The 1,127,334-nt window shown below is 30.7% G+C and overlaps 5 protein-coding genes across 10 annotated transcripts; 3 read left to right on the forward strand and 2 right to left on the reverse strand.

Moving 5' to 3' along the window:
• Window positions 1–235,612: 235,612 nt before the first annotated feature.
• LOC142319351 (uncharacterized) lies at window positions 235,613–960,828 on the forward strand. Of its 3 annotated transcripts, none has more exons than XM_075356557.1 (18): window positions 235,613–235,759; window positions 270,525–270,570; window positions 593,002–593,066; window positions 896,371–896,472; window positions 901,822–901,950; window positions 909,622–909,772; window positions 918,366–918,541; window positions 919,407–919,606; window positions 922,045–922,138; window positions 926,138–926,252; window positions 926,804–927,008; window positions 929,904–930,034; window positions 936,514–936,637; window positions 938,899–940,324; window positions 944,763–944,904; window positions 946,308–946,398; window positions 955,773–955,861; window positions 960,251–960,828. In XM_075356557.1, exons 2-17 carry the CDS (start codon window positions 270,536–270,538, stop codon window positions 955,839–955,841), a joined length of 3,255 nt encoding a protein of 1,084 aa, XP_075212672.1. In that variant the 5' UTR covers window positions 235,613–235,759; window positions 270,525–270,535; the 3' UTR covers window positions 955,842–955,861; window positions 960,251–960,828. The 3 variants fall into 3 exon arrangements, with proteins under 3 accessions (XP_075212672.1, XP_075212670.1, XP_075212680.1); XM_075356555.1 differs by having other exon boundaries at window positions 960,264–960,827; XM_075356565.1 differs by lacking the exon at window positions 901,822–901,950 and having other exon boundaries at window positions 960,264–960,828.
• Window positions 960,829–985,656: 24,828 nt separating this feature from the next.
• Window positions 985,657–1,019,025, forward strand: Syx17 (syntaxin 17). Of its 3 annotated transcripts, none has more exons than XM_075356578.1 (6): window positions 985,657–985,840; window positions 1,001,353–1,001,557; window positions 1,004,935–1,005,130; window positions 1,009,618–1,009,856; window positions 1,011,394–1,011,610; window positions 1,017,131–1,019,025. In XM_075356578.1, exons 2-6 carry the CDS (start codon window positions 1,001,417–1,001,419, stop codon window positions 1,017,193–1,017,195), a joined length of 858 nt encoding a protein of 285 aa, XP_075212693.1. In that variant the 5' UTR covers window positions 985,657–985,840; window positions 1,001,353–1,001,416; the 3' UTR covers window positions 1,017,196–1,019,025. The 3 variants fall into 3 exon arrangements, with proteins under 3 accessions (XP_075212693.1, XP_075212711.1, XP_075212701.1); XM_075356596.1 differs by lacking the exon at window positions 985,657–985,840 and adding an exon at window positions 998,560–998,577; XM_075356586.1 differs by lacking the exon at window positions 985,657–985,840 and adding an exon at window positions 998,565–998,582.
• A 28,428-nt stretch (window positions 1,019,026–1,047,453) lies between these two features.
• On the reverse strand, window positions 1,047,454–1,054,887 carry LOC142319378 (uncharacterized). The gene is made up of 2 exons (XM_075356606.1): window positions 1,054,460–1,054,887; window positions 1,047,454–1,051,698 (listed from the first exon to the last, which is right to left on the reverse strand). Exon 2 carries the CDS (start codon window positions 1,051,600–1,051,602, stop codon window positions 1,048,684–1,048,686), a length of 2,919 nt encoding a protein of 972 aa, XP_075212721.1. The 5' UTR covers window positions 1,051,603–1,051,698; window positions 1,054,460–1,054,887; the 3' UTR covers window positions 1,047,454–1,048,683.
• Window positions 1,054,888–1,057,921: 3,034 nt separating this feature from the next.
• On the forward strand, window positions 1,057,922–1,061,655 carry LOC142319385 (uncharacterized). Of its 2 annotated transcripts, none has more exons than XM_075356618.1 (2): window positions 1,057,922–1,058,274; window positions 1,060,010–1,061,655. In XM_075356618.1, the coding sequence occupies exon 2, from the start codon at window positions 1,060,068–1,060,070 to the stop codon at window positions 1,061,562–1,061,564; it is 1,497 nt and encodes a 498-aa protein (XP_075212733.1). In that variant the 5' UTR covers window positions 1,057,922–1,058,274; window positions 1,060,010–1,060,067; the 3' UTR covers window positions 1,061,565–1,061,655. The 2 variants fall into 2 exon arrangements, with proteins under 2 accessions (XP_075212733.1, XP_075212742.1); XM_075356627.1 differs by lacking the exon at window positions 1,057,922–1,058,274 and adding an exon at window positions 1,058,441–1,058,698.
• A 43,229-nt stretch (window positions 1,061,656–1,104,884) lies between these two features.
• Window positions 1,104,885–1,117,630, reverse strand: RpL37A (ribosomal protein L37A). The gene is made up of 3 exons (XM_075356640.1): window positions 1,117,473–1,117,630; window positions 1,116,035–1,116,163; window positions 1,104,885–1,105,062 (listed from the first exon to the last, which is right to left on the reverse strand). The coding sequence occupies exons 1-3, from the start codon at window positions 1,117,473–1,117,475 to the stop codon at window positions 1,104,916–1,104,918; spliced, it is 279 nt and encodes a 92-aa protein (XP_075212755.1). The 5' UTR covers window positions 1,117,476–1,117,630; the 3' UTR covers window positions 1,104,885–1,104,915.
• Between the last annotated feature and the right edge of the window lie 9,704 nt (window positions 1,117,631–1,127,334).

A 1,127,334-nucleotide genomic window follows, 5' to 3' on the forward strand; every position in this document is an offset into this window, starting at 1 on the left:
AACGTATCCAAAGAATATTTATGTTATAGCATGTTATATTTATGTTATAAAATCTAATTTATTCACCGATTTCTGCGTTTTACACCAGTAGTTTCTTATGTTTCTCTTTTAACGGCAGTCTATTTTTATTTTATTTTTTTACTGTCTTATTGAACAACACCCTGTGCTTTCTAATAATACTATTAAAACCTCCAGTTTTAATCTCTTGGGATATTCCACTTTTTTCACAGAATACCGGGTTTTACGTTGGTATTTATCATACCTTTCAATCTAAACAGCCGTTTCTTATCGTTTTTGCTTTTTTTAATCTTTCAAGATAAATAAGTTTTTAATTTTAATGCGATAATTGTAGAATTAGAGATACATTCCCTAATACACAATTTTTCTCGGTTAGCTAGATTTTACTTCTGGAGCACATTATATCGTTTTTACCATCTTTTTTTTTATAATAAATCGGCACAATTATTGCTTATTTTTATCGAGAACTATTGATCTTCGAGGTACGGCAGCAGAACTGTTGATTTTTGTTATTGATAAAATATCAACTAACGAGATCCTTCTAATATTTCTTAACGTATAATTAACGCGGCTAGTAATGAATGATGCATAACCGCAAATACTGGCATAACATTTTTTAGTCCTAAAAAATATAACTTTAATTAAAAAATTAATTTAAAAAACCCTAACACTGAAAATAAATATAAAATCTTTGCTCTTTTCATCTGCCAAGTTATTGATCTCAATAACTGCAAAGTTATCGATAATAATTAATCAGTTCAAAAAAAAAAAGAAATAAAGAAAATTTATTTCACAGTTTATTTGAGTTAAATCTGCTTTGTCAATCATTATTTGAGTAATAGAGTCTCAGCCTTTCATCCGGAGGTCCCGGGTTCGAAACCCCGTTAGATATGGCATTTTTCATACGCTAAAAATTTCCATTTTGGCTAATGACCATAACAATTGAGTCCGTAATTTCATTAAAAAAAAAAAATAATAATAATAAATCTGCTTACTTAGAAACTGTAAAATTATAATAATATTTATTATTTAATTACCGGATTTTATAAGTGAATAATACCATTAGTAAAAAAATCATAAAAAAAATTATGGTGTTATTTATTATTTTTTTAAGTTTATTCTTGTTTACTATAAAATTTGGTAATATTAATATTAAAAACCATTGCTTTTTTAGATTTTGGGACTATTATTTAAATAATTTTAGATGTATCGATCGGGCTTAAATTGATAATTACAGAACGCGACGAAGCCAGGCAGGCACATCAGGTATTAAAATCGTTTCATGAGTATAAAAGTAAATAGATTACTCGGATTGCTTTTTAAGATTTAACATGTAAAAAGATTATAAAAATAAAACGTGACAAATTTACAAAACTGCATTTTAATATGGAGAAAAATCTCGAAAATAGATTGAATAAAACTCTTAAACAAAAATCGGCCTTCTATTAGAAATGTATAAAATAATTAAATTCGTTTCATAGTTAAAGCCATAATCATTCACTAGTTGACAGCTCACGTTTTAAATTATGCACCACTACCAATTTTTTTTTCCTGCCCACCGGAGCCAGATCCGCAACTAAAAATAAACTCGGCTCCGAGTGGTGCCATAGCCTCTAACTATCTCGTCGGGAACAAAGTCCCCGCCAGATAGCCGGGACTCGGTCTTTTAATGTTTAGTACTTCAAATCCTAACGAGCGAGGAAGAAACAAAATGTAAATTTTTACTTAATAGAATTTTTATTTTTATTTAAGTTTTATACTAGTTAGTGTCAGAAAAATTAATTTTAATTTTTTTCTCTGAATAGTTTTTATTTTTATTTACTTATTTATTGCCAAGTAATTTTTTGTTAACGTTGAAAATATTTGAGTGGTATGATACCACCTTACCCTACCGAAAATCTTTTTATGTCTTCGTATTTTACGAGATTCAAGTTATTATATTACTATTAATTTTTTATTCTCTCTTCCGAATCACGGAAAGTATTATCTTCTAAAAAAAAAAAATAAAAATTAATATACATTTATAAATAATTATTTTTCTATTTTATATTGAATACCGTTCTCCTTGTAAAGTGTTGATATAAAATTTAATAATTTTACTTTCAAAATGTTTGTTTGATATATTAAAAAGTTTTACGTTTAGTAGTATAGATAACTACAAATATAATGAGATGAGGTTTCAATATCAACGATAAGCAATTCAATTAAAATACACACAGCGGCTAATTAAATACGATCGAAGTACGTTCTGTGTAATAATTAGTGGTTCACTTCAAACGCATTTATCTCTAAACCATAAGTATCATCTAATTTGTAATTCAAATATTTGATAATTTACAGAACATAACTATAAGATTTAAGAAAATAATAGGTACAAATTCTTTCTCCTACAGATTAATAAAAATATTGTAGTATAAATAAACTAAAATTTACAGTAAAACAGTGGTAGTGGGAAAATTATCTTCATATTTCAGTTATTTTTTTTACTGTATATAAGTTAATCTAAAAATAATAACAATGAAATTTTAATTTATTGGCCTTAGAATGATTTGAAACAAAGCAAAGCGCTAAAAAAATTACATTTTTTTTTTAATTTGAAAAATTCAAATCGTACTAATACTCCTTTTTAGAGACGATGTGGTTTAAATTTTAAAGCAAATAGGTCAATCCAAAAAGTTTTGAAGATACAATTTCTAGTTGTGTAATTTTAAATTGTGTAATTTACATTAAATTTAGACGACGAGAAATTAAGCGGGTTAATAAAATACGAAATCATAAAGACGAATACGAGAAGACGAAGCTTTCTAGCAGACATTTGTAAAGATATGAGCTAAATTGATAGATTACAAATTAAGAAATCGAAATGTAGTTAATTTAACCATAAAAGTTGTATAAAAGAGAAATTGTTGTCGGGTATGAGAAAGATTAGAATATATAAAGTCAATAACTGAGGGTGTAATAATTATTTTAAAACACATTTTAAATTAGTTAAACCTTATAATAAAGAAATTTTAATCGATAAATAACAAGTTGTTCAGAACAACTTCTGCAATCCTGATCATTTGACGCTCTGTTATACCGAACATCCAAATACAGTAATCATGTTACGGTTAAAAATTTAGCTCAGTACAGAATGTAACGAAGAAAAACATGACACTAGTCAAAAGACAAAACATAAAACATTGATTTTAATTCGTGTATTAAATTTTAGTACCCAGACAAACTGACCTTTTATTTCCATTGATTAATGGTTCGAAATAGATTGCACTCTAACCTAATAATTTTAAAAATTATTTTTTCTTGATTATTTAGGTGAAGGCTCACCGTATCACAGCATTTTGAAACAGTATACTTATTGATCCACAATGATAAAATAATATCATTCACTCTAATACATCGTATGTTTAATACACCTGTGTTTGGATTTGAATCATAATTCTACATCAGGATATAGCTAATTTTCTTTCATGTTTCTTATTAAATATTGGATTGAAATATCGTAATGTTGTACGTAGCGTCATGTCATTTTGATTTTTAATATAATGTCTAAAATTTCAAAATTTTAGCCTGATTTTTATTCTTAATCATAGCTAACATAATAAAAGAACTCCACGGTCTTAAATACAAATTACTTTATTACAGTTAGAATTACAAATGTATATATTTTATTACATAAAAACTACAAGGTCTAAATTTGTTTTTTTAACTTCTTTATATAATTCAATATAAACATCGTTTACAACCTTGCAGACGTCAAACGATAATTTACCTCATTCTACAGTCTGGCTAGCAAGTATGCAGGAATCGTTTCCACGGCTGCAGCTGTTCTTTGACGCAAGAAGTCGTTAGACCACCTGCACCAAACCTGGATAATTTCATGATATATAATGTTTTTTACTAGTCTTGGTGAAAGAAATCAAATAGGGACTTCGTAGTGGCCAAGTGGTTGGAGCTTCTCTGTTTGCTCAGTCTCGTCTTCTGAAAACCTGTCGTTGAGCGCAGTCCGCACTTCTCCATGATGTTCTTGGCTTCTTCCATTTGGAAGATTAGGCTCTCCATATTTTCAGTTTATTGAAACGCAAAATTCTCTAACGTATCCGAGTACGCTATGCTCGTAAAAGTGTGTTCGTGGAAGAAATGTCCCGAACATTTTATTATGCAAGAACCACAACAGACATTCGCTTTAAACAGTTGAGGATGAATTCCACCGATTCGTATTGATTTTCTAAACCTCATACTCGGCAATCATAGAAATTCATTAATTCGTGAACATAAAATGTTGCTTCATCAAAAAGAAAAAAACGCTGTAGGTAATTTTCGTTAGCAGAAATGAAGTCTGAAATGGTCGTTACAAATTGAACTCTTTGTAACTTACCGTTAGGTTTAATTTTATAGATGATGCGTATAAGCACGAAGTTTCAATCATTTGGAAAAAATATCATGAATAGTACTTTTTCGAATTTTTAGTTGATGACTAGCATTTCGAACTGAATATTTTGGACTTCCTTGGAAAGATAGTCGATTTTTACTATACTTTCGACACCTTTTTTTAGGCATATCTGATGAATGTCCTTTCAAAACAATTCCAGTTTCCTTAAACTGTTCACATTATTTGCATATGCTTTTTTCACATGGATAATTTCTACGATAGCCTCGCATATAATTTTTTTGCACGACAGTCACTGATTTTTTTTTTCAAACCATAACACGAACTGTGCTTTTTTTGGCAGCGCCAAGGTACTAAAAACGGAGCTCATAATAGCTTGACCTGTGCAACAATCCAACGCAGCTGATATCTAAGAGAATGTGTAAACTAAAAACTTAATTGCTGTAGCTTCAAAATTACACATAAAGTAATATTGAGTACTGCAAAATAAAATCTATATTCGTTCTTGAAATCCCGAAGTTCTTTTTTGAACACCCAGTATATCAACCTACGTGGTTGTAGGAACATCTCAGGCCATATCATGGGCGTAGTAGCCGGACTCGCGCCCCCCGGATTTCCTCGTTGGGATGTGGGAGAAGATGTACTGGAGAATGGATAAGTGGCGGTTCCGAAGGCATCGCTTGTCCGCAGGTAGAGTCCAGATAAGATCAGCCGACGAAAGGCAGGTGGACCTACAGACTGATCCTAGACATCTAGGGATGGAAATGCCAGAGACTCTTCGGGGATTACGATTACTGCGGGGAGGAGGACATCGCAGAACATACGGTGTTCATGTGCGATCAATTCCTGCAGCGTAGGGGGTGCATGCAGAAGAGAATTGGGCGTGTTCACTTCGAAGAACATAATTGGGACAACGCTGCAGACCGAACGATTGTGGCACGCGGTGTCCACGATGTTGGTTAAGATCATCCGAACCAAGTTGGTGGAAGATGTCCAGGTATGAATACCTTTTAGTCCCCCTTTGGGCAGCTCCCCGGCCCGAAGAACTCAGTTTAAAAAAAAACCGCAGATCACGAAGAGTTTGTGGCGTGGGGCCTGCCATGGAGGCACGGATGGGGATAGGTTAAAGATCTTTCGTCTTTCTTTAACCTGTTTCCATCCGCGCTTCCATTACAGGCCCCACACCAAGAACTCTTCGGGATCCTGGGGTTTCTTTTCTTGGAGGAATGGATGGAAACAAGACGCATGGGGTGCTGTGATAATATCGTAAGGTGAACCTGGCATCCCATGTTGTAGTAGGGGAGGGGTTGTAGTGGGTAGGCCCGCAAGAGAGAGACCCATACTGCTGTGGGTTATGAGACCATATGGTGCCTATAAAAAGATTCCGCTCCTCCGAAAAAAAAAGTGTATCAAAGTGTAGAATTTTTCAATGGTAGACTTTTTTTTTAGTATAACAGTCATAAAACCTCAAGATCCGTAAAAACACCGAACTGTAAAATTAGATATTTTAGTATAGTTTCCGTGCGCAGGTTATATCGTAAGGAAAATAGAAACTTATACTTAGACCTGATTTATATTCTTCTCTCAAAAAATTTCAAAAGGAGTAACCAAATAGCGAAATTCAAGTTGTTGAACTAAGCTTAGGTCGAGTCGTTAAAGCTGCGCCAGAGGAAATGGCAACAAATTCAAAAGCGCAATCAAAACATTGTTGAAAAATATCCAGAGTACGAGCTCCGTCCACTCGAATATCTTCGAGCTCTTGCACACAGTATTGTTATTTAATTTACTGATTTTTATATATTTTTAACATTTTTTAGGTTTTTCCACATAAATATACCGAAAATTCATTTACAATTGTGTTTATTTTTTTAAATTTTTTTTTTTTTTCGGGAACGATACCTTCGGGAAAAGGGCACTCGGAATTTTTATTATTCGGGATTTTGGTCGTTCCGGAAATGCCATTTGGGAAACGTATGGGAATCTGATCTAATTCTTTTCATTCGTGTTTCAAGTTTACAAATTTATTGTAATTTCAAATTGTAATTGTATTTAAAGGAAAGAAACATAAAATATTTGACTGCTGTAATTCAGAGTTTCGTCTGGGAGAACTAATTATTTTTTCGGTAATTATTTTTGTTTTAAATATTATTTTTATAATCCGGAATGTCCGTATAAATCAGAATTCCCGTCTGTATTTCAGTATGTACGATATTCATTTAATAATTGAGAATTTTTTAGCCTATATTAATGATTATTTTCATTAAAATTTTAGGATGTGTTGAAGCGAAAATTTATTCAGATTACCAGATTAGCAGTATGATTAACAAGAACCATGTTATATTTTTTTCGTTAAATAATAATACGTTCTGCTAACAGTATTATGTTCTTCAGATTATATTTATGATTTCACCAATAAAATATATTTTAAAAAGAGACTGAAATTTATTTTTATTTCATTTAAAAAAATTGTGTGTTACTAATTTCAAGAATCAACAATTCTAATTTTTTTATTCTTTATTCGCAATTAAAAGAGTTTTTAATTTTATAAAATTCTGTACTACAGAACATTATTTGATATAACAACACTGTTACATATAAACATGAAATGTTATAAAAGAAAAACAACATTTATAATATTGTTTTGTGGATATGATTTGAGAAAGGGATGAAAGAAATATGACATAATTGTTATGAATATAGAAAACTTAAATGAATTTAATAATTACAGAGTAATTTAACTTATGATTATTATAAGAATTATTATTGTGAAAAAAATATATTTAGTAAAAGGTTATCTAAAAATGAAAGAATTTTCAGACTGAAAATGGAGAAAATCGAGAAAATCCCTGCTCCATCTTCTCTTCAACCTTTCAATAAAATTGTGTTAAAATTTCTTGACATCTGATCAATCAGTTTAATGTAACTTCAATGCACAACGATTTTCATAGCAGACAAAGTAATCTGATTTTTTTTTATAGCGAGCGCTACATTCAATATGTATAATAAATTTTACTTTATATAGTAACTAAATAGTTCATACAAAACTGATTTGTTTACTTTAATTTGCTCTCATTACCTCAATTTGTATTTATTACTCTGTACTGTGTTATGCATAAAAATATAATATTTTTTAATCAAACTTTCAAAATAAAGCTATTTTAATCACATGTAATAAATTCATACAGTTAAATAGGTGTTTACTATTTTAATATTAGAAATACAGTTTAATATTAGGAATGCTCGCTCGCATATACTTCTTAAAATAGATATATATAAAAAAAAATATATATATATATATATATAATTAAGATAGTAGTAAAAGTATAAACGTATAAAAAAAAGTAATGTGAGTAATAACTAGTTAGAAATGATCCACTAACGTTTTTAACGGTATTTAAAAACCCATCCTCTTTTGATTTAATATACACTCTCAGAATCCACATTGACAAAAAGAATTTCAGAAGAAAAAAATAAAATTTCAGACGAATTTCCTGATTTTTTTACTTTCCCGTCTAGCTCTATAGCAGAGTTATAGCTTTAGAAGGGAAAGTATTGTAGTCGATCCAATTTGGGCGTATGCAGATTTCACCGGATCTTGACGTTTTGGCATCAAATGAACCCAAAAATTGGATGGAAACTTTCCGAACGTTCGTGTGTACGTGTGTATGTTCGATGTCGCCGGAACTACTCGACCGATTTTGACCGAACTTGGTCAGATTACTTCTATATCTGGGGCATTGATGCCATTAAATTTTCAACCTAATAATAAGGTCAAGGGAGTGAGGTCGTAGAGCAAGGTCACCCTCCATATCTCGAGATTTTGTCAAATTAAGGTTTTATTTTTCTTAGTCACATTAGTTAGCAATTAAAAAATAATATTTTTAAAAAAATTTTCGAAATCGCACCCCCATCCCAAAAAAATTATCTAAATAAATTAGTGACTAAGTGGATATACTGCGTCAATAGTATTCTCTCTTACCACAAGGAGCGCTAGTTTAGCACTGACGTACAGCTGCTCTAGTCGACTGCTATGTTGTGACGTCACAGGTTAGCGGGGGAATTGAATTAATGAATAATTTTTAATGTGTTAAAAAAATATTTAAAGTGGCCGTTAGTACCGCCACACCCGCGCGAATGAAATACGGTATGTGCGCGCGCGCTTTTGTTAGAATCATTGAATTAAGTAAACGAAATTATATTATATTTAAATAAAATGATAATGTTTAAGTTTTGTTTGTAAGCCGTGCTCAGAAAAAAGCCGCCTAGCAGGAAAGTCCCTCAACTGAGTTGTCAGCTTTTTTATTTGCAATTGTGGAATTTCATATCATTATTGTTTTTTAATAAATATATATATATATATACATATATTGCCAGATAAGGATCCAATCCATCTCAACAAAAAATAAAGTGTTAAAAATTAAAGTAAATAGAACTACAACAAATTTCACGAGATTTTTTTTGAAATTTTATACGGAGCTGCTATATGAAATACACAGTTAAATAAGTGACCCCATCCCCTGTAACTTTCTCTCACTTACAGGGAAACAGTTGTTTTTTTATAGTCTACTCGCTTTGGATGAATTATTTCATGTACATTAAATATTTTATGAAATAAAAATTAAAGTAAATTAAATCCAAATATATTATAACAAGCAGTTTTTGAAAGTTTGAGTGATGATTCTTTTTTACTTAATAAATAAAATTTGTAACCGAAAAAAACCGGATAACCCATCTTCTTTAATTATTAAAATCAAAATATTTAAAATGTTAATACTATTAAATAATAAATAATTTTTTAAACGAACCATTAAATATTATTTAGATGTGAAAAATATTAAATGGACCTCTTTTTCTTTAGAGTTACCTTAGCCAAAAATTCTTTTTACAACACGTTTTGGTTTTAAATGCCATTTAGAATTATGTACCAATCCCTAACTTTTCTATTTTAAATATTTTAGTTGCTCACTATGTGATGCACTTAGGGCTTCGGATAGGTAGTCACATATAAAAAAAAAATAGTTCATTTCATGATAGAAGTGTTTCCAAAATTTCATTTTTTAAAGTTAACGGTTATAAATTCATATATTGTTAACATTGTACATATAAAATAAATGATGTTAAATTTTTATTGAATGGATGGATATTAATTTGCATATATGTCAGATTCAAAACATGTGTTTTGTTTTTATTATTTTCTTTAATTCAAAAAGTTAAAATTATATAATAATAAAAAGAAGATAATAGAATCGGCTTAAAAAACGAGAAAATATCTGATAAGCTTACAAGACGTTTCGGTTAAAGACAATATTCCATATTTAAACTGCCAAACTGGACTAGGTTCTAATCACAGACCAAATTTTGGTTTTTGTATTTATATGGCTGTAACCTAAATAATTATAATTAAAAGGAATACTAAAATATTCCTTTAAATGTATTCCTTTAGTGTATACATACACTAAAGTATATATATATTGAATTAGAATTAATAAATATTAATTTATTATAAATTAACTAAAATTAAACAATATTTATGTATGTGTTAATTAATTTATATCTGTTCTTAAAATACGCAAAATTTTATTAAGTTATTTAGTCATTTTTGGCTACTCATTATTCATTTGATATATACAAAGTTAATAAAGAAATCCATTATGGTTATTAAAAAGGGAATAATTTATTTATTAAAATTAGACAGGAAATGTTTTGTTTAAAATGAATTTTAATTACTGAAAATTCTTTATGAAACTTAAACTTTTTGAGCTTCTATAATTCCTGTTAATTTATAACTTTAGAGATTTTCTTTTCAAGTTCTAAACGTATTAGGAAAGCTTATTTATACAATCATAACTTTCTGTTGCATATTTTAATTTTTGTTCTTTGCTTTAAAAGATTTTACATAATTAAGAGTTTTAAAATTACGTTATTATATAAGTATACTATTCTACTTTCTATGTAGGACAATTTTTTTTTTGTGGATTGCAAATAATGTTAAAAGTCGCCTGATAATTTTTCATTCTCGACTGTAATAGTTTGTAACGAAGGGAAATTATTTTGTATTAGTAAAATAAATATTCCTTTCGGATTTTTTTATTTCTTGACGGTTTTAGATCCCGAAGTTCAAAAATATTAAAATATATTTACAAAAAATGAAATATTATACGTATACATGTTGTCATTTAATTTGTTTTTAAATGTTAGAAAATGTTTGATCTAAAAACATGAAATCTGGCGTATAGTGTACATATTAGATTTAGTAATTAACTAAATAGCGTGATTTAGAGAATATATTACAAATATGAATTGGAATTGGTTAAAATTTTATTCTATAGACATATATATATTATAATTATCATTAATGAATTTTTCGATGTACTGATTATTATTTATTATTTTTTTGTTTGTTTATTTTTGTTTCCTTTATTATTTTACTTTACTTCACTAAATGAGAAGTTTTCGTTTACTCCAATCCAATATTTGCATTCTTTACAGAAAATAGTTGTAATTTTTTACACGATTGCCCAAAAAGGAGCATATATTTAGGGTATATATATATATATATATATATATGTATATGTACATTTTTTATGCATGTACGCGTATATACGTGTAAGCGTTTATGCATGTATGCTTGTTTGCATGTTTCCTTGTCCCACCGTAGCAGCTCAACGGATGAACCAGTTTTGATGTATGACCTTCGTTGGAATACTTACCTTACCGGGTGTGTCACAGGTTGTATAAATATATACGATATTATATATATATGTATATAAAAATATATATTTTTATTAAATAAATTATTATATATATATATATATATATATATATATATATATATATACTCGAATGTATGTAAATTTCAAAAATTTGTTAGATGAATGAGTCGTTTATAAATACTCGCATATCAGTGCTTCATTTTGAACGATTCGGAAAATTCGAATCTCATACGTATGAAGTTTTTCGTCTAACCAGTGTTTTTCATCTCATCCTCTGAAGTAATACGGTGGTCCCAGAGATTAAAAAAAAACTTATGTTTTTACATAACTGCCCAAAAAGGAGTGTAATGTATTTAGGGTGTACATATGCTTGCTCTCTGGCTCGCTCAATCGCTCGCTTGTTTGCTCGTTTGCCAGTTTGTTTGTTTGTTGTTCCTCGGTAGCAGCTTAAAAGCTGAACCGATCGTCACTCACACGCTCTTTAATTATCTTATAGTCTCACAGCTCATTAATTCAATTCATTAAAGTTTGTGCTTCAGCCGGAAAATCTCCACTACTACATATATATATATTCGAGATGAAATATATCTAAAAAAAAAACTTCTCAGTTCTGCCAAGAAACATGGGTAAAACTTTGGTTGCGATTAATTGTAGTTTTTTTGTTTATCCCGAACAAACAAAAGCCCTCTTCCTGTTTATGTAAATATATATTACGTGAAATAACAATAATAATACGTCTAATATGACGTAATAGTAATAATAATATAATATAATTACGTCTGTAATTTTCATCACGTCTGTATAAACTAGATTTATGTAACGAAATTATATTTAGGGTTATTTTTTTTTATTTTTTAGAAAGTATAAAATGTTTTTACTTAATAAATATAAGTTTAAATTATGTTTTATTATAAAACTATAATAATAGTTAAAGAAACGACATCATAATAATTATACAAATTACGTATAAAAGTTCTATTTCTAGAAAGGTTCCTCATTAACATCACATCATCATCATTAACAATAGCAAAAACTGCTGTTGCATTAAACAGTAAAGTAAGATAAATTGGATTAATAATGTAGATTCATTACAGTAACTCATAACATTTAGAATGAATTTTTATTTATAATTTAAAATACTAGTACAAATTAAATATTTTTATTTATTCCAAATTTAATATTATGTTAATATTAGTATTATTTATTAACTATATAATTATATAAGATATATACTGATATCGAAGTTAGAGCACATATGTAGTCACACATAGCTTATAAGCAGATAAGCCGATCAGTATATTAATTAGTCCTTTTACTCAAGGGAAATTGGTAAACCAATTATCGTTGTACAAATAAACAAATACTAATACTATTACATTAGGACAGTAAACTTTATACTGAAATATTTTCATGTTAAAAGTAATTATAAGATTTAAACAAATGTAATTAATAATTTACTTTCGAATTTAATTGAAAATCGTTTATTTATTTTATCTTTAATGTAATTATTACATTACATGTATTTATTATTGTGTGATTCTAAAGTTATATTACAACTTTGAAATAAAACTTTCTTAAAACGTTAAATTTTCTTTTATAAAACCGGCATTGATTGGTTCTAAACAGCATTAGAGATAGATAGTATGTCCTACATCCCACCTAACATCGATCTCTTACGAAACGAGATTAGAGTTTTTATCATCACTTTCAAGAGCACGGGTGGTCCGTTTTTGAATTTAGCAAAATTAGAATGTAAAAGCTAATAAACACTTGATCATTACTTAAACTTCATTCATAGTGTTCTGCCATTAGGGCAGGTCCTGTCATGGCTGCTGCTCTCCATCTTGTTCTATCCTTTACTAACCTCTTTGTTTCAACATATTTGCCCTTTTTCATAATCCCGTTCATCATTTGAAATTTATTCCTTCCTCTTCTTTTCCTTCCATGCACCAAGCCTTCTATCGCATCCACTAATAAACACCTTTTCATACAATGTCCTAGCTAGATCCTTTCCTATATCCATCCCTATTTAGCATTTTCCTGATCTTGCTGATTCTCCTTAATATTTCTTCATTTGTTACATGGTCTTGCAATCTGACATTTATCATTCTGTACCACCCCCACATCTCAAAAGCCTCAATTCGCTTTCTGTCTGCCTTTCTTATCGTCCACGTTTCAGCTCCACAGAGCATCACACTCCAAATAAAACTCCTTAATCTCTTCCTTAACACTAAGTTTAACTTTCCACACAGCAATCATTCCTTCTTATTAAATAAATTCCTGTTTAATTCTTGTAATTCTTGTTTTAATTATTACTGTGTAAGTCAAGTTGTAAACCACCCTAATACTAAAATTTCTTCACCTGCTGTAAATGTTCATTTTTCTATCTTAGTCTTAATCCTTTCCTTTTTTCCACCTAGTATCATACATTTTGTCTTCTTTTATTGGAATCACATTAAAAAAAAAATGTATTTACAAAAAAAAATAGAATTTAATCAATTTCAGAAAATGAAGTGGCAATGAGATTGGAAAAGCTCGATCAGTCCAACTATTTAGGAAATAGTAATAGAGTAATAGTAGTAATAGTAATAGAGAAATAGTAATAGCTTCGAATTTCTGTGCCCAGAATATGGACACAGTACCTTCTGTCTAAAAGCGTTCTTCTTGGTCGCCTGCATCTGACTGTGAATGAGAAAATTTTCTAGTATAATCAGGAACGCAATACTGTACGGTATTTCAATGAAAAGGAAAAGGTTCGTACACGTTAATTTTACCAAGTGCCCAAAAGTCATTCACCTATGAACTAAATTAATATGCTCTAGGAATCCCCCCTATTGATTTTTTAACCCTAAATCCTGCTGTTGTGGCCGATCACTTCAACGTTGATATAAAATTTCAACTCATGATTATGTATTTCATGAACGTCTCGTTCCGCTGCATCCTATTTAATATATCTATACACAATTTATAACGAACCATGTTATCTCCTTCACTAATTTCTTACAGAATATTATATCAGTTTAGTTTCATGTTCAAACGTTTACGTAACACACTCTAAACGTTCATTTATAGAATACCTATTTCATGGAAAGTACATCTTATTAATTCAGAATACCAATGTAAAAAGCTCTCCTTAATCTCACAGAAGCATCACAAAAACCCAGATAATCTACTAATATTTCATTTCGGACATAACCAGTCAAATTTTTAGGGCTCTGAGAAGATTTTTTTATATTGGATGCGGAATTACATTGAATTTTAGTCGAAGAATTTGTTTCACAAAACTAGAATATACACTAGCACGCTGCCTACCAGTGAAAGTATGTTCCGTTTGTTAGTTTAACTAAGCCGCCAGCGTTTTGGTGAAAGAAGTCAAACTAAAGTAATACGTGTATTAGAAAATACCAAGTTCTAATACTCATATTCTTTCTTTTTCTTCAGTATTTTAGTCTCCAGAACCACAGTAAGGTATTACTAATGAGGATATGTGTATATCTGTAAATGAAATGTAGTCTTGTACAGTCTCAGGTCGACCATTCCCGAGATGTGTAGTTTATTGAAACTTAACCACCATGGAATAACGGTATCCACGATCTAATATTCAAATTCGTATAAAATTAACTGTCTTTACTAGGATTTTAACCTTAGAGATCTCGACTTCGAAATCAGCTGATTTACGATGACGAGTTCACCACCAGACCAGCCCGGTGAGGTTGATACTCGTATTACTACGAGTACAAATGACACTTCAATTGATTGTTTTAATATTTTGAATTTTCTTAATTATTAAACCTCTGTATGCCTTCAAAATGAAAAAAATTATTTTTTGTTCACTCATATTTATATAAAACTAATGGAAGGAATTTTGCATCTTGTGAGCTTGAATCTAGAATTTTTATTCTTTATATGAAATTCGTGTAAATTTATTTATTTCTCTTATTTAAGTAGTAAAATTATAAAGGAATGTAATAAACCCAGTAGATATACATAATCTCCATCTAGTAAGTAGTAAAATATACCAGTGAGTAAAAAGGAAACATCAAGTTTTAATTATGTAGTACATAAAATATATTTTATCTTATGATGTGACAAATAAACTTAGTACGCTTCATTTTATTCTTGTTGCAATTTCTAAGATGATAAAAACATAAAAATAGAACTGGATTTAAATTTTTTATAAGATTATATAATAATATAGTAAGTTTCTTTACTGTACAGAAATGTAATTTTAACTTGGAAATAAATATAAAAGCATATAAAACAAAATTATATAGAACATAATTTAGAGATTAATTTATCTCGTTTAGTAATATAATTCAGTTTAAGTCACTATAGGAAATTAGGTCATCAAAGAAGATAATTTCAGTCTAAGACAAGATAAGAAAAGACAAAATACCGTTCAGCACACTAGTATGGGAAAGTTTATGCAGAATAATTTAGTATCAAACGGATATTGTATAAAGATTGTTTAAAATTATTTATATAAAATGTATCAATTTATTAACAATGAAATATGGATTGTATGAAACGAAAACAAAAAATAAACATAGAAACTTTTAAAATATGATATTAAAGGAAAACATAGGAAATTAAATAAATTCCCAAATGAATAAGTTTTCAGACAGATTGAAAAGGAGAGGATTTTCCATCTGTTTCAGGAAAATCGATGTTAATTAAAGAAGTAACATATAGCTTCCAGCCTTAGTTATTTTCATTATTGTAATAAAGTATAAAGTGGTTAAAACTTGAATAGAAGACCAAAGTTTTATTAAATTAAACCGAAATTTTTGGATAAGAATATATTGCTAATAAAATATGACAGATTAATTTTGATTAAATTTAAATAAATTATTACAAAAAAAAAGAAGTTTTCTCATTTTACATTATGTTAAATGATATAACTTTTTTATTTGTCTGTTTAGCCTCCGGAACCGCCGTTAAGATATTACTTCAGAGGATGAATTAAGATAATCTAAATGAATTTAGTTGAAGTGTAGTTTTGTACAGTCTCAGGTCGACCATTCCTGAGATGTGTGGTTAAATGAAACCCAACCAAAATTTGAAAGTATGGTGGTCGTGTCAAAATGGGATACCGGATTTTTTGCAAATTTTTACGTTTTAGGGTGCAACTAATTAAAATATATATATATATATATATATATATATATATATGCGTCACACTGCTTTTGGTTTTATATCTCAGGACTGACCAAACCGATTTTTTTCAAATTAGATTCAAATATGTGGTTATATATGGGGCATCGATCAAATTCATTTTTTTTTTCAAAATTTTCTAAGGACAAGGCGGGGGACATCGTGAAAACACAACTTCGATTTTCTTCACAGGCATTTTAGAGAAAACTCTTGAAAAACAAATTTGTTACCTACAGTGCATAAGTAAATAATCCAATTTTTCAAAAACTCAATGCCCACCTCTTAAAATATATTTTGTTCTTTTGCTCTACCTCCCTTCGGTTTAAATATTTAAAAAAAGTTTTTTGAAAGTTTATACTTCATTTATAGAGCTATCAAGAAAAGAAATGCCTATAATATTTAAAGATTAAAGATCCCAGGCCTCAAACAGAGAAAAGTTCTTTTTAAAATTTTCTTTCTCTTATTTTAGCCTTCATTGAAAGGAGTGTTATTTTGAAAAACTTTACTTAAGAAAATTTATTAAGCTTAACCTATGTACGAATATTTTTATACATAGGTTGATATTTTATGCTATAATTGTTTTTTTTTTTTTAGATGAGCATCCATTGCTGCTATGGCCATTAGCCCTAGTCACAGTCAAAAAAAAAAAAAAAATTAATTTTCTCTTCGGTGTAAAATCTACCAACAAAATATTGGTAGACAAAATATTGGTTTTTTCAAGCAAATCAAATTGTTACAATACAAGATGACAAGGATGTATATAGGGCCTTGCCACTTAGAAACACACAATCCATTTCTAATGAAATGCTGTCAAATTATCAAAATATTTATCTGCAAAGTTTTACAATTATTAAAAAAATTATTCTTTCATTAAATTTGTACATTCCTCATAATACATTCTTACGGGTACTTTCTATTACCTACGGTTACCGTTACACCATCCTTTTTTGCTTCTTTTTTCAATGTTCCTGATGGCCTCCACATCGAATTCCAGGGTATCTGAGACCTCAGAGATGGAATCTTCAGATCCTCCCCAGAAAAAACGGAGGTGGTTTTCCATATAGATCCATATGATGCGGTGTGCATTGCATTAGAATCCAGACTCGATGCAATCCCCACTAAAGTGTGTAGAGCGGATAAAATGCTCGCTGTCTCATTTTAAGACCTCCATGCTTTCAGGGGCTCCATTGTTGGTAGTAAAATATCCTCTTTATCTAAACTTTTTCTCTTACTTCTCAGTTCTCTGAACGGGGATTTTTTCAGTTTATACTTTGACTTTAGAAAATCTCTATGTTCTTTCCTTTTTCTTGGAACCGGTAATGGACTTATTCCTCGATGGAGAAAAAATGATATCTGCTGTTTTCTGTACGGGTTTTGGGCTGCCTTTTCTGGTTGGACAGTTTCCATTTCTTATTAATATAACGTTCAACCAAACTCACTAACGCCGGACTAGCTCTGTAATTGAATCTATCGATTTTAAAAAAGTTTTTAAAACCTGTGCGTTTTTTAAAAACCAACTTATGCGTGCGCATTATCTTCGACGATCTACTTTGGACAATTTTCCTCGCTTTGAAGTAGCCCACCTTTTGAATGGTTTTTATCTCTTGAATACTGCTACTTCTTCCTTGTACATTGAACAGTTTCTCGATCTTCCAGAATGATTTCCATGACGACAAAGGCATGTGGATCCCTGTAGGGGTCATCAAGAAACATGGCTCACCACAAACACAGATATGTTTCATCTGTTTCCTTGTTCAATGTGCCGCTGTGTTTGACATTCAAAGCATCGTAATGGTTTCGGGATGAACAGGTGAACATCTATTCTGTGAAATCCGGCCTTAACTTTACCGGACACTTCGGCTTGTTAAATGTCAAGACATGCGAGGGAGAGGATACAACTCCACCTGCGTCATGTTTTCAATCGTCGACACGTTACAACTCCCTACTCATTCTGTTTCCTCGACGATTTCCTCCTCTGTGCAGTTCAACAAGTACCTCACACGACTATCCCTTCGAGGTATTTAGAGAACCGTACGATGTCTAAGAATCCAATTTTCTTCGCCTTCAACGACCGTAACGACTATAAATCGTTGACGGTTTCAACGAATAGTCCTGCAAGAGTCTTTCTAACCTGCTTTGCCGGTCCTCCTGCAGATTCCTTGATACCTCGTGCTATCACGAAAGAACTAATCTTTGAGAAGTCTTCTTTTCATTTGATCACTAAATACTTCAAAATTGATCCAGTTCTCCTGGTCAAAACTTGATTCGATCCTTCTTTTCCTGAATTCTGCATTCTTTCTTATCGCTGAAGTTGAATTTTGCTCAGAGTATTGTTATTATATAATAAAAATAATTACATGTAATAATATAATGTAATAAAAGCTTGCAAGGTATTGTATGACCTTTCCAGCTTTTTTGTACTAATTTTGAGACGAAAAATTAATGTATGTTGTAGGATTGGGACTAATATTTTATTATTTGAAACCCAATTTATTCAGGATATTGTATTATTAATATACAACGTCCTATACAAATTAATGACAACGAAATTCAAAAGCGGAGGCTTCATGTTACGTTACCGGACATTACGGCTGCATTATGCTCTTTCTTAAATTCAAGAATAACAGGTTTAGAAATTCTATTTTGTTTAATTTTGTTTCGTGTCGTGATACATAATAAAGTGTTAAATTACGTTCAATGGATTATTATTTTTACAACTTTTTTAATTTTTATCTTAACGAAACAAATGGAAATTTAATTCTTTCTTATTAAAATTTGTAATTTCATTATTAAATCGGTTTTTGATTTGCATTATCGTTATCGACAGTGTGTATGTGTATAGTAGAGTTAACAAATAAACATAAAGAAAATTTTACATTTTATTGAAAATTGATAAAGTATGGTTACAAGTATACTGCCTGACGCTATAATAACTTTGTTATAGCAATTATCATTAGGTTTTTTACGTTCACGCGTTATAGCCAATTAAAATTTCAATTTTTTTTTTGTTTTTTTTTGTCTTCAGTCATTTGACTGGTTTGATGCAGCTCTCCAAGATTCCCTATCTAGTACTAGTCGTTTCATTTCGGTATACCACCTACATCCTACATCCCTAACAATTTGTTTTACATATTCCAAACGTGGCCTGCCTACACAATTTTTTCCTTCTACCTGTCCTTCCAATATTAAAGCGACTATTCCAGGATGCCTTTGTTTTAGGATGGCTTTTTTGTTTTAGGATTTTGGTATGTACAGTTTTCTCAAAATCGGTTGTACATATATTTAATGAAATTTTACTTGTTTTAAATCTTACCAAGGGATGTTATATTTCATTTTTAGAGATCAATCGCCTCTTGGTAAATAAATTAGTTTTCTATATTTACTTACTAAGTTTGCATTGTAACGAATTACAAAAAAAAAATTATATTTCATAAAAGTAGATGGAAATAAAGGATTAAAAGAGCTCATTACAAAAGAGCTATATTTAATTTTTTTCACTTTTTATTTATTTATTAATTTTTTAATATTATTATGCTGTTTTAGAACTTTAAATTTCGTAATATAATTTATACATAATGAAGATATACTATAAAACTAGTTTAAATGATTTAGGGAAAAAATCGCCGTAGTTTCAGACACCGAGAGTAATTAAGCGAGCTTCAGTTTTTACAACTCCCCTGAGAAACTAGTTAAATGCTCTTACGTAACTATGGTAATTTTATTGCCTAAATATATTTTTCCTTTTCAGTGCTACGAAATATTGCGTGTATTAAAAATTACACATCTCTTGTATAACTGTGTATTCTATGTATATCTATAGTCGAATTTCATGATAAAGTGGTACTACATACTTTTCGTACGTAAGATTCTGGGAGCGAATTCCGGTTTTTTTGCATTATTCTCTTGAATCTGAACGATGATAACGCCCAGGCGTTTTTCACCCATAAACAAACACAAAAAACAAAAAAAAAAAAAACAAGAGTAGAATCTAAATTAAGCTTATCGGTTAGATTTGTCTGTCTTTACTTTGTTATATAATTTGATTCGCTGAAACATTTGTATTGTATGTACATGACGTTATGTTTGAGTCATTCAAACAAGGCATTAATTATTTTCGGAAGTAACACAAAGAATAACGATCGCATACGAATAGAATGACACCGAGTGACATGACACTAGTTAGGTCCCTACGGAGGACAATTCGGTTAATGTTTAAGAGCAGAGCCCCAACAGAGCAAACGACATTACTCTGATGTGTGTATTGTCGGTAGCAATTGGATTGTGGCGCGAACATAGCGGTGTACGCCGGCTTTGTGTTAGGGAGTTTCAAATCTGCGTGATGGAAACGCATTCTACCACACTACAATCCTTAGACTACCCACCACGACAAACATCATCGGAATACTCAACTAATTTTGTATTTTAAAAAAATAAAGGTAATTTTCTTATTCTATTTTCTTCAGTTTAATTGTTTGCATGGAACATAAAATTTGGATTTTTAGCTGTTTCTTGATATAAACTTTACAAAGCCAAAGAGGTAGATATCTTTATTAAAAAATAATTCATACTTTATGCACATAAAATTTTATTAACTTTTTATTAAATATTACTTTAATAAACCCACAAACCGTTTTACATAAGACCAAAACTTTTATTTTTATAATCAACACAAACAAGCATTAAAGAGTTGCATAACTTTCCTGGATTCGTCCTTGACAGACCTTTATTTCAAATATTCTACTGGATTTTTAAATATTAAAAACTTCATTATTTTTGTTTAAATTTTCTACCTGGAATCCAGGTAGAAAATTTAGTCAACAACTCTAGAAACTGATTTCTACACAGTGTTCCTAGAAATTCTAATTTCGTTATTCGGTACCTAATTTAGTAATGTTATCTTATGTAAAAATTAATAACTCGTTGTTTATTTAAGTTATAAAAAAAATTTAATTAAATTTCCAGAGTTAATATAAAATCTGTTTAATGATATCTGAAGAAAAGTAATAAATGTGAAATCGGTTACCACCATTACCCACGTATCTGCAGAGTGCAAATTGGAAATTATCCAACTGACAGTTTAATGCCTGTTTTCGTAATAATGCCTGTTTTCGTATAAATTTAAATAAATTTCATAATTTTGTGCTCCACTTTAACATTTTAGTCAATTCTCAGCTGTTTATCGATCAATTAGAGTAAATGATATATCACTTTGCTATAATAGATGGCCTAATAATTTATCTAATAAAATAATATTCGATATAAGTAAAATTTACAGAGCTACTTAAGGATTAGAAAAATTTACATGACTGCCATTTTGTCCCAATTGTCAAACTTATTTATTTTGTAGAATATGTTGTTGGGTACACGTATAACAGATTTCATTAAAATATTTCAATTCGTTTTTAAGATATACATTTTTATTGAAAAAATACAAATTGACACAATGATGGAAAATAAAGCGATATGGAGCATTGATCCACATGAAGTTTTTTTATTTTGATGCCCTTAATCCGTCCCTTAAATCTGGCCAACAATTCCCAGAACACTTCGTATTGCTGGGGGAATTTTTCTTAAATGGCGGACAGAGGGAAATGAAGTGAAATAGTAGATTTGTCCATATGAACGTTTTCGTTTACTTTCATGCCCTGAATCTGAAAAATAATAATATAGGTACCGTGATGCTCCCTTGTCCGATGAGATCGAAAATCAGGCCAAAACTGAAATGTATATATATAAATAGATAAATAGCCAAATATTTGTCCCAAATTTCAACTTTGTTACGTTTTCAAGATATGAGGTGAACATTACTCAGAAATAATATTGAATATTCTCCCACCTCTATTTTTAATTGGCTTAAGAGTTTGGAATATTAAATAAAATATCGTACTAAATTTCAGTTTTTTACTACCACTACACAAAAATTCAAAATTACGGATACTGCACTTCCCCTTTTTTAATTTTTCTCATAGTTTAATTCAATCATTGTTCGTATATAAAAACTGTTTTGAATCTATTTTGAAAGAATATGTTGAGCCAGTCCGAAAATATTAATCAAAATGAGCAGCACACATACTTACGTACAAATATCTTGAAATTTATATATATATTTTTTTTATTTCAGTTCAAACTAAACTTTTATTACTAGGGGGTTGTTAAACATCGAAATTTCCACACAAAATTGAAATTTTTAACTTGTCTATGTACTTTCGCTTCTATAGCTGATGTATAGCAGCAAAATTTTCCAATTTAAAAGTATGCATTTTAAATTTTAATGTCAAGTTAACAATTGTGAAAACATATTGAAATGTTTGTTTGTTCGTTTGTTGTACCAGAAAACGCCTCAACAGCTTCTACCAGAACAATAAAATAAACTCATATACTCTTTATAATTTATCAATAATAAATTCAAATTTTTAATTAAATAGTTGTTTAAAGGGATTTTCCCGTTTTAGCGTTTTAGTGTTAAATAAGTGGCAGATTTAATCTAAGTTAGGAACCATCATTTTAAAAACTACTAGAGTTATGTATTTGTAATTTACAACTCCCATAATCATAATCTTATTAATACTATAATTTAACTACTGTACTAGTTTGGTTAAGTAAACTTTATAAAATGAAAAAAAAACTTTTTTATGTATTAATTTTTAAAACAGCGACTATAAATAAAAACAGCGACTATTTAAATTTTTTTCTATCAATTTTCATTTTATGTTTTGTAATAACACCCCAGATAAATACAACGGTGGTGCACACGCACAAACATTTTCAAGTTAATTGCTCCACCCGTTCTTGGGAAAAGTGTAACTAAAGTTACAAATACATATTTTCAGTAAAAGAGCTTTTAAGATAACATTTATTGAAAATTATACTTACTAGGCTCTAAAATCCTCAAGGGCAGTAGTCACCTTTTTCTGACTCTTGCACATTTCTTATAAGTAATCTTTTTACTAAACTCTCCTTTTTTTGTATACTTCTATTTCACCTGTTACAGATTTTCCAATTCTTTTTCGGTTTATATGTCTTAAATCGGCTGTCATAAATGTTCATGGTTTAAATTGGAGTCTTTGTAAAACATAGCTTTAGAAATGGAATCATCATTAAAACAAATAGCAACATTTGTTATACTAAGTTAAAGGGTTTTGAGTCCTACAAACACACTTTTTGTACCCTTTGCCATATGCAGCCGTTAAAGGATTTTCATTTCGGTTTTGAGTTTTGCCATGTAAGCATTTCGAATTAGATTAAATACTTTCAAAAAGTATCTTGGTACCTTAAAGAACATAAATTTTGTGAAAAAATTATTATTATGAGTAAAAATCTCAGATAAGGTACCTTTCTTTTTCTGTTTAGCCTCCGAAACCACCGTAAGGTATTACTTCAGAGGATGAATAAGGATGATATGTATGAATGTAAATGAAGTGTAGTCTTGTCCAGTCTCAGTTCGACCATTCTTTAGCTCTGTGGTTAATTAACACCAAACCACCAAAGAATACCGGTATCCATACCGTACTTATGAATATCGTACCGTTTTCGTATGAATACGGTACAATAAAAAAAAACATAGGTATGGTACCTATGGAATTATTGTCCCGTATGCAGAAATCACTTTGCCAAATTTCACTCAAATCGGTTCATCTGTCTTGAGATATGAAATTAAAAAAATACACATGGAAGCACCCAAAAATAACGGGAATCTTTTTTTTAATTGTTTGTTTATTTTTAAATTTTGAGATTCATCTTTAGAGTACTCTCTCCATTACATTCAATACCTTTCTCCGAACGTTTTTTACAATGCTAAAAATAATATTTAAACTCATCACTTGTTATAATATATCACACGGCAAAAACATTATCGACTGTTTTTTGTTTCGCCTCTTACACTGTGCCAAATTTCTTTCCCTTGAAATCCCTTTTCAACCTTGCAAATAAAAAGAATTGCAAGGTGCGATATCGGGAGGATACGTAGGATGGATCAAGGAGTTCACTTCGTTTTTTCTCACTGCTGCGCATGATTACGGTGAGAGTGGAGGCGTTTCCATGATTAAAAAAAAAAATCACCTGTTCGCCACAAATCCGGTTTTTTTCCTAGTCTTAATTGTAAAACACGCAGTTTTTTGAGAAATTCTAGGTAAAATTGTTGGTTCACCGTTTGATCAGTATTAATGAAATCGAAATGGACAACCCCCTGCGAATGTTTCTAGGGCGCCCTAATGGCTGATAATCTCCAGTCAACAATTCTCTTCGTTTGAAGCATGAAAACCATTCGCAAACTAGTGTTTTTCTCATATCAGATTCATTATAAACTTCCTGAATCATTTCAAGTATTTCCGCCGCGTTTTTTCATAAAAGGAAACAAAATTTGAAGGCTGTTCATTGTTCATTATTTTCAGATCATTACGATTTCGCCGAAATCGGAAATCCTCTGCGTTAAAAAATCACTGTGCTTCCGTAGTACTCCTCGGATTCGAAGTCCGTATTCGAGTTCTAAGGTTCAAATCCTAGTAAGGGCAGTTACTTTTATACAGATCGAAATAGGAGACAGTGGATACCGGTGTTCTTCGGTGTTTGGGTTTCAATTAACCACGCATCTCAGGAATGGCCGACCAGAGACTGCAAGACTAAACTCAATTTTCATTCGTAAATATCATCCTCATTCATCCTTTGAATGCCTCCAGAACCTTTCTCTTATTTTTCCTCCGAAACCACCTTACAGAGTTTCAGGAAAAATGAAAGTACCTCTCTGGACAGCGTCGCCTCGCGTATTGATTCGCCTAGACTCTTCCAGTGGTAGAACCGCGAAGTATGATCTTGCCCACCTACCACAATACAGTTCCAGTTATTTTTGGGTCCCCTTGTACGTTCATGATTCCGTACATTCATTTTTACGTTCATTTTCAATGCTATAATTATGTTTTTTTTTTTGTTAGAGAGGGTTTATAATATGTCAAGATCCGGACAAACCCCGATATAAAGAGTTTTACCCGATAAAATACTATCTTTTACATAGTATACTGTGCAGCTATATAGAGTATAACTAAAACGCCGCAAAAGTAAGCAATTTATCTATTTCAATTTTATTAATTGGAATGTAAATTTATGCAGAAACCTTATTTCATTATCACAATATACAAAACTATTTCATTGCTTTATGACATACCAGTCGTCTTTAAATTGCTTTTACTTAAGATTATTCCCAATTATAATTAGGATGTTTAGTTAATTAATTTTATTTTTATATTAATTCTAATAATTCTGATTTTAAATTTGAGAAAAATTTTTTAACCTTAAAAAATTTTTAATATTTTTTTTTTTTGTTTTTTTTTAATTATGTGGAATTACTTTATTAAAATTAAGTCATCACTTGGTTATTTCAGTTAACTAAAATATTTGTAGATCAAAATTAATTTTATTTACTCAGAGTTTAAACTTTTTCTTTTTCTAAAAAGAGTTTCAGTCAGTAATAAAAGTAGTTTTAAAGTCTTAAGTATGTTAGCAGGTGCAAGTTAAATGCCAATAAATTTTCGAGCAAAAAGTATCTCTCTGTTATTCTCCACGGTAAAATGTTATTGTTCTACAAACTACTACCCCGATTCTAACTTCTTGAGCATCTTAAGTTAGTAAGCTTCTTGGTACTATTTTATTTTTTTATTTCTGCATTGTGTTAGATCATTACGTTATGACTTTTATTAAGTTGTCTCTAAATTTATTCTTATCTTTATTTTCATGTTCATTTTATTTTCAAGTATTATAATAATTTTTACTTATTTACATCTTTTCCTTTTTTTTTATTTTCAGGTATGTATAAACAGTTGTGTTAATGAGGCTAATGAAATACAACTAATGAAGGAAATCGAATAATGATCTTTTAAATGATCAGCCAGAATTATTATGAGTACATATATCAAGGTAGAATACTGTTTTATTAGTTTACTATAATTAGTAATTATTATATTATTAGGGGAATTTTATTTTTATCTAACTATATATATATATATATATATATATATATATATATATATATATATATACACATACATGAAACATTATGTAATCTCTTTAGAAACGATTTTTAGAAAAAACTCTTCCCCTGGTTTTTCTTTTCTTTGAAGTAATAATAAATTAATTTAAAAAATTAATTTTTTTTTACTTATAGCGTATTAATTTATTCGTAAGACCAATAAAATATTATAACAAAGTAAAATTACACGTATAATTAAATATATGTAACATTACATTAAATTTTTCTGTTATACCAGACTACTAGCAACATTTTTGAACTAGTAGCATGGTTTGTGTATCGAACAGTTATTAATCAATCAGTAATTTTCATTTATTCAGATATCAGGATAAGTCAAATTGATATCAATTAGGGGATTACAGTAATCAGTTATTACAAATTTAATATATAATAACAATAACGCTTTATTAGAGAGAATCAACATATTCTATATGTGTACATCAGTTTAACCAAAAAAATTAACTGAAATTCAAAATGATACTAAAAAAAATGTCTTGCCTTGGATTAATTCGTCGTCACAATTGCACCAAAATAGGTACCCTAGAAATAAGTATTAAATAAATTCTCTAAATAAAGTTCTTCAGTAAAATTAATTTCGTAACTAATGTTTTCATAACTTCGTTCAAAAAATATTTATTAAAGTATTTTAGTTTGTATGTTCAATGAATTGGACAGATTTCTATGCAATGAAATATATTTTCTTCCTTCTTAACATTACACAAAGACCATAACTGACATAGTTCTGGCTTGATAAGCTTATAATATAATTAAGACACTTACATCTTGTCTTTGCATCCTTGAATAGCAGAGAATCTACCTAATTACGTATTATTTCACGATTAAAAGGACTTTATAACACATACTAGAAAAAATGCGAGCCTATGATTTGCCACGAAAATGTTACATGGTTTATGTTTCATTACACATGACATTTGTTAAATGTTTTTGCCAACTGTAACTAAATAACATTTTTGCGTACTAACAACAACGAAAAGCTTCAAAACATTCTTAGCTGTTTCTTGAGTTTTTTTTTCAACATCCGAGTCCACAGTTAACCATTACTTCAGAGGATGAGATGAATGATTTGTAGCGTGTGTGAAAGTGCCATGCCTGACCGGGATTCGAACTAGGGACCTCTGGGTGAAAGGCCGAGACGCTACCACTCTTGAGCTGTTTCTTGAGTTGTGATTTTTTAACACAACGCTAATTTCAGTGTATAAAGAAGTATAAATCGTTCGAACGAATGAATCGTTCGCGCGCTGCGCGCGACACCCGGCCTACCACCATTAGTCCGCTTTGCGCCAATAGCAGCTAAAATAAAAATGTGAGCACATAAAACAGACAAACTCGCGCATCATCCTCTTTTATGGAGAGTGATATTAGCATATTAATTCTGTAGTTTATGAGTCCTTAAATAAATTCTTTGAAGTACATAGGTTTCAGTCAGCTAACAATGATGTTAATATGCTAATGTAAAAACAGAGTTGTTAATATACAAATTTGTTACTATACAGCCAACCCGTGCGATGAAAAGAGAGAAAGGGGTCATTTGAAGAATTGAACATCACTTACATTTTCGGTGGGTTTTCAGCGCTGATTTTCTCAAGTATATTTAGATGAATTATAAAGGCAGTGGGAAATCACTTCATTCGTCATTTCCCTAACGCCTCATTGGTTATTAGTGGTTATCATTTCCGGATGATTCATGTCATATCGCTTACAACCACTACGATTACAAAAAGTAGTAATATAGATTTCTTCCTTTTGGTTGATTTAATGTACTTTTCCATTCTTTTTAACTCTATAGTAATTTTTTGTCTCACAATACCTCTTATATCCTATATCCTTGTTTATTTTATTCGTATATTCTAATGTTTTTATTCATTTACTGTTATACCTTCTAAAAAAGAATTCGTTGAACCTGAATGTCTTAATAAACGATCCTCTCCAGCCTTGTCCATTTTCTTCCAACATTCTCCGAAAATTACGCTTTCTAAATCTATCTTGAAATTTCAACTCATCCACTAGTGTACTTTTCTTATCAATTTACTTAAATTTCGATATTGTCTGTATACCATATGACAAAAGTCTTGTTTTTTTTTTGGATTATATGTTTGCATGTTGGGTCCTCATTTCGCTGCCATAAATCGTCGAAAAAGTTTTTTAAGAATTTCTTTCTTGTTCCTATATATATGTTTGATACCAACATATCTATTTTCCAAGTTTCTCAAAACGTTTTCTTTGATATTTGCTTGTAGTTTTAATTGTACTACCTAAATACTAAATTTCTGTGACTTCAAGTATATTATTCTCCAATCCTAATATTTTACTCCTTATAGTCTTACTTTTTGTACGATTTCATTCTTTGTTTTTATTTACTTACTTTTTAAAATTGAATTTGCTTAAAGGAATGAATATATCAGTTACTACGTGTAAATTATTAATGATTTCAACTAAAATGTCATTATCATCGATGATGTGAATTTAATTTTGATTTTGAATTCGGATTAAGCATTGTTAGAAGATTATAAAAATACACAATAGCCGTCAGATTCACCTCAAACTACCCGCCAAAATTAAAATTCTGTAATAATCATTATGCAACAACGGTGTAAGCTATCAAGTTGGTTCCGACACACTAATGTTTTAATAAATGCATAAAATATATAAATATCAATTTTTTAAATCGAGTGTATGATTCCAAAATGGCGGAAAACCACTTTTTAATAATTGAAGAATAAATATGCCATAAAACCGGCAAAACACAAGGTAGATAAATTATAATAACTTGGCGGCGTAAACCCGCCGGGTTGGTCTAGTGGTTAACTCGTCATCGTAAATCAGCTGATTTGAAGTAGAGATTTCTAAGGTTTAAATCCTAGTAAAGGGAGTTACTTCTGTACGGATTTGAATACTAGATCGTGAATACCGGCGTTCTTTGCTGGTTGGGTTTCAATTAACCATAGCTCTCAGGAATTTTCCTGAGACTGTACCAGACTACACGTCAATTACATTGATACATATCCTCATTCATCCCCTGAAGCAATACCTTATCGTGGTTCCGGAGGCTAAATAGAAAAAAAAGAGAGCGTATATAGCGTTAGTGTAAATAGAGATAACAGCTTTGTTGAAAATGGACTAGTAATTGAGAGAACATTAATAATAATAATAAGGATGTTCATTCGGGAAAGTCTTACTAGACTTTTCATTGATAACGGTTTAATTTCTGAAATTTACATCCATTCTCAAATATCTTCTTTTTTTATCAGATACAAATTCAAACTAAAGAGAAACAGGATACATCCTTTCTTTCCTCTTTCTATATTCCATCTTGGTTTTTTCATTTTGTATTGTTATTACCAATAAAGAAGGTTATTTTCTTTACAAATTACAAATACCTATTCTTTCTTTCTTTCTACTATAGTCTAAGATAAAAAAAATAGTAAAAACGTAACAAATGTTGGAAAAGAATTTTGATAGAAGTAGTAGTTGATAGAAGTAGTTTTGAAGAAGTATAAATAAATTTTTATTACAACACCAATATATTGCCCATATTTGACAATGTTTTAAAAATCATAAATTTCCTAGACAATTAATTAAACAAAGTCGATTGAAGACTTTTTTAAAAAAATTTATGGAATCTTAATTCAGATTACATTGTACAGTATCCTTAAAATTTATCTTTATTAACCGTCCTTTTTTCGGGAAAAAATATTTTTCGTCGTTTTGTCCCTTTCGGTTCATTCTGTTTTAATTTTTTTTTATTTATAAAAAGATAAAATCAATTAAACTTTAATAACTTTTTATTTGTTTTATTTATCGGGAACCCTGCTCATCTGCACGTTATATTAAAATTATTTATTATTTTGTGTAATATAAACTAAGATTTAAATAAAAAGAAAAAATTATTTACAATCTGCACAAGAATCAGGTAGCCATTGTAAGAGTTGAAAGACAAGCTGTGATTCAAAACGGGTTCAGAAAGAAATGAGTGAAAGGACATAGTCTCTGTCAGTCGCTTTTCAACTTTACATAGAAGATGCAATTCAGGGACTGAAAGAAAAACTTTAGAATAACTAACCAAGGAGAAAAAAAAGGATGTTATTATACGCTGATGACATTGTTTTTTTGTTGTTTTTTTTTTAGCGACACAAAAAATAAGTTGAAAAAAATACTGAACTGTGGAAATTTATTACTAGGAGAAAAATTTTAGTTTGAAAATAATTAAAATGAAAATATTTAAGTTAATTAAATGCGACGTAAAACAGTAAAATGAAATACTAAGATACGAATACACATTATACAAGTGAAAAAATTTTGTTACTTGTACAGTAAAATTACAAACAATGAACGAAGTAGCACATATATAAGAGAAAAAAACATCCCGGCAAAAACAAGGAGAGCTTTCATACAAACGTCTGCCAGTAAGAAATACAAAGCCAAGAATTAGAATTAAATTCCTGAGAATTTTTAAGAGTATAGTGTTTTATGACGTTAAACTTAGAATATGAAAACAGAAATAAAACAAAATAGCGATTTGAAATTTGATATTAGAAGAGGATATTGAAAGTAAGAGAATCAATAAAATTCCAAAGAACGGTAAAGTTTTAAGACGAGTAGGAAAAAGAGAGAAATTTCTTGCAGAATCTTATAATTACAGTAATTAGGTTTCACGTATAAAGATACTTACACTTCGTTTATATGATAAAAGAGGGATTTTTGGAAGGTAAAAAGCAGTAAAGTACAAATTTTGACCTCGCCAAAGAATATTGTAATCTGTTGTAATCCGTTCACTGCAATATACAGTGATTCACAATGAATATACAATGTGCTGAGTTGTGCTTTCTTCCCCGACAAAACTTTCTTACCATTTATCAGTATATGAAGAAGACGGAAGGAAATAATGCAAGAGTACATAAGGCGGAGTAGCAGCGTCTCGGCAATTCATACGGAGGTCCCGGATTCGAATCTCGGTCAGGCGTGGCATTTTTCATACGCTACAAAAACCCATATTCATACACCACGCATAAGCTTCAAACTTATGACTATATCATAAAGCAAAAAAAAAAAACACCGAAGGTTCTGTGGCCTGAATCCTTCTACTCGTATTTGAAAATCTTTGATGATATTCTCGCTATGCACCTCAGAAGTTTCCAATGGAGAACTCATCCCAAAAATTGTGTCTTCTGCATATTCTTCATTGTAAAATGAATAGGGCATTGTCTGATAATGATATTCACGCACTGTTCTATTCCCTTATTTAAATGATTATTTCTGTTCAAATGCAATACAAAAATTTAATTGTTGGAGTCACTTTTTGTTATTGCTAATTTATGAAATTATTATTTCAAATAAATTTAATAAAACTAATTTTTAATTAACTTTAAAGATGTCTAATAAATTATTTATTTGATTTTTCAGTTTTTTTAGGTATTATTATTTATTTTTCTGAAAATATTTCATTTTTTTGTTTTGTAATATTGAAAATTTCTTTAATATCTAGGTAAAATCTGCCACATTTTGATATGTTTTGTTTTAATAAACTTCAAAATTCTTTTGTTTGTATTTAGTTTTTGTGGGCTTTATTCAACCAATTTACTCAAAATAAATTTTCTAAAAGTTTGTTTAAACTTTTATGTGTTCATTATCCATTTAACAAAGGTTATTTTACGCCAAACATAAAAAATAGAGTATTTTTCTACCTTAATCTTTTGTCTTTTTCCCCCAGATTTCTCGAAAACTACTAAAAATACAGATCTGGAACCGATTACTTAAAATGTTCAGGTCAGATTTCATATGCAACTATTAAATTTACTCTTAATTTGGGTTTCAAGAATTACAGTCGGGTTTAATTTTATAGAAGGCGCAGAGAAATAAGGCCGAAATTTTTCGCCAATCGACACTCGCTAACGAAGCGTTTCCAAACCTTTGTTTATATGAATTTTCTTCTTTATTTTCACCCGTAGAACTGAGAGTTTGTTAAATTTTTTATGAATTGCTGTATATAAAACAGAGAATTGATGTAATACGTATATGTTTGTTGACAGTTTAGTAAACAATGGAGAATAGCAACAAACCTGACACAAAAAAAAACTATGCGTAAAATATAAAATAATACTAACATATATAATATAAAAATTAGTTTAAAATTTAAAAACTGGAAATCTTGTTTGATACTTCTAAATAAATCTGCGCTGTGAATTTATGCCTAGTAAAATATAAAATAAATTTGAATATTTCAAAAAAAGTTTTCGTAACTTTTATATAAAAAAAGTAAACCATATGTAAAAATATCTGTAAAGTTTAGATCTAATGCTTAAAAAATCTCCTTTAAACCTTTTTTTATTAAATTCTTGTTTTTTTATTGAAAGAATTTCATATTATATTTGTATTGGTCTATCCAAACCTATATCGAATCACAATATTAGATAGGCAGTAAGATAACACAAGAGCTTTACTGTAATTGTATAGTATAATCCTAAGCATCATGAAATTCAACCTCAGATTTTAGGATTGGAAAATATAATCTGCAATGGGATTGTTGTTTTCATTTTTCTTTTTTTTTTAATAAAATCTTTAAAATTTTTGTTATGATTTATATTTTTGATATCTTTAAATGTTTTAGATTTAATATTAAAACTAGATATTTATACTTCACCCTTTTATTAACATTTAAATTTTTAATTTGAAAATAAAGATATCTTTTTTTAATAATTTTAAAATTAATAATAAAATTAATCGTTTGATCTATGCCGAGACGCTACTGCTCCGCCATTCCGCTGATCTACGTGACTAAGTGATAGTGTCTCATCCGGAGGTTCCGGGTTTGAATTCCGGTCAGTAATAGCATTTTTCATACGATAAAAAAACACTTCACATTGCCATGCACAAGCGTTGAAGCTTATATAGTGAATTATCATCCAATAAAAAATATATATCTGTTTAACACAAATATATATCTAGACAGGCTAAATAAGTTGTAAGGTTCAAATCTTAGTAAAGGTAGTTACTTTTATATGGATTTGAATACTAGATCGTAGATTCCGGTGTTTTTTAGTGGTTAGGGTTAAGTTAACCACACATCTCAGGAATGGTCGACTGGAGACTACAATACTACACTTCATTTACATTCATACATCATCCTCATTGATCTTATGAAGTAAAACTGTACGGCGGTTCGCAGGCTAAACAGAAAAAGAAAGAAAGAATGCTAATTAAACTAATATTTGACAAGCTATAAAACATGAAGTGGAACTATCTTAAACAGATGTAAGAAGACCTCCTAAGAATTGGCTTGAAAGGAGAGGACTGTTTCGATAGAAATAACTTCCGAAGAATAATTTACAATGCAAAAATTCTTGTGGCAGGAAAAAGGCGAACAGGAAGGAAGTGGACAGATGAGGAAAAGGGAAGCCATGCAGAAAAAATGAGAAACGCATGGAAAAAAGAAAATAGGCTACAAAGAAGTAATATAGGCGTGGTCCTAAGTTGGCCTGTTTGAAAAAAATAAATAAATAATAAATGTATACATTGAAACAAGTAAAGCAAAATGGCAGTTCCATAATAGCAAATAAATAGACAGTTGCTGAAATATACGAAATATACTAGTATATTAAAAGTAGAATTTCATAACTAAGTGCCCATTTCGTTTGTTAAACTTTATTTATCGGTAAATTGAAAAACAAGAAACGTTCACAAAAATAAATTTACTTAAATTCTGAAATAGATGGTTATTTTTATTAAGACGATCAATAGAAACTGGAGGTATAATACATATAGAAAATGTATATAGAAAAAAATAATTAATGAAAAAAAGAATAATTTTTAAAAAAATATTGGTAAATAAATAATACTCGTATTATTGAAACATTATTCAACAAATATTTTTAACACGTTATTTTTACTTTGAGCGAAAATTATAAACAATTGTTTGTTAGACAATTCCAGTTGAAAGCGAAAGTTTAGCTTAAAACATCTAAATCGCTCTAACTTCCAACTCAGTTTGTTCCTTGCGATCGAATTTACAGGCCATTTATATTGATTGGATAAGATAAAACTTATTCTCAAAAAAATACAGAGAACCTGAATCTTAAATAAATCAAACAGATATCCCCTCTCATAAACAAAAAAAGAGAGGGGATAGTAGTTTAAAGTTCTTATGAATAAAACTTTTACAAAAACGTAATTTTAGACAATTTTTAATTTTAAAAGGCTAGTTGATATTGGTATAATATAGTTGTATCGATGAATTTTCTTCATTATTATTGATTAAGTAAGTTTGCCAACTTCGTAATTCTAATTTATTGTTTTTATTTTTTAATACCCTCTCTTCTAATTAACTAGTATTCTGTGAAATTTCTTAGAAGTTTTTTGCTACAGCCAGTTTCTGTAATTTCGTATTTTTAAAATGAGCCGATCGTTGTCCTTTATTCTAATTTTTCCTTTCTTTATATATCCATATTAAAAACAAATCAAACCTAGTCCGTTTCGGAGTTTTTGCGATAAACCTCTTTACATTCTGTAAGTTGTGTTTCATAAATGAAGTAAAATTAACAGCCTTCAGATCTGGAAATTAAAAACGGACATTAAATATAACAAATATTGAAAATGAGTTTAATCAAGACCAAAAACTGGTTCGCAATCTATCCAATGTATAGTTCGTTAATGACGAAATGAATTTATCATCTTTAGATTTGGAAATTTGAAATAATAAATCAGACTTAAGAAAGAACTTATGATAGATGTTAAAACCTATATTAAATATTCCTATAAAAAACAAAAATCTGAAATTGCTTAAAATGGGAAATTTTCAAACTTGAAATTAATAAGCCTCCTAAACCAAACTGTAAAAATAAAAATTCATCTTTATTATCTAGTAGTTTATTTTTACGTATATTTCATCTGCTGATGATTATTTTTTTTCCTAATGCGTACGTTGCAACTAGTGAACAGATGAGATGAAGATGATACGTATGACGTGTGAATGAGTGTTGTATAGATCAAGCCGACCATTCCTGAGACGTGTCGTTAATTGAATCCCAACCTCTAAAGTATAGACAGCGCAAGGGAACACAAAACAAGAAGCACGCAGATGAAACAACAGCCCGTGAGTTATGATGAAAAGCGGGTATCCGGTCTGCTGTTTAAGGGGGAGATTTTTTAGATACTACCTTCTAGCGCGGGCAGACAGTGGCTGGCAGAGGTTTTTCCTCCTACTATGAAAACAAAGAAAAAAACCCTCCGAAATACACCGGTATCCACTGTCTAGTATTTAAATCCGATAAAAGTAACTAACTTATTACAATTTGAACTTTCGGCTTTGAAAACCAATTGTTAAACAACTGAATTTGGAAGAGCCATTGAGGGCAAGGGGTCATATTTTCCTAGTCCCCTCTAAGGTGACTCTGGGTTAGGATATTAATATAATATCCATACAAATATATAATATTAATATATATATATATATATATATATATATATATATATATATATATATATATATATATATATATACACTTTAATTGGATACATACCATACTCTGAACTATTTTTAAACACGAAATATTGTTTAAGAAATCATTAGTATTGCTGTAAAAAAGACAAAAATGGATGGTTTCGGAAAAATCAAAAGAGTGTTTAAGTTTCTTCAAATTTATTTTGATTTATAAAAACTAACCTGTAAGTTATTCAACCCTCATGGGGACTCCAGAAACTAAATTAACTTTAAGATCGGAGTGTATAGTTCTAACAACCTTAATCAAAACTGCCATGCAAACAATCAAAATTATATCTATGCTATTATATAAAGAGGAGAGGGTTTTTGTTCGGGATAACGTTTTTGTATTGGGATAAAAAACTACTCGATCAATCTCAACCAAATTTTTACCCATCTTTCTTTGCATAACTGAGAAGGTTTTATATACATTTCATCTTGAAAAATCTCAAAAATATATAAGTGGAGATTTGCCGGTTGAAGCACGAACATTAAGGAATCGAAGTAATGAACTGTGAGCCTCTATCACTGTGTCAGCTGAGTTTGAACTGAATGATTCGAATCAATCGAATGAATAGTATTACAAAAATAATAGAATTAAATTTACGTTAAAATAATATTAAATAAATTTAAAAAATTCTGTTTAACAATAATGGGCTTTTAGTGGAGACTGCGTGTGAGGATAGAGGGATGAGGTATGCGAGCATCTCGTGAGAGGCTAGACCGATCACCATCAACTAATAACAAAAGGCGTACCCCTGGGAAGCTGTTTTGGTAGGTGAAATGGGCGCTCTTGTAATATCTCTGCAAACAATCGTCCCATTTTCAAAATCCAAAAGGGGTATTTGTTAGTAGGTCGAAGGCTATCTTTGGCATGTATCAGGTACTCTCTCGATCTTACAGATCACGGTTATTCGGAAAAGTTATTTAAAAATAAAAATTATTTTTGAGAACGTATAACTAATCCGTTACAGTGCTGCACTTCTCATTCGGGTCGCTAGATGGCGAACCGCTGAATTCTCATGCTTCATTCTACACCGAACCGCTTCCAAGATATTTTTCAGTAGAAATATTTTCAATAGAGGTCTAACTGAAATTCAAGACAACTTATCGTGTATGATTCTTAATCAACGCCAAGCAAAAACTACTGAAAATAAATTGATGAAAATTTGTATATATTTTTTCTAATAGTGTAACTGCACACTAAGAACGGTTTTTTTGAAATTCCGAGTTTAAAGTGGTAAAAGGGAATAAAAATAAAATTCTCTATTTATTTAATTTCTCGATAACAAATGAAATCAACCTGAATCTGATAAATATAACCTTCATATGAATAAAACAATTTCTATATGTTGAAATTCGACCTTAAAAGGGAGTGAAGGAAGGTAAAAAAATTTTGAACAACGATTGTAAATTTTCCCAATCCCAACTACACTAAACGAGATATTTAGTAGATCTGGGCTTGCAGATACTCTTCAGATAAATATTTAAAAACCATTTTCGGTGTTTTTTTAATTCCGATTTTTTTTAAGAGGTGTCAAGGTACACGGCGCACCTCTCAATTACCGTATTTCAAAGTATCTGTCCTTGAAAGTAACCGTTGACAGATCTCATATAAGATGTTCAGAGATTCATCTGACAAATTAAAACATTTTAAGATGAGAAAATTTACCTTTATACAGCAGTAAATTTTTATAGTAGTGTCTCCACCAAACAGCCACTGCCACCGTTATTGTATACGGTGATTGGTTGCACCTGCCTCCGGTTACATGAGTAAAAAATTATAAAATAAATTATTGACCGCTACGGGAAACGCAAGTAACCATTTAGCGCAGGCGAAGCTGCGACGGGGAGGGGTAATTGTATAAGATGGGATAAAAAATAATAAGATGAAGATTTAAATTAAGTTCATTTTAATTTGCTAACTCATTCCAGTATTTATAATTAATCCATTACAATCCACAATTTTACACATTTTATTTCATACAATAATTAATTTACAAAATAAACCCATCTCGATGATTACGCATCTTAGCATACCGATCTAAATTAGTATGCATGTCGTTATTAATATGCATTACAGCAAGTGAGGTCAGCCTCTCTTAATTACCTATTAATACCTAACGGTGGTTCCTAAGGTTAAAAAAGATACCTATTAAACGAAATGTTTTTAAAAGTTTGAATTAATCTTTTTAATTCTTGAGAAGCCCTTTTAAATCTTCCTTTATCAGCAGGATAACGAGTTGTCTGCCATACACGTAGTAGTCTTAACCGTTCACTACCTAAATATTCACGTTAATTACAGAGTTGCAACTTGAAACTGGTTATTTTGACAAAATAATACTGGTAAAATGTTTCAGTTCTTTTCAACTGGATTTTCAAAGTGCAAGACTTTCAAGCCTTCGGGGGGCCATGGCTCCCATAGTTTCCCTCTGGACCCAACCCTGCCCGGTGGGCGAGTATTATTATTTTTTTTTGTCTTCAGTCATTTGACTGGTTTGATGCAACTATCCAAGATTCCCTATCTAGTGGTAGTCGTTTCATTTTGGTACACCTCCTACATCCTACATTCCTAACAATTTGTTTTACATATACTAAACGTTGTCTGCCTGCACAATTTTTCCCTTCTGCCTGTACCTCCAATATTAAAGCGATTATTCCAGCATGCCTTAATATTTTTTCAAATGCTTCTTTCTTCATCGATTTCCCGCAACACCTCTTCATTTGTCACTTTACCCACCCATATGATTTTTAACATCTATAGCTCCACATTTCAAAAGCTTCTAATCTTTCCTTCTCAGGTACTCCGATCGTCCAAATTTCACTTCCATATAAAGCTACGCTCCAAACATATACCTTCAAAAATCTTTTCCTGACGTTAAAATTAATTTTTGATGTAAACAAATTATATTTCTGACTGAAGGCTCGTTTGGCCTGTGCTATTCGGCATTTTACATCGCTCCTGCTTCTTCCATCTTTAGTAATTGTACTTCCCAAATAACAAAATTCTTCTGCCTCCATAATCACTTCTCTTCCTATTTCTACATTCAGTGATCCATCTTCGTTATTTGTACTACATTTCATTACTTTCGTTTTGTTCTTGTTTATTTTCATGGGGTAATTCTTGCATAGGACTTAATCTATGCCGTTCGTTGTTCCTTCTAAATCGTTTTTACTGTCAGCTAGAATTACTATATCATCAGAAAATCGTAGCATCTTTATCTTTTCACCTCGTACTCTTCCTCCGGATCTAAATTATTCTTTAACATCATTAAGTGCTAGTTCTATGTAAAGATTAAAAAGTAACGGTGATAGGGAACATCGTTGTGGGACTCCCTTTCTTATTACGGCTTCTTTCTTATGTTCTTCAATTATTACTGTTGCTGTTTGGTTCCTGTAAATGTTAGCAATCGTTCTTCTATCTCTGTATTTGTACCCTAATTTTTTAAAATGCTGAACATTTTATTCCAGTTTACGTTATTGAATGCCTTTTCTAGGTCTACACATACCAAGTATGTTAGTTTGTTTTTCTTTAATCTTCCATCTACTATTAATCTGATCCTTAAAATTGCTTCACTTGTCCCTTTACTTTTCCTTTATTTATTTAACAAATTATTATTATTATTTATTATTTTTTTATTATTATTTAACAAATGAAATCCCCTTCTACTTTTAGATCTCAAGTAAAACTTATTTATAAATTGTTTTTGAGCGTTTTCTTCTTTCCAGTAAATTTTTTTAATTTATTTCAACAACCACTCAGAATGTTCTTTGTTTTTGTTTAATATTCATCTGTGTATTACATACTTTAATAGTAAAAGGAATGATTAGTAAAAATAAAATAAAAATACAAAAACAAAACTTTTTCAATAAAAGAATTTTATAGCTTTATAGGTGTGCAGAAGTTATTCAAAACAATTACAGATTTTATAACAATGCACTATTTTTCATAAATCAGTCACTTTGTTTCAATACGAGAGTCATTGACGATAGACAGACATCGAATCTTACATCAATTTCTTCCCAAATTCAACTCAACATATTTCTGCAACTACAATGGTGATTTGTTTTTTTTATTTCGGCAAGATTAGAAGTAAAGGGTGGGAAAACATTTCTTCTTTAATTAAACCCCATAAAAATATAGAACGGTATCAGATTCCGAAAAAGAGACGAAATATCCATGAATTTGGGTCAGCTTGACAAACTTCACCGACCCGGAATAGAAGTCACGAAATTCTGTACGATAGATTGATAGAAATGAGAACGGTCTTCCTAGTATCTAACTGTGTATCTAACTGTGAAATGAGAAGATTTTCCATTAGCATATCCAACACACGAATAATACCGTTTATGGTATACTAAATGACAAATACTTAGCTGTACCATTTAACTTTGCTAAATTTTGCTGAGCACAAAAAATATTATTCACCTTCAGGTTTTTCAAGAATCTCGAATTTGCTCATGACATTCTAGTAGATGTCCGCTGTCCGTAGATGTCCGTAGATGTCCGTAGATGTAGATGTCCGCTGTGTTTATCTTTCCTCTGACAAGAGAGATGTTGTTTTCCCACAGGAAAGCCTTCTTTCCGTCTATCCAATTTAATATTTCTGTACTGAATCCATAACAAACTATCTTATCTCAGTTTCTTTTATTATAATATTATATGTATCGTTTCTATTTCGTTTACTCAGTGCAGTTCAAAAGATCGTTTGTGGAATATGTGTCTTTTTTATTCTGATTAGCGTCTGGAACCACCGTAAAGTATTATTTCAGAGGATGAATGACGATGATATATATGAATGAATTTTAGTTTTGCGTAGTCTCAGGTCAACTATTCCTGAAACGTGTGATTAATTGAAACCCAACCACCAAAAAACACCGGTATCCACGATCTAGAATTCAAAGCCATATAAAGATAAACTTAAAATCCGTATAAACTGCCTTTACTAGGATTTGAACCTTAGAACTTTCGACTTGTGGAATATCTATTTCACCAAAACAGCAAGTCGAATTTTTTTCTAAAAACCAGACTCAAATTTCTTCCTGATCCTCTTTTACAACAATACAATGTGTGGGCAACTTTCTAATTCAATTTGATCAGGACAAACCGGTCTTTTTCAACCTTGTAAAGGTAGCCATTTTTTAGTTCAACTGAAAGCTAGAGTTCGTGGTAAAAAAATGTTTACCATTGTATGATGCGAGTTAAAACTTTGTATGATTTAGTATAAAATGATTATGTCAGTAATATGCATCAATTTCTTCCATACGCTTTGGAAGTTGTAAAGTCGTATTTAAATTTTTTCGTTGAGAAAACTTACTATTACAAGTAATTCATCTTAAAAAAACCTTTATTGTTCATCTATTAAACAAAAACTGCAACTGGGCATAAAAAGCAATTGTAGTTATTAAGAAAAAATAAATTGATTGATTAATTACAACAGAAATAGCAGTTTAAGATTTGACTAAATTAGATTTCAACAGAATCTTATAATAAAAAAAATCTGATGTGGCCATCACATGACTTCCTTGTACTCCTATTAAATTACATGTACACTTTTTTTGTTAATGAAAAGTACATTTTTTTTTTTATTACTAACTTCAGGTATTTTTTCATTTTTTTTTATTTATTTTTTATTGTTATTATTGAATTATTATTTATCGTAAAACTTTTTACAATCAGAGGTTGATAATTATTAATAAATCAATATATTTAAATTTAAAAAAAAGTTAAAAAAAAGAGATGAAGTCTGATTCAAACCGATGTACCTTCCCATGTAAGGGGAAGGTACAGTAAGGGGAAGGGGGTTCAGTTTTTTTAACTGAACCCTAGCGTTCAGTTGAACTAGAAAATGGCTACCTTTACAAGGTCGGAAAATACCGGTTTGTCCTGATCAAATTGAATTAGAAAGTTGCCCACACATTGTATTGTTGTAAAAGAGGATCAGGAAGAAATTTGAGTCTGGTTTTTAGAAAAAAATTCGACGTGCTGTTTTGGTGAAATAGATATTCCACAAGTCGAGAGTTCTAAGGTCCAAATCCTAGTAAAGGCAGTTTATACGGATTTAAAAATTTTATTTGGCTATAACTCTGGGACAAATGCAAATAATTACCACTTATGGCACATCGTTGAAAACCTCTCAGTGAGGACTTATTACTGCAGTTAAGAGAAATCCAAAATCCATCTATTTATTTATTTTTTTTTTGGATTTTGGGCATTTTTGGACTTATGGTTCAGTCGACTGCAATCAAAAGGGGAAGTGCACAACTAGATATTACAGCAGTCCTAAATCCAACATTTCAACATTCTACGGCTAATCGTTTTTGAGTTATACCAGTAATAAACGTACGTACAAACGTCACGCCGAAACTAGTCAAAACGGATTCAGTTCAAAATTAATATTTCCGCTGAAATCTGAAAACCGTTATTTTTCGTGTTCACAATACTTGTTTACTTCGTACAAGGAAGTGAACTACTCATTTAGAAATTGGGAATTTTTTTTTTTAAATTATATTTATTTAAAAATTTTAAAAGTAACATTAGCTTTTTTTAAAACAACAGTTTTACGGGTTAATTGTACTGAACAGTATTACCGGTTAATTGTATTGCAGTCCACATTTTGCAGCAGGTTATTTTACTAGTTTGATATAATCTCATTATTATTATTATTATTTTTTTTTTTTACACTATAATAGATATCAGCTAACTCTATAACTTTTTTTTAGTTGTAGGGTAATGATAATGTGCTAGTTATAACCGACAAGAAGTAAACGTAGTGATAAAACTTTAACAGTTTAATATTTCATGTATGATTGATGATTGCCTGTACAAGCAAAAAGCGATCTTGACTTTTTTTATAAATCAATATTAACAAAAAATGAAAAAAAGTATTTTTTTCGATTTACCTCTATAAGAACTATCATATATAAAGATTTAATGCACTATGCTAGTTTTGCAATAAAAACTTTAAATTTTTTGAGCGTTTTAACAAAGGGTTAATCTGCTCTCATATTGTTTTACGTTTGGTCCATGAACTATATATTTAAATTTGTTTTTCTGTTAACGGGTTATGAGTATTAAAAGTCGTAAAATCTTTTAGTTTCTGTCTTTCGCGCATGTTTCCTAACTTTTTTTATTTTCTAAAATCATCAGTTCTAAATGATGGATGTTCTTTGTTTGCTGTTTTCAATCCAGGAGGGTTCCATTCCAATCCTTTTGTGTTAGCATTTTATATTTCTGCATATCATTCTTTTCAAAACTGTTTTAAGTTTATTTGCCTTTTTATCCTATTTTAGTATCTCAATCTAAACAAAACAAAAATTAAATGAAATAAAAAAGTAATTAGAAAACTAGTTTATGAGCAGTAGAGATATCAGATAACCCTTTATTATTCTAGATCAAGCTTCTCGTATCACAAATTTTTTTATCCCCAGAATCTACATAAATGTAACGTTATAAATTAAATTTATTATTTTAGATTACGCCTAAAAGTAGTGTATTGCGTTTAATATCATTACATACGTGAAATTATTTCCATTCTTTGTTGATGCGTTTATACTGCTGCTTTTCAGTACAAATATCGGCTGCTATACAAAGCCTCTGCACTGTGAAGATATGATTGGTCAAGTTTAAGTGGTAATGTCTATTTCTTTTGACCACAATAAGCGTATTTACCTTCCATTCATTTGTATACGAGGCATCATCGCTCTGTTTACTACATCTGGAATGTGCAAAGCTAAAGCAGTTCATTTTACTTCCTTGTACGAACTAAAGGAAGTATTGTGATCGCGAAAAATTTGGGTCTTCAGATTTCAACGAAAATATCCATTTGATCATTCCTGAATCCATTTTGACTAGTTTAAGCATATACATACGTATATGCTTATATATGTCGCATAATTCAAAAACGATTAGCCATAGGATGTTGAAATTTTGGATTTAGAACTGCTGTAATATCTAGTTGTACACCTTTTTTGATTGCAATCGACTGAACCAAAAGTGTCAAAAAAAGTCCAAAATCCAAATTTTTGGATTTTGGACTTATTCTTTTCTGCAGTGAGTTTATAAGCCCTGATTGAGACCTTTTCAACGATATATCATAAGTGTTACTTATTTTCATTGGTTCCAGAGTTATTGCCAAATAAACTTTAATTAATGAAATATTTGGATCTTACAAAGGGAAGACACATCGGTTCAAATCCGTCTTTATCTCCTTTTCTTTTTGTTTAATTTAATTTATTAATAATTATTAACCTCTGATTCTAAAAAGGTATTTACGGTAAATAATTATTCAATAATAACAATATAAAAAAATATATATGGAAAAAGTTATTAATGAAATAAAATTTTATTGTCTTTTTATTTAAACATGTATATATGTAACATAATAGGCGATATTTGTAATATAACACATCAGATTGGTGAAACATCTGATTATTCGTTTTTCTTTTCATTTTGTTTACAGTTACATCATAATAATTTAAAAATCATATTATTAGATAGAATTTAGACTTAAATTTATTTAAAGTGTAATAAAGGTACTTTTACTCTATCCTAATATTTCAGGAATGATTGTTGAATTAATAATTGTATAAATATCTGATGTTAATTATTAAAGAGTTAGAGAATCGTATATCACTTTCAAATGAAATATTTAATGAAGTGCAGTAAAAAATGTGTCTATGTAATGTAATAAACGTACAAGGAATTCATGTGGTATCCACATCAGAATTTTACTTTCTTGTACGAAGTAAAGGAAGTATTGTGATCGCGAAAATTTTCGGTTTTCAGATTTCAACGAAAATATCCATTTGACCACCCCTGAATCCATTTTGATTAGATTCGGCATGACGTCTGTACTTACGTATGTAACTCCATAACTCAAAAACGATTAGCCGTAAAATGTTGAAGTTTTGGATTTAGGATTATTGTAACATCTAATTGTGCACCTCCCCTTTTTATTGCAAGCGTCTAGACTAAAAGTGTCAAAAAAAGCCGAAAATCCAAAAAGAAAATGGATTTTGGACTTATTCTTTTCTGCAGTGAGTTTATAAGCCCTGATTGAGACCTTTTCAACGATATATCATAAGTGTTACTTATTTTCATTGGTTCCAGAGTTAAAGCCTAATAAAATTTTTATTCATGAAATATTTGGTTCTTACAGGGGAAGGCACATAGGTTCAAATTCGACTTTATTTCCTTTTTTTAGCTTTTTTTTTAATTTTAATATATTGATTTATTGAACTTCGATTGTAATAAATGTTTTACAATAATAATAATAATTCAATAATAACAACAACAAAAATATGAAAAACAAAATGTAATAAAACATAAATACCAGTATATAAAAAAATATATGTAATTTAATAGCTGTAGAAGGAAGTCATGTTTGTGGTGTCCACATCAGATTTTTTTAGATGATCAATTCACCATGTAAGCTCAAGGTTCTTGAGTGGGAAATATTTGTAGTGTTGAATCATGCCGAGCCTGCCCCAAGATACAAAGACGAAGAATTTACCAGTACGCCATAAAGAAAGAAAGAAAGATATCGTTCATCAAAAATTATTGAGCAATGGCCTATTTCATTCGATCTTAGATATATCATTAACGTTTAATACATGTTTCTGCACCATATTGTAATAAAAAATATTTTTATCAGTTGTTGATGAAAAATACGATGATTATTTGATAAAATAATGATTGATTGATTTCTACTTTACTAATTCTGACATGTCCAGTCCGTCACGATTCCGTGTACAATAAGTGGTTAACTCTGATAACTGTTTTGAGAACTATTAATAGAGAAAAGTTCATGTAATTTAACTGACAGTTAAATTAAAAATATTAATCATAAAAACTCTTACGTTATTTTATGAGATACTTTTCACAGCCAAATTTTTTCCCCTTTTTTTACGAATCATTCATTATATTTTATCATATTATTTGGTTGTATATAATTTGTATATTTAACATTAATTAGACGAAGTTAGCGAACGAAGCGAGCATAGGTTATGTTGATATAAGTGCGATGTATAAGTGCCATATACTGACGAATCGTACGTATATGAACATAGCCAAACATAACCTACGCTTGCTAACCTCGTCTAATTAATGTTAAATATACAAATTACAGTTATAATTATTTTCTTTGGCTGTAAAATTTCGAAAACGTACCTTATACGATTAACTGAAATACAAAGAACTAATACTATTCTGAACCCATGTGCATGATTATAATTTTAAATATTATGAAGTTTTTCAGAAAAGGTTTTACCTTCTGATAACATTACCATATTTGAGGTTTCTATAACAACCAAATAAAGAAAAACTGTAAACGTAGATTTACTCGTACCATAACATAAGCCTATAACATAGGCTTAGCTCGTGAAGGATTAGTTTTAGGTGTATTTATTTTTCATTAACAACTGATATAAATATGTTTTATTACAATATGGTGCAGACAAATATATTAAACTTAATGATATATCTAAGATCGAATGAAATAGGGTATTGCTCAATAATTTTTTATGAACGATATCTTTCTTTCTTTATGGCATACTGGTAACGTCTTCGTCTTTGTATCTTGGGGCACGCTTGGCATGATTCAACACTACAAATATTTCCCACTCAAGAACCCTGAGCTTACATGGTGAATTAATCATCTAAAAAAAATCTGATGTGGACACGACAAACATGACTTCCTTCTACAGCTATTAAATGACATATATTTTTTTTATTATTCGTATTTATATTTTTATTACATTTTTTAAAATTTTTCATTACATTTATTTTTTTAATTATTTATTCAGCGTAACTGTGCTTATATACTTTTATTTCATTTTAATAAATGTGCGAAATGTCCTTCGTCTGTTTGACAGTTTGCCAATCGGTTGTAAAAGGATGATACTGCATTATTCAGTGATTCTCTATTGATTATTTGTGCTGATGCTCTAATTTTATTGTGTAAATTATCGACGTCTTGCGGCTTATAATGATAAACAATACTTTTTAAGCGGCCCCATAGAAAGTAATCTGATTGTGACAAGTAGGGTCATCTCACTGGCCATTCTGTTGGACCCCCACGGCCAATGCATTTAAAATTTCACGTACCTGAAGATCTAATGGATGTGGGGCACCATCTTGTTGAAACCAAATGTTTTGGAAGCTAAGGCCATCCCAACTTAGGGGAAGACACCCGCCTTGGGAAGTAGGGGAAGACACCCGCCTTGTGACGATTCCGGTCGCTACATCCCTCCCCGTTCCATCACTGTTGGGCTTTAACGGGCGTCGTCTTTTGCTGTCTTACTTTTTACATCTCACAGAAATAAGCCAGGCCTCGTTGGGATGCCACTGATGTAAATGCCTCGGTAGACATTTGCATCAGTAGATTAATGACTCAGCCTTCGCCTTCGTTGTAGACTTCTTTCGAACATCTTGACTGTCCTACTTCGTTGCCCTCTGAACTAGCTAGCCGATTTCGCGGAAGAACGAACCCCGCGCCTAGTTCTACAGTTTAATAGAGCCAGTTAGTGACTAAATGTCCCATAATTATTCGAGGCAATTTAATAAATAACATATCACTCGAAATGTTGTTCGCAACAACGAAATTTATAATTTAGTGAACTCAATTTTATAATTTATACCGATGACGTGGTTACAATTATGGACTCCAGTTTGGTCTACCAGGGAGAGGAGGACAGACCTCCTACTCTCACTCAGCTCCATCGCAGAGTCCCACGTGACATTTACTTTTCACATAAACTACCATCGTCGAGATAGCTCTACACCTCACGGCTGCATGGATAACCATACCCTTGGCAGTCCAGTCGTCGTTCCGCCGACAGTAAACATAATAATAATAATCATCACCACACTTCTAACTAACCGTGGCACGATCCAACACGCTTACCTCCAGCCAACCAACTGTCCAGGTGGTCCCTAGCCAACCGGAGTGCTACTCTATTAATATCTCCTCAGTCGTTCTGCTCAGTGCGAGGAGTCGGAGGAAGCGAGCCTCGGTAGTAAAAACGTTTCGAAAGCAGAGCATCATATTTCACTGCGTTTAGATCTTCATCTATAAATGGAAGCCCTATCAATCGTCCACCAACAATAATGTGCGTACATTTACTTATACTGGACACTATGTTTGTGACTAAAGAAACCAGTTGGATTAATATCAGTTCAATATCGACAATTATGGCAATTTACATCGTCATTTAAAAAAAGAAAAGTGGCCTCATCACTAAAAACTGTCTTGTTTAATAAATTAGGATCTGCACAAATATTGTTCATCATAATTTTGCGGAACTCAAGTCTTCGATCGTAGTCATCTCTAAGTTCTTGCACCAAATCGGTTTTAAAGGGTTTGAAATTTTCACTTTTTAAAGTTCGACTCGCTGAACTTCGCCTAATGTTATGCTCTCGTGCTGCTCTTCAAGTCGGCGAATGAGGATTCTCAATAAATTCTTCCATAATCTCTAATGATTCATTATTGTTTGTTGCAGATTTAGGCCACCCTGGTATTCCCCTATTATTAGTGCTTCCAGTTTCTTCAAATCGTTTGATGGTTATTGACAATGTACCTTTTGAAATAGGATTACCATTATTAAACGATCCACGAACATCGTTATATGTACGACTTGTATCACCAAAGCCCCTCATCGTTAAAAGTATTTAATTAAATTAGATTAAATTTTAATTTTAATTCATTATAATTTCTTTTTAATTTTATTATTAGAACTTGGTAAAGTTAATAATTTTCAAAATCCAAATTTTATCCCGCTCTGTTGGTACAGACTTCGTACAAATGTTTTATCTATACCATTTTTCTTGTCTTAAAGAGACCTTTGAAATGATAAAATCACACAAAGGGTTTTACCATTTAAAATATTTGAGTTACAATCCCTGGGCCACCCATCAAGAAGAGGTTGAAATTCTATTTCTTGTGAATAGGTAAATTACTTGATCCATACCTTATCCTGAAAGTTACAGTATTCTACTTGAAACTGTTTTAAAGTTGTTAAGGAGTTTCCATACTTCTGACTCGCTCTGTATATTAGTATGATAAACTTACTACTGTACGGCCATTTTTTTTTCTTATTTCCTTAAGGGTTCGTAAATAACATAGTTTTATGTTACTTTAGATTTTCCTTAACCTTATAGCATAATGTACTATTTTCACCTCATTTTTCAGTATTTTGTGTTGTTAGATTACTCTTTCATTAAGAATCACGGTAAAATTAAAAATGATATATTTTATTAATGCATTTGTTTAACTAATTCATTTAACATTTGTAAAATTGATGTACATAACCTCTTTTCAGCGAAATAAATTATTTAAATTATTAAATCATTAAATTATTTTTAAAAACCTAACACAATGAATTGAAATTAGAAAAATTATACAATTTATTTAACGTTTAATTAATTTTTAACGCAGGGATTTCTTTACATTTTATTTTATGGCGTGAAAAACATATAATTACAGGAGTAATATTTTTATTAGGTGTTTTATAAAAATAAAAAAGAAATGCCTGAAATGGGAAAGGAAATGTATAAAAACGGAAGGAAGCAGTAGAGTAGATCTATAGAAATGAACAGTAAACTGCGAATCGTTAGACAACTGTGCTTGCGCTCAGCAGTAGGGTTGGTAGGAAGTTCCGCTTGTAATGCATGAGAAAGCAAGCGATTTAATATCCATGCAGACAAGAGAATTTACTATTTTCAGGGTAATTCATCATTTTTCTGGTCGGAATAGAAACAAACAATTTCATTTAGGTCATTTATCAGTGGACATCAGATTTGATTTATTCAACGACTCGCGTGTGCTTTGATATATCAGATGAAAACGAATTCAAGGCTCGGGTCTCCAAGTGAGTAAACATTGTATTGTTTCAGTCGGCTTTGTGCGCTTTGCTTCCTCCCTCTCGCTAGAAAAGAGAGAGATCTCCAGTCGCTTCCTAACTCAATCTAGCATTCGAACTCTTTACTGTGATTTACCAGCACAACTTTTTCGATTTATAAAGTTTCACTTTCGTGTGGAAAAAAACACTTTACAGCACTTTTGTTTTTCAAGTTCATCTTAACATGTACATAAATTATAAAATCTACTTTATCTTTGAAAAATGAAAAAAACAAAAATATATTTTATAAATTAAATCACGTTTTTAAATTACATGTTGTCTAATTTTATTACTTAGAGGTGAAGAAAAAAATCTTTTATCAACTGATTGAGTTAACTTATGTTAAATATAAACTAGTTAGATTTGTATAATTTATTTAATTAAATGAAGGCTATGGGTGCATTCTTTAAATTGCTAAATTAAAAAAAAAATCATTTAACGCAAATAATTTTAATTTATGCATATGATCGTTGTATGATGGAATTTTTTGGCAGAAAAAGAAACTAATCAGTACACCAATGAACTATTATTCACTTAATACTTTTTACCAACTTTTTGAAGGAAAGTACGGTATTACTTTGGTCCACGGTGGGATTGGGGGATGAAATCAAATTTTCTTTAAGTTTTAAGGAATTAGGAGTACAAAAATATCATTCATTTAAAATGTTATGTATGTAATTTCCTAATATATATATATATATATATATATATATAATTATGTCTATGTATAAAATCTGTGGCTCGAAAATCTCCAAAACTACTGGATCAATTTCATTGAACTTTAGATATGCTGTAATAGTGTATCTGAACTTGTGCATGCAAAAATTTTATGAAGATTAGTTGAGTCGTTCTTCAAAAAAGCTCAATTTAAGGTCGATAACAGACAATATAACCTCAATTTGAGGTTATGGTGACTTTGTCTGGTACATTTTTCATACTCGCTTATGCAGTGAGTCGCAGTGGTCAGTGAGTTGAAACATAATGCTTATGTGTAGGATCTTCTAGTTATATTTAATTATCTTATCAAATTACTGTTATAATAATGTAATTTACTAATACGAGTAAACAGAAAATATATTTTAATGTTAAATAAAGAAAGATTATACCTCTTTTAGTTTTCTCATTCAATTTATGTTTTGTATATTTTCTCACAAAAAGTCAAACAAAATAATTATATAAAAAATATTATACAAAATAAAATAACGAAAAGTCGGTCTTTTACGCAGAACTGTGCAGGAATTTCTTTTTTTAATGAATTTAGTATATATGTGCACGCGTGCATATAGTATTTATTTTATACTAAAGCGTTTGCAATTCATTTTGTCACCATCAGTTTCCCTAAACCTAATATCGTCTACTTTAGGCTGTGTAATCAGCCGAGTGAGAGTTCATAAGTACCTAGGCTTAGGTACTTATAAACTGATGAAAAGTTGCTGTTTAGCAGCTACATTAGGCAAGTAGCGGCGGACGCCGTCTCAGTGATGCACAAACTTAGGAAGATTGCTTGGAAAGACTATGGGTTGTCGGACCGTTAAATGTACATGGTGTACCGAGGTGTCTTCGAAAGTATGACCTCTTACGCGGCGCCCGATTGGACCCATAGGTTGGATATGAATAGAGCAGTTATTCAAAATTTAAGGAGTGCCCAGCGCAGAGCCTTAATTGTATGCACTGGTGTTTTTAAAAATCTCCTACATGGCTCCCGCCGTACTGGGAAAGACTCTCCCGATCGATTTAGTGGTGAAAGTTCGTGAAGCCACGTGGAAATTGCGAAGAGGCCAGGAGGCTGATGTATTTGGGATGCCGATTTTGAGCCGGCCCAGTACCGGAGCGGTTGGAAGTTCCTAAATGCGGTTGTTTTGTTCAACCGGCATTCGTAGTTTATTTAAGGGAAAGGCTCTTACCGCATTTGCCTGGGAAACTAACCCTGGAGTATGGCTGACCACCAGCCAATTATTATAGCTCCAAGCGCTCTAAAATTGTGGACAGGTACTTGCTGGCATTCAGCGACCTAGGCTTGGCAGCGAATTGCTGCCTAGACGAAATAAATTTTATTATGGATGTCATATATATATATATTTTTAGTAGTTGACGGGGTTCACCTACTACGTTTTAGTAAATATATGACAAGAGGCAGCGATTGGGACACATATGCCGGTGGTGTATGGCACCGCACTTAGTCCGTTCACGCTGTTAGGTAAGCTCTAGGAGCTACTTAGGACACTGGTCGCTAAACTGTTTCGAGGATCAGTAGCCGTTTGTGGCACAAACATTCTAACTTATGCTTTAGGGCGAAAAAGGAATGGGGTGGTGGCGGGAGAAATGCCAAGCAAACAACCGTCTACTTTATGGTTAGGTTTTTCAGATACACCTAGAACTCGATTTGTGTACATCATGCATCTTTTTTAATAATGTACTAGTAGTACATGATATTTCCCCCATTAATAAAGAATGAAAGATCAGGCAGACTAACCCTTATTAAGTAATAAAAAAATAAAATTGTTTAAAACTTAACTTAACATGCATTTCTAAGGTAAATGCAACAGGTTTCTCTTGTACAAACTATTTCGATTTTTCTTTATTAAAAATTTTATTTTTTGATTAAAAATATCTTTGTCAATCAATAACAGATTACAATTTTATATAAAAAAAATTGTCAATATCTTTCCAACCGAAACATTTATTAAAACGAAATGTATAACAACAAAAACATGAAATTTTATGATAAACTAGGTTTTTGACATTTTTACCTAAAAATAAATAAATTTCTCTTCTTTGAATGGAGATGGAGTGTACTACATTCACAGAAAGAGGTACTTTTGTTATTTAAAACAATCTGTCATGTTATTATTTATGAACGTGATGCATCTACCTCCCTTTTACGAAGTTTAAGAGCCAGCTAATCATAGTACTTTCTCTAAGAGTTATGATGTTCATGACGTTATACAGCCACTTTCTGCGGTAAACAGACCAAGTATTTGTAGGGTTGAATATCACCTACTTTACATTTTTATGTGTGTTTGGAATGATGATACGCAACAACACAACAGAGTGAGTCCATTATATTCATTGGCCTTCTTAGTAAGCCTGACATGGTATTTTGTTGTTCTTTGAAAAGCTGTCCCATATTTAGAAATTACTAATATCGATTCAGTTTGCGTATAACCAGTTTTGGTATATCTAAATGCAATTATATTGATATCGGTAATTTGATATATTCAAATGTAGATTAGTGGATTTGGAAATATCTGCATAGAAAATAAATTTAAAACAAAAAAATCAGTATATACTATTTTTAATTTGATAGTTTAATCTGGGTTAAATTATTGATTCTTGATAGTGAAATCTTAGTTTTTTTTTAGTAACAAATAAGTTACTGTTTACTATGCAGTCGTTGGTTTTCTGTCTGTTATTATGACTTTTTGGGCAAGAAGATCAACAATAAATAATATATTTACTTTAAAGTTGTTGCTAGAAAAAAGGATGCATCTCAACTCCGTAAGGGAAGACACCCGCCTGTGACGTTCCGGTCGCCACCACCCCCTCCCGTTCCTTGCCCTGTTGAGCTTTAACGGGAGTCATCTATCGCCCTCTGACTTTTTACATCTTATAGTATAATAAGCCTGGCCTCGTTGGGATACCACGAATGTAAATACCTCGGTAGACATTTGCATCAGTGATTTAAAAACTCAACTTATTGCCTTCGTTGTAGGCCTCGTCCGGACATCTTGAATGTCCTACATCGTATCCCTCTGAACTAGCTAACCAAGCTCACGGAAGCGCAAACCCCGCGCCTATTTCTACTTATTATGAGCCAATTTCGTGAATGCCTCGTATTTCGAAGCAAAATAAACACAACATACCACCAAACATATTGATCACAACAACGAAATTTAGTCCTAGTTCCCTTAGTGAACTCAACTTAAACTTTAATAAACCCCAGACTTAGGTTAAATTATGGACTCCGGTCTGGTCCTCTAGGAAGAGGCGGACAGACCGCCTAGTCCCACTCGGCTCCATCGCAGAGTCCCGCGTGACATTCACCACATTAAACCATCGTCGATATGCCGCTATACCTCACGGCTGTATGGTGTCCCATGCCCTTCGGCAGCGCAACCGCATCCCGTCGATAGTGTCGTCTGCTCATTCGAATATGCCCTCGTCAAAACGCCGCTACACCTCACGGTTGCATGGCATCATATGGCCATCGGCAGTACAGTCGGCATTCCGCCGACAGCTTCAACAATCAAAGTCACTTCTTCTAACTAACCGTGGCTCGCTGCCAAAGCGCCTACCTTCGGCCAATCAGACTGTCCAGGCGGAACCAAGCCTTTAGTAGAGTAGTTCATACTCTACTACATCCTGTCGGCCGCTCTACGTTGGGCGAGAAATCGAAAGAAGCCAGCCACAATTGCCCAGTCCCTACGAGTCCTCCAGTTGACTCGCAGATCAAAGAAGAAGTTTACTCTCTCAAGTTCGCTAATAACTCTGGTACGCTCAGCTTCGTACCAAGGACAGACATGCAGCACGTGGTTCACCGTGTCATCGACCCTACAGTCCGGACACAAGCCGGAGTCAACTAACCTAAACCTAGCCAAACTATCCTTAAAAGCACCATGTCCCGAAAGAAATTGGGTAAGATGGCGATTGGGGGAACCCAGCTAACAGCTCGCAAGTCCCTAACATCTGGAAAAATACCATGCTTGTATTGACCAGTAGAAGAATTGTTCCACCTAACTTGCCAAGAGTCAAAACCTTGGTCTTCAATTTCTCCCATACACCCTGACGTTAGAGAAGGCCTCCCTTCTTAGAAATGTACCGCTGGCTACGCTCCGTAGCCAAAATATCTAAGGGTTTTATGCCGGCAATCACAATGACTGCGCCAGGCAGGCGCAGCGTACAACATTATGGCGTCACAGACACCTTTGTAAATCCAACCCCCATTGGGATGTATGTCTCTACGTACACCGAAGAAAGCATCGACGGCCTTCTTCGCTACAAACTGAGGTGCTCCTTGAAGAGAAGCCTCTCATCAAGGATGACATCCAGATACTTCCCAACGGTAACATAACTAATTGGAAGACCGTCCATCACTACCCGCGGGTGACGGGTTGCTGCTAGACGGCCCTTCAAGAACTTCATAGTGGTTTTTTTCGCACTGAAAACCATCTTATGTTGAAGACTCCACAACGTTAATACATGACATGCTTGTGTCGCTCTAAGTTCTGTCTCAGCACGCAAATTGCCCTCGACCAGCAGCAGTCCATTGTCGGAATAAGCCACGACGATGCAACAACCACCGGGCATCCACAATCGCATGAGAGACTCGAACTCAACGACTCAAACGAGTGGACTTAGTTCACTACCCTGTAGACAACCTTTAGACAGGGTCTTCCCTACCTTCGAACTGCCGTCATGAAGTACTACAGTCCTGTCGCTGAAGTAGCTTGAGAGAGTTCTAATCACATTTAGCGTGCAACCACGCTGCTGCAGTTGAAACAAGGCAGAGGGCCACCAAGAGTTGTTGAACGCCCCGGATATGTCCAAAAAGACACCGACTACATACTTGCACTCGCTGGCTGAAGCCAAATCCATGACCCTAAGAAGTGCGTCCTCTGTCCCCTTACCGGGGCGGAAACCATACTGGTTAGAAGTACTAACCATACATATGGTTAGACGTTAACCTACTGTTAATGCGGAGGTACAAGACCTTCTCGAAAACCTTACTACTACAGGCAAGAGCGTCAGAGGACAGTAAGAGGAACTTACAGTGGGATCCTTGTCGCCACCTTTGAAGAGCAGTTTCAACACTCCATGTTTCCAGCACGCTGGAAAGTTCCCAGCAAAAATTAACCTATTGAAAACCCTAGTCAAAAGACCAACAATGACAGGCAACTTGCGAATAAGGAGCTCCACCGTGATGCCATCATATGACGGACTTCCGCCTCAGTAATTTCTGAAGACATAATCTCAGAGCGAAAACCTACAACTTCCCTTCAGACACGTCGATGATACGAGGTCTCACCAACATCGATATTATCTGGAAGTAGATTGTCCATTAGATGAGTGAAGACACGATCTTTATCTATAACAACACCATCCCGGGTCGAGAAAGCCGACAGAAGAATGTCTTTTTTCCGTTTTTGACCAAGAACTCGATAGAAAACACCCCACGGTTCCTTACTTCCCTGCTCTTGTAGAAATGAAGGCTCTTGTAGAAAAGTATGAGTATCAATTTTAGAAAATGTGAATTCTAGTTGTTGAGATTGGAGAGATAGTTGATCTGAATCTGGGATAGGAAATTATATGTGTGAACAAAGCTAAGTCTTTAGGAGGTGTAAATGATTGTTAAGAGACTTATATTCTATTTGGTGGGATAATAGGATCACCAAAAACAATTTATCTTACCGTAGTTCAGAGTGTTATATAGTATAGAGTGGAAACTAGGGACTTGAACAAAGGAATCAAATCGAAATTACTCTCAAGACAGGTGGTTGTACACAAGAGAAATAGTTGAAGAAGTAGATTGGACAAAGTTAGGAATTAGGTTATAAGAAGAGATATACAGACGAAGAGACATTATGTATGATGACCAGCAGAGGTTGTTGAGATAGGCTGAGTGAGTAGGTTGGATGAATCAAGGCTTCCTAAAAGGATTGTGAAAAGGGTACTCATGATAAAAAGAAAAAAGGTCACATTAATGCGGATAGAAAGGCAAAGTAAAATAGGCAATGAAAGGAAGAAATATGGCAGTGAAGAATTGAAAAGGTTGAAAGAAGTGCAAACTGAATGCGGGGAAATTACGCATGGGATACTCCTTAAATGCTATTTTCCACCGGCGTTTTGCCTACGGAAACTAAAAACCATTGTAATAATACATAATGTATCTAATACTCAAGTATCTAATACCTACCTATTATCATTATTATTTTTTTTTTTTTTTGCTGAATTTTTTTGGGCATCGACTGCTAAGGTCATTAGCCCTCATCACATTCTTTAAAATAAATTATTATCTCCATCAGGCTCGTCATATGTAAGGGTGTAAAGGGCCCTTACATTTTATTTAAAAACACAAACTTCACAATATACATTAAGACATAAAAGACAAGGACAATCACAAACACTTACGGGGTGTAAAGGGCCCCGATATTAAAATTTGAGATAAGGTTCTCAAAACACCATGAAATTAAAATTTCAACTTATCAATACCATTTCTTTCTTTATATATATATATATATATATATAAAACTACCGCTTAAAGTTTCTTTTATCACAGCTTTAAACTTTCATTTTATAGACTTTTAAGAAGTCCACTGGCGTGTAAAAATGCAACTATATTTTCTTCATTTCCATTATCTAGATCAGCACTAATATTATTTTTAAGATGGAACCTCTTTCTGAGGTCCTCATATATGGTACACTCTTCTATTACATGCTTGATTGTCAGTGTTTTATTACAAACACCGCACATTGGTCTCACTTCGCCGGTTAACAAATATAAATTGGTTAATCGGGTGTGACCGATTCTAAGTCTGGTCACCGCTACTTGTTCACGGCGAGTCAACTTAAAGTCGCTTTTCCATTTATAAGGAGAAGGTTTTACTGAGTTTAATTTTGTATTTAAACTCCTCCATTCAGCATTCCACTTGTTTTTTACTATGTTTGTTAGATGGTTTTTAACATCTGCCACTCTTACAGGAAATGCATCCAAATCATCGCAGACTGTTGCTTTTCTGGCAGCTTCGTCTGCGATTTCATTACCTGTAATACCAGTATGCCCCGGAGTCCATACAAATAAGCATCGCTGTCCTCGTTGATTTAGAACGTATAAAAAGGACAGGATGTTTGCAATTAGGACATCCTTAATGTTCTTGTTCCGAATTGCGACAAGTGCACTTATAGAATCGGAACATATTAACACTCTCTCTTCGTAATAGTGTTCAGTGTAGCGAAGAGCTTGCTGAATTGCAGTGAGTTCTGCCGTGTAGACACTGGCCACATCTGGCAGTCTCCAAAAGTGGGCTTCTCCATTTACATATATTGAGCATCCAACACCATGTTCGGTTTTTGAACCGTCAGTATAAATTCTAATATGTTCTTCGTATCTACTGACGGTTGCCAAAAATCCCTGCTGGATGATCACTGCTGGTTTCTTTTTTATTTCTCCTTGAGAGAGATCCAACCTTGTATTTACCGCTGGCAAGAGCCATGGCGGTATTTCTCTAGTAGAAATTGCCTATGTATCTGGAATGGCAATTTCGTATTTACTTCTTAATTCGTGGTACCTAATTCCGGCTGGTCTGGAATAGGTAGCACAACGTTCGTATAATGCAGCCATAGGATGGTTGTTGAAAAGTTTATTATTTATATGGGCAGGATAAGCCCATATATTTGCTGCGTATCTTAGTAAAAGAATCTCTCTTCTATAATGCAGTGGTATTATTCCGGCTTCAGACATCAGACTAGCCGCCGGACTTGTGCGGAAAGCGCCTGTTGCATATCTTATTCCGCTATTATGAACTACGTCTAACTTTTTTAAATGCGACTTTCTAGCGGATAAATATACGATACATCCGTAGTCTAGTTTAGATTGAACCAATGAAAACTAACCTAACCAAGAGAAAAGTTGTAATCTATAATTCATTTTGAAAAAACTATCCCCACCCACCTTTTCACTTTCCAAATGTAGTCTCTAACCAACCTCAAATTTTGAGATTAAGTTTACAAAAATATAATGAGAAAATAAAATCGTTATTATGAAAACGAATTTTAGAGCCCAAAAACGACACCGTTAAATATGTTAATGATCTCATACAGTTAATGCTTCCCGGAAATTTTACTATCTATTCATCCATTGATACAGTAATGGATACTAAATAAGTTATCTATTACCCTACGGAAGTTTTAAAGTTCTCTGGAACCCCAGGAATGCCGCCACACAAGTGGACTTTAAAAAAAGGATCCCCTATCATTTTATTACGTTACATCGACTCTCCAAAATTGTACAACGGAACCAGACTCATCATAAAGAATCTATTTCCCGACATAATAGAAGCCATGTTCATCACAGTGAATGCCGTAGGAGGAGACGTATTTTTATCCCTTGTGTTCCGGTAATACCTTGTGACACAAATATCCTTTTTGATTTAAAACGACTGCTCTTTCCCATCCAGCTTACATTTACTATGAGTGTGAACAAGGCACACGGGCAATCACTTTGTGTGCAGTTATTACTTTCGAAAAACCATGATTTTTGCATGACTAATTAGCTTGATCAAATGTCAACACGCCAAATAATTTGTCTGTCAGCACTACGGGTGGGCAAACGAAAAACGTAGTGCACCGCCAAGCTTTACAACAAAAGCTTTGACATAAATAAAACTGTTGTCGGTATGCCATTTACTACTCTTCTACTTCATGCCATACTTCTCTTACGTACACACAATAAATAAAACTATTTAAACGAAGCCTCCTAGTAGGTATACAATTTACTCTTGGCACCAAACCTTCGTTGAGACAGGATGTTCTTCTTCCAGGAGGCAACCTTAAATAGTATCGTTTATGTGAACACGCTTCAAAATTTTCGAAATCATCAGAGGATGATAATCAAGACGGACTTCATTATTATCAGCAAGACCGGACATCACCTCACTACCGCCTAGACGTCCGAGATTTTCTTGATACTCGATTCTAGGTCGGTGGATTGGTCGTGAAGGTCCAATTGTATGGCCGGCCACCTCGCCCCCCCAGATTTGACCCAGCTAGATTTTTTCATGTAGGGTTTTATTAAAGAGCGAGTTTATCAGCAGATCTTGTTGAGCTAAAACTTCGAATTAACGTCGTAGCTGCAGAAGTAACGCCCGTCTTGTTGCCTACAGTCTGGAATGACATCGACTATCGGCTACAGATGAGACGTATGTTTCATTGCAAATGAGAGCTATATCGAATCAAAGTGGGTGTTGGGTGACAAATTTTATGTATTTTGCTATGAAATGAGATCTTAATTCAATCTGTAATTTATCTTAATAAATTTTTATATGCTTTTAAAATTTGTGAAGTATTTTTTGAATCACCCGGTAACCAAATTAATGCTTGTCTATGTATCTCTCGTGAGATTAGCACAGGTTAATGATTTTTAGTTTTTATCCGTTTGACAGCTAATATTGCATAAACTGAGTAAGTTATCTTTCTTTATATGTAATCTGATAAAAAAATTAATTAAAAGTCATATAATAAAATAAAGATAGCCAAGGAATAGCGAAATCTATAATTTTTATTTAAATGTACGGTCATTCAAGAAAAAATTTATTCGTTATTTAAAAAATATATTCGTATGATTTTGTATATAATTTTGCACTTCTAAGTTAACATTTTATTCGTTTTCCCCCTTTTTGAGTTGAATTTCTGAACTAGTACTGTACAACACATAAAGGAATTATTATTACTTCTTACAGATTTTACACAATTAGTAATTTCCTACAACAGTAAAAATACTTTTTACTGTAGTAGTAAATTTTACATGCTTAAAGAGAAAAGTATAAATTTTTCAGTTAGTTGATGAAATTTCTTTTTTTAACGAACTATTTCTTTTCAAATTGAAAATCTGTTAAATCGTTTTTATTTCTCAGATCGGTGAAAATAGGAAAGTTAAAATCTTTTCAAAAGATATAATCGCCTTCCGTAAATTGTCGTTAATCCTGGACAATACTAATACGTAAGGATTCCAGTTGTATAGAGTGAATATTGTATAGGCTATATATATATTTGTATGACTTCTGTGGGTGGATCGGGGTGTTTGAGGTATTTGTAGAAGAACGATGGAGGAGTTGCCTCGTTATATCCCATTGAAGACAAACTAGATTGTCGTCGCCTGTCTATATATATATATATCCCTCTCTACCACTCTTTTGCGCGAGCTTAAATCAGTCCCCTTTATCGAAAGAAACTAATTGTGAGACCCATCCAATATAATCAAGAAATGTGCGGTGTAGCGATACAAGGGGGTAGTACCCTAACATATATTTCTACAAACTCATCTACTTTTTTAGAAAAAGGATTTCAGATGCAGGTCCACTTATTGCACTCGGTATAAGGATTAAGTTATGCTGCTTAAAAAAATGATAATAATAACAATAATTAAACAACAATCGAAGGAAATATATGATTATTTAACCTTTATATTATGAATGGAATAGAAAAATATAATTACTTATTTATTTCAGCTCTAGTATTTTTAATTTATTTTGTCTTATCTTCTTACTTATTTTGACTAAATAATAAATAGTATTTATTATTATATAATTATTCTGCACCCATAATTGTGTTTTTTTCGAAACCCCTATTTTTATGATAGATCAGATTTTTTTGGATGTATATATATATATATATATATGTGTGTGTGTGTGTGTGTGTGTGTGTGTGTGTGTGTGTGTGTGTGCGTCTTATTTAAAAATTCAGATTATTTTATATTAGATTGAGAGCTAATCTGTTGCATACATCAGGCATACTCCCGATGTACCAGATCATGGTTAATCGTAAATTTACCTATTTATCCGGAAAGGCACGACCGATTTTGAAAATTTTGAATTTTGAAAATTGGAACTAGTGGTTGCGGAAATACTGTAAGAGCACCCCATTGCATCCCCCGCCACGAAATAAGCCTTGTAGGGCTATTCCAGTGGTACCAGCCGATAGCTGGTAATGAGATCAGATACCTTCCCTTAGGAATTCGAAATTTTTTTCCAAGCGCTAGGACCGACCGTTTTCGAAATATTTGGGATTTTATCCGGAAATTCGGATTTGGAATATTTTGAGTTTCTGTTGCATACGTTTATAGACACAATAAATACATTTACCTTATTTACTATTAAACAAGTACGCACGTAAATGCATAAGCATACCAAAAAAAAAAAAAAACACGCGCGCATGTTTATTTGAACTAATACTTCCCTAAATCTCAACAACCGTTGTATCCAATTGGATGTTTTTTTTTTACCAAAATGTTTATTGAAATTTGTCAACCGGTAGCTGTAAGCAGTGATTACTAAATTACAGTAATTAGCAAAAAATAAATGTGATTTTTTGTAGCAGATAAAATGCACTTCTATGCCATAATTGTTTCATTTGAGTATTTTTTCCACTGGCGAGGTGTAAGCGATTGTGCATTATATTTCAGCCGACTCTCTTTTCAAAATACAATTTTTGAAATTTGAATTAGAGTTCATAACTCCATCTTGCAGAGGACAACTTTTGTGACATTCTGTGCGGATGAATTTGAGTAAAATATTGTTTGGATAACATTTAAAATAAATAAAATTTTAAACAACTTTTGTGCTCTATTTTTTTTTAAATTGTTTGTCCTGATAACAAATAAGATCTGATGGTACGTGGAGGAACACCGGGTTGTTCAGATTGTAATATAACAAAAATTTTCAAGTCTCCTTTTTTATGAACTTTTATTATTTAACATCTCTTTTTGTTGAATTTGTTTTTCAATTAGAAAAAAAAAATTATGCCTAGCATCCACTATTTTATTTTTTTTAATCTCATCATGCTCCTCTTATTCATGGAATTGAGATACTGATCGTTTGATATTTGTTTCATGAAAATCAGGTGAGCTTTTCTGGAAGTAATATATCAAACACACACTTATCTACACTCATACTGAAGGTATATTAGACTTTGTAAAACAGAACATTATCCTAATCCAACATTTCAAACTGAAGTGTGTCTTTATAGAAGATTTTTTGTGGATGTAGTGACGACCGGATCAGCTCTTACCGATTAGTCTTTATGTAGACTTAATGTAAGGTAGAATATTTGTTAGCCTACCTTATCATTTGCCAGATCAGACTTTCTGGTCTTCCTCGAATACACTAAACATTTGAAGTTACATCTGATTTTAACGGGACTTGGTATGGTAGATGTCTAGTTGTATACTTCTAAGTTTCTATAAAAAAATCTGATGAAGATGCAAAAATCTGTTGATTATTTCAAGCCGGGTTTGTAGATAATACACAAATAATAATTTTGTTATAAATTTCACTTTTGTACTACTAACGCTTGATATTTTTCCATAGATTTTGATCAAATCCATCCTGTAGATTTTTCTTTTAATTTTACTTGGATATACCAAAAAGAAAAGGAATAAATCTATATCACATAAATACACGTATATAAAAAATTAAATAATTTTACTTATTTTTTATTATTATATATACAGAAATATGTGTTTAATTATTAATCCACTTAATTACATTTATTCTATTTAAAAGAATTTTAACTTAAGATATGAACATAAACAAAGCACAAACTGGATTGGTTAGATTTATGATATGAAATTACACGAGGATTTGATTACTTCCAACTTTCCTGAATATGTACGAATTTCTTTTTCGTTTATCGTTTGTTTTTTATCTATTTTCTAATACAGATTTTTACTTCAATATACATTGATAATGAACGTTTTAAAAATGAAATAGCTTCAGATAAGTAACATTTTTTAGGTGGTTTTTGAGTGTCATTCAGATTTCCAATTTATTTCAGAAACGGATTGGTACAGGTATTTGTATTTAGTTTTTCAGTCGAGCCTTGTTAATTAAAAAAAACATTTAAACAAGCTTTTTATAAGTTATCTCCGGGTGGGGACTACTAAGGAAGGGGTCACCAGAAAATTAAAAAATAACATTCTACGAGTCGGAGCGTGGAATGTCAGAAGTTTAAAAAAGGTTGGTAGGCTAGAAAATTTAAAAAGGGAAATGGATAGTAAAAATGTAGATGTAGTAGGAATTAGTGAGGTTCGGTGGGAAGAGGAAGGCGACTTTGGTCAGGTGATTTTAGAATAATTAACTCAGCTTCAAATAATGGGCAGGCAGGAGTAGGTTTCATAATGAACAAGAAGATAGGGAAGAGAGTAGAGTATTTCAAAACGCATAGCGATAGAATCATTGTAATAAGGATAAAATCAAAACCTAAACCGACAACGATTGTTAACGCCTATATGCCTACAAGCGCCCATGATGATGATGAGGTAGAGTGTGTATACGAAGAGATTGATGAAGCTATTAAACACGGAAAAGGAGATGAAAATTTAGTAATAGTTGGAGATTGGAATGCAAGCATTGGAAAAGGCAAGGAAGGAAATATAGTGGGTGAATACGGGCTGGGCAGATGGAACCAAAGAGAGGACCGACGTATAGAGTTTTGCACGAAGTATAATTTAGTTATTGCCAACACCCAATTTAAAAATCATAATAGAAGAATATACACTTGGAAAAAGCCAGGCGATACTGCAAGGTATCAGATAGATTATATCATGGTTAAGCAAAAATTTAGAAATAAACTCGTTGACTGCAAAACTTACCCTGGAGCAGACATTGATAGCGACCATATTTTGGTGATAATGATGTGTAGATTGGGGTTTAAAAATCTGAAGAAAAGGTGTCACATGAATCGGTGGAATTTAGAGCTTTTTGAGGAAGAGGAGGTAAAGAGATTTTTGAGGAGGACATCGCAAGAGGTCTGAGTAAAAAAGATAAAGTAGAAAATGTGGAACATGGAACTAGCAGTTAATGATGTTAAAGAACAACTTAGATTCGGAGTAACAGTACAAGGTGAAAAGATAAAGATGCTACGATTTGCTGATGATATAGTAATTCTAGCCGAGAGTAAAAAGGATTTAGAAGAAACAATGAATGGCATAGATGAAGTCCTACTCAAGAACTATCGCATGAAAATAAACAAGTACAAAACAAAAGTCATGAAATGTAGTAGAAATAACAAAGATGGACCACTAAATGTGAAAATAGGAGGAGAAAAGATTATGGAGGTAGAAGAATTTTGTTATTTGGGAAGTAGAATTACTAAAGATGGACGAAGCAGGAGCGATATAAAATGCCGAATAGCATAAGCGAAACGAGCCTTCAGTCAGAAATATAATTTGTTTACATCAAAAATTAATTTAAATGTCACTTTCAAAAGTTTTTTGAAAGTATATGTTTGGAGTGTCGCTTTATATGGAAGTTAAGCTTGTACAATCGGAGTATCTGAGAAGAAAAGATTAGAAGCTTTTGAAATGTGGTGCTATAGGAGAATGTTAAAAATCAGATGGGTGGATAAAGTGACAAATGAAGAGGTATTGCGGCAAATAGATGAAGAAAGAAGCATTTGGAAGAATATAGTTAAAAGAAGAGACAGACTTATAGGCTTCATATTAAGGCATCCTGGAATAGTCGCTTTAATATTCGAAGGACAGGTAGAAGGAAAAAATTGTGTAGGCAGGCCACGTTTGGAATATGTAAAACAAATTGTTAGGGATGTAGGATGTAGAGGGTATACTGAAATGAAACGATTGGCACTGGATAGGGAATCTTGGAGAGCTGCATCAAACCAGTCAAATGACTGAAGACAAAAAAGAAATAAGTTATAAAAGAAGTTTTTTTCATTTCGGAAAATATTGTGTTCTAATAAATTTGAGATGAAAAACGTTTTCCAATTTTAATTTTAATTTCATAGGAAAAAATGATTATGTAATGAGATGGAGATAAACTTGAAGGTTTTTTTGAATGTATGAAATTAGATATAAAAACCAAAGAAAGAAGTAAATCAGACAGACAGAGTGAAAAATTAAGACTTAAAGAAGAGACTGAATTGTAGCAGAAGTTTAAATCAGAATTAGCACATTAAGTTGTTGAAATATATCATGAGAGAAGGGTTGATTAAGTAAACATTACAGTGTGTTCAACTTCAAAGACGCCTCATCACTAATTTTATTCTGTAAATAGTAGTTTATTTGCAAACACATACATAATAATTTACAGAAGGTGTTGAAGATTATGTCCATCCCCTTCTATGCATTTATCAACACGTTTGACCATGAACCTGGCTGCTCTTGTTAATTGTACCCGGTTATTTGCTAGATGGCACTAGTAATGTTTATCTTCAATTCCTGCAGGCTATGTGGATTGCTTCTACAAACAATTTCTTTTAAGTAACTCCACAGAAACAAGTACGGACTAGTCGGATCAGGGCATCTTGATGGCTGCAATCCTTTTAAAAATGATTCTTCCACCGAAAGAATCCTGTAGCATCTCCTTAGAAGAACGAGCTATATGACAAGTGGCGTTGTCCTGTTGTAACCAGCCGTCACGCTCATCCTCTTGCAGTAAGGCAAGAGGATTATTGCTTATTTGGTTTTTTTTAATTTTTTGCAATTTTTTGCAATTTTTGATTTTTGAGTTTAATTTTTCAACAAAAATTTTTTCGTTATAATAAGATATTTATATTATATCATTCAAAAAATGAAGTATTAAAGTTTCGATCTGTTAATAGTATTGTGATTGCTCCAGCTAATACTGGTAATGATACTAGTAGTAAAACTGCTGTAATTAGGACTGATCAACAGAAAAAGGGTATTTTTTCTATAGTTATTCCTTTTGGTCGTATATTTATTGTTGTTGAAATAAAATTAATTGCTCCTATGATTGATCTTAATCCTGCAATGTGAAGAGAAAAAATATTTAGGTCTACTGAAGGTCCTGAATGTGCAATTTGGGCTGAGAGAGGAGGGTAAACAGTTCATCCTGTTCCTGATCCTGACCCTACGATTGATCTTGCAATTAAAAGTGAGATTGATGGTGGTAGTAATCAAAATCTTATGTTATTTATTCGTGGGAATGCCATGTCTGGTGCACCAATTATTATAGGGACTAGTCAGTTTCCAAATCCTCCAATTATAATTGGTATAACCATAAAGAAAATTATAATGAATGCGTGTGATGTTACGATGGTATTATAAATCTGGTCATTTTTAATTATTGATCCTGGTTGTATTAGTTCTAATCGGATAATTATTCTTCTTATTGTTCCAAGTAGTCTAGCTCAGAGCCCAAAAATAAAATAAAGAGTTCCGATATCTTTATGATTTGTTGAAAATATTCATTTATTCATTAAGAATGGGATGGCTGATTTAGGTGATAGATTGTAAATTTATTTAAGGTTTTAAACCTCTCATTATTTTTCTTGTATTCAATTATGATTCTATATTGCAAATATAGAGGTGCATTACTTGCTAAGGCTTATTTATAATAATAATTTTAACTTTGAAGGTTAATAGTTTTTTTAACTTAAATCCTTCTTTTTAGTTTAATTTAAAAATTATTATTATTGGAATTCCTATTAAATTTAGGATAATCGGGATAGTTGATTCTTTTTTTATTAATTTTTTTATTTTTGATTTGGTTATTGTAGGGATTATTATGTTCAAGTATATGTATGTTGATATAATTGATGAAATTAGTATAATTAATGGAATTGTTGGTGCTATACAAATTGTTGATTTTATAATTATTCATTTTATTAAAAATCCTGTAGTTGGAGGTATACCTGTTATTGATAATGATGAAATTATTAGGGATGTTTTTGTTAAATTTGTTTGAGTATTGATTTGGTTTAAAAAATTGATATTATTTTTTTTGAACGTGTTTATTATAGTTAAGTTGATTATGGTGTATATAATTAATAGAAGAGTAAATTGTTGTTTTGAAATTATTAATGAAAAAATTATTACTGGTGAATTTGAGATTGATGAGTATGCTATTAATTGTTTTAGTGATGTTTGTTTTATTCCTGAGATTGGTGCCATAATTATTGATATAATTATTGATGTTATTATTAGTTTAATTCTGGTTATTTGGGTTGCAATAATTGTGGGAATGATGTTTTGTATAGTTATCATTATTATACATATTTCTCATCTTATTATTTGCATGATTCTTGGTACTCATAGGTGGAATGGGATTATACCTATTTTTATTAAAATTCTCATTATTATTAAAATTCTTTCATTAATGGGGCAGTTAATGATAGCATTAATAATTATTGAGGTTATTATAATTGATGAGGATATTCTTTGAATAATTAAATATTTTATAGATTGTTCATTTATTTTATTTATTTTTTTTAAAAGAGGTAGAAAAGAAATTAAATTAATTTCTATAGATATTCATGAGAATATTATTCTGTTGGAGGATATTGTTATGATAATTCTTACGGTTATTGTTGTGATAAATATTGTTTTTGATAAATTTATTTTAATTAAAAAGAGAATTTATTCATCGATGGGGTATGAACCCATAAGCTTAATTTAGCTTATCTTTTTGTAAAAGGATGTGTGATGCATTAAGAATTTTGATTTCTTTAGTTTCAGTTTAATTCTGGATTTTACAATTTAGCATGAGTGAGGTTTCACTTAATTTACTTCATCAAAGTAATCCTTTAATCAGGCATCTTGCTTGAGTATAAAAATCCATTGTTTTTTTTCTTTTTTTTTTATATATATCTTTTTTTTTATACGGTACATTATTTGCTTATTTGGTTTTTTTTTAATTTTTTGCAATTTTTTGGATAACTGTTGGATAATTTCTTGGTAGATGGCAGCATCCACATTTTTTTTAAAAAACAAGGACCCTATTATTCGTCGTCTTGAAACCGCACACCATACTATAAATAATTAAATTTATCTCGTCGAAGACAGCAATTTGTGCCACGCCTAGCCCGCTGAATGCCAGATAGTACCTGTCCACCATTAAAGCGCTGGGAGCCTTAATTTGTCTGGTCGCTAGCCATATCTTCCGGTTAGCTTCCTACAGCAGCGTGATAGGAGTTTTTCCGTTAGGTAAACTACTGATGTCAGCTGAATAAAGCAACCGCATCAAGGAACTCCCTCACGTTCCGACAATGCGGCTCTCGCCACATTGACTTGCCGCTTGTGAGTGGCCAATTTTCCCCTTAACCTCTAAGTTCCAGCGTGGCCCGGTCTCTGCCCCCCCCCCCCCCCACGAGCAGGGCAGTCAAATATCAGGTGTTCATTTGACTGGACCACTCCGCAGACACACAGCTCATCAGCTGCCAGGCGGATCCGAACAAATATTGGTTTAAATTTACATGGTTATTCAGCACTCGGGCTCCCGTTGCCCTTAAAAACGATGGAGAGGCATACCAACCCCCCAGATTTTTCATAGATCTGTATAACGACCTTCCCTTTGTTGTGGCGTGCCATTCTTGCTATGCTTCCATCGCTTCCATAATTTCTCTGCACCCTTGAGAAGAATCAACTTCGTCTAGGGAACAGAAATCTTTAAATTTTGAATGTCCATCCAGCCCTCTGCAGTTGACAAAGCCGCCTGCGCTCGGTCTTCTAGCTGCGATCGTGAGTTACCACGTACTAACAGGAGATAGTCATCGGCGAAAGCCTGGGCCGTGACCCCTTCCGGGTATGTCACTTCCAGAAATCCGACGAGTACCAGGTTTCACCGCAGGGGACCAAGAAAGGAACCCTGCGGGCTTCCCGTGGCAATGGATCTTTCCACAACTGGGTGCGCATCCTTGACAGAGCCGTGTGATCAGACAAGTAGTCACGTACTACGGCCTGCAGGGCTGCGGGTACATTGCGGCGTTCCAAATCATAGAGGACAGAACTCCAGCACAAGGAAGAAAATGCTGCCTCTATTTCAATAAAAATTGCCAAAATATATTTACATTTGGCGCTTTCCACCTCGACAAGAGTAATTAAGATGCAATCCTCTGTGCCAATCCCTCTCACGAAGCTACACTGGCCTCAGTTTAGACGAGGGTTCATAACTATGTTTTCCCAGAGGCGTTCCACAACGAGCTTTTCAAGCATCTTGCCGATTACCCGCAAGAGGCTGATATGGGTCGGTAACTGCTGACCTCACTCTGATCCTTTCCTGATTTTAAGAGCACCCTCACCACAGCCACCTTCCAAAAAGTCAGAAAGGAAACCCAGCTTAGGCACCCGGAGAACAGCCTGCCACGCGGCTTTCTTATGACAGACAGCAGATGATAGAAAATATCCGGGTCAAGTTGGTCAGTCCCCAGTGGCTTTCTCAGTGTCATTAGAGAAACCACTCGGTGTATATCTACCGGCTCCACAGGCCGTACGCCAGGAAATGGTGTCTCACCCTATCTCAACCAGTCTTGATGGCCCGGCCGAGTTGTTCAGCCATCAATTCCACCTCCTCCCTGTGCTCCATGCGCTATTCCAAACCCTGTAAGACAGCCTCACATTCGCGTCGCATCCTGTCCTGATCCAGGCCATTTAGGTTATAGCAATCCCAATCGGGAGCTACTGGGCCGTCAACGTAAGCGAAAAGAAAAGAAGTCACTTAAAGAAGTCCTGTTGTTTAACATCAAGTGCTCCAAAACGACCACTGTGGCAACCCAATCGTGTTTTTGGAGACTTTCTCAATAACTGAACAAAAAACAAAACTTGCATATATATATATATATTTTTTTTTTTTGAAATTCAATTAATAAGCCTATGATCACTCACACTGGCCTCGGGCCAGACAATCCAACTACTGTGAGTCGACACATGTGAAATTATGTCTCATGTAAGTTTCCATCAGGAATACACATTCTTGTACAGCTAACCGCATTTTAACGAACAACAAATAGCTATGCAATCTTGTTCAAAAAACAATGCTCGACACAGACTGTCAGTAGTCAAATGTGAAGACAATAAGCAGTCTTCCCCACTCCAACTGTCGTTCCAACATCTTCCTCACTGTTTTGTCCATCTCACACCCAAATATGCATTTTAACAAAACTATGCATTTAGTATATACTACGCAATGATGGGGCCTCAGATAACACTCTGTAAAACTATTAATAGAAGATGTAAAGAAGAAAAGACACGAAAGAGTAAAAATTAAACGATGTAAAAGGAATTTAAACTTACAACAACCTCAAAAATTTAGCTATAATTTAGCTACATTTAACAGTAAAATATGGGTGCCAACGTTGTATTCATCAATTTCAGGGCCGATAACAACATGATGATAAAGATATCACATGAGTTAACAATTGTGTTCATGTGTTTAGGTTCTTATATGTTCTTTTCGATTTTGATCATTTAAGGACCACGTTCTGAACTTCTTCAGTTCTCGTTTCTTTGTTGTTTTCCCTCTTCCCAGTACCACTTTATTCTCTTTACATGTTTTTGCGTTCTTTTGTCCATTAATTTCGGATTTTCCTTTTTCGTATCAATTTTCTTTCGTTTTTGGATACCCTCTAACAGCGTAATTTTAGTTTTAAAGGTTTCTACTTAGATATCTTTTTAAATTGTATTTATAAATTTCTAATCGTTTTTAACTTTTTCAATAAATTTATTTATATTTTCTATTCTTATCCGATGATATTTAAATTGGGGAAAAATAGTTTTCGTACGATTATTTTCCTAAAAAAAATCAATAATAAAAATAAATAAGTAAATATTTGATCAGCTTTACTGTAAATTGTTTTAAAGTTTAGGTAGGGGTAAGGCCCTGGGCTTCAATAGAATAACGGCGGAGCTCCTTGTTCGCTCGGTAGGGGTGATCTTGAGAATTATCACGCACATTTTCAATAAATTGTTGTTTGGCCAATGCTTTCCGATTTTTTGGAAGAAAGAGGTTAATAATTTGTTGTTTAAAGGTGGCATCAAGGATCCCACTACTAGTTCATAGGCCCTTGACGTTGCTACCAGTTATTGGTAAGGTCTTTGTAAAGGTTCTGTCCCTTCGCAAAAATCAGAGGTTCACCTCGCGTGGCTGAGGATGTTGAACCAGTTGGGGTTTCGTACCGGTAAAGATACTGAGGACGCCATACTCCGTATGATGAGGGGTGACGATCAGTGAGATGGAATATAACCTGGAATTTTCCTAGACATTTCAGTGGCGTTTAACAATTTGTGGTGACCCTCGGCCATTTATCAACTGCAAAAAAGATAATGCACAGTGAATGAATTCCAGGTAATGCAAAGTTACTCCAGTTATCCAGTTACTCCAGGTACTCCAGTTATCGGGGTATGCCGCTTCGCAAGGGCAGCTATGAGGTAGGCAAGACGCTTTCCAAGGGGTGTCCCCATGGCAGGGTGTTGGGTCCTTTTATGCGGTTGGTGGAGTTCGATTCTCTTTTGCGGTTGAGGTTGTCCAGCGGGTGTCCCATTTGGCTTATACTGATGATGGGCTCCTGCTGGTCGAAGGATGCTCGCGGAGGGAGGTTGAGTTCCCAGCCACTCAGACTTGCATAATACTTGAGCTGTGGGGTCATCAACATAAGATGGCCTTCAGTACAGAGAAGACCACTATGATGCTCCTCGAAGGCCGTTTGGCAGTGAGGCAGCAGGTTCGTATTTCGATGGCACGCCGGTGCATAAAATACGTTCTGGCTGAAAAGTACTTCAGGATGTTTCTCGATAAGAGAATCTAATTGAAGAAGCACCTTCAATACGTTGCGAAGAAGGCCTCTAGTGCCTGCTTCGGTATTCGGCATGTGGTCAGTTCTGATTGGGGTCTTAATTTTAGAACCATGAGTATCGTGTATAAGGGTGTCTGTGAGGCAGTTATGCTGTTTGCGTCGCCTATTTGGACGGATAGACTAAAGTTTAATAGCTATCGGGACATATTTTTGAGGGCTTAACGCCTTGTACTTTTAGCGGTAGCGGGTGGCTACCGTACGATTTCACGGGAGGCGATCTTAGTGATTGCGGGCGTGAAACCGATAGACTAGATTGCATCTGAGCGACAACAGCGTTATGTCGCCAAGAAGTTAGGTGAGTTAACTTCTGACAAAATTCAGGAAATTGGTAATGCAGGTCAGATGGGATGAGGAAGAGGACGGAATTAATACGCACTGTCTCTTTCCTGATGTTGTTAGTTTGCAAAGCGCCCCTTGGGTTCACCCGAGTAAATATGTGTCGCAATATTTTTCTGGTCATGGCGCTTTCTGAGACAGGCTGCAGAAGTTTGGCCTGGTGGATTCAGAAATGTGTCTGCAATGCAGACAATTGGACAATGTACATCATACTCTGTATGTTTGTTCAAAGTATGAGTTGATACGCACGGAGACTATCTGTCGGCTCGATATTATCGCATCGGTGCTGGATCTCCGTGTCAATTGGTGAAACCAGACGGTATGGATATTAGTTGAGATTTTCATTCACTGTTTGGCAAAAGAGAGGATTATCGAGGGTATTTAGGGTTCCGCCTGGGCTTTTGCGCGTTCTTTTTTTGTTTGTTTTATAATTGGTAAGTTTTTGCTGTTGGTTTGTTTTTTTGTAATTAGTTGTAGAAATCGTTTCTTTTACCTTCGGGTAGGTAGTGGATTTCAGTTTCTTTCCGAATTTTGTTCATTCAGTCTTGTTAAGACTAACGTAATATGTGTTTTGTTTTTAGTTTTGTTGTTTTTTAGTAATAGTAGTACACCGATGGAAGTGCCACATGTGAAATTCCCATCTGACTGAGGCAAGAACAAAACTGAGAGATACCTTTCGCCGAGGTTTTGAAGATGAGCTCCAGTAAAGCCCATAAGAGCTAGGTACGGAGGGGGTGGGGTGGCGACCGCAACTGTTGCATGGTGGGTGTCTTCCCCTACGGGGTTAGGATGATCTCATTAAAATATTATTACTACAACCTTATCAAATAAAACTCCGTGCAATTAACATGCACTGCTGTTTTATAAGTTGCGCGGTATTCGGTTTCTAAGAAATAATTTTTTTACAAGGATTGGTATTCTTGCTTTCAAGATCACACAAGACCCACTCGCCCTGAAACTGTCGTTTACATAAACAAATAATTACTTAATAGATACTTCTATACTTAAACAGATAAAAGCTAAGTTTAATTGAAAAAATGAAAAAGATATTTCATACGATATCGAGTGTGAGAAATGAATTTTTATCGAATATTTACTTGATCATTTCGTTCTACCCTAATACCACTTCGTGTGCTAAATATTTAAACTGTATCTTGTTTACGAACAGAGGGGTTTTCTATCCCCTTGAGGGGAAGGAGTAAAAGCACACCACTTCAGCAGTTTCTCACCCAGACATAGTCGTAATTAAGTGTTCCTAAAAATTTTATCCCCGTATCATATTGAATTAAGGGGACTCTTGGAAGCAAGCTTTACGTTGTATATACTATTTGCGTCAATATTTATTTAATATTCCCTTGAATTAACTAATGATATAAGCATTATTAAATCAGTTGATTAATTCTTTTAGAAACCTTATATACAATTGCTGGTGTACTAAATATTCAAAAATCCATAATAATGATTAGATCCTAGAAATAAAAAAAAATATTGTTTGACAACTGTAGGTAAAATTAATTACTTAAGTTCTGTTTTTTCTTTACTGAATCGTTACTTTTAAATAAACGAAGAAAAAATTGTGCCTATTTTTTTATTAAAAAGATATGTATTTTTTAAAGTTTAAAAAACACATTTTTAGTATAATTTAGAAAGTACGGATTTATTATTTTTAATTATTTTATAAATACTTATTTTATTTAAAATAAATACACATACATACACACACACACACACACACACACACACACACACACACACACACACACACACACATATATATATATATATATATATATATATATATATATATATATATATATATATATACACACACACATATTATTTGCACGCCTTGAAGTTCTTGAATTATTAAGATTTAAGGATTTCAATAAATCCTTTTGATAACGTAAATTTCTTGTAAATTTACTCAATATATAATAATCATTAAACTGAAATACTAAAGTTCAGTTTAAGTCGTTAACCATTACCATTACTACCGTGGAACTTAATTGAATAACTTTTAGTAGAAAAGTTTAATTCATTACGGCAAGCAATTTATTCAAAGTAGAAGACAAAATAATTTTATTCCCACTTTTCATTGATGACGTTAGAAGAAATGATGAATCGTTTTAAAATTAACAAAATTCTTGACATAGAAATAATTAGAATTGATTTTTGTTTCTTATCGGGTGTGAGGTATGAAGACTTATGTTCTTAATTAAATGACAGTAATAATGAAATCGTTCTCGTTCAGCAGATGAAAATAATCGCTATTTACACCTTAACGATGATTTTATGAATGAAACTAACTCATTAATATACTCTCATGATAATAACCCATACAGGCTTGTATTAATAATAATAATCTTCCCTACTCTAATTTATTTACAATCGGTTCCCATAATGGAACCTTAGCAGATCGTATAATAATAATCATATGATACAGAGTTCATAATTACCTCCCACAATTATTCAATCGATACTTAAAGATAAACAAAAAAATAATTCAATTTATCAATAAGTAAAGTTCTTAATTACAAGAGTATATCCGTTCACAAATTAAACAATAAAAAACAAATAATAAATAAAAATAAACAATCAAATAAATAAGAATAAACACGTATGGTCACATTTACATAAATAAGCTCAGCATATGCCGTTAATGAGACGATAGATACATCACAATTTAGATAGCAACAAGAACAATGTAACAAGTAACAATTAAAAAAAGAATAAAGAAGTAAATAAACATAATAATAATTATCGGTGATAATAATTGCAATGTGTCATTCAGTATTCCGTAAGTCTCTTTTTTCTTTTTTCTGTTTAGCCTCCAAAACCACCGTAAGGTATTACTTCAGAGGATGAATGAGGATGATATGTATGGAATTTAAATGAAATCTAGTCTTGTGTAGTCTCAGGTCAACCGTTCTTGAGATGTGTGGTTTTGAAACCCAACCACCAAAGAACACCGGTATCCACGATTCCACAAATCTACACGTGAAGACGTTTCAAACTTGGGACGTTCTCGCTGTTTCAAGCAGATTGACTGCTAGGTGGTTCACGTGATTTTCTAAACGCCGTTGGTATCAGTACTGTTCTGTTTCATAATTTTATGGACAGTCGGAAGCTACTGGTGTTCATGAATCTCATTGTTCCGTGCGAACCATGGCGCCTCCGCAATTGTCATCGATACCTTGTATTGGAAAGTTGCACGACGTCTACGTTACATTTACCTCTTGTTTCCATAACTCGAGATTGGTTGCAGGAAAACTTTTTACATCTGAATTTTATTAGGTAACGTGAGGTGTGATTTCTCCTCAACAGCCAATGCAGTTCAGCCCACCGGGCTGGTCTAGTGGTTAACTCGTCATCGCAAATCAGCCGATTTCTACGATTCAAATCCTAGTAAAGTCCTAGTAGTACTTTTATACGGATTTGAATACTAGATCGTCGATACCGGTGTTCTTTGGTGGTTGTGTTTCAATTAACCTTACATGTCAGGAACGGTCGACCTGAGACTGTACGCGACTACACTTCATTTACATTCATACATATCATCCTCTGAAGTAATACCATACGTTGTGGTTCCGGAGACAAAACAGAAAAAGAGAGAGCCGATGCAGTTCACTATATTTCTCTTTAATAATAAATAAATAGATATTTATTTCAAGCATATTTGAAGTTAATCGAGGTTTTTCGAATTGATCAATTTATTTTAATTTATCCATGAACTAAACAAATAATGAAGATTATTTGTTTAGTTTAAACCGGGTTTCAAATCCCGAAAGCCCGATTTAATCCATAGCATACCTTACAAAAGGGTGTAATGTAGCCATCACCATATCCAGTTAAAATTACCTTTAACTTTCCGTACATACCAAAAATAAGATATTCATTACAGCACTGATTTACCTATATCATCAGGTTTACAAATTTTAATCGATCTGATCAGTATTTGAACCAAAAAAGTTTTTATTTAGAAAAAAAATGTACAATTCTAAATTGTTCTGACTTCAAATAAAGTTTTAATTATTCGGTTTATATATTATAAATACTAATGATCATATTTAAGTTAAATAAAGGTAGTAATTGTAGTGTACACAATTTTTTTTTGAATTTTTCTCGCTATATGTAGAACAGATCGTAGTTTTATCTGCACTGCACTTGGCATTTTCTGATCGATAAGTTTAGAAATAATTGCATATCGTGTAAATATTAAGCAGTTATTTTAAATCCAGGTTCTTCTATTGCGCTAGAAATAAATAAATATTTCAAAAAATAATTAGATGACATGTTTATCTGTATATTTATATTAGTAATTCTTTGTAAATAAAATAATGATCAAAATGACTGGTATTAAAGCTGAAGAAAAAGGCAGCGGTTTTAACCACATACATACAATCATTCCTAGTGGTACGTCATTAGAATTCAGACAAACTTATTATTACTTGTCAAAGTTTATAAAATTGACCCATAAGATAGGGATGGTTTGATAGACAGTGATTGGCATTTGCTACTTACGTTATGTAGCAGTAATATGTCCCTTCTACTATTCTATTAACAATACCAATACTTCTTCAAACGCCTCAGATAGAACTAACTAACTGTGCGCCTTTGTGTTAAGTTTTTTTTTTAAGTTTTGATCAGTAATAGAAAGGTTTAAATAGTTAGAATACAAGACCTAATCAAATTTTATGATGACATTTCTGGCTATTATAGGAAAACAAGAATTATTGTCGTTTGTGGGGGCAGTATTATGTATTCTCCCACCCAAATTTGTGTAAATAATTTATGTATATACTCAGAACATTTACTATGATGTAGGGCGGAGAAACTTGCGTCGAAGAATCTGTCGAATGTTGTGCACATAATGTGCAAAACATTCGACAGATTTTATTTATCGTGCACATCATGTGCACAATAATTACACTAAATTTCTACTATGGACTATAATACAGAGTTGCTCATATTTTATTCGATTCATAGGATGTAGTTATGCACAGTTGGTAATGTCTTACAGCACGTGCTGGAAATGTTTTCCTGAAGGCAGGTTCCCTTCGCACCATTTTTTTCACCCTTCGTAGGACACCAGGGCTATGGAATTTATCTCTGCAGTAGATAAATAGTAGGCTTGTTCCAGGTCTTGTAGAGTACCTGGGTTTGCTCGATATACATGTCCTTTCAAAAAACTCCCGAGAAAGAGGTGTGGTGACGATAATTTAGGGGTACTAGAGGGCGTTTTGAGATCATGCGATCACCAAACATTTCTTCCAAAAATTCCGTGGTGTTTTTGAATGTATGGACACGTTGTCCCGTTTTGTTGCAGGTAAAAATAGCTTTCATCAGGCTGGATAAGAGCTTTATTTGGTTAATTATGCCGGACTGTCAAGGGTTTTGTAAAAAAAAATAACCGGGTCCACTATTTGTCGTCTGCAAATCATTTACCAAACCTCTACCTTCTGTGAGTGCAGCGGTGATTTATGTAGGATGTGTGTGGATTTTGTGTTGACCAATATCTGTTCTGACTAGGACGTAATCGCTAAGGTGAAAATACACCTTTTCACTAAAAAAAAATGCATTAACCAGTATGCTCATACCATTATTTTCCACCTGGTTGATAAATCAGTGGCAGTACCTTATTCTTTTAACAGTGTCTGTGGGTTTCAGTTGCTATTCGAAATATATTCTGTTTGCATGTAAATCTAATTTCTTTGTGGTCTTTTGTGCATTCCCGTACAGTATTCCCTGTCTGCTGTGATAATTTACGCAAAGCTTTCCTTTGAGACTGTTCAAGTAATGCACGTAGTGTGCTATAAAATGATCATATTATATAATTTTACAGTATTTCAAGAATTCCTGTTTCCGTAGACAAATAAACTTTGCAGTCTTAATAAACATGTTGAACATTTATGTGCAGTTTTACATACGAATTATTTATGCAGTGGCTCTGTGTGTGAACCATCGTGTTGAATGCATAGAGTTATTTATCTTCATGTCCTCCTCGATATGTTGCTAAGTATATCGGGAGTTTGATTTGAAGTGCTTCCTCCATACTGTTACATAATTCTTATAGATAATGAGATACATAGGTCGTAACTATTCCTTACACTGAATTGTCAATTTACAATAAAATCTGGAGTTTGTGGCAAGCATTGCAATGAAGTTGTGATGTTTGCAAACTACGGTCAATTCAGCGGCCTGGAGATTGTTATTTAGGTACATGTTAACAAAAACTTATACACGAATTTACTAAAATTTCGAATCCATTCAAAAGAAATTGAATCAATTTAGATTGATCCAAATCAGTTTCAAATTGATTCACCTTGAAAAATTATTAACAAAAAATATTTATTTATAGTTGGCGTTGTACTTTTATACCATTTCGCATAATACCAGTCGTAGTACTAAAAAAAAATTGCATGATTCTATTTCATACATCGATAATCCTTTTAATTTTTACGCCATTTAAAAAAAATATATAATTTCTGATCCTCAAGTAGTGTCCTACTAAGGTGGGATATGGGGAGCGTGAATCATCTGATGATAGTAATTATTACGTAAACTTATGCTAATAACTGATATTTTGTTTGAAACGCACATTTTCCTAGTAACGGCTATCCCCACTAACTAAGTTTTACTTCTCAAAATCGTACTTTTCCAGGATGTTGTACCGAAAATTAAGACTATAAATTATCATGAAAGAACTGCTATCGACCGTATCGGTCGATGTTCTAACATATTTACTCATTGAAGAATGAAGAAAACAATAATGAGTCAGAAATATAAAAACTGATCAAATAATGAATGATTCTCAAAGTAACAATAACGGACAAATGAAGAAGAAGCTAACCGAAAAGGGGGAAGATCGAAGGGTTGATACGGGTCAATCAACAGATTAGTTACCCCAAGAAAATGAATACACATACGTGCGTAGATTTTAATGATTGAGAATTTTATGAACTAATTCGCAAATATTCTAGCCTTGTTGCAAAATAGAATCGTTATTAAGGTTTTTTGTTATTATTGGTTACCAATATCTACTCACGCTTAATGTAAATTTTACGACTGAAAAACTACTTTTCTGGCTTTATTTTATGGATTTCTTAACATATATACATATATATAAAATATAATGATAGCGTAATAAGAGAAAAACTGAACGAGCCGGATAAATATTAAGGTAAATGGCGGCCTGATTGTTAATGTAAATTAATTGATAACGTTTTTATTTCTAAATAACCTATGAAATAATAATATTTAGTTAAAATCTGAGATATAGAATTTACTGACTTTCGAAAAACAAGAACTCACGCTAAAATAAATACTATTCCGTTATTCTTACAGATGATACAAATGATACGTAATTTAAATGAAAAAGTATTTCAGTATTTAGAAGTTACGAAGTATAATTATTAGATAAAAACTAGCACATATAATTATTTTTTTCTTAAAAATGGAACCGACATCAAAATTTGCTAAAAAGTATGAAATAATTTCGTCAAAGTACTTAATTCATCGGATACGTTTTTGAATCGGCGCACGCTTCTACAAAATTAATTTCCAGATATAATGTAAATTTGTTCTGTAATACTATATATATGTATACTTCATAAAAACCAATACTGATATTACATCATGGAATTCATATTTATGTGTTTTGATTGTTTGCGATTATTACGTCTTTTTATATAAGCTATATATAGACACATTCAAGTACTACATAAGTATGATCATATATTTTGATGCCGATTCAAAAACGTTTCTAAGGAGAAATTATTAAGTATTTGGACGAAATTATTTCTTACCTTTTTGCGTATTTTGATGTCGGTTCCATTTTTTTTTTTTTTTTAAATAATCATTTCATAATTTTCTCTATGATTATTAACGATAAGTTATTCGGTGGAGTTAATGTGCTCCTTTTTGGTGATATAATGCAGCTGCCTTCAGTCAAACTCCATTGGTACTTTGTTCAATCTCCTTGGTGTGAAGCAGAAATAAATATTTTCAACGTCATGGTACCACCGAAAAAAGCAGCTGCGTCAATTACAACAAGATCTATTTGAATCGGATTAATAGGAAAAATATTATGCGCACACAAACAAAAAAAAAATGTACGGGTTGAATACATAACCTCCTTTTCGAAGTCGGTTAAAAATTCAAAATGTAAAAATATTACAATTTTATAACGATTTAAAAAAAAGATTAAACTGTTTTCTCATAAGCTCGTTTGAAACTTAAACAATCATTTTCACTCTTAGAAATGGAAAGACGTTTTCCCAGCTCTTTGATTTTATTAAAATTTTCATTTTCATCTCGTTCTTTCATAAGTAAATTTTTCAAGTGTGGTCATGAATAGATGCTAATTTTTGGATTCTGCAATATTTTTGAAACTGTTTTATAACATTTCTTCTAAATATTTACATGTTTTGTACATACATTATGAGGTAATACGTACATTATGAAGTATTTTGATTGAATTCCAAATGGCCACCAGAATTGGTAATGTTTTACAGAGTAACTGTGCAGCTGAAATAGACATACTAGCAAAATTTATAAAATATATTTATTTGGAAATTTTTACGTGTTTCGTCATTGTGAGTGAATTCAGCAAAATGTGCTTTAAATAAAATGAATTAAATTGATTTAATATTAAATTGATTTTAATATTAAAATTAAAATCAATTATCAATTAATTTTATTGTAAAAAGTTAACCAACTGCCATAAAAGATCGCTCTGTATTACCAGAATTATTTTCTTCAGGTACACCGGATATCTCTGATTAACAATTGTCGGGTAGGTAACTCTACTCGCCATGTTATTGTTTTATTTTTATTTTTTTGTTTTTCTGTAATTTTCAATATTTTTATAATTAAGGTTTCTGTGAGAAAAACTACAACAAATAAGTTTACCAATCTAATAGCAAGTATTTAATAGTAAATTGAGAAAGCATGATGCGCACATTAGCAAAATAACTGTTTTTGAGATAAACGTTAGGTTTAAAATTAGAATAAAACGCGAAACAGTAAAAGATTTAAAGTGTGATCATCGAATAAATAAATTGAAAACTATACGTAGTCAGTAGTTAGTTGTATCAAGAGCGGAAAGGAGACTTCTTGTTCAGTCAGTGATAGTGGTGGCTTGAGACGGAAACTTTCCCTACAATTTCCTTCTACATCACTCCTATCAAAGAATGAATAGCACCCACTATTTTAAATCAAAAATTTTATGAAAAATAAAAGCATATCTTTTCATCTAATAGTAAGGAACATTACTATAAAATTTCATAAAAGTGGAAAAATATTAGACCGTAATTGCTTCACAAATAGATGAAATTTCAAAAGACCGTGTTATAACAAGTTCTCGCTTCGATCGTTATCGTTTGAAAAAATATAACCTTTTTACCGAAATTTGGTTGTTGTATCGTCTATGTGTTTATATATATTATCTTTCGCACAACGTATGCACCTTGTAGCAATGATCTTCATGTTAAACATTCTTGATTTACACTATATATCTGAAAGTTTGATAAAATTTAAAAAAAATTGCATACGATATCCTACTTTTTCCGAATCAAAAAGATATATTAGCATGAAATAGTAGATTAAGAAATAAATTGACCCACCGGGTTGGTCTAGCGGTAAATTCGTCGTCGTAAAGCAGCTGACTCCGAAGTCGCAGTTCTCAGGTTCAAATCCTAATAAAGATAGCTGATTTTATTCAGATTTGAATATTTACCGGTACGATTACATTACACTGATAAAAAGCAAATGATTTTAATTGTTGATGCGACTATAAATAAAAGTATTAAAATAAAATAATATGTTGAAATGAAATTTCAAAATATTTTTACTTTTAGAGAATTATTGGACTTCGATTCATCAAAATATTGTGCATGATGAATATTTATAAGAATTTAATTAAAAAATTAATGTATCCTTTAATAGAAATAATTACAAAAAATATACTCACAAATAAAAATACATTAATTAAAATTGAAGATTTTTTTTATCAACTAATGGATAATGGATAATTAGCACGATAATTAGCATCCCTTACAACCCTGTCGTTGTGCAACAACTGGAAATTGAAGGGTATAAAGTAAAGATAAAATTTGGAATATGTAGCAGTTCTTTTCAGGCTGCTTTAATAATGAGGAACAAGAAATTACTCATTTGTTTTACTAGGGGAAAAAAGATAGTTCTTGGCTAATTTTTTGCTCAGTCAGTGATCTGAAGTAAAAAAAAAAAAAAATTCAAGAAATATCCTAGTAAAAAATATATTTTATAAATAAAATTAAATTACTCAAATGCAAATAACAAATAAAATTTTTACAGATAGAATTACTTTTTTACGTTGTATACGAATTGGTTACAGCTCTTTTAGGATTCGCTCGTATAATAAAGGATCCCTGATCCTGAACTATATTCAATTCTAAATCCCTCCTATCTATATTCTGCAGCACTTGAGCGTTCAGTTTACTCTGATATACCTTATCACAACCGATCAATCCAATTTCTTGACCAACTACACTAATTCTTTATCAGCGTATGTCCACATGAAATAGCCTGTGCTATATCACCTTCTCGGCCACAGATATCTCTACTAAAGAGATATTTACGAAAAAGAGAAGTAAAAATTTAATTAGAAAATAAGAAGGGATTGCTGTATGAAATTACCTACCGCTGCTGCATTTTATAAACGAAATGAACGTGAAAAAAAAATCAATTTAGTTTCCCAGTACAATAATAAAAATAAATACGGCTTGGCTACACTAGTTATTCACATAATTGTAAATGAATTCACAAAATTATAAATTACTAGCTGTACCCGCCACGCTTCGCCGTGGCACATTGTGGTTGCATGGATGAGAAATGAGAAACAAAACAAAGCATACGTTTCATAGAAGTTTAATTTTGCAATACTTGTGGATATACAATATTTTTGGTTTTTCCACTGTCTGCGTAGATATAAAGGCTATCTGGTTTGCCGACTCGGGAACACGCAACATACAGTTGTTCATGTGAGAAGCAATCCGCATCTAAATCTAAACCACACAATTCTAAAGATTGACCTTGAGCTTTATTGATTGTGATTGCAAATGCCAATTGAATTGGAAATTGTAATCTTTTAAATTGAAATGGTGTATCGGTCGGTATCATGGGTATTCGAGGAATGAGGACATCTTCACCTTTGAAAGGCCCCGTTAAAATCGTTGCTTCCACTACGTTATTCATCAATTTCTTAACTGCAAGTCGCGTGCCGTTGCAGAGTTTTGGCTGATTAATATTCCGCAACAGGATAATTGGCACACCTATTTTCAATTTTAATATGTGTGGTGGTATCCCTGGCAGATCAAGTGAGTTTAAAAATTCCGTTGGATAATTAACTACTTCATCTGCTTCCACAACGGTGTCTATCGACTTATATGTAATTTCCTCACTTTGAATGCTGGATTGAAAAAAATTATTAAGTTGATAGACATCTTTATTCTTTGCGGCAAGGATAGCTCGTTCACTGAGCCAATCGTGATTTCTATCATTAATTTGAATATCAGGAAATACTTGTTCGATCAGTTCTTCTTTCGATGTTACTAAACTACAAAAATTATCAGTAAATGATATTCGTCTAGACGTCTCATCGACTGGCAGCTGTCAGTTTCCAATGTCCAGTAACTGTCGTGAGAATACCTCAGCTGATGGATCATTCTGCAACTGGACACGCATATTCGTAATCAACTGCAATGTACGTACGTGTCGCCACAGTTTTGAATATTTCAGGCAAGCATTTATTTCGTCTGCTGATGTCGATCGAGAAATTACAGGCAATGTTTGCCTAAAATCTCCTGCGAGCAATGTCAAAGCATTCCCGAATGGTTGAACGTTTCCACGCAAATCTCGTAACGATCGATCAAGAGCTTCAAGCGATTTTTTACGTGCCATCGTGCATTCATCCCAAACAATGAGTTTACATTTTTGTAATACTTTTCCCATACCGGATTCTTTGGAAATATTGCTCGTGGGAATCTCGATGATTTGTATGTTTAATGGCAACTTCAGAGCTGAATGCGCATTCCTTCCACCTGGTAACAATGTCGCAGCTATTCCAGACGAAGCAAGAGCTAAGGCTATGTCATTTTTTGCTCGAACCGTTCCTATAATCAATCTAATGAGGAATGTTTTCCCAGTTCCTCCTGGCGCATCCAAGAAGAAGGTCCCCCCAACTCCGTCATTTATCATTTGCATTATGCGATGATAAATGCCTTTCTGTTCACGCGTTAATTTTGGAATGTTTGATTGGACATATGACTGAAGATCACCAATGTTGTAACTCTGTTCACGGCGTAAATCCACTTCAAATGAAGCAATCGCAGCTCTGGTGGGTGCTGGCATTCCCAATTGACTAAGAACTTTATTTACAATAGCTAAGCACTTGTCTTCAATATTTATCAATGCTTCGTTGTAAATGCCTTCTGTAGATTCCATGGTCATATTGGCATTTTCTAGGCGTACTCTATGCAAAATATCCTCAGCCATGAGGATGCGATCGATATCTTTCCCATAACTCTGTGGGAGATGAAAGGAAGCAAGTGGTTAATATAATTGCAAATAATAACGGGTCGAGTCCTGGTAGAAAGGGGGGTGGTTTTAGTAGTGGTAGTCAGCTGATAGTGATTGGATAATACCATCAGCGGGAGCCCGACACTCCGTGCGTAAATGCATTTTCACCTCCCTCCGCAGAAAAAAAAAATTATTAGTTTTATTATTATTATTATTCCTTAGAAAACAGTACAATATTTCTGAATGGGAAGTAGGAATTAACACAAATTTATTATTTATTGAATGGCTCGTATTTCGTTTAAAATTATTTTTTAAACAAGCAGTCAGACATTTTACAATCGTTAACAATCTTTCGTTACAATCGAAACCAAAAGTAAACAAAATTTCAGGAAAGTTTTACTTCGTATTGAAAATACTTATAAGTATTTCAATATTTACATGAACCATTCATTAATCATAATGTTGTGTTGTAGCAAATTTTTGTTCACTATTATTTTGTGCCTACCAGTATTTAATGTTTATTACTGTAATTCGAAATAATAAGACTGAGTAACCTTTTTTCTTTACTTCTTAGTTAATAAACCTCGTTTTTCTTTATTTTCTCCTTTTACTTCCTATTTATAGGTTACGCTATTATTTTGTTTCGGCACGAAATCTAAAATTTAATGATATATAATTAGAACGTTCCTTTACTTATCTTGATAAATACGCTTATGTTTTAAACATTACAAAACTATTTCTTCTTAGAAAAAAATAGATTTAAAGGTAATAATTTATACGAAGTGAATTCTAATATAAAGAAGGTAATTTATATAAATATTACTTTTAATTTTTTTGTAAAATTTAGGTTAATTGGTTTTTCTTTATTTTCGTGAGGTGTAATTTTATTTTTTTATTTACCTTTTCTTTAATCGGTTATTTAACAAAATAATAATTTAATGTTTAATTTTTCATTACATTAAATTTAACTTTTAAATCTCAGATAAATTTTAGATACCCTTATTTACCTACTTTTAAGAGTTTTCTGTTAAAATTTTAATTAAAACCAGTATTTTTTAGTTTATCTTCTTAGTATCACAATTATTAGACAATCCGAGAATAATATCTATATATTTTTGTAACAAAAATTATATAAATACATATACTGGAATAAAAAAAAAAACATGTCGTAAGTGAATCATAATCAACGCCCAGCAAAAACTACTGAAGATAAATTGATGAAATTTTGTTCTTCTTATTGTGTAAGTGCTTATTATTAAAAATAATTTTTTTGCAGTTCCGAGTTTAAAAGGTTAAAATGAAGTAACAATGAAATTCAATTTTTTTTTTTTAATTTTTCGGTAATAAATGAAGATATCAACTTGACTTTTGGTGTGTGTGATCTTCAAGTGAATATCGAAAAATCAGTTTTTAAAGGTTACTAACCTAAAGATTTTTTTTAATTCCGTGTTTAAAGGATTAAAGTAGTTTTTTAATTTTTTTTTGAAACCCGGCTATTTTTTATTTCTCGGTAAAAACGAAGATATCAATTAGAGTTTTGGTGTGTGGGTATCTTCATATGAATTTGTAAAACCCAGTTTGTAGATTTTTCAAAATTCGACCTTGAAAGTGGTAAAAAAAAAAGGTAAAAAATGTTGAACAATGATTGCAAATTTTCCCCTTTTCCGATTATACTAACGCGATATTCTTTACATAATTTTTTTTTTAAATATGATTTCTTTTTGAGTAAAATTTTGAGACTGGAGACCCACGGTCACCGTATCTTTTTACCTCCTTGATCAATTGTAATTAAAATTGGATCGTATTAATGACTAATATTTAGGAATTATCGAACAAAATTTCATAAAAATCAGTTAATCCAGTCTGAAGACGTGAAACCAAACGATAATTAGGAAATAAAAGCATACATATTAGGCTTACTATACCTCATCCCTGAAATGACCAACGTGATTCACTAAGGTAACGAGATCACCTTGTTATTAAAAGCGTGTGACTTAGAGCTTAGCAAAGATAAACAGAAGAAAAAAGAACTTACCTCCACCCCTTTATGGACGTTTGAATGTCTTAGCTAACTAAGGGGTATTAAATTATATGAGACGACTATACTATTATATTAAGAGAAAGAGGGTTTTTGTTTATTCGAAATAACCAAAAACTACTCAATCAGTCGCATCCAATTTTTTATCCATGTTTCTTTGTATAACTGTGAAGATTTTTAGATATATTTAATCTCGAAAAAAAAATATATATTTAATATTAATATTAATTAATATATTTATATTAAAGGAGATTTGCTGGTTGAAGCACAAACGTTAATGAATGGAATTAATGAACTGTGAATTGATAACTGTGAGTCGGGGTTCTCTGTGTGAGCTGGGTTTGAACTACATGATTCGAATCAATCGAATGAATAATATAAAAACTGTAGAATTAAATTTAAATATTACAAAAATAATAGAATTAAATTTATGTTAAATAAAATAAAATAATTTTTAAAAAATTCTGTTTAATAATAATGAGCTTCCCGTGATGACTACATTTGAAGCTATAGTGATGAAATGATGCCAGAACCTCGTAGAAGGCTAGACCAATCATCACCATCAACTGGTAACAAACGGGGTACCTGTGGAGAGCTGTTTTAGGAGGTACAATGAGGTCCTCTTATAATATCTCTGCAAACAATCGTTCGATTTTAAAAATTCGAACGGGATATTTGCAAGTCTTTGAATAGAATTTTGTGATCCGGGACCATTGAGGTCCCCTTGACCAATTGTTATCAAATGATCTGTAAATGTCCCCGTCATCCATACGTTTACTTATACAGTAAACAGTACACTGTTTACTGCATAGATTACAAGCTATGCAGTATAACTATGTTGAAAAAATAAAAATTTTAAATAAACTTCAGAAAAATAAAAGCTATTTTTAAAAAAATAACTGAAAAAGAATTAATAAAAATTTTAATTTTAATTTCATAATAGTTGGACTTATGTTTAATTTAAGCTATTTAATTTAGTTAAGGATTTTAGCATTTTTCTTTAAATAAATAAAGCTTTTATCTTATTTCATCTTTTTATTTAAATTATTTCTTCGTTAATTCATTTATTTGCTTTTTGTTGTCAGTTAGAATAAATATACAGAATTCTTTATGTTTTGCGTTTCCTTCTATTTACTTTTTTGCATTAATCTTTTACGATAGAACTAGGTAAAAAATAAATATTAGTGATCAGAGTTAGCGATGGTTAAAAAATATACTGCTGGTTAATAAAGACATTAAGTATCATTGGGGATTCGTTTCACTGAAACGAGCTGAAGTATTACTAGCATCTATTTTAAAGGTTAGAGGGGTGAGTTTATAATACAGTCGAGTTAATGCGACAGAAGGTTGGTTAGTCGAATGATGTGTTAATACTCGACCAGTTTACACTGTGAGAGTCGGCTATTGTCCCACCAATTTGTGACCAAAAGCTTAATGATGTTAATGGACTTTTCTCGTAGAATTTCAAATAACCTCCATCTGGTGCTTTCTTGTCGTCTACCCTAGTTAGTAATTAAATTCCGGAGGGCAAACTAATTATTGATTTATTTACTGTTAATTCGATTGATATTTATGTTTCTAAATAATTTTTTTATGCTTTTTTGTTAATATGTGTTTTAAGTAAAATCAAAAACTCTGGCTTATTTTTTTCATGTTTTTTTAAATAATTATATTTAGTGTAAAGCTGTTTTTTTTTGTTTTGTTTTTTTTTGTATTTCACTGTTTTGTAATTTGTTTAATAATATGTACTGATACTAGGTAAGCGATTTAAAATAAAATTGATATCATTCAGTATAAACAAAATAATAAATTCTGTGTATATATTACCAAATGCAAAAGACTGCAGGTGATATTAATAAGATTTTTTTCGAGAATAAAAACATCCAATCTCAAGAATAATAAGATCCCATGCCACGCTTACTAAGGAAAACAAGGAATGAAATGTTTTCCTTTATTTTTTTAATGGAATGAAGTATATATTTCTTGCTTTTTCTGTTTATCCTCTGGAAGCACCGTAAGATATTACTTCGGAAGATGAATGAGGATGATATGTATGAATATAATAATGAAGTGCAGTCTTGTACAGTCTCAGGTCAACCATTTCTGAAATATGTGAATAATTGAAACCCAACCACCAAATAACACTGGTATCCAAGATCTAGTACTCAAATCCGTATAAAAGTAACTGCCTTTACTAGGATTTGTACCTAAGAACTCTCGATTTCGAAATCAGCTGATTTGCGTGACGAGTTCACCACTAGACCAACCCGTTGGGTTAACCGAGTATACCGCTGCATATTATCATTAAAAATTTACCAAAATACGAGTATATGTGATATTCAACTATCCAGCCCTGTTTTTTATAATTTGGGATTGTTTTATAATGAACATTATTACTCTCAGAAAAAGTACCGCTTTTCCCTTTGGATGTTTCATAATTTAAAAGATCTGGTACAGATAAATTAAAAGTATCCTTGCACAATAAAACAACAGTGCATTATATACAGGTTTTCACCAGGAAAGGAAGCTATTTCAGGACGATATTCTAGATCTAAAAATAAGTAAATAAAGACATAAAGAATGAGCAAAAGGTTATGTAACCCTGAATTCAATAATCTAATGAAGTAGGAAATTTGCTTTTAGGTTGGCATTAATGGGAAGGTAGATAATAGTCAGCGTTATAGAATTAGCATATGGCTAATGAAGTAACGCTTCCTATTTTATCTGCCAATGACAAGGGAGCTATAAAAAGACTATCATGCATTTTACACAGTCTTAACGTTCATTTATTCTTGAGAGTTATTTTAAAAGCAACCGTTGTACCAGAAGACTTTGCTGTAGCTTTTCTTCGATCAAACGTACCCAATAAGTCAACAATTTCATGTATAGTAGCCCGTCCAAGAGAAATCGGTATTATATTCGTAGATAAACTAAAACTATCCGATCGCCAACAGTTTTAAAAGATGAATCTTTAGAACTTGTTTATACATCATTTTCACGGTCACCTCGAAAGTCAATAAGAAGATTATCTCATTAGAATGAGTTCATATGCTTCATGATTTTTAATAATTTTGATTCCAAAAAGTCAGAATTTCGGTTATATTTCTCACCAATATTTTTAAGACATAAAAAGATAAAAAAAAAAAACAAAAAACAAAGAAATCAACCAAACCAAACCAAACAAGATAAACATCCATTATTCAATTCTGACTAATTTAAAACAAAAAAATCATTATTTGAGTAATTTCTAAGAAATATCAAAAAAAACGTTAAGAGATCATTATCGAGTTAAAAAAAAAAAAAACAATATTTTGGAATACGTAATAAATTTTTTATTTGTTTCTGTAATAATTTTTTTCTTGAATATATGATTTTAATATCAGAATATAGTAGGATATAGGCGATCTGACAAGAAATTGAATTTACTGGGGAAAAATGAAACATAACCAATCTCAAGAATAAAAAAAAAACCATTCCATGTTACATTAATAAATGTTATTAGAATTAATTTGTTTCCTGCTGTACACTTTACTGAAATAAATATTGTGATATACATCACAGCATGTCAAACCTATGAAAATTCAGGTTGATTGTCATGTAAATGCGACATTTTTCTTTGTTTATCACGAGGGCTGGTTGTCTAATAAAAATCATTTACTCTCACAAAAAATAACCCTAGTCGATGATTATTGTACCTAACATGCTTTTCATATATCAAAAGCATTTACAGTTTAGTTACAGATAATAAATTAAAACAAATAAGTTGATGTACGCGAATCACTCAGTACTAAAAAGTTAATTATATAAAATACCAGTAACAGCAACAAAAATCCCTTTTTTATTACAAGTAACTTAGATGTAGACAGTTTTGTAGTAAAAAATTTTTTTTAATTTGTTACCCTGTTTTGGCTACTAATTACTTTTGGCAGTGTAATGAATTATTCGTCTCCATAAAGAATAGATAATTTTTCAAAACTTGTCTAAGTAAATTCATTCGGTAAGTCTCCTGTTATATCTAAAGGTCACTAAAAAGTTCATTAATTTGCTAAGTGTCCATCTGTTAACTATTGAGCGAATTAACAAACAAAACAACATTGCAGGGTTCTTTACAACTTTCTTTATGGCAACTTATAAACCTCCACCGTAAGTGGAATATTATTAAGCAAAAAGATTTGAAACATCCAAAGAATGATAATGGTAAAAATTGTTCAAAAACTAATGCTGATTCATCTGTATATATATATATATATATATATATATGTCATAGGCGAATTGAAAAATCAGGATTATTGTAAAAAGCGCCGTAATTTTGCTATGCTCCCTGCAAACTGGAAAATTATCCAAAAATTTCTAATCAGCTTCATATTTTTCAGTCTTATTGTAATAAGCCCATACAACTTTAGGCTAATTAGAAAATGTGCAATTGTTTGCTCATTAAAGAGAAAAAGAGGTCCAATATAAGCATTATCGCTTACAATTGTATGTATAATCTAACCTTGACTCGCTAACCATGACTAGCGAGCGAAGGTTAGGCAGCGAAGCGAGCGTAGGTTAAGTTTGATTAGATATTTATAATTTTTTTGCAATTGCCTCCAAATACCCACAAATCTGGGATAAATTATGTGCAAACGATTGCAAATTTTCTAGTTAGCCTAAAGTTATATGGGCTTATTACAATAAGCCTAAAAAAGATCAGGCTGATTAGAAATTGCTAGATAATTTTCCAATTTGCCGGTCGCATTGCAAATTGTTGTAGGCTCTTTACAATAAGTTTAATTTTTGAATTCGCCTACGACGTATATATATATATATATATATATATACACACGCGTAAGTTTATTTATTTATTTTCACTAAGTCATTCAAGTAAGAAAACAGCAAACATCTGTCGTTTACTAAATATGCTAAAACAAAGTAATATATTTTTTAAATTATGCTCACCCAAAGTTAGAATAAAGACCGATACTGAATAAACTTGTGAGATTTATTACAAATAAAAATGTCGCACTTGAATGACCTCTTGAAGGTACAGACAAACTTCCTTTTGTAATAGCTCAAATATATATATACAATCTCGTGCATAGATATTTATCTACTAAAAATGACAATTAAGTTTGAAATTAAATTTCTTTTAATTCAAAAATTTGGATTTTTGCATGTCTACGCAGTTAGTATAATATTTTTCATATACCGCTAGATTTCTAGAACATACGTATTAACTTTTAGTAAATATTTATCAACGATTTACCTGAGTCCACTGGTGACATAGGTATGTGATAATTATAATAAAATAAATCAGTAGATACAATCCACCATCAGACGTAGTTCAAATGCTGAAAAAACAAGCTTTTTTGTATTCATCAAGTGGAGTAAGAAAGACTGCTTGAAAAATATATTTCGTTTATCAAATAGTTCCAATACTATTTTATACATGAAAAATAGTTAGAAACGGTAAAAATATGTAACACGTGTTCAAAATAATCGTGAGTTTGTTATAAAAAAAAAAAATAATTAAAACATTAAATAAGTAACATTTAGGTAACATTAAGTAAGTAATTTCAAGTATAATTGAAGATCATTAAGTAAATATAAATTAAAAGTTGTAATAATTAAGTTATAAACTTAAAGTGTATTTAAAAGTATGACAAGAAGTTTTTTATTAAAATAGTTCAAAGTTAGTTCTGACAAAAGGAAACTTCAATTTTTAAATTAAATGAATAAACGTGGTTTGAAAATTCATTTCTTGTCGTTTAAAAAATTTAATTTTCTAAAATAAGTTGCCAATTATTTATTTTTTAATTTGGCTCCTAATTCAAAAGTCGAAATTTAAAGAAGAATTGAAAAAAAATGTTTGAGCAGTTTTTGAAATCGGTATTATTATTATTTATTTTGTCTGTTTTATTTTATTTAAAAGTAATGGATGAACCTTCAATAATAGCTGTTTGTATGAAAACCCCGTTCGCGAGAAACGTGAAGACAAGAAATTTTCTTTTTTGTAAAAATAATTAAATAGAATGGAGAGAATTACGTAAAGTGTTTGTTACCCAGAATGAACGATTCTACGGCGATCTATGAAATGCGGTAACGTATTATACTTCAATCTAGGTTCAGCTGTTTCTTTTTTCTAGAAAATATTTTAAACAGCAGATCACATCTTTTAAACTACAAAAATTCATCACTAAGCAATTAATGACAAAAATTATTTTAAATATCTTCAAATAGTCTATGTAAATATGTACATTTTCTTATAGAAAACCCGCTAAGGTTATCTAAAATGACTTTTAAAGGACTACTGGAGAAACTAAAAAAATAATCACCGAAATCAATCCGAGATGAAAATAATTGAAATGTAGTCCTCTTTATACGAAATCAATTGACATAATAATAATGTTACCTTTATTCACAATAACCAGAGTGTATAAAAAATAACAACCCGATTTCAAACAGATATATTTCTTAATTAAAATTTCTTATAATTACAATAAATGCGATTTCTTAATTACAATAAATGCAATTATAGTGTAATATCTGGGGATCTTGAAGACTAAGAGTGTAGCGTAGTCTTGGACTCCTATTCGATCATCCATTGTTAAGGAAGCGTTTCGTTTAGAAAACGACAAACTCAGCTGTGCCATTGTGGTGAAGCCCCATCTTGCTGAAAGATGAACTCTTCAGAGCTTTCATTAAATTATGGAAAAAGTCCTGCAGCATTTCAAGATAATAATGGGCTGTTGTGTTTTCTTAAATTTTTTTTTAAATGAACCAATACAAAAAGCATTAACTTTTGGTAATCTCGCTCCTGCTTTTGGTAGTTTCGAGCCGATTCTCATCTTCCCACATTCGAACATCGTGATATGACACTTTACAGCTTAAATGAAATGTTGCTTCATCACTATAAATTAACCGCGAGAAGAAACTATTGTCTTCCATATCAACTAATAACACATCACAGTTGTTTCTGTTTTACAATTTCGTAGAGCCGTCCGTTTATATTCAAATATATAAATTAATGTAGTGTGTTCCAAATATTCATGCCATTTGCTGTAATGCAGATGGCGATTTTTTTTGAGATACATAATGTGATAAATCTTTGTGCTGTTATTTCGCTTTTGACGTGCGTTACAGGCATTTTAATTTAAAGATTTATGTTTGCTTGTCGGGGTTTTTAGTTTTACATCAATTTTTACTATCTAGTTTTTGTAGAAAAAATATCGTACCCGGGGAATGTTTTTTGCCCTGAAAATAGGAAAAAAAGGCATATCACAGATCACAGAAATCTTTACATTTTCCTTTCTCACACGAAGAGTCTGTACTAGTTACCGGTATAACCTGAAATGCAAGCATCGTTTAAACACACGCCAAACAGTCATATGTGGAATTAAAAGTTCTCGACTCGCACGACGAATGGACTTTATCGGTCTTCGCTGATAACCTCTTAATTTTGTTCTACATTTTCCTCTAAAGTGCTTGATAACTCTCTACTCTTTTTCATATATAAGTACCCCGATTCTTCAAACTGTTTATACCAGCGAAGAATGTTTTTAGTCAACGATGGATCGGTTCTGAAACATTATCGAAACGTACGCTGAACCGTAAATAAGAACTCTTTATCTTGCCAAATTGTGGAACACAAAACGCCTTTGTTGATGCCATGATGTTTACGACTGTGGTTTGTGTGTTTTAAGTGCTAGTTTTGTAGTCTGGTGACCGGTATCTGAAACTCTTGGACGCGCTTTTACAAATTTTGAAGATTTCATTCGCTGACTATGCTTGGTTGCACACGTTATGTTTTTTGAAAACGAGTAATTTTTTTTATATACGCCGAATATTAAATTACACATTTATTTTTTTTTTTTAATAAGTACACAATAGAATTTATCTGAAGTACCTTCAAAGTAAATCCATATTCAGACATGATTAATTTCGAAATAAAATTTATTTACAATTTTTTTTTTGTAAATAAACTGCAGGTTTTATTGTATGGTTGATGTCAATTAAAAATCAATTGTAACTTAGGTTTTAATTTAACTGAATCCATAAAAAGAAAAAGATACGCAATTTTACCTGTGTTTCAAATTTTACTCTTGATTATATCACCGATTTCTAAGAATAATTTTTTATTATTTTATAGAGGAAATTCATCTGGTAATCTAATTTTTATTTCTTTCAAATGATTTTAACAGAGTATTTTTTAACGAAAAATTGCATATCACGTAGAAAATTTGGATTTCTTTTATTGCTAGTTAGTATTGTATTATTAAAGCGCTGTTTTATATATATAGCTGTAATACTCAAAAGTATTTTTTACTGCGAAACTTAAAGAAGATTAAATGAAAGACTTGAAGTAAAAAATAAAAAATGCATATCCTGCTCTCCAGATCTTGCACAGCTAATGTTGTTTCTCTACTTCCCTTAAATATGTTTATCACAATGCTAGGGAACGATTATTTTGTTTCTTGTTATTACATAAATAATGTCTACTTCTCTTTAAAATTTAAACTTTTGTTTTTGTTTTTTACCTAAAATAATATTTATTAATCCTTGGTTTAAAAATCCGTTTACATTTTGTTAAATGTATTTTGTTAAAGTATTTATACTCTTAATAAATAATAAAATTATTTATATACTTTAATGCTTGAATCGTTATCTAATTTTAAACGTTGTTTGTATATGACCCATCTAACATACTGTTATAAATTACCAGTTATTTACATGCATTTTTAAAAAAATCGCATGAAATTGTTTTGGCACCAAATAATAAGTACAAGTTTCTATTAGATAGTAAATATGTCTGTCATTTTGAAAAGTGCATTGGATAGAATCTGATTATCTTCTCTTTTACGAGAATTAATACTTTATATATATAATGAAACTTTCATGATTTTTGATGTCATATATGGAAGGTTTGAAAAATAAAAGTCCTTGTTTTACAGATGAATGAGTAAATATTTTATCAGACATGTAATCATAATTGAGGGTTTATAATTTAGACTGTAACATGAATCCCTCTTCCCTAAGGAGACACGTGTCTGTCAATTAAATATGCAATATGCATATATCTTAATATGAAAACAACGTGTTACTGACAAAAAAAAAATGACTAGACTTTCCTTGTCTTTTTTTTGTCTTTGTTGTAGTAGTCCTATAAAAAATTCAATACAAGGGGAGTAAGACGAAGGAAATGTCTGGAATGGGATCATTCGTATGTCAGCAACAACATGGCATATAAAATACTATGCATTGTATTGCGTGTTGCGTTATCAGAAAGGCGAAATTACTCTGCCTTAACCACTTAAGTCGGTGAAATATTAACATCACCCCCTTGACATAAGCAGGACCGCTCGCAGTGTTTGACTACTGTCTTGTTAACACTAGTGTTGTCAACCTTCTTATTAAGTACTCTCTCTCTTCTCTCTACCCATCCTATCTATCCCTACTGTTACACTATCGTATCCGTTAATTTGACTGAACAAACACTGCCGATTCAGTTATCTTCTACTTTGACGAAAGACTAATATTGAATTTCCTTCTTTATCGTAAACAACTTCTCATTCATGTCATGTTAAAGAATTTTATTAGTGTTTTAAAATGTGTTTGTTTTTTTTAAGTTTTATTTTCCTTTAGTTTTCAAATCTTTTATTTGAAAAAAAATAGCAACCTTTCAGTCCCTACTTTCATTATTTAGTTTTTGTATCACGATTGTTTCATTAATTTATATTCGTATATATATATATATATATATATATATTGTTTTCATGTACTGGATCTAGAAGAAATATATTTTGAATCTTTATAAAATTAAATTCATATAAAAACTTCTGAAAATAATATTTTTAAATTGTTTATGTTAGTAAAAAACAAAAAATTAAAACAAAATGATCCGTTCTGTGAAAATTTCATTCTGAAAAAGAAAATATATATTACAATAAGAAAAATACATGGTAAAGAATATAACATCTAAACCCAAGCGTATTCAAGTAACACATCGTAACATCAACCTACCTCTTTTCCACCAAGTATTTTTCGTCTCAATAACTGAATCCAGCAGTGTGGTCCGTACAAACGTTCCTACTCCCAAAGTGTTGCCTACAGCCACTATTTCCGGGCTGACAAGGGTGAGTAAAAAGTCCTGTGTCGCAGTAACTGAATCCAACAGTGTGATTCATAAAAATGTTGCTTCTCCTAACGTGCTGCCGGTACGGGCAGAGGCTACCACAGATGGCGGTAAGCAGACTAACAAGGTCCCCACGAAAGTGACCCGCATGGCCACCCCCTGTGGGATGTCAGTAGCGACATCCCGTTCTCATAAATCTCCTCCGCCGTCACCCCCTATACTGGAGGATATGACTGAGGAACCTCCCGACCCAAAGGCGTCGGAGTTATCTAAGGTGAAGAACACAAAAAAGGAAAATATAATCACTTACAACTGAATTCTATATGGTTTCCTGAATATATTTATTATTATTATTATATTTATATTCTTTACTTTATTTTAATTTTATGAACATTATTCAGTGGAATGTTCGGGGTGTACGGTCCCGCATTGCAGATATTGGAGTACTGGCGCAGCTGCATGATCCGATTGTCATGTGTTTCCAGGAGACTCATCTTCTGCGACATAACCCAATCGCACTCAGGGGATACTTTTGTGAGAGACTCGACTGTGTAGTGGACGGTAGAGAGAGTGGTGGAGTTGCTATTTTCATGAGGGATGAGGTTATCAGCTACAGGGATTCGACTGACCACTCTCGTTCCTGCTGTTGCAGTGAAGATCTCTGTCCCCTTCAAGTTGCATATCTGCAATCTATATCTCTCGCCGAACACTGAGTTCAGTGCTCTGGATATCTCAGACCTCCTCGCACAAATACCATCTCCATCATTAATAGTGGGAGACTTCAATGCCCACCATGTTTCTTGGGGCTCGACTTTCTGCTCCACTCGGGGAAATATAGTACACGATGTGAGACAGGACTTGGACCTTTGTTTGCTGAATGATGGGTCTCATACATTCATGCCTTTATCATCTGGTACTGTTTCTAATATCGATCTTTCCATGTGCTCGCCGGCTTTACTCCCTCGTTTTGATTGGTCTGTTTGTGATGATTTTCATGACAGCGACCAAAAACCAATTGTTCTTCGTTTCGATGTGAACCACGAGGTTAGGAGAAGGCCACAGAGGTGGATTGTCGAAAAGGCGAATTGGGATGGATATCGTATGGCCTTCCAATTGCAGTTTGACGTCGGTGCGAACATCCTTCAGCAACTTTCCTCTTTTACGTCCAAAGTACTTGAACAGCCAGCAGATATGTTCCACAAACATCGGGTAATCCTAAACGTCCTTCCGTTCCGTGGTGGAATGATGATTGCAAGTGTGCTATTCGGAATCGACGGCGAGCACTACGCAAATTCAATAATAGACCTACAACTGAACATCTAGATATCTAACGCAGGGCTAGGGCAGTGTGTCGTCGGGTCTTCTTGACCGCTAAGAGGAATTCATGGCCGAAGTATGTGAACTCCATCTCACGTACTACTCCCACGTCTACTGTGTGGAGAAAAATCCATGCAATTTTCAGGTCGCCAGGGCAATCTATTCTCGGTCTCATCGATGAGGGGGAACTCCTTACGTCATCTTCGGCTGTAGCAAATACTTTGGCGAAATCTTTCCGTTCGGTGTCTCTCACCTCGTCATATAGTAACGACTTTCAGAGGTACAAAGCACGGATGGAAGTATTGGGGTTGAATATTGGTGTTTCGGATGGTGAATTGAACACTCCATTCTTACTTAAAGAATTGTTGCACGCACTTAGGAACTCTCGTGACACTTCCTCTGGACCGGACAACGTTCGCTTTTGTATGCTTTCGCACCTTCCTGACTCAGCACTACAACATCTTTTGAGTATTTACTGTTAACTCTTAACTCTACTATTAACTCTTTTTGAGTTTGTGTGTGTGTGTGTGTGTGTGTGTGTGTGTGTGCGTGCGTGTGCGTGCGCGCGCGCGCGCGCGCGCGTGTGTGTATTACCACTTTCCAGAAAGTCTCAGCTCAAACTCAATAGAAAAGTAGCTTCCTCTTTGCGCCATTTCTCTGCGATCCTTTTTCCTTATTTTATCAAGAAGCAAATTTCTCTCCTTTGCGTTTCTTGCAAAGCGCTTATTTTTGTTCAGGTAGAAAATTTTTTTAGGGCTTTCTTTGTTGATTATTTGAATTAAAAATAAAAGTAAATAATTAAAGTTAAAATAAAACCGAATTCGAAAAACCCACTCTAAAAAATTAAAAAGAAAAATAATGATTTTTTTTTCATTTTTCTTTAAATTTAAAGCTTTTAGATTGAGAGAACGTTAAGCATAAGGTAAATCGTTGATAGTTATTTTAATTTAGATGCTGACATAAATACCAAAATTTAAGAATCATTATTGTTAGTTTTTTTGTAATCTTTTAGTTTTTTATTGATTTAATAAATTTAGACAACCTAAAATTAAAATCAAAACAGTTTTTCGAATTTCCAGTAGAGCGAATAAAAATTTATTGAAATTAGTTTTAAGACATTCTTTACTTTATTTGAAAAACTAAATAAAAATTCGATATTTTTTTCCTCTAATATTTGCATGGAATGTAAAAATATAAAATGTACGCAAAGTAACAACATCAAACAATGGTTAGTTTGGTTTTGTATATGTTTCATAAACGGTAAGAGATTTTAGTAGGTTTATAGATTTACCCTAACGTAGCTATTTGTACTGGTATTGTGGTAACACTATTGGGCTGTCAAAGAGCGATTCAGGTAAGCTACAACAAAATGGTATGGATTTTAAAGTGGGTGGAGGAAGGAAGAAAATTATGTTTGGTAGTGTTATATAAAATAATAAACAACAGAACGGTCGTCCGAAGGGATAGTTACTATTATGGTACGCGTAACACTACTAACAGGCGGAGTGTGTCAAAAAGGGACCTCATATAACGAACGCCTCACGAGTAATGCTGTCCGGCTTAATTCCCCGAGGACATTGTTTACTGGGTGAGTCAGTCCGCTGCATATAACCCTAGGGAATATCTCAAGGAAGTTATACCGCGTCGACGGCATAGGAATGAAGAGAATTGATCCAGACATTAGGGTGGTTCCACCCCTAGCACGATGGGGAGTGAGTTAGTTAATTAATTGGCTGAATTGAATGTTGCCCTCTTGTCAGTGCATATGTCACTTCAGTCTGGCTTCTGATCGTCATTCCCGGTTTCCAAATGTGCTAGTTTTTTGCCTTAATAATAGCGTTAAACAAATGACAAACAATGTATTTTCATTTGTTTTATTTTTTCAAAATTACATTCAAAAATGTAAACATTAATTAACTTTTTATATTTTTGTTGACATACGTAAATATAAAAAAGAATTGAATCTAATAGTATTTATAACCGTTTAATAAAATAAACATGTTACAATATGGAATTTCACTCTAGTTTTAAAATAAATTTTGGATCACCTTTTTCCAACCCCATTTTATTCTGATATTCGTTTAACATTTTAAAAAGTATCAGAATGTATATCTTTTTTCGTTAGTTGTCTGATACTTTTTTCCTTCTATTAGCCTTCCTTCTATTAATCCTTCTTCTATTAAACTATAATCGTTTAATTTCAAACTTTTTGCTATTCGTACAGGGCAAATATAATATTTCAAAATTACATAAAATAATAATAATATTAATAAAATCGGGTCACAGATATAACGATAAAAACAACCTTGTTACAGAAACTTTTATTTTCTTTTTTACAAAGATGAGATTAATAAAATTACTAAGAGCTCTAAGGAAGGAATACTCTAGGAGGTTGGCAGATTTTAATTACTGAGAGTAACTTAGGTATAAAAAGTATTGTAGTTATAATTGATGGGAAAAATGTTTAAATAAATTTTTTTTTCAATTTTTTGATAATTTTTATAGTTCTTTTAGGTATAAATTTGAAATATGTATTGTTTAGTCTGTCAAAAACAAAAACTTCTCCTGATATAAATAAAAATAAAAAAAATTAGGGTTTAATAAATTAAAAAGGAAGAGGCAAAATTAATAAAAATTCTTTCAAATGACGATTAACACAGTACCTTTGATCTACTTTTATATTTAAAGTTGTTAGGAGAGGTTAAAAAAACAGTAGAGACTGTTCCACCAGTATTACCTGTAAGAATTTTTATCTATTTAAAAATCCATAAAAATAGTAAATAATTTGCACGTAGACGGTACGATTTGTATAAACTTATTTATAATCTATATAATTTTATTTTGTATATTCTACTTTGATGTAGTGTTTTGAGATAGTGAAAAATACAAAAGCAAAAACCGAAAATTAAAGATAGAGGCCTTTGAAATGTGGTGAATGATATCGAAAATTTTGGATCAGTAAAATTTGAAATGAAGAGGTCTTAAAACGTACAAAATAGGGTAGAAGAATCTTGTAAAAAGACAAATAAGGTTGGTGATCCATTTATTAAAATAATTCATGTTTAGTTAATTTAGAGATAGAGAGACGTGTGGAAAATAAAAGGATAAAGGAGCTCAAACATTGGAATGGATTAAGGAATTAAAAATTTTGCGATAGCAGATCAAAAAATTATTCTCTATTTGGTTTGTAATCACCAAAATTTAAATATGGATAAACCGTTGCATTGTGCTTCTCATGTAGATTCTGTAATATTGCTGAGATCGTAGAAAGAATTCCCATTTACGATTATACTTTATCTATTGCTATAAAGCAAAATTTTTCGATGTTTTATTAGATGATAAGTCTTCTTGGGATGATAAAACTGATTTCTTTTGCAAAAAAATTGAACCACAGTGATTTACGTTGAAGCGAATTAAAACAAAGCGAATAAAACTCTAATTTTTACGAGTTAAATAAATAAATAAAACTTTAAGTTAAAAATAAAATAAAACTCGTATTAATTATTTATTACACTTACCTTAATACCTGCTTGAATTTTAATATTATTTCTTTGGATTACCTCAAAAACTTAAAAAGAGATTTCAAGATACAAAATTCGGCTGTCAGGATTTGGCTTGGTAACCATAAGTGTGAATCGTGTAGGCTGATGTTTCAAATAATTTATTGTATTTCTGTCATTAATAAAAAAAAATTATCTAAAAAATTTTTATTTATTTATTTTTATTTTGAATTGCTATGTAATTTCCAGATTTATTTAAATTTTATAATAGCAATTTTTAACAGTAAATTTTATTTTTAGAAATTGTTCACATCACCAAAAAAGGATTTGGTTTTTGTTTACATTAAATAAGTACTTTTCTGAAAAATGTAGTAATGTACTGTTACTAAATAATATTAGAATTTTCCTAATTTCTCGTTGTTTTATTCAAATTATCTTGCACCATTTTATTTAGAATTAAATTCTCTGCCAGTTTTATTTAATTTTATCTGTTTATTACCCATTTAACAAAGTTATTGTACGTCAAACATAAAAAAAATAGTGTTTTTTTTACCCCAATTTATTGGTTCTCATCGCAGATTTCTCAAAAACTAGTGCAAATACGGTTCTGGAACAAATTTTATTCAATTTGTCAGGTCAAAAATCATAAGAAATCATTAATTCTACTACCCCTTAATTATCATCCTAAAAATGTAAGTACGACCTCATTTCACCGGTGTAGCTAAATCCGAGCGAAATATTTCACTAGTCATAATTCGCGAACGAAGCATTTTAGAACTTATGTTTTTATGAACTGTTTCTATTATTTTCACGAGTAGAATAGGTTATGAAAGTCCCGGGAGAACTTCGTGATACACTGTATATAAACTTATTCATACAATTATCTATTAAAAAAAAAAAATATAGAAATTAATAACGGAATATTGTACTGTTACCAGATTTACATCGCTGAATAAAATGTTACTATTGTATGACGTCGGTAAATGAGTCTAATTAAGATTGAAAGATTTTAGAACACGGTTGAACCAAAGTTAAAGAAAAGTATGTAAAAAATTGAGCTTTTACTCATTTCAGTGTAGTAAATTCAGCTTGAAGTTTTTTTAGATTTTTCATTGCAGTTCGTATAACAAAAAATTTAAGTCAGTAATGTAATCGGTCCGTTGCTAAAGTAACTTGTAGGGTGTAGTCATAGCTGTCACTACTAGGAACACTCAGTACTGTCACTTGTGGATTTTATTTGTAATTATGCTTCCCTAACCGTATTAAATTATCATTTGTACGTTCGTTTTCATATCTCAGTTTATTAAAACTGTACTTTTAACTTTTTCTGGAAATGTTGGTTAAATTGAAAATAGAATATATACTTAACAATCACCTAATTTTTCTTTTTAGAATAATTGTAATAAAATTCTAAAATCAGAAAAATATATATTTAAAGAACATCTATAGAGTAATATAAACTTTTAAATCATAAGCAAAGTCTACCAGCGTTTTATATTTAAATATAAAATTAGATAATTATCATTTTAAAATTTTTGGAAATGAAACTTGAAATCTAACATTAGGTAAAACGTATTGACAAAATTAAGAAATTCAAAAACGATTTAAAATAGCAATTTAAAGATTAAAATCTTTTTTAATTCTTCTTGAAATATTGACTTTTTAAATTCGGATAAATTTAAAACTACGTAACCTTTAATTTTTACTAATTTAATCAATTTTATTAAAAAATAAGTTTTTAATTTGACCCCTTTTGTATTTTTTTAATATATTTTTAATTCTTACTCTTATCAAATAAACCAATTTCGATTATTCTTTTTTTTTATTTTGTAGAGAAACTTCATCTACTGGTAGCATTTTAAGTTTTTCCTGATAACTGTAATACAAGATTTTTTAAGGAAAAAATTGTAACATTGACTACTTAAACGTTTTGAACTTTTTTTTTACTTCATTGCCTTCTTCAATGTAAAACACTGGATTGTTAAATCAAATTTATGACACAACAATACAATGTATCGTTCAAATAAATCATTATTTTAATTTAATTTTCAAAGATATTCTGGAACAAAATTTGGCAAATAGCCAGAGATCTTTTTTTAAAGTCAGTCAGAAAACGTTTCCACATGCATTTCCTGGAGTAATCATAAAACAACACGATAAGAAAATCAAATTGAAAATATCGAGGATTTTCGTAATTGTAGATTCATTGAAACTGGGATCACTTTTCCGCTATAATTTTTCTTTGCTTGGTGAGCGGCTGAAAAGGTTAACATAGTGAAATAATATTAATTATAAATACATTTGTTTGGAAATTTCATTATTTAGTCCTCCCACTAGATAAAGTTAAGTTTTCTTTTCGTTACTTTATACGAAGGTCGTTTAGTAATTAGAAACAAATGACTAGAGTTAATATTACGATTATTTTATTCATTGGCAATTTAGGGGATTTATTACCTCCCTAATCTACCATTAACGATTAAAAATTTTTTCTGTCATAAGGTATTTAGGAGAAAAAAAATTAAAGTTGATTTGTTGAAACAGTCAAATGTTAAAAAATGTATAAATTAAAATTTTATTGGTGCTCTATGAAAAAAAATGTTTAATTTAAAAAAAAAAATATGAAATATGAAATTATAAAATATTTCTTGTGCTATTTTTTATTACACAAGGAAAATATTAGGAATAAATTTTTTTCATTAAGTTAACGCGTCTAAGATTTATTGAACCTTTTAATACCTCCCCATATTCAATTTGTTCAAAAACCTTTAATATCTTCAATCCCTGTTATATACTCACTACCATACCAAAACTATGTGTAAAGTCATTACCGTACATGTGTGTAAAGTCAATTACTGGTACAGTCATTCATACAGGTTATTCAATAATTAAAAAGACAAATGACTTTAGAAAAAAATTATTGTTAATTAAATGACAATGAAACTAAAACTAATTTTCAGCGCAAACCCCACCTACATTTATGCATTTGTCCCATCTTTTTAAGTTTTCTTATTCCAGTTGAAAGGAACTCGGTGTCCAAGATATTCATCTCGGTGTCTTAAGATATTCTTGTTCTGCAGCCTTGGCCAGCTCATTGTTACCAAACTCGATGCTACTTAAAAACTCGTTGAAAGGACCAAACAAATAAAAAATCATATATTAGGGCACGGGTCGGCAACGCAGCGCCGCGGGTGCCATGGCGCCCTCGAAGAGATTTTTATACACCCTCACTATATTACTCACCTACTAAGCCCAATAACCGTATCGGCGCCGCGCGAATATAAGACAATATAACTGCGTCAGTAAATAGCAATCAAGGTCATACACTGACACACTTGCTCTTAGCACGTAGGAATATTCTCGCTTCTGATAAATTTGGTAGTGTGTTACCGTATTTTGAGTGTTATTATTGACTATATTTTATTATTTACGTATTATAAGTAACTATATCACGCAAGATAGTCGCGCTTTTCACTGTCAAATACAAATCGTACTGGTTAAACGGATTTTATGAATAATTGTAAAAGAAAAAGTATTAATGTTGACTGGGAAGAACGATTTTGTTTTATTGACTTTGAAGGCAAATGTATCTACTTATTGTTTAATAATAGTATGGCGCCCCCAATAACTTTTCAATTTATTTTTCGCCCTTACTGACAAAAAGATTGCCGACCTCTGTCTTAGGGGATCGGAACTGCAACGTGGATGTGGCAGTTCCTCCCGGTTCTACTTTTGAATTACTTCCCGCGTCTTTAAAGCGTTGTTATGCAGAAGGTTTACGGTTTTTGAAACAGAACCAGGTTTTTTTTATTATTACTGGCTCTACTTTATTTTCTAGCGTATCACAATAGTTATTACTGTTGTTCGTGCGTTGTTCTTCTAAATAATTGCAATAAATTGGGCCTTCAGAGATTCAAAATACCATTAGCATCATTTTACCAGCTGACACGTAGGTTTTGAATTTCTTCTTGGCGGACGAACTCTGATATTTCCTTTCAGTATTCTGATGATTGGATTCCGGCTCAAAGTGATGAATTCAAATTTCACCATAAGTTATTATGCCATCTAAAAAAAAAACATTAACTTCCACTAAAAACCGTCGTATAAGTTCCCAACAAAATGTAAATTCGAATATCTTTGTGTTTTGAGTCAGTTGTCTCGAAAACCACTTCGAGAGTGTTTTGAGATAATTCGACTTATCTTGGATGATGGAATGGATAGTGCCGATACTTGCACTACAAATTTCAGTAAATATTTATTATTCTGTCCCTGCGAATATCATCGTTAATGCGATTTTGCAAATCGTCGTCAATCAAAATTTCCACTGATCTTCTCCTACGATGAAAATTGGTGACGTTTAAAAATGTCATGTTTTAAAATACGTCTTTTACCGTATTCTTTCTACATCCGGGAGTAAATTTCGGGCGGTTTTACTTCAGAAAATAAAAATCTTATCCCACTTAACTGTTTTTCCACGGTACATGTTTCAAGCGGAGGGGACATTTCGAAATAATCAAAAAGGGTTATAAAATGGAAAATTCTTTCCGAACAGTTAATATTTCTTATTTCATGGGTGCCAACTTGAGGTATCAGACAGTTTAAGTTTATTTTATCTAACATTTTTTCCGTTATTGCCATTTATTTAATTATTATTAACGGATGTCATTGGCAACCAAACTGAATACGAAAACATTATAAGAAAATAAGGAAGTGATATTTTTTACAAGAGCAGAGGATGATGAAATGACATCAGAATGACATAAAATAGATAGTTTTATTTCAAAGTAATATTATATTGCAGTGGCGTATTATCTCAGAATCCGGTAGTTTGTTTATCTTTACGTGCTTCAAACCGATTATTTCTAAAATAAAGTCGATTATCAACAAAATTTCAATCTTTATTATTTACATAAACTTTATTTAATTGTTTTTAACTTAGAAATATTTAAATTAATTTAAAAATTACGGAAATTCAATGAAATTTTAAAATATCATTGTTATTTTCATGATCGCTAAACAGAATAATTCTGTCCAGAAACCAAAATATAAAACTGATCAGAGATGTACGGTAGAACACAGAAGAGTTTTTTTTTTAAATCATAAGGGACTGTCACTAGTCGTGAAATAAAAAAGAAAATGATTTCTGTATTGAACTACTAAAAACAAGTCAAGAAAAAGTTCGTTGTTAATCAAAAGTTGGTGAAAACTTTAGGCTGCTGGTTTGAAAATAGCAAAAGCTAAAAAAAAAGAAAGAAATACTTTACTGACATCCATTTAAGCTGGTTCTTTCAAGTAAATAAAATCTAAACTTTTTTATTTCAAAGTAAAATCATATAACTTCAAAAAATTATTTATTTATGTTTATACAATCAGAGTTAAATTATTCGCTTAACTTTCCAAAGATAATCTAGTATCGTTAAATCATAAAATGAATTTTTCATTATCTAATGATTAGCTATATTTTTTTTAATATATGGAATTAATATAATTATTCCAATGAGTTATCAGTTCACAGACTTTTCGTTTATTAACCTGTAATTAAAGACACAGTAACAAATATACTACAAAAGATCAACTTTTATTAGTAAACGCTTTGAATTTTATTCATAGCCGGCATTGGTCTTAGAAACCAGAAGTCCTATAACAGACTCTTACATATAATCGGCTAAAACTTTAATTTTAAACACATATTACAGTCTATCTTAAAATTAACGACAAAATTTATATCGGTTATATCGAACAAATTTTGTCGTAGTTACCATTTAAATGAATAATCTGAAATTCTAACAAATATCCTTAAATCCCCCAGTCTCTCTAAAAGATTTTAATATTTACGACTATGTTAGCTTTCATAAGTGTGTTGTAAAAATTGTAAGCTATCTGACTGAAGTCAAAAACCCCATGTCCATTCCAAAGAATCCTGTGTCAGACTTACTGACGAAACTGAAAAGTGGATTTGGTTTTCCATTCCCTTTTTCACTGAGCAGATATACTCTTATATAAAAACATACCATATCCACTGAAAAGTCGGTGGCATATATAACTACAAAAGAAAAACCTCACTATGTTCACCACATGAATTGCCGATATAATGAGAATCTTACTTTCAAAAAAATCAACTGTAATACTGGTATTATATCAGATATTCTACTTCCTTACAGTTGCAAAAAAGTAGGACAGATACTTTAAAGCATTGAAATTGTTTAATGTACCTCCTTTTTAATAAAATTTAAATCTCCCAGTTTCTCTAAAAATTTTAATATTTACGAGTTTGTTAGTTTCCATAAGCGTATTGTAAAAATTTTAGGCTGACGTCACAAACCCTATATAAATTTCACAGAATAACAAACATTCTGTGTTAGTCATACTGACGTAAATGAGGAGTGAATTGGGTTTTATGGCAAAAAATTGGTTATGTACACTGAATCCGATTCGAAGGGGAATATTTTAGATTTATTTATTTTTTTTTTAATTTGAGCAAAAACTGAATATGTTATTAAGATTTCCCAACATTTTCAGAAAACATAAAATTTTACTTTGCCTCAGTATTCAAATTTATTGTTCCCTTACCACTTAACTTATCAAAATAAGGAAATAAAGGATAAGAGCTGACACGAAGGTCGATACTCCACCGACCTCTGTGGTGGAGTGATAGTGTGCCCCTGCCTTTTATTCGGAAGTTTGTTAATTCGATTCCCGGTGAGGCTTGATTTTTTTCATATCGTAAAAAAATTAATTCTCGCCATTAGTAACTGTAATTGGGAATCGTACCTTTTGTTATTTAGAGAATATAGAATAATTTTTTTTAAATCTTTAAACAGATTTTTTTTTGTATACGCTAGAAAAGTTTGAATATTTTTAAAACTTTATTTTACGTAGATAATTAAAAAATTTCAAGCTGATCGGTTAAAACAGTAAGTAGTTAAAAAAATGTATAGGACTCCTTTTTTAAATGATGAGCTAATTAAATATTTCTTACCCTTAGAATGATTAAAACTGTTTCCATTTCAAACATCATGTAGAGAAAATTAATGATTTTAAATGGTGATTAATAGATAGGATGCAATATAACAAATTATACAAGTATATAAAAACTAAATTTATCATTGTAGGGAAGGTTTTATAAAATATTTTACTGAAAACGTTGTGTGTAGTGTTTCAATCGTTTGGTTTTACATATATATTTTGTATTATTAAAAAAATACACGCGTGTGAAATTCTTTTAAATTCTAATTCCCTTCAAAATATAGTATCACCTTTACTTTTTCAAAAAATTTAATCTCCGTAATACATAACTTTCCATAAATTGTTTCTTATTTATTAATACAGATAGAGATCAACACACAAATTCGTAAAACTTACTTATAATTTCATACATGCATACAAATTTTTGTAACGTCCATTATTAGTGTTTTTTTGACTCTGAAACCTCAAAAGTTGGAAAAATATAAAAACCTAGAGAAGGGTAATTTTTTACCCAAAGCTATTCTTTCTCTCAGTAATATAACTACTTAATTTGTTTTATATAATACGGACGAGGAAGTAAAACTTATAGTAAAACAAATAAAAACTAATCTTAATTGAATTAAAATGATTATAACCTGTTTTCAATTGTAAAGTATTTAATTTTAATTAATTTATATATATGGACAGAATATTAAAAAATTATGACAACCCTTAAGTAACTTTTCAACAGTTAAATATAGGGAAATAGAATTTAGCAAATACTCTTCCCTCAAAACAATGTAATTTTTGGTATGTCACCACTACTTGGGGTGTTCCGGAGGTCTCTGTTTATTACAGTATTTAATAAATAATTTCATAACCTTCATTATAGCTAATATTTTTTTTTCATCCATAAAAGGATGGTAATTAATTTTACAGTGAATATACGTAAGTAAAAATCAGCAGAATCACTGATATCTGAATCAGAATATGCTCATTGTTTTCTGAGCGTAAATCTTGTTCTGAACGCCGGGAACGTTTCTCCCGACCCAAGACATAGTATATATTCCGTATAATATTAAAATTATGCTAAAAACACTTAATAATACATTACTCCGTACACATTACGATACAGTAAAATATTTTTATTGTGTGGCCATTGTAATTGTAATACTATTTGTTTGAATTCTAGGCAGAAGTAATAACACTATTTTTTAATATAAAAATGTTTATTTTAAATTTGGATACTACCATATATACGCAAGCACCGTTTTGTCCGGAATGACGGTTACAAAAATTTCCAGCACTTCGTACATGGATTTTAAGGTTTCACATTGATGATGATGTATTCATTAAACCATATAAATCAATCAATTCCTACAAAATTTTCTGAAAATTTTAATTAAAACTCATTAGGAAAATATAATTTAACTTCAACATTTTTTTAAATTTTATCCCCATGAAATAAGTTTTCTGCTCCTCCTGGTAAATATAATAAAATGGATATAACTTGTTTTGAATCTAAGCTTTTCATGTAATCATTAAACTTGTGTATTTATATATCTTCAGATATATCTTGTATATATATGTCGGAGAGGCGAGGAGATTTGTCAGGGATTCAACGTTTTGTGTTTCACTCATTTTTATTATTACAAGTGGAGAATATATAAGATTATAATAAAGTTCAATTAATAAAAATGAGTAGATAACTCGTACAATGAAATAATTACAAATGATAATTATCACTTATCAATAACTCAGTAGTACACGAATTATAATATAAGATTAATTTAATTTAGAATTTAAATAATATTAAAACAACTTGCGATAGACCGAGGCTCAGGGAAATAACGAATTCGCGATCACCAGGACGTCTGTTCGATCTGGGTTCCCAAGCAAGACTGCCTTTTCTCAATATTCTCAAATAATATGCCTACTGCATATTTCCTTTTCCTTATTAATTTTATGATACCCCTATCGTCCTGGGATCCCGACTACGTTGACAACCATGTGCCTACCTAGGCCTAAGCCTACCGCAATAAAACAATTTAAACCTTATTTTACAAAATATTACAAGTAATAGTACATTTCTTAAAACTACTAAAAATACAGATATTCTAAAGAATATTCTCATCGTTTTGTCGGAAGATACTCCACTGTACTTTATTCTCCGACATATATATATATATATATATATATATACAAGATGAGTTATATACCGATGAGTGATATATATATATATATACCTACGATTTATATATCGGTAGGGATGAATTTAAAGCTAGTCCTTACTGAATATACCGATTAATTTGCCGATATCGTTTTTGTGTTCGAAGAAGGACGAAAATAGCACAGCGGCTACCAAAAGCATACGAAGATAGACTGAAAAAGTTTCAATGATATTTCAGAAATTTACCAAAAAGGAACAATTATTTCCTATATCAAATTGTAAATGCGGACCAAAACTTTCGAAATGCCATCAACAACGATTGAAAGTGTAGATGCAAAGACTGTTCAGATAAACAACATTGCTCAGTGATAGTAACAATACTTTCGGACGAGAAAAAACATTATCCCATTTACAAATTTAAAAAAAAATCTACCGAAAGTGAAAAATCTCCCTCCATATTGTTGTACGGGCACAAGAAAAGGGATAGACAAATAATGACTTAGTAGTGGACTGGAATGAATGCGTCTTAGGCATTAACTAGGCACTTTTTTACAAAAACCTTTTATACGTGTAATGGAACAATTTTAGGGATCATAGATAGATGATGTAAAGTCATGACTGATTGCTGAATAGTGTGATCGGGTTATTATTTCTGATAGAATGACATCTACAGCAGATAAAATCCCTATCAGTGTAAACTCTTTGATAAAATATGGAAAAATATAACTTAGTTTTTATTTAAGGATTCTCAAATTGCATCGCTACAAGATACAAAGACTACTTGTCTAGTAGACCAAGTTTTACATTCTCTCCATTCTGTATAAATATATATATATATATATATATATATATATATATAATGTTTGTACCCCTGCAATTTCAGAACGATGAATTTAATATTATGATATTAGATTAAATTCTATGGAAATTCTGGGAAAGTTTAGCAACGTTGATGACAGCTTTTATTTAATGTACGAATTAAAAATTGTTTTTTTTTTATTCAACCGTATTTAGAAAAAAAAAATGTTGAGAAACAGTCAAAAATTACACGTATTTTAAGTACATAATACATCTACAGGATTAGTTAACGACTAAACTGAAGCCGCAAGGCAAGAGACAAGAGACATACAGTAAGTGTAAACGTGTCTTTAGTTGTGTTAATAGAACAACTTAGTAAACATTCTGCAGGCGGTGCTTAACGGCATCAAAGCAATCCAACATTTCATGTATTGTATTCCCTTAGTGCGAATTTCTCTTCACAGGTACAATTGCTTTCAAACTCAAAAGACTATCATTGATATTGCTTCTTGAATTGTAACCTGAATTTAGGATAATAAAATTATTACTGTTATTGTTAATTTGATTAATTATGATCTGTTTCGGCCAATTTTTTTTTATTCCTAACTTTTCATTTTTCTGAGATAAACGGGATTTGATAAGATTTTTATGTTAACCTACTGATTAACACTAACATTTCTATGTTAACCCCACTGACTTCAGGTTAACCTACTGATTAATGTAACTCTCTGAGTTATTATTTGAATTGGATGGAGGATCGCTAATCAACTCTATTGAAAATTTTATAATTCTGCATAAGCTACGTACAATTTAATGTTTAAAAACAGTTAGTATGAATATTTTATTTGAATAATTATGGGAACCAGAGCAGAGAGATATAGGTTATGTTTTCTTTAGAAGTATATTAAATTTGTGAATTTATTTCTTGATTTTTAAGTAAATCAAGAGGATTTTGAGTAATTTGAATTGTAGGACAAAATTGTCGTTGTTACAATCAACACTTGTTTTGTTGGTGTGAGAATAGTATTTTTGGTGTATAAAGATTCACTCAAGTATGATCTGAGTGTTTTATCTAATGTAAGTTAGGTGTAGGAAGTTTTTTGTATGAAACCTTCGGTGTTAGAGGTAGGCACAGAGATCGCGCGTCCGCGAATCGATTAATTTGATAGTTGAGGGTTGTAAGTTATGGTAGGTGGTAGTGGTTGGAAAAGGCCATGCGATAGTAGGTTGTGTAAATACACTGATGGGAATGTCTGCCAAGACATTTGTATCAGTGGCATCCTGACAGAAGCCAAGCTGATGAATGTGATATTTAATCAGAATTAGAGGGTCTAAAAGACGACTTCCGGTAAAGCACATCAGGGCTAGGAACGGAAGGGGAGGTGTGGCGACCGGGATCTTCCCAATGTCTTCCCCTACCGGGATCAGGATGAATATCTATGGATATACAAGGTCTGTAAATAAAGTAATGAGATTAGGTTTTTTTTGGCAGCCAAAGTGGCAACGCTGTAAAGTTATTAGTAAACATATGGTTATATGAACAGCTAATTTATATTAGGTATTTTTAGTCTGTTGTTGCCACGTGAGATGTAAGCAAACTTTTCGTGAAATAAATTTTTGTTGTGGGTTACAAACAGGAGTGATACTAATCATGAACAATGTTGGGCAATCAAGTTTGGTGTTAAACTCGGTGAGAATGCTACTGAAACTTCTTCAAAATTGAAAAGGACGTATGAAGATGGCGCTCTGTCACGACCCCAAGTTTTAAGGTGGTTTAAAGCATTTTCAGATGGCCGGATGAGCATTTTCAGTTGGGACGATTCTCGCTCTGGAAGACCGTTAACGTCAAAAAGTGACGACAATATTGAGCGAATAAGACTTGATACTGTACGACCGGCAATTAACTCCCAGAATGACTGAAAAACAATTGAATTTGAACCATACCACAGTCCATCAAATTTTGGCAAATGAATTGGACATGAAAAACGTTTGTGCAAAATTGGTCCCAAAAACCTCACTGTTGAACAAACAAACAACAGGGTGGAAGTGTGCCGCCATCTTCTAGGGAAAATCGAAACTGATCCTGATTTTCTAAAAAATATTACTACTGGTGATGAATCTTGGATATTTGTATACTATCCAGAAACAAAACGCCAGAGAAAGGAGTGGCACACTTAAAATTCACCGCGTCCCAAAAAAAGCAAATCAAATTCCAAAACCATGCTAATTTGTTTCTTCCATAGTAATAGCATTTTCCATAAGGAGTTTTTGCCTACAGGACAGACTGTAGATCAGTATGTTTCCCGAGAAATTCTTGAAACATTGCGGAAAAGAGTTACCCGCGTGAGACCAGCCATCAAAGACAACTGGATACTGCATCATGACAATGCACCTGGTCACACTGCATTCTCAATTCATGAGTTTTTGGCAAAGAAAAACATTCCTGTAATTCCCTCAACCATCTTATTCACCTGACTTGAGTCCCTGCTACTTTTTCCTGTTCCCGACTTTAAAAAACCACCTCAGAGGACACCATTTTGGAACACTAGAAAACATAAACCATCTGAAGGATATTCCTTCCGGTTACTGAGTTTCGTCCCTGCTATGAAGAGTGGGAAAACCGTTTGAAGAGTTTCGTGGATTCCCAAGGGAACTATTTCGAAGGTGATAGAGTTCATGCATAACTGGATTATAAATAAGATGTTTTTCTGAACCAGTGTTATTACTTTATTACAGACCTCGAATACGTTTATCTACTGCATTATCACATTTCGTTGGGGTTATTACATAATTATTTTTTTTTTTTTTAATTCATTTTCGTAGTAATTGAAATTTTTAATGAGCTTTTCATTTATTTTTAATATTTTCATGTATATCTTTTGTTTTTGTTTTTTTTACTTTTATAATTAGTTTTACTTTCCCGGCTTTAGCTTTATTGCTGCAAACACAAAAAAAAATTAATTAATCAGATTGTTGCGTCTGTTTTTCATTCAAAAGTTTCTCCATACGTTGATCTGTGTTCGAAAGACACAAATGCAGATTGTCTTTAAGTAATAAAAGACCGATTACTATATTTAGTTTTCAGCGAAACCGTAGATAAAAAACGGTATTCACAGAAGTAAGACGTGACGAAAGGGATTAGTATTTTCAATGCTTCTGTAATTAAATTTCCATATTCACTTCGACGAGTAAGCCAAAACGTATATAAATCTTCAGATGTGAATTGTAGTTGTAACGTTTTATCGGCAGACATTTCATTTCGACGAGCTGGTCGTATATCTCAACTGGTAACTTTGCAGCTGCGACAACGTTTTCGCTTAATGAATTCAGTACCCGTTTCTTCGAGAAATTATTTTATCTCACGGGAAATACTCCACCACTTGATTTTTTAGCTCACGTAAATGCATCTTAATGCTATCCAAACTATGGCGAATAATAGTGTCTTCTTCATCTAAATTTTTCTCAATATAATCGGAAGTGAGTGGAAACATATCAAAATTTTTGCTTTGAACGCGTATAATCTAGATATGATCAAGCTTCTTAATGAACGTATGAATTTTTTTTGTCATTAATAAAATATTTTTATCATCTCCGTGTAAATTCACATTCAAGTTTTGTAATGTGAAAATACATTAGCTAAATAACCAACATTCAAATTTATACATTATTCTGTAAAAACATTGAAAATAGCGTTTGTTTATGCTGGAAAAATATTATTAATTCACCTCGCACTTTTAATAACCGGGTTAATACTTTCCCTCGCGATCACCTGACTTCTACATAGAAGAGATTTTTTCTTTTCGCCCATTTCATTGCATAGTTTAGCAAACAGCCACAGCTAAATAATTTTAACTAGGTTTCATTGTGTTGTGGTTGGGGGTAGTGAAATATTCATTATATATTTTTTTTTACTTTTTGGTGATCGAGAAGCTACAAAGGTTGAGAATCGCCGATCCAGAGAATTCAAAATATATATACTTTTTTTTTTAAATGTGTAGAAATTGGTTGGTTGGTTGGCTTCAAAGAACATCCTACCATAAATCGAAAATTATACTACAACTTTTTAATAACACTTGTTTTTTGTTAAAGGTTTTTATAAAATGAGAATGATGCTGGTAAATTTTTTAATCGAAGTGTTATGATTTTCGGATATTGCTCTGGTGTAAAATTCTGTTTTTTATATGTTTAAGAAAATAAATTGCAAAGCGTCATTAAAATAAAAGTAATAAAAAGAAATCTTAAAGAGACATTTAAGACTGAAAAATAAACAAAAACTTTTTTTTCAGTTTTTTTTCAAAAAGCACCTATAGAATCCGTACGTGATGGATCAGAACCTGTGGAGATGAATAAAAATTTGTATAAACCGAATATTATCCAAATTTTTATTCATCTCAATAGGCTCTGATTCCATCCAAGTTTGGGTTCTAAAGGTTCTTTTTAATTATTTTTAACGTTCGGGTTCCACAGGTATCTATTTACACAGTTTTTTGTCTGAAAATTAAATAACTTTATTGGTTGACTTTTATTTAATGGTGTTTTTTTTAATAGTTAAATAGCCTACAATTTAAGTTAAATCTAATTACTTGCAATATTTTTTAAATTCCGAAATTTAATGAACATATTTATAAAATTTGAATAATTAGTAATCTTAATTCTGTTACTCTTGTTTTATAACATCAACAATTTAATCATCCTTTAAAAAATTAAGTAAATAAAAAAATGAAAATCTAAAAGTTAAGATAAGGTATTTTTACAGTAGTAGAAAATAAACTTTTCATCAAAATTTAAAAATATTTTTATAATTTCCGTTTTCCTTAAATTTAATTTGTAAAAACGTTGTTTTAAATTGGAATAAAGAAATTAAATATTGGTCTTTCTTATTAAAAAAAAGTCAGCACGTAATTTGCTTTACATTTCAAAATTGTCCATCATTAATTTAAATATCACGTGAGATTGGTTGGAGTAAAAGAAATGAACGACGACCCTGGCAAAAGAGTTAACTTCATTATTATATATACATGACATTAATAAAAAAAAAACATGTCACAATTACTAAAGTTTTGTTATGATATATAGATGAAAAATAAATTTAACTTTTTTCTGGAAATTAAAACTGTTTTTACGATTTATTTAAATTATGTCTGACGGAACCGATTCAGTTGTGATATAAAACAATAATTTCATACAAATAAATATATATTTTATAGATAAAATAGTTTTGATTATAACTACATTAATTTTATAAAGAATTCGATCCGTTTCTTTAGATAAAAAAATAAATTCAGTCCAAACCAGTAGTTACTCCTGTCGTTGTAGCTAACACCATCTTGCGGTGAAAGACGAGACTCAGTTCACAATCTTACTATTAAAAGTACATCTGTAATTGTGGTTGTAATAATTGAACTAATAAGTCGAAAGATAGCAGCACACTATCCATGGCAGAAAGATGTATTAACCTACGCGTTGAATTTGGTTCATATTATTTTGTTTTCATCAGGAATCAAATATGCTGGACCTTGTTACGTGTTTTTAATAATCGTACGTAGATGTGAATTAAATTTTTACACAACATTAAATTTTCTTGTATTTTTTTTTTTAATTCAGTTTATGTTTGTCTTTTAGTTATATTTATAAATCAATAGGTACAGGTGAAAAAAGAACAATTAATTTTTATTATCGTTAATTAAATTTATTGAACTTTATACAAGTTCAGTTACTAATTTTCATTTATTTAATTAATTAATAAGTATTTTAGATATTTTTTTGTTTTTATTTATTTTCTCATTAACAGTATACTGTACATTACAACTTCATCAGACACGAGTTCATTAAAAGTTTAATTATTTTAAAATAACAGAGAGTAAACATACTCTGTCAGTCAATAATTTGTTCACAAGTTGAAAACCGATGAACAAACTGAAATTAGGAGTTTACAGAAAACCAATAGTTCTAATTCCAACAATAAATAACAAATCAATCAAAATCTGCTTATAAAAATTAGTGATTTATAGCCCTATCATCAAAAGTTTATACTACAACACTAATTAATGTAGCAGTTAACCAATTAGTTTAATAATAGTCGGTCTCACACTTAATTCTTGGAAAGAGTCTGGCACCTTTTGACATACTTTATCCATCTCATTTTACTACATATTAAAAATGCTTTAAAAATCATATCCAAAGATCTTAATAAAAGATTTTTAAATTTCTTACCCAATAAATATGAATTAACAAAAGAAGTTAACAGTAGTAATTAATAAATTAATATGATTGGTACATAGTAATACATTGTATTCCAGTAGATTTCCAGTAGCATTTCCTTGTAAGGATCAAGAAAAAACTTGATCAGTGCAAATCACAGAACACATAATTATCAGATAAAAGAATGAAGTGATTAGAAATTAGTTATTTAATATGTAAAATAATGTTTAAGGTAAGAACGTTAAAATACTAAATATAAGAAATAACTACAAAATATTCCATTGGACAGAATGCTTAAAATTAAAAGGTTTTTTAATTAATATTATTTTAAAATTCATCAACAGTACTATTGTTTACTGTAAAAGAGAATATTTTAAATGCATCTTAAATAAAATGTTGGGAAGATTCTGTAAATGGCTCTGTTATTAACAGAAGCATAATATCCTTCATCATAAGCCTAAGTGTTGCGTTGAGTTTTGTGAAAATAATTCTATTGTCTGGCTTGATAGAGATGGATATTGTTTTTATATTTATTTTTTTATGAAGAATCGACTGGTTTTTTTTAGTGAAGAATTCAAATTTATAAATATTATTATATAAACATTCATAAATGTTAACTTAGGATAAATTAACATTTTTAATTTTCTAAATTTTGATCCATATGAACCATACTTATGGATGGCATACAATAATAAATATTTGTTATAAAATAAGGGATTTAATTAAAATTAAATTCAAACATGAAAACATGATAAAATCTTTGTAATAAAATTATATATTCTCAGTACTGCTAAAACAATAAAACTATCTTAATATAAAATAAGATTTTAATTAATAATACAAATTTAAACTATTATAATAAAACATAATCCGATGACATAAAACAAATGTATAATCTGATAAAACAAATGTATAGAAAATAGAATTTGATAAAAAGATTCAAAAATATAGTTTTGTAAGGCAGAAGTTTTACAAAAACATAGATTTACAAGCAATATAGATTTTGGAAGATATAATATTACTTTCCTCCCATAATCTACATTTCATTCAAGAGATTTCTTTTTTACATGAAATGTTTCTTCATTTGTTTCAATATGTTTTTGAAATCTTTCTTAGTCTTGTAAAATAAATTAAACAAAAAATATTTTATTTTATAAATTCATGGATGTATGGTTCTAGAAGTTTTTTTTCAGAGCTACAATATTGTTCCTTTATAAACAGTGCTGCAGATAACCATAAAAAAGATCTATTATTGTGAAAAGATCTTCTGGAAGTATATTTCCATGCACAATACTTGAAAAATGAGTAATTCTTTAAATTTGTTTAGTGAAAACTCATTTTCTATTTGGTCCTTCACACATTAACTTTAAATTCCTGTTGTATTGCACCTTCCATATAGTTTAAAAAATAAATATAGAATCAGTCAACATCTAGTCTTCAGTGAAGTTTTTTCTTTTTTTAACTTGTACTTTCATCAAAGCTTAAAAGAGCTTTCTGCTTTTTGTACAGATTGTATGTAGCTCTTCTTTCTATATATTATATTTCAATCATTAAAATTTTAAACTTGAATTATTTATTATAACTATACTTAATTAATCAATTGTTCTTAATTACAGTATTCCATAATATTTATTGATGAAATAGTAATAATAAATATTAATTTGAAATAAAACTCAATCAATCTACCATAAGTGTTACTAAAACTTAGCTGGTTGAATAGCTAATGTTCAGCACTGCTTGCCCTTTTCTTTAATTTGTGGCATACAGTTTACTTTTTTCAAGTTACTTTTTTTGTCATAGTCTTAAAATATGACTAACTAAATTTTGAAGAGAAATAATGATAATAGATATACTTTATTGCACAATATGGATTTTAATTATTAAATCATTTTATACTTTACATAAATGCAAAACTACTATACATAATATTTTTCAATTTTTTTTATTTTGGTTTTTAAAAGAAAATTTTTTTTTTTTTATTAAAATGAAAAATAGTTTGAATTTAAAATGATCTGCTAAATTTAAAAATCCTTACTATATGCTGATTTGGACAATAATTTTATAAAAATTGTGTGGAATTTAGTAGAGATTATTTTTAACTAATCAGATAGAAAACAAAGTTACCTGGTATTAGTATTATAAAAATCCATGACTGTAAAAACCTGTATACTGCATAAGGATATAAACAAAAGTCAGAGACTTTAGAAAATCATAGACAACAATATTTAATATACGCTCTTGTGTCATAATTTTTTTTACTGACTTGTTATCAGGAAGCAAGCTTAAAATATTTTAGCGTTATTCTATTAGTACAAATATATGCCAAATGTTTCTTCTGTTTAAAAATTAATCAATATTTATTTAGATTTCAAAATTACTTTTTAATTATTATAAACCTAGGGCATTAAAAAATCTTTATTCAGAATAAACTAAATTCAAGGAAGTAATTCAACACACATTTACTATATATTTATTCAAATTACTAATACAAATTATTTTTGTCATTTTATCATAATTCATTGAAAATTATCATAATTCCCTGATATCTCCTTAATTGCAGTTTTAGGATGAGACTTATTGCGAACTGTGACCATTAGTTTACTGTATTAAAGAAAAAAATAAGAATCAAAATTTCCCAATAAGCAACTCATCACTAGGTTGGAGTGTTTTCAATAACCAGTTATGAGACCGTTAATTGGATTGATTAGTAGACATACTTACCCACCAAATATTTCAAATTACAAGACTACATTAAAAGATCTGTATATCCTTAGCAAAGATACAGGTTTATACAACTTACCCACAAAAGAGACAAAACACAACAAGTAATCTTGTGTGTTTACCAATGATAAAAGCATCTCATCACTGATCAATAACTTTGAATTGACCAGGACAAATATATTCCACAACAAATTATTTCCCCCCTTCAAATACTTAAGGGCTATGAAAGAAAAAGAACTGCTTACCTAAGATAATTTTCATCAATCCCCAGAGATAATTGTGTGGCAATTGAAACTGAACTATAACCATTCACTAACAGACTTATCTGAAGCCTAACTATCCTCAATTTTGTATTGCAGTAACTTAAAAATACATTAGTTTTGTTTTATTTTTACATATGAAGATATTTTTTTTTTTTAATTTATTAAAAATATAATAAATCAAAACAAGATTTATTGGACAAAATTTAAATTGGCTTGGGTTATGAGATGATTTAAGTCTAAGAAACAGTCTTGGTTCAATCCAAATTTATTAATTACATTTTTAATGAATATTGTACTTGTATTCTTCTTTTGTTTAGTTTTGTGAAATTTTAAAAATAAAGTGATAAGTTTGTTATTATTTTTACCTTTATAATATTATAGAATTTGAGTTGCTGTTTAAAAATCTGAGTTAAAAGTTTAATCCATACTTACAATACCTGAAATTTGAGTTCTACTTTTATTTTTTCTACTCGGAATCAGTGGCTGATGCTTACTTTTATAAAAAAATATATTGAAAAGATTATTAATAACTTGATTGCTATTTTGACTTTCTATTTCCAGCTCAAGCTTGAATGATGTAAAATCAGATAATTTTTTTTTCTTTTTTTTAGTATACTTTGTTAAAAAAAGTAGATGTACCAACATTTAGTTTTAATATATAACAAAAAACAAAACATATATAATGATAATATTTGCAGTAAAAGATCTTGAAATTCATTAAACAAAACTGTCATTACGTAATTAAGATAGCTGTGGAATTTAACCACCAAATACTTTTGTGACAGTAAAGTTATACAACTCCATTGAAGACATAAGGAAGAGTGTGATCTATGAAACTTAATATCTGTCTGTCTAGATCAAAATTATTATAGTAGAATTAAGTTAATGATCTGATGGAGTATAATTGAACAAAAAATTATCTTTGGTTTCTACCTACTGTTAATAATAAAAAAATCTTGTTAAATGAAAATTTTATAAACATTTTCTGTGAAAGAAATTTAACAACACTATAATTTTGAAAAGTATTAATGAGTTTTTAGTATATTTAACATTACACGAAGTCAGAAAATCTTTTCCATCTCAGTTTTTATCAGTTATGGGTATATTTTTCAGTAATTTCCTTTACCATAATACTAAAACATTCATTTATTATACAATTGTACTATATTTTTAGTCTGTTAAAATGTATGGTAACAGTAGCACCTCTCTTCTCTTCATTCCATTACATATTTTACTAGTCTTGGTAATAAGAGTCCAAACAATAAAATTTGCTGGAGTGTCCCAAGTATGTAGTAACAACTATTTCCAAATCCTTAAAACTTCCCTTTGTTACTTCTCAACTCATGAATATAAAGTAAAAGTGCTGAGTGAAACATAAAGAACAAATGTTTAGTAAAAGTGTTATCCCTCCTCAAGTACAGTCATGTAGTTGCTAAAACATTGGTGGTTTGTTGGTTTTTCCACTTAGTTTAAGGTAGTTTATAGAAGTTTTATTCTATGTTTGTCAAGTATTTCTTAAAAAACAGAACAAAAAATCCTAAAATATTTTTAAGCTACATTTGTGAGAACCATTTTTGAAAAAGAAGTTATGATTCAATTAAAAAAATTAACTGGCTAATTCAGTAAAACAATTTTTCTTAAATTATACAAGTTGTTTTTATAAAATTATTTTAATGCACAAAAGATAAAAATTGTATTAAATAGAAAATAAAGCTATACATGTTTATTTATGATGATTATACCGTACATGAAAAAATAATTATTAGAAAAACCATTCTTCAATGTAATTTCATGAAATGGTGTGTATGTTTAGTGCCTTTGAAGTGTGTAGTTTCCCTTTGAATCTTCACTGAGCTAAATGTACTACCATTAAATATATATTATCATTATGCTAAGGCAACTGAAATGTAGGTGAAGTCCAGTGACAATTTCACTTTATTTACTTCAAACTTTTTTCTTTTTAGCTTCTGGAACCTCCATAAGGTATTACTTCAGAGTATAAATGAGGATGATGTGTGTGAATGTAAATGAAGTGTAGTCTTGTACAGTCTCAGGTCGACCATTCCTGAGATGTGTGGTTAATTGATGCCCAGTTCCCAAAGACATTGATCCCAACAATCTAAAATTCAAATCCATATAAAATTAACTGCCTTTACTAGGATTTGAACCTTAGAACTCTCAACTTTGTAATCAGCTGATTTGCAATGATGAGTTGCCACCACTAGACCAACCCTGTAAGATTACTTCAGGGACTGTATAATAAATATCATTATTCTCTGAGAAAGGAACTCTGACTGAGCCTCTTCACTTGCACTTCAAGCAGTTTAGATACACCACAGTATAAGAAATACTGGGACGGAGAATATAAAGCAACAAATTAATGTATCCCATTCAACTGTGAAACAATGCTTCAACCCAACAGGGAACTGATAGAACATTATTCTAAAAAATAATTAACAGTAACAAACTTATGTGTAAGTAGAAAAAGAGATTAAACTATTATGTCTTTTGTGTGAAATTTGTATTATGCAGCTCAGAAAATAATTTCAATTTTATTATTAATTTTAATTTAGTTACCTTTTTTTATTATCCTGAGGAAGTTTTTCGATAAATTTATTTCTAATACACTTAATTACATTAATTTTAATTAGTGAAAATTGTTAATTTCTAAGATTTTATACCAATTTAAATTTAATTATTCTTGCCTAATAAACTGTCCAATGTTATTTGAAGGAGGTTATTTTGAAACAGTGACAGATATCGTATTCTATTACTACTCTCCTCTTCAATTGTACATAAGAATTCTACACAAATTTCAAGTATACAAAGAATGCGATATGTACTCATTTGAAGTTGGATCATTATCATTATCATCATCTTTTTTTTTATTATTATGAATTTTCTTACATAAAACTTCAGAAAAAATCTTTATCACTCAGCTGAGAATCTTCAGTTAGTTCAATTACATGAGATATTTTATTATTTCTTCGACCTTCCAGAATTTCTTTTTGTTAGTGTACTGCTTTTAATGGAAGATGATGTCAACTTATTCTAATATTTTTTCAGTATGTCATGCACCAAGAAAATTAATTTCCTTTGTCATTTATTTGCTGATTTTTCTTCAACTCCCTCATCTATTACTTGGATTGCCATTTTTCTGATTTTTTTTTCATGCATAGGTCTTATTTTAATGTTTGATTACAGTTTAATTCATAGAATGTGCTTTTATTTTGTTAAAATTCAACTGAGTATTGCAACATAACGTGTACTTTGCTCTATATTTATCATATTCTTAGGAAACGTTTCTAACACTTGTCATATTCTCATTTTATATGTTCGTGTCACCAAAAAAATGATCAAGAAAACAAAAATATATTCATCAGGAAAATCCTTTGTGCTGTATTATACTAATGAATTTGTATATTCTAACATGATTATTGAATCATGTAAGAATCATCGCCTGATTTAATTATCTCAGTGGTTCAGATAAACAAAACTTACTATGTTAGTCTAAATTTTCTTTATTAAATTCATAAAAAAATGAATTATGATATACTGTAACAAGAATTATTGTTTTAAAAATATTAGAAATTTAACTCAGAATTTTCCATTCTGTTTTTATTTCTAAATAGGTTTACTTTCTGGTAATATAACTAGGAAAGATGTTTTCAAGAGTAAAGAAACATTACCTTTTTAGAGCCCACTTCTGCTATATCTGCATTTCAATAGAAACAAAATCAAAGTGTCTTACAGTGTACATTTTAGTAACACATATGGTACACTCCATTAAAAAAGAGATTTTAGTAGAGCTTGCTATCTAAAACATTTTAAAAGATTTATTTTTTAGCAAATTTTTTGCTAACCATTTCTTTAATCTTAATTCGTAATATCAAATAAATATAATATAAAATAAAGAGGATTCTAAGATTGCAAAACACTTTTTTTTTATTTCTATGTATATATATATTTGTATGCATAAGTTTAATAATAGAAAGAGATTAAACAGATTTTATTAGAAAAAATGTATATATTATTTTTTTCCTGTAAAGATATAAAAAGTATTACCTATAAAAAATAATTCCATAAAATCTGTAATTAAAATTATCAAATATTCTGAAGCAATCCAGAAATTTTAAGAAATATATATTTTAATACTAATTTGCCATATTTATTGTTTTCACTAATTAATGACAATCATTATAAATTTCAGATGAAATAAAACACAAATTAACAAAAGATATTAAATACTCTTCTGACTATATTAATTATTGTGAAAAATTAGATAAAACATTTACATTTACATTTTCAGGCTGAAGCAAACATAATCACAAGAAATCTAAGCAATAGAAATAAAATGTCTCTCTTATAGGTGTAAATGCAGGCTGAATTACAATAGAAAAATAGTTACATAGTAGGCATTGGGATAAATAAGATATATACGTATATAATTTGCTTGGTGTAGCGATACTAACGGTGACAGCTGGCACAAATTAAACTAATGTAATTTCACATATAACATAGAACAAATTTCACTTGTACGCTCGGCAGACTGGTGTAGCGATGAGGCTTACAGCACCAGATACCAAGTCAACTGAGCAATCAAGTTTGAGACTGGTCAGGCCGAGTTACTTTTTTACACTTTAAATATTATTCATTTATTTAATTTCACCATTCACCTGTAATGTCACAACATAGCAGACGACTACAACAGCATCTTTTGGGGTAGGTGTGCAATTTTACAAAAAAATTTTTTTACAAATATTGTTATTTTTTAATTCTTAAAAAATGTGCCTAAGAAAAATATGGCCTTAATTATGCAAAATCTCAAGATACTGAGGGTGACCTTGCTCTACAGCCTCACCCCCTTGACCTTTTAAATTGAAAATGTAATGGCATCAGTGCCCCATATATAGAAGTAATCTGACAAAGTTTGGTCAAAATCAGTCCAGTAATTCTGGAGATATAAGATGATGTAGAGGCCAACATCAAACACTCATACATATGAACATTAACATCTGGTTTTTTGGATTCATAAGGTGTCAAAATATCAAGATCCAGTGAAAACTGCATATGTCCAAATTGGACTGATTACAATACTTTTGCTTCTAGAGCTATAGCAGTATCGAGACGGGAAAGTAAAATTAACTCATGATTTTATCTAAGGAAGTATCTACAGAGAGAATTAAAGTATAAAACTAATAGAAAATAAATAAACTTTCTTTGCCATATAAATCAGAAATAAGATATCATTAATCTTATTAATCAAACTACCTGTATGATGTACAAATGAAAATTAATTTACTAATTTTGTGGTAATATAATTTTGCCTTTACAGACTCATTTTTAAAATATAAGAAAAATATTTTTTTCAATTCATTTCACATAAATTTAGAAATAACACTGTTTACATAGAATATTTGTTTGACAATTTCATTTTTAATATAATGAATACTTATTACATCAGCATAGAATCTAATAACACTTTTCTCAACATTGAATTTAAAAAAAGAAAAATTAGTTCAAAATACATTTTTTTTTAATGATTACACATAGGATCACTCTTGATGTAATCATCTGAATTCTTAAATTTACTTAATTACTGGTATCTTTAATTTTTACTTTCCTGGCATAGCTCTAGAAGTATGCTGCAAGAAGGAAAGTATAGTAATAAGTCAAAAAACAGGATGTGGATATTTTAATTTCCTGAAATTTAAGACCAGACACCCAAAAAAAGTAGGGTTAATGTTTGTATGTATACACATACATATGTACATGTGTTGACATGTTTGAAGCTTAAAAATCTTGGATTGGATAAACCAGTTTTGATGAAACTTTGCACAGAGACTCGTGTATATGGGGCATTTTTTTGGTAAACATTAGGGGTGAATATCTCCAGGGGATGGGATAGATAGTTTTGGTGACAATTTTTCCAGAATTTTGCAAACATAACACCACTTTATATTAAGCTTGCTTAACATGTATACATGCTTATCTTAACATTTAAAAAAATGTTTGCCCCCAAATTCTCCCCTTCCCAAAAATCGAAAAAAAGAAGTTATCCATTTATTTATTGTATATTTTTTAACTGAATTATTTTTATGTCTTCCTAAGCATAGTAATAGTACAAGTAGCCCAAAAAAATACTTTGGAGCAATATTGGGAGTAGGGAGCTGATCAGACTTTTAAAATACCAATTTTTGAATTTTTTAAAACTTTTTTCCTGCTTCATTAATTTTCTACTGTATAAGAATAAATAATCAATCCCAGTAAAGTTTAACAACTTTGTTGTTAGGTTTTTTCTTATTACGACAAAATTTTTTTTACTCATTATTTAAAGAAAAACAAAATATTCGTTACATATGGGGTGGAACCTGTAACAATAATTAGGCACACAGCAGTATTTATTTTTACTCATAAAAATTTCAATTGAGGCAAATTTTATACAAATTCCAGGATAAAACTTTCTATTATAAAATCTACTGGAATGTATATTCAATATTAAACAAAACTTATTTTTTTAGTATAACAGGACACTTGCCCAGTTATCATTTCATATACCTTTACAATTGTTTTGTTATGGATGTGATGAGTTTTTTAATGTAGAGTGCTAAGCCTGATCAGGATTTGAACCTAGAACTTTCTGGATATGAACTATTATTAAAATTCAAACTTATTTTAATAATATTTAATTAATGTTTCTACAAAGATGAAAAATATGAGTATACATGGTGTTGTTTTATTACTGCATACAGGTATCTCAATAACACTAGTAATTAATCAAAAAATTAACATAAATTAATTAATAACTTAATTTAAGACTACTAGAAAGTAAAATTATAATTTTTCACTGATTTATTGATTAATGAATCAATTAATTCAAATGAATAATGAAAGATACAACTAATTAACTTACCATTAAGAGCGTACTTTTCCATTTAATTTAATTTTTCCATGGCATTCCTTCAAATTATAGAGTAGGGTTATAAGTTTAATGGTTATGTAGGTAATCATCTGATTAAAAAGCAAGCAAAGTAACATTAAGATACTGTACTTCAATCATTGGTCAAAATTGTTGTTTCTGACCCAGTTTATCACTTATTGTAGTTTATCATGTACCATAGTTATTACTTACCGTTAGTTTCAAACTACTGGTTAAAATTTGTTGCTGAAATCTGGTTAATAGGCCTAGAAATTGTTCTCTTGAGTTGTTAACAATGAAAATAAAGATACAAACACACTTTCACACATTTAAGTGCAGACACCTAGTCTTTGTAGGAAATTAGAACAGCCAGAATAACTTTTCCTTTTGTAAACAGAAGGAATTAAAGGAAAAAGGGAACCAGTGACTACTGATAAATGACCTCTGAGAACAATAAATAAATTTATACTACCTACAGTTAAACTCCTGTTTTTACAGTGAAATTGTAAAAAAACCTAATAGAACTACTTTTAATTTGGAGATTTGATAAACAAAATTTAACAAAAATCAAGATGACTGGAACTTTATTTTTAATTTAAAATCATTAAAAACTTATTTCTGAACAAATATTTTTTCAAATATTCTTTTTTCCTCTTCTTGTGTACTTTATTGTTGCTTTCATTGTACTTATGGTTTTGGTTAAATTAGTAATAAAAAAGAAAATTAGTTTAAAAAATTGAATGGAAAATAAAGCAGATAACTAAATGTATATGAAGTGACAATAATAGAACAACCTTTATTTATTTTAAAAGGATTAATCCATGATAATATACTAACATTAAAAATGTCTTTATTTAAACAAAAATTTTCAATGCACTTTATTTCAGGATTAACTGAGAACACTAGGTCAGTGACCATCAGATAGATATTAATTTCTTTAATTTATTTATGTAATCTCTCAGAGTATCCCAGTGTCAGACTGAAAGAAACCCAAATGAAAATTCAAATTACTTTTTATCCCAAATTTATTAAATAAAAGATAAATACTTTACATTTGTTTTCCACATATTTTTCATGGCATGAAATACAAGTATTCCAACACTTCAGAAGTACATGAATACATCTAGTATTCATAATAAAAAAGTTCTTTTGGGTAAGTTTAGCTGCTCATACACTACCTGGTTCACCTCTTCGTTAAATTTGAAAAACTTGTTGCTCATTACTAATTTAAATGGTCCGAAGATGTAAAAATCACTGGGTGCTAAGTAGGGGGAAGTCAAAAACACATGAAAACCAGATCAAGACAGTTGCAACAAGTAAATGAGCAATATGGGATCAAGCATTGTCAAGTTGCAACAAAACACCTGTGCTCAAAAGTCTACATTTTTTGACCTTGATTGCAAAACATAGGTGATTCTTCAGGAGATGTGTAAAATTGAGTAGATGGCAGTGACCTTTCAGTATATAAAGCTCTAATATGACCAACCATCCGTAAAAAAAAAAAGAGTTAACGTAACCTTCCTACTGCTGGCTGCATACAAAATTACGAGTATTTTACTCTTAATGAGGAACTATGCCATCATTCATTGCTTACTTTTTTGGTATCAATTGGAGGTAATGAATCCAGAATTCACTTCCTCTGATAATTCTTCCTAGAAAATACTCCATTTGCTTCAAATTGCCATAAAAGCTCTTCATAGGCATCAATATGCCATTCTTTCAGTACTACAGTCTTCTGGCAAGGAACCCATGTTGCAGTCACATTATTGAATTGGAGAAGATCATGGACAATGTGGCTTACTGCTTAGTCATGAGTCATATCCAGTCAGGCAACTACTTCATTCACATTAATGTACTGATTATCCTTTACTTTAGCTTCAACTCCTGAATTTGCCTCTGGTATCAGTACTCAGAGTGCAATGTCGAGTAGAGTTTGTTATAGAATTAATACCAACTAAGAATCACTAGTCCACTTGCCGAACTGTATTAATTATATTTCAAGTTCATTATATTGAACTTTTATTTATCTATGAATTTTGAGAGGTTTCATTCCTTATCTACTGAAAGACAAAATGACTAAACACTATTTCTCTGACATGTCGCAAAAGCCATCTTTTAATTATTGTAGTGCTGTCATGTTGCATTCTGGTATTGAGCTCACACCAGTGAATCACTATTTATATTTTGAGTATCGCTGTAACAGTGATGCAGATTTTCAAATGTTTAGTGTACTATAAAGGTTCTCGTTTTAATATCTATTATATATTTTTCTCATTGTTTGTAAGAATATACAACTTGTCTACATTTCAATACCACTTTTTTCAATCATAGGTTTGTGTGTGTTTATGGGTGTGTGAATGCACACGCATGAGTGCGCATTTGTGTGGGAGGTTAAGGATGATGAATAAAATTCTTTACTTCATCATCGTAACCATAAAATGCATATTCAATTTTTGTTAGACATCACTATATAGTTACTTAAACCATTTACAGTATTCTGCGTTAATAGAATCAATTAGTTAATAATTCAGTCCATTTATCAGCATTTAAATAACTTTATGACTACGTACTAGAAGATCAATTTTAGTATCATTTACATCTCTAACTTCAATATTAAAAAGGTTTGTAACAATAAAAGTAGTTAATGAATGACTCTTTGGCAGAGACACCACTCATCATTCAATCACACTTTGAATCTATAGCTGTGGATCTTTTAATTCAAGCTGTTGCAATTCTGTACAATCAACTTTGTGTTTCTAGCTGTGGATCTCTATTTTTGAATTGCTTGACTCAGCCACCAAAGTACAGGAGGAGCTATAGTGTTATTTTTTCAGCTAAAGGAATTTGGAGAGAAAGGAAGAAGAGGTTTTGAGGAATGAGGTAGCCTCATGCCTTCAGACCAGCAACACTCACTATAAGATATAAGTGATCTGTTGACATTGAACATATCCTCAATAAAACCAAAAAAAAAACAAGTTGTCCATAAGTACAAATATATGGTATTAAAAAAATTTGTTACATAATTCTTATTGTGAAACAACATTAATTGTGAGAAGTTTTGATTGTAAAATAATTAGTTTTAATAATATATAGTTAATAAATTATAAAAAATATATTAAAATATTTGACAAATTTTGACTACATATCTTCACCAAAAATAATTTCATTTATCAATGAATAATTTTATAAATAAAAAGTAATAATGAATAAATAGATTGCATATATACTGTATTCAATAGATAGTTAAACAACTAACGACAGACCATTATTAATTAATGTTTATCTACACATTTTCCTATTTCACTATCTCTATCTTTGTGTGCTTATGACAAAACTCGTTATCATTTTAGTATTTTAATACTTACACCACATTTCTGATCTTTTTTATAACCTATTAAAAACAAATAATTACATCTTCATACTACATCATCCGTATTTTCTTTTCTAATAACATAAGGGGTAACAATATGCTTGATAACTTTCACAACATTCCCCTCATTCAAGATTCATTTAATGTTTTTAATTAACTTACAGATATATTAATCATCTCTTCCATTTTATCTTGATTTTATATATATAGGAAAGTTTCCCAATCAAGTTTATTAACCACTTTTCTCCAAATAGGTGTATATGTTTATGCTATATTTTTAAATCGATAATAGAGCATTTGAATCCTAAATTTCTAAGAAAATAGTAAATTATTAACTCGCAATCAATAAAATTCTTTAGATCATTAAATGTACGATAGAAATTTAAATAAAATGTATTGATAATATCATTGTATTTATTGAAATTATCATTGTAAACATTGCACAGGTTAACACCTAATCAACAGCATACTTCTGATAACAACTTTTTAAAGTATATCAAATAGTTAGGGAGTTTATTAAACTGTGCTCATGTTTAGGTTTTACAAAATATTGTTTTTGCACAAAGCATTTAGAACACACAGGAATTTGATCAGCATCTCTGATGAATTTGTGATCACACCCACCACCATCCTCATCATGAGTCTTCTTCTCTTGTAATACCAACTTTTCTAACTTTATTATTAAATCATTCATTATTTATTTTAAAGGACTTTATCCTTTAAAATACACATTTTTGTAAGATTTATTAATGTTTATTTTTTCAACCATGTAATTTAACTATTACTTTATAAATTAACTATAGCCGTGGATATGAATTGTTAAGAATTTCCAAATCTTCTGAAGAAAGCTTGTTTGACCAACTAAAAGGAAGATAACATTTAAATTCAGCCGTAAACAAGTATAGTTTTTCCATAACTTGTTTTAATGAGATCTATAACATATTCTTAATTAATTTCCAATTCACAAATATTTTGAATGCAGTATTTTTGTTTATGCAATTTAATGCATCATCAGCATTCATCGCCATCTCATTTATTATATATACAACAATTTAAATAAAGAAGTTTCCATTATTGCAACATTCTAGCTAACCTCAGATTAGTTCCTCTTAGATTTAACTTCCTCTTAAAAAATAGAAGCACTGCTTTTACTCTTCGTAACAGAATTTTTACCAATTATCTTTTTTCTAAGTCATCCATTTGACTTTTAATGACGCAATCATTTTAGTCTACACCAAGTTTTACAGTGACAGTATGCTTATTTGTTTAATGCTCAAGTAGGATTTAATGAGAGAAACAGTATCTTTAATAGTATTTATATTTTTAATTACGGTTTTTAAATCTTTAGCTAGTTCATTCTTAATTCCATTAAGTGCTATTCTAGATTTATTCTGAAATTCATATTCTAAGGCCTTTACTTTATTAGTGAAATCATTCTCTAGTTTTTTCACTGCTTCATAATTAAATGTACAACAGAAACGGAAGATTTATTTTCAATTTCTTCCCTAGATTTATTGAATACAAAACCATGATTCAAATTCATATTTATTATTCTTTATTATTAGTGAAATTTTTGAGGGTTCAATGCCCTTTGAAAACAATCTAAGAGCTAGCAAACATAAATGCCTTGATTTAGACTTGATTTATGACTCTTTTAAATTAAGACTTGATGTAGATTAGTGGATCATCATAATTTTGAATATTATTTATTTTATATTAGATTTTGATGTTTTTAGATTACGCTGAAGTTATAATATAGGAAATGCATCACCACAACCATCAAAATAAACCACATTATTTTTCTTCATATAACATGCACATTGAGTTCCTGTAGAAAGTTATCTCGCATGAAAACTCCTTTAAAATATTTTGTTCTCAATTTTTGAATGAATTTTTGTAAATCATCGGGTGATAATGGAACTGGGCTTTTTTTATTACTGGGTTCAGAAATTAAAGAATCTATCTTTTTATTAATTAAGCTTTTCAAAGCAGAACCTTCCTTATCATTCCTAATTATGTCATCCAATTCCTTATCAAAAAAATATTTTAACCAGAGTATAAGCTTCTCTTTCAGTAGAGGTGCAATTTTATTTCTTTACCAAAGGAGGACTAATTTTATCCACAAAAGGAAATTCTTTTCAGCCATAGTCAAAACATTGTTCAACCATCAACTAACAGTCTGGTTGTACAGTAATGTAAACCTTATTTGTTTCTCAATTGTCATTCGTGTACATATTTTCTTTCTCAATATAATCGTTCTTAGTCCATAACCACCAAAGTTTTTCAGTACCTTTATATCTTTTTGAATTTTGAAGAGAAAACATAATGATAATGTCATTGTCATCAAGTGTGATTGGAAAAGCCCCAATTTTAGCTTTATCATTTTTTTGTATACCTCAATACCAAAGTGTTCATCATTAGCTCGTAATATGTATTTTGTTGATATCAGTCTATATCTATTACACCTCTTTCTTTAAGTTTTTTCATTATCTTGTTTATACAGAATGATTCCTTTTCAGAAGTTGAAGGTTCAGGCAATGAAGAAATTTCATCTTTATCTTCGTCTGATACATAAGAAGGTTCATCATAGCTAAATCAGACCTGTTTTGGTGTACTTGCAACAAGTGTTTCAAATAATCTACAATCTGACTCCTTCACAGGAACTATTTCTTTTGAAGTACTTTCAATATTTTTGATCTCTTTTAATGCTTTGACAATCAGTTCATACTTCTTTCACTACTTCTTTTCCCATTTTCTCAACTCTTCACATTCACGAATAGGGGAAAACTTGAATTAGTTTTTGAGTTTTTTCACCATTCCTTAAATTTGCTTAGCTGCTTCAAGAGAAAGTTCAAGTTTTTTTTTACCTTTCCTGAACTTCTTTAATAATTTCTTTTCTATAATATTAAGACTCATAGTGATATCTTTATTATACAGATAAAAATATTTTAATGCTAATGCTAAACGCTTTACTTAACCCGCGTTAATATTTACCGTTATGTGCTTGCTTTCTTCATCATATCGAACGTAAAGAAGTCGTAAGCATCTTTTCAACAACTATCACATAATTTCTCAAACAGATCTAATGTTAGTTCAGAGCCAACTTAATTTTCATATATATTTTTTTTATACTATTTATTTTGTTGAAAGATGCAGAGAAAATTTAAATTATTTTTAATCACGCGTAAATTTAGATGGCTGTAGGTCTGACTGAGATAAACACAAGAGTTGTCTATTTTTTTATGTCTACTTCTGATGAAATAAATAATTTTCTTATGTTTTTTCATTAAACAATCATAGAATATAACTAAATAATTTCTCTCAAATACTAGAAAAGCAATTTTTTGCTATGCACGTGCTACCTACATTTTCCATGTAATTGTTCTGCGTAAAATAAATTTCGACTATCCTTCATTCATAAACTTTTAAACAAATATTTCCAGGAAAACTCAAGTATACAGAAACAGAAATAAACTTAACAAAAAATTTAAAAAATTAAAAGAATAGTATTACAATTAAAAGATGTTGGAACAAAAAGAAGCCGATACTAAAAGTAGCCATCTTAAAAAATCATTGTGAAAATAAAAATGAAACATACTACAAAAGATGTAATATTTTACTAAACTGCGAAAAAGGGTGTTTGTTCTTGAAAACGATGTTAAGTCTCCAGAATGCCTGCCACTCAAACTTAACCTGTTGTTCAGCTTCTTTTATTTTACCACACTCACCCCTTCTCTCCACAGCAAACATGTTAAATATGACCTGTTTCTTTTTTTTCATCCTCAGACCATAGGGTTTGCCAGCCACCTCCAGTTCCTGTATGTGTCTTTGTAGTTCTGGTTTTTGCGAGAAGAAAAATATATCATCTGTGAATCTCAGGTGGTTTAAACATGCGCCATATGTTCATATGCCCTTATTTTCCCATTCCAGCTTTCTAAATACCTCATTCAAGCAGGCTGAGAAGAGCATAAGTGATATAGTGTTGCCTTCTCATACACTTTTTTGTACACTTATCTCCATTTCATATGCGTTGACACAGATGGTAGCATTTGCTTCTTCGTATATCGATTGTAGCAAGTTTATGTGCAGCTATTATGGATTGCATTGTTACCAAATCAAATGCCTTTTCGTAGTTAATAAAACTTTATTAACATGCATGGTATACTCATTGTGCCTCTTTATGGCTTGCTGAACAATCTGGATTTGATCCATTGCTAAAACCGCATCTGAAGCCTGCCTGCTCCTTTGGTTATGATTCATCCATGTTGTTGGCATCTTTTATTGCTATTATTTTGTTTAAACCTTGTGAATAACTGAGATGAGGCCTATTGGGTGATAATTCTTCAGGTCTTTCTGAGTTCCTGTCTTCTATAGAAGAATCACTACAGCAGTTTTCCATTCATACAGAATTTTCTGATTTTTGAGGACCTTGAGTTCAGTTTTTCATGTGCTGAGTGGCAACGGTTTGCCACCACCTTTCAGCATCTCAACAGTAATATTATCTGTTCCTGAAACTTTCCTATTTTTCATTGATTTTGTAGCCTGTGTTACTTCTATCAAAACTTCTTCTGCTACGAGTTCTTCTTCTGCAGTTCTTCTTCTACAGCAAACTCTAACTTTCAGTGATTTTGGTTGTTCTATAAATTACAATAAAATCTTTCAGTTATTTCTAACATTTCCTGATGTGTTGTGCTTATGGAACCATCTTCTCATTTTAAGCCAAAATTTCTTTCTTTTATTCACCAGTTTACGTGTTATTCTATTAATTACCTTTCCTGCTTCCAGCCTCTTCTACATTAGTTTTAAACTGACGCATTTCTTCCTGGATGCATTTTCTTATGGTCTTACAGAGTTCAACATATTCTAATTTACTGTTAAAATTTCCTGAATTCTTCATTGTCTGCCGTTTGAGAATTGTTGCAGGAGTGGATCATAATCTACGACACTGGTCTATTGAGGGTTGGTAAATGTTGGATCACATTAGTTTGAGGCCTCCAGTGACCAGTCCACCATGGGTGACCCTTCCAGGAGTATAAGCTCGTGATGGTATACCTCAAACTATCCTTGACCTACACAAGCTCTTTCACTGTGCTAGGGTTTGATCCATGGAAGGGATGAAACCCCATTTACCATTGGTATATGGAAGACTAAAAACAACTAAATTAGCCGACACATTAGGATTTTAACTGACATCATTTATTTTCTATTAAAATTACAGCAATATATTTGGATAAATATCGTTTACTTTAAGTTAATGTTTGCATGGTTGTTTTCTAGATCGTTTATTTTATGGTAGCATTTTCTAGTCGTTTTTTGGTAGCATTTTCTAGTCGTTTTTGAATATAAAACATTTGAAAGAGAAATCCGTTTTTAAAAAAGAATAAATCTGACAATAAACTCCATACAATGGATTTAAGTAAAGAAGAAAACTTTTAAAAATATTTGTTTATTATATCTGTAGATGAAGATGCAAAACACTTTTGTAAATGTACACCAAAAAACTGTTCTGTTGTAAATACACATTTTACAGTTTTTACTTCAATTCTTATTACATGCAAAAAGGACTTGCATGTCCTTTTGAACATGCAAGTCATGTTCAAAACCCAGGTTATTTTTGTAAAACTTATGACAACAAAACATTTGAGAGAACGTGGTTTTGAATGGCTGCAATTGTCTTGAAAAAGAAGTAGCTAGAACATAAATTTCAGTAAAAAAATTCAGTACAAGTAAATATTTTGATATTATTGGGGATGCCAGATTAAAAGAAAAAATTATGGATTATTACTGTTTTCCTCCACCAAACAGAGAAAAATTTGCAGGTAAAGAAGTGCGTAAATGTTTTGATAAAAACAGTTTAAAAAACAATTACCAGTTTTCACAAGATTGGGTTGAAGAGAATTTTACACTCTATTTGTAATATATATGTACATCGACATAAATTAATGCGACTATTTTACAGATCGAATCATAATGAAAAACAAAATTTAAAGAAATAGAAAATAATTGCAATATTTAAAAGTTTATAACTTTTAATTTGATCTCAAATACAGCATTTAAATTTTTGTTTTTTGTTGGCATAGTTTTTAAATATAAAGTTCTCATGGAAAATTTAGAATCAAAAAACATCTTGATTTGTTTATTCTATCTTTTCCTTAAAACATTTCCTGAAAAATAACTGTTTCTATAGATTTTTCATGTTTTACATGAAAAAGGTAAATTCCTCTATATTTTATTTCTCTTAGATCTGTCATTCCGACTTGACTAGATTAAATTCCGACTTCCTCCCAAAACTTCCATCTTACTTGCATCTTTTTTCCTGGCCGCACAATGAAGTGTTATCAGCATCTGTACATTTCTAGCATTTTCAACAATTTCTAGCAGTGAATTTGTAATTTTGTGGTACTAATTTTTCCATAGTCAAAATGTTTTTGGTTTTTTCAGCTTTGACTATTTTAAGGTGGTTGTCCAATAATTTAACATCATATGTCTTATAGCTACATATTTTAGAGAAAACATGATTATTAAGTGATTTTTTTACACCATCTGTAAATTCCCCTGTATAATCCAATCTTCTTTAAAAATGTGGTATAGCAATCCAAAAATTTTCATAAAAGTTTTGGAAACTTGATTTTCTGGAAGAGTATGCTGTAGATATCAAACAGAAATTAGGAATAGAACTAAACATTCATAAAATAGAACCTAATCCCAATAAACATGCTGTGTCAAAGATTTGTTTGAACAGTTTATTGGGTAAGTTTGGACAAAGATTAAATATAAATCAAACCAAAAATGTTTGTAACACAATGGAATTTTATTATATACTTTTAGGCAATAGAATAGACAAAACAAACTTGACAATATAGTACAGATAACATACAATTTGAAAGATCACTTTAAAACTACTAATGTGATTTAAAAACTATTAATGTGTTTGTAGCTGCTTTTGTTACAACTAATACAAGATTTATATTGAACAAAATGTTGGATAGACTGAATATAGATTACTATCATACAGATTCAGTTATATATACTGATGAGTAAAAATACAATAGAGACTGGATTTATGTTTCGCGAATGGACAGATGAATTATATCTGAGGTGATGATATATTATCACCTCAAGCGATGACTATAGTAGTATTCTACTAGGATGTAAAGGTGATGATTATACTAGTATAACTGAATTTGTTTCAACCATCCTAAGAGTTATACTTACACAACTTTAAAAGGCAAATGTGTGACTAAGATAAAATAGTTTACTTTGAATTATACAAATTCAAAAGTGCTGGATATGAAAGTTATGCGCAAAATAGTTGAAAGAGAAACTGAGTCTGTAGCTGTAACTTATAATCAAATAACAAGGGAAGTAAAGACTAAACATCTTGTAAATAAAAAGATCACAAAGAAGTTTCAGTTTATTATGATAAAGGGATGATATTACAAAAGAAAGATGGCATAATTGATACATTACCTTGGGCTTACTAAAACTGAATATGCATGTTATGTTTACAGTCATGAAGTAAAGGATTTTAATGAATTGTGGTCATTGAAATTGAAAATAAGATGGTTAAGAAAGTTAAGTCAAAATTATTTTAAGAGAAAATTAAGTGGAAATTATTTTAAGAGAAGATCATGCGGAAAATTATTTTGAGAAAAAGTTAAGTTGAAAATCTCTCGTTGGTCCAAATCATCATCCTTACTACTTATGTATTAAGATGATAAAAGACTGAGATTTACCCAAAAGCATCTCAGCCCTCAGATTGGGTATTTTATGCAACCTCTAGATAGGAAACAGAAACCCCAGAAGGTCCATGGGCCACATCATAACTGACAGAACACCAGCAGGAAGTTAGAGAACAAAGATAAAGGAAAGAGTGAATAGCAAAAAAAAGAAAATTAGCCACACAGAGATTACAAAAAACAAGTAGCTCTGCCCAAAGCACATCTTCTTCATGCTGTAAAAGCCTACCACAATTACATTTTTCAAGAGATTGAATTGTACTTATCTAGAGTTGGAATAAGACAGTAGTAATTAACAATTTGATGACCAGCTTAAATGTATAGTGGAACAAATTGCTTTTACTCCATATATTAACTGTGTGTCTTGTAAAAGTAAACATCTGTGAATGCAGAGAAACAATAAACTGTATAAATAAACTGCTACCTGAGTTATGGTTATCATAAAGTGCAGGAATATGTATTATTTCTTCAAGTTAAGTTATCTGGAAGAATTAGAGGAACTCCCTCTACAAAATACAAAAGAATCATTGAAATTAGTCTGTTTGGTGAATACTATTTTATACCCTTGATACCTCTATACCCATTTTTGGACCACAGTAACTTATTATCAGAAATAATTATATATAGTCTTCTACTTTCATAATAAAAATAACTTTTTTCTGTTTCAGAGTATGAACTGACATAATTTAATAATAATAAATTTCTATTTAATGAAAATAAATTTCTTCCATAGTTGAATTTTTCAGTTTCTATCGTCCTTCTGAATGACTTCGCAGTTGTATATTTTTCACAATAATTTACCTGTATTTAACATAAGTAATTGAAAAGCATCCTTCTAAACTCCATACTTATTTTTAAAAAATTATTTTTCTTTTTTGTATAAAACTGTCCATCTTAGAACTGCAGAATCACAGGTCTAAAACAATCATACAGAAAAACTAGTTCTAATTTTTTCTACTTTGGTTTCATTTAAGATTTGTATTTAACAACATAATATCAGAATTTTCTGTCTTTTATGATGCTATGATTTCAATTGTAATATTTATTACTTTGTTGACTTCAGTTTTTGCAATATTTCATTACTTTTGTTGCGCTGCATTAATTTGCAGTCGCATTCATTTTGTTGGATATAATGAATACCATTCATAGACATGTTAATTTTTTTTCTAAAAGATGTTCATTAAGAGATCTCAATATATGTATTATGTACTATTTACACTGTTACTAAAACTTATTTATTTTCTTTCCTTTCTGCATCCTATATGTATAAATTAAAATAATAGAAAATAACTATTCTTACCTCAATACTTTCTAAGTAATATTATCTTCTACAGCCTTCTACTACTATATATTATTACTACTGCGTGATTGTTAAACAAAAGGTAATTATCTCTCCCACTGAACTATTCATATTGTCTTTCTTTACTTTATTGAATAATACGTTGCTGTCAATATTGTAAAAAAGCATTTATCTAGTTCAACAAAAGCTGTTGATTTGATTTTATTTCTTCAAGTTAAGTTATCTGGAAGAATATTTATTGCAATCTTTAGTATAAGCAAACAATCCTGAGATTAACCACACATCTCAGGAATGGTTGACCTGAGATTGTACAAGACTACACTTCATTTACATTCATACATATACATCATACTCATTCATCCTCTGAAGTAATACCTTGCACTGGTTCCAGAGACTAAACAGAAAAAGAAAGAAAAGAAAGCATAAATATTACACTTTGTATAACAATTATTAATCCTACATACAGATAATATAATGGTACAAATAACAAAGAATGGTAGCTTTCTTTTTTGATTAAATATTATTTCCAAGAAATGAAAAGGCCTTAACTAACTAGCTTTAATTTCAGATCAATAAACTGGTTAGATTATCCAATTATTGAATATATGTATAATTATTCTTAATTATATTTTTAAATCATTTCAGTCTGCTAATCTTTTGACTAGATGGGCCTTTCTACCAGTTACCAATTGGATAGTTAACTGACCAATTACAAATTGTTTTTCAAATTAATGTATTTAATCCATTTCTGATTTTACCCATGTATAAAGGGAACTTAGTATTGTTTAAAAATACATATATTTGGTAATAGATAGATAAGATTTTATGTATCAGGGACATATTAAGGAACTAGAAAAATGAAAATTTTTCAATAGTAGTTAGACACAAATTGTGTTTACATAAAAAAATTGTTTAAACCGCTTTATTTAATATTTTATTCTATATATTTATGTAACCAGCAATGTTCTTTTTTTAAGTAAATTTAATTTATTGTGTTATAATCTTTGTCAAATATTACTTTTTTATTAATTTTTTATTTTTTAATTTTCTAATATGTATGTTGCAATCTCTTCAACTAGTGAACAATAAGCAACCCCCTCCCCCAGACCAATGAGACAAGGATGATGTGTATGACACATAAATGAAGTGTAGTCTTGTACAGTCTCAGACTGACATTTCTGATATTTTTAGTTAATTAAATCCCAACCACTAAAGTACACCAGTGCCCACAGTCTAGTATTCAAATCCGTAAAAAAACAATCAACTTTTACTACAATTTGAGAACCTTTGACTTCAAAAATCAGCTGTTAAAAAAGTGATTTGTGATGATAAGTCAACCACAGACCAGCCCAGTGGGCTAAACAATATTGAGCAGTATCAGTTGGTATTGACTAATGTCATCACATACTGGAGGTGAAAACTGACAAAATTATTTGAGCATAGCTCACATTAACATTTTCTATTATAAATTGGTTATTGAAAAGTCTGATTTTAAAAGCCAGAACATAATTTCATTTAATAAAATGTTTAAAATTTTAACTAAACAGCTACTTTTTAACACCAGTAATTCTTTAACTGTTGCAGAGTGAACAGTCTATCATTAAGATAGACATAATTTTGAAATTAATAAACAAACTTCCAAATTTATTTATCTTGGAGAGAATGTTACTTTTAAAAGATGGTAAATTTCATTAAAATAACTCAGTCCATTCTGGAAGTATAAATTTCTATTTAAAAATACAAAATGGTTGACAAACATATAAAAAAGACATTTCCAAATCTATGTTTAAACAAACCTTTTTCTTGTACTGGTATTAGGAACATATTACCAAAATTCAGAACAAACGTTTTTTTAAACACTTTGCAAAAACTGGTTTTTTGAATAGATAACTATAAAAGGAACAGAATGTGCTCTCTTTTTTTTATAACATTTCTATTTACAGTTTATTTTATCACATTTTTTTAAGTTAAAGTCTATGTTAATTATTTGTAATAAAATTCTACTTTGAGAACTAACAGAACCAATAATACAGGAAGAGAAAGGATAATCTTTTACAAACTGCAAAGTACTCTCTCTTTATTTTTCATGGCGCTAAATGTGATTAATACATTCAATTATGCAGAAAAAAATTATTTTTTCTCACTGTATAAATTGTGAGAGGAAACTTTATGCGTATACACATATAAAGTTGCAGTGGTAAATTATATTAATGGATACTTGGGGAGAAATATTGCATCAGACAACGTGAGCCAATTGATTGTTTTTGAAGTACTTTTCCACTGATTTCAATTTTTTATTTTTCCAGGTTACATCATTTATGTATCACTTCAATTACATTGAACTATTTTGAATGAGTATTTAGTTTACTGGTTTCTGGATAAGATGGTCTCTAGTTAAATTTCTAGCAATATACTAAACCTGACCTCATTTATTTATTAATTTTTTTTCTGTTATTTTTATAATTATATTTAGTCGTGATTTTTTTATTCAAAATCATTTAGGTATAATAATTATTGTTGTTATAATTATTCAATTTCCTTTATTAGTTTTGTCGTTGGGTCAAAAGTTGAAAATAGTCATATTATCATTTTCAGTTTATTTTGTTTTTTTTTAATTTTTATTTATATTTGTTATATAGAATAATTTTGTTCAATTTTATGTACTACTTCAATCATCACAACTTCACTGAATATGCAAGTATTGTATTCATTTAAATGTGTCTTTCGTACCAACATAAGAAAATTTCAGAAAAGTATTTATTATTAGATAAGTTCTTTAATCAACGTAATGTAATTACACGGAAATTTTCTTTTGGAAGCTATGTTGTGATTTATTTTGTAGCTTTCTTTATCAGTCTGTAATATTTGTCATTACTTGGAGCATTTAGAAAGAGAATTGGTTTTTAGATTAGAAAAGTTATTAAAAAAATATAACCTTATTGGATTTTATAATAAAAAGTTTTGCCATAATTATCGTGTGGACATACTGTTTATAGTATATTTTACTACTATATATGTTATTCTAGAGGTCCAATTGTATTTTTTCACATGTTTTAAATGAAAGATTTTTCTGTATAAACAATTTAACACTTGAATCCCAGGCAATGCCAGGAGCTAATCCCACTGGGGTAAAATATCCCAAGCCAAACAATTCATTTTTTAAAATTATATATTACAACTTAATTACTAACATGGAAATTTTTGTTTATTTTGCCGCTATTCCCAGTTTGTCCATACCTGATTCACATGCACAATTTTGAAAATATATCTAGAGGTTTTCCTTAATGAGCCACATGCACCAAATACAAACACAAAAACTTATTTATACAATAATTTCATTTCTAACACAAAAACTATATAATTTTTATAAAAACAGAATAGATAATCTAATCTCAGCATTTACAGATAATGTACAAGTATAACAACATGATATTACTTCTGTTGTTAGTTAACTACAAAGTGTAGCCAACATTCTGAAAGCAGATGTTATATGAATCACATGACATCATCCAAGGCCATTTCCAGATTCATTATTATTTGAATAAAGCATTACATTTCTTTCTTGTTATTATTTTTTATCATAAATGTGATTTGAAGGCATAGCTCTTAACAAACAAATTTACTAAATATGTTCTACTGAAAAAGGATTACATTATAGCAGGCTAAATACATATCTATGGGGAAGTATTTAGTTCATGCCAAATCTGAATTGTGCATCATGTAGAAGTCATTGTAAATGATATTTTTCATTTTTTTGTCATCATCATAGCTTACTATTTGCTTGCTACTGCATAATGATATGTATCCAGATTTCAAACTGTTTACTTATAAAAGTTGAAGAAAATTAGTTGCAAAACTTAGGATTAAAAAATATTACTTTATTCTTGCATTCCAGATAGCCTCATGGTCATTAGTAGTTGTTTACATAATTTCATTATTCCTTTTCTCAATATATTATATATATAACACATAATGTGTGATACATATTCCAGATCCTTAGTTTTCCTCTTTGCACTGTTTTTTTGCATCCTCTTCTAAAATTATCAGGTAAAGGTTTCTCTTTTCACCTTTGTGTTCCTTGTAAGCAGCTTTTTTATATGTATGGAGTGTTTGTTGATCTATCCCAAATTTAAAATAAAAATAATAATATAAATTTACAAAAAAGAAAAAACAGACCAATAAATTTTACTAAAACCAATGAAAAGAAACAATAAGAAAATTTAATTTCAGCCAGTATAAAATTACAATTTTTTTTCAGGGGTATTTTCATTCCATTATTAGCTAAATACCAAAACAATATTCATTTTTAATTTTCTTGATGGTTAGTTTTGATCAGTTGATTGCACAGGGTGCTTATATTGTTCAAATCAAGTTAGGTGAAGTTAGGTGAAGGTTACAACAACCTTATGTTGAAAGCTAGACGTTTTGTTGCAGCATCCATACATTACAGCTGGTGACCTGCTAGATTTTGTGGCATGGAAGCAATTTTATTGTGGTTCTGACAGCATACTCGCAGTTTTGTACAGAAGAGAAATAAGTTGTGTCTTCTTATGGCAGCTCTCTAACAATCATCATGTTGTTAGGGTAGACATTTAGAACTTGATGATGAGCTGCTGCAGGATGTTCACGAAAAGAGGTTGATCTCCTTGACTCTTGGACATGTAGGATACTTGAGCTGTAGGGCCGTCAACATAAGATGGCATTAAGCCCGGAAAAAACCAAGATGATGCTGCTGAAGAACCGTTTGGCTGTGACACAGCAGATTCGTGTTTCAATGTCAGGCCATCGAATTTGAAATGTTCAAGTTCAGAAGTACCTTGGGGTGCTCCTTGACAAAAATTTTCCTTTTAAGGAGCATTTACAATATGTCGCAAAGAAGAAGAAGTGTCTTCTTTGGTTTTCGACATGTGGTTAATCCGGAATGGGGTCTGAATTTTAAGATTATGAGTATCCTCTATAAAGGTAGTGTAAGATAATTATGTTGTTTGCCACACCTGTTTGGGCAGATAGACTAAAATTTAAAACTTATAGAGACATTTTGTTGAGGGCCCAGCACCTTTTGTTGTTAACAGTGACAGGTGGTTACTGTATAATTTTTCATGAGGCTGTCTTGGTGATTGCTGAAATGAAGCCTATTGATGTTCTTGCGCCTGAGCATCAACAACGCTATTTCAAAAAGAAGTTGGGTCAACCAACCTTTGCTAGAATTATAGAGATTGAGAATGATAGATTTCAATTGTGGCAGACTAACTGGAATGATGGCTAATGTGTGGTACATGCATGGTCTTATCCCTGATGTGAGGAGGGTGTCTCCTAACAAGTATATAACTTGTATTCCCTTATGTAACTTATGGCCCTTCTACAACTCAATTTCTTTCAGGCCATGGTGCTTTTAGGGATAAATTGGCTTGTTTCAGCCTGGTTGATTCGGGTTTGTGTCCATGGTGTGGCATATTAGATGACGCCTTTCATATTTTATAAGACTATCATCAATATGATGAAAGATGGTTAGAGGTAGTGAGGCAGCTCGAGAATATTGGATCTACTTAAGATTTAAATGTTAACTGGAAAAGCCGGCTTGAATGGTCAATTGTGGAGAACTTCATGAAATATTTGGTTCTTTAACAAGTTGCAGAAGGCATTTAGGATGGGGAGTTCGAGTTATCCGGTGGTTAAGAACTGCTTGGGCATTCTCTTGTCGCCAAGATAGGCGCTTTGTAATTTTGTTTGGTTATTTCGTGATGTTCTTAGTTTATTTTGTTAGTAGGACTATAGCTTAAGATTTACATATTTTATTTCTACTCTGTTTTGTTTGTTTGAGTACTATGGTTTATGTTTTGTTTTGTGTTTATTGATAGTACCTTCTTACACCAATGTAAATGTCATTCGTGGCATTTGCATCGATGGCATTCTGGCAAAAGCCAAGCTGTTAACTGAGAGGTGTTATTCTGTCTGTTGGTTCATAAGATGACCTGTGTTAAAGCCCATCAGACCTAGGTATGGAGGGAGTGGTGTGGTGACCGGAATCATCACATGGCAGGATCAGGATGTTAGTTTTTAGTGATTATAACATTGGTCAACAAAATTTATTTTAATTTATTAAATGAGATTGAATAGCTGATTCTTATAGTATGTTTTATGCTGATTTCATATATGTAAATAGATTTTTTCTATCAGACTGTTTTTTGTAATTAAAATTTTTTTTGAAAAAAAAAATGTATAGTTGAACGTAATGTGACAATACATTACATGCAGTTTGTACTCACCTAAAATCTATTTCTTTTGGATTTTCTGCTGTAATTTTCTGCAGGTAGATCCCTCTTTAAAATCCAACAGTAATCAGGTAACATTTTTGGGTTTAATTTTTCCAGCTATCGTGTTTCCATTGTAGATATCTACTGGTGAAAGCATTCTCCATGTTCATCACTGATAGCACCGAAATTGTTAGGGAAAATATCCATATGTGAATATAAGAAATGGGTTTTGAGTAACATGTTACACCCAAGTTCTTTGTGGTTTTGAAGGAGTTCATTCACAAGTTCTCTGTAGTTGCTGGTCTTATGGTTTCCAAGGAAGTTGTTTACCACATTTTGAAATGATTTCCATGCAACAACCTCCAAGCCATTTAAACATTCTCCAAACGCCGAATCACTCATTAGTTTTCTTACTTGTGGTCTAACAAATATACCTTTATTTTAGCATTGCTTATATTAGGGAATTTTTTTTTAGAAACTGAAACCCTGCATCATTAAGATCCATTGCTTTAACAAAATTTTTGAATAAACCTAGCTTAATGTGTAGTGAGGAAGATAAACTTTTTCTGAATTTACTAATGCCTGACTAACAACATTCTTCTCTCCTAGTCAGTGCCTCTCTCTTTGGGTACTGCTCTTTTATGTAATGGTTTTTCCTATCCCTGCAATCCCACTCAGACAAAAAACAACAGAACTTAGTGCATCCATGTTGCATTCCAAGTAAAAGCGCTGTTACTTCAAGATCTCCACAAATATACCATTAATATTTCCTGTACTGAATCCTGCTAAATACAAGTTTCATATTTTCATAAGACTCCATGTGAACAATGTATGCTAATGTTATTGATACGTATTTATTTCCAGTGTGAAGTAGATCAGCTTTCAAATTAAGCTTTGACAAGTCAATAAAATGTTACCATTTGTCAGGATGGTGCATATGTCCCACAGCTCCATTTAAGAGTCCACATCATTACAGTATATTAAGTTTTCGTATTGAGAGAGAAATGTTAAAATTCTGATGTCTTTTATGGAAAGCACTTCCTGAACAAGCAGTGTTTGGTTGTAAAAAATGCCATTCTTTCAGTCTTGATGCCAGTATTTCTGCTTCATTTTTTTATAAATTTAGATCACGAACCAGGTAATTTAATTCTGAATGATTAATTAAATGGTGTTTAGTATCTATTTTCTAAACATTTTGGATCTGTTCATTCATCACCTGATATGTCAGCACAAGATTCGACATTTTTGTCTTCATCTAAGTTCCTTGTTTCATATACCACTGGCCACATGGCAGAGGGAATATTCGTGAATGTACTAACGTTCACAAAATGCTATGCTTATGGAGTTCATGCATGATACTACCTGAAAATAAGAATTGTATTTATAAAAAAATAAACCTGATAGAAAAATTCTGATCTCATATTTGAAATCAGCATGAAAAATACTATATGAATCAGTTATTCACTCTCATTTAACAAAATCATTGTTGATCAGTGTAATTTGTTATCTATGATATTGCCAAGATGATTGTTTACCTTTTTGATAGTTCTTGGTTGTTGAATTTACAGTTGAATTAAGAATTCTTTTGTTTTTGAGAATAACTGAATGCAGGTTTTGTTGCATTCACATTACTGTTTAGAATTGTAGTATCAGTTTTTTATAATTTTCTATAATTGGATTCATATTGTTTGGTTTTTTTTATTAACTTTGTGCAGATAGGCTGACTGAATAATACAACTAGCTGGTTACTAAGTTGTTGAACAGCCAGCAGTTAACTTGCTGTAGACTGATTCAGGCCCAAAAATTTACATATTTACGATCACTTCTGCTAAGAAGCAAGATTGTTCCTTTAGAAAGATAAAAATTGTTCTTTCAAAGATAGATTAGGTGTTTGCTTAAGGAAAAAATCTATTTTTGAGTGGGTCTTTAAATTATGGAGCAAAGCTATTTTCTTACATCATATATTTAATTATAAAACTGATCTGTGCAAGATGTTCATCAATATGATGGTGCTACACATACTGAGTAAAAATACCACAATATCCCTAAAGAATGTGGGCAGGGCTGCCAATCACTCCATGGAAAAGCAGTCCTCTGAGTAGAATGTTTTGTCTATTGTTACAATACCTGTATATTAGATTATGCTTTTGCACCATTTACTCCTTTTACTTATCCTAAATTTCTTTTCCCTTTTTGGGTTTCTAGAGGTTATGGTTACTACCTACTAAAAAAATATCAACAACAAGCATCGGAACTAGATGCGTTGTTTAACTTAGGTGTCATCTTCAGGAAGTAATTTATTAATTGTATCTTCAACTGCTGGAATTTAACACTTACTTCACATCAGATGGTTGTTTATCAGATAATCCAGTAGTTGCAGAATCATTATTATGTAAAGACACTGTTTTTGTTTTACAAAATTGAAAATGTTTTGTTTGATTTAATCTCTTTTACATTTCATCATTTCTCTAACCTTTTCTTTTACTATCACTTTTCTGCTTAAATTTTTTTCTCCTGATGGAATATTTATTTGTTTTTTCTTAAAGGAAATAGCTGGTTATTTTTACGGAATAATTTTCCACATTACGAAATACTCCATTAGTTTTTTAGTAGTAGAATACTACTAGAGAATAAACTTTTTAACTTATACTTTTGTTGCTATTGAATTAATAAATATATATCGTAATTTTTTTACAATAATTTTACAATCAGAGATTAATAATTATTAATAAATCAATATATTTAAATTAAAAAAAAAGTTAAAAAACAGGAGATGAATTCTGATTCGAACCGATATGTCTTTCTCTTATAACATCCAAATATTTCATTGATTAAAATTTCATTTGGCTAAAACTCTTGGAACCAATGAAAATAAGTACCGCTTATGATCATCGTTGAAAAGCTCTCATTGAAGGATTTTTGGACACTTTTGATTCTGTCGATTGCAATCAAACGGGGAGGTGCACAACTAGATGTTTAACGGACCTAAATAAAAAATTTTCAACATACTACGGCTAATCATTTTTGAGTTATGCGATGTACATACATACATACATACGCACATACGTACATACATCAGACGTCATGCCGAAACTAGTCATAATGGATTAGAGGATGGTCAAAATGGATATTTCTGTTGAAGTCAGAAAACTGAAATTTTTCGCAATCGCAATATTTCCTTTACTTTGTACAAGAAAGTAAAAATATATTATTAATATATATTTCGCATATATATCGATATATAATAATATAACAAGTATACACCTGACCACCACAAGACATGTACTAACAAATCAGGATTTTCTGCTAGTGATCGGTACATTCTGGTGCTAAACTAAGGGGGATGGACATACACACACACAGACAGACACACATACAAATGTCCTTTAGTAGGGTAGGAAAAGAATTTTTGATTAATAAACAGTATTATACTGTTGAAAAAAATTAATATTATTAAATTCCTAATGCTCTGTAATATAAATTCTATTTTTTTTAACATCTTTTGTCATTGTATGACATCAACCATCAACCAGCACTTGCAATATCTAGCAAATTTCACAGCATTAATTATTTGTAATTTAGTTATATCAATCAGTATTTTAAGAAAGTTTAAGTATTCTCAGTTGAAATTTAGAATAATATATTATTTTCTATGACGTGGGCCATTTCCATAATTGTATTTTTACTTTATTTTTGTTAATCATTGTTTCTTAATTGATTTCACAATTATAAATAGAGAATATTGTGTTGTTTTTTTATTTTATTATTTTTTTGTGAGAATAATAATTTTTTTATCTGAAGTATTTATCCAATAATATTACAAAAATGTTTAATGATTTTTAAAAACTTACTTTATATACTTTTTAGTCATACTTTAATCAAACTATTATCATACATTGCATGAGTTTAATTAGTAGGTTAATTTGGATTTCAAACGATTTTTTATACCCACACCCTTAATTTCTACCTTTAATTTATCCTCGTATGGGTAGATGTTTGGAATATTGTATTGTCACCTGACCTTAGTAACTGTGCAAAATTTCATCAATAAGCAACATCAGGAAGTATGTTAAATTAAGGATGCAAGATTTGAGGACAAAGATGAAAATAAAACTGAAAAAACATTGTGAGTTAAAGAAAAGCCAGTAATTATACCATTATTACTCATTGATGATAAAAGTGCTCTGATGCATTTATAAGCAACTAAATTAAGATTTAGTGAGTTTCATTTTAATTTAATTTTTTTTATAGCTTTTTCCTAAAAAAAGAAAAAAAAGTTTTTGAATGATAGGAGTTAAAGTTTTCAGTGTCAGCTCAATCAGTCTAGAGACAATGTTAGTACTCATTCAATTTAAATTAATTTCATCTTTACCCTGATAGAATTACGTATTTTACATTATCAAATATAGTTGTAATAACTGCTGCTTGATGATAATTTGCCCAACTGAATGATGAAGATGACATTTTGATTACTTTAATAACTCACAGTTACAACTACTTGTTCATATTATCCATAAACAAAGCTTTAGAAACATAAATCGTACCATTATATAATAATAATATCCTTTCACATAACATGCAACTTGCACATGTTGAATAATGACAGCACTGTAATTAGAGTAAATTCTAAAGTAATAACCTTATCTATTGTTATACATAAAAAACACATCAGTGAAAAAACCTAAAAAGTTGGTGAATTTCGTAGATAAATCATTCATTCAATTATTCTATTGCTTCAAAATTTTTCAGCCATGAAAAATTAGTCACAGTAAAAAAATTATTTTCTTAATTAAATTTCTTTTTCTTTTAATAATCAATTTAGTTTAATTTCATTTAAATATTTTATTGAATATAGTAAAACTTCACACGCATACAAATTTTAAATTATCTGGATTACCTTTTTGGAGTTTTTTAAACTAAACATGTAAATTTCTGTTATTTTATTTTTTATGTTTCATTTTTCTAAAGTTTGTGTCTAGGGATATAATATATAATATATTTGTAACTTTTTCAAAATCCTAAGTCAGTCAACAGCAAAAATGCCTATTCAATCAGTAATTATTACAACTGTATTTGATAATGTAAAATAAATAATTTTATCTGGATAAGATTCATTTAAATTGAATGAGTTGTAACATTGTCTCCAGATTGACCTGAAGTGGAAAATCCTGATGCCTATACCACCCAAAATAGGAAATTCCTATACCACCCAGTATATATATATTTATATATATATACAGTATATATATATACACAATATAATTTTTATTGTATTTTTTTCATATTCTTCCTTATCACTTACAGGGATAGTAAAATTGAACTTTAATATTCATTAAATTTTAAAATGTATATTTTATTTTAGCACCTATATTATATTCTGTATCCAAAATGAGAAGCAATTTTTTTCATTACTTTCATAAGTTAACTTTATTTTTTCAGTATTTTTGGACATTTATCTTTTAAATTAATTTTACTTTTCCATCTAGATAGCACTATACCTCTAGAGGGGAAAGTATTGTAATCAGTCCAATTTGAGCATATGTGGTTTTCACTGCTAAAGACCCTAAAAAACCCCAAAAATGATGTTTTGACTCCTAAAGAACCCAATAAACCAGATGGAAATTTTCCAGATGTTAATGTTATATGTACACGTGAGTGTGTGTGTGTATGTGTGTATATGTATTGGGGTTGGTCTCTAAATCACCTTATACCTCCAAAACTACAGGACCAACTTTGTCCAAACTTGGTCAGATTACTTCTGTATATAAGTAATCTGTACAGATTACTTCCGTAATATAATGGCATTGATGCCATTAAATTCTCAACTTAAAAGGTCACGGTGGTGAGGCTGTAGAGGAAGGTTATCTTCAGTATTTCAAGATTTTGCCTAATAAGGTCACATTTAGGCACATTTTTTTAACAATTAAAAAGTAACAATATTTACAAAAAAAGTTTTGCAAAATGCACCCCTACCCCAAAAAATGCTGTTGAAGTCATTTGCTATGTTGTGATGTCAAAGGTGAGCGGTAGATTTAAATAAATGAATAATATTTAAAGTGTAAAAAAGTAACACGGCCTGGCTTGGTCTCAAACTCGATCGCTCAGTTGACTCGGTACCTAGAGCGTTAAGCCTCGCGGCTACACTAGTCTGCCGACCGTACAAGCGAAATTTGTTCTATGTAAGTTGTGAAATCACATTAGTTTAGTTAACGTCGACCATCGCTGCTAGTACCGTCACATCCACGCGAATTAAATACGGTATGTGCGCGCGCTTTAGTCAGAATCATTGAATTAAACTAACGAATAATAAACATTATATTTAAATAAAATCAATATTTTCAATTAAGTTGTGTGTGTAAGCCATGCATCAGAAACAATCCACAATTGTTTCTGTGCATAAAAAGCATTCAACTGTTGCCAACTTTTTTTTTGTTAGGGATTATATCTTCATCAATAAATTTTTTATGAATTTTTTCCACATAGTAAAGAAGCCCGAAAACAACTTTTTTTTATTTTATTTAGAAATTTTGATAATTAAATTTTATTTTGGTAATCTTGACTTGACCAGTATAGCTAGGAAAGTCATATAGTACTTTTCCTGCTTTTTTTATTATTAGTTTTAAAGGTAATTTTATAATCAGTTAAATATTACACGCATTAATATTAATAATAATAATTGTAATGTAATCAAATAATAATTATTTCTGATCTGTATAATGTATTGAATTTATTAATTTTATTATTGTTTAAGTTGGAATTTATTAATTTCCTTTTGGTATTTTATCCCCTATTTTCAGTTGCTATGTATATTATTAAATTAAATTCTTCATTTAACTCATTGATAATTTTTGGTGGTACAAGTGTATTTTTAATTGTTATTAATGGTAATATTGTTCATAAATATTAATTAATTTGAAATCGGTGATTGAAATTGTAAGTATATATCTGTATAGGTTCACTATTTTAGATTATGTTTTAAATTAAATTTTCCTCGTATTAATGATAATCTGATGTGATAGTTATTACTGCATAATTACTATATTATATAAGTAAAAAACAGATGATTAAAATAGATGATTTTGCCACAGTCATGTTGAACCCTTGATGATTCCAATTTCTTGGAATTTCCGTGGCAGGTTTTACAGGTGGTTTGCCATTGCCTTCCCAATGAGGTTAATTGAAATCTAACCACCAAAGAAGACCGGTATCCACAGTCTAGTATGCAAATCCATATAAAAGCAACTGCCTTTACAAGGACTCGAACCTTAGAACTCTCAATTTTGAAAACAAGCTGATTTTGCGATGACGAGTTTAACCACTAGATTATTTGCCGGGTTATTTATTTATACTTGTGTACATATACAGTTTAATAATTCTAGATACTTTTCTCCTATATAATAAAATAGTTTACTAAAATTATATTACAGACATCTAGGAAAAGAAGATATCTATTTTAACTGGATTTACACATATCTGGATGACCAAAGGTTCAATTGATCCGTATCACTATCGTATTTTAACCTTGCATAATGTAGATTGATAGCCGAGATCATTATTTGATCACACAATTTTTTTTATTTGTAAGAATTCAGCCCTATGGTAATTTATATTTACAATTGGTGCATTAGTTATAATTACTCTTAGAAATACAAATCACGGAATAAGATAAACAAATAATTTTATTGTCAGTTCTTGATTCAAGGCAAACCATTCTTGAGACATTACTGTTATTATTAACAGTAATTAAACATTAACAGTAAAAATTCACTGATAATGAATACTTCTTAATTAGTAAGCCCCATGGAGCTTCACTGAAGGATGATTAGCAATGTTGCTTACCAATCATTCAGATACTCTTGTATATGATGAATGCTCTGTTTTATTCATTAAGTGCAATATTGTACCATCTGAAAGGAAATTTGGGTATATGTTTAAAAATAATAGTCTATTACTTGTGTGTAGCATTATCCCTGAATAGATTATCTATTTTTATGTAATTTACTAGTAGATTTTATTTTGACCTTAATTCAAATGAAGGATGTATAGCTTTTAAAAATAATGTTTGGGGTTACCAAATTCTCTTTTTTAGAATTTTTTGTATTATTTGAATTTTATTTTACAAAATAAAATCAGTAAGAGCGATTTTTATTGATATGGTTGATTTTTGGTATTGTCAATTAGCCACATCTGTCTTTTCTTGTCTGCCACCCAAAGTACATATACTATTATCAAGCATAGATCCTTCTTCACAAGACCACTCCCATCTCAATTTTGATCATCTGAACAGTCCTTCTAGCTTGCCCCTATACTTCTCTTAATTCTGTTTACCTCACAATGTTTTGTCACTGTGCCAGCGATGTCAAAATTTCTATTAGCACTAATATCCCTGTTTTTTTTTCTTTTTCACCAATCACCTTTATGATAACTAAACAAAAAGTAATTGTAATAAAAATATGGCATAACAATTGTATAAAAGTATATTAATGTAATATTGGTAACATAACAGTTACCATGTTGTGTGTAGATCTAACTCAGGAGTAGATATTTTCATTAACACTCACTCATATCACACAATTCTTTGAAACGGTTGGGTTGCTTTTTTACAAATACTTTGTTATAATTTACTCTATTTATAAGTTCTGGAGAAAAAGCAGTTTACTTTTTACATATTTTTATGAAGGTTAACTCAAAATAGTCGATCAGTAAATAATATTTTGTTTCCATCCTTAAAGTAAATAACTGTTGGTAAGATGGTTTGATACATCCAACCTGGAAGTAACGTTAAGTGTTCTCAGAGTACAGAAGATTTCCTTGTCTTGCCCATCAGCCATTGATGAATGATCCACCCTAACTTCCATTCCTTCATAGCCCTGATCATTTCTTCTCCATTTTTCTTCTGTAGATGTAGGTCTGCTACAAATACTAGTATCGCAAGGTACTTATACAACCTGGATGGAGAGAACCTAAAATCTTATGAATCCTTGATAAGATCACAGTGTGGCTGTTTGTGAACTAATTTGAGAACTTGATTTCCTATAAATTGGTTGCAATTTCAAATGTTGATATACCACCTATCCGATAATATTTATTTAAAAGGCATTTACAGACCCTAAAAATAACAGGTGTTGTCTTTCATTCAACATAATTTATTTTAACCCGCATGTTTTGGATACTGGCCAATTCACTGACGTTTATCATTTTTATTTTATTTTCTATCATTTCTATTTTAATAACACATGTGAACAATATGGGCTGTTTATTTACTATAATTGTTCATAACAAATAGAAAGTACTGATACATTGTACAAATAATTCAGTCTATATGCCTTAATTTGTATCTTTGAACTACTTTAGGTGTAAAATAATCTATGTTAAATTATTACTGCCCTGAAAAGACGAAAGATAATTTTAGTTGATTTGCTTCTTAAATTGCTGTTATGTAGAATATAAATTATGTAGATATATTCAACAGTTGACTGTCTAATATAAATAGTTATCTCTTTTATATGCATACACATGTATTCATTTTTTTTATGTATGCGCATGGTTTTTACAGCAATTATCTATACTTTTAAAAGATTATATTAAAAAAGAAATAATTACGATAAATTATTATATCAGTACTAAATGACAACATAATTTTCTTTTATGTTGTCAATGTTATATTTTTATCTTGTCAAAAGTAGGATAATAACATAATTCAATTCAAAAATTACTGTTAACTTTTGTAATTAAAATAAACGCTGTATAAATTTAACCAGCTTTGTTGTCTGATCGCTTTTTTCTTACAGGATCTCTTTAAGAAAGTAATTTAAATTGGTTCATCATGTATAATCGTATTGCTAATACCTGTGTCTTTTCTACCCACACAAAAAAGAACTTCCCAACATCATATAAATATGCAATTTAAGGGAGAGATTATCATTTATAAAAAAAAAAAATAATAATAATAAAAACACTACTGAAACTATTAAATAAAAAATAAACAGGGTATTTTAAAAATACAAAATATCAGAATGTTTAAATTTTTCATACAAATCATTGCAATTTGCAATTTTTCATTGAATTTTATTTAATTCTTATTTAGTTTTACCTTGATGAATTTGATAGATTTTTTAATTGCAAAAAATTCAAACAGTTAAGAGCTGAATTTTTTTTTAATTTTATAGTCTTTTAGTTCTTTACCCTTTTTGTCAAGAATTAAAAAAAAAAATATTAAAATGTCTTACTTAATATTAAAATATCTTCACCTAATTAAAAACAACTAACTTCCAAGAAATTATATACCCTTTACTTGGCTTTGACTTCAAAAATAAAAACTTAGAGACTGACCTAAAAAAAACACTTCAATAAAAATGAAAAATAATACTTTTTTCAATTATTGCCTGAATTTCGACTTTTAAAAGTTAGCTTCGTATTTATAACAATACCAAAAAATACAATTGAATTGTTTTTACAATACAGTTATATGGAAACATTTCGAAAGGATGTACGTGCATACGCATATGTACTGGGGGTCATCTAAAAAGATTGCAGCAATTTAAAAAATTCGTATCTCAGAAATTGCTAGAGATAATCAAACAAATAGTTTTTTAAAAATTCACCAATTCAAGACGTTTTTTTACATACCATAGATGTTTCAATATGCGCTCCGTTGGTCGCTCTGCAAACATCCAGCCGAAAATCAACTTCTGACCAGATCCGCTGATCATCGCAGACATAACTATGGCAATAGGTAATCCGTTGTCTCAAATGTTGTACATCCCTTATTTCTTCACTGTAAACAATATTTTTAACGTATCCCCATAAAAAAAATAGGGGTGTCAAATCTGTGCTTCTCGGAGACCAAAGCACAAGACTGGCTCTACCAGTCCAACGATTAGGCAATCTTTCATTGAGTGCGCGTCGAACATTAAAGCTAAAGTGTGGGGGCGTACCATCATCTTGAAATGTTACAGAAACGATACTTTCTTGTTCAATTTGGTCAACTTGCGGGAAAACGTGCAACAAATTCGGCGTATACGCTCAACTGCTTCGTCACTCGTTTTGGGCCGTTCGAGGGACTTTTTCCTTTCCATGTGGCCAGATTCCTTAAACTGCTTGTACCACCCTTTAATACTGTTTACATGTGGAGGATCATTGCCATAAACATGCCAGAAAGTCCACTGAACAGTTATAACTGATTTACATTCAGCTAACCTCGGAACGTACTGTGCTTTCTGCTGAACTGTCGCCATTACAGTGATTGACATTGACGCAGAGGCGTTGTGCGTTTGCCGTTATGTGTATCGGCTCAAGGTCACGGCCGGTCACGTATAAACAAACTTGATGATATCCCGATTATTTGGCAGTTGCAATTAATAGTTTATCTCAATTACATAGGGAGATATGATTTTTTTTTTTATTGTTGCATCTTTTTTCGATATATATATATATATATATATATATATATATATACCATATTTATATGTCCATTTTGATCTGTTTTTTGCTTGATATCTCTGGACTGGATTGATCAATTTGGATGAATTTTGGAATGATGATTTTTGTATGTGGGACATTGATGTTACTTAATTTTGGTCACAATTGGGTAAGTGGGTAAGGAGACCAATTGGATAAAGAGGGGAGGAAGATACAGATCCATATCTTAAAATTTTACTCAAAGGGTAGGTAAATTTTTTTTAACTTATCTCCATTGGCTAATTGTGATACTTCCTAACAGTATCTGTTCTTGCTTGAAACCCAGTAAAGAATTGGGGTGAAGACTTTTTCTTTTTTATCGTTTTTGGATCCAATTCCATTTTATTAGTATGCCACTTATGTTACGTGTCTGGGCAATTTCCTTTAGCGGTGAGAAATAATAAGCCTAAATGTGTTTGCTTTTTAGTTTCCCGTTTTCATCAGTTACGTTTTGCTTGATATGATCAGGCTGGATAAACCAATTTTTGTAAATAATTGTATAATGAATTCTGAATATAGTTCATTGACGCCTTTTAATTTTGGTTCCAATTGGTCAACGGGGTAAAGAGATATGGTCACCCTAAGTCCCGTCCTTAAAATTATACTCAAAAAGTGGAATAATATTTTTACGTAATTTATCTTTTAAGAGATTAATACACTTTTAGTTCGTGTTATCTGACCCTAAATTAAAAGAACTTTTCACTTTTTTCATGTATCGTAAAGAATCTTTATTTATTGGATAAAATGGGTCACATATTTAAAGCGTAAGGCAAATTAGACGAAAATAATGCTGAAGCCGAATCTACAGAATTATTTAAGTTAAGGGCTTATTAATTTTTCGTTCAAGTAGTTGTTTTCCTAAAGCAAAATAATCGGTAGCCGGAGTTGCGTAAACTTTTTATTTTAAATATAATAGTTGCTTATTATTTTTAATACTTATTTAAATATTTTTATAAATTTTCTAAAATTTACGAGCGAAAATAGTTTGAATGTAAGAACGACGTTGATTTACATACTGCATCATTACGGTATAGCAGTTCAATATTCTAAGGAAATTAACCTCTAAATTATGTCTGTGTGTGGACAATATAATTTTTAGATAAAATATTTTCTACATATATATATATATATATATATATATATATATATATATATATATAAACTTCTGGATTACAATGAGATAACTAAAGGAACATCTTCCACAAAATGAAGAACCATCGGAATCGACCCATTTGATAAATAGTAAAGAGTATCTTTGATTACCCATTTGATAAAGAGTATATTTTATTACGTGTGAATTATTACGTTATAATAACTTCGCATTCGATAAATAACATAGTAAACAGGTTGAATTAAGAATCTCCTATTTTTTATTGAAAAAAAGTTTTTATTTGAAATAAACAACTACCAAAAAATTTATTAACCTTTAATTGAGAACAGATTTCAGTGAATCGAAATTTAAACATTTTTTTTAGTTATGTTTTACCTCTATATTTTTTAGTGTATTTATTAGTCTTTTTTAGGCATATTTTATCTGTAACTAATATTTCACGAACATTTCATTATATTATCGAAATTTCAATACAGCTTTTTTAGTTCTGCAACAAATAATATAGACCAATAACTTATTACTCAATTTCTTAATTTACTCTTATATTATAGCACACTAATAAGAAAGAACTATAGAAAGGAAAATTCAGTAAAAAAATTAAATTGTGTTATTAAAAGATATATTTTTAAATCCTTATTGATTTCTCAATCAGTTAATATCTTGCCCTTAAGGATATATTTTAACATCTGATTTGACTACTCCTTCAGTATTTTTAGTGTAATATGTTACACCGTAAATATACAGAACGTTAAATTATAAATTTAAACTAGTTGTAATATATCGCCTTCATTAAACGATATAAAAATGAATTGAATTGTAATTACAAAGTCAGTCTTGTAATTATATATTTAAATTAAACAGGAAATGGTATGGCGGACGGTGTCATTCATTTCCGGTGTAGACTAAGACAGGGTTGGTACCGTATGTGCATGTACCTTGTAGTGTGTGTGCGTGTGTGTGTGTATGTGTGTGTGTGTGTGTGTGTGTGTGTGTGTGTGTTCTATGTTTGAGTTTATCGATGAAAACACATGGTGGAACCCTTACAATACATAATAATGACCTCACTTTATATAATTTAAACTTAACATAACAAGGACAAAAAAAATATTATATGATAGTTATATTAATATCTGGGCTGTCAGAGTAACGTAAAAATATTATTAAATTAATGTTTCGAAAAAAAAAGAAAAAAATTTACGAAAAAAATTTACATTTATTAAAGTAATTATGACAAATAATTTTATACTTTTTATAGCATAAAAAGTAAACCAAATACCGTGTGCTTTGAACACACCTCTGGTTTAAGTCGAGAAAGTTGGGAAAATATTAAAATTATTCAGTGTTAATAGGTCAAAACATTAAAAGTTCTTTCTTTCTAAAATAAAAATTATTATTTTTTCTCTGCAATAAAATATAACCTATTAAATGATATCAAACGAAACATAACTTAAATTGTTTTATCGGTACTATTGGGTTAACGAGGGGGGCACTCGATTTGCGCTGTTTTTAAGCACCGTTAATTATTATATTTAGTCTACTTTTGTTATTAATAAAATGTATATAATTTGTATGCAGGCGGGGTTAGCGAACAAAGCGAGCGTAGGTTATCTTTGGTTAAATTATGATGAATCGTACGTATTAATCATACGGATATCAGCATAACCTAACCAAACATAACCTACGCTCGTTTCGCTCTCTAACATCGCCTAATTAACCTTAAATATACAAATTATATATGACTTATTAATAACAAAAAGATTATTTAAACTAAATTCAATAATTAACATACAAAATAGTGACAGAAAACAGCGGTACTTAAAAACAGAGCACATCGAGTGCCCCCCTTTAACATAATTACCGTTTTATCAAACAGGGGATTGATTGATCAATTAGAATATTCTGGAAGTCCAGATTATTATCCAGATTAGTTTCCTTAATTCGATACCCTAAGCAGCTGCGTTTCTTGTCTCCTTATGACTGTAGTCGTAACTTATCTATTGATGATCAGCAAGCAAGGACGTGACACTAATTAGGACTCAATAAGAGAATCTGTTTGAGGACAATACTGTCAGGTCTCAAACTACTGACCTCCCGTATGAGAAGGCTAGGCATTAAACATCTACGCCACCCCGATACAAAATTTGTATGAATCGAAGATAGAATACCAAATCCTAGTTAAGAAAACTGATGTAAAAATAATTTTTAAAAAATGTATAAATAAAGTAAAAACACAGATAAAATAAAGAAAGAGAAACTGAAGAAGATGATTTAATTTTCAACTAATTTTTCAATTATATAAACTGCCATTTTTGAACTTTAGATGACAAATTTTCAATCAGTTTTGCATATAGAATGCTGAATTTTTTTCCTATATAATTAAGAATATTTATATATATTTGCACCTGTAAAGCAATATGTCCTGATTGACTGATTCATCAACACCCAGCAAAAACTACTGAAGATAAATTGATGAAAATTTGTTTACATGTTCCTCTTACGGTGAAAGTGCACACTAAGAAAGGCTTTTTGAAATTTCGAGTTAAAGGGTAAAATGGAGTAAAAATGAAATTTACTATTTCTTAATTTCTCAATAACAAATAAAGATATCAACTTGATTTTTGCTGTTTGTAATCTTCATATGAATATCTAAAAACCAATTTCTAGATTTTTTTGTAATTCGGAGTTTAAAGGGTTAAAACAGATTTTGAATTTTTATTGGAATCCGGCAATTTTTTTTTTTTTTTTTTTTTTTAATTTCTCAGTAACAAATAAAGATATTAAGTTGATTCTATAAGTCTTGAAGAATAGATTGAACTTGAAATGGACACAAAAAAGTTCTTAAAAGCCAAAATAATTGCAGTTGCCTGAAGTTTCTTTTTATAAACAAAGTACAATATCTCGGCAACGAATAAACTAATTTTCTTGTGTAACCAACCACTGAATTTGAAATTCCAAGAGGTAGCTTTGAAAACAACAAAAATAATAAAAACTTTATTCTTGCAATAAATATTGGCTTTACAAAAAACGGCCATTTTTAACGGGGTTTCGGCTATTTTTGCAGTAACTTATTAACAAAATTCAACGTTTTACTTAAATTATAGGTACTGCAAATTGCCCACAACTTTTATTCAGAATTTTTTCGCCTAGAAAGTTTACCTTAATCAACAAAACTGAAAAACCGATTTTCACCACCTTTTAACGGCTGCCATTTTGTCCAGTCGCATATAAACTAGTTACATTTACCCTAATCTCCCCCCAAATAACTAGGGCCCCGGTAGGCGTGTTCCTGCTGGCTCACAAGGTGCTAGTACCAAAAGGACTTCAGCGGACGGACTGAAGAGGAATAACGCCGGGAGCACGAGGCTCAAAAGCTTAGTTTCCTACGGTCAGATCCAGTAAGTTTTCACGCTGGTCCATACTGATAGAAACGCAAATCGCCAAGTCCGTTTATAAATAATACTTCAAATTTATAACCGCCACCAAATAACCCATGAAACCCGCCCGATAATAGAAAGATACAGCAGCAAGGGACATTGTCCAGGATCTGTAATCTGTAGGGAGAAATATTGAAAATCCCGCCATTATTGCGTTCAGTTTCGTACCCTAATCTACAACCCCATTTACTTCCCTAAATTCTTATAATTTTTTAGCAAAAAAATTCCTGTTGACTGGACTATTATAATGCTTTTAATTAAACAATTACAGTATAGATTGATTTATTATCATTACTCAAATAAAAGATTCTATTATATGATCAATCTGCTGATTTTGTAAATAGAATAAAAAAATTAACATTTTTTTTTTTTTTACTTTATAGAATTTTCTAAATCTGGTGCGTTTGGTACATGGTGTATACCGTAAAAGCCGAAGGTAACTGTGAAACGAACAATTTGATCAAATTAATTTGATAAAAGTCGTTAGAAAACAGTATCGATCAGAACAAAACCCCTTTTTAAACCAGCATGACCGCTTCATACAACCAAACCTTTAACAAACTGTGAGATCTTTAAATGATTAGTGAAATTTCAACCAATAACGTTTATACAATTTTATAATTTATCTCCTCTACTTTATAAAAGGAAATATGTGGTTACAAAAAATTTCTAAATTGATAAATAAGCTCATTTCCAACTTTTGAAAAGTGTTAATTTTTTTTAACTGTAGATAGATCATTAAACAAGATAATAAATAATTGAATCCTATTGTTAAATTTGATCTATCTGTTAATAATAAAACTGGACAGTTACACAAAGAAGATATAACTAGAAATTATGATATATGTATCACATAATATCGAATAAGCAACTATTATTAAAGCATCATTGACACCAAGAAGGGGTATATGAGCCACGCAAGTGCGGAAAGGGTTGAAAAGAAGTCAGAGGGTTGAAATTGACTTGATTGTCCTATTGTTGTCGGAACAAAAGAGGTCGCTTTGCTCCATTAACTTTACTTTTTCTATTAAGTCTTTTATTTTCCATTAATCATTATCATTAAAATAATAATTAATGCAACGTCTATTTCATCATGTTTTTCTGTTATACCTTATTGAATCAATTTTATGCAGATGAATTAATTTTTTTAACCTTGAATTAATATAATTAATAATTACTACTCATAATAAATAATTATTAAATCGTTTAATTACAATTAAGTAAAAGCATTATGTTATCAACTATGGCTTTAATAATTTTATTACCTTTTCTTTTACTTAAAGGCTAATTTATTTTTTTAACCAGGAAAAAGTTTTATCAAAATTTATTACTGTAATTAAATTAATATTCATATCAGTCAAGGTTGCTATTTACAACTACGATTAAATTAATTCGGCTTAATTTTTTGTAAATTGTTTTATGTAACTGAATTTCGAAGTAATGTTCATGATAATTTATATTTATATATCTTTTCACTAAAAAAATCTATATCATCGAATTACATAATAATCTTGTTAAAAAGATAAGTATGTAATTTTATTTTTATAACAGTAAATTATTCGATGTCGCAACATAAACGTTTACTAACATTTGCTGTCATAAAACTACCGTATGTTTGTTTTAAAACTCACCCCAAACAAAATACTTTTTTGAAAAGTAAATTCAATAATTTCGGATGAAGAGGTTGGCAGCACTACCTATTGTTTTATAATCAGCTGATCCAATTTTCTATTTCTTTTTTGTGAACAGTTACTTCTTTTTTTCCTGTTTAGCCTCCGGTAACTACCGTTAGATAATACTTCAGAGGATGAATGAGGATGATATGTATGAGTGTGAATGAAGTGTAGTCTTGTACATTCTCAGTTCGACCATACCTGAGATGTGTGGTTAATTGAAACCCAACCACCAAAGAACACCGGTATCCACGATCTAGTATTCAAGTCCATGTAAAAATATATGGCTTTACTAGGACTTGAACGCAGGAACTCTCGACTTGTACTAGGATGGACTTGTACTAGTACTTGGATGGGTGAACAGTTACTTAGTTTTGGTTATCTGTGTGTTTTATTGAGAAGAAGAAATAGTTTTGAACACGGAATAAAGGATTTTTATTGTGGAAAATTGTTAAGAATTAAATCTTTTGTTCTGTGCCAAGAAGCTTTTCAGTGGCAGTTCCCGGGTAAGAATGTACCAAATAAATCTTCAATTCATCGTTTGATAAAGAAATATAGAGAGCGGCTGGTTCTGTTTGTAATTAGAGATAAAACCGGAAACGTTCAGTAGTTAATGATCAAACACTGGAAGATGTTAGGGTAAGCTTTTAAAACTCACCCGACAAATCATTACGAAAACTTGCGCAACAGAAAGAAATATAGTGCCTTTAAAGCTACCCGGTTACTTAAATTAAAGCCATTCATGTATCACATGATTACACCTGGTTGGTTATGCTGCTAGGTTTCTCTACTGTCAATGATTTAATCAGTTTGTTCAGGAGAGCATTAAAGTGTTGGATAATATATTTTTTTACAGATGAGGCTTGGTTTTATTCGAACGGTTACGTTAATAGTTGGAATGATCGCTGCTGGAGCATCAGCAGTCCTCAAATCATCCATTCACGAACTCTGCACCCACGGAAAATTGGCATGTGGTGTACAATTTCCAGGCGAGAATAATTTAAAATGTAGACCGTGGATACCGATGTTCTTTGGTGGTTGGGTTTCAATTAACCACACATTTCAGACATGATTGACCTGAGACTGTACAAGACTACACTTCATTTGCATCCATATGTATCATCCTTATTCATCCTCTGAAATAATATCTTACGGTGGTTCCGGAGGCTAACCAGAAAAGAAAAAGAGGCGAAGAATAATTGGCCCCAAATTGTTTGAAAAAATTTTAAAGCAGACCTCTATCAAGAAATTGTAATGCAGTTTTGGAATTAAACGAGAGAGATTTGTCGTTTCAGCAAGATGGGAACACATGTCACACGGCAAGAGCAACGATGGACTTTATGAGAAATTTATTTTGTGAAAGAGTAATATCAACTGCCTTATGGTCACCCAGGTCACCTGATCTTTCTCCGACAGATTTTTTTCTGGGGTTATTTAAAAGGTTGTGTATTCAAAAATAATCCACACACCAATGAAGAAGTGAAAGTCAGCATAACAAGAATCACGAGAAATTGGAAGAGGTACACTTCAAAAGATTGCACGGATAATGAAAAAGAAGGTAAAGGCTTGCAGTGATGAAAGTCCACCATTTTCACTTTGAACATTTATTATTAAAAAATTTGATCTCAATATTTTTTTGCACCAATAATTCTAATATTTATAACTAACCGCATAAAATATAGCATATTATTTTTCTTTAAATTGGTTTACTTTTTTGGGTTGCGTTTTAAAATAAACACTCTGTATAAAATTATTTTTAATTTTCAGACGTTTGCTATCTGAAGTTAGAAAAATAATGTTTATTTGCATAAAATTAAGTACAACGATTGTAGCCCCAGCAACAAATTGAAGCGAGTACATTAACCCTTAAATATGGCAAAGGTTCATTTAAAAGTATTATTACTCCTTATTGTTTAAATGTATACCCTTAGGTACTTACTTACTTTTTTACTTTCCGGTATATAGTTATACTACATAGATATAAAGTATTCTTCTACATACTAAAATTTGCTAACCCGGTGAAATTTTGCATGTCAGTGTTTTTTAAAATCTTGTCTTTTCTTGACTCCCTTTTATTAACTGAAGAATTTTGGAAGGATATGTGTACGTACATACGTAGGTATGTGACCTGACTAGTTGAACCGATTTGGATGAAATTTGGCACGATTTCTCTACATGAAACACTGGTGATATATAATTTTGGTCACAATCAAGGGGGCAGAGAGAGGTCCTTATGGGTCCTATATCTCAAAATTTCATCTAATGAATGGGTAAATTTTTTCACATAATTTAACGCTCCTTAGGTAGCTAACATACGTTTTGATGGTTGTGGTATTTTTCAAAGCCCTCTAAAATGGAGGTAGCAAAGACCCTTTTTTTCTGTCTTTGTCGTTTCCGGACTTAAAGTTACATTCTTGTATTAATTAGATAATTTCATTACATTAGTATATCAATTTGGTTATGTATTTGGGCGATTCCATTCACGGGAGGGATAAACATTTTTTTGTTCGCTTATTTCCCTGTTACATTTTACTTAATATCTTCTGACTGGATAAACTTATTTTTATGAAATTTTTAAAGATGACTTTTGAATATGACTCTCAATGATGCCTTTTAATTTTGGTTATAATTGGACGAATGGGTGGGGGTCTTCAACATGGGTCCCGTATCTCAAACTTTTACTGCGAGTGTAATATTTTTCATGATTCTTTACTAGCATACTTTCATATTTTAATATTTTACTTAATTTTCTTCCAAGATTGGCCGGGATAGTATGAAATTTTTTCCATTTTTTTTTTTTTTTTTTTTTTTTTTAAATCATATTATTTATTTACCAACAACGCATATCATAAATAAAAATAATAGTTCTATATTGACTAAATAAAATAAAAATTATATATTTTTTCAACATAATATATATAAATTAATTAAAATAAATTAATAAACAAGTTGAAAATAAGAGTTAATTCGTGAAAAATGTTTAACCTGAGTTGAAGTTGTAGACCGATTTTTTCATCTAGTTAAGAGACATCTGATCAGTTATCTCTAAACGAAAACCATCATTCCAGGATCTCCATTTTCCTTGATAATTGCGCTCCACGGTCAAAATATTTTAATAAAGCTTCGATCTTATTGACAAAATTCAGATTTTCCGGAAAAGAGTCTAAATGGAATGTAAGAAATATATTTTTAATCGTATATTACATCCTAAATTTTATTATTTTTGAATAGTTAATTTTTCAATAAAATTTAGTTGTGTTGCCTACAAAACTACCTCTTTGAGGGACTTCCATGGAGTTTACGTTTGCTAATTATATCTTTATAAGTTGAGCTCTAGAGCAGTTTGTTGATTTGTGGACTAATAAAATGTCCGCATTTAGTTTTACCCAAGTTAGGAAAAGTTGTTTTTTAATTATAAAATGCAGTTCCATCTTATTCTAATACCTTAATAAATCTATTTTTCGTAAGCCCGATATTTACAAGAAACTGTACCAGTATGATTTAACACGTTTAATTAGTAGTAAATGCTTTAAATTGTCTGTTGATAATAGCGAAGTTATACGATTTTCTTTTAGAGTAATGAAGTTTGTATGTAGACAATATTTCTTCATAATTATTTTTATTATACTGACAACTATATGCTCTACTGTTTGACTTATAAATTTTTCCTGTACTTTTTATTATATTGACATTAAAATTTTAGTTCCAAGATCGATAATTGAAATATGAGTTATTTATTTTTTTTACAATCCTAAATATCATTTACTATTTATTGATCTGATTTTTTCATTAATTTAATTAATTTGTTAAAATTAAACAGCGTAAAAAGATATTATTTATAATGATTTATAAAAAGACCAAATAAATAATATTAGAAATACGGCATCGTTGCTTAGGTTTAAAGTATATCGAAGTAATAAATTTAAACCTTCGATAACAAGGAATGATTTATTGTCAAGGAAAAACGGGAGTTTCATATGTCATTCTTAACATATGTACACGGTAAGGATCAGTATAAAGTTACAAATGACAGTCTACAAAAGGATAGGCTTATATCTATTGTTCTTTAAAAAATGTAGGTTACTACATTCTTATTTCTGTTTTATACATACACCTTTTAAATTGTAAGATTTCCTTAAAAACTTTAATTAAATTGAAATAACTGGAAAAAGTTTTGTTGAAATACAGGACTGAATTTTTTAAATTAAATATTGGTTATTCAATTTTAGTACACAACTTATTTTTCTCTGCTTTTTGATAACAATTTTTAATTACTTAAAAAAAGTTTTACATTTTACGTTAAAAAGTTTTTTTTGGAATCATTTATGACAAATGACCAAAAACACAAAAATTGACGGAAAAGCTTATAAGTTATAATTTTTTGATCATATTATAAATAACAAAATAGTCGAAGATATGTTGTAAACCAGTTTTTTTTAATTCATTAAATTTAAACGTAATTAAATATAGTATCACTTATGTTCTTTTTTCTGAATTCCTTTATTTACAGTCAGTTTCTATATTGAAGCTATAAGTAAGTTGTTTGACAGATTATCACTTGAAATAGGATCATCTAATGATAATTCTCAACTAGTACAGAAACAATTAATATGAATAAATACAAGGTAAATTCTATGAATAAATACTAGTAACTATGAAATAACATAATATTTTATAGTGTCTGAGAATATAATTAAATATCCTCACACCATTAATCAAGTCGGGTACGTAAATAGAACAGAGAAAACAAAACATTAACTTTAAATAGAACAGCAATAAATGAAACTTTTAGATAACCGTAGATAAATAATAAACGTAAGCATTCATAAATTTGAGTAACAGAAAATAAAACAAAAATAATTACGAGAAATGTTAACTTCAACAAACCGGATCATCATAACGGTCCATCAACTAGATCAAACACATGGAGTTTTTTTTTATCCTCCTAATGTTCTCACTTTGTCAAATAAATTCAAACCTAGATGATTATCACTCTTCAACATGGACACATATTTTTAAATTAGGCTTCAGCTTCTCGAACGTATGGAATGCCTGGGTAATCGTGGATATCAGTACTCCTCGCGAACCACGGCGCTTGAGTTATGCTCCGTAGTATTTTATTCTGAAACCGTTGAATGGACACATTGCTGTTACTGGTTGTGCCCCAGAGTTCAATTCCATAAGTCCATACCGGCTTCAAGAAAGCATTGTAAAGCAGAACTTTGTTGGATAAAGAAAGTTGAGAGTTGAGTGTAATCTACAATTGCATTATCTTTCTCCATCATAAAACTCTTAACACTGATAAGAACTAAACTTGGGTTAATCTCTCTAAATAGTCCTGAGGAATTATGTTGGTTTTTCAGGAGGTTCCTGCTAAACTTTACAATAAAATAATATCTCTTAATAAAATAATGAAAAAACTTCACTTAAACATGGATTGGAAAGGTTTTGATTTTGAGCTAGAAAAAAATTTTGCCTTGATTCCTGTTCAACGATGAAATGAAACTACACTGAAATTTTTAAACCCGAATTATTCAGCAAAATGAGTGTTTTAGTTTTTTTTTTGTTCTGATTGAACTTTTTTTAAACTTGCATATTAGAAATTTATCAGTATTTTCCAAAAAAAATTGTTGTAAAGCTAAAAATATTGGATGTGAAAACTTATTTTTTTTAGGTATGGTGTAAATTTACTTTGTTAAATTGCCAATAAAAAAAAAATTGTAAACAGTTTAATTTTGAGAAAAAGTAAAACAATAAAAAAACAGATGAATGTTTAAGAAATTCAACTTTTCATTTAAAATAAAACAGATCAAAACTTGGCAGGATATTTTATAATTTTTAATCATATCAAAATTAATTTTTATATTAAAAGAATTGTAGAAATAACACAATGTTTTTAAATAAAAGAATAGAAGAAATATTAAATAAAGTACATGTTTAATAGCAGTCTAAAGTCAATTAAGTTATGTAAAAAAAAAAAAAACTATGAATGTTTTTTTTTAATTAGCATTTTTGTTTGCATCATAAGTTTGCAGTATTAACAGTCGATCAAGAATTAAGTTTTGTATGTTATATAATTTTAATTTCTATATTTAGTATTTTTTACCTTTCTTAGCTTCATTCTTTTATTTCTTGTTGGCGAGTTTCAGAACCACTGCGATGTCAAAACTTATCACACTTCTTTTCTGAGTACAATAAGTTTTGATAATGGAGTACTTCCGAGCCCGTAAACAAAAGATAAAAGCGTGAAGCTAAGAAAGATAAGCAGTACTAAACATAGAAACATAACGAGTGATATTAGCAGAAAAGATAATAGTAATTTTTATCTTAACAACAACAATATAATTTAAGCTTACAGAAATGAGTAAACTGCAGTACTTGCATCTAAAAATATATTTTTAATTTTCTAGTAAAAAAATACGTGGACATACCTTTTCTTTAAAAATTTAGTTATGTAAATTCGCTAGGTACACATACCGTGAATATCAAAAAATTTCCCAGTAGGAGAAAGTAATGAGAATTTTTCAACCCCGCTCAATTTACATAAACAGCAGCCCTGTAACAATAAGTGAACAAATCTATAACTTTAAGAAACGTCCCTGATACAGTACATTGAACGATCCAAGGAATTTTAGACCTAGCATTATGTGTTAACAGTCATGGAGGACATTTTTACAATTGTAAGTTTGAAAAAGTGTTTTTTCATTTATTTTGTATACATAATTTTATTTCTACAATTTTTTTTTAATACCTGTAAGATTGTTGGTTTAGTTAAATTTATATTATTTTTCTGCTACATTTTCGTCTGTTTTGTTTCAAAGTCAAATTTTATTAAATTTTTATTTATTATTTCGTTTCTTTATTTATCATGCGTTTCTTTAAATTAAAATAGTTCAACCGTGTCCTCAAATCTTGCAACCTTGATTAAACGCATTTCCCGACATCATAAAATTGTGAACTTTTACACGGCGCAGTGTCGTAAGTCGGGTGACTTACGTCGCAGTAAAGGCAGTTACTTTTATACGGATTTGAATACTAGACCGTGGATACCGGTATTCTTTTGTGATTCGGTTTCAATTAACCACACCTCAGGAATGGTCGACCTGAGACTGTACAAGACTGCACTTCATTTACATTCCCCCATAATCATTCTCATTTATCCACTGAAGTAAATACCTTACGGTGGTACCGGAGGCTAAACTAGAAAAAAACTTCAGCTGGCAATTGAAGCGGATTTTAATATGACTAGTGTAAATTTGTCTTTTATAATTTATGTAGACTAATCATCTGATTTAGTTATGAATAATAATAATAAAGATTTATCATTTATAATAATGAAATTAATTATCCAGATTATAATATAGATATCTTTTTATTTGAATAGAATTTAAAAAAAATTAAAAGTAAAAACTTACATTTAATTTAAATACTCATAAAATCAAATTAAATAACAAAAGAAAAAATAGTGGTAAAATTAACACTTCACGTAAAGATTTTATAACATAAGAGAATTTAATTTGTTCAAATATGAATAAAAAAAACTCAGTTCTGTCGAGGAAATAAAAATTAGAATAATATAATTCCTCAGAAATTATTTTAAAAGTAGTGTCGAAAGACACCGAACCTCGGTAAGTATATAGGAAAGGAAATAAACAAAATTCTACAACGATGAACAAGGAGACAGCGAGTCAGCGAAAGAGACGGTTAGATAAATCGCTTCAAAAATACCAAAAAAATAAAGGAAATGAAACGAGTAAGACTGTTGGATATTTATAACCAATACAAAGTACAATTGAGAGTTAAAGAAACGCCAGAACATACTGACGTTCGATTGACACCGACCCCACGGCGAATCGCAATATCGTGCGAGAAATTACCACGTATGCTACCTTTCTTCTTCTTCGTTTTTTGTTTAGCCTCCGGAACTACAGTAACGTATTACAGTATGATTCTTAGGTTAACAGAAGATGCAGGGATTTTTGTCGTTAACAATTTCATTAACTTACAGGTTACCATACATTTTGTGAATGTGACAGATGGATCGGATGTAAAGAGAGACCAGGCCTTGGACAGATAACGTCCGAAAACACTGTGTGCTATATGATAGAATAGCTATTTATATGGTAAGCTATATATATATATATATATATATATTTGTAAGCTACATATATGGTAGAATGGAATGCTATAGAAGGTTTGGGCACGGAAATTCTTTAGAGGAAAGCAATAGAGTTTCGTGAGTGGCGCAGAGAATAGCAAGTATAAAAAAACGGAAGAGAAAGACCGAGACCCGGCTACTAGGGAAGATCTGGGAATGGTATAACCGGACTTAGCTTCCCCGTGAGGCAGGCTAGAGGCAAGACCGAGTCCCGGTTACTATGGTGGGCCCGGGAACGGTATAGCCGGGCCCGGTTATCCCTCCTTAGTGATATAACTTTTCGTTAATAATCACTCACAGAAAATTATGAAATAATAATTTTTTTAAAAATGGAAGCGATATCAAAATGCGCTAAAAAGTAAGAAATAATTTCGTCCAAATAATTAATTCCTTAGACACGTTTTTGAATCGGCGCCAAAATACATGATCATACCTAAGCGGTACTTGAATGAAAATATAGATGGCGTATGTAAAAAAATAATAATCGCAAACGGAAAAGAAATCAAAGCACATAAATTTTAATTCCACTAATGTAGTATCGGTACTGGTTTTTATGTATTCGTAAATAGTATTAGAGAACAAATTTGTATCTAGAAATTAATTTTGTAGAAGCAGGCAACGTTTCAAAAATGTGTCTAAGGAATTGAGTATTTGGATGAAATTATTTCTTACTTTTTAGCGCATTTTGATGTTTCCATTTTTTTTTTTTTAAATAATTATTTTTATTTTTTTTTTGTGCGAATTGGTTTTTTTTTTAACAAAAGCATATTTTTAATTTTCCTTTTTTATTTCTTAGCTTATTTTACTTGCATAGATATTTTTTATAATGAAATTATCTACAGATTTTGTTATAAAATTTTATTTGTTTATTGTAAATTTAACAATCCTAACCACATATTTCATTATTTTAATGAAAAGAATGTATAATCTGTGTAGTTAAGCTGGTACCTCCTGGAACAAATATATATTTAAATGGAGTGAAAATATTATAATTGAAGATATTATATAGTGAAATTTACGTTATATAACGTTTCTATAAAAAAAAAAATATCTTGCACAATTTTACCCAAAAAGATCGACTTTGAGTTATTTTATTCAGTTTCCACGTTCCAACTTGCAGCATCATAACAAACCTTGCTTCTAACGCTTCCCCAAGTTATTTTGACGTTAAATTGTGCGTAACTCAAAAACGACTCAACCAATCTTCATAAAATGTTCATGTGTACAACTTCAGACGCTCTACTATATCATATCTAAATTTTAATGAAATTGATCGAATAGTTTTGGAGATTTTTAAGCCACAAAAGTTTGTGCATAAGCCTTATAAGGAAACTTCAATTTAAGTGAAATGGTATTTTCGTACCCCCTCATACCTCAAAACGTAAAGCAAATTCATTTTCACCCCCCAATCACACCATGCGTTCGAAAGTAATACCGTAGTTTCTTCGAAAAGTCGGTAAAAAAGAAGATTATTCAGATATTTAATAAAAAAAACAGGAATATAGTATTTTATAATAGATTATAGAATCGATGCCTATCACGATGTGCAGCCTACCTATGAAAAGCAATATTTTTTCTTGTTCTTATTACTTGTAAATCACTCTAGATTAATTTAATTTTTAAATACATTTTCTACTCGCTGAGTATTTATACAAAAATTACCCGTGGTATTTTAAGAATTTTAACGATGGAAACTTTTTCATATTTATAACTAAAATACTAAATACTATATATATAGTTTTTTCACTTATACGTAATAAAAAGTAATATATGGACGGGATGATGTTTTATTTGGAAAGGAGGAGACAAGAATATCGGTGGTATTTCGTTCGGTTTAGTTAATAGGCTGGCATTTATGTCGTAAAATGTGACTATAATGTTATCCAGTCTATCCATTTCACAGGCCTCATCGAGCGGATAGCGGAATATTGAATAAAGCCGGGGTGAGCGGACAATGTAGCGACCATGGGTGTCATAAAACATGCTGATTTGGGGCCGTAAATCTTTAGACCAATACTAACTGTGGTCGAGTGTAAAGCCGATATTAATCGCAATAAAATATATGTGGTCGTAACGCATCTGTTATATTGATAACTATGTTACTGGGGTGGTTCAACACGGAAGGGACAAAAGGGCTAATCAAGAGAACTGATCTTTATCTTAATTTAAATCATCCCTATGTCTGACAAGACAATTAAATACTAAATATTTTAACTGCGGTTGTAATGTTTGTTAAAATCTTATCTATCATAATACACGTTACAATAAGTTGACTTGAAATTTTATTTTTCTTTACTTGGCTGAAGATATATATATAAAATTTACTATTATATCAAAAATGTTTTTATATACTTCTTTTCAAATAATTCTCCATTTTAGACCGGCTTAAAAAGAACCTACATATTAATTTTCTCTAAACGGTTCTATTGTTATCGTTGGATAAATACAGTTCAGTTAGAAAATTATGTTTCGGATAAAACTGAGAACATTTCGATATCCTCATTAATACATGCCTAAGGCATGTATTAATGAGTTCCTGCATAATCTTAGAACAATAAAATTGTTATTAAAGGAAACTATCAGGGTAAATTTAATGTTAAACCTGATTTTAAATCGGCGAAATCGGTGTTAACCAGGCATGAAACATAACATCCAAATAAAAATTAAAAAATACCTGTAGAATCAATAAATCGTAAAATTTAAACAATTTTTGACAAAAAAATATTATAAATATCGTTTTAGACGATTCCAATTTAATTCGCAAAGTTTATTAATACAGTCTAACCATTAAAAATCTCCATCTGTGTGATTGCTCAGGATTAAATTATTTTTTATACTGTAAAATATTATTACGTCACGCTTTCTGATGTGATTTCCTAAAATTTAACTGGAAATTATACGTATTACTCTTTTAATACCTAGTTGATTTTGTTTTTATATTTAAGGCTTTTGTAAGGGTTGTTTAGGTGTTAATGGATCATTAATATTTAATTTATTTTATATATATTTGTATATATATGTTTATACAGTACCTGTACCTTTATGTGCTGTGTCTGTACCTATAAAACAACATTGGCTTGACTGACTGATTGACTATGACGGATTCATCAACGCCCTGCAAAAACTACTGAAGATAAATTTATGAACATTTGTATACATGTTCTACTTACGGTGTAAGTGCACACCGGTTTGTTTAAATTCCGAATTTAAAGGACTAAAATGGATTAATAATAAAATTTACTATTTTTTTTAATTTCTCTGTAAAAAAATGAAGGTATGAGCTTGAACTTTGGTATGTATAATCTTCATGTGAATATCAAAAAGTAATTTCTCTATTTTCTGAAATTCCTAGTTTAAAGGGTTGAAATGGATTTTGAATTTTTTTAAACCCGGCTAGTTTGTGTTTTTTTATTTGTTCTTGGTAACAAATAAAGATATCAACTTGAATTTTGATGTATAATTTTCATGAAAATATCTAAAAACCAATTTCTAGATTTTTCGAAATTCGACCTTGAAACGGATGAAAAAGGTAAAGAAAATTTGAAGAGTAATTGCAAATTTCCCCATTTCCTACTATATTAAACGAGATATTCACTAGATTAAAGCTTGCAAATACTCCTCAGAAAAATATCCAAAAACTATTTTCGGGTTTTTCTGAATTTGGATTTTTAAGGAGTACGACGATGTACGGCGCGGCGGCTCAACCAACACATCCACTATTACTGTGTGTGAGACACGACTGGCTGCACCTGTCTCCAGTTACTTGACTAAATAACATAAAATAAAAGTAATTAAAAATATTTTTCAAAATGAGAAACGAAGTACGGTCACTTCCTAGTGATGTTTGTCGGCTAATTCTAAGAACTGATTAAAATGTTTCCGTATGAAGTACGGGTAATCAGGTATAACTGATATTTTTCAGATGGAAGCCTACACATTCTTAGTTCACTCAAAATTTCGAGTCTTGTACTGACCAAACTGTTCCTCTGAAGATATTAAAATACACTGATATTTCTTTAAAAATTAAACAGGCTTTGACTTTATTTATCATTATTATTCTCATAAACATGAGTTTAATGATCATAGCGGGGTCCAAGGGGCAGAGACTTCTGGCTAAACGGGAAGGGCAAGCGAAGTGAGCAATGACCAGCTAAATCCCCTGACCGCTACGGAAAACTCAAGTAACAATATTTATGTGTGTGCCAAATCCGCTAAGGAGATGCTAAAAATGACGATTAATAATTCTCAAGGACAGTAGTTGAAGTTTGCAGGCATTGACTTAAGAGATTACTATAGCTCTCACGGACAATTTTATGTGGCTTGCTCTAAACTCTAGAGTAAGTTCATTCAGCAGCTTATTCATTCTAGCACCACAAAAAAATGCGAAAATTTTCATTAAATGCCGCGATGAGAATTTAATGAAACACAAGAAACAGTATTCTTGATTAAATAATTGTTATTTATAAATAAAGAGGTTTCCTATTGAAAAAGATATTTTATGTGAAGCTGCATTGATAAAGCGGGCGAAGGCGGGAGGGAGAACGCTAGTATATATTGTCGCGTGTTCGCGGCTCAATCAGGATATTGAGAGACTGACAATTGAAAATGTTTATATAATTAGAATTTATTAGATTAAAAACATAAATAAAATTAGACAATCAATAATAGCAATAAAAATAATAAACAATAATAATAAACTCACAATAATAATCAGAATAATAATATTACAACACCAAATCATAATAATAGATGTAATAAATAAACAAATAATAATCAAAACCACAACAACAATAATAATAATAACAGTGATTACATACAAAACAGAATTTAAAGTAATCGCCAGGATTTATATACAGATAATTAAGTATTGAAAACAAGAATTCAGTCCCATTGACAAAAGGCAATGGGACTGAATTAGCATGACCGCTAATCTTAGCACTTTTAACCACTAGTATTATCATAAATAGTACAATAGGTAAGACAAGTATAAAGTTCTTTTGCTGCAAATACCTTTTGCTGTTCCCAAATAAAACTGTCCAAACAATTTATGAATAAAATTTAGTACATTATCTTTCACCTATAGTCTAACAGTAACTCACCTAACCGTTTCTTGTTTTCATGTACTGTCTATGCTGTAATTACTTGTGACGTCACCTTAATTGCATCGAACGTGTACGCACTAGAAATTCGCTCCTTCACTGACTGGCATAATAACTCCTCGGAGGATGCTCTCTTATAGAACTCTATCGTAGCACTCTCTCGAAGACTGATTGTCAACTGGTTTTCCCCGGAGTATTTATACTCCTTTCCTCTTGACCTACAGGACCGGACCCAACTGGAAGCATGAAAATGATCGTCCTTCCTCACAGTTTCTCATGAGTTTCCTACCCTAGTTCAGTAACCCCTTTTCATTGAACAACGCCTGTTTAGGTGTGTCAACGTACAGTATTACAAAAGACGATTGTTAAACGGAACTGTTAGCTTTACTGAATGGATTCTTTTTAGTCCCTTTCTGGATTTCTCCCATTATTATATTTTCTACTACTTTCTTCTTAATTGGCAGGAAGGTCTATTATACCGGTCTTGTTACAATATATATGTATATATACTGTATTTATTCACGTAAGCTCCTTCACCGAATAAGGCTAGTTTTAATATTAATGAGAAAAAAAAGGTTTTTTTCATTCATTTCGTTTTAGCCACATATTTTGTAACAGAGTCATAACAGTACTAACCCTTAATGTATAAGGTGGTGTATCCTACACGAGCTTCATCATTTTTGCTCTACCAAAATGCCATCTATTGTCAATCAAAATAAGCTTCACTACTATTCCTTGTATTGCTCTTCTATTGTCAGAGGCGATATTATTATAAAATTTATTCTTGTTTACATGCTGTAACATGGTTTTCCTTGTTTTTGCATTGGTGGAGGAGAAAACTCTACTAGCCACCGTAAACCTGTACATACGGTAGTGTTGGGCTCTCACCGACTAAACCCTCACTATCATGATTCCGGACCCACCGTAAACCCGTACATAGGGTAGTGTTGAACTCTCACCGACTAAACCCTCACTCACCATCACGATTCCGGACCCACAATATCTGGTATTACACAACATCGTGAGTGTATAGCGGGACCGTTGCTGTGACAAGGCACCTGTCGCAGGATTCCTACGCCCATCAATATCGGCAGCTATCCCCGAAAGTAAGGGTACCTACCTACTAACACAACAGGCTGTTCTACGCCCGTACGTCCTCTTCTGACTTCATCCACATGATCGAGGTTACCATTTTCGTTATGGACGACCAATTCCCTGGACTTTAGAGCATATTGGTGACAATGTTGTCTGCAATTATCTGTCTCAATGTTTCTGTATACCTCTCTCTCTCTCTTTGCGAGGCTCATCGGCTACAGCTGAAAATTATGTGTTCCGGTGTATCACACTCCCCACAATAAAGCCACGCGTCGGATATATAGGTAGGAGTTGAATGATCCGTCACCCGTTAAAAACTGGGCCATTTCAAAATTCAACTCCCCCTTTCTCTACTCACCCAGGAACCCACATGTTGTATCAGCCTGTGGGACCAGCTGTCCCACCGTGGATGCGCCGTCGCCCTGGATTCTTCCGCTTTTTTTTATTGTTTTTTGCCATATTTCAGGCCTGCACATGCTCTGCACAACTCTTCCAGGATGAAGAGAGGAATATTCTTGACCACAATATGTCTGTCTTATAATGTCAGCCATTTCCTCGAAGGAAATATCTGCATAGGCCTCTCAATCTACGTCCGCAAACTGCTACGACTTTGTCGAGTGCTCTGACAGGCTGAAGAAACAGGGGAACAGAAGCTACTGCACCTGCGGTTCTGGTGTTCAACTCGTCAAAATCAGCGTGTACTGGCGGAACATAAATACATTGTTTCACATATCCCCATAAGAAAAAGCCACAAGGTGCAATGAGTGGGAATCTTGAAGAACATGAGTGTAGTACAAAGTCTTAGATCCCCATACCAGTAACCAGCATCGAGACAACGTTTTATTTAAAAACTGGTTGAACTATATTGTGCCGATGTGGCGGACTACCATCTTGCTGAAAAACTAAATTCTTCAGTTTTCATTTAGTTGTGGAAAAAGCCAGTACTGCTGCATCTCAAAATCAGAAATGATCTGTTACTGTGTTTCCTTCAAAAAGAAAAGGACCATACATTTTTATAAACAAAACTGCACAAAAAACCATTAATTTAAGTGAATTTCCATTCTGCTATAAAATCTCGTGCGGATTCTCAAGTCACCCATATGCAAGCACGTATGACGTGAAACTTTACCGCGTAAATGAAATGTTGCTTCATCAATAATAATTAACCGCGGTAAGAACCTATCATCATCCATATTAACTAAGAACAAAAATATTTACGTTATTTTTTGTTACTTACACTAGAGCTTGTAACCTTATGGGCTGAAATTCAATGTCATCTTAACACTTATGAGGGATCGCATGTTCTCGGCAAGAGAGACGAGTAGACTTTTTCGGGCTTCGCTAAACAGTCTCTTGAATTTGTTGTATGTTTACCGTCAGTGCGCCGTCGCCCTGGATTCTTCCGCTTGCATAAACACCCTGATTCTTCAAATTGTTTATACCAGCGACGAATGTTCTTAGCCGATGGTGTATCGATCTAGTAACGCTGTCAAAACGCACGCTGAACCATTACTATGGACTCTTTCTTGTTACATTTTAGTATACAAACCTCCTTCTGTTGCATAGACGCCATATTGTTTACGACTTAAGTTAACGTACGTTTGACCGAACGGTATTTGAAAATTTAGGACGCGCACTTAGTGTATGGTTTTGAAATCGGGTCATCCTTTTAATTATATATTGATTACTTAATTGAAAGCAATTAAATTTACTTTTTGTAATACAATATCTATTTATCGAGAGTAACAAAAAAACCGTAGAGAAAAAAGTTTACTTTTTAATCGTTTTTTGCATTGGCAGATTTTTCGTATTCCATAGTCTTGTAAGGATTGTTTATTTTCTTATTACATTTATTATTATTTCTTCTTTTATTTATTTTGTTCTTGTACAAACTAATTTCTCAGTATTTATTAAATAGTTTATTAAAAGTTTAATTGGGTATCTGGATTTAGAATTAAGTAATTCTATTTAGTTAACTTGTAACACATACAAGGTATTGTACCTTGTAGCAAGTGTACTTTGTTTTTGATTACTTTTTTTAAAATTTATTTCGAAAACCGTTTAGCTCTTTATTGGTGTTTATATTTTATTTTTCTTAATAGAAAGACAGGATGAACATTTTATTTTCTACTTTTCTTTAAAACGTGAGCTCCACCCGTCATTAATTTTAATATTTCAACCACCGAAGTAAACAAATAAAAATGTTACCATACGTACGGGTATGAACATCGTAGATTTCCAATACTTCCGTTCCAACCGAAAGATAGACTGTGATATTTATCTGTAAATAAATTACTCAACAACATCACTATCGTTTGGCGGGTTAATTTTTATATTAAAACTATCATATTCCCTCTAAACTTGTAAGTTTTCTTTCAAACGTCTTAAGCAAATGAAGCAGTTTACTTGATTGTGTTGGAAGTAATGTGGATGAAGAGATTGAATTTATAAAGAAGGGAATCCGTATTTAAAAATATACACAGACATTAAGATATTATTTAATAAAAAAAAATTATAATTAGTAAATAAAGATACGCAAATAAGTTTTTTTAAATTTTGGCCCCTTTGACTCTAACGATTTATAAAACTGATTTCATTGGTTATTTCTATGTTACTGGGTTAAACAGATGTCATGTTATATAATAGCAAAAGAGGCAATCGGTTGGATCGACTTAAACGAGTCTTCTAAGAGCTTTTTAGTCTGGATCAGATGAGGAATATTTATTTCTACGAAGAAAAAGAAACACCATTTGAAGAGAATGAAATAAAGTATTAAAAATATACGACGTAATGGACTAGAAATCTGGGATAACCTATGAAAAGTTGTTGCTCAAGTAATAAAGGAACAAAGTGTAAAGTATAACTCGTAATAAAAAATAAATACAAGAAAAAATAAAAAATAGTTAATTATGAAATAGATATTTTGTTGTAATTTAGTTTAGAAAGACAAACGTGGACCCAATCGTCAATTTTCTTTTTCTTTATTTGTTTTTTTTTCTCAATTCTGACAACATCCTACTCCTTACAATTTATAGAATATACATTTTTAGAAAATTTAAATTTATTTTTTAGATAGTCTGAAACTGCGGTTTTATAACCGCAGTTATCTACATAACTTTCATTGTAATAAATTTTTTTTTTTTTATACATAGAATAAAAAGAAAGGTAGAATTTATTAACTGTGACACATGCAATATATAAATATATACATATATTATAAATAACAAATGAATAAATTTAAAATGGAAATGTAAATAAAAATATGAAAAATTAGACCACCAAGGAAATAAGTTCTGAAATGAATTTTTAAGTGAGGACTATATGTAAAAAAAGTATTGTTAAAAAAAGTTTTATTTTTTTAATTTAACCGTGATGGTAGAAACAATAAAAATAATTATTGTTCATATTCTATGGATAATTAAATTTCAATTTGACTTAATTTCATTTAGTTTTGTTGTTAATTCAATTTAAACTTATGTTTATTGTAATTAAAACTAAGTCGTACAGTTCGGTGCCAGTGTGATGAATCTACTATTGGTAGCGGCAGGAGGTAGTGGTAGCGTTGTGTGAGGGTGGTAGGCGGTGTAGGTCGACCCTGCAGGGTTTCCACCCTGACGGTGAGGGGCAGGAAAGAGAGGAGGGTATACGGACCTCTATGTTTATTCATCTGGTGACATTTGTGACAGCTCCACCAAATGATTTACTTTAACTTCCTTTTTATTTATTCATGCCTCCATTGTATCCATAGACTGTGTACGGCGTGCTCTTGGTTTGCTCACCTTTTCTTTGTTGTCCAATAATAATAATAATACACCAGCAGTCTTGCGCTATATTACTGGAAATATTTTATCATTTAGAACTTTTCTACAGATTTATTACGACTTAAATTGTAACAGTACAAATATTTAAATAAAACTTGTTGGAAATAACGGACAAAAAATATGTAATGATAACCTCAGTCATATTGACACGGATTAGAAATTTACTTATCTTACGATATGCCATAAGATTTATAAGTTGTGACAGATATTTAAAATAAAAAAGTTTAAAATAGAAAATATTATTAAAATAAAGTAGATTAAATGTTAAGTTTTATGAAAAATTTGTATTAAAACCCTTAGATTTACAAGACGGATTAAAACTTCCTTTTACTGATATTTTAGTTAATATTTATTGAATTACTTTTTTTAGAATTTTAACATCTTAATTAATTGCAAATTACAAGCATGTTTTATGGGCAGCTTTAAGACTAATACAAAAATCCATCCATTTAACAGGCGCTGCAGTAAAAGTTAGGCAGGAGCTCTTAGAATTTCCTTTCAGTTACGTATTTTTTGAGCACGTTATTTTTTGCGATATAAAAAAAATTTCAGAAGTATTACCAGTAGGTTAGCTGTAAAATACTTTCTTTACTGTTATATTTTTTTAAATAATTCATTCTTACTTAAAATTAAAAATAATACTAGGCTTGTTTGCAAAGTTTTGAATTTGCCGCCTATATACCCGCTTGCGTGGATCAGTTATTTCAATCAATAATCAGCTATTAGCAACAGTTTAAACATTTTTTTTTTTTGTTTATATTCATCCATTCATAACGAGAGCTACAATTGGTGATCCAGCCGATTGCTGAAGTGCGAAAAATAATCCAACTTTTTATGACAAAAAAAAATCTGCGGCTGAAACTCAAAAGCAAATTTGTTGTGACGTTTACGAGCCAATTATGAGTGACTTTTAATTCAAATATTAGTACCGTTCATTTCAAGAAAGGTTAATAAACGTTCACGGCGAAGAACTTAGCGGCCGGCCATCGGTGATAACAACGGTTGATTTGATTGGAAAAATTGACGAAAACGTTTGAGAAAACCAGCGCTTTACTCCGTCACATTAGTTATCTTTAAATTTTTTATTTATAAAGTTCTGACTGAAAAATTGGGCTATAAAAATTGTATGCCCGATGGATGCCGAAGATATTAACAGATATATACAAGGAAATACGTCTTGCTGCAGCTCATGAATTTATGCGGCGTTACAAAGAAGTGACGAACTGTTTGAACGTATTATTACGAGAGATGATACCTGGATTTCTTATTCTAACGTCGAAACAAAGCGGCAAGTCAATACGATGGCGGGATTCATCATCATCTAGACCGAAGAAGTTAAAACAAGAATGTCGGTAAAGAGGTTCATTATGGATAATGTTTTTTTGTTTTTTTTTGGGGGGGGACAAAAGGTTTGTCTTGCTTGCCGAATTTAGTGACCGCGTAACTACTGTGAGTGCCAGTACGTATTGCGAAGCTTTAAAAAATCTTAGAAAACCTTTAAAAAATAAACGCGGGATTTCGTTTCTCCATGACAATCCCCTGCTACACACAACAAAAATCAGACAGTAACGCAATTGGATTAATTTCATTCGAAAATCTTCAGTCAATCACACTATAGTGCTGACTACAACCAGATATTATTTTTCTTTCACTTCACCTTAAACAGTGCCTTGCATCACAAAAGTTTGACGATGATGGTAAATGAAAAATGGCGTTATTGCTTGGTTTAAGTCACTGGCGGCGGAATTTCTTGAAGAATGATTGAAGAAGCTAGTATATTAAAAAAAATAAATAAATGTAGATTTATTTATTTTATTTAATGTAGTTTTTTAGTACTAAACTTTGTTCGTATTTTTCAAAACGGACCTTACTTTAAAAATCCGCCTGATATTTATTCGATGGATAATAATTTGGTCGTATCTTATATAGTGTCCCAGGAAACTTGAAAGGAAGTAAGTTTTAGGACATATTCTACTGATGAAAATAATGGAAAAAGTTCAAATAAACATAGGTCTGAAAACGCTTTGTTTTCGAGTTACGGCTAGCGACATATTTCGCCCGGATTTCAACCCTTCTAATAAGCCCTATTGTATTTTTTTGGACCCAAATTAAGGAGTAAAGTTTCTTAAGGTGTCTTATTTAATTTGAGCTAGGAAATAGGATAAAATCTGTCCCAGAACTGTAACTCCAGTAATTTTTAAGATATCAGACATTAAAATTCGGTGTCGAAAAAAAAATGTTTTTTTGAGGTTTGTAGTGCAATAGCTTTGTTAAATGACTAATAAATGCGGAAGATTTTAAAAAAACTTGAAGAATTTAATTCTGAGAAAATTAATACAAATACTGCCAATATAAAGTAAATTAAATCTTTTAAAAATATGTTTTTTTATTCAATTAAACGAGACGAAAAAATGACAGAAAATCGAATTATTATTTTTGTATCTATTAAACATTCTTTAAAAAAAAACGCAAATTACTGAAAATAATTTTAAAAGAAATACAAAATTTATAAAACAATATTTTAGCTGTGTGTATTCATTCAATAATATCCACAAGTAAACGAAATAATTACGTAAAAGTAAAAGCTCTTGAAAGTTTATCCGTTTCTTCGTGAGATATATATATATATATATAGATATGTATTATTATTCTATGGCAACAATTTATAACAGTAAATACTCTTAAAACACTGGTTGATGTATTTACTAGGCGACTGGTCATTTACGAGTTATTTATGACTCGTAACAAAAAGTACAAAAATAACACGGTTATTACTGGATCCATCCAGTAATAACCGTGACTTACTGAGGATTTACAAAATCATATCAATTTTTGCTAGATTTTTAGTAACGTAACAATTACAAGTAATTTTAATAACGTAACAATTAGAAGCTAATATAGCTATTAAGAAGGTCTTAAAGATCGCTTGGCAGATTGATCGGTTGACAATTGTCAGAAATAAGCTGCATCATATCAATATTAGTGTGTTGCGGTGGAAGTTGTCAGTGTAGGACAGCCGCTATGAAGAATTTACAGATTTTTGTTCAATCTGGGGTACATCAGGATATCCGTGAATATCTTACGTCATCAGGAATTGCTTTAATGTATCCTTTGTTTAACTGCCGCGTAACGGTACATCATATTTTCCTTGATTGTATATGTTATGTAACATTACATAAGTGATTCAATCTAGCACAGAGAATTAGGCCAATTTTACATAATGTTTTAGCTGAAATTAATAAATTACACTTTTGTCTTAGCTTTTATATATCCGATTGCTTTCTGTATTTGGTTGGATTTTCCCTTTGCACTTGGTATATATATTTATATAGAAATTGCTTATTTGTTATTTTTATTTGCCTGGAAACAAACAACTTCCTGGCTCAGATTTCATGGCACAGAGACCCTAAAAAAAATGGGGATAATGTTCTTATGTATGTATTTATGTGACTGGACAAACCGATTTTGATGAAATTTGTCACAGAGACGCATGTAAATGGAGCAATTTGTTGGTAAATTTTGGGGTCAATTTTCTCAAACTTTTTATGAAGATAACTCCACTTTATATTAAGCTCAGTACATGTGTACATGCTTATCTATTTAAAAAAAATTGCTTCCAAATTCTTCCCCTTCCCGAAAAATCGAAATACGTTTTTTTTTGTATTTATAGCATATTTTTTAACCTAATTATTTTTTATGTCTTCCTAAGCATAGTAGTAGTGCAAGTGGTCCAAAAAAAGGTACGTTAGGACTTATAAGGGTGGGGGAGCCAATCAAACTTTAAAAATATGATTTTTTGAATTTTTAAAAATTGTTTTTATGTATCATATTTTCATTATATAAGAATCAATAACCATTTCCAGAAATGTATAACAGCTTGTTGTCAGCCTTTTTTTTTTAAAATGTTTTTTCAATATGTACAACTCTTCTAATAAGAGTAAATAGAAATTATATAATTTTAATAAAAATTAAATAAAATGCAGCGTGATTTTTCGTGTAGTATTAGATCGTTCAATAATTAAAGAGACAAATGAATAATGAAAAATGATTATTTGTTCAATGACAATAAAACCAACGTCACTTTTCATCTTAATCCCCGGCTTTTAAGCACTTATCCCATCTTTCTCTAAGCTTTCTTATTTTTACATTTGCTTTAATACATTTATTAATTAGGTTATTTTTTGTGATAAATTTTCCAAGCCATTTTTACTTCCTTGTACGAAGTAAAGGAAGTATTGTGATCGGTTTCCAGATTTCAACGGAAATAACCATTTTGACCATCCCAGAATCCATTTTGATTAGTTTCGGCGTGACGTCCGTACATACGTATGTATATGTATGTACGTGCGTAAGTACGTATGTATCTCGCATAACTCAAAAACTATTAGCCGTAGGATGTTGAAATTTTGGATTTAAGGCTCTTGTAACATCTACTTGTGCACTTCATTTGATTGCAATCGACTGGACCAAAAGTGTCAAAAAAGCCCAAAATTCAAAACATTTGGATTTCGGACTTTTTCTTAACCGCAGTAATAAGCCCTCGTTATTTTCAACGATATATCATAAGTGGTACCTATTTTCATTGGTTCCAGAGCTATAGCCAAATAAAATTTTAATTAATGAAATATTTGGATCTTAGGGAATGGCACATCGGTTTGAATCAGAGTTCATCTCCTTTTTTGTTAACTTTTTCTTAATTTAAATATATTGATTTATTAGTATTATTAACCTCTCATTGTTAAAAAGTTTTACAATGATAATAATTTAAAAAAAAAAGAAAAAATATCAGAAATTTTTATTGAAATTTAACTATGTACTTTTCATTTAAAAAAATGTGTAAATGTATTTTAATAGGCGTACAAGGAAGTCATGTGTTGTCCATATCAGATTTTTCTTTTATTCATTTCTAGTTTTAGAGTTATCTCCTTTTCCTATTTTACTGTACACAGTATTTCCAAATTTATTTTATAGGATTTTTATTTTCGTTTATTGTACTTCATTTATTTATTTATTAACCATTTAATGTACTTTATTTCAAAATTGATAACTGTCTTCTTATATGACATTATGTTTGCAAATCATAAATTCCTTTAAATAACAATCACTGTGTTTTTCTCAAAGAAGTTTAATTTTGAAAAAAATATCAAGAGCTGAACCACCCGCTGGTATTTGTATGAACGAGACTCAAATAATGTTGCAATGAACATTGTGTATTTCATATAACTGAATAAACTTGATTCATTTGATTATTATGAAATGAAATTGAAAGTATAAAATTAATTTCGTTTTAATATCATCGATTTCATTTTACGGGTAATTATCGTTAAATTTTACTCCCAATGATTTTTAGTTTCCCGTTTAGATAGTGCTAGAAGGGAAAGTATTGTAATCGGTCCAATTTTGGCACAAGCGGTTTTCACCGGATCTTGACGTTTTGATATCTAAGAACCCAAAAAACCAAAAATCCGGATGGAAATTTTCCAGATGTTCGTATGTACTTGTGTTCGTTGTTAGCCTTTAAGTCACTTTATTTCTCCAGAACTACTGGTCCGATTTTGACCAAACTTGGTCAGATTACTTGTGTGTATTGATATCATTAAATTTTCAACGTAAAAGGTCAGGGAGTGAGGCTGCAAACCAAATTCACCCTCAGTATCTCGAGATTTCTCCTAATTAAGGTTATAGTTTTCTTTGGCACATTTGTTAATAATTAAAAGTAACAGTATTTGCAAAAGGCGTTTCGCAAAATCGCACTCCTACTCCAAAAAAATTTCTAAACTACTGCTATGTTGTGACCTCACATGTGAGTGGTAGAATAAATGAATAATATTTAAAGTGTAAAAAAATAACTTGATCTGGCTAGGACACGAACTCGATCTCTTGGTTGACTCGGTATCTGATGCGTTAAAATTTGTTCTATCTCAGTTGTGAAAATAAAAATTGGTTTAGTTAGTGCCGACCGTCGCCCCCATATGATATGGGTACCCCCATACCCACGCGAATTAAATACGGTATGCGCGCGCGCTTTAGTTAGAATCATTGAATTAATTACGAAAAATTATTATATTGAAATAAAATGAAAATACCTTAAATTAAGTAATGAGTCTAACCCGTGCATCAGCAACAACTGTGTTGTCAACGATTTTACTTTATAGTAATTTGGTACAGGAAAGTAAATATTTTTGGAGTTTGTATAAATTTTTGTAATGTTTCAAATCAACCACCGAAAACTTATTTCATTGTGCTTGTTTTTAATGAACACTGTGATAATAGTTTTTAACCCTTATCACAACAGAAGGTGGGGATAACGGCAGTAATATATTTTAATTTTTAAAATTAATTTCTTTTTTTGAAAAGGCCAAAATATAGACATTTATGAAATGTTATTTAACTATATTTACGTGTACTGCGGTTCTTTATCTAATTCACTGTTATTCTGTCTTTCTCACGAACCAAGTAGGATAGAGAATTTTTCATTTTTGTTTCAAATGAAATCCTTCATTTGTAGTAATTTTAATCATTATTAAGGCAATAATATATATATTTTTTTTAAATATTCCTTTAGCCAAAAATAAAGAAAAGTACACGTTAAATCTAAGTGTCTGTTAGTGAGGTAGCCCACACCTGTTGCCACAATAGAAGCTTGAAAAAAGTATGTAAACATAATCGTCTCAAAATGATTTTAAATTTATATCAAAATAGAAAGTCGTATAGCGTAGAGCTGAAGTTGATAAAATTTAAACAAATGAAGTTCAGCGATATGAATTTTTCTTCCTTTAAATACAAAGTTATAAGAGTAAAATATCTTTCACCTTTGAGTAAAACTGTTAATTTAAACTCAATGCTAATAATAGGAAAGTTCAGAAATAAATGTCGTTAATTTTTTTCTTTAAATGTACTGAATTAATTGTTTTTTATACTTGAGTTAAATATTTTCTAGTTTTATTTAACGTAATGAGGGAGTTAAGTTCAGTCACTTCTAGAATAAAGATGTATTATGTGTTGGATATCTCATCGCATTTAAATGTGCAAGTTGGTAGTCCGTTCATGTATAATTTCGAAATTGAAAGAAATTTTTTATTTAGTTTTTATTTCTTTTTTGCTTTGTCTTGTGTTTCGTAGATATACGGAAAAGTATATAACGTCGGAAAAATAGGCAAGGCCGTACACAAAGCTCGTCAGAAAGTGTATCGAAATTAACTAAACGTAGTTCGGAGTCTGAAAATGAGTTGAAGCTGTAGAACGTATGTTGTAATAACCTTTACATGATAAATTGGATACTTTTATAATATAGAATGACGTAAGGTATATCAGCTGACATCATTAGTTTGGTGGAGGAAAGCAAGATATTAAAAAATGAGGTGTAACGCCTAAAGAGGAGAATAAAGGGGTAACGTACAAAAATGGCAATGAATGTAGTGAGATAGTAAAAGATTTCTTTTCTTATGTATTGCAGTGTAGCAAGCAGATTTTTTAGTAACCGAACATATCCTTTGTGTAAAGAAAAAGGGACAACACTGCGATTTCCTGTAGACAGACATGTCGGCTGCTTACTGGAATATACATGTAGGCTGAAAGGAACGGGTTTACTAGTCATAAAGTGTTTTGAGCTAAAACTAGAATAACGATGGGAAAGTTGCTTGCACTACAAAAAAAATAAAAATAAAAAAGATTATCGTAGTTAGAAAGAAAGACGACGTTTATTGTAAATTAGCTTCTGGTTGAAGAGCAGAGGTTCTCCTGGTTGGCTGATATGAATCATCGATGCGGTAACGAAGATAGAATTTCAGTGTAAAGTACGTGTCGTCATGTTAATTCTGTACAAATAGGATAATTATCTTATTTGTACAGAATTAACATGATGAACGTTTTGCTTAAGAATTATTCAAATAAAACTGAAAATGCCATAAAACAAAATAAATCATCGTGTAACTTGGTGTTTATTATTTCATAAAATATATAAAAAACGGTCATAAGTGTGTAGTTTTCCGGACAGATCAATATATGGCCGTTAATTAAAAATTTGTTATAAACAAAAATGTTTAATGGTTAAAAAATATTTATGTACAATTGAAAATAAAGAATTATCTATGAAAAGTCTAGTAAGACTTTCCCGAACCAATATTCTTATTTTTTCTTTTCGTCTCGACCGTTACGGATCACGTTTGCATAGTTTTGACTTCGTTTTCTTTTCCCAAAAGGCTTTCATTCTTTTGCTCTGTTGTTGTCGCCTTTCCTCCGTCCTTCTATTCAGGTTTGTACCCTTCTTTTTTTTCCTCTTTGGAATCTTAGATTCTCGAATAACTTTTCTAAATTTATCTCTGTCTTTACACAGCTCCTTAGAAATATTTAATATTTTTATATCTGTTTCTAGACAGAAATAAACCGGCTGGCCTTTGTGGCTCTGTTAATGTAGAAATTAAATATTTGTTTTGTCGATCTTTGGTTGTTCATTCTGCATACATGTTCATAAAACTGTAGTCTTTTCCGGATTAAATCCAGTTTTTTCATATATTTGTAATTTTTTTTCACTTTTCAGTTTGTAAATTTCATCATCAAGGTTTATAAATTTTTCTTAAAATTTTTTTCTATTTTTGCTATTTCTTGTTCTGAAAAAACTGCAGACATTCTGTTCCATACAGTGCTTCTGCTAGCACTACAGTTTTAAAGTGCCTCAATTTGGAGTTATATGACAGAGATATTTTATTGTAAATTTTTTCGTGAGATGATAGGCAGTTTGCATTTCTTGTAATCAATTCTTCATCTCATTTTTATTATTATTATTATTATTATTATTATTATTATTATTATTATTATTGTTCTCTCAATTATAAATTAATTTTTAATAAAGTTATTATCTCTAACTTCTAATACGCGAAGTTAATATAATTTATTTGTTTTGTGCTTTGGCGGTTTTATAGCTTTTTTTTAACTATTAAAAAGTTAGTTTTTCCGCTATTTTGGGGTCTTACACTTGACTTGTAAAATTTATATTTTTATATTTTATGCATTTTAGTGCGTTTGAACCAAATTGATAGCTTACACCATTACTGCGTAATGATTATTACGAAATTGTAATTTTGGCGCCCATTTTGAGATGAACCCGACGGCCGATCGCGGCCATTCGTGTATTTTTGTAATCCTTTAACAGTGCTTAATTGGAATCTGAGATCAAATTCAAAATCTGCGACAAAAAGTGGTCACACATATACAAACATATTGAATTCTATAACGAACTGTCCTGTCCGTTCGCTGAAAAAAATAAAAATAGTTTATATTTAACTTAAGTCGATTGAAGTTTCCTTAACTATAATTAATAGTCATAAGTGATCTATTATGAGGCATCAATAATAATCCTTAAAATACTGAATAACAGTTCCCGCGCCAGGCTTACTACGGACGTTGAGGATTAACATTGAACATAATAGAAAACAAATATCACTTAGTAACTACCTGTACCACGTGTATTTTTCACTCTTCATAACGACAAACGAAAAATAAAACAGTTAGTCTAAAGCAATTAATTAATACATATATATCCCTTTAGAAGATAGACTAATTTTAATCAAAGATATACGCAATTAAAATCTTTTTGGTGTTCATGCAACAAATTTTCCAGACCGACTGATATTGTTAATTTTTGCTGATCGTACTGCTAGAGTATTGTTCTTCAACCCACGACTCCCCTCAAACGTCTTTGTGACCCGCGGATTCAAAAAAATGTAATTATAAAAAAATTATTGTATTATTTTTTTAAATACTCGTGTAATTATAAAATAGTTTCGGATGAATTAAAATACGAAAGCACTGTATATCAAAAATCTTATTTAATTTCATTCATTATTTGATGAATTTAAAAAAAAACATTAAATAGGATTGGCCCTGTACAAGCAACGTAGATTAGTAATATTTGATTAAAACTCGCGGTAGCCTCCGTGGCGCGAGTGATAGTGTCTCGGCCTTTCATACGGAGGTTCTGGGTTCGAATCTCTGTCAGGCATGGCATTTTTTCATATGCTACATTTCCACATCCCGCGCACAAGCCTCAAGCTTATTTGGCGATATTATAAGCAAAAAATAAAAAATAAATATTTGCATTAAATTATAACCCTTATGCCAGCCAGTACAGGTTAAATACCCATTCGAAATTTTATGAAAAATATTTTTGGCTAGCTGTATTTTAGTTTTCGTACCTTCTGTTTTAGAAAAAAAAAGTATCTCTGAGAGAATGGAACGTAATATTCACGTATTTTGTCGACGTATTCTAACATAATTTGTGATGCATTTCATTATAACAAAGATGTTAATTAGAAATATGTAACCTATTCAATGATTGCTTCTTTTCAAGCAACAGTTAATTGGTAAATAGTTAGTTTTATTCACTGTACTATGTAATGAATTGTTTTTAAAATATTATCTGTTCATATATAATAAGATTATAATAGGATCGTCCCTGTGCGCAATCATGCAAAAACTACTGGACAAATTTTAATGAGGTATTTCAGATATATATCAGAGGTTTGATCTTTATCCCCATTACAGTTACTGTGATATTTCTAATGGAGGTTAAGATCTTTAGATATTTTATATCTTTAAATTTTAGTTATCTTTAAGAAATATTTTATATATTTATAACTGATTATTTATTATTAATTATAATTATTATTGTAATGGGCTTAAATTATCACGTTTAGTAAACTTTTATGGGTTTTCATTGTTTAATATGACTGTCAATATTGGATTGTCAAAAGATTAAAAAAAATGCCTTCAAGAAACAGAAGTAACCCTTTTCATCATTCAAAGTCTGCTAAAAGAATGAGAGTATCTCGGTCCTCTGAAACAGTTGAGGTGCGTGATTCGCAGTTATTTGTTGGCATAGATCGCTACGCCCAAACTCGAGTTGTAGCTTCGTCTACAGCTTATCAAATCTTCTACGTTAAGAACGAGGAAACGTTGGAGGAAGAGTGCTTTTCAGGCTTTAATTGTTTTTTATCATTATTATTCTCACAACCATGAGAATGACGAACTCATCGGAGATCCAGGGGGCGAAGCCCTTCGGCTACATGGGAAGGTCAAGTGAAGCGAGCCCTGATCGGCCAGTCTAAAATAAAAAATATTACGATCATGGAATAAATAATACACCATTAAAAAACGATCAGACTGTGTTAGTAAATATTATAAAAAATAATGCTTCCTTTTATAATATGGTACAATAGTTCAGACGTAGGCTGTTTTTGTCAACTGGAAGAACGAATCAATTCGATGTAATATTTTACTTTTAGAACCTACGAAATGACACGTAAACGTATTATAAAATGGTCATATAACAACAGGCCAGTTTTTCAAATTGTTTACCTGAATTCATAGTAAAAGAATGTCTGGCACCAATACTAAGTATACAGGACGTACAGGTCTTTCACTTAGCCGCTTAACAAACGGAACCGACAAGTTTCTTAGAAGTGCTATCAGAAAGGTTTTGCAATATCTGTGGGAATGTTCTTGAAACTAATAAAATAACCAGCGCTCTGTAAAATTGCAGAGAATTAACATGAAATATATCGAAATCAAGTTTATTTTTTTTCAGTTGATTAATGGAAGGAAGTACATTATCCCACCATTGTACACATTAAACTGTTTTAATAGTGTTATATCTTTTCTGATAACTTTGAATCTTAATAACTTAATTCATAATAATTAAAGAGCAGTCATATTTTGAATTAATGAATCAATTATATATTTCCAACTTAACACTTAAAAATAAATGTTATACATAGACCTATATGAAATATAATACTGTACCTGCAAAACATTATTCTGTGCGCAGGTATGTGTTACCGTACATTTAATTACATGTTTATAATAACTACATAAATAAAATATATAAATATCTAAGTATCTGTATAAATAGAAGACATTCGTTTTGTGTGTGCCGTAATAACTCATTTCACTGAAAATTTCACAATTTATTATTTTTCCCGGAAGTGTTTACATGTTATTAGCTCGGTAATATTTAATCACATAATAACTGTCTGAGGAAGTCCATATTGACTTAGACAAAGATCGATATTGGATGACAATCGATAAAAACGATATCTCTAGACATATGTATACAACGACATAATAATTAAGTAAAAAACGTTTTAGGTTATTTATATTTATACGATTTTTTTATGATTTATATGGTAGTGAGAATGGTGAGGTTTGAACTGTGGTAAACATTACGGGGGTCATAAGAAGAAAGAAATAAAGAAAATTAATATTGTACATTTTATTATTTTCGTATTATTGCCCGTTTCATTGTTTTCATAAGTTACAGAAATGTAAAAAAACGTAAATTTATGTCTAAGATAAAACTTATATAATTTAAAAACAATGCGACCGAAATGACAAAAACTTGGTCGACGCACAATGAGTTTAATGAAAACAGAGTGGTCGAAGGAGTAGACTCCCCTCCTGGCTAAACGGGAAGGGCGCGTGAAGCGTGCCCTGACTTGATAAACATCCTCTGACCGCGACGGGGAACGCAAGTATAGCGCGAGCGAAGCCGCGACGGGTCTGTTATTTGTACATAAATGTTAGCATAATTAAATAGCGTAGTATATAACACTACGCAAATAATTTCAATGAATCTGCTAAAATTTTGTATACATTACATGCAGTTTTATAATTATTTCTCCTAAATTATAAGCAAATTCATTCATATTGTACTGCGTTTAGATCAGGTACTGTCACGGCAGCTGCTCTTCACCTTTTTCTACCCTTTGCTAACCTTTTTGTTTCCGCACATTTTCCCTTTCCCATAATCCCATCATTTGAAATCTCTTCCTTTCGTTCCATTCACCAAGCACATCGCATCCACAAATAAATTCTTCATTATACAATGTCCTCATACATTCTTCTCATACAATATCCTAGCCAGTTCCTTTTCCTATATTCGATCGCATTTGGAATTTTCCTGTTCTCTTCGATTCTTCTTAATACTTCATTTGTTACTTGGTCTTGCCATCTGAAATTTATATTTCTGCGCTACAGCCACATCTTAAAAGCCTCAATTCGTTATTCTGTCTGCTTTTCTCGTCGTCCACGTTTCAGTTCCATAGAGCATCACACTCCAAATAAAACAATCCACTAATCTCTTCCTTAACACTAAGTTAAACTTTCTATACAGCAGTTTCCCTTCTTATTAAATGCCTGCTTACTACTTGATATTTTTGTTTTAACTTTTACTGAACAAGTTAGGTCATCTGATATAAAGCTCCCTAAGTACTGAAATTTCTCCATCTACTCCAAAACTTCATTTCCTACTTAATCTTCAGTTCTCTTCTCTTTTCCACCTAATACCATTCATTTTGTTTTCCTTTTGTTGATCTTCATACCCTGACTTTCGCAAGCTTCATTTAAGTCATCAGCCATTTTATTTAGTTTATCTGGACTCTCTGCCAGTACCGCCATGTTATCAGCAAAACTTGTATACATTTTATTCTTCTTCCGTCGATCTTTATTCCTGTTTTCCCATTCATAAGCGAATTAACAGATAATTTTAGAAAAGTATGTTAGTTATGTCGGTATTAGATACAATCGATACCTTATCCATACTTCGATACCTTCGATACCTTTGATCAACATTTTTTTAGCATGATTATAGATAAAGCGTTGTGGAATGAAATTAATCAACCTACATATGTGTATAAAATTTGTCTTCTGTAGCCATTTATATTTGTATTGGGTAATTCAAGATTACCATTCAGTGGTCGCAGATTATATGGTTTTTCACGAAGGTTAAATAAAGTCTTATTTTTATCGATATAACAATAAACTTTTAATGTAGAGTAGCCTAATCGTTAAAACTTTAAATTCTTTGAATAGATCCTTACTTGTGTAAAGGATACGCCTAGTACTGCCTTTATGAGCCTTTTTTGAATTACATAAATTTTTATTCAAATGCACATTTACGGTATTTCCCCAGACACGAATTTTATTCCCCATTGTTTTCTGCCATAGAATATTATTTCATTACTGATATTTTTCTTAGAAAAAAAACCAAGAAAAACTATATTTTTTACTATTCTTTTAATCTAATATTTCTTTACATCTATGTGAAACATTTTAAATATTTGACATATATTAATAAATATTCTTTAATATTTCTAAATTTAATTGAATAAAGAGCTGTACTAAACGATTACTAAAATAAATTTTAAAACAACATTACATTTCAAAAACTGTGAACGAAAAATGGTATTTAAAATCCACAGTAGATTTCTATGTTGAGTGCTATTTACCTTTCTTCGCTTCGTTCTTTTATCACATGTTGACGCGTTTCGGACGGAACCTCTTCATTGTCAAAACTTATTGTACTAGTACTTTAAAATTTTTGTTAATCTTTGTATAGCGGTTAATCAACGCCCCTCCCTATATTTGACGTCATATCTTCTCTGGCCTTCTTGTTTACTTTTTATTAATGGTTAGATTTATCTTTTCATTTTATTTATCTATTTCTTGATTTCAATAAATTGAGGTTCTTGATTGATTTTCTAAATCTATCAAGAACCGCAGATGTTCACGACAGCTTGCTGTCGTATAACATCTGCGATTAGTTTCATTTTAGCTCAGCAACTTTAATAGATGAGACTATCTATCATGGATTACATAATTTGATTAGATACATTTTTCTATTACTTTTCATTATGCGCTATCTTTTAATCTCAAGGAATCTGTTGCAAATTATATTTTTACTTATTTGCTTTATGTATTGTAATCGTTGTTTTCATTGTTGTAAACAACGTATATACATGTTTGTAACAACACGTATATACATTGTAACAACAATGTTACTATCATATATACATTGTTTACAGAAAATTTAACTCCTGATGTCTCGCCAGAGCAAATATATCCGTTTCACCAGGTTTATTTACAATTCAGTTGAATATTTCAACATGCCTTCACAGTTCTGGGAACAGGCGAAGGTTTTCCTTTAAACATTCTAGGTGATGAGTCTATCTCAATTCTTCGTATTAAAAAGAAAAGAAATTTGTTTCAGTATATATTTAAGTTGGTCAACGTAAAATTGTCTATCAGGACGTACTGCCACCATCGTACGGTATATTTTCTACGTGATTTGTTTTATGTGTTTATTACTTATTTAACAATTTTATTGTACATAAAACTTAAGAAACAGGGGTTTTCACCCCAGATTTTTCAAACTACTGTAGATATTGTTCTGGGACCTATTTTATTCGATTTTTCAGGTTAAAAACCATAAGAAATCACTAATTCTGTCCCTTAATTAAAAATTTCATTACGACCTGATTTCACCGGGATAGCTGAAATCCGAGCGAAATCTTTTCATTATCTTTAACTCGCAAACGAAGCATTTTAGAGGTTGTGTTTATTTTAACCTTTTTCACTATTTTCACGAGTAGAAAAGGTTATGAAAGTCCGGGGAGAACGTCTTGATACCTTATGTATATCCCAATTTTTCTCGAGTGCTATGCTTAGAAATTATGCTCCTTGAGTCATTCCTTTGGCATTTCCTGTGTGGATAAATTGTCCGTTTATTAAAATCCACCCTTTTTCCATTTATGTATTTCTTCCCCATTATTTTCTATAGGTTTTTCTAGACGCTCAAATACGCGAGAGAAATTTATTTTATTTTCTCTGTATTTATCTGGTTTGTAAGAGGGGGTGAAAACTTTATACATTCTCCCGAATGCTCTATTTCCTTTACGGTATCACTACAAAAAGCCCAGACTCGGACCCACGTGCTTATCTGATGAAAGCCGTCCTTCTATTTGTAATAATTTTTAATACAATAGATTAATATTTTATTTTTTTACCTATTCCCTCATTAATCATTAGTCATTAATTAAATTTTTTAAATATTTTTTTTACCAACTTATTTATACTTTCTTGGAAAAGGGTTATGGATACGACACGTTTTCTTTCGTACAGACGCACAGTATCGTTGAGAGAGAGAGAGAGTGACAAACGCTCAATAGAATTACGTAAATTTAAGTATATATCCAACAAAATTATATATACTTAATTTTTTAATGTTTATTTATTATCACAGATTTTTGACATTTGAATATAACCTTCATTCCATTACTAACATTAAATACCACAGTATATCATCTTCTTTCTCATGTTTTAGGTTTCCTCCCGTTAAGATTACACAAGCTGATCTTTCCATCTTTTCCTTGGACGTCCTAAATTTCTGCGTCCTATTGGCTTATACTTGTATAGTAGCTTGAGAATTTTCTCTTTAGCCATTCTTTCAACATGGTTTGCCCAATTTAGTCTGTAAATTTTGATTCGCTCATTAAGATTATAGATATTTAATTTATTTCTGATGTCAGTGTTCTTCTTCCTATCCGAGAGATGATAACCTACGATATTTCTTAAAAATCGCATTTGTGGGGCCTGAATTATTTTTTCCATTTGTTTTGTAAGACACCAGGTTTCTATTCCATAGAGAGATGCTGAAGCTGACGCGTTATATAGAATTTTAGTAGCGTTTCTTTCTGAACCTTATTTCTCAAAACTCTTTTTATCGTATCATTATAGTAATTAAATTTCTCAATTTTACTTGGAACATCTAATTCACCGTGAATCAGATGACAGTATAAATGTTTTTCCGTGAATCAGATCACGGATATATAACCTTTCAATCTAGTTTTTCTTATCGCAGTGAAAAATTTGATGAAGGGTTGATGTCTTCCTTCTAATTTGTTCTAAAAAAAAAAGAAAAAAAGGTTTATAAATTGAAAAAGAAGACACATATCTCAGCAAATATTCTGCTTCAATGAACTTACTTCCTTATAAAACTCAAATAAAAAAGAAAGTATTTTTTAAGTATTATTAAAATGTTTTGCTTTCAAAATTACACCTGCGTAAAAAGTCATCTAATACATAAATAGTTAATCAGTGGTATGCTTTTTATTTTTTATAAGAACTCTCTTTGGATGGTTAATAGCTTAGAAGATTATTACAACTAAAAAATGTTTTTAAATAATAGTAATAGAATAAAAATGAAAAAGTTTTTATTTATGACTGTTTTAATTTAATTTTAATATTATTATCTTGCACTCAGGTTAAGGTGTAATGTAACATAAAAGTACTTGCTTATGCGTTTAACATTCAATCTGCCTGAATGTGAACCTGCGGTTTATATTATGCTTTTTTAGAGGAGAGAATGAAGATTTAATTTGAATTTCATCTATGTAAATAACTCTCAGCTTCAATGGCTTTGTTTTCACTTAATACACTCAAGAGTATAATACATTCCTTAAAATGACTGATGTTTACTTTAAAAATGTAAAGAGAAAAAAACAACAAAATAAAAAAAAACATTTTGCGGTCATTGAATCTTGATATGTATAATATAAATTAGTTGTATCAAATAACATAGTACTTTTATATAATAATTATTATTATTTTAATTTTTCAGTAAATATTGATTAGTTATCCAGTAACATTTAAAATTAAGGAGTTAATTGGAGGGTATAGGGGTATAAATAAATTCAAATTATATAATTTTAAATAAAAAATTCATTCAGCCATTATTCATTTTATCATATGAATTTTAGTTTTCATCATTTTATATCTATAAACTCAAAAAAATTGCTAAGTTATTTTGGTTTAGAAAATAATATTGAATATTATCCTCAATCGTAAATATATAATAAAAAAAAACTTAAAAATAACAATATATTAAAAGAAAATTCAAAAATTAACTTCAACTTCTACAAAAAAAGTCTTACACGAATAATTACGGGTTGTTCGAATGTACTATAATCTTACAATTAACCCTAATATGAGTTAAAATAATTTCAACTAATTGGAAAAGGGGGAAGTTAATATATTTACAATCCAGATTTTTTAAAAAGCTAACAACAAAGTTGTAATACTGTATTGGTATTGGTGATTTATTCTTATACGATTGAAAATTGATTATACATGAAAAGAAGTTACAAAGTTAGTAATTTAAGATGGAGTTTTATGGTTAAATAAAACATTTGCTTAAAAAAATCAAAAAATTGCTTAACAAAATCGGTATTTTTTTCTGCTCACCTATCTCCATTTTCACTATCTTCACCTATCTCCACTTCCTACATTTTTTTTCTCTTCGTTAACTATGTTAAATTGAAGAAAAAACACCCACCGAAAAATGTACAACCAATAAAAAGTTACGTAAAATTTATTTTTTGTTGAGGAGGGGTGAATTATGATGAAATTTTATTGTTAAAAGTTTTATTATTATTTATCTTATTATTATTAAAAGTTTAAATAAACCAAAAGAGTTTTAAAAATTCCGAAAATCGATATTTTTAAACTTTCATCGGTTCTCCTGTCCCTAATATTGACCCAAAACTTTTTTTTTTTTTGAGGGGGATTTCTTACACTACTACTACTACGCCTAGAAAGATAAAAAAAAAATTGGTTAAAAATATAGCTTTTTTATTTTGGAAGAAGGGGGATTTTGGTGTAATTTTTTTTAAATGGTAAGATAAACATGCACGCATGTTACTGAGCTTAATATAAAGTGGAATCATGTTTGCAAAATTTTGAGAAAATTGACCCCAAAATTTTACCTACAAATTGCCCCATGTACAGGTGAGTCTGTACAAAAATTTCATCAAAATCGGTTAATTCAGTCAAAAACAAAGCTTCAAACGCCCTCTTGGCGTTTGAACCTTTGTTTTAATATTCGTACGTGTGTACAAGAGGTACACACGTACGAATATTACCCCCATTTTTGTTTTTTTTGTTTTTTTGGTCCTTGGGTTATGAAACGTCGAGAAATGAAAAAAAAAATCATATCCCAATTTTTTAAATGATTACCATATTTTCCTTCTTGCAGCATAGCTCTAGACTCTAGAATTGAGTCCAGGAAATTAAAAATATTATGGAGTATCGTGATTTATAACTCGACAGACTAATGTATTTATTCAGAGGAGCAAAGCAGTTAATCATTTGTTCTGTTTACTTTGTTCTAGTTTTATAAAGACTAAAATTTATAAGAGCTAGAATCTTATAAAAAACAGTATAGTCGCTTTTACTGAATGTACACGTAATATCATATCAGACTAGGAAAATTATTGCTATAAATATAATTTTCAATTTTTTTTTTTCGTTGAATTGATAATTTGAATTTTATTATTATTATTATTATTTCATAATAATAACAACAGATTACACATTATTTTAGGCTGTTCCTTGTACGTATCTGTAATTTGTAGTCATTATTTGCTTATTTTCTAGGCCCTTGCCGAGCATGCTGGGCCCTGTACAGCCTAATGATCGGATCTTGTCTATCAGCGATTTTCATGTTCTCTGTTTACCTGTCCGATGCCTGTACAACAAACATAATAATGGTAAAGTACCAAATGTTTAAAACCCAACCTTCTAATTACTTATAAAGTACAATAATAAAAGTAATCAAAAGCAAAGATAATTCAGTTTCCAATATTTGTTTCTTTTATCTTCATACAAGCAACTTATTTGGATTGTTTCGTATTTCTTTGGAAGGTGATCGTAAAACTTTTCTGCTTATAACTAGTATTTATAGCTGACATACCCAACATTAAATCAAATAAATTACATTACTTGCAGATTTTCGGTGTTTCTCTGAGTATTAAATCTTATTTATTACTTTTAAAAAATACCAATAAAAGTTCACCCCTCTAAAAAAAAAATATAATTATAAAGATTTGTTTCAACTTTATTTACTCTATTTGTTTCTCCGCTGAAATATATTCAATGAATAAAATATATTTTTCTTTAATGCATTTTCAATTCTTATAAAGTTGCACAATACGTATTGTTTTCGTTCACAATGGATGGTACCTTTATTAAAAATTTCAAAAATAATTGTTTACGCATGTGTGATTTGTTAACGTTATTGTTTCTGTATGAATATAATATTTTTGTAACGAACAATTCGCCAATGCGAATATGCGCCCTTTGTTATTTAAATTGTAAAAATAAATTGATTATCATTAAAAGAAATAAAATGGAGCTACGTCTGAAATTAAAAAAAAAGCCGAGGAACTTTATTTAAAATGTTATTTTATTTTTTCCGTTAAACTTTTTTGTTAAAATTAAAAAAAATATGCAACTAGAGACAGATCTCTCTTATTAACAATCAAAAAAATATTTTCCACATAAAGTTGTTTTATTTATCATATCCTTTACGTTTTTTTTTTTTTTTTTTGTGGAATCACATTTTAAATCTTAGGGCTGTATAACAAAATGTTTCAACCTGCTGTTAGTTTTAGTCCTTATTCGAATTTTCAAAAATTACTACTTATAAAAGTTGTTGCAGTATAATAGCCTTTTTTAATATTTAATTAATAAATTTTAAAAAATGTTTATTTTATTAAGAGAACTTCCATAAATATTTCATAATATCTGTTGGGGAAAGTTACAAAAATAAAATTACAAATAGCTCGTTTTTGCCAAAAGAATATTGGACTTTATTTTTAACAGAATGAAAAACAGAATTATATAACCAAGTTCATAAAAACAAAACAAAAAGATGCTTAAAACACTATTACATATTATTGTTTTGTTAAGACAAATGCTTTGCACAAAATCTCCTTGTGCGATATTTATATACAACAATCCTTAAGTAAAGTATAGGTAAAACTTATTACATTAAATATCTCTTTTACATAAACACAATGTGTAATAACAATACAGAGTATAATAATAGTATCTTATTGTTTAACAGAGGATTACCTTAATATTTGGTAGACGATTACTGTTTTTTTGTTAATGAAAAACAAATATCTTGATACTCACTGGTACAGAACGTAATCTGGACGATCATAATAACATAGAGTTTAACGAACGAAAAACACTAATATGTTGATATTCAGTTGCACAAAATATAATCTCACAATCGTGGATTTTATATGTCTACATAAGTTCCTTTAAGTTAATATTTTATAATGCAGTTATAGAGAAGAAAAAGCACAAACATAATGTTTAAAGGATCTTCAACATACAATAAAAAGATTCATTATTGAAGAATATGTGTAATTTACTGGTTAACTGCATGAAGTGTAAATTTTGATGAGAGAGAGAGAGACGATGTTCAGAGAGAGACTGTGAGAGACGATGGTCGGAGAGAGACGACGCACAACGAGAGACTGCTGAAGCAGAAGTGAGAGTGACGAAGAAGAAGTGAAAAGAAGAGAAGTGAGACTGGCTGAGAGAGATAGACGCTGAAAGAGAGACACACATACACACACACACACACACTGAGAGATCGCGAGAGAATGACCTGACTGGAACGGAACGCAAGGATGTCGGAGGGTGCAATACCCTCCTACTTTTCGCAGTATACGGACTTACGTCCTTTGCTGCTGGGTGATTCTAATGGACTGGCGGTTATTAATAATGGTTGGCGTTTATTCGTTTGTAAAGTTTGGATTGAGTTCCGATCCAATGGAAGGTTTGTCGGTAGGGACCCGATGGAACGATGTGCTAATAAGCTTATCTTCCATGACGGACTCCATTTCAGCCTAGAGTGGGCTGAAATCCTTTATTTAGGTGGGCGTCCTCTCTTTAGGAGAGTACGTCGGAGGCGATTTTTGGGCTTACACTTTGTCATTTACTTAATTCACTTCAATTTTACTTGGTTTGAATTAAGGAAATGTGGTTGGATGGATTGCTCTGGGGCGTTGCGTCCCAGAGCTATCTCAGTCAGTAGAAAATAGATTGGGATTTACTAGTCTGAGCGCGATATACCTCTATTAAGGGTTAGATGTCTGCCTGCCGTAAGGGCAGGAAGGAAGAGATATACATAACGCAGGTTGTTTTTCGAGCACCCGTGCGCCGGGGTGGTGACAATTTTGAGTAAGACGCCCCCCTATTATTTATAAATTTGAACTTGATGCAGCTGCTGGTCTAGCCCTACAAAATATAATGGTCCGCAGAGGGTTTGGGGGGTCTGGTGGTGTGTGGCCAAACATGCTTTCTTCTAGCTGTCCTTGGAGTACTTGTAGTTTCACCTGAAAAAGAAAAAGCCCAAGCGCACAGCGGATTGAACTGTTGAAGGGGTGAAGATTGCTCTTTCATCACCGTGGTATGTGGGGGTGACGGGTTAAGGCAGTCGTGCTGCCGGAAGGGTATGGATGACCTGACTCTAGTGGTGAGCCGGCTTATATAGGGTAGGTGGAGCCTAATGAACTGTAAAGAGCCGAGAGATGTCGATAGAAGCCGAGTCCGTCCGAAAGGAGCTGTGTGAACGGTGAGGAGCCGCTAAATCGTCATGCGCCGAGTGCATCCGAAAGGAGCCGAGTGAACTGTGACGAGCCGCTAAATCGTCAGGCGCCGAGTGCATCCTAAAGGAGCCGAGTGAATGTAACATGTTTACGGTTAGTTCTTCTTCTTTATTTTATTTTTTTAAGCATTATACACATGAAATAATACAGAATTAAATCGTAATAAATAATCAATACAAAAGTCATAAATAAAAATCAACTGAGCATATATTTATATGTATGTTGAATGGAATGCATTAATTTCAGTGCATGAAAAAATTTCTTATTTATAATTAAAATATTCATTAGATCGAAATACTGTTAAATTTTAGATGAAAACAAGTCAAATACCAAACCTGTTGAATTAACTTATAAAGTGCTTTACGCAATGGCGTAAACATTATCTGTCAGTAAAATTTTCTTTAAAACTGGATCCATTTTTTTTGCATGATAGGCAACTCCAGACAAATAAAAAAAAATAGATTAAATAATCCAGATAATAGATTAATTTACATTATCTTTATTTTTACTGCTCATAAACAATAAGCATTCTAACCAATTTACAGATAAAGTTTAGTTTTCGTATTTTTTATACGACAATATAGAACAGATATACGGTTTAAAATGAAAGATTGTCTAAAAGTCACGTTTTTATGATAAATATGAAATTAAGACCTATTAAAACTGTAGAAATTATTTTCTAAAGATTACATACAAAAACTCTTCCGGCCCTTTACATTTAAAACTAGTAAGAAAATTTTTCTTACTCAGTTAACTCTTCATCGTTCCCAAGATTTCATTTTCTTTCAGGATTACTCATGACTGAAAAAGGAATCTATTATAACGTAAATAAAACATATTGATAAATTGTGATAAACAATTATATTAAGTCTGTTTTCAATATAATACGTACAAGCCAACTGAAATTTTAATTGAAGTTTACATTAGTTTATGTCATAAATATATCGAAGGAAATCGCTTATATTAATTACAGCAATAACAGTTATATAATAAGGTAACGAGCTGCTGTTCCATTTGGTAAGTTCCTTCAGCATTGTCCATCTGCCTTTAGCATCGCTTTGATCTTCATATTTCTCAGTAAATTGGTGTTTCACGCTATTATACACATCCTTTGACCGCGGTTTACATTTTCAAAAGGAAATGATTACAAGCCCCGTTTATACAAAATACAAACGAACGCTTTTCGATTATTAGCTTTGTTATTACGAAATGCAATAGATAGCTTAAGTAAACTGGTGTGAGTGCTAAAAGTAAATATTATTACAATTATAGATAAAAATGAAAATCTTCTCCAGAGTTGGCTATTTAAAATAATTTATATGAATTTAAATTCAAGCAGAAATAGTTTAAAATAAAATTTAAAAACAGATTCATTAAAATTAAAAAAGATATTTATTTATTTATTTTGAAAAAATAACTTTATATGAAATATACATCGGTGTAAGTTTCTTAATAAATTCAACAATCTTGTTTATTATCAAAGAACAGCAAAATGAAATATGTTTTAAGATCAGAAATTTTGCTTTAAATATAAATAGTATAAAACTATAAATTTCATTTATTTTTATTTGAATTATTTTTTTATTCACACTACTCTAGAAAGTAATTAAAAGTTTTTTAAAGTTTTAAACTTACGGTCATTAACTTTATTTTTTGTAATTTTTAATGTACTGCAAACAGGAAATAATCCTGATATTACGTGCAGATAATCAAATGGACAAAACAATTACAACATAAGTCCCCGTTTAAAATCAATCGTTAGATATGGTTAGGTATGTGAAGAGATAATTAAAAGATTAAAGAATAGTTCTTATTTGTGCAGAAACGTCATTATAGTATAACATCAGCAACCCACCGGGTTGGTCTAGTGGTGAATACGTCTTCGCAAATCAACTGATTTCGAAGTCGAAAGTTCCAATGCTCAAGTCCTAGTAAAAGCAGTTACTTTTAAACGGATTTGAATACTAGATCGCGGATACCGGTGTTCTTTGGTGGTTGGGTTTCAATTAACCACACTTCTCAGAAATGGGACTTGAGACTGTACAACACTACACTTCACTTACAGTCATACATATCATCCTCATTCATCCTCTGAAGTAATAGCTGATGGTTATTCCCGGAGATTAAACAGGAAAAATGTATAACATCAGTAATTTATTAAAGAAATTCTATTTATTTATTTCGAAATTATATTGCTCAAAATTGCCTTCGGCCAATTTATATGTCTTTATATATATTTATACTGTCTTTAAACAAGACTTACAGCGTTATAGAACAGCTGGAATAACAGTTGATCGACAAAAGTATATTTAGGATATTATACTTGGAAGTTGTACTAATATATATAATACAGATACATATAATACCGCTGGGTTAGTCTAGTGGTTGAACTGGACATTGCAGTTGATTTTCGAAGTCGAGAATTCTACGGTTCGATTCCTTGTAAACGCAGTTGCTTTTATGCGTTTATGTGGTTGTGTAGACTGTAGATACCGTATTCTTTAGTAGTTTTTTTTTTTTTCCGTTGAAGGAGGAAAAAGCTCTGCCAGGTCCGCACTGACGGCAAGTGCGGGGGCTCTCATCCGTTAAAAACCTCCCCCTTTAGTCACGCAGGGGCCAGATCTAATCGACATGGTATGTACGCAGCCCTGCGCAATCACCTCTTGTCACCGAATTAGAATAGCCAGACCGACAGTTCTTTAGTGGTTGAGCTTCAATTAACCACACGTTTCAGGAGTGGACGACCTGAGTCTATCAAGCCGGTAGCGATACTTGCTTGCATTTGCCTATAGACACACACCCAGACCCGGCAGTAGCTAGAAAACTGGTTGGAAAAAACAACAAACTAACATGTATTAAGTATTAAAAGTGCTTTGCCCTTAAAATACTTTCATTTCCTACGAGTGTAGTGACAAAATTCCGAACTACAATGGATTCTGAATACCACAGTACCGTAATATTGTATTCAGCCTTCGCAAGAATCAAAGCTGATTCCCAAACATTTTTTTAAGAATGGCCCCGGCGACGCTGTCTAGTTTTGCTTCCCCTCTTGTGCCTCGCATATTAGGATAAACCACTATTGATTTTAAATATTAATATATAGATAAAGATGAATGATAGCCGAGCATTTTTTCGTGTGTTCCTACGTGACTAAATAATACTAAACAAACTCACTCGGAGCACTAAATCTTGAAAAATGTTTTTTGAATGCTTTGCATGCATTTAGCGATCCCAAATTTCGGGCTTAGAGAACAACCTACAATATTATTGTTTGCAGCAATTCATTTTAAACGCTCCTTCTTAATAGAGTTGTTTTTCATAATGTTGATACTTTAGTTATTTTTTACTTAAATTAGTCTCAATCATTGTCAAGTTTGGTAATAAATAAATAATTTTGGAAGATACAAGGCATGTTTTTAAAATAAGGACCGTTTTGAAATAAAAAACAAACTTGAAAAATATGAATAAAATTTACTGCTTGCGCATCATAAAAAAATACATTTATTTATTAATTCGCTACATAGCTGCCTTCAACTTCGATACTTTTTCACATTTCATTTCCTTCTTCATTTCCTCCTCCAAGAAATTCCGCCGCTACTACTAGCCACCGATTATAGTGAAGAGAAATGATCGCTGGAAGTTATGTCCGGATTATAGCGCAGGGTGGATGATTGAAGATTTCTAATGATTTTTTCTTAACGCCTCACTGTCTGATTTGCCATGTATGACCGGTATTTTAATCAAAAAAGAAAGTCTCGCGGTACAGCATCCCACGTCGTTCCAATGAGAAATTCAGGTTTCACGTCCGGTAATGATATAATCGAATAATTCATCACATTTTTATAACGCCGAAAAAATTTAAGCGCTGCAGCAAGACGTTTTAGTTGTATGTGTGTGTTAACATCTTCGGTACCAATTTTGCACACAATATTTTATAGCACAATTTTGCAAACAAACCTTTATAAATCAAAGATCATGAAACATCAAAGACAGCTGTAACGCGGTGAATTTTTTTCTCAAACGTTTTCAATCAAATCATCCGTTGTTGTTACCAAGGAACGGCCGCTACATTATGCAGCATGAACGGCACCCCTGTCTTACTTCAGTATAGTATTCACGTAGTATTACGCAGAAGAGTTATGGATAGTATTCGGACCGTAATCTTCACAAATTTGCTTGTGAATTTCAACCACAGAATTTTTTTCCATGAAATAATGGATTATTCCTCATACTTCACACATGGCAGGATCATAAATGGTGGCATTCAACACAAATGGAAGAATATAAACAACTATAAAAATGACGAAACTTGTTGCTAAGAGCTGACCATTGATTAACACACCGGGTTGGTCTACTAGTGAACTCGTCATTGCAGATCAGCTGATTTCGAAGTCGAAATCCTAGTAAAGGCAGTTACTTTTGTACGGATTTGAGTACTGGATCGTGGATATCGGTGTTCATTGGTAGTTGGGTTTCAATTAACCACACATCTCAAGTACGGTCTATCTGAGACTGTACAAGACTACACTTTATTTACATTAAAACATATCATCCTTATTCATTATCTGAAGTAATACCTTTCGGTGGTTGCGTTGGCAAAAAGAGAAAAAAGAGACCACTGATTGAAATAACTGAGTTTTACCAGCGCCATCTGTTTACACCGCGTATCTAGGCAGCAAATTCAAAACACCTTACTTTAAAATACTCCTCGTCGTTAATAAAATTTTACAGAGCTAATCTAGTGAGTTTATCCTTTTTCTTTCTTCCTTGTACGAAGTAAAGGAAATATTGTGATCGCGAAAAATTTCGGTTTTCAGATTCCAATGGCAATATCCATTTTGACCATTCCTGAATCCATTTGACTAGCTTCGGCGTGACGTCTGTACGTACGTATGTATCTCGCATAACTCAAAAACGATTAGCCGTCGGATGTTGAAATTTTGGATTTAGGACTGTTGTAACATGTACTTCTGCACCTCCATTTTTGATTGCAATCGACTCGATCAAAAACGTCCAGAAAAGCCCAAAATCCAAATAAAATTGAATTTTAACTGCAATAACAAGCCCGTATTGAGAGCTTTTCAACGATATATCATAAATGGTACTTATTTTCATTGATTCCAGAGTTACAGCCAAATAGATGTTTAATTAATAAATTTGGATCTTAGAAAAAGGCACACCCTTTCGAATCAAACTACATCTACTTTTTTTAACTTTTTATTTTTTTAATTTAAATATATTGGTTTATTAATAGTTATTAACCAGTTATTGTAAAAAAGTACAATAAATAATAATTCAATTATAACATTAAAAAAAAAATATGAAAAAAATCGTAAGTTTAGTGAAATAAAATTTTATGTACTTTTAAAAATGCGTATATGTAATTTAATAGGCGTACAAGGAAGTCATGAAATTTCCGCATCACATTTTTAAATAAAGTTTTTATTTCATAAAATCGGTTTTAAATTGATTGAGATGTTTGGGACCGCGCGAGACATGTTTTCTTCTTCCAAATGAGTACGTATATATACCCTCTATACTATACCCTCTATAGTAGAATATATATATATATATATATAAAATAGTCTTTCAACTTATTGAAACTGCTTACCATCAATCTCTTCTGTCAATGTTATTTGTATACGTTTTTTGGGTGGTTTTTATTTTTGTATTTTCTTTCATATATACGAGTAATGTGAGATATTGAAGTTTAATGCGTTGAATATCAATTAATATTAAAAAGAAAATTCCAAATTAACAGAATGAGTAATGTTTTTAGATTGTTGATCTACACAACACGGGATAAATAGCATACTGTAACAGGGTGGAGTCCTACAATGGTCGGGTAACAAACAAGGGGTAAATGAGAAATGAGGGTTTCATTTATGAGGGTTGGTAGCGCACTCTGTAGGATATCCTGTCTGTCATTATTATTGAAGTCAACAGGAGGTGATGGTGGAAGAGGAGTAGGCGGCTGAGGTATCGGTTAAAGGATAGCGGGTGATTGAAGGGGATGCTAAGAGAAAGCGTTAATGAGGGAATAGATGACGTCATCAATCACACCTGGCGTCGCGACGTCAAGCCAGGTCAGTACAAGGTCATTTGTCTTTATTCCCATAATATCCTTACATAGCATACACGCTCACATAGTCGTTCGTAACTCAACCGCTTTCAATTCTCTAAAGGTTTGTTTCTGTCAGCGCTGTAAACGTGGATAGATAAATCAAGTAGTCTACTTACTTCACGATTGATCGTGTTCTTACCATCGTCAATAAAAATCTAACCAATTAAACACCGAGCTTTAAATTTATTTGATACATTATTAAATAAAAATAACTATTTATTCCTTCGTTTGTATTTGCAATATTTAGCGTACAACAAAGGAAATAAATTTAATAGATGCTTCGTACAATTAATAAAACGATATAAATAGCACTTACCATACAGGAACACTTGAAAGTTATTAATAATTACGAATGATTTAAAAAGTGTCATCACTTTTCTTTTATTGACCAAAAAAATTCATTGAAAAAATTTGGTAACGTTCAATATAGTAACTATAAGGAAATATTTGTAATTAATAAAAAAAAGAATGATAGATTTTTTAAAACTGTAGCTTTATAAAGGTCTGATCTGTAGAATCAGTTAGGATTTATAAATTAACTAATTTTAAGATTTAAATAGCAAATTTTCAGTTTTTTAAATACCTGTTTTGAGGAAGAAAGTCAAATACTTCGTTTATATAAATATTTAAATTTTTTATGTCGTACAATAAATATAAAAAATTTGATCATTTTTATGTCCTTGAATAATTGGAGTATTTTATATAACTTCAAAGAATATTTTTTTTATGAAATTTATTCACATCTGTTAATCTTATAAATTAATAGTGTGATCAGGAAAAGTTACATGGACAGTTTTATGCGGTGAGTAGGCACTGAAGCTAGTGTGTACTGCCACACATTAGCATCTATTTAATTGCTTTGAATAGTTTTATAATTTAGCTAATTTCTATACTTTTAATTTTCTACGATTCTAAATTTTCAAGCATTCAATCTATTACAGTAGCTTAAAGTCATAGGTAGATTGAAATCTTGTTAGGTCCGTACCAGTATTAAAAATTGGTCACAGAACACACAGCTCACTTTAGAAGGTTGAAGGGTATAGTATAACCTTTTGCAGAGTTATAAGGTATTATTAATCTAGCGGATTCAGAGAGTATGTATATTCAGTGCAATGAATTGAAATTTTTTCAACCATAATTTAAATCCTGAAGAGTATATGAATATTTTAGATCGGTTATACGAGTATATAATCGGTTTTACAATCTTTGGATTGCAGATGATTCAATTAACTCTTAAATAATATTGTATATGTATATATAATTTTGTGACTAAGTAGATAGTTCTCGAATTTTGTGCAGATGTCCCCGGTTCGAATACCGGTCAGGCATGGCGTCTTTTCATTCGCTACCAATATCCACCTGGCTAATGATCATAGGTTTGATGCCTGCTCTTTCATAAAAGAAAAAAAAGGAGACTAAGATCCTTACTTTTATATAATTAGAACATTAGCCCTAAATCGAGCCTAGATCAGCCACCAGACCGATCTACATCAGAGAGGCTTCAAATTCAAATTACACAAACGCTTGGATGCGGTTACATCATATTAAAATATATATTTTAATTTTTCCAAGATCGTATAATAACAGAAAGTTAGGTAATATGATTGAAGGCGTGGATGGAGGGTGTTTAGTTAGTTTTGTTAATCATATGCTTTATATATATGAGCTATTTGGGAAATATTTGAATATTTTTTTAATGGAAAACATGCCCATGGCGATTGATTCGTAACTTCAACTATTGTACAGAATTGGATTGCTTATCAAAGTTTAGAAAGCGTAACACAATTATAATAATTGAGGTATCTGAAGTAGTGTTGGCACTGCCAATAATAGAGTGGAGGGAACAGTATAAAGCAACAGAAAGTCGTAGGTAGCAAGAAGCCAGTCTCCGGACCAGCAATCCATCCCCACCCTGCGCGTTGAATGAGCGTTCTAAACTTAAATAACTAATATCTAGTCACCAAAAGCAACATATTCGTGTTTACTTTACTAAGCCTAGAGTTACAGAGTCTGGCCGTTAACTCATTTTTCCTCCTATAATTTTAATTATAATATAAATTATATTAATTTAAATGTCAGGAAAAGATTTTTGAAAGTATATGTTTTGAGCCTCGCTTTATATGGAAGTGAAACTTGGGCGATCGGAGTACCTGAGAAGAAAAGATTAGAATCTTTTGAAATTTGGTGCTATAGGAGAATGTTAAAAATCAGATGGGTGGATAAAGGGACAAATGAAGAGGTATTGCGGCAAATCGATGAAGAAAGAATCATTTGGAAAAATATAGTTAAAAGAAGAGGCAGACTTATAGGCCACATATTAAGGCATCCTGGAATAGTCGCTTTAATATTAGAGGGACCGGTGAAAGGAAAAAATTGTCCAGGCAGGCAACGTTTGGAATATGTAAAACAAATTGTTAGGGATGTAGGATGTAGGGGATATACCAAAATGAAACGATTAGCACTAGCTAGGGAATCTTGGAGAGCTGCATCAAACCAGTCAAGTGACTGAAGACAAAAAAAAATTACTATTACTATTACTAAGACAAAAAATAATTATATAAATAATAATTTAGGTCAACTTATACAGAAAATATTTCAAATAAAATAATTTTTATTATAATCAAATTTTTGTAATTATAACATAAACTACAAATGAAAAAAGTCATTTTCAAAATAATCTAATTCTAAAATGAAGACCCAGGTTGTCAGTAACTATAACTGATCTACCTATTAGCCTGTTTATTACTAAAGAACAATTAAAATTATTTTCATAATGTAATGTACATTTTTATTTGGTTAAGTACGACTAAGATAGGGATAAAAGAAAAGTATAATTCCTTATTTCTGATTATTCTTAATAATAAGTATACTCTTTTTACTTCCTTGTACAAAGTAAAGAAAGTATTGTGATCGCGAAAAATCACGGTTTCCAAATCAACGGAAATATCCATTTTGACATCCCTGAATCCATTTTGACTAGTTTCGGCGTGACGTACGTACGTGTATATCTTGCATAACTCAAAAACGATTAGCCGTAAAATATTGACATTTTGGATTTAGGACTGTTATAACATCTAGTTATGCACCAACCCTTTTGATTGCAATCGACTTGACCAAAAATGTCCAAAAAAACCCAAAATCCAAACAAAAAAATGGATATAGACTTTTTCTGAACTGCAGTAATAAGCTCTCATTGAGAAATTTTCAACGATATATCATAAGTGGTACTTATTTTCATTGGTTCCGGAGTTATATCCAGATAAAATTTTAATTAATGAAATATTTTGATCTTACAAGGGGGAAAGCACATCACTTCGAATCCGACTTCATATACATATATTCTTTTTTAACTTCATTTTTTTAAATTTAAATACCGTATATTGATTTATTAATAATTATTAATCTCTGACTGTATAAACGTTTTTACAGTAAATAATACAGTTACAATAAAATAAAAAAATGAAGAAATCAGAAATTATTAGTGAAACAAACTTTTATGTACTTTGTATTTTAATTCAAAAATTTTTACACTTTTTAAAATTTTTTTAGTTATTAATAAATCAATATTAAATTTAAAAAAAAAAATTAAAATGTATGCATATGAAATCGGATTCGAACCGATGTGTGCATGGTTACGTACCCGACACGTTCCACGTACACTAAATAACTACTTGAGCGACGTAAAACAAAATTAATGTATAAAATAATACAAAATGCTGAAACGCACACCACAAAAAATGTGATGCAGTGTGGTGTCCACCACAATGCAATTGTGTAACTGTCCACTTTATTAAAAAATTGGAGGATCGTATCTCACGTTCAAATGAAATAAGTTTAAATGAAGTGAAGCAAAAATGTATATATGTAATTTAACAGGCGTACAAGGAAGTCATGTAGTATCCACATCAGATTTTTTTTTGTCAAGTACTTCCTGAATGAGGAAAATATTAAAATTCTACTTTTTTTTAAATTGTGGTTCGACCCACGTGAATAGTTTAAGAAACAAGTGACATTTCTAAAATTTAATATTGTAATGTGGTGTATTTATTTGAAAAAAGTTCATATTAGAATATTTTTCTAAAACAGGTCACTCCAATTCTGTTGAAATGAGTACAAACAGAAATATTTAAATCGAGATAACGAGAAAAAATTGAATTGAACTAAGATATTTCTACTTAGTTTTTTTTTTTGTTTATGAAACACAAAGGTAATATGGAAATAAGCAGTATCTTTTGCATTTTACAGACTTGAACTTAATTATATAAGTTCATCGGGATTATTTGAAAAAAGGTTAGTAAGGAAATGAACGATAACCTATTAAACAGTACTCGCTAAAAAATATTACATCACCCGCTTCCGTATTTAATGGTAGTGTAAAATTTTATATTGAGTCATTGATGTCTCAAATACTCTAATTTTTTTAATTAAATGCTAAAATAAAATTAAGCAATTCTCTAAATTTTATTAACGGCAACACGTAGCTATCTCTGACAGTGTTTTATTTAGTCTGAAACTGAAACTATTTTACCATAAAAAATGACGTTTAAGTAAGACATATTCTCTCTTTAACGGGTATTTTTCAAATGAGAATCCCCAAGTTCTTCTTCAAAGATTAGTAAAATCGTGATAAATGAATCATTCAGATTGGCGCAGTAGTTCTTGAACTTTCGTTAAAGATCGGTACAAACACGTAAAGGAATCGCATAAACAGAAATTTGGCCTATTTGAAGCGATACCATAGAAAATAATAAATTTTGTTTCACTGTAAGTGTTTATGTGGGTCATTTATTGTTAGTAAAAATATTGGACCTGTTGTAAACGGTAAACCTGTAAACAGTTTATCCTCAACCGCTGAAGTAATCAACTATTTAAGTTCATTAAAGGCAGCTTAAGCGTTATTTTTTACTCAATGATACATTTTCTATATGTATATACTTTTCTGTGTACGTTGCAATTTGTTCAACTGGTACAATAAGCAGCCTCCTCCACACGGCCAAATGAGATGAGGGTGACAAGTAAATGAGCTGTAGTCTTGTACTGACTCAAACCGACCGTTCCTGAGACGTGTGATTAATTAAACTCTGACAACCAAAGTACACCGGCATTCATTGTCTATTATTCAAATTTTATACGGATTTGAATGTAATCGTAGGAATTGAACCTTAGAACTTCGACTTTGAAAATCAGCTTTTAAACAATTGATCTGCGACGACGAGTTAATTGTTAGACCAGGCCAGTTGATTTTCTACATTTAATTTTTTTTTGTTTTTGATATACTGAGATTAAATTTCACATCACTGTAAATGTGTTATATCTATCGTTTTTAACTTAGTGTAGTTATGTTTTGTTTCAAATTGTGTGTGTGTGTGTGTGTGTGTGTGTGTGTGTGTGTGTGTGTGTGTGTGTGTGTGTGTGTGTGTGTGTGTGTGTGTGTGTGCGTGTGCGTGCGTGCGTGCGTGTGTGTATGTATGTATGTATGTATGTATGTATGTATGTATGAGTGAGTGAGTGTGTGTGTGTGTGTGTGTGTGTGTTTGAATCCGTTATAAAATATAAAAGTTATTACGGTATTAAATTATTTTTGTGCAGTAATGATTTGCTATTTTGCTGCATTATCAATACCATATTCTGAGGAAATTTCAAGCTTTTATGAGCTAAAGCATTCAGTAAAAGCAAGAGAAGCGTGGACACAAAGTTGTTCCGATACATAAATCTTATGAAATCTCTCTCCCCTTCTGCCGCACAGTTTGTACCTCGCCGCAGGGGTCACTCCCACCAGGGCCAAACATTGTCCTGCCGACAATCCACTGCAAGGGGGCGTGATTTATCCCGTTCCATCCCATCCCACAATTAGTTTCCTTCATGCTTTGCTCAGAAATAACAATCCAATTTCTAATTCTACCCCTTTTTGTTAGAAAATCTGCTTTTGACAAGGATAAAAGGTCGTTTTCTATAAATTCTTCTACTTACCTCGTTATGAAGTTCATAATTATTTTCGTCCAAGTAATATTTATAAATTTTTTAAGTGTTTAACATCGTTGTTGCTTTACTATAACAAATAAAATTAAAGCATAATCCCTTGGAATACTATCGATATTTATATAAAAGTGGGGAATTTTATAATAGAAAAATCTGTATTCTCTGTTTGTAAATTCACTTTGCAAGTTTATGATAATTTAATATCATTGGAGGATATGGTATAATTGTAATTTTTTTCTAATTCAAACGGGCATAAATTTGAATTAGGTTTCTTCTCGCGTATACCAAATTTAATTTCAATCTGTCACAGAATTAAGCTTTATTATTTTGATATGAAGCGACTTAAATCGCTTATCTTCGTCATTATGAAATGTTATTTATGTATGTATCATTTTTATATGATTGTCTATCCAGAGGCAGAGGCATATGGTTGTCTACCCATTTCCATTTCATCTATTCCCAGCTATAATTTTAAAATCCAGATAGTTTTCATTTCATTTTAAATCACCATTTTATAATTTTTCCTTTTTGTGAACAGTATAGTATGTTTTAACGGGTCCTTCTTTCATGATGTGTCACAGATAGAATTGGTTTTCCTACTCAGAATTATTGGGTTTAAACATATTATTCGATTATTCTTCTCATTTCGTCTTTATTTTTCACTTTATTTATCCATTTAATTTATTTTCCAATTTTCTCTGTTTCTATTGTCCTCATTTCAAACCCTTCCTTTTTTTTTTCTTTTTATACCCATTTTTCATACTAACACAGAAGTGCACTTCAAACGTAACATTTCACAAGACACTTCCTCAGCTTTAACTTCTTACTACGTAATAACAGTTTCTTTTTTCCCCGTGGTCCGCGAACCCTCAGGGGTCCGCCAGAGATTAAAAGGAATCCATGGGACATCTTATTTTCATTAAACTTTATCTTATCATGTAGCTCTCACCTGGGATATTTATAATGTACATCTCAACCTGTCAAGGCCCATGGTTTAGTAATATTTAACAACCCAAGAAGTTAAATTTGTGGTGTATCCGTTTGGAGAAAGGGAAATACTTTTACTTTCACACACTGAGTGTTTTCATCGATTTCAGTGAACCAATCCTTTTTAATGGTGTTGCTGAAAATGAAATTGAACCTATTAGGTCACTGACGACTCAACTACCTCTGTATTTTCTGATCTGTCCTGACAAAAATGATTGGATGGAAACTCCCTTTCTAAACGCGGAATATGAACTTCTTTTTGTGGAAGAAGAGCGCTTATCGAGCTGTCTTGTGATTCGACTTTCTAAATTCTGTTTTTTTCGTTACAGTTGTTTTGGTTTCAATTTAAGGTTGTTTGTCCTGAAATTTCCAAAAGAACTGTAAGACATACAGTTCATTTGTTGTCATTTGCCACTACACGTCTGTGCTGCGAAAAGTTTTCTCATTTCGTACATATGAAAAAGAAATACAGAAATAAACTTAACTAGGAATCATATCTACCTCTGAAATTATCCAGTTTTGATCCGACATACGGAAGTTGATGTGTGAAATGCAGCATCAGCTATTACATTAAGTGACTGTTGTTTTTATAATATTAGGCCTAACTACCCCGTGACCCATGGAGGTCCCGGCACTCGCCTGGGAAGATCTGGGCCTTGGAGTTCAGCAGTCCCTGTCCTCTATTCAAGTATATATATATATTTAAAAAAAATTTTTTTAAAATTATTTTATTTAGAAATTTGATTGTTTATGAAATTTTTAAAGTATTGCCCTTGTAATCTTCTCAGCGCTAAAGTTAATGAATTAATTTGAAATCTTATTTACACATCAAAAGAAAAAAAAGTTGCTTTTTTCAATCTAATGGTAACATTGGTAATGATTTACGGATGGTACATTAACTCGTAACTAGTATGGTTAAGTGAATTAGATATAGTTTACACCCTCACAGAATTATAGAGCTTTCCTTACGGAATCCTGAGAATATTTAGAATGGGATGTTTTAGTATCTGCAGGAACAGCAATCTTTTGCCGCATTTATTACATATTAAACCAAAAAGTTGTTGATTAGTAAATCAAACATCTGGATGGACGATCGACTCTTTTATACTGAGTAAAAATATCCTAACTTTCGAAGGATTTTAGACGAAATGCATACCCTCTATCTAAACATTGTTTTTGAGGACTTCATTTAGACGGGCTAGTTTTTCAAAAATATTATGCTTATTGGAATTAATTGTTGGGATTTTGACTAAATTTACTTTTAAAATAACCTTAATTTACTTCTTACTGATTATTTTAATTCTAACATTGCGGTCTATATTTTAATCAACCATGATTCCATTTTTTTATTTAAAAAAATGAATAGTTTGGCCGGATACATTAAATATAACATGTATTGACAGTTAGGTTTTGTATATATATGTTGTAAACACTTCCTATCGAATATATTACAGAATGTCAGCTTAAACGGAAATGTTACGTTATAGTAACACGCCTTCTAATCGGACAATGTAAATCAATCTTTAAACCTGCCCCGTAAAATTGAACTGCTATTCTCTACGTATTTAATAAAATAAAAAAGCAGAGATATGCGTAGGGGTTAGTTTGAGTAGAAGTTTGTAAATTCTTTTTACGTTTTAATTTATATGAAGTATTTAATTAAATTTTTCTTTAATTAAATAAGTAACTACTTTGGGTAATGGAAGTTATTTTAATTAAATTATCTTTCATCTAATATACCGTATAAAATATATAAATTTATATTTCAAATAAAACACGGGTTGTTCTTACTTAATCAACCTAATGAATAATTTGTAAACGTAATATGTTAATATGAATATATTATTTCTTAATTTTATAACTGTAATTTACTAATTAAATATGGAAAATTATAAATAATGTAAAAGGAATACATAAATAGTTTAGTTATAAAAATTTCCGAAAATTTATTACTTTATTGAATGAATATCCTAAAATAGTGCGGAAGTCTCCGGATTGATTAGGCCAACTTTATGGGCTTAGGTCTTTAGGACGTGCAGGTAGGTGTCTGAATTGCAACCATTTCTCATGAAATGAGTATGCATGTCTATAAATTGCATCCTGGTTCACTAAACCATCATGTGTTGTTAATTTTAATTAACAAAAAAAAAAAATAGCCGAAAAATTGAAACTTTGATCTGTCGATCTTTCACTTGCAAATATAAAGTTACCAAAAAATCAGATTACTAATCGAATGGATAGGACCACTTGCACACAATTCAGGGTACGCCATCCTAGAAGCTCCGTTGAAAGATTCTACCGATAGCGGAAAATGGGAAGCCGCGGGAACTTCGATATTTAAAACTTGTGCCGCAGTCAGACTGTTGAGAGATTTCTTCTACAAGAGAGCAGAGGATAGTTGCTTGCATCAAGCTATTATGCGAGCGATGAAGCTTTGACACCCTTAAACCTGAAAAATACGCAGTACGACCCATGTATAAAAATAGTCTCCGTGATACCAGAATCGAAGCCTGGGAAAGTAAAGAGCTCCATAGACGGTTCCCAGCTAACTTGAAGATCGGAGACATAGACCAAAGGGCAAGTTATATGTGGCGAAATAGAGACGGTATTTTTTGGAGACGGAGGGATTAATGCTGGCGATTCAGGACCAGGTAGTTCCCACATGGAGCTACAGGAAACGCATCTTGAAACAAGCTAAACTGGCTACAGACAAATGCCGGATGTTTGGGCGGTTCGTGGAAAATGTAGACCACACAGTGAGTGCATGTCCCGTACTAGCCCCAAAGGAATATACAAGAAGACACGACTATATCGCAGAACTGATTCATCACCAAATTTTGTACAATAACGGGATAATGTACTGAAGCTATACTATTTATATAAGGCAGAACCGATAATTGAAACCGAAAGAACCAAACTTTACTGGAATAGAATGCTATGAACGGATAGGACAATAACTCATAATAAGTCGGATATTGTAATCATGGATAAGAAGAGAAAAATCACGCTCCTTCTGGATGTAACTGTGCGATTGGTAAACAATCTTATAAAACGAGAAAGCGAGAAGATAAAAAGATATTTGCGGCTCGTAAACGATAAAAGATATATGGCATAAGAATGAGGTTAAGGTTATGGGTCATTCGGGGTCTACCTCTGTAGGATCGGAAAGAGGCGCACAGAACTGTGCCAGTATTGTGATGACGTGAATACAGTGGAGCACACCTTCTTTGTGTGCCCCAGATGGAGGCAGGATATACTACGTGGAGATTTGAACTCGCCGGGGGGAGTCATGCGGTTGATGCTCTCTTCCCGTGAGGGATGGACTGCGTGTACCCGGTGGTTTGTAAGGATGTTACAGCAGAAACTAATGGAGGAAGACCGCAAGGCGGACAACGTAGATGTCGGTTGAGGACAGCGATGGGAACCAGCCTTCGAGATGAATGGCGGGGGTGCCTCGGCATTGTCATCACCAATGACTCCGCAGGACGCGTTCCTGTTGTCTGAGGCCGGCGTAGCTATAGTGTAAATTCTAAGCCATATGTATTGTTTATTGTAAATATTGAGTGTAAGCAGTGTCTGAATGTGTTATGTAAATATTGGTGGGAATGCGAAATGTGCCTATAACACGGGTGGTATTGGTGTTATGCCTGATCGTATGTTATTTTTCAGTTCATCCAGGGCATGATGATTATTTCTGAAAATAGATCCTTTCATTACTCCACGCAAATAAAATTCTGTAGGTGGAAGATGTGGGACCAGATCTTATCTCGGTAGCTGGATGTACTTTGAAGTGAGATTGTCTTCGAATACTCTAGAAAAATATAATAGAAAGTAAATTATATATATATATCGGGTGATATTTAAGTATGGAAACAACTTTTTACTGCATATCTGAGAGGTATTTGGAAGCAGAAAGAAATGGGATTCTACATAATTTAAAAAAAAAAATTCGATTATGGTGTGTTTTTAATTTTTGTCCGCCATATTGATTCAAATTTAATTCTTTTAAAGAGGAAGGTGGACAATATCAAAACTGATGTCGATTAAAAATTTTTCAAGAAAAACAATGGTGAAACCCATTTCTCTGTTAATGCCTTCGTTATCGAGTTTTAAGCATTCAAAGTTGTAATAACGGAAGAATCGTGTTAATAATAAAACGAGGTAAAACGCGCTGCATGAACAATTTTATTGCATTTTACATTCATAATATATACAATAACGAACTTTAAGCAGTGCTGTAATATTGATGATAATAATAAACAATAAGTAATAATGAAGGACTAGTAGCCCTTGACGGTTCATTAAGTTAAGTCGTTTAACTTGTGACAACACAACAAATTAAACGGCTGTATCAGTTGATATTATCTTGTAAATAAGAATTAACTTCCAGTGTTAATATAAGCTGTTTTTTTTTATACGCTACTTTGTAGCGTATGAAAATGTCGTGCCTGACCGAAATTCGAACCCGGGACCCAAGACGCTACCGCTGGCGCCACAGAGGCCGGCTGATATTTGTTACTGATATTTATTTGTAACTTATTTGTAATTTATTGTAATTATTACTTATTGTAATTTATTTGTTGCTGATATTTATTTGTAAATAAAACAAATCAGCTGGAAATTCTTACTTAAAAAATGTATTATAAATTTAGTTGAGTAAATCAGCTGTTAATTTACAATAATACAGTTTGTATTACGTTGAAACAATGCAACTTATTAACTAATAATTTCACCTTTTCACTTCAATAAACTTGGCTGCAAACGCCAACACACGTACATAAGTATGAACATTAACCCTTTTTTTGTTTTTGAGTCCTTGGATCATGAAATATCAAGAAATGCAGAAAACCAACCCCCTTTTTGTGATTGATTACTAGACGTTCCTTCTTGCAGCATAACTATAGAGCTATGTTGACAGGAAAGTAAAAATAAACAGGCAAAGGATTACATATTTTCTCGGCATCGTCCTTGACAGTTTTCGATATTTCAAATACGCAATAGTTTTGAAACATTAATAACTATTATTATTGCTTAAAATCGATCAAAATAGAAAAACGATTTTAGAAATCAATTCTAGATTATAAGTTCAGATAACGAATTTGGTAAACGATTTTAGAAATCGATTTCTACTGGTGTTTCTAAAGTTCTGGCGATATTTCATTAGGTAACAGAGAGAGCTGAGTGCAGCAATGTTTAACTCATGAAAAAATTAATATCCCGATGTATGATTCCTTTATAAGGAAAGATTTTAATTACATTGCTCTTTAATATAACATCTGTTAAATGATATTATAAAAAAAAATTAATAAAATATGAAATGAGTATCGCCTTATCCATATGAGTGTAGGGAATTAAAAGTTTTTTTTTAATGCTTTATTTACAATCAGTTTCCTGAACAATGAAACTATAAGTAAATTGTACTAAGTAATAATGACGTGAAACGGAGGCATCCAGTGATACCTTCCACGACAATATAAAGTTTTAAACAGAGTATATTACAATAAAAAATACAACGAATAAAAATATAACTAAGCGTGACAAAGTACAAACATTTCGGAAAAAACTGTTAAGAACAAAAAAAAAGTTAAATGGTAATATAACACAGGTATAGAGAACAATAAAATTAAACGGTTAACAAAGCAAAGCAAGCATTTGAGTAAAAAATAAATTGTTACAAGTCATACATGAGAAAAAAAAGTTATATAACAAATTAACATTGGCCACATACAAGAAACGAAGTCAAAACCACGAAACTTAAACAATTCATAAACAACAAAACAAAAGAATTCAGAAAAATTTCAGTAACAAAAGGATGATATTCTATGCAAACAGCCTATAGAAATAATACAACAGCCTCCTTAGTGTTCTCACGTTTCACTATTATCGAAAAGCTTAACAGCCAGATCGTTTTCGTGCACGTTAAAATTAAGTACATATTTTGATTTTATACGGTGAATTTCTTCTCGAATAGATGGTATCTCTAGGTAATCGTGGATCTCCTTGTGCTTCGCAAACTATGACACCTCCGAAACGTTCCTCAGTACTTTATTATTGAATAATTTGCGTGATGCCGACATTTTTATCGCATGCTGTACCACGAAGTTTTAACCCGTCGGCCCATATTGGCTTCAAAAACGTCTGTACAAGAACAGTTTGTCATTTAACGAAAACACGGACCTTCTTTCTAATTGCCAGTTCAACCGTGTTAGCCTGATATTTAATTGATTTAGGGGCCTAAAAGTTAATATAATTAATATATTTTGCACATAAATTCTTGTTTGGACAGTGACGAATGGTTAAACCGGTTTAAAAAATAAAACAACATTTAAAAAAAATGTTGTTTTGGGTCTATATAGGAGATAAAATTTAATAAAAGTCAGAACGTATGTAGATGAGTATTTCTACACACACGCGCACGCGCGCGCGCGCGCGTATATATGTACGTACCTGTTTGATTCATTTACTGTAGGCTCTATCATGTCATCCACCGGGTTGGTCTAGTGGTGAACGCGTCTTCCCAAATCAGCTGATTTGGAAGTCGAGAGTTCCAGAGTTCAAGTCCTAGTAAAGCCAGTTATTTTTACAGTTTTTTTGTACTAGATCGTGGATACCGGTGTTCTTTGGTGGTTGGGTTTCAATTAACCACACATCTCAGGAATGGTCGAACTGAGAATGTACAAGACTACACTTCATTTACACTCATACATATCATCCTCATTCATCCTCTGAAGAATTATCTAAACGGTAGTTACCGGAGGCTAAACAGGAAAAAGAAAAAGAGGCTCTAATATGTCACAAAACAGTCACACAATCATACAATTAGCACACCTGTATTATTTAAATGTTCTCTGTGTATGCAAGTACTGTGGTTTCTTTCTGTTTTGTGATTTACAGTTACTGAGTTAATATTGTATTAGTGAAGAAATATGCCAAGGAAATGGGAATTGACATTTAAAGAACAACGACGTAATTTTACTGTTTAAAAAATGTTACGAATTATATTTTGGTTATAAAGTTCAGCATCAAAATAAAATTAGACCCCTTATACCTGCTGTTTCACCTGATAACGTCTGACAAACTGGGCTATAAGTAATCGGTAGATACGTTTTGCCACACAGATGGAGCTGTATGGTACCTTGTAAACTATAAGGCCATTTATCGGATTTTTATTTCTGTGTTACAAAGATAAAAGGCATATGCATTTAGTAAATTTAAGTGCATAGTGCAGTACCCGAATTTACAGTCAGCTTTAAGGCCGGTGAGTCTTGGTGATTACTTATCTGTACCGCACCTTCCAATACATCTAAATTTATTATCGGAATATGATTTCATCATGAAGATAACCCTACAGATTGAAGATTGTTCATTAATTCTTTGAAAACTACAGCGGCAACCTACAGATACGAAAATTTCATTAAGGACATGGATTGATACCACCTATAGAGATGGCGATGTGGCGGCAAAGGTCGAAGTGATTGCAGGTGTAACGGAGCCATTTCGCTGTCCACATGCCCCCCGTGATGGCAAGCATGTGCCCATGTTAAGGTGCCTATGTTTTTCGGCGCATGGGAGTCCTGAAAACCTCGGTGTGCAGGGGCCTGGAGTCAGTGCAGAGACTGTTCATCCGCTCTCTACCAAGTCATATGCCGGTTCCACCGGAGTACCGGAACGGACCTCCAGGGTTGGTAGCCCTGGAGTGGGGGTGTACCCCGGCGGTTAGCCTTACTACAGAAGGGATTAAAAGACATGCAAATTGAACAACAACAAACGCGGCAGAGGGTTCACGTAAACACCGTCGTTTAGAACCGGCCGTTTCGCCTGAGGTGAAACGGAGAAAGAATGCAGAATCTCGAAGAATAGAAGTTGAAGCTAGAAAAAGCTTGCAAAAAGCTTTTTTCATGAGCAACGTTCCGAAGCCAAAATATTTAGTAATTACAAAGGATGATGGTAATTTCTCTAGGGTGAGTCCCTTTCTCATTGTTCGAGAAATAAATAAATGTGCTGGAGGCCCTGTTAAGGAAATAAGGAAAACCTTTACTGAACTTCATGTGGAGACGGTAAATGATGCTCAGTCTCAGAAGATCCTCGGGCTTAAAAAGATTGGAGATTTGGTTGTACACGTCGATCCCCACGGCACGCTCAACACTTCAAGGGGTATTGTGGTATGTCGGGATCTTCTAAATTGTTCGGAGCAAGAAATTGTTGAGGAATTGGCACCTCAGGGAGTAATAGAGTGTCGCCGATTGAATATGAGAAGCAACAATGAGGTCCTACCTTCAGCCTCTCATGTCCTCACATTCAACCGGCCTACTTTGCCGGAGAAGGTAAGAGCAGGGATTCATTGATTGGATGTGCGGGCAGTTATCCCACAGCCAATGAGATGCTTCAAATGCCAACGCTTTGGCCACACCGCTCTTAGATGTGAAATACCGCAAATATGCGTGTGCGGTGATGAGGTGCATGAAGGAGAGCCGTGTAAGGAACCTCCTACATCTATCATTGCAATTGCAAAGGACAGCATTCATGTAGATCCAGGAACTGTCCTATCTACAAAGACGAAGTAGCTGTGTAGGAAATAAAAACCCTGCAGAAAGTCAGCTACCTTGAAGCTAAAAAGATAGTAAACGCCCGCAAACTTAGAGCAACAACTTATGCTCAGGCTGCGGCTGCTGTTCCTGCTTCTGCTCCAGTTGCTGTTGATGAAAATCAGATTATCAACAAACTTGTGCCCACTTTGGCTAGCTTGATTGGAAGGATTATTGAAAACAAAATGAATCCTTTCAGTTGTAAAGAACCTGTCAAGCCAAAGATATTAGTACAGCCTCCTGAAGATACATCTCCGAAACCGAAATTTGCTCTTGTACTGAAAAACCACATGGGGGGAGTGTCCCCCCTGAACATTAATGGATGTTTTTCAAACAGCCATGAGCTCCAATGCTTGGTTCATGATGTAGACCCAATTTGTACATGTCTGCAAGAAACACATTTCTGCTGAAATGAAAATTTTAAATTAAGAGGATATGATGTATTTCGGCGAGATCAACCGCCAATAAGAGTTAGAGGTGGTGTAGCCATATTAACATCGACTAGAGCTACCGTCGAAGCTGTTGATCTAAATACAAATCTACAAGTGGTCGCCATTAGAATGAAGCGTCCGCTTCAGGTCACTGTCTGCAGTATATATATATATATATTGTATATATATATTGCCGAATTTTGATTGGAATGAGGATAACATAGCACGATTAATTTCTGAGCTTCCCCCACTGTTTTACTGATGGGTGATTTTAATGCTCATAATTCTCTTTGGGGATCAGATCGAGTAGATCCCCGCGGAAGAGAATTGGAAAGGTTCCTGATGAATTCTGATCTTTTTCTTTTAAACGATGGGTCAGGAACTTTTTTCAATGCCAGAGATGGATCGATGTCCTGTATAGATCTTGCACTCATAAGCGGATCGATAGCACCGAGGTACACCTTCCATGTTTTAGACGATTTGCATGGAAGCGATCATTTCCCGGTGCAAATTGTAACTGATGTTACAAGAAAAAGATATCCCATCTCTAAAAGGTAGTTGTTTGATAAAGCAGATTGGTCAAGCTTCACAGCTAGGACGATTCTCCCCGAAACAACTGGGAAACTTACAAAACGATCCGTTCCATGGTGGAACGATGAAATAAGTGAAGCTATAAAAAGAAAGAAAAGGGCGTATAACGCCTTTAAGAAACGTCCTACGACAGATTATCTTGTTGCCTTTAAAAAATTCAGGGCGTATGCAAAATGACTCATGATAGATTCAAAGAAACGATCATGGCCAAAATACGTGTCATCTATTGACAGAACTACTACTGCATCAGACGTTTGGAGGAAAGTGAAGGCGATTTGTGGGCGTAAAAACTTTGCTCCCATAACTAGTCTTCAAGGTGAAGATGAAATTAAGGACACTCCAAACGAAATTGCTGAGTTATTATCCAATCACATCGAGAAGGCCAGCAAACCGATGAGGATTTTCGGACGAAAAAAGCAGAATTTGAAGGTCTACTAAATTTCAGAACTGAGTATAATTACTCATACAATATACCCTTTAAAATGGAAGAATTTGTGAAAGCAGGCAACAAAGCTGCTGGTCCGGATAAAATCCATTACAACATGATCAGGCAACTGAATACCACTGCAAAACGCAGATTACTAGAACTATATAATCAAATAAGGCGGGATGGAATGTACCCGCAGCAGTGGAAAAAGCACATGTTGTTCCAGTACCAAAGAAAAATAAAAATTTAACAGGTCCCAATAGCTACCGTCCTATTTCTTTGACGTGCGCTATGGGAAAAATACTTGAAAAAATGATTAATAATCGACTCGTTTGGCTTTTAGAAAAAGAAAACCTGATATCACTGTATCAAGCAGGTTTTCGACAATACCATTCTACCACTGAACAAATGATCAACTTAGGGAACATTATATATAACAGCTTTATTACAAGGAAACATTGGATCGGAGTCTTCTTTGATCTTCATGTCATCATGAAGACATGGAGTCATCCAGATACATGGATGGGGCATTCGTGGCAATCTGCTAGTTTTACTCAGCAACTATATGAATGACCGTACTTTCCAAGTACGCAACAATGAATATTCATCTGAAAGAAGCTTGGAAAATGGCATACCACTTTTTCGCCGTTGAGCGGTACCTTGTTTACGATCGCCATTAATAAATTGATGTTAGCCATTCCAGTAGAAATCAGCAAATGCGTCTATGTTGATGATTTGGCAATTGTGTATGCCAGCAACAAGACTGCTATGGTGAAATACAAATTACAACGAGCGATTGACGCTCTAAACGAAGTTGCGAGGAATAATGGGTTTCAATCTTCACCAGAAAAAACGTGCTGTGTACACTTCTGTAGGTAGAGAATTCCTCACCAAAGTCCTATATTGACAATCGGCAACAATCCAATTCAATATAAGGATAATGTGAGATTTTTAGGACTGACATTGGATAAATCCCTTATGTGGGGATTACATATACAGGACTTGAGGGATAGATGCAAAAAGCCCTAAACATTATAAGATGTTTATCGAACATCAAATGTGAGTCAGATAAAGAAACATTATTGAGACTGTATAAGGCATTAGTTCAATCAAAACTAGACTACGGATGTATTGTTGGTTAACTGGCATTTCTCCCGCCACCACCCCATTCGGTCGCCCTAGAGCATAGACCAAATGTCAGTGCTCGAGGCATACCATCCCACCAAATCCTGTATAAACCTATACAAGGATTTTCCCTTATTCGTGGTGTGCCATTCAAGCTGCCATGCCTCCATCTCGAGGCTCCATAGCCTCTTCCGCAGACGGGAGATGGGCAACTCTACGAAAATTAGCTCCGGTGCATTGTGATCGCCGTTCCGCTCCGGTCCTGACTCGGCTCGAAACCGCATCCCAAATGCCTCCGCCTGCCGTTCTCTTCGCAACTTCCACATGGCTGCCTGAACTTTCACCACTAAATCGATTGGGAGAACCTTTCCCAATACGGTAGTAGCCTGGTAGGAGGATGTTTTAAAAACGCCAGTGGATACTATTAAGGCTCTGAGCTGGGCACTTCTTAAATTTTGAAGCAGTGCGCCAAAAAAAATTCTTAAATTTCTATCCTACCTGTGCGCCCAAATTGGCGCCGCGTATGCGATCATACTCTCGAAGACGCCTCGGTACAGCAAGTACATTTGGCAGCCCGACTACCCGTAGTCCTTTCGAGCAATCCTTCTAAGTTTGTGCATCACAGAGACAGCGTCCGCCGCAACTTGCTTAATATGGTTACTAAAAAGCAACTTCTCAACAAAGAAAACACCTAGGTACTTATGAACCCTTACTCGGCTGATTACACAGCCTTTATACTTAATGTTGGGGTTACGACTGCATGATTATTTGTCTGCGCCCTTGAGAAGCATAAACTTCGTTTTGGGCACATTTCTGTGCCCAAAACGAAGTTTATGCTTCTCACTGCATTGTAGAAGATAGATCCTTTTGCTAAGATATGCAGCAAACATATGGGCTTTTCCTGCTCATATAAATAACAAACCTTTTAGCAACCATCCCTTGTTTGCATTATATGAACATCTTGCTACCTATTCCAGACCAGCCGGAATTAGGTACCTCGAATTAAGAAGAAAACACGAAATTGCTATTCCAGAGACTTTAGTAATTTCTACGAGAGAAATACTGCCATGGCTGTTGCCAGCGGTAAATACAAGGTTGGATCTCTCTCAGGAAGAAATAAAAAAGAAGCCAGCAGTGATCCTCCAACAGGAATTTTTATCAACCGTCAATAGCTACGAAGAACATATTAGAATTTATACTGACGGTTCTAAAACCGAACATGATGTTGGATGCTCCATATATGTAAATGGAGAAGTCCACTTTTGGAAACTGCCAGATATGGCCAGTGTCTACACGGCAGAAATTACCGCCATACAGCAAGCTCTTCGGTACACATAACACTATTGCGAAGAGAGAGCCCTAATATGTTCCGATTCTGTAAGTGCACTTGTTGCAATTGGGAATAACTTGTTGCAATTCGGAACAAGAACATTAAGGATGTCCTAATTGCAAACATCCTGTCTATTTTGTACGTTCTAAATCAACGAGGACAGCGATGCGTATTTGTATGGACTCCAGGGCATGCTGGTATTGCAGGTAATGAAACCGCAGTCGAAGCTGCCACAATGGCAACAGTCGGCAATGTTTTAGGTGCAATTCCTGTAAGGGTGGCAGATATTAAAAACTGTCTAAGTAACATAATAAGAAACAAGTGGAATACTAATTGGTGGAGTTTAAATACAAAATTAAACTCAATCAAAACTTCTCCGTATAAATGGAAAAACGAAATGAAGTTGACTCGCCGAGAACAAGTGGCTGTGACCAGACTTAGAATCGGCCACACGCGAATAACAAATTCATATTTGTTAATCGGCGAAGAGAGACAATGTGCGGTATTTGTAATAAAACACTTACAATTAAGCATCTAATGGAGGAGTGTACCATATATGAGAACCTCAGAAAGAGGTCCCGAGTAAGAAATGATATTGCTGCTGATTTGGATAACGGAAATGAAGGAAAAATAGTTGCTTATTTACACGCTAGTGGACTTCTTAAAAGTCTGTAAAAGTGAAAAATTTAAAGCTGTGTACTCTAATGGGTAGTTATATATATATATATATATATATAAGGTAGTCTCGAAGCGTGCCACGTATAATGACAGCAGGTAGCCCTCTTGCCTAGGCCGCCCTGGCTCGCCTGCATGCAAGAGCAAGGAGTCGGGGTATCCAGTTATGCCATAGGGGACCCTCAAGGGTGGACTGTGGGCGCGAGGCTATGAACTTATGGGCTACACCCTATAAGTGTTATTTGTTTATTGTTGTGGTTTAATGTTTTAGTGTACTTTGTGCTTTTAAATAAAAACGTAAGGGCCCTTTACATCCTTACATATGACGACCCTGATAGTGACACTAACCTCTTTTCTAAGAATGTGACGAGGGCTAATGACCTTAGCAGTCGATGCCCGTAAAACACAAAAAAAAAATAATAATAATAATTGAATTTGACATAAAATTAACGTATGTTTAAAATTATAATCATTACTTTTATGTCAAAATTTAAATCATTAGTTATATTTTTACGTTAAAATTTGGGTTAAAAAATTCGTACCTACTAAAAACAAAGCGTTTACATTTTAAAGAATCTTTTTCTCTCTATTCGTGTTATTAGAACATCCTCCAAAAGTATTCATTATATCGAGTGTTTCAAAATGAATATCGGGGTTTTAAAATTACGTAATATTTTTCAATTTTCAAATACATAGTGAAATACATTGTTTAATTATATACATGAAATAATAAAGCGACTCAAATAGTTTTATTTTTTTGTTAGCTCATAGACTGTTTCTTGTTCCTTCCGCTTGAAAGCGCTAGTAACAAAGATGGTGATTCCAACAGAAAGCGTTCTGTGTTATGCAGTTTGCAAGTGTGGATCTGTAATTACCGTTCAAAGTACGTTCCATTTGAAGTTCCATTGTTATCTCCAGAGTGATAGTAACATTCGTAGAGGGCAAAAACAATTTGAAATCACTGGCTGTATTTGTAAAGGTAAGAGTACAGGACGACCGAACGTGTCCGACGACAATGTTGAACGTGTAAGGGAGTCTTTTATGCGTAGTCCTATGAAATCCTAGACTGTGCTATAACTATGACTCTTTCCTCAACTGCAATACGAACCACAGAGCTTTATTTGACAACTAGATGGTGCGCCTCCTCGTTGGCATAACGCTGTACGTGATTAGTCGAATGAAATTCTCCTCGACCCCTGGATTAATCGCTGGGGACAAGATAACAAGGCTTGTTTTCCGTGGCCTCCACGTTTGCCTGATCTGACCCCGTGCTATTTCTTTTTAGGGGATTTATAAAGATCAAATATATGTGCCACTGTTACCGACTGACCTATCCGACTTGAGACACAGGATTGAAGAAGCGATCGCTTCAATTACTCCAGACTTGCTGATTAAAGTGTGTGATGAACTTTTCTATCGGTTGGATGTGTGCCGTATGATGAATGGTGCTGACATTCAACACTTATAGAAAAAACTGTTTGAGTTGCTCTTTCATTTGACGTATAAGTTATCAAAGTCAGTAAAACTTTTTAAATGTTACATAACTTTAAAACCCCGATATTCATTTTGAAACAAAGGTTGTTTCGTAATATTCAGTATACTCAAGTGGGGTTTTTTTTTTTTATTATAAACTCTTCAGTAACAATAAATAAATAAATAAATAAATACTGACAACTGTTATATTTGGTATAAATTTGTATACTACTTATTCTTAAAAGAAACAAAAACTAAATAGCTGTAATTAAAAAGTTAAATATTAGCTTTTTAAGCCCCTCTCAGTTGAAATGCCAATTAACAGCGGCCATATGATATCGCTATTGAAAGCGATATCCATTCTTCCATTAAATAAATATAAAAAAAAAGTTTCAAAAAGATGATTTATTCATACAAATATTTAAAAAAAACATGAGACTTTATTTTAATAAATTAAATATATCAAGAGATTTTAAATAAATATTATATTTAATGAGATTGTTATAAGTACAGTAAAACACTTTCAAATTGACGAATACCTTTTGTTTTTTGCTAATTTAATTGTCGTTAATTTGTTTTTGTAAAAATAAAATGCTTTTTCATCAGTTATTCATTGTTGTTCTGTTGGATTAAATTCTTTTGTTCTGAATAACAGTAGTAAAATTGTTTTGGTGCTAAGTAAATAATTTTATAAGCAAACAAACTGTGTGTGGCTAACGTCATTAAAAATTTTAACATATGTTCTACTTTAATTTTTTATTTACATTGTTTGTCTTAGTCTCTTTGAATTACATGTCTGCTTGTAATACAAAAAGTTATTTCTGCGTTTTATATATATATATATGTGCATGTATGTAATTGTCTCCATTTCAGCCGTAATCGATCCACTGCAAGATGAAGGCCTCTCCAACTACTACAGTCTTGTGCGATCTTCTGCCAATTTGGTTCAATGTACTTGATAGTATCATCAATCCACCCAACCTTTGGTTTATTTCGTAAACGTGTATCTATCGATTGAAGTGTTAATTTAGACCATTTGCCATCCTTCTTCTTGCTACATGGCCTGCCCACCGCAATTCTAATTCTTTAATTTTCATGATACATCATGTACTTTTGCCTGTTCTCTGATCGATTTATATGTATTTCTATTCCGTCCGGTAACTCCAAGCATACATCGTTCCGTATTTCTTTGTGCTACCCGCTGCTTCTGTAATGATTGAACGGTTTATGTCCAAGTTTCGCTTCCATAGGTAAGGACTCGCAGGATGCATCGATCGAAAACTTTCTTTTTAAGACAAAAGAGGAGTTTGTTCTTAAAAATTATGTCAAGTCTTCCGAATACGTGTCATTCAACTTCTTTGATTGAATCATCCTCAGTTGAAATCCATCGGCCAAGATATACATAACGGATCTACCAATTCGAATTCTTTTCCAGGGATAAAGAATCTTTCCTATAATAATAATAATAATATTTCTATAATAGTTTTTTGTACATAGAAACTCTGCTGTTTATTTTATTTTTAAACATACATTTTTAATTTTTTTTTTAGCTTTAGTCATAAAAAGTTTCCTTTAATAGAAATAATTATTATTAAAATCGGTCCAATATTTAACTTAATAAAAAAATAAGCATAGTTAATATGAATAGAATTTAAGTACAGAATTTAGGTGTAAGAATGTTTGTAAGGCGCCAACGCGTATGCGCGCATATACGTGCGTGCGAGCGAGAGAAAAAAGAGGTGTATGTGTGCGCGCGCGCGATGTGAAGAAAAATCAGTATTGCAACATAAATTTCGGTAATTCAAAGCGAAAATAAATATATTTCTGTTGTAAACTAAAATTTCCAATAATATTAACCTGGCACAAGTACTGAACGTGATGAAAATAAAAATTTAATATAAACTAAAAACTAAACTTCAGTAAGAATACATATATAGAATAAATATATAGATACTATTATCTATATATATGTCACCTTAAAGTTTTGCAGTAAAAGTTTAATTTAAATTTATTTTGAAAAATATTAATTAATTTTTTCTTATCATAATCCAAATCATGAAAGTACAAATAAAATTTACAATGTTTTAGGAGAAAAAAATAAATGAGAGATAAATTGATTGAGAAAGAGAGAGAGTGGAATGAAAGAGAGTTACAGAAATTGGAAAAGACGAACTAAAAGGGAATGGGTTTATTCTTTGTAGTCATTAGTCAGGTGGCTGGTTTGATGTTATTTTCTGTTCCTTTCTGTTCGGTTCAATCTTTAAAACTCGATAACCTACCTGATATATAAACCCAAGAACACAAGCGTATGTTATTCTTTTACGGCCAATCAACCTATTTCGTGTAGTTGTAAATTTTGCCACTACTTTCTCTTTTCTCCTATATTCATTTTAAAACCTTTTCATTTTGAATCAGTCATTCTTTTGTCTCATACCACATGTAAATGAAATGGACAGTGCACTATATAATTGAAAAAAAAAAACTAAAAATACGAAGATCCGTAAATAATAATTAGACAGAAAGGGAAGTCTATCAAAAAAAAGCTTATCAAGAAAACATTATTACCGATAATTAAATTATGTTTAAAAATAGAAAAATTTGATAATCTAAAATTATTAAAAAAAAATTAGAAACGGTAGAAAACCATGGGGTAGACCGAAAGTAAAATGAGAGCACGGCAATAGAGAATTGCAAAGTTGCAACGTGGCAGGAATCTGTGATTGGGTGGATATAATTGGCCGAAATCAAGGAGATGTACAAAAAGAAGCAAAAGTAAAAGTTAGTTAATAAAATAATAAGTAATTAAGAAAATTGAAATAAATAATGACATGTATATACTTTAGGCGTTTCAAACAAGAATTAATTTGATATAAATAAACATTTCTGAAGATTATTTATTTACTTTTTTAAATATCTTATAACTGGTATCTGAAACAAAATTAATTTTTAATTTAATTGCAGACACTGATTCTTATACGTTAATTGAGTTGCGCTTTTTGTAGGATAACAACTTTTGTAATATGTTGTATATGTTATTTTTTTGTATATATTTTTATGTCAACATTTTGTTAAAAAAAGTATAACATTCATGTTACGCAGTTGAAACTGTATGTGTTAGTTTTCTAGCTATGATGTTTGTGGAGCTGTTCTACCATAATTACAATTTGTTGTGTTGGTATTACTGAAGTAGCAGGTGAGTGCGCACCCGTATGTTGCCAGTCGGTCTTCGGCCGCGTCTAAGCGTTCGCTTTTGTGAATTGTTGGTGTTATGTGATTTGTGTCTCTTGTTCGTCATGGATACAAGCACGATAATTGAAGGAACTGTGAAATTCAGAGATGGAAAGAAGGTAAGAATTTTTTTTTACATGATTTAAAATTAATTTTATTTTTAATAAAATAATAATTGTTAAGTAAAGTTGTTTTTTTACTTCTTTTTTTTAAACAATAGAATGTATTATTGTGGAAATTATGTTTTTATAAATTATTTCATTGTAAAAATTAGTTGTAAATGCTAAGGAAAATTTAACATCAGTTGTAATGAGTTTGAATAGGTTTCAGTGAACTTGACGATTATTAAAAACAAGACAAATGGAATTTATGAATGCAAGCTACTTTCAGCGTGTCTAGTATTCGCTGTACTCATTTCTGTTTCTGATTAAGAGGCATCTCATTACCGTTGTTTTCCGATTGCTTCTATAGCATGCAAAAAACTCTCCTATCAGCCGTGAAAAAAATGGTTTTGCGTTTTTAAAACACGTCTGTTATGTCTATTCTATCAACCATTTATTTTGTCTAGAAATTTTAAAAACTATTGTTTATATAACCACCAACCATTTACCTTAATTAGGAATTTGTAAAAGTTTAATAAAACAAAATTATTGCACTGTAATCAAATTCTCTTTTAACAACAAAATAACATAAACAATATTTTTATTATAATTTGTATACAGCAGTTTCGGTAATTAGAGAATAAGTTATTGAATAAAACTTACCTTAATTTTATTAAAAAGTAGTTCGATAACTTTTGCATTTTTTAAACAAGTTGGAAATCTGACTTCCTTTTTTTAGTGCATAGTCTAACGCGTGTATATTACTAATTTAATAACACGTAATATTAATTATATACTTATAATATACACATATATACATATAATTGAAATTTATTTGAATACGTATTGTTGGTGTAATACGTAGTCACCATTCGTGTTAACATAGTTCTTTCAGACATCTGATTGTTAACAAAGTTAAGATACTCGTATATGAATGGCAAAACATAACAAAGCTAAACATCTATTGTAATATCGAACAAATCACACACAGCATATTCCTTGTTTTTTGTTTTTTTTAAGAAAACAAAGTAAATTAATGCTCTGTTACACATGTACATTGTTGTCATAATAATTTTATTATGAACAGAATTTTGCCGGTTTCTGTAGCGGAGCGGTATCATCTCGGTATTTCATCCCGGAATCGAATCCCAGTCAGGCATGACATTTTAAAACTGATAAAATTTCATTTTCATATTTCCACCTATAAACTTCTTATCTTATGTTGTGAATTATTATTCATCAAGCATAAAAAATGTCCTTAGTTTACCTATATTCATTAAACTTAATATAAAAATTTTAATTTAAATATTTATTTCAAAAAATGATATGATAAAAGTTGTGTTATATTTATAAAATATCTATTAGTGTTTAGATATCCCAACAACACTTTTTGTTTTTTAATTTTATTCTATAATTAATAATATTAATTGAATAAGACTTATAAAATTAGTGTAAGTTTTTTTTTATTATTTCGCTTCTTTTTTTTTTGTCATAGCATAGTTCCCAATAACATCGTACTTCATTTTCTGATGATGTGCGAAAAAATAAATAACCATGAACTGATATTTTTTACATACTAATTAAGGATTTCTACTGTAGACAAGTCGTACATCAGTTTTCACGTAAGGGAAAATGTACAATTAGTTAGACTTTTCTTTGTTTGTATTTATGAATTAATATTTTTATTTTATTTCATGTCTATCGTAAGTTTTTTCTATTTTCTTTAATGTTTAAAATGTTTTTTCTCCCAAAACTGCTTAGTTACGAGTACACTTAGGCTACTACAAAAATTAATATAGAAAAGTAGAAATTATATTACATTCTAATTACAACACATTACTAATTAAATATAAATTAAAATTATATGTTAAAAAAGTAATAAATAAAACATCAGAAGATGGTAATTATATAATCAAGAGGCATCCATTTTATGATTTTTCTTCAAAAATAAATAATTTAATTTACACTAATTCTATTAAATAATTTTCCATTTAAATGAATAATTTAAAAATATTATTTTTACGATTACCATATTGCATTTCTTTATATTTATTTCTTTTTGGAATTGTTGTGTTGCTAGTTAGGTATAGTTTTGTTATAATAGTAAATATTAAAAAAAACTTGTTTTTATATTGTTTTATTAGATTACAATTTATAACATTTTCCGTTGTTGTTAACCTTTTTTTTAATTAAATTTAATAACTTTCACTATCCAAGCATAAAAAGAACCATATTATAAAAGTACTTTTATGAGATTACACACAGACAACTTACTGACTGTTTATTTTAGACAACAGTTATGCGCTTTTATCACTTAATATATTTTTAGTATAAACGTAAAAATAAAACAAACTGTGTGCCCACATTAATTTTGCTGAATCGTAAAATTTATATTGTTTTTATACACATTCAGTTTAGTGATAGATTAATTAGCAATCCCCTATCGACGGAATATAAGATAGCAGCTTAGTGTGATTACTACTACCGGAAATGACAAAATTTGCTTATTTCCTGATCCATTTCAATAAACCTTTATTACTCGTGGGAAAAAATACCTACGCTATATTTTAACGTTATTCATAAAAAAAAAAGGCTAAATTATTTATTCATTAAAATATAATAAAATATGAATTATTAAAAAAATAGTGGGTCTAACTTATATAGCGGTATAGCATACATGTAGAAGGGAAAGTACTGTAATCGGCCCATTTTGCGCATATGTGGTTTTCACCGGATCTTGACGTTTTGACACCTAAGGATCCCAAAAAACCGGATGGAAATTTTCTGGTTGTTAATGTGTGTGTGTTCGGTGTCGGTCTCTAAATCACCTTATATCTCCAGAACTACTGGACTGATTTTCACCAAACTTGGTCAGATTACTTTTATATATGGAGGATTGATGCCATTAAATTTTTAACTTAAGAGGTCAAGGGGGTGAGGTGTAGAGCAAGTCATCCTCAGTATATCAAGATTTTGCCTAATTAAGGTCATATTTTTCTTAGGCGCATTTGTTAACAATTAAAAAATAGCAATATTTGCAAAAACAATTTTTTTTCAAAGTCGCACCGAATTCCAAAAAATGCTTAAAACTACTGCTGTGTTGTGACGTCACAGGTGAGCGGTAGAATTAAATAAATGAATAATATTTAAAGTGTAAAAAAGTAACTCTGTCAGCCTGGGTCTGGGAACTCGATCGCCCGGTCCACTCGGTACCTGGTGTGTTAAGCCTCGCGGCTACACCAGTCTGACGATTGTACAAGCGAAATTTGTTGTATATAATTTGTGAAATTACATTAGTTTAGTTAGTACCGCCATACCCGCGCGTATTAAACTAGATATGCGCACGCGCTTTAGTTACAATCATTGAATTAAATAAACGAAAACAATATTATATTTAAGTAAAATTATAAATATTTTAAATTAAGTTGTGTGTGTAAGCCGTGCATCAGAAACAACCCATAGTTGTAGAATTTTCCCGGAACGCGGCTTTAGCTGTGTAACGGGGAAGTCCTACAACTGTTGCCTTTTATTTTAATGTGTTTGTGTTCGCATTAGAAGATATTTTTACTACAATTACACTTTAACGATAGGATTTTATTTAATTCATGTTACTCATTAATTGATATTTCTTAACATCAATTTTCTATACATCTTGTCCTAAAAAAAGGTTGATCGATTAACAAACCAGTGTTTTGTAATAATTAGATATTTCTCTTTATTTTCGCGTAAATTATTGTATTGTTTAAGAATGGTGCAGAGTTCCGTCTTTATCAAAGTAAGTAAGCCTTACAATCTTTGATGGCCGTACAAAAATCTATATTACTTTCTGGGCAATTATAGCTAAAGTACCTAGGTTAAAAGGAAATGTATGATGCCTGTGTCAAAAATGGGGTATCGGTTTTTGTTGCAAATATTTACGTTTTATTGTCCAGTTAGTTCATCTAGATCAGAGAACATATATACGTATGTGTGTGTGGCACTGTTTTTGGCCTTAATATCTTTATACCTTATACCGTAATATTTCATCATACAAACCTTTTTTTCAAAATTGTTCCGGAGTGAAGGATATTGCAAAAACTCCAATTTTGATTTTCTTCAGAGAAACTTAAGAAAAAACTACTTTTGCAGTTTTGTTAACCGCATTGTACATATATTTAATAAAAAATAAATAAATTTTTTCAAAAAATCAAACTTCATTCTTAAAATTTAAATATGTTTTTTGTTTTATTATTCTACCTCCGTTCGGTTTTAATATTAAAAAAAAAAAAACGTTTTTTTGGTATTTTATATACATCATATCATAGCTATCAAAAAATGTATAATTTTCTAAAATTATAAATCACGGACCATAAACACAGAAAAGCTTTTTGAAAACTGTTACGTTCTTGTTTTAGCCTTTATTGGAGAGCGTGGTATATTTACAGAAAGCCTTATTTAAGAAAATTTGTTAACTTAACCTTTATAGAATATTTTATAGAAAAGTTTTATTTAAATTTATTAACCTCCTCTAAAACATATAATATTCTGTTTTTTATTTATTTTTATTTTTTTTACCTCATAACTGTTTTAATTTTTATTACCAAACAAGAATTTTATTAATTTTTGTTTGTCACTAAGGGCAATTAAAATTTAAGTAGTTTTGGCCCCTATGATGTACCCTGCACCCAAAATAAGAAGAAATTTTTTTCATTACTTTCATAAAAGTTATACTGTATTTTTTCAATTTTTTTAAACAATTCTTTATTTAAATCTTTTTCTAAGGATTAGTTCTTTTTAAAAAAAATTTTTAGTATTTGTCCTACAAAGTCCCAGACGTTTGATTCTTGGAACCCCCTAAATCAAATATTTTTTTAATGAAATTTTGATGTTTTAATTTAATTTAAAATTTTATTTTGGTAATCATTATAATAAATAAAAAATGCTCAATTTTTACGCGGGACCCCAAAATTAAAAAAAATATATAGGAAATTTTTTTTTTGTTACTGTTACGTTAAACAATTATTATGAAAATAAAAATAAAACCGTTAATGACTGAATTGCAAAGATTTTTTGGCGAAGCTTGGAAAGTCATGCAATACTTTACCAGCTTTTATTAAATACCAAGAACATAGCTTATAGTTTAGTTAGCTTGTAATTCTCTACGTCATTAACATGTATCCACTAAGCTACTTTTGGGTAAAATATTCAAATAATCGACAAGAAGGTCAAAAAAATAATCAAGGGTCAAAAAAAGAATGGATTATAAGAAAGGGATGATCTACTTTGTAAAAGTCCGCAAATAAGACAAAAATCTCACGCTAAAGAGTTCCTGAAGGCTTCCTTCAACCTCTGGGGCACCATTAGACCAAAAATCTTTTAGGGTATCTTTTTTAGGATTAAAGTAGCATATTACTGATAAACGATTTTGTGTGTCTACCAGCTTAAAAAATTTCTACAAAAAATTCATTTTTCTGTAGATGCTAAATAACTACCAGAGAATTAGGCTTTCTGTAGGAAAGCGATCGCTTGTCTTTAAAGTTGTCTAGTTTATTAAATTATTCACTAATCTCTAACTGGCCTCTAAATATATATGTATAACTGCATTAAAACTTTTTAAAGCCGTAATCCTTTCAATTATTTGATAACTCGTCCTGATCAGTAGCGCAGATGTTTAGTGCTAGCCTTTCTGTACAAGAGATTAATAGGTCGAGCCCGGCCGAATCATTTATATTTTATTACTAAGGGTTTCTCGACATTTTCTTCGCTACCATTCTGTTGCTCGGTTGTAATTTAACAAAATATCCTACCGGTAGAGGTACTCATTACACATACAAGGTACACATAATTGTCTGGGGGCCCGAAATCAAGAAAACTGCATCATTACATATCTAAAAACTTCTGAAATGTCACGACTCATCAATCTGTCATGTTTTTAACTCTTTAGTTACACTTTGTATTATTCCCTACCTGGAATATGACCAGCCACTAGTTAAGTTTATATATTGAACATTTTTTTTTTGTAATTTTTTAACCATACTTTCTCATGTTTTCAGTCTTTATCATTAATTGATAAATATAATTTTCGGGAAATAACCTGTTATTATCTGATGCAACTTATTTTTAATTATGAATGTTCTGCATTTATCTAAGAATATTTCAACATTTTACCTTGGTGTATTCCTTTCTTCCGTCCATTTTTTTTTTAGAAAATATATATATATTGTACTGTATAATGCAAATTTTAATCAATTTAAATTCACTCAATTCTTTTTTTAAAGTACAGTAGTCGTGTAATAATGGTTTTGGTAGTTTATTATCGCACCGCCGCTTTTTTTTATGCAAATTTTTCAGATTTCACGAGAAAAAGAATAATAATATTTATTTAAGATGGAAAAGTACATTTTTAATGAAAAATAAAAATTTCAAAACACGAATAAACACTTCATAAATACGGTATAAATTCATAAGCACAATAATTACATCACACTTTCGGAGGATAAAACTCGCGAATGCTATTGAGAATAGATTTAAGATTTTTCAGAGTTTCCAGTATTTTTACGCAACATAAATTCAGATAAATAACTCCAAATGATGACGAGCAGTGTCACGATGTTTTTCATTCCTCCATTCGCACGACCTCACAATCTTTCAATATTTTGAATTTGGAATCCTGTCTTTGGATCTACTCGTACAAAATTATATTTATGATTCACTTTTGTATAATTAAAGCCTTATTTTTATAGAGCGAAAATTTGATACGCTCTACAGCTGTCAGATTATATACCATCTTTAATTCTTCTTTTTATAACATTCAACAGTGACACTACTTTGTCTGGCGACAAATGCCACCAAAAAGGTACTGCTGTGGTAAAGCTCTGCCACCATTGTTTTTTTTCTTTTTGTAAATAAACTTTCATCGGTTTCTATTATTATTCCTCGTCCTCCGATTTTTGACACATCTGTTTCGATAGCATGAACACAAACTTCTCTTATTTAATCATTCTAGTCGGTTGTAACGTTTTGTCTCATTTCTAACTCACGTTCACACCATATTACACTTGTAAATTCATATTACCAACAGTGTATAAATCTAATGTTTTTTACAAATGGTAACCGATTTCCTTCGAATCAATTATCTTTGCGTAAATATATATCCTTAATGCAATCACTTTTCATGCAGTGAAAACTTTGATGTTTGAAATTGAAAGTCACAGTGTGCTTTTTTTAGATTTACGGAATATTGAGAAAAGACCTCTTTCTTGTAAAAATGAAATTGCATTTCCTTCGATATTTGGTGAATCCCATATTTTCGTGATATTTACACTTTGTATAATGTCTATTTTATTCGATAACGATTCAGACAACATACTAAAATCTTCTCCAAATCAAGGGTTTTTACATTTCTATCGTGTAATTATAATAATATTTCTTGGTTGGGGAACAAACGAAAATCATGTAATTTCTAAGTAATATTGTTTGAAAAAATGTTTTCACTGATTTTACAAAATTTATCACCAAGTGAAAAAAGTGGCAGTGCGATAACAATAAGGTTATGTTATTAATAAGTTGTGCATAATATGCATATTTAACGTTAATTAGACGATGTTAGCAAGCGAAGCAAACATAGTTTATGTTTTGTATCTGAGACTGCACTTCATTTACATTCATACATATCCTCATTCATCCTCTGAAGTAATACTTTACGGTTGTTCCGGAGGCTAAACAGAAAAAGAAAGAGGTTATGGAAACGCAGCTTAGGTTATGTTGATACTAGTGGTGAACTCGTCATCGCAAATCGCTGATTTCGAAGTCGAGAGTTCTAAGGTTCAAGTCCTTTCACCAAGTTTATACGGATTTGAATACTAGATTGCATATACCTGTGTTCTTAGGTTGTTTGGGTTTCAATTAACCACACGTCTCAGAAATGGTCGATCTGAGACTGCATAAGACTACATACTTCATTTATTTTCATACATATCATCCTCATTCATTCTCTGAAGTAATACCTTACGGTGGTTCCGGAGGCTAAACAGGAAAAGAAAGAAAGGTTATGTTTGATATACTCGTACGTACGATTCATCAGTGGAGTCAACATAATTAAGCAAACATAACCTACGCTCGCTTTGCTCGCTAACAAACACATTTTTTGTTCAATACGTTATTTTTTGACAAAGAAGTTGCATAAAAAAGTGATAAAAGTCGCGGTGAGATAACAAACAAGTTACTTTTTTTTAAAGTGTAAAAGTCGTGTAATAATGGTTTGTTAAAAAAAATATACAAATATTCATGTTGTGTTTTATGTAGTAGTTATTATTTGTTTACTTATTCGGCTCCTTCAAGTACTGCAATATGATAGTGGCATGTGTATGGTTTTAGACCCTGTTGTACATTGATTAATGATATTTACGTATTGTAATATTATATTACTGTTTATTAGATATACAACATTTAGGTTTACTAATATTCCCTCTGTTCATAGACGAATTCCCTAACCGCTATTTTGCGCAGATGTCCTGAACAAACCGATCCGGCATTTGCTAAATTTATTGTTACATTTATAGTAGTAGGAACCCGCAGGTAGCTACATCCCTTGTTCCTATAGTACTAGTGCAAAATGTATAGCCGTGTTATATCCTCGAGTTGCCAGGCTATGGGTGTGTAGTTGATGTTTTACAGCTTATATTAAGATACGGGTCCCGTTAAAATATTTAACTTTAAACATTCTCTTTTATTTTCCCCGCTTTTATGGTATATAATAGAGGAAAAGTATTATTATACGTCACAAAAGATAACCTATCTGTATTTTTAAGAGAAAAAAAAACATTTTAAGCTTCCCAGAATAAATATAAAAACTGAAAAAACCTGGTTTCATAAAGTTTTATCGATTTTTGTTGTATATTTCTTTATACTTCAGTTTCACCTATAATCTTTTTTTAGGTACCGCCGTATAGGTCATGGATTATTAGTATTATTTATTTAATTGAGGTTGGAAAATATTGTTATAGGTGGAGCTTTCTATGTTATAGAGGGTTGGAATTAATAACTTGTAATTCCGGAGTTTTAACCGTATCATGAAATTATATATTTGTAAAATCGCTAGTTTTTTTTTTGTATATTAGACGTCATTAATTTGCGATTGTATTTAAAAAGATTGAGGAGCTCTTTAACGAAATTTATTTTTTATTTTTTGACATTTAGATATATATGATCTGCTAATAGATACAATACATAAAAATCTGTTGAAGGAGTGAAAACTGCAGAAATTATTCGCTCTGTTTCGTTTATTTTGAGTGACTCCCTGTAACAGCTGACGATTGATAGAATAAATGATATTTTTTTTCTGTTTTGTAAAAATTCCATGCCTTACCGGGATGGACCCAGAACCTCCAGATGAAAGGCAGAAACGCTATCACTCTACTTTGGAGATGGACATTAATTTTATAAACTAAGATTAAAGTTGCCTATCGTAATTGATTATGGAAGGTTTAGCCAGTGCTAAAAATTCTTACTGTGTTAGCAAAATCATAAACACTATTTCCAACGATTTGAATATCAGTGACTGATAATTGTCATGGAGATCTGTGCAGTTTATATGATTTCATTTTTGTTTTAGTTAAAAAGTTTCACCGCACCTCTCCCTGTTGACCTCCATTTAAGGAAGAGGTAATTGCCATTTTGCACGGAACATTTTACAAAAAATGTTTATAATAAGTCATTCTGCGTACTAACAAGGAACATTGCTACAAAATTATATTTTGGCCGAACTGAGTCGCAAACTCACAAATAAACAAAGCCCCAGTAATTTGAATTAAAACAGAATGAAACCCACCTCGGCGTATTTATTAAAATTTATTTGAAAAGGGTAACCCCTGTTTTAAAAATGAGAAATTTGTGAATCTTTTTCAATTATGTTAGAGTTTCAGGTTACTGATTTGAAAATTTCGTTTTATTTTTCTATTAATAACGAGATATTGTATCTGTTTTTATTTCTTAGAATCTTACACTCGTGTAATTATTGACATAAAAGTATATTACTGTAATAAAAATTTTTCAAAATGGTTTTTTTTATTTTAAATGTTTTACTAAATTTTTTGTTTGTTTTCCTTTTCATATTTTTGTTCTTTTCTCAAAGTTGAATTGATTACAATTCAACTTTTACAACTGCTCTATCTTGTTTTATTTTTCAAAATTTTTACTTATAATTAGTTTACAAATAAGGTTTTTAAAGTTTTTCTGAAATTAGCTGTATTTTTAAAGCTTTTCCTTTTACAAAATTAAGTTAGGATGCCTACAGCGAATAATTAAATAAAAATATGTACTTATTACTTACATATTTATTTTTATGTCTGTTATGATAAGTAAATATATAGGAAAAGTTAAGTAACGTCGGATTACTTAACGTTTCTACTCATATCTACGTTTACATGTCATGAATTTGTAATGTTCATTAATATATATTTTATCTGCCGAATGATAAAACACAAATGTTTTAAAACAACTGAAGTATTATCATTAAAATACATTTTCTATATAATCACTCAAGTGTGGACTTCGATTGTATTTATTTCTACGTATTATTTATTGATAAATAAATACATTTAAAACTAAAGCTGTTTGTTAATAATTTTTAGATACTTTTTTAAATAAGCCTACTAATTTAAAAATAAAAAAAATTGTCATATTGTTTAATTGGCTATAGTATTTGTTTTAGGTTAGATAATTTTCGGTTTTCTAATAATGATAATAAAATTTTATTGTTTAATTCCATTGAAGAAATGATTTATTTTGTTCATTGTATAATTCAATAATAATTATTATTATTTTCAATATAAATTAGTTGTCAATTACAACTAATTTATAAAAAAAAAGAAAACATGAGCTGTATACTAGTTAACTAGGCTGCTTTGCTGATGTATTTCAAGCTTAATTATCGCTGAATATTATCAGCGAAAAATGAGATGATGATGTAATATTATTTCTTTTTTCTATTAACTTAGTTTTAATTCATTACTGAACTATTTTTCAGTTAATTAAAGAGAAACTAAAAAGTAACATTTTTTTATTTTTTAACTTTTAGTAGATTGTACAACCGTACGAATAATTTTTCAATATTCTCGTCAGATATGGGTGTATTTGGTCCAACGGTTTTCCAGTTATCAGTTTTTTAAATATCTTTATTTTTTTTGTAAGTGTTGATTTTGTTAAGTTTATTATAACTTAAAATAATCATTATTTTGATGAGAATTGAGTGGTATTAAAAAAAAAAATTCATAGCTATTATTTAGATAAAAAAAGAATACTTAATAAATTTATTTTTTTCTAAAAAGAGGGGGAAAATAACTTTCTGCTCGTTCATTTATCAAGTCGAACAAAGAGCACGGAACAGTTTTTCATCATTTCGTTTTCATACCACTTTTATTACTCACTTAACCTTTGATTAGGATTAAATCATTTATCCTTAAAAATTTTGTTAGTATTAGATAATAGCGTTCAAAGATACTCGATTGAGAAATTAAAAGAGCCTAATGTATATTTCTTTAGGAAAAACTTATAGCTTCTGAATCAAAACGTAAATGCTATATTTAAAGTCTAATATTTTGTAACGAACGTTTAAAAAGTTTTTTCTTGTATTTTTATATATAGTCGCATCAACAATTAAAGTCATTAACGACTCATCAAGATCGTACGATTCTAACGTATTATGATATGATTCTAACGTTAGGACTCTCGACTTTGAAATCAGCTGATTTGCATTGATAAGTTTACTACTGACCGACCCGTTGGGTTTAAATAGTATTCGACGATGTGAAAAAGGATAAAAAATAATATTAAGTGATTGTTGTAAAACTTTTTCAGTCGTTGGTAACATTATATGAACATAAAACAATCCTTGACGAATTTAAGTCCAAAAAATTAAATTCCTGTTCGAAAAACTATGAGCTGGATGTGATTAAAAAACAAGAAATTTTTACCTCTGTTAAGAATCTTTTTAAAAAAACATACAACTATAATAAATTTTTTAGTCTTTAAAATACTATAAACAATTATGTTTTAATTTATAAAATTTTGTTCAACATTACTTCCTATGCTGACTTAAAGCGCGATAGTAAAGTACATAATGGTTTATATTGAAGGAGCATTCTTCTTTTCAGAACCCAACCTCAAATATCGTGATAAGCTTATGTCATTATTTACGCGGAGTTAAAATTTGTATTTTGGTTAATAACTATTTTGTATTAAATATCGATAATAAAATATTGTCGTACACTTAAGGGACAGTTTTTCGATTAGAATCTTTTATCAAATTTCATGTTGAATTAATTTATACGATGTTAATTAAGAATGAATTTACTAGTATTTGACTTCCACTTAGATTAGAGGACTACGGACTTCTATACATAGAATGTGTTGTGGAATCGCTCTCTTAGTTCGCCGGTAAATCATTTTTTTTTTTTTACATACAGAGTTATCATAAAAGAATGGTGCGGTTTTGAACATGGTTTAAATTAAAACAGAATTACTTACAGTTTATGTTTTTTATTTTTCAAATTTGTCGTCTCAAACATTTTTTTACATAATTAATAAATTTCAATATGTGCGCCCTTAGTCGCTCGACAAATGTCCAAACGATACCTAACTTCTCTCCAAACATTAGTTAACATTTCTTCGTTAATGGTTGTCATTGCTTCATTAGTGGTTTAGGTCGCGATTTTTTTGTGTATAAACAACGCTTTTGATGTACCCCACAAGAAAAAATCGCAAGGTGTCAGGTCTGGACTCCTTGGAGGCCAAAGTCTGGGTCCTTGCCGGCCTATCCTTCGATCTCCAAATCTTTCGTTCAAAGCGTCTGTGACCAATGCACTGAAGTGCGGGGGAGCACCATCTTGTTGGAAGTGAAGTTGTTGAATGTTTTCGAGTTCATCCGGCTGAGGAAAGCAATAATCGGTTAACATATCAAGATACACAACTCCATTAATTGTTTTTTCAGCAAAGAAGAAAGGCCCTATTACACGATTTTTCCACCACGCCAAACATTAACTTTAGGCGAATCGCGTTGTTTCTCAATAATTGCGTGTGGGTTTTCAGAGCCCCATATTCGTGAATTGTGTCTTAACACATCCATTCACATGGAATGTAGCTTCGTCCGTAAAAATTATATCATCTAAAAATGATTCGTTTTCACTTATTCTGTCCAACATTTCAACAGCGAAATTGTAACGTTTTACACCATCATCGGGTTTCAATTCCTGCAGTATCTGGATTTTATAAGCGTGTAATTTTAGTTTTTTATGTAAAACTTTGTGAACTGTTGATTTTGGAATACCTAATTCGACGCTTCGACGGAGAATGGACTTCCCAGGACTTCTAATTGCCGATTGTCTAATTAGTTCAACCGTTTCGTCTGATACACTTGGTCTGGCGGTTGATTTCTGTTTCTTAACCGATCCAGTTTCTTCGAATCGTTTGAACCAACGTGTTATGTTATTTTTGTGTGGTGGATCTCTTCCGAATTGACGTCGAAACGCACGTTGAACTAAAATTACGGATTTTAATTCAGCCATCAATAAAGCACACTTTGCTTTGTCTTTATCCGAGAACATAGTAACTCACTAAACTCACCGCAACAACAATACAAGAACTGACGTTGTGGTTACAACTGCTGATAAACAAACTTTTGGGTTGGAGGCTTTCAGGGATACCAATATAACATCTAGAAATTTCCCTACAATCTTCCTATGAATTACTGAAACCGCACCATTCTTTTATGATAACCCTGTATAAAATTTCCTTTATATTGTTCCCATTGGTTCGAAATATTAAATCAGAATTTTAATGTATAGATATAATTTCTTATGTGACGTAATAACAGTTGTTTTTCTGCGTTATTATATACATTTCTTTTTTAGTATATTTAAACAAATAGCGTTATTTTAGTTAATTTTTAAAAACTACCAGAGGGAGTTAGATTAGTAAAGACTAGTTAAAATAGTACTAAAAAGTGAAGTTTACTTTAGCCTACCTCCGTGGCGGAGTGGTAGCGTATCGGCCTTTCATCTCCAAGACCCCAAGTTCAAATCCCGATTATGCAGTTCATTTTTTAAAAGGAACTTTTTTTTAAAGTACTTTAAAAGGTAAATGTAGCCTATAATGTAATGTACCTTATTTTAAATTGCACGATATTTATTAGAATTCTAGTACCTTAATATTTAATTAAAAAGGTACTTTTCATTTAGGATTTTTGAAGAATAATTTTAGTTGTGTACTGAAATTTCCTAGGTTAACATAATATTTATGAATAAGATCACTTAATAAAGTAATAATAAATCAGAAAAAGTTATAAGAAAAGAGAATTTTTACTTTAAAAGGTAAAAAGCATTGCAATCATGTTCACCCCTTTCAAGTTCGAATTTCGAAAAATTTAGACATTGTTTTTTAAATACTCACATAAAAATTATGCACACAAAAAATCAAGTTTATATCGTCATTTGTTACCGAGAAATTAAAAACAAATAGTCTGGTTTGAAAAAATAAAATCTAAAATCCATTTTAACCCTTTAAACTCGGAATTAAAAAAATCTCAACATTTGTTTTTTAGATATTTACATGAAAATTACCTACACAAAAAATGAAGTTCATATTTTCGTTTATTACAGAAAAATTTAAAAAGGATTGTAAATTTTATAGTTACTCCATTTTAACCCTTCAAACCTGGAATCTCAGAAAATCCTTTCTTGGTGCACATTAATACTGTAAGAAGAACACGTATGCAAGTTTCCATCGATTTATCTTCAATATTTTTTACAGGGCGTTTATGAATCAGTCAGTCAGTCAAGTCTCTCAGGACAAATTGCTTTGTAGGTACAGATATATTTGTATAAAAATTTCACATTACTGAGTTACTTCGAAAAAAAATATTTTTAAGAAATGATTTTTAAAATATTTGCCCGTAATTCTATCAACTTTGAAGGTACAGTAAAGAAAAAGGAAGTCAGCTGTAGGGAAATCTCCTCTTTAACACTTATGTTTAAAGTTTTTTATGTTAAAGGTTTAATTATAAAATAAATCGCCAATGATTAGCTCAAGATACAATCTTCACAAGCTGGAAGGGGATAAATATTTGAATATTTAAAATCGTTTTTAAATATTCATATTAGTTTTACTGTAAAGAGAGAAAAAAAATCAAATTGTTGGGGATTCTGTAGGCGTTAACATTTTACTATAATATTTTTACAAATTTTTTTTACATAAAATTTCATTTTATTTTCTACTTTCCCCTTTTACCAACTGTCTATTTAACAGTTTATTTTCTAGACCTTCAGAATTTTAATAGATGAATAAAGTTAAAGGTATCAAATAAAAAAGTCTACGTTCAAAATTATTTATTTTTTATCTATTTTTACTGTATTCAATTTTTTCTTTCTTTTAAAAAAAATAAAAAAAAACTAGTTAAAACTTGAAACTGATGCATAATTAGACATGCAAACAAAAATTGCAAGAAATAAATTAACAAGCAAATGCATCATACTTATTTTAAGAAAATACTGTAATATTGTTTATAAATAAATGCTGATATAACCAAACTTATTATTCCGGGTCACAGTAGTGCAAACGAGTAGTTAGGATATTATTTACTTGGCAACCTTGTATTCTCATTGCTGTATTTATTAGCACTTCACGTTGTTTGCTTGTTTTTATTATTTTTTTTAAATTTAATATTTAAACAAATATACAAGAGTGTAAATAGTTATATTGTGTAGAATCATATTTACATATACGGTATAAAATGCACGAACATGATTTTTCAGTGAAATAAAGTTAAAAGATTAGAATCTGTTAATATAATACGATAAAAGGAATTCAGAAGCTTGTAAAATGCCGGGTGTTCGAGAATTGTCTGAAAAACTTTGATATTGAGTAAATAATTTATTTATTAAGATACAAAAAGGGGTTTTATGAATTTAGAAAAATTAAAACTGAAAGTTTTTTATTTACCTTACAAGACAAATCTGTGCATCATTAGTAATTCGTAAAATTACAGCTGGTAATAAATTTCATGTCGTGTTCGTTGTAACATATCCACATCTATGAGTACGAATGCGTTAACAATCCTGTTCTTAAGGTTATAAGTATTATTCATTACACGAGTTTAGTATACATTATCCCTGATGAACAACCCACAGGTAAAAACTACCTGGAGTCATATTCGGTGATGGTGGTGGCCAAGCGATCGGTTCTTCACGTCTAATTCAGTGATTTGAAAATGCGTTATTGAGGGATTCTTGCATTAATAAACCCCAATGTGGCGACCCTCTCTCTTGTGGGAATATGATATTCGATTTTAACTCTTCAAGATGAAGATAAACAAACCCTTCTAACAAGTCCAGATAGGTATTCGAGTTAATTACACTTTCCGCAAAGAAAAAAGGCCCGATCACACGATCGTGAAGCAGTGCGCACCAAACACTAATTTTTGGGCTATCTCTAACACGGTAAAGTGTAACATGCGGGTTCTCTGATTCCCATATTGAAACGTTCTGAGGGTGTTCATTTTTGCAGACGTGAAATATAGCCTCGTGTGAGAACATAATTTTTTAAGGTAACAATCATCATTTCCAATTCGTTCAATCATTTCCGCAGCAGATTCCTTTCTAGTAGTGTGTTCTTGTGGTTTAATGTGCTGCAATATTTGTAACTTTTATGGAAGCAATTTTTATCGTTTCTTCAAAACATCGTGAACGGTAGATCGCGGGAGATTTAACCTACGCGGTGCACTCCGAATCGATTTCCCAGGGCTACAAACAAAAGACTGACGATCTTCGATTTTTCATCTGATGTTCTAGGGCTGTCTGCACTCTTCTGATGTTCAACACTGCCATTTCCTTTAAATTTATCATTCGGTGAACGAATACGTGTTCTAGAGGGTGGCTCTAGTTCAAAAATTGGGGTGAACTTGTGTGTAAGATTTTGTTTCGATAAACCACACTCTACGCTTTCATCTGTGGATTCATGGCGATGACGTATGCGGATATTTATGCAGTCACAGCGCTATTTAGAATTTGCCAAGGGAAACTGTATGAGTTTATAAAGAGAACCCAACCATTCATTAATAGGACTGTTTCGATTTTTCTAATAAGACATCAAAGTTATTCAGATAATTCTCGGGCACCCGGTATTTCCTATTGAAAGATATATAAAAAGTATGTTTATTATTTATTATCATTATAATTAAATTTATATACAAATTATTCAAATCTTACGCAGTATGTTTGTATTTTAGTCTTTGATCAAGAAGAAATTACGTAATAAATTTTTCTTTTATTGCTGTATTAATTTTTGTAAAATTTGAACTCGAACATGTTTTCATAAATATGGATTATGTAATTTGATACTGTTTTTAAAAAAAGTTAATCACTTTATTTTGCTGTATCACTTATTTCTTCGTAAAATCTGTAAATGTAATATTCTTTTTTACATTTGAAAATATTTCTAAACTTGTTTTTAACGTATTGATTTTTTTTGCGATATTTTATTTATTTATTTTTTAAAATTTATATTACCTTAACTAAAGCTATAATAGCTGCGTCTTATCTTTGTCGTATAGTTTGAAGTTTAATAACTATTTTATATATTCACCCGTTATATTTATGGTTAAGTTTAAATTGTATAAAATTTATTTCATTAATAAACCCTAATAACTCAAACTTAAAAAATTAAAAATTTAAATTTAAATTAAAAATTCATTATTTTTACCACTTTTTAATCTATTGATTATAGGAGATGTACCTTTATTAAAAATGTTCTTTTAGTTAATAAAATAAGAATTATTTCTGTCTGAAATAGCTATTCCTTGAAAAAATATTGATTCTTGAAAAACCTTTGTTCCTTTGTTCCAAAAAAACCAGTTTGAATGGGAAGGATAAGAAAAAATATTAGGGTTATTAATATTAGGATTGTTAAATTAAAAATTAAAGTTATTGTGATAAAATTAAAAACTTTTAAAAACCCACGAAGCCGTTTTGAAGAAACTTATCTACTGTAGTGCTATCTGACGTCTTATAACCGTAAAACTAATCTGAAAACCCCGCTCTGAGCTCATTACCTATATAATGCAAATAACCGCATTAGAATCGGCCCAGCCATTTTAGAGAAACATATTTACTGCAACGCTCCGTGGTGGCATATAACCGTAAGATCATAATCTTTTTTGTTTATTCTTTAATTTTTTCTGTTTTCTGATGACGATTTTCGTCAACTTATGAAAAAGTTTAGGTTAAAATAAAAATAATCAAAGAATAAATTAAGATCATCATGGAAGTTTTATTTTTTGTTATGTAGCTTCAAACTCATTGGCAAAAATGTAGCATGTACGTGGCTAGTACAGATTTCTAAATTTAATATTGTATAATTATTACCAAACTATAAACTACTACGTTCCTTAAATTGGTTTATTATTCCTAATAATAGATCAATTTTCAAACGGATATGTCCAAATGGATATCTAAAACAAGTTTAGAAAATTAGCATAACGTTCTTAGATACCAACAAGTACAGATGATTTATCCTAGAGTAAGGCCTTTTGAACGATTATATACATTCTTATAATCTTGAATGAATTTTCAGCAAACGATTAAAATCAATTAAGGTTTTGCTGGATAGTTTTATTTCTCCAATCTTATAAAAATTTACAGTTCTAACCTTTAGTTCTATTCTAGGGTTTTAATTAAAGATAGCAATAAAAAAACTATATATTTTTTCTAGAAGAAAAAACAGGTTGGTAAGCCAAGAATTATTTACCTTATAAAACTAAGTATAAGATGAAATCTTCAATTGGAAAATAGAAAAATAATTTATTATATTTTATATTATTAGTTGTAAAGAAAAATAACTGATTAGAATTGAATTAGATTTATGTAGTTAAATAATCTTGGTAATTGAATTAGGAAAAAAATTTAAAGTATGGAGAAATTTTATATAACAGTTTAAGTAAATTCTGACAGTTTAATGAACGACAAGTGATAAAATTAAAATTTTAAAATCCCACAAAGCCGTTTTGAAGAAAAGTATCTACTGCAGCGCCTCCTGGCGTCTTATAACCGTAAAACTAATCTAAAAATCTGCTCTGAGGGGATAGCTATGTAATGCAAAAAACCGCATCAAAAACGGCCCGGCCGTTTTAGAGAAACACATCTATTGCAATGCCTTCTGGTGGCCTATAACCGTAAAATATGTCTAAGAACCTCCTGTGAATTGATACCTATGTAATGCAAAAAACCGCATCGAAATCGGTCCAGTAGTTTTTGAGGAAAATGTAACAGCACACACACACACACACACACAACCTCTTATACCAAACGCATATACCGTTTCCGTTTCGTCGTAGGTAAAAAATGTGAAATTTTAGTTTTTGCAATCCAATATAATTCAGTTAAAAATTATGTTGGATAATGCAGATTTTTAATTAACAATAACAAGACAATTAATTATAATTTTATTAAAATTATAATCCAATTAAACATAATTCATTCAGTCTTCTGAGTTAAGATCAGTAAAATAATTACGTCTTGTGAGATTTGATATAGCAATTAAAGGGTTATTGCTGTTGTAGGTGATATAATTAAACATTTCATATGATTGGAATGTGTTAGTATTAGGGACGCTCCTTACTGGAACGGTTGAGTGGTCTAAACGGCTTCTTGTCTGCTTATGCATATATGTAATGTGATTATCGTCTAGCAATCAACCAATGGTGGTTTCAAGGAATGATTAGAATTTTACAATTAATCAGCGTTGTTCTTATATTTTTGCTTTTTCTTTGAATAAACATATATGTTATGTTCAGAAAAAAGCTAAGGATGTGGCTAATATACTACTAGTAGTACTTGAAAATATAAAAGAAAATTTCACTTTTTTTTTGTTGAAAATTCACAGGAAAAAAATGACTGTGATTAAATCGTGTGTATAAAAATGTTTGGAAACTACTGCTTAGGGCTCCTAGATGTAAACAAAGTATACAAGTTTTATTCAGATAAATTTAACAGGAAAGAAAAAGAAAAATATTAATTGGTAAAACTAACTAATGAATAGCATTTCAATAATCTATTTTATGTTCTTAAAGCCTATTGGTGTACGAGGATTTGAGTGTAAGTCCCAAAAATTTGAGTTTAATTTATTAGTTTACTCAATGGCAATTGTGAAGACAGTTTTTCAGATTTTAATGATATAAGTTAATCATTTTAAGTTAATCATTTAAAGTTTGCAACTAGGCATTTAACTTTTACAGATCATTTCCCAAAAACTGTATTATTGCTGACTAGTTTATTAAATTCTGAACTCTCTTTCCATTCTTTACCCTCTCATTTACTTTATTTCACTCTTTCATTAATAATAAAATTTTTCTGATTTTTCCTTTTCTGTCTCTTCATTAATTTATTCTAAAATCATGAGGATTCTAGAATCATTAGGAATGCATTGCTATATCTGGTTAAGAAATAATGTGTCCTCTGGCACTGAAAGTAGTGTACGTATCGAAAGATCTGTAATTTGAATATTAGATAAATAAGTGCTTCCAAAACTGTTACGTAACATATGTTATTAACTGTTGGGTAATCATAAAATAAAACGAAAGATAAAATACAAACAAGAAATTATAATTATTTACTAAAAAATGGAAATAGATAAATAATATATTAGGTTAAAGATATTATTATTATTAAATTTAATTGAACGTAAATTAAGCCTAAATAAATAAAATGTATAGATTTTTTTTCTCTTATTACTTTCTCGAAAATATCTTGCTCTCACACACGTCTAGATACAACCAAACAGCAAACAGATTAAAATTTCAAAATCTTCGTATCTACATCCACGTACAAGTTGAATGTCTAGATACACCTAGGTGTTGAATCGCCGGTGACTTCACAACTTTAAAAGCATAAAAATTTATTGAAATACCTTGCAGATTCGTTTAAGATCTCGTTTATACAAGAAAAACGTTTCTTGTAATAGAAAAACACATCACGTTTGTCACCCGACACTCACTGTGGTTCGATATGGCTTCCATTTGTAATGCGACGTACATCCCATTTGAAGTCGATTTAATTATAGACTAACCAGCAAGTTCGGCGTTACCTCTGCAGCTGCGGCGTTAATTCAATGTTTTACGTCAACAAGATCAGCAATTAAATGTGGCACGTAAACCTAATCTTTAATGAAACCCCAAAAGAAGTAATCTAGCTGGGTCAAATCTGGGGTATGAGTTGGCCATACAATTGGACCTTCAAGACCGATCCACCGATCTGGGAATCAAGTATCAAAAAAAATCTCGGACTTTTAGGGGTGCCCCGTCTTACTGATAGTAATGGCGTCCTTCTTGATCATCATCGTCTGACTGAGGAATTAGAAAATTTTGAAGCATGTCGAGGTAAACGATACCATTTACGGTTGCCTCCTGGAAGAAGAACCGACCGTTCAGTCTTTGTTTGCCTAGGGCACAAAAAAAAAACATTGACCTTAGGGCTATCACAAATGTACTGCAAAGTTTCATGAGAGTTTCGCTATCCCATATTTGGCAGTTACGGGATAGCTCTTCATTAAAAATTATATTGTCTAAAAATGTATCGTCTGCTATTCTGTCAATCATTTCACACAAAACTCCACTCGAGCAACTTTGTTAAACCACGGTTAGTTTGTACGGCTTCAAGTGCAATCGTTTACGTAATACGCGCCAAACAGTCGTTTGTGGAACACCAGTTTCATGTGGCGCACATCGAGTTGATTTGTTAGGACTACATGCAAAGCTTTCTCTGAACTGTTCCACAGCAACGAGTGGAGTCCTAGTGATTTTGTATACTTAACAGAACAACCTGTTTCAACGAAGGTTTGTTACCAAGAGTAAATTATACGCCTACTAGGAGGCTCCCTATCGTAACCTCTAAGAAAATACGTTATACCGCAGTTGGTGACTGCAAATCGTGAAACCAAAACGCACATCAAGCACGTTCGACACTATTAAACGTACCCAATAACACTTGTGACAACGCTGGTGGCCGAATTCGGTACTAATAAACTACGCGATTATTAACTTTGATGTGATTTGCTATGAAATGAAACCTCAATCGAATCTGTAAATTATCTAAATAAATTTTTATGTGCTTTTAAAGTTTGGAAGTCCTTTTTGAATCTGTATATTGATCTATTACGTAGAGTTTATTTGCGAAATTAAATTCTAGAATGCATTAAAAATTATATATTTAATTTTTGTTTTCATTAATTTATTTAAATTATATGAATTATTACGATTTCCGCCGGGTATCAGATCTTATCTATTACGAACTATCGTTCAAAATTTTTAAAATATTACCGACAAAGTCGATTCAATTTTTAATTCTCAAATTTTAATTCTTATCTTTTGATAAAATTTAGGCTTAGTTAATAGATCATTTTTTTTCTACCGAGGAGGGGTGAAGCTGCTGTTTTTTCTTCTTCCCTCGACTGTAGATCACCTGTATCTTTTGATCAACCTTCTAGTCCTTTAAAGGCAGTTTTTCTCTCCTATACTATCATTGAACGAATGAAATCTCCATTTGATAATATTAAAAACTAATATTCTTAAGAAGATATTTTATAAATTAGGTAATTTATTAAGAATCCATTTTCTGTGAATAAAATATTAAAAATAAATTTTCAAGAGGGGTAAGTCTCGTTTGAAATAAAACAAAATAATAAGAAAGGTATTTATAATTATGTTTTATTTAAATAGGGGACAGAGATAATCTCTGTCCCCTTTTGAAATTTCAAAAAAGAAGTTCTTCAGAATTGTATTATATTTGCTTTTTATTCCTTCAAATCTTTTTTAATGCTGTATTCGAATAAATACTCGTATAAAAACAAAAATATATCGGAATTTGATTATAATCTTCAAATTATTATTTATTTTTTTAAAAGAATTCTTACTGAGTAAAAGCGAAGAAAGGTCTTCGGCTAGAAGACGCAGTAAAAAATAAAGATAAATCTTATAAATATGTTTTAGATAAGTTCATTCTGCAAGTTTCTTTAAAGTTGGTGTGGCCATTTTTGCATGATTCTGTCGAAGTTTCAATTTGATTCATTCAGTTTTGTATGAAATCACTGTGAGTGTATGTTCTCAGTAAATATATCTTCGATATTAGTCGTAAGCAGTCTGCAACTAATTAACAAACGGAAGGAAAATTTGCTAATTAATGTTTCACATCACCACATTTTCATCAAAATTAATTGATTTTAGTTTCATTTCTCGGTAATGTTTTTCTTTCATTTCCTTTTATCATTCGGTTCTTTATTTACTACGATATTTTTTTCTATGGTTCATTACTGTTATATTTTTACTGCTACAAACACTTGATAATAATTCCTGCATATACGTTACAAATAAGTAATTTAGCGTTTTATCTGCGTTTAATTTCATACGTAGAAAAAACATGTTAAGTTAGATAAGCATTATTTTTATAAGTAACAAATAAACATGTTACTTTACCAGTAAAACTCTTTAACTATATTAAAAATATGCAATAAATATGCTGCTGTGTACATCTGATGTCATAAAATAAAACATAAAATAGTGTATTTGTTTACTTTTACATTTAAATAATACTAACTTAATGTAAAACCATGTTTTTATTACTTGATATCATCTGTATGAATCCTATTCCTCTTTAGTAGCTTATTTCATGTTTATTTTTAGGTTTATTTGAAAAATATTTTTCTTATACAGACCACACAGTGTGATAAAACTTTCTCATTGCATCCGTATATATCTTTTTTACATTCCCATGAATTTTATTGTATTTTTATTATTTCCTATGATGATAGTGTTTTAAGTTACAGTATATTAAATAAATATAGTAAGTTAAAATAATTTACCGATTATGCAAGTAAACCTAGAATAATGTATTTTTTTGTTCAATACCCGAGTAGATAATTAACTACCCAAAAAAATCTAAGGGCAGAATTGCGCTTCCACAAACCTAAGTCCAATTAAGAAGGCATCTTAGACATGCAGATTCTGATTTTTTTTAATTTCCGGGTAAATTACATTGTAAGTGGAATTCCACTGAATTGTACACAGTTTACAGCAGTATGTCAACCAGTACATTGCCGGACTAATAGCAACAACGTAATATACTTGACCGATAAGTTATTTTATCGTTCATTGGTTCATTGCTATTTTGATTACAAAAGCCATCTTTTTATGTTGCTTCATAAAACAAAGAATAATTAATTGTTTAATTAATTAGAATAAATGTATAATACTGTTTATAAGATCTTAATAATATATATATTTATAAAATAAAATAATTTCTCGATTAGTAAACGGGAAAAATTTCTTCTGTGATATTCTTTACCTGTGTTACGCAGTGATCCAAGCTGTAAAACTTACTAGTGTTTCCTATATTTTAAAGATACATTAATCTTAAAATCCTTGTCCTAACTTCATCTAGTTTTTTAAACATGTTTTATTTTTTAGGTCAAATTTCTGCTCTATATATTGTTAAATAAAAAAAGCACTTATGAAAACCTTTCTTGTCAAGATTTTAATTAAAAATATACGAGGAATTTTATGTCAATCACTTTTTTATTTATTCAAGTAGGTTCATAATATCTTCGAATTTTCGAACATTATAAACCACTGTGAGTATTTTTTTACGACTAAATTAAAAGTATTTTAATTGTTAAAGGTATAGATTTATCGTACTAAAACATCTGTTTTTAATTTTTATAAATTCGTAACATTTTTCTGTTAAGTTTTGTTTTTAAAAAGTTTTTTTTTATATAAAACTTTTTACATCAGTTTTCTCAAAATTAAATTCTCTACAAGTTTTTTTAATAAAATTTACGCATTTATCAATCAATTAATAAAGTGATTACTACAAATTGTACTTCAAACAAAAAAAAAATGTTTTTCTCCACTGAATCTTTTTATTTTACGTTGGATATCATAAAAACTATGAGAAGTACAGTTCTGGGATCTATTTTATTCGTTTTTTTTTCAGTTTAAAAAATATAAGATACCATCAAGTTTACCCTTTATATAACACATTAAAAATTTGTGTATAAGCTCAATTCATCGAGGAACTGAAATCCAGGCGTAATTTTTCATTAGTCGTAGATCGATAACGAAGAGTTTATATGAACATATGTTTTTATGAACATTTCCTAATTTGAAGCTCTAGAGTCAGTTCCCAAATTATTTCCCTTAACTCCTGATCCATTCTGTATATAAACTAGCATGTATTTTAAAGACGGGGTTTTTATTTTGCAAATAATTTTGTTCAAATAAAAAATTACTTTAGCAGAGGCTTCATTTCTAAGGTTTCCTTTTACAATATTGAAGAAAATAACCCTTTACTAAAATGTAAATTTTTAAAAAGCAATTTTGTAACGGACGCGTAAAACCAAACAGGAAACATAACTTCAATCACTTTTTATTTTAGTGATTTGTTTGGTAGATTTTTCCATAGTTAAGTTTAATTATATTTGATAAATATGTAGAGATTTGCGGTCTAAATTATTTTTAAACTCTGAGATTGCTTACCAAAGATTATTTAGATTTTAGGTTTGATTGTTTCCTCTCTCATCAACCACGTAGCTTAATATTAAGATTCGACTGATTAAAGAAGATAGAAATGTATTGTAAGAAATTTAATGCATCATAAAAAAAATAACATCAATAAAATGCTACTGATCTAACAAAAATAAATTAAATTTAAAATTTCTGTTTCGGCACTGATTAGAAAACGGAAAATTGGATACAATTACAAACTTCCTAATATCAGTTTTTAGGGATTGATTTTTTTTAAATTATTTTTTGTAGGATATTCAGATCATAATGTATTTTAGGAAAATAAAGTTAATACTATTCCCAATGAGAGTTTCAGCTGTAGACCTCTTTTCCAGCTACTGGGCAGTTAACAAAGTGCCTGGATAAGTAACATCTACCTCACTTTCCCACCCAGTCAGATAAATTTACCGTTAGTTTTACAGGTCCTTAAATCTTATCGTGGACTTATCAAAGCCTACATTCTCCAAAAGGATAAGAAAACTGGTAGATAGTAAGAAAATGATCAACTTATGAAAGACCACCTCAGTATGAGATATGTGACAAAGAAAAGCATAAGGCGGATTCCGTCCTTTCACAAAATCAGGAATTTTATCTAAGATAAAAACAGAATATCAATGATTATCCCTTGACCACCACAAATATATACTACTACGAAAATTTATTTTCTTCCAAAAATAAAGTTACCCGAGAACAGATACAGGATTCTTTAAGGAACAGCCTTGTCTATCCGCTTGAAATTGTTTTGCCTGTAGAATTATTCCATCCATTTAAGTAGACCCCACCCAGCTAAAGAGTGCCTTGGAAATATATGAAATTCATTCTCAATTTCCTAGGATTAGGGGGTACTAAAGCTTAAATGAATAAGGGAGAATGAATGCTGCTTCGTATCTAAATAGATAAATAAATTCATAAAAAAAAATGTGTAATACTTTTTTAACAGGGTATATTTAAAAACTTTTAACCTGTATCGTAAGTTTTTACTTTCTCGCTAGATTTTTCTTTCTTATAATGATAAAATATTCCAAATATCTCAGAATCGCGTTCAGCTATATATACAGGAATCTTGGCAGAGTTTGATGCTGGTGGATTAACTTTTTTGAATTCGTTATTGATGAATGTGTAGTTCTATAATTCATTCTGAATAAATATTTTTCCTTTCGAATGTTGTATCACACGTAGTGCTATCATTTCCTAATAATTCTGTGGTACTCGTATTTGTAATATTTTGAGTTTCAACGTGGAAATTTCTTTTCTGTTCCTTTATCCTGTGTGATAATGGAGTTGAAATATTTTAAAATTCTTTTGATCATGTGAATCCTCTCTCTCTCTCTCTAAGGATCTGCTTTTTCCAATTCGCATTCTGTTTGTTAAGTCACATATGTTTGAAAGTACTCAATATTTTTTTTTTTTTTATTGCTGTTATGTTTATGCAGTACGTACATGTATGTTTTACCTTATGTATTACTCTTACGCACGCGTACACGTTAACGCATTTAAAATGTTGATTTTTCCGATCAAAATATGTAAATAATATTTTTAATTATTCTAGTTAAAAAAAAAAATATGAGTTTGATCAATGATAATTTTAAAAAAAATCTTAAAAAACTAGTTGTAAATTATATCAACTTAAAATCGATATTTTTTTGTATTTCTCGTATTCTATAAATAATTTTTTTAAATATCGAGAAACTTTTTGTAGTTATAGCTATAATGGGAAAGTAAAATATGTATGTTGGCCTGTCTTTTGTCTTATAATTCTGGACCACTCTGACCAAATTTTCTTCACACTTGGTATGCAGGTACGTTGGGGAGAAGGAATGTATTAAATTTTTACAAAAAGTGGAAAAAGAAGTGAAGGTGTGTTTTGGTCGATCAAAAATTTTTCTTACAAAATTTGAAGTTTATTTTTTAACAAAAGATCACAAATTACCAAAAAAAATTATTTAATATTCACCACTTCCCCAAAAAATAACTACTATTTTTTTTCTTTAGGTATATCTTGCTTCAGAAAAGGATTTAATTGGAATTTTTTGCTTCTATATTTTCTAAATAAATAGGCCTTCTAACCACTGTAACATTTTTCGCATCCCTCTCCAATGGCCTAAGGTAGTAAAAGTATTTTTTTTTTTTTTTAAATTTATTTTAAATTTAAATTTATCTCGCTAGTTATGCATTACATTTAAAATGTACACATCTTAATTTTTTGATAGCCCTTTACTCTTAGTATCTTTTGAAAAAAATTAGCCAAAAATTTTCGCCTTCCTAGAAAATTACAACTTTTTTATTTAGAATTGTGACTGTATATTTGTATTTTTTAAACAATTTTAAAAGGTTTTTTAATTTATTTTTATTACGTTGGAATTATTTTCTTATAAATTCTACCTGAGAGCCTCCCCTTGAACACTGAAGCCCCCAAAAATAAACAAAGATTTTTTTTACAATTTAAAATTTTTAATAATCAAAATTATTTTGTTAAACAATAAATCTTAGAATTAAAAATAAATATTTTTACATAAAAATTTGAAAAAAAGGATTAATTTTTTGAATTATAGTTACTGTTTTTTTAAATAAAAATGAATTATTTTGTCATAAAGATACAAATACAGCTTAATATTATTGAACTGAAAACTTAAAAATTAATTTCATAACTTTCCTGGTTACGCCGATCAAGTTACGCAATTTATTACTGGCTTTTTTATATTTTATGTTTTAAAATTCGTTTGACTACGTTAACTTGTTATTTTAACTTCGTTCTACAAATCACACTAATTTTCCCAAGTAGTTACTTTTAATTATTAAAATATTTTTTATACCACGTTTATAAAAAGTAGAAATTATTTTTCTTGGTCAGTATATAACATAATACTTTTTTTTGTTGAAAATATCTGTAACTAATTTTAGTTACATCATAACATCTACTGAACGATTGTTTTATGATGCGAGGTATTTTATTTAACTCTATTTAATTTCTATCGTTTTATGATAACGGGTACCAGGTAATGGGTTTGTTACGACGCAATTGGCCAACTTGTTTTGTTCAATTGGCCAACTTTATTTCTGCTATACCCATTTTTAAAATCGTAATGTCTAAAAGAATAGTATTTTCTGTTAAAATTCGTAATGTTATATTTTCAAATAAAAAAACCACAACTTATGTTTATTATTTTGCATATTATGTTTATTATGTTTTATTTTTTTGCATCGACCCGCTAATACAGAATTATAAGGATGGATGAAGATGAAAATTTAAAAAATGAACTGATAATTAATGATTTAAAACTAAAATGAGGGGATGACTGTTAGATCATTATTTTTAAGTGTTGGTGAAATCTGCCATTTTGTTGTACTTTACGTACTTATGCTTCTTCCTAAATTTCATATAATTCTACTTGACAGCGTAATTAGATATTTTGATAAATTTATTATCAATACCGAAAATAATAAAACAAGAAATAATTATTAAAAAAATGTACTTACGATCTTGCCTTATAATCTAGTTTAAGATTTTAAGCTAGCGATAAAATTATCGTTGTTAATCAGAAATTTAACAGTTGATTTTTGAAGTCGAAGGTTCGAGGTTAAAATCCTAGTAAAGATACGTATAAGTTACTTTTTTATACGGATTTAAATACTAAACAGTGGACCCAGTGTACTTTGGTGGGGGTTTTTCTCCTGAGCCGGATCCTGCAGTTAAGTATAACACAGTCCATGAGAGTGTCCTATACTCTAACGGGCCTCTCCGTCTCGGCCCGCCGGTCGGATCTTACTTTGTGCCCGCCTCAAACCCCGCAGAGTAGGATCCACCAGGCCTGGCTATGCCTCGTATCTGGGTCCTCACTCCGGGAGCCGGGACTCGGTCTTCAAGCCAACGCCTGTAACGAGAATACCCCGAGTGGGGGAGGCATCCTCGCCGGGACTCGGTTCTGTTTTGCTGGGGGGTTCGAGTTGGGATTTAAATACCACACATCTCACAAGTGCTTGGATTGAGTCTGCTAAAGATTATACCTCATTTACATGTCGTATGTATCATCCTGATTTCATTCGGCATGGGTTTAGTTATTGTTAATAAGTTTAACATTGCAAAGTAGAAATTACGAATAGAAAATAAAATAAAGATACCTTAAAATATCGATTACATCGAATTATATAGATCGATTCTATTGTTTCAGTTAAGCTTAAGCCGGTTTCCGTATTAATTAATTTTAAATCTTTTAAATGATTTACATTAATTTTATGTAATTAAGACATCTTTAATTATTTCAGCCAGATCGAATTTAAACAATATATCTATTTTTTTAACCTCCGGGACCACCGTTAGGTATTGTATTAGAGAGGATGTGATGAAATGACAATTTTGTAACGTGTGAATAGTCATGCCTGACCGGGATTCGAATCCTAGACTTCCAGATGAAAGGCCACCATTTGCGTCACGAAGGCCGGCAAACGGTATATGCTACGCATAATTCAATTAAAATTACGAAAATAGTTTTTTCCAATATTGTTTTTATTTTATGTAATCGGTTAAAATAATTTTTTTTTTTAACTGATAATTATTTTACATATGAATCATAATATTGATTCATTAATTTCTCATTTGTAAAATTTTTCTTATATAATTCAATAATTAAACAATTTTATAGTAGTAATTACAAAAGAGTGCGTTGTGAGAAAAAAGAATAGTTACTTAATAATTATTTAATATAGTTATTTTCGTTATTATATATACCTTTTAAAAAATGTTATTTTTCATTAATTTTTAAGTTATAACACCATTGCATTCAAAAATATTAAATATCTACTTAATGACATAGAAATTTTATCAAGTTTAGCTTTTACATTAATTTTCTGTCAAGTTAGTCCTATACGAAATAGGCAGTTTTATATAAATTTTAAACTAGCTAACCCAACCATTAAAAGAACCACAAACAGTCGTCGAATGTTACCGCATTTGCCAGTCCTGACGTTGAAATTCCTTCAACTGGAAAGTAATTTAAATAATTCCTTTTATCTGTAGATATTCTCGCGTCATTTAAGTAACAGTACACATATATTATTAATTTTATATTTCAAAATTGTGTAGCATTCCATTTAACTTGTACAGTTTGAGTACACTATGTTTATTATTAGATAATGTAACAATCTAAGGTCCTTGTCTACGCGCATGCATGCATTTATACTAAAGATAGGATTAGACGAGAAGGAAATACGGGAAAGTTAACTATAAATACTGTATACGAATTGAATTGGATTCGAGAGTTACAAGCGACTTTCATTTGTTAATGTAATGTGCGTTTGGCTTGTTCAACAGAATTTATTCTCTTCCTTATATTTTATATGCTGTTTGCTCTGGTTGTGGGTTTTTCATTACTTAATAAAAAGAAAAAAATGAATTATTATATTTTAACTGATTCACCGTTCATTTATGTAAAAAAATATAGTAAGAAAATTTATATCGTGTTAAATCCGTGATATAATTTTTAATCAAATTAAGATGATGTTACATTTTAATTAGCATTATAAAGTAATTAACTTTCAGGCTGAATTGTGAATAATTGTAAAATTTTCAGTAATCCTGTTCTTGGGATATAATAAGTCTTAAGATTTATTATAATTTGTTCTGATTACATAATATGGAATTCTAGAAAACTGTTGATTCTATAGTTTGTGTAAGTCGTAGGGGACAGCACTAGACTGTATCCCAATTTTACAGAACAGCGTTTTTCAACCTAAAGTAATAAATGGTTGTTTTGATTATATATGAATAAACAATTTAAAGTATTAATTGTAATTATTAATAAATAATTAGCATTAAAAGTAAATCATCATTGAACAAAACGTTTTTATATTGCCGACCGCGGCTGATTAGATAGCGTCTCGGCATGTAGTATAGAGGTCCGGGGTTCGAATTCCAGTCAAGCACGGCATCTTTTCATATGCTACCAGTTTCCGCCGAGATAATGACCATAACTGTTGATGCCCGCTCTTTCATAACAATCTTTTTACCTTTATTAAATAAACAGCTCATATTATGTAATTATATTACTTTAAATGAGTAGGTAGTTAATCGGCCCTTTCAGACCTCCTCGATATCTGGTTCAATTTAATTGTTATTTGTTTTGTTAGATAATTTTCAATTAATCTCAATTTGTCTCCCTGTGTTATTAGTGTTTCTACATCTGTTTATGATTTTTACCTAATACTTGTGTGCTTTAAACTGATTTATCCCTTGATATTCTTACAAAATTTTAATTCTCTATTCTTTTATACTGTTTTAAGTCATTTTTAAATGCACGATTCTATTTCTTATATTTTTTCCTTTCAAAAGTCATATAGTTAAAATATTAATTTAAATATTCAAAAGTTTTCCATTTTATTAACTTTGTCTTTTTTCTGAAAATGTTGACGCTTTTCTTCAATTATCTTCTTGTCATCTTTCAGAACTATTCCAGTAATTAGTATCAATGTAAAGGAGAACACTTCACTTCTAATTAGATTTACCTACTGGCACAGCCCATTTAATCATTATTCGGGACTGTTACGTTAGCCCTAACGATCAACGTAATATCAGAGGGTTTATATCGGCTAAAGATAATCGCTGTGTAAGTTAACTTATATTTGAACCTAAATTTTGAAGATTATAGATTATCTAATTACAGATAATATTCTAACCATTAACTCTTCCAGCGGGTATTGTCATTAAATATACTGTTAAATAATCATGATATTTATTATAAAAATATTATTTAAAAAACTTAACAGCTTATTGCTAAAAAATGTAATAAATAAATAAAGCGCCTTGAGCGATTCTTCCTTTTTCATCATTCTTAGAAGTTGCATTTCTATAAATTGTCCAGAAAAAGTTTTTATGAAGATAGACCAACTACTACTAGGTTATGAACTTTTTGTTTAGTTGACTCCACTTTGATTAAAATAAGAACTGTATACCCTCATATTTTCATAAAACTTTTTAATATTAAAGTACCATTTTTATTTGTGGATGTTTCAGATTTGGAATTAGATTTTTATCCATCCAGAAGTATTAAAGGGAGTAATTGTGTGTGTGTGTGTGTGTGTGTGTGTGTGTGTGTGTGTGTGTGTGTGTGTGTGTGTGTGTATGTATGTGTGAAGGCGAGCGAACTGTACAAACATAATTTTGCTTTCGTACCGTTTTCCTTTTTCGATTAAAGGCTCTCAAAACGTAGAGAAATAAAATGGAGAAAAACCAAGTTCCCAAAATTTGCCCAATTATAACATATTTTTGTAGTTTACTAACAGAGAATAAAGTAAAACTGTATTTAAATCAGATCCCTGAAGATGACATAACTGTAAATTTTTAATTATTGTAGTACTGTAAATATTTTTTCATCAAACTATAAAATACGAGTATGTTGTATATTTTATAAAAAAAAAGATGTTAAGCCTTTATTATGAATAAATGACAGCTTATCTGTCTAAATTTGATGGTAAACAGATGAGGTATGATTGTAATTGTTAAAGAGGATCGCAAAATTTATGCGTGTAAACAGACAAAGTTGTTAAACTAGACAGGAAAAATGAAACTAATTCGGGCACTTGTCAACATTAATTTTTTTTAATGTCCTGAGTTAGTTCGTTAATGTTGATAAACACCTCCTTGGACACTGTGTATATGTGTATATTTTTTAAGAGATTTATTGAATTATTTTTTTATTGATTTTACCAAGCGCTTATGGTTATGTTTGATAAAAATGAAATTTAATATTTTGAAAAAAGTTTTTTTTTTTTAGAGGAAAAGACTAAACTTTTCTTTTTAAATCTTTTATTAAAGTCGGAATAAATAAATGCACGAATAATATTATAATTAATACATTTGTTTTATTTTAATAAAATCTATTGATATTGAAAAAGGTTTTTTTAAAAAAAATTACGTAGTTAAATTGTATATGTTAGTTTTTCCAACTACTGTCGGGTCTGGGTGTGTGTGTGTTGTAAATGCAGTTACCGCTATCGGCTTGTAAGGCCGAGTAGCTGCAGTTTAAGTGTAAATGTACCGGTAAACATGTAGTTGGAACAGACTTAGGTTGACTACTTGTGAGACGTGTAGTTAATTGAAACTCAACCACCAGAGAACACCGGTATCCACAGTTTAGCATTCAAAACTATATAAAAGCAACTGCCTTTACAAGAACTGGAACCTTAGAATATCTATATATTTTTTTTTGTTACTACTTTTTTTGTTTTATATGGGCATCGACTTTCAAGGTCATTAGCCCTCGTTATTTGTTAAAAAAAAAGAAAATTACCAACAGTATTGTCAGATGTATCGATTTATAGGGCCCTTGTGTTTAATAAAACAGAAAAATAAACGTAATATGAAACATTTAAACAAAACGCACACATTTAACACTTACAGGATGTAAAGGTCCCTGACATTTACATTAAAAACAAAAATAAAATTTAATTTAAATTTTTTTTACGCAGTAAAATAAAATACACAAAAAATGATGGACAATGCCAAGCAAATTTGAGAATTCGTATGGTCCGGGTGTAAAGTGCCTTCACATTAGAGAATTCTCAATATAATATAACACATACTGACTTCGTCAAAGGCTTATTATAAACGCGTTACTAATTTGTTGGCATGTCGGTAAGCAACTATATTTTTCTTCTGTTTGTTAGGTTTTCATATATTGTACATTTTTTCAGTAGATGATTATCAGTAGTTTATCGCGTACATTGCACATTAGTCTTTCTTCTCGGGTAAACAAATATGAATTTGTTATTCTAGTGTGACCGATTCTGAGTTTAGTCAGTGCTACTTGTTCTCGACAAGTCGGTTTCCCATCGCTTTTCCATTTAAATGGAGTAATTTTAATGCAGTTTTTTCTTGTTCAGTCTTCTCCATTCATTACTCCAAATTATTCTTATAGTCATCGTTAGACGGGTTTTTAAATCTGACATTCGAATTGGATCATGTCCGTATTCTTACAAATTCTTCGCAGCTTCGTCTGCGCTTTCATTACCTGAACGTATGCTCTGGAGTCCATACAAGTACGCTCGATTTATTGCAGTACGATGTTATTTTCCTCATCATTCTATATTTTTTGTAAATATAGTGTTTAGTTTTAAAATTACTGTCGTGAATTTAATTTAGCACGTTAATTAATAACTAATGTTATTGTTTTCTTTGTTGTTATTGTTTAACTAATAAAAGGTAATTTGTTTCAGTGGAAGTCTCGATGGTGTGTCATGCGAAAGCTCTCTCCTGTAGCAGGTAATAATAATTGTTATTACAAGGAACAAATAATAAAACCTTCTCTCTTTCTCTCTCTCATGTTCTGTTATGTTTTACCTTTCCGTTTTTCCTCTTCTTATTCTTAATAAATAACTAACATACAAGAAAACTAGAACAGCAATATAGTACTGATTACATTGTGATCTCCCGTAGAGCAAGAATAGAAGATTGAAGAAATGTATACGGTACAATTGGGCAGGCAGGTGGAGAAATTCATTGATTTTGAAAGGTTTTTGTTATCCGGTAAGGAAAGAAAGGTTATATTGCTCTATTGGAACTGCTTCTATACAAACGTAAGCTATTTGTACTTTCTCCTATGATTCTGCAACAGAAAATAATAAAATGTAACAATAACATTTTTTTATTCTTGTATTCTTATTAAAAAATAATTAAACTCTCTTCTATTATTTTATTTCTTTCAATAAAAAAATTATTATAAATAACATTATAATTATCAATTTTAAGTTTATAAATATAATGTGCGTTTCAAAATGAATTTCGGCTATTTCAAAGTTATGTAATAGTTATTAATTTACATTGATAAATATACACGAAAAGAAAGACCAACAAACAAATTTTCCTGTAAGTCTTTAATGTCAGCATCATTCGTCATACGGCATACGAGTACATCCATCCGATAGAACAGTTCATCCCATACTTTAATCAACAAATCTGGAGTAATTGATGTGACAGCTGCTTCAATCCTTTATCTCAAATCGGGTAGGTCAGCTGATAACGGTGGTACATACATTTGATCCTTTATAAACCCCAAAAAAAAATCTCACGGTGTCAGACGGGCGGACGTGGAAGCCACGGCAAACAAGCTTTTGGTCTTTGCGATCGATCCAGCGATCAGGGAGAATTTCATTCAACCGATCACGTACAACGTTATACTAGTGAGGAGGCGCACCATCTTGTTGTCAAATAAAGTTCTATGGTTCATATTGCACTTGAGGAAAGAGCCATAGTTGTAGCATATCAAGATAGTTCATTCCAGGCACACTTTTTTTTCTGTTTACCTTCCGGGAATCAGTGTCAGGTAGAGGATGAATTAGGATGGTATGTTGTTGCATGATATAAGTGTGAGTGAAGTGTAGTCTAGTATAATCTCAGGTCGACCATTTCTTAGATGTGTCGTTAATTGAAACCCAACACCACCAAAGAATACCGGTATTCACGATCTATAATTCAAATCCATATAAAAGTTACTGCCTTTACTTGAGCGCTGGAACTCTCGACTTCGAATTAAGCTTATTTGCGAAGACACGTTCGCCACTAGACCAACCCGGTGACACACTTTTTTCCAGACACACTTTTTTTTTTCTTTTTCTCCCAAGACCACTGAGGATGGTCCAGCAGTTACGCATTCGCATCCTCAGTGGTTGCCTGGCCTGTAATCTCCCGGGACCCTGCAGGATCTGGCGATGCCGTGCCCTGCGGAGGTTGCTCACCCAGTAGGCCGGGCTCTGTATTTTTTTCGTTCCATGCCTCAAACCAGTTTCCATCCGAGGAGGGGATCTAGCCGGGTCTCCGGTCTATTCATTTTTCCCCCGACTCGAGGGGTCCCCGGGTCACTCATCGAGAGCGGCCCACCTCAGCGAACCGCTCTCTCATGAACAGGCCTCTCCTTGTATTTCCCTACCTCCAATATCTGCCCCCATCCAACTCCCTAGCGTCTCTCTACTTGATTTATGTTATTGTGGTTACCATAGAGACTACATTATCCCATTCATGTTTTCCTTTTAGCATGTACTACAGTATGCTTTCCGGATGCAATTGACCTATCCCAAATGAGTCTCCCTTCAAGCCACCGTTATAAATTATCGACCGCGGCTGCTGCACAATCCTCTACTTCTTGCCGACAACCAGGTAATCCAGGTTGTCGGCATAAGCTATCAGTTCGGCGTCCCCTTCAAACTGCAGTCTCAATACTCCGTCAAAGGCCAAGTTCCACAGAAGTGGCACAAGGACCGACCGACCCCTGCGGAACCCTCTCGAATATCTCTAACTAAATTTCGCCCTCTTCGGTAAATACATGTATTTTCCTCTGGTGCAGATAAGAGTTTATTATGCCACTCAGATAATAACTAATATTCCTTTCTCAAAATGCTTCGTTGATTACAGGCCGGGGGAGAGAGCCGAAAACGTTTCTGACGACTAGGAGGACCATTAACTGAATCCTCCTTCGACGCCTGGTGCCACCCGCTTGATCTGCAGACCAGTTAGTTACGTATTGTAACGCATCTACCGTGGACCTCCCCTTTAAAAAACCGTATTGTCCAGGAGAGAATTCACCCGTCGTTTCTATCTCCGCCAATATGCGATCAACAATCAGTCTTTCAAATAGTTTACCGATCGTGTTTAACAGACAGATTGGTCGATACGTGACTCCTTCCATCTCTATGTCGCTCTTCTTAGGTACCAGAACTAGTCGTGCCTCTTTCCAGCACGCCGGGAAACGAGAGCCCTCTAGTGACACACGCTTCCGCGAAAAAGAATGCCCAGTAAACTTGGATACGGCACAAAAAAAATGTTGTTTGCAAATACAGCAAATGGTTTCAGATTGTTAATACCATCTACGAATTTTATTGTCACTCGGGGATCAAAACGGAACGCACGTTGAACGGTATTTACAGATTCACATTTTGAAAACTGCAAAACACAAAACGTTTTCTGTTGAGAGGTCGCCATATTTACTATTATCGCTTTCAAGCGGAAGGTACAAGAATGTTTATGAGTTTTAACACAGCTTAAACTGTTTGAGTTGTTCTTTCATTTCATGTATAATTAATCATGTATGTAAAATTTGCAAAATATTATGTAGCTTTAAAACTCCGATATTAATTTTGAAACACACGGTGAATATATATATATATATATATATATATATATATATATATATATATATATATATAGATTATGTATCTTATTTTGCTAGTAGAGCTTTTGACGAGAGTAGTTTTCATAATATAAGATTTTTCAATTTTATGTACCTACAATGCTTGTAACGCAATACTAACAACTAAAAATTATACTTTCAAATGTGCAAATATATTATAAAACCTATAATATATTTGCACATTCATTACAAACGTTAAATACTTATCAGTCGATTACTCTTAATGTAATGTTCTCTAACTGAGAAAAAAACACATCATTTTCAAATTTTTTATTTTTCAAGGTAGTCATCTTGCAATTCAATACAATTAGGTCAGTAATTTTAATTTTTTAATTACTCTCCAAATGTATTTTAACCAACTCTGGAAAATAAAAGGTTGTTGTGACAACCGCTTTGACCTCATCGTTTGAAATAAAGTTTCGTCCAATAAGCAATTTCTTTAGGTTTGGGACGAGGAAGTAATCACATGCAGCCTATTCCGGCTCGTGTGGAATTACTTTGAAGCTTCTTGCAGTTTTACAGCAACAACCTATGACATTTGTGCAGGCGCAGTATTGTGGTAAAAAACACTTTTTGGCAAGATGGATGTTTAGCCTGAATAGCACACTTCAGTCGGTCCAGTAGGGACGTATAATACTCCCGGCCTACAGTGTTGCCGTTTTCTAGGTACTCTATAAGTGTTACATCGCAAGAGTCCCTTAAAACCCTACCTTTGATTTTTCTGTAAATTGAACCATTTTCGCTTCCTTTGGGGAACTTTCATCTCCTCCTGGCTACTGTTTGACCTCCTATTTGGTCTCTGTTGTGTAATGGTGAATTCATGTCTCATCTGCTGTTGCTGTTATACTTCCGCTGGGCCTCTTCCCAGCGGAATCGCGTTTAAATAATTCTAAACACCGTTCAGAGGTGTTTAATGGAATGCATTTTCGGTCGACAACTGCGAATCACCTGGCGGGAAATGTTTTTACCCAAAAAATCATGTAAAATCTGGTGGTCACCGATCTGTCGTGGTCAGCAAGTTCTCGTACGTTCAGTCGGCGACAGTTTTGGATTTTTGTGAAGATTGTTTGGTAGTAGCAACGGTTTTTGGCATCCCGAACGTCTTTAGATATAAAAAGTGCTGTATTTTATAAACCCAGCGATTTTACACATAAAAGGAAAAAGATGTGGAAAAATTGGACGAGTGCAATGAAAAAATGATTAGATTTTTCATTACGCCCGATTAACTACGATGTAAGTTAATCGGGCGTATTTTTACACGATTGCCCAAAAAGGAGTGTAAATTTATTTATGGTGTTTTGTTCCACCGTAGCGGCTCACCGGCCGAACCCGCGTTGGAATCCTTACGTTTCCGGAGTGCCATAAGCTATATAAATATGTATGTATATATATATATATATATATATATATATATATATATATATATGTTAAATAAATTTGAAAAGAAAATTAGACGTATACAAATTTTCACTCGCACGCTCTTTAATAATCCTACATTAGTAATTATCCTATATTAAAGAGCAATGTTTTTTTTTTTTTTGGTAGTCGTGCTTTTTTATTTTTAATATTTATATCTTGTTAGTAATTGTTTCACTGTCAAATGACAAGAGTTATAAATGGTCAAAAAGAGTTAAATTTAAGGGTTAATATTTTTTTGAATAAAATTCTATATGAAATAAAAAGTAGTATAACAATTTGAAAAAAGAATGGTAAATAAAATAACACAGTTTTTAAAATCTTAAAAAAGAAAATTATTACGAAATAATAAAAGATTTATGATTATTTGGTCCATAAACTTATGTAGTAATAATTATGAATCAACAAGTTGCGTGACTTTAACTCTTTTAATAAGAGAGCATTCATAAATGACTAACGAATTAAGGCAAAGAACAAACACTGTTTTATGAATGTACTGTTTTTTAAGTATCCTAAGTACTCTTAAGTATTTTTGTAATATACTTTTTTAGTACTCTTTTTTATCTTTAAGTTGCCATTTACCATTCATATTAAAAATCCCGTGGATCATACATGTTAAAATATTTTTAGAAATAATATCATGAAATCGGTGTTTTATTCATATTTCTTTAATTTGGTTCAACCAGTTGCATTTTAGTCTGAGAGATTTTTATGGTTTCCTTTGGCTTTAGGGAATATTTGAAAAGGTACAGTATTGAAACGTATTTTTAAACTTTTTCTTCATACTGATGTTATTCTTTCCAACATCTTATTCTTATGATCCGTTTATTGAAGACATTCGTATAACTTAATTTCAACTTTTTTTTTTCAGTTCATGAAAAGAAAGAACTTTTTTTTTAGTTTATTAAGCTATGAATAAACGTAATAATTATGTTAAATTGTGATTGACATATCAATGTTAAGATTATTAAAAGAAAAAGTTTCAGTATAATTTACAAGTTAATGTTGTTCCTGTCAAGAACATTCAGTTTCAAAGTTATGTGGAAATAGGAAAATGGAATTCATGGATGTGAAATATAATCTGTATAGATTTAGAACTTTGTAGTTAACTTGTTACGTACATTGTTTTAATTTTTTTTTATAATGCTTAATGATTCTTGTTAATTTGTTTCTTTTAAAATTATTATGTGTTAGAAAAAGTAGAGGTTCTTTATTCAGTCCAGTTTTTTCGGTTCTTCAAAACTTATTTTCGAACAAAAAATATTGATTTTTTTTTATTCTTTTTTAAATTTAGGAGATTTATCTAATGGTTGTCATATTTCCAGACTATATCACTGGAAGATTTTTAACGAAAAATTACGACTACACGAAAGATATATACTTAAAAAATTTGTCATCACTTTTGTTACTTATCGTTAAATTTTAATAGCGAAATGATACATAACCTGAAATACCTGAAATCATTCTAATACTCAAAATATTTCCACACAAAATTCAAGAAAATTTATTATATACTAATTCATTCTCGGGTATTAGAATATTGAATGTTGTTTCTGTTACATTTATTTATTTTTTATGGAGACGCAGATTTTTTTACATTTTTCACTTCCTGCTTTTTTTTGTTTATTGATAGCATTATTTTTATACGTATTCTCATTTTTAAAAAATGGTATAATAAAAAAACAATCAAACATTTTTTAATTGTGCTTTTTAATTTTGATTTTGCGTATTTGAAACTTACGTACAGAAATGAAATATCAGAGATTAATGGTAGGCAAAACTAGACGGGACCAAATAAAGAATATAAATATGTGAGAAGTGTTGAGAGTAATGCCAGGAGAGAGATTATAGAAAGGTGTGCTTTCGAAAGAATTGGGAGTGTAATAAGAGAGAAAATATGAATAAGTTGTGTATATTCTAGGCGAAACCAGTAGGAGGAAGGACGTAAACGACGTAGGATGGAATGGGAAAAGGCTTGTGGTGAGCAACGGTAGGTAAAAGAGAAAAATTTGGTGACATTGAAGCTGCCAACTTCGGATCAAACTGAATTTAGGATCTTTGTTGATGGCTTGACGCTGCAAAGCAGACATTATAGAAAGAGAAAAGAAAAAGAATTTGCAATCGTCAAAATAACACAAATTATGAAATAACTTACCCTTGATTTGCACAGTATATGAATAGGAAAAAATGTTTTCCTTCACTGTAATTCACACTAGATCACACTATATTCACTAGTATTATCACTAATGATCGCCCAAAACTGGTGATAGGGAGTTATTGCAAACATCGACGTTTCATTGACCCCTATAACTGACCTATAAAAAACAAAAAAACAAAAACCCTATGGAAAATTCCGAAAGGATATATTTGCATTAGTACGTATGCATTTTGGTCTGTTTTTCTTTTAATATATTTTTTTATATAGATCTCCGGAATGCATGAACATTAAAAGCTGAAATTTTGTTCAAATATTTTTTGTGTACACATTGATGTCATTAAATTTTTAAATTAATCGGAGGGTAGGGTTCTTACCACCGATATAAAATTCTAACTTTTATGGAGGCATTTTAGGAACTTGAAATTCGATGGAGTAGTAATATTATATGGGTTGTTTACATCGCATTGAAATTTTGAGTCGGTTGAATTTAGGTGGGAATATTTAGCTTAATTGTTTTAGAGTTTTTGTAATAATTTCCAGAAAAATACTAAGCAAAAAATAACCCATTAGTTTTTAATAAAAACTCATGGAACTTGGAAAAAATATTCCTCTATGTACATTTTAACTTCTGTTAAATGTTGTCTCCGACACAAGAGAATACGGTTGAATGGAAAATATTTATTTTTTAGATTTTGTTTTATATTATAATGCAGCCTAACTATTAAATGCAAGATTAGGTCAAAGTATTTCTATGTCTTAGTTACATTAAGTTTAGTACCTTTACAGACAAGTGGGTAAAGCGGTAACCAATTTCGCATCGTATTAAGATTTTTTTCTAATATCTTTAATCAAATTTTAGATATTAAGCGCGAAATTTTATTAAAATGTTTTCTTTTGTATAAGAGTATCATACACCGGAATATTAATTTTACATAAAATAACCATTGCTATATTCGGGCGCTCTGTATAATCTATTGAAATATTATCAGAACTTTCAGAAACACTCGTAGAAATTAATGTATAAATCTATTTTCAAAATAGTTGTACATTTTGTATTTTATCGATTTTAAATGAAAATAATAACACAGCATGAAGATAATAATAACATGATATGAAGGGAAAGAATTTTTTTTTTTTTAATATTTTGTACGTTTTTTTTAAAATGATCATTGTTTAACCACAAACAATTTTTTAAATGAAATGTGTTTTTTTAAAAATGAAACGCATAATTTTGTAGCTTCAGCAGATCTGTTTGTAATTATAAAAATAAGTTCACCTGTTGTTAAATATTTTGAAACTTTTTTACAGTTGTTATTCTTTAATTATAAAATCATTAGATAAAGTTTTAGATTTTTTATGAAATATAAATCTGGAAAAAAATAGAGATCTCTTCTTAAAATTACAAGATTATTCTTGATATATCTTAAAAAATAATCCATCAAAACTAATATTATTACTGTCACTTTTTTCCACTTGAAATAAATAAAAGGAAAAATACCGATTAGTTTGTCTTTGTTATTCATCCCCCCTCTTTGATAAATCATGGAAAATCATAAGTATTGTGATTTTGATGATATAACGCCAATTATTGAAAAAAAAAATTTTTTTTAATTATTAGACGTTCTGAACGATTAAATTAATCGTGTTAAATTGCCAGTTTATCAATGATACCGTAGTGATATACTAAGATAACGAAAATACAAAATATTTGGATTGCTCATTTTTATAAATTGAAAGGGAAATACAAATATATCATCAGTTAGTAAAATATTATTTAATGATAATATATATACAAAAAATAAAAATAACAATAATAAGTTAATTATATATAATAAGTGAACATTGATTTTTGTAATATATGTTATAATGCAGTTTGCAAATTGTTTAATAGAGAAAAATAATGATTCATAACATTACTAGCAGAATAATAAAAATAATTGCAATTAATACTGACGACTGTTGTACAGAGAATAAAGAAAGACTACTTAAGATTTTTTTTTATTGTTTGTGGAAGAGGGCAACAAATTTTGTCTGATTTTTTGAAGCGAAACTTTTTAACGCAGACTTCGGGGATGGGGAGTCATCTGAGAAAAAACGAGCGTCACGAAAAAACGTCACACGCTAGATGATTCCCCCACTATGCTTACCGTGAGTGATCCAATACAGCTGACCATATAGTATAGAAAATAGGTGATTCAACTTATAATAATGATTAAACTTCAATGTTATGTTTAAATTTTTCTATGTTTTATGTAAATAAATATTTTTTGTAATAGGTATATTTCATTGTTAGTTCATATCTCTTATTAATAAAAAGTGTTGTCATTTGTGTATATTGCGTATACATTATTTTATACCATTAATAATTCATATAATATTGCGTAAGAAGCTTCGCTTCTGTCGTATGTCCACGCACCGTCGCACTCATATTAATCTTTTTTTTTCTTTCTAAAATGCATTATGTTGTAATTATTAGGTGAAAACTGTCATTTAAAAAATATAATTTTTTGTAAACCTTTTTTACAGTAGCTTCAGTAGTGCTTTTGTAGTGCAAAATACAAACATTTTACTTGATTTTCTCGATTTATTTCAGATTGTATTTTCGTTTGTCGTGTTTTAACTATTCATGTTTAATGGTAAGGGAAGAAACTTGACAGGATATTTGTTTCTCATCCATTTTATTTATAATGAAATGCGTGCATATATTCTTTTATGAATATTTAACTATCCCCCAGTGATATGACTTGAATTGTTACTTGGATCCTTTGTTGAATATTAACTCAATCGTCTATCAACAATTGGATTGTTACATTGTAGTAGTAATACTACTGTACGTAGAATTAACAACAATGAAATAAAATTGAACTTTAATTGTATTGTTTGATGCAGTACTGTTGTTGATAATTTTCTTTGAGCCTCAAGAGTATTTTCTATTAGGGGAGTTCGAAATTAGCTTATAAACTTCTTTTTTACTCATCTGATTCGTCATCGAACCATGGCCAAAGGATCACCCGTAGAGCCGACTCTTTGCATTTCAAATATTATATAATTATAACTTTTTGAAGTACCGTTTTACGGTTTACATCGAAATGTAATTAGTTTTTGTATGATGTAACGTCCGAGTTGTATTATTTTCAATTTACGATTTTTTTTTTTTAATCTGTTTTTGTAGGAACCTTGTGTCTAATTATTTATATTATGTCTACATATATTGCCAAAAGTGTTTAGCCAAACCGCTCAACCTAAATTTTTCAAGTAGGTTATGTAAATTTAGGAAAACTGTTGGAAATGGATCCTTTTTACTTTCAAAAAAAAAAAAAAGAATTAATATTTAGATAAATTTTCTAAACAAAAATTTACTTGAAAAAAATTTTATTTGGTAATATCGAATGAAAGAATTCGTAATTGCTTTACGATTACACCCAGGGACGCCTGAGCTTATTTGCCGCTCCTAGAAAACTTTTTGTGGCTGCCCCATATCTTGGTACTCGCATCAGATTACTTGAAAATTTTTATCTAATTTTATCCGAAACAAACGATCTCTATTAGAGATGAAAAGATAATATAGATTCCAAGATTTTTTATTTAGAAAAAAACTGCAGTATACATAAAGTATAAATATATTAGACAAATAAAAAATACAAATTTAAAAACATGTAGCATTCTTTGATACAATATCTTTCAATAGTTGTGCAATATTAAGAGAGTTTTAACTATTTGATTCTCTTGAAATGGTAGCTATTCGTGACAACCGACTTTGAGAAATTATGCTTCTCAAGTAACTTGTTTATTTTCAGTTTGGAAAACTTTTCTCTCCTGTTGATCTGGCACAGGTATCTTTAAAAGATTTCTAGAGCTACAACAAAATTCGACCGCTAAATTATTTAGTAGAATAGATACCAGTATTTCTGTTGATGGCTTGTTCTGTGTGAGAAGGTCCGTTAAAGCTAACCATTCATTGTAGAGTTCAGTACCATCAATGTCGGCGTCTGTATTTTCACTCAAAGCTATGTAAAAGCTTTGGCAGTGTTGGAAATGATGTTGTTTCTTAAAACTTTTGTTTAATTCACAATGACGTATAAAAACATGAATCAGTGTGTTCATTTAATTGACAAAATCTTTCTTCTAGTGATTCGTAAACAACGTCCAATGTGTGAAAGAACCATTCTATTGAATTTATCTTCGGCTTAATAATATTAGTCTTATATTCATAATTGTTTTCTGCTTGATGTTATCGCTACATAAGCTTGAAACTTGTATGGAAATGGAATTTTGTACCGTATGAAAAATGCCATGTTTGAGCGGGATTCGAACCCGGAAACTCCAGAAGAAAGGCCGAAACGCTACCGCTTCGCCTCGGAGATCGGCAAAGAAATTAAATTGCGTTTTAATTTCTCTTGACCCGATTTTTTTGATGGGCTCGAAATTTGGGCTCTACATTTAATTTTCTCCAAGCGTACCTGTTTTGTTTTCAATATTTTCAAACCGATTATTTGTACGAATATCTTTCAAAATATATGTAAATGTACACAGAACATGCGAGGAAAGATTATTCAGTCACACCAATAAATTGATTACGAAACACTAGTGATAAGAGTGAAGGTATGATTTAAGACAAAATTTTCTCGTAGATCGATTTAAGAGATTTAAAAGTGTTTTTCTCTTATGAATCGTTGTTTGAAGGTAGTTAATAATCTCGTGTTACGCAGTATAATAAACTTACTCTTAAACTATATACAGTAAATAAGACGCAGAAAAATATTATTAATATTAATAGTATTTCTTACTATGATATATATGATATGATATACTCATGTATAATGAAGTATATAAAACGTTTTCATCTTCTACTGTTAGTCGGCTACTATTGCAAAACAAGTTAATAAACTCGTTTGACGACCCAGTTGTTCATCTTTTTTATTTTTTTATTTCGATAGCAAGATCAAATTGCTATCTAATCAAAGTTTTTTAAATATTTCTTTACTAAAAGGTTGTTTTTTTTCTGTTCATGATTGTTAATATTAGTTTATTGATGGCTTGTTATGTAGTAACAAACCTTTTATTTATCGTAAAGAGAGTTTATTTCTATGATGTCAACTCTTTAGACGAGCTGACAACTACAAAAAATGCTAAAAATTTATAATTATACGTTAGGTACATTTTACTGATGGTTTAGATGGTATAAAATTTGTTCATCGATTTCACATGTTGGTTTCTCTTGAACTGGTGTATGATAATTTTGAAATCTCAAGATTTTCTTATTCAGCATTATTAATCCGAGATTCGTGGAATGGCGTGTTGCATTGTGTTGAATGACAGAACGTAACGAGTGATCGTAAAGTCCCACAATGCAAATGACAAAAAATTGATTTTTAGAAAACCTTTTTATTAGTTTTTTATTCATTTACAAAATAATATTAACATTTACAAAAGTATTTCTTACAAGTTTATAATAAGTGTTGGAAATGTCCACCATGATTTTCAACCCATGCATCACCTTTTTTTTTCATTGTGTGCGTCCTTTTTCAGTGTATAACAGTGATATTTGATATGCAGTCCTCAATATTTGTTTAAGTTCATCACGTGTATGTGGGTTGTTTGAATATAAATTATCTTCCAAAAAGCCCCACAAATGAAAATCGGGAGGATTCAAACAATCCAAATGTGTAAAAAAAAATCCACTACGAGCGTCTGCGCAAAAAATAACCAAACTTTTTTAATTACGCGCCTACGGAGATATTTAGTGACGTGCAGTTGGCAGCATTGTGTTACCTTCTCTGTAACCACATGTTCTAGGATTGTCTCTTTTAGTTTTTGTGTTATTGTTGTTTAAGTACAACATGTTTAAGCGTTAATAGCGATTTTTGTAATGTGCGATTTTTTTACGATTGAACTTTTGTCTCAATGTCGTATTCGTTACGATTCTTTCCATGAATGTTTCATCGTCATCGGCTCGTTCAAGAAGTTGCTGGCAATTGTCCACGCAGTATTCTTTCTGCTGTTCAGTCATTAAAGAAGGAACAAACTTTGCCGCTACTCGATGCATGTTGAATTTTTCAGTCAAAATGTCATGGCAAGATCCAATCGTAATATTAACACTTTCTGCAAGTTCTCTGACAGTCAGTTAGAAATTTGCATACACCAGATAGTTGATTTTCTGAACGTGGGTGTCATCAGTTGAAGTCGAAGGCCTTTTTGGTCGAGGATCATCAATAATTGATTGACGACCACTTTTAAATCGTTCAAACCATTGGCAGCATTGCGTACGACCACGCATCATCTCCGTAAGCTTGTTTCAAAACTTGAAAAGCTTCTGTGAAAGTTTTCTCCAGTTTCACGCAGATCTTTAGGTTGTATCGTTGCTCCCAAAAACGTACATTACAAAAATCGCTACTAATACTTGCACGTTGCGCTCAAATAACACGAAAACTAAATCAGATAAACAAATCCAAGAACATGTGGTTACAGAGGAGGTTATGCGGAACACAGTACTGCCAACCGCACGTCACTAAATATTTCCGTTGGCGCGTAATTAAAAGTTCGGTTATTTTTTGAGACCTCGTAGTGGATTTGTTTGGTACATTAGCATATGGAAAAACTTTTAAAAAATCTTCGTGACACTTCACGTACGATTTCGATGTGCAGTAACTCAACATCAAAGACGCGTTGCTCGTGCGTAAAAGACATTGCTGCTCAGATTAAACAAACTACTTGATGCCACGCCCACTGTTGTCCGAAGGCGTGATCTAGTATGTTATGATACACTATTCTGTAGCACGAAAAAGTACCCGATTAAAATATCTTTTACAAATTTAACTACAAAGCAAATTTACTATTCCGACAAAGCAAAACAATTTGGGTTGAACTACTACGGTCATTCTATATATAAGAAGAATTGATTTTTAAGCAGACTTCAAAAAGATGTGGATGTTCTTAATTTGACCCGGTTTTTTTTGTTGTAGCTTTTTCTAAACTTATCTATGAACAAGATTATCAGTTTCATTATTATTTTAGAGGAAGTTCCTCTGGTGAATCTGTTTGGTAGTAATCCGTTTGGCTTTGTCTATTTATCTCAGCCGCTTGGTAAGTGGGTATCCCGGCCACTCCGTCGCTATACTTGGTATAACCGAACAGTAAGTATTCAGCAGTTACCGTCTTTATCTTCATCGCTAAGGAAACAAATAAAATGAAAACAACCTCATTTGAACGGGAATTAAATCATTTATTGTCAGATTAGAAGGACATACTGCTTTAGAAATACCTAGTTGTACGAACAGCATTAAAAATCTCCTGTCACAAAAGTCAGAGCAGCCTGAATTAAAGCAAATAATTTAATATTCAGAAGAAATTCTTTATTGAGATTAACCATATGATAAATTAACGGCTTAATTAAAGATTCAGTATTTCAAGAAATGAATCCATGTTTTTCTATGAAAATCACTGTTCAAAAATCTTGTTGGGTCAAAAAGAGATTTTATATTTTTTTAAGTAAAATGTCACAAACAACTTTATTTCTAAAATTATTGTGTTTAGTTAAATAATTTTCAATTCATGAAAGGCAATAAATATCCTTAAAAAGTTTGATTTACTGGATTTTTTAATATAGAAAAAACTGCAATTAATATTTGGTAAGGCTTGGGAACCCCGAACTGATTTTCTACCTTTTCTTTTAATCTAAATTCTTAGAAATATTATCCATTTTCTAAAATTCACTAAGTTACAAAATTAAGTTACAAAGACGTTAACTTTTCCTTTAAAAAATTTGGGTTAAAATTCTTATAGAATCTTTATTCTTTTCACCAAATTATCCTTCATTGAACCTATTTCTTGTACATCCTGACCTCCGTAGGGGAAGATACCTATCTGCCTTGTGACTATCCCAGTCGTCACACCATCCCCTGCGTTCCTAGCCCTGATGGGTTTTATCGGAGTTCATCTGTTAGTCCCTCTAAACATGATAACACAACACAATCATCAGTTTGGCCTTTTTCAGGATGCCACCGATTCTAATGCCTCGGCAGATATTTACATCTGTGTATTTACACAGCTTACTATAGTCTTTGTATAAAAAACATTTACATCAGTGTATTCATAGAATCTACTTTCATCTTCATATAAAAATCTTGTACACGATTTTTAATTATTTAAAGATGAGATCTAGAAGAAGACTTGTAGACAATGAAGAAAGACTTAGTTGTTTAAGATCCAAGAGAAGCCGATTTTGCACAAGCCAGCACTTTGTTGTGGTATCCAACTCGAAAATATATGTCAAATCTAAGTTACGTTCCAATGTTTATCATTTCAGGTTAGAACTATGTGAAAATTCTTTATGTTTTGTTTACCAACTGATTTTGTGCCTTTGGATGGATGGTACAACTATGAATTACAATCATTTTTAAATCGGATTAAAAATCATTATCTGTAATTTAATTTCCTTCAGGTATATAGTTTTTTTAGACGTCTTTGTGATGTTATTAATTTTTTTCTGATTACCCGTGTCGACATAACTAGAGTAAAATGTAAATTGGTTATAAATAAAAGCAATCATACGCTGCTCAGTGCCTGAATTTGTAATCATTTCATTAAATCTATCTTGAAATTATTGCATCCGGCTATTGTTTGTAAGGAATAGTTCTAAATAAAACAAATAAAATAATTAGGAAATTATTATTATTATTGTTACGAACATTATTTAATTATTATAATAGTTTCTATTATTTAAACTGAAAATTCTCTTTCTATATATGTATGTATAGGAAGTTATATTATTCTCCTCAAAGTAATTTTAAAAGGTCATTTATTATGAATCATTAAAACGTGATAGAAAGTAGAACATGCATCAAATTTAGAGTTAACGGTATATTTTTTCCCTGTTACTATTTTTATTTCTTCTATACAATAATTTATTATATCTTGGTTCCATGATGCTTACATATTTTTGTTCACTATATTTGGTATTACGTGCTAATTAATTTACTTATCCTAATATAAATATTATATTATTATAATATCAATAGAAAGATAAATTAAAATCAATATTTTAATATTAAAACTTGTTCAGTCTATTATCTGTATTTGTTTAACTTTATATTTGGATAAATTTTCTGTTTCCAATGTTTCTTCTTTTCTTATAACTATAATAATACCTAATAAATCAAATCACGTAATTTAATATCTCGATTTATTCCTACTTGTTTCTCTGTTTTTTTTCTTCTGGACGATAGGAATCAACCTATCGTGTCAAAGGTGCGCGCGCGCGGGTGTTTAATTCTTCAGAGGATGAGTTGTAATGGCAATTTTGTAACGTGTGAAATGCCATGGCTCTCCGAGATTTGAACTCGGGAACGGGTTCCGGATGAAAGACCTAGACGCTACTACTCGCGCCACGGAGGCCGGATAATAATTTACTTTAATGAAATTATATTAGATTAATTTCTCATAATTAAGGTTGATATTTTAGATTTATAATCTTAAATTTTAGTTAATTAGGACGAAATAAAGCTACTAAAATTGGATGTAATAATATTAATAAACCATTTATTTATTTTTAATTTTCGACGTGAACTGCAATTCTTGTGGCGAAATCCTTTTTCCGATTTATTCTTAAATAATGAGCTTTAGAAAGCATTCTTATTATTTCTAAGATAAATAACGTTTAAAATAACTTTGTAGAAAATATTTTTTGAAATTTCATTCACATACTAGGTAGGTAGGTACTTTCTCTTGGCAAAACTACTTTTATTTTTACGTGCAGACTAGATTTGAAGAAAAGATGTCGCTAAAAAAAATTTATAATAAAGTTTAAACTATTTCCATAGAAAATATTATTAATTTTGAAAGGGATCGCTACATTTTTTGCATAATTATCTCGTATTATAAGATAAAAAATTTAAATTACTCTTTTATGAAAGAAAGTTTTCTTAGTTTCAAACGGTATCCACCATTCTATGATAATAGAAGATTGTGATTTACCGAACGGAGGGGGGTGGGGGTTTACATATTAGCAAAAAAAGATATTTCCAAATATTTATTTATACAGCTTTTAAAAGAGAGTAATATACAGGCATTATTATTGGGAGTAGTTTATCGGCTCTTCCCATCAGATCAAGCTAAGGGTGGCTTGCTGTAGAAATACTGTCATCCTCAGCGTGGACCTTTCCTCAGTTGGAACTCAAAACTCAAATTGGGAAAGAATATTATGAAGGATAACGAAACAGGATTTAGCCATGATGGAATCGCAGCACAACTCCATCCAAGAAAATACCGAAAATACCCGTCTTGTTATTAGGTGTTCATTCCACCTGAGTATTTTTACTCAGGATAGGAGAAAAATATTTCTGATCAAACATTTTTTGTTAAGTATAAATAAATATATGCTGGGAAAAATATTTTCCCAACGGATGTGCTCCCCTTATAGGTAAAGGAACACCTTCATCCATTACATAAATTACTTGGTATGAGTAAGTGTCCAGTTGAACTATTTACTGTTTAGCTAGTAATCTAATGATAGTACTTCTGGATACTGACAAGAATTAACGAAATCAAAATTTGAACAGCTGTTGTAGAATTAATTTTTCAGAATATTGATCCATAATTTCCTTCCGGGATATGTACTGATATAGTACTGAAACGGATATTTTATGAAAATAATTTTTCTTTCTTGTGATCGAACCTCCTTAAAAAGGTTTATCCCTTAATTTTTATTTCTTCGGTTTACCCACTATTGTTACTCTTCTGTTTCTTTGGAAATTTAATTCATCCACTAGTTTGAAAGGTTGTTCTCGAAAATTATTTCTTTAGGAATATTTGATAATTTTTTTAGATCTTCTTTTAATTTCTTTTAACAAGCTTATTTTGGTTTTCTTATATTTTCAAAAAATGAATTATTTTGTTAATCTAGTTTCTTCCATTCTATATATGACAATCAAATTTGAGGCTTCTTTTTCTTATTGTACGGTTTATTTTTCAAAATTTGGTAAATTTCTTTTGATTTTCTTAATGTATACCATAAATATTACGTTCGAGTTTTATCCAATGGATTTTCTTAAATTCGTTTTTCAAAGTTTATTAGATTTTTCCTGAAAACATCTATAAGTCTTCCGAATTGTGTACCGGTTCAGGTAAACTGTGGTTGTTTTAATTTTTATTATTTTTACTTAAAAACTCGTTATCGAAACAAAATTGTTATTTTGAAATAACATTTTTTTCCCTGTTGGCTATAATGACTTGTGTATTAAAATATGAAATATGATTTATAAATCATGTTGTTTTGTCTTTTTTATTTGATATATTTTAAGAAAGTGAGTGACCTGATAAAAAGCTTTGACAGTCATAATAATAAATATTTATGTAAACCTATTTATACTATATTTATATTATCGTTCCATTCATTTAAATTTATTTATTCATACACCGACGTTTGTGGTGTCATATCCGTCGTTAAACTTAATGGTGTTGAAAAAAAAATAGGCATTATTTTTATTTTTTTATTTTGAGTAACATCTGTAGTTATTATGAATAAAAATTTATATCGGATATTTTTTAATAATATTTTTTTCCATTGATTTGTCTGTTTTTCTAGTTTTGTTATTAAAATCATGTCATTAATGAAGTAAAACAAAAAATATCGTAATTTCAATATGTAAATTAGTTTAGTTGTCATAATAATATCTATCGGGAATGTTTGTAAATTACTGGTGTTAAAATATTCTTCCCTGCAAGACAAACTTTCCTAGTAAGGGCTATATTTTTTATCCTTTTCCATTTAAATCTATATGGTTCTTCAAATATTTAGGACCTACATTCTTATAGGTTTACTACGTTTATTTTCTTTTCATTTATACATCTATCGACTATTCTTACTTCATATTTTATTTTTCTGTATGCCCCAGTCATTTTTTTTTCCAAATCATCCAATATATTTTTCAATGGCACAGTTTTTCACAACCTTTGTCGAGTATTATAAATTTCCTAAAATTTTAACCTTTTTAAAACGTTTGGTTTTTATTTGTATTAGAATCTTGGTTACTTATAAATAATATTAGAAGAGATGTTTTTTCTTAAATTTTAAAACGAAAGGTTTTTAACGGAACTCTGGGGCATAAATCATTTCCAAAATAACGAGCATCATATACCAGACAAAGACATACGGGAAAATGAACTGGTTTCCCGTCTTCATTAAACTCTGTTTTTTTTCTGTTTAGCCTCTGGAACCACCGTAAGGTATTTCTTCAGAGGATGATGTGTATGTAAATGAATTGTAGTCTTGTACAGTCTCAGGTCGTCCATTCCTACCCACCGGGTTGGTCTAGTGGTGTACGCGTCTTCCCAAATCAGCTGATTTGGAAGTCGAGAGTTCCAGCGTTAAAGTCCTAGTAAAATCAGTTACTTTTATACAGATTTGAATACTAGATCGTGGATGCCGGTGTTCTTTGATGGTTGGGTTTCAATTAACCACACATCTCAGGAATGGCCGACCTGAAACTGCACAAGACTACACTTCACATACACTTTTACATATCATTCTCATTCATCCTCTGAAGCAATACCTGAACGGTAATTCCCGGAGGCTAAAGAGGGAAAAGAAAGGTCGACCATTTCTAAGATGTGTGGTTAATTGAAACCCAACCACCCAAGTACACCGGTATCCTCGATCTAGTATTCAAATTCGTATAGAAGTAACTTCCTTTTATTAGGATTTGAACCTTAGAAATCTCGACTTCGAAATCAGCCGATTAGACCAACCCGGTGGATTGTCTTCATTAAACTGAATATAGTTTTATGCATAATATTGGAGTGATACAAAGTTAAGTTTTAGTTTACACATTCACCATCGGATAGCAGCTGTGTTAAACTGTTACACAGACGAAGCTGTTATGAGCTCGGTCTTTAGTACCATAGTTTTGCCATAAGAGAATGCTTAGTTTGTGTACCGGTTCGCAGAAACAAAATCAGTGATTTTCGTACCAAGAAATTACACGCGAGTCTATCGTAGAAATTCTCCGTGTGATAAAAACATTCGTAACAGTTTTTGGAAACTGGAAGCGTTTGAACGATCACTTACCAGGCAGGCCTAAAACAAATGCCGAAAACAGAGAAACAATTCTATCGTCTTTCCAGCTAAGTCCAAAACTTCAGTTTGTAGTGTTAGTCGTCATTTAAACATTCCTACAAGATATGTTATTATTCGCAAACGATCAAAGCTTTGTGCTTTTAAACTGCAGCTATTCCGTGAAATGAAACTTGATGATAAGCCACATAGATTTCAGTCTTTAATGCCCGTGTTATACTTCATTTCTATTGATAAAAACTACCTGCAGCATATTTTACTTTCTGATGAAGCAACATTTTATATTCGTGGAGTCGTGAATCGCTTTAATTGTCGACAATAGGACTCAGACATACCAATAAATGGGATTTGTAGCAACTGTCCAAAAGTGATATCTGGTATCGTAATTTTTGGGCCATTTATTTTTCCACTAGCAGACTACTACGGGCATAGTGTACCCGAGTGCACTATGCCCATAGTAGTTGCGGGCAATGCAGATTACTTCTGCGACTACTAGTCCTGTAACGTGTCTGAACACGTTACAGAACTTTGTGTTTTCGCAGATTGGAAATATGGAGGGCGTAATTTTCCAGCAGGATGTAGCCCCTCCAGATAATGTGCAGAAGTTATCGGGTATTTTGTTAACTATAGGTTCCCGGAAGGTCGGATAAGCAGAATAACTCCTATCGCTTGGCCAGACCGAAGTGTTGATTAACCCCGATGAATTTCTTCTTTAGGAGCTACATAAAAGACATCCTATATTAAGAAAGACTACAGTCCCTCAACTACCTGGTCCAATGAATAATAGCAGCTGTAGAAGCGACTCCAACAGACATGCCCGCCTGATTGTCGAACGAGTTAGATTATCTGTTTGACAAACTGCAGTCTTATCGTGTTATACTAAGAAGTAAAAAAAAAACTTTGACTTTGTTCTTTCATGTATTGAAACACACACATTTATTATTCTAAATTAATCTAAAACTGCAGAGCTCTTTTTCGGTCATCCGGTATTTATTTTTAGAATCCTGATCCCACAAATTACAGTGGATATACAGTTTTTTTATGTTATACTATTAACAGAAAACCTACTCTGATTATTGGAGATTGTTCCTAAGCTGCTTTACATATATCACAGCAAAAATAAAGACGAGGACAGATAGTGTAAAGCTACAAAGTAAACGTTTTCCTTTTTGTGGAAAACATTTACATTATACTCGTATGAATGAAGGCAGTACCTTCATTCATTAGGGAAATTATTGCGGTAGAATGTAAATGTAAAGTTTACAGTATGTGAGGTACGATATATATTTAACAAATACAAATATGGTCGTTTATATTATTATACGAAGTATATTAATATAAGAATGATGAAATTAATTTATTAGTGTATCTCACTCGTATACTTTATATCGATAAAAAAATGTTTTGTTTATTTAGTAATAGTAAATTATTTTTAATGTTAATTTCATCATAAGTAATATAACTTTATCTCTGCTGTTTATTGTTGACTTTCTCTTGGTATGAAGTAAGCAAAGTGAATCAAGTCATAAAGAAGTATGGATGGATGTAAACTGAAAAAGAATCAAAATTAAAGTAAGAAAAAACTATGTTCATTGAGAACATTGTCCGTCTAGAATATTTTTTTACTGATTATCTTATCGATTTATTATATCATTTACACAGAAACGTAATTTATCATAAATTTAGTTAAATATCTGTAACGAATATGTATTACCGATTAAGATTTTTAATAATAATTAAAAATTTATTTCATTAAGCTCAGTTAATACAATTTTAAAACATTTTTAACGAAAGGTAATTTTGAAAAATCATTTAACTGTATAGATAGACTCTGTTTAAAAATATGCAGTATAAGCGCAAAATAGCACGGAGAATGTAAGCCGGAGCCTAGAAATAGCTCTTTTTCTTGTCCACGATCGTTGAACGTGGCGCTCATCGTGTTGAACATGACTCGTTCCAGCTCGTTCAATGAAGTCTGGATATTCTATAATAAATTATAAAAAATATGAAATGTGGCAGCAACGTAAGAATTATTCGTTTAAAAATTCTACTGCTTGATTCTCAACATTTTCGAACTTTCTGATTTCAGGTTGTTAAACTGTTAATTCAGTGCTACATTCTGTATATTTAATTGTTTTTTTTTTTATAATTATGAATAGAAATTCCTTCCTTTTTTTATTATTATATCCTTCATTGATATTTACGCTTAGTTGTTATGTAATTTGAGTATAAAATGTGTTGTGTTTTTGTAATATGTATATTTAATATATATATGTTTTTTTAATTTTGTTTTTAACTCTTTATCTACAATGCTACAGATATTTTTCTTGGAATTTTTACTCTCATATTACGTACAGTTACACGTGTTGTTTTACTCCTTTAAATTATCAGTCGTACATTTCTTTTTTTTCTTTTTTCATTATTATTATTTCTTTAAAGCAATCATTTGTTCGTTTGCTCCAAAATCTATAATAATTAAGTATCACTAACAATGATATTTGTATTTAACGTATTGTATTTTTCTAATTCAAACAAAAAGTATATGAAAAAACTAGACAGAATCCGAGATTATTATTTCGTTAAACTGGGTAAAGTAACTTTTTAATTATCTTAATTTTGCTGTTTTGTACAATTTATTGATTAATGCGATTAATTAATTATGTAAAAATTTCAATACATAAAGATGGAAGGAATACGTAGAGGAACTGTGTATAGCAAAAGAGAAACCTGATGAACTAATCATAGAAAATGGATAGGTCGTAGCTGAAGAGAGTAAAGGACCATCGACATTAAAATGTGAAGTAAAGAAAAGCGTTTGAAGAAATGAATAAAAAATGATTGGAGTCGGTGAACTTCCCATAAAATTACAGGGTGTTCGCCGAAGAAACGGAGAAACTTTCAGGACATGTTCTACTTGTGAAAATAATGAAAACATAGGTCTGGAAACGCTTTGTTTTCGAGTTACGGCTAGCGAAAGATTTCTCCCGGATTTCAGTTCTTCTAATAAAAAGAAGATCTACTGTAATTTTTGGGACCCAAATTAAGGAGTAAAGTTGGTGGTTTTTTTATGGAAATTGAGCTAAGAGATAGGATAAAACAGGTCCCAGAACTGTAAGTTCAGTAGGTTTTCAGATATCCAACGTAAAACACAAAATTCGGTGTAGAAAAACAAGTTTTATTTTAGGTTTGTAGTACAATAACTTTGTTAAATAACTAATAAATCTTACTAAATCTTTCGCATTTAAGATGTTGTCTCTCGCCGACTCCATTTAACATTTACATTGAAGATATGAGATAGAATATATTAGAAAAGAGAAAAGAAATAAGCATAGGAGGAAGAAATATATGGCATAAGTCTGCTGATGATATGGTAATTCAAGCTGATGGCATAGATACGCTTCAAAGATTCTTAAAAGTCCTGAAGGAATGAATGAAAATAAATATAAAAAAAACAAACTAATGGAAATAAATAACAAAGTGCATTTACTGATAAGGACATTAAGGAAGAATAGAAAATTTAAAAAATACTGATATTTTGATATTATGGTGAATTGAGGACCGGAAGAGCGCAATTGAAATAAAATTAATAGTAGCAATGGCAAAGGAAGGCTTCAGTAAGAAGAAGGAATTACTGTGTAGTAAACGTCTGGACTTGAAGGGTTAAGGAAGGACCAAATGCTGTGTATGTCTTGTGTGGGAGTGAAGCATGAATAATAAAAAAGAGGAGATAGTGACTGGATAGAGGCTTCTGTTTCCCTAGACTGTAATATACTTACGTATTATAATGATAACTGTTACCTAATCTTTTATACATTTATTAGATTATATTTCATTAAATAATAGGTTTAATTCTCTAATTATGTAGATAAATAAGTTTTTTTTAAATTACATTTGTACCTTCAGTAAATCTAATTGCAAATTATACAATTTCATGTAAAAAGAATATTAAGTCGCATGCGTTGGTCTGACACGTACTGGATCCTCGTGTTTGTTTACTTGTACAAGAACATTTTAGTGAAACGTTACAGTTACATCCGAATAGAATGTCAGCACCACCGTCCATTTATCAGATGTGCATAAAAGGGAAGTTTATAATAATCTCTGTGTGTATTCTTCTACTTGATAAAAATAATATCATTGTATTAAACATTGTTAGCTAAAAAAAGAGTACATAAATTCGATTCTTTACGTAACCATATAGCTAGGATGGATGTTCGGAATATCTGTTGATCACCCTCTCAAAAACATTGTCTGTATGTGACTAATCGTATACTTTATCTTTAAAATAATAAAAGTTTGATAATAGATATAAAACTTTTGAATGAGATGTAGTATTTTAATGATGTATTATTTTATTCAATTCGAGCATACAGTTTATTATTGTAAGCAATATAATTTAAATTTGTGTATTGTATTACCTGACGTATAAAAAAATTAAGTGTTAATAACATTTCCATTATGTGCATTGTAATGTTCTAAAATGATCAAATAAAATTAGCAATAAAACAACGTATTTTTATTATGAAATCAGTATTTATTTATTAATAAAAGTTTAGATTACTTGGCGGTACTGAGTTCCTTGGTGTGCATTTCATCAGGAAAGGGATAGTAAGCTTACACACACAATCAAATACCTCGCAGAAAGTCACATACACGAACAAGATCACGTAAGGCAAAAGCGCACCACAAACGCATCGCAACATAACAGCAACCACAAATTACACACGTCGCTACACATCACAAGTCTCATCCATCCCCTTAACAACAATCACATTCTTCAAAATTTACTTCATCATACAACAGCAACACACCAATCGTACACCATGCGTACACACACAATCGCTTCAACAACACGCATACTCATAAACAGTCACTGACACAACATACTTAACCACAGGCCACCATCGGACGCATAAGAGGAGTACCTCCGACATCATCACGCCCGGGCGAACCCCTAGACTCCAGCTTAGAGCCTGTTCTCCCGAACGCCCTGCGGCAACCCTGCCGGTTGCCGCAGCTCTGCGAAGAACTGCCTCTCGCAGAGGCAGTTCTTCGCCTGCCTCTGCGAGACTCTTCACAGGCGTACAGCTCCTGCATTACCTTCCTAGCCAACATTTTTACTGCCGTCCAATTAATTGCACTCTCAAGCATGATCCGTTGCACTTCTTCAGTTGAAAACTTATCCCTTCTGCCTATTGCATGCAGTGCTTCGCTCCTATGTTCTTCGAATCTGGGACAGCTGAAAAAAACGTGGTATGCTGTGTCTCATCTACAGTCTCACAAACCGGACAAGAAGGGGACAGTCAAATCCAAACCTATAAAGATACTCTCTAAACCCCCCCCCCCATGTCAGAAACTGTGTAAGACAGTAATCCAGCGAGCCATGGGTTCACCGGCACCAACCCTCCAGTTCCTGATCTTGCGGTACGTCCATCGAGTCCTCTCACTGTCATCCCACCGCCTCTGCCATTCCCTTCTCCATGATGCAGCTGGCCAATCTCCTTTTTGCAGCGGGTGTTAGAGCATCTTGTTCTTTCATGCTCTTCCTAAAATGAATCTCAAGGTCTACCGGTAATATTCCCGCTAAGACGTCCACGTCCGTAGCCTCGTGCGGTACGCTGCTGTGATTCAGAGACAGCTCCTTCTTTGTATCGCTTCGAGAGCATCCCTGTATTTATCATATTTGGTAACTCCTCTCCAGACCGGCGCCATTTAGTAGCACAGAGGACCCGACGCCAGACAGCAGCCTCTTACTCTGCTGGCTGGGTCCCCCGTTTTTCAGTAGTAAACAAGCTATTAGCCGTCTCACCTTTTCTGCCTTTTGGCATGTCTCCATAACATGAGTACTAAAGCGTAAACTCGCATTCACCCATACTGCGAGATACTTCTTGGCAGCCTTCGAAACTACCCACTGTCCCTCGAGGACCATTTTCAAAGTTGGTCTTCTCTTGCAAGTTGTTATAACAACGACCTCAGACTTGTATGTGGTTAGCCTCCTGTCATCCATTCTCTAATCGCGGTGTAGGACTTCTGTATTCGGGCAACGGACTCCCTTAGTGTGGTCGCCTCAACCACGAGGGCAAGGTCGTCCCATAGCCTACAACCATGACTCCCAGCGGTAATGGAACACGGAATATTCCAAAGGGTCGGTCCAAGGACCGACACTTGTGGTACTACCCTATCTATACGCCGTTCAACTGATCCGTCCGCCGCCTCGCAGATGAGTTTGCGGCCATTGAGATAAGAAAGAATTATCCTTCGAAGATGTGGGGGAACTCTCCTGTTCACCAGCGCGGTCCCGGTGGCACCTGGATCACACAATTAAAAGCGTTGGGGACATCCAACGCCACGAGCAGCATAACTTCTTCTCACGAGTTATTCTTCTCGCCATCAAGATAACCTCCGCCACCGCATATAAGGCCGACCTCTTTCTACGAAATTCAAATTGTTTGTTCAAAAGCTCCCTCCTGGGTCCTCTATAGCTCTGCACATCCTCTGTTGCAGTGTGCATTCGAATATCTTAGATATTGTGTCAATCATTGCCAGAGGTCTATAAGAGGACAGCAGCTCTGGATTCCTCCCTGGCTTAGGGACCAGTACCAGGCGTTGCCGTCCATCTGTGGGGGTACACTCCAACTAAATAATTGTTGTACACCCTCAAAAAGGCACCGGGATTGGCCTTGGCCGCCACTTTAACTGCCCGGTTCGGCAGTAGATGCGGTTCCGGCGCACGTTTTGACACCTAAGGAACTAAAAAAACTGGATGGAAATTTTCCCGATCTTCCTTCGTATGTACGTGTGTGTGTGCTCGGTTTTCGGTGTTGGCCTCTACATACTGAATTTTGACCAAACTTGTTCAGATTACTTCTATATATATGGGGCATTGACGTCATTAAAATTTTAACTTAAAAGATCAAGGGTGAGGCTGTACAGCAAAGTGTCCGAGATTTCACCTAATTAAGGTCTTATTTTTCTTATGCACATTTGTTAACAATATAAAAATATTTCTATAAATATTTTTTGCAAAATTGCATCTCCACCCCAAAAAAATGCTCTAAATAAATTAGTGGGTACAGTGTGTCATTAGTACCTTCTCTCACCACAGGAGGCTAGTGTAGTACTGACGTACAGCTGCTGTAGTCATCTTTCTTTCTTTTTCTGTTTAGCCCCCGGTAACAGCTATGTTGTAACGTCACAGGTAAATCTGACCAACCCACCGTGTTGGTCTAGTGGTGAATTCGTCATCGCAACACGGCTGATTTTGAAGTCGAGAGTTCTAAGGTTGCAAATCCTAGTAAAGGCTGAAGATTACTAAACTTTGCTGAAGATTACACTTCATTTACATTCATAAATATCATCCTCGTTCATCCTCCTTAGTAATACCATACTGTAGTTCCAGAGGCTAAACAAAAAAAGAAAAAAAAGGTGAACGGTAGAATTAAATAAATGAATAATATTTAAAGTGACCGCGTGAATGAAGTACGCTATTCGCGCGGGCTTTAGTTAGAATCATTGAATTAAATAAACAAAGAGGAGTTTACTTAAATAAAATAATAATTATTTTAAAGTAAGTTTGACTGTATGTGTCTGTTAGCCGTGCATCAGAAAAAATGCGTGTGACGAAAAAGTTTTACAACTGAGTGTCAGCTATTTTTTATTATTTTCTTCTTTTTTCTATTCGTTAAGAAGTAACATTGGATAATTAAGAAAAAAAAATAGAACACTCGCTAAAATAAATTATGTTAATATAGAAACATTTTGCGTTAAATCACAAAAAACATCATACAATGTGAGAGTAACATTCTACGTATCAAAGTTTTGATGTTTCGAATATCCTAATTGGAAACTTCAAATTTCATTTTTTTAAAATACACAAATTATTCAATCCTATGAATTGTTAGCTGAAAAATCTTCTCTCCACCCACCTTTGTCCGTCATATAATTCAAAATTATAGAATTTAAAATTTATTCGAAAATGTGATTTTCAATATGTATATTTTATTAACATCATTAATTAGCTATATATTGTGAAATTTTAAGAAATTGTAGTCAACTCACGATTATCCGCGATGCCTCTCGGAAAAGAAAGTTTCAAAAACTTAAATGAAGTTAGAAATTTGAATTTTTTTCATCGTTTTTTGATAGATTTTACTCCTTTTCATTTGTTACTTGAGTGTGTGCTTATTTTGTACATGATAATGTTATACTATAGTTCATTATAGAGTGATAGTATGCTAGTTCATTGTGTGATATTATTACCCAGCGCAAACTACGAAGTTCAAGTAAAAAAAAGTGTTTTCAGTCACTGAAATAACAATCAATCGCGTCTTATTATGGAATAATGCTTAGGTATTATTCGTAAGTAATACAGCAATTAAAACTGTATTTAATGTCTATTTCAGTATCTGTTTTCCAATTTAATTTTAAAAAATAGTACCTGAAAGAGTAAAATGAATTAATTCGTTATTTTTTTTAATGTATATATATATATTTTTGTCGTTACCTATTTGTAGTTTTACAGAGTGTTTTTTAATGCATTACGTAGTATACACACTACTGCATGTACAATCTATTTACATTTAGTAAATATGTTAATACGTATTTTGAATAACATTTGGATATTACTTTTACCACGTACGTAATAGTGTAGTGTAGTGTACTGTATATACATTTATATCTTAATATAATTGTGCTTGTATATACTGAACTGTACAGTATTAGGTTAACATATTGCTCAATTAAACATTATTTTTGGATCAACTGCGATTTTGCTATGATCTGAATTATCTGCGATCCTCTTCCCGGTTATTATCGCAGATAATCGAAAGTTAGATCTATTATTTATCAATCAGTTTGAAAAAATACGGATTGATAGCTCTCGTTTGAACCCCGAACCTTACCAGATAGTATCTGTTTAAGTAATAATGTACATTATAAAAAAAAAAAACTATGCCAGAAGTGCATAACTGAAAATTATTTGAGTAAACATAATATCACGAATTTTTTATTGATTTTATAATTTAATGTCGTACAAAAAATTATGCTTAATGCAATAAAAGCAAATATCATTGCTTTTATTTAGTTCTTTCTATTACCTGTCTTTTGTCCGAAAAGTTATGGGAACGATTCCCGGTTAGGCTTGCTCTTTTTTAATTTGCTAAAAAAATTATTTGTAAAAAAAAACATCATGGAAACTGGTTATAGTAGTCAGTAGAGTGAATATAAATAAATAATAATAGTAATTATTACTCTAATTATGGTTCGCGGACACCCCCAAAATATTCTGGCTGCGTGGTTGCTCAGATTACCTGTCACTACCTCTCTTATTTGTGTGATATATGTAAATCACCTGTAATACAAATAGCAAAAGTTTTGGTTTTTTTTAAAGAGAAGACGTTCATTATATAGTCAGTTCCTATGATTGGCAGAGTGAAGGTACTAATTATAGTGCTGAATACTACCTGAATTTCGGTAGTCTTGTCATTTTGTTTTACAGCAGAATTTGTGACCCAGGGAAGAAGATAACGGCGAATAATTTCAATTCAGTTTCAATTATTTATTTATAATTTATTTTTAATTTCAATTTAAATTTATATATACTAGTTATAACCCGCCGGGTTGTAACTATATATATATATATATATATATATATATCAATTTTGCGATGACGAGTTTAACCACTATACTAACACGGCGGATTATAAATATATATATCGTTTTTTATTAATTTTAAATTGAGTTTAAAAAATCGTATAAAACGGTGATCTTTTTTGTTTTTGGAAAATTTATAGTTATAATTGGAATGTACATTTAAATTTTGTTTTATCATAAAATCCTAAATTTCAGTGTTTTTGTTAATATTATTGTTTATATTTAAACAGAATTTAATTTCATATACTGGGTGGGTTTATGGACGTCAAACAACATATGTAAACTCATGGTTGCTTTGTAACTAATTTGTTGACATGTGGTTTGTAATTTTCACAGTAGTTTGCTTACAACCCTTTATGTATTGATTGAGTTATTAGCATACGTGAATATTCGTTCGTATTATCTTTTCCTTTTTGTTTAATTTAAGTTTTTTGTGTTTTTTTAAAAATAATAATTCCTGTGTAATTAAATCATTAACAATATGATGTAATTATCAGTATTTTAACAGGCAATTTGTTAACTATAAATAAATTCCCTGAAAAAATTCTACGTTGTTTATGATGTAAATATGTTTCTAAAACATGTTATGATAATAATGATTATCATAATTTATATGATTATAATTATTTTATATTGTAAACTAATTTTTATTTTGCGGTTGGTTGTGGGTGTGTGAGCCGTGAATCAGAAAAAAACACGTCTCGGAAAAATCCTACAACTGTGTTGTCAGTTTTTTTTTACTTTTTCTCAGCTTTTATGAATCCCATTATTGTCAATAAAAAGTATGGAATACATTTTAATTGATTAAACCATCAATTAACATTACTATTATCATGATCGTTGTAAGATAAAAAAAGAAGTCATTAATTTTTGTAGTAAAGTAATTGTTTAATTAATTATTCATTTCTTTTGATATAAGAGAACAATAATCTTTTCTAAAGGTTTATTGGATTTCAAAAATTACCTTTTTTCTTATATAATATTCTTACTAAAATGGTTTCTTCTAGTAATAATTACCGGATTTTTTAAATTTATTTATACATGCTGTGTTTTAAGTGCATTTTACGTTACTGATTAATCGATATATATATATTTAAATTATTTTATTTTTAACTGCCTAAAGAAGTGGTCGAAAACTGTTTACTTTTTTATTTTTTATGAACAAAACTGAGTTTAAACTTATAATTTTGTTATACGTGCTTGTTCCAAAGTTTTGCGGACAACTTATATAATAGAATTTACTCTGCCACCCTTTGATGAATAAGATTGATTACACCATATCCATTTGCCTCGAAACATTATTTCTTTAGAAGGTTTTCAATTTTTATTTGAATTAATTTATAATTAAGAGGAATTATTAAATATTTTTTTACGCGGCTTATCTGTTATTTAATTTTTATAAGTTGTATTTACATGGATGTGCTAATGTGTAAAAATGATATCACCTAATTTTAAATTACTGTAGTTCTTCAAGTGGGGATATATATGTATATACTAGCTCTACCCGCCATGCTTCTCTGTGGCACATTGTGGTTGGATAGATGAGAAATGAGAAACAAAACAAAGCATACGTTTCATAGAAGTTTAATTTTGCAATACTTGTGGATATACAATATTTTTTGTTTTTCCACTGTCTGCGTAGATATAAATGCTATCTGGTTTGCCGACTCGGGAACACGCCACATACAGTTGCATATGTGAGAAGCAATCCGCATCTAAATTTAAACCACACAATTCTAAAGATTGACCTTGAGCTTTATCGATTGTGTTTGCAAATGCCAATTGAATTGGGAATTGCAATCTTTTAAATTAAAATGGTGTATCGGTCGGGATTATGGGTATTCGAGGAATGAGGACGTCTTCACCTTTGAAAGGCCCCGTTAAAATCGTTGCTTCCACTACGTTATTCATCAATTTCTTTCGCCTAATGCGATCGATATCTTTCCCATAACTCTGTGGGAGATGAAGGGAAGCAAGCGGTCAATATAATTGCGAATAATGCGCGAATTTGGTTTGGATGTGCAGTGTTGCACTCGTCATTAATACATATATCCCACTGTTGGTCGTTTTATAATAAATTCAGAGCTTGGTGAAAGGCGCAGCTCAATCACGACACGATCACACAAAAGTACCTCGATTAAAGTGAACATTTAATTCAGATTGTATAATAATCTGAATCAGATGCAAGTGGATACGTTTTTTTTTTTTTTTTTTTGTTAATAAACAATGTAATTGGGAACAGGTATTGTTTCACATGTGACTGCGGTTGTCGTTAGCTAGTATGGCGAGTGTTCCTCTCGCTTCCGGCAGATGGCGCGGTCACTGGTACACAGCTGACCGTTAAAAAAACTGCTTTCTCGCGGTCGCGGGTATGTGACTGATGCGAAAAGTAGATAAAAACAATCTTTGATGCGGGTTATATATCGTGCTAAAATTTGAGCTCAATCGGTGCAGAACATTTTGAGTTTTTGAAGCGTACACAAACGAACTTAACATTTATATATATAAAGATTTGTGGGCTGCGAAAAAAAGCCCTTAAGTCGTGCGAAAAAACACATCATTTTAAATGCTTACAAAAGCAGAGTAATGCTTACAAATTACAGAATAATCAAACGGCGTTGATTTCAGATGCTAATAAACTGCTAACGTAAGTAGAAGTTGTGCTGCTTCAGTGTACAACGTGATTCTCGAGTATGAATCTACTAATGAATTACGATCTCCAAAGAAATTACGGTAAACCAAAGAAAACTAAGATTGACTAGCAGGTCAATTGAGAAAAAAGTGAGCTTTTGATAAAAACGCGATTCGTAAAAAAATTACACGAATTTGAATTATTTAGAAATAGTTTATCGGTGAATTATGTCCTTTGGAAGAGAATTCGGTTATTGTCTTCGACAACGCTTCTTATCATTAAACGAAAAGAATTCCAGCCGTGTTATAGAAAAACAATGATTTCAAAATGTGGCTTAGTTCAAAAGGAATAACTTTTGAAGAGGTTCAAGTTAATGTTCAATCATTGCAAAGGGTTTCGCGTATTAAAAGTAATTATAGTCCGTATAAAATTGGTTTGACACACAACGCCATATTGGTAAGTCGTTTACATTCGTCGTTACTTTGTTTACATTCCCAAATTAAAAATAGATAGATAGATTTATTAAAAATAGATGAAAACAATCTTTGATGCGGGTTATATATCGTGCTAAAATTTGAGCTCAATCAGTGCAGAACATTTTGAGTTTTTGAAGCCGTACACAAACGAACTTAACATTTTTATATTTATAGATTTATAGGATGTCTCATGCAGAAAAAAAAAAGAAAATAAAGAAGAGACTTCGTATAAACAAGAATCCAAAAATGCTTCCTTTTTAAGTTATAGCTTGCCAAAAATTTCATTGTAATTTCTGTTTAAAGAATAGAAATAAAGCTAAGCTATATTGAAATTGTTGCAGCTTAAATTAAGGTTTTAATTTGATGGTTTTATTATTTTTTTTAACCTAAAAAATTGAATAATTTGGGTCCGAGAACTGTATCTGTAGTACCTAAGAGAAAATTATCACAAAACACAAAAACTTGTCGCAAAACACGATTATTTAGGTTTGACGTACAATAACTTCGTAGAATAAATAAAATGTTGCTACAATATTTGTGTAGAATATAATTCTGAGAAGATCTATCTAATTAACTTCAATTGAGTGTGATTTTCAAAAAGTTTGATTAAATAATAAAAGAACTGGACTATAATTAAAAATAGAACAGACCAAATGTGGCAGAAAAATGCGAAATTTTTATTTCTTATTGTGATATCCCCTTCTTTCTGTGCGCGCGCGTGCGTGAAAATGAAAAATATGATGAAGGTAAAATTTATATCGAAGTATAAGATTAAATTTAAATGTACGTGTAAAGTAATAAAGGCAGACTAGTTGATAGAAATATAAACATTTAATATGGAATAGAAAAATATGATTATTGGAAAGGACGTTGGATATAAATAAATAAGAGAAATCTTTTGGGGAATGACACTAAAATTTATTAGTTTACGATGTATAAATTGAAAAATCGTTATACAGAGAGAAAAAACTTTTAATTCGTGGCCGAAATACACAGGACTGAACCGATGAGAAAAATTGTTCTTTGACATACTACACGAAATCACATAAATTTTTTGATTATAAAGAAACCTATTTCAATTTAATAAAATTCTGAAAGATTTGAACATAAATATAGCGGTAGGAAGTGGTGTTGCATCATCCGAATTACTATGCTATATTTAGGTACTAGAATTGAACAATCTTTATATAATAGTACGCAAAATGTATAAGAGTGGAATATTACCTCCTATTTTAAACGTACCTTATCAAAGAAAAAAATGCAAAGTGTTTGTTATCGTACTTTTAGCATCTTATGCATCGAAAATATTTACTAGAATAGTCACAGACGAATAGAACGTGAGATAAAATTTGTTCCGATGAAAACCATTACGATTTTAGAAAACGTTTGGATAGAAGGGATGCCATTTTTTCCCTCGTCTTTTATTAGCTTAAAAAGAGTAAATTATACTGTCGATCTCTGTGGCAGAATGGTAGCGTCTCAGCCTTTCATCCGGAGGTCTTGGGTTCAAATCCTGGACAGGTCATTTTTCATACGCTACAAATTTCAATTCTTATAAGACAAAAATTACCAAAACAGTCGATGACCAAAAATTAATGAGGAGAAAGTCTCTCCTCATTATTTTTTATATTGTATATCCAAGGAACAATACAGGAATCGAATAAAAATTTCGAAAGTGGTAACTGTCTAAGAAGTAAAGATTTTTTTAGGTTTTGCTAATTAGATTTTTTTTTTGTAGAAACAAAGATGAGTTAGAAAAAAATCTGAATATTATGAATTTATAACTAAATTATTAGACAAACCGCAGAATACGTTAGAAAAATTATTGAAAAATCTAGATATAACAAATAAAGTGTAATAAAATTATTAAACGAGCAGATGGATATGCACTTTACTGTTACGACAATAAAAATACGTTTTCTGTTGTTCATAAATACTTAAGGAAATATCCAATAAAGTGGAGTATATGTGGATTTTCAAAAATGGAAATTTCAATAAATTAGTTTATTTCACGATAAATTTAGAGATATATTAAAAGCCAAAGTATAAACATTTTCAAGGAAGAAAACTGCTGATTTACTACTGAAATAAAAAGATGTACTGTTAAATATATTTCCTTTTTTTAAAAATAATTTTAAATGCCGATTTTAATAGATAGGCATATAATAAAAGGATATTTTTTCGTATAACATGGCATTCTTTGTAGCAGTAATTTTAGCAGGAAGAGGATGATGATCGCGTCGCTTTGGAATGTTGCAGCAAGATTGCTTGCCTACCACACGGTCAACTTCACACGCACGCGAGTAACAAGGTATACTAGTTGCAATAGGCAGGTGGGGTGGTGTTTTAGGTATTATAAGGACTGAGAATGGAATGAGCGGGGGGACAGATGTTCAGACTGCAGCAGCTCTAGTCGCAGCTGCGAGTACTCTGGACAACATTTACTGGATATACCTACTACTTCTTTTTTTTGTTCTTTCACCCGAGTCTGGATAACGCGGTTCACTTTAGATTTGGCCTTGCAATACGACCTTGATCCTTCTGTATAATGCAATGGGAAAACCAAATTAACGCTTTTATTGTATCTTTTATAATTCACTAATTATATTTTGTACGTATTGTTTTATAATGTATAAAACGTTTTCTTTAAATCATTAAAGTTACATTAAAAATTAAATAATAATAGGTAAGGATGTATAATTTTCTTTAAAAAAAGAGGGAATAATGTACTGTAATTTTATAAATTATTTTTTTGTCTTAATTTATTTTTTAATTCGAAATTTGTATACCTTCTTTTTTGTACTGAAACCCTCTGTTGTTCAGTTTTTGTATGATTGATCTATTTGAATTACGCTTTTTTTCGTATTATTTTATAAAATTCATTATTGGTCTAAATTATCAGATATTTGACTGGATTGATGTATCTGTATTATTTTCTTTCTTCACCTGTCTTTTCATCTTGAAATGTATTGTAACAAGACCGTTGTAACGGATCCTGCCTGATAATGAAGAAAGTAGTAGAAATATAATAATGAGATGAATCCAGAAATGAGCTAAAGGAAACGCTTTTAGTAAAGCTAACAGGTCCGTTTAACAATCGTCCTTTGTAATACTGCCCGCTGACACACCTAAGCAGATGTTGTTTCTTGAGAAGCGTTACCGGACCAAGGTAGGAATCTCATGGAAAAATGCGAGGCCGGACGATTGTTGTCACGCTTCGAGTTGGGTCGGTCCTGCAGTTAAAGAGGATAGGAGTATAAATACTCCGGGGAAGACCAGTTGACGGTCAGTCTGCGAGAGAATGCTATGATAGAGTTCTGCGAGTTGTGAATTCTAAGCAAGAAGTTATTATGGGAGTTTGAAACGAGAGTATTTTGCGTGGAGGTCAGTGAAATAGCGAATTTCTATGCGTAAAGATTTGTCTTATTTTATTTATGTTTTTAAACTAATAAATTGTAATTATAAAACATTTTCAATTGTCAGTTTCTCAATATCCTGATCGAGCCGCGAACACATGATAGTATCTTATTTTGCATACCAAGTCATGTTAAGTTTTATTTACGTACACGGGAAAAATTATCTTTTCAGTATTTTATTTTCGTGGTTTTGAAAGTATGGTTGTATAAAGTTCAGTTTTTGTAAAAACATTTGTTTTTCTTTATAAAAAAAAATTCCCTGAATATAGCAATTTCACTAATCGTAAACCCACATCTCTGTTGTATCCTGTTTTAACAACTAGTCGTCGAAAAAGGTTGCAGCAATAAAAAAAAAATATCTATTTTGTAGCGTATGAAAATACGGTCCATGCCTGACCGGGATTTGAACTTGGGACCTCCGGCTGAAAGGCCGAGACGCTACCATTACGCCACGGAAATCGGCATTAAATATTAATTGGAACTGAAAAATAATTGAGATATCATCAAGTTTTTTTTAGACGTGACCTGCTGTTAACTTAAGCCGATGGGCACAACGCACAACGTCGATAACGAAACATTTTTAAAACGCGTTATTTCAACCGGCATAGTTGTAGGATATGTGGATTTCAGTAACCTAATGAATTTATTGAATATGGTCAGAGATTCCCAAAAAATAAACGTGTAGTGCGGTTTGGTTTGATGTCCGATGATCGTGTGATTGGCTCATTCTTTTTTCATGAGCCTACTATCAAAGGAAATGTTTATTTAGACATGCTACAAGTGTACGTTTTCCGCAAGTCGACCAAATTGAACAAGAAGCTGTAATGTTTAAACAAGATTGTGTGCCACCATACTTTAGCCTAGGCGTTCGACGCGGTCTCAATGAAATATTCCCTAATCGTTGGATTGGTAGAACCGGTCCTGTACTTTGGCCTCCCAGAAGTCCAGATTTGACACCCCTAGGCTTTTTTCTATGGGGATATGTTAAAAACATTGTCTACAGTGAAAAAAATCAGGAACGTGCAACATTTAAGACAACGGATTACCACTGCTATTACCACAGTTACGGCTGCGATGATCCCGCAGACCTGGGGAGAAGTCGATTACCGGCTGAATGTTTGCAGAGCGACCAACGGAGTTCATACTGAAACATTCTAAGTTATGTAAAAAAATGTTTTTAGGTGATGAATTTAAAAAAAAAAATATTCGTTTTATCTCTAGTAGTTCCTGTGTTACGATTTTTTTAATTTGCTGCGACCTTTTTCGATAACCCTATATTATTTTGCTTTCGCGATGTTTGTTAATAGTCAGGCAGCCCGCATTTATTTTTCTGAGTATCTTCAAGGATTTTTTAAAAATGTTCTTATTTATTTATTTAATTTTTTTTTATATTGGAAGTTTTATTATTCCAGTTGTTAAGTTTCCTCAAGATTACTTACTAAAACATATTTTTAACGAAAGATTGCATTGTTTAGACGATTGGAAAATATTCTCATTTTTTATCTTTATTATTGCTTAGTAGTATTGGAATAATGTACAGTCTAATCTCGTTCTGATATTCAAAATAATTTACCACAAAATTCAATAAAATTAGTTTGTAAACGCTGGGTAAAAAAAAAATTACGGATATTTCTGCATCTCAAGGTCCTTAGTTCTCGCTTGGTTATAATCTCTTTACATCACATATTTGTAAAATGCAGATTTCTTACATTTGCGGTGTTTCTTTTTTTTCGTACGGCAGTGGTTTTTTACTTTTACTTGAGTACTTATTATAAAAATAATAATTTTTACAAGAAAAAAGTAATTTTTCAGTTTTTTAAATTTCAGTTTTTTTTAAGTATGTTAAGGCTTGTTACGTTAATTTTTCGCCGACTTCAGGAATTTGAAATTTGAAGAATTGAACTACCTTTTTTTCATATAAATTTTTAGTGCAGTTTTTGAAATCAATTTTATTTATTAATCTTTTGTTATTAGTTTATTCTGTCTTTAAGAGAAATATCTGATATTTTTTCTTGAAACGATATTTACTTTGGGTAATGTAGTATTCCATTACAGTTAACATAGTAAATTATAATTTGCCTAATTACATGTTTTAATACCGTCCCATCAGTTTAATTTATCTTAGTTTCTCCGTCATTTTTCTTAAAACAATTTGTTTTTATTTAAATTATGTTAATCAGTAACAATTAGAAACTTATACATCTCATTTTTTTAATTCTCACTTATTATGTCTGAAAAATCGAGATCGACATTGAGCGAAAGCAAAATTTTATTATATTTTCTTAAATAATCGTTAAACTTGATAATTTGTCTATTAAAATAATTTATTTTTACTTAAATTATGTTAATAAATCGATATTACTAAGAAACGTTTACATCTTATTTTAAAATTCACATTTAAAGGATTTTCAATCCTTTATTTAAATAGATAAAGGAAATTTGTAATTTGAACTACATACAGTTAATTGGAATAATAATAACAATTATTTAGTCAGTTTTTGGCTTAATCGTTGTTTGTTTTGAAGATGGTTTTACAATTTTAAGAAACGATTTCACAAAAGTTATATTTTACGAAATTAATTTTATTAGATGAGATATCTAAAACTCGTGAAATTTCTTTCGTAATTATTTATAAATAATTATTATTAATAGTTGCAATGTCAAAATATTATCTCAATTTTATTTGGAGCGAACTCTGTATGGCACTTAGTTTAATGGATTTTAAAAGTAAAAAGAAAATTCGAAAATATTTATTGCTTTACGCGTCCGAAAACCGTTTGAACATGTTTATTATCGTTTTAATTCACCTGGATTAATTTTTACTTAAAGTCTTTGTATATTTAGTTAAAACTTTTTCAATTTATTTTGCTTTTCAACAGGGTAAACGATTGTAAATATTTCATTGACTGTACCCATATAACGTTTTCAAAAGTTTGGTTTATTAACTCATGCTTATTTACTTTTGGAGGAAGTATATAGTAAATAAATTAATAGAGATATAAACAAGCAGTTACGGTCCTTAGACGTTTTAATACACCAGTTCTATGAATACTAAAGTTTATGTAATATCGCGCATATGGTAAATAAATAAATCTGTGATCGTTTTTATAAACATAGGTTTTATTGGCAACCTCATATAAGTTAATATCCAGCAGGACTTAGATTTTTATAAAAAATTCACTCTAGAATGACTTGGAGGGAGGAAATACTATGAAATATGTGTATAGCGTTTTATTTTTAAATTTATTTTCACGAATAAATTATACTTTTAGCTAATAATCAAAATAAAAATTAAATAAATATAAATTATTTATGCAAATTTCAATTATTTGTTATGTAATGATTGTATTATTTTATAAATTCATAAGTAATTGCTATCCACTTTAGGAATACGTATATTTTTTAATTTAAAATTGTTTAGATAAATTACAGAGAGCTATGGTAAAGATTTAGTAAATATATTAAAAAATATAAAATTGCTCAAAGACAAATTACAAAAAATTACTGAAATCTAAAACATTTTGATATTTGGTAAACAATCATCATCCGTAGATAATGAAAAAAAAATTATATATTTTAAAAATAATAAATACGTAAAATAAAGAAATAATTAATTAACTTGCCCCGAGCGATCTGAATTGGATATTTCAGTTGTTTAGATTTTTAAGCTAATTAGACGCTTTCAATTGGGATTTTCTGAACAATACTTTTTACTGTTTTGTTAACAGTTGTTCACAAAAAAAAATTCCTTTTTTATTTATATTCTTCATTTTTAAAATCTTTTAATGAAGCCTGTATAAAAGTTTTCTCCTTTGGCTTACTTGTAATCCAAACAACTTATGATTGGAATCGATTTAAATAAACCATTTATAGGGGAAAATCACTCCTGCTGTGACCAACAGACAGAAGTGTGTGTTGTTGTCTCTTCTATAAAATTAGATGTCAGCATGTATAAGAAAAATAAAGATGATAAACCCATAAATAAATAATTTAATATTATACATATTAATTATTATAACAAATAATGTTATGATATTATAATATTGGAATTTGTCGCGCTAATCATTTTTAGTGAGCTCAAGGACATTGACCACCGATAAGTTTGTTTATATCAGTTTCAATGAAGTGTACTTGATTTAATTTATTCTACACACTTTTACTTATCAGTTTAGATAGAGGTTGATAGAGTCTTCTATGATGCTTTCATTTATTCATTCGGTAACTTTTTATGTAGATTTTTTTTCCGTCTCAAATTGTATCAACAGTAAGCGGCCAATACAATTTCGTTCTTTCATCCGGGAATCCCGGTCAGACATGGCATTTTTCATACGCTACAAAATTCCTTTCCATATTCCTACGTACAAACTTCTCTGTAACCTTCTGTGGTGAATTAATTCATCTAGCAAAAAATATTTCTCCATTACGTCGGTCTACTATATTCACCCTGTTTTAACTATTATATTGTTATTCTTCCTAGCATATAATCATCATCAGTAATTCCTCTCATGTCAGAGAGAGTTGGTAACCCGACGCATATCCCGTTGACAATTTCCTACCAGCTCACGGTACTCTGCTGTTCCAATCAATGTGCCTAATGTTTCTCCAATCGTTTCTTCAATTCGGTCCAGCATTTTTTTGGCGGTCTTCCGCGTGATCTGCTGTTGTCGATGATTACGGACTATATTGCTGAAAATGCGCTGGAAGTATATTACGGACAACTTCCTCTTCCATCTCGTTCATAATCGAGTTGTTCGTCTCCTCAGGTCTTCCACCTTGATGTCCAGGTTTCAACGCCGTACATGACTACTGAAAAAACTAACACCTGAAGTCATAAAATTTTTTTTTAAAATCGTGAGTGGTTTTGTCCCAGCAAGTTATTCAAACTATCATAATTATATGTAGAATAAAATTAATTTTAGACATGCGATGATTTTCGATATCATTTGATGTAATCTGTGTAAACACTTTATTTATAAAGTTTAGCTCTTTTCGTAATTATATGTTTGTATAAGCTTCTAAGTTGTGTTGGCAATAACCCCTTCATTAAATTACTGAAAAACTGATTGTTAGATTCTAAATTGAAAACTAGATCTGTATTTGAATTATGGTTCGTATTAAAACCATATTATTACTTATAGTACCCTTTAAATTGTATTATTATTGAAGTACGTTGTTTATGTATCAAGTTAAATGGATAAGGCCTCTTTGTTTAATTTTTTCACCTCTATTTAGAAAAAAAAAAAACAAATAAAAGATAGTAGAATATTTATATCCATAATTATTAAAATAGAACCTATTAAAGTAGTTGTAACTTTATAAATTTACTGATAGACTAGTTTTCTTTAGTAGTACAATTCAAAAAGTAGTGCAATTCATGCTTCAGTAGCACAGACATTTGAGTAGATCGATATTTCATTTCATCTCTCTATCTGTATGAATTATTACTCAATGAAATACTGCAAGATCATGCAATAATTTTCCAGATGGGCCCATATAAACCCGGTCTCAGCCATCTGACATAGTATGTCAGTAGACCCTCATAAAGATTGTATGGTGTTTGTTGCATGCGTATTAATTGAATGTCATTGATTCACTCGAAGCCTTCAGCCTTCTCCTCCCGTTCTGTGAGTTTATATTGTTCGTGCTTCATGTTATACTGAATTGAGCAGTGTATCATTTTGGAGGAATATTTTCGCATAACTTCAGTAAATTTGGTTCGTATCCTAGAAGTAATGTTCCTGCAAAATCAACAGTTCAAGATTTAGTGAAAAAGTGGCGAAGAACCGGCTCTGTTACCAATGCGAAGAGAATGAAAACCAACTGTTTGAACCCCGGAAGTTGTCCTGATATAGCGCATCGTATTGGAAGGAGTCCTTACAAGTCAAGACGACGATTAGCCAGCCGAACAACAGAAGTTTCTCAAACTTATGCCGAACTCGTATGTCGTGTCGGCATATACTTCACCGTTTACAAATGAAAACCTTTCGTGTGAATATTGTACATATATTTAAACCACATGATAAGGGTAAACGAGTAATATCAGAAAGGGACTGGCTACAAGAACAACCCACGGACGTTGGAAGAGTTGAAATACAAGATACGACAAGAGAATGCCAATATTCCAGTTGGATAATTGCAGAAAGTTTTTCTGAACACGATTCGCTGCTCTGAACTTTGTATAGCGGCTGCTGGTGAGCAATTTGAACAATTTTAAAATTACATAGCAACATTGTAAATATTTCTTTTTTCAAAAGCACTTTAGTCGACAATCAATAAATATAAGTAATTAAGTATTCATTTTTTTCTTTTCTTTTTACATTTCTATTTCCTGGGCCGATTTTATTTGGCCCACTTTGTAGTTATTTTTTAATTTTAACGTAAAAGAATTTTTTACTGTAAATTCAAGATAGCTAACGTGATTTATTAATACAGTTTTATTACTGAAAGACTTAAAAAAGATTAAGTTGTTATGATTTAATTAAATTCATTAATTCTTTTTTAATTTATGCAGATTTATGATAATTGTTATTCAAGGATTTATTCATAAATGATAATTATTATGAAACATGCCTTTAGACCAGAATTATTTCTTTTGAACAACCAGAATGGGCTTTCTTCTATTCTGTACAAAAATTTTATAAAATGAAAATTTTACTGAATAATATGTATTTATAATGCTGCATTACAATAAGTATATATTCTCTAAATTTATATGGAAAACTGTTGTATTTGTTCGATCACTATAGCTCCTTGATCGTAATAATTAATTACGTCCATATACGTTGATTGTGAAAAAATATTAAAATGTGGACACGTTTCCTATTAGGCAAAATTTTCGTTTCAGCTGGTGAGTCAGTCTTCTTTTAAGGCATGAGATTTAATCGATTATTTATGGAAACCTGAATATCACACATCCATTTAGGATTTCAGAACAGGAGATTCACCTATGAAATGTAGATAATACTCCATAAGTAGGTATCTGAATAAAATTTAAAGTTGAAAATCATTAAGTATTGCTTGAGGGGTTTGGAAAAATTAGATTTTTACTAATTAAAAAACAATTACCTCAATTAAAATTTAAATCGACTCAATTACACCATTACTTTAATCAGAACTGTATATGTAAAAAACAATGAGAAAACTATAAAATATTAAGAAAAACTGAATCGAATTCCGTCTTAATCAAAAAGTCTATACGATCAGCCTCTTATGCGTATACAAATAGCGGTAGAGGTTCCGTACAATGCGAGATGTTAAAATTAACTATAGTTGAGATAGATTCTTTCTTACGTGTAAACAGATTTAGTTTTCGAGTTAGGTTTAGTATTAACCCTTATTGTTTAGAATCAAGTGTTTGCAATCGATTCTTGTCGACGGAATAACTTGCCTCTGTAGTGATTCGGCTGCAGCCGAAGGATTTCATCACGATTAGAATCGGCCGTTCCTGAAACTTATGATCTGACCTCGTTTATCGACAAAGCTAATCTGAATGCGGTGAGGGTTAATTCATGTTTCCTTCAGGAGAGTGTTCTCAGTGTTATCTGGATTCTCTTCCCATTTGGAATGCAAGCGAGTCCGCTTGCATTCTATAAATGTAGAATTTTCATAGAAATATATATGAATAGAATATAAGCTTCCTGAGGATAACCTGTGACGAACTTAAATTATACCTGACTTTCTAAAAGCCAGGATTTGGTACTGCTGGGGTTTGAGAGTGCTAGTTTTTAGCGATATACAGCTAATTGTGTTGTAGCGGTTGCTGCGAGTTAATGGGTAGAACATGTCCTAATAAGTACCCCCAGAGAATTAATTTATATTCTTGTATTGAACCGTACTGCATGCCATATTAGAGAGCGGTTTAAAATATAGTATTTTAAACCGTTTTATATTAGCAGAAAATGTTCTCACAGTCGGACGTAATGTGTAGGTAGAATATTATCCGATTACAGAATATTTTATTTTACCTCGGACGTATTATAGTAAAAAAAGAAATATACATTTGGGTGATACAAAGTATACCCCCTAAATTGTAGATTAGTAATTCTTTTGAGAATGCTTTGAAGGTATTATTTAAACCAGAAAGGTTTAGAACCTAAGAATTCAGTTAATTATGCGTGTAAGTTTATATACGTAGTATGCCTAACCACTCAAATTATTATTTTTAAGTAATGTCTTATATTTCTTTGTAAATTGTAGTATTGAAATTTAGTTTCTTTTTGAAAGATATAGATTTTTAAATTTTCTTTCAAAACTGGTATCCTAGTCTATAATTCATGGCATTAAATTACGGGCAAAAAATTTACCGAATCTTCGAATAACATTTGGAGGTAGAGGATCCATAACGTCCGTATCAACATTGTCCTTGATCGATTATGATCAAAATTAAATAGAAATCTTATCCCAATCAAAAGAATTATCGTCCAAATTTCAAGTATCAAACAAAAAACAGGTCAGCATATATCCTTCCGGAATTTTCCAATGCTAATTTTTTTTAGAGTGAGTCATGAAACATCAAGATCAGCACGACATGTTAAATACTACTCGATAGCTATACAAAATAACCGGAAAACTAAAAATTTAATACTATTCATTTTCTTAAATACTGGATTTCTGAAATCAAATATGTAGTAAGTTGTGGTTGGAATTCCTTTTATTTTTTAATTTGATGCACACTTAAAAAAATAAACAGTTCAAGAAGAGCTCAGTATTTTTTTTTTGACATTAATTCACCACGGAAGCTTGTGCATGGGAATATGAAAATGGAACTTTTTAACGTAAGAAAAATACTTGACTGGAATTAGAACCCGGGACCTCGGATGAAAGGCTAAGCCGGTTACCATTTCGCCAAGGAAATGGTCAGAATTATTATATATGCTTTTCTAATTACCTTTTTTAGGCTGTTGCACATTTATAAATACATTGAATTTTTTAAAGTAATTATTTATTTAACTTGCTTTTAATAGGCTAAATTTAATAACTGTATTTCCTAAAAATTGTTCGCAGAATTTTTAAATATTGTTACGGCGATTATTGTAATCCAAAAACGAACTATTAAAAAGAGATCCCGTTAAACCCCATCAGGGCAACGAACGGGGGGGAGATGGCAACCGGAATCGTCACAAGGTGGGCGTCTTCCCCTACGAGGGTTGGGATGTTAACAAAGAGAGGAGGTCAAGATAGTGCAGAAACTGGTTCCGGCTCCAGCGCAGCCGAGGCGTTATGCCCAAGTTGTGCGGAGCAAAAAGGAGACTAGCCAAGCCTCAAAGCAGCCCGAGGTGATATTTGTCAACAAAGCTGAGGGGGTCTACTAAGTCTAGTAGACAACTCAAGGAGGAATTCCAGGTTGCCCTTCGTGACAACAGGAAAAGCCTCAATATTGGGAAATTAAAGAAACCAGTAAGGGTCTGGTAGTGGTTGCGAACGACAAAGAGACATTCTGAGTCATCACGGAGTCTCAGGCGGTTAACAAGCTGGAGGCCAAGGAGGACCCAAAATGCATGCGGGCCACGGGTCATTGTCTACGACATTGACCGGCAGCTATCTGACGAGGATGTTCTGTCCCTGATTCGGAAACAGAACACCGACTTGGATGAGGCTGAGTTTAGAAAAGAATGTAGGCTACTCTTCAAGCCCGGAAAGTGTTATGCCCAAAGGTATCACGGTGTTTTTGAACTTGGGACTGGTCTCTTTAAGAAGTTTGTGTCCGAGGGTAGGCTGTACCGACGTACAGCCTACTCGAAAGGACGTAAGATCGACATCTTACGTCCTTTCGAGTCAAGGAGTACGTAGATTTGCAAAGGTGCTTCAAGTGCTGCCGCTTTGGCCACAGGGCCAAATTCTGTAAATACGCTTCAGTCTAGGCGCATTGTAGCGAGGAAGGTTACAGGCGTGATGACTATCCGCTGAAAACCGAGGCTCTATCTTGCGTCAGCTGTAAAAAGTTGCGCAAGGAATGTAGACATTCGATCAACAGGACTGTGAATCTTATTTACGGGCGGTAGAATTATATTTCAATTCTCTGGATAATTAGGCATACTTCATTGAATTCTTTTTATGTTTATATTTGTAGTGTTAGATGAGTTGGTGTTGTGAGTCTCGGAGTAGCTTTCTGCAACACCCATCCAATAATAAGGGTGATCTACCAGGTCAAGCAAGCGGTTTTAAGGTTTCTTCGTAATGCGAAATGCTTTGTTCGCCCTTCGATGTAAGGCGCGTTTTAATTTTAGGTTTAACGGGATCGCTAAATAGCTTCTTTGGCTCAGATAGAAATGAATTCCGTAGGCATTTTCATGGTCTGTCAACCCTGTTCACAGGGACTTTTTTTTCATCGATGGACCGATTGCCCTAAGTTTCCAGTAGTGTTGGCTTCAGTTTCTGACTGAAGTTTGTCTGTGTCAGTAATAGGGGACCTGGTAGAAAATTACTTTCCTGCGGTATCCATCGCAGTGATTTTACTTTCTGTAATGATTATTTGGCTAGCTAACATCGCCTCATATTCTGCACTGCCGTTTGCGGGCTCATATTAGAGTTATTATCCCGGAAGGCTAGGATCCTTCCGGAGAGTTTGATTGGCCGGAGGTAGGCGTGCTTGGCACCGAGCCCCGGTTAGAATAATTCAAGAATCAATGGGGGTTGTGCTCGGGAGTGTGATCTTCACCCTCGCGGATACGTGTTTACATAATTTTATCGTAGTAGTTCTTGAGTTGAATTGAAGTGGGCTTATTAATGGCAAATAAGTAAAACCGTGGTTGCGATGAACTTTGTGGTTTAATTTACTGGGCCTTAAAGCTGGAGCTGAAGTGGAAGATTAGAGGTTATACTCAGCTCCCGAACAGACCAGACCTGAGATCCTCTGGGACAAATATTTTTGGTGTTTGCACTCCAATCAATAACAACGGGTTTTGCTATCGCAGCAGTTAAAGGAAAGTACTGAAGTCGTATCTGTAAGTGGGCTCATTCGTATTATACGCCAATAAAGTGAGGCGCGGAATCATCGTGCTTCCGCGAATTTGGTATTTCCTGAGGGCAACGTGATAGAGTGAACAAAATGTGTGATGCCTTCATAGAAGGCTAAGACGGGGCGGAATTACTGATTAAATAAATGTCTTTCGAAGCATTTGCATAGGTGGCATCTCAACGAGGTCGGCTGATGACTGGAATGTAATTAGTTGGAGGACAAAAAAAGACCTCCGATTAAGCCTATAATGGCTAAGAACGAAGGGGGTTGTGTGGCAACTGGACATGTCAGAAGGCGGGTGTTCTTCTTCCTCATGGGAGAGGGAGTTGAGATATTATATGGAGAGAAAAATTATTTAAATATATATTTGTAATTTTTTTCAAAATCATTCTTAAAGATTGCTGCTTAACACGTACACTCTGACACACTATACAGAGCATCCGCTATATATATATTTTTGTTATATTGTGGTATACATTTGATTAATCTGTTACGAAATTAATATTTTTGTATGTGTGTGTATATATATATATATATATATATATATATATATATATTGTACTTACTGTGTCATTCTACGTAGCTGCAATTTACCAAAATGTAAGTAATGATGAAAAAACTGTTTATTCATTCTATTACCAATGTACAAGTGTATAATGGATAATGGTTGAACATTATTTATCTTGTGTTATTATTGCGCCATAAAAATTCAATAATGTTTAAGCTTAAATTATATTTTAATGGTAGATTAATGCTCTTATTTATTATTATTACCTTAGGATATATAATTTGTAAACTGCAGTTCATTTTTATAGTTAACAGCGTCATCATATATGCGTGTCGTATTTTGAAATTATAATATTCATTCTACTGTAATGCGAGATAGAATCGATACAATACTGCTTATATTATAATTTATACAATTGTACAAAGTACAAAGCAATTTATTGTACTTTGTATTATTAGGCCATATGTTGTGTACGTTACATTTTAATTTTTTTATTTACTTAATTGGAAAACCATATATATATTTACCATATAATTTATTCTCGTTGAACAAATTATGACTTCTCTTTGTTTGAAAAAGAGAAAAATAGTTCAAGGTTGTAAGTTAAACGATGTTGTTCCGGATTCAATAGATGTCATTTTTATTAGATCATAACCGTTATGTGCAGATGAAGTCAAACATTACAATATCCGTAAAAAAAAATTAATTTAACTGTCTTGTTATCAGATTAAATTTATCTGAGCAATATTTTATTTCGGTTTTTAGATTCTTGATCTTAAATAAACTGATTAAGTTAAAAAAAAAAAAAAAAAAAAAAACATTTTTTTTGTATAACGTTTTAACAATAGTAAGTTTTCATCACACTATTTGCACCAAACTATATGCTTCTACCACCTTAGTAAGTTTGCTAAACTAATTTAATACTAAATAAAGTTTAAAATGTTATCATACACGCGTACACGTTTTTAGCTGAATATGCGAGTAAAATCTACTTTTTTAAATATGATAGATATGATAACTATTTATTTGATAACTCAGATTATATACACTAATTTCGATGATTATAATTTTTTTCTTTTTATTTAGAGAAAATTTCTTTGTTAGTTCTGTAATTTCTTTGTTAGATCTTATACACGAGTAAGTATCGGTGGAAAAAGACCTCTAAACCAAAACTTATCAGACGATTTGAAGCTATTTTTTTTTTTATGACGTAATTGTTTTTGATTGTTTTATCATAATCATATATATCAGGTGTGGCCAAACATTTAGCTTTTAGGGGCTACTTTTTCCATAAAATATAGTCTGCGGTCGACTATGGATATGGGCAAATAATTTTAAAATTTTAGAAGATAATTAAAGAAGTCATTATATCGCCGATTTAAATTGCAAACTTCCAGTTTTGGTCAAAAATTACATTTTTACACTATTAGAAAGAGAAAAACACCTTACATTGGCTATGAAACACCGCTATTATGCACCTATTTAATTGAAATCACGTGACAAGCAAAAAATTTATGCGTTTTAAGAAAGTTGTGCAAAATATGCTGAATATGAGTTAGCAGGTTTGCAATCTAAGCCTACGATATATTTTTTATTTTATGAATTCAAACAATATTTATTAAAATTTAAAAAATACAATGTTAAGAAATAAATACGAACAAAACATATTTTTTATTTTATGAATTCCAACAATATTAATTAAAATTAAAAAAAAAAAACAATGTCAAGAAATAAATACGAACAAAACAAATTTTAAGCATACAATTTTTATTTGGATGAAACTTGGCATTGCATAAGAGCAGCAAGTTTCTCAAAATTTGGCTCATATGAACTTAAAGCAATTCTTAAGCATGACTCTAAATGTAGATCCGTTATTTGCGATCGCTGTTTTGTTTTGATCGCATTCATATAAGAAAATGCGGATTCACATAAATATGTGGAGCCAAAGAAGGCATTGAAACGAGCAACAATTGTACAAATATTTGGATATTTATCTTTGCTTATTAGTTTCCAAAAATTGCTATCTGAAACCATTGATTTTAGATTTATATCGCATTTAATATTTAGTATTTCTTCTTCTAATTCTGCTATATTTGTAGTATTAAGAAAATTGTGAAGTTTCTGTGCAAGACTTTCAACGTCGATGTCATTAAATGGTTAAGATAAAAAACAGGCAATATCTTCAAGTTCACTTAGTTTGAGAAATCTTCTATCAAATTCATTTAGAAGCATTCCAATAACATCAGCATATTTGTCGTAAGCAACAGTCTTGTTATTTTTAGATTCATCTGCCAGATTTTGATAGTGTTTTAAATCACGACGCTTTAGTTGCATTGCAAGCATATTTAATTTTTCCTTAAATGACTTCAAAATGCTAATCACACGTATTATTGTTTTACCTTTACCCTGTAGTTGCTGATTTAATTGGTTTAATTTTTCAGTAACATCACAGAAAAAAGCAAGATCGAGAAGCCATTCTTGATCATTTAATTGCGGATATGAATCACTTTTAGATTCTAAATATGAGGTTATTTGTGGCAGAAGTTCTCTAAATCTTGCTAAAAATGTAGCATGACTTAACCATCTTCCATCAGTATGAAGTAACAGTTCATTGTGTTCTTCACCGCATTCATTCAGCAAAGCGCGAAACTGACGACGTGACAAACTTTTAGATCTTATGGAATTTACAATTTTAAACGCAACATCCATAACATGATTGAATTTTAACACTTTTGAACATAATATTTGAGTATGTATGATACAATGATAGTCAATAAAATTTGGAATGTCATCATCACCTTTACACAAAGCAACGAAGCCACTTTTGTTGCCAATCATTGCTGGAGCCCCGTCAGTGGTTATTAATACCAACTTGCAGATTGGAAAATTTGTTCGTGCAATATAATTTTTAAATAAATCAAAGATATCTTGACCTCTTGTGCGATCATGCATTGGAATAATAGTTAATAATTCTTCTGTAACCAACATATCATCGAAAACCATTCGAATAAAAACACATAATTGTGCAGTACCGATGTAGTCCGTAGATTCGTCAAACTGCAGTGATAATACAACGCATTTATTAATGTTTTCATGTAAAATGTCTTAAGATTTCGGCTCATTCCTTCTGTTCCACGCATAACTGTATTTCGCGATAACGACATATTTTTGATTAATGTCATTATTTCAGATTTATTTTTAAAATTCTGAAACAATTCTTCTCCAGCTTTAATGAATGCCTCTTTCCATATTTTCCCACCTTGAAACGGTTTGTTGTGTTTAATCAAAGTTTCAGCAACTTTGAATGAAGCAATCGTAGCTGTCTTCGAATTTGTATTGTATTTTAAAAAACTATTTTGTTGTGCAGTTATTTGTGCCTTCAGTTGTTGCACTTTTGTTTTTCTTAACGCAGTGCCACGTGGATAATCTTCTTCGTAATTTTTATGATTTGTTAGATAATGTCTTTTAACGTTTTCTTTCTTAGACAAAGCTACTGTTGCATTGCAAATAAAACAGATACATTTATCTTTCATCATAGTAAAGAAATAATCTTCTTCCCATTCACTGTGTTAATGATACGTTTTTTTCCTGCTTGTACTTGGATTATTCATTCTAAAATAATAGGGTTAAATATTATTTTAGAATTTACCTACTAAAGATATTATTACGGAATATTTAAAACAATAACTAACATACTTACTTCTGTTCGCTATCACTGACTGTCACTTCACTGGCTGTCACTTTACTATCTAACTCTCTAACACACACTGATTCTCATATGCGCCCTGTCTATGTTCGCTACAGAGAAAAAGCAAGTTGAGACACACGGCCACACAGCTACCAACTAGCGCCGACATAGCGCGTTCAGTATTACTACATTGTTTATCTTGTCAGGATAAATATAAACAGTATGTGTATGTTTCACAAATAATTTATTATTGTAAGATTAAATTATAGAATTAAGAATTTCAATCATTTATTTAAGTTATAACAAATTGTTCAACTTTGGCTTCGCGGGCTACTTTTAAAGCCTTTGCGGTCGACTTGTTGGCCATCCCTGATATATATGCTAAGACTGTTTTAGTAATCAAACTGTTGATATTAAACAAAAATAAAAATTATTTGGAAAATTTTATGTAAAATAATTTATATTTCTTCACGTACTGTAAATAGCGTTTTACAGAGTGTCCCACAAAGAAACGGAGAAACTTTCAAGACATGTTCTACTAGTGAAAGTAATATAAAAATTTAAGATGAACATAGGTCTGGAAACGGTTTGTTTTCGACTTAGGGCCAGCGAAAGATTTCGTCCGGATTTCAGCTTTTCTGATAAAAAGAAGCTCTTCTGTAATTTTTTAGACCCAAATTAAGGAATAAAGTTGGTGATTTCTTGGGTAATTTGAACTGGGAAATGGGAAAAAGATTCTACAACTGTAAATTCAGAAACTTTTATGATATTCGACGTAAAACACAAAATTCGATATAGAAAAACAATTTTTTTTTTTAGGTTTGTAGTACAACAGCTTTGTTAGATGACTAATCAGTGCGAAAGATTTAGTAACAAAACTTGTAGAGAATTTAATTAAAATTAATGTGAATACAGACAGTAGAAGTAAATAAAAACGTTTAAAAATCGAAGTTTTATTGAAGTGTAACAGACTAAAAATAGACATAAATTCATATTACTCTTACTGTACGTAATTAATATTATTCTTATTATAGCAAAATACACCAAATAAGTTTTTTTTTAGGTTTTTAATACTTGTACTAGTGCTCGGTCTGCGCTGAGAATATGTGAATCACAGATGTTCATCATTAACACGACGAATTACTAGGTGTTCAACAGAAAACGAACGCATTGAAAATGACCTTTTCGTTCGTAAATGCTGATAACCGAAGAAAAGGTTTTCGTAGTTGTTTTTAGAAAGAATGTTTATCAGATATAGAAAGAGTAATACGATTTTCTCTCTGTTTTTGTCTGTTTTGCTTCAATTGAAAATCAATTTTTAAAAGTTTTTATTTACTTTTTATTGGCTGTATTCACATTAATATTCTCAGAATTAAATTCTCTTTTTTTTTTACTAAATCTTCCGCATTTATTAGTCATCTAACAAAGCTGTTGTACTACAAACCTAAAGAAAACTTGTTTTTCGACACCGAATTAGGAAGAAAACTAAGTTGAACATTAAAGTATGGACGTATGAAATAAAGAATTATGTAAAATACTTTAGAATAGTTTTCTTTTTAACTTAATTCTACACTATAAATAAAATTTAAAGGTGCGGAATGCAAAAGGTCATCAGGAAGTTAAATGGCATCAGTTTCTCATATACAGAAATCATCGTGCCAAATTTCATCGTGTCAGACCATCCAGTCTAAAAATATCATACAAAAGACAGGTCATCATATATCCTCCCGGAATTTTTTAATACTAAAAATTCCAGAAGAATTTTTAAATTCTTAATTAAGAGGAAAATGAAATGGAATGGTCAAGTAAGTAAATAAATTATTACGTTAACAAGAGGTAAGTAATTTTTAAACATTAGAAAACACGACAGCAAAAAAACAATATTGCTGTTTAATATCGGATAATTACTAATATGGGATAATTAAAGAGTGTGCGGGTAACAATTTTGTATATAATTCTTTTTTTCAAATTTCTTAAATTTATTTAAACATTTATATATATGTATATAATTAAATTGCTGTTCTAGCAAGGCGTTTTCTTCTACTTCAGCCGAACATCTACTCCCCTCCACAAACGCCTGGCTGTAACTGCTCGAGTATACATATTTATGTAGGCTATGACACTCCAGTACATATATAGTCTATAAAACCTATGGATTCCAACGCAGGATCATACATCTGAATCGGTTCAGCCATTGAGCTGCTACAGTGGAACAAATATACACTCTAAATAGATTACATTCCTTTCTGGGCAGTCGTGTAAAAAGAATCTTTTTCTTGGAGTAAAATTTCTAAATAGGGAGCCGTGGTAATGCATTTCCCTACCTCTTGATCAGTCGTAACCAAAATTAACTGGTCTCAATGTTTAGATGCCATCGTAGAAAATTTCATAAAATTTAGTTACCAATCTGAAGCTATCAAACTATTATTAGACTTAATCTTTCCTATTCCCATCTCTGAATGAAAGTACCCAAATATATAACCAAAGCGACTTAATAATATAAAGGGATCATTTAATTAGTACAAGAATGTGACTTTGATCCAGAAATTACAAAAATAAAATAGTGCTTTTTGTTTCCCACTCTTTTTATGGGGATTCAATCGCCACCAAAAAGCACCATAGCTATCAAGTGGCTTTAAATAATGGAAAAAATTGACCTACCTTTGAGTAAGATTTTCCTGCCCCCTTGACTGATTGTAAACATAATTAAATGATATCAGTAATAAACAAAAATAATTTTCCCGAATTTCATAGAAGCCAGTCCATCAAACCTGGTGGTATCACGAAAAACATGTGTACATGCATACATACGTAGGTACATCTTACCGGACTTTTTAATGTTAATGTTATGTTTTTTGGTTAAAGAGGAAAGTTAAGATTTGCAAAAACCCCTGACATACAATATTAGCATATTTTCCCTAATATAATATACTAGCTCCCCGTCGCAGCTACGCCCGTGCTATATGGTTTCTTGCGTTTCACGTTGCGGTCAATCTTTTTATTTTATGGTTTTTATTGAAGTACCCGGAGGCAGGTGCAGCCATACACACTACATACTGTATTGGTTATACCGACTGTGTTGGTTGAGCCACAAACCTAAAAATGGTTTTTAAATATTTATCTGAAGAGTATTTGCAAGCCCAAATCTACTGAATTTTACTATAGTCGGGATTGGGAAAATTTACAATCTTTGTTCAAATTTTGTTTACCTTTTTTCATCCCCTTTCAAGGTAGAATTAAAAAATCTACAAACTAGGTTATCGATATGAAGATTACACTCACGAAAATCAGGTTGATTTCTTCATTTGTGACAGAGAAATTGAAAAAAAAAACAGGATTTAAAAAAAATTCAAAAGTTTTTTAACCCTTGAAATTCGGAATTTCAAAAATCTAGAAACTGATTTATAGATATTCATAATCATTCAGTTAAAACCCAGCTCACACAGTAATAGACACTCACAGTTCACAATTCATTAAAGTTTGTTCTTCAACCAGCAAATCTCCACTACTCGCACACTACTCACTCAACATAATATTTTTTTTCGAGGTTTTTGAAGATGAAATTCGTCTAGAAACCTTCTCATTTATGCCAAGAAACGTGGGTTCCGATTGATCGGATGGTTTTTATCTATATCTCGAACTTTCGAGATAAAGATAAAAACCCTCTTCCTCTTTATATAATAGTATAGATTATATAGCTGTACAGTATTGTATAATTATTTAGCCAGGAAAGTAAAAATGCAACAAAAAATATAAATACATTACAGTTACTTTTTTTTTAAATAATGAATTTTCTTAGTATTCCTTTCGCTTTTTATTTTATGCCACGTTCAAAAAGTTGGTGTTTCAAGAATTGAATATTATTATTTTCAAAATTTTATTTCATACCAGAATTTTTTTCAATTATTTTTAGTTTTTTAAGTGCTATAAAACAACTTCTACAAAAAAATTGAAAGTAATTATTTCTTTATACTGTTTTTAAACACTTAAATTTAAATATTATTGTAGAATTTTTTAATATTTTACATATCTTTTAATGCGATATTATATTAAAAAAATAAAATATTATTATTAATAAAGAGAGTAAAATTATTTAGGTATATATTTGTTACATTTTTTTTTCAAAATCATTCTTAAAGATTTTTACTTAACACGTACACTCAGACACTGACACACATACGGAGCGTCCGCTCTTAAGAGTGCTCATGGGAGGTTGTAGATTGCCCAAAACTCCCATGGGAGTTTTGTTTATATTGACTATTATCAAGAAAACTCAACTTTTTTTTATGATTCCGCGATAAAAGAGCCACTACGTGTTCGTAGCTTTATAACCTTGACGTTTTGTTTTTTCCTGTGATCAGAGGATATGCAATAAACCAAGTTAAAAAATTCTTTATGTATTTATTTTCTTTTATATCTAAAGAAAAAATCGATGTAAAATCATAAAATTTGTTGTTTTTATAATTTATTAATATTAATTGCATTGTATAAATGAAAAAAATTGTACGAATAACGGGCAGATAATCGGGTAGTGTATTTCCGATAGATTTATTAACTCGTCTGAAATTATAGTTTGAAGAAAAGAAATCTGGCTATGATTTTATTGAACTTTCTCGACGTTTGGATAGAACTTAAAATTAACCCTTCCTTTAACGATAAATCTAAAAATTATTAATTTACCTTCTTATTTTTTTTTTGTTCAATTAGAGACTTGTTTTTTATTAAAAAGAATAATAATGATGCATTTTTAAGCTTGTAAAACGATACAAAAAAATAATAGTGATTACCATTTTAAGACAATAATAAAGATTAAGATTATTTTTAAGATAGGATAAAACCAAATTACTAAGTTAACTAAAATCAAAATATTGCAACATTTTATAATGGTTTTTACAGCATTAACAGATTTTCCTGTATCGCATAAAAAATTAAACGAAAATATGGATTACAATTCGTAGTTTTATTACATCAGTAATGAGATGAAGATTTTATCTCATTATTGACCAAAATAATGGTAATGTTAGAAAGCTATACCCTGATAACTGCTCATTTATAGAAGAATAATAAAACAAATTTGGTAATTTGGAATATAAAATGTTAATAAAAGTAATAATTAAAGGGTAAAGATGTATTATTCACTAAAACTTCCAAAGAATGATTCCTACTACAATGCTATGTATAAAAAAGAAATTAATAAAAAACGATGTCATATCCATAGTGTTTGTAGCAGCGAGATGTAAAAAATTTATTAACGTGATATTATTATTATTAATTTTAAGGGAGGAGGGTCTTATTTTATTAACTGAACAGATAAAAAGTAGGAAAATCATGAAAATTATAGCGGCTGTTATGAGGGCAATATTATACCACCTTCCAACATTATTATTTTATTGGGATAGTCGGGTTAAAATATAATAAAGAAATCTTTTGTTTTTAGGTTTCTTCACTTTTTTTATCGTTATTTTCTTTTATATAAAGTAAAATCCTTTTGCTTGAACTTAACGTAGTTTAAAATTAGTTTTTTTTTTTGTATAGTATGTTGGAAAAGTTAATTAAGTTGAAGCATGCATTTAATATTGTACTGTTTATACGTTCTTATTTAATTGTTCATACAATTGTTTTGTAAACTACTCCTTACTTTCCTCGTTTAAGAAGTAACTGCTACTTTTATCACTCAAATTTTCTCTACTTAAGGTTTTCCTGCTAGCTTTTTGTTTCCATTTTATTACAGTTATTTGGCTTGAAGCTATTAAATAATTCATAAATTTTAATTTTGTTATTTTATACTTTTTTATTTATTGTTAATATTAAACTGTTTTGGCCTTTTAAATTAAAATATAATTAAAACATATTTCTTCGTATACATTTTATAAGTTATAAATTATTTGAACATTTAGACGATGTAAAGAAAAGTTCCTGGAAATAATATAAATTATATAATAACATTTAACGAAGATTTGGTATAATTAAAAACAATTATTTATAACGTAATGTAATTTTACAAAATTGTTTATATGTAATCAAAGAGAAATACATACTTTATTGTATTTGGTACGGAAAAAACGTTTGTCTTCGAAGGTCTATTATACTTTACGAACCACTTGAGAAAGCTTTAAGCGTTATGTAATATTAAACACAAATATTTAAAATACTGTTAATTTTGTTATAGTCTAATGATTATAATTATAAAAAACTTGTTTTCGGAACAGGTTTTATTGATTTTGATCCAAAATCTGTTGTGATTTTGTAAAAATACGAAATGAAAAGAACGTTTATAAATATTCATAACACTTTCACCTGCCTGCCTGAAGTGGAGATGAAATATGTACAGACATACTCAAGGATCCCACTAATCTTAAACTTTTAAAACAAGAGATAAATATTAAAAATTAAAAAAACACTGCAAAAAAAATGACTGCTTTTTAATATAGGATAGTTATATAAGATAATTAAAGAACGTGCGGGTGACAGTTTTGTATATTGTATAATTTTTTTTTTAATTTATTTAAATTGTATATATATGTTACACAGTATATATATATATATAAAACTGTGCGTGGGTATTTATTAAGATATCTTATATAATGTTTTTTTTTTTTTTTTTTTTGGGGGGTGGGAAGGTGGAATGCATTTGCGCCCGGAATGCCGGGCTCCCACTGTTGTTGTATCAAACCGTCATCAGTTGACTACCGGCTAAAACCACTCACCCGCCTTTCTATCAGGATTCGATCCGGAATCGTTTTACACATTACTTCAGGCTGAGTCCTTATATCCTAGCCTGAGAAGGCCGCCGCTACCTAGTTTTCACCTGGCTCAGGACCATCCAGGTCGCCTTTCTTGGCCCTGAGAATGCCCCCGACGAATCGGGTCACACTCTCCCAGTTGCTCAGATTTTTTTTCTCCCCGGGGTCGGGCAGTTAAGTATTACACAGCCCAGGGGAATGTCCTTTACTCTAACGGGCCTCCACGTCTCGGCCCGCCGATCGGATCTTACTTTGCGCCCGTCCCAAACCCCCAGAGTAGGATCCACCAGGCCCGGCTATGCCGTCCTTGGGTCCCCACTCCGGGAGCCGGGACTCGGTCTTTATGCCAATGCCTCTAACAGGGACACCCCAAGTGTAGCATCCCCGCCGTTAAAAACTGAGTCACGTAGTATCCCACCTTTCCATGCCGCTGCTCTGTCCACGGTCTGACCAGAGGGATAAGCCTTGCGGTCCATCGTCCTCTGGTCTCGCAGTCCCACTTCTCTTGCCACATGAGGAATCTTCGGGTCCGTTCCTCCCCGGCGATGGTCACTCGGTCTTTGCCGGCCCGTAGCCTCCTGCAGGCCTCCTGGCGCTCCCTTGCCAAAAGAGCAGTAGGTATAACACGAGCGAAGACCAAAACGGCAGGTTTCTCGACCAAAACCGCTTCCGGTTTCTCTCAGATATTAATGCCTGGGCCCACTCTTCCGCCGTATAACAGGCGGAATGCACAGTGGATAACACCAGTCGCCGTTTTCTGGCCTTCGGTCCGCCGACATTCGCCATGAACCGACTGAGGGCGGTTTTGGTTCCTGCGGCTTTTTCGGCGGCTTCCGTAGTTGCTCAGGAAAGCTGAGTTTCCTGTCAACCATCATACCGAAGTACTTCGCGGCCGGCGTGGTCTCGAGAACCTCATCCCCGACCTGTAAAGGAAGGTCGGTGTCAATATAATAATAATAATTATTATTTTTTATTTAATGAGATGTGCGGGTATCGACTACCGTTAGCCCGAATGGAAATTTTTTCGTATTTATTTCGAAATTCCATGCCTGATCGGGATTCGAACCCACGACCTCCGGGTGAAAGGCTGAGATGCTACCACTCGCTCTACGGATGCCGGCATTATTTTTATATTTATTTCATTAAGATTGTAATAGTAATATAATACTCGTATATTGGAGTGGTAATTTATTCTTTTGAGGGGCATATTAATGTATGACCATTCAAAAATGGTTCTTTTTCCAAGATTCTCCCTATTATCTTATTTCTTTTCAAGTTTCATTTCATATCAAAATTTATCACCTCATCTGGATTTTCCGTGTAGCACATATTTCAAAAGCCTGCTCCCTTTTTTAGTGATTAATGTTATTTTTGTGCTGAGAAAATTTTGATCAAGATTTTTGATGATTTTTTTCTTTCTCATGCTATCATTTTTTTCTATAATTAACTTGTTATATCTTCAATTTTTACCAGTTATATGTTAAATTTATTAATTTGTTTTACAAAGAAAGATTTGTGTGTAATGGTATAGAGGGCCAAATACACATTTATGTTTTATTAAAATAAATTAGATCATTTACAAAGGATTTTTATTAAAAACGTTTTAAGTAGATAGCCACTTCGATTGTTAAACAATTATTATTATTACCGTAGTGAGGAAAGAGTATTAAAAGAATTAATAAATGAAATAAAGGACTAATCGTAACAAATAAATAATAACAACGAATGTGGCGATCTCCGTGGCGGAGTGGTAAAGTCTCAGCCTTTTACTAGGGGGTCCTGGGTTCCTATCCCACTCAGACGTGGCATTTTTCATACGCTACAACTTTCCATCCTCATTATGCAAAATTATCAACAGTTGATGCCTGTCATCTATTAAAAAAAAAACGAATATTTCTTACTATATATATATATATATATATATATAAACAAGTGGAGCCGTTTTAGGCAGACACAATCGAAATACATAAAAGTACATTTAAATTCCTCTAAGTCATTGAAACTTCCTTCCAAAGTTGTGTTTACCATGATCTAAACAAGCACCTTATGTAAAATATTTACAATGCGGTGAAAAACACAAATTTCGCATAAGAAATATGCAAATAGCGTAAACGTTAAAATAGTAAAAATCTATATCAGTTGTCACAAAAATGTATTTGAATTAACGGATTACTGTTTAATTTTTTTATGATAAGACTTTCACAAAAATATGAAAAAAAACTTTTTGTAAAAGCTATTATTAAGCAATAATACAGTTATTCAACAATGAAGTTTTTTTTCATCACTATTAACGAAGTAAGTTCCTTAAAAATGTAATTTTTCTTTATAATGAATATTATTAAAAATTTTGGTTTATGTTAAATTAAGTTTACGATCAGTTTTCATAAAACTACTGGCAAATTTTCTGAATTTTTTATTTGTATTGAGCTAAAGGTTCCGGTATTTTTGTTTCAATCTTTTTTTTAGTTTGTCCTCTGTTTTCCTCAACTGTAATTTTAGTCTTTAGAAAACAATTTATAAGTACCTGTCTTTGATGGATTTATTTTTTTTATTTTTAATTGTTTATATACTTGTATTTTATTACATTTTATTCTTTACTGTTTTGAAAGAAATTGTCATTTTTTTGGAAGAGACTATAAGTAGTAAGGTAAATATTACCAGTATATTCTTTTGAGTTTTGTATTTTAGAACATAATAAAATTCTGTTTCCGTCGTTTATCCTGAACTCCTGTTTTGCGGTATGATTTGTGATTTTTTTTTGTACAGTTATGGAATTGTATATTTACGTAATATTCCAATTAACAGATGGTTAAATTTTTCACTTAATCCCCGACCATTTTTATCTCGGTTGACTGGATTGTTATAGGGCTTTTATTCGCAAATCTGTAAAATGAAAACAAAACAAAAAATATGTGTTGAACGAGGTTTTCCTGTTATGTTTATTTATTTGTATTTTTTTTTAATTTTATTTTGATTAACAATCAATTGCTTGTGTTTGTAGATTTGTTATATTTTTCATTTTTCGATTGGAACGTGTCAATTCATCCGAGTCTACAAAAGGAATTCTCTCGTAGAGCCCCAATAATATTGCTGCATAGTTACATTGAAGTGCATGTAGCCTGGCTTCATTAACTTGCTAGAGGCGCTTCTGTTACAATCTGTACTATACTGAACTGTAGTAATGTTTGATAGCTTCTGTGTTTAATAGTGCGTGTCTAGACTTCTCGGTTCCCTATTCGAATTTGCATTTTATCGTTATTTTCCTTGTTGTATTTATTTTGTTTCTCGCTTTTGACTTTAAATTTATTAGTTGCGGCAGTAAACTTAGCACGGTCTATATTTTTAACTGTGTTCGTGCGTATTTTGCAAAATAAAAAGTTTCACGTTTCTGAATGGTTGTACGTAGTTACATTTAATTATTATTAACATAGTATGAACACTTTTTGGCGTGTTTTGCAACAAGAAATTAATATATAGATTTTTCATAGTTTATGGCCTCGAATATATTTATTTAACTGGAAAAATGTAATTTTTCAAAAATAAACAAACTGTACTTAACTGCTTAAAAAAAAGCGTTATTTACATTTCATTTACATAATGTGAAAATAACTACCGTAGTATATTAGGCTGTCATACAGAATTATTAAATACGTACTTGAAAAAATAAGTAAATTAATGATTGAATTTTATTGTCCTGCAAATTTCTCTCCTATTAGATGTTACACTTTATTTATTCGATTTAAATCATTCAAATATTTTTTAGTATTTTTAACTTTAACAATAAAATATTTTTGGATTACTGAAACTGTTCTGATCGAATTGGTTATAGCTTAATTAAATATTTCCACTCGGTCTTAAAATTCTGTATTTGGATCAGATTTACAAGATCAGCTCCTTAAGTGTTCTCTTTAATTTTTTGAAAAAAAGATTTTGTGTACTTAACTCGGTCAGTCCAAACCCACTGAGTTAAATTTATTTTTTCCCAAACACAATTCTGGTTTTATTCCCATTTGTGCAAAAATATCACGATCTTGTGAAGAATTATGAAATGATGGGTGGAAAGAGAATTCAAGTTTCGACTAAAGATTAAGTACCTTATATTTCACCACTCATCCCTTTGTCGTAATCTTCAATCCTCTTCACTTCAATTTTCATTTTTGGCGACGACCAAGCAACTCTGTTTCTTGTTAAATGGCTTTATAATAAGTCTAATTGTCGATGTTCATTTCTGGTAAAACTTGGAATCGGTATTATTTCAAAAAATCGTCATGCAAAAAAATTTTTTTTTTCCAAATTAACATCTTGAATAAAAAATAAATTCTTGGAAATATTTATATCGGGGCAGGACTTTATGTAAGTGATACACGGACAGAAATGTAAAGAATAAAATCCTTTAAAGTGTATTGTTACAAGAAGATATTGAAAATTAGATTGGTCTTAAAAATTTAAATGAGATTTTAAGATGAATAGAAGAGAAGAAAAATTTGTGGCAGAATCTTATAAAGAAACGAATTAAGAGTATTAAAACGTATATGCTCTGTGTGTTAAGATATCTTGGTTTAATTAATTTTTTATAGATGGTCGTGTATTTGGTAAAATTATAGAAAAAGGCAAACACTGGAATATATAAAATACATCATTGATGATGTAGCAAATATGTTGAAGTTAAAAAATTAACGTAGAATAGAAAGAAATAACATCATCAACCCAATCAACTGACTGATCCCTCCCGCCCGCCGAAAAAACCCCTTTATTAGAATTTTTTTCGTGGTATGTAATAAGAATCTTTAGTAGTTAAGGCTTTTTTTTTTGGATCTATTAATTATTTTTTTACATTGGATCCCTTAAGTCTATTTATGACAGTTTTCCTTCTAACTTTTTTCGTTGGCTTGGTCTTATGTGTTCCCAATATTTCTTTAGGTTATCGGATCTGATCTTTCTTAGTTGGTCCGAAACCCTTATTGTTTGGGTTATTTTGTTTGTTGAAAAATATCTTGTTTTTAGAATTTCGTTGATTTTTAGTTTATCACTTGCGTCGTAAATGTTTACTGCAGTATCTTCTAGGTTTTTCTTTATTTCTGTTATATATTTCTCACCGTTTTTCAAGCTTAGGCTTCTGATAACCAGTTGTTTTAATAACCTATTTTATGGCATCCGTATGATGTGAAAAAAGTAGGATAATCTTCGTTTTTTTCGTTTGACTAATAATTTGGTTCTGTAATATTTTTGTAAACGATTTCATTGGTTGCGATTAGCCATACTCCCATGTTTTTTTATAATTTTATTTATGTATGTTCTGATTACTCTTCGTTTGTTCATTCCTTTGATCACTTTTATTTTCGTTTTTTAATTTGGAATCATGTTTCGCAAGCCTTAAGTGCTTCTGGTAAAATTACTGTTGCGTAGGGTCGCATTTTGACGTTTGTTGATAAATATTTTTTATTGTATGTTGATTTTGGTAACATTTGAGCGTTTGTCATTTTTGTCGCTCTGTTGTTCCAGGTTGAATTTTCTTTTAATCTGTTATCAATAATTTCGTCCAAATCTTTAAATTTCTATTTTAATTTAATTTCTTTGTTATTATTGTTTATCTTATTTATGCACAGTGGTTCCACGGTCATTGTGCTTTATCGGTAACAAACACTACGATTCTTTCGTATAGACCCTACTCTGGGGAATGGTTTTGTCTTTTAATATTTAAAAAAAAAAATCATTTGTTGTTGGAAGGGGCGTATTATAAAATGTTAATTCATCTTAAATTATTTAATTATCGTTTCATTAACTGTTGTATTATCTTTTACGAAAAGAGTTAAAATAAAGATTTTTTTATATCACATGATATTATCTTTGTTTATAGAAAATAATAACTTTGATTATTGTTTCTTTTTTTCATATTATTTAAGCGAGCACGTGCATGTAACTTTTACCTTGAACCTTATTCCACCTATTCTTAAGTCAGTGTATATAGAAACGTGCTGATGTCACTGTGGATTGACGTGTTGCTCCCTTATGTCATTCGGCAGTTCTTTACCGATTCGACATATTCACATTTACCTTTTGCTTTTTATATTTTCGTATGTCTCTGAAAATCTGATGAAGGTTTTGTAGAAGATAAGGAATGAGTAGTGCGTGCAGCTCGATGCATATTGCAACTATTTCTTTTTTACGCTTCATAGGTTCAAGAACAATTGAAGGTTATTATTTTTAATTGGTTTCAATCACTTTATTACCGTTTAACTATGGTCGTTAAGCTTTCAACACTGTCTTAAGAATGACAGTCTTGATTCATTCTTTTTCTACACTCATACTTATGTTAAATTAAAAATTCCTTTTGATTTTTTAACGTGTTTTATTTTTATAAAAATCTGTAAAAACTTAAAAGTTGTTAATTATTGGTAAATAAATAAATTAAAGCTCTTAATAAAATAAGCTCAGTGTTGATTATATTACCACCATTTTTAATTCGTGCATCTTTCGATTAATTGACTTCACTTTATATGTATTTCTTATGTGTTTTAATGGTGCTGTAATTAAATTTTATGTTCTAATACTGTATCCATCTTTTTGACATCATTGTTCTCATCACTTCTAACTCACGACGTAAAATGGACTTTTATGTCGTTTTTAAATAGATAATGTAGGATAATTAAATTTTTTTGTTCGCCAGAAAAATTGATGTTAAACTTACTTTCTAATTTAACTGGTTTCCTTAAAGTAATAAATTAAAGGTTTTGTTGATATTCTTAATAAATTTACAACTATAAATTTTTGTTAATTTTTTTTACACGATTGCTAAAAAATATTGTAATCTAATATACGTATGTTTGTTCAACCGTAGCAGCTCAACGTCTGAACCGATTTAGATATATGACCGCGCGTTGAAATTCTTACGTTACCGAGAGTGTAATATATATATCTTTAAGAAATTTAAAAAATCTATCCGATGATTGAGTCGTTTTTGAATAATTCGCATCTGAACGCTTCATTCTGAACGATTTGGAAACCTCGTATCTCATAGGAGTGAAGTTGTTGTCTTACTAGTGCTTTACACGACTGCCCGAAAAGGAGTGTAATGTATTTAGGGTGTATATATGTCTGTTCCACCGTAGCAGCTAAACGGGTGAACTTATTTAGATGTATGACCCCGCGTTGGATTTGAATGTTGTATGACCCCGCGTTTAAATAGATTTAATAATTGAAAAAAAAATTCTGTATACAAAATTATCACCCGCACGCTCTTGAATAATCATATTTTAAAGAACAATGAATCTCAACAATGGTTTTTTTTTGGCAGTCGTGTTTTTTAATATTTATTATTTATCTTTTTTTTTTGTGAGATTACAAGCATTGACTGCTATGCTCATTTAGCCCTAACGGAAATTTCTAGCTTATGAAAAATGACATGCCTAACCGGATTTGAATCCGGGACCTCAGAATGAAAGGCCGAGACATTACCATTGTTTATTTTTTTAAATACATGTTAATCCTCTGTATTGTAAACTTATGATGTAACACCTTCAATAAGTGAAATTTTAAGTCACAGCGATGGTTATATTAAGAAATAAGAATTCAATAAAATAATAATTCGGTTTGCAGTATATTGGGAAACAATTATATCCTGAAAGTAATGTTAAACTTTTTAAAGTAGATAAATACTGTGAGAGTAAGTAATTATTCTTCAATGCGTGTTATATTTTTCTTGGTTATTTGGTCATTCTTAGTGAGAAAACTACTCCCGAATCAAAAGAATCAATTAGCTGATTTGATCAAACGGTACCCGGAGACTTCGCTTTAGTTTTACTTTCTCGTCTATATAACGCTATAGAAGGAAAGTATTGTAATCGGTCCAATTTGGGCATAGCAGTTTTCACTGGATCTTGAAGTTTTGGCAAAAAGGAAAAACAAAAAAAGATTTTTTGTGTTCCTTAGAACACAAAAAACCGGATATATATTTTCCGGATGTGAATGTTCGTAGTCCGTGTGAGTTCAGTGTTGGCCTCTAAATCACCCTATAAATCTAGAACTATTGGACCGGATTTGATCAAACTTGGTCAGATTACTTCTATATTTGTGGCATTGATGCCATTAAATTTTCAACTTAAATGGTCAAGGGGGTGAGATTGTAGAGCAAGGTCACCCTTCAGTATCTCGAGATTTCGCCTAAGTAAGGTCATATTTTTCTTAGACACATTTGTTAACAATTAAAAGATGTGAAAAAAAAGTTTGCAAAATCGCACCCCACTTCAAAAAATGTTCTAAACTACTGCTATGTTGTGACGTCTCAGGTTAGCGATAGAATTAAATAAATGAATAATATTTAAAGTGTAAAAAGGTATCGGTCTGGCTGGGTCTGAAACTCGATCGATCGATCGACTCTGTACCTGGTGCTTTAAGTCTCGCCGCTACACCAGTCTGACGATCGTACAAGCGAAATTTGTTCTACGTAAGTTGTGAAATTACATTAGTTTATTTAGTGTTACATAGTTTTATTGTGTGTATGTGTGTGTTACACATACATTGTGTGTGTAATCTATGCATCAGAAACAACCCACAGTTGTAGGATATTCTCGGTACCTGGCTTTAGCCGCGTAACGGGAAAGTTCTACAACCGTGTTGTCAGCTTTTTTGCAGTGTTCACGACTTGCTTAATTATACGAGTTTTGACAGGTATATTGTTGGTAATTGTATTTGTTCATTTAAATCATCTGAATCCGGTCTTTATCAGAAATTAATTTTATAGATGTAATTAACTGTGTGAGTGATCTGATTTAATTATAAAAGGTGTAATTGAAAGTTCTTGTTGATATATATATATATATATATATATATATATATATATCTTTATTTAGCTTATTAAAAAAAAAATAATAAAAAAAAGCAGTTTAAATTTTATGGCCTTGTATTTTATCGTAATTATAAAATTATGTTTTATCTTTGTTTCAGGTAAGAAATGGTGTCAGTCAACTAAATTTTATAACTTTTACGCTATAAAAATACGTCCCACGTATTTAATAAAACTGTAAGTAGGTGTTTCTTTACAGTAATAAATTTTGTGTAATTAAATATAAATAGATTTTAATTGAATTTTAAATGATTTTATTATAAGTGTAATTTTTCCTGAAAATAATGAAAAATTAGTAATTCTTTCTTGTTAGGCGATTTATGTGAGGTAATTTTTCCTCATGTTAATTTAATTTTTCTTGATGTTATTGGTTTTTTTTTACATTAGTAATTAATGATATTCAAAAAAACTCTGCCATCAGTTATAATTATCAAAACCTATGAAATACTTCTCTTTGCGTTATCTATTAAACATACATAGAAATTTGTATGCCCGCATGTATGTTATGCGGGAAAAAAATCAAATTTTATTATATATATATAATAATTAATTTTTTTTAACAAATTATTAAATTTAAACAACATAAATATTTTATTAAAAAAAAAGTAAGAAGTAAAAATAAATTTCAGATTATCCATTCTTTTTATTGCCCGATATAAATATAATATTTGCTGGTTAGATCGCTTTAGGATATTAATTAAGAAAATTCCACATTCTGACGTATCGATTCATACCCTTTTCATTGGAGGGAATCAGTAGTGGACCAATTTATTGTCTTGATTTTCAGTTCATGAACGTGAAGAAGTTACCTTAGATATTCTTTTATGAATTCAGTTAGAAAATATTTTGTGTTGCTGTGATTTAATTAAAATTGTCTTCTTCATTTGATATTCTTTTATGAATCCAGTTATAAAATATTTTGTGGTGATATGATTTAATTACAGCTGTCTTCATTTGATATTTATCAATATTAGATATTTGCAAAACTGATACTTCAGCTTGTTTTTCAATGACATTTTCATTTTTTCCGTTTTAAAACTTACATTTTTCATTTATAAAAATGTACTTTTTCCGCTTATTGCTTTATTTTTTCTAAGTTTAGTATTTTCGCGGATATTTCTGTTTCATCATGTTTTATGTAGAAATTTATTTTAAAATCATAACTAAAATAGACAAAAACGAGTTACGTAACTATGTAATATATATATTATTAAAATTAAAAGTCATAAATTTTCTTTATATATATATATATATATATATGAGGTCGTAATATAACATTTAGAGCTTAGACAAACAGTAAAAAAAAATTTGATAACAAAGTTGTAATACATTCCTGGCATTGGTTATTTATTCTTATTTAGTGAATAAATGATACTTGAAAAAGTTTAAAAAATTAAAAAGAAATTCATAATTGGAAAACTTTGGTCAAAAAATACACAATAAATAAAAAGATAGCGTTTTTTTATTTTTGGGCCAATATTTTTTCTGAATTAGTAAGATAAGCATGTAAACATGTAGCTTAATATAAGGTGGCGTTGTTTTAAAAATTTTGAGAAAATTGACTGGAAAGAAACTTATCTACACCACTCCTCGGAGATTAACCCTAAAACCTACACAACTAATTGGTTCATATACACGAGTATCTGTGCCAAATTTCGTCAAATTGGTTTATCCAGTAAAAAGATATTTAACTTCAAACACCTACATACGTAGTTACATTTCCCCCCATTTTTTTTTCTCTTAAGGTCCCTGGTTCATGAAACGTCAAGAAATCAAAAAAACCATACCCCCATTATTTGACTGATGACCGTACCTTTTTCTTGCAGTATACCTCTAATCTAGTACGATGCCAAGAAAAGAAAAATACGTGATTTTTTTAAGGGGTTTTATTAGTTTTTGAAAAAATATTTCTGTCTAATTGTGAATGTCTTGATTGACTAGTACTAAATAGTTGGTCAGAGTAAGCTTTTCATCAAACTTTACACACCATAAAATATAGTATCGCATCACCAAGTTTTTAACCCTCTTAAAGATATCAGCACCAAATTTAACGGCATAAACGCTCCTATACATAGAAGATATCGTGTGAGATTTAAAATATTTTGGATATTCTGTGTTGAGCTAAAATGATTTAAAAGTTATTTATATTAATTCTCTACAAGTTTTGTTACTAAATCTTTCGCATTGATTAGTCATCTAACAAAGCTATTGTACTCCAGATTTAAAAAACCTTGTTTTCGACATCGAACTTTGTGATTTACATCGGATGTCTTATGAATTACTTAGTTACCATTCTGGGACCTGTTTTATCCTATCTCCCCGCTCAGATTACATAAGAAACTACTTTTTATCTTAACTTGGGTCCCAAAAATTACTGTAGGCTTCTTTTTATTACAAGAGCTGAAATCCCGGCGAAATCTTTCGCTAGCCGTAACTCGAAAATAAAACGTTTCGAGACATGTTTATATTAATTTCATTCATTCTTTTCACCAGCAGAACATGTTCTAAACCTTTCTTTCTTTCTTCGTGAGACACTCTGTATAGCAATCGAGAGGTGTTAATCAGTATTTCTTAAAACACAATTATTAAATATTTACAAGTTCCACTTCTTAATATAAACTATAAAAATTAGTAGCTTATGCCAAGGAATACATCTTTCACCCTAACATATTTCTTTGCTTGTTTCTATGAAGCAGCCGTTGTACAATACAAAATCTTTCAAAAAAAAAGTTTTATTTCCCTTTACAAAAATTATGACATGTTAAAATTAATATTACTGGTTTTACCAAAAATATTCTTATTAAAAACAAAAATTTCAAAGCATAATTTCTCAATTCATAAAATTGTTTATCTTTGTGTTGAATGGTTTACAATATATTTTAAGATGAAAAAAAATGATTTTTACCTAAGTATTGAAATAAAAATTATCTTTTTCAGTTGAAACCGTTTCATTTATTGGAAGCTATTCTTAAAATATTGATGGTTGGTACTTCATATTGTGTGATTGTCGAATCTTTCAAACGGTAACGTGTGAAAGATAATAACGGTAACGTTACCGGATAATAATATCCGGTAACGGCTAAGATGGTGAATTGCATCCATAACATATCTTGGAACAAAAATCTTGGAAAATACTTGGAACCTTTCAGGGTATAAAGACCTCAAATTGAAAAAAAAATGTACTAAGCTCGAATCGCACTGCTAGAATCGCTTTTAATAAACATGTATCTGTGGTTCAATAATTTTAGTTTCAATTTTTATTCCATGCTGTTGGAAAATTTCAGTAATTAACAATAAGAATAGTCGTCATTTAAAAATTAAAATTAATTATAACAATAAAATTATTTGATGCATATATATTATTTAGAAACATATTATACTTATTAATATTATTTAAATATTATAATATTTTTATTTTTAATATTAACATTAATTTAATATTATATTATTTTACATACTGACTTACGTGAATTGAATTTCCACTATTTTAAATTCATGACAAAGACAAAATTTATTCGCCTTCGCTGCAATGAATAATAGATATTTAAATGAAATAGTTTATAAATAATGAAAAACTCTTTTCTTAAACCGTATTATTACTGTTACAAACTTTATATGGTATTGTTTTCTGAAGTAAAAGGGTTTACAACATTTTATGATGTCATAGCCTATTTTTATGATTTAACGGTGGTAAATTTTTCTATTTATTTATTTCTGTAAACATATTAACGTCGATTATAAATTTAAACGTTATGTAATTCGTAAACTGATTTTACGTGTCTTTCTTTTTAATTTATTTAACTCTTAATTTATTTTTATAGGCAAGCGTGTTGCATAGAATTACAAGATGAGTTTATACGTGTGTGAACTGATGGATACTTAGATATATTTTTAAAAAGCTATATTTTTATGGTTAGCGGACATTATTATCGGTTCAGTTCTGTTGTTTCAATGAATAGGTCTTATTCAGGTCAATTGTAATTTTATTTACAATTTGAATCGGTATATTTTAAAGCATTATGTTTATTTCTTTATTTTTAAATTCTTTGATATTCCATTGATAAAGGATTTTCAACTCTAAATAGATTAAGATCTATTTTATATATTTTATCTATCTCATCGAAATTTAAACAGTATTGTTCAACAGAAACATTAAATATTTTTTTGTACTGAATTTAATTGAAAATTAATTATACACGACTAGTTTTAAAATAAAATTGCTGTGGATAAGTATTAAACCCTAATAATTGGTGGAAAAAATGGAGGGAGTTGACTTTTTTCTTAAAATTTTAACTGGCATCAGTATCACAATAAATGTTATTAACAGATTTTAGAAAAAAGTACCGAGAATTACAGCATTATGAGAGAACAAAGGGCTGAGGAATTGGCATTGGTCGATCTTTTCCAGACGGTAGGAACGGGTTCAGAGAATAGCGATCAGTGTCCGTAACTCCACTTAAGGGTAATGAATAACGAAAGATTACAGACCGACAAATATCTCTGTTTTACGCATTCTCAACTGTAGAGCTATATAAAACTCAGCAAAATATTTCTGTTTGTGGTCGCTTACTCCAAAATGGAGTTGAGCCTAATGATGTTGTTCAAATGTTTATCTTGTGATGCATTATATTCGAGGGACTCAGTCATATTGGCATAAAGCCTTCACGGATCAAACGGTCCGAAATTTATACGCACTTCTACGTTACACTGTCATGTAATGATCTGTACTGGCGGTATTTAAAACTTGGTTATCTTTTGTCGTTTCTGCACTTAAAGGTCCAGAAACATGAGTACGTTGTTTTGCTAATTAGACTATTCCATTACATTAGTATGTTAAGAAGTATGTTAACAACTTAACTTCATAAAATAAATAAATTTAATCAGGCAATGTTTGTGCTAATCTTTTTTACCAACTTTTCGAAAAAAGTAGGGTATTACTTCCGTCTTATGGTAGTAATGGAGGGTAAAAATGAATTTTCTTTACGTTTTGAGATAACAGGAGTACGAAAATTCCATTCACTTAAATTGGGATTGCCGTATATAAACATATAATACGTATCGGGTGATTCAAAAAAGTACTTCACAACTTTAAAAGCATATAAAAGTTTATTTAGATAACTTTCAAATTGAAAATCGCATCAAGATTGTCACACAGCATTCACTTTGGTTCGATGACTTCCATTTGTAATGCGAAATACATTCTACCTAAAGTCGATTTCATTCCAGAATGTAGCCAGCAAGTAGGACGTTACCTCTGCAGCTGGGGCGTTTTTCTGTTTTATTTTTTTTCAATTATTGTGATTATGAATTTAGAAAATTTCATTTAGGGATGAGAAATAATAAAAGGGTTAATTCTTTTGTTTTTTTGCTTTCCCGTTTTCGTTATAGTTTTGTTTGATATCATTTGACTGGGTTAAGCAATTTTTATAAAATTTTATACGATAACTTCTGAATATGGATGGATCTGATGCAGTTTAATTCTGGTTACAATTGGTCAAAGGATTGGAATGATAACGGTCATAATGGGTCTCCTACCTTAAACTTTTACTGAAAGAGTAGAATCATTTTTTAGATAACTCTTCACTGGCATATTTACATACTTTAATTTTCCTTCGAATTAATAATCTGTTGAGGAAGAAGTCCTTGGTTTCACTGGGAAAGTTATACAACTCTTCAGGAATTCTTTTTTAATCGTTAACCTTAGCTTCAGAGATAAATGTTTCCTAATTAAATAGTATTAACCCTATATAAAAAAAATAAATAAATGAAATGAAATTCCTTTGTCTAAACTGCTAGAGAATTTTAATGATTTTAGATTATTAACCATGTATCTAAAGATTTTAGATACATGGTTAATTACGTGATCTGAAAACTTTTTTCTTGTTTGTTATTGATTTATTACTTTTCAACAGTGATTCATAAAAATTTGTTACGTGTCCTCCAGTAAAAATACAGATGTAGCTAGATAGAAGGATGTTTTTTGTTTTGTTTTTTTACAAAAACCGATGAAGTAAAAAAAACGTTTCCCTAATTATTAATTTTGTTGGAAGTTTTTAAACAATTTTCTGCTTGTTATGTTATTGATATTTTTTAAGTATGAAGTAGAATTTTGTTGTACTATTTTAATATAGTTAAAAAACAAAATTAACTGTTATTACACTTTTTACGTTAATTATTACCTTAGTTTAAAACTATAAGCTTACCTTTGTTTGTTATCAAATAATACACTAGGTTAATGACTGATTGGTTGCTAAGTAAGATAACAGGGTTTTTAATCAAACTACATTTACTTGTTTAAGACTCAAATGAATATTTTAATTAATTTATATGACGTTGTATTTTATTGTTTGATAAATAGACGTATTCTTTATTAAGTTTTTTAAGCAATATTTATTATTTAAAAATATCTTTTCATTTTCGAATATTTAAGTCATATTTATCTAAATAACTTATCACAATATAACTGTGAAATGTAAATTGTATTTATAACATGTTTGCTTATATATGCAAAGTATCATATTACTTTTTTTCCGGATTATTAATTTTTATTCTACTTATTATTTATTTCTTTTGGAATAAGTAGCAGGGTTCGGCTGTTCGTTTTTGGCAACTCTAATTTAGGCAGACACCCGGCGCGAGGGTACGAACAGTTTCCTTTAAGGGTTTCGTTAGAGGTTAGCAATAGTAGCGCGTGCGCATTTCATTCTGTAACTGGTTTCGTGCTGTCAACGTCAGTGCTTGTACAGTCAGCACAAGAAGTGAGACGCGAATTACCGTGTATATAATAATTGTGTTTATATTGGGTATTTATTTTGTGTTAATATTATGGATTTTATAATATAAATGTGTTCTATTTATATCAAATTGTAAATATGCCCCCTGAAAAATCATGCTACTGGAAAATCTCTTATCAGTAATTGTGACTATGATTGTACCGTCTCTGTAGCTGACTGAGTTTTTGTTCTTGGTGAAAACGCATTTGTATTTTCTGTTGTTGGGAGGGTAATTTTACAGTTTATACAACTATGTCCAGTTGCTAATAATAAATGGCCAAACTCTCATGATAATTATAATGATGATTAATAATAATAACTATAACAGTAACAACTATTACTTAACTTTATAAAATAAATAAATTTAATCAGCCAATATTTGTGGTAAATTTTTACCAACTTTTCGAAAAAAAGTAGGGTATTACTACCCTACTTGTGGTAGTGGCTACTAGGGTTTGGTATTACGGTAGGAATTAAGGGTGAAAATGTATTTTCTTTACGTTTTGAGGTAACTGAAGTTTGAAAATACCATTCACTTAAATTGAGATTTCCTTATTTATATATACATATATATATATATATATATATATATATAAACGTACCGGGTAATTTAAAAACTTTTTCACAACTTTAAAAGCATATAAAAATTTATTTAGATAACTTAAAAATTGAAAACACATCAAGTTTGTCACCCGACTTTCACTTTAGTTCGATATGGTTTCTATTTTTAATGCGACATACGACCCATCTGAAATCGATTTCATTCCAGACTGTAGCCAGCAAGTCGGGCGTTACCTTTGCAGCTAGGGTGTTAATCCAAAGTCTTTGCTCAACAAGATCAGCAGAGAAAGGTGGTTTATAAATTAAGAAATGAATCGTCTGCAATTCTATCCATCATTTCCACACAGAACTGCAGCCGAGCAACTTTGTCGTCTCTATAATGTGTTGAACCACGATTACTTTGTATGGCTTCAAATGTAATCGTTTGCGTAATGCCAGTTTCACGCGACGCACGTCGGTTGATTTCTTCGGTCTACGTGCTAACCTTTCTCTGAGTTGTTCCTCAGCAGCTTCAGGGACGCGTGGACGTCCTGATGAATTTGTATGTTTAACAGAGAACCTGTCTCAACGAAGAATAAATTGTACGCCTACTAGAAGGCTTCCCTACCGTACCCTGTATGAAAATTACGTGAACTGCAGTTGCTGACTGCAAATCGTGAACCAAAACACACAGCGACCACGTTCCGCACTAATAAATGTATCCATTTATAACAACAGTAGTGACAATGCTGATGGTCGAATTCGGTACTAATGAACTACGTGAGTCAAAAGTTGATGTGTTTTGTTATGAAATAAGACCTCAACCGAATCTGTAAGTTATCAAAATAATTTTTATCTGCTTTTAAATTTATGAAGTCCCTTTTGTATCACTCGTATTTAGAGGTTTATGTATAACATTTTGTAACTCGAAAATCTCAAAAACTATTAAATCAATTTTATTGAAATTTAAAAGTACCGTAGTCCTGCTTGTGAAGATTAGTTCTGTCGTTCTTGAGTTCCGATCAGTTTAAGGCTTAAATTTTTTGCATCGAAAATCTCCAAGACTATTAGGTTAATTTTATTTAAATTTAAATATGCTGTAGTGGTGAATCTGAAATTGTCATTTGAAAATTTGATGAAAATTAGTTTAACCCTTCTGGAGTTACGCTTAATTTAAGAACGAAAAAATTTGAGCGACGCAGATTAGAAGCGTGATTGGTTATGATGCTACAAATTTGAAGTTGAATTTTCTTTTTTTGCGGTATCGATTGTTAGCAGTATTAAGCCAAATAAAATAACGAAGAGTCGGTCTTCTCAAGAGATTTGTTTTTAAATATATATATATTCTCATTGTATTAAATTTATTTTAATATTATTTATTATTATTAATAATAATATTTGTATTTATATGTTATAATAATATTCTGTATGAAGCTACTTTTTTTTTCATTGTACATATTAAAAATGATTTACTCTCTATAGGGAATTGTAAAATAAAATTAAACAAATTTTTTGTTTTAAAATTATCGAGAAGAATTGTAAGCTACTTCTTGTAACTTTTTTAACAGGAAATAAAATCACGTGAATGTTGTGACAACCCTAACCAATAGTTAAAAAAAAAGTTTGTAGACATGTATTAAATTACTGAGAAACTTATTTACTATACGACAGTAACTTGTTGCCTCCAAATAAGAAAAGTTTTACAATCTACTTGTCGTTCATTGACAGTTAGTGATTGAATGAGTGCGGTCACGTTTTATAAATTCAGTTTATCGCTTTTTGTTAGTATTATTTTTTATTTGATATAACCATTATTAAATGTTTATCATTAGTTTATATATATTTGTATTTAAATAATGAATTTAACTTTTAAATATTTTTTATCTCGTTAATGAATCTGTGATTTTGAGATTGACATATATATTAATAAAACTTGAAAGGAAGAACTAACCATTCGATCATAATTTTTGGACTATCCCATCTCTGAATTGTTGTCTACACAATTGTATAGTAGTGATTATTGGCATAAAAGATTATAACGAACAATCGGCTAATATATATATGCACACTGACGTGAAGTGTTCACTCGATGGGCAGTGGTTTTGTTTCTTTAATAAATAAAACAAAAAACATAGCATAACATAAATAAATAATATGTATAAGCTATCATTCTTTAGAATATAATTTAATCCTAATCCTGAACTTTTACTGCAAGTAACTTATCAACAGGAGTAATGCAGAAAGTTGTGCTTCTTATTGAAAAAAGTATTAATTAAAACTTCTTAAAATGTACTAGTTAGACACCTTTTTGGTCAGGTAGATACAAAGATAAAAATCCTTCTTTGTTTTGATAGTTCATTCAGTTGACTGGTTTGGCTATTGACTTTTTGGCTATTTTCCATTCCTTTCTGTTCTGCGTTGATCTTTTAACCTCAACGTATTCAACTCATTCTGCATTTTCAATTATCAGTTTTATATATATTCCAATATTTCTCTTTCTTTGCAGTTTTTATTTTCTTCATGACCGATATGTGCCAAATGGACTAAACCAGAGTGTTTTAGTACGTAGTCAACTAACATTTCATTATTTAATTAATATCTTGACATACAAGGGGTTTGTAACAAACTCGTTGGTTTCAAGTACTATTTAAACCGCATTATATTTAAAGTATTACTTACATGAGTATAGTATATTTTGAAAGGGTAAAATATGAAAAAATTTTTTTTTATGTTTAATACAATTCGATATGTACCATCATTTGTTGCCTTGCATACGTCCAGACTGTAATCCAGTTCTTCCCACGTACTCACCTGCATGTCGGGTGTAATGGATGCTACTGCCGCAATAATCCTCTCACGTAGGTGGTTGATGTCACGGATTTTCTTCGAATAAACAATATTTTTCATCTATCCCCACAATAAGAAATCTACTGGGGTCATGTCTCTTCCAAGCCACCTCTTTTGAAACCGAATGTTTAATGCAGAACGGACACGGTTGCTGTAATGTTGCGGATCGCCGTCTAGCCAATACAGAATTAATTATTTTCTTCGTCAATACCTCGAACATATCACAGAAAATATCCCATTCTTTCTACATCAAAATGAACGATTCCACAATACGGTCATTCATTCCGCACCTTTGACTTTGGAAGAATCACGCTAATGTTCGATAATTTCATGCGGTGGCTCTGATCCCCAAATTTTGCAATTGTGTCGATTTACTAATCTACTAATATGGAATGTCGTCATCTGAAAACGTGATATTTTTCAAGTTATCCTCATTTTCATCAATGTTGTTAAGAATTAAAGCTACAAATTCCAATCTGTTTCACTTTGTCTATCGTTTGATTTCATTTCAAGTAAAAGTTGCATTTTATATGCAAGTAGCCAAGCCTCTTAAGCACCGCTTTGTACGTTGTAGATTTAGGTATTCCTAACTCTAAACGGCGCCTTGCTCATGCCTCATTCAGGCTACTGGTTCATTCTCTGGTCCGTTCCACATTCTGTTCTGATATGGACGGCCTCTTTTCCTATTTAGCCTCCGGAACCACCGTAAGGTATTACTTCAGAGAATGATATGTATGAATGTAAATGATGTATAGTCTCAAGTCGACTATTCCTGAAGTGTATGAAACCCAACCACCAAAAAACGTGGATCGGTATTCACGATTTAGTATTCAAATCCGTATAAAATTAACTGCCTTTACTAGGATTTGAACCTTAGAAATCTCGACTTCGAAATCAGCTGGTTTCCGATTACAAGTTCACACTAGACTAACCCGGTGGGTTATACCGGCAGCCTGCCTCCTAACTTCCCCTCTAAGACGCTGTTCTCTTGAACTGATTAAACCCCTGGTATATTGTTTTATTCGTACGCAGCACCGCCATATTAATGTCGGTAATTTCTGTAATAACCATCTTTTTTCGATAAACCAAATCACGCACTGAGATCTACTGTCGTTTCGTCATGACTGAGCGTGAGACTGCCCACCGGATACACAGTGAAGAACACACATAATATTCTAATTCGTAATATTCCAATCGTGACGAATATTTGCGATGAAAAACCTAGTAATATAACGAAGATAAATATGAAAGCCGGATGCTTTTAACCATTTCCATTATTTCACTGCGATTTTTTTGGAATCAAGGATTTCTTTTATAAACACCCCGTATTAAACGAAGACTACTTTGTGAAATGGGCCTAAACAGTACTATGGAAATCTTGTTATATTTTTAAATAAATGTCAAAAAATCTTACGAAGATGTAATATAGCTTTCCTAAGCAAACCTTACTATCAATTTATAACTTAATTACATGCTTTCACATAAAAGGAGAAGATTGGTCGTTTTGTTTGCGAAGTCTGTTGCTTTTTACAGCGTATATTTTTAGCTGTTTAACCTTAAATTATTGGTAAGTGATATGTTAATCTCTCCTTGTATTTATTTCCATTGGAAAATTTTGTGGAATAAATGCCCAATACCTGATGGGTCTGAAGTATTCCTTTTCGGTAGGACACTTTTTCTCTATATGCGGCCCCCCTTTCACGATCCACTCTTGAGGCTTGATTATTACATCTTCGATTAGTATTCTATAGGATTTGGTGTGACATTCAGTGAATCGAAGTGAATCGAAATGACCTGTGGGATGAGTGTATTATTAAATTCTTTTTTTATATATTTTAGCGGGGACAGCTTCTAGGTCGTATTCAGGAACTCTTTTCTATCCGACAGCTGTAAAAATCCCAATCTGGAGATTTGTTTATTGATTATTATTAAATTATCTAAAATTAATCAAAAATATGTTAAGATGCAAAATTATGTCCCCAGAAATAGTAAATGCATAATTCCTCATCACATGCCAACAGTAGAATAGTTCAAAGAGTTTACAAAAAAATGTAAAATTTGCTCAGGAGAAAAATCTAAAAGAATTGAGGAAAAGTTAAAATTATAATATTTCTTTTTTTGTATTTTCAAAAAAAAACTTTCAGCTGAAGTGAATTCTTTAAAAAAGAGTAGCAATGAATACCTATGTTGAACTTACAGGCGAAAACAAAAAATCCCCTTGTATATTTCGTAGATAAAACCTCTACGAGGATGAAGTATAGTAGGTAAAATCTGTTTTAGTAAATTTTAATTTTAACATTTAAATTTACTTAGGCGGAATAAAGAGAACTGGTAGAAAACCTTGGGTTTCAGACGATATATTGCAGCTGATGGATGAACGTAGAAAATATAAGAATGCTAGTGATGAAGAAAGTAAAAGGAACTATCGGCAATTAAGAAATGCTATAAACAGGAAGTGCAAACTGGCGAAAGAAGAGTGGATTAAAGAAAAGTGTTCAGAAGTGGAAAGAGAAATGAACATTGGTAAAATAGACGGAGCATACAGGAAAGTTAAGGAAAATTTTGGGGTACATAAATTAAAATCTAATAATGTGTTAAACAAAGATGGTACACCTATATATAATACGAAAGGTAAAGTCGATAGATGGGTGGAATATATTGAAGAGTTATACGGAGGAAATGAATTAGAAAATGGTTTTATAGAGGAAGAAGAGGAAGTTGAGGAGGATGAAATGGGAGAAACAATACTGAGATCTGAATTTAAGAGAGCATTAAAAGATTTAAATGGCAGAAAGGCTCCTGGAATAGACGGAATACCTGTAGAATTGCTGTGCAGTGCAGGGGAGGAGGCGATTGATAGATTATACAAACTGGTGTGTAATATTTATGAAAAAGGGGAATTTCCGTCAGACTTAAAAAAAAGTGTTATAGTAATGATACCAAAGAAATCAGGGGCAGATAAATGTGAAGAATACAGAACAATTAGTTTAACTAGTCATGCATCAAAAATCTTAACTAGAATTCTATACAGAAGAATTGAGAGGAGAGTGGAGGAAGTGTTAGGAGAAGACCAATTTGGTTTCAGGAAAAGTATAGGGACAAGGGAAGCAATTTTAGGCCTCAGATTAATAGTAGAAGGAAGATTAAAGAAAAACAAACCAACATACTTGGCGTTTATAGACCTAGAAAAGGCATTCGATAATGTAGACTGGAATAAAATGTTCAGCATTTAAAAAAAATTAGGGTTCAAATACAGAGATAGAAGAACAATTGCTAACATGTACAGGAACCAAACAGCAACAGTAGCAATTGAAGAACATAAGAAAGAAGCCATAATAAGAAAGGGAGTCCGACAAGGATGTTCTCTATCTCCGTTACTTTTTAATCTTTACATGGAACTAGCAGTTAATGATGTTAAAGAACAATTTAGATTCGGAGTAACAGTACAAGGTGAAAAGATAAAGATGCTACGATTTGCTGATGATATAGTAATTCTAGCCGAGAATAAAAAGGATTTAGAAGAAACAATGAACGGCATAGATGAAGTCCTACGCAAGAACTATCGCATGAAAATAAACAAGAACAAAACAAAAGTAATGAAATGTAGTAGAAATAACAAAGATGGACCACTGAATGTGAAAATAGGAGGAGAAAAGATTATGGAGGTAGAAGAATTTTGTTATTTGGGAAGTAGAATTACTAAAGATGGACGAAGCAGGAGCGATATAAAATGCCGAATAGCACAAGCTAAACGAGCCTTCAGTAAGAAATATAAGTTGTTTACATCAAAAATTAATTTAAATGTCAGGAAAAGATTTTTGAAAGTGTATGTTTGGAGTGTCGCTTTATATGGAAGTGAAACTTGGACAATCGGAGTATCTGAGAAGAAAAGGTTAGAAGCTTTTGAAATGTGGTGCTATAGGAGAATGTTAAAAATCAGATGGTGGATAAAGTGACAAATGAGGAGGTATTGCGGCAAATAGATGAAGAAAGAAGCATTTGGAAAAATATAGTTAAAAGAAGAGACAGACTTATAGGCCACATACTAAGGCATCCTGGAATAGTCGCTTTAATTTTGGAAGGACAGGTAGAAGGGAAAAATTGTGTAGGCAGGCCACGTTTGGAATATGTAAAACAAATTGTTAGGGATGTAGGATGTAGAGGGTATACTGAAATGAGAAACGACTAGCACAAAAAAAAAAAATTAAATTTTCTTAAAAGGTTTTTGGCTTACTTTAATTTCTATTATGCTTCAGGACCAAATCATGGTATAAATGGAGTTGTTAACGTTTCTTTTCTTCTGTTTATTTTAATGCTTACATTGTTAACGATCCTTGATTTTTAAAGTTCATTTATCGGTACTGCTGAGATGTATACCTCAGTTTTTCCTGTTTAGCCTCTGATAACTACCGTTTAGATAATTCTTCATAGGATCAATGAGGATGATATGTATGAGTGTAAATGAAGTGTAGTCTTGTGCAGTCTCAGTTCGACCGTTCCTGAGATGTGTAGTTAATTGAAACCCAACTACCAAAGAACACCGGTATCCACGATTTAGTATTCAAATCCGTGTAAAAGTAACTGGTGTTTACTAGGACTTGAATGCTGTAACTCTCGACTTTCCAAATCAGCTGATTTGGGAAGACGCGTTAACCACTAGACCAACCCGGTGAGTGCTGAGATGTATACCTGTGGACAATCTTACTAGGAAAATTAAGGGGATCCTGTACTCCGTGTACCAACTACATAAAGTTAAACAAATTTATATTATTTTTTCTTTGAAACTATTTAGCATAAACATTTTTAAATTCCTTTTTTGGGACCTTTTTGTTTTCCCCCACAATGTTTTTTTTTCTTTTTCACGTTACATATTGCGTATTAGTAATTGCTCATATTATAATTATATGGTATTTGCAGAGAAATTGTAAATATAATCTAACCAAACTTAACCTACGCTCGCTTCGCTCGCTAATCATGCTTAACTAGTGTAGGTTAAGTTTGGTTAATTATATTTATAATTTATAATTATATGGATATAATTATATCATGAACAATTACTAATACGTAACGTAAAAAACTATTGTAGCGGGATAACAGACTCCCTTTTTATGTACTTTAATTTTTCAATTTTTGTTAAATTAATCCTTTCACTAAAAATTAGCATAATTTTTTACATGAAATTTTTTCTTCTGTATGACTTGAAAATTAATAATAATAGATATAAAATAAAAGACCGTGAGAAAAAACAAAAAATGTATTCCGTTTAAAAAAACACAATAAAATTTTATATCTGTTGTAAAAATTTCATATCTGTTTTAACGTTGTATTTTTTAAAAATAAATTAAGAATCTCTCTCAGTTACCTCATGTTGCACTCTACTACTACATTCTAGGTGGTCAGGTTTTTCTGTCATATAATCTTTAACTCGGACTCTTTTTTTCATGTTGTCCAGTAAATTCTTTCAATGGTTTTTAAAGCCCTTTCCACTTTATCGAGAACGAAATATTTATTAATAATTAGTATCCATCCAATAATTATTATCCAGATTCATCTTTAATTTTTATAAGAATTCTGTTTGGTTTAGGATTTGTTTGATACGATTTGTATATTTATTTTAATCTAGGATTTTAATTTTAATTAATCTATTTTATTATTTTTTATTAACCGATATTTTAATTAACATAGAATAAAATAGGTAGCAGAATGTAAATCTGGCCTCACGATTACTGACAAGACTTACAAACTTACGAGACAAATGAAATGTGAACATAATTATTTTAAACATTATATCAAAAGCCGATATGGTTTTTTCTAGTTTAACAGAATATTTACCTTTTCTAAATACTTTTATGGCATTTGGAAAACAGTAAAAAATAATAAAATATGATAATTTAAAGACATATCGAATAATTTTAGGATAAAAAGCATCTAAAAGTTTCATAATAAAAAAAACCTACCTAAAATTAATTAGTTTTTGATAAAGTAATTTTAAACTAGCATATTATACAAATTTAAACATAAAACTAATTTTTCATCCACAAAATATTTCACAAAGTTCTCTTTATTCTCAATAAAAGTAATAGTAATAATAATAATAATTATTATTATTATTATATCGGAATTGAAAGTTGTAATAAACTTTGTTTTTAATCATTGACTAACTGTAAACTGTAAAACTGAACAACTTTCATTTCAATAAATTTGTTTTGTTCGCCTCATTTTTTGGTCTTTCAAGTGCTGAATAATCATTACAGATCTGCTGCTATTTTAATGACTATTCTGATGACCTTATTTTTGGTAAAACGTCTCTGGAATTTTTATTTAAAATTGTTAAATTAATCCAATTAATGAAAAGAGTGACTTTTATTTGTAACATCATAATTGTAGTGTCTCCTCATTTTATACTAATTGAAAAGTGCTGTCCTGGTGTGTGGTTTTATATGTTTTATTTAAGAAAATAATAATAATAATACTAATAATGTTTTTCAATTAAATTTGTTATTTTTTAACTGTTGAAATAATTTACATCGTTTGTTTTTTAAAAACTTTTCGTTGTTTTACGTGAGAAAAACGAGTAAAAATATCTTAATAAAAATCTTGTTAAATTTAATTAACGTTTAAAGTAAAAATAAAAGTTAATAAAACATAACCTAAAAAAATATTATTTTTTACTATGATTAATTTTTTTACATTAATTATATAAACCGTCGACAAAGCCTAATTAATATTAGCTAATTTGTCAGTTTGCACTTTTACACTTGCCATTTCTGAGATAGTATAGTTAATGAAACCACAATGATCAAAGCCCACCAGTAAAACGAGCATTCAGATTTAATTAACAATACTATGCCTTTAACTGGATTTAAATCTAATAGAACAATAGTAATTATAGCTGATCAGAATCGGTTCTAACCACTAACCTAATTGATGAATCAATAGATTGAGTAATTGTAGGATTTAATATTAAAATACATATGTATAAATACAAAATAATTTATACATATGTATAAATTTTTTCTCTTTTAGTTTTTTTTTCTCTGTTTAGTCTCCGGGAATCACCGTCAGGTATTACCTCAGAGGATGAATGAGAATGATTTGTATGAGTGTAAGTGAAGTGTAGTCTTGTGCAGTCTCAGGTCTCATACCTCTCGAGGCTTGTACAGTCTCATACATCTCATTTCTGAGATGTATGGTTAATTGAAACCCAATCACCAAAGAACATTGATATCCACGATCTAGTATTCAAATCCGTATAAAAGTAACTGCCTTTACTAGAATTTGAACGTTGGAAATCTCGACTTCGAAATCAGCTGATTTGCGATGACTAATTCACCGCTAGATCAACCCGGTTGGTTGGAAACATTTACCTGGAAATGATGTATATCGAAATATTTTGTTATTCTTGTTTAATGTTAAAGCAAAGCTACACTGAAGTTCATTTGAAGATCTTAATGAAGTGGTAAATTTGGTTGTTATACGTGTTTTTTGACGTAAAAAATTGAATAAAACCATTCCTAAAATTGTATCTATAATAGATTCTAAAAAGATTGCTGCAAAATTCAAAGAATTGGAAGTTTTAAATATTTAAATGTAAAAAAATTTAACATGGTTTTTTTAAAAAAAAAACATGTTTTCAACAAAACTTATTGCATATTTTTTAATGTTTCATTTTTTCATGAATCTTTTAATTTATTTTCAGCAATTCAGCATTTCAATAAAAATAATGCTGGAACTTCGAAATATTCGGTTTCATCATACAAACGTAGCAAATAAATTGAAAGCGAGATAAATTTTTTTTAGCTTTTTTTTGTAAAATTCAAACTAAATGTTAAAACGTACTCGTTCAATATACAACTATAGAGACAAATATTTTTAATGAGATATCAAGCATTAGGCTTGAATTACATTGAATTAGGAGACACCGCATTGACCAACTTACCGAACTTTAAATAATTATTGTTAAAAAAAAAAATTAATTACATGAAATTATTTTGTATTGTATTGTAATCTTTTCTTTCGAAGATTCAGAGCGCTTTTTTTTGTAAGCTCACCAACTTGAAAATCTGAAATTCTTTCGTCTGGTAAATATGTCTGACATATATTGTCAGTTACATAAATCATTTTTATTCTGATTTTGTAATATATACAACAACAAAAAAATGTAATACTGGTATATGAATTATATTTTTATTTTTTAAAGATATGCGAAAAAAGTAGCGGGAGAAACTTTTTAAGGTGCTGGGTTAAATAAGATAAAAAAAACTAGTGTTATTATTATTAGATAACGGCCGTGCCTTAACAATTTTCAAGTATGTCTATGTACGACGATAAATTTAAAGATAAGATTGTGTCTTTTGTCATTTGACTTACAGTTGTTTAGATAAAATTAACCGTTGTGCTAAAAAAAAATGCTTGCTTATGTCACCTTCATAATAATTTTTTAAACAGTACTTAAAAATAAAAAAAATCAATGGGTTTTTGCAGTGATAAAGGTTAAAAATTTCGCTTGTTTGAAGTATATAAGTTTGGCTTCCTTTGTGTCTCCTTCACCTAATAACGTAAAATGATATACTCGTATTTAATTAAAATTGAATAACTGTTTTGATTAAAACTTTCAGGTATATATTTGTATCCCTAAAGTATAATTATTTTTGAAAATAATTGATTTGCACCACTTAGTGACCTTCACTGCGTATCCCTTGGCAGTCTCACCATCAGTCACCTCACCTCCTGAATGTGGTGGTGTCGCGCCTACAAATAAAACAGTACTTCAGTGGTTTAATCAGTTGAAGGAAACAGATAGTGTCTTAAAGGGGAGAGGCCAAACTGATGACAGTGTTGTGTTATCAAGTTCGGAGAGTTTAAAAGACGACCTCCGGTAAAACACATCAGGACTAGGTACAGAGGTGGTATGGCGAACGGAATCGTCACAAGGCAGGTGTCTTCCCCTACGGGGTTCAGGAAGTCACCAGGCAGACCGACCATATCTGAACAGAATGTGGAACAGATCCGAGCATGTTGCTACTTGTAGACCCAAAAGGTCATTAGCAAGGCGAAGTTTAGAGTTAGAAATGCCTAAATCTACAGTGTACAAAGTGGTGTGTAAGAGGCTTAGATTACCTGCGTATAAGATACAAATTTTACGTGAAATCGTCAAACCCAGAGTCAAAGTGAAAAGATTGAAATTTGCAACTTTAATACTTAACAACATTAATGAAAATGAGAACTACCTGAAATATCATGTTTTCAGATGAGGAGATATTCCATATTAATGGGTGAGTAAATCGACACAATTGCAGGATTTGGAGATCAGAGGCACCGCATGAAATGAACGAACCTCAGCGCGACTCTCCGAAGGTAAATGTGAACTGAAGAATGACCTTATTGGGTTCCATTAATTTTTGTTAAAGCACAATTAATGAGGATATTTTCTGTAATATGCTCTAACTTTACGTCTTTCCACAGATTGAAGGTATTGAAGAATAAAAAGGATTAATTTTATATCAGCTAGACGGCACTCCGCCGCGTTGCAACAACAGATTCCGTTCTGCATTAAACATTCGATTTCAAAACAATTGATTGGAAGAGAAGGGCCGATGGCGTGGCCACCAAAGAGCACAGACATGCCCTCCACTAGATTCCTTTTTGTGGAATCATGTGAAAAAATTCTTTATTCGAAGAAAATCAAACGTGACATCAAACACCTACGAGAGAGGATTGTTGCGGCAGTAACATCTATTACACCCGACATGCTGGTGAGTACTTGGGAAGTGCTGGATTACCGTCTGGATTTGTGCCAGGCAACGAATGGTGAACATATCGGTATGTTAAAAACTTCAGAATTTACCATTTCAGAATATATACTCATGTAAATAATTCTTTAAAAAATACAATGCTCTTTAAACAGTAAAATATACTCTCAAACAGTTTGTGACCATTTACAACATCATCACGCGAGAACTAACCGACCGATTGCTTTCAAATTTTCAGCGTATATTCTGTTATTCTAGGGAAGGTTTTAAGCCTATATCGAGGCCCTTATCCCCTTAGGGATTGAAATTGTGAATTTTAACGACGTTCTAATACAGTTTTTGACTTCGTTTTTCGTTGGAAAATATATTAGACTGTCCGTTTTATAACAAATCCAATTCACAGCTCTCTACGGCTTGATCCCTACCAGAGATATAGGGTATTCTAGGGTAATGGAAGGGGAACCAAAAGGGATATGTTCATCTACAGCCGGAGCGTATTAGAGCTTTTATGTAAAGAACGAGGGAAACATTGGAGGAAAGTGATCTTTCCACACATAATTATTATTTATCAGTATTATTCTCACAACCATGAGGATAACGAACATAGTGGGGCTCCAGGATGGCGCTTTTTAGTTTTATTTCGTGTCTTAAAAGATTTCTTATAATCAGTATCAAGTTTATAATTAAATAAATCACAACTTTACGCTATATCATCTGAAACCTTTATATATTTGACGAGAAGAGCTATTTCTAATTCATCAAATGAATACTACTATAGAATAATAGTTAATGTAGGTTTATAAACGGTACAGTCAAACCAATATTTCTAAAATTGTTGCACGTGTATATAACTGTGAAGAGATTATATAAATTTAACTTAATCTCTGTGACTATAACATAGTATACAACCGTCGTGGTTGACTGGTCATGATACGATTTTGGAACCAAAACAACTCTCCCCTCTAAATACGTACTTAAAAAAGTTTCCTCTATGAAATCCTCTTTTTACCTTTTACTAGTTGTAAGCCTGTCATACTCCTAAATTATCGATCAAACTACGCATTATACTTAATAAAAGATAAATTTCATTTTGCTTTTATATTAATAATTTTTTGTAAAATCACAATTAAATATATATTTGTATGTTTTGAGTTGAATTGAATTAGGAGTTATTTTCTTTTATATATACATATATATTCTTTTAAATATATATATATATATTTTTTCTTTCCAAATTTAAATAGTTTTTTTTATAGGAAGTGAATAAGGATACTGAATGCAATAATGAATTAATAAAAAAATATAATTCTAAAATAAAATATATATAATCGGGTGAAATAATTAAGTTTCTAAATTTCATTGTTAATATTATTTACAATAGTCTTGATGCAATTTCACTATATATTATGTATTGATATTTAATAGTGTCTGGTGATCATTTCAATCTATACCAATTAAAATTTATTAGAAAAAGAAATTATTAAATTGCTGTTAATATGTGACTACGTATTACAATAGTAGATGAATTTATATACATACATCTGTATGTAGTCAACACCTAATAATTAAGGAAATTTAATCCCCTTTTTTATATTTGTATGTGATATAATTTAAGCCTATCAAAAGTGGATCTGGATTAGCTTTATACGCTGGCTGTATATTGTCATTTATCTAATTCTATAAAATTGAAATGGAAAATATATGTTTAAAATTATATTACAATTATGTTTTCTTCTGAGGAAGAGAAATTTTTACTTTGCTTCCAATTTTTATTAAAATTTTAATAATAATCTTCTGTATGTTTATATATATGCATCTTTTTTTCCTGAAAATTCAAATATTTCATTAATTTAAATAGAGATTTTTTTCTCTACTACTGTATTCTTTTTTACAATTATATATATACTAGCAGACCCGGCAATGCTTCGCTATTGCTATATATATATATATATATATATAGAATAAAAAAATCTGTTTGTATATTTGTTTGCTTGTTTCGTAAATATCTCGACACCGGCCCCACCTAGCGGGTATAGTTTTTGCAAAAATATTTCTTTTCACGTAACTAATATTCATATTCTGAATATGAACCAAATCGGTCCATAAATACAATTTTTCTAAATATCGCAACCCCAGTGCCATCTAGCGGGGTTTTTTTTTGCAGAGATAATTTTTTCCATGTAAGTAACATGTATTCTGAATATGAGACAAATCGGACCATAAATACAATTTTTCGAAATATCTCGACGCCAGCGCCACCTAGCGGGTCCAAACTAATTCAGAAACCTTCCCTGGCATGCGTCCAACCATTCCCCAAAGTTTCATCGCTATCTGATGAACGGTTAAGGAAGGCGTAAGAGACATACAGACAGACAAACATTCATTTTTATATATATTAAAGATAATATCATCCCGGTCGCAACTTTACCCAACGCAATATGGTTTACTTGCGCGTCCCGAAGCGGTCAATTTTTTATTTTATGTTTTTTATTCAAGTAACCGGAGGCAGGTGCAGCCAGTCGCGTCGCACATACAGTAACAAGTGGCTGTGGCTGTGTTGGTTGAGCCGCCGAGCCGTACAACGTCACACCCTTCAAAAATTCGAAATTGAAAAAGAAACCCAAAATATTTTTAGATGTTTATCTGAAAAATGATTTCGAGCCCCAATCTTGTGAATATCTCGTTTTTTATAGTCGAAAATTATGAAACTTTGGAATCATTGTTCAAAATTGTTTTACCTTTCCTTCAGTTCTTTCAAAGTCGAATTTCAAAAAATCCAGAAATTACTTTTTATATATTCACATGAAGATTACACGTACCAATAATCAAGTTGACATTTTCATTTGTTACCGAGAATTAAAAAAAAAAAAGTAAATATCATTGTTACTCCATTTTAACCCTTTATACTCAGAATTAAAAAAAAATCCTATCTTAGTCTGCGCTTCCATCGTAAGAAGAACATGTATAGAAATTTTCATCAATTTATCTTTAGTTGTTTTTTCTGAATTTTGATGAATCGGTCAGCCAATCTGGACAAGTTTCTTTATATAGTTTCAATATATAAAGAAACTTTAAAGTTTCTTTATATATTTTTCATATGAAAAATAGCTTTGTGTGTTTGTGTATGCAGTAACATTTTTCGTAGATATTTAGAAAGTCGTTTTGTATAGAAATAAATGATGTATTAGTAGATTTTCTTAAAATTAATGGAAGGTATAATTTAACCTTCTATTAATGACCTTAATAACCATTAATAACCTAATTTAACCTTCCATTACTTTACGGTATAATTAATGAAAGGTATACTAAGGTAATTTGCAGATTATTCGATTCAAGAAGATTTTCTTTTAATTTTCATTAAATATAAATTATATAAGATAAAAATTAAATTATGCAATTCTTTCTCTTATAAAAACAGTGAATGTGTCGTTGAGTGAGATTTATTGCATTAATATTTTCTTTAGTAGGACATACATGCGACCCTGTTCCGAGATTGGCAAGCTAGGTGGGATGCATCCACCAAGGGCAGGTGGACGCACCGCCTTATCGCGGATATAAAGCCGTGGGCCAGTCGGAGGTTCGGTGAGCTCAACTACTGGCCTACGCAATTCTTGACCGGCCATGGGGTCTTCCGCGCCTACCTGTGTGGTAGGAGGAGGGCGGATGACCCATACTGCCCTTACTGCGGCAACCCGGATACCCCAGAGCACGTGGTGTTCTGGTGCCCGCAGTGGGATGATTACCGCCTGGCTAGCTCGGCGATTAACGGACCGCTCAGCGTGGAGAACATCATAGCCACCATCTTGTGGAGCCCCAAGAGTTTTGACACCATTGCAGGGTTCGTGGCGAGGGTTCTTCAGGAGAAGGATGGGGGGGCTCGGGGATGAGGGACAGCCCTCTGCGGAACTGCCGTTCGCACGTGCTTGCACGAGTGAGCGGTAGCGATGAAGCACAGGGACTCTCTCACTCCCGAGCGAAAAAGACCGAATCCCGGCGGAGATGCCCCACTCAGGATGTCCCAGTTAGAGGCATTGGCATAAAGATCGAGTCCCGGCTCCCGGAGAAACCCAGGGACAGCATAGCCGGGCTTGAGGGGGTTTGAGGCGGGCTCAAAGTGAGATCCGACCGGCGGGCCGAGACGTGGAGGCCCGTTGGAGTAAAGGACACTCCCCTGGGCTGTGTAATGCTTAACTGCAGGATCCGGCCCGGGGGAGAAGAAGGAAAGAAAATTTTTCTTTAGATATGGGTGTTTCCTATTTGTTTCCGTCCTAAAAAAAATTGAATGTAAGATTAATTTCTATTTGGTGATATTACCAACACACACCGAGAAGTTAATTGTACATATCATAATAAGGATAATTTCTTGTAATCTGAATTTTTTTCTATGAAAATTTGTAATATTTTTTCTTAATGTTATTTTATTTTGTGTCTGTATTAATCGGTACTGATATTTAATAACGCAAATTATCATTTTTATATGCAATAATTTTTATAGGTTTATCTTGATACCGTGGAGTCTAATTTTTCTTATTATATCATCTATTTGAATTTGCCTTTCCTTTTTTAAACGGGAGAAAAAGTTAGTTTGCCTAAAGCTTGATTTGACTTCACTTCTTTTTATAATATTGATAAAATTATTAGAATAATTTACCTTACAAGATGACGTAAAATTTCAAATTTAGAAGGTTATATTTTTTATGATATTTTGCTCTTGAGTTTGAGCTATTCTAATTGTAACTAATTAATTCGTTATTCCATTTCTATGCAGAAACGGAAAAATGAAGGTAAAAAAATTCGAATATAGGTGTTGTGCTTCTATAGCTATACATTTTTAGTACGTGACATGAATATATATTCGAGCGGGATTGTTACACGAATCACAGACAACTCTTTACCAAGATATATACGAATTTCGAACTAGTGAGAAAAGGGTTTGAACTAGTTATAGACTTCTTCGTTAGTGATAATAAGTTTCATGCATTGATCCAGTTGTGCTGACTGCCGCTAAGTGTTTGCAACTTAAATTTTCAGGATTTGTTTTACTACATCGGTTTTTCCACTGCGTTAGCACATTTTATTTCTAAATTAATTAAAAATTGTACATAAATTTTCCATAAGTTGTTTGTTGATTGCATAATTTTTTTCCTATATAATCAACGGGTACGACTGAATTAAGTTTTTTTGTCTGTATGTACGAATAGTACATAAGTGTTGTATACGATATTTTACTTTAGTCTTTGATGTACATCGTGAATCGTAAATAGTTGTGTATTTATTGTTGTGCAGTGTTGTTATTTAGCGATTTAAAATAGATATCCTTGAGCGTTTCTACAGAAATATATATTTATGTATTTCTACAAGTATTAACCATTTTAAAAGATAGTCATTTATCATATTTACCTTGACGTAACTTCATGGTTTTTACGTCATGAATTATTACAAGAAAACATCGTAAATTAAACGCAGAAAATACATCATGGTATTAAATACTGTTTTAGAATACCGTCTGTTATTGAATTTTCGTTCATAAAAAATCTATTTCTTTAAAAACGTTATGAAGCGCTTAACTTATAAGACCACCCATTTTATAGCAGCAGGATAGTGGGTGGCTAATTGAGAGGTTGTTCATCCACTTTCTTTTGAATCTTTTCTTTTATGTGACTGACTCATTCGAATTTTTTTCTCCGGTATTTCCTCAGCTATGAACTAAAAGTATTTATAATGAAGTAAAGGTGTAGGAAATTAATGTGTTTCCATTTGATCAACTATTTCCGGTTGTAATTTATTCCTTGAAGATGTAACAAAATTTTCCTCTGTTCGAAATCTAACTTATCGTATATGTAAATTAGTAAAGTAATGTAGATTTTTACCTGGTTATTTAAAATGAAAAATAAAATTCTCTTTTTTTAGAACCCGTTTAATAATTTTATAAAAACTGTGCATTATCGATTAAAATAAAATAAATTCATTTTCGAAGATTTATTTTTAAATAGGCTTTTTAAATTATATTTAAATTTGCTTTTGATCTATTTCATAATAATAAATAGAAATTAAGAAAAAGAATTGTTGAATGAAAAATAAATAGATATTATTGTAGACTTACCCTGAAGATCCCAAAAATGGCAGAAGATATAAGAATAAACGACATTTATTTTATTGAATTAGAAAATATTTAATTAAATATTTCTACTTGAATTTATAATACTAAAAATTATAATAAACAAACTTATAGTAAAAGATTTTTCATAAAATTATCCGTATAAGATGGTATAGTTCCGCTGAAATAATTCTGTTGCTGTAGATTAGTCGGATTGCCTTGCCTTACTTTCTCACCACGCCCACTACATCAGAGTTAAGAATTCACTAGTCAAAATGAGTTATCTACACATGTGATCGGCTTAACTTCCTTTTTAAGTTATACGAAAATAATTACTGTATTAACTACGTTTTCTTTAAATTAAATTTATATCGACCTAAGACTGTTTAATTTCAGGTTGTTTTTTTTCTATTGTAAATCGATAATTTTGACAAAAACTAGGTTAGAAACGGAACTGAAACGATGAAAAAATGGACTACGCTAATAGTAATTTTTTTAATGTGATTCTTGGATCTAAAAAAGAAAGGAATTAAGGTGAGTGCATGTAAACAATTAAAGAAATTTTTAGGTTACGTTAAAATTTGTAGAAACAGAATAGATTCAGAAGGGTCTGAATTAAAACGAGAATTGTTCAGTTTTGCAAAAGTAAAATAAATTCAAAAGGATGCTGGAAATATACAAATTTGAAATAAATTGAATTGACTCCCAAAATTAATAAAATTGTATCATCTTTTAGAAAGGAGGAATGCAAGGAAGATCAAAGGAAACGTTAGTGTGATTTAATTTACGATGAAATATTTTTTTAATTTTATAATATGACGTTGTAACTCGGCAATTAATATTATATTAATATATAATTTCAAATTTTCAATATTTTATTAATGAGTAGAATATAAACCTCCTCATAACTGAACAGTAGTTTTTGATTTTATGAAAATTTATCGAAAATATCTACAATTTATGTTTACCACTTTATTCCTTAAATTTCGAAAGTTCAACGTTGTATAGAATTTTATATTGTTTGATAGTGACCGAGTTATTTCATTAGCTGGTTAATGAATTTTTACTATTAAATTATTGTTATTTTAATATTTATTTAATATCTAAAAAAATCGATTATCAGCTATGATATCAATCTTGTGATTATTAATTATTAGATTGTTGATTACATCAGAACACATTAAGAGATTTAAATAACGTTAAAAATGTATGATGCAGGAATATTTTAATTAACTTTTTTAGCACTTAGTAAACGAAAATTGGATGTATTTGTGTGCGTTTCATTTTAATCGCCTCAGGCGATTTTCTCATAAACTACGCACATTACAAAAAAATTATCTAAACAAAAGTTACTCAGATTGGAGAGGGATTCCTCATGGTGACCTTTCCATTAACCTTGACCGTATTTTAAGGTTAACACGTTTTTTTCAAATACAATGACCTATTTTTTATCCCACAGCTGAAAAAAGCAGAAAGTTTTACATTGAAATATGTGGTTCATAAATATGACCTTGGATCTTTTTTGAAGTTCACTCAGCTAACCATCTGAGATAGTGTTATACGATAGTGTAAAGACATTTTTATTCTTTGCCATAGATTGCGAAATAAATGGCCTGGAATATAAACATTCCAGGAGTACGGTATGAACTTCAAAAACGTGTAACTCGTATAACACTATCTCCGTACAACATTATCTCTGATGGTTAGCCGTATGACCTTCAGAAAAATTCCAAAGTCGTATGTGTGACTACATATTTCAATGTAAACTTTTCTGCTCTTTTCATTGGTGGGGTTCTAAAATTGATCATTCCATTTGAAAGATTCAAGGTTGATTTTTCTTGGTCAAATCCAAGGTCTCCTTGAGGTGCTCCTCCAGTTTGAGTAACCTTTGTTTAAGTATTCTTTTGTACCGTGAGTAGTTTACGTGAAAATCGCTTGGGGCGATTAAAATTAAACACCTATATACACTCTTTCTTATTTTTTCTTTCTTTCTTAACTTCCCTAATTTGAATTGAAGTTACACGAAACCGATTAACCGGGGTAGAACTGTTATTGTCCTTTCAGTAAAAAGCTACTGATATCCTTTGTATATGAGGATAACAGTTAAATAAATTGTGCTTTAATTGGAGAATATTTTCTTAAATAAAAATTTTTTCTGTAAAAAGTTATGATATATGGAAAAATAAATTTCATACATCTATATAAAATCAAGCAATGTACATAATGTATACATCTGCATAATGTATGTATACTTAGATAGATACTTGTAGATACTTTCTTAGATAGAATGACCTTGAATTTTATCTTAACAATGCTGTACCGAATTTGCTGGTGTTGCTGTGCTATGGCTTGGAATTGCTGCTTTTCCGTTTTTACAGTTATAAATAATTTTTTTTTAATCTGTAATTAGTGATAAAATTAGAAAAAAATTACGGAGCGGTTTGAACACTGGCCGATCAAGGTCATATCATTCATTCATTCATAGTGTTCTGCCATTAGGGCAGGTCCTGTCACGTCTGCTGCTCTCCACCTTGTTTTATCCTTGCACTAACCTTGCAAAGTTTTTAGCCGCTTCAACCGTCTAGCATCTTGGCATCCAAGAGGTTAACTGCAAAATGGTTCACGTTGGTCAATAAGCTTAGTACTTGGTTACCAATCTATTGACTTCTTCCCAACATACGGTAACCTTAAGTACTCGTGGATTTCGAAGTTCCAAACAAACCATGGCGGCTGCGTTATGCATCTCGAAAATTTATTGTGAGTGATCTATATTGCCGGTACTTTTTTTTCCATTTTTTTCCTGGTGAGGGGAGGAATTTCATTTACGCACACCGAAGGAGTGTCGGACTCGTTATCAGATTCTGCAAAATGTCATTTGAGTGCGTATGTAAGTCTGCGTCCTACCCGCAATTAAGTATTACTCAGCCTTGGGAGGTACCCTGGCAGTTGCCTGCCCCCTATCTGTGGTCGTCGCCAAGACCCTACCCATTGGAGTACCCTCCACGTCATCAGGATATCCCGACCCCTTCTTCCGTATAGCCGAAATGCCCCTCGATGGGGGAGGGCTACCCTTCCTGGCTCTACACCTAGCCCTGCGCCCCCGCTCAACCCGTGAGACCCCCCCCGCATACCATCCTCGGGTAGGCCTGACCACTCTAGTGTGTGCGCAAGCCAAGACGCCGTAGGCAGCCCACATCCCTCCCTATTCTACACGTGCCAGTACCGGAATCAATCTCCCAGTCCAAGTCGACAGGTGTGGAGGAGCCCCAACCACTTCGCCTTCCACTCCTCCACGGCCAGTCTGTAAGCTTCATCTTTGGCCATTCCCTCGTAATTCCTTTTAATCTGAGTTACTTTCTATTTAAATGGCATGAATCCGGCAATTACTTTAATGGCGCAGAAACGGTACGATATGCCGACACCCTTATGGCAGTTCTTTTAATTAGTAACCCTTATGGCAGTCCGCCTCAAAGGGAGGTCAGCCTCTTTTCATTTCGCTTAATTTCAGGAGCGTTCGCCCAAACAGGCGCCGCATACAGCAGTACGAAGAGCACTGCTGTGATAATTTTCCGCTTTATTTTGGCCTGTGACCATATGTAGTTCTTATAATTAGATTATGAGTAAGTTATTCATAACCCCCTCAGCTTTCCTAGTACTCTTGTTCAGGTGGGCATTGAAGCGTCTGCTACTTTCTAGCAACACGTCGAGGTAATTCACGCACCCCGACGATGTTGCTGGTACTTGCCTTACCCCAAACATAATTCACATATAATTTAAATTTTATTGTTAATATTGCGGATAACAATGATTGACAACTGTATACAGAGATATTTCCAAATTTGTTATTAAATCAGCACTCTTTAATTGGTTTATATCTGTAGTATTGTATAAAGAGGAAGAGGGTTTTGTTTGTTCAGGGTAAACAAAATATCTACTCGATCAATCGCAACCAAATTTTTACCTATGTTTTTTAGCATAACCGAGAAGGTTTTTTGATATTTCACTTCGAAAAAAAATATATGTATGTAGTAGTGGAGATTTTCCACTTGAAGCAAATCTTAAAGAATTGAGTTAATGAACTGTGAGTTTCTATCACCGTGTGATAATTCAGTTCACCTTTGAACTGAATGATTCGAATCAATGGAATGAATATATTACAAACATAATAGAATTAAATCTGCGTTAAATAAAATAATATCAAACAAATCTAAAATAAATTCTTTTTAACGATAATGGCTTCCCGTGGGGACTGCGTGTGTGGCTTGAGTGGTGAGATCATACGAGCACCTCGAGGGAGACTAGACCAATTATCATCATCAGCTGGTAACAAACGGGGTGCCCCTGGGGCGCTGTTTTGGGGGAGGTGTAATGAAGTGCTCTTATATATTTTCAAACAATCGTCCAATTTTCAAAATTCAAACGGGGTATTTGTTAGGAGGTTGAAGGCTAACTTCTGCATGCATCAGGTACACTATCGATCTAACAGATCACGGTTATTCGGAAATGTTATCTAAAAATGAAAAATTATTTATTAAAATGTGTAAATAATAAATAATCCGTTACGGTGCTCCGCTTCTCATTCGGACCGCTAGGTGATGAGCCGCTAAATTCTAATGCTCTTTCTTAAGGATAGCCGCTTCCAAGATATTTTTCAGTAAAAATATTTTCAATAGAGGTCTTATGGAAACTGAAGACAACTTATCGTGAGCGATTCGTAATCAGTACCAAGCAAAAACTACTGAAGATAAATTGATGAAAATTTGTATACATGTTCTTCTTTCGTCGTAACTGCACAGTAGGGAAGAATTTTTTGAAATTCAGAGTTCAAAGGGGTAAAATGGAGTAATAATGAAATTTACTACTTTCTTAATTTCTCGCTAACAAATGAAGGTATCAACCTGATTTTCGGTGAGTGTAATCTTCATGTGAATAAAAAAATTTCTACGTTTTTGAAATTCGACCTTGATAGGGGTGAAGAAAAAACATATAGTGCGGGCAAAGCTGTGTCGGGAAGCTAGTGTTATATGCTTTTCCGTGGATTGTCATGATATACCCCAGTGATTTATGTTATCGATTTAATGGTATAAAAACAAGATAAAAAATTATTGATTGTTTCTATTTAAAATAAATTCTATCATTTAAAGCTAATTATAATAAAAATATAGCTTTAATTATAAGTAAAATAATAGAAATTATAATATAAAATTATGGTTAATAAAACAAGATATAAAAATAAAAAATATATAATTTACCGTTTGCATATAAAAATTTATTTTTGTTCATTACGTAATGTGTTTAGTTAAACTGATTATTAGGGCCAAAAAGCTATCTCTGTGTTTTTTTTTATACTAAAGTTATTGAATTGGTTGCCAAGTGCACCGTCCGCAGTTAACCGTGACCTTTCTAATTTCTATTCTTCGCCTCTCTCGGTTCTGTCCTTCAATGTCAGGTTACTATGCATTTCTACAGTATAATTATCCTACGTTTTTCTTTTATACCTAAATATGTGTACTCCTTTTTTTAAAGTTATATCTGTTAATTTTTGTTTTTACTGCAGTCTAGGTTATTATTATCTGCAGAATATATTCATTTGCTCATTTTTTAATCTTAGCAATATCTGTGATGCTGAAAAATTAAAAAAAAGTACTGTATTTTTGTTATACTTTTTTATGTTAAAGTAAGCAGTTAAATTTTTTATACATTTTTATACTCTGATGAAATTTAAAAAAAATAATTGTTAAAAAATATATCATTCTAATCTTGACTTGCCCTACTTTCTCAGTAGTAAGTTATCTCAATCTATAAGTTCTCAAATTTTTATATGCTTTTAAATTTTTGAAGTACTTTTTGAATCACCCGGTATTTTGCATATTTCATCTGTTTGTATGAGAAATACTCTAACTTCAGTAATTTTGAAAAGTGAAAAGTTGCAGAATTAAAAATGAAGAGAAATTGGAGAAATCTGCACATAGTTTCAGCGTTTTGTTTTTTTTTTTTTAACATAAGTTGTTTGAAAACCTTTGGTGTTTACTGTTCAACTCTGCTCATTATGTAGTAAAGTACGCTTTGTATTTCCAAGTGATCATGTTACATAATATTTTCTTAAATTTTCCAAGAAGTGGTTGTCTAAAGTTTAAATGATTCGCAGAAATCCATTATTTAATTTTCATCACTTGGGTTATATTCGATTCAAATTTTGATAATAAAATTTCCTTTCATTAAAATGACCTCGATTCTGCCATTTTAAGGAAACTGTTTTTACCTTGTTTATATACGATCAAAACAACTAACAAAATCTCTTATAAAGTTATCTTACTATTATTTTCGTTGGTTATTCTTTACATTTTTTGTTTGAATATTACAATCTCTAAAGTCAAAAACCATTTAAATCAAATAGAACGAGTGACTCTTGTTTTTTCAATTTTCATAAATCAGAACGTGAAAATCAATACAACAAAATACTTCTTACTCTTGACTTTTCCATTTTGTACTCCTACTTTTTAAATCTTTACTTAAAACGTAGAAAATAGCCGAAAAAAGTGAGAAGTTAAAAGTTTTTTTTAGGGGGGAGGACGAAAAACGCTTGTGCGTTATCATCGCCCGGAATTTTCTTTAAGAAAAAGGTAAAATAACACTAAAATAGTAAAACTAAATACGGTTTGAAAATAATATAAATTATATAATACAAATTTATTAAAACAAAATTAAAAAAGTGAAATAAAACTCAAAACTAATATCGCAGACGGAGTCTTTAAAATATAAAAGCTAAAATAATAGAAAAAGGAAACTATATTAAACTTAACTAATTCCGATAGGGAGGGCAAAAGGGTCCCTACTCGGATAATAAAATAAAAGTTATAAAGTATTATCAGAAAACAGGGTCCAAATACTTTCGTTTTGATAACATGAGTAACAGAAAAAATATATAAAAAGTTAAAAAATGAGATGTTTGTTAAGACAGGTATAATATATAAAAATAATCGGATGAAAAATTACAGCTGAAACTATTAATAAATTAATATTTGCGGTGAGTAAAAAAGTTCTATCGATCTAATAATGAATCGATTAAACATTTGTTAATCGATACTTTTTCCATGTAAATGAATGATTTTCTTGTAAATGAAATCATATTGTTGCTTATTTTTATCCCATTTTTATTTACAATTAACACTTCATCTACAATATCGTAATGCTTGTTTACAATGCTGTAATACGTATATTTCCTTGCACAGTTTAATGGAGCAAGTAAAATGTACATTAATCTAAAAAAAATTATGTTCCAAACTAAAAATTAAAACTGTTCATTATAATATTTTTGCGTTATGATCCTCAAATTAGGTTTTTTAGTTAGTTGTATATATATATATATATATATATATATATATATGTGTGTGTGTGTGTGTGTGTGTGTGTGTGTGTGTGTTCTTAACCTTTGACCTGTTAATAATAATAAGTAAACAAGTATATGAACTCAACAACAAAATGCATGTTTCTAGATAATATTGCACTGCTGCTGCTTATTTTACAGACCGTATTGTATTATATAACTGGAAGTAAAACGTAATTCTAACGATGGTTTTCATTGTCGTGAATGAAAAAGCTGACCTATAAAACATGGTTTCATTAAACTTATTTTTAATTATTTACTTTTTGTATAGTTTATTTTAGATTAAGTTTATCAGTAATGAATAAAAAATCTTCAGTTAAAGGCTTTGTTTCATCATGGGTTATACATTTAAGAATAATGTTTTGCTGTTTAGAGAGGGGTTTGCTCAATTGCATATATTTGCTACAGCATTTATCAGTTAATATTGATAAATAAAATCAGTAACAAGTGGATGAACTAACAGCTAAATGCGCGTTGCTAGATAAAAGTGCACTTTTTATAATTATTTTATAGTCTCATAATATTTATTTATAAATAAGTAATTCAATTAAGAATTATTTTTAAGTAATAACCCCAAACTTATTTTGGGTTATTATTTACTTTTTATATTATCTATCTCGAGTGATTCAATATTTCAGATGGACGTGAGTTTTCCGTAAAGGAAAATGAGTTAGTTATCGAGGGGAATTGTACGTTCCTTTTATATAACATAAACTGTGTGAAGAAAGTATTTGTTTTTAAATGCTTAGCGAAAGAGCGTAAAATTTTAATCTTTAAAATCTTAACAATTGTTGGCTGGTTTTACATAAAATATGTTTTTCGTAATCTTGATACGCCAAGGTTAAAAAAACTGGATTTGTCATTAGAGTTCAAGAATTGTATTAGTTAAATAGGGCAATCGATAAAGTGATATTTCGAGATGCTATTTTTGGATTTTTCGGCCGTACTTACTAAAATTATAAATGTCTTTGAGTCTTCCCACTTCCATTTAGTAGAAACTTTTTAAATCCCGCTCTTCAGTTGTGTCTTTTATGACTGGGTTGGTTGGCACACAAATCGATTTTGAAAAAATGTAACAATACATACTACCTCTTCAAACAACGCTCTAATAAATATGATAAACGAAGGAGGTTTTTGGTAAATATTTATATGCAGAAATAATGGTGAGATCACTAGAAAGTAGTGTGTCACCATTATACTCAGAAGCTGTATCATGACGATATGATTTGCGATAATAATGAAATCAGCCGATCAGGGCTCACTTCGCTCTTCCTTCCCGTTGGGTTCATTATCCTCATGGTTGTGAGAATAATACTGATAAGTAACAATTAAAGCCTGAAAAGCTCTTTTTCTTCCAACGTTTCCCTCGTATGTAGAAGCTCTAATAGTTTCTGCTATAGACGAAGCTCCCCTCGTTCAGGTATTTCTGACGCACGGATGTTTTTTTTGTCTGCAGACCAATACTCTTTCTTTTTTTACAGGGGCATTTCGAAAAGTTTGAAGGGTACGGAGTCAAAAGTTCCAACGCAAATAATTTTTCAGTGCTCTTTTTCCAACTTCATTACTTAATTTGTACATATAGCGCTTTAAGTCAGCAGCTAAGCGAGAATTACGCACTTTAGCTAATTCAGAGGACGGAGATACTGTCATTTTTTTAACAGATTTTTAATAACAAGAAAGGTTACTTCTTTTTCTTGAAGGTATATTTTTTAACTTTTGACAATCCAATATCGACAGCCAAAAGCCAGAATAAACGACTAAAACCCATAAAAGTTCTCTAAATGTGCTAATTTAAGCTAATTACAATAATTAACTAATAAAAGATTAAATATTTTACAGATTAGGTTAGATGATTAATATATACATTTGAACTCTGAGATTTGTTTTTATCATGGTAACAGAAATATAATGAAGTAAAAGATTTAATTTTTTTCTTTAATGGATATTTTTTAATATCGTAACTCCATTAGGAATATCGTGATAATTCTAAGTGGAGATAATTTCCAAGTCTAACTTTTAAATCTGCTAAGTTTTATTAAAATCTGTCCAGTAGTTTTGGCATGATGATCGCATAGTGATCATTTCATTTATTATACGCATAGATTATAGATATGTAATACAATATTGCGAAATCATTTTTAATATGTATACGTAAGGCTTTAATAATATGTGCGGTATGTATGTATTTTATGTCAGCCTTTCCTTTGCTGTTTCTTAAAATAGGAGTAGCTTATAGTAAGACGAGCTTGTTATACGCAAACCATAGTTGGTAAAATGAGGACAATGCACAGACGCATCTTGTAACACGTCTTAAGCTAAGTGCTCAAGACGAGTTTACCTATTTTCAGATGAGCCTATCTTCACCTGTTATCAAGTAGCTCTTTATTATCCGGAGGAAAACCAGTTGTTACAGAATATAATCTACCATACAAAGTAGTCAATCGCCAATGCTTGCTTCTCCATTACATCGATCTTTACCGATGCATTTGAGCGATATGGTCATCACTGAATGGAAAAAGTTTGAATTATGTTTTTGAGATGGATTAAATACTTACAATCCCTATGTGAACATTTCCGATCACCACCATTTATCCTTCTTCATATTCTTGATGAGTTCTCCTCTCGTTTATTTCTGTTGAATATTCCCTAGAACCGCATTAATTTGTTATTTAGATGATGCGACCTTTTATAGTTACTATATCCTTTAAATTTTTCTGTTTAGGCTCAGCTTATAGAGCTGGCTGTCGATTTTGTTTCCTACTTTGTATGAGAAGAAAGAATTAAACCTGGGATTGAATTAATTGTTGATTAAACTTGGTTCTTCTATTTTCTCTTAATGTTCTAAAGTAATATAAGAATGTGTTTTGTATAGGTTAGCGTGTTTTACTTTATCGTTAGTAGTTTAGTAATAGATAATTGGGATTTTTTAAGAAGATGGAATCTGGTGACTTATTAGTTCATAGATGAAAATATATTATCTTTTAATTTGTATTTAAAGCAATGGATCCAACATTATTGATCAATTATATGCTGCACCTATTCCTTACATAAAAGCTCTCCTGATTTCCTAAGGATTTATGCCCAATATGAGGTCAGCTGTTTGGAGGAGGTTGTTGACGGTTTCTTTTCATTGGAACTGGTTGTTTCATACCGTAATCCATTCTTTGTAGATTTTCCTTTCTTACTATTCATTCCTATTCCTTATCTTTAATGACTTACCCATTTTGATTTTTATTGTCTGGATTAGGTCGTTGTTGATATGGGGAGACGTGTAGAGTCTGTGCATCATTGTTACGGTCTTATCGAGGGGGGGGGGATCCTTGCAAACAAGGACACTTTTTTCTCCGATTATTGGGTAAATATTCCTAAGGTTATTAAGGGGTTTATTCGATAACGTGTAACTCCCTAATCATCCTAAAGTAGCAGAGCTATGTTGTGAAGATGAAGGAATATTGAAGTTGCGTTTTTTTCTTTGTTTAATTGAAATGTTTATTTATATTCCTCGTTTATTATGCTTGAATTACACGAGTGATATTATTTGCGTATAAATAAAGTTCATTATTATTAATTTTTCGATGCTAGATTATTTGGTGGTTTATGAGGGTTCTGGGGTCTATACCCGGAAAGAGTCAAGATTTTCTAGATGTATTAAATTTTCTAGTTTTCCGTATCAGTCATATGTTATAAAAAACAATTACTTGTACTGGAGTATATACATTGAAAAATAGTAGTATCTGAATCAGTTGTTATGATTGTTTGTGTGTGTGTGGGGGAGGTATGTTTTCTGAAAATGACTTTACAAAAGAGACAGGAGTGATGCATGAATGGCTTGTAGAATATATACATATAAACATGTAGAGAAAGGTACACTGATATCGTTAAAGATTAAAGGAACATCCTTTCCGCAATTTTCTATTTTTAACTGTGGTACGAATATATATTTATATTAGAAAATTATTATTATATCTCCCCAATGAACATTTATTTTTACATTTATCTAATTAAGTGTAAATTTTATACGAATGAAAATTGAATTTAAAAAATAGAGTGTTTCATATAAAGAATAAGATATTCTAATCGACTATTTGAAAGCTATACTGTGTTAAAACAAAGCAGAGAAAGAATTTTCATTTAATTACTAAAGTAACAATTTGCTTGATTTTCCATTTTTATATGTATGTAAATTATCTTTTTTTTTCATTTATGGACTTCTGAATATTTTTAAAACTTCTGACAATGATTGTCCAGCAAGTTGAGGTGCTCTTTTAAAAACCCGCAAGAGTTGTGTAATTATCCCAATGACGCCGGAAAGTTATACAACTCTGACTACTGAGTCCTTTACCCTCAACAAACTAATACTTAGGGAGAAAATTAAGTAGAACATTAAAGATAGTATGTATGCAAGTAAACAATTATACAAAAAAAAAAATATTTTACTCTTTTAGTAAAATTTTGAGATGCGGGACCGATAAGATTCGATTCTCCTTGCCCCTTTGAGAAGTTGTGAATAAAATTAAATAGCATCAATAACCCTTAATCAAAAATGATGTTACAAAATTCCACTTCAATAATCTATTTATCAGTCTCAATATATCAAGCCAAATGATATAAAAAAAAAACCCTAAAAAGGCAAAGAAAGTTAGGCCTATTATCCCCATCTCTGAATGAAATTACCCAAATACATGACCAAATTGATGTACTAATTTAATGGATTCTATTTCATTAATTTATCACTAATAAAGTATTGTACGATTTATACGAAATGTGATTTTAAGTCCAGAAATGTCATAAAAATTTTTAAAAATGGTTTTTTTGCCTAATTGTTCTTGAGAATTTGAATAAGACCGACTAAACACCATCAAAAGTGTCTTAATTATCGAAGAACAATGAATTATCTGGAAAAATTTAAAACCCTTGCGTAAAATTTTAAGATACGGGACTCATAAGATCCATGTAAGTTCCTATTCCTTCACCGATTGTCCCCGAAACTAAATTAGCATCTGTACCCCGTACACAGATATCACCGTGTCAACTCCGATCCATCTAGTCTTGGAGATATCAAGCAAAAAACAGGCTCATAAGTGCATACAATTTCTGGAATTTTTGAATGATAATTTTTACTTTCCCGTCTAGCGCGCTATAGCAGATCTATAACTTTAGAAGGGAAAGTATTGTAATCTGTCTAATTTGGGCAAATGCGTTTTTCACTGGATCTTGACGTATTGACATCTAAGAAACCCAAAAAACCGTATGGAAATTTTCCAGATGTTCTTATTTACGTGTATGAATTCGGTCTTGCACTCCTTATATCTCCAGAACTACTAGACCGATTTTGATCAAACTTGGTCAGATTACTTTTATATATGGGGTATTGATGCCATTCAACTCTCAACTTCAGAAGGTCAAGGGGGTGACGCTATATAGCAAGGTCACCATTAGTATCTCGATATTTCGTCTAATTAAGGTCTTATTTTTCTTAGGCACATTTGTTAACAATTACAAAATAATATATCAAATTGTTTTTTGCAAAATCGCACCCACACCTTAAAAAATTCTCTAAATAAAGTAGCGGCTAAGTGGGTATAGTGCGTCATTAGTACCCCTCTCACCACAAGGAACGCTAGTGCAGCACGACGTACAGCTGTTGTAGTTAACTGCTATGTTTTGACGTCACAGATGAGCGGTAGACTTTAAATGAGTAATATTTTAAGTATAAAAAGTATTCAAAGTAGCAGCTAGTACCGCGTGAATGAAAGATGGTATGCGCGCGCGCTGTAGTTACAATCATTGAATGAAATTAAAAAAAAATATTATATTTTAATAAAATGATAAATGTTTTAAATTAAGTTGTGCGTGTATGCGTTTGTAAGCCGTGCATCAGAAAAAAGCCACGTGATGCGAAAGTGCTACAACTGTTTTTTTAAGGGTTTCATAAAACGTCACAAGCTGTAAAAACCCGACTGCAAATCTGACCCGATTGCCATACTTTCCCTTAAATAGTTAATGTAATGTACAGCTATCTAGGTATAATAAAACTGTAAAACCTGGTAAATGTACAAATATTTTTTAAATTAATTTCTTTTTTTTTAAATTGTGTAGCCTACTTTACTTTTTTTAATAAGATATGCTTAATTTTATAGATTATTTGTTTTTCGTTTACCTCATGTAAAAAAATGTATAATTAGTTTTTTCCTAATTAACTTGATTAAACAAATTTACCTTTTATTCGTGGTTATTTTATTGTATTCATTAAATAACAATTCAGCATTCAACTATTTAAATAGACACAGTGATTTTGCCATTAAATGTATATTCTCAGTTAGGTTCGGAAGACTTTAAAAGTTAAGAACTGTTGATTCGGTGGAAGGAGTAACGAGTTTGTGATTCAACAACTCCTATGTGAAGAAGTTAACTTACTTTTAGAACCGAAAGGAGTTTGAAATGATATAAGCATATTCCTAAAGCGAAGTTTAGTGATGTAATGCTTTTTTAAATTTCAATGCAAGTAATATTAAAAAATAAATAAATAAACTAAACATATATTGAAAAGTTTTCATGTGATGATGGTTTACAAATTGATAAAAACTTTATAATAAAAATAAAATTACGTTAGGAAATAGTAAAATGTAATAATATTTCCACAAAATTAATATTTCGTTTTAAGTAATTCGTGTATTACAGAACTGCTTATTAAAGCAATATAAATATCATCAAAAGTTATTTGAATAACAGAGCACTAAAAATGAGAAATTCCCAAGTTCTAATCAAATCAACATAATAATAAAAAATGTGTTTCCACAAATGCGTAAATGAGACATTATAGAATGGTCATTTTACCAGAAACACTATACGTTTTTAAACATTAATTAGAATTAAAAATGAGAGTAAAAGTAACCAAAAAATTAAAACAAAACGTAAGATTATCAGAACCTACATAAACAAAAATTATAAAAAAGATGGAGCGTGGCGAATCGCTACTAATGAAAACGATTTATAAGAATATTATAGACTCGATTATCAGTTTGATGACAACTGTAGAATTTCCCATTTCACATTATGAGAATGCCAAAAAATCGGTTATTAAAAAAACTTGTAACCAAAACGCTGAATATGAAATCTTGCGGTAGGTATATTACAGAAATTATAAAATACTTAAAATTGGACTTAAAATCGAAGACGCAACTGGTAAACCGAAAATTAGAGAGATTTTAAACATCGGATATTTTTACTTTGACAAAGTATCCAGTCAAATAAGCAAAAACAAAGTTATTTGTTGCACGTGTACTTGCTACATATACTGTTGCGTATGTCGTAAAAAAAATTTTAATTTACTAAAAAGTATTCCTTTTTATCATATTTACGAGCACTGAGCAAAGCTATTAGAATCTTAAAGGTTTGAGTGAATGAACAGAGGAGAATGAAAATGAATATGGAGCAAAGGTCTCGCCATAGAGTATGTACTAGCCGGCCCGTCTAGCCAGAACCTGGACCCTCAGCGTCCAGATCGGGCCCAGGCGAACCCCGGAGCCAAGTCAGGGGCTCCTCGGTACCCTGTGGCCCGCCGAGGTCACGGGGCCTACCCCAGGGACGCATTGCTCGCTTAGCTCGCCATTCCCGTGTTGCAGCGGACGGCGTCTTGGTTACCCGCAGAGCTCGCTTCGGTTGCCATTCACGTCTACCCAGAGAGCTCCGCCCATGGGCTCCCGCACTCTCCGCTATCCTCATGATTGTGATATTACTGATAAATATCGATTAAAGTATTCTGGCTTTATAGAAACCTGAAAAAGAAACTAAATTTGTACAAAAGATAGAATTATAGTAACTAGGTAACTTAAGTACACCCCCCTTTGACGACGAAAAATTCACAACTTATTTCTTTATCACGGAGGCAGAAATATAATGAAGTAAAAGTATTAATCTTTCTTTTTTGTTAATAAATATCTTTAATTTACATCTTCATCCTCCTTGGGGGTGAAGAAATAATAAATATTTTAACCTTAAAGGGAGGTAGGGCCTCGGTCTGTGGCTTAAAACCTTTTGTGGTATAATATGAATGTATCCTGAAAATTTGAAAGTAATATCGGCTTTTCGATATTTTTCGAGAAGAAATTTGTCTAAAAACCTTCTCAGTTATGCCGAGAAACATAGGTAAAACTTTGGTTGCGATTGATCGAGCAATTTTTTTGTTTGTCCAGAACAAACAAAAAGAGGCATAACAAAAACTTGATATAGGTGATGAATCTTAACGGTTTTAGACGCTTCAAAATGAAACAAATATATATAGTTCATTTTTGATGCAGACTGATAATTAATTTGATTGACTTATGAGAAAACATAATTCAACTTTACTCCTTTTTGAAAAATATCTAATTTATGTCGTATTCTCATTATACTCACCCAGTGAGTATAACAAGTAATCTTCTTTAACAACAGTAATCTTCTTCTCCAGTAATCTTCTTTAACAACAGTTTAAAAAGAGGCATTAATTTTAAATTTAAAAAAAAATCTGTTATGTTCATATTTTTATGTGCTGAATAATAAAATTAAAAATTAATAATAGTATTAATTAGGTCGCTTATTAATAATTATAGTCAGTATCCTTTTATACCCGATTTAACTATAATCTATCAAAGTATTTTTGGATTATTTGTAAATGAAGTAAAAGAACGATTGTGAATAGCATATATACTTGGATCAGTTGTGAGTATATATACTTGTACGTATAAATTTTTTAATGAATTGTATAGTGTCAATAAAAAGAATAGTTTTATTTACGCGCATGGCCTTTTCTCAGTTATAAGATCGACCAAAGAATTTTATTTGATAACAAGATGGTGTACCTCCTCGCAACCTCATAACTCTGTTTAGAAGTGGTTGAATGACGTTTTCTCCAATTGCTGGATCGATCGGCATGGACCCTATGACAGAGCTTATTTGCAGTGATCTCCTAGGTCATATAATCTGACCCCATATGATTTTTCCGTTGGGGTTTTACAAGATCTTGTGTTTGTGCCTCTGTTTATTCTGATCTACCCGATTTCATGGATAGAATTGAATCAGCTGTAGCTTCCATTAGTCCAAGTCCCTAGTTAAAGTATGGAATGAACTCTTCTATCGCTTGAATGTGAGTCGCTTGGCGAAAGGTGCTCACATTGTACAGTTGTAGGAAAAATTGTAAGGGTTACTGTAACATTTTATTTGTAATTCATTATTGTAGATCAAAGTTTAGAGAGAGAAATATTAAATAACTTTAAAACACCGATATTATCATTTTTTGTTCAACTTGCACCGTATAACCGTGTCCAGTTTTTCTTACGGTTGTGGTATTTATATATATAAGGAAACCACTTATTTCCTTATTTTCCTAATGTTCCCTGCCTTTAAGATTTTTGTTGGTTGATATTGTATTTTAATAACATTTGTTTCTTATTTCAAGTCGCTTATGATTGTTATGAAACCTAACAAATTCAAGTTTCTTGTATAAAAACTGAGATGTTAATACAAATTGTCAAAAAAAAAAAAATATATAATAGTAAATAAAATAAATTAGATTCATTTACAGATTACAAAGAAAATGTATTTTTATGTACTTCTTCCACGCGGATAAAGTTTTCAATGACTATGGATGAGTTAAAACTTTTTTTTTTACTTGAATTAAATAAATTTTATTTGTTAGAGAAAAGGATAATAATGTAACTAAATGTTACTTAGATAATAACAGATAACTAAATAGATAATAACAATGTTAAATGTTTATTTCGACTTTTTCAAACAAGTGTTAAAAGTTCTGAAGATCTAACGATATCAAGAGAGGAAAGGAAGGAATAGTACATCAAGAAATAAAGCAATTTTGAGGAAGAATTAATGTGAGAGTGGGCGAGAAATTGCTACTTGTTTGTTACTGGTACGTTAGATAGTTAATGAAATGACTGATTAGTACTGATTGTGCGAACTACACGAGGTAGCCCATTACATGATTGGGCATTTAACGATTTCCAATTGCTTTTCAATTCTATTTGTGCTACAGAAAAGTCACTACACCTCTTCTCTTGATCGACTGATATGTTTGTTGTATAATTAATTTCATACTATTTACTTCTGTAAAATGTAATTAATTTAACATGTTTACAATTTGGATCTATAAAATACAAACACTTATATTTTCTCTCTCTGATATTAGATTTTATTTGTAATTTATTTTGAACTTCTTTTTTCTTTGCCCATTTCTCTTTATAATTTGGTACCGATGTATTATTATATCTATAAAAAAAGATAACGCATTTTAAAATTCTTGTCGATGTGCACAAGTTTATTTTGAAAATATTATTAATTTCAAATGGAGTACATTAGAATGCACAGCTACTCCCTTTCTGGAACAAACTCTCCCTTTTGCAATTCTGAGTGATTTTTTCTGGTTTTTTTTAATATGTCATAACATTTCTGTCTATAATTAAACAGAATTGTTATATGATAAATGTTACAAACACATACTAATATATCTGTAACAAATTTAGTTAATGAATTTTAAAATAAATTATTTAAAATATTCATTTTAAATAGAATAGGAAACCAAAAATTTTAAATAGATATATAGAAACATAATGTTATTACATGAGAGTGTTGTAATTTAAGTGATTCCTTTAAATGTTAAATGAAGTTATTATAAGATATATACTAATAAAAAATGATTTATTTAATTATGTAAGTGAATTTCATTGAACCAGAAGTATTTTGATGATAGGGCTGTATTTCACCATGTTGTATTATGGATCATTACAAGACCTTACTTTTTCCGAAAAGCAGCTCCTGGTCGGAGTTTTTTTATATATTTATCTGTTAGAAAAATAGATTCCCTGGAGTAGATACACCCACTCTTATTAAATCTCACAAATTCCAATAATGTATTGCTCAGAAACGTCCCTGTATACTTAAAACGGATCCAACAGGAATCTTACAAAATATCGTTCTTACTACTAAGGTGAGAAGTATCAGAGATGAAGGAAAGGGGATGAACTTTGATAAAGGTCGATGTATTTACTACTGGAAGGATGAAATAAATTCATCCAAAGGAGTACGTACACTCTATTCGAATAGTAGGAATCTATCCCACCGTCCGTCCCTCGGGAACTAGAGTACCGTTACTCATGAGGAATCAACGATTTTGAGTAGATTTGTTTATTTGCTATAACAAAGGCGTTTGTTTATAAAGAAATATATATAAGTTTAGGCTCAGGCTTCTTGAATGAAGTGGTGACGTATTATTTATAATTGTATGTTTTTGATGATGTGCATTTATCCACCTGAATTATATTAACCGTTCAGTGAGATCGACATTAACAGTTATGATAATTTAGGGTTGTTAATTTATTTTATTAATAAAAATAATAGTAGCTGGTAAAAATTGTTTACGAATGATAAAATTTTGAATATATACATATTGGAAGACAAAGTGTTTTATATAAGTACAGATTTATAGATTAACACAGAATATAAAGGAACAAGAAAATTCATGTAAGAAATGATTTACTCATGCCAAAAAAATATACATTTAGGGACGGTGGTGTAAGATAGATAAACGATAATATATTTCATCTCGCTTGAGCAGACATATTGAAGTAGTGAAAATTATTTTACATGTATAATACCCTACTATATTTAACTGTAACAAAGAAGAAAAGTATACTGAACATTCTTGTATTTTATAATAATTTAGTTATTAAATTATCTATTTATTCACCTATACAGTAAAAAGCATAAAATATTTCCTTATTATTTTAAAAATAATTTCATACATAGCGGATTTGTGATTATATGGGATTAATATTTTTGTTTATAACTTTATCCTTTTTACTTTCCTGGCAACATATCCTACAGCTATGTTGCTACAAGAAGGAAAGTACGGTAATCAGTCAAAAAATTGGGTATGGTGTTTTTTTTTGCATTTTTTGTCGTTTCATGGACCCAGGAACCCCAGAAAACAAAAAAAGTGGAGGATAATGTTCGTACGTACGGACGTATGTCGGTGTGTTGTTGAAGCTTGATAACTTTTGGCTGGTTAAACCGATTTTGATGAAATTTTGTACCGATACTCATGCATATGGGACAATTTGTTGATAAAAATTTGGTTGGGGTCAATATATCTAGGAGGTGGAGTAGAGAGTTTCTTAGGAGTAAATTTTCTCAGAATTTTGCATACATAACCGCACTTTATAATATCGGCAAAGATTAATAATGGGCTCCTCCCCCTTTATAGATAATCTAAAATCTAAATATTACATCAGATTTTCTAGACATACTAAAAAAATTTACTTTAATTAAATAAAACTAATTAACAACATGCTGGTGCGCCATGTACACTTAGTATAAATCATCCATTAAATGAGCATCAATAAATGAATTAAAAATAAATAATAATACGTAAGCTATACCCTAAACATTATAGAATACCTGACAGACAGAATTAATACAGGATATGACTATATTTAATTTCGAAAAACAAGTCCCATATCAGATTTGTTAGAGTATATAAAAATAGAAGTGGTTTTTCGTTGAACAGTTGAGACTGTTACATATCATCTTGTCGATGTCAATTCTAACTACAATGCTTTTTAGGGGCAAAACTCAAAGAAAAATGCTCTTTAGGGGGGAAAGACATCTTTTGCAGGGACTGGCTAAATTATTAACATCGTTCCTCGAAGTACAACAATTACGTAATACCATCTGCATTTTAGGTGGGTTGAAGTTATAAGAAACTATAATCTGATAAATTAAAATAGTGTAATTCGTTGCGTAGAAATTCAGTAGGTTAGCGTAGCCGTACTAACGTAACTCTTATCTGGACTGGCCTTCTGGCCTAGTTAGAGCTTACATTAGTGATTACTCGTAGTTAAGACAGTAACGGAGGTCGGAAACTTTTTTCTTTCAGAAAAGAAATTCATTCATATGGAATAAAAGGTTTTGCGCATAAATCATTTAGTTTCAGAGTTACTTAGATCCGAAATAGAGTCCGACATAACATAAATACGTAATATCACTCTAATTCGGGCAAAATAATGTAAATTAATCAACCATAAAAAATGAACCGCCCAGAAACAAAATGTTTGAAGTGGAATAACCTTCTAAGTACAAAATTAAAAATAACTAAGTACAAAAATCGAAATGTAAATACAGTAAATGTTCTAAGTCCAAACTTACTTTCAGCCCCAAAATCAAGACGAATAGCACCGAAATGCTATTTCGCATTCGAAAAATAAATATTTCTAGCAGAATTAACTTTGTAGTCAGTAAAATAAAGAAAACTTACCGTAGCCTACCGTTGATATGAATAAAAGCCCCTAGTAACGGCGAACCAGGAAATAAAACTAATTTAAACTTATAACCGTAAAATAACAGAACAAAACAAGACAAAACACACAAAAATTAACCAAAACAACACTGTCGAACAAACTGGAACAATAATAAAAGCGAGAATACGTAAAAACGCGCCACTGGAAGTGAGTTGGCGAAAACGCGACCGACCGTCACAACACCATCGTTACTTAAAAATTAATTTATCCCTAATTTGAGCCTACTATTTATTGAAGAAAAACTAGAATCAATGCACATTAAGAATAAATAATCAGAAAATTGTTAGTTTTATTTAACAAATAAATAATAAAACAGTTTAAACCGTCTGTTTTTTAAGTATCATTTTGTTAGTAATGAATATATTTAGATTGGAAATTTTAGTTTTCACAAGTGGATAGTTTTATGTTTGTTTTGAAGGATTTCTCTCAATGTTATGAGTTTTTTCTTTTGGCATTTGATAGTTGTCACTTTTAGCCTACTTTAGAAGCAAATTGTGCGTAATTTTTTTGATACCTGTAAGTTTATGTTCAATTTTAACATAAAATTGACATTATCGAACAAGAACGAACATTTTCGATATATTTTACTTTTTTATTTTCGTAAAGGCAAGAAAGCCGTTGAGGCTTACAGAGATATATGAAATTTATGGTGGTTGATTGCCTAACAGAACGCATGTGTCAGAATTGGTTTAAGAAATCCGTTCTGGAGATTTTATACTCAAAGATGACCATTGTTCTGGTTGATCTAGTAAGGTTGTTGTTGAAGTCTAATTGAATCGAAACTGCGCGAAAGATTGCAAAGGTTAAATATATCACACCCAACAATTGAAAATACATGAAATGTCTTGACTCGTTAGAAAGCTCAATATTTGGCTTCCGCATGAATTGAAAGAAATTCATTTAACCCATCGAATCAATGTTTGCGATATACAATTCAAACGCAATGAAATTGACCCTTTTCTGAAACGAATCATCACTGGTGATGAAAAATGCATCGCCTACAATAATATCAATCGAAAACGATCATGGTCCAGCGTGATGAAGCACAAGCCACAATGAAAGCTGAATTGCATAAAAAAAAAAGATCATGCTGTCAGTTTTTCTTTGTTTGTTTAACCTCCGGTACCACCATTAGGTATTGCTTCAGAGGATGAGATGGATGATTTGTTGCGTGTCTGAAAATGTCATGCCTGACCGCGATTCGAACCCAAGACCTCCGGGTTCGGCATGCTGTCAGTTTGGTGGGTTTACAAAAATGTGTATTTTGAGTTGCTTCTAAGGAACCTGACAATCAATTACGATGTTTACTTTCAACATCTAATGAAACTGGAAGAAGAAGTCCAAGAAAAACTGCCAGAAATCGCGAATCGCAATGGAATCGTTTTCCACCAAGACAATGCAAAGCCTCAGACATCTTTGGTAAATCGTGGAGACGTATTGGAGCTTAGATGGAAGTGGTGACCCATCCTCCATACAGTCCTGATGATGCATTATCAGATTACCATTTATTTCGAAATTTGAAAACTCTTTCAATAGTAAAACTTTCACCTATGATAATGACATGAAATCGCACTTGGTTTTTTTTTTGCTTCTGTGGACCGTTAGTTCTATGAGCGCGGAATCATGAAGTTACCAGAAATATGGTAAAAGTCGGACAAAATGGGAAATATATAATTGATTAAATTTCATTTTTTGAGTTTTATTTCATACTACAGAATCGAAATTACTTTCTTATCAACCAGCGTATATTTGGAAAATACAATAGTACGTCGTAATCCATTCATGAAACCAGACAGAACAAATGCAGTGAACGATTCTGTTGTTACGGTATTATTTTTGTAGTGATGGGTATTGGATTTATTTATACATTGTATTAATTACTATTTTTTATTTTTCAATTATATATGCATGTAGATAATGCATTTCGTGTAACTTATTATAAATACTGTGCACCGTATTATTAGTCTAGTATAAATTATAAACTTACCTTTTTTTTTCTCGAAGCAAGGAGAAAATAATGTTTTTTTTTTACAGTATTTTTAGGTTGGAGAAAAGAGAGATAAAATAAGGATAGTCTTGCTTATATAATAAATTCCTGCTGACGTTGTATTCATGAGGCGTTATCTAATACTGATAAAGCTGCTCTGTTCACCTGATTTTCCTAGAAAAAATCATTTTGTATGTATTTACTTAACACACGTGCACACAAAGCATTTTTGAAATCCGTTTTACGTAGTATGATATGTAAATATTAAAGATAAACATAAAGGGAAGTTTATTCCGCTTTTTTTTATAAATAATTTTTATTTATTATAAAATTTCATATTCTTTAAATAAATTAATCAATAGTTAATTATTTTTTATATTTTATTAGGCATTAAGTAATGTAAAATTTATGGGATTAATGAAGTTTTTGTTGATTTACTCTCTTTTTGTTGAATTTATGTTTTTCTACCGTAAAACATCTTTAGTTTTCCGGCCAGTTGTCTTGGTCGGAATATTTTAAAGGCTTAGTTTGATTTGTTTTTCTTTTTCCATAGCATGTTGAAGCTGTGAATTTATTTAATCCGTTTGATTCCATCCAGATCATATTCCGCATGAAATTTATATATTTTCCTAATCGCTGTTTCTTCTAGGTCTTCTTAATTTTGGTAGATCATGTTCGATTTCAACATATATCCTTCCTCTGTTTCCTTTAGACCATGAATTTTTCTTAGTAAGCTTGTTTCACTCATCAAGTTTTCGAGATCGGTCAGGTGTAATGTTTAAATGAAATGCCACATAAGATTATTGATTTTACTACAATTGTATGATGTCTTAATTTCGCGATTTATGTAGATTCTAACTATCATAGATGTATTTGATAATAAATCTAAGCTTCACCAGGTTTAATATTCTATTTTCTATTTACACTTTGTCTATTCTGCTTATAATCCCTCTTAGATACTTAAAGTAGTTGGTGAAAACTTTTTTTTCTAAGAACGAATGTGCCGACTCATTTTTATAAATAATATTTTTTTCCCCGTGCGTTCATGTATGACTGAAAAATATTAGAAATCCTATATTTAATTTATCAATTAATTATATAATTTAAATTAAACACTACAGTTAATGTGATTTTTTTGCCAAGGGATTGATCGATTCGTATTACGTTTCAGAAATCTCTAGTAATCATGGTCAGTTCTACTGATTTAAGATCGTTAGATGGTTACAGGAATTTTTTCAATGAGTTTACTCATTTTCTTTTTAAATTCCCAGTTATCAAGGTCAGGCTACGGTTATTTGTTAAAAACCAAGAGCTAATATTTATTATGATTCAGTGCATCATTTTCTATATCTGACATTTGAAAAAACGGTGAAGATATGTTTCAATATCAATGAGCTTTACTAACCGATTGTTTTGAACATAATTAGCAGATAAATTAGATTTCTTTTTTTATAACGTAATTACATTTTGCAAATTATTGCAATGATTTTTTTTATTTATTATGAAAATTCTTTTAAAATTGGATAAATATCTGAAATAAATTTTATTTTTTAATTGGACGAGACTTTTTTATTTCATTTTTATCAGTTAAATACGAAATTATTTTTAATAGACAATTTTTTTTTTTTATCTTTTCTTTTTAATGACCTAAATGGGGACGAAAATCTGTATTTTTATTTAGCTTTATTTCTTTGTTCAAATCGTTCATTTAAATCTGTATCTTGTGATAGTTTTATATTCGGTTGAAACACAACCGAACTTTCACAATTGGATCTGAATCAGCAGGCGAGGAGTATAGAACTGATTATCAGAAACTATATCTTTAAAAATAGAATATGGCAATAAAAATTTAATTTATCTCCATATTTATTGATAGTTTTACTTTCCTGGCATCAGAGGTCTAGAGTTATGCTGCAAAAAAGAAAATATGGTAATCTCTAAAAAAATGGGGTATGGGTTTTTTGCGTTTCTCGGCGTTTCACCACCCACCCAGGTACTCCAAAAAACAAAAAAACAGTGGGGAATAAATGTGTTGGCTTGTTTAAAGCTTAAACGTTTGAATTGATAAAACGATTCTGATGAAATGTTTTACAGACTTGTGTGTATGGGCAATGTGTTGGTAAAATTTTGGAGTCTATATTTCCAGGGGGTTTTTTTGGGTCATTTTTCTCAAAATTTTGTAACCATAACCATATTTTATATTAAATACAGTCCATTGCGTTATCTTACCTTTTTTTAACAAAATTCCCCCTTCCCCAAAGTCGAAAAAGCTATTTTTTTTTTATTGAAATTTTTTAACCGATTTTTTTAAATGTTTTACTAGACATAACAGTAGTGCAAGTGAACTAAAAATATTTTAAACCTTTAATACAGGGTCATTCACGGAAACCGGATGTTTTTGAAGTGGGTTGTACTCGGGCGTTCGTGGTGGGAGGAGCACGTGGCTGGTGTCTGACGTTTCCTTTGTTCATAGCATTTACATTTTAGTCGTTGAGATGGAGCCGTGGACGCTAGACCAACGCTTGTACGCGTATGACAGTTTTTTGCGAAATGACGAATCCGTAACTGCTGTTCAGCGAGATTTCCGCCGTCAGTATAATATCCATCGTAATGCAAGTGTCCCCCCTTCTCGTAACACAATATTGCGATGGATAAACAACCTTCGAACAAGCGGTTCAATATTGAAGAAAAAACCACCGGGTCCCCGACGAACCGCTAGCACTCCGGAGAACATCGAACGAGGAAGAGAAGCCATTGTCAGAAGCCCACGCCGCTCTGTTCAGAGGCATTCAGCGGCGCTTCAAATGAGCACAAGTACAGTAAGACGAATTCTACATACAGACCTGCATTTCCATCCTTACAAGATAGCCGTCGTGCAGCAGTTAAACGAGCAAGATTTCACGCAGCGATTACAATTTTGTCGACAAATGCTTACCGTTTTTAAAGAAAATGAAAATTTGTTATTGTTAATGAGTGACTAAGCCCATTTTCATCTGAATGGCTTCGTCAACAAACAGAATTGCCGGTATCGGGCAGAAAGAAACCCACATCAGTTTCACGAGAGACCACTTCATAGACCAAAGATGACTGTCTGGTGTGCAATAGGAAAGGTCGATGTTATTGGACCATGTTTTTTTGAAGAAAATGACGCTGCCGTAACTGTAACAGCTGATCGTTACATTGCGATGTTGAATACGTTTTTCATCCCTGAGTTACGAAACCGGGAAATCGATTTTCAAAATGTGTTATTCCAGCAGGATGGAGCTACAGCGCACACAGCGAGGGCAACGATGGCTGTTCTCCGTAACTTGTTTCCTGGACGGATCGTTTCCAGATTCGGCGACATTCCTTGGCTCCTTTGGTCCCCCGACTTGAGTAGTTGTGATTTTTTTCTGTGGGGGTTTCTGAAATCGCGTGTGTACGGCAATAAACCGCGTACATTGGAGGACCTAAAGATCGCAATTCGTCATCACGTCACCCAGATTGATGTAGACATGCTGCTAAGAATTGAGGCCAGTTACCGTGAAAGGCTACAACGTATTGCCCAAAATGGACATCACTTGCCGGACATAACTTTTTGTTCAAGAGTAAGTAACAAATGATTTGATTTAATAAGTGTTTCAGTACCAATAAAACTTTTTTAAAGTAAATATTCAATTTTTTATAATTATTTTAAAAACATCCGGTTCCCGTGAATGGACCTATAGTATTAAAAGTTTAAATAATAAACTTTTAATAATAATATAATAAAATTTCATCGTAATTTAATTCCCACCCACCAAAAAAGAAATTTTACGAAACTTTTTAATGGTTGTATATTTTTCAGTGCAATTTTTTATAGTTTGTTCCATTAGACATAGTTAACGTTCAAAATAAAAATAAAAGAATCTTAAAAGGTGAGTTTGGTGGTGGGAAAGCAGGAAAAAAACAGAATTTATGAATTTTTACACTTTTTTTGTTTTATTTAAAGATATAATGATAATTTTACAATAATATTTTTCATGATAAATTACCCTCAACCCAACAAAGAAATCTTAAGTAACATTTTTCATGTATAATTATTGTTCCACTGTATAAAGATAAATAACTTATTCCAGAGGAAGTATTACAATTTTGTTGTCACCTTTTTTAATTTTCTGAGTTGTCTGCCCACATTTTGTAGTTCGTTTTCTTTTAATAAATGTTATTTAAAATGGTCTCTTATATTTTGTCATGATAATCTAAAATAAAAACATGTATAATTATTATAAGAATAACGTGTTATATTAAAGTAGTGCTCCTATACTAAGAAATTGTAACGTGTGAGACTTGCACGTAAATACTGAACAGTATTTAAACTATTATAGTTTCTCCGTTTCATACTAACCTATAGAAATAAACTTTTATTATTAATTTACGTAGCAGAAAGCAATTATCTACATTAAAAATATATTAATTATAAATTACTGTAAATTCAAGTTAGTTTCTATGATAAAAGTTTCTTCACTAATTACCAATAAAATAAAAAGTAATAAAAGTAAGCATAAAGTAAAAAGTTTATTTTTTAAATTTATTTAAGCACACTATGTTAGTTGTTCAGTGTCTTTAGTTTAATAAATTGACTTACCTTACAGCCTTGTAAATTTGAGTTGTGAATAATAATTATAAAACATTGCAGATATATTATTTTATTATTCGAGTATTCAGTTTTCTATTAATTTGTAGAATTGAATTTTATTATTGATATTTAAAAAGTTATAGAATATCTAAAGGAGACTTTTACTGTTTAACTGCTTATTGCTTTATGCACAAATTTAATAACCTGAATGGTTAGTAAAACAATCATTCGAGTTTTGTTGTTTAAAAAAATCCATTTTTTTATTTTTTTCTCCGGTGTATCTGCTGTTTTTAAGTATTTTAAAATTATACTGCTACCTAGAAAATGGCTAGTAAAATCGTTTGTCAGAATATTTCCAAATTGGTCAAGAACAATTATTATAAAAGGTTATTTATTACGCAGTAATACGGCATATTTTTCCATTTTCTAAAATTGTTTTACACGCTTCATACTGATATAAAAATATAGAAGGTTAAAAAGCATAAAAAAATTAAGATTCGAACTTATTTGAAAAGATGTAGCGAGTCTAATCTTTAATCAAGAACTGTTTAATAATATTATTATATCTTATATTATATCTTATATATATATATTCATACACGAAAGTTTGTTAGCAATAGCATCACGCAAGAACCGACCGACGATCCTTTAAAATTTTTAGGATACAGTTATACAACTAAATATGTGCTAAAGCACATATGTGCTAAAAGTCCATCCCAGGGAAGGTTTTAAGCCATAGATGGAGGCCCTAGCCTCCTTGGAGGTGAAGTTGTGAATTAAAGATATTCGTTAAAGAAAAAAAATTCACTTCATTATTACATTTCTGTCACCATGACAACAGAAATATAATGAAGTAAAAGGATTAATGTTTTTTTCTATTAATGAATGAATATCAGTAAAATATTTCATATTCTCACAACCATGATGATAACGAACGCGACAGACTGTCCAGATTGTCGGGCAAGCGAAGCCAGCCCTGACCGGCTTTTTTTAAAGGCAATTAATTTTTTTTTTAAAAAAAGAAAGAATAATTTCGATCTGAATCTGATCTGAAGTATCTCCCAATATTCTCAGGGGGGTAACCCACCGTGTTGGTCTAGCGGTGAATTCGTCATCGCAAATCAGCTGATTTTGAAATCGAGACTAAAAAGGTTCAAATCATATTAAAGGCGGTTACTTTTATACGAATTTGAATACGAGGTCCTGGATATCGGTGTTCTTTGGTGGTTGGGTTTCAGTTAACCGCATGTCTCAGGAACGGCCGACCTGAGACTGTACAAGGCTACACTTCATTTACATTCAGACATATTTTCCTCATTCATCCTCTGAAGTTATACCTTACGGTTATTCCGGAGGCTAAAAATAGACAAAGAGAGTAGTCTTGGGGAACGGCTTATAACATAAATACAAAACCAAATACGCAAAAGTATTTTTAACAAGCTTTAGGTAAAAAAAAAAACAAAACCTCATATGTTAATGGGGTAAACTTTATGTTGTCAAACTGTGATTTTACTGTTTCTTAATATTATAATTCATTACATGGCTATGGTGCTCAACCTTACGGCAAGATATTATTGAAGTAATTAGGGGGGAAGTAATAGTCAAGTTTCATTTTACCTTTAACTGAATTTAAATTTATCACGTAAACTGTTTCTATAAAAATAGAAATTCTTCACTACTTAGTTTGGCGTACGATGAAAATGTGGGTAAGGCGAAGTTAGTTTTGATTTGTTAATTCGGCTCTTATTTTTTTTTTCTTCTATTAACGTCATTAGTAGCACTAGTGACAAAATTCCATCACTTTCCTACCTAAATCTGACGTAAATTACTGTTTATAAATTCCCCTTCCTAAAATTATTGCCTTAATTAAGTGTAATATTGAAGAAATAAAGAAATGCTATATTTTTATTAATAATTATTTACTTGCAGTCCAAAATCTGTAAAAGGAAAACGTTCCTATAAATATAGGTCCGGTAATGATTTTTATCTGTCGCTTCACAATTATCTGTTACTTAAGATTCTACAGAGAAATAAATTTTATTTAATTACAAGTAGAATACCGCGTGACTGAAAAAGGACTTCACAACTTTAAAAGCGTATAAATATTTATTGAGATAAGTTACAGATTCGGTTCGGGGTCTCATTTCAGAGAAAAACACATCAAATTTTTCACTCACGTAGTTCATTAGCACCGAATTCGGTCACCAACGTTGTCACTAGTGTTCTTAAAAATGGATACATTACTGGAGCGGAACGTACTCGCTTTGTATTTTGGTTTCACGATTTGCAGGCAGCAGCTGCTGTTCAACGTAATTTTCGTAGAAAATACGGTAGGGAGCTTTATAATAATCGTACAACTTACTGTTGGCACCAAACCTTCGTTGAGACAGGTCGTTCTTCTTCCGCGAAGCAACCGTAAATGAATGATATCGTTTATATGGACATGCTTAAAATTTTCTAATTTCCCGATTAGACGATGATGACAAGATACGGCACCACCTTACTACCGTCTAGAAGTCCGAGATTTCCTTGATTCTCGATTCGCAGGTCGGTGGATTGGTCGTGAGTCACTTCGTTCCCCAGGTTTGACCCCATTCATTTACATTCATACATATCACCCTCATTCATCTTCTGAAGTAATACCTTACGTTGGTTTCGGAGGCTAAACGGAAAAAGCGCAGGTTTGACCCCACTAGATTTTTTCTTGTGGGTCTCATTAAAGATCGGTACCACGCTTACTTGCTGATCTTGTTGAGTAAACTTCGAATTTTATGCCGCAGCTGCCGAGGTATAACGCCTGACTTACTATCTGCAGTCTAGAACGAAATCGACTTCAGGTGGTGTCTAGGTCGCATTACAAATGAAAACCATATCGAACCGAAGTTAATGGTTGGTGACAAACTTGATGTATTTTTCTTTGAAATAATTAAGGATCGGGGAAAACATGGATAAAATTTGCATATTATCCTCCGTGTAGCAATAAGGAAAACAATATTTTTAAAAATAAAATTTTTAATGTTAGTTTATTAAAAATTATTGTTTCAAACATTTACGTAATAAAGAGTATCTGAATAATTGAGAAAATTACTTCAGCAATATAATACAGAAATTTCTTATTAAATAAAGCTATTGGTCCAGTAGCTTTGGGCGTTTAATGGCCAATTTGAAGCTTTAAATTTGTTAAAATATTAATTAAATTCTAATATTAAACTGTAATTCTCCGCCTTAAAATTTTGTTCAAGAGTAGGGGTGTGTCTCTTTGATTGGTTAAATGTATATACTATTTTTATCTTTCTAAGTAACGTATAAAAGGTAAGTAACGTATAAAAGAGGAATCAACATCATTGTGGGCGGACGTTATTGGGGGCTTTTGAAGACTTGTTTATTTTTAAACTAAATGTATGCAATCTGTTGAGATTGCCAAGAAGAACAATTATTTATTTATATATTATTTTAAGATTTCAGTTAAAAATAATTGTGGTATAATTTTCGTAAGTATTATATTATTGTCATTTAATATTCTTCATTATATATATTAATATTTTTATTTATTACTTTTTTTACATAATTTTGCGTAGAGTTTACAAATGATGATTGTGTAGAAAACGAAATGGACACTATTTTTAAATTTTAAGTAATTTTTTGCTGTGACCGGTTTTTAAGGGTTATTCTTGTTTTGCACTTTATTTAAATAATTGTTCAAATAACTCTTTCTTTGTGTATAAGTTGTATGTATATACATACACATATATATATATATATATATATATATATATATATATTATATTCTTGTAGTCGATCTGTTAAAAATAAAGTAGTTTACTAACAAAACTCAATGCAGTAGCTTGTACGTTTAATTCCTATCTTATTTTCTCCAATTATCTGTTCTAAATTTTGTGTACGTATGTGTCAAATCGCAAATGACTAGATTCTTCTGAGCTATTTCATTTAGTTTTTCTTTGATCAAAGCCGTAATGAATATAAACCGTAATATATAGCCGTAATCATTCAAAACTGCCTAATTTATTGAGGTACTAGACAAAACACTACTGACAGACTGCGACTCTGTTATAGCTAGCAGCGGTAGTTCCAAGGACGACCGGTCCAAAAATATTGGCGTCGACGTACTCTTCTGTATAACGGCCGCGCATCGACCAAGCCCTGCACTGCATGCACGGTTATTGCATAAATCGTCTGGTTCATTGAGACTGAGCTAAAGACCTACAGCCGTTGAAGCGAGACATATTCGTCTGTTCCACTCTTACTGTACAACACACCATTCAGAAAATATTACATTGTTCCGCGATTAAACGAACACTAATTTGTGACAATTAAATGTTTCTTTGAATTATATTCTTATATAGTGATTTTTTTATAGTTTAATATTTAATTTATTTCAATTTTTTTTTTCAATTGTTTAAATTAATTACACGTCTGAGAAATATAATAAATTTATCGACAACTAGCATAAAATTAACCATTTAATATTGAATTGATAACGTCATGAACTTTTCAAGTTGTACGAGAACAGCCTGAGAGAAGATCGATGAAATCAAATATGATGTTAAACGTGAAATAGCGAAGTATCTAATTTGTAGCCGCAGAGAAATAAATTGGAAACTATCTAACGTCATAAGTGGAGGAGAGAGATATGTTTTATCAATACCAGTTTCGCTCGGAAACCTTCCCTTTACTGGATATCTTCTTTATTCTTCTATGGAAAAGATGTTAGCTGGCTTTTGAAATGGAAAATGTATGAAAAATCGTTATATATATATATATATATATATATATATATATATACACACACACACACACACACACACACATATACGGGGTACTCCATTTAAATTTAGACACAGCTATATCTCAAAAACTATACATTTTAGGAAAAAATGTTTCGAAATAAAGTTTTTCCATTTCAAGGGGGAAAGGTTCACAACCTATGTTGTCCTTGGTAGGTCAACTAATTTTTTTAAACAGGAGCCTTTATTTTTTATAGTAGAATCGAATTCTTTGTAAAATAATAAAATTTCATTTCAGAATTTTTTCTAAAATTTATAGTTTTTTAGTTATTCATCTTCAAATATGTTGTAGGCCTATAAACTGGTGCTTTTAGTTTCATTAGGTCTGGCCCAGCTCGGACTTGAATACTAGATCGTGGATACCGGTGTTCTTTGGTGGTTGGGTTTCAATTAACCTCACATCTCAGGTATGGTCGAACTGAGAATGTACAAGACTACACTTCATTTACACTCATACATATCATCCTCATTCATCCTCTGAAGTATTATCTAAACGGTAGTTACCGGAGGCTAAACAGGAAAAAGAAAAGAAAAGGTCTGGCCCAGCTGTCGAGTTACATCCAGCTGATGTTAAATTTTAAATAAAAGAAAATTACATTTTAATTAAAAATTAAAAGATTAACCTAAATAAAATCCGTTTACATTTTAATGTACTTTTTACAATAGTACATAAAATGATAAATACAAATGAATAACATAAATGATCAAATACAATAGTACATAAATGGTACACCTACATGTGTTGCACGGTTTGGTCAGTTAAGATATGTCGACTATATGAAAATATTTGGTTTAATGAATTAGTGATACTTTAACATTTTTGTTAATGCTCTTTATTTAAAATATATAAAAAGTGCTCTACATAAATTACAGCGACAAATGTTCAAAGTGGTGTCCTACTTCTATGAATTTTTCGTTACGTTTTAAAAACGACCCATAAACATTTAATAGTTTTTCACCCGATATCTCTACAGACGTTTGTAACACGCTCTTTCATGGTTTCAGGGATAGTTCGTACTTCTAGGTAAACCTTTCCTTTAAGGTAACCTCATAAAAAAAGGCTATTGGAGTCACATGTCGGGGGAACTAGCTGGCCAATGAACTGCATCAGCTCGATTGATCTAACGATCATTGTATTCCCAGTACAAAATTACTCTGGTGATAATTGAATAATTTGCAGGGAGCCATTTTGGTGAAACCACATCGTTCTTCTCTTCTTCAAGGGTAGTTCAACAAGCAGTAAAGGCAGCTTGAGTTTGTTTTTTTTTTTTGAACTGATTTTCTAGAAAATCTGTGTGTTTCTCTCCATTCAAATTTCCATCGAAAAGATGCAGTCCGATTAATGTTCAACCTATGATTCTGCACCAAACATTGACAGTCCACGAACGTTGAAGTTCTATTCCCTTAGCCACCGTGGATTTTGCACTGCCCAATGATGCATATTGTCTTTTTACTGCTCCATGATCAGTAAAACGTGATTCATCGGAAAATAGAACATTAAGAAAAAAACTTTTGATCTACCTACACTTTTTCCAGCTCCCATCGACAAAATACTACTCTCAAGTGAAATATGGTACGAATGGAATTTCAGGCTTTTAATACTCTCAGAACACTGGTTTTTGACATCCGGGAGTCACGCGAAATTGTTCTTGAACTAACATGAGGATGTGCAATGACCGCCGCAGCCACGGCTATTTCATTGTTTTCTGCTGTCACAGTATTTTGACGGTTCCTATTTTTGTCCCCGTACTTCCAGCATTACTAAACTGTTATACAATTCTGTACACAGAAGAATGACTTGGAGTATTTCTACCGGGGAAACGTAGAGCATACAAAGCTACTGTCTGATCAACATTTCAGTGACATTCCCCGTAAAGAAAAAACTAGAAACACCAGTTTATAGGCCTACAGCATTTTTGAAAATGCGTAACTATAAAACTATCAATTTTAGAAAAAAGGTTTTTTACAAAAAAAAATTTAATTTTTGTGCAAACAATTCAATTCTGATATAAAAAAAATATAGGTTGCTATTTAAAAAATTAATTTGACTTGAAATGACCTATATTTGACTTTATCAAGGACAACATAGGTTGTGAACGTATTTTATCTCTTGAAGCATTTGAATACGAATCATTTTCCCCTAAAATGGGTAGTTTTTGAGATATAGGTGTGTCTCAGTTTAAATGGACCACCCGATATATATATATATATATATATACAGAGTGTATCTCGAAGTTTTCCCGGGACTTGCACAACGTATTCTGTTGGTGAAATAATGGAAATAGCTCATGTAAACGTATGTCCTATAATGTTTCGTTTGCGAGTTACGGCTTCTGAAAGATTTCGCTCTGATTTCAGCGCTGTTTTCAGTTGTTTCATGCGTGTTCAGTTGTCTCAGCTTGTTTTTTTCAGCTGTTTTATGCGTCTATTACTCATTTAACTAAGTTATTGTACGTCAAACATAAAAAAACCGGGGTTTTTACCCCATTTTATTGGTTTTTACCCCATATTTCTCAAAAACTATTTTATTCGATTTTCCAGGATAAAAACCATAGGAAATCACTAATTCTGCTTCTTAATTAACGTCCTAACAATTTTATTACAACCTCATTTCACCGGGGTAGTTGAAATCCGAGAAAAATGTTTCATTAGCTAAGTCGCAGAAGAAACATTTTAGGACATATGTTTATATGAAAGTTTTCCTTTATTTACACGAATAGAATAGGTTATGAAATTTCAGGGCGAAATTTGTGACATTCTGTATATCATTCCGCTTAATTTAAAGGGAATGTGAAATTTCATAAATATAAAAAAAAACGTGTTTTGTCGTAACTACGTCATTAACACTCACATAAACTGATGAAATCGAAAAGGTTGAGTTATGTTGATCATGTTTCGCTCGATGCTAAATGTAATTTTGCACAATTTTGTATATACGTATTACTTATATTAATTAAACTACTTGTTATCTTATGTTATATGAATATTTTTCAAATACTGATATTATTTGAAGAAAAAAAATATTTAGATGATTATAAAATATTTTCGTTTGCTGTAATGTCAATTATGTTTTGTTTAGTGAGATTTTTTTCTGCCAGTACCCGGTAATAAATACGGCAGATTATTGTAATCTTAATTCCGCCGTTAATTTTTAAATACGTATTTCTTCTCTCTTTTCATCGTAATTTAAGAAAATCATCTTTTTTAGGTTTTTATTTTGCGTTCAGTTCATCTAAAGAAACCTAATTTTTAATTCAAATTATATTTTAAAGTATAAATACTTTGATTATTTAATTGGTTATTGAATCTTTCGTTAATTTTTGAAATGAGATAAAGATATTCTGTGTTGTATATATTGTGTTTATTTACTGGAACGGGAAATTTTACATTTCAATCTATTCAGTACCACTTAGGCATCCAGATCTGCTTTGTTTGTTAGAATAATAACAATAAAGGTCAGAGTCTAACCAATTCTTTTGTATTACTTTGTGAATTAATATTTTTCTTTATATAATTGGAATATAATTTTTAATGGTAAACTCCATTGTTTACTTTAAATTAAAAATTAAATTGTGTAATTTAAATTGAAAATTTATACAATCACAAAAGTTTGGCAATAATCTATCTTTTTACGATAGATTATTGCCAAACTTTTGTATCTGATATCTTTCCATTTTATTTAGAATAATAATTTTATTATAGCGAGATACTTTCTATCTACTAGTAAAACTGAATGCATTAATTACAAACATTACATTTGATTTTTATTAATTATATTTTTATGTAGGAATCTGTTACGGATTCACTATTTTACAATTACGCATTGAAAATTTTACAATTGAAGTAACGTCTGTTACATCACAATTGTCATGTATTAGGTTTACTATTATTATGATGAAATGATTTTTTTTGTTTCGCACAAATTAATCATTAATTCAAGTTAAAAGAATAAAAACCATACAAAATGACATAATATTATTATTATTCATGAAAATATTTTATATATGTATATTGCTACACTACGGTATTGATAATAACTATTATTAAATATAAATTAATCGTTTACAGATTGTAAAAGTGACTGTACCACTCCTTATAAAACTATCTCCATCTCTGTGTAGCGTATGAGAGCTGCTACCTAATCTGGGATAAACGGTACCATTATACACTATTACATAAAATAAATAAAACCAATGATAATCCAAAATGATAAATCCATTGCAATATAACGGGATTAAGAAAAATATTGCGTAAATGTTGAAAAAGATTAGTATTTTTCAGGATAAAAACAAAACAATAAAAAATCATACGTAGAACGTAGTTCCGGGGTCATCATTATAAAGCTTAAAATAATTAAAACTTGTATAGTTAAATAAAACGTACATTACCGATTCATTAGATTTACAAACACAGTTATTACGAGTATAAAATTCTAGATAAATACAGATAATTAAGTGAAAAAAAGAAATAGTTTCAGTTGGAATCCTAGGTTAAACCGGTTGTCTCAGTAATTTTTTTTAGTATAAAACGTAATTAACTTATTTCTTGCCTAAAAATTCCACATGTTAATAGATGTACTACATTCGAGTACAAAGTAAAAAATATACACTTATAAACTTGTGTTATTGTAGTGTTTGCATTTTAATTTTTCTGTTTTTCATTAAAATTTTCTGTTTTATCAGTATTTTATATTTATTTTCTATGTGATATTTTTTTTAATCCTAATTTTTGTCGTAGTATCAGTTTTTGTATTCTATTTACATAATTTATTGTTAAATTGATGTAATTTAAAAAAACATTACTTTATATTACAATATACAAATTGTAATCAGACAATATCATTATCATTCACTTACTTGTATTAATTGATTAGGTGAACATAAAACTGAATTTAATTTTTAAATCCAGCTTTATATAGGAAATTATTAATATTGAGAAATACTAAACGGGATTTTTCAAGTTGTTAATAACGTGAACAGCATCCAATCTTTGCGTGATTTATATTAGTTGATAATTGAAGCGCAGTATTACGCTGTTGTGTAGGTTTTATTTTGTTGCAGTGATAATGTAGCTTTATATTATATACCGAAAATTACTGTTTTAATTATTGATATTAGTTTAAAAAACAATGTAATATTATGTAAAATTTAAGAATGTATATTATGTCATATTTTATTTTCTAATTACTAAATACAGTTCGTTGTGTATTTAACGTTTACTTTCCCGGCTGTAGTATATAAGGGAATGTATGATGTAAATTTAAAAAAAAACTCGCTGGACTTTTGACAAATCGTGACTGTTCATACCCTAAGGAGTCCATTAAAACGAAAAAAAATAAATAAAAACAATATTTTTCACGGATGAATGTATAATATATATTTTTTGCACTACGTTTCAGACTGGATAAACTGATTCTGTTCAGACTTTTTCAGTAGGCATCTATCTATATGTGGAGAATTTATCTTTTAACATTTTGAGTAAATTTTCCGTGGGGGTAGGAGAAATTTACTAATTTTTAATTTTTTTTTTTTTTTTTTTTTTTACGTAGTTGGTTTAGAAATAAACTTTCCTAACAAAAGTAGTGGCGCTTAGATAGTATAATTTCATTTAAATAATACGAACGTTTAAATAAAAACAATTTTTCGAGAAACCAGTCTCAAAGTACAACTTCAGTCAGTATCGGGAAAGTATAACAACTCCGTCACTTATTTTACGTTCTGTGGGAGATGGTGGATTAACAGTGAATCTATTTCACACTTTCTACATTTTTAATTTTATTTTTTTCCTTAGCTATATATTTATAATTACCCGTTTGTTTTCTTTTCGTTCCGACTACTACGGATCACGTTTGCACAGTTTTGACTTCTTTTTCTTTTCCCAAAAGGTTTTCATTCTTTCACTCTTCCTTTCTTCTGTCCATCTATTCAAGTTTATACTCCTCTTTTTCTTTCTCTTTGGAAACTTAGATTCTCGAATCGCTTTCCTAAATTTTCTCTGTCTTTACACGGATTCTTAGACATTTTTAATGTTTTTAGATTTGTTTCTACCGGTTAGTCTTTGTGGGTCTGTTTATGTAGAAATTAAATATTTGTTTTGACACTCTTTGGTTATTCATTCTGTATAAATGTCCATATAACTGCAGTCTTTTATTACGGATAAAGTCTACTATTTTTTTTTGTATATTTGTAAATTTCTTTTTCATTTTCCACTTTGTCGATTTCATCTTCATATTTTAGTCCATAAATGTTAATTAAAATTCTATTTTTTTTCTTCTGCTACTTCTTGTTATGAAAAAACTGCAGACATTCTGTCCCATATAGCGCTTCTGGTAGGACAACAGTTTTATAGTAATTTGTAGTTATATGACAGTTATTTTTTATTATAAATGTTCGTCGTGAGATGATGGCAATTTCCATTTTTCGTACTATATTCTTCATCCCAATTTTTCAATTACCTTCGGTATTATTATTTCTCCCAAATATTTAAATTGTTAAACTCTTCTTACTTTTTTCTTGTCCGAAATTTAAATGGCTTGGGTTCTGTTCTCTTTATCATTGAAAAAGCAGGTAGTTTTTTCATCAGAAATTTGAAGACAAATTTTGCCTGCACATTCTCTTACTTTTTGAATTTTAATCTTAGCCGCGTCTATATCTCTTGCGAAAATTGCCATATCGTCTGCGAAGGTGGTAGAAGTTGTCGGTTTTATTAATATAAAAACTAAGTACCGTTATTTTATTTCGTTTGGGAAATGATAAGGAGATATATCTCTGATTGAAACGAACTAAACGGTCACGGATACATTGTTAAATTACTTAAAAATAAAAGTTATATTAATGAATTATTAAATAATATTCATTTAACTTTTAAATTTTAAGCTTAACGCATTCGTGAGCTCTTAAAAAAAAAATTATTTATAAATAGTACTCGTAAATCAATATTTTTATCTACTCTTAATTTTTGGTGTCCAGTTGCTAAATTTTAATGAAAATATTTTTTCATTTCAACTACTACGTAGTAAATATAAAAATAGTGCGCATATGTAAATTAATTTTTAATCTATCCTTGAAAAATTACAGTAAAAAAATAACCGTTGGAAAAATTCTTTCATCCATGACTGAATTTTTTTTTGTGTCGTTTCATAATAATCTTCTTACATTTTATATCTGTTATTAAAGTAAATACTACCATGCTTCCTGTAATGTGTAAAGTATTGAAAATAAGAAGTTTTAATGTTACACTTGAGTGAGTGCACGCACACTCAATTAATCTTTAATCTTTTTTTTTTCTGTTTAGCCTCCGGGGATTACCGATCAAATATTCCTTTAGAGGATGATATGTATGAATTGTAAATGAAGTGTAGACTTGTACAGTCTCAGTTCGACCATTCCAGAGGCGTGTGGTTAATTGAAACCCAACCACCAAAGAACACCGGTATCCACGATCTAGTATTCAAATCCGTATAAAATTAACTGCCTTTACTAGGACTTGCACTCTGGAACTCTCGACTTCCAAATCAGCTGATTTGGGAAGACGCATTCACCACTAGACCAATCCGGTGGGTTATGTATTTTTTTTCCCTTCTCCCCCCGACCGGATATCCATTTAAGTATACGCAGTCGCGGAGAGTGTCCATATACTCAAAGGAGGCGTCCCCCACCCACCGGCAGCACGTCCGGCACGGCAGGTTAGCCCCCCCGGTCTCGGATCTTTTATTTTCCATTTGCCATGCCTCTAATCCCCCACCTCATGGCCAAGGTCCGGCAACGCCGTCCCTCAGCCCTTCGGCAGGGAAGCGGGTCTCGGTCTTTATCTTTTGCCATGCCTCAAACCGGCGGCACCGACCCCACTAAGCACCAAGGCACCCGCAGGGCAAATCTATAGGGGGAACTTCTGTAATTATACACAACGCCTCATACGACACTGTTCTGTAGCCTGCAGCCACCCTAAGCAGAGCGAATCTATGAACACTTTTTAGTTTAGTTTTATTTCTCTGTGTATTCATTGCATTTCCCCATACCGGGGCCGCATACAATAACGCCGATGTGGTGGCCGCCTTTATCAGCCTCCTGATTTCCATCTTAGTTGTGCCATGATTTTGAAAAAGCCCCCTCAAGGCCTTAATGGTGGGGTAACCCTGTTGCAAATCATATCGACATGTTTACTAAATTTTAAGCTTTTGTCTAGCAGAACACCAAGGTATTTTGTTTCGTTGACTTCGATGACTCTTTCTCCTCTGATGTTTATATTTATGTTTCTGGTTTTCTACCAGCCAGAACCATGCAACAAGATTTCCTAAGGGAAATCTGCAACTGATTTCTTTCCAGCCACTCGTCAATTAGACATAGCGCTAGATTGGCTTTGTCCTCTACGATATCTACATTTCTATCTTCCACTAGAACCGCTATGTCGTCCGCATAGCTGACCACTGATACCCCTTCCGGGTAATTTAATCTAAAAATCCCGTCATAGAAGACGTTCCACAGGGTAGGTCCAAGCACGGATCCCTGAGGAACGCCTCCAAACACCTGATATATAGCTTTACCTTCAACCGTTTTAACTTCGATAAACCTAAGGTGGAGGTAATGATTAATCTGATTAATCAGATAGTCACTTATATGCATATTTTGTAGGGCCTCTATTATAGCTATCCACGGCACTGTGCCGAAAGCGTTTTTGATATCGAGCATAATCATAGTCAGGAATCATAATGGATTCCTGACTCTCCAGGATCCACTTCTAGTTGTTAAAGCCCAGTTTTTAACTCTTTCAATAGCACTTATAGTAGAGCATCCTCTCCTAAACCCGTACTGTTCTGGGTGTAAGCATTGCCACTCCTCGATTTCTTTCCTAACCCTGGTTTCAATAAGTCTTTCTACGACATTCCCCATATTGTTAATTAGCGTAATTGGTCTATAACCTCCTGTCTCATTGGCTGGTCCTGCCTTGGGGAGAAAGACCGTCCTGGCTGCCTTCCAGCAGTCAGGAAAACACCTGTTTTGTAGGCCAAAGCTGGAAATGTCATTTCATATTAATAATAATACCATTTCCCAGGGTATTATTTTTGGAAGACCTGGCAGCTGTTATGCCATCAGGCCCTGGGCTTTTTTTATTCTTCAATTTGCCGATAGCCTCCATTACCTCTTGCTGAGTAAACCTGCCGCCTTCGCAACCAATTACTGATCTGTTAGGATTTTCCGCTCTGAGGAATAATGTTCTTACTAGTTGTGCCGACGTTTCATTACTCAACGTCGGCACATGCCTGCCCAGACGTTTAGTGATGATTTTAAATGCCTTGCCCCAGGAGTCAGCATTAAGTTCATGGCACAGTTCCAGCCATTTACTTCTTTTCGCTTGCTTTATAAGAAAGTTCAATTTCTTTCTGGCTTGTCTGTAGTTTTCTACAGCTAGATTGCCTTCCTCTATCATGCCGTTTCTAGGTCATAAACGTTGTGCAATTCTTTTACACCTCTTACATCTTCCTTTGGTCTTCTATTTCCGGTGACCACCTGTATACCGGAAAGTGTCTATTGTTGTTTTGTGGTATCTTGGCCATTTCTACCTTGATGATGTCTTGAAATATCACCGGGTCTATTTGTGCGCAGTTCATGATTTTATTTGCCGCGTTTCTGATTACGCGGTGGATCTGGAAGTCGGTCAATCGCCGGTTGATGTGTATCTGTCTTGTTCCTGTAGGGTGATCTCCAATAGTGACTGAAATGGCCTTATTGTCGCTGCCGATTTCCTCATTGAGGACTGCGAAATCAATTCTATTAATATTCAACCTGCCGTCAACTAAAAGTAAGTCTAAGATCGATTCATGTCCTCTCGCACAGTACGTGGCAGTCCCTTCATTCAGTACTTGCTTCGGCAGGACATATACTAAAATTGGAACGATACAGAGTCCCTTCATTCATGCAGGACGCCCCGGTGGCCTCCAGTAGTTCCTCAAGAACTCTTCCCCTAGCATTGGAGGTGGTGGCACCAGCCAATGCAGTACTACAGTTAAAATCTCCCAACACGACTGTTCTTTTACGGGAGCGTGTCATAAGTTGTTGTAAGCTAAGTAATTTCTGCTGAAAAAACTTCATGTCGCAATTCGGGCTGATATATATTCCTATAATTATTATATCATTTAGTTCTATGGCTAACAAAGCCATCTTCTCTATGGTATAAACTATATCCACGTTGCCTACGATTCTCCTAATGGCCACGACCCCGTTTCTGTCGGGCAACCATTGACCCCTGGCCACCGAGTACACGTTGGGTTCCGTGGCCACCAGAAAATTGAAATTGCCTCTTGTGGCCATCTCTACCGATAGCCTGCTCCTATTATTATTGATTAGAAATATCTTACACATGATTTTTGTTACAACTTGTATTAGCAGTTCTATGTGACGTAGATCCGCAGTCAAGGCATCTCGTTGCTTCTTTGCAATCTTTAATAACGTGTCCCCGTCTAACGCAATTGAAACATAATTCTGAACCATCCGGACCTCTACATTCTCTCCTGCCATGCCCTGTATTCCAGCAACGATAGCATTTCTTAATTTCTGTGCGTATGTATGCTCTACAGCACATCCAGCCAACCCTCAGCCTTGATGCAATGAGCATTTAGCGTTTCTTTGGTTAGTGACCACGGTGGCATTTTTTGTATTGCCATATGCCTCTCTTATGGATGTGATTTGAAAACCTTCACCAACTCCAAGTACTTTTTCGATCGTCTCCTTGATTTCTCTTTCTGTAGTATCGTACAGCAGGTCCTTGACATCCACCACTGTTCTACGGTCGCCTTTGGTTCTAATGTCAACTTGAAGTTCTTCAGCCCTATTTTTGAGCAGAGAGGAAAACTCACCTGCTTTCTGTTATCCGCTAATTCTGATCTCTAGTTGTTGGTCTCGGCCTTTCCTGATGGATAAGATATCCCCTGCTTCCTCAGCCTTGACTTTATCTTTCACTGTTTTTAAGACTGTTTTAATAGCCTGTACTACAACAGTCTTACTCTCCGTAACCGGCGGAGTTCCTCTTCTATTCGAGGCAGATCTAGATCTCGCTCTTCCATGCTCACTTAAATTGGGGAGAACAAATGTTCTCCCCATTACATAATGTTTTTAAGTCTCGATAGGATCTTCCGTTTTCTCATGAGGTATATCACAATTTTCTTAATTATAATACCCGATGGGCCGTTGGGCACCACAAAGACTGCTGACTCTGATTTTCCCACTACTCTTCTTAGAGCTTTTATTACGTGGGCTGCCATGGCCTTTTCCCCATTGCTGGAATCAAATATAACCGTGTATTTTTTTATACCGCACGTTGTTATTTTTCCGTCCTCAAGAATTGTTGAATCCTGTAGAACCATAGCATCTGGTGTAGCCCCAGCATAGTGGCTGCTAGGCCTCAGTCCATTTAAGTCAACAAAATGACAACTGTCCTCCCCTATTTTTGGAGCATTTACTTGGGTTAGACGGTTCATCACCCATGATGACCATCGTGAAGACAGTCTGTCACTTAACTGCTCATCAGACAGAACGACATCGAGTATGTCAGACATCTTATTTCTGTACTGACCTTCTGTCTGTGTGGCTTGAGTAGTCGTATCCGGAGTCTCTTCACTCAGTCTCTGTAATTCTCTGTATATGTCGCTCAGTTCCCTTTCGTGTGCCTTGATAGCGGTCACGCTCGCATTGCCGGTCCATTGTCTCAATTGTAATAATGCTCTACCTAATTTGTAGGTGACCTCTTGTAGTGTGAGGGGAGCCTCCTCTTCTTCTGAAGATCCGGCCCTTGCTCTTTTAGCCCCTCGTCCTTCTATTTGTTTTCATTTTGTCTTGTCCTGGCATGTAACCCCAAATATCCATTCCCTCTACGTCTTCTGTCGTGATCTCTCTCCTTCCTGTACTTCCCCTCGAGGTTCCAGCCCCTTGAGAGGCTGTATCTTTTACAGGTAACGAGCCTCGACGTCTCATGTCCTCGATTTTGGGTCAGCGGACAATTCCGCGTTCAGCGATACCCCACACGGAGTGGGGTGGCCCAAAAAAAACATTTGAGGGAGCGGTTGGGGGGAGGTAAAATGTATCTGTTCAAATATTAGGTCAAAAGTTTTTGGGGGGGTCAAAATTTGGGGGGGGTCAAAAGGTCGGGAAGTTTTTGATTCGTAAAGATGTCAAGGAATTTTGGATCTATTGTCAAAACTATGGAAGATATGGAGGAAAAAGAAAAAGCCCGTGTAAAGTATTCCTATAACACAGAAAAATTTCTCTCTGAATACTAACTATGAAAAATTTTACAAGTCGTTGTTTACTAGTTTAGTCTGTGACGTAGCAGACAAGACACAGCTTGTTTTACCACTTTGAAAATTTTCCTTCTATATTAGTACCATGTATAACCTAAAAGTTAATAAAAAACTAATCCAAAATAGATTTTTACACACTTTGTTGAGTTGAAATAACCCAGAATGACTCCTAGTAGGTATTTCACTATTGTTAGGTCCTCAACAGCTCACCAAAATATCCAAAAGAACTGTAAAACTTTTCACTTAACACAAGATTATGTCTAATATAAAAAACTCTAATAACTTTTGTAGTCCATGTCCAAAACTCATAACAATTTGTACGTCAGTCCATTATACTTACCTCGATATATTATTATGTCCAAATCCAGTGAAATTACCAAAAAACCAATCAAAAAAGCACTATTACACGGAGCTCTGAAAGCACGTCTGATCGCAGTGACATTCACAACTCTACGGTGGGTTATGTATTGTGTTATTCTAAGTGTACTTAACCACATACCTCAGAAATAGTCAACCTGAGACTTTACAAGCTACACTTCACTTACACTCATACATATCATCCTCTGAACGGTAATTCTCGGATGCTAAATAGGAAAAAAAATCTAAGTGCACTCTGGTGCGAGGAGTAGCGTCTGTCTTTCCCGGAGGTCCCGAGTTCGAATCTCGGTCAGGCATGACATTTTCACACAGGCTACAAGTCATTCATCTCATCCTCTGAAGCAATACCTAACGGTGGGCCCGGAGGTTAAACAAAAAAAAAATCTAAGTGCACTTACGCAAGTTATTAAAGTGTTTAGTTTATGTGGTGAAGTTATTTTCCGGCTTTATTATCGGTTTATTTAGAATAAAATTTTATCGATAGTTATTTAAAATTGTTAAGCAATCTAAATTATTTATAAAAAAAAAAACTGTCGCAGTTAATGATTGAAGATAACATTACTTTCAGTATTTTAGCTAACTTTTGGTGTTTTATTTTATTAATTTCGTGTTAGTATCATGTGCTCTTTTAAAATATTGTAAGGTACTGTTATTGTTCCAGTTACTTGTATATTTGTGTTTATTTCCTTCCTCCTTTTCATATAGTTGTTGAGTTGTGACTGCATCAACAACCCAGTTTGATACTGTTACTGTAATATGTGTGGTTTTGGAGTCATGCTCACAAAAAATGAAAAGTTTAAATTGACGCAAAACAGACCCAAAAAATTAAAATTCAAAATGAATTTTTTCGGCACCAAACCCTTTCCTTCACACCAGATCACATTTTTATCATATTGCGAAATTAGCTCGTACCTGAGTCTGCTCGCAGAAATCTAATTTTGGCTTTCTAACACGTCATTCTTCAAATTATAGATGAAAACCTTGAAGTATACTCGAAAATCCCCGTTTTTTGACGCTAACTACGGTTCCTGTGAACCCATTCGTGTGAAAGTAAATAGGGCTCTATTGCTGATAGGTTTTTTTACATCACCCACAACAAGTTTTATCAAAATCGGTTCAGGTGTGTGCTCGATAGAGCGGACGAAAATGTCTTGTACATACATGCATACATGTATATAAACATACACATATAAATATATATATATATATATATATATATATATATATATACATGTATATTAATAAGAATCGTGTTCAGTAGATTCCAAAACGTTAAGAAAAGTTGGTCACCCATCACCAACGACACTTCCTTAGAAAATCAGACTGAGCTCATGTGCGATTTTTCTAAATTTTTTTGAAATCCCCTAAGAAACACAAAAAAATTACATCTAGTACATCATTACGTTCATTGTTAAATAACAAATACAATATCGTTGTTAAACTTTAAGAATAAATTTTTATATTTAAAATTTATTAGTGAACATTGAAGTGTATTAAATTAATATATCTGTCCTATTCAAGGGTGTGTAAAATACGGAACGTAATTACAACTTATAGGTATGTAGGCTTATTATTTTATGGCAAAATTTTTATAACTAATTTCTTTATTTTAATTACATTATTATTGTACTTAATTTATTTATATGGTAAAATATATTAGTAGTCTTATATTTCCAAAATTATACAAATATCACAATTTTATTCAGAGTTGTATTTGATCTATAATGAGAAAAGAAAGGAATTTTTAATTGTAATTTCAAAGCCTGCAAAAATTATTGTAGAGTATTATTTATAGAAAAAATATCCTATTTTTCGCATGATTTCTTAATATTATAATTTCAGCTTTCCAAAAATTCGATATCAGGATCTCTAAAAAAAGTATATTTAAGATGCGAGTTTCATCTATGCTTTTCTGTAAAAAAAAATAAATTAAAAAACCTCAACTTGATGCATTTATTGTTGCATCATATACTTCTATATTGTTGCATCTATATATATATATATATGTATATGTTTATATATAGTTTATATATGTGCAATCAAAAACACTTAAATTAATTGAATAGACCACTTTTAATATATTCACTTCGTACAAACTTAGAAATCAAACGCGTTATCTTATTCTTTTATAGTTACGTTGAAATCATTTTATAACAGATAAAATATTTCTTGTATTTTCTTTTGTACAAGGGATTACTTAAAATGTTTTATTATTATATCTACTGTGGCAATCTTAAATCCCTTAATTTGTTTGTATAAACCTACTCTGGTATGCATCGGTTTTCCATATATGTAATAGATACCGAGTAAAGTTACTGTATCATAGTCGGGTTAATATTCCTACCGCATTATTTGCTTTATTGATGAGTGTGCATAATGTTACTTAAATGTATACAGTAGTGTGACGTAACAAGGCGATTTGAGAAGGTAGGATATGCAAAGCGAGGGAGATTTAGTTTGGAGATCGACATCAGATATGCATTAAAGGGTTGCTCCTTATGATGGCCGGTAGACGGGTAAAAGGAAGGATGAAGGATATTTTTATTCAGGCTTGTTGTAACGAAAGAAAATCTAAGGGAGATGAAATTCTACCCGTGGGGATAGTTAAATATTGCGCCGTGGCTAACTCGTGCACCCTCTTTTAAGGTGATATATTTTGGTACACCCTCGGGAAAATCAATGTAATAAAGGATTCATGTTCGACAATATCTTGTTATATGTTGTTTGTATCTGAATGCAAATGCAAAATTACGCGGTGATTTGAAAGCGGATAAGACTAGTAGTATGTATTATGAAATTAAAGTAAAGCACTGATCTTATATCGCTGATTCTTTTCTAAATTGTATTTTCAAAAAATAAGATATCTTCTTAACGATATTGTAAGGATATGTAAGGAATTTTACATTACTACTAGTGCCTTATTTTTTCGATAGTTAATCGGCATCGATAATCCTTTTAAATCGAAACGAAATAACAAATTAACATATTAGTGCAAAATTAATTTTTTCATGCCTTAATCTAGTCGGATTTTAAACTTGCTTATAAAACTTGATGATTATTTGAATAATAACGTTAAAAAGTAAACGATTACCTTATTTGATTGTCAATCCTTTTTCTGTCACTGTTTAATATAATTTTATTGCTGTCTTTTGTCGTCTGAAAGCTGGAAATAATCTAAAGAAATATCAGATTGTCTAAAACGTATTGAACCTTAGTAGCCCAAAATTGAGAATAGATTTATTGCTAATGGAAATAACATTATGAGTCCATATATGCACCATTTTTTTTCCCTTCTGCCATTTTTCTGACAACACCATAATCCCGTCGCTGTAGAACTTATGTGGCTTCTGGTCCAAAAATTGTTGTAACACGTAGTTTTCACAGGCCTCTTTTGAAACTACCTTAACACCATTCAGGGAGTTCTGCAGAGACCGAAACAAATGATAATCCGACAATGCCAGGTTGGGTCTGTACGGATACATTAAAACCTCCCAGTTAATTTCTCTCAATTTTTGACGCGTCGTTTAAGATGTTTGTTTCTGGCGGTGTCAGCATAGTGTACGATACCCTTTCTGTTGACCTGTTCAGGCCGTTTCCTTTGAATTGCTAGGTACAACCTGCTGTTGTCGACAGGACAGGTCTGAGTCTATTGTTCTGCCTGTGGCAACACCTCGTAATAGACGATGCCCATTCAATCCCACCAAACGCATAGCTTAACCTTTTGGGCGTAAGTGTGGGCTTTGGAGCTCCAGAGTCTCCACAGACTCTGGAGCTTCCCTTCCTTTCGACCACGATCTTTTTCGTGCATTGTTGTCGTAGGTTATCCACTTTTCATCACTCGTGATCAACCGTTTCAGAAATAGCTCTATTTCGTTACGTTTCAGTAGATATTTACAGGTGGAAATTCGATCGATAAAATTTTTCTGAGTCAGATCTTGCAGCACTCAAACGTTGAGCTTCTGCTTGTAGTCAGCTTTCTCCAAATAGTTTAACACTGGTTATGGATGTTTAGGTCATTGGCGATGTCATGACAGCTTACTCGACTTTATGCAGAATACGATAACACTATTCGTGCGTAAAAGGCTCAATTCTTTTTAGCGTTTTGACTACTTTTTATCTGTATACACCTTTGAGCTTCTGTGAAATGCTCAAAATAAAATTTTTAAATAATATGCCTTTGTTACGTGCAAATAACTAACCTTTTTTTAGTGTTCTTTCTTAGTTAAGGCATATTATTTGGACCAACGGTTTTTAAATGATTAGCCATTTTTAAATTAATTGCTATTTTAGTAAGGAATATGTATTTTTAAAATTAAAAAAAAAACAAAAAAAAATAGTAATGTTGTTCTTGATAAACGAAAAGAAAGGTTTTTTTATAAGAAAAAGAATTGTACTAATGTAACAAAAAAAAAAAAAAAAATTTTATTACGTAGCAGATACTTATTTCGTAAATAACAATTCAATAAAGTATTTCGTACTAACGTAAAACCAAAATACAAATTTAAAAGCCATTTTATGATGTTGTCAGTTCCGCACTTTTTCCTCCAAATCAGTTAATGTAGTAGCATTTATTTACTGAAAATTGTAAAAATATCATTTTTTCACCCTCTCGTAGTATTCATGACATTTATTAACAACTATCAACGTTTACTTGTTCAGATTATAGTAATGAATATATCAGGATTTTTTTCATTGTAGGTACCGGGTATATCAAAATGAATATTATGAGGTTTTAAAGATGTGTAGTATTTCTCAATTTTCACATACATTGACTAAAACATGAAATGAAAGAGGAACTCAAACAGTTGTAGCTGTGCCAAATTCTAAAGCCTAGAGATCATGGTTTGCGTGTAACATTGCAAATGAAATGCACCGCGACGATAAAGACTTAATTTATCGTGTCGTATTCAGTGATGAATCAACATTTCATGTTAATAGAAAGTAAGCACTCATAATGCGCGTATCCGGGAATAAGAAAATCCTCACGAAATATTCCAGTGTGAACGAAACTCCAGAGAACTGAATGTTTTTTGTGCCGTATTACGGGCCGTTCTTTTTCGCGGAAACAAGTGTGTCTGGAATGAACTATCTTGATATGCTACAAATATGACTCTTTCCTCAACTGCAATACGAACCACAGAACTTTGGCTACAAGATGATGCGCCTCCTTACTGGCATAACGCTGTATGTGATCGGTTGAATGAAATTCTCCCTGGCCGCTGGATCGGTTGCCGGGGACCAGATGATAGGGCTTGTTGCCGTGGCTGATCTGATTAAAGTATGGGATGAGCTCTCTCCAGCTATCGGCTGGATGTGTGCCGTTTGACGAATGTTTTTTCTACAAGTGTTCAATGTGGTGTTCACATTGAACACTTGTAGAAAAAACTGTTTGAGTTTCTTTTTCATTTTCTGTATAATTATCAATATAAATAAAACTTAGTAAATATTAAATAACTTTCGAACCCCGATATTCATTTTGAAACACGATATTTTTGATTGAAATAAATATTTGAAGAATGACCGGTAATCGATGAATCGTTGAACAAAAATTTGATGAGAATGAGCAGCTCTTTTGTAATTTTCTTTTTAACGATTTAATATTCTCTTTGAATTAATCTATCTATTAGTAATTTCATATATTCCTGTGATACTAGTTTTTTTTTTTATTTTTGTATTCTATGTTGTATTTATTATACTTCGATATGATATTTTTTTCTAATTTTATTGGAATTTTTTCTTAAATTTTATGTCTTGTTCCTATTTACATACGAATTCTTCTTTTCTCCTTTTTTTAGCCCTTGGGACCACCTTTAGATATTGCTTCAGAGGATCAGATAAAATGGCAATTTTTGTAGTGAAAATGCCATGCCAGACCGGGATTGGAACTCGGGACCTCCGAATAAAACCCGAGACGCATAAGAATCCCGGATGAACTAAAATACATAATTTTTGGTTCGTTAGGATTTAAAATAATCAAACTATTAAACAGTGTCGGGTGATGAATGCAAAATACAACGGTTATTCTTCAATACAAATACACATACTCGTATGTAGGTGTACAACAAACACCATTCGTTAACGATAAATTCAGTATTTTTAAAACTGCTTAAATAAAACTGAATAAATTTTAGATGTTTAAATTTGTGATTTTCTATTAAACAAAAAGATTTAATGTGCTATTAAAAATTTAAATGTGTTTAACACTTTTGAATTCATTTAACAGTGGTTTTAATTGTAGAACTTTTTTTTTGTTTCAGGTAAGAAAATTTGCTGGCGGGTTTAAAATCTTCATTCATCTATAATGACTATGTATGTTGTTAATTAATAAAGAAGTAGGTGTATTTTTTTCAATAAAATTATTAATTTTTAAATATTATCTGATTTTTATGATTAAAACAAAATGTCTGAAAAATCATTTTTAAACTTTTTCGACATTAATACTTGGAGCAAGTGATTTGCTTCGATTTTATTTGATAAATTAAACGATTAGATTTTCTGAACCTTAAAAATTTTCTGAACCGACTTCAAAAAATGCATTAAATTACAAAATAATAATTCTCAATGTTTTTTAAATTATATTTATCCTTTTCATTCTTTCTGGAAGACAATATTTTTTCCAGCTCAATAATTATACAGTACTCTGTACAACGAAAATATACTTATCGAGTCAAATTTTGAATGTTTGGGTCATTTTTACAGATTTTCACGATTCATGACTCCTAACAAAAAACCCAGTTTTAGCCTTGAAAAATTCTAGGATTTACTTTTGTATAGTATGTCAGCCTGCTTTTTTGTGTATATCTCATGAACGGATTGGCCGATTTGAATCCTGCATCTGGAGCAGGGATATCATTTAATTTTGGTCATAGTCGGTCGAGAAGACAGGTAATACGGATCGCTTTTGCCCTATCTCAAAATTTTACTGAAAGAATAGTAGCCCCTTAAGTAGCTAGTATACTTTCCTTTGTTATCCGGCCTTATTCAAACCTCCATAAAGGGGGCAAACAATTTTTTTTGTCGTTTTATGCATTCTAAGTTACGTTTTTGTACAAAATAGATGAATCCATTATATTAGTATGTCATGCATTTGAGTTTTCATTCAGAAGTGAGGGATAATGCAATTATCGATTTTTAAGAAATTTTATAAAATGATGTCAGCTATTGATGCTATTTATTTCAGTTACAATTAGTCAAGGGGGTAGGGAGATACGACATCGTGGGTCCCGGATTTAAAAATTTCACTCGATGTAGAATAACTTTTTTCCTTATAGATTTTTAGGTTGAAATTTTATATTTTTCACAATCAAAGCAGTGTATGGAACCGTATATTGAAGCAAAGCATAATTCGTCAAATTGTTTTTATAAAAAGCCAACTCGTTGTCGATTTATTTTGACTCGGTGCGTGTATAATTAATCTTTCCTGCTTAAGAAACTTTCATTTACTACCTTTGTTTTTTTCCCGAATTGGATTCCACAAAGAAGCATAACACAATTCGGGGGAGTGTCCTTTTATAAGCCGGCTGGATCTTATCTACTAATGCCTGCCTCTAACTCCCGGAGTAGGGTTACAGGCCCGACTATGTCGTTCCTGTTCCCCCACTCTAGAAGCCGGGAATAGGTCTTTTTGCCTCAAACGAGAACACCCAAAGGAGTATTCTCGCCGGGACTGCGGTCTTTTCTACAAGAGGACGAGAGAGTCCCCGTGCCTCATCACTGCCACCCATCTGTGCATGCACTTACCACCTCTGTTGTTTGATCGTACCAACACGTGTTCAATTTTCAATTCAAATAATTCGTTAAGAAATTTATTTTGACCGACATTACTGTTTTCCCGACAATACATAATTTTCCCCGCTTTTGTTTTATTTTCTATATATATTTCATTTAAATTAGTTTTACAAAAACTGTAAACTACACTTTTTATTTTTATTTAAAATATGATTAGACTTATAAAATAAAACACATTTGCTTATCCGAGACATTTGAAAAATGTCTCGGATAAGCAAAACCTGTTTCTTGATTAAAAATAAAAAAGGAATATTTTAGATAATAATTACCTAGCGTAAAATTAAAATTTTACTTTTCCGTCTAGATAGCGCTGTAGCAGAGTTATAGTTCTAGAAAGGAAAGTATTATAATCGGTCCACTTCGAGGATATACTGTTTTCACCGGATCTTGATGTTTTTTGACACCTAAGGAACCCAAAAAACCGGATGGAAATTTTCCGGATGTTAACGTTCGTATGAGCGCGCGCGCGTGTGTGTGTTCGGTGTTGTCGGGCTCTAAATCACCTTTTATATATCCAGAACTACTGAACCGATTTTTACCAAATTAAAGTGTAAAAAAATTAACTCAGTCGAGCTGGTCTCGAACTCGATCGCCCAGTTGACTCGGGACCCGATACGTTAAGCATCGCGGCTACACCAGTCTGCTGACCGTACAAGTTTCTATGTAAGTTGTGAAATTAAATTAGTTCATTTAGCGCCTACCATCGCCGTTAGTACCGTAATACCTGCGGGAATTAAATACGGTATGTGCGCGCGCTTTAGTTAGAAAAATTGAATTAATTAAATGAAAAAATATTATATTTAAATAAATGATAAATATTTTAAATTAAGTTGTGTGTGTAAGCCGTGCATCAGAAACAAGCCACAGTTGTCAGAGTTTCCCGGAATTCGGCTGACCACTTGACCACTGTACGGTTCAAATAAAAAATTGCCTCCATATATTTACTGTGGATTGTTTAAAAATAAAAATCAAATTGACTATTTAAGCCTATTATAGAAAAAATTGATAATTAGGATATCGGTTATGTTCCGTTTTTTCTTTTGTAAAAAGGAACTTCGTAAAAATTTTACGAATGAGATGTATACGTGTATCACAGATTTTTTTTTTTTTTGTGGAATAAAGAAATAAAATAATAATATTCACTTCTTATTTTTAAAATTCATAACAGCAATATTATGTTAATAGGTCTTATAACGCTTTTACCATTTTTTTCTCGAAATATTAGATATGTTAATATCGTAACAGGATAATTTTTACCTGATTCTTTTGTTATGTGATTGTAATGTTCAGGAGTCGTGCAATGTAAATAAAATAAAAATTTCTAATATATTAATACTCTTTTAAAAGTATTATTAATACTCTTATTTAAAATCTTAACTTATGCGTCAAATTATTTATAACAATAATAATGATAATAATAATAAAACAAGCACAACCACAACAACACCAATTATAATAACAATATAATTTGAAAGTTTTCTTGTATAATTATTTGATTTAAACACAAATTTTGTCGTAGTTAGAACATACTATAACTGAGCAGTATACAGTTCAACGAAGATACAACTTGTTTAATGAAAGTTTAATTGGTGAAGTTACGAAGCATCTATTGTTAACTAGTCCTCTGCTTTAATTAAGGAAATAGGTTCGATAAAAAAAATTTGCTATTCTCTCTTAGGTTGCTCTTAAAACTTGTTTCAACATTTAATATGTAAATTTACATTTATTTAATCATGTTACTTAAATCAATTATAAAAAACATACGTACTATTTGTTTTTTTATAATGTACTCGGTGTATTTTTTTTTACCTATCGTCAGAAATTTTACTGAAATAATGTCAAGAATACATCACAGAAGTACCGCTCACTTAATCATATTAACATTACTATCTAATTATCTGATATTCTGTCTGGTGTTTTGTCATTGTCGACCAATTACAGAAAGTAGATAACGTCTAAAATTATGAGTTGTATAAACGTTGAAAGCATATTTTTAAAGCTTGTCCTTGAATCTAAAGTCGCAAGTTTACAAATGTAGTTTTTTATTTAATTTTTTTTCGTTACAGAAATATTACGTAGGTATTTGAATATCTTATGAAATGTAGCATATAGTATGTCACTCTACGAAACGGAAAAGATATCAAGGAATTTCAAAGTGGAAAATAAAGAAATAAATCATTTAAACATGTGTCCGGAACTTCTTTGTTTCCAGCGTTTAAATGAATATACCGTACTGAAATTCTTGGAATTTAAATAAAAGGATAGAGAAATTGGATGGTTTCGTGTATGTTTTGATCTGAATATGGAATAAAGTAGATCGTAGAACTGTAGCTCTAGTAATTTTGGTACTTACGTATTAACGCCACCGCAGCTACAGCTTTATTTAAAAACAAAGTAGTCAATCGGATTTCGGTGGAAAATGGGCCGATATAGAGTTTAACATAGATTCTAAACAGTCTCTTTATTAGTTTTAATAAATGATTATTTATATTTATTTATTTTATAAATATAATTTAACCAAACTTAACCTACGCTCGCTAACCTTGATTAATTAACAGGAGTGTTTTGATTATTTAAATAATAAATAATTGCAATAATTACTGAATTTATTAAATAAATACTCATAAAATTACGGCTCATATAATTATTGTAAAATACAAATAATTAACGTAGAAAAATACAAAGGAAATCTATGAAAGTTCTATTCATTCTGTTACTATGTAATAAATTAATTTTGTTATTTAGAATCAGATGTAATCTTTGAAGGGGAAAAAATTATTTTGGATTCTTCCGTATTTTGTCATATGATTTTCCACCAAATTTCCTTTAAAATAATAAAGATAAAAAATAACATTCAAGAAAATCTATCTTGCATTGAAATTATTTCCTATCTATATTTAATTTTGTAATAATAAAAATAAGTATTTTATAACGTGAAGAAAAAGTTAAGAAAAATTTAGGTTTTTATTAAAATCAAAAATAGATAAATGTAGCAGAAGTATTATATTATTATTTTAAACCAAAACAAGAATCATATCATGAATACTTTCATTTGAGGTATTTGAGAATACTCGTATCTAGAAACAAAATCAAAAAAATTAACAAGTTATCAAAGAAAAGTCTAGTAAGTCTTTCCCAAACGAACATTATTATTATTACTATTATTATTATCATTATCATTATCATTATTATTATTATTATTATTATTGTAGTTGTTCCTGCTGCTGATGTTAATCCATTTATAATAAAGTTATTAACTTTATATTAATTAAATATTTATCTTTAATTTCTACTTAAGCCACATACGCTAAGTTAATAATTTATTTATCTCGTGTTTTGGGGGTTTTATTTCATGCTTTTTTATCAGTTATTAAAAAGATAGCTTTTCCCCATTTTGAAGTCTTACGCTTTATATATAAAATTGATATTTTTATATTTTATGCATATTAGTAATCCTATATTTATATGAAAACCTTAAAACCTTATTTATATTAAACCCCATATTTATATGAACTTTTTTCTTTATTTTCACTTGTAGAACATGTTCTAAAATTCTTTCTTTTATTATGAAATTCTGACTTTGAGAGAGATCATTTATACGGTAAAGTATATATATATATATATTTTTTTTTTCATTTGTCTGATTTAAAATGTTACCTTAAAGAAATGTATTTCTGCATTTTTTCTTAAAAAAATTAAGAATTTGTTTTACTTGAGAATATTTCTGCTAGTAATTAATTTTTGGATGTACTGTACATGTGGATAAAATATGCTAAAAAGTACCTTTCAGCACGCCGGAAGGCGGAGGTAGATTTCACCGGTACTAAATAGGGGATAAAAAGATTTTCACCTTAAAGTTAAGAAAAACTTCAAATTTACTCAATTTGCATGTGAAAAAAAGTTTCACATGTTTGGCATACAAGCCCTATCGTACAATTCCAGCAACATTTTGGTTATTTCTTGCCGTAAGGATTGGTCATATCAAAAATTGTTTCAGACAAAAGTTTTAATTAAAGTTTAGAGGACTAACGACCATTTTAAACCGATTCGATACTGTGCCTTTTAAGGGAGGTATGATTTTTGTTTGTTTTTGAAAACCCATTTTTCCACTCTCTGGGCCATTTGGTGATATCATAAAACTTTACTTACATAAATTTTAGGCCCTTATCCAAAGATTAATAGGAACTTTAAACAAATTCAATATTTAACTTAATAAGAAAGTTATAGTGATATTTTGTTTTTTCGAAAAGCCCCCCCCCCCCATTACAACCCCCATGGTCTGATTTTGCCCGTTAACGAACTCGGAACATTTAGAAAACATTAACGAACGAAATTAAGCAAATACAAGGTTACATTTGTGCCTTCACCCTACATTGAATTTTCCTGTAGCATTCTGTTACTGTAATAATATTTTCTTATTTAGAATCATGTGTAACCTTTTTTTTAAAAAAAAAGATTAGATGTAACAATGAACCTTCCATGTCTAGAGGATGGAGTTTATTTCAAAACTGCATAAAAATGCAATTTGTTGGGTGAGACAAACTGCCTTATAAGGTGATTTTAGAACATTTATTAATTCAACATTTGTTTTAAATAAATAAATAATTATAAAAGGAATAAATTTATCGCAAAATAAATTTTCTTGAATATTATTTTTTTCTTTTGCTTATTTAAAAAAAAATAATGCGTTAGAGTGTGGAAATTGTTTTCAAATTACCCCTGAGAGGACAATATATGTTGAATGGTTAACAAATAAACGGATTGAAATCCAGACTTTTAATAAAATTTATACTTTTAAATTTATTGATTTACTTTAATAAAACTATAAATGTAATTGAGATGTTTTAATTACAACCTATGATTGCTGGCTGAGTTAGAATATTAATGAAGATGTCAGAAAAATAAAAAACTTATTAATTTTCTTTTTAAGTATAAGTTTTCAATTTATTTTATAATAATAATAATAATAATAATAATTTTCTGTAATAAATTTCAAACAGTTAAAATATAAACAATACATTTTTAATATTTCAAAATAAATTAAACTGTATCTTTCATAGAATAAATGATCCTGAAATCCGTTGTTTGATTTATTTATGTAAACAGCTATGAATATATATAGCTATATGTAACGGATATATAATTTATTAAAAAAAAAATTTTTTATACAAGTTAAAGAAAAAACTATTCTTTTAAAAAGCGTACATCTATTAAAATATTACCCTATTTCTCTTAAAATTTATTACAAACTTTCACCGGATAGTGATTAAGTACAAAGTATTTTCTAAAATATCCCGTTTATAATGGATAAATCAAAATATAAAATGGAAGTTGTAATAAAATAGAATTGATGATTGTGTGTAAAACTAAAATGAACATTTATGATTTAAAATTTATAGCGTTAAATTTTATCACATACTTCATCTCGTCTCCAAAATTTTAATTTAATGCTAATAATAATAGTCCATTAATAAATAAATTTCACCGTTAAGGTATTATTACAAAAATTTTTAATGCGTTAAAAGTAATAAATAATAGAAAAAAGTTAACATGTTGTTATTTAGAAAAGTTATTATATAGGTAATGAACTTTATGATTCGGAGATTGTAGATTCTTTGAGGTCTTAATCATATTTTTGATTACCCTTTTTTATAGTTCTATTCTTACTTATCGTTTCTATTATATTTCTTTTTTTTATGATTTCTACGTACCGATTTCGTTGTCGTTAAGGTGTAATTATGTTATCAAAGAACGTTGTAACTAGGTCTGGTTTATTACAGTAATGAGTTTGTGTGTAAAAAAGGAGAAGAGGGTATGTGATCGCGCTTGTGCGTACTTACGTGTGTACTTCTTTTTTTTCTGTACCTCTCTTTCGTATCACATTCTCCTTTTAGTTGATGTGAATTTACTACAAATCAAACACGTTCGGTTTTAATTATAGTTCATTAATTCCTTACTATTCTTGTCGTAAAAATCATTGATTTATTTTTCCTGAAAAGTTAATGGTCGTTTTAATTTATTGTATCTTTATACTGAATTATTATTCACTTCCTATTGTTGACGTAGTCGTATCGTCTATGTATTTCATCCGGAAGATACTTCTTCGATTTCCGGTCAGGTTTGACGTTTTTTTCATTCGCTACAATATTCGTTTCTATTCCTTAAAAAGAGATCAAAAAGAAATTTAAGATAGCTATAATTAGATGTAGATTGTGGAATACTGGAGAAAGAATAAAACAATTTTTTTTTCATTAACCTTGTTTATATGGTAATTTCACGAGATGTAACCTATTTATATAGTTTTATGCATTACTTTTCGTATTTTTATCATGATTATATATTTATTTATCACGTTTTTTCGGTTAACGGCGATTTTCATTTGGACAGAAATTTTTTTGTGGATCAGACCCTGATTTAAATAGAAATTAAAATAATCTTTTTTGAGTAATAAAATCGATTTCATAAAAAAATTGACGATCTTATTCGGTTTGAATTTGTTAAAAAAAGCTTATTGTATGTAACACGATAGTTGTATTACTAATATTGATATTTATTTAACGACCGGGCACTCTTTCGGGATTCCCCCCCCCAAATTTTGCTAATTTACGAACGATGTTATTATAATATTGTGATCTACTTGTAATATCTTACTTAAAATATTTTTATTGTACTTATTGTGCAATATCGTAATTCATTAAAATGCATGTATTTTAAATATTACTTAAAATTATTTTGTCAAAACGAGGGCATAATTAAAAATTAATATAATATAATTTTAAATATAATATCATGGTTACAATTACTTTTTTAAATACAATACAATATTTTTTTTTTACTTAACGATAATTATACTACAAGATGAAACTCACTGATACGTCAAAGTATCAAACTGAACAAACTTACCTGATACTTACGTCTGTGACGCTATAGAAATTCACATAATTAAGAATCCAACAAACTCAAGCCATTATTAAAGTTTACGTCATTGTTTATAATTTGTATATTTAACGTTAATTAGACGAGGTTAGCGAGCGAAGCGAACGTATATTATGTTGATTTATGTACGATTCGTCACATATCGTTAAAAAAAATGGAAAAATTTTTGGGGGAAATTCTGATAGAGTACTAAAAAACAATTTGTTGTAATTAAATTAAGAATTCTTAAGAATAGAATAAGGATCTGAGCCACTAGGAAACCCGCAGGAAATATGGTAGGATTACCAATAAATAAAATAATAAGTTGTGTCTTTGACAATTATTTACATGGATTATACTTCAGGAGTTCTCCCTTCTGAAATCTGAGGTTTTAATTTTGCTATATTTGTCAGCTTTCTTTACTTTATCCTAATATGTAATAATAATAATAATTTTTATTCCATCATCAAAAACATACAAATACCGATCTCCATGGCGGGATGGTAGAGTCTCTGAATTTCATCCGGAGGTCCTGGGTTCATATCTCGATCAAGCATGACATTTTTCATACGCTCCAAATTTCAATTCTCATAGGCCAAAATGACTAAAACAGTTGATTCCCGTCATATAAAAAAAGAAAAGAAAACAGTACGAACAATACCCATATAAAACTAAAGAAGAAACTACCAGTACATGTGGTTAGTTGTTACAAAGGAAAATATAATGATTTATTTTATTTAAGTTCAGTTAATTTTCACACAAATAAATTACATTCTTTTGTACTTTATTTAGTTGTGGTAAATTTTCATTTTTATAATAAACGAAGTGTCAAAAAAACAGTATTGTTAGCATAAAATAATTTTGAATTTAGTATTCTACATTATCTTTAAATCATTTGTCAAGCCCATGCTTCCTAATTGTAAAGCCATTCGCTTAATGGTTCACACAGAATTTCAATGTTTTATTTACTATTTAAATTTTGTAATGTGACCCAATGTAACTGAATGATTCTTTGAAAATAACTTGTGTTTTTACGTACAGTTTTTGAGAACTTCTTGATTCACAGATCTTGTTCTTAAAAAAAGCTGCTCATCTCCAGTATTACCAAACGTTAATTAAAATAATCTTAATACTTAAAACATGGTGCTGGATAGGTAACATTCTCAATAGTTTGCATAAAGGAATTTAAGAAAACATCTTATAAGATTACACAGATTAATTTGTTTTTTCTCTTAAAGAAAATAGAAATGTTTTATATATCCCGCTCCAACATATAATATGCTATTGCAAATTAGAGTGAACGGAACGAAACGCAAGATGTTGCGAGATATTTTAATTCCCTATTTATTGCAGTGCCTGAACATCAGTTCCTTGGTGCTGGGTCTTCATATTTATCTGGTGGGTATTTAATAATTTTAATGTCGGTTGTATATTTTACGTCGTTTTTGTTTGTTTTTAAAATGAACGGAATTTGGGGTTGCATTACGATCCTAGTGGATGTGAAATATTTTTACTCGATTTATTCCTTGGAAGATTAGAAATATATTTGCATCCATCCTTTTCCCGATGCGATTCCCCTTCAGCCCGTCCGCTGAAGGTCTTTCTGTTTTAGTGCCTTTCGGATTAGCAGGAATGCACCTGATGAGGCCTTAGTGTTATCTAAGACGTTTATCTAAGAAGGAGTTGTTGGGAGGACCGCGAGGTCATTGAAGGGATTAAACCATGGTAAGGCCATTGCAAAATCATCTAAGTTTGAAGAACTTGTAGTAGAGCATTCAATTTTTGATCAGTGGTGATTTATTTTCTGAGTTTGAAAGTCAGTGTTCTTTAATTACGCTTCACATTTTATATGTCATTAGTCAGTTCCTTAACTATTTATATTCCGTCTTATCTAACCGTAATGGGCAAACATTTCCCGGTTAAAGATTTTAAGTAGGCTTTTTTTTAATGAAAATATCTATAATTGAAAGAGTTTTTATTTGGCCTTATTTACAGCAGCCTAACTGGCAAGTAATTGTATACAGACTTTATTAATAAATAATAGTATACTGTTAAATTTGTAGATATACTCGTTTATCATAAAGTATTCAGTTAAATACTTGTTCCAGTTAAAAAAATTTGGAAGAAAGGCCAGATTTCTTTTTGGTTAAATAGTAGTGTGGGCGCGCTGCTTTGAGAGCTCTGTATCACATCACTCTTGTTTAAATTTAATTAAAAAGAAACTACACGTTTTTAATTGAATTTCAGTAGAGATTTTTGTTTCAAATGTTATACTTAAAGTAAAAATATAATGCTTTACACAACACACCTTTTTTCATTATTTTATTGGTTGTAGAAAAGCTTACATATTCGATTAAAGGTAATTTCTTCTTATTTCATTCATTTTTGTACACCTTTTATTATGACTTTTTGTTAAAAAAATTTGTTTTTTTATATCGTGAAATTCTGTTGATGTTTTCGTTTTTTTTTCTTATTACGTTTTGAAATTATATTATACAGTGAATTTTTATTCTTACTGTCATGTCGCCTGGTACTAAGAAATGTACGAAATTAAATTTTATAATCTAGCTACGTTTCTAGTCCCTTATTTTGTAAAAATTAAATAAATTGTATTCTAAATTAGATATTTTTGTTTTACTTTGCATTTAACCGTAACGTTTTAAAAATTATAATTATATGGAAAAAAATTATTATCGTTTTACAAACCAGGAACACAGCAACCCTTGCAATTTACTTACAAGTATGGTTGTGCTTATTGTCTTAATTTATAATGTTATTGAAACTGGTAATTTAAAAAAGTGTAATAATTTTGTTATATTGGAAATTATGTTTGTATTTTTTTAACATTTTTGAACTTTAAAATTAATTTTTAATGAATTCATCAAATTGATAGAATCAAATTTCTTGAACTTGTATTTGTTTTTTATTAGGTTATTTTACATAAATTTTTTCGGAATTAAATTCTCTATAAGTTTTTATAATAAATTTTACTCATTTATTAGTCATTTAACGAAGCTTTTGAATTAGAAACATAAAAAAAACGTGCTTTTAGACAACAAATGTTTCTGTTTTACATGGGATATTATGAAACCTATTGGAGATATGGTTCTGGAACCTGTTTTATCCAATTTGTCAAATCAAAAACCATATGATACCATCAAGTTTACCCCTTAATTTGGTTTCCTGGGATTTCAGTACGGTCTTATTTCTTTCTGCCCAGGAATCAAGACGAATTCTTTCTCTAGAACTAACTCGCTATTGGAGCGTTTCTGGACGCCTGTTTATATGAATTTTTTTCATTATTTTCGCTCTTCAAATGAGTCCAGAAAGAACCGGTAACACTACGTGAATCACTTTGTATACAGCTGCATAGTCATTGGATGTATGCAATGGACTTCGCGATCTTTAAGGATACATGTCTTTAATATTTGTGATATTTTCGTAATAAGGTATCTCTGGACCTTAGCGAGAATCTATGGCTACATAAAAATCGGTCTTTTATTCCTTGTTAATACAGTACAGTAGAATACAAATTGAATACTTCTTTTTTTTTTTTAAATAGTAAGCACGTTCAAATCTTATCGTATTAATTCTCATTTGACGCTTGTTTGCGTGATACAAATTTGGTCCCAACTTCTGATTTTATTTTAGTTATGTTAACCTTGGTGTATAATTTTCTTGTTACTTTGTTGCTGTTTATTGAAATTTACATGTTCTGTTTTCGGTTAAACGTTTTTTACAAAATCTAAAGATTTGGATTTTGGACTTCTTCTTAACTGCAGTAATAAGCTCTCATTGAGAGCTTTTCATCGATATGTCATAAGTGATACTTATTTTCACTGGTTCCAGAGTTATAGCCAAATAAAATTTTAATTAATGAAATATTTGGTTCTTACAAGAGGAAGGTAAATCGGTTCAAATCCGATTTCATCTCCTTTTTTAGCCTTTTTTTTTTTTTAAATTTAAATACAAATTCAATAACTATAAACAAATATCAGAAGTTATTAATTAAAACTTTATATTCTGTTCATTTAAAAAAAAAAAATTGTATATGTAATTTAACAGGCGTAGAAGGAAATCATGTGGTCTCCACATCAGATTTTTTTTATAAAATGTAACAAGCGTGGATAATATATATCTCTGTTAATTATATTTTTCCATCTTATTTGTTTAAATTAATTATAATTATTGTGGTTGCATTTTCTTACTGATAAAAATTTATTTTGTGTTTTCCTTTCAAAATAATTAGAATTATATTTATTCTTAGAATGATCAATTTGCAGAAATATGGAAGGTTAAAAAAAATTATAAAAATTCATAGCAAATTATAATATTATAGTAATAGTGTATTTGTTAGTTAAACTTATTGTTTGCTTTTTATTATCATTTCTTGGTAACCTTAATGAACTATGCTTTTCTAATGAATTATAGATAATTTTTTTTAGTACTTTTTGTATACATTTTCATTGTTTTTAATTTTATTTTAAATTGTTAAAATATATATTTTTACAATGTGTTGTATGAATTTGACCCAGTAAACAATTTAAAAATTTAATTTCCCATCTATCCTTTTAACGTTTTCATAATTCTATTTAACTAAAATGGGGCTGACACTTAGATAAATTACTCTCTCTGGTTCTCTCTCTTACTCCGCCTCTCTCTCGCTCTCTAATAGTTATCATATATTTTAAAACCATATCAGTAAAAATAAACTTAAGAAAATTAAGGAATAGCGTTAATCAATTCTGTAGCGACATATTCTACGTTTGTATATCGTAACAGTCATTTTGCAACAGTTTGGGTTGCTATGGATACACTTTACAATTTTAAAGGTAGTTATTGGTTTTCAGCAAACCTTTACAGCTAAACGGATTGTTAACTATACAACTATCAATGCCATTGTAATTTTAATGCTACTGTGCTTCTTTGAGATAGCGGAGCCGTTCTAGCCAGGCGTTTTCCTCTGTACTTACAGCCGTATATCTACTCCCCTTCGCAGGTGCCTACCTTTAACTCCTCGGCTATACGTAGTTTCTCATTGTTTCATTATATAGTGCGTTCCTAAAGTACACTACTAACTGTCATGGACCAATTACAACATTATGTAACATCAACTTCTCTTACAGTAGTTGTTGGAATTGGCCCCCATGAAGATTCAGACATATAAAGGTGTTCCTTCTTGTTCTCCAAGACTACCACATATTGTTCATGTGGAATATTCTTGGTGAAAACACGGATAGTAGTTTGAAATTCCTGGAGGCTTTGGGGATTTTCTTGATTAATTTTTGGATAACCACAGAAGTAAAAATCCGGAGGGCTTATGTCCGGCGGAACAAGATGGCTACAAGCTGTTAGAAGTGATTCGATCTCCGAAAATTTCTTGTAGTAACTTCACTGTCTGTGCGGTCGCACCGTCTTGTTCAAATCTTAGCATTATTAATTTCGTCCTCCGTTAGCTCTCCCATGAACAGGTGAATGATTTCACTGTAACCAGCTGAATTAAATTTTTTGCGAATAATATCGGGCCGACTTTTTTTCTACTGGACTTTGCAATCCAGTCTTCTGATGTGTAGAGGAATTTCATGTACGGTAAGAAAACGTAGTCCAAAATATTGTCAGCAATGTCCGCTGGAAACTGTTGAAATCATTGACAGTATTAAATTCGCTTTCCACAGTATTTTAAATACGTCTATGGCCGATAACTTTTGAACCGCTTCCACTTTAGCTTGGGATGTGCTTCGGGTAGTTACTAACCGCCTTGTGTACAACTGTAACACCGATGTTTTTTTCGGACCGTGATTTTGAATGGACTTGTTGGTACTACCTTGCAAAGTCTACATGATGGCCTACCGCTTCGCTCACAGTCCTTTTCTCATCCCGTTTCCCTTAATTTCTCGAATAGCGCTCTTAAATTATGTCGATTAGGAACCGGCATACCAGAAAATCTAACGGAGAACAGGTCTTTCAATATCTGTGTTTACTGATTATGCTTACCTATAAATGTATTTAACGAAAGATATTCGCTGTTCTGAAGTTCGCCATTTTGAGCGTACACGGGAAGACATAGTTTCAATCATTCAAAGATGACAACGTAATGAATAACATAGAACCTAATTCAATTTTTCATCTCAAGGTCACCGGTCTGATGAGTTCGCAGATGCATAATGTACACGACACAGGTTTGCCAACCTTTACAGAAAACATTACTCGTAGCGCACGGAATACAGTTCCTCAACATATAATCATGTTTATGTAGGTATACGAGTATATATTTATTTACTTTTCGAACATGAATAATCATTAATCATTCATCATTAATCATTAACATGAATAATCATTTTTTTATATGAGTATATATTTATTTACTTTTCGAACGTATTGAATTATATCGTAATTTTTTACCCTACGGAAATCAATATGAATTGCTCGATTTTAATTTAGAATAAATAAATCAAGAAAATATCAAGCTCAGACTAATTTTGATATTAAATATTCTGTGCTTATTTGTTTTGTTTGTTTTAAATAATACCTTTTATTATTATATTTCTTTAATTATATCAGCACATTTTTTTACCATTGTTAATCCATTTATATTCTGTGTTACGATGAAACCCCATAGAGTTTCGTTGGGTATAATCTTTCCCCTCTCTTGCCTATTCTTACTTTACTCTTTATTCTAATCTACGTACGTCTCACCTTACAACAGAAAACTTGTAGCTAAAGATTTTTCTTTTTCTTTTTTTTTTACATATTTAATTATTACGTATATTTACCTTTTTATTATTTATAAATATTCTTTTGTATTAATCTATCATATAAACGAAATATTATGTAGATCAGTGTTAATTTCCGAGCAGGAAAGTTCTTGACTTCAAAATGAGTTGCAAAAACCTTGACTCAATTATATGTTGATGTTGAACGGATAGAGTAAATATATGATATATAAGTGCATGTAAAAATAATAGCTTACCTTATGTATGTATGAATTATTATGGTTTTTCAGTAACAGTTATTGTTTTGTATTTGCAGAATATTTATATAAATTTACAGATTATGTCATGATAATAATGATAGTTCTTTATTTAATCTGTATATTTAACACCTTTATATAATATTTGAATTATATTAAATAAATCATGTAAGTTTCGATCGTTAACTGTATCTTTCGTATCGTATATAAATATTAATTTGTACGTTATGTATTTTCAAATGTGAATTGAATTACACTTGAAGTAAAACTTAAATTAAATATGATTTTTAATATTTCTTCATTTTTATTAAATGCTATATTTTGATATGATCTGCAGCAAAATAGGGTTTCTTTCATAATTTCCCCCAAAAGCTTTTTCTATAGTTTTTAACAATTTATACTTGTAATATTGTACATTATTATAATTCATAAAAATGCATGTATTTTAATGATTAGATAAAATTATTTTGTAGAAACGAGATATAATTAAAAATTCATGTAAGTTTTATCAACACAGTACTGTACTTACTAAACGATAATTATACTAGAGAATGAAACTCACTAATATGTTGAAGTATCAAACTGAACAAATCTTCCTCATCGTTATGTCGGAGACGCCATAGAAATTGACATAAATAAGAATCTAACAAACTCTGTTAGCAATTATTAAAGATTGCATCATTGTTGTGTATAATTTGTATATTTAACTTAATTAAACGAGGTTAGCAAGCGAAGCGAGTGTAGGTTATGTTTTGTTATGTTATGTTGATATACGTACGATTCGTCATATATCGTTAAAAAAATAGAAAAAATTCTGGGGGAAATTTCTAAAGAGTACCCGAAATAGACGTAAAATTAAAATCAGAACAGTTTTTATCTTTAACCTGCTATTTGTCTTTCGTATTTACGTTAATTATAAAGAATATGAGTATTTCTATAATTATTATTTTTTTTTTTTTATTGGGTATCTCAGAAAATTATGATTACCTTTTCGTAGATTGACAGACTATTAACGTTATTCGACTATTTTTTGGGTAGGAACTAGCAGTTCTGTGAACAATAGACCTCATTATAAAATTTAATTGATAAAGTGAATGTTAAAATAATGTATAAAACGTAATTCTCTATACCAGAAATTAATCTTGGAAGATTAAGTCATATGTTAGCGCTATCTAAATCATAGCAGGACAGTTAAAGATAGAAATAATGCTGCCTTAAGATACAAGCAGTGATCACTGTTCGTACTGCGATATAAAGTTAGATGTCTTTATCTCTATGCAGTTTAAACGAATTAGATGTGCCTACAAACACATTAAGGTCTTTATTTAACTATTCGTAGCGTAAAAGATTAGTTAGGTCCCACGTACAACTTGATTAATTTGGATAGCCATGTTGTGCAGTGTGATCCAAAAAAAATTACATTTTATTTATTCATTCATTTTGTTATTCTTCTGTTAAACCTTTCTTATTTCTTTACTGAGTTTTTGTATCATATTATGATCTAAATTATTCATTTTCAACGAATATTTGATGTAGTTGGATTTTTTGTGCTTACGAAACATTTACTCATATTATAAAAGGATCTTCGATGTAATATCCGGTGATGTTATGGGCATTTAATGGTTGATCGTTTTCCATTTATTTTTGTTTTAATTTTTATAATTAAAAAAAATTATAGAATTTAATAACTTTTTAAATATATATATACACACACACACACACGAGGTCTGTTCAGAAAATTACCCAACTTTTTTTTAATCATTATTAATTTTACAGAGATTATTGATACTTGCCTTCTTCAAAGTACACCCCTCCCCTAATCATACGCTTTTCCTAGGGGTGTTTCCACTTCGCGAATCAGTGCTGGATAGCTTCATTTGAAATGGCCTTTAAGGTTCCTGACGAATTTGCTTTAATGTCATCAATAGTTTCAAAACTCCAATCTTTCATCACTGATTTTAATTTCGGATATAAGAAAACATCGCAAGCAGCCAGGTCTGGCGGGTAGGGAGGCTGAGGGAGGACAATCATTTGTTTTTTGACACAAAACTGACGAATTGAAAAAGCTGAGTGCATTGTCATGGTGAAGGAACCGTGAGTTGTCTCGCCACAACAACACAGTCTCTTTTTGCTTATTTTTCACTCAACTCTTGTAAAACAACTTGATAGTACGCACGGTTCACCGTTCCTCCTTGAGGCAAGAATTCAAAATGCACAATTCCATTAAATCGAAAAAACAGAGAGCATCACTTTGACATTGGATCGAGACTGACGTGCTTTCTTTGGGGCGTGGAGATCCTTTGGCGATCTATTTGTGATGATTGAACTATTGTCTCGATAGCCGTAGACCCAGCTTTTATCTGCTGTTATGATCCTTTACATGAATGTTTCATCGTCATCGCCTTGTTCAAAAAGTTGCCGTCGAACCCCCACTCGATGCTCTTTCTGATGTTCGGTCATCAAACGTGGAACAAACTTTGCTGCACCTATATGCATGTTCAATTTTTCAGTCAAAATGTCATGGCATGCACTAATCGAGATGCTAATCTCTTCTGCAAGTTCTCTGACAGTCGATCGGCGATTTGCACGCACCAGATCGTTGATTTTCTAAACGTAGGTGTCATCAGTCGAATTCGAAGACCTTCCTAGTCGAGGGTCTTCTTCGATTGACTGATGATCACTTATAAATCATGATAACCATTTCTAACATTGCGTACGACCCAGAGAATCATCTTCGTGCTTGTTTCAAAAGTTGAAACGATTTTGTGAAAGTTTTCTCCAGTTTCATGCAAAAGTTTACTGTATCGTTGCTCCCGAAAATAGCTACTAACAGTTAAACACGTTGTACCCAAATAACAATAACACGAAAGCTAAACGAGTTATCCTTAATCCAAGAACAAATGGTTACAGAGGAGGTTATGCAGAATACAATGCTGCCAACCGCAAATCACTAAATATCGCCGTTACCGCGTAATTAAAAATGTTCGGTTAATTTCTGAACAGACCTCGTATACACCTGCGCCCGCGCACACAAACACACATACACACAAAGGAGTTAAATGAATAAAATTATGTGTTATATACACACACAAAGTACAGCAACTGTTAAATTAAATTTAGTAAATACCAGTATCTCAAACCATCTTTCTTCCGGTAAGACACGCATACCCCCAAATACCAGAGCTGGACTCAAAACATTTAAATAGAAATGGAGGGTTGTGATAAATCACTTTAAAGAGGATTAAAATATAAAAGTTTTGCCGTAAAAATCTTTGAAGTACAAGAACTAAACAGCTAGCTTCAAAAGTGATCTGCATTATCTTAAATAACTGCTCAACCGTGAACCGTTAAAAAAATTTAATTTAGTAAATTCTCCTGCATCAAAATGATGTATTTTGAGGTATAAGAGTACTGCTTGGTGTGTACTGTAGGCCAACTAGCTATGAAAAATATTTAATAGGTTGTCGTAGCCCAGAGTTTTTTTAATGCCCTTTAAAATGATCGGTCACAATCTTACCCTTTCAATTTAAAATTTTTGAGTTGCTCCCCTTCGTGGAGGCTTTGAGGGTGTGGTAGTATATGTATAAAATGGCGGTATATAAATACACCAGGTACTATGTCTCAGGTCAACCATTCCTGAGACGTATGGTTAATTGAAACCCAACCACCAAAGCACACCGATATCCACGGTCTAGTATTCAAATCTGTATAAAGTAACTGCCTTTACTAGGATTTGAACCCTTAGAACTCTGGACTTCGAAATCAACTGATTTGCGATGGCGAGTTCATCACTAGACCAACCCATTTCGAAGTACTTTTTTTAATACAAAAATTTAAATTAAGAAATTTTTTTCAGCTTTATTAAAAAAACTTGTATAACCTGGTATATTTGTTATCCAAATGTAATTTTATTGACATTTTTTCTTTTACTTTAAAATTAGTAATTTTTTACTCAAGGCAATTAATTTTTATATAAATTTTTACCAGGACTTTATTTAAGAAGGTTTTTGATCTCCCCCTCATATATAAGATTTGTTAAATCCCCATTCACTTAAATAAATATAAAAAAGTTACCGATATTTATTTATTTTTTCTTAAAATCACGTTAACCGGTGAAAGTCAGTACCTTTTAGTGCACTGATTGACTAGTGTGTTATACCGGATGTTTCTAGATGTCTTGTGTAGTTTATTTTGTTTATGAATCCTTAATAAGTAACTACGTTTCTTATTCATCTAATATTTATACCTTTATCTTGTTCATGGATCGCCAGGCTGTATTGTATTACTGATTAGAATCCAGTAATAATAGTCAAAGGCGAATTATAATCCTAAAAAGAAAAGTCGCTTATTCTTAAAAAACAAAAAAGTAAAACAGTATCCACCTCAACAAAAACCAGACAATAGAACTATTTTCTTGTAACTCAGTACAATATTTCAACTTACGAGAAAAGATTATTACAGATCCGTTAATAAATTAATAAGTTACCGAACCATTAAAGAGAAAAATCGTTTCACCTATTTATTTAAAGTACAATTAAATTTTTTTTTTTTTACAGAAACAAAATTTAAATGTAATATAAAATGTAAATTTTAAGTTTAATTTTTAAGTATGAATTTAACTTTATTGATGAAGTAATAAACAATATTACGTTTTTTATAAAACTGAATTTTCTACGTGTACTCAAATCGTGTTAAAATAATTTTCATTAAGCCTTCTAAATTATGAACTATTTTATAAATATTTTTTTGTTTAAAGTATTTAATAATACCTTAATATCATATGGTGTGTTTATGGACTTTAATTAAATCCATTTTTTACTTTATAATTAATTGTACATGCTACTCTGGTCAAGGGGTTTTTGCTTTACCAGTTTTCATATGAATCGTTCACATAAATGTTATAGCAGTTTTCATCCATTTCTGATGTGATTTATATATTATTATTTATTGATCGAAATGAAAGATATATTTAGTTCAAATAAATAAAGAAAAGCATCGTCTCATAAAGAGAAATATTTTGCACGTCATCACAGAATTCCCTAGAAGGAAATATTTAGAAGAAAATCAAACCAACTTCCAAAACATGTTATATTTTACTAAATTTTTCGAACTAAAGAAAAAGCTAAAACACAGTTGTAGGACTTTCCTGTCAGGGGGCTAAGGGTTTTCTTGGTCTTTTACACCCAAGTATTATGTCCCTTAATAATATAACGACGTTCTAAAATCGATATTTTATAAATTACCCAAAGGATTACACTTATCTATTGTAGTTGGATGTTCCTGACGTTGTTTCTGATGCACGGCTTACACAAGCACACAAAACATAATTTAAAATATTTATCATTGTATTTAAATATAATATTATTTCGTTAATTGAATTCATCGACTACCGTATTTAACTCGCGCGGGTGTGGTGGTACTAGCGGCGAGGGCACTAACTAAACTAATGTAATTTTAGAACTTGCAGATGGTGTAGCCGCAAAGCTTAACGCACTAGGCACCGAATAAACATAAATTGTTATTTTTTAATTAACAAATGTGCCTAAGAAAAACAAAACCTTAATTAGCCGAAATCTCGAGATACTGAGGGCCCCTAAGCTCTACAGCCTTTCTCCGTTGACCTTTTAAGTTGAAAATTTAATGGCATCAATACCCCACATATAGAAGTAATCTACAAAATTGTAAATTAAAGATATTCATTAAGGAAAAAAAGATTAATCCTTTTACCTCGTTATTATATTTCTGCCTTCATGGCAAAGAAATAAGTTGTGAACTTTTCTTCGTCAAAGGTGTATGTAGTTTAGTTACTATGTAGTTTAGTTACTATATAGCTACTATTATTCTATCACATATAATTTAGTTAGCATATATAATTTAGTTTCTTTTTCAGATTTCTATAAAGCCTTATTAATTTAATAGATTTATCAGTATTATTAGAGAATAACGAACAGTGCGGGGGTTCAGGGGGTAGAGCCCTCGGGTAGACGGGAATGGCGACCAAAGAGGGAGGCCCCAAGGAACCGCGAGTTGTCTCCGGGGTTCGCCTGGGCCGACCTGGGCTCTGAGAGTCCAGGTTCTGACAAGACCTGGGTCTGGCTAGTGATATATATATATATATATTTTTTTTTTTTTTATTGTAATGAAAATAAGTAAGCATTTATATTCTTGTGTACAGATTATATGATTTTGTGCGATAATTTTAAATTATAAAGTGTTCAGATTATTGCATGTTTAGGTTAATTAAAATAAATATATTTGTTAACTGTTTATTTCACATTATTATATTGTTCTTGTTTATCAGTTAAATTGTATTTTGGTTTGTTGATTATGTTTACCTTGAGTGACAAATTGTAAAATACTTACTGCTACATATTCAGCGTCTCGTTACGTTTAGTGCTTTTGTTATAGACTAAAATAAATATTTATTTCAATACACAAGCTGCTTTTGATGTAGAATTGAGTGTTTTGATGGCGTATCATAGCCTTTGCTCCTATCAAATATATACTATATATGTGTAAATTCTCTTACAGTAAAACTGAAACGTGTTATTATAGGGTATTGACTATATATCCCATTTGCCTCAGGAGATCAGAGAAGGTTAATATATTATATTAAGTATTAAATGTTTTATTTTCCTTATTTAATTTGAAATTGTTTTTTTTTTTAATAATTATTTTAAAATTATAAATTGTTGATCTCCGTGGCTGAATAGGTCTCCGATCTCGGCTTTCGTGAGGAGGCCCCGGGTTCGAATCCCGGTCGGACATGGAATCTTTTCATACGCTACCAACCAATTTCCACCGTGCTAATGTCCATAGCTGTTGAGGCCCGCTCTTTTGTAACAAAAAAAAATTAATTTTAATTATATTTTTAAATAATTACTTGATCAAGAAAAAAGTTAGTGCACGTGTTTAATTTTAAATATACATTATCCATGCCAAGTTACTTTTTTAACGTCATTAACATTAATTAATCTTGAACTCTGTACTTATTATTTTGTTTTTTATATTGTATTGTTAACATATTATTCATTGACTTTTTGAAAGCTGTTATTACAAAGTAATTTTATGTGTCTGATTTTTAGTTAATTATTTTTAATAATACACATTATTTTAATCAGAACTTGTAATTTAATACTTTTTATCATATGAATTTCCTATTATGGTTATAGTCCTATGATAATGTGTTCCACATAATAAATAAAAGCCGTAATGATGTTATTGTATTGATAAAATTAGTAGAATATATTTGATGGACGTTATTAGTTAAACATTTTAATCTTTTTTCATAGTTTTTGCGTTCCCTTAATGCAATTTTTTAGATTACCTTTGGCTAAATTATTACTTTATAGACATCTAATGTGTTCAACTCTAAAAAGTAAATTACACAAAAAATTATTTGTGAAAGTACGATGAAATTTTTTTAATTGCTTTTTCGTAAAAGCGTAAAAAATACGAATAAGTCTAAATTGCATGTTCCCTTGATGATTTGATTACACATATGTACTTAGAATCTGTATGTGTACTGGCATTAAAAAAACCTTAAGCTACATGAAGCAAACTATACATTTTTAATCTTCTTCCCGGCTCCGCACATGCACTGACGAAAGATTTTTCACTTTTCAAAATTTCCATAATTTCAATAAATGTTAAAAATTTCGTTAAGATTGATTGATACAGGGGCCAATTCCTGTGTCGAATAGAAAGGAACATGTTTAGAGTGTATCATACATTGGCAACCTTTCTTAGTTAGAGTTGCTATTCTGATGTTAGAGAGATGCTTCTTTTGTATTTTCTTTCAGTTCTTCAAATTATACAGATTGTTCTTGTAAATACTACCTTTTGGATGATATCTTTCGGATGGTGAGAGATCTGGTGACGTGGAGGCCAATAATCCGAGAAAAATTGCACGGTAATCGAAAAATTCAAGTAACATACTAGAGCTGACAGTAAAGCATGTAGCGCCATCTTGTTGAAAAAATAGGTCCGGTCACTCTTCGTCGTGTAATCGCGTACCAGATACCAATCTTTTGATAATGTAATGTTGTTATCGTGATAAATTAGTGGATTGTTGGAACTCCACGTTCTATCATTTTGACTGTTAATGTACGCCACCTTCAAAGAGGGTTTTGAACCGCCTACAGTTTTTTAATCGTTTATTGAAGTGCGTCAAGTTCTTGGATTACTTCAGTTCGATAAGGGCGTAACTTGAAGTTTTTTTTGTAACATTAAGAATAATGCTACCGAATGTCAAGTCGTGTTAAGAAGATTTTCTGAATAAAACATAATATGTAAAAGCAACTGATGAATATCGCGCAGACTGTCATCACGTAATGCTGACGGATTACTATTACTTCTAAGATCAGTTACATTTCCTGTTTCAAGAAATCTAGACGCAAATGAAAAATATTAGATTTATGTAGTACTACAATAACGGAAATACAACTAACCATAATAATGGCTATTAGAATAAAACCGAACGATTGAATAATATTCCACAATAATGTATGCTGAGTTGGCGAAAACGTATGCGTGTTGTACCGCTTCGAAACTATTGACATAGAAGAAGAACGATGAGCCACGCGATCTATGTTGTTTGACCTTGAGTAGTACAGTCTCGGCGAAATAGCTGATTCGCCAGGAACACTGTAATAATAAAGTTACAAGTGTAGGATACCGTGACTTTATTTTATACTAATAACAAAGCAAGCCCAAGTTACTTGGCCTTGCTTTAATTTCTGCGTCCGTATTTTCTCTACAGAAGGTTTATCTTCTGACGTTGGTAATATTGAGCAGTATAATCTTAACCGTATATAGTATTACTTTTTTTTTCGTTTTCTTCTTTATACATCATTGCCCAACTGAACAAATAGAACATGAATTCTCGTTACAACTCATTAGGATTTGAGAATTTTGAATTACATATCAATTTTTACACTACTGTATTAGACCATTTTCATTCTACTGTTAAAAACTAAATTAATGTTTACTGTAATTATTTTTAATTTCATATATTATTTATTTTTTTTAATGATACAGTGTTTTTTTTTTTTTTAATTTATGCATTAGGAAATATTTTATCGTACAAGGGTTACATTTCTATGAAAGGGGTAGTCAGCTTAATTTTTTTTTAGTTTTTGGGATTCTTTTGCTGTTCTGTTCTGAAAATGAACTATTATCCAAATGGAAATTATGCTACAAAAAATCATGTCCGTATTTCATTTACAAACCCTAAAATTGAGGGTGGTAAATAATCGTCATTTACGAGAAACGCTCTATCTCATATATAATTTATCCTATGAACCTAATTCTTTAACCTAAATAAATATAAAGTTTTGATTTGTGATATGGGGAGACAAATTTTGTTTGTTAGTTTTAACTGTCAGAAAGTTTTGCGAAAATTAACAAAAAAGATTAATTTTTTTTGATATTTTATTTTTTATTTAATTTCATGTGAAGTATTTTAAGATAACCTCTCTATATAGCGCAGATCAAGAACTTATGTGCAACGTAAACTACAGTTTATCAAAATTTCATGCATACAATTTTAGTTGTAACGTTTCTAGCGTTTTAAATTTCTGGAAATAAGTTTTCGGAAAATGTAAAAAACATTTTTAGTTCGTAATTAATTGAAAATTCAGGTCTGATCATCGTGAAATTCTGAAAGTTCTGAAGCCGATCTAAATACAGATATTAATGTAATACAGAAGTGATTGTAATACAATCACATTTGAACAACGTTTTAAAAAGGGCCCATTATTTATACACAAAGTGAAATAAAAAAACAATAATCGATGATGCAATGTAAATAATTTACTTCGCAATCAAAAAATCGAAAATCCAAAAGTATTTGTCAAAATATTACACAGTAAATAAAAGTGCACGATACAAACAAATAACTCTACTATCAGCTGGGAAAAAAAAATTGTACTAAAAGAAGTCAAAATAAGCTTTAAATTGAATTTTTTTTAACCTCCTGGGACAACCGTTAGGTATTGCTTCTGAGGATGAGGTGAATGATTTATAGCGTGAAACTCGAGAAATAAATTTTTAAAAATCTACAAATTTTTGTAGATTTTTTGTTAAAAAGAAGAAATTTTACATAGCAAAGAGCTGCAAAATATTTTGCGTTAAAATATAGAAAAATTTATTATGTCTGATTAAAAAACAGATTTTAAAGAATCTATAAATTGAAAAAAAATTATTTTTGTTTTTAGTCAAAATTTAGGTTGACTACCCCCTGAAACAATGATATCCTGCAGACGTAATATCATTTAACAATCCTGTTTAATAGTTCAGTTATTACAAAATTAAAAGATATGAAAATGACTAACGCGATGCACATTATTTAAATAATCTGGAAAAAAATGATATTTAAATCAGTTAAAGAAAAAAGAAGGTAATGTGTAATCCTTAATTTGACTTTGTTAAATACCGCACTACGAAATAAATAATTTTTCTGGATAATACGTTTAAACTAGATTTCATATTCGTATTTTATGACATTTATGTACTGAATATCCTTTCATTTATCGTTGGTTATGACTGTCATAATGTTTTGTATGCTTGATTCTATATATACAAAGTTTATAATTAAATAGAATCGCATGGTAAATTTCATTTTCAGTTTTGGTGAGAGTATTATGGAATGCCATATTTCATACGGCGGGTGACCGGTGATGTGTACGTTTAATGAAATATGTCTTCCGTTGTAATGTCATTCGTACAATAAATTATCTTTCTCAATGGGATATCAGTTTTCAATGGTTTATTCTATAATTTAGGATTTAATAGGAAATGTTTTGTATGTTACATCTTTATATGTAGATTTTACTACTGTAAATCTTGATTAATATTAACATTTTTCAACACTATTTTGTTTGTTTTTTACATTTCATCTTAAAAGTATATTACAGTAAGTTTTTTAAAATTTATTATTTTTTAAATTAAATTTCTTGCATTTTTATTTTTTTTAGAATTTTTAGTACATTTTTATATTTAAAGATCAGTTAAATATTTTCCACATACATTTATTATCACATTTACTTGTGCAGTCCGCAGACTCTGTTTTTAAGATTAGGAAATTGGAAAAACTTTTTTTACCACTGTTAATGTAAGTTCAGAATAAAGTTTTATGTAATAATTATATTAAAACATTTAATATTATTAAATGCCTCCTCTATGAATCATGAGACCTTGCCGTTGGCGAGGGGGCTTGAGTACTCAGTGATACAGAGTAGCTGGACCGAAGGTGGAAACCATATCGGAATCGGAGAGGTATCTGTTGAGAGCCAGACTAAGGAATGATTCCTGAAAGAGGGCAGCAGCTCTTTCAGTAGTTGTTGGAGGCGTGAGTCAGGACGACTTAAACGGCCATATCAACATCACTCAGTCCTCTGAGTACTGCGCAGCTGAAAGCAATGGAAAACTACAGCTGCTTTTTTCCAAGAAAATGTGGCTCTCTGCATTTTCATATAGCAATGATGGGGGCGCCTTCCTTGGTAAAATATTCCGGAGGTAAACTAGTCCCCCGTTCGGATCTCCCGGTGGGGACCACTAAGGAGGGGGTCATCAGAAAATTAAAAAATAACATTCTACGAGTCGGAGCGTGGAATGTTAGAAGTTTAAAAAAGGTTGGTAGGCTGGAAAATTTAAAAAGAGAAATGGATAGGATAAATGTGGATGTAGTAGTAATTAGTGAGGTTCGGTGGGAAGAGGAAGGCGACTTTTGGTCAGGTGATTTTAGAATAATAAACTCAGCTTCAAATAATGGGCAGTCAGGAGTAGGTTTCATAATGAACAAGAAGATAGGGAAGAGAGTAGAATATTTCAAAACGCATAGCAATAGAATCATTGTAATAAGGATAAAATCAAAACCTAAACCGACAACGATTGTTAACGTCTATATGCCTACAAGCGCCCATGATGCTTATGAGGTAGAGTATGTATACGAAGAGTTGATGAAGCAATTAAACACGTAAAAGGAGATGAAAATTTAATAATAGATGGAGATTGGAATGCAACCATTGGAAAGGGCAAGGATGGAAATATAGTAGGTGAATACGGGCTGGACAAAAGGAATGAAAGAGGGGACAGACTTATAGAGTTTTGCACAAAGTATAATTTAGTAATTGCCAACACACAATTTAAAAATCATAATAGAAGAATATACACTTGGAAAAAGCCAGACGATACTGCAAGGTATCAGATAGATTATATCATGGTTAATCAAAGATTTAGGAATCAGCTCGTTGACTGCAAAACTTACCCTGGAGCAGACATTGATAGCGACCATAATTTGGTGATAATGAAATGAAAATTGGGATTTAAAAACCTAAAGAAAAGGTGTCAGATGAATCGATGGAATTTAGAGAAGCTTGAGGAAGAGGAGGTAAAGAAGATTTTTGAGGAGGACATCGCAAGAGGTCTGAGTAAAAAAGATAAGGTAGAAAATGTAGAAGAAGAATGGGAGAATGTTAAAAAGGAAATTATTAAATCAGCAGAAGCGAACTTAGGCGGAATAAAGAGGACTGTTCGAAAACCTTGGGTTTCAGACGATATATTGCAGCTGATGGATGAACGTAGAAAATATAAGAATGCTAGTGATGAAGAAAGTAAAAGGAACTACCGACAATTAAGAAATGGTATAAACAGGAAGTGCAAAAAGCGAAAGAAGAGTGGATTAAAGAAAAGTGTTCGGAAGTGGAAAGAGAAATGAACATTGGTAAAATAGACGGAGCATACAGGAAAGTTAAGGAAAATTTTGGGGTACATAAATTAAAAATCTAATAATGTGTTAAACAAAGATGGTACACCAATATATAATACGAAAGGTAAAATCGATAGATGGGTGGAATATATTGAAGAGTTATACGGAGGAAATGAATTAGAAAATGGTGTTATAGAGGAAGAAGAGGAAGTTGAGGAGGATGAAATGGGAGAAACAATACTGAGATCTGAATTTAAGAGAGCATTAAAAGATTTAAATGGCAGAAAGGCTCCTGGAATAGACGGAATACCTGTAGAATTACTGCGCAGTGCAGGTGAGGAAGCGATTGATAGATTATACAAGCAGGTGTGTAATATTTATGAAAATGGGGAATTTCCATCAGACTTCAAAAAAAGTGTTATAGTTATGATACCAAAGAAAGCAGGGGCAGATAAATGTGAAGAATACAGAACAATTAGTTTAACTAGTCATGCATCAAAAATCTTAACTAGAATTTTATACAGAAGAATTGAGAGGAGAGTGGAAGAAGTGTTAGGAGAAGACCAATTTGGTTTCAGGAAAAGTATAGGGACAAGGGAAGCAATTTTAGGCCTCAGATTAATAGTAGAAGGAAGATTAAAGAAAAACAAACCAACGTACTTGGCGTTTATAGACCTAGAAAAGGCTTTCGATAACGTAGACTGGAATAAAATGTTCAACATTTTAAAAAAATTAGGGTTCAAATACAGAGATAGAAGAACAATTGCTAACATGTACAGGAACCAAACAGCAACAATAACAATTGAAGAACATAAGAAAGAAGCCCTAATAAGAAAGGGAGTCCGACAAGAATGTTCCCTATCTCCTTTACTTTTTAATCTTTACATGGAGCTAGCAGTTAATGATGTTAAAGAACAATTTAGATTCGGAGTAACAGTACAAGGTGAAAAGATAAAGATGCTACGATTTGCTGATGATATAGTAATTCTAGCCGAGAGTAAAAAGGATTTAGAAGAAACAATGAATGGCCAGTTGTGCCAGTCATTGTACTTCATGTCCTACGCAAGAACTATATGAAAATAAACAAATATAAAACAAAAGTAATGAAATGTATTAGAAATAACAAAGATGGACCAATGAATGTGAAAATAGGAGGAGAAAAGATTATGGAGGTAGAAGAATTTTGTTATTTGGGAAGTAGAATTACTAAACATGGACGAAGCAGGAGCGATATAAAATGCCGAATAGCACAAGCGAAACGAGCCTTCAGTCAGAAATATAATTTGTTAACATCAAAAATTAATTTAAATGTCAGGAAAAGATTTTTGAAAGTATATGTTTGGAGTGTCGCTTTATATGGAAGTTAAGCTTGGACAATCGGAGTATCAGAGAAGAAAAGATTAGAAGCTTTTGAAATGTGGTGCTATAGGAGAATGTTAAAATTCAGATGGGTGGATAAAGTGACAAATGAAGAGGTATTGCGGCAAATAGATGAAGAAAGAAGCATTTGTAATAATATAGTTAAAAGAAGAGACAGACTTATAGGCCATATACTAAGGCATCCTGGAATAGTCGCTTTAATATTGGAAGGACAGGTAGAAGGAAAAAATTGTGTAGGCAGGCCACGTTTGGAATATGTAAAACAAATTGTTAGGGATGTAGGATGTAAGGGGTATACTGAAATGAAACGACTGGCACTAGATAGGGAATCTTGGAGAGCTGCATCAAACCAGTCAAATGACTGAAGACAAAAAAAACAAAATTATTAAATGTTAAAATTCTACCTGAAATACTACTTTTTAAAATGTGTATTATTTTGGTATTTTTCAGTTCAATATAAAATAAAAATTAGTATAAAATACGTATAAAAAGTTCGTTTGTATATACAAGATTTTTATAAGTATCTGAATTAAATCATATTCCTTATTATAATTATCTTTTGTACAGAAATGTTTCTTGTTTGCTTTAATACAAAATGTTTTCAAACATTTTTAAATTACTTCTTTGGGAACTTCATTTAAAAATTTTACAGATCACTCGTAAACTAAATAATATTATAATTTTTTTTTAAATTAAAGAAATTTGATTTCATGTATTTAAAAAATAATATTAATATGATTAATCATTTTCAGAAGTTGATGATATCCTTTGTAAGTCATGTGACTTGAAAAACTGTCCCTATTCACAGTAATCATTCAGCTCTCTGTTTCTTGACATAAATTAATGTCTAAAGGTAAATTGTGTATAGATAACTAACTGATTATCCATCCAGTTCTGGATTGGTTACTGTATGTCCTGTTACTCCACGTAGAAAAGTCTCTTATAAATATTTTTTGTAAAGTGAGGAAGTAAATCTTTTCTGTTTTCAAGATTGATAATATAACACAAAATGCTTCTTGATTTTCATATCCTGTTGACATTAAGTTATCTCTTAAAGACAGTTGTAGGAAAACTATACCGAAACTTCTCGAGTAATTAGGTAAATTCCCATCTATATTTTTCTTAATTGACATTTTTTATCTATTTTTTTAGATAACTACATTCTATTACCAAGAGTTAAACAATGAAGTCAAAATCGACTTATTTTGCCGATCTCCGTAGCGGAGTGGTAGCCTCTCGAACTTTCATTTGGAAGTCCCAGGTTTGAATCCCTGTCAGGCATGTAATTTCTCACACGCTACAAAATTCAATTTCAATATTAAAATTCAAGCTTATGTGGTGATATTATCAAGCTCCTCCAAAAAAAAAAGAAGGTATTAGGTTATTAACTTCAGGACTGCAATTGGACAATAATTGTAAAATTTTTTGAAAATTATAGTTTATCCAAGAATTTGTAACTTGATACCAAAAGGAGGAATGTTGAATTTATTAAATCTCATCGTCAGAAATCATTGTTTTTTTATTAGTTAGCCATCTATTATTACAGTTTCCTTTGTCTTGTTTACGCTAACAAAATTTGTGCTGGAAAATATTGTTGGTATTTATGTATCTATGTATTCCGCTGTAAATTGATGACTATTCTTTTATTTTCATTCACTGATTCATAATGTTTTGCCATTAGAGCAGGTCCTGTCACGGCTGCTGCTTTCCACCTTCTTTCCTTCGATTCACCAAGTCTTTTATCGCATCCATTAATAAACACCTTCTTCTCATACAATATCTTAGCCAGTTCCTTTTCCTATATTCAGTCAAATTTAACATTTTCCTGTTCTCTCCTATTCTCGTTAATATTTCTTCGTTTGTTAAGTGTAGAATGATAAATATGTAGCGCAAAATGATAATTGTCAGGTCTTGGCATCTGACATTTATCATTCTGCGCTACACCCGCTTCTCAAAAGCAGGTACTTTCGTTTAATTCGTTTTCTGGCTGCTTTTCTTGTAGTCCCTGTTTCAGCTTCATAGAGCAACACACTCCAATAAAACATTTCATTATTCTCTTAACTTAACGCTAAGTTTAACTTCCAGGCAGCAGTTTTCCCTTCGTATTAAATGCTTGCTTACGTCTTGATATTCTTCGTTTAATTTCTACTTTGCAAGTCAGGTCATCAGTTATAAAATTCCCTAAGTACTGAAATTTCTTCACCTGCACTAAAACTTCATTTCCTATCTTAATCTCAATTCTCTTTTCTTTTCTACCCAATCCATACATTTTGTGTTCTTTTTGTTGATCCTCATACCCTGACTTTTGCAACCTTCATTTAAATTATTATGTGTTTCATTTAGTTTGCTTGGGCTCTCCGCCAGTACCGCCATCTCATCAGCAAAATGCATACATTCTATTCTTCTTTCCCCGATCTTTATTCCATTCATACAGCGTTTAATTATTTTCTCAGATACATACAAAACAATGTTGGTGACATGCAGTATCCCTGCCCCTTTCTCCCTCCACGTTCTCCTGTCATTTCGTCTCCTACCCACTTTAATTCTCTGGTTATGGTACAGCTCTTTTATTACGCCCATCTTATTTCAGTCAATTCCCATCTTTAAATATTCCAAAATAACTGAAATGGATATAAGTCAAATTATGATCGAATACTGGACATTTTTGTTACAGTGCAGATAATGCGAGGAAGTGGGCAAAAAAATTAAATTCTTCTACGGAGGAGTGGGGGAAAACTATTTTAACATCGGAATACAACTGGTATGAGAATTTATTGTTCTGTTACTACTTATTTTTTTGTGTATTTCCATTGAACTGAATTCATTCCACGTCTCATATAGTTCTGCTAGCAGCATCGTTTGTGATAACTGTTTTATGAAATAAGTTACACGTTTGTGATTTTCACTTGTGAACTTATTCAACCATCCGTAAAAATTAAGAAAACGAAAGATAGTAATAATCATTATCCTTCATGCATAGAATATTATGCAATTCAATTACTTCACATTAAATTTCCTAATTGTAAACAATAAATATTTTGTTCAAAATGATGACTGAAATAATTGTTTCAGATGGGCTTTTGTTTTTAACAGCAAGAAAAGAACAAAGAGAATTGTTAATACGTTACGCAAGTAGTTTTTGTACCAAACACCTCTATACATTGTGTTTTATGTTGGCGGATACTTCGGTTTACTGACAGTCGTCTAATGTAATTTGCAAACGAATACAAGAAACTAAAAGGATGCACTCTTTTAGTTAAATAATGTATTGTAATTGCCTTGGTATTGCTTTTAATGTCAGTCACACCATTTTTATTGTTATGTAATCTATTAAATTGTTTAATACATAACGAAATCTATAGGTATATTTAATACTGTATACTTTGCATTAATTTCAAAGTACCTATTTACCGAAACCTGCTTGTCTTATTTCTTCATATACATATATATTTGGCCTACTATATATGTATTTATATCAATTTACGCAAAATTATTTTAAAATGATTTTGGAATAATTATAGCACTGATATATTTAGATTATGAGGATAGTGAAAAAACTGTTTCATCGTTTAATTAGTTGTGTTTTTATCTATAGCATGTCTTTTTACTTCGGAATAGTATATCTCGGTGTACTATTGCTTTATTAACCACTTGTATCTCCCCCACCATAGTACTTACGTAAATATTTCTTTATTCATCTTACCACCAGTAATTAATTTTAAAATACTCTATTTATTAAAGTCTTCTTTATTTAATTATTGCTTATTATTAATTTTGGGCATTTACCTTTAGTAACTAATATAATCCGATTACAGAAGACTTTTTTAAATGACAGTAACAAGTTTGTTTTTCTGAATTTTCTAATTGTTTGTATGAAAGTTGAATATCTTTATTAAAATGAAATTCTTTATGTGTTAAGTGTTACATCCCAAGAGGTTATAGGCGACTTGACATGAAGTAAAATCACTTCTCAAACTGGCAAATTAATATAATTATAATGAATCAAAAATTCTATCCTACGTTACAGGCATAGAAAAAATTCTTCAAAAATGCGTAAAATGTTCAAATCTATATCCTTACCCCGTAGGGGAAGATCCTTGTGACGATACCGGTCGCCACACCAGCACTTCGTTTTTAGCCCTGATGAACTTCAGGGGAGGTCGTCTTTTAGACCCTCTAAATTTGATAACACAACACAGTCATCAATTTGGCCTCTCAGGATGCCACCGAGACAAATGCTTCGGTCCATCACTGTATTTTCATAACTTACTATCATCACCCTCGTAAGCCTCTTCCAACCGTGACCACCTAACATAACTTACAACCCTCAAATTATCAAATTAACCTATTCGCAGAAGCGCGATCCCCGCGTCTTCCTCTAACACCGAAGTTTTCACAAAAATTCTTCCTATATCTAACTTCAATAATACTATACACTCAGATCATTACTTGATTGAATCTTTAAACACGAAAAATACTATCCTCATATCAACAGAACAACTGTTTATCACAACGGCAATTTTGTTCTAAAATTCAATTTACTCATTACCTACTTAAAAATCAACTAACACATTCACAATAATAAGCCTCTAATGAAAACATACCCTATCTCTCTTTGCTATGATCTGCTTTCGGGAGCGAGATAAATGCCTACACCCTCCCACACCGCAGTTCCATCACAGAGTTCTTCGCAATCCATTCTCATCATAACAGCGAATATCTCAGCTAACTGGCTCGATGCCAAAACGTCTATCTTGGCGAAGTAAGCACCCAGCCGGGTCCCTAGCCATAGAGTTTCTATTCTATATATACATTTATAATAGCGTCACACCTCCTCTGCATAGCTGAGAATCCAAGGAAGCCAGCAAATATGTCCCATTCGCTCTCAGTTTTCCAATTAACTTGCAGATCAAAACCAGAATTGATCCTCGCAAGCTCTTTACCTATTTTGGTATATTCAACTTCGTACCCATCATTAGTGGCCCTATACTCCGGATACAAGCCTGACTTAAACCAAATTTGGTCAACCTATCTCGAAAAGCATAAAGCTACAGATGTCACTTTTATACCGTTGGGGTTAGCTGTTCAAACATAAGTATCAAAACAAGCAACTCTGATTAGTACCTATTATATCAAAGTTGCTTTACATACATCGCATCCAAAGTAAAGAGGTTGAGAGATAGTATAAAACAACAAATTCCTGTATTTCTTCTGAAAAGAAACAATACATATCCTGTACTTCTAAGGGAAGTAGAATATTATATACTTAAATTTTACAATTGAGTAAATTAAAAAAAAACAATTACGGTTTATAGGATTTTTACAATTATAATATATTTATCTACAGAACAAGATAGTTTATATTTGTACATGTCTTTGAGCTTGCATGGTACTGTTTATTATATATGTGAGCATGAATTGTGGAGGGGAGATAACCATTCTTATTTCATTTTCTGCGGGAGGAGGAAGGCCATGAAATATTCTTAAGTAAAATCCTCGATAGAGATTTATAGATAATTCCCTTTTTCATGTAAAAATTGAATAAATATAAAAAGAATTTTAAAAGTCTATAACAAACTTCTACTTTTAAAATATAAAAAATAGATGAAATGAAGAAATAACATCAAAGCAGTTACAAATTCGGTTTATAAATTATTTCCTTTGATTCAACTTTTTATATATAAAAAGTGGATAAATTATTTTGTTTGTTCGAAAGATTTTATACGGTTTTATAAAATACTGAAAAAATAAGTATATTTGCTAAAAAAAAAAAAGAGAATAGAAAAAATCACTGATAAATTAGGATTACCCGTTTTCAGTGGTTTAAGACTGTAACACAATAGTATAGTTCAGGTTCATTATGGTACTTCCCCTCTAATTTTCTTTGTTCCAATATTTATCATACTTCCAGAAGTAGTCGAAAAAATTAATTTATAAAAAGTTTGTATAAATTTAACAAATTCAAAAAAGAAAATCCTGTTAAGTTTTGAAATTACATTTAAAAAAATGAATAGTTGTAAATTTGAAAATAATTACAATTTTTTTTGGAAAAGATGTTTTTCCTTCTTATCTATTTAATTGTATTACAATACCATATACAGTACAAGATACGTCAGTGAATTGGGATAATTTGAAACTCCTGTATTTAAGTAAGTTTTTATTTTAACATGAGTGTTTCTGCAGTTTTCTGTTAAGTAAAACATGCTTTTGTTTTATTTTTTTAAAATAACGCTTGACAGGTGATCTACTCTTGTACTCTTAATTGAACATTTTTCATTACTTGAGTTACCATATGTGGTGACATAAAACGTGTGCATTTGAATTTTTAATTTTAGTTACGCTAACGTTTGCGGTCGCTCGACATATACCTGCCGCTTAGGTTAACCCCCCCTCTCCCAAAGAGAAAGGTCGTATGAGGACAAATCAGGAGATCTAGCCGGGCTAACAATATCCCTATTTTTTTATATGATGTGGTTCGAAAGAAGTTCTCTTAAAGTAGTAATAAAAAAACGATAACAGTATGACTTGTAAAACGTAATTTGTGAAAATCAAACTGATTCTCAAAATATTGTGACCGTGCTTCTGTAACGCGCTGCAGTAACGATTGGGGATCGTCTTGAAAGAATGGTCTAATAATGCCACATGACGAAAGTGCTCACTATACTGTGAGCTTTAGACTACGTAAATAGTTTCTCATGTAATTGAAATCAGTTTTCAGCGTTCCAATACCGACTATTCTGTTTATTTACGTAGCGTTTCAGATGAAATTGATCCTCATCTGACATTATAAACATGTAGATTAAGTTTTTATCACCATCCAAACGCTCAACATTTCTTGGCAAAAATTCTTGCGAGCAACCAAATCAGCATTTTTTAAATTCCTGACCATTTTGAATTTATTATTTTTTTTAAATATTGCTTTCGGTGTTTTTTTTTTTATTTCATGTTATGTTAGTATCATGAGTTCTTTTATAATACTGCGAGTACTGCGTATTGTTCCAATAAATGCAGTATACTTGTTTATTTTTATTTTTTTCTTCTCTCTTTTCACATAGTTGATGAGTTGTGACTGCATCAATTGCTGCTTAATAATGCTACTTGCCAACAACCCGCTTTGATAGTGTTACTCATAATTTTTGAGGTTTTGAAGCCGTGCTCATAAAAAAAAGAAAGGGTTCAAATTGATCTAAAACGATTAAAACTGATTTTTGGACACCAACCATTTTCCTTCATACTAGATCACATATTGGATTATTTTAAAACTAGAGTACTATAGCGAAACCAGCTTGCATCTGGTGGTGTTCGTAAAAATTTTGTCTTCAGGCATTTTGAATTTGAATCAATGCGAAACCAGATCGCACCTGATTTGCTCGCAGAAATCTAATTTGGGCTACGAACTTGATGTTTTAGGACCATTGGGAAACCAGCTTGCACCTGATGGCGCTCAAAAAAATCAAGTTTTAGCTTTCTATCGTATTACCCTCTAAAGTAACAACATGTAAACCTTGAAAACGTATCCAAAAACTCAGTTTTTTGCCTCTAACTTCGGTTCTTGTGTAAAATCAATTAATCTCTATCCCCAATAAGCTTACATCATTCCACCAAGTTTTGTCAAAATCGGTTGATATTTACGTCCGGTACAGCGAACGATAAAATCTTATTTATACATATATTTATATAAAAATTACAGACTAGTGTTCTGAAGACTCCAATACGTAAAGAAAAGTTGGTCTCCTCACCCTCCATTTATCCATAGAAAATCTGAACGGAAACAGTAGCGATTTCTACAAATTCTTTGGAAATCCGCAAATATCCATTAAAAATCTAGATCAACCCAAAATAGTTTCCTCTCTAGTGGTTTGAATCATACACTAACTTCCAGATATCTATGTAAATTACGCAAATAAATTTTTTGGGTTTAGCTTAATTTTTTATTCTGCATAGGATAAAAATAAATAGATCATTCTTTTAACATAAGATTTATAAATTTATTTCATGTTCCCTGCAAGATGTAACATTTTCAATATCATTATATATGTATATAATCAAAACCGTTATGTTGATTAAACCTCTAGTACATTTACAAAATTATACTACGACTAAAAGCATTTTAAGCTGAAATGTTTATAATTTTAGATTAAACATGTAACCTCATTATATATGTTAATTTTATCCATATGTTTGTTGTTATATATTTTATGTAAATAAAGTGTAGAGTAGGTCTGTATATGTGAAGTAAGATAGTGTATTATTTACGTACATTATACAAAACATTAATATCCAGTTTCATTCCCAGAATACTATATCACCTTTAATGTTTGCTTATATGCCATTAAATAATAATTATTTTATTACTTTATTCGTATACGTTACAATTTTATCATACAACACGGTGTATTATTCTATTAGATCTGGTGTCGTCATTCAACTTGTCATTAAATTATTATATTTCACTTCTCCTCGTTTGTCGAATTTTTTTCTTTCGTTAAATTACTATTTACTCTATTACATAATTCTATTTTTGACAATATCTACAATCTGTTCCCTAAGGGCAATTAACAGATGTGTTGAATGTCTGTAATTGACTTGAGGGAGAGAAAGCCCAATAGCAATTAAGTCGTCTATATTGTGTTTTTACCTTAGACCTTAAACCTTTTGTGTTTTTTTTCTATATTCGGCTGGTACCCTGTAACAGCTGTCCGTGGATGATGAAATGGATTTTTTGTGGTGTGTGAAAAAATGTCACGCTGACCGGTACTCGAACCCGACAGTTAAAATATTTAACTTTGGTAAAATGGCCACGTACTATAAACTTCTCGTTGCCTACATATTGGAAATGACGTTCATTTCGTTTGACGTATTGATTTTGGTGCGTTATTTGTATATTGTATTATTATTTTTTTTTAAATTTATTTAAACATATATATATTTTATTTATTTATATAGCCTATGACACTCCCAGTAACGTAAGGATTCCAACTAGGGGTCATACATCTAAATCGGTTCAGCGTTAAGCTGCTACGAAGGAACATCGTAGCAGCTCAACGGCTGCTACGGCTGTACATACATATGTTCACCCTAAATACATTACTTTTTGGGCAGTCGTGTAAAATAGTTTTAATTTTAAATAAATTATATACAAATTTTACACTTTTGTTGTTTTTTTATTTTTATTAGAAGTAAGAAATACTGAATCTTACATTTAAATAAATATGATTTCGCTTGTTGTTCTTAATCACACTTTACATGCCGTAAAGTTTCTAAATTTTTTGTTTAATCAAACCCTCAATTTCCTGAAGTGGAAATGTTGTATTGCACTGTTTATATTTAAATCATTTGACAAAATTGTAGCTTGTTTTGTCGCATGAATTGAAATGCACTATACAGTATTTCCTTTCTTTTTTACTTTCATAAGTGGATCCGTTATGATTATAAAATTGTACAACTATTAGTTAGCTGATAATGATTATTTATTTTTTTAATTGTAATTTTTATTTTTTCGGCGTATCTAAAGCGTGGTAATTCTTTAGAGCATTACTATAAGACAAGAGCACTATATGAATCGTATATCTTACTTATTTATTTCATATCTTATATTAATCGTATATCTTTTACTGTCTTTAGCCCCGACAAATTTTTTAAGTTGAACCATTAATTTACGTTGAGGAGACATTTTCAGAAATTACAATTGTTCCTATAATTAAATGTTCATATTGCATTCTTTTTTTTGTCTTCAGTCGTTTGACTGGTTTGATGCAGCTCTCCAAGATTCCCTATCTAGTGTTAGTCGTTTCATTTCGGTATATCCCCTACATCCCTAAAAATTTGTTTTACATTGTATTATATGAGTAATTTTCACAATGAAACTCGGTAAAGTATTTTTTGACTTAAAAAAAAAAAATTAATTATTGAGACCGATTTAATTTCATCATTTACTTTCCACGACAGTATATGAAAACGTGTCAACTTCTGCTTATGTTTATTTATCTTAGGTAACATACATTTATGTTTCTTTATTTTATTTTTTTATTTTTTTTTATGTATTAAAATTGTTTTCTTTTAACGGGAAATTTTAAAGCTAGAAACTATCCAGATATAAAAACCTACAAAATTTCCTTTTATTTTCAAGAAACCTTTTTTTTTATTCCAATGTTTTTATATATTTTTTAAAAAACAATTATATGAATTTATTATTTGTACCGTTTTGTGTTTTCTTTGTAAAGACAGAATATCTCAAATTGTTTGAGATTAATTAATTGAGAATGTCTCTTAATTAATTTTTTAATGCACTCTGCGCACCTTCCCGACATTTTAGTATGCAATGTTTCAGGTTATTGCATTCCATAATTTATGAGTTATAGGGTGTATAAAAAAGGGTACATTATATTAAGACGAGTGCAGTAAATCTTAATAATATCTTATTTCCAGTTGTCTTCTTCATTAAAACCCCATTTTTGTGATTCTGTGTAATCCAAATCTCGTGGTTATATTTTTTAATAGGAAAAAAGAAAATGTTAATATATAAATTATATATATATATTTTTTTTGGGTAGCTTGATTATTGTTTTCATCTCACGTTTGTATTATTACAGTTTTTGAATAAATAACTGATTAAAAAATAAAAATTATCTACAGAATTATTTCTTAAATTCTGAATAGGAAGTTTGTTGTGAATATAAAATGGCTGTAGTTTGGATCATTACACCAATGGTCCAAATATACGAATCGTGAGTTAACCAAAGTTAACTCATAACTCTTCATTGATTTCAGTTTTTTCTCAGTATCGTATTTCCTTTTTGATTGTTTTCATATAAAAATAAGAACTGTAAATATATTTATTGTACTGTTAGAGGTAAGAGGTTTATAATTTATGACGACTAGAAGTGAAGATTACTTTGTGTAAGAGCAAAAAAAGAATTTATATGGAGTGTTCACGACATCGTCCGTTCCACTTCATAGGACATGTTTTTAGTCAAGATATAGGTGTTTTTGTGTGTGTGTGTGTGTACTTTATATATATATATATATATATATATATATATATATATACACACAATAATGTACACACAAAATTAAGAAAGATTTTAATTAAGTTAATACTACGAACCTTATAAAAGCCATTTACAGGTAATTATTTGTTCACACCTAAGAAATAAATATAATGTCAATTTTTTAAATTTATTTTATGATTAATTCCCTTCAGCAGATAGATGTGTAGTTAATTCGAGTAACGTATTTTCTTACTGTTGTTAAAACTTAATGTTTATAATATTACTAGTGTTACTAATCTAGAAACTAAACGGAAACCTTATTCATGTTTTATATATTACAGAGTATCCCACGTAAATCACAACCCATATATGTCAGTAGGTACATTTAAATAAAAAGATTATTTGTTAAATGTAAACATTTGTAAGTTATTAAATTACATATTTTATTTCGATTCTCCAGTACGTTAAATTCTAGAGTAAGTGCTGGAAGTGGCCGCCATCTTCATGAATACACGCTTCCATCCTTTTCACTGTTTTTCTGAGTTTATGCGTCGATATTTAAAACAGATTGTTCGATACTGATCTTCAGTTGTTCAAGTGTTCGTGGTCTGTTACGGTGTGGTAGGCTTTTTCTCGAGATAAACCCGAAGAAAAAATTCTTGCGATGTCAAATCTGCAGAATTTGGTGGTCATAAGCCACGAAGATAACGCGATCACCAAAGAATTCGTTAACGAAATTAGAAGTTGAATGTGCGTAGTGTGATGTTGGACCATCTTGTTGGAACCAGCAGTATTGATCTTCTTCCAAGAGTGCTATGAATTGCAATAAAATATACTGATATCGTACTGCGTAATGGTGTACTCGAAAAAAGAAACCGATAATCTTTTTTCATGATATTGCATACCATACGCCAATCTTCTGCGGTTCCAATTGTTTGTCATGACTAAATCCTACTATTATGGCCGTTGTCGTAACCGTACAGATGAAAACACCCCTCCTCTGTGAAAAAATCAAGTCTATAACACAATACCCTCACGCACGAATCGAGGAAACCAATGAAAATATTCTAGCCCTTTTTCTTCTGGATCAAGAAGTTGATGAACTCTTTGAACTCGGTATGGTGATAAATTAATTATTTTGTAACCCGGTGAACGGTAGATTTTGGTAAATTAATTTCAGCAAGCGCCTAATTTTTTGGGGTGCAATTAATCGGTCTTTGATTTCAGCGGCTGTGTCTGCATTAAACAGTCATTGAGTTTTTGTGTTTCTTGTTATTATCTTTTTCTGTTTAGCCTCCGGAACCACCGTAAGGTAATAACTTCAGAGGATGAATAAGGATGATATGTATGATGTAAATGAAGTGTAGTTTTGTACAATCTCAAGTCGACCGTTCCTGAGATGTGTGGTTAATTGAAATCCAACCACCAAAGAACACCGATATCCACGATCAGGTATTCAAATCCGTCTAAAAGTAACTGCCTTTACTAGGATTTGAACCTTAGAACTCTCGACTTCGAAAACAGCTGATTTACGATGACGAGTTCTCCACTAGACCAACCCGGTGGGTTTATTAACAGAACTTGTCTCTAAATTTAGCCGCTAACTTCAAAACTGATGTATTATTAGGTGCTGGTTTATCACGGTATTTACGGCTAAAAGATTCTTGCATTGCAACCACTGATCGCGTGTTGAAGTACGACTCAAAAATAAAAACACTTTCGTCTTGTGAAAACACCATCTTTTCTCTAACGATCTACTGAGCATATTGATCGCTTTATTATAGCTATCATTGGCAGTCTACTGCGATGTTCATTTGTTGTACTAGTCCATTCCAGTAAAACGTAGGGGAGTTAGCAATCAATTCAAATATTATAGAAGGTTGGTTGTTGGGGGAGTTACGTATATATATATACACACACACACACACATTCGGATATCTCATTATTTTATAAATTGTGTTGCCCTTTAAAGAAGTGTTTAAAGGGCAACACAATTTATAAAATTTTTAATCTTTCACTGTTTATGGATTCTATTGAGTATTGTAAATATTAAAATAATTGATTTGTTTTGGACCAATAAATAAAAATAATAATTATAATAAATAAATAAAAATTTGTGACCTTCCTTGTTAATAGCAGACTTATTCTAAATTAGAGAAAAAAGAATATTTCTACATTGCACGCAACATTTTTTTTTGTGCAAAATTTCAAGGTTAAACATCAAAGTCTATAATCATACTATATTTTAAAGTAGACAGTTAGTACATGTAATTAGTTACTTTATCAGATGTTTGGGGCGCTATATCAATGAAATGTTTTCATCTTTTTATATTTATTTGTTAGTTAAACCTCCTTCTTCTTTTTTCCTGTTTAGCCTCCGGTAACTACCGTTTAGATAATTCTTCAGAGGATGAATGAGGATGATATGTATGAGTGCAAATGAAGTGTAGTCTTGTACATTCTCAGTTCGACCATTCCTGAGATGTGTGGTTAATTGAACCCAACCACCAAAGAACACCGGTATCCACGATCTAGTATTCAAATCCATGTAAAAATATCTGGCTTTACTAGGACTTGAATGCTGTAACTCTCGACTTCCAAATCAGCTGATTTGGGAAGACGCGTTAACCACTAGACCAACCCGGTGGGTTTGTTAGTTAAACCTAAAATGTGTTGAGTTAGTACAAATATATTACGTAAAGTTTTTATTTACTAAGGACTACTATTATTAAGAACTATCTTATAATTAAATTAATTAGGCCTAAAAATAGATTAATAATTTAAAAAAAAAGAATAATACAATGGATAATAAATTATGATAACATGTCATTTTAATGACTTACTTTTGTTTAATCATAATTATATGCAGTAGGCTACATATAATAAATAATTTTGTTTGTCATTACTAAATCTAATCGACATTAAAATTAATTGGGCCTACTTTGCTTGTCAGTAATTCCAATTATGTTGTCTTTATTAACTGATAATATCGATTATCTTGGTACTCATTAATTTTAATTGACGCTAAATTTTATACTGTAATTTTAACTCGTATCCATTAAATTCGGTAAAGAAAATTTTTTCTTCATTTCGTGTAATTATAATTATGGTATTAATGCTTTGCCCTTGAGCATTTAGTGTAGCAAACTTCCTTCATAATATTATCATCCGGTAGAAAACCTTTTTTTTATCACGTATTCTATGTGTAATCAATTGTATACGTTATAAAGTTTTTTTCTGTTCTTTACTTGCTCCAGACATTTCATCGTAACTTTTTCCCGCCTTTTATTTATTTTCGACCGGTTTACTGCATTAATCCATCTCATTCGAGCCTCCATTATACTTCTCAATATATATCATTCCCGGTTGTTGCATTGGCTTAATAACTTGATTTATAATAACGATGTAAAATCTAATCTGTTCTTTTTTATTCCCAATTCTTTCTTCTGTTAACCTATAAAAATTATAATTGCATTGCTATTCGACGAGTGGGAGGGGAACTGAACAAAACCTAAAAAAAAATTTAAGTACCATTTCTCAGTACTATTTAACTCTAATTGACCCTTTTCTTTAATGAGCAAAAGAAAAATATGTTCTATTTTCCTTTGTTGAATGGAAACAGTGTGTACATATACGTTGTTTCCCACAGAAAATAATACATTAATCTGTTATTTTATTACTGCCTATACAGTCTTTCTTATGATTGTGACACTTGTATTCACCTAAGATGTAACTAATTCTACTTTGATTTGCTTTTTCTGCTAGCAATGATATTCATTATATTCAATGAGTGATAAATAGAGTGAATATTGTTACTTGCCGGACTGATTATCATTTTCATTTAGATGAGTTTGTACAACAGTACATTTAGCTCAATAAAGAAGACAATGGATACTGTACAGTACCAGATCAATTTTTTTTTTAATAGGTGATTCATTTACTATAAAATCCCAATGTTTTTCTGTAGAATTATATGAAATATTTGTAGCGTTTTAGAGATGCCAAGCCTGACCAGGATTCGAACACAAAATCTTCCGGCTAAAAGAGAACGATGCTACCACGTGTCGGCGATGGTCTTGTGTACACATGGCATGGGAGCTTATTATTCTTGTAAATGGCTTGATAGTTTATTGGTGGTGAATTTGTCGGATCATCTACAGCCATTATGTTATTGCACATAACATATATACATTTCTATTAATGGTTTTAATATTTAGTTTATTTTTTTTTCATTGTGCTCGTTCAGTTTTGATTTTTTTATACTCGTATATACAAAAAAAATTGACCAATTTCTTTTTTTAATATGTTGCTATTTCAGTCAGGAATATTAATTTTTTTCGTTAAACTGATGTATTTTTATAAGAAGCTGAATAAGAAAATATCATTTAAAACCATCAATTTTTAAAATGAATAGGAAGTAGGTACTAATCGAACAACTTATTAAAAAAAATTGTATGTTTTACAAAAGCATAAGATCGATTTAGGTTAAACATTTTTCAAAAAAAAAAAGGTATTTTCGGTTTTTTTAAGTTTTTGATAACAAATTTCAATTAGGAAATTAAATTATATACACTAACAAAAAAAAAAGTAAGATCATTCTTATTCTTACTTTCATTATGAAGCGAATTATTAATTTTCAAACTCTTCGGCAAAGATTAATAATTACTAGTATAATCTTTTAATCCTAATAAACTATTTTCTATATCTCTCATTTCCGATTATTTGTTAATCAATTTTTATATATATTTTTTTTATTTTTTTATTTATTTACTAATTTCATTGTTTTCAGTAACAAATAAATTAATTTTGCATTTAATTTAAATATGCTCGTCAACAAAATATAATTAGATATTATTCTGGAAAAATCTATATCTATATTTAGATTATTTTCCCGGAAAAATGTTTTTATTTTTACTTTGAACGTGACTGTTTTGCAATTATTCCAGTATATAAAATTTCCAACAATGAAATAGATTTCAGTAGCCGGTAAATTTCTTTTTCTTGATTAATTTTAACTAATGTAATACATCAGTGGTTGTATTGAATGAATATGTTTTGCTGTTTAACAGTCTCAACACTGTACTTAAAACGACTTTTAAGGATTTGAGACCGAGATTATTATACTTTTCGATTTAAAATTTGAAAACGTCTATAATTATTAACTGCAAAGAAATATTGTTTTAATTTATTAAAAAAAAATCAGTTGAAGAATTAATTATTACTAATTTTTAAACCGAAAAGTTAGCAATACGTATTAGAATATATTTTACACGTGTCTTGATTTGTTAATCTACGTTTCATTGTTTTCAATAATCTCTATCTAATAATTTTCTATTTTCTTTCTATAAAATATCAAATTTGCAATTACGTTAACTACATTCAGAAACTTCATAATTTGTTTTTTAACTTAACGGTATTTAAGTGGTAAAGTTTTCAATTCTGTTTTTGCTTCCTAAACCATAACTATTCTTCCGTTTAACTAATTGATTTTCTATTTCTTACATAAATGATTTAAAGAAGAAAATTTTTTAGTTGTTATTCCTATTAGCATTTAACTTCATTTTATTTCTGGTAATTATATTTATGAAATTTTATGCAAATTTTTTAGAAAATTTTTCTCATTTTTATCAGAGACTGATAGTAGCCTAATTATGATTGTGGGAGATGGGAATGAATGAATGAAGGATTATGCTTTTTTAAAAAGATCTCTTTATTGTAAATCGGTACAGTTGGAGAAAAACTTTACTGTGCATTTTTACAATAGGCTAATTATTATGTGATTAGACCATTTTTTTTTGGTTTTTCTATTTGGAATAAACTACTACTATACAATAAACTTTGCTGAATATAGTTTTATTTTTAAAAACCCATCATATATATATATATATATATATATATATATATATATATATTTATATACAATTATTATTATTCATTTTTGCCTTTAAGAACAGTATTTGAAGTTGAATGTTTCATGATTATGCGATCCTAAATTCTTTCTCCTTCTTTTTCTATTACCAAAATCTCTTCATTCTTCAAGTTTTCCTATTTCCTTTGTTCTTTCCACTTTGCTCCCGTTTAGTTCTTTTTCTTATATATATATTTATTTAGATTTTTTTTTAAAGATGTAATGTTAATGACCATTAAATAAAAATAAACTATTGCTGTATGAAAATATTATTAGTAGGCTTTCTGTATTAGTATATGTTAAATAGTCGCTCCTGGATTCAGTGTTTCTAATACTAGTATTATGTAGAAGTAGTAATTATGTACGAATAGTAATTGAGATAATTAGCAATTCAGTTGATTAATCGTGAGACAATAGGCGTTATATTCAGTTGCGAATACAAGGTACTGAAAGGGTTAAAGTTTCCCATCCTACAGACTGTTGTGTTGTATAGAAATTCAATGAGGAGGAATTGTCCAATGAAAATTATATTGTGTATGTATATTGCTTACCGGCCACTTATGGTCATTGCTGTCTTCACATTTAATTTTATCCGGAGTTTCTTACCTTTCAAGGATCATGTTTCATCCTTCGTTCTATTATTACTATTTTAAAAAAAAGAATAGAAGTTTAATATTATTAATATCGTTGCCTGTTGAATTGCAGAAAATTATATAAAATCAAATAAGGATAAAGTAATTTACATTTTTATCAATAGTCTGGTTTAATTTTAAACTTTGAGAGTATATGGAATGTTTAATAACAATATTTTTAGCTTTTACCCTATATTATAGAATTTTTAAACGGTTTAGCCTTTTAAATTTATTTAAAAGATAAAATGCGTTTTAGATTTTTCAATAAAGTGAAAAAAGGATTGTATGTTCCTCTTGAAATCATCCTTAATGCATAATTATTCACAGTAATGCATTGCTAGATCATTAATTAGCTTAATTTTAATAATATGATTTTAATTCAAAGAAGTCATGCTTGTAGTTTACTTGCCAATCTCCGTTTGCGGAGCGGTATTGTTTCTACATTTCATCAGGAAGTTTTGGGTTCGAGACCCGTTCAGGCATGGCATTTTTTCACTCGGTACAAAATATTAACGTATCATTTGCATCACTCACCAGCTGTTACGCGGTTCCAGCTAGAATAAACTGAATATAGAACAGTTAATTATTGTTGGTATTTTTCTCCTTCATGTCAATTATAGACTTCATCTGTTCATTGTCGAGGGAATAGTTTGTAGATATTTGTGTTATTTTCTTTTCAGCTGCAATTATTCCAGCGTTACTTATCAGGTAATACTCGTATTTATAGTTTTAGTTTTCTAATGTACAATAGTGATTTTGTGAACAATACACTTCATTCATTTTGTATTGATTTTGACAAATTATAACAGAAGTGAACTAATAAAATCAAGGTAAACTACTATCGTATTTAATTTTGTGTAGGTAACCAATCGTGAAATTATAGTATTGTATTAGAAAAATTGTAAGCACTATTTCAAGGACTTCGGGTATTACACTGACTATTGAACGTTGAGGAGGTGGGAATTTTTTATTTATATTAAATAATAGTCAAATACTATAAGTATTTAATAATTCCATGAAGGAAACGATTCTGTAACTGCTAGGAAAATTTAGTAATAGACAAGCGGTGAAATGTAGGATTAAAGGAGGAATAATATGAATGTGAGATGTCTAATGCGGAGCAGCTTAGAAACCGATTGGCCGATTGCAGTATCAGGAGTAGAAGAAAAGCCACATGTTTTTGATTTGGCGATTAAAATTTCCTCTCCTTTGTATCACTCCTTTTCCATTCTCTTTTTCTTCTTTATAAAACTTAGTAGATGCCATATTAAAAGGGAAATTTGATTTTATAAAAAAAAATCGTTACACTACCACACATTTTGTCTAACAGAAATAAATTTAATATTTTATAAAAATCGAAAAAATCATAACTGCGTCGTACAGACGAAAACAAATGAAAATCCAAACTGTTCGAATTGAAAAACGGATCTCGCTTCGTTTGGTGAATTATATTAAAATGGAAATAGATAAGAATCCAAAAATTAATTTTTTTATTTCATTTTAATTTTTGGTAAAATAAATTTTCCAGACTTTAGTATTTTTTTTTTTAGAGAAAATAAATTATTTTTGTTTATACGTTTGGAAAACAACAAAATATAATTGTGATATTTTAATGAGAAATTAAATTAAATTAAAAACAGGCGATTTATAAAATATAAATCTTGTTAAACGGAAGTTATATTTATACGCGTTCAGTAAGTTCTAATGGAATTCTACCGGTACGTAGATTGAATTTAATTTTAGGCGCCCTCAGGTCGTAATGACAGGTTTAGTGCGGTCATTTCCTGGAATGAGCAAATTCAGTTGCAAATAATTGATTATATAGGTTGGATTACGTTTGGTAATATCAGTAGGCAGTACCTGTTTGATCCACTGTTGTAGTAACACGAGAGCATATGAATTAGCGAATTACTGAACATTAAATTGTTGTTGACCTCTTGTATTTTATAGTAGTTGAGAATGGTATCAGTATCACCATATTGGTGGTGTAGTTTTAGTCAAACAATATTACTTCAATAAGTTTCAGTTATTTTACTATTTTAATAATATTAAGTAAACACTTTATTAATTCTATTAGATCGTTAATACTACCTGATCTTGATAATGCTAAAGTTATTATAATGAATACGACTACGCAAAATCTTCACATGTATTTGATTTATCATTACATTATGTAAACTTATATGCGTGCAAAAAAAAAATCAATAAAATGTTGTTTTTTTTTACAAAATAAAAATTTAAATGTACTAGGGTCGTTGAGTAATTAAACAGACAAATGGAAACGGTGGAAAATTCTATTTAATAGAATAAGTGGAAACTGTCTGACCTTCACTTTGACACTACAATCATAAAAACTATCAGGTTTTGGAAACAATTTCCATTATTATAATCTTTTTTGTTTATTTAAAAATTTCGGTACGGTTGAAACATGTACCGTGAAAAACCAGAGTGCGCGATAAGATTTTTATTTTCTGAATATGTAAACCCAGCCTAAATTTGACTCGAAGGTGTTAAAAAGGCACGGTGAAAAGTATATTAATCTTGAAACTTTTGATGAGTGGATTGAACAGTTTAAATCGAACAAAACAAACATCGCAGATTTTCATCGTAACGGAAGACCAATGGGTGTTTCAACTGACTTTGCAAAATCTTATTATAATATTTTTCACAAGCATAGACGCATAAAAATTTCAGAAGTTGCTGAAATTTGTAGTGCGTGTATTTGAACTGTTCATGCCATTATAAGTTGAATTAGCGCAGAACGTTTCTCAGGGTAGGTTTCCAGATAGTTGACATAAAGATATTCGAATTCACATTTGTACGGAACTTAAACTACAGTTTTTAGCGAAAGGTAAAGATTTCTATGATCGCATAGTAGCTTGTGATAAATTTTAATTCATCATTTTAGGCCGGAATCCAAATATCAGAGTATAGAATAGAAACATCCCAGTTCGCCTTCTAGGAAAAATTTAAAACCTATTCCATGTCTGTCGTATAATGTTGTTAACCATGTTTTAGAATTTATTGCGATTATTTGGAAGAATGCAGTCTATTAATAACTTTTGTGACGTGCTAGAAAATAGAGTGAAACTCCCAATAAGGAGGAATCGTCCTGGTTCTCTTATCAAAAAGCGTAATTCTTTTCCCTGTCTTCATACCGCTCAAAATTCGGGGCAAGAGTTGTTCCCACACCTACCTTATAGTCCCAACCTCACCGACAAAGTTTTTTTTTGTTTGGACCTCTCAAAGAAGTTTTTTACTGTCACCAAGTTTGACAATAACGACTAGGTGAAAAATGGAGTACAAGAACGGCTCGGACACCAAGGCAAATAATTCTTAATTTTTGGAATAATAAGACTCACTGAAAGATAAGTACCTAAATTTATCTGTAGAATATGTTTAAAACTGCATTAATTAATTGTCATTGAATTAACAATAATTCATCTTTTTGATGATAATAATAATATTATTATTTTTTATATTATAATATTTTATATTATTTATATAATATTATATAAATATTAATATTAAATATCATATATTAATATTTCGTGGTTAGATTAATAGTACCTTAAACTTAATAAGTTATTTAATTGAATTATCTTAAAATTAAATTCACTTATAAACAATAACGTAATACCTGCAACAAATTTTTCGTATGGGTCCGTGCCTGATGTATTACTTTAATTATGGAATGCAACTCCGATGTATCATTGTGTAATAGGCTTACGTTCCGTAACAGGCTTACAAATTATCTAGTTTTAGTTATCTGTTTTTTTATTGAAATATTTGTTTATACATTATTCTACGTATTTGAATGATATAGAAAGGTCAAACTTGCATCTTATCTGATGTGTGTGAAGTTAACACAAATATCAAGTGTTGTCACTGTGTGAAATTATCATTACTCCGTATAAAAATTAAATTTTAGTGACAGTACTAAATACAATTGACATACTGGACCCGTATTTAACCTGGGATAATACATACAATTACAGACAACAGAGTTAAATCAACTCATTGAAGGACATAAAATACAAAGAGATTAAGCACAGATACAAATTTTACATGTAAAATCATTTAAAAATCAAGATTTCAATGTAATTAAACAACATGAGATTTAAAGGCACGCCGTATATGACAAAAATAAAATAATAAATATAAAAATAAACATAGCTGAAATCTTATATTCGATTACATATTAAAGGTGTTTCCTAACCATTTAAATACAGATGCCATTAAAAACAATGTCACCAACAGAGACGGAAACTAGAGAAGGAAACGGATAATTAGCTTTAAGTATTATAATGAAAAAAGATAATCTATTATCACTTTTTGTCATGGTGAGTAGCGAAAATATTTTTTATGAAGAATGAGAATGAGTTTATGAATAAACTCTAGTTATGATTTTTAGATAAGTTTTTCCGTACTGTTATATTTTTCCAACTATTCTGTGTGTCACTGTTAGGAGTAATCCTCCTTATTCATTAATTTTGAGAATAAAAAAAAAAGTACTATAAAGTGTATAAAGTTTAATATTTGTAAACATATTTTGATTTTATTTAAGAAAGACAGGAGACGGAGCCTCCGGCGCCCACATTGCCTCAAGTGAACCCCGGAGACCACACTTTTGACGACAAAAAATTCGTAACATATTTCTGTTTCATGGTGACGGTAATAATAAAGTTAAAGGATTAATCTTTTCTTTTTTATAATAAGTGGTTTTAATTCACAACTCCATCACAAGTTCAGATTCTTTCTTTAATATTTTAAATTATCTTAAAATTCATTTATATTTTTCAAATATGTTACTACTGATTAATACTTTTTTTTTAAATGTTTCATTACTAATCTGTTAAGACTATATTTCTAATATATATATATATATATATATATATATATATATATATATACATACACACATACACACACGCGCGCGCGCACGCGCGTACACACACACCCATACACTGAGATATACATATTAAATCCCCTTTTCACATATATTAAATAGGTACTAGAAATACCGCTATTTTCCAGTGGAATAAAAAAAGAAAACTACGATTTTATCTTACTCTATCAAACCATACAACAGTTTCGTATTACTTGCCAATAATTCTAGGTACTAGAAAGGGCCTTCCATTATCTCTCTTTTAATATATTAGTGTACCCGGCAATGCTTCGCTGTTGCTAAATTTTATTACATTAATTAAATAAATTTTGCATTATATATTATGTTACGAAAATAATAAAATGTATGTATCAATTCAATATTAATTGTATTTCACTTAAATAAATCAAAATCATTGCAATGCTCTGTGATATACAATGTTTTTGGTGATTCCATACATAACAAACATCTCAGGCTAACAAATATATGGAACTAATAACACGTAAATATTCCTGCGACAAATAATAATAATAAATTTTGAAATTTTCAGCGAAATCGGTTTAGAAGTTTTTGAGTTATTTAAGGCACACGCCAAACGAAGATTGTCTTTTATTTATATAGATTACTGAGCTACTACAAAGATCTTCTCTATGATTTATAAAAATAAAAATTAAAAAAAATTATTGTAGGTAATTAATTAAAAGTATTTTTTTAGAAATATATAACTGTTGTTTAATATTTCCAGCGCTATAAATATATATAAATGATTTTCTCTAATAAATTATACACTGTAACAATCGATAAAAGATAACAAACATGTTAATAAACTTTCCTAGCATTTGCATATTGGATGGAATTAACTCTACTCCTTGAAGTAAATTGGAATTTTTTTTATTTTTATTATATTTTACTTAAAAAAAAAAACTAGTAAACAAACTTCTTAATTGGTTCTTTAAATCAGAATATAGTGATTGAAATTTAATCATGTTTAGGATAAGTTTTACAATGCTATCATAAAATGTCGATTAAACTTCTCGAATTACAATATTATGGTATAATTCATCCAAAAATTAAATTTTAAATTTATACTTTTCTCATGTCCTCCCTGATAAATATTCCTATAAACAAAGATAATAAAAACATGTGAAATTTTTTGGTTGTTGAAAATAATGGTTTGATCATTTTCTAAAATTTAAGTAAGGAATGCATTTTTCAACAATAATTTTGTTCTACATTATCTATTGATAGCTTTTACTCTAATAATTATACGATTAGAATTTGTCAGCTGCTTACAGTTCTAAAATCAATAATGTATGAAAGCTGTCGCACTAAGTTTTTTTTGTCAACTTATTTCATAAATATAAAAACATAGACGCTAACACATAAAAAAATTTATTAATAATTGTTTTACCAGATTATGATTTTTCTCTTCTATGGGACTTGTCATAAATTAAGTATAGATTTAAGTTTTTTGGAAGTTCTTCCTTCCCAGTAGTTCGTACGTAAGATGCAAGGTGTCCCGGGTGATGTTAGCTGAACATAAGCAGATCATGAACCGTTGGCACCCTCTGGAGCTGTGTTCATGCTTGGTTTCGGGTCCAGGCGGGGGGCAATAAAAATTGATGAACTCAAAAAAAAAGCTACAGATCATAAAAAATAAAATAGTTCATATAAATAAAATAAATAGTTCATGTGGATAAATACCCTATCCAACTTCATGTTCCCCCTCTGACCGCAATTTTTTTTTCAATAAAACTTTATATCATAAAAACAGACTGAGATATTTTAATGAAATTTAATGTGTATACACCTAACAGCTTCGATAAAATAATTAATTTTAAAAATCCTTTGTTTATAAATTAAAAACTGGCGGCTGTTTAAATTTTTTAATCATTAGAAGCTCCTTACAATTGTCATTATCGAATTATAATTTATTAAATAAAATATTAAGCCTTTTATAGCTAAGAAAATTATAATCTTCATTTATTCAAATTGATTGATACACAGCAGAATTATAAATAGCAAATTGATCGATAAAAAGTTAAAAATTATTAAAAAAGGATTGTAAAAAGTATGGAATTGAAACTTTTGCGATCCACTTTATATCTCAGCAATTTATTAATAGATTTGAATAAATAAATGTTATTTTGTTCACAATAAAAGGTTTAACATTTAATTTAATAAAAAAAATAGATAAAATCGTATTTACGAAGCTATAAACAAATTTTAATGACCGCCATTTTTCAGTTTTCAAAAATAATCTTTTTAAGATTATTGATTTATTAGAATATATTTTTGGGTTCATTTCCATTATATTTTATTAAAATATTTTAATAAAAGAATTCTTATTGAAAAAATACAAATTGGGGGATAGTGAGAAAGTGAAGTATGAAACTTTTGATTATTTTTATTTAAGTTTGGCAGCACTTTCCGTAACACTTTGTACAGTAGAATAAAATTTTTTAAATATGAAATGAAGAAACAATTTTTACAAAATAAATAAAAATTTTTATAATTAAATCATTATATCATTTTCTGCAAATAATTATTTTCTATTATTTCTGAACGTAATTTCGTCTTATACGTTATTTCCTAGTTTTTAGAATACACGATATTCATTAACGAAAACAACCTGATGAAGTTAGCCAAACAATTAAGTTGTAAGTGGACTTCGTACTAATGAGTTCATGAATAGAAACAATTATGAAATGAATAATCTAAGCTGTATAAATATATTTTTTGTTTTATATTATTTTTTTAAGAAATGAAACTGCAAATTTTCTTTTCTGAATTTATATGTAGCTTTCGTATTACAGTGGATCATTTTTCGTTTATTTTTATTTTTTTGTTCTTCACTTTAATGTAAGCAAAATACTCTACTTTGTTGTAAATTATTACTGTAGTCTACGTAATGCCTAAGCAGCCAGTATAATTTTAGACTAGGGTTATTTTTTTCATTACGTTGTCCGTAATTAAAATGTCTTGAAATGTTCAAGTAGAAAAAAATAAATATTCTCTTTTTTAGCTGTTTAGCTATAGAAATATTTGTACGGTAATTTATCGGTCATGCGTTAAAAAAAACATATATACTATGCAGGAATTAAAAACAAAAAAAAGAAGTTTCTTTTGTGTTTTAAATTTATTTGTAATTCCTAATAAGTTTACATGTCTGACTGCTTGTTAAGATAATAAATTATATTTAAGATAACCATTAATTAACTGACTGGATTATAGTTTTAAAAAGTAATAATAATAATAATAATAATAAAAATACTTTTAATTATGTTGCCTACCTGTAATTGAAATAAAAATTCTCTTTCGATATTATCCTTTTTTTAATACGAGTTGTGGCTATTAAATAACGAGACTAATGCTGTAAAATATTTTATTTTAAATTTATACATATTTCGTTATTATCCTTTTCAATATACACCCCTACAACGCTCCATGCGAATTTTCCATTGTTCGAAACAGTGCTGGAAGTCTTCTGTGAGCTCTTTAATGAGCGTGCCGCTTTTTCTTTCACAGCTTTAACGGTCTGAAATCTTCCTTTTAATGCAGATTTGACCTTGGGAAACAGATAAAATCACATGGTGCCAGGTCAGGTGAATAAGGCAGACGGTCTAACACCGGGACATTATTATTGGATAGAATGTCTTGACAGACAATGCAGTGTGTGAGCCGGTGCGTTATCGTGGTGAAGAACCCATGAACCTTTTTTCCACAATTCTGGTCGTTTTTTTCTTATTTTTTCACGGAGTTGAGCAAGGACTTGAGGTTCTTGCTAGTAGTAATGATGATTAATAGCTTGACCTTCAGGAATCCAGTGAAGGTACACAATCCCATTAATATAAAAAAAGATCCTGGCGAACATCATCTTCAACGTTTTCTCGCCGTCTTGGAAACGCTTAAACCACTCAAATACCGAAGCACGTGATAAAAATTCGTGGCCATATCATTTTTTTAATAGAAGGTAAGTTTCAGTAGCGGTTTTTCCATGTCTCATATGAAATTTCACGATAATTCTTTACTCTAATAAAACACTTATCTTTTTTTCCGGAAAAACAAAAAAACAGATGTTATCCAAACGAAGGTCACGACCAGACTAATATATTTGGAGGAGTATGATATTTTCACCTTTTTCCGTGATTTTTTATTTACTTCATTATAAACAGTTTTTTGTGAGCTGAAAAAATAGTCCGATGATTAAAAAATATATATTATTCGAAACCGGTTCTACTGTTACGTGATGTAAACTACGAAGTCCAGAATTTCAATTTCCATTCCAATATTAGTTGTTGAAAATACGTTTAGTAAATTGGTTTCGTATAACAATCTAAAACATTGTACTGGCTTGAGTCCAATCTCCGTGTAGTTGCAGGATGAACTGGAAGGGTGAGGTATACAAGTGTGACTTACTATTGTACTATTAAAGAGTACTTAGAGTAAGTAAAGAGTTCTTACTTAGTATTAATACTATTCATACCATACAAATTTGTAAACTTTTGATTTAAAGTAATGTAGAGTGCAGTGCATTTCATTTGATTAGTAGTAGTAACTACCATTACAATCACAAATATATCCCCTCAATATAATATTACCATACTGCTTTCCGTAGAACCAGTTAAAGCTTCGAATTTGTCAAGTTAGCCGGTTTTTAAAAAGAAAATCGTATGAATTTTATTTCATACAAGGGTTTTCCTTTATTTGTCATAGTATTTCTTTTATTATTGCACTTTTGTTTATATCTTAACCTATCTGTATCTTGGAGACAGATTACGACTAATTTTTAGTCAATGCTCGTTTTATTCAAGATGGAAATTTTCATATGAGTTTTATTTTTCAATATAGAAAATAATTTTTAGGAAAAAAAATTGTTGGAAAAACAAGTATAGCAATGTATTTCTAGGCAAACTTCAATACAAAAAATGGAATCAAAGATACAAATTTGAATTAATATATGTTAAATATCAAATTAACATATATCAAATTAATTTACTTGATATATTTAATAAATGTAATTTAATTTATATATAATATTAAAATCAGCTTACTAAATTAGTTTATTTCCTCAAACTTCTTCGGCTATTCTGTCATCTTCAGGAGGATTGATCTTATAATTAGAATTAAAAATAAAAATACATAAAATTCACGAAATAAAAATGTTAGAATCATAACAGTTGATCGTCATTAGTTAAAAATTGTAAATTTAAAGTGAAAGTACATACGTCCGGTTTGTAAGAATATCACAATTGTTATCAATTACATCATTGATTGTCACAATTGTTATGACCAATTGTGACATTCTTAGAAACCAGACGTATACTTTTACTTTAAATTTACAAGTTTTTAACTTAAGACGATCAGTTTTTATGAGTCTAAGAATTTTATTTTGTGAATTTTATATATTTTTATATTTTAATTCTAAATTATAAGATCAAGCCTCCTGAAGATGCCGGAATAGCCGAAAACGTTTGAAGGAATTAACTAATTTATTGGTAAGATGATTTTAATATTATACTTAAATTAAATTACACTCTTATTTTACCAACGGTTCCCTGTTTACAAAACTTAGTTTAAATAAATGTACTATCAAAGTGATGTTTGCAAACGTCCTGATATAATCACAAGTTACCATGTTGAGTACTGTTTACCTTTCGTAGCTTCATTCATTTATTACAAGTTGACGCGTTTCGGATCCACTCCATTGTCAAAACCTATTGTATTGTAGTACAGTAAGTACGATAAGTTGACAATGGAGTGGTTCTGAAACGCTTCAACTTGTAATACATGAATGAAGCTAAGAAAGGTAAACAGTACTCAACATAGAAACTACAGTGATCTTAGGAGAAAAAAGACAATAGCATTATCTTAATAATAATTTTAATCATAAGTTACTACAAAAATAATATAGCGATTTTCAAATAAAACGTGCATCCCATATCAGGCTTACTAAAGAAAATAAAGTAGTTTCACGTTGTCTTCTCCATTGAGCCAATTTACAATTGCTTACCAACATGCCATGTCCACCGAAATGCTTGTATATTCAGCGTTGCAAGGTTTGTACGTTTATCACAACGTCTGAACACCATTACTCTTACAGCAAACACTTCTGAGTTTTTCTTTTTGTATCTCAGTTACTTTACTTTTGTCGGAAATAAATAAAAGGCAAATAGTGTGAATCAATAAATTAATTTAACTTATTACTTTCTGTTGTGAAACAAGAGAAAGCAGGTAACATTTTGTAAGCACTGGAAATTTAACTAAATTACGTGGCGGTTTTAAAATTTAATAATAGTAATTACGTATAAAGAACAATTTGCTTTATAATTATTCTTTTCAGTTTTTATTTTCTTTATGTGAAGGTCATTTTTCAATTTTTAAAATAGAACAAATCCGAAAATTTTGTACAGTTCTCTTATTTTGTAAATCTTCATTCTTCATATTATATGTTTCTTAATCTTTCGTGATGTAAAAGAAACAAAATTAAAAGTCCTCTACTCGTTAATTAAAAAATACTATTATATATATAAGTGGTTTAGTATTTTTCCTTTAAGACGCGAGAATTTTCGCGTCTTTTTTCCAGTATTTAGCAGAATTATTAATATATTTTTAACAGAAACACAGTCATACCGTTTCTTTTTCTATTTTCTCAGCCACACCCTAATTTTTTTTAGGTTTCAAAAATAGTGTTCCAAAACCAAATCAGTGTACTTTAATTGACAAAGTTTTTGTATGAGTTTACGTAATTTCCTGAATGAACTAAAACTATTTTTTATTAAAAAAGAATTTGTTCCAAGGCTAAGGATTCAATAATTAAGTAGTAATGTAGTACTTGATACTTTTTTCTTTTCATTACAGACAGGTTTTTGTGGGAAGATGTTTTAAAGACGTTACATCCGCACCAATATTTTAATTGGTGCGGATGCAACCTCTTTATTCTCAAACATTTTAGAAATCTGAATTAAACTTATTAGATTTACGTCGTGTGAAATGATAAATATTCCTGTATTTTTTATTTTTATTTGTGTTTTCTTTTTTGTAATAAAATGTTTGGTGTTTTTAGCCACAGGTTTTACAAGTTAAATTATCACCTTCGATTCAGTTTTTTTTTTCTTAATGTGTCCGTTGCAATCTGTTCAACTAGTCAACAATTAAGGATTCACCCCCCCCCCCAAAAAAAAAACTATGAGATAAGGATTAAGGATAATATGTGTGATATGTAAATGAGGTGTAGTCTTGTACAGACCCAGGCCGACTATTCCTGAGACTATTTTGATATTTTATACCTATATAAAAAAAAAAAATAGAAAAAATAAATTAACCCAACATACACACTGTGAGTTTGTTATCTAATTATTCTGTAAAGACTTGTGATAGGATTTACAGCGTAGTTTCAATAATAAGATTAACACAATTATTCGTGTTAATTAGATTTTATTTGTAACCTTGACTCTTACCATAGAGATTGTAATAATATATATTATATTTATTTTTGTGTCGGGTTGCTATGGAAACCAACCAAGGACAAGTATCTCTCAATATAAGTAACAACTTAGTATAGCTAAAATGTATTTAAAGATTTTTCATTTTTTTGATATATTTCTTGTTTCTAAAATGTAATGCATAGTACTTCCATTTCATGCCACGGATGAAATTGTACATGCCATTTTATTGAAAGATTTTATGGATCTCTGTTTTTTCTCTGAATTACCGTAGATCGACTGAGAAACAATACTTTAAATACGAAGAAACATACGATTATTGAAAATTTAAAACTTTATTTAAATGTATCGTTTAACACAGTGCGTTTATTTGGGAGCGGTACAGTTAGTTGGTTTACGATTCCCGTTCATCTGCTTGACAGTTCGAGGATTGACCGATTCCGTAATATATTAAAACTTAGTCTTCAATCAACTATTTGTTAATTTTTATTTGTTAGGTTCTGTTTAACAGAACATCCTACCGTGGCAATCCAGAAATTATCTATGGGAATATCTGAACTACATTATATGTTGTTTTACGGACTATTACAGGAATCAATCAAAGTTACAATAAGTACAAGTGATCAGAAATAAAAAAAAAAATAATAAGTAAAGTGTTCTGGAAAAACGATTATTCAAATAAATTGGAAATATATAGCTCTCAAAACTCTTAATAAAAATTTTACTTAAAATCTTAACCATTTAGGTCAGTTAGATTGTTAATAAAGCAATCATCAATATGCAATGCATAAAGATAATAATAATTTTTACGTAATAAACATGTATCTAATTACGCTGTTACTGATGGCGAGATTGATTTTTCTTGAGGAATGACAAACGCTAAAGGAAAAGGATTATTATTATTACAATAATAATTTTATAATAAGATTAATGTAGCGATAATTAATGAAAACAATTAACTAATTCTACTAACAAATTAATTTAGTTGTAATATATTTTATAAAAGGATATCAAATTAAGGTTAACAGTGGAGTGAATGACACGTCCTCTCAAACTCTTTATTTAACTTATTAACTGTAGCGGCTGAACTAAGGTGTATGCATTCTTTTATTTATAGACGTGTACGTATACATACATACATACATACATACATATATATATATACATAAAATAGTATATGGCGTGATCGTTGTGAAACAGCGCTATTGGTTCTCTAAGTCACGCACGAACTGTCGTTAAAAACTCCCTATCCTACTGTAGTTTATCTCACCAAGTTTGTCCTCTTGTAGTGATACAAATCCTGGTTTACGATTATCTAAAGTTTTTATTGGTTAATTTCTGTGATTTTATTACCTTTATCCTTAATCATCAAAGTTGTTACCGTAAAATAAATCTTAGATTTATATTTAATCTAATTAATTTAACAAAAAAATGTTTAAATTATTATAAAATTACATATCATTAATGGTTTAAACTAAAATCATGAGATACAGAATGTCAATAGTAGTTTGATGGTGGACGCTGTCTTGTTCAAAATTATTAACATAGGTGAAACTGGTTCAGGAATAGAGTGATGTTAAAAGCAGAAGTGCGGTGTCATGAATGGGATTGGACTTAATGAAAATCTCTCATTAGTGTTCAGTTTGGTTAATTAAAAAAAAAAAAAAAAATGACAACGCAATTGTAGGACTTTCCCGTCATGCGGCTTTTTTCGGATGCACCGCTTAGACACACACACACACACACAATTAATTTTAAATATTTATCATTTTATTTAAAAATAATATTTTTTGTTTATTTAATACAATGATTCTAACTAAAGCGCGCGCGCATACCGTATATCATGTGGCGGTACTAGCGGCTACTTAAATACTTTTTACACTTTAATTATTATTCATTAATTTAATTCTACCGCTTACCTGTGACGTTACACCATAGCAGACGTCACAGCAGCTGTACGTCAGTGCTACACTAGCGTTCCTTGTGATCAGCGAGAGCACTATTGACGCATTTACCCATTTAGCTACTAGTTTATTTAGAGCATTTTTTGGGGTGGAGGTGTGATTTTCCAAAAATTTGTTTTGCAGATATTATTTTTTAATTGTTAACAAATGTGCCTAAGAAAAATAAGACCTTAATTAGGCGAAATCTCAATATACCGAGTGAGGGTGATCTTGCCCTACAACCTCACCCCCTTCACCTTTTAAGTTGAAAATATAATGTCATCAATGCTCCATATATAGAAGTAATATGACCAAGTTTGGTCAAAATCAGTCCAGTACTTCTGGAGATATAAGGGGATTTAGAGGGCGACACCAAACATATACATGTACAAACGAACATACGGAACATTTCCTTCCTGTTTTTTGGGTTCCTTAAAACGTCAAGATTCGGTAAAACCGCCGCATATGCCCAAATTAGACCGATTGCAATAATTCCCATTCTAAAGCTACAGTTCTGATATTGCGCTAGACGGGAAAGTAAACTTTTGAAAAACATCCATCCCCCAAAAACTGAGATTTATTTTTTTTTTATAATATTTTTTACTGTTCTATATTTTCTATTTCGAATTTTTTTCCAAATATCCGGTTTTCTGTGTTGTAAGGTCTCTTGCTTTAGCGTAAGGTTCTTTTACGCCACGTTTTTTTTCTCCATTCATTTCTTTCTCAAGCCTTCTCCTTGTCTCCTTGTTGTTTTCAAACTTCACCTTATTTATGAACGACATCCTTCTTTTTCCTCACTTCTTGTCTCTACTGACCATTCCAATGTAGTTGTCAAGATTCGACTCTCTCTAATCACGTTTCCTAATTGGTTTCTTTTTCTTTTGTGTACTTCTCTCATAAATGCCCTTTTTTTCTTTAATCCTGTTCATTTCTTCCTCATTCCTCATTATCCGTCATCATAGTTTCTTCATTCTTCTCCATATCTACATCTCGGAGACCTCAATCCATCCCTCATTCTCCTCATTTCCATAAAGACATTCTTTTTGTATCATCTGCCTAACCTCTTCCTTAAATCTAAAACCATGAGGCAAGTTCAGAAAGAAAATATTTTCCAATCCTTATCATAGTAGTGGGAAACACTGCGTCAACAATGCGAGCGGTATAAAGTTTATATTTTTTACCAATCAGATAGAAGTTTGTAAAAAATACTTTTCTGTACTTAAATTAAATTAATAAATAAAATTTGTGGGTAGAATTTTCTTCTTTATTACATTGTAAAGAGTTAGTTTTTAAATTCTTAGTTAGACTTTAGCTTTCTGATTTTCAAGTCGAGAGTTCCAGCATTCAAGTCCTAGTAAAGGCAGTTTACTTTTATTATCAGTTACTTTTATACGGATTTGAATACTAGATCGTAGATATCGGTGTTCTATGGTGGTTGGGTTTCAATTAACCACACATTTCAGGAATGGTAGACCAGAGACTACACAAGACTACACTTCATTTACATTCATACACGCCATCTTCTGCAGTAATAATTTACGGTGGTTCCGGAGGCTAAACAGAAAAAAGAGTTAAACTTTAGCTAACGGCTGCATTTTCTTTTGTGCATATCTTCTAAAAAATAATTTTTTTACCAAATTTTTATCAAATATTACAATTATTAAAAGTAAAGTTTAATATTTAGTTAAATATTTTTGTCTTATACCTTTAATTGTTTTTTTAAAAATTAAACAAGAGAAATTTTTTTTCGTGGGAATATTTTTATGTATGTAAATGACATTATTTTAGTTTATAAACATATTATATTGTATACATTCACATGCATTGTAATAATATAGTCTTGATTTGATTGCACTTGTAGGTTAATGCTCTTACTATTCTCTGTTAGTCCGTTGTTTTTACTTATACATTGAAACGTTGTCAAGTATCACATGATACTCCTGCGTAATAATTATTTGTAATTCAGTCTAAAACTCATTTTCATGCAATTTAATAAAAATAATGTAAACAAAAGCTTTCTTTTTTCATTATTACCCCCCTCCATAAATCTTTAATTCACGTTTCACTTGATTTAAGCAATCAGAAAAGATTTTTACTATTGTTAAATAGAAAGTACGATTAATTTCTGTTAATATTATGCCATGCTTTTTTTTGTGTCCTAACATATTCATTGACTATAACCGTTTGTAATTAAACGCTTATTTGTAAAGTTTAAAAAAGTTGTATTGTTATGTTATTAATTTTACTTCCTTGTACGAAGTAAAGAAAGTATTGTGATCGCGAAAAATTTAGGTTTTCAAATTTGAACGGAAATATCCATTTTGAACGCCTTTGAATCCATTTTCCCTAGTTTCGGTGTGACGTCTATACGTACGTAATATCTGGCATAACTCAAAAATGATTAGCCGTAGGATGTTAAAATTTTGTCTTTAGGGCTGTTGTATCATGTAGTTGTGCACCTCCCCTTTTGATTGCAATTGACTGAACAAAAAGTCTCCAAAAAAGCCCAAAATCCAAAAATATTGGATTTTGAACTTTTTCTTAACTGCAATAATAAGTCCTCATTGAGCGCTTTTTAATGATATATCATAAGTCGTACTTATTTTCATTGGTTCCAGAGTTATAGCCAAATAAAATTTTAATTAATGAAATATTTGGATCTTACAAGGGGGGACATCGGTAAATCAGACTTCATCTTCTTTTTTCTTAACTTTTTTTAATTTAAATATATTGATTTATTAAGTATTATTACCTTCTGATTGTAAAAAAATTTGCGATAATTAATATTTCAATAATAACAATAAAAAAAATATGCAAAAATATCAGAAGTTATTAATGAAATAAAATTTTATGTACTTTTTATTTAAAAAAAAATGTGTGTATGTAATTTAATTTGATAGGCGTACAAGGAAGTCATGTGGTGTCCACATCAGATTTTTTGATTTGGTTTAAGGAAGTGAGTAATCTATTTTAAATGTGTTAGTCTGCATAATGGCCAAAGTAGTGTTTCTTTTATTAGCTGATCCTTTGTTTAATTTGAGATTAGGATTCGTACATATTTTTCTTTAATTTATATTTTCAACAGAAATTATCGTTACAATATTGGGATTTTGCCTATTAATAAAATAAATATTATATTAATGATTTACAATCGGCAAAATTAAGATGGTAAATTAACTAATAATATGCATAAACCTAAACAAAAGTTATATAAATAAAACATTAACTTCAGTTCTATGAGAAAATTTAATTCAGTAATAAATACAAAACGTAAAATAAAAAACAATAATTAAGTATAAGAAAATTGAACATAGTATTCAATGAGATTAAGGATTTTGTTGCTTATAAATTGTAAATAAAATTACTGGGAATAGAAAAATGGGGACGATGTAATTATTTGTGTTATTTAAAAAAAAAAAACCTTGTTTGTAATTTAGTAAGATTAACAATAAGGCCGATTAACACAGAAAGCTAGTTTGTTTTATATAAAATTTTGTCAATCTGGTCAAAATTGACGTACAAAAAATCATACCTTTCTTAATAGCACAGTATCGAATCGGTTTAAAGTGGTCGGTACTCCTGTAAAGATTACCTAAAACCTTTGTCTAAAACAATTTTTGATATGACGAACCCTGACAGCAAGGGTTGACCAAAATTTTGCCGGAATTGTAACATGGGCTTGCTACACATGTGAAACTTATTTTCGCATGCAACCATTGTCATATTGAGTAAATTTGAAGTTTTTCTTAATTTTAAGGTGGAAATCTTTTTTATTCCCTACTAAGCACCGGTGAAATCTACCTCGGCCTTCCGGCGTGCGGAAAGGGATTTTTTTAAAGGAAGTTTTGTCATTTCACGTTCGGTCTTTGCAATCCTCTGATTTTATATTCCATATAGAGTTGAATCTTGTTCTTCTTACAGTTCCAATGTAGTAAAAACACTTATAATGAAATATGAAATCAAAATTTACCGTGACAGACAGAATTTCAACTGATCAATCTTTCTAATAATCACAGAGATAGGGTCAATTTCTTTGTCAGTTGTCTAGTATTCTTAATACTTTATGGATATCATGTTGTTGAATATACTAAAGTATGGGAACGCTTAAAATAAATTTTCAATTTTTAAACATAGAAAAATTAAATTTAACAAACATTCCTACCTAAATATAGTATTTTTCGAGGTTATCACTAAAATAGTGATATTATACCAAAAAAATATCATTTTGAGGTAGGAGCATTTGCTAAATTTTTATTTTTTAATGTTTTATTGTTGAGCAGTGCGATACTAAAATTTTATTTAATAATATTCAGGAGATATTTTTGAAAATAACTGTAAAAACATAATTTCGCTACCATTTTGATTAATTGGTCTAACCCCGATTGTTTATTGTCAAAAAAAAATGTTCAGTGCCTTTTGAGATGATTTGTCGATGATTTTATTTGATTTGATTTTAACCGTTCCATTAAAAAATCTTTGAGCTGCCCCTCACAGGGGTCTCCTGGTTGGTTGGGATTTAGTTGCCTCATATCCAAAAATGGGTCGTTTCAAAGTTGGAGCATTCACTAAATTGATTTTTTCTATGTTGAACGATTTAAAAGTTAATTATCGGTTTCTAGACTTACTAACTGTATGTATTTAATTTTTAGAAGCCACATCCAAATTTATTTATTGACAAAAATAAAACCATTTAAATATTGGTGTATATTACCAGTAATGAATAATGTAATGCGTAGCATAATCCTAGATTGTAGTTGCAACATCACAAAATAAATTAAAATTTGGTATAGAATAACTAAATTGAGACTGTTCTCATTAATGTTGATTTGTTGAGACTATATATATGTATTTTCAGTTATTTTATTCTAGTAATAAATCATTTACGGTATTCAATATTTATAATCTCTAAAATGAGATATTTATCTACTATATTTTTGAAAATTTTGCCTTATTATTCTTAAAATGTATACTAAATTCTATATATTTTTTTATTGTACTAGTATTAAAAAGTGTTGAATAATATCTTGCTGACAAAACGTATTAAATAAGAAACGCTGCATGCAATTTACATAAATTATACAGATAATTTAGTTTATGCCGGATTATGTAAATTGTAAAAAAATGTGTTATTTATTCAGATTTATTAAAGTGTGTACGTCTTGAGGACAGAATACCAGATCTTTTAATAATGGTATACATTAATTATAAAGTGATGCGGTTAACAAGCAAATAAAAGAACTGTAGATGATTATTCGAGAACGAAATGAAGAGTTTATTTTAGAACTTGAATGAACTTCTTAAAAGAACTTGTTAGAAAAAATATAAATGATTCTTTTCTTATAGTACTAACTTCACACTTTTTTTTTATTGTGTAGTTATATTTTTTAATTGATTGTTCTTTAGATATATAATTTTTTTTTCTTCGATGACTAATTCACCATATTAGTTTGAAGTTTGTGCGTGTGAATATGATACGGAACTTTTGTAGCGTATAAAATATACCATGCCTGACCGGGATTCAAACCCGGGACCCCGGCATGAATGGCGAGACGCTACCATTCCGTGGCGGAGAAATATATTAAATATTTATTTTAGTTAGCGTTTGGGTGTTATTTTCTGTCTGCACAACCTATGAATTGATCTGCGCTCGCAGTGATATCTTTAGAGACCGGATTGTACCCTAAAAGTTTGATGTGGACCAGAAATAAAATTAACAAAAACTTGGTTTAATTCTTTTAAATTTCCAAACATTTATTCATTATTTACTTTTGTATTTTTACGGAACGGAGACGGTATATGCGTTTGGGGTAAGAGGTTGTATGTTTGTGTGTGTGTGTCTGTTACCGTTTTCCTCAAAAACTATTGGGCCGATTTCGATGTTGTTTTTTGCAGTACATAGATATCACTTCGTAGCAGATTCTTAAACATGTTTTACGATTATAGGCCACTGGGGGGTGCTGCAGTAGGTGTGTTTTTCTAAAATGGCTGGGTTGATTTTGATGCCGTTTTTGCATTAAATAACATAGGTATCACTTCAGAGCAGGTTCTCAGACATGCTTTACGGTTATAAGTCGCCAGGGGGGCTGGAGTAGATATGTTTCTTCAAAACGGCTTGTGGGTTTTTTAAAACTTTTATTTTATGACTTGTATTTACATATATACAGAATAGAATCTTCAGTATTATTGCGAGTATTGTAATTATTTAAAAAATACAGAAGAAAAACAGGCAGGTTGATCGGGTTTGTCGATTGATCTCGAATCAGTTCTTTAATTTATATAAACTTACATTTCGCAGCGTCATTCTTTACTTATTTGTTTAAAAAAAAAAATGTTAAAAATTTAATCTGTATTTTAATTTACTAGATATTTCGTTCTTCATTTTCTCGCCATATAACAATCATAGTGTTCCATGATTTGCTTTCATAATGGCATCGCACGTTCTTTCAGCACGTAGAAAGTTTGTTTGCAAATCAAACACGTAGAAATTTGTCTTATTTCAACATAGGAATAAGGCATCTCCCATTTGTTTTGAATTTCACAACCCTCGCAGTCTTACGCTTTTCCCATTTTAGTAAAGAGATTTTACACAGCGTCACAGAATGACGAGTGCCATTATCTGATTGCACTACGTGCATATCAGTCCTTAATGAGCTGCCAGATTCCGTTCGCTAGTTTATACAAACAAAATTCTTTGGCTTGGATAATCAATTAACTCTGTTAAAAAACTACTAATAAATTTAATTTTTATGGTTTTTCTTCATTTGTTTGTTTTATGTTTGAGTTAATTTTTGTAAACTCTGTCACAAATTTTTCCAATTTGGTCCAGAACATCATCAATACATGTATGCTAATCATTTGACGATAAGATTTAGGCGTAATAATTTGTTTCATAATAACGGTGAAAATGTAGGATAGTATTATTCTACTCTCAAAATCATTTTTCTTTTTACCTAAAGAAAATTCATTTCATTATTCAACTCTTTCTTCAAAAATAGTGACGAATAAATATAGATAAGTGCTCCTTTTTGATAATTTTTAACTCAACTCGCCGTTGCTTCCGTATAAAACGCTACAAAAATTTTTATTTTTATTATTATTTTTTTTCGTTAAACGCATAATAAATCTTTTCTCACTGTGTTTAACCCAATTTTGGTATTTTTCAATCAACAGGTTTGCAGTTGTAAGCCATTTAAAGAAATAACTGTTTTGATGAATACCTGAATGTTCATTTTTTTTTAAGCTAAATAAAAAGTTATTAACTATTACTAAAAAAAAAAATTAACTTGTACTTGGATAAAATGACAAAAATAAATGAAAATGGCACCTTTTCTTGCATTGTAACATCTACTATCTAGTAGTTGTTAATAAATATTGTTATTAATCGTGGCTATTAAGATAGTACATTAATAGGAACGATTAATAACTTTATCCCTCTGCAGCCATTATTTTAACGATATTTTATCCCTATTGATAATTATTTTCTATCATTCTACACATTTTCTTAGTCAGGTTTAAAAATGAAAAAATCAGTTCTTTGTTTTAATTTTTACAATAATCTGTTACTGACTGTAATTGTGAAAGACATCGCTCCAAAAAGGACGCCCAAATTGGATTAGGTCAGTGATAAGTTATACGGGTCTTTCTCTCTCTTTTTTCTGTTTCGACTCCGGAAAACGATCGTAAGGTATTGCTTCAGAGGATGGTTGAGGCTGATGTGTATGAATGTAAATGAAGTGTAATCTTGAACAGTCTCAGGTCGATCATTCCGGAGATGTGTGGTTAATTGAAACCTAACCACCAAAGAAAACCGGTATCCACGATATAGTATTCATATTCGTACAAAATTAACTGTCTTTACTAGGTTTTGAACCTTTGAACTCTCGACTTCGAAATTAGCTGATTTGGGATGACGAGACCAACCCGGTGGTTTAAGTTATTCGGGTCTAAAATCGAATTATGTCGAAAGGTAGTTTGTTTTAGAAAGAATAAATTTCATCAGTTTTTGTAAATTAAAAAAAAAATTATAATAGTAATAAATAAGCTATAGGCCTCAAAATATGGAAAAATAAATTAAATTATGAAATAAAGCTGCATAAGACAATAGAAAATTAATGGTTTCGTATTGTAAGATTACAGTTGATTTTTTCATTGTTATTTTGAAGCTGATTACTAAATTTCAGATTTATCGGCAAGATATCGAATGCCAAGTTTTTATTAAATCTGTTGATTGTATATAACGTACACGGTAAACATTCTATTGATTGTTTATGTCACTTTTCCATCTCCTTTTTGATTTATTCCGTAAATAACAAAATTTTTATGAACTTTAAATACCGTTTCTTTTCTTAATATATAATCTATTATTTGTATTACATGCTTTTCTTTAACTAATTTTCGTTCCACGGTGTTTTACACATGCGCAGTAGGTAGGTATGTACGAACGATTTACACTTCTTTAAACGAACTATTTATCTAAAATTATATTTGTGTTTTGGGAATCTATTCCCTTACGGTATTAATGGACTCAAGGAAATTAAATTAATTTTTATTCTTATTTCAGACTTTTCATGATAGGAATCAGCATGTTGTCTACGTTTAATATATGACATTTTTACTATTACAGGAATACAAGGTAATTGTCATTCAGTTCAATCTGTAGGATGAAGACGCATATACGATATACATTACGATATACGCATATACATTCGTTCTGCCTTCACTAAAAATTTTATGCCATCGAAAAACTTGTGCTCTTGACATAACCTCCTCTCCAAAAGCCTTCTGAAGCTTACCGTAAGTTGTCGTCGCGTTTTCACCCGATTTAACGCATAAGAAATGGCATACCGTTGCGCAATATTTTGCGGTTTCATTTCTGTGACGAGAGACACAAACACGTGTTCACTTATTACAGCACAACTCACGACTGAGCAGTTGCATCAATGTGCCGCTTAGACTAGAAGTAGCTTATAGACCAAGGTCAAAGATGGTGTGCCTACGCAAGCTGCAGGGTTGCCACATCTTGCAAAAAAATATCAGTCTCATTACTTTATTGTCGCACCTCGTATGACACTGAATTTTTAGTTATAACAAAAAATTGTTTTTTAACATTTTAAAAAAGTGCTTTTCTTTAAAAACTGAAAATCTAAAAAAAATATTTAAACATCGTACTAAAAAGAAAAAAATAATATTTTCACAACTGAACGACTACAGAAAAATGAAGTTCATGATGCGAAATAATTTACTTCAATTCAAGGAAAAAATAATCCAAATATTGGTTTACTCAGTAAACATAAATAGAAGATAATTTTGTTTTCAATAAAGACAACTTTGTTAATGTATAAAGTTGTCTATTTTTGCAAGACCACAGTGAAAAGCATGGGGCGCGCTTTTATATTCAATATCTACATAAATTCTTTAAATATGATAAAGGTTTAGGTTCAAAATGTAATGATAGCTTCAGTATACAATATCATCTACTAAATATCTTTGGATGAACTAAAGTTAAGGGCAAAATAGAACTGAGGTCGCGCCCCTTGCTTTTCATTTTGGTCTTGCTTACACGCATTATTTTGTTGAAAACAAAATCATCTTTTATTTATGTTTACTGGGTAATCCATTGTTTGGATCGTTTTTTTCTTCGAAATGAATTATTTTGTATGGTTAATTTTTCAGTAGTCCTTTACTTTTAAAAAAATAGAACTCGTGTTTTTAAGATCTTTTTTCTTTTTAAATTTGATGTAATTATTTTTTTAAATATAAAATACAATTTTAATTATTAAATAAAATACATTATTTAAATTTTGTTCGGTTAATATATATATATATTTTTTTTTTTTTGTATGAAATGAGAAGGGAGGAAAATCTAATGTATTATGAGATAGGGTGTTTTAGTACGTGTTGAAGTCACATTTAAATGGCCCATTATGAAAAGCGAGCGGCAGTTTCCCAAAATTCCTTTTCAACGTTGTTTATGACTTGTAGAAAATGACAGACCCTTCAAAATATGTTGTATGGATGTGCTGCACCATTGTGCAGTTTCCGCTTTGTCCATAAATTATTGCGTTAATAATGTTTTGAATATAGGCCTCTACTCTTGTTTAGAACTTTGCATATTCATGCACCACTGCTACTATATAGTATTGTGTTGTAATTGTAAGGTACTCTATATGTAAGTATACAGTGCTTAGAGCACATGCGCCATATATTATTCAAATTATAATTAATTTTTCTTTTTTTTAATTTTTGAAATATGAGATTATGTGTTTATTTTCTAATTTATTTATAAGTAACAGCACTAAGAAAATTTTAATTACAATCTTTATGATTTTTTTTTAAAGAACATCTTGCACTCAATAAGAATGTTTTCAGTTAATAATAATTTTGTATTATTATTATTTATAAATTATATAAAATGTGTGTTTTGTATCTAAACTCAAGATTATGTTTTAAAATTCATTGTGTTTTAAAGATATATTAAATAATTATTTTGTGATTTTTACATGGAAAATATGTATAAATATTTCTTTGAAATAATGAATTTATTTTCATAATTATTTTTAGATTCATATGAATTTCCCGCCTTAACAAATACATTACCTTATTTACGTCTTTAATATACGCGTATTATAAAATAAGTAAAGAAAACTTACTGAGTTAGGAAAATTTTCTTAATAGCAGAAATTTATGGTATTAGGTATTTCCTACTACATACTAATACATTTATTTTTCGTATAAATTTTATATCTGAACTAATCTCCTATGTGGAATGGTATTTTCACCCGATAGGTTCTGGATTCAAATCCCTGTTATGTCTGTTTTTTTCCACTCGCTATAAAATTCATCTTATTATCATAATCATTATCAATACGGTAACTGATTGAGTTTTAGTGCCTCGTTATTATTTAATAAATCATTGAATGTATAAAAAATAGATTATTTAATAGTATATTAATATTTTCTCTTTTGAATATTTTATTTTTTATTTGTTATAAATACAAATAGGAATTAGAAAAAAGGATCTCTTCCTCTGAAGTGGTAATGTTAACAGGAGAATATTAAATGTTTATTAAGCAATAACGAAGAGATTATAAGAGAACTGTAGAAGACATACGGCGAAGTTTTTTGTAAAACGAAGGACAAGGACTAACTTGTACATTTAGATTAGCTAATCTAGCTTTAGAATAAGATAAAAAAAATAGTACAATAAGACAAAAAATCGAATAAATAAGGTAACTGAGGGTTAGGGATTTAAGAAATATGTCATCGTTTAAGTGATTGGCACCGGTTAAAAAGGGATGGAAAAGTGTTCAAAAAATGAAACGATTGAAGAACAGGAAAAAATATTATTTAAATTGTTAGTTAACTCATTATTGGTTTACTACTAAGTTTTGAATTAAAAACCTCAGGGATTCTCATTTTGATGGTACGGAACTGACAGCCCCGAAGCCTCGATCTCTAGAAGTTCTCTCGTTCTAGAAGTGGCTGATTCAGTAGGTTACTCGTTTCTCTGATTTCTTTACCCCATCGGCGAGTTTTATTTTTTTTGTTGGTTCTTTACACACATAAAAATACTCGCTTAAACAAATGTAATATGTCAAACCTACATAGGGATTTGGGGCTGTGTGGTATCACACCGATAAGTAGATCGTTTTAAATTAGAAATATTTGATAAATATTTTTATATTTTTACTTCCTTGTACAAAGTAAAGGAAGTATTGTGATCGCGAAAAGTTTCGGTCTTCAGATTTCATTTTCTTTTTCTTTTTTTAATTTTGTTTTACTTTCTTGTACAAAGTAAAGGAAGTATTGTGATCGCGAAACATTTCGGTTTTCTTATTTCAACGGAAATATCAATTTTGACCAACCTTGAATCCATTTTGACACGGCGTGACATCTGTATGTACGTATATACCTCGCATAATTCAAAAACGATTAGCTGTAGGATTTAGCACTGTGATAAAAACTTGTTGAGCACCTCCTTTTTTATTGCAATCGAAATTAAAATTAAAATTTTAATCAATGAAATATTTTGATGTTAAAGGGAAAGCACATCGGTTCGAATCAGTTTTTATCTCCTTATGTTTGTTTTTAACTTTTGTTTTTTTAATTTAAATATAGTGATTTAATAATAATTAATCGGAGATTGTAAAAAAAAATTACAATAAATAGTAATTTAATAATAAAAAAAAAAAAAATTATTAGTGATATAGAATTTTATGTACTTTTAAAAATGTGTTAATGTATTATTATAGGCATTACATATGCAATAGAATATGGTATATGCAATAGAATTGGTGAAACATCTGATTATTTAATATTAATTGAAGATTATAATTTAGAATCGTATTATTTTTGGATTTTCTAGTGTAATTTCTGTTTAATTTTATTTAATTATTCTGGGATTCTGTTTAATTTTATCTACATTAAAGTTAACTACAGAGTGACTGAATAATAGACCTTTACAAGAACAACATATTACACTGAGGTATACATGCCTGATCATTAATGAATTGCAAAAATTCTTATCTTTTAGTTCATTACTCCTCTGATATTGTCGGACAATATTCTGTGTCTGAGTTGATCATTATTTCGTTTATTTGTTTTTTGTTGCCAGTTATTTAATCGCTCTTTGATTTGATATAATTCTTCAAATCTTAGTTTGTATACATGTTCTCTAGTTTTCAAATTTTCTCTCTCTTTATATTCATTATCCTCTCTTAATCTTTTTGTTCTTCCCGTGTTCTTAACATTTTCTTCCCCCATATTCATCTTCTTGTCGTTTTTGAGATATATTTCTTCTTGTTATCTTTCTTTTTCCTGTATGATTATTTATTTTCATTTTCGATTATTCAACAAATAACCCAATAATAAAAACTGAATATTTTACACCGTTAGGTCGAAATTAACATTTGTAACCAGTATACGGGAGTTTACTAAACGGAGTACTTTAATTATTAACTTTTGTTTTTACGACACACCAGAAATCTGAAACTTTTGTTAATCAGCAACTCATGAAGATATGGATAACACTGATCTAGTAATATGAGTAATAAAGGGACTTTTACTCTATCCTTATATTTCATGTAAGATTGTTGAATTCATAATTGTATATATATTTGATATTAATAAAAAATAATAGTTCAGCAATTATGTAACTGACCACTTTATTAATGACTTGGAGGATCATGTCTCACTTTTAAATGAAGTGCAGAAAAAATGTGTATATGTAATTTAATAGGCGTACAAGGAAGTCATGTGATGTCCACATTAGATTTTTATTTTTTTTAATTGTCCGTTATTTAAGAGATATTGTTGGCTACTTTGCAAACTAGCTGCAAAAAATATTAAATGATCACTATTTGATGTTGGCCAAACTACAATCTCATTGTAGTTTGGAGATTTCTAATGTTTTGTTTTTCAGTACCCTTTAAAATGGTATCTCACTATCCTAGCCTTTCATTAAAAATGAAGAGTTGCCCCAGGATACTTGGGAATGTGGTGGTTTATTACCAAAAACAAAAAGATATATTAATCATTGAAAAGTTATTTTAAGGGTTCTTATACTTTGTAAACGCCCTTTGGATAAAGTGTTGAGACATTAATAATGTGTTTGTAGAGAGATTAGAAAACTTAAATTTATTCTTCAGTTTTGTTTTGGCTTATGTTTAAATCCGCTAATTAATAGCTGACTGTTTTCATTTTTTTCATATCTGTTAAATTTTAATAATTTGAGAAATATTTTAACCTTGATGTTAGTTGTTTGTTTGATGATATATTATTATATCTAATAACATGTCTTAACTATTTAGGATAATATATAAATAATAACCAAATATTAAATTTAATAAATTAATATAAATATTTACCAATGTAAATACTTTGTTATATCTTACTACTGTGTTCATGACTTATCAAACGCTTACTTTGATAAACTGTCTGTTTATGCGCGACTGAAATTCAGATTGAGATGGTAAGTGTGTGTGTGTACGCGCGCACGTGTTTGTTGAAATTACGGAAATTTCTAATGGTACATGAAATTATATCTGACAAAGTAATGTAAATCATGTAATACAATATATTTATAATAAAATAATTAAAAGTATTGGTTTTAATTAAAAAGATTAACATGTTTGTAACATTGATCGTAAAATTAATTTCATGTCATTGATAAACTGAAGGAAATGAAGTAGACATGAAAGGAGGCAGACCGAATCTTCACCTCACCGCACCTTCCGAAGCATAGAATTAACGCACACGTGGCAAGATCGTTCAAATAAGATGTATTTTAACTGCTATGGATCTGTTATAGACTTCTTTAGCATGTTTATCTTATTTTTAGAAAACAGAGCCTAGCTTTGTGATTTAACTCTTTGGAATATTGCCACGTCTATCATTAAATTAGAGTGTACCGAATGAATAAAGATTAATTGTAATTAATTAATTACAAACACGTAACACCCACAATGAGTTTCATAGTCCAGTTCTGCAGCAAAAGATCATTGACTTTTTAAAAATTTATTTTTTAACAAAAAATTCTCATTTTTTTTCTTTTTTCTTTGTATATATATATATATAAATATTTTTTTTTTTAATGATATTATGGGTTTAAATGCTATTAGCCCAAATGGAAATTTGTAGCGTATGAAAAATGTCATGTCTAACCGGAATTCGATCCCTGGATCTCCGAGATGTATATATGTATTTCTTTTCTTCTTTTTTTGTGGTCTTATAGGATCATTATCGATATTTTACGATTATGAATCGAGATATTAAGCTTTCAACTCACCGATAAAGATCGAATGCAATTAATTTAACTTCCACCAAAAAAAAGTTTGTAGATTTAGTTGTTAAATGTAAAGAAACTGATAACTAAAGAAAGGAAACTAATAATTTATTAGGAAATTTATTTTTAAATTTTAAATTATACATTTTCAATGTTTATGAAAGGATTTGTTGAAATGAAAACATATGTATTATGTATTAAATACTTATAAATAAGATAAAATAATAAAAAATATTTTAGCCACAAAAGAAATATTGAAAAAGGTCAACGACCTGATGTTGTAAAATTGGACTATGAAACTATTTGCGGGTGTTGTTTGTTTATAATTACATCATAAAGATACAATACATCTTTATTCATTCGGTATTTTGCTTAAATAAGAGACTTTGTAATACTCAAAAGAATTTTGTTAAGAAGCTACGCTCTGTTTTACATATATCTTAAAAATACAATTCTCCTTTCTATTATTGGGCGCTGTCGAATTGGGCAAAACTTATAAATTAATTTATTTTATTTAACTGAAAAAAAATTACGGTAATCCATACGAAATATTTACTTATTCGGACCTTCGCTGGTATGGGTGGTATATGTTGGCAAACACAGGTAAGCTTTGTTGGGTGTTGAAAAATTCTAGAAATTAAAAAATCACCCAATACCAATCTCTAAGGTAAATAGATTACGAGAAAAAAAAGGAAGTTTAAATTTAAGCCAAATATACCCTACACTCGCTTCGCTAGCTTACGTCATCTAATTAACGTTAAATTATCTCCTAAGAGATATTGAATTATGTAACATATAAAAACCATTATTCTATCTTGAGTAAAATGTTCAGATCCAGGAACGATGTTGATCGTATTTCTTCCCCCCATCCAAATCAATTGTAATCAAAATTAAATGGAGTTATTGACTAATATTTACAAATTGTACAGAATATGATAAAAATTGGTTAATGAAGTCTGTAAATATTTTTAAAAAACCGAGAAAAAAGCCTAATATTTAGAGTTTTTATTTTCCTTTCTTGTATGAAATCCCCCGGATACATAACCAAAGTGATTTTCTAATGAAATGTAAAAACTAAAACACCGTGAGTAAGTATCTTAGCTAACTCAGCAAGCATTTAATGGTGTAAAAAAATTTACTTATCCTTTGAATAAAATTTTGAGACACAGAAATCGTAAGATTTGTTTTTAGCTTTCCAATTGTTACAGAGATTAAAGAGGTTAAATTGTTACAGAAATCTCCGTTTCGAATTTCAACCAAATCGGTCCTTCCAGTCTGGCGGTGTAAAACAAAAATCATGCAAACTTAGTTATGTACGTTTACATTCACCTACATATTTGTATATGTAGGTGTTTTTCAAAGTTAAGATTTTGTTTTTTGGTTAGAGCGCAGTCATGAAACTTCAAGATCTGAGAATAAGCCCCAACATGCAACCTTTGACCCCTTTTAGCATCCTTTCTCTTAAATACCAGTGTATGTTACCATGAAAGACCGTGATATCTGGTAAATGGCGATATTCTTCGGTGAATTTCGACACATACCAAATACGAAAAAGAAAATACGAAATAAGAAAATATTTCGGTGAAAGACCGAAATATTTTCTTATTCGGACCTTCGCCGGTATTTGTCGAGAGAGATAACCTTTGGTGGTGGTCGAAACAATAACTAAAAATTAAAAAAGTCACCTTATACCAATCCCTTAGGTAAATAGATTACGAGAAACACTCGTAAAAAATGAAGTTTAACTTTAAGTTAAACATAACCTACGCTCGCTAACCTTTAATCTAATGAACGTTTGGAAGTTTGGACTGCAGTCCAAACTTTTTAGACTGTTAAAAATAAACCCTGAACGTTATATTGAATTAAAAAGAAAATATTTTATCCTATCGAATGTGTTGGACAGCAATGCTTGGATATGTTTTTGGCAATAGTTGCTTAACGCATTTGAGATCTGATGAAACCATTTGAAGAACGTAATTTACTAATAAAAAGCAATACGTAATAGATACATCACTTAAAAAGATCCCCACATAAGTATAGGTGGTTTAAAATTACCAAATATTAGGGAGTTTTTAAACATCAGGTATGATCTGCGATCATGACGTTTATATTTAATGTTATTAACATATTTTTCCGATTTGATACAATTTATTTTAATTTAAGGCTAAAGATCATGACAACCAGTTTATATCTCAGTAGTTTTTGTTTCTTTATCTTTTAAAAAATAAATTTTTTCTGTTTTTTATTTTTTTTCAAAAATCAGAAATTAGTATATTATCTTTAGCAGCAATTTATTTCGGTCTTCTTTTTGACTATTCAATCTTTCTTTGTATTTAAAGTTGCTCAGTTATTCTTTATTTGATATATTTTTGTTATGTTATTTCCCTTTGTTTTTATTTTAATGTAGTTTTACTCTTTTATTTTAATATATTATTTTTTTAATCGCATCAACGATTTAAATCATTAGCGACTTATCAGAACTGTAACTGTACTGGTAAATATGTAGTCTTGTACAGTCTCATTTCGGCCATTCCTGAGATGTGTGGTTAATTGAAACCCAACCACTAAAGAACACCGGTATCTACGATCTACTATTCAAATCCGTATAAAAGTAACTGCTTTTACTAGGATTTGAACCTAAGAACTATCGACTAATCAGCTAATTTCCGACGAGTTTTCCGCTATCCCAACCCAGTAGGTAAATTTATTATTTTATTTTTATTTATCTGTTAAACTTTTCTTATATTCACTTATAAATGAAAGTTGTTATACTTATCATTAATTTAATTACGTATACGGTTTATATATTATATGTAGAAAAGGTTTTAAAGAGAATGAATTTTTTGTAATTTTTTTAAAAAATTGAACCAATTGTTCAATTTTACAAAAATATAATTTGATAACGAGAACATAATTTAAATGGATTTGATATTGGGGCCTATGAAATCAATAATACCTTTGTATTTCATTTTAGTATAAATGATAACAGGTATATTATTGATTTAACAGAATATAATATTAATTTGATTGAAGAGTGGAGTTAAATAAAAAGATTAATAGTTAATTTCCCATTGTAATATCTTCATTTTAAATCAATAACTGAACATGAAAATGTCATCAGTAGTGAAAGTTTCCTTAGTAAAAATGTCACTGACATTGAAATTATAGCGTCAGCAAAAGGTTAAAGAAAGGGAGTATTTTTTTTTTTAATTTATTGATTTGAATAATACTTTTTTTTTCTGATTTTATAAATTATAAATATTACTAGCTAGAAATAAAGATCGTATCTCATACATTATATATACATAGTGATTCACGAAGAATGAAACAAACTTTCAGGACATATTTTACAGGTGAAAAAATAAGGAAGAAAGTTAATATAAGCGTAGGTTCGGAAACGCTTCGTTAGCGAGTATTGGTGGCGAAAGATTTCGCCCTGGTTTCTGCGCCTAAGGTAAAATTAAGCCAGACTGTGATTCTTGAGACCCAAATTAAGGGATATATTTAGTGGTTTTATTTGAAATCTGACCTGAAAAATGAAAATAGAGGTTTTAGAACTGTAATTTTAGTTTTTGAGAAATCTGAAATAAAATACAAAAATATTGGAGTCGAAAAACACACTATTTTGTGTTGGCGTGAAATAACTTTGTTAAATGAGTAATAAATATACGTTTTAATCAAACCTTGAGAGAATATGATTCTGAATAAATTGATAGGAATAAAGTTCATAAAAACAATACAAACGTAGGACTTTCAAAATTTATTAAAAACAAACTTTACATTCTGCATGAGTCACTCTATAATAAAAAAAATTTCATTCTATGGCAGCTTTTAGTGCCATATGATTTACATAGGCAATCATATGCACGTGGTGTGGAAGCTTATCGCAGAAAAAACAATTTTATTAATGTTACCTTTCAGTTCAGTAGCTTTATTTGAAAAACCATTGATAACACCAGAAAAAAATTTAAGTAAATATGGCAAATCAAGTTCATTTCTGAACAACAGGAAAGAGGATTGGAGAAAATTAAAAAAAAAAAAAAAACTTTTACGTAAAAAATTGCTCTTTGTACCAAGATAAAAACTACTTTTTTAACACAACATAGCATTACATTTTGGCTTCGTCTTTGTCCTTAAAAAACCTTAAAAATAAACTAAATACCCTACAATTTATCACCAAATTATGGGAATATAAACGCTAAAATAAAGGAGCATTTGGCTCATTATAAATATACGTAGATCAAAGAAATCATTTATAATTTAACATTCCCTGGAAACTGATCAGAAAATTAATTTACCAGAAACAAGTGTTTTAAAAAATTCTGCGTAAGAGTTAAGAGAGTTGGGAAGTTGATCAATGATGCGAAAACTTTATCATTAAACAATGATTAGCAACCAGTATCTAAAAGGCTTTTAGAATTTAAATTTATTAAATATCGTTTTATGAAAGTTACATACATTAAATAATTATTTATCCCATATATTTTAATTGATTTAAAGTTAGTTTATCTTTCGTTTATTTTATTTATTTTGTCTTTATATTTTTTTTTTTATTTTATGCAAACTATTTGAACGGAAGTTCTTCGTATAGTTATATCCGTGTAAGATGTTTTAGTAGTTTAGATTTTCTTAAGCGAAGTTTTTTTTTTATTGGTTACTTAAAATGATAACAATCGTTTATATTTTTTACTCTTGGTTTCAAGAAAAAAACATTGTTCGAAATACTCGTTTTGTAGTTTTTCTATAATATTATTTATTTGTCTATTATTATTACTATTTATTTTTATATAAATACTGTTTTCTCTGTATGTACTGATGTTTGTTTTAATAACAAAATAGCCTCTGTTTTAAATATTAAATAAGTTTTTGTAAATGGTTTTTGAACTTTTTTGTTTTCCCATTTTTTTCTTCATAGCGGTCTTGCCACACCAATACCATTTATGTTTTTGCTTACTTTACATATTTCTTCTTATTGTTTACTTCTTCTTCTTTACTTTATTTCTTCTTATCTTATTTCTTTACATATTGTTTTTTTTTTTTTTTAATTCCTCTTTCATTTGCTTTATGTGTCGTCCCGTTTACCTATTTCAATTTCCAAAGTTTTTCGAAAATTTGTTTATTTATTTTTTTGAAATCATTCGGTTCTTGTGTTCAAGGAATTTTAATATAATCTTTTTGTAATTGCTGTCTCTGAATCTTCTTGGATTTTATAGATTTACTTTTATCGGCGACTCCCCTCACAATTTTTTTTTTTCAATTTTGACGCAATTTTCTTTACAATCAAATTGCTGTTTCAATTCCCTGAGATAAATTCCCTCAAGATCATTGATCAGATAACAGAATTGAAATGCCTCGGTTATGAAAATTGGTTTTATAAAAAGATTTTTTTGGTCGCAAATTTTTTTCTTTAAAACTTTAATTTTTCTAGGTTGGATCTCCAGATTTCCAAAGCCATTCGGCTTTCCAAAACGGCTGTCCGTTTTTTATTTATTATTTCTCCTAAAATATTTCAGTTGGGTTTTGATATTTATTTTTTCATACTTGCCCTCTAATGATATTTTGGGATAATCATTGAGGTTTATCATCATTTCCATTTTTGAGTACGAAAAAATTTGTAATCTTATTTATTGTACTGTTTCGTTTTGGATCTTTAATACGGTAAACTCCATCTTCTGATTATGCGAGAAACGCTAGATGATCTGCGAAAACGTCATTTGTTTTTAGTATTGAGTCTTTGATTCCAATTCTATCGCTTTTGTCATTCTCTTTCCAAAAGGTTTTCATAATGATAAACTAGGTTGAATGGAGTGGAGATTACCCATCTCTTATCTTAGACCAGTTTTTATTTGGAATGATTTGCTGATTTCTACCCGGAATATTACCTTAGAAATTGTATCCGTAATCGTTGAACTCGATTAAATTTTGTGTTTTTGGACAATTTCGTATTATCTTTGTTATCTTGATTTATCTTTATACACTGTATCATAAGCTTTTTGGAAATCTACAAAGGGCAGAAAGATTAGCTTGCATCTTGATATGTAATGTTTACGATAAATTTAGATTCAGGAGTATATTATTAGTCATAATTAATATATATATATATATATATGTGTGTGTGTGTGTGTGTGTGTGTGTGTGTATACACGGAGAAAGACTAACCGCCGGTTTAGTCTAGTGGTTAAACTCGTTATCGTAAAATCAGCTGATTTTCGAAGTCGAATGTTCTAAGGTTTGATTTCTTAATTCTTAGCTTTTTTTATGGATTTTAATACTAGACTATGGATACCGGTATTCCTTGGTCGTTGAATTTTAATTAAACACACTTCTCAGGAGTGGTCGACTTGAGTCTGTTCCAGATTAAATGTTTACCGGAATATTTCCACTTACATTGCACTACATCTGCAGCTACGTCAGGCTTGGAAAGTCGGTAGTGTTAATTGCGTTGCCTGTACGTACACACCCAGACCCGGCAGCAGCTGGAATTCTGCTTGAGAAAATAAACAAACAGACAGGGAATTTTTAAAGGAATATGGAATAAAATAAATTTGTCATCTGACTTATGACAAAAATATAATGATTTATTTGAAATTTAATTATATTTAAAGCTGTTGTTAATTGTTAATCTTTTGAATTAATGATTACTTTTTATTCATCTTTCTACAATTTAGTTGTGATTTAAAAATTAAAATAATTATTTTTTGTCTAAGTTAATTCTGGTTCAATTTTGTGAGAGATTTTGTATCAAATAAAACTAATTTATAGGCAATAACGTCAATAATATCTATTGCTTTATATGATTACTAATTTTATTAGCTTGTGTATACATATATACATTAATTCAAATTGCGTTCCTCTTACATAAATTGCATTACTATCTTTTGAAGTATAAATGCATAACAATAATTTATATAACAACATGCATGCTGTAATTTAACTTAAATTACACGTATGTAGAATTTACATCGACCTTTTATTATTTAAATAAATTATTGATTACGAAATATGTTATACGTTTTTCTTCTACGTATAAATAGTAGTTACGTTTGAAATACTATTTACAACATATTGTAATTTTAATATATATTATATTAATCGTATTACCGGATTTACAATGAGTACGAGTATTGTTATTTATTCAATTTAATGGAAATGTCAAGGGGAATTTATTCCTTTATAATATTGAATAAGTAATTTCTCCTTAATATGATGACGTCTTTTGCTATTCTATTAAGATAATCTTTTTTTTTTGATATGCATAACATATATTTTAATTAAATAATTATTTTTATAAGAAATAATATGAATGATAATGATAATATGAATAATATAATACTTAGGTTAGTATTTAATTTTACTGAAATTATTTAAGTATTCTTCTCCCTTAGATCTTAAGTTTTTTGTCGTCTTAATGGCTTGTTAGATGCAAAAAACAAGTTTAGATAATAATTTCTTACGACTAATTCAATATTACAAGGTTTCCCCTGTTTTGATAATGATTGCGTCATTTCTTTAGTTTAAATATGAAATTCTTGCTAGTTTTTCTAACTTAATCATTACAGATTATACTCCATGAGTACTAAGTATTGGCAAGCAAAAGGACATTATTTTTGATAATAGAACGAAAAACGTTTATAAATGCTATTTGTAATGTAATAATAAGATTTGTCTACCAAGAAAGGTAAAAATATATTTTGACTTTCTTAATAATATTCTATTTATATTTTTATTACCCACAACGAACGGAGATTGTATAAGCGCTTGGGGTAAGAGTTTGTGTGTGTGTGTTTGTCTGTTACTATTTTCCGCAAAAACTACTGAACCGATATCGATGTGGTACACCGGTATCAACCAACTAGTAGTCAAATTGGAATAAAAGCTACTACCTTAACTAGGATTTGAAGCTGTGAACATCGACTTTCGAAATTAGCTGATTAGTGACTATGGGCTTACCACTAGACTAATCCCTTGGATTAAATATATTAATTTGTTTTACTTAATTAATAATAGGAAAATATTTCTTGTTGCGATTCTGATTGGCCTGATTTTCACGTTCTACCTACTACTGTATTGATACATGAATTTTTATGTTAGACATAATATTTTTTATTCATTTATTTATTGTTTCTGTCGTTATTTATCGTTTCGTTAGGATTTGAACCTGAATCCTACTAAAGGCAGTTATTTTTATACGGATCTGAATACTAAATCGTGGATATCGGTGTTCTTTGGTGGTTGGGTTTCAATTAACCGCACCTATCAGGAGTGGTCGACCTGAGACTGTGCAAGACTACACTTCATTTACATTTATACATATCATCCTCTGAAGTAATACCTTATGGTCGTTCGCAGGCTAAACAGAAAAAGAGAGAGAGAGAGAGAGAGAGGATTTGAACCTGAGAATTTCGACTTCGAAATCAGCTGATTACGACGACAAGTTTACCACTAGACCAACCGGATGGGTTATTTATTGTTATTTATTTTGTATTTATTTCCTTGCACGAAATAAAGGATATAATGTGATCGCGAAAAATTTAGGTTTTCAGATTTCAACGGAAATATCCATTTTGAATATCCCTGAAACCATTTTGACTAGTTTCGGCGTGACGTCTGTACGTACGTATGTACCTCGCGTAACTCGAAAACGACTAGCCGTAGGATGTTGAAATTTTGGATGTAGGACTGTTGTAACATCTAGTTATGCACCTCTTCTTTTTATTGCAATCGACCGAACTAAAAGTGTCCAAAAAATGCCCGAAATCCAAAAAAAATTGATTTGGGGTTTTTCTTAATTGCAGTAATTTGGGCTTTTTCTTAATTGCCCTCAATAAGAGCTTTTAAACGATGTATGGTGATACTTGTTTTCATTGATTCCAGAGTTATAGCCAAATGAAATTTTAATTAATGAAATATTTGGATCTTGCAAAGGCACATCGGTTCGAATCAGATTTCATCTCCTTTTTTTTAATTTAAACATATTGATTTATTAATAATTATTAACCTCCGAATGTAAAAAACATTTGAAAAAATATGAGAAGTTATTAATAAAATGAAATTTTATATACTTATCATTAAAAAAAAAAAATGCGTATATGTAAATTAATAGGCATACAAGGAAGTTAAATGTTGTCCACATCAGATTTTTTGTTAATGACATGGATTCAATTTTATATATCTAGATCGAGTATTGGAAATAATTATTGTTGAGATGTGTGCGGTCTTTTAACCCGTCATTAAACTGTTAAAATGGAATGGTGATTTTACCCAATAGTTAATTTTTTTTTTGTAGAAAATTGATTTTTAATAGAACAAGTCAAACTTTTTTTAAACGAAATGAAAAATTATTTGTGCTAACTGATTCATGTATAAATATACAAAACATCGCCGTGTCATTTTTAACGGAACACATATGTTAAAAAGGTGTATACTTCCCTCATTTTTTTTTATTCATCAACAGGCAAAAATATGTTATATTTATAAATTTTCGTAATTTAATGACAGCTTATCCGTATCTTTATTTATTTTTTTTTACTACAAAACATTGTAAAGCTCGTATAAAGGAAGCGTATTGTTCCATTTTAATAGTAATAAACAAAAAGTTAGATATAGTTCCGTAGTAATAACACAGTAAAAAAAAAAAAAAATTTTAGTAGCATAATTTAAGAAACATTTTTATGGCAACATGTTTTTTAATACTGGGTATTCAGAGTATTAGTCAGTACATTTGTTGAGTAGTACTCGCATTAATAAAAGTATGAATATGTACGTTAAACAATTCTTTTGTTTATTTTATAAAATTTTTATAGTAAATCTCTTTTTTTAATAGCTAATACGTTTTTTTTAATGTGTAAAGTTTTACACTAATATAAATATTTTTGTTTGTGTACGCACGTGCAAACTCTGTATGTATGTTTCTCTCTTTGCCACTCGCTCTCTCTCTCTCTCTCTGTCTGTCTGTCTGTCTGTCTGTCTGTGTGTGCGTGTGTGTCGTTATTGTTGTGGGTATCATTACACCGTTCTGAAAATAATTATTTACTATTTTTATAAAAATATTAGATTTATACTTATATATATATATTAAGCGTTTTCGGTTGTTACATCACCATCATCAGGAAACTCATATTAGAAATTAAAAGCATATTTACGTTCTAGGCATTATCAAATATTTTACATTATTTTTGTTAAAATATTTAACGAAAATGTTGAACAAAAATTGTATGGGTAATAACAATTTTAGAAATTTAATATAAGAAAACTACATTTATGAAAAAAACATTTTCTACCAGAGTTAAATAAATATAATAATGGTTTAATTTTTGTAAAATTAATTGTTAATTTTTATTCAACATCTATCGATATAAATATTTCATTTGACTTCAAGTGTAGTCGTTTACATAAAACGCACCAAACAGTCGTTTGTGAAATGTTAGTCTCATATGATGAACGCTTTCTTCAAAGTGATAATAACGCGAAGAGCTTTCTCAAAGTGGGCGTCCTGGTGATTTTGTATGTTCAACAGAACAACTTGTCTCAACGAAGGATTGGTGCCAAGAGTAAATTGTATGCCTACTAAGAGGCTTCCTACCGTACTCTACGAAAATTACATTGAACTGAAGCGGCTCTCTGTAAATCGTGAAGCCAAAACACACATTTAGGACGTTCCTTACCAGAAAACGTATCCATTTTAACAACACTGGTGGTCGAATTCGCTAATAATGAACTACTTGATTCAAAACTTGATATGTTTTACTATGAAACGAGACTTCAGCCTAATCCATAAAGTTATCTAAATAAATTTTTATAAGCTTTTAAAGTTGTAAAGTGCTTTTTGAATCACCTGGTGTATAAGGAGAAAAAAATGGTACTAATTTTAACTCAAAAAGATTCAGAGGAAAAAAGAGATCATCCTTCCCATATGAAAATGACTATTTAATTATTAATCACAATTTTTGCTTGTTTGTGGTAGTTACACAACAAATGTGTATGAATGAACATAATATAGACGCTGTTATTAAATAAAATATATTTGAATGTTATATTGTGTGTATTTAAATGAAATCCAATTTCCATATGAGGTTAAATTCTATAAATTATTAATTATGAATTAATTTTATAAAATTAATTTTATTTGTAAATATTATTTATGAATGTACAAATAAGTTTCTTGTACATTGTAAGAAATAATTTAAAATGTATTAATTATTATGTTTTTATTTTCATTATTTTTTCTTCTTTTCTTTACAGGTAAAATACTTTTTATCAACTAACAACTACTGAAATAAATGAAAATATTGTTTGATAATTTGAAAATGTAAGTAACATTCACCTTTTTTTTATGCATTATATATTTATCTTCTTATTCTTAATATTTATAAAATGTTGGTAAGTATACAAATTTTAAATTATTATCTTTCTTATAGAATTACAATTTATAATTGTAAGTCTAAAATAGAAAGACGTTGAATGTTAATTTATTGAAGAAAGTATAGAAATTATAGTGAAAGAAAAAAAACTGTTTTAGTTAGAATTTTATGAATTTTTAATTTACTTATGTAAAATGTACGCTAATGTGAGTTAATAAGAATAATTGAATAATTTAAAATTTCTTGCTTTATTTATTTAATCCTTTTTTTCTTTTACATGTTTCAATTTACATTAAAAATGGTGAAATATGTTTCGTTAACATAATTTAATTGTTTACATGCATATTTGTTATTTAATATTGGCATTAACATTTGTTTAAAACTTATTCATAAAATAAGGTTTATTATTATTATTCAAAACAAAACTTTTCGTATTTCTTGAGTTTGTAGAATTTTTAATTAAATTCTGTACTATGTTGAACAACTTTATTCAAAATAAATAACTATCATGTAAATTGTAGTCTCAACCACTTGCACGCACGCTCGTTCGCGTGTTTAAGTTCTTTTAAATATTACTATATTCGTATAATACGTCTTTATTTAATTCACTAATAAGAATTTAAGTTAGTTTCTTATTATTCTAGCGAGTTATATATTTGTCGATGCGTTTGAGGTTTAATTACTCGCTTAAAATAATACGCAATGTTTAAACGTGACTGATTTATTTTCATTACGAATTACGTTTCTAATTTAATCATTGAAATTATCTACAAAGAAAGGTTCTTCAAATAACTGAAGAAAATTAATTTTTTAAATTTAATCTCAGTTTATACTCGTAAGAAATGAGTAAAAAAATATAAAAATGTATTCTGTAAATTGTATACTTAAAAATTTTTATAATATATTTTTCTGGCCAAAATTTGGCGATTTTGGGTTTCTAGTTGCATTACTTATAACTGCAGTGCGTTGGGAAAGTCGCTTTGCAGTATATTTTAGAATTATGTGGTACATTCAGTTCTTTCGGGTTTAGGCTGGTTTCCGTGTGAGTTCGTTGGACGTTGCTCAGTAATAAACCAAGACGGTAGTTGTTGAGTTGTGATTGAACGTGCCTCGTTTCGTTTTATGTTGTTTCGTTTATTGTAACCAATATTTACGAGAAACGTGATGGTTCTTTTGGTAGAGGAACACATTTTTCTCACACTTCTTCCATGAAGGTGACAAGTATACTGATTTAGGGTAGTACAAGTCGTCTGAAAAGTTTCCAAATACTCCTGTTCGTCACTGCAATGCAATTCGAACTTTTTACAAAATATTTCGGACAACAGGCTCTATTGAATACACCGATCAAAGTGGAAGACCACCTAAAATAAACGAACAGAAGCTGCTTGATATTTCGGATGTTATAGCCGAAACTCCATCAAAATCAACGCCTAAGTTAGCACAGCAGCAAGACATCGGACCTGCTACCACACATAAGGGTGTAAGAAAAGAACTCAAACTTTTCCCCTACAAAGTAATGTGTGTTCGAGAATTGAAACTTACAGATATTGTCAAAAGACTAAATTATTGTCAATGGTTTAAACGTTTTATTGACCAAAATTTCGTAGACTATACGTGTTTTACAGATGAAGCGTGGTTTCATCTGGAAGGGTATATTAATTGATGAAGTACACAACTGTGGTATACAACTTTTATACGGATTTAAATACTAGATTGTGGGTGCCGGTGTCCTTTGGTGGTTGGGTTTCAATTAACCACACATCACAAGAATGGTCGAACTGAGACTGTACAAGACTACACTTCATTTACATTCATACATATCATCCTCATTAAATTGTTATGGTAGTTATGGAGGCTAAACAGAAAAAGAAAGAAGTAGTAAGTGCAAGTGATGAAGGAAAACGAAAAAATAATTATGGAATTGTAAGCCGATTACTTGAGTAATAATCTACACGAAGTGTAGAATAATTTCTAAAACTTATACATCTGAAGAGGTAATTTTCAATAAACGTTCGATTAAATTAAGATTTAATTGAAAAGCAATTCTTTCCTTTAATAACAAACAAGAAAATAATAAGGAGCTCAGTGAAATTCAGGGAAAATGTTTGTTTTGACATATAATTTAAGAATCTGTAGAGTCCCAAGAATCCAGATTGGGGATAGTTTTTTTATTAAGGGCTGAAGAGTCAAAAAATGTGTTTCGTAAATAATTAAAAACCTATAAATTCTACTTATTTTTTTCTGAAAACTAGATCAAATTCGTGACAAATGCTTTTTTGGAGCGACTTTCTACGGTCAAAATTGACGGAATTGATAGCCGTTTGAAGTATTATCAATTTTAACCCTTTGGAAAGGGTCACACTTTCTCAAATAACTTTTTAACAAAGCCGTAAATCTCAAAAAAGTTTTAAATAAAAGTTGATCTTTTGAGTTTTTAATTTATTCATGAAAAACCAATCTTTTGACTCGTCAACCTTTAATAAAAAAAACCACACCTATTTGGCACACGGTTTCTTAAATTAAATTTCAAAATAAACATTTTCTGAAAGTTTCGTTGTACCCCAATTAAATCCCTTTTTTTAATATACTGTTACTTTATGCTGATTTTACTGTAATACTTTTTAAAGCCAGTTAAAGATAATGTTATTGTATAATAAATCCTAAGTAGAAACGAATAGCCTATTCGCATGGAGTATGTTTTTATGTCTGTTCATAAAATAAAAATTTAAACATTCTTATTAAGAATAATTCTATAAAATTTTGTTATTGAATTCTGTGATAATTTTTTTTATAGTATTATTTGTTTGTTTTGCCTGTAATATTTTTAATGCTTCGTATTATAAATCATACCATAATGTTATTACATTATTCCAGTATTTATATCTGTACATTTTAACAAATTGTAATTGCGTTTTTGATAACGTTTTATATTGTTCTAACAACAATACATTATATAGTTTTGTTAAAAATATTATTTCTGTATAATGTATTATTCTATTGGTTTATAAATCAAGGTAACAATTTTATTCGTTTATTGTAGGAAAAACCATTGAGTTAAGAAACGTTTTAAGATTATTTCTCTGTAAATTACTTTTTACATTTAGTAATCGTTATTTTCATTTCTATACAACTTTTCTATCTATAAATAACGCTTTACGAAATGTTTTAGTCATCTGGTGACATACATATTTTTCTATTCGCATCATTTTGATGTATTATAGAATCAAAATTACTAAATAGTAAAATTACTCTCATTAATAAAAAATCAAGAACAATTAATTAATAAAAAAATAATTAAATAAAAAGAATGCATTTGAGAAACCTATTTTCTCTTATGCAGTTTGCTGTTTTAATAGTAGATTTGTATTAAACTCTACTATATTTAATACTAATCTGCTAGATTATAGTTGGTTTGCGTTAAAATTTGCTATAATTGTAATTTTATAACTGCCCAAAAAGGAATGTAATGTGTTTAGGATGTATGTATGTATGTTTGTTCCACTATAGCAGCTCAACGACTGAACCGATTTAGATGTGTGACCCCGGGTTGGAATGCTTACATTACCGGGAATATCATAGGCTATATATATATTTATATTTAAATAAAGTGAAAAAAGTATTCTATATATAAATACTATTTACAAAATAGTCACCACATGCTCTTTAATTATCCTATATTAAACAACAATGTTTTTTTTTTGCAATCGTGTTATTTAATTTTTAATGTTTATCCCTTATTTTAATAAAAATTTTAAACAGTAAAGCATTTTCATTAGTTAATATAGTTCTTATTATTTAATATCACTATTTTAATATAAATCTGATATATACTTAAAGAAATATATACTATATATAAATATATATATATATATATATATATATATATATACTAGAAATATATAATATACTTATGTCGTAATATATACTTAATGAAAAATCATAGTAGTTTTTTTTATGAAAAAGACAGAAGTAAATTCGTTTTAGAAGATAAAATTTCTGTAAAGATAGATTTAAATTTCTCTGAATAAATAATATAGCAATTAAAACTAAATCTTTATAAACAGTCTACAAAACATTTATAACATTAACATAATTCATTAGATTTTTCATGAATATATAATTACTTTTAACCCAATTTTTAAATGAATTCGATTAAAATGAATAACGAAATTAACTGTATTTTTGCGCTTACAAATCGAAAGCAATTTGTAAGGATTTGCAAAACTTCCCCGTATTGGCCGGGAAAGTTATGCAACCTTGGCTTAGAGGGCTTTGCCCTCGAAAGACAATTGCTTAGGCCGAAGATTAAATGCAACGTCGAAGTGTGTAAATACGCAAGTTAGGAGTTATAGTATGTAAAAAAATTGTTCCATTCCTAAGTAAAAATTTATTTATATAGTTTACATGGTATCTCCTACCTCCTTGGACGATTGTAACCAAAATTACATGGCATCAATAATCGGTATTCAGAAGTTGTAGAGAATTTCATAAAAATTGTTTAATCTAGTCTTAAAATCAGTATTGATGATGTTATACGATGAGGAATTTTCCATATCATTACTGAAATAATTCATATTAACTACTTAACAAGGGCCTACATCAAACAAAATGATAACTCACGAAAAATTCAACAAATTTGGCCTTTTAATTTGTATATCTGAATAAAATTGCCCAAATACATAACCGAAGTGATATATATTAATGTAATAAATTACCTAATTAGAATAAGAATGTGACTCTAAGTCTAGAAACAACGGAAAAAAATGGCTTTTTATTTCCACTTTTTTATGAGGGTTTGAATAAAATCAAACACTTTCAGAAACCATTTAAGCCAACTAAGGGACATTAAATTATGTGATAAAATTTGTCTACCATTTCAGTAAAAGTTTAAGATACGGGAACAGTAAGGTCCGTATCTACCTCTCCCTTGACCAGTTATGGTCAAAATAACTTGGCATTAATGCCCTATATGTAAGAGTTATCGTACCAAATGTCATTCAAATCGGTTTTCCGGTCGGTCTACAGATATTAAGCAAAAAACTGGTCAACATACGTACATGGAAGGGTAATGGGTCCTTAGACTGATCCCAGGCTTCGGGAGATGGTTGGACCGCAAACACGTGGACTGGGGTAAGAGTTCACCCAGTTTCTGACCGGTTACGGTTGCTTCAAAGCATATTTGTGCGCCCGCTCATTGAAACCCTCCGCTAAGTGCGATTATTAGGTAAGGGAGAATACCGCAGAACACACCGTGTTCGAATGCGACAGATTCTTGCAACATAAAGAAGGATCTGAGAAAATTTGGCATGCTAACGCCAAACAACATAACTAAGACTATGGTGCAGAACGAGCGGGCGTGGTACGCGGTGTCGATGGTACGAGATGTCAGTGTTAGTGTATTATCCGAAGAAAGATGGCGGAATAAATGCGGAGTTGAATACCCCCTGATCTTTCTTTGGGGCTGTACATCATGTAATTAAAGTCAGTGCCAAAGGAATAGTAACGGATTAAAAAGATAATTATAAAAAATAAGTTAAAAAAATATACGTACATAAATATTTCTGGACTTTTTAATGCTAAATTTTTTTTTCTTAAGGAGGTGATAAAACATTTAAATCTCGATATGGAAATTTTAAGCCGATTTGTATACTTTCCCTTACAATTAAATACTGTATGATTGTAAACCCGAGAAAGTAAAAATTATTATTAGTTCGTAAATTTTTTAATAATTATACTTACAATATGCATAATGGCCAAATAAAACCGACCCCAGGAAATAAAAATTTAAAAATGAAACGCAAAAAGTAATACTTACATTTATTGATTCTCGATTACAGTGCTTTCGAAAAAAAATGTGTACAACGTTGCAGTGTAATTTTAATGTCTGTGCTCAAAATGCTTACCAACAACCGCTATAACAACTAACAATCGCAAAAAGTTCGCGCGGCGAATCACGTTCAGAAAAACTTTCTGCAATTCTCCATCTGGAATCTTGGTTATCTTTTGTTGTATGCAGTCTTTCAACTTTTCTAATGTCCGGGGATTGTTCTTGTAGATTATCCTTTTCAGACAGGCCCAGAGGTAAAAATCGCATGGCGATAAGTCTGCAGATCAGTCCGATTTTGACCAGTAAGGACGGGGCCAGTCCGGCCTCGTCCTTACTGATTGTTCTATCCTTCGTGAAATATCTGTGGATTCGAGTGAGAGACCGATCAGAAGTGTGACAAGTCGGATTCCTTCGCTAATATTATGTAAGAGCCACTGGCAGTAATTTCCTCGTGTACCCTTGTCATGTTGTCTTCATTCATGTTCAACACTATCACGATAGGCTTTCATTTGTAATCCGTGAATTATACGCCGACACGATGTTAGAGAAACTCCTGTTTGTTGGGTTAATCGTTATATTGACTTGTGCGGACCCTTTTCAATACGATTGCTATATCAGCGACTACCTCCGGATTTCGAACTGTTGGTTGTTTCACTCTCTTCGCATTGATAACAAAGCCAGTTGTCCGCCACTTTTTCATACATTTTGAATTGTTGATTTTGCAGGAACATTACTTCTAGGATATTTTCCCCGAAACCTATTGCTGACCAAATTTATTGAAGTTGCGTAAACATTTTCCTCCACGATGAAAACATAATGATCAGTTGAATACACCATGACGCATAAACATTACGACTCACTGAAAGGGAGAGAAAGGCTTGAAAGCTTGAGTGAGTCAGTGACCTTCAACTAATACGCATGCCCGACGGAGAAACCATTTACTGACACAGTCGTGTCAGACGGCTGAGACTAGTTTTATATGGCCCACTCGGGCCACTAAGATTTAATATCAGATTATGTAACCAAACAGTAGTCGGCCACCAGACATGGTCTGCAAGTCACATCGTACTTGCACTCAATAAATATCACGTCGTACTTGTACGCAATAAATATCATAACTATTTCAAAAGAAACAAATCTAACTTTAAATACACGTTTGTTAATCTATTGATCAAAAATTACATACGTCTTTAAATAATTTATACAAACAGTCATAACTCGATTATAAAATAATCTTCTATACACACATTTATTTTGTAAAACAAAAAAGTAATTAATATTTTACACAAAAAGTGCACGGAGTCATTGATATCCTTCAACTGAATGTCTTAATTATACCATGTATAATAAACGTCATTTCGTCAATTACGGCCGTGCTTTATTCTTTTTTTAATACTCTTTTGAAAGCTGTAAATTAAAAAAAATATAATAAAAATGTTGTTTATATTTGATTCTTTTAAATTTTATTAGTAATTACCGATACGTATTTTATTAGATATTATGGATTTAATTTTAGTTTAGGATTTAAAAATATATTTCATAAATAGCAATTGAACATCTACGTTAAGCTCGATTTTGAAAATTTATCATTTTTTAATTATATTTTTTTTTTAAGGCAACCACTGAATATTTTCAATACGTATTTCGTCGTTTCATCTATATGGGTCAAAAACCAATGTGTATTTCAGATTTTTATGACATCGGTTAAGTGTTGTTTTTAATGTGCCGTAGAAGAAAGAGGGACTGGTAATTATACAGACTATAAAGGATTTAATTATCGGGTTATATATTTTGTCTTCTTTTATCAATCTCTTGTGTCAAGTTTTTCATCCTTTTTATTGTTATAAATTTTTTTGTGGATGATGATTAATAAGTTTCTATGAATTTTTAATTAATTAATTTTTTTTTAATATAAATATTTGTTTTATTACAACTTTTTGAAAGTTGCATGAAATATATTCCGATATTTCTAATTATTTTATTCTATCTCTTACTAAAAGATGAAAATCTTCTTTTATAAAAGAAAAAAGTATATATATATTATGTAATAACATTATTTTCACAAAGTTAAAAAGTTACCGAGTCGTATATATTTAACCTGGAAATTGTTTTATTTTATTGGTCAGTTCAATATCAAATCTCAATGTCGTATTATTGTTACTTTTCTACATAAAAAAAACAATCGGTCCTTTAGAGTTTTTTTTATTAAAGTTTATATGTTCAGACTGTAGATTTCATTTTGTGACAGTTACGTTGATTAAAAGACCGTACATATTAGTGTATATCCTACGGGAATATATTATGAGCGTGTTCTATATTTTAAGCTGTTCCTCATTAAAGGGAAGAGTTGAATGTTGCATATGAGTGTATACGACTGTATAATTTAGTGTGTGTACATCGTCTTTGTTACGATTTCGTATTAATGTTTTACGGATTCGTAACTTTTTTCAATTTCTATAGTCATGTGTTATAACGTTTTTCAAGGTTTTTAATGGTTTAAGATTTATAAAAAAGATCTTTTGTATAATGAGCCAGTTGTGTTTTACAGTAATATTCTTTTTAAAATTTAATAATTACACAAAGATATTTTATCAGCTTAATATAAAACAAATACCTTTACATTTTCCAAGTTACATGAATGGAATGCTAATTTTATTACAATGATTTAACAAGAAGGGTTTTATTATATTTTGTTGTTTATATTTAATTACAGAAATATGATACGTCGTTTGAATTAAAAAAATTTGTGAAAGGTTTTGTTTGTAAAATGTATCTAACAAAAAAAAAAAAATACATGATGTCCTGGACATTTTAATTTTGTAGAATGTTATCATTACTGAATACTAGATTTAGATAATTATTATTAATCAGTAATTACTGAAAATATTAATTATTAATAAGAATAATAAACAGTAATATCGTGGCCAGTTATCCAAATGTTCTTCGTTATTGTAGCTGCAAGAATACATTTTTTCTTTCATTTGGATTTAAATATAAGTTTAATATTATCGTTAGGATTTTGTTAACGGCATTGTCAAAAATGATTGTGATTTAAGATTAGAAAATAAGTTGTTGCCCAATTACATATCGTAGAAATGTATAATTGGACTTCCAACATGTGCAAGATAAAATGATTTCAGCAAGTATATAAAAAATTGTTTTATTTTTATATTACACAGCATTTCAAACAAAGTTCCTTAATTAAACATTATAGGCGTATTCCCGTGATTAGATTAACGAAAAAAGTTCATGTAGATGTGATTTGCTTTCGAATTAGGTCAATCAAAACATTTTCCTTGTTTTGGTCTCTAAAGTAAAATAATGCGGTATTGAACTTGAATGAAAACAATTTATTAAGCTCAACTTAAAATATTAGATATTATTTTAAGAAAATTAAAAAAAATGAATGTCTTCTTTTAATTCTTGTAAAAAAGCTGGTCAAAGTAATGATTACTTTCCCGGCTACGCTGCAAGTTATGCATTGTGTAGCTCTTTCTTTGCAAAAACTTTACAGCATATCCGGAAATTCTTTGCAGTTCAGTCATGAAAAGTCTTATTTTTATTTTCATTAAAAAAATTTGAAATATAAGAGACAAAACAAACCGGAATTTTTTAAAAGTTTTGAGCCCCTGCATTAATGGTTTTATTTTATTGATTACCAAAATAAGATTTATGCATCAAAATTTCCAAATTTCAATTAAGAAAAGTTCGGTTTTGGGGCTTCCTTACTTTGTAGAGGGGTCAATTTAGTAATTGACTCCCCTCCCAAAGAAATGATTCCTAATACAAAAAATAATGAATTAAAAAAAGAATTGTTTAAAAATATTGATAATAAAGTTTAATTTTTATGAAAGTAATGAAAAAAATTTCTTGTTATTTTGGGTGTGGGGTATATTACAGGGGCCAAAACTACTTCAGTTTTGATTGCCGTTGTGGCAAAGAAAAACATTTTTTTTTTTAATAATGAAAATTGAAAAAGTTTTAGCAAAAAAAAACTGAAAATTATATTTTTCAGAAATGGGGAACAAATTTATAATATTTAAAAAAAATATTGTTGAAATTTTTGATAGCTCTGTATATGATGTATTAAAATACGAAAAAATATTTTTTGAACATTAAAAATCAAAGGGTGATAGAGCAAAAAACGATAAAATACATATAATTCAACTTTAAGACGTTGGAGGTTGATGTTTTAAAAAATTTGTTTTTGATTTTTTAAATGTGGAGTGTTCTTTATACAGGATGATTTTTTAGTCCTGTTACCCAATTGTTAATGTCTAGTAATTTTTTTCTAAGAAAGGGAAATTTTGTTTTGTGACATGAAGTTGATGGCGCTACTCAACCGGCATAGATACGGTAGTGCGAGTTGATTCTCCTTGATCTGTGTAAACTTTGTGCCGTTTCCGTCGTGTTACGAACAGAATGTCTTTTACCACAGAACAACGAGTTTTCATTCTTGAACAATATTTTGCTACGAAATCGTTACGCGAGTGTAAAAGAATCATTTCAAATTAAATTTGGTGGTGTTCCTCTGCCAGAAAAAATGTCAGTTTCTAGGCTAGCAAACCGATTTCGAGAGACAGGTAGTGTTTGCGACAGAAAACCCAGTGGTCGACCAACACGCTTGACAGATGACGTTTTAGAGAATGTGAAAACAAGATTGCTCAATTCTCCAAGGAAAGTTTACGAAAACTTTCCACGCAAGTTGGTTTGTCATATTCGAGTGTTCAGAAAGCTGCTAAAAAATTGAAATTGTATCCGTATCGCGTACGATTAGTCCAAGAGCTTCAGCCTCCAGATTTAAACAAGCGATTGCAATATTGCCGTTGCTTTAGATCTCTCGTAAATGATAACGGAATTGAATTTTATAACACAGTGTTCTTTAGTGATAATGCTTGGATCCATCTCGATGGTTATGTGAACAGTCAAAACTGGCGAATTTGGCCGGTTGAAAATCCTAACGCTTTACAAGACAAATCTTTGCATCCCGAAAAAATTGGTGTGTGGTGTGCGATATCTCGTCATCGTATAGTCGAACCCATATTCTTCGAACAGACAGTAAATGGTGAAGTATACAGGAATATTTGCGCCAATTTGTGTCCCTCCTGGAAACTCAAGAACGGTATTACTGGTTTCAGCAAGACGGTGCTACGTGCCACACGTCTCGAGAAACCATGGATTTTCTGCGAGTGTTCTTTGATGATCGAATAATAAGCAAGGGCTTATGGCCTCCAAGGTCCTCAGATCTCACATCTCCTGACTACTTTTTATGGGGCTATAAAAGTCCGAGGCCTTCAAAAACAATCCTCACACTATTGATGAAATTAAAGTCAGTATTACAGACTTAATCACGAATATTTCCAATGCAATTCTTAAAACGGTTTCAGCTAATATGCTGAAAAGAGTCCGTGCGTTTATAACCGCAAGGGGTGGGCATTTTGAGCATATTCTTTAACAATTATGTAAGTAATAACTTTTTATTAAATCTCTTTTGTATATAACAAATACATTTTTTTATTCCACCTAAATTTCCCTTTCTTAAATTACATTTAAAATTGGGTAACAGGACTAAAAAATCACTCTGTATATATTGCACCAAAGTAAAGTTTTTCTGTAGTGCCACTAAAGAAAATAAAAATGTATTTTTTGCGTAATGTTCCTCCTTTACGAATTAAAAAAAAAAAAAAACAATATCAGTGCCTCATATATAAAAGTATTTGTACCAAATTTTAAGAAAATCCGTTCAGTCAGTCCTGAGATAAAGGTCATAACCAATGTGACACATACGTTACATACATACACGTTTTTTTTGGTCTAGATAAACTAGTTGGATCCTAAAACTTAAAAATTTGCAGAAATCCAGATACTCCATCTTTGACACCTTCATACGTTTTCCTTTAATATACTCATTCTTATTCTATCTATACTCATTTTTATTCTTATACTCATATTTATTCTATCTATATTCATTCGCAGGGAAAATAATATCGTCAGAAAATAGCCAAACATATAAATTATTTTAATTTGAGGAATATCCTTGTAAATTTTAATATTAACCTCTTGGAACACTCCGTTTAATAATGATTTTTTGAATAATCTGCTTTTTCTCAGTAATTAGTTTAAAAATACTCTTCTTTTGTAATATAATTTATTCCCACTAGTATAGAAAACTATCAGCAAGTGGTTGTCGGATCGACTATTTAGGAAAAATTAATTTCTATTGTTATTTACCTATATTAGCCGAAGGGTGTTTTATTCTTCTTTAATAAGCACATAATAAAAACCCTGAAATCTGGTTTAGTCTGATAATTTCTACTATCGTAGCACGCACACGCGGTTGCGCGTTAATACAATGAAAAAGTGGTATTGAACGAGTGGATTGGAAGGTGAGGGAATACAAGTTTACTAGTACTATTAGCCGGCCTCCGTGGCGCGAATGGTAGCGTCTCGGCCTTTCATCCGACGGTCCCGGGTTTGAATCCCGGTCAGGTATCGCATTTTCACACGCTACAAATTATTCGTCTCCCTGAAGCAATACCTAACAGTTGTCCCGGAGATTAAAAAAAGTACTATTAGACTCTTATTCTAGTAATAATATTTATTATTTTATATTTTATTTATTTTTCAATAAAAAAAAAAAAAAAAATCATTTGATTTTTGCCGTAAAATATATTTATTTACAAAAATCATTTCATTTTTTTCATGGGTTCAAACTTGTCATTAGGTCAATATGTTTAAAAAGCATATTGACAAAATATGCTTAATTTCAATATGCTTAAAAAGCATATGCTTTTTAAGCATATTGACAATAATTCATTGTTTATAAAATAATTACTCCATCGTAGCGGAGTGGTAGCGTTTCAATCTTTCATCCGAAAAGTATCCGGGTTCGACTCCCGGTCAAGCCTGTCATTTTTATACCCAAAAAAATTTATTTCAATATCTTTCACACAAGTGCAATTTTATATGGTGAATTAAAAAAAAATTATTCTCGCCTATTCCGTATTTTACTAGAATGTTTTTTGTAAGCCTTTTAGCCGGTATCGCTGTTCCCAGAATCCATTACGTTTTTTGATTTTGTAAGGATTCAGTGTATGAATATTGTAAGGATTATTTTTTTAAGTAAGTAAAAAAAAATGATTATTTTTAATTTAAAGTATGATTTTTATTAGTCATTATTTTACTAAATTTTTTTTCATTAATTTATCATAATTCTTGGCAAGCCTAGAAAAACATTTTCCTTTCCCCCCCGCCATTAGCTTTTTCTTTTGCTATATCCACAGCTTATTACGATCTTGTTTTATCATAGTTGTAACGCTCTGTCTCGTGGCTTGAAAAGCACAAAAACATTTTCTATCTTCGTAACTGCCAGTATACTAGGAAATTAAATCTTTACGATTAAATTGTATTATTTTAAAATACAGATATATATATATATATATATATATATATACATACAAGGTGTCCCATATAAAACGCAACCCATCAATCACTCATCCATGAAATTTCTCCACTACTCGTAAGCTTACTCCACTACTCGTTACTGACATGGACTCGTCCAACATCTGATCATCGCGGCGACGCAGTAGAACACTACCGATAGTAACAACAATGCAATCATAACGTTCAGTGTTTTGCTAGAGACAAGATGGTGTTTTCGCTAGATGAACGTGTTTTCATTGTTGAGTCGTACTTCAGTACGAAATCAGTGGTTGCAGTGCAAGATTTGTTTCGCCATAAGAACCCGGATAAACCAGCTCTTAACAAAACATCAGTATTAAGGTTAGTTGCAAAATTTAGAGAGACTGTTAATAACAAGGAACACAAAAGATCTGTGTCAGTGTTGAATACAGATACAGTCACTGAAATCAAAGACCGATTACTCGCCTCGCCAAATAAATCGATCAGACGTTTGTCTGCTGAAATTAATTTGTCTAAATCAACTGTTCATCGGACGACCAAACAATTACAGTTACGACCTTATCGCATTCAAACGGTTCATCAACTTCTTGAGCCCGACAAAGAAAAACGGCTACAATATTGTCAACGGTTCCGTCGATTGTTGCGTGAGGGAATTAATGTTATGGATTCGTTATTTTTCACAGATGAAGCACGGTTTCATTTGGATGACTACGTAAACAGCCAAAACAGTAGAATTTGGAGTGCTGAAAAACCCCACGTTTATCACGAAAAACAATTACACCCGTAGAAGTTGGGCGTGTGGTGCGCGATCGCGGAAGAAAATAATCGGTCCTGTTTTTTCGAGTACACCATTAATGCAGAACGATATCAGGATATTTTATTTCAGTTCATCGCACTCTTGGAAGAGGAAGACAGACACTGCCGGCTACAACATGACGGTGCGACATTGCACTACGCAAGTTCAACTTCTGATTTCGTTGAGGAATTCTTTGGTAATCGTGTTATCGGTCGAGGCTTGTGGCCACCAAGATCTCCAGATTTGACTGCGGCGGATTTTTTTCTACGGGGTTACCTCAAAGAAAAAGCCTACAGCAACAAACCACGAACACTTGAACAATTGAAAGTCAATATTGAACAAGCTGTATTAAATATCCGGCCACTAACTTTGAAAAAAGTTGCAAGAAACGCTGTAAAAAGAATTGAAGCTTGTATTCAAGAAGATGGCGGCCACTTTCAACATTTACTCTAAATGTAAGGTAATGGATGGTAATAATAAAAATTACATTTACATTTACACATGCCTTTTTATTATTTCAATACCTACCAATATAAGGTTGGGTTGCGTTTTATATGGGACACTCTGTATATATATATATATCTGCATTTTATTTATTATTATATATTATTTATAAATTTATATATATTTAATTATATATATTATTTTTTTATTTTTTTATTTTATATATATATTATGTTCGATTATGCATAAACTATCAAGGAGATAATTTTAAACAGTATGAAATTTAAATATAAAAAAATTAAACAAAATTAAATACAGTAATTTTTTTTCTGTCAAGTTATTTCATTTATTTTTTGTGCTGTTTCTTCTTATGTAAAATTTGATTTTTTAAAACGTTTATTTGGTTTTTGTTGCACTTTAAATAAGTGCAACATAAAAAATCACTATTTTTATAATTAAATTCTCTTCAAGTTTTATTAAAATTTTATGCATTTATGATTCATTTAACAAAGTTATAGTACTGCAAACCTAAAAAAACGGGTTTCAGACAATAAATGTGTTAGTTTTTTCTTAGGATATCATGAAAACTACTGAAGATACAGCTCAGGAACCTATTTTCTTCAATTTTTCAAGTAAAAAACCATAGGAAACCATTAATTTTGCTCTTCAATTAACTAACGTCCTAAAAATTTCACTGCGATCTTATTTCCCCGGGGGAGCTGAATTTCGGGGCGAAATCTTACGCTAGCCGTAATTCACTAAGCGTGAGTGGAACTATGTTTATGCTAACGTTTTTCATTATTTTGATGAGAGGAATACCCTGTAAGTATATAGGTTTCCTCGTGGGACATTCTGTATATGCTCGAGTATATATATTTATATATATATATATAGCTTAAATTTGTATAAGAATACCTTTTATCAAAACAAAACGAATGGGATTATTAATTAATAATTACATTAAAAAAAAAAATTAGAAACAATATTTTATTGTTCATATCCAGTCCACTGAAGCTGTTATAACAGTGGTTTTATCTAGAAAATTTACTGTACTGTAATAAAAGGATTTAGATGAAATTTGTTCGTAAATCCGTTTTACGATTTCAAATCGCTTTAGGAAAAAGGTAAAATTCCAATAAATATCTTTATGTAACATATATTGCTGGTATATTTTAGGAATAAATGTTAAAATATTTTTATTTATGTGATAATATAAAAGAAAAAAAAAACAAAAAAGAAAAAATATAAATAAAAGTGTATAACCAATATTTTAAAGAAATAACTGTATGTGTAAAATGTATCTAGTGATGTTGAGTGTTACAAAACCCCTGGACCTATTTACACGTGTGATTTTTTCCAGCGCACAATAGGCTCCAAAAGACATAACCATTTAGAACCCTCGCTCTAGTACGGGCTTTTCTCAGCTGTTTCATAATTCTTGTGTCTCGATAAGCCCCTCTACAATATACATATAGTGCACAGGGTTACTGTTTCCACAATTCAGCTCCTTCTTTATACGCGTTGTCCAATTCAATTTTGTTTCCCCTTTTATTACACGATGAAAATTTCCTTATGTTAGGACTTTTTTGTATTTTAATAACTTTTATCGACATGTCAGGTGTATATATACTTTGTATTTTTCAACTGATATTTATGCATATAAAACTTTCTTATTTTATTTTATTATTTATATAAATTTTATAAATAGTAAAAGATAAAAAACTTGTTAAAATGACATTATTTTACACGGATTTTATATTGCCTTAAAACAGTCTGGTACTCCAATTCAGCCGTGATAACATAGTGTTTTTTATTTATTTATAAGAAACATAGTAAAGGTGATAAAACTGAATGAATTTTAAAATAATTTTTTACTTCCTTCTACAAAGTAAAGAAATTGTTGTGATCGCGAAAAATTTCGGTTTTCAGATTTCACGGAAATATCCATTTTGACCATCTCTGATTCCATTTTGACTACTTTCGGCGTGACGTCTGTACGCTCGTACGTATGAATTTATCTCGGATAACTCGAAAACGACTAGCCGTAGAATGTTGAAATTTTGGATTTAGGACTGTTGTAACATCTAGTTGTGCACCCCCCCCCCTTTTGATAGCAATCGACTGGGCCAAAAGTGTAGAAAATAGTCCAAAATCTAAAAAAAATTGGATTTTGACTTCTTTCTGAACTGCGTAATAAGCCCTAATTGAGACCTTTTCAGTGATGTATCATAAGTGGTACTTATTTTCATTGGTTCCAGAGTTATAGCCAAATGAAATTTTAATTAATGAAATATTTGGATATTTCATTACCTAAATATTCGAAATATTTATTTCGAACGAGATTCGTTCTAATCCTACTTCATTTACTTTTTTTAAATTTAAATATATTGATTTATTAATAATTTATTAACCTTTGATTGTAAAAAATGTTTACAATAAATAATAATTCAATAATAACAATAAAAAAAGATATACCTATGTATGAAAAATTTAGAAGTTATTTGTGAAATAAAATTCTATATACTTATAATTTTAATTCAAACTTTTTTCATAGGTTAATAATTATTAATAAATTATATATTTAAGGTAAAAATAAGTTTAAAAAGTATATGTATATGAAGTCAGATTCGAACCGATGTGTGCTTGGTTTCGTATCTGACACGTTCTCTTATGCCACATAACTACTTGTGCGGTGTGATACAAGTTAATATGTAAACTAATATATAATGCTGATACGGACATTACAAAAAAATGTGATGCAATGTGGTATCCACCACAATGCAACTGTGTAACTGTCCAGATCGTATCTCACTTTCAAATGAAATAAGTTTAAGTAAAGCGCAGCAAAAAATATGTATATGTAATTTAATAGCGTAAAAGGAAGTCATTGGTGTCCACATCAGATTTTTTTACGTTGGGATAATTTTTTTTTTTTAATTTTATTTTAGGTTAATGAAAATTAATTGTGACATTTTAACATATTTATCTATTACTGAAATAAATACACACTTACCCTCATTTTTAGTTACAATTTTAATTTGTTGGTGATAAGATAAATTTGCACTGTAAGGAAAATGCCAACTCTGATCAGTATTTGAACCGAGTTATCTTCCGGATGAAAAAGAGATGTTATCTTTCTAACTCAGTGGTACATTAATATTTTTATAATTCTTACGTAATCTTTTTCTCCCCGGATTTTATTGGTTCACTATTTTTTTTTTCAAATTGACAATCTTTGAACCGCGTGAACAAACTTTGTTTTTCCTTTGAGATACTTCTCCTGCTACCTGTTTTTTTTTTTTTTTAATTTTCCTGTCTAAAATCTCTTTTTCTCTTATTCTGATGTGTTGGAGATACATTTTATGAGAGATCCGTTCTCATTGGCTCTATACGCCAATTATTTTTACTTTTGAGATTATCAAAGAAGTTGAAAATCTTTCTTGTCAATCTTTTATCATTCATTCTGTCTAAGTGACCGTAAAATATTATTCTACGTTTTATAATTGTTTCGATTCTGTTTTCAAATTTCCTATAAATTTTCTCGTTTGAACTTAAAACATTTTTATTATTTTCATAGTTCGGACCTAATCTTTTTCTTAGAATGTTTATTTCCTTTTTCAAAATATTCTTTAGTCTTCTTTGATTACTTAAGGTTAACGTTTCTGCAGAGTAAAGACTTTCAGGTTTTATAACCGTGTTGAAATGTCTAAATTTCGAATTATAAGAAATCTATGATTTTTTTATCGTAAAGACTTTTGGTTAGTTAGAAAGCATTTTCATTTTATTTGCCCGATTTTCTAAATACGTTTTTTTTTGCTTGATCGCCTCTGGAAGTTTGTGCTTGGGATATGGAAATTTAAATTTGTAGCGCATGAAAAATGCTATACCTTACCGGCATTCGAACCCGGGACTTCCGGATAATAGGCCGAAACGCTACCACTCCGCCATGAAGATTACTTACCCTAGATATTTAAATTTTTTCACGACATTAATACTCCCGAATTTTATTTCTATTTCTGTTGGGTATTCTTCTAGATTAATGTCTGTGGTTTTTTCAAATGAAATTCATAGTCTTTCGGTGATTTCTTTTAAAATTTCGATTGTTTTGGGCCCTGTTTAGGACATCAGCGATGATCGCTAGGTTATCTGTAAAACAAAAAACCATCTGTTGATACTCCTTGTGTTTTGTTCCGATTATTGTGAGTGGAAGTTGTAGATTTTCAGTTTTTTTTTTAGCATTCACAAATTACTTTTTTATTTATTTGTAATATAGGGAGTGGCAAAAGTCCATCACTTTGTCTCATACTAGTATTGGTTTTGAAATTTCTTCCATGAATTTTCCTTTTGAAAATGTGTTTTTTAAGGTCCCTTTAATTAGATACATAGTTTTATAATTTAATCTCATCTCTTTTAATGTTTCAATTATGGTATTTCTATCTACTTAGTCGTAGGCTTATCTGAAATTGACAAAAGTTAAGACGTATTTTCTCTGTAATTTAGTATTTTATATCATATGACTGATTTTAAACTAAATATTTGTTTTGAGCAACATCTCCTATACAAGAAACCTGCTTGATATTTATAATGTTGTTTATAATTTTCTATACTGTTTATTTTATTCATTTTTTGTAATATTCTTCATTTGTAAAATGTAATATTCTTACATGTAATATTCTTACATAGATTAAATACATTGCGTAGATGTATCTCATCACCGGTAGAAAAACAATCATGCTGTCCTTTTTACACCTTTTTAAAATTTTAGCAAAACTAATAAAATTGAAGGAAAATTTCAGACAATTTTTTTAAAGATTTTTTTATTTACAGTATTTTGTGGATATTAACTATTTTGTAAGAATGTGTATAAAATTTTGTAAGAAAATAAGCTTGTTGGATATTTTCTGCAGATTCGTGTTTAAAGTACTTCCAAATTTTAAACACACGTGCCTGTTTAAAATATAATTGACCTCATTTTATCTGTTTAATAATTCTCATATCTTTCTTTCCTTTCATCAATAATAAAACATATATTGTAAGTTATAGAAGACCTTTCTCAACATAATACTTAAAAAATTAATAATAAATAAATTTTAATAGAAAAATTGACACGGTGCATAGCACCACAACCGTTTATGCTTCTGAGAGACTTGTGTAAAAGCTTATCTAATATCCGTGCTAATTATAATATCCTAAACTTATTTTTAAATTCGTGTTTTCTCTTCAGGTCATCCTTTTTTCTTTCTGTGAACCACTTTTCATCTCTTTTTTTATATCTGCCTTCGTCTCAAATGAACTGCTTGGTGATTTAGTAGCAGGAAACCTCAATAAGCAGGAAGATAATTTCCATGATCATTAATCAGTTTTCATACCTTATTTCTTCTACACTGTTTCTTACAATTGAGATGTGTATTAAATTTGTGGTAAAACAGAAAAAATGAACATACTAATTTCTTTCTATGTATATATATTTTACAATTTCAAATTGTCTTTTATGTTTCTTTGTCACAGTATTATTTTTTTTTTTTAATTCTCTAGATTTCTTTTAGTGAAATATTTCAAAAAGATTTAGAAACAGATGAAAATTAAAAAGGAAGTTTATACAAGATATTTTTTTTCGGAATTTTAAATATTTATTCTTCCTTATAAAAGATAAGAATTGATGCTAAGCCGAATTATTCAACCGGTTAAATATTCAATATTACAACATATTTTACCCTACGGAAAACATAAGATAATTAGTTATCTAAAAATGGAACGTGTTTAACTGTAACTAACAAGTAAAATTCTATAAAAATGTACTTGCATTAATAATGTATAAAAATTTCTCTCTTAACTCATAAAATTTACATATTGGCAAATTAAATTCAGTTGTCAGTTTATGTGCCAACATATAATAATTTTGATTTAGAATAATGTATTCTAATATACGCGTACGCTATTATGTTTATTATTAATGTACATCAATTTGAATTATATTATTGTTTGTAAAAATCAATTATTAAATGAATACCAGTACAATACCAGTACAGATGTTGATCCTCTAAACAGAAAGGTTGTTTACTTTAGTAGTGACATAAGAGGTGTTCATTTAGAAAGTTAAATATTATTACAACAGAAATTTAATTTCATATTATAACTGTTTAACCTAACTATTATAATGTATTGTAAATTGAATGTTGCGTAATATTATTATTATTATACCAGTTTAACTAGCATAATTTATTATTATAATTAATATTATAAATTCATTGTATATTATGATTTATTAATAGATATATTATTCAAATCACAAATATTCTGTGACCCATTTGAAATTAATTATATTTTTAAATTATGGTAAAAAAATTATTTCATAGATTCCTTTTGGAACAGTCTTCTTATCTGATTCTGCGGTAATGATATTAAAGAATAAAATTTTTAATTATTTATCATTTTTTTAAAACCGGCAAAGGATTGAATAACTTTTCCAGCTTTATCTCTGATAGATTTTTATTTCGAATATTCCATTCGGTGTAAGAAATTAAGTATTAAAGACTTAATTTTGCAATATTTTGAGTATAATTGGGAAAAAAGATCAAAATGTTCTATAAGAATATTTTCACCCGATTTGATTCCCTTTTTTTAAATTACGTTTTAACCTTAAAAATGTGAAGTATTAAAAATGTAATTAATAAATAATCAAATCTCTTAATAAAAATTACGCATCCTTTGATATTAAATGGCTTTTTTGTCATTGAACTTACACTGGATTTAGTGAATAATTGCTAATAAAAATAAAATTATTAGTAAAACCAACTTCGGTCTTTTTTGTTTCTCTCCTACAATGGTTTTTTTTTAAGAATTACTATTTAAACTCATTCAGAAAATGATAATTGTTATTTTTTAGTAACTTATCTACATATTGACATTAAAAATTAGATGTAATAAGTTTATAACAAAGCAATTGTTCTACGCTATTTTATTTCCCTGTTTTGGCATATTGAGATTAGATGGTTTACATGTAAGAGATTTATAACATTACTCTTATATTCATAATATAAGACCTATTTATGTTTATAATTATAAGTAATAATAATTATAAATATAATCTAACCTACGCTCGCTTCGCTTGCTAACCTTGACTAGCGAGCGTAGTTTAAGTTTATTTAGTTAGATTATATTTGTAATTTCTCTGCAAATGGTAAAAATTATTTTCTTAATGAATTTAATTAGTTATTCTTAAAAAAAAAACCATTGTGCGGAAGAAACAAGACCCAACAATTTGGTTCCTACGTATTTGACCCCTTTACTTAACGACTGCGACATACAATATTTTCAATTATAACGACAACTTGAAAAACAAATGATGTATTAGAAATTAAAAAAAAAAAATTAAATAATTAAAACTCGTTAAAACATTAATGCAGTTCAATTTTCAGTCCTAAAATTAAACTTTAAAAAAATTGGTATTTTTAAATACAGGTCACGTTATGCCTCCTCTTCTGATTGGAGCTACAAAATGTATTTATTGGTGTCATTATTTACCTAAAATAAGTTGGCCCGATTTGATGCAATCTTATTCGGCTAGCCTAAAAACGTTATAGTTTATTAAATAAATAAAAAATTAAAAAAATGATCACTAAAGTATTCCTTTGGCCGATTGAGATCGAAAGCGATATATATATATATATATATATAAAATCAATTTTCTCTGACCACTAAACAAAAAGTCAGAAATTAAAAATGGCGAAAACTAATTAAACCTCACTCTTTTTTAACTTTGTTCAGAATTTACTTCCGTCAGTGCCTCACATTTAGAAAATTTTTGTACCACTTTCGAAGACTTTATGTTGAGCCAATCCGTAGATATTAATACAGTCCAACACAGGTACGTACATACGTCTTTCGGAAATCTCTAAAACGTTTTACCCCCTTTCCAAAGAAAAGTATACGGTATTACTTTCGGACGCATGGTGGGAGTGAAATGAATTTTCTTTACGATTTGAGGCATGAGGAGTATGAAAATACCATTCACTTGAAATTTTATTTCCTTATATATATATATATATATAATATATATATTATATTATATATATTATATATATATATATATATAATATATATATAATATATATATATAATATATATATATAATATAATATATATATATAATATATATATATATATATATATATATATATACGTGTGTGTGTCTACGTATAAAATTTGTGGCTCGAAAATCTCCAAAACTGCTTGATGAATTTCATTGAAATTTATATTTGCTCTAGTAATGTATCTAAAGTTGTGCGTATGGAAATCTGTGAAGACTGGTCGAGTCGTATTTTTGACTCAACCACCTTAAATTTGGTTCTTAAAACCAAATATTTAAGAAAATATTTGGTTTTACACCCGTATGAAATTCAGTTGACACAGTAATTGAAGCCAGCAAATCATAGCGACGTATGTTTATCGATTGAATGCTTGATAATAACCAATTTACAATGTTTTTATGAAAAATATACTTTCAACAACGAAACACAATATCACCTTAATGACGATTTTTACAAGGAAAAGTTTCTCATATAAGGCTATAACATCTAACAGAATTTCTGCAACAGGCAATTCATCCATATGTTACTGATTTCTGACGTTATTGGATGGAGACTTGACTAGGGTCTATTTTTTTTTTTTCTTTTGGAAATTACGAAAATCAAGTACTTTTGATAAGTGGCGTACCCTACCGCACCATGATAAATGGTTTTTGTTTTTGTGGCCAGATTGATTGATATCGATCTGGACGACATGTGATTCCAAGGTTCGAGGTATGAAATTATGATCGTATTTTGAACACATTTCATATAATGAATTCTTTCACGAAACTATACTCTCCAGTAGTTTACAAAATCGTATGATTGGACATCACTGTATTATATTTTTTAAATTACTAGAAAATTATTTTAACATACTATTTATTTGTGAGCCATTCAAGGACAAATTATTTGAAGAGCGCCGATTCATTAAATTGAACCACAATTATATTCAAATATTTTTGAAAATAAAATGGTAGTAATTGGAATTATTTTTATTGGTATTATTTAGAATCGGTTGTACTATTAGTTGAAATACGTAATAATATTCAAACCACTTTAAATTTAATGCCTTCTATAAAAGAAAAGTTGGAAATCTTTAAAATTGTCATATCATACAAACATGAAAATTTGTTTGTTACTCAATCGAGCAAAAACTACTGCACCGATTTCGATTGACCTGGTTTTAATTTTTTTATTTTGAAAAATATAGACTACATAAGTAGCCGCAAGTTGAACTTTAAGGAGCATCCAGAGCTGCCGAGAACGAAGATCAAACAAATGAGCGTCGGACTCAATCTAACGCCAAGTTAGATTACTCGGGTAATGCGGTAAAGCTGCGCTGGTGAGCTGTTAGTCAGATATAAAAATTGATTTGATATTAAAATTTAACATATTTATATTTTTAATTTGTATTGTCATTGAAAAAATGGATTAAAAAAATAATATAGTAAAAATTAAATAAGGAAATATTTTTAATTAGTATTGTCATTGAAAAAATGGATTAAAAAAATAATATAGTAAAAATTAAATAAGGTATCGAGAAAGTATTGATTTTAAAAAAGTAGAAAAAAAAATTGAAATTTCATGAGGTGTAATACTCCGTTTCATGGTCACAATGACGTATGTGGCACTGTGTTAATACAGATTTGAAAAAACTTCAAAAGTATTATTTAGTATTCGTAAAGCTTATATACACATTTCCGGTCCAAAATAATCCTGCCATAGGTAATAATAAAAATAACAATTCCCCCTCGTATTTCAGAACAAATATTTTATTTAAATTTTCTAGATGATTTTTGTTGTATCCGTTCGATTTATTAATCGTAATTTTTTTAATGTCATAATTAATTGTATAATTTTAATTTTATAATAGGTTCAGCTTCCTACAGGAAATCGTTTTCTTTCATTTTACACTGAAATAAATCTTTCTGAGACAATTATAATATTTAATTTAACTGTTTGAATAAGAATTGGAACATCATGCTATATACATTTTTTGTTGTGCTTGAATTTAGTGGGCTACCTGCATCAAAAATATTTTGGTCGTGTTATATTATTGCCGATGAATTAGAATTTTAATAAACTGCTTCACAATAATAAAAAAATTATATGTTAGTTTTTATTTATTTCCTTTTTTATTTTCTTGTTAATCTTTCTGATTTCATTTTCCTACTATACTATAGTTAGTACACTATACAATATAATAAAACCTCTTTAACCTGGAATAATTTAGTGTCTTACTTATCCGAATGCTTGTGAATAAATGAAACAATATAATAGGTTGTAAGGTAAAGAACTGTCTTTACCTTAAGATTTGAACCTTAGAACACTCGACTTCCAAATCAGTTGAGTTTGCGATGACTTTACCACCACCAGACTAACTCGGTGGTCATAAAATAGGTATATATTTTCTTTTTCTTTTTTTTTAACCTCTGACTTCAAACTTTGAATTTGAATTTTTATATAAAGGCTGAAATCTTTAAACAGAAGCCAAGAAACCTCGATCATTTAAAAGCTGCTATCCATCAACAAATCAATACAATACCATTGGAAAAGTCTAGAAAGGAATGCGGAATTTTAGGGAGAGGTTAAAGACCTGTAGGTCGTCATACAAACCGCATAATTTATAAAAAAAATAAAAGGTATGTGAAAATAAATGGCAAATGCTATTCTTTGAGAATATATTTAATTTTTTTGTAATATCTATTTTATTTACTAGTAAATTTTAGTTGGGTCAATTATTACTGCCGGACTCTGTGTCCGGCAGTATATATTTATATATTTATATATATATTTATATATTTATTAATATATTTATATATTTATATATATATATAAATATATATATATATATATATATATATATATTTATATATATATAATATCCATCCTACACATCTATAATATCCTACGTATCTATTATGTTTTGGTTGTAAAATAATGTTTCTAAAAATATTTTTATTTTTAGTTTGTGGTTTTTAAATTTTAACATTAAATTGCACAATTAAAATCATTAACCGTAAAGAAAATTATTTAGTTTAAAAAAAAAACATTTTATTACTTTTTTTTGTTTATTGGCTGGCTATTAACTGGCTTGTTTTATGATTTTACTTAAGTGTATTTGTGTGGTTTAATCTGTAATTTCCATACTCTGAGTTTATTGTTTTATTAAAATAATTTTTCTAAAAATATTTTTTGAATTATTATTTTTATTTTTAGTTTGTGGTTTTTAAATTTTAACATTAAAATGCACACTTAAAATCATCAACAGATAAAGAAAATTATTCAGTTTTAAAAAAACCATTTTATTAGTTTTCTTGTTTATTTGCAATTAACTGGCTTGTTTTATGATTTTACTTATGTTTGTATGTGTGTGTGTATGTTTAATCTGTAATTGCCATACTCTGTTTTTATTAGCTATGCTCATATATGTATATATTTTATAATATCCTACACAAAACAAATCAAAATTATTAAAGTTTTTCTGTTAGATAAGTGTGTAGAAGGTAACTTTTTAGCTATTACAATAGCAGATGTATCACATCTGAGTAGTAAGGCACGTACTAACGAATACGTGACTTCTTAATAGTCTGATTAATTCCCTAAATTTAGTTAAATTAAACTTTGATATATTGTATCAGATTAAGATTCTGACACCAATTATTGTATTATTTGTGTCGCCTACGTAATTATGTGAATGCTTTTACCAAGGTCAGTCACTGCAGTTATTAGCATTTTTAATATTTATTGTATAGGCGTGCAGAACACAATCATGCTGAAATATTTATTTAATTTAAAAAAAAATCGTTTATTTTTATTATTTAACGTAAATTTGTAATATAAATCTTATCGTACATCTGCGACGTTGCAAAAACGTTAAAACCAGAGGAAAAATAATACTACGTGACATATCCGACTGATACACTCTGGCTGTTTAGCGAACTAAACTTCTCGGAGGTAACTAATGCACTATCTTTTTGTGACAAACAAACCATACAATTCTATTTCTGCATGCCATTTACTAATACGACCTAGTTATTTGTAATTTAATTATTTATTACGCTATATTTCTTGTTGTTTTCTGAAACATTACATAAAATGCATTTATTACATTAACATATCACTTAATTTATTCTGTTTTTAAAAATTGTGTATGTAGTATCATAATTCATTTAAAATTGCTCAAGAACAAACGTATTTTTACACGATAAACAAACATAACCTAGCGTATATACATAGTAACGGTGATTGTTCCACTCTTTGTAAGATAACCTGCTTCTAGAAAAACATGACAAGTGCTTAGCCCTCCTAAATAAATGATCCGTAACACTATGCTCTTTCTTACAAAAAAAAAATATTACAATATTTTGGTACAATTATTTTTAATATCTGTCTTTTGAAAAACGATAAAAAAATTAAATTTTTACTCAATAAAAATTACAATCTTATTTTTCAATCAGTTTGATTTTAACTTGCATCTACATACATGTTCGGTAGTATGTATTCAACAACTGCAGTGAATAAAGAAAATTCTATTTTTATGGAAAGTTCTAAACAATAAGAACATACAACTTTATTGTCCGAACTTTGAGTTATTAACTGCTCTACCATCTTAAGTGTAAGGATTTTGTATAAAATTTTTCCGTGTTATTATTATTATTATTCAGGCTTTATCTTGGTACAGTTATTTGTGATTTACTGTACCACGATACGTTATATAAAATTCTTTTAAAAAATAATTATGCTATGTTTAAAAAAAATAAATATTTCAACAAATATCTTTCTAACAAGGACTTTTATTAGAGTGATTTTTAACTTATTTCCCTTTCTGTCTCTCGGATAATATAGAATGTATTGAAAATTATTCCTGAATTAATATGATCCTGTAAAAGATTTCCATGGAAAATTATCCAAACGAAACCAGTAAACAGGTTAGTATTAAAAAATTTTATCTGGGGTTGGAAAATGGGGAAATTGTTTCCTAAAATATTTATAATCCAAAAATTCGATTTAATGTACGTATCTTATCGGATATTTAGAAATTGAACATATTTGTTTTATGTAGATCTGTTCACCAAACCATTTCGAGTGAGTGGTACGTGTAAAAAATTTTAATTTTTCTACGTGCTTCAAAAATCCTCTTGCCATACGCTCAGTATATACGAGTATATCTTACTTTTTTACACGCATCTTTCTCTTTTTGTATATTTTTTTCTATGCTGTACTTTTGGTCTTTATTACCTCAGTTAAACTTTGCTCGCACACTTTTCTTGTCACACCATCCTCTTTTCTATTCTCTTCAGATGTCCATTATTTCATTCTCTCCTGTGCCTTTCTTTTTAACGAATTTTTCATTCTAACACCTTTCAATATGTGCCATTCTTTGTCATAAACCCCTTTTCGTCTTGCTGATTACAATCGTAATGAATCATATTTCTGTTGCTTTTGTTTTACCTATATTTTTGCGAATCTCTATGCTCCTGCTTTATAGAAAAAAATAAGCTTTCTAAATTTAGACGAAAAAATTTGTATATTTTAGTCTAGTCAATTCACTCCACCGAGTCTATGCCTTTTTATATGTTGTTTGCGTATATATTACCCCTCTAATTCAACGATAAAAATCTGATGTAGATACTACATGACTTCCTTGTACGCCTATTAAATTACATATACACATTTGTTTAAAATGAAAAGTATATAAAATTTATTTCATTAATAACTTCTGATAGTTTTTCAATTTTTTATTGTTATTATTGTATTATTATGTTTTATTTTTATATATTATTATTATATATAATAATTATATATATATAATTGTTTTATATTATATTTTTACAATCGGAGGTTAATAATTAATAATAAATCAATATATTTAAATTGAAAAAAAAAGGTTAAAAAAAATTAGGAGATAAAGTCTGATTCTAACCAATGTGTCCTTGTAAGAGCCAAATATTTCATTAATTAAAATTTCATTTGGTTATCACTCTGGGAATGAAATTAAGTACTAGTTATGATATATCGTTGAAAAGCTCTCAATGAGGGCTTATTACTGCAGTTAAGAAAAAGTCAATAATCCAATTTTTTTTGCAATCAAAAGGAGAGGTGCACAACTACGTGTTACAACAGTTCTAAATCCAAAATTTCAACATTCTAAGGCTAATCGTTTTTAAACTATGCGAGATAAATACGTACATACATACATAACAGACGTCACGCCGAAACTAGTCAAAATGGATATTTCCGTAGAAATCTGGAAAAAGAATTTTTACGATCACAATACTTCCTTTACTTCGTACAAGGAAGTAAAAAATGTATGGTTTAAAACAGAATTAATTAATTAATACTGTTAAATACACTAAAAATTTGTATTAAATACTGAAATAAATTAGAAATATTTAAAATATAAACCATTTACAAATATATTATTTGAAATTTAAAATTAGATATCCATTACTATTGTTTCATTTTTTTTATCTCAGTGGTTAATAAGCAAACTATTGAAATTGCTATCTGAATTTACCTTATTAATTACTATGGAAAACGTTTTTTACTTTTCAAATTTAATATAATGTAATTTATAGTAAATTTCAAGATTTATTTATTGGGAATTGTAAATTATCATTGCGTTACTGTTTGTAAAATCCATCTATGTTAAATAGAGTTCGTAATTTTAATTAACATTAAGAACTAAATATTATTATTGTATATACCTGTGTACCAAGCGCACCCACCCATGTTTGGAAAATTTGAAAAAGTAAAAAAAAAACAAATATTAATTTTTTAATATTTGTCCTTACTTCCATCGAGAACGTTTGAAATACATTTCATGAACAATTTTTTAACCAGATCATCCGGTATTTCTGACCAAGCCGCACTAATCCACTCACGTATTTGTATCAAAAACGGTTTCTTAATTTTAACAGATGATGAATTCTTGCGTGTCGTGTTGGCCATCCGGTTTGTGTAGTGTTTAGGGTATTTTGTTTTAAATGGTCGTTTACGCAGTTATCTGCACGATGAAGAATAGGTGTCATTCCACTAGGAATAATTAACCTTATCACTCTTTCCTTGTATCACTCTTCTCTTTACACGATTGGTCATATGACTTTTAAAACTGTCCAATACAAGTATGGAAAGTTTTCATAATAAATCACCTGGTCGACCCTCCCCGACTCATTTAATCAAAGCTTATACTAATTTATTATACATTTTTCCATTTCTTGTGCTCTTATGACAATATCGGGTGGAAAATTTTCACCTTTCGGTAGATTTTTTATTTTAAAAATTACGTATGGGAATACTTTTTCCCATCCGAAAGTATTGTCAGCATCACCAACAGCGTTGTTCTTAGTAATCGGCATTCGTATGTGATCGGTTTTTGCACCTATACTTCCAATTTTTATTGTTGATGGCTTCAAAAGTCACCGGTATCTATTGAAATCGCGTATCCAAAGAGACGTTTATTCTATATTTGCTCTGCAAGTTTATCTTCTACTTAGGATATTTCGCGTTTTTCTGCTCTCTTGTTTTATCGGCTACGAGAAATTAGTTTTCATTCTTTTGCCATTTACAAATATAGGACTCTGCTATATTTACTTTTCTGTCTGTTGCATGATTTCTATGCTCCTTTACGTGATCCAGTGGGTTGGTCGAAGGTTCTTCGACTTCGAAATTTGAACTTTAGTTCAAATCCTAGAAAAGGCAGTTAGTTACTTTTATACGGAACGTATAAGTTAGTTACTTTTAGAACGTGGATAACGGTATTTTTTGTTGGTTGGGTTTCAGTTAACCACACATCTCAGGAATGGTCGACCTGAGACTGTGCGAGACACACTTCATTTACATTCATACACATTATCCTCATTTGTCCTCTGAAATAATCCCTTACGGCTAAATAGAGAAAGAATGAATATGAAAATGCTCCTTTATGTAAAGAATAACTCGTAAGTTCTCTGCACCAGTGAATGAACCCAGCTCTTTTTTTCATTCATTCTGTACATCGAATGTACACGAAACGTTTATGTACTAATCGGTCGTTGTCACTATAAAAAAATCGATGATAAAATGATCGATAAAAATGCTTTCGTATGAAATAAATAACTTTTGTATGAGAAAAATGCAAAGGACAGCTTCAGGTCGTAGATAAAAGTTTAATTTTCTAATTCTTGTAATTACTCATAGCCAAGTTTTTTTTTATCAAACAAAATCATTTTGTTTCACTGGATGAAGGTTCGTATTAAAATAAAGCAGTTTATATTACAATTTTGTAGGGACTGATTAATATATATATTACACTAGTGGAATAAGTATTCTTTCATATTTTGAAAGAAATGTTTCGCTCGAAACTTATTTTGAATAGATTGTGTATTTATTGTAAGTAGACTGATAAATTATTTGTGTACACCGTTATAAAATATTGTATTATTTATGTATTTGACCTTTTTACAAAAAAAAAACTAATATCTTACCAGGTTTCTATATATAAACATAATTTATTTTAGCCTGCTTATTAATGCATTATAAGTTGAAATATTTTATGTATTAATATTATTTGTTTATTTATTTATTAGAGTTTACTGAAAGATAATAATTTGTCTTGTTTCTTAAACGAGGCGTACTATTATTACATAATTTTTTTCCCATAGTTATAACTATGTATAGTTGTATGAACACTCGTGTACCGTAAGAATACGAGAGTAAAACCTGCTTGTTATCAAAGTGATCGTTTTAAATTGGGTAATTTTCTCTATGTCAGAATACTTTCTAACTCTCTAAATAAATTGTTCGTGGCCCTACCGATAATGTTTTTTATTTCTATATATTTTTTTGTCAACCTAAGAATTTTCGCATAAAATTCATTATAAAAAAATTCCAAATTGGTCGTGATTTTATAAAAATGATCCTTTACTTCCGAATTTTACTGTTTAAATACTGGACTATACCTTCAAAAATGATGATTCTTGAAATAAACCGGCGCAAATGTTTCTTTGATCTGCTTTTCTTCTATAAATATTATTCAGTAAGTGAAAAAATATCAATCTTAGGTAAAATAGTTCATGAATTCAATTTTAACTTGTTCTAGTTACGTTCTTATTTTCTTCCTAGATCTTTTTTAGTATTACGTTAAGATAATTTTTGGATTGTGAGTAAAAGTCGAGGTTGCATTCTTACAGATCTTGAGTTATTTTTTTAAAATCCTTTAGTTCGATAATGTTAATTATGTAGGAATTCTTTTCAAACATTAAAATGAGGAGAAAGTTTGTGAGTAAAATTGTACAAAATAAGGTGATTAAAAAATGGTCGGCAACACATTAAATATGCTGGATTCCTAGGAGGAAAATTAACGTTAAGAGGAACGTTACAGATTAAAGCATGTAAGTATCCAGCAAAAAATTGTGTTCAAAGATTTTTCTACTCTTTGAGTAATTTTTTGAGATACAGGACCTATGGTGATCGTATCTTCCCAACCCCTTTACCGATTGTAATCAAATACTGATGACATTAATAATTTATATTCAATAATTATCTTACAAAATTTCATAAAAAAACGGTTAATCCTGCCTGAAGATGTCAAGTAAAACCATAACTTACGAAAAGAGCAAATAAATTTGACCCATTAGTATTAAAAAATTATGTAATAATAATACGCCTTGTTTAAGAAACAAGAGAAATTATTATCTTTCAGTAAACTCTAATAAATAAATAAACAAATAATATTAATACATAAAATATTTCAACTTATAATACATTAATAATCAGGCTAAAATAAATAATGTTTATATATAGAAACCTGGAAAGATATTAGATAGTATAGTTTATAGCTCTACAGCAACGTTTCTTAATCTGAGGGTCGCGACTCCACGGAATTGCGGTAATATGAAAGCGGAGGGATCGGGAAATTAGCCTACAAATTTACACGTATACAATAATGAAATAATTTTATGAGAAAAAAAAACGTTATTATAAAAATTTTACCTTCTCACACAGATAAGACGTGGCGAAAGGGATTAATATTTTCAATGCGTTTCCATAAAATTTCCATATTCACGTCAACGAGCAAACCAAAACGTATCTAAACCATCAGATGTGAGTTGTTGTAACGTTTTAACGGTAGACATTTCGATGAGCTGGTCGTGAATCTAATCCGATAATTAGCAGGTGCAACACCGTTTTCACGAAATGGATTTAGTACCTATATCTTCGAGAAATCATTTTTATCTTCCGGGAAATACTCTGCCAACTGAATTTTTAGCTCACGCAAATACATCTTCATGCTATCCAAACTGTGGTGAATAATAGTACTTCTTCATCCAATATAATTTTTCTCAATATAATCAGAAGTGAGTTAAATCATATCAAAATGTTTGCTTTGAATGCGAATAATCCAGATATCAAGCTTCTTAATGAACGCATGAACTTTTTCTGTCGTTAATAAAATGTTGGGTTTGGACATCATAAGATGTCCTAAGAGTTGCTAACAACTCTTAATGCTACGAGATAAGATGCTACAAGTGTACTTTTATCAGTATGGCGTGATTTACAAATAGAATCTTGTTTTTTTCTCAAAGTACGTCATTTTCTTTCGAAAATTTCCAAGGGTTTGCTTTTATGATTCGGATATTTAGTTTTTATGTATCGAATTAATTTTGATGGCTTCTTGCTTTCATCGGAAAGGACTTGAAAGCAATCAATGCATTGTAGCTTTCCATTCAATGAGTTAAAACCATAATTTAAATAACTGTTATTGTACAACCTTGTCTTTTTATCAATCGAATTACTGGATGTATAGGTATATATACAGGTATATAGTTGATTTCGTTCTTTCACAAATTTATTCATTTTGCATAAAAATGTAATTAAAAAAAATAATAACAGTTATACCATTTAACCGCACACTAAAAAACCGAAACCTCAATCGTTCCAACGGAACTGCGCTTTTAAAAACTTAGATTAAGGCACCAAACGCACGCTTCGCATTTTGAAAGTAAACTTACGTTCTGCAGTTCCTTATTCCTCTTTTATACTGCTCAGGGCACGACGTGTTCAAACGTCATACGCATATTCGAACATGACGCTCTTACAGCGAATATTATGCTAGTAAACCGAATTACAAGGAGAGTGTACACATCAAATTGGAACTTGTAAAGTGCTCATGTTTGTACACTTCATACATTCATGTTCATACTACGCAGCTAAATAGTTTTAACTATGTATGTAGGTTTTTTATTTGCTACAGACCGTACAAGTGCAAACCTTACTTGCACTAGATTTCATTTCATTGATTCGTACAGTTATTTATTTTTAACTTACAAAGGAATCTTGTTTGTAACTAATAGAAAAAATTAAACCGTAAAACGTAACGAAAAAATTTTTTACGGTAACAAAAATCGGAGATGACTGATGTAAGACGATTTTACAAACAAGTAGTGCTTGATTTGCACTCACAAAGACCATTGGGTTGTCATTTGAGCATGTCTGCAATTTGGAACGCATTGTCTTTTCTCTTACGTCAGACTGGCTTTGATTACCGTCTCAAATTTACTTTAATAATAATTTTTATTTCAAACGTTAGAGGTTCTTTACTAAGTAACATAAAAATATTTGTTTATTACATAATTATTATATATTCTTTAGCGACCTTCATTACATAGTGCATTTATATTACAGTGTGTACTTCTCTTTCATTTACTTCATGTATATGTGAAGTTAATCTTTTAATAATGTTCGCTAGTTTATTGTCAAGATTATGAATTAATTATTATTGACTAATAAATATTATTATTCTATAAATATAATATTAATGATTATTATAATAAATCCTTGATTTTTTTAAACTTCCGTTTCTGTTTGTATTTGATTATGTTGTAAAAAGCATGTAAAGAAGAAAATGGTTTTTAAATATATTTCCTTTGGGAACTCTTGTAATTATGCGATTTACATAAATTGAACTTTAATAATTAGACTGCTAATTGAACTTTAATTAGAGTAATAGTGTAATATTATTACTTTTACTTTCCTGTCTAGATAGCGCTATAGCAGAACTATAGCTTTAGAAGAGAAATTATTTTAATCGGTCCAATTTGGACATAGGCAGTTTTCAACGGTTCTTGAAATTTCGACACCTTAGAAACCCAAAAACTGGACGAAAATTTTCCGGATGTTCGTATGTACGTGTGGGTGTTCGGTGCCACACTCTAAATCATCATATATCTTCAGAAACTACTGGGCCGATTTTGACGAAACTTGTTCAGTTTGCTTCTATATATGGTGCATTGATACCATTAAATTTTCAACGTAAAAAGTCAAGAAGGTGAGACTGTAGAGCAAGGTCGTCCTCAGTATCTCGAGATTTCGCCAAATTAATGTCATATTTTTCTTAGACTCATTTGTTAATTAAAAAATTAAAAAATCTGCAAAAAAAATTTTCAAAATCGCAACCCCACCCCAAAACACGCTGTTGTAGTCGCCAACAGACGACTACAACAGCATTATGTCAACACAACAATGTTGAAATCACAGGTGAGGGGTAGAATTAAATAAATGAATAATATTTAAACTGTGAAAAAGTAACTCGGTCTTACCGGGTCTTGAACTCGATCGTCCGGTTAACTCTGTACCTATACCATTATATGTTTTGCGTAGTATATGTATTGCGGCTATACCATTCTGCTGACTGTGCAAGCGAAATATGTACTATGTAAGTTGTGAAATTTCATTAATTTTGTTAGTGCCGATCGTCGCCGCTAGTACCGCCACACCTGCGCAAATTAAATACGCTATGCGCGCGCGCTTTAGTAGAATTGCTGAATTAAATAAACGAAAAATTATTATATTTAAATAAAATGATAAATATTTTATATTAAATTGTAGATGTACGTGTGTATAAGCCATGAATCAGAAACACCCACAGTTTTAAGGTTTTTTAAAAAAAACTTCTCGAATTAATTTTAACGTCGCAATTGATGAATGACGAACGTATTTTAATTTAATTAAAAAAAGGTTCATTAACTTTTAATTTTTGTAATATTTTGTGACCGTTGTAATATTTACTATAAAAATTCTTGTAAATTAATTACGAGAATAATAGGTATTGTAGTAATAATAATAATGATAAATGCAGTTATTAAATATTGTTAAGGTAAAACTCCTTTATTGTGTTTTATTCACTACTATAATTCTATAATTTTTTTATTTACGTGTGTCAAACGAAATACTGAATTTTATTTCAATATTAAAATTTACTACCGTAAGGCCTTAATTTTGTGTTACGTACATTATTTATTTTTTTTTTGCTTGATGTTTTTTTAAAAATAAATATTTTTATTTATAGTCGCATCAACAATTGAAGTCGGCGACTTATCAGTGAAATTTAACTGTACCGGTACATATGTAGTCTTGAACAGAGTCAGACCAACCATTCCTGAGATGTGTGATTAATTGAAATCCAACTGCCAAAGAACACCGGTATCTACGTTCTAGTATTCAAATCCGAATAAAAGCAGCTACCTTTATTAGGATTTGTAAAACTCTCGACTTCGAAATCAGTTTATTTAAGTTTTTCCATTAGACCAACCCGACGGGTGCTTGATGAATCAATTTACCACAAAAACTTTGAAAATTGTACGTGGGAAAATGGAAATTAATTTCGCAGCAATATGAATGCCATCCCTGACCGGGATTCGAACCAGGGACCCTCAGATTTTATAGAGTACCTAGACATATATAACGCAAAGTACGCGTATGAAATTGAAGAACATAATTTAATTTCATCCGTGGACTACAAGCGCCAGTTAGCCGTACAGTGTCTAATAAACATCGTATAAAATGCCTGAATTATATATTTTGTTGAATAACAAGATTTTTTTATCTATTTCTTCATTATGATAATAAAAACAAACCGGCCTAATCTTTTTATAACAAAACTGTATTATTTCTTATTGTTATATATCTTTCCAGTTCAGACAGTTTATATTTAGATCTAGCAATCCGAGTTGGAGTTGATTCTCTAAATTGATGAAGTATAATTATTTTTACTCAACACTTCATTTTTTATTTTTATCATTTAAACACATACCGTATAAGAATACTCTTTTCTAATTTTTTGTAAATGTGGAATTGTTTTTTCTATCTGTTCTATTGTCCGCATTATAATTATAATTCTGTTGTTTTCTCTTTTTTCTAATATTCCTTCATCATATCACCGAGCCGTTTCTTTTTGTCTTTCAGTCACTTATTTTATGGTTCTTTTTTATTCTGTATTGAATATCTTCCAATTTTTGGATTTATTTTTTGTAAAAATTTCCCTGTACTGGATTTATATACTTCAGAGATCATCTGTTTTTCTCTGAAGTTTTTCTGGCTTCTGACAACTAACAATTTAATTCAGTTTTCTTATTTTTAAAGAATTTGAATATTTTCTCTGTCAGTCTTTTGCCCATTCTTAAAAGTTACCCGTAAAACATTATTCTCTGTCGTATTGAATTTTTCTTAAAATTCTTCTTTCTCTTTTTTGTATTTTTTTCTTGTTTAGTTTTAAACATTCTGGTGCGTTAAGTCTTTTGGGTTTCATTACTCTGTTATATTATTCGACTTTTACGTTTATTAAGATACATTTTCAGTAAATTTCTTTTGTTGTTCGGTACCTTACTCCATTTTCTCGATTCTTTCGCGGATCGTAATTTATTTTAAACTATTTTATTGGATAGTTTTCACAAATATTAAAATTTTTCTTTCTTTGGATTTTTCATAATCTTGGGTTTAACGAATTCTGTGCTGTTTTATATTTATCTTGAATTTAATTTTTTCTATGATGATTTTGTTATCCGTTTTTCCGCTGTTTTTCTTTGAAAATTCATTTATTTATTAATTTATTTTTTCATTATTTTTTATGTAGGTTTTTATTATATTAATTTCTCCTTTCCCTCAACAATATCTACGGATTAAAGATTATTCAACATTCAAAATCTAGATTCCCGTTTTTATTTATTTTTCGTAAACGGATTTTCGATGCATTCTGTTCACGACTTTATTTTAGTAACTGTTTAGCATATTTGTATTGTAATAAAATCTGTGATTGTATAAGAAATAAGTCCTTGATAGTACTTAGCTGTGAAAATACATCTAATATTGCTGTCTTATATACTTTTGTTGGCAGTATCGCATTTCTTTCGTATGCATATGCGTATTAATGAATAACTTCGTGTCTGTGTTAATTATACCTGTATTTAGATTTGTCCTAGAGAAGCCATTGCTTTTGCTTTGGTAAAAAAGATCAAAACTTTCTTTTTGAATTCTTTAATTTGTTAAATCTTTAGGTTTTTCTATTATTTGTTAAATAAATTTAGTCAGTAATTTAAATAACGAGAAATGCAAGACAACTGTTGTTTCATTTTAGTTAAAACTTGTGATGTTAGTGCAATCCATTCACGCGAAAACACACACATTCTTTCTTTCTCTTTTTTTCAAAGAGTTTCCGTGGCATTTATTTCACTTTAGTTATATATTTCCTAAAACTATGTAAACAAAGTTAAGAATTATTGCAGCGGACAAACATTTATTATTTTAAAACCAAAATTAAATTCAAATTTGTAAAATAGAATACAAAAAATGTTAGTATAAGTTTAAATACATGTTTATTTATCGCCAAGAGTTGATTCCGTTCTCTGAAATGGTTGTACATATTCCAGTTGGCTTAAGTCCACTGGCAGCAAGAGGAAAAAATATTGGTTGTGACCTATATTTATTAGTTTGCTGTCATATGCTGTTGTAATGGTAAAAGCAGTAGCTATAGGCCATTCAAATTGTTGTTTGTAGAGAGAAAGGTTGAAAAATACCAAGGGCATTTATTACTAAAACCTATTATTTAAACTGTTTTAAATTTTTCCGTTGTTAAATTATTTCTTTTACAGATTTAAAAAAATAATGGAACGTTATCAAATTTTTTTTAATCTACGTACTTTACTCTCTTGCTGATTGTTTTATAAATTAAAAAAGAATGTTTTATTTATTATTCCCTTAAATATATAATATACGTATAATTTCGTATTTAACAAATTTTGATCGGTTTAGGGATTAGATGTTCCTATTAGTTGTTTATAGCAGAGCTATAGGTTTAGAAGGGAAAGTATTGAAATTATTCCAATTTGGACATATGTGTTTTTCACCGTATCTTGACGTTTTGACACCTAAGGAACCCAAAAAACCGGATGTTACCCCAAAAAATATCCACTTAGTCACTAGTCTATTTACAGCATATTTTGGAGCGGGTAGTAATTTTGCAAGTTTTTTTGTAAATATTATTATTTTTTAATTGTTAACAAATGTGCCTAACAAAAATAAGACCTTAATTAGGCGAAATCTCGAGATATTGAGGGTGACCTTGCTCTACAGCCTCATCCCGTTTGACCTTGTTAGTTGAAAATTTAATGTCATCAATGCAGCATATATAGTAGTAATCTGACCAAGTTTGATCAAAACCGGTCTTGTAGTTCTGGTGATATAAAGTGATTTAGGGTTCGACAGCTAACACCGAACATACACTACGTTCATACTAACATCCGGAAAATTTCCATCCGGATTTTTTTGGGTTCCTTAGGTGTGAAAACTTAAAGATCCGTTGAAAACCGAAATGCCCAAATTGGACCGATTACCATACTTTCCGTTCTATAGCTATAATTCTGCTATAGCACTAGGCGGGAAAGAAAAACTGTGTTTGTAGTCGTCTGCTGCATTAGAACATCACAGTGGAGCGGTAGAATTAAATAAATGGTACGTTAAGCCTCGCGGCTACACCAGATGCCGAACGTACAAGCAAAATTTGTTCTATGTAAGTTATGAAATTGCATTAGTTCAGATAGTACCGACTGTCGCCAGTAGTACCTCCACACCCGCGCATATTAAATATACGTTATGCGCGCGCGCTTTATTTAGAATCATTGAATTAATTAAACGAAAACATATTATATTTAAATAAAATAGTAAATTTTTAAATTAAGTTGTATGTGTAAGCTATGACTCGGAAACAACCCACAGATGTAGAACTTTTCCTTCACGCTCTAGAACCGCGTTTTAACTGTTTTTTTTTAATGTTGTTGTAAAACCAGGTGGAGTTTTGTAGTAGTAGAACTTGAATTACAAGAAAAAATGGCGAAAATGCGGAACTTTAATGCATAATCTGTCTTATGATGTATACATTTTCTTTAAATCAATTGAAACTCAAAAATAATTTAAAAAAAGAAGAATGGTCCATATGGTATAACACTTATTTCTTTTTCCCTTCGACTGATTTGTAAAGTTATATTTTTTGAAAGGTAAGTCTTTTATTTCTTTTCGACTTTTGTAATCGCGCTACTCGTTTATTTATTGGCATTTATAATATATATATATATATATATTTTTTTTTATAAATATTAGATTTAAATTGATAGCGATGGAAATTTTTTTTAACTAACAAATTTTATCGATGTATACATTTCAGTTATGATTATATGAAACTTTAGTTAATACCTCAGTTACTGTATATAAGAGACGAAAGCAAGAAGCTGAGCAGCTTGTTCAAAACTTTCTTTGTAGTTAAGTATTTCACTATATACGCTAGGAAGGTGACTTCTAATTGGAAATAGTTTTTTGTCGACATTTCTTTGATAGAACCGATATAATTCCTTTGTATAACCCCCCCCCCCGCACCAAAGGATTTTTTTAATACAAAATCAATACAGGATTTAAGCTTTCACTTTAATTTCTTATTCGTCTAGTGATCATTAAATTTTATAATTGATTTTTTTTTTTAAATATTTGAATAACGTTTCGATATTATTTTATACGTGTTTTATTAAAATAACAAAGTGATTTTCCTTTTCTGACTTGAATAAACAGTTATTTCCGTTATTTTTATTTTATCTGTCCATTTTATTTTCCTACATACCTGCATTTTGAAAGCCCAGCTTCTTTTTTTCTTATTTTCCTTGTTTTCATTCGTTAATATGCATGCATATTAGTAATAGCTTTGTTTTGCTTTAAAAAATAAATTCAATTTGCTCAATAGAGATTAGAAACATAATAATAAAATTTAATTATTTCTCAAAACTATGATTTAAATAATTCATTTTTTTTTCAAAACCTCCGATAACAAGTAGAAATATCTACTTGAAAGATGATATAACGCAACGATCATGATCCACATTCAGTGCAATAATGTTTTTTTTTTTTTTTTTTTTTTTTTTTTAGTTTAAGTTTTAAATCTTGATAAACATTTTTTAATAATTCAAATTATTTTTTAAGTTCTCTGAGAGAAGAGTAAGCATTATTGAGACGATCTAAAAGGAAATGAGATCTTAAAATTGTACTTGGTAGTAGACGAAAATGTAGATGAATATGTTTTATAAGGGACTTGTCTAAGGCCGGATATGATGATGATAATAGTCAGGTTGTTTAAGTTTCTTCTTTTTTTTCATTTACGCCATTGTTACTTTTTTTACGCCATTATTACTAATTTTTTTTGCTTAAAAAGTTGAAATGAAAAAAAAATTCGCGTTCCTGATCTATTAAAAGTAAATAAAAACAAGAACGTAGTAAATTAATCTATTTAGATTTTATTAAAAGAGGTAGATTATTGTAATTAGAAAATAATTTTCACAGCAGTAGCCTCAGATCAACTTTTTATTCCTAGTTTATTATATTCAAGATAGTTTTTTTACTCCTGGATTATTGTATTAAAAATTGGATGCCCTCATGAATGAATAGATGTATAATTTAATTTTACAATAGCTCGTTGATAAATTGTTCTAATATTCTAAGTGTGTTTTGTGCGCTAGTATACTCATGGAATATACGCAAATATAAACATTCATACCCAAAGGGGTTATATGCAAAATAATACACGAAGAATGTAAAAATCTTTCAGGACGTGTTTTGCTGGTGAACATAACGAAGAAACTTCATAAAACGTGGCTTAGGAAATGCTTCGTAAATGAGTGTCTGGTGGCAAAATATTTTGCCCTGATTTCTGTACCTTCGGTACAATTAAGTCAGACAGTAATTTTTGGAACAAAGATTAAGCGCAAATTTAGTGGTAATAAATGAAATATGACCTGAAAAATTGAAAAAAATAAGTCCTAGAATTGTATTTTTTGTAGTTTTAGAGAAATCTTGAGTAAAAAACAAAATATTGGAGTCGAAACACTAAACTATGTTTGGTGTAAAAACACTTTGTTAAAAACCACATAACAGTTTTTAGTAAACCTTGTAAAGAGTTTGATTCCGAGTAAAATGATATGAACAAAGTCCACAGAAACTAAATGATAAGAATTTAAAAGTTTATTAAAAACAAAACATTTCAAAATGTGACAAATTTAACTAGGTAATAGACGAACTAAAATTTTCAATATTACAAAACAAAAGAATTAGATATTGTAGTTAAAAAATATTTTATTTATTTTTGTAAAATATGTACAAAATTAAAAAAAAAGATTAAGACTTAAAGAAAAAACACATCAATAAAACAATTTAATATGGTAGCGTCTTGGCCTTTCATCTCGAGGTCCTGAGTTCAAATCCCGGTCAGGCATGGCATTTTTCATACGCTAAAAAATTTCTTTACCTTCCACACAAAAGCTTCAAGCTTATGTGTTGAGATATAGCAAAAAAATATATTATAATTTAAAATTATTTTTATGTAAATTCGTTTGAAATGATTTCTTTCATAAGTTGGCAGTACTAACAGCTGATTCCAGCAAATAAGTTTTGTATCACTGGACCATTGTCATCTTCTTCATATACTGTACTACTAAACGACATCCTATCGGGGAAGAGAAAACATAATTCAGCACATTGAACGTAGCCCGTGGGCATCAGTACCAGAAGAATTTCTTACCTCAGTGGTTTAACAAAGTAAGAATACTTCGAGAAGAAAAACTCCAACCATTTAATTTACAAGTACAAAATTACTTCCTAGAGATTTTTCAGTACGTATAAATGTTTGTCACTGGATTCTGGACAATGGTAATAAAGTAGATTTTATTTTATTTACCGATAATATCACATTTATAAGAAGCGGTATTTCTAATTAAAAAAACTGTCACATATGGAGTCACGAAATTCCATACGGCACCGTCAAAAGTGCATACCAAAACAGAGGTTCCACGTAAACGTTTGCTATTAAACTTGGAAATTCTGATCGTATTTAGTTTCTGTAGACATTATTTTTACCATTTTACTTAAAATCAAGTAATCTACAAGTTTTGTATAAACCTTTATGAGTTTACTTACCCATTAACAAATTTTTTATACGCCAAACATAAAACATCATGTTTCTCGATCCCAATGTTTTGTCTTTTACCCTAGATTTCTCGATAACTACTAAAAATATATTTCTATTTTTTCCAATTTTTATGTCAGTTTTCACATAAAACCACCAAATTTACCCCTCAATTTGGATCTCAAAAATTACAATCTGCTTTAATTTTTCCGAAAGTGCATCATCAGGGCGAAATTTTTCACCAGCCGATACTCGCTAACAAAGCGTTTCCGAACGTATGCTTATACAGGCGTTCTTTTTTATTTTCAATAGTAGAACACACCCTGAAAATTTTTTACATACGTGAATAATTTTGTATATTATTTCTAATATAAGAGACATACTGCGGTTCAATAAAAAAAAGTACACGCTAAATAAATCAAGATATTTTGGTTAAGAGAAAAGGGATTGTAAAGTAAAATATGATTCAATCAACCTGAACTTTTTTTTTTTTTTGTTATTAAAGCTTCATTATTATTATTGCTTCATTATTGGTAAAGATGAAATGCGGACCCATTTGGTAAAAATATAACGTAAACAATATAATTGTATACGTTTATTAACTGTCGATTTTTTTTTACACAGGCTTCTTTCTATAGGAACCGATTTCCTAAAATAATTTTGCTTTTATATTTTATAAATTCGTTTTTCAGGATTAGAGTATTGTTATCTGTATGTATAATCCAATTTGTATTATATATTAAAAAATAATAATAGTCCAAAAAAAATAATAAATCGTCCAAAAAAAAAAAATAATTATATTAAAAAATAATAAACACAGTCCACATAATAGAAACATGTCTCCTTTTATAAAAAGGCATGTATAGTCACGTCGATCGTTCTGTAAATTACGTTACAGCAGCTGTACACTTCACTTCGATTCTTACATACCCTTCTACCTCTTTGACATTCCTTCACCACCAGCTATCACTCAATCTTTTCTTCTTTCATTTCACTCTCCATGTCGGTGATATACATTGTATGATACATAAAATCTAATGTGTAGTACGTAGACTGCACATCAACCCAACAACGTCAATTTCATCATCGGTTGCTTTAAACTTCTCAATAAAAAGCATTTGCTTCAATCATTTTTCTTTTTACCAACTTGGCATATTGAAGTTGTTATTCAAATAACGTCTTATTTTTTTTCTCCCCCTTCATTTAATTTATGTGGACCAATGAACTTTTTTTAATCGAAACAGATAACATATATGTTTTTGTTTTGTTTCAAATTTATTTTTAATAAATTATATTGAATTTTTATTTTAATTTAAAAATGTGAATGGTATTTACTGGTTTATTAGTTTCAAATTCAAATGTAGGCGACCAGCTTTGCTTATTTCTTTCCATTGGCCAGAAATCGGTTTTTCTTGCTTTAATAAAATTTATTTAAAAAAATTGAATCTGTATTATATTATGTCTGAAACATTTTTCAGAGGTTCGAAATTTTATTTGTTATTATATTATTTGCGATAGAGAATGAATAGACAGGTTCTATAGGATAAACAGGATCTATCATTCTCTAAGATAGATCTATCGCGGGTACCGTGCTTTTTTGGTGGTTGGGTTTCAATTAACCACACATCTCAGAAATGGTTGACCTGAGACTGTACAAGACTACACCTCACTTACAGTCATACATATTATCCTCATTTATCCTCTGAAGTAATACTTGACGGTGATTCCTGGAGGCTAAACAGGAATAAAGAAGATAGGTAGAGAGAGAGAGAGAGAGAGAGAGAAAGAGACATATAACAAACATTCGCTGTCGTTATGATGTTTAGGAAAAGTTGTAATGTTTAATTTTAATTCATAATTCGGTCAATAGTTCATATATGTGTGCTAATTAATACAAATAACTAATAAGTTAATATCAAAACTAATAATTTTGATACAAATAACTCCGCAGTTCTGTCCTACAAGTTAAGAAACTTTTTTTGGGATTTTTACATTCTTAAACTGCATTTACTTGAAAATTTAAAGAAAAACATATTAGGGAAATGAAGTTCTTAACTTTCATTGGAAAAACTTTTTCGTAATGTATACTGTGGTGTGGTGTTTCTTATAAATAAAAATTTTCGATTTTTACACGACTGTCCAAAAAGGAGTGTAATGTATTTAGGGTGTATGTATGGTATGTTTTTTCCACCGTAGCAGCTCAACGGCTGAACCGATGTAGATGTATAACCCCGCGTTGGGATTCTTACGTTAGGGAGTGTCGTAGATATATATATATATATATATATATATATATTAAATGGATTTAACAAATTTGAAAAAATAAATTATACTTTATAAAAATACTGTATGGAAAATTGTCACCCGCGCACTCTTAATTATTCTATATTAGTAATTATCCTATATTTAAGAGCAGTGTTGTTTTTGGCATTCGTGTTTTTTAATATTTAAGCATTTGAATAATTTCTTTACAATTCTTTAAGCAATTGAATAATTTTTGTTTACATTAGATTTTATTTTCACAGTAATGTATGTGATAAAAAAATAGGATAACATTTCAGGCAACATTACAATATTAAGCAAAAATACTTCAAGGTTAAAAAAATAAGATTACTTAAATATATATACAACATACATAAGATTACAAATATATATATATATATATATATATGTGTATGTATGTATGTATGTATGCATGTTGTAAATTATGTCATTAAAATTTTGTGTTCTGTTTTTCGTAGATAAGGTGCGTTTATTATTTGTTTTATCAAAATTCTTTAATGTCTTAAAAATTTATTATATTTTAATAATCTATTCAGTAAAATAGATAATGTATATATAATTTTTTCACTATAAAAATATAATCTTGTCTTATTTCTCTGTAAAGTACCTTTTTACTTACCAAAATGTTTTACATAAAAATTTTAAAACGCGGTTTTATATAGACGAAATTTCTATTATATTGTTCTTTTCTTTAATCGTTTGGCTTATTTGACGGACTTATTTCATTCCGCTAATCCGTTTTTCTTGTCTTTTGTCATACGCTTTGAACTCTTATTTAACATCTAAATTTGTGTCTGTATCATCTTCCTGATGTAAAACATGAAACTCTGTATGAATAACACGTTTTGATATCATTCTTGTTTTCTCATTAGTTGAAATGACTAAACATATTATTATCAGCTTGATTCGTTGTATGCAACGGAGGAATACCATATGGATACGTGTTACGTATACAGACACATCGTTAGGTCTTTAATCGTAATTGTATGATTTGTATCATAATTTGTATATGTAGAATATATAATACGTCTTGTAAATCAATAAAAGTGAATATATCTTTTGAGATAAATTCAGTTAAAAATTTTTTTTTTCATTCCTTTTTTTGTCTTAAAAGTTTTTATTTCGATTTTTAGCGCTCCATCTAATATTCAATCTATTCCTGTAAAGAACGCTTTCCTGTTAGTAAAGAGTATTTGTTAAAAGGAATCATTCTTGATTTAGTTTGTATTTCTTTAATATTTGTCTAATTGTAATCTTTCTAATACATTTCATTAAGTAAACATTATTTTTAAATTCAGTTTTATTCTCTTTGATTTTTTTGTTGTTGCTGTAAATACAATATTTATAGTTTCATTTATATATTTCTTCTTATTATTATTATTTATTAATGTAATTATTTATGTAATTAATACTGTATTTGTGTTTATAATATTATTAATAAAATGTTAGAGAAAGGAGGTTCAGTTACAATGCGTCACGACTTAATAAGTCAATAATGGCATTCTAATAATTTTTTTTATATCTAAGAAGAGGCGAATGGCCTGAATTGTTGTCCTTAGATCCAAGGCCATTTGTAAAGGTGATTTTATTAAATTTTATTAACGGTAAACTGGGACAAATAAATTTATTATTGTTAATTTATAATATTCTTATTAACAGTATATTAATTTCGTAATATAGTATTAATAGATGTAATTTTATTTTAGTTCAATATAATGTATTGTTTTCTAATAAAAAGAGGTTATATAATTTTTTTTATGTATTATCTATTTGTCAGTCTTACGACTGTGAACGTAGAAAGTATAAATTACATTAGCCGGAGATGTTTTCTCTGAGAATAATATTTTTACGGCTAGTCTCTCTAGTGAACAGAGCCAATCGCTTGTAAGACTGAATATCACACTCATCGTGTCTGGTTGGAAAGATGATTTATTCTATTCAGTGATTTAGGCAATAAGAAACCAGTTCTCTGTACATTTCTCCCTGTTAAGTTAAGCATGGGATGTTTATTATTCTTGAGAATATCTATATTACTTTCCTGCATTGTGTCTCATGACAGGTTTTATAACCACTAGATTAACACGTACAGCTGAAGTCCAAAATCTGAGTAGTAGTAGTAGATGTGGTTGAAAAAGCAAATTATATTATATACAAAATTGTCACCTTCGCACTCTTTATTATCCTATATTAAAGAGCAATGTTTTTTTTTGGCAATCATGTTTTTTAATATTTAAATCTTGTTTTACATTTTTTAAGTAAATGAATAATTTTTGTTTTCATTAGATTTTATTACCATACTTATGTATGAGATAAAAAAATATGATAATATTCAGGCAGTATTACAATATTATGCAGAAATAATATGGTTAGTCCAAGTATACGTGTTTGTGATGTTCCGGGTGATTCAAAAAAGACTTCACAATTTTAAAAGCATATAAAAATTTATTGAGATAACTTTCAGATTGGGTTAAGGTCTCATTTCGTTGAAAAACACATCAATCTTGTCACCCAGCATTCACTGTCGTTCGTTATGGCTTCCATTTTTAATGCGACATACATCCCACCTGAATTCGCTTTCATTTCAGACTGTAACTAGGGCAAGTCGGGCGTTACATCTGCAACTGCGTTATTAATTCGATGTCAGCTCAATAAGATCAGCAGAAAAATGTGATAGGTACATTAACCCGATCATTAATGAAATCCTCACAAAAAAAAAAAATCTAGCGGATCAAATCTGGGGAGTAAAGTGGCCACTCATTGAACCTTCACGATTAGTCCACTGACCTGGAAATCGAATATCAAAAAAATTTCGGACTTGTAGGCGGTTGTGATGTTGTGCCCGTCTTTTTGACAGTAATGGCGTCCATCTGTACCTGAGTCATCATCGTGTACCTGAGGAATTAAAAAATTTTGAAGCATGTCTTGATAAACGATACCATTTACGTTTGTCTCCTGGTAGAAGAACGGGTCATACACTCTTTGTTTGCTTAGAGCATAAAAAACATTGTCCTTAGGGCTATAAAAAATGTGCTGCATAGTTTCATGAGGATTTTCGTTACCCCATAATTGGGCGGTTATGGGTGTTCACCTTATTACTAATGTGAAACGTTGATTAAAAATGTATTGTCTGCAATCTATCCATCATTTCCACACAAAGCTGCAGTCAAGAAACTTTGTCATCTGTAATGTATTGAACTATGTTAGTTTGTGTGACTTAAAGTGCAATCGTTTACGTAATACGCGCTAAAAGTCGTTTGTGGAATGTCACTTTCACGTGAAGCACATCGAGTTGATTTCTTCGGACTACGTGCAGAGCTTTCTCTAAATTGTTCTACATCAACTTCAGGGACCCTTGGGCGTTCTGATGATTTTGTATGTTTAACAGAACAAACTGTCTCAATGAAGGTTTGGTGCCAAGAGTAAATTGTACGCCTACTAGGAGGCTCCCTACCGTACTCTCTACTAAAATTACGTTGAACTACAGTTGCGGATTGCAATTCGCGAAACCAAAACACAGCGAGCGAGTACTTTCCGCACCAGTAAATGTATCCATTTTTAACAACACTGGTGACAGCGCTGGTGGCCAAATTCGGTACTAATGAACTATGTAAGTCAAACATGATGTGTTTTGCTATGAAACGAGACCTAAACCGAATCTGTAAGCTATCTAAATAAATTTTTATATGCTTTTAAAATTTGTGAAGTCTTTTTTAATCACCCGGTATTATTAGTTTTAATACTACTGATACTACAAACATTAAATAACTATTTATTAAAAGCATATTGAATAGTGTATTTCAGGTGTTTAGTAACAGTCGTGACTATAACAAAACAACATTATTATAATATAACTGATACAAATGCACGTCTCCACTATACTAATGACGTACAGTACTGCATTCCTTTCAACTAATTAACGCTTGAATTGGACTAATACACATCAATATTACTAAACGTGATTTAAATTTTAAAAAAAAAGTAATGATAAGTTTAAAGTAATTCTTTCTAAATACCTTACTTGAAAATATTTCTCTGTTTGAGTAAGAAATTGCATCGTTCTAATATTTCTGAAAATATTTGGAAGCATATTTTCGAGCATTTAAAAAGTAAATCTGTTTTTTTTTTGGGTAAAACCAGTTGTTGACCACTATTAGATATTGTTTTATTTGATGTAACATTTGCGTATACTTAAATGTATACATTTTTATTTGATTATTATAAGCATGTAAATACGTTAACGATTTTAAAAATTAAATAATAACGATGCTGTATTTTGATACTAGATGTATTTTGTTATTACAAGCAAATTTAAATATTGAACCAGGCTACAAATTTTCTTATAACAAGATCGTTTAATTTTCAAAATTTACCCGTAAAAGAAAAATTTATCATATTAGGTCATGATTTCACGTCCAGATTACCAGTCCTAGTCATTATGATTATCATAATCGTGATTATGCTATTATTACCACTTATATAAATTTTTTCTCTTTTTGTTCTTTTCTCCCGGGCCAGATCCTGCAGTTAAGTATTACACAGCCCAGGGGAATGTCCTTTACTCTAACGGTCCCCACGTCTCGGCCCGTCGGTCGGATCTCACTTTGCGCCCGCCTCAAACTCCCAGAGTAGGATCCACCATGCCCGGCTATGTCGTCCCTGGGTCCCCACTCCAGGAGCCGGGACTCGGTCTTTATGCCAATGCCTCTAACGGGGACACCCCGAGTGGGGCATCCCCGCCGGGACTCGGTCTTTTTCGGGGGTGCAAGAGTCCCCGTGCCTCATCGTTACCGCCCACTCCTGCAACCATGGGCGAACGGTAGCTCTGCAGAGGACTGTCCCTCATCCCCGAGCCCCCCCAATCCTTCTCCTGATGAACCCTCGCCACGAACCCTCCAATGGTATCAAAACTCTTGGGGCTCCGCAACATGGTGGCGATGATGTTCTCCATGCTGAGCGGTCCGGTAATCGCCGAGCAAACTAGGCGGTATTCATCCCACTGCGGGCATTATCCGGGTCGCCGCAGTAAGGGCAGTAGGGGTCATCCGCTCTCTTCCTACCACACAGGTAGGCGCGGAAGACCCCATGACCGGTCAGGAATTGCATGTGCCAGTAGTTCAGCTCACCAAATCTGCGAATGGCCCACTTATATTACATTTGTTTTAAACTCTTATGTCTTTTAAGTTCGTTCTTTTTACTAGTTCTACGTTCACTAAATTGCTATTATTGCTTTTACAAAAATTATTTAATAGTGTTTAATTTTACGATCACTATTTATTTTGTTTTTGTTTTTATGTTGGAATATTATGTTGTGTTATTGTATATTAAAAAGATATATATATTTTTTCTTACTACTCTATTGATGTATCTAAAAATGCTATTTATATATTGCTCAGTTCTTGTTAAACATGTCTGTCTACTCGGTTAAAGAATTATGAAGTGATTAATAAAAGATTACAAATTGTTAATATCTTTTAAACTCGTTAAAAAATATGTTTGTTTTTTATTAATATTTCATGTTTTAGTTTAATCTTACGTTTATAATTTTATTCATTTATTCATACTCATTTAATAGAATAAAGCAAAAAAATTATATCACTGAACTGTTTTAATTAGATATTTTATTATTAGATAAATCATTTATCGTTTGTTATAAAACATTGTATAAGTGAGATGTAAACTTTTTTAGGAGTGCAATGAAAGTTATGTTGACTTTTTTTTTACTGAATGCGAATTACTTCTGGAAGTTTTTACGAACTCCCTATTTATACACCTGGTAGTAATTTATATCACCCTTTTCTTGTGTGTACTTTTAATTTTTATTGCACTAACTTTAAAGACAATAAGTTACATTTTGTGTAGCACTAAGTTTCTTGTAATGTTTTTTCCTTATTACCTTCAACTTGATTACCATGAACTACAACTGAATCATTCTTGAGTTTTATTGAAGTTATAAAATGTCATGACCCGGTAGAATTGCCTGATACTACCGTAGTTTTATGTATGTGTGTGGGTGTGTATGCGCGCGTGAGCATGTGTCAGTTGCTTTGAAATAAAAATTCTTTATCCTTCTATAGATTATTTAATTGAGTAAATATCTTTTTAATATTAGTAAAAGATTTCTTATCGAATTATAATTCTTTCGTTCGTAGCTGATAAAATATAAGCTAAAAAACTGGTTGTCAATCAAAAAAGTTAGCCTCTGGATTTTATGCTCTCAATTTTTTTATAACTAAAAAAATGCCCTTTTACAAAAATGCAGTATATAAATATATTTAATATTTATTTAATAGCAAACTTATTTATTTATTTACTTATAAATAAAAACTATTTAATCAAGAACATTGTTTTTAGATTTTCATTAAATCCTGATAAGTAAAAGTCCAAAAAAGATAAAGAAAAAATGTATTACAATCCCCAGTCATTCCCGTCGAGGCTTCGCCCGCGCTAATGGTTACTTGCTTTTCTCATCCCGGTCAGGGCATATTTAGCCGGTCATGGCTCGCTTTGCTCGCACTTCCTGTCTAGCCAGAGGGCTCTACCTCTTGAATCCCGTTCTGTTCATTAAAATCATGGTTTTGAGAATAATAATGATAAATAAAAATTAAAGTCTATTCAATTTATAAAAACTGCCGGTGTATTGTAATTTTTTCAGAGCAACAGTTTGGTCAGTACAGGACCCGAAACTTTGAGTGATCCGAAGAATACGGGTTGAAAATAGTCGGCCTCATCTAAAAAATAATAGTTACAGCTGGTTACTCGTCCGTATGGGTAAAACTATACTTTCCCCGGTTCGTAGTGTTACCCAACAAACACTAGGAAACGATCGTACTACATTTCTCATAAAAAAAAAACAAAAATGTTTAATTACTTGTATTTTATGTTTTTCAAGTAACTGGAGGCAGGTGCAGTCAGTCGCCTCACACATACAGTAATAGTGGCTCAAATCGAGTGAATATCGTTGTTCAGTACAGTCGGAAATGGGTAAAATTTGTAATCATTGTTCAATTTTTTTACCTTTCTTCATCCCTTTCAAGGCCGAATTTTGAAAAATCTAGAAATTGGTTTTTAGATATTTACATGAAAATTACACAAACCAAAAATTAAGTTGTTATCTTTATTTGTTAATAAGAAATTTAAAAAAAATCTGGGTATCCAAAAAAATTCAAAATCTATGTTAACTCTTTAGATTTGGAATTTCTAAAAATCTAGAAATTAGTATTTATGCATTCACATGAAGATTACACACACGAAAAATCAATTTGATATCTTCATTTGTTACCGATAAATTAAAAAAGTAGTATATTTCATTATTACTTTATTTTAACCTTTTAAACTCGGAATTTCAAAAAATCCTTTTTTAATATACACTTTCACTGTAAGAACATGCATAAAAATTTTCATCAATTTGTCTTCAGTAGATTTAGTTGGGCGTTGTTGAATCAGTCAGTCAGGACAACTCGCTTTGTAGATACAGATAGTACATATATATAGTACTTCTTTATACGTAGGCTGTTCCGAAATGCGTTGACCAAATTTAGGGATCTTATTCAGATATGATTCAAAATAAACAAAAAAGAAAAAAATGGTCAAATGCTTTATCTTGTTTCAGTTCTCTCCTATTTGTATTTTTTAAATAAAAATTTATATCTTAAGAACGGATTGAGATATTTTAATGAAATTTGGTATATATTGTCTAACAATATATTCTATACAATATATAAGTTTCAAAGTTTTATCTTTTTGAAAATTCCATTAATTTTCTTTAATCATTATTAGTTCCATAAGTACTATTAATAATAAAATTATGTTCGTATGAGATCAAACGTTAATCCTTTTTTGTGAAAAAAATTATACCTCATTTATTGAAATCGGTTAATATATCAACTATATAAAAATATATCAGTACCGTAGAACTTTTCTGTTGCAGTTCTATTATTATTAACGATTATTATTCTAAAACAAAATTATTACTACTACTTATCTTAGAGTAAAAAAATGTTTTCCTGAATGTGAACTAATGATTATGAAATAATATATATTTCATAATAGTTAAAACTGTAGTTTTAACTATTATGAAATTCTCTCCTGAGGCAGGTCCTTTGCACTACGTCCGACATCATTCTCTTCCATCTCCAGCGAAATATTTAGTTTTTAATAGCTTTTATTTCTTTGTTAGATCGTCTCTATATTTTTCACTTCTGGTTTTTTTTTACAGCTTCTATTGACTTTTGTAGAAGTAGTTTATTTAATAACACATTTTTTAAAGTTATTTTAAAGATCAATTTAAAATTTGTTAATTATGTTTGTATTAAACGCATAAATAAAAGTACATGTTTGTAAATTCTTTTAACATTCGGTTAATATCAAAATGTATATAAAAAAAGAAAGTAAATTACAAGCTTTTAAAAAATTTAAAAAATGCATTACCCAGTAAACATAAATAGAAGATAATCTTGTTTTCAATATAATAATATATATAAAGTTGTCCGTTTTTAGCAATACTACAATGAAAAGGATGGGGCGCGATCTCAGTTCTATTTTGCAACTTAACTTTAGTTCAAGCGCGCCCCAATACTTTTCATTGTGGTCTTGCGAAAATATAGAACTTTACACATATTATTTTGTTGAAAACAAAATTATCTCCTGTTTGTGTTTACTGGATAATCCAATTTTTTAGATTTTTTAAAAGCATGTTTTTCTTTTTTTTTCTTTTATACTTTTTATTACTGCGATGTTTAAGTATTTAATTACTACCATAAATGCTACCAAGATCGACGGAAGATGCAGGTATTGTGATTTTACAGAACATTTTGAAAACTTTAAAGTAATACGGGAGGAGTTTTCGATATCTCGTACAAGAGTGTTCGTAGCGTTATGTTGGTTGATCTACTACATCGATGTTCATCTTAAAAGCCTACTGCGCATGTGTACTACTCCTCTCCACCTTCTGCGCATGTGTTCTACTCCTCTTTACCTTCTGCGCATGAGCATGTAATAACTGCGGAACGAAAGTGAACTAAACAAAAGCATGTTAGATTTGAGTACTAGATCGTGGATACCGTGATCTTTGGTGGTCGGGTTTAAATTAACTACACGTCATTTATATACATACATGACATCTTCATCCATCCTCTGAAGTAATACCTAACGGTGGTTCCGGAGGCTAAACAAAAAAGAAAGAAAAAAAACATGTAATAACATATTGGGAAACTTTCTGATAACTAGTTCTGTAGTAATCTAAGTTGAAAGAAAAAACACTGAATTAAAAAAAAAAATTAAATCGCCTTTTTTATAATTAAATTTGCTCTAAAGTTTTAATAAAAAAAAAAGTTGAGTAATATTATTATTTTTAAATTTTAGTGCATTTTATGATAATTAAAGAATGTTAATTATAATAACAGTTATTCAGATCTATTTTTTCTCTTCTGTGCAAAGTCTCTTTTTTAGTTACGTAAATATTGTTAAAATAATATTATACTTAAATGTTTTTTGTTTTTTTTTTTAATTCTTAAGACCGTTAGAAATTAAATAGTGAGTAGCTGTATCATTTCTAAGGCAGTTGAATTTACGAAAAATTTGTTCGTGTATTAGTTTATCAAATGATAATAATTATGAAACAGTGAAAAATTCTTAATTACAGTTACACCAGTAAAATCTGATTAACTACTTTCTGTTTCCACTTATCCAAATGTAATATATATATATTTTTATTATTACTTTCCTGGCTATAACTCTTCTTCTTTTTTTCTGTTCAGCCTCCGGATGATATGTAAATGAAGTGAAGTCTTGTAGAGTCTCAGGTCGACCATTTTTGAGATGTGTGGTTAATTGAAACCCAACCACCAAAGAACACCGATATCCGCGATCTATTATTCAAATAAGAGAGTACTAAGATTTGAATCTTAGAACTCTCGACTTCGAAATCAGCTGATTTTCGATGACGAGTTAACCACTAGACCAGTGGATTGGTCTATAACTCTATTATTGCTGTTGTAACTATTAAGGGTTGTTGCTGTTGTTGTGCAATCTGTCAAAAGTTTGGGAGTCGGGATTTTTACAAAAGTTCATTTTCAAGATCCTTTAATCCAAAAACGTTGTAGAAATTTCTGGAAGATGTATATTATGCAATATTTAAAGAACAATTGATAAAGAGATCGAAACATTCAATTTTTATTAATAGATATTATGTTTAATAAATAATGTAAACATTTAATTTAGTTCAATACGTGTGTATATACTTATTGACTAGTATTTTGATTAATATTTCCTTACTGGCTCACCTTAAATTTTTCGAAAATGGCTCAAACAATTTCTATACGTGGGACATTGATGACGTTAAATTTTAGACAAAATTAAAAAAGGGAGAGAGGTAGTTTTAAAAGGAATTCCACGAGACACGACTTAAGAATTTAGCAAATGTTTTAATTTTTTTTTTATAATTTCAGATATTTGATGTTTTTCAAATTGTGGCTGTTAAATATGTTATATGAAGTAGCTGTTGAACAAGAGGTTCAATGTGACCCAATTATTTTTTTTATTAATAATTTCCATGTTTTTAGCAGTTACACCCTAAATATTTTGCGTTTTGATAATAAAACGTCATTTGGTTATGGCAGTCAACTGGAACCAGAAATATTATACTTAATTTTTTATCTTTTTCTCAATATACATTTTATAGAGGTTAACTTTTTTTTTTAGTAAAAACGTAATTTGATCAAGGAGAAAAATCGGATCCAAATTTTTTTACCGATTATTTTGATCACCTTCTCAATTGTTCTCTAAATATTGCGTAATTAAGCCATTAATATTTTAAAACTAAAATAAAAAAATGTTTAAGTGCAAAGCCAGGAAAGTTATGCAACCTCTAGGCAGCTAATTTTTTTTTATGAGAATCAGATTGGGTAATTTATTACAAATATAGGAAAACATTTCTTTAATAGTAATTATTTATTAAAATGGGGCAAAATTTTATATTTTTAAATTAATGTTTAGTATTTACTAATTTTACCAAGCAGTTAAGAATATTTTTTGATTACTTTTCTTTAAATGAAAAGTACGTACGATTTTTAAGATTGCTGGTTTTTTTTTTTGAATTTTTGGGACTGTTTAATGTTTAAGTCTTATGCAAATTTCAAGAGAGTTAAGGAATATCGTTATCAACGTTTTTGAAAAGACCTACACTTTTCAAATGTTGGCACATTAAAAAAAAAAAAATACATTAGCGGTTTCTTTCCGAGTTGAAAGTTAAGCAACCCGTGAATCCTCCTCTCAAGTCTGGTAAATATACTATTCTTATGAAAAAAAGAATGAATGAACAAAATTTTAATTTATTTCTGTTTTTACAAAACTAAATAAAATAAAATTTTCAATTAATAATATAGTGGAACTATATATTTAGTTTCTTTTATCTCTACCTTATATATAATTTCTTCTATAGCTATAATAATTTATGAATTAAAAAGTGAACAGAATGAACGGTTTTCTTATCACACCCTTTCAACCTTATCCGGAATTCATTACTTATATACAGTTCTTTCACGTTTCACTTTGTGGTAACACCATTCTTTGTGATAGGAAACTGTAAAAGAACGGAATTCTAATAAATTTATTTTATAGTTGCTTTTCGCGATATGCCAGTGTAAAACAAAATAAACTTTTTTTATTTTTTATTATTATTATTTAATATCTTAATTTATATTTATTCTCTTTCAAAGTTTAAATCGAAGTAAAATTCTTTGAAAGAAAAAGACACTACGCTCAAACTCCATTGAAATTTATTATTACCTTCATTTAATTGCACATGTGAAAACCCATCAAACCATTATCGTGTAGTAATTAAAACTGATTTACAACAATTCATTAGACATTGTTTTGTTATTTTAAAAACTTTTAATGGAAAGTAGTTACGATATCTAATAAATTGATTATTTTTCTGCGCTTATGTATTTTTACTTCCTTGTACGAAATAAAGGAAGTATTGTGATCGCGAAAAATTTCGGTTTTCAGATTTCAACGGAAATATCCATTTTGACTTGTTTCGGCGTATGTATCGCATAGCTCAAAACCTATTAGCCGTAAAATGTTTTAATTTTGGATTTAGGACTGTTGTAACATCTGTGCCCTTCCTTTTGATTGCGATTGACGAAAGGTGTCCAAAAAACCCAAATTCATAAAAATTTGAATTTTGGATTTTTTCTTAACTGCAGTAACAAGCCCTCATTGAGGACTTTTAAATAAGTGGTACTTATTTACATTGGTTTCAGAATTATAGCCAAGTAAAACTTTAATCAATGAAATAATTGGATCTTACAAGAGGCAGGCACATCGGTTCGAATCCGACTTCATTTCCTTTTTTTTAACTTAAATATATTGATTTATTTGTAATTATTAACCGCTGATTGAAAAAATATGAAAAAAATCAGAAGTTTGAAGTGAAATAAAATTTTATGTGCTTTTCATGTAATTTTAAATTTTTTTGCAGAGGGTAATTATTATTAATAAATCAGTATATTTCAATTTTAAAAAAAACTAAAAAAAAAAAATGTGTACAAAGTCGGATTCGAACCGATGGTGTTGAAGTTTATGTTTCTGACACGTTCTCACTTACACCAAATAACTACTTGAGCCATGAGAAACAAAATTATTATGTAAACTAATATAAAATGCGATACGGACACCACAAAATAATGTGATGCAATGTGGTGTCCACCACAATGTAATTGTCAACTTTATTTAAGGACTGGAGGATCGTATCATATTTTCAAATGAAGTATGTTGAAATGAAGGGTAGAAAAAAATGAGTATATGTAATTTAATAGGCCTACAAGGAAGTTATATGGTGACATATCAGATTTTTTTTTTTTTTAATTTTTATTTTCCCTGCTGTACAATTATAGCTACTTATCGAAAAGTGTACTAATCGGGTAAGGTGTTTTATGTTTGGGTATTTGCGGATCTTCATTTTTCTTTACCTTGTCGTGCCAAAAACATAATTTTAGCAATGAAAAATTTCGAAAATTGTATTTACGTACTTATGTATGTATAAATATTTTATCGCTTAATATCTCCAGACGGGATTGACTGATTCGGATGAAACATCAGCCACAATTGTTCCTATAAATGGGAGATTGATCCTGTTTAATTTTGTTCACAGCTTGTCAACAGAACAGGAAGATACAGACCAAGTGGATCCCGGATCTTAAAATTATAATTAAAGGAAAGGAAAATTTTTTTATGTAATCCAATGCCTCTTAGGTAGCTAGGATACGTTTTAATGGTATTTCGTCCTATTCTAACCCCTTACAAAACGATGACCAAAAACCCATTTTTTCTTTATTGTCATTCCTGATCTTAAAATTACATTCTTGTATGATTACGTCTAAATATTGGTTATTGATGCAATTTACTTTCCTTTAAAATTGGTCAAGTTAGTGAGAAGATAAGTCGTCATCGTAACAGCATCTCAAAACTACTCAAAAAATACGATAATTTTTTTACGTATTTCTTTATTTGCGTATTTAAATAGTTAATGTTATACTTAATTATTTCTCCTTTGTAGTAGTACACCGAGTAAAATACAACCCTTTGCCGGCTTAAAAAAAATATCATTGCAAAATAGAGAAATTTAATTGTATTTTTGTAACCATCAAATATGTCATTTTCGTTTAGCATTCGTAAAGATCTTTTTTTAAAATCATTAACTTGATTATTACAGTAATACAGTGCGTTCGGTAAGTTGTAATTGTAATTATGGAAATGTAATGACGAAACTTTGTCAATTATTACTTTGTATTTTTATTTTATTATTTTATAGAACCGGATATTACAATATCTGGAATATTTTATAAAAGGTCTTAAAAATGACCTCCTCCAACATCAATACAACACCCCACACGTTTCAATTTGTTTTCAAACACTTAAGCAGCTGATGCAGTAGAATATCTCGTACGTTTGCCATTGTTGAGGGTTTTAGTTCGTTAATCGTGGACGGTCTGATGCGATACACAGCTTGTTTCTCTGACCCCCATACAAACTAATCTGGTGGAGTCAGATCGGACGATCTTGCAATCCCCTCGAAATGATTCATTCATCAATGAAATTCCATAAAATAGTAATTAACATTTAATCGTAAAATAATCATTGATCAGTTAGCTGCGTGCTTTGTAGCGCCATCTTGTTGGAACCAACAGTGATTAATTTCTACTTCTGTTAACTGACTAATAAAGATTGTTAAAACGACCCATTATTTATTGATCGCTATTAACTGTATCTAAAAAAAAGATTGGACCCACAATGCGCGTTACACTCGCACCGACCCAAATTCGCGCAAAGATGGTTCGTGTAGTTCATGGGGGTCAGTTGACCACAGACGTGTATTTTGTGGACCAATATACCCTCCTATATTATACCGTGCTTCATCTGTAAAACATCGTAATGTCAAGGATACCTATGGAATTTTGATCGATAAAAGTTTTAAACCATTTACAATAATTTACTCTTTTGGCATGATCTGTAGTTTCAGTTCTTGAACACACATTACATTATTTTGTAGGGGAAACGTTTCAGTCTTTTTTTTACAGCTTTATGTGCGGTAGCAGGTCCAATATCTTGCTCTTATAACGAACTTACAGGGCAAACAACCTAACGCCCAAAGAATAAAATGCACCAAATAATTTTAATGTATACTGCACAGCGACTTTCCGAACGCTGGGTACGTATCATGTTATTATAATGTTATCAGCTGTTACGTCATATATACTACGTAATACAAATATAACATCAGCTTTAGGATAAAGGCGAGCCTATGGCTCGCCGCGAAAATGTTAGGTGGTTTATGTTTCATTATCCATGATTTTGTCAAATGTGTTTGACAATTGTAACTAAATAACGTTCGTTAATTTAGCGTACTAAATTTATTTAGCTGTTTCTCCAGTTTTAACAGAGGAAAAAACCCTTTCGGCACGCCGGAAGGCTGAGGTAGATTTCACCGATGCAAAGTATACAATAAAAAAGATTTCCACCTTAAAGTTAATTAAAACTTTTCATTCAAATTCACTCAATACGACAATGGTTGCATGCGAAAAGACTCACATGTTTAGCGACGACAAGCCGCATCTTCTTACAATTCCAGCAACATTTTGGTCATTCCTTGCCGTAAAGGTTGGTCATATCAAAAATTGTTACAGACAAAAGTTTTAGTAAATGTTTAGAGGACTAAATACTATTTTAAACCGATTCGATACTGTGTCTATTAAGGGAGGTATTTTTTTTTGTCTGCGAAACTCCATTTTTTTCACCTCCTGGGTCATTGGTTGGTGATATCAAAAAACTTTATTAGATAAGTTTTAGGCCCTCATCCAAAGCATGGTAAGAACTTTAAACAAATTCGATATTTTACTTAATAAGAAATTTACAACGATGTTTTGTTTTTTAAAGCTCCCCATTTTTACCCCCATGGTCCGATTTTGCCCATTAACGAACTCGATCGAGATTTTGGATCGTTATATTTTATGAATCGATTTGAAAGTGATTGGCGCAAAATAACGGCAGTTATCATGTCCACAAGAAAGTGAAATATATATAAACTTTTGAACTGACAGTGGTCTGGAGTCTGGGGGATGTGAAACGCAAAGATATATCGAAATTTTTCGTAAGTCGAATCATGGTACTCATTAAACAGTACCCATTACAAATAACATTTTTATGAAATCTTCTTTCATTTTTTCCTGTTTAGCTTCCGGTAATTACCTTTCAGATAATACTTCAGAGGATGATATGTATGAGTGTAAATGAAATGTAGTCTTGTACAGTCTCAGTTCGACCATTCCTGAGAAGTGTGGTTAATTGAAACCCAACCACCAAAGAACACCGTTATTCACGACCTAGTATTCAAATCCATAAAAATAACTGACTTTACTAGGACTTCTGGAACTTTCAATTTCCAAATCAGAGCTGATTTGGGAAGACGCATTCACCACTAGAACAAGCCGGTGGGTTTTTTTTTATAAAATCTACCTAATAATCCTTGCACCATCCTTTTTTATTGAGAGTGAATATTATTTATATTTACTGTATATGTTTTTAATAAATTGATTTTATTGTTAAATAAAAATATTAACAAAACAATCTACCTAAGATAATCAACTATAAAGACACACAAATTATAAAAATATATTGCTGCCTTTATTTTCAAGACAGAGAAAAAGACTAGTTTAAATTATTCAGAATCTTTAGTACCAATGAGTTTATAGCAGTGCCGAAATATTTTCACCGTGAAAAACTACTAAGCATTATAAAAAACTTGTTACACAAGTAAGAACAACCTCAGGTAACAAGATAAATGTATTAAAACTGTTTAAAATCACATTATAATAGAAGACATATCGTAGAATTCTGGACTATTCTAAAATAAGTTATTAGTAGTAACCCATTCTTACAGTTTAAAGGTAGCTGAGTAAAAGTGTTAGAAAGTATATTTAAGAGTAAAGTTATTATTTGTACTGGATCACCCTGAAATGTAATAGTTCTGTGAGAGACTGGATAATTTCTGGTGTTTGATTGTGATAATGATTATTCAGTCATAAACTATGCATTTGAGTGAAATATATATGTATTTATTGTAAGCTGTCAATACTAAAACCATTTCTGTAGATCTCTTTCATGTGAAGTCAGTATACTTAACCAATTTTTTTTTTAAATGCAGAATAAGTAATTTTTGATTTGTTTTATAGTATTCTTCTCTACTATAACTGTGTAGTTGAAGTATGATTAGAAATGGCCATAAGATTATTTTGTTTGAAATATTTCACTATTAAAATATAAATACGGGTTAATCTATTTATTTATAATTAAATATATTTAAAATTTTAGAATGGAGATGATCAGTCCCATGAGATAAACATCCTATTCTAATGATCAGTGCGATGTTAATCCCAGAAACTTGACAGTTTTTTTCATTACAATGACTGTTTTCTCTTCCAATCCGACATGTTTTATCTTTTAAAAATTGTCTTATTTCCTAAAAATAAAATCAATACCGTTGGCTAAAATGAACTACTCAGTTTGCTGCTGTTTTATTTGTTATATCCAGGTTTTTTATATTAATCATCAATTAAGCAAGACAATTTTTTTCTGCGTGTAATACAATTATTTCATATTAAATGAGACGACCAATATCATTAATTTATGTACGTAAAATAAAAATGCTTTAATATTAATAATAACTTTGTAAATTAAATCATTGCTACTTTGTGAAATTTATGAATAATTTAGGTAATTTATAAAAAATAAACCAAAATAGAATTTATTATTTTCTAAATTTCATCTTCGGGAACTATATTGCTTTCTCTTAACAAAATGTGATTTAATCAACGATTGAAACTACTTTACGCAAAACAACGATGAAAAATATGATATATTCCCTGTTTAAACTTTATTTCACGCTCAATTATTATAGTTATGTAAATAGATTTATACGTAAATACATTCACGAATTTCTTTGAAACCATTAATGAAAGCAGTATTAATGTCGGTTAACCTATTTTATACGTTTTAAGCGAATATTGGTACAGTAATACTCTGGAGCGTTCATAAAAATCAAGATTGTTGTTTTTATTTTACGATATATTATAAAAGTTTTACACATTTAAAGATATGCAGTTTTTCCAAAATGTCTTTTTTATATATATATATATTTTTTTTTTGACAGCAGTTGTATTTTAACTGCATAATGTTTTTTACTAAGTGTATATTATAAAAAAGAATACGTTGAAAACTGATAATTAAAACTGAAAAAATATATGAAAAAGTTATTTAAAAACTTTTTAATTGCTTTATTATTTTAAAGCAATTAAAATAATTTACCACTACTGCACACCTGGAAAATTGCCTCAGACTGTATGAGATTTTTAAATTTAAATTAATTTTTTTAATTCGTTTTAGTTATTTATAATTTAATCCTGTACATTAAACTTTTTCTTTGTGAATAATTCTTTTTCCCCGGTGATTAACCTATGTGACTAATAAAGTGCTTAAGGTTATATGTATGTAATATGGAAATCTATGCATGCTGTTCCATAATGTAATTCTAGTTTTAAGTAGTTCAGTGATGGAATGATTAAAACCTAAATCGTCATTATTTTAATTTTATGTTTATTTATATGAATTAATGAAGTGTGTATGTACATAACAAGACTTAAACTAGACGTTTAATCAGACATTGGTGCAGCACTGGTTCTGTTTACATTAAACGAATATAAGTAACTTAGAACAGTTTCATGAAGAATGGTATATACAGTAGTTTTTACTGTCCGAAAACAATAAGTTATTTTAATTTTTATTGTACGTTACTTTAACGAATTTTATAGGAGTTATAACGTTTTCATTAACATATATTAGGTGATATACTTGTATTTATTTGCCTTGCTGATATATTATGCTTTGTTTTTTTGAATTTACGAATAATTAATTGAAATTTGCTCGAAATCCTTAAAAGTAAACAAAATATTCATTTTTGTAATCAAAAAAATCTAATATGGATCCTACATGACTTTCTTGTACGGTTATTAAATTACATATACACATTTTTAAAAGTACATAACATTTTATTTTTATCTAATAACTTCTGATTTTTTTTCATGTTTTTTTTTTATTGTTATTATTGAATTTTTATTTATTGTATTTTTTTTCAATCTCAGGTTAATAATTATTAATAAATCAATATATTTAAATAAAAAAAAAAAGGAAATGAAGTCGAATTTGAACCGATGTGTCTTCCCCTTGAAAGAACCATATATCTCATTAATTACAATTTTATTAGGCTATACCAATGAAAATAAGTACTACGTATGATATATCGTTGAAAGGCTCTCAATGAGAGCTTATTACTGCAGTTAAGAAAAAGCCCAAAATCCCAATTTATTTTTGATTTTAGGCTTTTTTGGACACTTTTTGTTCAGTCTATTGCAATCAAAAGGGGAGGTGCACAACTAGATGTTATAACAGTCCTAAATCCAAAATTTCAACATCCTACGGCTAATAGTTTTTGAGTTATCCGAAATACATACGTATGTACAGATCTCATGCCGAAACTAGTCAAAATGGATATTTCCGTTGAAATTTGAAAACATACATTTTTCGCGATCACAGTACTTTTTACTTCGTACAAGGAAGTAAAAACACATAAAAGTTTTTAAATAAAAAATGTTATCAGTAAATAATACGTTATCTGCAGCTATGTTTCTGAAAAGAGCAATTAAGTAGAAATTACTGAATAGTTTGAAAAGGCATTACGTACAATAAAGTATGTGTAGTAATTCATTTGTTAAAAGATGTTTATTTTTACAACAACAGGCTTACGTCCACTTACAGTTACTGATGGATGATATTGAATTTTTGTAACGTACGAAAGATGCCATGGCTGACCGGGATTCGAACCTAGGGTCTTCGGATGAAGAGCGAGGAGCTACCACTCCGCCACGGAGATTGGCGGATATTATGTTCGTTACGTCAGATTCAAATAAAAAAAGTTTAGTTCTACAAACAGCCGGTTTGTCAGTTTGCGTGGTGTGTATATATTTTTTTTATTGAAATCTTTTAGGTTTCATATGGAATTATTTCCGTCTTTTACGAAGTGATTAATAACGCAGGTTTGATATGACATAATATACCTGATATTGTAACCTTTTATCGGTAATAGTTTAATAATGCTAAACAATGTTACATTATTTATTTCAGCTTTTCACCATTAATGCATTATTTATACAAAAAAAAAGTTTACATTGTAGTAATGAAAATACTGTGCAATATAATTTATTGTTTTAAATTGAAAAATATTTGAATAAAGTTATCATTTTATTCATTGTTGGTTGTATGCCACCATTCAGGTAGGGGTTACAATTCCCCAGCTGTTAAAATTCATTGAATTTGTCACTGTTTAATTATTACTTTTTTTTCAGCTATTATGAAAAATGTTTTGTTCGTTTTTCTTTTTTGTTAAATTAAAAAAAGGTAGTGAAATATAAAAAAAAGAAGTTTTCATAAATTATGTTAAATTCTGAAATATAGAACGTAACCAAAAAAAAGAATATTTACTTTTCCTTTTTTTTACTGCCAGTATATCTTCTTCCCTATTTTAAACAATCTTTTTTTTTGTTTTCTTACTCCGTGACTTACGTCCACCCGGCACGGTACCAACTAAAATGGGGAATCTCCCCTTTTTTACTACTTACGGTTAGATGACAAGGGTGACCAGAACCCCTAGATTCTACCACCACTCTGATAACATTCTACGTACGTCAGCACGGTTTACCTTTGTTCTTGGCAGTTACAAAATTCCATTTAACACATTCAAACTTGTTAGCTAAACATTTGTTCTAAATTCTAGAGAGAAAAAAAACTGATTTTTATATTATACATATTAAATAAAAGTAATTTTTTTTCGGTTGAATAATTCTATTTAGAAATCTCTTAGAATTTTATTATTGCAATTTTTATCGTATCATGTAAATATGACCTCCTTGGTGTGCGTCATGCTTAAGCTATTCTCGCGTTTTACTTGCGGCAATATTTTCATGAAGTTTATTTGTTTGACTTTATTCTTGAGCAATTTTATAAAGAAAGCACGTGTGAACGAGCGCGTTAGAGCTCTTTTATGATCGTATCACGCGCACACATTTGCTCATTTAGTTCATATCTAAATGGTGTTGATTTATATCTTTTTTTTTTCTTTTTCAAATCTTTACCCCAATCGTTTACAGTGAAATTTATAAATTATGAAAAATTTCATTTTTTAGATTTTTGTATTATTATAATACCAATTTATAATTTCATAATAGCTTACAGTAATTACTTGGTGCTTTACCATGTTTTGTTTTTTTATTTTACCATTTTGATGATGGAAATTGTATGTGTTTTATTTTATAATAAAAAATATGTATTAAATAAGCGATAAATATTGTTACTTGGCGGGAATAGAATTAAAGACCAGTTGATCTAGACGTCAGTTAGAAGTAATCACTATTTCAATCAAGTGGCTTGTTATTATCTATTTTTTTGTAAAGGAAACCGTGAACTAGATAATATGAAATCCTGTTTGTTTTTAATTATTGTTTTAAGTTATTTTTTTTAAAGTAAAAAATACACTGGTTAATTAACGGGCTTGATTTTCCTCCTTTCCGAAGATAAAATAGCAAGACTTTTTTAAATTTGTTTAAAATATTAACCTTATACAAATCATTTTCATTAACAGGAATTTTTTATCAGTTGAAGTGATAGGAAGTTTACCTTTTAGTTACGATTCTTAGAATTATTCTTCATAAAAAATTCAAGAATGCTATTTCAATTCCAATTCCAGTTTAGTTTTTAGTTTTATTACTTAAATCTTTTAATTTTAATTTTGTTTTTCACGTTTTTTTTTTTTTAATTAAGGTAAAGAAATTTTTGACAACTTATAATTTTTACACTACAATTAGACTATTACATAATATGGTATAATTAACTAATTAATTTATCATTGTCGTTGCACAGATTTAAGCATTTGTTAGGAATTAATGATTTGAAAGCTTTTACTACATTGTACTGCACTATATACGATATAAGTTTTAACAGAATGGAAGTTAAATGATATTTCACACTGATAACTGTGTCATCGAACAGGAGCTAACAGTTTTTTGTAGTTTCAGAAATAATACCCGTTCACTAAAAGACCAGTTAATACTGTTATATTTTTTTGATTACAGTCTATTTAAATGATACTGACATACGTAATGATTTTTCATAAAATTTTCCTTGTCAATACGGCAATTACTACTTTTCTTAAAAAAACAAGTTATGTCTGGGGCTAGATTTTAAAATCTTCATCCTGTTTTAGTTATACTCTTAAAAATGACAAATTTTCTTTTAATATTACTTTGATGTTTTGTAATAATAATAATTAATTCGATTTTAAATACTTTATGAATATAAATAATAATAAGTGTTTTTTGTATTCTATGTTATTTTCCTTGTAAAATTGTAAGAAAATAATTTTAGTAATAATATTCTTATAGCCTTCTACTTAACACATTAACATACACATTTTTTTTCTTGAAAAATTACACGATGTATAAGTATGCATAGTGCATCAATCACTTAGAGAATCCTATGTATAATTTATGCATAATGGCCTTGGTGTTTTTACATTTTTTCTTTAACATTTTTTTTTAATGACTTCAAGTTTTCTAATTACATCTATTTAGTTTTCTTTTTTTATTACTTAGAAAAAAGAAACTGTGTAAATGCATTTTTTTTTAAATTCTTTAACGTCAGACTTTTTCTTTAATTGTATTAAAATAAGACTGATTTATTTGTTTTACTAAGATTGATCTAACTACGATGACTCTTTTAATATTTATTAATAATTTGTTCTTTTATAACAGTTTAAAATTTTTTAATAAATTTTTAGTTTAAAGATCTGATCTGTAGAAAAGAAGATTTTCATTTCGAGCATTATAAATTTTCTTTTATTATCAATATATTTATATTCATCTCCGTATCTAACCGAATGGGTCGATTTCGTTGATAAGGCTTAAGTCTATGTTGTAGATAAATTTACTCTGATTTTCACGTCTTGCTGTGAGATTTTGCTAATTAACAGTTATAGACTTAGGCTATATGTGAAAAATTTATGTTTTCCATATAAGATTTATTGAAAATAATTTTTGATTTCTTTTTGTCGTCATTATTGCGTAGTATGATAAAGAAATTATAAAAAATGAATGTGACAAAGAAAATTGATTTACACGTATAATTACTTGTGAGGTTTTCAAAACAGTATTACGTGATTATTAAGAATATGAATTGTAAATTATACGATCTACCACAGCTCAATATTTTTTGTTTAAAACTTTTGAGTTTCCCCCTTGCGGGCATTCTGGAAGCTTGAATTGCAATTATCATGCCGACAAGTAGATCTTTTCTAGGTAGGAGCGTGCATATACTAAATTTTATTTTACTATGTTTAAAAATTACGGAAAGGTTACTTGAGTTGAGGGTCCCTATAGTTTACGGATCTGTGTAGATACATATCTATGTGTTACTGAGAAAGACCGATATCTTGCAAATGTCGATATTTACCGGTGAATGTTGACACATACCAAATACGTCGGTGAAAGAGACCGAAATATTTACTTATTCCGACCTTCGCCGGTATATGTCAACAAACACAGATAAGCTCTGGTGCGGGTCGAAATGATAATTAGAAATTAAAAAACAAATCATCCAGTACCACCAATCTCTAAGGTAAATAAATTAAGAGAAACCCTCATAAAACGTATGTTTAAATTTAAACAAAATATAACCTACGCTTTGCTGTCTACCCTCGTTTAATTAACGTTAGATATAAAAATTATAAATGTTTCTCCAACATTGGAGGAGATTAATCAAATTCACCGCATTTTTTAAAAAAAATTAATCAAATTTTCAGCATTTTATAAACTGAAAAAGCCGATCAGGATATAAAGAATATGTTAACTACATGGATGTACGATAACGATACAAATAAAAAATAATCAGATGATTTGCCCTTTGTTCGATTTAAAAAAAAAAATTAATTTAACTTGCACCATCAGTGCACGCTGAATGCAGTGAATTTGATTAATTGCCTGCAGTGTTGGAGAAAAATCTTTATAATTTGTATATATAACGTTAATTAGGCGAGTTTAGCGAGTGTAGGTTATGTTTGGCTTATATTTAACTTCCTTTTTTACGAGGGTTTCTCTTAATCTACTTACCTTAGAGACTGGTTTTGATTTTTTTTTTCTAGTTATAGTTTCGACCGCCACCAGAGTTTGTCTGTGATTGTCGACATATAATATTACACATTCGGACCTTCGCCGGTATAAGCAAATATTTCCTTCTTTCATCAATGTATTTGGTATGTGTCAACATTCACCGGAGAATATTGACATTTTCTAATTTCTAATTTAAAAAAATAGGTGTGTGTATATATATATATATATATATATATGTGTGTGCGCGCGCGCATGTGTGGGTGTGTGCGGGTGCGCGTGTGTGTTGTACTGTGACTTAACAAAAACATAAAACGATCGGTTACCTTCCAATTTTTTTATTTAAATCATTCAGAATTTCTCTTTTACTTTGAATTCGGTAACAATAGATAAGGAAACATTTATGTTTAAAAAAATAATTAGAATTTGATAAGTTTAAAAGAAATATTTGAATTTTCAGTTTGGAAAAATTAGTTTTGAAATTATTACCAACTTGTTTTATGAATTTTTCTCAGCATCAAAATATTTCTGTTGTTCAGGAAGTTGATTCGGTTTTTTTTTAAGGTGACATCTAATTTAAGATATTACAAAGAAAGCTTGTCGTACTATCTTCAATGGCAGTTCTATAAAAAGAAAATTGAAAAAAAAACCGTTGTAAGTAAAAAAAAACCTTTTTTTCATCATACGCATACCTTACAATATATTAGTCAACGAATCCCTTAGGAAATTGTTGTAACTTTGAAGTAATTGCTCACTCTAGTTTTTATTCACGATAGGATGGTTGTGCGTAAAATTCACAAAAGATAAGGTATGTGGAAAAACAAAAATAAAATAGAACCTGCAATAGACAAGGAACTTGGGAAATAAAAAGAAACCCTATCCTTTTAAAAAAGAGAATAGCGGGGATGGGAAACTGATATTCGACACGGACAACAGGAAATGTTGTTCTGATGCAGCACAGGTGGCCAACAATTCCAACCGTGAAATTGGTGTAGTCTACCTTTATTCCTTTAGCAGTATCGAGAAGCGTCAATACTTCAAAAGATAAGAAAAAAATTCGGATAAGGCAGTTAATGTACTCGCTATTCCAAGGAAAATGTTGTTACTATCTGTTAATTTGTATATTATTGTTTGAAATTTAATTCGTTCAACTGATTTTTGGCTTCATTGTTAATTAATTAATCTGTTTTTATTCATCAACCACTTTTCTCCATCTTTATTGTTTTATCTGTGCTAATTGTTTAATTTCAAAATAATTATTAAATCTTTCATCCATGGTTATTTATTTTAAATTTACTTTCTTCTTTTGTTTTCTTCTATGGTTTTACCTTCTACACATTTCTCTATGACCACATTAACTAATTCTTAATAAAAAATAAAATCTTAATCTAAATACTTATGTCTTAATTTTACCATAAAATTTCTCTCTATGTATTCATCTTAAAATCTTTTATATTTCTTGCTTTAATAATACATCTAATTTTCAGCATAATAACATCTTTTAATTACTTCTGTTCTTTTCTTTTTAATTTTTCTATTGTCCATGTTTAACTAGCAGAAATAAATAAAATACTATCCACAAAAATGATTTTAAGAATGTCTTCCTAATTTGTTGAACCGTAGTTGATATGAGCAACTTCTATTTTTGTATGAGAGCACTCCTTTTTTGTGCTTCTAGTTTTGATGTCCTTTAATTGTCCATAATTTGTAATTTAATTTAGGTAACTTCGATTATATTATTACTCTTACCTTCTATTTTATGTAATTCTTATTTATTTTCAAACTGATTTCTTTCCAAGCAATAAATCCGGGCCATTCAAAATTTTTTCTAATTCATTTTTGGTTAATGTTATCAGTAAATTTCAATAATTACTCACTTTTTTCTTGAATAATTACTTATTTCTTATAATAATTTCATGTTTCCTTCTTCTGCATACTAATAAAAATTAGCCGAGACAGACTACATCCTCTTTTTACGTCCTTCTGAATTAGACCTTTATTTTTTCATTTTATACTTATAAATATTCTTTCGCTATATTTCATCTTATTTTTTTTTTTATATTTAATTTTATGTCTATTCTATTTTATGTCTTCTCTATAAATGGTGTATTGTTAAATTTATGAAATTAAATTAAAATTTGTGTGATAGGTATGTCATGCATAATTTAAAAAAAAATTGCAACAATATTTTATGGATTTTTTTTACGTGAAAGGATAGCAAAATGTAATCCCTTTTTCAGGTATAAAAGTTGAAAATATTTTTACCTTTATATCCATTTTATATCCTTTTATCCAATATATTTCGATTTTTTTTCCTAAATTTTGTAAAAGTAAATACTAATTCTTTTCTAAGATGTTGGATCCTAAAGTATTACTATAAAACGTTGTTAAATACACCTTAAATGGTCATATTGTATAGGGTATTCAACAAAAAAAAAATTTTCACTATCATAAAAGTAATTTTATAATATTTCTTCCTACTATGATAAAGGTTGTCAATTTTTTTTTAGAAAAATGATGTTTCAAGTCATGGGTTAAAAAATCAAATAAAATTACTAAATATTAAACAGATCGCTTTCAAAAAACGTTGTAATCCAAAAAACCTTTTTTAGAATAAATTATCGGCCTCTTCCACATTGGAATATTCTGTAAAGCTGTTTTAAACTTTACCTAACATAAAAATTGCTAGGAAAACTATAATAATAAATGTATACAGTCTTTGAAATGTTATAGCTAGAAAACGAAGAGGGATAGAAAGAAAAACGATATTAGTTGATAGTTCAAAATATCTCTTTTTTAATTGTTGTTATTTATTACTAGAATGATTGTTATTTATTCCGTAAACATTGTTGAAATTTAACTTTCCTTTTTCCAACGTAAAAGCTCTTGAAGTATTATTGGAAAACTGAGAACGTTAAAGAAATTCAAAAGCGTTGGGCAGTGGAATTTGGAACATCACCACCAACGAGAGTAACAATTAGAAAAATTTGTAATCAGTTTGAAGCTAACGGAATAGTGAAAAATTTAAACAAGGGGTTGTCAAGGCGAAGAAACATCTCTACAAGTAATGAAAATAGCAATTTATTTAATGCGAAATTTTTACACGATCTACAAAGAACTTTCTCTGGTAGTGTTTGCGTGGGAATGGATTAAAAAATACTGTATTTATAAAACTTTTCCAACTATTGTATGGAAATCATACATCTCAAGACTTCTATCTGCATTATATGAAGTTGATCTATACAGGCGAGTACAGTTGCATGAATCGTACCTAGACATGATTGAAATAAATTAGGGTTTCAAGATTTATTTTATTTGATTGGTCGGATGAAGTCAAGTTTAAGAGTTTAATTGAACAATATTATTGTTAAAAACAATATTATTATTGAACAATATTATTGTTATTAATATTATATTATTGGTTTTAAAATTATAGTTCAAGGTTATAAACTTATTAAGTATTCATTTTTATATTTCTCCACAGCAGAAATAACTTTCTTTTCTTTTATAATTTGTTAAATTGTTGAATCCTTTTTTTAATATTTCTTACAATTCATTCGTATAGAGTTTTCCACTTAAGTAATATTTCTTAAGAAATAATTACATTTTTGTTTTTGTGTTTTTTCATTTTATCTTATTTTATTTATATATACTACATGACCAAATTAAAATTGCATTCGGATTTGAACGGCGTAACGCTCGTGATCAACACTAAACTGCAATACAGCCAGCACAACGTCTTATGCAGGAAAATATGAACTAACAGGTTGTAATTGGAAGTGGCTGACGTAATCTACGTAATTCTTTTTTCTTTATTAAAGAATTTAATAACATTACTAATAATATTTCTATCTGTGTTATGAATACTCAGTTTTCTCAAATTTGCGGGTTTCTCTTTTTACGGTCCTAACCATTGCAAAATAAATACTAAAAAATAACAGTGAAGTATTCGATAAAATAAAATAATCTAAAATTTTATTATAACTGAAAATTTTTTAAATTATAATTGCAAATTAAATATTAATGTACTGAATCCAAATAGTAAATGTTTGTTTTATTTATTACTAATAATAAACGAAAATAATAATTCTCAATATTCCATACACGAACAGTTTTAATTTCACAATTTCGCATACAATGTTAACTTGGTCACACTGTAAACATATGCGTAATTATCAATGAATAATTATTAAAATTTATTAATTTTACTTTAAATGATTATTGCCTTGAGGATATTCAATTAATCTTGATTAAAACTAAGACAGCTTAAATTTCAAAGTCTTATACATAATTATCAGTGAACTTATATTTAATTATATGTTGCTGTATACGCAATATAAATTTAACCAATCTTTGTATATGTTCATATTGGGTAATTAGAATTCAAAAAATGTACATTACAAAAAAAAAATAATAGAAATCGTTTTTACCTTCATTAAAAAAAAAAAAAAAAATAGAGTTGCCATTACATAAATACTACTGTGAATTCAAAAACCTGATTTCAAGCAGAATTTTATTTCTGTTTATATAGACGCACAGTTAAACAAAATAAAATTATATAGCTGTATGTGTGTGTGTGTGTGTGTGTGTGTGTGTATAAAATAATTTTTAATGTTGTATATCTGTTGTACATGTTAAAATTTGAATGATGTGATTAGATACTATTGGCTCTGTAAACTGTAGATCTTACATAATTATTTATATTGATTATTACAAATTGTGCTCTACCACGAAATCTAATTAATTGAATTTAGAAATTAAAGTATAAAATAAAGTTGCCGATCGGAATTTTTTATTGGTAGAAGATTTTGCCAGTACTAAAATAATTTTTTGGTATTAGCAATAGGTAAGCACTGGTTTTTTTATTAAGTCACGGACCATAATGATTGATGACTGTCTCCTTTTCAAGTATTATTTTATGTTTATCAATTTTTTGTTATAAATAAGACTTCCAATTGAAAACGATAAAATTAATTTTATTGCAAAGAATGTAAGAATAAATAATTATTGGTATACTGAAAAAGAATAACGCTTTATTGTTGTAGAAGGACTCTTCAGTAAACAAACTTAAGTCCTAAAGATGTGGTAAAGCATACGAGTATAAAGACAGACAAGAAATAATCCGATTTTAAAGTTGAGGTAGTGACTATGTATTGGTGGTGTGGTGGAGGAACTCCCTCTTCGATGCACCTCCAATCACCAATAGTAGCTTCATTTTAAAAACGTACATTTTTTAAAAAAAATTGTTAACATTTATAAATAAGTTTTTCCGTGCATAAATTTTATTAAAATCAATGTAAACGGTTTTTACCATAACTGCGTCATTAAAAACACTCAAACGTTTTCTGCGTCAAGTTTCAACTCGCTCACCACTGTGACTCCCTGCATATGCGCGTATGAAAAACACACCAATACCATCTTATGTTGCCTGTTGTTGATCATCTAAAGAAACGAAATGGCAGTTGTAGTTAAATAATAAAATCAATTTAATATGTTGTATAAAATTAACATTTTACTTAATATGCGTAGGTTTGAAATGTAAATCAGTTTTAGATGTAATTAAGATTAATTGGATATATCTTAAAGCAATAATTATTAAAATTATTAAATTATAAGAAGTTTATCTTTATTTTATCGATGTTCCAAATTGTTCTTGTCCAATTTAAAACTTTTCTGTAATCAGTTCATTAATACCTATAAAAGAAAACCATTATCAGTCTTTTGGATAAAACAGATCAAATCCTCTTAGGTTTTTTTTTGATCTGCATCAATCCTGTTATAACGTTGATGTTGAATACCAAAGTATTAACGAAAAAATGGAGCTTGAATTTAAATTGTTGCCATTTATTTTTTTATTTTTTTGTAAACTCTTAAACTTTATTCCATTTCTAAAATCAGTCTTCAAAACTGAGAGAAAATAAAAAAATATTTATAATTACTTTGAATTACTGTTCTAACACGCATATTTGACGCTTGTCTTAAATTCTCAAAAATTCCAATAAAACATTTACTGTTTAAATTGTTTAATAAACAATTTTTTATAATAAAAATTATTAATAAGTTTGAATAAATTTTAATGAAATTTATATAGTAGTTTTGGAGATTTTTGACCCACAAATTTTATAGGAGGGCTGTCCAGAAAGTAAATTACGTATTGAAATAAAAAACCAACATAATAAAATAAAGAAATTATATTATATACATTTGAAAGAGACAATCTTAAACTATTTTTCTACTTAGTCGCCATTTAAATTGAGGCACTTATCATAACGATGCACAAGCTTTTCAATTCCTTCTCTGTAGAAATCTGCCGCCTTAGATTTTTGGCATCCATTTTGCACAAAACTTGTGATAACCAAGGTTCTCGATACAATTTCATGCAGTAAATTTCGTGAAATGAAGCAAGAGTTCCATAATCGTAATGCGGCAGTTTTCACGAATTTTATAGTTGAATTTCATCGTCAGTTAATCAGTCACAAACCTAACATTTGAAGTTGAAGCGCACATTTATATAATAAATAATTCACAACGAACAAAATACAAAAATCACAGTCCATACGCTACGACAGCTTGATGCATACTAAGTGGAAACGTTTTGACGCCAAGATAGCGGATATATCACCACTCATCTACACGTTATATATATATAAGAAAATTACATTATAAATGAATGATATTTTCGTACTCCTCATACATCGAAACGTAAAGAAAATTAATTTTTAACCCCCCCCCCCCAAAATCACACCGTGCAACCGAAAGTATTCGTAATACCATACTTTTCTTCAAAAAGTCTGTAAAAAATGGAAAATTCATTTCTATAGTTTGAATAAAAAATTTTTTATAATAAAAAAACAACAAAAGCAAAGACTTAGTTTTAGGAATTTGTGTTTTGTATGATGAAAAATCGAATTAAATTTTTAAAATGGAACTTTTCTTTAATGATTTTAAATATAACTGTAGAAATAAAATAAAATAATGTATTTATGTAAATATAATTAAGAAATAAAAGTATGATCTCTCTTTCTTTTTTTTCCGTTACTATGAAACAGTGGATTAAGTTTCTAATTAATCGATATACGATTTACTTTAACGAGGTACTTAAATATTTGTTGGTAAATAGTTGTGTTAAATAGTAGTTAAAGTCTTAAAAGAAACAGAAGTGCTTAAATGTCAAAACATATAAAAATGCTGATATGATGCGGTGGATGATTACTTTTTACTTATATGGTTAGCATTAGGAAATAACTAGAGGTTTTTCAGACTAGCAAGGTCAATGCAAGGATTCGAATCCATGACCTTCTTTCCTAACGTATCTTGTATTGTTTTTTCTCAGTACTAGTATAAGTGTATACAGTGTTTCTGCACGTTACGTCAACAATATTAATAAATAAATATATCGCACGGCCATAATTATTTTTGAATATTTGTTATTATTATTAAGAATAATTATTTACAATTCTATTTTAAATATTTTTATTTTTGAATAAATTGTTTCTTGTACGTATTGTTATAGTAAAATATTGAATTTATTTTTTTCCCTGAGAGGTCGTTACAAGATTTCACTTGATGATGAGGGAACTCGCTTTCAAAAAAAAAATAAATAAATAAATAAATCTGCCGTTGCTACAACCCGTGAAGAACTGTCTCGCATTTTCATGTTATAATGCAACGGCGCGTATCACTGTGGTGGAAATAATGAGGGTGGTACAGTACTCTTGAAAATTCAGCACTGGCCTGGCCTCTACTGGACCAATTAGTAGACTGAAACGCTTTGTGATTTTAACCAAATTTCACAGTTATATGAGCAACTGCCAGCAACATTCACGTTTTTTTCCCTCATCACTGTATCTTTTTATTTTTGAGTATAAAAATAATAATGATGAAATAAAAATGAATTTAATTTTGTTTAGTTTAATAGATAAATTTCAATTATTATACTTGGTTTTTAAGAGATTAATAAAAATAAAAATTAGTTGTCTAGAGTAAGTAGATGGAGGAATATATGAGACCACTGGTAATCATTTTATTATTGAATTATCTGAACACTTTTGATATTGAGTAAATAATTTATTTATTAAACACGGGTTGTATAAATTTAAATTTCTGACAGAAATAGTTTTTTCCGAAATTAATTTTTTTTTTTAATTAAAATAAATGTTAGGCCTTTTGATTGCGTTGATGTGTTTAATAAGGTAATGTGTGCAGACAGATATCTTGACGAATTATTCAGAAATAATTCGTCACGGCTAATTTTTTTACCCTAATTACTTTGCAGCAGTTGCATAAAATTTTATACTTGTTGCAGTTTTTTATTTTTGTTATATTCCAGTCAATAGAAAGAATAAATGTTTTGATAATTTCAGTTATCGTATAGTTTTTTTTTGTAATATTCCCACAATTTTAGTTGACAGTTTATCTATCGCTTGGGTGGTCCTTTGTATATTTACATGTGTGCGGGTCATGTAATTTGATTCTGGTCTCCTCATTAACTTGCCTGTATATGTATTTTTTCTAAATCATCTTTTGATCTATAGTTATACGTTATAAGTTGGTAATATATAACTCTTTTACAGTTAAAATAATATTTAGAATTTAGTATCACCGTCATCATTAACGCTTTTTTTTCATTTACTAAAACGATGAGCATACCACATTTGCTACCTTCTATTTATTTTTCTGTAAACATTCAACAGTTCCTAACAACTTTTTAATTAGTAAAATGTTTATTTTCGTTATTGTATATAAAGTATGTTTTGTTATTGTATATAAAGTATTTCATTACATTCGTATAAAAATTATTTTTCCAATTTCCCTTTGATTTTAGGGATTTGGAAGACCATTGAATATGTTGAAGTATCAAATTGAACAAATCTTCCTCACCCTTATGTCGGTAAGGCCATACAGAATTATCAAAAAGAATTCAACAAACTCGTTTAGGCATGATTAAAGATGCATCATTATTAGCGAGCGTTGGTTATGTTTGGTTAGGTTGTATTGATATACGTGCGATTCGTCATATTTCGTTCAAAAAAGAAAAGCTGACAACACAATTGTAGGACTTTCCCGTCCCGCGGCTTTTTTCTGATACACGACTCAGATACGCTTAGCAAATGACTACAACAGCTGTACGTCAGTGCTAAATTGCGCTCCGTTTGGTGAGAGGGACGCAGTATACCCACTTAGATATCAAAAATGCGTTTGGCTCGGTACCGTGGACGGCCATTGTAGCGGCGCTCAGAGAAATGAATGTTAGTGACCACTTGCTAAACCAGGTTGACTGCTACCTGTCTGATAGATGGACGGAGGTTCCCACTTTGGAGCGGGTGGTGAGATTTCCGGTCTTCGGTGGAGTTCCGCAGGGGTCTGTGTTAGGCCCCTTGCTATGGAACATCTTTTACGACCGGGTGCTCCGGTTGCCTTATCCGGAAGGAGTCAGCGTAGTCACTTACGCTGACGACATTGCACTGTTGGTGGAAGATAAGGAAATTGGTGATGCAGAGGATAAAGCAAATCGCTCCCTCCAACTCATAGACAACTGGCTAATAAACAACAACATGGAGGTGTCCCCGGCAAAAAGCAAGTATATCCTCTTCACGGGTAGGAGAAGACTGCGCGGCGTTCGGGTCGTGATCCGTGGAGAGGTTATAACTGAGGTCAAGGATACAAAATACCTAGGGCTGACAATAGATAAAAGTCTCAAGTTTGGTGGGCATATAGAAAATGTGTGAAAAAAAGTAGGGCTCACCATAAAAGCCAACAGGAGATTATTCGTGGAACACACAGTACCGGGGGCCTCCAAACGGAAACTGATTGCGTCGGCGGCGTTATACGCGGCGCCGGTTTGTGCTGATGAATCAGGATACAAAGAAACAAGGATAAACTGCGAAGAATGCACAGAACGGCATTGTTGGGAGTGGTGGCAGGGTATCGTACTCTGTCATATGAAGCTATATGTGTGCTTGCGTCGATCCCGCCGATAGAACTTCAGATCAAGAGCAGGAAAGCGAGAGCGAAAGGGTGTAGTAGAGCTGAGACCGAGGCGATGACCCGACAGTGGTGGAAGGAAGTATGGGCAGAGACTAACGCTGCGGCCTGGACCAGAAGGTTAATAAGTGATTTGGACGCATGGCTGGATCGCCAACATGGCGAGGTGAATTTTTACATAACACAGATGATGTCGGGTCATGGATGTTTTGGTTACTATTTAAAAAGATTCAGCAACTGCGACTACTGCCAGGAGGTGGACGACGCAGAGCATACGATGTTCGAATGCCGAAGATGGGCACAATACAAACAATTCATAGCAGTCAATAACCTGAACGCGGATAACATAGTAGAGTGGTCGCTAAGGAGGGAGCAGAACTGGAACGTTTTTAACAATTTCGCCGGTACGGTTCTTCGCACTAAGGAAGAGGAGGCCCGACGAAGGAATCGTTAGGTTCAATCGTAAATAGGGATAGGTGGACAGCCCCGTCTCTGAGAGCCTGTATGCCCTGGCGTGCGTGCTTTCGGTGAGGGGACGGGGACTCCGGGGAGATTTCGCGGGGATAAAATTAAAAGACCTAGACCCGTGGCTGGTTTTGGGGGTGCGCGCGCTCCTTGTGCTGGTCGCGCCGGTTTGAGGCAAATGGCAAAGACCGAGACCCGGTTTCTGTCGGCGGGGGTGGGGAACGGCATAGCCGGGCTTTGCCCTCGTCGGCGGGAATTAGAGGCAGGCAAGAAATGATCTAGTACCGGGGCGGTTGACCTGCCGTGCCGGGTGTAAAACCGGTGGGCGGGAAGACCGCCTTAGATTCAAAAGACACGTCTCTGGGCCGAGTATACTTAATTGAATATCCAGCCCAGGGATGTAGGGAAAAAAAGTATACCCACTTAGCCACAAGTTTGTTTGGAACATTTTTTGGGTAGGGGTGCGATTTTGCAAAAATAAAAATTTCAGATATTATTTTTCAATTGTTAACAACTTGTCCTAAGAAAAATAAGACCTTAATTAGGCGAAACCTCGATATACTGAGGTTGACCTTACTCTACAGCCTCATCCCAAAAAAATCAAGTTTGGTCAAAATCGATCCAGTAGTTCCGTAGATATAAGGTGATTTAGGGGACGATTCCGAATATACCCATTTACAAACGAATATCCGGAAAGTTTCTATCCGTTTTTTGGGTTTTTTAGATTCCTTAGATTATAAAACGTCAAGATTCGATGAAAACTGCATATGCCCAAATCGGACCGATTACAATACTTTCCCTTCTAAAGCTATAGCGCTAGACGGAAAAGTAATAGGAAAGTTTTGGGGGAGAAATTCCGAAAGAGTACCATTTCTAATATCCAAGGCCACCATATCACTTGATCGATTTGTCTAAATTACGGTGTAACAGTGGCCTCAGAACTGTATCGTTTATTGTGTACAGTTGTCGGTACACAACTTGGTTCTGAACAAAATTAAAACCTTCAAAAAAAAGAATTTTTCCTGGAATATTTTTCTTAAGATTTTCATTTAAAACCCAGCAATTACTACTATAATAATTTTGCTAATGAGTAATGCATGTATTAGAGGTCTAAATTTATCTGTAAAACCATCTCCAAACATTGGTTGGCTTTATTTATTGCCATCGATTAGAAAGCGTTCTTGAATACTACGTCCAGGAATCCGTATGGTACGTCCTGCAACTACAAACCACAAAGTACAAAAAATGTGTTAATTTAAACCTGTTACTGTAATATTTGCACGCATCCAGTCTTTGTCCATCTAAAACTATGAGGAGAGTATTGAGGAGAAAGGCATTAAGGATACAAAAAAAAAAAAACGTTCAGACTACGCCGACAGAGTTGATATTTACAGTTATAAGATTTTTTTTTTTTACAAAACTGGGAATATTTATTATTATAAAATTATAAAGTAGGAGTGCTCTTTGACAATTAATAATTACTTGAAATATCTTTGTCCAGAACGTGAGTAGCGCATTACTCATCTTTGATCCTCATCAAAGAAGTTAAATAATAATCTGCATAAATGGTTTCCAGGTATTAAAAAAATATTTGAGAACAAGTTCAGGCTTCCCTAAGGAAAATCTTCATCTTTTCCCAGAATTGTGAAATGTATGGAAATACCGAACTGAATTATAAATCTCCTTGTAGTCGTTGTATCCTGTACGTTGTTTCCTATATGGAAAATCAGGAAATTCGTCACTTTCAAAAATTTTTTTTAGGACCTGAATATGTGTCAACGAAAAAATTCTATGCAATATAATTATAAAAAAATTGCGCAAATTTGTAAAAACAATTTCTGATGCTACTGCTTTCAGGGTCTGTATTTAATTACCTTATATAATTTTTTTAATTTTATTTTCTTCATATATTTTATCAGTCTATGGAAAATTTTAGTTTGTGTTGAGTAAGTTTGCCTATGTTTTGAGAGCTTAATTATTTAATTATAAACATAACATTAATTGTAACAAGTTGATTTTTTTTTTAATAGGATAGTGTACTTGAGTGTGAAAACAAAAAATGATGCATTTTCTCAAAGAAAACCAACTTTTTTTATATTATTTCATCATTAAATATTAAGTGTAATGAACGAGTTGAATTTTATCATGTTATGTTTTCAGTATTTTGTTATTTATTATTATTATTTGTTAAAATGAAGAGATGACAGACATAATGGTTTTTGTGTTTGCAGACAATGAGAGATAAGAACGGTACATCATCTATTTGAATGAATCAAAGATTATTTTATAGTGACTGACAGAGACGAAATATTTATATGTTCGTTAACCATTTATTTATCTGTTTGTTTCCAAAGAGATATCCTTTGACATCTCAAGGCTGTTGACATTTTTGATTGTTGGCAATTTAAAAAAAGTACATAATTCTTCCTGTTTAATTGAATTATTGAGCTTGTTCAGAATTATTTAATGGCAGAGATTTGCGTTATTTATTTATATATATTTTCATATTATAAATCTTTTTTTTTTGCTTTGAAATCTGTTTACAATAATATTTTAAAAATTGCAGTATTCTTTTTCTATTTATGTAATTAAATAACAACTTTTCTTGCTTAATTAAATGTATATATTGTCTTCAGCATAATAGCTATCCTAGCTGTTATGTATAGTAGTGAAATTTTACTACTGCGTATGCGATTGTGGTAGTGCAGTAATATACCGGGTGACTCAATTTATTAGTTCCCACCAATATTTATACATTGCGTTCAGAAAGTCGCTGTGCAGTATGCTTTAGAATTTTATGGCCATTCTGTTTTTTCGGCGTTGGTTGGCTGCCCTGTGGGTTCGTTATAAGAGATAGATATCGGATTTGATCACGCATAATGCTGTAAGGAAACATCTGAACGTTTTCCTCTACAAAGTGATGTGTGATCAAGAACTGAAACCTACATATCAATACCAAAAGAATAGAGTATTGTCAATAGTTTAAATGCTTTATTGACCAGAATTCCTTGGGGATTCCCAACTTGGGGACATAACGGTTTTTACTGGCTAAACGTGGTTTCATCTTGGAAGATCTATTAATTCACAAAATACACGACTGTGGTCGATAACTAACCCCCATGAATTACAGGAACAATTTTTACACGAAGCGAAAATTGGAGTCTAGGTCGGTGCGAGTAGAATGCGCTTTGTGGGTCCAATCTTTTTCAAAAATACAGTTAATAGTGATCGTTATTGTGCAGTTTTAACAAATTTCATTAGTCAGTTAACAGAAATGGAAATCAATTACGATTGGTTCCAAAAAGATGGCGCCGCAGCGCACACAGATAAAACTTGTCAGTGACTTTTTACGAACTGTCTTTTGTTAACGTATTATTTCGAGAGGTTTGTGACATGCATGGCCGCCCGATTTGACTCCCCAGATTACATTCTAAAGGGTGGGGGGGGGGGGGCAGCGAAACAAGCAGTGTATCGCAACAAACCGCACATTATTGACGAACTAAAAATCCCAATAACGGCATACGTACGAGACATTCCAATCAGTACATCAGCTGGTTAAAGTGTTTGAAAACAAATTGAAACGTGTGCAGTGTCATATTAATGTTAGAGGAGGTAATTTTCAACACCTTTTATAAATATTCTCGTTATTTTAATATCCGTTTCTATAAAATAATGAAATAAAAATTTAAAGTAATAATTAAGAAAGTTTTGTCATTACAATTTCATAGTTCCAGTGCACAGAACTTTCTGAACGCGCTGTATAATATTTTATCGTATATCGTGTTTTTTGTCAACGGTGATATAACTCTAAATATAGCCGCCATGTAATTAATTCGAAAATGAAAATAACTCTATTCATTCGGCGTCAAATGAAAACACCAAACACAAATCAGATCATAAATCAAACATAAAACATATAATTTATAACATTCGAAACGGTCTGTTAACGCCACGCGGCTTGTTTACAACAGGATAGCTCTTAAAGTTAATCGAGTATAGGTTATTTATAAAATTGCTGAAAGTTGTTTGATTTAAGAAGTCTGGGGTTGATGAGGTTAGATTGTTATGTGAGAGAGTTTTGTCCCTTCATCACTGGTTATTGCCAAAGCCAAATTTTATTTCATTCATTTGTAACTAGAGCTCCCTTTCATATGCTTTCCCACACCGTTCATATGAATTGTACTCTTCAGTTTTCCCCTTTCAATTTTCTTTATATGTCCCAGTTCATCTTTCTTCTGTTACTACTGATTTTATTCTTGGGTTCGTAAGATCTATTCGTAGGGTTGTATTTTAGAGTTTTAGAGTTAATTTATCTCGTTTCTCTTCCTTACTTTCTTTAATTCGGTTTTTTCATCCTTTATCAGTCAATATACTTTATGATTTCGTTTCCTTGAACATTTTAAATGTAAAATACGAGTAAGATGCTTCTGATATTTAGGATTGCTACCTGTTATGACCCCCATATTGAAGATTATAATTCATGAAATTTTAATTAATAGAATCCATTATTATTACGGTAATATTATTATTATTATTAATTTTGTTTTATTTTAGATGTGAATCTACAGTCATCTTTGGGAAGGAGAAAAATTTAGAAACTTATGTTTGTGTTCTTTTATGCTTCACAATTTATAAGTTATTGCATATTAATGCAGTAAAGCTGTATTAATCATATAAAGCATTCGTTTTCAAAGTGGGCGATAACGGCCCCCTTTGTGGGCGCTGGTGGCCTTCAGGGGGGGAGAAAGCCCACAGAAAATTGGGGGGTTCAGGTGGTCTAGATTAATGACTGATTTAAAAAAAAAGAAGGCAAAAATGATGTTTTCCTAATATTTCAAACTAATGTGTAAGTGTGTAATATTTATGAAAAGGGGGAATTTCCGTCAGACTTCAAAAAAAGTGTTATAGTCATGATACCAAAGAAAGCAGGGGCAGATAAATGTGAAGAATACAGAACAATTAGTTTAACTAGTCATGCATTAAAATCTTAACTAGAATTCTATACAGAAGAATTGAGAGGAGAGTGGAAGAAGGGTTAAGACCAATTTGGTTTCAGGAAAGGTATAGGGACAAGGAAAGCAATTTTAGGCCTCAGATTAATAGTAGAAGATAAAGAAAAACAAACCAACATACTTGGCGTTTATAGACCTAGAAAAGGCATTCGATAACGTAGACTGGAATAAAATGTTCAGCATTTTTAAAAAAATTAGGGTTAAAATACAGTGATAGAAGAACAATTGCTAACATGTACAGGAACCAAACAGCAACAGTAATAATTGAAGAACATAAGAAAGAAGCCATAATAAGAAAGGGAGTCCGACAAGGATGTTCCCTATCTCCGTTACTTTTTAATCTTTGCATGGAACTAGCAGTTAATGATGTTAAAGAACAATTTAGATTCGGAGTAACAGTACAAGGTGAAAAGATAAAGATGCTACGATTTGCTGATGATATAGTAATTCTAGCCGAGAGTAAAAAGGATTTAGAAGAAACAATGAACGGCATAGATGAAGTCCTACGCAAGAACTATCGCATGAAAATAAACAAGAACAAAACAAAAGTAATGAAATGTAGTAGAAATAACAAAGATGGACCGCTGAATGTGAAAATAGGAGGAGAAAAGATTATGGAGGTAGAAGAATTTTGTTATTTGGGAAGTAGAATTACTAAGGATCGACGAAGCAGGAGCGATATAAAATGCCGAATAGCACAAGTTAAACGAGCCTTCAGTAAGAAATATAATTTGTTTACATCAAAAATTAATTTAAATGTCAGGAAAAGATTTTTGAAAGTATATGTTTGGAGTGTCGCTTTATATGGAAGTGAAACTTGAACTTGGACAATCGGGGTATCTAGAAGAAAAGATTAGAAGCTTTTGAAATGTGGTGCTATAGGAGAATGTTAAAAATCAGATGGGTGGATAAAGTGACAAATGAAGAGGTATTGCGACAAATAGATGAAAAAAGAAGCATTTGGAAAAATATAGTTAAAAGAAGAGACAGACTTATAGGCCACATACTAAGGCATCCTGGAATAGTCGCTTTAATATTGGAAGGACAGGTTGAAGGACAAAATTGTGTAGGCAGGCCACGTTTAGAATATGTAAAAAAATTGTTAGGGATGTAGGATGTAGAGGGTATACTGAAATGAAACGTCTAGCACTAGATAGGGAATCTTGGAGAGCTGCATCAAACCAGTCAAATGACTGAAGACAAAAAAAAATGTTAGTTTCAACTCAGAAATAGGATATGCTGCCTTTAAAGGCAGCAATTGCAATTATTATTTTTAACAGATGGTTAGTTTAAACATTTTGGGGGGTGCTAGAAAATTTTTGATTCTCAATGTGGACGAAAAATTTTTAGAATCAATGATATAAAGGATAGATGCACCCTTAAATAATTGCTGTAAGCAATTGTTATAATTATGTTTTGATTTTTTTTAAATAAAAAAAAAATATACTTACCTGGCTAGCTAGCAAACCCCTTAATCTATATCCATTAATATCCTTACAGTTTTAATTAAATTATATTTCATTGATACAGATTAACTGTTAACTATATCTTAGTATCTAAGTACATTACTGTTTTTTATCTTCAAAATAGGGTTTTAGTCTTTATAGAAAAGAGAAGGGGTACCTAATTATAAAAGGTTTTTAAGGAGTATTTATGTACAAAAGCATTGACATCTTAATCATGATACAATTTTCAATGTCTGTTGTTTAAATCTAAATTTCGTTTAACTATTTACTTATTTTATTACTAATAAGTAAAAAAAAAAAATAATAAAAAAATTGTAGCTGTATAAATATGTACTGTAATAAAGTCACTTGGTTAATCTTCAGACTTGTGTAATTTAATTTTAGTTCTTGTTTAATAAGTAATAAAATTTCTATTGTATTAAAGTTTTATGTTTCTTTACTTTATTCTGGTTATAAGTATTAAGATGATTTGTAGTAACTACGTCCAAATTTTATTCGCCAATCGAAATTCAGGTCTGTTGGTACAATAGAGAGGTACACTTTCGTTTGTACCATATAAGAGGTTTTTATGATTTTACTAACTGTTATTATTATTAATGGATCCACATATTAAACAATTTTACTTTATAATTTTTTTTTTTGTTTTTAATTGTTGTAAATCTTTTTATTTAGTTCATTTTTAATAAAATATTTATTGTAAATATTCTACACACTCGATCACTGATCTTTTGGAAAAGAAAGCAAAAATGAATATAAAAATGAAGTAATTCTTAAACTTAAAATTCAATATGTACTCGTGAAACGGATAATTGATCATTTATACACAACAGATAAATATTAAAAAAACACGACTGCCAAAAAAACATTGCTCTTTAGTATTGGATAATTACTAATACAGGATAATTAAACAGCATCTGGGAGATAATTTTGTTTATAGTATTTGTATACAGTACAATTTTTTTTTCAAATTTTTTAAATTTACACTTTTTATATATATAAATATATATATATATATATATATATATATATATATATATATATATATTTTACATATAGTTATAGAGAGAGAGAGAGAGAGAGAGAGAGAGTGATTTATATAGCCTATGACCCTCCCAGAAACTTACGGATTCCAACGTGGGGTCATACATTTAGAACAAACATACATATACATAAACCCTAAATACATTACACTTCTTTTTGGGCAAAACTTGTTTGAAGAACACAGGCAATTTTATTAATGTCATTAATATAATGAAAATATACTGGTTATAATAATAATTGATAACTTTTCTTAAATAATACATGACAGTTAAAAAATTGATATTGTAAAGCTTACTTTGTGTACTAGAAAGGTTATTTATTTTATAAACATTAAAATCACTAGTCAATAAACATTTAACATTTGATAATGTTAGCACCGAAATTTCATCTAAATTAATTTTCATTTCACTTTTACTAAAACTGATGTAATTATTAGTTAAAGTATTTCCGAATTAACGTGATATGTTAGATCGAGAGTGCATCTGATGCGTGTAAAAGTTAGCCTTCAGCCTACTACTAACAAATGACCCGTTTGAATTTTGAAAATCGAAGGATTGTTTGCAGAAATATTATAAGGGCACCTCCCAAAACAGCGCCCTGTTTGTTACCAGTTGGTGATGATTGCCTAACCTCACACGTGGGCTCGCATAACCCCACACACTAGCCTCACATGCGGTCTGCATTGGAAGCCCGTTATTAAACAGAATTTATTTAATACTATTTTATTTAACGTAAATTTAATTATATTATTTTTGTAATAGAACGGAATGATTCGAATGAATCATTCAGTTCAAAACCAGTTCACACACTGATAGAGAAAAATTAAAAAATTTTATGACAAAACGTTATTGATTTACACGGTTACTCATATCCAAAGTTTATTTAACTCAAAAAATTTACAGCGGTTATATTTTTGACACTCACTGTGAGAAATTTCAAAACTATACGACAAACTGTTATGGAGATATTTAATTAGTCTTAAGTATAGAATACCCCACCCTTTTAACAATTTGACTTCAAAATAAAATCACGTACATTTTTTTAATATGTGATATATTTTAGGTACTCAACACCGAACCAAAAACTGTATTAACTTTCTAAAAGATATTAAATTACACAGAAAGATTGTTCTACGATTTTTTTAAGTAAAGTTATCTGTTTTTTCATCTCCATAACTTATAAGAAATGTACTTATCATGTCATATAAAAACTGATCTACATACATAAAACCTGCCGGAAGTTTTTAACTTAAAGATCTGTTTTTTGAAGTATGAAAATTTGAACCGATTAGCATCGTTCCCTTACGTAGTTATAGCTATATAAAAAGTATAAAAAATCAAAACGAAAAATAAAGATGAAACGAAAAAGTAAACGATGAATTATAAAGTATATATTTTAAAATGTTTTTATTTAATAATTTTTTTTTTTGTGAAAAACGTATTTACCCATTTACTGTTTAATGCATTGTTTTTGCTTTCCATATTACGTATAATTACGGAATACTAATTATACGGTTGTTGGTTTGAACGTGCTGTTTAATAACTTATTCGTATAATGAGTGAATTTTAATTAGTAGATAATAATTTATTATCTTAATTCTCTTGTATATTATTGCATATATTATTCATATTACATTATTAAATATTAATAACGTAAATGCATTGTGAGGTTTTCATTTTTATATCACAACATCCTTTAGGCCAATCATTTGTTTTTCCTTAAGTGTTTATTTGGCCTTTTGAATTCCTTTACCTTTGGGTACAGGTTGGCAATATTACTAACTGTCGTTTGTTGGTAGTAAGTAGTTGTAGCAGAATTTTCAATCTTATATATTTCTTATTGTTGATGATCACTTTTAAATTATTAGTTCTTTCCAGTTTAGAGATCCACATTTCTAAGTGGTTGAATCTCATTATTTTCTTCCTATTTCTGCTGTTTTTATGTTAACGTTACTTCCTTTTATAAAAGTATCCTTGCCTTTTTTCCACATAATCATATTTACTCTTAGCTTCCGTAGAATATATTTGTTATATTACTCACGGAAATTTACATTTATTCATTATTTTTATGTAGGTGTTTCTTACAACCAAATCAATTAAATATCTTTACTTTTTTTTACCGATTTTGATCACATAACAAGAGTATCTCAGGTACTGTGACATACTCACCAATACCGTGAGTACGTTTTTCTAAACTCTTTAATATTATCTTTTTCCAAAAAAGTATTCTTTTTTAAAATATCTTCATATATTAAATTTTTATTTTAAGTTCATTATTAATTGCTTTCTACATTCTGCATATTTTTCTTTAGAGGCTTCTCCAATTTTTTCTCTTTTCTGCAATTTCTCTTACTCTTCCTTCCCCATCCTCATCAATTAAATCATTTACCATTTTATATCCACTTTTCAATCCAAAACATTTTTCTTTCCTATTTATTCGGTTACAATATACTGTATACAGCATGCATTATAAGAAAGTATGTTAACGGGTCAAATTTTACTCAAGGGTTTTTTTTATAGATATTGAAGTTTCAAGATCCTCTTCAACACAGAAAACAAAAATTTAGCGTAGAAAAATTCAGGAACGTTGTATGTACGTACGTATGAGGTATGTACGAGTATATTGATCTGTTTTTTGCTTTGTATCTCCAGGATGGATGGATCAATTTGGATAAAACACGACGATGTTTTTTTATATATGGGATACTGATGCCACTTAATTTTGATCATAATTGGTTAAGGAGACAGGAAGAAAAGTACCTTACGGATTCCGTTCCTCAAAGTTTAGGTAAATTTTTTCACGTAATTTAATGGTAACATAGGTAACTAAGATACTTTCGATTAGTGTTTGGTCTTATTCAAATCCCTATACAGAGACAGGGGAAAAAACTTTTATGTCATTTCTGGACGTAAGGAACTTTCTTGTGCTAATTATATGGTTTTGTTTTCGTCAGACGAGGGAAAGCTTTGGCAGCCGCCGTCAGCGACTAAAACCCCTCCCCATTAAACAACATGCCCTGATCATGTTGTATAAGGGGAAGGGCTAAAAAGAAAATTTATAAAAAAAAAAATAGAAAATAGCAAATTCTTTAAAAAGTTTTATTCTACCGTCTTCTTTCTCTCTCTCATCCATCATCTTCTATTGCAGTTTTGCCCTGCTCATTTCTGCAACAGCGTTCCAGTTTTCTTCATAACAAAGAAGTACATCGACTAGATTATCAGAAGCCAACCTTCCAGTGACCGCTGTACACTGCTATCTGTCCTCTACCCACCTGTCGAACTTGAAGAAGGTGTGCCTGACTGTATTCTCCAGGCCACAATATGCACAACTGGCGTCTTCTCTTCTTTTCCTGCTCCCCAGGTAGGCATTACATTCATGGCTTGTCAGCAGTTGGTTGAGCCAAAGTTGACCTCCCCATGCCCCCGACAGACCAACCTACATACATCTGGGATGATCCCATTCATCCAGAAGCTAGCTGTAGCCTCATCCCATCTCTTTTGCCACCTTTCCAACATTACATCCCAGCCTGTCTTCTTTGGGGTTCTCATCCATCTGTCTATTCACTAATTATATGGTCCCATTACAATATTACATGTCACTTTTGTTATACATTTGGTCAATTTAATTTAAAAGTGAGGGATAATAAGCCTATACTTTTCATAATTTGTCTTTGTTTTTAGATCTTTGACTATATTAACCAATTTTATAAAAAAATTTTGTGTGATGACTTTTGAATATGGGTCATTGATGCGGTTATATGAAAGAGTAGAATAATTTTTTTTTACATAATTTTTATTTTCTTACTTGCATAATTTATTTTTCCGTTTAATTTTCCTCTTAAGTAGTATAGTCTGTCTGGTCTTAGCTCTCGGTTGCCAGAATTCCATAACATTCTTGATTTAGCCCGAGTTTCATTTTTCATCGTCTTCTTATCAATGTCTATTACTTCTTTGCCTTCATATTTAAGAGTCCTCATTTTTTTAATATCATTTTTTCTCATTATTTAAGTATCGCATAAAATACAAGAGAATACTTTAAAATAATTTTTTCATCAATTACATTTTTTTTTTAATTAGAATATTTTTCTATTAAAATCTTCTTTTGTTAAAACAGTGCAGATCTTTATTTTAACTTCAATTCTTCAGCTATTTCTGTTTCTAGGAATTAATTTCTTTTGTCTGTTCTTAATCCACATAATGTCACTTACATATTCTGCTATAAGTCTCTACTCATTACTTTTGATCTATTTTATTTATTTTCAGCTCACACCGGTCTTTCAATTGAATTTTTCAGTAAGACTTCTAACCTTTTGAGAAAATAATATAAGTAATATTAAAGTTAGTTACTTCCTCAAATTACGTAATTCTTAAAGTAGTATTTTTATAACGCTACAGTATTAGAATATCTTTGTGTAATTGTATCTTTATTAATAAATTATGTTATTTATAATTTTTAATGTTGGTAGTAGTTTTATCAACACCGTGTTAGTGACACTTCAAAAAAGAATTCTTTCTCTGGTAAATGATAAATACATCTTTTTTTTACATGTATATTCGCCCGCATCATGACATATACATAAGTAATTTAGTTCAGTGTACTGTGTTATTTGTTGCAGGTGGGTAAAAACTGATGCTATGTGGGACCGCTTGTTAATAATTTCAACATGTAGGCTAGATAAAGGTGAATTATAATTATTTTTTTTTTAATGTTTAATCTCTGATAATATTATTTTTATGAAAAAATTTTCGATTTAGAATTTAATTATGTTTCTTTAATATACCAATAGAAATCGTTTTTGTACTGCGTGACGTTCAACTAAAATCTTCTCGCTCTTTCACTGTATACATTCTCTCACTCAAACTCTCTCTCTCTCTCTCTCTCTCTCTCTCTCTCTCTCTCTCTCTCTCTCTCTCTCTCTCTCTCTCTCTCTCTCTCTCTCTCACTCTCTCTCTCTCTCTCTCTCTCTCTCTCTCTCTCTCCCTCCCTCCCTCCGTCCATCACTCACTATTTTGTCAACCGTTCAAATATATTTATTTTTAATCTAAATACATCGACCATTTTTACATTCTTTCTGTGTATTGCTTCTTTTCAGGTTATAGAAATCTTTTGCCTGATTATTGTAATTAATTATTTTAGACTATTTATATACTGTACATATTTAAAATCTTAACCCAGTTTTTTATGATGCTTACTTCCGATATATTACTGTTAAGATTTAAAGTCTTTATTTTGCGATATCTATTTTGTTTTACCTTTTCTTATCTGTATTTGTAAAATATATATCATAATACCATTGTATTTTATAATTACTATTTTTTGAACTATTAACTTTTTATATTTTTATTCATTACGAGGTTGATTTTAGAAATATTTTTATGAAAAATTATATATTATATCTTGATTAATTTTATTTTTATTTTTTTGATGGGGGGTGTGTTTGTGTTCTTAGATAACGGTGATGCTCTTGTCCATTCAATCTCTGCAAAAGTAGGAAAAAATGTTCGTTATATTTAACTAGATCTAAGCCAGTAGTTACTTAAACAACTATATTTTTAAAAAAGTAGAAATCCATCTGGAAGTTCGGAGTTTTTTTCGAAAAAAATATTGAATTTGTTAATTAAAAACTTTTCACAAATGCTATAGATTTTTTCACTGAAAGTAAACAAGTTTATCTATTCATCTCAATTTTCTTAAATTCTTACAAAAATTGTTCCATTTTTTTAGAATACCAGAGGAGTGGAAATGTTTTTACGAGATAATAAATTATAAATTTATTTGTTAATTAGCATTGTAAACTTATAACAAATTGGTATATAATTGAAAGTAGATTATTAGAAAGTTAATAAAATAAAGATCCCTTTGAGCTTAATGAATTGCGTAAGTTTTGATTCTTTTTAAGCATGTGGTCTCTGCGTACCGCGTTTTAATAAAAAAGAGGGTTAAATTCAGTGCAATAGGAAATCGTTACGCAATTAGTTTTATATAAAAATCTGCATCTAATCAATCCTTAAGAAAAAATAATTGTTCCCTAACATTTTTTATTTATTAATCTTGTGACCTCGTTTTAATTATCTTTGAAAAATTAAAAAATGCATTTATTTATTTTAAGTATTGTTAGAATTTTATTTAATATCTGTTGAAATTATTCTACATCTGTAATATATAATTAATACTTTTATCATTTCAAGATTGGTCTTGAAATACGTTGTTGAATGCACCAGTGTTGTCTATATAATAATAAAATATTAGTCGAACAAAAGTGATTTTCTTGTAAAAAAAAAATAAATAAATAGACGAATTTAAATGAAGAAATAGTTGACTTTAAGTCTTTATTAATGACATTTCTTGTATCATACTTTTTTTTGTAGCGTAAAATGAAAATTACGTAATAAGTTTAAAAATATATCGGTTTGATTCATCAGTGCTGATTTATTAGTCGATTTACTTATCTTACCAATAGTTTGTTTGCCGTTAATTTATATATATATATATATAAAAGTGTGTGTTAAAAAAATGTAGTGATGAAAAAAAAATTAACTTCCGGGTTTTTGTAAAATTTCGATGTTCCACATACTTAGATCCCATAGGATGTGGATCGTATGGAGTACAAATACAGTAAATACACACACACACACACACTAGTAGAGGCATTATTGTATTAAAATTTTTAGGAAGTGGGAAAGTTGCGAAATTTTCATTTTCGACTTTTTACTCCGAGGTAGAAAAATCTTTCTTAGCAAAGTAACCAATATTTTTCCACATTTCTGCGCAAGAAGACCGAGTTTTCTTAAATTTAATTTCATTTTAATTTTTTTTTATAAGCTTTATTTAACTTGCTTTAGTTATAATCAAATCTTGCAACTGCTATATCTTTTGATCTATCGTATGAAAATCAATGAAATTTGGTACACGTATGTTACTTCTATGACAATACAGAACTACGGTGTCAGAATTTGATATGACCCACCCCTACGCGCTACCCCTACGCTAAATTCATGTATTTAGTTGAACATTTTCATTTCTCATGAACTATCGTGTGAAAATGATTGAAATTTGGTACACGTATGTAACTTCGACGTGTAAAAATAAATATTTTTATTTTTTATTCTTAATAAACAAACAATAACATTCAGATATAAACATTATTAAGAATTTTTTTTTGGATGTAAAAAGTTTATTGTTCATTACGACTAAAAAGTAAAAAATAAAAAATAAAATTCAAAAAAACAAAAAATTACAAAAATATATTTGATTACATATAATTTTATTTTTTAAAAAAGATTTTATTTAACTAATATTAATATTAACATTAATAAAAAAAAGGAAACAAATTAGAAAAACCCTCTAAAAAGTAAAAAATAAGAATTAAATCAAATTGAGAATTTTAACCAAAAAAATATAATATATTAACAAATATAAAAATGCACTGAAAATAAAAAATAAATTATATAAATATCTAATAAATAACCAATAAATAAAAAAATAAATAAATGTAATAATTGTTAAATTTTAAAAATAAAAGTAATGAATATATTTAGTTAAATAAAAGCGTGGCGCAGTTTTTATAACAATGTTTTCCAATAAGTATTTATAGTTATTTGCTGTATTTTAAAATATATTTCTTTGTTTAATGAGGTTGTTTAGTATATGTATATACTTTATTTATCTGTAATAAAATAACTAAAGTATTAATTCTTTGATGGTTCAAATTTGCACCAAGATGACCTTTAATCGTTAATAAGATTAAAAATAAAAATTAAATTTAGAAATCTTACACAAAGTTATTACATTTTGACGGTAATCTGAAAAATTATTAATTAATATCATTATTATGATTGCAATCGTAATTATGAATTCATTAAATAAAAATTCATAATTAATTAAAACGAAACTTTTAGCGGAAAGAGTGCGTTCAATTTGGCTTAGAATACAAGCCGAATTCGAAGATGAACTTCAACTATGTGAGAACACGTAGAAAGAAAGCGATTGGGTGCATTTCCCCAGATTGTTACTTGCAGCTAGTCAGTCTCAACTGGAGAGGTCTAGCAGACCTTTCCGCCTCCTCGCGTCGTTATTGAAAATGAAAATGAAGATTAATTTTTGTAAAAATAAATGATGTGTTGTTTTAAATAAATTATAAAAACTGCGCCACGCTTTTATTTAACTAAATATTTTCATTACTTTTAATTTTAAAATTTAATAATTATTACATTTATTTATTGATTATTTATTAGATATTTATGTAATTTATTTTTTTACTTTCAGCACTTTTTTATATTTGTTAATATATTATATTTTTTTTTGTTGTTGAAAATTCTCAATTTCATTTAATTCTTATATTGATGTAGTAGTTTTGGAGATTCTCCAGCCACAAAATTTTATATACATAGGCCTTATATATATATATATATATATATATATAAACCTATATATTTATATAGGTATTTAGGTATTTATTGGTATAGTGGTATTTATTTACGTATATAGGTATATAAAGGTATTTTTATATGTATATATACCAGAAAACTCCAATTTACATGAATGATATACTCAAAACGTAAAGAAAATTTATTTTCATCCCCCCCAATCACACCATACGACCAAAAATAATACTATTTTTCTTCGAAAGATCTGTAAAAAACACGTAGTACATAAACTTGCAACATAAAATGTTGCAAAATTTTTACTTCCACAATTAGAAATTGCACATAAACAATTTAAGTTTTTCTTTTAAAATATTTCAGCTGTAGTAGTTATATTTTTAAAATCACACAGGAACACTTTTAGTAAAATTATGTATATCGTTCATATTTGCAAATTTTTTTGGGACTTTTGTGTTCCTGTCTCGTAAATTCGCAAACATTTTGTGACGAATTTAAGCAAACTTTTTAACTTGCTTAAATCAAGTTATATTACTAATATTATTTCTTACTGTACAGTATATGCATGCTCAGAATCATAAAAGAATCGGCCATCAAATTTCAAAGATAAAAGTTTCCAAAAAATTTACCGTCCTCTTCCTAGAAATTTATATTCAATACATTCTACTTTTTTCAGTTTTATCTCTCAAGAAATATAATATAATATAACAAACGTTTTGTATTTCTTTTTTTTAAATTTAAATTGTTATTTCTATTGTTTTTTTTTTAAATTACAGTAATTCTTTTATTCATTTTTAATGTTACTCATAATTTTATTTTAAAATAAAATATGATTTTAAAAAAATATATTTTTGTTTTCTTTAAATAATAATTTAAATGAAAACAACTGGAATGAAAAATCTTAAAATCGTTTGAGAAATACAGCTTCATTTTCTCAATATTTGAAAAGTATTTACCACCTTTTTTAAATTGGATGTATACAGTTACGTTTTTAATAGATATACTTAAAACAATAAATACAAACTAAAAAACTTTCTAGGAAAAGTTAAAAATTTATCGATATCTTTCAAGTTGCTGTCACAAGTTGGTATCCAGTATTTTCCTAATGTAGATTGTTAATTAAAAATACAATTTTTATTTATTTATTTATGTTTTTGAATAAAGAACTGAAATTTTACATACATTGTTCACTGCCATGACAATTTTCATGTATGGGTATTGTTTTTATTTGTTTATTCATTATGAGAATTTTTTATAACATTCTATCGGTGAATTAAACAATTTATTTTTATTTTTTAGTGTGTGATGAAATCACACACAAAATTAGGAAGAGAGTTGAAATTATCTCTTCATCAAACCTCTTGCTAATTTTTCTGCATATTTTTTTTTTCAAAATGTTACATAAAATACAATTCTGGGTTAGGTTTTGTTACTTTTAATGCTTTATATTTATCTTTATTTTATTTTACAATTTTGAATGGTTCAAAATAGGCTTAAGACCAACTGCTTTAGAACAGTAGAATAATTAATTAATTGAAGAATATATATATATAGAAAAAATAATTCAAAAATTATAAATATATAAATAAAATACGTATATGAAATACGTAAATATATAACAATAAAATTATAAATTCGCTGCCATAGTCCATTAGATGCTTACGAGAAAAAAAAAATTAAATAACAGCGCGTAAAATGTAAAAATGCAATGTATTCACGTTAAAATATTTTAGCGATAATCGATACTGTATTATTTTTATTGGTCTATTCGTCTATTACGAGTTATTATTTTTATGTAATATTATTACAGTAATAATAGATTCAGAGTTTATTTTTTATTTTCTCAGTATTATTATGAATAACGAACAGATTTATTCTGTTTTAATTCTAAAGCAGCTGTTGTCACACGTGTATTATTACCTTGAAAAGGCGAGACCTTATAATATTTTTATTTTTTGTAACTATAAAGAAGTATACCCCCCTCACCAACCTCTTATGTGAACTATTATTCACCACTAATGTTTGTTATAATGATAGATGTGAACAGTTGGCAATGTATTAACACGCAGTCATCCGGCGTTAAACCACAGTTGTCATAAAAACCTACCGGAAATAATCGTCAAACGTCATCGCCGTCACCCTTTCTTTGCATCAGTGTTGTTACTACCATATGGTTATAAAAAAAAAAACAAAAAAAAACATAGTATATACATATTTCTTTGAGAACATTCGTTTGATACTCACATATTATTAATATTATATATATGCTATATATATAGGGCACGTATATATATATATATGTATACGTGCCTTTTTTTTCTGCTGAAGAGAATACTGCTCTTTAGTGAACTCTCCTCCCCTGGAGTCACAGACTTCTTTGATTACTGGATTAACTTTTGAAATCAACATTTCTTATATTTAATAGAATTTTCAAAATTCTTTTTACTTAATTGTACTCGTATTAATGTTGATTTATTCCCTAAAGTTAAACGTTTTCATTTCGCAAAACAAGTTTTTCTAAATTTGAGACATTTTAACGATATTTCTTTTATGCCTCCGGTCCCAAGGTATAATCACTAGAGATTTTGGGAATAATAAACAAATTTAAAACTTGTTTTAAATGTATAGATTGTTAATTTAAATCTCCTTATAAATAATTTGTGAAAGCATACGAGGTGCGACAATAAAGTAATGAGACTGATGTGAAAAAAAATGTTGCTTATCGTTTTAGTCATGTTTAGTGTTGTCTCCTTCAAAGTAGTTCCCCTCTGATTGCACACACTTATTCCAGCGCTTCTGCCATTGATGGTAACATTTCTGAAACTCATATTCTGTAATATCCTCCAAGACCCTCGTCACAGCTTTTTGGACGTCTTGTGTTGTTTGAAAATGGTGTCTCTTGATCGCCATTTTGACCCTTTGAAATAGAAAAAAATTCTATTGTACTGAAATTTGTTTTGAGGTTAAAAATTGCTGTATTGACAGAGCAGCATGGAATGGCGCATTACCGTGATGCAGATCCAATTTTCAGCAATGTTGACACGGACACGAAGAACTCGTTTACAAAGTCTTTCTAAAATTTCTTTGTAGAAATATCGGTTAACTGTTTGTCCAGGAAGCACCCACTCTTTATGAACAATTCCCTTGGAATCAAAGAAGCACACAAGCATGCATTTCACTTTTGACTTTGACATGCGAGCTTTTTTGGTCTGGGTGATCCCTTTGAGCGAACTTTGGCGTTTTGTCTCTGGATCGTATTGAAAAACCAACCTTCATCACCAGTGATAACACGGCTCAACAAATCTGGATTGATTTCCGTTTGCTCTAACGGATCGGCGGCCACATTTTTCCGTGTTTCTCGCTGTTGTTGTGTGAGATTTTTGGGGACCATTTTTGCACAAATCTTTCTCATACCAAGATCTTCAGTTAATATTAGACGAACCGTTTCTCGATTGATGTTGAGTTCTTCTGCAATCATTTTCACGGATAATCTTCGATCAGATCGTACGATTTCACGCACCCTGGTCAAGTTGACATCTGTCCGTGAGGTTGATGGTCGTCCACTGCGGTCTTCATCTTCAACATTCGTTCTGCCTTCACTAAAAATGTTATGCCACCGAAAAACTTGAGCTCTTGACATAACCTCCTCTCCAAAAGCCTTCTGAAGCTTACCATAAGTTGTCGTCGCGTTTTCACCCGATTTAACGCAAAAAGAAATGGCATACCGTTGGGCAATATTTTGCGGTTTCATTTCTGTGACGAGAGACACAAACACGTGTTCACTTATTACAGCACAACTCACGATTGAGCAGTTGCATCAATGTGCCGCTTGGACTAGGAGTAGCTTATAGACCAAGGTCAAAGATGGTTTGCCTACGCAAGCTGCAGGGTTGCCACATCTTGCAAAGAAAAATCAATCTGATTACTTTATTGTCGCACCTCGTATATTTTACTTTTATCTATTAAAAAAAAAAACCACTACCAGGGATTGCGATCTATGTTTCGGTACACAAAACTCTTATGTAATACCTTGCTTAAGAATGATACTGCTTTTCAATATTATCATCTTTTTAAATTTATAATTTCTTTATAGTACATTATACACAATGTATATATATATAAAACTTTTTTACTACAAACAGTTGTATACTAATTTATTGATTTGTATAATTTGTCGCGTACTTTTTTTTATGGTTGTAATGCATGTAAAGAACCTGGGTTGTAAAAATCAAAGGTCGGTGTTACTTATTTTCAAAGTCTTGTTTATTAATTAAGTAACTGCCTAGGTGAGTTAAGATTTAGGACTGAATATTACCTGTAATTCAGGAGGAATTTTCATAACAATATGCAACAGTACATTTTCTCTAGTAAACGTAACATTTTGGACTTGTATTTGAGATTAGCTGCAGTTTTTTTATGACGTCTTTTATTCACATAAATTTATAAAGTGATTGGGAGACCTCTTTTAATCACAGAGAAAATACGTCTTTAATTACATACTTTGAATTATCATTTTTTTTTTAAATATGTTAAAATTTATTTGAGATGACTTGATCTAATTTAGCTATGATTCTTTCTATAGGAAATGTTTAGCAGAGAATACATTTAAGTATAATGTGTACGTAATGTATTATGTGCAATAATAATAATACAATAATCCTTGTGACAAAAGAATGAAAGAGTCTTTTGTAGGACTAAATATTACATATATTTCGCTGGGCTTGGAATGAAATTATATTCTACTAGAATATGAAAAAAACTGGGAACCACCTACTTCCATTGTAAGCGTGATAATAGATGCTTGTTATTCTTGAAAAGTAATGTTTATGTCCTTTTTTTAATGACTTAAGTAACATGCGAGATCCCTTACAATCATTAGGTTATGATACCTAACAAAGGTGCTTCATATTTATATATATTTCCGTAAGGAAGAATTCCGAGAATTGAACAGTTTAGGATATTTACTTAAAGTTAATTTGTTGTCGAAAAGTATAGATTATACATATCAATTTTTGAAGTCGCTCAGCATTGAAGATTTTTATACAAAAAAAGAAACTGCAATTTAGACTTAAATACACACTGATACTTTGAAAACTTGTTCGTTTTGTTATTTTTTCGTAAAATAGTTTTTATTAAATGAATTTTTACGTAAGGATTTATGAAAAATTTAATTAATTACGTTTTTCCTTTTTTTTGTAAGATTTTGTTTAGGTGAATATATTCATTGGCTTTGTTAAATTCATAATCAGGAAGTAGCTGTAACGATTAAACTATTTATAAAACAACTGATTGGTGTTCTCGGTTATAAATATATTTACACTTTTTTTTATCTTCATTCGTGTTGATAAAATTCATTTGATTTCATTATAGAATGCTTTTGTTTTAAATTGCTATCGTACTGCATTACAGGTGTAGATCTCCATTAGTTAGATGTGTTACAGTTGATTAACTTCACGGTAAAAGAGTAATTTCCAAACGGGTGCTTAGCAAGGAAATTGAGTTCTGAGTCTGTTAGAATTATCAACGCACCCCTTTTATACAACAGGACCTAACAGCAGCCTTAACGTTAACTCATTCAATCGTATGGACACGCGTGCGCAACTCTTCTTCCTTCTCTTCACACCGTATACAAAATACACGTAAAAGATTTGAATTCTAGGTGTGGTAGGGGGAAATGATAAAGGGTTAAAACAGGAAGGTTAGGGAAGGGGGTAGATACAATGCCACACAAGGTAGCAATTAACTCTGTAGGGGTGTTTAGTAGCCGAAACAGAAGCGTGGTACGGTCTACCAGCCACACCTGTTGTTCAGTGTTGCCAACATTAACAATTATTTGTTAATTTCCTTTTTAATATTAGCTTTTGCAAAATATTTTTCACTTTTTTTCATTTTTATTAATTATTATTTTTATTATGATTTGAAATATACAACTAGCTTTTTTTTATTACTTTTTTTAATAGAAAATTGTTTCCGTAAAACTTCTGTTGGTAAAAGTATTTTAGTATTTTATTTTAAAAAATGTGTACTGAATCGACATATTATTTAAAAGTCTATTTAATTTTTTTTATTTTTATTATTATTATTTCATTTCTGACATTGTAACTCTAGAGCTGTACTCCAAGTAGGAAAGTATGCTAATCTGTTAAAAAATGACGGATGAGTTTTTTCATTTCTGTTCGTTTAATTACCTACGGATCCCAAAAAACAAGAAAAGTTTTGGGGGGTTAAGTCCGTACGCACACGTATGTCGACGTCTTTGAAGCTTAGTAACTTTTGATAGGATGAACTGATTTTGATGAAATTTGGCACGTAAACTTGAGTATATGGCGTAATTTATTAGTAAAGGGTTGGCATCAGTTTCTCCAAGGAATAGGGTAGATAGTTTCTTTAGAATCAATTTTCTCACTATTTTGAAAACATAACCTCACTTTATATTAAACTCTGCTTCTTACCATTAAAAAAAAATGCCTAAAATTTTCCGCCTTCCTCCAAAACCGAAAAAAGTATCGTTTTATTTATTCCATATGGTTTAAGCGAATTTTTTGAATTATCGATTAAATATCGGAATTTTGAAATTTTTTAAACTTTTTTCATTTCATTATTTTTCCGCTATATAAGAATAAATAACCAATGCCACGAAAGTATAACAACTTTGTTGTCACTATTTTTTTTTTTTTTTTTTTACCTTCTGTCAATAAACGTAACATACAATAATAACATTTAACAAGTATTAATTATAATATTTATATATATATATTAATTATGATAATATATATTATATTATAATAGATTTTTACGTTCCAAAGAAGAAATGAAAAATTATTAAAGAGGCATGTCTCCTATCCATTATTGTATAATGTATCATTCATTACCTGTAGAATGTAACAAGTTATTTATTTAACCGAAAGCCGAACAGTACTCTTTGTGTTGCAATTTTAACGACGGTTTTTTAAGAAAATTAATGTTTAGTTTTTACTACCATAACACATATTTTAAAAATGAGATTAATTTATCTATTATCAATTACTTTATTTTAAAGAATTAAACTTACATAAAACATAATTTGTGATTACTAAAACGGGTAAATACTATTAGAGTGTTGATGTTTTAATAAGTTTGTCTGAAGTGCAGTTATGACAATGCTATTTTAAACTACAGTTAGAATTAATTTTATAAATGTAAACATAGACGTATTAACTAAAACAATTAATTTAAATTAAAAAATAATGTAGGTTTTATATCCAACTATAATTTCAATATATCTCTGGTTGGGGAAAAATTTATATCACGTAAAATCAGGTTTATTTGATAAAACAAAATATTAAAAAAGTTACTTAAATAACTGCTAAATATTTGTTCAGAAAATAATTTCAAAATATTTATATAATATATTCGGTTACAGATGCACGGGTATAAGTTTCGCTATATTTTTTAAGTTATAGTGAATTGATAATTATCAACGTATTAAGATTGTAGGTGATTTGTTAATAAAGTAAAACCTGATGTCGATTCTACGGAATTAAATGAAGTATAGAGGAAACGATTCTTTTCATTAACGGACACGTTAATTAATTTTTTATGGAGATCTCATCTTTAAATTTGATTTACAACTAAAATATGTCAGTATATTTAGCCTGATATACATAGTGTATCTCCAAGTTAACCCGGGAATTTCATAACCTATTCTACTCCATAGGACACCATAAGAAATCACTAATTTTGTTCCTTATTAACTTCCTAAAAATTTCAGTACCATCTCATTTCACCGGGTTAGCTAAAATCCTAGCGAAATCTTTACCTAGCTGTAACTCGCAAACGAAGCATTTCAAGACATGTGTTTATGAACTATTTCCATTATTTTCACGAGTAGAAGGTTATGAAAGCTCAGGAAAACTTCTGATAAATCATGTATATTATAGGTTATAGAAAATCGTTGAACATAGAAATTAAATAATATTCAGTATGATTTATAAAAGGATAAGGAATCGTTCATTTACATACTTTTTTGTTGACTTACAGGCTGTCACTAGGAAGTAAACGTAGAAAAAATTATATTAATTAAATTCCTTCCTATCAAACCGAGAAAAATTTGCGAAAAATCTAAAACAAAATCTAAGATGTAAGATATTTTAAACCTAATCTTAACAACGAAATCCTTTTTACTCAAACTACCGGAAATTTCTTCGGATAAAAAAATTTCCCTATTATCTGGCTATACATGAAACCTCACCCCCAAAGTTTTTGGTTCACTTGCACAACTAGTATGCCTAGGAAGACATAAAAAAAAAATCAGTTAAAAAGTATGCAATAAATAAAAAGATACCTTTTTTAGATTTTTGAGGAAAGGGGAAATATTCCCTTTTGGGAAAGTGAGCAAATTTTTTTAAAATGATAAGATAAGGGGGAATTTTTGTGCATTTTTTAAAATAAATGACAAGATAAGCATGCGCATTCATGCACTGAGCTTGATATAAAGTGGGATTATCTTTGCAACATTTTGAGAAAATTGACCTCAAAGAAACTCTACTACTCTCCCTATATGCACGATTCTTCGGAGAAAATTTTATCAGAATCTATTCATCTAGTTAAAATTTATTAAGCTTCAAATACGCCAACACACGTACATAAGTACTTACGAACGAACATTACTCCTCAGTTTTTTGTTTTTGGAGTTCCGGAGTCATGACTGACAAGATAAGAAATGATAAAAAATCAATACCCAATTTTTGACTGGTTACCTACCATACTTTCTTTTTTGCAGGATAACTGATGCCAGGAAATTAAAAAAAATTATAGAAAACAAATTTTTAAACGTCACTCTAAAGAAACATTTTTGATCTATGTTTACTATGTTAAATGAAAGAAACTACAAAAAAATTCTACTGAAAATGTACAACCAATAAAAAGTTGCCTAAGACTTCTTTTTTGGGGTGGGGAGAATTACGATGAAATATTATTTTAATGTTATTATTTAAAGTTTGAATAAACCAAACAAGTTTTAAAAAATTCCAAAAATTATTATTTTTGTCTTCGGTTTATCCAGTAAAACATACGTACTTACGAACATTACCCCCACTTTTTAAAATTTGTTCTGGGTCCCTGTGTCATGAAGCGTTGAGAAATTAGTAAATCTCTTCCCCCATTTTTTGACTGATTACCATACTTTCCTTCTTGCAGCTTAGCTCTTTGATTTATTAATTTCTCAACGCTTCATGACACAGGGACCCAGAAAAAATTCTAAAAATTGGGGAGTATTGTTCGTAAGTACGTATGTTTTACTGGATAAAACCAAAAGTAAAAATAACAATTTTCGGATTTTTTTCTAGAGCTATGATGCAAGGAAAGAACAAGTAAATTAATGTTCTCATGCTTTATTTAAGAAATTGTTATTAAAACCTTTTTCTAATTTTTTTTAATTATAAATATATACTATCTTTTTTTTGCTCACCTGGGCTCAAGAATCAAGTATACTCAGCCCAGGGCGACTCTAATGAGCCACCCCACCTACCGGCAGTACTTCCGGCATGGCAGGTCGGCTTACCGGTTCCGGATCTTTTCCTTATTTTCATCTTGCTTCTGCCTCTAACCGCTAAGGCCAGGGACACCGGGCCCGGCTGTGCCGTTCCCGGGCCCTGCCCCAGCAGCCGGGTCTCGGTCGTTTTTTTCTTTTTTTTTTTTCTTAAAGTAACTCCTCCCACTTCTTGTAATCTACTTCTTTTGCTCGTATAACCTCAGCCACGAATCTCTCTATTGTCAATCATTCTTTTGAAATCTAGAAAATAATGATATTTTCAAAAGAGATTGCATACTTTTCTTAGACTACGATTGTTACAATCTGGACTAGCTTTATGTATTTATGTTCAAATTAATCTTAATTACAATAATTCTATAATTACTTCATTTATTTGTGAATCATTAGACTATTAAAATATGTACAAAATGAGAAAATTTAACACTGTGAGAGAATCAGTCGAATGGGGTAATCTGCAAGTCTTAAATATATTCATATTTATTACAAAATTGCGATAGAAACTCGAAGGTATATTGAATACATTGAGACAGAATCGAAGAAATTAACGTTAAATTTTAATTGGTACTGCTAACTGTAGATATTCTACTCGGAAAAGGAGGAGTTAAACTTGTTCATTAACATTGTACTTCATGTATAGCCGGATAATATGGACATTTTTTCCGATTAGATTTCCGGTAGTTCGAGTAAAAAGGATTTTGTTGTTAAGATTAGATTTAAAACATCCTACATTTTACATTTTATTTTATATTTTTCGCAAATTTTTCTAGGTCTGAGAGGAAGGAATTTAATTAATTTCATTTTTTTTTTTACGTCCGGATACACTTCCTAGTGACAGCCTACTAGAGTGTCAACTAAAATTTATGTTAAAGAACATAAATCCTTTTATAAATCATATCGAATATTATTTAACTTCCATGTTCAACGAAAATGAGTTAATTAGTTTACATTTTCTATAACATATTATTATCCCCAATGTAGTTATAAATTTTATTGCAATACACATAGGAAATTAAATGTACATCATTTTTCAACATAGTCCCCTTGCATTTCAACGCACTTGGGCCATCGTTACCACAGCGATCCAAATGTTTTTTGGCAAATGTCCAAACGCGTTTGTTTATGCAACTGTGTGAGTTGTTTCGGGATCCATCTTGCACAGACTTTATGAAACCCAAGTCTGTTGTGGGTGATTTCGTAGGCAGAACCGTGACTAATTTGCAGACGATGTGCCACTTCATCAGTAGTTACTCGTCTGTCTAAGGAAACCATGTTACGTGCACGCTCAATGTTTTCCTCATTTGTGGCGGTAAACGGTTGTCCGGCTGCTTCGTCGTGCGATCATTTTTGAATTTTTCAATCCATTCGTAGACTCTCCGTTGCGGCAACATACTGTTCCCGTACTGTACCGAAAGTCTTCGATGAATTTCGGCCCCTGATACTCCTTCCTACCACAAAAAACGGATCGCTGAACGTTGCTCTTCTTTGGTGCAAACAGAAAGGGGAGCAGCCATGGTTAACGGCAGGCCAGCGATAATCGAACTAACCTAGCAGGATCAAATCTGCACACCTTAACAACAGTTAAACCACGCATGCGTCATCTATGCAACACGGCAGTAATACCAACATAAACAAAAATATAACTAAATTGCGGATAATCATTGACTTACCCTCGTATATATGGTGCATCAAGAAGTTTTCCCGCGCTTTCATAACCTTCTACTCGTGAAAATAATGGAAAGAGTTCATATAAACATATATCTTGAAATGCTTCGTTTGCTAGTAGCTAGGAGGTTACCACTCTTAAGTGGTAGCGTCTCTGCCTTCCATCCGGAGGTCCCGGGTCGACTCCCGGTCAGGCATGGCATTTTCACACATGCTACAAATAATCATTCATTTCATCCTCTGAAGAATACCTAACGGTGGTCCGGAGGTTAAAAAAAAAAAAATACCGAAACGACCAGAAAGTATTTTAGCTACCAAGGGACATTAAATATGTGAAAAAGCTTTTACCTACCCTTTGAATAAAGTATGGAGAATATCTCCATACAGTGTATGGGATATTATGGTTTGGGAACCATAAGATCCCATACCTCCTTGCCCATTTGACGTATTATCAAATTCAAATGGTATTAAATGTCTGCTACATATAGAAATCATCATGCCAAATTCCATTTTAATCGGTTCCCTCCAGTCTGAAGATATCAAGCAAAAATATGTCAACATACATACATACATACTCGTATATAGATCGAATATCCTTCTAAATTTTTCAATACGATTATGTTTTTTATTTAAAGATGGTCATGAAATAATCTTACAAATCCCGTTATGAAAAATTTGACCGGATTTGCCTATTTTCCCTTACATAGTGAAGTATTTAACTGCACAGAAAAAATATACAGTCGGGAAAGAAATACATCACTACAAATAAAAAAAAAATTATTTACAGTTTACTTAAGTGTAAATTTAGCGCTAGTTTAAAGGGTTTTGTAATTTGTTATTAATTTTTTTTAATATGGTGGCAAATTTTTAAAGTTGAAATTTAATAGTGCAATTTTTATCAACGAACGGAAATTAGTTATTGAATTCAGTATTGTGTGTGAATATCTTTTGTCTCGAATATTTATTTTGATCTCGGATTCGCATTAAGGATCATTAGAGGAATACAGCAATACAGTAATTGCCGCGATCGGCTGTTGGGTTCACCTGAAAATTGCCGCCAAAATTAAAATTTTGTAGTAATCATTTCGTAATAACGGTATAAGCTATCAAGTTGGTTCAAACGTCGTAATTTATGGTTTAGTCAAATGCATAAAATATATAAATATCAGTTTTTTTAAATCACGTGTAAGACCCTAAAATGGTAGAAAAACTAACATTTTAATAATTAAAAAAAAAAAAAAATACGCCATAAAACCTCCAAAACACGAGATAAATAAATTATATTAACTTAGCGTTATATAGCTTCAGTAGAAGTTGAAGATAGTAACTTTGTTAGAAATTAATTAATAATTAAGAGAACAATAATAATAAATGTTCGTTCGGGAAAATCTTACTAGACTTTTCATTGATAACTGGTTAAAAATTGAAATTTAAAGAAGTAATTATGTTCAGTAACATTTCGTTTTTATATTTTTTTTTAAAATCAAACTCAAAATTGATTAATTGCTATAATTAATTATTTATCAAGGTAAAGTGATGAAAATGATTTCATTATTGTATAGATAAATGTATTAATATTATAATGAAATATTTTACAAGAATAAATTTCTTTTCTTTTTTAAAAAATATCAACAGATATTTCTAACATTACTTAACGGTATAATTTTGTTTAATCACCTACTAATCCTTTTATTCCCTTTGCAAGCAACAGGGATAAATTACATTCCTGAATAAATGATTTATTGATATTGTCCGTGGCCTTGTACAGTATGAAGTGAGGTTAAGCGATGCGGCGGGAGCCACAGATTGTTGGAAGAGTGGAGGGGACTATTCGTGAACGGCAGCTCCTTGCTTACTGCTATTAATCCGGTAGGCCTATCAAAACGGCGATATTGAATTTCACCCTAATCTTTTGTTTGCTTAAGTAAAGCATGATATTGAACAGCAGATGTGAACCGTACCACAATAGAAAGAAATAAGGGTTCGTGGCATTTACAATTCATTTCTCTTCTGTATAATATGTATGTATGTATGTTGTGTTCCCGTTTTTATACCATAATAATATTAGCTATTTCTGGATAAAAGGAACGTGCTCCCCACCCGTACTATCATTATAAACACACACACACACACACACACACACACACACACACACACACACACACACACTTATACGTAATTTTTTCCTAGATGTAAGTAAATCTTTTTGAGTTATTTGAAAACGTTGTCTATAAAGATAATAGTTAAAAAAAAGTAATTAAGATAAAGAATGGAAGAAAAGATTATTTTTAAGTGTGGAAAAAACGGTTGCCGTTAGTGATTTTCAGTTTATTAATGAACATCGTTGTTTTTGTTGTTGTTGTCAGTAGTTCAGATATTCTTTGTTAAATAACATTGATTATATTTTAAAAAAGACAAGAAATCAAAAAGCCTAGTAAAAAACAAAACCAATTAACTCTCATCGTTACAATGTATTAAAATTTATAGTTTTACAAATGAAAAATTCTTTTAGTGTTTTTAATTTGAAATATTTGTGTTAGCGTTATAATTATGTGTCGTTTATGGATGATATATATCTCTATTTAATTAGTTGTATGTTATGAGGTATGATATATGGGCTAAGCTAGATAATACTACCCTTATTTTAGGTTTAATGTTAAGGATGTGTCGGTTGTTTGTTGTAGATATGTGCATTTAATAAGTTTCTCTTTTATATAAATATATATATAGCGTTTGTGCTATTGTATCATTTAGTGCGCTATATATTTTTCAGATAAGTATGAAGAGTTTAATAACAAAAAGTTTAATAAAAAATTGAACCTTGTAATAACTGTGCGAGTCCGTGCCCAGCTATTTTTTATAATTTTAGATCAATGGAATGAGGTATAATTCTTCACTGAAACTGTTATCCCGTAGAAAATGGTCTAGGACTAGAAACCTGTCGTTTAAATCCATCTCCGTAGCGGAATGTTAGCTTCTCAGTCTTTCATCCGGTGGTCCCTGGTTCAAATCCGGTTCGGGCATGGAATTTTTTATACGCTAAAAGATTCCATGTTATATCCCACAGACGTGGCTAGATCAAGCAAAAACAAAACAAATTACACAAACGTCATCCATATTTTATTGTCCAAATCACAAAAGCTTATTTATTGTAAGTTTTTGTGGTGAATTAATTCATTAGTAAAAAAACAATTGAGCCAGTACTATGAGGAAAAAATTGGATGTATAACGTAGTAAGATGTATTTGATATATTCTTTGTAAGTTTCTCACAGACATAAAATAAAATTAGGTTAAAAATAAATTAAAAAAATATTTTTATAGAATTTTTCTTGAATAGCACTTTCAGTAAGGAAATGAATTACGTTAACCTAAAAATGATTATAGTGTAAAACAAGATTATTCTCGAATTTTTCGGATATTATTATTAAAATAAAAATTCATCGGAAAAGATAAGATGCGCATGTGTAATTTTAATAGCATTATTTTTCGTATACGTTTAAAAGATATATATATTTGTATGTATATTATTTAGATATCCTAGATCACCGGTCTACCCATTCTAAAATTGAAGGAAGAGATTTTTCTGGAAATGCAAAAAATTTTATTACCAAATCGGGGACGCTTACCTACTGGTCATTTTGCCAACTTCCGGTTTCGACCGTAAGTGGGCTAAACAGACCGGAAGTAAACGTTTTTTTTAAATGGGACACATATTTCACATTGAATTTGGATTCTAGGGACAAAGATACGTAAGTCTTGTCCGAAAACTTTTTACATGAAGTGCCTTCTTTAACCTCTAAATGACCTTCGAACTTTACGTAGTCCTGAATTCCTTTCAAAAATTCTTTTAAGCACCAAAAACTTGATTTTTACAAAAAAAAAATAAAAATTTACAATAGTATAGCTTCCTGTTCTGTGATAATAAGTACCACGTTCCATCGAAAAAATAGAGATCATCTCAAAATAATCTAGTTCCAGCCGAGACTGGAATTGATGAGCTCACTGTGCGATAGGATGCACGGGTTTACAATAAATTTTCTTTTCTTTTTATCATTACGGAGGAGTTGAAAAAAATTTAAAAGATTTAGGACCAGTTAGAGTTTAAAGGTCATCAAAAAATCAATTTTTTTGGTATTTAAAAGATTTTTTGAACGGAGTTCAGGAGTAGGAAAGTCGAAGGTCATTTTGAGGTTAAAGATGACGATACTCTATGGAAAACTTTTTCGGACGAAACTTATGTGTCTTTGTCCATAGAATCGAAATCCACGCTGAAAATATGAGTCCTATTTAAAAAAATTGAACTTCTGGTCTAGTTATCCCACTCCCGGTCGAAACCGGAAATTGCCAATATGACCAAAAGGTAGAACGCCCCCGATTTGGTGGTGATCAAATTTTTCTGCCTTTTCCAGAAAAATCACTTCTTCAAATTTAGAAGGGCTGGACGGGGTGTAGGACACCTTATATGTTGCGGGCAATGTGATAAATCCGGTGATTATGCATAATTATGGGCTGTTATATGTAATTCCGTATAATATTGGACGATATGTTTAATTTATCAAACTTACCGGATATTATGAATAATATTCAATACTTCCTGGTAATATTAATTAATTGAAATTAGGTGCCAACAAAATAGAAAAAAATATTCCAAGTTTAATGTTATTTATTATTACATGATAAACTTAGCTTCACTTAAGAATGCAGACTCAGTGGTCGTTCTCGTTCAATAATTATTGATCGTTCTCGTTCTGCTACACTAATTAAATGACGGTATGTTATAGGTTATAAACGCGGCTAGTCGCCATTTCTTATCTAACATGCTTTATCTGTCTTATTTATCAAATACACCAGCTAGCGGTAGAAAATATGTAAAATGACTGGTATATTTAATAAATTGTTATATATTTATTAAATTCTCCAACATTGGAGGCGATTACAAATATTAACCGATAATTATGCATAATATCCGGATTTTACAGTTTATTTCACCGGATCTTTACGTTTTGACACCTAAGAAACCCCAAAGCTTTTATTATTAACGACTTGAATTTTAATTAAATAATTATTTTTTTTAATGTTTATAATTATTTTAATATTAAGTCGCAACATTAGTTTGAATTAAATGTATTTGAATCTGGTATATAATTTCGTAGTAAATGCATGAATGATATTATGACTAATAGGATATAATTCAGTGCAATCCGGGACTTATTGTATGAATGTCTGTAATGTTAACATTCTGTCAAGGAGTTTGACAGTAGTATACTAGTTTTATAATTTAATAAGCACTTGGTGAAATCCTGTCTTAACTTATTATTAATTTTCTAACTTCTTGGAATCATATTCATCAACTTAACTTAGTTTTGTTATTTTTTCGTTTAGAAATCTATAAGTTGACAACATATTCAATTAGCAATTGGCATTTCAAACTTACTGCCCTTTCCACATTCATAAAATTGAAACTTTTCCATTGGTTTCACTTTATTCTGTTTCTCTCTTCTGTGAATTTGTACAGTATTCATATCTATTTATTTTTTTACTGTTGAATTCTATTATTATTTATGTTTGCCCTTGTTGCTACGTCATATGATCACTTTTCGTGTTCAAACTACATAAAGATTTATTTTAATATTGCTTTTCTACAATACTCAAGCACATAAGTTGGCCAAATGAAGGAACTAACATTTTCCATTAGAGACTTTTAATTTTGTTAAAAATATACGATGATGGCTCTCCCATTTAACTCTAAAGATAAATTGGTCGATCTGTAGCTCGGAGGAACTTTATCCAAGGTCTGTAACGTTTCACGTTAAACCAACGGCTGTGTGCCCCGACACAGCCCCACCCGAATTTTTTTAAAATATTTTTTGACCTCGAATATTAAGTAAATTTTACGTTTACTTTTAGTTTTAGTAGGAGGATATCAATTCAGTACCTTCATCCTATAATTTTACATTAGGCTTTGTGTATGCGTTAGAGATTACTAACGCAAAACTCTATTTTCTGATCATAAACACTTACATTAAGTTACTCATGATCCGGTTTAATGAACTCGTATAACATCAGTAAAGCAAAAGGTGGACCGGGAAAACGGGAAATTTTTAAATAGCTGTCACCAACGTTATAAAGTGTTTTTGTAAGTTTTTTTAAATTAAAAATTCAACCTACACACATAACATTAAGGGTTCACATATCAATTTTTAATTTTTTAAAACAATTTCGAGTAGATGGTGTCTGTTCCGTTGCATTCCTTGAAACGAACGCGAAGATTTTGCACAGCATTTTGCCATACCGCAATAGAAATCTCGTGAATGTCGTCTTGAATTCTGGTTTTCCACTCCGCGATTGTTGTTGGTTGAATTCTGTACACTTTGTTCTTAAGGTGGTCCCCTAAGAAGAAATCGCATACCGGTTAGTCCCATGATCTTGGAAGCCAAGGAAGGTCACTAAACTGTGAGATTACGGGATCATCAAAGAATTGTCGAACGCCTGTCACTGATCATCTTACAGTACGCGCCATGGCACCATCTTGCTGAAATCACAGATTATCCATCTCAGAAAAATGTCAAATTATTTTGCTGTAAAAGTTTCAAGCATTAAAACATATTGAGGTGACGTCACATTTGTTAAATTTTCTTCCTCAATTTCAAAGAAATACCATCCTATCACACCCGTGATACTACTGCACACTAAACGGTAACCTTGGAACTATCTAAAGTCCGTTTGTGTAATTCAAGAGGGTTTTGAGGGGGACCAATATCGGAATTCTGTTTGCTTACGTATCCATTAATATGAGAATGCGCTTCGTCCGACATCCACTAGTTTTCATTGAAAAAGGGATATTCATTGTTCTTTTCCAATATTTTTTCACTGAACTGCCGCCGCACTTATTAGTGGTCCGTAAGTTTAAACTTCTGCAAAATTTGCACTTTATATAGAAGGAATTGCTCCTGGTGGAACGGTTATTCGGCTGATGCTCAAAGCTTCATAGCTAGAAGCCTGTATAAGCTTCTAGTGAACGAAGCGCGAAGAGCTTTAATATTCCCTGGAATTCGCTGAGTTCCTTAGAGCTCCTAACGTGGGTTTGTTCTTTAAAGCTGAACCTGTCTCCCCAAAATTCTTCACCCATGTTTTGAGCGCATGACAAGTTGGAACACGATTATGGTCCTAAATTGTAGCGATACCTAGATTCCGTACAAGGAGAAATCAAACTGACAGTTATGTAATACGCCTTCACGTCAAACGCGCATTGTAACCATCTATTTAGTCATTGTTACTAAATGGCAAGGTTTCTCTTGCCTTTACAGTGCAGTCGTGAAGTGATACTACTTTTTACCACTACGCGTTTCAACATTTTCGTTAAAATTATTGCTCTAAAACAATATTTTTGTTTTAATTCTTTGTTTTTATTGAATTCAAGTTGTTGGTATATATATCAGTAAGAAGCATGTCTTATTTTTAATTGAGTTTTATTCCTGGAACTGTTTTAAATTTTTCTTATATAACAGGTAAAAATATGTTGTTTCATTAAAAAAATTAGACAAATGAGTATGCCTACTTAAAACAAAGTGTACAGAAAAGAATATTAATTTCCTTTATCTGAAATAAGTGTTACTATTAAAAACTCTATCGCGTTAACAAATTAAATTTTTGTTATATTTTATGATTAGCTTTTATTAATTAAATCGTTTCAAGCAGTTATTATCTTGTATTTTGTAAGTTTTTAGTTCTTAATATTTTGACTATTTATAACATGTGTTTAATCATACTTTTAGAAATGTTTTTTTATAATTTTTTAATTATTTTTCTTTATTTTGTTATTTAGAGATTGTTTCGATAATTCATTTTTTTTTAAATTTTTTTTTTGTTGAAATAAAGAATGTTTATTTAAATTAGTACGACTTTAATTCTATAATATTAACATAAAACAATGTGGTTTTTATAGCGATGTTATATTTTTATATTTTAATTCTTCCACGGTATTTTTGTTTTCATGTTTTACCCCTAAACGTTTGTTTAATTTTATTCAAGCGCATAACCAAGCAAGCGTTTCTTTTAATCTGTTTTAGTTAAGTGTCCGGCCGGCTACACAGAAATATATGATGCGGTGTGTGTGTGGCTTTTTTACGGTGCACCAAGACTTGAAAAAAAAAATAATAATGAAGATTTGTATTCAAGATTAAAATAGACCGTAAATTTTAATGAAGTTTTGTAGTGAAACGACTAAAAATTGGACGGAGATCTTTACTCATTTTATATCTTCCACTACATTCATTAGCTCATTTTCTCCATTAGTAAATTGTTTGCGTTACAGTTTTGAAACTAAACTTAAGCCACTAATCATCAAAATACTACATTCTGTGTTCGCGGTCTTACGTAATAAATATTTTTAACTTCTTAAATTATTCTCAATAATAAATATGGTTTTTTTTTAATGTAAAAATAAATTATTTAACTTTTATGCTTCCAGATATTATCTTTTTTTAAATTATTTAATAAAAGAATTGCCAGATGTATAAATTAAAACCCGTTATACCTGAATCAAAGGTACAATTCAAGTATGAGGTATAAGAGTGAAGCAGACGAAATATTTCATTTCGCAGCAAACGGTACACATTGAGGTGATGTGGATAGCATTACGTCCGATCGCCCCTTAACTTTCTTCATCAATAAAGATGATTGAGGGAGTTATTCATTCATGACGATTAGTTATATTGCATTGAATTATTTTTCATCCTTTAAATTTTACTAAAGGAATCGTAAAATCTACGATAAAATTTTTTTGTTCTTTATACTGTTATGAAAAGCTTCATAATTAACTGAAATTATGATCAAATTAAATCACAAATAATTACTTTTTAACGTACTTTTATAAAGAGGAAAAGGATCTGATCCATCCCTATTGTAAATCTAAGCATAGGTAATCTTAAGTGCTTCAAAGGTTTGTGTGGTGGTATTGGTAGTATTGATTAGATGAAGCCAACCTTCTGGCTATTTGTTAAACATATACATTATTAGAATAAATTCCAGTCCAAAAATTTTTTCTGAAAAGTAATAGCAGGAGAGAACGATTGGAAATGAATTGTTAATGCCTAATGCGTGATCACGCCAGTAGATTCGTTACAGTCACTGGTATACGTGAAGCTGTATTCTAGTATAGCACACATAAGTGAAACATTTACTAATCTGGTATTAATTATCTTATAAAAGTTTTAAGTGATAGTTTTACCTTCTTGCATACTTGACTTGTTGATTTGAGTTAATATTTAAAAAAAAAAGTTTTTTTAAAATAGTGAGATATCTTATTCCTACTCGTATATATTTTTGTAGTGGTGCAACCATTGTATTTATTTTAATTATTCTGTTGTTATTGTTCTAATTATTCTACCAATCTATTAGCCTGAAGCAGTTACTACGAATTTTTTAACGAGTACATTAACTTCTCGTACTATTTTTGGCTACGGACTTTAAGGAAACGCCAATGAACGAACAGTTCCTAATTAAGTTTAATATTTAATTGATTTCAAATTCGGATAAACGATAGTAAGAGGATTACAGAAATACACGAATGACCGCGATTGGCCGTCGGGCTCACCTCAAAATGACCGCCAAAACTAACATTTTGTAATGATCATTATGATCATTGATAAGATATCAAGTTGGTTCAAACGCACTAATGGAAAAATTGTAAAATTGTTAAAATGAATAAAATATATAAATATCAATTTTATAAATCAAGTGTAAAATCCTGAAATGGCGGAAACTAACTTTTCAATAATTGAAAAAAAATTCCATAAAACCGCCAAACACGAGATAAATAAATTATATTAGTGTAAGTATAAGTTAGAGATAATAATTTTTTTTTAGAAATGAATTAATTAATAATTGAGACAATAGTAATAAAAAGAATGTTTGTTCAGGAGAGTCTTACTAGACTTTCATTGATAAATGGTTAATTCTGGTTTTGGATTAGGCAAAAACTAATTGTAATTAACTTTCACTTTATTTATTATTTTTTTAAAAATAAATTGCCTAAATTAATTTTATTTAAAAGATACTTATACAAAAGTAATTAAGTGAATTAGCTTTTCCATCTAATAAGAGCAAATTAAGTAACTAATTTTACTTAGAAAATATCCCGAAATGTATTTTACCGTTAGTCTTAGAGCAAATACAATTTTCTTCATCAGTTCTGAATGTTCATTTGATTCTGTATTTATAAATGTTATAAATATCTTGTGGAAAAATGTAGAATTTCTTTTTTATTTCATTTAGTAAAAAAAAAACTGTTTTCATAAGGTATGAAAAAAGTCCATTAATTGAATACTATTAGTCCATTATGGTTTGAAGTGGTTTTTGCATACCATTAACTAAGCCGGTAGTAAGACGGTCTATATCCTGATAACTTGATTTGGGATGTTAAGCACAGCTATCATTTGACATTAGGGGTTTGATAACGACACTTTTGGAATTTTGTTCTCTTGAATTGTAACAATGATGTATAAAATTTCCATTTAAAGTTTTTCTCTTTTTAACTTACAGTAGTAGTAGTAATAGTAGGAGACTTTAAAAGTTAAAGTGGTTACTGAGTAGGGACTCCATTTAAAAGTTTTTATAGGAATTGTCACATATTCACGCAATGTTCGAAAAGTACTAACAGTATAACTTATTTTATTTTTTATGATTTTAATAAATAATGCCTAATATTATAGTTGTTTATTGTATAAACAAATATTTTATTCTAATTATATATACAATAATAATAATGATAATATAGTACTAATTAATAATAACAATAATTAATAATGATGTAGGTAACATCAGGAGTGATTAAGCATGTTGCTCTATGGATAGAAATTTTTTGATCTTTTATTGACCTCTTCTGATGGTGGAAACACAAGTGGCTGGACGAGGTAATATTTAGCTGTTTCCTCATTACCGTACTTTTCCACACATTCTCTTATTTTTACAATCATATTTTGACAATCTTCTGTAACAGTATCTTTTACCACATTTTTTTAATCTTTGCCATTTATTTACCACCACTTCTGCTTCTTCACCTGTATCATCTACATCTTGTCTTTGGTGTTCTTGGAACCTGTTTTGTAATTGTATCTTGAATTCTTTTTCTACTTCTGGTATTTTTTCTGTCTCTAATAACTCTTTTTTAGCTGCTGCTTTTTTTTTAGTGTCTATTTTTTGCTTTTGCAGTATCAAAGCCACATGGTGGTCTGACACCACATACATTAGTTACACTAATATGCATACTATCTATGAGTTCATGATCTATTTGATTTTCAGTCTGTCTGTCAAGAGACACTCATGTAATATTGTTGATTTTTTTCTTGAAGAAATTGTGCTACAAACTTAATAATTATTTTTTAGTTCGATTTGGAAATTTATCGGTAATAATATTTTTCTGTTAAAAAAAAATTATTTTTTAATAAATGAAGAACAGAACTTTTGCTTTACACGAAATCAGTAAGAGTATGAAACATTTTAAACAATTTCCGAATCGAATTTCTCTCCTTGTTAAATTATTTAATATTCTCACCACCTTTAGCATTACGTAACATTGAGTTATTCCTTTCTTTATTTCGTTAAAAATCATATATCTCTAAGTTATGGAAAGTGAATGATTGATTGCATCTCTGAGAGGTGGTGGGACTTATGATATTGCAAAATATCAAATTATATTGATAATTATGTATTTAGAAAAACGATCTACCCACCAATAGCAGTACTTTGACTGTCTGTAATGGGTATACTTATATATCTATAGATTAGTAGGATAGACAAGACTGTCTTATAAAGTGAAACTTAATACTCGTATTATTAGAAATAATTTAATAGCCTTCACTAAAAATAAATCATTTTTACATGGAATAATTTTTACTTTTCATCAGTAGTTTGTAATCGGTTTTATGCTTTTTCTCATTCCTTTCTAATCTGCGCTAATCTTTTAAATTAACATTTTTTATATATACTTTTAAATTATTAATTTTGTTCGTTTTTTATATTTTAATTCTTGTGTCTATTTTGTAATGTGTATTCTTTATTCCATATATAATGCTGGTTTCTTTAATATGAGTAATCCCATCCTGCATAAGTGTCCCTAGAATTGTAGACGTCTCTTCCAAAACTTGTCGGTGATAGTGTCTGTGCTTTCATATAATTCCTTTGTGGGTCGTTTGATCCAGGTTCCGTCTCGGAGGATCGCATCGTGGATTTTCCCTTCTTGCTTCTTTTATAAATTTTGGTCATTCCTCTGATTACTGTGGTTTCTGCTGTATACAAGACCTCCGGCAAGACAACTGTGTTTTAATGTTGTAGTTCCGCATTATGAGATACTGCTCTTTTGTTATAGTGATTCCATTAAGTTCGTACGCCTTTTGCAGTTTGAATATTCTTTCTGTGTTGCATATTTTATTCAGTCCCGCGGGTTGGATGGTTTTCAAGTACTTGAAGTGGGAAGGCTTGTGAGATTTTGCTGTGCTGTGTTTGCAGCAGGAGTTTTCCAGTTGATTTGGTGTCCATATACTGCGTCTTTTCATAAGAAATTTAGAATCCAGTGTTATTTCATGCACTTCTCCAGTGCGAAAATAGCTTCGACTTTGTTGTTTGTTAATCTAGCCACACACACACACACACACACACACACACACACACACACACACACACATATATATATATATATATATATATATATATATATATATATATATATATATATTTGTTTTCTTTCTATTTCTAATTTATCATATCGCTCTTAATTTTGTGTTTTTTATGATTATTATACATCAATTTTGATACTTGTTCGTGGTTATATGACATTAAAATTTTATCGTTTGTAACAAATACCAAACGTACTAGTGAATCGAATCCAAGATATTTCGGATGAAAGCCTGATTCCCATATTATTCCGCCACGGAGTTAAAAATGATCATTGTCTGTAATATCAGGATGTTTTATTATTATTATTTCCTTAATTTTACTAATCTAAATTAATGACTTGATTTTGTAACTATTTCGATACAGTATCGATTTTTTTATAATATTCCTAATTGTTAGGATATTAATATTATTAACTTATCATCTTTTATAAAATTAGGAATACGTGTGATATAGATAACAACTATATATAATGGGATCTTTCATATACTGTGTCATTAATACACTTCATTATTTATCATTTCCATCTATAGTACTTCCCCTTTAGCCCTTAACGCACAATCAGTTTCTAACCTCATTCCCCCAACATTTTAATATAATTATCACACCCTTAATATAACAACCCCGTTTAAACTTTGAAGAAGTAATCTTAAAGAATCTAAGTAATCTTTGAAGAATCTAGCCTATGTTTAAACGAGACTTTATAATCGATTATCGATTATATATAACTTTCCCTTATTATTATTATTATTATATTGTTCCGACATTTTAATCTTTAGATAATTAATAACTGTTGTGAAATCATCCGTAATATAAATACATCTTATCGATCTGGCGTCTTTAATCTGATTCCTGAGCCGACAGATTTTAATCATAACATGTATCACCCTTTAGAATATTATTACTAGAATATAATTCTTTTCACTTACTATTAGTAGTAATGTACTAATTTATTAATGTTATGTAGTTGTATTATTCGTTAATTAAACAAAGCGAATCGTGATTATTCAGTTCAGTTAAAAATTATATTTTTTTTACTGAAAATTTTGTTTAAATTCAAAGAATGAGGTATACGATAAAAACAGATAGAATATGTTATTTCATAACAAATGGTACATAAAGAGGTGATGTGGATAGCTTTACATCCGATCGTAGTTAACTTTCAGTTATCAGTTATCATCAGTGAATATGAGACAGCCATTACAGAAAGTTAATTAAAGGGTTTATTCATTCCCGTTGATTATTTAAATTACATTATATTATTTTTCGTTTATTTTATCAAATTTTATTAAAGCACTTATAAAACACTGTGGTAGAATTTGTTTGTTTTTGTGTATGCTGTTATGGAAAACTTCATAAATAATAGAAATAAGTTGCTCAAATAAATTATTAAATTATGTTTCTCAGATTAAAACACGAATTTGTAACGTACTCTTCTCTCTTATGTAATGTTCTCTCTTTTTTCTGTTTAGCCTCCGGAACCACCGTAAGGTATTACTTCAGCGGATTAATGAGGATGACATGTATGAGTGTAAATGAAGTGTAGTCTTGAACATTGTATTGTTGAGATGTGTGGTTAATTGAAACCCAACCACCTAAGAACATCGGTATCGACGATGTAGAATTCAAATCCGTATAAAAGTAACTGCCTTTCCTAGGATTTGAACCTTAGAACTCCCGACTTCGAGATCAGCTAATTTTCGATGACGGGTTACAATGTAGTCTTTTTTCTTCTTCTTTTTTTCTTTTGTTTAACCTCCGAGACCACCGATAGGTATTGCTTCAGAGGGGATGAGATGAATGATTTGTAGCGTGTGTGAAAATGCTATGCCTGACCGGGATTCGAACCCGGGACTCCCGGATGAAAGTCCGAGACGCTACCACTCGCGCCATAGAGGCCGGCTACAATATAGTCTACATTATATAAAGTTTACGTTTGAACTCGTTTTTAAGCATTATCTTAGTTGATAAAAATTACTCTTCATATTTCAATCAGAACATAAAACTGTTTTTTTTTTGTACATCGGCGAAAGAAATTTAATTATTAATGGTTTCTAGATTGTAATAAAATTTGTTTTTCTTGTTTAATTTTACCGGAGGAAGGCCCTAAACAACAATGTCTGGGGGAGGATTTGGCCGTTTTTTTTTTTATGGATATCCGTTTTGTAGAACGAATGTTTGTTTTTGAATAACATAATAGTCAATTTTTAAAAATAATCGATTAAGGAAAACTATTTTAGATAACTCTTTTTTTTATATATTTTTATTTACAGTCGCATCAACAATTAAAGTCATTAGCGACTTATCAGTGTAATGTGACTGTACCGGAAAATGTGTAATGTTGTACAAGCTTAGGCCGATCATTCCTGAATCGTGTTGTTAATTAAAACCCAACCACTAAAGAACACCGGTATCTACGATCTAGAATTCAAATCGGAATAAAATAAACTACTTTTATTAGGATTTGAACCTGAGAACTTTGACTTCGATATCAGCTCATGTACAACGATAAATTTTAACACTAGATCAACCCTGTGGGTTAAATATATTAGATTTAGATAATTAATAATGCAGCCGTTGTAATTCTGATTTTCACGTTTTATTTACTTTAAGATATTGATTCTTGAATTTTTATGTTAACGACATAACATTTAGTTTCTATTTGGTTATTTATCGTTTCTGTTTTCTAGATAAGGATATTGTATTCACGTATTCATAAATGATTGTTACGAAAATTAATTTTGTTGTTACATTCATTTTTATATTTGGATTTTTTATTTATTTCATTCTTAATTCATTTACCTAGTTTAGTATTAATAATATTGTATTTCAAATTAATAGTTAGCAGTAAAATATAAAATAAAAAATGGAAAAGAAATCGTGATTTCCTTGAAAAGAGTCTTTCTGCATTACTGTATTCATTTTACGTGAGTGCTGATCGAAATTCATGTTTTGTTTTGTGTTTCGTTAAAAAATGGATTCCCAAATGTAGAAAGGCTTAATGCGAGAATATTCTGCCTCCTTTTTAAGAATATAAATTGATAGACTGAAAGGGGTCAAAATCCTTTTCATCTGGTGTTTGTCCTCTTCGGTGTTGAATAGCGTACTACTCTTTCAGTTCTTCTTATTCAAGACAGATAAACAAAGAGAAGATTGAATGGGATTATTTTTTCTTATTTATCTTACTACGTTAAATCGTTCTTAACGTGAAGTGATACCGTTGAAACCATAAAACTGAAAACTTACGGTGTTTTTTTCTTTCTTTGCACTAAACATAATTTAATTTAGATCTATTAAAACTACGGAAGTGTATTTGAAATTAAATTCTATGCGCCTACGTGTTTAAAAAAGCTTACTGAGATTAAAAACAAAAACGAAATATCGATGTAAACTTATCGAATTTTTACATTTTACCTAATATTTATATATACATATATATTCTGTTCTCAAAGTTACATGTCATGTCGCTTAGAATAGTCGTGAATCTTTTTAACATGGCCTACAATTTTTACCGTGTTAAAATGAATCGTAGATATCTTTAAGATAACTCCTTTTTAATCGACAAAAAAGAAAGTTGAGGTTCTTAACTTGATCCGTATTTAAGTTTTTTTTTATGGATTTTCAGCATTGGTTTCTATAACTTTTTTATTTTCTCGGGAAATAAGAGCTTTCTCTAGTGATCCTGTTTCTTTCAAGTGACCTAATTGAAAGAATACTGAATAGTAAATTATTTTTATTTTTTTTTTTAAAGAGTAATGCTATGATAGCATGATGATCAGGTTGTACATCATACTCTTTACATTCTAGACAATAGTGATTACATCATTACTTTCAGTATTTTCTCATAAGGTAAGCTGGAAAACCAAGAAGTAACACCTCACTTCATACTCGCTCATTACAGACAGCCTTAACTTGCGCTCGGTAGTAGTATCATTACGTTGTTTCTTTTGTGTCACGGTAAATTTGATTAATCCGATTATGTGCATAATTATCAGCGAATCTGATTAATCGCCTCCAATTTTGGAGATTTTAATAAATGTATAGCGATTTATTAAATATACTGGTCATTTTATATATATACTTGTAAATAATAAAATTATTACTGTTAATTAGCTGAGGTTAGCGAGCGAAACAAGCATAGGTTATGTTTGGACAGATTCTGATTCTGATTCGGAACCACGTCAAGGTATTACTTCAGAGGATGATACGTATGAATGTAAATCAAGTGTTGTCTTGTACAGTCTCAGGGCGACCATTCCTGTGATGTGTTGGTTGATTGAAACCCAAGCACCAAAGAACACGGGTGTCCACGATCTACTATTTAAATCCGTATAAAAGTAATTTGCCTTTACTAGAATTTGAACCTTAGAACTCTCGACTATGAAATTTGCTGATTTGCGATGACAAGTTCACCACAAATCGAACCTGCTGCTGGGTTATATCGCCATAACGTTTTTTTCCTCTGGTTATGGGAGTAATCCCATTTACGGACAAAGTGTCGGGCTCGCTAACAGGTTCTGCAGATGTTACGGCATATGTAGCCTGCGCCCTACCGACTAAACCTCCACCTCACCAGCCCCGCTCCCGAGGCCGGAAACCGCATTTAAGCATTAGTCAGCCCCAGGAAGTGCCTTTGAGCTCTGTGTGTTCACAGTCCCCGTGCATCATCACTGTTGCCCATCCATGCAACCACGAACGAACGCCGCTTCTGCAGAGGGCTGTCTCTCCTCCCTTCGCTCTCTAGTCAGGTATCCTACACCTCACTTCTTGAGTTTTTCGCTGGTCTTCTGAGTTCTGCTGGACGGTCCGCATGTTATTATCGGGGACCTCGCCTCCTCAATTGAGTTGAGTCAGACATCGTTACATCTCGTTTCTTCTCACTACCTGTTCAGCTGTCCATCCTGCTCCTTCTGTCGCAGAATCTTTGTGACTAGTTCTGGTACTGCAAGTCACTCTCTATCTCCCCCGAGCATATACTCCATATCACCATAACCTAATCAAACAAAACCTACGCTCGCTAACCTCGTCTAATTAGCACTAAATATACAAATTATATATGTTATTCTCCAACATTGGAGAATAATCGGTCTTTCATTCAGGACTCCAGGGTTCGAATCCCGGTTAGGCATGTATTTTTCATTCGCTAAAAAATTCCATTTTAATATCCACGTAAAACCTTTCAAAAAGCTTTTATGGTGAATTAATGAATAATTTACCGACGAAAAAAAGAGATTCTTGTACAGTTCTACGCAAGAAGATCGACTGGTTATTTTTTGGCTCGCTGTAACACATACCCAGCTTTTTAAAATGAAGTGTTGTTTCATGAACCTCAAACTAGGTAAACGCTATCTGAATACGCCGTAATAATATTGCTAACAATAGATACAATAGGTAAAGAAACGTCAACGTTCCAACTTGCAGCATCACAACGAATCAGACTTCTACATTGCCCTGCTCAGATTTTTTCGACCTTAAATTGAGCGTAACTTAAGAACGACTCGACCAATCTTCATCAAATTTTCACATGCTCAACTTCATGTGTACACTACTAGAATATATTTAATTTTCAGTAAAATTTACCTAGTCGTTTTGGAGATATTTGAAGCCACATAACTTTATACATAGACTTATATATGTGGGTATGTGTGCGCGCGCCTAAGTGAATGGTATTTTCGTATTTTTCATATCTCAAAACGTAAAGAAAATTCATTTCACTTTCCAATCTCACCGAAAGGTAATACCATAATAGTCTAGAAGAAAACTAATCTTTTCTTCTAAAAGTTGTAAAAGACTACAAGAAGGTTGATAGTTATTTAGGCAAAGGCCCACAATGGGCTGTAACGCCATTAAAGAAGATAATAGAAAAGTAGTGAGCTATTATTATTTTTATTATTTGACTGATAAAGGAACAGCTTTGTTGGAATAATAATTATAATACCATTATAAATTCCATTTAGCTAATATTTTAATTTAGTTTTTACATATGTTGTTTAAAGGGAAGCTAAACCGGCAAACTTCAAAAATGCGTTTATGAATGAAGTTAATCTGCAGTATAATTAATATAAAAGCTACATATGTTTGTGTGATTTTATGTTTTATATTCTGAGAAAAATATAGATTTTTAATAAATTAAATTTTTAAATAATAGGATCTTTCAAATAATTTTTTTAATATTTTTTTTATCAACTTGTTTTTGAAGCGATCAGTGAGCCATTAATATGGGTGTGACTTGTTCATATAATATATTTTTTCATAAGAATATAAGTGTAGAATTATAATTACTTAAAACTAAGATATATTAATCACAAAAAAAGAAAGAAAAACAGAATAACTCACTTTGTGCGGTACTGCTTTAATTTTGCATACTGATGTCATCTTACGGAATGTTGACCGACGCTCTTGAGCCATTCCTGTTTGAAATGCATCCTTCATTTAATTTCAAGGATAGCTGCTGAATATTGTAGTACTGTATATGCTTTATGTATATATAAAATATCGTATGTATTCTTTCATTTACTGGAATTAATTAAAATATTTATTCCCATTTGTAATTATCTTTTCTTTTTTTAATTCATAATTTATTAAAATTATTTATACTTGTTTTTATTTAATTTAATAGTTGTGTAAACTTCATTTCATCTACATAATCTATAATTTTATTAACCGATTATAGTAATAAAAATTGTGGAGACACGATTTTTGTTTAATATTAATTCCTCAGTATTTACTGATAATAATTGTTTGATCAAATAAGCTATCTGTTTTTGTGGTTTTAGTTTTTTAATTATTATTTTTTAAAAATAATTTTTACCGTTTTAAGATTTATCTCAATAACAGTTTACCATAACTCTTTCATTGTGTATACGTTTTTACTTTCCCATCTAACGCTATATCAGATCTATAACTTTAGAGGGGAAAGTATTGCAATTTGGACATATGCAATTTTCACCTGATTTTGACATTTGGACACCTAAGTACCCAAAAAACCAGGTGAAAGTTTTTTGGATGTTCGTATGTATATTTGTGTTCGGTGTCGCCCTGTAAATCACCTTATATCTCCAGAACTGCTGGACGGATTTTGACCGAACTTGGTCAGATTACTTTTATGTATGGGGCATTGATGCTATTAAATTTTCAACTTAAAAGGCCAAGAGGGTTAGGCTGTAGAGCAAGGTCTACCCTCAGTATCTCGGATTTCGCCTAATTAAGGTCTTATTTTTCTTAGGCTCAATAGTTAACAATTAAAAAATAATATTTTCAAAAACGTTTTTGAGAAACGAACCCTCCCCCAAAAAAAATTCCGTAAATAAACTAGTGGCAAAGTGGGTATACTGCGTCAATAGTACCCCCTCTTACCTCAGGGCGCGCAAGTATAGTGCTGGCTTACAGCGGCTGTAGTCTTCTACTGTTTTTTGACGTCATAGGTGAGCTGTAGAATTAAATAAATGAATAATATTCAAAGCGTCAAAAATTATTTAAAGTGGCCGCTAGTACCGTCACACCTGCGGGAATGTAATGCACAATATGCGTGCGCGCTTTAGTTAGAATCATTGAATTAAATAAACAAAAAATATTATATTTAAATAAAATGATAAATGTTATTAATTAAGTTGTGCGTGTATGCGTGCGTAACCCGTGCATCTGAGAAAAGCTGCGTGACGGAAAGTCCTACAACTATGTTGTCAGTTTTTTTTAATTTAGATAGCATCCCCATGAATGTTAAAAACGTAATACAGCCAATTTGACGGCAAAATATAATTATTTTGGTTAGACAAGGCTGTTTTTTTTTTTTTTTTTATTTACTTCACCGATTTTATATATATATATATATATATAAATTTGACTCAATCTTTGTTATATAACATTTAAAAATTATTTTTATTTATAATAATATTTATTTTTGTACTGTAGTTTTAAGATGAATAGTTAAAATACGGTAGGCCTTTGTATGTATATATATATATAGGAATATATCGTTTTTTTAATATTTTTTTATTTAGGTCAGCCGCACGCTTTGTTCGAATCTCAACAGGGAATAATATATTACCTTGATGAAGATGCCGTTCCTTTTACCTTCTATCTTCTTACTGTTCTGTAATTTATATCAAAAGAGAAAGAAAATGAGCACAATGTTGTAAAGTGTAGACAACAAGATTGTGAATGTGAACTGGTCTCTTCCCAGAAAACCTGTCTAAAGAAAAAAAATTCACCGTCATTCTTCTGTATTTTACAGTTACATAAACAACTATTATAAATTATAGTGTTAGATTATATGGAAACTTTGAATAAATCATTTACTTTTTCAACCTTTTATACATGTGTGCTTTATATCTATGTTATTATTATTATGCAACAGTTAATATTAAAAAAAAAAAAAACTGACAAACATTGCTCTTTAATATATGATAATTACTGATGTAGGATAATTAAAAAGGGTGGGGGTGATAATTTTGTTTATAGTATAATTTTTTTCCCCAATTGTTTAAATTTATTTAAACATATATATGATACACATTTATGCAGCGTATAACACTTCCGGTAACGAAAGGATTTCAACGCGGGGTCATACATCTAAATCGGTTCAGTCGTTGAGCTGCTACGGTGGAAAAAAATACACACATACCCCATAAATACATTACACTCCTTTTTTGGGTAGTCGTGTAAATAAGACCCATTTCTGAGTATATCAGTTAATTTTATATTCTGGTTTGCTTCCATCGTGATTTTGTACTATTATACTAGCAAATACTATTTGAATATTGAAGACCGGAAGATTGATTGCGAAGATGTAACAACATTTCCGAATAACGGTGATCTGTTAGATCGAGAGTGTACTTGATGAATGCAAAAGTTAGTCTTCAACCTACTAACAAATACCCCGTTTGAATTTTGAAAATCGAACACGAATTTTTTGCAGAAATATTATAAGAGCACCTCCCAAAACAGCGCCCCAGGGACACTGCTTTTGTTACCAGTTGACGGTGATGATTGGTCTAGCCTCGCACGAGGTTCTAGAATCATCGCACCAATCTAGCCTTACACAAATTCTCCACGGGAAGCCCGTTATTATTAAACAGAGATTTTTTAGATTTATTTAACGTAAATTTAATTCAATTATTTTTGTTATATTATTCATTCGATTGATTCGAATCATTCAGTTCAAGCCCAACTCACACATTGATAGAGGCTCACAGTTCATTAATTCAATTAATTAATTATGTTTGTATTTGAATCTTCAATTCTCCACTACTACATTTTACATTTTTAGATAAATATATATTTATAGCTTATGATACTCCCGGTAGATTCGCGGGGTCTTAGATCTAAATCAGTTTACCCGTTGAGCTGCTACCATGGAAAAAACATATGTGTGTGTGTGTGTGTGTGTGTGTGTGTACACTCTAAATACATTACATTCCTTTTTGGGCAATCGTGTAATAAGTAGCAGTTCTCCGTAACGGAGCGATAGCCTTCTCAGCCTTTCATCCGGAGGTCCCGGGTTGGAATCCCGGTTAGGCATCGCATTTTTAATACGCTAAGAAATTTCATTTCCATATCCTACGCATAAGTTTCAAGTTTACGTGGTGATGTCATCAAGCAAAAATAAAAATAATACGTTGTTTCGCGAAAAAGATTATTTTCGTTTAAAAAATAAATATGAGGTTTTTTTTATTTCTAAGTGTTCTGAGAGAATCTGATGGTCTGGATTGGGTAGTGATTACGAATAAGAAAAAAAACCAAATAAAACAGCACATCAGCATTATTTGAAGTTTGTTTAATTTATAATTATACTAGAAACACAAGAAGAGAAGACTTAACTGAGAACAGTTATTACATTCACAAAATAAAAAAAAAACAGGAATTCAGACATATAATTTTAACTCACAGTACGAAAACACATAGCACGACAAGCCTTACCGAGCACAACATTTCACTTAAAATATAATCTAATTCTAGCTTTTCCGACAATACAGAAACAGCCGTGATCAGAAATTAAAACATTAAATAACGTCTTTAGAAAACTAAAATCTTGTGAAGAGTTCGACGCGACGATATATTAACAACAAAAGAACAATGTACACAGCACCGAAGCTACCCACCTAACGCACACAGAGAGCAGACTGGTTACAGCTGGTAACGGCATTCGCACACAGGTCAGAATTGGAATAATAAACAACCTTGGGTTATGTTGTTTATAACACCATTCACTGATTTGTTGACAAACCCTAGTCCGTTAATGCGAAATCGTCAAAACTGAGGTTTCTCGAACAACGTTGTGTCTGCGACCTTGACCAAAAACTGAACAGGTACAGCTTAATTTTTTTTTTTTTTTTTAATTTTGGTTATGGATTGTTTTTACGATCACTTGCACGCCTTCTATTTCTTATCACCGATTTCATTAGTTTTACAAATTAAAATATTAAGTTTTAAAATATTTCTGCAGTTGATGAATTTTACTTGCAGAATTTAAATACTTATATTTAATTACTTAAAATTTATTTAGAGAAAGCCTATAAATATTACGATAATTGTATATAAACCACATCCTGTTTTCTCGGAAGTGCGATCTCAACATTTTGTAACTTCTTTAAAGACAGTTATAATAAATATAAAAAAAATTAGTGTTTATGTATGTTTAAATAAGGGATTTTATTTGTCGTTTAAGTATTTAAAAAAGGCCGTTTATGTAACTCCTGATTAAGGAAGACTTCCTCCTTGGCAGAATATTATTTCAGGAAAATAATTAATAAGCTCTTAGCGTTAATAACTTCTTGGGTTCGCTTCGGCATAACTTCAAATAATTTTATTATTTTTATTTTATTATTTATGAAATCCTATTGCTTACTGACTTTCTTAAAAGAACGTTAATCGATTTTGGTGGCCCCAATTAGTATTACTTTTTTTTTTTTAAATCAGTTATCTCTAAGATATCAAGCAAAACGATAACTGAAGGAAAAAAGGATCAGATATATTAGGTTTTCCTAGTAAAGCCAGTTATTTTTACACGGATTTGAATACTAGATCGTGGATACACGTGTTCTTTGGCGGTTGGGTTTTAATAACCACACATCTCAGGAATGGTCGAACTGAGAATGTACAAGACTACACTTCATTTACACTCATGCATATCATCCTCATTAATCCTCTGAAGAATTATCTAAACGGTAGTTACCGGAAGCTAAACAGGACAAGAGAGAGAGATATATTAGGTTTATTATCCTTTTCACCTACATGAAATTACCTAAATACATAATCAAAGTGTTATATTAATGTCATGAAAAACATCTACTTGTATAAGAATATGACTTAGAGTCCAGAAACTATAAAAAAGAAAAAATTGTTTTTTTTTGTCTTATTTATTTGAATTTGATAATGACAAAACATCATCAGACAGTACCTTAGCTAACTGAGGCGTTAAAATATGTGAAAAAATGACCTTACTTTGAGAGTAAAATTTTGAGATACGGGACCCATTAGGTCCGTATCTCCCTGATCCCCTAACTGAATATGACCAAATTTAAACGACAATAATGCTACATCTACAGAAATTATAGTTCAAAGTTTCATGCAAATTGACTTTTCCCGTCTAGAGTTATCGAAGGAAAAAACAGGTCCACATGCATACATATACTCTTCCTGAATTTTTCAATGGTAAAATTGTGTTTTTTTTGTTAGAGAAGGGTATGAAACGTCAAGATATTCAAAAACTCCGACGTGCACAGTTTGATTCAATTTGCATAGTTTTCATATCTGTACGGTTTATTGATTATTACAAGCATTTGACCTCACCGACCAAGACATGTTATGGAACTGCTTCCGAGACAGAAGATAGAAGAACATACCATTTTCATTCAAACATAATGTTATAATTTCAATCTACAATAACTGGAAGAAAGGGTAATTAAAAAAAATAAGAATTTCTATTGAAATTATTGGAAAATCTTAGCTATTAATTTTAAAAGTGTACAACCGCTTGACAGTGAAACGAAGTAAAACCGTACCCTTTAAGGAAAGGGTACTGAGCTTAAATTGCCCAGTTGACTTAGCCGTAGTTCCCGATCATGGTTGCAGAGTACGTATGAGATTAATTTTTTTACTTTTCTTCTAAAATATTTTTTTAATCTCTATTTTTACATAGTGTTCGCTATTATGTCATAATTGAAAAAATATATTTATATAGTATATGAATGATAGAATAAAATCAAACTTCTCAAATTTGTATGCACACAAACCATACATCTACGGAATTCTCTTGTAACTTGCGAAATATTTGTTGAGAAAAGTAAGAGGTAATATTTTAAATTTAGATAAAGTGAGAAACTTTAAATATTTGTATAAAACTCAGTTTATTCCGTAAAGTAATTCTTATGGTGTAACTTAAATGTATGATTTTTTTCGGGAAACTTATGCAGATGTCCTGCGAGTAACGGAGACCTTTCAGGACTTGTTCACTGGTGAATAAAAAGAAGTCCTACTATAATTTTTGGGACTTAAATTAAGAAGTAAAGTTAGTGGTTTCTTATGTAATTAGAGTTGGGAAATAGGATAAAACCGGTTCCAGAACTATAACTCCAATAATTTTTAAGATATCCGACGTAAAACAAAATTGAGTGTCGAAAAGCTTTTTTAGTTGAACGTTTTCTGTTGAACGCCGAGTAAATCGTCGTGTTAATGATGAACACTGTGTGATTCAGCATATTCATCGTAGCCTAGGTGTTAGTATAAGACGAATTTCTTGTCGCACTGGTTTGTCAAAAAACAAAGTGTTTTAGGTCGGATATTTAAAAACTACTTGTAGTTGTGGGACCTGTTTTATCCTATTTCCCAGCTCAAATTATATAAGAAACCACCAACTTTACTCCTTCATTTTGGTCCCAAAAATTATGGTAGGCAACCTTTTTATTAAAAGAGCTGAAATCCTAGCGAAATCTTAAACTAGCCGTAACTCGTAAACGAAGCGTTTCCAGACCTATTTTTATACGAACCTTTTTCATTATATTCACCAGTAGAACGAGTCCTCAAAGTTTCTCCGATTCTTCGTGGACACTCTGTATAAGTATTTCTATACTCTTTTTTTTTTTCTTTTTATTGATGGAGGAACTCCATTTACGAGCCCGAAGCATTGTCGAATTCGCTAACAGGTTCCGCAAGATAGTAAAATAGGCATATGTAATCCTGCGTACTACCGACTAAACTTCCACCTCTGGTGACCCGCCCTTCCTGGGAATAGCTGGTAAAGCATTATTTCAGAAGGGGGGTAAGTGCCCACACACACACATTCAGACAAGAAAGCAAATAGCAAGGAACATAAACACACAAAAACAGATCCACACAAACTAAAAAACCAGCTTAAAACAATACCAAACACACTCGAACCAAACATACCAACACGTCTACACCACCCGCGCACAAACACACGCACACCAACAACTCTCGTAACACTCATACTTACCATACGCATACTTACATACTATCAGCTTACCTCGGAAGTAGGAGAAGCCCACGGAATTCCGGCCGGTGGAGTGACCGCAGCTTCATTGCACCCAGCCGACCCCCACAAGATCGGGGGGCCCTCTAGACACTCGCCCGCGGAAGTATTTTTCTATACTTAGCTGAATAAAGAAATTAACTGATAAAATAAATTGTAGGAACAGTTCAAATCGTCAAAATATTGGCGGGACAAGATTGTATATTTATTATATAATCAAGATCAAAATTACAGGCTAATTGGGATTACTGCAAGCAAATATACGCTTTTCCGTCTTTAGTAGACCAAAACAATTGGTTATTTGTAGTCTTGAAATCAGGAATTGCATGGCATACTATATGGATAGTACAAAAGGTGGTTGCCTGATTTTACATAGTTATAAATACTGATTTTTTTTACTCTTTTTATACTTTTTTCTATTTCTGAAAATCTTCTATTTACTGTATGAATAAAACAAAATTAGTAACAGTAATCTGTAGGCCTTTGTGTGATAAGAATTCTTTATTAAGTATGGAGTATATTTTGCTATTGTTATTATGATAATGCGTTATTAAAAGTGATAATAACATGAGAGTTACGCGTGCGGTAGGTTATTTTTATTATGACAGATGGTATGATGACATTTATTATTAACATAAAAATATTTACATGTAATTTAAAACGTCATAAAACAGCTGTCGTCATTGGCATTATTGTATAATATGTTCGCGTTATGACGCATTATGTTTAATAACACAAGTTTAACACTTTTTAGCACCTTTATTACTGACACAATCTTACTGACGTAAAAGCTTTCTGTTTCATATTTTAATTATGTTTTACAATTTTTCAGTATTTTTTTTAGCATGCATTATTTAAATCGTATTTGCTTTAAAATCCGTCATACTAGTTTAAATATTTCTTTATTTACAATGTTTTTGTGAAGATTTCTGTAGCAGAAATTTATGAACAAAAAAATCCTGTACAATTAGAATTCTGAGCTACCATTCACGTGGCTGGAAAGTGAACAACTAAAATAGTCAGAATGAGTTTATTTAAGGAATAGATGCTTACAATTTACGAAAAGCATTTAATTTTATTACTAGGAACAGGAAAGGGACATACATCACCGATTCAAGACACTTTTTTATGATTAAATAAATGACCGGTCAGTGCTTCACTACTGCTAAATTTAAGTATATGAGTTAAATAAATGTTGTATTACGATATTTGACATATGTTATCTACTTCTTTTATTTCGTTGGGCTGTTTCTTTATCTCTTGGCTCGAATTGTGTGTTTTTTCGTTTTGGATACATTGTTATTTTTGAATTATAAAAGTTTTACCTTTATAAATATTAATATTATTAATTACGTTTTTTTTTTACATTTTTGTAACTTACAAAATCAATGAAACGAACAATATTAGATAACAATAAATTTTACAGTTTTAATTTACTATTAATTTTCTTTCTTTCTTCTTATGAACCCCGGAATGTTTACAACAGTTCGAACCTCACCAATCTCACTACTCTATATAAGTCATAAAAGAAAAAGGTGACAACACAATTGTAGGGTACCGACACGCGGCTTTTTTCTTATGCATGATTTACACACGCGCGCGCAACTTACTTTAAAATATTTATCATTTTATTTAAGTATAATATTTTTTGTTTATTTAATTCAATGATTCTAACTAAAGCGCGCACGCATACCGTATTTCATTCGCGCGAATGTAACGCTACTAGCGGTACTTCAATCTTTTTTGCTATAAATATTATTCATTCATTTAATTCTACCTTACACCTGTGAAGTCATAACATAGCAGGCGACTACAGCAGCCGTACGTCAGTGCTACACTAGTGCTCCTTGTGATGAGTGGGGATACTATTGTCGCAGTATACTCATTTAGCCAGTAGTTTATCTAGAGGATTTTTGGGGGTGTGGGTGCGTTTTGAAAGATTTTTATTGGAAATAATATTTTTTAATTGTTACGAAATGTACCTAAGAAAAATAGGACCTTAATTAGGCGAAATCTCGAGATACTGTGGTGACCTTGCTCTACAGCCTCACCCCTTGACCTTTTAAGTTAAAAATTTAATGACATCAATGCCCCATATATAGAAGTAATATGACCAAATTTGGTTAAAATCGGTCGAATAGTTCTGGATATATAAAGTGATTTAGAGGTCACCACCTAACGTACATACGAACATCCGGAAAATTTCCAACCGGTTTTTGGGTTTTTTGGGTTCAAAACGTCAAGGTCCGCTGAAAACCGCTTATGCCCAAACTGGAACGATTACAATAATTTCTCTTCTAAAATTACATTTTTACTATATCGCTAGACGGGGAATAAAAACGTAAAAATAAATAACCTAACACTTTTACCAAATTTAATGTAATTGTATGTATCGAGAGATGTCATCTATATCGATTGTCATTGTCTAAATCGATCGTTGTCAATGTAAATATCCACTTTCTTAGACAGTTAATATATAACCAATATTTTGTCGTTTTGGATGCATTGTTGCGTTAAACATGTAAACTAATAACACGTAAACACTCCCAGGACAAATAATAATAAATTGTGAAATCGTTAAGTAGTTTTTGAGATGTTAGGGCACACAGAAAACGAAGATTTTCGTATATTTTAATAGATAAGATAAACTTTACGCATATTACGTTTTGACAGAAAAAAGCTGATAACAAATTGTTATATTTTCCTGGCATTGGTTATTTATTTTTATATAATGGAAAAATAATGATACGTGGAAAAAGATTAAAAATTCTAAAAGTCGATATTTTTTCACTCTTTCTGCTCCCCCATCTCAAAATCACCTCTCAAGAAACTCTTTTGATCTGTCTACGTTTATTGTGTTAAATGAAAGTTAAAAATTTCATTGAAAAATGTACAACCAATAAAAAGTTACCTAAAATTTCTCTTTTTGGAATGGGGTGAATTACGATGAAATTTATTGCTATATTATGGATAAATGTTTAAATAAATCAAAAAAGTTTAAAAAATTTCAAAAGTTATTTTTAAACTTTAGTTTGTCAAACGTACGTCCGTACGTTTGACATACGTAGGAACGTTACTCCCTTTTCTTTTTAGTTTTTGGGGTTCCTGGGTCATGAAATGTCGAGAAATATAAAAACTCTTATAGCCCATTTTTTGATTGATTACCATACTTTCCTTCTTGCAGCATAGCTCTAAAGCTATGATATCAAGAAATGATTCTAGAAGAATCGACTAAAAAAGATATTAATTCGATGTGTTTAATGATTAAGGAATGATTACGGGTAGTAGAACTCTAGATATAAGCATACTTTTTATAAAATTCATAGCCTTTTTACAATAAAATTATTTTATTTCTTAATTGTATTGGGTTAAACCCCCCATAAGATTTTTTGGGCGTTTTTGAAAATATTAATATATTGTTACAGTATTAAATTTTTTACTTTTTTATTTATCTGTTTACAATTTTATTGTTAGATATGTTAATTGAATAATTTTGTTGTTTTTTGTTTACAGGTATGTTTGCTGGCTTTGAGTTTAATCCTTCCCCCTGAATAATTATCAGATATGTCCAAATTTCGTAAGTATTGTTAAGAATTTTTTTATGCTGTTTGTATTATATGTATTAATTATTATTTTAATAAATTATAGTTATGCGAACCTTTTAACAGTTAGTAAATGAATAGTTGATTATATTAACTAGGAAAAAGGCGGCCGCCGCGAAAGTGTTACATGGATTACGTTTCATTAGATATGATTTTGTTAAATATTTTTGCAAGTTGTAACAAAATATTGTTCATGAATTTATCGTAATAACAACAAAAACTTTTACGCCGAAAAGTTTCAAAATCCTGAACATTTTTAGGTGTTTCTTAAGTTGTGATTTCTTTTCACCAATGTTTTTCCACAAATATAATTTTAGATAAATCCTTCATATCAAGAAGTAAAAATCGTTCGTGCGCTGCGAGAAGCCGCCCGGCGACTACCATTTATCCGCTCTGCGCCAATAGAAGATAAAATAAAAATGTGAACACACACAACAAACAAACCCACGATCCTTTTTTACGGAGAGTAATGATGATGTAATTATTTTATGGGTTGATTGTAAAGTAAGAAAGTACAAACTTATCACGGTGGCTGTTAGAAGAAATAAAGTAATCATGTATTTTTTTTTCAACAATTAAATCAATAGAGTACATTAAGATGTGGAAATAAAGTAACAATGCTGAGTGGTGTATGATATGAATATTATAATTTGTATGTCAATGATGTTTTACTCGTATGCTGAAAATATTTGTAGTTAGTACTGTAATTATATTTTTAATGGCTTTTTTTATGCTTGCTGTTACACGTAAAATTCAGTTGCCAAGTTTTACTGCGCGTACTAATTAGATTCTTACCACGTTGCTTCTAATCTGTTGTTTAAAGTGAAATTAAGCAAATTTTTAAACCTAATAAAAGTGATTGATTGTTTAATTACGTGATATTTTTATAATAAAAAGTTAATCACGAGTAAAAAGTAACTGAAAATTTATTTAAGGCACTTCAGTACACTTCTACAATTCGGAGATTTATTTCAGATTCTGGTTACTTCCTTATAATACAAAATTATAATTGGCTAACTTTTAAAAAGGTGAGGTTTTTCTTTCCACTTGTTTGTTAATATAGTTGTATGGTATTGGTTGGGTTAGAATATAGGTAACCTAGAATTTTTTTAAATAATTCTATCACATTATTTTATTCGTGCAGACCGAAATACACTGGTATCAGTGATCTATTAATTTTTCGCATCAGCATTATAACAAAGTTTTTTTTTCAATTTGATATAAATTTAAATAATGTGTCGTTAACATTTTATATATTCTGTAGAAGAAGATGTAAAACAATTAAATTCTTTTTATAATAAGAAACAACGTTAAAAAGAAAGATTGTTTCATAAAAACAACTACGCTTGTATAAAAAGATGTGTAGTATCTTTAGCAATCTACTTTACTTATAAAAGAGTCTTGTTTCTACGCAGATAGGTCAGTAGTGAGTTTAGTTAAGCAGTTATGTAAACTCAAGTGTTGCTGTTGTACGTGTACCATGCGCAAACATAGGGGAGCGGTCGGGTAAAGGCACACTTGGAGGTTATATTGTTCTCTGAGTAAATGTTTGAAAGTCCCAACATTCTATTACAAACTCCTATGTCAATATAAGCACAACTTGAGGATGTTCAGTAAAATTTCCTACTCTGATACATTGTTTTATGTGGTTATTGAACTGTATCTTCATTCAGTTCTAATCATAAATATAGGTTTGTGTACGTTGAATTGCTGTTATTTCACTTCAGTAAACATAAATTTACAAAGATATTAAGCAACGTAGGCCAGGGTGAGTCCGGATGTCTGCAAAATCTAAAAAATTAAAGTAATGTATGTTAAAACATTTATTTTTGAAGTGATTAGTGTTTTATAGAAATTATAAATAGTTTGAAGAATAAAGAGCTGAAAAGAGTTGCTTTTCCGCCACCGTCGGATGATCTTATGTTTTACTTTACGGAAAGAACTTTAATATATGAATGAATAAAGGATAGGCGGAAAAGGAGAGACTCAAACCCATAAACTATGCAAACAACCCTCCCGCTACTAATTTTAATTAAACATATATGTAGTTTAAAAAATGTAATTAAAAAAGTGCTTACTGCCCCTACTCTTTTATGAAAAGTTTTTCTTTTACTAAACATGGTTTATTTTCTGGTGATTATTTTTGATTAATTCTTGTGCTCGTCAATATTTTGTTTTGTTTACTTATTCTTTTGATTTGCTTTTTATATTGTTTATTTAAAACTAGCAGACCTGTCGCGGCTTCGCCCGCGCTATATGATTGCTTGCGTTTCCCGTCGCGGTCAGTGGATGTTTAGCAGGTCAGGGCTCATTTCACATGTCATTTCCATCTAGCCGGGGGGGTCTGGTCCCTGGACACCCCTCTATTCATTAAACAGATGGTGTGTCGACCAATATTATGTCGTTTTGGACGCATTATTTTTTTAAATTATAAAAGTTTTATCTTCTATATAAATATTAATGTTATTATTTACGTTATTTTTTTTCGTTTTTGTAACTTTGAAAATAATGAAAGTAGTACAAAAAAAATAAATTGCGCAATATTAATTCACTATTAATTTTCTTTCTTTCTTCGTATGATCCCCGGAATGTTTACCACAGTTCAAACTTCATCAATCTCACCACCGTAAAAAAAACCTATAAATAAATAACCTAAAATTTATTTTATTAAATCTAATGTCGTTGTATATATCGAGAGATATCGTCTATATCGATTGTCATTATTTATGTCAATATCGATCTCCTTAGACAGTCATTATGTGATCAGATATTAAATATTCGAGAGTTCTGAGGTTCGTATCGTAATGAAGGCAGTTACTGTTATACGAATTTGAATACATTTTTCTTTTTCAGTTTAGCATCCGGAACCACCGTAAGCTATTACTTTAGAGGGAGAATGCAGATTTGAATAGTAGCATCATGATACGGGTGTTCTTTGGTGGTTGGCTATCAATTAACCACACATCTCAGGAATGGTCAACCTGAGAATGTACGAGAGTACACTCCGTTTTCATTCATGCATATCAACCTCATTCATCCTCGGAAATAATACCTTCCGGTGGTTTCGGAGGCTAAACAGAAAAAGAGAGAAATTAAATTATTGTATTATTAAATATTATGGAAATAATAACACGTAAACACTTCCGGGACAAATAACAATACATTTTTAAATTTTCAATGAAATCGGTGAAGTAGTTATTGTGTTATTTTAATGCACACACCAAACGAAGATTGTCTTTTATTTATGTAGATTTTGATTTGTGAATCAAAGATCTCTGTGAGGATAGGCTGTGGTGGTTTTTTTAATCAGATGTTTGATGTACCTCTCCAAGTTGCATTAAATTGTAAGAAACTCTTTACCTATCTGAGTAAAATTATTTTCGGTTAGAGGATTCATAAAGTCTGTATTTCTCTACCTTCGTGATCAAAATTTTGTGACCAATATTAAATAGAATTAAAATCTCATTTAAGAAATTATCATGTCAAATTTCATCTAAATCGGTATAAGCAGTCTGGAAATATTAAGCAAAAAATAAGGCAGCATACATATACATACATCCTTCTGAAACTTATCAATGCTAAAAGTATAGGGGTTTTTCTCCTATTAAAATATGTCCTACTTGTTTTATTATTATGCTCACATTTCATCATATTAACGAAATACCAAAATCTGATCGAGTACAAGAAAACACAAAGGAAATGGCTATTCCAATACTTTTTTGAGAGCTATAGGAAATTTTCCTTTTCACACGCACACGCGCGGGCGCAAATATATGTCTACATAAATATATATATATATATATATACTTCTTTATTTAAAAAAAAATGTTTTAATATTTTATATACTTTTTATATTATATACATTTTTTTTTATTGTTATTTTATTTCCTGGAATTTAAAGCTGGGACAAATAATATCAAAATATTTAACATTAAAAAAATTTGTAAACATTTACGTTAACATTATGCTGGCGTTACATTGCGAAGACATCTTAAATTTTACAATTTTACGTTTGATAATTTTTTAAATTCCCAAACCAGTTAGTTTTTGTAAATTGTAATTAAAAATCCTCTCCTCTTTTCTAACTAATATCATTGATAAAAAGTTTCGTTTGGTGAAGAGGGTCAACTGGAACCCAACAATTTTTTACAATTGTACTTTTAATATGCATAATTTTCAAGGTAAAATAGTAATTTGACCAAGAGGGTCAAATTGGATCCAAATTATTTTATTGTACATATTGATATTTCTCGTAGTTATACTCCAATTTTGTATAATTAAGTCATTAATATTTAAAAGCCCTCTTTAGTATTTGAAATAAAAATTTGTCAAGGGCAAAGCCGGGAAACTTATGCAAATCTTACCCGTTTTTTTTTTTTTTCATATAATGAATTTTAAGTTAATTAATCCGTTAAAAATAATTTATTATTTTTTCTTACATATTTTGTTGTGAATTTAAGTATTAATTTATGTAATACCAATAGGCATTAACTGAATTTTTTTCTAACCGGCATTTTCGACTTAACGGTTGTGTTTTCTTGTGAACTGTTTTATGTCAAATAGAGGAATCTTTAAAACATTTTAATATACTTAAATCTTTTTAATCAAAGGCCGTTTGGAAATAATAAAAATATTTTTTGTATTATCTGTTTAAAAGTTTGCCTTATTGACAATGAAATGAAGTGTATTTTACGCTTCGCTTGTACGTCTGTTCCTCTGTTTGTTTATTTGTTAGTCTCTTGAGAGGTTGGATAAATTTGAACCTATCTAAATGAAATACTGCAGTAGGATTCATAGATACAAGAAAGGTAAACATATGTGACTGGATTTTTTATACGCGTATGATGGGGCGTTCATCAATACTTCCTTCCCTTTGAGGTCATATCCGGGTGGATATCTCGTAGGGGGAACAATCCACCACAAAAAAATATAATTAAGTTTTTTTCTGTTTAAAATATAAAAAATAATATTTTAATATCAAAATTTATTATAAGTCTATTTTTAAACATTTATACTGGTATAGTTTTAATTAATACTTTGCTTCATTGGTAATTATTTTTATACCTACTTTTTATGAATACGATATTCTTAAATTTAATGTGATTTTTTGTTCTATGGGGAAAGTAAATATTCATATTTTATAGAATTATTTTCTATGAGAGTATTGTTTTCATTGTTCTATTAATTCCTGTGAAGGACAGCATAAAAATTCATCAATTCTGGAAGTTATATTCAGCTAGATGAAGGAACGAAGCGGTTACTAACGGTAATAGGAACCCATTTCACTCCTCATTTTCACTAGTAAGCCAGAAATAGGATGCTTGTTATCCTTAAGAATAGCTATATCGTTTTCGTGAGTGTCATATTTATGAATTAAGTAAATTCATTTTCCCAGTTCGAATAATAAACTATAATCTTTTTAATAGGTATCCTCGATATCTATATTAAAATTTTCATAATCACTGAAAACATTTTTAATTATAAATATTTATTTGCTGTAAGATTCAAGATAAAATATCGTATTTGTAGAGTTTAATAGATTCATTTAAAAGTTTGTTACGGTAGCGAAACTGTGTCTTTGGGAAGCTAAAAAAAAAAATAGAAAATTTTGTTCGCAGGATATTATTGAAAGTGGATGGGTCAATAGATTACAAAATGAAGAAATCTTAAGACAAACTAATAAAGAGTGAAGTTTTTTGTATAATCTAAAAAAAAAAGGAAAAGGCTTGTGGGCTATCTTGTGAGGCATTCAGAATTATGTTGCGCGTTACGAAAGAAAAATATTTTTCTTTGTTGAGTTACGTCTAAGGAAATACATGATGGAAGAGTTGATTTTTACAATACATTAAACATTACTCTTTACTTCTTTTTTCTTTAGCGTTAAAATACAGATGAAGAAAACCTGTAAGATTTATAGAAAAGTACGCGTAAAAACTTAACCTCCGTTTCTCTTGTTTTAACAGTAGCGTTTTTAATAAATTACTTAAGGAATTATTTTTTAAGAATATCTAAAAACATAATGTTATCTGCTGTTTTAGGGCCTTTAAAAATATTTTCCGCTGATCGGATGAAGATTGTTCAGGGTTCGTGCAATTTTTGCACTTTCATTTATATTATATTTACACTGATGTTTATCTAATAAGTGATTTCAATGAAAAAATAAAAAATAAATAAACTTTTTACCTTTGTTGAGAAAAATAGGTGTTCATAAAAAAACCACACTTTGTGGCCGACCATGGAAAAGATTTATCGACAAATAAAACTTTTTTAAAATCATTTATTTGTACGAAGAAAATTCCTAAAAATTTTCTTCTTATGAATTGTGGTCGTATCACGAATAACTTAGGAATTAATACAATTTCATGTAGTATCAAACATAATTTTTCCCATCGAGTGGATCATTAGGTATATTTTTTCAAACGCATTTTTTTTTAAGACGAATATTTATAATGATTTTAATTGTAGAAGGAATTTTAGAGTATAAAAAAATAAAAGTAGATGAGTATTAGATATATCTAAAAAGATAATTGAGGATACAGGACGTAAAAGATATGGTAAGGTTGAAGACTGACAGAACAGAAACAGCATAAAAATATCAAAGGACTATATTTCATTTTAGTTTCTTTACCGATTCGAATGTTCATCTACTCGCAGGTGTAGTGAATATAACAATCTCCAGTTTCCTGTCCTTCAGGAATGGTCGAACTGAGAATGTACAAGACTACACTTCATTTACACTCATACATATCATCCTCTGAAGAGTTATCTAAACGGTAGTTACCGGAGGCTAAACAGGAAAAAGAAAGAAAGTTTCCTGTCCTTCACCACATATCTTCTGTCCATCGATCTTTCTAATAATGTTTAATATTTAAACTCTCTGCCTGTAGTAATCTTGGTCATGCTCGAGATCTAGAATAGTATTTACTCTTTTTTCCTTCTTTTATTTATTCCGTCAAGAATTGTAATTTTATAATAAAAGAGCTTAAAAAATGCTTTTTTGTCAGTTCGGTTCCTTTTCTTAATTCCTCTGCAATTCCAAGTTCTAAAAACATTGTATGAAAACCTATTCATTTTTTTCCCTTAATTTCAGTAACTGGATGGATATCAGTAACTTTTCTTGATTTACTTTTCTTTCATTTAGATTTCAGGCTTGTGAAGGATTGGCCGATTGAATTAGCTGAACAATATCTTCTACCGTTTGGTTTATAAAATAAACCGAGAATACAACGGAGTGAATATTTGAAAGTAAAATGAAATGTTGGTATTGTATTTGATTCTGTCTGTTCTTCCTTGGTAATCATTTATTGCCTTCTCGTCTGTTGCATGCTGTGCTGTATTCCCTGTTTAGGAGTTGAGATAGATGCAGACCTTTTAATCGCCTCTTATGATAAACAGGATAAAATTGGACATCTCATTGTACCAATCCGTCTTCACATGGGGAGTTATTAATTTAATAACCTTTTTTTCTCATGTGTTTATGAATCGTGCTCATTCGAGAAATCTATCAGATTTATAAAAATAATTAGTTTGATTAGCTAACCATGATTGGTTGACTCTTTTTTTCCTTCTTTTTATCTTTTAGAATCCCCATAAGGGATTCTAATTTCAAAAAATATACTAATTTTTACGTTTATGGATACATGCATTGTAACCAAAACAACATATTATTTTTCCTAACCGCTTGACATCTTCCCTTTTCACGTTGTTATTCTGTTAACATGAATATTACACAGTGGCGGATCCAGGGGGAACAATGAGGTTCTCAAAGGATCGAAGGCCTTGCATTTAATTTCTTGAAAAAAATGAAACATTTTACCAATACTGTATTGTCAAAATAACCAGTTACAAGTTGCAACTCTGTAATTAACGTGAATATATCTTTTTCTTAATTGGTAATTAAGAGAGGCTGACATCACTTGCTCTAATGCTTATTTATAACGACATGAAAATTCATATAAAAGGTGTTATCGATCGGTATGCTAAGATGCATAATAATCGAGATGAATTTATTTTGTAGATAAATTATTATATTATTATTATATGAAATAAAATATGTAAAATTTTGGATTGTAATGGATTAATTATAAATATTGAAATGAATGAATGAATAAAAGTCAACTTAATTTAAATCTTCATCTTATTACTTTTTGTCCCGTCTAATTATATATATAATTTTGATTGTTTCATGGCAGTTTTGATTAAAGTTGTTAGGACTATAAAGTCCGAGCTTAAAGTTAATTTAGCTTCTGGAGTCACCGTGAGGGTCACTTCGAATAACTTGGAGCTTAATTTTTATAAATCGAAATAAAATTAAAGAAACAAACACTTTTTTGGTTTTGCCGAAACCGTCCTCTTTTACAGCGATACTAATGATTTTTTAAACGATTTTTCGTGTGTAACAATAGTTTAGAATAAATGTGTATTCAATAAATATGTGTATGTATGAAATATTATATACCCAACCGAATTGGACAGGACTAGAAAAATGTGGTGACCCCTGGCCCACAATGGCCCCCGAAATTCAGTTGCTGGATCCGCTCTTGATATTACATCGTATAAATTTAATGATTATTCTTAATTAATGTACGAATAATATTATAAAATCTTAATTTAGACAGTTTAAAAGTAGTCTTTATTTGATTTTATCCACATCGGTGTTGTTAGAAGATTAGTTTTATCTCTTTTCATGAGGGTAGTTTACTTAGAAGTCAAGAGTAATTTGTCGCAATACATAGTACGTAGATGATAATGGATGCATTCTTGCTAATAAATATATATTTTTATACGTGGGTGATTTAGTTACAAAGTGATAATATTAACGAACTTTGTTAAAGGATCGTGAGAAATGCTTTGTGCAAGATAATCAACTCTGCTAATGAGTCAAAGCCATGAAGAGCTCTACCCAGTCTTTAAGGAGTTATATTCTCAAAGGCTAATTGTGCTTTACTTAACTCTTAAGTTAACTTACTACATCTTATTGCTTATAATTCACTTTGTAATTTCATTTTTAATTACTAATTGTTTAATTTTAAATTGCCTTATTTTGTTCTTTCCTTTTAGTTAACTGTATCAGCTCATCACTGTCTCATTAATTCTGTATATAATTTTACATTATTTTTTATTTTGCCAAATTTTTTTGTACAGTTTTTTGTTTTTTCCAAAATTTCTTTTCTTAAAAATAAATATGTGAAATGTTCGTGCTTACTGTTTTTTTTTAGACTTCATTTTAACAATTTAATGAAATTGTAAGATGTTTTTTCTAATCTTAATTTAGTGTTGGATATTTTAAGTTACATATGTTTACTTTTAATGAGAAATTCAACCAGTCTCTGGAAAATGGGCTCAAAGAATGCATATTACAGGGTTATTGCATTAATTTTATATTTACCGTACTTTTAGAAACTTAATAGTAGACAAATTTGCTTCGTTGTTGATAATATATTTTTAAATTCTTAAAGTATATTCTTGACAGTATATTCTTAAAGCCGATCTCCATGGCGGAATGGTAGAGTTTCGACATTTAACCGGGGATCGTGGGTTTGAGGCATGAGCTGTAAAATTCCATTTCCATATTCCCACGTACAAGCTTTAAAACTTCTATGGTGAATTAATGAATTAATTAAAAAAGACAAGCTAAAAAAAAATCGATTTTGACATTTTGAATGAGACGTCCCAAAATGTTAATTATTACTATTTTTTTTAATGATTTGGTTTGTTTTAATTATATTTTGTTTTTAAATAATCGTAAAAATAGAAATCACACATAATTAAGTCTGAAAATATCAATAGGCAAATATATTTCTACTCCGAGTAAAGCAAATTTCCTGCAGAAGATCCTATATATAAAAGATTTTCTTTGTAGGGTGGTTGCATGAACTAGCTACATCATTCGCGTATGATGCTGTTTTAATATGATTATGTAGCTAATGATACTTATAGTTTATTAACCAAAATGCAAAATGATTTAAATTTATAAACCCCTTTAGTTTTTTTTTACAATGAACTTACAGTAAAATGTATTTAAAGCAAAATATTTATGTTTTTTTTTCTTTTTTTATCGTTTTATGTACCTCCGTATATCAGAAAATATATTGAATACTTTTAATTGAACGCGTGAAACAAATTACAGAAAGAAATTTGTTATATATATATATATAAACAGTTTGTTATATATAACAAACTTATATATATAAACTGCTATATACTACAAACTGTTTGTTATATATAATAGTTGTTATATATAACAACTTATTTCCCTTTACATATTTCCTCCTTTACATGAAGAAAGGGAAATAAGTTGGGAATTTACTTAAGTTGGGAACTGATTCTAGAGCATGAAATGAGGAAAAAAATTTATACATACATATGTCCGAAAACGTTTTGTTATCGAATAACGGCCAGCGATTAATTTCGCCCGGATTTCGGTTCCCTTGGTGAAATTAGGTCATACTGAATTTTTAGGTGTTATGTAAGAGGTAAACCTGATGGTTTTTTATTATTTTTTGACCTGAAAAATCAAATTAAACAGGTCTAGAACTGTAGCTTCCGTAGCTTAATTTAAATGGAGTTATGTTTACAAACTTTTAAGAAAATTTACCGAAAATTTTACCAACAAATTGTCTTTAAACAAAATTTCATTTAAATTGGATTATCCAGTCAAAAGTTATTAGCTTCACACACGCCAACACAGTACATACGTAAGTACGAATATTACCCCCACTTTTTTATGTTTTGGGGTTCCTGGGTTATGAAAACGTCGATCAAATGCAAAAGAATCCATATCTAATTGTTTGACTGATTACCATACTTTCCTTCTTGCAGGATATTTCTAGAACTATGATGCCAGGAAAGTAAAAAAATTATGAAAAACGAATTTTTAAACGATTAGCTTGTAGGGACTTCCATTTTATCTTTTGCTTTATTAAGCCAGTCCGATAATGTTAATGAGTTGTATTAATAGTAAAAAAATATATATTTTTCAATTATCTGGGATTATTTTTTGGAATTTTTTAAAAGAATAACAAAATTTCTATTTTAAAGTTTATTTAATAATATCAAACTTTTTGAAACTTCTAATAAATTTAATAAATTATTATTTTCCATTCTGGCTGGTTTAACTGTATTTTATTCAAGTAACATTTTGAATCGAAAAAAGAAAGAGAAAAAATATAATAATACATAGCCGTTTCTTATAGACATCATAATAGTTTAATTATGTAAAAGTGTTGCCTCTTTTATGAAGAACTGAACAACCCAGAACCCAGACAGCATCTGGTGAGCTAAAAGAGAACGCAAGGACTGGTGAAGTAAAGAAACCATTAAACGGTGGAACAATAAAACGGGGAGATTAAGAGGGCGCCGCTCCGGTTCCCTTTACTTCAGAATTGATACCACTCCCCCTTAAAAGGGGGTTTATGTTATGTACGCCTGTCTCAGCCGCCGACTTTATCACTTTCCCTCTGTTTAGAAATCCCCCCTTCTCTCTTCTTCTTCTTCTATACCTGGACCAGACATTTTAATCCTAATGATTTGTATGCTTTGTTCGTTTGCAAAGATCAATAATGGAACGTATCCCAAATTACAGAACGTACGAAAGTACGATTGCTGTGCACAATGCAAAATAAACAGATGTGAATGTCATTTGTAGAATTTCTTCTCTTAGTTCGTTATTTTTTTAAAACGTATTAAATGATATTTTAAAAAAACTGAATTTTTAATCATTTTTACTGCGCATTTTTAATGATAAAGTTGAACATAATTATAATATTTTTAGGCCAAAAGAAAAATTCATAACGATTTTTTATAAAAGTAAATACAAATTCATCCCCAGACTTTCCTTTCGGCTGAATACATATTTTTGGTCAATACACGATAAAGCTATACTTGTATTTATTGTGTCATGTACTTAATCCACTTGTTCCACCAATCTGTTAGCTGGATGTGTATGCTTCTGTCAGAACTAGAATTTCTGCTTACTGCTAAGCTTTGTAAAATAACTAGTTAGTAAAGTTCATACCAGCCTTTAGGCTGATTACTTTCATCTGGTACGCGATTATATTTCAATCCAACCTCTGGTCACTTAATGAAACCAAAATGCTCGTTATCTTTATGGAACTTGCTTTTAAAGAGTTTTGTCAATTCTTTTACTGAATTGAAATTTAAATATAATATATGTTTTGCATTAAAAATAGGTGTATAATTAGTTGTTTTTTGTATTACACTTTCTGTCTCAGTCTTTATTACATCTGTAAACTAAATGAGTTTAAAATGATTCTTTTTATGAGAGTAATGATGTTCGCTATGCAGAAGGCCCTGTAATAATCACTATATGTTATTCGTTTCGGATTTAATATACTGATCTGGAAAAAAATATACATCTCGGTGACGTAGACAAAATAAAACCACTTCATATTTCAGTGAAAAGTAATGTCATTGAGTACAAGAACATACACTACAGTGTTTAAAAAAAAATGAAAACTTATACATATTAATAAATAAATAGGTAAATTATATACTAGTAGTAGAATATATTAATAATTAATTATTTTATTTAAATTATTGTTTTTCATTTACTGTTTTTTTTTGTTTTTTTTAAATATTTTTTAACTAAATAGTAAAATGATGTTTGCAATAAACTATCTGTCTACGAGTGTGGACAGCGAAATTATAAAAAAAAAGTCTGTTTATTAATGACAAACAAAAAGTAAAAAAAAAAAAAAAAAAAATTAAAAAAAAGATACTTTTAGGAACATTTATAATCATGTATATTTTTTTATCGTTTAATTACAAAATCGTTTATATATTATATAAACACGTATAAAATTACACTGTCATACCAAAAGTTATTGACTTGTGCTAGCTAAGGGAGATGTGCAATCCAATCCTGATTGAAAAATTATATATTTATTTATATTAACAATAATTAACATCTGGTATATAAAATAAACTATCAAAAAAATAAAAGCAGACGTTTTTAAATTTATTGAAAACAACAAATAGTTTATCAATATTAAAAACAAAATATACACAGAGTGATTCACAAAGACTGTAATACATTTCAGATACGTAAAAGATATGTTATGCTACAGTAGATATGTACGTACAGTAGACATGTTCTACTGGTAAAATAAAAGAAAATAAACTTAGGTTCATAAACGCGTCGTAAAATTAAGTTGCATTACTGCAATCTAAATATTTCTTAGGGATAGCTGATAAAATAAAAACCAAAGAGAAAAAATGATCACGTATTTTAAATTAAATTAATAATTAATATGATTTAATTATTTATTAACTATAAAACATCCAAAAAAAAATTGGATACTTCATGAAAAATATGGCAATTTTTTTTTAATATTTTTGAGTGTCACATTCCAATTTGTTAAATAAATTTTAAGCATTTTAAACGTAATTTAACATTATTATAAAACACGTATAGCCTTTTTCGGGGTAATTAACATGGTGTTCAACATAAAAAAGGCTCCATCACTCAGTAATTTATAATAAATGCATAATTTAATAAAATTCATATATTGGTACGAGTATGAGATGGTTAAAATAATATGGAAAATACTACTACGACTGGAGCTGGAGTGGGGAGGACTGTCTATTGCCTGCACATTTGAGTATTGACAATCTGTGTCGAACATTGATTTGGAACAAGGTTGCCTAATCGTGTGTTGTTATTTATTAAAATGCGGTTAACCGTTGATGAACGTGTATTCGTGATGAAAACTTACTTGGAGACGAAATCTGATGTTGTGTTTCAACAAAAGTGTTATTCAGAAGTTAGTTCAAAAATTTCGTGAAACAGGTTCGGTGATAGACCAGAAACGCTACACATTCAGCTTTATAGAGCAGGTTGTAGAGGTCATTAAAGCGGCAGTTACAAGATCTCTCATAAATTTTACGGAGGCTAAACCAGGAAAAGAACATTTCACTAGGTTCAGCCCATATTGCTCTGAGAAGAATGCGGAAATGTTATCCGTATCGAATGCAGGTTTTTCATGAGCTAACTAATATTGATTTTGTTAAAAGGGTTTGTCAGTGGTTCAAGAACCCACAGATGAAACATGGTTTCATCTTGGTGGATATGTTAATAGTCAGAACTACCGAACCTGGGGTACTGAAAAATCGCACGTTTTCTTTGAATCTTCCCTCGCCCACAGAAAATAGACGTTTGGTGTACAGTTTCAAGGCGACGAATAATAGGACCCATGTTTTTGGAAGAAAAAAAACTGTGATTGCTTCCGTCTACCAAGATATTATTCAACAGGTCAGCCTTACTGCAAGAGGATGAGCGTTGAAACAGCCCCACTTGCCATACACCTCGGTCTACTATGAAGATGTACAGGAATTTTTCGGTGGAAGAATCATTATTAAAGGATCTTGGCCACAAGATACCCTGATCTGATTAGTCCAGACTTCTTTCTGTGGGGTTACTTAAAATAGATTGTTTGTAGGAGTAATCCACACACTCTGTAGAAGTTGAAGACAAACATTGCCAGTTCTGTCCGGGAAATAGACAAGGTAAAGCTAACAAGAGCAGCTAGGAAATTGGACAAACGTGTTGACAAGTGCACAAAAGTGAATGAACATAATTTTTAACACCTATAAATTATTATATTTTTGCCAGTAATCTATTATTTATAGACTAAAGTAAGTGATGGGGTCCTCTTAAGTTCAACACCTTGTAGATAATACTGGAAATCATAAATCATATATTTTTCGTTTTTTTTCTTCTTTCATAATTAGATATACATTAACTATTTTTTTTAATTTTTTTTTTGTAAATAACATTTTAAAGATTGATTATCTTGTTTGTTAATTTTTAATGGCTAATTATTTTTGCAGATATGGTTTTAGAAAAACAAAACAAATTTTATAAAAAAATTAAATTCGATACAGTTCTATAATTGTTATATTCATCACAAAATACGTGTGTAACAATATCTGTATACACTCGTGCTGTGTAAGTGAACGTTTATTTCGTAGAGTTTGGGGTTTATATTGGGTTCATATTCCATCTTGTTTAGCGAGGTCTCTGTGGATTTCCTGGTAATATCCTTGTTGAAAGTCCTTCGTTTCCTATTTTAAAAATATTTTTCTCTTTTGAAAACCGAATATATGATACAGCTTCTAAATTCCATCAATACATAAACAATATTGTTTTATGTTGAAGTAAATTACGATTTATTTTGTGTTAAGCAATGGTTTTTTTTTTATATGCGACTACCATTTTGTTATGTGTACAATATGTTTTTAATTAATATTATATCGCTTGTTTTAACTACTTATAAAATAGCCATCATTCTAATAAACTAATATGTATATATAATACCACTAATCACCATTACCTTTTTAGGTTTAATTTAAAGCTTTGTATTTTAAAATTAGGGTTATGTTTTAAATAAATAATTAAGAGTAGAGTTTTCACATTATTTCATCAATTGGGAATAGTTACTTGCTCTAGATTACTATTACGCACTATAACTTCTTCAGATTGTAATTCTGAATTTAACAATATAATGTTAAACTAGCGGACCCGTGCGAAAATTCCGCAAATTATCTCTGTCTAGTTTATGTAGTTATGATAAAAATTTTATAAAAATAAATCAAATCACTTTAACTGCAGCAATAATTTACTTCTAAACAGAGGAAAAGTTTGTACAATGATTATAAAACAATAAAAAACGTACAGAACATGAAAAATACAGCTGCTACAAAACAGCTGATTCTAGTTGTATCACAGCGATCTGACGATTGCGCGTCGATGGCAACGTACCAATGTGCCAGTTAAAAAAAATTTGAATTTTAACTAACTTTTTTGCACTTTCCACACTTTTTCACTTTCTTTTTGGTCTTAAATCGTTTTGATGCATATTCGGAGTGGGGGTTAATTCTCTATCTAGCAATACCACATTTATGGGGGTTTGATGGCGTCGCGTCTTATGGTACACAACAATCGACTTTCCTTAACGTATAGACAGATATTTACAGATTAAGTTAAAATATATTTAAATACACTTATATAAGGATTTGAATACTTTTTTCAGCAATTTATACTGGTCTTTAGAGTTCAGTAAACGGCATATTCAGAGAATTAAATTGCATCGATAGATTAAAACATAATTTGAAATTCGGCTTACAGCACATTTTAAAACAATGTAGTCTTGAAGTTAAAATACAATTTAAAAATTGTTCGATTTACAAATTTAAAAAAACCTATACAATCATGCATTACTTTGTTTTAATTACGTGGAGAATTTTTTGAAAATTTTCTTTGAGACTCTTCTGTTAGGATAAGGATATATAAAATTAATTGAAAATACGCAGTAAACGTGCAGTACTGACAGCGAAAGTGCTAACTAGAGCAGCTGTCATCCCACGCACCAGTTTGTCATTCTACATAACACATTCTAATGTCGTAAAACTATTTCTTCATGATCTTTGATGTTGCAAAATCTGATTTACGTCAAGTTTAAAAAATAAATTTTTGTTAAAAATAAAACAGTTCATTTTTAAAAATTTCTTTTTTAGTTGAAACTATTAGTTTTATATTGATTTGATTACTTTAGAGATTCATATTAATATTTGTACATTGGAAATGTTTTATGACAATAACGGGATTAGACTTGTGATCATTGAACACGGTTGTATGATTATTACATGTTTCGTTTTCTCGTAATTTATATAAACGATGTAAAAGTACAGTTCTAATAATTCATTTAAGTAAACTTTATATGATAAAGGTACTTTTTAAAATACTAGCAAAAATAATTGAAATATTTTTACTTTCAGAAAGAAAATATGGTAGTCAAGTCAGGTATGGGTATTTTTACATTTCTCAACGAATCATGACCCAGGGATCCCCCCAAAAAAACAATATGTACTTATATACGTGTGTTGGCGTGTTTGAAGCTTAATAAATTTTGACTGGATAAACCGATTTTGTACAGAAACTTTTGTATGTGGGACAATTTGTTGGTAAACGTTTGGGATCAATATCTCCAAGAGGTGGGGTAGATATTTTTTGGGGCTCAGTTTTCTCAAAATTTTACAAACAGAAGGTTCGGCCGGTTTATTATTGACAACTGGACATAGCTGTGTAAATTTTAAAATTACCCCCTCAAAATAAGGTGTACTCATGCGTTTTCACCAACGAAAAAAACTTAAGTCAGCTACAGAGACGATACAGTCATAGTCAGTTATTGGTAAGAGCTTCTCCAGTTGCATGATTTTTTAGGGGACATATTTACAATTTAATATAAAGGAAAAATATACATTTATGTTATAAAATACACAACAAAAAATACACAATATAAACACAATTATTTTATACACGGGAATTCGCGTTTCACTTCTTGTGCTGACTGTACAAGCACTGACGTTGACATCACGAACCCAGTTACGGAATGAAATGCGCACGCGCTACTATTGCTAACCTCTAACGAATGCCTTAAAGCAAACTGTCCGTAGCATCACCCCGGATGTCAGTCTAAAATCGAGTTGCCAAAAACGAACAGCCGAACTCTAACCTAACTTTATACGAAGCTCAGTGTACGTGCGTACAAGCTTATCTTACCATTTCAAAAAAAATTATCCCCAAATTATCCCTCTTCCCCAAAATCGAAAAAGCTGTCTTTTTATTTGTTCCATATTTGCAGCCAATTTTTATCTTTCTTGGCATAATTAAAATATTAAAAGTATATATTCAAAAAAATACTTTGATGACAATGGTGGTGGTAGGAAAGCCGATAAGGTTGAAAAATATAGATTTATGGACTTTTTAAAAATTTTTGTTTTATTTAAATTTTTAATAATAATATTACTTTAATACTTCATCATGATTCACTCCCACCGCCAAGAAATAAATTTTATGTAACTTTTCAAAGGTTGTTCATTTTTCAATGGAATTATCTTTTGATTATTCCATTTAAGATCGTAATTGTAGACAAATCAAAACTTTTCTTGGGAAATGATTTTTGTGGGTGGGGAGAGCAGAAAAAATATAGATTTTTTGAATTTTTTATCCTTTTTACAAATATTATTATTTTTCCATTGTATAAGAATATCCAATGCCAGGAAAGTATAAAGACTTTGTTGTCACTTTTATACTCCGCTTAATTTATTAGTAAATATGAATATTCTTTCTTTTTCTGTTTACCTCCGGAACCAGCTTAAGGTATTACTTCAGAAGATAAATAAGGATGACATATGTATGAATGTAAATGAAGTATAGTTTTGTACAATCTCAGGTCTACCATTCCACGAGTTGTGTGATTAATTGAAACCTTACCACCAAAGAACACCGGTATCCAAGATCTAGTATTCAAATCCGTATAAATGAATATTAATATGAGTTTATTTGAAATAAAATTAAATTGAATCTCTGGAAATTAACTTCACTGAGGAACTGATACTGAAATTAAAGCAAAATCAAAATAAAACCGGCACTCTGCTAACCAAAGGGTTAACCCAACCAGACTACTAATTTGGAGAAAAATTATTAATAAGCTGTTATTTTTAATAACTTCATCAGTCAGTACATATTAATATAAATAATACCGTTAATTTTTACTAATATTGACTGGATTAGTACATATTGGACGTTGAGCGCTGCTGATAAAAATGTGTATAAGTCATCTATCTAAGAAAAATTGAATTGTGTAAAAAAAAAATTCTACTTTATAAGAAAAATTTCGAGTAGTCACCCCTTTGACCAGTTGTAAACAAAATTAAAAAAAAAAAAAAAAAAATGGGCGTGATTTTTTTTTTATATCCATATTTAAAAATCATCATCATATATAATTTCATAAAAAAACGGTTAGTCAAGTCTGAAAATATCACGCGAAACGATAACTGACAAAAAAAAGAAAAACAAATGAGGCTTTTATTCCCACCATGACAAATTGCACAAACACATTGCGTAAGTTATATAATAATGTAATTGAATCATCTAATTAATACAAGAGTACTTTGAGTCCAGAAATGACAAAAATAGCTGTTTCACGCCCATCCCTTAATGGGGTTTGAATAAAGTCTAAAATAATGATCTGTATCACTATAGGAGATACGGGACCAATAAGGTCCTCGTCTTCCTCCTCCCACAAACAATTGTGACCGAAATTAAATGGCATCAATATTCCATATACAGAGATCATTGTGCCAAATTTCATCTAAATCTACTTATTCTGTTTGGCGATATTATACAAAAACCTGGCCAACATACGTTCTTCCGGAATTTTTTAATACTAAAGTTTTATGGCTTTTTTCTTTGGTTTCAGGAAGTCATAAAATATCAAGATCTGCAAAAGTTCTTACATGAAAAATTTGACCCGAACTAAATATTTTGTTATTTTCATGAATAATTGATATTAAATTGTTCATTTGAATCTTGTATGAAATCACCGGAAACACCAATTTGAAAAATAAAATAAAATGTTAAATGATTATTTAAAAAAAAAATGGAACCTTCATCAAAAAGTAAGAAATAATTACATCGAAATACTTAATTAATTCCTTAGACAGTTATTTTGAATCGGCGCCTGATTCTACAAAGTAAATTCTAGATAAACTATAAATTGGATCTATAATACTATCTACGAATATTTCATAAAAACCAATACCAAAAAGTGTTTTTTAGCAAAATTATCAGCTTTCCGAAAATGCCAGTGGCGGTTCGCTATTTTAATAAATAACTGATACATTAAAGAAAAACCGAAAGAAAATTGAAAAAAACTACTTTTTTACAATAATTTTTTAATAAAAAAATTAGCATCTGTATATTTTATTAAGAGTTAATCCACACATTTTAGGAGAGACCCTTTCCACTTGGTGTCACACTAGGGTAAATTTTTTCTCCTGTTTACACTCTCTAGATCAAAAATGCCTCGTCTACTCGATAAATAAGTTAGGTTTCAAATCGGCTTTTGATTATCGCTCTGAATTTGAAAGATATTCGTATACGAACGTGATTAAAATAAGTAACTATTGCAATTACAAAAAAATGAAATGATGAAATTCCTGCACTTTGTTGTGCCGGCGGGCAAAGTAGTTTTGAACAACTTCAATATCCTCCTGCTCTTTTTAATATTTATTTTGGGAATACATCCTTTATCTAAACATTTTATTTTATCCGGTAAATTGTGAATAGCGATAACTCTGAGAGCAATCCATACATAATTAATAAAAACGTTCTATATGCATATAGCACGGGAAAGTCGCGACGGTGGTGTTGCTAGTTGTTTTATGTCATTTATAGTTTATTTCTTTTGAATCATCTGAAAGCAATGGAAAACTACAGCTGCTTTTTTTCCAAGAAAATGTGGCTCTCTGCATTTTCACATAGCAATAATGGAGGCGCCTTTCTTGGTAAAATATTCCGGAGGTAAAATAGTCCTCCGTTCGGATCTCCGGGTGGGGACTACTAAGGAAGGGGTCACCAGAAAATTAAAAAAAAACATTCTATGAGTCGGAGCGTGGAATGTTAGAAGCTTGAAAAAGGTTGGTAGGCTAGAAAATTTAAAAAGGGAAATGGGTAGGACAAATGTGGATATAGTAGGAATTAGTGAGGTTCGGTGGGAAGAGGAAGGCGACTTTTGGTCAGGTGATTTTAGAGTAATTAACTCAGCGTCAAATAATGGGCAGGCAGGAGTAGGTTTCGTGATGAACAAGAAGATAGGGAGGAGAGTGGAGTATTTCAAAATGCATAGCGATAGAATCATTGTAATAAGGATAAAATCAAAACCTAAACCGACAACGATTGTTAACGTCTATATGCCTACAACCGCCCATGATGATGATGAGGTAGAGTGTGTATACGAAGAGATTGATGAAGCAATTAAACACGTAAAAGGAGATGAAAATTTAATAATAGTTGGAGATTGGAATGCAAGCATTGGAAAAGGCAAGGAAGGAAATATAGTGGGTGAATACGGACTGGGCAAAAGGAATGAAAGAGGGGACCGACTTATAGAATTTTGCACGAAGTATAATTTAGTAATTGCCAACACCCAATTTAAAAATCATAATAGAAGAATATACACTTAGAAAAAGCCAGGCGATACTGGAAGGTATCAGATAGATTATATCATGGTTAAGCAAAGATTTAGAAATCAACTCGTTGACTGCAAAACTTACCCTGGAGCAGACATTGATAGCGACCATAATTTGGTGATAATGAAATGTTGATTGGGGTTTAAAAACCTGAAGAAAAGGTGTCAGATGAATCGGTGGAATTTAGAGAAGCTTGAGGAAGAGGAGGTAAAGAAGATTTTTGAGGAGGACATCGCAAGAGGTCTGAGTAAAAAAGATAAGGTAGAAAATGTAGAAGAAGAATGGGAGAATGTTAAAAAGGAAATTCTTAAATCAGCAGAAGCAAACTTAGGCGGAATAAAGAGAACCGGTAGAAAACCTTGGGTTTCAGACGATATATTGCAGCTGATGGATGAACGTAGAAAATATAAGAATGCTAGTGATGAAGAAAGTAAAAGGAACTATCGGAAATTAAGAAATGCTATAAACAGGAAGTGCAAACTGGTGAAAGAAGAGTGGATTAAAGAAAAGTGTTCAGAAGTGGAAAGAGAAATGAACATTGGTAAAATAGACGGAGCATACAGGAAAGTTAAGGAAAATTTTGGGGTACATAAATTAAAATCTAATAATGTGTTAAACAAAGATGGTACACCAATATATAATACGAAAGGTAAAGTCGATAGATGGGTGGAATATATTGAAGAGTTATACGGAGGAAATGAATTAGAAAATGGTGTTATAGAGGAAGAAGAGGAAGTTGAGGAGGATGAAATGGGAGAAACAATACTGAGATCTGAATTTAAGAGAGCATTAAAAGATTTAAATGGCAGAAAGGCTCCTGGAATAGACGGAATACCTGTAGAATTACTGCGCAGTGCAGGTGAGGAAGCGATTGATAGATTATAGAAACTGGTGTGTAATATTTATGAAAATGGGGAATTTCCATCAGACTTCAAAAAAAGTGTTATAGTTATGATACCAAAGAAAGCAGGGGCAGAAAAATGTGAAGAATACAGAACAATTAGTTTAACTAGTCATGCATCAAAAATCTTAACTAGAATTTTATACAGAAGAATTGAGAGGAGAGTGGAAGAAGTGTTAGGAGAAGACCAATTTGGTTTCAGGAAAAGTATAGGGACAAGGGAAGCAATTTTAGGCCTCAGATTAATAGTAGAAGGAAGATTAAAGAAAAACAAACCAACATACTTGGCGTTTATAGACCTAGAAAAGGCTTTCGATAACGTAGACTGGAATGAAATGTTCAGCATTTTAAAAAAATTAGGGTTCAAATACAGAGATAGAAGAACAATTGCTAACATGTACAGGAACCAAACAGCAACAATACCAATTGAAGAACATAAGAAAGAAGCCCTAATAAGAAAGGGAGTCCGACAAGGATGTTCCCTATCTCCGTTACTTTTTAATCTTTACATGGAACTAGCAGTTAATGATGTTAAAGAACAATTTAGATTCGGAGTAACAGTACAAGGTGAAAAGATAAAGATGCTACGATTTGCTGATGATATAGTAATTCTAGCCGAGAGTAAAAAGGATTTAGAAGAAACAATGAACGGCATAGATGAAGTCCTACGCAAGAACTATCGCATGAAAATAAACAAGAACAAAACAAAAGTAATGAAATGTAGTAGAAATAACAAAGATGGACCGCTGAATGTGAAAATAGGAGGAGAAAAGATTATGGAGGTAGAAGAATTTTGTTATTTGGGAAGTAAAATTACTAATGATGGACGAAGCAGGAGCGATATAAAATGCCGAATAGCACAAGCTAAACGAGCCTTCAGTAAGAAATATAATTTGTTTACATCAAAAATTAATTTAAATGCCAGGAAAAGATTTTTGAAAGTGTATGTTTGGAGTGTCGCTTTATATGGAAGTGAAACTTGGACAATCGGAGTATCTGAGAAGAAAAGATTAGAAGCTTTTGAAATGTGGTGCTATAGGAGAATGTTAAAAATCAGATGGGTGGATAAAGTGATAAATGAAGAGGTATTGAGACAAATAGATGAAGAAAGAAGCATTTGGAAAAATATAGTTAAAAGAAGAGATAGACTTATAGGCCACATACTAAGGCATCCTGGAATAGTCGCTTTAATATTGGAAGGACAGGTAGAAGGGAAAAATTGTGTAGGCAGGCCACGTTTGGAGTATGTAAAACAAATTGTTGGGGATGTAGGATGTAGAGGGTATACTGAAATGAAACGACTAGCACTAGATAGGGATCTTGGAGAGCTGCATCAAACCAGTCAAATGACTGAAGACAAAAAAAAAAGAATCATTTAAAAAAACTGAGCCGTAATAAATATAGTACGAGTATGTACTCTTATTTATGTACTAAAGTGTATTAGTATGATTTCTCTGAACTATTACAGCTTTAACAACAATTTAAAAAAAAACATTAATATTTTCAATTGCAAGCATGATTATTTAATAATTGTAATAATAATAATAAAAAAAATGAATTCTTTTATTGCTTTAAAAACTTTAATTGAAATATCTTTATATTAAATTTAATAATAAAATCACAGCTTGCAATAATAAAAAGAAAAATGTTTTAATAAAAGAAATTGCATAAAATGTTATTAAATTGTAGCCCAACGTTACCAACAAAATGTAATAAAAGTTAAACGATGCACACCTTAGCAGAACTTTATGCGAAATGCGTGCAAGTGTGAAATGCGCGTAACGACTTGTGCGGAGACTGCAACTTATGAGGTCATCGTATGTCCACTGTACTAAGCTGATAAGAACTAACTAAATATACGTATACTATTTTATTATAGTACTGCCGTATCGTAAGTGTAAGATGAAGACAATAAACAGAACGATTTAAGATTTCTTCTTTTTTTTTGTAGTTAAGAGTAAGTTCATTTAAATATATTTAATTAATTATGTATATATAAATATTAGATAAGATTATATTTTACATTTTATAATAGTTTTTGTCTGTTAAATGATCTAACTTTATCATACATGATCGCGTAACCCATTCTAAAGGATAACAAAGTACCATCTCATTTCAAGCTCGATTAGGAAAACGGATTAGTGTGCTTTTCTATTGTCTTCTTACTAAGTTGAATATACTGTTGCTCATTATCTTATCAAATGATCCATAATCCAGTTTATTATCCATTCATACTTATAAGTTCCATCTTCATTCTTGACAGTCATTGAATTTGGGTGTACAGTAAATAAACATCATTAATCTCAGAGAAATGGGATTTGAACGAGAACCTTGTACTTCTAAATAATTTGTGTGAATTAAAATCTTAAGAAAGAATGGTCTAGATAATGTAAAACCTAAATTAGTGTTTCCCTTGTTTAAAAGTAATTCTGTAAATACATCATCTACACTGAACTGAACAGATGTCAATTGTTAAGGTATTTATATATTTAAAAAAATTATTTTTGTTATTTATTTTTATAAAATTTAAGGTAGAACCCATATAATCCAGATATATTATTCCTTTATTTTTTACATCTCATTATTGTCTTTGAATATTTAATTGATTTTAGGTAAAAAAAAGAAGAAATTTGTATTGGTTTTAGCATTACAAATAACTTGTTGTATATGGTTATTCTATGGATTTCCTAATATAAATGCATTTTCAGTTCTGTGTTATCTCTACTGAACTCTGCTGCGCAGGCTACATTTCTTTGTTCCTACAACTACGTTTGACCACTTGGGAGCAATATTTAACCAACCCCTTTTCAAATTTTGCCGCCCTTTGTTTCCATTTTCATAATCCCCCTTTACCACAACAAATGTATCTTGTTTGGTAAAGGTTCTAAAAACTGGTGAATATTTTTGTAATATTCAAAAAGATTTCCTTTTATAAATTTTTTCCAATGTGTTTCTTTATGTTAATTGGTTTAAGATTACAGTATTGTAATTTTTTTTATCTTTAATTTCTATTAAAAAATAATTTTACAACATATATGATAATTTAGTTATAATTAAGTATATTTTTCTTAATCTTAACGCAGTCCTAGTTTTCATGATACCTTAAGTTAAAATATTAATAAAAATAATCCACGTAGTTATTTATTAAAAATGAATTAAACCTTATTTTTTGTTAGAAAGTATATATAACGTATCTTACTTCATATTATTTAGTTTAATAAAATCTAAACATGTAGAATGAAATATGCATATTTTACTTTCCCGTCTAGATAGCGCTGCAGCTCTAGAAGGGAAAGTATTGTATTCGGTCCAATTTGGGCATTATGCGACTTTCACAGTGACGTTTTCACACCTAAGGTACCCAAAAAACCGGATGGAAAGTTTCCGGATGTTAATGTTCGTATATACGTGTTCGGTGTTGGCCTCTAAATCACCCTATATCTCCAGAACTACTGGGTCGATTTTGACCAAACTTGATCAGATTATATCTACATATGGGGCATTGATGCCATTAAATTTTCAACTTAAAAGGTCAGCGAGTTGAGACAGTAGAGTAAGTTCACCGTCAGTATGTGGAGATTTCGCCTAATTAAGGTCATATTTTTCTTAGGCAGATTTGTTAATAATTAAAAAATAACAATATTTACAAAAAATATTTGGAAATCACATCCCCACCCCCAAAAATGCTACTGCAGCCGTCTGGTATGTTGCGACGTCGCAGATGAGCGGTAGAATTAAATATATGAATAATATTTAAAGAGTAAAAAAGTAACTCGGCTCGGGCTGGGTCTCGAACTCGATCGCCAGATTGATTCGGTCCCAGGTGCGTTAAGCCTCGCAGCTATACCAGTCTGCCGACCGAATAAGCGAAATTTGTTCTATGTAAGATGTGAAATTACATTGGTTTAGTTAGTTTCGACCATCGCCGCTAGTATCGCAACACCCGCGCGAATTAAATGCTGTATGCACGCGTTCTTTAGTTAAAATCATTGAATTAAATAAACCAAAAAGTATTATATTTAAATAAAATGATAAATATTTAAAATTAAGTCCTGTCTCTGGTATTGGCTATATAGAAATATTATATTTCGAATTTTAAACAATACACATGTATTTGTGAAATGAAATGGCTCCCACACAACAAATTGAAGTACATCGCTAGATTCATATTCTTCACAAGGCGTTTTTTTTTCTTTTTTTGTGTAGTTTCCGGAATCATTCACGATTACTTCAGAGGATGATATGTATGAGTGTAAATAAAGTGTAGTCTTGTACACTCTCAGGTAGACCATTTCTGAGATGTGTGGTTAATTGAAACCCAACCATCAAAGAACACCGGTATCCACGATCTAGTATTAAAATACGTATAAAAGTATCTTCTTTTACTAGAATTTGAACCAAAAAACAAAAAAGGATTAAAACAACTTTAACATAAAGACAAACTATCAAAAAGACTAGAACTCTCGACTTCGAAATCAGCTGATTTACGTAGACGAACCCGGTGTGTTCTTCACACAGCTGTTGAATTATAAAAATAAGTACTCCTTTGATTTATTAGGCTCGTGATAAAACAGTATTATATAGTAGAAGAAAATGTTATTTATTTCTTAATAATTTAATTATATTTTACTTTTATACGTTTATTCGAATAAGGAAACATAAAAAAACCCTTACGGATGATAAATAAATATATTGGAATTCGTAAAGTATTTTTTCAAAATGTTTAAAAAAACAAAAACAAAATGATCTACTACTATATATATCTACTAGCTCCCAATCGCAGCTTCGCCTGCGCTATATGGTTTCTTGCGTTTTCCGTAGCGGTCAGTTTTTATTTTATATTTTTTAGTCAAGTAACCGGAGGTAGGTGCACCCAGACACACGTACAGAAACGATGGCAGTGGCTGTATTGGTTCAACCAATACAGCCATATCTTCGCATCCCTTAAAAAAATCGGAATTAAAAAAACCCCGAAAATGGTTTTTAATATTTATCTGAAGAGTATTGTAAGCCCAAATCTACTGAATATTTCGTTTACTTTAAGCTAGATTGAGAAAATTTGAATCATTGTTAAAAATCTCTTTTTTTATCTGTTTTCATCCCCTTTCAACATCGAATTCCAAAAATCTAAAAAATCAGTTTATTGATATGAAGATTACACTTACACTTAAGTGTACGACTGCGGTTCCTCTGAGTACAAATTGTTCTGTCTCACCATTTATCTATTTCCTTATACTTGATTTTATTACTTCATTCTAATTTTTTATTCGATGGGATTAGAACTGTACTTCCGAAGTCTGTCCGTGCTTAGGAAATTTTGCATTTGTACAGGCAGTGCATTACGGTTGAAGCGAGCTCTTTATGGATCAAAATGTAACTATTTTCTAGCCGGTAGTTTTACAATACGCTTAATGACTTGATGGCTGAAGATCCAACCGGATAAAGGCGTCCTAATATAAAAAAAATCATCAATTGAATTGAAATTATTATCATAAAAAAAAAAAATAAGTAAATTCCAAAAGGATTAATATTGTTTCATAAAAATATGTGCTCTTGTATTTCATACACAAAATTCTTGAAATATCCTATTTTAAAATTTTCTGGCCATTGTCAAAACCAAATATTTCATTTCAGATATAATAGGGAATGTAAGAAGTGGCTTATCACATGACAAGCCTTCATTTCTAAACTGTGTTATTACGTAACATTATAGCTAAGCCCTCAGAATTATAGCGACACATTCTTCACCGATCAAATGAACAGATATAGTTTTACCATATGGAATTATTGTTTGGATATCATCATAACTCTCAGAGAAATCAACTCTGATTGACACATCTGTACTTCAAATACTATTCATCATACCGACAAAAGAAACTGATTACAATTATAATTTAAACATTAAATCAACAAGTTAATTTACTCCATTACTATTACAGAAGAAATATTTAGTTATATAGATACTGGAAAATTTCTTTCTAAATTATTAATACCCCAAATTTATCTAACTGTTTACCTTTTCTTACGTATGTAAAAAATTGAAAATAAATTTATAAATCTACACTATTGTATAAAGAATGATTTTTCTTTGCTCGGGATAAACAAAAAACGATTCGATCAGTCCAAACCAAATTTTTACGGAGAATGTTTTTAGATATAATTCATCTCGAAAATATATATATATGTAGTAGTGAAGTTTTGGTGAAGCACTAAATTTAATGAATTGTGAGTCTCAATCGCTGCATGAGCTGGGTTTGAACTGAATGATTCGAATCGATCGAATAAATAATATTACAAAAATAATAGAATTAAATCTACTTTAAATAAAATAATATCAAAAATATTTAATAAATTTCTGTTTCCTGTGGTGGCTGCGTGTGAGGCTAGAGTGGTGAGGTATGCGAGCACCTCGTGGGAGGCTAGACCAACCATCACCTCAACTGGTAACAAACAGGGTACCCCTGGGGCACTGATTTGGGAGGAACAATGGAGTGCTTTTATAATATCTCTAGGAACAATCATCCAGTTTGCAAAATTCAAACTGTGTGTTTGTTAGTAGGTTGGCTAACTTTTACATACATCAGGTACACTCTCGATGTAACAGATCACGAACTGTATATATATATATATAAAGTTTGTTTGATTTTCGCATCACCTGAGAACCAACCGACCGATTACGTTAAAATTTGCAGGATGCATGCATGTTACCCCAGGGTAGGTTTTAAGCTGTCAACCTAGGCCTTAGCTCTCTTGAAGATTAAGATATTAAAAATATTCATTATTTCTTCGCCCCAAGAATGTTGAAGTTGTGAATTAAAGATTAAGGAAAAATAGCTTAATCAATCAATCCTTTTACTTCATTATTATATTTCTGTTACTATAGCAAAGAAATAAGTGATGAATTTTTTGTCTCAAAGGTCTTTCTTTTTCCTGTTTAGCCTCCGGTAACTACCGTTTAGATAATTCTTCAGAGGATGAATGAGGATGATATGTATGAGTGTAAATGAAGTGTAGTTTTGTACATTCTCAGTTCGACCATTCCTGAGATGTGTGGTTAATTGAAACCCAACCACCAAAGAACACCGGTATCCACGATCTAGTATTCAAATCCGTGTAAAAATAACTGGCTTTACTAGGACTTGAACGTTGTAACTCTCAACTTCCAAATCAGCTGATTTGGGAAGACGCGTTAACCACTAGACCAACCCGGTGGGTTCGTCTAAAAGGTCTGTGTACTTTTTAGTTAACATAGTTACTCTGTTAACTGTCTCTCATAGTTATTCTGTCTTTGTAATTTAGTTTCTTTTTCTGGTTTCTATAAAGCCTGAATATTTTAATTATTTATCAGTATTATTCTCATAACTATGAGGATAACGTACAGCGTAGGGGTCCAGGGGGTTGAGCTACTGGAACCTTCTGGACCGGATCTGGATAGATGGAATGGTGACCAAAGCAAACTCTGTGGGTGTTTAGGGCCCCGGTCCCCTTGTCAAATTGGGAATGGAGAACTTCTGCGGTCATGTGGTAGGTCCCGGGAGGCCCCGAGGAGCCCCCTTAGTTGGCTCCGGGATTCGCCTGGGCTGACCTGAGCCCCAAGGGTCCAGGTAGTATATGTCTTGTCGGGAACCTTGTCCCGACGGGCCGGCTAGTGTATTTATAAAAGGGTAACGTAAGAAAATTATAAAATCCGGATTTTGAAATTTTCTTGACCAGTTAATTTTTGAAGAGCTTGTTTATAAAAGCTAATATTTTTTTACTTGTTTAGCCTCCGGGAATTACCGTCAGGTGTTACTTCAGAAGATGAATGAAGATAATATGTATGAGTGTAAGTGAAGTGTAGTCTTGTACAGTCTCAGGTCGACCATTTCTAAGTTGTGTAGTTAATTGAAACCCAACCACCAAAGAACACAGGTATCCACGATCTAGTATTCAAATCCGTATAAATGTAACTGGCTAATTTCTAAAAGTAAAGCTAATTTCTAATAACGTTTAAACGTTACGAGATCGTATAAAATGTTAATTTAAAAATGCCCGTGGGAAAAATATTGATTTAACACGAATTTATTCGAAATATTTTATATTTTAATAAATATTTAAAAAGTAAGTTGGTCAAGTATTGGTTTTCAATAGTTGTAAGCTATTACGTATCATTTCAGAACGTATTGTCCAGGTAGTTATATGCAAATTAACTGGAAAATCTCCACACTAGTAATTAGTCACGTCATAGTAGCATAAACGGAGGGGAATGATGCGCTCTCGGATGAATTGGTTCCTGTTGGTTTTAAACCCCAATTATCTAGTCAATGAGAGACAACTGACACTGACAGGGTGTTCGGCATTTAAGCTTTAAACGTCGTCAAGTGTTCTCGTTTATATATATATATATATATATAATATAACCGTACAGCTTGTATGTAAATTATAACGTCAAGGATTTTTCGTAGTGTTTTAATAGATTTTTTATGTTCTTTTTTAATTGAAAAAATATGTTTTACTTAGCCTACATTTAATGGGGACTGTTAATTCATTTTTATTACAATTTGATTTTTAAAAATAGATGTGTATTCGAGTAATAATAAAATAATGTAGATTGCATACCAGTTTTTTCTTTTATTTTGACAAAGTATTAAGAAAGAGCTGAAGTAAATGGTTATTAAAGTAAAAACGTAGAGAGCGTTTAAAAAAATTGTAATCTATAATTAGATGCGTGTTTCGACTGTTAAAAATTATCATCAGTAGATGTAAAATAAAGTAATGAAAAATAAATTAAAAATAAAAACAAATAAATAAAGAGAATGCTTATACTTAAGAAGTACTGTAGAAACAGTCTTCTAATTAAAAAAAAATAGTGCAATACAATATACCAAGTTAAAAGAAAACAGTTCGGCAACACTTTACTGCTGGATTTGGTGGTCAGGCTAAGTGAAGAGTGTGAGTGGTATAATGTCCAGCAATCTTTTTTCTTCAACTTGGACCACCAATGTTGTATATACTATTTGTGTTTATTAGTATCGAGTTTTTGTTTTATTTTACGAAAGCAGAACAGAATAATTTACATTGATTTGTAAATTTTGGTTGTTTTCTTCTACTACTATTTTCTTTTCATTCTGTTTACGTTTGTATTTTTAGTTACAACCATTGTTTATAATTTGCTGCTGATTTGTCAGTCATAACAACATATGTAGATTACATGTAAATTTACACTTATATGTGTAAATTTTAACTTTATTATATTGTAGACATCTTTTTTCAGTGGAATATTTAGGTAAAAATTTTAAAGGAAATTATTATAAGTTTTTGGTCAGTTCCTTTAATTGTTTTTATTGGTTTTTAAATTCCTATAAATTGTAACTCTTTTAAAAAGAAAAATTTTTCATTTAGAACTATACATTTTGTTTTTTCCATGTTCCAGCCTTACTGTTCATCAATCGAACGATTTTGATAAGGTTAATTTTTTATTTTACTTAAGAAGTTTCTTTGACGGTACAGTTTTCAGTTTTTAAGATCATAAAATGACCGTTCTGGGACATTTAAGTGGAATTTTTTTTAACGGAAAAATACAAGGTCAGATTAATAAAAAAAAAAATGATTTCGTCATCGTTGCTTGTTATTAGATGATTAGAATATAATCGTGTAAAACTTCAAGTTATTTTAATATTACAACTATTTTACACGATAAAGTTAATTATAATCGAATTAAATAATTTTCTTGTAATTTTCACTTAAATGTAATTATAAAAAATAAAGTAGAAAAATAATACATATTCTCAAATTCTAGGCAGCCTTAGCTCAGAATCAATAGTTAATTAACATTATTCTTTGAGAGAAGTGAATAAAAATTAGTAATTATTGAAAAGTAATTATTGGTCAAGTGTAATGAATACTGTTTATGTGTAATAATTAGTTAAAGTTAGGAGAATAACATTTTACATATTACTGGTAAGTAATAACTGAAACGAATCATGTTTGTGTAGTATGCTGAATTATGTTCAGTACTTACTGATAAAATTATTCATTCTCGCGGATCTGTCCTCAACACGTTTCCTGTTTATTCCTGTAGTTTGTTCTAGAACTCGGAACTTGTTCCTTTATTGACATCCTGATGTATCGACATACATATTTAATAATAGAAATATCTAGTTACAGCTAAAGTGAAACGCAATTTGATGGATCGTTAACAAAAGCAGAATGCAATAGAGCTGCATTTTTTAATGCGCTTATGAAGAATACAATTGTTTTGAACAGATTGTTTTCCGCAAAAATAGTTCTAGACAAAGAAAAGGCTTGGAATGAATTAAAAAATGATTATGAAAAGAGTATTGGAGAAACTATTCCCATAGAAAAAATGAAGAGGATCTTAAATAACCTAAAAACTGAAAAGAAAAAAAAATTTTTTGTAACGTCATTTTGTTTTACTTTAAAGTATCTTAATAAAATGCTAGGCTTGATATCATTATTAGATATTTAATGTACTTACGTATATCCGTTTAAAATATATCATCCATTGAGGATTATCTGTCCAAGGACAAGTTTTCGAAATACAGAAATAAGCTATCTGATCATTTTTTTGGCGCCCATAAATATGACTCATATGAACCGATATTTAGAAAATTCAAAATGTAAGCGATTAATCATTGTATTTTTATATTTATAAATATGTAATCTTTGTTAAAACGAATAGTCGCTTATTTGTAAAAAACAACAATACCCACCTATATCAAATCAGAACACATAACAAGAAAGATCTTATTATGTTTCTGGTGACATATTTAATTATCGAAAAATCTTCCAACCAATTTATTTAAAATACAAATAAGAGATTTTCTTTTACAGATATAATATTAATCTGTTGATGAATTTTTAACTTATCAATAACTTGCAATCGAAATTTAAATTAAAAAAAAAAATTAACGTATAATCTATTATAGTTTTTAATAATGATTTTGTCTTTTATTTTATTAAGCTTTTAAACGTAAAAAATTTGTGAATGCACATTTTGAAACCAGTATGTTAAATATCCAAATCATTTCATTTCTACTTAATAAATAATTACTGAGAAAAATATAAATAAAACTATCATATGATAATTTAAATTTTATTATTACTTTCAAGCTTAATTTATTAGAAATGAATATTGTAATTTCTTGATATGATATGCATTTGATAGGGCTTCATTCCTTTTATTTTCCTTGCATACAACGTATATTTGCTTCGTTGGCTTATTACATTTGCAGTATTAGGTGTAAAATCAGATTACAGTATTAGTTACGTAGTATGTAATGAATTATCGATTTTCAATTCCGTAGTATACGTCAAATAGAATTCAAAATTGATTAACTTCCCCGGAGCCCAACATAATACTGCTGACTCTAACGGTTAAGTTTCAAATTAAGGGTAAAATTTCTTACTTTCCATTCTTTTCTCCACTCCTCTTTCTTACGCTACATTGCGAATTTAAAAGAATTCAGCCTTATTACAAAATTCAGGGAATTAAAATTCCTGGAACTGGTTCCATAATTTTATTATTCGCGTAATTTAATGCGTCGGTTATCTGAAATGGGATTATTAAAAGAAGTCTTGGTCCCTGTTCCTTCTGTACCGACATTTAAGAATTATCAAATTAAGAACACTTGTTTTATTTTAACTAGCTGATTACCCGGCGTTATCCGGGTACTTATTTATCCTAGATTTTATGTACTGGAAGACTAGGCTAGTAAGCTTCCCTTAAATGAGACCATCTAAGATTCGGACGCTGTCCGAATCGCAGCTGGGGGTACAGGAATTTTGTCGAACATTATGAGTCCAAGACCGGGAAATAATAATTTCTAAAAAATTCCAAAAGGTTCTACCGAGATTGAGTTCTATTCTAGGTCATTCTAGAAGATTCTACAGTTTTATTCGTTTCTAAAAATTTCGTGGAAGGTTCTGCTGAGTTCTGTTCGACTAAACTTGGACTTAAATGTCATCGGGACTGTCATTAATCAGCCTAGCGACCCCGAAAACTATGGATTCGACACTATCGATCGTTTTAGATTATTTTTACATGTAACCTTTTCCCTTTCCGCCACTAGGGGAGTCTTACCTCCACAGTATATTTCCACATAGCATATCATATGTGTACCAAGTTTAGTTGAAATTGCTCTAGGTGTTCCATAGTTATACTGAAACATACGCGCGCGCACACAATCCATTTTTACATATCTATATATAAATTAGAAATTTTTTTTCTACCTATTGTGTTCTTTAACGTTCAAAAGTACAAATTTGGCATCTTCATAAAACAGTGATTTCTAATACGATAACCTTTTTTGTTTATTTTATTAAGTTTTAAACGTAAAAAAAATTGTAAATACAGATTTTAAAACCAGTATGTTAAATTGTCCAAATCATTTCATTTCTGCTTAGTAAATAATTGCTGAGAAAAATATAAATAAAACTATCAAAGGCTAAAAAGAAAATCGCTTTAAAAAAAAAATTAATTTCGATTTGTATTAAAAAATCGAGCAAAACATTTGATTCATATGAAAATGTAAAAACTATTCCAAAGCTGATTCATTGATAACTAAATTCAGGAATGAAAATAATAATTATAGAAACATAAGAATTTCTAGAAAAAAATAAAAATAGATTTAAAAATAAAAAATACATACACACACACACACACACACACACACACACACACACATATATGTATATATATATATAGAATCAACCACCATAACTCGCAAATTAAAAGTAGTAGTCGAATGAACAAATGAAACAAATATGCTCAAGTACATTTTATTTGCTATTTACATTAATTTTTTCACCTAGTTACCAGCTACACACTCGTCCAACAGTGAACCAATTTTTTTTTATCAATAACTAATGCTGACTTTTTTCTTTGATCTACAACTTTATTGTGAGTTTCATCATCCATTCTGAAATGAATACCCTTAATATCCTCTTTTCTCTGTATCCTTTAGTATTGAAGGAATAGAATTCGTTGAAATTTCAATTTCACAAGAGTCTCGGCGGTTGCGCAAGGTTTACGTGGCCGAGAATTATCGGTTCCATGTATGATCGAAAACCACAAACAGGTATTTAAGATATTTTAATATCTCTATATATCGAACAGAATTACATACAACCCGGATTCTAAGTAGTAAGTCACTTACACGTGTTCTATCCCAGAACACTGTAAGAGAATTTTCTTTCCAAAGGATTGTATTTGTGGGTGGATGTGACGAACCATAGTATCGGTGCTGCATGTTCTGCGTTCTCCTGAGCCGTAATGATGCATCCAAGTTTCGTCTCCCGTACAGTACTTAAGAGGAAGTCGTCTCCCTCGTCACGATAAACGTTTCAAAAGCTGTTTACAACATTCCTTTCTTTGTTTTTTGTTCTTTTCTGTGAGTTTGCGAGGCAACCAACCCAAACATGATAGCCCAGTTTAGCAATAATATTTCCTCCTAGTTCTTTCTATTTGACTATCTGGCTGGTGGTGCGCTGTTGATTGATACGGCAGTCATTTTGAATCAATTCATTCACCTCCTTTTGGTGATTCTCAGTCACAGAAAAACCGGTCGACCACTACGAGATTCATCCTTAATATTCGTTTTACCAGTTTCTGATGCAGAAATCTTTTTCTCACTTATTCAGAGTATTTTGATCAACAGTTTTATCACCAAAAACTACTTTTAGACGATGATGATTGTCATTAGCGTTATATATTAGGTTAATAAATAATCCATTCGTGTAAAAATAATTTATTTCCATAGATTAGATCTCTGTTATCAAGTAACTAACGGTACAGAAGAGAATATTGTAGTTTCAATTACAATTTTTCTTCCTGCGTTTCATAAAAATAGTGACTTAAATTATCGAAATGTTTGTATGAGTTTCCGAGAACGTGTGTATAATTTATCATGTGTTTTATTATAAATTTTAAACAAAATTTTGTTTTAGCTAAAATAAACGATTTTATTATACTGATCTGTTTTTGATTGATAGATGACTAGTCATTTTTTAGTTAAGATTGTGTAAAGTAGTTTTAGACATGATTAATTGATTTATATTGGTTGTTATTAAAATCCAATATAGTGCAGTATTTTATTTATGCATATTACAGTTTGATATGCGGTTTAACATTTAATTTCATGCTATATATATACGATTGTCAAATCTGTCATTTAATGGTTAATGGGTTACTGCTTGATTGATGTAAATGCAAGGATCAAATTCTACGTTATTACTGAATTATATCTCTATTTCTTCCCCCGCTATTTCCCTCTACCCTTCTGTTTGGCAGCTCACTTGTGTAATGTTACTAATACGAATATTTATGCGCATGCTCACACTGTTAGAGAGAGAAATGGGAAGGATTTCTAAATTTCTTCCGGGATCTCCCTTATTCCATTTCGGCCACCACATTTTCACCCTCATGCATTATAAAGCTCTCTTTCATTTACATTTTCCTCTGTTCCATTAGTAACATACAAAAAAAAAAACTCCTGTGAAGTATTTTATTCGAATGATTTTACGTTTGTAACCTCAAATGGTTCACATGTTGGAACCACCATCCTATTACTTTTGGTCTATTTATTGTTCTTTTTCTTTTATTTTAATTTTTCTGAAGTGTGCAGTAATTACTGTTACAGAAAAATAGAAATTTTACAAGCCTCTTTATAAGACCATTCGAGTAGAAAAATTAGATCAAAATTCGTTTTATTCGTTGGAAGTTTATGATTAGTAATAGGATTGTTAATTGTGAAGAAACACTGTAGACTATATTGAAAAATAAAAAGTATTAAATTACTTTCCGTGTTATATTCGCTTTTAAAAAATACGTCACACTTTTAAAATATAATTAAATATTTAATAGAAAATGTACTAAATTTATGATAAGATCGAATACCGAAACGAGTTCTAGTTTATGCTCCTTCTGGAACAAGTGAAAAAGACAGACCGAGGAAGAGATGGAGTCGGAACAGGTCATTGACCTAACCCGTGCAGGATGATAATGATGTATATATATATCGCGTGACTCAATATGAACCGTTAATTAAGAAAAACTCACTTCTTTGACAACAACATTTAATATTATTTTCATATAAATTACAGTGTAGGAGGTTTAAAGATGGAATAATATGACCACCATGGCTCCAACGGTAGGTGTCCTCTGTTTTAATAAAGTTTTCAACACCTTCACAAAGTTAATTTCTTCAATACAGCGGCGAATTTCGTTCTTTAACTCTAGGAGTGTCTGTGGGTTATTGGCATATTCGTTGCTCTTGAAATAATCCCATAAAAAGTAATCATAAGGTGCTAGATCGCTCGACCCTGCAGATCAGGTTTTAATCTCCCAAACGAGATTACACGACCTTGAAATTTGGTCTGCAATAATTGGGTAGTTTCACTTATTGTGTGGAGGTCTCAACGTCCTATTGAAACCCTATATTTTCCAATTCTTACAAAAAAAATCCTCGAGTATCGCACGAACAGCATTATCCATTAACAGTATCTAAGAAATATGGCCTAGTCACTCTCCCAGCCAAATTGCGAACCATACCTCACTTGTTTGGATGCATGGAGTGCGGTTTAAACTACCCTTAGGTTTTCAGTTCTCCAAATTCGAAAATTTTGTACTCACGAAGCTGTTAAGATGAAATGAGCCTCGACACTATATATTATTTTCCGTTAATTGATTATCCACTTCCGTGTTTTCCATTTGAGTTGACGAAGTCTTTTCGTAGTGGGTGGTCTCTAGAAAGCAGTTGTTGCATCACTTAGTATGCATGAAGGTTTTTTGTCCAAATCCGTTGTATGTACCACGTGAAAAGTTTAATGGGCTCGATAGCGTATTGATGTTTTTGGGATTAATTGTTGTATTCTCACTCACTGTAGCGATGTTTTATGCAGACCGACTGGAACGTTGATTGGAAAACGTATGATCAGAGTTTTTATTGAAATTTTCAACAGTTGGCCGAGATGGGGCATTATTTCTGCCACAATGACTACATAATTTTCTCATTTTTCCGGAAATCAAAAATTCTCAAAGTGATTAGTTTCACTGCTTTTCGATAAATATCTTCAGTTTAGATGAACCAATTTTGTTAAAAACTTATCAATATGTATCTATTATATGAGTTACTTACCGTGTTAAAATTTTCCGAAGGCTTGAAAAAAAATTGTAAATTTTTCATTTTCAAATTTTTTACTTTGGTATTTAAAATGTGTATAATATTGGATTTTTTTTTAGAATATCTTATCCGGAAATAGCAGTAAGCCTAAAACAATCACACTGGAAACTATAGTGTAATTACTTATCATTTATGTTTACAAATATTTTTAGCTTCCACTGCGTCACCAGTTATCATAATTTGCAAATATTTTGTGATGAATTTATGCAAAATTTTAAAATGATTTAAATTAATTTGTATTTGCACTATAATCACTGTTATATAAGCGTGATTCAGAATTATGAAGAATCAGCATCATTGTAAAGGTAACAGGTTGCAAAGAATTGATTTCCATTTCTTATATATATTTTTGAAGTAAATTTTTATTTTACTTTTTTTTTAAATAGTATGAGCTTAAATGAAAAAAATCTTACGAAAATATCTTATAATCATTTGAAAAATCAATCTTCGAAACTTTAATTTCTGGGTCAAGTTTGTAGCCAGTTACTTAAAAGAAATAATAGATTACTATTTTAATTTAAAATGTTACCTTGTACATTTTATAAAAGTACTGATTTACGTAAAGGATTACAAAAATATATTCTTGGTTAATTAAATTGGATAAATTTTATTTAAGCTTATCTTAGTTGACCTAATGGATTGCTTATTATAATCTTAAATTGAAACTGTAACGTAATACACCAGAAATTTTGGTGTATTATTATTATTATTATTTAACAGTGTACAGAGCCTGAAGGGTGGCCTAAGTAAATGTGATAGGTAAAGTAGATTGATGTATTTAATAATGCTTAAATGTAGAAGAAAAAACTTACTTATCAATAACATTAAGGAGCTGGAATTCGTAAGGCATTCCTCTAAATATTTGTATTTTGAAACCGAATGTAAGTTTAATAGCAGCGAAAACGTGCACCATAGGGTAATCAATAAAATCAGTATTAGAGGCTTTCGAAGAATGTTTTGTTATTAAGAGTATGTTGAAAATTGTTTGAGTTGATAAAGTTTAAAATTAAGAGGTTTTATGTCGAACTGGAAAAGTTTGGGTAGAATTTTGTAAAAGGAAAAACAGAGTTAGTTGATTATTAACCTATTCAGGGTTTGTTAATTCGATAATAAAGGAAACAACGGGGTTAAAAACTATAATGGAAGACAAAGATTAAAAATATATTAATTAGGTAATTAATTATTAATGTTGTGTTATGTTTTATATATATATATATAGTGTGTTAAAAGGTATTAATATAGAACAATACAGACTGACTGGAGAAATGCATCTAACCAATAAAAAATAGAATTCAAAAACTGAACTCAACTTATGTATAATTACATAAGATTTAAAAATTGAAAAAAGATTGAAAAACTGTACAGTGTAATTTTAATTTTATTTCATAATTTTAAAAACTCAGTCGATTTATTTTTATTAACTGCTAAATTTATATATACGTTTTTATATTGTTTGGGATTCGGTAATTAAAAATTAAAATCACTTCACTTTCGTTATTGATTACGTTTTATAAAATATTTAATTAAAACACTTACTATTATTACTTAATTAATTACTTCAACCGTGGATTATATACTGCTAATATATTATTAGTTAAATTAGTTAAGAACCACATTCCTTTTAATTTATTGAATAGAAACTTAAATATTTTTAATTCATCAAATAATTGCATATAAAATCCATTTACTATATTAAGGGTCATTTATTTTATAACTTGTTTAAAAAATTCATAAAAAGAAAATTTAATTACTTCATTAAATTTATCAATTTTTCTTGCATAAAATTACAGTTCCGTATCGTCATCCATTTTATTTTTATTAAAAATTCACTCCTTAGTTTTATTTGAACAATATTATATAACGTAGTGACACATTTGTTAACAAGTTAATAATACCAAATGATGTTACGTAGTTGTACTGCAACCAGATTGTGCTTCGACGAGGAAGTTACCATTTCACCTGGCCCTTTTAATTCATAAATAATTTCAAATTTACGTCCATCATGCGTCTTCATCATTTTATTTCGATTTCAATTCATGTTGCACCGATGATTTCAACGATATTAGATTATTGCAAAATGTCCGTCAGAACACTGAATGCGCTTCTTTTGAAAAAAAGGACATTTAAAAAATTCGTTTAATCGAAATGATAGTTGGTAGAATTATTAATAAAAGACAAATGAATATTAGAAAATATCACTTTAACACCATCGGTAATTTTTTTATAGTTGTGTAGTAGTTTTTCGTAAATATCCTGAAAATCTTTTTTTGTATATAAATATAAAAAACTACACATATCGATTTTTATATTGTTCTTTTTTTAAATATATTTTCATACCTATAAAAAGAAAACGAAAAATTGTATGCGAGTGATGTTTTATAAAATTTATGCAGACAAGATTGATGTTATAATGGTGTAATTATTATTATTACTTGCTTTTTATTAACTTACAATATTCAACCGTGTCCTCAAATCTTGTAACCTTAATTAAACTCATTTCCCGACATCTTACAATAGTGAAATTTTACACAGCGGATACAAGTCACAGCGGTTAAGTCAGGTCATAATATAATATTGAAGTGTACTTCATTTACATTCATATATATCATCCTCATTCACTCTCTGAAGTAATACTTTACGGTGGTTCCGAAGGCTAAACAGAAAAAGAGAGATTAGTTGGCTATTGTAGCGGATTTTAATGTAACGAGTGTAAATTTACCTTCTAAAATTAATGCACTCTAATCATCTGATTTTGTTATAAATAAATGTTTGGCATAATTTATAATAATGAAAACTAATTGTCAAGGTTATAACAGCAGCTGTTATAACAGTGAGGGTGGTAGTATTAGTAGTAGGTTACAACTAGGTTATCCAGGTGATAATTAAGATAAAAAGAAAATCTTTTTAATTTTTAAAGACACGCTTTCTTAAAAAACAAAAAAAAAACAAATTCGTACTTAAAAGTACAAAATAATTTTCATTTCAAAAAAATTACTTTAAAAAAATTTTTTATGTATGCATGAGTAAAAAGAAAAGCATGGGGCGCGTTCTCACATAAAACCCTGCATAATTAGAGTGCGCCCCACGGTTTTCTTTGCATTCATGCATAAATAGACAATTTTTTAAAGGTTTCTTGAAAGTAGGCCTGATTTTTTTTTAAAAACTAATTTTCTTGAAAACAAAATTATTTTTTACTTTTTACTACGAATTGTTTTGTTTGTTTTTGTTTTTAAGAAAAGCATATTCTTAAAAGTAAAAAAAAAATCTTTTTCACTTTTTTTTGGCTACACAGTAACTCAGTAACAAGTCATATGGAGTTCGTAAAAATTTAGGTTTGATTAGAAAACAAATTCCGTTAATTTTTCTTATTTGTTCACTTGCCGATCGTCTAGCGTGGTGGCTTCTCGCTATGGACACCCGCTGTGTTCGTTATTCTCATGGTTATAAGAATATTGAAAAACTCTCCGAACGAGGTCATTCGAAATGCGTCGTTATAGGATCTTAGACTATTTATAAAATCGTTGGTTTTAGGATGGTCTCCATTCAAAATTGCTTCAGATAACTTCGGCAGTTCTTGAATTGGAAGTAGATGAACTTTCCTGAGACTCAACATACCCCATTTGGTTCCCCTTTCCATTTCTGAACATGGATATACGGAAACACTTCTGCCATGGCGCCAGAATGTCCACGATCGGCGTACTTAATCTGTATATTATAGCTAAAGCCACTTCTATCCTTATGAGATAATGATAGCTCTACAGTAACATCAACGTGGAACTCACATTGCAGCTCGAGTCGGGACGTAGCGCTCTCGGTCAGCAGCTAACCGAGATTCACGCACTTCAGCTGTTTCAGAGGATCGAGATATTCTCATCATTCTTTTAGGAGGTTGATAATAAGAAAATTAGTTCTCTTTCTTAAACACATATTTTTTTAACTTTTGATAACCCAGTAGCTACAGCCAAAATAATCAAAACCTATAAAAAGTTCGCTAAACATGCTAATTTAAACTAATTACAATAATAATAATTTTATATAAAGAGTGTATCATGAAGTTCTCCCGGGACTTTCATAACCTATTCTACTTGTGAAAATAATGGAAAAAGTTCATGTAAACATGTGCCTAAAATGCACCATTTGCGAGTTACGGCTAGTGAAAGATTTCGCTCGGATTTCACCTACACTGGTGAAATAATGTACTGAAATTTCTAGGATATTAAGTAAGGAGTAGAATTAGTGATTTCTTATGGTTTTTGGCCTGGTAAATTGAATAAAATAGTTCCTAGAACTGTGTCTGTAGTAGGTTTGAGAAATCTGGGGTGAAAACCAATAAACTGTGAACAACCTTGTTTTTTATGTTTGACGTATAATAACTTTGTTAAATGTTTAATAAAAAATAAAACCTAAACGTAACTTGTAGAGAATTTAACGCTGGACAGAATGGTTTAAGATAAGTTGAATAAAACAAAGAAAAGTTAGAAAATTTTAAATTTTATTTAGAAACAATACTTTACTAATTTTTTCAGAAAAGTACTTATTTAATGTAAACAACAGTCAAATTCTTTTTTTTCCACTCACTTTTGCTTTGCAAATTTCTTTTGAACAATTCGAATCGTTGTTTTGCTGAAACTTCCTAAGATCGTTTGTTTTGATTCACTTCTTCATTCCTTTCTACTCTGTGCTACTGTTTTAGTTTCATTATGTCTCTTAGGTAAGCTCATTTTTTCTTTTATCTTTATCGTATCCTAATTGTCTTTTTTAATTACTTTTACTTTCAACACTTCAAATATATATATATATATTTTTTTTTTTTCCCATGTCTAGGAGGGTAGACCAGCTAATGCATTGCACACCCTCATAGGTTGCATTTGCCTCTAACCTAGTGAGACCCCGCGGGAACCGGCTGTGCCATTCCCCGCAGGTCGTTCACCCCGTAGGTCGGGACTGGGTCTTATTTTGTTTGTTTTTTTCCCAACATCCCCGAGCCGAACATCCAATTAAGAATACTCGGCTCGGAGACGTGACCTTTCCGGATCTTTTAATTGCCTGCCTCTAATCTCCGACGGAAGAAACCAGGCCCGGCTATGCCGTTCCCAGCCCCCCTCCCCCGCCGGTGACCGGGTCTCGGCCTTTCCTTTTGGCAGCCTCAAACCGACAGCGCAGGAGCCGAAGCGTATCCGTGAACCCACGCCGCCGGTCGGGTCTCGGTCTTTTCATTAATCCACACCTAACGGACCCCAGGAGTCCCCGCTCCATCACGGGAACCCACACACCAGGGCATGTGAGCCCTCAGGAACGGGGCTGTCCGCCCGGCCTGCTATAAACTAAAACCCTCAGTATTCCAGTCGTCTTGCATCGTCTTCTTTTATTGTGAGGACTGCTGTTGCAAATATTGCAAAATTATGCCAGTTTCCGGACATAGCCAAGGGCCACTCCGAGAGCTGCTCCTGTCGGGTATGCATCAGTCCTGCATTTACTCTTGCATTTGGAAGGAGAGACTTCCAAACCGTTTTTGACGAGCCATTCATTAACTAATTGTAAAGTAACATTCCCCTTGTCCTCCACTTCATCTAAGGTACTGGCCTCCACTAACAGCAAGATGTCGTCCGCTAATCGTACGACATTCCTCCCCGGCGGGAATTGAAGTCGAAAAATTTCATCATAGAAAATGTTCCAAAATAGAGGTCCGAGTACAGTGGGTCTTTTATATGCCTGCCTCTAACCGTACCCCCTCCCTAGGGTTGGATCCAGTTGGGTCACGGTCTTTTTTTATTGCTCACTAACACAGGGGGTTTCCGGTTAGTCATCAAGAGTGATCCACCTCAGCGAACCACCCTCATGAGCAGAGCTGCCCCTGTAAGACCCTACCTTCAGGTTACCCCGTTTCACTCAACACCGTCTCGTTCCTTAGTCTTTATAATATTCGTGACTAAGGTTGCTGCGGCGTTCCATTCACGATGTCCCTTTAACATGTATTGTACAGTATTATCCGGTGTCAGTCCTTGAATTGCCCATATGTGACTAAGTCCTTCCCCTTCGGTACCACAAGTATATCGTGTGTTTGCACTCCACTACTCGTACATCTATCTCAATGTTCTGATTCGACGCTTAGTTGTCATGTTTTGCAACTTTACAGGAGTCTAAGAAAAAAAAGGTAAAATATTTGATAAAATTACATACTTGATTTTATTTCAGTGTAAAAATTGAAAAAAATACTAGAAAAGTTTCAAATTGATTTCTTTTTTTTATACGAGTACATTTTAAACTCCCAACCCAGCTAATTTTCAAAAACCTTTTTTACTTATATACTATCTTTATATACATTTTGAACATTCCTGAATCCATTTTGACTAGTTTCGGCGTGACGTCTGTATGTATCTCACATAACTCAAAAACTATTAGCCGCAGAATGTTGAAATTTTGGATTTAGGATTGTTGTAACATCTAGTTGTGCACCTCCCCTTTTGATTGGAATCGAGTGGACCAAAAGTCTCCAAAAAGGCTCAAAATTAAAAAAAAAAAAAGAAGGATTTTGAACTTTTTCTTAACTGCAGTAATAAGCCCTCATTGAGCGCTTTTCAACGATATATCATGTGACACTTATTTTCATTGCTTCCAGAGTTATAGACAAATACAATTTTAATTAATGAAATATTTGGATCTTAGAAGGGGAAGACACATCGGTTGTAATCCGATTTCATTTTCTTTTCTTTTTTTAAATTAAATATATTGATTTATTTATAATTATTTACCTCTGATTTGTATTAAAAAAATTATAATAAATAAAAATTCAATAATAACAATGATAAAAAATCAGAAGTTATTAATGAAATAAAATTTTATGTACTTTTAAAAATGTGTATATGCAATTTACGAGATGGAAGTACATGGAAGTGATCTGGTTTCCATATCACATGTTTTTAATGATTAAAGGAAGAGTATTTTTACAAGTATTTATATTTATCCTAATCGGATTGTGAAATCCTAATAATCTTAATGTTAGATACGTAAATTAATATTGTTAGCTGTGTAAATAAAATGATTTCATTTATAAAATCACTTTCAGAGCCTGTGCGTGTTTATAATCGTAAATATTTCTTAGTCCTAGACTGGGCTCTCTGCAGATAATAGAAAATTAAAAGAGTTGTAATGGATTTAAATTAATTACTGAAGTTTTATTTATCAGGCATCTGTAAACGTATAAATATTACAAAAAAATTATTTATTTATAGTTATCATAAATTTTTTAAAGAATTGTATGTAACCATCTAAAAAAGAGCTGTCTTTCGCAAAATTCCTTGGCTGAATTCCAATTGGTAGCCTGGTCCTATTTTTTTATATATAATTTTCTTAGTTTGCTCGTAAAGAACCACGATTCTATTTTTATTCCACTTATTTTTGTTAAGAATTGTAAGATATTATTTCGTTTTATCTAATTCAATGAATTTAAATTTTAATAATTATTATTTTTAATAAGTATTAAAAAATATTTTTGGGTAAATTTTTTTTTCTCCAAAAATATTGTTTCAATAGAACAATTAGATCCTTTTAGCTACTTTCCTGCCAGTCTTCAATCAGATTATTTTATTTTAATATCTATTAATAAGATAATAAAAAACGATTACTATTTTTATTTCCATTAATAATTGTCTTCTTGCGATTTATCAACTGTTATCTCAGAATTTCCTAATTATGATTAACTTACAATATTTTATCAATTTACAAATCGCCTTAGTAGCTCTATCAGTATTTAGTGTTGTTAGTCTACTGTTTGTAATACTATGTTGAATTATCGTGAACCGACGAAGAAGTTTGAAGATAAGAAGAATGCCGTTATATTTTTATAGGAACGGGGGGATTTTATCAAAACGGTTATGAAGTTGCTTTGTCGCTGTTCGAAAAGAACAACCTTTTTATCATTATTGAAGATGTAGAAACTGAAATCGTACTTTAAAGAAAGTACCTGACCGGAGGAATTAAAATAGTTTTTAGACGATACTGCTTTTACGCGTGGGTTCAGGAACAAACGTTTCTTGCGATGTAGAGTTGAACATGAGGTAAAAGGAGATGAGTTATTCGATAAAATTGTTCTCGTAAAATTTACACGGATTTATTACTTTAAAACCCGTTGTTAATTGATGACGTAGGATGACTGGTAAAAATATTGATTGTATGTATGAAGGAAAATACATATGGTTTAATCCAGCCATCTGGTTATTAAATTGTACAGCTGACAGTAAAATTAGCGAAGAAGATCAATAAGTGCATGTTCAACAACAATAACAGCATTACATTAATATATTATGTTATATAAAAAAAAAATCTTGAGCAGTTCTACGCAAGAAGGCGACGTATTTTATTTTGTTTTCACGTTCCAACTTGCAATCATAACGAACCATTTACTTGTCCCGTTCAAATTTTTTCGACCTTAAATTGTACGTAACTCAAGAACGACTCAACCATTCTTCAAATTATCACATGGTCAACTTCTGATACGCTACTATAGCATTTATAAATTTCAATGAAATTGATATTGTCGCGTTTTCGCGGTCCGAAAAGTATATTGAGAGGCTATAAAACGGAAAGATTTCTTATAAGTACAATTTATTTCTATAAAGATATATAAACAAAATAAATAATAATAACAATCATTATATAATATTAATAATAATGAATGTATGACATACAAAATAGTAATTCAAATAAGTACAAAATTTGTTTAAAGACAGTTAAGTATAAAAACCAGAAGTACATTCCCAGTTTACTAAAAACGTTTAGCACCGCTAAGTTAATATTTAATATTGCAATCATAATTTATTATTAATCATTAATAACAAGATAACACTAGAAAAGTCTAAAGTTCATTCAGTTCAATTCTCTGAAAATATTGTTACTTTTACCGTTTACAATAGAACTACCCTACACTTTATGAATGAATATAATACTGTCACTTTCACTGCTGTATATTAATAACTCGCTGAACAACTTCACTGTCCACAAAGGAATGTTTGTGACGTACTTTTCAATCGTTATTACTAAACGTGTACTGTTATCACTTATCACGACAGCGCCGAACACCGCCTCGCCGAACTACTTACCCTTACCTCTGGTTCTTGGGAGTATTTATATCCCCTGGTTTGCAGAACCAGTACCCGCCTTATCCCTTTAATTGTTGAAGATTAATAATTTTTTTCATCGTCCCCGCCCGTACGTTTTTCTATAAATTCTTATGCCGTTCGGTAACCCTTCTGGTTGAACAACAGCTTTTAGAGGTGTCATTGTCTGTTTATTACAAAGGACAAATTGTTAAATGGACCCGTTACTCTAAGAAAATGATCCTTTTAGTTCCTTCTGGATTCTTATTTTCATTGTTATTTTGTCTTTCTTTAATTGTAAAATATTCGATACCCGGGACCATTATACTGGTTCTTTTTCAATATATTAGTTTTGGAGATTTTGGAACCACAAAATTTTGTGCATAGGCCTATGTATAAATATATAAGGAAACCATACTTTAAACAATATATTATTTTCGATATGTATAAAGGGAACCATAATTTAAATGATATAGGCTATAGTATTTTCGAACTCTGTATACCTAAAAATGTAAAAAAAAACATTCATTTTCACTCTCCACTCCCATCATGCGACCCAATGTAATACCGTACTTTTTTTCAAGAAATAGTTAAGAAAATAACTTGTCATTGACTTGTCCTTTGATCAGAACTCAAAATACGCCTTTGACGTATTTGTCAAAATTATTATAACTTTTATGAGTTCGTTTTGTTTTTTGATTTTTTTTTTTTTTTTGTTAGGTGTTCGATATAGTTAAGCTAATGCAGAAGTTGTTTTTTTTTGTCAAGACAAGAATGAAGTCACAGTCCAAATCTACAAAACATTTTTTCGCGAGATATTGTTAGAAATTTTAGAAATAGTTTTAGTTTTTGTTCTTATGAAAATCTAAACATAATTAATTCTTAGAACGGAAATTTCACAATTTATTATTAATTATTATTAAAAACAAATAAAACATTGCGCCTCTGTATTTTATAATTGTTTAATTATTAACTACATACATCAATTTTTTCTGTTTTATGAATTTAAATTATATTTATATCTTTTTTTTCTATTATTCTGGGAATAAAATTGCAAACAATCGTTCTAGCCCACTAGATAGCTAGCTAATCGTCTAAAAATACTTAAGATAAATACATATATATACGTATCGCTTAGATTATCCTAGACCTAAATGAACTTAGACCCTACTTACTTTTATAAAAATTAAATTAAATTTTTAACGTGATATATACATTTTGTCTTAACTTTACATTGTTAAAACTATGTATTTAATAACGAATTATACATTTCGCGTCTTCGGGCTTTCATCGTTACTTATATCTTAGTCAAAACGTAAATTAATGGATTAAGGTATGTAGTATTCAACTGTTCATATTTACTTACTTGTACTAAGTAAAGGAAGTACTGTGATTGCAAAAAATTTCGGTTTTCAGATTTCAACGCAAACCATCCCTAAATCCATTTTGATTAGTTTCGGCGTGAAGTCTCGTATGTACTTACGTAAGTAGGTATGTGTCTCGCATAACTCAAACTAGATCAGCCGTAGGATGTTGAAATTTTGGATTTAGGACTGTTGTAACATAGTGTGCACTTCCCTTTCTTATTCTTCTTTGATTCTCATAGTAAAGCCTACAATCCAAAAACGAGAATTTTGGACTTTTTCTGAAAACTGCAGTAGTAAGCCCTCATTGACAGCTTTTCAACGCTGTATCATAAGTGGTACTTATTTTTATTGGTTCCATAGTTATAACCAAATTAAATTAAATATTTGGATCTTAGAAGGGGAAGGAACTTTGGTTCGAATCAGACTTCATCTCCCCTTTTATTTTTAATTTAAATATATTGATTTATTAATAATTATTAACCTCTGCAAACAATTGTTTTTAAATTTTTTAGCTAACTTTTTTTTTTAATTGAAATAAATTGATATATTAATAAATTATTAACCTCTGATTTAAAAAAAAAATGTGTATATGAGGCGTCACGGAAGTAAAGGAGGTATTGTGATCGCGAAACATTCCCTTTTTTCATATTTCAACGGAAATATCCATTTTGACCATCGCTGAATCTATTTTGACTAGTTTCGGCGTGACGTCTGTAAGTATGTTTGTAATATGTGCGTATGTATCTCGCATAACTCTATACGATTAGCCGTAGGATATTGAAATTTTGGATTTAGCACTGTTGTAATATCTAGTTGTGCACCTCCCTTTTTGATTGCAATCGAAATTAGAATTTCAATTAATGAAATATTTTGATCTTAAAGGGAAGGCACATCGGTTCGAGTCAGACTTCATCATTTTTTTTTACTTAAAAAAAATTTTTTTTTTAACTTTTTTTAAATTTAAATATATTGATCTATTTATAATTATTAATCCGTGATGGTAATAAGAAATTTACAATAAATAATTATTCAATAACAATAAAAAAAAAATGAAAATAAATCAGAACTTATTAGTGAAATAAAATTTGATGTACTTTTAAAAATGTGTACATGTAATTTAATAGGCATTATTACATATGTGTGTATTTAATAGATTTTGTGAAACATCTGATTATTTAATATTAATTGAAAATTATAATTTAGAATCTTATTATCTTTGGGTTTTCTAGTTTAATGTCTGTTTAATTTTATTTTAATTATTCTGGAATTTCTGTTTAATTTTATCTACATTAAAGTTAACTACAGAGTGATTGAAAAATAAACTCTTACAAGAACAACATGTACACTGAGGCATAAATTTCCGATCTATAATAAATTGCAAAAAATTCTTATCTTTTAATTCATTACTCCTCTGATATTGTCAGACAATACTCTCTCCAAGTCGGAGTTGATCATCATTTCGTTTGTTTTTTATTGCCAGTCGTTTAATCGCATTCTGGTTTGATATAATTCTGATCTTAATTTGTCAACACTTTCTCTAGTTTTCAAATTTTCTTTCTCTTTATATTCATCATATTCTCTTAATTTTTTTATTTTTTCCTTGGTCTTACCGTTATCTTCCTCTTTATATTTATCATCCTCTTTTTTTTCTTCCCTTGTTCTTAACATTTTCTTCTCCTTCATATTCATCTTCTTGTCGTTTTTTGAGATATATTTCTTCATGTTATCTTTCTTTTTTCTGTATAATTGTTTATTTTTCATTTTTGAATATTCACCAAGTAATCCAATAATAAAAACTGAATAGTTTACACAGTTAGGTCGAAATTAACATTTGTAACCAGTATACAGGAGCTCGCTAAACGGAATAGTTTAATTATTATTAACTTTTGTTTATACGACACACCAGAAATCTAAAACTTTCGTTAAATCAGCAATTCACAAAGATACGAATAACACTTATCTAATAATACGAGTAATAAAGGGACTTTTACTCTATCCTAATATGTCATGTAAGATTGTTACATGAAATATTATAGTTTTTATAGTTTAAAAATATATTACATATGAAAACATTTGTAAAAGAAAAACCTGGTGATTTTTAAAAGGACTTTTACTTTAAAAGCATATACATATTTAGAGAGATAACTTACAGATTGGATTTGAGGTTTCATTTAATGGCAAAACACAAGTTTTGACTCACGTAGTTCATTATTACTGAATTCAGCCACCAACGCTGTCACAATTGTTGTTAAAAAGGACTACATTTATTGATGCGGAAGTGCTCGCTGTTTATTTTGGTTTCACGATTTGCAGTCAGCAACTGCATTTCAACGTAATTTTCGGAGAGAGTACGGCAGGGAGCTTCCTAGTAGGAGTACAGTTTACTTTTGGCACCAAACCTTCGTTAAAACAGGTTGTTGTTCCAGACAGAGCAGCCGTTCTTCCAGGAGGCAACAACTATTAATGCTTCAAAATTATCTAATTCCTCAGTTAGTCGGTGATGATCAAGATTGACGCTGTTAAAATGCGAGATTTTCTTGAAACTCGATTCTCAGGTAGATGGATTGGTTGGGAAGGTCCAATTGCATGACCACCTCCCTCCCAAGATTTGACCCCTCTAGATTTTTTCGTGGGTTTTCATTAAAGTTCGGGTATATTTACTGCCTTTTCCTACTGATTTTTTTTGAGCTAAGACTTTGAATTAACGCCGCAGCTGCAGTCTGGAATGAATTCGGTTTCAGGTGGAATGTATGTTGCATTACAAATGGAAGCCATATCGAACCAAAGTGAATGTTCGGTGACAAACTTGATGTGTATTTGTATGAAATTAAACCTCAACCGAACCTGTAACATATCTCAATAAATTTTTATATGCTTTTAAAGTTGTGAAGTCCATTTTTAATCACCCGATAATAATAATGTAGGCTACATATATACAGCCCTGGAGTGCTGTTTGCTTAGATCAATTTAACTTTTTATTTAGATGCGTTAGTTATAATTTAATTTAAACTGTGCAAAACTATTATTGTTACTATTACATAAATAAATGAGAATTTTAATTTGAAATCAAATGTCAAGTTAGACATAGAATGGCACGTGGCATTATGGTTCTCTCCATTATATAGTGAGGGGGAGTTGAATTGCAGGTGCCTTGTTCTGTTAATTGGACGCCTACTAATGTTGTCTCGACCAGGAATCATTGCCGTAGGGTCAGGAGGGGTTAGTAGGGTGGTTTGGTTATATGTTCTCCGACATGGGTTACGTACGTACCGGTTGTATACGCTATATATCTTATCCCTGAATCTGCTGCTCGCTACACCAACGCATGTTTCGTGGAATCCTTGTTCGTTGTTACTATTGTGTTTCACAAAACACGTTAATCCTTAATCATCGCATTGAACCCTTGTATTCGTATTTTTCTTTCTTTCACCCCCCCCACCCCCCCGAACATTACTAAACTCTTCCTTTCAGACAATCATTCTTTTACATTCGTTGCCAATGTTCTAGTATCATTACAATTTAAATGCTTTTTATCTTAAACCTCTTCGCAATTTATTTCTATTTCTATTTTATTAGGAACATTGAAGAATATTCAGATACAAGGTATTGAATCTGTGATAAGATCAGATGTATAATCTACAACCAATTAAACGATAAAAAATATTATTTTTAATTCACTTTGTTGAGGTGTTTTATGTCAGTCTATTTTTCCATTTTTTTTTTCTTTAGGTAGAAAGTAAATACACAATGAAATTAGGTTTACACGTCTGGCCAATGATCCGGCTATTTACATGATAATTCCTGAAACGTTCATGTAATCGTTCTAAAATATTTTCTACACGAGTTTTCTGAAATATTTTAATAGAACTGAACTGAATTCGTTCAGAATTCACCGGATATCCGAGAAAATAATATAGTTTGCCATAATTAATAAAAATAAATAAACTGTAATGGCTTGTTTACTACGATATTTTTGTTACATTATTGACGTATATGACCATTTATCATCCTATGTAATGAGACATTTAAAAAATAGTTTTATTTCGTTCCGTTTTAGCAACAATTAGCAGGTGGAAATTTGATCCACTAAATTTTCATTGTTAAATTTGTATCTAGCCTTTTACAAATCAAAACTGTTTATTAGTCAATCTGTAGTTCGTTTCTTATATCACGACTGCTAATGTGCCGGACTTGCTCAATTTTTCCTTGATCTCATTGGCTTTCATAGTACATTGGCTGACTAGAACAAGGTGCATTATCAATATTTCCATACTGAAAACGATTGAACCAGCTTTGTGTCACTAGTTCTAATACTGCTCCATTATCTCCTTAAAACATACTTTTTTTTTTATATCCTGATTCGCAATCTTCCCTTTTTTACTTCCTTGTACGAAGTAAAGGAAGTATTGTGATCGCGAAAAATTTCGGTTTTCAGATTTCAACGGAAATATCCATTTTGACCATCCCTGAATCCATTTTGACTAGTTTCAGCGTGACGTCTGTACGTATGTATCTCGCATAACTCAAAAATGATTAGCCGTAGTATGTTGAAATTTTGGATTTAAGACTGTTATAACATCTATTTGTGCACCTCCCCTTTTGATTGCAATCGAATGGACTAAAGTATCCAAAAAAAGCCCAAAATGCAAATAATTTTGATTTTAAACTGCTTCTCTACTGCAGTAATAAACTCTCATAGAGAGCTTTTCAATGATGTATCATAAGTGGTACTTATTTTCATTGGTTCCAGAGTTATAGCCAAATGAAATTTTAATTAATGAAATAGTTGGATCTTATAAGAGGAAGGTACATCGGTTTAAAAACGACTTAACATCCTTTTTTAACTTTTTTTTTAAATTTTAGTATATTGATTTATTAATAATTATTAACCTCTAATTGTAAAAAAACTTTTACAATAAATAATTATTCAGTAATAGCAATAAACAAAATATGAAAATGTATCAGAAGTTATTAATGGAATAAAGTTAAATAAAAATGCGTATATGTAATTTAATAGGCGTACAAGGAAGTCATGTGGTTCCACATCAGATTTTTTTATAATAAAATTTCAAAATGTATCGAACTTCTTTTTTATTTTCACTCATTTGCAAGAACCAATAACTTTCAAGTAAATACACTTTAATTTTTTTCCAAAGATTGTCACTGATACGTGATCTTTCAAAAGCACGAAAATCTTGCTACATTAGATTAATATTACCAGATATCAGTGATATTAAAGTCATTTACCGAGAAAATACAAGAAACTTTCTCTCCTTCCCTAATATTGATGTATTTATATGGACTTTCGGTTAAGTAATCTGAGAGAATTCTGAATCATTTGCATTTAGTTTTTGTAATAAAAATTTTTAATATTAAAAAGGTTATAACGAACAATTCTTTAAAAATAACATATGGGGGGAATAAATATTAAAAAAAACTGTTTCATACTGTTCAAATAGTCAAACTGCGCGTACGAGTTTTCAGGCCGCCGATTCACAAACATCTCCTGTAAATTTTGATGCATATAAAAGAAAACTACGTGACAATAATATTCAGTAACGACGCGCTATTATTTTTTTAATTATTAATATATTTCAATTTTAAATTCTATTTAATTTCTATTATTTTTATTAAATTTCTATTTTTAAGAAATTCTATTTTTTTTTAAGATTTGTGAAATTGTCAATTTTATACAAACAGTAAAATTTCACTAATATCTTAGATTAAGTTTCTATTATAATACACAAACAATAAATTCAATTCAGTTTTCGTCATCTGATTGCAATAAATCCGTAGTGCTGTCAGTATTAAGAGATACTATGAGAGGCTCAATTTTGTTTTCTATTATAATATCCACTTCCCAGTAATTGGTTCAGTAGTATCCGTTACATCTTTTACACAGTTTGTAACATAAGATATATTACAGTTACACATAATATATATTACACTTTTACACTTATATATATTACACTTTTAGCATAATATATATATGTATTTTAACATATATTTAATCGTGATATAATATATTACATACATATTATGTAATATATTACACTTTTAACATAAGATATATTAAAAACAGTAATTTATAACGCTACATAACTTTTGATATGTCCCCAAATCAACTCAATTGGGTTGAGTACTCAATGATAGAGGTAGTCGAAGCACGGTTTTACCACTGGATCTTGTTAACTCATCCATTTCATACACATTAAAATTACTTTTAATACGCGAAACCCTTTGCAGTAATTGGACCTTAAGTTCATCCTCTTCAAAAATTACTTCTTTTAAACTAAGCCACACTTTGGGTGTGTCACAAGGGTGTCACACAAGGTACGTGACTCAGCAGAAACATGACGAAATCACTAACATAAACGCACATTTTATTTTTCACTCTACAAGCTAACTAAATACAGTATAGGTCTTTTATTTTTCGGTAAAGCTCGGTTAAAGATCTCTTTAACCGAGCTTTAACAGACAATACACGCGTCTGTCTTTAATAAAAAGCATAAGGTGATAACTTCACATTGTACCAACACACCTACTGTTGATTAATTACATCATATTAACAATCAGGGTCAATATTTATAATGTAACAAATATATTGTATCTTGACGATATTCAATTGAAAAAATGATTTTACTGAAATAAAGTGTGTTGTAATGTATAATTATTTATAAATCAATTACAAAGATCAATACGTAAAATTTAAGTAAATTTTACAAAGATTTTATAAATAAAATATGCAACCGGTTAAATAGATAAAATGACTGTCAATTATTATCAAGCAGTAACTCAATTTAATTCAAGTGATTAACATTAACTGGACTGTAATTATTTTTTTGTTTAGTACTTTCTTTATAAGAGTGCATTAATTAAAAATAATGACGCAAAATTAAGTAAAATTGAAAAAAAAATTACTTCGTTTAGTAAAGGAATGAAATTATGAAAGGAAGCAGTTATACTTCTGTTTGTCTTTTATCTTTGTTAACTGTATACCATTACAGGATTGCCTGCTTAATAATGTAGTTAGAAGAAAATTTTGATTAAATGAAATAAGGAAATTAGCTTATTAAAATTATCTCTCTAGATCTTCTTTAGATTAAGCATCTTAAAGAGAACACTTTCAATATTATTGCTACAACAGTAATTATATACAATGACATTTAAAAACGTTTTAAATTATAATTAATTTTTTAAGATATAATAATGAATAAAGCAGAAACAGCAGTCCTTAAAATACGACAGGCAGTACGGATAAATATTGAATTAATTCAAGGTAAAGAGAAAATTAAATTCATTTATTCATCGTAATGAAAACAATTTCTGTTCATTCAATTTTCATTAATCTAAGATTTAATTAATTTTTTTTAAATATACATATATAAAAATAAAGTCCTTGATACATGTCTGTCATGTCAAGTATTAAAAAAAAAAATTATAAATTATTGTCAAATTTACCTCATTAATAATTAATAATTAAAAATGAAATTCAAGGTGCATAATAATCTACGTTGTGTCATTTTATTATTTAAAAAAATATTTTTCGCAAATAGTCACGGCGACATATCTTTGCCGATGAATAACTCACTTCATAATAAAGGGGAAAAATTCGTGTCTTATTTTTATTTCATTTGCTTGCTGAATGACCTAGGAGATGCATTAAACTATGCAATTTCAATTTCCTTTGTTGAACTCGATCTTCAGAAATAAAGCACAACGACAAAAATGTTACAGCATTTTTTAAAAAACAAAATCCGGCAAAGGATTGCATAATTATAACGATGACAAAATTTTATGTATAATATACCATGGGGGTTTTTAAATATTAATAACAAACGACTTTCATTATTATTATTTAAAATCGATTAAATCAATTATAAAATAGAAAAAGGAAATCGATTTTATATAACTACTTTAATAAACAAAACAGAAAAAGCTAACATTAAAGTTTTTATCCTTTTGGTAGACCATCTAATCTAAACGAACAGAAGTTGCTTGATATTTCAGATGCTAAGGCCAAACGTCCTTCAAAGTTAATGCGTAAGTTAGCACAACAGCAAGATATCGGACTTGCTACCGCACATATAGCTTTAAGAAAACAACTGAAACTTTTCCCCTACAAAATAATGTGTGTTCAAGAACTGAAACCTACAGATCATGTCAAAAGACTAAATTATTGTCAACGGTTAAAACGTTTTACTGACAAAATTATAGGTATCCTCGTCATTACGTGCTTTACAGATGAAGCGTGGTTTCAACTGACAGGGAATATTAATTCACAAAACACACTTCTGTAGTCGACAAATAACCACCATGAATTACACGATGCGAAAATTGGAGTCTGGATTGTTGTGAGTAGAACGCAGATTGTGGGTCGAATCTTTTTTAAAAATGCAGTTAATAGTGATCGATATTGTTTTGTTTTAACAAACTTCATTAGTCAGTTAACAGAACTGGAAATAAATCACGGTTGGATCCAACAAGATGGTACCGCAGCCCACACACATAATGAATAGCAAAAATAGGGATGTACGCATGACTTTTTTACGAGTTGTCTTTGGTGAACGAATCATTTCTTTTGTTCGGACCTTCACGATCGCCGAATCTGATTTTCCTAGAATACTTTCTATGAGGGGGCAGCGAAACAGGCAGTGTATTGCTGACCACGCACGATTGACAAACTAAAAGATGCAGCAGTGGTATACGTACGAGACATTCCAGTACATCAGCTGGTTAAAGTATTTGAAAAAAACTGAAATGTATGCAGTGTTGCATTGATGTTGGAGGAGGTGATTTTATAATTTTATAAGTAATAATTAAGAAAGTTTTGTGCAGTACATGCACTATATCTCTTTTGTTTTTTGTATTTAACTTTTTCGTTGTAAGGTACTTACCTTTAACTTTAGTATTCTGTTCATACCACCTGAGGAAAGTACTGTGTACTGAAACAACTTTTGTGATTTTTTAAATAAATTTTGTGAAAATCTAATAACATTTTTACTTTCCCGTCTATAGCAGAGCTATAGCTTTAGAAGGGAAAGTATTGCAATCGGCCTAATTTGGGCATATGCGGTTTTCACCGGATCTTAACGTTTTGGTACCTGAGGAACCCAAAAAACCGGAAGGAAAATTGCCAGATGTTTGTATGTACATGTTCGGTCCTGTACTTCTTATATCTCCAGAACTACTGGACCGATTTTGACCTAAGCTAGTCAGATTACTTCTTTATACGAGGCATTGATGCCATTAAATTTTCAATTTAAAAGATAAAGGGGTGAGGCTGTAGAGCAAGGTCACCCTCACTATCTCGAGATTTCGCATGAATAAGGTCTTATTTTTCTTAGGCACATTTGTTAACAATTAAAAACTAATAATACTTGCAAAAAACCTTTTTGCAAGATCGCACCCCCACCACAGAAAGTAAACTAACGGCTAAGTGCGTGTTCAGTCAACCCTCTCACCACAAGGAGCGCTAGTGTAGCACTGACTTTGAGCTGTTGTAATCGTCTGCGATGTTGTGACGTCACGGGTGAGCGGTAGAATTAAATAACTGAATAATATTTAAAGTATAAAAAAGTATTTAAAGTGGCCGCTAGTACCGCCACATCCGCGCGAATGAAATACGGTATGCGCGTGCGCTTTAGTTAGAATCATTGAATTAAATAAATAAATAAATATATTTAAATAAAATTAATGATAAATATTTTTAATTAAGTTTTGTTTGTAAGCCGTGCATCCGCGTGGCGGGAAAGTCCTACAACTGTGTTGTCAGCTATTTTTTTGTTATAATGGATTTTCATCCATCGAATATATATTCTGGTAAAGTTTTAAAATTACTTTCCATGCCCATCATTGTTTATAAAAAATAAATAAACATGTATTGTTCTAAAACCTCCTAACTGCCTTATTATAATATTATAATAAATGTCACAGACATTTATGATTTTGGTTAGTAAAATAATTAGTACCTCTTTAAATATTATAGGTTTTGTCCCACGTAATAAAAAATTATCCTAACTTTAAAACGGGTGTTCGTTTGTTATAGAAAATCTTTTTATAGTAAGGTAACTCTGCATACTGTTATAACTGATGACATTAAATTTATCATCGTCTCCTATCGTAAAGTATAGAGCAGTGAAATTATACATAAACTGCTAGTATATTACGTTTCATTAAAATGTATTTTCATGTAATTTATCTGAAAGCCAGTAATTAAAACTGAATTATTATTTACAGTTAATTAACTAATTATAATACTATTTGCTAAGAGTTAAATTTTAATTAAATAAACGTTGTTTTACAATTGATATATAATATTTCTCTGTTCACGATTTTATGATGTATTCTATAAATAATTTTTGTTTTTAAAATAATACATTTAAAAAAAAAATGTATATATATTCATACGATTTAATTAATCTTTTAATATATCGTAATAATTTAATATAATGTTTTTGTTTGTAAAATCCACAATTAGAGCGCAGATATAAAGCACCTGTTTGGCAATTTTCATAAATTACTATATTAATGTTAATAAAAAATGTAATGATTTTCATTTATCAGAATGGGTTTTTTTATATTGATTGTTTCGAGTTTTTTTCTCATGATATTACGGGTATCGTCTGCTTTGGTCTTTTTGCCCAATGGAATATTGCTGTGTGAAAAATGCCTGATCGATATTCGAACCCGGGACCTCCAGATGAAAGGTTCTTTCGAGTTCTTTTTTTTCCAAAAATGGATTTATTTTTATTTACTCTTGCAGGTGTTTGATTGGTTTGATGTATTTCTCCGTTCTTTTCTATTCAGTTACCAATCTATTAGCTTCGACGTGACTTCTTTATTCTATATTCTTTAATCTTATCCGCCGGGTTATTCTAGTGGTAAAACTCGTAATCTCAAAATCTGCTGTTTTTCGAAGTCAAGAGTTCTAAGGTTCGAATTCTTGTAAGGGCTTTTATATGAATTTGAACGCTACAGTGTGGATACTGCTGTTCTTTGGTTGTTGGGTTTCAATTAACCACACGTCTCAGGAGTTCAAGACTGCACGTTTACAATTACACGCCAGACCGCGCACAGGTGTATTGGCATCTCTGCAGAGTACTGTTGATATCATGTCACTGTGCTGTTGCCATATAACTTGGTATACATACATACCTCGTTTTCTTTTATAGTTTTCATCTTCTACACTTCCTAGATCCAAATTCAATAATTCTGGAAGCGTTAATAGACTTGTCATTCATTTATAAAAAGTACTAGCACAAATTTTTTTCTTTCCAGTTCATTACATAATTAATAATTTTTTTTTTGTATTCCTGACTCCTTATTGGTCTTGTTGCTACTATAATACTGTATTCTATGTGTTGTCTCACAAAAAATGGAAAGAATTATAAGATATATTCCGCAAGTGAAAATAAAGAAAAATGTTCAAATAAACATGGACCCGGAAACGCTTTATTTTCAAGTTTCAGCTTACGAAAAATTTCTCCCTGTATTGTGCTTCAAGGATAAAATAAAACCGTACTGAAAATCTTGAATTTTAAAATAAGGGGTAAACTTGATGGTTGCGTATGACCTGAAAAATTGTAGTCCCAGAATTACATCTCTAGTAATCTTTACTTCCCCGTATAGATAGCACTATAGCAAAGCTGTAGCTCTAGAAAGGAAAGTATTGTAATCAATTCAATTTGGGTATATGGGATTTTCACCGAATCTTGACGTTTTGACACCTAAGGAACCCAGATGGAAAAAAACACCTAAAAAACCAGATGGAAATTTTCCGGATATTCGTATGTACGTGTGGGTGTTGGTCTTGCACTTCTTATATCTCCAGAGCTACTGGACCGATTTTGACCAAACTTGGTTAAAGTACTTCTGTATGTATTCTTGATGCCATTAAATTTCCAATTTAAAAGATCAAAGGAGTTAGATGTAAAAATTGTCACCTTCAGTATCGAGATTTCGCCTAATTAAGGTCATATTATTCTTAGGCAGTTGTTAACAATTAAAAAATAACAATGTCGCAAAAAAAAACTTATTGCAAAATCGCACCCCATCACATAAAATTATCTAAATTCTGCTATGCTGTGACTTCACAGGTGAGTGGCAGAATTAAGTAAATATTTGAATAATAAATAATGAATAATATTTAAAGTGTAAAACAGTAACTCGGTCTGGCTGGGTTTCGAACTCAATCAACCGGTTGACTCGAAACCTATTTCGTTAAGCCTCGTGGCTACACCAGTCTGTCGACCGTGCAAGCGAAATTTGTTCTATATAAGTTGTGAAATTACATTAGTTTAGTTACTACTGACCGTTGCCATTACTACCGCCATACCCACGCTAGTTAAATACAGTATGCGCGCGCGCTTTAGTTATTTAATTATTGAATTAAATAAACGAAAAAATATTATATTTAAATAAAACGATGAATATTTTTAATTAAGTTGTGTGTGTAAGTCGTGCATCAGATACAACTGTTTAGTCAGACTTTTTTAATAAGATTATTATAAAATACTATAAAAATTATATTCCGAAATAGAATTTTTGCCCGATAACGTCCGAAGGAGGAGTATTAATTAATGTATTTAACTATTATGTATGTTTGTTTGTTCGTTCCCTTCTGTAGCTTCACAGATCCAACCAATTACAACCAAATTTTGGTTAGTAATAGGTCTTCAGTCGTAAATAATATAGGTTATCTTAAATTGGCTTATCTAGAAGGGGGGGGCGCTACATTGGGGAACAAAATTTAAAAATTACACTATTTTCAAATTTTAATGATTGTATTCCATAAAACGTAAAAAAGAAACACCTTTTTTCTTGTGATTTTTTCGAAAAATTCATCACGATATGATTTTCTAGATGTAAGCGAAAATGTAGTCAGTAAATGCATCGTGGCCAGCGCCCGTGATGCATTTACCGGTGTGTATTGCCGGTATACATTGCATTGTATGGGTGTTAATGGTGGAATAGGACAGGACAGGACAGGTCAAAACCTGTGCGCGGTATGTCTATCTATTATCGTTATACAAGTTAAAACCTGTGCGATATGTTATAGTAGGTGGACAATAATAATTTTAATGACCCGATACAAATGTGCATATGTGCATTACATGCATTACACACACATACATTATCATACATTAAATTCAAATTTCTATTTAAATAACACGTTTCTAAAAAAAAAAGAAAAAAAAATTAAAAAAGCCGGGCTATGATAACGCCGAAGCTTTTTTCGCCCAGAAAAAAATACCAGTATCGTATCTAAACGACTGTTACATTGAATGGTAAAGTTATAAAAATAATAAAAAAGCCCTTAATAAAATAATTATTAAAAAGTCCGACTATTAATTGTACACATCTACCTAATAAAATAATTATGAAAAACGAACGAAACATAGTTAAACAAGTTTTTTTTCTTTTCCTACAGGAATTTTTTCAGGGTAGAGTAAGTTAGGCGCCATGTGAAATTTAATATTACTTCTACATTTTATGTTGTAATCGGGTGTCTGTGTAGGCTATATGAATGGTGACTATAATGGACTTTACATTGTTACGATTAACATTTTCGAAGGTGTTGGGTGCCTGTTAGTCTTAAAACAAAAGTGGAAACCATTAAAGTCTTCACGTCATACATCCTACATAGGCATCCGATTAAAACTTAAAATGTAGCAGTAATATTAAATTTCACATCACAGACTAAATTACGTTATCCTGAAAACATGCCTGTAAGAAAAAAATGAGAAATTATTTTTTGTTCGTTTTACGCAATCATTTTAGGCAAATGTGTACCATTAGTAGTCGGGTTTTTTGGGTTTTTTTTTATTAATTATCTTATCTGGCTGTGTCGTACAATGTAAGAATCTTTAAAAATAAGAAGAAATGCTTGTAGATATTTCTGGATGTTTTGGGGAACCATTTCTAATTACTTCTGTAACGTAATGCAATAAAGTACCATAATTACGTATTGCGGTACTAGTACATATCAGGTGCGCGGTTACTTTATGAACCCTCTATATAAAATTATATATATATATTTCTATAATATTTAATTATATATATATATATATAATTAAATTAGATTTGTTTTCCTAGAATGTATTATGTTCATAAATAAATGCATTTTTATAGTCTGATAGTGTACTTATATATCATGTTTATCTTTTACAGAGTAAGGTGAATTTGACAAATGTTTTAGGATTTTTTCTAACTAGTATCAGTATTAATATTTTCATTTTTATCTTAAAATATTCTCTTTGGGCTTCACCTATCTTCGAGGAAACGTTTTTTGTTTTCTTATTCGTATATTTTCTGGTTTTTCCTCGTACATGCTTAAAAATATACGAATATATACAACACATAGTTACTTGGTTAAGTATTTATAAAAGGACCTGAGTTACACTTGTATATCTTTGATATATTTTTGTGTAGTACTTTGTTAAACATCGGGGTTCAACTTATTTTGTGAACACAAATTTTTTTTTTCGTAGAATATTTTTTAGAAAAGATTTTTTTGTCGTAATATTGGAAAATTTTTGCTTATTATTCCTTTATTAAATAATAAGCTTCTGTTGCAATAAATTTAATATTTATTTTTTTTTAAGAAATAAAATCTTATTATTAGTACGATGGTAATATAGTACTATTTATTTCTGCATTCAGACGTAAAGTCTTTATTCTGTTAGTGTTTAAAAAAGGGTGGGGTGAAATATAATTTACAGAAGCTAAATATATTATAAATGAATTATAATAGAATTTAAATGATATCAGGAAGATAATACTAAAGAGGAAGATGAATATTATAAAAAAGAAGAGAGCTAAGGAAAAGCTTAAATTTGATAGAATTTGTTTTAAACAGACTTTAAAAAAAGAGGTTATGTATTCGATCCATGTATTTTTTTATGTTTGTTCGTGCAGAACTTTTTTCCTTTTAATACGATTGCAATAAATCTTGTCGCAATCGACGCAGCTACTTTTCGCGGTCGTACCATGATGTTGAAATAGATTTTTTACACTCAAAAAATCGGTAAAAATTTACAAAAGAAATTTTTCGCCGACCGGCGAGTAGGTCAGTGGGAATCCTGATATGCTGTATGTATGCGTCACATTAGATCATGTTATATGGTTTTTTTGTAGGGCAGGTAATGTGAATTTCTGCACAAGATATGTAGCACCGTTAATAAAATCATCAAAAATCGAGGTAAAAATCGAGGTATCTCGTCTGAAACCTTTCAGCTCCAATATACATTATTTATAATGTATAGCATCGGTGTGGACAGTGGGAATCTTATAAATCTTTTAACGTGCATCACATTACATGGTCTTCTTCATGTCTGTTCCATTTTAAAAAAAAAATTGTTAATATAGTATTTTGATTATTATATTATAGCGTGGTGGTGATTGTCGTGTTACACTATTTAATTTTATTTTGTGAATCCATGACAATTTATACACTTTATTTTTTTATTGTTATTTACAAATATATTTATTATTGCTCTAATTTTATTATTTTTTTTAATAATCAAAAGAACTTTTTTTTGTATAAATTATATACTACTCGATATGCTAGTATGGAAACGGCTTCATATTTCAAAAGTGAGGGATATTTGAAGGTAGAATCAAGTGCAGATCTACGTAGTTAAAAAATTACTATTTAATGGTGTGTTTGACATTTTTTCCGCCATCTTGGATCCAGCATATTGAATCAAACTTTTTTTTTAAAATAGGAAGGTGAACATAAAACGAGGTAAAACGCCCCGTTGACATTTTTTATTTTGTACTAACTTCAGAATTACATACAATAACAAACTTTAAACTGTTAATTCTGGAATTAATCGCCCAAAAGCTAATAATAACAACTTTTGTAATAATAATAAATAATAATAATAATAATAGGATACACGATAATACAAAATAACGAATAATTTTCAACTCTACTGCAAATTGAATGGCTAATTCAACTGATATTATTTACTTTAATTATCACAGTATTTAAATGGAACATTTACTTAAATGTTTTTGGTTATAAATTACTTAATATGATAAATTTTGAAACATAATATTTTACAAGAAATGTTCTAAATGCTACCCTTCGTTTCTTTGATTTACCTCTTTTAATTACTACTGCCATTTTTATATTTTTGCAACTTTGCTTATAACTCGAAGACGAAAGCATTTACCGAGAAACGGTATCAACCATCGTTTTTCTCGTAGAATGTTACAGTAAAATCATTTATTACATGTCCACCGTCCTATTTAAAAAAAAAATTCAATTGATGAATCCAAGGTGGTGGACAAAGGTTTCAAACGTACTGTAAAGTAATAACTTTTTAACTCGCTAGATCCGCACTTGGTTTCTAATATCAGTTTTGAAATATGAAGCCTTTTCAAAATTAGCTGATTCTAATGTTATAAAATATTTGAATTCAAGAGTTCCTTAAAAAAGTGTTAATTTGTTTGGATGTTTTTATGCAAATATAATTAATATTAATATTACAAATTTCATAAATTTTAATAGTAAGTTAAATTCAGTATGTTAAGGTAATATATATTTTTCTTTTTTTTTATATTTCATAGTAGATGGGTGTAATATATATATATTATTTTTATTTATATTTATATATAAATATTACAATTTTAGTATTTTCCGAATAATTATTTGGTTTATGAATTTCGTTTAATGGAAGTAATATTGTGTATTGCAATATTTTTCTTTTATTTGTTTATTCAGAACGAAGAATAATATTTTTCTCAGCGCAAGGTTTGTTGTCCTTCGATACTCATTTTCTTGCTCATTTTATCACCATCTCTTTTTCTCATTACATGTACTACGTATTCTCTCTCTCGCTCTACTTGTTGGTTAGTTCGTCATGGCCGTTAGGCACGGATAAGGACCAAGCTTTTTGTATTGTTGTGACCCTGGTTCTCTCGGTCGGATATTTACGTACTGTATTCTGAAGCCGCATCGCGTATTACTGTACAATAAATAATAATACTCTTTCGTGGCTTACGATACACATCAGTTCTGCTACTACTAGTATTATACTTTCAATTACGAAACCAGTTTACTGAATTACATCATTAAATAAGTGTATTTTTACGCGTCCATGCGCGTATTTATTTATAATATATTTTCATTCTTGTAAAAGTACTAAATTTTCCTTTTCTGTTTTCAAGTCAAAGATTTTTGAATATATTTACGTCACATCTATCTCATTTTTATGAAAATATAATTTATTTATAGATAAATTACTAAATATATACAACTGTAAAATTTATGAGAAAACAGTTTCTCAGACTACGTAATTGATAATTGATAATTGATAATTAGTACTTCGATCTTCAAATACTTCATTTTGTCTCTTCATAAAATTAGATTTATTTAATATTTGATTATTACATTTTATGGGAAAATAAGTTACAACACTTGTTAAAAGTTGCCTCCATCATGCGATTCACATAATTCAATACGACGTTTCATGCTCTTAAACACACGTTGCAACGTTTTTTGAGGAATTGCAATGACACATCGTTAAATTATGCTCTGCAATTCGGGAGTAGTATGAAGATGAGTTTTGGAAACGGCATCGTTAAGGAATCTCCACAAGAAAAAGTCAGGAGGGGATAAATCAGGAAACTGAGGGGGCCATAACCCCTTCGAAGTCATTTGTCCGTTAAAACACTAATCCAAGAAAGTCATAATGTTGTTGGCTGTATGAGCCGTACCATTATTCTGCTGAAACCACGTGTACTGTAGCCGGTCTGCAGGTATAGAGTTACAAATTGTTGCACCGTCTTTATGTAGCGCTCACAGTTCACTGTACTGTGAAAGAATGTCATGAAGATTCGCCTACGTGAAATTGCACGCTAAACACCCACGTTTTGTCCGTGCAGAGGAGACTTTTGTAGCTGATGTGGATACTCCTTACACCAAATACGTATTTATGAAGGTAGAACCATGCCTCGTCAGACCGAAACCAATTATAGAGTTCTCCATCTGGTGTTACAGATGAAGTGAACCGGTGACAGAAAGCTACACGTTTTCCAGTGTCTGCAAGTAACAACACGAATTCTGTACGGATGCATCTTTAATCACTTGCGTAATGCCGTGTGAGCACTGCCGACGGAGAGACCATTCTGGCTAGATAGGCGTCGCATAGACCTCTTGGGACTAGCAGAATATGCAGCCTGCACGTCGATCAACATTTTTGGTGTTAGCACTCCCAGTCGACCACTTTTGGCTGAATCTGCCACATTCCCTGTCTCTTGGAACTTGTCGGACAGGCGGTTGATAGAGGTCTTGTTTGGCGCATCCACACCATATTTTTCTGTGAAGACATTCTAGCACGTCTAATTTATTGGAAGACAATGAATACTCTTCGCTGCAACCCATTTTTTCTCAACTAAATCAGTAACAAATCAGTAACTAAATTGCGTCACTTTTTGAACACTCTGTGTATAGCCTATAGTAAAATTAATCTTATGGTAATCCGATCGAAGTGATTAGTAATCCGACACCTGATGTCATCCGGAAGGAGTCCGTTTTCTTTTGTCTATCGTGGTGAAGAATGTAATCATGGATAAAAAATCAAAACGAGTAAATAAGACTTACATTATATATACACTAACGAAAGTCGAAGTATTGAGTTGTTAGTGTGTTTTTTTTTATATGAGGTGGTGATTTTATATGAGGTGGTTTCTTTTTTAAAATATTTCTGACCTCAGTGATGTTAATTAAAACCCAGCAATTAATGCTAAATTTGATTACTCGTATTCAATTCTGATAAAGATGGTAAATATACCTTATCGAACTTGAACTTGATTTCTATAGGGTTACGGAACAGTTGTCACGGTAGCAGATAATCTAATTACCAACCATTCACGAAACGATGACGGGAGTGCGGTTTGTTATTTGCTAAGTTGATTAGATTTAACAGTAGTTATGTGAACCTTGTTCATTTTGCACTGAATTTAACTAACTGAACTCTAAATCTTGTAATTAATCAAGTGAATATTAAAATAAAGCACCAACGAAATTACCAGTCGTAATTAATATTGGAAGCTAAGCTATGTTTGATCAATGCCAGAAATATTGTTATTTTTTTAACAATATGATCATTATTTTGAGAGACATAAGTCATCACCGACGGGGACTGTCGAGTAGATAATTTTAATGTATCCTCAATTTGGTTTTCTTTTTTTGTTAGCTTAAGTGTAGACAATAATTACTTGAAAAATTAATTCTATAAACGTTTCTGAAAAAAAAGTGTGTTTTTTGTATATTTTGAATAAAATTACAATTAGCTTACGTATATATTTCCGCCTAATTCAGTTAAAATTATCATTTTATGTTTATTATTTTTGTAAAAATTTTACTTTTCCTATTATTCCTAATTTTCTAAAATCGTAAAACAAATTAAATAATTACAGTTAAACAACGATGATGCTGACAGTTTTTCGACATTTAAAAAAATATGTAGCTAAAAATATAACCCTTCCCACAATAATAAAGTTAAAAAATAATTTTTATCATTAACAACCTAATTTATATTTTATTTATTTAAATATATTCATATAATTTTGAGGTGCGTTATGAAAAATTCTTAAACAATAATTGCAGATTTATTTACTAACTATTAGAAAATATAAAAATTCAGTCCCACACCAAATGTATTAACAAATTAAAACGATTCAATAAAATATTTTTATTCTTTTTAAATAAAACATTTAAAAAAAAATTCAAATGTAAAAGAAATAAGCCGGTAAAAAGACCTAGAACTTTCCAGGTTTCTCGTCGATAGACTACGACTTTGGATGGAAATTAAGTGGATTATTAAAGTACACAAGTAAAGAATTATATAAAAAATTATTCTCAGTATTACAGTAGTTCTCCAATCCTTTAAATAATTGTGACCGAAAATAATCGGATTATTAATTTATATTCAGAATTCATCGCCCAAAATTTTGTTAAAATCGGTTTATCAATTCTGTAGATATCATGCAAAACTATATCTAACGAAAAAAGTAAATAAACTAATAAAAATAGGCTTGCTCTGCACCCCATTCATAACTTAAATTACCCGAATATATAACCAAATTGATATACCAAAGTATTGGAATAATTTAATTAGTACAAGAATGTGATTTTGAGTCTAGAAACGATAAAAAAAAGGAAAAAGGTTGTTTGGCCCCTCCCTCCAACTTAATCAGAGTTTGAATAGCCTAAACACAAATGCTAAAACGTAGCTGCGGAAGAGCATTAGATAATATAAAAATATTTATCTACTTTAAGAATAAAATTTTGAGATAAGTTCCGTCAGAAATCAACATGCCAAATTTCATTCAATCGATCTATCCAGTCTGGAGATATCAACCAAAGAGTAAGTATTCATGCATACTGAACGTACATTTTTCCACAATTTTTCAATCCTAAATCTTGTTTTCTTTTTCTGTTAGAGGTCCATGAAACGAGAAGATCTGCAAAAAACCTGACACGTCAAATTTGTCTCAATTATCATATTTATTTTCTTTTTACCATTTTTACCTGTTTAGCCGGGAAAGTCACATAAAGGAATTTTAGTTTCTTAAAGTGTTCTTTTAATTGTTTTAAATAATAGGGTGTTCAAAAAGTGACGCAACCTTAAAGAAAAATGAGTAACTTACAATAGTTGTTGAAAGTGGCTTCCATCATGCGATTCACATAATTCAATATGACGTTGCATGCTCTCAACCACATGTTGTAACGTTTGTTGAGGAATGGCAGCGACACATCGTTCAATTTCGCCCTGCAATTCGGAACGGGTGAGGATGAGTTAAGGTATTCCCGCAAGAAAAAGTCAGAAGGGGATTAATCAGGAGACGGAGGTAGCCACAATACCTTCGAAATCATTTGTCCATGAAAACACTAATCCAAGAAAGTCATAATGTTTTTGGCTGTATGAGCCGTAGCATTATCCTGCTGAAACCCCGTGTGCTGTAGCCGGTCTGCAGGTGTAGTGTTTACAAATTGTTACACCATCTGTATTTAGTACTCACTGTTCACTGCGCCATGAAAGAATGTAATGAAGATTCGCCTACGTGAAACTGCACACCAAACAACAACGTTTTGTCCGTGCAGTTTATGTGGAAACTCCGTACACTAAATGCGTGATTTCTGTGAATTTACATATCCATCAAGGTGGAACCATGCCCCGTCAGACCAAAACCGGTCATCGAGTTCTTCCCATCTGGCGTTTCAGATGACATGAGCCGCCGACAGAAAGCTGCACGTTTTCCAGTGTCTGCAGCTAATAACTCGTGAACAACACGATTCTTGTACGGACGTATCTTTAAACACTTGTGCAATGCCGTGTGGGCACTATCAACGGAGAGACCGACTGGGTAGACTGGCATACAGACTTCTTGGGACTATGGGACTAACAGAATATTTAGTTTGCAGGTCGATCAACATTTTTGGTGTTAGCACTTTCGGTCGACTACTTTTGTCTGCATCTGCCACATTCCCTGTCTCTTGGAAATTGTTGTTGATGGTGGACTTGTTTGGTGCATCCACACCATACTTTTCTGTGAAGGCATTCTGGGTCTGGGCATAACTGTCCCTTCTAATGTATTGGGTAACAATGAAATGCTGTGCTGCATCATGTAACCCATTGTTTACAACAAACATTCTTCCATAAGGTTGCATCACTTTTTGAACCCTTATATTTCCAGTTGTATTCCGTGGTATTGGTGTTTAATACTTACAAAAAAAAAAATCAAAAAAAATACTCTACATATGAATCAAATCCCAATAAATCTAAGCCTTTTTAACTTATAGAATTCTCTTAATATCATTTCAGCCTTCCATATAATTAGAAAAATAGATTAATATTTGTAGCAAAATAGATACATTTATAAAAATATGCATTATGAGAATGTCTAATATATTCATTAGGATTTTAATATTTTTTATACCATGAGACTTTAAAAAGCTAAGAAGTAATTTTTTACCGACAGTAATATTCTACTATATTTTATTGTATAACAGGCGGGAATTACTCTACAATATTGAGTTTTTGTAATTTGAGAACTTAAATGTACATCATATATTTTACAAGAAAATATTATTTATTATTTCATTCCACTTAAAATGAGAACTGATGATGTTTTCCTTCTAGAAACATTTCTTTTATTTGGGAAACTTCTGAAAAAAATCAATTCTTTGTTGTAGTACTAGAAATAAATAAATGTTTTTCTACATGTATATAAGGATTTCTACATTAAATAAGGATGAATTGTACAGAGTGATTTTTTAGTCCTATTACCCAATTTTAAATGTAATTTAAGAAAGGGAAATTTAGGTGGAATAAAAATATGTATTCGTTACTTACAAAAGAGATTTAATAAAAAGCTATTACTTACATAATTGTTAATGAATATGCACAAAATGCCCACCCCTTGCGGTTATACACTCACGGACTCTTTTCAGCATATTAGCAGAAACCTTTTTAAGAGTTGCATTGGAAATATTCGTGATTAAGTCTGTAATATTGACCTTAAGTTCATCAATAGTGTGAGGATTGTTTTTGTAGGTCCCGTACTTAATATAGCCCCACAAAAAGTAGTCAGGAGATGTGAGGTCTGGAAACCTTGGAGGCCATAAGCCCTTGCTTATTCGATCATCAAAGAACTCTTGTAAAAATCCATGGTTGCTCGAGACGTGTGGCATGTAGCGCCACTTTGCTGAAACCAACAATACCGTTCTTGAGGTTCCAGGAGGGACACAAATTAGCGCACAATATTCCTGTATACTTCACCATTTACTGTTTGTTCGAAGAATATGGGTCCGACTATACGATGACGAGATATCGCACACCATACACCAATTTTTTCAGGATACAAAGATTTGTCTTGTAAAGCGTTAGGTTTTCAACCGGCCAAATTCGACTGTTTTGACTGTTCACATAACCATCGAGATGGATCCAAGCTTCATCACTAAAGAACACTGTGTTGTAAAATTCAATTCTGTTATCATTTACGAGAGACCTAAACCAACGGCAATATTGCAATCGCTTGTTTAAATCTGGAGGCTGAAGCTCTTGGACTAATCTTACCCGATACGGACACAATTTCAATTTTTTAGCAGCTTTCTGAACACTCGAATATGACAAACCAACTTGCGTGGAAAGTTTTCGTAAACTTTTCCGTAGAAAATTGAGCAATCTTGTTTTCACATTCTCTAAAACGTCATCTGTCAAGCGAGTTGGTCGACCACTACGTTTTCTGTCGCAAACACTACCTGTCTCTCGAAATCGGTTTGCTAGCCTAGAAATTGACATTTTTTCTGGCGGAGGAACACCAACAAATTTAATTTGAAATGATTCTTTTACACTCGCGTACGATTTCGTAGCAAAACATTGTTTATGAATGAAAACTCGTTGTTCTATGGTAAAATACATTTTGGTTGTAACACGACGGAAACGGCACAAAAGTTTAAGCAGATCAAGGAGAATCAACTCACACTGCCGTATCTATACCGGTTGAGTAGCGCTACCAACTTCGTGTCACAAAACAATATTTCATTTTTTTAGAAAAAAATTACCAGACATTAACAAATGGGTAACAGGACTAAAAAATCACTCTGTATAAACAGCTTTCTATACATATTGTAGGTCCCGGGAATTAAATAATATTGTAGTTTATCGTGGTTAAAAAATTTGATCAAAGAAAGGATGCACGTTAACGGTACATTTTCATGCTAGTATGTATACCAGTACAGCTTTAGGTCTTTAAGCTATTATCTTGTTTCTATTCTATTGCAGGTCATCTCCGTGAGTAGATTACTAGTAATCGACCTAGCTAATCTTCATTTTAACGTTGTTTTTATTTTTTATGTTAATAATAGGTAGTTGTTAAGAAATAAACCGGTATTTCAAATTATCTTTCATAATGCTACATTTAATTTTACTTTGATTAAATAATAATCAGTTTTATTTATCCTAATTCATATTTTTCATAAAAAAATAGTATAACGTTGTAATGTAAATAAATGTATTTGTTTAAAAGCCGGGCTCCGTGGCAGCGTCTCGGTCTTTCATCGGGAGGTCCCGGGTTCGAATCCCGAGCATGGCATTTTCACATGGTACAAAATTGCCATTTCAACTCGACCTATGGAGCCATACCTGACGGTAGTACCAGAAGATAAATACGATAAACATGAAAGTAAAATGGATCATAAAAAAATTGACAAAGTAGTTTTAATTATTACTCTATATACGCATATAGTCCTTACTTAAGATTCGGTCAATTAAGTACTTAAAAGAAAGTTATAGCACAATAAAATTTCCTATTTAATGAATTATAATTCAAGAACAGTTTGCAAATTTATGATAAATGCGATATATTAATATTAATATAAAATATTGAATTTCATTTTAATGTTAGTACAGTATTTTCTAACTACTATTTGTTTTAAATTCCCCTCCCCATAAGCTATAGAACGTTATTTAGTCGCGACTTAAAATGGAAATTTTTGCGCAACATAAATGACACCTTCCATTTTTGACTATTCAATGGACTTATCTGGATGAAATTTTCCTATGAAATCATACTAAAAATTTAACAAAAAAGTGGTAAAAGAGTTATTCAGGTGGGTTTTCTACTTTTAACCCGAACATTGACATTTATTTATTTTTTTATTTATTTGTACATTATACATTATAGAATCATGTACCACGTGATCAGGTTTGGAAAGAGAAACAAAAGTAGATATCTTGACGTTAAAGAATAGATCTTATACCAGGAATAATAACCTAATCATTTTCTCCAGGAATAAATTTTCGCTTTACATGGCCATTAAAACTGTCCATTAGAAATATAGAAGATTTTCGTAATAAAGCCCCTGGTCGACGCTTCCAGACGCATTTAACCAGTCCAGTACTAATTCATTATTCATCCATCCCTATTCTTGTGCTCGTATGCCAGTATACGGTGGAAAGTTTTCACTTATCGGTAGATGTTTTCTTTTAAAAATTACGTTCAGGGGGTGATTTTTCCCGACCGAAAGTATTACCGGCATAAGCGAAGCCACAAATTTTTTGTAACCGGCAGCCAGTTCGTATCTGAACACTCTTTGCACCTACACATCCTATTGTTGGTAAATCACCGATATTTGGTCCGTATTCCCGAATGGTTTCTTTTTCATAATCTTTGAAATTTTATTAGTTTATCTTTGTATGCTTCTGTGTGTTCTATTGTCTTCTTTCTAAGAATAGAAAAATTATGACGGCAAAAAAATCGGGTTACCCAGTTATGACTAACTTTATATTCATCTCGCTGGTATTTAATTTATAAGGCTATCATCTCACACACTTCTGTAGAAATCGCGTATCCAAACTTATGTACATTCTACGTATGCCCTGCAAGATTTCCTCTATTCCCTGATATTTCGCTTTTTTCCGCCGAAATTGCTGTCTTTATTGATTGGCTACTAGAGAGTGGTTTTCTTTATTTCAATAACTCACGAATGCAGGACTCTCTACATCAAATTTTCTGCCTGTAGCACGATTTCCATGTTCCCTGTGTATACGGTTGTTGCCACAATGAAAAGTAATCATAAAATTGCTACAAAATGATCGATAAAAATATTTTCGAATGAAATAAGAATAGCCTATTTGTGACAAAAATGCAAAGGACAGCTTCCGATAAGTCTGTTTCCACTTCGTAGATAAGAATTTAATTTTCTAGTGATGGTTATTATTCTAGCTAAACGTTTTTTACAAAAAACATTTTATTTCACTTTATTTAGGTTCTTAGTTAAAACATAGCAGTTTGTTTATCAATTCAATATGGATTTGATTTATTGAAGTTTAATGAATACATCATCAATGTGAATCTTAAAATCCATGTACGACGCGCAGGCGTTATACATGGATATTATTATAGTATTATTAATGAAAAATAATAATATTGATTTCTGTAATCTTTTTATTTATACTTTATTTTCTTTTTATCTGAACGTAATATTCTTTATGGCTGTGGTTAACCTCAGTGAAACAATACTTAACGGTTGATCGACTGTTTCAATATGTACTTTAATTGGTTTTCCTTGTCTTTCTATAAGAAGCAATTTTATTCAATTTTCAACTCGCACAACTCATCCAACGGATGGGTTGGATGATCGATTACTAGAGACCGGATTATATACAACATGAAGAACTTCAAATATGCATGAAAAGTGTCAAAATATGCAACCTTAAATAATAAAATAATAGTAATTTTTAGTTTTTTTATTTCAAAATCGGCATACCATTAGTAAGTAGTTGAATAACATATTAATAATTAATAATTAAACATTTTGTTACTTTTGTAAATGTAAACAATCAGGTACTGCCCCAATGTTCGGTGATAAGATTGTGTGGAAAACATTATTACTCTATAACAAGCAGAAAAAAAAAATTTTTTAAAATAGAAAAAAATCTCCATCTCAAAATAGAGATATTTTAAATGACCGAAGGGTCATTACACATCCACTAAAGTAAACTGGGCAGTATTTTAATTTGGGTACTATGTTAGCACTTACTGTTTCTGGCAAAAGTTCACCCATCCTATTAATAAAACTATCAATTTGACACAAAGTTTCAAAGCCTGGGTTATTGTTCAAAATGTTCTCAAATTTTTCTATAAGTTTACACGGCAATGCGAAGTTCATTTAACAGATTTTATTCATTGAATAGATTTAGTCAACGCCAAACCTTGAGTTTCGATTTTTAATACTCACATGAATGTGAGAAAAATGGGTGCTAATCACAGCTATGTTTTTTTAAATACTAGAATCGTTAAATGCTTCCTTGGACAGAAGATTCAGGAACTATTTTTTAATGCCCTCATTCACAAATCTGGCGATCGTAGAATGATTTGCCTTTTCAAGGATCTTGCAGGTCAATAGGAAGAAGAAGGCTCTATTTTTAATCCACCGACAATTAAATTCGCAATGTAACGGCCAAAGTTGTCTATAGTTTCGTCAGCTGAAATCCAAATAATGCTATCCTTGAGTTCACTGGGTATTTCTTCCAGAATATGTAGGTAAATTGTTGAAATGTCATTTTTTTGTTGAAATGTAGATTCAACTGGTATATTTTGATTCAACAAATATTTTCGTAGAAATTTTTGAAGATAGGATTTGTAACTTTATGAAGAGAAGTATTACTTGTAAGCAAAGCTTCACATAAATCCATACTAATGTCGTTTTTTTTGTTTACCTTTGGAAGTGAAATCACTGCTACTTGCCGCTGTTATAAGTTGTTGACGTGGACCTTTTGCAATCCTGCGATATGAAGACTTGTCCCTGACATGCTGGTCTATTTGAAACTTTTCGTGCACGAAATATTTTTCTCGCAAACTCGGCAATATAAAACATTCTCGTCGTATGTAAATGTTCCAGGATAGTCAGCTACCCACGAAGAGAGACTTTTTTCGGGTGGCATGGTACACACATTAAACTTTGTACAAAAATAAAAAATTAAACTGATGCAATGAGCGCGTCAACATGCGAATTTAATTGCGTAGTGGGAGGAGCGTTGAATAAGCGTGCGCGACGCAGAACAGTATCGTCCATCGTTGTCTCATGTGAATCTGTGTTTTACTTGGCCTCATAACAATACTACGCGCGGCTGCTAAGTACGTTCTGAGTGCCGTCTGGCTAATTAGTTTGGCCGGTTACAACGTAATATTTCATTTATTAACTAGGTACGTTACCAAAAAATATTGTAAATATAGCGAAAATATGCATAATCACTAGATTTTAAGGAAAATATGCAATAACTGGTGTAAATGGGCTTAAAATGCAAATGCATATTACTAATATCAGCGTTTGGCTGTTAAGATATTTATTAGGACTGATTTTTGAATTGAATTAAAAATTTTCTTATGTTTAATTTTATATTAACCCCCATGTTGGTTATCTGGTTTTATGACGCTACGTTTCAGTTAAGGAAAATATCTTAGGGATGGTATTAATCGATGAAGACTACCGTACTGTATTTGGGATTTTGTTTTATTTTAGAATGGTATAATCTTCAGTACAGCAAAATTATGGACAAATTTTGTTTTTATTCCAGATTTCTCAAAAACTACTGCAGATAAGGTTCTAGGACCTAATTTCTTCGATTTTTTAGGTCAAGACCCATAAGAAATCACTAATTCTGCTCCTTAACGTCCGAAAAATTTCAGTGCCGCCTCATTTCACCGGAGTAGCTGAAATCCAAGCGAAATCTTTCACTAGCCATAACTCGCAAACGAAGCATTTTAGGACATGTGTTTATATGAACTTTTTCCATATTTTCATGAGTAAAATAGGTTATGAAAATCCAGGGAGAACTTCGCGATACACCCTTTTATGTATATATACCCTTAAAAGAGTATAAATGTGTATATATATATATATGCATATACATGTACACATTAATTACTTAATGTATACCTAAAAAATTGTATAAACAGAAATTTTTTAATTTTTATTTCACGGGTTTTATACACTATGTAGTCCTGGATGTAAGCTTATTTAAAGTATATTTTCAGGTTCATGTACAGAATAAAAAACTATAATTTGAATATTATAATAATATTTTATAAAAAAGAATGAACAAATTTTTAAGTGATTTTTTTCATGCAGATTTATTAGTTTTAATATATCTACAGCTAAAAAATGTTATATATACTCTTAAAGAAGAATTATAGATAAATAATTAGATTAAATAATAGATAATTATTTGTTTTTCCACTTTTAGAATGGAAAAATAGCTCAGTTGTTACGGTGTTTTTATAATAAATAAACTGGAAGTATGAAACGATGTCATTACCGAAGTCTCACTCAACATGATATTATTAGACTTGCATCCAAATTATTGAAATAACAAGAATAAAAATTCTTACTTCATTAAGTAGTTTTTAAGTTATTTCCATTTACATAACCCCTAGAACAATACATTTAACACCCGCTAGATAATAAAACATCCCCTAGAAAAAGACAACAGTGTCTTTTTTTTCCTTCATCACAAATAAGTATTTCATTAAGTCTAACTGCTTTATTTAAAACATTTAAAATTTTTACTTAAATAAGTAATAATCAGTTTTATACTAATCATTTAAAATCCCCTTCAAAATAAATTTGACTAATTCTCTGGGCTTTTCGATATTTTTTTTTTATTTCGATCAGTCGCATGGTAATTGTATGATATTATCCGTTTCTTTATATTCTGTAATTATATTTTATTTCAAAATACTTCTACATTTCATTTAAATAGTTATTTGCTTCTTTATTCTAATCATTATCTTCTTACGTTTTTACACCTTAAATTTGCTTCAATTAATAAAATAATTGAACCTGATTTTTTAAAAGTATTGATGAATCATCAACCTTTCTTGTTTTTTGTGAAAATTATGCGAATTTAATTTATAGGAAATTTAGGAATTACGGTGTCGTCTTACAATTTATATTTTTACTCTCCATAACAAAATGTGCGTGGGTTTGTTTGTTTGTTGTGTGTGCTCGCATTTTTATTTTAGCTGCTATTGACGCAGAGCGTAGCAATTGTACGATTTATACTTCTTGATACGAACGATTTATCTAAAATTACATTTGTGGTTTGGGGATAAAAAAGGAAAACATTGGGGTTAGAGCTGTGTTAAAAAATCACAACTCAAGAAACAGCTAAAACTGTTCAGAATTTTGAAACTTTTCTTTGTAAAAGTTTTTATTGTTGTATGCTAAATTCATGAACCTTATTTATATACACTTGGCAAAAACATTTAACAAAATCGTGTGTAATGAAACATAAACCATGTAATATTTTCGCGGCGGGCCTAATTTCGCCTTTTTTTCTAGTCTAGTATAAATGTTTTAATAATTTTTATTGAGTATAATAGTTTTTAATATAGCAGCTTCTAATTATTCGTCCTGGTTTCGATTCCCGAAATTTATTTTGACAAAAAAGACTTTTTGTCTTTTAATGGATGTTTTCTTATTTTTAATTAAACGAGTAATTTAGTAATAGTGATCATGTTTTTTTTTTTGTTCAGAGTGTTTTAACGAACCCAAAGTTATCTCAACTTGACATGTTAAAATTTCTAAATATGTTTTGTTACGTACTTTATTTAACTTTATTGTTACTAATTATTGCTGGGGTAAAGTAAGGGCCCAGTTGTGAAATTTCAAATTTCAGGTATATTGAAATTGATCTAAACTAACAGAAGAATCTACAGCAGAAAGTTCTTAGACACGATTTTTTATCATTTATGATTTTTTTTTTTTTAACTACTCACAAAAAATAATTTTTTACTGTATAGCTTTATAAATTACGTAAAAAATATTTCAACATCATAATTATTTCTTTAATAGTTATTAGTTTGTTAGACGTTAAATCTTTTTTTTTTTTTTTTTGTAAAAAAGTTTGAATGAGTTCGTGTGGATCGGATACCGGTTGGTTATCGCAAATGCGATATTAATACCGTGAAATAATATGATTAAATTACTTAAGTTCTGGTTGGCTGAAAGAACATCATTGTTTTATTGTAAGTAAATTATTTGAAGTAAACCTTTTTTCTGTGTTCTAGTGGAAAGTTTATTTTCAGTAACCTACTTTTAAATGAAGACCATAAATACATTGTTTATTGTTATGTTTCGTTGTTAACAGAACTTTTACATATATATATAAAATTTATTTCAATTTAAATAAATTATTTTTAGCGTGTTTATCTATACTGAAATAGTTTCAGTGTTCGTGTTTGCCATAGACCTGAGAAACTACAACGTTACTCCATTAGGTCGATGCAATTAAAAACAAAGAATGATTTCAACAGCTGGAACACAGTCGTAATAATTTAATTATGATAATATCTTTCCATTATTATTGATTGGTTGGTTATTTTCTTAATGAAATTTATTGATGAAAAGTTAAGATACGGCTGAAATTGTTTAAATAGATCTCAAACATTCTGCAGTCTGACACTTTTGTCCCTCTTTTCACAGATTGTTAAAATTAAAGGTTTAACACTTTTACTAATAAAAGATTCGAAAAAATGTACGATTGTATTAATGATTAAAAATTTAAATAGCCGCCGTTAAGGAATTTTCAAAGGTAAAGTTTTCAAACTTACTGTATTTTGTAGATGTTGGATACATAACACCAAATTTCATTATAATATTTCTACCCATTTCTAAGATACACATCTTTATTGAAACAACCATTTCGGACAGAGGAAAATGAAATGAAATTTTTTTTTATTAGGCAAAATAGGAACAATTTACATTAAACAAAAGGTAAATTTCAATATCGATAATTTCTTTGAAAATATGAGAAACTGAATGTGATTAATATATTAATATATTTAATCAAATGCACACAGACGCGTGCTAGCAGTTTTATTTTTTTAAGTTTAATTTTTTTAGCTCTCTGCCAACAATTACAAAAAAATAACATTTTTTTTGAATTGGCAGCTGTCATATTTGTGGCAGTGATTTAAAACGTATGTCTGACTAGAAAAAATTTCGATTTAGTTGTATTACAAGATAAATATTATATATTTTGTCAAAAAATAAAAATAATAAAATAAAAAAGTGGAAATTATTACAGATTGAGTTTTAAAAAAAAAAGAATCTTAGTTTGAAATTATCGAATTCACGACCACCTATTTTTGATAAGAAATATTGAAAATAATTCTGAGAATTGAAAAAAGAAATAATTGTGGTGGTTATTTGTTATTGTTATCTTCACTTATCACTTCATTCATCATCAACCGGCACTTAATCCTATGTTTCAGTATTTTGAAACGTGCGTTTTACGATTTCTTTATGGTTAAAAAAAAACACAAACAACAAAGAAATTGACGTTATTCAATATTATCAGTAATAGAATTAACAATAAATGAAATTATCTTTGAAATTAACAATAAATGTAATGATTATGTGCATGAATGGAAGCAAAATATTAAAACTGTTAAACAGTGTAAATACACTGTAAACTGTATGAAAAACAAGTAATCTCTTGGGAAAGGGTTAAATTTATAAATTCCTTGTCAATGTACAAAAAGTGGAACAACGTGGTAGGATTTTTCTTTGTTTCTTTTTTCGTATTTTTTTATAAATATTTAATACAAATAAACGATAAATCTATAATTAATTTTTATCATTAAAACAAATAAAAACATCTTCAAAGCACATCTTCAAAGTTATTTAAAAACTAGCAGACTCGGCAATGCTTCGCTATTGCTAGATTTGAATATATATATATATATATATATATATATATATATATTTCATTCCATTTATATACATATATATAGAGAATAAATGAACACAATTGAAAATTTGATAAAACATTAACAAAACGAACATTACGGAACTTCACAAATTTAACCTTTCTTTCTTTTCCCTTTCCCCCTTTCCTTTCTCCCTTGTACCCACTTTCCTTTTTCCTATTTTCATTTTTAACATATTCCCCTTCCCCTATTACCAATTTCCTCCCCATTTCCCTTCCTTCGCCCATTTTTCTTTCCCTTATTTCCCTTTCTCCTTTTCCCTTTCCATTTCTATTTCCTTTTCCCCTTTTTCTTTTTTCCATTTTTACCTTCTTCCCTTCACCTTTTCCGATTTTTCCCTTTCTCCCTTTTCCCTGCGTGTAAATCGGTCCAGAAGTATTTTAGTCTATAGCGGATACACATATCGGAAACATTGAAATGGAACCGTAAACTATTTAGTATAGCGTGTGTTGCTTTTATGTCCAACAGATAGCGCTGTTTTTTCAAGAAAAGCATGCTTTTACTTGTCACAGGTGTGACATCTTAGATATATAAATAGTAGGTAACAAAAACACGCGCATATTCGAATCCAACGTTGTGTAAAAATTTCAAAGCAATCTGTGAAGAACGTTCGGAGATTTATGATTTTGAACAAACGAATATTTACATTTTTATTTATATAAATAAAAGAGAGCATCAAATTTTTAAAGATAGTTTTAGATGTGTAAAGTTATTGTTTTTAAAGAAAAAAAAACTTTTGTTTCAAAAAGAAAAAACACGTTTTAATATAGAAATTATATAAATCGACAAGGACATCTACGAATAATAAAATGAGAGAAGAAAGATAAAACATTATGAAAACTAAAAAAAATATATTACTCTTATTACGCAACAAGAGTTAATTAATTAAAAAAAAAAAATAAACAAGGAAAAAATTGCAATGAACACTTAGTTAAATTGAAGGAGAACGGCAGAAGTAAACCAAAAATACCATATACATGGTAGATATTTTTTTGAAGATATGAATCTATAGATAGAAAAAATTATAGTCGTGTAGTAAGGCAACAAACAAATTTACGGATAGGAGGTGAATAAAGAAAACCTGTATAAAATTCAAAATTTTTAGAAATCAACAAGAAAATGTTTATAGGTGGTAAGGTAATCTAAAAAAATAAATTATAAAAATAACTAAGAATGAAAGAAAACGGAATTTTTTATAAGACATTTTATATTTTTCTATTACTATCCATTCATTAAAACAGTAGAATTCAGATCAATTTACGTCATTAATCTATTATGAGGATCGGATTATATCGTTACTTCTAGCTCCCTAAACATCGCAGCATAATTGCTTTTGATCCTCTGAAGCAATACCTAACAGTGGTCCCGGAGGTTAGAAAAAAAAAATTATTACGTATTTATGTCATAAAATTGTATGTTTTCGTGTTAATAATAAACGTTAGGCATTTATTTGATTTTCAGGTCAAAAACGAACTATGGTTTTTAGAGTTAATCAAATCAAATATTTACAAGAATTAATTACATTAGTTAGCACGTGCTGTTTAGGTTGTATGATATTTTATGTATAGAATATACATGAATACAAAACATTTACATCTATGATACGATATATATATATATATATATATTTTTCTTTTTTTTTTTCTTTTTTTGGTTGATGATTTTGTCACATAAGCTTGAAGCTTGTCCGTGGATATTGAGATTTTGTAGCGTATGAGAAATTCCACGCCCGACCGGGATTCGAACCCAGAATTTCCAGATGAAAGGCCGAGATGCTATCACTCTGTCACTGAGATCGGCATATTATTAGCTAGATTTTGGTATTTCTTTTTTAACTAATGGTAGTTCAGAAAATATTAAATTATAAGCTTGCTTCGTAATTGTTAATTATCTTAAAATTGTTTCTCTTCGAATAATATTAAAAAAAATATTTTTAACTATGTTACTTATGTACTGAATGTTTTAATGACGTAATTTAAACATTATTGTAAAACAGTTTGAAAAAATAAAAATAAAAATTGGTGACGGTAATGTAAAATGTTAAGTTAGGTACTAATTAGTTCAGTGCATTGTTATAGTTACTTATAATTAGGATACAGTTGTTAAAAATCCTTGTCGTAAAAATATTCTGTAAACACTTTTTATGGATGTACATGTCAAAATAATCTGCTGCTATGTTGTTTTTTCACTCTGTTTCTTAAAAAAAAATCGTTAAGTAATACAGTTAGATATTCCATTTTACCTTTTTTTTTTGTTTTTAGGAAATTATATGTAATGAGATTTCATAAAATATTAATTTTCTTTATTACAGTACGTAATTGCATACTTTGTATCCTCGTAATGAAAATTTTCCGGTTTGTAGTGGAGTTTACCGAAAACTAGAGATAGTAAAAAAAAAATGATGGTGCCGTTAAGAAATCTTTTCTGTGTTTTGTTGTATGAGCAGATTTGCTATCTTTTTACACCTTGATTCTGAGGAATTTTACATGTATAATACACCCTATCGTATACATGTTTTGTATACGTTTTTTATGCTTTGTTCTTTATTTCATTTTTTTTTTTTAAGGGGAAGAAATATTGAAAGAATCATGAAGCAACAGTAATTATAATATCATGAAAATAAACGTTGCAGGTTATATTTACGTAATCTTAAATTACAAAAAATTGTTTTAGATCAGAAAGAGTTAAATTATTTATTCCAGTTTTTCATAAGTTTTGATAAATGTATATTATCCGTTGTACAAAAGCACCTGTCAGAATTGTCTTCTCTGAGAGTAATGATGTTAAGTATACAGCGAGATCCTGTTGTGAATGAAGTAATATCACTTGCACTGTTAAATATCACCTGTATTTTAAGAGGGCTTAACATGCTCATATGCAACCATATCATTTAAAAAGACTACGGTGAACCGTAGTCTTTTCACATTCTAGTCGAGATCACATTCTCTAGAAAGTGATGAAACGCCGGTTATTCTTAAAAGTTTTATTTTATCTCTTACGTTATTTATGATTCACGCCACAACGCCCACAACCATTTCGGTTGTAGCAATTTACATACAATTTACCACTCTAATTTGATTTTAAGAATATATGTGCCAATGTTTACTTGAAACTTAAGAAACTATGGGAACATGAATAATTTTTTTACCACATTTTTTCTTTTTTTAATTTTGTTGAAATTTTAGAATGGTATTAAGCATAAATTTACCCAGATACTTTCATTACTGGGTGAGCAGTATAACATAAAAAGAGATTATTGTATTTTATAGCATCAGATTTCATGTAATTATTTTTTTGAATTACTAAATAGACACTAATGAATTTTAATTAACTTTTCTTGATGGATTCAAGAGTCATTTTGAACGTTTAAATGAGATTTCGTTCTCTTTTTAATAACCTGTTTACAAAATTCTATAATTAATTGTGAAAAAGCATTTTAATTAAAAAATTTCAAGCGATAAAAATGTCAAACCAATAAAATTTTTTACAACTTTCAATGGCATTGTTTGTGGATTTTTAAACGGGAGTTCTTTCTCCCTCCCCATTTTACTTACAATTTTTTTTTTTTGTAATCATTAGGGATGTATTTTAGTAAATGTTTTCATAGGGCAAGAATTAAGCATAAAGAATTTGAAATAATCTTACGAAATTTTTTTGTATTTTGACTGAGGTTACTTTCCAAGTAATAGATAAGAACTACCCGAAAGAACAGTAGTTAAACTTTAGTATGTGTGTAATTTTTTTCTAATAATTTATCAACTCAATTTTTTGTCGATGTTTCTAGGGAAGGAGGCTATAAATAGACAAAAGGAGGCATATTAGTAGACAATAAATTAAAATAATTACGGTGAATAAAATAGTGATTTTTTATTACTGCCGCGAAAACCGAATGTAGTACAATTAATATACCTAGTATACGTGATTACAGGGATGTAAATCCATCCGGTAATATATTGCTAAGAATCCTAAATCAGAGGATGATAGGAATAATGGAAGAGAATGCAGGGGAGGAACAATGTTTGGTTTTAGGAAAGGGAGAGGAACTGGAGATGAAATCGGGCTACTAATTATGGTTGGATAGAGGTATCTAGATTGAGGAAGAAGATATTTAGAAGTCGTTAGTTTTAAACTTTAAATCCTAGTAAATGCAGTTAATTTTATACGGATTTGAATCGTAGATCGTAGATACCGGTGTTCTTTGGTGTTTGGGTTCAATTAACCACACATCTATCAGGAATGATCGACCTGAGACTGTACAAGACTTCACTTCATTTACATTTATACATATCATCCTCATTCATCCTCCCGTAAGGTATTATTTCAAATACCTTACGGTGGTTCCGGAAGCTAAACAGAAAAAGTGAAGAGGATTGAGTCTGTGCTTAACAGATTTAGAGAAGGCATTTGATTGATATAAAGTCAAATCAAACGGTAGAAATTGATGGAGATTCATAAAGAGTAAACGAATAATGGAAAAACAAAAGGTTAGTAGAATTACATATGAGACAAACAGCAATGAAAGTAAATAAGAATGACTGACTGAGTGGATCTAGGTCCAGGTATTAGGCAAGGAAGCTGTCTCTCACTGATACTATCAATATTTTTTACATTGAGAATTTGGTAGCGAATGTATTAGAAGAAAGAGAAGAAGGAATAAATATAGGAGGACGAAAAATAAGATGCTTATGGTTTACTAATGATATGGTAATTCTAGCGGGTGACACACGCGTCAAAGATTTTTGCTAGTCTTGGAGGAAACAATGGAAATAAATATAGGAAAAATGAAAGTAAACAACAAAAAGATTTAAGTTAAATTTTTCAAACATGGCATCGTTTGTATATGAAATTAGTTATAATATAAAAATCAAAATCAACCTTACCAACAATTTATATTATATCCCTAGCGGTTTTGGTCATTCGACCATCCTCAGCAGAAAAGTTTTTCGTAATTTAAAACAGAAATTAAAGATATTATAAAATATTAAAAGCACAACAACTGATCGTCTTTTTATAAAAGTAATTACGTTAATTCAGTAAGAGTGTCTCAGTTGTTATTAAACTTACTGAACTGACGTAATTTTTTTTATACAGTGACGACCGGTTATGTTTTTAATGTTTTATAATATGTTTTGATTTTTATTTTAATTTTTATGCTTTAAATTACGAAAAAGGTTTTCTCCTGAGGAAAGTCGAATGGCGGCAGAAAGCGCTAGGGATATAACATGAATTGTTGGTAAGGTTGATTTTGATTTTTATATTATAACTAAAAAGGATTTAGTATTAAAGAGAACTGAAGAAAGAAAAGAAAAAGTAAAAAATTACAGATATTTGGAGTCTTTGGTGACAGAGGACAGGAAAAGTGCAATCGAAATAAAAGGAAGGATCGTAAGCCTTCAGTAAAAAGAGAAAATTATTACCCAGTAAAAATCTAAACTTAGACTTGAGGAAGAAGGTAACCAAATGCTATATATGGCGTGTCTTGTATGGAAGTGAAATATGGACGTTAAGGAAAAGGGAGAGGGACTGCATTTGAAATGTTATGAAGAAGGATGGAGGAAATAAGATGGATGGATAAAAGGGAGGAATGAGGAAGTAACGAACAGGATTAAAGAAAGAATAACATTTATGTTATTCTTTCATTAAGAAGAACAAAAGAGAAAAGGAAACTTGTTAGGACATGCGGTTAGAGGAAGTGAATTTTGACAAGTCCATTGGAAAGGTCAGTAAAAGAAGAAAGGAAGCGAGGAAGAAGAAGAACGAACTTAATAGATGAGGTGAAGAAATTATAAGGTGACGCAGGAAAAGGCTTAGAATAAAAATGGATGGAGACAAAGATGGCGTAAGGGACCTGCCTCCAGGCAGAACACTGGACAATGATGTAGTCTCAAAATGTAGTCTACTTCAGTAGAACAAATTGATAAATTTTACTTATTGCATTTTGATATTCAGTCTCTTATATCGTCTCTCTCGTTGAGAAGGAAAAATCCCAATAATTCTAAACGATATTTACAAACATTTCATCAGCAAGACATACGCTCATACAATTTATACTTATTTATAATTACTATAATTTATTAATGTTTTATAATCCATAGCTGCTTCTTGCTAACCACAGAATCTTTTTTTTTACCATTAATTCAATCTTCCCTAATCAAAGTTAGTTGTAATACATATATTTTTTAGGTAAATAAAATAAAGAACATTCAGTTATTTTTATCATTATAAAAATTTCTGTTGAATATTTATCGTTTTTGTATTTTTTTTTCTTTTGATAACTATAAACAATTTAAAAAAAAAATATTCTATTATACCTCGGAGGGAAAAAAGATTGTTGTGAGCGACATAGGGTGTAAAATATAGGATGTATGCTTAAGTACTCAATGAAATAAATGTGATATTTGTTATACTTAGAAGTACTAATTTTTAACGGTTTCTATAATCGTTTTAACAGATAAATTCTCATTGAATTTCCCTCACTTAATCGGCCTACGGCCTCTCATCAGGTGGTAATTCTTGCCATTCCCTAACTTGATTAACAGATGCCGTGTTTACGCTTACATTGTATAAATATAATTTGTAAAATTCATATGTTACAAAAATATTGGGCGGCGAGCATTGAGGAAGAGTGTGGACATCAGTGTAAATACATTAGTGTTACCTTTAATGTTATTTGTTCATAAGTGATTTTGTGAGCAGAGTAATAGATTAATTCGTGTTAAAATCAACTGTTTTTATTAAATAATAAAATAGGCATTTGCTTAAAAACAAATATTGGTACTATATTAAACTTTTTAGATTTTTACTAAAAAACAAATGAAAATCTTTTGAAAACAATTGGCAGAAGAATTCTACACAAAAATCACGTTATTTCTTATTTCCGTTCGATAGCTGTCTCTAATAAGAAAAAGGTGACGCTCGTTCAAAGTGTTTAAGAAAATGTGATGGAAAAACTACCTATTGAACTTTTTTTTTGCATCCAAAACACTTCGTATAACTAGTTTTTCATATTATCCTATGACCAATTCCATAAACTTAAACAAACTTTTTTCAGATTCTAAATTATTCCTTTTGACAACATCATAGTTGACGCACAAAATTATTTTTACTAATTATCCATTACAACATATTAATGAACTTAATTTTTATTCCGTCTTTGAGCTTTCTCTTTTCTTCATGCATATAAAAAAAAATATTTAAAAAAACAAATTTATTTATAATAAGATAAAACATCTAGTAAAAGAAATGTAAATGTATACAATATTTATAATTATTTTTGGTTGTGTATTAGCTTAGAAAACCTATGGTAATAGCAGGGATAAGCACGCGGCGCCCGCGGGTGCCATGACGCCCTCAGTGAGATTTTTATATGCCTTCACATACACATATTCACATTAATAGTAACCATATTCCGCAAGATATTCGCGCTTTTCACTATCAAATACATATCGTACTGGTTAAACGGATTTTGTAAATAACCCGTTATGAATAATTGTAAAAGAAAGAGTATTAATTGTTGACTGGAAAGAACAATTTTGTTTTATCGACTTTAAAGGCAAATGTATCTACTTATTGTGTAATAATAGTATGGCGCATCCAATAACTTTTGAATTTATTTTACGTCCTTACTGACAAAAAGGTTGCCGACCTCTGCTAATAGAATGATCGCTTAAAACATAGTGTTCACTTTCTACATGTTTACTAAGTACACGCACGGTTTTTGTTTCGTTCTGAGTAAATTAGTAAAAATATTAATTGGTCACTTACTAGTTGGATAAATTAACTGTGATATTTACCAGTAGAAAAAATAATTGACTTTAGAAATAAGATAATAGATAAATAAATGAGGTATTTAATATCCCCTCCCAATTTAATTCTTTGTTTGTTTTGGGATTATAGATAATCTCAGTTAATTTAATTTTTAAATTATTTTTAAATGGTGTAATTGTGTTTTTTAAGTTTGTTTTTTATTATTATTTCGTTCTAAGTCCAAGAGCGTTTTTAAAATTAAGTCTCTGGTGAAATATTTTTTTAAGATCAGTTTTCAAATAACTATTATTAGCAAATTTAAGATTATAAATCATTTCCTTTTAAGATAAATAATTTTCGGTTAACAAAAAAGAAATTACGAAGACATTGACTTACATTTTTGACATTCATATTTAAGATTTTTCTGTTTTATGTAATCTGATTGCTTTAATTATTATTATTAGGATGTAAAGCTCATCAATAACGTGATATGGGAGCGTTGTTGATTTGATTATTAGTAAACATTCAGTATGATATTACGTATAATATAGAGTAATTTTTCCTTAATTACAAGTATCGGCAATTATCAAAGTTGTTTATTATTATTATTATTATTATTTTTTTTTTTTTATTAATACAATCATTTATTGGTTGTAATTTATTATGGTCGTATGATTTAGTATATTATAGTTTAAATTTTAGGCATAAATGTTTCATATTTATAATTTAAATGTGCTGATATATTTTTATTATTTGGCAACCCCCAAGGCATCCCTCGGGAAGAATATTACTGTATTTTAAAATGGAAAAATTTTATCTGAAGCTTTTTTCGGATACTTCCGAAGTATAAAAAAATAATTCTACAAACTAAAATTGACTTTTTCTTCTTTAATCATTGTGCATTTTTATTCGGTTACTTTAACTGCTACATCCAATTATTTTTTTAAGGTAGATGTTTCATTATGGATTTATTTCATATATGATGTAAGGAAATCATAGTAGCTGCTTGGACAAAAGAGTATACGTATGACAAATAACAATTACAAAATGACCAACCTCTCGTAAATGGATGAAATTTTTACTTCTTAACTTTTAGATGCTTCCGAATAAAGCTTTTTGAAAGCGAGTAATTTTTAACAATGTTAAATGGAATTTAGATTCCCAAAACGGGATTAAATTAGAAATATCAATAGGATTTCCTGGTTTAATGGTTAAATGAGTACAAAATTTGATGGAAATTTCTTTATCTTCTGATAAAGATGAAGCGCGTGTTTAAGACGAACAATTTTTTTTTTTATCTATTCACGCAGAATAAAATTAAAATCTCATGTAATTTCGGCATTATAATTCTTCCGAAAAACATATTTTTATGAATGCAAAGTTTCCTTTCAATATGAAATAAAGAAGTAATACTAAAACAAAGCTAGATTAAAATTATTATCTTGGCGAAATGTGGGATAAAAGAGATTAAAACGAAATTTTTAAATATATATTTTTTTAGAGTATAGGATTTTACGTTACGATAAGTGGAAGTATTAAGAAAATTAGATAAACAAGAATAAAAATTCTAAAATTACTTTTGTAGAATTATAAAAAAAAATAAATAAAAAAAAATAGTTGATTGAGTACATTTAAAATTATATAGAAAAATTGGGGAACAGCGAAATTATTGCAACATTTTATGTAACTAAAAATAAATATTGGTGAAACACTATTGCTAAGATATTCATAAATAGGTCATTTAGTTGTATAGTGCTACTTTATAGAAAATTTGCTGTTCACTGGAATTATGGAAGTGTTATGATGAAACTTTCTTAATTATTACTTTGTATTTTTATTTTATTATTTTATAGAAACGGATATTACAATAATTGGAATAGTTTATAAAAGGTGTTGAAAATGACATTTTCCAACATTAATACACCACTGCACACGTTTCAATTTGTTTTTAAACATTTTAACCAGTTGTACTGCAATATCTCGTACGTATACCGTTATCGCGGTTCTTAGTTGTCAATCGTGCGTGGTCTGTTGCGATGCCCTGCTTGTTTCGCTTCCCCCTTCGTAGAAAGTAATCTGGGGGAATCGGATCGGGCGATTGTGCAGCCCTGAAATCCCTCGAAATGATTCGTTCATAACAATATTTTGTAAAATAGTCGTTTACATGTTAGTTGTGTGCGCTGTGTCGCCATCTTTTTGGAACCATCCGTGATAGATTTCCACTTCCGTTAACTGACTAATGAAGTTTGTTAAAACAGCACAATAACGATCACTATTAACTGTATTTTCAAAAAAATATTGGACCCACAATTCGCGCTCTACTCACACCGACTCAGACTCCAATTTTTACTTCGTGCAAAGATTATTCGTGCAATTCATGGGAGATAGTTGTCGACCACAGTTGTGTATTTCGTTAATAAATACACGCTCCCAGATGAGACCTAGCTTCATCTTTAAAAAAAAATCTAATGTCGGTATACCTACGAAATTTTGGTCAATAAAACGATTAAACCGTTGAGATTAATTTATTCTTTTGGCGCGATCTGTGGGTTAAAGTACTGTAGGTCTGTTTCAGTTTTTGAACACACATTATTTTGTTGGGGAAAAGTTTCTGTTCTTTTCTTACAGCTTTGTGTACGGTAGCAAGCCCGATATCTTGATTGCTGTGCTAACTTAAGCAATCACTTTGATGGACTTTCGGCCAGAGCATCCGAAATATCAAGCAGCTTCTTTACGTTTAGTTTAGGTGGTCTTCCACTTCGATCAGCTTCTTCAACAGAGCCTGTTGCCCGAAATTTTTCGATAAGAGTTCGAAATACATTGCGGTGAGGCACAGGAGTACTTAGAAAATTTTCAGAAAACTTGGCCATCACCGAATAAGTATTCTTGTCACCTTCACGAAAGACTTATTCAACGAGAAAAATGCGTTTCTTTCCCGGAAGTACCATTAAGTTTCTCCCAACTATTGATTTCGATAAACGAAACGAAACACGTTTAATCACAATTCAATGACTGAGGTCTTGATTTTAGCCCATCGGACTGGTCTTGTGGTTAATTCGTTATCACAAATCAACTGATTTTGAAGTGGAGAGTGTTAACGTTCAAATCCCAGTAACTTTTATAAGGATTTGAATACTAGATCGTGGATACCGGTGTTCTTTGATGGTTGGATTTCAGGTAACCACACATCTCAGGAATTGTCGACCTGAGACTGTAGAAGACTACACTTCATCTACATTCATACATATCATCCCCTGAAGTAATACCTTACGGTGGTACCGAAGGTTAAACAGAAAAAGAAAGAGATCGCTTGATTTATTACTGAGTAACGCCCAACGAACCCATAGGGCAATCAACCCAACGCCGAAAGAACAGAATGCACCAGATCTAAAGCATACTGCACAGCGACTTTTGGAACGTACTGTAGAAGATAATCTAGAGGTTAAGACCTGTAAAAGAAGACAAAAAGATATAACGTACAAAATATATAAATTAAGATTTCGAACATCTTCTACATCTGTCGAGGTAAAAATTATTTATATAGTAATATAAATAGACACATTAAATCATTGATCCTATATGTGTATATTTTTAATTTCTCGTTCTCCTGATTTCCGAGTGTTGCAAATACACCCTGTTTCACCTTCCCTCAAGTTATCCACTGCCTTGATGGATTACAATCTTATGAATTATAAACACTTACAAACTACTAACTTATGTTGTTAAACTATACACCTTCACAGATTCAGTGGTGCGGAGATTGATTGAAGTGGTTTATAACAACTTAACGTTTTTAAAGTGATACCACTTCTTAGGACATGCCTGACTTAATCTCAATGAAATTAATGAGACTAAAAAGTTTGAACTTCTTACGGATTACCACTTACTTAATAAAATAATCTAGTAATTAATTCACTTCGTTGTTAAGATGTTATACTGATACCTTTATTTTGTAATCATTTACGGGAAATTAAGTTAATCAAGTTAATAGATTGCGTGTGTATACGTTCATACTGGCTATAGCTTACAAATACATATTATACAGGTCCCTGTGTTTACGGCATCTGCGTGAAACATTTCATAGGGGAATATAAGGGAGTGTTAGAAAATAATAAAACTGTAACATAACAGAAATTTTGTTAATGTACATCACTTACTACCATTAGTATATTTTGGGAAAAAACTCTTACCTTTGTCACATTTAAGCTAGTTAGTGGAATAATCTTACAATTTATTGCTAAGTTAAGTACCAAAGTGTAGGAGATTGAATAAATAATGAATTTAATAATGAAGAAATAATATTAGAAACTACGCGAAAGTTCCTTAATAATTAATCATTTGTGTATATAATATGTAGGAAAAAAAAAATTATATCTAACACAGGTAATTATTTTCGTAATATTTTGTGGTACTTCTTTGTAATTTTTTTTAAAATTTGAATGGATAAACGCCAGAACATATATTAACTGAATCATCTGAAAAAGTATGCGACAGAATTAAAAATAATGATTAGAGTAATAATCAGTATTTTTTATCAGTTAAGATGTTTAACTTTGATGCCCCTCAGTGATTATTATTCTAACTTCCTGTATAACGGTGTAGAAAGTTTTATTTGGTGATCATTTAAATATTGCAAAGAAAAGACTTATTAATTTTGATATATTAACATTCGTGGTGTAAAGAAAATTAAGTAGCTAAATTAATTGAGCCTTTGTTTCTCAGTTACGAGTTTATAATTATTTTTTTTCTACGGTTGCATTATAACGTATAAATTATGCGGCTGGAATCTGTACCCTAGAATCTGAATAATGATGGTCATTATGAAGCAGATTTCATTATAATAAAGGTGTTCTACTAAGCCGGCCTCCGTAATAGCATCTCGGCCTTTCATCCGGAGGTCCTGGATTCGAATCCTGATCAGGCATGGCATTTTCACACGCTAAAAAAATTGTGATTTACTCTCATCCTCTGAAAAAATATGTAACGGTCGTCCCGAAGGTTAAAAAATACACAAAAATAAGGTGTTCAACCAGTCGGAAGCACTGACCATTTTTCAACCACTGACCAATCAGAAGCGGGTATTTTTTAATTTATCACCTTTTTTTACTTTGATTTTAATTGGATTTACTAGCTAGTAAGCAGAGGTTAATTTTAAAGTACACCGATAGGTAATTAAGTTTCTATATTACACTGTTTATCCTTTTGTTGATTATGTCGGATTCTGAAGAAGAAATGTCTTTAACACGATCGATAATAAAGAAAAGGTAAAACGTATGACCGACAACTTGTTGCCACAGAGATTATTGTTTAATGTATTTTTTGAAAATTAAAAAAAAAATTCCGTTAACAATGTATTCTATCACTGATTTAAATCAATAATCCCAATATTTTCTTAGCCGTAGAAAAAATACAGTATGCAACTCTCTATAATGGCCATTAATGCACTCTTGCAAGGTTACGACACTCGTCGAGGCTCGTGGCGTAACTTTCTTCGCACTCGTGAATTAATGGCTATCATTGTAGGGCTCCTTGCATGATGTACTATTATAATACGTTATAATATTGTTCCATGAAATTTATTTACAAAAATTATATTCCGAATGATGTTAATTAAAAAAAAAAAAAAAAAATAAGCAGTTTTTTAATGTTAAGATTTTATACATGTATGTTCCCAATTTTTTTTATTTCTATTCTTTTAAATTTTTAAATAAATTAATTAATTTAAAAAACATTTTTTAAAATTATTATTATTTTTTTTTTATAGCATACATCCTGTCAGAGAAAGTTATGTAAAAATAAGTTAAATTTTAATGAATAGCGTGAACCCTTCCGCTCGTAATGTTAAAAATAATATTTAAATTTAAATTTTATGAATAAGTAAAGAATATATGTTTTGTTCAAATCTGTAGATAATTTTACAATATATATTGTATTAAGAAATGGTAGATGTTCTATTTCACAGTATAAAATAAAAAAAATTCTTCTTGTTTTCCTGGACTGATCAAGAAAAATCATTGGTAATTAAAACAATACGATAAAAAATTAATTCTAAAAAAAATAGATTTAAAGTACATAAAATAATAAATAAAAAGTATATATGTGAAAATATTAAAAATAAAGAGAATCAGAACAAAACCAAAAAATAAGTGAACGTAAATACAGAAAATCTTATTTTTTAAGTGTTATTTTAAAATCTATGAAAAAGTAAATGATTTTATTTTTTAAAGAATCTTTTAATTTTATTTTAATTAAATTTTTGGGAATAATTTTTAAGTGGATTGTTAATTAATTAAAAAAGTTTGATAACAAAGTTATAATACTTTCCTGGCATTAGTTATTTATTCTTATATACTGTAAAAATAATTATACATGATAGATGTTACCTAAGATTTTTTTTCGAGTAGGGAGTTAATTTATGATGAGATTTTATTGTAAAATTATCTTTAAATAAACCAAAAAACGTTTTAAGCTTTCAAAAATGCTGTTCGTTTTTATTTTTTTCTGCTTCTCCACCTCCAAAACTACCTTCCAAGGAAGTTTTTATTTTTCTACATTTACTATGTTAAATGGAAGAAACGAAGAAAAAATCTAAGCTAAGATTTTTTTGAGGTGTGGAATAAATTATGATGAAACTGCATTTTAATATTATTACTAACGTTTATTAAACCTTTTTTATAATATTAAAAGATTAAATAAACTAAAAAGGTTTGGAAAAAAAAGACTATATTTTTGACTAATTTTTGACTATATTTTGACTAAAAAGACTATATCTTTGATCAGCTCCATCCCCAAAGTATTTTTTGGGGGTCGCTTATTTTACTATTATTTCTCTGAAGATATTAGAAAAGTGGTTAAAAATAAGCAATAATTAAGAGATAGATTTTTTAGATTTTTGGAGAAGGGGGAACTTCGGGGCAAAAACAGATTTTTCTCTCATCAAGATTTATTTCTCGTAGAGTACGATTTTTTCAGTAGTTAGAAATATTTCTATGAACAAAATAATGCTGTAAAAGACGTCACGATAACCTTTACTGTTAATTTGATAATGGTGTTATTTGGATAAATTTACGCCTGTATCATTTTCGAAGATTATAAAACCATGGCATAAGAATCATTCAGATCGTTTCAGTAGTTCTCGAGTTTTAAAGAACGTTGGCACAAATATATACACAGATATTTTAACTGATATGTATACATAACCTTCGTTTTGAAGGGTGGAATCAAATTTGAACCTAATTCATTTATAAAGTGATCAAACTGCTCTTAACAAATATGTTTGAGGAAAATAAAATATTTTGTTTTATTAGCATTACTTTTTGTAGCTATAAATCCTTTCTTAAAATGCAACTTATTTTTTAAAATGGAAAATAAGGTTTCTTCTTTTAGAGGGTCTGATCGGTGAGAAGAAGTTAAGCTAAGATGTAGCCTGCAGCGTACTCCTAAAACTGAAATCTTCCCGGATTGAAGCTGAATCTAATAAAAAGAACCGTATCAAAGTTCTGCAATTTCGAAGCCTGTCGTTTTCTAACAGAGAAACTGACTGACAGATTCTTTTTTTTATTATTGTTATTTAATTTTAACAGTTGCGAATTGTTTTTACTCAGTATTTATTGTGATTTTTACATTAAGAGACACTATTTTACTCTTAGCCTTTTTTTACGTGTCCACAAAGACAATTTTAAAGCTATTAAGGTTATGATGATTCTTTTTTCTTTTTTTAACTAGTAAAATAATCAATTCCTGAAATGGACATTAAAATTTACTTTTAGAATTTGTGAGATGTCGAACCCATGTTTTATTTTTGCACATATTAACGGGTCGAGAATAGACCCGTTAATGTGCAAAAATAAATAAATATATTTTTTGTACGTGGTATCAAATGAAAATTTAAACGTTGATGCGTCATACCATAATTGTTTCTGTAGCTGTTTATTCAAATTTTTAAAATGATTGAAGTTCGCAAGCACGCGCACACGCGCGCGCGTGTGCATCGTATTGGTGTTTTCGTATTTTCTTAATCTGAAAAATTGAATAAAATTGATCATATTTGTATCTCTAGTCATTTTTTAGAAAATGATTGTGAAGTACAAAAAATTGGTGTCAAAACAATTTTTTTGGTTAAACGTGGAATAATTTTGTTAAATTTCCGGTAAATAAATAAATTTTTAACTCACCGGGTGATCAAGTGGTAAACTCATCGTCGTAAATCAGCTGATTTGGAAACCGATATTCTCAGGTTCAAATCCTAATAAAGGTAGTTAGTTACTTTATTCGAATTTGAATACTAGATCGTGGTTACCGTTGTTCTTTGGTGGTTGGGTTTCAATTAACCACACGACTCAGGAGTAGTCGATCTGAGCTTTGCTCAAGACTACAAATTTACTGGTATACTTACGTTACACTGATAAGTTGCTAATGACTAATTGTGTTGCGAATATAAATAAAAATGTATAAAAAAAGTAAATAAATGAAATTTTTCAACAAAATTTATAGAGAACTTACCTATATAAGTTACATCAATGTAGCTTCATCTACTTTTAATTTAAAAGAATTTAAGTAATTTGATTTTTATTAAAAACAAAACAGATCGAAACGTGACAGAAAAATACTGTACTTTAATTTTGAAACAAAGTACTATATTTTCATTATTGTAAAACATCTACAAACATTTAATATTAAAATTTTTAACATATTAATTAATTTTATTCTACTGGTAGAATATAAATTATTATTATTAATATAAATTATTATAAACATACAATTATAAAATTATATGTTTATAATTAAACAATTTTTTTTTTAATTTTTATTTATATTCGTATCAACAATTAGTCATTAGCGACTTACAAGTGTTATGTACTGTACCGGTAAGTTTGTAATCTTGAACGAATTCAGGTTGACTGCTGAGATGTGTGGTTAATTGAAACCCAAACACCAAAGAACACTGGTATTCACGATCTAGTATTCAAATCGGAATAAAAGTATACTACCTTTATTAGGATTTAAACCTGAGAACTTCGACTTAGAAATCAGCTGATATACGACGACGAATTTACCATTAGATCAACCCGGTGGGTTTTAAATTTTAAATGTCTATTTTTGACAATTATAGTTATACTTGAAAAATGATCTAAGTACTATCAGCTTCGTTTTTTATTACCAAAATTTTAAAACAGAGATTTTACCCGGCTATTGTAACAGATATATTCTCTCTTCAAAGTAACGTCTGTTGTCATATTATTTTATTTTACGCACGGTACCATTGTTGCATACGAATATTTAGCCAGGATGCTTTTAATGTGAGGTCAAAAACTTGCTTTGACGGTTGTGCTAATTATAAATAATACGTGTTTAGTATATTTATAATTAATTTTTTTATGTTTAGCTGCTGCTGTAGCTACGGAAATCTAAGACATATAAATTAAAAGTCTCAAAATTTATTTTTAAAAAATCTTGATTATTTTAGTTTTAATATTTTGTTTTGTTTTTTAGACATAAAAAACTAAACTGTTAATTTTTAATCCTTGTTCTAGTGGTTTATGATGGCTGCAGTAAAAAATTGTGAATTCTTTTCCAATTTCTTACGTGAATGGTTTTTTCGTTTTTTTTTTTTTTTAAATAGTTCAACAACTGTAAATTAAAGAAATTAATGAATAATATTTTTTTGTGTTTATAAAATTGTTTTGGAATATTGTAAATGTCAAAATATAATTACGTTATAAATTTTATTGATTTTCAAAAAGCATACGATTCGGTTGATAGAAAATCACTTCTTTTACATAAATAAAATTAGGTTTAGATAACAAAACGGCAAGTTTATTCAAAGCAAACATTTACTAAAACATACTCTAAAATAAAATTTCCGAGAGAATTATCAAAAATACTACTTTTTAACTGTGCTCTTGAAAAGGTAGTTAGAAAATGGAACAAAAATTTAGACAAAAATACGATTGAGAACTAAAGAACAAAAGATTATCTGTTTAGCTTTCGTTGATGATACGCTAAAAACTGGAAAGAAACTGAACAACAAATTAAAGAATTAGAAAAATAAGTTGCTAAAATGGGATAAAAAATCGGGTATGAGAAAACGAAAATTTTTACTAATGATTAAAACTGCCCCAATTTTCTTAATATAAGTAATAAAAAAATATAGAAAGTGGATATTCAAATATCTCGGAGAATGGATTAGTTGAATTCATTAGATAAAAAAGCATTAACAATTAGATCTAATAAAATAGAATTAGCGTTCCAGTTACCAAAAAACACATGTAATAAACACATACATCTTTATCATGGAACTTAAAATTTCGACATATAAAACTGTGATAAAGCCGGAAGCACTCTATGCGACAAAAACCCTAAGACTTTGCAACAAAGGTCTACTAGAAAATCTATAAAAAAAGAAAGGAAAATTATTTAAAAAATCTTAGGTCCTAAATTTTTAAATAATCAGGTAAAATTTATTCTAAATAACGAACTTTATATTAAAATTGAAAAACTGTCAGACACGATAATGAAAATACGAATTGCATTTTACTCCCTTTTATTTAGAATGAGTAACAGTAGATTGACTAAACAAATTTTTAATTTCTTCCAAAGTAAAAAAAAAAAGTAAAGGCAAATTGTTCACACAAGTCCAAGAAGACATAAAAGAACTGAACATAACTGAAGAAATCATAAGGAAAGAGAAATTTTGCATAGAATATTAAAAGATGAAAATAAAAGGTTCCAAGAAGCGCCAAAACGCAAGAACAATAGAGCTGAAGTTTCTGATGAAAGAAAGGAAAGAGATATCAGAAAGAATGAAGAGTTTCTGGTCAGATAGAAGAAGATAAAAAAAAACCGCAAATAAATAAATGATCTAATGTGTTCCAAGGTGAACTATTCGGGAAAAAAACTGTTTTGAAAAATTAATTTTTCCTCGATTTTTATTATATATATATATTAAATATTTCCAGTAATTTATTACAAAATTAATGTTTCTTATATTTACACATACTTATTTATATTAAACGTCTTCTTCCATCTCCTTGTTAGAATGGTAGCGTCGTAGGCTTTCATTCGAAGGTCTCGGGTTCGAATTCCGGTCAGACATAGCATTTTTCATACGTTACAAATTTCCATTCTCATAGGAAAAAATGACCGCAAGTAGTCGATGCCTGCCATCTCAAAAAAAAAAAAATCTGAAAGTTTTTCTTCTTCATTTGTACTTTATTCATATATGTATGTAATTTAATTAATATTCTTTTAGTATTTTCTACTTCAGTATTATATTAATATTTACCAATCAGAAAAAAATATTAGAAGATTTTTTTAACATTCAGGTGAAAATACATTTCAGGTTGAGCTGATATTTTCTTTTAAATATAAAGAGCTGATTTCGTTTAGAAACTTTATGTTGTGTTATGTTAATATATGTATATATTTTAAGTTACATAATATTAAATTAATTCCTCATTAAGTTATAATATTTTTATTTAATTAAAATATATTTGTAATTTTTAATTTATCTAAACAAAAGATTTAAATTACGATCCATCTTACCTATGCCACTCACGTAACGCTTAAAATCAAGAAGTATTTCAGATCTTATTTTACGTCATACCGTAACATCTTTCTGAGCATGTCTACTGTTCACCGTTTCTCGTACCATAGGAAATCCCCTTTCCCAATGGTTCAACATAAGACTGTTGTTTGTAGTAAATTCCCATTTAAGTGAGAGAACATACTCTGGTTTCATTTCCTGACCATTTCAACCGTACATACCTCATCTGTTGGAAACTGTCGACTGTTTCGTCTTTCTATAAATCTCCTTTCAGTTTGTTTCCTTTTCTACACAGTTTCTTTTACAGATCTCCAGTTTTTCATTGTATTAAAATTATTGTATTTACATATTATTGTATTTAAGTTCATAAATATTTTGTAAAATGTCATGTTTGCGTTTTATCACCGTAAACAAAAGTCGTTCTATATTTTTATGTAGTATTTCGAATAGTAAATGTCATAGGACAGTTCTATTTATATTAAATAAACTGATAAGATATTATTACCGTTTTTTGGGTCCATTTTCTTAAATTACCTTTCATTTATATGGCGATCGAATTATTCTTTGAATGTTTTCAAAAAATTTTGACGAACTATTTGAATTTTCGGATTTTACTTTTTGTTTCTTAAAGGCCATATTTCTTCTATTTATGTTTCTCAAAAAATTCTCAGTTTTAATCAATCGTTTTTTTCCAATAAATTAATAATTTTTACTATCGTAATTCATTCATTCAAACTCGTATCAGATCTTAAAACACATCCATTTTCGATACAAAAAAATCGATACTAAAAATACTGTCGATTATCCGTTTAAAACCGTATGTATGATTTTTTTGGCCTTGTAATTACAATTAATGATATTTATATATAGTATGACACTTCCCGTAACGTAAGGATTCCAACGCGGGGCCATACATCTAAATCGGTTCCGCCGTTTGGCTGCTACGGTGGAACAAACATACATATATACATACATACACATATACCCTAAAAACATTACACTCCTTTGGGCAGTCGTGTCCAAACATAATTACTCTGCGTAGGAAAATTCATATATTATAATCTTAATATCGTTAGAAAGAGAAAACAATCTTTCTGTTGAACAATTTTCAAAGAAATATCTATTTTTAATATCTTTTATAGGTATTATACTATTTAAAGATATTATAAAGGAATATTTAAAGATATTTTTAATATATATCTATTAAACTGATAGGAATGCTTTTTAGTGTAATTTAACACGTAAATCATAAAAGGTTTTTCAGAAAAAATCATAGCTGAATCAATGTCAATCAAAGCGGAAAACCCCGTACATCAGTCAATAAAATTAATCCTAAAGTTTATGTTTTGGTAATAACAATAGCTATAGTTTTGGTTTTTTAACAAGGAGATTTAGAATTCTTGAAAAGTATAATTTATTTTTGTTTTATCTTTCTTGTAATCTTAAAAAAAAACATTAGTTTGAGTGTTTTGTTTGAAGTAAGAAGAAAAGAAAAATATCTTGAAATGAAAAGAAAAAAGCCGAAGATAACGATTATAATAAAAGACTTATTCATTAATAACCATTTTTACCAATTTTTCTACAGATCTACAATGTTTTATCAATAATTTGAAACCTATCCTAGAAAAATTAAAAAACTGTAAACGGATTACAATTTGGAGAAAAGAATCTCTTTTAGTATAGTATTTTAGATAGATATATGGTCAAATTATAAAGATTCCCGTTGAACAGTATTTTACTGTTTTACCTATCAGGCAAAATTATTAATGTTTTATTCAATTTAATTGTTTTTTTTTTTATTCCTATATATTCTCTATTAATTGAATTATTCAAACTTGAACTTATTGCAATGAAAAGTAGATTAAAAAAATGCATAACCAACTTTATATTTAAAAAAAAAATTGAGTTACTTCCTTGCATTTTAAATAGTGAAACATGAAGAATCGAAAAAAAAGAGTGGAAAGAAATAGAGGCTTTTAAAATGTGGTGTAACAAGAGGAAATTAAAAATTTGATGTGTGATAAAATTTTAAATAAGAGGTTTTAAGGTGGATAGGAAAGTAGAGTTTGTAGTAATAGTTTATGTAGTTTCTAGTAATATTTTGATCATGTCGATAGAGTTCCCGTTAATGATGACAGTTTTTCCTGTAAGTGTTCAATGAAGGCATCATTCATCACTCGGCACACATCCAGCTGATAGGAGAGTTCATCCCATACTTTAATCAACTAGCCTGGAGTAATTGATGCGACAGTTGCTTCAATCCTGTGTCTTAAGTCGGGTAGGTCAGCCGGTAACGATGGCACATCCATTTGATCCTTTATAAACCTACAAATAAAAAGATCGCACAGGTCAGATCGCGCGAATGTGGAGGCCATGGCAAACAAGCCCTGTCATTTGGTCCTTGGCGACCGATCCAGTGGTCGGAGAGAATTTCATTCAACCAAACAAGTACAGCATTATGCCAGTAAGAATGAAGGCACACCATCTTGTTGCCAAATAATGTTCTGTGGTTCGTATTGCAGTTGAGGAAAGAGCCGTAGTTGCAACATATCGAGATACTTCATTCCAAACACACGTGCTTCCGCATAAATGAACGGCTCGTAAACTTGTCGGAATATGGCACAAAAATCATTCAGTTTTGTGAAGTCTCGTTCACCGTGGAATATTTCGTAAAAAATTGTAATCCCAGATGCACATATTATAAGAGTTTAATTTTCCATTGACATGAAATGTTGATTCGTCACTGAATATAACACGATAAAGAAAGTTTTCATCGTCACGGTGCATCATTTCATTTGCGAAGTTAGCACGCAAACCATAATCTGTAAGCTTTAGATCTTGTAAACAATATGGACGCAGTTGTAAGCATTTCCTTAAAACCTTCAACTCAGACATCACTGAGTTGCTAATTCGTGGCTAGTCTTCCTAACGGATTTCCTAAGACTACGCAGAGAAGAGTCTTACACGATCAACATTTTCTTCGGACACACTTGATCGTCCTGTATGTACTCTTTCCTTTACAGATACAGACAGTGGTTTCAATTTGTTTATATCATCTACGAATGTTATTGTCACTCGGGGGATCACAATGAAACTTCAGACAGAACGCACATTGAACGGTAATTACAGATTCACACTTTGCAAACTGCAAAACACAGAGCGCTTTCAAGCAGAAGGTACAGAAAACAATTTAGAGCTTGCGCACAGCTAAAAATGTTTGAGTTGCTCTTTCATTTCACGTATAATTAATCAATGTATGTGAAACTTGAAAAATATTACACAGCTTTAAATCCCGATATTCATTTTGTTTAATTATCCTACGGCGGAAATCTACAGTCGAATTGGTCAAGTAGCCACGACATTTATTTTCCTGAAGTGGTGCTTGTAGAAACAAAGCAATATCTCGCTGAAGAGCCTAGTTCGTCTTTTCCGAACCCTGATCTTGCCAATTTTATCATGTGAAGCAGAAACGTGGACACTACTTAAAACAGATCTGAGCAAACTTGCAGTGTTCCAAGTGCAGTCCCTACGCCAGATCTGTTAGAGTCTCACTTCGTGATCACATCCGCAATGAGGATATCTGCCATCGCTGTGAACAACAGCCAACAATCGAGGAACAGATCCAAAAACGAAGACTGCGATTGTTTGGCCATGTCTGCAGAATGAGTGGAAACCGACTAGAAACTTCTCTGGCATGAACGACCCACCCATTGCAGAGTCCAACGAATAGTTCCAAGGAAAACGTTGATCAAGCAGATCGATGATAATATAAAACAACCGCAAGCTAAACCTTAATAAGGCTACGACAACGGCCTTGGAACACCATGTATGGTGTTCCAAGGCCTTGTATGGTGTCTTGTTAATGAAATCAGACAACCATTGGCACCCACAGCAGCGTACAAGCTTAGGAATCGATCCAATGTAAACTCCAGCTACGGATCAAATAATAGTTATCCTATATTAAAGAGCAATGTTTGTCAGCAGTTTTATGTTTAGCCAGTCGTTTTTTTTTTTAATTTTTTATATTTATCTCTTTATAATTTATCTTATATTAACTAATCTGCGTAATGTAATTTTATGTATCGATCAGAATAAAGATTTGTTTATTTCAAAAATTTTATAGTGATGAACTAGGATGATAAAAGAAACGCCAAAGACTTTTATATTTAGTTAATTTGATCATAAAGGGATTTATAGGATATAAAATGTTTATAGGAAGTCAAAGATTGAATTATATAAAATAATTGCTGAGATGTAGAAAATGTTTTCCAATTAGCATAGAACAGAAAATAATAGACAATAGCAACAAGCTAGAACTGACTAAATTAAAAAATATTACGCATAAATAATGTTATGTTATTTATGACCAAACATTATCGGATTCAAATCGATTTAGAATTTGTATATAATGTGATTCACTGACGCGGATTGAAAAGTTATCTTTATTGGATATAAGAGCTTCTGCATGAATTAATATTTTATCACGGAGATTTAAAAAAATAAGTGTGAAAGATGAAAGTGTGTGTGCGCGCGTTTAATTCGTTATTCCCACTTCGATATACAATTAGAATTGGCTTCCATGGAATATCAGTTATTATATTCTTGTTAATTCATAATTTTTAACACGTTTAAAGTCGCTTATTCATGATACGATATGTATAGGGCCGTAAATTTTCTGTTTATTTATTTTTTCTTTTTAGTGATCTAATTATTTAATTACCCAAGCTGTAGATTACATTTATACAGTGTACTAATTGCTGTAAAAGGTTTTCAACTCAGCAGGTCATTGACCTACCGTCATAAATAAAAAACCTAGGCTGATCATGAAAAGTTCACGCGGGCTTTTTTCATGGGTGGCTACCTTAAAAATAAAACTACAGTACTTTTCTTTCAGCTCGTGCGTAATTTATTGCTTTTTCAGCTTATTTAGGAAAAAATATGCGGTTCCTATATTTTTATTTCAATTAATTGTAGAGTATTTGCTTTTATGTTAAAATTCTTATTAAATATAAATATTTAACGAATCATTTGTTTTTATATTCCTAATTTTTTCCTTGATAAAATAAATATAAAATATTAATGAATAGGTTAATTATTTTTAATTTATATTTTCTTTAAAAAGAAATTTCTAAGAATTTGTGTGTGTGTCGAATAATAGGTATAAAATTGCTTGAGTAATTTCAATAAATCTTTGCTAGGTTGGTAAGAACTTGTATATAAGAATATTGGTTTAGAACATCAGTCAAGCAGTTAATGTCAGGCAATTAATCGAGCTGCCATTTTTTTTTCTGAAATTCCGTCCGTATTAATTTCACTACAGATTTAAAATATATTTATTAAAAATATATAAAAAAAAATATTTTTCACACTCAATTTAAATAAAACTAGATTTATAAATTATGAGTAATAAGAATTTTCAACAAGTATTCTAGTAAATTCTTAAAATATTAACAAACATAATATTATCAAAATATATATATATATATATATGTCTTCAAGCAGTTTTCCAGCTACTGTCGGGTCTAGGAGATGTGTATAGGCAAATGCAATTACTGTTACCGGCTTGCCATGCCTGACGTAGCTGCAGGTGTAGTGCAATGTAAGTATAAATCGTACCGGTAAACATATAGTCTGGAACAGACTCAGGTCGACCATTCCTGAATCGTGTGGTTAATTGAAACCCAACCACCAAAGAACTACGGTATTCACAGTCTATACTGTACTCAATTTGCTTGTAGAGTGAAGAATAAACAAACGTTGTGTTTGTGTTAGTGATTTCGTCATGTTTCTGCTGAGTCACGTCCCTTATATCAGTGCCAATTCCAACGCGACTGTTTTTACAGGGTGTCCCATATAAAACGCAACCCAACCTTATATTGGTAAGTATTGAAATAATAAAAAGGCATGTGTAAATGTAAATGCAATTTTTATTATTCCCATCCTTACATTTAGAGTAAATGTTGGAAGTGGCCGCCATCGTCTTGAATACACGCTTCAATTCTTTTTACAGCGTTTCTTGCAACTTTTTTCAAAGTTTGTGGCTGGATATTTAATACAGCTTGTTCAATATTGACTTTCAATCGTTCAAGTGTTCGTGGTTTGTTGCTGTACGATTTTTCTTTGAGATAACCCCATAGAAAAAAATCCGCCGCAGTCAAATCTGGAGATCTTGGTGGCCACAAGCCTCGACCGTTAACACGATTACCAAAGAATTCCTCAACGAAATCAGAAGTTGAACCTGCGTAGTGCGATGTCGCACCGTCATGTTGTAGCCAGCAATGTCTGTCTTCCTCTTCCAAGAGTGCAATGAACTGAAATAAAATATCCTGATATCGTTCTGCATTAATGGTGTACTTGAAAAAACAGGACCTATTATTTTCTTCCGCGATATCGCGCACCACACGCCCAACTTCTGCGGGTGTAATTGTTTTTCGTGATAAACGTGGGGATTTTCAGCACTCCAAATTCTACTGTTTTGGCTCTTTACGTAGCCATCCAAATGAAACTGTGCTTCATCTGTGAAAAATAACGAATCCATAACATTAATTCCCTCACCCAGAAGTCGACGGAACCGTTGACAATATTGTAGCCGTTTTTCTTTGTCGGGTTCAAAAAGTCGATGAACCGTTTGAATGCGATAAGGTCGTAATTGTAATTGTTTGGTCGCCCGATGAACAGTTGATTTAGACAAATTAATTTCAGCAGACAAACGTCTGATCGATTTATTTGGGAAGGCGAATATCGGTCTTTGATTTCAGCGACTGCATTTGTATTCAACACTGACGCAGATCTTTTGTGTTCCTTGTTATTAACAGAACCAGTCTCTCTAAATTTTGCAACTAACCTTAATACTGATGTTTTGTTAGGAGCTGGTTTATCTGGGTACTTATGACAAAACAAATCTTGCACTGCAACCACTGATTTCGTACTGAAGTACGACTCAACAATGAAAACACGTTCATCTAGCGAAAACACCATCTTGTCTCTAGCAATACACTGAACTTTATGATTGCATTGTTGTTACTATCGAAAGTGTTCTACTGCGTCGCTGCGATGTTCAGATGTTGGACGAGTCCATTTCAGTAACGAGTAGAGGAGTAAGCTTGACTTTTGAAATTTCATGGATGAGTGATTGATGGGTTGCGTTTTATATGGGACACTCTGTATATACAACACAATAATCATTACTCATATTAGTCACGTATAATTAAATTATACGGAGATGCCTGTGAATCCGGTCACCTGAATACTCACTTTGTTTATTTCAACTCTAAAGCTAACTTAATATGATGTATTCAAGTCCATATAAAAGCAACTGCCTTTTGGGCTCGAATCTTAGAACTCTCGACTTCGAGAATCAGCTGATTTTCTGATAAATAGTATTATCAAATATAATATTAAATTCAGTTAGAATATTACAAAAAATAAATATTAAAAATTAAAAAACACGACCGCCAAAAAAACCTTTCTCTTTATTAGAGTAATTAAAGAGTGTGTGGGTGACAATTTTGTATATAGTATATTTAAAAAAAATTTATTTAAACATATTTATATACGTACATATTTATTTAGACTATAACATTCCAGGTAACATAAGGGTTCCAACGCGGGGTCATACATCTAAATCGTTTCAGTCGTTAAGCAGCTACGATGGAACAAACATACATACACCCTAATAATAAACAAATTACAATCGTTTTTTGGCAGTCGTGTAATAATTAATTAAAATCAATCTATTAGAATATTTAAAATAAAAATACACTTGTAAATTAAAAATCTGTTAGTAAGAATTCTCAACAGATTTTCTCGTAAATTTGTAAAATATTGGTGAAAATTTAATATTATCAAATATATTATTAACCATATTATGAAATTATATTAGTATTCTATAGATTAAAATGAGAAAAAGGATTAACGTTTGATTAAATCTACCAAAGGATATATTGTTTTTATATTAGACTCGTTCATTTTTATAAAAACTTTTAATGATTAAGAGTAGGGAGTAATTTTCCTCACAGAAGGGAATGCATTGGATCCTCTACAAAACAAGAGCCCTAACAGGCGGATCCTGCTAGACCGTAAAGGATTTCAGTGGACGAACCGTAGAGGGATCCCAAATATTCTTTGGGATCCCTCCACGTCGGGTAGGGATCTCAACGGGTGATTAGCAAAATATTTTGCTAATCTCCCAAGGAATTACCCCAGTACAAAATACTTTTCACAAACACGATCTACAAAGGACGGTAAGCAATCCCAAATCCGTCCCCCTAAAAATCATATTAAAAATAAATATATATATTTCCGCATTAAAAACTAAATACCCGCCAGGTAAATAAAAAGATTTAACAGGAAGAGACTGATGTCCAAACTCTGCAATAAATAGGAGGATTAAACATGCCTCTACATCCTTGCATTCCGTTCCAATGAAGTATGATTATAAATTATTACACCGTAATTTTTATAATTCATTTTACCGTGTTTGTTGGTTTAGATTTTATTATGCGTATAATTTTGTAAATTAAATTAACAATTATTTTATTTTATTCTGTCCATATAATTGTTATTAAATTAATTTTTTAAATCCCTATCATTATTTTATCTGATATTTATTCACTATTCGTGCTATATACTTAACGTGATTTTTAAAATTTCGATTCTTAATATTGTAATGGTAAAAAATCAAGTGTGATCTTGTTTTAATTTTCAGTTATCTGACGAAATTTTATTTAATTTTTAAAAAAGATACTGTTTTCAAAGTAGTAAAGAAAATGTAATGTAGTATAATTTTTTTATAAATTTAAAAAACTCTATCCATATGTAATATGGACAAAACAATTCTGAAAAAAGTAATTTCAGAAAAAGTAATCTTTTCTCTTTGCTCAGTTTGAGAATTTTTTTTACCATTAATTTTCTGGTTACGGTTAGTTTTTAAGATATTTCTATTACAAACAGGAATTTTTTTATTTAAAAATCTTGTTATAAAATTATTGAAAATCACTGAACTGTTCACCGATAATAAAGGATGTAGATTCAAATATAGTTATAAATAATGGTACTTATTTTAATTCTTTTCATATCAAACTAAAGAACATTGGGCTAAGTTAACGAATCTAGATTGCCATAGTGGTGCTGCAAAAACTTTACTACCTATTATAAGTTAACCTAAAAAACTACTTTCAGATTGTGCGATCAAATAAAACATGTTTTTTTGGAGAATTTAGGTAATTACCTGTAAGCGTAACCTTTCCTTTATACTTTTTTCTACACCGATTTTATTGAAAAAAATTGTTGACAAACATTCATCAGTTTATGACTCGACTTTTACATCTTGGTTCTTGTTGTGAGGGTACTTTGTCGGTATCCTGAATAGAATCTGCCGTAGTATCAGTTACCTTTGAAATAAGCTATTAGTGGAATGTACATTACAATAAAAAAATATATGAAATTTCGTTTTTTTTTATCGTAAGGACAAAAATTATTATCTCCTTTTGTGAATTATCCATAATGTCGATAGAAATTTTTACTTATATAATTTTTTGTTTGTTTGTTTGCAGGTACGTTCCGTAAAATAACTTTCACTCATTGGTTATATTGTACGTTACTTCATAGTAAGTAAAAACATGGATTTTTGTTTCGAACACATATCTTATATTTTTATGGTGTATTATATTTGAATCCTTGTTTAATTTTTGCTTTTAATCTTCTAAAAATATTTTATTGTAATTACTTTTACTTCTTTGTACGAGGTAAAGAAGGTATTGTGATCGCGAAAAATTTCGGTTTTCAGATTTCAACGGAAATATCTATTTTGACCATCCTTGAATCCATTTTGACTAGTTTCGGCGAGACGTCTGTACGTACGTATATCTCGCATAACTCAGAAACGATTAGCCGTAGGATGCTGAAATTTGGATTTAGTTGTGCACTTTCCCTTTTGATTGCAATCGACTGGAGCAAAAGTGCCAAAAAAAAACCCAAAATAAAAACAAAAAGCAGATGGATTATGGACTTTTTCTTAACTGCAGTAATAAACCCTCATTGAAAGCTTTTCAATGATATATCATAAGTGGTACTTATTTTCATTGATTCCAGGGTAATCGCCAAATAAAATTTTAATTAATGAAATATTTGGATCTTACAATGGGAAGGCACATTCTGTAAAATGAGATGAAGCCGGATTCCCAGAATCCGGCTTCATCTCTTTTTAATTTAAATGTATCGATTTATTAATAATTAGTAATTTCTGATTGTAAACAAAAATTTACAATAAATAATAATTGAATAATAACAATAAAAAAGGAAAAAAAATATCAGAAGTTATTAACGAAATAAAATTTTATGAACTTTTCATTTAAAAAAAATGTGTATATGTGATTTAATAGGCGTAAACGGAAGTCATGTGATGTCCGTATCAGATTTTTTTTTTGCAGGAAGAACAAATTGACAACCAATTACGGTTATATATAAATAGATGGTTTTTTAGCGTATGAAAAATTCCTGATCTGGATTCAAACCCAGAACTTTCTTGATAAAAGTCAGTTCATTTAAACAAGAAGGTCGGTGGAATGGTGTATTAATTAATTACATTCGTATTTGTTTATTATATACGTATTTAATTTATGAAGATTTTTTGTTGAAAAATGTTTATTGTAAAAAGAGACAAAATAATCCTTTTTTTAAAAAAACAAAATCTACATTATAAATCTTAGTAGTTTTTATTTAGTAGTTTAATTTTTTCGTTTAAAGACAAGTTTTAAATACGATAGATTTTACACAGAAGAAATCTTAACATTGTTCTACATTACTCTTTTTATTAATTTAATACTGTAAATTTCTCTGAATCGTATTTGATTTTTATTTTATCATTCTTTCTATGCACTCTCTCATCATTCGCTGTTTTATTACTCTTTTACAATATTTGTCTTTAATTCTTGTACTACTAATCTTGTGTAATTTTGTGAAAGTTTTTTTGAGGAAATTAAATATTTTATAGGGAAAGAAAATACGAGAGAAATAATATAGTAACGAGAAGAAGAGGTGCAGGAGAGAAAGAGGAGTAAATAATATCATTTTAATGAATGCAAAATCTACTCTAGTAACCTCAGATTTTCCTTCTTACGGTAGACCTTACCAGTTACTTCATTCAATGTTTGCTTATCTCCTCAGGCTAAGGCCGGACGACTTTGTATAACTCTTCGCATTAACATGATAAGTTACTTGAAATAACTGTTCTGCCACACTTTGAATAACTTTTCACAAAGTTAACTTATTACTTCGACTTCAATTGCTAATGTCATTCTGCTAATTACTTTAGCATTTATGTATCTGACATAGAACACATTTTTGTAGTCGAGTGTAACATCTATTTTTTTTATTAATATTTGGTATTAATATCATTAAAAAAATTAAATTAAACTGAAAATTTTTACTATATATATTATTTCTGTAAATTTTTTTCTTCAATTTCAAAACATTTTTATGATAATTGTTTTAATTATGTCATCATTTTACTATATAGACAACGTCTTTTTCGTTTGTTCCCGATAACCGCGAAAACTACTGAACCAATCATTAGGAAATTTTAACTGTAGGTTTCTTATAAGCCCAGGAATGTTTACCATGTTTGTTTGTTTGGGCTTGAGTCCAAACCTCAGCAATCCTACTAGCGTATAAATCATAAATTAAGAGAAAGTATAATAAATAATCTTATAAAGTATAAATAATAATCTTATACTTATAAAGTATAATAAAAGTATAATAAAAAGTATAATAATAAGTATAATAATTTAGAACTTTTACTAAATTTCATTTTATTGTCTATATCAATCATTGTTTATGTCAGTATCGACGTAGAAGAAATAAATAAGTTCTCACGCGAGTAAAGTAGCACTCTATAGATTTTTATATTTTTTTATTTTTATAAACTACGAAGTTTCATCAAGGAAAGCTATTCACGTAATTGCTATAGATTTGACTTTCAATTCGGAGTTAAATTTTCATAATGCCTAGATCGGCGAAACGTAATTCATAATGACAGATAGGAAGAAAAACGTTTTGTGCTGCTAGAATTTATGATCGTAGACAACGTGAATCTCGCCGTCTTTTACGTTGATATTAAAAGATTAACGTATGTGCTCGGCTCAAAAACGAGTTCAGCCTTCGAAAAATAGGTTAGTTCTCAACTAAGCTTTTGATTATCACCCTGAAATTGATATCTGAATTTGAAAGATATTCAGATAAATACACGATTAAAATATGAAACCATTGCAACGGCAAATACTGAAATGATGAAATTCCTGTATTTTCCTGCACTGTGGACAAGTAGTTTTTGAACATCCTCCTGATTTCTTAAAAATTTGTTTTTAGGAACACAAAAACAAATCTATAAGATTTCTCATTTAATTCTAAACAGTACAATAGCCTTTTTCAACTGACATCATTGCAGGAAAAGAGATAAGAGAAAGGAATTTTAGGGCTACTTTTAAAATACAGGGCTACATTTATCATTTGACTGGTAGTTTACTCCCTGAATCTGGAAATATTCCCCAATTCTTACAGATCTATTCTGCGTCTGAAACTGATCAAATATTAGCCCGATCAAATAGCAACCCGATTTTGAAAATGGAATTCAGTGAATCATTGCAAAATAATAATGGTCTCTTTCAGTGTATGAAGTAAAATCTTGAATTGAGATTTTTTAATGAATTAAACGATTTGAAATCGATTATTCATGCTGGCCAGATTTCGGTAGGTGAACATGGACGCCGATATAATGCGCCTACAATTGAAGTACCTGTATTATTAGTGGACGAACACAAAGGTTCAAGGGATATCGTCTTCGTGACTTAAAATGGTCGTGATATTTGATTACAATGTATTTCTCAGATTCATCAATCTTACGATCCGTTGTTTCAGGAATATAATATAAACAAGAAATATAATTCACCCAAAAGTTCTCGTATTTTATCATGTTTCATGAAATTTTACCGGGCCGAATGGTTGATCGTAGAAAGTTTTATTTCATATTTGACAAAAGAAAGGATCGCTGAAGGGGTGTGATGTTCCGCTTGGACTTTCCTTCTTTGTGTTTATGTTTGACTTTATTGTTTGTTAAACTGTTGCTGTTTTTGTTTCTGTTTGATTGTAGATTTGTTTGTTTTTCGTTAGTTATGTTTTATGTTACTATTATGTATTTTTATTGTTATGTTTTGTTACTATTTTTGTGTTGCTTTTTCCTTGAGTGTCGAACTCATTTTTACCTTTCGGGTAGGTAGGGTTCAGTTTCTTCGTTACCGCGTAGTCCATTCAGTCTTACTTAAGATTTGGGATGATGTGTTTAGTTTGTAGTTTATGTTAGTAGGACACCGATGGGAATGTCGCTTGTGGAATTCGCATCGGTGGCATCCTGGCTAAGGCTTGACTGAAAGATGTCATTGCCGAGGTACTGAAGATGACCTCGGCAATGTGGTATGGTACGTAGGGGGTGGCATGGCAACCGAAACCGTCACATGGAGGGTGTGTTTTCTTATGAGCTTAGGATGCATTGAAATGTTATTCATAAAAATTAATCTATTTTGTCTGGTAAGTTGTGGATAGCGATAAGTCTTGAGAGCAACACCCACACATAATTACTAAAAATTTATTTAAAATTTTAAAATTTATTTAAAATTTTATAATTTATTTAAAATTTTAAAATTTTTTAAGTTCATTACGAGTATAGCGCGGGCGAAGCCGCAACGGGAATGCTAGTAAATTTATATAGAAATATTTTCTAAAGGACAGGAATAAACAATGAAGGAAACGTGTAGATGAACAGAAAATTCTTCTTACAATTAATTAAAGATCGTATAAAAATGTACATAATAACTTTATTAATCTGTTTTATCATGTTTCATTTATAATTATCTCTTATTATTGTATTTTAACGACTTCATTTAAATAATTTTACATATATTGAATTTTTTTTAATGCATGTTCAACATTTACTTTTGACTAAGTAGACAAAGTTTATAATTATCTTTTCTACATTATAGGGAAAAGTTTTTCTCTGATGATCTCTTTGTTTTTTTTCTTTTAGATAATTTAAGTGGAGAATTCTTAAAAGAAAGCTTTTATGATTTATATAAACGATTTGAAGATGGTTTTATTTTTTTGTCATCATTATTAGTCTTTTTTAATCTGTCTGCTTGATAGAAAAGCTAGAATGTAATTATTAAGTAATAATTTATTCCTAAATCGAAGCAAGACATACACAATAAATTTTGGTCTATAACATCTTGTCTGTAAATCTTTTAGAGACTAATCCAGGTAATAAAAAAATTCTATTCGGCATAGACGAATAGACACTAAGTGTCATGTAAGTTAGCCATTTTTTTTTTTTTTTTTTTTTTACATAATAAGGAAACTTAAAATGTATATGAACAAACAATCAATAATAATAACCTATCTTGACTTGTTTTATTCTACTTTATTTTTGAGTATGAATTTAAGCTTTGGAGCGGAGAATTTCGTCATCTAGGAATGTATTTTTAATTTAGAAGAAAGCTGTAAGAACTGTGAGTGTTGTCTCCTAAAGATCTACTAAAGCTAATACTTTAGTAGATCTTTATTTAATTTTATAGAATCATAACCCTTTATTTTCGATAAAAAATGTATATGATAATTTAAATGATGTTAAAAATAATAAAGATAGCCTAAATAAAGCGTAGTTCGAATGTTAATGGTGTAACAGCAGAAAAAGATTTATTAACACCCTATTCTAAATTATTTACAAATAATAAAAATTATCTTATAATGGTGCTTATATATTATAATAAATACTCGAAAGTATCGATCATTTAAATTTACCCTATTTAAAAAAATTACATACTTTAATGGTTAAGATTTAAAGTCTTCTATTATATAAATAAGTTTCTAATCTGCTCCTGTGATGATCTTCTTACTGTACCTAAAATCTTCCTTGAATCTGATTCAAATTATTTATTTTAGTTGTAATATTATTTTATTATGTTTATCTATATTTCCAATATTAGATGTTTGTGATAAACTTTATTTTACTTATTTTGTTAAGTACAAAATAAGTAATGTTTGTGTAAATTGTAACTATGAGATTTTTTCAAATATCAATTTTAATATTAACAAAATCGAATGCATAAAGATAATGAATGGATTGTAATTTAATAGTAAAGAGATGGAATAAATATTGTTCGATTGTTATATCATATATATTGATGATTTTTTTATGTATTTTCGTACTAAAATTCAAGAAATCGTTCAAAAAATATGATGTAAAATGATTAACGAAATCTTATGTTTGGTAGCAAGATATCTTACGCCATTTTTCTTAATTCATTTTTTTAATTTTTATTCTAGTGAACTGTTTTTTTTTCTATGGGCATCAGTAGTGGTGAAGTATTATATTAATGCATTGAAATTTTGTACTTAACATAATTTTTGTTAAAATGAAGTTAAAGAAAGAGCGGAACTATTTTTATTATTAAGTTTATTTATTCTCTCACGTGTAAGAAAGAAAATATTTCTTGACGTTTTGGATGATTCTTAAGTTTCCTATCCCTGAATCTATTTCAGCCAATTTTTTTCATCTAAATCGGTTCAACCATTGAGCTGCTATGGTGGAACAAATACCAGGAGAATGCTGTTTTTTCGTTATTTGAAAGTTAAATTGTCAATTTATAACATCTTTTACTAATTTGTAATTTATTTAAAAACTACGTATTACTTGAAAATTATGGTTTTGTGTATAATATGTGTTGTTAATCAACGTGATATCAAATGAAATATATACATATATATATATATACTCATTACGAGTATATATTATACTATGCAATTTACGTTTAAAACAGTGTTTTGCCTTCGTTTTATTCAAAAGGTTAATGAATACTTATTATCTTCGTCCTTTTCATACTTAAATATAAATTTCCTATTACTAAAATGAAAGAAGAGAACATATACTTTGTTTGTATGTGACAAAAACATTTTTAGTGTTTGCCTCGTTTTAAGTTTTAACTCCTTTTAATACAGATTTATAACTTTTTTGTTGGTAAGTTTAACACTCTTTTGCCATATTACATTATTATTAATGTGTTATCACTTTTGCTTACACGTATTCATATTTGTATTTTTTTTTGTATGTATTTATAATTTTATTTTTTTTTTAGCTGAATTACTATGAAAAATAACCTACTCTTATTGAAATTTAAAACAAAAAACTCTTTAGAAACCCTTATCTATTCATACACATAATTATTAAATTTTTTTTAAAAGCAACTTTTTGAAAAATTACTTTGTTTTTTTTAAGTAAAAAAAACAAAAAAAAACGCTTTCATGCTTTTTGATGAGGGTTTACAATAAGATAAACTTGACACTTTGAAGGTGTAACTAGTGTTCTGATTAATTACCTCACTTTAATTATTTAAAATCTGTTGCTTTGTTAAAAAAAAAGTATACTTTGTTGTAGACATCAGCTGCTTTGTTAATTTTTGTATTTTTTTTATAAAGATATACAATCTAACTTTTGTATCCTATTTGATCCGGATGTTGTGTGATATGCTATCAATGAGGCATCTTTTCAAAGATTGCTTAAATGTTATGTCTATAAAAATAAAAGTGTGTGTTAAGGAAAAACACATATACATCAACCTTTGTAAAAAAATTATTTGAAGAATGTGAAAATATATTATTAAAAAAAAACAAAAAAAAAAACAAAAAAAAAAACTTGGCATCACTATTTTATAATTCCAAAAATGTTTTTACACCGACATCTTACATTTTATGTGTTAGTGTAGCACTGACGTATAGCTTTTGTAGTTGTCAGCTATGTTGTGACGTCACAGATGTGCCGTAGAATTAAATAAATGAATAATATTTAAAGTGTAAAAAAGTATTTAAAGTGACCACTAGTACTGCTAAACCCGCGCGCATGAAATACAGTATGGGCGCGCGCTTTAGTTAGAATCATTGATTTATATAAATAAAATGATAAATCTTTTAAAGTAAGTAAGTTGTGTGAATATGTGTACCGTTATATTCCGTATCCGTTATCGATGATATATAAAAAAACTTCGTTTCACGGATTAACATCTCGGATACAAATGCCGTATTTTGAATATTTTAATGTGAATTAAAATTTTCATTCTAAAATTTCATTATCCATTCAGAATTATATAGGTAAGCCGTGCATCAGAAAAAAGCCGTGCGACGGGAAAATCCTACAACTATAATGTTAGCTTTTATTATTTTAAAATGAATTCGGTTGAAACACCACCAAAAATAATATTTTAAAATAGAGGAAATGATCGCCAAGAGGAAATTTGATTACATAAAATTCATATTAAATTCTGGTTTTAAGGAAGGATTTTACCCATCAGTTGTCTCTCAACTGGAGTCCGGGTTCGAATTTCGCTAATATATGGAATTTTCTCATTTCCTTATTTCCTCACATATATTGGCGCAAGGAAAGGGTATTTATAGAAAAAAATTCGATTTAATCACTTATCCGTTACTCTCAAAGAAGTAGGAAAAATGGGTGCTACCTCAGGAAAGAATAAAATATCTTTGATATAATAAAACGCACTTTTGGACTTACTTAATATTAATTAAAAAAAAAAATTATTATATTATTTTTTTTAACCAACGAGGCACTAAAAACTGACAGACGAAGTATAGGTTTATAAATGTTTGAAATCAGTCTGCATCATCTGTTATATCTTGAAATATAAAATGTAGTACAAATTTTCCAATTTAAAAGTGGATATTTTAAATTTCTTTAATATAAGAATAAATTATAGTATTTTAGTGTCTTGTAGATAAAATTATAGTTAATTACAGTACCACATTTTAATCGTATTAAATTTGACTTTTTTGGGGGGGATAAATTAAAGAAATTTTTTAGGTTGCGTAATTTTTTTTTTCATTAAAAAAAAATTATTTTCACAATGTCTTAAATAACAAAAAAATTGAAGAATCGTTTACAAAAATTTGATATAATTAGAACGCATTTCGATTAATAAATAATAATCATGAGTAGATATAAATAAATTAAAAGAAAAACACTCAGAGAACTAAAACCAACACCTATGAAACGTTTGAAAAATCTATGTAGAGATTTATCTGAAATCTATAAATTTTAGAATGAGTACTGATATTGAGCGCAGTTGAAATCTTATTCAGAGTAACATAGTAAAGACCAAAGAGCGTCGATTTTGTGTTGGGACTGTTCGGTAAATTGAGTGAGCTTTTACTATCAGATTAGTTTATGATAGTCGTCTTCAATTCTGCAAAATTGAAAACCAAAACGCTATCGCAGCCGGTAATCCAGTTTCGTAATTACGATTTCTGGATACCTCTCAAACCTCTTCAAATATTAATATAATCTTTTTGATCGTAACCTTAAACATTTTGTAGTATTAAAACACAAATAATCCATTTTCCACTTCAAAATAAACATAAATTAATGAAATTGGTACATCGAATCGAATGAAAAAAAAATTTAGTGATCACATGATGTTGTCTTAATTAATCGAATTTTATAATAAATAATGATGAAAATTTATGTCAGGTGATAAATCCCAATTTGAAAGTGTAGTCTAGTTATCAATTGTAGTAAATAACCGTGTCATAATATCTTTTATCACCAAGCAATAGAACGCGTTTAATTTACGAAATTCATAAGTAATAAAATTCTCTCATTTGGAGAACTCTTCATTATGTTTTTCTCATTTTAATGACTCTCTTTAAATATTCCTCATAAATCTTCAAACAACAATACAAGTTGATAATAAAAATTTTAATTTACATATTGATAATCTTACAATAGCTTGTACAGTTAGTGAGCTTATTGTAAGTTAACCTTTTTACTTTAACCCACCGGGTTGTTCTAGTGGTTAACGCGTCTTCCCAAATCAGCTGATTTGGAAGTCGAGAGTTACAGCGTTCAAGTCGTAGTAAAGCCAGTTATTTTTTCATGGATTTGAATACTAGATCGTGGATACCGGTGTTCTTTGGTGGTTGGGTTTCAATTAATTTCTATAAATTTTAGAATGAGTACTGATATTGAGCGCAGTTGAAATCTTATTCAGAGTAACATAGTAAAGACCAAAGAGCGTCGATTTTGTGTTGGGACTGTTCGGTAAATTGAGTGAGCTTTTACTATCAGATTAGTTTATGATAGTCGTCTTCAATTCTGCAAAATTGAAAACCAAAACGCTATCGCAGCCGGTAATCCAGTTTCGTAATTACGATTTCTGGATACCTCTCAAACCTCTTCAAATATTAATATAATCTTTTTGATCGTAACCTTAAACATTTTGTAGTATTAAAACACAAATAATCCATTTTCCACTTCAAAATAAACATAAATTAATGAAATTGGTACATCGAATCGAATGAAAAAAAAATTTAGTGATCACATGATGTTGTCTTAATTAATCGAATTTTATAATAAATAATGATGAAAATTTATGTCAGGTGATAAATCCCAATTTGAAAGTGTAGTCTAGTTATCAATTGTAGTAAATAACCGTGTCATAATATCTTTTATCACCAAGCAATAGAACGCGTTTAATTTACGAAATTCATAAGTAATAAAATTCTCTCATTTGGAGAACTCTTCATTATGTTTTTCTCATTTTAATGACTCTCTTTAAATATTCCTCATAAATCTTCAAACAACAATACAAGTTGATAATAAAAATTTTAATTTACATATTGATAATCTTACAATAGCTTGTACAGTTAGTGAGCTTATTGTAAGTTAACCTTTTTACTTTAACCCACCGGGTTGGTCTAGTGGTTAACGCGTCTTCCCAAATCAGCTGATTTGGAAGTCGAGAGTTACAGCGTTCAAGTCGTAGTAAAGCCAGTTATTTTTTCATGGATTTGAATACTAGATCGTGGATACCGGTGTTCTTTGGTGGTTGGGTTTCAATTAACCACACATCTCAGGAATGGTCGAACTGAGAATGTACAAGACTACACTTCATTTATACTCATACATATCATCCTCATTCATCCTCTGAAGAATTATCTAAACGGTAGTTACCGGAGGCTAAACAGGAAAAAAGAGAACCTTTTTACTTTTAACAGACTGTTCACACTGAATTTTTATTATTTGTTTCCTTTCAGATTTTATTTTATAAATTTACTGGTAAAGTTTTGTAAGCATTGAGTTTCTATTTATTTGTTCTTATTCTTATCTTTTGTCTTTTCTAATTCCTTTACATTCGATGATGATGTTTAACAACCGAAATGCGCATTTAGTTACAGATTTTTACTTTGTATCGATTTTTAGTGCTTCTTTCCCTCATTCTCCCCTGTAATGAGTGTTTAACATCACTCGGTTCATTTTTTGTGATTTTATTAGCTTATTTCAGCGTTTTAACTTTTTAAAAAGTAAAATTAAATAAATATTGTAAATTAAATAACTGTTTTTTTAAAAAAATTAATATGTTTGTAGTTATTTTAAATAGTTTTTTAATGATAACTTCTTCCATTAAAGATAAAGTGAACGTACTACACGTTTCGATGGAAATTCCTTTATATTCATTTGTTTTGCTCTTTAACTGATAAAAAGAGATACTGTTCAAGGTAACAAACATGCTTAATCCTACTGCTCCATTAGCTTTTGAGCTTTTGTGTGTTGTGGGATTTTTTTTTTAGTTTGTTATGATGTGCTTTGTTATTATTTAATGAATCAAAGAGTCCATTTTCTTTTCCAGAGTCTTTTCCAAACATAAAACTTTGTTTTTACGTTGTGCTGAATCTAGGTGTGTTTTACGCTGTTATATACTGTAACTAAAAACATTATAATAGTATTTAACTTTTTTTATGGCTGTGTTAGTTTGTTATATTCCATAGGTTTATTAATATACTTATTTCGATTACATATTACCTATATACTTTTTTCCACTTAAAACAACTAATCAGTGAATCCAAAAATTTTCGTAGAAGGTATGATACTGTATATTTATTTTAAAAAAGGGGGGGTTATTGATAAAATGTAGCCTCATTTAAATGTTAAACATTTAAGTGGATTTCATTCTGATTAACGTCTATTTATATTAATGCTAGCTTTTCGTCGCAGCTTCGCCCGCGCTACATGGTTACTTGCGTTTCCCGTCGCGGTCAGTTTTTTTTTAATTTTACGTTTTTCATCAAGTAACCGGAGGCAGGTACAACCAGTCGCACAGACAGTAACGGTGGAAGTTATGTTGGCTGCAAATACCCCGTTTGAATTTTGAAAATCGGACGATTGTTTGTAGAGATATAAGAGCAAGCACCCTACTGCACCTCCCAAAACAGCGCCCCAGGGACACCCCGTTTGTTACCAGTGATGGTGATGATGGTATAGCTTTCCACGAGTTGCTAGCATACCTCATCCCTCTAGCCTTTCACGCAGTTCCCACGGAAAGCATTATTGTTAACCAGAATTTTTTTTAATTTATTAAATATTATTTTATTTAACGTAAATTTAATTTTATTATTTTTGCAATATTATTCATTCGATTGATTCGAATCATTCAGTTCACACCCAACTCATACACTGATAAGAGACTCCATAGTTCACAGTTAATTAATTTAATTTATTAAAGTTTGTACTTCAATCGGCAAATCTCCACTACTACATATATATATTTTTTTTTCGAGATGAAATATATTTAAAAACCTTCTCAATTATGCTAAGAAATATGGGTAAAAATTTGGTTGCGGTTTATCGAGTAATTTTTTTGTTTATCACGAACAAACAAAAACCCCCTTCCTCTTTAAGTAATGTTATAGATTATTGTTATTAATCGACCAAAGTACAAAATTGAATAAGACTAATTTCTTATGTTGCATTCACAATGTCGTGGTATCTCACGATCCAGCGAAACCGTTCAACAGTTAGTATATCTATCATTGCATAATCAAAGCAGACTTTAAAGTTTGCATGATAAAATAGTGCTGAGAAAAGAAATTTGCTTACAACATACGTTTATCGTATTTTTATCTGCAATCTTTGATTGTGCAATAATGGAAAATACCAATTGCTAATGCGCGATTCTTCGAAAATTGAATTGTTATTAGAAGTACAGGGTAACAGATCTTCGTCCTCTATTTATTCATTCATATTTTTCTGCCATTGGGGCAGGTCCTGTCATGGCTGCTGCTCTTCACCTTGTTACATCCTTTACTAACCTCTGTGTTCCTGCATTTATTTCCTTTTCCGATAATCCATCCAACATCTGAAATCTCTTCATTTTTCTTCCTTTCCTTCCATTCACAAAGTCTTCCATCGCATCCACTTATAAACCCCTTCTTTTCATACAATGTCCTAGCCAGTTCCTTTTCCTCTGTTCAGTCACATTTAGCATATTCCTGTTCTCTCCAATTCTCCTAGTAATTCTTCATTCGTTACATGGTTTTGCCATCTGAAATTTATCATTCTGCGTCGCACCCTCATCTCAAAAGCTTCAATTTTATTTCTGTCTACCTTACTCATCATCCGTGTTCCAGCTCCATAGAGCATCACACTCCAAATAAAACATTCCATTAATCCTTAACGCTAAGTTTAACTTTCCATACAGCAGTCTTCTCTTCTTAAATGGCTGCTTACTTCTAGATATTCTTGTTTTAATTTCTACTGTGCAAGTCAAGTCATCGGTTATAAAGCTCTCTAAGTACTGAAATTTCTTCACCTGCTCTAAAACTTCATTTCCTTTCTTAATCTCAATCCATTCCTCTTTCCATCTAATGTCATATATTTTGTATTCTTCTTGTTGATCCTCATACCCTGACTTTCGCAAGCTTCAATTAAGTCATCAAGGGTTTCATTTAATTTACTTGGACTGTGTGCCGGTACCGCCATGTCATCAGCAAAACTATACATTTTATTCTTCTTTCGCCGATCCCTCTTTTCATCCCTCTTTTCCCATTCAGACGGCATTTAATGGTTTCTTCTAGGTTTATGTGTATGCCAAACAGTCTTTGTGACATTGCAGCATCCGTACTTCACTTCCCTTCCAATATATTGTTCCTATCATTTCGTCTCCTACCCTCACTTTTATAATCTGGTTATAGTACAGCTCTTTATTTATAATATAAATTATAACTATTTAATTCAGAGTTTAATCATGATTACTGATAAAACATAGTTCATTTATTTTGTGTGTGTGTTGCAACTTAAAACCGAACTAAACAGGCTCGAACTGCAGTTATTTGAGTGTCACTTTTATGTCACTATCACTGCTAGTATAGACAAGTACGGATTGCTATAGGGGAAGCTTACTTACGTTATGGATTCTTCCAAAAAACGTGTGAAAAATTCGCGAGAAAATGTTCGAATGTCAGTTATTCCAGCGAAGAGTAGCATATACGACTTGGTTAGAATGGCGTACAACGGGGTTGGTTTCAAACGGTAAACGAAATGGGCGATCATTCGATAGCACTCCTGAGTCCATAGTTTATTCAAAGAAGAATTTCTACCATTCCAACAAAAGAAATCTATACGCAAGTTATTACAACAAATTGGTATAAAATACACATCTTGCAGTAAGATTTTTCATAATTTAAATTTGATATCATATCGTGTAACAATTGTACAACAACTTAAGCGAACAAACCGAAACGTCATAATTATTGCTACTGTATTTTATGTCAAATGATGCACGGTTTCATCTATCTGAGCATGTAAATTGGCACAACTTCAGATATATGATAATTGAACATGCTCATTGGATGGTTGAGCCTCCAGTTCAAGATGAGCAGATCGGTGTATGGTGTGATATGCTTTTTTTTTTAGAGTGCAACTTGTATTCATATCAAATTGCGTATTACTGTTACTTTTTTGGCACGAAAACGCATACACTTATTTTTTTTGTAATGACCTATATACGTATTTTGAAAAAGAAATATTAGGTGAAAACACTTCTGTCCCTTGCCGAAAATTAAATAATAGACCAGTTGGCGTCCATGTATACTTGCTCTGGTTTAGAAGAATCTCTTTTTTCAGTTCTACTTTAAATCTTTGTTAAATGTTTAGATTGTTAGTGTATATATCTTTCTTTAATTTACTTTTCAAAAATACTACTCATGATTTATATTTCAACTTTTTGATCAGTCTAAAAGTTTACTATTCTGTTCTATCAACATCGGGTGTTCAACGAGCACCTAATTTATCATTTGATGATAGTTTTGCAGTGTTTTTATAATCAGCGGAAACATAATCTTATATGTAATGTAATACTGAGTAAACAACAGAATAAAAACAAAAATAATTTTGGATAACTAAACTGTTTTAAACTGAAGTTTTATCGTGAAAAATTATAATCATCCTTTTATGTAGTAAAATAAGATTATTATATCTTTTATAATTTTTTCTTAATGTCCGTGCGAAATTCTAGCGAAATCGGTTTGTAAATGAAATACCTACGGATACATTGAAGTAATAAATTCTTTAGTGGGATAACATGTATGAAAAATAATGTTTTTCGTTATGTTTTTATTAAATTACTATAATACTCTGATCTTGGAAGAAATTAAGATAATCTTAAAATATAAATTTAGAAATTAAAAAATGAACTGGTTAAAATATACTGTTCTCGGCACAAAAACATTGATTTTTATATAGAAATTTACGATTGATATGCTACAGGTTTGTATGTTTATATTTTATATATATATATATATATATATATGTGTGTGTGTGTGTGTGTGTGTGTGTGTGTGTGTGTGTGTGTGTGTCTGTTGGTATATAATAAAAGCATTATAAGAAAAATATATAGTGCACTGTAAACTGTGAAGTCGAACTCACCGTAGAACTAAAATTTTAGTATGATACGAAGTCAGGAAGGAAGTTCCAGTGGCGCCGGTTCTCACAACTTGGCAAATTTCCAGCTTACTTCCTGCTTCTAAATTGTATAACGTTTCCAAATACTTGGGTAGCTTTAATCACTCTTTACTAAAGGATTTTCTCTTGAACGGTAAATTCTGATTATTTCCTAAACTCTTTCTTTTTTTTAATTTTAACAAAGAGAACTTAATAAAAGTAGAATTTTACATGAACAAAAAAGTTTTAATGATTTTTTAATGAGATTCGTTTTTTCTCTCTATTTAATGTAATAAATATATCTTAATGATTAATTCTTCTAGAATAATATTACAAGTTGTATTATCTAAAATGAAAATTACTCTACGAACTAAAGATATTACCTTATTGTGATTGATATAAAAGTAAAACAAATTGTTTAATTAACAATACGTAGAAGAGTAATAAATATCAACGTATATTTCCGAGTTTTTCTAAAAGAATCCGATAATTAAAATTTTTTTGAAATTAATTGAAGTATTTTAAATTATTCAGAAGTTTAAATCTTCAAGATTCTTGTTTAAATTATCTATCATATAAACAATATTTTTTTCATAGTATTCTACTTTGGTGTAATGTGTTTTTTTCATTTATTCTACGTTACTAGCTCTTTAAGGCGGGTAGAAGTATATTAAATAATATCAGACAAAATATTAGGATTTCCATACATAAAAATAAAAAAAACATAAAAAAATAAGTTATTTATTTCTCAGATATTTATGATTAAAATTGTATATAATCATTACAGGACTGCCAGCAATTAAACTTTTCAATAGCAGACTCAATCTACGGATCATCTTTCTTTTTAACAACCGGATTCCACGGCATATATGTAATTATTGGAACAATTTTCCTCGTAATTTCATCAATACATGTAAAAAATACAGTTTTCCGCAAATCACCAATCGTCAATGGAAAAACCAATTATATATATATATATATTTACACGTATATACACTGATTCTAGAGCTTAAAGAAAAAGTTTGCCATGTTCTCGAAAACGTTTTGTTACCGGATTAAGGTTAGCGAAAAATTTAACGTGGATTTCAGTTCCCCCGGTGAGATTTCAGTATATGGGGGTAAACTTGATAATTTCTTAGTTTTTTCACCTGAAAAATCTAATAAAACTAGTCCCAGAAGTGTATTTCCCGTAGTTTTCATAATATCCAACGTAAGACTCAGAAAATCGGTGACGAAAAACATTTTTTTAAGTTTGAAGTACTTTTTTAAGTGACTAATAAATGAGTAAATTTTATTCTCAAAACGTACAGAAAATTCTGAGAAACTTGATTAAACAAAATTATGAAAAAATTTTTATTAATAACAAACGTTACAAAAAAATCTTATGATTTTGTAAAAAATAAAAACAGCTGTTTTTAGTACAATAAATGTAGACCTTTGAAAAATTAAAATATCACAATTCGTTAGAACTTTGTCGGTGAGAGGAGACGAAGTCGGCGAACTAGGTTTACGACAGCTTTAATCAAATTTTTTTGAAGATTGAATGCGTGTTGTCATTGGTTTATTTTCCTATTCTGATTTTCTAGTTTCGGAATTAATCTGTGATGGCGATGATGTTAAGAGTAATTTACGGTATTGAAGATTGAATGTGTGGTGTAATCGGTTTATTTTCCTATTCTGATTAGATAGTTACAAAAGAACATGTTATGTTCTAAACGTGACCTAACCTTACAGTGAAATGAAAATGGGGAAAAATAAACGCGAAAACATTATATTTCAGTTCAATTAGATTAATAATAAAGAATACTTTCAAAAAATACCTCGAATTTTGTTAGACAACTTTTTTCATTTGATGAACCGCGGGACTCGAATGTCATTTTATTCATTTTCTTTAATGTACCTTTACGAATCGTGTCGATAGATAGCAGTACTTGATAGTACTAGGTAGCGTACAAAAACTTAATAATGCACTTGAAATAATAAAATTTAAAAGAAAATATACTACAGCTTGTTTTTAATAGTAAAAGAAAGTACTGAAGATGAAACAATTTTTTTAATTCTAGTCACTTCTTTAAAAAAAAAAAAAAGTATAAGTTTACAAGAAATTATACTAGTTTTATTAAAAATGAATAAATAAAACAGAAATTAATTCGATTTGTAAAATCGAATTTAACGATAAAAATCGAGGGTTACACTCACAATGATAAGTACGATATTAAATCACGGATTTTCGATTCGTAAAAGGAAAAATATGGTATGAAATGAATGATATGACTATCAACAAAAAAAAATTGGCTGTGAAATTCAATTTGTTTTTTCTAAGGCAATAAATTTTAATAATAAATCCATAAGATAACAATCAGTAATTCATAAAATAAAAAAAAATAAAAGAATAACCTAAGAAAATGCAGAGATATCCAAAAAAAAACTTACCATGAAATTGTAAACCGTACGGTAAGAGTCTCGCAGATATCAATCATTTCTTCCGCTCAAAAAAACAAAAATTTCTGTGATATAAATAAAACTGTTTTTAACAAAACGATAGTGATATCAAAAAAGGTATTACATATATTAAATTAATAACAGATTTTGATGATAGAAATGTAGTGTCTTACCTTCTTTGATATCAGTATCGTTTTGTTAAAAACAATTTTATTTATATTACAGAAAGTTTTGTTTTTTGAGCGGATGAAATGATATCTGCGAGACTCTTTTTGTATGGTTTACAATTGCATTGTAATTTTTTTTTATTTTTAATTTACTTTAGAAAAATACTCACAGTTGTTTATTCTCTAATAATTTATTACACGATTGTCCAAAAATGGGTGTAACTTGTGTAGGTGTATGTATGTTTGCTCCACCGTAGCAGTTCAACGGCTGAACCGATTTCCATGTATGCTCTCGCGTTGGAATCCTTACGTTACCGGGAGTGTCAGGATATATATATATATATATATATATGTAAAATTTGATGAACTAAAATTTTACTATATAAAAATTTGTCACACTCACGCTCTTTTAATTAAATAGTTTTTTTTTTATATAAGTAGAACAATGTTTTTTTAGCAGTCTTGTTTTTAAGTTTTAATATTTGTCACTTATTTTTATTTCGTTTTTAATTTTATTTTAGCCATTTGCGATAACGAGTTTACCACTAGACCAAACCGGTGGGTAGTTATATCCCGTGCTCGCTAAATAGTTATTTGGTGATTAATGTTATTACTTTTTTGTAGTCATGTAAAGAAAAAAAAAATTATTATTTAATGAAAATTTAATTTAATTTTTAATTAAGAAAAAAGAAAGAAGTAATTTCATGTGAAATAATGTTGAATCTTCTTCGTTGGATTATTGGTAGTAATTGTCATTTAATTTATATACATTGGTGTATTTAAAATATTGCGTTTCTATCAATATCAGGTCTTTGAAATCAATATTTATAGAAAAATTACATACAGGTATGAATCAATTAAAAATACAATATTTCACGTAAAACGAATAAATTAAATTTTTATAAAAACTATTAAAACAAGGTTTTCAGAACTGCGTATGCTTGTGTGTGTGATATATATATAATATATATAGGGGGAGATATATATATAAATGGGTGAATATTTAGATTACAGAAAACTTTATTAATATTTTAACTTAGAAAGTTCAATATTTTAATTAATTTCTAATTAGTATTTTTTTAAATTTAATTAATGGTTTTTATCTTTTCCAAACATTATTAAATTTTGTGTCCCTACTTGAATGTTTTATATTATTTTTTGTCCCTTGCCAAGTGAAGCTTCCTATTTCAGGCTGTAACTTCTTTCCTTTATTTACCGTTTCAGAATAATGTCGCATTTTTCTCCCCTTGAAAGACGTAAAATATTCCATATTTCAAAAGTCAGTATGTCTTTTCTTTTATTTTCTTCAATTTTTATACCGTTTGGCTTCTTTACTTTTTTTTTAACCATGAGTATTTTTACATTCACTCTACGCTGGGGTTATAAGCCTTGCAATGGAGAAAATCGAACGAGAACTCGGTTCTTTTAAGTGTGCCCAGACTAACTTGATATTGATGAGATTTTCTCCCCTCGTTTAATGATCTCTTGTTGTTTGTCTTTACTTCTTTAGACGTCTCTGGTTGAGATACCAACATGGTGTTTCTTCTTTCTTAACTCTTAATAGGTCATTACAGTAACCAAAGGTACATTTTAAGTTAGAAGCTAATGCGGCTTCACGTTAAGGGCGTAAAATTAAATTTGTAGTTTAATGATGAAAAGTTATCTGTACGAGTTTATTCGAATTGTTGACCAGAAGGGTAATACATATAATATTTATTATGACAAAATATATTTTTAAAAACTAATAAACAAGCAAATAAATGAAATAATTCATTTCTAATTTTTTAAAGCCTTTTTCTTTTTCCTTTCGTAATTTCAGGTTCTGTCAATATTTGACAGATTTTGACCAAACTTGGTCAGATTACTTTTACATATGTACTAATGATACCATTAAATTTTCAATGTAAAAGGTCAAGGGTCGCTCTCATTATTTTGAGATTGCGCCTAAATAAGGTTTTATTTTTATTAGGCACATTTGTTAATAATTAAAAAATAATATTCCGTAAAACTTTTTTTGCAAATTCGCACTCGCCCCAAAAAATTCTGTAAAAAACCAGTGGGTATACTGCGTCAATAGTACCCCTTTCACCACAAGGAGCGCTAGTGTAGTACTGACTTACAGCTGCTATAGTCGTCTGCTATGTTGTAACGTCACAGGTAAGCGGCCACAGCCGCGCGAATGAAATACGGTATGCTTGATCGCTTTAGTTAGAATCATTGAGTTAAATAAACAAAAAAAATTATTTTAAAATAAAATTATAAATATTTTATGTTAAGTTTTGTGTGTTAAGCCGTGCATCAGAAAACAGCCGCGTGACTGGAAAGTCCTACAACTGTGTAGCTTTCTTAAAATGCAAGTGAAACATACATTCTAAATATTGATTACAGCTCTTCGCTGTACTGTAAAACATTTTCTTGTATAAATTACTCTATTCTGAGTTCAGATGTTTGTATCTTAACTTTTATTAGTAATTTCATTTCAGGAAGATTAATCTCTTGATCTGTATTACTAACTTTCTGCGTCGTTCAGTAAAATTGAAACATTTGTAATTCAATAAAATTGAGATTTGATGATTTTCTTTTAAAAGCCAGTTGTTGAGGAAATGTAGGAGAAAGAATAATAACAACCCTATTAATAAAACTTGATCCAAGTAACTTCCTATGGTAGCATCCAATAACTTTCTCTACCTGTAGTACAAAGTTCTTCTGGAGCTTTATGTACAAAAGAAAAGTTTGAATTTTGATGAAGCTTTTAAAGTTATTTTTTTTTAAATTTTCGTTACCGTTTCTGATTACGTGAAGGGGTTGCTTATGTATTGAATTTTAAACTTTTAAGTGCACAGTAATTTGTTTTTGGCACAAACAGTAATTAATGACTACTAGCCAATTAAAAATTGTAGCCGTAGAATAATTATTATGTATAGGATTGATTAAACATTTTTTATTCAGGAAAATATGGGCAAAAATTAATTGTATTTTTATGAATTTTCATAAACTAATTGAAGAAAAATCAATTAAAACCTGTTAGTTAATTTAATGGAATAAAGAAATAATTTCCTACTGATGAAATGATTTCTCATTCATTCGTTGTTTCTTTTGGAGCCATATCAGCTGATCACCGTTAACTATTCGTATAATTAAAACGCTCATTAAAATTCTAATCCGTTTTGTTAAAAAGTTCTAATCAGCCTAAATACTGGGTCGTTCCCATTGTTAGCTTACAATACTTCTTAAGCATACAACTAATTAATTAAATCTACTTTAAAATTTGTATCTGTGAAATATTTTACTTCCCTTTTCATACTTTTATAATACGAGCAAACCTTAATATTTTAAAACTTTATGCTTCAATTCCATTAAACTATATTAATTTAAACTGTAATACTAATTATGATAAAATGTCTTTATTTTAAGGGCGTTTATTGAAAGGAAAGATCTAGAAAAAACATTTTTAATGATGTAATATCTAGTTTTTATTATTGGTATTAATAATTATCTAATTATATAATTAATTTCTTCTAATAATTAAAGATACATTAAAAATAACTATGGGTTATGATTAATTATACTTGTACTTCGATAGGGAGGATATATTTTCTGGAAAATCTATCCAAAGATGGATAGATTCCATCTTGAAATATAGAATAATCGAGATATATGGTTATTATGTAACTGTTGAAAATAAATTATATCGATGCAGCCCAATAAGCTTTTTACTTTTCTACCAAAGAGAACATGTTTGGAAAAGAAGAACAATTTGAATGTCGCATAATTGTTTATTTTTTATGTATAGAAAAACAATAATAGCAAAGCCGTGTTATGAAGAAGTAGAATTACCATATATACAACCTAAGATTAATTAAATTAAAATCGTAATAATAAGAATTATAAAATATGGATGGGGAAAAAATGGTTTCAAACATTTTTTTCATTGCTATTAATTATTAGTAACTTGAAAATATATTCAATTAACATTTTCAGTATTGTATCATACTATGTTACGGAGGATTAGGCTCGTCTTTATCCGTTAAAACATGGATTGAATTTTTTTGAAGTGTTATCGGAAAATAAGAAGAAGAATTCACAGCTGGGACCTCAGGCAGAGTTGTTCTTATCAAATCGCTTATAATACTAACAACACCAAAAACATGAAACCTAAGTATAAAAGTACATCCATAGCATTGAACTAGCAACCGTTCATTCAAAAACCTGTTGAGTATCACTCGTAAGAAAGGAATCAAGGTGGTTAGTGGGAATGTAAATGTGCCCATAGAGGGATGACTTAAAAGTTTCCAATCGACTAGTCAAAACATATTTCAGAAAGTCGTCACCCACCAATACTCTCACCCCTGGGAAATCGGAATATTTTTTCCCACGTTAAGACCAGTACATCATTACAAATATTTTCCATTGACTAATTCAAAAACATGTTCTAATAAATTGCTTTTCTTCCAGTTATTAAAAGAGTTGTTTGAGTTGAGGCCCAAGCTTCCTTAAGAAAACCCATTCACATCCTCACTATTTGATGGCATTTTGATGTATAAAATTAAATTTTATAAATCGTTAAACTAGATCTCCAATGAAACGTTAAAATTACCATCAAATCCAATTTCCTTCAAATTATAACACCCTAAGGCTACGAGTCTATGTACAGTTTTTACCTTATGATTCTACAATAAAATTAAGGATTTAATTATCTTATACTCAGGCTCCATATATATAAATATATATATATATATATATATATATATATATATAAATCGTACTCAAAATACAACAATCTGGCTTCATAATTGATATTGTGAACCGATCAGTTCTCCAGACGTTTGATGCAGATACTGTTATAACAAAAATAGTGTTATTGATATGCGATCATGGTTAATTTGAATTTGAATTTTATAATTACTTTATCATTGATACCGGTACGCCGACGCAGAGAAAAGAATCTAAAAAATTAAAAAAGTGGTGGATAAATCTAATTATAATGCAAAAATTTCCAGTATAAGAAGAACTAGCTGTCGGAAAAAATTACACGAATGTCGTACGTGGAGTATAGTGATATGATACTGAAACAATTCATCGAATTGCAAATGTAACAAGCTGCGTCCGTGTGTGTTATGATCTTGAATATTTAATTTACTTCGATACGTTATCAGATAGAAGCCACTTTTTTCGTTTAAACTATAACTATTTTTGTCTGATAAATTTAACACAGAATCATCCGATAAAATATTGTACATGTGGCCGGGTCCTAAATATCTTTCCATCCTACCAAAACATTTAATTTTAAATAACTTTTATTTGAAGTAATCACAAATACGCTAGCTACCAGTGGCGGATGCAGGGAGCCATGGCCCCCTCCAAAGGCCCGAAGGTCGTGCGTTTTGAAAATCCAGTTGAAAAGAATTGAAACATTTTACCAATACTGTAGTGTAAAATCAACCAGCTGCGTATTCATAACGACATGCAAATTTGATATAGATTGCGTTATTGATTGCTACGCTAAGATGCATGATCATTGAGATAAATTTATTTTGTAAATAAATTATTGTATGAAATAATATGTGCAAAATTTTGAATTGTAATGGATTATATAAATAATGAAATGAATGAACAAATAAAAATCAACTTAACTTAAACCAATTATTTTATCCTATTTTATATTATTACATAATTTTTATTGTTTGTATGGCAGTTTTGATTCAGGTTTTTAGGAATATTCAGTCCGAGCTTAAAGTTAATTCTGCTTCTGGAGTCCCTGTGAGGATCACCTCAAATAACTTACAGCTTAATTTTTATAAAATGGAAGAAACAAGCACGTTTTTGGTTTTGCCAAAACCGTCCCTTTTTGCCTCTTTTACAGCAATTAGTGATTGGTTAAACGATTTTTCGTGTTTAAAAACAGTTCAGAATATATTATTTATCCAATTAAAGTGTATGAAATGTTATATACCCAACCCAATTAGAAGAGAGCAGGAAAATGTGATCCCTTGCCTCCAATGGCCTCCCCAAATTCATTTGCTGGATTCGCCCCTGCTAGCTACCGCATTAAATTTCATAATTGTATTTTTAACTTTATTTGAAATATAAAGTAAGATAGATGAAAAAGTACATATCTATACAATGAGGATGTTGAAGCCAAAATTTTTTTTCTACCTTTGGACCCGAATTCGGTAATATGAGGGTTTTTTTTATTATCATAATATTAATTTTCGTCTTCTTTTTTTAGAAAATAAATTAAAACAACCTTTTTTACGTGTACATTTATGAGTTTTGGGGTTGTATATTATTCTTATTAATAATTTTTTCTTCAAAATTATTTAAAAATTTTAGGAGGTAGATTATTGTATCTTACTATTAAACCGAAAGTAGTTAGTTGTACGTGAGTTTTCATATCCTAATGCTCGTGTAAAGTTTACATGTAACATTAAAAACGTTGATTGGTTATGCGACGTGTGTATGCCTTTATGAGAGCTTATGTATCTATGTGTTGTTTTATAAAGTTACATATCTGTTCATAGTACCACATATATTATTACATAAAGTACAATATATGGAATCCAAAACTGTTTTTACTCGTTACGTCTTGGTTTTTCTGCTGTAGTGTTGAAATTACGCTGGATAAATTAGTTTCTTAATCACTGAAGTGTAATATTCTTTGTGTTTGGGGTCAGGGTATTTGGCCATGATTTTACTGCTATTGCTATTGTTACTAATAAACTGGGCTGGCTGATGTTCCTCCTATTGCCTTTCTGTACGCCCTATGAAATGGATAGCAACCCCCGTCGACAGATCACGACATAGTCAACACAGATAATCAAAATACCTCCCACCTACCCCACTCGTTCTGCTTCTGTATAATCCACCCTGTCCTTTTTCCAGATGTTTCATTAGGGTGCCAGGGTTTCAGAATCTCATTTATTTTGAAGTTTTGTACGACCAGCTGTTATCAACACAGTATTTTCACACATCTGGATTATTTTTCTGTACAACTAGAATAGTATAAGGAAATTATCTCTGCGTATTTTTATTTCATTTGACGTTTATATTTATGTTATTAAATTTTGCATTGTATTATTCCTGCCCAATTTAAACGTATGCACGCACTGTCATATAACATATGTGTGCGTGCATACTATATATATGTATATATTACTTGCATATATGCTTTTAATTTACATCCTGTTCCTAGAAATGTATTCGTCATCACGTGATTAACGCTCTTTCCTTATTTAACTTTTACAATCGTTTATTTAATAATACTTATAGAATTCAATTTTAATAAATACAATACACCGTCGTTTTGTAATTTTAGCTAAAAAAAATAGAATAATTGTTAAACACAATAGCTACATTGACATAATTGTTCCATCGAGGATCGATCTTTAAAATATTAAAAGAAGTAGGAAAAGATAAGAAAACACTATACATAATTAGGGACACTAACAAAAACAGTCTCAAAAGTTAAATTGTGAGGGGAATAGTAAGAACTGTTCGAAATTGAGACAGGGGTTAAACAAGAAGATGAACTTTCACAACTTTTATTCAACTTTATCCTAGAGAAAATTATCCGAGAAAAGATAAAAAATTTGGAGGAAAATGTATAAAATATCTATTTGGGTACAAAAAATAAGATAATAGAATATTTATGCACACGATTTAGGCATTTTTCCAAAAAACATTAAGCACGTTAAAACCCAAGCGGAAATACTGAAATTTCTGAGAAAGTTAGCCTAAATATCTCCTTTGAAAAAACGGAAGTTCATCGCTCAAAAAAAGAAGTGGAGAACAGAAAGATAAAAACAAAATATGGAAAAATACTGCAAAGAGAAAAATTCAAAAACTTGAGAGAGTGGATCCAACCAAATGATTAAGAAAAATATAATGGAACTAACTAGCATAAAGTGATCAAAATAAAATTTACAGCAATAAATTCCATTTTAGTCAAGACAAAAATAAGACATTGCACAGCAATAATGTCATTCTCTGAACAGCATTGTATTTATTCAAAAGATTAATAATGTGAAGAGAATACTAAGAACTATTCTTGGACCCAGCGTAAATAAAATTGGGTCAGTACAGATTGAGATCCACAAAATAACTGTATAAAATAGAAGGAATGGATAAAATAGCAGATGCAATGAGAAAAAGAAGGCTCAAATATTTTAGACACATATCGAATGAATGGAGGAAGGCTAATTGTAACAATCTTTAACTACTTCTATAACAGAAAATAAACAAATAAAATTTCTAGATCAATATCCTAGGACAATGAAGAAGAAAAAATTTTGGTCTAGAGGAAGGTACAGAGAAACAGTCAAAAGGTTTGAAGGTTTTCATGTTAGTAACAAAAGAGGAAGAGTAGGCTCCTCAAAAGAGAGAAGAGGAAAGTTAGAATGAGGAAGTAGTGGGAGGATGGGGAAGAAAAGTGAGAAGAGTAAAACGTTAATAAGGACTGCTTATAACAATAAGCAGTCCATGCATGAAAAAAGTAATAGCTAAATTATCAAAAAAATATAAAAATTTATTTATCTTTGGCTTATGGTTTTTCTTGAGCACTTTTTAAATTAACATTAGTAATCTATTTAAAGGTTAACATTTGTCATACAGATCATCCCTTACCCATATATATATATATATATATATCAGCAAAAAATTAAAATAAATAAATAAAATTATCCACTGGTCGCAAAATATGCGGGAAGTTTATTTATACTGACTCTCCGAAAAGTCCAGCACCACAGGCGAAATATTTGTTCAATATGTGTTCCGTTGAATTCCAGACCGGTCTGAAGGCGGATTTTCAGGTTGTTTAACAACTTGAGGCCATAATGATTTTCTGTGGCATGGCGTTAGTCCTCAGTCATGGTACGTAGGTGAGCTACATCGTGAATATTCACATTGAACACTCGTGACTACCCCCTTAGAACGAAAAGGCCATTGGATTCAAATCTGGCGACCGTGGAATTCATTCAACAGATCCTCAGAGACGAAACCAGTATTCAGGTTAGATTTCATCCAGCCAGAGCGTATAACACGAAATTGTGGGGCTACGTTTTGCATGAACCATTCAGGACGCTCTTTAAGGATATGCAATGCGTGCATCAGCCAATCTTTAAACATTTGCAGGTACTTTTCGCCGTCCTCATTTCCTTCAAAAAAGTACGGACCAATGAAACGATCATTCCAGATGCCACATCACACTACACCACTACACGATCAGATCTCTGCTGTACGGAGGGATTACACCGATCGGGGTTCTCTACTCTCCTGTGACCAGTAGCGTAGATTTTCTGTGTCGACTTCACATTTCACGTAAAAATTAGCCTCATCAGAAAACAGTACAGAGGATAAAAAATCTGTATTGTTCTCAATCTTCTTCAAAAACCAGTCGCACATTTCCATCCTAAGGTCAGAATCATCTTCGATAAGTGTAGCAGGAATTTTTCACAATTTTTCACAGGATATCATAGACGGTGGATCGAGAACGTTTATTTTCTGGCCGATTTGCCGGATTGACTTCTTTGAACTGCCGTAGACCTTGGCAATCATAGCTTCTTGTACTTCGTCATCAGCCCGTAAACTTCCTTATCGAGCCAAATCGGTACGTTACCGGTCCCCCTTAAACTCGTTAAGTAATCTCCACACAGTGTTGTGTTATGTGTTGAGTGGGAGAACTCGGACTGTTAAGACGTGCTATTTTCGCTCCGCTGTTTTTTGCTTTTTATCGGGTTTTTTCGGCTTTATCTATCACAATGTTTAACATTGTGATTGGACTACTGGACAAGTCTAAAGAAAAAATAGAATTTTTGGTTAACGGATTACTAAGTTTTTTAAATTTAAAAAAAAACTTTTTTGTTTTTTGTTTTTTTTAAACGGAAATTTTGGATTCACATCGAAGATGGATATACAAATAAGTGTTTAAAATTTTGTGAAAATTAGACAACGGACAACTGAGTTATTTCTGTTTTTCATAATGGACATTTCGTGCAAGTGAATACAAGAGAGTGACGTCACTGTATTAATCGTAAATAAGGACTTGGAAAATTTTCACTAATAACAGTAGGTATACTGAATTTTTTCCAAGTGTTTACAGACTTTTATAGGGGTAAATTTAAACGTTCATATCTTGTTACCCGTTAAAACCGTTGGTCGTAGACCAAAACTGTTCAGGATCTATACGAATTGGGTCATTTCCTATCGATTGACCCCCCTTATTATTTTTTTTTATTTTGGGGGACTGTTTTGACCCCCCTTTTTTTGAACGCCACGTTGGTCCTGGATCAAAACCGTTCAGGATCTATACGAATTGGGTCATTCCCGATTGATTGATCCCCTAGTTTTTTCGATTTTGGGGGACCATTGACTCCCCCTTATTTTTGGCTACCCCACGTGTGGGGTATCAAATTAAAGGGAATTACTTGGAGAACAAAACTGCTACATAGTTGTTGAGTTTATTTATCATCCATGGCGGATAAAGCAGAACAAAGTTATGCTAGTGGACAGGGATCCTCAGGCCTACCGCTGAAACCGACTGATCCCAAGGGCAAAAAACGAATTAGACAATCCTCCTCTGAAGAAGAGGTCTATACTGGTGGCTTAAAGGAGGTTACTCTTCGACTAGGACAAGTGATGATGCGTTACAAACAACATCTGGGAAAATACATGTTAAATTATATGTATGACCATAGTAAAGAATAAAGAGAAATATACACTGCTTTAAAACATCTGCAGGAGAATACGACTACTCCAGAGACCAGTTCGCAATATACACAGACTGATATGCTCCCTGGTGCAGTAGATCAGGAAGACATATTAAGTCTTGAACTAACTGATGAGGAACTTCTGGATATGACCGCTAAGAGATGGTCTGCCTGGACAATGTCTAAAGCCAAATTAATTACCTTGCCTGCAGAGGGCGTTACAGATACCTGTCAATTTATTGATATCACCAAGTCCAGAAGGGCAATGGCAGAGGGCAAGAAGCCTGGAATGATAGCTGTAGACACTTTTGTCATTATGGATGATGAATACGATACTCAGACCAATAAGTATACTGTTTTCTACGACTCGACAGAGGGCGACAGGGCTGCTGCAGGGTGTATACTAGGCGCGGTCAAGAAGATCTTACTAACGGCCCCTAATGCGGCATTCGTTCTGCCAAGTGGTCCTATTGGTGTCATGATTATGAAGATGGTTATCTATCTGTTCAGGACTAGTGAGACGCCTGCATTGATGGTAGCGCCGAAAAAGACTGAAGAGAGTAGAACGCGTTCTAGATCCCCTTCTGCTCGGCGATCAACACCTCCTGTGGAGGGCAGCAAAGTGTTGGTTGTCCGGTCACAGGGCAAGTCGTATGCTGATCTACTCCGGACTGTAAAGGATAAGATCTTTAAAGACGAGGCAGGGGAAATCCTGTCCCTTCGCAAGGGTAGAAATAAAGACTTGGAAGTCAGAATTAAAGATCCTAAAGATGCGGCTCAGTTTACTGCAACATTGAGAGACAGGGCTTCTGACCTTCAAGTGGATTTTCGTACTAAGGGCGACCGACGCGCAGTTGTACACGTTAAAGACATGGAAGAGAGTACCACAGCGCAAGAATTAAGCGAGGCTATTACGGCTGTTATTGGAGACACTGAGTCTTTCAGAATTACCTCATTACGGCAGGCTTATGGAAATACTCGAAATGCGACAGTAATAACCAATCAGAGGGCTGCAACTAAGTTAATTTCCAGTAGAATTAAGGTCGGCTGGGTTCACTGCCGGGCTTATATCAGGACTGATAATATGAGGTGTCAAAGATGCTGGGCCGCTGATCACACGAGTACGGTATGTAAGGGCCCGGATAGGTCAACCCTTTGTTACAACTGCGGTCAGAAAGGCCATGTGATAAGAGACTGCAAGGAGGCCACTAAATGCCTTGACTGCAACGGCACGGACCATCGCACGGGAGGAGTGCAGTGTGGACTACCTAAATAATGGCTAAAATAATACTATCTAACGCCAACAGGAGCATTCTTTCCCACGATCTGGTGGGGGAGACTGCGAACGATCTTGAGGTTGACTTTATAGTCACCACAGAGCCCAACCTGAGAACGGCGGCCAGAGCTGATTGGTGGGCTGACGCGGTTGGGGATGTTGCTGTCAGTAATGTCTCCGGCTGTCTTGGCTGGCACCTACTTCATAGAGCTGAGGGAATTCTGGCAGTAGCACTCCCGGACTTTGTCCTTATAGCCGGTTACGTAAAACTGAGAATGTACAAGACTACACTTCATTTACACTCATACATATCATCCTCTGAAGAATTATCTAAACGGTAGTTACCGGAGGCTAAACAGGAAAAAGAGAGCCGGTTACGTAAGTCCAAACATTAATATCGGGGACTTTGCGCAGTACATCAACGATTTGCAGCGAGTCATACAGCGGGCAGCTAGTAGACCTATACTCTTAGGCGACGTTAATTGTAAGTCCATTTTAACTGGCAGCTCTTATACCAATGCAAGGAGACGAATCTTCATTGACATGATGATGACCACAGGGCTGATCTGCCTGAATGACTGCACTTATACCTACGAGGCAAGAGGCCATAGATCAGTGCTGGATCTTACGCTGGTGGACGGCAGATGGAATCCTTCCGTCTTTAGTTGGAGCGTTCTTGAATCTGAAACCGGAAGCGATCACCTAGCAACTTTGCTTGTTATGGAAGGCGCAAGACCTTCAACATCAGCCACTGCACGATTTAGATTTAGTCCAAGACAAGTTGAGGTGGTGGTTAACGAGATTGCCAGGACCCTATCTGATGGAAGAATAGTAACGCCGCAAGTCCTTCAAGAATCAATTATTACAGAACTGTCTAGAGTCCCGCAGTTTGGAGGAGGTCGTCACCCAGTATACTGGTGGAAGTCTGAAATTGCAGATCAGCGAAGAGTGTTACAATTTTGGCGTAGGAAAAAGCAAAGGCTGCGGCCCGCTGGCGGTGCGCCATATGACCAGGCGAAGGAAAGATTTGTCCAAGCTAGACGTACTTTGAATCATCTAATAAAGACTAGTAAAAGAAACTGTTGGAAACAGTTTAGCTGCTGACTTGGATTCAGACCCGTAGGGACGGGGATACAAAATAGTAATGAAGAGATGAGGACGCCGCTTGCCTGTCTTAGTTACAGAAACGGCCAGACTGCATCTTCATAGCCTCTTCCCTGTTCATGACGAGGGACATACGGACATAATAGACTGTAAAGCTAAACGCTTTACACAAAACGAGGTCGCTATTGCCGTTTCTGGTCTGAAGGATAAAAAAGGTCCGGGTCCGGATGGAATCCCGGCTGCCCTCCTCAAAGGATTAATGAAGATAATCCCCTGGGAAATCACTGACGTGGCCAATTATGAAGTACAAAACAAGACTTTTCCCGCATGCTGGAAGGAGTCACGGACTGTTTTCCTGCCTAAGAAGTCCGGCAATCAAGAAATCATTAGCTATCGGCTGTTGAGTCTCATCAATAATATGGGAAAGGTTGCCGAGCGCTTTGTAGCGAACAGACTTATCCAAGAATTACAGTCCAAAGACGGGCTTCATGATAACCATTTTGGGTTCAGGAAACATAGATCCACGCTGCAAGCTCTGGATAAAATTACCAACTGGGTATTGTTTGTCAGATCTGGTACGTGGCGTACCAGAAGAATCCCGTTGCTTATTCTGTTTGATATAAAAAATGCCTTTGGATCGGTTCGGTGGGATACGATTGTGGCAGCTCTCACGGACAAACAGATTAGTTCCTATATCAAAAGACAAGTACGAGAATATCTGACTGATAGGTGGACTTTGGTCGAGGCGCTTGAAGGTAAATTTAGATATCAGCTTCATGGAGGAGTGCCGCAGGGGTCTGTGTTAGGCCCCTTGCTTTGGCTAATAGTAATTGATGGAATACTCAGACTGATATTACCTGAAGGCTCGGAAATAGTTGCTTATGCCGATGATTTGGCTATATTAATTGAAGCCAAAACTGAACGTAACCTTGAAGTTGCCGGTAATGAAGTGCTAACATTGGTTAATAACTGGCTGTCGGACCGACAACTATCTTTGTCTTTAGATAAATGTTACTATATTTTTCTGGCTGGAAGAAGGCGACTCAGAGACCTAAATCTCTGCGTGGGCGATCGTAGACTAGACCGTGTGGCAGTAACAAAATATCTTGGTGTCATTATAGACCCAGCTCTAAAGTTTAGTCCTCATCTCGCACAGAAATGTAAAGAGGTCGAGAATATCGCAAAGGCTTTAACAAGATTGTTGGCTGGACATGAAGCTCCACGTGCATCTAGGCGGCGGGTCATTGCCTCAACTTTAACCTCTGTATTATTGTATGCTGCACCTATATGGGAAAAAGCACTTGAAAGAAATGTTGAAAGAAAAGCAGTTGAAAGAAATGTCGCAAGACTTAGAACTCTGCATAGGCAAGCTCTTATAAACATCACTTCTGCATACCGCACCATCTCTTACGATGCGGCTTGTGTATTATCATCGGTTCCCCCTATCGACCTCTTAGTTAAAGAGCGATCACTTAGGTATCGTGGCATGCCAAAACAAGAAGCCCAAGCCAACATCAGGCGCATATGGCAGGACAGATGGAATCTTTCCACTAAAGCTACCTGGACCAGGAGATTGATAGCCGACTTGGGCATGTGGCTTGATAGAGGACATGGGGAGTTTGGTTATTATCTTACTCAAATACTTTCTGGGCATGGTAGCTTCGAATATTATTTACATCGATTCGGTAGAAGACCAGCACCTATTTGCATGTTCTGCCAGGATTCAGATACTGCCGAACATACTCTGTTCCATTGTAATAGATGGACTATACATAGACGACGTGCAGGGCTGCAAGAATTAAATCCGGAGAATCTGCTTCTTTTTCTCCTGCGATCCACTGACAATTGGAACAAAATGGAGGAGTTTGCCAAGATAGTGCTGAAGGCTAAAGATGATGTAGCTCTTTTAAGAGGCCATTGAGGCCCCGTGGTAACTTAGTAGTTTAATATTTTCGTTAAGGTAAGCAGCTATGAGGAGAAGATCATTCCTTCGTTTGGGGATCATAACAACTGGGTAACGAAAAGACTGAGACCCGGTTCCCTCGACGGGGGCTAGGGACGGCTTTGTCGGGCCTGGTTCTCTGTCGGGGGGGGGGGGGGGCTTGAGGCAGGCACATTAAAACAAAAGATCCAACCGGGGAGGCTGACCTGCTGTGCCGGACGTACAGCTGGCGGGTGGGGAGGCCTCCTTTGAGTTTAAAGGACACTTTCCCGGGCTGCGCATACTTGAATGGATACCCGGCCCGGGGAAGTAGGGAGAAAAAAGGAAAAAAAAAAGTGTTGTGTTATGTGATACTGGTTGGCGTTCGGGATGACGTCAATTAAACTCAATGCTAACCCCACGATGTGAATAACCTCAATGGTCACAAAACAGGATGATTTCCATATTCCTCTTTTATTATTACCATATTTCTTTAATAATTATTACAAATCATTATTACCTGCTACCATAGAAATCAAAATAGGAATATTAGAAATTTGCCTATGGTGCGGGTTTTTTTTTGGTCACACTGTTTTCCGTATTTTTTGCATGGGTTCAGTTATCAGCGTTCACGATTTTGAAACTCTTTATATGTTCATGTTTAATTTAAATTTAAAATTTGCTTGTGATATTTTTTACGTATTACAATTTGTAACATAACATTTCGGTACAGGTTTCAGGTGATGATAAAGCGAAAGCGTCTTTTGCCCAGAAAAATAATGTAAATCTCAATGTTGTTAAAATCGAAATTCTTATTCACCTTAAATATTTACTTAAAATTAACTTAGAATATACATATAACGTGCTATATATATACATGCAGCGATTCTCGAGTAACTTAAATGTAATTAATTTTATTTTATTTACCTAATGATTGTATAGAATTAAATATAATAGGAAGTCATATTTTACTTAAAAATATTATTTTTATGAATCTCTTGAGTTAACCAATAAAAACTATATAAACATGTAAATTAAATACACTATATTTCACTTAGAATTTAGGAGAATTTTGTATGATTGTGTATTATCACCTGAGGAATCTTAAAGAATTCCAAAAATTGATAACTCAAATTGAATAACTCATTTAGAGGAAAAAAATTGTTACCTGGACTTTTTTAATTGAAAATGGTACAGGGGCTTTTAATAAAAGCAAAAAATTAAATGCCTGAGCGGGGGTTGGTGGAAGGTTGAAAAGGGGTGAAAAATGGTGTTATTGCGATTTCGGGCGAAAGTTGACGTAAAAAAAAATTGTAGTTATTTAAGACACAAAAAGGTAAACTTTTGGCAAAATTAAATTAATTTTGCGGAAATGAAAAATAAAAAAACAAAAAAAATAAGATTTTTCTAAAATTTTGATGTTATGTTAAAAAGTGACTTCTACGAAAATTGTAGATTTTTGCATGATCTACAACTTTTGTATTGAAAAGTTTTTTTTCAGCCCCCCCCCTACCCCCCAAATCGTCCTCCACCACCGTGGAGGACGGTTTATTATAAACCCCTTTACCATTTCCACTTATAAAAGTCCAGGTAAAATTTTTTTTTCTCTAACTGTAATTTGGTTGGACAAAGTAAAATGTACTGTATTTAATTTACATGTTTGTATAGTTGATTGGTTAACTGAAAAAATTAGTAAAGATTATATTTTTAAATAAAATATGTCTTGTTATATATCTTTATATATATATTTCTTGTGTGCGTGTGTATGAAAGTGAACTCCTCCTAAACGGCTGGACTGATTTTGATGAAATTTTGTGTGTGTGTTCTAGGGAATTCGAGAATGATTTAGATTCACAATTTGGTTCACTGGAAAATGTTTTTTTAATTAATTTTTTATTTATAAATAGTTGTAAATTTTGGAATGTTTTACATTGGATCCGGCAGACTGCACTACCATCGCAGTATCGAATATTCAATAATATTCTATTTTAATTTTAGTTTGTCCCGACAGTTGGTGCTGCGATCAAATTGAGAAAAATATTTCGTAATTTTGTGTTATTATTGGGTTAAAACAATAATAAATAATAATAAAATAATAAAAAATCGCAAGAAAACAGTTTTTTAATAAATAAGAGGCTAATAAATCAGATGGAAATGTAAACAAAGGAAAACCAATCAGATCAATGCAAGATGGCCGCTGTCAAACACAACGACCAATCACAAAGAGCCCGTATGGCCGTTGCCAATGTAAACAAAACCACAACTGATTAAGTAACAAGTAGGCAGCACTGCGATCGCGTTTAGAATTGTACGCGTATTGAGAAATATTATATATATTATTATTTATTGAAATATCGTTTTAAAGTGTAATTAAAAAATATACATTGTGCAACTTTGTAAGGTACAGTATTGAAGTGAAAATGTTTTTTTAATTTATTTATGTGTTGTTGATCTTGGGATGGTTAAGGTTCACAATTAGGTCCGGTAGGCAGCGTGTGGGTCCGGTATGCAGAGCTGCGATCGCGTTTTAGAAGTTTCTTTTTAATTTTTGGTTTATCAGTCAAACCCGGTAGTTGGTGCTGCGATCGGATTCTAGGAATTTTTTTTTATTTTGTTGCTTTATCGCATATCAGTTACTTGCGTCGTAGCTTAGTGTTGTTCTTACATTAAAATTTGTATTTAGAGAATAGTTTGAATTAAATCCGATAGGTAGTGCTGTTCTGACAATTGGATTTATTTACATTCTGAATTTTATAAAGTTAAAGGTGAAATATTATAAGGTTCCGTAATGTTTTGTAATTGTAATGATTTTGCAGCCACAACACTTTTAGTTAAAACATTATTTTCCACCGAATACTGTGATTAGACAGTGTTGTGAATTAAATCCGATAGGTAGTGCTGTTGTTTTACCATTTGGTAAAACAACCAAGGTAAATAAATATTTACCTTCTGACTTGTGAAAAAGTGAAAGGTTAAAATTTGTTAAATTGCTAATGTTCAGTTTTTTAAGGTTTTATGAAACTTTCAATTGTTGTCATTTAATCTGTATGTATACTCAGATCTAGCAATAGCGAAGCATTGCCGAGTCTACTAGAATTGCGCTCTTATTGAAAATATTATATTATATTATTATTTATTGAAATAACGTTTTAAACTTTAATTAAAAAATGTACATTGTGCAAATTTGTAAGGTGCGGTATTGAAGTGAGTATTTTACATGATTTTTTATGAATTTTAATGATGTATACACGTGCATTCAATAACAATCAACTTAACCTACAAATTTAAATTGTCAGTTCTCATTTGATTCTATGCAACTTATCAAGTATTGAACGGCTCTTTGAAAATAAAAATTTAAGTTTGTAAAATAAATTATAACATTTATAAAATTAAAATATAAGTTACTTATAATATAGTTTAAAGTATATTTACAAAATTGAATTTATAATGTTTTAACTGATTAATTTTGTAAAACGTTTTCTAAAATTATTTCTAATTTATAATTATCTAAATTTGGTAAAAATGATAAAAATTTTCTACTAAAATTTTAACTACGTTGCTTTTTTACAGTGCTTTAATTTTTTTATTAATTGATTCATTAAGCTGTTATATGGTTATGAAACATCAAAATTATTAAATAAAAAATATGTAGGAGGTACTTTTTTAAAATGATAAGTGAATATTAGTAGGAATGTGGATGAAAATTTATTAATTCCACTAATTATTAATTTTACGACGTTTCGATTTTTTAATTCAATTTTCATCGGACATCTCAATATTTAGTGAAAATAAATATTAACCATACTACACATAATTAATCAATTAACCCATTACAATAATACAACAATCACAAACTGATAATATCATACTAATAGTCATTTTAATGAAATTTATAACACATTCCTGCTAATTTTAACTTATTTATATTAAGTTACTTATATTTATGTGTGTGCATTTATTACAGAATAATGTCGCGTCAGGACAACGTCTGTCGGGTCCGCTAGTATATATATATATATATATATATATATAGAGAGAGAGAGAGAGAGAGAGAGAGAGAGAGAGTAGCGTTTTTAATTCGAAAATTTCAAACTTTTTAATAAGTTGAAACAATCTGGACCATTTTGGTGAAAATTATTATTAAAAAGTTATTACAATATCTAACGTCATTACATGTACATTTATCACAATTCGACCAATCGATATATATATATATATATATTTACTGTACGTAAATATATATATATTTTTTTTTAAGGATATTAATACGTATGTTGATAAATCTTTGCATTTCACAGATTTGAAGTGTGTTATTTGAGAAGAGGTTCCATTCTCATCAGCTATCAATAACAGTCCATTGTAAATGGGCTAATAAACGCAGCGTACTGCCTGTTTACTTTGCGTTTAGTGTCGTTTAACATTTTTTTTTTATCTTCTGACTTTCCTTTTTCTTTTATGAACCTAAATACGTGAGCCTAGTACGCATATTGTTTTTATTTATTTATTGGCCATTTAATCTAAGTATCTGTCTATAATTGTTAATAAATTTTCTCAAATATGTACATCTGCTGTGTAATGGTATTGCTGATTATCCAATTTTATTTTACGACCAAAACACGATTTAATCCTCTCTTTTTAACATCATAACTATATTCGTTTATAACCTTCTGAACCGAAGGTCTACTTTTATAGATATATGTTAGAAAATGTATATTGACTATATGGTGTACTTAATTTCATAACCTATATTACATAAAGGGTTCATGTATCTAGTACCATGCTTGATCGTCTTCGACTTTAATGTGATTCCCATGCAGATTGTTCATAAGAAAATTGTTAGGTTATAAATATTAACCGTTTTGAGAGGGATTCAAATCATAACCTATGACTTCTGTAGTTTGTGTTCGTATTACTCGGGTATTATTGTGTTAACCATCATCCGATTTGTTTTTCTTTGTAGTTAAATATAGGTAATGTTTTATTTTTATATAGAAACTAGAAAACGGAAAATATAATTGTAATATAGGTATGCTTGCGTAATTTTTATGAATTCATTTTATATACATAATAAAATCAATTAAATATCGTAACGTAACGATATATAAAACTTAGCTATAGAATTCTCTTAACAAAAAAAAAAATTAATATTTAAAAGCAATTCGTACGAATTTTCTTCATTAGTCGGTGACTATATTTTTTTGGAGTACACTATGCTGTTACGTCACTGTACGCAGGTAATTGAATGGTTTTAAATAAACTTTTATTTTTCCATTGAATTTTAATATTTAAATAATTCCTACTATTTTTATCATTAATCAGTATCAGCCTTTGCGGAACTGCGCTATGCTGTTATGTCGCAGCAGGCAGGCAGTTGATAGTTTTTAAATGAACCATTATTTTTTCATTAAATTTTCTCTCTTTTCAAATACGTCAAAATTTATAAATTTTAAAACTAAAAAAATTTTAAGAATTTATTATTTTGGAAAAAACATAAAATCGTTTTGATTTGGAGGTATGGAGAAAGTTTTATTAACATTACACAAAAATATGCATATTTTTAAAGTAGCTTGACAATTTTGTAGCGTTCGGGACCACTGTTAAGTATTGCTTCAAAGAATGAGATGAAATGCAATTTTATAGCGTGTGAAAATACTATGCGTGACCGGAATTCGAACCCGGGACCTCCGGATGAAAAGCAGAGACGAACCTATCTAAGCTAACAAACTATTTTACGAAATTGCTTTTATCGATTTTATGGAACTTGAAAACTTCAAAAACCAGAAAAGGACATACAAATCATGTCTTTTTTCTTGAAAACTATTTCACCTCTCATTTCTTATTGTTTAATGAGTTCCATAAAAAAGAGCCTAACTAAGAAAAGAACAGGATTTTTAATATACAAAATTATTTTTTATTTATAAGATATATATTTTAGTAAATTTTAAAATCTCAAACTCAGTTTTTTTTTCATTATTCAAAATACTTTTGTAAATATAAATTAAGTAGCCGGATGTTGAAGTAAACAATTAATTCAAATAATATAATTATCAAGTAATTTTTATTAATGCGGGAAAGAAACTTAGCTGTTTATTGTAACGCACAATGTAAAACATAACGTTTAAAACATTATGAAGGCTAGATCTAGGATTTATACTTTACATTAGGTGATATCATTTTTCGGGTTATGAACATTTATTTAATAAATACGTATGGAATAAGGAATAAATATAAATGTGTGCCGTTTTGTTGAAAATATTTTGAACAAGAACGTCATCTTGACACCATTTTATTCGATTTTGTCCCCACATTTTGTCAAACTTCGAAATTCTTAGATTTATATTTAGTTTCTGTGAACTTTATTCAAAACATTTTACTCAGAACCAAATTTTAACAAAGTTTATTTAAATTTTATATTTTTATTACCCTTTTATCAAAGTTATTTTACGACAAACGTAAAATAGTGTGTTTTTCGACCTCAATCTTTTGTCTTTTACTCCCAAATTTCTCGAAAATTACTAAGATTACAGTATTGGGACTTTTTTAAAATTTTCCTCCCAGATTTCATATAAAACTATTAAATTTACCTCTTAATTTGAGTCCAAGAATTACAGTCTCGCTTAATTTTACTGAAGTCCACCATTTTCTTGAAGGCAGGTCTGAACTCTACGCACTATATGTTAACACCCTTCGTAGGACATCAGAACTAATGGAATTCATCTCTGCAGTAATGGCCCGCTCCAGGTCTTGTAGCGTAGGTGGGGTTGCTCGATTTACTCGTTCTTTCAAAAACCCTCAGAGAAAGAAGTTTGGTGACGATAATTCACGAGAACGAGGGAGCCACACACCTTTTCAGATCATGTGATCACTAAACATTCCTTCCAAAAATTCCATGGTGTTTTAGAATGTATGGTACGTTTCCCCGACTTGTTGAAGGTAACAGTAACGTTCATCGGGCTGGAGAAGAGCTAAAATTTGTGTAATAAAGGTGGTACAATAAGGCTAAGGTGAAAATAAACCTCGCCACTGGAAAAAAACATCCAGTATGCCCATTCCATTACTTTCCTGGTTGATAAACCACTGCTAGTGCATTACTCTTTTAACAGTGTCTGGGGGTTTCAGTTCCTGAACGCAATGCATTCGGTATGCATATATACCTAACTTTCTTTGTTGTGGCCTTTTGTGAATCCCCGTACGATATTCCTGTCTGCGATGATAATTTATGCAAACGTTTCGTGGGAGAGTGTTTAAGTAATGCAAATAGTGCGCGATAAAATGATCGCGCTGTGTATATATATATTTAAAAGTATGTATAAAATATATACATATATTTCGGTTGAATGTTACAGTATTGTATGTAAAATAAAAATTAAATAGTATGTATGTATGAGTAGAAGTAATTAAAATTTGTATGTTCTCATAGTCGGATTTATAAAAGAAAGGAAAATCTATTTTACAAAAAAAAAATATTATTTTCAGATTATATTTGTATATTTCTTCTTTTATTACTCCATTAATTTTTTTTTTTTATTCAATTTAAATGTAATTTATGTATTTATTTTTGCTTGATTTATTCATCTGTTAAGGTTTTTATCCATCCCTATTCATACATCAATGAATGTTGTTGACAATATCAAGATTTATATCTTTTCACCCTTTCCTTTGCTCTTAATCTAAAATGCTGTTTTGAAAACACAAGAAAACTTTACTTCTTTTTCACATTAGTAAAGTTTCTTCTGGTAAACTAACTTTTTTTTCTGGTTGAGATTTATTTCCGTTAATAAACAAATCTATTTTCTTTTACGATTCATTGAAATGTTTTTTATGTTTTTTTTTTTAATAATAATTGTATTATTTTAAAGAAACAGTTTTTTCGTTTTTATAAATCTTAGTTTTCAAGAGTTTTTTTATTTTATTTTTTTTTCTATCCTTTTATAATATTATTTATTAATGTTTGCAAATGTGATCTATAAAGTAAATTGTAAGTTATGTTTTTGAAATGTTGCCAAGATTTTATATATTTTTTTAATATTTTTTTAAAACGTTTTACTAAAGTAAAATGAAAGAAATGGATATTAGATTTTTTATTAAGAATATGTATTATGTTACATAAATATGATTTTCTTTAATTTATGAAAAATTGTTTTTTTTTGTTTAAAAAAGTATCCCATAATTTCCTTAACTATGTTAAAACTGAATAAGTAATTTAATATAATTTTATATTAGGTCAAACACACATACACTCACACACGAATTATCTGTGTTCAAATTGTGTATAAAATACTTTAAAACTTATTATTCGGAATTTAAAGATGTACATTTTAAAATTTAATAGTGTTTGCTAATTTTAAAATACGTGAATATTTATATTTCCAAAAGTTTCCGGCCGTAGCTTATTAATATGTAAGTCTGTACATCCCGGATTCTCTAAGAAAATTGAAAATGTATTTATTTTCTTAAAAAATAGCTTATTTTCTTAGAAAATTTTTAATGCTATTACCGGGTTCTTAGGTTAGACTCCCAGTTTATATGAAGAATTTTGAGAAAAACATAATTTATCTGCATTAAATATGGCATAAAGGGTACCGGATTTCATTGGTAGCATATTAGATTCTCAATAAAACTGAAACCGTATTGAAAGTAAAAATCCCAACAGCCGATAAATATTGTAATAATAATAAGTCATGCAGTCAGCTGATTTACCTTCCTGATGAAAATCAAACTTAGAAATAAGAAAATTAAATCGAGTCAAAGAAGTCATCCGCAATCCATACCTTTAATTTAGATCAAATTGTTCTAACAAAATCTAATTAAATAATCAAGGAGGAAAGGATTGAGTGTTAAAGAAGTAAGTGGAGAGAGAAAATTTTAAAGGGATCAAACACCTCACAGAAAGATTACTTAAGGGTGCCTCTGTGCAATGACTATTCATCATGCTCAAAATCTCTTAGGAGTTGGGATTATTTTACCCAAGATGGAAGAACGCATTACGATAAACGAAGTTGCATGTAACAGGTTACATATAAGCTGCTAAAAATTTATTTTCCTTTAAAATATTTTTTTTTCCATTATACAGAGTATATCACAAAAGTTCTTCCAGGACATTCATAACCTATTCTACTCGTGAAAATAATAGAAAATACTTTAGTTAAATGAGTAATAAACGGATAAAACTTTTAAACAACACTCGTGCTGTTTCCACTATCTTAAATCATTTCCCTGAGAAATTGGTCGGTCTTGGAGGTCCACCTTCCTGGTTATCAAGATCGTCTGATCTAACCATTAGATTTTTGCGTTTGGGGATGGATGAAAAATTCTGTATTCAAAAAACAGAAATAAATTCTCGTGAGGAATTAATTGTCCGCATTATGGTTGTGGATGAGCAACTTAAGGAAACGCTGAAAGACTAAAAAGAGCAATAAAAGCAGTACAGAAGCGTGCCAACAAATGTGTTGAAAATGCTCATTTTTGAACCTTTATTACAAACTGGTTTGTATAATGCACTTTGATCTAGTTTACTGTTCCTAAATAAAATTCGAATTTTTTCTAACTTTTCCAGTTTTATTCAACTAATACCATTTTGTTCAGAATTAAATTCTCAAAGTTTAAGTCTCTAAAAGAATTAAAATTCTTTTGTTTAAAAGTAGTATCAGTTTATTACCCATTAATTATAGTATGTCAAACATAAAAAGTAAAGTTTTTTACCAAAATGTATAGATTTTCACCCCCGATTTCTGAAAAATTACTGCAGTTGCAGTTCTTGAACCTATTTTATTCGATTTTTTAGGTCAAAACCTATAAGAGATGGCTAATTTTACCCTTTATTCAACTTTCTAAAAATTTAACCTCATTTTTACGGGGTAGCTTAAATCCGAGCGAAATCTTTCATTACCGTAACTTGCAAACGAAGGATTTTAGGACATACGTTTCATATACATTTTTCCACTGTTTTCACGAGTAGAACAGGTAATGAAAGTTCCGGGAGAACTTCGTGACACATTCTGTATACAAGATGTATTTAGAATTATCTAATTCTATTGAAATCTTTCTCTAGTCGTATTATGCTCTTTACGGCATTGTAAATACTCGTACTCCACCCCACGTCTTTAAAGAAAAATTTATTTCTGATTTATCGCTTAGGTTGAATATTAACTACGAAACTTAATGTTGGAGGGATTTTCTCACGTAGGATTCCTAACTATGATTTTAAGAATAATAATAAACCCATTCTTGAGTTTAAGTAAAAGAAAAACTTTTTCAGATTGATTTTGTCTAACATGGCCTGTTGGTATATTATAGAATTATAATAAATATATATGAGTAAACCGCTTATCAACAATTATATATGTAACACGTCTAAGCGCTTTCAGAAAGTAATTTCCATCATCAGTAACACTAAGTTATTATTTATGTAATAATAAATAAAAATTCACATAATTACATTTTTTTTTTTTTATATATGTAACAATTAATCGTCATGTATGTTAAAATATCTTGACGTAGTTGACATAATTAGTGTGTCAATTGTAGTGTATAGTGGTCTCAATTGCTGTTATAAGTAAGAAAACCCTTTTACATATTATTAAGTGTTTACGTAAATTACTTTAATTTTTAGTATTTTTATTTGAGTATGTTAAATTGAAGTAGAAGTTACAGTTCTTAGGCGCTTCTTCACAATTTTTTATGCATTTTTAAATGTTTTTCCGTTGCCAGTTATATCCATGATAAAATATACCGGTCTATTCCGTAAGCGGTATTTCTGTTTTTATTTATTTACATTTTAATTTTATGGATTTAATTCATTATACGCACAAACATTTTACTTTTGTTCGTGTAATGTTTAATGATGCATACTCAAGCATTATGAAGTACATCCATGAAAAATAATACAGCGAACGCCTAGACAAATACTTGCATAATATGTAACATATCCGTATCATACATCTGTATTATTTTTGATGCAGCAGGGAAGTAAAACGCCGTATTAGTTACCAACGCTAATCTGATCACGCCATATTAGTGGTCGCTTAATGTATTTTCTGAAAGTAGTGTTTTGTTTGAGTTTGATTTTCTGTGGGCATTTTAAAAAAATCTCTGATTACCGAGGGCTTCGCTCTTAACAGAATACTAGATAGGAGGGAAGTTAAGTGGAACGTTATTTATAGTAATATGCACTTGAAGACTATGTAAAAAAATTATTCTAGTTTTTAAATAAAATTTTGAGGTACGAGATCCATGGTGATCGTATTTTCTATCGCCTTAACCGATTTTGACCAAGAATAAGTGGTATTTATTATTGATTCATATTTAGAAATCATCGTGTAAAAATTGATAAAAATCGATTAATCCGGCTTGAAGATTTCAAGAAAAATGGTAACGACGAATTAAAGATGAAAAATTAGGCTTAGTATTCTCCATTCAAGAATGAAATTACCCAAATAATCAAATTTGAGGTACTGATTTAATGATATCATCTAATTAGTACACGAATGTGATATTGAATCCAAAAACCACAAAAAGAAAAACGGGTTTATCGCCGATCCTTTATGGGGTTTAAAAGATCGAGCACAATCAGAAAATATTTTAACTACCTAAGGGACATTAAATTAAGTGAAATAATTTGACTGCGCTTTGTGTAAAATTTTGAGATAGGGCATCCATAAAGCCCGTATCTCCTTGCCCCCTTGACCAATTATAAGCAAAATTAAATAGCATCAATGCTATTAAAATTGAATATATTAAATCATCGTACCAAATTTCAACTAAATCGACCTATCCAGTGTGAAGATATCAAGCAAAATCAGGGCCAACATATATCGGAATTTACTTGTATTCTTATGAAATTTTTAATGCTAAAATTGTGTTTTATCTAATAGCGGGTATTGTGAAACGTTAAGATCTGAAAAACTCCCAACCTGCAAACTTGACTCGATTAGCGTATATTATAAGCGTACTTTGACAGGATCATTATAATGGACCGGGGTAACGGGTTTCTTTCAATTATGAAGAAAGAAAGTGAAAATAATAATGAAAAAAAGAATCTAGAAGGAACTACAAGTGTTTTTTTTTCTTAGAGTAACGGATCTGTTTAACAATTTGTTTCTTGTGATACAGACAATCGCACCTCCAAAAGCTGTTGTCAACCAGAAGGGTTACCGGACCGGAATAAGAATTTATAGAAAAACTAAGGGTGCGGACAGTAAAAATTATTACGCTTGAGCAGTCAAAAGAATGAGGCGGGCATTGGTTCTGCAGACCAGTGGGATATATAAATACTGTCAGGGATTAGCGGGAGTCAGTACTTTTGCAAGGCTGTATTCAGCGCAGTCGTGATACCAGCGATAACAGTAAGTGTTTGGTAATAACGATTGAAGAGTGCATCACGAATATTCAATTTTTAACATTGGTTGAAAACAAGAAACTGTTTGGTTAGTTATTGGTAAACAGTAGTAAGAAGTGACTGTATTCAATTCATTCGTAAAGTATAAGGTAGTCCTTTTATAAACAGTAAAAGTAATAATGTTTGCAAAAATTGAATTTTTTGAACTTTAAACTTTAAACTTTTCTCATGTTATCTTGTTGTTAATGTAATATCAAGTTCTACAGGTCATTTTAACGTTTTTAGTAAATTGGATTGATTCTGTTTTTTATAATTTAAGTTTCATTAAACAAATTTTGGCCTTTTTATTTGAATTGCTGTATTTTATGTTATATATACGGTCATTATTATTATTATTTATTCTGTTTATATGTCTTTTGAGTAATAAATTGTTTATAAGAAATTGTTACGTTTGTTACTCTCTCAATATCCTTGTAGAACTGCGAACAAGCGACATTGTATTAGCGTATATTTATACTGTACAGCTATGTAGTTCGAGTATAACTAAATAGCTGAAAAATTAAAAAAAAAAGTGCAATCAATTCAATTCAGTGACCTCTGGCACACCAAATCATTTTTCTTACTCTTGAAATAAGTGATGCTGAAAGGTTAATTATCATAAACCGATATTTAGAAATACGCGAAAACAACTGATTTAATTAATTAACAGGATTGTCTGAAAATGCACGTCCTTAGATGTTGATCAAATTATAATTACATTCAATTAATTTATTGCATTAATACACAACCAAAAGATTGTAATAATTATCAGGATATAATTAAACCTGATTGATTAGATGGAATGAAAAACTTGAAAGTTTACAATAACTTTAAACCAGGGTATTAAAAAAATGTTCTTTATGTATAATGTATGGAATCTATTATTTTGAATTTGTAACAATTATTTTACCAGTCGTAGAGAATTGTTTGATGTACGCCTGCTATTTATATACGTTTGTTAATTTTTAGTTATTTAATCTCAAATTTTAAGTAATTATATTCACTATGTATCATAAATAAAAGTTATTCCCCCATAATGTTTTTTCTAATTAATTAGATTTCATATACTGCTGATTTGATTGTGATTGTTCTCTGTGTATTTAATAGCCCATTCTGTTTTAACCGCCACACTATGTTGGCTGCTTACTATATAAATTTTATGACCTTCCCTACAGATGGATTAATTACCAGGGTATACTGAACCGTTGCTAATTATATGTATTTTGTTAATTAAATGTAAATATTATTCTCAAACCTGGAACAGTTTCTTTTTTTACTATCAATGAAATTTAATTTATTAGGCAATTTTCTATAGTTTAATAAAAACTTTAAATCGTTCAGTTAATTGACATTTGCAAGTATATAATCTTTTTTTTCAGTACTATTATTTAAAGAACCCTACCGTTGTTCCATTCTGTCATTTGTCTTGTATGTTGATTACAGCAGAGCATTATTGTCTTAACTGCATAAAAACAATACTAAATTACGTATTGAAAAATGTATAAAATAGTACTCCTAATAAATAGAAGGTATAACTTACATTAGACGAATTTTTAAGGGATATTTGGATTTTAGGTTCAAAAGAAATGTATTTCTACGGAAATATTATGTATAAAAAGAAATGTTTTTATAAAAACATTTTACAACATTTACAATTTTTTTTTTGGGGGGGAAACAAATTTGATACCCTTCATTCAAGTCCAAAAAAAAAATTATAATAAATTTAAAAAAAATTCTTTTTTCATGAAAAATATATATTTCACACAAAGAAAAAAAAAAATTATTTATAAGATATTGTGGTTGAAAGTATAAATTTTTAGTAAGAAAATATATATTTTTAATCATTATAACCAACAAATATTTCAAAGTCCCTGAATTAATCTACATGTCGGCCTTTTTCACCAGACACCACCAAGGATATACAGTAGTTCCAGAGGCTATAGATCCTTAGTATAGGAGATCTAGCAGAATCAGACTTCTACACACATCAAAAATGAATAAGAAAGGATCAAGGGTAAATATAGGATTCAGAAAAAGGATATTCGCCCTGAGAGAAAATTCCCGCGTCACCCGCAATTCATCCTAGAGGTCAGGAAAATTTTACTCAGATGAGAGCAGCATAGTAGTAACACTAATTTTGATTTGACAGTGTTAATTAAATCCTGCAGAAAAAAAAAGTATTTTCCAAAGATTATAGTCATCCCAAAATAAATCGAAGGTTTCTAAATGTTTCTCTCCGATATTATATAGCATACTACAGGGATGTAATAAAGAAGGAAATAATTTTTCCATGTCGGAGAGAGGTATCCCCGAAAGTATGTAAAAATATTCAGTCAAATTTTTATTACACTATTAATAGAACAATTTTTTTAAATTAAATCTTCCGCATTCATTAGTCATTAACAAAGACATTGCGCTGCAATCCTAAATAAAACTTGTTTTTCATCGCCGAATTTGTGTTTTACGTTGCATATTTTAAAAACTATTGGAATTATAGTTCTGGGACCTGCTTCATCCTATTTTCCATCTAAAATTACATAAGAAACTACCAACTTTACTCCTTAATTGGATCCCTAAAATTTCATTAGGGTTTCTTTGTATTAGAAGAGCTGAAATTCAGGCGAAATCCTTCGCTAGCCGTAATTCAAAAACAGGACGTTTCCAGACTTATGTTTATATGAACTTTTTCACGATTTTCATCAGTAGAACATGTCATGAAAGTTTCTCCGTGTCTTTGTGGAATAACCTGTTTAATATATAATTAATATAATAAAATCTATTATCATTGAGTTCTTCAGTTTTTATAGTCTTGAATATTTTATGTAGATTTTTTCATGAATTCTTTGTTATCTGATGCAAGGTTACTATAAAAAAAACTTCCTAAAGATTAAATGTTGAAAGTCTGATTCATTTCCCAATAAAAATTCGGTATTTGAATAGTTATAGATTGGAGTTAAATATCGGTACCATTAGCAATCGTTAATATCGGAAAACCTGATTTATTTTTTTGGTTAAACTAAATGTCTATGATACCTCTTTAATACATGCATGAATACTTAACACATAAAATAATAGCCCGTTGTATTTAAGTATTTTACCCAAATATCGTAGCCCATGTATTTAAATATTTTTGTGGGCCCAAAACGGTAGAACCAATTTTCATGAAAAAAAGAATATTTCGATTCTTCGTTTTCGGTTCGCGAATGACAATGAGACTATATGCAGATTGAAAAGAAAATATTAAACAAAACTTTTAATTCTGGTGAATCTCTCCTTAAGAAATCATATTCTCTCCTTCAACCTCTTTTTTAATATTTTATTTACTCTGCGTAAATCGTAGTAGGTGTTTACTGCCAGCCTCTGTGGCGCGAGTGATAGCGTCTCGGCCTTTCATCCTGAGGTCTCCGTTTCAAATCTCGGTCAGGCATGGCATTTTCACACGCTACAGAAATATACATTTCATCTCATCCTCTGAAGCAATACCTAATGATGGTCCAGGAGTCCGCCCCAAAAAAAAATAGGTATTAACTGTTGACATAATTAACAGCAGTATAGGAATTTAACCTTAACAGCGTTTTATTAACCTTATTATCTTATTACCTATACCTTATCCCTTGCTTTTATTGTTATTATTTATTTAATGGATTTAACGTATTCAGTTATTATTGTAATTTCTTTCTTTTTAATTTGAAATGGTGTCTAAAGATATACAATATTAATAATTTCTGTTCCTTATCATTATATATTTTTATTTATGTTAGTTGCACTAACATGTGACGGTTGCAGGCGACCTGACATGAAATTTAAATCACTCATAAAAATGGGATTGTCATTTCCTAGCCTAACAAGGAATTAATGTCATACGTGTAAATGAATAAGTGAGTAGAGAAGTGGTTTCCCGCTGCTTTCTTTATTGAGACGTATATGTTATTGCGTATCAGCATGCCAAAATCTCTTACATTTTGAAACAAAGATGATATTCGGCCCTACAAACGTCAGTTTTACTTTTGTTCATTACAGATGGGGAAATGTGAAGATCATTGCTCTCAGTAATAATTGTGATTGATATCACTTACACCTTGAATGCTTTACATGCATCAAAGCTGTTGGAAAGTGTGGGACTGATTGTGTAAAGTAATAAATTAATTTATCCTGTTCTGTGAGAAGTAATACGTTACGCAGATTATCTCCGCTCAGGAGGTAAAATTACATTTACGATTTCTAAATATTTTGAATTTGTTCTCTTTTAACGTTTTAATTTTACCTGAATTTATAATTTTGTATAAAGACTAACGTATATCGTCGAAATCCTTTGATTTGATCCGTTATGGATACAATTAGCTAATTAGTTGGTAATTAGTGATTTTACTTTTGTTGGTTTTCCGATGACAAGTCTTGTCCTCCAGTCGCAGAGGTAAGACGAAAGGCGATTAATATCTTGCGAAATATTAGGCGATTAATAGAGATGGCTAAAGGGATTAATACTTTCAATGCTTCTGTGACTAAATTTCCGTATTCATTTCCACGAGCAAGCCAAAACGTATCTAAATCTTCAAATGGGAATCGTAGTTGTAACGTTTTATCGGCAGACATTTCGATGAGCTCGTGATGAATCTCAACCGGTAACTTAGCAGCTACAACAACGTTTTCACTAAACGGATTCAGTATTCATCTCTTCGGGAAATAATTTTTATCTTCCGGGAAATACTCCGCCAACTGAATTTTTGGCTCACGCAAATGCATCTTCATGCTATCCAAACTGTAGTGAATATAGTGCTTCTTCATCCAAATTTTTCTCAATATAATCAGAAGCGAGTAAAAACATAACAAAATGTTTGCTTTGAATGCGAATCATCCAGATATCAAGCTTCTTAATGAAAGCATGAACCTTGTCAGTCATTAATAGAATGTTTTTATCGCGTCCTTGTAAATTTACATTCAAGTCGTTTGATTGCGAAAATACATTAGCTAAGTAAGTCAACAGCAACATGTATTCATTATTCTATAAAACCATTGAGAATGGCTTTTGTTTATCCTGGAAAAATATTATTATTAATTCATCTCGCAATTCCAATAACCGGATTAACCCTTTCGTCCGCGATAACCATCTGACTTCTGCATGGAAGAAGAGATTTTTTCTTTTCGCCCATTTCATCGCATAGTGTAGCAAACAGCCGCAGCTAAATTTTAACTAGGTTTCATTGGGGTAAAACCCTAATTGGGGTTGGGGGGTCGCGAAATATTCATTATATATTTATATATATATATATATATATATATATATATATATTATATTTGTAGATCGTGAAGCTAATAAGATTGAGAATCGCTGACTTAAGAGATAGGCTGCTACTACTGAACGTGAGATAAGCCTCTCTGGAATGTGAAGAAAAAGTATTCATTTTTACCCAATTCTGTTTTCCGATTAATAACACTTCTGTTACCTGAAGAAAAGTTACTACGTAATGACCAAGAGCACCTTTTCTTCCACAAAATAAATAAAAGAATCATCTAAATAGCTCCGTTTGGTTAAACATAATGCTTGAAGATTCATAAAAAAAAATTACTTACCGGTTAAAATGAGAACCTCTTATTTATTTGAAGTTGTTTTAAATACTCTTGGAGTGTAATGAGCGGGAATTAAGTAGGCTACAGCAATCGAAATGATTTTTTCTTTTTTAGAAACGTTTGAGAATGGAGAATTTGGATAGAATTCCTTGAATTTTTGTGAATTGCTGACCCATATTTAAAGATTTAAAGTTTAATTTAATTTAGTTCTTGAAGGAAGTGTAAATTATAAATAGTGAATTCGAAACCAACGAAAACAGAATCTTTGGGTATATAAAGATTTAACAAATTTTTGGCGATAGTTTTGTTAAAAATAGCTGTACTGACTTTATGATAAATAAATCTTACATAATTTCACTTTTATATTAGTAAACAACAGGGAATGCTTTTTTATGTAGCGTGATTCATTTTGTTGTCTCGAAACCGAATTGACGATTCCAAGTCCGTTTTATAAAAGATTCTTCTGTCGTTTTGAACGTGATTTTATGTTCATAAATTTTATGTTCGAACGAACAGAGAACGTTGACCAACCCAACAACTCCCTTCCCGAAATACAAACGGGAAATGTGCCAACGTTTACGACTAGAATTGATGTATATTCTCTAACAAAGGTTCTTTAATAATTTTATATTCTTTTAACTCATTTTTAAGAACAATAAAAAATAAAATTTTGTTTTTATGAAAGTTTACGATCTGAGACGTTTAGGAAGAAATATTGAAATGTTTTAAATATATTTAAAAAAAAATGAAGAATGTGTATGCGCTCGCGCGCGCTTACATTCGTTACTAAAGCATGAGGCAAATATTAAAAATTAAAAACACGACTGCCAAACAAAAACCTTGCTCTTTAATGTATGATAATTAAAGATTGTGCGGGTAATCTTTTTGTACTGTATTTGCATGTAGTATAACTTTTTTTCAATCTTTAAAATTTATTTAAACATGAATATGTATATATATATATATATATATGTTTAAATATAATTTATGTATAAATATATTTACTATATAAATATATAGGTACATATTTATTTATATAGCCTATGTTACTCCCGGTCACGTAAGGATTCCAACGCGGAGTCATTAATTTAAATCAGTTCAGCCGTTGAGCTGCTACGGTGGAATAATACATATATACCCTCTTTTTTTGTTTAGTCTTCGGAACTAATATAAGGTATTACTTCAAAGGATGAATGAGGATAACATGTATGAATGTAAATGAAGTATAATCTTATACAGTCTGAGGTCGACCTTTTCTGAGATGTGTGGGGTTAATTTGAACCCAGTCGCTAAAGAATACCGGTATCCACTATCTAGTATTCAAATCCGTATAAATTAACTGCCTTTACTAGTATTTGAACCTTAAAACTCTCGACTTCGAAATCGGCTGATTTGCGATGACTAGTTCACCACCAGACCAACAGTAGGTTGCTTACTTCTTTTTCTTTTTCCTGTTTAGCCTCCGGTAACTACCGTTTAGATAATTCTTCAGAGGATGAATGAGGATGATATGTATGAGTGTAAATGAAGTGTTAGTCTTGTACATTCTCAGTTCGACTATTCCTGAGATGTGTGGTTAATTGAAACCCAACCACCAAAGAACACCGGTATCCACGATCTAGTATTCAAATCCGTGTAAAAATATCTGGCTTTAGTAGGTTGCTTACTTACACCCTAAATACATTACGCTCCTCTTTGGGCAGCCGTTTTAAAAGTTTGTTATCAATTGGATTTAATGGTAAAACTAGCAGTTCGCTTCTCTTAGAAAATAACTAAGTATGGTGTGACAATATGAATTTTTAAATTAAATGAAAATGTTTATAGAGAAATTTCGAGTAAATTTCTTAAGTAACAAAATTTATATTCAGAGCTTTATATAACAGCTTTACTTAGTTATAAAATTAAAATTTAATCGCATAATGAAGAAGGTTACGAAGAAACGAAAGTTCATTATTCAGAAGGACAGAGTATTATTAATTTATGTAGGAGAAAAATGAATTTAATATCAGAATGTTTCATAATGTAGAAATTAAACATGAAATATTGCCGTCATGCAATAAATGTTAGTGCTTTTTAAAATGCTTATAGGAAATTAATTAACGTATATCTAAAAATGTGTGTCAATGTTAGGTAGGCATGACATAAGTTTGAGATAATCTTCAGTGCTGATCAATGAATTCGTAAGGTCGTTTTTTTCATACATACGTGGGAGGATAGAGTAAATTTATCTTGTTTTTAATTTCTTTTGTCAAATGCAGTACAGATTTTAAAAATGAACCATAAAAATTTCAGTAATACTTACTTAACCTTGGGGGGTGGGGAGGATAGGGTAAAGCTGTTGGTAAAAAACGTTAAAAATGAAAATTGTTTGAAATTATATCTGTAAATTTTCTTATTTTATTTTATTTCTTGTTAATTTTTCTTATTTAAAGGAATGCCTTTAAAATATTTTATTTTAGTTTATCCCGTAAATCTGACATCCGTGTTGAATATTTTTATGTAGTCCGTTTGGATAATCACAATTTTTAAAATGGGCGAGAGCTTTCCTTAAAAAAATTAGCCTCGTTTCTCAGGTAAAGGAAAAAAAAACATTTGTTTAAGCATATATTTAAGTTGGTCTATGTAAAATCGTTTATCGATAACATGCCATTCATGTTCTGCATAAAGATGAAGGAGATCAGTGTACTTGTAGTGGCTTGTGATATTCTTTTGAGTGGGGTTGCATGTCTCGTTTCACCTTCTCTTTGTCACAATTTGCCTCATTCCCTTTTTCTTAACACGTCCTCTCTCTTGTTGTTTATTGTGGGTTTTTAATAGATGTTTAATGAATTCGTGTTAAGAGTGTTACTCTGATTTATTGAACATTGTTTGAATTTATGTATTTTGATGAAAGAATTGAAGAAACTATGCTTCTAGAATCTAGGAAGTCTTGTTTCTTTTCCGGTGTATAAAAGGTCTTATCTTTGGCTGTGGTGCTTGCCAATTAATTCGACTCTTCTATTTTCGCTAATAGATTACAATTCAATCAATAGAAAGTGAATCTGCTAGTTTCAATCCACTAGCCTTCCACTAGTTCGATATCTGTGTTGTTTATTATTGCTCGTACAATAATTTTTGCTCTGGCTGTTATTGAACGGTAGAAAAATTCAAAATAGACATATGCATATGAAATTATGTAACAATTATAATCTACAAAAACCAAAATTTCATATTATAGATACAGTACATAACAACAATGTATTTTTTAAAAATACAACCTACATTATACTGCGTGATTCATAAAGGACTTAACAACTACAAAAGCACGTAAATTTTTCTGTAGGTAACTTACAGATTTCATTCATAGCAAAACACATCAAGTTTTGACTTGTGTAGTTTATTATTACAAAATTCGGCCACCGGCGCTGTCAGCAGTGTTATTAAAAATTGATACATTACCGATGAGAAACATGCTCGCTGTGTGTTCTGGTTTAAGGATTTGCATTCGGCAACTGTGTAGTTCAACGTAATTTTCGTAGAGTATAGTAAGGAGTCTCCTAGTAGGCAAACAGGCATGCAATTTACTCTTGGCCCCAAACCTTCATTGAGATAAGTTGTTCTGTTAAACATACAAAATCACCAGGAGCCTGTGCGTCCCTGAAGCTCTGTAAACGGTTCAGAGAAACTTTGCACGTATTCTGAAGATCAACTCATCTTGCGTCATGTGATATTGGCATTCCACAAACGATTATTTGGCGTGCATTACGTAAACGATCGCATTTGAAGCCATAAAAACGAATCATGATTCTACACATTACAGACGACGACAAAGTTGCTCGGCTGCAGTTTTCTGTGTAAATGATGATATAATTGCAGACAGCGATACAAATTTAAACAATGTAATTTTTAGTGATTTCAACGTTTCACATTAGTGGCAAAGTGAACACCCATAACTGCCGAATACGGAGTAGCGAAAACATTCATGAAACGTTTGCACTACTTTCATATTATTTCTAAGGTCAATGTCTTTTGTGCCCTAAGTAAACAAACGGCGTATGACCCATTCTTCCAGGAGGCAACTGTAAATGCTGTTATTTATCTAGAGATAGTTAAAAATTTCCTAATCCTCAGTTAAACGATGATGACCAAGATGGACGCCAATGCTATCAGCAAGACGAGGCGGATTTTTATTTCGCGACCGATCGGACCTTGAAAAAAAATAACCCTCGTATTTTTTTTATGACTATTATTTTTTATAATAGAATGACCTTCAGTTAATGAAGTATGTTTGTTGTATGTATATAAATATATACAATTGTATATGATGTAAATGTTATTTCTATGGCTGCTATATTAATTATTTGTGGTTTTTGAACTGGTAAGTAAATGAGAATAAAGCTTGCATTTATTTATTTATTTTACATTCTATTACGTAATGCATTTCTATGCATTCAATTTAAATCCTATAGCTTGTCAGTAAGTATAAGTAAGTAAATGTACACTATAAAATAACTAAATTTTTTTTTATGCATTCTGTAATTCGTTTTATATTTCTTTATCAGTCTCCATTCTTCCTGTTTTGGCGTTATACAGTTGTTTAGTCAGTCTTTCTTGATTATACTACGCTACTTCGTCTGAATCATTTAGTACCATACGTGGGGTTCAGTGACAAGTGTGTTAGGTAAAGAAATTGCTTCTTTTAGTTCCCTTCCTATTATCTTCTTTTTTTTAAATAATTGTTTTAATTTTTATGTAAAAAATAAATTTTTACTATTTATGCAAATAAACACTAAATAAATTTTATTAAATGAGAATGTTAAAAATATTAATGGATGTGAAATATTTTTCTTCTTACTTCTATATATTTCGCGGGTGGTGTTATGTGGAGTATCTATATTGGGTCATCCATTAAGGTTGTCTAAAATTAAAAAGAAATTTCATTAGTGGTGATACGATTAATTTCGATCAAAATAAAAGATTTTTTTTTTTTTTTTTTACTTCTCTACTCCCCTGGGCCGGACCGACTTGATGGTATTACGCCACCCAGGGGAGTGTCCGTTACTCTAATAGGCCCTCCCCACCTACCGGCTATATACCGGCATGGCAGGTCAGGCCTACCGGTTGGCTCTTTTGGGATTTTTTCCCCTTTTTTAACTTAGTTAAGAAAACCTAGCAGTCAACCCAAGGAGTCCTCAGCGGCTCATCGAAACCAGCACACCTCAGCATGCTGGCTCTCACCGCTGAGGCTGTCCACCCAAACTACAATGTAAAAACCTTTCCTTTCATCTATAATTTTTTGTTTAAGGACTGACCTTATGAACTCTACAACCTTTCTCCAATTCTCTACCCTACTGAGCATATGATCTATTATCTCTCTCAGAGTCTTTCCGTCAATACCAGCATTGTATCTTAGCATTTGCCATTTTTGTCAATTCAGGAAAGTATGCTCTACATCGTCACGTTCGTTACAATACATGCACGTAGGTTGATCTCTTTTGCCAACTTTGTGGAGGTATTCATTAAAGCACCCATGGCCAGTTAAAAACTGTGTGACGTGGTAATCTATTTCTCCGTGGCGTCTGCCTGTTTATCTAACTATATCAAGGATCTGGTCCATCTGGCTACCCCAGCCTGCAGCCATCTTTCCTGCCATATATTATTAATATCTTGCCTGACTTCATTACCACACGTCCTAAAAACCTCTCAACCCTGTGTCTAGCAATGAGATCAATAGGGGGCACACCAGAAAGCACACAGAGGGCCTCATACGAGACCGTTCTGTAAGCGAATGCTACTCCAAGCAATACCCTCCTGTGTATCTTTTTTAATCTGTCCTTGTTCCTGTTAATAGTCATAGCGGGCCACCATGCAGGAACCGCATACAAAATCGATAAGACTACGGTTGTCGCAAGTAGTCTCCTTTTCGATACCCTAGGAGCTCTGTGCTTTGACATAATAACGTTCAAGCTTTTAATCGTTTTCTCTGCGCTATGACAGACGTTCAACACATGTTCAGTGAAACGACAATTTCTTTGCAGAGTAACTCCCAAGTATCTCAATACCTGAACTTCAGCAATGTTATTACTTTCTATATATATATATCCACTGATTCCAACACCCTTCTACCAGTAAATTTGCTATATTTGCACTTATCCACCGAGATCTGTAGTCCTCTTGAATGCAGCCATCTACCGACTATTTCGAGTGCTGAATTTGCCTTATCCTTTACCTCATCAATTATTTTGGCCTGAATGAGTACTGCCAAGTCGTCAGCGTAAGCCAAAAGCTGAACCCCTTCAGGGTATGTCTGCTGGAGGACTCCATCAAAGGCCAGGACCCATAACAGTGGACCGAGCACTGAGCCTTGTGGCACACCACCGCACATGCTAAAAAGTACCTCTTCTTCTTGTGCACTGACTGCACACCTTCGATCTCTGAGATACTCCTCTACCTGTCTCCGCAAGTATGGACTAATTCCTTTCTCTACCAGTGCTGTATTTATATGTTTCCATGCGATGGATCCAAACGCATTCTTCACATCGAAAGAAACAAGTAGAGGAATAATTCTCGTCCGCCTAGTGCCGCTTCTAGCTTCATCAGCCCAGTTCACTACTCTGTTGATAGCAGTACATGCTATCAACAGGTGGATCTACCTCTCCAAAAACCATATTGATTTGCACTAATTCCAGCACCCTCCTCCACCTCCTGCACAATGCGGCCAACCAGCATTTTTTCAACAATCTTCTTCCCAATCGTGTTGAGAAGGCTCAAAGGTCTGAAGGTCGGTTGTCCCCCATTACCTGTGTTTTTGGGCTAGAAGACAACCCTAGCCTCCTTCCAACAGTCCGGGAAAGATTTATTAATCAGCCCGTGGCTGGCCACCTCAAGCATTTCCCATGGCGATTTTTTAATAAGGCTCTTGATGATTGCCGCTGGAATCTTGTCCGGTCCTGGACTTTTCTTAACGGCCAACATGCCCCCAGCACATTGGAGCTCACTTAAGGCAAATCGTCTACTGTCACCCTCAGTAGGGATACTCTCATGCGAGGAAAAAGACTGGGTATTTGTGCTTCGGCACATTCTTTTGTAAGAACGGGGAGACATCTTCCAAATCTTTTAGTAATAATTTTGTAGGCCATCCTCCATGGATCGTTATCTAAATCAGCACATAACCTAGCCCAATGCTCTCTTTTTTCTCTCCTTATTGTTCTATTAAGGGCTCTTCTAGCATCAATGTATTTAATGGATGCTTCCTGATATCTCTGCCCACCTACTAATATGAGTCTTTATTTGATGCGTCTTTTAGCTTGTAACGTCTGCCTCAGGTACGCTATCTCTCTTGTCCACCAATAAACCATATGCTTTTTGACTCCATTACGTGACTCCCTGTCCATTTCCTGCTTGATAATGTTAGTAGACAATGCTTCTGGCGCAAAGTTCTCCATTGTTGACAGTCTGGCAGCCACTCTGTTGGTTATCACGTCTATTTGATCAACGGAAAATCTAAGTACAGGAGTTTGATCATTACTCTTGAAACTAATGTCCTCTAGAATCAACATCATGGCATAATGTTTGCTTGCTATGTCCTGCTGGAGGATCTCCCAGTTCCACTGTTGGCTACTCCATCTGTTATCCAAAATTACTAGGTCAAGAATGGAGGTGTGACCCCTGGCCTCAAAGGTTGGTGTATCATCATTTATGCAATGGCAACCAACGGTCTCCATAAGTTCGGTTAACAATTCTCCTCTTTTATTCATGCGTCGACCGCCGGTTGCCACCAATCTACTGTTGAAATCACCAAGCATAATAATCTTTTTATCTGTGTTGTTAACTACATTTTGCAGCACATCAAGTGAACTGTTAAATACTCTACAATCAACAATAGCCCACAATTAGTGCCATAGACTCTACCGCAACTATGACCTTGCCTCTGTAACTTAGTCTCCATGCAATTCTGTGGCTGATATCCTTAAAAGCTACGTCTCCCTCCGTGTCTGTGTGCCATCCGGATCTTGCAGCCTCATAGACATTCGGCTCGGTGATAACCAAAAAGTCAGCATTCTTTTCCGCAACTATTCTGGAGACTAGATTGTGAGACACCGTACTCCTGTTGACGTTAGCCTGCAGTATTCTAAGCATTCTGGTTTTTAATACACTGCCAAGCCCCTGTTCTGTGTTCTTGACTATTACATGTAAGACATTTCTTAGGTTCCTGGCAGTTAGCTATCAGGTGCCCTTTTCCACCACAATTAAAGCAGAGGTTAGTTCTATCCGGGCCTTTACAATCCTGATGTCGATGGCCAGTGTCCCAGCATCTAAAACATTTCTCCCCTTCTTCACGTATAAAAGCTCTACAATTTACCCAGCCTATTCGTAATCGTTGTTCTACCATTTTACAGGCTGCCTTGTAAGATGTAATCACAGTCACATTTTTGGTTTCAGCAAAACCTGATCTTATAGAAGAGATCTTAACCTCGTCAGTATCGCCAATCCTTGCCGTAATTGCGGCCAAAATCTCCTCCTCAGTGATGTCGCTCTCGACATCCCTAATATGAACAGTCGTACGCCAACCAGCTCTAGTCTTTAGATCCACTTTTAAATCCGCCACCTTATCTTTCAGTATACTCGAAAAAATCTGCAGCACATTTTGAGCCCTGTATTCTGACCAGAACCTCTACGTTTTTTCCCTTTTTTAATGAGATTACATCTTTAACGTCGTCTCTAGCTACAGCCGTCTTCATTGCTCCCAGGAGCTCTGCATATGTTTTGCTCTCAGACTTAACTACTATTGTTCTACTATCCTCCGCAGGTGGATTAAAAGATTATAACTTTTTAAACGTTCGTTTTACTATTTTTGTATTATGGGGCATAAAATATTATTAAATATAAACTATATACCATGTTTCGCGTACGTTTTAAGGAAAGAAAGTTGTTTATACGAGGATCGTTCAGTAATTAAAGAGACAAACGGAAGAGTAAAAAAATTATTTATTAGAATAAACTGAATCTTTTGATGTTCAAGTGGACACCCCTAACATAAAAATCACCTATTCGAAAAGAATTTCCATTATTAACCTGTTTTGTTTATTTCAAAATGTCGGCCCTACTTAAAACTTGTATCGTAGAACAGCGTGATGTGATAAAAAGTTTTATTTTTTGAAGGTGTTAAACCGGCCGAAATTCGCTCGTGGCTATTTAAATCAGTATAGTAAAAAGTATTAGGCTTATACATTTTTGTAAGTGGATCGAACAATTAAAATCGGGCAGAACAAGTGTTACCGACATTCATCATAGCGGAAGACAGGTGGAAGTTTTGATTAACGCTTTATAAAACTCACATTAATGATATTATGCGAGTATCTACACTTTCCATTACAGTACCCACGATAAGCTGAATTACTGCAAAACGTGTTGAAAATGGATTCCGAGACGGTCGATTCAAATCACAAAGATCACATTTATACGCCAGTTTTATTGCGCTTATTTGGAAGTGCAATTGACTGAGTACTATTGTGGCATACTAGAAAGATCCGGAATAAGGAGAAACAGACCTGGTTCTCTCTAAAAGGTATAATTCTTCTGCATGATAATGCCTGCCTCCATGCTGCTCAAAAAATATGGGAAGTTATTTAAACGTTTGGTCACCTGGTGTTACGGCATCATTCTTTAAGTATTGGTTATCTCATACCAGTAGTTTATTCGTTTGTTCTCAAAGAGTTTTTACATGAACAAGTTCGGCAATAAGAGTTAATAAACCGTGCGGTACAATCATTCAGACACCGAAGTCAACAATTCTCTATTTAAATAAGAAAGCTTACAGAAAGATGAGATAAGTGCCTAAATGTAACCGGAAATTTTGTTGACAAGTATTATTAGTTTCATAGTCATTAAACAAATAAAAATAATTTTTCTAGTCATTCGTCTCTTTAATGATTAAACGACCCTCGTAAATATCAAAATGAATGAGCTATTTGGTTTTCCTCAAAATTTATTGAAGGTTATTGATGCTTTTGATCATTTTCATGACAACTTCCGAAGTTTAGGTTCAACTTGAGAGTCAATTCTAAATGAAACCCTTAAAACGTTCTCTGCGATTGAAAACAGAAATATGTGCACAACTAAATGCGCTGTTATCAGGGTCAGCTCAATATTGATCAGCATCGTACCATTTTACTTGTATGATTGTAAACCTTTAGACAATATGTTAACATCGTAGAAGAGAAGGGTGTGAATTACTTTTTTTATCATGATTTAATATTTATTTTATAGACTTGGAGTTATAAAAATTATCTACTTTCACGTACCTAAAAGAAATTATTTTTAAAAAACTTTATGGAAAGGAAAACGAAATTGTTAGCATATGTTTCTGCTTCTGGTATTTATAATTATCTCACTTAAATTATGCGTTGATAAGAGTTCTCTATTCTTATTATATGTCAGAGATTTTATTTGAGAATAGTCTATGAAAGTTGGGAACATAAAAATCATATATATATTGGCATATAATGCAATAGCATGGGATCCATATCAAGGAAAACAGATCTATTCTTCATGCTCCGCACGGAGATTTGATGCGATATTTTATTTTTTACTACACTAAAGTATACGATAAAATGTAGTATTTTTGGAAAGAAATTAAAATGAAATATTTTTCCAGTCTGTGATCGAATGAATTGTTTTTACTTTATTTTTGGCACTTTCTCTGTTTTTGAGGTAGTTATTGCCAGATGCAGTTTCCGTTTATGAAATTTTCCATTAAGGTTCCTTGTTATTTGAATAAATGACGTATGAATAACAATTTTTCATAAAATTTTACTTCTCAGAATAGCGACTGCAGCCTTTGTTATTTGAGAATCGGTAGAAAACTACGTAGAGGAGAAGTTTCGTTCCTCAAAATATCGCTGTATAACTGAACATATGATCGTCCCGTCATTTCTAATAAAAACTACTGTTGACGTAACTCACCATTGCCAGTCAGTGTTTCAGCGGCTACTCGTAACATACTTTACAGTTTACAGAATTTTAAGCCCACCAGTTTTCTCTGTGACCGTTTTCCTACTACTGAATAGCAATATTCCTTCCTCAATATGCTGTTAAACCTTAATCGTACGTTATCATTGGCCAAACATTTTTCAGCGGACTTCCTTTAGATAAGTGAGTTTTAACAAAATTATAATATTAAAAATGGTAGTACAGTGGAAGTACCTTCTCTATAATCATGTCAGTGATGATAGTACTCCTGGAAACATTGTTTACTAGAGTGTTGATACTGCATGACTACTCGTATTTTTTGGCATCAGTTAAATCTTTCACAATCGATTAGCAGTTCCGATTTGTGCTTTATTTTAACTATAGTATCACTTTACCAACTCATTCTTTTTTTTTGTAAAGCTCATCCATTAATTATACATTACTAATAAATATTCACCTAGAAATTTATCAATATTATAAAATAACTTACAATCGTACTGATATAACACCAGAAATAACCTTCTTTAAAAAGTTTTGCGTTCTAAATATCCTATTCAAATGTATGAGTTATACTGGTAAGTACTGCCTTCATATGTTGTTAGTGTTCTTAGAATTACTGATAAAGTTTACCGTATTCAGTTATTGCTTAATACATGATCTGTAATGAAACGAAGCTGATATCCCGAGGTAGGAAATTAACTATGTGGTATCCTCTTTCCGGGTTAAGATAAGAGCTTCTAATACAAGCGCTCAGTAAGAAACGATTTTCACGCTAGTCATGATATAAAGTTAGCTTTTATGTATGTTTTCTGTTCTAAATTATTTTGTAACTAATAAAAATCTTATTTCTACACCAAATTTTATACGTTACTAAGCAGATAATCATCAAGTTTTGTATAATTACTCAGGAAAGTAAAGTTGAATAATATTTATTAATTAAACATTTTGATGAACATTTAAATTTAAAGGCTATGTCTAAAGTGAATTAAAACGTATAAATTTTGTAAAAAATAATTAGTATTTTTTTGTAAAAAAAAATAGTATTTTCTTAATATTGTATTAAAAGTAAGTAATTTTTTCGGATAGATCAAGCTGTAATTATATCAAATTCTGTAATCATTTGAAGCTAATGGCAGAGAATCTCAGTTGGTAGCTCTTTATACACTATACACGTCCTTAACTGTAGTTAAGAATATACAGGTTTTTTCAGTGTTAAATTTTAATTGGATTTTTTAATATTATTAATTTATTGTTTTTTATTTGTTTCAGGTAAATGTTCCTTGTGAATCATTTTGAATATTACGTAAGTAAATTTTTTATCACGCTCGCTCCCTTTTCTTTAAGTACAAACAATGGTAAGCGTTTTATTGATCCCGTCCGTAATTATACTAGGCCTATAAACGTTTACTTTCTTGCCCTTTTCATATCTCGTAACTTTTTAGAAACAAGAAAGTAAAAATGAACTTTTTTCTTATATTTTTTTATTGCAAAAGTTATGGTGATACTGCTTATTAGCTGATGTTGTTACTAGATAAACGTGGAGACACTAACAGATTTCAACCTTGCCTGATTCATTGATAATTTTTGTATTATCTTTATTATAAAATTATTGAACTCGTAGCCTTCATTTTTCCATGAAAATGTTTTTATAGACGTAATATTATTTTCTGTATTTATATAGGAAAGTAAATTTACACTAAAGACCAATTAAACTTAAAGTTACTCTAAATAAATAAACGCAGTATTAATTTACATTGCACAATTAAATGTATTTCTTACAAAGTAGCACAGGTAACTAATCAAATACTTTCTTCTTTGTTTCTGAACTAATTATTTTTGTTATCAGTGTAATATAATTCGTTATAACTTGTTAAATAAACTATTTAAATTATATATTTAATCACCAATATTATAATTAATATCAATTTGATATTATAATGGATCACCGTAATTCACGAAGTTGAATGGAAATGCTGATAAACCCTGACTACTCAGTCATATTAATAATATAAGTTTGTTTATATTCACTTTTAGTTTAACTGAGTTTTATACTACTCAGGTTATATCTTTATCGAAGAGTTTTAAACTATTCAGTACTCTAATAATTATTTTGAAAAAGAAAAAGAATAGTATAAGTAATACGATTTCCTTTTGTTGCTTAAATCTGTTTTTAATAAAAGCCGGTGGTATAACTTCCTGTCTTTCTCCCTTTGACAGATTTCTATTTCAAATACGCCAAAGGGTTTTTAAATATTAATGACCTAATTATATATTATGTAGAGTAAAATTGCGAACACATTAAAATTCATATTAAAAGATTTTGGGCCCCAGTTGACCATCGAATGAAGTTTTTATTATCGAAATTATTCTGAAAATATTAATTCTAAAAAAAGGAAAAAACAAAAATCAAAATTTATAGTAAAAAAAATAATTAAATCTCGTTTGACCCCCTTGCTCAACAGCTATCTCATATAACATTTTTAATAATAACTAAACCTTAAAAACAGATAAAATATCACAAATTATAAAAAAAATTTAAGTTTGGTTGTATGGGAGCACTTTTTATAAAACGTTTCAATTTCGTCTACATTAATATCACTATAGAATTTTCAATTTTGAAAATTAAAATTTAAAAATTTGAAATTTTATGTATGGGTTCCATTCAGCTAGCACTCTTGTTTTTAGGGTTTAGAAATTATTTTCTTCAATAAGTCAGTCGAATTTGATGTTATTTTTTTAATAAATAAAAAGTTTTTTATTTTAAAAAAAATGAAAACCTGTTGCTCCGTTATCCGATAGGGTTGAAGATCAGGACCATAGCTGGAATATATGTAATAAAATATTTATGCCTAATTTCAACGTTTTTAGTGAACGGATTTTCGAGATGTAAGCCAAAAACTGTATAGAAATAATATTGGATATCCCCCACCCCTAAGTTCAACTGAATTTGGAGTTTTGAATACCTTAATAAGTACTTTTATCATACTAATCCTCAGTTTCATATAATTATTATACAGAAAGCCAAACATTAAAAATGGAGAAAACTACGCTTCCCTTTTTTTACTTATGTCCAAAATTCATGGCATCAATGCTCCATATACAGAAATTTTTTTGAGCCATTTTTTAAGAATTTATATTGAGGCAGAACGAATGTATTAATGAAAATACAAATCAACGCACTTACATACAAATTTGTATGTAACATCTTCTGAAAATTTGTATCTTTTTTTTGTATCCGTTTTTTTATATTTAAGCGAGTTTGAATTATCGAAATTTATAAATACATACATTTTCTTTATAACTAAGCTGCTGCGGCATAGAAAATAGTGGGAAAGTAAAATCCAAGTAGAAGTAAAGAGAATTATTTATTTTTTTCCTGTTAAGCCTCCGGTATCTGCGATTTAGTATTCAAATCCGTATACAAATAACTGCCTTTACTAGGATTTGAACGTTGGAACTCTCGACTTCGAAATCAGCTAATTTGCGAAGACGCGTTCACCACTAGACCAACCCGGTGGGTCAAAGAAAAACGGTGGAAACCGCTTTATATTTCAAAATTGAGGGATATTAAAAGGTAGAAATACATGCGCAATTAAACAATTACAAAATTATTACTTTATGTTGTGATTGGAGTTTTCCCCCAAAATTGAATCAAGCTTTTTCCTGAAATAGGAAGATAGAAATATGATGATACATGAGTTTAATGTTAAAAGGTATACGAAAAGGTTTCGTGATAAATAATTCTCGATGCTGTTTTTCGAGTTGTAATCAATCAAAGTTGCAAAAACGGAAAAGTCGTGGTAGTAACAAAACTAGGTTAAACTTCCCGTAGTACATTTTTATTTTGCATTAACTTCATAATTAAATTCAATAATAAACTTTAAACAGTTATTGTTGGAATTAATGGCCAAAACAGTAATATTTACAGCCTTCACAATAATAAATAACTAATAATAGTATATAATAACTAATAATTTGCAACAGTAGTACAAATTAAATGGTTATGTCAACTGATATTATTACTTTGATTATCACAGTATTTAGTTTTATAATTCAGTTAAATGTTTACGGTCCTAAATTACTAAATGCAATAAATTTTAAAAGCGGGTCATTCTGTAAGAAATCCTTCTTCTCTACAGTTTGGCAGTGCGCTAACCTGAAGTAATATCTATTTATAACTTGTATTATGTTTGATGGTATACTTGAAAATTCTTCAATTATATCCTTTTTAAGTCGTCAATATTTACAGGTTTTGTTTTGTTTACATTATGTTTTAAGTAACCCAAAAATAATGATCAAGAGGAGACAGATCTAGAGACCTACCCGATGGTCTGGAGATTTTCATTTAAAATTTTCCGTGTTATTAGATAGCAGTGATATTTTTGCATAGTTTAAAGTAGTCATGCAATATTAATAAGAATTAAATATATAATAATTTCCTCTTACCAACTATTTTTTTTATTATGTCCTAGCGCTTTCGGATGTTAATCCATCATCAGGAACATTAAGTGTTATGCATTATAATTATTCCTTCACAAATTAATATATAAAATGAATTTTGAATTTTAAACATAAAAATTATAAATACAATTGATCATCAAAAGGTAAAAATAATGCCGACGTTGTCCGTCATGTCAGTATAACTGATTCTGACATGAAAGTTATTTAGTTACAGTTAGCTAAAACATTTAACAAATTCATACGTATAGAAACATAAACCATGTAACATTTTCGCGGCGGACCTAGAGCCCGCCCTTTTTTCTAGTAGATATATAAACCCTTGTTAAGAGTTCTTACGTTACTGGTAGTGTCATAGACTATATATACTTTAATGAATAATGACTTGACTTTATGAAATGTGAACTGTGAGCGTGTGAACTGGATTTGAACTGAATGACTTGAATCAATCGAATGAATAATATTCCAAAAATAATAGATTTACATATACGTTAAATGGTAACTTTTTATAACTTTTCCCCCATGACAGCATAAAATTAGAAATAGATAGAAATAATGAGTAGTAGAATAATAAGTGAAATTAAATTTTTTTGTCAATTGTAGATTTTAAAGTTTATTTTAGATTTTTTTTTTACTTGTATTACGCTGAAATGAAATAATTTGTATTTATCCAAAGGGTTTTTTAAAAATATAATATTAAAATACATGCGTTTACATAATATGATTTAATATAATCTTCACGATTAATATCTGTCAAATAAAACAGATTTTCATATCTGAAAGTAAATATGCGTAACATCTTGAATAATATTTTAGTTCGTATGCGAATTTATTCTTTCCTGGTGCTCGGTTCTAAAACGCTTTCCGTTTCTACATTTACGCGCACAACCCTCCTAATATTACGAATTATATTGCCCTATAATATAAAAAGCATTTTTTATAAAGAAAAATATTTTAGAACATTGACTAGAATAATGCTGAATGAAAAAGAGTATTTATTACAAAGCATAAATTTTACAAAAAAAAAAAAAAAAAACGTATAAGAATTTGTAATATGATTAAATCCAAACTTGAGATTGATAGAAGTTGATTTATTGTAGTTATCCGAGTTAACATTTTATATATGTAGGAAAAATATTACTTTTCTCAAAAAAAAAATATTTATATTTCAGTAAAAAAAAAAGTAAAATAAAGTTTTAGTAAAAGAAAAAGAAAAGAAAAAGAATATCTTTATTTTTACTATTTTTCTAAATAGGAGAAAGATTTTCACTTTAAGAAATATTTTTCTTACCTTTAAAAAAATCTTGAAACGGACTTTACAAAAAAACAATTGTGCCAACGGAGTCGCTATATTTTACCGGCAACAGAACTGAAGCTGTATTTCGAAAACTGGTTTCTTGAACGATTACAAGATTTTCTTAAAATTAAATTTTCTACAAATTTTGTTGGAGAATTTGTATGTGTTATTTTTCAGTTTTAAAAAATTTTATTAGACACCATTAGTTAACTGTACGTAATCTGTGGAATGGAAATATTTAATGTTTTCAAGTTATATATATACATATATATATATATATATATATATATATATATGTATGCATACAATTTTCTGTGCCCTTAGATAATAGTGTGATATTTATTGCATATGTATATTTTAAAGCATTCGTGTAATATTTATAAGAATTACATAACATCAGTCTCAAGGTCGAGTGCATACTTATACATAAGAAAATCTTATAATTTATTTGAAGATGAGTTTTCAATTTATTACAGTAACATGATGTTTTATTAATGTTTAGTATCAGTCATAATCCGTCAATTATTTTAATATTCTGTTTTATATGATTTTTTCTGTTTTATATTACGGTATAATTTTCCAGAGTTTATCACGAAATTCTCCGGGACTTTCATAATCTATTCTACTCGTGAAAATAATGGAAAATAAAAATAATGATCATTTTTGAACATTTATTATAAACTGGTACGTAAATGCTTTTTGGTCTAGTGTACTGTTTCTAAATAAAATTCGAATTTTTCTCACTTCTCTTTGTTTTATTCAACTTATCTTACACCATTTTGTTCAGAATTAAATTCTGTAAAAGTTTTGTTTAAAAGTTTTAGGTATTTATTACCTATTTAACAATGTTACTTACGTCAAACATAAAAAACATGTTTTTTTTACACCAATTTATTTGTTTTCACCCCAAATTTCTCAAAAACCAATGCAGATGCTGTTCTGAGACCTATTTTATTAGATTTATCAGTTCAAAAACCATTAATTCTGTTTTTTTTTTATATAACGTCCAAAAAAGTTTCAGTACGACCTAATTTCATTTGGGTAGCTGAAATCCGAGTGAAATCTTTCACTAGTCGTAACTCGCTAACGAAGCATTTTAGGACATATGTTTCTATGTACTTTTTCCATTAGTTTCACGAGTAGAATAGGATATGAAAGTCCCGGAAAAACTTCTAATTCACTTTGCATGTAATATATATATATATATTGTTCTGATGATTAAAAACATATTAATTGATATGCTGCTGTAATGTATATTATTAATAGTGTTTGATTTAATGAAGTTATTTGTATGCAAATCCTAAAAAAAATATTTAAATTTTGCAACGCCAATTTTTTTGTGTTTTGTAATAATTATATCCAAAATTTGTAGAGATAAAAAAGTTCTGGGACCTTTTTTCTTCAATTTTTCTGCTAAAAATCCGTATAAAACCATTAAATTTATTCCTTAATTTAAGTTTAAAAAATTCTAGCACAGCTTCATTTTATCCTTGGAGAAGCAGAAATTAAAGTGAAATTGTTTGCACGGTTAACTCGAAAACGAAGCTACATTAATTATGAAAGTTTTTTTATGTTTTTTCACTTGCAAAATATATTCTAGAATCCTTTCCGTTTCTTCGTAAGACAACCTCTGTGTGTGTGTGTGTGTTGTAATATTACGGGATAGTTTTTACTACAAATATATATATATATATATATATATATATATATATACTGATGATTAAATACATATTAATTGATATGGAACCTATCTTTGGCCTTGTTTAACCGGAATAAAATATTAATTATTATCTTAATAAAAAAAAGAATGTGTTGTGTATGAAATATAATAAATTAAATTGAAATATAAGTAATTAATTTTAAATTTTTTATGAACAATAAAAAATGATTATGTTGTCGATAAGAAGGAAGAAAGAACACAATTTTCTTTATGAAGACACCTTAATTTAAAATTGTTATTATACGTAGTCTACTTAAAATAAACATAAAAATTATCCTTTATTAAAAGCTTTCCCATAATGCTACGTTTTTTTAGCTTAGATAAATCTTTTGCAATAAATCTTTAGCTTTAGAAAATTGTATTAAGCACTGTTATTTAACTTGTAATCTATGAAATGAAAAAAAATTAATTTCTTTTACGGTATAATGTAGGTAAGATTTTATTCGGACTCTTATTTCATTATGTTATTATATAAGTAATAATGTTTGATCTAAAATCTTAAGATTAAAAAAAAATCAGGATTCTTTTCCTTTCTCTTTGTTTATCTACTTTCCTTCGGGGAAAAAATATTACTGTCCCTGAATCAATACTTTAACAACACTTAATCTTGAGTGATATCGAATGGATTGTTTCAGAGTCTTCACTAACGCATTATTATTACTATTATTTTTTTATATCTTTGATATTTTTTCAAACTTTGATTTTATTAACCTTTGAGGTTTTTATAAAATCTTATAATCGTTAAATGAATAAGTAAATTTAAAAAAATTTCTTAAATCTATAAATAATTATATCTATGTAATCTGTATAAATAAAAGACTACTCGTTTTGTGAATGCCCTAATAACTCAAATTGTACGTTTTATTATTTTCGTAATATTGTCCCTTTCATTGTTTTCGTAAATTATAAAATTGTAAAAAACGTAAAAAATAGTATTAATTTTCATATAGAAGATAAAACTTTTATAATTTATAAATGGCAATGCATCCAAAAAGACAAAATATTGTTCGACACACAATTGAGCCAAGAGAATGAGAGAATAGAGAAGTAATGAAACAGAGGAAGAAACAGCACAACGAAATGAACGAAACAGATTACATATGTCACTAAATGTGTTTATCAAATACTCTTTAGATAAATATCTAAAAAAGATATTCGGGTTTTTTTTAATTTCGATTTTTTTAAGGGGTACAAAGGGTGTACAGCGGGTGGCTCAACCAAAACAGTCAGTGCAACGGTTATTGTTTGTGCAACGCGACTGGCTGCTCTGGTTATTTGACTAAACAATACAAATTAAAGAAAAACTTGACCGCGACCGGGAACGCAAGTATACTATATAGCGCGAGCAAAGCCGCTGGGATGCTAGTGTACTATAAAAGAGAAAGTATGTAAGCTATTTTTTTTTTTTTTTTGCTCAATAACAATTATAATTACAATCGGCTCTCCTGCAGAGCCATAAGTAAGTTTCCTGACAAAAGCACGTGATAAGAAGGTCCTTAAGTAACCCCCAAAATAAATAAAACACAATAAACAGTTGCAAGCAAACTTAAAGTCAAATATGAAATTTCAAGCTCAGTCATAAATCAGAAACCATTAATTTCAGCACCATACAGTCCACAAAACAAACATTAATAACAAATAAAAAAGAAAAAGAAAGAGAAGTAACAAGAAATTATATACGACACCACTAAACTTGACGGTGTTATTGATTCCAAACTGTTACAATGAAAAATTTTATATATATATATATATGTATATACGTACGCTTATATTTGTGTAGTCTATTTTTTGTTTGATGTCTCCAGATTGGATGAACCGATTTCAATGAAATTTGGCACAGTGGTTTCTGTATATGGGACAACCATATAAAATGTTGGTTTCGGGGAATGGAGATACGGATCTTAGGAGTCCCGTATATCAAGATTTTACTCTAAGGGTAGATACATATTTTCCCGATAATTTAATGCCCGTTACGTAGTTAAGATACTTTGTGATGTTTGATTTTATTCAAACCTCCTATAAAGGGGCGAGGGGCAAAAAATGTTTTTTTGTCATTTCTGGACCCAGTCGCAGAGTTATTGTCACGTCGTGTTTGTACTATTTATATGATTTCATTATATTAGTATGTTATTTTGGTTATTTGATAGAATAAATTTTGTTAATTGGTGCGTAATTAATAAGCTTTTTTACTTTTTTGCTTTATTTCGTCAGTTAAGGTTTTGTTTTATGTCTTCAGACTGTATTAACTGATTTTTATGAAGTTCTGAGTTTGGAGCATTAATACCATCGAAATTTTTTTTATTCGGGCATGGAGAAGGACGAATACGATCGCTGTAGGTCTTTTTTCTCAAGATTTACTCAAAAAAATAAATTATTATTTTTTACTTAATTCTTTACTTGCACAGTTACATAGTTTATAATGTTCAACTTAATTTTCCTCTTAAATAGAAGTCTGTAGGAATTACTGCTTACTTTGTACTATTACTTGGTATCTACAGTTACATAACGTTCCCGCCTCCGAGAAAATTGTTTACCTCTTTGCCTGCAAACTTATTTAAATTTATATATATTTTTTTCTGTTTAGTCTGCAGAACCACCGTAGTAAGGTATTACTTCAGAGGATGATATGTATGAATGTAAATGAAGTGTAGTCTTTTACAGTCTCAGATCGACCATTCCTGAGAAGTATGGTTAACTAAAACCCAACTAAAGAACACCGGTATCGACGAAAATATTTCCATAACGATTTCTTTTTGCTTACTTTTCGAAAAAAGTTCAGAATTACTTTCGGGCGTATGGTGGGATTGGTGGTGGGGAGGGGTAAAATTGATTTTTTTTACGTTTTCAGGTATGAGAAGTACGATAATTCCATTCACTTAAAATGTAATTTCCTTAATATATAAAATTTGTACCTCAAAAATTTTCAAAACTACTAGATTAATTTAATTGAAATCTAGATATACTGTAGTATTGTATCTAACATTTTGCATGTGAGAATTTGATGAAGATTGGTTAAGTCGTTATTCAGTTACGCTCAATTTAAGGTCAACAATAGACAACATAACCTCTGTTTGTGGTTATGTTAACTTTATATTGGTGTATATTTCTTACGCGCTAATGCAGTGAGTCACAGTGGTGAGTGATTTTAAACTTTATGATGTGTAGAATATATTGATGTGTAGGATTTATTCGTTAATCGAACGTATGTAATGCATTATACTTTGAAAATCATTGCTTTTCTTACTGCTAATTAATGATGACGTCGAACACAAAAAGTTGGTCTTCTTGCGCAGAACGGCGCAAGAGTTTTTTTTTAGAGTTTCGAATTTTCGTTTCCTCAGTTCTTTGCGATTAGATATTATATTTTAGTAATCTAATTATTACACCTATAATAGTGGGAGAATAAATTTCCGTATAATAGGAGCTTTTTCTGAGTACTGAAAAATTAGTATTAGATACTGCTGGTTCTTTTTAAAATTATTATTATAATATATTTAAGCTAAAGCATTATGATTGTGAGCCTTGGAAAGCGAACATATAAAAAAATATAATACCATATCAAACAAAGAAAAATAAATAAAGAAAAAAAAATTACGTTACTACGCTAATGAGAATTCAAAAGCCAATAAAAATCATACTGTTACACTAAATCGATCATTTTATGTCTTCAGACAGTAGGTTCCAAAAATTAACCACTATTATTGAAAAGAAATGCTGTGAAACCTTTCCTTAATAAGCTCAAACGTGTGATCATGATTCCGATTTCAAAGTTTCTTGTAAATAGTGGAATTGAAGTTCAATAGTGTCTATTGAAAATCTTGAAAGTTTTGAGATCTCCATGACAACGTTGGTATGCTAATATGGAAAGATCCTGGAAACGATATTATGGAATTTTTTCAAAGCGGAAATAAGTTTAGTTGCGCGCCTTTAAAGTTTTTCTGTGGTCAGTATCTTCCAAAAAACAAGGATATTTCATACCTTAGGAGCGAATTCCAATTTGGGACAGACGAACCTAGTAAAAAGTCTGAAATAAATTCTTCGTCATTGGTTGAAAAGGGTTCCAGATCAGATACAAAAGTCTTAAAATAGTTTTAAATTTACTAATCTTATTTAGTATTTCACATATTTTTATCCAGTTAAATTTTTACTTAAATTTAACTGTTAAAAAATTATTTTAAAATTTATGGAAAATGTAATTTTTTTAAACTGATAATTTCTTATTTTTTCAGTGATTACTCTTAAACTATCCTTAAGATAACGGTTACATTCTGTGTTTACATCCCTAGTAAACAAGGAATGATTAAATGCAAATTGTTATTTAAAGTAACAAAAATGTATCTTTCTCAATATTCTGATAAATATTCGGTCTAATGTTAATAAAATGGATTGAGAAAATTAATTTTTAAAGTTCAGGAACGTGAAAAACATACGTGTTTGTATTTTAAATTGGAACACTATATGTTAGTAATCTAATTATGCTCTAAATACGATGGAAATAACCCGTAATGTATCGTTGTCTACTTCAGGTATTAAAAATAAACGTTCAAGGTTAAATTATGTCTTATCTTCAATTTTTTCAATATCTCTTATGAAAAATACCGAGTAAATAACAGGTTATCTGGATTGTTTTTAAAATCTTCTTTTGGTGTAAAATTAAATGCAATAATTTTTTATGAATTAAGTTATAATGCTATTTTCCGAGTGGATATAATTATCATAAAAGCGTTTTCTCAGAAACGTTCGTCGAGGGATGTTAGTGGAAATAAAAGGTTTATACGAACGGATGCTGAATAAAGTTGATAGCAGCCAGTTATTTCGTATTGCAAAAGGTAAAATAATGCGGGTAGGAAGATACGGAAGTATTTACGCGAAGCTAACTTCTTCCTATACAATGTTTTCGAGGGTGCATCCGTGAGGGCTTGAAAGAATTTATTAGATTCGACTCGGAAAGGTAAAGTAAGTCGGGGTGAAAAGAGACGATGGAAGACTCGGCTCATTAATTTCCCTTTCGGGGTGTTTGCCGAGCTTTGCCACCCCAGGAAACAATGTTCTGAGTAATGGCGACGAGGTAGAGCTTCTTGATGTGATAGCTCCAGTCGATATTCAGATACCAGTCATTTCTGGTGTACACGCGCGCACACAAGGGGTAAGTGGTTGTAGCATTGTATGATAGTACCTGGCGTTCAGTCAATTTCTTCCCCTTGTGGCAACCGTTTACTCTAAAACAAACATTGACACTACTCGTAACGTAAATTATAGTAAACAGACAGACAGACAGCTTTCACTCACTACGTTTAATTTTAATTTAAATTGAGAGTCATCTCTTGGAAAATCTTTTTAAGGAAAATAACGCCGTATTTTCACGCGAAATGATTTATGTGACATAAACATCCCTACAGCGTTTAATTTAAAAAGACTGAGAAAATTACGTGACATAATGGTTGATAAATCGTTGTTCATTTCGTGGTTCTAAGCATTTACTTCGTTTTTGAATTTAAAAACAAAACTTTTTAACCCGTCTCATTTTTTACAGTCCGTAGTCTAAATTAGTTATTTTAACTACAAAATCAGTTGTATGTAGGTGAAAATAAATTAGACTAACAATGAAAAACAGATTTTTTATTCATCCTGTCCAAAATCACTGTATATGATTTTTTAACCGATATTTTGTTACTAGGTTTAAATCATCACGCAAAGAAGAGAAAATGGTTCCGAGATCAATTTCGATTATTTGGACTCTTTTTACCGTAAATAATTAAAAATATTATTTTTTGGATACATTTTATCCAGATGACATTCTGGTACTCATGCAAAGATTTATGAATATTACTTGTAAAACTTAAATGTAAATAAAAAGCATCGCTTTTTCATATTCCAGAAAGTCTTAACTCACTTTCGGTAGTAGTTTCTACACAGCTTTTTTGTATTAATTTTTATCAAGACGAAAGTTTTTTACATTTTTGTTTGTCAACGACGATTATTTTATTTTTTTTTTTTTTTGTAAAATTATCCATATTTTAAATAAAAGTAAAATTAAAAAAAAAGATCTGTAATACAGTGTTCAAAAAGTGACGCAACCTTATGGGAAATTGAGTAAGTTACAATAGTTGATGAAGGTGGCTTCCATCATGCGATTCACATAATTCAATACGATGTTGCATGCTCTTAAACACATGTTGTAATGTTTTTTGAGGAATTACAGCTACACATCGTTCAATTTGGCTCTGCAATTCGGGAATGGTGTAAGAGTTCTGTAAGCAGCACCTTTAGGTACCCCCACAAGAAAAAATCAGGAGACCGAGGGGGTAAACCTTCGAAATCACTCGTCCATGAAAAATAAAGTCATAGTGTTGTGGGCTGTATGAGCCGAAGGATTGTTCTGCTGAAGATCATGTTGAAGATTCGCCAACGCGATATTGCACACAAAACATCCACTTTTTGGTCCGTGTAGAGGAGACTCGTCCAGCTGATGTGGATTTTTTTTGTACACCAAATGCGTAAATTCTGTGCATTCACGTATCCATCAAGGTGGAGCTACGCCTCATCAGATCAAAACCGATCATCGAATTATTCGTCCCATCTGGTGTTACAGATGACATGAACCACTGACAGAAAGCTACACGTTTTTCAGTGTCTGCGGGTAACAACTCACGAACAGCACGAATTCTCTATGGATGCAGTTTTATATACTTGCGCAATGCAGTGTGGGTATTACCAACGGAGAGACCGTTAGGCTAGAGACCAACGGCTAGATAAGCGTCGCACAGACTTTTTGGGACTAACAGAATATGCAGTTTGTACGATCAACTTTTGTGGCGTTTGCACTTTTGGGTGCATCTGCCACATTCTCTGTCTCTTGGAACATGTTGTACAGCCACTTGATTGAGGACTTGTTTGGTTCATCCACATCATACTTTTCTGTGAAGGCATTCTGGGTATGGGCATAACTGGAACGTCTAATGTATTGGGAGACAATGAATATTTTCTGCTTCATTGTATAACCCATTTTTCCTCAATTAAACTTTCAGCAAAAGAAAGAAACATTCTTCCATAAGGTTGCGTCACTTTTTGAACACTGTCGAACAAGTAAAAAATATATAATAAAAATACTGGTTTAAAAAAAAACATTAAAAAATAATATTTTTTACATCGTTATTTAATTTTTTATCTTTTGAAATCAGCTCAAATTCAGGGTTGATAGGTTGTTAATTTAATTAATCTTTAGCAAACTTTTCTGTAAGTAAAAACATTTTTGATTTATAAAACTTTAGCCGTTTCAAGTTACGCTGGACTTAGTTAGAGGTTTTTGTTATTTATTTTTTTTTTATTGACAGACATTTTTTAGTAAATAAGAGTTATATATAATTAGTATATATTTTTAAAGATTCCTTATTCCTCGGGTTTACTTGTGTTATATATATTGTTGGTAGGAGTTAAGATGTAGGAGAAAAGAATTAACGATATAACTTTTCTAATAATTTAGCTCAGTTCATTCATTTATTTAGTTATTTTATTGATTTTTAAATAATGAAGAAATTATTCAATTGAACTTTTTAATATTTAAAATTAAAATAATAGAAAAAATAAAAAGCAAAGATACTACGTAAGGAAAGAAGGGAAAGTAGAAGTTAGGAGATAAAAAGGGAGCAGACGAAATGGACGTTTAGTTGAAATTAATTTATTAATTTTTTAAACAAAATTCACTTGACAGTTATAGCATTTTTTCTTAAATTTCTTATCTGATTTATTTTATGTTTCTATTATTTTCCTTAATTTTTATAAATAACTATGGAACTTTTAATTTTTTTAAATTTTCATATCTTAACATTTATTTAAATTGTGTTTGTCATGATAAATGAACAGGTTTTCTAAAGAGTTAACTTGAATTATGTACAGGATAAGCGATGGGGAACTAAGCCGGAATTCTAAAGAACGGAACTTTGGTTATTTGTAACGAGAGGGAATTCCGTACCTACTTCCTGTGACAAAATTATCCTAATATAACTTAAGTCTTAGTTAACCACCATTTAAATAAACTGTTAAACGAAAGCTTTAGGTTTTTTTTAATTTAAAAAAAAAATGAATTCTATCTATTATATTAACAAATAATAAATCTTATTTTGTAATTTACAATTTATTTAAAAGGAAATCTTTATAATTCTTTTATAATTAGATTGATCCAGAATAAATGGTTACGGTAATTCTATGTCACAAATCCATCTGAAGATGAAAAGCTGTTTTAATAAACGGCAAAAACTAATTTACACTTCAGAAAATTAATTTAAATCAAGTGAAAGTCAATGTGATTATTTAGAAATTAATATTACCTCTTACTTATCCCTTTAGATTTTTGAAATGTTGCTTTTATATTGCTGATCCTTTTTTAATAAAAATCCTAAATAAAAAAAAAAAATAAATAAATCTATTACTAATTTAAATAATTTTAAACATAAATCTATGTATGTTTTTAAACCTCGTCAAAAGTTTTTCACATAGGTTTGTATATGTATGATTGTGGTGATATAAGTAAAGTTGTGGTGATATAATATAAGTAAATTGAAAAAGTGACATTTTGATAAGAAATAATAAAATTGATGACCAATTAATTTATTTTATTGCTTCAAAATTTCCTCTTTTCTTTTTAATTTAATATCTTTTTTCTTTTTTTTTGTAAGCATCCTCATTTCAAGACCTCTTACATTTTTCTTTTTTCATTTATATTTATAATTTCTTTTCTTTATTATCTTTTTTTTATTAATTTCTCTGGAGCTTTAATTTTACTTGGATTTTTAAGATGTTCAAATAATTAATTTCTTTAAAAAAAAAGGAAAACTAAGATAACAGAGTGCTATGGCATATACATATACATATGTGATTTTAAAACTTAATTATATCTGCATTTATCGGATATTCGATGGGCTTGGATAACTGATATGCAATAGTATATTCAGGTCGATGAAGAACGCAATAACAGAAAACTACTTCAGTCTTGAGTTTCTCTGATAAGATTGGAACGGAATACTGGTCATTCTAAGAAGGGCTATGTTTTCCCCTTTTTTGAGAATGAATTATTATACACATTAGATTGTCTAAACATTATATTTTAGAAACTTAACACAATAGCTTTAAAAATATTTGTCGCTTTTTTTTGGATGATTAATTCACCATATAAGCTTCAAGCTTGCGCACAAAAATATAAAATGGAAATTTTGTAGCGTATTAAAAATGCCCTGCATGACCGGGATTCGAACCCGGGGATCCGGCTGAAAGGCCGAGATGCTACCACTCCTCACGGAGATCGGCATAATATACAGTAGTTTTAATAATCTACAGTAATTTTTATTTTTTATTTTAAATCACGTCATTTGAAGATTTTAAATATAAAAACAAATTATAAGAGAAAAATTATATGATTAAAAATACATATAAAAATAACTAGCCGGTTTTTTCTGTCTTTACATAGCATTTTAGATTATTATGAACTAAGAAAAGGTGGAAATATATAAAAATCTGGACATTCTTTGTTGTATGAATAGAGATAAAATCCTTAACATTTATAAATCAAGCATAAATAAATACGTAAATTACATTAAACTTGAATAAACAAAACATACGAAAATATTAATAGGCGTAATAAAAAAAAAAATGTACAAATAAAATCTGAAAATAATTTTTTTTTTAAACATTGTTTCACAAAATAGTTTTTCCTTTCCTGACTATCAGAACGTACATTTTTTAATTACTTTTACGCATTTACTACTTAAAAGGGAATTTTTTTATATAAAATACCCTTTTATTTACACGGGTTTTATTATATATATATATATATATATAATATAATCATATATTTCAGGACGTTTGGAACCACCGTTGTGTTCGTTATTCTCACAATTGTGAGAATAATACTGATAAATAACAATTAAAGTACACAGACTTTACAAATACCTGAAAAAGAAGCTAAATTACAAATGACAGAATAATAGTAATAAAGTACTCAGATTTTTGACGAGAAAAACTTCACGACTTCATCCCCAAGGGGGATAAGGACTCGATCTATGGTTTAAAACTTCCCTGGGATAACGCGAAAGTACAAAGACTAAAAGCAATTTGAAAGCAACCATTGGGTTGGTTCTCGCGTGATACTGTTGCAAACAAGACAGACAGAATCCGCCACAAACTTTTGTATTTATATTTATTAGATGTTAGGTTAAATACATTAATATAAAAAATTTTTTTAAATAGTTTAAAATTATTTTGAGCTATTGAGAATTATTTTAATGACATATGTATGGTATGAACTTCTTTTTTAATAATCTTTTTTTTTTTTTAAATAGTATTCTTTAATATTTTTAAGAAAATCCTTTAATTGTTTTCCTCTTTTTAAATAATCTAGTTGAAAAATGTTTCAAATGATTTCAGTAGTTATTAAAAACGGCAACGGAAGGATAATAAGGCCCTTTTTCGTAAATCGAAATATTTTGTTGAGTTATACGAAAACAATTTTATTCTTTGATTTGGTACTGGTGGATATTGTTACTTTTTTCAGAGTAAGTAATTATTCTTTTTAGCGAGTAATTGCACATTCATAAATATAATTACAAGGATAAGTTAAAATTTTGTAATTTTTTTAATATCAATCTACACGATACATATAAGGACGTCAAATTATGTCCTCACAACCCATTTTTGTTTCTGAAAAACCCGTTCTGACTTTTTGAGAGAGCCCCAAGAGATAAAATTCTTCTTTAGAGGGGAATATACAAAAGTATAATAATTATGACTAACTGAGCGCATTATTGAGGCACTTCAAAGCAAAACGGTACGGTTTAATTTTGTTACAAATAAAATCAGTTTTTTCATGCCACTAAAACTTGTTACGTAATAGAACACCCAGAATTTCGCTTTAGGAGCGGCAGAAATACTACCGTTATTAATGAAAACTATCCACGACCATTGAGAATGTTGACTGTGATGGCGAAGAGATAAGTATTGGAGCACAGAAGATTGCTTGTGTGAGATTTGTGGATACACTAAAGTGCTACAGGGAATAATATTTTAGTTAGAAAAAGTGATGAAGGAATGTGGTATGAGAATTAATATAGGGAAACAAGGTATAAGAGAGTTAATGACAAAGAGAGCATGAAAAAGCAAACAAAGGAAGGGTATTAGAACAAGTTGGAAATAAAGATATTTGGGACCATGTTAAGTGATAACTAGAGAAGTGATACAGAAATTAAGTCAAGAATAACCATGGAAAAGGAAACCTGAACTAAGAAGAAACTGCTTTGTAGCAATAGAGGTTTGGATGTAAAGAAAACTCTGGTTAAGTTTTTCTTACGGAGTGTGCTTTAATACGGATGTGAAGCGTTTAGTTTCGGTAAGAGAGAGAAGGATAAGATCCAAGCTATGGAATTGTGAGTGTGGAGGAAAGTGGAGTAGGAAGTGTAAATTGGATAGAAAAAATTAGTGACGAGGATGTATTGAAAAGGATAAAAGAAGAAAGATCATTGTTGGAAACAATTAAAAGGAGGAGGGACAACTAGATTGGTCACATATTAATAGGGAAAGATATATTAACAGTCGTGATTGAGGGTGCTATAAATGGGAAAAGGAGAAGAGGAAGAATAAGATATAGATGACATCAAAAACGGAAATTATAAATATACCAAAGAGCTGGCCTGAGACAGAAAGAATTGGAGGTTACAGGGACCTGCCAATGGGCAGAATACCTCATCATGATGATCCACAGCAGCAATGTTAACTAAAAAGACAGTCGTAATCGCAGGGCTTTGAAATACATACATTAAAACCTGCATACCCGGATATAAAATAACTACCTGTACCGTCAAATAAATTATGAAAATAGATAAAAATAGACAAGAAATTATAATGATAATTTATTTTTATACTTAATCGTGATATGTTAGTTTCGATTAATTGCTTATTTTTAGTCTTATAATAATTTTTTGATCAAGCTGATTAATTTTAAAAAATCCTTTTGTCAAAATTTGTAATATTTATAAAAATTAATCAGATAAATCTGAGCAAAAGTGGTTTTTATAATTTTTCATATTGAACTCAATCATTGATTGAACTTCCATTAATTTTACTATTATCTAAAACTTCGACTTCTGCTAATAATAAAAGAGTAACTTAAGTATTTATAACCAAGGTTCTGTTGCTTTCACATTTTATGATTATTATTGGAATTGAAAATATTCATTCGATTAATTATTATTTCAAAACAGGTGTAACGGTTTTAATCAACATTTCCCACAAAGTTCAAGCCATTATCTGTGCTTTACAAAAAGCAAAATATTTCATTCAAAATTTTTTCCATTCGCTATTCATTCCATTAAATATTATTTTACAGGTAAATAAATGACAAAATTAATTTTTTAAGGATATTAATTAGTCTCTACGATTATAAAAGTACTTCGTTTGTTAATTACAATTAAAAAAAAAAAAAATTAAAAAAATAAATAAAAATTTGTACATTAATTTTGTGTGGCACCACTTTATTTGAACAATTCACTGTTCTTTAAACGATATTAATAATTCACGAATTGAACGTAAATCGGTTTAGGACAGTTGTTTAATGTTACCTGTAGGCGTTATAATATATTAATATTGAGTTAATTATTTAAATATATTTTTGGTCTAATGACTGTATTGAACGATGATAATACTCGGTGGTTAGTGTAGATTTAATTTTCAGATTTTTTTTCTTAAGATGTATATTCTCTTAAGTAGAATATGGAATATCAATTTTGATAAGCATAGAAACAAGTTATAATCGATATTTAAACGACAGGGTGAACGTTAATAGTTGGTGGCGTAGATAAAATATCTGTAAATCGATACAAGTTGCATCAAATTAACAATATGATCCTATCTCTCAGAGTAAGTGATTATTGATTCAACGGGATTGTGTTCTTTTTCCAGTGCTGTTTGTTATGAAAACGTGTAAATTGTTTAATAAATTAAAGTTATGAAAAGTACATTTATTTTGCTTTTAATTGTTGATGATCTTATTTTAATCTGATAAAGACAAAGAAATTCTACAACCGGTACTACATCAGCTATCTAATGACTAAAGATATATTCAGTAAGTTTATTAAATTCCAGTTTATCTAAGAATGGTGGTTCCGGAGGCTAAGCAGAATAAAAAAGAGTTTATCTAAGAAGTTATTTTCAAAACTTTAAGAAAGGAGGTAAGATTTGAAGTTTATAAATTTTACAAGACCGCGATGCACAAAGTATGAAGATGCCTAATAACTTTTTAATAATTAAAAATAAAATTTACTAAATACAATTTAAAACGATTTATTTTTCGGTATATAACAGTCAAAATCCTAGCACTCAAATAACCCTCTTTCGGGAGGGGGTAACTTAAAACTTTTTAATGAAAAGTGTAAATTTGTGACGCATCATTTTAAAGAACATTGAAAAAAAATTGATATAAAAATTATTGGGCTTCGATAACTAAAATCAATATTTCCCATTTAATTTCAAAAGTGGTTTACAAAGCACCATAAGTATTGATTTCTATATACAGGCTCAATCATATGCAAAGCGTATCACGAAGTTCTCCCGGGAGTTTCATACCCTATTCTACTCGTGACAATAATGGAAAAAGTTCATATAAACATATGTTCTAAAATGCTTCTTTTGCGATTTACGGTTAGTGAAATATTTCGCTCAGATTTCAGCTAAGAAATGAGGTCGTACTGAAATTTTTAGGACGTTAAATAAGGTGAAAAATTAATGATCTCTTTTGGTTTTTCACTTGATAAATCGAATAAAGTAGGTCCTAGAACTGTATCTGTTGTAGGTTTGAGAAATCTGACGTGAAAACCAATAAATTAAGGTAAAACCTTGTTTTTTATGTTTGACGTGCAATAACTTTGTTAAATGGGTCATAAACAAGTAAAACTTTTAAACAAAACTTGTATTTAATTGTGAACGAAATGGTGTAAGATAAGTTGGATAAAACAGTTAGAAAAATTTGAATTTTGTTTAGAAGCTGTACATTAGATCAAAGTGCATTATACCAGTCCAGTCCATTTTAGGACTTATTTTTTTATGAACTTTTTCCATTATTTTCAGAAGTAGAGTAGGTTATGAAAGTCCGGGGAGAACTTCCTGATACACTCTGTATATAGTAATGAATGAATAAGGATGCCGAAAAAATATGCTGTTTTGAGGTAGGATCATTTGTGAAATTTTATTGTTTATTTTTAAAATGATCGTCATTTTAATATAGGGTTACCATAGCTCGAGACTGTTTTACGTCAATATTGTGTCACATTCCTATTCTTACCATTACAGAATTTTAAGTTGCATCCTCATACAAAGTCCCCTTCAGTGCTTTTGGGATGGTCTCATACCGAAAATTAGATGATTTCAAGATAAGGGCTTATGTTGAATTTGATTTTTCTATGTTTAAAGACGATTGAAAAGTTATTTAAGGGTTCCCATACTTTATTAACATATACAAACACGCTCTTTTTTCTCTCTCCCTCCTCCCCTTATACTTTAAATTTATCTTAAATATTTAAATATATTCTTGTAATAGTTTTACGTCTATTATGTAAAAATAATTCTACATTTGTTTTTATTCATTCATTTTCTTTTTGGAATTTTAATTTACATATATTTTTTAAAATTTCATTGCCAACTATGAGTGAATTTTTTTCTTAGTAAACCACATAATAAAATATACTTGATATGAGTGGCAGATGATTGAAAAGTATAAATTTTCTTTTGTACTCATTATATGCTAAAGAATCCGTTAATATTTGTTCGTTACGTGATGTGACTAAATATAATAATAATCGGTTACGTACGACTATTTCAAGTGAAATGAAAATGGTTATGAATAAATCATTCCTTAACTTCTGTTATTTTATTTATCTATATAAATTTATTATCATTTAAATTCATCTCATAGTTTATGAGTAATTTTAGAAGTTCAATGAGTTTTTAATTAATATATTGAAATATTGTTTTATAAATTAGCTATTTACGTTATACGCTAAGGGAATTAGTTAATATCCACCGATCCCTGAGGCAGAGTGGTTGCGTCTCGGTCTTTAATCCGGAGGTCCCGGGTACATTACATTCAAACGATAAGAAAATTCGTATTCAATGGATAATAATTTAATAAGATATTTTTGTTCAAGGGAGTAGAATATTATTTCTTACAGTTCATCTATCGTTTCGTAAACGTGAGTTAGAAATCGATGCTTGAACCACCGTTGTTTGGGTTGTTACCTTCGGGATGTTGGTGCTAGCTCCTTGTTAAGAAATCTGGTGTGGATCTGGAAAGGATAATGGAAATTGACGTAAATCTATTTAGCAGGAAGAAAACAACCAAGGAGGTATTCTTCTGTAACAATGGGTATTCGAAGTGCTTTACAAAAAAGGAAATCTTTCTAATTGCTGTATCAAACTCTTCTCTCAAATTTGATTGCCCGGCCTCAGTATATGAGACCGGATTCCACATAATCTCAGATTTATGGAAGGCGTGTAGTATTATAACACTGGAATGTTTATTCATCTGTTATTTATAAGCTGAACCATCTGTTATCCGGAAACACCAACACATATTCACTATATGGAACGAATATAGCGTTTGGCGAAGATGAAAAACAAGAAAATATGTTGCACTTATCGGGATACGCTTGAAAGTTATTCTTGTGAATTTAAGTAGAATTTTAAAATTAAAAATCGTGGCTTAGATGAGTTCGACGAGTTATTAAGAAACATTTCACGGTTTATTTCGCCTGAATAAAGTATTATGATAAAACGCTAGGAGAATGATAACCCCAAAAGCACCATTTTGTTACAGTTGATTAAGGATATATTGAAGTTTTACCGGTTGGCCAGTCGGCAACAGCAGGCTCTCGTCTCCACTACGATGTTATGCTTGTTATTGAAGTTCATACTACCGGTAAAACGTCCTCAATATTTTACTTAGTATAATTTACTGCTTTCCTTCATTTTTCATTAAAAAAAATTATTCCATTAAAAATATTATGTCGATATATTTTTTTAATTATTTGAAATAAACTGGTTATTTTATTTTATCTTTTAATATTTTGTTTGTCTGTAATCATTTTAAGTGCACACATTGCCGCTATACAATTTTAAGTATACGATTGCTGCTACATTTTCGTTCGGCAAAACGAAGTTGAGAAAAATTAGCATCGTTTTCTAATTCTTTCACCCTTACAATTGTCGTTGTGTAGAAGAAAGTAAAACTTTTATATTTGTGGCTAGAAATCGAAGTGTTCTTTTCGGATTTCATTGAAATAATAGCGCCGCGAGCGATTTCCTCCGATTGTTTTGAGGAAAAGAGAGAAACTGAGGAGAGAAATAAAACATAAAAGTACTGAAATATACACGTGTACATCTGTCAAAACATACATATTGTCAAAATCGTAAATATGGACTTGGAAAAAATGAACATAGAGTATGTGTGTACGCACGCGCGGATGTGTGTATGTTATAGATATTATTATGAAAAAATTGTTTTAAATAATTAAGATAAATTAAGCAAATCAGAGATATTTCCTGTTACCAGGAAATATCTCTGGAAATCCTTTGGAAAAATCGATAAGAAATTACAAAAGAAGAAGTAACACGTAATTAGATTAAATTTTAAAATGTTATTTTTGTCTTGATTTTGTCATTTAAACATTTTGAGTTTTCAAGAATAAATTAAATGTATAATGAATTTCGTTATTTATTTATTTGCAATCACAAATACAACCTAACGCCCAATTACAGATTAAGTTTTTTTTGGGATGGAGACGACTTTGAAGCTTATGAAAAACCTCAACTTCAACCGGAATTTGAACTCAAAAACTTGCAAATGGAAGGCAGAGACTCTACTACTCATCCGCAAAGGGCGGTGGATTTAAATGTATTATTTCTTACTCATATTTTATCGACTGTAATGTGGAGTTGTTAAATATTCGGCTCTCTTTTTTTGTTCTTATTATTCTATTCATTAATAACGAATATATAAATAACAAAAACCGAAATACCTTCTTATTTTTAATTCTGAGCAAACTGTTATTCTTATAGACATATAGAAATCTTGCTGTAGTCCCTCTCATTACCAATTGCTATCGCATTATCTTCAATTTTTTACTTATAATACTTCAGCGATTGATTCAGTGGGGTACTTCCAAGAACCATTACATCGATAAGATTATATCAGTTTCCAGTATCGATAAAATGCTTTGTAAAATGTTGATTTTACAAGGACTCATATCTCATCTGTTCCTTATGTATGACAAATAATGATTGATAAATTATTTATATATATATATATATATATATATATATATATATATATATATATATATACATATATATATACCACACCATATCATTGTGAAACCATATATTTACTCTTAATTTCATAGCGAGGGTCTTCTAACAAATCTGCAAGATTTTCTATCAAATAGTTGAGGTAATTTTCTCCCGTTTGGACGATTTTGTGGAACCACAGGTCCCAATAGATAGTCGTTAACAATTTCTTCCCCATATATTTTGGGAAAATCATTGTTGATGGTTGCTTTGATAGAAAATGTGAGGATTCTCCTCACTCCAAATATGCTGGCTATGAAGGTTTACAGCACCATTTCTACTCGAACAAGTTTCATCTGTTAATAGAATGCTGGTAGTGAAGAGGAATTCTTCATTTTTCTTTGAAACTGGTTACAGACAGATAGAGGAGAAGATGAAATGTAGCAGAAAATTATGTCATACATTTTATTTTGTATGTTGGTTATTAGATAACATATTTTCAAAACTAAGGTGTGATTTTGTTCACAATAAAATACTGAACGTTTTCGCAATAAAATATATTGTGATGAAACTAAGGATTATCGATATATAAAGGATTGAACAATTTAAATAGCCACCATTTTGAAATTTATATTTTTTATTCATTTAACAATTTTGGTGTGTATGTATTCACTATATATTATTGAATCCTCAATCCGATCTTGAGATATAAACTTTTCATTAATAAACACAAAATGGCGGACAGACGGAAAAAAAGGAAATCGAGATTTTTCATACGACATTTTTTTGTTCATTTTGACATACAGAATCCGAAAATGCATAGCCAACTCACTATTTTAAGTACACTGTGTGGACTTACATACATTATATATACGTATTTATGGTATGTGTCGACTTTCACCGGAGAATATCGACATTTGCCAGATATCGATGTTTCACGGTATTATATACTTACCACATACGTCGCTGAAAGACCGAAATATTGCTTATTCAGACCTTTACCGGTATATGTCTACAAACACAGATAAGCTATGATGGGGGTTGAAACGGTAACTAGAAATTAAAAAAAAAATCACCACTACCAATAAAGTAACCTCGCTAAATACTGTTAAATATACAAATTATATATATATATTATTCTCCAACACTGGCAGCGGATTAATCAAATTCACCGCATTCATAAAAAAAAAAAATTAATCAAATTTTCAGCATTTTATAGATTGAATAGGCCCAATCAGGATATACAGAATATATTAATTGCACGAATGAACGATAGCGATACAAATAAATGGTCAGATGGTTTGCCCTTTGGTTAATTTTTTTATAAAAATATTTTTATTCAACTTTCACCATCAGTGTATGCTGAATTCGGTGAATTTGATTAATCGAATGCGGAGAATAACGTATATAATTTGTTTATTTAATGTTAATTAGACAAGGGTAGCGAGCGAAACGAACGTAAGTTATGTTTCGCTTAAATTTACTCTTAAACTTTCTTTTTTTATGTGGGTTTCTCGTAAGCTTGGAGATTGGTATTCGGCGATTTATTTTTTTAATTTCTAGTTACCGTTTCAATCGCCACCAGAGCTTATATGTGTTTGTCGACATATACCGACAAAGGTCCGTATAAGTAAATATTTCGGTCTTTCACCGACGAATTTGGTTTGGATCGACATTCACTGGAAAATATTAAAACTCTCTAATTTCGGTCTTTCACTGTAACATATCACAATTTCGTAAACTAGTTGTGCTGTTGCTCAACTTATATCATATCGAAATCAACCTGTGGTGATTAATAATCGTGTTTTGGTCGTAAGAAATTATGTTGCTTCCACTTGGTTGCAGGCAGAAAATCAACTACGAGGGGTGAGAAAATTTTCCCTTAAAAGAAATGAGAATATTTTCACTCTAAATATATTTTACGCCCATAATCATACGGTAGGAAATGAATCCGTACACGTACTAATTACTTGTTTAGATTTTATAATAATCTAAACTCCTACCCCTGGCCGCCAGACCGAATGGAACAAAATTGGTATGGCGATATTTAATATATAATTAAGGATTAGAACCATACGCTTTTATTTGCCGGTAGATTTTGATATTAATACGGTACATAAAATTATTTCTGTGTAATATTTATAACATTCTGATAAAATTCTGAAAAATATAACAGAATTTATATTATATGGTCAACCTAATGCAGAAAAAAAGCTGATAACATAGTTTCCCGCCCCGTGGCTTTTTTCCCATGCACGGCTTACACACACAACTTAATTTAAAATATTTATAATTTTATTTAAATATAATACTTTTTGTTTATTTAATTCAATGATTCTAACTAAAGCGCACGCGCATTCTGTACTTCATTCACGCAGGTGTGATGGTATCAGCGGCCACTTTAAATACTTTTTTTACATTTAAATATTATTCATTTATTTAATTCTACCGCTCACTTATGACGTCACTACATAGAAACGGCTACAGCAGCTGTACTTCGATGTTACACTAGCGCTCCTTGTGCTGAGAGGGGTACTATTGACGTAGTATACCCACTTATCCACTAGTGTAGAGCATTTTTTGGGGTTTTGGATTTTTCAAGATTATTTTTTTTTAAATATTATTTCTTAATTATTAACAAATGGCCCTGAGAAAAATAAGACGTTAATTAGGCGAAATCTCGAGATTCTGAGGGTGACTTTGCTCTACAGTCTCACCCCCTTCACCATTTAAGTTGAAAATTTAATTACATCAATGGCCCATATACAGAAGTAATCTGACCACGTTTGACCAAAATTGGTCCAGTAGTTCGGAAGATATTTGATGCGAGACATCGAACATATACAAACACACACAAACACACACAAACACACACACATACACACACACACACACACACACACACACACACACACACTCTCTTACATGCATACGAACATCCGGAAAATTTCTTTCTTGTTTTTGAGTTTCTTAGGTGTCAAAACGTAAAGATACAGTGAAAACTGCATATGTCAAAATTGGACCGATTACAATACTTACCCTTCTAAAGCTATAATTCTGCTATAGCGCTAGAAGGGAAAGTAAAATAATTTTTTGATGAAAATCATTTTTTCTATTTAAAAATTGCTTTACATAATATTAATCCTGTTCCCTTAAATTATTTCCATTTAAAGTAGACGTTAGTCGCCGTTTAATTTCTATTACAGAGTGTTAATTTAACAGCAATTTTCAATTAACAATGAGTTTAAATTAATAATATTTGTAGTTATTTCAAATTAAATACTTAATTTAAATGAATTTTTCATGTACTGATTATAATACAGAATTAATTATTCATTACAAAACATAATTCAGATGATTTTACTTGCAAAACTATTTGAATTCCATTTGTGGAAATTCAAAGTTAGAATTAACAGTTGGTAGTCTACATATGGTAGACATTCATGTAAACTACTTGAGTATGATAATAACTCATTTGAAAGTCATATTTTTTAATAAATTTGTTGTTTGTATTTTCCTTAAGGGTTTTAATCCGGTTTATGGCACGATAAAATATATTCTGTATTTTGTTATGATGTTAACGTGACTTAATGATTTCATATTAAAAATGTTTATCGTAATAAATTTTGAATTATTTTGTGTAATCAGTTATAATGTTTTATTTATTTTAATTCTAGTATAGAAACTATAGAAAGTAGCATAATTTAATTTAGGTATTTTCCTGTGTGTGTATATATATATATATATATATATATATATATATATATATTAATGATTTAACTGAAGAAAAGTAGATGATTTTTTTTTTACGTTTTATATTTTTTCCTTTTGTCATGTTTTCATAAAAAATAATTCTGATTTTATAAATATTGATAATGAAATTTAAATTCAACTGAAATTTTTATGTATTAGAAAGACCATATTCTTATCTTTCGAAAAAAGAAATTAGAAATTATCACAATAGTGTCAATTTTTAAATATTGTTGTATTATGATGTGAAATATTTTGCTTGTAAATGATTTTTCATTTGTATACATTAACAAAAAAATAGTCAATTTATTAAGTCTTGCCTGCTGCCAAACTCATTTGAGGTAAAAATGTTCTGTTCTTGTTAATTACAAATAATAAAATAAAATATATGTGTATAAATTACCTGACCTGTACTTTACTAGTAAAAAATTACTTATTTACATTCAGTTTTATTCGTAAACACGTGTAACTTTTATCTTATTAAAAATAAGTTATATTTTATTTTTTAGTAAAACCTTTTTACGAGACACACACCAGCTTATTTGTGATTAATCTTTCCGCTTGAAAGAATTAAAAAATTTTATTTATGGTTTATTGTTTTAGTACTGGGGTTTTTACGTTCAATTCTAACATCAAAAAATATATAAATTAGAAAACACTTTTTAAAACAAAATTGCTCTAAAAAGTAGAAAATAATTTTTCAGTGATTATAAGGTAATCAAAATGATTTTCACCATTTTTAAAAAAAGAAAACCATTGTTCGCTCATAAAATATTTGTGTAATCGTTTTAATTTATGTTCTTATTTTCACCTTTATTAATTCCTACAGTACAACTTTTCGAATTCTTCAGTAATATTGTATGAGCGCACAATGGTTTTCTTTTTACAAATGTTGAAAATTATTTTGATTATCTTATCACTGAGTAATTATTTTCTACGTTTTAGAGCAATTTCGTTTTATAAGAAAACGATTGTTTTAAAATTATTTTTTACTTTTTAGTCTTCCGCCCGCACTTGTTCATTCAAATGCCTCATAATTCATTCGCATTGGTTTATAATTTTTTCTTATTCTATCTATCTCTGCTAGCGCTGCATTATTGCACGGGTTTTTTTCCAGTAAACTTCGTGTTGTCAAGTTCTTCAATCCTTAAATCATCAAGCGAGCGAACCTGACTTACGGCAACGTATATGTTTAAAATTGTTTTTTGGTCGCTGTTTAGTTCTTTACGGTTATTAAAACTGCTAATGTTCCGGTTCTACTCAAATTTTCATGATTATTATCGATATTTTCAGTCATTAGCCGACCAGACCGAGGTGCATCAAGATGTGAAAATTTACAGATTGAAAATACTTGAACCAGTTGTGACACTGTTTCATTTTTATATGAACATCACAATTTTTTTTGCAGCCTTCCTTTTTTTGCAAACTTTCAAACATCATCGAATTTCTTTTTTATGAAAAATTATTTTGTTAAAAAAACAAAACACGGGATGAGAATTGATTTTCTTATAGTAATAAAATTCATTTACTTACGATAACAAATTCTTTTTTTCGTTGTAATAAAATCAGATAAGTTATAACAAATCAGTAACGATAGGTTATAGTAACAAATCCACTTTGTGTAATAAAATCGTTTCGCTGCCACAACAAACCCTTTGTTACCGAAGCATATGATTTGTTATCCGTATGTAAACAAAGAAATATGTTTTCACAGTGTCCGCCATATTGGATTTAGAACGACATTAATATACTACATTATATTTTCATCAGAACGAAAGCTGTGTGCAAAATTTCAGCTTGATTGGATAACGGGAAGTGTCAAATTCCAGTTACTAAATTTGACCTATAAAGGATTTCAAAAATAAGAAAACCATTAAATAAATTTAATTCGTACAAAAAATAAACCAATATATGAATTATAATTTATTTCTATAAGTTCATTTTATTTTGACGTGTTTTTGTAAGGAGTTCATGCAGACGTATATTCTTGTCTTTTAAAAAGTCATTCTTACGTGTTCGCAGAAAGAAAAAAACAAAACGGATAGACTGTTATTGAAGAAAAGTATTTGGAAGAATAAAAGAAATAAGTTCGATACACTGTTGTTTTACACAGATACCATTGAAGCGCGACGTGTGCTGATCATCGAAAACAGAGCAATTGTATGATTCAGACGTGTTTTATATGTATAAAAGAAAACAAGAAACCTAGTTTGGTAATGGAACCAGATCGTGAAGGGAGTTGATGTCGAGAAAGAGATGGTGTGGAACAGGATGGGAGGATTATGCAGATGATTTGATAAGAAAAAGAGGGGAATCTACATTCAGCAGGTTAGAGAATTTGTGTGAGATAGGTTTGAAAGATAACCGGTGCCTTTAGGACATAAGGAAAAGAAGCAGGAAAAAAATATTTGGTTGCTTGTAAATGAGATTGCAAAAAAAATTTCTGATGAACGGAATTAAAAATTTCTGATGAATTTTTATTGAATTATTATTTATTGTAAAATTTTTATTACAATTAGAGGTTAATAATTATTAATTGATGAATATATTTAAATTAAAAAAATTAAAGAAAAAGTACAAAATCCAGAAGTTTTGGGATTTTGGGATTTTTTGACACTTTTGGTCCAGTCGATTGCAATCAAAAGGGGAGGTGCACAATTAGATGTAACAATCCTAAATTAAAAATTTCAACATCTTACGGCTAATCGTTTTTGAGTTATGCGAGATATATGTACGTACACCAAAACTAGTGAAAATGGATTCAGGGATGGTCAAAATGGATATTTCCGTTGAAATCTGAAAAACCGAAATTTTTCTCGATCATATTACTTCCTTTACTTCATACAAGGATTGTAAAAACAACAACGTAAACGATATAAATTTCCGCCACAAATGGTTCCGTGGCTACCGGTAAGATATGATTTGTAAGAAATGATAGACTACCTGGCTATTTTTATTAAATTATGGGATGCATTTTAAAAGTTTGATAGTTGCATTGTATCTTCGCCGATGAATTTGAAACTTAATAATTCGCTTCATTGTTATGCAAAAAAAATTAGAAAACTATGTTCGCCAATCACTTTCCTTTTGAACTACAAAAGTTTGTTTCATTACTGACTTTTTTTTTTGTAAAAGTCTCAAGAAAAACTAAATGAAAGTATAATTTTGACGGCTACTTTATGTTAATTTTACGTCTGTGTGAAAAGCGTGAAAAGTTGGTAAATTGTGTCTTATTAATTGCGTAATGTATAATTTTATTTATCTAACTTGGATGCTTTTTTAATCAACTTCTTTCCACTTATGAATAATTTTTCAAATAATAATTATTTTTGCCGGAAATGATAATTAATAAAATACTATACAAAAAATCGCATGTATATAAAATAAAATATGATAAACATTTATTTTGATAAGCGGAAGAAGAGAATGCGTATTTTAGTTTAAATCAATTATTATGATGACTAGATAGGAAGGCGCAGTGTTTCAAAAACAAAACTGGTTTGAAATAATTGTTGCATAATCTGTTACGGAAAGAAATCTTCTGAAACGATACGATAAAACGTAAGATGAACAGCTACTGCAGTTGTAAAATATGTCAGCTCTAAATTTTCCCGTCGCCAAATGCTGTGTCTAGTGTATTAGTTATTATAATGTACTAGTCTTTTGTGTTTGTATTTAATATACAAATGTTATTAGTAATCGAGTGATGTCATCTGGTTATGTAGTACAACAAACCCCCCTCGACCATCCCGCCATTGCCAGCCGACAGTTCGTTTGACAAAGACAAGGCCAACCTTCAGCTTACTTAGTGTATCCATTGCATGCTGAAGTCGAGGGAAGCAAGTTCGAAGCCTCTCGTGGTTGCCTCGCGCATTAGACCGAACATTGCTGCTTGATAAACCACTCATTGTACGTGTTTAGGCCAGCGGCAAAGGGAGTTTGCCGAACGGTTGTGTCAGTATGACGGTGTTGTTTGTTTCTTTCGTTGGATGAATAGGAAGTGGAAAACTGTAACTGTAAAGTTTTAATTCAACTGAACAGCCTGAAAGAGTTTTTATTAAACTCAAAGATACCTAACCCTCTCTTTCTCTCTCCCTCTTTCTGTTTAGCACCGGAACCACCGCAACTGTTTCAGTGCTACCTAACTCTCTTCGGGAGACGCCAGGATAGTGGAAAAGGTATTTCAAGATTGTTTAGCTATCTACAGTAGCAAAAAACCTTATTTTATCGCTAATCTTCCTTGTACTGAAATGACTTCTCAAAAATTTGTTTGTATTTTCCGTACATCGGTTTTAATCATTGAGCATAATGAATTAAAATCGTTTTTTGTCATTCTGCTAAAATTTCTTATTTTACTTTCAGTCTGTTCAACTGTCAACTCTTTTAATTGTCTGTTCCCACACTTTCTTTTTCTGTTCAGCCTCCGGAACCACCTTAAGGTATTACTTCAGATGAATGAGGATGACATGTATGAATGTAAATGAAGTGAGTCTTTAATAGTCTCAGATCAACCATTCCTGTGAAGTGTGGATAATTGAAACCCACCACCAAAGAAAACCGGTACAGACGATCTAGTATTCAAATCCTTATGAAAGTAACTGGGATTTGAATCTTAGTACTCTCGACTTCGAAACCAGCTGTAAACCCACCAGTACACCAGTGGGTTCTGTTACACTGAAATCGGAACCGACACAGTTGCTTGAACCGGAATCGGTGTTTTCGTTTACTTTTTCTTAACTGCATTAAGAATTAAAATAAATGCAGCCGCGGTACCTGCTCTTTCGATTGTATCTGTTGACAAATGGCTGACAAATAAATTGGATCGCTTACCACCCTAGAACTTGACTCACGCGGCAGCCACGGGCAATGGATATTCACCCATTATTTATATTTTCATGTAATCAAACTGAACTTATGGAGCTACAATGTTGAAAATGACTCATTCCCACTAATAAAACAGCTATATATATTGCTTATATTACAGCCGTTTATATGATGAACTTTGACGGCATTAGTTTTATGTAGTTCTGGAACAAGGGTGTACTTTACGCAGTGTTCATAATCTTATTCATTCGCTAATATTTGATGAGCCAATTAGAAATAGCTTCACATCATATTATTTATATCAGGAAAGAACTAAGAATAAACTAGGTTTAGACTGTTACTGAGGTGACAATTGTTATTTTCCTGGAAAATTTGTATACAATTACTTTTATTAACCCGGAATATATAATCACACTTAATTAACAAAAATTACACACACTCATTAAATAATCACCCTATAATTAATTAACATTATATCAACAATAAAATATAGATTTTTTTAAAGTTATAGTTCACCCTTTTTTGCTCAGCTTGTCCAAACATTCCAGTATTTTTAATTTTTTTAAATTATTATTCCTTAAATGAAATCATCTATTACTTGAAAATTTCCTGACGACTGGAAAACCGCTGGCCCAAAATATTCAAATTGTCTGAAGCATAATGAACAAAAATTATAAGAACATATTTTAAAATTTTTTTGTGCGATTTATACCGGCAACATGTCGATGTTATATTAAAAACTTTTTACAAAATCCCAGCTTTTACTATAATTGTACTTTACTTGTTATGAAATGAAGAAACGGGTAGATCGGTGGTACCTAGTAACGTGGTTGATTTGATTCAGTTATCTTATATTTCTATAAAGGGGTATTTTGCGGTTGAACTAAATTTTTTTTTTTTGAAGGAAATTATTTCAGGTTCCAAAAATGTAATTTTTCCTTCCAAATTCAGTTCTGTTATATTTATGACCTAGTTTGGATCATTGTTCCCTGAAATGGTTAACTTGTTGCAATCAATTTTTTTTTAGTGATAAGTCCTTACAAAATATATTCATTTTCAGCTTCAAATTATATTTACCTGTTTATTTTTATAGCAATAAACAGCTTCATAATAGAAATTCAAATATTTAGCCATTTAAAAATTTGAACCGTTAAAAAACAAGAATAAAATAATGAATCAAATGATGCCCTTCTGCTGCGTAACAACATAGTAGAGAAAGATTTCCCCAGTTTTTTTACATTTTCCCTTTCTATAAAAAGAACGGTAAACATAACCAAAGTTATTAAAACTGTACTGAAAATCGATTTGTACTTCGCAGTATTTCAATAGCCAGTATTTACCAGTTATGTTAAAACGCATGAGACGTAAATACCGAGCAAAGGTTGGTACAACAGTAGCTAATTATTACTGCAGATTATTTTATTTTTATATTTCATTTAGTTAGAATTTTTTATCTAAATGTTGGTAATACAAAAAAAAACATCATATTACAGATCAATGGTATTCTGATAAATATAATTTTGGTTGATATTTGAGTAAACAGCTATTTCTTACGATTTTAACGACTTGTTAATCTAATCATTACATTGTTTAAATATTTAATAAATTTTACCGTGTTTAAATTGTTAAAACTAAAAGTAAAAATAATTAAGCCTAAATTTAGTAATAATGTCCTTTTTTGCGATTTTATTCAATTTATGCTGACCAATTATATTCGTAGAAATACTTTACCACAACTCAGCTAACAAGGCAGAGAAGAAATTTCTAAAAATAAGGTTGATAATTGAATGATGAGGGAGGGTTAAATCACATGGGAAACGATTAATTGAACCACTTAATCATGTAGTTTTATTTACTTTCTACATGAGTTTATTTTACGTTTTAAATTTTGAATTGTTTATGTATTGGTTTTCAATGATTAGATTATACTGTTCTTACTAAAATAATTTTTACTTTCCCGGCGATTGTAGCTGTAATAGCTATATTGAAGGGGAAGATATGGTAATCATGTCAAAAATGGGATATCGGAGTTTTTATTTGCAAATTTTTACGTTTTAGGATCCAACCAGTTTATCTAAACCAAAAAATGTGTATGTATGTGTGTTTAAGTATCTATATGTATGCAAGTATAAGTGTGTATAGCTTGTCCAAGCCGAATTGGCACAGGTCTGATCTAGGCGGTGGTTGCCTAGCGCGGGGCTCTAATATACTACTCGTGGAGACAGTATATATACGGTGTAATAAATTTTACGGTATAATTTTTTTTTAGTATTTTTATATTAATATATATTCCAATCGATAAACAAATTCACATCATACATTTTAAAAATATTTTTAGTCATATTTATATAAAAAAATAAATTCTTTACTAAATAAAGCCATTCACAATTATTTAGCTAACTTATTTTTAAATACTTAAAGTAAAAATAAAAATGAATTACAATTGTTTCCGTGACATGTAGGTATTTCTTGTTTTTATAATTGTTTTTACTTGCTCGACAATCCTTTTTTCAGTAGAACTTTTACACTTTGTTATAATGTATTTCTAATGAATATTTTACGTAATGAATTCTGTAACTAGCACTAGCATAATACAAATAACTAAAGTAAAAAATTACAACGTTGCCGAATATATAGCACTTTACTCGTTACTGCATGTTTTCGTCTTCCTTCTGACGATTCTGATGAACTCTCGCTTCGCAAATTGATGATGACAAGTTCAGTTTGTTGTTCTAGAGGTCCTTACAGCTTGCGATACTTTTTTTATAACACTTTATATACTTTTTTTATTTTTTTTTTATAACATTTTATCCAGTCCTCGACTGAGAGTTCTGCCAACTTTTTATGACAGATTTCCGTTGTCGCAGCTGTCGTAAATTGTACATTTTCGGCTACGATCCGATTCTTCACCCGTGCCCATGTCATCTTGATGGAATTCAAATTGGGGTGATATGGGGGTAGGCGTAAAACAGGGAACCCGCCGTCCTCCAATATTTCATCTATCTTATATGTTTTCAGATGATCTTTGTTTTTTTTTTTAATTGTCTCATGCAACTAAATCGTAAGCTGTTAGTTCGCAGCCAGTCAATCATTAACTGTTTTGTTGATGTTGAATTCGGTGCTGGGCTTTCTTCAGCATTGTAATAAGAAGCATTATCTAAAATAACGACACTGTTTACTGGGAAGCTAGGCATTGATTTTTCTTTTATCCACTTTAAAAACATGTTGCAGTTCATGTGAGAATGATAATCACCTAAGAAAATTTATTTTATACAGTTATAAATACATAAATAAATACATTTAGACCTAAACGATAAGCAGTAACAGCCGATTAGTCTGCGTAATACTGTATAACATCTCTTTCAGAATCTGATAAAGAAATAAATTATTAATTTAATAATTTATATTTTCAGTATTTAATAAGCAACTAATAAATACAAGACGTGAATTTGTTCCATTGATTGTAATAAACAATAGCATACCGAATACAGCTGTCTTTAATCGAGTAATATTATAAACCCGTGCTCATTAGGCAGCAAGATTAGACTTTGCTGTTCATCAGATCTGTGCCAATACGGCTTGGACAAGCTATGCATGTGTATCGCACTGTTTTTGGACCTTACACTTCAGGATTGACCAAACCGATTTTCTTTAAATTTAGCACTAGCATTTCCGTACATAAGACTTCTTATTAATTAAAACTTAATTAAGACATCTTATTAATTATTTTTCGAAATTCGTTTAGGAAGAGGGAATGTTGCCAAAAAAAAAACAATTAAATTTTCTTCAAAGGCATTAAAGCATTCGAATCTATTAAAGCAGATTTGTTGCCTAGAATGCATATATAAATAATTTTTAAAAAATCCCCCCTTTTTTGATTGAAATATATGTTTTTTTGTTTTATTGTTCTATTTCCCTTCCGTTTTAATATTAAAAAAACTTTTTTTGGTATTTTATTCATCATTTATAGAGTTATCAAATAATCTGAACAATTTTCTGAAATTATAAACCCCGGACCTAAAAAGCGGGAAAGTTTTTGAAAAATTTTTATATTCCTTGCTTTAGCGTTTATTGAAAGAGGTGTTAAATTTAGAGAAAATTTTACTTAAGAAAATTTGTTAACCTATTTATGAATATGTTTAGAAAACGTTTTCTTAAAATTTATTCCCAGCTCTAAAAAATTTTTTTCTTTTGTTGTTTGGCTCTAATTCTTTTCATTTTTATTATTAATAGGGAAAGTCATGTTATACTTGGCAGAGTTTTTTAAATTAATGATTTTCGGACATCTTACTTCAGTATTAATAAATATATTTATTAAGACTATTTATTAATTTTAATATTTATATTCTCAAATGCAACGTTACGGATGGCTCATAGAATATCATAGACAATATTGTTGAGTTATTTATAACGGCTTCATTAAATTGTTGGAAATGGCGCTTGTCAAATCTCTTTCTACCTGTAAATTAACGTTTATAAAATAATTTTAAAATTATTACCGAAAATTCGAATATGCTTCTGTGTAGTACTGTAATGTAGGTCTACTTCTAAAGTCAGTAAGTCAGTAAAGTAAGTTGTAGTGGTAATTTTATTGTAAAATACAGTACCGATCAAACTATAGTACAAACAATAATTCAAATAAAGACTTAAGTTTGAATAAATTGAAAATTTGTTATTTATGTCATAGTCGTGTTATATTTCATTTATTTTTATAGAGTAGCATGATTTAAAACTAGTGTATCCCTGTTATAACTGGTGATAGAATAGTAATAAAATATTAATAATACTATAAGTTTATTTATAGAAAAAATTAAATAAATTTTTTATTACATACGAATAGTTCAGTTTGTTTTGCAAAGAAATTGATCTTTAATGTCTAGGTGGAGTGTATGGCGTTATTTAGTTCATGAAACCGTAAATTCCTTTTTTTTGAATCCTACGGGGAGCGCCTCTTCTACTTCAACCGTTATTTATGTCGATCCTCTTGAGGACAAATATTTCTCGCTGCTATTTCCTGTATAAACGATGTTACTGCTTCACAGATCATTATTGCCGTTGAGGTTTCTGTGAAGTCAATGTGATAAAATGAATTAAGGGTCGCTTTTTAAGTTAAATGTAATATTTTATTATTTCTAGTTAAATTTTTATTTTCCCGGCTATAGATCAATTGGTGCTACAGCAGCATAGCTCGTAAGGGAAATTATAACTATCGCCAAAAATTCTAGGAAAGTATTTTGAGAATGTTGACGTTTCAAGGGTTCTTCTTAGTCCAAAAAACTTTTAAAAAATTTATAGAAATTTCCGTAAGATATATGTACGTATTTCTGTACATTTGTCATTTCCTGACTGGTTCAACATAAATTCTTCGAAAATAGCTCAAAACATTATATATAACCGACATAAAAATTTTGACAAAATTAAAAAAAGAGATTAGTAATATTCGTTATTTTTAATTTTTTGTAAAGTGGTCGTAGAAAACGGTTCTTTACTACTATGAAAGTACTTATGAAATTACTTAGGGCTTCAAATCAATAGCGTTTAAAGATTGAACAGTTTTTGACTCGTATCTCGAAAACCCGTTGACCAAATCTTAGAAATTTGGTACAGATGCAGTGCGTTCGGAAAGTCGCTATGCGCTATATTTTAGAATTATGTGGTGCACTCTGTTCTTTCGGCCTTAGGTTGGTTACCCTGTGGGCTCGTTGGGCGTTGCTTAGTAATAAACCAAGATGTCCCTTGATTTGTGATTGAAAGTGCTTCGTTTTGTGTGTTTTTGGTTATCGGAATAAGTACTTGCGAGAAACGTAATGTTTCTTTCGGTAGAGGAACGCATTTTTCTCATTGAATACCTCTTTCGTGAAGGTGACAATTATACTGATTTAGTGAAGTACAAGTTTGCTGAAAAGTTTCGAAATGCTCCTGTTTCTCACCGCAATGCAGATCGAAATCTTTTCGAGAATTTTTGGGCAACAGGCTCAGTTAAATACGCTGATAAAAGTAAAGATCACGTAAACTAAACGAACAGATGCTGCTTGATATTTCGGATGCTATAGCTGAAAGTTCATCAAAGTCAATGCATAAGTTAGCACAGTAGCAAGGCATCGGACTTGCTACCGCACATCTAGCTGCAAGAAAAGGTCTGAAACTTTTCCCCTACAAAGTAATGTGTGTTCAAGAACTAAATCCTATAGATCACTAAATCAAAAGAATAAATTATTGCTAACGGTTTAAACGTTTTATTGACAAAATTCCGTAAGTATCCTCGACATTACGTATTTTACAGATGAAGCTTAGTTTCATCTCGGAGGGTATATTAATTCACAAAATACACGACTGTGGTCGACAACTAACGCCCTTGAATTACCCGAAAAATCTTTATACGAAACGAAAATTTGAGTCGGGTTGGTGTGAGTAGAACGCGCATTGTCGATCCATAATTTTTTTGAAAATATAGATCGTTTTTTTGATATTTTAATAAACTTCATTAGTCAGTTAACAGAAGTGGAAATCAATCACGGTTAGTTCCAACAAGATGGCGCCACAGCGCACACAGCTAACAGATTAATGAGGTTTTTACAAAATCTCTTTGGTGAACTAATAATTTCGAGGGGTTTGTGGCCTTCAAGATCACCCGATCTGACTTTCCCAGATTACTTTCTATGGAGGGGGGGGCAGCGAAACAAGCAGTGTATTGCAATTGACCTTACACGACTAAAACCTAAAAACTAAAAACCGTAGTTAAAGCATACGTATCAGACATAACGTTCATCAACCGGTTAAAGTGTTTGAAAACAAAATAAATCGTGTTCATTGTTGTATTGATGTAACACAAAATACTAATTAAGAAAGTTTCGTTATTACATTTTCATAATTCTAGTGCACAGTAACTTTCCGAACATTTTTCAAATTGCAATTCCATCAGACAAGGGAGCAGCATGGGGGGGGGGGGGGGGGAATTTTTTTTAAGCTAACTAAAATTATTTTAGTCTTGTTGGATAACTTTGTTCTAAATCGACCACTTACTGAAGTAAATAATTATTCCATTAAATAAACTTATAACTCTCAAGAAAACAAGGTGGCTGAATATGTTCTGCACTTAAAACAGCTATCTTTTAAACTTTAAATTTTCACAGTTGAAGATCCAACCATAACAAGTATTACTGTAAACCAAGGGTTCTTAAACTGTGGTCTGCGGACCTCTGGGGATCCGCGTAGCCATTACCGGAGGTTTGGGAAACAATTTTGACATTAACTTTACATCCCTCAAATTTTGTTTGTATTTAAGTAACCCATTTAATAAAAATCCTAAATGGTCAAGATTTTTCGTATTTGTTGTTATTTAACTAGTTGTTGACATAACTAAACAATAATTAGTAAAAAGTTAATTATTTTTATTCAACTACAAATACGGAAAAATAAATTAAACAATGCAATTTTTTGTATTGTGTTGTGAAACAAAATGTAGATAAAAGCAACTCAGATGATGGAACATCAACTTTGAAAATCGATCAAGAAACGTAAAATTAGAAAATATTGTAGGGAGTATTTATCATTTGAATTCGCTTATTTATGCAATAAAAATGTGGAAAGACTTGTCTGCGTTCTATGTCGCGAAAGTTTATCAAATGAAAGTATGAAACCCGTCAAACTCCGACGTCATTTGCAAACAAAACACAGTAAACACATTAGTAAGTCTATCGATCTTTTTGAAATCAAAAAACGAGAACTTGCTTGGAGTCAAAATCTGATGCAAAACCGCAACTAGTGGTATCAATAAAAAAACAGTAAAAGCATCACATGAAGTATCCCTACTGATAGCAAAAGCTGGAAAACCCCATAATATAGCAGAATAACTAATTCTTCCTGCTAAAAAAGTAATAACGAATACAATGTTAGAGGCTAAAGCAACAAAAGATATAAATTTGATTTCATTATCGAATGATACGGTCAAGAATAGGATTGAAGAAATGTCATGTAATATAAAAGAGCCGTTAATTTCAACAGTGCTCAAAAATTAATATTACTCGTTACAGTTGGATGAGAGTACCTACTGTAATAATGCTAATTTGTTAGCATTTATTAGATATGAATTTGAATGTAAAGTACAAGAGGATTTGTTATTTTGTAATTCACTACCTTCGTGTACTGCAGGTGAGGTAATATTTAATAGTTTGAATAACCAGTTTTACAACCAAAGATAAAATCGAGTGGTCAAAATGTTTTGGAATTTGCACTGATGGCGCTTGTGCAATGTCAGGAACAACAACTGTATTGATTGCTCTTAATAAAGGTGCAGCACTTCGGATCGTTTGGAAGTATTGCTGCATACACAGGGAATCATTAGCATCCAAAAATACGTCAATAGATTTGAAAAAAATATTGGATGAAGTTGTTAAACTTCATTTCCTTAAATTTCATTAAGGCTCGTCCATTTAATTCGCGAGATTTTAAAGTTTTGTGCGAGGAGATGGGAAGTGAACATACACATTTATTATTACACTCAGAAGTAATAATATACTCAGAAGTAATAACCAACGTTGGTTGTCACGTGGGAAAGTACTCAGTCGCCTTTTTGAGCTTCATGATGAAATACGATTATTTCTAACAGATACACAAATTGAACTGAAAGGATGTTTTAACGATTTTTCGTGGTTAGCTAAGATTGCCTACTTGACTAATATTTTTACTAATTTGAATGAACTGAATTTGAGCCTAAAAGGGGCAGCTGCAAACATTTTAAAGTTGAAGATAAAATAGAAGCGATTATAAAAAAATCGTCTTGCGATCGAAACACTTTCATTACTGTGTGAATGAATCTTTTCCAACACTCAAGATTTTATAGAAACTTCCAATAAAGAGCTCCCTAATGAAACGCGGCAGATTTTTTTTGAACATTTAATGGCTCTAAATTGCAGCTTTAGGACTTATTTTCCCATTTCTGATTCTGGCAACAACTGAATTAGAGATCCATTCGACATGGAAGTTATTAATGCTAAACATTTATCTATACTTCAACAAGATATTCTCGTGGAATTATCGTGTGTTACATTTTTGAAACTATAATTTAACAATACTGAACTCACAAACTTTTGGTTACTTCTAAGATCTGATTACCTTGCACTTGCAAATAAAGCACTCCAAACATTTGATTCCGTTCTGCACAACGTATTTATGTGAAACAGATTTTATCGCTAGTGTAAATCAAAGTATAGAAACAAACTCAATGTAGAAGCGGACCTCAGAATAAAGCTTTCCAACGTAGAGCCCGACGTTGAGGTACTGGTTTCAAGAAAATTGCATCCATCTCATTAAGTAAAAATTATTTACCGGAAACGCTATAATAAGATTTATTTTGACCAATATTTGACCAAAAAATGTTTGTATGAGTTTAATGTATTATGATTTGTAACTTTTTTCATTGTTTTTACTACTATTTTTGTGTTTTTTTATTCTACATCCTGATAAAAATGTCCATCTCTATTAATGCGCAAGACCATTTATTAAAATAACCAGCGATACATTTTTACCAATATTTATTATAACGTAGTGCCTATGAGATGATTGAGCCAAAAATTAAGTCTCAAGAACGACGTAAAATTCCTAGGGTTGGGGTCGGGTACGCAAAAAAATTGTTGTTCAAGAGGGGGCCTCTGACTACAATAAGTTTAAGAACCCCTTCTGTAGACGAAATGGGAACTTTTTTACCAAAAGGTATCTCATGGGACCCAATTCAATAATTTTAAAAATGTTTTGAATTTTTTATAATTTCCAATACTTTAACTTTTCTTATTTCAAGTTGCGGCTATTAAAAAAAAAAATGTATCTAGTAGTTAACTAAGAAGGGGCTTTGAAATGGCACACTAAATTGTTTTACAAAAAGTTTTAATTTTTTCTTAGCAATTATAGGCTAAATAAAGTATAATTTTGATAATAAATACGTCATTCAATCAAAGGGTGACCCAAAACTTTGTAGTAAGAATTTTGATTTTTTTCTCGATTATACTTTTCTTTTGTTTGATATCGCCGCGTATTGTTGAAACTTGTAAGTGAATATGAAATGGAAATGGAATAATGGCTAATGTTTAAGGTAATCCCATTTTATCAAGACCAAAATCTTTTTACTGGACATTTTGATCTTTTTACTTCCTTGTACGAACGTGAAAAATTTCGGTTTTCAGATTTCAACGGAAATATCCATTTTGACCATTCCTGAATCCGTTTTGAAAAATTTCGGCGTGACCTCTGTACGTACGTATGTATTAAGTACGTATCTCGCATAACTTAAAAACAATTAGCCGTAGGATATTGAAATTTTGAATTAAGGACTGTTGTAACATCTAGTTGTGCACATCCCCTTTTGATTGCATTTGACTGAACCAAAACTATCCAAAAAAGCCCAAAATCAAAAAAAAAATATTTTTTACTTTTTCTTAACTGCAGTAATAAGATCGTTGAAACGGCAGATATATCGTTGAAAATCCCTCATTGAGAGATTTTCAACGATATATCATATAAGTGGTACTTATTTTCATTGGTTCCAGAGTTATAGCCAAATAAAATTTTTGGATCTTACAAGGGAAGGCTCCTTTTATTTATTTTTTTAATTAATTTTTTTTAACTTTAATTTTTAATTTAAATATATTGATTTATTAATAATTATTAACCCGTGATTATAAAAAAAAATTACAATAAATAATAAAAAAAAAAAGAAAAACAAAATGAAAAAAAAAATCAGAAGTTATTAGTGAAATAGAATTTTATGTAATTTTAAAAATTTGTACGTGTAATTTAATGGTCATTATTACAACTGTTTTTTGGTGAAACATCTAATTATTTAAAATTAATTCTAAATTTTAATTTGGAATCGTATTATTTTTGGATTTTCTAGTTTAATTTCTGTTTAATTTTATTTAATTATTTTGTAATTTCTGTTTAATTTTATCTACATTAACGTAAAATACAGAGTGACCGAAAAATAGACCCTCACAATAATAACATATACACTGAGGCATATAACCCGATCTTTAATAAATTGCAAAAAATTCTTATCTTTTAGTTCATTCCTCCTCTGATATTGTCGGACTATATTCTCCCTAAGTCGGAGTTGATCATCATTACGTTTATTTCTTATTTGTTGCCAATCATTTAATCGCTTTTTGGTTTGATATAATTCTTCTGATCTTAATTTGTGTACATGTTCTCTGGTTTTCAAATTTTCTCTCTTTTTAAATTCATCATCCTCTCTTAATCTTTTTATTCTTTCCTTGGTTTAACATTATCTTCCTTTTATGTTTATCATCTTGTAATCTTTTTATTCTTTCTTTGGTTTTAACATTTTCTTCCTCTCTTTTTTTGATATATTTCTTCATGTTATCTTTCTTTTTCCTGTATGATTGTTTCTTTTTCATTTTAGATTATTCACCAAGTAATCCAATAATAAAAACTGAATGTTTTACACCGTGAGGTCGAAATTAACGTTTAAACCGGAATACAGGAGTTCACTAAACGGAGTAGTTTAATTATTATTAACTTTTATTTATATGACACACCAGAAATCTGCAACTCACGAGTAGTACGTGTAATAAAGGGTCTTTTACTCTATCGTAATATTTCATGTAAGATTTTTTAATTAATAATTGCATATATATTTGATGTTAATAAAAATTAATATTTTAGCAGTTGTGTAATTGTCCACTTTGTTAAAGGATTGGAAGATTGTGTCTTACTTTCAAGTGAAATAAGTTTAAATGAAGTGCAGAAAAAATGTGTATATGTAATTTAATGCCATACAAGGAAGTCATGTGGTGTCCAAATCAGATTTAAAAAAAAACTTATATTATAAATATAATATAAAATAAAAAAAATATAAATATATTATAAATATAATATAAAATAAAAAAAATATAAATATATTATAAATATAATATCATCATTGAATAATAATATTTAATTAATTAATTAACTAATATAATATATAATTTAATAAATCGTATAATTTTAAATATTTAATTTTAATTGACCAATGATTTTAGAAAAAAGTATAGAGGAAACCGTTTTGTTGATTTTTTGTTTCTTACTTTTTAATTCATTTTTCTATGCCATTTGTGTAGTGTGGGTTTTTATTTATATATTTGTCTATAATTTCAACCGATTTTAAAATAATGAAGATTTTTGTACTTTTTTCTTTTATTTTTTACTGTTAGTTATTGATTAGCTGATGCATTTTTCAATTTCATCTGTTCTAATCGCTCTTAATCGAATACTCCTTCTACGTCCTATATTTACAATTATCTGACTGATTTATTTATATACGTATTTTAGTTGTTTTCTCGTTACTGGTTTACCAATTACATCTTCTGTATCCAATTCAGTAATCTTGGGATTACATAAATCAAAGACCTCGGTATTAAGCTTATTTTTAGAGATTTTCCCCCAGACTTCTATTTTCTCAAATTCGTCCAAGTATTTTAATTTCTTAATTTTAATAATCCTTCTTAATATTAACATTCTCCTTTAACATCATTCTCAAAGCTGTTGTTTTTCTGATTTCTTTTTTGTATTTCCTTATCGTAATGTGCCACAATCTTTTCTTTCAGATTCCTAAATCTATTTTGATACCAGCAGATCATCCCTTTCGTGTACCAATCTTCCCTTTCGTGTACCAATTTTTTTTAATGTTATTTTAACCACGTCTTTTCTTTGTAATCTTACGTCTATACTTGGTAATTTTTTTATAAACATAATTTTTCAACTTTTGGTAACATTTGTTTTATTAATTTATTTATCTTTCAGTATTGAATTACAAGTACTTCATTTATTATTTCTTCTGACGCATGCCTAGTTTCACTCAAAATCACAATAATATCAGCAAATTCGTGTAATCCTAATCTTTTTTTTTTCACTTAGTTCATTCATTGTATGTGCCTTCTAAAATTAAAACAGTAGAATTAAATTACTTCATATGTGAGTATATTTCTTTCGGAATCTTAACATAATGTTTACATTATCAAATGCTAAAACTTGGACGCGTTTAACTAGCAGTGTTCTTCATTCTGCCTTGTAAAAATTAATCTAAGCACTAACATTGCTTTTCGTATTCTTATGCTTTTCCTGAAATTCAATTTCAGGAAGAACCATAAAGTTCTCCGGGTTTAGCCCAATGCATCTCAAATCGATGGATGTCTTGTTATTATATCGTACACCCCTCTTCCTCATTGCCGTCAACTTCTCCCTTTTTGCCTGTTCATAATATGCTCCTTCTCCCTTTTCTCCAGATGTTTTCCCCTTTAAAGCTCCGCTCCTTCACAGAAACAGCCCAACTAGCTTGTAATTCCTGTTGTTCGTTTTTTTTTGGCATCTTAGTTTTCTTTGAAAAGCCTGATATTACTCGCTATATTGGCATTATTATACATATGCCATTTTTCCGTAAATCTAACATCTAGTTGAAGTTTTGCTCCCAGACATCTGTTCATAACGTACTTGGTACAAAAGAACAAACCGTATTGCTGTTTTTCACATTTTCTTATATCTGCTTTAATTTTATTCTTTTTAACTTTTTAATCAATCCAACTTTTGTTTCACTTCTGTCGATTCATTCCGACAAGAATGATTTCATCTACAAAATTTCTCCTTAAATCTCACTTGAAATCGTATTCGTTATTAGGAAAAAAAGTAATAGACTGAACGAACACATTCCTACTTTACTGGGAATGATTTATCCTATTTAACAATACTTCTTCTTCTCTGCACAATCCTTGACCTAATATACTTTTTTCCATCATTCTTTTCTTTAAACAATCTCATATTTTATCTCGTGGAGTCCTGTCGAACGTCTTTTTAAATTGCAAAAATGTTAAATGTGATTGATTCTACTGTCTTTATTATATATTTATATAATTTACTGTTATACTCTACTGTGTATCTGTATGCTGAGGCCACTGATATTCTCTATGATATCTCCCGTTTAACCCAGTCTTATGGCCTGAAAATAATTGCGGATAAGACTCATTTATTAACAACGGGCGGCTCATGCGTCATCGTCCAACTGTATAGTGTGCAAATTGAACAAGTGCAAGAATTCAAATACTTGGGCTCACTAGTCCAGGAGAAGAAAGTAGCAGCTACGGCGGAAATCCATAGACAAATTGATCAGTCAAGTGCAGCAGCATTTGCTTCCCTAAAATGGTGCTTGTGAAAACAAAGTAACATCTCGCTGAAGACTCCTGTTCGTCTTTTCCCAACCTTGATCCTGCCAATTTTATTTTTTGGAGCAAAAACGTGGACACTATTTAAGACTCCCTGAGCAAACTTGAAGTGCTCCAAATTCGATGCCTACGTCAGATCATCAGAGTCTCACTTCCGATGGGATCGGATGGGAGCCGATCCCATCCGAAATGCGGGTATCCTCCATCGCTGCGAACAACAGCCAACAATCGAGCAACAGATTCAAAAACGAAGGCTGCGATGGTTTGGCCATGTCTGCAGAGTGAGTGGAAACCGACTACCATACAAATTTATCTAGCATGAGAGTGTCCAACAAAGAGTTCCAAAGAAAACGTGGATGAAACAAACCGCATGATACAAAAAACAGCAGGCTAAACCTTAATGAGGCCAAGACAACGGCCATGGATCGCCATACATGGAAGCGTCTTGTTATCGAAATCAGACAACCATTGGCATCCACAGCAGCGTACGGGCTTAGGATTATCTAATCCAAACACCAGCTAGGGATCAAATAAATAATAATATCTTATTTATAGGTCATTCATCTAGAATATTTATTGTTATATATTTACGCTCTGCATATGATAATCGGTGAAATAATCTATGAAATATAATATTTAGGAAATATTATATAATTAACAAGATAAGCCCAATTTTTCTCGGTGTATGTATTTGTTTTGTCTACATGAACTTTTTATAGGGTTGGATATTGGCATACCAAGTTAAAATGGGCAGAAGCTTTTAGTAACTTAATACATAGAACATATAACTGTATTATAAAAGCAGATAAATCAATTGAACTTAAGTGAATACCAATTAATACGCTTTATAATAATGGTTAGGCTTTCGCAGTATTATTACTATTTTTCGTTAAGTAATTACAAATATTGATTTCAACATTAAAATAAAGAGAGAGAAATAACGTAACGGTTTTTTTATTTCCAAAGTGGTTAAAAAAAGAGGAGGGAATAGATATGATAAGTATGAAGAGTGAAAGAGGTGCCAAATACTGTTGAAGCGTAAGAGATACTGTACAACAATGTGAGGAGGGGGCAATGGTTTTCCATTAACAATTATCGTACATGCCATATCACTTGAAATAAAAGGGAGTCAGAACCTACATTAAATCAAAACACAATTATTATTATTGTTATTATTATTATTACTGAACCACAATTTTATTTTCTCTCCCTTTAAATTGAATATTGTCATTCTAATACAAAGTGAAGTTCTAATAATTATTATTATTGTAATAGAGATGCAATAATTTTAATTGATCCGGTGTAAAATAAATATTATATTGATTCTGTTTTATCAGAAAACGGAATTATAATTGTTAAATGAATATCTAATATTTAATTATACAGGGTGAGCAACATAAAACCGAATCCATAATGAAACCTCTACCCAACACTATTTATGAAAGACTCTCACACAAGTAGCGCGACTAGTGGATGTATATGCTACTAATGTTGTTGCCGCCCTTTGTCTGGTGGTTACGTATCAGTGCTGTATTGTGAGTGCAGTTGTGTTTGTGAAAAATGCCTTATTCAATTCAGGAGAGGATAGTGATAGTTGAGGGCTACATTCGTTCTGGATCGTTTGAAGAATCACGTCAAGTATTCGTGGAAAAATTTCCGATTGTCTGTATCCCAGAGAAGAAGCATACACGATTTAGTTAAAAAATGGTGTACAACAACTCGGTTTCAAATGCAAAACGAAGTAGGCGACATTCCTTTATGACTCTACAGACCATTGCCGATATTGAAAGGAGAATTACTGCCAGTCCAAAAAAATCACTACGCAGATTATCCCAAAAATCTGGTGTTAAATACACATCTTGGCGTAAAATTGTTCATGAATTAAAATTGAAACGATACCTCGTTACAACTATCCAACAACTGAAGGAGACAAAGAAACCGAAACGACTTGATAATGACTTCTCGAAAACATTGTTGGTGGGCAAATAGACCCGATGTCGTTTTTCATGTCAGACGAGGCATGGTTTCATTTATCCAGCCATGTTAATTCGCAAACCAACAGGTATTCGATTGCGAGGAATCCTCACGAGATATTCGAGCGTCCACTCCACGATGAGAAAATTGGTGTTTGGTGTGCCGTTTCCGGTAATCTTATCGTGGGACCAGTATTTTTTTGACTGGACTGTCAATACACAAGTTTACCTCACAATTTTCGAAGAATTCTTTGCGCAATTAACTGATAATGAAAAAGAATTCAGCTTCTCCCAACAAGACGGAGCAACGTGTCACACAATAAACGTTTCACTGAATCGCATTCGTGCAGCTTTCACAAATGAACGTCTGTATAATCTGTTATTAGTAATTTATTGAGTTATTGAATTATAGTTAATTCCGGATTAAGTAATTCAGTTCCAAAAATAAAAATAACCCGATCATTTTTATTTTAGAAATAAATATTAACTTCTTTTATTTTTAAAACTCTTAAAGTAATGACAGTTAATATACTACTGGACCGATTTACACGCAAGGATGAAGGGAGAAAGGGAAAAAATCGAAAAAGGGAAAAAGAAAGAAAGTAAAAAGGAAAAAAGGGGAAAATGGAAAAAAGGGAAATCGGGAAATGGAAAGGGGAAAGGAGAAAAAGAAAAGGGGAAAGCGGGAATAGGAAAGGGGTAAGAGAAATATGGGAAGGAAATGGAAATGGGGAATCCATCTTAACTAGTTTCGGCGTGACATCGGTACGTACGTAAATATCTCGCATAACTGAAAAACGATTACCTGTAGGATGTTAAAAATTTTGGATCTAGGAGTACTGTTACATCTAATTGTGCAGCTCCACTTTCGATTGCAATCGACTGAACCAAAAGTGTCCAAAAAAAGCCCAAAATCCAAAACAATTTGGATTTTGAACTTTTTTTAACACGTTCGTGACGTCGTGCACCTGTAACCCATACGGATACACGAGTTCTTTTTTAAATGAAATCGTGTACTTGTAGGGGCGTAATCTGCCCATTAGAAAAGTTCGTCGTGCGCCCAATGGGGTAAAAGTTTTCACAGGTTTCTTATAGCGTTCATTTTTAGGCTGGCTATGTTGTAGGTGTTTAAAATCATACAACGGCATATAAGAAGTGTCATGTAAAGAACTGTATAATACAAGTTTACAAATAATTATTTTATTATTACTATTTTATAATAATGATATTATTATTATGGTAATATTATATTCAGTTGTCTGCGCAACTAGTGGCGTTCCTAGCGGCAGGCTCAGAGAAATAAGAGAGCTCGTGTACCCTTGTGGGTGCACGACAACCCTTTTTTCCTGTTTTAGCCTCCGGAAATTACCGTTCAGGTATTACTTCAGAGGATGAATGAGGATGATATGTATGAGTGTAAATGAAGTGTACAGTCTCAGTTCGACCATTCCTGAGATGTGCGGTTAATTGAAACCCAACCACCAAAGAATACCGGTATCCATCATCTAGTATTCAAATCCGTATAAAAGTAACTCCCTTTACTAGGACTTGAACGCTGGAACTCTCGACTTCTAAATCAAGAGTTCCAGCGTTCAAGTCCTAGTAAAGGAGTTACTTTTGTAACTGGGTGCACGACGCCCAGGAGCTATATATCATAACAAAGACGTGTCGTACACCCGACAGGTACATGCAAAAAGTTAAAAAAAACTTATGGTTGGAGTTTTATTTCTTTGAAATTATGCGTGTTTAATGTATACGTCATCAAATATAAACTAAAAAATTAAAAAGAAAATTTCCGGATTTTTGTAAATATACGTGTAAATAAATACGGAAAATAAAAAATCTATATATATTTTGACAGCCGTCGCGAACGTGTTAACTGCAGTAATAAACCCTCATTGAGAGCTTTTCAACGATATATCTTAAGTGGTACTTACTTTCACTGGTTCCAGAGTTATACCCAAATAAAATTTTAGATCTTAGAATAAATTTTAGATTTTAGATAATATTTGGATCTTAGGGGAAGGCACATATATCGGTTCGAATCAGACTTTATCTCCTTTTTTAATTTTTTTTTTTAATTTAAGTATATTGATTTATTAATAATTATTAACTTCTGATTGTAAAGAAATTTTTACAGTAAATAATAATTCAATAACAATTAAAAATAAAAGAATATGAAAAAATATCAGAAGTTATTAATGAAATAAAATGTTATGCATTTTTCATTTAAAAAAAATGTAAATACGTAATTTAATACGCGTACAAGGAAGTCATGTGGTGTTCATATCTGATTTTTCAAAAAGTTTTCCTAGACACTTTTATTTAAATTCAGCTTTGTAGCTTTTCGATGATGAGATGTAATGATGAATGAGGGAATGAGGAATTTACCATATATAAATAAATAGTAGTGTCTTATAAATATTCTGGAAATCTCCAGATATCTATGGAGTTTTTTTTGGATCGGAGCCCGTAGGCAGTTGCCTTGTTCGTAAGGTGTAGTCATGTACAGACTTAGGTTGACCTTACCTGAGTCGTGTGGTTAATTAAAACCCATCCACCAAAGAACACCGGTGTCCTTGAATCAGTATTCAAATCCGAATAAATCTTTATTAGGATTCGAACCTGAGAATTCTCGACTCCGAAATCAGCTGATTTACGACGATGAGTTTCACTACTGGACAAACCCGGCGGGTTTTAAATAAATATATATATATATATATATATATATATATATATATATATATATATATAATCAAAATTTCACTTAAAGCACTGTTGTTAAAAATTTGTAATAACTAAACAAAAAATTGTATATGTGGTAAATTCTTCTCTTATTTTTTGTTGTTTGCCTTCATTCATTCACACTGTTCTGCCATTAGGGCAGGTTCTATCATGGCTGCCACTCTCCACCTTTATTTGAGATTTGCTCATCTCCTTGTTTCAGCATATTTTCCCTGTTCTATCCATCATTTGAAATCTCTTCCTTCCTCTTGCTTTCCTTCCATTCACCAAGCCTTCTATCTCATCCACTTATAAACCACCTCCTTCCCATACAATATTTTAACCAGTTCCTTTTCCTATATTCAATCCCATTTAGCATTTTCCTGTTCTCTCCGATTCTCCTTAATACTTCTTCATTTGTTGTCATCTGATATTTATCATTCTGTGCTACATTTTTATCTCAAAAGCCTCAATTCGTTTTCTGTCTGTCTTTCTCATCGTCCATGTTTCAGCTCCACAAGCATCATACTCAAAATAAAACATTTCATTAATCTCTTCTTTAACACTAAGTTAACTTTCCACACAGCCCTAGTTGTTCATAGATGTTACTATGTCACTTCTATGTGCCTTCTTATTAAATAAATGTCTGCTTACTTCTTGAAATTTTTATTTTAATTTCTTCTGTGCAAGTCAGATCATCAGTTATAAAACTCCATAAGTACTGAAATTTCTTTAGTTGCTCTAAAACTTCATTTCCTGCCTTTGTTTATTAAAAATAATCTTAGGCTTCCTTTAAAATCGTCAGTTGACAAAAAAATAATAGTCTCTGTAAACCCCAAAATGTTTTTGAGTATTCTATGGAGAATCCATTAGTAAGTTTATAGCTACGAGTTAAGTTTCTGAACATGTAGTAATTACTTTAAACAGATTTCAATTTTTTTAAAGTGTTTTGTAGTTAGTATTCTACATTTCATCATTATGATCTTTGACCAATTTAAAAATATTTTTTATAAAAAAAAAACTAAACGTTACAAACACAATTTTATTAAAATTTTACTGATTTTTATCGTTTTTTTTACGTTTTTTATGTTCAGACTGTTTGGAATTTTTGTGGGTGGTTTTCTATTCTGAGTTACGAATTTTGGAGAATACAAACAACAAATAAAAATTGATAGTCTTCCAATAAATTTACGTGTCGTTTTCGATGTTGCTTAACTTCGTATACTTATATACGACTAAAGTTACTATTTAATTTTTTTATTAGTGAAATACGTATTACACTTAGAACTATATTTTTTACGCATTTGTATCGCTCCAATGCCATTCAAGTTTTTCTTATTTTTTATTTAACTCCTGGAAATCGAACTTTTTGAAAAAAAAAACAGTTTGAATGTCACACTATTTGTGTAGAAAAATGTTGGTGGCATATACTTGGAATTTTAAATCGTAATGTGTAACGTTATTTGATTGGGAGAACGGTTGTTTGTATTAAATAGAATTGTGAATAAATCCACCATGTATTTATTAATCGACGAACAAACATGCGACGAAAAGGAGGTTAATAAATTAATTACTATTAAAAAAAGGCTTTCATTTGATGAAAGTTGTGCATTGATGTTATGGAATATCTTGCGATTTGTAAAGACCGTGCATCTTGATTCAAAGATTTTATTTATTATTCATACAGTCTTTATCTCTGTTTATGCCATTTGGCGTATGCCGGTTGTTAATTTTGTTCTTTTAATTTTTTTTTAAGGTAATCTTTTTTTATATATTTACTGCAGCTTTTTCTCCCTTTTAACATACGTCATGGGGTCTTTTCATATAATCTGTGTTTTTATATTATTGTTGTTTACGTTTATAATTAATTTTTAATTGCTTCTTTTAAATATTTATATGTGCACTATATAAATATCATATCCGAGCGCTGTTAACGATACTTCATTGTACGCCCAGGAAAAGATTTGTTGAAAGTTTGTCTGTCTGAACTACATTGTATTATAAAGGATTAGAGAAGCTGGTTTACCGGATAAGCACCTCAGCCCCAAGGTAAACTTTTTGAAGAACCACAGATAAGAAATATAATCTTCGGACACGTTTAGGAAAAGACACCTTCTAGCAAATCGTACATATCTCAAAGATTCACTGAGTGAATGAATGGTATTCTCATATCCTTAATAGGTAATATGAGTTTAGCAAAATGCAGTATACACAGAAAATATCGAGGAGGAAAGGATCAAGGAAAAACGTAACGGGTTGAAGGGATAATTTACCTACAGAGGGACTACAAAACAAAACTTACTCGAAGGAGTACCTCCAACCTCATCATAGCAATTATGGACTGAACTCGCCATTATCCCTCGAGGGATGGGCGTCAAGAACGAGTACCGGCTTCTGGGATGGAGCCCAGGAACGATATAGTCGGATCTGGTTACCCCACTCCCGCGGCTCGAGACAGGCCAGAAGATCCAACCGGTGGGCCAACCTGTAATGCCGGTAGGCGGGAAGGCCCGTTAGAGTTTCAAGGACACTCCCCTGGGCTGAGTTATACTTGATTGTAGGTCGGGCCGGGGGAGTAGAGATAAGATATATATACATATATATATATATATATATATATATATATATATATATATATATATATACACACGAGTATAATGTAAAAAATTGTTTTATTTTCATAAACTATAAATCGTAAGTCGCTTTTATTCAAGAGTTGTATGTAGAGTGGAAAAAGCACTCCCAACTGAACTGTATGAACAGTTCAACTGGATTGCCCCTGAAGGATAATATTCCATACACTAGTATTATCCCGGTAACATTCCTGGTAACATTATTAATTTTTTCTGGAGAATAATATTCGTTTTACTTTTAACTGCATTTGAATATTTCATCAGGTCTATTGTAGAAGGAAGGGAATTTTAAATTTTATCAAATCGATTTTTTTTTATTTTGTTTTATTTGCTGTCCTTAATTAAATTTCTTTATTTTGGCACTTTTCCTTTTTTATACTTTTTGTTATTATGATTACATGGATCAGCCGACATCTTTTTTAATTATCTTTAATGTTACAGAACTAAGTTTTTTAAAATTTATTCAAACGTTATGGTTTATAATTTTTCTGATTTAATAGAAAAAACATTACATTTATTATAAATAAACCCGCCGGGCTAATCTAGTGGTTAAACTAGTCGTCGAAGATCAGCTCTTTTTTAAAGTTGAGGGTTCTGTGGTTTAAATCCTGGTAAAATTTAGTTGCTGTTTTACCGATTTGAATACTAAATAGTGGATACCGGTGTACTTTGATGGTTGGGGTTAAATTAACTACACGTCTTATGTGTATTTATATATATATATGTGTGTGTGTGTGTGTGTGTGTGTGTGTGTGCGTGCGTGTGCGTGTGTGTGTATGTGTTATATATACATATTTTTATGTTAATTATTTACTATACAAGTTATTGTTTATCAGTTTTTTGTGTGGTAAAATATTGGTTGTCATATTCAGATGTATTCAGTTCGAGCCTCGGCTGGAAAAAATTATATTTTAATGCTAAATGCCTGTCTCACAGTAACCATTTCGTTATCGGGTTTTTCTTCTACTTTGATCCCTCAACGAACGTATTGGCGAGGGTGGGCTCCGAGCCAGTACGTTGTGGGTGCCGTTGTGGGGAAAACGAGCATTGTGTACGATATTTTTCCATTGCTTCCTGACGGTAGCTGCGAGTTTTTCATCAGATATATTTAGTCTCTGGTGTTTTAGGCCGTCCTCAATTTGGTTGTCACATTTTTATTGGTGCAGTTCGTTGGATCTTCACCTGTGCGGGTCGTTGTCTCCATAACCCACCGGATTGGTCTAGTGGTGAACGCGTCTTCCCAAATCAGCTGATTTGGAAGTTGAGTGTTCCAGCGTTCAAGTCCTAGTAAAGTAAGTTATTTTTACACGGATTTGAATACTAGATCGTGGATACCGATGTTCGTTGGTGGTTGGGTTTCAATTAACCGCACATCTCACGAATGGTCGAACTGAGACTGTACAAGACTACGCTTATACATATCATCCTCATTCATCCTCTGAAGTATTATCTGAAAGGTAATTACCGAAGGCTAAACAGGAAAAGAAAAGTCGTTGTCTCTATAGGAGACGCTATGGAAATCGGAATTCATGCATTCTGCATACGTGCCCAAACTACCACAGCCTGCGCTTTTGTTTTTCGCGTTCACTTATACGTTGTTTATTTCGTTTGAGCCTGATTGTGTGATTTCACAGACGATCACAAAGTGATACACCTAGTGTTCGCCGTAGGCATCGCTTTTGGAACAGTTCTAATTTGTTTAGGTCTATCAGTAGTGTCCATGTTTCTGATCCATATAGTAAGACTGGTAATATGAGTACCCCGAACAGTCGGATCTTTGTCTTCAAGGTTAAATTTTTTCCTCCATAGGCACCAGTCCTATAATTGGAAGGCAGCAGTTGCCTGGCCCATCCTGCCGCGGATGATGAAATTTTCTTTTTTTGTATTAATGACCCAAGATATTTGAAATTGTTAACCTGCTCAATTTGTATTCCGGCCAGGTAAACAGGAGATGGTGAGCCATCAGTCGTCAGATCCGTGATTTTATCAGCATTAATTTTGAGACCATATGGCTGTGCTGTACTAGCAGTATCGTACAGGGTATCTGCCGCCTCGGCATCGTCATCCGCAAATTAAGCGCTATCATCGGCAAACATTAGGTCTGACACATAGCCGTTTTCGTCATATTGGATACCGCGCCGGCCATTTAAGGTTTTCCGCATAATTGCATCAATACAGTATTGAATAGGAAGGGTGAGATGACACAGCCTTGCCTTACACCGGTTCGTATTGGAAATTCATTGGATAGTTCATTACGGATGCGTATGCAGCTGCAAGAGCCATTGTACGTTTCTGTGAATAGATGGTTTTGGCAGGCATAAGTTCAGACTTGATTGCCGCCCATAATGCTGGCCAATGGACATTGTCAAACGCCGCCTTGAAATCTATGAATTCAATGATTGTTCACTTCCCGCAGCGTATTCTCTCTTCCAACATTTGTCTTGAGAGTGAAAATCTGATCGCAGCAGCCTCTGATTGGACTAAATCTAGCCTGTTTTTTTTTTCATGACAGTTGCAATCGGGTTTTAATAAACAACACATTTTGGCGTGATAATTCAATGATATAACGAACTACAGGTACACAGAACAATAGATCATAGCCGCAGAAACAATGATTTTTTTTTAGGCTTCTAATGAAGAAAGGTTAACAAGTATCCCATTTGAGGAAGAAATTTCATACGAATCGATTATCTTATTCAAAGCTAACAAATTTGAATTCGGCTTTGGCTAATTATTATTTATTAAATAAGAATTTTTAATAACTCCAATTGTAATGAATGGTTTTATCGTTATAAATGAAAGAATTAAAGTTAGTTAAGCTTGTTGAAAAATACATCACTACCTTTCTTACCATTGGCTACTTACAAAATGACGTATTTTGCACAAACAAAATGAGGTATCTTATAATATATATTTGTTCGTGGCGGACGAAACCTTATTTTTGAATGAAATTTTACGCTTATAAACTTAGAATACTTACAAACAATTTTGAAAAAAATAATATTTTATTATTAGCTTATTTTATTGAAATTAACGTTTATAAACTATTTTATTTGAACTTAATAATTAAAAAAATTATTTGTATATATTTAAAAAAAATATAAAGCTTGTTTATTTTTAAAATTTTTGGTACGTTAAATTGTGTGCGAGTAGGTTATTCAAGGAAAACCCACCGTGTTGGTCTAGTGGTTAACGCGTCTTCCCAAATCAGCGGATTTGGAAGTCGAGAGTTGCAGCGTTCAAGTCCTAGTAAAGCCAGATATTTTTACATGGATTTGAATACTAGATCGTGGATACCGGTGTTCTTTGATGGTTGGGTTTCAATTAACCACACATCTCAGGAATGGTCGAACTGAGAATGTACAAGACTACACTTCATTTACACTCATACATATCATCCTCATTCATCCTCTGAAGAATTATCTAAACGGTAGTTACCGGAGGCTAAACAGGAAAAAGAAAGAAGGTTATTCAAGGAAAAAATGATTTACCACTTTACGGCAGTTAAGCTGAATCATTCACATAACTAAAAATAAATTTACAGGAATAAACAGTCTGTACTAAATGCATATATACTGGGTGTGTGAGGTGCACGTGCGTGTGTTAAATCGTTAATCCTAGAATATCAAGATGGATTTATCATAAGAAAATAAAAACTTACGTTATCTCAGTTTACCTTTACCCTCGACAAAATAAATCCGTGGTTGCATTTGACGACAGTTAGTTAACTTTGTTATTAGTATAAACTAAATAACTTGTTATTATGAATTATGTAACAGACTAAATACTAAGTTTACCTAGTTTACCAGGTAAGCCGTACTAAGTTTACCAGGTAGGCGTATACCTGCAACCAAGCTTGAGTTACTTATTTTCAGTTCGTAAGTTGTTAGTTTGTTGCTGCTGTAGAAAAGTAAGTTTTCTCCCGCTAATGGTCTTATAACTTAATTTAGATCTAATTTTTTTTTTTTTTTAATAAAATCTGTGAAGAAATCTATATACTACAATAATAGTATATAGCTTTCTTCACAGATAATAAAGAAATAAAAATTATTAAATAAAGATTAATTATTAAATTATTAATAAAGAAATAAAATTTAAAAAAATGAAAATAATCTTGCTAGAATATCTTATTGACCAAATTTCTCTATTTTGTCTTCTGTTCGCACTAAAAAAGATTTTTAGATATATTAATCTGTAAGTTTTAATCGTATATTTGTTTCTCATCCATTAAGATACTTAAATTATTTAAAATTCCATTGATATCTTTAATTCCAACAATCATTACAATTCCAAAAGATTCGTATAAATCTTGTAATTGCATTTGTGTCTTCTAATTTTAAATAAGGCTTACGATTTCTTAAAAGTACATTAGAAGTAGATTTATAAGGGATAGCTTTGTAAAACTTCTCATTTAATTTAGTAAATATAAAAAAAATATATGTTTTTTTAAATTTAAATAAATGTTGTCTTAAAAAATGTTATGTGACAATTTTTTAACTTTTCACTTATTTCTGATTGTGATATTGGATAAGTATGTAAGAAAACTAGACATAATTTGAAAAAAATGTTTTTTTTTTATTCGTCTAAAGCTACTTACCAATCTCTCTTTTTCTGTTTAGCCTCCGGAACCACCGTAAGGTATTGTTTCAGAGGATGATTGAGGATGATATATATGAATGTAAATGAAGTGTAGTCTTTCACAGTCTTAGGTCGACCATCCCTGAGATGTGTGGTTAATTGAAACCTAATCACCAAAGAACACCAGTATCCACGATCTAGGATTCAGATCCGCATAAAAGTAACTGTCTTACTAGGATTTGAACCTTAGAACTCTCGACTAAATTTGCTGATTTGCGATAACGAGTTCACCACTAGACCAACCCGGTGGGGGAATATCTATCAGTGTAAACAATGATATTAAAGTTATTAAAGAAGTTCTAGGTTATTTATTTTTCCTTTTTTTTACTTGTTACTTCTCGAATTTGATATACAGAGTGATTCCAAATTGCACGGCAATCTCTCGGGAGATGATTCTACAGCCAAAAATAAGGAAAAACGTTCGTATACGTAGGTCAGAAAACTGTTCGTTAGCGAGTTTTGGCTCGCGAAACATTTATCCCTGCTTTCTGCTCCCTTTGTGAAGTTAAACGGTAATAAAAAATTCTAAGGGTACAAATCGAAGGGTAAATTATGGTTTTTGATCCAAGAAATTGAACAAAAATGATCCAAGATCTCTATCTAACTTAGGTTTTAAGAAAAACGGGGTAAAATACGAACGGTTTTTGTCGGAAAATACACTTTTTTAGTCTGGAATAAAATAACTTTATTAATTTATCAATAAACAAATAAACTTTCTAATTGACGTAGAGAAATTTAATTCATAGAAAATTGATCCGGAAGTGAAATTGATCTGGATAATTTTCCCGGTACTCACGCATAGCAGCCGATCCATTTCTATATACTTTAACGTAAATTAACTACAAGTCCGTCAACTATCCAAATGAAAACACATTTGTGGGGTCATCCATTGTGAATGACTGACCGAAAAATAATAGCGCAAACACTGCTCAAATGAATATTTAAATGCTATACGCTAAACTTGATTGTAGATTAGCTGTTATTGCTAACCTATGAAAAAATAAAAATTTTTAATATGTTTTAGAAAAATATCCTTCAGATTTATTTTTATAATTTTTAGCAGTTTGTATGTTAATTGTTCTGTTTAAAGTCGTATAACTTTATCGATCCGGTTTGTGTATTTTGTTTTTTTATTAAAAGTTGAACTTCTTAGATTTGTGTTTAATTTCAATAGACGTTATTTACATCAATTTTCTCAGAATTAAGTTCTCTAGAATTATTTTTGTTATTGCTAAATTAACAAAGTTATTTTATTCCAAACCTAAAAAAGTGTATTTTCCGACAAAACCTTTTCCTGTTTATCCCCTTTTTTTAACCCTTACTAAGATAGAGGTCTGGGACTACTATTAGTAATTTTTTAAATCAAAAACCATAAGGCAGCACCAAATTTACCCCTCGATTTGTACCCCAAGAATTTTAGTACCGTTTAATTACACAAAGGGAGCAGGAAAAAGACTAAACGTTTCACGAGCCAAAACTTGCTAACGAACCGTTTTATATGACTACCAGACCTATGTGTATATGAACTTTTTTTCTTATTTTTCGTACTCGCATGTTTTTTAATGAGATATAAGCTGGATGAAATGATTTAAAAAAAGGTATTATTATATAAAGGTATTACTATAAAGGCGTATTTTGTAATTGATTACAGAAATACAAATAATATATTTTTTAAAACTTGTTGAAACGTTTTTTTTTTGCAAGTAGTAATTGTCTTATTTGACTTAGAGTTTTGATACCGTATTAGTGAAAACAATTTTTTTCATAACTAGATCGGGATTTTTTTTAAAGATCTTTTTACAATATTAATTTCAAAATATTTCTTAATTAATAAATTTTTTCGTGATTGAACTTAAATTATATCTTGCTTCATATTTATTTATAAAAAAAATCCTCCTCTACGAATAATTTCATAATTTACACCTGTTATCTTACATATTTGTTAAGAAAACTTTGTTTGATTTTTAATGCCGCTTTTGAATCCCATAAATTTTAGATGTTTGTATCATTCGTAAAAGTATTTAATTTTTTTAAATTATTTCCGATTTAACCGTTTTTAACCGAAATTAAAATAGAAGCAGGATTCGAATTGACGCGCATTTTTTGTGTATATGAAACGTCTTACTCATGAAAATTGCACTGATCTTTATAGTTCTTTATTCTGTTGAGGAATTTTCTTTAAAGGGATTCTTCCAGATAAATACAGTGGTAGGTTTTTTAAACAAAAAATTGCATCCATGATTTAAAGAACTTTTTAAATATTTTTTTTTAACTTGTAATTTCTTAGTAATGGATTGCTATAGCGTAATTAAATATATAGGCTTATGTCATTTTGATAATCAGTGTATTTTCACGCGAACTTCAAGAAAATCGATGAGAATTTATGACAAAGAGGAATTATTCCAGTATTTCAGATCACATTAGGTCAAGCTTGATATATTAGTTATTCTACTTTTTGCGAACGACTTTTTTTTATTAAAGGTGTAATCGAAAAAGATTTAATCGAATAACATGTTCGAAGTGTTGTATTTATTCTTTTAATCTAGTTGTTTTTGTTGAATTTTATGTATTTATTTCATATCGTGCAATTGTGTTAAGTTGTTAGTTTTTATATAGTATATGAAAATCTGTATGCTTTGTTAAACGCCTTCTTTGAATCCCATCACACTATGAGTTGAATTGCAATTCATGATTTGACGCATTGTCGTTCACGTATATAAAAAACACCTATAGGTACTTCGCACTATAACAATTCTAAATCGCATAGAAAAAGGGCAAACGGACAAAGATAACTTACCGCAACATCCAAATTTTTCATTCTGCACATAAAAATCCGGATCTCAAAACACAAAAGACGATATAAAATCTATAAACACAAATTTAATTTTGTCATTAAATTTGACAAAAATCACCGTATTAAAGGAGCGAACATAATATAGGTCGAGTATGTTGTTCTATACTTTAGTTAAGAATTTTCTAATCTTTCTAAAACAGCTACTATTAGCAATATTATTTATCGGTAACTCCACTAAAGAATGTACTGATAATTTTCTCCGAAAGGTCTTTTTTAAAAAAAAGTCCGAGTGTAAAAAAAATGTTTTAACAAAGTTGTAATAATTTACGGCATTGGTTATTTATTATTATATAGTGGAAAAATAATGATACATAAAAATAAACCAAAAAATGTTTTAATAAATATTAAAAAAATTATATTTTTAAACTTTCATTGGCTCCTCTACCCCCAATATTGCCCCCAAATATTGTTTGGGGTCACTTGCACTACTGTTAATGCCTAGGAAGGCATAAAAATATTCTGTCAAAAAATATGAAATAAAAAAAGTTAGCTTTTTCGATTTTTGGGAAGGGGAATTTTGGGGCTTTTTTAAATGGTGAGAAAAGCATGTACGCATGATCTGTGCTTAATATAAAGTTGGGTTATGTTTGCAAAATTTTGATAAAATTAACCCCAAAGAAACCATCTACCTCACCCCTTGGAGATTTTGACCCCAAATTTTTATCAACAAATTACCCCATATACACGATTCTCTGTACAAAATTTCATAAAAATTGGTTTGTCCAGTCAAAATTTATTAAGCTTCAAACACGCCAACAAACGTATGTCCCACTTTTTTGTTTTTGGATCCCCGGGTCGCGAAACGTCGATAAATTTATAAAAAACCATACCCAATTTTTTGACTGCTTACCTGTCTTCTTTCTTGCAGCTAGATGTAAGACAGTTGCTCTAGTCGCAGCTAGTTCTCTAGAACTATGATACCTGGAAAGTAAAATTATAATATTTCAAGTGTTATTGTGTTTCATCATACTTTCCACCAACAGCATTTTCATCGCGGGTGGCCTTATTTATGTTTTATTTTTTTATAGGCCTATCGGAATGCTTTTATAAAAAGAAAAAAAAATGTATTATAAAAATAAAAATTAACAACGAATCTTACTAAACAGAAAAAAGTGTAATTCTCTAAAATTTTAATTTCTCCAATCAATTTCAAATTAACGGTTGGTAAGTTGTTTAATTTAGCATTAATGTCGGGAAGTAAAAATTTAAAGAATTTATTACTATCATCTTATACTTTTATTAGGTTTTTTGAAATCTGTTAAATTAATTTAAAAAAAAATTATATTACACATATTTAATATATATATTATGGAAAAACTTAGTTAAATCACCTGAGAATTTAATTTACGACTTATAAGACTATGCGATCATGTTTGTTTCACTTGTCATGTAGCTCTCTTCATTAATTATAAGTACAAGATCGTTTTTCTTTTGATCTTATTGATAAAAAGAAGAAAGTTATAATAGAAAAATAAAAGTTTTCTTTAACATGAAATTATGACTAATTCCAAAAATTGATAATTTCCGTGGCAGAGTGGTAACGCCTCGGTTTTATATCCGCGGGTGCCGGGTTCGAATCCTGGTCAGGCATGAGATTTTTCAATCAAACAGAATTATCTGACTATTTAAAATAATTATTATAATTTTTAAACAAGTATTAAGGAATCCTTTTTCTGACAATTTTAAATATTTTTTATGTCATACGTTTTATGATTTTATCTACCATATTACCACTTTCTACTGACCTTACTTCAGTGATAATTTAATTACGAAATTTTTGGAAAATATATTTTCACTCTCTTTTTTCTAATGAAAAGCTGTATTTCATATCAAATTGTTGAATTACCCAATTGTCATTGTTTTAGGCAATAATTAGATTTTCTGCTCTCCCTAAAATCGAACAAAACATTTTACCCTACACTTGATAGGTTTATGAGGTTAAATTCATTGAGGGTAAAGTTGGAATTCATTGTTTAGGATATTTGCGTAAAATAATGGGTTGAGAACTACTTATTACCGAATAGATTATTAGTAGACCTGAAATTTCTTAATATTTAATTAATAAAAAAATAATAAATATTTGCTCCTCTGGTATTGTGATACTATACAGTACGTAAGAAAAGATCTCTTATCTCTCCCTGGAATTAACATGTTACCAATTATATCCATCTGTAATACTCAAATTAAATTCATTTGTAAACGAGTGGCTGAAATTAATATACCGTGGTTAACAGTGCACGATCATATTAAAAAAAAATTTTAATGTGAACCATTTCGACTCACTTTTGTGAATGAATTGTCTGACGGAGACGTGGAACAGAGTGGTGAAGCCGGTAGTACCTTTATTAATTTCTAAATATGTTGTCCTGTTCGAGTGTTCTTTTCTCTAAATGTCCAATTTATTGCAGTTCACAAGCCAGGAATGTAGTTTTCCTGGGAAGGAGAATCCTCATTTTATGCGTGAGTCTGAAAGGAATTCACCACGTCATGATGTGGGCCGGGATGAAATCGTGATAGTTTTTCGGACAAAATTTTTTTTGAAGAGTACATGCATGCTTAACCTTATTTTTAAATCTTGGAAAGATAGTTAATATCTTGATTTCAAAATAAGGATATCATGAACACGTCTGATTACAACAAGATGGGACTCCAGCTCATTTTCGTCTTCGAATTAACGATTTCCTAAATCATCCGATTTCCGGTAGTTTACAGATTTTACCTGCCCCTTACAGTAGTCATCAGGAAGCTCAAACCTTACCGCACCCAAAAATTAATTGTGGGGAATAATAATATATGTATTTCAACAAAGGTACGTAACAAATTAATTATTACGTAACATTGTGGAAGAAGTCTTCCAAACCATAACTCCGGGTCACGTCAAAGAAGACATGGAGTTGCATAGCTCTGTACGTTCAGCACGGTGGTGAAGACACAGATCTTTAAATAAATAATTCGTAAGTACAAATATACATATATAAATGCTTAAAATATTTAATTACTCCACAATCTATATTTTTCTAGGTGTACGGAGACCTCTCTGATACACTGTAGAATAGTCAAATTCATTGCATCAATTTGGATAACGTATAAAAAATGTATTTATTTTGAATTTTTTTTGGGTTGCGTTGATAAGTAGAATATAACATTTTTTACAAATAGATTAAATAAGATGAGAATCGACTTATTGTATTAAAATCTCTTTAATTATTAATTTATTTTTGTTTATTTTAATGACTAATTAACTTAGCATTTATAGAAAAGTCCAGTATGTTTACTAGATACAAGTAATAATTATAGATTATCGTTAAGAAGGGCATTTTGTACAAAAATCTTTGCAAATTCTCGTCGTTTATTATTCCCAGTAAAACTGGAAAAGTGAGCATAAAAAACACTTACAAATTGTTGAATTTACATATTAAATTATTAATAAAGATTCATTTGATGTATCGTTTATAGTAAAATTAAAAGAAAGCAAGAAGTGATGTTGAGATGACGCTCCAAAGCGTACCATTTTATCGTTCCGTCAGAGTTTTGTATTAATATATATGGTATAAAAAAAATTATTACATATACCAGATTACATTACATTATTTTGATACCAGATTAATAAAATACTCATAGCATGAAAAAAAAGGGTTCAGACGTACTACGCGAGTAAAGTAAAAAATTTAAAAATTTGCACTAATAATCTTGAGTAATGTTCCATCATTGTTAATGACCTGTACCTTCATTTGGTTGTTACTGTTTCTACACTGTGCGCGCGCGTGTATATATATATATTATATACACATATATAAATTGTCACGTGTTCGCGGCTCGATCAGGATATTGAGAGATTAACAACTGAACGTGTTTATATAATTACAATTTCTTGGTTTAAAATTATAAGTAAAACAAGACAGATCAGTAATAATGACAATAGTAATAATAATAATCAGCGACAATAATAAACAACTCACAACAATTAGAATAATGACAACAATAAATAAACAAATAATGATCATAGTAATCACAACCACAATAATAACAAAAATAGTAATAGTAATAATAATAATAATAATAATAATAATAAACAGTGGTTACACACAAAACAGAATTTAAAGTAATTGTCACGATTTATTCACACTTAGATAAATAATAAAAACCGGAATTCAGTCCCATTGACAAAATATTAGCGTGACTGCTAGTCTTAACACTTTTAACCACTAGTCTTGTATTAACAACAATAGTACAATAGATAAGCCAATTATAAAGTTCTTGCACTGCAAATACCTTAGCTGCTCATATAAAAGTGCCCTAACGATTTATGAATGAAATTTAGTACATTTTCTCTTTCCCTTATAGTCTTACAGTAACTCACCGAACCATTTCTTGTTTTCGTGTACTGAAATTACTTTGACGTAACCTTAATCGCGTCGAAGTCGCATAACAACTCCTTCTCTATCGTAGCACTCTCGCAGAACTGATCTCGCAGGCTGACGTCATAACGTCTCACCTACACTGATTCGCAGAACTGATTTTTAACTGGTCTTTCCCGGAGTATTTATACTCCTACCCTCTTTACATGCCAGACAGGACCCAACTCGAAGCGTGAGAATGATCAACTGCCCTCACATTTCCCTGTGAAATTCCAAACCTTGGTCCGGTAACTCGTCTCACAGAACATTTTTTTAGTGTGTCAGTGGGCAATATTACAAAAGACGATTGTTGAACGGACCGTTACCGTTACTAAAAGGGTTTCTTTTAGCCCCTTTCTGGTTTGTTCCATTATTATATTTTCTACTACTTTCTTCTTAATTGGCAGGAATCCGTTACTCAGGTTCGTTATATCGGTCTTCTTGCAATTTATATACGATAATAGATAATACGGTATAGATGATGATGATGGTGTGTGTGTGTGTGTGTGTGTGTGTGTGTGTTTGTATATATATATATATATATATATATATATATATATATATATATAGAGAGAGAGAGAGAGAGAGAGAGAGAGAGAGAGAGATATTGAGAAAGGGTGTCATACAGTGATTGGTTATAAAATTTATTACAAATAACATATTTTTAAATTATGAGATAAAATAAGAAGAGAAGAAAAGTTAATGAAGTTGCTGAGTGGAGTTATTAGATGTTTAAATAAAAGGCAGTGGTATGCAGAAAGTTAATGCTTTAATAGACGTTCTACCAGAAAGAATAGGTTTTTTTTAATGAATTGTTAATGATTAGATTTAAATTGTTATTGTTTTATAGCGTTCCCACCAAATTTCTATAAATTTTATTAATCTTCAAGTTAAAGTTCATTCTGTTATGAAATAATCGTGTATTTCTGTTTTAGTTTTAATTGTAATATTTTTTTTTATGTAATACTCCCGATTTTTTAGTGTAATTAATCTTTTTTTAAAATCTTGTGTTTCGAACTTTTCCTTCGGTGTAATTTTTTTCCCCCTAGACAGATTCCTTTTTGGTTTTGTTTCGCTCAATTTGCATCACTAGTAATCCCTTCTTGCTCTTTTCTTTTACTATTCTTTCTGACTTCACAATTGTCATGCTACGAATCACTGCCTTTCTCTTCTTCCTACGCAATCAATTTGACAATCTGATTCAAACTTTTTTCATCTACTATCGACTTTATACACTGAATTTTGATCTTCAGCTAGAGTTCACTTATCATTAAGCTTTTTTTATCAATCCGTCACCCTCCTTTATCATTTTATCATCTTAAACAAGAATATTCAATAATGAAATAAAATTGTGCAATTCATGAAAATACTTTCTTTCTTGGTACTTTTTTTTGTAGATTGTTAAGGATTCTAAAATATTTAGTATCTGACGCCGTCATAAAAGATTTAAATTATTTCTTATTTGATAATGAAACAGAACATTTACCTAACTTGTTACAGAACACGTATTTTTTTTTCTTTGTTTTTAATATGAAGTTAATCAAGAAATACTAGAAAATTAAATATTGTATTAGTTTATAAAGAAATTTTTATAGGTTCTACAGTTTTTTTCTTGCTGATTACATCTTTTATACTAGATTTGTACCTAACTATTTTGTTTAAGAGAAATATATTTCTTTAACATTTAATTAATTCCTAATTATTGATAAATTTACATTAAATTACTGTCTGTTCATGAACTGGTAAAAAAACATGATAGTTATGTAGCGGATTTAGGCGTGAATAGACCTAAATTTAGGATAATTGATATGAATGAAAAATTTTAAACATTTAATTTTTAAAAAATCATTATTTTCTTAAAAAAACTCTGCTGAACAATTTTTCATTCATTCCTTGTAGATGTTAAACTTTTCTCATATCACGTTAACCTTGAAAGCGTACCAAAAACCCAGGTTATTACCGCTAACTCCGGTTCCTGTGAATTGATTCGCTTGAAAATCAATAGGACTCTATGCCCTATACGTTTACATCACCCCGCCAAGTTTTGTAAAAATTGGTTGAGATATGCATTCGGTAGAGTGGACAAAAAATCTTATACATACATATGTGTATAAACATTGCAGAATCGTCTTCAAGAAACTAAAAAGAATCGTCTTCAAAAAACTATGATACCCTCCTCACCAATAACCACTTATAAAATCAGACCGGGCTAAGAAGCGATTTCTAAAATTCTTTGGAAATCTGCTAAAAAAATAATATTTATTGTATTATTGTTAAAGTATTTAAGTTTCTCGGTTAGAATATCAACGTTTAATAAATAAAAAAATATTTTTAGTAGCATATAATTAAACATTTAATTTAGAATTTATTTAAATATTACCTATGACAATATAAATAAAAGTATTTTGTATGCTTCACTAGTGCTACATAGGCTTTGTATAGCAGTTGATAAGCATTAAACCAATCTTATCCCTTACTGTAATTTATTTTAAGAAAACAAAAGGAAATGTAAATAAATTGCTCCCATAGAATGACAAAAAAGCTGAAAATGTATTCCAAAATGGATACTGTAATATATCGTCTGTACGATAACTGTGACTAAAGATTGTTATTGTAGATTCTTATTTGAATCGAAACTTATGAACTTGTTTAAAAAAAGTTCATAAAAGTAACATATTGTAACAAGACCGGTACAACGGGCTTGAGTAACAGATTCCTGTCAATTAAGATGAATGTAGTAGAAATATAATAATGGTAGGAATCCAGAAAGTGGCTAAATGGAACCTTTTTAGAAAAGGTAACAGATTCGTTTAACAATAATCCTTTGTAATACTGCCTCCTGACACACCTAAACATATGTTTTTCCGTGACAAGAGTTACCGGAACAGGGTAGGACTTCATGGGAGTATGTGAGGGTGAACGATCATTCTCACGTTTTGAGTTGGGTTCGGTCCGACAGGTAAAGAGGATAGGAGTATAAATACTCCGGGGAAGACCAGTTGACAATCAGTCTCAGTGAGATATTATGGTGTCAGTCTGTAAGATAAGAGTCTGTGAAATCATTTCTGCGAGATGTGAGTCTGTGAGAGTGCTACAATAGAGGAGTTATTATGCGAGTTCAACGCGGTTAAGGTGACATCACAAGTAATTTCAGTACACGAAAACAAGAAATGGCTCGGTGAATTACTGTAAGACTATATGTGAAAGAGATAATGAACTAAATTTCATTCATAAATTGTTGGGGTAGTGTTATTTCTGAACAGCAAAGGTTTTTGCAGTATAAAAACTTTATACTTGTCTTATCTATTGTACTGTTGTTGTTAATACAAGACTAATAATTAAAAGTGTTAAGAATAAGGATCATGCTAATGTCATTTGTCAATGGAACTGACTTCTGCTTTTCATTATTTATTTAGGTGTGAATAAATCCTGACGATTACTTTAAATTCTGTATGTGTGTAATCACTGTCTATTATTATTACTATTATTATTGTTGTGTCTGTGGTATTTTTTTATTAGTGACGTTTATTATTATTGTTTGCTGTTGCCAACATTGGTATTATTCTAATTATTATTGTGTGTTGTTTATTATTGTTGCTTATTATTATTACTACTATTATTTTTTTGTGTTTTACGGGCATCGACTGCTAAGGTCATTAGCCCTCGTCACATTCTTAAAAAGAGGTTAGTATCACCATCATATGCAAGGGTGTAAAGGGCCCCGGTCTTAAACTTTGAGATAATATCTCAAAGAATATAAAAAGAAAATATAAGTCTTTACAATACCATTATCTCCTTCTACCTGTCTCATTTATTTGTTTAAGCACCCTCGGGGCGACCAGAACCGCCCTTAAGCAGCATAGCAGTCGCCCCAGGTGTCGTGGCAGTTGAATCTTTCCCCGGTAAACAGTTCCGTAAAACGTAACCCATTGGGGTCCTCCCAGCATCATAAGAGTTCAGGACGGTCAAAAATTCCCCGGGAATCGCACCAGTCACCGCCCTCGGAAGAGGGGGACACTTACACCCCCTGTGTAGTTTTTTGTGGCCTCTGTGGTTTAGAGGCCACTTCAGTTGCAGGAGACTTGGGAGCCTCCATAACAGACTGCGAAACACCACTTTCTTCTGATCATCATCTAATATCTCTCTAAGATGGACGTGGCCTTCTGGTTTGGCGTCCGTTTTCTTCTGTACAAGAGCAACTACTTTCGGTTTCGGAGATGTATCTTCAGGAGGCTGTACTAATATCTTTGGCTTGACAAGTTCTTTACATCTGAAAGGCTTCATTTTGTTTTCGATAATCCTTTCAATCAAGCTAGCCAAAGTGGGCGCAAGTTTGTTGATAATCTGACTTTCATCAACAGCAGCTGGAGCAGGAGCAGGAGCAGGAGCAGGAACAGCAGCTGCAGCCTGAGCATAAGTTGTTGCTCTAAGTTTGCGGGCGTTTACTATCTTTTTAGTTTCAAGGTAGCTGACTTTCTGCAGGGTTTTTACTTCCTGAACAGCTACTTCGTCTTTGTAGACAGGACAGTTCCTGGATCTACGTGAATGTTGTCCTTTTTAATTGATACGTGTAGGAGGCTCCTTACACGGCTCTCCTTCATGCACCTCATCACCGCACACCCATATTAGCGGTCATTCACATCTAAGAGCGGTGTGACCAAAGCGTTGGCACTTGAAGCATCTCATTGGCTGCGGGACAAATGCCCGCACATCCAATCGATGTATTCCCGCTCTTACCTTCTCCGGCAAAGTAGGCCGATTAAATGTGAGGACATGAAAGGTTGAAGGTAGGACTCCCCGTTCCTTCTCATGTTCAATCGGCGACACTCTATTACTCCCTGAGGTGCCAATTCTTCAACAATTTCTTGCTCCGAACAATTTAGAAGATCCCGACAGATCACAACACCCCTTGAGGTGTTGAGCGTGCCGTGGGGATCGACGTGTACAACCAAATCTCCAATCTTTTTGAGCCCTAGGATCTTCTGAGACTGAGCATCATTTATAGTCTCCACATGAAGTCCAATAAAGGTTTTCCTTATTTCCTTAACAGGGCCTCCAGCACATTTAGTTATTTCTCGAGCAATGAGAAAGGGACTCACCCTCGAGAAATTACCATCTTCCTTTGTAATGACTAAATATTTTGGTTTCGGAACATTGCTCTTGAAAAAAGCTTATTGCAAGCTTTTTCTAGTTTCAACTTCTATTCTTCGAGATTCTGCACTCTTTCTCCGTTTCACCTCAGGCGAAACGCCCGGTCCTAAACGAGGGTGTTTACATGAACCCTCTGCCACGTTTGTTTGTTGTTCAAGCTGCATGTTTTTTAATCCCTTCTGTAGTAAGAATAGCCGCCGGGGTACAGCCCCACTCCAGGTCTACCAACCTTGGAGGTTCGTTCCGGTACTTCGGTGGAACCGGCATATGTCTTGGCAGAGAGCGGATGCGCAGTCTCTGCACTGACTCCAGGCCCTTACACACCGAGGTTTTCAGGGCTCTCATGCGCCGAAAAATATGGGCACCTTAACTACATGCTTGCCATCACGGGGGGCATGTGGACAGCGAAAGGCCTCCGTTACACCTGCAATCACTTCAACCGTGGCGGCCACATCGCCAGCTCTAAAGGTGGTATCAATCCATGTCCTTAATCGTTAAAAATTTCCGTATCTGCAGGTATCCGCAAAATGTAGTCCTTAAATACGGTCTATATATATATATATATATATATATATATATATATATATATATATATAATTCGACCGAAAAATAGAATCTCCGAGAAGAACACTCGGAACCCCGTTAGCCAGCAGAATGTATTGTACGTAAGTACAGCTGTTGCCGCACATCCAATCGATGTATTCCCGCTCTTACCTTCTCCGGCAAAGTAGGCCGATTAAATGTGAGGACATGAAAGGTTGAAGGTAGGACTCCCCGTTCCTTCTCATGTTCAATCGGCGACACTCTATTACTCCCTGAGGTGCCAATTCTTCAACAATTTCTTGCTCCGAACAATTTAGAAGATCCCGACAGATCACAACACCCCTTGAGGTGTTGAGCGTGCCGTGGGGATCGACGTGTACAACCAAATCTCCAATCTTTTTGAGCCCTAGGATCTTCTGAGACTGAGCATCATTTATAGTCTCCACATGAAGTCCAATAAAGGTTTTCCTTATTTCCTTAACAGGGCCTCCAGCACATTTAGTTATTTCTCGAGCAATGAGAAAGGGACTCACCCTCGAGAAATTACCATCTTCCTTTGTAATGACTAAATATTTTGGTTTCGGAACATTGCTCTTGAAAAAAGCTTATTGCAAGCTTTTTCTAGTTTCAACTTCTATTCTTCGAGATTCTGCACTCTTTCTCCGTTTCACCTCAGGCGAAACGCCCGGTCCTAAACGAGGGTGTTTACATGAACCCTCTGCCACGTTTGTTTGTTGTTCAAGCTGCATGTTTTTTAATCCCTTCTGTAGTAAGAATAGCCGCCGGGGTACAGCCCCACTCCAGGTCTACCAACCTTGGAGGTTCGTTCCGGTACTTCGGTGGAACCGGCATATGTCTTGGCAGAGAGCGGATGCGCAGTCTCTGCACTGACTCCAGGCCCTTACACACCGAGGTTTTCAGGGCTCTCATGCGCCGAAAAATATGGGCACCTTAACTACATGCTTGCCATCACGGGGGGCATGTGGACAGCGAAAGGCCTCCGTTACACCTGCAATCACTTCAACCGTGGCGGCCACATCGCCAGCTCTAAAGGTGGTATCAATCCATGTCCTTAATCGTTAAAAATTTCCGTATCTGCAGGTATCCGCAAAATGTAGTCCTTAAATACGGTCTATATATATATATATATATATATATATATATATATATATATATATAATTCGACCGAAAAATAGAATCTCCGAGAAGAACACTCGGAACCCCGTTAGCCAGCAGAATGTATTGTACGTAAGTACAGCTGTTGCCGCACATCCAATCGATGTATTCCCGCTCTTACCTTCTCCGGCAAAGTAGGCCGATTAAATGTGAGGACATGAAAGGTTGAAGGTAGGACTCCCCGTTCCTTCTCATGTTCAATCGGCGACACTCTATTACTCCCTGAGGTGCCAATTCTTCAACAATTTCTTGCTCCGAACAATTTAGAAGATCCCGACAGATCACAACACCCCTTGAGGTGTTGAGCGTGCCGTGGGGATCGACGTGTACAACCAAATCTCCAATCTTTTTGAGCCCTAGGATCTTCTGAGACTGAGCATCATTTATAGTCTCCACATGAAGTCCAGTAAAGGTTTTCCTTATTTCCTTAACAGGGCCTCCAGCACATTTAGTTATTTCTCGAGCAATGAGAAAGGGACTCACCCTCGAGAAATTACCATCTTCCTTTGTAATGACTAAATATTTTGGTTTCGGAACATTGCTCTTGAAAAAAGCTGCAAGCTTTTTCTAGTTTCAACTTCTATTCTTCGAGATTCTGCACTCTTTCTCCGTTTCACCTCAGGCGAAACGCCCGGTCCTAAACGAGGGTGTTTACATGAACCCTCTGCCACGTTTGTTTGTTGTTCAAGCTGCATGTTTTTTAATCCCTTCTGTAGTAAGAATAGCCGCCGGGGTACAGCCCCACTCCAGGTCTACCAACCTTGGAGGTTCGTTCCGGTACTTCGGTGGAACCGGCATATGTCTTGGCAGAGAGCGGATGCGCAGTCTCTGCACTGACTCCAGGCCCTTACACACCGAGGTTTTCAGGGCTCTCATGCGCCGAAAAATATGGGCACCTTAACTACATGCTTGCCATCGCGGGGGGCATGTGGACAGCGAAAGGCCTCCGTTACACCTGCAATCACTTCAACCGTGGCGGCCACATCGCCAGCTCTAAAGGTGGTATCAATCCATGTCCTTAATCGTTAAAAATTTCCGTATCTGCAGGTATCCGCAAAATGTAGTCCTTAAATACGGTCTATATATATATATATATATATATATATATATATATATATAATTCGACCGAAAAATAGAATCTCCGAGAAGAACACTCGGAACCCCGTTAGCCAGCAGAATGTATTGTACGTAAGTACAGCTGTTGCCGCCCTGGACGTGGAACGTAGGTGTTGTGTTCCGGACGTGGGGATTATCTACCTCAGGGCATTATTATTATTATTATTATTATTATTATTTTGTTTGTCATTAGGTATCGATTGCCAAGATCATTAGCCCATATCAATTCTCAAAACAAAAGTACGAACAAACGATAGCATTTACTGAAAAGCATGAAGTAGGAAAAAATAAAAGTAAACACACGTTGATAAAAGTATACACACCTGAATGGGGCGCCAAAAAAAATTAAAAATAAAACAAAGAAAACAAAAATCTAACTATCCGCTCCTGACACAGAGTATATGTCGAAGACATGCCTCCGAAAATTGAATTCAAATACAATGGAAGAGTCCGCCCGTATAAAGAAAAAGCAGCAAGTCTTTAATAGCACATTCCTCATTTCTCAAAATTCTCTTTATTCCTCCCGCTATTCCGAATTGACGACGCAGACCGCGATGTACGATGCTATCGTCCAATAAGTGCTTGACTGTCAACGGTTCCTGACACCTCTCACAAACTGTTTGATTGCCGCCAGTCAACATATAACTAGACGATAGGTTCGTATGCCCTATTCGCAACCGTGTTATAACAACCTGCTCTTTCCTTTTGACCGGAATTGGAGTGGTCCATCACCTGAAAGGAGAGTCTTTCACGGCGTTAGATTTTTAGGCTAACCCACTCCAAACTCTGTGCCATTCACGTCTGACACAGGCAGACACGTGACTCTTAACATCGCCTGGTCTGACGGGTACCCCATCGAGTTCAGGCTCCTCAGCAGCCATTCGAGCTGCCTTATCCGCAGCCTCATTACCAGCAATACCGGCGTGTCCGGGGATCCACATCAATGTGCTCTGTTGCTCCCTCTGGTTTAGCGCATGAAGCAGTGCAAGAATCATTTTCACCAAGGGGTCCATTGAGTACACATTTTGCAGTGCAGTGAATACTACTCAATGAGACGCTGCAGATCAAAAAGGTTGGTACATGATAGTGCTCACAATGCCTCAGAGCTTGCCAAATGGCGTACAACTCAGGTGTATAAACAGATGCAATTGCCGGCAAGGACCAGGGGATGCCCAACGAACGCTGGCGTGTTTATATGGTACGGTGAAGACGTGACATTGACCGCATAGCGCAGTAATAGGATGTCCCTTCGAAAACGTAGTGAGACAATCCCGATTCACATAAGATGCTGTCGACGGGACTGTGCGAAACGCTCCAGTCGCATATCGAATTCCGGCGTTTTGTATGACGCCCAAGGCTTTTAGAACGCTCTTTCGAGCCGAGTAATAAACATCACAGCCGTAGTCGATCCTTGATAGTATCAACGAAGTATACAGACGTAGAAGCACCTCTCGATCCGATCCCCAATTGGTATTCGACATACAATTGATTATGTATAACGCCCGTTTGTATTTATCTGCCAATTGTCGAACCTGAGAACGCCATGTAAGAGCTCTATCAAAGAACAGTCCCAAGAACCTGACTTCTTCTTTATACAGAATCCTAACATCCTTTATTGTAAGTCGTGGACTAGGGTGTGCCTCCTTAAAGCGATTGAAATGTACAGCGCATGACTTTTCGGTTGAAAATCTAAAGCAAGACTGTCCAGTTGCATCAGCAATATCATCGATTGCTTGCTGTAACTTATAGCAGACCATTGCAGTTTCCGTGCTGGCATAGAAAATCACCAGATCGTCGACATACATACATTTACCAATTCCTAGTGGTATTCCTTGTAGAACCCTATCGACAGCAATTGTGAACAGGGTGCCACTAAGGGGTGATCCCTGTGGAACCCCATTTTGTAAATTATTATTATTATTTATTTATCTTGATTTACTTATGATCTTTAAATAATAAATTGTATTTATATAAACATTTCAATTGTCAATCTCTCAATATCCTGATCAAACCGTGAACACGCCACAATATGTTTATTTATTAATCTTAATTAATGTGTTTTTTCTGTTCATATAAAGTGATTTATGTTACATAGATGGTATATATATCAAGAAGGGGGTTGAATCCTTTAGACCCCCTCCCAAGTTAACATTTTCTATATTAACGCCATTACCCAAGATATAGACTTGCTTCTTGGCTACTCATTCTTAAATTATGACTACAATATATGTATAAAGGTTAGAGGGCTAACTTTCTTATAGTTATGTGGTCATAAGGAAATTTAAAAAACTATTATTTAGTCATTTTTATTCAAATTCTTGTAACGCATTATGCCGCTTTTTCAAAACTTTTTTGTTGTGTTATGTATTTATATGTAGCATAATTTTTATTGTTTTATTTAAATATTAAATGGTAGATAAATGTCATTCTATGTAAACATTCATTATGAATTGGTTTTACAGAGTTCAGCAGGATATTTATTCTGAGATAAGAAAAGATTGTCTGACTATATCTGATTCCTATGACATAATTTATTGAAATTTCAATTTTATTATTTTTTTAACCTTTATTATTATGTTTTGATATTCCTAAATTTCATGAAAGTAATTTGCAGTTTCTTTACATATGAATGCATTGTGGATGATACCTATAACCAGGACATAAGTATACATTAATTAGGAATGATAAGTTTTATATCAGTTTATTTCATTACGGCCTTATTTTGTTTTTAGCATGCAATAAAAATACTTTTTTATAAACTTTTATGAGAACTGATTTTTTTTCAAATCCTTTAGAAAGAAATGAAATTGATGAAGAGTTTAAAAAGAGATTTCGAGGTGATTTGTTATACAGTTGTCTTTTATGATTTTCAGAAATGGTTCCTTTAAGCTGTTGCTATATTAATGAAGTTTAAAATTTTCATGTCGTTTTAGCAAAGTTTGAATAAACAAAATTTTTTTTATAGATTTTTTTTAAATATTTATTCTGTACTAAACTTAAAATATTAAATGAGTTACTTCGTAATTCAATAATATTTTCTTTTATCTTCTATTAAAAATGTATAAGTGATATCTAAAATGGTACAGAGTGATCAAAAATCATTCCCTTAGTTGTGACTAAACTACTAAGGGCCTTGCATATTAGTTTCATAATATTATTAAATGTTACTGAAAATTAAATTTGTGTTAGAGTCTTCAAAGAAACCTTTTTGTGATATATTTCACAGCCTCGTTACTATTAACTCATTGTTAGTTATTTAATAGCATTCATTAAATTTGTAATTTTATAATTATTTTAATTTGTTTCACTTTTAATATTCTTTAGATTTTCCTTGAATTCATATATACACTAGTGAAAGAATAATTTTTTAGGTTCTCCATTTTACAAAAGTATCTAAAAAAAGAATACAATAAGAGAGGAAGTAAATAATAAAGAGGAGAATAGACAGACAACCTATCTCAAAGAGCCTGATCAGAGCAGAAAACTATATGATGATTCAAAAAGGAGGATTTCAAACTATAAAACCCTCTGCAGTCAATTTTAATTTGTACTCTAAAATATTATTTTAATTCTGGTTACATTTTTACTTTCCAGTGTTATGAAATGGGAAACCATTTTCTAAATAATAAAGGAGACCCTTAAGAAAAGTTGACTACAGTTAGCAACTTTTCTGGAATTTCCATATAAGCATAAAATTTATTCCCTTCCAGTGACAAAGTTGAAAAGTATTTTCTTTAATGTACACACCTTGTGTACAGTTTATTTACTGATTTTGTTAACCAAAAAGAAATAGTGAAATGTGTTCAGATAAATTTGTTTAATCAATAAAAACTTATAAAATTTCAACCTTGTGCTAAAGTTAGCACAAGTATCACTTGTAAAGCTACAAGTGATACTTGTAGTTTAAATGCTTCATTTGACAATATTTTGCTCTAGATAAAGAAAAAAAAATGTCTTTCTTAGTATTTAATTCTGCCTCTGTAAATTCTTAGATTGTGACTGTTTTTTCCACCCCTGGTAATGTTTTTATTTTAAACAAAAGTTTAGTATGGATAAAAAACTTTTGTTCCTGATATTTTATCATCTGAAAAATATAAAATAAAAAGATATTCAAATTTGTAGTTTAGAACAGTGGTTCCCAAACTTTTCCGAATCGCGGCGTCCTTTTTAAAAAAAAACTTTTCCATGGCGCCCTACCCAAAGTAAAAGTGTAACTCGTAAGTAAGAGATAAAAATAAATAAACCTCTTGTATCTTCATTATTTTTTTACTTTATTAACATTAAATTAATAATTTGTACTCTAAATAAATGTCTTGGTTCTGTAATTATGAAGCTTTTACAATATTTTGCGGCGCCCCTGTGAAGAGGCAGCCCGCTCCAAAATTTTTATTTTGTATATAAAATTTTTATTTTATGTAAAAAATAAAAATTTCAGTTTTAAAAGTGGGAGGTACATAATCCAAATTTATTGAATATTTTTAAATACTATTATTTCCAGTTTTCTATATGAACCCAAACCTCAGGATACATATCTGGCCACATCTTTCTATCCTCATTCTTCTTTTTAGAAAATTTAATATCCATGTGCCTACACTGAATTTCATGTTGGTAAAAAAAATCATAGAATTAAAAAAATAAAAAAAATAAATTTCTAAATGTAGATGTCAATTCATGTCCACAAACTTCATTTTATGTTAAGAAGTATTTTATAATTTTTGGGCATGGGGACTGTTTACGCCATTGCGTAAAGCTGTTTTTAAGTTAATTCAACTGGTTTGGTATTTGATTTGTTCTCATCTAAAATTTAACAATATTTCGATTTAATGGATATTTTAATTATAAATAAGAAATTTTTTCATATATTGAAATTAATGTATTCCATTCAACATACATATAAATATATGCTCAGTTGATTTTATTTATGACTTTTGTATTGATTATTTATTAAAATTTAATTCTGTATTATTTCTTGTGTATGTAAAATGTTTAAAAAATAAAATAAAGAAGAAGAACTAAAAGTAAACATGTTACATTCACTCGGCTCCTTTCGGATGCACTCGGCGCCTGACCATCTAGCGGCTCAACGCAGTTCACTCGGCTCCTTTCTGATGCACTCGGCGCCTGACGATTCAGTGGCTCCTCACCGATCACACAGCTCCTTTCGGTTGGACTCGGCTTCTATTGACATCACTCGGCTCTTTACAGTTCACTCGGCTCCACCTACCCTTTATAAGCCGGCTCGCCTCGTGTGTCAGGTCATATTTGACTCTTGGTTCTTGCATATAAGAGTCAACATAATGACATGATACCTTAAAGTCATCCCCTGTAAATTTAAATCAAAATTAATAATTGATAGAAATTTAAATTTAAACCAATAGGAATATTAAATAAGTAAATTAACTTAATATAAATATTCTAACCATGATTCACCCGTGTGACCCATTATGTAGGGATTGATAAACTGGAGAAATGCATAAAATATCCAAACATCCCAATCACTAAATACACGCACACATATATTTATAAAATTGTATACGTATATAGAATAAGCAAACTCCTTACACCCAATTCCCTCTGGAAGGAAGAACTACCGCTGAAAGAAGAAACCTGCCTTCTCGCCCGCTTAGTTCTTAGAACTACAAGCAAAGCGGTTACTTAAAGGTTACTCAAGAGAAGAGATAGGCAAGGTCTACAGCTTCGCAGTGAGGCCCCACCATAGGAAGATTGGCGGACATATTGTCAAATTCCACTTCCTCTTCCATACCCTTCCGACAGCACAACTACCTTAACTGATCCCCTACATACCATGGTGATGAGTCTTTCTCACCACCTTCAAAAGTTCAACCCGCTGTGCGCTTGGGCTTTTTCTTTTTCAGATGAATCACGAAGAACTCCAGGGACAGCTAGAGAAAGCATGTTTGGCCACACACCACCAGACCCCCCAAATCCTCCGCGGACCGTTATATTTTCTTGGGCTAGACCAGCATCTGCATCAAATCAAAGTTTACATATAATAGGGGGGCATCTTATTCAAAATTGTCACCACCCCGGAGCACGGGCGCTCGAAAACAACCTGCGTTATATATATCTCTCCTGCCCGGCCTTACGGCGGGCAGACATTTAATCCTTAATAGAGGTATATCGCGCTCAGACTAGACAATCCTAACGATACTAACAACCGCGCCAAAACCGCTGGTACCATGATCCCACATAACCTTTTCGCTTCCCACCCATCCTTGAAGAAAGAAGCGAATTAAGAAGATTCAGAAGAAAGAAGAAAAGAAGACTTAGACTTAGACTTAGACTAGGATACTAACAAGGTTAACAAGAAGATTAGAGAGGCAGACATGAAAACAAATATCCAAATCATCCCGAATCCATACTCCTACCGACTGAGATAGCTCTGGGGCACAAGGCCTCAGAGCAATCCTTCCAATCACATTTTCATTAATTCAAACCAAATTAAATTGAATTGAATTAAAATAAATGATAAAGTGTAAGCCCAAAAATCGCCTCCGACGTCCTTTCCTTAAGAGAGGACGCCCCTTAAATGAAGGATTTCAGCCCACTCTAGGCTGAAATGGAGTGCGTCACGGAAGATAACCTTATTAGCACATTGTTCCGTCGGACCCCTACCGACAAACCCTCCATTGGATCGGAACGCAATCCAAACTTCACAAAACAAATAAACGTCAGCCACTATTAATAACCTTCAGTCCATTAGAATCACCCAGCAGCAAAGGACGTGAGTCCGTATACTGCGAAAAGTAGGAGCTATTGCACCCTCCGACATCCTTGCGTTCTATTCCATGTCAGGTCACTTCTCTGTCACTTCACTTCTACATATCTTCTTCGTCACTTCTCTGCGGTCGCCTCTCTCAGTTTCTCTCGTTATAATTGTCGCCTTTGTGCACTTATTAACGTTGTGATTCAATTTCTAAACCACGTTTCACCTCTGTATTTTTGATACGCCGTTGTAGACTACGCCTAGGATTAACTGTATGTATATATGTGTACTTTCATTCACGAGTTCATCTTTTACGAATATTTATGTGTGATTACGGCAAGTTCAAATTATTCATTATTTTCTATATTAATCAGTTATGTTATTAGTAAAATTAGTGAAAAACACAACTAACTATACATTCTGAATTTGTATTTCAAGATTGGCTTAAACAACCATTTCTTCATTCAAATGTAGTCACAAAAGGTGGCTTAGATAAAGGTTATGTCATTATTTCTCATGTGTAACATATTTTTACGTGCTATTAATGCCCACTATTCTTATTATCAAATCGACTTGTAATTAAATATTACTTCAGAATTCATAAAACATATGTGTGACACAAACATTCATGGACATGAATGTGTTGGTTAATATCTAATATACATTCTAGTGACTTCCAGGAATGTTTTCTATTGTATCTCATTGACTCTTGTAACTGTATAAACTTCTTATTTCATTTGGAAGATAACAATTTTACTGAGACAGTTTATTTATATTTTATGTTACATAATTTTGCATGCCTAAATATTGTTTTGCTCTATCAAGTATTATATTATTTTTCACTAATTAGAAAAAGGAAGTCATCAACATTAGAATGGCTAAGAAGCTGAAACATTTTCAAGAAAGTTTTCTTACTAAATGACCATTATTTATATGATTACTTATTACATTTTGATTATATTGTTATTAACTCTTTTTGTTCATGTGTGACATTTTTTATATGTTATTAATGATAACTATTATTAATAATATTCTGGTTGTTCATTAAAAGTCTTTGTTTAAAAGTCAGTTGCTGAGGGTAAATTACCTTTTTACTTGAAATGTTTTTTAAATACTGACTCTATTATTTAATTTGTTAATCACAGAGATTAATTCTTATTTATTCATGAACTGAATTCATATTACTTTTCTTAAATTAATCTAAAGAAAATAACTCTTGATGGGAAGTTATGATTTTGGACTTCTTTGTACTTTCATATTTTCAAGAAAGCTTACTTACTAAAATGAACTCTATTTACATGATTACTTATTTCAATTTGATTATATTGTAATTAACTCTTTTTTATACTGGCAATATTGTAGTTTATTTTTTCTAAGTTAATGATATTCGTTCATTGCTAATTTTCATTATCACGGAATATGTCAGTAATGCAACAGTTTTCCAGTTACACTATGTTTATTGATGTTATGTTTATAATTGTAAAAAAGGTGTTTAAGTTCCCTTGTTTTCAGACTTTGTTTAATTGCAGATTTTCATATTATTAGCCTATATGCAGTTTATGTGTGTGATAAATTGTAGATTTTCATAATGATTATTTGAAAAATGTATATTTATGTATTTCTCATTTTGATATGTTAATTTCAGCTGATATTCCTTGTATAAATTCTGTATAGAATTAAGTTATGTTTATTTTTGTAATTTCATTCAATTTTTTAAGTGTATGATTTAAGATAAGGTTGAGTTGTTTTCCTCTAATAAAGTCCCAATCAATATTCTTCAAAAACGAGCTATTTGTAATTTTATTTTTGCAACTTGCCCCAACAGGGACCACAAAAGTCAAAAATATCAAGAGGACTGTTTTATATAATTATATTTGAATTTCAAAAAGGATTACACAATAGACTGCATTTGTATTAGGCTCAGGGTGAATGGTTAGTAGGTTAATTGGATACTTTCTCATTCTATTCATTTTGGGAATGGGTGAGGTTATTGTTTTATGAACTCTCTGTCTGTTCCTGGATGTTTCTTTAATTTTCCCAGGAAAATTCATTTTCATAGCTTTTATTAACATTGGTGCATGGAAAATTGAGGATGAATAGTTTGTTACCTCCCTTCTGAATATAATGGGCTGATTTTGTGGGGAAATGTAGACAGTATAAGCACATATTGTCAGGAGAGGTTTAAACATTCCTCTAGGATGAGAGGTCAGGAATACTTATCTCATACTGAAGTTTCCTTTGAAGACAGATCATTTTTTTTCACCAACTTCTTTTTCTTCACCTTAATACTTGTCCATCCTTAGTTTTGTGGGTGTAGATCTGACTGGGCTAGGTGCTCCTCTTAAAGATGCTTGGACCTGAAATATCAGTGGATATCTTATTGTTATCAGGTAGAAACTGTCCATGGACTGATGATTGTTTCCTGATTGGTGACTACACAATAATGTAAATGATAAGTCTGTTAGTTAAGTGAGGCTTGTAATCCCTCCAAAATTACCAATTAAAAATGCACTTACAGAACTAAAGTGTGGAAAAAGGGATATAAAATATAATGGCTGGTAAGAAAAGATATACTGCAGAATATCATCTGCTAGGATACAAGACAAACAACCCACATCCTGAAGAAAGCTAAAAGTACCTTCTAAACACAAGTACCCATCCTTTCATACCCTCAGGAATGGGAGTATTTTTATACAGATGAGTAGTGCATATTTCTGAAAAATTACTTTTTCTTACTTAATGTTTGTTACAAACAAATATTGTTTTTCTGCCAGAATAAAAAAATAACCCAAAAACAGGTACAGATTCCTTAAGAAAAAAACCTTATTCATCATTGCAATAGTATTAGTATGGAAATATCAGGTTGGACTATAAACTGTCACTAGACTCCTCACTCAAGGAAGTTGATCTATAAAAATATGATTTTTTTTTTCAGTCAGTAGCCTGAAATTGCAATTACATCAGTGATGTAAATCTTTTGACTTTACTTCCATTTCTTGATTATAGCTATTCAATTTTTTCTTTATATTTGATTCCAATTTTAAATTTTGTTATTAAAGGTTATAATTATTTCACTGCATAAACTCTTGATTATGTGTAGATAATAAGGTGAAATTGAAACTGATTAATAAATGCTGTAAGCATTATAATGTAAGTCATAATCTTTAATGTTTACGTGTGCTACCAATTGAAAAATGATACTTGTTAATTTATTTAAGAAAAATTGTTATAAAACTTCTTTATAATTTATATTGTGTTTTTTTTTTTTTTTTAATTTTTATGTGAAAGTTTTTATTTGAAATAAATATAGATATATTGAAGTAATTAACTAAATTGTATAGCTTGTGGCTTGAATAAATATTTATGTAAAGAGAATAAGCAATTTTCGTAAAAGCTTTCAATTTTGTACATTGGACATACTAGGTAGCCCTTTCTTATCTTTAATACATTATTTAGTGTAAACTTATACTATGTAAACTCATCTGTTTTATGAAAATGGATAAATATTGGTTATTATTACAGTGCCTATAAAATATAATTACATTATCTTTCTTTATATTAAAATAATGCTGATTCAATAAGCTCCCTCATTAAAATTATTTCTGCTCCCACTATAGTGTTCAGGGACTCCTCAGTTGCGCATTATAAAACAAACTACAGTGAAATATATACTATTCAGTATTATAAAAAAAAAAAAAAACACAAAACAAAACCAAAATTAATAACTGTCAGATGCTGATAAATCTCACTGAGTCGCAACTCGAGTGTTTCACGAGAGAACAAAGTATCCATCAAATTTAATTTAAATAACATTTAATGAGAAAATAGAAAAAGGCACATGAAAAATTTGATTCATGATGCTTGAAAAACAGAGCCAATAATTAATTGGAAAATATAAATAAAGAAAACAACTTAAAAAAGTGCAAAAACTGTTGCAAAAAATTTAGATGAACGTAGTTCTTGAGATTAAGTGGCTAATTTGAATAAAAATTTCACTTGAAGATTGTATTTAAAAAAAAAACAAAAGATAAGTACATAATATACAAAAAATTAAAAACAGAAGCCTTTAAAAAAAAGAATACTTCAAAAAGATCAAACTAAGTACATGAAAGTAAAAAGTACAACTTACCAACATTTTTAAGGGGTTGATAAGCATATCAAGCAGGGGGCAGAACCTGTAGTATTAAAATTAAAAATTTACTTATTTGGGTTTCCATATTTTACATCCGCTTGCCTGAAATTATCTGAACTACACCTATTTGTCCTTTTTTATATAGATAAAATAATTTTTTTTCCTATAAACAATTTTAATCAGAACAAGAGATTGTTTCACATAGATGCTAGTGTTTATTTGGTTACATCTTTTATCAGATGTAACCAGATTTTCCGCTTATCTAGATGGTACCACTATATTCAGATAATTGTAGTTTTATTTTATTTATGAGAAAATTTCATAATTTCATGAACATGCTAAATACAAAGATTCTTTACTTTAGTATTTTATAGAACTGTAATTCAAGAAAATAAAAATGAAAAACAACTTACTATAATAACTAAAAACGACTTGCTATGTAATATACAACAAATATTTTTATGGATTATAAATAATTATGTTGTGAATTTTTATAATCCTCAATATTTGCTTCTACATTGTTTGTCAATTTCTTCAATGTTCTTTTATATCTCAGTAACAATATTGTCCACAATTATAAAATTTAGAATGTTAGCTCAAATAACAGTTTAGAAGAATTTTGATTTTGGGGTATGTAGTTTCAGACAGTAGCTATTACAGTGGTACATACATGATATGATGATGGGTTTATGTGGCACATTAATATTGCTTTGGGATACAGAAAAATTCATATGATACAATGAAAATGCAATAAATTTCAATATGTTGGGTGTATGTGTAGTATTTTCTGGGACTCTGTCGTATGGAAATTAGGATCTCATCTCACATGAATAATACTAGGTGAATTAGTTTTGTTTTTGTAATTAGATTTTCTGTTTATATGTTTCCATATAAAATACTTACAAGTACAATCCTTGAAAATATAGCATTCAGAAGTGTGTGATCTGGGTTAAGAACCCTGCTTGCCCAAGTATGAAGTTATACTGTACTTGTGTGAACTAATTATGCAGTTTGTATGAACCAACTTATGTTTTATTTTTATTATTCAATAAAGTAGTTATGACTCGTCAAAGTTTAGAAAGTGCAAACACATAAATGCTCACTAGTTTTACCTGGTTTGTCTGAAGTAGTGTTGGGACTGCTAGTAGTAAATTGGAGGCAATAATGTACTGTAACAGGATGCCATAGGTAGTACGACATCCGGGTAGTAAGAAGTTGTTGCACATCAATTGATGTTTCTAAACTTCCTCTGTATACCTAAATTCTTTCTCTAAATACCTCTGTATGAATCTTATTGGGAACCATGTTTATTTGACTTAAAAATTTCTTGTGGTGACAGTTTAGTAAATATATATATATATATTTTTTTTTTTCTCAAGTAACACAATCTGTTTTTATATTTACATGTTTAAGTTTTTCATATCTATGAAAGAAGTTTAAAATTTTTATTATTTTTTCTTTTGCTGATATGAATTTATTGTTTTTACAGATTGTGTACATTTGCAGCTATACAGAGATAGCAGAGATCGTTATAAACAAGGTCAAACCAAGGCTTCATTATCACTTCAACATTTTCTAGCTCTTGAAACTGGTAAATATCACCTTATAAACAAAATTTGATCTGTTTTTTAAAAATGTTTTTCTTTATTGCATTAGTTACAATTTTTTGTTTAATTTAAAATACCACACTCCAATAAAGAAGTTAATTTTGAAATAATACAAATTTGATGCTCTTTCAAGTTTCACATTAAACTTGCTTAAAACAAACATCTTCAAGTGTTTTTATTAATAAATAATAATAATACAATGTCTTTATTAGCAGTATTTTAACCAAATATCTTCTACTACATAACACAGAATACAGATCATAAAAATAGAAAAGAAAAATAACATTAATAATTATAAGAAAAAAAACAATTCTGCAGACTGTCTCAGTCATCTGACTGTCAGAAAAATTTTCTTCTAAACAAAAAAAAATTTAATAATTAAAGATCTGTATGTATATACCCACATGTGTTACTAAATTATTGTAAAGTATAAAAAAAATAACTGTTGAATTTTTTTTCACTTGATAAATAATGGATCTCTCCAAGATCCATTAAAAATAACTTAATAATGTAACAAAAAAAATTATTCAAAAATTTATCTCACTACTAAATTAAATTTATAATATTTACTATAGAGACTTAAACTAGTCATAATTTGCTCATTACTAAAGAACTGTGTTTTGTTTTTTACTTATTTATAAACTCAACTAGGATTGTGCATATAAAAATAAAATACATAATGGAGAAAATGTGATAACTTTACCTCACCTGGATTGCATAATGGACACCTATTCTCAGTTTTTCTCGGGTCATATTTATTTAAATACTAGTATATCAACTCAGTTCTGTATTTGAACATCCACTTAATTAACCTGAATTGTTTGTTACTGTAAACATAATTGGTATCACAATTAATGTCCTTATACAATAGCGCCATATGTCTTTTACGTATTTTATCAGTATTCACTTTTTGTATAAATAACCATACCTTAAATATACCTTCATTAAATATCATTTATATACCTTCTGGTTTCATCTTTAATTTATCACTTACTCTTTGATAAATTAAAACTTTTTTTTAATGAAGAAACAACATATTGTGTGTGAAAATATGCCTTATTACTTCAGTATTAATAAACACCCAGTAAAACTTGGTAACAGCTGTGTTTTATTTGGTTCTAGTAGCATATTTCAACTATTGATTGAATGATCAACTGTAATTGAGTTAGATAAGTAGATATAATTCTTATTCATAACATATGTATTATATAGATCATGCCAATAATGGGAGGTTTCATATTCCTAAATAGAATGGTAGGTTTAGTATTTGCCTAAAAGAATTAAGAAAAACTGCAGAAAACAGATCAGAGTAAAATATTAATGAATAAAAAATGGTAAAGATGAGTCCATATTTATACATGATAAGAAAAAATAATAACTGCATGAAATATTACAGTAGTTATGAAATTGATTATTTTAAAGACAGTTTTATCTACAATATCTTAAGATCATAGTCCTGTCATCTAGAGAGACTGAGCCTAAACCTCAAAATATTGTGTTATATATGTCCTTAAGATGTGAAAAATTGCATGAAGTTTTTATTTTTTATTTTACCACCTTTTTAAAATTTGTTCAATATCATAATATTATTTATCACATAAGTGAAAAAAGAACTAAAGATTTTATAATTTTTGTCATAATTTGTTTTTATTTTGCATATGTCATCAAATAAAAAATTTACATAACATTTACTTTATTTTCCTTGCAACATTATGTTTAATAAATGTTAGTTTTCCTACTTATATTTTTTTATATACCGGGTGATCATTTGAAACGTTACTACATTTATTATTCAACAGCTATCAGTCCCATCGTATTTTTGTTTGCAGGCATGTATATCATTCTTGGGGAGAACGTTTTTAAAATAATTTCAAAGGAATGGAACCCACCCTTTCCACTACACCTACCCCAAGTCAAACATCTTAAATGGTATTTAAGATTTAATTACATTAATTCTCATCATTTAATTACGTTGATTGATGACTTGAAAAGAATAATGAATTTTGGCAATGATAACATTTAATTACATTAATTGATGTCCCAAAAAGAATAATGAATTTTCATGAAAAGAAAGTGAAAATCTGTCCACCCCTTCACTCGGTAGGTGCAAAAAACCATTTGGGATAGTACTTTTTTGAAATTTCAGTCCAACAAAAATAACTATAAAATTACATGATATTACTTCTTAAATCATTTGAAATAATCATCTGTGGATTAAAACTGTGAAAATTATTTTTTTAATTACAACACAAAACTTTGCTCTTAAATGTTTTCTAAATTTTCAAGGATTGGAAACTTATTTTTTTAAAATGAGACGATATAGCTTGTGACGCCTCATTAGAAGGCCCTTTAAATGACAAATAATTTGGTACAAAAAAATTAAGTATGGTTGACTGGTATTTAAGTTATGATTAAAAATGTGTTTTTTTTAGGTTATGTTAGGATACAATGTTACTGACCCAAAGCATTAGGTGTGAAATCATCTGTTCTTTTTAAAAATATGGGTTTTTCATTTCTCCAGCATTAAAAAAAAAACGTTCCAATAGATACAGCATTAAACATGCAAAAATCGTCAGTTAGACATACGAAAACCAATAGTAAGGTTAACTTCTTTGCTGGCAACTTGTTGAAAAATTTATCACCTTGTTATAACAGGTTATAATTTTCTGCCAGTTTTGAGCTCTTAGTTTCTATAGTAAATGTTTGCAACTTGTTTTCTATGTAATTTGTGGAAAAAAGTATTTGTTGTATTTATTTCATCATTATATTTTATTTAGACTGTGTTCTTTAGTTAAAATTGGCATTTGGTTTTTGTTATTGTTCCATCATTTGGACTTTCATTTTTTGTCTGTTGTAAATTTGTCTCGTTAAAATGACTGAACTGATTTTTACTTTTGGAGAACAAAATAATGTGCTAGAAAAACTGCCCAAGCTCTAATGAATGGCATCCAAATAAAAATATTTTGCACTCTACATTGTAAAACTTGTAAAAAAATTCCAAGAAACTGGATCTGTCATGAATAAAACATGTGTAGGGCAGAAGATTTTAGATGAATTAACTATGGTTGAAATTTTGAGAAATGTAGTAGCAAATCTTCAGAGTTCAATTTGTAAAATATCCTGTGAAATTGGGATTTCTTATGGTTCTGTTTTTACTACATTAAAATTGAATAAATTTTTTCTGTATAAAATTCAACTGCATCAGGACTTGCATGTGAATGATGCTAACAGAAGGATTGAATTCTGTGAAAAAATGATTCAATTAATAGATGATGCCAATCCAATGTTTACGAAATAATTTTTTTTTTTCTGACAAATGCACCTTCTTTTTAAATGGCTTTGTTAATAAACATAACTGCCAGTACTGGAGTGATGTAAATACTCGTTTTCAATGTTGGAAACAACAGCTTCCTGAAAAAATAAATGTGTGGGTTGGAATTTATGGTGATAGCATAATTGGTCCAGTATTTATTGATGTGAATTTGACAGGTGAAAAGTATTTGCAGTTTCTGAATGATGTTATTCACCCACTAATAATCCATGCCTTAGAAAATCAATTAGATGACTATGGAAACATGTTACTTAATGAAGATATGCTTCACTTTCAGCAAGATGGAATGCCTGCTCACTATTCACTTCCAGTTTGACAATGATTGGCCGAATGTTTTCTGGGCATTGGATAGGTAGAAGAGAAATAGTTGAGTGGTAGGCAAGATCTGCTCATCTTACATCACTAGACGTTTTTGTGTGGGGTCATTTAAAATCAATAATTTATAAAGAAATTCCTGCTAACATTCAAACGTTGAAAAATAAAATTGTAAGAGCATGTAGCGATGTAACTAAAGAAACTTTAATAAAAGTAAGATGTAAATTTCAACAAAGACTTTATTATTGTTTATAGGGAAATGGGAATCATGCTGAACAAATGATTTAAAAATTGATACTTTTATTTATATTGGGGTAAAAAATATGTGTTTCATTTATTATGTCTTAAGAACTGCTATTGTTAAAAACCAACAACAAAATTAACTAATGAATGATTTAAGCTCTATTTTTTTATTAAAAATTATTAATTTATCAATTAGTTTTTATGTAATTATTTAATCATTAAGTTTATCTGGTAATCAATCTTGCAACATGTTACCAGCAAAGAAGTACATTTTTTTTATTGGTTTTTTGTATGTTTAACTGATGTTATAATGCTGTTATTATTGTTATGTTTTTTCAAAGCTGGAGAAAATAAAACCCATATTTTTAAAAAGAACAGACAATTTCAGACCTAATGCTTTGGGTCAGTAACACTGTATCTCAGCAGAACCTAAAAAACACATTTTTAATCATAACTTAAATACCAGTCAATCAATCTGTATTTTATTTGTACCAAATTACTTCTCATTCAAAAGGCCTTCCAATGACGTGTCACAAGCTATATCATCTTGTTTAAAAAGAGTAAGTTTTCTACCCTTGAAAATTTAGAAAACATTTAAGGGTGAAATTTTGTGTTGGTAATTTTAAAAATGATTTTCACAGTTTTAATACACAGATTATGATTATTTCAAATGGTTTAAGAAATAATATCATGTAATTTTATTGTTATTTTTTTGGACTGAAATTTAAAAAACGTACTACTCCAAATGGTTTTTCGCTACTACCGAGCAAAGGGGTGGACGAATTTTAATTTTCTTTTCACAAAAATTCATTATTCTTTTCGGGTCACCAATTAATGCAATAAAATGTTACCATTGCCATTTAAGATTTTTGAATTGGAGTAGGTGTAGTGGAGAGGGTGGGTTTAACCCCTTTGAAAATAATTTTAAAAACGTTCTCACCAAGAATTGTATACATGCCAGCAAACAAAAATATGATGGGACTGATAGCTGTTGAATAATAAATGTGGTAACTTTTCTAATGATCACCTGGTATATCTACCATAGGCTATTTTATTTATCTAATGTCAGAGAGAAAATTAATGTTCTATCATAATGTAATATCACATTTAAATGATCTATTTTCATCATGATTAATATTAAAGAGTATATGAATATTTTTCAGTTGAAAATTGTCTCAGTGTAATCAACATATCATTATATTAAAAGAGGTATTTTTATAACATGAAATAATATGTAGTAAATAACTTTTTTTTATAAAAAAATAATAAATAAAACAGAATTTTTTTTTTCATTTATCAATGAAATTATAAAAAGTCCTTCACATTGGAGTAATTTATATTTATTTTTGATCATGATATCTTATTTCTTTGTATATTTCATATTATTCTGCATCCCTTTATATAATGATGATCTTTAATTTATATATTTTTTTATTTACATAAGGTTTCACCCTTGATAAGGAGTCTAACACAATGGCAATCATATGTCAAGATGTAACTGTTGTATTAGCATTTGATACTCGTGAAAGACTGATCCAGTGGCAAGTTAAAATAGCCAACAACCTTGGTGAAGGTTTGTGTAATTTCTTTCATTTTTAAGTTATTTTCATTTGGTTCACATTGTATATATGATGAATTACTATTGTTAAAAATATATTGTTACTAATATTATTATTATTAATATAATATTTTTTTACTTTACGGGAGAATAATAATTATTTTTATATATATTGTCAATTAGAATGGAAATATTCATTACATATTTATTTATATGATCTCTTTCAAAATATTCAGAATCATTTTATTTTTTACAAACATTTGCTTTAATGTTTATAAATTGTTTTAGATAATTTAAAATATTTCTGGAATTTTTAACAATATAATTTTAACTGAAAAATGATGTAATTCAATGTCTTAAGATAATTTTAACAAATAACAAAGTATTTTAAGTGATATATAATTTATATTCTTTGCTCGGTTAGCTGTGAATCGTTGATTCTTCAGTTGTTTTTATAAATTGTTTTCTCCATTATTTAAAAAAAATAAAAACAATTTATAAAATATGTTTCGTATAGTTCATTTTTAAGTTAATTCATTTCAGTCAAAAGAAATCTTATAAACAATTAGAATCGATATAGATGTGTTAAATTTTCATGGCCCACTGTTAATTTCAGTACATTTTTTATATTGTTTCACTTGACTTTTATTTCCTCTTTGAAAATTTCTCCTGCAAGTAATTTATCCATCTGCTAATACATTTTTCAATTTTTCATCATTCTCAAACCATCTCAATTTCAAAGCTATTGCTTAAGTTGCAGAAAAATATTGTAATCTTTTGGTGTAAGTTTGGGGCTCTAGGGAATCTTATCAAAGACTTTCCAACAAAATTGCTGAACTTTTGTTGAACAGTTTTGCTTGTTGTGTGATGTTAGTATTATTTTGCAGAACACAATCCCACTAGACAGAATCCTGCTTATTTTATTTTGAATAATTCATCAAAGTTGTTCTACAGTTATATAATATATATCCACAGACACAGTTTTTCCATTATCAAGAAATTTTACAAGCAAGATCCTTTTGAATCCAAGAAAAAAAGCTGAATATTACATTCTTTATTATGAATATTTATTTGTTTTTCTTAAAAAAAGTAATCATCCAGCCTTGCTGAATTCATTGTTTGGCCCATAAAATTCACAATTTCTTTTTAATATCTGCCACAGAATTTTGGTGGTTTTTTGCCACCAAGAAATAAATCATCATTTGGACCTCACATTTGATGAGATTACTTTAAAATGCATATTGATTTGATATTTAGAACATCTTAACAAAAATATGATTGAACTATAACCCAACAACCGACTACTGATATAGACTTGTGTTCTATGTAGTACCTTCATTCTGTGAGTATATTAGCAGTAAATGTAAATGAATTATATTATAAATGTCCGTATACTTATTCTTTTGTTGATGTTATCTGTTCACCATTATCATCACTCAAGTTGTGATATGAGCTTGTTCTTGTGTTCTATATAGTTCTTTTTTCTTACTAATGGGGTATTCCATTTTAATTCAACAAATGATCAGTGCATCACTATTTTTGATTTTGATGCTATTTGGTTTATGATAAATACCCACCTTATGGAGGCCAAAAAAAAATTTTTTCATACTTTTAAAAAATTTTTTCTTGAGTAATAAACTCGCCAACAGGTAAAAACAGTTATCTTTATCACTTTTTCCATGAACTGCAGCATTGTTATTTTACATCGTACAGACATCAAAAAGGGCATTTTGGAAAGAGTAAAGATGGAGTAAAAGAAAGAGTAAAGAGTAAAGTTCATCTTAGTGTACTCAAAATTCATTTTATTTCATAACTAAATCTTATAATGTTTCCTGAAGTTACATTTACAAGTTGTTTTTTTCAAATTTTGGGCCCAAAATAAATAATGAAGGTCTTAGGGTAACAGGCCTATTTTTTACCTGTTACTCTTAGGTACTAGTAGTACTTATAAAAAAATTGGACTGTTACCAAGTATTCTTCAAAAAAAAAAAGGCCTCCAAATCTGAAGATTTTGAAAATGTCTCATCTTTGGGGCCCAAAACCCATATGAGGGACAGGTGGAAAAAATCTGAAATGTGTACAACAGTAAGTACTTTTTATGCACTTTAAAACCATATATAATTTATTTTGTTATTCAAAGGGGTTGACGATTAATGAAGCCAACAAAACTGCTAAAAACACCATAAACATCCTTCTATCTGTAAACAATGCATACAAAAATACTGATGTTATGTATTTTTTTTCAGATTATAAAAATTACAACTAAAATCATTAGAATGAATAAATTGGTAATTAATAAATAGTCAATTACAAATTGATAAATAGTCAAGTTACAGAATGATAAATAATAATTACAAAATGATAAACAATTCAAATATATTAACAAGTTGTTCAATTCACTTTTACCTTATTTTACTTCTGCTAATGGAAGTTATGAATAAATCTTGCACTTTTTTACAACAAACTTAACTAACATAACTTAGTGCTCCTGCTTTTTTTTTTAATGAGTAGAATTGATAGTCCTCATTCATCTTTGGTGTAATGTGTCCTCTTCCATTAGTTGATAGAAAAAGCTCTGAAGGTGTGAGAATCTTTAAATATTTTCCAGTTAAACCCATGTTTGATTATTCCTCAATGATTGCTTGAATGAAGTACCAGGACCCTGGGAATGGAAACTGTATTTGATATTCCTCTTCATCTTCATGTATTTTGACATCAATGACTGCCTAACCACCACTTGCTATCATATATGCCGCAGACATAATTTTTACATTTTGGCTTTGGTAAATCTATAAAGCAATCAGAAACACTAATGTCCTTGTGTATCGATACTAACGTAAATGTTTTTAATTCAGAGGTTGCCCAGACTTTTAGAATACATTTCTGACTTGTTGGAACATAACTGTGAAAGGTTGTTTCTGAAACTGTTGTGATTACCTGATAATGAGAACTGAGGTATTCTTCAATCTCTTGAACATCTTTATTATTTTCAGTAAGTTTATCTAAGTACTCTTGAAATGGAAGAATTTGAGTAGTTAGTTCACAACAGTCAGCAGAAACACACTGTTTGAAGATAATTTCAGAATAAAAATCATCCCAACTCTCTTGCAGTAATCTGAGTACTTCATTAATGCCTGGAGATTTTTCATACTGTGACAGCATGCACATTTCATTTTCTATTTCACATACCATGGTTGATAGGAGAATTTTCAATTGTGTGTGTGGCACACACACACACACACACACACACACACACACACACACACACACACAAACAGAGTGAGTACCTGACCCACCAGCCAGAACACAAAATTTAGGTCTTAAATTAGCAAATTTTGAAAAACCAATTTTTAAATTATGTTTTGCTTTGAAGGCTGTGTACACAATTCTTTTAAGTTACATAAGATAAAGCTTTCTTGAATATTAATTTTTTCCCCATCAGCTTGTCTTACAGACATAATCCTTCTTGCCTGACATCATTCAGGTAAAAGTCTTGGATACATTTAATAGCATTTTCATCAATTACATGACTGGGCTTCTTTTTACCGATTTCTGGGAAAATTCCACTTGCTTTAACTAATTGTTTGGATTGATGGAAATACTAACACAACTCATTATGAAATTTTTGAATGCTCCAGCTGCTTGGTAATATACTTAAAATATTAATTTTTTCCTGAGTTGTTGTACCTGTTTTCATTTTATCCTTTATTTTAATGATTAATTCTTCATATTCCCTATCTAAATCAGCATAATTTTGTGGTACTAAACTGGTTTCTTCTGTAGAAATATTTAAATCAAAGGAACTGTTTAATTTACTAGTTACTGACTTGTCTATTTTTGTAACTTTATTTTTTAAAATTGGTATCTTTGCGCTGCTCAATAATTTTTGAAACTTAACGGGGGAAATGCCAAGTGATGAACAAGCTTTATTCATCGACTCGACTATAATACATTGAGGCTCAAATACATCTTGACATTCCAGTTTGCTCAAAGATATTTCTCGAACAGATTTCTTAACTGGTTTAGTATGACAGCTAAATGAGTCAGAGCAACTTTTCCCATTAATATGAAAATATTTATCTAACAATTCGGTTTTATGAAAAGTACAGATATTTTTTTGTTTCAGTACATCCACTTCTTAAAGATATCAATGTTATTTGGTGTTCTGAACTCTAAAATATATTGTAATACTGAAGATCTAATGTAATTAGATCTTCAGTATTGAGAAACTGGAATAAGACAAAGTCTTATTCCAGTTTCTCTACAGCTAAAATAAAAATTTCTCTAATTAATAAAATAAAAATAAAAGATATTGCATAAAAGAGAAGTTCACTGCTAATAAAATTACTTTATAAACAAGTGTGCATTATCTAACAACTGTATTAACACTAGGACCAATACAACATATCACATTGAAATCAAAATAGTTACTGAGCTTTCCACAATGTTTTATTTAGGATTATGCAAACATTCATGTCTATTCACTTTTGTGTTTAAACATGAGTTTGTGTGTGGCAGCATTGGTTGTGCTGTTGTCTTCATGCTCCCCCAGCAGAAATTCTGCACAACATTCAGTATGTGTATAGTGTCGTCAATATGACATGACCTTTACAGGTTTCGTCCAGCATAGAAGTGCATTCAGTGATCTGATTTTTGTGGGAAAAAATTTCAATTGTGAAATTCATTGCCAAGTTGTTGGACTATACAGTGAGAATGCAATGTCATGCCCCATGATCACAAAATGGTGCCAAATGTTCAGAAATGGAAGAATAAATGTGGGTGATGTGCATGCTGGGCGTCGTTCAACTGCAAACATGACAAGTAATGCAAAATGAGTGAATAAAATGATCTTGAGTAACTTGCACATTAAAATTAGAAAGATTGCAAGTGAACTTAACATCGGTTATGGTAATGGGTTTGTGATATTCATGATTAGGTTTGTTACCGTAAGATGTGTGCACCATGGGTGTCACATCTATCAACTGACAGCCACAAATATCAATGTTTTGTGTCTGCTCTTTCTTTTCTTCAACATTATTCCAGGACTGGTCCACAGTTTTTGAAGCAAATCAACACAGGGGATGAGAGCTGGGTGCTTCATTACATTCCTGAGACTAAACAAGCATCACATAAATAGAGACACAAAAATTCACAGCAGTCAAATAAAGTGAAAACATTCCCATATGTTCAAAAGGTTATGCTGACAGTCTTTTTCAATTCTGAGGAAGTTGTTTACTGTAAATTTATGCCCTGAGGAACAACAATTAATGCCGAATCTTACTGTGAGACTTTAAAAAAATTGCATAAAGCCATTAAAGATCGAAGACCAGGAAGATTGAGCGATGGGTCGTTTTTCTTCACAACAATGCTATTCCTCATTCAGCTCATGTGACAAAGGAGCCAAAAGGTCAAGTAGGAAGTGTGGTCTTATCTGCCTTACAGCCCTGACCTAGCACCCTGCAACTGCCACTTTCTCAAGTGAAACCTGGGAGGGGGGGAGTGTTTCGCTGATGATGATGAACTGAAGGAAGCGGTTCTTAAATGGCTGAAAGAAATTGGACAAAATTTTTATGAGAGTAGAATTGAAAAACTTACCACAAGGTATGAAAAGGGTTTATAAAAACTTTGTGATTATGTCGAAAAATAGATAAAATTATGTAGTTTTTTGTTCAATACATCCCTAACTTACTTTCTGATCCTCCCTCGTATTACATATCTAACACACATCAGAGGAAGTATTCGAATATGTTTCCCTTTTTTGTTTAACCACTGAATTATACATCTTATATAACCAAATTTTTCCTTGATTCATAAGTTGACGGAGGGTTCAGTTAACAGCTTGAGGTGGTTTAGGTCATTTGGATTTAAAGTAAATATCATATCTCTCACAATTCTTTAGAACAAAAAATAGTAAGTCATAAATCATATGAATGTAGTGCCCATCCCCCTTGGTATTCCTCAATATCCTGTTCATTCAGGAAAAGTTTGATTATAGAGGTCTTAATTTGAAGAGCATACTGATGAAGTTCTTTCATCTTGCTGCCAAACATAAGGATAGCCAATTTCAAACTCAGGTTGTTTATTAGTTTTGGAATAAAAAACATCTCAAGTTATGAAGTTATAAGTTTTTAGACTTTCATCAGAGAAATAAGATCCCACTACTACATTTTTAATGTTCCCAAACCAGACATGAATTCTTCAATACATTAAGTTCTTTCTCCATAATTATTAGGATTATTATCTGACTAATAAGTAATAAATATGTTGGTTTACTAGGTCATTCAATTTGAAGAATTTTTATTAGACCATATTAATGAGCTAGAGAAATGAGGATCTGGTCCATAATGAAATAATAAGTTACTAATAAAATTTCACCTTTCTGTTAAAATTATCTTCATGAAGAGTATGATGTAATTGTAGCCAAAAATTTCAATTTCCATTCCTTTAGAGTATTTCAGAAACTTGTTCTGGGTATTTCCAGTCTAACAGAAATCTTTCTAATTGATGTTTAAGGGCTCTTTATTAAAGGCTTTGCACAAAAGTATTTTCTAAAGTACAACAAATTAGTTTTTGGCTTACCTAACATAGAGCATCTCCATTGCTTATAGTGTTTTTAAATTTTATGTTCAGCTTATGCAATTATTGATGGGTTGGCAATGATTATTAGAAAATTTCATTTGTAATTCTTCAAGATCGACAGCAGTATCCTTATTTTTCCACTACACTTGAATGAGCAGCATATAAACTCATTCTTGTTTTGGGTACTTAAATATTATTATTCACATTGCAGATATACAGATGAATTGAACCACTGGTTAATAATAATTATATCAGTTTTTACTACCAACTGCAAAAACCAAAATTTCCCATCTGCTACAGAATTTAAATCTGTGTAGATGGGAAATTGGCTTTCAGCCCACTTTATACTTTAGGTTGACTTAATATTCGTTATTTTATTGCAGCACTGGTATAGATCATGCTCTCACTTAAGATGTAATTAAATGGAACAAGTTTCAGTAGTATCTAAATATGACCTGTTGTGTATCAGTATTTCTGGAATACTTTTTTAAGTTAAAATTTTTGTATTACATGAGTAGTAATCTTTTTTTTAAATTTATATAAATTAGTATTTAATTTACATATTTTGTTATGCTTATGCAAAAGATCTACATAATTAACTTATCTGATTAAAAAACCTATTTTTACTGTAATGATGATAAAATGATCTCAAATACATAATTTGGTTACTAATACCTTTCTTTTCTTTTTCCTGTTTAACCTCCGGTAACTACTGTTTAGATAATTCTTCAGAGGATGATATGTATGATTGTAAATGAAGTGTAGTCTTGTACCTTCTCAGTTCGGCCATTCCTGAGATGTGTGGTTAATTGAAACCCAACCACCAAAGAACACCGGTATCCACGATCTTGGTTACTAATACCTGTGTAATGTATAATACCTGGTTAGATGTGAATGGTTTATGTTAGACTTGAAGCAAATCTTCTTCAATTTTATCTAAATAAATCTATTGATCACCAATAGTGATGTATAAATTGTAAATTAAGCAGCTGCTTAATTTCTAATCAAATAATCTCTGATTGGAATAAAATATATTGTTGAATGTTGAATTACATTTTAACCAACTAAACATATGAATTCAAGGATTTTGTGTTGTTTATTTTTTAGATCAACAGTTTCTCATTCAAATTATTTCTGTACCACCTCGAGCAAAAATAGCAACAGGACCAGCCCACCTGCATGTACAAGAATATCGATTCAGCCTTACTGCTGGTGTACCACCTAGATTGCTTGGCTGTTGGGAAATATCACAATTGAGGTATAATTTTTTTCATAATAGTATAAGAATCCTGATTATTTGACCTTACAATACAAGAGGACTTAAAAAAAACTATCAGTACAGAAATAAAGTAGGATGCAAACAGACATGAAAATAGGTAAAAATTAAATAAAGTTGAGTAAGTAAAATTTCATTTAACACAAAATTTTAATAACTATATAATTTTATTTGGCTTGGTGGAACATGCAAATACTTCTGAAAAACTAAAATATAATTACTCACCTTACAAAATTATGTGAATTTAGGGGATTTCCCTACCATTTTAAAATGTGCATCATTAACAATATATCTTCCAGTAACCTTATCCTACTCCACACTAATCCACTAAACAAGAACACGCATAATTACCTCAGAAAAATCTTCTAAAATTTTAAAGAGTTTATGATAATTTTTAATATTTCTGCAAATTTATCACTAAAGAAACATTTATCTAGAAAATATTTTTAAAGTATGCTGTTTGAATTTAAAACCAAACAACTGATACATTTTTAAAAACAGAAGATAAGTAATTACTTTAATATTTGTTGTTCTTAGTGGCACATAACAGCATTATTTATTTAATTTAATAAACTACCAGTGATGCCATGTGGTGTTGATGTTAATTAATCTTTTATCACAGAGTTGAGTTGAGAATTCCCAGCTGTATGGTTGATGAATTTTCAGCTTCGCACTGAAGTGTTTTTTGGACAGGAGTTTTGGAGATTTAAGTGATTTGGAAATTGTTGGTGGAGATATACTGGACGTGTGTAAAACATTTGGTGAAAATCGGATGATGGACTGACCAATTTTTTAGATTTTTGTAAACTGCTGTTTTTTACATGTTAAACTATAGGAGAATAGGTATGACATAACCTATTTCATAGTAGAAATATTCTAAGTTGAGTGACAAGATCGAACAAGACAGTGATGTCATCAATATAGAGACAAACAAGGATTTATAAAAATTTTTGCAATTTATACTGGTGAGTAGGTTGAAATGTACTAAGTGTTAGCTAGTTCGATTATAAGGGGGAAACTTCAAATTCCTATTTCCCTGTAATCCTTCTGAATTTGGTCAAACCCTTTTGGATCTCCATCTATCCAGACTTCCTCACTCCTTCACCATTCCCCTCCCCCCCCAAACCGACCCCGGATTTAGAGGGATACATTTTTGGATCCCCCAAAAAAAAGCCCCACAAAATAAGCTTGTGGGGAGTAATTACATGGAATTGAGCGCTCAAATCGATTCTGACAATCATTTGAAGATACCATGTGATAAAGAGGCATAGTTCCTTAACATCAGAAGAAATGGAGGTTCCAGGCACTTCTAAGCCGCCGATCATGGTGAAGAGGACTGAAGCTAAGTCTGGAAAGAAGAGGATTCAACCATCGTCATCTGAGAAAGAGGAGGTGAGTCCAGGGAGCATGGATGACCTGCTGGGAGTGTGTTTATGTTGAAGCCACACTTAGGGGCAGGACTACTGAAGCATATAATCCATGAAAAGGAGCTTACCAGAATATTCAAAGAACTGCAGGCGCTTAAGGAAATGTCACCTCCTTTAGTTAGCATAACTCAGGCGAATCAGACTGAGGAAATCTGGGGCAGAGATTTGACCAAAATCATGGAGGAAGATATTGATGACGAGGAGCTCGTGTGACTGGTGACCATACATTGGCCAGCAGAGACGTTAAAGAATCTGAGGTACATTAAAATGTGATGGAAGCGGAAGGTGACGTGGTGCAGTTGTACGATTTATCGGGGCGAAAAACTTAGGGATGATCAATACTACAGACCAATGTTGTAATGGAATTACTGCGAAAACATGAAATTAAGCCCGAAGATGTTACACAGGATGGTACAAAAATTATGGGTAGAGGTGCACCAACTGTGAGAAAGACACGTTATACAATGCACTACTCATTGCAGATGGAGAGCAGAAGACACTGGCTGGAATACTGCTAGGAATTAGAATGATTTTAAATGAATTGCATAAACTGATGTTTGTCATACTGGAAGGTTGACTTGGCTGTATGATAGAGAAGATGGTGGCATATGCAGGCAGAGGATGGGAGGACTTGATTAGAATCTTTACTGCCCCTTCGAATAAAAGAATACAAAGAATTAAATTGCCGAGAGTTGAGAGATCTACTCCGGCAGTCAAGGAAAGTAGAACTTTGGTAGTGAAAGCAATGTAAGAGTTATGCTGATCTCCTGAGACAAATGAAGGAGTTCATAACACAGGAGGAGGCAAGTGAACTTTTCTCGCTCCTCTTCTGAGCGAGAGAGGAACTTTGTATCAGAGTTAAAGGATCACAGAAGGCAGAAGAGTTAAAAAATACACTGTGGAACAAAGCTGCCAATCTCTATGTTGATTTCAGGATAAGAGTGAGCCGAAGAGCCATAGTACATATTAAAGACATTGAGAGGGAAACAACTGAACAGGAAATCGAACATGCAGTAGTTCAGGTGCTTGGTGGTGAGGAGGAATTTAGAGTGACATCATTACATCCTGCCTTTGGAGAAATGAGGAATGCCATAGTTGTTACTAGTCACTGTGCAGTGATTAGACTTACTGAGAGTCGAATATGCATCGGATGGGTGCACTGTCGCACTTATGTGCGAGAGACAGCTGATAGGTGCTACAGGTGTTGGGGAATGGGCCACCATGGCATCAAATTGTAGGGTACCGATTGTAGTAACCTTTGTTCCAACTGTGGGAAAGCAAGACATAAGAGGGCACAGTGTGATGACCCAGCAGCCTGTTCATTTTGTGGCGTGGAGGGCCACTGTGCTGGCAGATGCATGACAAAATGAGATATCTGCAATTAAATCCAAGCAAGATCTGGTGGGCTATGGACCTCTGTTATGAAGTTGCATAGAGAGAGAACATTGACATAATACTTATAACTGAATCAAATGCGGCGGTGGTGGTGAAGCCTCGATGGCTGGTGGACCTCATGGCCAAGGCGGCGATAGGATTCCCAGTGAATAGAACACCAGTAGTAGCAAATGATGCAGGACGAGGATGTGTATGGGCTGACCTGGGCGAGATGGTGGTGTATAGTTGTTACTACTTCCCCAATACAAACATTGAAGACTTTGTTGATTTTTTCGAAGACCTTAGCCATAAAGTAAACAGAAACAGAGGTAGAAGGGTTCTAGTAGTAGGAGACTCCAATGTTAAGTCTCCTGATCTTGTTGGTTGTGTTACTACACTATGAGGATGATACTTAAATGAATGGGTGAGCGCTTTGGGGCTGATATATTTTAACAGAGAAGTTGACACATTTGTATCGAGGGAGTCGCATTCGGTGCTTGACTTGGCATTTACCAACGAAGAAAACATCGGCGATTACTGTAATTGGGAGGTCCTGCAGGAGGAGAGCCTGTTGGATCATCTAATGATTTGGTATGACTTGGAGACCCAACAGAGAATAGAGTCACTGATGAAACTGGCCACTACTAAGAAGGGATGTATGAAGTTTGCGCAGGGAATATGTCAAAGATTAGCGAAGAGGGTAATGCCAGAAGTATTTGTGAACATTGTGCAAGATGAATGTAGAGTAACTGGAGTCACCTATAGCAGGCTTTGAAGGCAGCACATGTACTGGTGGTGTGAGGAGATAGGGTGGCTGTACAAACAAGCATGGGCCAAGAAGAGGACTAACCAAAGGGCTAATCGAAGAAGTGATCCTGCACTGGTGGAACATGCCTGCTCATAGTATACGGTGTCTCGTGCTGCCTTGAAAGCAGCAATTAAACAGGCGAAGAGGAAATCTTGGAAGGAGTTATGCCTTGATATCGATAACGATCCTTGGGATCATGGATATCAACTAGTGGTTGGGAAACTTTGTCAAACTTTGCCGGCATTAACTGAGGTGCAAGTCAGGACAGTAAGGATGCTGTTTCCAGACTGGGAGGAACCCCCCAGAGAGGAGATGAGGTGGAGGATATCCCACCATTCCGTACTGAAGAGCTCATCCAGGTGGGCAGGAGAATGAAGTTACCTAAGAGCCCGAGCTCGAATGGGTTCCTGGTAGAAATTGTACACATTTTGGTAGATGAGGCACCAGTAGAGACCCTCAGGATGATAAATGCTGTACTGAGACAAGGACACATTCCAATATATAATAGCAATGGAAGCGAGCGAGGCTCATTTTGATAAAGAAGACTAATTCAGTGGGAGGGTCTCTGTTCAGGCCATTGTGTGTAATTAACAACATCTGTAAATTACTCGAGAGGATGATTGAGAGCCAACTAACAGAGGTGATACTGGCCAGAGGAGGACTTCATGAAGTGCAATATGGTTTCAGAGCAGGGAGGTCCATGATCAGCATGGTCAAGGAGGTCGTACGGATGGTGGATAATGCAGCAGACAGCACCTGGAGGACCAGGAAGATACCAGTAGTGGTCCTCCTAGATGTAAGGAGCCTTTAACTCCCTCAGCTGTGAGTCAATTTTCCAGACGCTGGAGGAGTGGAGCATAGATGGGTACATGAGAAGAATGGTCCAAAGCTACTTAGATGAAAGGAACCTCAACTATAAACTTGGAAGTTCAGAGCTGTGGTTTCGTTCCATATACGGAGTATCCCAGGGGTCAGTCCTGGGTCCCCTGCTGTGGAACATGGTGTATGATGGGGTTTTGAAGCTGCGTTATCTGGATGGTATGACTAATTGCTTATGCAGATGACCTTGCCCTGGTTGTGGTAGCAAGGACAGAGGAAGCAGTTGCTGAGGCAGCTAATACTGCACTAGCTACTGTTGGAGAGTGGATGCGAGACAGAGGTCTGGAGTTATCGCAGGAAAAGATGACATATATCAGTATGACAGGGCAACAAGTGCTGAAACCCATTACAATATGCATAGAGTGTTAAGTGGTCCAACCACGGGACACTACCAAGTATTTGGGTGTCTGGTTGGACTGTAGTAGGAAATTCATGCCCCACATTCGTGTGAGATGGGGGATAAAGCTGGACTGCTGGTGAAGAAGCTCACTAGACTACTCGCTAATGTTGGAGGACCCTGGGCATCCAAAAGAAGATTATATGTTGATGTAGTGAACTCGCTGTTATTGTACAGGGGGTCCTGCGTGGGACAGAGTCTTAGAAATGGAGCGCAACAAATGAATATTCGAGGGGGTGCAGAGGTGATGAAGGTCAGGGAATCTCGAGCCCCTGAGTGAGACCCGGCAGGGGTTCCTCTTGAGGTTACCTTTGTTAGAGGCAGGTACAAAAGACCAAGACCTGGTTGTGGAGGTGGAGTGGCTGGGAACAGCATAGCTGGCTGCCTGCCCTAGTTGTTAAGAGGCAAAGGCACTTCTTGGAGCTGTGTGGTCCTTTAATGTGTATCCAGCTCTGGGAAGCAGAGGGGGAAAAATCTTTTATCACAACTGCCCCCACCTTTTTTAAATTTATTTTTGTTTTTGTGGCAGTGATTGCTATGATCATTAGCCACTAATACCACAGCATGCAGGAAAACTGCATTTGCTGTTGTTTGGCTGTGTATGAGAATATACTTCAATTTCCAGAATTCTATTCACTGAGACTTTCCAAATAATCTCGCAAAACATTATCAGGCTGTAACAAGTTTACTGTCGTATTCATAATGCAACAGTTATTATTAATTCCAATAGTTTTTACTTCTTTTTTTTACATTTAAATCCTGTAAAAATTTATACTCGGTTCTAACTTAATACTAAATTTTACTTAATATATGAAAATGAATATAATAATTTGTGGTAAATAATTTAATGAAAATTGACCTTATTATTCCCATAGAAATTGCATTTCTGAACAATATAGAACGTGAACATGTTAAAGATGATGAAAACTATTGGTTTTGTTGTCTTCATTGATTTTTGCTAAATTTATATCAAGTTTAAGGTATACTCAATTGCCATCTTTACAAAGAAAGGAATTAACTTCTTCCCCAAAAATCTTAGCATAATGGGTCTCATCAGTATCTATAACTCTACATTTGTACAGTAGTATTGATGAAGATTCATTTATTTAAACTAATAAATGCATAATGCATAATGTACAAATATGCTTACTGTAATGAGAATTTATGAAATTAAGAATGTTATTCTGTATGATATGCGAGTTAAAATGGCTGATATTTATACTATTGTGTTAATTTAGAATATTTGATTTTTTTTTTTTTTTGTTTATAGTGTTCATCATAGAAATTAGTCATGCGTAGCAGTAGTTTTTGTTTGTGATACTTTGAAAATGGACATCACCTCACATATCTTTTTTACTAATTTGCTGTGGTTTACTTTTTATCACAATTTTCTTCTTCTCATTTATTTTATACTTTAATACCTAAATTATTATCACTACTCTCCTGATTTGCTATATTAATAATGTATCTAGAAGTTGTTAAAGAAGTCTAGAAGTTAGTAAAGTATTTAAATATTGTTAATTTACAAAATATAAAATACAACACTTGCAAGTAATGCTGCAGTTTCACCTGGGACAATTTTCACTCAGGGATAAAACACTGAAACAAGTTATTGACTGCTCAAGACAAAATCATGTGAAATGAAATATCAATGAAATGGTTTTTATTATGAAATTCATAGAAAATTGAACATCATTGAAAATTTCATTTTCAATAAAACGGTTATTTGAAGGCGGATAATCAGGATTCTACTACATAATGAGGATTAATTTGTACTTTATAAAAAATTAGGATGATATTACAGAAAATATAATATTTAACAGAGGAAAATAAATAATATTTTATCATTAGTGTTATGGCTGTATGGCTAATCCATACAAATATAAATTATATATTATCTGTAAATTATGATCAAAAGTTTATTTCTGCATTAAATTTATTTTTATATATGAGGTGTGATCAAAAAGTATCCGACCTTGGCTCATAACAACAAAAATATTTAACCTATTTAGTTAAGTGACTTGCACACTTCAAAGTAGGAGTGGTGCCTTCTAATGTAACACATTTGTCCCAGCAATATTTTCCATTGTTGGAAAAATTTTTCAAAAAGTCACTTTTTGTGAGCACCATAAGTTCTGTTGTCACAAATCTTTTGATATCCTTTCTATCTTCAAATCTCTTTACTTTAAGCAGTATTTTAAGTTTTAGCTAAGAGCCAAAATTTGAGTAAGGAGCTTGCTGAAGTTGTTAAATTCTGTTTTTCCAAGAATCTCTGGATAAGTTTTGATGCATGGGCTGGAACGTAGTTGTGATAAATTTTATCACAGCATGTAACAGCATCTCTTATCTAATGAAGAACTGTTATCTAGTACTCTTTATTGATAGTTTGTCCTTGAGAAGCGTACTCCTTAAGAAGCATACTTGTGCTGAAGTATGTCTTAATAATCGAAAAAGACAGTCAACATGACCTTAACATTGTTTCATGACTGCCTGACTTTCTTTTGACACTGAGAACTTTATTCCAGTGTTTTTCCAATGGGATGACTGCCTTTGTCTCAGAATCATAGCCATGGACCCATGTTTCATTACCATTTTTTTTTTCCCCATTAAATTAGGATTACTATTGGCACATTCCAGCACGTTTTGTGCAACTTCAGTCAGTTTCCCTTTTGTTCATGAGAGAAATATTGGGATAAATTTTTCTGCTATGCACTGCATCCCAAGATCTGCAATTAAAATTAATTGCACTGAGCCTAATAAAATTTCTACTTTATCTTCAACCTCTCTAATTGTTATTCATCAAATTTATCGAACTTGTTCAATTTTTTCAGGAATTTTTCTGATGGAAGGTCTGCCAGAGTGTTCATCACTTTTAACAGATGTTCACCATTAACAGAAACAGAAAGAGCACTACTCACATGTTTTACTTTCACAATTGCTAAGCAGTGAGAAACTGCAATGGCAGTAATACAGTGATTCATGTGCAGCCAATATGAGTTAGTCACATTTCACAATGGTCCATCTCCCACGTTACATCTGATTACTGCAAAAAAAAAGTAGATCTTTTTTGATCATACCTCATTTGTGTTTCTATTTGGACATCAATGAAACTCTCAGGTATTGGCTTTTCCCCTTATTGAAACTATGACCACACAGTGTCAAGAAAGTATAATTACAAAAAAGTATGATGGAGAAATGGTGCCTCCTTCTTGGTAAGAGATTATTTTTATGTCATTCTCTGACTTTCATGTTTGTTTTTGTAAACAAATAACTTAATTTAGTCTTCGTAAAATATTTTATTTAATATGACATTTTTCCATTTATTGTTATTTTACTTTAGGCATATGTATACACTTTTACAACAGTAAGCAACATCATGGTTATTTTAATACATCAGTTGAAAAAGTAAGTAAAATATTACAAAATATGAACAAGAAAAGAATCATTATCTGATTACAGAAATCTTGAGTTATCTAACCCTTATTTTGAAATTTTTTGAAGTTATCTTTAAATCCAATCTTGGTCAGTGTGACTGATATTGTGAAAAGAGTTATTCATGAATGTTCATTTACTTTTATAAAATCAATATTTTCTCAATCCATAATTATTTTAAATCTGTTTCTCGTATTATAAAAAAATATAAATGTAAAATTAATGACAAATTCTTTACTTACTTTTCTTTTTCAATAGACGGTATGGTGCGGTTGAAAAGAGGTTTTGCTTTGAAGGAGGTTCACGTTGTGGTAAAGGAGAGGGAGTTTATGTTCTGGCCACTGATCAGAGTGAGGAGATTTCACGTACCCTTGAACTTGCTGCTGAAGGGAAACTAATGACACGAAGAAGACCTGTTGCAAGAAACATGTCAGGTATATTAATTAACTTTATGTTTTCTCGTAGTTTTTGCTAAAAAGGACTTAATTAAATTTATAAACTTAGTCTTTTCAATAAAGTTTTTTTTGCTTGAAGTAGACTGACATTTAAACATGTCTACATCTTTTATAAATATATTAGTTCACTTTTATCGTAGTTGATACTTAGTGAGGTGTTAACTTTCTGTGAAATTTTCAGTGTTATAGAAAAGTAGAAAGAGGAGGAAAATGTAAAATTATAATCCATTTTAAATTTTATAAGTTGCATGTACCTAATTAGTTATTATTATTATTATTATTATTATTATTATTATTATATACAATAAACCAAAATTTAAGACAATCATGCCGTTTTTCAAGATCTCTCATTTACATGTCATTAAAAATCTTTAAAAGTTAAAGAGATTATTACATGTGTTTACATCAGCTGTAATAGTTCAATGAATGACAACGGTAGAATGATGCAACAAGTAGTGTTGTGTTTGTGAAACTTGTCACTAGCCCACTTATCAGAACATGTGACTGACTTGTCACTGCATGGACTGATCAGCCCTCTGTTATGAAACTTTGATTTTTTAACACATTTTGTATATTTTAAAAATATAATATTCATTTATAGAGTGAGTAGTTAATTATAGTTCAGTTGTGAAAATTTTAATTTTTGTCATTGGAAGTTAAAAATTACTTCAATTGATATTTAGATATTTATTATAAGTTATTTCAGAATAATTTTGTTTTTGTTTTAAAAAACTAGTTAGAAAAAATTTTTGAAATATTTTTCTTTTAAGTAACAGTAAATTTAGTATTAACGTTTTTGTAGAATTATATTTACTTGACAGATATTTTTATTTAATATTTTCAGTTATGGAAAGTAGTCCACGTCATTCTACACGACATGCTCGTTCAGAATCTGTTCAAGATAGCTGTGCCTGTTCTCCTTTTCCTTCTGTTTGGACAACACCATCTGAATCTGTGCCGTGGCCTTCTTCTGAGACACACACTGATAATACTTGTGATTTTGGTGATTCATCATCTATGGAATACACAGACACTCAGAGTCAGGTACATACTGGGTTTTTTACTTTTCTTTCATCTGTTAATATTTTCATTATTTAACATTTTTTTAAAGGCTGTAACCAGGTTGATTCTTTTTTTTGTAATTTGATTTTTTAAGACTAGTCATAGCATTTATTTTTTTAAATCATTTCTTACATTAAATATACACATTATTATATATATGTATATATACTAGCGGACCTGACAGACGTTGTCCTGACGTGGCATTGTTCTGTAATAAATGCACAACACATAAATATAAGTAACTTATTTAAGTTAAAATTAGCAGGAATGTGGACGAAATTTCATTAATATATTAGTGTGAAAATATTAATATTAATATATTGACAATATTAATGATAATATTAATATATTAGTACAAAAAATTACGGTATTAATTAGTCAAGGTTAACGAGCATAGGTTAAGTTTGGTTAACTTATATTTATAAAATAAATAAATATAAATAACCATTTATTAAAATTAATAAAGAGACTGTTCATTTTCCATCGAAATCCGATTGACTACTTTGCTTCTAAATAAAGCTGTAGCTGCGGTGGTGTTTGCCTAAATTTTCTCCACGTTACTTCTAATTTTCACTTAAGATCATTTTAAAAAAGTACCTCCTGCATTTTTTTTTAATTTAATAATTTTGAAGTTTCATAACCATGTGATAGCTTAATTAATCAATTAATAAAAAATTAGAGCACTGTAAAAAAAGCAACGTTGTTAAAATTTTAGTCGAAATTTTTATCATTTTTCTCATTCTTTATTTTAACATCTATTTTACCAAATTTTAGATAATTGTAAATTAAAAACAATTTTAGAACATTTTTTATAAAATTAATCAGCTACAAAAATTATAACTTCAATTTTTTAAATATACATTAAACTATAATTATTATACGTAAATTATATTTTAATTTTATAAATGTTATAATTTATTTTACAAACTGACATTTTTATTTTCAAAGAGCCGTTCAATACTTCATAATTTGCATAGAATCAAATGAGAACTGACAATTTAAATTTGTAGGTTAAGTTGATTGTTGTTGAATGCAGGTGTATACATCATTAAAATTCATGAAAAATCATGTAAAATACTCACGTCAATACTGCATCTTACAAATTTGCACAATGTGTATTTTCTAATTACACTTTAAAGCGTTATTTAAATAAATAATATTCTCAATAAGCGTGCAATTCTAGCAGACTCGGCAATGCTTCGCTATTGCTAGATTTGAGTACACATACAAATTAAATGAACACAATTAAGTTTCATAAAACCTTAAAAACAATGAACATTAGGAACTTCACAAAATTAAACCTTTCACTTTTTCACAAGTCAGAAGGTAAATAAAACCAAATGGCAAAACAACAGCACTACCTATCAGATTTAATTCACACCACTCTTTAATCACAGTATTCGGTGGAAAATAATTTTTTAACGAAAAGGGTTGTGGCTGCAAAATCATTACAATTAATACTAACATTAAAAAACTTACAAAACATTACAGAACTTCATAAAATTTAACCTTTCACTTTATAAAAGTCAGAAAAAAAAATCCAATTGTCAGAACAGCACTACCTATCGGATTTAATTCAAACTACTCTCTAAACAGAGTAGACCGTTAAATTATGAATTTTAATGTAATAACAACATTAAGGTACGACGCAAGTAACTGATATGCGGAAAAGCAACAAAATAAAAAAATTTCCTAGAATCCGATCGCACCACCAACTACCGGTTCTGACTGATATGCCAAAAATAAAAAAAAAAAATCTAAAACGCGATCGCAGCGCTGCCTACCGGATCCAATTGTGAACCTTACCCATCCCAAGTTCAACAACAACACATAAATAAATTAATTAATTAAAAAAAACATTTTTTATCGGATCAAATTGTGAATCTAAATCATTCTCGAATCTAAGCTTAATCACACATACAAAATTTCATCAAAATCAGTCCAGTCGTTTAGGTGGAGTTCAGTGACATACACACGCACAGAAGAAATATGTATATAAAAATATATATATATATATATGTTTAATGAAGCTGATGCCATTATAATAAAAAATTTATTTTAAATTTACAGGATGTAATAAAGTTTTAAGAGATTTTTATATTTGTAATAAAAAACAAATATATATAATCAATGTGTAAAAAGAAAATTTTTTAATCAAAATAATAGAGTATTTTATGACTTTGTAGCAGTAGGTTATAAGGCTGCGTTAACTAACAGTATAGCTGCACTATTTAATGTCATGCTTATTTCAAAATTGTGATTTTTCTTAAAGAAACATATTTATAAGTTATTCATTTTTTAATCTGATATCTTATTTTTTATTAAGTAAATACATATAAAATGATTGCTTAGAAAAATATTTTTGTCAGTTATAGTTCTGATCAGTACATATTTACATTACAATTTTTGTATTTTCTTAGAGTTGGCAATCAGAACGAGGAATGGGTCGTTGTGTTAGTTGTATTAGCAAGCTGGGTGGTCCATTAACTAGATCTTCCACCGCTAACACACCAGGTGAATAAAAATTATTTATACAATTTTTAACATTATTAATGTCAAGATTTTAGTTGACAGTGACTTTAGTGAATTTTAAAATTTCAGGCTAATATGTATACATTTGTTTTAAGTTAAGTACTTATAAAGTTATTATTTTTTTTATTATATAATCTGCTGGAGTTTATTTTTATTTATATTAAAACTGTAAAACAAATCTGATGGACACCATATGACGTCCTTGTACACCTATTAAATTACATATACACATTTTTTAAAATGAAAAGTATGTAAAATTTTATTTCATTAATAACTTCTGATGTTTTTTTTATTTTTTGTTATTGAATCATTATTCATCATAAAAATTTTTACAATCAGAGGTTAATAATTATTAATAAATCGATGTATGAAAAAAAAAGTTAAAAAAAGTAGGTGAAGTCTGATTCGAACTGATTTGCCTTCCTCCTGTAAGATCCAAATGTTTCATTAATTAAAACTTTATTTGACAATAACTTTGGAACCAATGAAAATAGTACCACTTATGATGTATCACTGAAAGGCTCAGATTGAGGGCTTATTACTGCAGTTAAGAAAAAGTCCAAAATCCAATTTTTTTTTGGATTTTGGGTTTTTTTGGACACTTGGACACTTCTGGATATTCAGTTGATTGCAATCAAAAGGGGACGTGCACAACTAAATGTTACAAGTCCTAAATCCAAAATTTCAACTTTCAACGACTAATTGTTTTTGAGTTATGCGAGATACATATGTACAGATGTCATGCTGAAACTAGTCAAAATGGATATTTCCATTGTAATCTGAAAACCAAAATTTTTCACGATCACAATACTTGCTTTACTTTGAACAAGGAAGTAAATATGCATAAACATTTTACTCTTCAGTATATCTTATCTTAATTTATTATTTACAAAGTCTAATTAGTATACTGTTATCATTTTTATTTTCATTGGCCAGAAATGAAGCTCTTTAAAAAAAAATACAAAAAAACAAAAAAAATTACAAAAATATATTTGATTACATATAAAAATAATTTTTTAAAAAAAGCTTTTATTTAACTAATATTAATATTAACATTAATATAAAAAAAAGGAAACAAATTAGAAAAACCCTCTAAAAAGTAAAAAAAAAGAATTAAATCAAATTGAGAATTTTAAACAAAAAAATATAATATATTAACAAATATAAAAATGCACTGAAAAGTAAAAAATAAATTATATAATATCTAATAAATAACCAATAAATAAAAAATAAATAAATGTAATAATTATTAAATTTTAAAATTAAAAGTAATGAACATATTTAGTTAAATAAAAGCGTGGCGCAGTTTTTATAATTTATTTAAAACAACACAACATTTACAACAATTATTCTTCATTTTCACTTTCAATAACAACGCGAGGAGGCGGAAAGGTCTGCTGGAACCTCTCCAGTTGAGACTGACTAGCTACAAGTAACAATCTCGGAAAATGCACCCACTCGCTTTCTTTGTACGTGTTCTCACATAGTTGAAGTTCATCTTCGAATTCTGTTAGTAATCTAAGCCAAATTGAACGCACTCTTTCCGCTAAACGTTTCATTTTAATTAAATATGAATTTTTATCTAATGAATTCATAATTACGATTGCAATTATAATAATTAATAATTTTTCAGATACCGTCAAAATGTAATAACTTTGAGTAAGATTTCTAAATTTAATTTTTATTTTTAATCTTATTAACGATTAAAGGTCATCTTGGTGCAAACTTGAACCATCAAAGAATTAAAACTTTAGTTATTTTATTACAGATAAATAAAGTATATACATATACTAAACAACATCATTAAACAAAAAATATATTTTAAAATACAGCAAATGTCTATAAATACTTATTTGAAAACATTGTTATAAAAACTGCGCCACGCTTTTATTTAACTAAATATTTTCATTACTTTTAATTTTAAAATTTACTGATTATTACATTTACTTATTTATTTATTTTTTATTGGTTATTTATATAATTTATTTTATACTTTTCAGTGCATTTTTATATTTGTTAATATATTATATTTTTTTGCTTAAAATTCTCAATTTGATTTAATTCTTATTTTTACTTTTTAGAGGGTTTTTCTAATTTGTTTCCTTTTTTTTATATTAATGTTAATATTAATATTAGTTAAATAATAGCTTTTTTAAAAAATAATTTTTTATATGTAATCAAATATATTTTTGTAATTTTTTTTTTATTTTTTACTTTTTGGTCTTAATGAACAATAAACTTTTTACATCCAAAAAAAATATTCTTAATAATATTTATATCTGAATATTATTGTTGTTCACGTTTGTTTGTTTATTAAGGCTAAAAAGTAAAAATATTTATTTTTACATATTGAAGTTACATACGTGTACCAAATTTCAATCATTTTCATAAATGAAAATTTTCAACTAAATGCATGAATTTAGCGTTTAGGTAGTGCGAGGTGGGGTGGAGGTGGGTCATATCCAAATTCTAACACCGTAGTAATGTATTGTCATCAAAGTTACATACATGTACCAAATTTCATTGATTTTCATATGTTAGATCAAAAGATATAGCAGTTGCAAGATTTGATTATAACTAAAGCAAGTTAAATAAAAGCTTATAAAACTGGAGTAAGCTATACTAAAAAATGTATGTTACATTTAAAACTTAGGTAAATTATAACTGATTACCCTTCCTGATAATGTATATCGCTTATGAAATGTTAGGTACATCGATTAACCACATAAATCTTTTAACTAGATGCTCATCTCCCCTACTTAATTTTAATGATTGATGTCCTACTGTATGTATGCATTGGTGGATTACTTTGACTATTAAATTGTGTATGTTTTAATGTACAGTCACTTCCCAATTACTGATCAGTTATATCATTTACTGGGCAGTTCGAATGATTTTAAATTTTTTTTTTGGATGGTAAAGTAAAAAACAAAACTTTGTATTTGTGATATGTGAAAGAAAAAACTTTTAAGCTCAGAAAGTAAAATTTTTCAACTTGTTAATTACAGATAGTTGGAAAGAAAGAAAGTTTTACTGTTTTTTTTATTTAACAACTGATATCCTTTGATAAGATTGATTGGAATAATTACAAGATCAATACTATTGAATTTATGAAGTTTCTACAGTGACGTTTTAAAAAAAATAAAAAATATTTTTGTTTACTTATAGCTAATTTTTTTCTTAAACATGTTTTCACTATCCTTTCTTTATAAGAATTACAAAGTACAGTAAGTTTTAAGTTTTGTATACATAGTTCTTGCGCAGGTTGGAAAGGGTATTTAGATAGAAGCAAGGGAACTACATTGTTAAAGTGTGTGAAGGGTGTGGTGAAACATGCAGGTGCTCGCCTAAAAGTTCTGATCATTTGTAAATTTTATAATTTATAAAAGTTAGATTATAATCTGGAGTAAATTATAGTTTATTGTTATAATGCTTTATTTTAAAGTTAAGTAATAGTTAGGAGTAAGTTCTTAAATGATGTACTTACATGTATTAATATTTCTAATGAATTTTCAATTAAGCAACATAGGAGTATATAATAATTATTATCAATAATGATAAAAAGAAAATATTCACTAACTACTTATTTTTATAATATTTAACGTTAGTGCTTTCGTGGGGTGCATCAGATGGACTGCTTCATCGGATGTAAAAATTAAAATAAATTTGTTTTAATTTTTAATCTTTTAAAATATTTTATTTTTAATTTATTAAAATTTTCACACATGAAAGCACTATTGTTAGATATAAAAAAACAAAGAGTAAGAGAATATTTTCATTTTATTATTATTATTGATAATAATTTATATTTCTGAATAGAATTTTTTAATATCTCATGGTAAGTAAAATTTGTCTTGGGACAGATCGTTCAAGGTCACCTTAAATCAAATTACTTTCAACAACTGTAGCAAATACTCACAGCTATTTTATTGATTCTTTTTCTGATAAAATTATCATAAATAAAAATACTCCTGTTTGCAGGTGAATGCAGAGCTAGCTCTATTGTACCTCCTAGCTGTGTTTCTGTTTCATCTTGTGAATCAGGTGGTTCATCAGAATACAGTACTCCTCGACTATCTGCTAATTCTGAAAACTGGTAAAACATTAATTTTTTTACTTTTTTAATAATTTTAAAAGAGATAAATTGACAAATGGAATAGAATGAAAAAAAATATTTTTCGATGACCTTTCATCTTTGACAATTTTTAGATTATATAGAAATTTTAATATTAATTTAGCTATTGAAAATTATGGTGGGTTCTTCTAACGTAACTTTAATAGTGTTATTGAGTATGATATTGTCATATTTTTTGTATTATAATTATGGTCTCTTTTTAGCTGGTCAAAGCAGTCCAGATTAACTGGAATTCCAGATTTTCAAACTGCAGGTAATGGGTTTAAACTGTATTTAAGTTTGCTAAAAGATGGTATCCCAAATGTTCTAGACTTGCTTTTGAGTTTTTAGCACTTAACTAATAAAATATTGATGTATTTTTTCTATTAATATTTATACTTTAAATTTATTTATCATTAAAAATTAAACCTTAATTCAATCAAAAAATTTAATTACCAGTTGTCTTTAATCAGAAAGTAGTGTAGTATTTATATTTTATGGATTTATAATTGTAATCTTTTTGTTTTCTATAGGATGACATCTCCTCCAGTTACTAGTGAAAAGTGTGCTTGTTGTCCTCCAGCACGACCACCTAAGCCTAGCAAGTTGTCATTGCCACCACAACCTGTTATGTGTAAGAAACCCCCAATGTCTACACCACCAACATGTATGTGTCAACATAAACATAATGCTTATAATAATTATGATGTTCCTCGATCTATTGCTGCAACTTTAAAGGTAAGTTTTTAACATCTATTTATTATAAAACAAACACTGTTTGTTGTAATTTAACAAACACTGGCAAAAAAAAAATTAAATAAAGTAGTAATAGTAAAAATAGTTAAATAGTGCCCAATTTTTCCATACTGTTAGTATGGCATGAACCACAAGGCTATTTGTCAGACTGTTATTTCTTTATTACAAAGATAAAGGAATAAGTAGTAAATCAAAACACACAGTGCTGAATTTACTGTCTGTTATAAGGCCAGTGATGCATGGTGAAGACTTATCTGTATCCCATTCTCCAACACATCTAACTTTAGAAGATGAATAAGAAGGATATCAGATAGCCACTGAAGTTCAAATTGAGGAGCAAGATAACCTATTTTTGAAGCAGAATTCTCTCCCTGTGACAACATCTGATAACTCAAGTGAATTAAATGACCTTGTTTGGAATTTGAACTTGTCAAACAAACAAGCTGAGCATTTGGGATCTAGGCTAAAAAGATTGAAACCTTCTCCATACTGAGACTAAATTGTGTTTCTTTCATAATTTTCAGGAAGATTTTCAAGATTTATATCCTGAAGAAAGTCGTTTAAAATATACTGTAACAATATTTGTACTGTAGTAATAAATCAATATTTGTGTTGAAGTGTATGGATGCACTTCATCATGAACAAAACAATACAGAATGAACACTGTTCATTGACTCTTTGAAAACTATTTTAAAGACTATCCTTTTGCACAATACCAACCAACTTCCTTCTTTTCCCAATAGCTTATGCAATTAACATGAAAGAAACATATGAAGAGACAATATGAAAATCCTATTAGAAAAAATTTAGAAAAATAATTACCATTGTACTGTTCGTTGCAATTTCAAAATTATTGGGTTATTAATGGGTTTGCAGCTCAGCTACACTAAATTTTGTTGCTTTTTGTGTGATTGAGGTAGCAGGGACAAGTTAACAAAGAGATGATTCTTCTACGTCCACTCCATGCAAAATTAGGCCTTTTCAAAAACTTTGTTAAGGTGATAGATAAAATTGGTGGCGGACTTCATTATTTTAAAGAAAAATCTTTTATTAGTGATGCTAAAATCAAGGAATGAATTTTTGTGCACCCACTTAAGACCATTGATTAGAGGTGGACAAATTGAAAAACTGTAATGCCAAGTTGAAATGTCAGGGAGGAGGTTAGTGCTGTGCAAAACTTTGTAGAAAATCATTCCAGAACTATCATGACATTGTGAGTAAATTATCACAATCATACAAACATATGATGTGTCACTAAAAAGTAATTTATTGGGTTCATATCTGGATTTGTTTCTGGACAATCTTGGCGCCATTATTGACGAGCATGGGGAACACTTCTACCAGCAAATCTCAGTCATGGAAAACAGGTACTAGCAACAGTAGAGTACAAGAATGCTTTCAGATTATTTTTGGGCACTAAAGAAGTATGTTCCAGATGCCAAACACAAAAGTAAAATAACAAATATGTAAGTTAAATAGTGCCCTACGTGCATGTAAATTCTTACAATTCTTTTAAGATTTACTTATGAAACATAAAAAATGGTTGAGTAATGGAAAAACTTTATTTTCATATTTTAATTCAGTATGAAAAGTTCTATTTGGATATTACAGTAACTATTAAAAGTAGCTTAAGTATACACTAATAGCAAATTAATACAAATTCAATTGAATTTAGTAGATTTTTGTTAATATTTATTTCTTGTTTAAAAAATTGTGTTCTTTTCTTTTCTTGCTGCTAATGGGTTTTACTTTTCTATATAATCTTTCTTTGTTTTAAGTTTTAAGATGTTATAAATGTTTTGTTAGGCTACTGTACCCATCCTCATCAGATGATGCTAAGTCAAACATCTTTTTTTTCATGTTTGTTGGTTTTTATTTTCCGCTTTCACTCCTGCACATTCTCCTTCATCTTTTTCTTTCTGATTATTCTGATTTTCATCTAAGATAGATTCAATAATTACATCATTGTTCATAATATTATTTTCTGATAGCCCTTTGCTACAAATCCATTTATTCTTGTCATCTGCATGTAATACTCGGTTTTTTCTATAATTCCTTTTAATCATTTTACTTCTTTGCATTGCTGGTTTCTTTACTAACAAGATTTTCTATTTCATCCAGATAATTGTTGAAATAATCTGATAGCCGTTTTCCGGCATTTACTAATATTTAGAGTTTAAATTTCATTACATTCAATACGTGTGTAATATATTATGTTGTATGTTTAACTTTTTAAACATAAATAATTTAATAGTTGATCAAATTAATTCATATTGCAGTTTACTTATTATTTTTAGCATTAATGATTGTGAACCGTAGAATAAATATTGGTCAATTAACAAAGAGAGTTGATTGAATTTGGCTTTGATAACAGTGAGACTATTTTATTAAAAAAATAATAATGTACTGACAGAAACAAAAAAAAGAATTATTATTATATTATAATTATACAAATTTTTGATTTAATTTTCAGTTGTTAATATGATTCTACTAAACAAAAAACTGTTGCATAGAAAACAATATCCCTTTTTTTTTATTTACCTCAGAACTGTTGTTTTTCGAATTGTGAAAATAAAAAAGTATTAGTCAGAAAAAGAACCCTGTTTATTAGGATAATAAATGATAGGAAGATAGTACATGTTTGAACTAAATACAGATTAATTTCACCTAAATTTCATATTTTTTTAAAATGATTGTGCCGTCAGAATCATTTTTTAAAATGATTGTGCTGTCAGAATCATTTTTTAAAATGATTGTGCTGTCAGAATCATTTTTTAAAATGATTGTGCCATCAGAATCAGTGTGGGATTTATACTAGTTTTGCAACCAATAACAGATTGCTTTGATGCTGTGTTAACTATTGTTGGCTTTGTATAGGATGACAATCGTTTGTCACTTAATTCATCATCTGAAGAATATTATGATACTCCAAGAAGTCTACGAGACACCCTTCAGAGGACACCCCCAGCTGGTACATTTCCAGTACCTGTTTACCATCATTGTTCTAGGTATATAAAACTTATTTTTTGTTTCAATGACTGGTTGTGTTTATAATTAAATTAATTATTCTTTTCATTTAAAAGTTAGAAAATAGATGGAATGTTTAACAGTTTACTATAATTTAATTTATATTTTTCTTCTTATTCTAAATTCTATCCTTCCTTGTAATCTTATCTAATATTCCCACTAATCGTCTAATGCAGACTTCTTAATTTTGAAACCTAATCAGATTTTTCATTTATTAATGTGGGAAGAATTGAAAAAGGACTGGAAAAGTAGTGAAATAATGAGTGCTAACTGTAAAGAATCTCAGGTAATTAGAAAAGGCTAGATAAAATTGGTATTTAAGAGGTTTGGAACCCTATAATTAATTAGGAATGGACAGTGAATCTTGTTTTATTTTTTAAAAAGTTATATTAAATGTATGAAAAGTTGATAGCCTGTTTGTTAATAAGTTTATCTTTTTAAAAAACTGATACGTAAACAGAAGCTGGATAAGAAAAAAGATTGTAGTTGCAGTTGTTAATTACTGAAAAACCACTAATGAAAAATGAAAACAAAAACACAAAAACTCAATTTTTTATAAATTAAAATATCATTCCCAGATAATCTTTTGACTTCAAAATTATATTCAGTGAATCAAAAAATAATAAAAAAACAAACTGTAATTTTTTGTGGTTTTATGGACATGCATAAAAAACTTAAAAGAAATTAATAACAAAAAATTTCAGAAAAAAAATGAAAAATTAATTCAGTTTTTTATAAAAAGATGTTACTTTACTTAATATGTTTAAGAATAACATGTAACATGTATTGTAAATTAATATAACTTATAGGTCAAAATAGAAAATAAAAATGTAAACAAGCTATGATTACTCATAATAATAATAATAATAATAAGCAGAAATACAGTAATAATAAAGAATAAGTTGTATCGCTGACCGAGAATTACTAAGCGACTGACACCACCATCAGCACCGTACATACACTTCTTTTATCACCAGCCCACAAACTCATCGTATGTGTCACTTTGTTAATTTACTTTAAACCAAGCAAATATATTTTTTTTAAATAATTATACTTACTGCATATAAATAAACTAAATTATGATAATTAGTTTAGATTTTTGAATGATTTCAAAATATTCAAACCAGTACTGAAAGTGTTAAGAATAATATGTAACATGTATTGTAAATTAATATAATTTTTATATATTTAATTTACTATATAAATTAAGTGTAATATTAGTTTTAAAATGTATTGTACTGTTTAGCTACTGTAAGCTAATAACCATGCTTTGTTACCAACCTTCTGATGTTATTTTGTACAATCTTTGAAATAAATACGTTTTTTTTATCTCCGGGACCATCGTTAGCTATTGCTTCAGAGGATGAGATTTTTAGTGTGTGAAAATGCCATGCCTGGCCGTGAGTCGAACCCGGGACCTCCAAATGAAAGGCCAAGACACTACCACTCGCGCCATGGAGGCCGGCATAAATTACTTTATCTTCAGATTATCTGACATTAGATTTCTTAATTCACATAATTCTTCATAAAAGAGTAATAATTAATAGAAGATTTTAAAAGAAATCAAAGCAATCAAGATTTCAACTTTAGCTTGGTGCAGATAAGAATGGAAGTTGGACTTGCCTAAGAACAGATGATGATTGCTCAAGTTGACCATTACCGTGGTGCATTATCAAGATAATGGGTTAATGCAATTTGCATTTCAACCCAGAGAAGGGTTCTTACATAGCTATTTTCTTTGTCTACTGTACTACTTGATTGTTGCATTTTTACCTGGTGTCTGTTATAAAAAAAACATACTTATGTTAATAAATAGTTTAGCAAATTCCATTACAGAGCAGATTATTATGGGGGTGTTTGAAGTAGCCTTCCTGTGAAAAGTACTATTTTGGTAAAATATTAGGGGATTACAGTTGTGATATATTAAGGTTTACATCATATGAGTCTGACCTCACCCTAGTTGTGCTGGTTTTGGCATATATGTAAAGTCAGAAAAAAAGTGTGTTACATCAGTAAAATATAATGAAAGAAATAGCTGAGCAAACCATTTTCTGAACTGTTGGCAGTATATTGAAGGCAGTTCTGTGAACATGTCCTAAAAATAGAACAGAATTATTATGAGACAGAGTTACTGATGCAAACCAAATGGTTTACCATAGCTAACAATGATAGTAAAAGAAAGTAGTGATGATAGGACTAATGAATCTTAGTTTTCAGACACTTGACAATGCAGATGAAATAGATAGAGCCACTAAAGAAAAAAAAACTCTTTCCTTTCTTACTACCTGTTATTTTTATTAAAATAAAGATATGAGAGTATTAAAAAACAAAAAATAAAAAATAAAATTAAGCAAATAAAAATTTTTAAAGAATTGGGTAGAAAAAGTATTATTAGTTGGATAATAAAAGAAATAAACATGTTTTGGTGTAGAGTACATGCACGTGTCTGCATGCAGGTATGGTTAGATATATGTGTTTACATAACATGAACACCCGATCAGTCCTGTTAACAGAGCTTTCTAAATTTTGATAATTAATACCTTGGTATGTATAATCTGCTTCTTCAGAATTTTTTTATTTATTTTTTTATAAAAAGAAATTTTTTTTTTTGTCTTCAGTCATTTGACTGGTTTGATGCAGCTCTCCAAGATTCCCTATCTAGTGCTAGTCGTTTCATTTCAGTATACCCCCTACATCCTACATCCTTAACAATTTGTTTTACATATTCCAAACGTGGCCTGCCTACACAATTTTTTCCTTCTACCTGTCCTTCCAATATTAAGCGACTATTCCAGGATGCCTTAGTATGTGGCCTATAAGTCTGTCTCTTCTTTTAACTATATTTTTCCAAATGCTTCTTTCTTCATCTATTTGCCGCAATACCTCTTCATTTGTCACTTTATCCACCCATCTGATTTTTAACATTCTCCTATAGCACCACATTTCAAAAGCTTCTAATCTTTTCTTCTCAGATACTCCAATCGGAGTATCAAGAATATCTTGGAGTATCTTGTCCAAGCTTCACTTCCATATAAACCGACACTCCAAACATATACTTTCAAAAATTTTTTCCTGACATTTAAATTAATTTTTGATGTTAACAAATTATATTTCTGACTGAAGGCTCGTTTCGCTTGTGCTATTCGGCATTTTATATCGCTCCTGCTTCGTCCATCTTTAGTAATTCTACTTCCCAAATAACAAAATTCTTCTACCTCCATAATCTTTTCTCCTCCTATTTTCACATTCATTGGTCCATCTTTGTTATTTCTAATACATTTCATTACTTTTGTTTTATATTTGTTTATTTTCATATAGTTCTTGCGTAGGACTTCATCTATGCCATTCATTGTTTCTTCTAAATCCTTTTTACTGTCGGCTAGAATTACTATATCATCAGCAAATCATAGCATCTTTATCTTTTCACCTTGTACTGTTACTCCGAATCTAAATTGTTCTTTAACATCATTAACTGCTAGTTCCATGTAAAGATTAAAAAGTAACGGAGATAGGGAACATCCTTGTCGAACTCCCTCTCTTATTACGGCTTCTTTCTTATGTTCTTCAATTACTACTGTTGCTGTTTGGTTCTTGTACATGTTAGTTCTTCTATCTCTGTATTTGAACTCTAATTTTTTTTAAATGCTGAACATTTTATTCCAGTCTACGTTATCGAATGCCTTTTCTAGGTCTATAAACACCAAGTATGTTGGTTTGTTTTTCTTTAATCTTTCTTCTACTATTAATCTGAGGCCTAAAATTGCTTCCCTTGTCTCTATACTTTTCCTGAAACCAAATTGGTCTTCTCCTAACACTTCTTCCACTCAATTCTTCTGAATAGAATTCTAGTTAAGATTTTTGATGCATGACTAGTTAAACTAATTGTTCTGTATTCTTCACATTTATCTGCCCCTGCTTTCTTTGGTATCATGACTATAACACTTTTTTTGAAGTCTGACGGAACTTCCTCCTTTTCATAAATATTACACACCATCTTGTATAATCTATCAATCGCTTCCTCACCTGCACTGCACAGTAATTCTACAGGTATTCCGTCTATTCCAGGAGCCTTTCTGCCATTTAAATCTTTTAATGCTCTCTTAAATTCAGATCTCAGTATTGTTTCTCCCATTTCATCCTCCTCAACTTCCTCTTCTTCCTCTATAACACCATTTTCTAATTCATTTCCTCCGTATAACTCTTCAATATATTCCACCCATCTATCGACTTTACCTTTCGTATTATATATTGGTGTACCATCTTTGTTTAACACATTATTAGATTTTAATTTATGTACCCCAAAATTTTCCTTAACTTTCCTGTATGCTCCGTCTATTTTACCAATGTTCATTTCTCTTTCCACTTCTGAATACTTTTCTTTAATCCACTCTTCTTTCGCCAGTTTGCACTTCCTGTTTATAGCATTTCTTAATTGCCGATAGTTCCTTTTACTTTCTTCATCACTAGCATTCTTATATTTTCTACGTTCATCCATCAGCTGCAATATATCGTCTGAAACCCAAGGTTTTCTACCAGTTCTCTTTATTCCGCCTAAGTTCGCTTCTGCTGATTTAAGAATTTCCTTTTTAACATTCTCCCATTCTTCTTCTACATTTTCTACCTTATCTTTTTTACTCAGACCTCTTGCGATGTCCTCAAAAGTCTTCTTTACCTCCTCTTCCTCAAGCTTCTCTAAATTCCACCGATTCATCTGACACCTTTTCTTCAGGTTTTTAAACCCCAATTTACATTTCATTATCACCAAATTATGGTCGCTATCAATGTCTGCTCCAGGGTAAGTTTTGCAGTCAACGAGTTGATTCCTAAATCTTTGCTTAACCATGATATAATCTATCATGGCATAGTATACCTTGCAGTATTGGCTGGCTTTTTCAAAGTGTATATTCTTCTATTATGATTTTTAAATTGGTTGTTGGCAATTACTAAATTATACTTTGTGCAAAACTCTATAAGTCTGTCCCCTCTTTCATTCCTTTTGCCCAGCCCGTATTCACCTACTATATTTCCGTCCTTGCCCTTTCCAATGGTTGCATTCCAATCTCCAACTATTATTAAATTTTCATCTCCTTTTACGTGTTTAATTGCTTCATCAATCTCTTCGTATACACACTCTACCTCATCATCATCATGGGCGCTTGTAGGCATATAGACGTTAACAATCGTTGTCGGTTTAGGTTTTGATTTTATCCTTATTACAATGATTCTATTGCTATGCGTTTTGAAATATTCTACTCTCTTCCCTATCTTCTTGTTCATTATGAAACCTACTCCTGCCTGCCCATTATTTGAAGCTGAGTTTATTATTCTAAAATCACCTGACCAAAAGTCGCCTTCCTCTTCCCACCGAACCTCACTAATTCCTACTACATCCACATTTATCCTATCCATTTCTCTTTTTAAATTTTCCAGCCTACAAACTTTTTTTAAACTTCTAACATTCCACGCTCTGACTCGTAGAATGTTATTTTTTAATTTTCTGGTGACCCCCTCCTTAGTAGTCCCCACCCGGAGATCCGAACGGGGGACTAGTTTACCTCCGGAATATTTTACCAAGGAAGGCGCCTCCATCATTGCTATATGAAAATGCAGATAGCCACATTTTCTTGGAAAAAAGCAGCTGCAGTTTTCCATTACTTTCAGCTGCGCAGTACTCAGAGGACTGAGTGACGTTGATATGGCCGTTTAAGTCGTCCTGACTCACGCCCCTAACAACTACTGAAAGAGCTGCTGCCCTCTTTCAGAAATCATTCCTTAGTCTGGCTCTCAACAGATACCTCTCCGATATGGTTGCACCTTCGGTCCAGCTACTCTGTATCACTGAGTACTCAAGCCCCCTCACCAACGGCAAGGTCTCATGATTCATAGAGGAGGAAAAAGAAATTATAAAAATAATTTAAAAATTTAGAATGTGTATGCTGTTTCAGTCATTGAACTATAACAGTCTATTGATAGATAAAAAAAGCATTCCTTTGGTGCTGTATTTGAATATACTTTTAAATATACCAAAAGATTATAACAGCATAATGGTTCACTTTGCTTCACTGACTTAGATAGTAAACATATATCTTTATAGTTTTAGAATTTTGTTATAAATATATTTTTAATTTTTTTGTTATAAATATAATATTGTAATGAATTTATTATAAATATATATATATATATATTTTTAAAATAAATTTAAAACATAATAAAACATTTTGAAGAAACTGAGCTCTCTTTGAAAGTACTTAATGAAGATTAAAAACAAAATTCATTAGTAATAAAATTATTGTATTTATTCAGTGAATTGATGTTTTGAAGAAAGTGCAATTTAACCATAGTAGAAAATCATATCATAATCTGATTGTTTAAATAAATTATTTAATAACATAAAACATAATTATTTGTTTACCTAGGTAAACATATACAAATTAATTTTCTTGTATTATTTGTTTTTCAGACATGTTGCAAGATGCAGTCTTCCTTGCCCTTGTCAGAGATTATTATGCTGTCCAGAGAGTTGGCTCTTCTCTTATGCACATTGCTGTGGGCCTGAATCAATCCATCCTGTGCCTGTCCAGAAGGTAGGTGTGCATGTTGACGGCTTATATTTCATATATTCTTTTGCTGGATTGTGAGTTCTTCTTTTGGTAGTTATTTGTAGGAGGGAGTTGAAAATTCCCATCTCATTTTCTATTTAAGCCATTCCTTTTACCTGTCTCCATTATAGACAGTTTTGCTGTCAATATGTCCAATGGTCCATCCTTTTATTTTCCTTTTAGATATATTTTTAGTCTCTCCTACCTTGGTTTACAGTGCAATATAAGAAATTTTAGTGAATCCATTCTTTGGGAATGATTAAATCAAAATAATTGAGTCTTATCAGAGTATTAATAAACTGTTCATATATTTAAGTTATAGTAAAGCTGCAATATCCAAAGCCAAATTTAAAAAAAATTATAGATGCCCACGTTAATAAATTATTTTTCCCATTATGTAAAATATATTTGATAGGCCTATTATTGAATTGAATTCCCAGTAAAGACTTAAATAAAATTGAATTTTATTGGAAAGCTGTAACAGAAAGTTGTGCTGGTAAGTTGAATTTAACTAGGATAGAATTAAATAGAATTTAATTTATTTACAGTGTTTATCTTTATATTACAGGAAATGAGTCAATGAAAAGTTTTTGTAACACTAACCCAGTAAAATTTCTAGGATGTCTTTAATGCAATGTTTCCTAATTCTAGGGTCTGTGTTTGCATAAGAAATGAAATGACTGTTATTGTAAACTATCAGTTATAATTTTTGAAATTTTTTTCTTGTTATGAATTAATTCTTTTCAACACTTTTAAGAGAAATTCAGCTGTTATAATTAAAGCTGTTAAGGCTATATAATAAAATTGATTCTTACATTTTTACACTGTTATTTACGTATTGGTTTAGCCATTAATTTTATTTATATTGAACTGTTGAAGAGTCAGTTGGGTGTATAAGTAGAAATATTAAATGTAATTGGAAAAAAAAAATATTTTTAATCATCCAGTTATTTACAACTTCAATCTTACAAATGTTACTGGTCTGCACAAGAAGTTGTTATTTTAAAGATAGCCTTTTTAATGAATATCAGTGTGAGTAATATGCTCAAATCTGTCTTCTGAAGAATTAATCAGTATAGAGTAACCCACCTACGTGTTGGAAATTGAATTTACTGTTATTTATTAACAGTAAATTTATTTATTAACATGTTTAGTATTTTATTGCTTACGTTATATAAGTAAGTAATGAATATTATCTATAATTTTTAAAATTCCCATGGTCCTCTGGATTTTTTTAATAATTAATTGGTTTTATATTCTTAATGGGTCAAAACAACCATAAAATGTATGTATTCAATCTGTTAATGGATATAAAGAATGCAAGTATGTCAGTGTACTAATAATATTATTTATTAATTATTAATAATAATAATAGTATTTATTATTTATTCATGTTCTATATTTTTGTATTTTCCCAGTATCATCTTTATCATAGTGAATAGTTTTTTTGCATTGATATTAAAGATAAATATTTTAAAAACAATCATTTGCTTATGGTGGGTTAGGCGACAGATTTTTGTCAGCAAAATCATTATTTGGTATTATTAAAGTTTTTGATAAAATAAGGTGACTTCTTTTTTGTTTCTTTTTTCTAATGAGTTAATATTTTACATAAGTTTTAGATTGATAATTGTTACAAATTTTAAAGAAACAAATTTTATATTAAATAGTTTTTGAAATTTGTAATTTTTCCACGTGAAAGTGTTTCATGAATGTAAAAATTTATGTAAAATCCATTCTTCCATTTTTTTTTCTATTAATATCCAATTCTATTTCAACATTTGACAAATATGTATTGTAATATTGTATATATTAAACTGCTTTTATTTATATTTAATAAATAAATGTACAGAAATATGTAGTTGCACTAGATTGACAATAGTAATTATTGAAAAAAACAATGATAATAAATCCAACACTCATCTTTACTTTGATGGGTTGTAAAACAATGTTAATGTTCATTACCACTGAAAAGTAGATTGCAAAATTATAAATATAACGTTGATTTTGTTTCCATAAGACTGAAGATAATTATATTCAATAAATATGACTATGTAGTAATAAAAGTAAAACATTACTCATTCAGTCATAGAAACTCATGTAAAATTTCAGCTTTTTATCAGTATTTTTGTATAAAAATCTATTGCACTTGCTATTGTGCTTTTCGTGAGTTTTCTTTAAAGTCTGTATTTCAGTTTTAAAAACATTGCTTAAAATTTATTGTATACTTTGTTTTCTTTTTTCAGGTTAGGCTCAGTGGGACTGGTAAAATGCCTGTGAATGCCAATGGAAATATTGCTATTTATGCCACAGTAGATAAATTTAAAAAATTAAAATGTAAGGAAGATCAAGAATCACAGTCTGCAAAATTAGAAGTAACAGCTGAAGAAGATATACCAATAGAGCAGTTTAATCAGCATTCTGCAAAATCAGTAGATACTGCAAATTATGTTAACGTGGAACCACATAATGAGAAAACAAATGAAATTAATGACTCTGTTCATTCAAAGAATACAGAAAAAGGTTCTATTGCATTAGAAAAAACTGAAAATGGTAATGAGTTGAATTATACTAACCTTGAATTTGCTCATTCACTTCAATATTATGAAAATGCAAAAGATCTTTTGCAGAAAACTGGTTTAACAGAAAGTGATATTATTATTGATAAATTCTGCAGCAAGTGTGGCCATACTTCTAATACAAACCAGATAAATAATGGATCGGTTCCAGGTGAAGACTACCTTCTGATGGAACCAGCAATATCCGAAGTCAATTCTTGCTTACATTTGAAATTGGTTAAACCAGATGAAGAGGAAAGTGTGAATAATAAAAAATGTGATGTTAATCATAGAACTACTAATTTAGCAGAAAAGTGTTCAAGTGCACCTAGTCTTGCTGGTGCTAAACTGGAACAATGGCAAAAACAATCATCCTCAGAATTTGTAAGAATTCCTGGAGGCACTCCAATGAGATTAAATCAGTCATTATCGGCTGCATCAAGTCCATATTTAAAAAGACATATTATGTCTTGTTGTCCTAGAGAGGGTTCATACCACTTTAGAAGAAGATCTACATCTGTTGAATCTTCCAGACAGTCCGAAAGTACTGAAAATGATAAATCAGTTGTATATTCTTCTCAGTCAGTTTACGAAACTGAAACATCTCATTGTTCAGAAAATTCTGTTAATTCTCAACCAATTGAACTGCAAATAGTTGAAGATGTACCCCGAGTAGATGTTCCTACATGTATTGCAAATAATAAAAAATCAGATTTACAAAAGACTGTTCGTGTGAATAACACAGAAGTATCAGATGCACAGGATAGTTTAAGTTCAATTGTAAATATTAGAAGATCTTCTAGTGTTCCTTGTAAATCTGGTAATCGTGATTCCTCCAGTTCAAATGATTCAGGTGTATCAACAGGGTCTCTGAATCATCGAGGCACTGATTTTGCTGAATTTGAACTACCTTTATCAGGCAAAAGGCATTGTCATGAAGGTACAGACAAGAATAACTCTAATCAATGTTTACATAATTCATTGCCAAGGAAATCAAAATCTACTGATCCTTTACAAGAATTAACCTTTCAGTTTCAAAAAGATGTGTCTCCTAAATCATCCTCTGCTGAAGCTGAAATTCCTGTTTGCCCAGTCAAAAGAAATTTATTCAAAGGTAAGCTATAGTTTTTATGAAATTATGTAATTAAGATTTTATTAAATTAGTTTGATTTTAGTTTTAGTTTGATTTTTAATTAATGGTCTGCCCAGTGATAATGGTTTTCAATAATTTAAGACAACTATAAAAAGATAATTGCATTTTTTTGTATACAGGATAATTGTATACTTCTTGAAAGGTGGTATGTAATTAACGATTAAAAAGATTTATGCCAAAGAGGGATTCATTGTAAATCTGTGATTATTTTTTTTTACACGTGCATGAGACTTCATTAAGAAATGTTTTAGCATTGTTTTATCATTTAAGAACTGGTATTTGTGTGCGTAATTTAGTTACCTGTAACTGAATCATTCTACATAATTCTGTTTCCTTTAATAAAACTAAAGTTTTTGATCGTTAAATATAGAAATTAAACACTAGGTATTTATAATGATTTTATATAAATGACATTTAAATCTAGGACTGTCATTCAGGTTTCTAATTATTCTACTAATATAAAAGGTTTAAGCTGTGAATTTATTTTCATTTCATGTCGTAGATAAAATAAAAATTAAGTACTATAGAATTAACATATTAACAGCTGGTTTGATTTTGCATGGCATTAGATCACTGGCAATTAAACAATATATATAAATATTTCCTTTCATGCTAAGAGGCTAATTGCTTGTCTCATCCTCTTGCATAATAATTCTTATTCAACTTGTGAAGTTTGTGTTTTACCATATTACTGAATTAATAATCTTAGTAAATTATAAAATTTAAAAAAGTAATACATTATAGTAATATAAGTTGCCAAATTATTTTTTAGAGGATCTTTAATTTTCTAACAATAACCTAATGGATATCCAGGTCAATGAGACTTAAAAAACCACAAGAATCAAAGAATGACTCAGATACTCAGTATTAAAACATTATTAATAAATAGTAACACTACCCTCAAGAGCCACACTGGTCAAATAAGCTTATAAAGATCTTGGCAGACTTCTACTTAGGAGGAAAATTATTAAGAAGCTCTTAACTTTAATAACTGTGGATTTGAAGAGGAAAAAATTATTCTACTGTGAGTAAAATTTTGATGTACGGAATCCATAACGACCATAAACCCACTCTCGACCAGTTGTAATCATAATTAAATGGCCTCATCATACAGACTTTCATAAAAATTGGTAACTCCAACTCGAAGATATCAAGTAAAACTATGAAAAGATTAAATTTATTATCCCCCACTCCTGAATGAAATTAGCCAAATGCATGACCAGTGTAACATATTAATGCGACAGAATCATCTTATTAATATAAGAATGTGATTTATAGTCCAGAAATGACAAAAAGGAAAAAGAGTGTTTGCCTCACCCTTTTATGAAAATTAATAATACTAAACACCACCAGAGAGTTTCTTAACTATCTAAGGTTTGTTAAATTAAGAGAAAAAATTTACCTCTCTGAGAAAAATTTATCCTTTGAGACCAATAAGGTTTATATCTTAAAATGTTTATAGCATTCTACGTTAGAATTCTAATATTTAAATCAATACTTAGCTTAGATTTGGTAATGACATTGCTAATACCTGTGATCGGCATGAAAACAGGTTTGATTTGAAGCCCAAGTTTGGTAGCAAACCTTTCAGTACAAAATGAAATCATCAAAGAGGAATCAAGTACGATCCTGGCTTGGATAAAATTACCTTTTTTATCTCTTACATTAACTACAGCTGTTACAAGTAAAACAGACTTGTTAGGTTCTTATTTTAAAGTACAATGTGAACTATTAGCTGAAAAAGCTTGATTCTGCTTAGCAAATTTATTTGCTGCGTCTTGCAGTGTTTTATCTAAATGAATTAGTTAATGTATGATGCTTCTGTGAGCATTTTTTAGATTTATGATTGCTTGGGCAATCTTTGACAATATGTTGTTTACTTAAACAATTAAGACATAATTTTTCTTGAAATGCAAAGTTTTTTCTTTCGTTAACAATATAACTTAAAAACTTATCACACTGATATAATGGATGGTTGCAGGTTTTACATAATGTACACAAAATTATTAGAATTATTTACATGAAATACATTTTTACTAGAACTAGGTTTTGAATAATTATACTTTTTGCCGCTAAAACCTACATTAGATGGCTGTACCCTTTCATTACATTGAATCGTGTCAGTGGATTAAGTAGTTTACGTTACATTCTAAGGAAGAAATGAGTTGTTCTAACTTTGGAAATTCATTATTTTCCAATGTTTTATCCTAGTCTCTTAAAATATTTAAGTTTTTAGTAATTAACTGTATTATAATAAATTCTAAATAGTCAATATTTAGATTCTTCAATGCATTAATATCTGAATTAACTTGGTCAATGAACTTAGATAAATTTTCAGAATTTTCCTTTTTTAATGGTTTTAAATTAATAATTTCTAAAGCATGTTTAGCTGCTATTAGCCTTTTGTTATCATAACGAGTTTTAAATAGTTCTATTGCAGTTTCATAATTTTCAGATGTTACTGATAAATTTTTATTACGTCAAGAGCATTGCCTCTTAAGAAATTTGCAAGGTAAAAAATTTCTCAACATTAGAAAATTCTTCTCGGTTATGAACTAAACTATTAAAAAGATCAAAGAATTTATGCCAAGCCTTCACATCACCATGGGCTCAATTAGTATATGTTTTAGAGAAATTGGATTAGGTTTGTTAATCACTTTAGTTGCATCAGTTACCTCTGAAATTTTGAAACGATTTTCTAATTTTTTATGTTTTAATTTAAGTTTGTCGAAAATATTATCATATGTGTGCCTATCCTGTAGGTCTTTATCTGTTGCATCTTGATGCAGTTCGATTTCAGATTGAACATAGAAAAATAGTATTTTATATTCTAACAGTTTATCAAACTTAATGATAAATAGATTGTAATCGCCTGAATTAAGATCAAAGTTTTTCAATGAATGTTTTTAAATTGGCTATACTATTCTTCATAATTCCTCTTTTTTTAATTAAATCCTTGAATTCCATTTTTATTGAAATCAGACACAAAATAATACTAAATTAGAATGAAATAAAGTTATTATAAAATAAGGTTAAAGATAATGTCATATACAATAATATTGTTAAAGTATAGCCTGTGCATAAAGTTGAATGAACTGGATTGGTTGTAAATATGATACGATAGTTGCTAATATATGCGTTTGCAGCTCAGCGAACAATAGAAAGATTGCCTGAGATATTTGTGTACATGTTTTGTACAGCGCAACAAAAAACGAACCTTGCCCAAGCCTTTATCAAGGGTTTAATATAGCATTTATGCTATAAGATCTTTATAGCTGCTTGTCCACTGTGAATGCTTATAGTTAAAAATTTAACTGTGTTATAAACCATTGAAATATTTAACTATTGAAATATTCACAAACTTGAATGTTTCACTAATGTTAATTTTTTAATTGCACTTTTAACATACACCTTAATTTTTTGATACACTTTTTATAAATAAATTATAAATACTGTGTTGTTGACTTGGTTTGACCTTATCGAAACCAAGTCGAGCCATGTAGAGCGGCTAAGTCTGTGTCGTTGATTCGGTAGGTACGGTGACTTGACCATCTGGTTCTTGAATGTGGAGACAAATGACCAAAAAACATGTGTTGAATCCAGTGTTAACTGTCCAGCCCTATCCGCTTGATTTATCCGGCTATCCGCTTGACTTATCCAGCAACTTAACCATATGGCTCGGGGACCTATGAAACGAACCTATATAACTATGAAGGACCTATGAAACGTATGGTAGATTTTAGAGCGAGGTTAGACTGTATTTTCATAGATGATGAATGAAGACAACACCTTGTAGCTTGTTGAATAATAGTTTAATGAATTGTCATCTTGATAGTTAATGAAATGAATTGTAACATAACGTATGACTTGACATAAAAATAAAAAAATATAAAATTAAATAAAACATTAAAGCTAACGTTCATCCGAACAAAGAATGGAGTCCATCTGGACTAAGAGTATAATGTGACTGCCTTGGACCAGATTTGAGCGCCAAATGCTAGTAACTATGAGGAATACTAAATGTCCATCCGGACAAAATGAAAAATGCGACCACACTGTGCGGGATTCTAATGTAGAATGCTGATAACAGCTTAACTTTCCGGTGAGCGCTAGCTGGGTGCTAGCGCTCACCGGATGGTGAGCTAGCACCCAGCTAGATCGCAGTACCAGATGGCTTGACATGGAACAGAGCAGTGTTTATAATAACTACTGGTTTTAAAAAAAATTTATTTTAAATATTACTAAAAAAAAATTTATTTTATGTATTATAAACTTTTAATTTTGGTTGAATTTAATTTTGAGGTGATGTATTTGCATTGTTTTTTTCAGCTTGTTTGTGTTGAAATGTAATTTATATTTTTAATGTTGGGTTTAATGAATTTTTTGTGTGCTCTGTTAGGTTGTACAAGTCCTGATAGAGCAATGCTTTGTCCTGGACTGATGGACTCACGAAGTAATAGCAGTGGAACTTCAGATATGTCAGATTATTGTGAAACACTTTCCCTTTCTTCATACTGTTCAGATACAACAGACTGTCTTCGGTTAGTATCAGAGATTTTTGGTCCATGAGTTCATTTATAGAATGTTTCATATTCTAATTAATTTTATACTTTAGATTTAAGTACTAAAATTTATAAACATTAAAAAGAACATAAAAATGTTAAAAACATTATTGTACTTGGTGTGTATGTAATTATTAGAAAGATTACCCCAGACTTTGACAAATTTACTATCACCTTATAGTTACATATGGAAAGCTTTTAACAAGATTTTGTTTTGCAGAATATTCCTGTAACAAATTAAATTCTTATAATAAAAATTTTAAATTTACGTTTGAAATAGATAGTAATAGAATATTATTAAATGTTTTAGGTGTCAATATTGAAATAAGGACAACCAGGTAGAAACATCATTATGTAGAAAACCTACATCTAACAATATAACAGTTCATAAAAAAATCAAATCATCCTTGGTGTCATAAAATTAACATTTATACAAATAAGATAATAGAGCAATTAAATACACAATAATAATAAAGAAAAGTTAAATAATAAATAAACATTGTATACAGCAATTAAAAATGGATATGATACTTTTTTAGTTACTATCAAAATACAATAATAAAACAACTACCTTAGAATCAGTACATAATAAGACACAAAAGAATGAAAAATGTATATATTTATATAAATATTTTTATATACTAATAATATATTGAAAACCTTACTAAAACTTGCATTAAAGAATTATTTAAATCAGTATACAAACCTAATAACCACATAATAAAATATTTAAAATCCAATAATAAAATAAATATTAAAAAAACCAATCTGTGTGGAATTTATAAAATTAAATTAATGATTTTGATGTTATTTATGTACGAAAAACAAATAGATCCTTTAATAGAACTAAATTTCTTGAACATTGGAGAAATTACAAAAATAATAAAGTATGTTTATCTAATATGGCGGACTATCTAATAAACATTCTATTTCTGATATTAACACAAATTTAGAAATATTAGAAGTTAATAAAGATGGCATAAAATTAATTACATTAGAAAAATATAATTTTTTACTGAACAGCAAAATTTACATGTACACTTTTTATATTATTCAAAATTTCAAAATAAAATAAAATTAAAAGAATATGTTTTAATGTAATAGATATCGAATTTAATATTCATGATGCAGAATACTGTGAAAACTAGTTATTAGAAATTAATATGGTAAGAGTTTAACTTATCACTCTTACTGAAGTGTTACCTACAATCCTTTTCTTTTCTTTTCAAAACCTCTAATCTAGGAGTTTTTATTCAGGAATTGAAATTAAAATTTCAATTCTACCTTACTTACTGTAATGTAAAAAAAGCCTTTTTATTGTTATGTATTTACTTAAATTCTTCTTTACCAGCAAGTTTACAATTTTTTTTTTTTAATTTTAGATTAAGTCATCCTGCTGTTACTACCTTAAGACCAAGATCAGGCAAAGAGTATCAAAAAATTGATCGTTTTATTTTGGAAAGTGAGATGAAGGTATTTATACTTATTTATTTATTATTCTTTTCATCAGGCAGTGTTATGGTTTCTCTCCTCTGTAGTTTGTAATTTCTTATCAATAGTAATCATTTAGTTTTCCTGTGTCTTTTATTCTACCAGTTTGAACTCAAACATAGAATTCCTTTAATATATACTGGGTGGAGCAGAAAAAATTAACATAAAAATCACACCATGCTGAAATCTGTCTAGGTGGGAGATAAACACATATAGCTTAGTAATGCTTTTGCATTAGTAAAGTCATGCTTTTGCAGTGAAAAAGCATTTTGCAAACAGACTGTTCCGTTACATAATGCAGTGAGTTTTTCAACAACATTTTGGCATTAGAAGGAATGGACATTTTGATCTTTCTTTATTGAATTGGGTCAGAAATATTAAATATCAAGATTACTGAATTGGATCAGACAATTCAGGTCTGACACATGCATTGTCAACAAGAAGCCACCTGCTCATCCTTGAACTGTGCGAACTCCAGAAAATGTACAGAGAGTGGCGGAAGCATTTCAGCATAGTACTCAGCATTCCACCCATTGCCATTCAACTGCCTTACATTTAACTTGTAGAACTGCTGCATAGAACTTACTGAGGATTTAATGTTCCATTCCTGTAAAATGCAAGTAGTGCAACGACTCTGTCAACATGATTTGAATCATCGAAGTGACTTTTGGAGGCATCTTCTGCAAATAATCAAATTGCAATTGCTGAATCACCTGCTAATATCTGATGAAGAACATTTTCATCTAAATGGATACGTTAACAATCAGAACTTCAGATATTGGGCTGCAGAGAATCTGTGCATGTTATATGAGAAGCCACTGCACAGTGAAAAAGTTGCAAACGGGTCATTCCACATAAAATCAACGAAAATAAATGCACTTCTCAGATTCATGTCCAGTAATTCAAATAAAATTTACGTTTTTGACTCTACCCATGAAATGATGCAAAAAAATATTTTTTCAGATTTTTCAGTCACTCAGTTTTTTGTGTAGAACCCGTAAAAAAGTAAAAAAATTGCAAAAAGCAAGGTTTGGGTAATTACAAAAGAATACATTTCTCAGCTCCTATAAGAAATAGAGAGTTCAATTTTGTGTCATTTTGAAGTGCTTGGAATGGACTTTCATATGATATGTCACTTGACAAGGTTTTGTGACAAGTAGTTCAAGGTCACCGAAAACATTATTTGACTTTGAATATATCCAAAAGTGTATTTTTTTTTATATTTGAAAAAAATATATTTTTTGCTTTCTAATACATTATACTTGTGATAAACATTTCATAATGGGATTGCAATGGGATCATGTTAAAAAATAATTTTGTAATAATTAGGTACTGCAGAATATTCTAATTGTTCCCTGTATGCGGCAGTTGCTAATTGAGATTCATTCAACAAAACCCTCCGCTTCCAGTTTTTCAGACTGGGTCACTTGATGAGGCAGAAGAGTAGCATGTCATGACGTGCACTCCTAGTGCCAGCAAAAGAATGTACATGTTTCATTCTGTTGAGACAAATAAAGTAATATTCAATCTGGATCATCTCTTGGAACAGAAGGTTCAGTGGTGTACTCTCCAAGAGGATTGATCATATCTATAAAGTTATGCAAAAAAAATTTTTTTTCAGATTTTTCAGTCATTCTTTGTTAACTGAACTTGCCTTTCTCTACTGGTTTGGAGTTTTATGAATAATTCATCACAGCCTTGGACCAGAATACAGTGATCAGCATGAAACCATCAACTTCTACACCTTCAAATAAAATGTACTGTTGCAACCCATTTGAAAAGTCAAGTCATAATTCTGTAAGAAAAACCTGAGAAGTGTAAGCAAGAACTTGGTGCAAACATTTACTTTTCTTAAACAAGGTTACAAAATTTATGATATTTGTCACAAATAGTTAGAAGCATCAACTAAAAATAATGCTGAAGAATCTACTTCTGATGAAGAATTTCAACAATTAGATTCTTTGTATTCCCCATATTAAGATGAAGCTGTAAAATGCTGTGAACAAAAGTTTGATTGTTTTAAATGAATTACCTATTCCGTTAAAACAACTATGTGAGAGAAAATACCCTCAGGAAAAGCTTAAGAAAGCAGTAGTGTTCAAAAGTAAAATATTGAACAGGATGCTATTCTTCTCTCCTCCGACCATGAAATTATCAACTATTGAAGGAAAATATAATACTACAGATGATAAGAACATCAAAATGCAAATATTGATAACGCTTCCTAAAAGCTGGACTTTAAAAGACATTCAAGTATGAATTTGGAGACTACACTGCAAGGAAAGCTAAAAGCCTAGTTAAAGAAAAAAATATCATTTCATATCCTGATCCTAAACCTGGTAAAACTTTAGATTTTGAAGCAACAGAAAAAGTAACTGATCTGTATGAGAGTGAGGAAATGTCCGGAAAAAAAAGATTTTATTTCTCTTAAGATAAATGGAAGATGAGAGGATGTTCAGAAAATATTAATTCTCTGTAATCTCCATGAAGCTTTTGCATTGTTTAAACATAGGTATCTATTACTGAAAATAGGATTTTCAAAGTTCTTTGAACTTAGGCCTACTTACTGTGTTCTTGCAGGTGCAACTGGAACCACGAGTGTTTGTGTATGTACAATGCACCAGAACTTACGGTTGTGCATTGTAGAATGAAAAAACTGGTAGCCGGTGATAGAGCAATTAAGTCTTACAAAAATATTATGACATATGTAGTGTATATTATTCCAACTGAAGCTTGCTACTTTGGAAATTGCAAAAATTGTCCTGGGTTTGAGGAAATCAAGGGAAGGTTTGAGGAAGCTTTTGAGCTCAATGTATTGAAAACATTACCTACAAACAGTGGATACAAGTTGACAAAAGTACATTTCTCAAGAAATTAGTCAAACCACTGAAGAATTCATAAGTATACTTTTTGAAAAACTTCCGAAACTTCTTCAATACTCATTTCTTTCTGGTCAACAGTCCAGTTAGTTACCTCACCCATTTTAAGCAATCTCTGAAAGAAAGTGAATGAATCTGCGACTTTGTTGAGAACTATTCATTCATTCTCCAGGATACAGCCAGGGTTTCCAATGGAACAATGCACAGGCAACACACTCACAGTTCACTCCTTTACAATCTATTTCCAAGATCCAACAACAAAAATATTGATGCATACATCTCTTGTCATAATTTCTGACTGTCTCACACATAACACAATAGCTGTGCACCTTTTACAGAAATATTTATTTGTTTTCATGCAGTCTTATTTTACCACAAAACCAAGCCTGATCTATTACTACAGTGATAGTGCTGCCTCTCGGTACAAAAACAGACTCAATTTTCTCAACCCTTGTTACCATGAATCAAACTTTGGGATCAAAGCAGAGTGGCATTTTTTTGCCACATCTCATGGCAAAAGTGCATATAATGGAGTGGGAGGGACTGTTAAAAGACTTGCAGCTAGAGCAAGTCTTCAAATAACTTACAGTGACCAGATCATGACTCCATGACAGCTGTATGACTGGGCAAATGAACACATTGAGTCGATACATTTCCATTACAATATAATTGAACAGCATAAAGGAGAAGAGGAGGCTTTGAAGAGAAGGACAGTAACAGCAAGAACTATACCAGGTACTCAGAAACTCCACTCTTTTGTTTCACTGAACAAGAATCAAGTGCAAGTGATGATGTTTTCATTTTCTAACAAATCAGCAGTAGAAGCACATCAAATATTGAGGATGATCTTTAATTCACAGAAATGGTTAGGGTGTTTTCTTGACTCAAATGAGGAAAATCAAACAGTTAAAGTTTAATGAAGTTCTTACATCCATGTGAACCTTCACCTTCCTTCCACTACCCAGATTTTGAGGATGTCTTAAAGTACATAGGAGTGATGTTATTTCAAAAGCAGATCCCAGGGTAAACCCAACAGGAAGAGTTTATTACCTCTCAAAGCAAGAAGTGGACAATGCTAACCAGAAGTTGTAAAATGAAGTCTACACTGTGTAATTTTTCTGTAAATAATTTTGGAAGCTATATGAACTGCAGTTAAGTGGTGAGTACGTACAAATTCATTATATTATTTCACCATGATCACATTCCAATCCCATTATAAAATGTCCCACATGTACAACACTTAGGAAAAAGAAAAAATTTTTTTCAACTTTTAAAAAAATTTTTGGATATATTCAAGGTCAAATAAATGTTTTGGTTACCTTGAACTATTAATGTCACAAAATCTTGCCAAGCAATGTATCACATGAAAGCCCATTTCAAGAACATTAAAATGACACCAAATTGAGCTCTCCTAGCTCTTATAGGAGCAGAGAAAATTAATCTTTTGTAATTACCTGAACCTTAATTTTTACAATTTTTTCACTTTTTTACGAGGTCCTACACAAAAAACTGAGTGACTGAAAAATCTGAAAAAAATATTTTTTGCATCACTTTATAGATATATTCAATCCTGTGAATTTTTTTGAAATTGGTGATGGTCAAATTGTGAGGCTTGCTGATTTGACCATAAAGTGGCCAAATTACCTAAAATGGTGTTAGTTAGTGCATTTATAGTGATCGCACTGTAGTTTTTTGAGAATGCTAATGGTCAGTCTGTTCTGATCTTATGAGATCGATATGTACTGCTGTTGCAGACATTTCTTAATAATGAACTTTGTCAGGATTGTGTCAACATGCCTGGTATGGTTCCAACAGCATGGCGCTACCACCCAAGCAGTATAAATTCCATGGCAGTCATCCAAAAAAAATGTTTTCTCAACATGTCATCTTTCGTTTCAGAGATGTTGCACGGCCTTCCTGCTCGCCTTTAGAAACTCTCCATTTGAAAGAGAAAGTTTATACCAACCAACCTCACACTGTACAGGAACTGCAAAATTTCATCTGAGCAGAAATGCATGCAGTTCCAGTGGATCAGCTGAGGAAAGTCATGGATGACGTCAGACAATGTACCTTACCGCAGACACTGTGCAAAGATGTACCTTACCACTAATAATGATCACTTGCATGTTATCTTCAAAACATGAGTTGAAAAATAAATGCTTGTCCTTGTTCTTTACAATGGTATACCTAGTTAGTATTTTGTTTACAATTAAAGTCTCATTTTCAAGTTTTATATTGTCTAATTGTTTTGCTCCATTCTCTGTATACAAATAAAACTCTTTTATATGATGGTCTCAATGATGGAAAAATAATAATGGCAGAATATGAAATGAAAATAATGCTAAATTAACAAAAGTTAATTTGGGTAGGAACCAATAATATTTATACAGCAAGAATTGAACAAGTAAAATAATACAGGTACTTAGCTATCATGTTTGCAGAAGATTACAAGAATGAAAATGAAGTAAAAACTAGAATATAGTAATTAAGGAAGTGTTTAATAGAAAAAAATTTGCATAGTAGAAAGTTAGAATAGAGAATACTTTTTAGAGAATTACTTAGTTAAAGAATAGAAAGCTATTACGTAGTGAGTTGAACTTGAAGAGTCTTGTGAATGTTAAGAATGCAAAAACAAAAAGGAACGGTTGGAGGTACATGAAATGTGTGCAGAGAGAATTAGAGAATAAGTTTAAATAGGACAATTGTCAATTCAGAAAAAGAAAGCTAATCAACTGGGCCATATGAAAGGAGAGAAATATTGATTAAAACAGTGATACAAATAGCAGTAGAATTTAAAAAGAAGAAATTCCATAAAATATTAATAATGTTGGATAATGTAAAAAAAAAAAATGTGAGGTTTTGAGAACTGAAAAGTTTTGTTGGGAGTAAAAGAGAATGACATGATGTAAGGGATGCATCAAGACAGATATGATGCTATAAAGATCAGAATATTTCATTGTTAAAGCGCTGTTTAGTTAATTTCAGAGGTTGTTGGATGTAATCTAGTTAAGTCCAGTTAAAATTTGTAATCCAATTGATGTCTCTTTGTGAATTCTAGTTTTAACCTTGTCATTATTAAGAAATTAAAGACAATGTGGTGGTGTGATGTTAGAAACATTACAGTCTTGTGTATTATTGCCTGCCTATAAAGAAATGAGCTATTTCACTCATATTTAAGTGTTAAATATATTTAAATATATGAACATATTTAAAAGTATATCTTTAAATCAGAAAATAACTTATTTTAACGTTTTTATATAAATATTTTCAGAATATAATTTATGTTTTTATAAAAATGCAGCATTAGATGAACTAGTTTTTTTATTCTTAACATGAGTATTGTTATATATGTTTTTTATTAACATTTTCAAAATAATGTTTAGGAAAATAGTTGTAGTAGTTTTCATGATCCTTTTTCATTGAGAAAAAGAAACCTAAACATTAAAGAAAAGGAAATCATGGTATATATGCCATATGGTATCATATGCTATATGAAACAGTGAAATTCCTATACTTAACCATGAAGAATTTATTTGCCTTTGCTCCACTGACTAAGCCCTGTGAATTACAACAATAATCTGCTTATCATCAATAGTCACTTGATATAAAAAAATATGAATCAGATAGTGCAGCATTGGCAGACTGCAGGCTATTCTTACTAAGCAAAACTTACACAGTAATATTTCAGCTTCAAATCTAAGTCCACTACTGGCTAGGAACAGAGGGGGTGGTGTAGCAACCGGACACGCTACGAGGCGGGATCTTCTCCCCTTGGGGGGGAATCGAGATGCAAATCTAAGTCCCTCCCTTGTAGACCAGACTGGAATCCATAATATATAACCTAAGTCTAGGATTTGAACTGTAGTTGAGTTCATTAAGGGAACTAGGACTAAATTTCATTGTTGTGAACAACATTTTTGTCTTGAATTTCAAGACATTCACAGGAATTGGCTCAATAATGTGGAACTAGGCATGGGTTTTGTGCTTCCGCAAACTTGGTTAGCAAGTTCAGAGGGCAATGATGTAGGACATTCAAGATGTCCGGATGAGGCCTATAGTGAAGGCAAAAGCTGAGACAACTAATCACCGATGTAAATGTCTACTGAGGCATTTACATTGGTGGCATCCCAGTGAGGCCAGGCTTATTAGGGGTCAAAGCCCATCATGGCAAGGAAGGGGGGGTGGCGGTGACCGGAATGTCACTAGGCGGGTGTTGTCCCCTACAGGGTTGGGATTCAAATCTAAGTCCAGTTTGCACTCATGTAAATACCAGAATATCCATTTAAATCAATCTTACTTTCATTTAATGGAGCTGTGCTAAGCGCAGTGGATTTCTATGAGGGATAGAACCAGGAACTTGATCCAATCTAAGATCATCCAATTTTGTGGTAGGTATGCCCAGGTTTGAGCTTAAGGACAACATAAAACAGAAACTATCTCCAGTATAATGAGATATGAGATGCCCTCTGGGTTTGAATATGAAATTTTCATACCGTCCTGAGAAATAAGGTTTACCATTACTCCAAATCTGCCAACTGAGATTTTAGAATTTTGACATTATTTCTATACTGTTAATATATTGTGGATATAAATCATAAATATTTCTTCTATGCTCAGTTTTTGCTTCTTTCAAATATACCTTAACAGTCAACTAGCTACTTTGTATTTTTCGCTTCCTTTAGAAGTATAAGAATAAAAATTAAAGTATAAATGGAACAGAATATCTTGTTTTATGAAAATGAAACATGGATGATGAGACAAGGAAGATGGATTGGATTGAGGCTTTTGAACCTCAATCCCAGTCTGGAGAAAGTAAGATGGGCAAATAAAGTATTAAATGCGGAAGTAATGAACAGGGCTAAAGAAGAAAGAACATGTATGTGGGAAGTTCACAAAAGAAAGGGAAACTGGTTAGAACATGTGGTTAGAAGAAATGGAATTTTTTGACAATTGCGTTGGGAGGGAAAGGAACTGAGGAGAAGGAAGGAGAAAGGAAGTGAGGAAGAAAAAGAGTGAAGTTAATAGGTGAGGTGAAGATTAGGAAGCTACTAAGGATGAAAGATAAGGCTTGGGACAGAAATGAATGGAGCGAGTGGTGCCATAAGGGACCTGTCACCATTCTGAACATCAGGTGATGAGAGAATAAAATATGCTTATTTTGTATTCTCTGTATTTTAGGTAGATTTTATAAGAAAACTATCTATTGTAATGGGTACCATGATTTGACTTATGGAAAATTTTGACATATCTTTGTGTTTCACATCTCTCAGACACCAAAAACACCATCAGTTCAAAAGTTTATATATATATATATATATTCCACTTTCTTGTGTACACGATAACTGCCGTAATTTTGTGCCAATCACTTTCAAATTGATATGTGAAACATAACAACCCAAAATCTCGGTCAAGCTCATCAGTGGGAAAAATCGGACCATGGGGGGTGGAAATGGAGGGATCATTTTCGAAAAAACAAAATATTGTTATAACTTATTAAGTAAAATATTGAATTTTTTAAATTCCCTACTAATCTGGATAACAGCCTAAAACATATCTAAGTGAAGTTTTTTGATATCACCAACCATTGGCCCAGGGGGTGGTGGAAAAAATGGGGTTTTGAAGACAAAAAAAATCATAGCGCTCTTCATAGGCACAGTATCAAGTCGATTTAACGTGGTCATTAGTCCTCTAAACTTTACCTTTTTTTTTAAACTTTTTTAAATACAACAAGGAGTGATCGGTAACCGCCTAGAAGATGTTGCTTCTGTCGCATTTGTGAGTTGCAGTGTAGACTGCCCACCCTGTCTTCAGCCCCATACAGGGCCTCCCATTGCGGTCCCCCCTGGATCACAGAAGTGTGTCCTGATCTCCTCTTCTGGTTGGCCGAGATGTCCCTCCCCAGGAGCGCCTCTAAACATTATCTAAAATTTTGTCTGAAACAATTTTTGATATGACCAACCCTTACAGCAAGGGATAACTAAAATGTTGCTGTAATTGTAAGAAGATGGGCTTGTTGTATGCTAAACATGTGAAACTTTTTTCCACATGCAACCATTGTCGTATTGAGTAAATTTGAAATTTTTCTTAACTTTAAGGTAGAAATCTTTTTTAAGATTTAAGGTTTAAATCTTTTTTCCCTATTTAGCACCAGTGAAATCTACCTCTGCCTTCTGGCATGCTGAAAGGGATTTTTTTTATTGTTGTATTTGAAATTGTATGTTTTTTTTATACAAATAGCAATTATAAAAGTCATAATATTTAGCTAGGTTATAATTAGAGAATTAGATTGTACGAATTTAATTACTGAATTGTTAGTGGGAAATCCACTTTGATTAGAATGCTTATATAAAGTATATTTGCATTTAATCACTTAATTTGTATGGTTAAAAACTAAATAAATAAATAATAATAAATGAAAAAGTTTTATTTACAATAATATTGAAATTTAAAAATAATATTGATTTATTTTTGTTGCAGAATACCGTTCACTCTTCTGGAACTGATTCACATGCTGATAAAAAGAAGGATGTTTCCCCTAGACCGTAACTTTAATAAAATTAATTCTTGTAAGTATGTTATAAATTATACGTACAGTATTTTTTTTTTCTTTTGAAGAATATCTCTTTATTATTTATACTCAGTTAAAAATGAATAGAAATAATAAGAAAGAAAGTGAAACACAAAATAACTTTACATCAGCAAGTAGGTATTATTGGACTATAAGAAGTATAATGTCAGTGTTCATATTCTATCAAATTCATCTTTTGAATGTTACATCAAGAGATGGTGACTAATGTAAAAGCATAGTTTATTCTTTTATACCCAAGAAAATTCACATCATTTTCACATGTCTACTACCATGTTTGAAGAACCCTTTGTAACTCATAAAAAATATTTTGTTAGTTTAAACAATTTGTATATTGTGAGCAAGAAAATAAGTAAAATACAATATAATAATGATAACAATACAGTATAATAAAATACTGTATATATAATTGGCCACTTTTATTATTACGATAATTCCCTTTCCTCTTAGATTATGGTAATTTAATACCACGTGTTCAAAAAAAACAAAAAAAAAACAAAATAACTGCAGTTTTAATTAAATCTACTTTATTACATTTAGAATTCCAAGTGTACGTGTTTTAATACTTGAAATTACAAAGTTTAATGTTATTTTTACCACTTAATGTAACACAGTTTACAGCCCTGCAGGTGTCAAACCTATAATCAACTTTATTCTACACTAAGGCAAGCATGTCTGCAACACAGCTGCTTTTAGTCTTTCGCTCAGGTGATTGAAATTTTTCTTGATACAATGTCTTACATAGCCGCAAAAGAAGAAATCCTCAGCAGAAATGAAGTTTAATATAGTTATTATAAATTGAAGTCTTTGTGGCTTGTCACTAGATTTAATTCCATTGAATAGCTACATTTTATAAACATAAAGTTTCAAAAACTTGCTAACAATATCATGGACAGTGCTTTTAGGGATATTTAGTCAATGACTAATATTACAAACTGAATGTTTGGACTTTGTTGGAAAGACAGCCGAATTCTTTCTGTATTTCCAGCACTTGTTTTAGGCGTACCTGGTTTAAAATGCTTCTGGTTTCCAAAGACTGTTCACACCACTTATTTATGCTTTTGTCACTCTGAGAATTTCTACAATAGACTGGTGTATAATCTCTTTGCACAACAGTCACTTATTACGTTTCTGTGAATGAGTACATGCACTATGCTTACTGTTGTGGCTAACCCGTGATAATAAAGCTTGGGCTCACAACAACTTGGCTTGTGCAACAGTCTAATGCAACTGCTGTCAGATGGAGAATGTGAAAACTAAAACTTAATGGTTGTTGCTGCATGTTTACTCAAAAAATACTATTGTGTGCTACAAAATAAGAACTATATTTGTGCTTGAAACCCAGAGTTCTTTGTTGGACACCAGTATATCATGATCAATTTTTTTTATCTCATGTTAATTTTTTTCAGGTATAATAAAGTTTGATTTATTCCTCAATTCTTCTGGAAAGTTCTCTGTAGCTCCATTTTTATGATTATACAATGTATAAAAGAAAATACAGTTAAATAGAATTATTTTAAATTCATTTACACACAAAACTTATGCTCTCAGTATTCTTAATAAGATAGCCAGTTTTTAAAAATATCTTTAAGGTCTTTATTTTTCTTAAATTTGAAATATATATCCCGAGTCTACTTTCTTGTCTGGTTGACATTTTTTAACTGAACTCTTTCCATTTTTTTTGGTTCTGAGCATCATTTTTCATTTTTTTATAGTCTCTTTCCTTTCTAATCCATCGATTTCCTCTTAACTTCTTCCCTGCTAATGTTTACTCATCCTGATCGCTCTTTTTCCTCATTGTTATCATTTTTATCACTTTTTGTTCCCTCCAATTTATTCTCATTTTGCCTGTCCACATCACTTTCTATATTCTTCAATGTAATCACATTTCAAAACTACCCAAGTACTTTTCTCTTTCTGACCATCCACAATTTATATTCCTAATATGTTAATACAGCCTATATAAACATTTGGTAGACTTCTTTCTCAAACCCTGTTCTGTGTCTTCTTGCTGAAGCAATCTTTTCACCTTTACAAAAGCTCATTTTCCTATAGCTCATTTTTTCTGTCTAGTTTCCATTCCAGATCACTAAATTTCACAACACTTAAATGATTTTTCCTGTTCTAGTAACCAGACCACTGGATAGATAAGTGTGGTATGATTATTTAATACATTAGAATATTATTATAATATGTACAAAATGAGAATAGGATAATTATTACTTCAGTTGTAATAAGTTTATGGTTTAAGCCTGGTAGTTTAAAATGGAAAGTTTTGATTGTTTTAATAAGCAGATTTTTTGGATTTCTATGACTGATGTTACATCAGTGTTGTAGTACTTATGAACTATATTAATTGGAAATGGTATTCTATTAATACCTAATTGAAATGTTCTTAAAATATATAATTAAATTCTCTTGTCATTCATAAATGTATTACATAGTACACTTTGTTATTTGTAAAATCTTAAAATAAATGTAGTGCATTATAATACAGAGGTATGTAAATAAGGTTATGATAATCGAATTTGTTTTTTTTTTTTTTTTTTTTTTTTTGTTAGTATATAAGTGAAACAAAACATTAACTGTACAAAGAATTTTTATCTAGAAATTTTGATTACATTTAATTAACCATAAAATGTTTATCGCAACTGAACTTTAGTTAACAAACTAAATTATAGAACTTTTCTTATTTAGTAATTAATTTTATTTATATTTAATAATTGCTATAAGAAAATTGTCTGCAGAACACACAACTACTTTAATTTTAAATAATTTTATTATTAAAAAAAAAAAAAAAAATGTTAAGAGTGCTTTTTATACCTTCAAATCTGCAGCAGCAGCAAAAAAATATAAATCTATATAATCTTTTTATAATAATAAAAATATAAATCTATAAAAATCTATAGCAGCAGGAAATGATTGATGTACAATATTTATGTAATTAATATGTAATAATAATTATTAATAATTTTACAATAATTTAAATTTATTGTCATTTTCCCACTTTTCAATTTAGCTTTTGTTGAAGAATTTTAAAATTACAATTGAACTAATTTTTATTTACATGTATTATACATTCTATTTGCTTTTATTGACATTCAATGTACAACTTTCAGATTTAAAAAATAGATCTGATCTTTTATGCTACACTTAGTATAATAATTACTTTCCTGTATGAAGTAAAGGAAGTATTGTGATCATAAAAATTTCAGTTTTCAGATTTCAACGGAAATATCCATTTTTTAACCATCCTTGAATCCATTTTGACTAGTTTCGACATGTTGTCTGTACGTACATATGTATGTATGTGCATATCTCACATAACTCAAAAACAATTAACTGTAGGATGTTGAATTTTGGATTTAGGACTGTTGTAACATCTAGTTATACACCTCTCCTTTTGGTTGCAATCGACTGAACCAAAAGTGTCCAAAATAGCTCAAAAAAAAAAAAGTTGGATTTTGGACTTTTTCTTAACTGCAGTAATAAGCCCTCAATGAGAGCTTGTCAACTACATATCATAAGTAGTACTTATTTTCATTGGTTCCAGAGTTAAAGCCAAATAAAAGTTTAGTTAATGAAATATTTGAATTTTCAAGGTGTGCACATCGATCGAATCAGACTTTAATTCCTTTCTTTTTTTAATTTATTTTTTAAAATTAAGTATATTGATTTGTTAATTATTATTAACTCGTGATTTTAACAAAAGTTTTATAATAAATAATAATTCAATAATAACATTAAAAAATTAAAAATGAAAAAAAAAATCAGAAGTTACTCATGAAATAAAATTTTATGTACTTTAAAAAATGTGTATATGTAATTTAATAGGAATTATTACATATGTGTATATGTAATATACATTTGGTGAAACATGGATTATTTAATATTAATTAAAAATTATAATTTAGAATCGTGTTATTTTTGGATTTTCTAGTTTAATTTCTGTTCAATTTTATGTAATTATTCTGGAATTTCTGTTTAATTTTATCTACATTAAAGTTAACTACAGTGTGACTGAAAAATAGACCGGTGAGAATAGGATGTCTGACTATTAATGCTCGTACAGAAATATGTAACTTGTACTGTTGCCAACATAACATGTTAAATGACAGATAGTCACAGTAATAGCTAGTAAATATGTTCTGCCTTTCTAATAAAATGTTTTCCTGTCTCACAATAATTTTACTGGATAGGCAGCATCAACCCTCCCTTAGCAAGACTTAATACTTTAACCTTTACATCTGTACATAATCTAACCTTTACAAAAAAGGTTATGTGGTAAATCTTAAAAAATGTAGGTTTTATTAATTTTTGTATTTAAATTGAAAAATGTTTTCTTTTATATAATATTATCTTACTGTAGTCTGTAATTCCAGTTCCAATTTGGCAGTTGGTCTTATCCAGTCTCAAGCAGATCATTATTATTAACTCAATATCAGTGACAGATCATATTGGAGGAGTGGTAATCCAAATCAAATATAAGTCCTGAAGTCCTGCAGCATCACAGAATAATTGTGATAACAGCTAATCAATGAAAATGTGAACCACTTCCTCAACCAAATGGTTGAGTAAGTTGTTTAAATTTTGAAAAGTTTGTAACAATATAACTTAATATACAATTAAGGAAAAATATACAGTTAAATAGAGCTATAATGTACAAAAGAAGAAAAATAATTGTATATAACAATAATATTTTATTTAATTAATCGATAATTATTTTACTATTTTATTGAACATTAAAAATAATAATAATTTAGGTTTTTTTTTCATTTTTTGTGTGGAGTTTTTAAAATAATACTGTACATAATGTATAATTTTAAAATGATTTAAATCATTAAAATTCATTGTAATCAATGATCTTATGGAATGATACTAAATTTAGTGAAAGGAGACATTAACATCTCCTAAAAAAAACTTTCAGTTACAAATTTTTAGATAATTTCATGGCATATATATAATTAAATATAAATATATATAATTATCTATAATATATATATATATATATATATATATATATATATATATATATATATATACACACACATTATTTATTTATTTTAAGTAGTATCGTACCAAAGCAAACTATGTTAAAAATTCAGTTAAAACATTTTTGTATAAATGAAGAAAATATGTTATTTATGTGTAATAAAATCATTATGCAGTGTAATATGATGTGGTACTGTTATAATGTGAATATTTAATGAATAAAACTGTCAATTTTTTGGCATGTTTTTTTTCTATAACATTGTGTACATATTATAATATTAGATTCATATAAATTCATAATTATGTACTTTAATACAGACTGTAATTTTTAGTAAATGTTATATAATGTAGTAAATAATAAAAAGAAATATAAATATTTATTTATCTATAAAAATAAATTAACAAAACATAATTATGATAATTATTTTTCATAATTATTTATGAAAAAACTTTAATATAATAGATATTTAAATAGAAAATTCATGAATTGAGTAGTAATAAGTGTCATTACCAACAGTTTTATATTCTGCAATCATAAAAATTGATATGAAATCTCTGTTGCTGTACTTAAAAATTGTTTTGTTTTATAAAATCAAGTAATATTTCAAATAAAAAATTGAAGTAGTATGTATTATTCATGTTTTGTTGAAACAAACATGATATTTATTATTTTCTAAATACCATAACTAAGAAGTTTGAATTTTAATTTTATATTAATATTATTGTTTAAAAACAATATTAATTTATTGTAGTAACCTTGATTCCAAATAATTATGTTTTTAAATTATATAAGGTAAACTGTGGTGCCTATAATTGTCTAGTCTTGTCCATTTTTATATGTAATTTTGGGTAGAATTTGTAAACTTGTTCGTAGGTTAAGGAAAAAAACAATAAAAAATTCATTATAATCAATTGTGTTTAATCTTAAAATTATCATTTTTTTATATTTTCCTGACATTAGTCATCTTTTTTTTATAGATGAAACCAGCTAACCTAATGATTAGGGTTTGATGGTTAAGTGTTTAGTAAACATTCCTCTTAATGTAAGATACAAACTGCAAAATTGTGTCAGCAGTTAGGAAAACACTTAAATTTTCTTGAAAATTTAATAAATTAAAGAATTGGTGAAAAGTCAGAAGATTGCCTATAAATTTTGGAATGTCTGATGTAATTATAGTTAATTAGGGTCCCAGAATTAGCTGCTACATCCTTTATTATGAAGTAATAGTTAATTTAACAAGCTTTTTTTGTACATCCTAGGTTTATCAGAATGTTTTATTAATTAAATCACATCAAGAATGATAACCAAGGAACCTAAAGATGAAGGTTTTAATACTACTTATTATTAATAAATAATACTTCAAAATAAATAAAATGTTTAACACTACTTCTGCCCAGAAAGACTTATTTAGTGAATTTTAAATAATTTTAGTGCTTCATTAGTAAACAGGATAAGTTTGCATTTTTTTTCTAAAGTAATTGTAGAATATATAGCCTTGCTACATTATACACAAGAAGATAATAGCAAACCTAGAAGAAAATAGTAAACCCTTATTACATCTTCAAAAGTAAACTTCTTGAAAATTTGATATCATTACGAGCATATAAAAACCAATAACTTTTCTAAAGATTATATCAGTCTTGTATATTGTTTGACATTGATTTGGGGAAAACCCTAACTGCCTCTTCAAATTATTGAACTAATTGTTTTGAAAATTAAAATTGTGGCAATAAAATTATATTGATGAAGCTTCCCAAGGCTTTGAATTATTTATTCCCCTCTTTATTTTGAAATGTTAGCTTTATGCTAGGGAAATATTAAATTTTTTGTTGTCTAGATGAAGGTTAACAGAAGTTTGACTTAAGTTGTTTAATCAACATACATACCATTGAAATAAATAAATTCAATTTCAGGTTGTGCGTATGAAAAAAGAGAATCCCCCAAAATCAGTAATGTCAATGGTAAATTGATTCAAATTACAATGATACTCCTCATAAGGTAGAACAGAGTTTATATATATATATATATATATATATATATATATATATTCTTATATGAATAAATATCATTAAACAAATTTTCAAAGAAAAAACTTTCTCCCAGTTTATTTAGATTGATGGGTATTTGTAACAAGTCCAAAATTGGATGTCCAACTTTCTGGGGAAAGCATTAAATAGTCCATTCTCTTATGTTTGTTTTCCCCTTAGAATTGTATCTGAATGGTGTATAGTTTTGTTATAAACTTCTAGATAATCAAAATTCTAAGGAGATAAGAAGATAATTTCTTTAGTAATACTGAATCTTTTCTCAGTTAGCTCTTAATTTTCTGAAAGAAAAGCAATTTGTTGCTACACAAATTGTGTAAAAGATGTTATACAGTATTTTAGTAATGTATTCCTAACATCAACACAAGAAAAAAGTTCTTCATATCATCTGAGTTTATATTCAAATTCAAAAATAACTTTTATTCATGAGCTCCCTGTTCTGTGCTTTTTCTTAAGTAAAAATTGATGTCTTTAGAATGGTCAGAGCTATTTTAATGAAATTTGTCATTTCTTTTTAAAGTAATATTCTCTTTGTGCAAATCTTGCCTCTCAGTATACTGAAAGGATAATTCGTCGCATCTTAGAGATGCTGGATCATCAGTTAAATGTACAAATTTTCATAATGTTTTATGTTGATATTTAGATCATTGTTTTAGTATTAATATTTATTTTTAAACACATTAAATAAATAATTTAGCTTGAACATTTTTATGTTGATTTAAAAAATACATAATAATTATTAAAAATAATAAATGAGACAATATAATGTTATTTTTTAAAAAACAATCGAGAACAAGCATTTTTTACAAACAATTAAATAAGAAGAAATAATATATGCTTCCATGATTAAACGTCTGATAAATAATCATATGATTTTTAAACTATATGTAAACATATTAAATAATAATAACACAAGTACACAATTCGTAAGTAACAATTTTTATAATAGTAAAGTTTTTCAATAAGCGAATTCTAATTTGGATGAATGTTTAAAACAAATAAATCTTGCATGAGATCAATAGTGAATCAATTGAGTGTGTAAGTGTCAAGTGTTGAATAGATAGAGTAACCATCTGAGGAATAAGTAAACTCTGAGTAGCATATATAATGAGTGCCTTGAATACATTAATAAGTAAATCTGATGGCTGGATACTTAAGTAAGCAATCGCTTGTACAGGTAGCAAAACTAGAATACTAGAGCATGTATACCAATGTTTTTTGGTGGTTGGGTTTCAATTATCCACACATCTCAGGAATGGTCGATCTGAGACTGTACAATACCACTTCATTTACATTCCATATATATCATCCTCATTCATCCCCTGAAGTAATATTTAACACTGGTTCTGGAGGCTAATCATAAAAAGAAAGAAGAGGTGGCAAAACTAGTTGCTGTGCAAGAATTAATTGATCTCTTAGATAGGTAAATCATTTATATGGATATCCTAAATAAGTAAATCGCTACGATGGCAAAACTCGTTTAATACTTTGTATTGGTATATCTCTTAAATAGATAAATTTGTTTGGATATCCTAAATAAGTAAATTGCTTGTACATATGGCAAAATTTGATTATACATATTGAATACATGAATTTCCTAAATAAGTAGATTGCTTGTTTAGATGGCAAAACTTGATTATACAGTACACTGTAAAAATAGATTTTTTAAATAATAAATTGTGTAATTTAATATCTGTAATGGATTGAGTGAAGCCAGATAAGGATTTACCAAGCTAGACAAATACCTTGAATATTGAATTAGAGCAAGAGAAATATTAATAAGCACTTATTCAGTTTCTTACAATTTTTAACAAACATAGTTTGTGTATTGCTAATAATGTATCATTGTTAAATGTATTATAATAATAATGTAAACAATGTATCACTATTAAACCATGTTTAACTATAGAAGAGGAGTATTTTTATTTGACATTACTATCTTCATCATAGATATTCCACTTAGGAGTTTGTTGATTTATTATGTAGTTAAAATTGATTTAAGTAAATATTTATTATATTTAAAATTTGATTGTGTCAATTTTGCAATAGTTGCCAATGACCTAAAAGATTAATAGAGATTTCAGTGAAATTAGGGTCAGGAATTGTAGTCAGAGGAGATCCAATAAGGAAGTATGCAGCTATCAGTAGTTGTGAATCCCTCGAATCAGAAGATACAGTATATATAGTGTGCATAAGTTTAAAATGGCTTCAGTTTGTGTGAGTACGTTATATAACTCTTCAGAGTAATTGGAAAAGGAGTGAACATCTATTTAAATTCCTTTGATTAAATATTGTAAACAATTTATGGAGAATATTATTTGCAACTTTAAAGTCTGTTCCTTGACCAAAGAACATTTGTTTTGTTATACATCTAAGAGAAATAAAGCATTTCAATGCAGCAATGAGAGTGTTCACAGTTAAGTTGGATTCTAATTTCAAATTTTTCATTCGCTACATTTCCATATCCCATGCACGAGCTTCAAGCTTATGTGGCGATATCATCAAGCAAAAACAAATGTATAGCCTTACTTGAAAGGCATATAAATAAACATAAAAGAAAACAGAAAAGTTTGGAAGGCATGATTAAAGATTCAAATTAATTTTGAAAGTGACAAAAAGTTTTTGACAAAGTAGTTAGATAATGTAGTAGTAGTAAATGAGAGTTATCTATATAATGTAAATATATTTAAGTTTTTCAGAATCACATTCAGGTGGTTAAATAAATTCATTAGACAAGAAGTTATTGTTTAGTATAAAGTATTGCATATTGACATAACTAAAGAGGTCCATGCCATCATAGATTAAGTTTTTGCCGCCTTTCAGGAAAATAACCTTGAGAGCAGGTTTGTCAGATGAAGTAATGTGTGCCACTTGGCATTAGAATTAAACTGTTGAATTTCCAAAAATTGATTAGAAATAAATACTTTCCACCTGGAAGAATCTAATGAATTTTATCGATGTGAGTATTTATAGATGTAAGCACTTGATTGTCAAATGAGTTAGTAATACACAAGTGCATAATTCCAATCTTAGTAGTAAAATTTGTTTGAGTGGTGATACTCTAGATTTTGGACAGAGAAGGTTGGATAAAATTGTTTCTTTGGAATAAATAATTCTGACATATAACTAGCACAACCATTTAGTGATGATGCATCAGCAAAGTGAAAAGAAGTGAAAGTAATATGTTTCTTAATTGCTTTATAAATAGTATTGTTGTTAATTGAGCTTAAGTGTGCATACAGATCTCTCACCATTGTGGTATTAAACTATCAGGTAAGATGCCATCCTAATGACATTTAATTTTCCACAATTGTTGCATGAAGTGTTTATATAAAAATACTATCAGTCCAAGTAAGTCTAATGGGTTGTAAATTCCAGCAATGATAGACAGTAAATTTCTTTAAGTCAGTAGGTATTTTTTGTTTAATAAATTTGAATATCCATTTGTCTAAATGGTTGTTCTATAAGATTTGTAATATGCATATATTTTCATCTTAATAAAATGTTACAGTTATCGTTTAATAAATGTTAATTATTGTTTGTATTTGAATCACTAGGGAACCATTTATGTAATTGAAACCCATATCACATCCTGTTATAAGATTGACATAAAAAGTCATTTAATATAGTTTGACAAACAACAGAGAATTGATCTTTGTTATCTTAAACAATTTAAATAAGGCATCTATAGGCAAGAAGAAGCACTTGCTGTACCATAATTTTCGGTTTTTAATGCATAGAGTTTTAATTTGTTGTCGGAGGAATCTTGCCATAAGATCCTTTGTAGATTACTGTCTTCTGACATAACTAAAATTTGTCTATACACTTTCCCTGCCTCAGTTGTAATGACTACACTTCATTCACACTCATACATATCATCCTCATTCATCCTCTGAAGTATTATCTAAACGGTAGTTACCGGAGGCTAAACAGGAAAAAGAAAGTTGTAATGACATAACTATATAACCTGAATCTAAGGATTATTGAAAAGAGAGTTAGCTGGACAATAGGCACAACTTATAAGGTATCAATGAGAGACAAGTTATTTGAAGATTTAGGAGAGCCACCAAAAACAATTACAACTTGCTTAACGACTCGCAGTTGTTAAGCTTGATTCCTTAAGTACTGGATGATGTGGTAAGTAAAATACGTTTGTTTCTATAATTAACCAGTCATGTAAGTTGAGTTCAGATGTGTGACCTAGTTTTAAATATTCATGTATGAAGTCAGTGAACTTCCTTTTGAGAGAATGTTCTTGATTTAGCTTGTTTTCTAAATCTAAAATCTTTGTTTTGCAATATTTAGAGAATCACCAATGTATGTCTCAGGTTTACATGAGAGTGTAACAATGAACCTTCCATGTTCAGTTTGACAAGTATTTTTAAAAACTGGGATTCGCAAGTGTGATTTTCATGTGATAACTTCTTAGGTACATTCTAGTATTAATTATTGTAACAAAATATTTACTAGTCAATATTAAGAGTATTAATAATTTTATATGTCGAATAAAAATAAACATTAACATTGAAGAAAAGAGAGCTATGGAAGATATAATCAAACTGCAGAAACGCGTTCCTCCTGAAACAGAAAAAAGATAAGTACTTGTACTATTTACTTGGTGGAATTTGTCATAAACAAGGTATATTAATGATATTAAATTAATTAATGCTAACGATTACTAAACATCAGATACAGTAAAATAAGATTTAAGAATATTTATCAAACCATATGCTTGATTGATTTTTCTTTAAAAAGAAAAATCAATCAAATGGTAATACAACTGTAATTTTTTTTCTCTAATGTCGGAGATGATGATATCAATAAACTGCAGTTACCTGTCATGGCGCAGGTAGAAAATTATAAATTTTGACTGCTAATTTTTTGGGGTAATTTATTTTTGTATTTTATACTAATGATGAGAGAGTTTCTAAATTGTCCTTTGTTTAATGTTCTTACACATTTACTGTTTTTGGTGTTGAGTAATTAAAACACATTTAATGATATACATAATATTAATTTAATATAATTAAATTACAAAACAACTCATAACATTATTTTCAATACAGTTTTATACAAAAATAAATTTTATATGTATACTTAGGGTATTTATAAAAGAACTCCTTTCTTACAAAAATTTGTAAAGAAATAATGGAATCAATTAAAAGCATTTGGAATAAAAAAAAAAAAGAAGCATTTTTTTTCATATTTGTGTCGCAGTTTCCTTCAAGATAATTCACTGTCCTTTTATCTGGCTTCGTATTCTCTCTTTATAGATGAATCTCTTAGGCTCAGATTCCACTTGTCCTTTTCCTTGCTTTCCATCAGTCTTCTAAATTTTAGACAAATTCACTTGTAACCATATTGTGGTCGCTGTTTATATCTGGATCTGGATATGCTCTACAGTCTTTGACCTAATTCTTAAATATACTTCTGACCAAAATATAATCTATCTGGTATCACCTTAGATCTCCAGGTGTTTTCCAAGTATAACATCTACATGGATGATGCTAAAGTAGTGTTAGCTACTATCAGTTTGTATCTTAAATAGAACTACACTAATTCTATTCTCCATGCTCATTCCTTTTCCCATGGCCAAATAGCCCAACCACTCATCTGTCCATGTCCTTTCCCACAACACCAATTATGATGAAATTCAAATCGCTCTATACAAGTTTAATGCCTTCATTCAACTCATCATAAGCAATTTCCATTTCTTCATCATTAAGTCTTAAGGTTGGCATTTAGGTCTGCATTATCATGGTTTTGGTAGGTTTGTTATCTAATTTGACTAATATTGTTTTTCCACTTTATAGCACATATTTCTCAACTTTCTACCCCAGTCATCTCTTCAATGCCACCCTTACCCCTCACTGGCCTTGACTATCCTCTATTGTTTCTGTGTAGATCACTCAGTACTCCCCCCTCCAGAAATCTCCCTTAGTAGGCCATATTATTTCTGCAGTTCCAAGAAGATACAGTTTCATCACATTCATTTCTAGTTTTAAATTTTAAAACTTTCCAAATGGTAGTTATGTGCGGACATTCCATGTTCCTAGTCTACTGCTTGTTGTCTGTTTCTTGGTTTCTGCTTTGCTAGAGCTAGATCTTCACCAGTTCTCTCTGGAGATCCAAATGGGGGACTATTACTCCAGAAACCTTAATTAAAGCATGCTCTGCCGTAATTTCAAATGTTGATACTTGGGATGTCCTTGTGGGCCTTTAATGGAGTGGTTTCCCTTGCCTTCTCCATCCTATGCTGTTGACTCTTCAGTTCATCCACCTTTTGAGGTGAGAAACCACATCAACTCCAAGGGGTGAGGAGGATCCTCATCTTTATCCACTTATTTGTTTTCATTTGAGGTCAATGGTACTTGATGGAAGGGGTATTCTTATCCCGGGAGACACTTGGTCCTAGCAATTGTTAAGCCATTTAACTAGCTACTGTTGCCTCCTTTTTACCATGAAGAGATAAGTGTCAGATATTTTCCTTCACTAAGTCCAGGACCACAAGTCTAGACTCTCCAGTACTTTAGAGCATTTTTAAAAAATAATAATTTATTTATGTTCTACAGAATGTATGTAAATGTTTGTATTTATGTCAGCAGCAAGATTTTGATTTATGTTACTTGCTCTGTTATTTTAGATTCCAGTACCTTACTTTGAAAATGATTTCACTCTTTCTCAATTAATAATTAATCTTAATTGTGCTTTTAAAATAATAGATATCATAATCATCTGGGAAAATTTGTCAAGTGGTAGAAGTATCAGTAATAACAATGTGAAAGATGTTTCATTGTTATCACGGACTATAAAAAATAAAAGAAATGTAAAAATATGAACAAAATCTTAAAAATAGGTGTTTATGAAATATATACTATTATAAAATTAGGCTATTAATTAAGCTATTTTTGATTTACAGTAATAGTGATTTCTATATTTTTAAATACTATAACTGAACTCAGTAAAATACTCAACATATTATCAATGGGGAATGAAGATTTATTAAGGTAACTTATAAATAGAAAATATAACATAAATAACTAAATTTGACCAAAGTAGTTGGTTTACTATATATGTTATTTAACTAAACTAGGATTAAAGGACTATTTTTGAATTGATTGTTCATGGAGGTAACTTATATTAACTCTCTACAGAAATATATTTCATACTACTTTTCTATTAAACATTGCTTGTATAGTGAATTTATCAAACATCATTGTAGGTTTTGATGTTTGGTTTCACCAATCTGACTTTTGGAAAGAACAATATTAGCTCTTTTGTACTTCTTTATTAATAGACTACAGCATAAAGTATATTAGATTTGGGGAACATCAATCAAATTTTTATATGTTTTTTCAGCAGTATTAGAAATGACTATTAACTCTTGAGTTTGGTATTAAATAATCAACATATTCAGAAAACTTTATTTTTAGTTTACTTTTTAATTTCTTGTTGATTTACTTGATGTGGTTATCGCATGTGATTACGTTATAAATTGTACTTTACTTCTATGGTAACCTACATTGGAGTAAGTATTCTGCCATTGCTTATTTTGTTACACTCTTGTCAACATAGAGATCAGTGGGAATTGGTGTGTGTTGAGTATGAAGCTGTCCAATCGCCTTCAGCAGTAAGGTGCATTGCTGGGTGTAAGGAAATTCACAAATGGCCATGCCATAGTGCTGATTATTAGTTTTATTTGTTGGTGGTAAGTGTGCTTGTCATAGTATGTACACTGTCACAGAATGCACAGATTTACAAGTGGCCAACAAATTGTCTCCTGCCTTAAGTGGCCAATACTGTCATCCATTTTGTTTATTGTTTAATATTGTCAGTCATGAAACTGACAATATTAAATGCTACCTCAAACAGATTTATATATTTGGAATGGTTACTGGAAGGAGATGTGCAGCAAAATTGCAGAAAGGATGTGGTTTGGTTATTGGACCTTGTAGTTATGAGGCTAATGAAAGCCTGTTGAGATAAACAGAAAGGGAATGCAAGAGTGTTGCTGCAACAGTGGGTGTAGGCAAGTGACTGTCTACAGAAAGATTGAAGTCTGAAGTATTTGGGGATTTTCACAAAATCACAAAGTATTTTTTTGTGTCTATTGAAAGGAGTGCCAGTATGTTTCTCACTGAACTGATTATTATTATTCGACTGGTCATTATTATTTGACTGGTTCCATTTCTATTCTATATTTGGAAAAGCTGCAATGGGGACAGTAAGAGTAAATTTATCCAAAAAAAATTACAATGAAGTTGTAAACTCTACAGTAAGTCTTACAGATATATAATTTTTTCCACACAAAAAACAAAAATTCCTGTAATATAAATAAAACTGTTTTTAACAAAATGATACTGATATCAAAAAAGGTAAGACACTAAATTTCTACTATCAAAATTTGTTAATTTACAATTTAAAAAAAAATACATGTTAAATAAATGTAGCAGACAATAGATATACAGTAATAGATAATAAACAATGTTTAAGTATAATAAGCAAAAAAATTGAAAAATTTGTTACAAACTTACCAGCACAATTTTTATTAAGCAACAAATAAGCATAAGAATTGTATTATTTCTGTAAATGTGATATGTGTTACATATAAATGTGAATGACACCAGATCTACAAATATGTAGATATACATGTATCTGTGTATACAGATATATGTGTAGATGATGAAAGAAAGTATGCTGGCATACTCTCATTTTGCTCCTTATTAATGTTATGTTTTCATTTCCTCTTGCCATTGAGTGCTGAAACCTAGCGGTGGCTAGGGTGCCCACAGAAAACTATGGTCACAAGATCATCACGCCTCTCTACATCACAAGCTGCTCCCTGAAGCACTGTACGTAGCATCTCCTAAACCAGTCTACACTCATACCTGACCCAAGGTGGTTGTGACCAGTTGGACTATCTCCATTTTTGTTCAGATGAACATTATTTTAAGTTTTATTTAGCTTATGTTTGCTATCTTAAAAGTTAAGTTAGCAAACATAGTTGCTAACTTAACTTCAACTTTTTTTTTCAAGTTGATATCTTAAAAGTTAAGTTATAAGTTACAAGTGTTGTGTTACAAAATTATTTTTAACCGCCTAGATGGCATACAATTAAAAAATCCTTCAGTAATCAACAAGGTGTTGTCTTCATTCATCACCTATGAGCACATACAGTCCACCCTCACTCTAAAATCTACCTCAACGCTGTTGAACAAGGGCGTCCCATTGACATCGCAACAATTAATATTAGTTAGAATTCACAGATAAGTACAAAAATCATTTATGTTAGATGACACAACACATTTGCGTAAAAAAGTCACAGAAAAAAATTATGGAAGCATTGAATTTCCAGAGTTGGAAATAAACCAATTTGATGTGTGCAAAAAAAATATGAGTAAAAATAAATGAGCAGAGGCATAATTATTCAAATTTTGAACTGTATAAAATGGACATAAATATTTTAAAGAGAAAGCAAAAGCACGACATTCTTTCTCATGTAATGGTCAGCTATTACAGCTATTATACATTTCTAGTTCCTATTACAATAATTAGTAGTGTCATATCTGTTTAATACCAAATTACTCAATTGCTCACTACTTCATTTCAGAATTAAGGTTAAGGTGATGCTACTGATACCAACACAACAACATTAATATATTGCTGAACAATATTATTGCAACAGAAATATATCACTTCATTAGTCTATCTTACCCTTTTTATGTTTTAAATTCATACCAACATACCAAAGTTAAGTGTTAATATATTCTAATTTTTGTTCTTAGTTATTAATTTACATATTATTAGTTTACTCTAACTTCAAGGTAATATTTTTTTTAAATCTTAATAAAATCTACACAGTTGGAATGCTATTTTCTAATAAAGGGATTAATATTCTTAATGCAGTTGATGCTGTTGGTGTTTTATTGTATTTTTAAAACAGAAGTTTAAAAATAAACTTATTTTATTAAATTTCTTCATATTAGTCATTAATTTTTGATGAGTGGAGTAGAATATCATAACATTTATTTATATGCTATAAAGATTTCTATTTATTTATATTATACAAATTAACTTCTGTCAATCAAGCAAAAGTTACCTTATATTAAGTAAATACTACAAATAACCTCAACATATGACTTAATAATCTTAATTTATTTTATGTATGTTTCACTTAACTTATGTATATGATCATCATAAAATATTCTTGCATCACATTTGTCTATTAAAAAATTGTTTTTCTAAGCAATAATAAATATAATTTTTTTGTTTTTAAAATTTTTATTTTTAATTGAATTATAATATAGATTAATTTATTTTTTCACAGAAGGAAAGTATTCTTGAAAAAATTATTTTTCAAGATTCAATCCCTGACCAAAATTCTTTTCATTCAATCTCTGACCAAACACATTATATCCATTATTTGATTGTTATTTCTCTAATACATATTTGAATATTAGCTTAAGGAGAAAGATTAGATTTTTAAATCTAATCTATTCTATAGTCTTAGTCTTAGTCTATAGTCTATTATATAGTCATCTACTGCCGTCTTTATAAGTGTGTCAATGATGGTAGCACTTTTTCAGATAAAAATAATGATAATGCATAAATGCAATTTCATTCAAATCCACACAGTACCATAACATTAGCTGGCCAAGATACATGGTATATTTTATCCTATTTATTTATTTTCATTTTTTTTATCAAATCTCAGATCATATTTTTATATATGCAGTTTTTATTTTTTTAAATTTTAAATTTTTTTAATTTGTATAAATTATATATTTTTAAAAAGAGTTTAATTTGTGATTTTAAATTTTTTTTATATTTTAATTTTTGAATTTCAGTTTTAATTTATAAAAAAATTTCATATATATAAAAAAAAAGTTATATATAATTAATTGTGTTTGAGTGTAATATGCAGTTTGATATAAACACTTTGATATAAAGATGTGTGTTCTTTGGTGGTTGGGTTTCAACTAAACACACATCTCAGGAACAGTCGAACTGAGACTGTACAAGACTAACTTCATTTACACTCATACATATCATCCGCATCCATCCTCTGAAGTATTATCTGAATGGTAGTTACCGGAGGCTAAACAGGAAAAAAAAGAGGAAAATATAAAGATGTGAGTTACCATGAAAGTGCTCTTGTAAAGATATGAAAAAGTAAGTTAAGTGTTATCTTATTTAATTTATAATCTCTGTACTTAGGTGAATCAAGCTGGATTATATATATAAAATATATATTACAGTACAGAGGGATACGGGTCTTAAAAAGATTGACTTTAGAGAAATATATATAAAAAGCTATACATAATGAACCAGTTCATGTAGATCAGAGTTGAAAGATGAAATTAAAAAATGTTGAATCCACTTGATATCACTGAAAATCTATTAAATAGAAGTAACTCTATATAAAATTATAAAACTATAAAATAAAATTACAATTTTGTAATTTATAGTAAAATAATTGTATAGTTTATAATTGTATTTATAGGCTTGTGTGGCGCAAGTGGTAGCGCCTTGGCCTCTCATCCAGAGGCCCTTGTTTGAATTCCTGTCAGGCAGGAAGTTTTCACACACAACAAAAATTTCCATTTCATCTCATCCTCTGAAGCAATACCTAACAGTAGTCCTAGATGCTAAAAAAAAGATGTAATTAAGCTTGTCTGCATACGTAGTTATAAGAAACTGATTGGTAACCAATATCAACAATCAGTTAATTGTAATAACTCCTACTGGAATGCCACACATTGAACTACCTGTTTGATAACCCTTAAGTCACAACTGAGTCCAAGAGGAGACTTTTGAGACGTTACTACTTTCTTGGTAATGTTCATTCGGCATAGATTATCTCAAATGAATTCTTACATTTTTCCTTTATATGTCAGAAGTGATCATTTGTAATACTTTTGTTATGCTTTACAAGGCAATAAATTTAGTTGAGTTGTTTTGCTGCTCAAGAAGTCTGCGGCGAATGTTTTTTCAAGATGTGAATGAACCCAAACCATCTTTTCTGTTTTGTTCTCCTAAAATAACATCAGATCTCTAAATATAATCAGTACTTGACAACAAGACTCCACGCAAAAACCACTGCTTTCCAAGTTGCATGCATTTGACTGATGCAGTTTTAATCACAGTTGAGTAGTTCCATATGCGGACTCATTTACAAAAACGTACAGAAAAGCTGAGAGATAAATATTACTTAATAATATGATGTTCTGTCATAGCTTTGCCATAAATTCAATTTTACTTGGTCCTACACAACCAAAAGAAAAAAAATCAAAATCCAATTTAACTTCATGCCTATCAAATATATTTTAAGAAACTGAAAAAGATAATTTGTTAATAGTATTTGCTTTTTATAGTAGTTGCTTAAGAAATTTGGCTCATATTATCGTGACTGTACTGTAGTTGTGAAATAGCACAGTTTTGTTGAAAGTGTGAAACTAATAGTACTGACTAATATCATAAATCAGGAAAACTTATGTATTGTCTTAAATGTAATAAGCTTTAGAGTAATGAAAAGATATTGATGCAATTTTTAAGAAATTCATCAGTTTCAGCTAGTGGGTGAAATTAACTCCAAACTAGGATTTTAAACAAGTAGGACATTTTTTCATCATGTCTGTAGGCACTGGACCATATGAATAAAACTGTCCTTTTAAATATGAATATGAGATGTAAAATTTTACTATAGGATATGAAATTTCTATGGTGCATAGAAGCATCTCATTTTTTCATGCTTTTCCGATCATTTTTCTTTTAAATATAACATTGTTTTAATGAAATAGTCTACTGAGATACAATTAGTTGTTTGATTTAAAAACTAAATTTTATTTTTTATTTGAAGTATTTTCTGTATTGATTTATTAAACACTATTGAGCAGTAGCTAAAGCTATAAAAAAATTTTATAATACTTAATTGATTTTATACCAAAATCTAGAATTTAAATCTTCAGTTCACACACTATGTTATATTTATCAAAGTAAAATAATCCTTTATTGTAATGCATGTACTTAGCAACTCCTTTATCTGAGCTATTTTGTTTATAAACTTTGTTGTATTTTTCCTAAACCAACATAATCATGAAAGTTGATATGAAATATTGGTGTACACCAGCATTTCTCAACCTGGGAGTCGAGGTCATATCAACCTCCAGGTTGTGGTGATATGAAAGGGGGTTTACAAAGTTAGCCTACAACTTTACGTGTAAACAATAATGAAATCATTTAAAAAAAAAAAAATTATTATATATATTTATAGTACATATGTAAAAAAAATAAATTAATAAGATGGTTGTGTTTTTGTTCATTTAAAAGTTTCTCCACACGTGGATATATGTTTTTTTCGTAGGAGGAGGATTTTTCCTCCTCGTATGAAACTACCTACTTGCAAAAGCTCAAAAAGATTGACTTTAGAGAAATATATATAAAATATATGTATATATATATATATATATCCTTCCTAAAGAAAAACAATTTGCCATGCAAATTTTTTGATTACAATTACTAGTTTAGAATGCACAAGAGAATTGTAAAAAAGAGAAAGAAAAAAGGAAGAAAAGTTTTCTCCTTGAGAGAGTTTGACCCTGAGAGCAAAAGCTCTCCCAGCCTTTATCACATATAAACTGGACCTGACCGCAATGCATGAACATGGTTTCCATGCGATACACGCAGACACCCTGAAAACTGACCTCTGGGCAGAAGAATCTAACGTTCTCATTGGCAGAATCTAGCATTCTTGAGTCATTGGCAGATAACAACTCCAGCAGGGCCCTCGCTGCTCACCTCTAAACACTGGCCTTCCCCTACTACTCATTCGCTTGCTTACCCTTTATGATCATCATGACCATGCCCTCTATTAAGGCCCAGTTCCTTCTGGACTGCAGCATTTAACCTGTAATGTTATCAGCATTCAGATGATCCACCTGCTGATAACATTCTCTTCTAGGCTGCTCCTATTGTGAACAATCAAATACAGCATGTTTGATGGAATCAACTTGTCCGCAACAGACACACAAATCCAACTCTGCCCTCATGAATCTCTTCAGGTATGAGTGAAACCGCCCTTGCATGGTAAAGAACTAACTCAGCTCGTACCCTACTTCACCATGTCTCTTATCAACATCATGGTCCAATTTCTGGGAGCAACCATCTTGTCCAAGCTCCTTACTCCAAAGTCTCCCACCTAACTTGCCAACTCTGCAGCACAATTCATACAATCTTTGCTGATCGTATGAATGGGTGAGGGAATGGATAAGAATCCATTTCCTCACCCATTTCCATCCACTGGTGAATGAGAAGATCTATAGGGGGATGGCCACCACCTCCACCACCACCACCAGTACTGTCTCCGTGGGCGAGGCGCTGCTGCACTCTCTCCAACATGGCTCTCGCATGCTCCACCGCCAATTCTCTTGTCCAAACAGGAATTGCGTAGAAGATGACGACGTGAACTACGTGCACGTACAATTTCCTCTGCTGATAGCTTGGGCCGTATGTATTTGCAAGGATCCTGGATAGGGCTTTAACCACCCTCTCCAACTTTTGTACTGTTTGCTGGATTTGAGGCAGAAAGGATCTCTTTCCAACCATATTCTCAAATACTTAACTGCATTAGATGGGAGAATCTTGCTACCATCCAGCATGAAGGAAATGTCTCCAATCTTCCTCCTCCCCTTCATCACACTGAAGTAGTCTTTTCCATCTCAATACTCAGACCCTTTTTCTTCATTCAAATACTAACAAGGTCAAGCGCATGGTTGCCGGTGTCCATGACTTCTCTCTTAGTTCTCCAAACCACTAAGGGCAAATCGTCAGCAAATACCACAATAGTAACCCCATCTGCAAAATGGATTTCCAGGACTCGATAATAAGCAACGTTCCACAACAGGAGCCCAAGACCCAACCCCTGGGGCACTCCTTTCATGATCCGCACCTCAAACTCACCACCACCCCAGCCATTACCGACCTCCGACCTCTGTGATGGGTAGTCATGGACTAGTCCTCAGGTAAGGACTGATCTCTCTCCTCTTCAACTCCTCACTTGTGCTACTCCACATCATGGCATTGAACGCATATTTACATTTATGAAGACAACTACCGGGATCAGCCTTCTACGCCGACTGGCACTTGCGGTCCTGTCCACCATACCCATCACCATATTTATGGCATCTACGGTTGGAGACCTGACCTGAATTCGAACTGGTTACCACTAAGTCCGCCTCCTTCCTCCAGCTCCGTCTGGAGTTTTCTAGCCAGCATCCTCTCAAACAACTTCATCACACTGTTACAGCATGTGGCCTATATGCTGCCTCTGGCTGCTTTCCCTCCTTCTTCAACAATACCATCCTCCCTTCTTTCCACTCCTGTGAAATAACTCTGCATAGAAGGACAGCATTGAACAACTCCAGAACTTCTCCGGGTAGCACCTCAGCTACAACCTTGACACTCTCCTGTGGCACACTGTCCAGCCTTTTGTTCTTATCAGATCTAATCCTCTTACTTGCATCTAGCAACTCTTTAGTGGAAAGCGGAGGGACAAACACCGCTGCAATCTCCTAACATGGACAGGCGGTCCCACAAGGAAAATTGTAGCCACCACCTTCCATAGTAATACAGGACTCAACACCAGCAGTCTCCTCTCGAACCTCTTAGGGAGATACGTAATCATTTGTAGCACCTCCCCACGCATCCTCATCCAGCTCACCACACAGCTCTCTCCACTTTATTCATTTAGATCTCTTGATCCCCTCTTTCAAGTTCCTTCTAGCCTCTAGGGGCTCCACATGTAAACTTTCCATCCTATTCTGATATCTTGGAAGACCCTCCAAGTCAAATCCTCATAGTCTCGCTACTTCGGGCGACCACCAATAAATTGACCTCCTCCGGCGACTACCTCTGGTGACCCTCTTACTACAACTACCTCTTCACGGTACAAACTGTTCACTATTGCTATCAATATCTTCGGTGTCACATGTCAATGAAGAGCTTAGTAATCGTATGCTGAAAGTCACTAATGGCGTATTGGTATTAAACTTACGCACCTGACAGGCTTAACGTTTACTATAAAGGAAATAACCCTATGGTAACTGAGCGTTACTCTCTTCAATAACACCCAACCTAGTGACTCTATTTCTCCAACGCTGTTTCACAAAGGTGACATTTATAAACAAATAATAGCCACCTATGAAACGTTAGATGTTCTCTATAGTTGAGCTCCTCAAAACCAAGACCGGTCATCACTTCGAGGAGTGCACACCCTCTCCTCCTGTCAGTTACACCACCAACGAATGCAACGTGTTTCGAGTTGAAGTCATCTGCAGTAATCAGCAAGTGATCACGCCATCTACCAGCTATACTTCCCAACTTATCTAAATCCATCAGAAACTCTTCAAACGCTGCATTCGGTGAACAGTAACAGCTGACTAGTGTAACATCTGTCAACTCCATCTATACAAAGCAACGACCTTTTACGGACCTGATCGTGGGAAACCTTCACCTAATATTCCCCATCGCCGCACTTGCCATCCGTCCAAGAGCCAGACTTCATCAGCGGCCCGCCAGGTTGAGGGTTGCGACATCAGCTTACAATCCATGTCCCGCTTCATGACGAGAGCCGCAATCTCATCATAAACTACAGGACTTCTTGCTCCATTCAGCTTTCTTGCTCCATTCACCTTTATGCCTGAATAGACGCCCTGTAGTCCCTTCCTTCAAAGGTATGACCATCAGTATTTCAGGCAGGGCACTTTGTAGCCCCGCAGTTGTTCTTCTTGGAGTGCAGTCTTTCTTCTTGTGATCCACCGAACCACAATTAAAACACAATTGGCCACCCGGTGTCCAAAAATCCAGTACTTAAAACACCGTTCTTCCATTGTCCTGAGGGAAACTCTACAGGCCACCCAGCCAACCTTCACTCGGCCGCCCTTAAGCAACTGATCCGCACCCCTGGCCGGAACTACCACCGTAGTCAACTTAGTAGCCCCGAAAGCCGGTCGTGTGGAAACTACTCTAGTCAATCCAGCTGTCTTAACTAGATCCCCTTGAACCTCCACAGTGGAGGTCAATTCGTTTATGTCCTTCACCAAAATATACACCGTCTTCCACCTAACTTGACATCCACACCTTTCACTTTCTGAGTAATCTGATTCTGAAGTTTCTTGGTCACTTCTCCTTCGACCCTTACCCTTAGCTGTAAATCCTACCCAGGCCATTTTCTGGCGGAGAGAATCTTTTCCACCTCCTCCGACACATTACTCTTGACCTGCCTAAGAAGGTCCGCAAACGTTCGCCCTTCCGTTTTTACAACCACCGACGCAGTCGGAACCCCAGCGAGTTTAATCTCTTTACTCTTGCCAGCACTCCTGTTACCAGTCATCACCACCTTCTCTAAATGCACCAAGAATTTAGTGGTGTACTTTCAACCATGGGACTCTACCACTTTCCATTGGCCTATTTTATCGGCAGCCCCTCGAAAAGAGACTCCGCGGTCCGCCTCTAACACCTTTGGGATCGTCTCCATAAGGTATCCCACAGCCTTATATTCGTCATTTTCATCCGAGTTAACTGTTATTATATAGCTCGTCTTACTACCACAATCTATCGTATCACCAACCAGGATCCCCTTCATAGACCGCTCCACCAATACTTGGCCTGCCTTTAGTTTCCCCTCACTCAACAGCCCACACACGATGTAATACTCCAAACGATGTTTGGGAGGTAAGGTAATTAGTGTAAATTCAAAAAAGGGGGAAAAGTTTTGGGTTCAAGAATGAAATTTTGGGTCACCTCAGCAAACAATGGGAAATGATCCTAAACAGAAAGAAACGGAAGGATTGATCCACAGGATTATCAGGAACGGAGCTATAACAGAAAACAGTTCCTCCTTCTAAACTGCGCTATGACAAAGAAATTTCCACTTCACTAAAACAGCCAGCAGAGCTGATTACTACACCAGCTATAAACAACCCAGCATCAAGTTCGAACACGTATAGCAACCAAACACTCAAATATGATCTTTATTTCCAACTGCAATAAGGGCGATATCACGCAAAGCACTATAATTCTACAATCCGTCATTCAAAATAATCGTAAATAATGAAACACGTGCCAAGAAAAACAAACCAACAATATCCGATTGTCCAAACGAAGAAAAAGTCCAATAAATCCGTCCACGTTTTCAGCGACAAAACGTACGTTTTCAGGTTTTCAGCGACAAAACGTACGTCCACGACCATACGAGATCCCTACGAGGCATCACACGAGATCTCTAATTCGACTACGTGGATCTATGTTAGAATCACATAAAAGAAAGTAGTTTTCAAGTGATAAAGGACGATTCCTATAGTTAATTTCTGCCATAGACGAAAAACCCTTTTCAGAGAGGTAAGAATTGGTGAAAAGGATTAATATTTTCAATACTTCTGAGTCTAAATTTCCATATTCACTTCGATGAGCAAGCCAAAGCGTATTTAAATCTTCAGATGTAAATTGTAGTTGTTACGTTTTGTCGGCAGACATTTCGATGAGCTGGTAATGAATCTCAACTGTCTTCATCCAAATTTTTCTCAACGCAATCGGAAGTGAGTGGAAATATATGAAAATTTTTGCTTTGAAGGCGAATAATTCAGATATCAAGCTTCTTAATGAAAGTATGAACTTTTGTCTATGATAAATAAAATCTTTTATCACGTTCTTGTAGATTCACATTAAAGTCGTTTAATGTGAAAATATATCACCTAAGTAAGCCAATAACAAAATATACTCATTATTCTTTAAAGACATTGAGAATGATATTTGTTCATCCTGGAAAAGTATTATTAATTCATTTCGCAATTCCAATAACCGGGTTAACACTTACCCCACGATATTCATCTGACTTCTGAGTGAAAAAGAAGAAATCTCTTTCTTTTCGCCCATTTCATCGCCAACAGCCTATTCTGCATTGGTTGACTTTTAATAAAATTAACAGCTTTACAAACAATTCGTTTGAGATTTTCCTACAATTTTTTTTGTAGCAAGAGCGTATCTGTGAAGGAAGCAGTGCGTCTATTTCGCTCTTGAAATAAGACGATCTTTTAATTTTTTCAGAAATCCACTGTTCTTGCCTGTTACCGCCTTGGCATCATCACTACATACTGCAATACATTTTGTTCAGTCTATGTTACAGTTTTTAGTAGCTTCATAAAAAACATCAAAAAGATATTGTTCTATTGTGTGACTAGGCATTGACCTGCAAAACGACATATTTTCTTTGATTGATGATCTGTCTCTATCGCATTCATATCTCACAAAATATAAGAACTGAGAAATGTTTGCCACATCTGCTGATACATCAAATTGAATACTAAAAAATTCACTTGCTGAATTATCCGATCGCGAACATCGGCAGCCATGTCGTATTTTAACTTTAATCCTGTGTCGTTAGAAAGGGGAATTTTTTCAACTTTTTACTTCTTTCATACTAATTAAAACATTGAAAATATCAATTTCAGTAGGCAATAAAAGGTGTTCTGCGATTGTTTGGGGTTTGAAAATCTTAGCTGCTCTTAATACTACGAGATATGATGCCTCAAATATACTTTTATTGATATGGCTTGATTTACAAATAAAAATTTGTTGGTTTCTCAAAGCACGTAATTTTGTTTCGAAAAATTCCAACGGTTTGCTTTTATGATCCGGATGTTTAGTTTCCAAATGTCGAATTCATTTTCGTGGCTTCATGCTTTCATCGGAGAGGACTTGAAAACAAACAACGCACTTTGGTTTCCATCCAACGAGGTAAAACAATCATTTAAATAACTGTCGTACAGTTATACCAATCGATTCACTGGATGTAAATGGTTCACTTTTTTCACAAATTTATCTATTTTGCATAAGAATCTGATTGAAAAAAAAGTTACACTGTTTGACCACACACTAAAAAAAAACGAAACCTCAATTATTATTATTTTCGATGAAACTACGCTCGATGAAAAACATAAAGACGCCAAACATCGCATTCGAAACTAAACTGATGTTCTACAATCCCTTATATCTCTATTATACTGATGTTGCTGAGAGAACGACGTGTTCAAACGTATCATATCCATATTCGAATATGACGCTCTCACAGCGAATATTATGCAAGCAGACCAAATTACAAGGAGCACGTACTACACATTATGTTGGAACCTGTAAACTGCTCATGTTTGTTCACTTCATACATGCATGTTCATACCCGTCGCTATCAACACAGCAAAATAGTTTTAACTAGGTTTCATTAGGTTATGGTTGGGAGGGGAGTCGCGATGTATTATATATATTTTTTATTTTTATTTTTTGGTGGTTTTGGAGTAAAAAAGGTTAAGAATCACTGATCTAAACCTTCGAATAATTACACTAGTCAACATGATTTTTGTCTCACGAGTACAAATAGTTGCACTTAATGCAGTTTTTTATCCTGTTTTCAAATATGTATTCGGGATTTCTCCATCACTTACCGTTTTTTTATTATTTTAATTTTTTTTTTAATATTTTAAAACATTTTTTAGTCCATTTGTCTATTCTCAAGTAAAAGCTTCTAGAGCATTGTAAATATGATGGAACCAAATGAGCTAACTCAAAGGGTAGTGATACTACTGTTCTGCAGGTTCAGACATGTATAGGCATGTACAAACGTGATCTAGCGTAGCAAATATTAATCAGAACGATAACAGTTGTGAGATAGTAGTGAACCAGTAAACACGTCATTGTGAGTGCTTTGTGTGTGAATTACTACTACGTATTTATGTAGTGTATCACACTTAAAAAACTGTGTGTACTACATATTTAAAACTTTATTTCTTTTAATTAGTCGTTAGTTAGACTTTCTTTAAATCATCCTAACAATTTTTTTATGTATGTGTGAAGTGACGCTCAAGTCCCAAAGGCGAAATCTTACTCCATTAGTAAAAACGTGTTATGAACTTTATATTTTGGGTGTAATGTCGAGGACCAAACAAGGCCTGGGCCCCACATATCTGCTGTTTATCATGTTGTAGGCTTCTCACCGCATGAAAAAATGGCACACGCTACATGTCGTTTGCTATCCCTATGATTTGGAGGGAACCGAAAGATCACTCTTCTGACTGTTAACAAACATTAAAGGGATTACGTCAAAATAAAAACATACAATGGTGTACTTTAACTTATAATCTGCAATGAGACTAGTTCCACACTGCGAAGAATTGCCCATACCAAAGCCTCTAGAACATGTGACATTAGATGAAGAGAGCTCAGAGTCTGATGGAAGTAAGGAAGAAAAAGAAACAGATTCTGGTGATACTACTTTTGAACAAAGCAGTTCATCTGAGACTCATTTCTGACTCAAGAAAATCTTAACGATCTCATACGAGATTTAAAGTTATCCAAAAATTCAGTGTGAAATGCTTGCTTCCCGGTTAAAAGGATGGAATCTTCTTCAAAAGAATAAAAAGGATATGCACTTATCACAATTGTCATTCTGAATTTAAAGACTATTTTTTTTAAGAAATGGCGTAGTGTTTCTAATTACATTTCTTCTCTTATGGAGACACTTTGTAATGAACATAACGGGACAGAATAGCGCTTGTTCATTGTTTTCTCTAAAGGTAGTTTAAAAGCTGTGCTTCTGCATAATGGCAATAAATTACCATCTGTACCTGTGGCTCACTCTACTAGTATGAAAACTTTATATTGGAAAAGTTTTAATATGCAACGTTAGAATGGAATATTTGTAGCGATTTGAAAATAATTGAACTTAATCTTGGTCTGCAGCTTGGTTATACAAAGTACTGTTGTTTTTTTTTGTGTATGGGATAGTAGGGACAGAAAAAACCATTTCATTAGAAAAGAATAGCCTAAACGCGAACCACTCATTCCTGAACAGAAAAATGTGAAACATGACGCACTGTGTAATCTTAAAAATGTGTATCTACCTCCGTTACATATAAAACTAGGATTAATGAAGAATTTCATCAAGGCCATGCAGAATACTCCTGGTTTCATGTACTTAAAACAGAAGTTTCCTAAAATTAGTGATGAAAAATTAAAGAAGGAATATGTATGAGTCCACAAATATGATCACTAATGCATGATGAAAAGTTTGAGGAACTATTAAATCCACTGGAGAAAGCAGTTTGGCAAGCATTCAAAGATGTTCTCAGAATGTTTTGAGAAATCGAATTGCGGAAAATTACCGTGATATTGTCAACGATCTTATAACATCTTACAAAAATTTACAAAATTTATGTCCTTTTAAGGACATATTCCAACCTTCCTACACTCATACCTAGATTTCTTCCCAGAAAATCTTGGCACAGTGATCGATTAGTGCAGGGACACTTTCATCAGGAGATTTCAGCTATGGTAAAGAGTTATCAAGGAAAACGGAATCCTAACATACTGGCCGATTATTATTGGACCATTAAGAGGGATTCTCCAAGACGAAATATAGCAGAAAATCGTCATTTCTTACTTTCTAGTTGAGTCAAATGTTTGAATATTGTGTAGTTAAGAACTCAGAATGTTAGAAATTATAAATGTCTGTCTCTCAGAAATCTTGGGTAATGGGCAAAAACCGATATCATATTTAAATTCTGGAGAAAAAATACTACTAGAATCACATATTTTTTCTTCCCGAGACAAAAAAAATTTTTTTGTTCCCAGTGTTAATAATATTAGTATGACTCAAGGATGAATGAGTCTATAGTGAGTGGATTACATATCTAGGGTTTTGTGTAGTTATTTGTTCTCATGCGATCTTAATACAATTATACAGTAACATCTGCAGTAGTTCTTTTTAGCTTTTATTTGTAGGATTTCTTTATTGTTGTGCGTGTGGATTGAAATTATTATTTGTTCAATATATTCGAATTACGATAACCAAAATATTTTTCAGATGTTTTAAATCGTAAGTAATATTTCAGAATCTTTGTTTATACAAGTTACTTGCGAGGGTTATATACGCATTTTGTTGTATAAGTATGTTTTCTTATTCACTGTGTTGTAATAAATGTATTATGTAATTATATTATTTCGAAATAAAGTAACTGAAGGTGAGTGGTAATTTAATTTTTGTTTGTAATTAGTTACATAATACATTAACAACTGATGAACTGCCGTGACTTTTTTTGATGAAAGTGACTACTGTAATAGTCTTGCTTCAGGTTTTTGCGATTCATATTTTTTGGCTGCTTATATTTTTCTTTAAATGCATTGACTTTAAAGAAACAAAAATTATAAAAAGTGTTAGTACCTTTACCAAATTTTAAAAATTTTCTTACATAACTTGCATAATGATTTATTTTTTGAATCTACATTTCTTTTAAAGTAAACTTTTCTTTTATTAAAGACAATTACTATCCAAATCATTGGTATATTAAGTTATCACGTTCAAACATTGTTATTCGGCACCAACAAAATCTGTATAATCATTGTTATTAAGCAAGGATTCGTTTTATTCAAATGTATTTTGTGTAATTATTATTTAATCATAAAATTAATCTAATGGATGCAGTTCTGTAGCCTTCGTATTATATGAACATCTATCCAGTTTGTTTATAATTAGCTAGATAGTTCAGAAAAATTGCTTTCTGATGTTTTCTCTGAACTTATGGATTTTGTTTTTCTAGATATCACTGAAGTGTTTAGTTCCAGGCAGATATTAATATTTAATTACTGGTTAAATGATTTGTTAATTTAGTACTTTGAACACTACTGATTTCTGAAAGGCAAATTTCTTTAACTTTTCATTTTCTTTAGACTTTGTAAGATTTTCAGCAAGTAATTTCTCTGTTAGAATATTTTCCATGACTAGTGTTTCCAGGTGCACTACTTTTTCGTTTTTACCCTGTCACTTCCGTTCCATACACATACTGAATTTATTCTTGTATTCACGTCTAAGTTTATAGTCATGATGAAGGACCAAAAGTGAAGTGGTTTTTTTGTACCTTTTTTCCTTACATATTAGCATGTAATGTTCTGTTATAGTAGTATGTCAAACAAACCATTAACAATTTTTCTTGTAAATAATGTGTTAACATTATTATTCTTGTATTATTTTAACATTTTATTAAAACCTGTGTTAGTAGCCTAACATGTTAAAAATTGTTAATAATAATTACACTTTTCCTGTATTGGCAAAAATAAAACACACTCACACATACATAGAGAAAAGATTTATTTATTAATAAAATTTGTTAATTAACTTTCTAATTCAGCTGTTGAAACAATTTGATGTACCTTAGGGCCTCCCATCAATTGTACTTTAAATAGTAGACACTTCATATGCTCATGGTTTTATTAATTCTGATAATTATTTAGAAAGATGCTTTGCATACAAAAGTCAATAACCTTTTCTGATGTTGTTTTCACCACACTGCATATGGGCATATTCAAAAAAGTGTCACTAATGAGTTTTTGACTTCTAAAGATTTTAAAATGAAAAATCAAAAAATTACATATTTCTTTAGAAGTGAGGGTGGTTTTGAATTTTTATCAATACTATTATGTTATTTTTTCTGTAATCTGTACCTAATGTTTTTTATTTATTCTTAAATATACTTCATTGAAATTTATGTTGACCGATTTCAGTTATTTATAGATTTATAATGTAACATTAACGTGATTAAATTACAGAAATGGAATTATACGATTTTCTGAATTTTGTACTATATCACAAACGTAACCCAACACTCTTGCTCACTAACCTTAAATTAGCCAGCCTGTTGTTTGGCCGAGCCAGTAATTGTATACAATAACTGGCAATTATTTACTCTAAAAATAATGTATATTACACCTGTATCTACTGAATTCGTACAAAACGTTTGGTGAGGGTACTGTGTAACTTATGAGGAATGTAACAGTGGTGAAAGGCGTCACCAGTTACGACCACAACAATAAATTGATTTTTTTTTTGAGAAGTGTATTTTTATTCAGTGTTATTGAAATAATTAAAAATGATGTCACTACAATTACGTGGATCCATGAAATCCTGTTGTTAAGAAGAATATTGTAATATTAAGAATATTTTGGTTATGGATATTGATGTGTTTTTTTATGCTATGTATGAGTTTCTATTGGAATAGGGTATATAAAAATATACTTATTTAAATACTAATGTTTGTGTCATAATTGACTTTTATCCCTTTTTATATGTTAATAAAAAATAAAAAACATCCTTTATTGTTATTGTTATTATATCCAAAAGATGGTAAAATTTAAAGACTAAGGTAGACATTTTTTCTTGTTTATTGATTATTAACACAGTGATCATAACAACATATGCAAGATTACTGATTTTTGAAAGTATCATCTTTATAAAAAAATTACCTTAATTCCCAATAGATGTCGTCTAATGTTAATTTTTTCTGTTGAGGAGCAATTAACTTTAAAAAACAGTGTGTTTATATTCAATGCAAACTTTGATTGTTATCCTATTCTAAATTAAGAAACATAATAATAAGTTGCTCGTATGTGTAATAATACTGTAAAATTAATGTACATAGAAAGAACCTGTAAACATTAAAATGAGAAAAAACCACAATAAAATCACTTGCAAGTGGAAATTGTTTTTAGAAAGATAAATATTGGTTAATAATTGCACGTAAACGTGACTAAGATATGAAATTAAAAAAAAAATGGTCAAGTTTATCTTACCGGTAAACTTATCTTTCCTGGGCTGAATAATTAAACGCCTACTTTTTTATAAGCTTTATATTTTTATTTTTTTACCGTTGACTCATCACTTTCTTTGTTATCTGAATGAGAACTTTTCATTTTCCTATTACAAATGTGGTTTTCCTTGCTATCATTTACATTTTTTTGAAAATTTGAACACTTAAGTGTTTGAGAAATAAAGTTAGTACACCTCAATTTTAATTTTTTTTTAATGAAGGAAGCTAAGGTAACCAGAGTACTTGCTGTATAGTTTCTTGCCGTAAGTATTACCTACAAAAGGAACAAAGTTCTAATTTTCCAATGTAATATTGTTAGTTAAGAATATACAGGTGATTCAAAGAACTGGAAATTAAAAAAATTAAATAATGTTAATGAAAAATTTTTTTTAGAAAATGAATTTTATTTCATGTAATTGTACAAATGTTGCCATTTTAAGATACATACATTTTAGTTTATTTTTTAAAGATGACATCTTGCAGGTGACCTCCTCTTCTATGTAAACACTCACGAAGTCTCTTCGTTAAATTGTTCATGGTTTAACGTAACATCTCAACTGCAATTTCCGCAGTTGCTTCTCAGATCTTTCCCTTCAGTTCTTCCATTGTAGCAGGTCTACTGTGGAACACTTTGCTTTTAAGGTGACCCCACAAAAAGTAATTGCAAGCTGAGAGATTAGGCGATCCGGGAGGCCATCTAATGTCACCATTTCGTGAAATGACACGTTGTCCAAACAATCGGCGTACAGCTGCCATCGATATTCGTGCAGTATGTGATGTTGCTCCGTCTTGTTGAAACCAGGCTGTGTTAAAAATCGGTGAAAATCTCTTTTATTGTTAAACAACAAAGGTTTCAAGCATGGCTACGTAACGAGCCGACGTCACTGTAATCGCAAGACCGTTGTCATCCTCAAAAAAATAAGGGCCTATAATACCGTAAGATGACATAGCACACCACACGATCACTTTCTGGCTGTGCAACGGACGCTGGTGTAGCTGCATAGGATTTTCTTGTGCCCAGTATCTGAAATTTTGCTTGTTAACAAATCCACTGAGGTGGAAATGGGCTTCGTCTGACATCCACAGTTCGTGAACAAACTCTTCATTATCATTTATCTTCTGAAGCATTACATTACAGAATTGTGCTCACACAACTGCATCGTTCAGTTTCAGTTCCTGGACGATCTGCAACTTGTATGGATGGTATTGCAAGTCCTTCACTAACATTCTTTGAACACTTGAACTATGCAATTGTAAAGATGCTGAGAGACGACGGATTGACCGATGTGGACTTTGTGTGACAGCATCTTGTAAAGCTTGAACATTCTGTGGTGTACGGACGATTCGCTCACGGCCTGGAGGTTTCTTTCTCATTGCCGAACCAGTTTCCTCAAAATTAGATATCCATGTTTTAATTGCGTGTGCTGGTGGAACACGGTCATGCCATCCCAGATTAAAATGACGGTGAAATTCTCTACGCGCTCCCTCCACACTGTCATTGTTTTTGTAAAACACTTTGATAGCAAATGCACGTTGCGCACCACTTCAAGGATCCATGACAACTAAATGGCAGGTTAGGTTAGAGAGGCTGGTGCCACTTATCAAGTGGTACCAATCGCCCACGGCTACCAACACAACTTTCAAAATTTCCCGTTTCTTTGCATCACTCTGTATTATGTAATACTGTTGTATTTAGTTTTTAATTTAAAATTATTTTTGAGAGTTGGTAAAATTTTGACAAATAAGTCACAATATTTGATTAAAATCATATTACTTGCAATTGGTTATTTAATTGAAGGGGCCAGGAGAGCTTAACTGCAACAGGGCAATGATTTTGAAACTCTTTGATACAATTCTGTTTAATATTTGGCATTCAAATAGTATGTGTTTAAACAAAAAAAAAAGTTGTAAAATTTGATTAAGATTATTTCATTGTAAGTTATCTTGTGTTCTGTGGCTCTGTGGATGAATATGCAACCAGTGTAGTATGTAGCATAGTTATTGAAGATTATTTGTAGTGTGTGTGCATGTGCGTGTGCAAGTTGTTTCTGTGTTATTCAACTTCTGTCAACATTAATATGTTTGCTTATGTTTTTGATTGACGTTCTATTTTTACTCGGTTGTGGGCTGGAAATAAAATTACACATTTTAACTAACAATGAATCAATTGATTCACCTGTAGAACCTAAAACTGGCCAACTGTTTTTAATAAGTTTTACTTAAAGTGTTCAAAAAAGTGTGGTGAGTAGTGTAGGGTCAATAGGTTATAATGAAGCTTAAATTAGTATTGTGTTTTAGTTGTAATTTTTTAAAGTTCAGTGAGGGCTGCTGTTGCAGTTAGCCATATTGTTAAACTGTTGTTTGTTATCTATAAATGTTAGAAAATTGATGACATGTGGGTTTTCTTTTTTGGTAGTCAGTTTTTTCTAACAGTATTGTAAACATCCTGTTTCCTATTTTTCATTCAAATGAATAACAATGTCTGGAAATATTGTGGGATCTGGAAAATTTATCAAAGTTCTTAAAATGCTAACAGATTTTGTAATATCAATAAAACGGTTAGGAATTCCTTAGAATATAACCCACCTGTGAACAAACAAATGTAGCATGACATGCATTATTCAATAATTTATACGTAATCTCTGAGAGGCAGATAGTACTACACAGTTTTTAATTTGTATTTGGTTTGTAATTTTGTTTTACTTGTCTTTTTAACTAGGCAATTTTTTTTTAGATAGTTCCAAGTCTCAAATCAGATCATTTAATTTAGTTTGACAGATAAAGTGGGGTTCAATGGATATCTGGGGGTTTTAAATGGGATCACAAATGTTCTCAGAAATATCTATGATTTGTGTTTAATTATTGTCATTAAGCTCAAAAATGTTAGTATCATCTCAATTTAATGACAGACTCAGTATCATAATTATTCTCTATGGGGAACGGTGTAAGAAAATATGACACTCAGTTATTCAGTTTTTTTTTTCTTCATTCATAAGACAAAAGCAGCAGTGATCGAAATGATTGGTTGGCTCACATTACACCATACTGACAAGTGGTACACTTCTGTTGCCTTTCATCAACTGAATTAATTTCATTACAGTTTATAGAACAAATATGTAGAGCCTAAATTTTTAATTTGATCCATAATTTTACGAATTACAAAAATTTTTTCAAGTCTGTTAGAGATTTACCTTGTGACTTAATACAAAATGCCCACAAACATCAGTACAACAGTATTTATCTGGTGATTTTTTAAGATCTGTGATGAAAACATTTTGAAATTAAATTGTACTTAAAAAAACATAGAGCTACACTAGGTTCTGCTGGTAGTAACACAAAGACAACATGCCAATATTCCTACTATAAACTTGCAGAATTGCCAACTATGCTGTAGTGAAAAAACTAATATGCAGAGATTTTAAATTAATGATTATTATTATTTAAATTGTAAAGATAGCAATTTAGAAGTAGATCTGATATATTTATTTCTCTAGTTATGATGAGTCAAACTAATAATAGCAAACAAGAGTATCATCTTAAAGAAGATCTTGATTGTCATGATAAGACAGTCATTATTAGTCGTGTTTGAGCAAAGGTTTCAATGATTTTTTTTTAATAGGCTGTTTTACTTAAGTAACATTAAAAAAATATATTGCTATTTTATAGCTCATGTAAAAATAATTATTTTGAGTGATAATATCATAAATAACTTCATGGGCTGTAATAATACCATGAGTAATTTCAATATATCATTAACCTTCATATTATTTATTGTCCTTATAACATATACATGTCAATGTAATTAAAATTATAAATATACTGATATCACTTTTATTAAAAAAAAAAAATGTTATGTGATGCAATAACCATTATTGTTATTGTACAGTTTTGTTTTTAACTGTCAGGATTAACAACAAATCTTGGTTATTTTACTTTGTTTAAACAGAGAAATTCTTCTATAACAGTTTACTGCATAGTAAGTTTTTTTAACTATTATATATATATTGAACATGCATCATTTTTTTAATATATTTATTTTCAGAATTTGAATGTATATTTTGTTACCTGAAGAGGAAACATTTCATGATTAAAATTTTCTATAATTTTATAACTTTACTTCATAAAGAAACGCTTATACTTCTAATGTTGAAATTAACTACTACATGAAAAATTGACTAAATTATTTATTATAAGGTTCTTAATTGCTTAATTCAATTGATTAGTAAGAAATTAGTGTTTGTAAACATTTCAATTTAAATATGAGCATGTTTACAGGGTTGTTGTGGAATAAAGATTACCACCTCTTTAGTGACTATTAGTAATTCAGTATTTGGGTACCACGCTTCCTGTTGGCTCTTTTGTAACACTTCTGAACAACTTTACTTTACTAGAGAAGTAAAGTTATTACTTTAATCATTATACATTTGCTGAAGATAAGATATCATAAAGCGTAGTCACCACCACACACACTATTTTCTGATAAACTAAAACCATTTTTCCGTAAGGTCTTAAATAATCATTTTAAAGGCCAGCATAAAGATTATAATTATCAATTTTATTATTATTATACTTTTATAAATTTTATTTTCAGATAAAACAAGAATTTTAAGTTGTACTTTTTAATATTTACAACTAACAGAAGAATCAACATTTTTCTTAATGTCCTTTTTTATATTTTATTGAACCAAAAAGTAGATTCATTTTCACATGATATATATGATTGAAGTCTTTAACATGGGACGTCATGTGTTTGCATTACAGTAGTTTTTCTGCATTCACACACGCTCACACACATATGCACATACATGTGTGTGTGTGTGTGTGTGTGTGAGCGAGCACACACGTGTGCGCATATATATAATATTACACACGTGCACACGTACACGTACAGTTATTGGTAAGTTTATGTAACAGAAGTAAAAAATTCCATCTCATTGAAAAGTTCACTACTATCTATGAAGCATTTTTTTTGTGCGTTGTTTAACAACTTCCTCGGAATTAATTAATGTTTACTCATTTCAACTGTTTATTTATTTTATTACATTTTTTATGACCATCACTGTTTTTGTGGTAACTACATGTCATTTTATATATATATAATAATATATATATATATATATAAATATATATATATATATATTTTAAAGTATATATATATATATATATATATATATTTTAAAGTATATATATATATATATATACGTATATAATATTATTATATAAAATATAAATCATCAAAACACAGTAATTAGATAAGTTAAACTTGCCATCCTAATTTCCAATGATTGATTTTTGCTGTATCCCACATCTTCAGTTTGTATTAATTTCTATAATTGCATTAAGACATGTTTTTTTAATAATTTGTAATTTTACTTGAAATTGTTTTCTATTTTAAATTTTAATTATATTATGAACTTATATGTAAATTTTGCTGTCCAGTACTGAAATTTTAATTTTTAAAACGTAGTTAGTATTTTCCTTTGTTCTATGATCATTATTGCCAACTATTACAATTAATTATTATTAATTAATAATAATTAAATTATGTTTTTAATTAAACCATTTTAAAATGTGATTTGGTGGTTGATCATTTTCTATTTTTGTTTATATTTATAAATGTAATATATCTCATGTATATTAATTTTTTTTTTACAATTATTACAAACTTCCAAACTCTCTAAATTATTTTTACAATCAGTATTACTATGTTTGCATTCTAACAAATGGTCAGCTACATTAGATATATTTCTTTTTTTGTTTTTGTATAGTGTGTAATATTCTGTAAATCTTTTTTTTAAATGATTATTATATTTATCAATATAAGTATGATTACATTTGTTGCACTTAAATCTTGTCTATTCCTCTCTAATATTTTTATTGTTATTTTTTAAATATTTTACAATGTGATTATTTGGTTTATACATATGCTTTTTATATTTATTTTTATCATATGTATTAGTAATTTTTCTATTTGTGTAATTTTATTTTTGGTATAAACAAACTATTATTATTAATCTTAGTGTTATTTTTTTTTGCTGTTTTTTTTTTTTTAGTATAATTATCTTTGTAATTTTTATTCTGCTTTTTGTACATTTTTTCTATAATTCATCACCAAAACCATTAAATATTGCTATTTGCTTCATTTCATATATTTATTTTTTGAGTTATAATTATTGTTTTTTGTATAATGAATTGCTCTAAATATCATGTTTTTATATGTATTACTTTTTATGACTTTTTATAATTTATTTGGTCATAAATACATAATATATACATTAAATTAATTTATCAAAGCCTAGAGAAAATTGCAGTTAAAATTTATACTGAACAAATTACCTCTACACAACCTACTTTTATGAGTGCTCTCATATAATTAATTTTTCTTTTTGTTGACAAACTGAATAATTATGCTGCTCGAGACTTCTGTTTGTTTAATGGAATTAATTTTTAATTTATAAACTGTCGCAGACTAATTTTAAAAATATTGATTTGTATTGTACTGTTTGAGTTTGCCAAAAAATGTATAATCATTTTACCTGGAAAACAGCTGTTGTAAATTAGGTTAAAAAAAAATGAGAACTTTATAAAGTGACATTAGTTATTTTCTTGGGTGATTGACTTTTAAAAGACTGGAGATAATAATAAAAAAAAATATTAAGATAATGAATTGTTGTGACCTTGACCTTACTATTACTAGTATAAAAAAAAATTATTTTGTAGATAACACTTAGAAAATGGTTTTAGATATAGTCCCTCAGTTTACATGTTAGATACAGTAAGGAATAATAAAAAAGCGAATATATAAATGACAGTCAGAATATAAGGGTACATTTTGATTTGTTTGTTTTACTAATATTCTTCCATTAATTGTAAAGCATAAATACAAAAATAGTTATTATTTTTATGATTCTTTTTAGCCAAAACATGTTCTTTTTATTATTCCAGTTATTTTTAATAATATAAAAAAAAAATTAGTCATGATAGGTAATTTGCATCTTTATTGAAACTAGTTTATTGAAATATATTTTCAGAAGATTTTTGTTGTTGCTGAGCCATTAAGCAATTCATTCATCATTCTGAAGTATCTTTATAAATATTTTGAAAGTGAATTGTAAAAAAACCTTTTTAACCATATTTTGCCATTCTGATAAACACATTTATTATTTATTGGTATCAATAATGATCTCCATTGGTGATGCACTCCATTAGATTACTGCCACATTTGTTTTCTAAAATCACTCCGTAATATATGCTTACTAATTGCAGGTAAAAATATAGAAGGTGAACCAAAGAAACTGAAGATTCTAAAAATTTATTTTACAGAATCACCAGCATAGTACTTAAATGTCCATCTTTAGTAATTCTACTTCCCAAATAACAAAATTCTTCTACCTCCATAATCTTTTGTCCTCCTATTTTCACATTCAGTGGTCCATCTTCGTTATTTCTACTACATTTCATTACTTTCGTTTTGTTCTTGTTTATTTTCATGCCTTAGTTCTTGCGTAGGACTTCATCCATGCCATTCATTGTTTCTTCTAAATCCTTTTTTACTCTCAGTAAGAATTACTATATTATCAGCAAATTGTAGTAGCATCTTTATCTTTGCACCTTGTACTGTTACTCTGAATCTAAATTGTTTTTTTAACATCATTAACTGCTAGTTCTATGTAAAGATTAAAAAGTAACAGGAATGGGGAACATCCTTGTTTGACTCCCTTTTTTATTACTGCTTCTTTCTTATGTTTTTCAAGTATTACTGTTTGGTTCCTGTAAATGTTAGCAATTGTTCTTCTATCTCTGTATTTAAATCCTAATTTTTTTAAAATGCTGAACATTTTATTCCAGTCTACGTTATTGAATGCCTTTTCTAGGTCTATAAATACCAAGTATGTTGGTTTGTTTTACTTTAGTCTTCCTTCTACTGTTAATCTGAGGCCTAAAATTGCTTCCCTTGTCCCTATACTTTTCCTGATTCCAAATTGGTTTTCTAACACTTCTTCCACTCTCCTCTCATTTCTTCTGTACAGAATTCTAGTTAAGATTTTAGATGCATGACTAGTTAAACTAATTGTTCTATGTTCTTCACATTTATCTGCTCCTGCTTTATTTGGTATCTTGACTATAACACTTTTTTTAGTCTGATGGAACTTCCCCTTTTCCATAAATATTACACACCAGTGTGTATAATCTATCAATCGCTTCCTCACCTGCATTGCGCAGTAATTCTACAGGTATTCTGTCTATTCCAGGAGCCTTTCTGCCATTCAAATCTTTTAATGCTCTCTTAAATTCAGATCTCGGTATTGTTTCTCCCATTTCATCCTCTTCAATATATTCCATCCACCTATCGACTTTACCTTTCGTATTATAAATCGGTGTACCATCTTTGTTTAACGCATTATTGGATTTTAATTTATGTACCCCAAAATTTTCCTTAACTTTCCTATATGCTCCATCTATTTTACCATTGTTCATTTCTCTTTCCACTTCTGAACACTTTCCTTTAATCCACTCTTCTTTCGCTAGTTTGGACTTCCTGTTTATAGTATTTTTTAAGTGTCGATAGTTCCTTTTACTTTCTTCATCACTAGCATTCTTAAATTTTATGTGTTCATCCATCAGCTGCAATATATCTTCTGAAACCCAAGGTTTTCTACCAGTTCTCTTTGTTCCGCCTAAGTTCGCTTCTGCTGATTTAAGAATTTCCTTTTTAACATTCTCTCATTCTTCTTTTACATTTTCTACCTTATTTTTTTTTACTCAGACCTCTTGTTATGTCCTTCTCAAAAATCTTTTTACCTCCTCTTCCTCAAGCTTCTCTAAATTCCAATGATTCATCTGACACCTTTACTTCAGGCTCTTAAACCCCAATCTACATTTCATTATCACTAAATTGTGGTCGCTATCAATGTCTGCTACAGGGTAAGTCTTGCAGTCAACGAGTTGATTTCTAAATCTTTGCTTAACCATGATATAATCTATCTGATACTTTGCAGTATCGCCTGGCTTTTTCCATGTGTATATTCTTCTATTATGATTTTTAAACTGGGTGTTGGCAATTACTAAATTATACTTTGTGCAAAATTCTATAAGTCGGTCCCCTCTTTCATTTGTTTTGCCCAGCCCGTATTCACCCACTATATTTCCTTCCTTGCCTTTTCCAATGCTTGCATTCCAATCTCCAACTATTATTAAATTTTCATCACCTTTTATGTGTTTAATTTCTTCGTATACATACTCTACCTCATCATCATCATGGGTGCTTGTAGGCATATAGACGTTAACAATTGTTGTTGGTTTAGGTTTTGATTTTATCCTTATTACAATGATTCTATCGCTATGAATTTTGAAATACTCTCTTTCCTATCTTCCTGTTCATTACGAAACCTACTCCTGCCTGCCCATTATTTGAAGCTGAGATAATTATTCTAAAATCACCTGACCAAAAGTCGTTTTCCTCTTTCCACCGAACCTTACTAATTCCTACTACATCTAAATTTATCCTATCTATTTCCCTCTTTAAATTTTCTAACTTACCAACCTTTTTTAAACTTCTAACATTCCACGCTCCGACTCGTAGAATCTTATTTTTTAATTTTCTATTGACCCCCTCCTTAGTAGTCTCCACCTGGAGATCCGAACTGTGGACTAGTTTACCTCTGGAATATTTTACCAAGGAAGGCGCTTCCATCATTGCTATTTGAAAATTCAGAGAGCTACATTTTCTTGGTAAAAAAAAGCAGCTGTAGTTTTCTTTTGCTTTCAGCTGTGCAGTACTCAGAGGACTGAGTGATGTTGATATGGCCATTTAAGTCGTCCTGACCTACGCCCTTAACAACTACTGAAAGAGCTGCTACCCTCTTTCAGGAATCATTCCTTAGTATGGCTCTCAACAGGTACCTCTCCAATATGGTTGCACCTTCGGTCCAGCTACTCTGTATCACTGAGCACTCAAGCCCTCTCACCAACGGCAAGGTTTCATGATTCATAGAGGGAGAAAATGCATATAAAACTAATAAATTGTGTGGAATTTTTTAATTATTATTATAAAATTGCAGTTGCTAATATTTACATTATTTTTTGCTGATGTGATAGGTTCAGAATAAATTGGTTTCATTTTTAATCTTATTAGTTAGTCATTACAGTTTGGATAACTTCATTATCAAATTATTTGTTGCCTTTTAATTAATTAAACTTTTTTATTTTTTGTTAGTAAATTTTTATTTTTGAATTTTAAAATGTAATTCTAGATCTGTTAAAATCTTTTAATATCTCTGGAAATGTAATGTAAATTTCATTTTGTTGTAAAATAAATAATGCATATTCCTGCATTACAGAAAGCCTTGGTGCATACTCTGTACTTGCCTCTACACAATTTCTTTCTTACTGTGTGCAAAACTAAAGTTTTTACCTTTCTGCTTGTAACAAAATTTTTTTTTCAAATGGAAATCATTCTTTTTGTACGCATATCCATACTTTAAATAAAATTAAAACTATAAGTTGCAAAAATTGTAATAAATAAAATATTCAAATTTTTTTCCTTTAATGAAGTTGAGTTGAATTTTATTATTATTATTATTATTTGTGCAACGTATGCAGTGTTTTGTAAAATTTTCTTAATGATGTGTTATTTTTTCAAATATAAATTTTACTGCTATCACTATGTGGGATTATGTGTATATGTATTTTATATGGCTAATGCGGAGCTTATAAAATTTAATGTAGTGAAACATTTAAAAATAAGCTGCATAAGTTTTAATATTTGTTTAATTGGTTGTAGAAATTTGTATTGTATGAAAGAACTGTTGTATTGTTTTGTTGTAGGATCTTATTTATTAAGAATTTATTGAGTTAGTTGAACACATGAGACATTTTTGTCAGCCTTTTTCAGTCAAGGTCTTGAATTAACTGAATCAACATATAAATGACTATATAACAGTGTGTTTATTATCTTTATCATCCAAAATCTTTATTTTCACTGTTTATAGATACAGTATCATAGTTCATTGTTTAAGTAAACTTATATTTCAGTAAATAACTGATAAAGAATTTGAATGTTGTTTACTAAACAAAAGTAAACCTTTGTTTAGTTTTATTTGCTGTATCTCGTGAATGATTGTTACATCAAACTATCAATAACAGTCATGATATTCAGAATAATATTAAATCTCTGGCCATCAGCATAATTGTTGATGTTGATTAGTTGCAATGTTGCTGCTCTGAATCTGTGTTAAAAATTATATACAGCATTAAACAAGGCCAGAAGCAGATTTAAGGTTTTTTGTCATGTGTATGCAAGGATAAAAGTAAGTGTATTTGAACCAGTTCTACCCCATCAGAAACACACAAAGGTCCTTCAATAATTAAAGAGACAAATGGGAACATTGGATAAAACTAATAGAATGAACTGAAATTGTCTATTGTTCAAGTTTTCACATCGACATAAAAAAATATCACCTGTATGAAAGATTTCCATTATTATAACCTGTTTTGTTTATTTCAAAATGTTGCCTCCACCGGAAATGTGTACCATGGAAGAACAGTGTGCTGTAATAAGATTTTTATTTTCTGAAGATGTAAAACTGGCCGAAAGTCACTCTCAGATGTTAAGAGTTTGTTAAAAAGTGTATTAACTATGCAAATTTTTATAAGTGGTTCGATTGTACAGTTTAAATTGGGAGGAAAGAGTGTCATTGATTTTAATCGTAGCAGAATACTAGTGGAAGTTTTGACTTGACAGTTTGCAAAATTGCATTAATAATATTTTTTGAAAGATTGACAAATAAAAATCTGAGAAATTGCTAAAATTTGTAGTGTGAGTATCTGTACTGCCCATTCCACTAGTCATGGTGAGCTGAATTACGACACAATGTTTAATGTGGGTTCTGAGATGTTCTATTCAAAATCATAAAGACACCTGTAATTCACATTAACTTAAACAACTGTGTTAGCAGAATATAGTATTTTTTAATCTAAATGTCAGTTGTGGAATGGAAACATCCATTAATTTATTTATTCAATATTATTAATTTATGTGGTTGTAAAGACAAGTTTTTAATTCATTTTAATTTTGAAGGAAAATTAAAATTTACTCAAAAAAATCATTGCAAAGGGAAAGCAGTGCATTTAGCCACCACTATCTGGCAATAATATTGATTTTATGAGTTATGTTTTCTTATTGCCAGTTGTACCTAATGTAACCCACCAGGTTGGTCTAGTGGTTAACGCGTCTTCCCAAATCAGCTGATTTGGAAGTCGAGAGTTACAGCGTTCAAGTCCTAGTAAAGCCAGATATTTTTACATGGATTTGAATACTAGATCGTGGATACCGGTGTTCTTTGGTGGTTAGGTTTCAATTAACCAACCACACATCTCAGGAATGGTCGAACTGAGAATGTACAAGACTTACACTTCATTTACACTCATACATATCATCCTCATTCATCCTCTGAAGAATTATCTAAACGGTAGTTACCAGAGGCTAAACAGGAAAAAGAAAGAAAGTTGTACCTAATGTAGTGTGTGAACCCTAGCTCAGTTTTGTGAAAACTAAAATGTTACAGTGCTTAAGAACTAAGGTTAAAATATAGTGAAAGATGTAGTTAACAGCTGAAGTTATTGTTTTGGCACACTTAATAGATCTCTGAATTGATTTAAGAAAATCTGAGATTTTTTTATTGACTAAAATTATATAATTTTAATGGAATATTATGTAAAATGTATTATAAAATAAATTTTGTTTCAGATTATGCTGTTAAAAGTTTAATATTACTTAATTTCTAAAGTTGTGTTGATTTACAAAATAAAAAATGGCTCCAGTATATCAAGAACAACTTGTTGTTGATAAACAATCAATTAAATGGATGGAGTTACCGATTATGAAATTTAATGAAGTTGCTGTACCTCATCATGTTAATAAGTTAAAAACATTGAAAATTAATATACTTAAGGTCATTCTTTTTTTAAATATATACATTTTTAATTAAAATATCATGTGTTTATTATTAAAGATGTGTATACTGATTCTTTGTTGTTATCATTCCTGTAAATGTATCAATACATGTTGTGGCTCTGGGACTGAAAGCCGATATACTAGCATTTTGCATATGTTGGCCTCTGTTAACAAGCATCGTCATTTTCTATGTCTTTGGTATGGTAATATATAAAAAACAGGTTTCATAAACTTGCTGTGGCATATGTAATTGTTGAGTTTTATTCTAAATTTTATATTGATGTTGTGATTTGGGCCTACTTTCTATTGTGTAGCAACCAATAATAATAGAATCATTCATGAATCAAACATGACTAATGTGCTGTTTATGAATTGTTGTAAACATAACATGCAATTCTAAGAATTTCATTTACTTATTTTTAATATATTCTAATCATTGCGCTGTGAAGAATCATATGTCACACATCACTTGTAATTATCTTTTAGATATGGTTATTATGCAAACATTTACTGCTGTGTATATTTTACTTAATGAAGTGAATGGCTGTTAGTGATTTATTTTACTATTTATTGTGTTGCTCTCATTTAAAGCTTTGTCATAAATTCAGTAATTTTAATTTTTAATATTTCAAGACAGTTATTTTCTTTTAAAATGGCCATGTTAGGAGAGAAAGATACAGCAGTTCATAGTTAGGCAAGGGAAATTTTATTCAATGTTTACAATTTACAATCTCTTTTTATAAAACAATACTGGAACCAGAATAGTGAGGAAAACTGAAGTGCTAAATACAGTTGTTCAAACAGTAAAAGTATCAAAACGAATGGTTCAAAGAATTAAAGCAGAAGCGAAATCAAATGAAACTGAGAAGCCATCTGTATTTATTACATCGAGAAAACTGTGAATCGCCCCAGTACTGTGTACAATTTAGATTTGTTTGACATGGATGCTTTGAAGCATTTAATAAACAAATTTTATGTAACCAAAAAATGTGTTCCTAGTGTGGAGAGAATTATGCAAAAAACCCATGAAAGAGAAATTAATTTCAAAGGGAATGAAAGATCTTTGAATACTACGTAAAATGGGATTTAGGTGGAATAAACAGAAGACAACCGGAAAATACTGATAGAACGCATGATATTAAAATGCAAAGAATGAAGTTTGTATAATAAATTTCCCTTTTTCGTGAAGAAGGAAGACTGATTGTATACACAGATGAAATCTACATTCACAGTAGTCATTTGACACCAAAATCGTGGGTAACCTTCATGAGGGACTGAAAACAACAGTATCCAAGGGCTCACTATTAATAATTGCTCATGCCGGCTCTTCTAAAGGATTCATTTACAATGCTTTACTGATGTATGAGTCAAATAAGAAAGGAGATTGTCACAAATCGATGCATTCCGAAAAGTAAACGAAATGTTTACAGGAGAAGTGTATTCTCAACTTGCCACCTTGGTCGGCCATTGTATTAGATAACGCATTGTATCAATGTTCTGCTAAAAAGCAGCAAAATTCTAACTCTTTAAAAAGTGATGTGATTAAATGGTTAGCCGAACAACAAATTAACTGTTCTACTGTTATGATGAAGACTAAATTATATGATATTATAAAATTACACAAAGAAAATCAAGAGATTTTTAATAGATGACATTTTCAAAAATTATGGTCACAGTTCTACAGTTGCCACCTTATCATCCTGACTTAAATGCCATTGAAATGATTTAGAGTCAAATGAAAGGGCAAGAAGCTAAAAGAAATACAACTTTTAATATGTCAGATTTCTTAAGTTAGCTGAAGAGGAATTTCATAAAGTATCTGAAGCTGGGTGAAGCAAAGTCTGCAAGCATGTTGTCAGCGTTGAAAAAAAAAATACATTGAAGATGAACATTTATATGATGTGCACTTTGACAATTTTTGCGATAAATGTGAATTCAGGATCAGTGACGAGCTCTTTAGAATCTATCGACGGCAGCAACTTCAGAATTTGCAAGCTACAGCAATAAAATGAATAGAAAAGATAATTATTTAAAGTACTTTAAAATAATTATATTAATTGGGAGACTAAACTAGTCTTAATTAAATAGCATTTTTTGTATTTTTGGTTATAAATGTCATCTATATTAAATTTACAATGTTTTCAGTCGGCCTAGTACCATGCCAAATGTTTGCTGAATACTAGTAGTTTTTTTTAACAGGTTATGATGAAGAAAAGAGTTTAGAATTCAGGTTAAATTTTCTGAAACAAAAGTGTTGAGAATTGGAGGATCCAGTAAATTGCTAGAAAGAAGTTAGAATAGGTAAATTCATTAAAACATTTTGTAATTTTAACGACTTTAGATACAGAATATCTTTCATAGAAAGGTGAGCAAATTTTTGACATCTAAAAACATCCTGCTGTAATGAAGATAAAGGTTTTCATAGTGTTTGATGTGGAATTTGGTGTTGTATGTATCTGAAGTGTGGAAGGATCAGAATGAAGAAAGAAACAATTGAAAATATTCAAAATGTGGTTGTGAGGAAGTGAAGTGAATAGATAGATACAGGAATGTTTGAAAAAAAAGAAGCAAATTAATAAGGAACAGGAAAAGTCTAATTTAATAAATCAGAATTCACAGGAATTTTATACAGTGAAAGAAACTTCAAATAAATGTATCATGAAAATTTCTTAAAAAATAAATTGAAATTGAATCATTGTAATTCTTTACTGTGATAATTTGAAATTGGTATTGAAAATATACCAAAAGACATGCTAGAGATTAACACACTAAATTTTGCATGAGTATTGATTTTGCATTTAATGTATATTAAAGTTTTATAAATAATGTATTAAATTCTTTTAACTGTTTTATGAGTGATATTGCATATATTGTATTGTCCAAAAAAAAGAAAATTTCATTGGATATTATTACCACTTAAAAATAATCAATATTCTTATCAGTTTAATATCATTGATTACCTTAAATACTGAAGCAGTGATCACTGCAGAAGTGATTATGAGGATCATAATTTTTATTTTGTAATGAGAGTAATTCAGAATGTAAAAAAAAAAACATCTTTTGAAAGTATTTTTTTCTAATAGGATAATGGCAACTGCAATTATTAATATATAGAATTAATACATTCAGATTTAAATAGAGTTTATTTATATTTGTTAATGGTTTTATATGATGAGAATATTAATAAAACTTGAGTTTTGCCATGGCTCTTGTTATTTTATTTTTGCCAGTCATCAGTTAATGTTTAACATTTCTTTCTTATTACCACTAGGTATATATATATATTTTTTTTTCTGAAAACGTGTTATCGTGTTTGGTTTTAGTGTAAATATATTTATTTAAGTAATTTCTGATGTTTTTGTTTTACTTTTTCAGTGCCAAAGAGCTGGGGACTGGACTGGAGCTCATCGTGAACAAGTCAATGCTAGTGTTGTAGTCAAACAGTTACGCACTCTTGTAAAAGAAATGGATATACTTAGGGGTCGTATTATTGATTCTGATGTGAACAGATTTGATAAAATGATTAATAATTCTAGGCAGGCTGCTTTAAACATTTTACAGGAATTTATGGGTATGAATTTTCTTATGCTAATAAGTGTTTTATAGCAAGATGTTTTATATATTATGTTCTTATATTGTTTTATATTATATAAAAACAAAACTTCTGTAACAGTTAGTAAAATTAACCATTTTTTTTATATGTTATAGCTACTCTGTATTTCAGTAAATCCTACTTGTAATCAAAATTAAGAATAAAGAGTGATTCTTTTCTGAAACTCATGGGTTATATTGTGCAGCTTTGAATCAAACTCCCACAGGCAGTTTTGTTTGTATAATAACTTTATAGTGTGCTTGTTACCTGGATGGGCAGGCCAAGATATATTATTAATTAGAGCCTATTCAGAGTTGTGCCTGAGATAAGACCCAGTACCATTAAAGTATTGGTGGCTCTGTCTGACATTAAAACTTTAACTTTCTGCATGAGAAGGGGCATGTGCAACCCTCTATGCCAGTGTTTCTCAACCTAGTAGTCGAGATTCCTATGGAGGTCACGGTGATATTGAAAGGAGGTCACCAAATTAGCCTACAAGCTTACACATAAACAATGAAATCATTTTGTGAGAAAAAAAATCATTTATTGCAAACATTTTTCTTACATCTATAAGTACGCATGTAAAGAAAATAAATTATGAGATGGTTGCATTTGTTTTTCATTTAAAATTTTCTCAATATGGTTTTATGTTAGAAACATACTAAAGGAAATTGTTTTCAAGAGATAAAAGATCTTCCGCTATTTAATTTTTAATGCAGCCATAGATGATGATAAACCCTTTTCACAGAGGTAAGACATGGCGAAAGGGATTAATATTTTCACTGTTTCTGTGACTAAATTCCCATATTTACTTCAGTGAGCAAGTCAAAACGTATCTAAATCTTCAGATGTGAATTTTAGTTGTAATGTTTTATCAGCAGACATTTTGATGAGCTGGTCACGAAACTCAACAGATTATAGGTTATAGGTATTACATTATAGGTAACTTAACAGACAGAATATAGGTTTTACCTAGAAAACATGAGCTATTTGTTTATGTCACACTTTACGACACAAAACTAGATTTGTGTCATAATCTATATTTATCTCAAAGGAGGAACTTGGCCTGTTTGATTGGACCATAACTGTAATAAAAAAGGAAAATAATAGACATTACTTTACCAAAATGTATCCCACATGTAAAATGATTGGTCTAAAATGCCCCTTTACCTAAAATAAAGAGTATCCATTGCATAAAAAAAAAAAATCACTATTACACAAGTAAATTACAACTTTTCAGTAAGTCAATAAAAAGATTTACATTTATTAACAAAGGTAAATAAAAGTTAGAAAAAGTGTTTCTGTTACAAAAATAAAAACACTAATTTCAGTCATAAATCCTTAGCAATTATGCAAGCAGTATAGTTGAACATAACAAATAATTGTCTTCAAACTATTTAATCTAATGTATTATATAAAACTTAATGTAATTAATCCAAGTTAAAGTGTATGTGTAATCGCAGTCTTATTCAAAGTATAAATAAAGAACGAAACAATATAAGATTTAATTTAAGTAGACTGTGATTTATATAATCATACATGAAGATTTTGTTAAAGATATTTGAATTTACGTATTAATATGTTTTATTTCATGAATATAATTTATATGCTTTTAAATTGTAGAAAGGTTTTTAGGTTATGCTCAAAAGAGGTAGATCTTGCATTTGAAAATATAAATAGAGAAAACAGGCAGCTGGTCCTGTCAGGAAAATATAAATTCAATACACCGACCTCATTCACAAAACAATACCTTTGTATATTAAAACTTATGGTAATATTTTAAATTGTCTCTTGCGATGCTGAAGCTGTTATTAACTATTAACTGAGAAAGAGATCATAAATTGATAAACAAAAAAGATTGGGGTTTAGGTTAATACTCCTTTGTGACTGAAATTAATTAAATGTTTTGGAGAAAATAGGCAAAAGAGGTAAAGAAATTTTGGGGTTATTTCAAGTCGTACTCCTTGCATTACTGAAACAAAATAATGCTAATGTTACTAAATACAAAATTAACTTTAGATTTTGCAAAACAACCATAAATGACAAAATAAAATAGTGAAGTATAATCATCAAAACCAAATCCTAAAGTTAATTTAATGCACAAGAAATTAAAAGAAATAATTATAGAAGTAAGCAGTTATTAATTGTAGGTACTCAAGAAATAAATTTAGATAAAGGGATTCTTACTCAAAAGCTATAAAAAAAAAGAGTTTCAGAAAACAATTTTCTACTTGTGGTATTTTATCACAGTCAAAGATTGACTTCCTACAAACAAAAGGGATAAATGTTCCTTCATGAACACCATAAACTTGTATGTTAATAAATTAGGGTCACAGTATTTGGGCTAAATGTGAAAGAGATAAACTAAACCCAAATCTGGAACACTTTGAAGACATGAGACAAAATGAAAAGAAACTTTTTCAGTAGAGATAGTAAAAAAGAATAAAAAAAAGAGAAACTGAGGAAGCAAAAGAGTTAGCTTCACTTGTCCTGTTCAAAATGTTTGAACTGCAATACATTAAACTACCTAATAAAAGAAGTGTCAATATAACAAAGAGGTGACAAAAGGGAAAGTTTTGAAATTAAGGGTAACAAGTGTGAAACTCATCTTCAGAGAATATTCCTATGTGGAACTTATGCATAAAATTTTACAGAAGGATAAATTTTTAAAATATTACAGGCAACAAAATTAAATGAAAAAGGTTACATTTTATTATTAAATTTAAAATAAAAGAAAGTGGAACTAAGAAAGTAGAAACAAAAGAGATGTGTATAACAATTAGATTAATCAATAGTGAATGGCTTCTGTTTCTAAAATCACTTTTCCACATTGATTGAGAGATAGAAATAATACTTTGATAGACAGCCAGAGTAATGCGGGGCTACTAAAGTGGACAATGCTCATTGGTGGTCAAATATGGGAAATGACTTAATGATGAAGTTGAATAGAAGTTTGCAAGCTAGCTGAACCAAGATTATAAAAAAAATTAACTTAAGGATATAAATGAAGAAGAAAGACTTTGCAGAATAGGATCATACAGAAGTGGCCCCATTTTGCGAAGATGGTTACTGCCTAGCTGATGAGATAGCCTTAGACATTTTTCTTAATTACATTACTATCTAAATCTACTTTCTAAATAAACATAAATATTAATACTTGATCTAATCTGATGTATTTATTTTCAGTAACTAACTACTACATATTGATAATACGCGTAAATACTCTGGGAAGCATGAATTTTACAATAATGTGCATTATTTGAAAAAACAAAGATTAGTGTTACTTTATTGTTGTCTTCAATTTGATTGAAATGAAAAGTTCAATTAGATTGAAATCATTACTGTGTACTACATACAAAAAGAGTAGAAGTAAAAATTAATGTACAGGAGAATGGGATCTGTATTAATATTGGTAGAAAAGATTTAATTTTCATTTATTACATCATGATCAGTTAAAAAAAAAGAAACTCTTCTTCCTCCTTGGAGAGATTTTGGAATATTTTATAACAATTTCAGAAAAATATACTACTTGTCATTAAAGTTTACATTCATCTGAAGTTTCAAGTTTATACTTCTGGGTAATATTCTCACCTATCTTATATTAAAAAAAAAAAAAAAAAACTTAATTCTTGACACTAATACTTTGAAGATTTACTAAATTATGATTGTTAGAGAGATCAGTCTAATTACTTTAGGTACCATATTTTTTCTTCCTCATTTTTCATAAATAATTGTACTTATTTTTACATGTCGTAAGTACCATAATTTAATGAAGATGATTGCAATGATTTTCCGTAGTTAGAGTAAAGTGTTTCACTTTTATATTTATCTTATTTAAGACTTAATTGTAAACATTGTTTATTATAAATTATTTTGTTTAGAAAGTCTTAAAAAATTCTGTAAGTTGATAAATGAAAACCAAAATTTATTTATGTATGTTGGATTTCTTTTTGTAACTGTGTATGTGTGGTCATACAATTTAGTGCTTTTGTAGTAAACTACTGCAGTTTGCAGCTAAGTTGAGGTTCCATAGTCATTGTGTGTATTTAGATATTACAGTATTTAGAAATAAAATACTTGCAGTTAATGGTATAATATCTATTTTGTTATTGCAGTATATATTTTTAGTTCTTCAGATTCTATGTCAAAAATACATTTGCTAGCTTGCTTTAATTTGTGTAATTTAAACCCTTCTTCCTGTCAATTGTGTTGTGTAGGATTTCAGATTAGATTTAAGTCTATGCTTAAAGTCAAAATGTAATGCGTGTGGACTAGCTGAACATATGTTCAGAGAAATTAAATTAATATGTTCTCTCATTCATGTTTGATTAGATTTATTGTCTAATCTAGTATTCTGCTGTTAGTGTAGTCTATTGTTGAATTTAAAAATTCTTATTTACATTTAAATGATTCCAGGTAAAGAATATTTAAATTGTATAGTTGCTCTATGCCACTTTTTTTTGTAGATTTATCACACCAGATGACATCAGTGGTTGAAGATAATAATAGCAGTAATAGTAATAATAATAAAAATGAGGAAAATGTAGAATTCATGAACAATGAACAATTGCAGCTGTGTTTAGATACCTCAAGGTTAGCTGTAGAATGTCAGCAGCAGGAAAAATGTGCAATTGCTTGGGAAAATTTACAAAAAGAAATAGAAGAAGTACATCAACTTTATGAAGATTTAGCTCAAATAGTTCATGTATGTATTGAAAACATTTTAATATTATTATAAAATATTGTATTGGTCATATTCTGTATTGATTTGTAATCATAAAGTGTGTCGAGTTTTATCACAGCTAGTTGTTTTATGCACTATGGTGAATCAAATATAAACTGGAATTTTTGTTGCTGTTGATGCACAGCTAATGGAGAGGGCTTCTGAGTATTGTACTTAGGGATGCGTGGACTGGATCCCACTCTTAGAAAGCCAGCTCTAGTCAATATCATAATATCAGTACAGGGAGGTATCGTCACACGTTGTGCAACATATTGTAATTAAATTTTTCATGACGGAGGGTGTGTAACTATCTGAAATTTTGAGAAGACTTCAGGCATAATACACTTAAAAAGATTCTAGTATATGATTGGCAAAAGCAGTTTTCAGAAGAATGAGAACCAGTTGAAAATGAAGGTCACCATTGTCACCCAAGGACAAGTGCTACTACTGAAAATGTTCTCATGGTTTGCCACCTTATCGAGGATGACCATTGATTAACAATTGCAGAAATTGGTTCTGAGATGGAATAAGCTACAGCAGTGCTCGGGCAATCATTACTTTACAATCATTACCTTGGATTTAAAAAAGTGGTAGCATGGTGGGTCCCTCATCTTCTCACCGAAGATCAGAAGCTCTATTGGCTAGAGTTGTGCCAGCTGTTGTTTAGTCATTACCAAGCTAAAGGAGAATTGTTTTTGCATCTAATCATCACCTGTGATGAAACTTGGGTGCACCATTACACATCAGAATCAAAATATCCAAGTATGGAGTGGTGAAAAAAGGGAGAAACTGCACTCATTATAGCCAAAACTCAGTTGTCAGCTGGAAAGGTTCTGGTCACAGTATTTTTTGATTTCAAAGGAGTTTTGCGTGCTGAATTTCTCCATGAACTTTGTACAGTGAATTCTGCGTACTACTGCCAACTTCTAGATGAAGCAAAACTTGCATATCGTCAAAAAAGATGTCAGTTTCCAATCTGAGACGTCACTCTGCTTCACAACAATGCTTAGCCCCATACGGTGGCTCAAACTCAAGAAAAAATTGCATCCTTAATCCGAACTACACTGGAGCACCCTCCATACAGTCCGGACTTATCGCTCTGGATTATCATTTGTTTGGGCCACTAAAAGAAGCACTTGGAGGACAGAAATTTGAAGATGGTGCTGCTGTTGAAGTGTTCATCCACAATTGGTTGACTATAGTGGGAATTTTTAATAACCATTAATAACCAATTTTGTAGGTCGAAATAAAAGTGGAAGCTTGAAAAATTTCCTTTTTTTCTTTTTTCCAGGTCGTTCAGTAGATTTCAACGTGTAGTTTAATATAAAAAATATCCTATTTATTTTTTGTTGAACATTCTTATATTGTAAACCTATTATAAATAATTCTATATATTGTAAATCATTTATTTATTTCAAAATTATTTACAACTTTTCCTGATTTAATTGTATAAATGCTTGAGAATCTGAGATGAAGCTCATAGAGCAACTTTATGATTTATGTTTTGCTTTACTTACAGATGCAAGGGGAAAGTGTAACACGTGTAGAAAGTAATACAGAAGTTGCTCATGAACATGTCGTAGAAGGTAATAAACATTTAGCACAAGCTTCACGTCTAAAAGTGGCGTCGTATCCATTAACTGGAGCTCTAATTGGAACATGTGTAGGTGGTCCTGTTGGATTTGTAGCTGGTTTAAAAGTTGGTGGGCTTGCTGCTTTAACTTGTAGTATTTTAGGTAAGCATTTATAACATTACGATGATACAACCTTTTAATGAGTCATCCTTCTAATTTCTTGACATTCATTCCTATATGATGTTGAAAAAAGGTTTTAATCCATGTTGCTGGAGGCAATTTGTGATTGTTGTGTGTGAGTTGGTTAGAAACATTGACCCAATAATATTAGTAATGATTCATTGTTTAATTTTTATTCTTGATTATATGCTCTATGTAATCTAATGTTGGCATTTATGCAGTTTATACCATCTGTATAATCTTTTAGTAATAAATTAATTCACCTTGAACACCTTATAAATTGCAAACCAAACCAGGCAGTGTTTCTGATAAAGAAAACATCCTGATATTGACAAAGCATATTAAATTATACTATTTGTTCATTTAATACTTTATGAAATAAAAATATTATTTACAAGTTTTTCTAGGTATTCCTATTGAGAAATATATTAATTAATTACATAAAGGATATACATTCTTATTAGGCATTTTACTCATTGCTGAGTGTCAACCCTGTAGACCATGCATCGCCATCCTCCGTGGCTTTCAGTTTGTGTCAGAGTCTGTTGGAGGGATAAACTGGTGACATGTTGGCTTATCTTAATTCTGTGCTCCTCCTGAAGATCTGAATGGGGAACATACACTTTTAGTGGAAAATTGTTGGATTGTTAGAATAAGTAAAATACTAACTGCAATGTCTTAATTTATGGAAAAAAAATTAAAGTAATGGCACATTACCATTATATATGTGATACATATAGATTTTATAAGCGTATATTATTAGATTAATTAATGTTCTGTGTTATAAAAATTTCATGTAAATATAGGTCTAGAAAAGCTTTGTTACGGCTACCAAAAATTTCACCATTCTGTTCCAGTGATAAAATGCTTTACTGAAATTATAGAATGAAATAGGAAGGAGGGGTGGTTTTGTATGGGTTGATTTGAAAACTTTAAATTTGGTCTCAAAAAATATGAGAAAAAAATTGAATCAAAAAACACTTTTTAGATTTGGCATAAATTTGACTATGTTACATTTACTTTTGATTTACTTTGTTAAATTGCCAATAAACAAATAAAATTTTTTATAGAATTTCAAAGATTCCAACTATTATATGTTATCCACAATTGTTATTGGTAACCATACTTTTATTGTAGATATGTCAGATCAGATAATGTTGATAGTATACTGGTTAAAGGAAAGACCAATGAAAATGAAAAATATTAGCTAGCTTGTTGTACACTAGTGTTTACTTTTAACCGGGTGTATAGTTATGGGTGAATTGATTGCATCTCTGTATGTTGTAGGAACGTTCCACTTCATGAAAAGATGGTTTGGTTATGCAATGATCAGCCAGTTAGAGGCAGTGTTGTTGTCATTGCATTAAAAGGACTGGGTTATAGTGGAACTAAACCTTGGAAGCAGTTATTATTTTTAGTATGTCAGCCTGATTTTTGTAGTTTTAATGAAATGTTCCAAGTCAGCATATTATATTTTGAGTAAAATATAATTACATTTTTAATCTGTAAAACTAGCTGGATTGAACTTAGTATTATGGAGTTGTTAAAAAATCCATTTTAACAGTGAAAGATGAAATATTTCCTTTGTAAACCTTCAATTATTATAAAGAGTGTTTCAAAACAAGTGATTCGAACAAGTCTAAAGAAATGAAATGTAAAAGTGTCAGAATTACAGGTTGGAGAACATAAAAAATTTTAATGTCTAAGTTCCCAAATTTTGTATTCTATACTGTTTGTAAATACAATTGGTTGCTAATTACCTCTTTAATGATAACAAGTTCCAGGAGTTAAAAGAATGTTATTGATGTGGAAATATTGTTCACAGATTTTGTAGTTGAAATTAGACTGCCTATTTTGATGGGAAAATTACGCATGTCCTCTGATGTTATGATTCCAGATGCAATACTTATCCATCAGAAATGCATTTCTAATGATGATCATAAAGATTGACATCTCTGAAATTTGTAAAGAGACTAATTTTGATAAAATCAACTTATAGTAAGTCAGCTGAAAATTAAGACTTACACACTGGAAAAATTAAGGTTTTTTTTTTATAAATTAAACACCATATTTGATAATGAGGTAACTGCCTCCAAGAAGCATTTATCTCATCAGCTACTAGTTCATAGTAGTAAAAGTAGTGGCAGATGGATGAAATTCTCTTAGTATCTATCTGATTGAAAGTTGCTGTGATATTGTGAAGGGGGAGTAGCAGAAGGGATCAAGTGACTTGCAAAGAGACTGCCTCTGATCATGACGTTTAATGTCTTGATCAGGATATTTTCCTTGTAGAACTAATAGTATTATTTGCATATTATACTAATAATATGTTGAGTAATTAAAGAGACTGATGGCAACAGCAGAAAAACTATTTAATTGAAAAAATTAAATCTGTCTGACATTCTAGTTGGCACCTCTAACATTGAAAGTATCTATCAGCTGTTTAAGAATTTCCATTATATAATATATTATGTTTATTTTTAAATTTTGGCTGTAGTTGAAACATGTACCATGGAAGAATAATGTGCTGTGATAAGATTTTTATTTTCTGAAAATGTAAAACCATAAATTCATAAGCTGATTTTCAAATGTTATAACAATATAGTAAATATTGTATTAACTGTGCAAATTTTTATAAATGAATTAAGTAGTTTAAATTGAGCAGAACAAGTGTCACCAATTTTTATTATAGCAGAGAACTGGTAAAAGTTCAATTGACACTTTGCAAAACCACATTAATGGTCTTATTTGCCAGGATATACACATAAAAATTTGATAAATTGCTGAAATTTATAGTGTGAATATAAAGTCCAGTGTGTGGACTTTATAGTATGTTTATATTACAGTGTGTGTATGTTTGTGTGTGTTTTATTATGTGTTTATATGTGTCCATTCCATTATCCATGATAAACTGAATTATTGTAAAACATGTTCAAGATAGGTTCTCAGATGGTAGACTCAAAATCACATGCCTAATCATATTTGTACAGAATTGAAACAATAGTTTTTACTGGAAGGTAATGCTGTTTTGGGCTCCTAATGAATTCATCATTTTGAGTCAGAATCTGAACATCAGACTATGGAATGGAAACATCAGAGTTCGCTCACAAAGAAAAAATCAAAACCTGTGTATCTGCTAGTTAAGTGATGCTAATAGTGTTTTGGGACTACAAAAGCCCAATTTATTATGACTGTTTGGAAGGACAGTGTAAAATATACATTCAGTAGCAAATATTATTGTGACATGCCAGAAAATAAAGTGAAACCCACAATAAGGAGGAAACACCCAGGCTCCCTCTCAAAAGGCAAATTTTTCTGCATAATAATGCATGTTCTCATACCCGTCAGTAGACATTGGAAGCTATTCAAACCTTGGAGCAGGAGGTGTTGACCACATCCACCTTATAGTCTTGGTCTTGTAAGGAATCCTGTTTGGCAACAAGAAGCAAGTCAAGAGTGGGAAACAGAATGGTTCAGACACCAAGGTGAACAATTCTTTACTACTCAAATTAGAAATTTCACAGAAAGATGGGACAAATACCTAAACATAGCCAGGGATTATGTTAAAAAATAGCATTAGGTTCATTGTCATTGAGTAAATAATTATTTTTCTGCAGTTGTCTCTAATTGAATGACCCTCTTACTATACAGAAATAATGTGCAAAATTTGCATGTCATTTTAAGTTTTATCTCTGTTCTACACCTCTAAAATGTCTTGGATTTCTGTTCTATATAAAAAAATGTGTTTTTGCTTATGTAGAATTATATTAATACATTAAATTTTGTTACTGTTCATAATGCATATATAATTTTATGTTACATGAATGGATATATTTCTTTGGTTGTTATTCAATTGTAGTTTTTTTTATTTAAATGTATGAGGGCGAGTCAAAAATTATCTACACTTTTAATTCTACAGTTTATTTACACAAAGCTAGGGGTTTAACATACATATTATTTTTCCACTTAGTCATCTTCTTTGTCAATGAAGTTGGTCTAGTGGTCCACAAGCTTGTGTATTTCTTCCAAATAAAAGGTTTTTGGTCTATTGCGAAGCCATTTTTGTACTGCTTCCTGAATGTCTTAAGTCAAAAATCAACAACCTCTCAAAGCATTCTTGAGTGACCCAAGCAGATGAAAGTCAGAGGGAGGAAGATCTGGACTGTTGGGAAGGTGTTCCAGTACTTCAAAATTGAACTTGATGGAACAGTGTAGCGAGCCATGTGTGGGCAGGGATTGTCATTCAACAACACGTTTTTTGACAATACACTTAACAGAAGCTAAACTTGTCATGGTTGATTTGATTGGCAGAACCTTGACTGATGTTCAAAGAAGATGCTACCTCATTGTTTGTAACTTGCCTGTTTGCCAGAATCATCTGTCGAGCAGGTTGACAGGCATCCTGCTCCCTCTTTGTGCATCACACTCATTTGGCCACTTTTAAACATCTTGATTCATGAAAAACACTTACATGATAAAGCTCTGTCCCTGGATAGTGATAAAAGTTTGCAATGAATATCAGCTCCTTTTACAACTTCTGATTTGTTCCTGCTTGGTGCTTCTTCTCAACTGCTAACGAAAATGTTTATATTGTAATTGGTGGAAGACAAATGATGCAATGGGAATTAAATTTTGCACATGTGACTGCAGTTGTACCAGCTGTAAGCAAGCATGCGTAGAAGTCAAGTCTTTGAAGATCTGTTATGGTGAAAGTGTAGATAATTTTTGACCCGCTCTTGTGATATTTTTATTTCAACCGTTCATGAAGTGTGATTTATTTTATGTTCTATAAAATGTTCATCAGAATATCTGTTGTGCTTATTTTTTTGATTTTCAATTACTTTTTATTTAGAACTAATTCTAGATATGACCGGAAGTACCTGATTTTTATGGTACACTTTCAAAAATTTCAATTGTAAAATCTAGGAGCTGAATATCTGCATGTCTCCTAATGTGTACAGTACATTAAAATTTAAACTTCACTACACGTTCATATTACATTGAAATAATATTACCTAACAGAGCTTGTAAATATTTGTAATTATTGTTTTGGTTATAGTAGATGACTTTTTTTCTTTTAAATTTGATGCAAGTAGAATGTGGATCCATTACCGGGCTACAAAAACCTATATTAAATTTAGTGTACTTTCAAATTACGCTCACTTGCATCATATATTTTTGTTAATATTTTTATAGACAAACATGATGTTAATTAAACAGTTATCTAAATGATTTATTTGATTGTTGTTGAAACAAGAAAACCATTTATATTTTATTTTCAAGATAACATATTGATCCTTTTATATTGAATAGTTATATTTTCTTTTCTTGTGTTTAAAATACATAGTATTTCTGAGAAAAAACTGACTGTAACTTTGAATCAGTAGAAATGTTTATTGAAAGACAATATGTAACAAATGTATTATGTTGTGTTAAAGTATACATATTTGTTAAAGACTAATTTACTATTTTGAAAGTTTATTTTGTCATTCTGTTTTACAGGATTTACTGGTGGTAAAATGTTAAAATCAAAAGCAATGACTGAAGAAACAGCGCATGTGTCATAATTGTTTTACTTCTGTTAATTGTTATCAATATCAAATAAAGATTTTTTTCATTGTAATATAGATCAGTTTTCATACTTAAATTTCATTATTAATGTATTTATATAAATATTAATATTTTTGTCTATATATGTATAATTTTACTTATTTTTTATATTAGAATTTTATTAGTGATGTATTTTTATTTTATATTTAGGTTTTTTTAACATTCTATACATATTGATTTTTTAATTTTTTTATTTATAAATTTAAAATGGTATAGAGACATCAAACTAGAAGTCAAATATATGTTTGTATTTGTTTATATGAAAGGACTAGATGCAAAAAGGGTGTCATCAATGAAAAATTCTCAGGAATCAAATAAAAATTTTAAAGCTGTAAAAATAAAGATAACTAGAAAATATTTTGTGCGTTATAAATAAATTAGTTAGGTATATTGTGGAAAATTTAGAGCTTATTCTTTTATTAGAAATTAATAAAGCATTATACCTGTTTTTTTCAACCGGATTTGAAATTTAGTCATATTTGGTACTAAAGTGGTTGATTACTTGAAGTTTAGCCACTTTTGCCCTTGGGTTTGCCTATCAAATAAAACAAAGACCAATAATGAATAAAAAGAATTTTATTGAAAAAATTATGTAGTTAATTATTACTTAATAATAATCATAATGATTATAAAAATGTGTCATAATTAATGAAAAAAATTAGTGACATTTTTTATTATAAAATTAAATTGGCTCTGTGTCATCAATTCCACCTTCACAATCATGTCCTGCTGCTTGTTCAACATCTACATGAGATTAAAGACAAACATAATAAGTTTTGTTTGTAATCTAGTTATCATCAAAGTGAGTTTTATCTTAGTATCATTTAACTTTCTCATAAGAGTTGATAGGAACACCAAATATAATTTTAACTCATGAGATCAGTCAAATATTTATCTTTTTTCACCATTCTTCTGTGTTCATTTATATTGCTGTCATAAAACTGATCTCCCCGAACCATGATATTTTTATTTACAGCTGTAACAATGATAAAACTTTTGAAAAAGTTATATTAATGTTGCATACATTTTTAAATTGATGCAATTTAAATTGGAAGTGCATGCTGGCAGGTTTCTTAGAACATTTTTGCTATAAGATTTCCAGTCAAAATAAAACAAAATAATTTTCTAAGCTACTCAAAGTTCCAAATGTAAATTTCTTATCATTCTGATAATTTACTCTTTTTTCTTATTTCTTTTTCAAAATGTCTGAAAAATGGTGGTACGATGTTGTAGTTAAAAAGTTGGTAAAAATTCTCTGGTTTTTATTTGAGGTGGAACATCACAATATAGCCATTTGTAGAGAACACTGAGTTTTTCTGCAAATCTGCAAATTAACAGATGTGTGCAAGACCTCTTGTAATAGTAGTATTAATAAAATGGTGAAAAATAGTCAAAGCTATTTCATTTGAATATTTTTACTTCACTCTTAGTTCAAATATTACCGAAAACTATTTTTGTTTGCTTATATTGGGACTCTGTTTTAAACTATTGTAAAATTACATACAGATAATTGCAGTTTACATACTATCTGGTCGGGTGTATTTTTTTGGCAATCTTAATTGCCAAAATTTCATGTTTTTATGAAATAATTTTAAAAAATTTACTGGCTCATATTTTTATAAATGTTTTATTGATTTATTACATTTATATTTACCTAATTATTTTTAAATTGAATTTTTCTTTTAAATATGATGGAAGTAGAATGTGAATCCCTTATTGGGCTGCAAAACCCATATTGAATTTAGTGTTAAAAATCTGCCTGAAATAAATAGCACTTGCAAATTACACTCACTTGTGTCATAATTTTTGTTAATTTTTTTGTAGCCAATTCTGCGGGAGTTGACAAAAAACTAAAATGTAAACCCTACAGTATTTAGAGTTGTCAACACAGTTTTACCTTTTAATAAATTTAAAATATTTTCCTTCGTATCTATGTCCTTGTTGGATGTATGATTGATTTACACCTCAACTTTCAGAAGCCATTTCTGTCCTTGACCTGTGTTTTTTCAATAATTTCAACGATTTCCTTTATCAATCATACTGTGTTTCTCTTCAGCTGTTGAATGATATTGCTATGAGTGCAGCTAGTTGATTTGTATCATTTTCTTTTCAATTCATTACTAATGTCTGTTGCATGGGAAACATCTTTTCACTGCCATATTAACAACATTCCTTGATTCGATAACCTGCATTCTGTGTCTCCATCTATCCCGTTGATTAAACATTAATTACCTTTTTCTGCCTTTAAAATACAACCCTAAATGTTGGCATTGCAGGAAGTATGGGTCCTGGTACCACATTTTGAGCTGTGTCTGGTTGTCAGCATTCAAAGCCATTTGCTAACTAAGCACTATTTCTTTTTCCACATTCTTCTGCTCTTTGCCTTTCTTCCTCTGTTCTTTATTTTTTATCTTTCATCAGCAATATCTTTTTACTATTAAAACAAAGGATTTTAATTCCTTCTCATAACTATGTAGTTGATTTTTTTTTTGACTTATTAATTCAGAGTAACATGTCTCATATTATTTTTCTTATTTATAATTTTTAACGATTATCATTTATCAATGAAAATAATTCTCTTATTCTACTAATTTTGGGTATTCACATTTATATCATTAAACTTTCAAAATTTTGTAAACCTAAAACGTATTTTTTCAGAAATTTGTTTTATTTGCTTTTTCATTATACGAGGGACATTCGATAATTAAAGAGACAAATTGATGTAAAAAAAACTGTGTATTTTTACAAAATGAGACTTATATTAATATACTTGTCCCAACGATGAACTAGTTTTTTTATACCTGGTGCAAAGAAGTCCTGTCTTGTTTGAACCACTTTCCCACAAATTCTTTGACCTCCTAGTTGTTGCTGAATGTTTTTCTATGTAATGCCTCCTTGAGTGGACCAAACAAATGAAAATCCAAGGGAGCTAATCTGAACTGTAGGGGGATGTGGTAGTATCTCCCAACCCATTTTTCCAATGGTTTTCTGGCTCAGCTGGGCGGTATGAGGGCAAGCATTGTCGTGTAGCAACATCTTGCCTTTTCTTTGAGATTGCGACATTTTTCTCTCATTGCTGGCTTTACTTTTTTCATCAGCATGTCTGAGTAGTAGACGCTGTTTATATTACTGATTTTCCAAATAATCACAAAAGATGACACCTTGGGCATTCCAAAAGACGGTCAACATGACTTTTCGTACTGATGCTTGTGTTTTGAATTTCTTTCAAACAGGTGAGCCAGGGTGCTTCCATTTCCATTCCATGCTTTGTCTTTTGGACTCTGGTTCAAAATGGTGTACCCGAGTTTCATCACATCTTAAAATCTTGTTTATAAAAGTGTCACCTTCCCTTTCATAGTGTTCTTTCAATGCTTGCATTCCAATCTCCAACTATTATTAAATTTTCATCTCCTTTTACGTGTTTAATTGCTTCATCAATCTCTTCGTATACACACTCTACCTCATCATCATCATCATGGGCGCTTGTAGGCATATAGACGTTAACAATCATTGTCGGTTTACGTTTTGATTTTATCCTTATTACAATGATTCTATTGCTATGCGTTTTGAAATATTCTACTCTCTTCCCTATCTTCTTGTTCATTATGAAACCTACTCCTGCCTGCCCATTATTTGAAGCTGAGTTTATTATTCTAAAATCACCTGACCAAAAGTCGCCTTCCTCTTCTCACTGAACCTCACTAATTCCTACTACATCCACATTTATCCTATCCATTTCTCTTTTTAAATTTTCCAGCCTACCAACCTTTTTTAAACTTCTAACATTCCATGTTCCGACTCGTAGAATGTTATTTTTTAATTTTCTGGTGATCCCCTCCTTAGTAGTCCCCACCCGGAGATCCGAACGAGGGACTAGTTTACCTCCGGAATATTTTACCAAGGAAGGCGCCTCCATCATTGCTATATGAAAATGCAGAGAGCCACATTTTCTTGGAAAAAAATCAGCTGTAGTTTTCCATTGCTTTCAGTACTCAGAGGACTGAGTGATGTTGATCACTCAGCCCTCTTTCAGGAATCATTCCTCAGTCTGGCTCTCAACAGATACCTCTCCAATATGGTTGCACCTTCAGTCCAGCTACTCTGTATCCCTGAGCACTCAAGCCCCCTCACCAACGGCAAGGTGTCATGATTCATAGAGGAGGTATAATGTTTTACGTCAATAATATCAACACAGAAAGGCTTACTTGGGTCACTGTATGTACTGTAGCAACGAGACTTCTCCACAATTAAATTTATTATATCATTTTCAATGAAGTACTCATAAAACTGGAGTAGTGTTTCTAAATCTTTTAAACTACATGGTAACTTAGAATTCCCTTGGAATTTGATCTTTTCTTCATCATAATTTATGACCACTTTTTTCCAAATAATATTTCTAGATGCAGGCTTATGTGTTTTGGAGACATTGTTAGGCAAGATAGTACCTGAAATGCAGTGTTATCAAATGAGTTAGTTCCTGGGTGAGTTTCATCATTAAGTGCTTTCTGTGATAAGCAGTTCTGCTTCATCATCGCTGTCTGTGTAAGACAGTGATGACTGATCACTGACCGTGTGTTGTTGACTGACAATCAGGATCTTCATCCAAATCATCTTAGTCCAAACTATCCTCATTATCTGTTGGTATTTCAAGGTTGCAATGATTTCATCATTATGTAAAAAAATTGTTCATCTTTTATCTATAAAACTAAACCCAGAAAATAATTGCAATCAAATTGTTTTTGATAGAAAATAGCAATTAATGGTGAATATAATCACCAGAAAAAAATTTTTTTTTTGTTAGAGAAACGATGACTTTCTTTCTGTTAATCAGTCAAGTTTCTGCATTTCAAAAAAAAATGTATACAGTGAAAGTAGTAGTTGCGTGCTAATCATAAAATACAATGAACAAAAAAATTAATAAAAATTATATAAGTAAACAGAGATAATTGAAAAATACATTAAAAATAAACTTTAATAACCAGAAAAAATTAGAAGTACAGAAATAACATCAAACATGAGAAATTTGTTATAAAAATACATTAATAATCAAATAAACATAATATAAAAGAGGATAAAATCACCTAGCACAACTCCTCAACCCAGGATTACATGAAATCACTGCACAATGAGACACGTATGGTACAATGAGTAATCATGATAAAATGATCATGAAACTGAAAATTTTAGCAATATAAATGTAATCTGTGAACACTTACCTTATTGACTTACACTTAAAAAGACTTATTGAGGCAAAAAATAAAATCTGAAATCACTACTTACACTTATTAGACACACAAAGTATACAATAATAAAAAAATCTAATGCCATATTGTGGGCAAAAATAATACAACAAAGCTAAACTGTTCCACATATAAACATTATGAATTTCAACATAAAAATTATATTTTATATTAGTTATTTTGGATTGAAATTAAGAAACATTCCAGATCTGAGACAACATGCAGGAGAGGGTTAAATTTGGTATGTCATGTGGAAAACTTTTTGTTAAAAATCTTACAGTACTGGCTGGACAAGGGGAAGAAGGGTTACAAATTCTCAGCTGTAATTATTTTCCTCATCCTTCAGTTTTTGAAATATTTGTTTCTACCAGAAAATCATGTAGAAACTTGTCCATTTTTAGTTTTTCAAAAGGGATTTCACAATTACATGAAATTTTTTTTCTTTTAATTCGGAATTGTCTTTAAAATAAAGTCATTGCATTGATCATATTCTGTTTACTGGCTTTATAGATAACATTGTGACAAAATAAGTGTCTTGCATCTGTATGGCAACAAATTTCTTAAATGTTGATGTATTAGCTCTGCCCAATGTTGTAACATATACAGTTCGTTTTGACTAGATTTCCTTTTTCATTCAATCAGCCCATAGTTCTAGTAATTCTCATTGAAGGAGTGGCCAGAAATAAAATATTGGTGGTCTACTTTTTGTACATTCAGTATTTCTTGCAAGAAACAACCAAAACTTAATAATAATACTACTCTTGTTTTGCTCCCATAGTTATTGTTGAAGGCACTAATACACTGATTCTCGTCACTTCTTCAAACAAATTTTCCGATGAATGATAAAATTTCTTAGCATCTCTGGGATTTTGTCCTCATCTAATACAAATATATGACTGTGCCCCGTTATTAAATTACAGACATAAAAATTGCCTAAATAATATGTTACTGAATTAAGAGTACACTGGTGTGGAAATAATTTTTATATCAAAGGTAGGTGGTGGCTATTTGAATTCTGGCTTTTAATATTTGATAACTATATTTTTTTTGCTTTCTTGCACCCTTTGCTTTCTATAAGTGAAATGTCTTTTACAATACTTTGGATATATTTGTTTTTGTTTCCACCAGAAAATCATGTAGAAACCTGCCTTGCTTGAATTCATTTTTAGTTTTCAAAAGGGATTTCACAATCATGTGAGATTTTTTTCTTTTAATTTGGGATTCTTTTTTTGTTCCCATCCTCACATTGATCTGTTGTGATATGGAGTATTACACATTGCATGTATATATACACAAGGGTTTGTGAAAAGTTCCTGCCCTGGAGAAGAAAACAATATTTTTCTGGGTACGTTTTGATTTATTTTTCAACATAGTCACAATTAAGGTTTATAGCCCAGCATTCCACAAGAGCGCTTATGCCAGTTCGATTTATCCAGTTCCTTAAAATAACAATCTTTGGTGGCAATAACTTCATTATTTTTGAAAATCTCTTTCCTCTAAGCCATTTTTTGTAGGTTAATAAAGATGTGATATTCACTGGGAACCAGTTCAGTCTCATCAACCATGACAAATTAATGCGAAAATTTCTCTGAATTGCACTGAGAGAGCTCAAGACAATCACTTGGTACTGTTTTTGGGTGTGAGCGAACACAGTACCCATCTAGCGCACAGCTTGTTTGTGCAAAATATTGTTCACGCAATCTGTTGATGTGCCTTCTGATTCTGCTAACTCATTCACTGTCACTCATCAATCTGTCAAAATGATTTTATGAATTTTTTCTATCACTTCTGGCACAGTCGCTTCTGAAGGACGTCCATTGCATGGTTCATTGCTAGTGTATGTTCAACCCATTTTGAACTCTGCAACCCAATGTTATACTGTTGTATTTGATGGAGAAGAGTCTCCCAATGTCATATCAAGTTCTTTAATTTCCTTTGTACTTCAACCTTTCAGAAAAAAGTATTTAATCATTGCATGAATTTCAATTTTTCCATTCCCCAAAAAATGCTCTAATTCTTCACTTTGACACACTGTAAATTTTACACTAAGCGATGCAGTGACTTGAAACTCTTATAGCAAACTAAAGAAAAATGGATTCATTTGATGCCCATTGAAAAATTAAGCGTGCTAATGCCACCTCTGTGAAAGACCTAGAAAGTACTTGGTCCCTTAAAGCGAAGTTTAAAATGTTTTAAAAATCTATCGATAACAATTAAGCTGTATGTATCTGCAGTAATTTTTTATTCCTAAGAATAGTGACTGATATAACACTGAAACTTATTGTGCTCTTTGGTAATATTTACTTCGCATCTCCAGTAAAATACAATTAGTCTAAACTCTTTTGTCTAGGAACACGTTTGAAGTTTTTGACATCTTTAAAGAACCTAAAATTTATTTGACTTCATTAGTTATCTTCATAATATTTAGCTACAACTATTATTTTTAACTACTAATGACACGTAAGTTTAATTTATCAAGATTTTTTACTAATTGAATGAAACATGTTGACATTATTTTACTGAGAAGGAATAAATATTGTTTGGGACTTACATATTATTTTTATAATGTATTACTACAGTATATTATAAAGTTTTTCTTTTATTTGTATAGTTAATCTATTTAACGTTAAATTAAATCTTTAAAAAAAAATTATTTAAGTAAATAATACTATTTAGTAATAAAGTTAACAGGATATGTAAGAGTTTTTTTTTTTTTTTTTTATAAAAACTGTTTGTATTTTACATGCAAATTATTTCATTTTCATTACTAATAATAATACCATACTAATACATAAATCTACATAAAAAATTATTACTTTACAGGCATGAAAATAAAATAGTATTTTAAAAAGTAATTTTGATTTCCAGTTGGAATTAACAGTATGTATCTGTGCTTTGTTTATTTTCTTAAAATTAAAGGCAGTTGAGTTAATTAAGGTTTTTTATTTTAAGATTTGTGTAAATTAAGTTTATTAACTGTTTTTTTTTTTTTTTTTTACCTGTTGTGATGAAAAATAGAAATATCAGAATTGCTATTCAAAAAAAATATGTTCCAAAAAGCCAAAAGTAAAATACAACCATGTTTTTCACTACAGCTGACATTAAATAAATAATCTTTGTATTTAAATCTATTTTCAATCCAATCGATTCAGTGTCCTTTTGCAAGATGTGGCATTAATAGATACAACAGCTGATTCAAAATAAAAATGTCCATCTGCAATCTAGTTGCTAATGTAAATTATCAAGAATTTCTTAATGCTGATTGCCAGTGGTGTTGATCTAAAATGTAAGTTGTTGGTCAACTCGAACACTATTTGTGCTGGCACTTTCTGATTTGAATTGAAAATAAGTTATTACATTTTAAATCTGTTAAAATAACTTTTCACTACTTCCAGTCCTTGGAAGACAAGCCTTTTAGAATTGCTCTATGAGGCCTGTGTTTCTGTATTATTCACTTAATTAATGAATTAACTATATTAGATTGTGAAGTTAAAAGTATTACAAATATTATATCCTGTTTTAAAGTGCTTCTGCTGTTTTTTTATTTATTTTTTGTTTATGGGCGAAAAAACGCCTGGGCGGTATCATCGTCCGGAATTTTATTAATGAAAGGGTAAAGTAACTCCAAAATAATAAAACTTATAAGGTGTAAAAGTAATATTAATCATATAATAAAAAATTATTAAAACAAAAGTCAAGAAGTAAAATAAAACTCAAAACTAATATCGCAGACGAAGCCTTTAAAATATAAGTCAAAATAATAGAATTAAGAAACTATATAAAACTTACCTAATTCCGATGGGTTGTGCAAAAGGCTCCCTTCCCGGATAATAAAATTAAAGACAGAACCAAAAAAAATCAAAATATTAAGTAAAGGTTAAAAGTTATCATAAACTCTTCTAGCATTAAAATATATATGATAATATTAAATACTTTGCAGTATCCTGGTACTATGCAAAAACAGAAACATCCGGTCCAAAATTTCGTTATTATTTTACAAGATATCACGAATGTTTCTAGGTAGATTAAACTTGCGACGCAACGCCGAATAACATATGCAGTCCACGAGAATGTGGTGCACAGTCATGCGGCAGTTGCATCGTGTGCATAGAGGTGGGACTCCTCCTGACATTAGGTATACGTGTGTGATCCTCATATGTCCTATCCGTAACCGGTAGAGGACCACTTCCTCACGACGAGTTTTTCTGCAAGAGGAGCCCCACGGTAACACTGAATCTTTAATCTGTCTGAGTTTATTATTGACGGTAGTAGCCCAGTCACTTTGCCACCTCGCTCTTAGTAATTGTTTTACACGATTAATAAAATCAAAGATAGTAACCCGGGTGGTGAAAGTAGGTTGAATACACGCTTCTTTGGCAGCATAATCTGCTTTTTCGTTACCTGGAATCCCTACGTGGCTAGGGACCCAGCAAAACTTACTTCTGTGTTGCGATTACCTAACTCGGCGATTGCATTGTAAATTTCAATGACGACAGGATGTTTGAAATAAAAGTTTTCTAACGCCTGGAGAGTACTACACGAGTCACTGCAAATAAGAATGTTTCTATATTTAGGGTTAACGATATTTAGAGACTTATTTATAGCGAGTAGTTCAGCGGTGAACACGCTCGTAATACTAGGTAGGCCAAACATATAAGTTCTTTCGTTGACAACAAAAGCACAACCAACGGTATCGTCTTGTTTTGACCCATCAGTGTATATCACTTCGTCTTGGTGAGTGTTGGGTAAAGTTAACAAAAAACACAGCTTGTATTTGCCAAAAGAAATTGGACTTTAATTATGTAAAACAACTGAACTTATGTTAAAGCATAACCTTAAATTAAATGAAATTAGGAAATAAACATAACTTAATTTCACATAAGAAATATCAACTGAAATCGGTAATAATAATATTAAATGAGATTTACAATTATATACTTAGAAAAACAAAACATCAATAAACATAGTATGACTGGAAAATTATTGCATTACTGACAAATGCTGTAATATTGAAAAATTAGCAATGAACAAATGTCATTAACTTAGAAAATTAAATTACAATAGTTTCAGTATAAAAAAGAGTTAATTACAATATAATCACATTAAAGTAAGTAATAATATATAAATAGAGTTCATTTTGGTAAATAAGCATTCTTTAAAATATAAAATTACAAAGTCCTAAAACATAACTGCACATCAGGAGTAATTTGGTTCAAGTCTTAGTAAAGCCAGTTATTTTTACACGGATTTGAATACTAGATCGTGGATACCGGTGTTCTTTGGTGGTTGGGTTTCAATTAACCACACATCTCAGGAACGGTCGAACTGAGAATGTACAAGACTACACTTCATTTACACTCATACATATCATCCTCTGAAGAATTATCTAAACGGTAGTTACCGGAGGCTAAACAGGAAAAGAGAGAGAGGTTAATTTACGAGAAGTATTATGAATACAGTTCATGAGTAGAAAAGGATTAATCTCGGCGATTAACAAGTTACAAGATTAAATTATAGAGTTAATTATCATGACAACAAATTGCAACAATAAAGCACTAAAATAGGTTGCAGCTGAACAATGACACAACCTTATATAAGTCACCTGTCGTGACTGTACTTAGGTTAGTAAATGGTTTTTTAAACTAAACTTGAAATTGAAACCTGAAAGGCATAAGGTATGATGAACTGAATGTTCCACAAATTTTAATCATAAGATAACTGTTTAACGTAATAAATAATGAAAATTGAACTTGCCTGTAGCACACAAATATTAGCAAGAGACGAACTCGTGACTGAAGGTAAATGAATACATACAGTAATCCTGGGCGTAGCCTGCTGTGGTGTATCAGGGGTGAGACGTGGTTTAGAGGTTGAGCAGGACGTGGCGTCTCAAATATGTACAGAAAAACCCGCGGAATAGAAGGGTTCCGTAGCCGAGAAAGAACTACACGTTTCGTTTTGTCGGAAGAAAATGTAAAACCAGTAGTTCTGGACGAAGCCTCAAGGCGAAATATAGTGTTCTGTAGCAGTCGCTCTAGAGTGGGCTTGAACGGCTCGCAGTGTAAATAACAAAATCGTCAACGAATAGAGAACATAAGACAGGGAGCCTGTACACAATTGGTAATGCTGTTTACGGCTACAGAAAACAAGGTGGCACTTAATACACTACCTTGAGGTACTCCATTTTCCAAGATGACACTGTCTGAAAGTGAATCGTCTACACGAACACGAAATGTTCGGTAATTTAAGAATTCCCGGATAAAAACAAGCATATTGTCCTGGATTCCCCATCTCTTGAAGCTGTTAAGAATACCACGTCGCCAAGCTGTGTCGTACGCCTTTTTTATATCAAAGAAGATAGCAATGAGGTGTTGGCGGTTCAGGAAGGCGTTTTGTATGATTGTTTCCATTGACACTAAATGGTCAATAGAAGATCGTCCTTGTCGGAAACCCCATTCTTCCGAAGAAAGAAAGCCATGTTTCTCCATGTAAGCCTGCGGTTTACCATTCCCTCCATTATTTTACACAACACGCTTGTTAAAGAAATAGGGCGGCAGCTTGAGGGATTGGTTTTGTCTTTACCAGGCTTTAGTACTGGTATAATAAATGCCTCTGACCAGCTGGGCGGAAAGACTTGTTCGAAGAATAAACCATTGTAAATATTCAAAAGACGTTGTAGTGCTGAATTAGGAAGATGTAAAAGCATACAATGGCGAACGTTGTCTGGTCCAGGGGAAGTGTCACGTGCGTGCAACAATTCTTTAAATAAGAATGGAGTGTTCAATTCACCAATTCAATTTTATTGATTTGGATATCGACAAAATTTCCAGATTGCTGTACTCTGTTGTAAATATTGAAAAAGTCAGGTGACATCACAGTTGTTTAGTGTAATTGTTGCCAGAAATCATATAAATGCGTATTGCATCCATCCACCATAAAGCAATCAAATTAACTTAAAAGACTATGAAGTCTAATAATCTGGAAAATGTGCTTTCTGCCTTCAGCCCCACACAGATATAATTATTCTGGGTACACAGTATAACAGGATCCTTGAATATAACACTATTTATTTAAATCTACTACTGCTTGCAATATCCTGAGATTGACTGTAACAGCACAGTGCAAGATATTCTATCTTTTTAGTCTTCAAATTCATATGGTAATAATACTACTAAAACAATACAGAAAGCTCCTGAAACTTTCAAAGAATAATAATAATGAATATATTGATACACTTAATGAAGTACACATTGTTAATAGTGCTGATTTAATTAATAGTAAGTGATTTTATAAAGAACTATATTTTAAGTTATTAATTTAACTTCAAAAGTATGAGAGGAGCAATCATTGACATTTGATGCCTCTTGTTATTTTAAATTTCCTAAACAATTTAAAAATATAATGCCACTTAAATCATTTTTCACTCAGTTGACTCAAGCCTTTTTAACAAAAAATGGACTGTAATCAACCTCTTGTCTCGTTCCTTATTATTACTTCAGCAGATTATGAATGGAACCCTCAGTCATAAAGACCAACTTGAATTCATTTTAAATGATAGATGTATTGATGTAGGTCTCTTCTGTGAAACGCATTTTACTCTATAACAAGTTTTTGTTGCACAAGTACATAATTTATTGCTTGGATTGTCTTATAATGTCATTAATTAAGATTTTGAGTAGTATTTAAAGTATTTTTATACATTGTTACAAATATTTTTGGTATTGAGGATTATTTTTCACCCATTTTATTGTGTATAAATTAACAACAAAACATGAAATAAGTAGTTACTTGGTTTTCAAGCATTTTATGCTGTATATTCCTTATTACTGGTATGCTTTGTCTAATTCCATAGCTAATTTTTAGCAAGCCAATACCTTAATCTTCTGCCAATTATGTTAGGTTTTTCACATACACTGTCATTCGTATAAAGCCGTTTTATGGTGATGAAACTGTTTATCAAAGTACTGTGAGTTGATTGGCAGTAAAATATTGTTCATGAGAAGCTAATCAATGAAATATTGAAGATGAACCTCGCAGTTTTTGGCAGTTCCTCCGACTGATAAGAAGTACCAAAAGGAGATGGATGAATTTATTCAAAATGATATTGCATCGCCACCCAGATAGGCAAACTGAAAGAAGAACATATTATTTTACAATGGGCTGCCATAAAATCTACTTGTGATGGTTGCCTACCAAATTCACAGAAAATAACAAGCAATGGCAAAAGGAATGTTGTGAACAGCTTTTGAAATGTTATTTGTGATGAGGGAGATTATTTCCTTTTCAATATCGTGATGGAAGTTGAAACTTAGAAAATTCATTAGGACCCAAAAGACCAGGAGAGCATGAAAAACCACTATCAAAAAATGATAAAAAAAATTGATTGTCAAAGAATTATATCACAATAAAAAACCTTCTAAAACAACTCTCTGCAAACAGAATTCTTGTGGCAGTGTTCTGGGATTTTAAACATAATACATTCATGACCTGGTAGCCAGGTTAATTTTAAATTCTGTGTGATACATAAGACATTAAAACACCTTAAGAGATGTGTGTGTTGTGTTCGACAATGCATGGAGGCAATAGTTGTGCAACACGATAATGCTCAGCTTCACACATTATGTGTAACTAACAAGTTCTTATGAAGTTGAACTTATTCCATACGCTTCATATTCAGAGGATTTGGCACTTGCAATTTTCACTTCTTTAATAGAATTAAAGAGGGATATTAAGGGTATTCACTTCACAAAAAATGACTAGCTGAAGGATGCAGTACGGTCATAGATCAAGAAAAGATCACCAGCATTCTTCCTTGATGGAATGAGTAAACTGATTTATCATTGGAAAAATGTGTAGCTGTAAATGGTGACTTCGTGAAAATTAAATGTAAGTTTTCGTAGCAAATAAAATGGACTGTTATGCCTTGTTTGTTTCATTCAACTATTTTTATTTGTGATCCATGAGTGATTGAATATTTTGTTTTAGCCATCCCTCATACATACAGAGTGGCGCATGAAATAATCCAACATTGGTTTTGTTAAAAAATATTTATTTCAATTGCAATACATAAAAGTAAAATACATGTTTACTATATACCTGGAGATTATGTTCTTTATCATCTGTTCAATATGACCACCATCACGTCTAGCAACTTCTTTCAACACAAACTCCTATGTTGTTAATAACTCAATGACACATATCCTCGGTTATCTCATTGCATGCCTCAATGACCAGCACTTGCAGTTCCGTCACTGTACAAGGACGTTTAGGGAAACTCTTTTCCTTTAGAAATCCCCAAAGATAATAATCACACGGATTCAAATCAGGACTCTTTGGGGACCAGTTCTGTCCACATGCAAAACAATTAGGAAATTGGTTTGAAATGACATTTAAAAGTTTCGTGCAGAAAGTCTAAAACAACATTAGCTGTGCATGATCTGGCTCCATCCTGCATGAACCACTAGGTTTCTAACTGAAACACTTTGCATAAAGCTGAGGAACAAAATTATTATTCAGCATGTTTAGATTGTTCATTGTCCGTTCAAAAAGGAATGGCCCTATTACCCCATAACTTGAGATAGTGGCCCATACAGTAATTACTGGATCATGATGCACCTTTTAATGAAGCATATGTGGATTTTTGGAAGCCCAAAAACAGAAATTTGTTTATTAACATCCTCTGAAGTAATACCTGACGGTGATTCCCGTAGACTAAACAGAATAAAAAAAAATCTAGCTCCTGTACATGGTGAACCATACCCATGCCGAGGACACCAAACACGAGTTAGAATCCTGTCAATGGAGGGTTACCATTATAAAATATGTTTAGTAGGCTTCATTTAGAAGACACGAATGTTACCAACCAAACGAATCTCGTAGCATATCATTTATATTTCACGATAAATGATGTGCTACGGTTATACGAACTGATGAAAACGGCCATCGATTGGTAAGGGAGATAACAATATACGATTTGTAGGAGGGTAACAACTTAGAATAATTTCTAAAGATATTATCGCGTATTCGCGGTTCGACAAGAATATTTAGAGACTAACCCTTGTAAAAATTTCTTATAAATATAATTTATTACTCTCAAACATAAAAAATAATAATAGTAATAAATATATAATATATGAAACGGTAATTCAAATTAAAGACATAATTAATTTATTAACGATTAAATTATAAATATTAAAATGTAGTTCCGATTTACTAAACACTTAATACAGCGCGTTTCATAATGTTCTTCAGAGTTTAGAAAATTCATTAACAAAATCTATTTCACTCATAAGAATAAAACAAGTACTGTGCAAAAGAGTACTTCAAATAGTTTTTTCCACGTATAGTAGGCAGTTAGTAAACCATTTGCTCGCTAGGCGTCGACAGTAGAGAAAATGGCTGCCACGGAAAGCGAGAAGTCGTTCTGTGTATTAGAATTTCACTTGTCAAAGTCAGTAATTTCTGTGCAACGTGCGTTTCGGTTAAAATTTCATAAGGAGCCAGCAAGTGAACATTCAATTCGTGCATGGTATAAACAATTCAGTGAAACTGGTTGCTTGTGCAAGCGAAAATCAACTGGTCGTCCATCAACCTCAGAAGTGTATATCGAACGTGTGCGTGCAAGATTCATTCGCAGTCCTTCAAAATCGACTGCGGCTGCAGGCAGAGAATTAGGAATTCCAAAAACAACAGTGTGGAGAGTTCTCCGTAAACGTTTATTATGCAAACCGTACCATCTTCAATTAATCCAGCGTCTTTCTGATGGAGATAAAACACGTAGGCTCGATTTTTGTTTACAGTTACAGGAAAAGATGTTGTTAGATGAAGGTTTTCTAAACAAGATAATTTTCAGCGATGAAACTATTTTCCATATTAGCGGCAAAGTAAACCGTCATAACGTGCGAGTTTGGAGAACTGAAATCCCACACGCTTATGTGGAACACATTCGAGATTCTCCGAAAGTAAACGTTTTTTGTGCGATCTCTCATGAAGCAGTGTATGGGCCGTTCTTTTTTTATGGAAACGACAGTAACCGGCATGATATACCTGGATATGTTACAATTATGGCTTATGCCTCAGCTACTCAACGACTTCATTTTCCAGCAATACGGTTGTCCTGCCCATTTTCATAAAGAGGTTCGACATTACACAACATTACCTCGGCGCTGGACGTGCGTCTGAAGAAGACCAACACATTATGCTGTGGCTACCAAGATCACCAGCCTCTCGCAATGTGATTTTTTTCTCTGGGGTTACGTAAAAGATAAGGTGTTTATCCCACCAATGCCGCACAATATCGCTTAGCTAAAGGATCGCATAATCAATGCAATCAACTCTATCGAAAATGACATGTTAGAACGAGTTTGGCAAGAGTTAGCTAGACTTTCATGTTGATGTGTACCGTGTCACCAGAGGAGCACATATTGAACGTTTATAGATTTTTACAGAAACTGTTTGAGTCCCTGCATCACTTCGTACAACTTTCATTTAGGTAAGTGAAATACTTTTTTTGTACTGAATTTTTGTAACTCCTAAGAACGTTATGAAACGCCCTGTAACTAATAGAAACTAAAATTAAATTAACAATAAAATCAAATCTGCAATTCACTTTCTGCAAGTATTATTCACTTACTGTTCACAAAACTGTTTACAAAAGAATACACTACAATTTATGAATGAACAAAATATTGTCGCTTTCACTCTTATTCACAGATAACTCAAGTACAGATTCTTTTTTTCAATCACTGTTTAAAATGGAATACTCATGACGGACTTTTCACTTGTTTATTACCAAACAATTACTGTTATCGCACACTGCACCAAACTCGAACTTGAAAAACTAACTTACTCCGCTGGTCCTAGGCAGAACAAATACTCGACCCGTCTTTTGGTTGTACAAACGCAATAATTTCTTTTTCTGCGCCTTCCATGCTTTTCTGCAAGTCCTTTTCTAGAAAGAATCCCTTTGACGTAACTTCTAAATTCTTCATTCTTATTTTCTCTCTTTCTTCTTTCTGGAAGCTTCTCCATCCGTTACAATATAGAGGTATAAAAGATCATAAATCTAATTTGTGAACAGAGATTAATAGGTCATACCTTCACTAGAAAAGACAAACGAGCTTTTCGTGTGGTGATTAGGGCCTGCACCACTCGATTTCAGTGAAGAAGGCCACAAGAACAACCGATTGTCCCAGGAAGAACAGGAACACTGCTGCAACCTGTGCTTTATGCCAGTCCAACAAACTATCGGGGTTACAGAGTATACAAAAAGATATTACAGAGAAAACAAAGGCAAATCGAAGCTTACTTCATGGGTCAATCCACTGGCCTTTAGGGCATCCGGCCTCATGCTTGATGATAAAAATCTGCTCACGTAAACACCCCACGCGTTTTAGCAATTTCCCCACATGGAGCACTTGGGAATGTCGGTATGAAGCCTGAGTCTCTCCGCCGAACATATGCTGTGGTAGCTGACCGTTGTGGTGAGAATAGTGTGAACAAATTAGAGAAGCTTGCTTCAAAAATAGATTTCCCTGTTCAACAGATAGGAAGTCTAATAAGCTTGCTACTCAGGTACTCTCAAAAATTTCTTACGTTTCCTTCGTATCGTTGCATGGAACATTAACGGCCCAATTTCTAGGCGGGAAGAACTGGAAAAAATGGCAATTACCATTGCCATTTTACTGATATCAGAGACGCATTTCACAGACTGCAATTACTTCGAGGTTTCTCAATGTACATGAAATATCACATGACTGGACAGCTCATGGGGGAACTGTTGTGCTGGTTAGGAGTTCTCTGCGACTTCACCAACTCCCTGGTTTCTACACTAACCAGATTCAAGCGACCACGGTGGAGGTTACAAGCCGGTTGGGATGTATAAGACTGTCCGCTGTGGACTGTTTTTCTCGTCACTTTATAACTAACAAGTTAGTCTCCGAATAGTTTGCAACATTAGATTCCAGGTTTATCGCTGGAGGATCAGGAACGCGAAAGATCCATTGTGTTATTCTCGGTTGACAATAAACCGGGGAAGGACGTTGAGGAGTTGTATTATAAATCTAAACCTGAACGTAGTCTCAGGGTTTCAACAAACATATAGGCCTACGGGCCTAACGAAGATTCTCGATTTACTTGATTTTTATATCACTTCTGGTATATCGTCTATAATCGTACACTTCAATAAAAAACAGTGATGACGTCGGATCACTCGCCCTTTTACTTACATTATGTGCGACGGTGTTGAGAAAAAAAAGGAAGCCTATCCTTCATACTAAAAGGACGGATTGGGACTCTTATCAAGACGGATCGAGGAGAAACTAACTGACCCACCCCCACTCAGAAACTGATTTGATAACTCGGACAATATTGAATACGAAACGTAATTTTCAACCTACATCACGCAGGAAGGTGCATGGCGATCTACATCTGAGGAAATATATTGGAACAAAGACAATAATTATCTGAGAGAAGTGATAGATCTAACTGGCTCAAAAAGATGTCTCAGATGTAAATGGCAAAGGTTTAGGAGACCGGAAGACAGAAAATTCCTTGACAAGGCTGAGGTTATTGATAACTGTCGGGAACGAAAAATTCAAGGATTGTATTGGAAATCTTTTTAACCTGAATAGGGATGCACTCCCTATTCACTCTATGGAAAGCCACAAAAGGGTGTCAATGACTTGCACTGAAACTACTTACATTACAAATAATGGATCATAGGTGAGAAATGACAAAGGGAAGTGATTTATTTACTTCACCTAGGTGAAATATTTCAACTACGTGATGGAGAAATTAAAGAAATTTTTGAGAGAAAATGCCAGTCAGCTTTCCAATTAAACCAATCTCGTGTTGCGGTTAATTAACCTGAGAAGGCGACTGAAGAAACCCCCCCAGGTTCTGATTTAGTGACACATAAAATGTTGGTTATGCTCCTCCTTAAAGGCATCACGTACATTAAAGACCTTTTTAAGGCTGTCCTGCAAAAATTCTTATTTCCCAGCAGAATGGAAATTATGTCAGCTGGTAATGACCTAGAAACCTGCACACAAGGTTTCTTCTTACAGACCAATTAGCCTCTTAACAGTCATATCTAAACTATTTGAAAAGCTAGCCATTACTTTGCAGGCTTAGGCATGAGCAAGAAATTTCAGACCACTAATTTGGGTTCAGGAATGGTTACTCACCATCAAACAATTATGTAGTCGTCAACATCGTCAGTAGGTGTCTAGAAGAAAGAAAATTTTGCTTGGTGGCCTTCTTAGATATCCAACATGCCTTTGATTATGAGTGGTTGCCTGTTCTATTCTATAAATTAAAATTAAAACTCCCTCAACTCTACTACCTTGTCTTACAAAATTATCTTGAGAGGGACATTTCTCCTAAATCAGATATAATGATGGGTTATTGAGATTCTTCGAAATCAGATCAGATATACCTCAGCTCAGTGCTGGGTCCTGTGCTGTATTCAATACTCATTGTAGACCTTCCAACCCTAACCCACCGGGTTGGTCTAGTGGTGAACGCGTCTTCCCAAATCAGCTGATTTGGAAGGCGAGAGTTCCAGCGTTCAAGTCCTAGTAAAGCCAGTTATTTTTACACGGATTTGAATAATAGGTCGTGGATACCAGTGTTCTTTGGTGGTTGGGTTTCAATTAACCACATATCTCAGGAATGGTCGAACTGAGAATGTACAAGACTACACTTCATTTACACTCATACATATCATCCTCATTCATCCTCTGAAGTATTATCTAAACGGTAGTTACCGGAGACTAAACAGGAAAAGAAAGAAAGAAAAGACCTTCCAACCCTAAAAAATTGCATTTTCACCTCATTTGCCAATGACATAGCTATCCTTGCTAATGATGAAGACCGTGGACTAGTCTTGAAAAGACTGCAATTAGCATTAAAACTTATCTGCGCATGGATAAAGAAGTGGCGAATAAAAATTAATCAGCATAAATTGAATCACATCTTATTCACTATAAGAAGAGGTGACTTTCCCACTTTGAACCTGGACAGTATTTTGTTCCCACAATTAGAGCATATGGTACCTTGCATTGCACCTAGATCAGCTTTTGACCTGGAAGTATCACATGAAGGAGAAAAGAAATCTGAACACGAAATACAGGGAACTGCATTGACTACTGAGGACAAAAACTCACTCCTACCATTATCTAATAAAATTTTGATGTACAAAGTTGTCTTACAATCAATCTGGATTTATAGTGTGGAGTTTGGGTAACAAATAAAAGTAATGTTGACATCATACAACGTTTCTAAAACAAGGTAACGATTACATTTGCAGAGGAGTCATGGTTCACACAGAACAATGATATTCACAAATAGTTTCTGTCTATTCCTGGGAATGTGAACAGTTCAGTATTAAATACCAATGGCATTCAGAAAATCATGTCAATTGCTTAGCAATCAACCTGCTTAATAACAACCAGGACATTTGAAGGTTGAAAAGTCTCCATGTGCCCCACATGCACTAGATGGCAGATTACAATTATTATTATTTTTACTTACTATTATTATTGTTGTTTTTGTTTACTTCTTTACTCTTTTGTTAATTGTTACATTATTCTTGTTACTATCTAGCTAGATTGCTATGTCTATTGTTTCACTAACAGCATTTGTTGAGCTTACTTATATATTTAAACTTTGCTTATTGATAACGTTAGTTATTTTTTTTATTTATACTTAAGTATTGATTCAGTTATTATGGGAGTTCATTAAGAACCCCTTATCAGTGATAATTATTATACAATTGTTTGGATCCAGTATAAAAGTCTGTTTGTAAATAAACTAGTTGTGGAACAAAAAAAACTATTAATTCCCATTCAAATGAGCATAATTTAAGAAGGGTCATTTTAGTTATCTTAATCACAAATTTTTAATTTAAATTCATAACTACTAGTCTGTATTACTGTTCTACCTCAAATATTTGAATATGAAAATGTTTATATTAGTATAACTAAATTTGAAAAAATTGGATAACTCAAAATGTTACAGTTGTGAATAAAATAACCAAAAAAATAAATAAACAAGTATTTTTAAAATTAAGAAAATATAAATATAAAAATTACAAACATTAAAACAATTAAAGATATATAATTAATATATATATATATTTTCTCTTTTTAAACTACACATTTTGGATATTTTAATAAAGTAGCTTTTTTATCTTAGCATGCAGAACTACCATTATTTATTGCTTCAGAGGATTAGATGAAGTGGCAACAATTGTGTAGAATGTGAAAATTCCATACCTGACCAGGATTTGAACTCAGGGCCTCTGGATGAAAGGCCAAGACACTACCATTTGCGCTATGGAGATCAACTATTAAAGTAGCTAACTGATCACAAGAGTAATACATGTGGTTAATGGATTTAAAGTTTGGATTAACAGTAATGGTAACTTTATGTATTGTTCTGTTGGTTCTTTTTGGAAATGCTTCATTTTTTATACTGAATTTGTTTTGGTTAAGTAGAAAAAAACTGCTAGGTTTAATTAAAAGAACAAGAATTAATAAACTTCTGTTTTTGGATAATTACGAAAGGTAAGGTTTGTCATATTTTAATTATATTTTTAGATACTGTGTTTAGAATCTTAGTAAGTTATGACCATATTTTGTTTCAATTCTATTTTTAAAATTTAGCCATTATTATGATAACACAGCCCAAAAAAAACAACACTAAAGTAATGATTTTCAACTTTCAATCATCTGATAGTTTTATTAATGAGATGTTAGTAAGAACTTATGTGATTAATAAACAATGACCTTTTTGATTAACTACTTCATCGTATCATATATAAAACATATATACAATTCAATAAATAAGCGATAGATTATTTTTTATTTTTCAGGGTAACACACCCTGTTTTTATGCTTGATGTACAATAACCTTATTAAATGGGTAATTTAATTATTAAATGGGTAATAAACACATAAAACTTTTAAACAAAACTTGGAGAGAATTTAATCCTGAACAAAATAGTGTAAGATAAATTTAAAAAATGAAGAAACATTAGAAAAATTCAATTTTTATTTAGAACCAGTACATTAGTATATTTGTCATATTTAACATAAACAAAAACCATGTGCATTTTTGGTGATGTGGAAAATCTGTAAAAACAAAATTTACTGTTAAAAAAAATGGAAATTACACATGGTTATTTAATTGTAAAATAGAATTAAATAAATAAAAATGCCTTAGATAATTTCTTTATTGATGACAGAAATACAATAAATTATTTGAAAAATTATTTCAAAATTGGCAATAAAATAACGGGTGATCAACAATCTGAAATACTGAATTAGTGTTTAAATCATTCTGTAAGGTACATTAAGTACATCAGGTACTGTGAACTGTGCTCTCATTAGCGATGGTCTCTGAATTTTAGTTTGTGATGGGTTTACCATTGAAGTAATGATGTACTTATTTACAACAGAGGAATATGCTGAAATGGTAATAATTTTGGGTGTGTGTAATGGTAATGCTACAGCTGCTGCAGTAGATTATGAAATACATTTTCTGCATTGCAGGATTCCAGATCCCAAAACAATTAGCACGACTTTTCGCAATCTTTGGGAGATAGGTTCACACTATCAAGTATTCCTACCAGCTACAAATGATCTGGCCAACAAAACACTGTTATTGATGAAATTATCTACATTAACTAATCTAGTGAAAAATATACTTCCAGTACGATGGCGCACTTCCCCATTTCCACTCATTTAAATGATTTCCCTGAGAAATGGATCAATGTACAGGAATGTGGAAGTCCACATTCACTTTTGAATCACTTTTTGTGTCTGGGGATGGATGAAAAATATTGTATAAAAAAAAAATACATTCTCGTGAGGAATAATTGTCCACATTATACATGCGACTGAGCAACATAAGGACAGTCCTGAAGAAATAAAAAGAGCAATAAAAGCAGTAAAGAAGCGTGCCAAAAATGTGTTAAAAATAGTGGGCTCATTTTTGAACATTTATTTAAACTGGTACATATAAATGCACTGGTCTAGTGTACTGTTTCTAAATAAACTTCAAATTTTTCTTTGTTTTATTCAACGTATGATACATCGTTTTGTTCAGAATTAAATTCTATACAAGTTTTAATAGTTTTGTGTAATTATTATTCGTTAACAAAGTTATTGTACATCAAACATAAAAAACAGGGTTTTTACCACAATTTCTCAAAAGCTACTGCAAATTAAGTTCTGGGACCTGGTTTATTAGATTTTTCAGGTCAGAAAAGGAATCACTGATTCTGCCTCTGAATGTCTTAAAAATTTCAGTATGACTTCATTTCACTGGGGTAGCTGAAATCTGAGGGACATCATTCACTAACTGTAACTCGCAAATGAAACATTTAATAGAACATATCCATTATTTTCACGAGTAGAATAGATTATGAAAGTCATGAGAGAACTTCCTGATACACAATATACATTTTTTTTTTTAATTCTTTTTATTTCAATATCCACAACTACACAGTATTCAGTTAGCTTATAGAGTAAAAAATAGACAAACATTGCATTTGTGTGAGAGAGCTCATCATGATTCTGTGAGTCACTTCCCCTGAATCAGTGCCGGTTAACAACACAATTTTATATATATATATAAAACACTATAATCATTACTCATTGTTACTATTTTTTTTTTGTTTTCAGTCATTTGACTGGTTTGATGCAGCTCTCCAAGATTCCCAATCTAGTGTTAGTCATTTCATTTCTGTATACCCCCTACATCCGTAACAATTTGTTTTACACATTCCAAACATTGTATGTATGCACAATTTTTTCCTTCTACCTGTCCCTCCAATATTAAGTGACTACTCTAGGATGCCTTAATATGTGGCCTATAAGTCTGTCTCTTCTTTTGGCTATATTTTTCCAAATGCTTCTTTCTTCATCTATTTGCCGCAACACCTCTTCATTTGTCACTATCCAGCCATCTGCTTTTTAAAATTCTCCTATTGCACCACATTTTAAAATCTTCTAATCTTTTCTTCTCAGGTATTCCGATCGTCCAAGTTTCACTTCCATATAAAGCTACGCTCCAAACATATACTTTCAAAAATCTTTTCCTGACGTTTAAATTAATTCTTGTTGTAAACAAATTATATTTCTGACTGAAGGCTCGTTTCGCCTGTACTATTCAGCATTTTATATTGCTCCTGCTTTGCTCAACTTTAGTAATTCTACTTCCCAAATAACAAAATTCTTCTACCTCCATAATCTTTTCTCTTGCTATTTTTACATTCAATGGTCCACCTTTGTTATTTCTACTACATTTCATTACTTTCGTTTTGTTCTTGTTTATTTTCATGTGGTAGTTCTTGGGTAGGACTTCATCCATGTCATTCATTTTTCTTTTTGACTCTTTTTTACTCTAAGCTAGAATTACTACATCATCAGCAAATCATAGCATCTTCATCTTTTCTTTATCTTTATCGGTATTCTTATCTTTATCTTTTGCACCGTTACTCTGGATTTAAATTGTTTTTTAACATAATTAACTGCTAGTTTTATGTAAAGTTTAAAAAGTACCAGGGATTCCTATCCCTGGTGCTTTCTTGTATCCCTGGTACATCCTTGTCAGACTCCCTTCTTATTACAGCTTCTTTCTTATGTTCTTCAATTATTACTGTTGCTATTTAGTTCTTGTAAATGTTAGCAATCATTCTTCTATCTCTGTATTTGAACCCTATTTTTTTTTAAATTCTGAACATTTTATTCCATTCTACGTTATTGAATGCCTTTTCTAGGTATATAAATGCCAATTATGCTGGTTGCTCTTCTTTAATCTTCCTTCTACTATTAATCTGAAACCTAAAATTGCTTCCCTTGTCCCTATACTTTTCTTGAATCCAAATTGGTCTTCTCCTAACACTTCTTCCACTCTCCTCTCAATTCTTCTGTATTCTTCACATTTATCTGCTCCTGCTTTCTTTGGTATCATGACTATAAAACTATTTTTGAACTCTGATGGAACTTCCCGTTTTCATAATTATTACACACCAGTTTGTATAATCTTCAATCACTTTCTCACCTACACTGCGCAGTAATTCTACAGGTATTCCATCTATTCCAGGGGCCTTTCTGCCATTCAAATCTTTTAATGCTCTCTTAAATTCAGATCTCAGTATTGTTTCTCCCATTTCATCCTCTATAACACCATTTTCTAATTCATTTCCTACGTATAACTCTTCAATATATTCCACCCACCTATTGACTTTACCTTTCGTATTATAAATCGGTGTACCATCTTTATTTAACACATTATTGGATTTTAATTTATGTACCCCAAAATTTTCCTTAACTTTCCTGTATGCTCCATCTATTTTACCAATGTTCATTTCTCTTTCCACTTCTGAACACTTTTCTTTAATCCACTCTTCTTTCCCTAGTTTGCACTTTCTGTTTATAGTATTTCTTAATTGTCGATAGTTCCTTTTACTTTCTTCATCACTAGCATTCTTATATTTTCTACGTTCATCCATCAGCTGCAATATATCATCTGAAACCCAAGGTTTTCTACCAGTTCTCTTTGTTCTGCCTAAGTTCGCTTCTGTTAATTTAAGAATTTTCTTTTTAACCTTCTCCCATTCTTCTTCTACATTTTCTACCTTATCTTTTTTACTCAGACCTCTTGCTATGTCCTCAAAAATCTTCTTTACCTCCTCTTCTTCAAGCTTCTCTAAATCCCACTGATTCATCTGACACCTTTTCTTCAGGTTTTTAAACCCCAATAATTTAGTGATAATGAAATTATCACTAAATTGTGGTCACTATGCAGTTGATTTCTAAATCTTTGCTTAACCATGATATAATCTATCTGATACCTTGCAGTATCACCTGGCTTTTTCCATATGTATATTCTTCTATTATGATTCTTAAAGTGGGTGTTGGCAATTACTAAGTTATACTTAGTGCAAAACTCTATAAGTCGGTCCCCTCTTTCATTTTATTTGTCCAGCCCATATTCACCCACTATATTTCCTTCCTTGCCTTTTCCAATCTCCAACTATTATTAAATTTTCATCCCCTTTTATGTGTTTAATTGCTTCAATTTCTTCGTACACACACTCTACCTCATCATCATCATCATGGGCACTTGTAGGCATATAGACGTTAACAATTGTTGTCGACTTAGATTTTGATTTTATTCTTATTACAATGATTCTATCGCTATGGGTTTTGAAATGCTCTACTCTCTTTCCTATCGTCTTGTTCATTATGAAACCTACTCTTGCCAGCCCATTATTTGAAGCTGAGTTAATTCAAAATTCACCTGACCAAAAGTCATTTTCCTCTTCCCATCGAACCTTGCTAATTCCTACTATATCTACAATGTCACTGTATATTCATATAATCAAACATTTATTATATGTTATGTCGTCTCAGTTCTATTAAAACCCTTGATCTTTTCATAGTAACACTCTTTTGTTTTCATGTTCAATTTTTGTTTTTCTGTTATTTATTCACTCTGTAATTTAAAGTTAATATAATACATTTTTTTTTTAAGTTTACTGGAACATCAATGTAGTGTATTCCTATAAATGTGTATGTATGACTTCAAGTTATACCATAAGTTGCACACCATGTCTGTTACAGAAATCAGGTGATAACAGTGCACAATTATTGATATCTCTTCAAAAAAAAGCCATTAAGTCATGGGGAAAATCATCAATTTAAATGCATACAAAAGCAAATTGCAGAGTAATCCAATCTCTAATCGTTAATAAAAGTGCTAATATAAATGGAAGTTGTGCTGCTTTAGTGTACATAGTGATTCGCAAGTATAAATTTACTAATGAATTCCGGTCTATTAAGAAATCAAAACCCCACAATTCAAATGAAGAAAAAGTTGACAATATAGATAAAAACCCAACTCGTAAAATGTACACAAATTTTATTTTCGAAACGAACTGCCCACAACAAACAGTGTTTCAGTGTGAAGATAACAATCCACCAGATTTCTGAACGTTTTGTAAATTGTTAAAATGTATGAATTTTGATTATGAAAAACAGGTCCTGGAAAGTGTTTTTATTGACAGGGATATTATACAGCCAAGACATTACCTTACTGAAATAAAGAAAATAAGGCAAGAAGGCTGTAGAATATATCATATGGATGAAACTTGGGTCAGCAAAGACCAACACAAAAAGTTTCGTTTGGAAAGATGTGAATTCATCAAAAGAAGCCTTTTAGTGTGGCTTATCAACCAGTAACAAGGCTCATTGGGCAAAGGTAGGCATCTTATATTTTGCATATCAGCAGTGATACTGGGTCTGTCAATAATGGTCTCTGGGTTTTTTAATCTAAATTTTCAGGAGACTATTATAACAAGATGAACGTCTTTTGACAAATGGTTTAGCGATGTGTTAACTCTTCTGGAAGATAATTACGTTACTGTTTTGGACAACGCCCCTTATCATTCATATAAAAAGGAAAAAATTTCAGCTGTGTCTTGGAAAATAATAATAATATCAAATGTGGCTTAGTTCAAAAGTAGTGATTTTTGAATGAGAATAAACTTAGGTTCAATTATTGTGAAGGGTTTCGTGTATTAAAGTAATTTTAATGTGTATGAAACTGATGAGTTAGCAAGATCCATTGGTAAAACTGTTTTGATTACCTCCCTATCATTATGAACTCAACCCAACTTAGTTAGTTTGGGGACAAATCAAGTTACATAATGCCAGAAAATACTACTTTTAAAATATCTGACGTTAAATATTTATGTGTAAAAGCCATCGATAAGAGTCGGCAGGAATGGAAAAATTGTATAAAACATGTAACAGATACGGTTGAACCTAATTATTGGGAACTGGATAATATAATAGAAAACAAAATTGAGCCTCTCATTGTATCTCTTCATACTGATAGCAATACGGATTTCTCATAATCAGATGATGAAAACTGGACTGAATTTATTATTTGTTTATCAAAGAAATTTAATATAAAATATTAGTAAACTTTTACTGTTAGTTGACAATTTCATAACTCTTACAATACTCAAGGAAACTACATAATAAACAATTTTAATGAATAAAAGGAAGCTCTTGTTCCAACATCATGGAAATGTGCTGAACAAGGTAAGAAATATTTATTGATCATATAACATGTCTTTAAATAGTGCATGGTTAGTGAATATTAACATCGCTTAATTTCTTTTTATATGCATTAGGGTTAACTTTTGAATTGACACCTGAACACTCGTACGTGCAGTCTGTTTACTTGAACTCAAATTACTTAGAATTACAATATCCTCACCAAATTTTGAGCATACTTAACATTGCATCATGTATGATATAATTTCCCACAGGACTATTAATATATCTTGATGGAAAAAATGGTGTCTATTAAGATATAACAGCTATGCTGCTGTTGCTACTATGTAGTTTCTCTTGTTTTTTGTACAATAACATCTCAACACCTTTTAATTTTTTGTTAACAGATGGAAGGTAACTTGACCAGCCCAATTTCACCAGCTGTGGGTGACATATGTTTTAGAGTAAGAAGCAATTTCTGTTAATGTAAACAAGTGTTAATATCTGATACAACTTCTGTTTGGAGCTGAAAGACAAATGAAGGGATAGGCACTGAAATAAAAAGGTTTCAAGGAAAAAAGGTTGTAATCAATAAAGCTATAATATATCACTAATACTACATAAAGTTAAGAGGAAGTGAATCAGTAGCAGAATAAAAATTGAGAAGAGAATGAGCCAATTGCAGAAGCAAGAATAGAGCAGGTAAGGTGGAACTTTATAAAAAAATGCTTAACACAGGCTACTGGTAAAGTTGTTTAACAACTTAAAGTGATTAACCAAATTCTCTTTACAAAAGACTTATAACATATTGTACTTTAGGCATCCTCAAGAAATGTTTTAGTGCTATTGATATTGCTAATTTCACGTGAAATTAATGCTAGTTATACTGAGATACTTCTATGAAACTATTCATGTCTATACCAAAATGAGACTATCAGCTTATTAGTCAAATCAATCCGTAACTTTATTTACAGTTGAAATTTGGTATGGAAAGACAAGATTGAAAGATACACTGTTGTTTCTCATGAAAAGTACTCTGTTAACCTTTTTCTAATCAAAATGATTAGGTTTTATTTTTCAAAACATCCTAAGGGTGAATATAATAATGATGTTATCAGTGTTTCGCAGATGGATGCAACCCAATTTAAACAAAGTATAACTTTTTAAATCTGACTGTTTTTTTCTGCATTACCTGATGAAGGGTATTTTAGATGGAATAGGGTCAACTGTAAACTGGTATGTGTGGAATGAAGTGCTGGAAAAAGTCTAGTTTGCATAGTTGTCATGTTTTTTTCAAACTCTCTGCTGGGGCTACAAAATTAACACATTTTTAACTACTGGTTGGGCTAACTAAGAGAATTTGTTCAGAAGAAATTAAAACAATAGATGAACCTAGACATTTTATGGAGAAATGTAGAATCAAAGGCACTTTAATAAAAAAATACCATTTTATTAGATTACCAAAAGGTAATCCTAATAAAATTTAGTTTTCCACAAGAAAACTAGTTTCACAAAACATGAATGTTTCATCTCCTAAAGATCTAGCAAGAGATGAAGAAAATGGAGATCTGTAAGTAGGTGCTGCATTAAATGTCAGTAAGAATAAATTAGAAGTAACATATACTAAACAATCTAAAAGGCCAACAGGTTGCTGTTATTAATTTTATGAAATTGGTAGGCACTAACAAATATATGCAGCCTCAAGATAATCCACAGAAAAACTTGGAAACAATAAAATATAATTCTACTTTAGTTGTAACTGAATTGTATTCTGAATTAATATCACATACAGCTTGAATCGTTCACTGCTTCCTGCTAAAGAATATCAGAGAATTGTTAATCTGTCAAAGTTATTTAATATTTTGAAAAATAATCACATTTTAAAATTATTTAAACATAATTTTTTAATTTATTTTTTTCCAGATTTCATACAACTTGTTCTTCAATAATACCGTTGTTATAAATGTTAAACTGTACTTTTAATTCTACATGTAAAAAGTAAGCCACAACAATATTCTGGCAAAACATCTGCTTATACTTCACAGTTCACTAGGATGAGAAATAAATAAAATAAAATGTTAACATTCTCCTGAACCGCAAATCTTACAGTTAAGAAAACACTATTGTCATTTAATGCAGTTTTGGGAATAATTAAGAATATGCATTCAGAGAAATATCCTGCAGTAAATATCTGTTAATTTTTAGATAAAAATTTTGGTTACAAGAGAAAGATCAGGAAGCACATTTTATTTACTGAATCCCTTGAGATACAATGTTTTAAAACTGTATTCTAATAAAAACAACATGCAGCATTTATTTAAAAATACTTTTATTTCAATATAAATTAAAATATTTGGAAACAACTGTCAAGTAATTCTTTGGATGTACCCTTAAATTTATAAAAAATATATGTAAATACAAAAAGTAATTACTATAATTTCATTTTGGACATTATCAAGAGCTTGTTACAAGCTGAAAATAACAGTTTGAAATTTTTATCAAATGGTCTCATGTGATTAGTCAAGAACAATTAAAAAAAATCACAGGATGTTAAATTCAGATAAAAAATATAATTAATATAATAATATAATTAATTAATATAATATAATTTGTAAATATAATTTACAAAGTAAGTAAAAAACTGACCACTTTTCTGCTCAAAATGCTTATAGGAACTGGCAATGTTTTAACTTCAAGATTTTCAGAAGTAAAAATTGATATAAAATTACTTCACTATTAAAATTTTAAAAAATAATAAAAGATCACCTTCAATTTTAATACTGAGCCAATCAATTTTATGTATACACTTTTTTTAATTATTGGTACAATGTATTAATTACACAAAAATATAACATCATCACAAAAAACTAAAAGTAAATTTATATACAAGATTCTTGAAAAATAATCAAAACAAATTGTAGAGTTGCTACATTTTTAGCAAAGTGAAGTGGAAAATGTCATTCGATGTTCTGTAAGATGGATTCATTATAAACGTGATTTGTGATTTTTTGACAAATTTTGAATCACTCATTCTTTATACAATTTGAGAAAAATATATACATGATTACTAAAAGCCTACAATGAAGTTGGAAGTTAAAAGAATTTATATAACATTAATGAAAATGTTTTTCTATTCTTTTGTTTCATCTAAATTTAAATTATGCTGGCGTGAACTTATATGAAAATATATATTATTTTTCAAATTATTATAATTTATGATTTTAAACTCGCAATAACAAATCCTACATAAAACATAATGAAAATCGTGATTATTTACTATAATATATGAGCGATGTTTAAATAAATTAGAAGGAAATTCTTTGAAAATTGTTTCTATCATTGCATTTATAGTTTTTGGTACTCTGTAACATGTAGTTTTAGTAACATTTTTTAATCGGATTTCCTTATTTCTAAGAGAAAATCTTTTACAAAGGTAAATAAAAATATTTCCCTTCTTATAACAATTTCTTATATGTGTCTCAGATTTAAAATGCATGCTGTTATCTTTCCGTTCAAATGATACTACACACACATCACAAAACATCTGACCATGATATTCACACTTTTTTTGCAAAAACTGCTTCATTAAATCACCATTTCCCTTAAAAACAAGACCAGACTGATTTATTTTTTCATATTCTTTTAACTTTTTATGAATTTTCCCATTCAGATGTTCAATAATATTAATTTTTGCCTTTTTTACTTCACTTGATAAGTAAATTTTGCAAAGGCAAATTTTACAAACTATCTGATTCAATTTACTTTTATAACTAATTAAATATGTTTTATCATCTTCAAATTCATCTAAAATTAAACTGAGTACATCTTTAGTTAAATAGTTTTCTTTCTTCAGTAATTTCTTATTTTTATCGACTAAAAATAGATTATTCTTTACTTTATCACAATCATTAAATCTAATTGAATTTTTTTTATGATAATTTGATATAATATGTTTAAATAGAATATTATTATTAAAAATTGGTGTTTCTTTATCTACTGTATAAAATGTTGAACAAGCCTTACATTTAATTTTACATACATTAATATCAATATTATTATACACCATAATAAAATCATTAATATTAAAATAATCGATACTATCTGGTATCTCGTTTAATAATTTTATCAGAAAATCATAATCACTACAATCACTATCAGATGCATCTATATAATTTAACTGGTAACACATACTCATTGTGTGTAAATCTGTATTACAATGCTCGACTAATATTTTACTAAAATTTACACAGTTAATATTTTTTTTAAGCAAACCCTCAGTCAAACAGTAATCATGACAAACAGAACAAAAAAAATCATCGTCTGAATTATATGAAATATATTGTTTAACTGGTTGTAAATTCCATGGAATAAAATATGAAAACAAATTACTTATGAATAACATATTTTTATCAGTTTCATCAACACAATCTGACTTTATATCTACTCTATTATTGGTATTTTTATGTTTGTTACTTATAATGTTTTTCATCTCATCTATATAAACATTACTTAATATTTTTAATTTATTTTGTAAATTAGCATCTTTTTTATCACGTTTGCTGTCACACATAAGAGAAGCATAACTGAGACTGACATTACGTAATTTTTTTATATGTTTATTACCATAAAAATGATCTAAGAGAAATTTATTATTGTGATTATGTAATCTAATAACACAGCTACATAAAGTACATTTATATAATGAAGTGCTTACATAAGTTATATAATTTCTATTAAATATAATTCTTTCATCAGTGTTTCTGAATATAAAATCAATATTTTTATCACGTCCCTTAAAATTTTTAGTATCTGATGACTGATTATCAGAAGTTGTAATAGTGAGATTTGAAGTACTATTTTTAACATAACTAGAATTCTGTCTACTAGTCACTGATATGAAATAATGTTTTGGTTGAATACATTTTAATTTCGTTAAATGTTTATTACTATATAAATGGTCTAACAAAACGTAATTATTATCGTCATCTAACTCAATATTGCAGTCACATAATGAACATTTACATTCAAATTTGCTTATACAAGTTAAATAATCTCTATTAAATAAAAGATTTTTATCCAATTTTTTTAATATGAAATCAGTTCTTTCATCCTTCTTCTTATTTTCTTTACTACCTACTAACTGATTATCATAAAAAGAAGGAACTGAAGTAATATTAACAATTTCATTAATACTAGAATTCTTAGATGTACTGTCACTGTTACTGTTAAAGCGATCATCAACAAGTTTGCTAGTAATATCACTCGTTTTAGTAAGCTCCTTACATGATTGTAATTGAATATGCTTTTTACTAATAACATGTGTTTTAATATTATATATATTAGAATTAACATCATCAGATAATTGTGGTAAAAAACTATTACAGAAATAACAATATACAGTATTATTATTCTGATTAATAACAATTCCATAATCTTTTAATTTATTGCAATCAAAATCTTTTTCCCATTCAAATGAATGAGAATTTGAAGGAATATTTACAATCTTAGTACTAAAAGTTTTAGATGTACTGTTACTGTTAAAAAGATCATCATCAAGTTTACTAGTAATGCTACTACTAGTTTCACAAATGTTAGATAATTTTAACTGAATATGTTTTTTACCTGTAATATGTGTTTTAATATTATATTTATTAGCATTAACATTACATGATAATTGGGGTAAAGATTTTCTACAGAAATAACAATATATACTATTATTATTCTTATTAATTAAAATTCCATGATCTTTTAATTTATCATGATCAAAACCTTTCTCCCAGTCAAATGAATCTATTTTTACATTATTTTCAGTTTTATCTGTTGTTAATTTATTATCAAGATATGAAGAACAATCATTATTGTATGACTGAAGTCTTTTCAAACGTTGATGTTTTTTACCATTAGCATGTACATTTAAATTATTAACAAAATCATTTGAATTTACACCTAATGTCAATTCACATTTACATATATTACAATAACTTCTTCCATGTGTGTTTTGATATAATGATACATCAATAATATTGCTAAAATCTCTATCAAATGGCATTGTGCAGTTGACCCAGTTTCTTCAAGCGATTTTTTTTTCAAGTAAATCTTATGATCAGCTAATACTATAAATAGAAAATCCAGTTTCCAAATTTATCTGAAACAAAAATAAAATATGAAAATGCAATAAAACTTATGTGTTATAATATTTCTAATAAATGTTTTTGAAAAAAACAAAAATTTAAGCAGCAACTAAAAAGCTAAGTATGTATACTGAGCATATTAATAGAAGACTAATACAAGTAAATAGGGTCTGTATTGGAATTTTAGTTGCGGTAAACAGAAGAGTTATGGAACTTTCAACTCAAGTCATTGCCAGTAATGAAACATGATTACAGAGTTGAAGTGTGCTGCTGGTGGTGAAGTGAATCACTTTAAGTGGCATCATTCTTGTTTTATGAAAAACTATAAGTATTTCTGTACACTGGATGATGATGGCCACTATTCAACTTTGAATACTTTCTTTTTTTTTTTTTTTTTTTGACTCTGCTCCCCTGGGCCGGTCCGACTGGTTGGTATTACGCCACCCAGGGGAGTGCCTGTTATACTCTAATGGGCCTCCCCACCTACCGGCTGTATGTCCGGCAAAGCAGGTCGGCCCACCGGTCAGGTCTTTTGAGTCTCATTTGCCCTTCTGTATCGCTATGCCATACCTTGGAAAGTCGTGACGCATCGATGGGTCTTTTACACTTGTATAGACCTATTCTCCCTCGGAGTCCCCAGTGGATCCTTGGAACTGACACACCTAAGCATGCCAGCCCTCACCACTGGGGCTATCCACCCTACCCTAATTCTACCCTATTCACTCAGAAGCCCAGTTTCCTCTCGTCTTCGTTTTCTACTGTTAAGATATTCCTGATAGTTCCTTCAATTCTTTTCAAATTGTCCTCAATATGTAGCATGTTACTCGTAATCTCCTCAGGTCTCATCGTTGATAAATTTGTGTCTCGTCTATTTTGTATCCATCTGATGCATTCCTTGAAGGTGTGGTCTGCATCGTCCTCAGTGCCGCAGTACATACAGGCCGGCGTTTGTCTTCTCCCAACTCTGTGAAGGTAATAATTAAAATTACCGTGGCCCGTAAAGTACTGCGACAAAAAGAAGTCCACCTCCCCGTGTTTCCAATTGATCCAACTCTCAAGGTCAGGGATTAGCTGTTTTGTTCTGCTAGCAGGTCCTACCTCTCTTTACCTTTCTTTCCACCTAGTTATCAGCCTATGCTTAGCCTCCTGAGTTTCCAGTCCTTGCGATATCTCTACCCTGTAATGGGCCATTAAGTCGATTGGAGGTACTGCTGCCAAAACGCAAAGTGCCTCATAGGAGACTGTTCTGTAAGCGGAAACCACTCCCAGCAGTCTATTTTTGTTTTTCTTGATTCATAATGAAGTATTCCTGTGAATTGGCTTGGTTTCCTATAATTGTCATACCAAATGGAACAATTACTGCACCAAGTTTATTGTGAAATGTTCCAAAAATTGCAAAATGCTATTAAAGAGGCCAATAAAGATTTGTTGAATGATAATGCTCATCCATATTCTGTAGCTGTTACATCATAGTCTGGGAAAACTCAAGATGGGATGTTTTCAGTTAACCATCACTCAGATCAAACTTATTTTTTCAAATTACTTGTCCCAGTTAAATATGTTAAAGAATTTTTTCGATAATAGACTTGTAAGTGATGATGACAAACCTAAAGAATGGTTAAGTAAATAGGTGGCAAAAACTCTGATTGTAATTAGAAGCTTATAGTCACAACAACAAAAGCCTCAGTATTAGCAGAAAAAATCTCTTTTAACAAAATATAGAGCCTATTGCTTCCCCACCTTTAAGACTTGTTTAAAAATGAAACAGGCTTAAGATTACATACATTATTACTTAGCCAAATATTCAAAAAGTAATTTATCTCCAAAGTAATGATAAAAAAAAATACAAAATACATTAAGTTTTATTGTTGGTATGGCTTAATGTATCACTACTGTTGGGGAAAAATTAAAAGTAAATTTTTCTAATCTCTTGAAAACTATTTCGGCGAAAAAATATAATAATTTCATAAAATTCCACTAATTTTAGATGTGTAATGTTCAATTCCATCATATAAAGATGGAAGTTTTTTCACTCCCTTTAATAAGAGATCTCTGAAACCAAAGCAAAATTATTGTTCTATCTTGTAAATTATTCCAGCTATATCTACAATCTTATAAAAATCCAGATACCCTTAAAAATCAAACTGTTAACTAGTCTGAAGTGCAATAAAAGAATGATAGATCATTTTTTAGGAGACGACCATACAAATAAAAAACTGTTTGACTACAATTAACAATAAATATTTGTCACTTTTCTTGAAATATAATTTTTAGCCAGCACCTACTGCATTCATTTATTATTTTTAAATTTTATGAAAGTTATTTTTAGATGTAGCTTTTTCTTTTGAAGTCAAAATTAATGAACAAAATGTAATTACTTAAAACATTTGAAAATAAATTCATATATTATCTAAAAGTGCACTAAGTAATGTATATGATACACAACATGCCTTTTTACTGTATTTGTTTGTTGTTGGTAATGTGGGAAAAATCTGCCCTGACAGTGTGTGAAGAATATTTCTGTAAGTTACAAAAGGGATCGGATAAATGATTTTCAAATTCAATACATTGAATTTAGTGTATATCCGATCGCTTTATATTCACGTTACTGTACTAAAAGAGTTGGATCACGTAACCTAACTGTACTAGTATTATCCACAAGTGTACTGTATTTGTGTATATTTGTATCTGTGAAAGTTGTTAAAAATTATGATTAATTAAAATAACATAAAATAGTAATACAAGCACAGTGCATAAAGTAAAAAAAGTACCAACCATAAGCAATATTAATCAGTACGTACTGCGAAGTTCTTAGTCTAGATTAACATTGAATTAATCTTCATATATAATAAATGGACACAGTTGTACGATATTATAGAAATTATTGTTGTAATTAAAAACAAATTACGACTACAAATGTGGTCAACTGCAAAGACCTAACAGATAAATCGAGACTGCGTGGCAAGCAACCCTACGAATGTGACACAGCTGCTTTATTAGAAGCGGTTATAAAGTCGATATATCCTTTGTAATGAACCGAGTCGCTACATCATTCACACAGAGCAGTGAACATCACTAGGTTATTTTTTAGCAGCTGACGAGTGTAGAAAATGAATGCCATTGCATTTTCCAATAACTAGGGTGCCAAGAGGTGCATCCCTGCTACGCCGTTAGGCATTAGCACCGAAAGGACTGAAGGGGAATTTGTCTTACAACGAAACACATATGCGGCTAGTCTCCCAAGGTCCGTCCGAGTAAAATTTTCAATCTGCTTTAAAGGATCAGAACGCAATACACAACTCTGTTCACTAAAAAAGTATGACTGCCAAATTAACGGGATTACCGTTTACCCACTAGATAAGAAAAATGACACAGCAGCAAGGGATTCTGTCTACATTATGCGATTAGTAAGGGGTACATAAATCTGCCACTATCCTTGTGTTACGTTCCTTTCCAAGATGACTACCACAAAACCAATAGAATTTTTGTTATTTTGGTTTTTTACTCTATATTATTCTTTCCATATCTAATATATATATATATATATATATATATATATATATATATATATTAGATATATATATATATATTAGATATATATATATATATCTAATATATATATATATATATTATTTTTATTTTTATATATTATTATTATTTTTTTCTAATATATATATATATATCTAATATATATATATATATATATATATATATATATTTATATATATATATATATATATATATAATATTTTTTTTGGTAACTGAGGGATGAAGTTGGCGCGTACGGGTTCAGACCTTAATATCCCCTGAGTGGTTCTAAACACCCTACGACTTTAATACCTAGAACGTCACAAATCGTGATCTCCTATCTATATCAACTACCACTCAACATACAGCAGACTCTTTCCAGGGTCAGTACAAGAATATTGGTTGTGTTCTAAATATGTAGTACTTTAACGCTAAGGACCTAAGTAAGTCAAAGTATGAGTATTTAAGCAAAATCTTCCTCGAAAACAGCGTCGATATTCTTGCACTACAAGAAACTTATATTAAAAATCCAGAAAACTGTGCAAGAGATAATATCCCGAGTATAGACTTGTTTAGGCTATTGGTCATAGAATATATGGTGTGGCGACGTAAGTGGAAAAGGATATCTCTATGAGATAACAGATACTAGCCACAAAGCTTCTGATGACAATTTATTTATATTGGCAGTAAAAGTGTCTGAAACGAATATATTTAATATTAATAAGCCTCCTAACATTCATAATCCCAACACTGTGGTTTTGGATAACCAACCTTTTTTGTTAGGGGCTTCAATAGTCATTATAGTTTCTGGGGATAATCGTCCGATGATGATAGTGTCACAAGCGACCAGCTGGGCCGAGAATAACTTCTTAATATTTGATGCAAAGGATGCACTTTCTACTCGGCTCGGTGGCGTCGTGGTTACTCATTAGATTTGCGCTTTTTTTCCTGTGATAGATGTTTAAAATCCTTGACGTGGTAGGAGGTTTTTGAGCCTTTCCCAAACCAGCAGAGGTCTGTCATGATTACCACTGGATTCCAGATCTTCCAAAGTTATTGGAAGAGCCTTTACCACATGGCCTGAACATGACATCAGATATATTCCTCCTATAATAAAAACTTATGATTGATTCACCAGTCTCATATTATATTCTGCAAAAGGCTACATTCCGTAAGGTTATAGAAGGAATTATATTCCAGATTGGAGTCAAGAATGTGAGGATCTTTATCAGGAGTTTAATGAGTCCTGAAACTCCGACACAGATGACAGACTGCTCAGCTTTCTCAACACAGCAAGAGAAAAGCGGGTAGTCACTGTGAAAACCTGGATTTTACCCGTAGCAGTCAAAAAGCTTCGTCATTTCTTAGAAGAATTTCCATTGGTAAGCCTTCAACTCAATGAGCAGTGTCGCATCCTGAACCTTAAGCCACAGCTAAGCGAATTGTGGTTTTGTCAAAGTTCCCATGATGCACCAAAGTGCATTAAACGTACCAGTTTATAATAAATGTTCAAAAATGAGCCCGCCTTTTTCAACACATTTCTTGGTACGCTTCTTTACTGCTTTTATTGCTCTTTTTATTTCTTCAGGGTTGTCCTTAAGTTGCTCAACCGCATCCATAATGCAGACAATTAATTTTTCACGAGAATGCATTTTTGTTTTGTATACAATATTTCTCAATGCTAGTGTACTGTACTGTTTCTAAACAAAATTTGAATTTATCTAACTTTTTGTTTTATTCAACTTATCTTGCACTTTTTTGTTCACTTACCTATACAATTGTTGTTGAAAAGTTTTATGTGTTTATTACCCGTTTAACAAAGTACGTAAAAAAAAAATAGGGTATTTTACCCTAATTTATTGGTTTTCACCCCAAATTTCTTATAAACTATTGCAGATACGGTTCTCCGACCTATTTTATTAAATTTTTCGAGTAAAAAAACATATATGATCACTAATTCTATCTCTTAATTAACGTCTTAAAAATTTCAGTACGACTTCATTTCACCGGGGTAGCTGAAATCCGAGCGAAATCTTTCACTAGCCGTAACTCGCAAACGAAGCATTTCAGGATATATGTTTATATGTACTTTTTCCATTATTTTCACGAGTAGAGTAGGTTATGAAAGTCCTGGGAGAACGTCGTGATACATTCTGTACATTTAACTATATTGTAACGTTTTATTATTTTTTTAAAAATGAAATTAAATTATACTAGTTCAAATAATTAGAAGGAAAAATTAGTTAAATGGTGAAGTTGAAAAACGTACAGCTTTTATAATCATAATTAATTCGTAAAAAGTTGGAGTGCCACGTACATTTATAAACCTTTCCAATTCTTCTTGTATTGGAAAATAAATTATAGAAGTGACTTTTCCGGTCTACCTTCACAATTGGTGTACACCCATTCGTTTTGTTCTTTCCAACGAATATAATCAAAAATTAGCTTAATTAATTAATTTTTTCCAATTCTAATTATTTTAACTAGTGTAATTTCATTAATTAAATTAACAGAAAAATAACACGTTATAATATATTAAAAAATATATAGATATATTTATCGTGATCACACGATATATATATAATATCTGGCTGATTTATCAATATCAGCCAGCTATTATTAGCGTAAGTATTTTCGCTTCTGTAAGGTCACCGTTTTTTCCTAAACTTCAACATCCTCATTTCCTTTCACGAGCCGTCTATCATTGTAACGTGACGTGTTAAAACGTAAAATATAAACGAAAAGTTTTATTGCTTATGAGAAAAAGATCCGATAAACGCTTCGATCAAAACAGCTACGTGATTACTACCTTTAATCGATTTAGAGCAATCGCTAGTTTGTAATCGATAAGTCGTAATAACTATGTCATCGTTTATAAATGAAAATTGATTTTTCAGTTCTCCGCGATGTTTAAGCGTATTTGCATTTCTTATGACTTACGATCTGCCCATGACGGTTGGCGATGATATTAATTAAAATTTGTAACTATTATAACGACAAAACGAACTAAATTTTATGTTAAAACGTAGTCCTTGTAACCATACTCGGTAATGTCTTTCAAGGTAATTTATATGTTAATCAATTTTTTTTTCTATGTATGGGACTAACCTTTTACTTTTTATGCTTGTTTTGCTATTATTTCGTGTAATTATTTTCTTCTATTAGTAATATCGAACTTTTTATTTATTAGTTTTATATCTGTATCCCCTATTTTGACTGAAGATTTCTTGGTAAAGAACCGTATAATTTACAGTATGAAATTCAGTAGATGGAGTTTTTTACCGAAAACTATTGGACTCTTAGGTTACTGTTAATTACAATACTAGTCGAAGTATCGATGCGTTTCGCTAAACGCATAGTGTTGAAGTTTTGAGTTTGAAAGATGGTAACATATGATTCATAACCTCGAATGTTTCTTGCTGCAACTTTATTTCATTTTCATTGTTATGTACTTTTATCATTTTGTTGTGAAGAGATATACTTCAAGTAAGTTTAATTTCAAAAATTTAACTTTCTTTCACTGAAGTGTGAAGGATTACTTATTCACTTGCCTCCTTTTTTAAACTTAGTAATACAATCTACCAAAAAGAGTAATCTGTATATTTATTGAGATTACAAACATATATACATTGTATTTATTTCTTTATTTCAAAATAACAATGCCTAATTAGTCACTTTATATCAGATGAAATTTCAAGCATGTGAAAAGTGGTGGCTAATTGGTATTTGAATCCGGAATTTATAAATAGAATAACAATGAAATGATAAAACGCTTAATTGTGGAGTTTCAATTTAATGAGTTGTACTGACAAACTTTAGTTATGATGTTTTCTTTTCCTTAAAAAATAATTTAATTATGCATCCAAAAACAAATATTTTCATTTCATTATTTTATTTATTAATTGTAATTAAAATGTTGTGTAACTTGAAATTTTAGGTTGCCTTGTTATCCTCCCCCCATTAATTTTTTGTATATTTCAGACAGGAAATTACACTAGGATTTCAGAAAAAAATATTTAAAAATTCTTAATTTTATTTTTTTTTACAGAGTTGGTTAACAGGGATTTACAGTATAGAGAATTAATGAGAACTGTGGATTATACATCTGAAAAGTAATAGGAGTGAAGAAACTATTTTTAGGTTTACATAAAAGAGATTCATGTCCATTTTCTCATCAATATATGTATATATGTTCCAAGGCTTATTCTTCAAAATGATTAATTTCAGTGATTCTTTTTTATTTTGTGGAGTAAGTTCCTCTGATGGTCCCATTATGTTATTCTGTTCAATTAAATGTTATATTAAAAAAAATTATTTATGGTAATTTAAAGATTTTTTGTTGTTATTGCTTATTGTTATATGTAGTAATATTATTGTCTGATGTTCAATGTTTATTCACTGTACTTTGATACAAAAAAATAAAGAAAATTAATTGCAAAGCTTAGATTAAAAAATAATAAATATTCCTGAATTCCAAAAAACGTAGCTCGTGCCCTGTTAGAGACTCAGTTTATTTCTTTCTATTCTGTTTTTTAATTTTTCTACAGGTTCTCATAGTATGTATCTCTTGAAAACAGATTTTTTTTTCATTTTTAGAGAATTTTTTTGTCAGTTCATGTAGTAAATAAAAATAATATATTTATGTATATTTCATCATATTTGCATTTCCACTACTGCTTCAAACTATATTTGGATTTTTTAAAGATAATTACTTATTTTTGTTATTTTGCCCTAAAAATATAATTTTAAGTATTATGCATTTAAATTTTTATATATATTCGATTTGTTTTATTGCAGGGTTGGAATTGGATGGAGACTTGATAACACGTAATGGGTTTTTAATTACTATTTGAAGATGGATTACAGACGACTTAAAAAGGCTGTTAAAAATAACAACATAAATCAAGTGCGCAGATTATTAAACTATGGTTGTAGAGTAACAAAGTTAAAAAATATTGATTGGTTATGTTTTAATGTAATTGATGAAGTAAGTAGTATTGAGATATTGAGGTTGATTTTAGAAAATCTAGAGAGTGGCTGCATAAATAATTATGGAATTCAGTATAAATTTACTTTAATTACACGAGCTATTTTCCAGTGTAAATCCATTGAAATAGTGAAAGAAATTTTATCAAATGGAGGTGATATTAATTGTGTTGATGGATTTGATATGACACCGTTTATTCAAGTGGTACGTCATAATGGTTCCAATGTAGATTATGCTGAACAGCTTATACTAATGGGAGCTGATATTAATAAATTTACTCCAAAATATCACTTCACTCCAATGCATTTTTGTAAGAAAGTAGAAATGTTTAATTTATTAGTAAAATATAATGCTGAAATAAATACAAGAAATGTATTTGGTAGAACACCATTAATGAGTGCATTACAGTGTGATACAGATATTGAATTAATTTATGGACTTATAAATAAAGGTGCTGATATACATGAAACAGATGTAAATGGAAATGGAACACTACATTATTCTAATAGTGCTGAATTTGTTGGTGTCTTGATTCATCACGGTGTCTCTGTTAATTGTATAAATAATAAGGGTCAGACACCGTTACTATTAGCTGTCATCAGTTACAAAGACAGTGAGTTCATTGAAATACTTTTAAAAAATGGTGCTGATCCAAATCGCTTAGACTTTGAATTAAATAGTCCTCTGTTTGCTGCTCGTAGTCCTGAAATTATTAACTTGCTTATTCAGAATGGCGGAAAAGTTTTAATTAAAAGTGAAATTAATTCAGTACCATTAAATAAAATTATTGAAGTGATGAATACTTCTCTTCCTGAAAATCTTAGTCATATTATAAAACTTACTCTACTTATTGATCAGTGTGAAGTGTATGAAAATTTACCTGATTCCAATTTTTATACAGACTTTGCTGAAAAGTGTAAAAATGAATTAATTGAAATGAAAACAGTAAAGATTATAGATGAAATTAATTTACATAATTTATGTATTTTTACAATAACAAAGTTTCGTCTGTGTTTTGATAGATTAGCCAGTGAATGTTTAAAAAATCTTAGTAACATTGAAAATCTCATTAAACTGCGATTTCCCATATATTCTGATGTAATACTTTTGAAATTTGAGGAAATTAAAGTTGAAAAACATAAGCGAGATTTAATTAAAAAGTTAGATGGGGTAATTATTGTAAGTAATTCTGATTTTTATCTTGATAACAAAGAATGTAACACTTGTGGTATTAATGATCTAAATATGTCTACAGAATTGTGCGAAATATCAGAAGGTATTGAACTTCATTATGATTGCCTTTATGTAGTAGCTAGTTATTTAAATTATAAACAAATCTCTGATCTTTTTATTGCTTCGTTATAATGTCAACACATAGTAGAGTACGAGATGTATTTTAGTATTAAGTACCAGTTGAAATAAAGAAATGAGAATTTTATTTATATATTATTTTTAATTATGGTCATAAAAAAAGTTTATTTCATATTGATTTTTTTAACATAGTCCCAAAGGTAGTTTAAACATACCACATCATGTCTCTAGTCTCAAAATATCCTCTGTTTTGCACAGTATCCTGAATGTTTGGATTCAGCAGGCATAAAGTCAGAGCTTTGTGAGATTGGTCAAGAATCTTTTATCCATCCTCTCAGTTCAATTTGTGTTGCAAAACTTGAAATCGTTTATTAGAGTTTTAGTGAATGGCTTCCACTATCTGTACAAAGTTTTGCTTTAGTGATTAGTATGAATTATTTCACTTTTCTAAATGAAATCTCTGTTTTTAAGAACACAAACAACTTTTATTTAGAACACTACTACAACCTTATGAACAAATGTTGACTTCAGTTTTTTTTTCTACCAGATGCCCCAAATGTCCCTGAATCAGTGAGGCTTACTTGCTTTCTTAAGGATTTTCTTTATGCTTTTTTCACAGCTACTAGAGATAGAGTTCCTTAATTGATCTACGGGCAGCCCTACCAGATACTAAGGACTCAATGGTTCTTTCAAGTTTCGCATCCTCAGCATTTAGTTGAGAATTTAGTCGGGCAGACCTGCTTGCACAAATTTAAAAAGTAATGATTACCTACCAGGAAAATTTACTACCTTGTCCATGATTATGTAAAAATATATTACATAAATTTTTCTTTTATTTTAAATATTTTAATTTTTTATAAATTATTCTTACCATTAGTGATGTTTTGCACCATCTTTGTTTATCTTTTTCTGTTTATTAATTTCCAATTTAATTCTTTGCTATGTTCCCATTTTATTTTAATTTAATGCAACTTAAAATTATTGTACAATTTGTTTTACTGACCTATATTACTGGCATTATTTATTTTTTTGTTTTTTCAAGGTGATTATTATTGATTGTTTGGCTGTAAAAAAAAGAACTATTTTGTACTCAAGTCTAATTACTACTTACACCTCACACTGGGTTGTTTTCAAAGATTTTTGAGAAATTGACTGATATAGTAACCCCAACACACAGCAATGAAAAATTCATACCACCTACAGTTGAAAGATCTAATTCTTACAATGAAATAAGACGGAAATCGTCATTTTTTGTTTGTGTTCATGTAACAATATGCATTTCTTACTTCTGAAATTGCCCTCAGTTTTAGTAATGGATTTTTCAAATTTTAATTACTGTGGAAGTTTAAATGAAATTCAGTAAGACCATTAAACTGTAAAACATTTTTTTACTTATACTATGTACAACTTAATAGTTACTGCATTTTATAGCATAGTCTGAGGAATTTTAATGTAATTTGTAAGTATAATAATAATAATTTTATTATTCACTTTTTGGCAAGTTTAGGTTCATTACACCTTCTCATGAAACTTGTTGATTGCACTCAGTCAGGTGCCCAATGAGAAGAATAAAACTAATATAAACAACAGATGTAATAATTTGCTTAAGTAAATATTTTTTTTATTGCATGAAAACCAATTTAGTACAAAAACTGTTTAAATTTATGAACATACATAATTGAGGTTTTTCTTCTACTGATGGAAATATATTTTATAGTATTTTTAAATTTTGTTGAAGCTAAAGTTAATCCTTTATTTCAGTCTGTCAACTTTTTTATAATACAAGGTTGGATTATCAGTTTTAATATTATTGCTGGCTGAAGTTATTTTAACTTATTTTGACTATTAACTGTGCATAAATTAAAATATTTTGTAGAGGGCTAATTTTTTTTGTTATTTACGTGAAGTACAATTTTTTTAATATTTACTTTCAGGATACATAAATGAAAGATTATAATTTTTTTTGTTGAAGTTTCGTTGCAGCTTTTATATTACTTTTGAAATTGTAGTAAAACTTTTTAATGGTAAAGTAAAATCCAATTTAAAAAAACAATGTTCTCACACTTTTTTCTACTCTACTTGCTGAAGATGCATTTTATTAAAAAAATCCAAGAAATAAAAATAAAAACTTAAAATAGTATTTTAAGTGGTGCTATAATAGGCATTTTCATATTGGAAGAACAATTTCAAATATAAACTTCTTGAAACTGGAATTATATAACCTGTTGGTCTTTGGAAAATAATATTCTACTATTGCTAAAGTATCAATACGTATGCAAGTGTTTTTAAAATTAAAGTGACAAATTTTGAATTAAAAAAAGTCATGTAAAAGCCTTATGTAGCTCAATAAATTTCATATTTTTCTAAAATCTTAATTTTCATTTATATTTTTGATGTACATTAAGTTTTTTAATTAAAAGAAATATAATATATATATATATATATATATATATTTTGGTAACATATTTTCTGTAAATAATAATTAATAAATATAATAATATTTATATTATAAATTAATATTATATTAATTTATATTTATAAATTAATATTTATTGCTGTAAAGCAAAGCAATAAGGTTTACTGTCTTTTTTAGCAGTTATATATTTCATCTAGCAAGAATTTGAGTGAATATCTATCAATTTCTTAGCAAGCAACTAGCAAGAATCTCATAGCATCAAATAAATTGTATTCAAGTTTAAGTAAGAAACCATTTGAAAGTTTAATTAATGAAAAAGCTACTAAGATCTTCAATTTTTATTCTATCTTATATGATATATAAGGTAGAATCTTGCCTTACATGATATATATGATAGAATATTGCTATATTCCTATTGTATGGAATTAATGTAGTAAGAAAATATGTGCCACTTGGGAGGCCATGAGATCCCATTTGGGATCAGTTATATTAATTTCGTAATTAGTAAAAATAATTATGTAAAATATTGAATTAGTATTTGTAGGAAAAATGTCAACATATTTTAAAAATTCAGTTCCAATGATTTAAATGTTTAAAAACTGTATTGAATATATTTCAATTCATTTGTATGTGAATAAACAAAAATTTAGCCGATTTAAACAAATTATAAATGACTACACACAAATAACTTTTTTGAAATATTGTTATCACACTGATATCAATATTTTTGTGTAACTTTTTTATTACTCAAAATTTTATAAGTTTTGAATTCAGCCCCCAAAATTTGTTAAAATCACCATGTACAATTCTAGATATACATATTTTTTTTATGTTTTGCTGCATTTTAAAAATTCTATTAGACATTTACGGTACTTACTTTTTATTCAATCCAGATTTGAAACTACAGTTGATAGTCACTTGATTATCTTCCAAAATCATTTTCCACTTTCAATATTACATTTGAGAATTGGTAACCATTTTTTTTGTCACAGCTTCCATGAATTTAAAAATACTCCCTGTACAGCACCTACAACTCAAAATCACTTGGCAAAAAGATTAGTAATGTACATAATATGAATTTTTTTTTTTGGCGTAATTTTTTTTTTTTGGCGTAGGAGGAAATAGCTCTTACAGCCACCGTCTGTGCCCACAACAGACGGTAGTGTTGGGCTCTCACCGACTAAACAACCTCCCCCTTTATCACATAGGAACTGGACCTAACCACAAGGCATGAACATGGTTCCCATGCGACACAAAAACATTGAAAAAATCATATCCTATCAGTGGGGGAAACCTACTGGGACCCTATTAGGGATTGGGATCACGGACACAACTTAACTAAGTAATAATAAGATAATATCTACGTTGAACCTGAAAAGAATACACAGAATATACAAAACTTTATATCTACTTTGATAAAACTTAATCTATTCTGCTTATGTAACTAAATTTTAATGTAAAATTTATGTTGAACCTGAAACAGAAACATACAGAAAAGTACACATAAAAAAATCCTTACAGGAAAGTTCCTGTTAGTGGGCCCTACTGGGACTTGGGACCTACCACGATTTTATCTGAATATTATACTATCAACTTAAAAACTACACAACTTATTTTTAACATGCAAATTTACAATATTTTAATATTGTAAATTATTGTTTACAATAATAACAAAAGTAAGTACCTTTAGTAGAAAATTATTCTACAGTAAAAGGGAGTACCACAATGTAAGGAGGGCCACTTAAGGGAGCGCTCTCCCTTAGAATATTAAATGAACCGTTGAGTTACCTGAAACAAAATAAAATAAGACAAATTTAATTAGTGGTTGTGAAATTAGTTTTGTTTTAATTATTAAATTCATTTCATTTACGATAGCATTGACCCTTTTCTAACAAAAATATTTATTAGGAATGATTAGGTGGTCCATTTTTACTTCTTAAATATTTAGCCTGAGATCGAACTATTTATATAGACATTTTTTACAGAAATAGAATCGCTAGCTAGGCAGGTACATAAGAAAAGCTCTACCCTCCTTCAGACTAGGTAGATACCATGAACACTGAATTTTTTACATCCCCCACATCATTAGATATCCAGTGAGAAATCATTGAAAAACACCATTTTAATAGATCAAGGTGGAAGAAAAAAAGGAAAAAAAGTGGAGGTTAGAAAGGAGTAATCCACAGAAGATTGCTAAACAAGACAACTTGCTCAAAGTAATTCTAATCCTTTTTTAAGGCAGCATGGATTCCTCTCGTACAAGATCAGAGCGTTTTTACCAAGAATAGAAGCAAAAAAATTATTCTGAATTAAGGTTCACTGATCTTAACGAACAGATCTATATCGCATCCAGGAATATGTGTTATATGAACCTATTTGGCTGAGCTAAAATTTTCAGCTAAGAATAATGTTGAATGGTAACAAAAATCGATACAGGATGTCGGTTCGGTACACCACCTGTACCTTTTAATAATTTTTATATTATTTTTTTTTAAATCATACTTAGTATTTTTTATAGAATGAACTGCTGCTTCATTTATTTTCTTATTATTTTTACAATTTTATATAGGTTTCCACTTGCTTCGATTGCTCTGGTATTTATAATTCATGAAATATTTATGTACCATCTACTTTGTAAGTATATTCTACAACAAGTTTTGACAAAGGTGCGAGCATGGTTTCATTAAATTTTCAAACCGTTGTCAGGCAAGAGATTCATCGCCAAGGCAAGCAAAACAATGAAGAACTAAACAGAATTTCCATGTCAAAAAGGAAAAAACTTGTGAAACCACAGTATATCTTCTATTAAAATAATACGTTAAATGAAAATATCGCTTTATTTTGTCTATCAAAACCAGTTCTCTATCTGTAAACATACATAAAGTTCATTTTTATTATAATTAAAAGTTTGGGGGTATCTAAGTGAAAAGTGACTATCATAACAATAATTTAATTCTTATTTTATTTATTTTACACGATGAAAGCTCACAAAATCAGTTGCTTTTCATGGCTATTCTTTATATTATAAACAAATAATTGTTGTCTACAAAAAGAATAATTTAGTTAAATTATATATTGCATTTCAATTTTATTAACAATGATGAAAAAAGCAAGAAATGTACATAATAAGCTTATTAAGTTTCATTGCTGTAACTATCAAAATTCATAAAAATTTGTAAATATATATATATATATTATATAAAATATAAACCACCTAAACACAGTAATTAGATTAGTTATACTTACCTTATTTATTTCCAATAACTGGTTTGTGCAGTATCTTGCACCTTCAGTTTGTATCAGATTGTAACTTATTCTTTTTAATTGATTTGTATTTTTTTTTCATTATAAATATTTTCACAACTACATTTACTTACGTTCATAATATCATTTAAAATTTCACAATAGATAACATAATTTATGTTAAAAAGAGAACTTGTTAAAAAGAATAAGTTTTAATGCAATAAAGATAGAATTTAATTTTTAATTTAAAAAAGTCAGTGGAAATTAATATGGGAAGCTTAACTTATCTAATTACTATGTCTTGGTGGTTTATGTTTCAAATAAAATATTTATGAGAGACAAATTAGACATTGACCAGATACTGGCATTTCTTGATATGTAACGCTACTAAGTTTCTTCTCATTATTATACTGATATTTCCTTTATTGCATTTATAATGTAATTTGCCACACAAAATTTCTGTGTCTTGCATGACATTTTATGTCAGATCTACCTAAAATTTTTATAAAAGTTAGAAATAAAAGTAACTGCAGTATCAAAAAAAGAAAGTTACACATCGATGATGTAAACTAGGGTCTAAACTAATACCCTGACCCTCTCTTTTTCTGTTTAGCTTCTGGAACCACCATAAGGTATTACTTCAGGGGATATGTATGAATGCAAATTAAGTGTAGTTTTGTTCAGTCTCAGGTCGACAATTCCTGAAATGTGTGGATATTTGAAACCCTACCATGAAAGAACACTGATATCCACAATCTAGTATTCAAATCAATTTAAATGTCTTTACTAGGATTTGAACCTTAGAACTCTCGACTTTAAAATCATTTGACTTTCAATGATTAGTTAACCACTAGACTAGACCGGGTGGGGTAAAGCCCTGACCCTGGCCCCTGGTACAAGGTAAGTGGTAGTGGCTGGTTGAAGCCACAGAGTGAGTAGCTCCATTACTTGGTTGCTCTAACTGAAGCTAAACATTACATAAATGGATGGAGTCTTTTAATAAATACTAGTATTATTGTGAAATATATATGATGTAGTAAAGAATTAGTAGTACCTTAATATTTTACCATTTGACTACACAGCTTTACATTCATCACCACGGCTAATCCAAGGATCAAATCCATCGAGCAGCTGAAAGAATCTATCGATCTGGTACTCCGAAGATATAGGATGCAGGATGAAGTGAAAAGTTGATGAGATGTTGAATATAGCCTGGTAATCTGTATTATTTTAAATCTCATTTTTATTTATAGTTTGTAAATTTTTGTAGTGAGGAAGATAATGTTAATTTCACACTTTGATCTTGATCGCACTTCAATTTCACACTTATTCACACCAATCATTTATTTCCCCCACAATTTCAAAATATGTAATTATAAAATAATTACACAATAAAAACCAGGATCAGTTCATGCCTTTTTAATATGCAAGGCAAATATACTACATATAAAAATGATTAAATTTTGAAGTAATTTGGATTACTGTTATGCTAAGAAATTAATTTTGCAAGCAAGTTAATTTTTTTAATAAAAAAATTTGTGAATAAAATGAAATAATTTATTATGGCACCTCTAAAATCAGCTGACCCTGGTTTGAAAAAATTAAACTAACATGTAAGCATGCATCTTCTTTGAAGCAGGTGGCTGAACGCTGATTGGGGAAAGCAAAGGGGTATTCAAAATTTAAAATATTTAAAATAAAAGAAAAAAAGAAAATTTTTAAAACTGTAAATAGATATAAAAATGCTCTAACCTTCAATTTGATTAACACCTACCAAAAGATTTTAAGAAAAAGCTTATGTAAAATAATACATTTCAACTAAAAAAAATTATATATATATAAAAATAAACATATATTTATATCCTACATGAACCAGATTTAAAAGGTGCATTTAATTAATAAATTTCCTCTATCTTTATTATTTTTTTAAATTTCTTGAACTTATTTAAATGATTAATTTTGTCAATGAAAGGATAAAAATTTAAATAATTTATAAAAAAGGTAATTTTAAAAACCCACTCATTAATATTTCAAATAAAATTTTATAAAGCAATTTAAACTACAAAAAGGAATTTTTATGTAATTAAATTTAAAATTAAAATATAAATTTAAATTATAAAAATTAATTTTTTATGAATTAAATTTATTTATAAGGAGGACTTGAGCCTCTGGTAGTGAAGTGATGAGCTGAAAAGACAAAGAAACATAATAAACATAGAATAATTATAAATATTATGAATAAAATACTTCTAACATTATCATATTTATATATCCCCCCCCCCCCCAATATATAGACACATTTATATACACAGCACCCCCCAACCGAAACCCGATGAATGATATCGGGATGATGAAATACGGTCGCGAAGCGATTGACGCGGTACGAATGCTTTATGTACCCGGAACTCGCAAGAGCTATTCATTGCATACAACATAGATATTTACAATGTCACTATGTAATCAAGAATTTTAATTAAAAATATTTGTGTATCATATTTGGTACCTGATAAGCTAAGATGTGAATAATACTTCCTGAACTGTGCAAAAGCACATCAAATTTTCTATTCGTTAAGGAAAAAGTTGAAATAAAATACCCTTAACTGTGTCAGAGCATATCAGATTTGCTGTGTGTTGATAAAAAATTTAAAACAATACACCCTGAACTGTGTCAGAGCATATCAGATTTGCTATCTGTTGAGAAACAATTCTAAAATAATACACTCTGAACTGAACCAAAGTATATCTGCAAATTTGCTATCGGTATAACACTCTAATAAGTGTATTTTTACAATTACATAATTTGAAACTCTATTTCTAAAAATGAAACCGAATTAGAAGATTGAACTAGGATTTCCCTAGTTCAATGAATTAACCAGAAGATTTTTGTTTTATAATTTCAACAGAAAAATGTTATCGATTTGAAGAAATATAACTTATGGGATTTTTCTATTATTTTCAATATTAAAAATAGAAGATTTTTCAAAGAAATCAATTACTCAGATAGTTTTTAATCATAATGAATTTACTTGTATTTTCCATATTTCTTTTTTTCCCTTTTGCACTTGTGCAGATGTATGCATTACCATCCAGACCTCTTAATTACCCCTTTTAAGATTCTCTTAAGAATGCATTTTCACAGCATAATATGGCCAATCCCAGTTTGAATTAAAAAAAAGCAAAAGTCTATAATTTATATTATTGAAAAGAAGGTAAAGTTACTAATGAATAGCAAATGAAATCCAAGTTGTGATTGATGACAATCCAAGTGAAAAGGAGGTTATTATACTCCCTTTTCACTTGGATTGTCATCAATATTCAAGTTACCTTTATCTGTAGGATTATAGAAAAAAAATTAAATCTTATTATTCAGTAATCCATAAGGAGGTCTTTTTTCTTCAACAATATGAAATATAATTACAATGAAATTCTATATATGAACAGTGGAAGGTGCAAAATGATTAATAGCAGGTGACGGGTACCGATTAAATCACAAATTCTAATCTCGTATAAGAAAAGAGAATGTGCTCGATTTCAGTTTTACATGGTTTTGGAAAATGGTTTACAAAAATATACATTTATAGAAATAAACTAATAATTTCAGCGAATAAATACCAGGCAAGATATGACATATACTGTAGAAGACTAAAACCAGGGGGTTTATATATATAGTTTGCTCATACGAAAGGTTTAATGTAGTATATTTTTAGGTTTAACATTCCTGTAAAAATTATCAACGGTAATAGTCATGGGCCTTTTAAATAGAACTAAAATGATTCCTGACTGATATACTGTAATAGTTCCTTGATGGTTCTCTGCAGAAGACCAGTTTACTTCAAATACTGTTTGTTGGTGTCAAAAATAGATTTATTTGTCAAAAATAGACAGATGGCTAGGGTGAGATAAAGATCTTTTTAAATGAAAGCTAAAAAATCTGATGATGTGTTATATTCATAAATCTGTTTATATGTAGATAATCAAAGGGACATTTTAGAATTAATTTTGTTGTTAAATATGGTTGTTTATTTAAGAAATTACTTAGTGTAATTATAAAATAAAATCAAATCCACAAACAAAATAAGATGCGTGGCTGTTTTACATACACAGATCAAATAAGATTGAAAAAAGCCAATATTAAGAATTAGCAAATCACAAAATTCTGCTTCTTTAAAAACAAATTGCAGTAAAAATAATAAACTTAAAGTGATGAAATTGTATAAACAGCCTGTTAAGTGGTTTATATGCACTCTTCCTAAAAAACATAATTTAACCTCTTTGAAGACACAGTTCTAATTTAATACTTGAAAATCGTTTTATATTGCATTTAAATTTAGATATTCAACTCAAATAAAGCAAAATGAATGATATACATAAAATACCCATCAACTAAACTTAAATTAGTATAATTAATGTTAGTAAGTTAGTCAATGTTAGTAAAATAATTTTTTATGATTAAACAGTTATATTTCTAAGCTACATAAAAAGAACATGCAATTACAATCTACATAAAAATGCATTAAATTACAAGCTACCTAAATATTTTATGTATATTATTAAAATTACTGTATATGAGCCAACAAAACCGTGTAAACATAATTTGTATATGAAATATACATATTAAAAACATTCATCTCTCCAAAGAGGTTAAAGTTAAAAATTTAATTAAAAGGTTAGGAAAATAATGCTTATTAATATTTTTGAAAAATTGTATTACATTACATTAAAAAACCGAGAATTCATGTAAAGAACAAAATTACAATGTACTACTTGTTATTATGAAAATAAATGGAACCTTTACAGTATATGGTCATTTGACTACTTGCTTAAAGGCATGAATATAAACTGGGATTGTATTTTTCTTCGTGTATGAAGTTTTACTAACGGCTATACATAATTAAATAAATTCAGTAAAATAATTGTAACTGAGAACAAAAAGCAGACTAAAAAATTGTAAATGATTTCAATGAAGAAATTATTTGAAATAACTGGCTAATTTTTTTATATGAATGTAGTAACAAGGGAGGTATATGACAGTACCTTAACCACTAAAGTACCTAACCTAACAACGTTAAGAATTGCATAAAAAATATATTAAAGCATAGACTAAGATTCATTTAGAAGAAAAATGAGTAATTAAAAATATTATGCCCTTATTTTTTTCTTTCTACCTAGTCACCTGTATAATCAGAATAAATAAAAAATTTGCACCTGCTTGAAAATTAAACTGTTTTGATTGTATTACAGTATTCAGAAATTTGTGTGCCAGTTGGCAATTCACTAAACATTAATGGATCAAATGAAAATATTGAAAGTGGATGAGAACAAGTTTCATTTGGATTAGAATATTCTGTTGGTATTTAATAGTGAACTGAAAGAATTAAAATAAATTTAGGCAAAAAATTAAAATGGATCGGTTGATTACACAATGAAACGCTTTACAAAAGATTTCTTTATCAGTTAACAATCGAGAAGCCCAAAAATGAATGCACTTAACTACAACTGACGTCCAGGAAAAATTAGAATTATAGGAAACAAAAATAAATTTTATCTTTAATTAAGGTAAAAGATAATTTATTATTATAAACTCTTGAGAAATAAATGAAGAATACCTCTGCAATAATGGAAAATATTTGTAAAAGTGATAATTGGCTTTTATTTCTAGAATTTTCTAGAGAATTACAGAAAAAAGAAATTGAACAACATAGATGTGAAAATGTGTGGATGTCCAATAAGATTTGGTTCAATGATTTTGTATGAAAAAAGATTCAGATTGTTCTAGTGGGGAAATAACACAATTATGATCTGAAAAAACTAAAAAAGAATAAGTGCATTTTAAATATGATGATATAGGACTGCACATTATTCTTTTCCTAATTCAAAATACAAACTGTTCCTTAATGCAGTTTCTAAAAAATATTTCCTAATTATAGTGTTCGATACATCAAACAATAAAATTTGATAGTTCCTGCGAGATATTCATTGTACTAAGGTATTTATACTTATTTTCAGTGGACATTAAAGGTAGCCAAGCACAAGAAAAAACATGTCTCTATTCAGTACACATAAATTACATTACTATTTATACAAATAATGTATCTAGATGTAATATAAAACTTAGGCAATTCCTATAAAATTATTGAAAATATTAATATATTTTATAGCATTTTCTTGAATAAGATTCATTTTAGTTCCTACATAAAACTCATCGGTAATTAATTTTATCAAAATTTTGCCATGTTATGTATCCATTTCAAAAAAGATTACATCACCCCTCTTATTTTTTTAATGAAACAAATTATGTAAAATGGAAGATTATTATTTATCATCTATAATAGATATTAAATTAAAAAAAAAATCATTAAAAAACTGTAAAAAAGTTCAACAAAAAAATTGTAACAACGTGCTTTAAAAACACACGTTAAATTTTCATTTTCATTAACCTGTAAATTAAGAAAGAAATGTTTAATTTAAAACCTATATATTAAAATTAAACCTATATGTCCTAAATTGTGTGGTTTTGTCTTCTAGAAGATTGTTCAAAGTTCCACACGGTTGAGATACGCACACTTGAACGAATTCGGCGAGACTGAGGTACGTCTTTTACTTCGTATGACGTTACAAGATTGAAAAACATATAAATTACTGTTCTGTTTCTGATTGGTCAATGATATCGGAGTGTTTACTCGCTACAGACCTGAGCGACTCACTAGTGACGTATCGTAATCTTTCCAACGTTAAAAACAACTTGTTATAACAATTGAAAAACAAGTTAATTACTTTTCTGTGTTTCTGATAGGTCAATGGTATTACAGTTCTGTTTAATCGTTCTAACAAATCCCTCCTGACGTACCTTAGTAATCTTATTGCTTTAAAATATATATTTGAATTTAAAATAAAAAGAAGGAACCAATTTCAAAACGATTTTTTTTACTTTTACCTGTATTAAAATATTATTTAATAAAAACAAATTACGTCATCAGAATTGCCGATGTAACCGAAAATTAACAGAATTTTTTTTCAATAATAATTTACAGAACTGAACTTTTGTTTTTTGTACAGATATTTATTTTTTTCAGTTAAGAAAAAAATTTGGCAATATTATGTTCTCTAAGACAGAATAAGGTATTTGTTAATATCAGTGAAAAATGTTAAATATATATAAAATGAATTTTGCTGTAAATTAATTTCCAGACATAATATTTTTTATTAAATGGGATATATCAGTTTGGGCCTCTGCTGACACCGAAGGTTTCACACAAAAATTCTCCCTATATCTAATTTCAGTTAGAAAATGTACTCAAATAATTTTTGATTGTGTCTTTAAACGCCAAAAATACCTTCCTCTTGCTAACAAAACACGTGTTGACTGCAACAACCTCAGTTTTGTCCTGCAATTCGATTTACTCAAAGTCCTCGAAACATATTTACAAAGTTAGTAAAGCCTCTAATAAAAACATACCCTTCTCTCTTTGCTCTGATCCGTATTTGGGAGTGAGGTCAATCCCTAATCACAGACAAAGACTCGAGGCGTCCTTGTACATTTCTGATGCACCTTGACCTTCGGCGTTTTACTAACGACATATTCTGAAATGACTATCATTTCTGACTGAAAGCTCGATTCGCCTGTGCTAATCGGCATTTTATATCGCTCCTGCTTCGTCCATATTTAGTAATTGTACTTCCCAAATAACAGAATTCTTCTACCTCCATAATCTTTTCTCTTCCTATTTTTATATTCCGTGGTCTACCTAGATTGTTTCTACTACATTTCATTACTTTCGTTTTGTTCTTATTTTCTTGCGTAGGACTTCATCCATGCCGTTCATTGTTCTTCCTAAATCCTTTTTTCTCCCGACTAGAATTACTATGTCATCAGCAAATCGTAGTATCTTTATCTTTTCACCGTGTATTGTTACTCTGGATCTAAATTGTTCTTTAACATCATTAACTGCTAGTTCTATGTAAAGATTAAAAAGTAACGGGGATAGGGAACTTCCTTGTCAGACTCTCTTTCTCATTACGGCTTCTTTCTTATGTTCTTCGATTATTACTGTTCCAGTTTGGTTCCTGTAAATGTCAGCAATTGCTTTTCTATCTCTATGGTTAAACCGTAAACTTTTTCAAATGCTGAACATAGCATTTATTCCTGGCGATTATGTTAAATTCAGTAATTATGGCAATTATTTATTATTTAAGTAATTAAAACATTATTGTTAATTAGTCGATGTCAGCAAGCGTATTTAAAAAAAATATTTTTTTTTACCTAATTCTCGCCTAAACGGTACACGGTTTTTAAGGAAGTTGTGGTTAAAAACTGTATTCGGTTTAACCGAATAAATAATAAAATGTCAATACAGATAATATTTTTTAGTATTAATAGATAATAACTTAATAAAATATCGGCTTAAAAACACTGTAGTCCATCGATGCTTAATTTAAATTTCTGCGTACACAGAAACAAATACATAATTAGTTTTTACTAATTACCTTCTCTTTCACCCTTCCAGTATGTTTTTGGACAGATTTGGCGATCAAAGAGCCACCTTCAGATCACTACTGAAAAAAACAATTAAACAGCTTTCATATTCCTTCCACCGACTAAACTAGAAATTCGGAACGAACAAGGAACGTTCCATACGCAAGCGAAGTAAAAAAAAAGCTATCTTACACCAGCACGTCAGGGTCGGTACCGCAAGAGAGACAATACTCTCTACGTCATAGCCTTGCGTGCAGCTTCCTGTGTGCGAATGCCCACAACAGCCACACCCATGGAACTGGGAAGCGCACAGTTCCACACAAAGATTTCTGTATCTTTTTCATATACTGGGGGAAGGCTACTGACATTAAAGAGGATTATATATTGTACAAGTATAAAGAAAGAATTAAAGAAAAAAAGGACGCATTATATTAAATGTTATCAATAATATCAAGTGGAAATAGCGGGTGCTGCAGTTACACAGTGCCTATGCACCAGCCACCAGTGATGGTAGAAAGTTGAAATTTTGGATTTAGGATTACTGTAATGTCTAGGTGTGCACCTTCCTTTTTGATTGAAATCGACTGGAGGAAAATGTCCAAACAAAGCCTAAAATACAAAACATTGAATTTTTTCTTAACAGCAGTAAAAAGCTCTTGAAGAGCTTTTTAACGAATTGTTGACAGCTTTTCAACGATATATCATAAGTGGTACTTATTTTCGTTGGTTGCAGTGTTATAGCCAAATAAAATTTTTGATTAATGAAATATTTGTATCTTACAGGAGGAAGGCACATCAGTTCGAATCCGATTTCATTTTCTTTTTTTTAAAATTTAAATAAATTGATTTATTAATGATTATTAACCTCTGATTGTAAAAAAAATGTATACAATAAATAATAATCTTAAAATACTTCATTTTTAGCTTATATTTTAAATCATTTGATTTTTGTAAGAGTGTTTTGTAGGCCTGCTGGGGAGAGATTTCACTCTAAAAAAATCTCAACGCGCCGTTGCGGTTGCTACCTCTTGGGTGGTGTGGAAATGCAACAACAGTGAACCCCCATACAGTAATGTAAAACTATTTTTTTAGAAATAAAATTTAGTCGATTGGCATTATTGGATGAAGGTTCCAAGGCTTGCGGTGTAATCTGACGTCAGATTTACCATTCGTTGTCGAATTACACTCGCGAATGGTGAGGAGAGTGTTTAATACATAAATGCATTTATTTGGGTGTGGTAGTTATTGCGCGTAAAATGTAACGTTTTTTTTCCTTTACAGAATGGATGAGGGTACGCGCGCAACGCTCATGCAGTCATCGCACACTCTGACTGGTTGACAGAATGGTGGGAATCTTAAAAAAAATGTCGCAATCGTCGCCTTCCGGTGCAAACGCCTCGACGACCAGGGTCATCCTCTAGGTACGCCCGCGACGGTCGGTCGATTCTTCATTCGAATGCTAAACATCTCTGTGCCACTCCGTCAACGCACGCACGCGAACACACACACACACACATCTTCGAGGTACGCCCGCGACGGTCGGTTTATTCTTCATTCGAATGCTAAACATCTCTGTGCCACTCCGTCAACGCACGCACGCGAACACATGCGTACACGCCGCCTCCTGGTGCACGAGCCACGTCGGGGTCCTGGAGTGGTGGGTGGTGCCTCCCGGTGCATTCATCAACATTAAACATTTAAACATCCTCGAAGTACGTTTAAATTTTTATTCGCACACACACACATCTATACTTCACAAGATGGTTAAGAATACTAATATATGTTTTATTTTTTTCCTGCGCAACTTATATATAACATTTTTCACGTGATACACCAGATAGCTCAGTAACCAGTTGCTCTAAGGCGCCAGGTACGTGCGTCCCGTCATGACGTGGTTCGAGTCTACATCGAGTTTTGTTTGTTTTTTTTTTTATTGTTATTGAATTATTATTTATTGTAATATTTTTACAATCAGAGGTTAATAATTATTAATAAATCAATATATTTAAATTGTGAGCTATAACCGTGGAACCGATGAAAATAAGTACCACTTATAATATATCGTTCAAAAGCTCCCAATGCAATTGAGAAAAAGTGAAAAAAACACTTATTTTTTTGCTTCCAGAATTATAGTCAAATAAAATTTTAATTAATGAAATAATTGGTTTTTACAAGGAGAAGGCACATCGGTTCGAATCAGAATTCATGTCTTTTTTTAACTTTTTTTTTAAATTTAAATATATTGATTGATTAATAATTATTAACCTCTGATTGTAAAAAAAGTTTTACGATAAACAATAATTCAATAATAATAAAAAAATATATAAGACGTTATATAAAAATAAAATAGAAATAAAATTTTATGTACATTTCATTTTAAAAAAATGTGTGTATTATGTAATTTAATAAGCGCACAAGAAAATCATGTAGTGTCCACATCAGATTTTTTGAATATATAAGACACAGGTTTTTACTTGTTCTGTTTTTCGTTTCGTTGTTTTTAGTTGTACTGTTTTGTTCGTTGTTTTTGGAGTTTTTACTGGGGTTTTGTTAATTTTGTTTACTTTTTCGTTTTTTTTTCAGTCCTAACCTCTCTTTTTTCCTGTTTAGCCTCCGGTAACTACCATTTTTAGATAATTCTTCAGTGGATGATATGTATGAGTGTAAATGAAGTGTAGTCTTGTACATTCTCAGTTCGACCATACCTGAGATGTGTGGTTAATTGAAACCCAACCACCAAAGAACATCGGTATCCACAATCTAGTATTCAAATCCGTGTAAAAATAACTGGCTTTACTAGGACTTGAACGCTGTAACTCTCGACTTTCCAAATCAGCTGATTTGGGAAGACGCGTTAACCACTAGACCAACCCGATGGTTCTCAGTCCTAACCTAGCGTTTACTCTCGTTGTTTGTTTACGTTAGCAACGGCGGTCATATTGCAACGGTAGTCAAATGCCAGTCATCCACTGTTTATCTTTTGACTTTTGGGTATTACTACTGCGGTTTTCACTGATCATAACTCTGATGTCTCGTCCTGGCGGTTCGCGGTGTGTGACTACGCACTGGTGACCCTTTAGTCCCGATTTGGAAAAATGAAAGGAAGGCCTAGAGAGAACATGCAAAGGAACCGGCGTAGAGTAGTTCTTGCTGACTGTGGGTCCGATAGCTCGGGAGAGAGTGATCACGGACAGGATTAGAACCCCGAGTTGGTCTAGCGATTAACGCGTCTTCCCAAATCAGCTGATTTGTTTGAGAGTTCTAGCGTTCAAGTCCGAGTAAAGGCAGTTATACGGATTTGAATATTAGATCGTGAATACCAGTGTTCTTTGGTGTTAGGGTTTCAGTTAACCACACATCTCAGGAATTGTCGAACCGAGACATTAGTCTCGGTTCGACAAGGCTACACTTCATTTACACTCATAGACATCATCTTCATTCATCCTCTAAAGTAATACCTGAACAGTAAACAATTAGCTAAACAAGAAAAAAAGGATCAGTATCAGCCCTGAGTGAGTTAACGTAGTTTCATTTGTTTGATTCAACTTAGAAGGTCGTCACATCTACAAGAAATTGCTGTTTATGATTACTTTTTACGTGTTGGTTTAATCATGAAAAGTTTATATTGTCTTTGCCTGTTAAAGACGATAGAAGTGTTACACATGCCTTTGTTGTAATTTTAAATATAATTAATATAGAGGGGATCTATATAAATAATCTACCTTATTTATGTTTCGTAAGATTCTATCTTCTAAACTTTCTGTAATCCTTCTTACGTTTATTTAACCAGGTACCAAACTTTGTTGAAGTTCTGTTGGTTTATCTTCTGCTGTTTTGTGATAGTAACAATAATATCTTATCCTGTCATTACTATTATTAGACCGACTTTCGTATCAATTGTTCAGCACCCCTACACAATCGGAATGATAGGCAGGTGAAGATTCGGTGTAATAAAAATTAGTTGTACTAGGGAAGTACAAACAATTAAAAAGCAAATCATATATTTAGTCATTAAAGTGGATTCATTGAATAGAAAATATTTAATAATGTATTCACTATATTTGTATGCACTAGACCTTTAACTCAGTTCTATAATGATTATCAATTAACTAGCTACATGTATTATACCATGTGGTTGAAAAGTAACTGACAACCTTCCTCTTAACCTTTTTTATAATTGGGATAACTGGATTCAGTTCGAAGCATTACACGTATCAAGGGGCTACTTCAATGAACATATGTTTCGCTATTTGATTTGTGGGCGGCAAAGAGCAACTTAAAAATTGGGATGCAAACTGCTTCCAGTAATCTCATTATAAAAAAAGTTATTTTTCAGCCACTCAGTATTATTCCTAAAGTGTATATTTTAATCTGTTCAACTAGTGAACAATAAGTGACCCCCTGTGGCCCAATGAAATGAAGCTGATATGTATGAAGTGTAAATGAAATGTAGTTATATATTAATATTAAAAATAATATCAAAATTCCAAAAAGGAATAAAAATATTTATAAAAAATGTGAAAACTTCTTCCAGGCAGTTAGAAAGAGAAGACTGTATTTCTTTCTTTGATAAGATTTTTTTTTAGTAGTAAAAGAATACTGAAAAAATTAACAGTTTTCTGCTGGAAGAAAATAACAAAAATAAATTGGGATTCAAGCTGTTAAGAAGGATCTCCAAGAGGTTGCAGAAAAAGATATTTTAATCATGTTCAAAAAAAATAAAAGTTTAAAGGAAATTTATAATCACAAGATTCAAGAAATAGAAAAAGAAGACAATTGTGGAAAGAACTGGATGGAAGAAAGAAAGTCAAATTACGACTCAAAATATGAAAAACATTGTTGTAATGTGATTCACAGATTGCCTAAAAGAAAAAAAAAAAAGTTAAAATATCAAATGTTCAGAATCATCAGCATTTACAATATTAGTGATAGCAATTTGGAGTTTAGATTTTACCCTTCATACTATAATATGTGCAGTATTTTTTGAGTGGAAATGGAACACAAAACCACTTTTTTGTATTTAATATGTATTATAAATTGAAATGCATTCATAAATAATATGTATTTATACTTTTTTTATAGGTGGCATTTGTTTCAGGTGTTTATCTTCTCTTCAACTCATTAATAATATCTGCAGGAATTATGGAATCCATACTTAATCTTCTTCACCCTTGTTTTGGATTGCTGAATATGATACATTGGTTTTATTGAGTTTATTTGCAACATAAGAACTTCAGTTGGTATGTAAGGTCCTAATCTTGTTAAGTTATGTTGTTACTCAAGTTTTATTTTACTTTTTATTAAAAAGGTTAACCATTGAGGGAACAGTTTTCAATTAGTTATATTGATATTTTAGTATTAAGAATTATACTTAATGCTTAAGTATTATTATATTCTTGCAATTTTAGATACTTGTTAATAATCATATTTTGCATAAATAAATTACTTTGTATTGGTTGTTAAAATAACAAAATATGTAATTCAGTATTGGTTTACTGTAGGTAATAGTAGTAAAAAGGAAAATCATAATTGACTTTGATTATATTTTCTTATTTATGAAATGTTCAATTAACGATAAAAATGATCAATTAATACACTGCACAATAGACTTAAGCCAAATTCAGGTAAACATCTTCTAAGGAATTAAATCTTAGAAATTATGAAATTTTTTGCTGTGATTTCTCTGATAATGTTCAATTCCTGTTACACAAGGTTTTTGAAAATGAATGCACTCTTCAGTGAAATCAGAATCCAGATCATTTGTTTAAGATTAGCTGCCTTCTTTTTTATGTCCTCCATGTTTGTCATGTTTTTTAAAACCTGAGTTGAGAAGTAGAACCTGACTTGAAATTTGTTATAGACAATTCGTCTTTTCTTAAATTCACTAATGAAAATGTTAATTATGAAAAAAATGTGTTTATTTTAGGGTCATCTCTTCTGGTAACGTTTACTTTTCCACTTCCATCTTTATCCTCATCAGGCCAAAATTTCCTTTTTTGTTGTCTGTTACTGTCTATTTTATAGTTGGTATTTTTTGTTAAATCCATTGCTGGTGTCTCAAAGTATTCAGAGTTGTTTCGCTGTTATTGGATTATTCTTCAAGAAAACCATACAAATCTCTCACCATCAACACACGGATTCACTTTGAATAGTTTTACATGCTTGGTAAACCTTTTGTAGTACAGTGCTTCAAAAATATACCATAAGATTTTCATGGTATGTTTTTGAAGCGGTGTGTTTCAGATAGTTCTAACTGTCAAAGAATTCCTTGAGCTTCACATCTAGTTGTTGCTTTTTCTGTCGTGTCATTTTGTGTATGTACCAAAGAGGTGTGAACTTCTTTTCAAGATTCTTGTAAACTTTGACAAGCATCATCTCTTGCTGAAAATCGAGTAGGATATATTATCATTACTGTCTTGTTCTGATATATTTCCTACATAATACTTATTAAGAATTCCCATCTTTTGGTAAAAAATACATATACTTCTTGCAGCAGCTTGAAAAATGTGCATGCTTCTGTGATTATCCAGTGGAAGTTCCAACAAGGTTTAATAATGTGCTGTACAAGGAATGAATAAAGCTAAAGAAGCTTCCACTATTTTTGCCTGCAGACCATTGTATATCCTGGCCATATTGTATTTGAGATGTGGTTGTATTATTGCCCTATGCAAATGCTTATTTTTATTTTTAGATCTTCTTGTTCATGTGTGAGACTTTTAAATGTTTGTTCCGCTTTATGACCAGCTGATGCAGTAAAAGTAAGGAATCTTTTGCATGGCATACTCTCACTTAAAACATCTCTCACTACTAGTACTAATTGGTCTAAATGTGACATATCTGGGTCGAGTTTATTAACAGAGAAAAATATTTAGATTGCTTCAGTTCTTCACAAGTTACGTTTCTCATTTTTTGAGCCATTAAATCAAATGATCTCATCACAAGTCTTCGACAAGAGATAATTTGTATTTCCGTTATACAGTTACTGTATTTATGTATGTGTTTTGCTAAGAAGGGATCAAACTTGCTATCAGCTCTAATGCCATCATAAAATTTATGTTCCTATTTGGACCAAAACTTTCATTCTCACCTCTCGAAGTGAGACCTCTTGAAGTTAAGGCTTTAATTACAACTATGCCTTTAGTTAAAACATTTCTCCAGCAGTGGGTTTCTTGTCTAATTGTAGTGTAACATTTTATCAACATAGTTGAGAACAATTTCTCTTGTTTTTAAAGTAATTATTGAAGATTTATGTATAGGTGAATTTTCATGATTTTCAATCACTGAAACCACCTTATCAGACTGTGATTCTTGATCTTTAGTGTTAAATGCCAAACAGGGTCCATAAAAACTGATCCCTTACTTTCAGAGAAACTCTTCCATTTCCTTTCATGAATTTCTCCATTCTTTAATTTTCTAATCTAATGGTATATTTTGGATCCTTATTTAAAAATTTTACTTGTTTTGGCTCTGTAAATACTTCTAATTTAGGAATATTAATATCAGATGTAACATTTGTGCGCACATTGGTTAGGCTTATTTCTACATTACTATAAGTAGATTCAGATAAAAAGGTCAGCTGTTTTAGAACAACTAGGTCTAGTGACGGCAAAATCAGCAATTGAATGGTTAACATCAGGATTTACAATCTCCACTTTTTCATCTTTCTTTTTGAATCTAAGAGTAATACTGATCGCCCTTCACTGATGCCATATTTACAGAAATATAAAGAAGATTAGACAGGATTACTGACTGCGCATGTGTATGGCTGCAATGTTGCCAGCTTGAACTAGATGAAAAGTCAGACCAGCCATTCATTCTTTTTCATCAAAAAGGCAATTTTTATTGTTTATTCCTTTCCATGCTCCAGTTAGAGCATACAGCATATTCATATGCAAGGCCAATGCTATGAGATCAAACATATCAAGCAATATGGTGTTTCATATGTATAACACAATTACAATATTTAAAATTCTTCTTTCATTTCTTTCTGTTTACAGGCAGTTGGAAGGCCATACGCTATTTAAATGTATGGTAAGTACAAAAAATCACAAGAAGTCTATTTTTTATTTTTCTGTTTTTTTGAAAAATTATAAGATTACTGCCTTTCAAAATTTGCTGCCCTAGAATGCAGCCTATTCAGAAATCTTGGTCCTGTCTTGATCATTATTATTGTGATATTTTCTCTGTTTGCTGCATGTTTTACGTTCTTCATCATGTATTTTTCCTTGACTTTAAGTTGTTTTCCCTTCTTGAGATTGCTTTGCTGAATTCACCCTGATGTGCTTTTAATGTAAGTACTTTTTACATACTCTTTATTTTGCATTAATGCAGTCGGTTGTTGGATATGGTTGTATTATGTGACTGATATTTACTATTGTCATTTGACAAAATTGCAAATGTCATTATGTATATATGGTAATTAAGAACATATGTAATAGATTTAGAAATTATATTTTATTGAGCTATTGTTTGAGTTTAGGATATTTGAAATTTGTAGCTTCTGTGAAAAATCCCTTTTTTTATATTTGATAAATGATGTTAATGGCTGTAGCTCTGTGATTACTTTTTTAAGATTCTTAATGATGATTGATAAGAGATATTAAAGATAATTAGCTGTTGCATTGAAATATTATTGATCCAGCCAGAACTTGAACTGTAACCTTTTGTACAGGAAGTATAACCCTCTCTGTCATTCTGTCATTCTAAAAAATAGTTTTTTAATTTGAAATATAAACTTGGTTATTTATAACAAAATTATTATTATTATGAAAACATTCACATGTAGGCTTTCTAAAAGACAATGTTTTATTTTTTATGAAATATATTTTTCTTGTTTCAGGAAATGTGCAGTAACATAGATCCACTTTTACTTGTGAAAGAAGAACAGTTAAATATTGAAAGTAGTAACAGTAGATCAGACTCTGAGTATCACAAAGTACCCCCAACTGAATTTGAACAAGTTTTTATAAAAAAAGAAGTGGTAAAGTACTTGATTAATTCAATATCTTGACACTAACATCACAATTTATATGCATAAACTGTAAAATTTGATTTTCTGGTGGGAATTCCTTTACACTTTTCAGCCTGTCTTCTGTTATAATGTGTAAATGATCTATGTTAGGAAAAAGTTAGTTTATCATATGCTTTATACATATTACTTGTATGAAGGAGAGGTGATTAATTATGTGGTAAAAGCAGTTGCAATAACCTGAGTAAAGTTGGCAAACTTGTTAATAGAAAAAAGCATGGAAATGGGTAGGTGACTTACGTAGCAAACCATTTACTAATTTGTAAACCTAAAAATTAAAAGATAGTTTTCAGTACAAGTGTAATAAATTCTTAAATTTGAAAATAAATATTTCAAAATTATTCCTGATGTGGTTCTGGAAGTAATTGGCTAAGTATTATTACTTGATTAACTATATCACGGAGTTGACTGTAATTACATTTTGTAGATGTTCTACATTATATGGAGAACAACTGGCAAGTTTCTTTTTCTTCGTCAGAAGATGATATGTTGTACCTGGTGATAGATTTTAACCTAGCTAAAGCTACTTGTAATAATAAAATTATTATTTTACTTTATTGTTGCCACTTAACTATTATTTGTTTGTGTTGGCTGATTTTAAAAACTTTGTGAGTAGATAACACTTTTTAGACTATTGTACCCATAGAAAATTGCCACATAGTACATTTACATCTGTTAGGTATGCACCTAACATCAGTATAAGTTTAGATGGAGAGCATTCTCTATCTAAATGTGATGTAAGACTAGTAAATGTATGTATGTACCTTTTTTTGACAATATAATCTAATGTAATTTTGAATTTTAATAATCCTTTTATAAATAAATGATTCCTATCCATAAATTTTGTTTAACAATTTGAATTAAGCTGAAGCTGGGAAATTAATCATCAGGGATAGTTAATGTAATATCATTTGAGTAAATGTTGAGATGATCTTTGAATCTAAGCATCATCTTATTAAATTGCAAATGTGGATGTTAATGATCATTAATTTAAATATAAGTATTTTATACAAGTAACTTATATTTTACAATATAAGTGTATTTATGATGTAGTGTATAAGTGTAGTTTATGATGTAGAAATACTTGAGAGGGACATAGACGAATTATCAGAAGGGAAATGTCCTTTGGCATTTAATATAAGCACTGGTGTAACATTAGATGAAGATTTTCATAAGGAGATTAACAATAGAGAAAAGCATCAGTTATTCATTCTTAGTAATGAAGATTTTGGTGTTGAAAAATTTAAATGTGATGGCTGTGAAAAAACATTTGAATGTAAAAGTAGTTTATAGTCATATTAGTGTTCATTTTAATGAAAGTACATTTATTTGAAAAAATTTGTGGAAAAAGTTTTAATAAGAAAAGTAATTTAATGAGACATATTAGTACTCATATTGATGAAAAAAAGTTTGTCTGTAATATTTGTATGAAATCATTTAATTGTAAAAGTCATTTACTTCAACATATAATTATCCAGAAAAGTGGTAAATAAATACAAGTAAAGTCGTATCCTTACTTTTATTTGCATTGAAGTAATTAGACTACTGTAGTTTTATTAGAAGACAAGTTTATGTTCAAAAACCAATTGAAAGAGCTTTATGGCTATATTTATTGAATAAAATTAGTACACTGCTTCAGAACAAGTATTAAGAAGTAATAAAGTATTTAAATATTTTATATAGGTGTCCCATGAAGAAATGGAAAAACTTTCAGGACGTGTTCTACTGGTGAAAATACTGAAAAACGTTCATTTAAACATACAGGTCTGGAAATGCTTTGTTTTTAGTTATGGCTAACAAAAGATTTCAGCTCTTCTAATAAACAGAAGCTTTATTGTAATTTTTGGACTCAAATTAAGGAGTAAAGTTGGTGGTTTCTTATGTAATTTGAGCTGGGAAATAGGATAAATAGGTTGCAGAACTGTGTAATTCAAGTAGTTTTTAAGATATCCAATGTAAAACACAAAATTCGGTGTTGAAAACAGTTTTTTTTTGGTGTGTAGTTTAGCATTGTTAAATAACTAATAAATGCATAAGATTTGGTAACAAAACTTGTACAGAATTTAATTGTGAGAAAATTAATGTAAATACAGCCAGTAAAAAGTAAATAAAGACTATTAAAAAATCTGTTTTTATTGAAGCAAAACAGATGAAAAATAGGCAGAAATTGTATTATTCTTTCTGTACCCAATAAACATCCTTTTTAAAAATTCCTTGGTGTACGGTATTTACAAAAATGTCATTAACAATGTGTTCATTTTCTTTTGAATGCCAAGTAAATCAGTATGTTAAGGATGAAGGTCATGTGACTCAACCTAGCCTAAGCACTGGTACTGAATTAAATTCTTTTTCTTGTGCAAGATGATCTAATTTAACGATGGGAGTTGGTCTTTAGTTGGCCTGTTATTATTCATTTTATGTATTTTAATGCTACAACAATATGTTTTCCATGACAGTATTCCACTAAACTGATGCAGCATATTCTGTAATACAAAAACACATATCAGTAGAGATTTGAATATGCACTCCAGAGAAAATTTGGTTGGGCACTCCCAAGATGTAAATTATGAGGGTCATTCAAATATAAACTGGAAATTTGTCACACGGACTAAGGAAGAACAGTGAATGTAGTGGGGCACTGCAGGTAGTTAGTTGGATATGTGTGAACCGGCCAGACATGTCTGTAGGTCACATTCCCACGTCAGTTGCAGAATGTCTGAGTATGAGGTACCATCGTCACCTACTGCGCAATGAATTACAATCCGATTTCTTGCCAACACAGGTGGTCAAATCCTGTGAAATTTTGACTTGACTCCAGGCACAGTTCAGAGATGCTACCCAGCCAAAAATTCAAGTGTTTGATTGCCTTGATGCAGTGGAGAACAAAAGTCGTTCGCCAACTAGCATTAATGATGTCAACATTTGGGCTGTTCTTGACCTTTTGGAATAAAGGTCAAGGTGTCTGCTGCAAATAACGTGGAATAACTGTCACTAATCAGAGGTGAGCATACAGTGTTGTCAGATATTCTTGGATACTGCAAAGTCTCACTAAGGCACAGAGAAATGTCCGGAAAGACTTCTGTCAGCAGATTATGAATCGCTTTGAGCAAAGAGGGGCATTTTTGGACTATATAGTGACCTGTGTTAGAAAGTAGGTCCACTACTGTACCCTGGAAAGCAAGAGAACAAATATAGTGTGAAGAGGGGGCATCGATCAAGGCCAAGTCGGCCGAAAAAAGTTCTGGCAACTGTGTTTTGAATCAAAAGGTGTGCTACTGATTGATTTCCTGCATGAATGAAGAACGATAAGTGCAGCATACTATACCAGTTGGATGACATCAGGGCTGCTTATTGCAACAAATGACACCAGCAACCATATGCAACATCGTCCTTCTCCACAATAACGATAACACATAAGATGTATTTCTGTTGAAAGAAACTATGTACAAAAATAAGGTAATTTTATCTAATATCAATAAAGCTATGTAAACAAATTCCAGTTTATACTTGAATGACCCTCTATTAGTTTGTTTGCTGTGGTTCCTGTAAAAAATTTTTAGTGTAATTCAGCCTCATTGTAAGTTATTTGGAGCTTTGTATTGGTTTCCAAGTTCATGGTTTCTCCATGTGATAAACAGCTTTCATCCTAGCTTATTTCTCAGGTTGAAGCAAATATTTCAGATTTAATCCTTCTCTATTGTTTTACTGCATTTGCTCAGTTATTTTTAGAATCTTTTTCTTTTGTTGTCCAAGGTGTTTCTAAAAAAACGATTGAACTTGACTTTATCTCAAATAAGATTCCATTTCTCTTTATTTTGTAAATTGAAAAATATTTTGCTTCATTCATAAACTTATCAACCTTATGTGCTCTGTTTTATAAAAATCAAGTAGGCTGGGTAAACAAAATTTCCATTGTGTTTCATTGATGGAAATGCCTCTAAGTAAGCATTTTCTATTATTATTTCATCTTTTCGTATAATATTAGTTATTGTCTTATGTACACTTTTTCTGCATTGACTAATAGTAGTGATTATTATTTAAACAAATGAAATCTTAACTGGTTTTAGATTATATATAAGAAACTTATTTTAAATGATTTCCTAGTGTAAATTTGTTTTCAAATTTATTCACTGTAGCTATTTTATTTTTATTATATCCCGCTAAGAGGCCTGTTTAGTTACAAAAGAGGGAATGCAATACCTTACATATTGCATGTGTAATTACTAAATTTGAATGATAATTTGTAAATTGTAATCTTATAAAAATTCTTTAACATTTCTAAGCATTTTTAAAAATATCTAATAATGAAAAAAAATAGTTTAAGTCTGAAGATTTAATGTAGAATCATTGAATACAAAAATCAAAACTTGCCTTTATTATATACATCACCAGTAATTTTTCCTACAATGTACTGTTTATAATTAATTATTAAAGGTACATGCTAATTTATTACATACAGCAGACATACTTGTACTGTGGACAATGTAGTTTAGTTACTATGAGAATGTATGCAAAATAATTGGTGGCTGATGGTTAAAATTTGTGATTACTTACCCACTTATTAACAGTTAAAGTTGTGCTAAAAAATTCTCAAGCATTTGTGTAATGGTTAGAGTCATTTTGTCTTCTAGGACAAAATAGTCACCTTCTGAAGTAATACCTTATGGTGGTTCCAGAGGCTGAACAGAAAAAGAGATTGTTATTTTGCCTTACATTTTACAATGTTGCAAAATGTGACTGCACAGCTTATTATCTCAGGTTGTCCTTTTGTGATAATGGTTAAGATGAATTCAGTAATTTTTTTTTTTATAAAAGTACCTCTGCCAGTTAAATATTAAAAATATATATATATTTTTTACCAAGCTCTAACTGGCAGAGGTACTTTTATAAAAAAAAATTACTGAATTCATCTTAACCATTATAATCAGGATTTAAAAAAAGATATGAATAAAGAAGAAAAGAATTTTCACATTGAGACATTTTTCTTTTGATCTTAGATATAAGTGAAAAAATTAATTTAATATATATAATCAAATATAATAGCCTAATTGTGAATGCATTAAAGATTTGAATTTAAGCATGGCAAGACAAGGAAAAAGTGGAGACATTTCAAAAACTTCAGTTAATATAATCATTGAAAATATTGCATAAATAATTAAATGAGCCACCTGAACAACATTGTACCTTAAAAAATTGCAGTTTTACACAAAATGGAAAAAAATTCAACAGATAAACTTACCTGCTTTACATCATCACATAAAATTATGCTATGTAGATTTAAATTTTTTAATGTCTCCGTAGAGAGGAATATGTATTTGTAATTTTCAAAAAAGGAACAGCCTAGTAATTGTTGGTGATTACACTTCTTTTTGTTGCATTATGTTGTTCTATTGCAACATAACAATGCAAAGTATTTCATAAATAGTATTCATTAATGAAATGGCACTAGGTTAAGTGAAAATAAAGTACTTTACAAGTAAATGTAATATATTTATTTATAAGACATTTGAGGAATAGGATTTTGCAAAATAACTAGCCTGAATGTTATTGGAAAACAAATTCCTCCCCTCAAAAAAAATATAATTTACTGTACATGTATGACATATTTATTATAAAAACACAAATATAAGTAAAATGAAGTACATGAATACTGCCAAACAAGTCATTAATGATGTAAACTATATAAAAATAATAAACTATTTTAATTACTATAATAAAAACAAAGCTGATAAAATTATTTAACAAAATATGAATAATCAAATTTTATGAAAAAACCTTTTGTTCTTTCCTCTAAAAAATATGTAACTCAAAGCACACAAATTGAAAATAAAATGAAGCTTTAACATTAATAATAAAATTTCATGAAAAAGTTCTTTCCTTTATTCAACAATGGAGACAAGTTACATGCTTTGTGCTATTGTAAAACTACTTCCATAACACCTGGTCTTTTTTCCTTTTATGTAATAGGAGTAACTTTGTGCCATTCATCTTCGCACGTTAAGCTGTCTTTGAACTCCTTGTTTATGAGAATTTACATTATCATCCAAACCTAACATCTGGAGTATTAGTTCTTTCTAAATTATAATTATCTAATTTCCTTTAAGTGGAAGTAATTTTAGATTAGCCATCCATATATTAAGTCATTGGGTTGGTCTAGTGGTGAACGCATCTTCCCAAATCAGCTGATTTGGAAGTCGAGAGTTCCAGCGTTCAAGTTCTAGTAAAGTTAGTTATTTTTATGGATTTGAATACTAGATCGTGGACACCAGTGTTCTTTGGTGGTTGGGTTTCAATTAACCACACATCTCAGGAATGGTCGAACTTAGACTGTGCAAGACTACACTTCATTTACACTCTACATATCATCCTCCAAAGTATTATCTGACTGTAATTACCAGAGGCTAAACAGGAAAAAGAAAGCCATGCAAAGTATTATTAAAATTTTAAAGATGCTATCGGTTGGTTTTCCAGATTAAAATAACTAACCATTTTATTAGGAAGCAATATTTTGCTTTCCTTTTGTTTAATTGACCATGCCAAAGGGTTTCTGCACCACATTTTCTCTGTTATGTGGTGCAGTTTCAGCTATTTTAAAGTTAAGTTTATTACTAACGCAGAATGTCTTTTTGTCACCACAATAATGCCATCACTGTACTTCTTTCCTATTTTGTTTTTTATTCAAAACATATTTGAGTAAATATTTATAATTTTTACATGTGTATTCTGTAATAAATAAAGTGGCTAATGGTGCTGCTGTACAAAAACTACCGACTATAATGTCAACCTTTACTAAACAATTTTACATTAAACCTAATACCACAGCGTACAGATAATTGCAATGTATAATCAGTAGGATACATAATTTAAATAACTTTACTCCACTTTTTTTTAGGAATCTATTATCTAAAGAATAGTTTTCTGCAGAAAGGGATCGTAGATTTTACTACTGTTATCATCTTGCCACAAATATACTCTGGGACAAACCTTTCTTATAAAGTTTCAATTAAATTTCTGATTTTATATAATATTTTCTCTTTGGTGTTTCATTATCTGAAAAAAATATTTTAATAATAATATTTGTCCTCTAATTGTTAATTTTTAGATAGTTAACTACACCCACATAGATTATAGATAATGAACTTCTGCATTTCATTTTCAGATTATTTTACTTGTCTTATAAAAATATTTCCATCTGTTTAATAATATAGAATTTTTATTTTGTCACTGTCTCAAATACAATCAATCCATCCATATTATCTTTTCTTCTTGTAGCTACTCTTCTAATAATCATCATCAGAACTATCAATTTTTGGTAATTCATCAAGAGATTTTCTTACTTCAACTTGACCTAATGCCAATTCTACTTTACTGAGAATCTATTTAACTAATTGGCTAAATTTTGCTGGATAATTTTTACTTTCCTGGCAATAGGTATACCTGTTGTAGCAGGGAAAGTAACTGAAACATAAAAAACTCATGAAAACTCCCGAAGAACATGTTATATTGGCCTATATTATTAAAGGGTTCCCACTGAATTTTAAGATTTTTTCCTGACTAATTTAGTAAAAATGTCCTGCTTATCATGTAATGCTATTGCAGTTTACTCTGCAAAATATGTAGATATTTTATTTTTTGCAGCCTCCACGATTCCATAGCAGCCCAATTCACACCTTTTTTTTTATTTGTTATTAGATTAAATTTTAAAATTTATTTTTTTATTTTTTTACAATGAACATTTAAAATTAGGCTATTTTTTATGGTAAATTATTTCAGTAAATTTCATTGCAAAGTGCAAAAAAACAACAATAATATTTAATAAGTTTCTTTCATATAAATGAACATCATGGTAACTAAATGTAACACAGATAAATAAAAATTAACTAAAGCAATTTTAAAAATAATTGGCTCAGACCTAAGATTACAACACTAACCTACATTATTTTGCAAAGTAAACAGAAAAAAAAAATTTAATATCTTGGTTAGCACAAAAATGCTAAGAAACACAGATTTCAATTTAAGAAAGAATATATAAAAAAAACTAAAATCAGTGCGACTGAAAGTAATACAGATAAGAAAACTAGAACAGAACACCTTATTTTGTACAAAAACAAACATTATTAACATTTAGTTGAAAAATATTTTGTCAATATTATTCTAATATAATTGCAAAATGCCATCAAAGTATAGAGCAAGAACATGATGACATAAGAGCATTAGTAGCTCAAAGCTGAAATTTGACACTATACAACTATCAGGAATTTTTTTTAAAAGTTGCACTAATATCTTCACATGAACTTAAAGTTAACTATTTTGTACAACATTGAGAATCCACATAATCTTTATAAAAAAAAAATAAAGTAATTGTGTTGTCGTTTTGCATAAATGAAGTTGAGGATTCAAATATATCATTTGCTGCTGATATCTATTACTCTGATCAGAAGATAAAAAAAACACAGATGTATCAAATCTGTATCACTAACGTTCTATATGCTGCTTTCCTTTATTGTGCGAAATCACTACCTTTTGGCCCATATTGCCCAGTCCAAAATGTTTTTTACACACATCAAAGAAAGCATGATAATCATTTCTACCTCTTCTCAACCAACTGAATTCTGGTTGGAAGTTTATATCTAATCACTGGTCATTAAACAGTCTTTTTAGATGATAAAAGCAATTAATTACCTAAAATACAAAAAAATTCACTTTGGTTTGAGAAAAATTCCAACAAACGTTAACCCTTTGAGCGCAAAGGGTGCTGGCCTGACGGAGGGAGCACGTCAGGCCAGCACTTCTCTGAGTTTACTCTGAATTATTTATGATGCCGCCGAGCACGCAGCTCGGTTGGCCAGCAGGACTCGCCGCATAACTTTCTGTGCTTGGTTGGCGGCCATATTGACCACTCTGTCACACCAGCTGGGAATTAATTTTAGAGCATTCACTGATATTTGTACATAGGATAAAAGAATGACAAATAAAAATTATATCTTAATTAATCATATTTTATTTTTACAAAACTTTATAGTTGAAATAGATAAACAGAAATATATTTTTACAGTTTTTATATGTTGTTAACATATCTTACTTTTATTATAAAAACAAAAATTGCTGCAATGTGAGTGACAAAAATTTTTTTATTTTTAAAAATGTTTTTGTGAACGATATAATTCAAAGCACATACCAATATGTAGTCCTGGATTGGCAGAACAGGTCTACAAAAAAATTTGCTTCGTTTTCTTTGCTGTCCAGGTCTGCAATCTCTGCACACTGCACAATCTTTGCTTTTTCTTTCTCCAAGAGGGTATGGAAGATGTAATTTGCCATTCAGTCCCCCTTCGTCTGCTACATCTGAAGGTCTTCCTCTTTTTCTGGAATTTTGTATATTTCCAACAAGCTGCTTCACTAAAACCTTTCTGAATTGTCTTTGACGTAATTTTTTTTGGTTGTTAACAATATAAATGGCAGTTAACATTCACCATAGCAGTTTCTAGGAGCCAAAAAAAACTTTTCTACATTTGGTGGATTTTCTCGTGAAAGAATAGCTAGCTATATATTGATCTGCCAGATCCATGCCACCCATGAATTTATTATACTTCCAAACCACCTTAGGCTTTTTTACCTCTTCTTCCTTATCCCCCTTTCGTATACATCTGATTGTCTTTGTCGATCCATCAGCATATAGAGTACCTAATATTGCTACCAAGTTGGTGTTTTCCACAAAAACAAGGATACCTCATCATTTTTTTATACAATTTAATATCTCCTTTTTTCAACTATTAATATTTTTTTTTGAGTTTTTTCTTTGTGCTCTTACATGGTCAGGAAGCCCTTGCCTGTTTAGCATTATGGTCCCAGTTAAATGAACTTGCCATTTTAGGAGTGCTGCCGCCAGGTCCAAGTTTGTGTAAAACCTGTCAGTAAACACATGGAGACCTTTAATATCTCCATAGGCATTTTTGAGTTTTCCAACAAGATGAGGTACCATATGACTAGTAGAGCCTAAATCAGATCTTGCCATACGGTCAATGGTCAGTTTACCAAAATAGGGTTCAATCGCTCAGATATATCCAGATTTTGCTTCACTCAATACAAAGATTTTTATGTTCCATCTTATTGGCTTGCCTTTGTTGTAAACTATGAACTGGATTTTCCCCTTAAATCCTACTGTGCTCTCATCTACACTTACATGATTGTTAGGAATATAATATTCCCTGAATTTATTGTCGAGGTAGAGGACAACATTACGAACCTTTCCAGACCGAGTCAGTGTGCCACGTACTGATCCAGAAGGAGGTGGACCAACATGAATGTTCCAAAATATTTGGGAAAACCTCTCTTTACTGAAAATATCCTTAAAAAATGGTTGTTCATCGACCCAGTTTGTTGAGAAGTAGTAGTCTATTTCAGGTTTTTCGTTCATCCCCATGTTTATAATTATTCCCATAAATGCTTTCATCTCTTCAATACTGATATCTTCCCAAGACCACCACATAAATACAGGGGTGTATTTTTTCATGGGCGTACCTATTGGTTTCATTGGTTATTTCAGTAAATAAAGTATCTGTGAAGAATAGTTGAAAGAATTGTAAAGGGTTTGTGGAATTTCACCAATTGGTGGCTTAAATTGACTAACCTGTGACCATTTATACTTTTGGAAGTCTTGATTGCCTTCCTTCCATTCTTTCCAATCAGAACCAGAATCATTTGTGTTATCGCTGTTTGTCTCTTCTTCCTCCACTTCATCTTCAAAAGTATCCACACTGTTGTCAATAACGTCTATATTATTGTCCAATGTATCCCCTTGGGTTTCATTGTCAAACTCCTCACATACATCTGATTGTATATCACTTTCATGATCAGAATTGACTAGAAAATCTTCATCACTGTCTGATGCACACAATAACTCTCTCACAGTATCAGATGGTAGATCAAAATCGCTATTCATTCTTAGGTTAAAATATTTACAGTAAATAATCACTTAAATATACATACACTTATGTAAAAAAAAACGACAAATTCTTCACCTATATATATATATATATACAATAAACAAAACCACAATCACTTTAATTGATAAAATAACTAAACAAACAACGTAAAGGTGACGATGCTCAACCAGAAACACGTAATCTTTATTTGGCGCTCGTTTTACTATCATATGGTTATTTAAATCACTTTCTACTCCATAGGTTGCAGCACATACCAGACATTGTACCAAGTAGGTTTATAACAGCTGAAATTTAAAAACATATTTATAAATGCCGTTTATTTTCATGGCCAGCACCGGTGGCCTCCCGAGTGTTTGAGTAATTTAATGTTGACCATCCGAGCTACGAGCACCTATGCATAAAAAATAATTCCGAGTTGCGGCGTAAAAGGCTGCGGCCTGCAGTGCTGGCAACCCGATCTGTGCGTCCAACCTATAGTAATGGTTACTGAGCGCGCAAAGAGTTAATCTTTAAATTTGAATGGTAACGTTTTGTTCTAATTTAACCTCTGAAAAAATTAACCGCAACCTGGAATACGCCTCCTTTAATACAAAACAATAATTGGAGTATGTAAGTGAAGGATTAGGTAACCAAAGAAATAATAAATTTGGATGACCATAAAAATGCGGGGATTACTTATGAAACTTAAAATAAATGTTGGGTTTAATGAATGATACGATACCATTTAGGTAGAAAATATATATTGAATTGGAGGTAGTGGACTGTATAGGATAATGCTAGGGCTGGAACAATTCCTTGGACCAGTATTGGAATGAAGATACTTGATAATAAGATAAACAACATTTAATTTATAATAAGTTTCACTGAACTATAAGACACAGTAAATGCAGATAATGGTACTTGCTGACAGAGTGAAACTGTGTTACTTACAAGAAATGCTAATCACGACTGACTCGCGGAGCTAAGTATGTTGCTCCTGACAATTGCTAAACACAACTGATCGGTGGCAGAGCGAAGACGATGTTGTTGCTCCTGACAAATGTTATACATGACTAACTTAATGATTGGTTACAATCAAACCTTGTTACAAGTTCTACCACCACTTCTCAATGTCCAACAATAAGTAAGAACAGGTCATGTTAATGGCTGCTTGAAGCACACAGTTGCTGGGGGATAGGGCGACCGGGAAAGTTATCAAATATATTTTGCCATTACTTAAAAGATATTTTATTAATAACTAACATAATCTTAATTAACAAAAATGCAATTCTATGAAATTTTTTCTGACTAAATTTTTATTTCCTGCCTGTGGGAACCCGTATTATAATCTCCAGTTTCCTTTATAATCTTGTACTATATATATATGTGTGTATTTTGTATTACTCTTGCCATATGGATTTATGAATGCAGATTATATAGACTTAAATATAAAATATATGAGTATTTACAGATATTTAAAAATTTCAACTTTAATTATTTTTAAAAATCTGTGCAACCTTTTTGCTGATTTTAAAGAAATATGTATTGTAACAAGAAATATGTATTTTAAAGAAATATGTATTGTATTTTAAAGAAATATGTATATGTATTTAAAGAAATAGGTATTGGACCTGAGTAATGAATTCCTATCAATTAAGAAGAAAGAAAATATAATAATGGGAGGAGTCCAGAAAAGGGCTAAACTAAACCATTTTATTTAATAATAGTGTTTTGTAATTCTGCCCACTGACACACCTAAGCAAATGTTCTTCCATGAGGAAGAATTACCAGGTTAGGAATGCATGAGATAAAGGGTAAAGAAGATAGGAAGTATAAATACTGCGGGGAACACCAGTTGAAATTAGTCTAAGTGAGACATTATGTCAGTCGATGAGAATATTCTGCAAGGAATGCAAATGTGTATCTATAGATACACATTTGACGCGATTAAGCCGATGTCATAAGTAATTCCAGTGTGGACAGTACATGAAAGCAAGAAACAGTTCGGTGAGTTACTGTTACACTATAAGAGATAATGTACTAAATTTCATTCATAAATTATTAGGGTAGTTTTCTTTGTGAACAGCAAAGATGTTTGGAGTAAAAGAACTTCATACTTGTCTTATCTATTGTACTATCGTTGTTAATACAAGACTAGTGGTTAAAAGTGTTAAATAAAGACTAGCGATCATGTTAATCTCTTTTGTCAATGAGACTGAATTCTGGTTTTCATTATTTATCTACCTGTGAATAAATCCTGACTATTATTTAAAATTCTGTTTTGTATGTAATCACTGTTGTGATTACGATTCATATTTGTTTATCATTTCTGTATGCTGTTGTCATCATTATTATTGATTTGTCTTGTTTTATTTAAGTTTTTAAACCAATAAATTGTAATTTCATAAACATTTTCAATTGTCAATCTCTCAATATCCTGATTGAGCCACAAATGTGTGACAATATATATAAATATACAATAAAAACAGCACTAAAATACATGATAAATGATAATGGAAAATTCTAACAAAACACTTAAACTATACAGAGGATACTGAAGGCTGTGAGATATCAAAAGTGATATTAATATTTAGTTTATAGAGTAGGCAGTGAGAGTGTTCTCAAGCATTATTCACAGGTGGTCTGTAAATTACTATTATATGAGAGGTTATCTCTAAAGTAAAGATAGTTTCATTGTAAAAATATTTATTCTGAAAACTTTATAAATACTTTTTTATTTCTCTTAAACTAATATATACTTCTCTATATATAATCGCCACATGAATTAACACATTTATTATAGTGATACACCAGCTTCAATACACCCTTGTCGTATTCTTCTGCCGCCAGTGATTAACAGCATTTTTAAGTTCATCATCACCCACCAATTGCTTACCATTAAAAAATTCTTTCAATTACCCAAACAAATGGTATTCAGAAGCAGCTAAGTCTGGACTATATGGTAGGTGATTGTAAATTTCCCATCACAATGTTCTCAGTAAATCACATTATCGTGCAGTAGGACTATGCCATTGGTCAGCCACCCGCATCACCAATTTTGAATGGCGTACTGCAACTCATGTAGTTTCACAGTAGGCTTCTGCATTTATAGTCATTCAACATGGTATGAAATTAATCAGCAGTATGCCAAACCGATCCCAAAAGACTGTGACCATCAGTTTACATCCAAATGGCTGTGGCTTGACATTTGTTAGTCTGTTTAGCGATTGCAGATGTGTTTACGCCTTTTGCGTAAAGTCGTTTTATTCCAATGAATTCAAGGTTATGGTCGAGTCTTGTAGTTTACAGGCTTGGTAATTTTATTTTGCATTTTTGTAAGGCTTATCTACGTGTATTTTAAAATAGGTTGTTTGGGTTTGTTTTCGATATCATTTCTCTCAGGCTCCAGCTTGACTGACTGTTGCATCATCATATTGGTGTCAACGTATTTCATATCTCGCATTATTTATTACTGTTTAGTCTTAAAATATATATATTATTCTTAAGTGTTTTTTATTCTCAAACAATTTCAATATTGTCATAGTTCCTAGAAGTCTATTTCTCTTTGTTTGCGCTGATGTCATTTCTTCAACTTGCGTATTCAGAAATTATTTTATCACTCTTACGTAATTCTTTAGTGGTCTGCTTGCTTGAAAATTATTTTTGTTTTGTCTTCGTTCCCGAATTCCACACGTTCTCATACTAACACTTAGACACTACTCTTGTTGTCAAAACACACACACACACACACACACTCTTCTGTCCATTGCTTTGTTCGCTTTCCCTATCTCTCACCACGCCAGCTATGATTATTCTAGTCCTGACTTTCACGTTGTGCTGATCCTTCCAGCCTTGAATGGATCAGCTTGCATTTGTCTCTCTTGAATAATTGTTTAAATATTTTCATCGCATTCATACTCGCATAAATGTTGCTGTATTTCTCTGTCGAAATATTCTTTAGCTCTACTCGGCAGTGTCTCGTAACTTCACCGATCTCTATGTTTGGTTTTGCCTCGTTTCTTTGTCAAGTTTAATCTGCAAATTCTGTATATTACGTCTATGTTGAAAGTGGTTCAATTCTATCGACGCCGTATCTTCTCGAGCTGCTGATTATATTTTCATCGATGCAGAATCTCCGAACTCGTTGCTACGTATTATTCTACCTCTAAACCATGTCTCACCCCTGCAGACTACGCCCAGGATTACTGTATGTATTCATTTACCTTCATTCACGAGTTCGTCTCTTGCTAATATTTGTGTGCTACAGGCAAATTCAATTTTCATTATTTATTACGTTAAATAGTTATTTTATCATTAAAATTTGTGGAACATTCAGTTAATCGTACATTATCTCTTCTCTTAAATTAATCTAAAGAAAATTACTCCTGATGTGAAGTTATGTTTTAGGACTTCTTTGTAATTTTATATTTTCAAGAAACCTTACTACTAAAATGAACTCTATTTATATGTTTACTTATTTCAATTTGATTATTGTAATTAATTCCTTTTGTACTAGAATATTATTGTGGCCTTTTTTCTATACTAAACTAGAATTACATGTTTTAATTATTAATGATAAATTTGTTGTTCATAAATCAGGAAAGGCCAGTGCCAATAATTAAGATTTACTGTAATTGATTTTTCTAAGCTAAGGACATCTGTTCTTTGCTAATTTCAATATTACAGCATATGTCAGTAATGCAATAGTTTTTCTAATTGTAAATAAGTAGTTTTATGTTCTCTTGTTTTCGGGCTTTGTTGAATTGTAGATTTTCAAAATGTTTATTCATATATTTTCTCATTTAATATCATTATTCATTTGCTGATATTTCTTATGTTTTAACATAAGTTCATTTATTTTCTTTCTAATTAAAGTCCAATTTCTTTTGGCAAATACGAGCTGTGTGTTTTTTGTTAACTTTACCCAACAGGATGACAGCCATTTTCTCTCTGGCGTGTAATACAAAATTCATGTTTCATCGCCAGTAATGTCTGAATTAAGGAACTCATCTGTGTATGAGTTCCTTAATTCTTTACTGTGTAACATAAAAAATTCCAAAGCAGATCCCATTAACATTTTTTTGTAACATTCAGTTAAGATGTGTGGCACTAAACCTTTCTGAAGCCTAAATGGTCATGATTAATGTGACTGATAACAGCTCTTGAAACATCAGTTAAAAGAAAGGCCAGGTCGGAAATCTGTGAGTGACGATCTTTTCTGATTTTACCATAGACGCGTTTGATTAAGTTGTCTATGATTACAGAGGGCCTCCCCAAATGTTCATTGTGCACATTAATTCTGTTGTTTCTAAACCTTTCATACCATTTTCTGACATTTCTTTCAATCATTACATTATCACTGTACACAGCAACCAACTGTCTATAAATTTCAGCCGGCTTAATGTTCTGATGGTTTAAAGAATGTACGACTACGTACTTCACAGTTGGTGGAAACTTCATTTATTTTATGGCAACATCAATTCATTTTATAATGAACCCCCGTAATCAAAGAGATACTACAATGCGACAACTTACAAACAACAATGCAGTGTGTACATTACTAGCATGGCCATGAATGACACAGCTTCGCCAACCTTAAGGAGAGAAATTTTCTAGTAGTCTTACTTTATAGATATCCCTCGTATATTATAAAAAGTGAGACAGCCATCATGGATTCTCACAAACTAGTTAAATCTCACTTTCATGAAGACAAACAACGTATGAACTAATGTTTTTACTTTTTGGATCCAGAATTGTATTGTTTATATATATAAAAATAAATACTATCTAAGGTCTGAAGTACTTCTCAACCAACCAAAGCAGCAAAAAGTAGTTTTCAAGTGAGGTATTTTACTTTTTCATAGTGTTATGTGCATATGTAAGCATTAATTATTATTATAGGCATTATTAAGAGGCACAAGGCCTACTTTTCTGTTACACATGTTGTATTTTACATTATGACTTATTTATTCGACAAGTTATTATTACCTTATGTAAATTATTTTGGATATTGTGAGACGCACAGAGTATTTGTTTTCCTGTTACAAAGGTACACAATTTGAAATACGCAGTTAATGACTCGGGGTACAACTTTCCAGCCAGCTTTCTATGAAAATTGGATTCTAATTAATAATTCTTAAAGGCGTGAACAAGCTGTAGGAACTTTAACAAGGAACACAGTGGCTTTACTGAATCCATTTTAACTAAGTTACAGAAGTAATATGAAGACTTCCAGAACATCATTATAATGTAAATTTATCTCACCGATGTAGAATAAAAATGCAAATATTTTAAATTTATGACTAGTAGCATGGGTATGTCAGATGGGATGACAATACTGAATGTGATTGGTTAGGCAAAAGAAAGTTTCCAATCAATTTCCAGTAATATGTAATGTGATATAAATAAACGATATGATGTACATACAGTAGGCTGGGCAAGTTCTGTACTCGGCCAAACATTGCACTGATGAAACATAACTTTTGTTTCCTAACATGCAATACATGATTTTAACCTGTTTTTTGATGCTGAAAACGAATATGAACTCGGAATCTATCGCCCACTATTTTTAAAATTTTAATTAAAAGGATTTTTTTCATTTTTCAACATATAGTTAGCATTTTAAGCTCCTGTACTGTATTTTGTTAGCTGAAATTTATTAGTTAACTTTAACATAATTTGTAAGCTATAAATAAACAATAAATACTGAACAATGATTAATCATGTCTGTGCAGGTCAAAACATGTAGCTGAAATTAACATTTGTATTGTTTGTATTAGGCACATTAATTTTGTTCAGTCTTATTGCTGTCATAAGTTTGTTAACAGTGCAGTGTCATAATGTCTTGAAATTGTGTAAATGATGTGGATGCCTTTTGTTATGTGTGGTGAGTTTACCATAAAATCAAATAAAACAACATTACATCTTTACAAAGAAATTTCTAAAAAAATCTAAACATACGGTAAAATATCCATCGTTGAAATCTACAATCAGGCCTGTACCTCACTGTGAAACTATTACAGTTCCTGAGCCACCTGTGAATGTATGTTTCGAAAGCAGCGATGAAGAATAAGGCAGTACCTGAAGAAGACAACAATGATTTTGATTTTTATCTTCTAATAAGCCACATCTTATACCACAAGGTAAATTAAATGACTTTGTTAGGGATTTAAATTTATCAAAAAATCAAGCTGAACTGTTAGGATCAAGACTGAAAGGTTGGAATTTACTTTTAAAAAAATACAAAAATTTCAGGCTTTCAAAGCAGACAAAAAGAACTTTCTCAGTACTTTATTGATGAAAATAATTTGGTTTATTGCACAAATATTATAGAGCTTATGTTGCACTTAGAACAAGTTCATAAACCTGAGGACTAGCGCATTTTCATAGATTTGTCCAAGTATAATTTAAAAAGTGTTTTACTATACAAAGATAACAAATATCCTTCGATACCAATTGTTTATGGTATTAATTTGAAAGAAACATATGATGTGATGAAAGACGTTCTTGAAAAAATATATTATAAAAAACATAGCTGGAACATATGTGGTAATTTGAAAGTTAACTATTTTGTTAGGCTATACTAACTAAGTAGATGTGTTTTCTTTGTGAATGGGACAGCCGCTGAGCTAGGGATAAACATTATGTTACCAGAGTCGAGAAATGAGACAACTCCAAATGGGAAAAATATTATTCATGAAAAATAAAAATATTAGTTGAATCTGAAAAAACATTTTTACCCCCTCTTCATATCAAGGTAGGAGTAATGAAAAATTTTATAAAAGCAATGAAGGATAGTCCTGGATTTTTGTACATCAGGCAGAAATTTCCGAATGTAAGTGAAGGAAAAACTGAAGAAGGAATATTTGTTGGTCCTAAAATAAGAGAGTTGGTCAAAGATGATGTATTTAACTCAATGTTAAATATGTAGAAAGTGCAGTTTGGTCTTAATTTAAAGAAGTTTGAAAACATTTTCTTGGCAAACAAAAACCCGACAATTACCACTCCTCCTGAGTTGGGATTGTCAAAAAAAAGCTATGTTAAGCTCTCCCAACTCATCAATCCTACTTCTGCTTTCTTCTGCTTTGTCCCCCCCTGCTCTGATTCTATTTCTTGAAACTAGTCCTTGTGATTCTTTATTCTAACAATTTTAGATTTTCAAACATTACATAGGATTGGGTGTTTATTTGTTCATTAATTATGTCCAGTCCTTTTAATTTTAGCTTGAATATTTCCATGTTTTCTAGAATATATAATTAATTATTCAAGCTTAAATTAATATTAATAGGACAAGACACATAATTAATGAACAAATAAACATTCAATCCAATGTAACATTTAAAAATCTAAAGCTGTTAAAATTAAGAATCACAAGGATTAGTTACAAGAAATTATAGAACTGTTAGAGCAGGAGGGACAAAGTAGAAGAGGCCATCGTAGTAGTGATGGAGGGAGTGGGAGGAGCTTAGTATATCTATTCAATAATTCTAATTCGCTGCTAAAAGTAGTTTTGAGGATGGAGGTATTCTGAAATGCATCAGCTATGAATGTTATGAGTGTCAATGTTTTTTTTAACAAAAATATATAAATTTTAATTACGAGATAGAATTAAAGATTCTTTAATTCAAGATAAAGATTTTTTAATTAAAAAGAAAAATCTTTATTTCCATTTTAGGTATAAAACATTAAAATTTTTAAGAATTTTAAGTAAGCTGCATATATAATAAACCATTATAATAAAAAATTGATTTTTATTACATTTTATGCATAATTATTAATCTTGTGAGTGTAACCTCTCCTTAAACTTAATAACAAATTACAAAAAAGCCAACTTGAAAAAACTAGTTCTTTTGACTTATCAATTTGTACTGGGTTCTGAGTTATATTGCACAATTTTAATTTATATTGTCTAATATAAACAGTTAAATAAGGAGTAATTTATGATAAAATAAAGAAGAATATACAAAGTAGTTAATTTTGAACACAAAGATTTATTTAGATGTGACATCTACTTAGAAATTTAAGACTTTTTTTTTTAATAGTTTGTGCTAGTTCTTGTGCATCTGATTTATTTGTTATTAAATCCCTTTTGTCTAATATAATATTTCCAATTGTTACTGTAAGTTTATTATAAAACCTGCCATAGAACTAATCTGCCAAAGAATAATGGTTATTACATATTTTAAGGGTAATTTTTAAATAAGTAATAATTTTTCTTTGTTTTCAACCATTCAAAAAATAAGAAAAGTTGTGCACTTCTGTTTAAGGAAAATAAATGAAACTATATGGCTTAATACTTAAAAAAAGACTTTATTTAACATCTACAAGTCATTTACTTCACGCAATCTTCTGACAGCGGATCTGACCGATGTTGCTGCAGTAGTAGAATACACCCAAGCTCCACCAGCTACAATACGCTTACATCTTTTGCATGACCAAATTCCAACACAGCTACGTTTCATAGCATCCTGTTAAAAAAAAGAATAAAATTAACTGATAATTACCATTACAAAATAAATATTTCATAATTAGTTATCTAATATTTTCAAAAATATGAGATTTCCAGTAAATTTGTATAACAGAAAATTAACTGATAGGCAAAACAATAATGATTTTAATAATTAACCACATAATGGATTAAATCTCTTTGTAGTACATTCTTTAAAATCTATCTGTAAAAAATTACTGAAAATAATATAAGGTTTCCTTAATACTAATGTAATCTGAACAGAACTAAACACATTTTTACTTAATTGCTATATAATAATCTCTACGCTCTTTTTTACATTATAAGGAGATTGTCACTACCAAAAGTACAAAATACTGCACTAATGTAGGTTGTAAAATCAAGAGTTCTTATTCTAATCTGATAATTTGCAAAATAGTATAATGATTGATATCTTTTGTGATGATTTTTCCTGATATGTTTTGTGTTTTTTTCCAAAATTGTTACCATTAGAATTTCTTGTTAATGAAAACTAATACTTATTTTAAAAGATTACATCAGAAATAAAAATAACTTCTAAAGTAGTGGACTAATTTAACTGCTAAAGAATTGTATGTTTTTTTAGACGTTACTATATTAACCCTAGCGGTGTCAAATGCCAAAATCCGCCTAGTGTTGCCAAATTCTATGAGCCTCACTTCTTTTGGAAGTGCTATTAGTAAAATACGATTTTAATGCTTTGTAAGGTTATTAACAGAGGGTACAACTGTTACTATTTTGAACAATCCAGTTAATGTGACTGTATATTTCATTTTGGTGACTTTCTGGTTATAATGAAAAATCCATCAAGGTAAATAATGAAATTTCTTCATCACTTCTTATAATTATTTTCTGCCAAATGTCTTACTAACTTGGTTAGTGATCTTAAAAGTCCTATGACATTTTAGTTTTGCAATAATGAATAGTTATTTTATCAACTGTAACTAAACACAGTGAGTGACAAGCTGCACTGCTAAGAGCCTACACTGCTAATTTAGCCTATGTTGATTTTGTTAGTTATTTTAGTATTTTTCTTTTTCTTATTTTTAGACATTTAGTTCAAATGCTATTTTATATCTTCCAATTGTCATAGATAAGAATGATAATTATATACGGCTATTGTAGCTATTATGTCTAACAACACAAAAAATAATAACTACAGCGATAGACCTTGTATAGTGAATTTTCAAATATTTTAACCATAATGTCGCCATTTAAAAATGTCTGGAAAAATCTTTCCTAGATTATTCACAAAATAACTTTTTCGTTATTAATTTCTTTTTTTACAAAATAGTATGTGTGAAACTGATTGGGATTAAACTGATTAGAAGATGAGGTTCTTATTCCTTCTGTAGAATCTATATTTACTGAATCACCTGATCCCGTGGTAAATTCAGATGAAGATGATGGTGGACTGATAAATCACTTGAGCAAATATCAGTTACTCGCTGGAACTGAAGTAGTTTTTTCTATTTTGTGGAGAACTGGAGATGATGAGTCTATTGGCTTTGTACTTGACGTATCTATTGGTCAACATTAATAATTCAGATAACCTGTTCAGGTCATAATAATGATGGAAGTATTACTACAACATCTTTCTAATAGACTTAAAAAAGCACAATCATATAAAAAATAAAAAAATAAAATTGTTTCAAGAACGTGTATAAATAATGACATATCAGGGCACAACATAGTTCTTTGGCAAATTATATCAAATGTCACCTTGTAATAGTTTTGATGATGATGTCCAAATGTAATGGTAACTGAGAATAATCCTTCATCACCAAGGAAGAAATAAAAGTATTTCTTGGTGTACTAATTATTTCTGGCTACAATGTATTGCCAGGAAAATGTTGATATTGGGAAACGAGTTCTGATATGAGAAATGAACTTGTGTACGGGTCAACGAGAGGAGATCAGTTTCTGTCAATAAATCTGTTTATTCACTCTGTAAAGATGAAGACTTTGTGACAAATGAAAAAATGTGGAAATTTCACCCTCTTGTAAATCTTTTAAAAAAAGAGGTTTGCAGAAAATGTTATAAAAATAATATGATAACTGAATAAAAATTCCACATGATGAAAGACTTGCATACTTGATTCTAAACAAAGACAATGAGAATGCCTAGCAGTGCCATATGGCAACTGCGGCTCAAACCCAGGGGAAGTACAAGCACCCCGCAATGCCAAGCAGTACCTGCTGAATCTTCACACTAATTTTTACATATAGCTTTAATATATATAATTAAGTGTTACAAAAAATTAAATTCAGGCGTTAACGGGTTAATTACCAGAACAAAAAAAAATAGAATAATCATCTGATTAAAAACCAATATTTTCACAAATAATGGAATGTAACAACATGAATCTTCAATATTTTGAGTAGGTTTCAATTTATCAAGTACACAAAATAAGACATTGGCCACAACCATAACACTTCAAAAACAATTTCTGTCCTTTTCAGATTCTCCGTAAGAATGAAAGTTTAATTTTGTTTAAGGGAAGATCCAAAGAAAAGAAGCATATTTGATAACTGTCGGTTTGTTCTTTGTATGTAAACACTGTAATGTCACAAAGAACATGGTAAACAGAAAAAGAAAATACATGCCAAATCAGAATGAAAAATTGCAAAAAGGTGAAATTCAGTCAAGCCACACTATCGCTACGTTAGCTTTGAAGTGGATGGACAAAAAAAAAATTAGGATGCTGACCATTGACATCTGTACTGAAATTTAAAATAAAAGAAATTAAAACGTACCACTTATAAAGACAATCATAGGGTGGGATATTCTACCCTACTAAACGGCATTTGTATATGTGCATCCCCCTTGGCTTAGCACCAGAATGTACTGATCACTAGCGGAAAATCCTGATTTGTTAGTAGATGTCTCGTAGTGGACTTGACACTTGTTATACTGTTATTTAGTGATATATATGTAAAATATATATTAATGTATTCTTTTATTTATGTGATTGTTTTTCTTCATTTATCATTTATGTTAAGACTCAAGTTTTCATTTCCTCTTTTTTATTTGTAAAAATACATTTTTTTTTTTACTTTTTCCTTACTTTTTGTAAATTCTCACTTTTTTTGTTACTCTTATTAAACGAATTTGTTTAATGCTCTATTGTTAGTCAGCCTTGAAATAAATAAATAAATTTTACTACCATAATTCATTCATTCAATATCATAGCAGATCTTATCTTAATACACAACTATTTTCAATACAAATAAATCTATACCGAGAATACTATACATTATTCAAGTAGAATTGCATGTACAATTTTTTTTTGGCCTTGTAGTTACAGTTAAACATATATATATATAGGCAAAACACATGGGTCAAATCAAATTATAAACAATAAAGTTCAAAATTAAAATAAACTATAATTGTCAAAACTAGAAGAATTTTGAATCTTATATATCTTCCTTAGTGATTTATTGATTTTGAATTATTGTGTCAAGAATTCGTAAATTGAATATAAAATATAAATAAATTTAATTTATTTTAAGCTTCCAATTCTCATATTGACAGAATTTGCATGGATAGATATTATGGATTTTGATGAAAATATTTAAGTGTGCAATCTTTAAAAGATGCCTAAACCGATCTAAATCAAATTCAATTGGAAAGATTTGCTGATATTTTTTCACTTTTCCTCGATCAATTTTCATAATAAAAAAAAAAAATTACACTAGAGGTAACCAATTTTGGACACCTAATAATAGCATTTAGAGATACCGCCCGCCAGGGCAACCTGTCTGGAGGGCCTAGCTGCAGAGGCATGCCTACGGTACACCCTGCAGCTAGTAATAATAATATGGGGCAATGTAGACAAGACAGAATGTTGCTTCTCACCCGTCTATAATGTATGAGAAAATCCATCAATAAAATTTAGCTTTCCATTTTTTTTATCTTTGGCTTCCTAAATTCATTTTCTCTATATAAAACAAAAACTGGGAAACATTCATGCCTTGATGATATCAAACTAACAGTGATAAACCAGCTATTATAAAGATTTCATGTGTCAATTTATAAACAAAAATGGATAGGCCTCAAGAAGTATAGACAAATCGCTACGACTAACATCAGAATATTTTCTGTCTGTAGTTCTACCATCAGGAAAGAAAGCTGATATCACAGTTTTAGAACTTTCCTGTCACGTGACTTTTTTCTGATGCATGGCTTACACATACTCAACTTAATTTAAATACAGTATTTCTTGTTTATTTAATTCAATGATTCTAACTACAGCACCTGTGCATACCGTTATTTCATTCGCGCAGGTGTGAAAGTAATAGTGGCCACTTTAAATATTATTCATTTATCTACCACTCACTAGTGATGTCACTACATAGCAGACTACAGCAGTAGTCCGTCCGCTAAGTGGGATAGGGGTGTGGGTGGATAAGACTCCATTTTGATGGGGAACAAATTTATGGATCCAACAAGATGCTAACAGAAAAAACCCACTGTACTGGCTTCTACAACATCTCAAAATTATTACTATTTTTTGGAGTGGGGTGCAATTTAGTAAAAATATTTTACACAAAAGATGTTTTTTAATAATTTTCAAAAAAAGAAAAAATGCAATGAAAATCACCCCTTGTACTGCCTTCTATAACTCTTCAAATTTACCAAACAAGTGTTTCTACAAAAGTAGTTTATTAATAACAAGTAGCATTTTTTTGTCTTGTCTGCAAAATGGGATGACTTTTTGTAGTGGCGTGCTTTGGAATTTACCACTCAGAATTAAATGTACAATAATGTTATCACAAATTTTAATTTAATTTAAAAAAAATAATTTTTGTTTATAGTTTGCTTATGTTGCATTAAAATATTATTGTTAATGTAATGAATTTACGGGAAAAGTTTTTAATGGAAAACCTGGTCCAGCAAGAAAATTTACAAAAAATATTTCAATAGAAATATAAACTACCTCTAATATGTTGCTGTCCATTACAGCAAGAAAACTAAGGGCAAGAGTTATGCTGTCTAGATATATACTATTGACATAATTACAAATCTATGAAACTGATTAATTAAAAAACCTGTGATTTGATAACGTTATAGTGAACATCTAATCTACTTTCTTTGTAAAATCTGATTAAATGCCACTTGGTTTATGTGTTCACTGATTTACATGACATTTGTCAATAATCTAAACATGATAATTGGTTTTTGTGAATTAATTTTCTGCATCAGTTACACACAAAACAAATTCTGTCAATTGAGCATTTTAAAATGATTTTTCCTTCAATTTATAAGCTAATAATCATTAATGATAAGGATTTTTCATTCTTATAAAATTAATTTTTCCTAACTATACCATCAACTACAAATATAACTGGGCTTAAGTAGTTATTCTGAGAATATATATTTAATTAATAAACAAAAATAAAAATTCAGTAACAGGAAAACTTATTTGAATAATAAATCTGTCTTTTCAAATGAGTTCATTTTTTTCCGTATATGATAGAAGCACTGTCAACAATGTACATCAGTGTATTAAATGTGTAGTTCAAATTTAGCAACCAAATAAGTAGGATATATTTTATTAAAAGTAGCAATTTATTTTGTTTGAAAATGAAGAACAAAGGATTTGCATTATGTTGAGACATTTGCATTTGACTGACATTTTGGAAGTATATTTATTCCAAAAATGTTGTATTTTCTACAAAAGCAACATTGTAGGCCAATTATTGACTTATAATTACTCAAATGTGGTATAGCAGCTGATGAAACATGGATATGTGGTTATAAAACTAAGTTCTAATCATCTAAATGGAAAATATTGAAAAGTTTTTCAATTTCAGTCTAGTTAGACTGAAAAAAATGCAAACTTTGATCACCTATTAATATTCTCCTTACTATTTTTTTTTTCAGATTACAATGGTGTCATCCATAATCAATTCCCACACCACAAGGTTGTGTGGTCAACAAATAATATTTCTTAGCAATTTTACAGTTTATAAGGGCAGTACAAAGAAAACAACCACAAATCCAGGCAAACAATTTTTGGATTTCATCCCACATTAATGCTACAGACAACTCACACTTCATTATTCATTTAAGATTTTTTAATCAAAAATATCACTAAACTGATGCCATAGCCTCCACATGCTTCAAAAAGTACCCTGTAACTTTTTCCCACAGATTAAGAGAACAATTTACGACAATAAAAGAAATAAAAATTACTAAGTGAACTTAAGATAAAAAAAAAATTCTTCCAAAAATGTTTGAGGATTAGAAGAAATGCAGACATAAGTGTCACATCTATGGCAAATTATTTTGAACGGGGAAATATAAAGTATAAATACTTTTTTTTTTTATAAAAATTAAAATTCTCATTTGATCACATCTCATAAATTAATCTATTGAAAATGAATTCAATAACATGAAAAACCAGCTGTGATTGGTCTCATATTTTACTTTTTCAGCTATATATGCTACTAAAACAATAATGGGAAAATATATATATCTGTAAAAAAATATCTAAAATGGTATTTTTAAGTTTTGTACCTTAAGAAGACATTAAAATTAAAAAAAAAAAAGATTTAAATAAATTTTTGTCTGATGGATGTTGATGTGTGTACGAAGGAAAATCAAATATACGTGGGATTTTTGTTCCCGAGTGTCTATGGTTGGTAGGACTGGGCCGACGCTTCTAGTATGCTTGAATGAGGAGAGCCAGCCATTCCACACTCCAAATTAATTCGTCAGTAACACTCACAATGTCAGAGCAATGGTACACCTCCAATGCGCAATGCATAATTATAAAATTTCTTGCTTGTGAAGAAGTTCAAGTGATGGAAATTTTCTGGAGATCGACTGCATAGTTCGGAGAACAAACGCGGAAAACCAGGAATACGATTGCTGTCCTTGGACCAGACGAAAACATTTGCGTGGTTTGAGACATTCTTGAAGACAATCAATGGGTGAGAGTATTTGAAATAGCAGAACAGGTCGGGATAAGGTATGGGAGCTGTCAAGCAATCATCACAAATGACCTACAGTTCCCATAATATGTATGACAGATGGATCCTTCACCTTTTGATCACAGATCAGAAGTTGAGACTTTGGAGGTCTGTCAGAAGCTTACAGCAAGGTCTGTGAAAGAAGGTGATAACATTTTTGAGTCAGGATCATCACCTGCGACGAAATGTGGGTTCACCACTACACTCCTCAGTCAAAACAAGCCAGAATGGAGTGGCGGTGAAAAGGGAAGGCAGCCCCAGTGAAAGTCCAAGTCTTGACTGTCAGCTGGCAAGGTTCTTTACCATTTTTGCACAAGCGATGCACAATCAATGCTGCTTATTACTGCGAGCTGTTGAATGAAGTGAGGGCTGCAAAAGACGAGACCAACAGATTCAAGAGGCCATCCTCCTACATGATACCAGGCCACATACTGCAGCTCTAATGGTCTCATAACTAGAAGAAATGCACTGGAGGAACTCAATTTGATCATCCTCCCTGCAGCCTGGACCTATCGCCCTGTGATTTTCATTTGTCTGGGCCGCTTAAAGAAGCTCTAGGAGGGGCTCCTGACGCAACCAGCTTCATTCTATAATGCTGCGATAAAAAACCTACCTTCTTGCTGGGAAAAATGTATTTCTAAAGCAGGAAACTATGTAGAAAAATAAATTATATTTGCCTTTTACTTTTCAATAAATAAATTTAAAAATAAAATCAAATCCTGTTTATATTTGATTTACCCTTGTATGTTGGCCTGCATTTGGTCTAACTTTCCTTGTTGACAGATTTTTTTCAAACCTTGTAGACAGGTAATATCTTGCTTCAGCAGAGGAGCTAATGGGAGTTTTTTGTATCTATATTTTCTACATCAACGGGTCTTCAAACCACAATAAAACCTTTTTGACTATCCCACTCCAATGGCTTGTGGTAACAAAAAATATTTTTATAGATTTATAAAAATGTATTTAAAATTTAAACCCATCTTACATGTTACGTTTACATCTAAAAAGTAAAAAATTATAATTCTTTGATAATCCTTACCTCTTTGGTATTTCTTGGAAAAAAAATTCTCACTCGCTTGTTTGAAAATGTTGACTGTATTTAGAATTATAGTTGTTGTATCTTTATATTTAAAAGTTTAAATTATAAAAAATATATATATATTAAAAACTGATTTTATTTTGTTTAAGATTATTTATACCTCTTCTCTGATCATTGGAAGCACAAAAAAAATTGATTTTAGTTTATTTAATATTCATTTTTAATCATTAAAAAAAAGCCCTCTGATGCATGAACCCCCCAATTTTTCAAAAGGTCTAAAACATACTAATATTTAATTTTGGCTATTGCTTTATTTTGCTGAACATCACGGTTTAAAAAACTGAAATTTCATCAAAGAAATAATTTTATATTTAATGATATTAAAAAAAATCATTTATTTTACACACACACGGTTTGTAAAGTAATGAGACTGGTTAGGAAAAACTTTTTATTTACAATTCAATTATACATACTCTATCACCTTCAAAATAGTTCCCTTGAGAATGTTCTTCCCACTCCTTCATAGCGGTGTTGGAACTCAGAAACCATAATATCCTTCAGATGGCCAGTTACATTTTTTTTTTGTTTATTGCTCCAAAATGGTGTCTGTTGAGGTGTGTTTTTTAGTCGGGAAGAGCAACAAGTCGCAGGGACTCAAGTCAGGTGAATAAGGTGGTTGAGGAACTACAGGAATGTTTTTCTAGCCAAAAACTCATTAATTGAGAGTGCAGTGTGACAAAGTGCATTGTCATTATGCAGCACCCTCTTGTTTTTTATGGCTGCTCTCAAGCGGGCAGCTCTTTTCCACAGTCTTTCAAGAATTTCTTGGTAAACATATCTGTCCAATAGACATAAACTCAAAAAGTCTCTGATTAGCTCAATATTTTTGTCACTTTTTGATGTTAAGGTCTTCCAGGGCGTTGATTGTCCGCAACTGATTCCTAGCCATTTAAAAATGCTTTAAACCATCTAAAAAACTTGGGCTCATAACAAAGCGTCATCTTCATATGCCCTTTTCAATTTTGAAAAAGTTTCCATTACGTTCTCACCAAGTTTAACACAAAAGTTGATTACATGTTGCTTATAGTTAGTATCACTTATTTTTGTAAAGCACTACAAAAACTTGTTTCACAAAAATTTTGTTTATGTTTTATGAGGCAACAATAAACTAAAAATATTAATACCTTATATAAATCAGCTGTTCATATAACCATATTTAATAGTAACTACAGTTTTACCAGTTTGGCTCCCAAAAAAACTAATCTCGTTACTTTAATTACAGTGAAAAAAAAAAAATATATATATAGCCCTTACCCATTTAACTTTCATTAAGTACTTTCCAAATATTGAAATAATCAGTGTTTTTTTTGTATTTTATCATGAAATCAGAAATAAATATTAAAATAAAAAAAAGGTTGAGAAAAATTTGTTAAGCTTGGTTACTGTTTTTAACTTAACAGAAAATTATTTTATCATGAAGATATAAATAGAGAGCTTAAAACGAATAAAATAAAAAAGAATTACCAGCTTTTTTCATGTTCCATTTCTCATATAGAATTTATGGTTAATTTGAAATTAATTTTTCTTCATTTTATGAAGTGATGATTGAAAGGATAACCTGAACAGAACTAGAATTTTAAAAAAATGTTTGAATGCAGTAGGACTACTTATTTGCTACTAAGAAGACACACTATTATTTAAGATAAAGGTCAATTATAACATTTGCTACTAAGAAGACACACTATTATTTAAGATAAAGGTCAATTATAACAAACGCCCATATAAAATTGAAATTGTGATAAAATTTATTAATTTTTTATTACTCCTTACCAAATTTGGCATTGAAAACAGTGTTACTTTTCTTTTTCTTTTTTGTTGTATAGGTCAACTTGCCCATTTTGCAATTTTTTTAATTTTTAAACTTCTTGTTTTAAAATGTTACAAAGTTCAATCAAAAACCACATTAATTTTGATGATTACAGGATATGAAACAGATTTTGTGAAAATTTGAGATTTCTTGAATTATTTCAATTTGCATATAGCCGATTTTACACAAATTACAATATTTAGAGGCTTTTAAAAAAGTATGTATGACACCCAGATCTGGATTTTTCAGAAAGGTGTCTCCTTCAGTTAGGCTAAAATAAGTACGGAAATAATATATAGTATGTTCTATGCAGATTAACAGCTTGATATCTTTTAATGTAATTAAGTTAAAATAAAGTTTATGAAAGCATCAACTTGTGTAAAGTTGGATGACATGCCAATCCCAGTTTTTAATTTGATTCGTGATAAGGTTGCATGATAAAAAATAAATTTTATAAACCACCACCTTCCTTTAGGTGATCTGAAATTGATTGTCCCGTAATAATTTTTCATACTACCACTACTAGTAGTTGCAGATATTAATTAATAAATAAAAATTTAAGTCTAATTTAAATAAAGTTTGTCTCAATGAAAAATTAAAAATATATGAATAGTAAAAACCTTTTCCCTTAGTGCAAAATAAACAAAAACAAAATAAAACCTTCGTAAAATTATTCATATTGGTTGTTTAAAGCATTTCATAATGCTTCCAACAAAACACTACTCTCTGCTTTAAAAGGTTGAAAAATCTTACCGTTGTACAATCAAGTGTACAGCTTTTAATTGTAAAATGCAATACATATTTGCTATACTAAAATGGAAAAAGTCTACATGCAGTAGATTACAAAGATGTGATGTGAAGGAAGTATATGTCAATCTTGACATCCAAGTGGTTTCCTGATCATCTTGCAACACACAGCAATGGCAGCCAATTTGCATTTGCAATGCAGCCAATGCATTGCACTACTGCAATGCTCACCATATAAATAAAGAGTTTACAAGCTATAACATTTTATGTCACCTCTACTATATTAATTGTAATGCACAATATACACTTTAATATAAAACATACCTTTCCACAAAATGAACATGTGTATTTTGAATGCTGGGTAACTTCCATCTTCTTTACCATTTTTCTGAGGGAAGCTCCATAACGGGTTCCATATTTTCCAGTGATTCCGACCTTCTTTGTCCTTTTGGCCTAATTAAGATAAAACATTACTATTTCAGAACAACAAAATATTTTTAATTATATATCAATAATAAAATTAATTTGCTCATAAGAAGAAACAACAAAACATTCCCTTTACATACAATAAATAGCTAATAGCTACGTATAAAAATGATTATAAATGAACCTAGCTAAGAAAGATACTTCCTACAGAGGAAACTACTTTTATCTACATAGTTTCATATACGCAGTACACACACACAAAAGTAAAATCATTAAAAAATGGATATTTGTACTTCATGAATACAATGAAAATTGGTTAACTGACGAATTTTGAATAGCACAAAGACTAATAAGCAAGATTAATTGCAAACATTTTATCATATTGGAACATTTGGTATATTCTGTACACCTTATATCATCTAACACTGAAATCTGACATGCATTTTTTAAATGACATAAATAATAATAAACAACAAATGACATAAATGTATAATCATATTTTTTTAATACATTCTACTATGATTTTGTAGTATGGTTACACTTTTTCTGTATAGACATAATGTTTTTCAAACATAAAGCACTAGCTATTATTTAAAAAAAAAACTTGGGGGTTAAATACTCCCAATCTAATTTGCATATGTATATAAAATAAGTAAATTTCTGAAAAAAAAGAGGCTACCTTGAACCTTGTCATTTTCTCTGGCACTGTTATTCTGCTAAAAAGAATTTAATACATACCCAAGAAATGAAAATTGAATTTCTTTCTAGATAAAAGAATTAATGAATTTTGCATTTAGAACTGTTCAGTCAAAATGTAAAACTGTCATTCTGAGAAATGAATTTTTTATACAGAATAAAAATTGAATACATGCAAAGGATTCATTTTCTAAAATGTTTAGCCATACATACAACCAGAAACAAACATCAATCTAACTTACACGAAAAAATTAGTGGTAAAGTTTGGATAAAAAAAAACTGATTAGAATCGATGTCACTATTTTACATAAAATGCAAACATTTTAAACTATGCCTACTTATTACAGAATAAGCACAAACTCCAAATTGAAGCTATTTCATGAATTTGAAATAAATCCATTATTCGAAAGCCAATAACTATTTTGACAATATAAGTTATCAGGTTTGTTAAGTCACAGAAATATTTAAGACACGATAATCCTACCAAAAATTTGATATCGTAACACATGAGCATAACCTACTACTTGTGAGATATTGCTATCCGGCATAAATTACTCACTTTAAAACTCAAGGTACCTTGTACAAAAAGTCACCTATTTACAACAGTAAAAATACGATAAGTATTGTGAAAAATACTAACCATTTTGAAGGAGTAAACGACCTTCTTAACATAAACGTGCCACTGAAATGTAAAGACCGAATCTTCCGGAAGTTAACGATGTTAAAACTACACTGCCTTTGAAATCACATTTGGTCTTCATTGAACACTTAAAATGATATAATTAAATTGGGTTCAATTATATTTTTAATAGATACAACAAATAAAATATTTTTGAACATTATTCATAAGATAAGTTTGTATAATTTCACTCTTAGAAACTCAAAATACTGACGTAATTTAATTTTTTCTAATGCAAAATTGAATTAGCTGTATATAATTTATTTACTGTTTATAATTTGTAATTAATGAAATCGGAAATTAAGAAGAGACTAATTTTATGAAAAATTATGTTGTGATATATAATTCAGATAAGACAAAAAGTCTGATGAGGACAGCACATTTCTTCCTTGTACGCCAATTAAATTATAAATACATCTTTTTAAAATGAAAAGTACATAAAATTTTTATTCATTAACTTCTGATATTTTTGTTATTGTTATTGAATTATTCTTTGTCGTAAATTTTTTTTACAATCAGAGGTTAATAATTCAATACATTTAAATTAATAAAAAAAAGTTTAAAAAAGGGCAATGAAGCCTGATTCGAACTGGTGTGCCTTGTAAGATCCAAATATTTCATTAATTAAATTTTTATTTTGCTGTAATTCTGGAATCAATGAAAATAAGTACCACTTATGATGATATAACATTGAAAAGCCCTCAATGAGGGCTTATTACTGCACTTAAGAAAAAGTTCAAAAACCAAATTACCAGAATTAGTATTTTATTTGCTTTTTTAAATTAGAATTATATATATATATATATATATATACACATTTTTTTTGTCTTCAGTCATTTGACTGGTTTGATGCAGCTCTCCAAGATGCCCTATCTAGTGCTAGTCGTTTCATTTCACTCTCTACATCCCACATCCCTAACAATTTGTTTTACATATTCCAAACATTGCCTGCCTACACAATTTTTTCCTTCTACCTGTCCCTCCAATATTAAAGTGACTATTCCAGGATGCCTTAATAAGTCTGTCTCTTCTTTTAACTATATTTTTCCAAATGCTTCTTTCTTCATCTATTTGCCGCAACACCTCTTCATTTGTCACTTTATCCACCCATCTGATTTTTAACATTCTCCTATAGCACCACATTTCAAAAGCTTCTAATCTTTTCTTCTCAGGTACTCCGATTGTCCAAGTTTCACATCCATATAAAGCAATGCTCCAAACATATACTTACAAAAATTTTTCCTGACATTTAAATTAATCTTTAATGTAAACAAATTATATTTCTGACTGAAGGCTTGTTTCGCCTGTGCTATTCAGCATTTATATGGCTCCTGCTTCATCCATCTTTAGTAATTCTACTTCCCAAATAACAAAATTCTTCTACCTCCATTATCTTTTCTCCTATTTTTACATTCAGTTTAATTTATACAGTAAAATAATAATGATAATAATATAATAATTTTAAAAGTAATTAAAGTAAGTAAGTAATTTAAACTAATTAAATTACTGAATTAATTTAAAAAGTAAAAGTCGTACAGTAATTTAAATGTGAAAACCAAAGAAAGAATAAAAAGATTAAGAGAGGATGATGAATATAAAGTGAGGAAATTTGAAAACTGGAGGACATGTACACAAATTAAGATAAGAAAAATTATATCAAACCAATATATGAAACCAATAGCTCCATTATATCAACCATTATATCAAACCAATAGCTCTTTAGCTATTAAATGACTGGCAACAAAAAACAAATAAATTAAATGATCAACTCCAAGTTAGGGAGAATATTGTCTGACAATATCAGAGGAGTAATGCCCTAAAAGATGAAAATTTTTTTGCAATTTCTTAAATAAAGATCAAGCATGTATGCGTCGGTGTATATGTTGTTCTTGTGATGGTCTATTTTAATGTCACTCTGTAGTTAACTTTAATGTAGATAAAATTAAACAGAAATTCCAGAGCAATTAAATAAAGTTAAACAGAGATTAAATTAGAAAATCCAAAAATAATACAATTCTAAATTATAATTTTCAATTAATATTAAATAATCAGATGTTTCACCAAATCTATTACATATACACATAATAATGCATAATTTTATAATGCCTATTAAATGACATATACACATTTTTAAACGTACATAAAATTTTATTTCACTAATAACTTCTGATTCTCTTGCATATTTTTTTAATTGTTATTATTGAATTATTATTTATTGTAAAAACGTTTCTTACAATCACTGGTTAATAATTATTAATAAATCAATATATTTAAATTTTAAAAAAAATAATAAAATAAATTAAAAAAAATATTAATATACATTTTATATTTAAAAATAAAAAAGGAGATGAAGTCTGATTCAAACCAATGTGCTCTCTCTTGTAAAATCGAAATATTTCTTTAATTAAAATTTTATTTGGCTATAACTCTTTCTTTTTTCCCTGTTTAGCCTCTGGGAATTACTGTTCAGGTATTACTTCAGAGGATGATACGTATGAGTGTAAATCAAGTATAGTCTTATAAAGTCACAGTTCGACCATTCCAGAGATGTGTGGTTAATTGAAACCCAACCACCAAAGAACACCAGTATCCATGATCTAGTATTCAAATCCATAAAAATAACTCACTTTACTAGGACTTGAACGCTGGAACTCTTGACTTCCAAATCAGCTGATTTGAGAAGGCATGTTCATCACTATATCAACCCAGTGGGTTTGGCTATAAATCTGGAACCAATAATAACAGGTACCACTTATGATATGTCATTGAAAAGCTCTCAATGAGGGCTTATTACTGCAGTTAAGAAAAAGTCCAAAATCCAAATTTTTTTGGATTTTCAATGGCTTGAGTTATGCGAGATATGTACATACATGTTCAGAACTAGTCAAAAAAAAAAAACTAGTCTGTACCCAATATTATTGCTCCCCATGACATTGTACGGTAACCACCCATTACCATTAGCAATATAAGGCGTTGAACCCACAAAAAATATCACAACAGCTTATAAATTTTAGTGCAGCGGGTCAAACAGGCGCCGCATATAACATAATTGGCTCGCAGACACCCTTCTACAAGATTCTATAGTCTTAAAATTAAGTCCCTAATCAGTACTGACTACACGTCGAATTCTGAAGAAGGCATTACAGGCCTTCCCTGTGACATGTTGGAGGTGCTTTTTAAACTGTAATTTCTCATCAAGAAACACCCAGAGGTACTTGTGAACCTGAACATATCTAATATGTTGGCATATCGCATTAGTGGCATCCTGGCCCAGGCTTGATTGAAAGATGTCATTGCCAAGGTACTGAAGATGACCTCCAGTAAAGCCCATAACGGCTAGGTACGGAAGGGTGGCATGGCAACCGAAACAATCACATGGGATTGTTTCTTCCCCTATGGGGCTGGGATATACCCAATATTGCATTGAATGATTTGTCCCAGCTTCTATTAACTACAGGAACACTTCATTAATTGCGGGTTTAGAAACTGGCAATTTATTCAACTTTACTCTTTAATTTTTAAAAAAATACTAGTCTCTGAGATTCATAGGTGTTCTGAAACAATCTCTCTCTCTCTTTTCTGTTTAGCCTTCGGAATCAACATAAATTATGACTTCGGAAGTTGAAATGTATGAATGTAAATGAAGTGTAGTCTTGTACAGTCTCAGGTTGACCATTCCTGAGATGTATGGTTAATTGAAACCTAATCACCAAAGAACACAGGTATCTACAATCTAGTATTCAAATATATATAAAGTCTATTTTTACTAGAATTTGAACTGTAGAACTCTCAGTCTGGTTGTAAGGTATGTGGTTATCACATACACCAAATTTGAAATTTTTTGTTATTTTGTACAGTTGCTTTTTAGGTAGACCTCAAAGGTAACTGTAAAGAGTATGTATGTATGTAAAGAGTGGATTACATCACATATGTTTTTTTCACATAACATTGATAGTTACTTTAAAAATACGAACCTTTGAAATGATACACTACCCATATTTTGTAATAAAATGTTTTAAACAAATTCTTATTATGAACTTCAACTTTGTTTTTCAGAAAAGTTCATATTTTATTCACTGAAGGTGATTGTAAATACATTTAAAAACACTTTGAAGTTTTAGAAAACATTGTAAAATTTGGTTTAGTTTTGTGTCCAACACAAAAGTTATTTTTAAATTATTATTACTTACCTTGAAATAACATACCTTCAGGTATTTTTATGTTCTCATCTTTCCTTTAAAAAAAAAACATATAAATTTCATAAGCAACAGTAATATTTCAAATAAGAATTTTTGTAACATTTTTATTAATTTTATTCATATTTTTCTGAAATTCCACAAAAGATCTGTAATTTTGCTTGAATTCTATAATTTTTGGTGTTCCTACTGAAAATAAAAAAGTGTCTTGGGTATTTTGCAATAAAAGTCTAATTTGCTTACGGAATTATGTCAACAAGAAGAATACAATCCGATGAAATTTACTTTATATTAATATGGTACAAGTATTTTAAAGATTAAATTGACTCTGTCTAAAGATGATATAATCAATATAATCAATATAGATTAAAAAAGGGGTGACTTTTTAGATGCCAATTTTTTATAAAACTTTTTAAAAATACATTTTTGTGGAACTGAAGAGTTTCTATCTACAGAGATTTTCATCTGTGTATAGCAGCACTGTCTACTACTTCCTTTGGAACTATTGTAAAGTATTACTTCAGAGGATGATATGTATGAATGCAATTGAAGTTTAGTCTTGTACAATCTTAGGTTGACTGTTCCTGAGATGTGTGGTTAATTGAAATCCAATCACAAAGAACACCGGTATCCACAATCTAGCATTCAAATTCATATAAAAGTAACTTCCTTTATTAGGATTTGAACCTTAAAACTCTCAGCATAGAAATCTGCTAATTTGCGATGAATCTCTCTAGGCCAACTCGGTGGGTTTAGCACTGCCTAGACTAAGCCGGTGTAACCCACCGGGTTGGTCTACTAGTTAACGCGTCTTCCCAAATCAGCTGATTTGGAAGTCGAGAGTTACAGCGTTTCCTAGTAAAGCCAGATATTTTTACATGGATTTGAATAATAGATCGTGGATACCGGTGTTCTTTGGTGGTTGGGTTTCAATTAACCGCACATCTCAGGAATGGTCGAACTGAGAATGTACAAGACTAACACTTCATTTACACTCATACATATCATCCTCATTCATCCTCTGAAGAATTATCTAAATGGTAGTTACCAGAGGCTAAACAGGAAAAAGAAAGAAAGACTAAGCCGGTGTGTAGCGGCACTGCCTAGAAAATCTTAGAGTTAGAATGCAAATATTGAGATCTAACCTATTTAGGAATGAACATAACTTAAATGAAACATCCAGTTATCTTTATTTTAACAAATTCTAGTTGTGCTAAACATGACATTAAACACTAATTGACTTGATTGTATTCTAAATCAAGTTGCATAACAAAGACCTGATACCTGATACCTTGATAGCTTACAACCTGATAGCTTGATTGTTATCCATTTATTTACTGTGCTGTTTATTTATTTTTTTGAAACTTCATTTTTTATAAGAGTATGTATTCTTAATGACAGATAATGGCATTGATAAGAATTAACTTTAGATGTTGCATGTATATATATATAATCACTGATACCTTGCATAAAAGGAGACTAGGATTCTTTGGACATTATGAGGATGCAACATTTAAGATTTCTGAAACAGCTAGTACAGTACAATCATGACTTGAAAATCACCAAGACAGGGTGCAGATGGATCAGAGAGAGAGGATCTGAAGGAAATTGAACTTACACCAGAAGCACACAGATAAGATAAACATGAAAATCAAGAACAAAAACACTTGCTTCACTCTCACAAGAAAAAAATTCAACACAAACATTTTAAATACTATAAAGAGAATGAAAATCGGAACATATGAAAAAGTACTGGGAGGACTGCAAGCCCAAACAGTCCCATCAAAGAGATTTGGATAATGGACTGATAGTGGTCCTATGGGGTCATAAAGGATAATAATGTGTGTATATATATATATATATATATATATATATATACACACACACACATAAATAAAACATAGTATATACATACAATCTAAGTGATTCCTCCTCATATCTAGATGTCATGTCAACAAATCTTAATTTTGTTTGAAGAATAAAAAATTATAATAATAAATCAGATTAGTTTACAGTTAAACAAATACTGCAAATTGTTGCAGTTAGATTTTAGAAACAGTTCTAACCCTAGTTATGTTAAATGGTCCTATCAACTATCACATCACTGAAAATTTGATATGTGAAAAAACTATTTTTTTAAAATGAAATTTTTTTTCAAAACTATTCCCTATCATTTAATAAAAAGTTAAAGATAATTTTATAATTATTTCTTGATTTTTTTTATTAAAAATCATTATTGTTTATCAAGATATTTGCAAAAGATCCATTCTTCTTTTTCCTTTCTTTCAAAATGAATGATGAGAGTCTGCTCAGATTAAGGATAGATATTTAACATTTATAAATGTATTGGTATATTTCAAAATGATTCTATGGCAAAAAATTCTGCTTATTTTTTCCATTTTATTAAACTTTTTTGTACTAAAATTCTCTTTTCGATGGTAAATTGAGTTATTATAATAATTAATAACCAGTTTTAATGAAATATAAATGATATTCATTATTTACCTTTACTATTGCATTTAAAAAAATTACATAGATACTACACTAATATCTAATAATAATTTATCAAATTAAATTTCAAGCAATGAAACATATTATTTTACCATATTTAGTTTACATTAAAATAAAAATTTTCTTTTATGCTATAAGAACAAATAATAACAATATATAATTAATTATAAAAAATAAAGTTAACTATAACTATTTTAGAAACAGATTTTTTTACATGGGAAATTTTTCTAATACTACATCAGTGATTAGTACCACTTTCTCAGTTACCTCAAAGTTTGAGTTGTGATATACTTATTGACCAGGAATGTTCACAATCATAGAGGTACTTGTGGTTTAGATTTAGATTAGGTTTCTCAGTACATTTGTTTGTGGAGCTGTTCATGACAAAGATTTGGGCTTATTAATTTTAGTTTATGAGCTGGGATCATTTACTTTTTTACCTTCTATAATTTATTTGATTGAGTAAGCTTTATTATTTAAAACAATTACTTCAATAGAATTAATTAAAAACTTTAGACTAGTTATTTATTTTCTAAAAATTATACTTATTTGAAAGACTGAATGTATTGTGTATTGCAAATAGCTTAGTTTGCTAATATATATAATTTTGCTGCTGTTAAAAGCTTAATTATGTTACTTCTAAAAGCAATTATTTTTTAGTTTTATTTTTCATGTAAAACCAAAGGCTTGATTTAAATGATAGTAACCTTGAGTAAACATAACTTGGGCCATGCATTACCCCTTGTAGGAAACAAGAGTCCTTAGTCAAACTCTTAGGCAGTTTCCTCTTGACACCACATCACTGGTTCCATTTGTGTCTATTTTAGGAAGAAGAGGTCAGGATAAGGAAAGGAAAAAGCTGGATAATAAAACTACAAGGTGATTGAACTCCTGAGAAGATTTACTGTCTCATCCAGGATTAAAACACTAATTTCTTATTTATAACCATAAAAATGCTAAGTAGGGAAGTTAAAGAAGAGAGTTTTTATCAATAAACATTTAGTTTAGAAAATACTTAAGTTTTATAATAATGAAAAAACTAAGAAAAACTAATTGCATTTTATTTAATGAAATTAAATTAAAGTTAGTAAAAAGTAGAATTGAATAAAGACTGGTGAGCCAGAGAATACAGTTTTGTCTGATTAATATTCAAGCACAAAAGATGAAAGGATTCAGTGCAACTTATTACAACTTATTGTTTAGGATTTAATAACGTTCTTCTAAAACTCAGTACTGGTTATTTCCCTTCTACCTGACTAACTGATTGACTAGTTATAAAGTATAAAAACTAAATGTGATCCAATTCACCTGCTGGAGTTGAATTATTCAGTTTTACTTTAATAAACTATCTGTATTTATTTATTAACATTTAAACAAGATGAACAAAGTATGAATGCTGTAAAATTATTAAATTATGGTATATACTCTTGAAACACATAACTCCCCTGCAAATACACACAAAAACTGTTTACTTTACAGTTTTCAAACATGGAAGTATTTGTATATACAATAAATAATTATGGAAAGATTAGAATATGCATATGATGAATGAATGTGCAAAAAAATTATGTTTAAAATGAAATTTACATATGAGAAAGAATATTAACATAAGAAAGTAAAAAAAATAGAAAATTTAAATAATTTAGTTATGTTTTTTTAACTAAATATAACTTTCATTGAATAAACACAATGTTATTATTGAGTATTTTCTTTTTCTGTTTAGCTTCTGGAACCACCGTAAGGTATTACTTCAGACGATGAATGGGGATGATATGTATGAATGTAAATGAAGTGTAGTCTTGCATAGTCTCAGATCAACCGTTCCTGAAATGTATTGTTAATTGAAACCCAACCACCAAAGAACACCAATATCCATGATCTAGTATTCAAATCTGTAAAAAAGTAACTACCTTTAATAGGATTTGAACCTTAGAACTCTCGACTTCAAAATCAGTTGATTTGTAATGACAAGTTCACCACTAGACCATCCATTATTTATTGATTATGACCAACCATTATTGGTTATTATTTATTGAGTTGGCCATTTCCAAAGTCTGTTAAGTCCACCAAACATTTTTTTTTAAGATTTATTTTTCTCCTATTAATATATTTAATTAATTTTTTTTTTTTTTTTATTGAACATTTGACATTATATACATTTGAATAACTTATTTAAGACCTGGACAAGATCTTTTATTGAAATAAGCAAAAATATGTTGGACATAAAAAGCTTTGATTCTTAACAAGGACAACAGGGTACATAATTCTATTCAATATTTAATGCAACCCTTAATTTTTGTATATTTCAATTTAATATTATTATTAAAAAAAACACAAAATTATCTCATTTACAGTAAATAAAGATTACAAATTAACTGATAAAAAATATTGAAGTTAGCATAATTACTTTGTTATTATACAATATACAAAGCAAAAATTGCATCTAATTAATAAGGAAATAATTATTAATACAATGAGAAAATAATAAATCACAAAAACAGAAAAAAAGTGCAATAAGAAAAATAGGAATAAAATTATCAGCTGTTACATACAGTTAATATAAAATATATTCTTAAAAAAATATTATTAATAAAAAATACTATTATAAAAAAGATTATCAAAGTAACTATGTCTTACAAAAATTATTTTTAATTTAATATTTTAGTCTTAACATTTGTTTAAGATCACAAAGGTAAGGCAAAACATTTACTTATAAATAAATAGAAAATTAACAATAAAATATTAAAATCATAATATTGAAAAACAGAAGAACGTAGACCATGGAAAAAACATATAATATTATGTCACTAGAATATTAAAGTAATTTTGTTAACAATATCAGGTGCAGAGTATTTCAAACATAATTTATTTTTTGTTTTGGCCTCTACAACCATCACCCAAGAGCCTGATGGTGTGGATGCCCTACAAATTCATTACACTCAGTGATGCTAACTGATTGGAAACTTTGTGTACTGGATTTTCAACCACACACAGCAAAATGTGTTGGTTTTGGTCTGTGGCTCTTTTGATGATCCTTCACAGACAGTAAGGGTAAAAGCTTGTTTGTTTCAGATAATAGAAATATTGGTCTGGTAGTCTAGGGAGGTCTAAATTCT

This window comes from Lycorma delicatula, chromosome 1 (genome assembly GCF_047948215.1).
Source record: "Lycorma delicatula isolate Av1 chromosome 1, ASM4794821v1, whole genome shotgun sequence".
In the NCBI taxonomy this organism is placed as follows: Eukaryota; Metazoa; Arthropoda; class Insecta; order Hemiptera; family Fulgoridae; genus Lycorma; species Lycorma delicatula.

Coding starts and splice junctions, on each gene's coding strand:
- LOC142319351 (XM_075356557.1), top strand. CDS start 270,536: ATGGTGTGTCATGCGAAAGCTCTCTCCTGTAGCAG. Junction 896,473..901,821: donor TTTTCTAGCTCTTGAAACTG/GTAAATATCACC, acceptor TATTTACATAAG/GTTTCACCCTTGATAAGGAG. Junction 946,399..955,772: donor TTTTGGAAAGTGAGATGAAG/GTATTTATACTT, acceptor TTTTTGTTGCAG/AATACCGTTCACTCTTCTGG.
- Syx17 (XM_075356578.1), top strand. CDS start 1,001,417: ATGGCTCCAGTATATCAAGAACAACTTGTTGTTGATAAACAATCAATT. Junction 1,005,131..1,009,617: donor CATTTTACAGGAATTTATGG/GTATGAATTTTC, acceptor TTTTTTTTGTAG/ATTTATCACACCAGATGACA. Junction 1,011,611..1,017,130: donor TTTAACTTGTAGTATTTTAG/GTAAGCATTTAT, acceptor TCTGTTTTACAG/GATTTACTGGTGGTAAAATG.
- LOC142319378 (XM_075356606.1), bottom strand. CDS start 1,051,602: ATGCCATTTGATAGAGATTTTAGCAATATTATTGATGTATCATTATAT.
- LOC142319385 (XM_075356618.1), top strand. CDS start 1,060,068: ATGGATTACAGACGACTTAAAAAGGCTGTTAAAAATAACAACATAAAT.
- RpL37A (XM_075356640.1), bottom strand. Junction 1,105,063..1,116,034: donor CATGTTCATTTTGTGGAAAG/GTATGTTTTATA, acceptor TTTTTTTAACAG/GATGCTATGAAACGTAGCTG.